The 1,054,993-nt window shown below is 47.6% G+C and overlaps 285 protein-coding genes and 7 non-coding genes across 292 annotated transcripts; 138 read left to right on the top strand and 154 right to left on the bottom strand.

Annotated features, from left to right (window-relative positions):
* The first annotated feature begins 2,691 nt into the window (after positions 1-2,691).
* Positions 2,692-4,604, top strand: GGS25DRAFT_480818 (uncharacterized protein). Its single transcript, XM_049260115.1, has one exon. The coding sequence runs from the start codon at positions 2,826-2,828 to the stop codon at positions 4,332-4,334; it is 1,509 nt and encodes a 502-aa protein (XP_049118736.1). The 5' UTR covers positions 2,692-2,825; the 3' UTR covers positions 4,335-4,604.
* Positions 4,605-5,578: 974 nt separating this feature from the next.
* Positions 5,579-8,605, top strand: GGS25DRAFT_480814 (C6 zinc finger protein). The gene is made up of 5 exons (XM_049260114.1): positions 5,579-6,102; positions 6,179-6,265; positions 6,345-6,479; positions 6,564-6,735; positions 6,864-8,605. Exons 1-5 carry the CDS (start codon positions 5,770-5,772, stop codon positions 7,859-7,861), a joined length of 1,725 nt encoding a protein of 574 aa, XP_049118735.1. The 5' UTR covers positions 5,579-5,769; the 3' UTR covers positions 7,862-8,605.
* Positions 8,606-9,115: 510 nt separating this feature from the next.
* On the bottom strand, positions 9,116-13,751 carry GGS25DRAFT_175615 (uncharacterized protein). Its single transcript, XM_049256592.1, has 3 exons — positions 12,965-13,751; positions 9,437-12,904; positions 9,116-9,382 (listed from the first exon to the last, which is right to left on the bottom strand). Exons 1-3 carry the CDS (start codon positions 13,562-13,564, stop codon positions 9,224-9,226), a joined length of 4,227 nt encoding a protein of 1,408 aa, XP_049118734.1. The 5' UTR covers positions 13,565-13,751; the 3' UTR covers positions 9,116-9,223.
* A 4,329-nt stretch (positions 13,752-18,080) lies between these two features.
* GGS25DRAFT_175473 (Sodium/hydrogen exchanger family-domain-containing protein) lies at positions 18,081-20,978 on the bottom strand. Its single transcript, XM_049256591.1, has 6 exons — positions 20,323-20,978; positions 20,117-20,214; positions 19,283-19,968; positions 19,086-19,155; positions 18,674-18,988; positions 18,081-18,621 (listed from the first exon to the last, which is right to left on the bottom strand). Exons 1-6 carry the CDS (start codon positions 20,438-20,440, stop codon positions 18,166-18,168), a joined length of 1,743 nt encoding a protein of 580 aa, XP_049118733.1. The 5' UTR covers positions 20,441-20,978; the 3' UTR covers positions 18,081-18,165.
* A 526-nt stretch (positions 20,979-21,504) lies between these two features.
* Positions 21,505-22,347, bottom strand: GGS25DRAFT_175459 (ribonuclease H-like domain-containing protein). The gene is made up of 2 exons (XM_049256590.1): positions 22,061-22,347; positions 21,505-21,971 (listed from the first exon to the last, which is right to left on the bottom strand). The coding sequence occupies exons 1-2, from the start codon at positions 22,249-22,251 to the stop codon at positions 21,608-21,610; spliced, it is 555 nt and encodes a 184-aa protein (XP_049118732.1). The 5' UTR covers positions 22,252-22,347; the 3' UTR covers positions 21,505-21,607.
* Positions 22,348-23,889: 1,542 nt separating this feature from the next.
* Positions 23,890-25,743, bottom strand: GGS25DRAFT_175434 (uncharacterized protein). The gene is made up of 2 exons (XM_049256589.1): positions 25,320-25,743; positions 23,890-25,257 (listed from the first exon to the last, which is right to left on the bottom strand). The coding sequence occupies exons 1-2, from the start codon at positions 25,502-25,504 to the stop codon at positions 23,991-23,993; spliced, it is 1,452 nt and encodes a 483-aa protein (XP_049118731.1). The 5' UTR covers positions 25,505-25,743; the 3' UTR covers positions 23,890-23,990.
* A 5,317-nt stretch (positions 25,744-31,060) lies between these two features.
* GGS25DRAFT_175337 (bifunctional 6-phosphofructo-2-kinase/fructose-2,6-bisphosphate 2-phosphatase) lies at positions 31,061-33,573 on the top strand. Its single transcript, XM_049256588.1, has 3 exons — positions 31,061-31,740; positions 31,807-32,623; positions 32,688-33,573. The coding sequence occupies exons 1-3, from the start codon at positions 31,304-31,306 to the stop codon at positions 33,543-33,545; spliced, it is 2,112 nt and encodes a 703-aa protein (XP_049118730.1). The 5' UTR covers positions 31,061-31,303; the 3' UTR covers positions 33,546-33,573.
* Positions 33,574-36,061: 2,488 nt separating this feature from the next.
* On the bottom strand, positions 36,062-37,809 carry GGS25DRAFT_175314 (uncharacterized protein). The gene has a single exon (XM_049256587.1). It carries the CDS (start codon positions 37,707-37,709, stop codon positions 36,204-36,206), a length of 1,506 nt encoding a protein of 501 aa, XP_049118729.1. The 5' UTR covers positions 37,710-37,809; the 3' UTR covers positions 36,062-36,203.
* Positions 37,810-39,112: 1,303 nt separating this feature from the next.
* Positions 39,113-40,675, bottom strand: GGS25DRAFT_519260 (velvet factor-domain-containing protein; the record flags this gene model as incomplete). Its single annotated transcript, XM_049263670.1, has 3 exons — positions 39,113-39,296; positions 39,358-40,468; positions 40,531-40,675. The coding sequence occupies 3 exons, from the start codon at positions 40,673-40,675 to the stop codon at positions 39,113-39,115; spliced, it is 1,440 nt and encodes a 479-aa protein (XP_049118728.1).
* A 7,468-nt stretch (positions 40,676-48,143) lies between these two features.
* Positions 48,144-48,773, bottom strand: GGS25DRAFT_519259 (uncharacterized protein; the record flags this gene model as incomplete). Its single annotated transcript, XM_049263669.1, has 1 exon — positions 48,144-48,773. The coding sequence occupies one exon, from the start codon at positions 48,771-48,773 to the stop codon at positions 48,144-48,146; it is 630 nt and encodes a 209-aa protein (XP_049118727.1).
* Positions 48,774-49,703: 930 nt separating this feature from the next.
* On the bottom strand, positions 49,704-49,826 carry GGS25DRAFT_t13. Its single transcript has one exon. It is a non-coding gene; the product is annotated as a tRNA-Leu (tRNA).
* A 531-nt stretch (positions 49,827-50,357) lies between these two features.
* On the bottom strand, positions 50,358-55,169 carry GGS25DRAFT_480782 (CRM1 C terminal-domain-containing protein). The gene is made up of 10 exons (XM_049260113.1): positions 54,726-55,169; positions 54,592-54,621; positions 54,454-54,526; positions 54,321-54,392; positions 53,538-54,259; positions 52,721-53,483; positions 52,200-52,670; positions 51,919-52,148; positions 51,302-51,867; positions 50,358-51,244 (listed from the first exon to the last, which is right to left on the bottom strand). Exons 1-10 carry the CDS (start codon positions 54,789-54,791, stop codon positions 51,001-51,003), a joined length of 3,237 nt encoding a protein of 1,078 aa, XP_049118726.1. The 5' UTR covers positions 54,792-55,169; the 3' UTR covers positions 50,358-51,000.
* Positions 55,170-57,105: 1,936 nt separating this feature from the next.
* GGS25DRAFT_529891 (alanine--glyoxylate aminotransferase) lies at positions 57,106-59,032 on the bottom strand (the record flags this gene model as incomplete). The annotated part of the gene is made up of 4 exons (XM_049265326.1): positions 58,393-59,032; positions 57,689-58,314; positions 57,256-57,614; positions 57,106-57,189 (listed from the first exon to the last, which is right to left on the bottom strand). Exons 1-4 carry the CDS (start codon positions 58,632-58,634, stop codon positions 57,106-57,108), a joined length of 1,311 nt encoding a protein of 436 aa, XP_049118725.1. The 5' UTR covers positions 58,635-59,032.
* Positions 59,033-59,526: 494 nt separating this feature from the next.
* GGS25DRAFT_174901 (vacuolar protein sorting-associated protein) lies at positions 59,527-60,623 on the top strand. Its single transcript, XM_049256586.1, has 3 exons — positions 59,527-59,748; positions 59,835-60,245; positions 60,381-60,623. The coding sequence occupies exons 1-3, from the start codon at positions 59,680-59,682 to the stop codon at positions 60,507-60,509; spliced, it is 609 nt and encodes a 202-aa protein (XP_049118724.1). The 5' UTR covers positions 59,527-59,679; the 3' UTR covers positions 60,510-60,623.
* Positions 60,624-60,922: 299 nt separating this feature from the next.
* GGS25DRAFT_480770 (uncharacterized protein) lies at positions 60,923-63,830 on the bottom strand. The gene is made up of 3 exons (XM_049260112.1): positions 63,599-63,830; positions 63,019-63,472; positions 60,923-62,962 (listed from the first exon to the last, which is right to left on the bottom strand). The coding sequence occupies exons 1-3, from the start codon at positions 63,645-63,647 to the stop codon at positions 61,261-61,263; spliced, it is 2,205 nt and encodes a 734-aa protein (XP_049118723.1). The 5' UTR covers positions 63,648-63,830; the 3' UTR covers positions 60,923-61,260.
* A 174-nt stretch (positions 63,831-64,004) lies between these two features.
* Positions 64,005-65,503, top strand: GGS25DRAFT_174888 (DASH complex subunit Dad2-domain-containing protein). The gene is made up of 3 exons (XM_049256585.1): positions 64,005-64,691; positions 64,745-64,804; positions 64,866-65,503. The coding sequence occupies exons 1-3, from the start codon at positions 64,466-64,468 to the stop codon at positions 65,045-65,047; spliced, it is 468 nt and encodes a 155-aa protein (XP_049118722.1). The 5' UTR covers positions 64,005-64,465; the 3' UTR covers positions 65,048-65,503.
* A 279-nt stretch (positions 65,504-65,782) lies between these two features.
* On the top strand, positions 65,783-69,115 carry GGS25DRAFT_480768 (uncharacterized protein). The gene is made up of 2 exons (XM_049260111.1): positions 65,783-66,731; positions 66,821-69,115. The coding sequence occupies exons 1-2, from the start codon at positions 66,263-66,265 to the stop codon at positions 68,494-68,496; spliced, it is 2,145 nt and encodes a 714-aa protein (XP_049118721.1). The 5' UTR covers positions 65,783-66,262; the 3' UTR covers positions 68,497-69,115.
* A 261-nt stretch (positions 69,116-69,376) lies between these two features.
* GGS25DRAFT_174790 (putative hydrolase) lies at positions 69,377-71,227 on the top strand. Its single transcript, XM_049256584.1, has 3 exons — positions 69,377-69,724; positions 69,842-69,926; positions 70,170-71,227. The coding sequence occupies exons 1-3, from the start codon at positions 69,465-69,467 to the stop codon at positions 70,980-70,982; spliced, it is 1,158 nt and encodes a 385-aa protein (XP_049118720.1). The 5' UTR covers positions 69,377-69,464; the 3' UTR covers positions 70,983-71,227.
* A 1,895-nt stretch (positions 71,228-73,122) lies between these two features.
* GGS25DRAFT_519251 (alpha/beta-hydrolase) lies at positions 73,123-75,329 on the top strand (the record flags this gene model as incomplete). Its single annotated transcript, XM_049263668.1, has 3 exons — positions 73,123-73,356; positions 73,483-74,115; positions 74,175-75,329. The coding sequence occupies 3 exons, from the start codon at positions 73,123-73,125 to the stop codon at positions 75,327-75,329; spliced, it is 2,022 nt and encodes a 673-aa protein (XP_049118719.1).
* Positions 75,330-76,869: 1,540 nt separating this feature from the next.
* GGS25DRAFT_480755 (histone chaperone domain CHZ-domain-containing protein) lies at positions 76,870-78,130 on the bottom strand. Its single transcript, XM_049260110.1, has 3 exons — positions 77,580-78,130; positions 77,505-77,514; positions 76,870-77,428 (listed from the first exon to the last, which is right to left on the bottom strand). The coding sequence occupies exons 1-3, from the start codon at positions 77,730-77,732 to the stop codon at positions 77,220-77,222; spliced, it is 372 nt and encodes a 123-aa protein (XP_049118718.1). The 5' UTR covers positions 77,733-78,130; the 3' UTR covers positions 76,870-77,219.
* A 195-nt stretch (positions 78,131-78,325) lies between these two features.
* GGS25DRAFT_480754 (uncharacterized protein) lies at positions 78,326-79,559 on the bottom strand. The gene is made up of 2 exons (XM_049260109.1): positions 78,808-79,559; positions 78,326-78,701 (listed from the first exon to the last, which is right to left on the bottom strand). Exons 1-2 carry the CDS (start codon positions 79,326-79,328, stop codon positions 78,632-78,634), a joined length of 591 nt encoding a protein of 196 aa, XP_049118717.1. The 5' UTR covers positions 79,329-79,559; the 3' UTR covers positions 78,326-78,631.
* A 153-nt stretch (positions 79,560-79,712) lies between these two features.
* GGS25DRAFT_480752 (cyclin-domain-containing protein) lies at positions 79,713-81,917 on the bottom strand. Its single transcript, XM_049260108.1, has 3 exons — positions 81,649-81,917; positions 80,634-81,590; positions 79,713-80,568 (listed from the first exon to the last, which is right to left on the bottom strand). Exons 2-3 carry the CDS (start codon positions 81,314-81,316, stop codon positions 80,136-80,138), a joined length of 1,116 nt encoding a protein of 371 aa, XP_049118716.1. The 5' UTR covers positions 81,317-81,590; positions 81,649-81,917; the 3' UTR covers positions 79,713-80,135.
* A 1,319-nt stretch (positions 81,918-83,236) lies between these two features.
* On the top strand, positions 83,237-86,884 carry GGS25DRAFT_529889 (ARM repeat-containing protein; the record flags this gene model as incomplete). Its single annotated transcript, XM_049265325.1, has 3 exons — positions 83,237-83,519; positions 83,593-85,259; positions 85,316-86,884. The coding sequence occupies 3 exons, from the start codon at positions 83,237-83,239 to the stop codon at positions 86,324-86,326; spliced, it is 2,961 nt and encodes a 986-aa protein (XP_049118715.1). The 3' UTR covers positions 86,327-86,884.
* Positions 86,885-89,845: 2,961 nt separating this feature from the next.
* On the top strand, positions 89,846-90,851 carry GGS25DRAFT_519246 (family A G protein-coupled receptor-like protein; the record flags this gene model as incomplete). Its single annotated transcript, XM_049263667.1, has 3 exons — positions 89,846-90,267; positions 90,324-90,472; positions 90,553-90,851. 3 exons carry the CDS (start codon positions 89,846-89,848, stop codon positions 90,849-90,851), a joined length of 870 nt encoding a protein of 289 aa, XP_049118714.1.
* A 715-nt stretch (positions 90,852-91,566) lies between these two features.
* On the top strand, positions 91,567-94,806 carry GGS25DRAFT_480743 (arad-like aldolase/epimerase). Its single transcript, XM_049260107.1, has 4 exons — positions 91,567-92,506; positions 93,087-93,299; positions 93,593-93,663; positions 93,909-94,806. The coding sequence occupies exons 1-4, from the start codon at positions 92,256-92,258 to the stop codon at positions 94,316-94,318; spliced, it is 945 nt and encodes a 314-aa protein (XP_049118713.1). The 5' UTR covers positions 91,567-92,255; the 3' UTR covers positions 94,319-94,806.
* Positions 94,807-105,205: 10,399 nt separating this feature from the next.
* GGS25DRAFT_519243 (uncharacterized protein) lies at positions 105,206-105,666 on the bottom strand (the record flags this gene model as incomplete). Its single annotated transcript, XM_049263666.1, has 2 exons — positions 105,206-105,596; positions 105,638-105,666. 2 exons carry the CDS (start codon positions 105,664-105,666, stop codon positions 105,206-105,208), a joined length of 420 nt encoding a protein of 139 aa, XP_049118712.1.
* Positions 105,667-115,630: 9,964 nt separating this feature from the next.
* Positions 115,631-116,578, bottom strand: GGS25DRAFT_480706 (uncharacterized protein). The gene is made up of 2 exons (XM_049260106.1): positions 116,185-116,578; positions 115,631-116,109 (listed from the first exon to the last, which is right to left on the bottom strand). The coding sequence occupies exon 2, from the start codon at positions 115,945-115,947 to the stop codon at positions 115,660-115,662; it is 288 nt and encodes a 95-aa protein (XP_049118711.1). The 5' UTR covers positions 115,948-116,109; positions 116,185-116,578; the 3' UTR covers positions 115,631-115,659.
* A 3,594-nt stretch (positions 116,579-120,172) lies between these two features.
* Positions 120,173-121,597, top strand: GGS25DRAFT_174070 (uncharacterized protein). Its single transcript, XM_049256582.1, has 3 exons — positions 120,173-120,437; positions 120,497-120,901; positions 121,171-121,597. The coding sequence occupies exons 1-2, from the start codon at positions 120,267-120,269 to the stop codon at positions 120,887-120,889; spliced, it is 564 nt and encodes a 187-aa protein (XP_049118710.1). The 5' UTR covers positions 120,173-120,266; the 3' UTR covers positions 120,890-120,901; positions 121,171-121,597.
* A 2,955-nt stretch (positions 121,598-124,552) lies between these two features.
* Positions 124,553-127,023, top strand: GGS25DRAFT_173772 (T-complex protein 1). The gene is made up of 5 exons (XM_049256580.1): positions 124,553-124,816; positions 124,920-124,986; positions 125,039-125,247; positions 125,316-126,544; positions 126,598-127,023. The coding sequence occupies exons 1-5, from the start codon at positions 124,792-124,794 to the stop codon at positions 126,676-126,678; spliced, it is 1,611 nt and encodes a 536-aa protein (XP_049118709.1). The 5' UTR covers positions 124,553-124,791; the 3' UTR covers positions 126,679-127,023.
* Positions 127,024-130,973: 3,950 nt separating this feature from the next.
* Positions 130,974-132,534, bottom strand: GGS25DRAFT_519239 (phosphoglycerate mutase-like protein; the record flags this gene model as incomplete). The annotated part of the gene is made up of 3 exons (XM_049263665.1): positions 130,974-131,899; positions 131,980-132,420; positions 132,480-132,534. The coding sequence occupies 3 exons, from the start codon at positions 132,532-132,534 to the stop codon at positions 130,974-130,976; spliced, it is 1,422 nt and encodes a 473-aa protein (XP_049118708.1).
* Positions 132,535-134,138: 1,604 nt separating this feature from the next.
* Positions 134,139-134,843, top strand: GGS25DRAFT_519238 (DUF1168-domain-containing protein; the record flags this gene model as incomplete). Its single annotated transcript, XM_049263664.1, has 1 exon — positions 134,139-134,843. One exon carries the CDS (start codon positions 134,139-134,141, stop codon positions 134,841-134,843), a length of 705 nt encoding a protein of 234 aa, XP_049118707.1.
* Positions 134,844-135,652: 809 nt separating this feature from the next.
* GGS25DRAFT_173712 (uncharacterized protein) lies at positions 135,653-142,046 on the bottom strand. The gene is made up of 2 exons (XM_049256579.1): positions 136,017-142,046; positions 135,653-135,953 (listed from the first exon to the last, which is right to left on the bottom strand). Exons 1-2 carry the CDS (start codon positions 141,951-141,953, stop codon positions 135,735-135,737), a joined length of 6,156 nt encoding a protein of 2,051 aa, XP_049118706.1. The 5' UTR covers positions 141,954-142,046; the 3' UTR covers positions 135,653-135,734.
* Positions 142,047-146,029: 3,983 nt separating this feature from the next.
* Positions 146,030-146,430, bottom strand: GGS25DRAFT_519236 (uncharacterized protein; the record flags this gene model as incomplete). Its single annotated transcript, XM_049263663.1, has 2 exons — positions 146,030-146,162; positions 146,270-146,430. 2 exons carry the CDS (start codon positions 146,428-146,430, stop codon positions 146,030-146,032), a joined length of 294 nt encoding a protein of 97 aa, XP_049118705.1.
* A 2,583-nt stretch (positions 146,431-149,013) lies between these two features.
* GGS25DRAFT_480640 (endothelin-converting enzyme 1) lies at positions 149,014-152,632 on the top strand. Its single transcript, XM_049260105.1, has 6 exons — positions 149,014-149,443; positions 149,847-149,933; positions 149,990-150,180; positions 150,354-150,881; positions 150,939-151,220; positions 151,274-152,632. The coding sequence occupies exons 1-6, from the start codon at positions 149,242-149,244 to the stop codon at positions 152,321-152,323; spliced, it is 2,340 nt and encodes a 779-aa protein (XP_049118704.1). The 5' UTR covers positions 149,014-149,241; the 3' UTR covers positions 152,324-152,632.
* Positions 152,633-152,850: 218 nt separating this feature from the next.
* GGS25DRAFT_480637 (eukaryotic cytochrome b561-domain-containing protein) lies at positions 152,851-154,667 on the bottom strand. Its single transcript, XM_049260104.1, has 2 exons — positions 154,253-154,667; positions 152,851-154,082 (listed from the first exon to the last, which is right to left on the bottom strand). The coding sequence occupies exons 1-2, from the start codon at positions 154,392-154,394 to the stop codon at positions 153,484-153,486; spliced, it is 741 nt and encodes a 246-aa protein (XP_049118703.1). The 5' UTR covers positions 154,395-154,667; the 3' UTR covers positions 152,851-153,483.
* A 900-nt stretch (positions 154,668-155,567) lies between these two features.
* On the top strand, positions 155,568-160,132 carry GGS25DRAFT_513299 (uncharacterized protein; the record flags this gene model as incomplete). The annotated part of the gene is made up of 6 exons (XM_049262869.1): positions 155,568-155,661; positions 155,774-156,723; positions 157,429-157,615; positions 157,733-158,109; positions 158,172-158,573; positions 158,633-160,132. The coding sequence occupies 6 exons, from the start codon at positions 155,568-155,570 to the stop codon at positions 160,130-160,132; spliced, it is 3,510 nt and encodes a 1,169-aa protein (XP_049118702.1).
* A 4,167-nt stretch (positions 160,133-164,299) lies between these two features.
* On the top strand, positions 164,300-167,240 carry GGS25DRAFT_519231 (rab-GTPase-TBC domain-containing protein; the record flags this gene model as incomplete). The annotated part of the gene is made up of 3 exons (XM_049263662.1): positions 164,300-165,630; positions 165,698-166,808; positions 166,869-167,240. 3 exons carry the CDS (start codon positions 164,300-164,302, stop codon positions 167,238-167,240), a joined length of 2,814 nt encoding a protein of 937 aa, XP_049118701.1.
* An 887-nt stretch (positions 167,241-168,127) lies between these two features.
* GGS25DRAFT_480610 (uncharacterized protein) lies at positions 168,128-169,997 on the top strand. Its single transcript, XM_049260103.1, has 2 exons — positions 168,128-168,480; positions 168,536-169,997. Exon 2 carries the CDS (start codon positions 168,622-168,624, stop codon positions 169,516-169,518), a length of 897 nt encoding a protein of 298 aa, XP_049118700.1. The 5' UTR covers positions 168,128-168,480; positions 168,536-168,621; the 3' UTR covers positions 169,519-169,997.
* A 75-nt stretch (positions 169,998-170,072) lies between these two features.
* On the top strand, positions 170,073-172,600 carry GGS25DRAFT_172956 (uncharacterized protein). Its single transcript, XM_049256577.1, has 2 exons — positions 170,073-172,537; positions 172,596-172,600. Exon 1 carries the CDS (start codon positions 170,797-170,799, stop codon positions 172,207-172,209), a length of 1,413 nt encoding a protein of 470 aa, XP_049118699.1. The 5' UTR covers positions 170,073-170,796; the 3' UTR covers positions 172,210-172,537; positions 172,596-172,600.
* GGS25DRAFT_172974 (FAD/NAD(P)-binding domain-containing protein) lies at positions 172,342-174,657 on the bottom strand. The gene is made up of 2 exons (XM_049256578.1): positions 174,072-174,657; positions 172,342-174,016 (listed from the first exon to the last, which is right to left on the bottom strand). Exons 1-2 carry the CDS (start codon positions 174,402-174,404, stop codon positions 172,475-172,477), a joined length of 1,875 nt encoding a protein of 624 aa, XP_049118698.1. The 5' UTR covers positions 174,405-174,657; the 3' UTR covers positions 172,342-172,474.
* Positions 174,658-174,974: 317 nt separating this feature from the next.
* Positions 174,975-176,730, top strand: GGS25DRAFT_480585 (nitrilotriacetate monooxygenase component A; the record flags this gene model as incomplete). The annotated part of the gene is made up of 3 exons (XM_049260102.1): positions 174,975-175,234; positions 175,301-175,548; positions 175,609-176,730. Coding segments are annotated over exons 1-3 (1,409 nt in total), but the record flags the coding sequence as incomplete, so codon positions are not given.
* Positions 176,731-177,326: 596 nt separating this feature from the next.
* GGS25DRAFT_519226 (Nitrilotriacetate monooxygenase component A/pristinamycin IIA synthase subunit A) lies at positions 177,327-179,346 on the top strand (the record flags this gene model as incomplete). Its single annotated transcript, XM_049263661.1, has 8 exons — positions 177,327-177,384; positions 177,465-177,605; positions 177,662-177,866; positions 177,931-177,943; positions 178,005-178,064; positions 178,160-178,716; positions 178,852-179,029; positions 179,122-179,346. 8 exons carry the CDS (start codon positions 177,327-177,329, stop codon positions 179,344-179,346), a joined length of 1,437 nt encoding a protein of 478 aa, XP_049118696.1.
* A 4,998-nt stretch (positions 179,347-184,344) lies between these two features.
* On the bottom strand, positions 184,345-186,641 carry GGS25DRAFT_529869 (uncharacterized protein; the record flags this gene model as incomplete). The annotated part of the gene is made up of 2 exons (XM_049265324.1): positions 184,345-185,558; positions 185,624-186,641. The coding sequence occupies 2 exons, from the start codon at positions 186,639-186,641 to the stop codon at positions 185,086-185,088; spliced, it is 1,491 nt and encodes a 496-aa protein (XP_049118695.1). The 3' UTR covers positions 184,345-185,085.
* A 3,444-nt stretch (positions 186,642-190,085) lies between these two features.
* GGS25DRAFT_172874 (uncharacterized protein) lies at positions 190,086-190,522 on the top strand. Its single transcript, XM_049256576.1, has 2 exons — positions 190,086-190,258; positions 190,332-190,522. Exons 1-2 carry the CDS (start codon positions 190,189-190,191, stop codon positions 190,463-190,465), a joined length of 204 nt encoding a protein of 67 aa, XP_049118694.1. The 5' UTR covers positions 190,086-190,188; the 3' UTR covers positions 190,466-190,522.
* A 9,718-nt stretch (positions 190,523-200,240) lies between these two features.
* On the bottom strand, positions 200,241-207,797 carry GGS25DRAFT_519223 (putative histidine kinase HHK1p; the record flags this gene model as incomplete). Its single annotated transcript, XM_049263660.1, has 3 exons — positions 200,241-205,186; positions 205,247-207,588; positions 207,667-207,797. The coding sequence occupies 3 exons, from the start codon at positions 207,795-207,797 to the stop codon at positions 200,241-200,243; spliced, it is 7,419 nt and encodes a 2,472-aa protein (XP_049118693.1).
* Positions 207,798-208,645: 848 nt separating this feature from the next.
* GGS25DRAFT_480558 (FAD/NAD(P)-binding domain-containing protein) lies at positions 208,646-211,644 on the bottom strand. The gene is made up of 6 exons (XM_049260101.1): positions 211,241-211,644; positions 211,045-211,114; positions 210,907-210,987; positions 210,480-210,830; positions 209,998-210,423; positions 208,646-209,933 (listed from the first exon to the last, which is right to left on the bottom strand). Exons 1-6 carry the CDS (start codon positions 211,252-211,254, stop codon positions 209,331-209,333), a joined length of 1,545 nt encoding a protein of 514 aa, XP_049118692.1. The 5' UTR covers positions 211,255-211,644; the 3' UTR covers positions 208,646-209,330.
* Positions 211,645-217,342: 5,698 nt separating this feature from the next.
* On the top strand, positions 217,343-219,710 carry GGS25DRAFT_480555 (TPT-domain-containing protein). Its single transcript, XM_049260100.1, has 5 exons — positions 217,343-217,971; positions 218,044-218,111; positions 218,171-218,394; positions 218,462-218,869; positions 218,922-219,710. Exons 1-5 carry the CDS (start codon positions 217,835-217,837, stop codon positions 219,291-219,293), a joined length of 1,209 nt encoding a protein of 402 aa, XP_049118691.1. The 5' UTR covers positions 217,343-217,834; the 3' UTR covers positions 219,294-219,710.
* A 156-nt stretch (positions 219,711-219,866) lies between these two features.
* Positions 219,867-221,465, bottom strand: GGS25DRAFT_480552 (ribosomal L27e protein family-domain-containing protein). The gene is made up of 3 exons (XM_049260099.1): positions 221,195-221,465; positions 220,593-220,929; positions 219,867-220,461 (listed from the first exon to the last, which is right to left on the bottom strand). The coding sequence occupies exons 1-3, from the start codon at positions 221,255-221,257 to the stop codon at positions 220,454-220,456; spliced, it is 408 nt and encodes a 135-aa protein (XP_049118690.1). The 5' UTR covers positions 221,258-221,465; the 3' UTR covers positions 219,867-220,453.
* Positions 221,466-221,867: 402 nt separating this feature from the next.
* GGS25DRAFT_480550 (uncharacterized protein) lies at positions 221,868-223,374 on the bottom strand. Its single transcript, XM_049260098.1, has one exon. It carries the CDS (start codon positions 222,954-222,956, stop codon positions 222,162-222,164), a length of 795 nt encoding a protein of 264 aa, XP_049118689.1. The 5' UTR covers positions 222,957-223,374; the 3' UTR covers positions 221,868-222,161.
* A 670-nt stretch (positions 223,375-224,044) lies between these two features.
* Positions 224,045-225,912, top strand: GGS25DRAFT_172525 (putative 4-hydroxyphenylpyruvate dioxygenase). The gene has a single exon (XM_049256575.1). It carries the CDS (start codon positions 224,370-224,372, stop codon positions 225,645-225,647), a length of 1,278 nt encoding a protein of 425 aa, XP_049118688.1. The 5' UTR covers positions 224,045-224,369; the 3' UTR covers positions 225,648-225,912.
* A 365-nt stretch (positions 225,913-226,277) lies between these two features.
* Positions 226,278-227,809, bottom strand: GGS25DRAFT_513292 (TFIIH basal transcription factor complex, subunit SSL1; the record flags this gene model as incomplete). Its single annotated transcript, XM_049262868.1, has 2 exons — positions 226,278-227,157; positions 227,229-227,809. 2 exons carry the CDS (start codon positions 227,807-227,809, stop codon positions 226,278-226,280), a joined length of 1,461 nt encoding a protein of 486 aa, XP_049118687.1.
* A 1,232-nt stretch (positions 227,810-229,041) lies between these two features.
* On the bottom strand, positions 229,042-231,034 carry GGS25DRAFT_172497 (chitin synthase III catalytic subunit). Its single transcript, XM_049256574.1, has 6 exons — positions 230,340-231,034; positions 230,221-230,256; positions 230,052-230,145; positions 229,917-230,004; positions 229,773-229,866; positions 229,042-229,704 (listed from the first exon to the last, which is right to left on the bottom strand). Exons 1-6 carry the CDS (start codon positions 230,367-230,369, stop codon positions 229,156-229,158), a joined length of 891 nt encoding a protein of 296 aa, XP_049118686.1. The 5' UTR covers positions 230,370-231,034; the 3' UTR covers positions 229,042-229,155.
* Positions 231,035-236,243: 5,209 nt separating this feature from the next.
* On the top strand, positions 236,244-238,229 carry GGS25DRAFT_172445 (general substrate transporter). The gene is made up of 5 exons (XM_049256573.1): positions 236,244-236,421; positions 236,520-236,597; positions 236,663-237,145; positions 237,198-237,914; positions 237,967-238,229. Exons 1-5 carry the CDS (start codon positions 236,378-236,380, stop codon positions 238,139-238,141), a joined length of 1,497 nt encoding a protein of 498 aa, XP_049118685.1. The 5' UTR covers positions 236,244-236,377; the 3' UTR covers positions 238,142-238,229.
* Positions 238,230-240,207: 1,978 nt separating this feature from the next.
* Positions 240,208-242,816, top strand: GGS25DRAFT_519214 (glycosyltransferase family 39 protein; the record flags this gene model as incomplete). The annotated part of the gene is made up of 7 exons (XM_049263659.1): positions 240,208-240,351; positions 240,450-240,572; positions 240,626-240,633; positions 240,695-240,745; positions 240,806-241,569; positions 241,625-242,122; positions 242,173-242,816. 7 exons carry the CDS (start codon positions 240,208-240,210, stop codon positions 242,814-242,816), a joined length of 2,232 nt encoding a protein of 743 aa, XP_049118684.1.
* A 699-nt stretch (positions 242,817-243,515) lies between these two features.
* Positions 243,516-245,483, bottom strand: GGS25DRAFT_480540 (GTP-binding protein rab2). The gene is made up of 2 exons (XM_049260097.1): positions 244,687-245,483; positions 243,516-244,481 (listed from the first exon to the last, which is right to left on the bottom strand). The coding sequence occupies exons 1-2, from the start codon at positions 244,969-244,971 to the stop codon at positions 244,029-244,031; spliced, it is 738 nt and encodes a 245-aa protein (XP_049118683.1). The 5' UTR covers positions 244,972-245,483; the 3' UTR covers positions 243,516-244,028.
* Positions 245,484-246,990: 1,507 nt separating this feature from the next.
* GGS25DRAFT_480539 (uncharacterized protein) lies at positions 246,991-250,143 on the top strand. Its single transcript, XM_049260096.1, has 2 exons — positions 246,991-247,531; positions 247,588-250,143. The coding sequence occupies exons 1-2, from the start codon at positions 247,519-247,521 to the stop codon at positions 249,852-249,854; spliced, it is 2,280 nt and encodes a 759-aa protein (XP_049118682.1). The 5' UTR covers positions 246,991-247,518; the 3' UTR covers positions 249,855-250,143.
* Positions 250,144-251,795: 1,652 nt separating this feature from the next.
* On the top strand, positions 251,796-253,491 carry GGS25DRAFT_172217 (uncharacterized protein). The gene is made up of 2 exons (XM_049256571.1): positions 251,796-252,307; positions 252,479-253,491. Exons 1-2 carry the CDS (start codon positions 252,219-252,221, stop codon positions 253,323-253,325), a joined length of 936 nt encoding a protein of 311 aa, XP_049118681.1. The 5' UTR covers positions 251,796-252,218; the 3' UTR covers positions 253,326-253,491.
* On the bottom strand, positions 253,467-255,073 carry GGS25DRAFT_480441 (uncharacterized protein). The gene is made up of 4 exons (XM_049260094.1): positions 254,402-255,073; positions 254,162-254,254; positions 253,602-254,093; positions 253,467-253,523 (listed from the first exon to the last, which is right to left on the bottom strand). Exons 1-3 carry the CDS (start codon positions 254,874-254,876, stop codon positions 253,870-253,872), a joined length of 792 nt encoding a protein of 263 aa, XP_049118680.1. The 5' UTR covers positions 254,877-255,073; the 3' UTR covers positions 253,467-253,523; positions 253,602-253,869.
* Positions 255,074-255,224: 151 nt separating this feature from the next.
* On the bottom strand, positions 255,225-257,677 carry GGS25DRAFT_480438 (O-acetylhomoserine ami). The gene is made up of 5 exons (XM_049260093.1): positions 256,952-257,677; positions 256,835-256,889; positions 256,681-256,764; positions 256,267-256,626; positions 255,225-256,207 (listed from the first exon to the last, which is right to left on the bottom strand). Exons 1-5 carry the CDS (start codon positions 256,999-257,001, stop codon positions 255,389-255,391), a joined length of 1,368 nt encoding a protein of 455 aa, XP_049118679.1. The 5' UTR covers positions 257,002-257,677; the 3' UTR covers positions 255,225-255,388.
* Positions 257,678-258,476: 799 nt separating this feature from the next.
* Positions 258,477-259,128, bottom strand: GGS25DRAFT_519206 (membrane-associating domain-containing protein; the record flags this gene model as incomplete). Its single annotated transcript, XM_049263658.1, has 3 exons — positions 258,477-258,775; positions 258,836-258,964; positions 259,044-259,128. 3 exons carry the CDS (start codon positions 259,126-259,128, stop codon positions 258,477-258,479), a joined length of 513 nt encoding a protein of 170 aa, XP_049118678.1.
* A 2,330-nt stretch (positions 259,129-261,458) lies between these two features.
* Positions 261,459-264,357, top strand: GGS25DRAFT_480427 (acetyl-CoA synthetase-like protein). The gene is made up of 3 exons (XM_049260092.1): positions 261,459-262,281; positions 262,379-263,966; positions 264,072-264,357. The coding sequence occupies exons 1-3, from the start codon at positions 261,852-261,854 to the stop codon at positions 264,175-264,177; spliced, it is 2,124 nt and encodes a 707-aa protein (XP_049118677.1). The 5' UTR covers positions 261,459-261,851; the 3' UTR covers positions 264,178-264,357.
* On the top strand, positions 264,273-268,347 carry GGS25DRAFT_480426 (WD40 repeat-like protein). The gene is made up of 4 exons (XM_049260091.1): positions 264,273-265,196; positions 265,251-267,178; positions 267,241-267,350; positions 267,403-268,347. Exons 1-4 carry the CDS (start codon positions 264,504-264,506, stop codon positions 268,254-268,256), a joined length of 3,585 nt encoding a protein of 1,194 aa, XP_049118676.1. The 5' UTR covers positions 264,273-264,503; the 3' UTR covers positions 268,257-268,347.
* Positions 268,348-269,890: 1,543 nt separating this feature from the next.
* GGS25DRAFT_480423 (uncharacterized protein) lies at positions 269,891-273,862 on the bottom strand. Its single transcript, XM_049260090.1, has 7 exons — positions 273,082-273,862; positions 272,760-273,005; positions 272,380-272,482; positions 271,342-272,292; positions 271,256-271,289; positions 271,048-271,201; positions 269,891-270,996 (listed from the first exon to the last, which is right to left on the bottom strand). Exons 1-7 carry the CDS (start codon positions 273,199-273,201, stop codon positions 270,529-270,531), a joined length of 2,076 nt encoding a protein of 691 aa, XP_049118675.1. The 5' UTR covers positions 273,202-273,862; the 3' UTR covers positions 269,891-270,528.
* Positions 273,863-275,116: 1,254 nt separating this feature from the next.
* GGS25DRAFT_480421 (citrate synthase-like protein) lies at positions 275,117-277,511 on the top strand. Its single transcript, XM_049260089.1, has 3 exons — positions 275,117-275,484; positions 275,540-275,604; positions 275,661-277,511. Exons 1-3 carry the CDS (start codon positions 275,365-275,367, stop codon positions 276,895-276,897), a joined length of 1,422 nt encoding a protein of 473 aa, XP_049118674.1. The 5' UTR covers positions 275,117-275,364; the 3' UTR covers positions 276,898-277,511.
* A 150-nt stretch (positions 277,512-277,661) lies between these two features.
* GGS25DRAFT_480417 (mitochondrial carrier) lies at positions 277,662-279,726 on the top strand. Its single transcript, XM_049260088.1, has 4 exons — positions 277,662-277,808; positions 278,000-278,561; positions 278,630-279,302; positions 279,395-279,726. The coding sequence occupies exons 2-4, from the start codon at positions 278,327-278,329 to the stop codon at positions 279,447-279,449; spliced, it is 963 nt and encodes a 320-aa protein (XP_049118673.1). The 5' UTR covers positions 277,662-277,808; positions 278,000-278,326; the 3' UTR covers positions 279,450-279,726.
* An 8,655-nt stretch (positions 279,727-288,381) lies between these two features.
* On the top strand, positions 288,382-292,548 carry GGS25DRAFT_480403 (plasma-membrane proton-e). The gene is made up of 5 exons (XM_049260087.1): positions 288,382-289,386; positions 289,457-289,536; positions 289,596-289,862; positions 289,919-292,016; positions 292,099-292,548. The coding sequence occupies exons 1-5, from the start codon at positions 289,101-289,103 to the stop codon at positions 292,143-292,145; spliced, it is 2,778 nt and encodes a 925-aa protein (XP_049118672.1). The 5' UTR covers positions 288,382-289,100; the 3' UTR covers positions 292,146-292,548.
* Positions 292,549-292,612: 64 nt separating this feature from the next.
* GGS25DRAFT_171793 (uncharacterized protein) lies at positions 292,613-295,261 on the top strand. Its single transcript, XM_049256570.1, has 5 exons — positions 292,613-292,903; positions 292,959-293,309; positions 293,380-293,437; positions 293,519-293,670; positions 293,753-295,261. The coding sequence occupies exons 1-5, from the start codon at positions 292,870-292,872 to the stop codon at positions 294,556-294,558; spliced, it is 1,401 nt and encodes a 466-aa protein (XP_049118671.1). The 5' UTR covers positions 292,613-292,869; the 3' UTR covers positions 294,559-295,261.
* A 14-nt stretch (positions 295,262-295,275) lies between these two features.
* On the bottom strand, positions 295,276-298,193 carry GGS25DRAFT_480398 (uncharacterized protein). Its single transcript, XM_049260086.1, has 3 exons — positions 297,559-298,193; positions 297,128-297,340; positions 295,276-297,005 (listed from the first exon to the last, which is right to left on the bottom strand). The coding sequence occupies exons 1-3, from the start codon at positions 298,031-298,033 to the stop codon at positions 295,813-295,815; spliced, it is 1,881 nt and encodes a 626-aa protein (XP_049118670.1). The 5' UTR covers positions 298,034-298,193; the 3' UTR covers positions 295,276-295,812.
* Positions 298,194-298,382: 189 nt separating this feature from the next.
* Positions 298,383-302,646, bottom strand: GGS25DRAFT_480396 (NIC-domain-containing protein). The gene is made up of 3 exons (XM_049260085.1): positions 302,114-302,646; positions 299,132-302,089; positions 298,383-299,028 (listed from the first exon to the last, which is right to left on the bottom strand). Exons 1-3 carry the CDS (start codon positions 302,468-302,470, stop codon positions 298,708-298,710), a joined length of 3,636 nt encoding a protein of 1,211 aa, XP_049118669.1. The 5' UTR covers positions 302,471-302,646; the 3' UTR covers positions 298,383-298,707.
* Positions 302,647-304,333: 1,687 nt separating this feature from the next.
* On the bottom strand, positions 304,334-307,454 carry GGS25DRAFT_480389 (Pentulose kinase). Its single transcript, XM_049260084.1, has 6 exons — positions 307,340-307,454; positions 306,964-307,163; positions 306,830-306,860; positions 306,348-306,473; positions 305,693-306,262; positions 304,334-305,604 (listed from the first exon to the last, which is right to left on the bottom strand). The coding sequence occupies exons 2-6, from the start codon at positions 306,966-306,968 to the stop codon at positions 304,537-304,539; spliced, it is 1,800 nt and encodes a 599-aa protein (XP_049118668.1). The 5' UTR covers positions 306,969-307,163; positions 307,340-307,454; the 3' UTR covers positions 304,334-304,536.
* A 936-nt stretch (positions 307,455-308,390) lies between these two features.
* On the bottom strand, positions 308,391-311,284 carry GGS25DRAFT_171590 (uncharacterized protein). Its single transcript, XM_049256569.1, has 4 exons — positions 311,072-311,284; positions 309,785-310,993; positions 308,888-309,708; positions 308,391-308,826 (listed from the first exon to the last, which is right to left on the bottom strand). The coding sequence occupies exons 1-4, from the start codon at positions 311,147-311,149 to the stop codon at positions 308,742-308,744; spliced, it is 2,193 nt and encodes a 730-aa protein (XP_049118667.1). The 5' UTR covers positions 311,150-311,284; the 3' UTR covers positions 308,391-308,741.
* An 835-nt stretch (positions 311,285-312,119) lies between these two features.
* On the bottom strand, positions 312,120-315,364 carry GGS25DRAFT_480383 (SPX-domain-containing protein). The gene is made up of 3 exons (XM_049260083.1): positions 314,142-315,364; positions 312,514-314,087; positions 312,120-312,440 (listed from the first exon to the last, which is right to left on the bottom strand). Exons 1-3 carry the CDS (start codon positions 314,782-314,784, stop codon positions 312,360-312,362), a joined length of 2,298 nt encoding a protein of 765 aa, XP_049118666.1. The 5' UTR covers positions 314,785-315,364; the 3' UTR covers positions 312,120-312,359.
* A 400-nt stretch (positions 315,365-315,764) lies between these two features.
* Positions 315,765-322,502, bottom strand: GGS25DRAFT_513277 (glutamate synthase; the record flags this gene model as incomplete). Its single annotated transcript, XM_049262867.1, has 8 exons — positions 315,765-315,894; positions 315,949-318,577; positions 318,632-318,879; positions 318,940-321,376; positions 321,427-322,101; positions 322,166-322,206; positions 322,262-322,315; positions 322,378-322,502. The coding sequence occupies 8 exons, from the start codon at positions 322,500-322,502 to the stop codon at positions 315,765-315,767; spliced, it is 6,339 nt and encodes a 2,112-aa protein (XP_049118665.1).
* Positions 322,503-328,503: 6,001 nt separating this feature from the next.
* Positions 328,504-330,305, top strand: GGS25DRAFT_480374 (Apc15p protein-domain-containing protein). The gene is made up of 2 exons (XM_049260082.1): positions 328,504-328,774; positions 328,843-330,305. The coding sequence occupies exons 1-2, from the start codon at positions 328,739-328,741 to the stop codon at positions 329,983-329,985; spliced, it is 1,179 nt and encodes a 392-aa protein (XP_049118664.1). The 5' UTR covers positions 328,504-328,738; the 3' UTR covers positions 329,986-330,305.
* Positions 330,306-330,971: 666 nt separating this feature from the next.
* On the bottom strand, positions 330,972-332,536 carry GGS25DRAFT_171489 (uncharacterized protein). Its single transcript, XM_049256568.1, has 5 exons — positions 332,301-332,536; positions 332,221-332,232; positions 331,647-331,871; positions 331,431-331,554; positions 330,972-331,262 (listed from the first exon to the last, which is right to left on the bottom strand). The coding sequence occupies exons 2-5, from the start codon at positions 332,229-332,231 to the stop codon at positions 331,056-331,058; spliced, it is 567 nt and encodes a 188-aa protein (XP_049118663.1). The 5' UTR covers position 332,232; positions 332,301-332,536; the 3' UTR covers positions 330,972-331,055.
* Positions 332,537-333,545: 1,009 nt separating this feature from the next.
* On the bottom strand, positions 333,546-335,625 carry GGS25DRAFT_171399 (uncharacterized protein). Its single transcript, XM_049256567.1, has 2 exons — positions 335,351-335,625; positions 333,546-335,046 (listed from the first exon to the last, which is right to left on the bottom strand). Exon 2 carries the CDS (start codon positions 335,007-335,009, stop codon positions 333,762-333,764), a length of 1,248 nt encoding a protein of 415 aa, XP_049118662.1. The 5' UTR covers positions 335,010-335,046; positions 335,351-335,625; the 3' UTR covers positions 333,546-333,761.
* A 2,769-nt stretch (positions 335,626-338,394) lies between these two features.
* On the bottom strand, positions 338,395-341,053 carry GGS25DRAFT_171362 (uncharacterized protein). The gene is made up of 3 exons (XM_049256566.1): positions 340,570-341,053; positions 338,842-340,515; positions 338,395-338,785 (listed from the first exon to the last, which is right to left on the bottom strand). Exons 1-3 carry the CDS (start codon positions 340,800-340,802, stop codon positions 338,542-338,544), a joined length of 2,151 nt encoding a protein of 716 aa, XP_049118661.1. The 5' UTR covers positions 340,803-341,053; the 3' UTR covers positions 338,395-338,541.
* Positions 341,054-342,502: 1,449 nt separating this feature from the next.
* Positions 342,503-345,357, bottom strand: GGS25DRAFT_480359 (P-loop containing nucleoside triphosphate hydrolase protein). Its single transcript, XM_049260081.1, has 2 exons — positions 344,990-345,357; positions 342,503-344,923 (listed from the first exon to the last, which is right to left on the bottom strand). Exons 1-2 carry the CDS (start codon positions 345,209-345,211, stop codon positions 343,148-343,150), a joined length of 1,998 nt encoding a protein of 665 aa, XP_049118660.1. The 5' UTR covers positions 345,212-345,357; the 3' UTR covers positions 342,503-343,147.
* Positions 345,358-347,869: 2,512 nt separating this feature from the next.
* Positions 347,870-350,902, top strand: GGS25DRAFT_513275 (uncharacterized protein; the record flags this gene model as incomplete). Its single annotated transcript, XM_049262866.1, has 5 exons — positions 347,870-348,114; positions 348,166-348,493; positions 348,570-348,875; positions 348,932-349,932; positions 349,996-350,902. The coding sequence occupies 5 exons, from the start codon at positions 347,870-347,872 to the stop codon at positions 350,900-350,902; spliced, it is 2,787 nt and encodes a 928-aa protein (XP_049118659.1).
* A 543-nt stretch (positions 350,903-351,445) lies between these two features.
* Positions 351,446-353,670, top strand: GGS25DRAFT_480353 (uncharacterized protein). The gene is made up of 4 exons (XM_049260080.1): positions 351,446-351,729; positions 351,811-352,129; positions 352,187-352,723; positions 352,786-353,670. The coding sequence occupies exons 1-4, from the start codon at positions 351,709-351,711 to the stop codon at positions 353,172-353,174; spliced, it is 1,266 nt and encodes a 421-aa protein (XP_049118658.1). The 5' UTR covers positions 351,446-351,708; the 3' UTR covers positions 353,175-353,670.
* Positions 353,671-354,147: 477 nt separating this feature from the next.
* GGS25DRAFT_480346 (cytochrome P450) lies at positions 354,148-356,707 on the top strand. The gene is made up of 8 exons (XM_049260079.1): positions 354,148-354,170; positions 354,239-354,682; positions 354,849-355,205; positions 355,294-355,608; positions 355,686-355,861; positions 355,952-356,071; positions 356,199-356,489; positions 356,628-356,707. The coding sequence occupies exons 2-7, from the start codon at positions 354,509-354,511 to the stop codon at positions 356,233-356,235; spliced, it is 1,179 nt and encodes a 392-aa protein (XP_049118657.1). The 5' UTR covers positions 354,148-354,170; positions 354,239-354,508; the 3' UTR covers positions 356,236-356,489; positions 356,628-356,707.
* Positions 356,708-358,565: 1,858 nt separating this feature from the next.
* On the top strand, positions 358,566-362,548 carry GGS25DRAFT_171080 (SPX domain-containing protein). The gene is made up of 7 exons (XM_049256565.1): positions 358,566-358,832; positions 358,925-359,009; positions 359,194-359,316; positions 359,381-359,431; positions 359,492-360,293; positions 360,350-362,160; positions 362,247-362,548. Coding segments are annotated over exons 1-7 (3,057 nt in total). The 5' UTR covers positions 358,566-358,830; the 3' UTR covers positions 362,430-362,548.
* A 17-nt stretch (positions 362,549-362,565) lies between these two features.
* Positions 362,566-363,669, bottom strand: GGS25DRAFT_480323 (uncharacterized protein). Its single transcript, XM_049260078.1, has one exon. It carries the CDS (start codon positions 363,441-363,443, stop codon positions 362,667-362,669), a length of 777 nt encoding a protein of 258 aa, XP_049118655.1. The 5' UTR covers positions 363,444-363,669; the 3' UTR covers positions 362,566-362,666.
* A 180-nt stretch (positions 363,670-363,849) lies between these two features.
* On the bottom strand, positions 363,850-365,599 carry GGS25DRAFT_480320 (cytochrome c oxidase assembly protein CtaG/Cox11-domain-containing protein). The gene is made up of 4 exons (XM_049260077.1): positions 365,210-365,599; positions 365,066-365,135; positions 364,492-364,951; positions 363,850-364,380 (listed from the first exon to the last, which is right to left on the bottom strand). The coding sequence occupies exons 1-4, from the start codon at positions 365,443-365,445 to the stop codon at positions 364,331-364,333; spliced, it is 816 nt and encodes a 271-aa protein (XP_049118654.1). The 5' UTR covers positions 365,446-365,599; the 3' UTR covers positions 363,850-364,330.
* Positions 365,600-365,974: 375 nt separating this feature from the next.
* Positions 365,975-367,650, bottom strand: GGS25DRAFT_519182 (FAD/NAD(P)-binding domain-containing protein; the record flags this gene model as incomplete). Its single annotated transcript, XM_049263657.1, has 3 exons — positions 365,975-366,896; positions 366,949-367,372; positions 367,425-367,650. The coding sequence occupies 3 exons, from the start codon at positions 367,648-367,650 to the stop codon at positions 365,975-365,977; spliced, it is 1,572 nt and encodes a 523-aa protein (XP_049118653.1).
* A 1,808-nt stretch (positions 367,651-369,458) lies between these two features.
* Positions 369,459-370,679, top strand: GGS25DRAFT_170779 (vesicle transport V-SNARE protein). The gene is made up of 3 exons (XM_049256562.1): positions 369,459-369,902; positions 370,002-370,423; positions 370,495-370,679. Exons 1-3 carry the CDS (start codon positions 369,723-369,725, stop codon positions 370,580-370,582), a joined length of 690 nt encoding a protein of 229 aa, XP_049118652.1. The 5' UTR covers positions 369,459-369,722; the 3' UTR covers positions 370,583-370,679.
* A 569-nt stretch (positions 370,680-371,248) lies between these two features.
* GGS25DRAFT_170818 (uncharacterized protein) lies at positions 371,249-372,089 on the bottom strand. The gene is made up of 2 exons (XM_049256564.1): positions 371,408-372,089; positions 371,249-371,298 (listed from the first exon to the last, which is right to left on the bottom strand). The coding sequence occupies exon 1, from the start codon at positions 371,940-371,942 to the stop codon at positions 371,625-371,627; it is 318 nt and encodes a 105-aa protein (XP_049118651.1). The 5' UTR covers positions 371,943-372,089; the 3' UTR covers positions 371,249-371,298; positions 371,408-371,624.
* A 1,331-nt stretch (positions 372,090-373,420) lies between these two features.
* GGS25DRAFT_170784 (quinone oxidoreductase) lies at positions 373,421-374,818 on the top strand. The gene has a single exon (XM_049256563.1). The coding sequence runs from the start codon at positions 373,597-373,599 to the stop codon at positions 374,695-374,697; it is 1,101 nt and encodes a 366-aa protein (XP_049118650.1). The 5' UTR covers positions 373,421-373,596; the 3' UTR covers positions 374,698-374,818.
* A 115-nt stretch (positions 374,819-374,933) lies between these two features.
* Positions 374,934-376,362, top strand: GGS25DRAFT_170708 (40S ribosomal protein S5). The gene is made up of 4 exons (XM_049256560.1): positions 374,934-375,254; positions 375,342-375,381; positions 375,570-375,753; positions 375,814-376,362. Exons 1-4 carry the CDS (start codon positions 375,155-375,157, stop codon positions 376,129-376,131), a joined length of 642 nt encoding a protein of 213 aa, XP_049118649.1. The 5' UTR covers positions 374,934-375,154; the 3' UTR covers positions 376,132-376,362.
* Positions 376,363-377,633, bottom strand: GGS25DRAFT_170709 (acyl-CoA N-acyltransferase). Its single transcript, XM_049256561.1, has one exon. The coding sequence runs from the start codon at positions 377,518-377,520 to the stop codon at positions 376,594-376,596; it is 927 nt and encodes a 308-aa protein (XP_049118648.1). The 5' UTR covers positions 377,521-377,633; the 3' UTR covers positions 376,363-376,593.
* Positions 377,634-378,219: 586 nt separating this feature from the next.
* On the bottom strand, positions 378,220-379,597 carry GGS25DRAFT_480297 (NAD(P)-binding protein). Its single transcript, XM_049260076.1, has 2 exons — positions 379,256-379,597; positions 378,220-379,189 (listed from the first exon to the last, which is right to left on the bottom strand). The coding sequence occupies exons 1-2, from the start codon at positions 379,315-379,317 to the stop codon at positions 378,472-378,474; spliced, it is 780 nt and encodes a 259-aa protein (XP_049118647.1). The 5' UTR covers positions 379,318-379,597; the 3' UTR covers positions 378,220-378,471.
* Positions 379,598-379,932: 335 nt separating this feature from the next.
* On the top strand, positions 379,933-383,543 carry GGS25DRAFT_480296 (actin-like ATPase domain-containing protein). Its single transcript, XM_049260075.1, has one exon. It carries the CDS (start codon positions 380,278-380,280, stop codon positions 383,332-383,334), a length of 3,057 nt encoding a protein of 1,018 aa, XP_049118646.1. The 5' UTR covers positions 379,933-380,277; the 3' UTR covers positions 383,335-383,543.
* Positions 383,544-384,768: 1,225 nt separating this feature from the next.
* On the top strand, positions 384,769-386,728 carry GGS25DRAFT_170633 (secreted aspartic proteinase precursor). Its single transcript, XM_049256559.1, has 3 exons — positions 384,769-385,234; positions 385,299-385,413; positions 385,487-386,728. Exons 1-3 carry the CDS (start codon positions 384,973-384,975, stop codon positions 386,433-386,435), a joined length of 1,326 nt encoding a protein of 441 aa, XP_049118645.1. The 5' UTR covers positions 384,769-384,972; the 3' UTR covers positions 386,436-386,728.
* Positions 386,729-387,984: 1,256 nt separating this feature from the next.
* GGS25DRAFT_170617 (uncharacterized protein) lies at positions 387,985-389,415 on the bottom strand. The gene is made up of 3 exons (XM_049256558.1): positions 389,162-389,415; positions 388,927-389,016; positions 387,985-388,802 (listed from the first exon to the last, which is right to left on the bottom strand). The coding sequence occupies exons 1-3, from the start codon at positions 389,254-389,256 to the stop codon at positions 388,418-388,420; spliced, it is 570 nt and encodes a 189-aa protein (XP_049118644.1). The 5' UTR covers positions 389,257-389,415; the 3' UTR covers positions 387,985-388,417.
* A 2,439-nt stretch (positions 389,416-391,854) lies between these two features.
* On the top strand, positions 391,855-395,669 carry GGS25DRAFT_480283 (uncharacterized protein). Its single transcript, XM_049260074.1, has one exon. It carries the CDS (start codon positions 392,333-392,335, stop codon positions 395,393-395,395), a length of 3,063 nt encoding a protein of 1,020 aa, XP_049118643.1. The 5' UTR covers positions 391,855-392,332; the 3' UTR covers positions 395,396-395,669.
* Positions 395,670-396,036: 367 nt separating this feature from the next.
* On the top strand, positions 396,037-398,114 carry GGS25DRAFT_519171 (uncharacterized protein; the record flags this gene model as incomplete). The annotated part of the gene is made up of 2 exons (XM_049263656.1): positions 396,037-397,005; positions 397,059-398,114. The coding sequence occupies 2 exons, from the start codon at positions 396,037-396,039 to the stop codon at positions 398,112-398,114; spliced, it is 2,025 nt and encodes a 674-aa protein (XP_049118642.1).
* A 181-nt stretch (positions 398,115-398,295) lies between these two features.
* Positions 398,296-402,442, top strand: GGS25DRAFT_170489 (uncharacterized protein). The gene is made up of 3 exons (XM_049256557.1): positions 398,296-398,876; positions 398,933-400,419; positions 400,501-402,442. Exons 1-3 carry the CDS (start codon positions 398,476-398,478, stop codon positions 402,219-402,221), a joined length of 3,609 nt encoding a protein of 1,202 aa, XP_049118641.1. The 5' UTR covers positions 398,296-398,475; the 3' UTR covers positions 402,222-402,442.
* Positions 402,443-405,343: 2,901 nt separating this feature from the next.
* Positions 405,344-406,958, top strand: GGS25DRAFT_170481 (3-oxo-5-alpha-steroid 4-dehydrogenase-domain-containing protein). Its single transcript, XM_049256556.1, has 2 exons — positions 405,344-405,892; positions 405,953-406,958. Exons 1-2 carry the CDS (start codon positions 405,637-405,639, stop codon positions 406,678-406,680), a joined length of 984 nt encoding a protein of 327 aa, XP_049118640.1. The 5' UTR covers positions 405,344-405,636; the 3' UTR covers positions 406,681-406,958.
* A 499-nt stretch (positions 406,959-407,457) lies between these two features.
* Positions 407,458-408,747, bottom strand: GGS25DRAFT_519167 (uncharacterized protein; the record flags this gene model as incomplete). Its single annotated transcript, XM_049263655.1, has 1 exon — positions 407,458-408,747. One exon carries the CDS (start codon positions 408,745-408,747, stop codon positions 407,458-407,460), a length of 1,290 nt encoding a protein of 429 aa, XP_049118639.1.
* Positions 408,748-409,082: 335 nt separating this feature from the next.
* Positions 409,083-411,325, bottom strand: GGS25DRAFT_170447 (ATP-dependent DNA helicase). The gene is made up of 2 exons (XM_049256555.1): positions 410,526-411,325; positions 409,083-410,441 (listed from the first exon to the last, which is right to left on the bottom strand). The coding sequence occupies exons 1-2, from the start codon at positions 410,728-410,730 to the stop codon at positions 409,204-409,206; spliced, it is 1,443 nt and encodes a 480-aa protein (XP_049118638.1). The 5' UTR covers positions 410,731-411,325; the 3' UTR covers positions 409,083-409,203.
* A 1,516-nt stretch (positions 411,326-412,841) lies between these two features.
* Positions 412,842-415,862, top strand: GGS25DRAFT_519165 (putative cell morphogenesis protein Sog2; the record flags this gene model as incomplete). Its single annotated transcript, XM_049263654.1, has 3 exons — positions 412,842-413,119; positions 413,187-413,298; positions 413,352-415,862. The coding sequence occupies 3 exons, from the start codon at positions 412,842-412,844 to the stop codon at positions 415,860-415,862; spliced, it is 2,901 nt and encodes a 966-aa protein (XP_049118637.1).
* A 1,085-nt stretch (positions 415,863-416,947) lies between these two features.
* Positions 416,948-419,010, bottom strand: GGS25DRAFT_170327 (uncharacterized protein). The gene is made up of 2 exons (XM_049256554.1): positions 418,439-419,010; positions 416,948-418,357 (listed from the first exon to the last, which is right to left on the bottom strand). Exons 1-2 carry the CDS (start codon positions 418,735-418,737, stop codon positions 417,088-417,090), a joined length of 1,569 nt encoding a protein of 522 aa, XP_049118636.1. The 5' UTR covers positions 418,738-419,010; the 3' UTR covers positions 416,948-417,087.
* Positions 419,011-419,243: 233 nt separating this feature from the next.
* GGS25DRAFT_170278 (Ydc2-catalyt-domain-containing protein) lies at positions 419,244-421,319 on the top strand. The gene has a single exon (XM_049256552.1). The coding sequence runs from the start codon at positions 419,837-419,839 to the stop codon at positions 421,061-421,063; it is 1,227 nt and encodes a 408-aa protein (XP_049118635.1). The 5' UTR covers positions 419,244-419,836; the 3' UTR covers positions 421,064-421,319.
* Positions 421,228-422,241, bottom strand: GGS25DRAFT_170283 (uncharacterized protein). Its single transcript, XM_049256553.1, has 4 exons — positions 422,197-422,241; positions 421,968-422,110; positions 421,579-421,857; positions 421,228-421,495 (listed from the first exon to the last, which is right to left on the bottom strand). The coding sequence occupies exons 2-4, from the start codon at positions 422,057-422,059 to the stop codon at positions 421,393-421,395; spliced, it is 474 nt and encodes a 157-aa protein (XP_049118634.1). The 5' UTR covers positions 422,060-422,110; positions 422,197-422,241; the 3' UTR covers positions 421,228-421,392.
* Positions 422,242-422,779: 538 nt separating this feature from the next.
* GGS25DRAFT_170265 (uncharacterized protein) lies at positions 422,780-424,458 on the bottom strand. The gene is made up of 3 exons (XM_049256551.1): positions 423,705-424,458; positions 423,521-423,630; positions 422,780-423,469 (listed from the first exon to the last, which is right to left on the bottom strand). Exons 1-3 carry the CDS (start codon positions 424,046-424,048, stop codon positions 422,859-422,861), a joined length of 1,065 nt encoding a protein of 354 aa, XP_049118633.1. The 5' UTR covers positions 424,049-424,458; the 3' UTR covers positions 422,780-422,858.
* A 1,259-nt stretch (positions 424,459-425,717) lies between these two features.
* On the bottom strand, positions 425,718-427,795 carry GGS25DRAFT_170235 (uncharacterized protein). The gene has a single exon (XM_049256550.1). The coding sequence runs from the start codon at positions 427,171-427,173 to the stop codon at positions 425,848-425,850; it is 1,326 nt and encodes a 441-aa protein (XP_049118632.1). The 5' UTR covers positions 427,174-427,795; the 3' UTR covers positions 425,718-425,847.
* A 5,837-nt stretch (positions 427,796-433,632) lies between these two features.
* Positions 433,633-436,591, bottom strand: GGS25DRAFT_519159 (uncharacterized protein; the record flags this gene model as incomplete). The annotated part of the gene is made up of 3 exons (XM_049263653.1): positions 433,633-436,009; positions 436,069-436,453; positions 436,513-436,591. The coding sequence occupies 3 exons, from the start codon at positions 436,589-436,591 to the stop codon at positions 433,633-433,635; spliced, it is 2,841 nt and encodes a 946-aa protein (XP_049118631.1).
* Positions 436,592-441,397: 4,806 nt separating this feature from the next.
* On the bottom strand, positions 441,398-443,111 carry GGS25DRAFT_169973 (FAD/NAD(P)-binding domain-containing protein). Its single transcript, XM_049256549.1, has 2 exons — positions 442,949-443,111; positions 441,398-442,870 (listed from the first exon to the last, which is right to left on the bottom strand). The coding sequence occupies exon 2, from the start codon at positions 442,853-442,855 to the stop codon at positions 441,614-441,616; it is 1,242 nt and encodes a 413-aa protein (XP_049118630.1). The 5' UTR covers positions 442,856-442,870; positions 442,949-443,111; the 3' UTR covers positions 441,398-441,613.
* Positions 443,112-444,139: 1,028 nt separating this feature from the next.
* On the top strand, positions 444,140-448,313 carry GGS25DRAFT_480250 (AIP3-domain-containing protein). The gene is made up of 2 exons (XM_049260073.1): positions 444,140-444,685; positions 444,887-448,313. The coding sequence occupies exons 1-2, from the start codon at positions 444,521-444,523 to the stop codon at positions 447,659-447,661; spliced, it is 2,940 nt and encodes a 979-aa protein (XP_049118629.1). The 5' UTR covers positions 444,140-444,520; the 3' UTR covers positions 447,662-448,313.
* A 580-nt stretch (positions 448,314-448,893) lies between these two features.
* Positions 448,894-451,680, bottom strand: GGS25DRAFT_169889 (uncharacterized protein). Its single transcript, XM_049256548.1, has 3 exons — positions 451,433-451,680; positions 450,940-451,335; positions 448,894-450,842 (listed from the first exon to the last, which is right to left on the bottom strand). Exons 1-3 carry the CDS (start codon positions 451,563-451,565, stop codon positions 449,125-449,127), a joined length of 2,247 nt encoding a protein of 748 aa, XP_049118628.1. The 5' UTR covers positions 451,566-451,680; the 3' UTR covers positions 448,894-449,124.
* A 1,106-nt stretch (positions 451,681-452,786) lies between these two features.
* Positions 452,787-452,882, top strand: GGS25DRAFT_t27. Its single transcript has one exon. It is a non-coding gene; the product is annotated as a tRNA-Arg (tRNA).
* Positions 452,883-454,054: 1,172 nt separating this feature from the next.
* GGS25DRAFT_519155 (uncharacterized protein) lies at positions 454,055-454,372 on the bottom strand (the record flags this gene model as incomplete). Its single annotated transcript, XM_049263652.1, has 1 exon — positions 454,055-454,372. One exon carries the CDS (start codon positions 454,370-454,372, stop codon positions 454,055-454,057), a length of 318 nt encoding a protein of 105 aa, XP_049118627.1.
* A 1,993-nt stretch (positions 454,373-456,365) lies between these two features.
* GGS25DRAFT_169852 (histone acetyltransferase GCN5) lies at positions 456,366-457,937 on the top strand. The gene is made up of 2 exons (XM_049256547.1): positions 456,366-456,738; positions 456,795-457,937. The coding sequence occupies exons 1-2, from the start codon at positions 456,559-456,561 to the stop codon at positions 457,845-457,847; spliced, it is 1,233 nt and encodes a 410-aa protein (XP_049118626.1). The 5' UTR covers positions 456,366-456,558; the 3' UTR covers positions 457,848-457,937.
* A 90-nt stretch (positions 457,938-458,027) lies between these two features.
* GGS25DRAFT_519153 (kinase-like protein) lies at positions 458,028-458,867 on the bottom strand (the record flags this gene model as incomplete). Its single annotated transcript, XM_049263651.1, has 1 exon — positions 458,028-458,867. The coding sequence occupies one exon, from the start codon at positions 458,865-458,867 to the stop codon at positions 458,028-458,030; it is 840 nt and encodes a 279-aa protein (XP_049118625.1).
* Positions 458,868-459,746: 879 nt separating this feature from the next.
* GGS25DRAFT_519152 (peptide N-acetyl-beta-D-glucosaminyl asparaginase amidase A-domain-containing protein) lies at positions 459,747-461,825 on the top strand (the record flags this gene model as incomplete). The annotated part of the gene is made up of 2 exons (XM_049263650.1): positions 459,747-460,137; positions 460,204-461,825. The coding sequence occupies 2 exons, from the start codon at positions 459,747-459,749 to the stop codon at positions 461,823-461,825; spliced, it is 2,013 nt and encodes a 670-aa protein (XP_049118624.1).
* Positions 461,826-461,947: 122 nt separating this feature from the next.
* On the bottom strand, positions 461,948-464,979 carry GGS25DRAFT_480221 (amino acid transporter). The gene is made up of 8 exons (XM_049260072.1): positions 464,273-464,979; positions 464,112-464,182; positions 463,878-463,991; positions 463,729-463,811; positions 463,299-463,676; positions 463,204-463,223; positions 462,800-463,129; positions 461,948-462,726 (listed from the first exon to the last, which is right to left on the bottom strand). The coding sequence occupies exons 1-8, from the start codon at positions 464,471-464,473 to the stop codon at positions 462,247-462,249; spliced, it is 1,677 nt and encodes a 558-aa protein (XP_049118623.1). The 5' UTR covers positions 464,474-464,979; the 3' UTR covers positions 461,948-462,246.
* Positions 464,980-465,193: 214 nt separating this feature from the next.
* Positions 465,194-467,597, bottom strand: GGS25DRAFT_480216 (uncharacterized protein). Its single transcript, XM_049260071.1, has 5 exons — positions 467,109-467,597; positions 466,725-467,032; positions 466,464-466,568; positions 466,019-466,386; positions 465,194-465,932 (listed from the first exon to the last, which is right to left on the bottom strand). The coding sequence occupies exons 2-5, from the start codon at positions 466,905-466,907 to the stop codon at positions 465,458-465,460; spliced, it is 1,131 nt and encodes a 376-aa protein (XP_049118622.1). The 5' UTR covers positions 466,908-467,032; positions 467,109-467,597; the 3' UTR covers positions 465,194-465,457.
* A 109-nt stretch (positions 467,598-467,706) lies between these two features.
* Positions 467,707-469,077, top strand: GGS25DRAFT_480209 (acyl-CoA N-acyltransferase). Its single transcript, XM_049260070.1, has 3 exons — positions 467,707-468,276; positions 468,394-468,474; positions 468,596-469,077. The coding sequence occupies exons 1-3, from the start codon at positions 467,979-467,981 to the stop codon at positions 468,895-468,897; spliced, it is 681 nt and encodes a 226-aa protein (XP_049118621.1). The 5' UTR covers positions 467,707-467,978; the 3' UTR covers positions 468,898-469,077.
* Positions 469,078-469,128: 51 nt separating this feature from the next.
* Positions 469,129-471,302, top strand: GGS25DRAFT_480207 (bicyclomycin resistance protein). Its single transcript, XM_049260069.1, has 4 exons — positions 469,129-469,206; positions 469,272-469,662; positions 469,757-470,562; positions 470,663-471,302. The coding sequence occupies exons 2-4, from the start codon at positions 469,397-469,399 to the stop codon at positions 471,151-471,153; spliced, it is 1,563 nt and encodes a 520-aa protein (XP_049118620.1). The 5' UTR covers positions 469,129-469,206; positions 469,272-469,396; the 3' UTR covers positions 471,154-471,302.
* A 420-nt stretch (positions 471,303-471,722) lies between these two features.
* On the bottom strand, positions 471,723-473,193 carry GGS25DRAFT_480201 (uncharacterized protein). Its single transcript, XM_049260068.1, has 3 exons — positions 472,842-473,193; positions 472,545-472,777; positions 471,723-472,454 (listed from the first exon to the last, which is right to left on the bottom strand). Exons 1-3 carry the CDS (start codon positions 473,161-473,163, stop codon positions 472,059-472,061), a joined length of 951 nt encoding a protein of 316 aa, XP_049118619.1. The 5' UTR covers positions 473,164-473,193; the 3' UTR covers positions 471,723-472,058.
* Positions 473,194-473,357: 164 nt separating this feature from the next.
* On the top strand, positions 473,358-474,264 carry GGS25DRAFT_480199 (uncharacterized protein; the record flags this gene model as incomplete). The annotated part of the gene is made up of 2 exons (XM_049260067.1): positions 473,358-473,755; positions 473,829-474,264. Coding segments are annotated over exons 1-2 (218 nt in total), but the record flags the coding sequence as incomplete, so codon positions are not given.
* Positions 474,265-474,423: 159 nt separating this feature from the next.
* Positions 474,424-476,297, top strand: GGS25DRAFT_169535 (putative diphthamide synthesis protein-domain-containing protein). Its single transcript, XM_049256546.1, has 2 exons — positions 474,424-474,823; positions 474,920-476,297. The coding sequence occupies exons 1-2, from the start codon at positions 474,628-474,630 to the stop codon at positions 476,092-476,094; spliced, it is 1,371 nt and encodes a 456-aa protein (XP_049118617.1). The 5' UTR covers positions 474,424-474,627; the 3' UTR covers positions 476,095-476,297.
* A 293-nt stretch (positions 476,298-476,590) lies between these two features.
* Positions 476,591-478,297, bottom strand: GGS25DRAFT_169511 (galactose mutarotase-like protein). Its single transcript, XM_049256545.1, has 2 exons — positions 477,136-478,297; positions 476,591-477,071 (listed from the first exon to the last, which is right to left on the bottom strand). The coding sequence occupies exons 1-2, from the start codon at positions 478,004-478,006 to the stop codon at positions 476,692-476,694; spliced, it is 1,251 nt and encodes a 416-aa protein (XP_049118616.1). The 5' UTR covers positions 478,007-478,297; the 3' UTR covers positions 476,591-476,691.
* A 1,804-nt stretch (positions 478,298-480,101) lies between these two features.
* On the bottom strand, positions 480,102-482,435 carry GGS25DRAFT_480193 (P-loop containing nucleoside triphosphate hydrolase protein). Its single transcript, XM_049260066.1, has 4 exons — positions 482,096-482,435; positions 481,801-482,018; positions 481,422-481,747; positions 480,102-481,362 (listed from the first exon to the last, which is right to left on the bottom strand). Exons 1-4 carry the CDS (start codon positions 482,274-482,276, stop codon positions 480,549-480,551), a joined length of 1,539 nt encoding a protein of 512 aa, XP_049118615.1. The 5' UTR covers positions 482,277-482,435; the 3' UTR covers positions 480,102-480,548.
* Positions 482,436-482,634: 199 nt separating this feature from the next.
* Positions 482,635-485,212, bottom strand: GGS25DRAFT_480192 (fucose-specific lectin). Its single transcript, XM_049260065.1, has 2 exons — positions 484,208-485,212; positions 482,635-484,155 (listed from the first exon to the last, which is right to left on the bottom strand). The coding sequence occupies exons 1-2, from the start codon at positions 484,618-484,620 to the stop codon at positions 482,985-482,987; spliced, it is 1,584 nt and encodes a 527-aa protein (XP_049118614.1). The 5' UTR covers positions 484,621-485,212; the 3' UTR covers positions 482,635-482,984.
* A 165-nt stretch (positions 485,213-485,377) lies between these two features.
* GGS25DRAFT_480191 (hydroxymethylglutaryl-CoA lyase) lies at positions 485,378-487,050 on the top strand (the record flags this gene model as incomplete). The annotated part of the gene is made up of 2 exons (XM_049260064.1): positions 485,378-485,901; positions 486,009-487,050. Coding segments are annotated over exons 1-2 (1,163 nt in total), but the record flags the coding sequence as incomplete, so codon positions are not given.
* Positions 487,051-487,059: 9 nt separating this feature from the next.
* GGS25DRAFT_480190 (BRO1-domain-containing protein) lies at positions 487,060-490,679 on the bottom strand. The gene is made up of 3 exons (XM_049260063.1): positions 490,058-490,679; positions 489,262-489,967; positions 487,060-489,188 (listed from the first exon to the last, which is right to left on the bottom strand). Exons 1-3 carry the CDS (start codon positions 490,301-490,303, stop codon positions 487,477-487,479), a joined length of 2,664 nt encoding a protein of 887 aa, XP_049118612.1. The 5' UTR covers positions 490,304-490,679; the 3' UTR covers positions 487,060-487,476.
* A 1,226-nt stretch (positions 490,680-491,905) lies between these two features.
* GGS25DRAFT_169405 (glycosyltransferase family 31 protein) lies at positions 491,906-493,699 on the bottom strand. The gene has a single exon (XM_049256544.1). It carries the CDS (start codon positions 493,587-493,589, stop codon positions 491,946-491,948), a length of 1,644 nt encoding a protein of 547 aa, XP_049118611.1. The 5' UTR covers positions 493,590-493,699; the 3' UTR covers positions 491,906-491,945.
* A 7,643-nt stretch (positions 493,700-501,342) lies between these two features.
* Positions 501,343-502,182, bottom strand: GGS25DRAFT_519138 (uncharacterized protein; the record flags this gene model as incomplete). Its single annotated transcript, XM_049263649.1, has 1 exon — positions 501,343-502,182. The coding sequence occupies one exon, from the start codon at positions 502,180-502,182 to the stop codon at positions 501,343-501,345; it is 840 nt and encodes a 279-aa protein (XP_049118610.1).
* Positions 502,183-503,685: 1,503 nt separating this feature from the next.
* GGS25DRAFT_529817 (Phosphoenolpyruvate/pyruvate domain-containing protein) lies at positions 503,686-504,941 on the top strand (the record flags this gene model as incomplete). The annotated part of the gene is made up of 2 exons (XM_049265323.1): positions 503,686-503,820; positions 503,903-504,941. 2 exons carry the CDS (start codon positions 503,686-503,688, stop codon positions 504,689-504,691), a joined length of 924 nt encoding a protein of 307 aa, XP_049118609.1. The 3' UTR covers positions 504,692-504,941.
* Positions 504,942-506,677: 1,736 nt separating this feature from the next.
* Positions 506,678-507,448, top strand: GGS25DRAFT_529816 (uncharacterized protein; the record flags this gene model as incomplete). The annotated part of the gene is made up of 2 exons (XM_049265322.1): positions 506,678-506,896; positions 506,996-507,448. The coding sequence occupies 2 exons, from the start codon at positions 506,678-506,680 to the stop codon at positions 507,446-507,448; spliced, it is 672 nt and encodes a 223-aa protein (XP_049118608.1).
* Positions 507,449-507,875: 427 nt separating this feature from the next.
* Positions 507,876-508,544, bottom strand: GGS25DRAFT_529814 (uncharacterized protein; the record flags this gene model as incomplete). Its single annotated transcript, XM_049265321.1, has 1 exon — positions 507,876-508,544. The coding sequence occupies exon 1, from the start codon at positions 508,494-508,496 to the stop codon at positions 507,876-507,878; it is 621 nt and encodes a 206-aa protein (XP_049118607.1). The 5' UTR covers positions 508,497-508,544.
* A 446-nt stretch (positions 508,545-508,990) lies between these two features.
* On the bottom strand, positions 508,991-511,747 carry GGS25DRAFT_480175 (amino acid transporter). Its single transcript, XM_049260062.1, has 7 exons — positions 511,241-511,747; positions 511,138-511,186; positions 510,605-511,071; positions 510,460-510,533; positions 510,262-510,379; positions 509,522-510,152; positions 508,991-509,429 (listed from the first exon to the last, which is right to left on the bottom strand). Exons 1-7 carry the CDS (start codon positions 511,424-511,426, stop codon positions 509,383-509,385), a joined length of 1,572 nt encoding a protein of 523 aa, XP_049118606.1. The 5' UTR covers positions 511,427-511,747; the 3' UTR covers positions 508,991-509,382.
* GGS25DRAFT_480171 (glutathione S-transferase) lies at positions 511,748-513,739 on the bottom strand. Its single transcript, XM_049260061.1, has 2 exons — positions 512,457-513,739; positions 511,748-512,387 (listed from the first exon to the last, which is right to left on the bottom strand). The coding sequence occupies exons 1-2, from the start codon at positions 513,324-513,326 to the stop codon at positions 512,226-512,228; spliced, it is 1,032 nt and encodes a 343-aa protein (XP_049118605.1). The 5' UTR covers positions 513,327-513,739; the 3' UTR covers positions 511,748-512,225.
* Positions 513,740-513,880: 141 nt separating this feature from the next.
* Positions 513,881-516,842, top strand: GGS25DRAFT_480165 (uncharacterized protein). Its single transcript, XM_049260059.1, has one exon. The coding sequence runs from the start codon at positions 514,503-514,505 to the stop codon at positions 516,405-516,407; it is 1,905 nt and encodes a 634-aa protein (XP_049118603.1). The 5' UTR covers positions 513,881-514,502; the 3' UTR covers positions 516,408-516,842.
* Positions 516,478-516,835, bottom strand: GGS25DRAFT_168819 (uncharacterized protein). Its single transcript, XM_049256543.1, has one exon. The coding sequence runs from the start codon at positions 516,760-516,762 to the stop codon at positions 516,547-516,549; it is 216 nt and encodes a 71-aa protein (XP_049118604.1). The 5' UTR covers positions 516,763-516,835; the 3' UTR covers positions 516,478-516,546.
* On the bottom strand, positions 516,843-519,725 carry GGS25DRAFT_480164 (uncharacterized protein). Its single transcript, XM_049260058.1, has 3 exons — positions 519,501-519,725; positions 518,652-519,240; positions 516,843-518,152 (listed from the first exon to the last, which is right to left on the bottom strand). Exons 2-3 carry the CDS (start codon positions 519,090-519,092, stop codon positions 517,127-517,129), a joined length of 1,467 nt encoding a protein of 488 aa, XP_049118602.1. The 5' UTR covers positions 519,093-519,240; positions 519,501-519,725; the 3' UTR covers positions 516,843-517,126.
* Positions 519,726-522,227: 2,502 nt separating this feature from the next.
* GGS25DRAFT_519130 (citrate synthase) lies at positions 522,228-524,283 on the top strand (the record flags this gene model as incomplete). Its single annotated transcript, XM_049263648.1, has 2 exons — positions 522,228-522,686; positions 522,751-524,283. The coding sequence occupies 2 exons, from the start codon at positions 522,228-522,230 to the stop codon at positions 524,281-524,283; spliced, it is 1,992 nt and encodes a 663-aa protein (XP_049118601.1).
* Positions 524,284-524,799: 516 nt separating this feature from the next.
* GGS25DRAFT_480154 (uncharacterized protein) lies at positions 524,800-525,828 on the top strand (the record flags this gene model as incomplete). The annotated part of the gene is made up of 2 exons (XM_049260057.1): positions 524,800-524,893; positions 525,007-525,828. A coding segment is annotated over exon 2 (260 nt), but the record flags the coding sequence as incomplete, so codon positions are not given.
* Positions 525,829-528,361: 2,533 nt separating this feature from the next.
* Positions 528,362-529,504, top strand: GGS25DRAFT_519128 (alpha/beta hydrolase fold-3 domain-containing protein; the record flags this gene model as incomplete). Its single annotated transcript, XM_049263647.1, has 1 exon — positions 528,362-529,504. One exon carries the CDS (start codon positions 528,362-528,364, stop codon positions 529,502-529,504), a length of 1,143 nt encoding a protein of 380 aa, XP_049118599.1.
* A 705-nt stretch (positions 529,505-530,209) lies between these two features.
* GGS25DRAFT_480147 (MRG-domain-containing protein) lies at positions 530,210-533,956 on the bottom strand. Its single transcript, XM_049260056.1, has 4 exons — positions 533,237-533,956; positions 531,293-531,564; positions 531,128-531,243; positions 530,210-531,075 (listed from the first exon to the last, which is right to left on the bottom strand). Exons 1-4 carry the CDS (start codon positions 533,645-533,647, stop codon positions 530,906-530,908), a joined length of 969 nt encoding a protein of 322 aa, XP_049118598.1. The 5' UTR covers positions 533,648-533,956; the 3' UTR covers positions 530,210-530,905.
* A 2,063-nt stretch (positions 533,957-536,019) lies between these two features.
* Positions 536,020-536,984, top strand: GGS25DRAFT_168578 (Cnl2/NKP2 family protein-domain-containing protein). Its single transcript, XM_049256540.1, has 2 exons — positions 536,020-536,563; positions 536,624-536,984. Exons 1-2 carry the CDS (start codon positions 536,267-536,269, stop codon positions 536,885-536,887), a joined length of 561 nt encoding a protein of 186 aa, XP_049118597.1. The 5' UTR covers positions 536,020-536,266; the 3' UTR covers positions 536,888-536,984.
* A 6-nt stretch (positions 536,985-536,990) lies between these two features.
* GGS25DRAFT_168567 (uncharacterized protein) lies at positions 536,991-538,129 on the bottom strand. Its single transcript, XM_049256539.1, has 3 exons — positions 537,686-538,129; positions 537,203-537,617; positions 536,991-537,146 (listed from the first exon to the last, which is right to left on the bottom strand). Exons 1-3 carry the CDS (start codon positions 537,996-537,998, stop codon positions 537,074-537,076), a joined length of 801 nt encoding a protein of 266 aa, XP_049118596.1. The 5' UTR covers positions 537,999-538,129; the 3' UTR covers positions 536,991-537,073.
* Positions 538,130-538,624: 495 nt separating this feature from the next.
* GGS25DRAFT_168688 (CENP-Q, a CENPA-CAD centromere complex subunit-domain-containing protein) lies at positions 538,625-541,060 on the top strand. The gene is made up of 3 exons (XM_049256542.1): positions 538,625-538,776; positions 538,824-540,689; positions 540,838-541,060. The coding sequence occupies exons 1-2, from the start codon at positions 538,774-538,776 to the stop codon at positions 540,585-540,587; spliced, it is 1,767 nt and encodes a 588-aa protein (XP_049118595.1). The 5' UTR covers positions 538,625-538,773; the 3' UTR covers positions 540,588-540,689; positions 540,838-541,060.
* Positions 540,795-543,223, top strand: GGS25DRAFT_168607 (uncharacterized protein). Its single transcript, XM_049256541.1, has one exon. It carries the CDS (start codon positions 541,386-541,388, stop codon positions 542,727-542,729), a length of 1,344 nt encoding a protein of 447 aa, XP_049118594.1. The 5' UTR covers positions 540,795-541,385; the 3' UTR covers positions 542,730-543,223.
* A 914-nt stretch (positions 543,224-544,137) lies between these two features.
* On the top strand, positions 544,138-544,209 carry GGS25DRAFT_t28. Its single transcript has one exon. It is a non-coding gene; the product is annotated as a tRNA-Arg (tRNA).
* Positions 544,210-544,262: 53 nt separating this feature from the next.
* Positions 544,263-544,368, top strand: GGS25DRAFT_t29. Its single transcript has one exon. It is a non-coding gene; the product is annotated as a tRNA-Leu (tRNA).
* Positions 544,369-549,596: 5,228 nt separating this feature from the next.
* GGS25DRAFT_480131 (uncharacterized protein) lies at positions 549,597-551,381 on the top strand. Its single transcript, XM_049260055.1, has 3 exons — positions 549,597-550,288; positions 550,360-551,208; positions 551,254-551,381. Exons 1-2 carry the CDS (start codon positions 549,697-549,699, stop codon positions 550,917-550,919), a joined length of 1,152 nt encoding a protein of 383 aa, XP_049118593.1. The 5' UTR covers positions 549,597-549,696; the 3' UTR covers positions 550,920-551,208; positions 551,254-551,381.
* A 1,730-nt stretch (positions 551,382-553,111) lies between these two features.
* Positions 553,112-555,127, bottom strand: GGS25DRAFT_519119 (uncharacterized protein; the record flags this gene model as incomplete). Its single annotated transcript, XM_049263646.1, has 4 exons — positions 553,112-553,158; positions 553,219-554,034; positions 554,097-554,661; positions 554,744-555,127. 4 exons carry the CDS (start codon positions 555,125-555,127, stop codon positions 553,112-553,114), a joined length of 1,812 nt encoding a protein of 603 aa, XP_049118592.1.
* A 13,507-nt stretch (positions 555,128-568,634) lies between these two features.
* GGS25DRAFT_168264 (histone H2A.Z) lies at positions 568,635-570,290 on the top strand. The gene is made up of 3 exons (XM_049256537.1): positions 568,635-569,123; positions 569,582-569,713; positions 569,837-570,290. Exons 1-3 carry the CDS (start codon positions 568,995-568,997, stop codon positions 570,023-570,025), a joined length of 450 nt encoding a protein of 149 aa, XP_049118591.1. The 5' UTR covers positions 568,635-568,994; the 3' UTR covers positions 570,026-570,290.
* A 2,304-nt stretch (positions 570,291-572,594) lies between these two features.
* Positions 572,595-574,256, top strand: GGS25DRAFT_168276 (uncharacterized protein). The gene has a single exon (XM_049256538.1). The coding sequence runs from the start codon at positions 572,884-572,886 to the stop codon at positions 574,180-574,182; it is 1,299 nt and encodes a 432-aa protein (XP_049118590.1). The 5' UTR covers positions 572,595-572,883; the 3' UTR covers positions 574,183-574,256.
* Positions 574,257-574,583: 327 nt separating this feature from the next.
* GGS25DRAFT_480109 (P-loop containing nucleoside triphosphate hydrolase protein) lies at positions 574,584-576,435 on the top strand. Its single transcript, XM_049260053.1, has 3 exons — positions 574,584-574,948; positions 575,004-575,647; positions 575,716-576,435. Exons 1-3 carry the CDS (start codon positions 574,812-574,814, stop codon positions 576,105-576,107), a joined length of 1,173 nt encoding a protein of 390 aa, XP_049118589.1. The 5' UTR covers positions 574,584-574,811; the 3' UTR covers positions 576,108-576,435.
* A 112-nt stretch (positions 576,436-576,547) lies between these two features.
* On the top strand, positions 576,548-577,899 carry GGS25DRAFT_519114 (uncharacterized protein; the record flags this gene model as incomplete). Its single annotated transcript, XM_049263645.1, has 3 exons — positions 576,548-576,699; positions 576,821-577,302; positions 577,361-577,899. 3 exons carry the CDS (start codon positions 576,548-576,550, stop codon positions 577,897-577,899), a joined length of 1,173 nt encoding a protein of 390 aa, XP_049118588.1.
* Positions 577,900-578,565: 666 nt separating this feature from the next.
* GGS25DRAFT_529802 (subtilisin-like protein) lies at positions 578,566-581,316 on the top strand (the record flags this gene model as incomplete). Its single annotated transcript, XM_049265320.1, has 9 exons — positions 578,566-578,831; positions 578,885-579,041; positions 579,106-579,212; positions 579,271-579,605; positions 579,658-579,778; positions 579,909-580,126; positions 580,208-581,013; positions 581,074-581,180; positions 581,248-581,316. The coding sequence occupies 9 exons, from the start codon at positions 578,566-578,568 to the stop codon at positions 581,294-581,296; spliced, it is 2,166 nt and encodes a 721-aa protein (XP_049118587.1). The 3' UTR covers positions 581,297-581,316.
* Positions 581,317-581,425: 109 nt separating this feature from the next.
* On the bottom strand, positions 581,426-582,875 carry GGS25DRAFT_480106 (uncharacterized protein). Its single transcript, XM_049260052.1, has 4 exons — positions 582,629-582,875; positions 582,556-582,571; positions 582,307-582,498; positions 581,426-582,247 (listed from the first exon to the last, which is right to left on the bottom strand). Exons 1-4 carry the CDS (start codon positions 582,765-582,767, stop codon positions 581,533-581,535), a joined length of 1,062 nt encoding a protein of 353 aa, XP_049118586.1. The 5' UTR covers positions 582,768-582,875; the 3' UTR covers positions 581,426-581,532.
* Positions 582,876-583,009: 134 nt separating this feature from the next.
* GGS25DRAFT_168194 (uncharacterized protein) lies at positions 583,010-584,232 on the top strand. The gene is made up of 3 exons (XM_049256536.1): positions 583,010-583,460; positions 583,526-584,051; positions 584,108-584,232. The coding sequence occupies exons 1-3, from the start codon at positions 583,252-583,254 to the stop codon at positions 584,165-584,167; spliced, it is 795 nt and encodes a 264-aa protein (XP_049118585.1). The 5' UTR covers positions 583,010-583,251; the 3' UTR covers positions 584,168-584,232.
* A 118-nt stretch (positions 584,233-584,350) lies between these two features.
* On the bottom strand, positions 584,351-586,386 carry GGS25DRAFT_529798 (acid protease; the record flags this gene model as incomplete). Its single annotated transcript, XM_049265319.1, has 5 exons — positions 585,739-586,386; positions 585,435-585,674; positions 585,170-585,364; positions 584,551-584,904; positions 584,351-584,475 (listed from the first exon to the last, which is right to left on the bottom strand). The coding sequence occupies exons 1-5, from the start codon at positions 586,067-586,069 to the stop codon at positions 584,351-584,353; spliced, it is 1,245 nt and encodes a 414-aa protein (XP_049118584.1). The 5' UTR covers positions 586,070-586,386.
* A 1,070-nt stretch (positions 586,387-587,456) lies between these two features.
* On the bottom strand, positions 587,457-589,053 carry GGS25DRAFT_529796 (NAD(P)-binding protein). The gene is made up of 3 exons (XM_049265318.1): positions 588,404-589,053; positions 588,104-588,307; positions 587,457-587,981 (listed from the first exon to the last, which is right to left on the bottom strand). Exons 1-3 carry the CDS (start codon positions 588,868-588,870, stop codon positions 587,537-587,539), a joined length of 1,116 nt encoding a protein of 371 aa, XP_049118583.1. The 5' UTR covers positions 588,871-589,053; the 3' UTR covers positions 587,457-587,536.
* A 1,634-nt stretch (positions 589,054-590,687) lies between these two features.
* Positions 590,688-592,940, top strand: GGS25DRAFT_167888 (phosphoglycerate mutase-like protein). Its single transcript, XM_049256534.1, has 2 exons — positions 590,688-591,610; positions 591,672-592,940. The coding sequence occupies exons 1-2, from the start codon at positions 591,093-591,095 to the stop codon at positions 592,930-592,932; spliced, it is 1,779 nt and encodes a 592-aa protein (XP_049118582.1). The 5' UTR covers positions 590,688-591,092; the 3' UTR covers positions 592,933-592,940.
* Positions 592,941-593,294: 354 nt separating this feature from the next.
* GGS25DRAFT_529772 (putative cytochrome P450) lies at positions 593,295-595,375 on the bottom strand (the record flags this gene model as incomplete). Its single annotated transcript, XM_049265317.1, has 5 exons — positions 593,295-593,693; positions 593,839-594,634; positions 594,703-594,995; positions 595,103-595,160; positions 595,307-595,375. The coding sequence occupies 5 exons, from the start codon at positions 595,373-595,375 to the stop codon at positions 593,515-593,517; spliced, it is 1,395 nt and encodes a 464-aa protein (XP_049118581.1). The 3' UTR covers positions 593,295-593,514.
* A 1,432-nt stretch (positions 595,376-596,807) lies between these two features.
* On the bottom strand, positions 596,808-598,557 carry GGS25DRAFT_167915 (DNA repair protein). The gene is made up of 2 exons (XM_049256535.1): positions 598,178-598,557; positions 596,808-598,101 (listed from the first exon to the last, which is right to left on the bottom strand). The coding sequence occupies exons 1-2, from the start codon at positions 598,271-598,273 to the stop codon at positions 596,929-596,931; spliced, it is 1,269 nt and encodes a 422-aa protein (XP_049118580.1). The 5' UTR covers positions 598,274-598,557; the 3' UTR covers positions 596,808-596,928.
* A 105-nt stretch (positions 598,558-598,662) lies between these two features.
* On the bottom strand, positions 598,663-599,914 carry GGS25DRAFT_480064 (inorganic phosphate transport PHO88). Its single transcript, XM_049260051.1, has 3 exons — positions 599,641-599,914; positions 599,406-599,566; positions 598,663-599,342 (listed from the first exon to the last, which is right to left on the bottom strand). The coding sequence occupies exons 1-3, from the start codon at positions 599,661-599,663 to the stop codon at positions 598,948-598,950; spliced, it is 579 nt and encodes a 192-aa protein (XP_049118579.1). The 5' UTR covers positions 599,664-599,914; the 3' UTR covers positions 598,663-598,947.
* Positions 599,915-600,327: 413 nt separating this feature from the next.
* GGS25DRAFT_167854 (HET-domain-containing protein) lies at positions 600,328-602,672 on the top strand. The gene is made up of 3 exons (XM_049256533.1): positions 600,328-600,661; positions 600,729-602,533; positions 602,582-602,672. Exons 1-2 carry the CDS (start codon positions 600,412-600,414, stop codon positions 602,480-602,482), a joined length of 2,004 nt encoding a protein of 667 aa, XP_049118578.1. The 5' UTR covers positions 600,328-600,411; the 3' UTR covers positions 602,483-602,533; positions 602,582-602,672.
* A 297-nt stretch (positions 602,673-602,969) lies between these two features.
* Positions 602,970-603,797, top strand: GGS25DRAFT_519103 (uncharacterized protein; the record flags this gene model as incomplete). The annotated part of the gene is made up of 1 exon (XM_049263644.1): positions 602,970-603,797. One exon carries the CDS (start codon positions 602,970-602,972, stop codon positions 603,795-603,797), a length of 828 nt encoding a protein of 275 aa, XP_049118577.1.
* A 363-nt stretch (positions 603,798-604,160) lies between these two features.
* GGS25DRAFT_167805 (uncharacterized protein) lies at positions 604,161-606,256 on the bottom strand. Its single transcript, XM_049256532.1, has one exon. It carries the CDS (start codon positions 605,827-605,829, stop codon positions 604,267-604,269), a length of 1,563 nt encoding a protein of 520 aa, XP_049118576.1. The 5' UTR covers positions 605,830-606,256; the 3' UTR covers positions 604,161-604,266.
* A 2,534-nt stretch (positions 606,257-608,790) lies between these two features.
* On the top strand, positions 608,791-612,495 carry GGS25DRAFT_513250 (cytochrome P450; the record flags this gene model as incomplete). Its single annotated transcript, XM_049262865.1, has 8 exons — positions 608,791-608,893; positions 608,955-609,109; positions 609,165-609,204; positions 609,257-609,897; positions 610,009-610,263; positions 610,362-611,495; positions 611,565-611,758; positions 611,817-612,495. The coding sequence occupies 8 exons, from the start codon at positions 608,791-608,793 to the stop codon at positions 612,493-612,495; spliced, it is 3,201 nt and encodes a 1,066-aa protein (XP_049118575.1).
* Positions 612,496-612,778: 283 nt separating this feature from the next.
* Positions 612,779-614,613, top strand: GGS25DRAFT_480052 (uncharacterized protein). The gene is made up of 2 exons (XM_049260050.1): positions 612,779-613,139; positions 613,368-614,613. Exon 2 carries the CDS (start codon positions 613,401-613,403, stop codon positions 614,121-614,123), a length of 723 nt encoding a protein of 240 aa, XP_049118574.1. The 5' UTR covers positions 612,779-613,139; positions 613,368-613,400; the 3' UTR covers positions 614,124-614,613.
* An 896-nt stretch (positions 614,614-615,509) lies between these two features.
* GGS25DRAFT_167697 (uncharacterized protein) lies at positions 615,510-617,918 on the top strand. Its single transcript, XM_049256531.1, has 3 exons — positions 615,510-615,535; positions 615,899-616,820; positions 616,876-617,918. Exons 2-3 carry the CDS (start codon positions 616,040-616,042, stop codon positions 617,301-617,303), a joined length of 1,209 nt encoding a protein of 402 aa, XP_049118573.1. The 5' UTR covers positions 615,510-615,535; positions 615,899-616,039; the 3' UTR covers positions 617,304-617,918.
* Positions 617,919-618,256: 338 nt separating this feature from the next.
* Positions 618,257-620,097, bottom strand: GGS25DRAFT_480048 (uncharacterized protein). The gene is made up of 2 exons (XM_049260049.1): positions 619,847-620,097; positions 618,257-619,688 (listed from the first exon to the last, which is right to left on the bottom strand). The coding sequence occupies exons 1-2, from the start codon at positions 619,897-619,899 to the stop codon at positions 618,362-618,364; spliced, it is 1,380 nt and encodes a 459-aa protein (XP_049118572.1). The 5' UTR covers positions 619,900-620,097; the 3' UTR covers positions 618,257-618,361.
* Positions 620,098-620,178: 81 nt separating this feature from the next.
* Positions 620,179-622,681, bottom strand: GGS25DRAFT_167171 (MFS general substrate transporter). Its single transcript, XM_049256528.1, has 3 exons — positions 622,021-622,681; positions 621,773-621,939; positions 620,179-621,711 (listed from the first exon to the last, which is right to left on the bottom strand). Exons 1-3 carry the CDS (start codon positions 622,299-622,301, stop codon positions 620,471-620,473), a joined length of 1,689 nt encoding a protein of 562 aa, XP_049118571.1. The 5' UTR covers positions 622,302-622,681; the 3' UTR covers positions 620,179-620,470.
* Positions 622,682-623,490: 809 nt separating this feature from the next.
* Positions 623,491-626,057, top strand: GGS25DRAFT_167617 (alpha/beta-hydrolase). The gene is made up of 4 exons (XM_049256529.1): positions 623,491-623,509; positions 623,581-623,667; positions 623,761-625,888; positions 625,952-626,057. Exon 3 carries the CDS (start codon positions 623,807-623,809, stop codon positions 625,457-625,459), a length of 1,653 nt encoding a protein of 550 aa, XP_049118570.1. The 5' UTR covers positions 623,491-623,509; positions 623,581-623,667; positions 623,761-623,806; the 3' UTR covers positions 625,460-625,888; positions 625,952-626,057.
* A 2,686-nt stretch (positions 626,058-628,743) lies between these two features.
* On the top strand, positions 628,744-631,604 carry GGS25DRAFT_167637 (uncharacterized protein). Its single transcript, XM_049256530.1, has one exon. The coding sequence runs from the start codon at positions 628,874-628,876 to the stop codon at positions 631,538-631,540; it is 2,667 nt and encodes an 888-aa protein (XP_049118569.1). The 5' UTR covers positions 628,744-628,873; the 3' UTR covers positions 631,541-631,604.
* Positions 631,605-631,964: 360 nt separating this feature from the next.
* Positions 631,965-637,133, bottom strand: GGS25DRAFT_480022 (RdRP-domain-containing protein). The gene is made up of 4 exons (XM_049260048.1): positions 633,786-637,133; positions 633,352-633,534; positions 632,889-633,215; positions 631,965-632,821 (listed from the first exon to the last, which is right to left on the bottom strand). The coding sequence occupies exons 1-4, from the start codon at positions 636,581-636,583 to the stop codon at positions 632,320-632,322; spliced, it is 3,810 nt and encodes a 1,269-aa protein (XP_049118568.1). The 5' UTR covers positions 636,584-637,133; the 3' UTR covers positions 631,965-632,319.
* Positions 637,134-638,592: 1,459 nt separating this feature from the next.
* On the top strand, positions 638,593-640,189 carry GGS25DRAFT_513247 (glycosyltransferase family 31 protein; the record flags this gene model as incomplete). The annotated part of the gene is made up of 4 exons (XM_049262864.1): positions 638,593-638,684; positions 638,769-639,477; positions 639,587-639,655; positions 639,701-640,189. The coding sequence occupies 4 exons, from the start codon at positions 638,593-638,595 to the stop codon at positions 640,187-640,189; spliced, it is 1,359 nt and encodes a 452-aa protein (XP_049118567.1).
* A 2,027-nt stretch (positions 640,190-642,216) lies between these two features.
* Positions 642,217-645,572, bottom strand: GGS25DRAFT_513246 (fungal-specific transcription factor domain-containing protein; the record flags this gene model as incomplete). The annotated part of the gene is made up of 2 exons (XM_049262863.1): positions 642,217-645,214; positions 645,460-645,572. 2 exons carry the CDS (start codon positions 645,570-645,572, stop codon positions 642,217-642,219), a joined length of 3,111 nt encoding a protein of 1,036 aa, XP_049118566.1.
* Positions 645,573-649,289: 3,717 nt separating this feature from the next.
* On the bottom strand, positions 649,290-651,909 carry GGS25DRAFT_166507 (uncharacterized protein). The gene is made up of 6 exons (XM_049256527.1): positions 651,668-651,909; positions 651,574-651,586; positions 651,487-651,496; positions 650,596-651,396; positions 650,411-650,521; positions 649,290-650,336 (listed from the first exon to the last, which is right to left on the bottom strand). Exons 1-6 carry the CDS (start codon positions 651,759-651,761, stop codon positions 649,500-649,502), a joined length of 1,866 nt encoding a protein of 621 aa, XP_049118565.1. The 5' UTR covers positions 651,762-651,909; the 3' UTR covers positions 649,290-649,499.
* Positions 651,910-656,195: 4,286 nt separating this feature from the next.
* On the top strand, positions 656,196-658,212 carry GGS25DRAFT_166347 (uncharacterized protein). The gene is made up of 2 exons (XM_049256526.1): positions 656,196-656,607; positions 656,663-658,212. Exons 1-2 carry the CDS (start codon positions 656,292-656,294, stop codon positions 657,961-657,963), a joined length of 1,617 nt encoding a protein of 538 aa, XP_049118564.1. The 5' UTR covers positions 656,196-656,291; the 3' UTR covers positions 657,964-658,212.
* Positions 658,213-658,527: 315 nt separating this feature from the next.
* On the bottom strand, positions 658,528-660,770 carry GGS25DRAFT_166323 (MFS general substrate transporter). Its single transcript, XM_049256525.1, has 5 exons — positions 660,261-660,770; positions 660,108-660,195; positions 659,958-660,049; positions 659,766-659,891; positions 658,528-659,692 (listed from the first exon to the last, which is right to left on the bottom strand). Exons 1-5 carry the CDS (start codon positions 660,403-660,405, stop codon positions 658,740-658,742), a joined length of 1,404 nt encoding a protein of 467 aa, XP_049118563.1. The 5' UTR covers positions 660,406-660,770; the 3' UTR covers positions 658,528-658,739.
* A 3,761-nt stretch (positions 660,771-664,531) lies between these two features.
* GGS25DRAFT_479956 (mitochondrial carrier) lies at positions 664,532-666,455 on the top strand. The gene is made up of 4 exons (XM_049260046.1): positions 664,532-664,992; positions 665,146-665,565; positions 665,626-665,957; positions 666,023-666,455. The coding sequence occupies exons 1-4, from the start codon at positions 664,832-664,834 to the stop codon at positions 666,073-666,075; spliced, it is 966 nt and encodes a 321-aa protein (XP_049118562.1). The 5' UTR covers positions 664,532-664,831; the 3' UTR covers positions 666,076-666,455.
* A 624-nt stretch (positions 666,456-667,079) lies between these two features.
* On the top strand, positions 667,080-668,508 carry GGS25DRAFT_165186 (NAD(P)-binding protein). Its single transcript, XM_049256522.1, has 2 exons — positions 667,080-667,810; positions 667,891-668,508. Exons 1-2 carry the CDS (start codon positions 667,314-667,316, stop codon positions 668,345-668,347), a joined length of 954 nt encoding a protein of 317 aa, XP_049118561.1. The 5' UTR covers positions 667,080-667,313; the 3' UTR covers positions 668,348-668,508.
* GGS25DRAFT_164493 (uncharacterized protein) lies at positions 668,495-671,911 on the bottom strand. Its single transcript, XM_049256521.1, has 2 exons — positions 671,102-671,911; positions 668,495-670,870 (listed from the first exon to the last, which is right to left on the bottom strand). The coding sequence occupies exons 1-2, from the start codon at positions 671,292-671,294 to the stop codon at positions 668,670-668,672; spliced, it is 2,394 nt and encodes a 797-aa protein (XP_049118560.1). The 5' UTR covers positions 671,295-671,911; the 3' UTR covers positions 668,495-668,669.
* Positions 671,874-674,342, bottom strand: GGS25DRAFT_519085 (MFS general substrate transporter; the record flags this gene model as incomplete). Its single annotated transcript, XM_049263643.1, has 10 exons — positions 671,874-671,986; positions 672,047-672,152; positions 672,222-672,364; positions 672,448-672,555; positions 672,613-672,829; positions 672,891-673,254; positions 673,322-673,386; positions 673,852-673,931; positions 674,034-674,092; positions 674,152-674,342. The coding sequence occupies 10 exons, from the start codon at positions 674,340-674,342 to the stop codon at positions 671,874-671,876; spliced, it is 1,446 nt and encodes a 481-aa protein (XP_049118559.1).
* Positions 674,343-675,657: 1,315 nt separating this feature from the next.
* Positions 675,658-677,530, top strand: GGS25DRAFT_165793 (Clavaminate synthase-like protein). The gene is made up of 5 exons (XM_049256523.1): positions 675,658-676,104; positions 676,171-676,407; positions 676,479-676,558; positions 676,622-676,785; positions 676,864-677,530. The coding sequence occupies exons 1-5, from the start codon at positions 675,855-675,857 to the stop codon at positions 677,336-677,338; spliced, it is 1,206 nt and encodes a 401-aa protein (XP_049118558.1). The 5' UTR covers positions 675,658-675,854; the 3' UTR covers positions 677,339-677,530.
* Positions 677,531-677,763: 233 nt separating this feature from the next.
* GGS25DRAFT_519083 (uncharacterized protein) lies at positions 677,764-680,561 on the bottom strand (the record flags this gene model as incomplete). The annotated part of the gene is made up of 6 exons (XM_049263642.1): positions 677,764-678,085; positions 678,157-678,192; positions 678,714-678,808; positions 678,874-678,898; positions 679,718-680,144; positions 680,261-680,561. 6 exons carry the CDS (start codon positions 680,559-680,561, stop codon positions 677,764-677,766), a joined length of 1,206 nt encoding a protein of 401 aa, XP_049118557.1.
* Positions 680,562-681,121: 560 nt separating this feature from the next.
* Positions 681,122-683,479, top strand: GGS25DRAFT_519082 (uncharacterized protein; the record flags this gene model as incomplete). Its single annotated transcript, XM_049263641.1, has 6 exons — positions 681,122-681,515; positions 681,583-681,713; positions 681,844-681,961; positions 682,107-682,492; positions 682,565-682,918; positions 683,072-683,479. 6 exons carry the CDS (start codon positions 681,122-681,124, stop codon positions 683,477-683,479), a joined length of 1,791 nt encoding a protein of 596 aa, XP_049118556.1.
* A 378-nt stretch (positions 683,480-683,857) lies between these two features.
* Positions 683,858-687,269, bottom strand: GGS25DRAFT_479873 (glutaminyl-tRNA synthetase). Its single transcript, XM_049260045.1, has 9 exons — positions 686,512-687,269; positions 686,096-686,439; position 686,027; positions 685,916-685,970; positions 685,722-685,808; positions 685,637-685,664; positions 685,485-685,548; positions 684,952-685,408; positions 683,858-684,888 (listed from the first exon to the last, which is right to left on the bottom strand). The coding sequence occupies exons 1-9, from the start codon at positions 686,889-686,891 to the stop codon at positions 684,406-684,408; spliced, it is 1,899 nt and encodes a 632-aa protein (XP_049118555.1). The 5' UTR covers positions 686,892-687,269; the 3' UTR covers positions 683,858-684,405.
* A 9,080-nt stretch (positions 687,270-696,349) lies between these two features.
* On the top strand, positions 696,350-696,777 carry GGS25DRAFT_519080 (uncharacterized protein; the record flags this gene model as incomplete). Its single annotated transcript, XM_049263640.1, has 2 exons — positions 696,350-696,464; positions 696,545-696,777. 2 exons carry the CDS (start codon positions 696,350-696,352, stop codon positions 696,775-696,777), a joined length of 348 nt encoding a protein of 115 aa, XP_049118554.1.
* Positions 696,778-702,320: 5,543 nt separating this feature from the next.
* Positions 702,321-704,613, bottom strand: GGS25DRAFT_479859 (uncharacterized protein). The gene is made up of 2 exons (XM_049260044.1): positions 703,174-704,613; positions 702,321-703,120 (listed from the first exon to the last, which is right to left on the bottom strand). Exons 1-2 carry the CDS (start codon positions 704,034-704,036, stop codon positions 702,883-702,885), a joined length of 1,101 nt encoding a protein of 366 aa, XP_049118553.1. The 5' UTR covers positions 704,037-704,613; the 3' UTR covers positions 702,321-702,882.
* A 30-nt stretch (positions 704,614-704,643) lies between these two features.
* Positions 704,644-709,100, top strand: GGS25DRAFT_479853 (uncharacterized protein). The gene is made up of 15 exons (XM_049260043.1): positions 704,644-705,003; positions 705,091-705,309; positions 705,412-705,653; positions 705,780-705,873; positions 705,928-706,141; positions 706,211-706,432; positions 706,536-706,720; positions 706,803-706,980; positions 707,061-707,255; positions 707,321-707,436; positions 707,507-707,606; positions 707,748-707,949; positions 708,056-708,177; positions 708,252-708,438; positions 708,537-709,100. Exons 1-15 carry the CDS (start codon positions 704,734-704,736, stop codon positions 708,751-708,753), a joined length of 2,763 nt encoding a protein of 920 aa, XP_049118552.1. The 5' UTR covers positions 704,644-704,733; the 3' UTR covers positions 708,754-709,100.
* Positions 709,101-710,298: 1,198 nt separating this feature from the next.
* Positions 710,299-711,909, bottom strand: GGS25DRAFT_519078 (uncharacterized protein; the record flags this gene model as incomplete). The annotated part of the gene is made up of 8 exons (XM_049263639.1): positions 710,299-710,759; positions 710,857-710,950; positions 711,007-711,172; positions 711,224-711,299; positions 711,388-711,502; positions 711,566-711,643; positions 711,712-711,780; positions 711,880-711,909. The coding sequence occupies 8 exons, from the start codon at positions 711,907-711,909 to the stop codon at positions 710,299-710,301; spliced, it is 1,089 nt and encodes a 362-aa protein (XP_049118551.1).
* An 8,335-nt stretch (positions 711,910-720,244) lies between these two features.
* On the bottom strand, positions 720,245-722,102 carry GGS25DRAFT_519077 (nucleotide-diphospho-sugar transferase; the record flags this gene model as incomplete). The annotated part of the gene is made up of 3 exons (XM_049263638.1): positions 720,245-720,363; positions 720,451-721,794; positions 721,940-722,102. The coding sequence occupies 3 exons, from the start codon at positions 722,100-722,102 to the stop codon at positions 720,245-720,247; spliced, it is 1,626 nt and encodes a 541-aa protein (XP_049118550.1).
* A 904-nt stretch (positions 722,103-723,006) lies between these two features.
* GGS25DRAFT_163719 (uncharacterized protein) lies at positions 723,007-724,720 on the top strand. Its single transcript, XM_049256520.1, has 3 exons — positions 723,007-723,877; positions 723,939-724,135; positions 724,189-724,720. The coding sequence occupies exons 1-3, from the start codon at positions 723,215-723,217 to the stop codon at positions 724,607-724,609; spliced, it is 1,281 nt and encodes a 426-aa protein (XP_049118549.1). The 5' UTR covers positions 723,007-723,214; the 3' UTR covers positions 724,610-724,720.
* A 537-nt stretch (positions 724,721-725,257) lies between these two features.
* On the top strand, positions 725,258-729,311 carry GGS25DRAFT_479806 (Spt20 family-domain-containing protein). Its single transcript, XM_049260042.1, is given in 3 exon segments — positions 725,258-725,962; positions 726,017-728,580; positions 728,593-729,311. 3 exon segments carry the CDS (start codon positions 725,611-725,613, stop codon positions 728,629-728,631), a joined length of 2,955 nt encoding a protein of 984 aa, XP_049118548.1. The 5' UTR covers positions 725,258-725,610; the 3' UTR covers positions 728,632-729,311.
* Positions 729,312-729,452: 141 nt separating this feature from the next.
* GGS25DRAFT_163591 (autophagy-related protein 27) lies at positions 729,453-731,415 on the top strand. The gene is made up of 3 exons (XM_049256519.1): positions 729,453-730,291; positions 730,391-730,982; positions 731,043-731,415. The coding sequence occupies exons 1-3, from the start codon at positions 730,018-730,020 to the stop codon at positions 731,236-731,238; spliced, it is 1,062 nt and encodes a 353-aa protein (XP_049118547.1). The 5' UTR covers positions 729,453-730,017; the 3' UTR covers positions 731,239-731,415.
* A 666-nt stretch (positions 731,416-732,081) lies between these two features.
* Positions 732,082-732,790, bottom strand: GGS25DRAFT_529690 (uncharacterized protein; the record flags this gene model as incomplete). The annotated part of the gene is made up of 2 exons (XM_049265316.1): positions 732,082-732,689; positions 732,774-732,790. 2 exons carry the CDS (start codon positions 732,788-732,790, stop codon positions 732,245-732,247), a joined length of 462 nt encoding a protein of 153 aa, XP_049118546.1. The 3' UTR covers positions 732,082-732,244.
* A 962-nt stretch (positions 732,791-733,752) lies between these two features.
* GGS25DRAFT_529688 (uncharacterized protein) lies at positions 733,753-735,181 on the top strand (the record flags this gene model as incomplete). The annotated part of the gene is made up of 3 exons (XM_049265315.1): positions 733,753-733,872; positions 734,045-734,542; positions 734,668-735,181. The coding sequence occupies 3 exons, from the start codon at positions 733,753-733,755 to the stop codon at positions 734,818-734,820; spliced, it is 771 nt and encodes a 256-aa protein (XP_049118545.1). The 3' UTR covers positions 734,821-735,181.
* On the bottom strand, positions 735,182-736,488 carry GGS25DRAFT_163560 (uncharacterized protein). Its single transcript, XM_049256518.1, has one exon. The coding sequence runs from the start codon at positions 736,322-736,324 to the stop codon at positions 735,398-735,400; it is 927 nt and encodes a 308-aa protein (XP_049118544.1). The 5' UTR covers positions 736,325-736,488; the 3' UTR covers positions 735,182-735,397.
* GGS25DRAFT_163559 (uncharacterized protein) lies at positions 736,489-738,053 on the bottom strand. Its single transcript, XM_049256517.1, has one exon. The coding sequence runs from the start codon at positions 737,830-737,832 to the stop codon at positions 736,654-736,656; it is 1,179 nt and encodes a 392-aa protein (XP_049118543.1). The 5' UTR covers positions 737,833-738,053; the 3' UTR covers positions 736,489-736,653.
* Positions 738,054-738,090: 37 nt separating this feature from the next.
* On the top strand, positions 738,091-739,351 carry GGS25DRAFT_163536 (uncharacterized protein). The gene is made up of 2 exons (XM_049256515.1): positions 738,091-738,636; positions 738,690-739,351. The coding sequence occupies exons 1-2, from the start codon at positions 738,510-738,512 to the stop codon at positions 739,172-739,174; spliced, it is 612 nt and encodes a 203-aa protein (XP_049118542.1). The 5' UTR covers positions 738,091-738,509; the 3' UTR covers positions 739,175-739,351.
* GGS25DRAFT_163542 (S-adenosyl-L-methionine-dependent methyltransferase) lies at positions 739,256-740,703 on the bottom strand. The gene has a single exon (XM_049256516.1). It carries the CDS (start codon positions 740,589-740,591, stop codon positions 739,338-739,340), a length of 1,254 nt encoding a protein of 417 aa, XP_049118541.1. The 5' UTR covers positions 740,592-740,703; the 3' UTR covers positions 739,256-739,337.
* Positions 740,704-745,100: 4,397 nt separating this feature from the next.
* Positions 745,101-746,548, bottom strand: GGS25DRAFT_529686 (quinate dehydrogenase). Its single transcript, XM_049265314.1, has 3 exons — positions 746,202-746,548; positions 745,477-746,117; positions 745,101-745,412 (listed from the first exon to the last, which is right to left on the bottom strand). The coding sequence occupies exons 1-3, from the start codon at positions 746,401-746,403 to the stop codon at positions 745,317-745,319; spliced, it is 939 nt and encodes a 312-aa protein (XP_049118540.1). The 5' UTR covers positions 746,404-746,548; the 3' UTR covers positions 745,101-745,316.
* A 562-nt stretch (positions 746,549-747,110) lies between these two features.
* Positions 747,111-749,360, top strand: GGS25DRAFT_163381 (general substrate transporter). The gene is made up of 4 exons (XM_049256512.1): positions 747,111-747,191; positions 747,338-748,760; positions 748,867-749,301; positions 749,356-749,360. The coding sequence occupies exons 2-3, from the start codon at positions 747,487-747,489 to the stop codon at positions 749,204-749,206; spliced, it is 1,614 nt and encodes a 537-aa protein (XP_049118539.1). The 5' UTR covers positions 747,111-747,191; positions 747,338-747,486; the 3' UTR covers positions 749,207-749,301; positions 749,356-749,360.
* Positions 749,283-751,235, bottom strand: GGS25DRAFT_163397 (xylose isomerase-like TIM barrel). The gene is made up of 3 exons (XM_049256513.1): positions 750,985-751,235; positions 750,781-750,934; positions 749,283-750,522 (listed from the first exon to the last, which is right to left on the bottom strand). Exon 3 carries the CDS (start codon positions 750,510-750,512, stop codon positions 749,460-749,462), a length of 1,053 nt encoding a protein of 350 aa, XP_049118538.1. The 5' UTR covers positions 750,513-750,522; positions 750,781-750,934; positions 750,985-751,235; the 3' UTR covers positions 749,283-749,459.
* Positions 751,236-751,429: 194 nt separating this feature from the next.
* GGS25DRAFT_519064 (P-loop containing nucleoside triphosphate hydrolase protein) lies at positions 751,430-752,781 on the bottom strand (the record flags this gene model as incomplete). The annotated part of the gene is made up of 6 exons (XM_049263637.1): positions 751,430-751,651; positions 751,712-752,039; positions 752,109-752,192; positions 752,296-752,344; positions 752,406-752,609; positions 752,676-752,781. The coding sequence occupies 6 exons, from the start codon at positions 752,779-752,781 to the stop codon at positions 751,430-751,432; spliced, it is 993 nt and encodes a 330-aa protein (XP_049118537.1).
* A 96-nt stretch (positions 752,782-752,877) lies between these two features.
* On the bottom strand, positions 752,878-753,344 carry GGS25DRAFT_163404 (uncharacterized protein). Its single transcript, XM_049256514.1, has 2 exons — positions 753,057-753,344; positions 752,878-752,990 (listed from the first exon to the last, which is right to left on the bottom strand). The coding sequence occupies exons 1-2, from the start codon at positions 753,222-753,224 to the stop codon at positions 752,916-752,918; spliced, it is 243 nt and encodes an 80-aa protein (XP_049118536.1). The 5' UTR covers positions 753,225-753,344; the 3' UTR covers positions 752,878-752,915.
* A 200-nt stretch (positions 753,345-753,544) lies between these two features.
* On the bottom strand, positions 753,545-754,465 carry GGS25DRAFT_479751 (uncharacterized protein). The gene is made up of 2 exons (XM_049260041.1): positions 754,349-754,465; positions 753,545-754,289 (listed from the first exon to the last, which is right to left on the bottom strand). The coding sequence occupies exons 1-2, from the start codon at positions 754,454-754,456 to the stop codon at positions 754,167-754,169; spliced, it is 231 nt and encodes a 76-aa protein (XP_049118535.1). The 5' UTR covers positions 754,457-754,465; the 3' UTR covers positions 753,545-754,166.
* A 1,092-nt stretch (positions 754,466-755,557) lies between these two features.
* GGS25DRAFT_479747 (uncharacterized protein) lies at positions 755,558-756,503 on the top strand. The gene is made up of 2 exons (XM_049260040.1): positions 755,558-756,024; positions 756,071-756,503. The coding sequence occupies exons 1-2, from the start codon at positions 755,816-755,818 to the stop codon at positions 756,366-756,368; spliced, it is 507 nt and encodes a 168-aa protein (XP_049118534.1). The 5' UTR covers positions 755,558-755,815; the 3' UTR covers positions 756,369-756,503.
* Positions 756,504-756,509: 6 nt separating this feature from the next.
* On the top strand, positions 756,510-757,337 carry GGS25DRAFT_163198 (uncharacterized protein). The gene has a single exon (XM_049256511.1). The coding sequence runs from the start codon at positions 756,750-756,752 to the stop codon at positions 757,065-757,067; it is 318 nt and encodes a 105-aa protein (XP_049118533.1). The 5' UTR covers positions 756,510-756,749; the 3' UTR covers positions 757,068-757,337.
* Positions 757,338-759,146: 1,809 nt separating this feature from the next.
* GGS25DRAFT_479740 (glycoside hydrolase family 55 protein) lies at positions 759,147-762,851 on the top strand. Its single transcript, XM_049260039.1, has one exon. It carries the CDS (start codon positions 759,407-759,409, stop codon positions 762,161-762,163), a length of 2,757 nt encoding a protein of 918 aa, XP_049118532.1. The 5' UTR covers positions 759,147-759,406; the 3' UTR covers positions 762,164-762,851.
* A 9,227-nt stretch (positions 762,852-772,078) lies between these two features.
* GGS25DRAFT_479738 (uncharacterized protein) lies at positions 772,079-773,917 on the top strand. The gene is made up of 2 exons (XM_049260038.1): positions 772,079-772,804; positions 772,879-773,917. Exons 1-2 carry the CDS (start codon positions 772,717-772,719, stop codon positions 773,169-773,171), a joined length of 381 nt encoding a protein of 126 aa, XP_049118531.1. The 5' UTR covers positions 772,079-772,716; the 3' UTR covers positions 773,172-773,917.
* A 58-nt stretch (positions 773,918-773,975) lies between these two features.
* Positions 773,976-776,348, bottom strand: GGS25DRAFT_479733 (PNK3P-domain-containing protein). The gene is made up of 7 exons (XM_049260037.1): positions 776,151-776,348; positions 775,853-776,031; positions 775,646-775,758; positions 774,888-775,567; positions 774,608-774,750; positions 774,083-774,489; positions 773,976-773,999 (listed from the first exon to the last, which is right to left on the bottom strand). The coding sequence occupies exons 1-6, from the start codon at positions 776,317-776,319 to the stop codon at positions 774,322-774,324; spliced, it is 1,452 nt and encodes a 483-aa protein (XP_049118530.1). The 5' UTR covers positions 776,320-776,348; the 3' UTR covers positions 773,976-773,999; positions 774,083-774,321.
* A 303-nt stretch (positions 776,349-776,651) lies between these two features.
* Positions 776,652-779,015, top strand: GGS25DRAFT_163090 (uncharacterized protein; the record flags this gene model as incomplete). The annotated part of the gene is made up of 1 exon (XM_049256510.1): positions 776,652-779,015. Exon 1 carries the CDS (start codon positions 777,192-777,194, stop codon positions 779,013-779,015), a length of 1,824 nt encoding a protein of 607 aa, XP_049118529.1. The 5' UTR covers positions 776,652-777,191.
* Positions 779,016-782,860: 3,845 nt separating this feature from the next.
* On the top strand, positions 782,861-785,182 carry GGS25DRAFT_519056 (allantoate permease; the record flags this gene model as incomplete). The annotated part of the gene is made up of 7 exons (XM_049263636.1): positions 782,861-783,120; positions 783,207-783,460; positions 783,544-783,721; positions 783,872-784,403; positions 784,546-784,648; positions 784,732-784,741; positions 784,921-785,182. The coding sequence occupies 7 exons, from the start codon at positions 782,861-782,863 to the stop codon at positions 785,180-785,182; spliced, it is 1,599 nt and encodes a 532-aa protein (XP_049118528.1).
* A 2,536-nt stretch (positions 785,183-787,718) lies between these two features.
* Positions 787,719-789,942, bottom strand: GGS25DRAFT_162951 (uncharacterized protein). The gene is made up of 2 exons (XM_049256509.1): positions 789,073-789,942; positions 787,719-789,012 (listed from the first exon to the last, which is right to left on the bottom strand). The coding sequence occupies exons 1-2, from the start codon at positions 789,452-789,454 to the stop codon at positions 787,823-787,825; spliced, it is 1,572 nt and encodes a 523-aa protein (XP_049118527.1). The 5' UTR covers positions 789,455-789,942; the 3' UTR covers positions 787,719-787,822.
* Positions 789,943-804,118: 14,176 nt separating this feature from the next.
* Positions 804,119-805,472, top strand: GGS25DRAFT_162542 (glutathione S-transferase). Its single transcript, XM_049256505.1, has 4 exons — positions 804,119-804,267; positions 804,374-804,655; positions 804,757-805,014; positions 805,080-805,472. Exons 2-4 carry the CDS (start codon positions 804,463-804,465, stop codon positions 805,367-805,369), a joined length of 741 nt encoding a protein of 246 aa, XP_049118526.1. The 5' UTR covers positions 804,119-804,267; positions 804,374-804,462; the 3' UTR covers positions 805,370-805,472.
* A 26-nt stretch (positions 805,473-805,498) lies between these two features.
* GGS25DRAFT_162619 (putative acetylornithine aminotransferase precursor) lies at positions 805,499-807,522 on the bottom strand. Its single transcript, XM_049256506.1, has 2 exons — positions 806,751-807,522; positions 805,499-806,682 (listed from the first exon to the last, which is right to left on the bottom strand). The coding sequence occupies exons 1-2, from the start codon at positions 807,099-807,101 to the stop codon at positions 805,657-805,659; spliced, it is 1,377 nt and encodes a 458-aa protein (XP_049118525.1). The 5' UTR covers positions 807,102-807,522; the 3' UTR covers positions 805,499-805,656.
* A 984-nt stretch (positions 807,523-808,506) lies between these two features.
* Positions 808,507-811,028, top strand: GGS25DRAFT_162630 (alpha/beta-hydrolase). Its single transcript, XM_049256507.1, has 2 exons — positions 808,507-808,761; positions 808,819-811,028. The coding sequence occupies exons 1-2, from the start codon at positions 808,670-808,672 to the stop codon at positions 810,893-810,895; spliced, it is 2,169 nt and encodes a 722-aa protein (XP_049118524.1). The 5' UTR covers positions 808,507-808,669; the 3' UTR covers positions 810,896-811,028.
* Positions 811,029-811,822: 794 nt separating this feature from the next.
* GGS25DRAFT_162681 (uncharacterized protein) lies at positions 811,823-813,171 on the top strand. Its single transcript, XM_049256508.1, has 2 exons — positions 811,823-812,325; positions 812,417-813,171. The coding sequence occupies exons 1-2, from the start codon at positions 812,136-812,138 to the stop codon at positions 813,061-813,063; spliced, it is 837 nt and encodes a 278-aa protein (XP_049118523.1). The 5' UTR covers positions 811,823-812,135; the 3' UTR covers positions 813,064-813,171.
* Positions 813,172-816,720: 3,549 nt separating this feature from the next.
* Positions 816,721-820,228, bottom strand: GGS25DRAFT_162519 (fungal-specific transcription factor domain-containing protein). The gene is made up of 2 exons (XM_049256504.1): positions 819,756-820,228; positions 816,721-819,489 (listed from the first exon to the last, which is right to left on the bottom strand). The coding sequence occupies exons 1-2, from the start codon at positions 820,124-820,126 to the stop codon at positions 817,389-817,391; spliced, it is 2,472 nt and encodes an 823-aa protein (XP_049118522.1). The 5' UTR covers positions 820,127-820,228; the 3' UTR covers positions 816,721-817,388.
* Positions 820,229-831,752: 11,524 nt separating this feature from the next.
* Positions 831,753-833,299, top strand: GGS25DRAFT_162385 (adenosine deaminase). The gene has a single exon (XM_049256503.1). The coding sequence runs from the start codon at positions 832,138-832,140 to the stop codon at positions 833,215-833,217; it is 1,080 nt and encodes a 359-aa protein (XP_049118521.1). The 5' UTR covers positions 831,753-832,137; the 3' UTR covers positions 833,218-833,299.
* Positions 833,300-834,394: 1,095 nt separating this feature from the next.
* Positions 834,395-838,319, top strand: GGS25DRAFT_479641 (uncharacterized protein). The gene has a single exon (XM_049260036.1). The coding sequence runs from the start codon at positions 834,819-834,821 to the stop codon at positions 837,600-837,602; it is 2,784 nt and encodes a 927-aa protein (XP_049118520.1). The 5' UTR covers positions 834,395-834,818; the 3' UTR covers positions 837,603-838,319.
* Positions 838,320-839,580: 1,261 nt separating this feature from the next.
* GGS25DRAFT_479638 (putative MFS transporter) lies at positions 839,581-841,947 on the bottom strand. The gene has a single exon (XM_049260035.1). The coding sequence runs from the start codon at positions 841,603-841,605 to the stop codon at positions 839,959-839,961; it is 1,647 nt and encodes a 548-aa protein (XP_049118519.1). The 5' UTR covers positions 841,606-841,947; the 3' UTR covers positions 839,581-839,958.
* A 5-nt stretch (positions 841,948-841,952) lies between these two features.
* On the bottom strand, positions 841,953-844,088 carry GGS25DRAFT_479637 (uncharacterized protein). Its single transcript, XM_049260034.1, has one exon. It carries the CDS (start codon positions 843,527-843,529, stop codon positions 842,489-842,491), a length of 1,041 nt encoding a protein of 346 aa, XP_049118518.1. The 5' UTR covers positions 843,530-844,088; the 3' UTR covers positions 841,953-842,488.
* Positions 844,089-848,345: 4,257 nt separating this feature from the next.
* Positions 848,346-850,131, bottom strand: GGS25DRAFT_519043 (uncharacterized protein; the record flags this gene model as incomplete). The annotated part of the gene is made up of 2 exons (XM_049263635.1): positions 848,346-849,080; positions 849,190-850,131. The coding sequence occupies 2 exons, from the start codon at positions 850,129-850,131 to the stop codon at positions 848,346-848,348; spliced, it is 1,677 nt and encodes a 558-aa protein (XP_049118517.1).
* A 3,000-nt stretch (positions 850,132-853,131) lies between these two features.
* Positions 853,132-854,066, bottom strand: GGS25DRAFT_529674 (uncharacterized protein). The gene has a single exon (XM_049265313.1). The coding sequence runs from the start codon at positions 853,844-853,846 to the stop codon at positions 853,220-853,222; it is 627 nt and encodes a 208-aa protein (XP_049118516.1). The 5' UTR covers positions 853,847-854,066; the 3' UTR covers positions 853,132-853,219.
* A 126-nt stretch (positions 854,067-854,192) lies between these two features.
* Positions 854,193-855,891, bottom strand: GGS25DRAFT_161767 (uncharacterized protein). Its single transcript, XM_049256502.1, has 5 exons — positions 855,148-855,891; positions 854,976-855,083; positions 854,792-854,910; positions 854,529-854,721; positions 854,193-854,449 (listed from the first exon to the last, which is right to left on the bottom strand). The coding sequence occupies exons 1-5, from the start codon at positions 855,470-855,472 to the stop codon at positions 854,376-854,378; spliced, it is 819 nt and encodes a 272-aa protein (XP_049118515.1). The 5' UTR covers positions 855,473-855,891; the 3' UTR covers positions 854,193-854,375.
* Positions 855,892-857,618, bottom strand: GGS25DRAFT_161766 (carbohydrate esterase family 3 protein). Its single transcript, XM_049256501.1, has 2 exons — positions 857,336-857,618; positions 855,892-857,261 (listed from the first exon to the last, which is right to left on the bottom strand). The coding sequence occupies exons 1-2, from the start codon at positions 857,442-857,444 to the stop codon at positions 856,312-856,314; spliced, it is 1,059 nt and encodes a 352-aa protein (XP_049118514.1). The 5' UTR covers positions 857,445-857,618; the 3' UTR covers positions 855,892-856,311.
* A 3,778-nt stretch (positions 857,619-861,396) lies between these two features.
* Positions 861,397-864,234, top strand: GGS25DRAFT_519038 (uncharacterized protein; the record flags this gene model as incomplete). Its single annotated transcript, XM_049263634.1, has 3 exons — positions 861,397-861,536; positions 861,593-862,005; positions 862,064-864,234. 3 exons carry the CDS (start codon positions 861,397-861,399, stop codon positions 864,232-864,234), a joined length of 2,724 nt encoding a protein of 907 aa, XP_049118513.1.
* A 46-nt stretch (positions 864,235-864,280) lies between these two features.
* GGS25DRAFT_479598 (voltage-dependent anion channel) lies at positions 864,281-866,428 on the bottom strand. Its single transcript, XM_049260033.1, has 9 exons — positions 866,277-866,428; positions 866,193-866,198; positions 866,097-866,130; positions 865,854-866,029; positions 865,795-865,802; positions 865,586-865,735; positions 865,270-865,525; positions 865,163-865,205; positions 864,281-865,095 (listed from the first exon to the last, which is right to left on the bottom strand). The coding sequence occupies exons 1-9, from the start codon at positions 866,364-866,366 to the stop codon at positions 864,695-864,697; spliced, it is 1,164 nt and encodes a 387-aa protein (XP_049118512.1). The 5' UTR covers positions 866,367-866,428; the 3' UTR covers positions 864,281-864,694.
* GGS25DRAFT_479585 (uncharacterized protein) lies at positions 866,277-867,253 on the bottom strand. Its single transcript, XM_049260032.1, has one exon. The coding sequence runs from the start codon at positions 866,717-866,719 to the stop codon at positions 866,537-866,539; it is 183 nt and encodes a 60-aa protein (XP_049118511.1). The 5' UTR covers positions 866,720-867,253; the 3' UTR covers positions 866,277-866,536.
* Positions 867,254-867,642: 389 nt separating this feature from the next.
* GGS25DRAFT_161616 (protein serine/threonine phosphatase 2C) lies at positions 867,643-870,397 on the top strand. Its single transcript, XM_049256500.1, has 2 exons — positions 867,643-868,312; positions 868,427-870,397. The coding sequence occupies exons 1-2, from the start codon at positions 868,258-868,260 to the stop codon at positions 870,295-870,297; spliced, it is 1,926 nt and encodes a 641-aa protein (XP_049118510.1). The 5' UTR covers positions 867,643-868,257; the 3' UTR covers positions 870,298-870,397.
* A 1,475-nt stretch (positions 870,398-871,872) lies between these two features.
* GGS25DRAFT_479582 (DUF1977-domain-containing protein) lies at positions 871,873-873,411 on the bottom strand. Its single transcript, XM_049260031.1, has one exon. It carries the CDS (start codon positions 872,980-872,982, stop codon positions 871,945-871,947), a length of 1,038 nt encoding a protein of 345 aa, XP_049118509.1. The 5' UTR covers positions 872,983-873,411; the 3' UTR covers positions 871,873-871,944.
* A 124-nt stretch (positions 873,412-873,535) lies between these two features.
* Positions 873,536-874,549, top strand: GGS25DRAFT_479581 (uncharacterized protein). The gene is made up of 2 exons (XM_049260030.1): positions 873,536-873,980; positions 874,093-874,549. Exons 1-2 carry the CDS (start codon positions 873,926-873,928, stop codon positions 874,446-874,448), a joined length of 411 nt encoding a protein of 136 aa, XP_049118508.1. The 5' UTR covers positions 873,536-873,925; the 3' UTR covers positions 874,449-874,549.
* On the bottom strand, positions 874,550-876,641 carry GGS25DRAFT_479579 (tyrosine phosphatase family-domain-containing protein). The gene has a single exon (XM_049260029.1). It carries the CDS (start codon positions 876,010-876,012, stop codon positions 875,221-875,223), a length of 792 nt encoding a protein of 263 aa, XP_049118507.1. The 5' UTR covers positions 876,013-876,641; the 3' UTR covers positions 874,550-875,220.
* Positions 876,642-879,097: 2,456 nt separating this feature from the next.
* GGS25DRAFT_529666 (uncharacterized protein) lies at positions 879,098-880,602 on the bottom strand. The gene is made up of 2 exons (XM_049265312.1): positions 880,152-880,602; positions 879,098-880,035 (listed from the first exon to the last, which is right to left on the bottom strand). The coding sequence occupies exons 1-2, from the start codon at positions 880,269-880,271 to the stop codon at positions 879,331-879,333; spliced, it is 825 nt and encodes a 274-aa protein (XP_049118506.1). The 5' UTR covers positions 880,272-880,602; the 3' UTR covers positions 879,098-879,330.
* Positions 880,603-881,951: 1,349 nt separating this feature from the next.
* On the top strand, positions 881,952-883,575 carry GGS25DRAFT_161487 (ubiquitin-like protein). The gene has a single exon (XM_049256498.1). The coding sequence runs from the start codon at positions 882,133-882,135 to the stop codon at positions 882,967-882,969; it is 837 nt and encodes a 278-aa protein (XP_049118505.1). The 5' UTR covers positions 881,952-882,132; the 3' UTR covers positions 882,970-883,575.
* Positions 883,131-884,100, bottom strand: GGS25DRAFT_161530 (uncharacterized protein). Its single transcript, XM_049256499.1, has 5 exons — positions 883,933-884,100; positions 883,791-883,850; positions 883,657-883,722; positions 883,524-883,589; positions 883,131-883,458 (listed from the first exon to the last, which is right to left on the bottom strand). Exons 1-5 carry the CDS (start codon positions 883,967-883,969, stop codon positions 883,292-883,294), a joined length of 396 nt encoding a protein of 131 aa, XP_049118504.1. The 5' UTR covers positions 883,970-884,100; the 3' UTR covers positions 883,131-883,291.
* Positions 884,089-885,355, bottom strand: GGS25DRAFT_161453 (uncharacterized protein). The gene is made up of 6 exons (XM_049256497.1): positions 884,993-885,355; positions 884,792-884,881; positions 884,626-884,727; positions 884,487-884,564; positions 884,364-884,429; positions 884,089-884,308 (listed from the first exon to the last, which is right to left on the bottom strand). The coding sequence occupies exons 1-6, from the start codon at positions 885,213-885,215 to the stop codon at positions 884,208-884,210; spliced, it is 660 nt and encodes a 219-aa protein (XP_049118503.1). The 5' UTR covers positions 885,216-885,355; the 3' UTR covers positions 884,089-884,207.
* Positions 885,356-889,521: 4,166 nt separating this feature from the next.
* Positions 889,522-890,643, bottom strand: GGS25DRAFT_519029 (uncharacterized protein; the record flags this gene model as incomplete). The annotated part of the gene is made up of 3 exons (XM_049263633.1): positions 889,522-890,098; positions 890,185-890,354; positions 890,602-890,643. 3 exons carry the CDS (start codon positions 890,641-890,643, stop codon positions 889,522-889,524), a joined length of 789 nt encoding a protein of 262 aa, XP_049118502.1.
* Positions 890,644-891,365: 722 nt separating this feature from the next.
* On the top strand, positions 891,366-891,448 carry GGS25DRAFT_t30. The gene has a single exon. It is a non-coding gene; the product is annotated as a tRNA-Asp (tRNA).
* GGS25DRAFT_479563 (methylated-DNA--cysteine S-met) lies at positions 891,404-892,515 on the top strand. Its single transcript, XM_049260028.1, has 3 exons — positions 891,404-891,675; positions 891,756-892,087; positions 892,206-892,515. Exons 2-3 carry the CDS (start codon positions 891,899-891,901, stop codon positions 892,503-892,505), a joined length of 489 nt encoding a protein of 162 aa, XP_049118501.1. The 5' UTR covers positions 891,404-891,675; positions 891,756-891,898; the 3' UTR covers positions 892,506-892,515.
* Positions 892,516-895,451: 2,936 nt separating this feature from the next.
* On the top strand, positions 895,452-896,389 carry GGS25DRAFT_479561 (uncharacterized protein). The gene has a single exon (XM_049260027.1). It carries the CDS (start codon positions 895,771-895,773, stop codon positions 896,230-896,232), a length of 462 nt encoding a protein of 153 aa, XP_049118500.1. The 5' UTR covers positions 895,452-895,770; the 3' UTR covers positions 896,233-896,389.
* A 1,527-nt stretch (positions 896,390-897,916) lies between these two features.
* On the bottom strand, positions 897,917-901,352 carry GGS25DRAFT_479560 (uncharacterized protein). Its single transcript, XM_049260026.1, has 2 exons — positions 900,857-901,352; positions 897,917-900,580 (listed from the first exon to the last, which is right to left on the bottom strand). Exons 1-2 carry the CDS (start codon positions 900,940-900,942, stop codon positions 898,654-898,656), a joined length of 2,013 nt encoding a protein of 670 aa, XP_049118499.1. The 5' UTR covers positions 900,943-901,352; the 3' UTR covers positions 897,917-898,653.
* Positions 901,353-906,397: 5,045 nt separating this feature from the next.
* GGS25DRAFT_161249 (tRNA-splicing endonuclease subunit sen54 N-term-domain-containing protein) lies at positions 906,398-908,770 on the bottom strand. The gene is made up of 3 exons (XM_049256496.1): positions 907,018-908,770; positions 906,821-906,975; positions 906,398-906,696 (listed from the first exon to the last, which is right to left on the bottom strand). The coding sequence occupies exons 1-2, from the start codon at positions 908,414-908,416 to the stop codon at positions 906,944-906,946; spliced, it is 1,431 nt and encodes a 476-aa protein (XP_049118498.1). The 5' UTR covers positions 908,417-908,770; the 3' UTR covers positions 906,398-906,696; positions 906,821-906,943.
* Positions 908,771-908,905: 135 nt separating this feature from the next.
* Positions 908,906-909,009, top strand: GGS25DRAFT_t31. Its single transcript has one exon. It is a non-coding gene; the product is annotated as a tRNA-Leu (tRNA).
* Positions 909,010-910,119: 1,110 nt separating this feature from the next.
* Positions 910,120-912,192, bottom strand: GGS25DRAFT_161207 (arrestin domain-containing protein). Its single transcript, XM_049256495.1, has 3 exons — positions 911,541-912,192; positions 910,506-911,390; positions 910,120-910,427 (listed from the first exon to the last, which is right to left on the bottom strand). Exons 1-3 carry the CDS (start codon positions 911,628-911,630, stop codon positions 910,185-910,187), a joined length of 1,218 nt encoding a protein of 405 aa, XP_049118497.1. The 5' UTR covers positions 911,631-912,192; the 3' UTR covers positions 910,120-910,184.
* A 2,625-nt stretch (positions 912,193-914,817) lies between these two features.
* Positions 914,818-915,379, top strand: GGS25DRAFT_513227 (cyclophilin-like protein; the record flags this gene model as incomplete). Its single annotated transcript, XM_049262862.1, has 2 exons — positions 914,818-914,895; positions 914,957-915,379. The coding sequence occupies 2 exons, from the start codon at positions 914,818-914,820 to the stop codon at positions 915,377-915,379; spliced, it is 501 nt and encodes a 166-aa protein (XP_049118496.1).
* A 699-nt stretch (positions 915,380-916,078) lies between these two features.
* GGS25DRAFT_479531 (uncharacterized protein) lies at positions 916,079-917,982 on the top strand. Its single transcript, XM_049260025.1, has 5 exons — positions 916,079-916,820; positions 916,881-917,079; positions 917,139-917,245; positions 917,313-917,428; positions 917,489-917,982. Exons 1-5 carry the CDS (start codon positions 916,442-916,444, stop codon positions 917,573-917,575), a joined length of 888 nt encoding a protein of 295 aa, XP_049118495.1. The 5' UTR covers positions 916,079-916,441; the 3' UTR covers positions 917,576-917,982.
* A 1,206-nt stretch (positions 917,983-919,188) lies between these two features.
* Positions 919,189-919,878, top strand: GGS25DRAFT_529663 (uncharacterized protein; the record flags this gene model as incomplete). The annotated part of the gene is made up of 1 exon (XM_049265311.1): positions 919,189-919,878. The coding sequence occupies one exon, from the start codon at positions 919,189-919,191 to the stop codon at positions 919,876-919,878; it is 690 nt and encodes a 229-aa protein (XP_049118494.1).
* A 691-nt stretch (positions 919,879-920,569) lies between these two features.
* On the bottom strand, positions 920,570-923,632 carry GGS25DRAFT_479529 (uncharacterized protein). Its single transcript, XM_049260024.1, has 5 exons — positions 922,184-923,632; positions 921,884-922,089; positions 921,476-921,816; positions 921,105-921,395; positions 920,570-921,049 (listed from the first exon to the last, which is right to left on the bottom strand). Exons 1-5 carry the CDS (start codon positions 923,576-923,578, stop codon positions 920,805-920,807), a joined length of 2,478 nt encoding a protein of 825 aa, XP_049118493.1. The 5' UTR covers positions 923,579-923,632; the 3' UTR covers positions 920,570-920,804.
* A 134-nt stretch (positions 923,633-923,766) lies between these two features.
* Positions 923,767-924,985, top strand: GGS25DRAFT_161072 (uncharacterized protein). The gene is made up of 3 exons (XM_049256494.1): positions 923,767-924,168; positions 924,234-924,457; positions 924,539-924,985. Exons 1-3 carry the CDS (start codon positions 923,926-923,928, stop codon positions 924,762-924,764), a joined length of 693 nt encoding a protein of 230 aa, XP_049118492.1. The 5' UTR covers positions 923,767-923,925; the 3' UTR covers positions 924,765-924,985.
* A 1,946-nt stretch (positions 924,986-926,931) lies between these two features.
* On the bottom strand, positions 926,932-927,521 carry GGS25DRAFT_479526 (uncharacterized protein; the record flags this gene model as incomplete). Its single annotated transcript, XM_049260023.1, has 1 exon — positions 926,932-927,521. A coding segment is annotated over exon 1 (237 nt), but the record flags the coding sequence as incomplete, so codon positions are not given.
* Positions 926,932-930,021, bottom strand: GGS25DRAFT_479525 (PAP2-domain-containing protein). The gene is made up of 4 exons (XM_049260022.1): positions 929,223-930,021; positions 928,884-929,100; positions 927,500-928,818; positions 926,932-927,403 (listed from the first exon to the last, which is right to left on the bottom strand). Exons 1-4 carry the CDS (start codon positions 929,332-929,334, stop codon positions 927,318-927,320), a joined length of 1,734 nt encoding a protein of 577 aa, XP_049118490.1. The 5' UTR covers positions 929,335-930,021; the 3' UTR covers positions 926,932-927,317.
* A 323-nt stretch (positions 930,022-930,344) lies between these two features.
* GGS25DRAFT_479521 (NAD(P)-binding protein) lies at positions 930,345-932,470 on the top strand. The gene is made up of 5 exons (XM_049260021.1): positions 930,345-930,967; positions 931,075-931,234; positions 931,329-931,415; positions 931,546-931,638; positions 931,795-932,470. The coding sequence occupies exons 1-5, from the start codon at positions 930,713-930,715 to the stop codon at positions 931,944-931,946; spliced, it is 747 nt and encodes a 248-aa protein (XP_049118489.1). The 5' UTR covers positions 930,345-930,712; the 3' UTR covers positions 931,947-932,470.
* Positions 931,651-934,374, bottom strand: GGS25DRAFT_529661 (uncharacterized protein; the record flags this gene model as incomplete). The annotated part of the gene is made up of 6 exons (XM_049265310.1): positions 931,651-932,255; positions 932,311-932,395; positions 932,450-932,711; positions 932,767-933,771; positions 933,830-934,000; positions 934,306-934,374. 6 exons carry the CDS (start codon positions 934,372-934,374, stop codon positions 931,982-931,984), a joined length of 1,866 nt encoding a protein of 621 aa, XP_049118488.1. The 3' UTR covers positions 931,651-931,981.
* A 721-nt stretch (positions 934,375-935,095) lies between these two features.
* On the top strand, positions 935,096-936,834 carry GGS25DRAFT_160896 (uncharacterized protein). The gene is made up of 4 exons (XM_049256493.1): positions 935,096-935,860; positions 935,934-936,109; positions 936,198-936,558; positions 936,621-936,834. Exons 1-4 carry the CDS (start codon positions 935,449-935,451, stop codon positions 936,791-936,793), a joined length of 1,122 nt encoding a protein of 373 aa, XP_049118487.1. The 5' UTR covers positions 935,096-935,448; the 3' UTR covers positions 936,794-936,834.
* Positions 936,835-937,116: 282 nt separating this feature from the next.
* On the bottom strand, positions 937,117-937,860 carry GGS25DRAFT_519012 (DNA polymerase delta, subunit 4-domain-containing protein; the record flags this gene model as incomplete). Its single annotated transcript, XM_049263632.1, has 2 exons — positions 937,117-937,290; positions 937,366-937,860. The coding sequence occupies 2 exons, from the start codon at positions 937,858-937,860 to the stop codon at positions 937,117-937,119; spliced, it is 669 nt and encodes a 222-aa protein (XP_049118486.1).
* A 1,613-nt stretch (positions 937,861-939,473) lies between these two features.
* GGS25DRAFT_519011 (uncharacterized protein) lies at positions 939,474-940,165 on the bottom strand (the record flags this gene model as incomplete). Its single annotated transcript, XM_049263631.1, has 3 exons — positions 939,474-939,613; positions 939,753-939,860; positions 939,946-940,165. 3 exons carry the CDS (start codon positions 940,163-940,165, stop codon positions 939,474-939,476), a joined length of 468 nt encoding a protein of 155 aa, XP_049118485.1.
* A 3,403-nt stretch (positions 940,166-943,568) lies between these two features.
* Positions 943,569-943,934, bottom strand: GGS25DRAFT_519009 (uncharacterized protein; the record flags this gene model as incomplete). Its single annotated transcript, XM_049263630.1, has 2 exons — positions 943,569-943,669; positions 943,751-943,934. 2 exons carry the CDS (start codon positions 943,932-943,934, stop codon positions 943,569-943,571), a joined length of 285 nt encoding a protein of 94 aa, XP_049118484.1.
* Positions 943,935-944,955: 1,021 nt separating this feature from the next.
* GGS25DRAFT_519008 (uncharacterized protein) lies at positions 944,956-945,675 on the top strand (the record flags this gene model as incomplete). Its single annotated transcript, XM_049263629.1, has 3 exons — positions 944,956-945,156; positions 945,228-945,470; positions 945,562-945,675. 3 exons carry the CDS (start codon positions 944,956-944,958, stop codon positions 945,673-945,675), a joined length of 558 nt encoding a protein of 185 aa, XP_049118483.1.
* A 637-nt stretch (positions 945,676-946,312) lies between these two features.
* Positions 946,313-948,612, bottom strand: GGS25DRAFT_479493 (glycoside hydrolase family 72 protein). The gene is made up of 2 exons (XM_049260020.1): positions 947,930-948,612; positions 946,313-947,876 (listed from the first exon to the last, which is right to left on the bottom strand). Exons 1-2 carry the CDS (start codon positions 948,236-948,238, stop codon positions 946,737-946,739), a joined length of 1,449 nt encoding a protein of 482 aa, XP_049118482.1. The 5' UTR covers positions 948,239-948,612; the 3' UTR covers positions 946,313-946,736.
* Positions 948,613-950,278: 1,666 nt separating this feature from the next.
* GGS25DRAFT_479485 (P-loop containing nucleoside triphosphate hydrolase protein) lies at positions 950,279-952,016 on the top strand. The gene is made up of 3 exons (XM_049260019.1): positions 950,279-950,839; positions 950,993-951,312; positions 951,481-952,016. The coding sequence occupies exons 1-3, from the start codon at positions 950,683-950,685 to the stop codon at positions 951,745-951,747; spliced, it is 744 nt and encodes a 247-aa protein (XP_049118481.1). The 5' UTR covers positions 950,279-950,682; the 3' UTR covers positions 951,748-952,016.
* GGS25DRAFT_479481 (Septin-type guanine nucleotide-binding (G) domain-containing protein) lies at positions 952,017-954,094 on the bottom strand. The gene is made up of 3 exons (XM_049260018.1): positions 953,617-954,094; positions 952,940-953,502; positions 952,017-952,885 (listed from the first exon to the last, which is right to left on the bottom strand). Exons 1-3 carry the CDS (start codon positions 953,726-953,728, stop codon positions 952,556-952,558), a joined length of 1,005 nt encoding a protein of 334 aa, XP_049118480.1. The 5' UTR covers positions 953,729-954,094; the 3' UTR covers positions 952,017-952,555.
* A 472-nt stretch (positions 954,095-954,566) lies between these two features.
* On the top strand, positions 954,567-956,922 carry GGS25DRAFT_519004 (meiotic recombination protein rec14; the record flags this gene model as incomplete). Its single annotated transcript, XM_049263628.1, has 5 exons — positions 954,567-954,942; positions 955,674-955,714; positions 955,784-955,820; positions 955,937-956,488; positions 956,552-956,922. The coding sequence occupies 5 exons, from the start codon at positions 954,567-954,569 to the stop codon at positions 956,920-956,922; spliced, it is 1,377 nt and encodes a 458-aa protein (XP_049118479.1).
* A 1,354-nt stretch (positions 956,923-958,276) lies between these two features.
* Positions 958,277-959,149, bottom strand: GGS25DRAFT_479474 (uncharacterized protein). The gene has a single exon (XM_049260017.1). The coding sequence runs from the start codon at positions 959,070-959,072 to the stop codon at positions 958,575-958,577; it is 498 nt and encodes a 165-aa protein (XP_049118478.1). The 5' UTR covers positions 959,073-959,149; the 3' UTR covers positions 958,277-958,574.
* Positions 959,150-964,351: 5,202 nt separating this feature from the next.
* Positions 964,352-966,214, bottom strand: GGS25DRAFT_160234 (uncharacterized protein). Its single transcript, XM_049256489.1, has 4 exons — positions 966,074-966,214; positions 965,788-965,911; positions 965,239-965,580; positions 964,352-965,126 (listed from the first exon to the last, which is right to left on the bottom strand). The coding sequence occupies exons 2-4, from the start codon at positions 965,909-965,911 to the stop codon at positions 964,888-964,890; spliced, it is 705 nt and encodes a 234-aa protein (XP_049118477.1). The 5' UTR covers positions 966,074-966,214; the 3' UTR covers positions 964,352-964,887.
* Positions 966,215-969,330: 3,116 nt separating this feature from the next.
* On the bottom strand, positions 969,331-970,648 carry GGS25DRAFT_519001 (S-adenosyl-L-methionine-dependent methyltransferase; the record flags this gene model as incomplete). Its single annotated transcript, XM_049263627.1, has 3 exons — positions 969,331-969,889; positions 969,961-970,165; positions 970,291-970,648. The coding sequence occupies 3 exons, from the start codon at positions 970,646-970,648 to the stop codon at positions 969,331-969,333; spliced, it is 1,122 nt and encodes a 373-aa protein (XP_049118476.1).
* A 3,993-nt stretch (positions 970,649-974,641) lies between these two features.
* GGS25DRAFT_160197 (uncharacterized protein) lies at positions 974,642-978,485 on the bottom strand. Its single transcript, XM_049256488.1, has 2 exons — positions 976,524-978,485; positions 974,642-976,469 (listed from the first exon to the last, which is right to left on the bottom strand). The coding sequence occupies exons 1-2, from the start codon at positions 978,175-978,177 to the stop codon at positions 974,893-974,895; spliced, it is 3,231 nt and encodes a 1,076-aa protein (XP_049118475.1). The 5' UTR covers positions 978,178-978,485; the 3' UTR covers positions 974,642-974,892.
* A 2,301-nt stretch (positions 978,486-980,786) lies between these two features.
* GGS25DRAFT_518999 (cobalamin-independent methionine synthase) lies at positions 980,787-983,220 on the top strand (the record flags this gene model as incomplete). Its single annotated transcript, XM_049263626.1, has 3 exons — positions 980,787-980,859; positions 980,932-981,089; positions 981,151-983,220. The coding sequence occupies 3 exons, from the start codon at positions 980,787-980,789 to the stop codon at positions 983,218-983,220; spliced, it is 2,301 nt and encodes a 766-aa protein (XP_049118474.1).
* A 3,985-nt stretch (positions 983,221-987,205) lies between these two features.
* Positions 987,206-988,776, top strand: GGS25DRAFT_160112 (uncharacterized protein). Its single transcript, XM_049256487.1, has 2 exons — positions 987,206-987,312; positions 987,368-988,776. Exon 2 carries the CDS (start codon positions 987,574-987,576, stop codon positions 988,675-988,677), a length of 1,104 nt encoding a protein of 367 aa, XP_049118473.1. The 5' UTR covers positions 987,206-987,312; positions 987,368-987,573; the 3' UTR covers positions 988,678-988,776.
* A 4,313-nt stretch (positions 988,777-993,089) lies between these two features.
* Positions 993,090-995,322, bottom strand: GGS25DRAFT_479432 (actin family). The gene is made up of 7 exons (XM_049260016.1): positions 995,130-995,322; positions 995,000-995,022; positions 994,684-994,911; positions 994,582-994,628; positions 994,442-994,528; positions 993,554-994,387; positions 993,090-993,498 (listed from the first exon to the last, which is right to left on the bottom strand). The coding sequence occupies exons 1-7, from the start codon at positions 995,162-995,164 to the stop codon at positions 993,433-993,435; spliced, it is 1,320 nt and encodes a 439-aa protein (XP_049118472.1). The 5' UTR covers positions 995,165-995,322; the 3' UTR covers positions 993,090-993,432.
* A 1,087-nt stretch (positions 995,323-996,409) lies between these two features.
* On the top strand, positions 996,410-998,823 carry GGS25DRAFT_159926 (N-terminal nucleophile aminohydrolase). Its single transcript, XM_049256485.1, has 3 exons — positions 996,410-997,078; positions 997,130-997,329; positions 997,391-998,823. The coding sequence occupies exons 1-3, from the start codon at positions 996,810-996,812 to the stop codon at positions 998,743-998,745; spliced, it is 1,824 nt and encodes a 607-aa protein (XP_049118471.1). The 5' UTR covers positions 996,410-996,809; the 3' UTR covers positions 998,746-998,823.
* GGS25DRAFT_160005 (uncharacterized protein) lies at positions 998,823-999,226 on the bottom strand. The gene has a single exon (XM_049256486.1). It carries the CDS (start codon positions 999,162-999,164, stop codon positions 998,901-998,903), a length of 264 nt encoding a protein of 87 aa, XP_049118470.1. The 5' UTR covers positions 999,165-999,226; the 3' UTR covers positions 998,823-998,900.
* GGS25DRAFT_479424 (transcription factor Tfb4) lies at positions 999,221-1,001,099 on the bottom strand. The gene has a single exon (XM_049260015.1). It carries the CDS (start codon positions 1,000,806-1,000,808, stop codon positions 999,582-999,584), a length of 1,227 nt encoding a protein of 408 aa, XP_049118469.1. The 5' UTR covers positions 1,000,809-1,001,099; the 3' UTR covers positions 999,221-999,581.
* Positions 1,001,100-1,002,844: 1,745 nt separating this feature from the next.
* GGS25DRAFT_513218 (ARM repeat-containing protein) lies at positions 1,002,845-1,005,029 on the top strand (the record flags this gene model as incomplete). The annotated part of the gene is made up of 2 exons (XM_049262861.1): positions 1,002,845-1,003,582; positions 1,003,665-1,005,029. The coding sequence occupies 2 exons, from the start codon at positions 1,002,845-1,002,847 to the stop codon at positions 1,005,027-1,005,029; spliced, it is 2,103 nt and encodes a 700-aa protein (XP_049118468.1).
* A 530-nt stretch (positions 1,005,030-1,005,559) lies between these two features.
* Positions 1,005,560-1,007,940, bottom strand: GGS25DRAFT_479410 (S-adenosyl-L-methionine-dependent methyltransferase). Its single transcript, XM_049260014.1, has one exon. It carries the CDS (start codon positions 1,007,882-1,007,884, stop codon positions 1,005,758-1,005,760), a length of 2,127 nt encoding a protein of 708 aa, XP_049118467.1. The 5' UTR covers positions 1,007,885-1,007,940; the 3' UTR covers positions 1,005,560-1,005,757.
* A 168-nt stretch (positions 1,007,941-1,008,108) lies between these two features.
* On the bottom strand, positions 1,008,109-1,010,905 carry GGS25DRAFT_479409 (phosphoribosylaminoimidazole carboxylase). The gene is made up of 3 exons (XM_049260013.1): positions 1,009,483-1,010,905; positions 1,009,402-1,009,435; positions 1,008,109-1,009,267 (listed from the first exon to the last, which is right to left on the bottom strand). Exons 1-3 carry the CDS (start codon positions 1,010,321-1,010,323, stop codon positions 1,008,310-1,008,312), a joined length of 1,833 nt encoding a protein of 610 aa, XP_049118466.1. The 5' UTR covers positions 1,010,324-1,010,905; the 3' UTR covers positions 1,008,109-1,008,309.
* On the top strand, positions 1,010,892-1,013,560 carry GGS25DRAFT_479407 (gamma-glutamyltranspeptidase). Its single transcript, XM_049260012.1, has 6 exons — positions 1,010,892-1,011,290; positions 1,011,358-1,011,551; positions 1,011,629-1,012,055; positions 1,012,112-1,012,160; positions 1,012,227-1,012,282; positions 1,012,336-1,013,560. Exons 1-6 carry the CDS (start codon positions 1,011,272-1,011,274, stop codon positions 1,013,385-1,013,387), a joined length of 1,797 nt encoding a protein of 598 aa, XP_049118465.1. The 5' UTR covers positions 1,010,892-1,011,271; the 3' UTR covers positions 1,013,388-1,013,560.
* A 75-nt stretch (positions 1,013,561-1,013,635) lies between these two features.
* GGS25DRAFT_479405 (glycosyltransferase family 4 protein) lies at positions 1,013,636-1,016,332 on the bottom strand. Its single transcript, XM_049260011.1, has 3 exons — positions 1,015,503-1,016,332; positions 1,014,461-1,015,448; positions 1,013,636-1,014,396 (listed from the first exon to the last, which is right to left on the bottom strand). The coding sequence occupies exons 1-3, from the start codon at positions 1,016,076-1,016,078 to the stop codon at positions 1,014,221-1,014,223; spliced, it is 1,740 nt and encodes a 579-aa protein (XP_049118464.1). The 5' UTR covers positions 1,016,079-1,016,332; the 3' UTR covers positions 1,013,636-1,014,220.
* Positions 1,016,333-1,016,998: 666 nt separating this feature from the next.
* GGS25DRAFT_159595 (uncharacterized protein) lies at positions 1,016,999-1,018,695 on the top strand. The gene has a single exon (XM_049256484.1). It carries the CDS (start codon positions 1,017,258-1,017,260, stop codon positions 1,018,434-1,018,436), a length of 1,179 nt encoding a protein of 392 aa, XP_049118463.1. The 5' UTR covers positions 1,016,999-1,017,257; the 3' UTR covers positions 1,018,437-1,018,695.
* On the bottom strand, positions 1,018,614-1,019,971 carry GGS25DRAFT_159592 (t-SNARE). Its single transcript, XM_049256483.1, has 2 exons — positions 1,019,406-1,019,971; positions 1,018,614-1,019,316 (listed from the first exon to the last, which is right to left on the bottom strand). Exons 1-2 carry the CDS (start codon positions 1,019,703-1,019,705, stop codon positions 1,018,792-1,018,794), a joined length of 825 nt encoding a protein of 274 aa, XP_049118462.1. The 5' UTR covers positions 1,019,706-1,019,971; the 3' UTR covers positions 1,018,614-1,018,791.
* Positions 1,019,972-1,020,156: 185 nt separating this feature from the next.
* Positions 1,020,157-1,022,730, top strand: GGS25DRAFT_479402 (nucleoporin protein Ndc1-Nup). Its single transcript, XM_049260010.1, has 3 exons — positions 1,020,157-1,020,580; positions 1,020,653-1,021,476; positions 1,021,524-1,022,730. The coding sequence occupies exons 1-3, from the start codon at positions 1,020,442-1,020,444 to the stop codon at positions 1,022,496-1,022,498; spliced, it is 1,938 nt and encodes a 645-aa protein (XP_049118461.1). The 5' UTR covers positions 1,020,157-1,020,441; the 3' UTR covers positions 1,022,499-1,022,730.
* Positions 1,022,731-1,023,277: 547 nt separating this feature from the next.
* GGS25DRAFT_159571 (uncharacterized protein) lies at positions 1,023,278-1,024,969 on the top strand. The gene has a single exon (XM_049256482.1). The coding sequence runs from the start codon at positions 1,023,378-1,023,380 to the stop codon at positions 1,024,782-1,024,784; it is 1,407 nt and encodes a 468-aa protein (XP_049118460.1). The 5' UTR covers positions 1,023,278-1,023,377; the 3' UTR covers positions 1,024,785-1,024,969.
* Positions 1,024,970-1,025,901: 932 nt separating this feature from the next.
* GGS25DRAFT_159568 (uncharacterized protein) lies at positions 1,025,902-1,026,666 on the bottom strand. Its single transcript, XM_049256481.1, has one exon. The coding sequence runs from the start codon at positions 1,026,469-1,026,471 to the stop codon at positions 1,025,992-1,025,994; it is 480 nt and encodes a 159-aa protein (XP_049118459.1). The 5' UTR covers positions 1,026,472-1,026,666; the 3' UTR covers positions 1,025,902-1,025,991.
* A 3,070-nt stretch (positions 1,026,667-1,029,736) lies between these two features.
* Positions 1,029,737-1,030,782, bottom strand: GGS25DRAFT_159464 (HotDog domain-containing protein). Its single transcript, XM_049256480.1, has 2 exons — positions 1,030,446-1,030,782; positions 1,029,737-1,030,244 (listed from the first exon to the last, which is right to left on the bottom strand). The coding sequence occupies exons 1-2, from the start codon at positions 1,030,581-1,030,583 to the stop codon at positions 1,029,822-1,029,824; spliced, it is 561 nt and encodes a 186-aa protein (XP_049118458.1). The 5' UTR covers positions 1,030,584-1,030,782; the 3' UTR covers positions 1,029,737-1,029,821.
* Positions 1,030,783-1,031,786: 1,004 nt separating this feature from the next.
* On the top strand, positions 1,031,787-1,035,567 carry GGS25DRAFT_479384 (WD40 repeat-like protein). Its single transcript, XM_049260009.1, has 4 exons — positions 1,031,787-1,032,627; positions 1,032,694-1,032,984; positions 1,033,044-1,034,885; positions 1,034,949-1,035,567. Exons 1-4 carry the CDS (start codon positions 1,032,483-1,032,485, stop codon positions 1,035,206-1,035,208), a joined length of 2,538 nt encoding a protein of 845 aa, XP_049118457.1. The 5' UTR covers positions 1,031,787-1,032,482; the 3' UTR covers positions 1,035,209-1,035,567.
* Positions 1,035,568-1,036,413: 846 nt separating this feature from the next.
* GGS25DRAFT_t32 lies at positions 1,036,414-1,036,520 on the top strand. The gene has a single exon. It is a non-coding gene; the product is annotated as a tRNA-Glu (tRNA).
* A 1,232-nt stretch (positions 1,036,521-1,037,752) lies between these two features.
* GGS25DRAFT_159340 (TBC-domain-containing protein) lies at positions 1,037,753-1,041,311 on the bottom strand. The gene has a single exon (XM_049256478.1). It carries the CDS (start codon positions 1,041,142-1,041,144, stop codon positions 1,037,857-1,037,859), a length of 3,288 nt encoding a protein of 1,095 aa, XP_049118456.1. The 5' UTR covers positions 1,041,145-1,041,311; the 3' UTR covers positions 1,037,753-1,037,856.
* Positions 1,041,312-1,041,658: 347 nt separating this feature from the next.
* On the bottom strand, positions 1,041,659-1,044,696 carry GGS25DRAFT_529645 (uncharacterized protein; the record flags this gene model as incomplete). Its single annotated transcript, XM_049265309.1, has 2 exons — positions 1,041,659-1,043,279; positions 1,043,355-1,044,696. The coding sequence occupies 2 exons, from the start codon at positions 1,044,694-1,044,696 to the stop codon at positions 1,042,222-1,042,224; spliced, it is 2,400 nt and encodes a 799-aa protein (XP_049118455.1). The 3' UTR covers positions 1,041,659-1,042,221.
* Positions 1,044,697-1,046,619: 1,923 nt separating this feature from the next.
* Positions 1,046,620-1,049,220, top strand: GGS25DRAFT_479378 (glutamate decarboxylase). The gene is made up of 5 exons (XM_049260008.1): positions 1,046,620-1,047,051; positions 1,047,201-1,047,228; positions 1,047,424-1,048,059; positions 1,048,123-1,048,758; positions 1,048,873-1,049,220. Exons 1-5 carry the CDS (start codon positions 1,046,807-1,046,809, stop codon positions 1,048,924-1,048,926), a joined length of 1,599 nt encoding a protein of 532 aa, XP_049118454.1. The 5' UTR covers positions 1,046,620-1,046,806; the 3' UTR covers positions 1,048,927-1,049,220.
* Positions 1,049,221-1,049,298: 78 nt separating this feature from the next.
* Positions 1,049,299-1,051,883, bottom strand: GGS25DRAFT_159283 (SDA1-domain-containing protein). The gene is made up of 2 exons (XM_049256477.1): positions 1,051,729-1,051,883; positions 1,049,299-1,051,652 (listed from the first exon to the last, which is right to left on the bottom strand). Exons 1-2 carry the CDS (start codon positions 1,051,809-1,051,811, stop codon positions 1,049,507-1,049,509), a joined length of 2,229 nt encoding a protein of 742 aa, XP_049118453.1. The 5' UTR covers positions 1,051,812-1,051,883; the 3' UTR covers positions 1,049,299-1,049,506.
* Positions 1,051,884-1,052,131: 248 nt separating this feature from the next.
* GGS25DRAFT_159272 (putative GMC oxidoreductase) lies at positions 1,052,132-1,054,122 on the bottom strand. Its single transcript, XM_049256476.1, has one exon. The coding sequence runs from the start codon at positions 1,054,033-1,054,035 to the stop codon at positions 1,052,239-1,052,241; it is 1,797 nt and encodes a 598-aa protein (XP_049118452.1). The 5' UTR covers positions 1,054,036-1,054,122; the 3' UTR covers positions 1,052,132-1,052,238.
* Between the last annotated feature and the right edge of the window lie 871 nt (positions 1,054,123-1,054,993).

The following is a 1,054,993-nucleotide window of genomic DNA, read 5'->3' as shown; positions in this document are numbered from 1 at the left end:
ACGCAACCAATTGTGAGACGGAGCCAGTCCAGCTTCCGGGCCTGCGCTAGGACGGACTGCTCACGTAGCTTATGCAGGTACGGGCTACTAGAGCTGCAGGAACAAGGCATAGGACCGACCGCTTTAGCTCAACATAAAGGGCAATGGGCTGATGGAGGGAAGGAATTCAGGGGCTGTTACGGATTTTTGCCTGTTGGTATTTGTCAATAGATGTAGCTATTTGCAGGTTTTAGTATGAGCAAGATACCTTCCTACCTACATACCTTAAGGCCACACCTCAACCCTCTTACAAACATGTTTCTTTCACAACCAGACCCTTAAACTTGAGTATTCTAGCAGCCCTTCATTCAATACCTATTGTGCGCAGGTTGGTAGTACACGATATGTACATGACGAGTAGGTATGGTTACAAATTTATGATTGGGTGATTGGGTGATTGGGTCGCCTAATCTGAAACTCTAACTGCATTGCGATAAAGGCCAACCACCAAATCATTGTCACGGAGAAAAAAAGAAGGAAACGAAACAAAAGTAAAAAGAAGAAGAAGAAAAAAAGAAAAAGATAGCTAGTTTAGGGCAAACAAACGAAAGCCGCTCAAGCAGCAAGATGCCGCGCGCTCTCCTTTTTCGCTCTTTTAAGGAAAAAAATGCGGTGGCGGTCTCAACTACAGTCGGATTTCTGGAGCTCTTTGACTCTGATTTGATGCTGCGCACGTGTGGATCATCTGGTGGTTGGCCCTCAGCCGTCCAGGCCGAACTCCTCTTGCGCTTCCCCTCTATTCTGCTGACGCCTTACTTCTTTTCCGGCTTAGCTTCTTACGTGTGTCCACGTACTACTAGGTTGTGGTACCGACTATTCGGTGATCTACAACAACCCCTGGCCAGAATTTTGAAGATAGCCCTGGAGGGAAAAAGAATAAATAAAAAAATCAAGGATAAGAACCACTTTGCCCTACGAATGACGTGGTTGTGTAGCGCCAGTTATTCCTCGAATGAAATAAAAAAGCGAGATTGCCCAGTTACCTAACCGTCACTCTATTACTGTATTGCTGTATTGCTGTATCATACTTACAACTAAAGTCGACAACTTCATCAGTGGTAAACAATAAATGTTGTTGCGACACTATAATTATCATGGTATGGCACTGTTCTATCGGGCATCAAAATTCAATTGGGATTATCATATACCAAGCAGTTTTCGTCTGTTCATCAAATGTTGTTGTTCCCCAAGATTCCGTGCCCACTGCCGCCAACGCCCTTGTTGATTACAACGGCACATCAAAAAGCTTAGCTATTTCCCTACACGGATATAAACCGGACGATCTTTACTACAGAGTAGGATCAATTGGCTTTGCAATTTGACTCAACCATAAACCATCTCGTAAATCCTACACTACACTAATAAAAACACTAGAAGCATTGAGAACCGCTTTTCTAGTTTTAGCAGATACTTCTAGAATGTTGATGCCCTTTTCGCAAAGCTCAAAACAAGCCTCATCATCTATAAAAGGGAAGGGCTGATGTTAGTGGCCTTACTAATTGCTTCATGTTAAAACATAGGGCTTGATCTGATCTGATCTGACTTGACTCTGACTGACGTGTGGAAGCGCAATGGATATCCGGGATTATTTTTCGTCTGATCCTGACATATCAATCTCCAGCAGGGCTATTATCGGGGTTGTTTATTTCCAGGACGGCCTATATATTGCCTGCTAATAGTAGGCCGGAATCCAGCCGGAACCCAGCCGAAACGAAGAGCACGGAGAGCCACCATTCTGCTGTAACCCGCCGGGACTCCGCGTGAACGCCTGAACCTTGTAGATCGAGATGTCGAGAGGTATGATGATATTTTTTTTTTTTAAAAACTGAAGTTTTTCGACCACCTACTCAAATAGATTATCAAAAGCTGGGGCAATGCACTTGCCACGGGCCATAGTACAGCATTCATCCGCAACTTGGAAGAACAGACGTTGATCTACATTACGTGATCCAAAATATCAATGCAATTATCATCATAATTCTAGCTAGCCTTGTTATGTTTCCTTTCGGCGACCTCGGGAATACCGGTACCTAAGTAAGCAGTTTGCGGAGGCGCCCGGACCTTGATCGATTCTTTATTACATGTCATGGCTTGGCAATTAGATCCTCGGAAGCTCCAGATGTTGTTCAATAGGTAGTCGTCGACGAAGTAATCGCACAAGTTGTATATGAGATTGCTAAAGATAAAAGCTACCAAAATGTATATCAACTCAGGTAAGTAAGTGCATACTAGTAACTATGTGCGATTTGCAGGCAAAAGTCACAAATGCCTAGGTTACCTAGGTACCTTGCACCTTGGGTGAATCACCGCAATGCGATATCAGAGATTTAGACGAATATATTGAGCATTTGAACTCTGCAAATCGACCTGCGCGAAAATTAGATATTCAATTATCTAACCTAGGTGAATAACAGCGTGCTACTATGTATGCACCTACCTCATTGCATAGGCATCTGATACCTGCTCTAAGCGCACTGCATGTCCTGAGGATTTAACATTGAACCTTAGAACTTGAAGTTTGCCTTACTATCATGGTGGTGCCTTCCATGATTAATTCTTAACAACTTCATTGATGCGCTTTCCTTCAACTACCCAAACACAAACCAAAAAAAAAAAAAAAAAAAAAAAAAAAAAAAAAAAAAAAAAGGCATCCGCACATAAAGAAGGTATCGCCTGCCTACCTACCTGGGGGGGGCATGACAAGCATACATGTATACAGCCCCTTTTAGGTTTTAGCCTTCAATATTCTTTTCTCCTTATTATTTTCTCCTAATTATTTATCAACCATGGAATCTCCACTTCACCTTCTCATTCAACATCCATTCAACCCACCATTACTAGGTCCGGTTGACTTACATTTAATTCGGCCCCGCGCAATCCCGATGACAACTTTCTGTTCCGAATTGTCTACGGAACCATCTGAGTCTGAGTCTGAGTCTGAGTCTGACACCAAGTCGGACTCCTCATCGGTTATTTACGTCGACCAAGAACCACTCATTACTTTCCAAGTTCGCGTTCTTGACTTTGCTCTTCACAAGATTTGGCCCGATGCTGCCTCCGACGAAATCGTTGTGGAACGCATGGTCGGAGGCGGATTCAACCGTATCATCGGCGTTTCTTGGCAGCCGAGGGGAAACCCCGAGCCTCTGAGCCGATACATTCTGCGCATCCCTCGGTATGCTGACCAGCCCGTAGCCAGCCAAGTTACCATACTACAATTTCTAGTTCAATACTGCAGAATCCCCGCTCCATTAGTGGTTGATCACGATGACACCGACAACAATGAGCTCGGCTCGAAATATATGATCCAGAATCGTGTACCGGGATCCTCCCTACTTTGGTCCTATCCTGCACTTACTCATCCGGAACGATGCAAGGTCGCGCGAGAGCTAGGCAGTGTTTTCAGGGAAATGCTAGCCACCTCCAGTACTGCGTCTGGAGTCTTGGTGCCATCGACAGATAAGTCGGCGCCTCTAAGTGTACTATCGTGGCATCAACCAAACACTGCATTAGCTGTAGAGTATGCTAAATCCTCGATTCCGCAAGACATCCACAAGATACTGGAGGAAATTTTCACAAACCAAAAGCATTCCGAATTGAAAGAACGGCCAAACGCCATCATCAGACCGCATCTCATAGACTGTTTCTGCATGATGTCTTCAGAATTGGCAGCAGACGGATGGTTCTCGAATTGCCGTATCTCGTTGGCACACCTCGACTTGGAGCCCCGTAATATACTCGTCAACCCGGACCCTAATTCGGATCGACCTATCATATCCGCCATCGTCGACTGGGACAGTGCCGTCTTCGCTCCACAGTTCATGTGCTGTGCGCCACCTCTGTGGTTATGGGCGTGGAAGGATGACGAAGATGAAGACGAACGCACTGCTAATGATGTGCCACCAACACCAGAAGCGCGCCAGATTAAGCAGCTCTTCGAAGAGGCTGCTGGTTCAGACTACATTCGGTTTGCCTATCCGTCTGCTTATCGGCTCGCGAGACGGCTTGTTCGGTTCGCAATTGATGGATTGAAATCCAACGAGGACTACGAGAACGCCGAGGATATGTTGGAGGAGTGGAAAACGCTGAGCAGCTGCGAGTCCGGCCTTGTCTCCTTGATGGAGCAGCACAATAATGACGGCACCCCTACACAGAGCGAGTGGGGTGCTTCTCTAGACGACGACGATGATGATGCCGATATATGGGAGCAGAGTGATATTTTAGGGCAAGATGAACTCACCATTGACGAAGTCGAGGAGCATACTACCTTTCAAAATTGTGCCACTGGCGCCTAGCAAGCTACATATACCACTACTCAGCAGGATGAAAGTACTGGTGCTTGGCGGGACTGTTGCGGTATCGAATGGTGTTCTCTGAAATGAGCGTACCTACCTAGGGTAGTTACCCATGCCCTAGTACTGTTAAAAGCGTACCTATCTACGTGGCTACCTAGTATTCAGCGATCTGATTTTTAAAGTAGTTAAGCATAGCATATCAGGCGACCGAATACCATGTATAATGATAATAATTGAGAAGAAAAGTGTATTTATGAGGGACATTAATCGAGTTATAGTCATCCTTTCATTTATGTCCTACTTTGCTCCTGTCTATATTCCAATATAGGAGTATTCATTGATACCGGACGTAATACCTAAGCCAAAATGCCTTGACTAGAAATAATTACGATCCCTATATATACAGACTGTATGCGGTTACTAGCTGCTACGTATATAGGAGGCCATTGCAATAACATCACTATATTTTTCTTCGATATATACTATCTGTGTTCCATTTGAGCCAGCCTCGTCACTTGTGCTGTTTTTAGAGGCTACCAGATTTCCAGAGTTAGGTTTCAGGGTGAAAACAAGGCATGACACAGTGTAGACGTCGGTTTACATATGGGTGCCTGAGTACCTTTCCATTCCTCAACCTGTGAATCACTGTAAGAACAGATGGATGAATATTTGCAACACACATCGTTTACGTGGATCATCTATCTCTGCCTCACAAGCTTCACGCGGCTTAAGGTACCTAGGTAAGGATGCCAATTAGCTAGGTATTTCATATATTCACTGTTCTCTTCTCCTGGTATGCTATGTATCATACACCTTTTATGTTAAATGTACCTGTGAGATGATATCGAGTGACTCTCTTCTTGCCATGCCCTGGCCTAACTGCTTCTTCAGGAACGTGAAAATGCTGTTATGATTACTTACATACCATTGTCTCGACCTCGTCAATATTGCTAAGTACATGATGATCGAAACGCTATCTATGACTGGCTCAGGAGATTTCTACAAATCCTAGGTAACTTAAGTACCCTCCGAGAGATAACTTCTTTGAAATGGTTTAAAACGATGTTGAGACAATGACCAGAAACATACACCAGCAATTATAACGTGACCGTGGCTCGTCTCATTGGCCAATCACATGCGAAGTTGTCAAAGGGCATCGTCCCGATTCGGTATTCACGTGATCGGCCCGGGATACGACGAGCTGACGATGTGCCTAACAATCAACGTCTCTTTAACCATCTTGGCATCGAAATACATCTAGGTTACCTAAGTATTCAGCTCTCAGAGACTAACCTAAGCTACAAGATAAAGATCTTCCAAACAAATTCGTCGTCTTATTTGGACTTTCTCTCATATACCTAGACCTTAGCTATCCAATGGCCATTCGCCCACTAAACGACCAAGGAATTCTAAGAATATCAGCAGAGATTGGAACATGGAGCGGCCGAACTTGACTCATCGCATGATACTCCCACGGACGGGCCCGAATGATGTAGACAATGACCTGGACTACGCGGCCTTCTTCCAGCATGGTGATGATAACGACACATGTTATCTTCCCGACACTGGCTTTTCTGGATTTACTCTAGACTTTAATGATGATCTCGAAATGTATAACCTCCCGTCCTCGGCAACCCCAGCCGAGAATACCAACAACAACAACAACAACAACAACAATAAAATCGGGACTCGTAAACAAGGATTAAAGCGGCAGAGACATACTAAAAGCCGTCACGGATGCTTCAACTGCAAGCGGCGTCGCATAAGGGTAGGTACCTAGCTATAAAAAAGCGATGATGAACAGACATTATATCACACCTTGTATGCTAATGTTAGAGACACAGTGCCAAGAAACCCATCCGGCGTGCGACCACTGTGTAAAAGGGGGGCTGAACTGCGAATACCCAGCGGCTCCCCGGATCGTACACCAAGTACGCACTCCCCCCATCGTCGTGGATGGATGATTGTTCGGGGGAAAAACCTTCGCTAACCAGCAGGTGTAAAAAAAAGCCACAGCACCTAGTCCCTCTTTTCAGCCTGCAAGACATGCGCTTCTTCCAGCACTTCTTGCTGACCTGCTTCCCACACCAACCCCTGGGGAACGAGAAGATATGGACCCACGAGGTTCCGTGTCTGTCCCAGAAAGTAGGCATTTCATTTATTACGCCACACGACGAAACCAGCGTGGGTGAGTACCTCCTAAGTCAGATAGAACTGATGTTTTCATAGCACGAATACCTTATGCACGCGATCCTAGGCCTCGCGGCGTCCGATCTCATCAAGCAAGATCCAAGTCTAGTCACGTCTGCCATGGTGCACCGGCTCAAGGCCATCAAGGCGATTAAGAAGACACTTAACGATGTCCGCAAGATGGACACTTTCGAAGAAGGAAACGCACTTGGTAAGTAGCCTCCTAAGATACCTATCTAAAGCTTTCTCTTCGAAGCCTCATTCCTTACCATGCAAATTACCCTGCATTCACGACCACCAGTCAAAGAGGAGTTCATGAAACTAAATCATCACCAACAGTAGCGACCTGCTTCGCGCTAACCTTCCAGTCCGTGGTCCTCGAGGACGGCATGGCGGAGTTCATGACCTTCTGCCGGGGGATCGTCATCGTCGCGACGCAGATGTGGATCAAGGGGGCCCGGTTCCTCTTCAAGAACCTGCTCGAGAACCAGTCCGCGGCGCTCCTGCGTCCCTTCATCGACGCGCTGCCGCCCATCCGCCGCGACTGGGTCGACATGGCCGTGGCTGGGATCCAGGGGCTGGAGTCGTTGTTATGTCGGGATGACGACGGCGCTTCTACCACCACTGCTGCTTCTACTTCTACTTCTACCTTTACTTTCGCTTCCACCCCCACCCCTACTCTAAACCACAATAACAACAATCTCCCCCCTAACACACCCACTCCTCCCAACCCTTCCCCCCACACCCCTCCAAACCACCACCAAACCAACATAATCGCATCCGAATACCACACCCACCTCCTCCTCATGGCGACCTCCCTGCGCACCTCCTCCTTCCGCGCCTACGAGGCCCTCTGCGCGCACTACGCGTGGTGGCTCGCGCTCCCGCATCCACACTTCCAGGCCCTCGTCGACCCCGCAAGCCAGACCTTCACCTTGCTTGCCGCGCACTGGATCGCGCTGAAGCAGCTGATGGCCCCGATCACGGGGACCGAGCACCGGATGCGGGCGCGGGAGCCGGTGTCCTCTTCGCTTACGCATCCGCCCCCGTCCCAGTCTCAGTCCCAGGGAGGTGGGAAAGGTAGGGGAGGAGGAGGAGGAGAAGGGGAGGGAGGAGAGGGCAGTAGTAATAATAATAAGAATAATAACAGTAGTGGTAGTAGCAGTGGCGATAGTAGTGGCAGTCTAGACATCGGCATGGTCCGCTGGCTACGCTACCTCAACCGCCAAGTCGACGCCGAGCACCGGGCCTACAACACCTGGCCCATGTGGGTTGAGGAGCAGCTGGCTCGGGATGGCGGCTTTTTTCGGCAAGGTAACGCCGTAAAAACTGCCTAGCAGTCAAGGGAAAGGGGGGAATGGGAGAATGGGGAAAGGAGGGGCCGGCTTCCACCCCGAGTAGCCAGTAAGGAAGAAACTCAGAAAAACGCCCCAACCAAATCGCCGATCCACGATAGCGGGCTTCTTCCGCATGCCTACATACGCCGTAATACGCACCATTCTACCAGGCCAAGAAACAATTTACATATGTATCTCCCACCCTAGTATCATCGTACCTACTAGGTATCCAGGTACCTACCTATTTACCAATATCACATGCCATCCCAGCAAAACATTCGAAAGCACTACACACTTGCCTGCCTGCCTGCCTACATACTTCCTACCAAATCAACCCCCATCCACTCATCCCAACCCATTCGCCTCACGACCGTCCAAACAAACATCCGTAACCCCCCCTCCTTACTCGTTCTCCCTAAAAAAAAAAAAAAACCGTCCACGCCTCCCTCGTATACCAGCCGCGTAATCCCGACCGACACAGCCCCCCGCGACCTCCTTAAATTACCGAGGCTGAAAATAAATAGTTCCAATATCATCCGATCCCAGGAGGACCGAGTTATTAATCTAACTACCTATTACACACATATATTATATATACATACATACCTATCACGCAACTTATACATACCTAGGTACAAGCTCCCTGATCTCGCAGTCTCAAGGGTAGACAACCTACACTAGGGAGAAGAAAACCCTATTAACTACTAGTATCAACGTCCAAGGTCCTTAATATGGTGGTATTCATATACCACGTGACTCTAACCGTATGCTCCATTTATAGATTAGAACGTGACCATGATATTAATAGTAGACATGTACCGTGTAATAATATACCATGACACGATAACAGTACCACAACGAACAGAACTTCAAAGATAACGACGGTCATGTCATAAACGAAAGGATACGAATTACGTACGTAGTCTAGGATTAGAGGCTACCGTATTTGTAATGTGCGTTGCGCTGGATGCGTATTCCAGCTAATCATTCTTATATTTGGGAACCGTTGAAGGACATCACCTTCCCCAACCAACACTTCCTTCCGTAAATTCTCCCAATTTAACGGCCAACTATGTTGGAAAGATGCCTCCCTTCGAAACCCGTTATAAGAGAAGACAAGACCAGAACACCATCCTCCAACACCCATAAACTCCTATGTACGGAGTTTTCTGTTTTACCCCAATGCTATCCCACTCAAGCTCAGCCGACGCATTACCCCTAGGTAGCCTACCTATCCAGGTACTACACAACGCTGCTATATAATATAGGTAGATATTTACACATCGATAGAAATAAACACAATGCTCTTTTCGAAGTACGAAAACAAGAGGTATAGTGAGTTTAGAAAGGAAGGAAAACAAGTTAAACAGGTGCTAAAACATTGGAAATGAATTTTTGGGCAGTGTCGCGTGGGTTCGTGATAAGAGCAGTAGAGGTCTTGACCAACGTGACAGTACCAGACGCTAGTGAAGGGGCGACACTGGCTAACATGGCGCCCAGTATGAAAATGAGGATAGGGATCTAAAGGTATCTATTAGTAATTGGCCCCCAGAAAGAAGGATTTATGTTACTCACCCAGACAAACCACAGCATTTTGTCACTGCTGCCGGTCTTGAGCCTTTGAGCATGAGCACGCTGCAGATGTTCTTGCTGCTCCTTGGTGATATTGCGTTGCCGTCCAATCTCCAGAAGCTCGGGGACTTCTTGTGATCGTGACATTTCTGCAGTCTCTTGGTCGTACAAGGCCTCGTATTTACTGTCTGCTTCATGCTCGGCTACTGCGGCAGCGGCTGTAGCTTGTTTGGTGTCGAAAGCCTCTCGGGGGAAGATGTCTTCGTAGCGCGGCGGAGGGGACTCTCTGGTGCCGAAGAAGGGGATATCCCACCACTTACTGTCGGCATCTCGAGGAGGTTGCTCGCCTGCTGAACCAGGGCGTGGGCCTCGGATGTTGGGGACAAGTGAGGTAATACGTTGCATGACAGGGGCCGAATACAGATAAGCGTGGTAGTCAGGAAGAACCGGAATGGGGGGTAGAGTGGGCATTTGTGGCATCTGCATGTGTGGTAAATTTTGGAAATGCATTGTCATGGAATTTTGCCACTGGTGGAGTTGTGCCGAAAATTGATCTCGCAGAGCTGTCATGGCTGCGCTTGGAGATGCTGGTGGGACATCTTCATCAAGTGATTGATGGTGTGAAACATCCTGACGAGGGCGTTGAGGTGGAATTCCTGGTCGTCTCATATCTAACCAGTCGTCATTTTCCTCATCTGTGTCCTTCTCCGACGACGAGTCACCGCTACTACTGTCATCCACCGACCCTGAATCATCAGACATAAACTCTTCTCGATGAGCTGGAGTTATCGAGGGTGGCTCCCATAAAGATCTGAGTGAACTGGCACTATTGACCCTACTATTGATTGAGCCGTTACTGCGGGATCTGGAGTGGTTCTCGATGTGCCGGAGGACTCGCAGCACGTCGCTTGACCGAGCAATATCGGCGGGAGTGAGACCAGAAAGACTTCGCATATTCGGATCGGCCCCCTTTAGGATGAGGCGTCGCACGATATCAGAATAGCCATTCATGGCCGCCAAATGTAAAGGTGTAAAACCTCCCTTGTCACGGATACCCACATTGGCACCTCGTGACAGAAGACCGGCAACGAATCGGGCAAGGCCGAGAGAGCAAGCGAGATGAAGCATTGTCTGCCCGCTTGACCTCTTAAGATTAATCCGAGCTTTGTTGGGGCTATCATCGAGATCGATCAGCTCTAAGACACGGAGCAACCCCACCTCTACGGATTCTGAGAAATCTTGCTCAAGGTTGCTGAAGTTGGTGTTAGGTGTTTGACTTCCGGAAGGAGAAGGACCCCAAGAACCTCCATTCCCTGGCCCGCCAAAAATGATGTTTCTTGCAATATCTGCAACATCCGTCATCTTGCCGCCCAGCTTGTTGCCTAGAACAGTCAGAGCCGTACGTATCAAGCGGTGCTCATCGTCATCGACGTATCGGAAAAGTGGTTGTTGATTGCCGCCGAAGAGATGTTGGGGGGTGACGCCAGGCTGCCTGATTGATACCGGAACAATCCCTGCATTAGGAGACGGTGGGAGAAGGCAGACCAATGACGTCTCGCCCCAGTAGGTCGTCGTAGCGGCCCTCTGCTCCCCAAACATGACTTCGAGACCACCATTAGTAAAACCGCTGCCGAGAATAGTCACTTCAACTCCTCCAGACTTTGGGCCCTCGCCGGGTATGATCTTGTAAATCATCGGTTGCGGTGCCCTGTTTGAACTCATTGCTGTGGGGGTGTTGTAGAGATTTTGGCCTAATGGAGCATGCGACATGTTTTGCATCTCGTTTCTCAGCCGATTCGGACTAGGTGCACGGCTCGGGTGAGCTGATGTTGGCGCAGAAAACATTTGAGCCATTTGCATATTATCAAGACTGATGTTCCTGTTTCCTGATGGGTAGATGAGTTCAGCACTATTGCTGTTCGGCGTAGGGGGTCCCGTTGGAAAAGCTTGTCCCATGTTATTTAGGTGTGGTTGCTGCCCATGAGAAAATAGCGAATCGGTGGCCATTGGGAACGTTGCCATATTTGGCGAAAATGGCGAGGTGGCTGCAGAAGTAACAGCTGACTCGTTCTGTGCCCCTGAAGAGACTGCCGGTGGCGACTGGCCGGTTTCTAGTCTCGTCATCGCTAGGCCGCTGGGCAACTTCACAGATCCGCTTGCCTTCCTCTTCTTGGGTAATGGAGCCGAAGGGCTTGTTGGAGATCCCTGCCTGGATAAGTTACGAGGTGTCGCCGCTATCGATGTTCCCTGTGAGTTATTGCTGTTGTTGACAGGCACTGAAGGAAATGGGTAAGTCCCATTCGGAGGCATCCCTTGAATGTCAGATGTAGTTTGCGACGAGTGAAATATGGCTTGCGCCTCGATCGGTTTGATATCGTTCATCGAAGGGGGCTCAATGGCTGGCATAGGCGCATTGGGAACCTGTGTTGTGGTGGCTTGTGGAACATGTGCCTTGTGGTCATCCGTTATCATGATCGAGGACGAGATCTGCTGGCAAATAACGTTATCCTTGTAGTCTTTTATGGTGAAAATGACTTGAAATCCCATTTTCTCGCCATGGTGCCGGCAATAACACGCAATGCGCATCGGCGCATCCACCTGGACGGTACCAGCAGGGACGGAGAGATCGGCTGGCCCAGTTCCCGTAGGATCTATCATACTAGGCGTTACCACCTGCCACTCTTTAATCTCATTAGTGTTGAAAACGATGGCTCGTTCGTTTTCATATCGATTCCACAGCTCTTCCTCCTCCGGTTTCTTATGTTTCTTCCGACCAGCCCGCTTGCGCTCCCGTGTTATGCAGCCACTGCATATTCGTACTTCACCACCATTTTGGGGCTTCTGCTCGTCATCCTCCATACCGTCCCCTGATCGTCGCTGACCTAAGAAGTCGTGTCGAGCCGCCGCTGCCCGCCTTAATGCGCGCTGGAGTTTTTCCGGGTCTTGCATAGCACTGGTGCAAACTAGCATGGTGTACGCTTCAAGCATGTCGGGGGAGCGCACTGCTGGAGGCTTAGCCAGTAGCTTGGGCTTCGAGATTGTGTGTGTTGGCAAGTGGATCCGCTTGATGCCCTGGGGCAGATTATGAATGGTTAATTTGATAGGGATTTGTGTTTCAACCCTAGATTTGAGAGGAGTGGGTTGAATCACAAGCCTTGGGGTAAGAGCTTGGGTTAAGTTCATCTGCGGTGAATAGGACGGAAGGCCGTGAGGTACAGCTGGTATACCCATCGAGTCCTGTCTTACTTGAGGTGCTGGGCCTGTGGCTTGTAATCCTGACATGGGCCAGACCGAATTCATGTTTACATTTGCCATACTACCATTGAAATGGCCCGTTGTGACATCAGAGGGGGGCGAGTGGAACATGGCTATGGGGGACGCCTCTTGGCTAGTTACCAAATTAGACATAGGTGAACCTTCTCTAGAGCCACTCGTCTTTAATCCATTCATTGATTTTGTTAAAGAGTGTTGCTATACGCTAATTAGTTCGAACATGGTGACGATATGATGTATGAGTAGAGGGGTACAAACCGACTGCCCTTTATGGTGACCTTTTATTCTCTTGGCGACTGGTCCATTTGACATGAGCTGTCCTGCCGCATTTGATTCTTGTATCGGACCATTTGTGGGAGGGCTAGGGCTACTCGATGCGCTCTCGAAGTCGAAAACATTAGACATGTCCATAGTTGCGGCGTCCGTAGAATCGAACATGAAACTGGTCTCGTGTCTCATTACATTTTCGAAGTGCCACGCCGGCACATGCTCATCTGTCATCATCACGTCGGCTGATGTATTGCTAGTTTTGGCGGAATTGGAGTTGGCACTTTCTCGGGATGAGGACGAGGAGGACGAGCCACGGTGGGATGGAAGTTGGTGACAATCTGGAGCTGCTCTATTTAAATTGGTTCGTGTAGATGGGATAGGACCCGATGAAAATGGCTTGGATTCTGCAAAAACGGTCGGGTCAATTAATTCGCCTCCGGCGAAATCAAATAGAGAACCGCCTGCGGTGTGATGAACGTCGTCGGCGTCGTAGAGTTCAAATTCGTTGGCGAGGGCGAAAGGAGGCATTCCCGAATCTGAAGCGAATTGGCTCGTCCCAGTGAACGGAGGGGAGCCAGGAGTCGGCATGGCCCAGTATACGATCTTTCGATACGCCGAGGTGCGTTAACCTATGTGAATCTAGGAGCTAGAGGTAGTTATTCGATACAATGACGGCCGACCAGATATTGAATATCGAGTCTGAGTTGTGGCCGTCTTAGTCCTAACACCCCAAAAAGATCTCGACGACGAATGATAGAATACGTCGGACTGGCACCCGAAAGGCGTTAACTAGCGAGCCCTGATAGTGTGATGCAAGAGCGCCAGATAGGTTACAGCCACATTATGACCCTTCCACCACAGTTTAATTGACAGATTGATAGCGAATCTACAAGTAGAAAACGGTATTGGGGTTCGAGACCCAAAATCTCAATCCTTAGCCACTTTCAATTACGCTACGATGAATGAACCCCCGATTTCTAGTTGATGGACGACTCGAAATTTGTTTGGCGATCGTTGGATCGGAAGAGTGTGCCGAGTATGCGGGAAGGACGTGTGTTTTTGGGCAGTTATTTTTTTTTTTGGAGCGAATATCGGTGAAAAGTTGCGGTAAGTCAAAACAGACACTTCGATTGCTGCAATTATGTAGTATTATCCGGTTATCGGTTTCCGAAATCTGACACCGTTATAAATGACAAGACGTTATTTTTTTATTTTCAGGTAAGAGGTGATTATAATGATGATGATGGTGATGATGATGATAGAAAGAGGAAAGAATGAAGGGTTAAAAGGAAAGTCTTCCCACTCTCGATAGCACCGGTCACACGTCGTCAATGGAGGGACTCGTTAGAATATGAGATGGATTGAGATAGGAAGAGGGTAAGTTTGGATCAATTTGTCCAAGATGGAAGAACCCTGAGCGTGCAAAGCTGAGCTAACACTTAGTAGGCTTAGGTAGCACCAGACAAGCAGAGTGGAGCTTGTAAAGTGGTCAAGCAGTGGTCAAGAATTGGTCCAAGGTGCAAACGTAGCAGGCAAGTTCAAGCACGCTGATAGGATAGCTAGTGGGAAGAACGGGTACATGGCAAAATAGTACGTAGATACCTACCTAGACTTGACTAAAACTAAAATGGAACTAGGATTTATGTGGCAGCAGCAGCAGCTCACTTCTCTGTGCTCTTCCCCCCTCAACTCCTATGTAATAATTCCTGTTCCAGTTCTTTCCCCCCCCCCCTTGCTGTTAGTTACCACCTTGACGAAAATATCAGGTACTTCAGGTACAATACATCAGGTACCTAGTAAAACCGGGGTTTCTCCCATCTTTCACACTTCCACTAATAAATTACTTAAAAAGATCAATTCATATTAGCCTGGAAGGTTCTACTACTACTAGTACACATAGACAATCTCATAATCTCCAGCACTCCACGAAATCTTTTTTATACCGTTCAAGTTGACAATTACGGAAAATTGTTAGTGGCTTAGCAACCAGCCTGTAGTAATCTCTCGTGATATTCCTCTATAATACATAGTAAGATAGCCTATTAGCATCCTATCGGTAAAACCATTCGAACACTCACTACCTAATGATGATAGAAAAAGGGAAGAGAAATTCTTATAAATGCGTTACATACATACCTCATCTATAAGTTTGTGAGCACTGTTTACTGTATGTAACCTGAATACCAGACCTACCTACCTACATATGGACATTATGTACCTGTTCGCATCCAATCCACGTAGTGCAACTACATAGTACTACATACCTACATACCTACATACTACGTCTATACATCCATACTTTCCACGAAGGAACCCCCAATTTCAGTGGCTTCGGGGTTCTCAGCCTCAACTGGATCCTTCTTCAGCCGGTCTTCGGGTTACCAGGTAATCAAGTGCTGACCATCGCGCGGGCATGCCGCATCAAAACCGAAACACATGAACACATGAAAGCAAAGGAATTCCCGAGTTCCAAGACCAGCATCGAACCTATGTATGTAACTACACATGTGTATGTATAGGTATAGGTATAGGTATAGGTATAGGTATAGGTATAGGTATAGGTATAGGTATAGGTATAGGTATAGGTATAGGCATCGGTAGGTAGGTAGGTAGGTAGGTAGTACATGCCCATGTATGATGTATGTCACTGGTGTGTAGTAGGTCAAGATACCTACAATACATAGCAATTATCTATCTCCTTCTGCGAAGCTAAAACCCCGGTGTACACGACATATCTTGGCGAATACATGTATATGAAGCTTCGTCAACTCATTCTACACACATGTGCAATTAAACTCAAAAGCAAAAAAAAAAAAGAAGAAAAAAAGCATGTATACGCAACTATATATTCGAGACGACGGCTTCTTTTTTCCCCTTCTCTTATTTCCTTAGTCCTTTCCCATAACCAACCCATCTCAATGAAGTTTTTGCCACTTTTTGAGTCAAAGCAGTATTATCATACGTATATCCCGTCTGGTCTTAACATACTAACCTACCTAGTAGTTAGGTAATTACGTAGGTATTTATTAGGGCTACATATTCAGTACAACAAAGTGCCAAGGGGGGCTGGGCTCCAGTACATACAATACACACACATCACATACATCACATACATACCTATATTACCTTCAACTAATCTCCAGGCTAGAAAAATATGAATTGCTCAGGGTCTCTCTCCTTCTCCTACTTCCCTAGCCTAGTACATACTTAGTAAGTGTATAGATATCTGATGAATGAGCTGATAAAACGTTTAAACCTCTTCTAGGTGCTATAGCTACATTCTGCCCTGGTTATGAGATGTCAGGTGCTCTTTAAGGTAATGACCCTTAAGGCATAGTATCCCCAGGTTATCTTGTACCTACCTACATCCCTACCTCAATACTACTTTGCCATACCTACATACTAAATAGGTACCTTGCCTACTACCTACTTGGGTAGTTCCGGGGAAGGTCGCGGCGGTCACTGTGACATACTTGGTCCCCCCCCCCCCCCCCCTTCTCTCTTCCCCTGGGTGACATTCCACAGGAACGGCTTTTGTCAAAGTAAGCGATACCCGCTTTCTAACTACTCCTACTATGGCACTAGGTAGACAAATAAGTAAGTAAGTAGGGTACCTGGTTAGGCAAGTTTGTACAATACACACTTCATCAGAACAAAAAAAATAAATAAAAAATACGTGGTTTCTGTTTCCTCCAACCGTGAAGTGAAATGTCGAGCCGCATCCACCAGGAAACAACCCCGATAGGAAGAACCCCGGTTATCTCCTGCCCTGCCCCGCCCCTACCCTACGGGCATCATCATCATCGTCCTTCATCCTCATCCTTATCCTCGTCATGGAGGGTTGCACCGATCAAAACGCAAGCATATTTCCCTACGTGATTGCTTGCTTAAGACACGCAGCTCTTTTGGTTTGGAAACATTATAGTACATACATACTTACCAGGTAGGTATCTAAAGGCATCGGGTAAGAAAAAAAAAACATCAATCATGTGTGCATATGAATGACCGAAATGTACAATACCTACCTACCTACCTACCTTACCTACCAATTCGTTCGCTGCATGATTCTTACGCATCCCACACTCCCATCCGCATTCGCTCCTCCCCATCCCAGAGCCACCCGGACAAACCAACAGTCCAGAAATCAACACCAAGTCCTAGAGCATCTACTATATCCAGACGTATGTCGGTTATCTATATAACGCGAAATTCTTTTCCCCGGGGAACTTTTTTTTATTAGGTAGCCAATGCAGCCAGCTTCCCCCCCCCCCCCCCCCCCCTTCCTTCGAACGCAGCACATTCACTGCCTAGGTACCTAGGTAGATAGCCAGGCAAGGTGGGTGTCTCAACATGTCTATCTAATTACCATGAATATGCAAAGATACCTAGACGGCAATATATCTGCTAGTCAAGCTAGTTGACTTACCTAGTTCTTTAAGCATGCATATGCGACCATTTTGCAGGGTCCAGATAGAATGGCGCGGGGGTTGCACGGAGTTGCGATATCTCTCGCTACCTACCTACTCAAGACCTCTAGAAAGTCGACTCGCCAATCCAGGGGACGATACGACTTCGAACCCTGTATGAGTTAAGGGTCCTCTGCCAGCAAGGGTAGGCCAGGCTAGAGCTAAGACTCGGTTGTGCTGGATATACGGTTGCCTATGGCAGGTCCAAGATAGTCAGCTGATATCATACCAATGGACCGAGTTCGGGCACTTTGGCTTCAGTAAGCCGGTATCTGATTACTGTATCCGTCGAAGACCGGACATCCGTCCCAATGTGAAGTTCACATCGCCGGAGTCCCGAAATAGGAACAAATAATAACTAGATATTGATATTTGGAATGGGCTTTGAATTGACAACTTGGCAGCAGAAAGTTACTAGTAAATCGTGATGCCCTCTAAGTCTATGAGCTAGCAATACCAAATCCAAATGTATATAGCACCCACAAAGAGAGAAGCCCACAAGTATCTTATACATTTGAGGTGATATTTTGAAACTTGATTGGACCACCTCCATTACTTCGACTCTTCTCCCTACGTGATACTCTATTCATCATTCCCACTTCAAATGACACACACAGAGATGACCGCTGCGACCTTCTGAGCATCTATCTATGCCGAACTCTAGCAAAGCATGAGTAGCAATAAAAAGAAATGCCCAGGAAATGTTTGGCATAGCATGACAAATCATTCAAAACTCGGTGATAGCACCTCTCTTTCGGGTTGGTGGGACGCTTCGCTATCCGGCTGTTCGTCGGGAAACCGAATGGTCCGGCCGGGGTAACTCGACGGGTTAACGTTGGTGAATGGCTTTGTGTCCGGTTCTGAAGGCCGAGGGCTCAGTTCACGATTGCCTCGGGGGTCACCTACCTCGCTAGAGATTGATAATCGAAAAGTAGGACTCCTCGTTGCTGCATGTCGTGGGATAACGGAACCGCCTATCCGAAAAACGGGCCGCGCAGACGTAGAGCGCGACTCATTAGGGGTATTGGCTACCGTATCACCCCCAGAGTTGGTTCGTGGAATCACTCGCCCTCTTAACTGTGAAGATATCGCATCCCCGGGAGAGGATAAGGACCTTGATATGGTACGGGGAAGATAGATCCCAAACTTACCCAAGGGGATACTAAGCCCATGGACAACCTGCAAAGAATGAGCATGATGGCAGTGTTTGTGATAGATTGGGGTTGCTTACAACACTGCAGATTACCATAAACCAAACCAGAACCGAAACAGCTTCCTTGAGATTAGCTACATCTGGCCTCGGCGTATCCCCATGATTGGGATTCAGCGTAGTGATGAATTCCAATGTGACGTAAAGATAGAAAATGGCCGAGCAGCCAATTGGACCAAAGAATCCTGTGAAGATTGCTCGCTGTAGACCGTCTATTTGTGGTATTACCTTACGGAATGCCAGAATAATGGGAAGACGTCGAAGAAGCAATATTAATATCCCCAGAGCTATCAACCGATAAATAGGAATGACACTATTCGCGACAAAGCTATGCCACTGTGGTAACAAATCAGTGTTTGGTAGATCTTATAAAGGCTCGCGGATAGTTTGGAGTTGTGAGCTTTTCACCGACAAAGCCTAGGAAAATACATACCGGACAAACAGCACCATACCACATGAACATAACCACGTTGAGGAGCATATCAATGGTCGGTTGTAGTGAGCTAAGGCGGAAGCATGTGGTTAGCTTTTGCTGTTCATTGTCAAACTCGAGGATATCCTATGAAACTAAGCAGTAGTTAGTAAATGTAGCTTCGAATTATCGGGACATGTTGATAACACAAACCTTACTCATCAAGTGTCTCAAGGCGAAACCAATCATCCCAAGTGAAGACGTTGCCAGCGATAAAGCAAGCCAAGATATCGTCGCTACCAATCATACCACAGGTACCGACAATGAAGAGCGCGAGCGATAGAGCAAAGACAAGGAAACTCTCGCGATCCACAAACTTGCGTTCCTCGCAGAAATGGAGAAGCTCCTTGGCTATCCAACCTGTGACCGCGCCGTATACCACACTAAGGATAACAACATATCCCCAGGTCTCGCCGAACCACAGTCCTATGGCAAGGCCAGCGCCCCCCGATTCGCTGACTCCGCCATCGCCAATATACTTGATGAGGTATAATGCAAAGAACAGGAAGGGGTAGCCGAGGCCATCGTTAGCTCCAGATTCTGCGATGATTATCTTTTGAAGATCCTTGGGGATGTTATGATCAGCAAACCTCCCCTTAACAATGACGTTAGACAACACTGGATCCGTAGGTGTGACACAAGCAGCGATAGCAAGGGCGTGGAGGAAGGGCAGCTTTGGTACAAGGCCCCAGACGAGAAGGCTTGTTACAAGCCACATCATCGTCATCACCGGCCCTAAGAGCAAGGCCAAAGGCTTCCATTCTTTCCTCAAATAGCGACTTGGTAGCTGGACGCCAGCGAGAACCAACTGGACTCCTAGGACGAGACGAGTGAAGTATAATGTCTATAGTCAGAAGTATTAGTATCCACAAGTTGAGCTGCAGAAATTCCTAGGCATTAAAATTCATGTACGGCTTTTGTTGAGTCCCACCCCGAGGAAGAAAAGGTCTATCAAAGGGCTCAACTAATTTAATAGCTTGGAGTCTGCTTACAATCGCATCTAAGTTTTCTTCCGAGCCGGCATAGTCAAGAGGGCGGATAAAATTAGTTGCGTGGGGTGAGAAGACAAGACCAGCTAGAAGAGATATGACTGGATAAACAAGTGAGATGTCAGTTACTTCGTATAGAGCATATGATTTGTAGGTAAACAACTACTCAAAAAAGCAACAAAAAAAAGCATAACGATGGCGAGACTTACGAGCCTCGGAGAGATAGAGCGACTCCTTTAGTAGATAGGAGACCAAGCCAAAGAGGGAGATCCATCCTCCCAATAAACCAACAACAATGTTGAAGTTTGTAAGAGCAAGAGTTGGCATTTTCAGGTGAGAGATAGGAGTTCAAGAGCGAACAGTGCTTAGGGTTGAGGTATGTAGGTGTTTTCACGTAACGCCCGAATCGTCCTTGCACACACGCAAGGCAGGTAAGCAATGGTATGCCGGCGAAGCGTATGTTATTGAATCATCTGGATGTGAGGTAAGGTGAGTGGATGTTGATATGCGCGCCACTTTGATTCCAATTCCTGCGACAATGGCACCGGTATAGGTAGCAGGAAAGCAGGAAGGCGTAGATAGTGTCTTTAGATCTATCAGAAAAGCGGTATTCTTGTTGAATACCTAGGTAGGTAGGTAGGTACCTAACTCTCTTTTCCTTTCGTATGCACAATTGGATGCTGTACAGTAAACAGCAAAGGGAGTCACAGATAAGTGAAGGTGTAGATGTATGTACTATGTAAATATAATCAATCATAAGGTTAACATTTGCACTGAGATGCACATGCAAAGAACATCATTGAATTGTACAGCAATACCCTAACCTAGGTACATAACTATGTATTAACAATAAACACAATAAACATTAAATGTGGATGTGTGTAACTAGTTATTGATAAGCCCCACCTCCTTCAAAGATTGATTGACTTATCTTGGCAAGAATGCCTGTAACTATTTACATGCATGTCCTAGGTACTGTAGTTAGTAGTTACCCATGTAGGGAGTTATGTAGGGAGTTGAAGTTGCTTGCGGCCGTTACACACACCAACATTGAACTTTGAACTTTGAACTTTGAACTTCTCAACATTGAAGCCTTTACACGCTGAGAAAGGAAGAAAGAATAAGTAAACTAAAGAAACAAAGAAAACAGCGACCAACCTATCTCATGTGTATGATTAATCATTTTACAAGGTGAGAGTAGTAGGTGTATATTTATATTAGATATATTTTGTGCCACATCACCGTCTTGACAGACATCATCATGTCTTGTTATAAACATTGCTTGCATACAATTTAGTATTTGTCAATAGGGTTAACAGAAAAGAGAGAGACATAGCAGTCCCTACGATGGTATCATTTCAGTACTGCTCAACGTAAAAATCGTAAGGTCTTATCGGTATGTGTGCATTCAGTAGTCGTCCAACCCGAACACCCAGTATTCACCTACCTTACGTAGGTACCTAGTCTCCAGTGCTGTCCTTTCGTTGCTTTCCATCATGCTTCCGCTTTGAGCTTCGCCCCTTGGACAGCAAGCTTATCCGCCGCCACATTTCCAGCTTCTGCCGCGTGCCCTTTCACCCATTGGAAGAAAGTCCCTGTCCCGGCTTGAGTGCGTTCATCGATCTTAGTTCGAATAGCTTCAATAAGGTCCTTATTCTTCACGATCCCGTCCTTCGTTTTCCATCCGTTCTTTTGCCAGTTCACGTACCATTCCGTCACGCAGCTGATCGAATACTTACTATCCGAGAAGATGCGAATTTTCTGATCGAGTGGCACACTTTCCAACGCCCGTAAGATTGCCGTTAGCTCTGCTCGTTGGTTTGTCTGTACCTCGCCTTTAAGGCGCTCCGAGATATTCCTGTGTCATGCCCGTCAGCACTTAGGTACCCTAGGTAGCTAGTAGATTTCCACTTGGGATCACAAATAATACATATCAACAGCACTCACCTTGGATCACCTGTGCCGAAGTAGACTCCAACTCCGGCAACAGCTCCAGCACGGCCATTAGAGGATGCACTGCCATCCGTATAGACAGGCTCGATGTCTGATTCATCGTCTGTAACAATAAGATCCTCAAAATCATCCTCCGCCGACTTCTTCTTCTTCTTCTTATTGAGAGGCTCAACGCCTTCTTCCATTCGGAGTACTTCTTGGGCGGCTTCGTTCCCGTGCGTTCGAATATATTCTACCGCCTCCTGGCGTGTATCAAATCTCTTATATTTCGGCCCTTTCCACCCTTTGATAGCTAGTGATGCTGTGTCCCAATCGGTGTAAACTCCAGGCTCCCTGCCAATAGCCACCGCATAGTATCTCTCCTCGCCGGGGGTGGTGTTAGATGTTTTCTTCCCAGCAACGTATGCTTCGGCGTCTGCTCGACTTAGGAAAGACTTATCTATCAAATGTTAGCTATAATCAAAGTGAGAGAGATATTCAGCTCACTCACAAGAAGCACCTCTGAATCCCGCAGTTTGCTCTTGGCATTCTGCCCATGTCATGTATACACCAGGTTTTACGCCAGCCCTTACCGCATAGTATTTCTGTGCATCGGGGTCCAGCTTGCGTTTCTTGCTAGTCCTGGCCGTGCTTGTGGTTGCGGTGGCAGGTTTGGAGGCCGATTTTGATGCCTGGCCTTTCTTGGATGCGTTGGTCGACATGTTGAATAGTAGGAAGGCAATATTGATCGATATAGGGGGTAGATTCACTGGTCCATAGCAATGTGCAAATCCTAATCGTTAGAGGGATGGGTGGTACTTGTTCAAAACTCGTGGCTTTGTTGGTGATAATGAACAATTGGCAGGGAACCGAGGGCGCAACGATGCGTAAAAGTGTTGTTGGAGCAGTCAAAGGAGTGTCATTTTCATTAAAGGTAGACAACAGGGACCCTGGTATAGGTCAAAGATAGATTCCGTTCTCGTCAAAGCCTGTCACTTCTTTTTGCGACGCGAACAAATAAATTTAAGTTAAAATCTGAGGAAGAGAAGGGGAGAGAGAAGGGGGGGGGGCTTCTTCAAAGCATGACCGTAACCTTGAAATCTGTAATGCGCATTTGGGTTCATTTAGGTAACTATTGTACCGTGGACCTTAGGTACATATATGTAGTGTAGGGGTATGGAAATCTTATCTAGCATAACCACAATACTGCCAGTATATTATACATGGGTACATACCATCCTTATCGATACAGATACGAGTAGCTGCTGTTATACGGTGTAGAAAGGTCCACATACGACACCGTGCTTCAGTAATTGAACATGGGTTTTTGTAGTGATCCAGTCACTGTAGCAGTCACTGTACTATACCGCTATATTTCAGCCAAGTTAGTCGCTGAAGCACGGTGCGCTACACTAGTATGCATTGCATGTTCAATGTTATAGTAGCCATCACGTCAAATAGAATAATCACGAAGAACATCTAAATAGCGACATCATGAAGGTTCGTAATGGCAATGCCTCATTCTGTGTATGTATATATTTTCCATACGGCATTACACGTCTTGACTGTGTTGCAATGTGCTTCTGGAAGACTATGTCCTATGTTACTACCTAGTATAGAGCAAGCCCTTCGTCCAATAAAATACAATGAGTCCTTTGATGTCCTCCACTATCAGGGTATTGCCGGTGATGATGTCGATGTCGATGCCGATGTCGACCGATCAAGGAACCAAATTATAACATGATGTGAAGAGACAAGGAAACCTGAATGCTCATCATACTAGTATCCTTTTTTTCTTCTCTTCCTTGGGATGGGGTGGCCTGTTCAGCATTTTCATCACAAGATGACATACTCTTCAGTAATACCAACCCCGACGAAAGGATTACCTAATTCCCTCGTCGCAAAATTAAACTGACTGTCGTCATACCGCGATTGCCGAAAATGCTTATGCATGCAGGTGTGCGTCAACTGGCAATGCTTCGGTGCTATCAGCCTCCCATTCCCATCCCAGTAGGGTCCAATTCAACTCTTTGCGCCAATGGAGTCCGAGGCCTTTACCTCCACCACAAGGACTGCCTTCACAAACTGTAGAACCACTGCAAGCATCGTAGCCTCGATCCTCCGAAGTCATACCTCCCGTCAACGGCATACGGTGACGAAAGACAATCCGGCCCATACGCGAATGTAAAATTGCCATGGCACACATCGTGCATGGCTCATGAGTCAGGTATAATTCCAGCTCATGGCACAAGTAGCCATCAGGACAAGGGTGATCAGCATTGAATACAATCTGCTCGTCGTTAAGCAGTGGCTTGTCTTGAAAAGCTTCAAACTCCATAATCTGTGGTTCGTTTTGGGGACGTTGTTCGGCTCGCACTAGTTTCTGTGCCACCATACTGATTGCTCGAAGCGCGGCGTGGGCCATAGGGTTTCCAGTGCGACCAGTCTTCTCTTGCTGATGCCAGCGGGCATCAGCAGCAATGGCCACAATCTGTGTGGTTTCTTTGGCTTCTTCCTTGTAAGCTGAAATATCTTGAGTCAGGGTCTCTGACTTGCAGTCGTCCATTTGCTTATTGTCATTCATGCCATCATCAGGTGCCATATCGGCGGCCTCGACGTTCTCGACATCATCTGTAACTCCGGTACCTTCGCCGTTGGAGGTCACCGATACTGCTTTGTTGGTGATGGTCTTTTTTTCATGTTTCCCTCCAGGTATAGTTCGTTTAATGACGACAGCTCCGATAGGTTCACCGAACCCAGCTTTCTGGGACTTTTTAGCAATCTGATGTGCCAAGGTCATCCAGATGGAAGCATCTCGGGAGACGGTAGATTCAGTTCGCGAAATAGTGCTTGGGTGAGGACCAAGAGGGTTACTCTTGCGGTAGACAGTTTGCCAAAACTGCTGCGACCACATATTGGCCTGAACTTGAGAGGTAGGTGCTAGAAGCGGGATAGGAACCTCAGCCACAAAAATGTCATCTCTAATGTCATCAATTGTGGCAAGTCCTCTCACAAGTTCCCCATACGGCATCTCATCTTTCACGCCGAGAATAATGTATAGGAAGTTGGACTTTCCAGCATGAACTGATCTTCCATTCCCTTCGTTCATGAACTGAGCCTTTAAATGGGGAGGGAGGTCTCCAGGCTTGACGCACCGACGCAGATGAGGTAGGTTGTTAGCGGCATCATCACCAGCTAGAGATCGGGCGACACTGTGATGGCGAGTGTCAGCTCATTAACAGCGAGAGTCTCTAGGGGAGGTATATCAACTCACTTTAGAACATCATTAGTAACTTTGTTGGGCGCACGTGTGATATAGGCAGAACCAAGCGAAAGATTGTCTCTAAGCTCAAGGACAGTCTTCAGAGGCACCAGAGTACCTATGCTGATATCGGGTGGAAGTATGCTTTGCGTAACGGGGTCGAGAGCCTCGATGACTTCCTTCATGGAATCGCTCATAGCTGAAACTTTTGAGGACACGACGTCAGATTTTACTGAGCGTCGATGTCGGAAGAGGAAACAAGCTGTGGCGAGACAATGCAGTTGAAAGAAGCGTAGCCCGAAGCAGTAAACAGGTGTCGGTCATATAGGCAGGGCGAGACAATGAGGTGTACGACGCAATGCGACAACGAGCTGGAATTGCCAGCCTGATGTTTGGCTGAGATCCAAGAACCGATACTTCGGCGAGGTCCAGATCAATGGGGGTGGTTAATCCAAGCTATGGTCAGGACGAAAGTTCCTAGCATAGTACAGTGAAGTGCGAGGATACATAGATGGAGTTGAAGGGTATATGAACCGGCGTTCTGAAGGTAAAGGTAAATAAAAGAAAGATGTAGGGTTTACGCGGATGAAGGAAGGTAAGGTTCGCACGGCGACTTCGTATTGTTGTATTGTTTTGTATTGAGAAGGTGAGAGCTTTGAAGGTGAGAAGGAAGTATTCAAGCTCCCAATTCTAGACTGTCGTAGCTTCTAGCAAGACTGTCGATGTCGATGTCGTTCTCGTTTTTATTTTCTCTTTTTTGTTAAGTCGAAATGGAGATAAGGTTAGAGACGATTTGCGGGAGAAAGAAAGAGTACGTATGATGATGTTGAAGCTCACAAAAATTGACAAGCACTTGTGGTCGCGCAAAATGTTGATCCACATGTGAACTTCTAAAGTTCTAGTTACATAGTAACGCATTTATTTACAATTTCTCCACATATGCGAGAGTTTGGTGGGGTTTATCGATTACCACATACATAGTTACTGTACAGTGTAGACTGTAGTACATAGTACTAAGGTTACATACTACTATGTAGGTACCTGCCTACCTAGTAGTAAAAACCTAGGTCCATACATCGTGTTTACGCCGATAAAGCTTAAATTTCAGGGTCCTTTCTTTGTACGTAACCACCGCACTTGCCACAGGCAGCTAATGCCCTTGCTGATGAGGTAAGTGCCATGTGTAGTTTACCTACATTGTACGATGTAGGTAGTACCATAGTACTATTATTGAAGGAATGAGCATCCATGGATATGAAAAGAAAGGTACACGGTTGACCTCACTGATGTCTCTATCATCATTACCTCAATAAATCCTGAATGGATCCTAGGTCTCAATTTTCATTGTCGTCGCAACAGCGTGCCTTGATTAGTAGATACCTAAATACATAATAGGCATGTGACACTCAGTACACCATCATCTGCAAGGACGTCGCTTCAATGTTTCCTACAATGCGTTGGTACTACACTGTGCATACATACCTAACCTACATATGTAGGTTAGTACCCTAGGTACTGAGCTACATATCTACATACATAACATCAGAGCCTCAGACAATGCGCATTACATGTGATAGACATCGATATAGAGTGTGATACGTCATCTGTAGTATTTGCAACAACCCTATCAAATATGTACCACATGCAGCCGCAGTGCTGCTCAAGCCTCACAGGATGGATGCCTACATGTATGCATCACCTGTGCCTCCCCTTACTGTCATCTAGATAGTGACAGCATTCTAATGACATTGAAGATATTCGGTATAAAAAGAATAAGAGTACATATATGTATCCCATATATATGTATTCTAAAAATCCAAGTCCAAAGGTCAACAAAAACATGGAATATGACTGGGCACTTAACACCTCCTGGTACTAACTATGTTATCATTGATGTATCTATGATATACTTGTATGTACATATACATATCGATCAATGATTCAACTGATGTCCCTAACGCTAGACTCTTCTGGAACATTTGGAGTCTAGTACTTGGGACGTACCTAGGGTAGCGGCTAGGGTAGTAATCGCTCTAGCTATTTGGGACGTCCTCCGATTCGTCGAATAATATCGAATTGTTCGTTTGTCTCTTTGCTCCCCTGCTCATACTCTATTCGGCATATCCATTTCATGCGCATAATTCCTATCACCGAGACAAGGGTACCTGGTATTTATCTAACTTGACCGTGGGGTTATTTACCCAGGAGAGGGAATCCCCCACAGAGAGGCTGCAACAGCGAGTGCTATTATTGGCTCAAATGTTATTGTATTGTGAGGGTAATACGGAGTACATATATAATCCCTCAAACCGGCCTTATCCTCCACGAATGGATAAACTTTACATCCACCACGTGGGCTCTCAATGGTTTATACTAATTGTTGAGCTATTATCTGTATTATCTCTCCAGCCCTCATAACATTGAAGTTTATCATATTCTGAGTTGCCTAGTGGCAAACAAACTTTCATTAGAAGCAAATCAACTCATCGGCACTCCTTCCCCAGGTTTTGGTTGCATTGGCTTGGCACTTTGAGCTTACGTACCGTCGTACCTATCTAGGCATACATATATCAAGTATGGATCAAGTATGGATCAAGTATGGTATGGACCGTATGGTAGGTACATATGTATACTACATTGCATAAACAGGCACATGACATCCATCAATGAAGAGACTACTGATAGATCACGAAATAATACTAACCTACTAATAACCTACCAATACTATACATGAGCAGATGAGTAACTATATCATATAATATAAATTACATAGTAGAATAACGAACCACCTATGGTGATGCTTAGCAAAGAGTCGTTCAACATGAAAAAATGGGTTGGGATAGCTGTCAGATGTCCCACCTGCGCTGATCTTAAAATCTTAAGCGAATGCTGACGGGTGCACTTTGGGAGAAACAATGGGGAATATGCGTCCATACAGTAGTCTCGGAGATGGTTGGGTGTGAAACATTGTCCGGCAGGGACCCAGGTATGCATCAAGTCCAAAAAAAGAAGCCATCGCCAAGACGGATCTCCGGTAAATCTCTCATACTACGTAAGAGGGTGAGCCTAAGCTGTCGTACTGCGTAAGCCACCTCACTTACGCCTTGCCTGCTGGGCGCCGAGGACATATAATCTAAAACTAACATGGGGAACGGGGGTAAAAAACAGCAAAAGAAGATATCGCCAAGTTCGGAGTTATGAATATAGAGAGCAATCAATATTGGGTGCGCAGGAGATATGGGAGGGGGTAGGGGGAAAGGTGGAAGGTGGAAGGTGGAAGGCGAAGAGGAAGAAGAAGAGGAAGGGAAATGGAAAGAGAGGAAATCCGAGGCCCGTTTAGGAAATTATATGCCTTGTCTGCCTTGAATGTTGATATCAACTCACCGGACCTTTACATCCATCCATCCATCCTTACGTCTTCCTTCCTACGCTACGCTCCCGCGATAGCTTAACCCATTGAGCGATCATTACGTTCGCAGGCCACCCCCAAACATAGATGGCAGATGGGATTCTCAAGTCAGCGAATCAGCCGCAGCAGCACTTCCATCCCCCGATCGGGAATACTCAAAGATCCAATAGAAGATGACATATCTTGAGCGGATGTAATTGCTCCACCTAGTAATGTGTAGGTTTCTTTCTACTCATCTACCCCTATGCAGCTTCGAGGTGGGTGTCGGCGGTTGCAAGGTTTGTTATGTTTGCGCGAAACCCCTGGCTAGTATGAAGGATTGAGGCCACAGCCTTTTCTTATAGAAAACCTTGTCTTCTCCCCCCAATACCAGACTGCAGTGACTGCGCAGGTTGACTTTCTCTACCCAGACGACTTTAAAACCTCCGATACTCTTTAGTCAATTATACCTAGCCTTGCCTCTTATTTGTATAAGGATTACTAGTCGGTGAAACAATAACCTGTTGCTGTTGCATTCTGCCTCAATCGTCTATCTGGAATTAGAGACGCCGGACCAGCAACAGTGGAAACAAACCTAGTAGGCGTCGATCAAGCCAAGACGCTCAGCCTCTGGACCTCATTTGGGTTGTCTTGAAAGTGAACCCTTTACAATATCATCCTCGGCGGCCGGTACGGCTTGGCTTCATATCGAAGAGACCTGCCAAGGTTCGAGCAGGGCCAACTGTTGAGCACAAGCCCCATCTATAGGTGTTAATACCTCGAGTCTGACAAAACATCATTACGACGACGACAGCCATCGGAAACGTTGTGAACATCAGGCATGCTTCAAGCCTTGGACAGCTAGAAACAACCTAAGAGGCTACATCATAAAGTCCACCACAGTCCACCCACGCTTAACCTCAATCGATCTTTTTTGACCCGCCTAAGAGGGGGACGTGCCACTTCTTTTCTATTCACTTACACTATCCTCTTAGTGATATCGCAAACGACTTCGGGGCTAGATACGGAGGCTGATAGATTTAATCACAAACCAAAAACCAACTTATTCATCTCGGCCTCTCTTTTTTTTCTCCTCTTTTTTTTTCTGATTCACAATTATTAATATTTTCTCATCTTTGCACACTTGCACATACTCACGCACATACTCACGCACATACACGCCCGCCGATACAGATATTTCACTTACGCCCATCCTTTGGCAGTGACACTGGAGCAAACAAAGCGAGGGGTTCATCATTATCCATCAGATAACTACTGACTGGATTTTATATTGGGCTGCCACTTTCACTATAAGTAAAAGTGGCAGAACCAAGAAATTGTACAAGCCAAGCAATTGATTGTTATTGCTTGTTATTTTGGTTATTTGAACTTATTTAACAAGCTTTCACGATTTCAAGGTTTTCAAGGATTGGAAGTGGAAGTTGTCCAAGACTCTAAGTGAGTGAAAGTTGCACAATTAAACAACAATTAAAACAATTACCAACATTGAACTGTACCTTACGTTCTAGCCTCATCCGATTCGCCGGTTTCGCTGTGGCCTGCCCTACATTACTGCAGGTTCCTGCCCCTCGCTACCCTCCAATTCACATCATTTCCATGCCATTTTGGACGCTACCATCACCCATACCCTGTCCTGCCTAGGTACTGAACGCACTAGCGGTCTATACTAAGAAAAATATTTGAAACCTTAAACCAGCTAAGGTTAAGGGACCCTGACAAGATCCATATCGAGAAGCAACTTCAAGCAAGAGCTACCAATTTAGTACGAAACAACTGGACCGTAACTGGGGCAATGACTCCTCGAGGTCGCCTGCACCTTAAGGGAGATGGCCCTCTTGAGGTCTTTCCACTATTAGAAAACAGCAGTTTAACGACGCAACATCATTATTCTCCCATTACCACCAACACCAATACTACAACTTCTAATAATAATAATCCTACAACTGGCACTGGCACTAGTACTGGTACTGGTACTGGTACTGCACCTACCACCATACCTATTATCGAATCTACCACATCATCTACCGCATCTATTGCATCTCCATCTCCATCTCCATCTACGTCTACTACATCAATATCTACCAATTCCCACGGTAAGTAAGAAATTTCGGCGTTATGTATTACTATCCCCCATTTTATTTATTTCTTTCCTCTTCTTTCTCTCTCTCTCTCTCTCTTTTCCCACAGATTTTCAACACGAACAATTCTTCATTTAATTCCTCCCTTCCACGTACTACATTTTATACGCATTACATCAAGTGTTTGTGGCCGCACCTGCAATTCCCCATCACACCACAGTCGCATTCCGAGTTGCCACTACCACTAAAAGTACCTATATCCAAATTCTTGTATACTGTACTTGAGTACACGGCTAGCAGCTTTGTACCCTGTTACTAGGTACATGTAATAAATACATAGTACCTAACTACGTACATACATCTGCACGTCCGCCCTGTCTCGGCAGCCCGATTCGGATACATATAAATAACACTTACTGACACAACATCCTTTGGGCTTTTTTTTATTAGATCGCAAACCCGTTCGTCGACAATCACAATCGCAACAATCATCGCTTGCTCGTGCTGCGATGAGCAATCAGAGATTAATTTCTAGTTCAACTATCCCTCGATCAACGCCAACCTCGCCAGACAAGACAATCACCACGGAGCCTGAGTCCGAGTCTTCCACTACGACAACGCTCGACACCACACTGGCTACTACTCACAATGGCGCATCATCATCACCACCTACACCCCCTTCCTTGAATGACGAGCATTATATCCCATCTTACCAGAGCACACCCAGCCAGAGGGGCCTCGCACCGCCAACTCTCAATGCCCTTCCACATGTTAGTCTCGGTCCAGCCGCGCATCCATCTTCGCATCCCTCGTCTCTAGCTAGTGCGCTCAGGGCCCTGAATGAAGGGCCCAATGGAGTTGTTTTTCACGGCGTCCCTATACTTTCGGCTAACGATTCTCCGTACACCAAGAGCATCTCCTCGACTGCGCCGGGTTCGCCACGAATGTAAGAACTATCCACGCCCCCTCACTTATTTTATTCTGTTAAAATACTAATTCACCATCTTAACAGTCCACCTCTAAGACAGAATTCGGGTTCCCAGACCCCGCGTGTACGCCCTCATGCCACAACCCTAAGTATCCCTGGCATGACTCGATCGCTCGTGTCGCCAGATGGGAGAATATCCGATAGAGATGTGGCGGCAAAACTCGTCATTATTATGGTTGGCCTCCCAGCTAGAGGCAAATCCTACATCACCAAGAAACTTCGAAGATATCTCTCTTGGCAACAGCACAATACCCGGATATTCAATGTCGGCAACCGAAGACGTGTTCACGCCGTGACTTCACCTACCAAGCATCGAAAAGAGAGCTCCATGGATATGCCAGCACCCAGTGCCACCATCTTGGTGAATGGCGTTGAGGCTCCTGATTCTCCACTGCAAAAGAAGCCGTCCATTGATCAAAATGATGATCAAAAGCCCATGGATCAATCAGCAAAATTTTTCGATCCCAACAATGAGCAAGCATCCAAGATAAGGGAGGAGATCGCCATTGACACTTTGGACGAGTTGTTAGATTATTTGATCAGCGGTGGAGGCTCGGTTGGGATTCTGGATGCCACCAACAGCACGATCCAACGTCGACAGAAACTCTTCGACCATATCAAGGCAAGAGAGCCGATGCTGGGTATCCTGTTCATTGAGAGTGTCTGCAAAAACCCCAACCTCCTGGAAGCGAACATGCGCCTTAAACTTTCTGGTCCTGACTACAAGGATAAGGACCCTGTCAAGTCACTGGAGGATTTCAAGGAACGCGTCAAGGCTTACGAGAGTGCATATGTACCTCTGGGTGATTATGAGGAAGAACATGAAATGCAGTACATCAAGGTGAGAACATGATAAGAAAAAAACGCGCATAGTGCTTGGGAACATGGACTAATAACGATGACAGATGACCGATGTTGGCAAGAAACTTACACACTTCGGACTGGGGGGTTTCCTCAGTAGTGGCATTGTGCATTATCTATCGTCCTTCAACTTGTCGCCGAGGCAGATCTGGCTTACCCGACACGGCCAATCCATAGATAATCAGCTTGGCAAGATTGGTGGCAACTCGGAACTGACTAGCCGTGGTCATTTCTATAGTCTATCCCTGTACAGGTTCATCACGCACAAGCGTAGGGAGTGGCTCGTGGAACAAAAGGATAAAATTGCGCGGTCGTCATTCCCCCCTCTGCCAGGCGATCGATCACCCCCGTACCCTGACTTGAATCGCGAGCTTGACGAGAAGAATTTCTGTGTCTGGACATCCATGTTGACCCGTACCATACAAACGGCCGAACACTTTGAAGCTGACGAAGACTACGACGTCAAGAATTGGGAAATGCTCAACGAGCTTAATTCAGGCAAGTTCGAGGGCCTCACATATGAGGAAATTGCTCGCGAGCATGCGGACGAGTATACCAAACGCCAGATGGATAAGCTGCAATACGTATACCCCGGAGTCGGAGGCGAAGGCTACCTTCAAATCATTAGCCGTCTCCGAGACATGGTACGCGAGATGGAGCGAATCAAGGACCATGTTCTAATTATTGGACACCGATCCGTATGCCGCGTCTTGATGGCATACTTCATGGACCTTACCAGAGACGACATCGCAGACCTGGACATGCCACTCGGTATGCTGTACGCCATCGAGCCCAAGCCGTATGGCATCGAATTTCATGCGTATAAATACAACGAGGCTAAGGGATGGTTCGACGAAATTTCCGACTATAAACCGACTAAGACGATTGATCGTGCTGCTTAAGAAAGAAAGACTTACATGCGCAGATTTGGATACTATTTCCCTCTCAATCACATTTACTACTTGTACAATAATTTCCTTCCTTTTTTTCTCTTTTTTTCTCCCTCTTCTTTTCCCCAATTTAGGCGAACGAGAAGGCATGCATGGACATATGATACCATGAGAAACGGCGGCATTAGAAATGTCTTTTGGGGAGGTGATTTTTCATTAATATTTCCCCCTTCCTTCCTTGCCTCTTTTCTGGGAGGGTTCCATTCTATTTCACGAGATACGGACCCGATTGCATGAAATGCGGAGTTTTTGGTCGGTCCAGAGAGAGAACGGTCAAGGAGGGAAAGGGTAACGGTCATGGTATCATCGGACGGTTTGAGACTGGTTGGTTCGTGGCAAAGGGGGCTTCAGAAGGGAGGTCTTCATCGGTGTTACATAGTCCATCCTAATCTTCCGTGGCGACTTGAGAACGAGCAGGTGGATTGATGGCTTTGGCCCACGGCACCAGAATATACCACGCACTTGTAACGTAGGTAGTTGACGTAGCATGATATGGTCTTCCTAGATAGGCGGCCTTGAGGCTCGTTAATATATACATACGCACGACTCGGCTCTTATAGAGCACAGTAAATATACACGTATTCCTTGAAAATTTCACTGTTGCTTGTTTGCTTGTGAGGGCGTAGCTTGGCATGCTGCCGGGGAAGTTGTAATATGATATGAACCTCGGGTGTGTGTGTGACTTTCAGCCAACTAGGTGTCTACCTAGGTAATTATCTATTCATACATACGTAGTTGCGTATCCATCTTTCTAATCCGCCAGGATGGTAAGCGTTGTTGTTGGGTAACTAGTTAGTTCCCAAGGTTTGCTTGTCTATCTGTTTATAGTGTGTGCGTGAGTGTGAGTGCCAAAACCAGATATCTGCCAGATACGGGTGGTGGTGGTGGTTTGATAGTTAGTTAACTACCTAGTTATTATCAATGCATACCAAGCTATGTAATACTATCAAGCTGATATACCTACTAGGTTACTAGGTAACTAGGCCCAGTATAATATGTATGTATTTCATACATATTAGTAACTAGTTATCGGGTCCAGGGGGTAGAGGGGGGGGGGGGGGGCCTGGACAATGACTCACATACACGTACATACATATGTATGTACACACAGGCCTCCTTCTCCTTAGCCTACTAGCCCAGCCGCCTGGGGGGTTATAGACATGGGTCTTAGAGAGAAATAAAATATATTTAACGGCCTCGTGATAACTATCAATGCATGCAGTATATAACTAGTTATGTTCCCTGCTGTATTATGTTATCCTATGTTGTGAATAACTAACTACATGCCTAACCTTAGATAACTACCTACATATCTACAATTAACTAGCCTAGTAGCTCAGCAGCTTACTAGCACGCACACGCCTACCTACAGTACCTACTACCTACCTCCTACACTACGCGAGCCTCACCCTTCCCAGCATCCCAACTAGGTAACTACTAACTATCCAGCCATCGATCCATGGAAACGGGCAAGCCAGCAGACCAAATATAAGCCGACAAGGCGAGCAAGGTCACCTATGTGGCCCCAGCCAGCCGGCCATCCCCCTGGGTTGAGCAACCAAAACCGAGGGACTGGTAAGTCCGGTACACTAGAACAGGGCAAAAGAGCGAGAAGCGAAGGGGTGGTCATGTGTTCTATTTCCCCATTAATCACCTATAACTTACTTAGTTGGTGAGAGACTAACGAAAACCTCCCCTGAGCTAGGTAGGTTTCTCCTATTTCATTCAGGGGAACACTTTAAACTAGCGTCACATCATGAAGATCACGAATATATAAAGAGCAGAGGAAGCCAGCAGGTGTGCCTATGAACAAGGTTATCTATTTTTTTTTCTTCCTCCTTTCCCTCCCCTTCCTCTTACCTAAGCCTAAGTAGGGCAAAGGCAGAGAGGCAGGGCAGAGTAAAGGCAGGATATCTAAGCTATATATATATGTTCTGTATGTAGTTTTTTTTTTAGCAATTTATTGCTTTCGTTTCAGTGAGTTCGTGTCGTTAATCCATATCATTTCCCATTCCGTAATCATTCATAAAACCGTCCAGTCCTCCATATTATAATTACAAGGTAAAGTTTTCTTCATTCGATTCGTTTCGATATCATACCAAAAAGAAAAATCGAACAAGAAAAGAAGTTTTTGTTCCATAAGCACAAAAGTCAGTTTCGTCTCGTCTCATGATCGGAAGCACCATGCAAATGAGCAAGTGTCGTTCGTCTGTTCGTAATGTAAAGGGGAAGAGTGGGTAGAACGCATCCCTTTCCACACCAGAAAAAACATGTCGTTGCCTCTGTTGATGTATATAATCGCGTACTCGAAGGGTATTGTTTGCATTTCCTGCTCGCACAAATGTGCGAGCAAGTCAAAAGAAAAGAGAAATCGTAAAGTTCGTTAAATCAAGGTCTTTTTCGTCGTCATCATAATAGAAAAAAGGAAAGGAAACCACCAGGAAAACGCCTAGTTTTTTTTGTTAAATAAATTGGTTTTCTCTCGTATCAGTATGCATCACGGTATAGGAATTCCAGAAGGTCCAGGCATCCGATGAGTGCTATTGGTATCTCTTTAACTCCGTCATCTAGCAAATGAATCCAGGTGAACACAATGCAAAGGATATACTCTTATAGGGCATTCCCAAACTGCCAATGGGAATCCGCACTTTCGTTCTCATCTCCTTCTTGGTCATCGGTTTGCGGCTTATGGTAGTAGTGGTAGCGATCTGGGATCCGTGGTACCGAGGGGATGCCACGGTTGGCATCTGGCACGACACACAAAGGCGTATCTTCTCGTGATCGTGAGGGAGGTGGCATTGATTCTGCCCTCACATCCATCGAGCTGCGAGGAGTCTCGTCAATGGACATGCGTTCACCGGCCATCTCCCACGTCTCAAATCCTATAGATCCCGACGTGGACCGCGATCGTACTGGGGCCGACCTACGTCGCTTACGCAGCTTATTGCTTTCTTTGCTACTGTTCGAAAACGATCGGCGTGGGCGCTGTTCAGCTCGTATGATGACTTGGGGCGGTGCTGGGGACGGCGAGCGCATGCGTATCATTATCTCCTTAAAATGCAAGGTACCGCCAATGGATTTAGACTGCGGGAGCTGCAAGACACCATCTGGAGAGGTTGGCCGAGAATCCTTAGAGGAAGGCATCTTCCGTAGCTTCTTTGCCACCCTCTTAAGTGGTTCAGCAAAAGAAGACGACGTTGATGCTGCTACCTCACCGCTCGTCTCGTCCGTATCTAGTCTGCTGCGTTTGCGGCCACGGAGGCGTGGATGGCGAGAATCCTTATTGCTTATGGTAGGCGATGATCTACCATCAACTTCCTCTTTCGATGCCCATCCCCGGTTGCCTAGTCGACTTTTAGACAGGGGGCTGGTAGGGCTCTGCGGTGAGCTTGACCGGAAGACAGCAGCTATGGAAGAGGTACGCGGAGGTGGCAGCGGAGAACAAGGAGCCGAACCTGGAATTGGGGGCATAGGCAATGGTGAACGGCGGTCATTGCCACGGTTTGCTGGGCCAGCATGGCGTGTAGATTGAATGGCATGAGCTTGAAAGAAGCCAGAGGCTACCAGTTGATTGTATGAGTCCAGGACATCCTCTCGGGTCGGACGATTACCGCCACCCCCACCACCACCCAGGTTAGCTAGTTGTGGGATGTTATACATCTCCGAGTGGGATTTAGCAGCTCGGAGATGTTCTGGTCGCGGGGATGGTGATGGTGATAGTCGTTGAGGCAGTTCCTGTAGACTGCTATGTTTCCTCGCAACTGCCTGCTTCTGTCCGTTGTTGCGAGAAGAATTCCACCCTAGGACATCCTTCACCCGTCCGAAGAAACTATTCGACTTTCTATGATTGCTCATTTGCTCCGGAGAACTCATTTGATCGGCCACGCTGCTCTCGGAGAATGGTCGCTGGTAACGCATCCTACGCATTTCCCGTGGCGAGGCAGGTGGGTCGGAATAGAATTGCTTCTCATATTGTTTTAACTGGTCGGGCCCAAGAAACTGCACTGGAGGTGCAGCGCTTGCTCGATCGTTCATAGAACCCTCCAGAAAACGTGAGGTCGGTGGACGAGAGCCGCCATTTTGTGTGGGAGGCCTAGAAGTATCAAAGACCATCATGGCGGTGGCTATATTGATACCTGGCAAAGGGGTTGGCGGTGGGACGGATAAGGCATCAGAAGAAGGCCGCTGCGAGGAGATGTATTTCGGCTATGTGTAAAGGATTCAAGATTGAGGTAATTGAGAGATTGAGAGAACGTGAGAATATGAAAAATAAAAAATAAAAACTAATGAAAAATAAGAAATGGTGATGGAAATGTGATGGTTTTGAAAGTTCAAGGGTGTCAAGGTTTGGAGTGTGAGAATGTTTACTTGATTGCTTGGTTGCACCTGTCAATACACATTTACCCCAGTTTGTTAATTCCAAAGTGGGTCGGGGGGCAACCGAATAATTAAATCACCTGCCAAGACAACGGTCTAACGATGCAATAAAACCGTTCGCAAACCTCTACTAACCAAATATAGTAAGGCAACGTTCCTACATAATCTTAAAACTTTTTATTCCTATCATATTAATATCATCTTAATATTATATCAAGATGAGAAGGAGCTCATTCTATGGTATCGGGCAAGGAACTTATCTAGGTTTAAAAGAAAGAAGTAAGTATTGTGTCTCGCCTACGTACCTATCTTACGTACCTACATACCTAGTACCCTACCTAGTACCTAACGTAGGTACTGTAGCTATTAACTATACTATGTAGTTAATACCGAGGCATTTGAGAGTCAGAGTCTAGAGGCAGCCGAGGTAGGTATTGTATCTGCTATACGAGGTAGTTAATAGGTAATTAATCAAGCAAGAAACAAAGCCATCTTCGAGCATGTATGCATCGTCTTGATTTCTTTCATGTTTTTTTATGATAAAAAAAAACATCTAGGGTACTTAAATTCCAGTTGTCGTGTATATATACAAAAAGCATCGCGCTTTTCTCCCTAGATTCCTGTAACTAACACATGAAAACCGCGTGCTGATTCCTTTAAAAGGCCCCTGGGGATCACTGAGCAGAGAGATAGACCATGTTGATCCATCGTCGCCAACCCTCACCGAAGACACGCCCCACCAGAGTGATTTGACCCCTAGCCGTTTGGCTCCGTCCCAGACCGTTCTGCTCTCGAATAGGCAGAACCGTGTGACCAAAATAACCCTCTAGTGATCTCAAGCTGTCTTGGAAGAGCACCATGCGTCCGAAGAAAAGGTAAAAAGAAAAAAAAAGCATCAGCATGGGATAACATCCGGTGCCCAGAGCCCGATATGCAGAAAATGAATTATGCAGCGCAAATGAGTGATAGGGTAGATGGAGTGTCGAAGACAAACGAAACAGAAGCGGGCAATGGGTATGGCCTCAAAATATATACAAAAAAAGAGGCCGAGCAAGACATCGGCACCTAATAACACCCAACACCGCTGCAAACGTGGGGGCATTGTCACTCGTAACAACCGTGAACATGCAAAGCAAACATCGCTACGCGACAGTGTCCGGGAAGACGGCCAATTTTTCTGAACCGTCGGCTCGTCTATACACGGGGAGAGTTGGATAGTCTATTAATGGCCGGTCGCCATTCACATTACGGCCTTCTTGCGTGCTCGATGTGAGATCGTCGATAGAACGCTTCATAGATCGAGGTTCAGGCTGGAGGTATGGCGGTCTGTGGAGAGATGTTATGGAACCATTCCGGTCGGAATAGTGGTGTGGCGACATCTTGGGACTTGCGATTATGGAAGGGAGAGAAGGCATTAGGTCCCATAGATGTAGGTTGCCTGGGAGGAGCTCGAGACATCGAGTATGGCGCCGGTCCTTTGGAGGAAATGGTCGAGTAGCTCGCTGATGAGCGTCTCCTGAGGTCCGGATCACTCATAGTATCGTAGTGTGGATATCCTGGAGGGGCATAACTCGGAGAAGGTGGAGGCGGTGGATAATTGGCAGTTTGTGGGAAGATTGGTGCTGTAGGAGATACGGGAGTTGATTGATTAGAAGAAGGTGCTGGGCCATAAGGCTGAGCAAACCCAGTATTTCCTCCGTGCCCAAAGTTCAACATAGCCGAAGGAGCCTGGCCGTTCTGGTACAACGGTGGAGGCGGCGGACCGTATTCGGCATTGGAAGGGCGTCGTGGGTGATCGGGAGCGTAACTAGCTCGGTCTATACTTGAATTACTCGCTGATCGGGCGCGGAAAGTCTCTGGGGTCTGTGTTCTGTTCCGTCTTCTCGCATACTCGTCCTCTGCGTTGTTATCGTATTCGCTAGCTGCCGAAGCTTTTGTGTCACGTCTCCTCATCCGTACATCACGTCGAATACGCACGCGGCAGCCCTGCTCGGCAACCGTACGACTTAATGATGTGCTCTCAGTCAGTCCAGGGAACTTTTTAGCGCTGTAGACGATAAAATCAGTCGATCTCAGGTCCATTCGGTGATTGGCATTTCCTGGGCTTAAATCGGCTAGGCCATCCTCGTGGTCCTGATGCGGAGCATCCCGATCCTGATCCTGCTCTTCTTTAATCAATTCATACAGACTAAAGACCAAACGATAACGTCCCTCGTGACGAACAGACAGATCCGGAAATAAGAAGTATCCAGCTGGATCGGGTCGGTCGAGATAGCAGCATCCCGATACCGGGAATCCAGTTAAAACGGGGGGCGATGTAGCTGCAGGAGTTTGCACCCTTCCATGAGCCATAGGCCGTGCATGTTCGAGCGAGGCGTAACAGAAGAAATCGACATTGTAGTCAAATGTGATATCTCTGGCCCCCTCGAAATGTTCTCCTTCAAACACCCTTAGGATAACCACAGGCGGCGGATCGACTGGCCGACGGTCGGCAGATGCTACAATCTGAATTAGTCCAAGTTCGCAATTCGACATTCGCTGTAGTCAGAATTATCCATACATTTGGGACCCGAGCCACATGCTCTCGCACGTTCAGGCTGTTGCAGAACCTCTAATTGGTACCATAGATGCCTGCCACCCTTAGTGATGCGCTGCTCACGAGCGTACATTTTGGGTTCTGCTTGAGGAACCATGGCATTTGCCATATTTGACTCCGGCTAGGTTATCAAAAGTTAGCATGAAAACCGAGTAAGGGATGGTTTCGCTTTCATTGACACTTCCAAACACAGATTGTGAGACTGGAAAGCCAATCACCCAACCCACGACAAGAAAGTGGAATCGCCCGAGATAATTTCGGGTTCAAGCTATAACTGCGACATACCTGAATCGGAAGCATGACGATCATGCGTCCTACCAGACGGGAAAATAGGAATAGTAATAGTAATAATAATAATGGATGGACTGAAATCGATGTATTCTTCTCATACCAATTCCGACAGGTATTCGCACGATGGAGAAATCCCAGAAACTCGGACCGTTAGATACAACAGAACCAGAACCAGAGAAATGGGATTAGTTTTAACTCGCTCGCAGGCATATGTCAAGTAAACCCGTGTTGGCGAACAGAATAAAAAATTAATGAACCGTTAAATTGGGTCGAGGGCGAAGTTTGTTTTCTCTTATTTCTCTTTCTCTCTCTTTCCCACTCACTTCACTCACTGTCTATCTCTTTCCCAAGTACCAGGTGAACCCGAACCGCTGGCTATCTTTTTAGTGCGAGACAGATCGAAAAGGGTGCAGGTGACGTTTCGTTCGCTACAGCTCCCGAGTACTCGTTTCGCTTTGCCTTGATTCGTGGACGGCGGTAAAACTCGACTCAGTTGGATAAGTCAAAAGTTTGTCGACCTGGCCGACCGACGACAAGGCCCACAAAGTGAACAAGCTGGCGGGTTGGCGGGTTTTGTCTGTCGTCAGAATGATCGGGGTCGAAAGTTTGATGTGTGTGAGGGAAAAGGAAGAAATGAGCCGGGCCGGATGCCCAGAGAAGGGGAGTTACCAAAGTGGATGTTGTGTGGATGCTGAGTGGACGGTGAGTGGATGCTAGAGCGGGCAGGTTTGAAGCGTGGGAGCCAGCGGGAGGACCAGCAACATGCAGTAGTAGCAGAAGTAGGCTGGTTTAGCTAGTTGGCTTCAAGTTGTTAGGCACTAGGGGCATGTAGGTAGGTAGTAGGTACTACTATGTATGTGAATACTAATAGTAGATACCACAAATACAAGTGCAGATACAAGCAAAAGATACAAGTAAAAAAAGAGGGTGCGCTTGTGAGATTTGGCAGATTGGGCCATAGCACGAGCGCAAGGGAGATGGGATTGGCCCGAGCAAATCAACCGGGGTAGTACGGGGAGGCAGGGTGGAGATGATTGCATCGCGTTCCCTACCTATGGGCCAGGTTTAACCAATGATGTAGATGATTAAGTGGGTATAAGTGGACAAAGCCCCCCCATCCCAGGCATTTTCCTACATACATAGTAGTCATCCTAGGACATCCTGGGCGCATCCTGGGTCGTCCAATCCTTGTTGGATAGTCCCTGTCTAGTGCCCCCCTGTCTGGGCTGTCTGGCTGTCTGGCTGTCTGGGAAGTCATGTCCACAGTGCCGCGTCCAGCAGTGCTCAAGGATACAGGGGTGTAAGGAACTTTTTGAACCAAGCAGCAACCAAGCAGCTTGTATAAGAATGGAAGGTCATCCACACCAATTTCACGCCCGCTGAAGTCCGCTAGAAATCCCCGAATGGGCTTACCCGACGAGAATCATCTTTAAGTGTTTTAGTGTGTTCCGCCTACTTGGACCGGAGACAGTGCGGGAATCCTTCCAATCTACTATGTAAATACATTTCTATCCATCCCATAACTAATACCAATACCTATGTACCCATCCATACCATCCAATCCACCCACCCATCCATCTGGCCGTCTCTTTTTTTTTTTCTCCAATGTCTCCAATATCTCCCAACTCTCCCAACTCTCCCAAAACATGCAGGACCAAGGACCACAAGGGGCTACCGGACCGCTGCGCTGCAGTGCATCAAAAGCTGGGATATGTATAAATCAGTGGAACCTTTGGCGTATTGAGCCAACCAGCTAGCCTTCCGGGAGCCAGGATTTTATTCATCTGAATTTATGAACGGTTCGCGTCCTTGGGAGATCCTTTTTTATTTTACTACTAATATCTATGCTGTTAATACTACAGTACTCTTTTCTTTGTCTCAAGAAGAAACGCGTGGGTGCCAAAACGGTACTACTCCCCTCCCCCCAAATTTCCGTGGACCGTGACTGCGGGGGTAACCGACATTGCCGTAGCGGAGTATAGACGATAGACGATGCGCGGGTCGAGTTGAACTTCATACATATACGAATAGGTATATAGATAATAGTCTGTCTGCCTAGTTGACGTGTAGGTAGACATGCTGCAGTTATATGTAAGTAATTACTGAAATGCTTCGCATCGTCCTACACGAATACCGAGTGTCTACCGATACGTGGTTGCAACTACATACTAAGCCTATGCCTAGGCAGATACATGCCTAGGTTAGGCGTACATGATTATACAGGAATGGAAGTTCCATACGTACCTAGCATATGGCTCCGAATGAGGATTAGGGAGCCCTGGAGAAAAGAAAAATTGGAAATAATACCATTACATAACTATGTACTATCTATGTAGTAACTATTTTTATAACAGCGCTTGCCGATGATCATTAAAATGGAGGGCATCTCATTAACTACATTAATAGGTAGGTAACCTACTATCTACGTTTTTATGGCATGTGTTTACTTTTTCTTATTTCCAGCCCACCTCCTTACCTCTTAGGTACTATGTACTACACTACAAAAAGGCCTTCAATGTTTTTGAGACAGCGTGATCATTTTATGACAAGTCCAATTCAAAAGAGTTACTGTAGTTATACATATACTATCTTATCATCGCCTCCTTATGCATGCCATGCACAATACATCCATAAACGTCAATACCACATACAGCAGGTAGTAGTTACAGATATGAGACAGCAGCATTATGCGCAGCCTCGAGTACATCTTGTTGAAAGCAGGCAGTGTAAACAGGCAGCCGGAACTAACTACTAGGTAGGTAGGTAATAATTCCTTATAATGAATCCCTTGTTCCAGAGTTTCGGGTCTTGCGAAGAGAGAGAGGGCGTAGCATTCAACATAGCTTAGCTACATACTGCATGTAGATAGCTATTAATATGTAGTATTTGGAAGATTACACATCGAACAATAAAGACACAAAAAGGGGCGTTTCGAACTATCTACATGTATGTATCATATCAGCCCATTTACTCGGTAGCTAAACTTATGCAAAGGAGGATGCATGGCATGGTACATACCTGGCATACACCTACATATAGACAGCATGTTCTAAATACAGTATACATATCTTGAATACCACCTACCTATGAACCAACATCAGGATTCAGGACGCTACAATTACACTATCTTACTAGGTATGTACATAACTATATGTACAAGACAAGACATATGTGACATATGTGTATGTGTATAAGGTAATACTTTATAAAAGCTAATAATGCTGTCCCAAGCTTTTCCAGTATCAGGATCTGGGAAATCTCGCGCGGCATCTGTGCCTCAAGATGCCCGTCGTCGCACGTTCCGGGCTTGCTACCGAGCTAAGGTACTCAAGAATGATCCCCTTTTTTTTTTTATCTTCCGCTACATACACTCAACTACAAAGTACATACATATAACCTACCTGATCTGATTGCATGGATAAAGAAGGTTCAGTTTGACAAGTGACAAGGCCATCGCATGCTATGTAAGACGGTACGCGCCATCGTCATCTCCACCGAATAAAGCAAATCAACTCTCGTGAGAATGCAATCATTAACTAGTACGTAGCTTATTGTTTGTAGGTTATGTAGGTAGGCTACATATGAAGGACTTGGCAGATTATACATCCATACACTCTACCTACATACATGTATGTATGTAGTTCACCTTACCTTGAACATAGCCATAGCTCAATATAATCTACGGATTCCCAAACTCCTGGGATGTCGATCCTTTAGTACAGACTACAGTTGTGGGTTAGTGTATTGATATAGACACTGAAACATATCCAAGCTTTTTTCTTCCGCTTCCTTTGCTTTTTTCTTTTTTCTTTTCTTTTTTTTTTTTCTTTCCATCTTCTTGTTGGAAGTTTTCGAGACCTTAGAACCATGAAAAGCCCATGGTGTAGCAATTACATGACCCTTTCCCACGGGCCACGGGTTTGACACGTCGATCTACTCTTACAAGAATATTAGTCACCACTTAAGCTTCTGACGGGCCTTGGTTCGGCCTTCTCTTGGCAAGCGTTGACAGAAAACAGAACAGAACGGGCGGCCGTCAAGCTAAAAAAAAAAAAAAAAAGATTAAAAAGATAATTAAATTAAAAAAGACAAAAGACAGAAAGTATGCTCATCTACATACATATACATATACATATACATATACATATACCTAAGACCTAATCTTAACAAAGTTCGTCTGATGTCAATATGAGACGACATGCCCGCCCGGTAAACGGGCATTTCCAACTATTTTAACTTTATGATTGAAGTTGGGGTAGTGACTCTAGTGAGTCTACAGTACCTAGGCCCTAGGGTAGGGTAGTGAGTTTACTAGGTTACTAACCTAGGTACCTAGTAGTGACCCATACATCCGGGGCAAAGTCCCAAATCTTCCTTCGCCCGTCATTTAATTAACTAGTTTTTATTTGGTCCCTTCATCACATACCTATTTTAGTAACTATTATACTCTCCTCCTTTCCTTTCCTTTCCTTTCCTTTCCTTTTCTTTTCTTTTTAGTCATTGATGATTGAAGGCTACATAATAATATCTAACGTTCATTAATGATAGGCCATACTACTCCAAGATCGTTGCGTCGTACAAAGTACGGCCGAACACCCTGTCGGTCCTTTCCTCTGGGAATTGAGTGGCTGTGACCACTGACCATGGACTGCGAGTCTGCGACTAGAGGACTGACTCGATGAGAAATCTGGCCGTTGTGAAACTTTTGCTCTATCCTCTCATGGAACCGTCACCTCTCTCTGAACCGAGCGCCTTACGCCACAGGACCCGACTTAGCGGCACCAAATCTTCTTTTGGCTTTTGCTTTTGAATCCCAAATCCAAATCCAAATCCCCATGCCATGTTGTGCTTTGCCAGGGGTTTCCTAGATTGGGGGTTCAGGCAAAAGCCACCACCCAACGATCTGACCAGGGAGGGGGAGGGTTTAAAGGGAAATAAATAAAATGCTGATGACATTGATGTAAAACGGGATACCAGAACGTCTGGTCCCCTTCATCAATGTCTAAGTGTCTTAGGTTGAGTTGAGTCGGGTTGGGCTGAGTTGGGTTCAGTTCGCCATTCCATCTCCAGGCCTGCCACCGCTGTAGAAAACTAGGTTATGCATGCGTGTTCGCCAGGCTTGTCCAATATTCCCACGTGCAATCTATCTCCCAAGTGTTCCTTTCCGCTCTATCCCTTGCTTGCTTTTCCATGAGCAGCAGAAGCCATTTCGGTCGCTAGCCGTGCAGTAAAATGTCTTATCATATACATGTACATAGTAAAAAAAAATATGTATGTCTTATTCACATGGGGTAAACTGACGTGGAGTGCCGTCTTTTATGACAGAATTACGCCCCCCTCTCTCTCCCAAGCTTGCAAAAAGTCCCCAGGTGTAATTATGTCTAACCTTAGATAGATTGAATAATAAAAGCAAAATCCAGAAGCTATAATCTTTCCCAATTCCATATAGTACTACCCACGAGTCATGGTAGCACTCGCTGTAGCAGCTCCCAGCTCTCCTTTTACCCCAGCCCCATAGAACACCCGAGTCTCCGGTTCTCCTGGAACTTGCACCGGCTACCTACATCAAAAAGATGCTCGGGCTGGGTAGCACAAGTACTAGCACTGTTGGTTCTCTGGGTTTCTCGCCTGCAGTGTACCCCCTTGCTCTCGCTTCTTCTTGCAGCAACAAGAATCTATCGGCAGGGCACGTAACCCCTAGGCTACCTACATTGGTATGTATGTATGTACATACACACACACATATCTACATGGTGGACATCGATCACGACGGATCTACATACATACATACATACATGTAGGTAGGTAGTACATATAAGAGACCGTCTGTTCTTGTTTGTCCTACGTAAGGAGGTAAGATTCCGCTCAACCACCACCTAACCTAGGTTATTGTACTATGCAAGAGTGTAGATACCAAAAGGACCTGCTGCACCGGGATGATGTCTGCGGGAAAAACAAAAAACAATCGCTTCCGTGGTCGACGATTCAGTTCTAGTTTTATTTCATTCTACTTTTTTGTTACTTTCCCCCTTTAAATCAAAGGACTAAAAACTCAAAAATCTGTGTAAAATGCGTAGCTAGCATTTTGTGGGTTGATGATAGTGGCACTCGCTAACTAACGCCGCCATCAGTTTGCAATACATACCTATATGTACCTCTAACACATGCCCACATACATACACAGTACGAGTATTCCGTGTGTGGGAGGGAGGGAAGCCTTGGGAAGGAGGAGGGGTCTTAACATACATTACCTATGTACATACTTTTGCTCATTCTCGATACATATTATTCAAGATGCCGCACAACCAGTTACACGAGATCGCCTTCCGTCCATATGGAAACAGCTGATTCCTGTTATTGGATATAACACACCATGGCCTGATTTTATTTTATTTTATTATTGGTTTTGCAAAAGGACAGACAGAAAGCCATTATCGTGGCATGGTAGCTCTACAGATACGTATGTACATAAAAAAACCCCCCCAGCTTTGCCCTGGTTTAGCAAAGATGCACCCTGTGCTTTCCGATCCAGGCGTAAGGAGAAGGGAGATGGATGGATTCACAACGATGATGGCTACTCAGCAGCAGAGAAAGAGAAAGGGGGGTAGGTAGATACTAGGTACTAGGTAGGTAGGAGGGTCTTCTGGTTATCTGCATCGACCAAGGTCACACGACATCTTCAGCAGCCGAGACTAGTCTGTGACACCCCATGTTAGCGGTCAAACAACACCCCTTGATATTGTGAGTGTAGTTAGGTATATCGAGCTAAACATGCTAGGTAGTAGGTAGGTATGGATGGATACGGGAGCAAACAGTTGATAATATGCTCAAGGGAAGGGGGGGGGGGGTCTTGTTGGGTAGGTACCTACTTACGGGTAACCTAGACTATCACTGAGTGGATATCAAATTACCAACGATGTTGGCAGATCTACCTGTAAACGGCCAGTATCAACATTGCCTTACATATGCCCAGATAATACAAATTTAAATTCAATGTTGATGTCCTCATCAAACATAATTCTAGTAGCTGAAATCCATACGATACGAGTTTAAGAATGCTATGTATGGCCTCCTTTTCTTATGATCCCCCTAACTAGCAATTGTTTGTGGGAAATCTATTCGAGTAGGCACCTACCTAGGTAGTAATTAGATATGTAGGATTCGTATTGAGGCATTGTCATCCCCCTTTCAAATTACACTTGAGAGAATCGAGATCTTCTCAAATCACCACCAGGAAACCGTGTAGGCAGATAACCCTCCCGTTCCTTTCCACAACACTCCCCCCTCTACCTCCCCCATCCCCTCAAAATCCCCTCACGACTGGCACTAGCACTAGCACTGCCCTCGATCTCGCCCCACGTACATCTCTTATCCCAACGCCTCTGTGCCTGCTTCTGCCTCTCCCTCTCCCTCGTATCCCTCCTCATACTCAGCCTCCCCTTAACGCTCTTCTTCTTACTCTTCCTACTCGTCCTCGACACCAGCTGCGGCGTCCACTGATAGACCGGCTCCTGCCACCTCTGCGAGACCAGCATCCCGTCATCACCATCAACCCAGCCCCAGCCCTTCCACTTCCAATCCCTATTCCAGCTCCAGCCCCAATTCCAACCCCTACCCTTCCTTCCCCGATTCTGACCCTGATCGCGGTTCTTGCCCTCCTTCCCGCTGCCACCACGACGTCTGGAGCCAAGCAGCATATGCTGCCAGCAGTGCGCGAGCACGCACACCATGGTGACGGCGACGACGACGCAGACGACGGCGACCGCCATCGCCGCGATGAACGCTTTGGGGAAGTCGGCCGGCACCGCCTCCTCGTGGTCCGGCTCGAGCGCTGCATCGCACGGCGGCGCGAAGGCGAGAGTGGAAAGTAGGAGGACAGCGAAGGGAAAGGAGAAGATGGGGAGAGGGGGTTCCATTTCACCCTCGTGCCCGTAAACCTTTTGCTGGTCCACTCTCTCCGTTTTAGAGAGCAGATACGATGATAGTAGGCAGGCAGACAGGTAGGCAGGTATTGGATAATCCTCCCGAGAGGTTGCGTGCTGTGAAGTAGGTGGGTATGGCCTCCCCTTTCCAATTCTCACCTATCACTTCTCACCCCTCCAAAGAAAACCTGTACCTAGACCGAAGTTAAAGGAACGTCTAGAGTGACGAGTAGCAGTAGGTAAGCGATCGAGTAATCAGTGACATACTTTCCACTCCCCCTTTTTGGAGTGAGTTTCTACCCTCTGCGTGAGAGCAAGAACAGGTCAGCCCACGCAACAACGTTCAAGACCTGGAGCATCTTTATGTAATATCCATCATCATCATCATAGCCGTTTTCCCGACTGATCTCTCGCCGTCATGATTGCTGCGACACTTGCCGAATACGAGCCGGCGAACCGGCTGTCACCAAACCTAATCTTTGATGTCTGGATAGGAATAGGTAAGGCCTATATGCAGCCTCAGGGTTGATGTGAGTTCTGTAGTTTTCCTCTATTCTTTTTAAAGTTTATATCTCTCTGCTCGCCCCGGGATTGGAAGCCCCTTGTACGTGTATCGGTAGTCAATCATCGAGCCATCAGCTCAAGGACCTGTAAGAAAGTGATGCAATCATAGATATCAAGGAACAATGAAGTGTATGTCACTATATGATATGTAGATGTCCACGTGACCTCGATATCAGGTGACATTGGTCGAACTTACGATGCATGTTAAGTTGCGCGCAAATATTAGTAGGTTAGATAGAATATTCAAAGATAACAAACAGATAACCAAAAAAAAAATCTATTAACTAGTTCCAAAATATTTTACTTGCAAAAAAGATGAAGTAAGTAGTTAATTGAAAAGTTTTCAAAAAAGATAATTCATGACAGCGAGGGGATTCGAACCCCTGCCACTTCCGTGAGTGGGATATTCTCGTTATTCTGAGAATAAGAGTTTACTCAAGGTTCTCTTGAATCCACCGCCTTAGACCGCTCGGCCACGCTGCCAATCTCAGACAGGATGTTGTATCCTGATTCGATATCAATTGGACCGTAGTAGCACACTATATTGTTTGCACTTGTCTGTTTCGTCCGAAGTGTAAGCGACAAGTACTACGCTAGTGCGTACTACTATCATAGTACTATGTACATAGTATGTATGTAATAAGTATACGTAGCTTAGCCGCACAAGAGCTTAGGAAAGTGTGAGTGGGGCTCACCTATAACTACCTACATGTATGATGTATGATGTATGTACATCATATTATGTACAGCTTGATCATTGATGGCGCTGATAGGTCTAAACCTCAACAACATTGAAGCATAGAATGATAACAATATATGCCACTTATTTTCTTCTTATATTCTACGTAACAGTCTACCTATTACCTAGGTGGGTTACCCTTCATAGGTAGCGCGTACGTATAAAATGCATTATAGTACTAGGTATATTACTAGGTATTACCATCTGTCTTGTTAAAGGGGGACAGTCCTCCTAATCTTGCATAGTATCATATCACTCGAACAACACCGATTTGGGACTAAACGAGTCCATTTATCATTAACTACCTAGATAGGAGCCTAGCCAGTAACAACAAGAGAAGTTATGTCCGGGATATAAACGGAACAATTGGTCTATCTCCCCAACTTTTTTTGTCTCATTTGGCGCATTACTAGCCCTCCCTTTCCTTAGTAGCCGCATATCTCTCTTAACGTAGCCTCTTCCATGAAACAAGATATATGCATTCATTTATGCCTCCTACCCATCACTCCACCTCCCTTTTTCGGTTCGCCCTACACCTAGTTGGCCATCGTAGGAATACCGTCTCCCCTTTGCTCGGCTGACTCCTCGCCAGATTCAGGGCCTGGTAAAAGAGAATGTGCAACTGAGCAACATAGCCTTGACTGGCTACGAAACGGTACAGCCATCTGGGCAATGCCGTAATTGCTAGCCACGACAGTTCTATCTTGGTATCACGTACAAGAGAATAGAAAAGAGGCAATAAAAGAGACATGAGGGAATGGTATAAAGTTGGAGCCTCATGGTCTCACCCGAGTGTCGTGGGGAGGTTTCCTAAAGCCCATACACTTCCCATCCGTCGAAATGATCGACCGAGGTCGGACCAGAAGAATCCGTCGGTTGTGTCCGAGGGGCGAATTCACTTCTAAACTCCTGACGCAGTCACAATTCGTCGTCCTCCGCTTCGATCTCGGATGGCTTGAGTAAGCCTCCCACCTTTGCTCGTCGTTCGTGGTCGGCCGTCAGCTTGTCACGAGCCTCTTGCTCCTTCTCCACAACGTACAGATCTGCGTTGTCCCCGGCGAACTCCTTAAGAGAGATTAAGAAATCTCGGACTTGAAGTCGGAACTTCTCATAAGATGCGTTCAGGGTGAAGAGGCATTCAATAAATGCACCAATCTGCGCACTGTACATCCAGTTAGCATTCGCAAGTGGCTACCTTTTATCCCGAGGGTTTGCTTACATCTGTAAATTTGGGAAAGCATTGCGTAGGAGACCTGCGACAAATTCAGTCAGGAATTCCTTGTTACTCGTCCCAGCGGGGGCCTGGTCGGTGTAGACGGGCCCCTGAATCTTGGGTGTGGAACCATCTGCAGGAAGTGCGAAGTAGAACATGCGCATTAACAATAGCGATTGCGTTTTGAATCCAGCCTTGTGATCGGGATCTGTCAATACGAAGAACACATCTTGCAGGATGCTGATGAAAAATTGCTGGAAAAATGCGTTGGAAGTCTGTACATCGGTTTTCTCGGCGATATTCGTGACCAGTTCCAGGCACATGTTCAGTCCGGCACCTTCGACATCGCGGTTGTCATGTTTGCTAGCCCACATGCAAGCATCGATAACGAACTTGAACTGCCGGTTATCCAACTTCAAGAGTGCTGGGAAGCAGTGTAGGTTAATCGCTCTAAGCAAGTTAAAGAACTCTACTCGGTGTTCTGGGAACTCTGAAAAGTCCTTGTTGATCATTTCCAGAGTGCACTCAAATACGTTCTGCATAATGATCGGCACCTGGTCTTCCATGAGGCCCTAGATATCGTTAGTAAGAATAGGACATTGCGATCCTCAAAGTGAGCTTACCGTGAGTCTCGTGATAATAGTAGACATAGCCTTCAGAACTTCTGCATCGCGGGCGCCTGGGACATTGCGATTGTAGTCTACCAACACCGAGTCCAAAAGCTGCGGGACCATCTGTTGGCGAATCGCCTGTAGGTCTTCAGCTTTGTCAACGTAGCTCTCAATCAACTTGAGAATCTCCTTCTTGATCGTTCTTAGCCCTCGAACCTTGGGCATACGGGGAGCAATCTCGCCTAGTTTGACAGGTTAGTTGAATCTCAACAAGAGGTGGAACATATAATTACCATCGCGAGCAATAGCCTCCGAGATTAGCTGGCTAGTAGCACGATACATCTGTAGCATATCTAGGTATATTCTGCCAATCTGTGGGCCGAAGTAAGGTCCGATGGAGGAACAAGCTGAGACGTTAGTCTTCATGATATTCCCGATAATCTTAATTGTGTCAGAATCCTGGAGGATCTGGGGATCTTGAGTAGCCAGTCTAATGATTTCATCCCATGCTGCATTCGGGGCATTCATTAGCTCGGCAAGCAACCGTTCTTGCTGGTGCTTGTTTCCTTGTGCCGCAACCATATATCCGCAGGCCTCATAGAATGTGTGAACTTGTTGGGGGGTGAGATCGCATGTAATGCGCTGGAGATTTCGAATGATTTCCTCGATAAAAGGCTCGTTCTCGCTAGGCTGCAAGGCAACGAAGTGTCGTCTGCATTGCCTGGCGATCTTGATGAACGTATCGCACGCCATATCCTGGACACCTATAATATCATTAGCTATCAATCGAGAGCCTTTGGATTGTGGAGCCAACCTTCGTGAGACTCATGCATGAACTCGAACAGCTTATTGACGACGGTCTTCAGAAATTTCCAATGGGCCTTGAGGAAACGAGGATACTGCCCAACAATGTACATGATATTACTGGCCACAACGGCCTTGTTGTCCTTGCCACGCTTCATTTCCGTGAGGCCAAGCAGGTCCTTAATAACCGTAACTAGGAAACGCTTCTCAGTTTCCTCGTTCATTGCCAGCGAGATCGAGCCGATGGCCCAGCACAAGACGTTGCAGTTGTGCCATGACCATTCAGTACCATCAACCTGCTTTTGGAGTTTCTCGGTCATGATAGTTTCCGTATCAACGACGTCAAGATGTGTCAAATAGACGAGACATTCACGAATGGTCTTATATAGTTGCACCGTGTCGCTCTCCTTCACGAATTCGCGCACGATCTCACCCTCATCGTTCTCAACGATGAGTACTTCTTCAGGTCGCACCATCTTTTCAATCATGACCACTCGCAAATTGGATAAAACCTCCTTATACTTGTGCATGCGCAGCGGGAAGCTCAATAGCAAGTTCGGATTCACTGCTCCACTGGCGGAGCCACCGCCCATCATGAGCGGGTTCATCTCTTGCAGAGGCGCAGTCTGCATCTCCTCGTAGAGTTCTTGCACAAGCTTTAGCCAATAATCTAGGCAGATCTTGAAAATCTCTCGATCTTCAATTTGTGAAATTCGGATTAAGTAGAAATGACCGTGCGTAAGGAAATCTCGGTTGGGGAGATTCTCAACCAGCTAAATCATTCAGTTAGTCAAAGTGTTCTATAAGGACGGCATGAATAAGCCTACATCAACATGCTGACCAAAGAAGTTGCACAAGAAGAGTGCCAATTCTTGGAGGAACTCCTGGTCTTTGGAGTTGCTCTGAGGGTATGTGCTCTTGAGGTCAAGATGTAACGGGATGATACCCGCAATAGTCGTAAGCACATCGACAAACATCTTGACCAACTGTTCGCTGTATGCGTTTGGCTGGCCCGGTCCACCGGTCACCAGGCCTCCAATCTCAGTAAAGACTTGTAGAGTGACGTTGCGGAATTCCTGAACTTCAAGGAATCGTGTTCGCAGAGTCTCAATGAGCGGCGTTTCAAAGATGTAGCCTAGCGGAATCCAGTTGCAAAAGCGCAGTAACGTCTCGAGAGTAGCCTTCACGAGACTGGCCTGATTCGCCGAGGTAAGGATCTCCTGGCATAGTTGGAAGATCTGCGAGAATTCGTTGCACATAGTCGTCTTCAAGTTTCTGGTCTTGGCCGAGGTCATTTGCTCGGCGGAGTAGTCGAAAACTTCTTCGGAAAGAAGTCGAAGAATGATCATGTTGTTCTCGCAAATAGATAAGTTCGATCGACAAGCGGAGATGATCTCGTTGATGAACGTAGGCCAATTATGAGGCCATTCCTGCTTCAGAATAGAGACAAGAACTAGGTTCAACTTGTTCAAAAGAGTACGCTGGGACCTGAGCGACTCTTCCGTGCCAGAAGCTTGGATAATGAAGTTTACAACAAAGTTGCGAATACCTGCGCCGTGGTTAACTGTAACAGTTCGGGCTGACAATAGTCGGGGAACGGGAAGGCATACCTAAACACTGTTCTCTGGGCAGCACCTTCCATCTCGTCATGATGACATTGTCTAGTATTTGGAGCCCAAGATCTGCAACTCGTCAGCCTTCCGCGATATCCCATGCCATATTGTTCTGATTAGCACGACGTACATTTCGTCTGGGGATGTCTCGACTCGGAGAGAATCTTGTCGACAAGAAGCCAGGCATCGGGATCTTCTTTGAACTATAGAGAAAATGGGTAAGCTTTGGCATAGGGATAGCAAGAAGGGAGCATGGCGCATCACATACCTGGTTCAAAGCAGTTTGGGCAGCTTTTTGCTGAAGGCGGGGAAGAGGTCAGTGTTAGTAGCTCAGCTATCCACATCTTCACAGATGAACACATCTGCAAAAAATTGGACAAAGCGGATTGACAATAAGCTTACCTGCTCACCACGGCCGTCGTAGAAGGACTGGACCATGAGGTCCAGCTCTGTGATCGTAGGCGCCATCTCGAATGGGGTGGCGGGGGAAAGAAGAAATGAGGCAGGCTACGCGCCTATAAACCCACAGAAAGCCTCGCTCTAGGTGTGTGCGTCGAGAGAAATATTAGTTGAGGGTATAGAAAAGATGTCGAGTATGAGCGCAGGAAGAGTTGAGGAAAGAAGAATGATGTTAGAAGTTTATTAGCAATGAAGAAAATGATCACTAAAATAAAAGGTGCGATGGGTGGAAAGAATTGCTCGGTAAATGGAGGTGTTGTAAAAAGGTATGTATCACCAGAATTCAAAGAAGCGGCGAAGTGACGGGTCTCTGAGAAGATAGCGACTAGGTACCTATTACTTTTTGGTGCAGTTGGTAACTAGTTGGTTAGGTTAGTGGGGTTTTGGGGGGGGGGGGGGGGGGGGGGGGTGCTTTTTTTTCTTATTTTTTCCCGTTTCTCTTCTCTTATTTGCGAAGCTTGCGCTGAGGGGGAAGGTGGGTTAGTGGGCTGAATCAACAATGGTTAGATGTAGGTACTGATGTAGGTACTGTACAGTGCCTACATTCTAGGAACACCACTGAAAGCAGGTTGCTTAAAGCTTACCTAGGTACCTTAGGTAGGTATTGTATTGTACAATACTGTACTTGTACCGCCAGGGATTAATCAATAGGTATGTATCACCTAAGCACTGTAGCGGCTGAAACTGCTCCAGGGCTCACTAGCATTTTAAGTTAGCACCTGGCATCTTCTAGCATTTTAGTTATTTTAGTTATTAAGCACAGCACCAAACGAAGTCGGAGTTTGCGGAAACCAATTATATGCCAGAGATTCTTATTATGTCATTGGCTTGTCACGTCGTTAACGCTTCCGAAAATAATTTAGTAAAGTTGCACTGACCAATCCGAATCGATTTACCCCTCTGTGAAGCTTTGACTCTTAAGTATGGACGTGTGTGTATGGATGTATCGCGCGCCGAGGTTTTTGATGTACATGAACATGTACATGTATTTAACATTTAAAAGAATTAAAATCTCAAGTGCGGTGCTCTTTGTTACTGGACCAAAAATAACATTGAAAAGCCGAATTCGTTCAATGTTGAAATACCATTTTTAGCCTTTCAATGCTGTTCAACAGTTCAATGTTGTTGCAACTTGAAGTACAGATATGTACGTATTTGTTGTACATGTATGATATATGATAGATCATAGAAGGCAACATTGAAACTCAATGCTACATATGTATTATAAATCAAAACTTCACTTACCAAATTTCACCGATGCTTCCGACTTGATACTTGCCTTCTCACGATGTTGCGTTCAATGTTTCTACATAAGGTAGGTAGGGTTTGCCTTTGATCGTGATAAACTGTACCTAAATTGTAGTAAAGACTTCCGAGTTCCTAATCAGTATGTATGCCTTACAAGAACATATGCAATCTTCGATATAATATGTACATACATGTGCATGTATTCGACATCTCTGATACTTGAAGTACATTTATACCTAGTACCTATGTAGATAAGTACCAAGAATCCAAGACCCATCGTCCTAGTTTACTGGTACCGAGGTATTAAAGGCAAGATTGAAGGTGGAAATTTATTCGATACGCCTTCTAAACCCCTCGGGATTTCTTTTTCCAAACGACCCTGCGACCACTATCACCATCCCGTTGCTTCTAGAGAACGGAGAACTATGGAGGCCACTATACCAACATGTCCCCGACATTGCCGGTCTTGTTAACTACCACTCTCTACATGTATGTAGATAGATCTATGTATGTATGTACGTAGGTACTAGGTACATATGTAGTGTTTGGCGAACGTACAACAGACTTCGATTTATCTTATTGAATGATAGCAGCAGTTTGTTTGGTTGCCTGGCTCGGGATCCCCAACGTAAGTTCCCGATGATATATGACAAGATCCTACCCAAGTGCCTAACCTACATATGTATGTAGCTTCTCCATACATCAATCGAGAAGCAAGTATGTAGTACTCATGGGTACATATTATCTCGTCTACATTGATGGCCAAAATTCGCACCCAATGGTTTACATACATGTATGTACTAAGTATGTATCACATGGCTAGAGGTACCTTGGATATCTATCATTCTTGATTTTCCGAGCCTCAAAGCCTCTACCTAGTCTAGGTACCCATAACCTCCATTTTCTTCCGGCGTGTTTACCATACAAGTATTTGTTTTTTATCATCTAAAAAAGAAAAATATGCAGATGATAAGGTATCCATTCTTTTAAGCCAATAATTATCATCATGGAGAATGGTAAACATGAGGTGAGACAGCCACTACGTTCGCACACCAACTTCAACCTACTGAAACGATTACGCCTTCTGATATCCGCAGTCGGCCAAACCGTTCTTCAACGCAGCGAGCGCCTTATCAATGTCAGTTCTGGCAGGGTCGGTCTGCTGCAGTTAGCTTCGATGTTCCCCAGTCATTATGATACAAACAAAGGTCTTATAGAAACATACCACGCTGACACCCATGTGCCCGAAACGCACATATTTTGCTGCGATCTCTTTATGAATGCCGCCAGCAAATACGACACCGCTCTTGGCAAGTTTGGGAAGCAAATCGGTAGCCTTGACAGTATCAGGTAGATAGATGGCTGTCATACCGTGCGCTTGATCGTCTGGGTTGGCGGCAACCTGTTTCAAGCCCAATTCTATTACGGTCTGCTTGATCTTGTCTGAAACCTCCCGGTGTCTAGCAAATCTTTCAGAGAGGGGCTTCGTGAGAATTTGAGATAACGCTGTGTGAAGAGCGTGGATAAGTTGTGGTGACGGGGTTGCAAAGTATGACGGCTTCTTTGCTTCGTAGTTTTGCATGACTGTGGGACAGGTTAGCATACATCGTCACTATTCTTCTTTTCTTCTTCTTCTTGGCTTCAGGGTACTGTCATACTGGGTGTCCAGTTCTTCATCGAAGCGAAGTACGATGCTGGCGGATTCTTTCTCGCCTTGAATGCGTCCATTGCCTTCCCGCTAAACATGGATATAGACAAGCCCGCAGGACAGCCAATGGCCTTCTGGCTTGCTGTTATGACGCCGTCAAGTTTCCACGCATCGAACTCAATCTCTTCGCTGGCCACACTGCAAACGCCATCCACGATGAGCAAGGTATCCGGTGACACACTCTGTACGGTTTCGGAAAGCTTCTGGAGCTCGCTCAACACACCGGTTGATGTATCGACATGGGTGACCGTGACCACCTTGTACTTCTTGCTCTTCAATGCCTTTTCGATCTCGGGTAGCTGGGGTCGGCTACCTACGGGGGCCTTGAGTATGTCGACATTCGCGCCGTAGACCTTGAGGCAGTCGGCAAAGCCATCGCTGAAGTAACCGGAGCTCAGAACCAGAACATCCTCACCCGCCTCGACAAGATTCGCTGCTACTAGATCCCAACCTAGAGTTCCTGACCCAGAGATGACGAATGGCTGCGAAGTCGAAGAGGTGGTCTGGAAGAGCTTGCGTAGCATGGATAAGGCTTCGCCAAAGGTATTAACGAAACCTGGGCCGACATGAGACTCGCTAATTAAGGTATGTTAGAGGTGATTATTATTGTTGTGTGCATATTTTATATGCTATGTGTAAGTAAGTATTACCAACCTATAATGGCTCATGGACTGTAGAACAGCATCATCAAACTCGATGGGGCCCGGGATGAGCAAGGTGGAGTGTTCGGGCTGAGACGACATATTCACGGACGGAGAGGAAGAGAAGCTACGGCGGTGAGTTGCAGTATTGAGAGTATTAGGAGTATGAGAAGTAGCTGATAAGTGTCGTGATATGATAGAAAGCCGGGCTGCGGGGTTGGAGTTAGAGGTTGTGCTGAGTAGACGGTGGGGCATCTCGCCGACCACAGCTCCGGCGACTCTCCGCAGCGTTGAGTAAGCCAGTTTTATGGATTGCTCGAGGGCAGCTGTTCCTCCCTCCAGGCCTAATTAATTAAATAATTAATTAAATTAATAGCGGGCACCTAGGTAATTGGTTGACCGTTGAACTCAAATTGTAGGTAGGCAGGTACAGACGAACAACATTCAAGTTAAAACTTGGCCCAGAGGATTACCCCGGGGTTCTATACTTTTATTAATCCCCTGTTTTCTAGAGGTGAACTGGTTAGACTCCCCCACTATTGGTAACACGCTTGCTGAGTATACCGAAGTCTCCGTATTCGGCTATATTTTAATATATTAAATTTATTCAAGGCTGAATCTAGACTGTAGTACCTATCATATAAAACGAAAACATTGAAAAAGCAGGATTTTTAATCATGTCATGGCACTGCTGTAGCTTGTATACCAACATAGATATGTATGTACTGCAGCTATACTATCGTAGATATTGCTGCGAGGTTATGTAAGTATCCATACTTTGAAGGTACCTAACTAGTAACTACGTAGTTGTGGCGCTGCGCTGCGCTAATAAGTGAATTTTAACATGGAGCTCTAAATTGCGGGGCTGGTAAAGCTCCCGGACCCTGACATGGACATCGGAGTTAAACGTCAGCCTCCAACAACATTGAAGGTACCTGCTGCACATATTATTGGCAAGAGATGATAGCTTGCTCAATACCTGCCTAGTACACATTGGGGTATCAAAATATACTTATATTCTACTGTACATCGAGGCTCAAACAGCAAAGAGCTTATACAATAATACTGGCGAACCTCCGAATTAGACGTATTACACCGCAACGTACATTCCTACCCGATCGCGCATCTCGAATCGCTATCGTCCATAACCGCTCGCCGAAGAAGTAGAACTGCGCAAGGTAGCGCTCTATTCTCAAACAAACGATCGATTGCCAATTGTCGACTGTCGTATACTTATTGACTGATCTACAACCTAATCTAACTCAGCAAACCTCGAAATCTCTAATAACTTCATAACCAAATGGCCTTCCTCATCCTCGTGATCGGGGACCTCCACATCCCCGACCGCGCCCTCGATATACCACAAAAGGTGCGACAACGTCCCTCTCCGCTCCCCCATATCCCCCCCTCCTACCTAAACTGGCGCTCTGCTTACCCTTGTTACCTCTCAAATAGTTTAAGAAACTCCTATCCCCCGGCAAGATCGGGCAGACGCTCTGCCTCGGCAACCTGACGGACAAGCACACGTACGAGTACCTGCGGTCGATCGCGCCGGACCTGAAGATCGTCAAGGGCCGCTTCGACGTCGAGGCCACCTCCCTGCCGCTGTCCCAGGTCGTCACCCACGGCTCCCTGCGCATCGGCTTCATCGAGGGCTTCACCCTCGTCTCCACCGAGCCCGACCTCCTCCTCGCCGAGGCCAACAAGCTCGACGTCGACGTCCTCTGCTGGGGCGGCACCCACCGCTTCGACGCCTTCGAGTACATGGACAAGTTTTTCGTCAACCCCGGGAGCGCCACCGGCGCCTACACCTCCGGCTGGACCCAGGACGGCGAGGACATGGTCCCCAGCTTCTGCTTGATGGATGTGAGTTGCGATCGCCCTGCCCTACAATCCGCCCCCTCCCTTGCGTCACGTTGCGCGTGTATTACCCGAACGAGGGAAGGAGACAAAGGAATCGTCCTTCTCACCACTTACTTACTAACCATCAAAACACCCCAGGTCCAAGGAATATCACTCACACTCTACGTCTACCAACTGAGGAAAGACGACAACGGGGTGGGGAACGTGGCCGTGGAGAAGGTCACTTACACAAAGCCTGTAGCACCCACAGGGGGGTCGTCGTCATAAATAAACAAATAAATTCACCGTAAGAAGAGAATAAGAGACTTAATAATATCTAGAATACCTACCAAACTGGGCCGGTTCATCACCATACACGAAGACGCGTTTGATGTATACCTACCTACCAAACCACTCACTCTCATAAATATAAGAGCTGGCCTCTTCCATGTACTTACCTTGCCTTAATCAACGACTAAAAGGCATCTTTAACATCTTGAAGACAATCTGGTAAATCACAACGCAACGAGAAAAGAAATCACTTTCTCTTTTTCTTTTCTTATGTTAAAAAAAAAAAGGGAGTATCTTAATCTGGTATCCAGGCCACACCGAAAAGTACAGTACGCCGTTGAGTATGATGTAGGTACCCTATGTACAATGCAGAACCGAACGCCCATCTCCCCCCCCCCCCTTTTTACATTAAAAAAGTTCATGACGAAAGAAACATAATAAAAAGTGTGAAGAAAAGGGAGGTTTTCATCATTTGCCCTCAGTCTTTTTCCAGTGATTGATTTATTCAGTCAGTATGCCAGCTTGTTCTCTTGCTTGCTCGTCCACTTCCTTTCTGATCCACCTGTTCGCCCGTCTCCATGCCTTCCTACCTGCTTCAATGCAGGCAGAATAGAAACATAAAGAAAAGAAAATCCCCTTATGCTCCTGAAGAAAATGATCGTGTGAATTCATTACCACCATGACCACGGAATGGTCTAGTGCGTTGCTCTTGGTCTCGGGTTTGCTTTTACTCGGCTCCACCCCCTCCTCATATCATCATGCTCCTACGTCTCGTCGCAGTCCGGTCTCGGGCCGCAGCGTCCGCTTCCGCAGACGAGGAGCTACCGAGGCTGTCCCCCTCCATAGAGTTATCATGTGCTGTGCTTTCCAAGTCCAATTTGGATTCCCTCGACGCTGTCATCGTAACTCTTCTCGTAGGCCGACTCTTCTCATGATGTTGCTGCCGCTGCGGCTGGTATTCAGGGTCCATATCCAAGTCCTCACGAACCATTGAGGACAGTCGTCTCGATCTCGATTTCCGGGCTCCTCGGATGTCACTCTTTTTTAAAATCTCATCGGCGTCCGGTGGGTGGCCGTTCTTCGAATCGTCTATCGGGGACGAGTGCGGCATGTCGTAAATATCCGATTCATTGTGGAATATCTTAGCCACCTCAGCCTCTCGCGCCGCAACCTCGTCTACGCGACGACCGGATGTTCGGCCAGAGCTCGATTTTAAAGCACCCCCGCTAGATGAAGATGAGGACTCAGCATCGGCTGCTCCTAATGTAGTTGTCATCGCAGAATTTCGCTTCCTTCGATCCATCACTACAGTGGTAGGTAGGTCATCCGAAGGGGAGGATCTCGGGTTCTTCCTGGCCAGGGGACTAGCCATGGCATCTGGAGTCGCCTTTGAAGCGCTCGCGACCGCGGGAAGTTCCTTCCATGACATTGGCTTCTCTTCAGATTTGATCGCGGATGATGGGGCAGAGGAGAACTCGTCTTTTTTCGAGTGGCTTGTTCGTCGGATTTGTTTGCCCTCCCCTGACACGGCGTCGAGTAGCTGTTTCGAGGGTCGGCGCATCTTGTCTCGGAGGTTCGGCTCGGCATAACTAACGGCAGCCCTAGCTCGACGACTGCCTCGCGATGTCTCTCTGGACGAGATATCTGCAGGAGGTGGAGTGTCTCTAACATCATCCCTCTGCATTGATTCCGGAGTCTCGGGTACAGCCAAGTTCGGTTCCGTGGTGGGTGTCTCAGTCTCAATGTCCACGTTCGCGACCGGTACTGGCTGTGGGGATTTCGGAACAGGTATCTCGATGGGCGGAGGATTCTTCTTTGCTCTGGGCTCCTCCTTCGCGGCTTCGTCTAACATGGGAGGCTTTGCGGCCTTCTTTGGAGACTTCAAAAACTCGTTGGAGCTCTTCGCACTTAGAGGTTTCCTCGGTGCTGTTGAGACGCCAGTCTTTTCCTTGATATCTTTTCGGTTTGCAGGGAGCTTGATCGGTCTATTGCTGATGGGTCGAGCTTTGAGGCTTGCGGTCTTCTCCGGTTGGTTCTTTGCAACCGAGGTAGTTTGAACAGGTTGCTTCGACACCACTTCATTCTCCTTCTCATCTTCCTCTCTCGATTTCCTCTTCAAGCCGGCCTTAACAGATTGATTAGGAGATGAAGGTTCAGTTGTGTCTCTTGTTCTTGCTTCATGCGAGTCATTCATAACCTTGGCAAAATCAATAGATTGTTCATTATTCTTTTCGTCCACTTTGGGGGCCGCGGGTGGCTCGCGTTTGGTCTGAGGTTCAGATGATGTCTTCTCAAGGGACGCGTAATCCGACTTCTTTGGCACAAGTCTTGCAGGTAGATCAATTTTAACCGGATCTTCATCCACGAAACTTGATAATACGGGCGGAGGTCCAAGGTCTGGAGAGTCGGTATCGTCGACGATAGAGCGCAACGCCATGATTTCATCCCGACTAAGTAAACCAATTAGCATGTCCTTCTTAGAACGGCTTTCGGGAAGGTGGCTTACCCTAGTGTCTCACGAGGACATGGTTTGTTTTCCCAGATGGGTGGCAATCTGCCTTCTTGAGCCGCAGCAGCCTCCAAGTCCTGCATAGAGCTCATTGTATCCCTTCGCTTCCATTCTGACATACTCGTGCGACCAATACTTGATCTGTGTTTTGCCTTCTTTGCTGATCTAGGTGATCGGCTCTTGGGTGTCGGCTCATGTCCTAGTCCGGCAAGCATAGCGCCCCATTCGGCAAGTTGCGCCTCCATTTTCTCCTTAATATCGAGGGCATGGTCGGCGATTCTCTGTGCTTTATTATCTTCTAACTCAGTTTGGAGTCGTAGTATTTGTCCGCGGAGGTCGAGATTCTCGGATAGTAGGCGAACACATTCATTCTCTAAACTACGAATTTTCAATGATTGGGTTGAATTTACGCGTGCGATGTCTCGATTCTGACGTAGAAACTTTCGGCGTACTGCAACAGTTATATCAGCTTTGTATGTTTATGGTTATGGTTATTATTATGATTATAATTATGGTGATGGTGATGAGGGGTGCTGAGTAGATGAGAGAATATGAGAAAATGTGACAGAAAACATACGCGTTTCTAGGCTGTCTGTTGACACCATTGGCTCGTTGAGTCGTGCCATTGTAGAAAATTCATGAGGTGGATATTTTTGAATAATTATCGCAATGTGACAGCTTGTTGATCATGTATGTATGGGATCTCGTAAGCGTGGAATGGGTTATCAAGGCAATTCCTTGAATAACCACAGCATACAAAATAATAGTGGTGTTTGATTAAATGCGGTGAAGAGATTCAAAAGTTTTGAACTGCGAAATGAGTTGGCAAGGTTAAAAGTTTGGGCCCATAAAAAAAGGGAGGATATCAACAAACTTCCGGATATGGTATAGTCTGTAGAGCTATGACCTACATATGCACTACATATGTATGTAGTACGGGATTTCTACGGTGATTCTAGTACTATGAGCCCGTTGCGCTGGCACCCACATGTGACTACACTAGACACGCTAAAAACATTTAAACGCTAACACGGCTAACACGTGGAAACTTACCTAGGTATTCATGCATATATCCGATAAAACTTGACATTTATCAGGCACTTAGACATTACATACACATATGTATGCAGTACTATGCACAAATGAGTCGTTAACTTTAAACAACGCTTCATTCTACGAACCTATCATTTCATGTTACCAACTATAGACATCTATTAATATCCATGATCACTATTAGTGGACTTGATTAATGCGACTCGCCAATTGCCTCGACATCACAGGCTTCTGTTAAACACACAGTACGAAGTAGTCAGTCTTGAGTTTCTCGACTTACGAATTACATAGTGCCAAAAGGCAGTCCACAAGACAGAGCACTCCAACAACGGTTCAGCCTATCTAGCCTTTATTCAACTATCCCTGACGTCAACAGACTCACAAATTCACAATGGCATTCCCCTCACGGACACTCCCTAGCCATATGCGCCAAGGTTCTACCTCAAGCAACCCTGGCGCTCCGTCTAGTGGACAGCCTTCCGCACTCCTAGCCAGAGTTAACGAGAAGAAGGCGGAGCTGGAGAATTTGAAGGAGCTACGAGAACTGAGCGCGGCTATGGCGAATCAGATGGAAGCCTTGGAGCAGAAACTGGCTACTCTATCCGATGGAACAGAAGGTGCGAGTAACTGAATAGACCTTTCAGTCATGCAACTGACTCAAATTTGATAGCAATTGCAACGGTGTTAGGTAACTGGCACAACGTTTTACGTGTCATTAACATGGCATCAGGTACGCCTATATTCAGATGTAAAGATCTAGGATGATCTTGCAGTACTGACTTCCTCTACAGCCAAAATACCTACCCCATCAAATCCACCAACTGCAGACGAGTCTGAACCAGAAGCCCAAGAGGAGGAAACATTACCTCTACCACAAACTCTAGTCCGAATACCGACGGACCATGCACCAGCCTTACAGGCTCAGGCCGAGGCTGTCATGGAAAATGAGGCCAACTCATCCTTGACACCCTGAGTAGGTATCTTTGTTGCAGGTGATAAGAAGGGATCTCAAAGAAAGCAATTACGTAGTGATGCTTACTTGCCGCCTCATCATTGACTTTATGATGTTTATGGACAATTATGTCGCATATACTTTCCAGTCGATATACATATGTATGAGTCGTAACCACTAATACATAACTACTCTTATGTACAAGTCTGAAATGGAGGAAGATGTCTGTGCTGCATTTCCTGCAAGGATATCTCGATTTAAAGAAAAAAGTGAAGTGGGGGAAAGATCGCGTCTATCTACGTCAGCTAGGCTCAGGGATCTTTTTCCCATAGCAACAGCTTAGTAAGAAACGCGATCAATCAGACGCGAAAGAAAAGACGGTTCATTGAGCTAAACTCACAATCAATTGTCGACTATCAAGTACAATCTATTGTGTACCCAGTAGACTACCAGTATGTAGTGCTTGCCTAATTAGTACTATGTACATGAACATCATCTATTAGACTATTAGACAGTTTAGACTACCTACCTAGGTACCTAGTAGTATTACATGTATCAGATGTACGATAAGTCGCATTACGCCATGGAGTAATAATAAAATAAAAACTTCCTTCGGCGAGACTTCCGAAACATGAAAAAAGGAAAAAGGAAAAGGAAAATCGGCCAAAAGGGTAGGTAATAGTAAGTAAGTGCTACTCATATAAAGTCACACTCATGCAAGCCGAATCACGTACATGTAGGTTACTATACCTAGTACCTACCTACCTACCTACCCGGGTACCTACATTATTGCCTCAATACTAGGTACATTATCTTATTTTATTTCAATAAGTTATCCCTTACGCAACTTTGTTCAACAATACTCTTCCATCGTAACATAATAAATACTAGTCAGGGCTGTTCTCTCTTTTTCTTTCAAGGACAGGATATCAAGACATTCAATTCAATAATTCAGTAACAAACCCCGCTACTACTTTTTGATAGACGCTACACTTTATGATCATCAACTTCCCCGTGCTTCACAGTTCACTCTCTGGCCCGGGATTCGTTAATAACTGGCCTGTGCCTAGCTGTGCCTAGCTAAGTAATAACGTTACATAGCAATAACTCATCAAACCCTTGCGTTAACTTGCGTTAACTTACAAGCATTGACCCCTGAGCCCTGCGACCCCAGCTGCCTCACTTTTGGTTCCCGTATATTACTGGTCAATTGTATCCAATCCAAGTTCAGGAAAAATGGCTCCTATCCCATCTCGAATTCCATCTCGATTATTCCCTTCTGAGATCTTTAGCGATACAAGTTCTTGCTCTTGCGAAGACGATAGTATTTCTCACGATAACTTGAATAATCTCGATTCAGTCTCCTCTACACTTCGTAGCCTTTCTATTCCTCAACTACTCAATCGTCAATCAACAGATCAACCCACTAGATGCACCGAAGATTCCTTGACTACTCGTCTAGATTCATTGACTGCTCGTCTGAGTAACCTCTGCATAGACAACACTACACCTCGTGGATCCAACTCGAATGATAACCCCAAAAACCAGACTCGACGCCGCTTGACAAGACCAGCAATCACGCCCAGCACCTTCGAAACACTTGAAACCGTTCTCGAGGACGAGATACAATGCGCTTCTAAACTTGCACCAAAGATCGTTTCGAACGAAATCGAGGTACAAGGTGTCTTCCAACTTCCAACCCCAGGTACGGGCCGCTAAAGGAAAAAAAACGAGCATCCATGTACCTTATGTGTTGCACTTAATTCTGGTATACTAATTTTATGCTTCTAATAGGAGAGAAATTCGCAGATCACCCTTTAGTTGCAATCGCCCGTAAAGGTGTAGGCTCAGCTCAAGAGCAGCTCGCAAAGCACCGTAGCGGTTGGTTTGAAGGCATACTTTCTACTAAGGTGCCCATTGAGTCCCCCACTTCGGAGTCCAACGTCGCTTCAGAGTTCACGGACCTGCATTGTGGCTTCAACCTCTTGCCCATTCAAGATAGCGCCGAGTCTCAAAATCCGGATAAGGCTCCCAACCCGATCAGTTTCACAATCTTATTAACACCTTTAGCTCCGGGCGAAGAGTTGTTAGTAGATACCGAAGAGGATACAGACGAAGAAAATATGGCTCTTGCAGAACCAGCGAAGGGACTAGAGGTGTCATCAGCAGCATCTGCTCAGCCTACCTCAACACCGGTTAGTCCAGCGAGCGAAAGGGGAATGCATCTAAAGTTAGATACTACTCCCTCGAGACAATCTGCAAAACCTATCGCTAGAATCGAAGATTCCGTTCAAGCGCTTGATGAACTTGAAGACCAGCTAGAAGCTTTTGACGAGGCCGCTCTTTTCAGAAGAATTATTTCCCCCGATGCCGGTGATGTAAGAAGCAAATCGATAACCCATTCATTATCTGTGGCGACCGCTGGAGTTAAGCGAGCTACGACGCCACAGCCAAAGCGAAGCACTCCATCTAGGGCCGATTCTGCTTTTCTAAGTATCCAGTCATCCAGTGAGCCACGTCGTACTATACGTAAATCAGCGTCTATGATCTTCCTCGACCCTCCAAAGCTAGGGACCGAGGGCAAGCTCGTAAATCAGGGGCCAGCAAGAAAGCTCCCCAGCAAGGGTATAGCAAGTCTAAATCCGCCAAAGCAGCAACCCAAATCAGTCAAAAAACTGACTGTTCCGACTTTTGAACTGCCTGGGGATGAGGTCGCTCGGAAACTGAAAGAGAAGCGCGAGGCACGTGTCTCGACGCAGATCGCCGCCGAACAAGCGATAAAGCCGACTGTATCAAGCCTCCGACGCGCCAAGTCAGCAAGACCCCCAACACGACCGAATTTCGAGTTACCGGGCGAGGCTATCTCCCGTCGTAAGCGCGAGGAACGTGAAGCGCAGCTGAAGGCTCAAGAGGAAGAAGAGAAGAAGAGGCGAGAGTTTAAGGCAAGGCCTATTCGTTCTAGTGCGCTGCCTAGTACTTTCCCTCGTGAGACGATCGCGAGTCGAGCACGGCAGAACAAAAAGCAGTTGGTAGAGAACTCGCTTTATCAGGCCCCGCTAAGCCCAAACAAACCTCCATCTACCGCTTCTTCTACCAACTCAGCATCACGCTCCCCTTTGTCGAAGGCCAACAACCAATCTCAACCACGTGGTCGCGGACTCCACCCTGAGCCCTTTGGAATGCAATCGAGTAGAGCTACCTCGAGCTCAACAGTGGGGAGCATGAGCGGCCAGCGAAGCCCGGTGTCGACGGAAGAAGTACAACAACAGCGACTCCGCGGCCAGGAGATATACAAGCGAGACAATTCGTGGAGTGGCGACCGTGAACGTGAGAAACGTGAGCGTGAAGCCCTGGCTAAGCTCGCAAGAGAAGAGGCTGCCGAACGATCCCGGCAGAGGGGTCGTGAGTGGGCGGCTAAGCAAGCAAAGAAGAGAATGACGGTTGCCTCGTATCATGATATCATGGCGTAATCACTTGCTCGCTCACTCGCGAGGGTAGGAAACCTCGTCATTTAAGCTATGATTGTGCTTCGGGTTGGGTTGGAGTTGTCAGTGTGGTGGCTGGCGTTGTATTATTCTATGCATTTGCATAGGTACTATATTTTGTATTGGGGTGGTGAACAGGGTAGCGCCGAGTCTGGCGTTTTACAGGAAAAGGTCTATATACCCTTTGTGTCATGGGTGCTACGCATCATCCCCTTCTCCCCCTTTTTCTTGCTTCTGTCTTTTCTTGTTTCTTGCTTTTTGTTTTTTGTTTTTTGTTTTTGTTTTGTTTTTTTATGTTGTTTTACGGATTCATTTTCCATTCGATAGGGCATTACCCGGGCACTTACTACTTACCAAACATAGTCGTCTTTCTTGTTTTTCTTCTTGACTTTGCAATTGGGCCCTCATTCTGTTAGTTGTTGGTTTGTTTGTATTATTCGTTGTACAACACGATAACTTCGATAACTAGGTACTCTTATAGTATTGATTCAAGGGGAATATAACCCCTTTTTTGCTAAAAAAAAAAAAGGGAAATATTAGAAATGAAGTCTATCAAAATAATATTTGGATAGAGATTGGTGAAATGATGAGATTTATTATAGGGTTATTCATCAATGTCTATATTAGCCACTTGCGTGTCTATTTACTGATATGTATTACCTAGTACTTACGGAGTACCTACCTAGGTACCTACTCCTGGATATACTCGACCTTAACACAAAGATCGGCCGTTGTCGAGCGGTATTCGGGGTGTCGGCCCTTGCTACAGCTTCGTAGAGCTATGGTGCTAGGCTAATGCACGGAGTTGATCTAATATCGAGCGGTCATTTCCGAGTCATACACATAGTAAGCGGTACATATTAAGTAATAACTATGCACTAGATTTATGCTGGTACCTGGTATGCATCTCCCCCCAAAATACACATATTGACCTACCTACTTAGCCACGAAAGATGGGCAAGCTAACCATCATCAAACACGTCCGCGTCTTCGACGGTGAGACGGTCAGCGGGCCCAAGACGGCCGTTATCGACGGATCACGCATCGGCGATGATTCGCTGGCAGACGACCCGGATCCGTCGGCCGTCACCGTCATAGACGGCACCGGGTGCACGTTGCTGCCGGGCCTCATCGACTGCCACGTCCACATCCGCGATGCCGCGCAGCTGGCTTCGTGTGCCTCGTTCGGGGTCACGACTGTTCTTGATATGGGGTGAGTACCTACGCAGTCTTGTGATTGTGAATTTAGAAATGTGAATGGGGGTCTGAGGGAGGGAAAGAAGTGGAAAAGAGCAATGTCTCTCATCATCAACTACTTATTATAGTATAGGTGCATACCACCGGAAAAGTCGGTTGAGCTTCGCGCAGCAAGGGGCCCGACGACTTGGTTGGGTGTGAATCTCCCAGCATACGAGGTTAGTACTACTGTGCCTACCTAGGTTACACACGAACCAAGCCCGGAGAGGCGGTAATTCATAGGTTAGGTAATTATGGAAAAAGCATAGCGTTCGGGGTTTGAGATCATGCTGTGCCCTGCATGTCATGTTTGTCCTACATGCCACATTCGAATACGCGAGACAGCTGCATACCTACCTACTATGATGGTACAATATGACACGAGGCGCTAACCCTTCGATGTGAAACATACATATTTATAGGAGAACTCCAGGCACGGCAAGCTATTCAAGCTATTTGGCGGCGTCACGCCAGATCACGCGGTCCACAACACAGACGAAGCGGCAAAGTTCGTGCAGGACCGAGTGGACGAAGGCGTGGATTACATCAAGATCATCGCGGACGTCCCAGGTCACGAGCAAGCTGTCTTAGACAGGATCCAGGCCGAGGCTGAGAAACACGGGAAGCTGACAGTCGCCCATACCGCGCAGTATGCGGCGTTCGAGCGCAGCCTGCGGGCAGGGTTCGACGTCTTGACGCACGTGCCGATGGACAAGGCCGTCGACGAGACGATCACAGAGAGGATGCGGGAGCAGAAGACCGTCGCGGTGCCGACGCTGTCGATGATGGAAGGCATGACCAACAGCTGGGTCCTGTGGGGGATCAGCTGGCTGACGCTGTCGGCCGAGCGCAACCGCAGCTTCGAGGCGGCGCTGCAGAGCGTGGCGGGGATGCGCGAGGCGGGCGTCCCCATCCTCGCGGGCACGGACGCGAACAACAGCGGGATCATGACGATCGCGGCCGGAAAATCGTTGCACCACGAGCTGGAGCTGCTGGTGCGCGCCGGGTCAACCGCGTTGGAGGCGCTGCGGGCAGCCACCTCCTTGGCGGCGCATCATTTCAGCCTGCAGGACCGGGGTCGCGTGGCGCCTGGTTGGCGAGCCGATCTGGTTCTCGTCGGCGGTAAGCCGGACGAGGATATCACGGTCACACAGCAGATATTAAGGGTTTGGAGCGCTGGCGAAGAGGTTCCGGTAACTGCGGTAACACGGGAAACAGGCTGTGCGGTGATGTGAGGATTTACATTTGAGGTACTCTACCCTAGGTTAGGTAGGTACTATAACTATGTACTAATAGACTAGGTAGTAGGTAGGCTACTACTATGTAACTAGTTACATGTATGTATTATGTACGTGGCCGTATTACCACGTATTAAATTCAATGTTGTACAAAGTTAATTGCCCACATAGGGTAGGTAGCAATTTCTGCAAGGGTCAGGACTGGGTTGCTTCAAATGTTCTTGCTCACTTTTCATTTTGGATGTTCAATGCTGTGCAATGGAGTAAATGGAGAGTTCCCCATTGGTTAGATCTACCAAGAGAAAAAGCTTGATCTTACTTAACCCCTGATCCTAAATGGGGTGTTAGGGATATGGGTATGGTATGATCTAGACCTTGCTTGCCCGCGGTCATGGAACCTTTTTGCCAAGTGATTCGATAAGCGGGGTCCAACCAGAATCCAGGGTTCAGGTCAATCCCGTATTGATACTCAGGTACCTGCCCTAGGTTAGCTGCTACTATCTATTAGCTGCCCACGTCTGGTGCTAGGACCTACCAGGTAGTCCACTGTAGGTATCACCAATGTGCGGGCTTCAAGTTTCTGGTTCTGGTTTGATCGACAACGATGATTAATTATAATCGTGGGTTCCTCAATTCGAGCTTTCAAATGAGTAACGCAGGCTATGTAATCCATATGTCAAAGATGTTGGTTGATTACTTACCTACCTATATTTGCGAATCCGAAGCCGAAGGAAGAAGATCTTCTACACTTATGCAGCTTATGTCATCTTCAGCCCAAGACTGTAATTTGGGGTCTTGTTGGTAATACTAGTGTATGTATGTACAGAATCAATAAAGGCTAGCCATCAAGCTCGGGGAATGCTTCCTTTTTGGTTTAGAATGCTTTTGTTGAATTCAACTGGCTATTATAAAATTATATCACAGTTCTAAAAGATGATGCCATTCATGAACTTTAGCATAAAGGGAAAAGCTTCTTTACACTCTTGGTTTGATGGCCCTATTATGGAACAAGAAAGGCCTAGTGGCTTTTTCATATCTGGTTTTAATCAGGCACAATGCAGTTCTGTGTACTTGGGCTGTACAAATTAGACAAATATTGCTGGTACCTTTCTAGGGTATTGTAGCAGAATGTTAGAGACAAGACCCTGAAGTAAGAGAAAATAACTCAGTACCTAGTAGGTATCCTACAAGTACCTCTACCCCAAACACGTGCATGCCTAGGTATATATAGTATGTAGAATAAAGGCAAGTGCTACATCTACTGCGACATAAAAACCTGTCCCATACGGCCATACCAGTCAAAGTCCAGGCAGGTCCAGACCCTTGACAGAACAAACATCAAAGATGATGCCTGCCACCAGCAAAGGTCAGACCTACATATGTATGTAGTAGGATCAAATAATCCATTTCATGTAAATAGCTGGCTCAGGCCTGTGCGGGGCACTGCCTGTAACATTGAAGTTTATCACAATACAATACAATACCATACAATACAATACCTCTAACAATACCATACCATACCTACCTAGTATATACTAGGCACTTACATGTTCCATATTCCATATTCCCATATTCCCGTTACCCATATCCCATTTTCTATCACTTTCATATTCACCGCCATGAATCATAGACCCTTATTAGACCCTTAGAAACCCACATTCACTTCCACAGACAGATACGCCCTGTTTACAATTAGGTAGCCAAGGTCTTGTAGGGCTACTTAACTACTATTATTATCTGCTAAGCTTTCCACATCCCTGACTCACCCGAGAATCCATTGTGCGTTATTGCTTTATTGCTCCGCCTCGTTCGTTATTCGGTAACTTTTGCTGCGCTTACACGGCTCGGCGCTATCTTTGTACAATACATTGCTGTACATTGTACTATACCAGGTACCTATTGCTGGCAATTACCTTAATACCTGCAGGTCGCGACGGGAATCCAGCTTGAAGAACGACGCAAATCCGAGAAACCCTTACTTATTATTATAAACTTTACTCCAACACACACGACAGATTCAAATACGAACATGCCTTTATTCTCACGATAGTACTACATATCTTAAACCCAGGTTTTCCGTTTCTTCCGCGCCTCCCTTCGAGAAACGCCCGTGGGATTTCCATGGCCTAAACTAACCATGGAATCACTTTCATCATCAAGCGACGACAGTGATAGCACCAAGGCACTGACTTCCCAGGATAATAAGAAGAAGTCCTCCAAGATACCGCTCTGGCTGCAGACGCAGGCTTATAAAATCCGACACAGTCGAACTCGCCAATGTCTAATCGCGTTCTTCTTTACCATCATCATCGTACTTTTGGCAGTTTTGGTATGGCTTGATACCAGTGGCCGCTTACATGAAGTATTCAAGGTATGTATTATACAAAATCCACGTGGCTTGGCACGCGCATGCAATTCTGGTTGTCTTTGTCAATCATCTTTCTTGGCATCCTTAATTGATTTACATAAGTAACTAACTAATCACGCAATGCGACAGAAAACAACCCCTCTACAGCTAACTCAGGGGTCCTATCTTGGCGAAGTCGTACCACAGAGCGCCAAATACCCACGCAGCGTGGAAGCATTTCGCGGAATACCATATGCACAATCGACATCTGGTGAAAACCGCTTTAGACCCCCTCAATTGTTGAATGGAACAGGAAGTCGCAACAATGTTCAACGTGCTCTTAGTTTCGGACATAGGTGTCCACAAAATGGAGGCGGCAGCGACCAAGGCGAAGATTGTCTGAACTTGAATATCTACAGGCCTCATTTTGGTGATGATCCAGACACTGCGACCGTCGAAATGAACAAGCAAGGTGTCAATGGCACGAAACTACCTGTCGTTATTTATGTTCACGGCGGCGCATTCAATGGTGGGAGTGGTTCGGAAAGAAACATGCTGAGTTTTGTTGCATGGTCAGAGACACCTCTCATTGGAATGAGTTTCAACTACCGTCTTGGAGCTTTGGGGTTTCTGCCAAGTGGAATAACCGCGAAGGAAGGCTTGCTCAACTTGGGGCTCAAAGATCAGCAGGCCTTTTTCCAATGGGTGCAGAACAATGTAGCCGATTTTGGCGGAGATCCCAACAATGTCACGGTGATGGGTGTAAGCGCTGGCTCTCATTCGGTAAGTTCCCGTGCCTTTGTGAATGGAGTTTAGAGATCTATGACTAACCATCCCTCAAGATCGGACATCACTTGATATCGTACTCTCCTGCGAACAAGTTGAGTTCTGGACCTCCCCCTTTTCAGAAAGCGATCCTCGAATCCGGTGGATCGTTAGCTCGTGCTACCTTCGTCCCTACCCATCCACTCCATGAGAAGCAGTTTCGAGATTTCTTAGACCTGTGTGGACTTAGCAACACAACTGATGACAAAATATTCGAAGAGCTTCGGGCTTTACCCTTGAGCACTATTGCCACTGCGTCTAGTACGGTATTCGGGCGCTATAATCCGAGTTTACGCTGGCCCTTTCAACCTGTCATTGATGGCCCTGGGGGTATAATACCAGACCTACCCATTATTTCTTGGCAAAAAGGAAATGTTTTGCGTATTCCAATCTTGACGGGCTCTAACACGAACGAGGGTGCCATATTTGTTCCATCACGAGCCAATACTTCGTCGGCAATGGATAATCTCATGTCTGCGATCCTTCCGGCTCTAAACAAAACCGAATTAGACACTCTAGACACTTTGTACCCTAACCCCACCACAGCCACTGGACAGAGGTTGTACGTTACTCAACCACCTAATGGGTTTGGGTCCCAGTTTTGGAGGCTTGACGACGCCTACGGACACTATGCATATATCTGCCCCGTGCTTCAGGCAGCGCATTTGGCTTCCACTGCAGAGAACGCTAGTCCCGTCTACGCATATCATTACGCCGCCCGATCCAATGGTCATGGTAGTGCAGACCATGGTGACGAGGCCCCCATTGTGACACATGACATGGATGTCATTGGCCAATATCCGGGTGTCGTCAAGATGGCAGACGCGATGAATGGTTATTGGAGCCGGTTCGCCGTTACAGGTGATCCGAATTCAGGGGCGCGCAGTAATGATACGAATAGTGTGGTGTGGCCGAAATTCGTCAGCCCATTTCTCAACAATACCGCTGCTACCAAAGACGCAAAGACAGTGATGACCTTTGGTCAGGGCAACGATGAACGGATGGGGGTGCGCGGACGTCAAAACCAGGGCATCGCGGCGCAACTGGGCAACGTGACTGAACGAACACAAGACGAATGCCACTTCTGGTGGGATAACGTACTCTTCAGTGAGGGGTTCGGAACTGGCACCACGAGTTTGACGAGTAATCAGACCACCAAAGCAAGTTCATAGTTGCTTGGTGGGAAAAGGGGGAGGAAGGAGTCGAGATACGATGAGCATTATCATCGAAGTTACAAAGGGGTTTTGAAAACCAAAGGGAAATATTGCACAAAATGTTTGATACCCTATTTGCTTTTGTACCGAATATGGATTGGCGCACTGCATATACTAGGATAGCATGAGGCATGAGGCATGAAGCATGGCGTTTCGGTCAGGAAAGAGGGGAGTTGTGTTTTGTAATGTAATTATAGCACGTACCGCTGGGTAGCATATGTGTCTTGGAAGGCCTGTATGTACAATATGTGTGTATCATACCTAGGAACCTAGGTTACGTACACACTTGATAGGCAAATCAATGTCCCAACTGGATCATTTATTGTCTTGTAATTCGTATTAGTCTTTGGCTTTTGGTGGTGACTTTTCTTCTCTCCTTGGAGTTATCTGCTCGTTGATGAGATAGGATGGATTCCCACCCCCTTTTTTCTTCCCGTGCCGTGGTGACAAAATACTGAATAAGTACGTTAATAGGTAGGCTGGTAGTCAGCTAGCTAGGTTGGAGTTCTATAACATTGAAGTCTTTAATATTCTTACTTGGTACTTGGTAGTTGGTAGTGACTTATATACACATATACTAGGTGCTAAGGTCGCAGTTCTACCACGGGCACAATACCTACCTACATAGGCAAATGGAGGTACATACATACATATGTCTGATTGGCTCGGGGTGCTTGGGGTTTCCGCGTGGAATCTTCAACCTACACTACCTTACGCTATGTATGTACCTATCGGCGAAATTCCTGGCTGGCTGGCTGGCTGGAGTTGCATTTCCTACCCTCCATGTGGTAGATACCTACCTATGATAGACAGAGGCCACAGCAATAGGTATGTTGACATTGCAATGTGCTTTATACATACCTACCTACCTACCTGTCTTACTATCATTCCTTTCTCTACACCGCTGCCTTTGCTTGCTTTCCACCTTTACTTTTCCACACCTAGTTAAAAGGAAGGAGAAAACAACTACCTAACTACCCACCTGGACATGCAAGCAAGACATGCTGATCTACATACCTAACCCTCACCCTCACCCTCGGCCTCGGCGTACCTACAGTACTCGTCAAGGACATAGTTATGTCTGAGGCGGGGGAGTAAAACTCTGTTACTACATACATACATACATAGTACTAACCTACTAACCTACTAGATTAAGTACCTCGGCTACATTGTATGAAGAACCTTGGAAGTTAGAGCGGCCTATGGTATAACTACTTAGACACTTCATGCTGCCTAAAGTACTAAACTAGGTGCTAGTACCTAGTAGTATGTAGGTCACTATAATGAACGGCTTCGTTGAGCCCGGGTAGCTAGACGGGGGCAGATGTTGAGTATGGGAGGCCAAACGTGATAAAACGACGGTTATCAAATAGTTAATGTTTACGTAAAGTATTACCCCCTCACGTGTGAGAACATGATACGGAACTAGGATAGGATAGGATTGTGCTCATTTATTGAAATTCATGCGCACGACGGGTTGGATCTGAGCTCGATGCCAGCCAGATAATGCCAGATAATGCCAGATAATGCCAGATAATGCCAGATAATGCCAGTCGAATATTTGGGTAAATCTAAGCTACTGGGCTGCTATGTATATGTTCCATTTGCATTCCATTCATGCTCGGAACATGTTTTTCCTAGGACCTAGTGCGAAAAAGCAACAGCGTGTATGATCATAAGAACGAGCCAGCTAAACACCGAGATAGGGAGAGAGAGTGATGATGATTGATGTTGTTGATGGCGGCGGTGCGAGTTTGGAGTTTGACAGGCAACTTGGCTTAGATCCAGTTGGAGTCCTGTATCCAACGAGTGGATGGTGAAGAGGGAAGTAATAGGCGACGAATTGATTTAGTCCTCATCCATCTTGTCTCCGTCATCCTCTGCCGCCTCCTCGACCGCGGGCTCGTAGTCGTCCTCATCCTCATCATCGTCATCTTCGGCCGGGTTTTCCTCTGCAGCCTTAGCCCAGTCGATGACACGGCCTCGGGTTCGTCGACCACCATCGACGATGTTGCCAAGATCGATCTCATCCATGTTGTCCTCGGCATCTTCGTCACCTGCGTAGAAGGGCATGTTAGTATTTGGGTCATAGTGGGACCATCACTCGTTATGGGAGGGGAAAAAAAGGCTTACCAGCTTCGACCTAGAGAAGTTATTGTTAGCTTAAGTAAAATGAAATAAAAGATTGGGAAAATAGTAACAACGTACCTCTTCCTCCTCGTCATCATCATCGTCGTCCTCGTCCATAGCGGTGTCGACGGGTTGCTCAGCTGTAGCAGCCTTGCCTTTGCCCTTAGCCTGAACGTCTTCGGCCCCGGTGGCGGAAGCCTTTCCGGGGATGGCGGCGCCGTTCTCAGTCATTTTGTGTTGTGAATTTTGGTGATTGGAACTGGGTTATAAGAGTTGTGTGTTAGGGTGTGTAGCAGTTGGAGATATTGGAAGAGGGAGAATGGAACGCTTTGCGATTGATCAATGGTTGAAATGGGAAATCGCAAGATTGGCGCAATTGGCTGCTGGAGTTGAAAGTCGTAAAAAGGTGGAAAGGTTCAAGTACTTCTGTGACTTTTTGCGCGCTGGAAAAAAAAAAACAGGTACCACTGCCAACTTACCACTTGCTGCCACTGGTGCTTGCACTTGTGTGTGTTTATTGGTTGGCTGCAAGCTGCAGCTTCCGTCTCCAGCAAAAAGCGAGGGGGCTAGTCTATTATGGGTATGGCTTGCAAATTCTGCCTGTTCAATTGATTGACCGCCTTTTGAAAGAAGGGAAACTGGAAAGCTAACAGGGAAAGAGGAACAAATTACCATACACAGTAGCATCGGCTGCCTTTTTCGCCGACCTGCGTGGCATCTGCGTGGCGTGGGCACTGGGCACTAGGTACAAAATAGCACTAGACATGCACCAACATTGAACCAGTATGCAGTTTGATAATGCCTAGGTGTTATTTTTGTATTGTAATTTGAGCACTCGAAACTGTGCTTTGTAACACTTTAATATTGAGACTTGGGAATAGACACTGGGACTCACAAATCTATTATTTAATACAACATACGTAGGTACAACTTGTAGTTATGTAGGATTATAAAAACTTTCTGGGATATCCATGAGATTAGGTACTACGAAGTATACAGCAGACCAGAAATCCAGAGAGCACCACTAGGTAGTCACAAGTAGAGAAAGCACAGAAATAGTTATAAGGAATAGAAACAACATCAAAGTGTATTTCTAATACTCGCTTCAGCAAGCATAAAGCAGTAGTCTATTATTTGGCCGGCTCCCCACCTCCTCCGCTCATCGTTAGCATGACGACTATCCCTATCAACCACCAGTATCTGCAGAGGACAGTTAGCAAACTCAAACAAGCACCGCCAATAATGCCGGTACGATAACCAAGGCGCGACGACAACGACAATAGGAGTGGGTTTTGCAAGCACATACTTCTGAATAAACGACTTCTCCTCCGGCTCCGCCTTCTTTCCCTCCGGCGACAGCACGACCGGCCTGTTCAGCTCAGGCTGCTTCCCCGGCGCCGCGCCCAACACCAGCACCTGCGGGCCAAAATCCCTCGTCTGTCCCGCATCGATCCGCACCCCCCGCAGCGCCGCGCCAAACACCTCGCCCTTGCCGTCCACCGACAGCATCAGCGTGGGCGAGTACCCTTTGCCGAAGTTGTCCACCGACGCCACCGACGTCGACGACACCCACCGCTTCGCCGACGGGTCGTACACGCCCACGCGCACCAGCCGCGCGTCCGCGGGTATCTCGGGCGCTTCGTACGAGAGGATTTCTGCGTCGGACGCGGCCATCACGGGGTTGTACTGGATCTCGGCGAGCAGCGAGGGCGCGGTGGGCGAGGGCGACACGGGCTGGATGTATATGGCGGCGGTTCGGTCGGCGGCCTTGGCTACGCTTGCGAGGGCCAGGGCCGCGAGGCCCGAGAAAGCCGATGAGAATTTCATAGGCCTTGCTTGATATTGCTTTTTTTTTTAATTTCTCCTTGGATTTAGTTATTAAAGTTCGATGTAAGTAGGTAAGGTTGTTATAAAAGCTAGAGGGGGGGTTGCTTCAATAAGTTGTCGTTACTTGATGTTTTATTTGAGCAGGTAGTTAACTAACTATTGTTTCTGGAATTGTTATTGTTGGCAGGGTTGGGTGCTAATACCCCAATTTTTTAGGGCCCTGTAGGGTCGAGCCTACATACTAACCTACCTGACTGCTACTAATAACGTAGCTTTTTGATCAGCAATCTTCAGGGCTATCTGGGGCTTATTTGAGCCTCAACAACCAAGGCTCATCGCGCTCAGCCGAACACCTACATCGATACTATTCGATAGTAGTATTTTTATATATATATATATATATATATAACTACATATATTGTATATATTTGATATGAGTTGTAGAGTTTCGTCAGTTTACATTTTATATTCGTTTGTCTTTTGATTTGCAGACTTTTGTACTAAATATCAATTCGACCTCCTCTTAAACCTCATGCTTCGCTATGAACGTTACAAAATGGGTATGCCCACGATTCTACCAATGTCGAAAATATCGTTATTGGCCTCTCTAATAACCAAGCCAACTTTACTGAACCTAATCCCCCCCCTGCACATAGCGCCAGATGCAACCCGTGCCCACCTAGAAAACTCCTAGATTGAATATTCTTGATACCTATCGATGTGTAGTATCCTGAGCAAGTCATTATCCACCTGCTATTACCATCCTACCAGCTTCATTTCATCTCTGGCGTGTCTCACTCCTGTCGTCTATGAATCCTTGGTTTCCTCCTTTTCATCTCCTTCCTTGGGTGAAGAGGCTTGCTCACCCTCCAGGACATATCCGTTACACCGCGCAACGAGGCCCTTATAGTAGACTATTAGAACTTCCGGGTTTGGTACTATTCTCCAATCCACGCGGGTAAGGAATTCAAGTTCTAACATCTTCAGTTCGGCTACCTTAACGCCCCCTACGCGCGCGTAGAAGGAATTATTCCAGAATGAATCCGAGAGCCCTTTCCCTGCCACTGTTGCGGCGGTAATTAGGAAGCGATGTACAGTTAGTGTGTTAATCGTGAAGTCCGGATAGTACTCGCATAAACGGTCGATGTAAGATACCATAGAGAGGAGAAGTGGGGGAGTCAGCGTAGCATGCTTCGCAAGCCGCTGTAGATAGTCCAACACTGAGATACCAGGCGCTGTCCTATACATATAACACGATTAACATGATAGCTCCGTCACTGGAAATAGTGGGGGCGTAAGTAGTACCTGGAGTGAAAACGGGTAAGTTGACCACTTTTCATCGCGATCAAGTCATTGGTTTCAATGAGTTCCCCTATCATATTTGCTATAAGAATCACTATATCCTCCACATCGCAGAACTCATATTTCAGAGGCAGCACTTTGGGAGGATGCTCGTTTGGTTTCGATCGTTTGGGGGAATTCGCTTGGGTTGATGCCACTACCGACGAAGATGGGTAGGGCGTAACTGGATCTTGCGATTTGCGCCTCTTGTGAGGAGAAAGTGGGAAAGCCTGATTTTGGGCTTGAGTGCTCGCAGATCGATTGGGTGATGGGGTTGGCCCGGGATTTTCTGGGGCTTCAGGCTGTGGTTTGGGCTGGCTCGACATTGACACTATGGTTGTGGCTGTGGAGCTAGATATCCGCGGACCTGACACGGAGGCGGCTCGTAGGGGGACCATGGGATCGAAGGGCTCCATTGGCGAGTACTGCGTAGCGGCATCAACTGCAACATATTGTTTCGGTCGAGAAAGAGATGGTGATCGTAGGGCGGCTGAGGGCGAGGAGCGTGATAGTGAGGGTTTAGATTGGCGGCGCGGTAAGGGCACCGTTATCTTAGGGGATTGGCGGGGTGAGCGAGAAGTTGCATAATGGAAAGTCCTTGGTGATGCGCTTGTTGCTCCTGGTATTGTTGGCGACGAAGTTAACATGATTTCTGAGGCGTCATAATGTCTCAGTTGCGTTGAAAATGGAGTCGCAGAGATTGCTTATTAGGCTGCACCAGATTTGGGACATTCATAAGAACTGCGAATTTTGTCGTCAGAAAAAAGGAAAAGGGGGAAAAAAGGATTCCCTTTTTTTTTCTTGATCTTGTATTGACCTATCAACCTCGGTGCTGTGCCGGTTTCCGTCCTGATATCTACCTAGGTGGGTAGATATGTACCTAGATAGGCAGGGTATTTCAGTGCTAGGTATGCGGTTTACCTATACGAATAAGCATTCAGTCCTTCATTTATGTGACAGAGGCAGTGGTGGGACATGCTTGAACTCATAATTCATACGGCAAGTTCTTGGTTGTAGAAGAATTGAAAATTGAATTGAGAATTGAGAATTGGTTAAGGAAGTTGGAAGCCAAGAAAAACACCAGATGCAGAGAAAAAGAGAAGGCAAATTTCAGTGAGCTTGCGGCTGTTGCTCTTGCTGATTTGCTCGGCCAAGACTTGAACCAAGTGGGGAATATCTTATGTAGGTAGTAGGTACCTTTACTACTACTCTGTGACTGCACTCACCCACCGCCCATCCAGGTTCTAGGTTTTTACTTTTTAAAGTGATCCATCATCATACCCGTGGACCTAAAAGATTGGCTAAGTTTATACCCCGATTGCGCTCTGCAGGAGTCTGCACCTGAGAATTAAAATGTTCAAGGGTGGATTGATCTAAAAAGGTGTAACTAAGTGCTACTATGTACTTCGTACTTAACATTTTTGTACCTCTCAGAAACGCGATATATGCCCACGTTTTGATGTGATTTAGGAGAGCCAACGCATACCTAACCCATTCAATACTTAGTATCTACACTTATCCTAGCAAAGGTGCATGCTACAAATGCATATGGAATCAGATTATGGATAGACTCCGATGTAGATGCTAGCATTGCTAGGCCCAAAAGATAGTACATAGTATAGTAGGTACCTACATAAGTTCTCGATATCTACTATCGTGGAGAGTTAAAAAAGCATAATACTATACTCAAATATTTATGTCTCTCGACGCCCTCGAAATGCAGGGAAGCCAGTCTCTTGGCTGACCTTGAATTTCTATCATGGGAACAGAATCTTGTGCCTTAGTGGAAAACCAGGAACTGAATGACCAAACGATATGATGATAAGAAGCCTAGATCATTGATAGTAGTACATGTAGTTACTTCTTGGTTACAATTATTACAAAGGTTAAACTCTAACAGAATGAAACTTTTATGTATATCTTATCTTCAACATTGAATGTTCAATGTTGTACAACATACCGACATCAAGCATCTAAGGTTAGGTTAGTAATCTAATGAATAAACATTGACGTTGGTGAACTGTAATAACAACTATTAATAACTATGTACAAGTATGTACAAGTATGTACTCGAGGTCAACGGTGTATCTATTACATACAGCTTGTTCGACAACATCATGATTTCCTGTGAACATACAGACTCGTAGTAATTCTCTCCTTCATTATTTGGCCCTAGTATGTAGCGGGACAACTTTGACTGTAAATGCGAGGAGTATGTCACTGCCACAGTGGCGTTATGCATGTAGTTATTTACTATGGATGTAACTATTGTATTGTATGTACATCAATGATATGCAGCACAACTTCAAATCATCAATTCCCTGGGGTATGTAATATGTAATAAGTATCTAGGTACCCGTACAACATATTATCCTTGCAACCTTGCAACCTTGTAACCTTGAAGTCTTCATTGTTCATGTTCGCGACCAACGTCGTTATCGACAACAATTCTCTAATTTCCACCCTATACCATCGACCATCGACCATCGCAACATTGCGCCTTGAATCCTCCATCCTCACCACACCTCTGTATTAACCTAACGGCCACGGCCACGCACATAACATCCATGGCTCTTGATCCGGAGTCCGTCTTAGCAAAGCTTGATGCTAGTGCGCCCGAGCAAACCGATGCTTTACGATATTTGAAGAATCAAGTAATCGGTCACATAGAAAGAAAGGAAGAATGGCTTCAACGCGGCATACTTCTTCCTATCGTCAGAATATTATCTTTGGGTGCCATTGAGGCGGGCGAGAGGAACCCAGAAACTCCGTTTTTGGCCGTAGATATATTGACCGACGAGGACAATGCCAAGTTGCAAGCTCTACAGCTTCTTAGCAGCTTTGCAAATGGTAAGCAAATATCTTCTGCGTGGTATCTTGTCACGTCTTAGCTACGACGCTGGCTAACTTTCCTTGCTTACAGCAGGTCCATCATTCCTCTCTCCGATGCACGCGGCGGATGTGTTGCCTGCAGTCCTGAGCCGTTCAACCCTCCAAAATGAGAACCCCCAGATTGCCCTAGCTGCTCTCCGAGTCCTGCGAGATGTCGCTGCCACTGCTACATACGCTTCTCCATCTTCGCCAATCACTCTAGAATACCTCGCCGACATGTTATTTTCCGATAGCCACGTACCGTCTCTCTACTATGTTCTATCTCTCAGTACGCACAACGCAGAAGCCCAGATCACCATTGTGTCCCACCTTATAAAGGACCTTTGCCGTGAGGAACGTCACCAGTCGATTCTGGTCAGCAGTGGGATCCTTGACGCGCTTGCCACGAAGCTAGCAAGTTTCGCAGTTGCCCAAGGACAGGTGATACCGAGGGCGGAGATCATCGCTGCGATGGAGGGTCTAGAAAACTACATACCGAAACCTGCCCCAACCTCTAGGAGTTTGGAGGGTATTTTAGGTGCAATTGCTTCTATTATACGCGATTCACCATACCGAGCTTGCAAGCTTCTCTACTCACCCTCCATTCTGGCTATATTCCCTGTAGCCGATGTCGATCACCTAATCAAAACTGAACCGCAATCGTATCCTAGCTCTATGGAACTGCCTGGACTGCGGCCGACAAAACATTTGAACTTCGAACCTATGAGCCTTCTTCTTCCCCGTATGGCCCAAGAGTCTACATATACCACACCTTCTCCATCAAATACATTACGAGAAAGTTCGAGTCGCAATGAGCGGTCCGCATCCAGGTTCCCCAGTAACACAGCCTCACGAACTCCTTCAGCCGATACTTACACCTCGACAAACGATATCGAGGGTGAAGAAGCTGAAAGTCCTATGATACCGTGGCTTCTTACCTTGATCAGATCGACGAATGGTACTGAGATGTTGATGGCCGTTTCTGTCTTGGCTTCTCTCTTCAAGGCTGGGTTTTCTTACAAGTCAAGAGAAGCTGACCTAGGGCTTCTTGTCGTGCCCGTTCTTTTGAGCATGCTAAACGACGTCCAGACTAAGCTGAGGGATATCGACTACAACTCCTCTAATCATGATACCGTTTCTACACTCAAAATTGTCGAGGAGGCACCTGCTATATTGGCCCGTCTCATAACTGATAGTGAACTGCTACAGAAAGCTGCTTTTAATAGCAATGCAGTTAAAACAATATGTAAACTACTCAAAGACAGCTACGATGCACCACCCCCTGTTACCAAATCATGGTCCTTACGCAAAAGCCCGGAGTCGGCGGCCGAACTACGGCCTGAGTGCCGGCTAGGTGAAGAAGGCCAGCACCGGTGTTATGTCCATCGCACCAAGGTAAAGGAAAGCACACTGCGGGCTTTGGGTGCGGTAGCGTCTTTTAAAGACGATTATCGGAAGGCAGTCGTTGATCAAGACGTAATTCCTCGCATCGTCGAATCTCTTACCCCAAGCCATAACAATCCAGTCTCGGTTGTTTTAGCAGCTTGCTATGCAGTTCGTATGCTCTCTCGTTCAGTTGGCATTCTTCGGACGGCTTTGGTCGATAATACAGTGTACGCCCCCTTACTTCAGCTATTGCAATGGCATGATACAGACGTACAGGTAGCTGCTGCTGCAACTGTGTGTAATCTGGTCATGGACTTTAGTCCGATGAGAGAAGTAAGTGCTATAGCAGAGATGAAACTATTCAACTCATACTAATTAGGCTTTTGTAGTCACTTGTTCAAGCCGGGATCTTGAAGGCACTCTGTGAGCTTGCGCATTCTCATAGTGCCGATTTACGATTGAATTCCCTGTGGGCTCTCAAGCACCTAGTGTACTCGGCTAGTGTTGATTTGAAGAAGAGATGCGTAGAAGAATTAGAATCTGGATGGCTAGTCCGCTTGATCGTCGACGATACCGAGGATCAGGCCCTTTTCTCTGCGTCTACGAAGGCAAGGAGTGAAAGACCAGAGACGACAACCGATATGGATGAAGACATAGACATGGGCATCGGCGAGGACCACGATCGGGCTTGGCTATCGACGTCTTTCTACAAGACGCCCACCCCTCGGGCCCATCCAAATGTTCGTATACTGCGGCTCGCCGAGACACGCCTAGAAGCGCTGCGCGAATCTGAGTCGAGTCTCATACGGAAGGCTAGGCATGACGATATGGCCATTCAAGAGCAAGGTCTCGGGCTCATCCGCAACCTGATCGAAAGTGGTCATTCCAGTGGTAGTGCCGACTCGCCAAATGACACGACGGAGATGATTGACTATCTGTTCAACACTTTGGGACAAGACCGACTGTTTGACATACTTAGTGCTAAACTACGAGTTAAGGTCCTCCATCCATTAGGCCGACGAGACGCTTCGGGCAGCGAGACGCGGATTCTTCCTCCCCAAGCCAAGACTATCGAATCAGTCATATATATTCTAGTCCATATAGCAGCTAGTATACCACGTCACCGACAACTTGTGGTATCCCAAACGGAATTGCTCAAGCAGCTAGCAAAGCTATTCAGCAGCCACGACAGGGAAGTGCGAGTTGCCCTATGCCACCTGATCAACAACCTAACATGGCAAGATAACGCCAGCGATGGACCTGGATGTTCACAGAGGGCCCTCGAACTCAAGAACTTGGGGTTCTTGTCAAAACTGGAGGCACTCGAAAGGAACGACGATGAGCTCGACGTACGCGAGCGAGCAAAGTCGGCGGTATGGCAGATGAAGCCATCGCATTAACCCCAATAACTGTTAATTTCCCCCCTACCAGAAACAAGAAAGGGGGTTTAGAAATTATGGTACGGAACGCGGTTGTAATAGTATGGTGTGTAGCAACTTTAAAAGACGAATACAATGGACGGATACACACAACAGAGAATTTGGGGGTTGCATGGATCGGCGGTGCTACAAAGGCAAATCAATACCTACTTAGTTGGCGCGTTGGCATTTCAGGAGAGCCATACAAACTTATACCCGTCGCGAGGCGAACGTGTGTTCTGTGGATAGTATGATAGTGCTGTCGTTGTTGTCAGCATGAAAATGATCGATCCGTTTGCCTTTCCATCTATCTTGCTTACCGTATGCATGTACCTACCTAATACCTACCCTCCCCTTCCCCCGGTGTTGCTTGAGAGCACACGGCAGACAATGGATGCATGAACGCGCTGGGATTTCAGGAGGCGACGACAGCTAGCCCGGACCAAGTTCACCGGGCGGATGAACATTGGATGTGAGCCAATGGTGCACACGGCGTGGGTGACACGAGAGACTTGGTTTGCTGGGCGTTGTTACTACATACCTACTTAGTAATACAATACTCGTCACGGTAGACTAGTATGTAGGCACCATTTGGCGACCGCATTCCCCATGTTTATTTATGCGAGCAGGCTAGATGGTAGTTCTACATAGTTACTAGGTAGTCGATCTGGAGGTGGAGGTGGCACGGGCGTCTCAGCAACACATGGATGCATGTATGTATGCTTACTTACACAAGTAGGTAGGTCAACGATGGGAATGAGGAGCTACGTACTAGGTATGTATACATATGTATGCTAGGTAATTCAGGTGTTGTAAGCTGCACCCATGGATCAAGATTGGAGAGGAGGATCGTTGGGGGAGGAAACAGTTAATGTGGTGTCTTGTTCGCATTTGCGTAATTGGATCGCCATCTCTTCTCTTTGGGGATTTGGGGTTGCGTGCGCGACGTTCGGTTGGCCACGGCCATGTTGTGAAGGGGTAGGATAGGACGTGTATTACATTTGACGTCGCTTTTCACTTAGGTACGGATGGCATTCGTCTGGTAATCGAGATCATGCCTAGGTATTGTAAAAGATGCCCAAGCTATGTACTTGGTATATAGATCACCTACATACTTGCCCTACGACAGACAGCTTTTCCCAAGTTGAGATATTACTGCTCGTCGGTGGAGGCCGAAGCAGTAGGTAATAAACCCACGGAGTTTCGGGGTTTCTGGCTCGGTGTTGTGGCGTCCAGGGGAGGTTCGAACAAGCTCTAGATTAGATCGATTCCTTCTCTGTAATTTTCTATTTCCAGATGATTCGACGGGTGGCTTGTATAGGTAGTTTTGCAACCTAAAAGAAGAACAAAGAAAAAAAGGGAAAAAAAAAACCTCGCCTGGTGGCATGACACAGGCAAATGTCGATCGTTTTTCTAATACAAGCATAACTAGCGTAGCATCGCCGATGGATTGGCTGTGGATTTCCCGTAAAAGCCGGGGGAGGAGCTGCGGGAGAGAGACTCTGCAGGGATTTTTTTATTATTTTTTTGAGACATGTTGAGGCTCTCAGTGGTCAATGTCCCTTTCCCCCCCCCCCCCCCCCTTCTTCATCGATCTTTAACAACCTCTCTACCTTGGCTTGTAGGGTAATGATGAACTTCACTTCACTCACCATCTATATAGGCCAAGAGGTTGTATTTTATTAGGTAATTGCTTTTATATAAAGCACATACCGATGAAGGAGAGTGGTAGGTAGGTAGTTCTATACTACGTACCTACACTATATACGTGGACATTCCAAGTGGATAATACAATATAAATCTATGATCGAGTGGTTAGTCTGGTCTTTCAATATCTAGATTACAATCACGTCACATCACGTCAAGTCAAGTCGACGCCACTCTGCATTTTTAGCTATGTATATACGGCCCTACCGGCGTTCGTCGGGGCTGAGGAGGGGAGCTACCCCCCCTGCAAGCGCCGGCATTGTTCTCACGATGCTGCTAGGCTAGTAGCCAGAAGTTGGTGTACACTATGCACAATACATACATACATATGGTAGCACCTAATCCTAGATGTTTGCCATTTTCGGACAGAACGTGGTCGAGCACATTCGGTGGAACCATCGTCAGTTTTTCGAAATGTGTAACCTAGTGTAGGTAGTGCGTCTTGTCTTGTGCAATCTCATCCGATGCTGCCGTGAAGCGATCCACCAATCTTGCTATTCCTCACAAATGGTAGGTAGTTATAGGTTTTTATTGTTACTTACCTAGGTACCATGTCTTTGCTTACCATATCCGGCCGTCGGTTTAGGCTTTTCTTCTGATGAAGAATCACTCTCTCATCTACCTAACCAATCCCAGCTTTCTTACTTACTAGGTAATTTGTAAGATCAGCTCTTGTCCGTCTCTTCCGTTACCTGACCAACAATCGGACACCACGGCGTTATATTCGCCGATTTTTCATTACATGTTCAACAAATGTCTAACACCGGTTGCACCGGGGTCACAAACTTGAAGCTTGCCACGTTCCTGTGGTATGTACACTAGCTATTCCTATGTAGTACTTTGCCTAGTACTACAACTCAATAGTGTAGAGTCTTATACCTACCTAGCCTCCCCACATTAGGGCTGATACCTACCTACCTAGATCGCCAACCGTGCTGGCTTAGGTACTGGGTATGTAGAGAAACCGGCCATGCATACCTAGGCACAGTATACTCGGAACTGTATTATGTCGATCTAAGTACATACAAACCTAGAAATACCTAGCTTAGCTCTTTGTGATCTTCTGACATCGCGTCGTCCCGTCGACTTCCGTTTCCTTTCTTTTCTTTTTTCTTACCTAGTCTTCCAGGTTTGGAGCTCCGAATATAGTTCCCGAGTGGGTAACTCCTTGTACACAGGTTTCAATTGTTGGTCTAATCCCATCCATCCCATGCCACAAACGTATCACCACGATATCCCGTCCTGATCCGCTTCGCACCTTACCTTGCCTGGGAGGGGGAGGAGGGGCGAGGCCTTGTGGAAGCTTCCATCCGCGAGTTGTGAACAAGTGGTGGTTGGATCATATGATCATCTAGGGAAATACATCGTGCGGGTCTCGGCTTTAATCATCGACTGCGTTAATATGTGATGTATGTATGAATAATTTCTTTTGGGGGCTTTATAGAATTGAGTCATCGCCAATCGCCGGCCTTCCGACCGTCGCGAGAGTGCTACTCTACCGCATTCGATCTTCGATGTCTGCACAAGGGGGCCGAGAGGGGGCATTTCTCCTATGTATGCATGCATGTATTAATATGAGCCTCGTCCGCCCTGTTTTCCTACTCGTCCTATATCTCAGCTACTCGGCGAACCACCGAAAACACCGTGGTCCAAAGTTTATATATCAGATCTAGCCCCCCTTTCCCCTATCTCACTTTGAAAGTGAACTTGCTTCTCTTTGGACGCCCTTAGGCTTGCTTAGTAGAAAGGGAATACCAACCAATCTTATAATTATTAAACTTACCTAATTCAATAATGGCGATCCTATTCCATCGCGCAAACGATGCTCTGAACATCAACCTCCCGAGCGGAGACGACCAGCTGAGCGTGAACGGCAGCGACTGGCTCTGGGCCGTGACGGCCATCTACGTCGTCTCCTTCATCGCCTTCTACGCGACCAGCTTTGTGGCCCGGTCCGGCGAGAAGATCTTCCACTACCTGTTCACCATCGCGCTCCTGGCCGGCTCCATCTCCTACTTCGCCATCGCCTCCGACCTGGCCTTCGTTGAGATTCCCGTCGTCAACCACAAGCCCGACGACCCCTGGACCCGCCAGATCTTCTGGGCCGAGTACGTCAACTGGGTCGTCAGCTTCCCCGTCGTCACCATCGCCCTCGGCCTGCTGAGCGGAGTCTCCTGGGCCACTATCCTTTACAACGTCGCGCTATCCTGGACCTGGTAAGTGCCTATTGTCGGCTGTCTCCAAGATTCGAAGACTAATTAGGAAATAAAAGGGTTATCTCATACCTCGTGGCCGCCTTCACCACGTCTAACTACAAGTGGGGATTTTACGCCTTTGGTACTACCGCCTGGGCCCTGCTGGCCGTCAGCACCCTCGTAGGCGGCACAACCTCCGCCAGGCGTGTCGAGGTCTCCCGAGACCGTATGTATATCCCATGCCTCTGCGTTTCTTTTCCTCCTATCCCTTATCCTCTATCATCAACTAACCTTATTTACGTTTAGACACCCTTCTGGCGGGCTGGATCAACCTCCTCTGGCTCCTGTACCCGATTGCCTGGGGTCTCTCGGACGGCGGCAACCGCATCGGCGTGACCCCGGCGTACATCTTCTTCGGCGTCCTCGACGTCCTGCTCGTCCCCGTCCTCTCCTTCGCCTTCCTCTTCCTCTCCCGCAGATGGGACTACGGTAGGCTCAACATCGCGTTTACTCGCTACGGCCGTGTTAACCAGGTCGGCGGCGCCTTTCCCGAGAAGAGCACTACTGCGCCGGCTCCACCTGTTGTGGGTGAGCAGGCTGCGTAAGTGGGTAGGCAGATGTCATTGAGCGCCGCCTTGCTAAGGGCCGTGCCTGTGGAAACTTGGCTCGGCTCCTCGCACTGGGCACTCCTGTCTCTTACGTATGTACACACTCTGGAACCCCCGGTCTCGTTTAGTGTCGAGCTTTATGGTTAGGCTGAACCTGTCGCTCTTTTTTGATGATCTCGTGGGTCACGACCACGAATTGTAATCTCAGGGGGGATGGTAATTGGTAGCTAGCTGTCTGTTGTTTGGCTGGTTGAATCGGTCTTACCTACTTTTTTCTTTAAATACCCCAATCACTCGCTTAGAAGGAGGAAGGAAAAAAGATTATACCCTTCGTAATTAATACTAGCAGGTGTTGTTGTTGGTTGGAAGGGGGAACGGAGTATGGTGGTGTGGGTGGTAATACTTAATGCTAGTTAGTTGTTTGATGAGGATAATAGAATACCCCTTTGCTGCTATCACGCAAGTCTTATGATAGACAAACTGTTGACATGAGATTGTATTAAATCCCCCTATGTGTTATGTATGCACAGATAAACTCTCTGGGTGTCGTCCTCAGCTTCGACCAGACATGCTCGCCTAGGTTAGATGACTTGGGGAAGATTGAGCAAATTGAGCAAATTGAGCAGCATACCGCTCGCTCAGGATTGAAAGGGTCTGACACACCTAGTTGAACTCTATTCGTGTATATACCTAACCTACATATGTAGGTATCTACCTAACCTAGTGGGGTACCTAGGGTACCTAGGGTAGCCAGTTCTCAGAGATGAAGAGCGTAGCTTTCTTCTTCTCTATTATATATTCATCCCAGTCTTCTCATTTGTGCCCTCGCAATATACCCAGCCCATCTCTGTCCTTACAGATATCGAGGCAAAAGCAGTTGTTGATCAAGTCAATGCACCTCCCCCACTCATTATAAACATGCAGGAAATGAAAGACCGCGGCGGACTGACTCTTGGATGCGCGAAAGACATTCGTTGTTGTCAGCACACCTCCGCCCGTCGACAGCGACATATGCCATCTTCCATCCCCTTGACAGATAGATGATGCTATGGTATTATAGGTAGTACCTAGTACGTCACTGCTTATCTACGTAGTGCCTATCAGTGGTCCGCCCGCACTCCCCCCGATCCCGGATTGTGCGGGGCAGAGAACAATAGGGCGTGTTGCTACTCCACCTCCGAACTTTTAAGCCTTTGTCCAATCGAGGCTGATATGATGACCTACCTACTGTACTAGCATCTATATCCTTATCTTTCCTCTTGACTTAGTACTATTTATAGGAAAGCAGAGGAACGGATAGATATCATATCGACGTATCTACTACTACTTCTTCTGTTCAAAGAACCAATACCTACCTACCTACCTACCTCCCTACCTCCCTACCTCAAACAATAAGAAACCATGGCTCCCTCAGCAACCACCACGACGCTTCCAATCAGCACGGCACCCAAAGGCCTGGCAGAGAAGAAGCCGGCGGGCAGCGAAAAGGCGGCGACGGAGAAGACGCCGCTGGAAGCCATCTCGCACGGCGTAGTGCTATCGGGGATTCCCACCTTCCCCAGCTTCACAGAGCATAGAAGGCATATCCTAGTGCACATGTCCGCCGTCTTCCGCTTCTTCGCCCGCAGCGGCTTTACCGAAGGGCTTTCCGGGTAAGCATCTAACCTTACATACCTAACCTACCCACTTACCTGCCTGCCTGCCTACCTACCTACCTTACATACATACATACTCGACGTATATATATATATGTATATATAGTAAAAAGTCCGATTGATGGATGGACTGATTGATTGATTTAAGCATCAAGCAATCAATCAATCAATCCACCAAGAAATCACTTGTCCCCCACATCGTCCTTCGCAAAGACTTGCCTCGTAGCTTAGCTTAGGAAGCTTAGCTGCCTTAGTGGGCACGGCTTTGTTACAAATTGCTTTCAAATCTGCTGCTGGGCCACGTACATACGTGCGAATATACCCTCCCCCCTTCCCCATTCCCCCTAAAAAAAGAAGACTATTCGGAGGATCTCTATGCCTACTAGGCAAGGCACTTACATACATACCTAACCTACTGTGTTAGCGTTACAAGTTTGATTCCCCATTCTCTCCCCACACTTTATCTCCTTTTATTTTGTTTCCTTGTCCGTTTCTGAAGGAGTGGGAGGGGGGGAGAGGGTGTACCTAGTGTACCTATTGTAGGCAACTTGTAACTGACATCATACTCCGTACGCAGACACATCTCGGTGCGGGACCCGGAGTTCAATGGCCTCATGTGGATGAACCCGCTCGGGCGGCACTTTGCGATGCTGACGGCGGGCGACATGCTCTGCCTGGAAATCGCCACCGGCAAGATCGTGGCCGGGAACCCCAATCGACCTGCGAATGCCGCCGGCTATCTGATCCACTCCGCCGTGCATAAGCGCAGGCCGGACAACATTCACGCCATGTAAGTAGATTATGACACCATACCCATCAAAAGGGGGTGGTATTCTTTCACATTCCTCCCTATCATGGTTTTCGTTCGAGTCATAATTAGGTGTATAAGGGTTTTTTGGATGGGGTTGGGTGGGCGGTGAGTCATCTTCGGTATAGTCAAATGAGCAAATGATTAGGATCAAGCCTCGATACTTACTACAACATGACGGGGGAGGGGGGGATGACTTGACGACAGAGGTTTCCTTTTTTTTTTTTTTTTTTGGCCAAAATCGATGATGCTAACCGATCTTGTCTCAAAAAAAGCTGCCATGCACATTCGAACGCCGGTCGGGCGTGGAGTGTCTTTGCCCGCCCCCTGGAGATGCTGAACCAAGGTAAGTCAACTCGAGGCTCCACCATCTCATCTCAATCTATTTCCACTTTGCTGCGCCGTGCGGAATATTCCATAAAATCAAGGCTACTCCTGCCTACCCTATGCTTGCTTCCCGGAGGAGTCGCTTCCTTGTGTTATTTTCGTCACCTTTTTAAGGCTTAAAAGGAATACAGGCGTCGGAGTTAAGTGAGTGAGTTGGGAACTTTTTTTGCTAATACGTGTCCTGAAACGCGTTTCCCTTTGCAGATGTATGCAATTTTCACAACGCACACGCCGTGTATGCACGTTACGGTGGCATCGTATTCGCCGCGGAGGAAGGCGAGCACATCGCAGAGGCGCTGGGGGATAAGAACAAAGGCGCCATACTGTTGAACCATGGTTTGCTGACGGTGGGCTCGACTGTGGATGAGGCCGGGTTCCTGTTCGGATTGCTGGACCGTGCCTGTGCGATGCAGCTACAAGTCGAGGCGGCGGCCGCCAACGGCATCCCGAAGCACATCATCAGCGACGAGGAGGCAGCGTTCAATTTTAGAATGGCCAGTGAAGCGAACGCGCTGTACCGCGAAGCGCAACCGGACGTCGAGTATGAGCTCGCGATGGCCGGTGGCGAGGAGTATCTCGCTAGGGGGTTTGAGTACCTGCGGATAACGCCGTAGAAGCTACCTAGGTAGTCGCGAGTGGTGCCATGATACGTAAACCTGCTGCGCGCTTCGGCGAGATATTACACCTTCATCTACAATCTTGGTTGCGCGCCTTGTGATAGGCGCGGGGAGAGTTAGATTTCCTCGCTAATCAGCCATCTTTAAGATAGGGGGTATTAATATGTAGATTGAAAACATCGGCTAACTCCTTAATATGTACTTGATCCTGGCGCTTACGAACATTGAGCGAACTACATACTGTTTCTATGTATCTACTGTGTTGTCTATCTACACAGTCGATAGCATTATGTGGTAGATGATATGATGCCTAGGGGTGACCGAAGCGAAAGTAACCATTTGCCGAATTTGCTTTAGAAATAGGATGCTCAAAAACTACCGGGAACTACTGTAAGTATGTGCATGCATCCATGGTTGAGGAAGAATGGTAAGATGGTAGGGTATGATGCAAGACATGCGATGAACACAAAAAAAAAAAAAAAAAAAAAAAAAAGCTGCAAAGTTCCCCCTTCATTTACTCTGCCGCCGACAGTAGTCCAAGCCGTAAAGGGAATAGCGCTGAACCGGGGAGACAATGGGCACATCCCGCGAATGTCAGGGACGGCCCGCATATTGCGTGGTTTTGGGACAGGGGTGCGAAGGGCAGCAGGGGGGAGGGGGGGAACGAGGGAGTGGGAGTTTTTCTGCGATGCAGACATCGCGATCGCCCGATCATCGAGAGGTAGTTAACCCTGAATGATTAGAAGAAAAAAAATAGTTATTATATGTATGTATGTATGTAAGAAAAATAAATAAATAAATATAACTAGAAGAAGAGGGATTTATTTACAACGGAGAAACTTACGGTAGGCAGGCAGCCAGTCAGATGCCCACTAGAGGTATATAGTTAGGTAACCTTTGAAGTAGGTAAGTCAAAAATGTCGTAGGTTACGTTACTGATGTAGCAATCAATGCAAACCTACCTAGGTACGTAAATAGGTCACTTATTAACTGACTAACCTAACCTAACCTACCTAACCTAGTGTATTATTAAATAATACCTCCTTCCTCTCTGGACGAGGTCTTGATATTACATAGTTAAATGCGCAAAAAAAAAAAAAAAAAAAAAAAAAAAAAAAAAAAAAAAAAAAAAAAAACATTTAAAAAATTATTCTCTTCCCGGTTGTAGATCAACCGAACTTTCACTACGTACAGTACTCAACAACCATCTGCCGCGGCTTGGGGGGGCCTCACTTTTAACGCCGATGGTTTCACACCTAGTTAGTTAGTTGGTTAGTTGGTTAGTAACCTAACCTACCGACAGTAACTATCTCTCACCGAGAAAAGAATACAGTAGGTTAGGTTAGCTGCTTACTTATCTACCTGCATATAATATATATATATACATCTCGGTACCCCTATGTCTATGTTCAGGGTCAAACAGGAAGGGGGGGGAGGGGCACTATCTTTCCCACCGAATTTATACCTATCTATCTACGTAGAGAAACTAACCTAGGTTAGGTGGTTTATAGTGCAAATGCGACGTCGATGTATAGAATAGGTAAGGGTGCCATTCATTGTTGGTACTGTAGTTCGCGGATGCAGGCTCTGTGCTCTCGAACTCTGGAAATCTGCAATCTTGCTTGCTTTGCTGCACTGCCACCGGGAAGGCGACCCCAGATAGTTAGATGTATGCTACTATCATGTCAATTTTCCCTCCCCTGGCAATGAACCGCTGCAGCGAGATCCGCCCCTAGATCAATACCACAATAATCTCAAACGTACCGGGTCAGACTGAACTGATGGGGATGTAATGCCTGTGTATACACCTAGGTTGTTGTATGTGGTTCGGCTAGAAGCTACCTAGTAGGTAGGTATCCTCTGCACAAAGTGGTTTAGTTAAAATTTCAATCAATCTCGTATGAGATTGGGGCTCGTGCGGTCCTTTGCCATATCTAGAAAGTAAGCACACTATCTGTGCGTACCCAATGTATCTTATTATTGCGTGCAGCTTGCCTTCTGACGAGATCAAGGATGCCATTGCTTGGCAGATCGGCAACATTTTGATATGTATGTACATACCACATGCACTTGACTAATAACGTTACCTGACTACCCAGTGTACGTAACTCATTTCGTGCTGGCCAGCCCTTGGACATCCACAGTTTGGCCGGCTGTCTACCTCAGAAGGTAATTGCCTGATTCAACAGAGGTTATTGTACGACAGTGGATGATATGATAGAACTACCTCGGACGATTCTGCAGAAAATCGCTCCGGGTTGACGCAGCAATGGGCGCATGGCGGACTGGGCGAAGCCCCGATACTAGATAACCCAATAACACACCCTACTGCAAGATAAGCCGTTGATTGATCTGGCCATAATCATTCCCGCTGTGCCGACAGAGTAGTTGTGGCTGCAGTCAATTTATCCTATTCCTTGTTTGGTGTAGCCCAAGGCCAGGCCCCATATGTACGGTGCGGCTCTAATCAACGACTACCCGAATTGACATCTTCCAGATACTGCAATCTGTATAATGCAATCTGTGATCTTGTTCTTGGCTCCTGAGGCTTCGTGATTCAGGTGTAGCCGTAAAAGGGCTAGAACTCGTCGGGATCTTGATGACCCACGCAATTCCAATTTCGACCCGACGCCGATAATTTGTGATCGGGGCATGGAATGCAACTGCATCGTATCTAGGATGCTGGCGCCTCGATAGAGGGCATCAGCAATACAACAGCATACAGGCCGGCTCTGGTATTTCGGCGGCGTTCAAACACGCCTCTCAGAAAATCATACGCAGATTGTGAAACCGTCATAATGAATGACGAAAATTTACCACTCATGGATCACTCCGAAATGATTTCGAGTATGACTCGTCGTCATTCAATCGGTATGTGATCACAGAATACCAAGGTAAAATCAGACCATGAAGAGCCTCCACATATACTGGGGCAGGCAGCAAAAGCCCTTGCCTAGCGGCGCCATCCAGGTATCCATCAATCCATTGAAAAAAGAGACGGGCGAATTCCATGGCCAGATGAGTCAATCGCCTGTCGTAGAACTGTAATTTCCGTTTCCGTCCTCGCAATGACCAATTTGGGGATGCCAGGTTAGCGATACATTTGTTTGAAAGTGCGTCAGTGACACTATGAGCATTCCAGGAGGAAAGGTGGAATGATATGACGAGTAGGGAAATAGGCTTCTGGAAGCTCCCTGCTGCCTGCTGTACATACAGTTTAAATATGAGTCCTGGCTTCAAGACTTACGAATTGGCAATATGAGTCATCCCTAGCGGAGCTGGAAAAGGGGTCCCTCTTCTCAATAGACTAGTTCCCAATCCTCAGGCCTACTCGCCTAGGAGGACATCGTTGTCCATCACCGGAACACTGGCACGACGAGACACCAGCGTAACTAGAGCGGAGAATTAATCACGATTTGAGACTGTTTGTGTGGAACAATTGGGAACCTATCCGATTGAGTCTTTTCTCCTCACCTACCTGCCTAGATTAGAGGCTCTGGATATGTTTTATGTAGTACTCTCAACAGCAACGGCTGCGAGTGATGATAGACCTTGGTGCCTGGATCATTATTAGGTAACGCCTCACCGGTCAACTCGGATATGTGAGACCACGAGTAGGACAATTAGTGACGCCGCCGGGACCTTCCGCTATTGGTACATTTTAGGAACGCGTGGAACGAGATCGCAAAACACCCATTCATCTCTCTATTATTAAAGTTATTCCGAGGCAAGGGATAAGACGGGATCCACGCTAGAAGAATTCATAGAACGATCATGGACGAATGAGATTCCAGGACGAGAAACAAGCCGGCTCATTTCAGTCACTTCAATGCCTGTGGTACATAGGTGGGCCCGGACTGGTTCAAAGGGCCAGTCAGGATAAAAAAGCCTCTGAAACGTGGCATAACAGAAACCTTAAGAAACGTGCCTTGACAATGATAGTGCCAAGGTCCAAGGTGGATAGAGAACCCGACTGGTTCAGGCCGTCGACCAACGAAGCCGTGCTATTGACCGTCGTATGGGTCCGGTTTCGGTGGACTCTGGAGGTCCGGATCCCTCCATGGCTGACACGTCGACAAAGTGGATTAGTCCGACGGCTCTAGTAATCTTGGACTCGGTAGTCCAGGAAGAAACAGTTATGCTAAGGTAGGAACAAACCCCCGTAACCCCGTAGGCTGGCATAAAGCCCAAGGATATGTACATATGAGGTCGGACGGGGCACGGAAGACAAGCCGGGACGGGAAGAGCAAGAAAAGGATAGAAAAGAGAAGGGACTCAAGGGAGAGAAGCAAGATGCTACGGCACACAGTATACCCTTATCCCAAAGCAGTAATCTCAGGAGTACAAGATGTCATGGAAGTTCCAATCGAAGATGAGAACTTGGATTGACCCACGGAGGACATTATGCGACATTACTGCCGTTATCCTTGTTTGCGATGCCGTGGCATTGAAAAATGCCAAATGCCAGTTCCATATTATTATTGCACGTTAGAAGAGGAGGGAAGGGAGATGGAAAAAAGAGAGTGAGAGAGAATTGATTGGAATGTTTCTAGTGTTTCTAGTGTTTCTAGTGTTTCTAGTGTTTCTAGGTTGCTGTAACACCATTTGCGCTAACGGCACTTCAAGGTTTATGGGTTGACGTCTAAAGGGGACATCAAGGGATGTGGTTGGTTTAGGGTTGCGTAAAATGCGCACTTTAAAATAAAATGCGCGTATTATTCAAAACCCCTGTAAAATGCGTATTATACCGTATTATTCAAAAGTGGGTCACGTGACCACCCTAACCTAATACACTTAATATATACCTACATATAATAAGGCTTTACACTCTGAAATAATATGGAAGATTTACAGGATTTGAAGCTAAATTATATGGCCATTTTTGCCATTTTCCCTATGCAATAGGGCGCCGATTTGATCATACTCTTCGAGCACATTATGATCAAAGTCCAACGCAATCTTCAAAGCTTAGTTCAGCCGGATCACATAAACGACATATCGAGATTTGCGCGCCTTAGATACCTGTAAAATTAGGTAATATCACCAAATTTTGGTGCAAAATTTACTCCACTTATGTACCGATCCACTTTTCCATTTCGGACCCACTGCATTTTATAATAAAATGCAATATTATATTTGAATAATACGCGAATAATACGTTTGAATAATACATTCCGCAACCCTAGGTTGGTTAGAAGTTTTGAAAAATATTCCGAAAAGGTAACTATGTACATGCTTATTGTACGGATACATGGCCCTTGCTCTTATTACTACGTGCATGTACATAACATATGTACTACTAATAGACTAATAGTACTACTAGGTACTAATAGTACCTCCAGTGCTGTGGAGAGCAAGCCTTATAGCGAGATAGCGAGTGGAATCTCCAAAAGATAACGAGCTAGTTGTACCTAAGATTGTCTAACCTTGGGAGCGACTTTCTTTTCCTGCTGGGGCCAGTAGAGCACCCGTGGCTCACCCGTGGCTCTTCTATGGAATGATGGCAGCTGATGGGTGGAATGTACATATTTTACATGCTGCCAGGGCTATTCTATGTAGGTACTACTAACTAGTAACTAGTAGTACAATACAATAGTTACATTGAAGTCGTTGATAGCACTGTAGGCACGTGCCGCAAGTTGGCAACCCTGAACCAATAAACATGTCGCAAAGGTACCATGCCTATCGAATTAGGTAGAAAGGTACACGTAGGTCGATAGTGGGCCAATCTATCCCCTTAAGTGGCATAAAGCAGCAGCAGACACACCGTTACTAAAATTAGTAGCAGATACAACCAAGCCAATTTACCCACCGCCCCATAAATCTATTATCCAATAAAATCAACAAATTCTGTAGGTACTTAATTTACCACTTATTTTTGCGTATGCCACTTGTACCAACAGTACTTAGAATTACATAAAGCCACATTACAAGTGCCACATCGAGATCGTGGCTTAATGTTTACCATACTTTTTGGCATCAGCTTTAATCCTCGACGAGAACGTCCCCAAATATGGTTTCCTTGACAAGCTTGACAATTAGATGCGTTTTTAGATCTTATTCGTTTGAGAGCCGCGTTTGAGAGCCGTAAAAGGGAATTGCCTCATCTAAAATACGGCTTATCCAGGTCGCGTAGCGTGCCGGTTTCAAGGTAAGAAGAAGCGTTCGGACGACGCGTAGCTGGATCGGTATCGTCAGCCTGGGTGGCGCTGGCGTATCGGGCCCTTTTTAAAGACTAATTATCGAAATCATACTCAATTACAGTTACACTAAACGCCGGAATAACCTAACGCCGGCCAGCTTTGTACCGCGTTATATTTGAATGAAAAATGGATCAATATATGGGGCTGTGGGTAAATGTGGGAATAGTGGATTGAAAACGATGTACTAGGTGTTATTTTTAGTAACGGTGTGTCTGCTGCTGCTTTATGCCACTTAAGGGGATATAATCAATGACTGTAGCATTGACATCTGGAAGACCGAAAGCCTCACCCAAACATTTGACACAATACTTCCCAGGGCTACATGTGGTAGGTTATGGGGGTTATGGGGCACCACATGTGCATTAGGTATTCAACTTGGTATTGTACATATTGCCTACATATCCAAACTTACTGTACAATATAACTATCGTATTACTTCGTATATTATGCTGTTATATTGGCATGTACGAAGTAGCAGAGCGATATTAACATCAAATCCCGCCTTACCTCCATCCCACGCAAAACCGCATATTATTATCTACACATACCATATATAAATATGTAACTTTGACTTTCATATAATTTGATAGTTTCAATATGAATCTTGTGGGGGTCACCCTCTCATCTCGGCACATAATCCGTAAGCAACAAAGTAAAGCAGGTTATTTGAAAGAAGCCGAGAACTTCTATTGCTTCTACTTAGGCTCTAGACCTTTCAGTTGATTACATCAACAGATCCAAGTTATGGAGGATGAAACATGCTTGTAAGAAACAAATTCATGCACAAAAACCACAACAACCAATTACTTAATGAGAAAGTTTCTATGTTGGTGGTCAGAGCCTGACTGCTGTTTCTTTAACACCCAACGTCATATGCACCTATGGTTCGTCCTTTTCCAGCCGCTATTTTCGCTGGGCGTCCCCGTCCGCCTTAGCCGCAAAGTCGTTACATAATCAATAGTATCAACCTATTTCTTACTAGAGCTGCTATTAATATCACGTTTGGTTGGATTCTAGCAACCAAGCTTGCTTACCAGACTGTTGCCAGATTTCCAGACTTACGTGTCGAGCTCATGCTGTGTCAAGGACTCATTTGTTATTCAGCCAGCTAACGATCAAGGCTGAGAATGATGAGAAAGAAAAAACTTTTCATCTGCTAAGCCTGAAACATGCCATCATACTTTCGTATTGCATTGAGAAGAAAAAAAATTCAAACAAGCGAGCTTGAATAGGGATACACCCCTTTAGTCGCCCGGCGCATAAGAAACAAGTTGCAAGACAATCCAATTCTGCATACAACAACAACAATGTCCTAGGTTTGGGCTTTTTTTTTGTATTTTTTTTTGTTTTTGTTTCTTGTCAGTAGATTACTCGGTCTGGGACGTCCGTGGCATTTCCAACCTTTCGATCGTTTCTGTTATTGTCCTACCGAAAGAAAGAGAAGAAAAAAACATAAGTCCCAACATTTTTTTTTTTCTTGATTCCATACAATTAACTATCTCTCAGCCTGCATGAAGAAAGATTGACTGTTCAACTTCGCCTAGGAGAGAAAATCTTAGTTAGTAAAACTACCGTATGATTTGGGGGCTATGATGCCTCTTTGGGCATCTTACACAAGACACGGGAAAACTCTTCCAAGTTTTATTTCGTCCATTCAACATTGAAACTCATGCGTCTCGGCTGAAGCTCTTGTCACATGTACATATGTATCTACAATCTCTGCGTGTGTGTGTGTGTGTGTGTGTGTGAGAGAGAGAGAGAGAGAGAGAGAACAGGTTTATGATATTTTAATGAATTACATAGGGAAAAGCTATGTCTAAAATTATACATTTTTATGTACTAAGGTCATTAGGTACATAATGTAGCATGGAAGAAACCTGCTGGAGCTTGGCTACATACAGACTTGTACCTACTTAGGCAGGCATTGCACCGGCTCCTGATGCCTGCATAGCACAATAGCTTCCCGTAGGCCGTACCTGAGTTAACTTCCCAATCGACCAAAAGTATAACTCTAATGAATGGGGTACATCGTATGCACCGTATGCACCGTATGCACCCCTTATGACCCTTTTTGCATCACCGGGCCAGGAGATTGCCATACCTGTTTGCCATACATATTTTAAAAATTCTATAGCAGAAAATTTTTCAAGGCTGTGAGTCGAGACGCCAACCGGTAGATTCTTCTTGGATCGACTTGCCTTGCTTGCTCGCCCGGCGTCTCGCGCGGGAGGAAAAGGGATTTCGTTGACGCAATTCGGAAAATGGTGCGATTGGCCCTAACGCTGACGCTGGCCCTGAGCCACTTTGCAAATCCACTGAGGGAGCCTCTGTCGCTTCTTTAACCAATGGATCGATCTATTCTAAAGCTGTTTCAGTAAGACCAGGACGCTATGTATGTACATGTCTATGTAAAAATTCATACTATGGTGTGTGTGTGTGTGTGTGTATGTGTATGTATGTACAATTTTATCTTTATCTATGCGAATAATAACGAGAATAGTTCGCTTCGCTTTTGGTATCCGAAAGAACTTTTTACTGAACAAGCAGGTCTAGAACGGTCTGTCTACCTTCAGATCAATCTACTTTTATACAAGGCACGGGAGGCATGGTTAGTCACCGACCCCGAATCCGAATCCGCGTTGTTAATTTGCGGAAATAGCTGTGCATGCCGGTATATCTCAGATACATGTAGATGTAGATGGATAGATTCGCATAACGGCCTTCGTTGCATACCAGATATAGTTCGTCACTCGGGTTCTCCTTACTCCATCCATATAGTGAATATTGAACCCAATGGCCTGATGTGCCCATTAGATACTCCTATTTGTGGCTGAAGATTGATAAGAACATCGAATCCTTATGAGATCATATAGTACCATTGAGTAAAGAGGTAATATATTGACAGTTACTATTATTATGTAGGTATGGTATTGTACCTGTTCTCTATTCTACGTACGCGGAAGGTCGGTTCGGCCGGAATAGCACAAAGTCCCACTACGAATACACCTAAGAATCTGCATAGTATATGTCCCCATGGGGCCATTGGACCAAGGGTTAAAGACGATCATGGCGTGTTGCGAGAAAGAGACTCATCCCTGATTGAGAGGTACCTTAGGGTCAGATTAGCATCCATAAGCATCCATAGAGGTCACTTACTATAATAGTATGCTCTGTTTTAGGGAACAACAACAAGATGCAATAGGTAGTAAAAAAGAGACTACAAAATTTTCTCTCAACTCCATACCGCCGTCGCTGGAGCTACTACTAGATAGAGTAGCTCAACATGCAAAACTGCATCAAGTGCACATCCGCTATCCCGTTGTCCTCAGAAGTCAGACTTGGCGATCAGGTGTTACACATCTCTAGCGCGGTGGCCTGACGATCATTGTCTGAGCATATCTGGGGAAAAAATGGCGGAATTTAATAGTTACTGGTTGTTTAAATTGTTCTGAAGTTTTTTTTTTTTTTTGGAATAACTAAGTTAGTTAGCGGAATTTAGGACCCCACCTGAGCCTAATAAGCTGTACAACTTTTTTTTTCATCGTGCATTTCAAAGTTGTGCATCCATCCATTAGTACTTCGTATGTACATATTGCATTCAATGTTAGGCATTGCACTAAAAAAAAAAAGGATAACAGATCCGACAATACATCAACTAGATCCACTTAGCAATACAATGACTCCCTCTAATTCTTACTATTCTAGACTTCCAAGGTTCTCTCTCCACAGAATATGCCTGAACAGGTACTTACCCAACAGCCTAGTACCTATCAATGGGAGTACCCGTTTGAAGATGGCACTCTAAAATAAGACCCAAGATATTGCCTAAGATAGCACACATCACAAACATGGAAGGTCAACATACAAGGTCAAGACTATAGCATATAGTTACCTAGGTAGGTATTATTTTCATAGATATCCATCATCTATCTAGAGTAGAGATCAAGTGGCATTGCAAATATGTACAATTCAAAAGGAACAAATGCTTTTTATGAGGGGCTTGAACTGTTTTATTCGATTCTTCTTATGAACGAAGCTCCAACGACTTCTGTATCTAAATAATACAGCGCCGATTTGGAGTGGCAGCATAGGCTATCTAATCCTAGCCGCCTGGAAACAAGTTCCAAGTCCCATCAATCCACGCTGTGCGCGGATGAGCCTGTGATTCTGGGTAGACCCCCTTCACGGCTTCTTAAACTATTCTAACATCCCCGTCTTCTCGACGAAACGATATAATCTAACCGATCGCTGTCGGTTCCTGTGCCAAAACCCCCGATTCCCGGCATCCATGTGCCATGCAAACAGAAAAGCAAGTGATATCTCAATACTGTATCGTGGTACAATAGTGCCGTGCCTGATACCGGTAGCCCCCAATAGTACGCCCGCGGGTAGAAGCAAGTCGAAGACAGAATCCCGAAATGACCCAAACTTTTTTATGATGCTGTGCTCCGGAAGATGCTCTTATACAACAAAGTAACAAATGATGTGAAAGTGTGAAAGTGTGAAAGTGTAGTCCGTCGTGCCTAATCGTTCTTATCAAAATAGGGTAAATAATAAAAAATAAGAAGTAGGGAATATAATGAAATGAATGAGTCGTGTGGTGTTTGTAAAACTGATGGTTATAACATGTTTGTTTGGTACAATCAAATATAGAAGAGTAGCTTGTCCAGTAGAGCCTCGCCTAGTAGGATCGTCGTCGTTGTTGTTGAAGGCGAGCGTGTTCGAACGAGCTGGCGTAGTCCCTCAATTGCTTCTTTGCCTTGTCTGATAGTTGAGTGGCTTCACTCCCTGACGAAGAGGTGCTGCGAAGGGAGCAGAGGCTGCTGTGTGAGCTCGATGGGGTAAGCACTCGGGCAGAGGACGAGGATGATGTTTCTGATCGTTGGGACAGGTAAGACGGAGGTAGAGGGGTCGAGCCATATGGCCGGGCGTTGGTAAAGTCGTAGGCAGGAGGCAGGAAGAACTTCGATTGAGGTTTAGGAGTTGTCCAGCTGTAGGAGGACGGACTAACTAGTCCTGGCGTGGTAGCAGGTGAGCTTGCTGTGGAAGACGTCTTCTCGAAATCAGAAAGCCTGCATGATTCTGAGCAGTAGGTAGCGCCGCAAGGCAGTACTCGGGTTCCCAGGATAGATCAGAAGACATGGTGAATTATGTGTGGTTTGGTGTTGGTACGTAGAAGTTAGTGGGCTATGTTGCCGACTGGTTCGATCGATATCGAGGCCGATTCAGTTGTGGAGGAATGGTATGAGAAACCTGCTCAGTTGTCTGATTTGACTCGTACGAGACTATTGAACGTGTCCAATATGGAAGGAATCTAGGTGAAGTTGTAGTCGATATCGGAGCTGGAGAGCGTAGTGTGTTCAAGACGAGATGTCAAGATCGATGCGGCGTGGTGGGTGGTTTATACTCTTACAAGGCAGTCGAATATTGTATCATGTTCTGCTTTGGTGTTGCAATGAAGCACGCAATAGCGGAGCAGCGGATGGAAGAAAAGAAGGGTTTGGTTTTCGAAGCGTACGATAGCTGGTTGTGGGCTGGTGGAAATAGTTTGGAGGAGAAGAGGTTCATTTGTATGAAATCCAGCTTACACAGCCAGGACGTAGGTACGTAGGTACAATGACTTCTTGGTTGGGATGCCTGCATCAAGAGGGCAGTCACATCAGCGAGCGTTTCGATCAGCAAAGACAAGGGGGCCCACATCTAGACTGACAAGGGCAATTAGCTCGGTGGAGCCATTTTGCAACTCTGCGCTACAGTACAGCAGTACAACAGTACAACAGTACAACAGTACGAGAGAGAGCGAGAGGACTGCCCAGTGCCCACTGCCCATGCTGCCCATGCCCAGGTGCATGTGTGGTAGGGGGGTGTGAGGTCAAGCCTGCCTTTCTCAGGCTGCCCATGTCCTTGCAGCAACTTCGCATATGAGCTAGACCATTTTTAATCTAGCGCCAAAGTTGCTGCCGATCCACAACTGGAGGGTCTAGCAGGCTGTAGCAGCAGGTACGGAGGTACCCGTGCAAGGGCCTCTTTCTGAGAAGAGAAAAAATCTTCTGCTGCTGCAGGTGTGCGTGGAAAGATTAGAAGGGGGCATGTTCTGTAAAAATGGCGACAGAGCAAGAGGAGGGTGTGGTGGAGAGGGGGCGTGTGATCTGATTCCCCATTTTACTTCACGCGGCACGCCCCTTTCTTTCAAACGAACCCCCTTCTTCTTTTTCTCTCTCACTCACAGAGAGTATTGTACAATGTATTAAAGTACCTATTAGTTATCCCTAGTACTAGTAGATTCCCTACCCTGTTCAAGTTAACTACTGTACACATCCATTTGCACTGGTTGACGACCTTGAAGGCATGTTGGCTCTGTAATCTATTAGGTGCCTAGGCTTGTATGGGGATGTCATCATTGAATGGACAAGGTCATTTATTCGTTATTATGGATGAAAATGAGCATACATGAGCATACATGAGCATACATAGGTGTAGATGAATAGGATAAAACCATTTGCACATTTTAATTCAATTTCTTCAATATTCAATCTAATGGATGTTCGCTTGTCCGCCTCGTCAAAACTTCTACTACATAACTGTTTACTACATAGTTAGCATGCGTGTCTGTATAGAGTAGGCTATCCGTACTATGTAATGCGCAAGCAGTCAGCTTGACTTTTCTCTTCGTTTTTTTACTACATACGACGCCATCTGCAGACTCTCTTGTATAATGTGCCATGCAACATATGTAGGAGCTCGCCTCTCTCACTAGTTAGACTCTTATTCGCTCCATAATCCCATTGAGCATGTTTACTGTGCTTCAACTATGCATAACAGATATCAGTATTATTCTATGGTTGGTGAATAACTGCTTCATCGTCTATTCGGTGCTGGGAACATTACAGGCTATCACTGCCTATTTTCCACGACTTGCATAGCAATTCCGCCCGCCTTTCAACTGCACAATACATAGTAGAGCCCCGAATAGTCTAGGTTAGATACTTAGTATAGGTAATACATAATTACCCAATGTCTATATGGATGGGCAACGCTAGCCAAACAAGCCGCGAGACGAATATGGACATAGGGTGGAACTCGTGGGGGGCGGTTTTTCCTCAGCGACCTTCAACCACGGTTGCCACATCGCCAAACTGACATATACGATCGTCAATTGTCAAGTCAACAACCATCCAGAATGTCTCAATGGCAAAGGGTCCATGGCCCAGCATGTCATGTCCTACGTACAGTTCCTTACGTACAGTGGGATTCTGGGTAGGCGGCATACCGAAGCATAGAAGTTTGTAGGTGGGCTGGCAAGCTGTGACGCAGATGGCGAAAGCGCAAGACAAGGCATACGTAAGGTGGTATGCATGCACTGTATGTCTGTAGGTCTATACCAGTATACCTACCTTCTCTACTCTTATACAAATTCCTATGCCTCGGTATGGTTGCACGACGACTATCATTGCATCAGTTGTACGCGGTGCGCAAATGGGAAATGGGAAATGGACACAAGGGTGCCCAAGGAGACGATAGAGAAAAGTGGACTGCATCGTAGTGCGTCGAGATGGTGTTGCAATAGAGGCAAAAACAAAGTCAGGTTAAAGATACGGCTACGTTTTTAGTTTGCGGGGAAACCAGACCAATCTACATACATCACTGCAATGTGCAATGTGCAATGATCATGTAAGGACCAGTAAGGTGAGTGAGTATGTATATCTAGGGTATCTAGGGTATCTAGGATACCTAGGATACCTAGGATACCTTACGCATGATAAATAATCAACCCACAATGATCAGTGAGGTAGTGTCGTAGAGTCGCACAAAGTAGTTGCACCTACCTGAGTAGCTTGAACTAGTGACCACACAAAATACACGAAATAGCACGGAATATACTACTATGTGTGTACTAGGTTAGCGTAGTGCATATATAGTATATACTACGCTGGTGATAGTAGAGAAGAGGGAGGGAAGGAAGGAAGGAAGCATGTATGAGAAAGATAGTTACATAGTTACACCTCCATAGATATCAAGTAGGTAGGCACTACACTATGTATGTAAGTAGGCAGGTAGGCAGGAAGGTTAGGTAGGCATGGGAAGGGACGGAAAAGACATGGGGGGCATACGACCGACCGACACTAGTCCAACTTGAACTTGAACTGCCCATAACGTCGCTGCAGGTCTTGCAGGACTTCCAGGTCTTGCATACGCATTCTAACTATACAGAAACAACTTTCTTAGTCCGCACATCTTCATTGGCTCGTCGAATACTTCCAGACAGGATGGCAATTTGTGAAAACCGCCTGAGGTGGCATCGAAATTACCACCCTTCCCACTATATTCCAATCATGTTCGCGCTCTCCCCCATGAAGCTTCAATTCAAGCTACTCACTTGTGTGGCTGCCCCCCCCCCTTCTCTTTATCAGTTCCTGCTGCTATGCTATCACTGTCGTTCATGGGAAATGCCGTCTAGTAGGGGTGGATTGTACATGCATACATACAGTAGAACATTGAAACACAGCCGAGTCCTTCCTGGCTGCACTTTGGCTGATAATGCAACAACTAATTCTTATTGTATGATTATGAATTAGCAATCTTACCAAGGCAGATTTCAAATTTGTTTACAGAAAGGTCGTCTACCTATAACGATATTTTAGCAGACGACAAGGGGACTTGGAAAGGAAAAAGACAACCCCCATCCCCTAAAACTCTCGGCTTCGACATCTGACATCATCGTACGTCCAGGATTTCAAAACACAACCCGTCTGCTGTAGCGACACTAGTTCCGCCGAGCGGGAAAAATCCCAAGATAAGGTCAATTCATTTCAAGGGTGTTTCTAAATATCCACTACGGCCGGTACCTTACATCGGCCGAGCAACCTACCAGTCACCTTCCGGCCCTTGGTATGAATCACGGGGAAGGGCTGTAAGGGAGGGAGACCCTTTCGTTATCATCACTATCACGGGTTGCTCGAAAGAGACATTGATGCTCACCTAACATCGCCTACCGGCTGGTCATCCAATTAGGACACCAGCTGACATCTCCATGCCTTAAACTATTAGTATCATGCTGGTAGTATGAGCTGCACGATGCTCATGTCGTCAACCCTCTGTATCGTTTCCCCTAGTCCTAATTGATTAGAGATGTTGCTGATAAGTTAGATATCACGTTTATGCATATATTTCGAGGCTACGATAGATTTCCAGCCGACGCCACAGGCTACTAGGATGATTCGGTGCCTAACAAGTATGATCATTGGACGTATGCCAGATCATAATGAAAAATTTTCTATACTTCCTGTCACCTCGTAACTAAATAGGAGCACGGTGGTCTCCGTGCTGATTATGTTGTCCCAGCCTTTTCTATACCCCCTCGACGCCAATCCAAAGCCAAGTGGCCCTATCGAGGGCAAGCAGTTTAGATATGAGCTTGGCTGGCAACACCGCAGTGGTCTAGGATGGTCCATTCACATTAGTAGACGAAGAGGTATCGTCGTGGCAGCCAGGGAGCATGGCGCTAGGCCGAAACCGATTTGACCTGCGTCGAAAGGCGGGGGAATCTCCTGCAGGTTCTTGCAACCCTCAAGAAAATTGGTCCAAATGGTTCCAATCGACAACCACGGCTCGTCATTAGTAGTCGATTCTGGAGCTGTTGTGTGTGTGTGGGTGAGCCACACCTTTGTAGGCGACCTTGAGACTACCACCTGATATCTGTACCGAACCTAGGTGATTTGCCTTTGTGAGGGCTAGTCTCTGCATACCTACTGTACTTCGTCGCTTCCCGCAGAAGGATGCCATCGACAGCCCAACGAGTAAATCTTGAACCTCTCCTTCCACTAGGACCCTTAAATATGCAGGTTTGCTAATGATAGCATCCCCCCCTAAGAAGCGCATGAGTTCTCCACTCAGCCGACATCTCTTAAGCTTTTCTAGGGACCGCATCTCTTGAGATATTGCACTAGATTTGCGAACGCTATAATGATACAACCTCAACTGGGCTGTGGCTATTGGCCTTGTCGATCTAGCGTGATCGACGACTATACTAACTATACTACTGTAGGAAAGGTGTTTGACATATCGCAGTTCTCAACGATGCTCGACGACTATTCCGTGTCGCCTCATACCTCCTAAACGTCCGGGTGTGCCGATTCTACCAGCATCGATCGTAGTTCGCGGCAAGACGATCTCAACGGCACTAGAGGGCTTTCAACTATGACTGTGTGTAAAAGAAAAAAGTGGCAAGGCTGTCGCGGATAAGAGGTAAAATGAATGTATGGGGGTCTTCAGAGACATTGTGTTCAGTGCATTAACGCGTCGGTTTAGGAAAATGTCGTTATGACGGCGAGATACGGCATAATTGTCGACATTTAGTTATGTACTTGACTATCATAGGTAGGTGGATAGTGTACTATACTAGGTGAACATCGTAATAGTTACAGGCTTGTATTTTCAATCATGACTGACGTGCGCGACACTGCGTAGCAGGCATCCGCAAATGATACTCAATACTGGAGGCCTAATATGGTCCCCCTGTTACGATGGTACGCGTAACGCACACAAAAGGAAACATCTGCTGTTACCCTAGGTGTACCTACATAGCGGCACCGCCGACGTAACGGGACGGGTTACTTGTCTCGTCATCTCTTCACTCTTGCCATCCTCGCCATTGCCGAGCTAGTCCCATTGGGAACAATAAACGTCAAATCTCGAAAGGAGGGTCCGCGTGGGATATGAATGTCTTGCCTTGGATGGCCTATCTCTCTGATATGAAGAGGCATGCGTTTGGAGCATGTGGAATATCTGAAACTACTGAAGAATAGGTGGGTACGTATTGGATAGGAGAGATGGAGAGCCAGAGACAGGAGTGTGTGTGTGTGTGTGTGTGTGTGTGGACCACCTACCCACGATATGGTCACATTAGATTACCCACATAGATCTGGTTTATCTCGGCAGGCATCGTACACTAGTAAACAAACAGAGACGAAAATCTCCATAACGACGCTATGAAAAAGATTGAAAAGATGGTGGTAGACCTCGTAAGTCGTCCCAGTCTAATAAACTAAACCCCATGCATTCAGACAATGCCAAGCTCGGACTCTTGAAGGGGCTCAGTAACGCACTAATCACTAATTTAACAATTGCGACATCTTGGTCTCTGGTTTGTAATATGGTACAATATAGCAAATCCTTTCAGTTTCCGAACAATCAATCTTCAAAGACGTTACCTACCTATTACCCTGGGTACTTGGTTATTGCCAGACCACTACACTAGCTCATACATACCAAGAGCTCCTTTTCTCCTATCTACCTACCTAGAGCTACATACCCGCACCAAGCTCGGCAATTTTCTGGGGTGACATTTGATGCACATATGTACATATGTATGCAAAAGCAAGCTCTACTGTAGTTAGGATAGGTAGCTGGGTAGGCAGGGTACCTCGGGTACCTAGATATGTGCAATGTAAGATATGTATGATAACCTCGTGAAGTAAGGTCACTTGAGATTAGAATGGTGGGTTTTGTCTTGAGATACTGGAGAATCAGGGGAGCACGCGGCTACCAATGTATGGAGACATGCAAGAATGTGGCTTGGCCACCCTATCTATTCCGAACATCCACCGTTATCCCCCCAACCTGTGCATGTCCTGCATCTGCGGCCAGGGGGGGGGGGGCATTTGGGGGGTGGTTCGGAAAATACCTATCATATCTCAGGAGGGAAAACCAACGCCTGACAGGTAACGGACATGGCGTTCGAGATGGTCAAACCGAAACGGGATCGGAAGAGGGAGTTAAAGCCAGGTAACGAATAATAAACTCGGTCCGTACGCCAGCCCAAGCGTGGAATCCCTACATAGAAGAAGGCCGATCGCTGATCCGGCATTTTCCATCTGGCTAACCTAATGTATGTAAAGATATTGCCTAGTGATACCTAGTAACTACATGGCTAGTTAGTTAGTAGGCATCTAATCTATCCTCTGTTTCTATCCGACCCCCACGCGTATCTAGCCACTATTTGGTCCCACAGAACATCGAATTGAGGTCGAAGTTGATGTGATTTTTGGTTTTCAAGATACTACGTCCTCATGCTATATTTCCGAACCAATCCGGATATTCCAACTATATCACTTACTCTCCTCATACCGAGACTACCCTTTTTCTCCCCTAAGGAGAGAACACCTTCTTTCATACTAATCAATGATTGGGTTGTTTATTACCATGTAACCTCAACACTCCCCCCCCCCCCTTCCCCCTTGGAAAATTAACTCGTCACATTTTTCCATTTTTGTAAGCACGACGCCAAGTTCGGTCAGGTCGGCAGACAACGTGTGCATGAACGAGTTTATAAAAGTCCCCCCTGTAGGGTATCCAATGAGGAGCGCAAAAGGCGTCATAGCCAAGAGGCTATAATCATCGGATCCTCAGAGCTGGGAAATTTGAGATTGTGTGATTTTATATGTGTATATAATAGTTAACCTTTACTATATGGTATGTAGTAGTAGGTTAGTACAGTAAACCTTGGCCATAACGATATGGAAAAAACACCACCCTTAATTCGTTATAGAGAGATATCGTTATGTAGAAATGGACCCACTGTCATGGTCCGTGTAATGCCGTTGTACCTTTACTGCCATTTTATTGAAAAAGGTACTTACTATTTTATGAAAAATATTGTACAATAGATATTATGCAGTAAGCCAATTTTTCGGCGATTAGATATCGTGGCGGTGATTAGATTTACCTGAAAAAAGGGCAGTCCAATTGGCTACCAAACGCAAAATTCCACTTATTCCACCAAAATTTTATCAAAATAAACGGTTTTTTACACATGGTCCATAACGATCTTGGTGGTGGCGGTCAAAAAATTAACGATATATCGCTAAGGTTAAAATATCGTTATTTCCCATACAAAATTGCAATGTTCCCAAAATTATATCGTTATACAAAAATATCGTTGTCTACCGAATCGTTATGGCCAAGGTTTACTGTAGTATGTATGTATGTATGTAATCCATCAAACTCTTTTTGGGGGTGATGGGCGAGAGCGAAGGCGTTCGTTGCCTCCGAGAATTCTTTTATCCTAAACCGTTCATATGGTGAAACGTATCCCAAGCCAATGGGTTTCATTTTTTGTGTGTGCTACCTAGTACCTACAGTACATAGGTCTAGTAGTAGGTCTATGTTGTAAGTGAGATTTACATACATACAGCCTGCTAGCCTTAAGCCTACTAGTAGGTAGAGATGGGTTTTCCCGTCATGGCGGACTTCGGAACGCCTCGAATTTCCGAGGCCAAGGTAAGGGAAGAAGGGACAAAAGGCTCAAGTCAGTTACCAAAAAGGGACGGGACGCGCCAGAGCAAGCAAGCAAGCAAAGCGGCACGGGCTGATGGTGGAACACTGAACGGTCTGTGAACACTGAACAGCATCTTTTTCGCTTAGCTGATCGCTTGATTACCAAGGGACACCTTGCGACCTGAGCGCGGTTAAGGCCAGGAAAGATGGAGACATATTTTTGGTGTCTCTTCTCTCTTGCTATGAATCTAGGTAGTTATGATACCTAGTACCTAGTTAACTAACTGTTAACCTAGTACCTTGCGATGGTAGTACAAGTCTCCTGTCGATGATCATCGGCGGGTTTAATTCAGCCTCTTAACTCCTTTTGCTCTAATTTGGCGTTCGATAGACACAAATTGACGAACCAAGCCCGCTGCCCGCCCCTCCACCCTCCGTTCCTCCTAACCCCCCAAAGCCCTAAATTTTATATACATAATTAGTTACCATGAGCCTTGAGCCTTGAGCAGCAACCAACGCTATCAATGCACTAAAGATAATTTGCCTGGGGTTTTAGCTCGCAAGCGCGGCAACCTTTGGATTTTGAAGTCGCCGACTTCATTTAATACAGAGAACCTAGCTTGGAGAAAACGTGGGCATGTGTCATTCAGCTAGCTTAGGTATGGTATGGTATGGTATGTGGGCATGTATGTATGTGGTTTAGGGGAGCGACAGCCACCATTTTTTTTTAAAAATTTCTCTCACCATGAGAGGAATTCTAGATTTGGAACGGAGCGAGAGAAGAACCTGAACACAACCCCCGTAACTATGATCCTGATTGGTCCAGATGCGCGATATTATTCCCAAGGGATTGGGTCGAGCTTTACTTTTCTCATCGTCCACTAACTAAGCCAATATCTCTTCAAGTGCGTCCCTGTTTGTCTTGTCAGCTAATGCATACCTTGTCGGCTCACTCACCATTTTTTTCTCTCTCTTTCTTTAAGGCTACGGAGCCGAAGCGTATAACAATCAATATGGCCTAGTGTTCATCCAGGCTGCGCAGAACCTTAGATGGAGGTATCTTGGTGCCTGATGGCTAGTTTGATTGGCGGTGCAATACAACATAACTACTGTACATGCACTACATAGTAGTACATACCTACCTACCTTGGAATTGGAAACACACGCTACGATCATTAGTGATAATCAAGACGGGCCAAGCTAGGCTAGAATCAGAGCAGTAAGTTTCGGGCCTAGCGATCCTTTTTGCGAAGGCGAATTTTTGAAAGTTTTTTTTTTCTTATGTCTATACCTTTCTCGTCCTCTCTTGTTCGGCGGTAGCCGAATTCTTGGAAATGAGTCTCTCTATTGCCCAGAATATTACCCGATAAGCAGTGCGTCCCATTCGGTTGGGACGAAGGTTCGGGATCGTGAGGATTAGGTATTATCACGAGGAGGGGTGGAAGGGTGTTCTCCAAAAGAGTTGGATTCGAATCCGGGCCAGAACATCTTACCTACCTACGTAGTAGTTGCTTACTATCCCCAACAGCCTAATTTCTTCAAACTACAGTGCATTTATCTAGGTCACAGGGCTTCTCGTTTATTAAGCTGAGAAATGTGAGATATCGTCAGCCGTGTTCGTCCGCTTTGGGGTATAGAGTGCTTGTCTAGGGAGTTGAACCATGTGGTAATCAGCTGTAGAATCTTTTCTTGTGCCGACTATTATGGCAGGGCTCGTATGCAGGAACGGCATAGTCGCAGTACCCATGCTTGAAAAGTATATCCGTCAAAGATCTTTTATTTGACAGAACACGTAGATTTGTCATATCGTGAGTCGGCGTCGGGTATAAATGTTGGCCATTATTAAGGTACCTTGCCTAACTATCTACGTGTAGCCCACCACCCATCCCATGATGATGATACCAGTGCTCTGGGGCCTAATATTGGTGCCTTGCAGGCCTCCTTGCAGGGGAAGCAGCAGAAGAAGAGGAAGAAGAGGCTAAAGCTGGTATGTAGTATCACCTCAGACGAGACCCTCCGTGGGCGTGAACTGCTGTCCCCCAGAAGTGAAGTGTGATTCATGTCGCTTACCGGCAGGAGACTCTGGTCACATGAGCATCGACCTACGTCGTTGTGCATCGCCAAGACAAAAAGGAGGAGCCAGTACATATGTATGTGCCGTATTGAGTGGTCAAATTATCTGGATGTAATCATGCTGTATTTTTCTTGTCTTAATTACGCATATTGCGCCATAATTGCACGATAATTGTGAGTTTGTTGGACGATGGACCACCTATGTGTATGACTGGGTAATAAGGCATGTATGTACCTACCCAGAATCCCAGATGTTCATTAATACCTACTATTACCTAGTAGTAGTTTAACATTGAAGGACACGGCCCACCTGTTTGGTCCTTTTGACAATAGATTTCTGGAGATTCCAAACTTGCTAGCGATCTGGAAACGAAGTTCAAGACTATGTACCTACCCTAGGTGGTGTAGGTACTCAGTACTAGTAAAAGTACTGTAAGGAGAGAGGCTAGGTCAGATAACTACATTAGCAATCATAATTTCATTCTTAGCATTGGATATTTCCAGGTTAAGTAAGGAGGTGGTCAAAATAGATTTGCGACTGGGTTTAAAATGTGTACTATGTAAGTGTCAACGGCGTACGGCGTACTGTCAGATATCATATCATCTACTCATCGCAAGGCTAAGCCTTAACTCTAGTTCCACAGATCTCGACTGTCTATCAAACCAGGTGTATGCTGGGCGTATGCTGGGTATGATGCTGGGTATGATGCTGGGTATGATGCTGGGTATGATGCTGGGTATGATGCTGGGTATGATGCTGGGGTCCTGGAGAATACGCGAGTGTTTTAAGAACTAAAAAGAGATTAATTAGCTATCATAATGTAAGAGTGAGGATTATTAATCGGCACATTGTTCTGCTAGCTCGACACTAAACATGGGCGTTACCCTAGGTCCCTAGGTAACTAGTTCTGGGCGGTTCTGGGTAGCTCGAGGGTGCTAAGAGCCTTAGCCTTAAGGCTCTGATGTTACCTTAAACGAAAGCGAAAGAGAATTTAATTCCCGTCAAATTTCCAGTACAGTGTACATAGTACATATTTGTGCCTCGCATCGGGGTTTTGCCCGAAAGAAAACAGCCTTTCCCCAGTTAGATCCTTGCCATCAACCCCGGATTATGAGCAATCCCCCAATGACATTTCGATATTCATCAGGACATTTGCACCAACCAAGGACACTAAGCACTAATACAGTTAGCGTAAAGACCCTTGAAATCTCAAGGCTCTTATGGTCAATGTTCATAACTACCTAGGTACATACAACACCAACAAAAAGCCCATGAAGATATAAGTACCCTGTTCCTTAGTATCCGTTTTGTTATCCACCGTCGCTGCCGCAAACCAGGTTGGGATAATCGTGGTCAATTCGGTAGAAGCCGTATCTCTTTTTTTTCTAGTCCTTTCTCCTTTTTTTTTTTTTTTTTTTTTTTTTTTTCCAAACTCCAAAATCTTCAATGTTCTTCTCAATGGTAATACTACTAACTAGTAGTAATGAACTTTTAACATTCTTGTCACTAAAAATACAACATACCTAACCTACACACCTCTTCAGTGTGCCTAAGCGACGATCAATCCCAATTTAGCAACTTCTCCTGCGAGTATATCCCTTTCGGTCTTCATACGTCGTGGCCCCCAAGTTACACAAAGATTTTCATTCGTCCGACCAGGAGTTGCATTCGCTGCATTCGATGCATTCGATTTCATGTAGTAGTAAATGTAATACGGGTCATACTGTTCGATATCCTGAATAGGGGCATCGGGAGCATCGGGAGCGTCGGAATACCTAGGTATATTGAAACTGCTATCGGTTTTATGCATATGTATTGGTTTATACAGTTGGTTCTACGAATATCAATGATGATATGTAGTGTCCCATGTATGTGGATGTGGATGTTCACATATAGGCTCTGCTGTATGGCTCTGCTGTATGGCTCTGCTGTATGGCTCTGCTGTATGGCTCTGCTGTACTCCGTAAGGTACGTTATCTACCTATAGAAACAACATGGAGATGCATGCATGCTTAGGTACCTACGATATCATATTCGACCCCAATTTGATCTTCCAAGGTTGATACATAGTTGATAGGTAAGGAGGTCAAGTCCTTTTCGGAGGGTCTATCTGCCGGACCTCCGTTGACGCATTGCGCATTGTCGCTCTGCTGCCTCTGCACCTGGTCTGGGGCATTACTACCTAGGGTACTATGATATGATTGATATCCGTATATATATCAATATATCGACTACTATAATAGCTGCTCATGGAAGTGCGCCCAGAGGCTACCCATAGGTCTGGCTCGATGGCTCGTTTGGTAATAGGACAACCGAACATTGGCATTGTCTTCTATGCAGCCTATCTTCCCACCTCGACCAACAAAAGTACGGCTTCCGTTTTACAGCTATTGGAACATTGAAAAGGAATGTGGAACTTACCAAGCTTGTATATCTCAGGGTCGTATCAGCTAAAACCCCGCATTCTATATGCTTGGCATTGCCTTATCATACCAATGTATGTAGTTCATAGACGGCTGTGCATGACTACCTGCACTAGGTGGACATGTAGTAACAGCATTGGCTGATACAGTGATACCTACATAACTAATGTTGATACAGAGACCTCAGTGCTGTACGTAACACTTAAGTAAAAGTTCCTAAGCCTAGTTGGCTTTTAACCTAGTTGGTTCAGTAAGCCGCTGTCAAGAGTCACCCTCTCAGGTACTATGTATGTAGGCATGCTGTGCCATCCCCTATCCCATGTTCTACTAAACTACTTAGGAATAACTACATACATACCTACACAGTTAATGAGGATTGTGAACCTTGTAACGAACCAAAAGATACATGTAATAAAATAAAATACCGGAGAATTCGTCGTCAGCCGCATTCCAGTTCAGTCATGGATAGGTACACAGCTTACAAAGTACTACTAAACGAGTCTCATACATACAAATATCTGACATGGATTCCATACACGAGAATAACATGGGTTAAACCCATGACGTTGGTTGAAACTTGGTTGTCCTCGATCTACAATGGCGATCATACACACTCCAGATTTCTCGAGGGTCGTTTTAGAATTGCTCACTGTTCGCTAGTGTAAGTAGTATGTAGCTCCAAGAGAGCTGTTGGATTGAAAGGACTCTGCCGTGCATACCGAAAAAACCCTCTCGGGGGGCGTCGACTCAATAATTACCTTACCTACCATGGATGCTGCTGCCGCTGCATGTCTAGCCGCTTGAAGTCGTCTCTCCGTGCTGACTGAGCCATTTGTTTCATGGATCTTTTTCTTTGAGTCATTCAATGGAACTTGAACAACATACATACCTACACATAATTCTAGGTATGTATGTAGGTATGGATGTAAGATAATCGTAGGCAGGTACCTACCTAGCCTACCAACACAACCTACCTAGGATGATACCTAGGATAATTAATAACTAAACTACCTTGAGCCTGTCGAACAGAAGACGACACGTCATGTTACACATCGAAATGCCTTGTTGCCCCTGTCAAAACATCGAACCACAGCCGTCAACTAACTGGAACCGACCTGCCAGCCTACCTAGCAACGACACCTACGTCCCTACTATCTAAGTGGTAGACGCTGACTCTTACCTATAGTTGAAATTTTTACAGGTGACACAGCACTAGCACTACTACCCAATATAGGCACTGGACTCCTTGGAATCAGGATCGAATATAGTGGAATGCATGTTGTTGTATGGCGCATTAGGTAGGCAGGCAGGCAGGTAGGAGATGTCGTGCTGTCCTCCTTTCTTTCTTGTATATGCAGCCGCAGAAGATGGCAATATATCTATCGTACCAGCTTGTCTGCCTTACTGCAACGCAATATCTGCTCCGTCGCCCGTGATCGGCCGTTACCGTGACACAATTTCGCTCGGGCTTCTTCGCTTGGGTTGTTGTTGTTGTTGTCTTCTTTCCGTTGCCGCATGGCCCCTCGTGTTGTGCAAGAAGACGCATCTGAGACTGCATCACATCTAGGAACAGCAAAGGAATACTAGGTAGGTACCTACTTGGGTATGTTGGCACGAAAGCAAGAACCAAGCATAAGAGTTGTGATGAGGCGAAACATCCCGTTACACGACGGGGCCAGACTCGCCATCGCCTACCTGTGCATGTCGGGTCTAGAGCTCAGTTTTCATTAATCTGTAATGGCAGTCGGCATTGTCCGTAGAATGAATGTGCTTTACCTACTACTACGCATGGGTAGCTAGGTAGCTAGGTAAGGTGCATAAACTACATCTCACATTAGACGGCTTCCCTGATTCGCCTTTGTGCAGGACCAGTCCGTGGCTGCGAGACAGCATCTCCTCCCTATCTACAGCCTACCTAGCTACCTACCTAGGTAGGTATCTCGAACGTCAGCCCAAGAGTCAAGTTCCTGATGAGAGACACAAGATTAGGTAGCCGTAGAACCTTGACAGAGCCATGTTTCTGTTATATCATCATCATCATTTTTTTTTTTTTTTTTTTTTTTTGCTTTTCCTTTTTTTGCGAGGGCAAGCCACGAGCTTCCCACGTTCTGGAACTTGAAGAAAAACTAGCGATCGCCTATGTACGCCTGAACCTTTGGAGACTTTTTAGCTAATACATATGTCACGACTGACTTGAAAGGCCGCCACTTTGATTGGGGGGGGGGGGCTGGCTTGCTGCCAATACCAATTCCTACGTCAACTTCACGTTATGGTTTCTCAACGTGGCTACTACAACGCCCTGCTGCAGGATCACGCTGCTTCGCTTTGCTTTCAAGGTTATAACGACACACCACCCTTCGTCTTCTTCTTCTTCTTCTTCTTCTCTTTGGGGCATACAGTGCATAGGCCCAAGTTTGATGTGGCTTGCCGTCAGCAATGGGCGAGAAATTCTCCACGCTTCCTCTCATTGGCCTCCCCGCACCGACGCAGCGGTTCTCATTTCCCATCACACTTACGGCTGCAGGTTTGGTTTTTTTCTTTACCTAAGCTTGGGAAGGGAAATAGGGTCGTTGGCATTTCACTGACCTTTTAGGTACATACATAGGTATGTATGTACGAGCTTTTTTTTTTTTTTACCGGGACTTGGATCGTACAAAATGTACTCTCTGAGACGCTAATGTTACGCATTACCGTTGTCTGTGTTCTGTGTCCCTTGCCTCCTGTGACTAGGTTTAGCTGAAAGGGAGAGGTCCGAAAGGGCGGGCAGCAGCTTTCGATCCCTGGCCTAGCTGCCTACAGTACATAGGTAAACACCATACATCCATCCTTCCTGACATGTAGATGCTGGGGCTAATGATACTTGGTCGCTTCCAGCCGCTTGGGAACCGCTGTCCCGCTCTCAGCTCAGCTTAAACAATGCATGCAAACCCTGGCCAGCAGCGTCGAGACTCTGGCATGAAGGCCTTTGTTAGGGTATCCGCCTGTCCCACGGGGGGTTTTTAGCTATACCTAGTAGCACACGGGAGGAAGATATATTCCTTGCTTGCACCAACTCCTCCCAATCCGCCGGATGGGAGTCATCTCCGAGCAAAGGGTTCAGCAGCAGAAGGGTCGCGGTAGCGCTGCAGTACACATGTAGGCAGAACGACGTGTGACGGGAACTACGGGTTACCTGTGTCGAGCCGCCGAAATTGTCCGTAGTCGGGTCCTCTCCTAGTTCTAGGTGAGAGAACGCACGGGACTGCGATACCGAAAGGGGGGTTTATCTGGGGGGAAAACTTCTTCTGAGGTTTCACCCAACCTTAGGTACGGCTTCGGGAATAAACCAACCTCTTTCACAGAGGGAAAGCTGGGCAATTGAGATATGGGCCACTGCCTATCTATCTATCTATCTATCTAGGTATCCATATCATACGCGAGGATGAACTACTACCTACATACATACTCGCCACCCCTATCTTGGGTTACGAGGGGCTACCGCATTTACATAGGGCCCAAGCTGTAAGGGGCCCGAGGAAGACACAGTAGATGCCTCGGTACCGTCCAAGGGCAGAATCCCATTACCTGGCAAGCTTGCCAGACCACCTCCAATCATCGCTCGTCATTTGTAGAAGGATCTTAATAAATCAGGCCATTTCGAACTTTTGATATGATGTGTGAAGATAATAACTACCCTGGGAATTGAAATTGTGTATCTACATACATACATACATACCTACCTAGACGTCACGCGCGAATGTCTACGGTAATAACGTGCGAGGGCCGGGACTTTGGGGAAACGAAATGCAAACCCTTTTTTGCCTCCAGCGCATCCGATCTCGAATGACGATGGTGACGATGGTGACGATGATGGTGATTGAAATTTTTATTCGCCCCCTACGATAGGAGCCCAGCGTGACACTCAAGCCCGGCATATCTGAACCCGATGGTTGTCAGGTTAAGTGGCTGGGTGTGCGACCGATAAGAGAGAGAAAGAGAGCGAGAGACGTAACCCTCCGCGTAAGGTTGTGTGTGGCAGCATGACGCCTCAAATTTTTGCTCTTGCTCCCCCCCCCCTCCCCTCCCTCATTTCTCTATCTCTCTAATACTGTGTACCTAGAACTCTCTATACGGGTAATTGGATTTGGTGTGTGACGCTCGGCAAGAAAAATTGCTTGTCTCTCCTAGGTATCGAGAAAGGACAAAGCAAGCAAGCACCCGAATCGCGATTCAGATCGTTCATATCGCCCAAACGCATGCACCCTTACTCCGATCTAGCTGGTGGTATGCTTGCCTGCCTGCTTGCCTCCACTGACGAGAAATACCGGGAAAATGAAACGATAAGCAGTCGTGTGTGTACAGTCGCCATCGCGCTCTCTTTCTATTCTCTCTCGCGCGCGCGTAAACACATACACACAACCCTACATACATACCTACGCATACGACACACATATAGTGGTCCGGTTAGGACGTAAGCACTCATGTCATGGGACCGCGCCTGTATGCATCTTGCCGTCCTGCTTGTCTCTCATAGTGGTTGCGTCCGAGATCGCAGCCCTTCTGCGATACGACGCTGGTCTTACCTACACACTTGGAGGTCCACCACTTTACACCTTTGCTTCATGTACTTACTTACTTACTTACTTCAACTCCTCTACGGCAACTGTAGAGCGAGTAAGTATGTAAGTAAGCTCCTGTTTCCTGCTGTGCTCCAGTCTTGGCTTCAATGCGAGACGAGACGTTCGCAAGCATACCACCACCACCACCACCATCCCATCTGCATGCCATCTGCATGCTCGCAGTTTGCAGATCTCCAAACACTCTAGATCGCACGTTTTGTCGGCTTCGGTTCGCTTGGAGCTGTTGTGAAATCGGCTTCGGCAACAACAATGCCTTGCCTCGAGACTGTTTCCGCTTGATTGCCGATGGCGTGCAGGTTTCTCTTTTTCCTTCCTTCCTTCCTTCCTCTTCCCCCCTCCACCTCCTTTTTATTTTCGCGATCCAATGACTAGGTATTTACCGTACTCGCTTTTTTCTTTACCATTAGATGATAGCATCGGATGCGATGCTCTTCCTGTCTTGGCGGTGTCTCGAGATATAGGTAGAGTCGCGGTAGTTGAACAAATCTTGGAAACCCCGTACTTATGTTACTTCCGCCCCCTCCCTTCAATGTTCCCCCTTGCAAGTAAGCATGCTCCTCCGGCATATAACTGCGATTTTATGCTTATGTACAGTATGCCCTACGAGATTACTGGCTGCATATTACGATGACTACTTACCAAGCTTTTCTTCTAACATCGTGGCTATAGGTAGTCTAGTCCTCTATGTACGAGGAAGAAGTTGTGGCCAACAGGTAGGCGGTCATGGATCAGAGGTGATGGATACGAGGCAGTAGAGGAATTCTGTGGAGGGGAGATGGGGGAGGGTGGTTACTTGGAATGGATGAGTTGAAAGTTGCGTCAGGTGTCTAGCCCTCTCTTGCCAAAAAGGGGAGCTGGCTGATATATGTATGTCTTAGGAGGGATAAACATCCCTTGGGTCTTTGGCTTCCCTGTAGAACGTGTCGAGTGTATAAGCTGTAGGGTCATATGACGCCTAGATATGACGACTGGTACAGTAGTAGAAATATGATAGATATATCAGTTGACCTGCTCATACGAGATGACGGCCTAGGAGACTCGGACTTTTTACTCATGAAATGTAGTCCTCTCACACCAGAGGGGGGAGACAATCGTCTAGACGGAAACAAACAACTTACTGTGTAATAACACCTCTACTGACGGTAGACATCCGAATGACGCCTGGAGTGGTTCATTGCTTCTTACATCTCGGAAGGGTGTAATGGTCGTCTCAGATCCATGAACGTATGGAGATCTAACTACTGACATCGGACTATCTTTCGGCGAGCTTGGTCGATTTCAATGGTCATAATCATCAACGTCAAACTACTTCTAAATGAGAATAGGATGATGGTCGTTATTCTCTGTTTATCCAGATGCTTTGACTTGGAAGGTTGAGTATGTGAAGAAGAGAGATGCCCATACACAGAGATTAGATAAGAAGTGATGATGTAGGTGTAATGGTACTAGGTATACCTGTAATGGTATACCTGGGTGGTGTAGCTGGGTAAGGTACAATACCCCCCTATTGACGTTGAATTAGAGTGCGTTGCGCACAGACCAGTTGCACTGAAATATGTGTGGATCTCCAAAAATAATCCCCAAAAATACTACATACATACCTAGTATGTAGGTACCTAGACTAAGTACCTAGGTACCTTATCTACACGTAGACGGTGAAATTACTTTTCCATTATCCGCGGGGGAGCTCCAAAAAATTCCAGGCGGGAAACACTATTCGAGATCACCAAACAACCTTGAAGCTTCACATTTCGACATTTCGACCCAAGACTTGTCCTGTAATATTTTCGCATAAGGGATTACTGATAATACATCAGTCTATATCAAACAAAAATACCCTAAATATACAAGTTATTGCAAGCAAAATTCAGTCAAGATGCAGGCTCCCGTTGTGGTTATGAGTGAGTTGCCCCTCCATCCATTATTTACTATACATCATCCATCACCCATCCCCCATCCCCCATGTGAGCTCAGTGCCCAAGACTAACCATATTTAAATCTCAGACACCCAAAGTGGTGATAGGCAAACTGGACGAAAGGCTCAGCTTTCCAACATCGCCGCCGCAAAGACGTATGACTCCCGTTCTTCGACCTTCTCCCCCCCCGCTAAATTCAATCCCTAGTGTTTCCGATATTATTCGATCATGTCTTGGTCCCAAAGCCATGCTGAAGATGCTGCTAGATCCTATGGGTGGTATTGTTCTAACGAACGACGGTCACGCTATTCTACGAGAAATCGAGGTGTCACATCCGGCTGCAAAGAGTATGATCGAGCTTAGCAGAACGCAAGATGAGGAAGTTGGCGACGGCACAACCACCGTCATTATTATGGGTGAGCAGCACCACTAGTATTATGTGGCCATGGGGTCTTCTTGTCTTCACAACTAACAAGTGCTTTAGCCGGTGAGATTCTAGCATACGCCCTTCCTCAATTAGAGCGAAACATACACCCCGTTGTTATCATCTCCGCCTTCAAGCGCGCACTCAAGGATGCCCTAGAGATCATCGACGAGATATCCTTACCCATAGATGTCAACGACGACAAGGCCATGTTTGGCCTAATCTCCTCTTCCATCGGTACCAAGTTCGTTTCCAGATGGACCGACCTAATGTGCGGTCTAGCTCTCAACGCCGTCCGCACCGTCACATGGGAAGCAGGAAATGGCAAGCAAGAAGTCGATATCAAGCGATACGCGCGTATAGAGAAGGTTCCTGGTGGCGAGATCGAAGATAGCAGGGTCTTGGACGGAGTCATGCTCAACAAGGACATTACGCACCCCAAGATGCGAAGAAGGATCGAGAACCCAAGAATTCTTCTTCTGGATTGCCCGTTGGAGTACAAGAAGGGAGAGTCCCAGACGAATATTGAAATCAGCAAAGAAGAGGACTGGGAACGTATTCTACAAATCGAGGAGGAGCAAGTCAAGGCTATGTGCGAGTCCATTCTAGCCTTCAAGCCCGACCTGGTCATTACGGAGAAGGGCGTCTCAGATCTCGCACAACATTACTTCATGAAGGCCAACATTACGGCACTCCGCAGAGTCAGGAAGACGGACAACAACAGAATAGCACGCGCTACTGGTGCTACCATTGTGAACCGGGTGGACGATCTCCAGGAGTCGGATATTGGAACCCAGTGTGGGCTGTTTGAGATCGAGAAGATTGGTGACGAATACTTTACTTTCCTTACCAAGTGCACTACCCCCAAGGCTTGCACAATCCTCCTTCGAGGACCCTCCAAGGATATCCTAAACGAGATTGAGCGGAATCTTCAGGACGCTATGGGAGTCGCTCGGAATGTCATGTTCCGCCCCAGATTATCACCAGGTGGCGGTGCCACGGAAATGGCTGTATCCGTACGACTGAACCAACTGGCGAGAGACATTGAGGGTGTGCAGCAATGGCCATACAAGGCGGTTGCTGATGCTTTGGAAGTAATTCCCCGAACACTAGTACAGAATGCCGGTGCCAGTCCGGTAAGAGTCCTTACCGAGCTTCGTGCCAAGCAAGCAGAGGGTAAGAGTTCGTGGGGTATCAACGGTGACACTGGAGCCATCGTGGACATGCAGGAGTACGGTATCTGGGAGCCAGAAGCCATCAAGCTGCAGAGTATCAAGACGGCTATCGAGGTAAGCTTCTATAACTATCGTATTTGACTCTATGGATGCTAATTTGATTATAGGCTGCTTGTCTCTTGTTAAGAGTGGATGATATTTGCAGTGCCAAGAAGGCACAGCAATATGGCTCAGGCGGCGGTGAATAAAGGGGGAAAAGAAAAATAATGAAGATACTGAGCAAGTCACATAGGTGCGAACTATGGAGAGGACGGACATACCCCTATTACCAACGGTCTGGTCTAAAAGGTTTCTCAGCATAGATGAAATAGATGAGATGGCTTGCTTTGCTGACATCCTGACTCATTTATGCCTCTTTATGATTTCTTGTTTTTTGTAAAAACGGAAATGCTGCCTTGTATGAAAGTCTAGAAAACTATGAGTTGTAATTAAACCGATCAGTGTCCTCTTTTGTTTGTTGCCATTCCTAGGTGCGTACCTTACTTGCCTACCTAGTAGGTAGTATCGAATACAAGACATCAAACTTCACCAAAGCTTCATGAATATTTCCACCGTAGGTAGTAGTCATCCGAGCTAATCTTGGACAGTGGCATGGCTGTTTTAGCATGGTGCATCCTCTATCACTACATAAGCGTCACTACTACTCAGGGGTTACTCAAATAGAATAGCTATGACGCGTTGGTAGGTACCTAAGGGGTTTTAAAAGAGTTGTTCTACGACTTTCCAAGTAATATGCTAACCTAGGGTACTTAGGCAGATTATCAAAAAGCCTAGACTTATAGTCACCACAGGTTCTACAGTCTGGATTGCAGTCTTCATTGATTCAGTGACACATGCCTTGCTAAACAATACCACTACTTACCTCGGTAGGTAATCATATTAACATAACACACGGATGGTGATTTGATTGATTTGCTAATACGGGTATCTCAACTCTAAGTATTAGACAAATGAGCATTTTGTAAGACCAAAATCAAACGATGGCATGAGTCACGATACACTCAGACCGCTAGCAAGTGCCCTTGCCTAGGTAAGCATCGCTCATGAAGGGAATATCTATCCTCTATTCCTAGAATACCTATGCATGGAAAGGAAACTTTCGGTGAGCTTGTTGTACAGTCCCCTTTCCGCTTGTGTGGTATCCTGTGCACAATCTTGGTTCTCGCGGATATTTATTACCTACCTAGGTACTAACCTAGCATCTTACACAGCTACCGAGCCATATAGTTATAGACGAAATATATATCTACGGACACCACAATAGTCCAACTCTCTATCCCTAATTCAACATTCACATCGCCTATAACCATGCCTGTCCTCGCCTGAAAGCGCAAAGGCCGAGTAAGAGGCGGCGAAAGAAGGCGAGGGACAAATCCAGACACGGTCATCCAAAAGACAGCAGCTCCAGAAGGAGAGCGACAGAGAAATACAGGGCGTCCTCTTAAATGCCAGAAGACAGACCCGTTCGAAAGAGTAGGTCCGTTTCGTCCTCGTCCTCGCCTTGGTTGCTCTACTGAAACCAGGAAGAGAGGAGCCCCATATAAGCCGAAATACCCCTTACCAGTTGTCCACTTCAGCATAACATCTGCTAGTCTGGAGAACTTGGTCCCTACCCAGGCGCGTGGTAGCAATAACCCTGATATTGCTATGGCAACTAAGTTGCTGTTTGAGCACGCGAAGTGAGTCTTTTGTCACCCCTGACTAATTTCTCTCCTTATTTACCTCCTATTCCTAACCCGTTTGCCACCCAACATCTGGTAGGCTTTCAACTGATTAGTCCAGCATATTTATACTCTTACATCTTCACCATGTTATCCGCCCTTGGTCTATATGTCCTGTTACCTACCAACAAAAACGAAATATATTCTCACCATCTTTACTCCCCATCAACTTATATAAACACAAACACTAGATACCATATTCTTCTCATATCCTCGTATGCACAACCCACAGTAAGCACGGCACTATCGCGATGCGGACCAGAGAGGCTCTGAAGGCCTGTCTTCATCAAGGTGCGCTTAAGTACCTCCCGATTCTTCCCTGCCAGGCCGCGTCCACCGATTCAAACGCCTGCCCGAGGACTCCCCTTGCATCTCAAACAGAAAGATCGCACCTGATGCGTCCGCCAACCAGCGGGCGAAAAGAAAAAAAAGAGAAAAAAGCCCCCCATCACCCAGCGCTGGAAGAGCGACTCCCCAGGACCTGACTTTTCCGCGCTCGCCGTGCCGTGGCGGACCTACTAAGCGATGTAACGAAAAAAAAACCTAAAAAAAAAAAAAAAAACTAGAAGCACTTGACAGCCAGGAAGAAGCAGCTAGCGATAGTCGGTCGGCCACAAGCACAGGCCCGGCATAGACCGGACCAGAGTGGAAGGGCGGCTTGCAGCGAGAGCTGGGTGCGCCTCTCCAAGAAGTCCTTCCTCTGCGCACGCCTTGCCCTAGCCAAGGAGCACAGAACTGCCCAAACCAAAGCGGACTGGGGGTGTCCGCCTGGAGAGCCACCCCCTTCCCCCCTTTATAATGAGAGAGGAGGGGGGGGGCGTGGTGTGGTACCACAACGGACCACGAGCTGGCAATACCTGCGGCACAAGCATCTGCCAATAAAAATGCCGCATCTCAAGAAGGGGTTTGCTCTGGGGAGAGGGAGAGGATGTTGACGAGAACTGGCTCCTCTGTCATCACACGTATCACATACGCGAACATGGACGCAGCACACCGATTAGGTGCTGGAGCAGCGACGGGTACTGTTCGTTACCTAGGTATGCTAGCGCCGACACAAGCTATAATTGATAAGAATGCCCTCAAATGGGGGGAGGGGCATACACCCCGATTGCATTCCCTCCTCCGACTCCCTCCCCCTTTTCCATCTACCATAAAATGGGCATTTTTCTTTGGGGGGGGGGGGGGGGGGGAGAAGGGGGACGGGTTACTGTAGTTCGTACCCGTGCCCGTACACCTACTTCACTTCACGGGCATTTCCTCGAAACGAACTATCACAACGGGGAGCTGGCTGTATGCCTTCATTCGATGCACACTTCCAACACCGGAGATATGTGTCGGGGGTTGTGTTGGTGCCTTGGGGCTTTAAAGCTACATCTACCTCGATAGCAATTGTGCGCGTCTCGAAGGTAAACAGACCATCATAATGGTTACAGCGTTTGACTTCATGCTGTTTTCATATATATATATATATATATATCTTTTCTCATACAAACCGTTATTCATCTCCTCTCCCGCTTATTCAATTCCTATACACATCCGCCTCCACTATTTAAGGAATCTCACATTCAAGGACGATGCCACCTGAAAAAAAAGAGCTAGAATCCCCAATCAACGCTCCGTACCTCTGGCATCGAAGCGCAGAAAGACGCGCAGCGGCTATGTTCTGGGTAATGGCGGCGGTGATGAATTACATCCAGCCGAACACGCTATACCAGACGTCGACGACGCTATGCCAGCCGAAGACGCTATACCGAACGGCGACGACACTATGCCAGACGTCGTCGACGACTCATCGACACTCGAGTCTGATCACGATGAATGTAAGCATAACTACGCATCCTCGAAGACACCCCACCGCCTCCAGTCCCCTTTGACCAGGATGACGGCGACGAGGATCAAGATCCACACATCCCGGACGGGCCCCATCGAACGTGAAAAAAAAAAAAGCAGGCCGGGCGCCTGATATCTCACGCCTAGTCCCAATGCGACAAAACACCGAGATTGATTCAGACGTCAACTCGCTCGCTGAAAAAAGGCTCTTGCTATACCTACCTAGGTACTCTGTTCTCTCTTGGGCATAAGCCGTCAAGTGTACGCAGCCCTATGTGAGGTACCTAGGTATTGCGACTCTTCCGCGACGACAGCGGCAACCCCATCTCGGAGATCATGAATCTTCCCAAGCAGTTGACGACGTTAATGGGACCGCCTCCATGAGCGGCTGCCCAGGTTAGATATGCGCGAGGCTGATATCGCACCTGCTGTTCGACATCACAGTTGGGTAGGTAGATAGTTGATCTACAGTACTTACTAGCTTACCATGAAGCGAAATATTACATCTCAAGCAATACCTGAGGTAGCAAGCGTGATATGTGAATATGTTCTAATACACATCATTGACCACTACCTCCTGACATGACAAATCTACCCAGGTTAGTAGGTAAGTAGGGAGAGTTCACATGTACTTACGAAGAGAATGGACTTTGTATGCTTCTACTGTGATAATAATGATGTATCTATCTGTAAGGGTGAAGTCATCAAGTCAGAAACGACAGCATGGTGTTTGCAATTGTTGACACATAAGACATTTTTCCAAAATAAAGCTGTCCTTTTATAACACCTAGGTACCTAGGTACGCTTGTATAATATACATCCATTCTATTCATGCGCACTAATCATAAAGGGTATCTCCAGCCTGCCAAATGGACCGCTTACTATTCACGTAATAGCACATCAGTAATGTCAATTTCGTTTTTCTTTTTCGCTTAGTATACGCTCCCCCGAAGGCTCTTATCCTCTCGCTCAGCCTTGTCGATATCTTCAGCTTCGTCACCACCATCAGACCCCTGATCAGAGTTACTAGGTGCGTCGCCGAGCCTGTTCGCGTGTGTATGGCGTGTTGTCGAGGGTTCTCGGACATTCGCTAGATTCCCGTTCCGTTCGCCGTTCTTAACGCGCGCCGCCTTAGCAGCGAGGCGTAGTCGAGCATCGTTCTCCGAGAATTCCTCCTCACTAGCATGACCTGAATAAGTTCCACCGAAGTCGCGACCAAGGTGGAGAAATGACGACTTCTGAGGAGTCTTAAGCGCGTTACGAAGTCGGTCCTCTATAGTTATGAAAGAAGGTGTCCCGTCCGGCGAAGAAACAACCTCATCTTGGGCTTTAGTAATGTCGATTTGGGGAGGGATCTTACCCCGAGGATCGTCCGAGTCGTCATCGGAATTGTTGGGTCCTAGGAATCTCTTCGCCGGCGCCCTACGAGTGGCTATACTGCCATTAACTTCAGGGACAGGATGGGTAGTACCGTTCTTGGCGCAGTTTTCATCGTGTTGCCTAAGCTCAGCCAAGTCGCGTCGTATCTTAAAGTTCTTGCCGTGGTTGCAGCCATGAGGACAACCGCCCCATTTTCGTGGTTGGCTAGGTGTAGTGCTCTGCCTCTCTATTTTGGCAGGTTCTCTCTCCTTCCCCGTTTCTGCGAGCTCCTTATCCTCCTTAGCTTTGATGGCAGCCCGCTCTCGACGGAGTTCAGACCATGTCCGCAAGTTATTCTCAAGGTCATATTTGCCACTATCCTTTTGTTTCTTCATGATGAGGAATTCGCAGTGGTTCACGTTTCGTAAGTCCTCGAAGTATTCGACCGAGAAATGATACCATTTCATGAGGAAGACTCGTGACATGAGACCGTGAGTTACTAAGTTGATATGTTAGAGACAAGGGCGTTCAAGAATAGCAAGGGAGGGTTATGTGGTTATCTACCTAGTACACACACACTGGGGAAGTCATCTTCCCCAAACTGCCGCCATAAGCTCTCGTTGAAGCCCGAGACACGATCGTAGGCGTCGGCAGCGCTCTCTCCGTTGGGGATACGGTAGAAGAAGTGGCCATAATCAGCACGCTCTTGCCACATGCGTTCCATCTCAGCACTGCAGGGCTGGAAGTTTCCAAAGTCTTGTTCTCTTAAGCGTGGTTCCTCGTATACTTTCATATTGGATCGTTTAAAAGGCGAGGGGTCGGGATCATCCGAGGACAGAGTCTCCAGGATACCTTCTGTCGTTTCTCTCGTTCGTCGATATGGCGAAGTATAGAATTGGAGGGTGTCGTCTGGGCGGAGTAGCTTTCGCAGCCGGCGGCCTGCGTCTCGGGCTTGTTGCCATCCTTCGGGAGTCAATTTGACTCTATGATCAGGGATGGTTTGATGGATCTCGCGGTTTTCTATAGTGGTCGTCTGTGAGTTTCTGGCAGTTGAGTCTCGAGCGGGGGTGGCGACATACTATTGCCCTCAGACTGGGCATGTCTGATTAATATGATAAGTCTTGGACGACCCATTTTGACTTGTTTTCTTGGAGGAGCTTTCCTACGATATTCCTAGTCGATGTGAACTTTCGAATGGCGAGAAATCGATTTCGCCTTGTTGGTTGGCTGGATGTGTGGGTGGTATAAACTAAGACTCGGGTGTCTGTCTTGGAAGAGGTTCGCTTGGAAGGTTAAAGTAACTGTATATAAAAACACAATGCTATGGTGCTTAAGGTCACTCGATCGAAAGGGACTATCAAAGAAGATATTGAATTTCGATCTGCTGCTCTATGCTAGAGGGGTAATTCCAAATCATTCACTGAATGAAGTAGTCCACGTATTTCGATGTTGTCTGTCAGTCAATTTTGCCTCTTTGGCGCCTAACCGGCTGAGAGACAGTACGATATTAAATAGGTTGGTGATGTTTGAATAATTGGCTGCTATGTCTTTGCCATGTAGTACGGACGACGCCAATAGCTATGTATAAATAGCCACTACCTAGTAGGCTGGTTAGGTTAGGTTGTGGTAGGGTTGTAACTTTTACTGTGTGGTAGGTAGTAAGGTATTTTTACCGGATTTGAAATCGTGAAGTAAGAGTGGACACAGTGGGCAAGGGGGGGTCAGTGAGTGATGCAGTCAGTGCCAGTCACACTACTACTAGTAGTAAAAAGTTTGGTTTCCAAGGTTGTTTCAAATCCTCTCTCGTCCAACCAATTTCAAAAATACCATTACCTGTGCCAAATTTATCTAGGTTACCCCCCCTGGAAGTCAAGGGCATAAAGGGTAAAAATACTAAAAAAAGCCTAAAACGCTCAGTTGTCTGTGAATGCTGTATCTTAATTGGTTCATAGCCCTGCTGGAGAAGGATACTACGACGTATGTAAAAAAAGCAATCTTGACCCATTTGGGCCCGATTTCGGCTCCAGCCTTGGGTTGTGCTTGGCTTTACACGCTGCAAGGGGCCAAGCCGCCAAGGGCGACCCGCGGGGTACCGGTATGGTTTGCCTATGCATTTATCTGCCGAATGCACAGTACGAGGTGTGGCGTTACCCTCCAGGAAATGGGACCACTTTTTCTTTCTTTTTGGGCATAGGACCATAGGTAGCCTCATCCTTTACCTTTCGTCATCCAACATTGAATATTATAAATCTTTTTATAAATCTTTTTACAGCCTCGTGGAAGGAAGAAAAGTAAAAAAAAAAAAACACCACACTTCCAGAACAACTCACTTGCCATCGACCGAACAGGCTAATGCAACTCTCTTCTCCATAATAATCCAATATTCCCCAACATTATCGCATGCTTCTCGAATCATCCAACCAAAATTATACCCCCTTTTCATTCCCTATCATAGCGATAAACATAAGAAGAAGCAAAAAAGGAACGTTCGCATCACGCCACCAACATACGATCCCGACTCCTGAACCAAAAAATTCCATACTAAGTAGATAACACGAAATCTTTTTTTTTCAGCCTCAATAACAAGGCCACCTGCACGACGGAATCGGAAAGGGATAGGCGGGGCGGCGCCAAATTCTTGACGATCTTGTTAGCTACCCAGTAGGTAGTTGCCGGATACCGAAAAAAAAACCCCCCCAAACCAACCGAATCCTCCCAAGACCCCTACTACCCCAACCATGTCCGGCGAAGGCCCCGAAAGCATCCCCACGTCCGCGGACCCGCGCTCGAAGCGCCCGACCAAGAAGCGCGCCCTGACCCCCGTGTCCGCACAAGCGCGCACCGTCGACCAGCTATTCGCGAAGCCTGACCAAGAGATCCGGATCCCCTCCGTAGCCACCACCACCTCCAATGGCAAGAAGCTCGGCGGAGGCAGAGAACTCCCACCCCCTCCCGAAATCGTGACCAACGTGCAGGGCTCAAGCGCCGGCGCGGGGTCCGGCGAGTTCCACGTGTATAAAGCGAGCCGGCGCCGGGAGTACGAGCGCCTGCGGCGGATGGACGAAGAAGTTGCCCAGGAGCGCGCGCGCCTCGAGTTCGAGCGCACCCGCGAGGAGAAAGAGCGCCACGACGAGGAGAAGACGCGCCGGAATCGCGAGAAGCGCGAGAAGGCTAAGGCTAGGAAGGCCAACAAGGGGAAGAACGGTGGTGGTAGTAATAATAATGGCGAAAAGAACGGGACTTCGAGTAAACCTGCCACCGCCGCTGCCGCCGCTCCATCGGCACCACACAGTAATAACAATGTAAAAGCTAGGATCGATACAAAGAGAGACGAGAACAAGACCGAGGGAACAACAGAGACCGCGGATGGCGACGTGTCCTCCACCACACAAGGAGAGGCGCCGCCAGTGGAGGTGCAGGGCATAGTCATCGAGGAGGATTAAATACCTAAAAGGATGGCAATTAATAAGAGATACCCCCCCCAGGCCAAAGGCCCCTCCCTAATCATGTATGGATGAGATGAGGCACTGTTACGTCTAAAGATAAGATATTTATATTTGCATGGACCAAGGAGTTTTACTTACCTATGTAAGGCATAAGAACAAAAATCGGCATGGAAGGAACTTGATAGTTTTTTTTTTTTTCATAACTCCGTAGTGTAGCATCATCATCACTTCATAATAATAATTCAAAACAAACGAACGAACGATAATTTTCTGCGGATCATGAATGGTATCGAATTGAACTGAAAAAAAAAGAGGTGCCCACAACCCAAAAAACAAGTGTGATATTTCGCTTTCACCAGGCTTACCGGGGGAAAACATGCAAAGATCCTTAAAACTCCTGTAGGGGGCGAAATGCCTCTCAACCAAGGGGGAATATTTACGACTAGCAAAGAACCACCTCGCCAGCCGTTTCCCTAGAACCCTTTTTCTAATTAATCAAAAAACCGTCTTTCCCTCCGCCTGTGTCTCTATCGAACATACCATTGGTTAAAGCCGTGAAGTCATGATGCTACTACTTCCGGAGGAATTTGGCCCATCGAAGGTGTTGACCGGCCTGCGTTTGTACAAAATTCCCCCGGGTAGGGCCTCGCAGGTCCAGCACCGGTGTGTGAACCCTGTGTCTCGCCCTACCATTCTTACTGGTACATGCGTTCATCCAACATAAATACAGATGCTTTTTATCTCTCGAGCCTCAACCCCTGGACGATGCATCCGTGGTATACAACGCAATCCTTTTTAAACTTCTATTTCCCGGGAACGCCATGCAGATGCATTGATCATGTCTTGTGACTGGCAAATCGTTGTTGACTGATCGCCCGTGGTGGCAGATCAGAAGAACTTGGACATTGCCGTGCTTAGGTCGACGAAGTCAACTGGCTTCGTGACGTAGTCGCTGAATCCCGCCGCTGCGCACTTCTCTTGAACGTCCGACATGACGTTCGCCGACAAAGCAATGATGGGCAACTTACGGAGGTTAGCCTGTTCCTCCCATTGCCGAATTTCTCGGCAAGCCTGGTAGCCATCCTTGCGAGGCATATGGAGATCGCACTGGGAACGTTAGCTATCTGTCTGATTGCATATGCAAATCGAAGCTTCATAAGTCAGACTTACCAATATCAGAGAGTAGTGGTATGGGGCCTGCGCGAAGACCTTGTCGGTACATTCCACACCGTCGGCCGCAATCTCTGCATCGATCCCGACCTTTTTCAGATACCTGACCAAGACTTTCTGGTTGACAGGATTATCCTCGACGAGAAGAACTCTGTACCCCTTGTTGCCTATTCGCTTTTCTACGTCCAAGTAGTTTTGTTTCTGATTCTCAACCATCTGAGCGGCACTGGAGCGGTTCAAATCTACACTGAGATCGCGCTCCCTGCCTGGATCAAAAATGGATGCGAAGCGGGATGGTTTCACCGGCTTGTACACAAATATCATCCGCTTCTCCGCGAGGAGCCGCTGGTGCTCGGCATCGGAGGCTAGTTTGAGAACGGCTTGTCTTTGAACGGAATCCGTCAACACTAGGACTGATGTCTTGCCAGCAGAACTTGCAATTACTTTGTCGATGACGCCTATGATCTCTTCAACTGAGGTGAGATTAAGGACAACATGAGTGAATGTAACGGATTCATGACCTCCAATCACCTCTTCGGCTTCTGACACGCTTGCCATTGCAGTGATCTGATGTGGAACGTCTTTCGGCAATGTCATCTCGATGTGCTTTGTGGTGGCTTCTCTACTATACCTCTGGGGGCAGATGACGAGTATTGAATACATCGGTGGACGAAACTGTGGTAAGTCTACGGGAAACTTGGTCACGTCTGGTGTAGGTACTAATTGAGGGGATATCTTTCCAGAAGGCATCTCAAGCTTCATCTGGGAGATGTCCTGCCCGCTAGCTTTGGCGGCTTCGCTGAAGTGCGAAAGACCAACATTGACCGACGAGATCGAAGACCGTGTTGTATTTTGAGTTCGGATAGAGCGAACAGAGGGATCTGAACTGGCGGACGACGCTGGGGCTGGTGAAGTAACCCCTATATCCGAGATAGGGCTGATAGTATGGGCAGGATCCATCGTTCTGTGAAGCAAAAGTGGCTTGATAGCATGCATTGACTTCTCATCTGCTGGAGTCTGTGTGGATGCAGTCAAAGGTGGGGTGCTGGCAAAGTTGGGATGATCTTCAGGACTTGGTAAGCCAAACTTGGCCGTGAAGGTGAATGTTGAACCCTTGCCTGGTACGGCGGTGCCATCCATTTTACCGCCGTGAAGCTCGACAAGCTGCCGTGAAATTACGAGACCTAGTCCACTGCCGCCATGTTGTCGGGTACTGCTCCCATCAATTTGACTGAAAGGTTTGAAAATCAGTTCAGCCTCCTCTTTCGAGAAACCTCGCCCGGTATCGATGATAGAAAATTCAAGCAGGATCGAATACTCTCCTAATATAGCCTTATTATCTGAATAGACTCTACAACGACTGAAAACCTCTCCCGCACTTGTAAATTTGATAGCGTTGCCAATGACGTTTAGAAGCACTTGTCGAATTCGTACCTTATCACCTTTGACCCAAGAAGGAACGTTCTCTTCCACAATGTAGTTAAGTTCGAGTCGTTTAGCGACTGCCATTGTCGAGACCAATTCGTTTACATCTTCGATGAGCGACCGGGTGTGAAACCATTCGAAATTTAGTTTCATCATACCGGCATCGACCTTTGATAAATCCAGAATGTCGTTAATGATCATGAGGAGACTCTTAGCACTAGTCTGGATAGTGTTTGTGTAGTCTCTCTGCTCCTCGTTGAGCGTTGTGTCCTGTAAGAAGCTCACCATCCCGGATATTCCGATCAGTGGTGTGCGAATCTCATGGGACATGTTGCTCAGAAATCGACCCTTGGACTCCATAGCTTCTTTGAGTTTCTCCTCTAGCAGCTTATGATCGTTGATGTCGGTGGCTGAGCCAAAGTAGGAGCTTGCACCGCTTCCGAACCCAACATCATCAATTTCCACACACCTTATCAAATGCCATCGGTATTCGCCGGTCTTAGATCTGAGACGCACTTCAGTCGTATAGGAAAGTCGACCGTTGCTGTCTATGGTAACTTTAAGAATACCCTTTCTAGCCAGCTCGCCTAGATCTGCCGTAACAAAATCGCGGGCCGAACTAGAACTGTTGTGACGAGACAGCGGTGTTGGGCGGCGTCCTCCAGGTGTCTCGACAGAAAACGATTCGTGGCCCATCGTTGTAGGACTTTTGGTAAACTGATCGGCATTATCATCTGTGTTCGAAAACACAACCGTTGAGCGATCTACCGGCAGTCGACATTTGGCCAAGTCATCTGGATGAACAAAATCTATGAATCCCAATCCTAACGCACCCTCCTCATTTTGACCGGTGTAAGATAGCCATTGCTCATTCGCAAATGTGATTCCATCATTTTCGGTTGCGGTAAATATTATCTGAGGTATTAAATTTGCGAGGAGGCGGTGTTTCGCTTCCGAAAGCTCGATCTCTTCTTGACGCAACGCCATGAGTTCCGCAACTTTCTGGTCGTGAATATCCATGTAGGAGCCAATGAATTGTACTATAACTCCTCGTCTATCCCTCGAGGCTACAGCACGTGCCTGGTGCCACCGGTATGCGCCATCGAAGCGACGAAGGCGAACGGTGTGGGCAAATTGATCACCTGATCGAAGTGAATGAGTCCAAGCACGCATATAATCATCGCGGTCCTCAGGGTGAATGCTGCCCCAAGGATCTGCAACGAGGTCCGAAAGAGTCTGGCCCCTGTATGTCAGGTATCTGCTATTAACCCACACAATTTCTCCGTTTACCGGAAGTGCCACGAAAACGTGTACCGGCAATAGATCGAGCATGAGTCCTTTCAGACGGTCTGAAGGCGGGAGCATAGTAACCTGCGCTGCAGATGCAGACCCAGGCCGTGCTAACGCCGATGATTGCGACGTAGGCTTTGTAAGAAGAGAGGTGCTAGACGGCAGAGATTGGAAGGATGACGAGAAGTCACCACCATATGAATGTAACAGGGTATGTCTATGAATAGCGGAGGGTATGCTCTGGCCGGACAAACGTTTCCGGCCATCATCCGTGTCCTGATGGGATTGCTTGGTTTCCATTCCATTGTTCAAGTCGGAGGAGTCTTTTGACGCAGGACGAGGTTTCGCTAACTGATTTGTACCTGCCTCGTCGAGAGCACCCGGGCTCTCTCCATCCTTTGTTATTGGGCTTAAGTCTTGTTGGAGATGAAGGAGACTCCCTGATCTTCTTGGCGGTCTGCCAGTAGTGCCACTATCCAGCATACCGGCTCTTGAAGCTCGTTGAGCTAACGTACCTTGAGCCGATATATCTGTGGGACCACTGCTACCCCTAGGCACGGAGCTGAAATAACTGTCACCTCCCAGCTGGCTAGGGCTAGAGCCGGCGGCTCTTCTCTCCACAAACAGTCCAAAAGAAGTTGGCTCCCAGAGTGGTGTCCCACTAGGTGATGCATTGATACTCCGAGATGGGCCTGAATATTCGCTGGGGCTAGTAAGACTTCCAGTGGCTGAGCGCTGAGAGAGGTCTTCAGGCGGTGCTGAGTTAAGGTGTGAAAGCATGACAGAATCTACCATAGGTCGTCCATCGGGACCAAGGGCACCGAAACCACTAGTAGGTGGTCTTTTTCGATGGATACCCATGACTTCTGTCTCAAGGTTGGAATAGTGTCGGTTAAGTGAGAAGGTTGCTGCTAAATGAGGAGCCAAGTGTTCAAGAGAGTGGCGTAGATTAGAGGGATATGGTATAATGGGGGTGAGGATCGACAGTATTGCAATAGGCAAATGTTTGCTCTTCTTGGCTAATTCATCGGTAGATAAGCGCTCATGTAACATAGCAGAACTTATACCTGGCTCCATCTGATTACGCTGAGAAGCCTTATGTTCCAGTGCAGAAGGATCTAGTTTGAACTTCTGCGGAGGCTTCGAGAGGAGAATATGATTAAGGGGTACGTGAAGAACAGTCCAGGAATTATCAACTCCAATAGTTTCAGGAGGCTGTGCGGACGTGTAGTCTTGTGGGCTTGGGCCGGGATTAAACGATTCCTCGTCAACCATGGCGTCTGTGAAGAAGGGGTTCTCGGAAGGATCGGCTCGAACGGCGGGTGAGGGCGCTGGAGATTGAGACCATGGTGATGGTGGTGCTTGCTCATATTCTTCATATTTAGGGGTCGGGGGTCGGGGCACAACCTCATCCATGGCAGAGAATAGGCTGGAAAACTTCTTCTCTGTCGAAAATGATTTCAGGTTTCGGTTTAATGACCGCGGCGCGCTTGCATTTGCTAATAACGAAGACAATTTTGTCTGGGATTCGGACTTCATCATGGGTTTCCTCAGAATTTTCCTGGATTCTTCGGGCACGACGGGCTTGGAGTTTTTAGATTGGTGCTTGTTTTCTTCAGAAGCTGGGTCAAGATATGGGTACGATCGAGTTAGAGCAATAACTTTGCCTCGATCTACGACGCGAGCGATGCCGTTGTGGTCGATGAGAGGGTCCGCTTCGAAATCAAGACCCTGCAATACCGGAAGGAGACGGCCCTTGGTTTCTGTCTTCGATTCAAGCTTTGCTTCCCATGTTGGAACGGGTTGTTGCTCTTCGAAAGCATCGTGCTCCTCAAGTGTCTGTCTATTTAATAAAGGATGAGGTGAAGCCGGATCATGCCTGTCGCCATCCGGGTAGTAACTCTTGCTCCTCTGAACTAGTCCAGGTCGCAGGTTACTAGGCTTTGCGACTTGATCCGCATCTGTCTGATGAACACCTTTTGTATCTTCATATGCAGTGAAAGAATGACGGCTCTGTATAATCGGTCGCAGAGGCCTATCACTCTTGTGAGGCCCTTCAAAAGTCAACGGGGTCTCTGGCTGCTCACTGCCACTTTTCGCGACACAGCTACTCCCCCTAGCAATATATCCAACGCTTAGTTCATCTTCCTCTAATGAATTATAAGTAGCTTTCTGGCCCCAAGGTACATTTTCAACATCCGTCGGGTCAGCTGGCATGGAAAGGGTTACTCTTTCAGCTTTAAAATATGTGGTCATAATTTGAACAACACTACTCCACCACGCGTCCAGGCCAGGCTCGGATGAAAGCATCAAAGTTAAATCGTAGAGATTAGGGGTAGGGAAATCGAGATTCGGTGGCTTGGCAATTACTCCGGTGGGTAGGAAAGTCATGGCCGACGCCGGGGACGATGGGTCAGATCTTAGCTGATCATGCAGCACAAAACTACCAAATTGTGCACCCGCCGCACTAACAGCTCCGCTTTGAGGTTGTTGGCCGAGAACATTTTGTAAATAAGTTGAGGTGAAATTAGGAGTACCCATGCGTGGAAAGGGATAAGAGGGTGTTCGAGCCGGGAATCCTGGAGTCATACCGCCGCGGACCGTCTTGCCCGACTCGCTCGAGGCAGTCGGGATATCAGAGTCAGGTGTGGGCGAGGGTGTGGTGCTAGACTCCTCCTTAATAGGCGAGATGCGCTTCTTCTCAGACACATTTCTCGTAGGCGACGGAGGACTTCGAACCGCTTGTTCGCGGCGTTCCATTTCTTTGGCGAGGCGGGCTCGATACTCACTAAGTGAGGGTTTGGTTCCTATGACGTCGGGCGAAATGCCTGTAATGTTAAGCTCACTGGCTTTACTCCTTGCGCCCGAGCCAGCTCCTGGGGTTGGCCGTGGTTCATCCTCTTCCAATGGCACATCTCTGGCAACAGAATGAAGTTTCCCAACATCGACCGCGTCTGCTCCACCGCCTCGCAAATTAATGTGGTCTACACTTGAAGAAGCGAGGGTCAGCCAAGGTGCATCAGGATTTGTCGGCCCTACCGTGCTACCTGGCGAGTTGCGCATGGAATCAAAGGTGTCCGCAAAGAAACTAGACTGTTTCTCGGTGGTCAATGGCTGAAGGGGATTAGTGTCATGGCCGGGAGGAGGAGGGAATGGCAATGTGGTATTGTTGTTGATTATGTCGCGTGGTTCGTCCGGGTTTGTGTAGTGATGAGATGGCATTCCTCATTCACGGGCGCCCCCATGCGGCAGTATCGGGGACGGATCTCACTACGAACTCGTGATCTCGGCATTCGCATTAGTCAAATCCAAAAGGGTCTTCGTTGCTAGAGGAGATTAGACAAGCATACGACCGAGAACTGGTGTTTGGAAGTGCCGTATGATGGTTGGGTGGCAGTAAGGAATAAGGATGTGGTTTCTTTTTCGGCTAGGACAATTCAAAACCGGTAAGTGGCATCGCCTTGTGTCGATTGCAAGGCTCATCGCTAGTCAGCAAAGTCGGTTGGGTCACTACCTACGTCAGACAGTGCTTCTGTCTGTTACTGATACGGATTATTCGCGATCCTCGGGTACATCCGCTGGTGATAGGTACATACATAAGCTGAGAGTAGGTTATGTACCGTACTATATAGGGTACTTTTATAGGACCTAATAGGTACTATGGTATTGTATGTATTTTGGTTGAGATAAATAGGTACCGTGCCTAGGTAGGTATTGTACTATACGACGTAGGTAGTATTTAAGTCAAGTTCAAGTTACCAAAGCTGCCAAGGAGCATCAGTTCAGTAACCCTGACGTTGGTTGACCTTAAAAGATGAATTAAACAAGTTTGTTTTCGGGGGTTTTAGGTATGTACGATCTCTCATAAGGAATAAATTATTGGTAGCGAAGCAATATTTCATGATTATCGCTATTCACTGGCTAAAACGGAGAGGGGAGACATCAGGCGGAGGAACATTGAATGAAAAAAGGGAGGGCATAAAAAAAAGTCGCAGCGGTACAACCGCAGAGCGGGTACGCTAACAAAAAAATTAACAGGTAGGCAGGCAGGCTAGTAGACTAGCAGGAAGGGACATGGCTGGTAAGGATATGGATGGCAGGTGGGTGTCTGTCCACGTTGATTATTGCATCTCTTGGACACCCCTAGATCCAATCAAGGTTAGATGTACCGTTTAGCAGGTTACCGCGCAATGTTAATCTGTTTTCCCCGCCTAGCCGAACCTTGAGCGGGCCAATTCTTCCAACTTCTCGCATGTCTTAATGTGTCTTAATGCCTTGAATGCCATGATCTTCAATACTTCATTTACAGCCCACAGCCCCGAGCAACTTGAAGAATACAATTATATTTAACCACTTGACAACCACACCCACTCCCATCACTCAGCTGAGCCGTAATCTACCTAGGTAATCAGCCATTTGTTCATGTGACTTCCTTCTCGTCGGCCCGTGAGTTTGCCAAGTCATTGAATGTTTAAGGAACATCTGGTGGAGGTGGCGGTATTGAAACTGACCCTATTGCCTACCCTACTACTACCTGCCCTACTACATACCTAACCTAGTAGCTAGATGTAGGTATTTATAGCGTGAAGACCTCATGCAGAGAGTACATACATTTACCCTAGCAGCTGCAATAGGTACATGTATCGTATTGTATTCAATGTTGTACACATGCATACCGTGGCTCGAGGATACCAATATCGATGTATCTCCATCGTGAGGCAGAATGAATATGTACCAGTCATATGATCTGACGTACTGCTTATTATCGTGGAATTCTGTCATCAAATTCGACAATATTGACCTGGTTAATGGCAAGAGCGGTCAAGCACGTACTATTCATCGTAGTATAATACATGTAGAGTGCTACGTAGTGTACATGTAAGTATAAAATCGCCTACGTGAATAGGGGGTGGGGGGTTAAGAGTATGTAATGGTCGCAGTTTGTAGGTACATACATACAGTAGTAGTTAGTAGATAATTTTCCATGATCTTCCTAACCCCAACCCCGACCGCTTCGTGGTAATACGGTGGTATATGTAATTGCAACTATTAGCTTCCTAGCAGTGCTTGTGGTTAGGTAGTTTCGCTAGTGATAGAATTCAAGTGCTTCTCGAATATTACTAGGTGCTAACACTACCTAGGCAAGCAGCTGAAATGAATGTGCAACAATTAACCTGGGAGTTTTCAAAACTAACATTGAGTTTTTCAGGCTTTTGGTTACTTACCTAGGATAAAGTATGGTAGTTATAATAAACATTCAACGTTGAACCCCGTTTCATTCCAGCCTTATACGCTTAAATGGACTTACTTTACCACATATCTACCTAGGGTACCTAGGATAATAAGTTTAACATTGATGGTATATAAGGATGTATGTGATGTATGTATGTGAAAAGTTAAACGAAGCTTTTATCTGGCAAGGGGTTAATAGGGTTAACAGGCACTATGTATGTAAATGCAGGGTCGTCCAGAGTAGTACAAAAAGCACCTGGGCAAGTTGCGTCATTCCATTGTGTACGTCATCTCACCTGCATGGAAATTTGGTAGAGCGTTCGTTATCCAGCTGTTTGTAGCCCGGATAAGAATGTCCGTTTTAATTTTGAACTGAAGCGTAAAAAGTTGAGCTACCTATGTACCAGGTTAGTATTTTCTTTGGACTACTAGGGCTAGTAGTTGGTTTTGTCTCCATAGTCGTTACGATAGGGCCCCTCCAACTCACTGGTCCCGAAGAAAATAGTGCCCGCCGAGGAAAAAGTTCGGAGAGACCGGTTTAAAGCTAGCGTATATCACAAGCACTTTAGAAGAAGCTTAGCGGACGTTACTACGTATGATGTAGGTAGTAGTAGGTACCTACTAAGCTATCTAGTTCTAACTTCTATAATAGCCCTGGAAATGTTGAAATCCTGAATAGGCAGGCTGACAGAGTGTTCGGTGAGCTGCCAGGTATTGACGCTTTTAACTTCTGATGTTCAATGTTGTTCAATGTTGTTCAAGTTGTATTGTCGTTTTTAAATCAGGTGCATGTGGCCAGATTGTGTCTACTCGATATAAAGATATTACAACTTTGAACTTGTACACATAACTTGTACACATAACTGGTACACATACATCAAATACATACAGTACAGAAAGTAACCTCATTCACAGTAAATGTTTCACAATGACGGAATACGTATCAGTTCATGTAACACCACAGGTGGCTCCTTGACCTATCAATGATGTTGTGAACCGAGGCGTTCTTTCTAATAGCCAATTAAAACGAGGGCTGTCCATAGTGGTAGTTTTTGGAATGCTCGATAAATTAAGGGTCCCTCTCTTCTTCAATCTTTTTGTTTACCACGTAACTACACTTTCACCAGTTGACCTTTACAGTTTGCGATTCACAACCTCGATGCATTTACTGTACATTGTAAAGACCAATCAAGTCAATAGGTCATATGTTATTCCGAGTCTAATGCATACTTACATGCATACCTACATGCCTACCTACATGCCTACGTACCTAGTACTGGGTAAATGCAATACCTGAAATAACATATTTCCCACTTTGTTACAGGAAACAGAGGCTTGCTCAAACACCTAACCACCTAACCACTGCCCACCTACAGCCTACCTAGTATGTAGGTATTAGGTATGTAGGCATGCTGGCATGTAGGTAGACAGGTAGGTGGACAGGTAGGTAAATACATATGTAGCCAAGCCAACACGAGCGTGATAGATATTGATAATCCTACATAGCGCATTTACCCCTGTGTTTGGCCTATTAATGGCATAGCCTGTGCTAATCCAAATATCTGCTGCACAAACAAACGATAGATCACTTCAGATAAGTTATTAGGTAATTGCGTACAGGTAGTTACCTGCACCATGGTTTTATCTTAAACAGGCAGGCAATGCAGGCAACGCAAGGCAGAGGTACCTAATGACGATATGATGAGGTGGTGTGTATGTGATCAAAATGTCCCGGCCGAGTCACCCTTCCGTTTGCTCGCTTCAAGCCCATAGGTGAGCAGCTGAGCTGCTGGGCTGCTGGGAATACCTATCTAGGTAGCTAGTTGGTTAGCAACTTACTATGTAGGGACTTCTAACTAGTAGCATTATAGGCCTGAAATAGCGCAGCGAAAACTACGCCATAGTATACGAAAATTCGGGGTTGTATCCCATCCAAGGGAGACCCCTCTATCGATTCTACCACGTACCTTACGGTGTACTAAATAAGGCTCTTTTCCATAAGGCTAACACTAGAAGGGGTTAGAAAACACGCCCAGGGCTACCACTAGGTGCATCTCGCGTGACCATCAATCTGTAGGGGCTATCTCTTTTGTCACTTTTTGATCGACGAGGGAGCAGATGGGTTGTATGTCGGTAGCCAGAATTGGGAGAAGTCGTTTCAACGCAGTCAAGGGGTTGACTGTCTTGATACAAGCCGGGCTGTCGAAGATTGGATATTATTGTGTGCCCCGAGCATATTACAGGCAAGGAGAGCAATCCTTCAAAATAGTCCGAGCCCTCACTGGTTCTCCACTACACCGATTTACAGTCGTCCTTCCGAGATGGTAACAACTTCTAGATGCAGCGGGAGCGGAGACGGAAGTCCGCCTCCAACGTCGCACGGCATGAAGCCATCGGCGTCAGGTGGCTTGCCCCTGACCAGTCCAGATGCGGCTGAGCCCAAGACAGTCTTCAATGCAAGCGTCATTTTTCAGAGACATCTACGACATGCAATTAAGCTCGAGAAGCAAGTGATTGTCACTATTTCTACTGGTCTATGATCGCTACCGTTGTTGCCCCACCGTCAGTTATAGACGTTTCATCCTATCAACATGGGCGGACAAGACTCCTCATGAGCCGCCATGCCCGTATTGCAGCCCGACGGAATTTGCTCACAGGCCCGACCTCGGACATAGTCCTAGCGTACCTTTAGGCAAATCCTCTCATTTTAACCTTCTCACTACGCCGCCGAGTCTCGGTGGTTTTGCGCTCGAAATATAGCACCATGCCCACTCATCGCCGAGTCTACGGTAGCCGGTTGGCCGCTCCGTGAAGTCTGGTGTCAGTAGGCTTTCAGCCCCCCGCCCAGACCCTCTCCAACTGCGATATACGCCACGACGGGCCGTGATATAACGTATAGCTGCCGAGACTCTATGCTAGTCAAACAGGGGTGCCTTGACTTTGTGGAAGATTGGACCGACGATCACGTTACCTTCCCTGTCGGTTGTTTGTTCAGCTTCGAGTCAGCTCTGATAGCAGCAATACTCCCCTCGAGGCACAGCGTATGAGGCCGCAACTTGCCAGTGTATAGGGCCACTGTCCAGTTATGCCCCGCAGGTATGTTCTATAGTGGCACGAACGTCGTATCTATGCGACCGTATGGCCGCAGATGTCGAGTGAGTGCGAGGTTTTTACACGAGATTGCAATGCTGCGCACGGTGAACCCATACAGCCTGGGGTTGGGACGCGTTGCTGAGGCTAGGTATTCGTGATATCGATGCTCCAGAGTGGGGGTGGCAGGCGGTTGACAGTGGATGGGAAGCCCCTAGGGGAGATCGTGGGCTCGGATGCTGAACACCCCCATATTCTGTGGATGCGGAATCACGCCCCAGGAGACGGGCTACGAGAGCTTCCATTCAAGGGATAATTATGGCACATGCACCAGGCCTTATATTGCTATTGGACTATGCCAATTCTAACATTTTGGAAACAACGTGGCGCGACTCATGTGGAAGTAATGCAAATCCAGATCTACAAAGGACTATTGGACCCCTATGCTGAAGACCACTTCCAAGATAACGGTTCCCCCAATGGCATGCACCTTACTTAGCCATAACTTCGCAGCCACTTGATTCCTTATCTACCTCCTCAATACTCACTTTTATTCGTACTATATATCCTAGTCTGATCTTCTAGGTAGGTATTCATCTTTGAACGTATGGGCAACGAGGGCCAACATATATATTCCATCCCGCGCCACCTAAAATTGAGCGAGAGAACTCTAGACGGTAGGATTCGAGACGATGTCTTCGATCAAAATGGTGAGCTTCTACATTCAGACGCATAACCCAAAGTAAGAAAGCTACGAGGTTATGAGACTAAAAAGTACTAAAAGCATCGATGGTATGATTCTACGTGTTATCCCCACGTGGTACATTCGCAGGGTTTCGAATATGATAGGTGCCTACCTTTCTATTAGTAGGTAAAATCTTCATTCCTAGCAGATTTCACGTCCAAGGGATGAAGTCTAAATCCTCATAGGTAAAGTTGAGTAGATTGATGCAGAACGCACTACTAGGTACTCGATACAGCCTCAGCTCAGGGAATTCCTAGCCGCATCATCGTCATTGGTCGATTTCTTCGGGAGTATGTCAATAATTAGCCCTATGGAAATTATTAGCATTAGTACTAAGCCAGGGATGATTCTAGGCAAATAGGTAATGAGTATACCTTTGCGGCAACCGACAGTCCTCCAGATGGGATCATGGCCTTGCTCTTCGCCAGGGATTCGGGGGTTTTGCCCTAGGGATCAGCAAAACCTGAGCATCCGCAACGACTTTAGCGGCGACGATCCTCCAGACTTGAAAGAGGAAATATGGTTCTTGTTGAGGTTCATGTGTCTCGTCTCTCCTCTCGGCAAGGGCACACAGCTGAAGATGTTTCTAGTGTAGTTAGTTAAACTGCAAAGGCCTAAACCGGTGTGCTCATGCACGTGCGTAAATTCACATCCGTTAGCAATCAATGTCTATAAATACGTGCCTACATACCTACCTTGGTAACTATGTACAATTTTAATAACTGCCCGAGCTTCTTATAGATGGATACCCACCTGGGTAAATATAAGGTACCATAAATACATATGTATGCCTGGTAATTCAAAGATACCTATGTACCTAAATAATATCTCTAATGTCTACATAGTAACTACTATGTATTAATTGAGAATATATGTTTATGAAGAAGACATGTGAAGTTCAACGGCTTAGAGTTTGGATCTTTTGACCTATCGCATCTCTCCAAGCTCCATATCTACCCCTTTCTAGGTGGGCTAGCACAAGCTCCCGTACGCTAATTATTAGTATTTTTGCAAGGGGAAAACATATGACAGTTTCACAAACCAATCAACATCGAGTATTCGTGATAAATGAAGAAGCTACCCCGGAAATTTCATGTCGATCACTTCCATTCACGTCTAGCGTATGGAGTGCTGCTGTTGAGTTCCTGTTGCCTTTCCTTCCATACTAGGGTTTGTAGCTGCCTACAAAGTAGCACCATGCCATCCTACCATTCAGCCATCCTAACCACATACATCTTGCATCTACAAACACTAACAAACCAGCTGAGCTCATCAACATAGACGTCACCTTCTAGCTTAACTACATACTGACATCTACCACGAGTATTGGTAATTACCCCGTAGCTAACTGTATAGGATTATAACACACTGCTGGCCTGTGTGAAGATCAGCGTTGTTCACTGTTGATGCTGCGCACCAACGACTCTTGGCTCTTCAATTGCGATGGCTGACCACAGCCAGCTGCCTGGTGATGAGCGGACACCCCTGCTCCGTGATACAATAAATAACGATCGCGACGAAAATGGAGAAAACGATGACCATCTCAACCACCAGGTTAGAATCTGGAGGCTCCGCCGTTGGATATCACTCATTGCCAGCGCTTTCCTCATAGTCGTTTTTATTGTCATTTTAATTCTGTCTGGAGGTAAGTAACAGTCCCCTTCCTATCCATGATCTGCCAGGCAGTCGAGGTCAACCTTGGGTCTGTCGAGCTACCTATACTATACCAATTCTAAACATTGAACTCTGTGCTACGCTCCGTGCTTCCTTCAAGATCACTTATGCTATGGCTTCCTGTTGTTCAATAACTAGGCAAAATTGGTGTTACGCTTGTAAATTACCAGGTAGCTCGGCAGACTGGAAAAAGGGACAGAATGGGTATTTTGCATTCACCCGTTGTTTCCTTGCCACTCGACTTGTGTTTAACACCCCTGACCGCTCTCCCTTCTGCTTCTGCCACATCCTCGTCTTCTACCCCCTAATTAGCCTCAGCTCCTCACGCCCTACATATATTCATAACTGGTGAAGGCTTTCTAAGTGTAGTATAGTACTGTCCCGCGCTCGACGGAAGCCCGATATGACTTCCTCTGTGTGTTTGACACCGGCCTGTATCCACGCAGCGTCTGAGATACTCTGTAAGTTACATCTACCAATCATTATCAAGGAAAATATGTACTTATGGTATCGCCAGACAATTTATCACCGGATTATCAGACAATCGACCCCTGTTCTAACTTTGATACCCTTGTTTGTGCGGGCTTCGATAACCGTTATGACATCCCAGCGGATAAGAGTTCTTACTCAACAGGGACTATCATGTCTGAAAATGGGCAAACTACTCTCAGACATATCTTAGAGTCTCCCTACCCAACCAAGTCCGAGGTACGCCATCAAATATCAAATATACTCACCGAGTTCGAGCTGAACCCGTAATGCCCTTTTACCCTCAGCATCCCACCACCCCGTGGTGTTAACGCATGGGGCTGAGGAGAGGCAATGGAGTTTTCGACATCACTTGCCAATATATTTCTGCTTTGCTAACTCATATCCTTTAGCACTCCGCCTTTTCGCCTAGAAACCTCCTCATGCGTGCTGCTTCCACTGACGAGGAAAACTTCCTCATGATACAGGAGGCTTACAAAGCATGCATAAATGAGACGGCCATTCAGAAGAAAGGGATAGCTCCCCTGGTCAGCTTGGTAAACGAGATTGCAGCGTCTTTTCCCGTCAATCAGCTTGGCCAGACACTACAGGAAGGAGATTATGCTGCCCTGAGTGATACCATCCTACTCCTCGAGAGGTTAGGCGTTCCTTCATTCATGGGCATCGGAGTTGGTGCCGATGACAAGAACCCTGACGTCGTGATTGTGCAAGCATATCCGGCAGGACTTACTCTGCCAACAGTTGAATCATATCAGGACAATGATACCATCTCCCTTTATCAATCTATGCTAGAACAGGTTCTTGCCACTTTCCTTCCTACCTTAAAAGTATCTGCCAAAGAGCTTGCACGATCTGTTATTGAGTTCGAGAAGAAGATCGCAGCTATAACACCACCCGTTGAAGAGCAGGCAGATGTTACAGTAAGTCGAAATTGCTAACTCTTGATCCCATTTTGTGAGCTAATCTGACACAACTAGAAATACTATAACATTGTCAAGGCTAATGAGCTCAATAAAATCGGCCCAGCAATTGGGCTAGAGTCTATAATCAATGGTTTGGTCCCTCAGGACTATAAGTTGGACAGCCTTTTATTGGCATTTCCCGAGTTTCTAGGAAATATCTCAGATATCATTTCTAAAAGCCCCAAGTCGACCGTGCAAAGCTATTTACTCTGGAATGTGGTTAACGCGTATTCATCCTACGTCGAGGGTCCCGAGGTCCAGCCAATTCATCAATTTTCCAATGTTCTATCAGGAAGGGTATGTGTTAACCTTCCATACCTCAGAGTAGCAGGAAAATTAACAATAAATAGGACCCAGACACAAAGGCTGAACGGTGGAAGACCTGTGTTGCCTATGTCGATAGTACCCTCGGTTGGATGCTCAGTCGGTTTTATATCGAAGAGGCCTTTTCCGATGAGGCCAAAAAGTACGGCGACCAGATCATTATGGATATCAAGCAACAGTTCATCACGAAGCTAAATGGCTTGAGTTGGATGGACGATTCTGTTAAGAAATTAGCAGCCAATAAGGTACATAACATTGACCAGAAGATTGGGTACCCGACAACAAGCCCAAATATCACGGACCCGGAGGCGTTACGAAACTATTACAATGGGTTGGTCGTTACCGACGCCTTCTTCAACAACGCCGTATCGAGCAACACCCTAGAAACCGCTAGGACTTGGTCTGCCCTCGGGAAACCGGTTGACCATGGCGAATGGGGCATGCAAGCCGATACAGTCAACGCTTACTACAATCCTGTGGGGAATGAAATCGTTTTCCCTGCTGGTATAATGCAGTTTCCTGTTTTCCAACTAGACCTGCCTAGCTATGTATCGTACGGTGCATTTGCATCGGTTGCTGGTCATGAGCTTTCCCACGCATTTGACAACTCTGGCAGAAACTATGACGAGCACGGCAACTTCACAGATTGGTGGACTAAGCACACTGTAGAAGAATTCGACAAACGCGCCAGCTGCTTCGTGGACCAATACAGCAACTTCACGGTCAATGGAAACGACGGAAAACCCGTACATGTCAATGGTAGACTCACACTTGGAGAGAACATTGCCGATGCCGGCGGCGTCTCTGCGGCCTTTGCCGCTTGGAAGCAGCGGACCGAGTCAACTCCGGATGAAAACCTGCCCGGACTAGACTTCTTTACCCAGGAACAGCTCTTCTTCGTCTTTTATGGTAATTGGTGGTGCGGAAAGATCCGCCAGCAGGCAGCTATCGAGCGTATCTACAGCGACCCCCATTCCCCAGCATTCGCTCGGGTCCTGGGAACCACGGCGAACTCGAGGGCGTTCAGGGAGAGTTTCAGGTGCCCCGTCAAGGAACCTACTTGTGAACTATGGTAATACCTAGGTAGGATATGTTTGAAGTACCGACCTAGGTATGCTAGTGGGCACATAAATTGTATAACACAAAACTTGGTAATCATGGAACTTGCAAATTGAACTAATGTTCTTTGGCTTTCGATATAATATCTATAGCATACATAGCTGGTAACCTATCTACCTGCCTAGATACCTAGGTAAGGTAGCTAGTAGTACATATATTACATTAACCAACGCGCTGGAAATGCAAAAGATTCCCATGGATTTTCTATGTGCTCTCCTGATTGATGTAGTATCTGGTGCCTACCTACCTACCTACCTACCTGTTACTGTAGATCTACGTCGTTCTTCAAACATTCGTGCTACTAACTACTATGTACCTACGTAGTAAATACCTACCTAGAGTACCCAAATAAATAAAGCTTTCGATACATATAGTTATCCATAACCTAACCTAGATCAATAACTAGATCCATTAATAGATGTATGGATATCCATCTTGATATTATATACCAACCTCGTATTGGTGGAAATGTGGTTGGCAATTTACCCCATGTTTAGGTAAAAAAAATAACAAGATAACCGTCGTATGGAGGCTCACATGACATGATAGGTAGGTAGGTAGGTAGGTAGCTGACGACATCTATTGATTAATTTACCCCTATACCAACCTACCTCAAGTATCCACAAGATCATACCAATTACCAAGTACGAGATTTGAGAGCCTTATGCAGGGTAGGTAAAAATTACTTTGGCTCCAGGTTTGTGGGTAATAAAGTCGAATCGATGGTATGGATACCTATCCTTGGTTCACCATAGCCAATAGTTAAATCTTTATTTTTTTGTCTCTTATTTTCGAATATCCACCACAAAAGCAACCTCAACATTTTATAGCCCGCTCTCTTCAGATCCCTTTCCTTAAAAATGCATCCTTTTCCCCATCAGAACAAATCTGTCTAATGAGGGTGCCCTTATACCGAGCTGTCTTGTTCCCCAAGTTTTGACGCCATAGGTAAGTGGTGCGATAAAGACTGGGAAAAAGTAAGGAAGTATAACGATTCCATCTTGCCATGCCAAGCAGTATAATGCACGCGAGTTAAGAAATCGGCATTACTCCTCGCAACCCGACCTGACCCGCCTGATCTACTCGTTGTACCTCTGAGGCGTACTACTCCGCTATATCACAAGCCAAGCTTATGCTTCTTGATCCGGGGGAAAACGCCGATAACGAGGAGCACCGAGATGACGATCATGGCCCACAGCTTGAGCTTCAGGACGCCTATGTTGTAGTCTGTCTGGGTTGCGCTGACCACGGTGGCAGCTAGGAACAAGAGGAGGACGTAGCCGCTGGAGCGGTGATACTTCCACATCTTCTTCGCGTTGGCCTCGCCGCCGTACAGCTGGGGAAGGCCGAACATGGTGAAACCGACGATGTACTGGGCAAGGAGCCAGAAGGAGGCGATAACACCGAGGTAGCCATGGACGGAGTGGAAGTGAGCCCCGTTGTTGATGAACTTGTTGACCTCGATGCTGATAACGCCGACGGCGAAGATGGCAAAGGCGAGGAAGTTGAGACCGGCGTGGATTTTCTGGCCAACTTGCTTCTGGGCCCCTGTGTGGGTCGGCTGTAGGACGAGGATGGACTGGATGAGAACGAGCAGCCCCGCGGATTGCGCTAAGGGATGGACGGAGAAGAGGATCAGAGGGCCGTTGAGGAAGACTGCGGCCCAGACCGAAGCTACGAGGAGGATGCCAGCAGCCTCGGCGATGACGCCGGTGCCTGATGATTGTATGAGCTTTGGCATGGTATAGTAGCAGCGAACGGAGGTAATGGCTATATTTGAGGAGGAGTGGGAATTGTATATGGTTAAAGCCGAGGCGGGGCAGCAAAGGCCAGACAGACACTGAGAAACAAGGAAGTCTAGGACAAAATAAGGAGAATGTTCATACCTATGATCAGGTTTTTGGCTATGGGGGCATTTTCTCTTTGAGAAGCATCTCCGGGCCGGCCTAATAGAGGTTCCAAATCCTCTTGTCCTTCGTTGTCCGGATCAATCGGGGCATGTTGGGGTATTCCAGTTGCGGATGCCATTCGGGGCGATATTTTTTTTTTAAATTAAGGTAACGTCCTTAGAGGATCTAATTCGAACTACCCGGTACTTGGCTTGGGGGGGAGGGGAAGATTTGTGTACCCGATATTATGTAGGCAGATAGGTATTGTAGATATTCACGACTTAAGGTGTAAGTTATGTGTGTCCTTAGTAGATGATATGGAAGATGGAAGGATTTGTTTCACATCTTTTTAAAATAATTAAAATACATCCATTGTACCAGTCATGAGACAGAAAGGCTGGCTTCGGTACATGTACTGTACTGTGGTAAGCTTTGAAAGGGATCGAGCTCACCATCGATGACGATATCTGCTTGTATCAAGCTTCGACCTATCAGAGCCTTGCGATTCTTAAGCCACCCCTATGCTTGTAGCGTGGGTCGCCTAAAATTAGTTAGTGTAGGTACGTTGTAGGGTCACTAGGGTGGCTCTGTCTTACATGGTGCGGGGGAGTTGGAGCACTGAGAGTTGCACAATTGCTGCAAACATTGAGCCCTTGTTCGGGAAGGTTAGTACTACAACCGAGGCACCTAACTGTTATCTACAGGTGTGTTCTACTACATGTATGTACTGACAGTACTGTACCCTACATACATGTAGGGTACCTACTACCTAGGTAGGTAAGTTATGCACTTGTAATTCTCAATACATAATAGTCACAACTATGCTATACACTACATATAGTGTGTGGCTTGTAGATAAACGAACAAGTATATGCGCTGTGCGACAACATTAATCTCAAAATCTGCAAACATTGAAGTAATTATTAGTAGACCACAAGAAGTCTTTGTATGGAAGAGGAAGAAGAATGGTGGGGGAGTATTTACAGATCTTCATGCAAGAGAAAATAAAGTCACGGGTTGAACCGTCAAACATTGAACATCTACTACTGTAGATAGGCAGGTATACTTAGGTATATACATATAATCCACATGCCATTTGGCATTTAACATTTGGCGTCAGACTTGTCCGTATTCCGGAGCATACCCCACTAAGAATTAGCCTTTAATAGTTCGAGATCGGAATGTCTTGCTTGTGAAACATTTTGTTTTCTGTATTGCCTTTTTGACATCTAAGAGACATCTAAGATTTCTTTGTAAGAAAGAACGTTTGTCGTAGACACAGGTCCTAGACAGCGTAAAGCAAGCATACAACATGGCCGACCCTATTCCGTACGAGTTAGACGCCGTTAACGTTACCCCGATTGCTTCAGGTGAAATCGATGGAACTTTTCGATCCAGCTGCATTGGTATGTGTATAGGAGGCCGAGTGACGAAAGATTGAAAGGGGGGATTAAGAACAGCTACAATCTTGCCACCCAGAAAATGAAAACTTCCCTTAGCTAACCCACTTGTGATCAGATTTGATATCTGGGGCATTAGGAGGCAAGGTCCTAGGATTCTCGGATCAATGGTTTGCTGATGCTGACAACCTGTTGACGCCTACACCCCCCATAAGGCAACCTGGAAAGATGGTCTACACAGGTGCCTGGTATGACGGCTGGGAAACAAGGAGACATAACCCGGAACCGTTTGACTGGGTTGCCATACGACTTGGCGTTGCGTCTGGTACCGTGGAAGGAGTCGAAGTTGACACTGCTTTCTTTTCTGGAAATCATGCTCCTGCGATTTCCGTTGAAGGCTGCTTTTCCTCAGATGACGACGAAGTTCTCTCCTGGAAGGGAGGAAAGGGGAAATGGGAAACTATTATAGGCATTCAAGAGTGTGGTCCATCACAAAGGTTTGGCTGGAAGTTGAACGACCCTACTTCGAAGCAATACACCCACGTGAGGCTGAACATGTATCCCGATGGAGGCATTGCGAGATTTCGACTGTTTGGACATGCGGTGCCAGTCTTCCCAGCAGACACGGATGCAATCTTCGATTTAGCTGCAGCTCAAAATGGCGGAGTGGCAATCTCTTGCAGTGACCAACACTTTGGCACCAAGGATAACCTTATATTACCTGGCAGGGGAAAGGATATGGGAGACGGATGGGAAACGGCACGATCTCGAACTAAGGGGCATGTAGACTGGGCAATTATTCGGCTAGGTGCTCCAGCTCTGATTCAACGGTTTGTAGTGGATACGGCATTTTTCAGGGGAAACTTCCCTCAAAAAACAAAAATCGATGCTATAGAATGGAAAGGGGAGGGTGAGCCAGGGGCAGATGTTGAAGGTTGGATTGCAGTTCTCGAGCCGAGTAAGTGTGGTCCTGATCAGGAACACGACTTTCCATCTGCAATACAGGACAGGTCTTTTACCCACGTTAAGCTTACCATCATTCCTGATGGGGGAGTGAAGCGGTTACGCGTGCTGGCCAAGAGATCTATTTGAACGCTAAACTGGAAATATGGTAATATCCATGGATGTATTCTAGGTACCTAGATAACCTAATAGCAAGATGAATAGATGTCTACTTACATACTTGGGTAGCGTGAATGGGTATACACAGCACTGAGGACATTCGTGATCTATTGTTGTTAACATTATGCTGGATATGTGCAAATGCTTGGTTGTTGTTCAAGTAAGTGTAGGTACATACCTACTGTAGGTTAACTACATATGTAGTAGTTTGGTAAGAAGATGCGTATACCGCCGTGCCTGACTATGATGAAAGTCTAAAAGGATCTAAACAACGCACGGACCAAGCACCTGGATTTTAGTACCTAGTACCATTCAACCTCTCCTACATGTACTACATACCTACACAGCCTACTAACTTTACCAGCCGCCTACCTAATATGTATTGTATTGTACATTATTGATATTGACTATCCTAAGGTTAGGGGACTAATCTACCCTGTTACCTCATAACCTTGAAGTAACCCTGAACTTGCCCGCTACTAGTTCACTGTTACTTTAATGACGACCATCCAAAAGTCGGGATTGCAATATAAAGATAAACGACCCAAACGACCCACAAGGTCAACAAGTAACACTCTTTTGAAAGCATGATTCTTCAACATTCTTGATACAACCTTGAACAAACTCTCGACCGTCCACCGAAATTCGAAGTACTCCTATGCCTTCTCCCATTCGATCATGGACCTTGGGGATTCTGATGGTGGGGGATTCGGCGGGGAGCAGCCCCAAAGGACTCAACCCCGTCCTCTCCCAGCCGACCTTCCAAAGTCTCTAGATGATCGTAGAGTCGTGTCAGTTGACCTAATACCAGAGACTGAGATGTATGATGGATGGCAAGGTACGTCTTCAAAACTTTCCTGACGTGTAGAGTCAGATCTCGACCTGATATCACGCATTCGACCCAATATCGTATCGTATCATCCATGCTAACTTCACCTCCCTCCTCACCTCCCAGGTCAATCACAGTTCTTAACCTCACCGATAACCGCAAAACCTCTCCAATTTAGCAATTTGACCCTAGATGACCCGAACTATGACGAAAACATTGCCAGTAGTATGCCCGACAGCGATACGCGGTTGATGCAGATGCTCGCAGCGCAAGCTCAACATCTTGGAGGGCAGGCTTTTGGCGATGTAGATGCCATCGCAACAGACGACAAATTATCAGACGATGAAAAAAGGACAATGCTTCAGAAAGCTTTAGTTATGTCTGCTAGCAACGGCGATCTGGAAAATGTGAAGAAAATACTTGGCGGTCAAGCCAGACCGTTTGTGGATATGAATGCGCCAGATGAAGATGGAACACCATCTTTGGTCTACGCAAGCTGTTTTGTTAGTCAGGCAACTTGAAATTCGTTCCAGCACCCGTTTTGCTAACATTATACATCACATAGGGACACGAAACCGTTGTGCAAACTCTTGTAGATGCTGGCGTGGACGTTGACCAGCAAGACCGCAACCATTGGAGCCCCTTAATGTGGGCAATGACGAACCGACATAAGGGCATCGCAAAGATTCTGTTAGACAACGGAGCATCCCCTGAAGCGAAGACCTCCTCGGGAAGAACCGCCTTTGACTTCGTCGCACCTGATAGTGAGATGTCATTTTATTTGCATGACAATGGTTACAGCATTGGAAATGCCGGAGTCACAGATGATTTTTATAATCCAGGATTCTCCCAAGATAAGTTTGAGGAAGAGATGGCTGAGAACGAAATACGCCGGCGCATGATGATGAACAGTGCGCGAGACCTCGAGGTTGATATAGGAAACATGGGAATAGACGACCAACCTGATGTAAGTTGCCCCCCCTATGCGAGAACAGAAGATATATCCATATTGACTTTAGCCGACAGCTTACGGATGATTTTGAAGAGGACCAACAGGAATTTGATTGGACTCGATGTCTGCATGATCAAATGTTTGTCTTCCAAGAAAGTGATTTGGACAGGATCCTCGACATTGTTATTACCCATATGCAGCCTCAACGATCACCGTCTCAGAAGCCCGTCCCAGCGAACATGATCTTCCTTAGCGCGCGGTATGCTCACTACCATTCTAGCCCAGAGTTGTTGGCAAAGTTACTTGTGACCGCTCAAGATAAAATCAACGAGGTTGTTGAGGCTCATCAATGGGACATGACTATCCTAGCTTTCTGGATGTCGAACGCAACTCTCTTACTACACTATCTCAAGAAGGACACCGGCTTGGTTGAGGCCACGACAGAGTTCCAAGCACAGCTTTCAGAGCTCATCAACGAGATTTTTATTCTCATTGTTAGGGATGCAGAGAGACGACTAGATAAAGCACTAGACTCTGCAATGCTTGACCACGAAACCATTCCCGGACTAAACGATGTCACCTTCCAGCACGAATGGAAGATTTTTAAGAGGAAGAAGGAAGTGAAGGAAGAACCACCAGAGAAGCGATTCGGGCCTCCTTCACCAAAGCAACGTGCCAAACCTGCTCCTCGCAATGTAACGTCCCTCCTGTCATCCACTCTCTTCGTCCTCGACCTCTACGATATCCACTCTGTTATTACAGCACAGGTCATATCACAACTGCTGTATTGGCTAGGAGCCGAGCTTTTTAATCGGATCATGAACAATAGGAAATACCTGGCCAGGACGAAGGCAATGCAGATTCGAATGAATGTTTCAGCCTTGGAAGATTGGGCTAGATCCAACAATCGCCAGCCGGAGCATTACGAACATGGCGAGACGAGTTCATCTGGTGAAACGACAGTAGAGGCGGCACGCAGACATTTGGCCCCCATCGTCCAGCTTCTCCAATGGCTTCAGTGTTTCTCATCTTTGGACCCAGATGATTTAGAGGCCTTAGTTGGGACACTACAACAACTCAAGCGGTTAAGTCCGCAACAACTGATTTATGCTGCTAAGAATTATCGACCAGAAGTGGGTGAGAAGGGATTGCCCAAGAGTGCTATGAAGTACCTCGATGCAATCCAGAAAGAAGCGGCATTAAGAAGAGATCGTAGAAGGACGATTTCTCCCCTGTCGGGGGGTAGCGCACCTTCGACCCCTATTAAGAGCACGTTTAACGGTCATAGCGCGGAGACCCCACGTACCATACAAGGTACACCAAATCCGGACCTTGATGATGATGATGTACCAGATGGTGTTAATCTTGATCCCTCCTTGATGTTACCGTTCACTCTTCCAACTGTTACCGACATGCTTGTAACCTTCGGCGCTGGATTTGGTGGAGTCAATCGTGAGCGTGAGAGAAAATACATCCCCACCATCCCTCCAGAGTTTCTTGATAAGTTAGAAGTAAGCGGTAACCCAAGTCGACCAATGTTCTTCGAGAAGGATTGGGAAAATGAAGAAGTATAATAGCCCGACATATGCTCACGACGGGTCATCAAATAGGTGACCGAGAAGATCGATGACTACCCATGGCTCGGGCCAACACAGCATGCACGAGAAATTGACTCATCACTACCTATCTACCTAATACGCTGACCCGGCCGAATACCGCCGTGTTGGCACCAACGAGGAAAACTATCGATGCGGTAATGAACCATATGCAAGCTGCAAGGGACGAGCACATGGTTCAGGGGCAAACGAGGGATGTTCGAGTGCATAACATTCGGGTGAGGCATTGGGATGAGTGAGATGACGCCAGTAAGACGACCAGAAAGCTTACACTAATGCATCTAGCCGTAGAGTGCTAGACACGATGGAAATGGCCATTGGCGGGATATCAATTGTGAAGATGAATACTCCATGCACAGACAGGGGGAAGAAAGGAAGACAAAATAGGTTTCCCTAGCCTTTCTAATAACTGCACATGTGTGTTCAACCTCAAGATAACTATGTAGAGCCTGCCTGCCTTCAAGGTTCCTGCTCCCTACTACCTACCTACACAGTAGATAGAAATGGCACCCATGGATGGTTGTCCAGTGGGCCTTGTTCACACCAAGTTACCAATAATAATTGTTCAGGGACTACGATGTGAATTTGTTTTCTACAATGCGGTCAGGCCAAATGCAGGGCGCCGTGATTGCCAACTGTCCTGTTCGGTACTGCCTAGCCACGTCCGCCCAATCCTACCTAGGTGGTTTTGGCTTTTCTTCTCTTCGGTGGTTCTTCCTTTTTCTTTTTTTCGATGTTCCTTTTCGATATACATAAGTTCAGGGTTGCGTTCGTGCTTGGCACGTACATATGTAAGTAACACCGACCTTTTGGGTCCCACTGGAGAACCAAGTAACAGCCCAAGTATGTAAAGCTGTGACATGGGTTAGTTACCTAGGTTAGTACTTACTACTATTACCTACCTAGGTATTTTATATAACACTGAAGGTGTTATTGCCTAGGTAGGTTCAAGTTATTAATTGGGATGTGCTCTCTAGGCTTTCTAGAAGCTAATTATTAGCACTGCTATATGGTAATAGAGACAGGCAGTGCTCATTTCTAATTTTAGTGTATTACACGTCCGAATTTCCAGCGTTGAATGTTGAATGTGAAAGTTAATAAACAATACTACATTGCTATGTAGTCAGGTGGTATGTATGTAAGCCGACCTAGGTCTATATACGTAGAGAAGAGACTTTCACCCCGCGCGGGATTTTTATCACCATTTAGGGTCCTTCAGATCTTTTCGGATAGGCTGGCTAAAATGGCCACGTCAACATTGGAATTTGATCACAAGTGCTACTAAAGTTAGGGTATACAGGTAGGTAGGTATGTATGTATGTATGTAGTCGATGTCGGAGTCGAGGTCCCGCGGGATTATCATTATTAGGTAGGTAGGTAGGTAGGTAGGTACCTAGGTATTATTTTGGTGTGGCCGTTTACATACCTATGGAAGAAGCTTCTTCAGTCTAGAACTTACACATACATAACATCCTACCTCTGGTTGATACTCACACACAAGACATAAGACTCACATACGAGAGTGACGTATAAAACCCCGCAAAAGAAGGATGTGGTGGCCATTCACTATGTCGTCGTATTGGAGAAGTCGTTGGATGTCTTTGATATTACGGAATCATGCGTCGGAATGGGGACGGAGGGGAGGAGGAGGAGGATAGCTACATAATAGGTAGATGGAGTGGTGGAAGTATGTGTATGTATGTATGTAGGTAGGATGGACTTATGGAGTTATCGTGAAAATCGGTTGTGCTCTTTCCTTGGCCAACCCTTTTCTTTTTTTCCATTCATTCTTCAGTTTACCCTCCGTTAGTCCCGACTCGGCTAACCCGTGGTCGATCCCTGGGTTATCCCATCGCCTAAGAGGAGCCAATTATAACTAGATGGGGCCAGCCACTTACCGATTTTCAAACATCCGGTCCGTGAGTGTTTCTTCACCTCCAATTGGCGTGGGGCTCTCTCCCTCTCCCTCTCACTCTCTCTCGCTTTATAGGATAAACGGAGCGATGGGCTTAACCACCTGTTTTATCGATCAGGAAACCTTACGCATTGCGGACAGGCGGAGGGAGGCATAGCAACCGGGATGGGGGTCTCCTATTTACCGTCATGGAGTGGATGATTTACGTATATAGAGTCTTGCGGGGGTGCGGGTGAGGATCAAGGACGAAGACACTAGGGACACTTTGATATCAAATGAAGACACACACAGAGATATATAGGACTCAAATACATACATAGTTCATTAGCTAGTCTTGTTGTAGGATCACAAGCGTGGGAGGGAAATCCTAAATCGGCTTTGATTCTCTCACATCTGTCATCTTTGAATTTTTCAATGTTGTCTCTTGGGTAATACCAAAGCATTGGATACAGATATGTAGTTAGTACTTACTACTAGTAGTACATAAAGGGTCAACCCTTTTTTTTTCTGGCAAGCAAGTACTTAAGCTTGATTCGTCAACTGGAATATCAATAGACGGATGAAGTGGACAAGCTATAGTTATATGTACTATGTACGTATATGCATACCCGACGGCCTACATGTACCAGGGTAGTAGATATACAGACCGCCATATTTCCACATCGAGTATGTGTATTACAAGAACCAGCTACACATGTAGTTAGCTGCTATGTAAGTAGCAAACGGGAGGAAGCTATGCGTGACCGCTCTAGCCTTAGATTCAATTATCGGTCTGGGCCAGAATTGAGCGTTGTATGTGTACTGTACTACGCCTTAACCAATCTGAGCCTTGTAGTGGACCAGCTGGGAAGGGTGGGAACTGTGTCTCTCTTGCCTGACCAATTGGGAGAAACGGTAATGGGTGGTTGTAAGTTGATGATGTGCATCGCTTCTATTGACGCCTTCCGCGTCCTGGTACATGTAAGTATGCACTGCATGTAGGTAGGTATCAATTGTATGTAGTTGAGTAGGTACATACATATACACATAGCTATACATAGCATACATAGCATACATAGCATACATAGTATACATAGTATACATACACATGCATAGTTACATGTAGAATGTGAGTATGTAAGTAGTACTAGGTAGGGTATCGGACAAGATCCCAATGGAATTGCTGCCGCCACGACACATCCACTCTTGCATTAATACATGCTGGCTAGATCAGATGAACCGTGGCTCGAAAGATATATAGGGATGTTTCCCAAGACAAACATATTAAAGCAAGCAGCGCCTGCTTGCATTATTAAGAGTGGGAATGAAGAATGAAGAGTGAAGAGTGAAGAGTGAAGATTGAAGATTGAAGATTGATATTCCAAATACGTATCGTACTAGTTACCTACTAGTAGTACAAACTTCCAAGTTTACCTTACCTTACCCTACCCCAGACTACGCCTTCCTTAGTAAGAGATATAGGTTTATATACACGGCAACCACGACCACAACCACGACCGCATCTGTGTAAGTCGCTACTGACTTATAATTTCCTACTTTCATCTGTCCGAGCCCATGCTTTGAGTTTGCAATCATTTCAATTTCATGTTGCTATTGTGTGATGACCCATGCTTTTCACATTTTTCCAATTTGAAGTTCTAAAGTTGTCAACGCCCTGTTTGTTAGCATCACGTTTTTTTTTTCCTTTGAACACTCATAACTCCCTAAAATGAAATCACGCTAACACTTATTACTACCCACAGCCGCAGTTGTGTAAGTGGTGGAGGAGGCTTAAGACCTTCGACAAGGCTAGCCATCAATATTCCAAGTTGTGACTCTGTGGCTCATAACAGCTGGGAGTCCACATCCCGAGAAAGATATTGAATGGTAAACCTGTTTCGTTGTTCAACGGTCTAGGAAAAGAGGAAGAAACGGAAAAGGAAAGAAAGGGGAAAATCTAACCGCAGCTTGTCAAGCCCTATTACGGTTGTTAACAGCGTTTTCACTCTCGGTGTTACTAGACACGACATACTCATACTGAGTACCTGAGGTGTGGCATTAATCATTGTCAACGCTGCGCACACTTTCTATTTCGAACGCCGCCTGCCTTATCAGGTACCTGAGTACTTACCTAATCCTCACTCACAAACATTTGATTGAACCTAGTCAGGTCAGATACATACCAAATAATGTTCGGAGTTACACCAACTGCGGTATATGTACCGCCACCAATGCCACTTAGGAATGCAAGTGTCCGGTACAAGAGCAGTAAATCGTCAAGCCTCGTTCCTTTTAGGGATGACTCTAAATTGGTCGGCTTGCGATACGATCAAACCGTCCAGGCTGAGCCACCAATCCCAATACCACCACCTCGGTCTTCGCGCCGCCCGCCGCCTCGCCCTATATCGTGCAGCACTACCCGCAATCCTGTTGTAGTGCCACCTCCTCGTCCTGCTCCTCCCACTGAGCAGCATCCGGCATTAAGGACCATTACATCTCCACGAAGAGTTAGCGAGTCTGGAAAACGGGATTCTGTTCATTCGCCGACAACACCAAGTTCGTGGACCATTCGTGAAGATAGTGAGACAGACGACGAGGATCCTTTTACGTACGAAAACGTCCATCATAGATTTGGCGGTATTAAACCCCTCCAACTAAAAATCCGGTCTGCATCACCATCTCTATATGGGCGTGAAGGGGGACGAGTCAGTGAATCCAACAGCAGAATTAGCGCACCTTCAATTTCTCCAGCACTTTCGGATGGCGACACAGTTTCACCAAATTCACCCACAACACCTCCTATGAATTTTTCTAAAAGGTTTGTCAGAAGCTTCAGTTTACGATCGAATTCGTCCAAGACGTCAATACCAAAGATGAAGCGTTTAAGGAAGAAGATGGGAAGTGATGGTGGCTCGTGCGCGGATTACCCCAGTTATCCACTAAATGAACAGAGTAGCTTGGCGCCTAAATCCCCTAGCGGTAGATTGTCGCCATTACCTGACCCCCATGACTCTCCAGTTATATCAACCACTATCCCCACCGAGAGTCTTTTGGAAGATGATTTTATGACCCAGTTGTCCTTCTCTAAGCGCGGTAGCCTCATCTTTGGTGGTAAGCATTCGCGCAGATCTACGAGAAACGTCGCCACCGCCATGGCCGCACAAGATACTGGCGTTGCCAACAAGAATATCGTTTCTGAATCAACTAGAACGCCACGCGCCTTTGCTCTAGTACCTGCGCGAGAACAGAGCGCCGACACCGACGCCGTTGCCAACTCAATCAGCGCTAAAACCGCCACAACTTCAGGGGCAACCGACAATGTTAATGCCAATAATAATGCCGAACCCCTAAGTAGCCCGCCATCCTCGCCATCCTCGCCGCGTCACCTACCGCCCAGCGTCCGGCTTATAACTGCTGATGCCGAGAAGGAATCTCAAAAGGTGAGATCGCTCTATGAATCCGGTGAAGGTCTCCACTGGGAGGACGGCGCGAGGCGCTCATCAATCGATGAGCGTGTCCAGCCCGAAGCAGAGCACCCAACTGAAGTGAATGAGAATGATGCGTACGGTTTCCTTATCGATCCAATTCCATTATCTTTGATCATACTGACAAATCACATCTTTTTACAGGTCAAACGACCCGGATGGACGCCCTATTCAAACCTCGGCTTCTACTTCGTCGCTACCAGATAGAGATCCACGACACGAATATGAGTTAGCAGGTGGAATTGAAGATTGGGAGGGAGTCCACGGTGCAGATGTCGATCGTTATGGTTTTATCTCTGTTCAAGAGCCACCAAACCCTCGACCGAGCACCTCATACGAAACCACATCCGTTCACTTTTCGCTTCGCAAGCAGCGAAACGTTCTCGTTCGTAGGGAAGCAACATCACACTCGTTGGGCATTAATAAGAACAGTCCCCGTAGAAAGGGGTCAGCCCACTCTTTGCACACACAGGCGTCGGAGTTTTCTACCATATCGCGCCGTTCCGCTCTCTCGACTATGCGCCAGGCCACAAACTTATTGCCACACAATAGAGATAGAAGACTGATCGATGAAGCTGGAGATGTTCTTGCATCACCTCCAGGCTTATCACATACCGATGACGATGGATTAGTTGGAAAGAAAATAGCCGAGGCGAAGATGAAAGAAATGCAGCGAGCAGAGAAATGGCGGAGGATGGCTAAGATCATAAGGCCTGGCGAGGAGGGACAAGGCATGATGTTCGAGTTTGACTTGAAGCATCCGAAGCTGGCCCAACGGGTGTGGAAGGGTATCCCCGACTGTTGGCGAGCAGCAGCCTGGTATTCCTTCCTCACCTCTAGCGCCCACGCCAGCAACGAACCATTTGCTACAGACGAACAAATCGCAGTCGAGTTTTATCGACTGCTTGAATGCCCATCACCCGATGACGGACAAATCGACTTAGATGTACCCAGGACCATCAACCAACACATCATGTTTCGACGAAGATACCGTGGTGGCCAGCGACTCCTCTTCCGGGTACTTCATGCCTTATCTCTTTATTTCCCCGAGGTAGGGTATGTCCAGGGCATGGCTCCCCTCGCAGCAACATTTCTTAGCTATTTCGACGAGGAAAGATGCTTCATAATGCTTGTACGGCTCTGGAAACATCGCGGTCTCAATCGGCTGTACTCATCCGAGTTTGTCGAGCTTCTTGGTGCCTTGAAGGACTTCGAAAAGGATTGGTTGGGCAATAGAGACGTTGCTACGAAGCTTGTAAGTTTATCCATGCTTCGTTCACATTCATACCTATGTACTGTAACTAACCCTTACAAGTCTGAGCTCTGCATCGATCCGACCGCCTACGCTACGAAGTGGTATCTCACTCTTTTCAACTTATCGATACCCTTTCCAGTCCAACTTCGCGTATGGGATGCATTCATGTTGCTCGGTTCTTCGCCGAACCCTCGTGCCACCACACCCGTCCCAGGCAAGGCTGCTCCGGAAGAGCCATCGTCTAAGGGCTTGGAAATTCTTCACGCAACCAGTCTCGCCATTATTGACACTCTTCGACCTTCGCTGCTAGATTCCGATTTCGAGAACGCCATGAAGTCCTTGACATCCTGGGTTCCTATTAAGGATGAACAGGGATTCATGGACCTGGTGCAATTAGAATACAGGCGGCACCAGAGTAAGCAGAAGAGTTAGGGGAATAGTCCGCGCCCTTGATCCGCTTAGTCAAGCATCTCTTAATACACAACAAAATCCTTCCGTCGACCACTGCGATTTCTAGGGTGTGGGAAAAAAAGCAGGCCACATTCTAGAATTCATGTTGGGATGGGCTGTTCTACTACTGGCATGGCTGGCCCGGTTAATAGGCCTAGGCCACGACATTGGCCTTTCGCATTATTTGCTTTACTCGGCATCGTTCAGACCGCGACAAAGGTCTAGTTTAGCATTGGAGTTCCCTTTGTGTTTCGATGAGCGGTGGTGTTGGCCCAAAGTGGGCAGCGAGGCGTAGAGCCTGAGATATCGGTGGATGGTTTTCGCATTATACCCCTATGCATTCGATGCATTCACAAAATGGAGAAGGATGGTTGCGGAGGTTGACAACCATGACCAACTCGTTGATACTTACCTACTTAATAAGATATGGACTTTCAACTCCATAGCCCTATGGGCCCTTTATGCCTAACTATACCCTACTGGAAAATGCCCTGTTTAATATGTATACTTAACCCCAAAACTATCATGATAGCATAACTACCTACCTAATTTGATTTCCCTAGTTTTCTCAATATCTTAGATTCGCGGTGTGATGCTTCACCACCAAAAGCAAACATGTGCATGTGCTTAGATAGCTAGCTAGCTATAGCGATGGCTTGAACTGCGTTTGCCTTCGTGAACTATGACGTATGGACTTATAGACTAGGTATTATAGCGTACACTAGTAGTAGTGTCAACGATGTTATGCACCTAACTGCCAGTGCATAGGGCTGCTAGGTTAGCTGGTTAGTAGGTAAATGTGCTCTCCGCCTTCCGAAGGGGCAAAGTTCAAAGGGAGAAGGAAGTTCAAGGAAGTATTCTCCAAAGAATTAGTTGAAGTTGTACAACATTAGTACATGCTTTAGCTAGAAAAGTGGATATGAAATGCCTCAGCTATATCGGTATTGTACAAGGTTCTAGGTAGTAACACCCCTCGAACCCCTCCCACATCAACTTCTCCGTAGTTACATGTATGTACCTAGGTATGCACTATTGCATACATGTACGTATTCTAAGTAGGCAGGTGCTTGGTGGTTCGCGTTACTCAAGAACACAAACAAACAATCGATAGTATCGTTATCATACGACGTTAATAATTATGCGGCAGTTCTTTAGGGTTGTATGTAGGCTTGTATGACTCGCCGCAGCTGTCCTACTTAAAGTAATCCTTTAACTTCGGCTGCTTCGTTTCGATTAACCATACGTATCACATTCAATGTTGAACTCTTTAAACTCACCATTCACCTTTCAGCCTACAAATTAGCAGCTATATGACAACACATCAGCCGCCTACCTACCTCGTTACTCTAGTAGAGATTCCAATATGAAATCCCACTCCAAGCCATCAGACGCAGACCTCAACCCTCCTCCCTCGTACACGGAAGCCATACAGCAAAATGCTCCGCCACAACCACAACAACAACAAACCCGATCCGCTTCGCTGGGCCACCAGCAGCATACGCATATGCCGGCTTCTTCTTCTCGTCGAACATCAGCGCCAGCAACGCACGTGTCGCGCCAATTCCCACCTTCTTTCAACATGTACAACGTGTCCAGCTTCATGGACCGCCGCTACGTGCTAGGCGAGCACCAGGACCGCCCCCTCTACGCCCTCTCCTTCCACAGCGGCTTCTCCGGCCAGCCCGACCTCGTGCTGCACAACGGGCCCACCGAGGACCACCCGGTGCTCGCCGCCTTCCAGCGCGAGTCCTTCAGCTCGTCGGCGATCATCACGTTACCGCCGCCGCCGGGCTGTCCGGGGACTCGCACGGGGGCGGAGGAGAGGCTGGAGCCGGCCTCCTCGGGCTTCGGCAGCACCACGTACGTGTTCACGATCGAGACGGGGCCGGGCAACCGCCGCGAGACGTTCGAGTGGCGACACTCGCGCGGCGGCGCCGTCAGCCAGCTCGGCGGAAAGACGTCCGGGTGGAAGCTGGTGCGGCTGGCGACGGGGCCGCCGAGCGGGCTGGAGGGTCCAGGTCAAGGAGGTGGATCATCATCGTCCGCCGCTACTTTTGTGGGCGGTGGCGATATGTCGAGTGATGGCAAGGAGGTGGTGGCGGCGTGGTGCTGGGCCGTCGGCAGCATCACCAAGAAGCTCAAGTTTCAGTTTTTGGGAAGTGGGAGGACGCCCGGGGTGCTGGGCGAGAGGTGGGCTATCATGGCGGTGGTGTCGGCGCTGAGGATCTGGGAGCATGAGAGGAGGCAGAAGGAGAATTAGTGGGGCGGGTCGTTTTGCTGGTGTGCTTGTGATGGTGCGGTGCGGGCGCTCTTTGGGTAGCTATCTACTAGGTAGGGTAAGGAAAAGGGGTGTTCCTCGGGGGGTGGGCTGGCATAAATATTTTTATAGAAAATGGTTATTTTATTTAGGTTAGGTTAGGTAGACAGGTAAAGTACCTACATACCTGGGAGGTTATTGGGGGAAGAAAAGGGGGGTGTCTATTTGGGCATTCGGAACGGTGTTAGCATTTATTATACCCTTCACTGAATTACAAGCATTCATTAGGTACTTACCTACCTATCCAACTTTGCGAACTGTCGATTTCTTTGTTTCGCCGAATTGGGTCACTAATCATCATATACCTAGGTATATATCTTATGGATGGTGATTAGAACCTGTCATTTTGAGTTGATATGGATTCCCATGAGAATGGTAACACAATATCACTCGCTTTTTATCACATTGTGATTGAATACCTACCAGGTTAAGGTATGATTGAATATGGGTTCATGCGAGTTGAGTGTTCAGTATTCACCTTTCTTACCCCTGTCTACCCTGCCTTTGCCAATCCGCTGTTGGTGCACAAATGTTGGGCCAGAGTATTATTACCATGAAACAGGCTGAAAATTTGCTAAATACATGTGGCTGCTCTTTTCAATATTTTTTTTCACCCCGTCCCTTTTTTTTTCTTCCTCTGTCTCATAGGTACTAGGTGGGCTTAGTTTGATAGATGACGGATCCCCTCCCCAACTGCAGTTCGTGGTGTTTTTAGTATACATATGCATGTTAGCCCGAGGTTACACATACTTGCATACATACCTACCTGGGTAGGTATTGTACCTATCTTATTAGAAAAGGCTCCTGATATTATTAAAAAATAGACAGGTAGGATCAATCGTGTCGGCTAGAAGCGACGGGGCATTGGCTATCACCTAGTACAGGAGATCATAAAATTGGGCAGCCGAGCGAGCCTACAATGGCGGTGGTGTGTGTGGTTGTGGTTGTTGGAGGGAGGTTGCATATGTCTGCGCCATGAACACGGAGATCAAACATAAAGAAGAAGGGTAAATGCTGTTACGCTATGGGCCCTCGGTACCCGGTTCCTGAGTACATATCACGAAGCCTCCCATCCATCCATCCATACATACATACCTACCCTTACGCATGCCTACCTCCCCTACCTACTTACTATATATCCTGTAAATAAGAAATTTGGCTTCTAAGAGGTTTGTCGTTTATATGTATATGTATGTCCTGAGGAGATAAGCACATCCAACCATGCCATCTACCGCGGCAAGCGGGCTGGCCTCGTTCGTGACATCACCAACAACAAGCAAGGCGTCCACCTCCTCGACATCAGCATCAACGATCGATGGGGCCAGCTTCCTGACCACACCAATAAACACAACATCGACGACGGCCCCGCTCACGCTGCCGCCGCAAACCACGCCCTTCACGCCGCCGGCGGACGCCGACTGCGCGCTGTCGGTGTACTGCCCGTTCCTGACGTACTGGCTCTACACGCAGGGTGGGCACCAGCTGTCGGGGATGCCGTGCCAGGCGCTGAACAAGCTCGACGCGTCGGAACCGCGGCAGATCGGGTACCGGCCCGAGTGCCTCCCGCCGGGCTACTACACGCTCTTCGACAACCTCGTCACGGAGATGGACCCGCGGATCCCGGGCGTCCCGACCGAGAGCGACGGCGGCTCGACGCGCGCGTACCCCGGCACGGCGTGCGTGTCCGGCTGGACGACGGCGTGCACGACGACCATCACGGCCGAGATCAACGCGGGCGACGGCGGCGCTGAGGGGACTTACCCCCAGGCCTGGTGCTGTCCGCCCGGCGGCTGGGAGTGCACGGCCACGGAGGCTATTGGCGTGCCCGGACGCCACTGCCAGAGCGTCATGACCGAGGCGACTAACATCTGGATGACCTGGGACCCGCCGTTCACGGACCTCACGCGCGGCGAGTACTACACGTACCCGGCGGGCGTGACGAGCGAGGCGAAGGAGAACGGGGCGACGATCTATCACCGTGTGTTCCCGCTGCAGCTGACGATGGTGGCGACGGCGGAGGCGACGGCGGAGGGGGGTGGGAGTGGTGGTTCGTCGGATGCGCAGCAGACTTCTTCTGGGATTGGCGATGGTGATGGTGATGCCATTGACAGTGCTGCTGCGCCGGCTCTGTCGAAAGGCGCGGTGGCGGGCATTGCGGTTGGCGTGGTTCTGCTCGTGATGCTCCTGGGTGCGGGGGCTTTCATCCTGCTGTACCGCCGCAGACGGAAGAAGAAGGGGGAGGAAAATGGGGTTGGGAGTGGGAGTGGGGGGGATGGTCCCGAATCTACATCTGAATATAAGCCTGACGCGCTGGATCCCACCCTTCCTCCTCCTCCTCTTCTGATGACGATGACGATGACAGGGGGGATTTTAGGCGATAAGCCGGAGCTGGAGGGCAGCTCGGTTCAGCTTCCGCACGTGTTGCCCAAGGCGGAGCTCGAGGCGCGGACACCGCCGGGATACCACAACCATCTGAGGCCGAGTTCAGAGCTAGATGCGTCGGGACCTGTGTCGCACCGCGGAACGGTAAGTACGATGACTGGTGGTTATATGAGTCCGAATCCGACGGGGGGTGATGGTATTTTCCCCTCGCCGGATTCGAGGTATAGGAGTGTGTTTGAGATGCCGGGTTGAAGTTTTGATTAGTTAAGTAGTAACTAATTAGTTAACTACTAGGTATAAAAGTTTTGTACAATACAGTTGTTAAATGGTAGCCCTGGAGGTGCTATGTAAGCCCCAAGCTCCGGGGCTACAGTACCTAGATGGGCATGGATGGTTCCCTGTATTTTACCTTGCTGGGTAGCAGCTTACAGGCTTAACAGCACCTACACCCTATTAAATCTAATTGCATTTAACTATTTCGACTAAAACTTGAAAACTTCTTACAATCAACAATTATTCAAAGTTGATCCCACCAACTCTCGTACACATCTCGCAAGTCAACACTCTCCGGGTGCTTAAGGTATGTTGTCACGTCGGCATCGGGATCTTGTTCCTTCTTAGTTGATCCAACTCCCAAGTACCAAGCGAACCTATTTCCAGTCTCCGACAGGTATTCGTATTCCCAGTCCTCCCACCGCGGGTTGCGATAAATGATGCTCACCGCCGACGCGCTGGCCGGCCACAGACCGTGAATCCTACTTCCCGGTTTACCGCTGTTGTACCAGGAGCTGCAGTTCTCGGACAAGACGGTAGTGTCGAAGAAAGCGTCCGAGTATTGTATAAAGTCGTCTGTAGCTTTCTTGGATGGCTGGATTGTCTTGATCCCCTCGCGACTGACCTTGCGAAGCAAGTTCGCGATGTACGCCACCTGAACTTCCACACTGTGAGGCACCGTCCCAGAACGACCTGACCCGTGCGGGCCGTGAATGAATCCCAAGTTTGGGAAGCCCGGTGTTGAGACGCCTAGGTAGTTGTACGGGAATCCGTACTCGCCGCCCTTGTCCCAGAGCTTCGCGAGGTCCTTACCATGAGCCCAGATGCTGAATGGTGGGACCATGTCTACATTTGCTCCAGTGGCGCAGAAAATGGCGTCAACCTCGCGGTGTTTGCCGTCGGTGGTCTCGATTCCAGTTTCTGTGAAGCGCTTTATCGGCGTCTGGATATAATCAACGTTATCCTCTGTAATGGCTTCAAAGTAGCCTGGTCCTGGTGTGAGTCGTCGACAATGCGGCGAGAAGTCGGGGAAGATATTTTCGAGCAGCTCAGGCTTCTTCGCCAAACGTTTCTTTGCAATATCGATAAACTCTTGGCGAGATTTCTCGTTCAAATCGGATCCCTTGAGCCAGCTAGAGAACCCTCTGAAGTACTTGGACTCTAATGCCTTCCGATACTTGATGTATTCGTTGGGGTCTTTGAAGGACTCTTGGAGTTCGGGGGATATACGGATGGGCTCGATAGAAGTCTCATCGCCCGCAAAAGAGGCTGCCACCCAGGTCTTATTCCGGGCATAGTGGTCCAGGTGTTTCACCTGCTTTTGTAAATTGGCTGTCAACTGAAGACCACTTGCTCCATTTCCAATGATCGCGACGCGTTTCCCTTTTGGATCAAAGTTGGGATCCCAGTTGGAGGCGTGCCGAAGAACACCTTTGAAGTCGTTGATACCAGGATAATCCGGTAGTCTCCAGGCATTGAAGCGGCCAATGGCTGTCAGCACAAAGTCAAACTCCTGACTGGAGATTTCTCCCGTAGTAAGATTGTGTACGTTCACATTCCACACCGATTTCGCTTCGTCCCATCTCAGTTCTTCTACCTTCTGAGATAGCTTTAGATAGTCGTACACATTGTACTTCCGAGCCAGTCCCTGCCAGTAGGCCTTGATCTCGGCACCCTGTGCGAACTGCTCAGTCCAATTGGTATTTGGAGCAAAGCTACTTTGATAAACGTGTGCTGGCACGTCGCATCTAACACCGGGGTAGATGTTCTCGAACCATGTACCACCCTGGATTCGGTTAGCAATAGGGTAACTCGTTTTTGCTATCGACACTATCACTTACCACGTCGGCATTTTTCTCGAATATGGTCAATTTTAAATTTGGAACTTTGGGAGGAAGAAGTATTCCGGCCAGGACACCGGCGAGACCTGCGCCGACAACTGCAACCCGTAATGCTCTTGGTTCGTCAATATAGCGCTGTTCTAATGAGATGCTCGGCAAAGGATAGTTGTCGGGGAACTTGTGTTCCACAGGTAAAGAATTAACTGTCTCTTTCACTTCTTGGACTATGGGTACTTTCACGCCATTGGTCTTTTTTTCTAAACCCTCCTGTACCGATGAAGGTGGTTCTGAGCCATTCACGCTAACTATCTGCTCCAAGTCCGCGGTGGCCATGTTGAAAAGTGAATGAATGAGACTTCCAAGGTTGTTTGGCAGAAAAAGAGAAAAATTCGATTGATTTAGTTTCTCATCTTCTCGATTTCATGAGTTGGCCAGATCTAAAGACTTATAACCACTTGCATGAGGTTATCTTAGAACGCGTTATCGTGTTCCATTATGCCGTATCGCCTACCTACTTACAACGTCTTCTTAGACGTGAAGCACGCAATAGCCCCCGCCTCTTTGCACCTCCGCAATAGGACATCCGGTAACAAACACCCCGTGGATAACGCCATGTGCTCCCTACTGTTTCGGGGGCGATACTTAGACAGTGTCGGATTATACTTATCGTCATAGGTGTAAGTTCATGCATCATCGCAAGACAGGCTTATACATAATGTGAGGTGATCATCTATGGATGTTGAATTCACCCAGCTATTCTTTCGAGCATGTCAGGCTCCTAAATAGCTAAAACATATAGGAATTCACACAAAGTCAATACACGCTGAAATTCTTTCAAAATGGCATCTTCGGAGGAAAAGAAACCAATTTTATTGAATGCATTTGACATGTCCACCGTTGGCCACCTCTCGCCGGGCCAGTGGAAGGTGAGCGTTATGACCCCTAATGAAGACACTGAACTAATAGTACACCAGAATCCCGTGGATAAGTCGGCCACAAAGCGCAATCTTGACTACTGGATAGAGCTGGCAAAATTGCTAGATAGGGGAGGATTCAACGCATTGTTTCTCGCTGATACATACGGAGGTTACGACACTTACGAGGGCAGCCTCGACAACTGTATCCGGCGAGCGGCCCAATGGCCTATAACTGACCCGACCATCGTATGTTCATTGGAGTAACACCCAAAACCACATCTAACGTGACTAAATATTGGTATTGCATCATAGCCTATCGCGGCGATGGCAGCTGTGACGAAAAACTTGTCATTTGCCATCACCGCTTCAACTTCTTTCGAGCCTCCTTTTTTGCTAGCGAAGCGCTTTTCTACTTTGGATCACTTTACCGGGGGTCGGTTTGGCTGGAATATTGTCACCTCCTGGAAAAAGGCCGCCTTCAAAGCCATCGGGCTCGACACTCCCATCGAGCACGATGAGCGGTACCGTCAGGCCGACGAGTACCTGAAAGTTTTATACAAGTAAGCCACAGAAACCAGCCACCATTACCAGGTGCACAGTGAGACTCAGAGAATATTTAGACTCTGGGAGGGATCATGGGCGGACGACGCCGTAGCCCCTGACCCAGAGAACGACAGCTACGCGGACCCAGACAAGATCCGCAACATCAACCACAAGGGGAAATACTTCACGCTGAACACGCGACACATTGTTGATCCGTCGCCTCAGCGGACCCCGTTTCTTTTCCAGGCTGGAACTTCATCGGCTGGTTCCGAGTTTGCAGCGACACATGCGGAGGCCATATTCGTGTCCTCTCACTCAGCTACTCTTCTCCGGCCGAAGATTGCCAAGATTCGGGAGCTGGCCGCTGCTCAGGGCAGAGACCCGCGTTCGCTGAAGTTCTTCGCAACGTACACCCCTATCATCGGGCGTACAGATGAAGAGGCGCGTGAGAAGTACGCGGAGCTGCAAAAATACGCCTCAGTGATCGGGGGCCTGGTTCTGGTCAGTGGGTGGACTGGGATCGATTTATCTAAGATCCCCCTAGACCAGGAGATCAGCGCCGCGGACTCCTTAGAAGCTCACAAGGTCCGCAGCATACTGGATGCGTTTACCACCACCAGCGAGGACATACCCAAGTGGACGCCCCGCGTGGTCGCTCAGAAGGCAGCCATTGGTGGCCTCGGGCACGTGGCGATAGGGGGCCCGCAGACGGTGGCGGACGACATGGAGCGCTGGATTCGCGAGGGGGACCTGGATGGGTTTAACATTGGCTATGTCACCACGCCTGGAACGTTCGAGGAGGTGGTGGAGCTCTTGATCCCAGAGCTACGACGACGTGGGATATACCCCGACCCGCCGGAGGAAGGGGAGAGGTTGACGGCGCGAGAAAGGATCTATGGAAAAGGGCAGAAGGGGCTAAGGGATGACCATATCGGTTCTAGGTATAAGTATGACCGATATCAGGAAGATCCACCGTATGAAGAGGGGGGATCTGTCGATGGCAAAGGTAGTTAGGTTAGGTGAGTGAGTACCTTGGGGACAATTTTATCTACTCCTAATTCGACAAGCCTCGGTTGGGGTTGTGTATCTCTCTAGTACCTATGGGTGAAAATGCCTATCCACCTGGTAGTCAGTGAAGTACTTTTTTATCGACAGTGACATCAACAATTCTTCATTCAATAGGTATAAACACTAGGTACGTACATAATATATAATTGCCTACCTACTAGCTACCCAGTACTCGGTGAACATTTCATGCAAGACTAGAAAATGATGTGCGAACCAATGGCTTAGCCTTCAAAAAATCATAAGTTCATCAACGAGTAAAATCGCTGGCAATAGGGATTTACCTATCATCTCCCATCCATCTATCAGTTTTCCCCGCCTTGTTCACCTATACAGGTGGGTGGTTATCATTTCCTTCCACCGGAGTACGTAGTATATCGAATATCGCGTGCTACCTGTATTGGGGAGAACCCCGCGCAAGCCCCTATTGCGTGATCGCCTTGTTCGCGTTGCGTGATTATAGTCTATCAGAATCGCCAGAATTTGCCAGAGAACCAATATGAATTGCCGGAACTATGCAAGGACAAGTACAGTAGTTCGTCGGACATAGTCGCCGGCATTCGGAGCCTATGTTGAACTAGCGATTTCTTGATTTCAATGTTGCCAGAGATGTGTCGCTATTGAAATAGAACTACGGTTCTCGCCGATAGCTGGGTTGGTTAAGTAATTTGAACAAGTTACATAGTATCTACTACATACCTAGGTAAGCCAGTCAGATATAGCAGAGAAAATGAGTAGCAGTACGAAACCAAAGAAGAGCCTCGTGCTCAATGCCTTCGTTGAGATGTGTAAGTCAATTAATTACCTACACAAGTTACCACTATCTGGGTACCTAGTAATGAAATTCACTTACTAATACACATCTCAGGCAGCGGGCATCAGTCCCCCGGACTATGGAGACACCCGGATGATGAGTCCTGGCGGTTCAATGAGATCTCTCACTGGGTCGAGTTAGCAAAGCTGCTTGAGAAGGGCAAATTCCACGGCATCTTCATTGCCGATGTTCTTGGTTGGATATACCTACTCCTGAAGTCTCATTTCACAATCACTAACTGCGACGACTAGGGGGGTACGATGTTTACAACAAGTCCCTGGACCCCGCCAAGATCTCGGGGGCGCAGTGGCCGGTGAACGACCCCTTTGCGATCATATCGGCCATGGCGGCGGTGACGGAGAGCATTGGCTTCGGCGTCACGGCGTCCACCACCTACGAGCAGCCCTACCACTTTGCCAGGCGCCTATCGACGCTTGATCACCTTAGCAAAGGACGGTATGTTTTCTCCAGGCCCCCTAATTTTTGAAGTAGTTCATCATCAGCTGACCGTACGATATAGCATAGGATGGAATGTGAGCTAAGAAAAGCTCGCGAGATCGCAAATTGAGACCATGAGCTAAACGGTCGGTGTAGATTGTGACAAGCTACCTGGACTCGGCCGCGAAGAACATGGGCTTCACCGAGCAACCCAAAGTAAGTCTACCTACCCACCTACCTGCCTAACTACCTATACCTATGCTTGCCCCCCTCCCCCTTGAACACAACTCTAAAGACCTTCCAAAACAAAGCACGACGACCGGTACGCGCAAGCCGAAGAGTACGTAAAGGTGATCTACAAGCTGCTCGAGTCATCCTGGCGCGACGACGCCGTGAAGCTCGACCGCGCGGCGGGGATCTACACGCAGCCGGAGCTGGTGCGGGAGATCGCGCACCGGGGCAAGTTCTTCAGCGTCCCGGGCCCGCACATCTGCCAGCCGAGCCCGCAGCGGACGCCCCTCCTCCTGCAGGCGGGCACGTCGCGCGCGGGGAAGCGGTTCGCGGCGCAGAACGCGGAGGCCATCTTCGTCTCGGCCCACGCGCCCGAGGTCTGCAGGAACAGCATCGCGGAGGTGCGCGCGCTCGCCAGGGAGGAGTTCGGCCGCGACCCGGCAAACATCAAGGTCCTCGCGCTGGTCACGCCGATCCTGGGGAGCACCGAGGAGGAGGCCCGGGCGAAGCTGGAGGAGTATCGTCGGTATGCGTCGCACGAGGGCGCGCTGGCGCTGTTTGGCGGCTGGACGGGCATTGATCTCGGGCAGTTTGGCGACGAGGAGGAGCTGAGGGAGGTGGAGAGTAATGCGGTGAGGTGAGTTGAGCGTTGGGCTGGGCGTGCTGCCTGCCTGCCCCTATCCCCCTACCTACCCCCTTTTCGAGGTACCTACCTAGGTAGGTAGGTAGGTAGGTAGGAAGAAAATGTATTCTATTTGCTGACGTAGTCCAGATCAACGGTGGAGGGCTACGCGAGGTTCTCGCCGGGAACTGCGAAGTGGGCCAAGCACACGATCGCGGAGCATGTGGCCATTGGCGGAAACGGCCCCATCTTCGTCGGCACAGCTTCACAGGTTGCTGATGGGCTGGAGACCTGGGTTGCTGAGGCGGATGTTGATGGGTTCAATTTCGTAAGTTCTACCTATCTGCTTGTCTGCCTGTCTACATAACACCCCCCCTCGACATAAAGAGGAGAACACACATGTTTACAGTCCGTGTCTAGGCCTACGCGCTCTTCCCGCAGTCCTTCAAGGACATCATCGAGCTACTTCTCCCCGAGCTGCGCCGCCGGGGTCTGTTCTGGGACGACTACGCGGTGCCTGGGGGCACCTACAGGGAGAACTTCTACCAGAAGCCGGGCCAGTCCGGTCCTCTGGACGAGCACGTCGCCTCGACGTATAGATGGAAGGCGGGCGTGCCGGCTGAGCAACATGTGATTCAGGACTAGGTAGGTAACACTGCCCCCTGAGAATCTTGTCCCCCCCCTTTTCTTTTTCTCCCCTCCCACCCGCTAAATCCGGTTGGCCCTTTTGAGGGGGGGCTATGGCATTTCCACTTCATGTGAAGAATCTTCAGGACTACCCTACGAAAAAGGAATGAAGAAAACAAAATTGTATACTTAGGTACCTAGGCAAAAAGAATAACATGCGGAATTTCTTCTGGTTTACGTATTGGTAACAAGGGTTTGGGGATTTCACTGTAGCTACCTACATACCCACTTGTCGAAATAGGTATGTGGATGAGTGCCGCGAGGCCTCATGGTCTCATCTTAGCGGCCCAATAAATGTGCCAACGGGCATATATCACTCTGCATTTTTTCTATGGAACCCGCTGATCTTTCGGAATTGCAACCGCATTTCGTAGACTAAGGTAGGTGCTAAGGTAGGTAGGTGAGGTAAGTAGCTGAATACATGAGGATCCCCTAGGTTGAGACGAAGAGCTCGTCGCAAGACGAGATGGAAAAGGGGAGGGGGGAGGGAAGGAAGGAATTGTACCTATGTATGGAATCATTGGACTAAGACAACAGACCAAGATTCCATAGTTAAGTACCTAGGCAGCAGTGAAACCGATTAACCTTCGTCTTGTTGTTTTCAAATTGGATTTGGGTTCTTTATTCATGATAAGGCTCACGAAGGATTCGGCTGACGTTGTCCGAAACTGTGTTTCTGTTCCTGGAAGAGAAAGAGGGGGGGATGGTGAAGAAGGATCCCGCTCCTTTGTACCTGTCTACTTTCTACTTTTCTCACACGCGATTCCTCAAAAGATCCCTGGCGCGGCACAGCAGACGAAAAAACAGACAGGTTCGATCGAAATTACCGGGTTCGCGTTGCTGGATCGTCATGCGATGGGGAGGTACGCATGTGGCTGCCCTGTCTCTTGCCTTCCTACCAGGTAAGGTATGTAATCTCGACATCGACATCCAGGAGGTTCCCCCCGATTGGGAAATGCGTATGGTGCCAGATCAGGCAAAAAGGATTGAAGGTTCCCTCAGCTGAGTGAGCCGGCAATGTCCAGTCCCGAGCTGCGACGAACCAGCGTCGGATCCTCCTTCATCGGCTGGCTGTAGAATTGCCTACATACAAGCCCGAGGACGACGACGAGTAGCCACCATTACCACCACCACCACCACCACCACCACCACCACCACAACAACAACAACAACAACAAACGCCTGAAACAATAAATAATAAACAATAAACAACGATAACACATCGTGGGGCGAAGACTCGTATATTGTAGGCAGGCAATTTCCTAATGCATCCATAGCCCACGCAAGTAAGCCTCGCTCTCTCTCTCTCTCTCTCTCTCTCGGCGACGATCTCGGTGATAGTATCACGCAAGAACTGGACGAGCCAACCAGCCCCCCTTAGCTGAAAATGTTCCGATCTGCCATCGGAAAGAACTGTCGCAGTATTGACGCACCGCCGTTGATCGAAATGAGTCACTTCACCACCTGCTTGTGTCGCCCGCCCGGCCTTGAACCCAAGTCTGCCATTTCCCCTCTTCTTTGCCTTGCTTTGCCTTGCTTTGCCTTGCTCTGTTCTGCCTTACCTAGGTCCCTACCTACTAACTAACTTAGTAACTAACCATCTGGCCTACACAGGTACATTATTTTCTAGGCACCTTCATATGCAACTACGACGATGCTGCCTGCTGCTCGGAAATTGGCCAAATAAGTATACCTATCCTTCCATCCTTTCATACCTCCCTCCCTAGATGCCTAGTATATAGTGTAGTACCTTGGCATGTATGTATGTATGCTTGTAAAGGCACTACCACATGCAGCCAAGTAGGTTAGTACCGGCCAGTGGTAAAGGCTGTTACTGTCGCGTGTGTGCCTGTCTCAAGTAAAGTAGACAACCTACCCAACGCAACTCTACCAGGTATCTACATACAGTAGCGTCGCATTCGAAATCATGTATTCTTGTGTTTCAGAGATATTATTATTCTTATTAAGCGGCGTGCGGAGAAGAAGAAGAAGAAGAAGAAAGAAAAAAAAAGCAGGGAACAAATGGTAGGTAGGTAGGGGAAAAGAAAGGAAAGCTTGGCTCTTCCCTCTGCACCTATGAGGCGTCGCGCCTACACACTAGGTAGCGTTACCCTCTTCATCGACTGGTTTTCTTACCTGTCGAAGCTAGAGTCGTTTTGGATGGACTGCTGCTTGTTGCGCTCTACACAACATACACTAGGTACATAGGTACCTACGCACGCATGCAGTCAGCGCAGCGTCCCATGCCGCCACAAGGTTGCAGCGCAGCGCAGCACTTCGCATCTGGGACACTGCGTGGTTTTCTGGTGAATGGGGGGGGAAGGGGAATACACACATGGGGATGAGGATAGGGATAAGGATAGGGATGGGGAGGTGTGGGGAGGAAAAGTAAGCCGCAGTAGCTACTAGCAGCAAGCAGTGACAAAGCAAAGGCCATGGAGAACAAAAAAAACAACAGGGAAAAAAATAAAAGATAGGGAGAACTTGAAGGAGGGGATAATAGAGGGGACCGGGCCGCATTTTGTGGTCGCGTCGCGTCCCGGTTCGTCTCGTCCACTCAGGACGCAGCGACGTCTCAACCGACCGACCGATCGACCAACCAACCAACTTACATAGGTAGCCAACCCAAACCCGCCGACCAACCAACCGGCCAGCCTAGTTTACCTAGCCAGGCCAACCATCGGTTCGCCTTTTGCTTTCGAACGTTGGGTAACAGTAACAGCGGAAAAGAAAGGAACGAAACGCCCTGCTTTGCCTTGCCCTGCCTTGGCCCCCCTTCCCTTACTGTTACCCAGAACGCGCAAGTTATGTCCGGCCCTACCGGAAACACCAGAGAGGCAGACATAAATACGCAAACCGGTATTTTTTTTTCCTCGGTGAAAGCTGTGGTTTTGGGAGCGAGGGATGGGATGAGATGGAGGGAGGTAGGGAGGGAGGGCATATCGGGGCTTTCCTCCTTAACTACCGCAGAAAGAGCTTGCGCGTCGTCGAAGGATACAGGAATACCACCTTCTTCCCCATCGTAAGCTTTTGGCCCGGCAGCTAGGTAGGTAGGTAAGTAAGCTTACCTGGTAATTAGACTGATGCAGAGTGAGGTTTCGGGCGCCTCTTTGCGATACCTACTAGATACCTAGGTATTCCCAGCCATAGGCATGTAGATAGATAGGTACGTATGTGTAGGTATATACCGTATATATTGTATATAAGTACATGATTCCAATGATAATATGATTTATAGGTTTCTATAGCCACTACCACGGCCGCCGCTATAATTAATATACAGGTACCTACCTAAGGTAGACAAGGAATTAAAACTCGATTTAGTTCGAAGGATTCAGGCATCTCGCGCCCCAAAAGAGGCCCGGATCTGCGACAGCGGGCGCCTCCTGCCTGAGCTATGTACCCGTTCTCGTCTCCCTCGTCATGGAATTAATTATAAGGGGGGGAGCGCTACTGCAAGTCATCATGCATTTCGCGTAGGTATGCTTCTACCTCACAGCATGCTGCTTATACCGAGAGAGGGCGCGGCGCCGGCAGGTAAACAAACAATAAACATCGCGATGGCTACAGAGAGGGAGAAAGGGAAGGCAGACCACGGTAGACTCGTATGATTTGGAATGCGAGTCCGCGTTTAGTCCAAGACTTTTCCTCCCCTTCCCTTTCCCTTCCCCCCTATATGGGCATCACCCCCACCCACCGTGTCGAGAATGCCTACGGCATGGCATGGCATGTAGGTACTGTAGCGCTGCAGGTAGGTAGGTAGGTAGGTAGTAAGAACTAGCTGATCCTAGCTCCTACATAGCTCAAGGATCCCTCGTGTTGGGGATGCGTTTTTTGGGGGATGGATGTCCTGTTGATGTATGTAGGTAGGTAGGTAAGATAGATGCATGAAGGCTTTTTAAGCTCGGCACTGCGAATGTCGTGCTCGCTTGGGGCTTTTGTTTTTCGATCCAAAAGCCTCTATCATAGAATTGGACACTCAATGTTAATGCCGTGTCAACATGAAGTGACAGCCCTACGGGTAGGTTACCCTAGGTAGGTGGCCCTTGGCCCACGAGTTGTTCTACTACCTACCTAGGTAGGCATTCACTTGGTCCTGCACTTGGTCTTTCTCCAAGCTGCCGGTTTTTCCGTCATCCCATGTCCAGTCCTTAGACCGTAGTTCTCGTCCCATAGCACACACGCACACACACACACATAAAAAGGCAATACTTACTTTGTTCGATATCGTACCTCTCTCTCCACATACGTATGCTCATAATATTGGATACAAGAATACCTATCTAACTAAAAGAGAGAAAAAAAAAGATCGCGGTTGGATGTTCGGTCGTTGTTGGATCGATTGACGAGGATTAAGCGGCTGGAGCGCGTGTGTGGGCGCGAATCAATGAATTGGATGGAAATCTTTAAACCTGGCTCACTTAGCCGTCTGGCGCGCGGGTATTTACAAATTGCCCTTTCTTCTTTTTTTGATATCATACCTACCTAACCTAGGTACTATTACCATCGGAACCCCTTTACTCGCTCGCCTCTTTTTTCTTCCCCCCCCCCCCCCAGTAGCCTTAAGTATTATTCTTGTCTCCGTAGCACGTATCTGCTGTGCGACGTAGAAGAGCCTATATTAAGCAGCCTCTTTATCTTCCCGACGGGCTGCGGACTGTCGTGCTAATTGAAATACTAACCTGGTCACTTAGGTACATATAGGTTATGTACCCTTTCCCGTGTTACTTAAAAAGGGGGCTATAGACTGGAAGCCATTAAATCTCCGATGACGATCCAAGTACTGACCAACCAATTGTGTCGCGACATTAATTCACCATCATAATAACTACCTAGGTAGGTAATAATAAAGGTACAAATCGAAATACGAGAGGCTTAGGGTATGTAGAGTTCGGGAATGGATGTGAGCTACTAGGTATCATAATTGTCGAAATACTCACAATAACACCAAATTCACCACACGACTTCGATATTCATCTTGCTCAGCCCGGCTATATATATATATATATATGAGGTACCTAGGGTAGGTATATATTGTATATGTTATAATACACTGCGTGACTAGCTCCAGGTCTGGTCCCCGACTTTAGACGCCCTTCCTCATCCTCCCTTTTTCACAAGGTATCTATTGTAATATACAAGGCTCATATGCGTATTTCCCAAATGATAGAAGAAATAACAATGATGATGATAATGATAATAAAAGTCCGGTGCCCAGAAACTCCTGTTCCTCTTTCCCGAGCCCATTTCTCCGCCCTGTAGAATGCTTTTAAACCGTCAACTTCCCCGGTGTATGCAGATAGATGATTTGTGTTTTTAGTACAGACGAGAGCTATTAGTTACAGTGAATTTTTTGAAGACGGTCGTCGTAAATCGAATCTTATGATGCGGCTGTTAATACTGGCTGTCCGGAACTTTGGCATGGCGCAACCGCTTTCTTGTTCAGCCGAGACCATCGTAGCGGCCTATTTGGGGGGGATAATCAAATCCATAAAACCCCCCTCTCGCTTATGAAATTATCATGTCCCGTTTTTACGTCCAGGATAATCATGCCTGTTTGTGGTTTTTTTTTGTTTGTCGTAAGATTGATCCTCATTTCGAGAACTTGGCAAAGACCATGGTTGGAAAAGATCCGGACTCAAAAGGCTGAAATACGCGCCGATATCATCAACATGATAAAATATATCCATCTCCATTTTAATCATTTTCTCGCCCGGAACTAGGAGCACCTGCGGCTGGTCCTACCCCAGTTACTCCACCACGCGATCTATCATCCGATGTTGTCGGCGAATTTCGTCTTTCCGCCTCCTGCTGTGACCTCATTTCCGATACGTATCGTGGCGACGGCTGATCTGATAATAACGACGAAACCGAGTGAGCGCTACTTCGAGGATGCGCTAATTCACCCACACCGGCCTCCCTCGATACGCCAAGGCTGGGCGAAAGTCCTCGGTGTGGCCCAAACCCTTCAATTCGGCCGCGCCCCGCCGGTCGATAGGACGAGATATCGCTCCTTTGTCGGGAATGACCTCTTCGGCGCCCTGGTGGAGGATTCGACAAGGTCGACGGCCCGACGTGCTGCCCGAAAGACGGAGATCGAAACCGCGTTTGGCTCGGTGGAGGTGCTGCTTGCTGTGGGCCTGTGGCTTTTCGTTTCTTGGGCGATTCCCCTATTTACCGAAGGCCAACATTAGTTAAACAAGATTGTGCTTGCTCGGTTTGGATTTGGACAAACCAGAAGGCGTTCCTGGCTGATGAGAGCCTCCTTGAGTGGTCGGTGGTTGCCAATGGTGAAAGTATATCGAGGGCGACTGTGTATCTGATTGCGGCGCGGTAGCTGACTGTTGCGCTAATGCATGCGCTGGGTGAGGAAGGCCGGCCGGCCCGGCGGCTCCTTCGCCTGTACTTAATCGAGGAAGAGCAGAACCTCCCAGAGGTCTTCCCACAGCGCTACCCATGCTCAATGTATGCGCCCTTTGTCTCGGAGGCGAACTAGGCCCCTGATAAGAAACAAAACTTGCCTGGGCACCCGGTCCTGCTGCCGATCCTGGTGTGGACGGGATTCCACTGTATGGTTGTCCTCCATATTGCTGAGATTCTCTGCGGTTATCTGGTGATACCCCTCCCTGTGCTGGCAAGATCTGTCCTGAATGTACCTGTTGCTGCGGGACCAAGTACTGTTGCGCCCATTCGAGTATGGCTTGTGGAAGTGCTCCACCGCTCATACCAGCGAAAACCACGGGCACCATAGGTGGCGGGATGCCTCTGTCCAGAGAAGTTCGTAGCATATCGTATTCTAACCTTCTTTGTTCGAGGCGCAATGACTCCTGCCGCGTCCTCTCCTCTTCCTGTTTTCTCCTCTCCTCTTCGGCCTTGGCTATCAGCCAACTCCTCAAGGGCTCTTCGGAACCTTGGTGTTGCTGAGGTGGTGGTGGTAATACGCCGAGTGCTTGACTATGCGGAGAGGGAATTGGTGCTCCCTGTGAATGTAAAGATGGCCCTGAAGGGGGTGGATGAGGAGGACCAGGAACTTGAGATGGAGGTTGAGGTAAGGTCATGGCTGCCGGGGGAGGCAGGCCACGATGAGGTGCTGACATGGGCTTGGTAGTTGGGCTCTGCTTTTGTGGAAGAGCAAGAAATGATTTCTGCAAAGAGTCCTGGACACTCAAGGGGGGCGAGGATCGAGGCGGCGTCGGAAGGTCATGGACAGGCCGATACCCGTGATGAACTGGCTGCTTGGCTGTGAGCATCATCTCGATAGCAGACGTGAAAAGGGACTAGACAGTGACACGGAGAAGCATGCTGAGAGTGGTAGAAGGGAAGCAATAACTAGACGTGATAGTGTATATGGAAACTAATAAGAGGTGATGAATAACCTTTGCATAAGAAAGCTGGAGAGGGCGGCCAGCTTAGTAGACAAGGGATAGGATACAATCGGGGCTTATGGAACTTTTGGATCCTAAAGCCCAGCCTCATTTGAAGATCGGTGCTAAACACATGGGTAACAGTTCTAAAGGATTAAACGAGGGGGGTGAAGTTGTGGTTGTAGTTGCGTTGTATTTTGGACGTTGCAACTGGACATGCGCCGACACAAATGCGGTTGAGGGAATCCTAGACGTTTAGGAGGATCGGTGCCCAAAGTAGCTCCAAGTCTCGGGAAGGACCAAGTAAACTAAGTAGGGGAGATCTTGGAACGGGACGGCAATGTGAGAGTTGATAGATAGATTCTACCACTTGAAGCCAATTTAGGCAATGCCCAAAGCGGAAAGTAGAGGTCGTTCTAGGTGTGGAGAAAAAAACGAGGTGCCTGGCTTATCTGAATGTAATAGGTAGGTAGGTAGGTATGTAGGTATGTATCTGGGAGATTTTCACACAAGAACGAATCGTACCAGACCGGATACCAAGGGAATGGCTATGGAAAAAAAGCTAAGGGAACTGGTCCGAGTAGTCTAGTCCAGTAGTCCGATTCACACGAGCGGTGGTGAGAATTGTTCGAATCAGAGGCAAGCACTCACTATCAAGGAGAGCGTCGTATGGACATGGTTAGTCAAAGCCGTCAGTTTCAGGGAATATAATAAGATGATCAGGTAGGGTAAGGTAAGTAAGTAGGTAGGTAGACAAGGTGAGAAGTTTTTTAGTAAACAAGCTCGCGTGTCAAAGATCCGGCTATGTAATGTTAGCTTGAAGTTGATGTAGAAGAGTGGCTGAAGTGAGGTGAGGTGAGGCGTGACTGGGAGGAGGAGTAGAGGAGGGAGGGGAAGCCTTCTTTTCACGCCACTGCAATGACGAGGCTGATCAAGTTATTGAATACAGATCAGATCAACTCGGCCTGTCCCTGCTCCCCGTTTATTTATTCCTAGGGTTGAAGGGGCCTGTCCTTCATGGAAGGGTAGGGTTTTCTGTTTCTAGACCGACCTTGGGATGGCGTGTGTATAGGGCTAGTGCGGTCTCTTTTCGCCGCAGGACCCCTTTTCTAGTACTAGTGAATACATAGCAGAGACTAACCTACCCCGTTTCGAACTCGAGTCTCGAAGGAAGCACAGGAAAGGGCCGGGGGTGGTAGACTTGCCATGCAGGGTCGATCCCTCGACGTCGGAAAAAGAATGTCAAGGAGGATGCAAGAGTGACGAACGAATCAACGAGTGTGGGGGGCGTGCAGGTATTGGCAAAGCGGTTACCTAGTACTTAGCTTGCCTAAGTATGATGCTTGCTTGACTAGGTAATAGCTAGAGGGTGAGAGTGGATGGATTGAAGTGGAGTTCCAGAGAAGACCGCACGGCGCATATGTGGGCAGATGGGACGAAAACTAATAAATAGACACTCCTCTGTTGTCAGACGTGTCAAAAGAGTTCGAGACTTGGGATAGGATGGAGAAGGAGAAATTCTCGCGAAGAGATCTAGAACCCGGACGATCTTCTTTGTTTTTGGTTGTTTTTTTTTTCTCTTTTCTTTTTTTACTCTTCGTGCTTTGTAAGTGTTCTTTTTTTTTCTCTTGCTAGGCAGGTAAGTAAATCTAGGATCAATGTATCTATCTACCTACAGTATGTAGGCAGATAGGACGTACGGATAGGCAATACATACGTGCGTATGTACGAGGCTCCTATCGAATACGTATATGTATATGTAGCCAGGTAAGTTAGGGATGTACTACCTACATATATGGATATAGGAATGCGTATAGGGTATGTATGTAAGCAGTTATTACATATGTAAGAGATTGTATGTGCTAAGCCTGTACGTAAGGCATGTTCATGTAGGCAGTAGGCATGTACATATGTAGGTATGTATGTAGGTAGGTTAGGGGGGAATCGGCAAAGACGGTTGGTACTAAAATATGTATGATAAGTTTGAAAGGGGCAAGTACTTACGACTTAAAGCACTCGCTTATACCGTTTATACCGAACTAAGGTAGACATCAGCAGCGTTAGCAAGCTGAAAAGTGGAGGTTCTCGCTCGAGGCCTACATGGGACATCTATAAGTACCTGACTACAAGCATACCTACCTCTACCTGGTACACGCCTAGCATTGTAGGTAGGCATGTACATACCTAGGTAGTTAGTTATCTAACAGAATTCAATGTTTGAACATCGTAGTGTAGTGTAGTTTGGTATTGTGGGCTGAGCAGCATACCCGGCATGGACGTGGTCGCTCGCCTAGCCGGAGTCGAGATGGATCCTCTCGAGTCATGCAGAGGAGAGATGGAAAGGAGTAATTGCATGTACTTTATGTACCTAAGTAACTATTTGTTGTACCCAAGTAGCAGATATCTGTAGCTTACATGGTTACTAGGGGTTGGTGTAAGTGTATGTAGACAGTATCATTGATTGTACATAGGAAGTGGAAGTGGAAGTGGATAAAGTTGTTTGTGTGGGTGGGTGCGTGTTGTGGCTGTACGAAGAACATTGAAGGTCTTCGATGTTCTTAATAAGATGAAAAGTATGTATTCTGTACTGTGCGCTTCAAATGTTGTTAGGTACGAATGGATTCCACTCTTGTTCAACTCATGTTAGTACATGCACACATGCGTGTAAGGAGTTACTCCATCTACCTACTATTTGCATAATTATACATATAACATGTATAGATATGTATGATAATTAGTATGTAGTTCCGCGCCAGGAGAACATTGAATGACTCGACGGAAAATAGTGTAAAGGCAAGGTAGGCGGGCGAGTATGCAACGAGATTCAACATTGAATGCCACTCCACTGCATCAAGGTTATGTGCGCAGTTTGGGACTTTTGTGCAATGTAACCTGCCTTAGGTACATTAGCTATTAGGTTATGAGGATAAATACATACTCGCATGCAGGTAGTAAGAAATGTTGCGATTCCGTTGCAATGCTCTACGCATATATTATGTAATAAAGCTCTAAGTGCTACGTACGAAGGTATCATGGTTACCTACATACACTACATACCTGATTACCAGGTACAGGCATAGGTACTTATAGGTAGTTAGCTGACGTACCCCTATATACATAGGTCTGTACCTACTGAGCCACCTACATGTACCACATATATCTACATAAAGTAGTAGTCTTGAGGAGTACTACCATACTACTATGTAGATAGGCAGGCAAGGAAGAAGCAAGTACATAGTTAGGCAGTTATGCGAAATGGCGGGGTTTTTCCCTCATTATTCTTAGAGCAAGGGGCGCGGCTTTTGTCCTGTAACCCGGCTTGTAAGCTTCGAACAGTGTAAGCTGTAAATATTCCCGATCTCGCAACAAGTCGAAAACGCGCGCGCGCAACGGAGACAAACAATCCTAGAATCTTGGCAGCTGACTTCCTCTTTGGATGATCAGCGTTATACCCAGGCCGGTGTACACTAGGTTGGCAGCTGGTTGGGTAACTACTACATATGGATGTAGGTAAAATACGAACAACAGTAATACCTCCTACATCCTCATAGGTCCATAGGCTCATAAGCTCATACATAGGCTCGTACGCATTACATACCGGTATACTTTGGGCTTGCGGCTACAATTTTGTTCGTCCCTTGCCTCGGGATCTGGCTTGGGATTCAGTCCTGATAGAGAGCTTTTTTTTTTTTTTTTTTAATTTGGCATCGTAGGAACGTCGTGTCTCGGGACCGAAAAGCTTGATCACGGATTTAAAAACAATATGGGAACTTGGCAGATACTGTACGTGAGTAAATACATGCCAACATCTACATAATACTACTCTATGTACGATGTATGTGTATAAACTTGGAACCTGGAAGCTTTCCAGTGTCCACTGCCCAGTAGTTTTCAATGTTACGATTCAGCACCAAAAAAAAAAGGTAGTACTATACCGAGTTTGGAGTTATTAGCCCATGCTATAAACCCCGGCCATTGCATGGTTTCGCCTTCTCGCAGCCCTTGTCAGCCAATGTTTCAAAATAAGCTCGATTAGGCAAGTAGATCTCTTATGTTTAGACGTTTCAACTAAGGCGGAAAACTGGGGGTTCGGGGAATTGAAGGACGCCTGCAATAAGGTATCTAGGGTAGCAGTAATAACTTCCGTGACCCGTCACATACCAAGTAGGGTACTACTATCATAGTGTATGTAGGTGTAGGTATATGTATTTCCAGGGCTGGTATAATATAAATTGCTTGTCACTATTTCAAGTCACTTCTGCCGGGCTCGAATTGGACTGTGGAATAATAAAAAACTACCTCATCTAGATCTGACTTGCGAATGCAATGAAAGGTAGGTAACTTACTGACCTATAACAGTAACAAAATATTTCTCCTTTTCTCCTTTTCCCCCTTTCTCCCTTCTTAACCTCCTGAAACATCCGTCGGCATGTACTTAACTACTTAGGGCAGTGTTTCGGATTCTGACCGCCGAGGTCGACTATTAAGTCAAAATGGGGAAAGGCAACAAGAATTGCAAGAGATATGAGTGGTGGAGGCTAATCCACAGGAGGGGTTGCGGAGTTAAAAGGAGGGGCAGAACAGAACAACATCAACATTGAACATTGAATTAAAGAGGGAAAGTACTTCGTACTCCATATTTGCATACACTATGGATATCTTCAAATCCCCTTTACAGCTGTTAACTTGGAACTTTACACCGTAACGAACGACCTGAGGTAATTCTCTAAAAAGAAATATTGAATCTCAATCAACTACACACACCGTACGTTTTATCGTCGTCATTGAAAACTTGGTGGCTTTTTTTTTTCTTCTTGTCCTACATACAAGCAATACCCTTGCCTCCCATATGCTAAACGGAAATGGTACATAATGTACTCGGCGACACATATGATATCAACATTCAATGTTCAACATTGAATGAACATTAGCGACTCCCGGTTTAACGCCACAACCGAACGGACCCTGGTAGTACACAACATGTAGCATCTCCATTGGGTTGATATCTCAGCTACATCCATATTCTAAGTAGGTTAGTATGTAGTGGCTGGCGATGGACACGACATCTAGCGCAATCATCGTGAGCCTCACGAAGCGTCGGTCATTCGACATTACCTGAGATGGTAACACATTATTAGCAGCCAAGCCCATTCGTAAAGTGACCAATTCTCTCCCGCAAATGCGATAATCTAACATAATCTTATACTAACTATAGTACATTGAAGCCAATTTGTCTGCACGAGTACGAATGATGTGGTGCAGCGTGTAACCAATCTACTATACTACATAGGTATATACAAGTACGTATGCGGCGACCTCGTAAATATTGCTGCTCGTATGGGCCGCTGCTTCGATCTTTGGTGATATATGATGGAACCACATAAGCATTACCAATCGCTTTGCTACCTGTGAGACCCGGGAATTTATTTCGCAGGCAAATGCGAATTCCGTCATACAGCGGCGGCATTGGATACGAAGCACAGGCTCGATATTGATTGAATACCTACCTACATACATATTATATTTGCCGTATGCCTACATACACAGCATCAGCCACTTTATAGCTGTGTGACCACAAACTACAGGACATTACTAACCTAGGTAGCTAGGACATTAGCTATCTAGGTAACTAGATATGTATCTAGATATATTTATACATGCCTTTTCAAGACAATAGACAAGTGCATATGCATCCACGAATGCATTTGTTGGGTATCCTTAGGGATAATTTACCTATTATCTGCATATATATATATCTGCGTGTATCTCTGCATATATCTGCATCGATATATCGAAATACCTTCCGTTATGTACCTGGGTAACTAAGTACGTAGGTTTTGTAGTATCATACTAGTATGCAGTACGGATGTATTACCTTTTTGCGGCTGAAGACGCCAGCTGCAACTCGAAAAGAAAGAAAATCAATAAGAGGCATAATGCTACATACCAGGTTGGTAGTCAATTCCCCTTGTGCTGGTGAACTCCACGTTTTATCGTACACAGTACCTAGGTACATAAGCCTTATAATTCCTAAATGGGGAAGACGAGACGGAAAAGGACCAATCAGCGATGGGTTGTGTATCTTGACCGGGAGTGCTAACCAGGCCACCCGTGTTCCGAGATCCCCTCCAGGGGCTTTTTATCCAAGTTGCAATTGCCAATTGGGGCTTCAGCCTCTCTTCAGGTACATGGTAGCAAGTACAAGGTACTATGTACTACATACCTACATGCATCATGAATTCCGTAGATACCTACACATGTACATACATGTAACTAGGTTACAGCATTTGAAGCTTCCAGTCTCCGCAGATCAATCAATGATAGTTACCAGGTACATTGCCTACTATGTAGGCCCTGGGCACTCTAAGAGTTCTACACTAGTATAGTAGGGAGGTGGTTAACCCCTGAATTTAAGCCCCAGCCTACTACTAACTAGCACATGTAGCCTGATGTAGGTACCTGACTCGACCCCTCAAAGTATTCTCTCTAGGGCTCTTCAATGTTCAAACTTCAATGTTAGTTATTTGTTACCGGCACTACTACTAATTAGTAGTATATCAACGATAACTACTATGTAGTAACAATGTTCAACTTTGAATACTACATACTCAAAGGAGGGAGGGAGGCATATTTCAACCAACATTATAAACACAATCAGCATCTCAACATTGAATGTAGTATGTAACATTGAAGTTTAAGCTATTTCAACGTCGTATTATACATTACCGTCGTACCAATATAGTCTCGCAACTCTCGCAAACTTCGCCTAATCTGGGTTGAAGAGAGATTGGAGTTACCTGATCGATACGGAGACTTTTGAAACGACTCCATTCATCGAAAGAGGCAACAGATTCATACACATGATACATGATACTTGATATATCATACCTTGACCGCGTCGCCGCTAGCTCTGCAGACGAACTAACTTGGAATGGCCGCGACTTTTTTAGTCCAGCCCCAATAACACGATCCTTGGCTTTCCGATCCAAGACCCATTGACCAAAGCCAAACATATTGGTCGTATCCGACTGGTTAGAATTTCAACCTGGGCACACTGTGGATGGATCGATTGTATGGATGGATGGGCCTATCTATTTTCTATTTTCATTCCCATTTTCATTTCCATTCTCATGTGTTCTCTTTTTTTTTTCTTTTTTTTTTGTTATTTATTTTCATTTTTATTTCTTACAAGTGGATTGGCACGTTTCAAATCCTCACCTCTGGACCTTCTTGCTTTCCTCGCCCCTTATTGGTACGAACCGGTCTCATCTTCGAGTCTGCAACATATCCCTGCCTACTGTCAATACAATACTATGAGAGTGAGATGAAATGGGATAGCATGGGATGAGATAGTATCATCCGATCGGCCTCGTTCTAGGTTGCTGCTTGTTCCGAGGAGCTGAAAAAAAAAGGAATAAAAAACTAATATGAGGCTATACCAAGACTTCTACTTCCGAGCGAGAAAAAAAAATAACCTACCTAGTACCTATCGAACCTATTGTAGTTCAGGTGTTAGCTCTTCTTAGATATGGATATCATCTTCGTGAGCAATGACTTCTATACGGATAAGCTCCCGCTAGCTTACACCGTATACCAATTGAGCAATTCGAGCTAAGGGACCATATTCGAAATTCTCGCTTCAGCTAACGTTCCATGAACACATATCCGGACTCCTAGATAAGGGGCTGTTCGGTCTAGTTCCTCATTCGAGAGGACAAAGTCCTACACTCGAACATATCGATCCCGTGGCAGTTCCTAGGGAGGGGAGAGAGACCGAATAGGTAGTCAAATGCCCACGCGATACGCCAGATCTGCTGGGCATATCAGAAACGCTGCATACATATGTAGGTAGTTCTACATGGTATTCTACATGGTACCTAAGAGCGAAGACATCCCCGTGCAGATACAAAGTACTATGCAACTACATCGGGACGGTTCTCAGGTCAGAGTCATAGGCCAGGTAACCAACTCCTCCCAACCAAGTGACTAACTAATGAAGCCGTGCCGCGAACTGAATCGGCCAGGTGTTTGGTGTCACACACCTGGGTTGATGGATCATCCACTTGGAGCCGGTAATCATTGCCGTACGAATAGCAAGTCAGGCCTCCACGAGTCTACGACTCGCCGTTACGACCTAATGGATCTTCATGCTGGAACTGGTGGAGTCGAGAGAACGCACAGCAGCGGGTAGACTAGTGTTAGTTTATTCGTAGCCGCCAATGCCTAGAGACTTTCCGAGCAGACTAGTTCCAAAATACTCGGCTTACCACACTTCATTATCTACATACATATAGAAGTACATACACAGGCATGGATGTAGGTAAGGTATGCACTATGGTAGATGGGCTAGGTTTAGGTACACAATCAGCAGCTATACTAAAGAGGTATGCCCATCCCTGATCTATCTCACTTGCGGCGCATAGTAGGGATAAGAACTAGAAAAGAACGGGCAACAAAGCTACTGTGTAGGTAGGTATGTAGGTATTGTTTGTTTCGTTTTACGACAACGTCTCCGGCCCAGAATCTTAGTCAAGACCCACTTGCGGCCTCGAAGATTTCACAACAAACTTGGGCCGGCCGTTGTGGTGGAAATTGAACGGACTTCCGGGGAACCACGCGCATACATAATTACATGTGTACGCCCATACTTACACACCTACATAATACATATATTTACATCTACATCTACGTACTGTATCTACATGTATCTATCTACATGGTAGGCTGGCGGCCGAAAAGCGCAGGTTGCATGGGCAGTGCTGCAGAAGACTTTGAAGTCAAGACGGTAATCGACATGGTCAACCAGGGTCGAAAGAAGAGACGATACCTATTGTGTATGTACGTATATATGTATGCAACTGACAGTAGGTGGTCAATACTTTCTCTTTTCAGCGGCCCGAAATCTCAAGTGACAAACTTACTGAGTTTTTCTTTCTCCACCCCCCTGGTCGACTTAGGGGATGTCATACAGACTCATACTAGGTAGGTATGTATATGCTAATGTAGGCCAGTACTACATACGCTTTTGATTCTCCCTACATAGTACATACGTAGACAGTATTACGACGGCCTGTGTAGTCATTCGTTCGGGCATCAAACACGCGAGCGAGTATGTCAGGTTTAAGCCACGGCTTGAGTTAAGATTACGGGCTAGCCCTAGAGTTTACTTCCATGAGCTTCTTTGTTGTCTTTGAATAATCTCTGGCAAGCCTCACTCCAGCATGAGGGAAGATGACCCCATCGTCGCCATTGTCACCATATTGATATATGCAAAGCTTACTTCGTATTAAGCTGTTGCGAGCTTCTGGTGATTACTTCACATGCCTACCCATCTAACCTAGTATGCTATCTATGTACTATCTTGAACAGATCCTTCATTATGAAGTGTCAACCTCATGCGTTGTAACCGCCAGCCTACCTTGCTAGTACCCCAAACCTTCTCTCTCTCTCTTTCTTACTCCCGCTCTGGGTTTAACATAGGACGACATCAGCGGCTCTACGTTATTTCCCGAGAGGGTAGGTTAGCGCCTACAGCGAACTTTGACAACTTACCTACTAAGTCAGTAGCTACGACGCCCAGATTTTGAACTAAACCTAGGTTATTCCTAGTTCAGGATGGGTGTCAAAATATGCTGCATGAAAAGCATGTGCTACACCCGGCATGCATGCACGCACAAACTGGCAACCTTTTCCGTCTTCTTGGCTCGCGCCGATCCATCACGAGCTTGAAACCTTGACCCATGACACGCACGACAGCCTTGTGATTCATACCTTATTTCGTACGCACACAAAATCGGTTGATACTGAGACGACGTACCTATGTTTAGGGTCGTGGGAATAGGCAGGCCACTTACAAATCAAACTTTACCGCCATCATCCTTTCAAGACAGGCCAAAACATTCTCTGCCTACCTTAGGTGCCTATAATTTCGGAAGGATGAACTTCCTCCCTAACTCCCCTTGAGACGGGCGAGGAGGAGATGGAGAAGAAAAAGAAGAAGGCGTTTCGATGAGATTCTTTGGCTTCTTTTCCACCCGCCCCCACGAAGCCCCAAGCCGGGTCGTCATCATGCAACTGGACGCCACCTTCGCTCCAAAGCGGCCACTGGCCGAACGCCATCTACAGAAAGCAAACAAAAATGGATGTTCGTCCCGTTGCGTTGCGCCTTGCTTCTTTCCACCTACCTTATTCGACGGGCCCTTGGCCAACGACGCTGAAACGTAACAAAAAAGCATCTACGCCTCCCTCCCGCCCTTCCTAGCCAAGAGCCTCCTCCATCCATCCATCCCGGAGATCTTCTATTCTAGATCATTCCCGCACCAACACATACATGCATATGTACGAAGACAAGCTCCATAATATCTTTCTGCACGTGAGTATACCTGCTAGGTAGGGAGGTATGGAGGTAGGGAGGTAGGTTAGTATATTGCGTACGCGCCAAAATGTTTGATGAAGATGAGTTTGGGGCTGAAGCGAGTGAGACACGTGCCATGCCATGCTCCGTTCGAGCCGCAGGTCCTAGTTCCACCGCCAGTAACTACCTAGGTAGGGACATACCTACTAGTGGTAGTAGCCTTGGATGAACAGCCCGCCAAGCCGTACTCAAGACGAGACCGAGGCGGGACGCCGGAGATTTTAGAACCTCGGGCGGGAAAAACAACCCCATCATAGGAAAAATCCAGTCTCTCGCCCCCTTTTATTTCTCCCTCGGCCGATAGATAGTTGCGTTAAGCCCTTGTCCTTGCCTTACGGGACCATGAACTGCATACACCTGCCTCCTACTAGGTATGCATTTAGCAAGCCAAGATCCAAACACTACACTGTACTATACTAGGTAGCAAAGTAATACGTGACAGATCCTGTACTCAACCTCTGACACAAGCAAGCCACTCATGTAAGATCCAGACAGGTTACACGAGAGCAAAAATTTAAGGAAAAAACTGACTACCTACGCAAGTACCTACCTAGTACCCTACCCTACGCCTCCTACTATCTAGTAGCTAGGTAGTTGGTTTGCTTGACTAGGTAAAACCACCTATAGTAGGATAAACTAAATTGAAGAAGAAGAAGAAAATTTGCCCAACTTCTTCTTCCGAAACGGGGTTTCTCTCTCCCAAAAAAAAAAACCACATTATACCCCCCCTAACCTTGGCCAACCGCCTCCGTGTCACCTACTTCTTTCGTCGCCCGATGAGCCTCTGACCGGGATGGGGAGGGCTGGAGAACAAAAAAAGCCTCCTCCCAATGAAGTACGTGGGGAAGGGGGTTTGTCGTTTTAATATATATAAGAGTCGACGAGATAAAAACAGCCGGATGACCCAACTAGGCAGTGTTTGTTGTACACATACAGTACTATCTATAACTCACCTACCATATGAACGGGTAAACATCATAACCTAAACGGTTTATTGACCAGCGAGCGATCTTGGCAGCAGCAGCAGCAGCCGCGGCTGTAAGCTTCCCTCCCGAGTCCCGGTGGTGTATGTATATAGCCCCAACCTACATATAGTGCCTAGCCTACTAGTAATTAGTAAAATAAGACAACGCGGCTCCGTTAGAATCAAGTTCCAAGCTGCCGGCACCCAAATACCCCACATGTCCGATACAACATTGGCCTAACCAAGAAAACTGAACCACTACTACAATACTACCTCACACCAACAAATATCTAGTTAGCTAGACAAGGTGGAGATAGAACTAGAGTTAGGGAAAAAGATAGAAGGAAAAACTCTTATACAACCCACCCATTAAACAAAAACAACAACCATAACATCAACGTGAAAACCAAACACAATAGTAGCCTCTCCTCTCTCCTAGAAGAAAAGAAAAGAAAAAGGGGGCCAGTACCGATACCAGAGATCCCGCCCAGCCCTAGCGAGATCTCGGACCGACTTATTAATCTACCTCACAACTAACCTAGTTGTGCTTTCCTTCCTCACCACACGAGCCCCTCCCATCTCCCCATCTCTTCTCTCGGGCCCTATCCAAGAAAAGAAAAAAAAAAAACCATTACACGCTACCGGCAATCTATCTAATCGACCCATCTATGCTATACTACGCGTAACGCCACACCATATAGAACCGATAGTAGTAAATAGTTAGTTACCCCTACCCAGCTCATAACGCTCAGGGCACCTACCTACCTCCTACTAGTTACCTAGATCTCCCCAAAACCTCGGCGTTCGCAAGCGGGTAGGTAGGTAGACGAAGAAGTCGAACAAACAATTTTCGATCCCCATAGTTACTTGAGCAAGTTCCTTTTAGCTACCTACCTACTTAGGTCGGCTAGTGAGATTCTACCTACATATACGAATGAGTATTACAGGTAATATCCATGTTCTTGAGCTTTGATCCCAAGGAACCGGAGAAGATAACCCCCAAAACTACTACTACTTACTACTAGGTACTCTTTCTTCTCACTTCTAAGCGTATCCGCGCGTTCGGAGACTCCGGAAAAGAAGAAGAAAAGAACGATCCAAGCTCAGCAGCGGGATGGAGTTCAAGAGAAAAAATTGGAAGGAAAAGAAAGGCAGCGGAAGTTCCGCAGTCCTTACCATCAGATCTATATCGGCTTTCGAGGCTAGTTTACTAGGTACTTATGCATATGCGTATGTCTAATGTCTAGACTCTAGTTAGGTAGATACCAGATACGGAAGCCGAGGAAGAGCATTGAAGAGCAAGATTCCTTTACAAAAAAGATCACACTCAGAAGGGGCTGCTGGGCTGAGATGATATGTTGTTGTTGTTGTTGTTGTTGTTGTTGTTGTTAAAGGGGCTTACTTTCCATATGTATGTGCATAGTTCGTATATAGTTCATCTCCCATAATTCTTTATCGTGAACCTTTCGATGACATAAAGTTTCTCGTGATTCAAATCAAAACAAAAAAAAAAGACAATACACTTGAAAACAAAACAATAAAATTGCATTAAACCCGCCTCGTATGCCAAACTTCCCTCGGGGAATCCAGAATGATGATGGAAAACAAATGGCCCGCGTATATGCTCCGAAGCCCTGGCACCAAATCGCCCGATCCCTTATTTGCCTTTGGCTAAGACAACTTAATGGCATTGGATAAGGGGCAACCTCCATGCTGTGAGAGGACCGCCGCCAAGTAGGAAGTGGAAAAGAAAGAAAAGTATTGGTAGATGGTTTCACCACGCCTTCTAGGTAATTCAGCTATGCACGCTCCCATGTGATTGTTCACGACTCTGTGAACTAGCCATGCTCCAACGACGAAACAACCATAATGACCGGAAGCATGTGTTTATATGGCAAGACAAACAAAGCCCTCCCCCCCTCCTCTTTTGTTCTGACAAAATATCATTCAATGCTTTACCGAGGCTCCTGTGTCTCGTAGGATCATCAATCTAAGGGGGAAACGGTATCCTTCGGACGTCTACTTTTCGGAGTGTTGGTATTAAACAGGCATCGTTAACTCTGTCATAAACTCGTAGCTCATATCGTTCTAATATAGGTGAATAGCTTCATCACGGATTTTCGGGTTGAGTTGCTTTGGCACTCTTGCTGCTAGTGTCCGCAGCCCCAATTTCATGGTTATGACCTTCGGTCGACTCTTCTTGTTGCGACTTCGCTGGTGGCGGTGGGGACGACGAGTTCGCAGGCTCACTCATGGAGCCATGATCTGAGGGGGTCTTTTCGCCAGATGCACTACTGGAAGCTTGCGAGAGGTCCAGATCACCCCTGATTGGCATGATGATAGGCGGTGAGTGGGTTTTGAGGTCCAGCTCGGCCGCTGTGGGCAAAGTAGAGGGAGGAGTGCTAGGCCTACTAGCAACGGCTTTAGGGGGTATAGGATGTGTGAGGATGGGATCTGGCGAGTGCTTAGCCGGCGGGGTCGACGGGTGGGCATTTCCTGTGGTGTAGGCATCTAGTTTTCTCTTAAGCAGGTCTGCTTTGACTGGTTTAGCAAGGTAATCATTCATGCCTGACGCCAAGCACCTTTCTCGATCACCTTGTATGGCAGAAGCGGTCATAGCGATGACCACGACTTTCCGTACCTCTTCGATAGGGTCTTTTCGAAGAAGCTCAGTAGCCTCATAGCCGTCAAGAATAGGCATTTGAACATCCATCAAAACGACATGATATGGGTCCCCTTCCTTGGCTTTCTGCCGTAAACCTTCTACAGCCTTGAGCCCATTCTCGTAAGTATCAACCTTTTCATATCCAAGCTTGTGTACAAACTTGATAGCAATCTTCTGGTTGATAAGATTGTCTTCTGCGATACAAATGCGGATTTGGTCTTTAGGTACTCGTGCGAGGTCCACTATTGGACTCAACGGAGGCTGCTGAGGAGATGGCAGAGGCGCATCACGTTTCTTACCGGCTGGTGCTGCAGGAAGTGGTTGAGCTTCTCCTGCCGACACTTCGGATGCTGCTTTGTCAAACGTGACGCTGAACCAGGCTGTCGTGCCTACGGTCTCCTGACTTTCCAGCTTAATCTCGCCCTTCATCATGTTCTCGATGAGCGATTTGCAGATACTAAGACCAAGGCCACTGCCACCATACTTGCGAGCCGTGCTGGCATCGGCTTGGCTAAATGGCTTGAACAGCTTAGCCAGTTGTTTGGGCGGGATCCCGATACCAGTGTCCTTCACCCAGAAAGTCAGCCCTGCCTTCTCGGGCGTGTTAGAATCAACCTTGACACCAATGGTAATAGATCCGTTGTCGGTGAATTTCAAACTGTTGCTAATCAAATTTCCAAGGACCTGATGCAAGCGTATGGGGTCTCCGTATATGAGCATTGATGGTAGGTTGATATCTTGAATGATCTTCACGTTCTTCTTGGAACGCTTTTCCTGGTTGCTATATGAAGCAGCTCTAACGACCTCGCGCATCATTTCTTCAGGATTGAAGGCAGTGATGTATAGTTTCATCTTGTCAGCCTCCATCTTCGAAAAGTCCAGGATATCGTTGATGACAGTGTGCAGGAGATCTGCTGATACTCGAATAGAATCTGCCATCTCGAGCTGCTCTTTGCTGAGTTTGCTGTCCCTTAGGAGTTCAGAGTTGCCTATCACACCATTCAACGGGGTTCGCAATTCATGCGACACATTGGCGAGGAAGATGCTCTTGGCCTTGGCAGCTTCTTCGGCGATCTTAACGTTCCGCTTGGCTTCGGCTTCAGCATGCTTCGCCTTGGCCTCGGCCTCTCGAGCCTTTGCAACTGCCTGTCTCTGAATGCGGACCATAGCCTCATTCTCCGAGGATACCTTCTCGATGGCCTTCATTGCAAGGGCATTAGAGTAACTGATGCCGATCTGGTTTACTAATAATTGCAACACGGTTACATTCCTGTCAGTGAAAGAGCCTGGCTCGCCCTCTAGGTAAAGGACACCGAGGAGTGGCTTGGCTCCATGACAAATAGGTATCGCAATGACGGCTTTGCTCAGCGGATTCCCCTGCAACCAAGACTCGCTAACGTTGCCAAACCTTTCGTCACTAATTAGATCGGGAATAAAAACCACTTCGCGGAACCGAGCGCAATATAGAACAACGTTCTCAGCTACAAGCGATGAACCGATCAACGACTGTCCATGAATATGAGCTGACGCGCCTCTTTCGGAGTCACCACTGGCTGCAATACACCAATTGTCATCGATGTCGTCTTCGTCCTGAACAATGATGGCTGCCTGTGTTGCGGACCCGCCACATGTCTGAAGGATAACGTCGCACATTGTCTTAAGAAGGACATCAACCTGTAAGACGGAAGATATGACTTGGGACGAGAGAAGTATGGCGTGGAGATCGATCATGTCAAGCGCGGGTAAGCCAGCACCAGCTTCTGGCTGCGTTGAACCGCGCCATGCAGCCATTCGGGTTTCTCTCTCTTCTTCGTTCACGGGTTGCACCGACTGCGGCCCATCTTCACCGTCCGCAGCATAGGTGACAGAAGCGGAATCTCCAGCGAAGTCAGTCTGAACCGCGACTTCTGCTGTCCTTGAATGGCGGGCGGGGCTATGGAGAAGGAAGGCGTGATCTTCCTCGATGCGCTGTACGATTCCGCTTGCTCCTAGTTGTCGCCAAAGCGCGACCGACTCTCTCAAGACCGCAGTTGCAGATCTTCTGGCTGATTGTCTGACGAAGAACCCCGCCATCAAGAAGTTCCCTAGGGCCTCTTCGAATATAAGACTGTATTCTGAGGCGTGGTCCAGTGCCGTTTCGTAATGTCGCATAGCAGATCCATGATCTTCACGGAGCTCTGCGATCTGAGCGTCCAACCACTTCGACCAAGCTAGATAGTTCGAGTCTGACACGATTTGCCAGTCTTTAATCTTCTTGTTCAAGCCCTCGAGCTGTATAATGGTGTCATGTGTTTCGTTGTTTAAGTCGGTGTTGGCTGTTCGCGGATCGGTAAGTTTGCGTTGTAAGAGACCTGCGAGAGCAAGACCGTGGAAGACGAGAACAGATCGTGTGTTGCGGTGAGACCAAACAAGATCCAACTTATCGAGACATCTTCTCCCCATTTCGAATGCTTGTTCATAATGACCGTACAGGTATAAGGCAATCATTTCCATCATTTCGTATATCAAAATGGAACGGCCACCATTTCGAGTTTGGAAGCCCAGCCATGTCTTGTAAGAACCCGAGTTGTGTTGCGAATCGGTCATCACGCCATCCGCGGTCGTGGTATCTGTCTTCCCTTGGAGTGCGCGACATATCTGCCTTACCGCTATTAAGAAGGTACCGCCCCTTGTGTCTTGATGCCATCCCGGTACTTCCTCACAACAGAATTGGCATATGGACTCTAGCAAGGCTACATTTTCGCTCGCGAAGAATCTCATCTGGGCCGAGAGCCCAAAGCTCAGAATAACGGATATACGGTCACCGGCGGTAGAAGCGCACTCAACCGATTGCTCTGAATGATTTACAGCAACACTGATAGGAACCCGAATGTGACTTACGAATGTAGCGTATACCATGTAGCCACGAGCCGAAGACACAGGATCTCGGGACCGCTCTAGAATCTCTAAGCACTGACTGCCGAGTTCTGCAGCGAATTCGACCATATTGAAGCGAGATAAGGCAATTACAGCGACATGAAGGAAAGCTAGGCCGGATTGAGGGAAGTAGCCTAGGTTTAGATGGAGGTTGATATGCGTGAGGGCGAGGTTATAGAAGTCCAGATTATCACTCCACCAGGCGGCACTGATGGCATCTGTAAGGATGGCTGCAACGATTACTTGACGGGCATCAGCGACGCCAAGAGGAGTCAGAATCTCGGCTCGATCCATCGATCTGATCTTGGTAGCTATTTCCATGAAGGCCGCGTCACATTTCTCAAAGGTCGGGTGCTCATCGACATCAACCTTCAACTGACGGAGACTCTCCCTGAGGATGGCAAACGAAGACTCTGCGTTCCCATTCTGAGCTTGAGCCCTGGCTAAAAGAAGCCAGGCAGGGGCTTTATCTTCGGCGTTTCTGGCACTGCCGAGAACAGTATTTGCCAGACTATGGGCTGCAGTATTGTTGCCCATGTAGATATAGCATTCTGCTGCGCGCAAATGGAGCTTAAGGGTTTCGTCATAGTCGACGTCTTCTATGCCATCCGTCCAAGGTTCGGGCTGTAAAAGGTTTATGGCACTATGGTAGTATTTGGCGGCAGTCGGTCTTGCGCCGTTTACAACAGCAGTCGCCGCACACTCCATTAGATGCTTCCGGTAGGGTTGGCGTACATGGACACGGGCCTTGATAATTTCGACCGCTTCTGTGATGTGTAAGGCAGTATTATCCTTAGCCCGGACTTCGGATCCATGGTAGTTCAACAGCGTTTGCGCGATAGCAAAATGCATCGGGGGAGTATTGCATTCTTTCAACGATGCTGCTGCTTGAACGTATCTATCGTGGGCAAACCGGAACCTATCGTCGGTCTCGCCCTGGACGATGATGCAAGCATTGATCGCCGCCTGGAGTCCTGCTACGGCCTCTGCCTTTGTAAACTTTGTGCGATATAGGGTCTCGTTCGGACCATAACACCCATCATCGACGAGGTCAATATCGGCACTTAATAGTTGATATATTAGATCAAATGAGAAGGCATCGCCCAAAAGAGCAGCCCATGCCATGATAGCCCGCGAGGCTGGTGGAAGCTCGCTCAATCTGCGCGTGATGAAATCGTTGTTTAAGATGTCATAGTTATCCTCGCCTTTGAATTGCTCAAAGAGCCAGTCTAGGTCGAATAGCCATCTGTTTTCCTTATAATCGTACCATATACATCTCTTGCGGTAACAGGCATTCAGCATCTCTCTCATATAGAAAGGATTGCCAGCTGTTTTCGATTGGATTACGAGGGCTAAAGAAACAACATCCTCCTGGGGTCGACATAACGTCGACGCTACATACTGGAGGATCTCGTACTCAGTTAGGGGTAATAAGACGATCCTTGTAATCCTAGGGCCACTGGACTTGGGATGTTCTGCTATAAAAATTAGTTTGATTTTTTTTCGAACGGATACGAAAGGAGGTGGCAATTCACCTTCAGTTTCTGTTGGCATGAGAATCTTTTGGACCTTCTCAGGTGATAGCTCATCAGGCCGATAGGTTATTATTAGGACCATTTTCAGCCTAGCTGAGATGACTTGCGTGATCAAATCCATGGACTCGTCGTCAGCAAATTGGAGATCATCAAGGCACAAGCAGACGAAGTGGTGGGTTGTGAATATTCTGAGCAGATCTAGGAACGTATTCATCAAACGAATAGTTTTCGCAGATGCACTACTTCGTAAGAATTCTTGCGAACTCTGGGATGGCACGCGCGGACTCTGAGGACGTGGCTTTCCTGATGAGCTTACAGGCGATGAACTGCGCCTACTCGCGGGGATCCTGTTGAGTTTGCTATGGACCGAGCTCTGCGCCGAAGGGGATAGATACGTGTTCGGTTCTTGCGAGCTGAGGAGAAACTCGGGAAGTCCAAGTAAATTGTGAAGCACTGGCCAGATAGGGCGGACATAGTCTTTGAGGGCTCGATGGAGAAATGTTTCCGTGTTACTCTCACCCCAAACTTGCTTGAATAGGGATGACAAGAGCTTCAGGAGCGGTCCAAATGCGGTTCTTCTGGCTGGGTCAAATTTGGCCGTTGCACAATATCCTCTCCGCCTGGCATCGACCAACACCTGCTGAACAAGAAAGCTCTTCCCCAAGCCTCCTGCGCCCTCTACTGTAACAACTTCACACTGGCCCCGCCTCCGAAACTTCGCCGAGCCGAGTTGTCTGGAAAGGCTAGTAGAAGTCTCCGTGCCGCTATGTCGAGAAGAAGTCTGGCGCTCTCCCACGGTATCTAGAACAGTTCTGGGCTCGAAAGATACTGATTGATGCCTGTCCCATTGTCTAGATAATCTAGAGGTCGACTGGGTCGAAGATACCGTGTCGCCGGAGATTGTTTGGGAATCTGTCCCGTTGACTGAAGATTGGACGGCGCTTCTCGGCGGTTTCGAATCCGACAGGTTGGTTTGGGTGAACGAGCCACTTCGCCCACTTCGCCGAGTTCCCCCTTCAACGGAACTCGCGCCTTCGCTAGAAACATCGGCACCGTCTATAAGCTCGCTCGATAAGCCAGAGCCGTCCGAGAAACGGTTGGCGGCCCCGATACTGGGGATAGTATGGCCTCTTACCACCTTCTCAATAACTTTGACGATCTCGGCACGTTCTTTCTGGCGCCCAACCATAGCTGTGGGCAACATGAAAAAGGACGAGATATCCTTGGATGCGATGTGCCACTCCTTTAAGGCCGCCCAATCACCGTTTCCTAAGAATTTCTGGACCATCTGGAGATCATGACGCAGGCCACTAGCCGAGTGATACCTCTCGGAAATAGTCTTGGATGTGCATTTTTGTATAATCCGGCCAAGAACATCAGGAACATCTGTCCGAATGTTGGATACTAAGGGGATACGACGGCTAAGCACACACTGGACGATATCCAATGGCGTTGCTCCCGTGAATACGGGCTGCTGAGTTAGGAGCATCCAGAACAATACACCTAGAGAATAAATGTCAGTCCGCGTATCAGGCTCTGCAGGCATGCGGCCGGTCTGCTCGGGGCTGATATAAACTAATTTGTTTTTTGCCCCGAGCTCCTTGGAGAGTGTCGACCACCCAGTGCTAGTGAGCCCATGTTCGAACGACCTTACCCCAGAACCAAAAGATATTAGCTTGACCTTATTTGTTTCGATGTTGAAGTGAAATGCGTCAGCTCTGATTTCTCCATGGACCATACCGTGGCCATGGTGTAATATCTCCAAGCATTGGGTTGCACCGATGGCAAAGTCTAGGAAATACATTAGACTGATGGGAGGTTCCAAAAGGAAGTCATCCTTGCGGTAGGCTTCGAATCGATCGTCGATTTTTCTGGCGTAGTAGAAGGCAGGCCCGAGATCTAGAGCCCTGAAGAGATAGTTTTCCCCTGGGTGCTCGTAGATGGCTATGATGATGGGCGCACGATCACCTGGTTGCGGGCTCAAGCGGATGAGGTCGATGGGCTTCGCATTGTGCATACCCTCTGGATCGGCGGTGGCGATAAGGTTCTTGGCTATGTGGAATGCCCGTTCTTCGCGAAGGACATGGTAAGATATCCGTGCGATGATTTGCTTCTCTTCGACGTTGGATAGATCGGTGGCTAGATTGGAGAAGGCGGGCGGAGAAGCGGAAGAGCGCTCGCTGCTCCCTTCACTCTGGGAGGTGAAGCCCAAGTGAAGATCTCCGGGTGATGCGCGGTTCGGAGCGAGTTTAATAGTTGCTGGCGGGCTGGAGAGGTTTTGCAAGGGTGTTGTCGTGGTCGTAGTTGAATACGGCGATACGAATCTTGTGCCATAAATGTGCCTAGACGAAAATACGTTCCACGTTAGACATCTGCTACTACTACGCATGCGAGCTCATCGCATTCGGGATATAGGATACCAGTTGTCATAGCTTGAGTGAAAAGGCCTTCGAGACTCATCCCAAGTAAAGCCGCCTAGCTGTCGGAGCCGTTCGAAGATCCGGGCTGGGGGATCAAGTTGGTCCTCCGGCATGACCACGGACCCGTCCATGTTGATATCCCGACATACATAGGTAGGGCCAACCACGATGTCGTTCAGTTGGTAGAGTATAACGGAAATGATACCGTCGCGACACACATGGCTCGTTCTGGTTCACGGTTCGAAATCTCTCTTGGCTGGTGATCTCCGCCCGGAGCTTTTTTGTTCAATCCGTCCAGGTTGATCAGGTGCCACTAGTGTCAGGGTCCTTCATCCACTTTGGGGGGGTTTTCTTTTCCCTTTTTTTTTTTCCTTTTTTTTTCTTTTTACTATGTAAGGATCCTTCTCAGAATTTGGTGCTTGTCGTTAAGGATTGATTTGGGACCGCTAGTATTAGGCGATCAGTTTGCTCTATCGTACATTTAATTGATCCAGGAAGCTCCGAGAAAACTAGCTAGTAATGAATATATGAATTTAAGATATTATTGAATGGCCAGAGTGCGTCGTACAAGAAGAGCTTGTCTAAAAGTAAAAATACCAAGTTGCATACCTTGGGTAGGTAGGTACATACGTAGGTAGGGTTCCAAGGTTGTAAGTAATAATTTAATACCAGTAACTTCAACGTTAATATCATTACGGGATTGCACCCCTCTTTTGCTAAAAACCGTGGGAAGCCCCCTAGATTAGGTTAGGTAACTATGTCATTCGTTTAAAAACGGGAGAACCTGTACCCGCCGTTTTTAACACCAGTGACTACATACTTTTAGTACATTACAAGCCCAGGGGCAGCCACAATACCAATACATAAACTTTAGCATTTAAGCTAGTAAAACTTGGCTAATCCTTGACAGCAAATTGTACATAGCCATCGATCTGACAACGGTAACAACGGTGATAACGATAAGTGTTTTTTTTATTTGTTTTTTCTTTTACCAGTTGACATGCACCGTTGACAGATGTCACTCTACTACATACACACATACCTACATAATGAATAGTACATATAGTGATGCATTCAATGTTATCACAAGATTAATTACCCAATACATGCCATCAATCTTTTCCCTACTTACGCACTTGGCTTCAATTCACTCCTTTGGGAAACAGTTACATAAAATTTACCCATTGATCTACATATTTCATAGTAGACAAGACTTGCACCAGCCATACAGACAGGCAGATAGGACTTGGAGAACCACTAGGGCTCCTAGGGTTATCATACTACTCGACTTCCCCTTTTCAACCATCTACGTAGCCTCTCCCTTACCCACTGATTGGTTGGCTTCTACACTATTTAAATCATGCATGATGGGAATATCATCTAGTTCATAATTCTATGTTTCTATTCATTAATGCCCTCTAGTAGCGCAGAGATATCGGCCTTTCATGCTATCTCGTTGTAAGAACCAAGTCGGAGCCAGCTAAACATTCCATCACCATTGCACTCATCAAACGTGAAGAATTATATAGCGTATAACTCTCAATCGACAGAAAACCCTTCCAGGTCTTATCATGACCAATGGGTCACAAAGCCAATCAAATGGTACACTGTACGAAGACATTCAAAGACACCTTCGCACCTCAGCGACTTAGCTAGCCAGGAAATTACTTTCGAGGATGCGAGGGCAGACCAGTCTTCTTGGCTGCCAAGGGGCCCTGATCAAGACGACGCTCAGAGTTCTGGCGGCCGTTGACAAAGTCAGGGTAGTTGAGTGTGAGCTCGATTGCGCCGTTGACAATGTGGTCTGCGGCCTCAACACCAAGCATAAATGAGTGGTCCTGGTTGCCAACCTCGTATCTCCAGCTGCCGAAACGGCCACGGGAGTAGATGTCCAAGTCCTGAAGCTTGGGGAGAAGCTGCTTCAGAACTCCCTCGCGCTCAAGGGTAGGTGTGGGGTAACCGTGGTCAAACTTGCGGTGGTAGGTAGAGACAATCTCATCATCGGGCTTGATCATCTCAGTGTTGACAAGACCTTGGATACAGTCCTTGAGCAAGTTGGCCTCGTCAACGGGCTTCAGAGACGATTGTGACACCTCGAGCATGATGGACCAGTAGGGTCCCTCCTTGGCCTCCGTGCTGGCCGGCTTGCTGCCGTCTGCAATGGAGATTGTGGGGAGCTTGGCATCAGCCTGAGGCTGGTTGAAGGGCGAGTAGTTGGAGAAAATGGTGGCACGGTAAAAGGGGCAGTTGTCTTCGGGGAAGTACAGCTATAACAGAATTAGCTTTATTTCCATTTACTCGATTCACAGTGCAATGATTTGTTTGACTTACCCAGCACTTGTCACCAATACGTTCAGGTCGTGCACCTCGCAGACCAACACCAATGACATGGGTGGAAGAGTAGAATAGGCCCTTGCTTAGGGTAACGAGCTCTTGGTTGCCCATAGACTCGACCAGTTGGTCAACATTCATGGTGGAAATGAGCTTCTCATAGCCAATGGTGGTGCCATCGGAGAGGCTGACAACCTTCTTGGTGGCGTCGACCTTGGTCACTTCTCCCTTCTTGCCGAATCGCTTCTTCTCGTCAGGAAGTGTGTTCGCAACAGCAATCCAGATGCCACCAGTGCCGTCGCGGGCAGGGAAGCGGAATGTCGCATTGGGACCCCAGTTGCCAGCAACCTTGTTCAAAATAATGTTCTCGGCACTCTTCTTGACATCAGGGGCAGCCACACGCTCTCCGAGCCATTGGCATTGCATCTAAAAGCTGGGTTAGGATTTAATCCATGTGTACGTAATATGAGGGGCCTATATACCTTGGTAGTGGGGACAGCCCAGACTTTGTAGTTGTAGGGTCGCATGAACTGGTCAGCAACACCAGCACCGTTTGTGCGTAGGATCCACTCGTCGAAGTCCTTGGGCTTTGTGGAAGCGACACGAGCCTCCAAGGCAGCATCGATCAAACCCGAAAGAGCAACGACTTGGTCCTCCTTGGGCAAGACAGCGATGTTGTTCTGGAAGGGGTAAGGAACCCAAACGCCCTTGTAACGGACATAGGAGACACGCTGGTGGGTGTACCAGTCATCGTCCTTGGGAAGTGCTTCATTGATGCAGTCGTCGAAGTACTTGTAGTGGGAGAAGATGACGTGACCGCCAACATCGTAGAGCTACCAAGAAGGAGAGTCAATGGTTAGTTTTACTTCTCGAGTCGACGAGCAGACAAAGAGACGAGCAAAGACTTACGAAACCCTCAGGTGTGACGTCGGTCGAGGCAAGACCACCTGCCTTCTCGTTGGAGTCAATGATCAACCAAGAGGGACCGTTCTATCAGTAAAAGTCAGTCCACGATACCAAATTTGGTTGAATGGCGGTGAAGCGTACCAATTGCTGTAGGCGCTTCGCAGCACCAAGACCCGTCGGGCCAGCACCGATGACGAGGACGTCGACGTTGCTATGGGATATCGTAGATTAGCGAACCGAATTAGGCTTTCCAAGAAACACAGCGATCTGTTTAAAGTGGTTTTCTCCCCTCTAAAAAGAATAAAGATATGAAATATGAAGGACTAAATAAACTTACATGTCCGCACACATCTTGTCTCTGGAAATCCTTTTAGGATAAGTTTTTGGGTTAAGGCGGGGAAAGTTGCCGAGAGTTGTTGTTTGTTTTTGAAAAGACAGAAACAAAGCGTTGACGTGAGAAAAAGAACGGATGATAGACTATCCAAGTCAACGAAGGCTGCAGGATAAAAGTCTGTCTAATTCTAATGGTATATGCGCGAAGAAGAAGTCTGTTGGCAGACAAGAGGGTTTCTCAAAAAAAAGAGAGGCGAGTACTGCACATGTGGGAGAGCAAGTGTTTAGTGTTTTGTATAATTATTTTGGAGGGGTACAGGACTAAAATTGTGGACGGTGTTAATTAGTGCTAGTAACTTGTAAGTGCTAGTAAGTGCTACGCTAAAATGGTACGGTCGTGCAGTTGTGCAGACGTGCAGATGTTAGCAGATGTGCAGCGTGTATGTGCGTGCGACAACCCCACTTATATTACCCCTGTATCTCCTCCGTCATGCAACTTGGCAATGATTCTTCCGTCCAATTGGATGGAACCTACTACCTAATTTGGTCAAGATGGTACAATGCACCTGCATATTCAAGATGCTATAAAGGCTAGTACCTTGTAGTCCTCGAAACAATTTACAGCATGAACAATCCTTCCCAGTACATACATATGTATATTATAATATTATAATATTACAATTGATATCACAATGTTATATGTATCACATCCAGCTCAATCAACTTGCTACCCATCATCAATCCTCGACTGTGTGTAGTTACTACATCCAATTGTATGCATGAAACACTTTGCAATCAAGAGACGTTGCTATGTATTGTACATGTATCTAACTTCCAATGTTGTAAAACGGTGTTGCTAATTTGGGATCTTGGTATCTGAGATAAAGTTCTGTAATTCCAGATCAGTCTGTTCTCTAATTAATATCAAGTGAGTCTTTACATAGTACATACATACATACATACATACTAACCTCCCTCTAGTGCTACCTACATATGTACTACACATAACTACTAATTACTAGGTATGTACTACAACTTACTAGACTGGTAATAACTTATACAAGTACTACTATAGTACACAGGTTAGCATTGAAAAACGGGATTCTTCTAGGCCGCCTGCAGGGACCAGAGGCAATTGATGGGCAAATTGGAATTATTATATGCGTCCAAACCTCAGGCTTTGTGCTGAGAGCCAGCCTCCTTTACCTTGATTCGTCCAGGTGGCCATACTAGCCATGCTCTGTACTTGGTAGCACGCATAATAGATACATCTTTGCCCAGCTTGTCTACACCTACCCAAGAAGGTAAGTAACCTGCTCATGCTACACATATATATATATATGTACATATGTATGTAAATCTGTGTTGTTACCGCTATTTTGCCTTCCACTCCTTGGGGAAATCATTAATAGGAATTGTCACGCCAGGGGGGTAAACCCTCCACCACTTCTTCCTACCTACTTAAAAAGGGGAAGTGAGTGCTTATGAGTATGACGATCTTTAGGTAGGGAGTCGCTCAATCGAATATACCTACTACATACATGTACAGTACTGTGCGAATACTTTGCCGACATTACGTGTCCGCATGTGAAAGTTGTTCGATTTCTGATAGGAGCAAATTCAATGTGTGATGGTAATCCAGAGCATAACATTTTCAATGTTGGGAACTTGGGCTGAAGGATGATTGATGTTGATTGAACCACCTAGAGGAAATCCCTGCCTCTGCAATTTCATAATAAGATGAAGCTCATACCCTATCCCTCCTATCCCTTGTACGCGTCAACCTCAAGCTTCGAAACCGTCGAGCACGACATCTGATGCTTGTCTCCGCCGTCCGGTACAATACCTTTTTTTGTGTACCGATACTGTATCATACCTACCGAATTTTCTAGTTAGGTAGCATCGAGCACGTCGTCGGTTTAAACATTAGTTGGCCAATGGTGGCATCTCTATTGGTATCGTGGGTCGCATGGGAAGCAAGGCTGATGATACATAAACTACATCTATGTAGGTACCTACTTATAGGCTGGGCTGGTTCCATGCTGGTACAATACATCATGTACGAACCTACTGTAGCCTAGCATTGAGATTGTAAGCTGGCCTCAATTCTCGTCAAAGGTGGCAAGCAAAGTTGCTTTTACCCGTTGACCTCCCGTTTCCGTCCGTCTTGACCCTAGCCGTACGGAAGCAAATCCATATGCACGGCTTGCACGAGTCGAGGCGGTGGGAACGTTGGCGACTATGTACACACTACAGACTACAGTATCTTTCTTCTGTCTCCTTAAACAACCCCAAGCCAGATCTAGAATCCCGGCAGCTGATTTGGTGTTGAAACTACCTACCTAGACTCTACCTAGTATTTGCCCACCCACTAGAGTAATGAAATAGTACAGCCCGCTCCTATCGCTCTCCGATTAAAATGTTGCATTCGTCAACCCATTTCGGCCTTGAAGATCGTTTAATTTCGATAAGGTCCTGTCCCGCCTGCATACCCAGGTCGATGGCTATTTTCACCGCGGGCACGTACTTGTACATTGGCTTGTGTCGATCTTGTTTTCCGCTCATGACATGATGAGACTACGACTAAGCTAGGTCGGTGAAACGGCGTCCCCTCCTCTCAAACTTGGCTTCTACAGAGCAGTCGGAGCGCCAGGGCCGGTTAGGTCCGCAAGATCGACGGTAAAGATTTGCAAACACACTAGAGCCGCCGTCTCAAGTTGATGTTTTTGGCCCACGGGACAACCTAGCGGCTTAAAAGAAAAAGTCTCCAAGTGGAAATACCGAGTTTTCACTTCCGCTGGCACCAAGTTTAGGAAGGTCTTCCCTAAAAGTGTGCGTGCCGCAACTGGACGTTAGCTCTCAGCCGCCTCTGGTATAGGTACATACATACGCCTAATGTCACCTATACCATACGTACTATAGCGCAGTACCTTGAGTCAATAAGGCGCTACTAGTACCTAGCAGGCTAGGCTAGGAGAATAGGAATAGGGGCAAGGCAAGGACAAGGGAAAAACTTGGATTCCAAGGTACTACCATACAGAGTATAGATCTTACTTAGCGTTATCTTGCCGACGGCTCAGCCTCATTAGGGGGGCTACTATAAATATTACTCTGGTACAGATCCGTCACAGTATTGCGATGAGCATTTCTTTGTGGACATACGCTACGTAATCCTCAAGGACCAACAATCTTTTACGCTTTGATAATAGCAGCAGCAGAAAAAAAAATCGAGTGGCAGAAGTGGTCGACTGAGATAAAATTGCAAATCGTAGATACATTGTAGAATCGAATTAGCTACTAGGTAGATGAGCCATAGGAGATTATGATCCCGCCGTTCGGATATGATTGCCTCTATTGAAACTGTTTTTGAAAGTTCCAACACGACAAGAAGCCTTACTAAGAATGTATCGTAAATACATATGTATGTACTGTAGCTTGTTCGATATTTTAGTGACTAGAGTATGTCATACCTTAGGTAAGAGACGATAAACCTCACAGTGAATCTGGTAAGATGCTAAGACGCTGACATGCAGCTGACGCCATTTGGGGAGACCCTTAGGTGAGTGGAAGCTGTTAATTGGTGGGGGCACATTCCTGGGGCGCTGGTACCTACATACATACATCTACCGTATGTACTAATCTATCTGCACAATAGTTACATACCATTTGATTGTACATATGCAGCATGTATGGTATGTAATTCTGGTAGGTCACCGTCCACTTGGAACGCACGACGTTGCTCAAACATACGCCGTAAAAGCGATAAAAAATCCCATTAAAATCCCATTATGAACAGATTGTCGACAATTCGGGAAGCCGAAAGGGCATGGCTTGCAGTGGTGGAACATCTAATACCGAAAGAAGATCGAAGCCGCAACGCGTGATACGTGGCGGCAAAAGTTTATACTGTATTGTGCCTCATCCCTCGTATTTCTAGAGAGCGCCGGGAGGTTTGATGACGTTGCACACGAGCAAACCTTCAACACGACCAAGGACCAACATGGAAGAGCAAGATGGTTGGGACTAACTATCTACTTCGTATGTCTGGAATACGATGATAGTTCACCGTCTAATCGTCTAATCGTCTAACTCGCTTTACTTGCTGACTAGTAGATGACCTACCGGTCAGGCCGGTATCTCTTTTGCTATTCCGCCGACCCGCCGACCCGCGAAACTTTACGGCATAGTAGATAGACGGCGATGCCTCGTAATTGCCAAGACAGGGCTGAAAATGGGGACGAGAGTATTATTAGGAGATCTGGTGGACTCCATACCAGGCGTACCTAGTACCATATATATTGTAGTAAATTACTAGTAATAATTGTACAATACCATACCAACATACATACCTCACTACGTCACAGCACAATGAACTTGACGGGGGCTCGTTCGCCAAGTAGCCCCGGTACGGGATAATAGATAGTGTCTGGTCTGGTCATTCCAATGTTCTAGCGATGACGGGCAGCAAGATGGAACCTCGTGGCAGAATAATTCCCGTGGCGCTTTCGATAGCTACATCTAGCTATCTTGTCTATCCACTCCACGATCATAACGCAAGCATAAGATAAATATGTATATCTAGGTACCTAGGACCTAGGTAGGTATGTAAATATGTAAATAACCCAACTTTGACAATTATTAGGTGGTTTTAAATAGTAACACTTGAGGTATGCATTTGCGGGAGCATCGGGCCTAAAGGTCCTAAAAGGAGATAGATCTGTTAATGTACAATACAGTACATATAATATTACACCCATGGGTATGTACCTACCTAGTAGTATATAACACATTCAACGAAGTCAGTATATCTTACTAGGTATTTTATAAAGTCCCTAACCTAGTATCTGGGATTTATGTAGGTTAGCAGATTCTCGGATCATTCTCCTATGTAAGTTTAAGGGTTTGGTAACTTTGGTAACTTTGGTTGCAGATTCGATAAAAGAATGCTGCTTGTTATTTTGAATCAGAAGTTCAGAACATATGTTGAACATTAAACGCTGTAATGTTAGGGGGGTCCCCTGGTATGCCTACCTAGTACTCCGTACCTAGAGGCTAGTGTACCTAGTGTACCTAGTGTACCTAGTGTACCTAGTATATCTGGTATATCCACTATGGATGTAGCTGTGGGTAATGTTTAAATGTGGTTCACATCCATACATACATCAGCACTCGAGATAATTGATATGATTGATATGATTGATCAATACATATGTACATGTAGATTTACTTGTTGTATAATGTACAACATCAATTGAACATTAAATGTTGTAATTGAACCCAATCAACGACGTTTATGTGTTATCTTGAAACCACGCCTCAAATTAGCTTTTCGCAATATAAAGTGACAATAGCGAACAAATAACAAAAATCATTCGGCCTTGTTCAAGATTATTTTAGATTGGGCAAAGATTAACAATGATATACAAAATGATAGGCAGGTTGCAAGTTTTACACAGTACTATGCAGTAGAGGGATGGTTCAATGTTAGCGATGAAATGAGAGGCTCTCGAAACGACATCAGAGGCTTTGTGATTTCAGGTTTTACCATGTACCCATTTCCACCAATTACCTAAGTATAGAGCACTCCAGCGGGCTGCCTACGCAATTAGTTGCCCCCCAGGTGCTAGGTGCCCCCCCTTCTCCCCTTCTTTATCAACATCGGGGCCCCCTGAGTGCAGGAATTCCAGGGAATGAGCTTTAGTGGGGGTGGGCCAGATTACATTACATCCTGTATGTACTAGTATGTAGTATTATACTATGTACTACATAGAGGTGGTGGGTACTAACTATTGTACTACACTACATACATAATATGTAGATGAGACTTGTACCAATACAGGGAGGTTTGTACCGCATGGCACGCACTGACGAACATTTAAAGGACACCTGGGATATGAATGATGCGACCGTGTTTGAAAGCTTTAATTCAATTGGGGCGGGTTCTGGGGCTAAAATTGTGCGGGATGAAGAGTACAGTCACAGTTCACTACATACTACTAATACATAGTACATACCTAGGATGTACAGTGCTTTTACTCATGTAGGTACCTAGTACATACAGTATATAACTACATGTAGATACTATCTTTACACCCAGGTTATGCCTGTCGAATGCGAATGCAGCTTTCAAATGAAAATTTATTAGCCGTACCGATCTCTTTTCATCTTCGTTTTTTTTTTCTTGTCTACCGTTTTCTTAACCTACCTTTCCTTACCTTACCTTCTTCTCCCTCCGCGCTAACAACCGCAAATCGTCACATCTGTTCTTCCAGTTGTCGACGAATTTTCTCTCCTCCGCACAACAACCACCTCTCAAACAGGTCACGGAAGAGAGAACACAAAGGTTCATTTTCGACTATTCCCATTATCTTTACCGTCACGGCCATCAATCAACCCTGGTAAACGCCACACCCCAAATCCCAAAACCTACCTTTTTAATTGGTCTCAGCAGGCTTGGCCTCGTCGCTCATTCATAACTAAATCATATCACAACCATCTTCACTTCTTTTACTTGACCCCTTTTCTCAATTACATCGCAACTCGCGACTTTTTTGCTTCTTACAACACACCCTTTTCACAACAACAATTGCAATCAACAATGGCCGACGAGAAGAGTCGTACCTCGGGCGAGATTCCCCGACCGGAGTCAAAGGGTCCTATCCTGCCCACTACTACTCAGGAGGCTGATAAAATTCAACCTCCTAAGGCCGCCATTCACCCGGCTGTCTATGTCGCGTACGTTATTCTCTAAGTCGATGCGAACAACAAGCTGCAGGAATATAGCTAGCTGACACCAAATATCTACAGAGTATGGATCTCTCTATCGTCATCCGTCATTCTCTTCAACAAATGGATCCTGGACACCCTCGAGTTCCGTAAGAAGCCTGCTGTCGATTAATTATTCTACTCTGAACAGCATCTAACGCTGTCTTAGGTTATCCCGTCATTCTGACCACTTACCATCTGTCTTTCGCGACCATCGCTACGCAATTAATGGCGCGTTACACTACCCTTCTCGACGGTCGCAAGTCGGTTAAGATGACTGGTCGTGTCTATCTCCGAGCCATCGTTCCCATCGGTGTCTTCTTCAGTCTCAGTTTGATCTGCGGAAACTTGACCTACCTCTACCTCAGTGTCGCATTTATCCAGATGATCAAGGTATGCATAATTATAAGCGATGATTGTATAATTGTCAATGCAGACAATTGCTAACGGAATGTAACAGGCTACCACTCCCGTTGCTGTACTGCTTTCCAGCTGGGCTATGGGTCTTGCCCCTCCCAACCTTCGACAGCTTATGAATGTATCAGCCATTGTTGTCGGTGTCATGATTGCCTCTTTTGGCGAGATCAAATTCGTCTGGATTGGATTCCTCTACCAGTTGGGAGGTCTTATGTTCGAGGCTATTCGTCTAAACTTGGTCCAAGCCCTGCTCAGCTCTGCTGAGTACAAGATGGACCCCCTTGTCTCGCTTTACTACTTTGCCCCTATCTGCGCTGTCATGAACGGTGTTGTTGCGCTTGCTTGGGAAATTCCCAAGGTCTCCATTGCTGAGGTTTACCACGTTGGTCTCTTCACATTCTTCTTGAACGGACTTTGCGCATTCCTGCTTAATGTGTCTGTCGTCTTCTTGGTAAGTTTGCTCTATCATTGTACAGCTGTTATAGACACTAATCCTCCAATAGATTGGCAAGACTTCGGCTGTCATCATGACCCTCTGCGGTGTCCTCAAGGATGTTATGCTTGTTGTTGCATCTATGCTCATCTGGGGTACTCCCGTCTCCGGTCTTCAGGCCTTTGGTTACACCATTGCTTTGGGTGGCATGGTCTACTACAAGCTCGGATTCGATGCTCTCAGGGGATATGCTGGTGAAGCCGGACGACACTGGGCCGAATTTGGTGCAGCCCGCCCTGCCGCTCGCAAGATCGTTGTCATCGTCGCGGCACTCTTGTTCGTCTTCATCCTCTTTGGAGGTTTGGCTTCCCCATACACTGGAGACTACAACCCCTCGCAATACCTTGCTGGTGCTGCTGAGAAGTTTGGCGTATCCTCATAAACGAAGATGTGATGAAAGAGTCTCTATTTCACCATATGCTTTTTTAATCTTCGGGGTGGACGGGGATAACGGTTAGGTTCGACTACGAAATCCTAACTTGATGGGTAAATGCTACGTGATGATCCAGTATGCGTTTCCCTAATTTTTCGAGTACATACTTGCACATTTTCCAGATCATCTCCGTGAAGGGGGGTAACGGGTGGTAATTGGAGAGTTTTTTCTTTGTGTCGAGGACACTTTACGAGGGATAACCAACGTGGCTTATAGTAGGGCTATAGAGAAAGCAGACAGGCGTCAATTGCAAGGGTCGGGTTGCATCTGCTTCGCATCACGATAAGGCAAGTTCTTCATGTAACTTAGAAGGTCCTGGGAATTAGACCTGAATGAGAACCAAAAAAAAACCGAAATCATAATTAATGCTACTTGATCCTCTTGTCATTGTCTGTGATTGTGGTTGTCTAAGTTGGTACTGCGTGGCTGCGTAAATGTAGTCTATTGCCTACCTATCTATCTACCTACACATGTACATCAGCCCGTCATTTGGATATTAGGTAGCATCGTGAGCTTGCCATGATCGAGTTTAGGCTATCCATAACTATATAGGTACGTATGTAGGTATGTAGGTAGCAAGTTTGTAGTCGACTGAAAGTGACATACACGCCTACCTACCAGGTCCTACCTTCGTATGTTGAGTATAGTACTAGGTAGGCAGGCATAATGCTGTTTTGACAGGTACATCCACCAGCTGGGAAGGGTGGTGAGGAGGTAGGGAGTTGGTACATCGGCATTATAAGAACTGCTTCTCGCTACGATACTCTGAATAATTGGGTTTGTTTAGATTCCTTGATTCTATGTAGGGGATCTTCTTGGTCTCGTCGTTGCGTATTATACCATGTTGGCGATGGTGTATTACTATCATCGGGAATTAAGGCAGATACATCATAGATATCGTCATGGATATCATCATGGATATCATCATCATACGAGTTGACAGACGGAAAAGCGGACGAGTTCATTCGTCAAGTGTATTCATTTTTTTCATGATTCTGAATTCAGAGCAAAGACCCTAAAGGCTCCTAATGCCATTTGATGATGCGATTTACATCCCAGACCGAACCCCCCTTAGACCGAACGACGTAAGTTTATGCAGACGAGAGGATTTAGAATTCTGTTGATGATAGAAATGGCAATTAGCAGGTTTTCACTTTGGATTTGCTGTCTCTTCTCGTACGAGTAAAGCGAAGGGGAGAAGAGAAGAGGGGGGGAAAAGGTGAAGAAAATTGAAATTAAAAAACGTACTCAGAGGTGTGAAGAACCATCGGTTCTTCCCGCTTGTGTAGCGCTCCTCTAGGACCTTCTTGACGTTCTTCTTAGCATCCTCCCGCTGGCTGACCTCCTTGAAGGTGTCGGTAGAAATGACACCCTTCAGGCCCTCGAGTTCGAGTGTGTAACGAGTAGGCATGAGATGGTTGTAGTTGATGGCCTTGACGAAAGGCTTGATCTTGGATCGCTTCTCCTGTCGCGTCTTGGACATGCGTCGGGTGATCTTGGATGGGTAGCGCTCAATACCGGCGACGAGAGCATGGCCGTAGGGGTGGAGCTTGTTGCCACTGTCTACGGGCTGGATGATGACGACCTGTGGGATAGTTGGATTAGAAAAGATGTTCCCAATTCCTCTCCGGCGATGTATGTATTATATAGAAATATTATATAGAAACAAGGATGATATGGAATTTCGTATGACTGTGAGATTGTTTGCCAGATAATTGACTCGGACTCGGGAGGGCATCGAATGGGTGGGTAGTGTAGTGGAATGTTCGGCTGTCCTTCAATTGTCTTCCTCATCTTCATCTTCATCTTCATCTTCATTTTCACCTTCATCATCACCAATTTAAACGTACCTTCTTGCCGGCATATCGGCCACGAGTAATGATGGCTACTCGGCCAACCTTGAGGAACTTCATCTTGTCGGCTTCACTGTCGTCGTTTAGAGAGTGAAAGGAAGTCGGGGTTGTGAATTGGATTAGTAAATTGTCGTAGTATTGAGAATCGGGTCGGCCGTGAAGAGGTTCGCGATTGCAGGTTGCTAAGAAAATGGAAAAAAAAGATGTGCCCAAGAAAATTAAGCGAAAAGAAAGGGTTTTGGTGCTGATTGGTGTAAAATGTGTAGAATGCAAAGACGAAGTGGGGCTTCAACTGTTCTCGAATATGGTCCAAGCTTTTATTCTTATCAAGCCATATCAAGCCGGGTAAACCCCGCGATTGGTTGGGGATAGTACGTAATTAACATTGCCCAGGGACTTTGAAGCGCAACTCAAAACTCCAACCTTCGACCTTCGACCTTCGATCTTGGAATTATATCCATTCGACAGATTATAGCTATTTGCCAGATAACACCCTTTGATCTACCAAGGTATTACACAGTCAGTACCTCTGTCCCGCGCTCAAAAAATGGCTCCTCCAACCTACATCATTTCCCGAGTCGCAGACCCCATTTTCGCTGTGGTGATCGGACTCGGAGCAGCTGCGACAAGAATCAATCGTGAAGGCAAGGAGAAAGGTAGAACACCGACACAGACTCTAAGCGCTGGTACAAGGTATGCAACATAATTTAAATCATTCGTATTACAATACCTAGTATATCGGAATACACCACTCTAACCTAGATATTCATTTAGACGACTTGGAAATCTATTTAGCAAGGCTACTTAACGTTGCCTAGTCAACTTCGATGCTTTACCTAACGACACCTGACGAGCGAGTGGCTCAAATCTATTGAGCTTATTACTCAGTCCCGAGTTCAATACGAAATACATAGGTACTCTATGCCATGATACTATCTAGCTAGGTACCTAGTTATCTGAATCATCATGCGGCATATGCTGGGCCATATTCCTTTTTCATGGCTTCCCTCACCATCTGACCGCAAAGCTTGGCAGTTGGATTCGTGCTCACGGCCAATCCCTTTGCGATCTCATTTCCATACCTTCCTCCTAAAGCAAAATCTCTCGAGGCAGCCTCCTCAAAGTTAAGAGTTGCCCATCCTGCTTCCTTTCTTTCCACGGCAATATTTGCTACTTGGCCAGCTTGAAGAGACTTGGCGGTTGTATGATATATTGCAGCTCGTTGAGTGTGGGCAAGCGAGAGAGTTTTTCCAGCTTGCGGCGAGATGGAAGCGAAGACGGTCTTTGGGGTCAACAATTCGATAGCTTTGCCGAGGTCAGAAAGGGCTAGGGCTGCCGCCTCAGACTTTTCAAGGTCATCTATATCAGACAGCAGCGCATTCGAATTGGCGCTGCCACGCAGGAGCATGGTATCGCCATATAGTCTCCTAAGAGCTTGCGCTCTATTGTTTCGTGCACTGGCATACTTTGGGTATTCAGATATGAGCTCTCCAAGTGTCGATACGCATTGGTGATATTCGTTAATTGGCTCGGGAGTTGACTTGGGTCTTAGGCCGGCAAGTTGCAGTTCTAAACTTTGCATAGTCTGAACAATATCCCGTTCCTTTTGAGAGACGCGATCATACACAGACGTGTCCGTCATGTTCGGATCTTTGGGCAAAGTCGGGTCTACGATGACAGCCGTCAACGGGTTCGACTCAGGGTCTTTGATCTTTTCGAGGACATTGAAGTCGCGACGGGTGAGGGAACTCGGCTCCATAATGAAGTGTGATGTGGATGAATTATCGGAACAGAATGAGGTACGGATTATCAGAGTCCCGAGTATTACGGAGGTTGGAAATGTTGTATGAAAGTGGAATGTGAGACGGTAATGGAGTAAAGACAGCAAGGTAATAATAGTGGAGGGAGTTTCTGGATTCTGGTAATAGATGGCTAGCTACGTAAGATAGCTAAATAATGATCGAGTCAGGTCCGGGCAAATGTCATCATGAAGCATAAAGGTTATTTGTCCATCTCGGCCCCTATCCCAGTGCCGAAGGTGAGTGCCACTTTCCGCGAATGTGGTTCTTCATTCACCCGCAGCTACATACATCCATGGTCAGTGACATTCAGTGACATGGTCAATGATAAGGGACAATGTCGCTTCCCGTTCTAACCGTCTAAAGCCACCTGCCCCTATTGGATAATCAGCAATACGATCTACCTGGTACTTGTCGTGATTGGCATCGGGCAGATGCAGCTCGGGCCATTGGAAACCAGCGGGACTCGGCTAGCCTCGGCAGGTCTGACGTAAATAGCATCGTTCATCTTGGCTCCCCTGGCTTACCAAATACATACATAGTATTACATACCAATAAGTTAATGCCATTACTTGCCAATGATGGTGACTATCAACGCCAACAATGCTATCTATCAATGCCAATAAACCTTCCATGTTATTTTTACATGTGCACAGTAGTATTATATAGTTCATCGTCAGCTCACTGCATGAGCTATCAGGACCAATAGCCTAATGGCCAAGTGTACGAAGTAATGTAGATACAGCCATTTTCGGCTTACCGAATCAATCACACTGCCTGCTCCCAGTAGGTATCAAGGCGAGTGAGTGTGTGAAGAAAGATTGCGATCCTTATCCCTATTATCCCCGATACTCTGGGGAGCAGCTCCTTGCCTTGGACGTCGGAACCAGAAGCAGATCTTAATGAGCCTTACGTATATAGGTAGGTAGGTATGTATAATGGTATATTATGACCGAAGGGGCCGAAGGTGAACACTTGTGTACGGCTTGTGAGTGCGGAATTCGATCCGATCCCGACCAATTCCTCCTTTAACCCGCCTGAACTCTATAAGATATGTAAGTGAGTAAGGTGCTTACATAGGTAGATGTGTAAGTTGCACATCGGAAGTTAAAAGTGATATACTTTCTTCAACTTTTGTTTATTGTACACTTAACATGTACTAATCACTCGCCCTGAAGTCCTTTGTGTGTGTGAGTCTCGGATCAAGTCATCATCACCATTACCTCCCCATACCCATATCCATATCCATATCCATATCCATATCATAGCCATCTCTCCATGACATCTAGTATCTAGATAGTACATAACCTACCTACCCACCTAGTCCATCTAGTTACATACCATCAAATAAGTCACACATAAAAACCCCCAACATGGCCCCTTCGGCAATCACAGAAGACTCATCGAGCTATTCCTCGGCCCTGTCCACACACCACGACGAGTTCGCCATCCAAGCTGGCGTGTCCGAGCTCCAGGGCTACGACCATGTCACCTGGTGGGTGGGCAACGCGAAGCAGGCCGCCTCGTATTACAACACGCTGCTCGGCTTCACGACGATAGCGTATCGCGGCCTGGAGACGGGCAGCCGCTTCTTCACGTCGTACGTCGTGGCCAACGGCGCCGTCCGCTTCGTCTTCACCTCGCCCATCCGCTCCTTCGCCCACCTGCCCAAGGATGAGCCCATATCGGACGCCGAGCTCGTGCTGCTCAAGGAGATGCACGATCACCTCGAGAGGCACGGCGACGCCGTCAAGGACGTCGCCTTCGAGGTCGACAGCGTCGAGGGCGTGTACAACCGCGCCGTCTCACAGGGCGCCTCTTCTGTACAGCCCCCGCAAGTCCTCCACGACAAGAAACACGGCGACGTCCAAACGGCCGTGATCCGCACGTATGGAGACACCACACACACCCTGATCTCGCGGCACGGGTACACCGGCCCCTTCATGCCCGGTTTCCAGCCGCGCTCACCACCCCCCTCAAGCGTCTCTCTCCCATCCGTAGAGCTAGTGAGCATCGACCACTGTGTGGGTAACCAGTCGTGGGGAGAGATGGTAGCAGCCTGCGAGTTCTACGAGCGGTGCTTGGCCTTCCACCGGTTCTGGTCCGTCGACGACAAGCAGATCTGCACCGAGTTCAGCGCGCTCAGCAGCATCGTGATGAGCAACGCCACCGACACCGTCAAGATGCCCATCAACGAGCCCGCCCTCGGCAAGAAGAAGTCGCAGATCGAGGAGTTCGTCATCTTCAACTCCGGACCCGGAGTACAGCACGTCGCCCTGCTCACCCACGACATCATCGCCGCCGTCTCCGCCATGCGCGCCCGCGGCGTCGAGTTCATCTCGGTCCCCGACACCTACTACGAGACGCTTCGCGAGCGCCTCCAAAACAACATCAGCGAGGACGGCAGCAAGAAGCCCCGCCGCACCTGGGAGCTCCAGGAGGACTTCGCGACGCTGCAGCGGCTGCACATCCTCGTCGACTACGACGACCGCGGCTACCTCCTCCAGCTCTTCACCAAGCCCCTCATGGACCGCCCCACCGTCTTCGTCGAGATCATCCAGCGCCACGGCTTCGACGGCTTCGGCGCCGGCAACTTCAAGAGCCTGTTCGAGGCCATCGAGCGCGAGCAGGCTGAGCGCGGGAACTTGTAAATCGATTTTATGAATTTTGGTGGGGAAGAGAAGGAAGGAAGCGGAGGAGAGAAGGAAGAAGGTGGCGATGGCGATGGCGATGGAAGAGCATAGCATGGAATGTATATGATAGGTACCTACTGAATACCCCTTGGTTTTGGGGTGTTTGAGAGATTATTTTGATTTATTAACTTACCATTTAACTACCCCTTAACGAGCCCACGACGCAAAGCACACAGCAAAGCGCGGCGAAGATTGATTGCTTGGTTTGATTCTGTGGTTGTCACGTTGACAGCCAGAGAGAGAGACAGACAGAGAGAGGACACATGAAAGGAGGAGAATAGTTAGGCCTAGCCTGATCGATAATAGATATAGCACATGGTTCCACCGGCACACCCTTGTAACCTAGGTTAAGAATATTCGCTACAGGGCCAGGCACCTACCTATAAGTTATAACTAGTACATGCCAAGTGGTAGTGGCAGTAGCTACCCTGACAACTCTTCCATTCACGAATGGCTCTTTAGGTAATATTGATTTTGCTTCAATTAATTAATCGGTAGGTATTAGGCAGGCATTAGGTATGCAGTTCATGGTAGGCCACCTAGTTCCCCCAAACCAAGACCATTGTATAGCTCCAAAGTTTGCCCTTTTCATGAGTCAATATCCATGGCGCCATTCTCTTGCGATCCGCCCCCATTCGCACCCCCCTTCTGCTCCCCATTCCCATTCCCATTCCCATTCTGCATACCTCTAGTATCGCTTTGGCACCCGGGGCAGTTATGCAACACCTCGTGCGCGAACAGATCGCAATCGATACAAAAGTGGTGACCGCAGACCTCGCAGGCATACCGTCCGGACTCGCTTAGTCCTCTCAACGATGGAGGGAGCTTTGTCCCACTACTCGCGTTCTCCTTGCCCTTTCCCTTATTAGCCTTTCGAGGGTTGGATGTCTCAGGAAAGGATGCGAGGCAGGAGTGACACGCCTTTGACTTCTTGGCTTCGGACCATGGGACCTCGACCCAGTTACGTAGGGGAAACAGGTGATGGTATGAGCGCGCAAGATGCGTCGAGAGAATGAGCGTGAGTCCGCAGCCAGGGCACTCGGCAGGGAGACGGCAGACTCGAGAGCCACATCGGGTGCAGTCGTAGCCCTCGCGCGTGGGTCGGTTGTGGCAAGCACAGTAATGCATACTATCGCCGGCAGCAAGCTTGCGGGAGGGGAACCCCATCATGAGGAGACTCGCATTATTCTGCTCCTGGGTTCGAGTGACTGGGGGTGTTGTGATAGCCAGTAGTAGTTCCCTAAAGTTCTCCTCGTGTAGCGCGATCCTGTAGCTTGAGGTGTCGCCACCGTTGGTCTTAGAGCAGAGCTCGTCGCAGATGGCCACTTGAGCAGAGAGGCCGACAACGGAAACGCGTATATGGTCAGAGACTAGAGAGCGTATAGTTTGATGGATGTCGCCCGGGTCGCTGGACATCAGGGCACCGTAGACTATAACGACTTCTCGAGTACCATGCGATGGTGTGTGGCTATACTCCCACACGGTTAGCGAATCCATTTAGCCTCTGGGCTTTAACCCATCAATGTTATAGAAACCTACAATAGAGCTCCACGGCACATTTCTAGTGAATTCTGCAAACTGGGGCTTCCTTGCGGTTCCTGCTTGACCCAATTCTGTAGCTTCTCGAGATGGTCGGCCGGGTTCCCACTCATATCGCTTATCCTGACTGCGACACCATCCCGCATACCTATGATGGCAAGTTGCGAGATAGGATTCTGCTCAAAGTATTCTCTGACAAACTGGGTGGAGTAGGCCATGCTCAGTTCATATCGGCTTGGTAGCATGTCTTTCTCCTGCATCGCAAAGGACATGTCCAAAACCAGAACGAGGTGTCGTATTATACCGCGCTGTAATGGTGTCGTGTCCTTTAGTAGTCGTGCTCGCTTCTCTGCCTCTGCGCGACCTTCGATAGCCCCAGCAAGTGTACCATCAGCATCCTCAACAACTGCGTCCCAAGATCTCTGGATATCTTCCCAGGCGGCTCTAGCGACCTTTCGATTCCCCTTCTTGCTTTTGTCATTTCGGGCCCCAGCTTTTGTCTTTGATTGCGTGCCGGATGTGGTTTGGTGCTCGCCAAACTCGTCATCTGAGCCATGGTATTCGCCGTCCGAGTCGGCCATGGTCGTGGTCGTGGTCGTGATCGTGGTTGGGCTGAGATACACGCTCGTGATTTCGGGATTTATGAAAAAGTGTGAACCCGAGATGGACGAATGTTTTCCTTTGTTGGCAAAAGTGGTAAAAGTGAAAGATGGCGTTGAAGGGTGACAGAGAAATAGAGAAACAGAGAAATTAAGAAGCTACTATGTGAAAGAGAGACAGCTCCAAGGTAGTGGTCCAAGGTGGTGGTACGTTTATAACTTAACGTCGGCGTGCGACTGGGGAATCTTGACAACACCTCAAGGCATTGTCAGCGGTGAAAGACTCAAAAGACGTCATAACCCTCACAAATGAATGATAAGGTAATTATAGAACAATGTATTGTAATGTGGTAGAGAACTTGCGAGATCAAGACAGCAAGTTTTGGATTTTTGGCTTGTAAGTTTCTTTTTTTTTCATAAAAGAAAATAAAAAAAAGAACAAGGCAAGGCTGGCTACCTGCATTTCAAGTTAGTTAATGAGACATTGAGACTACTAAGACAGTAAGACTGCACAGCCTTGTACCTAAAACCCCGAGCTTCAATGTTTGGCCAATGAGAACCAGTGGATATACCGTTAACACACAGGGTATATAGTACTATGTAGTACCTATTAACTGTAAAGTTACAAGGATAGTTCATACTTACATATGTAACCTAGTAGGTTAACTACATTCATCTGCACAGGGAGCACGTAAAGTTCAAGGTTGTTACTATTCTTACAATAGATAGGTATCTAGTACCAACTCAGCCTCCTATCACTGATAATTGATACCGAACAATATCAAGAGATATCCTCAATTCTTGAACGTGACTCGTCTTGTCGTTTGAACTACCTACATAAGAGGTATTCAACTCAGCTATCATACGACGTCATATACATTAGTCGCGCATATCTGGGGTATACTTTCAACCAGGCTCCAAAACTTTCCACCAACTGGCTAATGGCAAGTCTGCCACCATATGTATGAATATAAACCACCATTACTCCCACTACCACTACCACTACCACTATCACTGCCACTCCTACCTCCTGCTCCCCCCTCCCACTCCTCCGCCCACCCAGACATGTTTGCGTAGCTTCGTATAGCGCATGCAAGCATGCCACTTCTCGTTGTCTCACCGTCCCCGTCCCCCAAACCCTTATAATAAACTACTACTACTCTTATGTGGATTAAATTGTCGTGATATTTTTGTCGCCGTTCCCTTCGAGACGACGTGGTTTTTTTAATCGATAGGACACAGCCAAGGAATGAAAAGAAAAGAACATGAACGGGTATATTGTCGAACCTGAACGCCAACTCCGGGAATATTCAAATGAAGGTCGAGAATTAAGGATAGCCCGTGGGCTGGCTGGCAATTGGCCAATCATCTTCCGTGATGCTTGACCAGAATACCCATATCATCACAACTGCAAGCAGTGTGAATAACGTCTCAAACAACGCTCCATCGATTTTGCCAGCAGTTCCATTGCAGATATATGGGCTGATGACGTAGTTGAAAACCTGCCCAATTGCGAATAGAACACCAGCGCCCGTGAGATAGAGCATAGGTCGCACCTCACCAAGAACCCTTAGCACTAGTATGGTTTCTAAAACATAGAAGGCAACGAGAAAAACGAGCGGCGCAAGCTGGTAAAGAACGTAGAGTGCGATGTTTCGGTAATGGTCATTGGGATCTGGAATGAATTTCGTGGTCCAATGGTAGCCTGTGTCCAGGGTGATGTAACCGGTACCGACGAACAAAATAGCTCCAGAGATGGCCATGAGTCCTAGGGATAGCGGAGTTCCATCGTCGAGGATCTGGTATCCCACAACAGCGTTGAGGAGTAGGATCCACGTAGTTGTAATGATCATTCCGATATGAATTCCCGTGAAGGCCTAGGTACGCATATTAGTTAGCTGTTCAAACATGGGATACCATCGGATTTTCTTTGGGTGTCGCATACAATTCGAACTGTTGCATTTAAAGGAAACTCCCCCACGGTAAATATTTCGCATATTTCAATAATAATAAAGCCGATGAGGAACAATTGCATTTCCCTATAGCAATGTTAGTAAAGAAACGTTACTCCAAAAGATGCGATACGGACCTCCGGCCAACTGCAGCTTTCTTCCTTTCTGAGCGCAACAACAATAGCACTGATGTAACAATGGCAATACCGCAGAGCAGTATGGACCCTGCGATCTATTAGTAGTGATCAACGCAGTTGTTCATCAGGACGAACCTAGATTTCCCAAATAACGGTCGCCAGACAGTGGGATACCTTGGAGGTTGCAACCACCCCAGCCCCCTCTTTGATCATGAGTATCTGAAAGAACCTAACGCAGATCGTTAGTGATCATAAGCTATTGACAGATACAAGTTCACATAATTATGCCACTAGACCAACGTACATTGCAGACCGGTAGCGTTGAATCGCGACAAAACGCCTATAAATCACGAGATAGTTAGCAATGATCATTAGTTATGGTTGAAACACCCTTATCATGGCAGGTTTGCGATGAACACATACGTCGAAATTACCAAAATTTGTCGAACCCATTTCACGGTACAGCGCGAGGTGATCGCGCAGAGATGTTTGGTTGTAAGAGAGAATGCAGATGAGTTGTCGAAAGCCACAATTTGCGCTGGCAAAGTTTTCTTTCTTTGACTAGCTTGGTAATTGAAACCGGTTTATCTGTGGACGCGCAACCATTCACAAGCTTCTTGATGTGTTGTTGGCGAATTCAGTTTGTAACTTCAATCAAAACTCATAAGAGAAGCTACGAGGTATGACAACAGCCGAGTTGATGTTAACTTTTCATTCCTATTGTCGGTTGGGTTGAAACAGTGCTGACTCGCGTTCGATTAAAAGGCTCGAGGCACTCGATTCGAGCTTGAATGCAAAGGTGTAAGACGGTTGTGATTTCGGTTTCTATGATGTAGTTTTTTTTTGATTTTATTCCCCCTCGAACTCCCTTCCTCGCCAAATATCGTATCGCAACTCGAGCGTAATCGTGCTTGTCGTGCTTGTCGTTTCGGTTCCAAGAAAAAAAAGTGTGGTGTTTTCTCTGAATCGTCCGGGAGAGAGGGAGGGAGGGATGGATTAGTGATTAGTTTAGGGTGATTAGAATAATATTAGAGTGATGAGACGGGAAAAGAGGAAATTAGAAACGAAGGCAAGGCCAGGGCGATAGCTTGCTAGGTTCTAAGTTGTAAGGGTGATTGGTGTTGCTAAGCCAAACTTGGGGAATCCCCTTGCGCCTTCCTACTTGATAATGCAACACTACAACGATAGGTACAGTAGTAGACGAAGCTACGGTAGGAAATCTACCCTAGCTAAGGTAATCTAGGGAAGTAATCTTGGTAGGCGAGGGAAAGACAGAGGAAGGCAGGCAGTAGTAGTGGTTGGTTAGGTTGGGAACAGTGGGCCCCTTTAAATTATCCCAAGCCAATTTTGTCAGTCGAGTTCGAACTTGTTCCTGAGCGAAGAGGCAGGAACAGCGCGATTTGGCATGGTGAGCAGGGGTTGAAAATCTTGTTGTCTGGGTTGTCTGGGTTTTGCAGTTTTGCAGGGGGCGGAAAAGGGAAAGTCCAAAAATTATGATTCTCTTTTTAATACAGTTGCAACCGACCGGCGCCAAGTTCAACAGCCAATTCTAACTTTTTCTAACTTTGCAATTCCATTTTTAAAAATAAAATAAAAAGAATAATCCCAAAAATACAAAAATTCTAGTTGGGATAGAACTTGAACTTTGTTGTTGTAATAGCGTACCTAGTACACACATATATATATATCTTAGGTCTGGTACAAATACTTCTGGAGAACAAGTCAAAGCCAACCTTTTCTTATCATCTGATTCTGGATCTATTATATATAATATGTATTAGGCATGGGCATGGGCATGGAGTCAATCCGTCGCCTTGTCGTATGGATTCCATCTGTATCAATTAAGAGAAAGACGAACAAAAAAGGTAAAGTACTACATAGGTGCTCAACGAACCGGATTGTAAGATCCGCGATGTCTTGCATAAAATATGGTCGTACATCTTACTAGGAATGGCCTAGAATAGAAGTTACGTGTAGGAGGAGCTACCATATGGTGAGATATCCATATGTAAGTCATTTGGATTGGACAATCATCATGCGTGATGAGCTGTAGGTTGTAAACTGTAGCCTATTATAAACATCACCACTTGTCCGACGAGCCTTTCGGTTTCTTCAATCTCCATATCGGTGATGGGGGCTATCTCGTATCTCGAACCTCGAGCCTCGAGCCTCGACGATGGTTGATGGCTGATAGCATCCTGGCACTTGTTATAGCATGTGTGAAGGTGTAATACGTCCATGCTATTCATGCTATGTTATGTCATACGTATTTTGACCGGGACGACCTTGTGCTGATCTTGTCCCAGTACTTTACATTTAATGCAAGCTGCTTCCAATGAGACATCTTTTTGCGGCGTTACATATTTCTTTGCCGCCTATCTTGCCGCTACCCGCCAATGACCCTTGTTCTTTCTTTCTGTAATCTTGGATGAATATCCGCTTACGGTCCGTTTTCCTGGAGGGAGGCAGGGAGGGCACATACATACTTTGTAGTGTAGGTACAGAGTTGACGATAGGTCCCACACCTGAGATCGAGCGCACGGTCTGGTAGCACTAGCCATATGTATGTAGGTATTTATGGCCTTGCACGAAAAGTGAGCGTTTTTGAATATTCCGTGATCTGTTACACTCTAAAACGAAAAGTCGTAAAGATGCATCGTACAGCACGTGTTACCTGTAACCTACCGATGGCTAATACACTTTGGGCCCTTGCTTAGGGCTCTTCATAATCAAGGAACTCAGCCAGTCGTTGTCTCTTGTGATAGTAGGAGTGAAACCTACTAAGCTCTTAACCTAGGTTGGTGGTGGGGGTGGATAGCTAGGTAGGTTAGGGCTATCATCACACTAACATTTCAACTTCGTCTGGGCAACGTCCAAGTTTGAGATTCAGGGCGCGACCAATACGGCGTCTCTCAGTCACTAACCAACATCATAGTATGAGACTATGAGGTAGTTTAGCGTTTCAGCCACATCTGATACTAACCGAAGATCTAATGGATCTAATGCAAAAAGGGTCAGCCTATTCGTATATGATTTGACACTCATACTTCCCCCTTCTACATACATACCAAATTATTACCAATCAATGGTCAAGGTTGACCTTTTGGAGGATCATATCTAGTCGTTCTTACGCACTTCTTTTCCTGAAATGGGATTTTATGCCGCCTGTGCCACCTCTCTTAGGCTCTCTAAGCCCGAGGTCCCAGTGGCGAAGGCAAATTGTATAATTGTATTGTATGCTCCAAAATATTCTAGATATTCCGTACGAACTTCTCGAATTCTCTTATAGGTTATATGCTATGCGAGGCGACCCGAGGATTAGTTAAGTAGGCATTCTATACGAATCTGGTTGACCACCCCTACTTTGTCAGTATCTATTATAGTAATTCAAGATTGCCAACAAATTGAGCATAAAATTCCCTAGGCGATATATAGCCTAGTGTTAGCCACAATGACGACGAAACTTAGGGTAGCTTGAAGGAAAAGAGTCCGTTATCATGATCATATTGAGTAGACGTCGGCTGATAGGTAGGTAGGTAGGTAGGATGATATGCCTGTACAACAATCAATAGACAAGTTGAATGGTGAGCGGCTTCGACAGCCATTCGCATGGCTTTTAAGGTATAAATTCGGCAGCACGTGTATGTGGGCGCGAGGGGTAATAAATGAGGGGGGGATAGTCAATCGAGCTGTATGCAGCCTTGGGGATGGTTCTTATGATCAAGCCCCCCAACTTCCCAGAAAAACAAACTGATACACTAGTAGAAATGGGAAAGGGTTCTTTGAAAATGAGGGGTGTTTTCTGGGGTGTTGCATCCTCAAGTGACATTTTGGTTGACCGCCTTGGGCTCAATTCGTATGATATCCATGATACCCATATTCAATATGATGCCATCGTGGATCCGGTTGCATACTGAGCCTCCATATTCGGACATATGAAGAAGTAGATAGGCCAGCACCTGACCCGAACAGCTGCCGAGTAGTGTTCTTGAGTTCGCTTTAGTTTATTCGTGGAATCCAGTAAGCTAGAGCCTAGAGAAGGATCTGACATGTGCTGTAGTAGTTAATCGTATGCGAATTCCGAAAAGGTGACTGATCTGCATTGGCTAGTTTTGTAAATAGAAAGGATATCCCCCCTAACGACGTATCCCATAGAGTTTGAACAGCTATCGGCACTTTAAGGACATCATGTGATTGCTTGACTGTGGGTTACGTCGTGAAGCGATGTTGGGATTGGGACTTGGGTAGGAGGGAGGGAACATTGAAGATGGAGGCAAGGAGGCAGGGAGGGAGAAAGAAAGGGAGAGGGGTGAGTACAAGGGCACAACTTAAAAGAAAGAAGAAGCTTGTTCAACGTCGTGGTTGCACGTGGGATCCAACCATAGGTAGGTATTCATGTAGTATATAACACTAGAACTTAGTTGGCAAAGTTGTCTACATGTGTGTACCGACCTAATCATATAGTAGTACTACTATGTTGTAGTATGTAGTTATGTAAAGGTTGATGAACTTCAAAGTTTTAGATGGGAGGGAGGTCGATGGTATTTCGAATAGTTAATTAAATTGATAAGACTTGACTTACCAATCTAGAGGTACATAATACATCATTGATGTAATTGAACACAAGCACAGTTATTCCAATGCAATAGATACGGTAAAGTACCTGCATCGTATCAGTTATAACATAATACGGTCTAGTACCTAGCACTTGTCTAGTGTCCCTAGGTGTACCTACCTAATAGCCCTGGAGGTGTGTAGTACTACAGCTAGTGCAAGACAATCCCTGTGGGGGTGTCTTTACCCCACAACTGGAAATGCTACAACCCTGAAACCCCCAAGGCTATGGTCGCGATTACCGCAGAAGAGAAAGGCTGCTGCACAGTTTCCAAAGACACGGAGTACATCCAAGAACTACCAAGACCGCATGTATGATATGGCAGCTGGGCAGTACTATGTACTAGTAGTACGTAAGAATGATCAGCGGCAGCTATCTCTCCCTTTGGTTCCCTGAAGTTTTTGAGAATAGGGGAGTGCAGCAGGTAGGATTCACATCAATATTTTCCGTGTCCTGTGTCCTTGTAGGCCATTTGGGAGCCTTGATCTGTAAGTCAACCTGTCTAATACTTGTCTACCTGTCTACTAGGTACATTACATACATACATACATACCTACATACAGTTTTTACATGATTTCGAATTTATTAATTATTTTCAACTTTCTCCCTTTAGCTTCAATGTTATTTTCAACCCGTCAACTTCAATAGCATACAACATTTGAACAGTTTACCAACATTCCTCCTGAGTCCTAACTCTTGACTACATACATCTTTGCCGTACGCTGGTACCTACATACGTACCTAGATCTACCATACCTGTTAGTACATACATACATACATACATACATATCAATGGTAGGTAGCCAAAAGGTCTCACTTAATACCCAATACCCTTACATCCACTTCAAAGACAATCGTCAATCATCTTTTTTCTTAAGCAAAAAAAAAAAAAAAAAGAAGAAAAAAAGATCGATATTGATTGCTCTGCTTATTCCTTTACATCCATCCATCTCACGTCCGATTCTCGGTTCAATTCAGTAGTTAGGCTACATACCTACATGGTCGACGTTGATTTGACTAACCCAGATTAACTAACCTACATAACTTATTTAGCTACATACCTTAAGGTACATGCCTACATACAACATTATCTTCTACTGACTCGTTTGACTGGCTTGACCGTATTGTACCTACAGTGCGTGATACCTTACCTTACCGGTTTTGGAACGAGCTTCGATTGTGCATGTGTCTTGTGCTTTGGTGATCCACCTGGGTGTGTACGTTCCGGTCGAAAAAAAACTTGTCAACAGCACTGAGCATTTCGTCACTGGTCAGGCCCGGATGACACTGAATCTTGGGGCCCTGTCCTATATACTCACTCCACCCTTTCCTCAGTCCCCAACTCAATTCCAATCTATACCTTTATCTTCGCAGGAGGGTGCTGCTGCTTGCCAGCCCCAATACCTCCAAAATTCCTTCACCAAAATCAAACCGTCTTCCCTCAAACATCCCTCTCCGCACCCTTACTCATCGATCCGACCACGGCGCCCAATCGACGTCATTGTTGGCCGGCCACCGGGACCAGCCATCCCATACGAGACACTCCTCCGACTCTGCCGACTCCGATTCCTGGACTGACACGGGTGATCTAGCCGAGCAGCTGGCGGATGAGGAGGATCCCTTACGGAAGACCATCGCTGATACGTCGGTGAACGAGGACCTATTCTCCGGAGTTCTTAAGCGTCATCCAAAACACAAACGCGTTCAGTTTAGGAGATCCGTCTCCGAGCATAGTCATCATCGTTCCTCTAGATCTTTCTCTGGGGTCATCGATAAAGAAGCAATCGAGGTCCCTAACGTCTCCCCACGCCGTATCTCAAGAGCAGAACGCATCATAGCCTCCATCATGCCGGGCGCTGGGGTCCACGGCTTCACGGGCAAGGCCCTCCTGTACGTATTACACCACCACCACCACGCCAAGGCAACAAGGCAATAAGGCAACGAGATATCAATCATGTACAATGATGTACTAATTGTGTATCTTACAGTTATTTCACGAGCATCTTCGTCTCATTAGGTGTATTCCTGTTCGGCTATGACCAAGGAGTCATGTCGGGTATCATCACGTAAGAGTTCAACGATGGCGTCCTTGCCTACTCGCCTCATGGTCATATACCTAACCATACTTCAGGGGTCCGGAATTCCGGGGTTATTTCAATCACCCGTCGAAAGCCGAAATCGGTACGATGGTTGCCATTCTCGAGATCGGTGCTCTCATCTCGTCGTTAATCGTCGGAAAAGTCGGAGACATCATAGGCCGACGAAGAACGATTTTGTATGGTTCAATTATCTTCTTCATCGGCGGAGCCTTGCAGTCATTTGCTGCCAATATGCCTATGATGATGCTGGGCAGGATCATCGCAGGTCTAGGTGTTGGATCCTTATCCACCATTGTTCCCGTCTACCAGTCCGAGATCTCCCCTCCACACAACCGAGGTAAACTAGCCTGTATCGAATTTTCAGGTAATATTATCGGTTACACGACATCCGTCTGGGTCGATTACTTTTGCGGGTTTATCGAAAATGATTTGTCATGGCGAGTTCCCCTTCTAATGCAATGTGTGATGGGAGCTTTGTTAGGGTTGGGTAGTTTGGTCATTGTTGAATCCCCAAGGTAAGTGATGATAATGGAATCCTACGGGTCAAATTTGCTAACATGTGGACAGATGGTTGTTGGACAACGATCACGATGAAGAGGGCATTGTCGTTATTGCGAACCTATACGGCGGTGGCGATATTCATAACCCGAAAGCAAGAGAAGAGTATCGCGAGATCAAGATGGACGTCCTACTCCAGCGTATGGAAGGCGAAAGATCTTATTCTGAAATGTTCCGACGCTACAAGACCCGAGTATTCATCGCCATGTCTGCACAAGCGCTAGCACAGCTCAACGGAATCAACGTCATTTCATACTATGCTCCTTATGTTTTCGAATCAGCCGGTTGGATTGGCCACGACGCTGTTAAAATGACCGGTATCAATGGCATAACATATCTGCTCTCAACTATCCCACCTTGGTATCTAGTCGATCGTTGGGGTCGTCGATTTATCCTCCTAACAGGCGCCATCGCAATGGCAATCTCTTTGTCCTGCGTATCCTATTTCATCTACCTAGATATCCACTCTACACCAATATTGGTGGTCATCTTTGTCATGGTTTATAACGCTGCGTTCGGTTACTCATGGGGCCCAATCCCTTGGCTTTACCCACCTGAGATCCTGCCACTAAGCATTCGATCTAAAGGAGCAAGTCTCTCAACCGCTTCCAACTGGGCTTTCAACTGGCTTGTAGGAGAAATGACTCCTATTCTTCAGGAGTGGATTCAATGGCGACTATATCTGCTGCATGCGTTCTTCTGTGTTGTTAGTTTTGTTGTTGGTAAGTCTCAGTCCTAACCTCCCACCCTTCTACTAAACTTGCTAACTTGGTTTCAGTTTACTTCATATACCCCGAAACATGCGGTGTGAGGTTGGAAGATATGGACTCGCTTTTCGGAGATGCAAGCACTGCAATGGGCACTCCTGGCATAAGGTCAGAAACGGGCTCGCTAATCAGAGCAGGATCGCCGGTGCCGTCGCTCGATCTCCGAGGACGACCCCTTGGTTCTGAGAACGTCCCTTCTATGGATGTCGAACCCCCTATCCTTAGTATCGTAGATGGAAAGCCGCAAATACGGTCTGAAAGCCAGAGTTCACGGGGACGAGTGGGCGAGTGGCTCACCAGAATGGTTGGCCAAAACCGGGGGTCCAGCAGTAGTCCAGCCGGTGGAGCCAGGTACGCACCATTAGACCAGCGAGATGATTGATTTGAGTTCACGGAGCAAGTGGCATTGAAATTGTTGCGGAGGACTACTAGACCCTGGTTCATATAGACGGCGCGACAGGAATTCTGACGGCCACGGCGGCCGCATTCCAGCATTATTGTAAACTGTTTTGCCTATTTTGCATAGGGTCATTCCGCGAGTCAAGCGAGGACCATCAACATGGACATGGACATCATTATCGACATCATCATCACCGTCACGACGATGAGACAAGACGGAAAGAGAAACGGAGAGACGAGTTTCATATAATAAGGTGAAAGGGGGGAGGCCTTTTTACTTTCGTGTGTAAGACCGAGCGAGCCCTTGGATGAAGTTCACGGGTGTACGGCATTAGCCAATTTGTCAAGGAATCGAGATAAGGGTCATTAGAGATAATATTCGAGGTGTCTAGATTAATGCCAACTTAGTTGGCGGAAATCTACGTAGCTGTGTAGTTGACAGCTTTCTAGGTATGTATGTATGTACGCATGTAATAAGATACAATTCCTGTGTGTGTGTGTGTGTGTGTGTGTGTGTGTGTATGTGTATGTGTATTTGAAGTGTTGGTGACCGTGGTTGGACAATATATATATATATATATGTACCTAGGGTAGGTAGTTATATAACAGTCAGTAGGCGGGTGATGGAAACGTGTTGTTTTACTGCCGTTTACCTAAAGTTAGATACCTCCAGGGCTACACCAATAGTACTAGGCAGGCTAGTTTAGTGCATGTAGGTGCTATAAAGTCGTATGTAGCGTCCATGTGAGATTGTTTGAGATGCATAGATATGTATTTCCAGATTGCAATATATAGTGTATATATGTATATTAACGTTGAATGATACATTGAATGATACATGTCAATGGGTGGTAACGGTTGTTTCAAATGATTCGAAATTGATTCTGTGGTGCGTAAATATACCTACTTGGTACTTGCGTGACCTCATCTGGCCAGAACTCGGCAAAGATGTGGATGCCATGATACCCGACAAAGTGGGAACAGAGTGGGAATAGATTGAAGCTTCCAAGGTGCTGCAAGGTGCTGCAAGGTTGAGGCTTGGTCGTAAGTACGAGATACATCCATGATATTATTGTACCTGTACGCGCGTGTCAAATAAATCGAATGAACAAAGTGTCCCTTAAAAAAAAAAAAGGGCACCTTTTGAAAGGTGCTAATGTGCTAAATAAAGCTAGCTAGTTGGCGCAGGGGGGCCAGGGGCCAGGGGCCGATGGCTAGTGCATCCTATGGTAGCCCGTCCCTCAATTTTCAGTAGGAATCCAATCCAGCGGAAGCAAGAAATAAAAAAAAATTAATAAAAAAAGGAACAAGAAAAAAAAAAGGTGCGAGCATTTGGTGGGAAAGTGCTGCTACATACATACATATTTAGGTACAGATATACATTACAGGAGGTACACACTACATTTGAGTCTTGACATTTGTAGCAGTAGCTGCAGGACGGGCAGACCAGGTAGTAGCAGGTACTGACTGTACTAGGTATTGTATTGTACCTAGTATTTTGTACCATCAACGTTCTAATCGTACACGCCACGCAAACCTCCTTTCCTTCAATCTTCTTCTTCAACTTCTTCTCTCCTTAGCCTTTCTTCCAGTATTGGGTTCCCATTATATTCTCGTAGTCAAGATTACCCTTCTATTCTTTACTTCGTGGGAGAGATGCACTACTTCTGTCGTCTTTGACTAGTCTAATCTATTCTTCTTCAGGACCTTCCTTTTCACCTTACCTAGTAGCATCTTTTTTCTTCTTCTCTTTCCTCCAGGCCTCCTTTATCCAACCTGTGACATTCTTTCTACCATTTTCTCATATTCTGACTCTTGCCTTGGAGAACAAGGCAGAGAGTTAACCCATTATTATGGCCGACAAGAAGGCCGCAGCGGCGTCCGGCGCTGATCCAACTGGTGACGCTGCTCGGCGACGTAATGTACCTGGATATACCATTCCAGGAGCTCTGGCGCAAAGGCCGGAGCTTGACGAGAAGTTTCATGGAAAGAAGAAGGTACAGATACACCCTTACATATCATTGCATGCCATTGTAAATCGATGCTTGGTAAAGAGCTTCCTCGGTAGACTCTTAGCTAACTCGAATTTGTGTAGGAAGCTTCGGTGCTCGATATACTTGACCAATGGGAATTTATCATTGCACCCCTAATTTTTACAGCATTCGCTGCCTTCACACGTCTATGGAAAATTGGCCTCAGTCCAATTGTTACATGGGATGTAAGTTTAATAGCCCTTGTGTTTTCTCATCATGCCTGCTAATCACCGCATAGGAAGCTCAGTTCGTCGAATCCTCCCAAATCTCCTCTGCCTTGATGCTAACCTGCACATCTGTTCGATAGCTTCGGAAAATTCGGATCGCACTACATAAAACGTGAACTATTCTTCGATGTGTTAGTCAATACTATACCTTGACAGCTTGGTTGGAATATTGGTTTTAACACGTACAATAGGCACCCACCTCTTGGTAAAATCCTTGTTGGCCTCTCCGGGGTCATGGCCGGTTACAATGGATCATTCGAGTTCAAGTCTGGCGAGACCTATCCCGAGGAATTAGACTACACCTTCATGCGAGCTTTCAATGCCTTTTGGGGTATACTATGTGTGCCATTGGCGTACTACACTGCGAGGGAGCTTAACTTGAAGCGTCCTGCTGTCTGGCTAGTAACACTCATGGTTTTGTGTGAAAATTCGTACACGACAATCAGCCGATTTATCCTGCTGGATTCCATGCTCTTGTTTGGTACAGTTGCAACTGTCTTTTGCTGGTCTAAGTTTCACCGCCAGCAAAAGTCGAGCTTCGAACCTGAGTGGTTCTTTTGGCTGTTCATGACCGGTCTAAGCTTGGGATTTGTTTGCAGTATCAAGCTTGTTGGACTTTTCGTCACCGCTCTCGTCGGTATATACACAATCGAAGACCTCTGGCACAAGTTTGGCAACCTCAAGATGCCGATCCCGGTGCTTGCTGGTCATGTCGGCGCTCGAGTCGTCGGTCTAATTGTCATACCATTCTTGGTCTATATGTTCGCTTTTGCGCTTCATTTTGCAATCTTGATCAAGAGTGGCCCCGGAGATGCGCAAATGAGTTCTCTATTCCAAGCGAACTTGGAAGGTAGTGAAATCGGACGAAACTCTCCTCTGGAGGTCGCTTTTGGCTCCAAGGTTACCCTCAAGAACATGGGCTACGGTGGCGGTCTGCTTCACAGCCACGTTCAATGTAAGTATACAACATTCCATATTAGCTAAAATCCCCACGTCTAACTTCTCACAAGCCTACCCCGAGGGTTCGACTCAGCAGCAAGTTACTTGCTACCACCATAAGGATTCCAACAACGAATGGTGGTTCTACCCCAACCGTGCTGAACCTGACTTTGTCCCTGAAGAAGAGCCTCGATTCGTTGGAGATGGTGATGTTATTCGCCTAATTCATTCGCAGACGGGTCGAAATCTGCACAGTCACGATATCGCAGCCCCCGTTACTAAGTCCCACAAGGAAGTTTCTTGTTACGGCAATCTTACCGTTGGCGACGATAAGGACCACTGGAAAATCGAGGTTGTTAGGGATGTGGCCTCTCGTGATAGGTCTAGGGTACGGACTTTGACAACTGCTTTCAGGCTGAGAAACCCGGTGATGGGCTGTTATTTACGGGCAGCCAACGTCAACCTTCCACAATGGGGATTCAAGCAAATCGAGGTGACTTGCGACAAGAGCAACAACCCCCGTGATACCTTCACCCACTGGAACATCGAGTCTCACGTCAACGACCAGCGTAAGTTTTGCGAATGAGCTTTATTTATATAGTTGCTAACCAGCGCACAGTCCCCCCCGGAGACCCTGGCAAGTATAAGTCGCCATTCTTCCACGATTTCATTCATCTGAATGTGGCCATGATGACATCTAACAATGCTCTGGTCCCTGACCCTGATAAGCAAGATGACCTCGCTTCCCAGTGGTGGCAGTGGCCTATTCTAAATGTTGGTCTGCGAATGTGCGGTTGGGATGACAAGATTGTCAAATACTTCCTCCTCGGCAACCCCTTCGTCTATTGGGCTTCGACCGCTTCCCTAGGCGCCGTCGGTCTTATCACTGTTTGGTATATTCTCCGATGGCGACGAGGATTCTACGACTTATCACAGGAAGACATTGATCAAATCCACTACTCTGGGCTTTATCCAATCCTGGGCTGGTTCCTACACTACCTTCCCTTCGCCATCATGGCCCGAGTGACCTATGTTCATCATTACTATCCCGCCTTGTACTTCGCAATCCTAACCCTCGGTTTCTTGGCCGACTGGGTGCTGAAGGATCAAAAGAAGGCAGTCCAATACAGCATCTACGGCTTCTTGTACACCACTATCATTGGACTCTACATCTTCTTTTTGCCCATCTGCTGGGGCATGACAGGTAGCAACGAGCAATATAGCTACATGAAGTGGTTCGACAACTGGCGTATTTCTAACTAGAGTGCCAGACTCGAGCCATAATAAGGGGGCGAGGGCCCAAAAGTACGAGGTCAGAGCTAAGTAAGCTTAGCTGTTGGACCCGAAAGAGCCAATTCATATAAAGCAAGGACTATCTAGTCCAACAACTGGTTAAGGCGGTCTATCCACCGCAAATTTCCATCTCCATCTCCTCTTTATCTTCTCCATTGTTTGATGTAACGATACGAGGGCAAAACTTGCATGAAAAAAGGGAATTGAGAGTGGAGTTCACTGTGGTTAACGTGAATGAGGCATTATTGGGAAACTTAGCAAAAGAAAAGATACTCATCAGTTGTACCGCTTTCTAATAAACATACACCGCAAATCTTTTTTTTCTTCTCCTTTTCCTTCTGATAATGTATGAATGTGTGAGAAGTTGTGTCGATGTTGGTAGTGAAGAGTGCCTACCTAGGTATGTATGTATCTATCATGCAAGCACATAGGCAGGAAGGTATGTAAGTGGCAGAAGTAATGTGATATTCCAACATCCGCCCAACAACGAGTTAGGGTTGGGGGAAGGGGGAAGGGGGAGATTTCCGTTTCCCACTGCTTGCTTGATTGCTTGCCTTTTGGAGGAGTCGTGGAAAGTTAGACATTATTACGTAGGGTATCATCGAATGCGTTATGCGATGCCTTCCAGTGCGCAAAGTTTCTATGTACAAATAGACACCACCAAAAATCCAGACCCAGACCCAGACCCAGACCCAGACCCAAACGTCGAACCCACATGAGTAGCAAGTAAAGTACCCCGTACCCGGGACCCTATCTATGTAAGACTTCAGGGTTTCGGGGCATGCATCAGCATCTAGAGAGCCAACTTCATGATAAAACCTGGCTCTTTTTTCGTAGGTTCTATGACCTCGAAAGATGATGTTGGTTGGTTGGTTGGTTGTTGTGGTTTGTTGGGCATCGTCGTTTATGAATCTAATCTGACTGACCGTTTGAAAAATCCGGTTGGAAATCTGGTAAATGAGTTCGATTCCGACTCACATGCAGTTCCGGGGTTTATTCGACGTAACACAACCCAAACCAAAACCAAGCCGGCCCAGCCCAGCTAAATAAACCCAGTCCAGTCCAGTCCAGTCCAGTCCAGTCCCACCCAGCTTTGCCTTCGCTTCATTCTTACCTAAGTAGTAATATGTTGTAAATATATGTTTGTTTGTTCGTTGGCTTCATGCTATTCATTCAAGCGTCTCAACAGCAACCGCCGGTCTGCCCCACCGGCTTTTCAGATACGGAAAGCCTAGCCCCATTGCCGCCGCGAGGACCGGGACCCTTGACGCCGGAGCGGCGGTCATTGAGGTCGTATTTGCCCGCGTTGATGTTCTCGAAGATGCGCTCGGCGACGCGCATGAATGCCTCCTCGACATTCTCGCCCGACTTAGCCGAGGTCTCGACGTACTGCAGAACGCCGTTGCGGCGGGTCCATTCTTCGGCCTCCTGTTGGGTCACCTCGCGCTTGTTCTCGGACGTTTGGGCTTGGTCGAGTTTGTTGCCGACGAGGATGACGACGATGTCTGGGTCGGCGATCGCGCGCAAGTCATTCAGCCAGTCAGTAACGTGGTCGAAGGTCGCTTTGCGAGTTATGTCGAAAACGAGCAAGGCGCCGGATGCGCCACGGAAATAGGAGCGTGTTACTGATTTGTACTACGAGAGGAGATGTTAGTAACATGTCAAGTTGGTTTATCTGCATCGTTTCAGGTCTATAAAAAATGCTTAAAACTCATTCAAGACAACCCTTCCTCAAGGATCCTGAGTTCTTGAATGGGGCCAGGGCACACAAGTCTGCCTCGAGGGCTACCTCGGCAAGTATCCCATTATTGAAAAGATGGGTCAGAGGGGGGGTACGCACCGTTTCTTGACCCGCCGTATCCCAAAGGGAAAGCTTCATGTGTTTTTGCGGCGTCTTGTCGACACGGGGCGGCTCAGGTAGGCCGCCCTCGGTGGGAGGGGTAGGTGATTTGGAGTACGGGGGGCCGACGGGCACAATCCTCGACCCGAACTCAACCCCGATCGTTACGTCGTGCTGGGGGCTGAAGCGCCCCTCGCAGAGCCGGATGGTGAGAGAGGATTTACCGCATCCCGAGTCCCCGATGCATACTAGCTTGGCGATATAGTCCCAGGGCGGTGAAGACATTAGAAATTATTGGATCTTGGAGAAGGTAGGTGCTTGGAGAAGAGAGGTAGGCGACAATGTAGGTATAGAGAAGATGGACCACGAGGTATGGAATCGTAAAGCGCTAGAAATAGAATGCCTTTGTTGCAAGTTGATATGTAGTGTGTCCTTTAACTGCGATAGGTAATAAGCCTAGCCAGCAGAGCTAGGGTGTGTCCAGATCCAAATCGTCGGCTTTAACTGATAGCGCAAGACTTTGTACAGTACAGATACGCAGGTGGCGGCGAATATATGGGGAGAAGGAGGAAGAAGCAAAGCCAGGCACGGTGGTTTGGTCTTTGTTACTTGTTTTCCTTTCTTTGAGGGGTGACGGTAGTTACATAGACTGGGGGGGACAAAGAGTGAATGCTACGTACGGCTAAGATAGGGTAAGTAGGTATGGGATGTCTGTATGTGTTTTCGGGTCAACTGGTAAGAAAATTAGGATTTATATCGGATTACTTATAACGATGATGTCGCTGGCTTTGACTTGTTTAAACTTAACTTGGCGTGATGTAGTGCACTACTAGTACATACTAGGTACTAGGCTAGGTATGTACTACGTACCTATGTAATTACAGGTAGGTACCGTTGACCTAGGTTCATAAATTGGTCTACATAGTTATCGATAAGTCAGGTACTCAGTGCTGCATTCAAGTTTAATACATTCATGGATCAGGCCTTCATGCTATGTAGAAATATGCAACTTGGAGTGAGGCGGGCTTCGGTACTTCGAGCAGCTGGCAGCGCCGATAGCGCCTGATGAAGGGTGCATGACCTCACTGCATCTGACACCTGGTCTCCTATGAAAGGCTCGTGACTTTTATATTTGCATGGTATAAGAGGTCAGTCATACATCCGTTAGCATCAAACCAACGGGACAATACATGGTATCACTAAACTAGTTCCTTGGGCATTTCCTTATCATCATCTTTCTATAACGGCACAAGGTCTATATTTATTTCATCCATTCAATAATAAGTTCTTAATATTAAACAAATCATTTGATGTCTGGAACATTGAAGTTATTATGGACTTTTAATTTATGTATACATTATGTATGTACCTATACTAGGTACCACCTATAGGTACGTAATGCGGGTAGGCACATTACAAGCTCATACTTTTTATCGTTGATAAACCGCTTTGAGTCAAATGGAAGGTGGTTGGATAGCTTACCTAGGGTATGCCAGTATGTTGCTTTGGATCGCTGCAGGCGCAGGGCCCATTAGTCAAGATAGCGGTGCTTGTTTAGGCTTCATATCCACTAAAATCTAGGTACTTATGTATGATCATTCCCACTTTGACCGCTTCCGTAACGCATTTTTAGCGTTTCTAGCGGGCCTTAAGTCCGGATAAGCAGTTCTTGGGGGTATTGGTAGGCAGGAGGTATTGTACCGTTGTATTTTAATATTGCTAGGTACTAGTTACTACAGTAAACCTTGGCCATAACGATATGGAAAAAACACCACTCTTAATTCGTTATAGAGAGGTATCGTTATGTAGAGATGGACCCACTGTCATGGTCCGTGTAATGCCGTTGTACCTTTACTGCCATTTTATTGGAAAAGGTACTTACTATTTTATGAAAAATATTGTACAATAGATATTATGCAGTAAGCCAATTTTTCGGCGATTAGATATCGTGGCGGTGATTAGATTTACCTGAAAAAAGGACAGTCCAATTGGCTACCAAACGCAAAATTCCACTTATTCCACCAAAAATTTATCAAATAAACGGTTTTTTACATATGGTCCATAACGATCTTGGTGGTGGCGGTCAAAAAATTAACGATATATCGCTAAGGTTAAAATATCGTTATTTCCCATACAAAATTGCAATGTTCCCAAAATTATATCGTTATACAAAAATATCGTTGTCTACCGAATCGTTATGGCCAAGGTTTACTGTAGTAGTACAATACAATTAGAATACAATACATTTCAATGTTATAGGTACATTATGTAGCCTAAAGGTGCTGTAAAGCTATGCCTGGCACCTGCTGTGGGTGCTGTGGGTGCTGTGGGTGCTGTGGGTGCTGGTGGATGGAGGACGTTAGACAGACAACCTTCAGGGCTGCATGTGAGCAATCGAAGTATCAGTCACCCTCATTCATCCAATCCAATCCCATTCTCATTCATTCATTCATCTACATCACCTTTACGACGCCGCAGCTGCTGTCGATTGTACCAAACCTCAACTCGTTATTTTTTCATCCTTTTCTTTTATTTTGGCCTTACTCTTCTACTTCTTTGTTAACCCAATATTACCAACATTATTCACACCACAACACCCAAGATTAATACGTACAGTAGATTACGTATCTCTACTTACTTCTTTTATTGGCAGGAAATGCCTCCAGATGGTTCCTAGTTTTATTGTTATCATCAGGCATCGTATTGTTTGCATCACTGTGTCATCGTCACCGCTAATTGTGTTGCCTTTCCCCCAAATCCTGCCTAACTCCGCCTTATCATCTACCCCTTAGCCCTTCCGCTGGAGTCTACCTCCTCCTGCGCTGACTGAATATGTTTTCAGAATGTAAGTTATCCTTCTGCTCGGTAACCAAGAATCTAGGTCTAATGTTCCATTACCAGATGCCTCGAGGTTCCTAGCCCAGTCGCAGTCCCGCCTGTCCAACTTCGGGTCGCCGGACAACAACGATGCCTCAAGTCGACAGCCGCAAGGCACCCCCGGACGGTACTCTAGGCATCCCGCACGATCTTCGTACCAAGGCCGGCTTGGAAATCCTTATCAGCCCTCAGGCTCCCGGTTTGGAGGATTCTCACGTATTAATACTACTTCGGATGCCCCCCTCTTTCACAGCGCCCTTAACGAGTTTCGAGAAGACGAAGATGATGATGACGCTAGGGAAGCTGCAGATCTTCGTGCCTTGCAACGATCTCGCCGGGTTTTTGTCTCAAGCCGGTTAGAGGAGAGCTCGGCTTCTGAGAATGACGGACTTGGTGCTTCGTCCGAGCACAACGAGAGCGAGTCGTTTGGAAACGCGTACTCTCACATACGCCCCACAGGCGCAGGTGGTATCAAGAGCAGTTGGAACGGTGAATCTAGCTTCAAAGATAGGCATTCCAAGCGTGATACAGTCAAGGAGCCTGACGGGCCAAGTACCCACCAGAGCTTACGACAGAACTCGGATAGTGATGAGAGCGGGAAAATGGTTGATATCGGCTTGAACTCAACGGTACTAGATAATGAAGTGCCAGACGATCTTCTCCAGGAGCCCCCTATAGATTCAGCACCCCCTGCCTTCCAGCAGTTCAAGCCTGCCTCAGGCGGTCCAAAGGGAACGGCTGGCAAAAGGGGCACAAATCTGGAGCACGATCAACGGTTAATGCGACAGGCTATAGCTGAGGAGGATGAGACGGAAGAAGATCAAGGCGATATCCCTGCGCCAACACCTACTCGGATGTATGGCGAGATCTTCGTGCACGATCAGTTCTTCGCTTGGATTTACCTAATAGCTATTGCATCTCTCTTTGCCACCTTTGTGCTCGTATGGCTGCACACCTCTGTGCCCAGCAGGAAGATCGGTGACACTATCTACACGACTCTTCATTCTTCCTTCTACCTCCTTGCCGTGGATACTCTAGTTTCCGTCGTCGTCGCCCTAATTTGGATGGCAGCGCTGAGGTCCTTTGTCCAACCTTTAGCTCTACTTATCTTACTAGGCGTTCCCATCGTCCTCTTCTCGTTTTCGTTGTACCCGATGATCTCCAGCTTCCAAGGGCCGGATCATGGATCCCGAGCCCAGGATGTAGTTATGCGGTATGCTGCCATAATTCCAGGAATCTGTTCGATCATTTGGGTGTGGCTACTATACAAGGGACGTCACGAGATACAGCGGGCGATAGACATACTCGACTTCTCCAGCCGTATTCTCGCAGCCAACCCAGCATTGGTATTGCTTGGGTTCGGTTCGCTAGCTTTCGTCGTTGGGTGGACATGGGTTTGGTTGTCAATGTTCACCAGAATCTTCCTCGGTGGCTACTTTTCCAAATCCCTTTCGACATTTGTCATCGGTACTGCGACCTGGTGGCTTGCGGTCTTCTTCTTTATCATGTACATATGGACCCTTTCCGTCATGAGCGGCGTCGTACGCGCTACCACCGGCGGCACTGTTTCAAACTGGTACTTTTTCCGCAACAATCAGTCTTCCGCCTCGTCGAATGCGATCGTCAAAGGAGCCCTAGGTCATTCTACCACTACGGTGTTTGGCACTATTTGTGCTTCCACCCTTTTATCCCTGGCGGTTAGAATCCCTATCTTGATCTTACCCCGTCGCATCGCGAGTATCTTCGAGTTCATAGGATGGCGATTAGCTCCTCGCCCGGTGTCCGTCTTAACCAATCCTCTAGCATTGACCTATGCATCGATCCATTCACTACCCCTGATGGAGTCGGCCTCGCAACTGAGTAGAATCCAGTTCCTCGCCACGGGGCCTACTACGACCCTTACGCCGAGCGCATTCTCTCGGCGCGGACAGTCAACGGCATCTCTCATGCCGTATCGCATGGCCAAGATGCTCCTTCACGCGGCACGGTTCGTCATGTCAACGGCACTTGGGTTCGCGGCGTGGGTAATGACTGCACGGCAGCTGCAGGTCCAACTCCCGGATGGAATTGGTGTCAAGGGGAGCGCTTACGCGTATGTTGTGGGCATGGTGGCCAGTATGATAGGCTGGGGTGTGTTGGGGGCAATGGAGGGTATTCTATCGGGAATACTCGATGGCGTTCTTATATGCTACGCCAGCGAAAGAAGGCTGGGTAGCGAACGCGCTACGTATTGTATCGAGGCGGCGAGGCTATTCGAGGAGAGGCGATACGATGAGAGGGACATGGTTTGATATTATTTCATAATAGTTTATGACTACCTAGGTATGCATTGCACTTTTCAGCCTCGGCGTTGGTGTCCAGGCCGTCAAAGATGGTGGATCGGGAGTCTCGAGATTGGACATGTTAGAATAGAGCTATTGAAACTCTTTAACCATAGCAGACCACACCGAACTTTGTGGTGACAATATTTCTAGTCGCGTCTATTATGGCTCCGTGCTTGGTTTACTTTGTTAACTTGGGCGAAACCCTGTAGGGAGGCACACAGTTGTAGACACACATTTGAGTTTTACTAGAATTGGTTATATTGAGTAAAGTGCCATGAGCTCACACTTGTTATTCTTACTCTGGTAGTTGTTACCATCACTGTTGCTATTACTATTACTATTACCATTGCCATTATCATTATCATTATCATTATCATTATCATTATCATTATCATCACCACCATAGTCCAACCATCCCGAGGTCATCGTCATGCGATCACAAAAAAATGAGTGTGCCGAGAGCATACGGACTCACGGTACGAAGGGCACTGACCAGGACGACGACTTGTTGCTTTGTGTCGATTCACAATCCGAGGGTAAGTTCGATTACCTTTTCTTTTTTCCCCTTCCTCGCCACGGACACCATATACTAATTCATCTTCAAAGCTCCTAAAAAGGATATGGATGGTTGGGAATGCGTTGAGGAACATGGTGTTGATCCTGGCAAGTACACGAGTTCCCAGTTCTACTTGCTCGTAACCAACTAACCAAGGTAGATACCGTGCCAGAAACGATGCCAACATCTTCTCGCCCAGGCACGCTCAGCCTACGGCGCGACTTCGTCACAGAGAAGCCGGTGGAAGACGAGTGGATGTACGTGTCGAACGTGCCGGCTCTGGAGCGGGACTGGCAGATGGTAGAGATGGTGAAGCGGGACGGCAGCGGCAAACACCGAAGCAAACAACACAAACATAGCAGCAGCCAGACCGCCGGTACCGACGACGACAACACCGTGGGAAAGACGGAGACCCAAGGGGCTGTTAAGGATCGGGAGGCTGCCAGAGCGATGCGCAGGGTAGCGCGGAGATCGGTCACGCCGCCACTACCATCCCTAAGATTGACGCCTGCTATTAAGGGGCGTTCTGTGGTTGGTGTCAGCGTTGGTGGTTCTGTGAGTGTTCAAAGTGATGCTCATGACGGCGCTTCTTCTTCTGCGGATGGTTTGGATCTGGGATTGGCTAAGAAGAAGCCGGTTCGGCATCCGCTACTAGGGATACATAACAAGGCTTAGGTAGGTGTCAGCCTATTACCTACATGTAGTAGTTGGATATGAGACGGATGAGTCACTTGGTATTTGTTTACTACATTATTGAGCATTAGGCGGGCATGCGATGGTACGAAGTAGAGATATGATATATATGTATGTCTACGGCGTGTTAAACGCGTAATGAGTGTCGAGTCGAAACTTAAGTTATTATTATTCTTGTTATTCTTGGTGGCTCAGGACATGGGGACTCGTAAGCCGAACTGGTATGTAGATGTATGTAGATGTCAGTGGCACTTCAAGTTATGAGCGTTGTTTTTCAAGACAGGAGAGGACTCAGCCACGCTGGTGATACCTGCTGATTGGTTACCAGGGAGGTCTCCAGCATGGAGGGGCTCGAGGGGGTTAGTAACTTAGAGGGGCAAATGGGGGCAAATGGGGGCAAATGTCACAGGCAAGTTACACGACTATGACTAAACGTGAGCAAGTACTTGCAGGTACTTATGAATAACTACATATGTAGTAACTAGTTAACTTGAAGGTACACCGGTGTTGGAGATGCCGAAACTGCCCTTACCCAGTACGTATGTACTGTACGCGAGTAGCTAAACGGGGCGGTGCATGGATGTACATAGTAGGTAGTATTTCAGTTGAGTTACCTGCTGTACATAGCACCTTCTAGTACCTGACACGCTGACACCACCAATGGATTGTACCTACCACGTACATTGTCCGTGACAGAATCAAGAAGGACCAGTTTAATCGGTTTCTTCGGCACAACTTGAAGTATATGTATGTATTCCCTACACAGTACATGTAGATACTAAAATAAAGGTCCCTGCATGAATAGTTATATGTATTAAGCATTGAACATCACATCCATTTCTTTCTCTTCACCTACAAGAACTTAGTTCATCCTAACACTGAACATTGATCATTACAACCTTGAATCCTCCAATTCCCTTCAACCGCTTCGTACATATAACAAAATCCACCCCCAAGACTGCACAGATCAGAAAACCCCTCTTGATCTCCCCACTCGATCTGACAGGTCGATCAGTCTATTTATTACTTACATATTAATCGCATCATTATTATTACTTCATCGTCGAATTAACAACTTTCGCATGTCGGAATTCGCACCGCCCACAGGCCCGCCGCCTCCCAAGGTCCCGGGGGGATGGGTCGCCCGCTGGAATGATCAGTACCATGAGTGGTGAGTCTCGGCTGGCACGACAGCTGCATCCTTCCTTGTCTTCCTTGTCTTCCTTGTCTTGCAGAGATACTTTTATTCCTCGCATTCCTTCCCGCTACCAATCTGTCAATACTCTTTTGTAATACCCGTTGCAATACCAGTCTTAGCATTGTTACTAAATCTTTAACTCAGGTTCTATGTCAACACCTTCACCAAGAAGTCGCAATGGGATAAGCCCACCGAGCCTGCTGTCGACCCCAGTCTTCGCGATGATGGTGCCCCGCCTGGCCCCCCACCAGGCTATAGCTCTGGCTCTGGCCCCTCACCTACCGATAGCAAGAACAACCCCTTCATCAATGAGTCCACGAAGCCTGGTGGATCCAGCTCCCACCTGCATGACGAGGACGCGGATGCGCGGTTAGCAAGACAGCTCCAAGAAGAAGAGAACGCTCGCGCACGCACGCCCGGTGGAGGTGCTGCTCAGTCTTATGGCAACAGTCCCGCCCCGCCACAGGGCTATTCGCCCTATCCAGATCAGCTCCCTCCTCGATCAGGCAGCTCCTCGACAGACAAGGCTAAGGGCTTACTTGGCAAGTTCTTCGGTAATAAGAACAAGCATGGTAGTGGTGGATACGGTGGTGGTGGTGGATACCCTGGCCAACAGTCGTATGGCGGCTATGGAAGCCCACAACCCCAGCAGGGATACTACCAGAGTCCTCCGCCCCCAGGTCAGTACGGCGGATATGGCCCCCCTCCTGGCCAATACGGGGGCTATGGTGGTGGTGGCGGATATGGCGGTGGATATGGCGGAGCGCCTCAGGGTGGTTACTACGGCGGCCAACAACCCATGCAAGGTGGTAGAAAAACCGGCGGGGGGATGGGCGCGGCCGGAGGTGCTGCCTTGGGTCTGGGTGCCGGTCTGCTTGGTGGTGCGCTGATTGCGGACGCCGTCAACGACGGACAGCAAGATGCCTACCAAGATGGATACCAGGACGGCGATATGGGCGGTGGTGACGACTTTGGTGGCGGTGATTTTTAAACCAAGGACACCGGGAGTCTTTTTCTTTTCTTTGCGCTTGTAATTAAGGTAGTGGACGATGGCTACTACGAAAGACAGACTAGGCATGGGTTCAGAAGCATACGTGTATTGATTATGAATTAATGAAAACGAGCAACTAAGCATGAATGCGTTTGCAAATGAGTAATGATGTGTGTCTATCTAGGTGAATATTCTTAACTGCATGTAGGTGTCAGTGGCTACGTGTTCCTGGTATGTGACTTGGACGTGATACACTGATGTTTGGGAGGTAGGTACCTAGGTAGTCTTGAATTCGCGTTCAATTGGTGTAGACACGTACATTACACATGTCTTCTTTGCTCATTCTATCCTATTCTCGTATATACCTGGGTAGGTATCTAGGTAAATTAGGGACGGTATCCAGGTACCTAAATGCCCACGTAGGCCGCATATAGGCAGACACCTAGACAAGCAAAGTATACCCGGATCATCCATCCCACGTTCCATAAAGCCAGTAAAGCCAGCCTTACTTTCCTCTCCTAATCCGATACAGCCAATTCATTCCTTACTCCCCCTTCCTCCGCCCACCTTTCTTCGCCACACTGCCGGCATTATCGGGGGCTTCTTCCTTCTTCCCGGTCCCCTGGCCGGCAAGGTACGCAGCCATGTCGAAGTTGCCCATGGGGTTGGCGCCGGATCCCTGGCCGCTGCCGCCGCCGCCGCCCATGATGCTGTTCATGGGGTTCTTGCGCTGCTGCTCTTCGAACTCGGCGCGCATCTCGGGGTCCACTGGAGAAGGAAGGAGATGTTAGTTTGGGGAAGATGATAAAGGGAGAGGAGGGAGGGAGGGAACGTACTGTTCTCGACAAGCTTCGGCATGCCGATGAAGAGAACCATGCTCACGAGACCCATGAGGATCATGGGGTTCTTGAGGATGCCGAGGATCGAGACTTTGTGTGTGTTAGCATGTTTGTTCTTCTCCGCCTACCCGGCACAACCCTAGGTATTTTATACCTAGATAGGTAGATAGGTAGATAGGTAGGGAGGGAGATAGGGAAGGATATAAATATATATGTATCCGCAGGAAAACTACTCACAAGACCCTCTCTCAACATAATACTCCTTGGGCGCGAGCGCACGCATGGCAAACCCGGCGGCTCCGCCGGCGGTGCGCGGCACCTCGGGGCCCTTGTTCTCCCAGTCGTTGCCGCGGTACGTCTCCCACGCTCTCACCAGCAACGCCTCGTCAGCTGCAACGACGTCGATGCGCAGGGGGGCGAAGGCGTGGGAGCCGCAGTGCACGTCGGCGAGGTAGGAGCCGGGCGTCACGTTGCGGAAGACGAAGGCCCCCGAGGTCGACAGCGGGGCGTCGTGGAAGGAGCGCAGAGCTGTGAGCGTCGCGTGCGTGGTGGCCGAGAGCGTGCGTGGGTTTGGGAGGATGGCGGAGGAGGGGATCCAGAGGGATACGGTGGTTTGAGGTTCGGGGTGGTGGGTAACGGCGGTGGCGGAGGGGGGGAGGAGGAGGAGGGAGGCGGCGCCTAGGAGGAGGCTGCTGAGGGGCGGGAGACGCATTGCTGGTTTCTTTTCTTTTCTTTTCTTTTTTTTTCGTTGGCCTGATCCCTTTTGGCTTTTCTTCCGAGTGATGTGGTTTTTGGTTTGTTGCTCGGGTTGGGAGTTGAAGGAAGAAGGGTGCTGAAATTCCGAAGCTACTATACCTATTTACAGTATGTACATGTGTACGCTATTATGATGTCGTTGGTCACTTCCAGTACAGAAATTCGATAGGTAAAATAAAAGTGGAACATTAGGGGCACTAACTAGGTCATATCCACATTAGTTATGTACGTAAAGCTCAAAAGTCAAGACAGTACCTAGTAGTCACAGTACTAGGTACTTGAACACATGTAGTACCAAGGCAACTACATAATAAACTTCCTATTCATAAAAAAAACTTCGACACATTCAAGTTACTATAGTACATTCACTCTGCAATTTCAAGAAAATAAATTGCTTTCAATTATCTTAGTATCTTTGGTGTATGGGTATAATCCTCCTCCAGTGCTTCAACACCCATTAACGGGCTCCTAAGCCACTGTCGGTGCTTCTTCTGTCTTGGCTACACTCTCAGGGGCGCCCTCCTCTCCCTTCGTAGTCGCTGCAGCAGCCTTCTTAAATGCTTGCTCAAAGTCAGCAATAATGTCGTCGATGTGTTCTGTGCCAACAGAGATACGGATGAGATCTTCGGTTGTGCCAGACTTGATCTTCTCCTCGTCCGATAGTTGCTCGTGCGTTGTCGTCCAGGGGTGCACAGCCAACGTCTTCGAGTCGCCTACGTTGACCAGATTGGAGATCAGTTTGAATGAGTCCACGATCTGGCTACCAGCAGTACCGCCGCCTTTGACTCCGAAGTTGAGAACACCGCCAAACCCTCTCTTCATATACTTCTTGGCTATTTCGTGGCTCGCGTGATTTGGCAATCCGAGGTACGACACCCAGCTTACATAGGGGCTAGACTCGAGGTACTTGGCGAGTGCAAGTGCATTCTGTGCGTGTCTTTCAGCTCTCAGGCTCAGCGTCTCGATGCCGATGATGAGCTGTTGCGCAGCAAAAGGATTCAAGCAGGATCCAAGATCACGCAGAATCTCGACTCTTGCACGAATAGCAAAGGTAATAGGCCCAAAAGTTTCCCAGAATTTAAGTCCATGGTACCCATCTGACGGCTCAACCATCTGAGGGAATCGAGCTCCGTTCTTACCCCAGTCGAATTTGCCACTATCAACGATGACACCGCCGATTGTCGTCCCGTGGCCACCAATCCATTTGGTCGCCGAGTGGACGACTATGTCCGCACCGTGATCGATGGGCCTGATGAAGTAGCCTCCTGCTCCAAAAGTATTGTCCACCTATTTAAATCAGCAAACTCTCTACATTTAGGGGTAACTTAAAGATTCATGCCACTCACCACAAGGGGGACGCCCTTCTCGTGCGCAACCTTGGCAATGGCTTCGAAATCTGGTACATTGTAGCGAGGGTTCCCGATACTCTCAATGTATACAGCCTTGGTCTTATCGTCGATAGCTGCGGCGATTTCCTTGGGATCGTCACCAGTAACGAATTTGGTGTTTATCCCAAGCCGAGGTAGGAAAACTTTGAGCTGGTTGTATGTGCCACCGTAAAGATTGGTAGTTGAGACGATGTTGTCACCGGCTTGCGCAAGAGCAGCGAATGTCATAAACTGAGCTGACTGACCAGACGAAGCTGCGATCGCAGCCACGCCTCCCTCCAGGGCAGCAATTCGCTTCTCGAAAACATCCACAGTTGGCTATCCAGTTAAATCAGTAATAGGCCAGTCGGGGAGTAGGAAGTGATTACTAACGTTCATAATACGGCTGTAAATGTTTCCAAACTCCTTGAGGCTAAACAGCCTAGCACCATGCGCCGAGTCATTGAAAGTGAAGCTCTAATAATCAACCAAATCAGTAACATCGTTCAGCACAAATATCAGCTTGAGGTTCACTGGGGGAACAAACAGTTGTAGCGTAGATTGGGACTGCGCGAGCATTCGTTGCCGAGTCGGGTTCATGGCTTCGATATGGTTAGCTGCCGTAAAGCCTCAGAGTTTACACAGCGTGGAGTATATGGCATACCCCGCATGGAGCTGAAGAGTCTCAAAGTGTTTGGCTATTTCTTCTGCCATTATAACCACGGTTTATTATGATAACTCTTTTCACAGGTATATGAGCACGTAAAGCTGCGATAATATAAATGAGGGGTGGAGGGGGGGATATGTAGGGCCAGATATCACAGAGTACGCGAGCCAAAGCCGGCAGAGATTCGAGGTTATAGGCCGCAAGGGTTGCTACAGAAGAGAAGTGTTACTCGACTTTACCCCTAACTTATATATACTTGCTCGTCACAAAACGCCTTTCCGACAAAGGCATTGGCATGTACCTCTTGAGAGAGTGTGAACCGTCACGTTTGGGGGGAATTGTGGAGAAAGCACGCCATCGACTATCCTCCCATATCCAGGTTAGATGTGCCTTTTTCACATCCAATGACAGGGACGAGGGAATAATAGTTTGCATCTATCTAGCCTTGCTAGCGAGCTCTCGGTTCTGAGCTATCGAAATGGAAAAACTGACGACTTTCTAGGAAAATCGTTCAGTTCAGTCTTATCTATTACCTGTCTTGGAAAATTGTCATGCCCGTCTTGTCCTGTTCGGCAGTGAAGTCCTTACACCATTCTCAGTAAGCTACTGTATGTTACCCTAGGCAAGTTAACTCTCCTTTAAGCCAAAGGCTATTTCTAGGTAAAGAAACGCCTTACAGTAGTAGGTATGGTATAATTAGAGCTAAAATATCTCCAACGGACCGCGGGGCACACCTTGTGAGGTGTAAATCATAGGACAAGCGAAGCTTATGGCGGGGTAACTGCAAGACACCATCCCGCAGCTAAATTGCGCCAGATCTAATACAGTAGCAAGGTGGGAAAGGTGGGAAAGGTGGGATATCGGGGTAGGACGCATGTTGCTTCATACAACGTCGGTACCTACTACCTAGTAGCCGGGACCATTCAGAGAATCTTCAAATGCGTAGCTACTAAGTATGTAGGCACAATGGCACATACTACCCTAGGTATAGCAGGAACATTCAAAGGCATAAGTACTGAGCACTTGAGCACATAACTTTGGAACTTTGCAGCTAAAACCGAATTAGGTGACTGTTACTTGATACGCAAAAACGAAAGCAAAAACTGGTGGTATATTGGATTCATCTCGTTCCCGTCATCGTAACAAATTCCTTGCAGAACTCAGTCCCCTTCAGTGATTATGGTTTCAAAAAAGCTCCCTCAAACTCCCCGGGCCCTTCCCGTGCGTACATGAACGTGTTGGGTTGTCTGGCTGGCTGGTCATCTAGACGAAGCCCGAACCCTGGTCCATCTCATTCATGAATAGACCCCCTTTCCCATAAACACCCCTCGTTTTTTTTCCAGTCATTGCGATTTGACTAGCTCATCAACAGATGATCAAGAAACATACACCACGAAACCCTAGCCTTTACCTAGATGCAAGTAGACGCGATCCCAACGTCCGGTCCCCTTCGGCGCTGCCTGATAATAATCGAGAGATGGACGGTATGGCGACAGGGGTATATCGGTATAGCCGCCGTCGCTTACGCGGCCTGGGAAGCCTCCTTCATCGCAGGCGCTTCTGTAGAGTCCTTGGCGCCAGGGCGGCGGAACTGGAACTTTAGAAGCCCCTGCTTGCACACGTCCTTTCCCATAAAGACGGCGGAGGCGGTCCAGAGAGCGAATTCGAAGGCACCGAAGGCCACGCTCGCCTGAGCAGCTCCGCACACGCTGCCGCGGCAGAAGAGCAGCCGGCTCATGAAGACGGCGAGGGCGATGAATCCTGCGAAGTAGAAGAGTGCGTTCAACACTTCGAGAGCCATGGCAACGATCGGGTGAGACACTATGAGAATGTAAGTTTTTTGCACGGATGGTTGTTAACATGCAATTTCTGGCCACTCACATTTGGGGGCAAATCGAGGCGTCATTTCCAGGTAGATGACAGATATAATGTTGATTACCGACACAGCCAACAGCCAGTTGATCTGGGATGGCGACGAAGTCAACGTGTCCACATTGTACCAGTGGGCAACTGTATCCAATCCGGTCATTAGCTTCGATCTCAACTTTCATGTGTCACTTCATTCTCTGCGGACGAGGGTAAGACATACCGTAGGCTGTAAGGGCCATGATGATGAAGGCGAAGAAGAGCTGAGCAGCTCGGAGTCCGAGGATGATGAGACTTGAGGAGGCCATGTTGGCGACGGGGTTCCGAGGTAGGCGGTTGGGAAAACGAGCGTCACGATGCGTAGTAGTCGTCATGAAAAACAGGAGCTGCAGCAACAAGTTGCGCTAGAGAGGGAAAGTAATGGATGAAGGAGGACGTTTTTATTTCGATTAGGTAGAATCAGAGAGTGACCGTGTTGGCAAGAGAAGGATCGATGATATATCCTTGAGCAAAGAACGGAAGAGAGGAGGGCACCAGGCACACACACACATACACAAACAGGGTCACAGGATAATTAATATGTAAGTACTAGGTAGGGTTATAGATTGGCAAGAAAGGAGGAGGAAGAAAAGAGAGATCAAGATGGAAAGGAGAAATGGGAAAAGTAGAACAACAAGTAGAACAAGAAGTAGAACAACAAGTAACTAGATCACGTACATTAATGCAACCTGGGGTTCTCTTTCTTAGCTACGATGATCGTTTCCCATGCTGCCCTGTACCATTACAGACTTTACAGTCTTCCCCTTCTTGATTATCCAATCTGTGCGGTGATTCACTTGCCTTGAGACCATCATCTGAAACGAGCAACGATCAGGGGGTCACACACACTTCAATGCTTCCCAAACAGGACGCGGAACCTTTTTGAGATGGGCTACTTATTCCCCCTGTTTAACCCAATCATCTGCCGGTGCGGCTCGACTGGGGAGGATGAACTTTCAAGGGTTGGGTTAATGCAAGAGACTAGGCGCTATGCGTTGTTAGGGTATGTAGGTATGCTAAGGTATGTAGGTACTAGGTAGTTAGTTAGTTTAAAAGCTTTTCTTTTTTTTTAAAGAGAGTTTCTGGTTGAGGATCGATCGTGAATCTGTTTTGAAGATCTGAGCCCACTGACTCCTTTTTTTTTTTTTTTTTTTCCTTCTTCTTCTTCTTTTCAAGGTTTAGATGCATGTAAAAGTCTGGGACATGGGGTTTGAATACACCGGTGCTTGAAGTTCATCGTGAAGTTCATCGTGAATGAATTATGAGTAAATACTTAGTTATCTACAAAGTAAGGCAACTAATATTGGACACTCCTGGCGGCAAGACAGTTGAAATGGGAGGGGCTTACACGTGGTAATATGCAATGCGCCGAGCGGGCGCCTACACAATACCTACGGTGCTATGCAGCTAAACGCTTATGTATGTAGGTACAAAAATAACAATGAGCAAACATAAATAGCGACGAGAATGCGCGCGCGCGAGAGACGAGAAAGAGAGACTGAAACATAACTACATAAGATCTCTCCCGAGATTTGGAGCCAAAAATAACTATTGTACAATACATACACAAAGAAACAGAATAGATTCCGGGAATGTTTGTACAATGTATCAAAATACCAATTCCGAGAACCTAATATGGTCTTGGCTACCGGAGCCAAGTCGTCTCAAATGTGAAAAAAATGTTGCTGTACTTAAGGAAACTCAAGCTGCTGTTTCTAACATTGGACCTTTTGTATGATATTGTATCATCGACGACGCGGGTACTATTAGTATTATGTAGTAGTGTGTCTTTGCGCTCAGACGCGCGATCGGATCAAACGTGCTAAAGAAACTTATGTAGGGCTAGTAGGTACACTGTACTGACTGTAGTAGGGGCCTGTAGGGCTAGTGTTAAGATACTAGTTACTCAAGGCGATGCTCGCTTTATCGGCCATTCGGAGGGTATGAAATATGCCGTCCAGTGGCACAGAATGCGGCAAGTGCCTGAATCATATGCTAAACTTGAATCTTCAGAGTTCAAAGGTACTACTACTAGTACCTAGTAATAGGTAGTTATGTACTGTAGGCATCGGAAGGGCTTAGATTATGTAGGATTGCCAGAATGCACGAAAACGTCATGAGCACAGCCATTCGTGGCTTTGCGGTAGTTCTGACCAATCCGCTTCTTCCGAGGCTTTAAATCGCAACCAATTAGATGTCGCATCACCCGGCCATTACCAGATGTTTCCCCTTGCCTCGGCTCCTGGTTCAGATAAGGTTGCCATGTTATTAATTTCGTGCATAAGCTGGGAGCGCTGCAGAATGCAGAAAATAGAATGCAGAAAAGCACATGTGCAAAGCTTTGAAGTTCATCCCCCTTTGACAGCCTTATGTACTTGTAAAAACGTTCACAATGGCAAACAACTTTTTACATTCATTGTTAATGAGGATGCAAGTATTAATAACCCGATGAAGTTCATACTAATTGACATAAGACTTTGATAAGGATTTATGATACATATGTAGGTATGTAATAGTACCTGGTAGGTAGGAATGAGTACACTAACCCGTTTTCTTACTTCACCTCGGCATCTACTGAAGAGCTAAGACAGCTAACCTAGTAGGATCAAAGTGGATTAGGTTAGGCAGTCTTGCGCCGCCTGTGCTACCACTGTATACTACTATTAGTAGTTAAAGATTGCCCACATGCAGTTGCCCTCATGTCGCTTCTTCCTCATACCCTCATATGTAGGCATTAGCTAAATACATATCTATATACCTACCTACCTACTCTTGCAGCTGCATTGCTTACATTGTTGGTTGAGTTTGCTGTTTTACTGCTGCAATACTACCTCAGTTCTGTTACCTAGTATAATCAGCACTCACAGTTTTCATATATAAATACTAGTCCAGTACTGTTAATCAAACAACCAACCACGACCACCAATAACCAACAACCAACAACCAACAATTAGAACTACCTAGGAACCTTCTCTCTAATACGTAACAAACGATGGCCGGGCCCGATCCCCAAACCGCTGCACAGATCAAACTTCTATCGACGCCACCTCCCCCCGGCGCGCCTTACGCTCTGCCTCTTCCTGGCACCGAACGGGAAGGCCGATCCCCCATTTATAGGCATTGGCGATTTCAAGACAAGCCTCTATTAGCAACTTACGCGCCCGAGTTACGCACCTTTCACGATCTCTTCCAAGATGCCGTCAAGAGATATCCCAATAACAAATGCCTGGGGACGCGACCCTGGAACCCCTTAACCAAAGCCTGGGAAGACCACTACGTTTGGCAGACCTATGCCGAGGTTGCGCTCCGGGGTAAGAATTTTGGATCTGGTATATACGAGCTTCATCGCCGTATTGGAGTTCCGCCTGGCAACCATGGAGTTGGTATCTGGAGCCAGAACAGAGCCGAGTGGCAACTCGCAGGTAAGAAACTCCCACTCAATTTCTCTATTATGCAGTGTTTTTTTAGACCTGTCGTTTACTCCTAACCCCCTACGTGTACTAATCTTGCTACTTGAAGATATCGGATTCAGTTCGCAGTCGCTATTTTCCGTCTCCCTCTACGAATCCTTAGGTCCCGACGCGTCCGAGTACATCATCCGACATGCCGAACTTTCTTGCATAGTAACCTCACTACCTCACGTCCCCACCCTTTTAAGTATTGCGGCCCGGATACCTGCCCTAAAGCTTATCATCTGTATGGATCCTCTAGATGCTGGGGAACAGCAAGGGTACTCTAAATTGGCTCTGTTGAACGGCATTGCTGCCCAGCATGGCGTGCAGATTTGGTCAGTAGAGGATGTCGAGGCGCTTGGGGCTAAAGCAGTCCATCCCACGAGACCTCCCCGCCCTGAGGATATCCTTACCGTGAACTACACGTCCGGCACCACTGGTGATCCCAAGGGAGTGGTGCTTACGCACGCAAACTGTGTTGCGGCACTCGCAAGCGCTCGTTCCAGTGGTTCCTATACCGACAAGGACATCACGATATCTTACCTACCCCTTGCCCACATATATGGGCGTATGATTGATCAATGCACCGTGGTTTCAGGCGGCGCAGTAGGATATTTCCATGGCAACATATTGGAATTGGTGGACGACTTGAAATTACTTAGGCCCACGGGCTTTATTTCGGTCCCCCGTTTGTTCAATCGATTCAATCTAGGTATTCGAGCCCAGACTGTCAACGCTGAAGGCGTAAAGGGTGCTCTTTCACGAAAGGTTATAGAGACCAAGAAGGCAAGCATGAGATTGCCGCCTGGAAAAGCTACCAACAAGCACTTCCTCTACGACCGTATATGGACTCCCAAGGTTCGGGCCGCCATGGGGTTGGACCGGTGCCGCGCGATGGTGAGTGGGAGTGCGCAATTGGACCCTCACGTTCACGAATTCCTTCGAGCGGCTCTGGGGAATTTCTTCTCTCAGGGCTATGGTCTTACCGAGTCATATTCTGCGGGGTCATTCCAGGTTGACGGTGACTACTCGACAGGAAATATCGGTGGTCCCATGCCTGGCGTGGAAATCTGCTTAGAATCCCAACCCGAACTTGAGTATCTTGTGACAGACACGCCCAGGCCGCGAGGAGAGTTGTTATTGCGAGGTCCATTTATCTTCCAGGGGTACCTGAAGAACGAGGAAGAGACCCAAAAAGCTCTAGAGTCGGACGGATGGTTTCACACGGGTGATATCGTCGAGATTGACGAACTAGGCCGAATTAGGATCATTGATCGCAAGAAGAACGTGCTCAAGTTGTCTCAAGGAGAGTATATTTCTCCCGAACGGCTCGAGAATGTGTTCATGGGCAGCTCGAACCTGATTGCAACAGCTTTCGTCCACGGCGAACCTACCGAGTCAACCTTGGTTGGCGTCTTTGGAGTGGACCCGGCTACATTCGGACCGTTTGCTAGCAAAGTGTTGAAGAAGACGGTGGCTCCGGAGGATATCGAAGCGATCAAGGTGGCGGCCCGAGATCCTCGGGTCGTAAAAGCGTTCCTGAAGCATCTCGATGGTATCGCCAAGAAGCACAAGTTCAACGGCTATGAGAGAGTGCGTAACTGTATCCTCGACTTTGAACCGTTTACCATCGAGAATGAGCTTTTAACTCCAACGTAAGTGTTTTTCTTCCTTTTCCCCTTGTTTACTTTATCCGTGATAGCGTCACATTAAATTATTAAGCTTGCGTGAGACATTTTTGCTAACTCGAGTCGACGCAGACTAAAACTAAAACGACCGCAAACAGCGAGGAAGTTTAAGGATGATATCCACCGCTTATATGCGGAGATCAATGCCGAGACCGAAAACGTGAAGTCGAAGCTGTAACTCTTACCCCGAAATTCGTATCATGAACGAGTTAATGTATTTCTTACTTTTGAATGTATAATTTAGATTTATATAAAGAATAGTTAAGTGAAATGAAGGAATTACTCATTATTTTGATTTATAGAATTTATGAAAAGAAATTTCATAATTAATTCTTTTTTTTTTAAAAAAAAACCCCCCCTCGTTTAAAATTTTATAAATAAAAACTTATAAAAAATAAATTAAATAAAAAAGCTTACTTAATTAAGATTTAGCTTATTTGTTTACTTTATTATACGTTCTTAAATCTTAAGTATTGATTATGGATCACTTACTTAAATCGCACTATGGCTATTAACGCGTCTAAGGCCTCTTTGAAAAAACGCGAATTAATCGATTTAACTGGTGACGACGACATAGATGAAGAGGAGAAAAGAAAGGAAGAAGAGAAAGGGGGATTTGTAGTTTTGGATGGATTTCGCCGACCGCTACCCTCAATGGGGCAGACTCCTTCCACCCCCGTCAACGACGAACAGTCTCGACCACAGTCACAAACGAAGTCGAACTCACGTTTGGCCAACGCCAACGCCAACGCCAACGCCAATGTCACGCCTAGTGCCGTGAGATCGAAACATAAAGACAAGCACACATGCACTCCTTCCAAACAACCTACTCCATCTAACCGACCATTACAATCATCTTCATCTTACACTCAGCATTTGTCCGTACACGATCGCCCTCCCAAGCGCCGGAAGCTACAGGATGGGGCAAGTCACAAAGTGGCCTCCCCCGCGGTAAACACCAAGACTTTGACGAAATGCCTCCAATTTCAAGTGTTCCCACACCTCGAGCGTGCTGTCAAGCATCTAGACAGGAAGGTTTACGATGTAGAGAAACTCGGTGCGAAGGTCATCTGGAGCATTGCGGATAGTGACTTTGAGCAGAGATTTCATGATAATAATGGTCGTCTTCCGCCTGATACCGAAGCTTTGGTTATAACACGCATTCACGAACTCGTAGGCCAATTTACAAAGGGAAATGTTGGTCTAAGCATACTCCCTACCCGGCTAGCTTGTTACTCACCTCGTCTACAGGAATTTCGCCTCAGCCAAGCTTCTTTGGAGCCGATATCGACGCCAGCTCCTAAGCCTAGCCTACAACCAGTCGCCTCGATCTTACCTTCCATTGAAATCCCACCTAGTGATACACTACCTGACAGGCTGCCTACCTCGCTGCCTGCAAAGGAAGATCGTGATGCCGGCAACAACATTAATGATAAGGAAGGCGATTATGTATACGAAGATGTAGGTAAATCCGAGCAAGTAGAGTCATGGCACGTCCAGACACCTCCTCCAAAGCCAAAGCCGAAGAACAAGACCCTCGCCACACCACAACAGGTTCGAACAAGATTAAAAGCAACACAGTGGCAGTCAGGTAAGCCTTACGAGTTTAAGAAAGAGGGGTCGCCTATTCAGGTAAGGAACTCGTGGTTCGGCTTACCTCTACGGCCATATCTACCAGCAAGAACACGCCAACAGATTGCAGCCGGAGTAAACCGTGGGCGTCCTTTCCACCTTCAGCCCGATGACCTACGTGAACCAAGTGTATACCATGTCGACTTCAGCGACGAAGAAATCAGGTATATTCGATATATCATGAGGTGCTTGCGTGGAAAATCGGCAACCAAACCTGATATATCAGATCTCCATGATTTGCGTTATCTATTGAAGAAATATGGTGGACTGAGAGACCGCTTTGTTGAAGCCCATGGCCAGAAATATGCCCGCTTCAAAAATCCGCCTTCATCTTTAGTGAAGCGCTCTCTGGAGGATGTCCAGAATTTCCTGGATGATGCAGAACAGGACCAGGTCGGCCTAGGACGCAAATTGCTATATATCAAACGAGACAATGCTGGTGCTCGTAGTGATTTCGCTAGGACAGACAATATTCCGAATCTGCTATTAGCCAGGGAGATTGCCGGTAACCGCCTCGGAGCTACTAGACGATACCTAAACTTTCATGAGGCGTTCAAATGTAGCCGGGAAGATTATATGGAACCGAGGATCGAATGGACGAATTGTGCGGGAGATTTGATGACGTTTAGCTGGATGGGAAATTCCACAGACTTCGTCTGCGGCACAACTACCCATTCAGATTCCCATAACCAGCAATACAACAAGCCTGGAAATCTCTTGTTCGGCTCGACGGTGACCAAAAATCTCCTAGCATCCCCTGAACACCGAATTCCCCGTCCTGTAGTTGCACACGGCGACAATGCCTTGGCGTCGATGAGGGAGAGTCAAGACCCTTGGCTTTTCACGTCAGTAGTTTCGTCAGACTACGATCCTGCCATGGGGTTTGCTTTCACGGCGAGCTACGACAACACGGTCAAGGTCTGGGATGGAAGTTCTCGGCTGGTAAAGGAAACATGGCACCACGAAGGGCGTGTCAATTTCGTCCTGGCGAACAAACAGGAAGACTGTAGCAGGGTAGCCACAGCTGCTGATGTCCCTACAAGAGCTGTGCGGGTCTATCAGGTGGAGCGAAGAGACAACGTGGCCGGGTCATATACATATGATGAGTATTCGTGTAAAAGAGTTCACGGTGAAGACTACATCCCCTCTGATAAGTGGGCTTACTTTCCTTCCGCAATCCGTTGGGGCATACTGCCGAGTATGAAGCATCTTCTCCTAATCGGTTACTCTCCTCGGAGTCTAAGCGGCGACGACAACGATATACCCGAAGATAAGTCCGACACGGGTGAGCTTTGCCTCTGGGATACCACCACGAAGACGGAGGTCAAAGTAAATAGTGCGGCAACTGCAAATGTGTTCGAGGTGGCGTGGCATCCCTCCCGGCCAAGCTTCGCCGCGGCAACATCAGCGTCCCAGACTTCGGAGAAGATTGAAGAACATGTTCGGACGCAAATTCGGTTGTTTGAGCTCAACGAATTGACCGGCCAGTACACTGTGGTCAAGAAATTAGATTGTCCGGCTATTGATATCAACGAGCTTCTGATCAGGTAGGGATGGAATCCATCTACCAACGAGTCGCCTATCCTCAAGTACTAATAGGAGAATGCAGACCCAATAGCACTTTGTACTCGTACGTCGTTGCTGGTTGCACCGATGGCAAGGCATACGTCTGGGACTCGGCGTGGACTGATGATCCCATGTGCGTCCTAGATCATGGTGGTGAGAATTCGTGCCTCCTATTATTTCCTGACATTTCTAATAAAAGTTTAAGAACCGGTCGAAGAATTCATTGGCGATCGAGAGCACGAAGACGTCGGAGTCAAATTCATTGCTTGGGCTACCACAACGGACCGTCTATATACCGGCTCGTCTGATGGGGTAGTCAAGATATGGAATATACGACACGGGAATGGGGTTCTAGTGAGAGACCTCATCGAAGTTGCTGCACCCATCACAGCTGGGGCCTTTTCTCCCGACTTCACGAAACTACTAATTGGAGATGGCAGTGGACGAGTCTATCTCCTAGACCTAGATGGTGACGATGAGGATAGTTCAAATGCCGCTTCCTCTGGATTTTTAAATCTCCAACTTGATGGAAAGCAGCGAGCAATTCGACGACCTCGTCCCATAACTTTACATAAGGACATATCTCCACCTCACCCTCCCCCGAGCCACGGAGGGAATAATCCAGAATGGCCTGAAGAGTCTGACCTCGAGTCCCGAGGATACGGAATCGGGCAGAAGAGGGCTAAGCAATACTTAAATAAACAACAACTAATCCTCCACCCGAATCCTACTATTGGCGCTCTCCAAGGTCCGGCGTATGCTGAAACGGCACTTTATCGAGCAGAAGCCCATATTGGTCGGGACGTAGAATATGATCTCATTTCTGGATACGAATTTCTACAGTGGAACAACCAAGAGTCCTTACGGGGAGCCCGGATTCGCAAACAAAGGGATATGGATATAAACAAGTGGCCAAAGTCTAAACGGCAGCTTCATAAGCTGAATAGGCAATTGGATTTGGGCATCGACAGCCTTGATGCACGTATTCGCTCCCAGCTCTTATCTGAAGGAGCTGAGCTTGATGTGTCCCCACTAGACCTAGACTATGAGACCGAGTAACTAGTGGACGCGAATCGAATCGAATCGTCGAAGTTGTTATGGCTATTAATTCAACATGAAGAGGCATCTAATATAACACAAATTGTATATACTTATCGTTTGTATTGGTATTGTGATGCGATCTCATGGTGTATTCTTACGGAGTTATGTACTTGCGTACCCAGGTAGGTAACTACTGTCATACTGGAGACATCAAGTGCTAGTACTACAAGGTGAGCTACATCATGTAGTTAAGTACCCGACAGATCCTCAAATACCTTACCCGAGGCCAGCCACATGCAGGCAAAACGGGGACGGGAGTAAGTAAGTAAGCAAGCAAGTACCTGATGTGTGTATGTGCTCTGTCCTGCTAAAAAGGCTTAAAGGGGCGAGGTTCTAGAACCCTTCCTTCCCCTCCTCCCCGTCCTTCCTCCGAACTCCCCGAGGAATAATATCAGATATCCCCGATAGGATGGATAACTGCCTACCTATGTATGTAGGATGCCGAGGCAGGCGAGTTTTGATGAATAGAAAAAGAAAAAGAAAAAGAAAAGGATGTAAGATGTAAGAAAGTTGATTTATTCGGGGAATATACATGAAGTGAGTAAGCATGTCTCGTAGCCGAGTAGGTAGGTAGCCGAGTTCAGAGACAGGAAGCGAAGCAAAAAGAAACAACATAACTATCACGAGATAACTACATACAAAGTATAGGTAGGTTCCAGTAATTAACTAACCTATGTATATATGAATGTACGTGTAGTAAGGGTCCTGTAATGCCTGCATACACATCAGGGTATCTCTACATAGATAGTTACATAACACAAGCCGAATTCCGCTCTTAGGTATCCCGTAACCGTTTGTTTGCTTGCTTGCTCTCTGCCCACCTACCCATCCCCCTTATCCCTTTTTTGTGTTCCCCATTTGCTGCATTTGAACCCCCCCCCCAAAACCACCAACTGCGATACCTTGGAACCGGGGTGCCGGCGTCGAACTGGAAAAATATAGATTTTAGAAATATGCCTCACTTTATTATGTATCATTATCATATCATAGGTAGTTAAAGGCTACCCGGCGAACATGTAACTACTAACTACTAACCTCGGTCCCTACATAGATAGATAGGTGTACACTGTATACATCCATCCATCATTCATCTACATATGTATACATATTACAGCCAGCATACAATCATCCCCCGAGAGAGAGAACGCCAAAGAATAATATAGTTCTTATTTTTTTTTGTTTCTTTTTTTACTCCTGGGTAAGCGGCAGCGTACTTGTAATACCAACCAACCAATTCATAGTAGTACTGCATTTGCATGCATACCTACCTATACAAAAAATATATATAAAAAAACAATCCATGATAGCTTACATACATGCAAGTGGTTCATAGATCTGGGTCGTGGCCCCGGCTAAGGGAGAGCTTTTCTTTTCTTCTGTGGTACAATAACTACCTCCATATAACATGGAAGGAGGGAGTAGTTAAGGCTTGCATGATGCAGAAACGTATCTGTACCCGTCTCTTACCACACAACAGTGCAAAGTACTGTCCGCGGTAAATGCTCGTACTACCTCCCTACATCCCACCTACCTCGGCACCTTTTACATGTAGGTAGCTATTTATTCACAATATCAGTCACATATAGAACTGTCCTATCGGATACATATCACAAATCACTCTCGCGTGCCTGTCACAATCCATGCTGCAATAACAGTATATTGCAACTGCGTTGGATCCTATCTACTACTCCTTCATCACTTAGGAGTAGGAACAAGTAGTCGTCAAATGAGCCGCCCCGTCCTGCTATGTGGTTTTTTTTCTTGCCCTTAAACGCCTTTCTCTGCTTGGATTACTATACATTACGGAGTCTGAGTATATCAAGACTGCCTTTGCTCGGCGACGAGGTAAGCAGGCCGACCATGTCAAATTCCACGAGGAAATTACAAGACAACACCGGCTACTAATCCCAAAATCCACCGACCATATACTTTGAAAAGTGACCAGAGTTCGTCACGTAAAAGTGTGATGAGATATCGCACTTGTAAATGCCGAATCCTGGTCCTAACCATGGATATTGAATGCCTGCCCCCAACGCCAATTCATGCTGCGTGATTTCGTAAGGTTCTCGTAGTTCTTGTAGTACTAAAGACCCCATCCGACAGGGGTTCATGCCAAGAGAGTCTGGGATTCTCTCTTTCTCAAAATTGGCCAGCTATGCCAACAAACCCCTTCGATTCAGCCAGACTAGTGTCTTGCTGGACCCACGTCCGTCTCAAATCGTCTTCGGTCCTACTGATCGGACGCCGGTGGGGGGAATGCAAATCCGGGAGGGAAGACGGGCATTCCATTAGGACCGGCAGTGATTCCAAAAGGAAAAGGTGGAATGGTCGGTCCGTTAACTCCATTTCTGTCCTCCTGCTGTGGATCTTCTCGTCGAGTGTCACGATTTCGTCGCCATCTAGTGAGGTCACCGTCGTCGTCACTACCGGGGCCTCGACTCGACTTTGGTCCATGTCTTCCGCCTTTATCCGTCTGCATACGTCGGCTGATGGCTTTGGACGAGACTCCAGCACCAATTTCGATATCGGGCTCTTCTACGACCAGACCTGTCTCGATGGGACGACCACCGCTACCACCATACTCAGCGGTCAGCATCCACTTTCGGTCCGCCTCGGTCAGCTTGCTGATGGGAATAACGCTGATGCCGGTCTGATAATCGCTACAGTCACGGGGACCGAACCCGACTCCCCAGCGAGTCTGTTCATAAGTTAGCATAAAAAGCCGCTTGCCTTCTAGGTAGAAACCTACTCTAAACGTGCTGTTCTCCATTGCCTCCTTGGCAGTAACAGCGTCTCTGCGAGTAACCATCTTCACAAATGCGTGACGTTTGTCCTTGTTGACAATACAGGTTTGTACCTGGCCATGACGGTTAAAAACGCTACGCAGCTCGCTCTCAGGGCATCTATGTCTATCGTTAGCACACGTCGAAGAGTTTTAGCCCATGAGTATTGCTTACGTGACACCTCCTACGAACAAAGTTCGGCTCAAAACTACAAATCACGTCAGTAAAGTTTCTCTATAACGCATACGAGAACAATTTACCTTTGATGTGGCCCGTGGGAATGGTTCTGTCATACTCGGCCCATTTGGCACCCGGGGGGAAGCTATGCTGAGGGGTAGCACTACGACCCCGGCGGCTAGGGCTACGTTGTCGGTAATCAGCGCCCCTTGGGCGACGATCACGATCGTCCATACGTCCCAAACCAGGCGAATTACGTCCAAACGAGCCGAATTCACGATCAGAACGACCGCGAGGAGAATCACGCGCATCCCAATGGCGTGGGGGTGATCGCGATCGCGAGTGATTGCGATATCTATTCGGCGATCTCACTTGCTGGAAGTCATGGTCACGTGGCTCGTCCGGTCGGAAGCCAACTTGGCCCCACGATCCAGTAGCATACGGTGGCTGACCTACTGGGGGAGCCGCTGCCGGAGTAGCTGCATTCGAAGCCACAACACTATTGCTCTGCATGCTAGCTATGATGGCAGGTATCTTATCAAATGGTACGCCTTGATCCGCAAGAAGCTTGATCAACATAACCTGCTGCTGGACGTTGGGGTCCATGCCAGGAGCAGGAGCAGGAGCCGCAGGGGCACCTAGAGCTACACCGGGAAAACCGGGGACTTGATTACTAGGAGTCACCGAAGGCACAGGAGTTGACGTCTGGACTTGGCCCGGCTGAGCATATGGGTACGGCATTCCTGGCAGACTTACGGGCTGCTGGGGCGTTGCATAAGGGACAGGGGTGTGGTTCTGACCCAGGGGAAGAGTGGGCTGCGGAGTAATGCCCGCCTGCGCCGGAGGCATGCTGTAAGTGGGAGTTGGGGCTGAAACGCCGTTGTGGACAGACGCCGCCGTGCCATTCTGTCGCACAATGTTGGCCAGGGCTTCCATGATGGCGTTTGGGGCCTCGGTAACAGGTGGCTTATTCTCTGGTAAACCTGGAAGGCCCGGGCCAGGAGGAGGACTACCGACCGGAGTCGTGGTCTCATCTACACGAACAAACAAGGGTCAGATTTGTGACCTCGAAGTAACAAAGCAATGGAATCACCGCCAAGACTCAAGATTGGGGGACCTACTTTTGGCTGAGACCGCCGTAATTTTCTGCTTGAATGAATCAATCAGAGGCTGAGGGAAGGTTTGACCCTTCTCCCAAATGTCAATGAGCTTCTTAATTTTCTCCTAAAGTGGCAAGGTTAGGTAAGTGCTTCTTTTTTTATGTCAAGTTTGCAAAAAAATGTCTTAAGTTAGAGGTTATTGGATGCAAGTTTCCCACAGCAGCAGCAGCAGTAGTGGCAGCAGCAGCAGTAGTAGTAGTAGAAAGACAACTAGTACCCAGAAAACATGACTAGGTGCGTAGACATCTGGATATAGCTTATTCCAAGGGGCACTGTGGTCGGTGGCCGATGCTATTGCCTAGACTACGATGAATGTTCGACGATGATATGATAAAGCGTACCTTTTGTTCTCCGGGAGCACTCTGAAGGATGTCATTCATAAGCACAGGAAGCAGTTCCGTTACTCTATGCACACCGGCAGCGTAGGTTCCATCCTTTGCAGAGCTATTGATAGATTGGCCATGGTGTTTAGCCTGGTCAACCCAACGGCGAGTTACGGAATCTACTACGTAGAGCACTCCTAACTTATGAGTTGCGGGGGCTTTCTTGAAGTGTGTATAAATTTTCTGGATGAGTACGGATTCGGACTGCAGCAGAGAGACACGGTAGTTAGCATTTATGCGCCTGACCAATCGCAGTACACAACCAAGAGCATGGTCTTACCTGAATATTCTCGACGCAAAGGCTGGTCAAGGATTGAATACGTGATCCGGTGACTCCAGGTGGTTTCAGACTAAGCATAGCATTCAAGCCTGCCTCAAGCTCAGCTACGGGCGATGTCATGATTGCTCTAATGTCCTCTTGGTACGTGGGAGACTTGCAGGGGACGGCAGAAGCACAATGTACAGCGAGAACAAGCCCGCAGCACTTGTGGGATGGTATACGATGGAGTCGCGATAGTCACCCTAGTATCTTGTGTCTTGTCTTGTTGGTTCTTTCTCGGGCGATTACTTGTCTGTATTTTTGTCGCGACCTAATGAGTTACAGTCGTGAACAGTCAAACCTAGGCAAAGTCGATGCGATGTGTTTTTCCAAATAGTCCTTTCCCAAATGTAGAATAGGTTGAAAGAACTTATGGACGATGAGTGATTCTTGTTCCTGTTTTTGTTTGATGCAATGTTGGATGGCACCAAGAAAAGAAAAAAAAAAGATTTGCACTTCTACTGTGGCGTAGCGTAGCTACAGGTCGAGTTCAAGAAAATCTGCAGCGCGTCGACTGGATTGCTAATTTGTAATAAAAAAATACAAATTTGCAAATTGTCGGGTGCAGGTTAATAGCTAATAGCTCGACGAACTGGGTGAAGATGCGGATGAAATTTACGCAATGCGGAATTGATGGTGAGTTTGATGTAAAAGGTGGATGAGTTCACCGTGGACAGGATGGAAGGGTTAGAAGGGGAGGATGGGGAGGAAGGGGAACGTGGTGTGGTGGATGGAAAAGAGGGAAAAGTCGGCGCGATTCTGGAGGCTTTAACCTGTTGGCTAGCAAGAAATTTTCAAGTTGCGTGTTGCAAAGGTGGGGGTAATTGGGTAACTAGCGCAAAGGTAACACAATTTTAGTACCCAGGTACGCTTACGGAGGATAACCTTGAATACTACCAGTGACTAATGTCGCTACTACTGAAATTGATTGAAGCTGGAAATGCCCACTAAGCCACAGTACAGTTTATTTATCACCCTAGTTAGTCCACTCAGGCCACTTCCGATAGCAATTTGAAAATTGATCACTATTGTCTGCACTTTATACGTGTATTACCAATATACAACTCAAATCAAAGTCTTCTACATAAACGAAAGCATTTCTAACAATGATAAGATGAAATGAAACCCTTAAGATTGTTTGATCCCTCGATGTCGAAAGATATCTACCTACATATATGATGTACGTGACAAACGAAATATTTATGAACTTACCTACCTACATATATACATACCTACCTACATAGATATGTACCTAGTACTTTTTATCTATACGTACATACTAGGTATGTATAGCAGCCGATCTAGGAGGGGATTTTCATCGGATGGTCACTTGTCGGTTTCAAATACATGTATTGTGTCTAATATGTATGCAGTTGCAAGTATGTATGTGCGTAGATGAGAATACCTAGTATACAAGATATTAAATCAGTAGTCCAGATTCTTAGGTAAAATCTGTACCTTGGGTAGGTAGGTATACACATAACTTGACATAAGTGCTTGAGAGTAGTAGCACAGAAACGGGATTGTAACGCTTATTGTCACGGGAATTTATGTGTATTTGATATCTTTTCTGAGCTGCGAAGCAGTTCTATTGACGTCAGCTTCACAGCGATCGAGCTACCTATGTAGGCTGCGGGCATGTATGCAACTTTGAATCGTACATAGTATGTACCTAGGTATGTACATAGGGATTTACGTTAATCCAATGCATGTCGTGTTCAGGTCCAGATGTCCCGATGCCCTTTAAGATTCAACGGTTAAGCGGGCACTAAAATATGTATGTACTTACATATGTACATAAATATCCGTAAGAAGGCCTGGTCTTCTCTTTTGTTGGCTGGGCTGTTATATGTTTTTTTATCTTTTTCTTTTTCCTTTTTTTTTGGTGAGGGCTTCAAAGGATTCCTCTCAGCAGGTTGGAAGGTAGTAAGTATGTAGTAGTAGGTAGTTAATAAGTCGTAGGTACTAGGCAGTAGGTACATACGATGTAGGATGTAGTTGCCGCGACCCGCTAATCTTTTTTTTCTTCGGTTTCCCCATCCAACCGAAGCTGCCCCTAGTCCGTTGCCCGTCAATTTTACCAAGGTACAAGGCACTTAGTTGTAATTTTCCGCTTCTGAGGTATTTCACCACTTTTCTTTTTGGCCCTCTTAAACATTCCTAACACATTTTTCTCTTCCTTAACCATCTTCTTACCACCACCGTTACCATCACAATTCAGACTCCTCCACTGCGTCGTCTGCAATGGCTTCCACCCTTCGTCTTAGTTCTTCTGCCTTCCGGGCTACGCTAAGGGCTCCTAGTTTTACGGCCCGTACCACAGCTTTCAATGCCGTGCGATGCTACTCCTCTTCCAAGAGCCAGGTCGGCAACCCTCCAGTACCTATCCGTCTCATCACAAGCTTACCAATTGGTCTAGACTCTGAAAGAGCGGTTTGCCGAGTTACTTCCCGAGAAGATTGAGGAAATCAAGGCCTTGAGAAAGTAAGTCACTCCATATAATTGTTCCCGCAGTTCCGTAGCTAACGATATGTCCACAGAGAGCATGGCTCCAAGGTCATCGATAAGGTCACCCTCGACCAGGTATACGGTGGTGCGCGTGGAATAAAATCCTTGGTGTGGGAAGGTTCAGTCCTTGACTCCGAGGAAGGTATCCGCTTCCGTGGAAAGACTATCCCCGAGTGCCAGGATGTTCTCCCCAAAGCCCCCGGCGGCAAGGAGCCTTTGCCGGAAGGTCTCTTTTGGCTTCTCTTGACTGGCGAAGTTCCCACCGAGCAGCAGGTCCGAGACCTATCTGCCGAGTGGGCTGCTCGGTCTGATATCCCCAAGTTCGTCGAGGAACTGATCGACCGCTGCCCCACCGACCTTCACCCGATGGCGCAATTCTCTCTAGCCGTTACTGCTCTCGAGCACACCTCGTCTTTCGCCAAGGCTTACGCTAAGGGCATTAACAAGAAGGAGTACTGGGGATACACCTTCGAGGACTCTATGGACTTGATTGCCAAGCTGCCTACGATCGCTGCCCGCATCTACCAGAATGTCTTCAAGGGTGGCAAGGTTGCAGCAGTCCAGAAAGACAAGGACTACAGTTTCAACTTTGCTAACCAGCTTGGCTTTGGCGAGAACAAGGACTTCATTGAACTTCTGCGTTTGTACCTGACCATCCACACTGACCACGAGGGTGGCAACGTGAGTGCGCACACCACGCACCTTGTTGGCAGCGCTCTAAGCTCTCCCTTCCTGTCACTTGCTGCTGGTCTTAATGGTCTTGCCGGCCCTCTGCACGGTCTTGCTAACCAGGAGGTCCTGAACTGGCTTACTGAGATGAAGAAGACTGTCGGCGATGACCTCAGCGACGACAAGATTACCGAGTACCTATGGTCTACTTTGAACTCTGGCAGAGTTGTCCCTGGCTACGGCCACGCCGTTCTCCGCAAGACCGATCCCCGATACATGGCCCAGCGCACGTTCGCTCTCGAGAAGATGCCCAACGACCCCATGTTCCAGCTAGTCAGCCAAGTGTACAAGATTGCGCCTAAGGTTCTGACTGAGCACGGCAAGACCAAGAACCCGTACCCCAACGTTGATGCTCACTCGGGTGTGCTCCTCCAGTACTACGGATTAACTGAGGCCAACTACTACACGGTTCTCTTCGGTGTATCGCGTGCTATTGGTGTCCTCCCGCAACTCATCATTGACCGTGCCGTTGGTGCGCCAATTGAGAGGCCCAAGAGTTTCTCGACTGCCAAGTGGATTGAGATCTGCAAGAAGCTATAAGGACAAAGAACAGAGAACAGAGACGAGTTGGCAGTGGGGTTTTCCTTGGTCTGAAAAGAGCATGTTTCACGAACGGAAATAGAAGGGTATAATGAGGGCAGCGGTGTATCAAACGGGGAGTTGAAATAGAGATGCTCCTTATGATACCAAATGCTGCACTTGTACAATAACACGCACGTCATGATTCATATTTGTATAGGTAGCTGCAATTGATCATTCACTATCTATTTGCAATGGGGTTTCCGTTTGCGATAATAGGGGGGGTTCTCTTGCTAGCTCGTTGTTTGTATTACCTAAAGAAATCGCATCTCAACTGAGGTTATTCATTGATATTCATTGACCTTGTTCATGCTTGGGATGTTTGTGAGGTTTATCACCTCAGGTGATAGTATTTTGAAGTCGTATAGTTACATATGTACTGATTACTATGTGTACATACATGTTCAGACACGTGCATGCGCAGCATGTGCATGTGTAACTGTAGGTACCCTAGGTACGTTATTCGTTGTTCGTTATTTGCCTAAAAGGAATAATCATTGGGGAAAGTCCGGGCCGCTTGTTGAGGCACTTACATGTGTAAGCATCTGTGATCCTACTAATTAATACTAGCAAACATGATGGGGAAGTTGCAGGTGCTATATTTATTGAGCGGTGGGCGGAGTATCTTAATAGCAAAAAGCTTGGCAATTGTTGAGAAAGGTAAGCTCCAACAAATCAAGGGATCTAAGATCCTAGGTAACTAGTAAGTAGCAACAGGCACGTTTTTTTTTTTCTGGGTTTTCGGTTTTTTCCCTTTTCTTTTTAGTTCCTTGTGGCTTGATAAAGAGAGAAAACATTGACCCCTCGCCATTTTAAACTCCGTACAAATATTTTTGAGAGACACAAATTCGTTAATTATTGCTACAACCAAGGTAAGAAAAAAAAAAGAAAAAAAATCAAGTGCAAACCTAGGTTCGTTTCATATCCGTAATGATCCGGGAAAACATTCTTGGGATTCGGGTTAGGTTGAGCCCAATCCCCTGAATATTATCTCAGCACATGTTTCCCGAGGCTCTAGTGATTTGCCCAGTTGAGCTTGACCGCTGACTACGTCCTTATCCAGCTACCTAGCAGTGTCTAGCACCAAACCTGGAACCAATAATAAGCTTACGGTACGGTCCTCGATACACCGACACCAATCACAGGCCTACTGCTGCCAAAAGCCCCCGATCCCCGACCCCCGACCCTCGACCCTCGACTTCTCAGTCTTAGTTTCCAACGTCTTGGTTCCCATTTTTCACAACTCCACGACAACTTGAACAACTTTAATCACTCACCTCGTATTTGAGCCTCAGGTTTCTCCAACGTCCTACTCCTTTACCCCCTTTCCTGCGAAGAAGCACCCGTTTGCCTTGGTCAGGCCCCCTTCCATCCACGATCCTCGCTTGATATGTCCACCGCCACCGTTGCGACCTCCGGGGCTACTCCTCCTTTGCCGGGCGGTGTGCCGGAGAAGAAGCCCATCAAGTTCTCCAACTTGCTGCTCGGTGCTGGCCTCAACCTGTTCGAGGTTACCACTCTCGGTCAACCTCTGGAGGTTTGCAAGACCCATCTTGCCGCCAACCGAGGTGATTCTTTTGCCTCGGCCCTGCGCTCCATCTGGAACCGCGGTGGTGTCTTTGGGTGTAAGTATCAGCAAATATCCTCATTGTTCCAACGCACTGTTCACTGACCCCAAGTTTCTGTACCGTAGTCTACCAGGGTCTCATTCCCTGGGCCTGGATCGAAGCCTCGACCAAGGGCGCCGTGTTGCTCTTCGTTGCCTCTGAAGCCGAATACTATGCTCGAGTGGCCGGCGCCTCGGATTTTGGTGGTGGAATCATTGGTGGTGTGACGGGTGGTGTTGCCCAGGCCTATGCTACCATGGGTTTCTGCACCTGCATGAAGACGGTTGAGATCACACAACACAAGATCGCCGCCTCGGGCGTCAAGCCTCCCAGCACCTTTGCGACCTTCGCCGATATTTATCGCAGGGAGGGAATCCGGGGCATCAACAAGGGAGTAAATGCTGTTGCTATCCGTCAGATGACCAACTGGGGTTCGCGTTTCGGTCTATCTCGCTTGGCCGAGCAGGGCATTCGCAAGCTCACGCACAAAGAGGATGGCGAGAAGCTCGGCGCTCTCGAGAAGATCACGGCTTCTGCCTTGGGTGGCGGCCTGTCCGCCTGGAACCAGCCCATTGAAGTCATCCGTGTCGAAATGCAGAGCAAGAAAGAGGATCCGAATCGACCTAAGAAGATGACGGTCGGCAATACTTTCAAGTACATTTACGATTCTAATGGTTTGAAGGGTCTTTATCGTGGTGTGATGCCACGTATTGGATTGGGCGTTTGGCAGACGGTTTGCATGGTGGCTATGGGTGATATGTGAGTCCTTCCCTTCCCCCCCTTTCTGATTTTCATAAAACAAAACTTCTCTACGTAAACAAACGGATTGCTAACGAGGGTACACCAAATAGGGCCAAGTCTTACGTGGAAAAGCTGACTGGTGATAAGGTCACTGCTAAGCATTAGACGGCGTTAAAACGGACGGGTGGTTACTCGGGTGGTTGCTCGGGTGTGTTTCTAGAACATGAGGGATCAACGGTGACGCGGATTTTTCTTCTTTGGTGCCGCTACATATAGAGGTTCAACTTTGGCATGTATCTGGGGCATCTGGCTTTTGTTGTCGAATTCCTATTCTACCTACTGGCATAGATGCCCGGTTGCAATACAAAATGTTGTCTGTTTGAGGCCTATGATTTCTTGGTATCGCACGTGAACCATGAATACATTTGATCCCTATCTTTGATGCAGATGCCACATGTGATTTTGGTCATCATGATATGTAAAGATGGTGATGAACATATCAAGGTATATGTGAACGCGCGTATGTCAATGTGTAGTTGATATGATAGGTGGCTGTATATGAAGTAGTCGAATGGACGTTTATTGATCATTCCAAGTTGACTGCCTAAGGATCTACATAACTACACTCTTGTAGCTTGGACTTTGGCATCATGATACATATATGTCTATTAGGTAGGTAGGTAGGCAGATGCTAATGTGTTCTCACCCCTTGGACCTCGCCGGTGAGTTTCATTTGTGCCTAGTACATGCTGTATCTACCATGCTGTATCTACATACCTAGTAGTGTCTAACTTAGTTACGTCTCGGCAAGGCTTGCCATATATCGAGATCATGTTTTATCCATAGTGAAAATACGCGGGCTTGGTTAGATGGGTTTAGATGTCTGCTTGGTATGGTCCGTGACAATGCCAGATGGTTTGGGTTGGCTATGTCTTGGTACCTAGATAGGATAGGGGCACGGGCAGCGACGCTGTAGACGCAAGTGGATAACACCAACAGGTTACAACAGGCTATTACATTTGTCTATCTCTATATGCCTCCCGAGTCCCGACATCCTCAGAGACGAGGGAGAGAATACCAAGGACTGTAGCGCGGGACCTTTTTCTTTCTTTAATATATTTGAAGCGGCAATGTTCCACTTGTTAGCTGTTCTTAGTGACGAGGCTTTTCTAACGGTGACGAATGGTGTCAATATATAGGGGTGTATAAGTCTTGTCATTGCTTGGCTGAGCACACTCATATGTACTTCGTGAAAGTGAGTTTTCCAGCGATAGCTAAAACACCATCACTTTGCACGTTTGCAATAGTGAGTAGCGTGTTTTGATATACAACATAAATACCAATCAAAAAGGAACGTCTACTTTTAAAGGCATTTGTTAGAGATAGATCCTAATACCGAGGCATCAACTAGGTAAGTATGGAGGAGATTCAATGTTGTGCATCCACAGCTTGGAAACTGCAATTTCTTGTACACCTGGGCACCTAGATTAGGACCGATGTCTCTTTGATTGCTTTCTGCGTATTACATGACGAGCACTTTATCATGAACCTCGCGCGAAGTCGACGATACTCCATAATGTCTAGGCATTGCAGCTAAGGCCAAGAGGCAAATAAAACAAATACATATAAAGGACCAATCAACCGCGTAGGTAGTTTTGATTTTAAAATAAAGACTCCCGGAGTTGCAGGTATCCATTGCTTGGCTGCGCACTTACTAGGCAGCCAAGAGAGCCACCGTTTCCGCTAGTGAAGACGAGGGAGAGGGAGAGAGAGAGGGAGAGAGACAAGAGAGATAGAGATCGCGAGCTCACGTATTTATCTATCTAGATCGTTGAGATACATAGGTATGTACTGTGTCTACATATGTACATACATACATACATATCTACATACTTGCTGTATGGAAGCATGCAGAAGGTAGCTAGCTCATCGGCATCCGATGATGAGGTAATTATTAGCTTTGTGATTTCTTCATGTTAGACTGAGGCACATTGCTTGCTGTACGGCAAATCACTCCAATCAACAACCCTCAATTACGTGCATCGTCATACGCGCCGATGTATGTACTTACATATGTCGGTTGATCAATATACCGGGGTTCTTCGATCCTTCGGGCTGGCAACTCCCATTTCAACTACTACCTGTTACCTAGGTGCGCCTTTATAGGGCTATGTGGCGGGTGGCAAAAAAAGAGCCCTGGAGGTATTCCGTGGGGGTAACATTGGCCTGAGCCATTTTTGCTGTGTTGCTTTGGGCATCCAGAAAGAAAGAAAGTTGATGAACTGCATTGCAACAAGTTCCTGTCGGGTACATTGCGTCGCATTATACGTATGTCAGGCGTAGGTTGACGACGACGGTGATATTCAGATAGGCTTGGCAGCTCCCAAAAGAATCAAAAATAAACCTTAGAATAGCTATAAAAATATCTCATAAAATATCTCATACAATCCTATCAATCGGTGGCCTACGTAAGAAGGAGGCTTTGCTGGTCAAGTGCTGCCAATCATCTATAGTCAGCGCATATATCGCCATGCTAACTGTCGCTACCAGAGCTAGAACCACTTTATTGACGAACGGGCGACCAAAACTCTCCTCTGCTGACGACGATGCCCAGGTAAAGTATGCGACGTGCATACATACATACATACATACACGTTGTGGCTAAGCGGTCGACAAAGTCGGTCAAGTTCGGTAAGGGGCTTCTTAAAGAGCCGCAGGCTTAACCTAGGTTATGTATTAGGGGACCCCCCCCCCCCTAAAGGAAAATAGAACACGGGGGTTAGGAAAGGGGGAAGAGGGGACAGGAATGCCCAATTGTACGGGCTGCTGAATACGGGGCTTCCCGGGGAAGCAAGCCGATCGTCACCCTGCCGAGCCCGAGACGGGCCGTACTTGTGTCCTACATCAATCATTCGCTGCGAATCGGATGGACCGCCCCTGGCTTTACGTAACCCCGGCTTGGAGGCTTTTGTGTGTGTGTGTTCGGTCTCTTTGAAGTCTTGGTCTACTATGTAATTTTTCAACCCCCTTAACCTTGGGTATGGTACGGTACGGTACGGTAGCCTTGGGTACATATGTAGGTTCAATGCATAGTTAGTACTATGTTACGAATGCTCGAGCTTTTTTCTGAACGTTCTAGGTAGGGTTCGCTGTACCAAGCAAAGAAGCTGAGAGGTAGAGAAGGCGAGATCGTCCGACTTGCCCAGCCCATGGAATAATACCATACCAGCCTTCCCCAACGCGCGCCTGATGAGGCTGGTTGTTGGGTTAGCACGGTTTAACTATTTTTATCACTCTATTGCGGCATTCTGACTAAGGTAAGGTAGATTCTACAGCGTAATTGTATGTACGTGGCATCTATGAATTTTGGATTTCCCACCTTCTTTCCCATCCATCGGTGTCTAGTAATCGCAAAGCGCACATCGTCATCTTCCTCTTGGCACTGCAGTTTGCGCGGCTACTACTCCTTATGAAGCGTATGTATAAGCGGTAACGCGTTCTTTTACCAATACCTTTGACCGTTACTTTATTGATTGAGGAAGAGAGATTACGATGTAGCAAGCCTGCCAAGGATGTTTCGTGGATTAAAAAAGGGGACCGGCGCCCACCCCATGGAGAAGTTAGATGGATCGTCATTCGCCTGGTCGTTCTACTGGTCTTGGCTTACATAGGCATTCATCCCACCGCGACAAAGTGTTTAGATCCAAGTTAGCGGTAGCGATGAGTCGATGACAATAATAACAGCAATTGCGGCGCGAGGGATTTGGGGAATGGGAATTGACGAGGATTAGGATTAGGAACGAAGTGAGGACCGGCAGTGGGAGCCAAGACCCTATACTGTCTGGTTTACGTCTTCATTCTTTTTTGTCAATGTCTATGTCTATCGTGTCTAGAATACCGCAATCCTGATCACCGAAAAAGGGAAATACCAAGATGATAAATGTTCATTAGGGCCTTCCTATACGCTATTGGCATCTTTGCGGCTCCTTGGCGGGACGCGCAAACTACACTATACGTGCCAAGGCGATATTGTCAGATCAGGAACATTCAAGACCCTAAAAAAAAAAACTTGAATTAGTTTGTCCGTCTGGCAAGCACCGTGGACAAAGTACAGTTACTTTGAGAGTTACTTTGGGATTGATTGTCCCTAAAGACATCTGGAGCCGGATACTTACTCGGGCTCACACAGACGCTACTGGGGAGAGTAACTCATATGTCAGATGTTTCCCACGATCGCATGAAGTTTGGTTCCGCGGATGGTGCTAAGAGGAGGCCAGGCCTGGTACGTCCCATACATCTTCAAAAATTGTGAGTAGGTAAGTGCGCGCGCCAGGGAGAATCAAGTCGGCCTTGGCGGCGGAGAGATCGAACAATTTTAGATCTGTCATACCCTTTCTAAGCACTTGGTTGGGAGCCATGTAACAAAAAACCCGTGTGACAAGCTTTCGTGGCCGTTACCATGACTTTAAAGGCGTGCTATGGATGATGCTAAACGGGAAAAATGGCCACTTACGATTCGATGCTAGGTAGTAGAGTCTGGAGAGTGTGAAGTCTGGATGACAAGAGACCCGAGCTTAAGATAAAGCTACCACCAGGACGGCGCCTAGAAAGGCTTCTAGATGACATAGTCAGGAACGTGGAACCTTATGTTGCCATCTACGGCTAAAGCCTAGAGTCTCTTAGTCTGGGGCAATCAAGTTGGAACAAATTCGTCTTCTGGCGTTGAATTTAGTTGATCTATTTTGTTTTCTAGGGCGTTATACCTGCTCAACGCTATCTCTAAGGCTATATGTATCTACAACATACACGTGCACTGGTAGTAAGTAAACGTTGAACTATTCGAAACTATTCGAACGGAAAACTTTTATACTAGTCCGTGGCCAGAAAGAGAAAGAAACAAAGAAAAGGATCTATGAGGAGGCTTGAGCACATACAATGTATACAGGTATGTAACTACTTTCATTGCTACTAAATTTAAATAACATTGTGTATGTTACTATGTAATTTTGACAATTTTGATACACGTACTGTAGTAATAAACAAACACCAAATTTGCCATGTTTACTATGATATTCCTATGTAGATGGATTGTTTCAAGTGCCATTAGAGAGGAACCAAGCTTTTCGTAGCTGGGTTTCATCGTTACTTGCTTGCATCGGATCCTTGCCTTAAACACGCACGGCGGCTGGGGCGTCTGTTACCATGTTACCACGACGAAGCATCGTGGGTACTGGTATATCACCAAGGGGGCTATAGGATCTGATTCGCAGGCCCCGGGGAAGCAAGAGACGAGGCACATGTGCGCTTCCGGGTAGTAGCTCGGCTGTAGGGAAACGTACTAGAGCAGAACGCAGAATGCAGAGTCGCAGAGAGCCGTTTCGCAGCATGGGGGCCCCGTGAGTGGCCCGTGGGGAAGCAATGTTAAAAGCAGCAGAAGCGCGGTTTTTTTTCCCACTCTCGCTCACACTTTCGGCCCTCGGAGACGCGAGCATTGATGGTCAAATGTCGGGGGTCAAGCACTTGTTAGGAAAGGGTCTGCCCGTAAGGCCCGTTACGGATCCCCCTAACATGTTGAAGCTACTACCAACTTGGCCTTGTGCTGGGTGCCTGGGTTCGGAATAATAAGTCTTGTAAACAAATCATAAAATTACGCCCTGAGCAAAGGAACCACATAATGTCCGAATTAGAGCCTTTTGACCACTAACAGAAGCTCGAATGGGGACCGCGAAATGGGATATTCCTCTAGCGACACGAGCGGCTTCGATCCTCGGATCCTCCCAGTGTAATTCCTTGGAATTTCCACTGTACACACACACTTTCAAAGAACAAGACTTTCTCCATGCCTGCGCATCCATGTTATCCATGCCTTTGCCCTCGCATACCTCCCACGCCTCCCACGCTTTCCGGCTCTTCTGAGCCTGCCCAGATGCCCAGCTGCCCAGCTACTTAGTAATACCGTAATACCGTAGTTAATACCTAGACGCCCGCGAACGGCGAGGTCAATCCTCCTATCGTTTCCCAGACGCATCCCTTGGCACAATCACGTACATACCTATACTAGCTGCGCGAATCCCGATTCTTGAGATAAACTCTTTATCGTAATTATGATTGGTGAATCCAGTTCTACTAACTTGAACTAATTGATGATACGTACCTATTTTACCTGACCTGGTAGCCAGGGCTGGCTCCAGATCCGGATGTTCAAGTAACATGCTTGATTAAGTCTTTGTTAAAGATTCCCTATGACTTTGCCCATGCGACCACTTACTTGCCCCTACGGTGAATGAGATATGTAGCTATGACAATGCACTTGGACTTATGTTCGGCTTTACTGGCGGCGAGTCATGACGGAGGCCAGACAGCCATAAAGAGTCTCAAGTGGTTTGAGCTAAGATGAGGCAAACCGTCGCATTCGAGATAGCGAGGATGCCGATGACCGAAAAGGGGCCTTTCGAATGATTTTTAGAGGAGATCGCGCTGTTCCGGCTTCATTTGGAATAGCAATCTGTGGGGATAAGTTCGCTGTTCAAGCTTATTTAAGGCTGGCCCATCTTCACCCTGAGACTAACGCACTCCGTGTATATATGAAGGGGCAAGTAATAATAGCGGATATCGGGCATCGGCCGCATACATGCTATCTAACTGCTTAAAACTTCTAGATGTATGTATGTATGTATGTATGACTATGTATGTATAATGATGTATGCAATTGATTGACGGTGGCCACGAGATTTCAAGCAGCAGCAAGCTTTGTGGAGTCGCGGCCATACCGAGCGAATGTCCACCCGAGGAATTGCGGTAGGCGATACCGTAGTAGAACCAGCGCCTTTATTTTTCACCGAGGTCGTTTTGCCGGAGCATGTCGGTGAAGAGACAGCCGCGAGGACAAGAAAAAAAAAATCTTCCAACGCAAACTACGATATGGTACCATCCATGTGGTCTGTGACCTCCCAGCTGGGCCACTGGTCTGCTGTAGGATGGAAAATGCGGGATTGATCCCATGGACCCATGACGTAGGGAAAAGTAAGCCACACACGCCAGAAGCCCTGTCTGGTGTCGTAGGAATTGGCGGAATTGGTACCATCACATAGCGGTGGATGTGGATGTGGATGGTAAGTTACATGGTACCTCCTACGCTGGGTGCTTTCGACGGTTCAAGTTCCCCTAGCCCGCGGCTCAGGCACCTCTGAGCCCATGAGCCCTGAGCTTTAGCAACAAAATCCGCATTTGGTAGGCCACTGGTAGACAATACGTATTGTACTCCACGTCAGACAATGACGATTGTCGGTTAATAGGGACGGCCTGGGCAAAGGGCTGGGCATTTTGATGGATCTCGCAATAGTTGCCCTTGGGGGATGCTGGGGATGCTGTAAATAGCCCTGGAGGTGTTGTATTGTTACCAACCGGCACCAACCAGAAGTTGCAACCACTACTATGGTACCAACTAACCTAGTAACTTAGCAACTTGAGGACCTAACCTAGGATAACTAACCTGCTAACGTATCTAGGTAGGTATTACTATGTGGTTAGCAGCTGCATGGCATGGTGTGTGCCCAGCCCAGGTGGTATGTAGACTCTAATGAAACCGATGGACCAACCGATGGACCAGTTGTAGACTTGTAGTAGAGCTCTTACATATTATTAGTAGATAATATGTAGGTAGACGAACATGCTAAGATGCTGCTCATGGTGTTTCTTAGCAGGATCGGCAACACAATGGTGGGTTCTAGCGGCTTTCTGCTTTCGAAAGCAGCCTCACTAAATGGAAAATGGCTCATAATCCGGAGACTGGCTGGCTTATCCATCATGTATGTACATATGTACCGTGTCTGGCATCTATCTATCTGCTTTGCAGTTTGCAGATGGTGGATGTGGATATGATTAATGGGATGTATGAATGTGGATGGATGTGAAATGTGGGTAGCGTAGCATAGCATGCTTAAGTAGCGTATCTGCTAGGTAGTGTAGCACAGTAACAAGGAACACTAACTGGGGATTAAGTACGAGCTGACACTGTGAAGAAAAAACGTACTAATACCTACCCTAGGTAGTACAAGTAACAAGTACTACCTGACTTTACATGGGCTTTCCTAGTCAACGATTAGCAGCCCTCGCATAAGCCCATTGGCCCCAGAAAAGAGCGACCGTGCTTCCCGAATGCAGAGAGCTCAAGGAATCTTGATTTGGGGCAAGCGCAAAATTTAGGAAGGATGAGGAAAAAAAAATTTAAAGAAAAAAAAACATTAGAAACAATGAGATCATAACATGTTTCCAATGCCAATCATCGCATAAGCATCAATAAACAACATTTCAAATTTAATCAATTGGAAAGATTAATTACCTCTTCAGCTTCGACACTATTTTTTTTCAAGCTTTGACTGCGAATAATGGTGGTAAAAGTCGGTGCGCTTCTGTCATCATGGGAAAAACATGGGCGCAATTGAGTAATTCCCGCAATATCAGGAAGTTCATGGGGTGCAAAGATACTCTTGCCTTTAGAGATGGGATGTGGAGTCGAGCTGTTCAGGTACCGAGAGGTGGAGTCTGCAGGGACCAAGTCACACTGTGACTAGTGCACATACTTCTGTATCCTGTACACTATTTCCTGTACATAGATTGGGTACTCTTCGCCTAATTCGGTATACCTATGCTACGTACAGTACAAGACTAGCTACTAAAGATTGCGTGCGATGGGCCGTACCTTTAACACCTGGGTACTGATGTGCATAGAAAGCAATTTCCCGAGAGAACATTGAAGTCTTAAGGTAAACCAAAGTCATTTCTAGCTACGTAACCTACATAATACACATATTACTACATACATGTAGGACCATTGTAGGTAGAGAAGTATGTACATTAGACGTAAACAAACCTTGGGATGAATAATAGTGTTAGAATTCGCGACCAAAGTCACCTACAAAGTTATCTACTAACTATGTACATCCAATACGGACGTATCACTAAGATGATAGCTGGAGTCTGGACCCCTAGAAAAAAAACTTACACGGTGATAATTGTAACTTGGTGAGGCAGGTTGCTTTGCGAAATTCGCGCTTGAGTAACATGAATTCACGCGCTACAATGAAAATTAGATGTTCACGCCCATAATACTAAGTTTACCATTGTATGTACCGTAGATGCTATGTACTATGTACAGTCGGAGAAGCTATAAGATATAGTACTATGGTACAAGCTACGGTATCAATTGTACATAGTAGTTATAGCTCGCCCTGGCTTGGCCAATGGGGACCTATTGGTTGCTAAAAACTGGAGACAATGGGAACAGACGGAATAGTGATTCACACTGTGCTGCTCCGTACCGATACTTCTGCTCTGTGAGCCACTTGAAGCTTGGTCAACTTGGGCCCCACATTCGGATTAGCTCTTTCTCTCGTTGCTGTGTCTCCCAAGTCTTATAAAGAAATTGGTCGCCCACACTGAACGCGCTTTCCTCTTCTCTTCCTCATCACGTTGAAGACTTGGTTCGGCTCTCTCGTCAATTCCACCCAAGGTCGTCCGTGGTGCCTTCCGCCAAAAATCTCCCCTCTTCCCCTCTGTGTGATCAGTTTGACCGTCGTCCATTTTACACTCACGACATCATACCTCACCAAATAAAAAAAGAAAAACATCGTCACCTACATAACACCCTAATCAGCATTTCACCATCCCGGATCCTACTTTTGTCGCCGATCTCTCTTACTCGCCTAACCTGGAGTAAATAATAATAATTCCCTGGACTTCGTCCTCTCAACAACTCTTTACCTTCTATTTTGACACTGAGTATTACTCGGCTGTCATCTCTAGAAACTCGCCGCAATGGCTGAGTCCAACAATGCCGCCGCGCCGGCACTACACACCAATATAGAGTCGGGGAAATTTGACGAGAAAGAAGCCCACCGTGTTGAAGATCCCGCCCCAACCAAGACTGTCAAGGGCGAGGATGAGGATGAAGATGAGGATATCGACGCCTTGATCGAGGACCTCGAATCTCAGGATGGAAACGCTGATGATGACGAAGAGGAGGAGGCTTCGCCTGCCGGTGCTGGTCGTGTTGTACCAGAGGAGATGCTCCAGACTGATACTCGTGTCGGTCTTACGGAGTGTAAGTTAAACCCCCACCTCATCGGCGAATCGATCGTTTCATGATTGCTTGTTGCTAACACTATTCACAGCGGAGGTCACCAACCGTCGCCGAAAATATGGTCTCAACCAGATGAAGGAGGAGAAGGAAAACCTTATCCTCAAGTTTCTCGTGAGTCTTGAAAGCCAATATTCTATTGATGGAGTAGTCTTTGTTAACATTTCCTGTAGGGTTTCTTTGTCGGACCGATTCAATTCGTTATGGAGGCTGCTGCTGTCCTTGCAGCCGGTTTGGAAGATTGGGTCGACTTCGGTGTCATCTGCGCCCTGCTGCTTCTCAACGCCTGTGTCGGTTTCATTCAAGAATACCAGGCTGGCTCAATTGTCGACGAACTGAAGAAGACCCTTGCCCTTAAGGCTGTTGTTCTTCGAGACGGTACCCTCAAGGAAGTTGAAGCTCCTCAAGTCGTCCCCGGTGATATCCTCCAAGTTGAAGAGGTAAGTACAATTTCTCGCTCAGCAGCCAACAGTTTTTGCTAACTTTTCGTTCCAAGGGTACTATCATTCCTGCCGATGGCCGAATCGTCACCGAAGATGCTTTCCTACAAGTCGATCAGTCTGCCATCACCGGTGAATCACTCGCCGTTGACAAGCACAAGGCCGATCAATGTTTCGCTTCTTCGGCTGTCAAGCGTGGTGAGGCCTTCATGGTTGTTACCGCCACCGGTGACAACACTTTCGTTGGACGCGCTGCCGCTCTTGTCAACCAGGCTTCCGCTGGCAGTGGTCACTTCACTGAAGTCCTCAACGGTATTGGAACTGTGCTACTCATTCTGGTCGTTTTCACTCTCTTGATCGTCTGGGTTTCATCTTTCTACCGATCCAACCCCATTGTCGATATTCTCCGGTTTACTCTTGCCATCACCATCGTTGGTGTTCCCGTCGGTCTTCCTGCTGTCGTCACCACCACCATGGCTGTCGGTGCTGCTTATCTTGCCAAGAAGAAGGCTATTGTACAGAAGCTTTCCGCCATCGAGTCTCTTGCCGGTGTTGAAATTCTCTGCTCCGACAAGACCGGTACTTTGACCAAGAACAAGTTGTCTCTCTCTGAGCCCTACACTGTCGCCGGTGTGGATCCTGAAGATCTTATGCTCACTGCCTGCCTTGCTGCCAGCCGCAAGAAGAAGGGTATGGATGCCATCGACAAGGCTTTCCTGAAGTCTCTCAAGTACTATCCTCGTGCCAAGGGTGTTCTATCCAAGTACATTGTCAAAGAATTCTTCCCCTTCGACCCTGTCTCAAAGAAGGTTACTGCGATTGTCGAGTCCCCTCAAGGCGAGCGTATTACCTGTGTCAAGGGTGCCCCTCTATTCGTTCTCAAGACTGTCGAGGAAGACCACCCCATTCCTGAGGAGGTTGACCAGGCCTACAAGAACAAGGTTGCCGAGTTCGCTACCCGTGGTTTCCGTTCTCTTGGTGTTGCTCGCAAGCGTGGTGAAGGTGCCTGGGAGATCCTCGGTATTATGCCTTGCTCTGACCCCCCTCGCCACGATACTGCCCGTACTATCAACGAAGCCAAGCGCCTAGGTCTATCCATCAAGATGCTTACTGGTGATGCCGTTGGTATTGCTCGTGAAACTTCTCGTCAACTTGGTCTTGGTACAAACGTCTACAATGCTGAGCGCCTTGGTCTTGGCGGTGGTGGTGATATGCCCGGTTCTGAGGTCTACGATTTCGTTGAGGCTGCTGATGGTTTCGCTGAGGTTTTCCCTCAACACAAGTACAACGTCGTCGAGATTCTACAGCAGCGTGGCTACCTCGTTGCCATGACTGGTGACGGTGTGAACGACGCTCCCTCTTTGAAGAAGGCTGATACCGGTATTGCTGTCGAGGGTGCTTCCGATGCTGCCCGTTCCGCTGCCGACATTGTTTTCTTGGCTCCTGGTCTCGGTGCTATCATCGATGCTCTTAAGACTTCCCGTCAAATTTTCCACCGCATGTACGCCTACGTTGTCTATCGTATCGCCCTTTCTCTCCACTTGGAGATTTATCTTGGCCTGTGGATTGCCATTCTGAACCGATCCCTTAACATCGAGTTGGTCGTCTTCATTGCCATCTTTGCCGATGTCGCCACTCTGGCCATCGCCTATGACAATGCACCTTACTCTATGAGCCCTGTTAAGTGGAACCTTCCCAAGCTTTGGGGTATGTCCGTCTTGCTCGGTGTCGTCCTTGCTGTCGGTACCTGGATTACTGTCACTACCATGTATGCTCAGGGCGAAAATGGTGGTATTGTCCAGAACAACGGTAACATGGACGAGGTTCTCTTCCTTGAGATTTCTCTTACTGAGAACTGGCTGATCTTCATCACCCGTGCCAATGGTCCCTTCTGGTCGTCTATTCCCTCGTGGCAACTAACTGGTGCCATTCTTCTCGTTGATATTCTTGCCACTTGCTTCACCATCTGGGGTTGGTTCGACCATGGATACACTCACATTGTTGCTGTTGTCCGTATCTGGATCTTCTCCTTCGGTGTCTTCTGCATCATGGGAGGTGTTTACTACATCCTCCAGGACAGCGTTGGATTCGACAACCTCATGCACGGCAAGTCCCCCAAGGGCAGCCAAAAGCAGAGATCGCTCGAAGATTTCGGTAAGTTAATGAAACCCTCCAATACCCCCCTTAACACTCTGGTGGTGTTCGTGCATAGGATCTTGGCTAACGTAATTCATAGTCGTCTCTCTTCAACGTGTCTCTACCCAGCACGAAAAGTCCCAATAAATCAACCCCTTATGAAGTGAATGTCGTCACGTAGGTGGTGGTGGCCTGGGGGGGAGTTTTAATTGGTGGTACATACTGTCCTACGGTCTATAGATATAATCCAAGTAGGCTTGGTTGTTCACTTTCTTTCCTTCTTGTAAACTGAAATACCACGGCGTATAGGCCTCGGTTTCATCATACCCACGTCTCTTAGGCTTAATAAGAATGAAAAAAGATATATAAATATTTGGGCCTTGTGTTTTGTGTGAATGTTTGCTGATGTTTGTTTATATCCTATACCTGCCTACCTAGGTAGAGTCTAGAGTGTAGACATGTAATTACATAGGTATGTGTAGGTCTTTACGTATATGTAGGCGCATACATATGTAATTTTCACATTTGTGGCCTCATTGGTCAGTCACGTGGATGTGCGTAGGTATTGTTTGGATGGGTGTAGTGCATATATCCCTGCAGCATTCAAGGCATTCAAGGCATTCAAGTCGACTTTTTCGACAAGGCCATATTACGGGTAGTTACATAGTGAGGTATGTAGATACCTACTATATCTTAAAAGTCGATATGTCTAGTCGTCGTTTATCACCGCCTTAGAATACCCATTCAGTTGCCATTCAACGTTCTTTTTTTTACCTTCTACACATCTCCCGTCTTTAACTAGTCTTTAACTAATTCCAATTTCCAATTTCTTCCTCACCAGTCAGTGCCACCCCCATCCAATGCTTTCAAGATGGCGCCGCCAGAGATTCCGGGATTTTATTATGGTAAGCTCGAATCATAAATGTTATATGCAATTATTAACAGTAACCTTTATGGTAGATCCCTATAAGCGTCGCTATTTCAAGGTTGAGAACAGTAAGACCGCACCGACCAATGCGGCCTGGTCTTCGGACAATGTGAAGAAGCGCAAGTTCAAGGACCGTGAGGCTGTCACAAAGTCTCGTCGTCTCGAATTGGACGCGAAGCGCATTGCGCCTCCTCCTATCATGAGGGATCTACGAGCAAGTCGCTTTCTGAAGCGTGAAACTGGCGAGGATATTCGTGACTTTGCGGCTGTCAGCTTTGCTCGTGATATTGTTGAGATGGGCCACGTGCCTTCGGGCTTTTCAAGCACGTCGTCGAACCTCCGACACCTGGCTCTATCTACCAACTGCTCAGTCGCCGTGACAAGTGAGTCGATTCAGTAGAATACCTCGCTACAAATGGAAAATAGGAACTAACCGTACGCGAATGTTTGCAGGTCTTGACGGAGATAATCTGAAGACCACACACTTCGTCACTAACCCCAACACCCAGAGGTAGAGCAAACTCCTTTATCTTACACATCAAGATAGAAAGGCTTCCCAAGTACACTACGCTAACTAAAGCTACAATTACAGAGTTTCATGGGATCCCACGTCGAGAACAAGGTCCCGATCACAATCTTCTGTTTCTTGCATCAAGTATAGCAAAAAATTGCATGGCGTTCTCATCGTCTGTGATGACCTTTCATCACTGCCATATGTGATGTATGATCCAGGATTGTGGTTTCGTAAGTGGAGCGTTTTCTTTCCTTTTTCACTACCCTGGGTAGGTATGTGTGAGTGATGATGCTAACATGACAACAAATATAGGGGAGGCACACTTCGAGCGCAGTGTAAGCCTCGCAGGCATACAGCTGGGCCCCGATCAACCTCCTGTTCAGAGACACTCTCGGGACATGGAATACTTTGCTGGCTACTTTATCTGCCCTTCCACCGAGAACAATGACACTGTAGCTTTGATAGGTACGGACCGTGGCCTAGTGAGCCTCACGGAACCGATGGGCTTACGGTACATAACCCCTATTTCCGGCCGAAATTCTTCAAGCTACACTACTCGTTTCCGCGACATTTTCGCCATCGACTACCAGGTCAACCATCACAGCACTTTCTTCATGGGCGGCCGTCCCGGCCAGTTTCACAAAGGCGACTTGCGTGAGGCCCCTATGTCCTGGGATAGCATGACGCTGCCAAACTCCATTGCCCACATCAAGTCCGTGAGCGACTACCAGGTACTAGTGGCTGGTCTCAACAACATGCTTTCGATATTCGATCTACGATACTGTCGATACAGCCCAGCCTCGGATGACAACCCCTACCACAAGGCCTTGCCCCTCCTGAATATACCGGGCTACAAGAACATGGCTCACTTCACCCTCGGCTTCGACTTTGACAAGGACACCGGGGTCGTGGCGGCAGCGCATGACGACGGCAAGGTTGCGCTCTACTCCGTCCGGGACGGCCGTCGGCTCCCTTCTCCCGTGATCGATGCGATTCACTCGGGATATGGGCCCATTCACTGCATACAGATGCAGGCCCTTCCCGGAGACAACATGCCTCGATTGTTCATGGGCGAGGACAATCAGATCAAGGTGTATTCAGTCGATGCCAGCAAGTAAGACGACGAGGATTGATTGTCTCGTTCGGCGTGAAGGGGTTCTTCCAGGTACATATAACAAGAACAACAACAACATCAACAGAAAGCACTGCTTGAATGCCCGGGGGCCTTTTAATATTCCCATTCCTCTGTTTCCTATCTGTATTAATTGCATTTCCTTGTCAACATTAAGGACCACTGCTATTCCCCATCCCCCACGCCCCTTTACTTCCCGGGGAGGTGCTTGTATATGGCAAACGACAGGGCATGGAACGGCATAGCATAGCATGAATTTGGGCGAGAAGGGAGGGAAAGGAGTGCTTTCCCCTCTATAATGGTAATGATGGCATACGATCAAAAAGAGATTCCTAACCTAGGTAGGTACCTACTTACATAAGTACGTACCTAATACCTATGTACACACATAATGCGCCGGATCATCCGGCCAAACGAAGGGATTCAAAATAAGGCAATGAATTTGCATGGGAGATAGGGGCGTCGGGTTCGGCATCGGCATTGAAATTGGCATTTGCAACTATTCATGGCTGATTAATTGATTGGCTGGTTTGGCTGACTCTCTTGCATGGATGGATGGATGGCTAGCATAAAGGGGGCGCGTATAATAACATCGTTTTCGCTAATAACGTACATGCATGTATTATACCTACCTAACCTACATTAATTATTCCAAGCTTTTCATCTCCTGGGACATTCATCAACCTGATATCTAGACCCCCCCCCCATCTTTACCGGACTCATGGCCCTTATGAAGTACTTCAGCACCAGAATCAACATGAATGATTTCGACATAAACAACCTATAAATCCTTTTCTTCCGTATCTATATATTACCTATATATAGTCGGTGCATAGTCCCTACCTAGGTAGGTAGGTGCTTACTCAGTTACCCAGCTTAATCCATATCCTCATTACATCTTAACCTCCTCCCCGTGTCACGTCGTTATATAATATAATAATACACTAGCCTGGGTGATTATGTAGCATATATACATATACCTATACATGTATATACTCAGTAACCATAGCCAGCCCACGTTTTTATCACCTCTTGCTCAGCAAAAAGCCCTTGTTAAATTTCCTGCCTTACGGAGGAAACTTGTGCCCTTCCAAACTGGCATGAGGATTCGAGCCCAGCCCCTTTCCCCCTTTTAGCCCGGTCTAAGACGTCACATCATTGACGTAACAGGTCGGCATGAGATCTCTTAATAGAGATATCAGTAAAGACGAACACATCTAATCCTCGCGTAGATACCCAGCTACCCGCCATTAAAATGCCCATCCGCGTTATCTCTCATACCGGGGCCAGACCTCTTCAGATTGTACGTGCCCCTGAGCCAGGGGAAGGCCTTGTCAAAGGCGTCGCCCAACGTCCAGTTCTCGGGCCTCCGCATATGACGCTCGAAGACGGGGTTGACGAGCAGCTCGCCCCCGTCTGGGCTCTGAAGCAGCGCGTCCGTTTCCTCGTATGGCCAGTTGAGCGAGATAGTAGTCGTGAAGGGGATGAAGAAATCGTCGAACAGGTAGTCGACCGGCTTGTACTCCTTGATCAGTTTCTCTCGCATACGCGGGAACGGAATGTGATCGACCCACGCTGGGTGGGTGATTTGTTGCTGTGCGGGCGTGGGGCGAGCAAAGGTCGGTAGCAGGTCATAGTTTTCTTGTGTGGGACTGATTTGCCAACGCATAAGGAGAAACATGAAATACAGCACGGCTACTCGCTCCGGGAGAGTGCTTATACCCGGGAAGGCGGCCAGGATATCTGTGAAGACTTTGGAGAGCGGATGGGAAAGTACGCTGCGTGCTGGGTTGAGGAGCGATGAGACAGAGGGATATCTCGGTCCCACTACATCCCGTGCGGGGACACCTTCAGCCGCTCGCTGACGTCTTTCGTTAAGAAATTCGATTAGGAGGCTATCAAGCGGGCAAGTAGGGGGAGAGTTCTTGATTGGAGCTCTCATGCTAACCCGGGATGCGTCTAGGTCTTCTGCCGTGATCTGTGGTGCATATTCGATGCGTTGTTGCTGGTGTTGCTGCGTTCCACCCATCACAACTGCACTGTATTGCGGTGGTGTGAACGAAGCGGCATTCCAATCATGTTTCATAGGGAGATGATGATATTCGGGAGTGTCTTGAGCCCCATTGGGGCCTGTCTGCATTTTATTCACGCGCTGCGTGGAATCAAGCAGGAAATCAAGCTTTAACTGCTCACCGGTGCCGAGGTCTAGGCTGTGAGATAGGCCCTGTCGTTGCTGGTTCAACAACTTAACCTGAGAAAAATTCGGACTTGGCTGCGTATGTCCTGGGGTCTGCCACGACGAGTCCGCTACCGAGGCGGGAGACGCAGCACTTATGGGTGTGGAAGCATTGTAGCTAGCAGGAACGGAGGGTGAACGGTGCGAGGTCTGAGTTGGTGTGAAATGGAGGATTGGTGATACGGAGGCCGCTTCGGCTGAGACGACATCTGTTAGCTTTCGCTATCCTTTACTATTGCACGAATGGCTGAAAGACAAGTTTCCAGTAGTATCTCAAGGTACAGATGCTTTCCGACCCAACCAATGAACTCGAACTCACCTGGCGGATTATTCAATATGGGCTGTATCAAGGACATAATAGAAGCTAGCCGGCTCTTGATTTCGGCATTCTCAGCCTCGACAGCCTCCTTAGCCCGTATGACGGCCTGAAGCTCCTGATACGGCTGTTGGGAGGTCAATTCGCGGATCCGCGCCTCAAGCGTTTCGATCTGGTTCCTCGTACGCTCGCGGATGGCTCGTTGTGCCTCCCGATCTATGATGATTAGTTACATTTTATGTATGATTATAGATAGCTAGGGCTATATGGTATTGGCAAAGTACCAAGCAAGGGAAAGGATACGGAGAGTAAGCCGATACGGCAACGTTTACAAGACTTAGGGTGTATACGAGATAGGAGGTCAGGGCCAGGAAGTTTCACTGAAAGCGTAGCGCGGAGAGCGTAGAACTACAGATTTAAAGAGAGATATATACCATTGGCTCTCTTCTTAGCTAATTGCTCAGGTGTTAGGTTTGCTACACCCCTCGTGCTAGGGCCGATACGGCGTTTCTTGGTTCGCTGGTCCTCGAGGCCGCCGGCAGAGGCATGATCACGGGCCGGTAGAGAGGATGCGTTGCCGGAGTCGGAAGACTGGCCATCGTGGGAGGGGCCGCGTATGTGGAGACTTCGGGTTAGAGTAAGCCTAGGTTCGGAGGCCGTCTCCGTACTCTCGGAAGGGTTCCCGTGGTTGTGGGTGGGACCAGAGGTAGAGATAGAGGTATCGGTATCGGTATTGGTGTTGGTAGCGGCAGTGACAGTATTAGTGGCAGCAGTAGTAGCAGTGGCAGTAGTGGTGGTGGTGGTGGTGGCAGTGGACGAGGTAGACTGATTGGCTGCAGAGATGGCGGCAGAAGCAGAAGTGGAGAGGGGAGTGGAGTAGGAGAAAGGCGAATTTGCGGTTGGGAGCATTTGATGTGACAATAATTAATAGCAGAAGAAAGATTAAAGGGAGCCAGTGTTGCCGTAGTGTTGCCGTAGTACGAGTACATAGTACGTAGTTGGCGTAAATGGTGTACTATCATGATTTACTACTAGTTAGTTAGTAGTATTGGTTTAACATTGAACAAAGACAAGACGCGTCAAGCCAACCTGGTCTAATCAAAACTTGCTTTATTTTATTACCACTGACCCCGTAACTGACCCCGTAACTGACCCCGTAACTGACCCCGTAACTGACCCCGTAACTGACCCCGTAACTGACCCCATAGCTAACCCCACGAGGCTCCACTACGAACATACCAAGTGGGTCACATAAAACTTAATTGATAACTACTCAATTCACCCATTACTACATGTACAATACATAGTTACCACCATTACCCTAACCTAGTAGCTTCACACATCTTGAAGCTTCACTTTCAACCTTGCGGCATCTCCCTTAATCTTTTATCGTTATCGTTGGGGGAAAAAGAGAAAAACACAAAAGCATCCTTTCTCTCTCCTTACTTATTTATTCATTTCTTTCCCCTCTTTCTATTTCGTACCCTTCTCCTTACTAATAACAAGTTTACTCCCCCTTTGATTCCCCTCCCTAGCCACCGCAGGACACTATACTACTCGTTACATGAACAATCTTCTTGTTCCTAGTCAGAAGATGCCCTGGCCAATGCCTCATGCAGATGCGGTGGGAACCGATATCTCAGCTGGCTAGTATATGTAGTCAAGTCCATGCTTATCTGCTTCAAGTTCTTACACATCATCTTCCGCGTGCCCTCGTTTCCACTGAACTGTCCCGTCGCAAGTCTCTCCCTCTGTCGAATGCAGCATGTAATCGTCCACATCAGCAGGTTTGGTACATTGATAGCAACCGTCTGAGATAGTCCAGAGAATTTAGCTGCGTACTGCCGGATTCGAGCCGGATCGCCATTAGCATCCAGCGGTAAAATCTCCAATGCACGGATTTTCTACGTAATTTGTTAGTAGCATTCACCATAAAACCATAAAGATACAGTTGGGTATTTGAAGGCAAAAGGCAAATAGACAAATAAAAAAGAAAAAGGCACTTACGTCTAGAGTCTCTGGCCATTGGCCAGCCTCGACGGTGCCCTTGATATCGCTCATCTGTAGGAGAATGTGGCATGCGACGCGGTTTTGGTTTTCGATCTTGGTGTAGAACATGGCGTCCTTTTCGTACATCGTCATCATCGTCATGGCAAGTTGAACGGGGTCGTCAACCGATGCCAAACTCAAGCTGCTGCCAGGCTGCGCCTCGGGGCTCTTACCGTCCGATCTGGGCTTAACTGGCATCAAACGCATGGGGTCCTCCCCAATCTCTAGTGAGATGGCCTCACTGAGAGCACGGCTCACAATCGTCACCACACTATCGTAATCTCCCGCCAAATGGTATAATAATACAGCATCTGTCGTTCGGCCGTTATCATCGGCGAATCGGGCTGCTTGTAAGGTAACTGTTTTAACGAAATCATCTTCCTCCCGAAGGCCAATAAGCGAGGCGCGTTCTTCAATGAGACCAGTGATACGGCGCCCATCTGGTCGAATATCACCAATGAGCTTACTAAATTCCCTAGTCTCTAAGACGAGCTCTCGTAAAGCCACGTGGCATAGCTCTGCTTGCTGTCGCCCGGCCTCGCCGCCCAGGTCGGCATTGAGACAGATGAGCGTGAGATAGTCCACAGCAGAGGCAACATCGGCAGCACGGAAATCGCGTGTGTAGTATCCAAGCATTCGGCCAAAGCTCAGCTGTGGTCTGGAGCGAGTATCGTGCGAAAGGAGAGAATCTGCCGTGGTCCAGGGGTCTGAAGAACGTAAAAGACCGTAGTACTCAAGCGCAATGGCAAAGTGAATAGCATCGACATATGAAAACGCATAGAGATATGCGACGGCCTGCTCGAACATGCCTGAGAGGATCTGTAGGAAGAAGTACATGCCAAATGCGCCGTTATCGTCATCGCTTGGAGATTTCGGAAAGTGCTTGAGGCCGATCTCTCTGATACTAGTTCGCAGATCTTGCAATCCGTACGATTCAGCAGCCACTTCGGTTGCCTTGTCGATTTCACGAGCGAGGTTGAATTGAAGCCATATCCAGTCCTCAATCTCCGTATTTAGTCCATCAAGACTACGGTTGTTCACGTCGCAGCGTCCTACAATCTTGTAGCAGGCCATGCGGTAAGGATCAATGGAGTTCTCGGGCGCATTGCGAGCTCGTTGGTTGTACTCATTGTTACAACGCTCCTGTAGCTGACGTCTCAGGCGTCTGTCGGGGCTGCTAACATACTCTAGGAGGTATGATGCGAAGGTACGATCAATGCTTCGGAAAGTGGTCGACTGGGTCTTAACATAGTCGGCAGCCTCGGCAATCTTTCCGGAACGAAGAAGGTAGAACACAATAGCCCAAACAAATTCCCCTTCCACTTGCTGAAGCTCGATGTTGTCCGGCACAAGGTCCTTCCTAGCGCTCCTTAGCCGAACATAAGCCTTGATCTTGCTGATAACATCGGGGCGGCCACCCAGGTTGGCCTCTCGGGGGTGCTTAGCAATGACTCCTTCGACTTGCTGAAAGAACTTCCGCTCAAGGAAGGTATTCGCACCATGAAGAATTCGCTTTCGCATTTCCACCGACCCAAGAGATTTCTCATTTGCGTCCAAGTATTTATCTTTGAATTGGCGCTCTCGTGCTGTGGCATCGCTCGCAAAGCTCTCTGCTTCCGGGTTCTCTCCCACGATGGCCATAGCAGCATGATAAGCATCAACGAGCTGCGGAGCATGTTGGTCACCAGAGGTACTCGCCACCTCAGCGAGCTCGTGTAGAATTGGGTAGGGCTGCTTTTCGATTCGGGCATGGTTAAGCTGTCGTATTCTTTCCGCAAGTCTGCCTTGCTTCTCTCGAAGGAACCGATCGTCCATCGATGCAGTTCCGTTCAGAGCAGCTGGAGTCCCTGTTGTATCCTGAACGTCGGTAAATTCAGGTTGATGGGAGCCAATCTTGCTGGGAGTGCCAATGACGGATTTCTGGAGGTTTGATCGTCCAAAAGCGCTCGCCTTGATACCTGGTGTGGTAGACCGTGCAGTTTTCGTCGTTCGTCGTGATCGGCCGAAGCCCGCATGGGACTCTCTGGGTGTGCCATGGGGTCCATCCTGGGGTCCGTCATGACTAGTCTTAATGCCAAAATGCTCGTAAATGCGCTTCCTCTGTGCCTCCCACTCCATCGTGATGTTGTCTTCTAGGAAGTTGTCGAAGTCCCTCGCCGATCTTTCCAAGCCATCAGCAATCATACTCAATGTAGTCTTCTTCTGGAGATTCTCAAGATAGGAATCGACATCGACGTCGGTAGCGGAAGGGGCAGCCGTAGGGCGTTCGACGCGGCCTCCAACTCGAACATCGAAGTCGTTTAGGTCCCTCACCGCTGCCGCTGGCTCGACACCAGATGCGGCGAGGATAAATCGTGCCTTATCGTGCGCTGCAGGGTCTGCTCGGGGGCCAAGTTTTCGAAGGCGCTGGCGAAGGTCACCTAGGCCAAGCTGGAGACTTGGAAGATCTTCGAGGGGAGACTGCTCATTTCCTTGTTTCTTTCCCTTGGAGAGTAAGCTGTCGAAATAACCCGTCGTGTTTCCTTGTGGCAGGGCACTCGCATTAGCTTCGCCAGCTCCAAGTAAAGACGAAGTTCCTAGAAATGCGTTGTTTCCAGTAAGTCCAAAGCTTCCAAGACCTCCTGCGGCTGGCTGAGGCTGGGCCGTAGATGTACCAAATATGCCTCCCCCCTGTGGTTGTTGAGTAGTCGTAGATAGTCCACCACCAAATATGCCTCCTCCTTGCGGTTGTGAAGTAGCCGTAGATAACCCGCCACCAAATATGCCTCCTGTTCGAGGTGGTTGCTGCTGTTGCTGCTGTTGCTGCTGGGTATTCGTAGATGCTGTGCCAGCAGCGGAAGTGTTGAAAAGACCACCACCAAGTCCACTACCAAGACCACCACCAAGTCCACCACCAAGACCACCACCAAGTCCACCGCCGAGACCACCACCGAGGCCACCACCAAGGCCACTAGACTGTTGTTGCTGATTCGTGGTTGCAGCACCGGTGAGGTTCGAGAAGGGTGACTGCTGTTGTTGCTGTTGTTGCGTAGTGTTAGCCGCGGAGCCGAAAGCGCTAGTTTGAGTTTGCTGTGCGGGTGGTTGTGCGGGTTGTCCAAAGAAGGAGGGTGTCGACTGGGCTGGCTGGCCAGTAGATGTGCTTGGTTCAACGCCGAAGAGGCGATTCCTGGCAGCCTGTCCTGCCGCTCCCGTCGGCTCTCCGAACATCGACGTCTGGCCAGGACTTGGCTCAACGCCGAAGAGACGATTTCTGGCAGCCTGCCCTGCCGCTCCCGTCGGTTCTCCAAACAGCGACATGTTGAGAAATTGAAGGACTGGCGGCGTCGCGGTTGAAAATTCGGTAAGAGAGTGCTGCGATTGGCAGCGAAAGAAGAGACCCAAATGAGTGTGGGTATGATGGGATGGTGATGTTATGTGTTGTATTTGGAGGTGTTGGAAATTTCAAGGCAAGGCTGGTTTTTTAAAAAAAACAATCAACAAGGCCAACAAGAGCTAGTTAGTTACTACCGTACTACGTGCTACTATGTACTAGTTATGCAGGTATGGGGTAGCTCATGCACGGGCCAGCAATCGCTCTTAGGAGTCTTACTGTCTTAGCTATGTAAGGAGTACCTAGGTACATAGTTACTAGTCTTCCAGTTTAAGTCACTCCCTAAGAGGCTGTTTGGGAGCATAAGTAAAAAAAGACTTATGGGGAATTAGTGGGTTTTCAGCAAAAGGATAAGTAAAGTGTTTGTAAGGTATAATTATTCTGAAACCCACTATAATTCTGCTTGTGGATCGAACCATAATACTTTTTTTTTTATCCAATCATCTTTCTTGAAATAGCTTATGCTTATGGACTTTTCATGAGCAGCTATTTGGATGCTTATTTCTACTTATGTTCTTACTTACAGAGCTGATGAACTAAACTTACAGGGGGCTACAGGGGCCTTAAATATGCGAATAGCCCTGAAAGGCCTATATCCTAGGGTCTCAAGCCCTTAAGAAGGCTCTAAAGCCACCCTTTGTCTTAAATTCAAGCCTTTTCAAGGCCTGGCTGCTCCAAGGGGGGTCACGTGGGCGCCCTAAGCTTACCACCCGCACCGGGTCAATTGAAACGCTGCAAACTGATATTCTTGATCAGTCAATTGATGCGATTCAAATAGGGCCCTGATCAATTGATTTGAGATAGTATTGAAGAAGTTATTCAATTGCAAAGCTTAGAAAAGGTAACATCTGTGGAATATCAACAGGTACATGGCCGTACAGCAAATTTAGGTTTGACCCATCGTACCTCCTGTTAGCGCCTGGACAATAGCTACAGTCCGGCTTAAATTTAGAGCAACACTAAATCCGCAGTAGGAGTACTTAGCTTTTTGTCCGCAGTATAGCGCTAGTAGCGCAGCTCCGGCGGCTCCAGTACACACCAAGCTGTCAATCAATTGCGACCCATCCATACCATCTTCAAATCTTCAGTTGAAAGTATCAATTTGAAGAGCTCAATTCAAGAAGCAGATTGATTCCAGTTGCACGATCGCAGCTGCTCTATTGAAAGAGTTATTCAAGGTTGAAGTTGCGACCGGTACCGCGCATGGACCACCTCCCTTACCACCCTGATTGAGGACATCATACAGTAGGACCCGAAGAGATCAATCAAAGATCAATTAATATCTCAGTCAATACAATTATTGGAGATCTGAAACATATATCAATCAATCCGTCTCGTCAAGGCAATAAAGATAGTTGTTTTTGGGGATTTTTAGAAAATTGTTTGGATGGATTGGAGTGGGGTTGAAAAGGTGTTGAATTGGGTGTGGCAGAGGTACTTGTGCGCGCACCCAATTTGTGTGTGAGACCAGGTAGTACTGCGGACGAAATGCATGTACTCCTACTGCGGATTTAGTGTTGCTCTAAATTTATATGTAAGTATAACACACACAAACATCTCAATACTTATCGACATCGAGAAATGCGTTGATTGGTCGTGGTTTTAGTGGAGAAAACCCCCACAATCAAAACGCACTTCAGCATACTTATGTACTAAAGTGTCACGGACCATAAGTATAAGCAAAACTTATGCTCCCAAACAGCCTCTAAGCCCTTAAATTCCAGGTGATGGCGTACATACGTAGCACTGAACCATTGATTTACATAATTTACCATTCTTTATATCACTTTGTCCCAACGTCTCATTCTTTACCCATTGCATCAAAGATAATAATGTTCGAATTTATATTGCTTGCAGAAAGTGCAGTCTATACAATAGGTATACCATAACCATGACCATCAATGTTTGGTTCTACTCTACGTACCTTTTCCCAACGCTTATTCACGCCTATCCGCCCATGCCAGCTATCAGCTTCAAGTTCCCCTTTTCCCCCTTATATTCCATTTGTCTGTACAACCCAAGAACTGGTAGCCGCGTTGACCTTCTCGCGATACTCTCTCTGGGTTCGGCATTGCTCTAGGAAAACCTCGTACTTGGCGTCAAAGAGTCTCTTTTCGTTACTGTCTGACCCGGGCTTAACGAGTCGACCAGGTTTGCTCATGCGATCCATGATAGCCCAAAGATTCTCTTTCTTGCCCTCCTCTTCGCTGGCTGCCTTTGCCCCTAGCATCGCTGCTCCGTGCACTACCGCAGCATGGACGTAGCGGGGGATTAGCACTGGCATGTCACAGACCGTTGCGATAAGGTCCATTAGCATGTCATTCTGGCACTGGCTGCCAGACATGAAGATGGTCTGGATGTTGTGGCCCGCTGTGTTCATCGACTCAATGATTTGCCGGGTTTGTAAGGCAATAAACTCCATTGTGGCGTAATAGTAGAGTGCGAGGCCGTCCACGCTAGAATCACTGCTGAGCCCGATCACCGAGCCCTTCATGTTAGGGTCTGCAATAGGAGATCGATTTCCCCATAAGTCGCCGTAAAAGAAGAAATGTCGACCCAAGTATGAGACGGTGGGAGCTTTGGTGCTCTCAGCTAACTCCCTGAGATGACCATTCATGTAGTCGTAGATGTTCATATGCATAGCTTCTGCTAAGGGTATCACTTCTTTGTGTGCTGGATGGGTCTCCAAGACGTGTCTCAGGAGCTCACCCGTAGCCGATTGACCACCCTCTGCTAACCAATAATTAGGCAGGAGTACGTCACGGTAGGGGCCCCATACACCATTTACAAATACAGGCTTATCCGACATGGCAAGATGGCAGGTGGAGGTGCCAGCTACCGCTGCAAGTCGGGTAGAGGCCTGGGCAAGGTCGTTCGCGGGAGCGCTTTCGTCGGCATGACCATATTCAGTGTCGACCTTTGCTCCCACGGTACCAACCCAGCCTGCGTAGGCATCAATGACTCCACTGCCCACTGCGATACCTGCATGCAATCCTAATTGTTTACTAGCATGGTCGGACAAGTAGCCAACAAGTTCGCCTGCACTGAAGTATTTGCCATTCTAAAACACGGATTAGCCAGCCATTCTGCTTCTACCAGAAAGCACATGTGACCCATAGGTAGCATGCGCGAGGAAGATGAGGGCTTACAATTCCATGCACGCCTCCCATACGCTTAAAGTTGTTTTTGGCGAGGTCTCCGAGGCCAATCTCCTCAAAGAAATCTTCCTGCCAACCCTTTTCGCTTCCATCTACGCCAATGGGGACATAGCCCTGCTTACAAACAGTGCTACAAAAGCTTCGGTTCTCGTTACCCGTAGCTAGATGTGTCAGGGCATCAGTCAAGTCGTAAAACTTGCAGCGATCGAATCTCTCCTTAGGCATGTTGTTCTTCAGCCAGAGCACCTTGGGGATTTCCATCTCGATGCTCATCTTGCCGCCCACATAGCGTAGAAGGTTGTGACCTGTGGCATTGATCTTCTCTGTCTCTTGGACGGGACGGTGGTCGAGCCATAGGATGACATTGCGGTCATTCCCGTCGTTCTCGAACTCTGGGCCGGTAACAGTGACAGGAAGGTCATCGTCTTGGTTGAAGACGGCGAGGGAACAGGTAGCGTCGAAGCCTAGACCTTTGATGTGGCCCACATCGACACCGGATTGGTGGACAACGCGCTGTACGCAATGGCAGATACAATGCCAGATATCCGTAGTGGATTGCTCCTATAAATAATTTGTGTAAGATGGATGCTGCCATGGTCTAATTGGACAAGACAAAGGCGGGAATGGAGCTTATGAAATGACGCACATAGTAACCTTGCTGGGGCTGCCATAGCTTGATTGCTTCCGAGGCAAGGGCCTTGATATCTCCGGAAGAGTCTATGAGACAGGCACGGGCAGACCCGGTGCCCACGTCAATGCCGATGTAATGATCCTGCATGATTGATTTGTGAGTTAATTGTCAAGTAGTTGTTGAAGTTTTTCATAACACAGGAAGGCTGAATAGGAAGTTGCTATAAGCTAGGTACAAAGATGCTTGTTTGCTAGAGACAGTTTGCTAGAGAAAGACTGCTAGAGCGTGACAGAGCGTGACAGGGAATGACACAGAGAGAGAGAGAGAGGTAGAGATATGTTGGGGAGTGCAAGTTTGGGTCAATGATTGATTCAGTTGGCTCAGGTGGTTCAAATATGGTGTAGTTAGGTTATATTGCTGTGTCTGCTGTGTCTGCTGTGTCTGTTGGAAGATAGATGTGACATATGTGACGGGAGTGGCAGGTGTAGTAGACGTACGTTGTCTTCAAAATGAATTACATTCCGGGTACTAAATACAGAGAGAGAGTCTTTGTTAGCATATGTATGCAGTATGTAGCAGGTTCAATGCCTTTAACTTTCAGTGACACAGACGATCAGGGACTGTTACTAACTCCATCGTGGGGGAATGAATGGCCTCAATGTAAGCCACCAAAATCGGCAAACGAGTGAATAGAGTTATGAATCAAACAGGAAACTTCAATCCGCCCCAATCGTGTGTGCTACCTTGTGAGTCCTTAGTCTCGTGCACAAAAATCTTCCAACCTTGACAACCTGACAACCTTGGACTCCCCGATACGTCAATATACCGGTCCTATGTAGGATGAATGCAATGTCAGCTTGGGGAATATACGTTCGGATAAGAAAAACGAATAATTCACGCAGAGGTCGAGATCTGTCTCTATGTCTCTCTGTACGGAAAAGGCAATACGAAGGCAACACAAGAGGAAAAAAAAAAGATGAAAAATATAAAATATAGGTATGTATTACATATGTATGTAGGTATAGGTAGGAATCTTCAGTTTCTCGTAAGTCGTGCTAGTCTCCCAAGGTCCAGAAGCTCCCCTTGCTACCTTGCTAATCAACCCTTACAACCCCTACACCCCCCTCCAAAGAAGGTATAGGATGGCCTGGTCTACCTGGACTATCTGGTATTTTGTCTGGGATAGCCTAGGCCTTGAGAGAACAGTTGCATAATCCTACCCTTCTATAGGGTACACCGCAGTACTAGATTATACAAGTTGGTTGTACTGTTGTACATATTACATTGATGGTGCCGTCACATGGTGGGGTAAGGTGGAGAGATACAGCGTCAGAGCCAGCTATAACCCCGCCAATCCTTACCTGACTAGTACATTTGACGAGCTGTTTCCCTCCGCGCGGGTTGGGCTTAGTCGGTATTGTACAATACTAGGTATTGTACCTACATCTACATAGTACATACAATCATGTTTCTCACCTCCAAACTTTGATACTTGATAAGACATCGTGACTTTTTTTTTTGTTGGGTTACCAGTCACTCCACATTTTTCATTCGGTGAGCAGAGGAAGACCATACACGAGAAAATTTTTGCATAGCACATACATATAACATACCTAGGTACACATATAATTCCGACGATTCTAGACTATTGGAGACGGCATCGGAGCCAACCCCTACATTAAAATAAAGCATATGCGAATTCCACATTACAGCTGTACAACACCGTTGCTTGAGATCCCTGGACAGGATGATGAGATATACACCCACAGCTAGCTTGGCCCCCGGGAGTTTGCAGTACACTAAGTCCGGTCTTAGGAGGATAGTGACCGATAGTCACGATGATCTCTAGTGTGGCAAGCCGCCACTACCAATACTTTGCCCTCGCTTGGAGGTACAGCCAGAACGTTGATTGTTGGTTCGTCCAACCGTCCAACTCCCTCCCTCAGAATGCCGATCATTCCCAGCATGATTTACTTAAAAGCCGCACTTAGGAAAATGAAAAGCAGGGAAAACATTATTCTCTTCTTCAAATAAATACCCATCCATGGATACCTAGGTTAGGTAGGTAGATATCTAGTAGGTAGCAATGAGACTGAATGAATCTGAATAAATCCGATGAACAGCAAAGCAGCAAAGCAGCAAAGAAAAGAAAAGAAAACACATTGACTGGGTATATATTAACGCGAGCAACTCCCTTTTCCTTGCTATAAACTCAGCTTTCTGCTAACCCAAATCATTTGCCTGACGCCCAAATCGCCTAGACAGTCATGTAACCATCGTGGAAGTCACTGACTGTGTCATTGCAGCTGTGAAATTAGTGCGTGCATGCACCCCTCCTCTCCTCCCGTCTCATAATTCATCTCAGTAATCCTGCAAGCATTATTCGTGAAACTCTTGGTCGTCACATCGTTATTCTGCATCCTCTGGCTGATCCTCAACAAGTATTACCACCGTCAAGGCTGCCGCGTAAGCTTCGCGGATGGCGCACGCCATGCTGTGTTGCATTAGCCTCTGCTCCTCTACCATCATCGTGCAATGGAAACTTGAGAACTCACCAGGTCTGGCCAATATCGGCCACGATCGCACTAAGGCCCCAGTGGGAGCACCATGCTCGTGCCAAGACTTCATTATCTTTGTTCCCAAACGCCTCGATTACCATCACTCCCTCTTCGTCGATGGGTGCCTGCTGTTTGCTACTTCCGACTGGTACTGAAGGCGGGTTCTTCTCCCTACTACTAGGCCTGCCCCAATCCAGAATATTTACTACCTCGTCAACCTTGCGGGAGGTATAGACATAGTCGAAAAACAGAATATGCGGTCCATCGGAGCATGGCCATGCATTTATAAAAGACACATCGAATGTAAGATTAAGTGGCCAGGACACACCATCAATGGCAAATTGTATCGAAGCATCAAACCATTTGGGGCCAGAGTCTTGCTTCTCAGCAAGCCCCTTGAGATTGACCTGTTCGATTCGCACCGTATCGACGATGTCATCCGTGTCTGGCATGTTCAAGTCGTAATCTATCACAGGATAGGTTGTGGAGGGCGGGCCTAAGGGGTCAGACCTTTCTCTCATGGTAGTGATGTCCTCTGGTTTTAATATTTGCTGTCGCGGCTTTTTCGAGCGGATTCGGGCGATCTGGGAGCGTCCAAGATCGACTGTTGGTCTAGCTGGTCCTACCCATCCAGCCACCTCGAGGCAAGTCGGCGCAAGCACTTTACCGACGATACAAGTCGACGTCCAGTACGTATAGCTGTTCCGATATTGAAAGCCGCAGTGGGGATTAAGGTGCGTGAGTAATGCAAGGTTATCTGTTGCTTTATCGGGATCGATATCGATCAACGAGTTCATGATGAGGAAAGGAAACGTTGGCTACATGATAATCAGTAAGTCTTACAATGCCATACATGCCATAGTCACTGGATGGAATTGGATGGTAGATGCTTACCCCTGGGAGAACAAGGCCGCTAAAGAATGCCATGGCATGTGAACTGACAGGCATTAGGGCCCCTTCTGCATCCCTCTCCTTCAACTCCTCCAAAGTCTCGGAAAGGTTTGGCCATTTCATCATTTGTGCGAATCTCTTTAACATCTTGACTTGTCTCTTTTTCAGCTTATATCGTAGTTTCACTTGATCGGCATTCTCGCCATAGCTCTCAACGCGCACGAAATCCCTCCATCTCTTAGCAAGGGCCATATTCCACTGAATCTTAGGTGGGATCTGTGCCATGAGTCTCTCCTTGGCCCAGTCTGTGTGAAGTCTCGAATTGATTCGTAGTTCCAACTCAAGGCTCAAGAGCAGTTGGTAGAAGAACTTATGATACTGTTGCTGGTTTGCAGGGGTTGTATCGTAGATGAACTTCGTGACGACCTGGTGTTTGGGATTTGAAAAGTCAATCCAATCTTGACCTGATAGGCACATGACCAAGTCGGTGATTTGTCTCTCCATGGTCTTATGTGGGCTAAAGATCTTGTCTGGGTCTCGGAGAAATCGCTTATATAGACGATACAATAGTTCCTCACTATCGTCTTCCAGGCCTTGTTCTAGATCCTGCAATCGTTCAAATATCTGAACTAGATCAACTTCTCTGGGCAGCACACCAGGATCACGAAGGCCAATAAGAGGCGGAAAGGCACTAGAAAGACTAGCCCAGTGGTTCAAGGTAATGGTACCAGGCCGAGCCCCATATCCAAAAGCGAGGCTTGGCTGCTCAAGAGTCTCCCAGGGATAGTTGGGCGGGCCAGAGCCTTGTAAACGAAGGGTGGTAAGTTGGATCATCGCATCATGCTGGTTCGCAGCATCGTTGCCATCACCGTGATTACCTGCTGTCGTGGTGTATAAGCCAAAGTAGTTATCTGGTGCATGAGGAATAGGACGTTTATGGCCTTGGTGTGCCGGTACACCTCTTGAGATAAGTTTCATCGCATCTCCAAGTGTGAGATCATCATCATCCGAAAGACCGGGGGGCGGCCATTCAGACAAAGGTGCCGACTCGTATATGTGGCCGTTCAGCTGCTCCTTGTCCTTGCCCTTGGAATCATGTGGATCTGGGTGACGAGGTCGTCTGCGAGAACTAGTAGCATCTGACTTCTCAGACCTTCGTCGCCTTGTAAGCGCATCTGCATCACTAGGGCGTCTCATCGGCGGTTCCTTCTCCTACGTGATTTCGTAAGTAAGGCCTCGATGTTCACGATAAGCGGCAAGTTACGGCTTAAAACCCAACTTAATACATACCAGCTTGCCGCTTCCTTGGGCATTACTGAGCTTGCGGATCAGACCGCCCCATAGTCCTTTCTTCTTTGGTTCGGCCATGGCTTTTTGTTGGGTTTTGTTGCAGTAAGGCCAGTAAGGCTTGGCTGAGCTTAAAAGCAATCAAGTGTCAGGATGCGCACAAGGGATCTCGATGCACATATGTAAACCTTTTCTAACTGGAGGTTTAAAGGACGCAGTAGATACGCGTCAGTCTCGTGGCTGGGCACCCGAGAAATCTAAAAAATGACGAAGCAACAAACAAGACAATTGACTTCGAAGGGAACCTAGTACTCCATGCACCTACTAATATGTATGTACAAATCATTAGCAGGTAGTCAAAGGTCAGGTATATGTATCTTCAATGTTGGTACTTGGAATAAAATGGAGTTGTGTATGTACCTCAATGTTGTTTGGAACTGAAATAATGTTACTAGAAACTTTTGCCTGCACATATGTCTGTCTCATGTGATAATAAGTGATGAAATGGATACGTGAAATTGATATGTGAGAAAATGAAATAAAAAAAAGTCGGAATACTGCTGCCGTTGCCGTTGCCTTGAGAAAACTATGTATCTGTTTTCTAGTCGGTACCTGCAGTGCCTGCCTTACATAGTAGTAGGTCCCAGGCATGTACTGGATAACTACAGGAATGCGCGAAACAGGAAGCTGCATATTACAGGTGTACACATGTGTGTTTGGTGTATATGCACAATCCACTAACCTAGCAGCTGAACATACATACATGTAAGGTTAGTACATAGTAATATGTAGGTATGTACTATGTAGAAGGAAAGTTTAAGATATATACATACTAGCTTCAATGTACAATACAATACCTACCCTACCTACCTAGGCCCAGGCATTGTATCATGCTAAAACAAAGACATTGCATTAGACCAAACCCTCAAGCAACTTTTGAGCCATTCAGGAAACGACGACCCTGTTTGTCGGTACGTATGCATACCTAGGTAGGGTAGTATGTATGGAGTCAGATATATTTAAGTTGACTCACTTACATAATTAGATAGTACCATGATCCATTTACATAGTAACTACGTATTAGTATGTAACTATTCATAACCAATTCGCATGAAACTTCAAGTTCTTGTTACTATTTTACATAGACTCGTTTTGATTCAAATTCTCAGTACATACACTACAATCATACAATATTTAAGCAGTACATAAAGTACATAACAAACTATACACGCAATAGGGAGCAAACAGATTTCTTGCACATTTTCACTCTGTTGGCTGTCCCTATCATATCTTAGATCAGTTCGCCACCGAACATGGCTTCAGTTTCGTTGAACAATTCGTTGCCCTCCAGCCTTGCAAACGCGGCCCGGAACTATGGTAGGTAAAAGTCATTAGCATTCGCCCAAATAAAGAAGAATGGCAAAAGGAGGGTTAGTTGATCTTACCGAAAACACAAAGTTCAATATCAAGGCCAGCATCAAAGCAGCACTAATAGCCAACGGCCCAATCATGTTATCGAAATCCTTCCCACTACGCTCCACGATCATATCCCGGCGTTTGTGGAGCATCATGTATCCCCATCCGCCGGCCATAACCGCTATCAATATATAGGCGATGCCCATGCACTCGGCTACAAAGTTCTCTCCCGCTGCTGTGTATAAACTGATGGCCAGGCTGCCTAAGAGAATGCAGATGTGTTGCCATTTGAGGAATGTTCGCTCGTTGGCGAGCCACACTTTAGGCTCAACCTGCAACGGGCCCGCGTTTTTCAGCCAGACTTCAGGCTTGGTTACACCTTCTGGAAGTTGTGCCCGCTGGCGCTTTGCACGAGAGTATTTCGATAACGAAAAGCCAGGGAAAACAGAAGAGAGGGTTCCGTAACCCCTCTGTCGGGAAGAGCCATCCTCCTCGCCTGGTTCGCCGTCTTCATCACGGTGGGTTACTGCGGTTGGGGGCAACGAAGCCATGGCGTCTCTAGCAGCTCGCTCCGACAAATAAGATTTTCCTACTGGTGAGCTCGTCGCTGGTTTATAGGAGCCCATTTTAGCAGCTGCGCCGCCACCTAAGAAGCTGCCTACAACCATCGCGTCTTCCGCCTGTTGGGCTTTCCGCTGCTCCTCTGCATCATGTGCCATCTGCGGGTCTTTCCGGATATCGGTTTCGAGATCACTGAGCCACAGCGGTAGCTGGTTGACGTAGTCCTCGAAGAGAGACGCGACACCATGCACAAATTTTGAGAACCTTGGAGCTGAGTGAACAAGATGCGAGACCATTAAGTCTTCTATCCATCCTGGCCGCTTGCGTCCACCTTCCTCCTTCAGCTTGATCTCGAGAAGTGCGAACGGGAACCTTGACACCTCGCTCTGGTTGATGTTCTTAAATGGATAAGACATATTGCCGCTGTCGATATCCCGCCGGTGCCACTCTTGGGGGTCACGGCATGGTCGATCACGGTCTAATGTGTCCTCGCGGATGAAGGCGATATCAGTGTCAATCGAGATTCGCACACGATCATCCGAGGGCTTTTGGAACGCCGTGCGGGTGTAGTTTGCCCGAATGACGGGCCCCAACTTGCGCTCGGTAATAAAACCCTGGAGATCTCCTACTGTCGTCTTGAAGGACTCAATCGCCTCGGCTGTCTGGCCCTGCCTTTCCATCTTTTGCACCGTCTTCTCCATATTGTATTCTCCGTCGATGAATTGCTTGATATATTTGTCCTTGATATGAAATTTCTTCTCCTCGCTGAGGCCATTCTCGTGTACTATCTTCTGCTCAAGAACGATATCCGGCTTCGAATCCAAGTGACCGTACCAACGCAAGCGCAAGGATGAGGCGTCGACGTGACGGTCTACTTTCCGTCCGTATAGCTCGAACTTCGAGTTGTCGAAGTAAAGCGATGTGATTTTGGGGTCTTCGTTGCCGCCGGGCTCTTGCCCAGCCTGCTGTGTGTAGACGAGAGAAGGCAAATGCCGTAAGATAGCGGTCTTAACTTCGAGGAGGTTGTCGGCGTGTATCCAAACTATAGAAAGCCTCTGTTAGCTTGCATAACACTGAAATGGTTTGCATAACTTACATTTATGAGCGGTGTATCGTTCTCCATTGTGCACTTCTTGCTGGTTATCCAACCCTAGATCCATTGGCTGCTGCTGTTCACTCTCGTCCAGGTTCTGGTTGATGGCATAGTACATAAGAGACAGCTTCGTGAGCAGCGGTGAATAAACTTGCTCCGAGTTGAAGCCGCGCTCCGACAGGCTCACGCGCATCATGGGGCGGACCTTGTAGCGGTCACCACGCTTGCGATCGTGCTTCTTAGCAATCTTGAGGAAGCCCGTGTAATTGGCGCTGCTGTACTTCTTCAGCTCCTTGACCTCGTTGGTGATGGAGTCGAGCTCGGCCTTGAGCTCCTTCAGACGGGAGGTCGTGATGTCGCTCTTGGGCTTGTCATCGGAGGAGGGCGCCATCTCCTTGAGCGTCTCGAAGGCGGCCTCGGCGCGCTCCTTCAGGCCGCTCACCGTCTTCTCCTGGAACTGGGCCACCTTCTCCAGCTGCACGTTGAACACCTCGTCGCAGAACTTGTTCTCGTCCTCCTCCGTCCACGGCACATCCTCGTCTTCCTTGCGGTCCTCCCGCAGCATCACCTTCAGCTTCGAGTAGTCTATGTACTGGTCCTTCCATGGTGCGTAGGTGGACTCGCGGAGAGTCTTGCCGAAGCGCATCTTTTCTTGTTTCCTTTTTTCTTCCTCTTTTTTGTTTTCCCTTTTTAGAGAATAATACGCGCAGGTAAAAGGGGAGAGGTGTTTCCAATTGTCAGCCAATTGATAAAAACTAAATATGATATATTATTCCAATACCAATTCAAAGCTCCAATCCAAGAATCGTGAGAACGCGGTAAAGGATAGGTATATTCAAGGAGGTTAAATGGTTTGTAAAGAAAAGAAACAAATAACTAACTACAACCGAAGAGAGATTTAGTAACTTTTTCTGTTTCGGATTGTTGCACAGTACCAAAAACGATCTGCAATTCTTTCGTCACAGATTTTGATACCAGCGGGGCACGGACTAGTCTGGCCAGGGGGTGGCCGGATTACCTAGCTCCTCTCTGTGTAGTTCCTGCTGTAGTATGATAGATAGCCCTGGAGTAATTGCATACAATCCATAGTTAATTGTATTGTACAATACCAATGAGCCCACGTGCTTGTGCAATGTGCAGCTAGGAGTAGTTACAGTGAGCTGACCTAGAAAAAAGTGAAGAAAAAAACTTGAAGTGAATACCTAACCTAGTAACCTAACCTAGTTAGTTACCTAGGTAGTTAGTTACTAGCTACCTAGTAGATACATGTATTGTGCATAGTCAGTCATGTGAAGATTACATACAATAGTTACATTTTGTGCATTTTTCAAATTCATACATACACATAACTAGTTACGTATATACAGCTCGTACAAAATTTTTGAAATCATCTAACTCCCAAGCTTCAACAACCGACATAAATATAAAGACAATGAAAAAGGTATTTTTCTTTTCCGAACCGCGTGCATTCTCACCCGTCTTCATGGTATCGTAGAAATCAAATCAGATTGTGCCCCTTTTCCCCCTATATTGTAAAGCACTGAGCTTGTCGAAAATCTAGGTTTTGACATGGCCGTACAGGCATTCCAGTCCGTCCCCCTTGAATTTCCTTGTCGAGGTACCCTCTTACGCAGAAATAGCGCCGAGAATCTCTTCGGCCGTCTGCTTGATAATGCCACCCGTTACAGGCAAGTTGGTGTAGTTCTGGAGATACAAGTCAACCTCGCGAGCGGACTGTCGTCCTTCGTTGATACCCCTGTATTGTGTGGTTAGTTATAGTCATTTTACTAAGGGAGGCGAGTAGACTTACCAAACAATCAGGGACTGTCCACGGCGGCAGTCACCAGCTGCGAAAATGCCCGGGACATTAGTAGCATAGGAACCACCAGGAGTCTTCACGTTCTTGCGGGCATCCTTTTCAATCTCATCCCCAAGTACACGGGCCTCGGGGCCAAGGAAGCCCATAGATAGGAGGACGAGGTCGGCGGGGAAGAATTGCTTGGTATCCTCGAGTTTCTTCATGTCCCAACCCCCGGTAGCAGACTTGGTCCACTCAACGCGGATAGTGTTGATTCCTTTGACACGTCCACTACCATCGTCGACGAACTCCTCAGACATGATGCAGTATTCACGAGGGTCCTTGCCCATGTGTTGAGCCACCTCTGAATGACCGTAGTCGACACGGTAAATGCGTGGCCACTGGGGCCAGGGGTTGTCACGGCCACGCTGAGGTGGAGGCTGGGGAAGAAGTTCGAAGTTGATGACTGATTTGGCGCCATGGCGAACAGAGGTACCGATGCAATCGTTACCAGTGTCACCACCACCAATGACTATGACGTGTTTGTCCTTGGCAGAGAGGTAAGCGCCGTCAGCTAGCTCAGAATCGAGGAGAGACTTGGTGTTCTTGTGTAGGAATTCCATGGCAAAATGAATACCCTCGAGGTTGCGGCCCTTGATCGGGAGATCTCGAGCAACTGTAGCGCCAGTAGCAATCACGACAGCGTCATTCGTCTCCTTGAGACCCAGTAAAGTGATGTCCTCACCAACAGTGACACCAGTCTTGAATTGTATACCCTCGGCAGCCATGAAGTCGGTTCTGCGCTTGACCACGCGCTTGTCGAGCTTCATATTCGGAATTCCGTACATAAGCAGTCCACCAGCTCGGTCAGAGCGTTCGTAGACAGTGACGCTATGCCCAGCTTTGTTCAATTGATCGGCACAGGCGAGACCAGCAGGTCCAGAACCAATGATAGCGATTGTCTTACCCGTTCGAACCTCAGGCGGTCGCGGTATCATCCAACCCATCTCGAAGCCACGGTCGATGATGGCGCACTCGATAGACTTTATGCCAACAGGATCTTCATTGATACCGAGAACGCAAGCTCCTTCACAGGGTGCAGGGCACACACGACCAGTAAATTCCGGGAAGTTATTAGTCATGAGCAAGCGGTTGAGAGCCTCTTGCCACTGGTTGGAAAACACCAACTCATTCCACTTCGGAATGATGTTAGAAATTGGACATCCAGTATCAGATTGGCAAAAAGGAACACCACAGTCCATGCACCGAGCTGACTGGTACTTGAGTTCGTCCTCGCTCAGACGTTGGGAAAGCTCAGCCCAATCCTTGGTTCTGGTCTTCACAGCACGATACTTCTCGGAGCGTCTCTGGTACTTCATGAAACCCCTAGTCTTGTCAAGTACAAGGGCGCGCTTCTTATCGGCCGCATTGTCGCCAATAGTCTCTTCAATATCCTGGAGCTTGGCCGACTTCTCCTCTTTCTTAGCTTGAACACCAGACACAATAGGAAGATTGTACTCGGCGCGCTTGGCCTCAGCAGCCTTGATGGCCTCCTCCTCAAGGACACGTTTGTAATCCACCGGTAGGACTTTGACGAATCGTGGTAGAGCACGGTTAAAGTCTACAAGGATTCGAGCAGCGAGTTCAGATCCGGTGTAGTGGTGGTGATCTTCGATGAGACCTCGAAGGAAAGCAATCTCGGTAGGCTCTTCAACCTCAGAAGCTTCAACCATCTCCATGTTAAGCTTGGAAAGGAAATCGCCATGTATATCAAGGACATAGGCAATGCCGCCAGACATACCGGCTGCGAAGTTGCGGCCAGTGCTTCCGAGGATGACTATTCGCCCACCGGTCATGTACTCGCAACCGTGGTCACCAATACCCTCAACAACAGCAGTTGCGCCCGAGTTTCGGACAGCAAAACGCTCTGCAGCGACACCCCTGAAGAAGCATGTACCACTAGTAGCTCCGTACAAGCAGACATTGCCAATCAAAATGTTCTCCTCTGCCTTGAAAACAGCCGATCGTGGCGGATAGATGATGAGCCGGCCACCAGACAGGCCCTTGCCGACATAATCGTTAGAGTCACCCTCTAGCTCTAGAGTGATACCAGGAGCCAGGAAGGCACCAAAAGACTGGCCAGCTGAGCCCTTGATGTTTACATGGACGGTGTCCATCGGAAGGCCAGCTTCTCCATATCGCTTAGAGATTTGGTAAGATAGGGAAGTTCCCATGGCCCGATCGGTGTTCACAATGTCACACTCAATGCGAGAAGGAAGCCCCTTGTCGAGGGTCAACTCAGCCTCCGATATAAGCTTGTTATCTAAGCGGACATAGAGACGATGGTCTTGCTTTCGAACATTGAAAGTAGCGACGCCGGGTCGGAGCATATGTGCGGGAGTGAGAATAAGCGAAAGGTCGATGTTAGCGGTCTTGCTAGATCGTAAATCGTCTCGAACCCTAAGACACTCTACATGGCCAACCATTTCGTTGATTGTTCGGAACCCGAGTTGAGCCATGATAGCTCTGAGCTCGTTAGCAACATAGTAGAAGAAGTTGATAACGTGCTCAGGAGTACCGTTGAACTTCTTGCGAAGTTCAGGGTCTTGCGTTGCTATTCCCACGGGACATGTATTCAAGTCTAAGCAGAAGGTCAGTGTTTTGTTGAGTTTGAAGGGGCATCAGGGGTACGTACGGCACTTCCTCATCATGATACATCCCATCGCAATCAGCGGCGTTGTGGCAAAACCCCACTCTTCAGCACCAAGCAGACAAGCGATAGCAACATCGCGTCCAGTTCGAAGTTGACCATCAGTCTGGACGACAACGCGGCCACGTAGATCATTCAAGACCAGTGTCTGGTGGGTCTCGGCAAGACCAAGTTCCCATGGGAGACCTGCGTACTTGATTCCGGTCCATCTACTAGCACCAGTGCCACCATCGCTAAAAGAGTAGCCGTTAGTCATAAGATATGTAGTAGATAATTGATATAAGCAAACTTACTGTCCAGAAATGAGGATATGATCAGCCTTAGCCTTTGCGACACCCGAAGCAACGATACCAACACCCGTCTCGGAGACAAGTTTGACGGACACGCGAGAACGGGGGCTTGAGCACTTGAGATCGTAAATAAGTTGCTTCAGATCTTCGATAGAGTAAATGTCATGGTGAGGGGGTGGTGAGATAAGACCAACACCAGGGGTCGAGTGTCGGGTTCGAGCAATTGATTTGGAGACCTTGTAACCTGGAAGCTCACCACCCTCACCGGGCTTAGCACCCTGTGCCATCTTGATCTGAAGCTCGTCAGAATCGGCAAGGTATGCTGAAGTGACACCAAATCTTCCCGAGGCAATTTGCTTGATCGCAGACCTCATGGTATCACCATTGGGCATGAGTTGAGATCGCTCAGGGTCCTCGCCACCTTCACCAGTGTTCGACTTGCCACCGAGCCTATTCATAGCAACAGCTAGGGTAGAGTGCGATTCCATAGAGATTGAACCATAAGACATGGCACCCGTGCAGAATCTTGTCACAATTGCTGTCCATGGCTCTACTTGTTCGATCGGGATGGGGTTGTACTCCTCAAATTTGAAGTCAAGCAGGCCACGAAGCGTACAGGACTTGATTTGCTCGTACTCCGAGCGTGAGTAGGCTTCATATGATTTATCATTCTTGGTCCGAACAGCATCTTGGATGTTCGCAATGGAAGTCGGGTCATTGATATGAGCTTCACCACCATCACGCCAGTGGTACTCGCCGGACTCTGGCAGGCCAGGAATTCCAACTGTGTAACGAGAGGGGTAGCCACGCTCGTGGAAACGGAATGCATCCTCCGCAATAAGATCAAAGGTGAGACCCTTGATTCGCGAGGCTGTGCCCCTGAAACATCGCTCAACAACTGAATCGTCCACACCGAGAGCCTCGAAGATCTGGGCACCCTTGTAACTGGCCAAGGTAGAAATTCCCATCTTACTCATGACCTTCAAAATTCCACCGTCGCAGGAGTGCTTATAGTTGGCGATGAGAGTATCATCAGGGAGGTTCTTTCGAATCAAGCCCTCACGGTTAAGCTTCAAGATACATTCCATGGCGAGATAAGGGTTGATAGCATCAGCACCGTAACCGAGTAATACACACATATGGTGGACTTCACGGGCCTCGGCGGTTTCGAGCACAATAGCAGCCATTGATCGCCATTTGTTGGTGACAAGGTGATGATGGACCATACCCGAAGCTAGAAGCGACGAGACAGCCACACGATCAGCGGACGTCTTTCGGTCGGAAAGCACGATGATCCTATCCCTGGCCTCGATGGCAGCTGTGGTCTCATTGCATATATAATCGAGGTGCTTTATGTACCCAGCAGTGCCTTCTGATTTGGGGAAAGTGAGATCAATAGTCTTCACCGTCCATTCGGGGTGTAGCTTGGACATATTAGTCAGTGCGTTGAATTCCGGGATAGACAGAATCGGGCTTGGAAGTAGCAGCCGACCGCACTGAGAAGCATCCATCTCGAGCAAGTTGCCTTGTGGGCCAACGTAACACTCGAGCGACATGACAATAGACTCTCGAATAGGGTCGATGGGAGGGTTAGTAACTTGGGCGAAAAGCTGTCGGAAGTACTCATAAAGGAGACGGGGTGCTTGTGAGAGACAGGCTAGCGGTGCATCGTTGCCCATAGAGCCCAATGCCTCCTTCTCGTCTGAAGCCATGGGTGCAAGAAGCAGGCTAACCTGCTCATAAGTATATCCGAATGCCAGCAAGAGAGGGTCTTCCTGAAGCTTTGTGGCATCTGGCTTCGCTGCAATATCTATGGCCTTGTTTTCCGATATTTGGCTAAGAACTTTAGGTAGGCTGATAAGCTCGTTGTCAATCCAGCTGCGGAAGTCGTTGCGATTTGACACAGCTGCCTTCAACTCCGCATCATCAATTATACGCCCAGCTTGAGTATCAACCAAAAGCATGCGACCTGGTTGTAGGCGGCCCTTTTGGATAACTCGCTCAGGATCAACATGAATGGTACCAACTTCCGAAGCGCAGATGATGCGGTCATCATCCAGGACGTAGTATCGGCAAGGACGGAGACCGTTTCGGTCCAAGTTGGCACCACAAAATCGACCGTCAGCGAACGTGAAGAGAGCAGGACCATCCCACGGTTCCATTTGGCAAGCCGCCCATTCATAGAATGCTGCCTTCTTAGGATCCATGGCAGTGTTACCTTGCCAGGCTTCGGGAACCATCAGCATGACAGCTTCAGGTAATGAAAGCACGCCATTGATCGTGAGCAGCTCCAGTACGTTATCAAAGGCCGCCGAGTCTGAGCCACCAGTCTCAACGATGGGGTACAGATGTTCAAGCTCGTCACCGAAAATGTCAGATTGCATAACTCCCTCTCGGGCGCGCATCCAGTTCTTGTTTCCGCGAAGAGTGTTGATCTCACCTGAAGAATGTTAGATATTTTGGGCCATGGGAATCTAGAACTACACATACCGTTATGGGCTGCCCACCGCAGCGGCTGAGCACGATCCCATGAAGGGAAAGTGTTGGTGGAGAAACGAGAGTGTACAAGAGCAAAGTGCGCCTGGTAGTCGGCATTTACCAGATCATGATAATACTGATAAACTTGGACAGGGGCAAGTTGTCCTTTGTAAACAATATTCTTGTTTGACAGGGAGCAGAGGTAAAACCAATTATGAAGACCGATGGAGTGAGTGGCACGCTTTCGAAGGACATATAACTGTCGTTCAAAATGTCGTTCGTCGAACTTCTCTGGGTCCGTCATTTCAGGAGCATTTCCAGAGCCATACGCGGATGCAAGAACAACAAACGGCTGTAAAATGAAGGGCTCGCGCGAGGATGCAGCAGGTCCAAGGAGAGAAGAGTCTACAGGAGGTGCTCGCCATCCCAAAACTCGTAGTCCTAACGATTCAGCAATATCTTCCAACTGCCTCTTCGACTCCTGCAACGTTTCCTCATCATTCGGCTTGAAGAAAAGATTTCCCACAGCATACTGTCCCAGGGGTGGTAATCCAATGTTCTCCTCCCTCTCAAAGTTCTTGACAAAAAAATTGTGAGGGATCGAAGTCATCACACCAGCACCATCACCATCTCGAGCATCAGAGCCAACCGCACCGCGGTGGGTCATGTTGCAAAGAAGATTCCGGGCTGTGTATGATTAGTCTATTATTCTAGCCATCCACGAATATGCTATAGATTATTGGGAACTTACCATCGCTGACTATTTTATGACTTGCCTTGCCCTTGATATGGCTATGCAGAGAATTAGTGGGATTTACGTGAAGATATGGATTTGGTATATTCATACCAGGCGAAGCCGACACCACACGCATCTTTCTCGAAGCTAGGATCATACAATCCTCTACAGAAATTTGGTTAGCTACAAGTTTCTATGGCGACTTTGGCTTTCTACTCAGCACATACTGCTTCACCGGCAGGGCGCCAGCCCAGGAGTCGTTATTCTCAGTCTGATATTCATAAGGATGGTAGGCCTCGGCCTCTGAATTGAAACGGGTTTGTTTATCGTTGTAGCCGGCAGGTAAGCCCATGTCAGGCAAATAACGGTGCGGCCAGATGTGTGTACGAGTTTTGGGGGTGAGAGGTGCTACGATGTCTCGCAGGATGCGGCTCCCGTGTATACACAGAGGATGAAAGCAGCTCACGCTGCTTCAACGTTAGGCTTAGCTAGTTTGAGATTAATGTCAGCTCCCTTGCAATTGAATTTGAAACTGTTTAAAAGTACAGGTCGGGTCAGACAAAGACAAAGGTGAAATATAACGCAAAGTGAGATAAGGTTGATCCAATGGCAGTGGTAATTTAGTGGAAAAGGGTTCGATATGTTCGAGACTGGATGTGTCCAGGGTAGTCCAGGGTAGTCCAGGGTGTCCAGGGTGTCCAGGGTGAGGGGCATTGGCTTGTGAGATACAATGCGGGGTGATTGTAAGGGTGATTGTAAGAAGTAGCAAGATGCCTTGGAAACGACGCTATTCATCCATTTTTAAACTCTAACCCTTCTCTCTTTCCCTCTCTTTATCTTTTGGTGTCGCAAAGAGTGGAGTTTTCATGCGGTGCTTGCAGCCGACGAAACTTTATCAAGCTCTAGGATCAAGTTTGATAAAGACCCCAAACCAATTCTGCGGGGAACCAACGGATTGCAAATTCCATGTGACTTTCCAGCGATAAGTTTGAATCATCTTGTCCACTTGTAGGTACTTAACAGGTAAGGCACCCAGGCTAGAGACGACATGGGAATGATGAGCTTCTGCTTTTTTTCATCGCGGCGAATTGAGGAAGCGTTCATAGAGGATTTGGGAATGATCTTTGGTGCGCTATTGGCGTCATAGAGCTTGAACAAAAAAGACCCCCCAAGCGCCACGACACACCCATGTAAATGTAGGCTCAATCTGAAAATGCTCTTGTCGAATCATGAACCCTCGCACAGGGCATGGCGTGGGGAGTGATATGACGACAGCCAATTATAGTGCTTCCAAATGCAGCTATGCGGCTATGTACCATTGCGTCTGATAGGTTGGTGATCGTGCATAAGTGTTTTTGACCCCCGATATCTCAATCATTCGTACAGTACTCTTATAGAGATCAAGACCGTCTGCAGTTCAATGCTTGTATTGAGAGCACCCAAGTGCGTGCTTTTTTTGGGGAGGTTTTTTTGTGTTTTTTTTTTGTGTTTCTTAATTTTTTTGTACCTCATATTCCTTTATCGTTGAAAGTCGAATTGATGGGGTGTTCATCGACAATCGAAATCATGAGCGCGATTCGTTTTCCATTTTCACTCCAGAAGTTTTGGTTTAGGTCCATGGGTCCAGTTTTTCGGCTTTCCTGGTTGAGATTGTTGTTGTTTCGTCGCTGGCGCCGGGGCAGGCTGGGATAATAATGCCAATGGTAGATAGAGGAGGGAAAACTATAGAAATCAAAAAAGTTGCTATTACTCACATGTTCAAGTGATACAAGTCACGCCGATCTGTTGATTTGTTTCTATGCTTTAGAATTCTCGAAAGGAGAGTGTGCGAATGGAATTTCGAAGGATTTCGACAATGACTTGGGTATCTCGCTAGATGGTCTGGCAAGAGAAAGAAAAAGGGAAGGGAAGAGAGAAGTTGAAGGAAAGGTGTGGCAGCTAGCAGGCTTTTATGGATGTAACGAATAGAATGAGATGAGCTAAGGCGGGTTACAGGTTACAGACTACAGACCAAGGCGTCTACAATAATTCTCACAAGGTTAGGTTAGGTTAGACCGTTAGAACCGTTAGAGTAGAAAAGAAGGAAAAAATGGTATTTATTCATATAGAATAGTAACAAATTTGAATATTGGTGTAGGAGCCGGGCGTGGAAGAGAAGATCGGCCTCCTCCACCTCCATCTTGGCATCTTAGCCCCAGCCCGAAATAATAAGAAGCGTATACTCTAAGTGGGGGAGGGGGAAGGAGATGGCCGAAGGACGGACGACAAGTCTTTCAAACCCCGGCATACTGTTTGCGTCTATTGGTTTAAACTGCACGGCTAGTTAAATCGGTGACGTTACCGGAGTTCAAATTGCCTCTGCCCTTGGTACGCCTTGGTGCATTTGGTACGTAGAGCTATTGAAGATTAACAAACGCACAATTCTGATTGGTTATAAGTCATCAAACCTGGCAAGGTCTATGGCAGTTGCTGGTAAACCTTAGCCTTTTAGTCTGACTTTTAGCTGCTCTGTACTATGTACTGCCTATGCATGCACACCCTAGTAACTAGTACATAGTTGATGTATATTACTAGCTACCAGGTATATAACGGTATCCATATGCGCTACCTAGATTTATGTACGTAGCTAGGCTACTAGGTAATGATTCTATGTAGTAGGCAATTAGTTACCACATGCAACTAGTTATATACACGGCAGGTAGTAGGTGCCAAAATGAGCAACCCATTGCATATGTATGCATAATATTCAATATTTAATATTTTGGGAACTCGGCCGCGACCTAAATCTTGATTAGAATACATACATAGTACATCTCAGGTCGTATACATTCAATGTTGTACTTCAATGATGTATGTACTTCAATGTTGATAGGTAGGCAAATGAGAGTGTTGAGAAAAATAAAATATCGCGCAAATCATGGGATATTTAGAGACAAGAGATTTATATAAACTTGTCCAATAGGCGGTGTTTTTATTAATGTGTGATCAAAGAAGACGACGTAAGAGGCGAATGAATGGGGACGATCAAAAGATGACCACGTAGATTTACGCTATGGGATGCAAGAGGTGACGGTCCAACCGTCCAAGCAATTGGGTAGGAATTCATGATATAGTACGTATTGTACCAGAGGAGAAGTTGGGGGTAACCAAGAACTACCTACACTACCTACATAACATGTATGGTAGGTAGGTTAGACTGTTAGCTATTTTGCAGAGACTACTCTGCTATGTACAACTAGGTATACTAAAAAATGCAACATGCCATCATCTTGGTCCCAATAATGCTTCTCTACATTTCTGGTGTGCGAGTTTGTTTGCGTGCGTCTGGTGTGAATTAACTCGCTTAGTATGCGAACCTGGTCACATCTGATTGACTCTTGCAAATAAAGGGAATAAAAGTTCTTGCCGTTCATCGGAGGCCATCATGGCTATTAGCTACGTAGCCGCAAATGACGGGCTTTGAGTAATACATAATTGAAAGAACCGAAAATGTACCCCTGCCACCTGGAACGTCTACAATATCATAATATGAACATTGCTCTAGCTATAGTAGTATAGTTATTAGTCTAATTCCAGAACACCCTGCGCACCCCACACAGACATGCATAACCCGGGTGGTAGGGGTATCTGTCCAGGAAAGCTAAGAGGAGTCCCTTCCCGTGCAGACGGATTGGCGGGAGAGGAGTAGGTTAGGGCTCACTCCAGAATGTCGAATGAGGAGTTACATATCGAGAAAGTCCGTGTATAGTTAGATGGTAGGATGTGCCCAATTAACGCAAGGGGCATCCCTATGAATCATAAGGAGCTCCATGGTCCGATGTCGCGTCACCCGCTGCTGCGGAACACTACGATACTGTACGTATGTAGGCATGTGGTGTATGTATGTAGGTATGTAGGTATGCATGTAGTCGTATGCAGCATCAATGTGCCAGGGTAGCAAGCCTACCTACATAGTAGGTACCTAGGTAGGCAAGGTGGTAGGGTCCGATGTGAACGAACCCGCTTAGGGAGAGCCTCCATTTGGGGCTTGCTGCGTGGCAGCGTGGGGTCTAAAACTCTCGAACGGGCAAATACGTTTGGAGAACCAAAGAATGAGGGGACACGGGGGGGTTCAACCAAGATGCTCTGGTTTTTGGTTGTCTCACGTAGGGGGTATGTACATATGTACCTACCTACCTACCTTTGTCGTCTGAAATGGTAATAACTACCATTATATCCCGCAGACTACATACTTAGATACTAAACATGCCTGAGCTGACAAGTGTCAAATAACTAGGTATTTATTACCATCAATTCTTATAATCATTCCCATGTTAGCTGGTCAATTGAAAGTTCTAGAAATAACTACATGCTATTACAAAAGGTCGCCCAGGCCCCAGGTGACTACTGGGTGTTCAGGTATACTACATACGACCCATTTAAGATAGTCAGCCAGTAAGAAGTTGTGAAATGCTTTGTTTGTTAGTCTGGGGACAGTCTTTAATCTTACTCGGTGTTATTATGCACGGCGAACCTGCATTCAACTTCAAGCACACAGACATGGAACTACATACATATGTACTATAATACGCGGTAGAGTAACATACATATGTATAAGTAACCCAAGATGTGACTGGGATCATACATTAATAGCCCGGTGTTAGAGGTTCTGGCCGCGTGATCTTCCATACCACGGCTACTAGGTAGTATTTTTCCTCGGTTGGGAGAGTTCTAGGTTCGAATATTAGCAGTAAAAGAATCGACAACAGCAAATAAGCAACCCGCCAATCAAAGCACTTGTTTATAAGATGAATGTTATCTATGCACTAGTACATACCTTACCCTGGGTTTATGTAGTATTTTCATACATACATAGGTAGTATAGCTCTCCTGCGAGCCGCTAGTGCTAAGCAGGCCGGAGACCCCTAACTAGCAGGCCATCTAGATCTCAGCTAGTACTAATGTGGTCATTATATATGTATTCCTAATATGTAGTAGTAGTAGATATAATAGTAGTGTTGACTACCTAGTACATACTTACATACTATGTATGTATACTACTTATATGAACAAAAAACCCCATTCTCTCGTTTAGAGGACGGAAGGCCACGCGGTATCAAGGTTGGCTTTGTAAGATGAGCGTAGGAGTTGTTGTGCCATACACCATACACCATATATTCATAGTACAGACTATACTCATATACTCATAGATGAATACCATCTATTACCTACTATGTACATACTTATTACATCCGTGGATATATACACTCGACGGGGAAAAGTGGCAGGATCAACCGAGATCGGCCATGGTGAATTAAGCCTTGAGAACCCTGCTACCTACCTAGGTAGGACCTGGTAGGTACCTATTCTATTCCCTGCTGTCCGCGGAGGAGAGCGGGGCGGACTTAATTAGTGAGGGCTGACGGGCGGGCTCTGGGAACCCTAGTAGCACGTGCACTACATACCTAGTAGTTACATATGTCTGTAGACTCTGTACGACATTTTAAAAACCGGACGCCTTCATCGCCGTTGAAAGCACAAAATGTTTCCACCTTGCCACTTCTTTATTCCGATATTTCCCGAAAACTCCCTTAGTCTATAAACACTATTACGAGGCACAGCCGAAATATACAAGCAGTTAGTTATATGGGGGTTAACGACTTGTGCCTTTTCCTTTTTTACCTGCCGCGGTTCTTTCCACCGCTAAACCCTCCGAACATCATACCGTACGATTTCCTGCCTTAGTAGGATATCAGGGTATTTTCATTACTTGATGAAAACATAGTTTGCCTTTTTTTTTTTTTTTTTTTTTTCTCTGTAAGCGTACCTATGGGCAACCTGACTGGACTCATAACTCGTTACATAGTACCTACATAGCATCTAGCTAAGGTTACATACTTGTTGGCTGGGGCTGTCGCGCAACGGCATGGGAGAAACGAAAACGAGAATAAAAGAGGAGAATAAGTTATTGACAGCCCAACTCGCTCATGGCTTATGAAGAGAATTCGGAGGGACAGCACATATATTAGTTGACGAGAAGAGTATTGATGAACAAAGTGGTAGCGCAGGATGCAAGAAGCACTTGACTTGCTGCCAACGCCTGTCATAGATTGATAGACTGATACATACCTACCTAGGTATGTTTTCAACCATCAACACCTGGACGCATATTTCAGTAAGTGACAAAAAGTAGTCAGGACCTGTCAGGACTCAGGTAAGTGCATTGCAATAACTATCAACTGCCTTACCCACGGGCCACGAGGTTGTGGGTCCTCAGTGACCCCCCTATGTAGGTATAGAAATGCTTAGTCATAATCGATTGTCATTAGTTAAATGTTTGGAGGCTCAAAAACAAACAATTGAAACATTGAAACCCCAACATTGAAAACACCTTCACCCTCCCTTGACAGTCTTGACTATGTACAATACATCCCCAGATCTCCACAACTGAGGTCACTATAACCACTAGACAACTAATCCCTGGTCCCTGGAACTTGAGTTACTTTCTCCAACTCTTCCATTGCGAATGATGTCCTCCAACCCGCCATCCCTATTAGCCATCAATTGCAATTAGCTCGGGACAATCTGTTCCCGAGTCAAGCTATCACCATGTTGTCTCTCCTTCCAGACCTATCACCCCGCGACGTATGTGCCCCTTTCCTCCTACCTCTACCTCTAACCCCCACGCAAAGCTGATCATAAAATGGAAACAGTCTCATTCACTATGGTACACTTCCTCGCGTAACCCGCTCGCCTCGGCCCCGCCCTACGCCCCCGACGGATACCCCACATCTCAGCAACATCAACAGCAACACCAACAGCCGCAAGATGGACCTGGCGGCGTCTCGCCTAATGGGGCTAATGGCTATCACCATCGGCGGGGCGCCCACCTCTTGGAACGGACCCAGCTCGCGCGCCTGCGCGCCGACGAGCTGAACATGGAACGCCGCCGCCAGAACGTGGTCAACTTCGGCAGCACGTGGCTGAAGCCCCCCGGTGTCTCCAAGACCTTACACCAGCTGCGCGAGGAACGCCGCGAGGTCGAAGAGCACCAGGAGGCCATGCGCCGCGAGCAGCTTGCCCAGGAGCTTGCCGAGGCAGAGGCCGCGGGGGCTGGCGGCGTAGATGGCGGGCTCAATGCGCCGGAGGGCGGCGACGAAGATGGTGTAATGGATGATGTGCAGCTGGACGGGGCGAGAGATCTAGACGAGGATATCCCTGAGGCGGACGCTGCTGACTTCGGCATGGGCTCCGACGAGGATGATGAAGAGGAGGATGAAGATTCTGACGAAGACGAGGACGAGGATGAGGAAGAAGACGATGGCCCAGAACAAAGAGCGGAGCGTACACAGCGGGAGCTCATGGCACAGCGGATGAGAGCTGCGGATGATGCGTTCCGCGAATCACTGGCCCGCGGTCCAGACGGCCCCAGCTACTACGGCGCCGATGACGAAGTAGACGAAGAACACCAGGCCCAGATGATCCAGGAAGATGACGTGGTCGGCCACGGAGATGATGGAGACGGTGGCCTGGACATGGATGCTGACCTTGACGACGACATCCCGGAAGCCGAGGACGATGGCTATGAACATACGGACTCGGAAGATGATGTGACCAGCAGCGAGGCGGACCAAGGCGAGTTGAGCTTCGCGGCCCGGCCATCACAACCGTCACAGCCGCAGCTACACCCGCAACACCGATACCGAAGCAGCCTCGCGCGAAGCGACGCGACGCGCAACAGCCTTGCCATCAGCGACATCCTGTCCCACGACGAAAGCAGCATGCTCGAGAGCAGCCCAGAACTCCATCGACAGAACCGCCACCACAGCCACGGCCATGCGCGTCGTGGCCGTTAGGTTAAAGATACAGATTTGGAGCTGAAGAAACCCCTCCCTTCCTCATTCATTTACTTGCGTCGCTTGCATCACTATTCGTACATAGGTACCTTGCTTTGCTTGACCTTGAGATACCCCCTTTTGCTATCTATCCCTCTCTTCACCATACCTACACTACATAATCATCTCGCCCCCCAATCCTAGTCCTAATCCATGGACAAAGAAAACCCGATCGATTATCATACATACATACATAGCTCGCCGGCCGGTGTCGCTGAGTTACTTGTTTTTTAACAAAATACGGGACAATGGCAATGGCAATGGCAATGGCAATGGCAATGAAAACGAAGACATGGATTATGATGACACTACATGTTGATTATGATAATAATATAAATAAAAAAAAACCAAAACCAAGTTCCTAATCTTTCTTGTCTTGGTAACTGGTAACAACCTTGAATCAAAGTGCCAAGTTCGTGGTGATCCGTCCGTAGATGACTACCTAGTACTATGTAGGTAAGTAGGTACTAGGTATATACTCTGTACTGTACTATAATGCATGTATGTTATGTTACATACGCGTGACCCCTCGTCCTAATCCTCGCGAAGTAGGTAGTTTTCTTTCTTTCTTCCCCTTTCACTTTGCCTAATACCTAGGATGTAGGTAGGTAAGGCAGGCAGGCAGGCACCTTAGCTAGCTGGGCTCCTACCTGAGGATTCGGAAACGGGGGTTCGTTTGTCTGGTTCTGGTTTTGCTACATATGTAGGTAGGCAGGTGGGAATAATACCATTCGCATGCAACCAACCAACCAACCATCACGCCGTAAACGCCCCCCTTCTTCTTTTTGATATTCCATCGTGTGGCTTACTCGCTGTTCTCTCTCTCTCTCTCTCTCTCTGCAAGCTTCTCCGTAGGTGCTCATGTATTCAGAATGCTTTTTTTTCGCTGTGTTGGTTGTATATTAATCGGTTGCTGTAGTAATGTATCTAGGTAGGTAGGTAGGCCGGTCGTTGGGGGGTATTTTATCCATCGTCCCTCACATAGGAAGTGAGAGACGTGTGTGAGGAGGTAGGAGGAGGAGGGAAGTAGATCAGAAGAGCCAGACGTAGAGGAATACGAAAATGACGGCAGCGAAGAAAATGAGCCAGACCTTCCAGCCGACGCCGGTGCGCTCGGCCATGAGGAGCATACGGTTCATGGTGCCGCGCAGCCGTAACCGGGTCGAGTCGAAGGTGTCGTTCATCTTCTCCGCCAGCGCCGACGACTCCCTGATCTCTTCGCCGATCGCCGTCGTCATCTTGGATGGTGCGCATAACACATTAGCATCGTCGTTTATGTTCTAAGCTAAATTGCTTAAAAGGAGTAAAGAGAGGTCTAGACAAGTCTGATGATGTTTTTGCTTCTTCTTCTTCCAAAGAGAAAAAGGAAATCCTTGGCAAACCCCCCTTTCCCCTTCGGAACTTACGCGCAGCATCAGCAGTAGTATAAAACTCACATCTTTCAGAACCTTGACTTTGCCTAGGATGCCCTCGACGTGCTGGTCATTCTGGCTTTCTAGCTCGTTGAGCACCGCGTCGCTGTACTGGCCCCTACAATAATCACACCCATTGCCATTAGCATTCCCTATTCCTCCGTATTTCCCCGGGGGGAGGGGAGCGGGATGTGACGGATAAGTTCGTACCTCGAATTCGGTGTTGCCGGTCTGTAGCTCGCTCTGTTATCCACACCTAGATGGGTACCGCCTAGCCCCGAGCCGTTGCTGCTGCCCCCCGAGTATCCATAGCCATAACCACCCGGTGCCGGGCTCGGCCGTCTCGCCGGATCAGCGCTGTTTCTGCCGCTGCCATTGTATCCCTCGAACAGGGCGCTGCGCGAATCCCGCTGGTGGAGCGTCGAGTGGCTAAACCTGTAATCGCGAAATAAAGAAAAACCCTTGTCGTCAGCAAGAAGCCCTTCTGATAGATAGCATGATTCCAAAGCAAAAGTCGCAAGAAAAGATTCTGGTATTTCGTGTCCTTTCAACCCTAACCTCCTCCCAAGTAAGCTTGTCTCCTCCTTTCCTTTCGTATTCCCTATTAGCCGCGCGGCGACCGCGATTCGTAAATGAGAGTCCCCAGTCGTCCCAAGAAATTCGCATCATCGGCTCGCCGGTGGTGCCCGCCAGTAAGCTATAGAACTAACTAACTGTCGTATATGTATATGACTTCTTCCCAAGCCAAGGAAATAGTCTGAATGGGAAGAGATCCATAACGTACCTTGATGACATGCTGCTGTTGGTGTGCGGTGAAAATTAGACGTACATGTGGTATAGGAGGAGATTAGGTATCGGGCGTACATGTAGCAAAACGGAACTTGGGAACTTGGAAGTTCCAGATGTCAAATAATTTGGTACCTTATTAGTAGTACAGATTGAAAAAGCATCTGCCAGCTGTTGCCACGTGGAGCCAACTATGTACATCGGGTACATGCTAGTAGTACATCAATATGATACATCATGCTAGGTACAGTGTATGTACCGTAGAAATACCGTCCCTCGTTCCCCCAAGTCACAGATAAATAAATAACCTTAACTTAAATGCTCAAAGCATGGCAGAAAATCATGGTTATCATAAATCTTAAAAAGTAGGTAAATTGAAATCAAATATTGCCAAGGTTAAGATTGCAGCAAGGATGTGGAGATACCGGTTTAATCATATCATATTAATATCCGTTCCCTACTAAATACATACCAGGTAAACTTATCTGTAGATCTTCACAGCATTGTGGATATTACCATAGTAGACGATTAGTAGTATGGTGTGGATATACTTCGTACAGTCTGTGGATATTGTACGAACTACACTACACTACACTACGTACGTGGATATAGTTAGTTACGTGGAGAGCGTGGAGAGCAAAATCCCCCTTTCAAGCTGTTGAGGGTACATATGTACCTTATAGTATTAATAAACCTGACTGAAACCTCCAAACTTGAAGCCATCCCTAAGCCATAGTTACCTAAAATGCAGAATGTAAAAAATCAACATGTTGAAACGTGGACAGATGTTTCCATTTATCACAGACAACCGCTTTTCGCGGCCATCCTTTTTATTATTATCAACCTAGAACACTATGTGCTCCGGAATTTTATTTCGCTCCTCCGAGATGTTTTGGACTGTTCAAGTCTTTGTGTATCCCGTCCTACATCCACTGAGCCCCCAATAGTAGGTAGCCGCGCGCTTCCAAGCCTACCAGTCAGCCATCCATCCATCCATGACTACCTCTTATCAATCCCTCTTTTTGATCATAGTGCTTCTTTGAATCCTCGGACTAGATCACCAGTACCAGTGCTCCTCCTCCTTGCGTGGAATACGATGACTTTTTAGGAAAGATTTCCAGCAATGCCGTCATATTCCACTCAATGCAATTGGATATTAGGCCATAAAGGTTAAAACGCGAAGGTGAATTGAAAATCCCAAACGCTAGACACCGCTTCTGACGCACCATATATACACATCAGTTGGCGTGATCCCTCGACTGTTTGTGGTGATTGGGCGAATTAATATCTCCCAAATAGGAAAAAAAAAGGGAGAGATCTAAGATGTTTCGACTAAATTTGTTTGTTGAAAGATTACGCTTATGAACGATAGTAAAACTATAATGCAAGAACCGCCGGGCGCCATTTTTGAAATCCAAGAGGACGCGTAGCACCAAGAAAAAAAATACATGAAAAACGTTGCGTGGCCGAAGTTACGTCGCGTCCAAGTTCGGGTATCATCTGAACGGAAACAGGGAAATGAACCCAGGGTCGGTGAGACTAAAAGTTCTGCGAGATACCGGCGGTTTGCTGAGGATAGTGCGATGGGTTCTCGATACGAGTATTGCGGCGGGCTGGGTTATCTCGGATGACAGGCTGCCCCCCAGCCTCACCTGGGCGTTGTTGGTCATATGCGCCGTCAGCATACGGATTATTACCACCATATTGGTCGAGGTAAGCGGGTGCGCCGTAGGATCCAGCGTCACCAGAGCCATCAGATCGGCCTGCAGCACTATATGACGATGAGGCATTCGACGGCCCGCGGTGAACGGTTTCATTGCCGCGGTTGTCGGTGGCGGCTGGACCCATGGCTCCCAGAATCTCGCCCTCGGGTGGTTGGGAACCCTCATTGATTAACCCATCTCCTGATCTAGTGTCAGAAAAGTTTCCTCTAGTAGGTGAGGTTGCATCCGAGTAAGCCACACCTGCTGCACCGCCAGACATTGTAGTCGAAGCTTTCCTTCCTGTTGAACCACCGAGAGTAGTTGAACCCCATCCACGATAACCCGTAGATCCGTCTTCCTTCATCTCGTACGTTCCTGCAGCGCCGCCAGCAGCTCCCATGTCTGGCAGAGTAGGGTCGTTGTTCGGATTATAGCTATAATCTTCAACCTCTTTCCTCCTCTCCTCCTCGGCATCCTTGCGTGCCTTGCGTTTCCTCCACCAGAAAAGACCGCCAATAACCAGAAGTGTCACGGCGGCTATGGGAACGACAACAGCTACAGCGATTTTAGCGGGTTCCGATATGGTACCTGTCTGGGTAGGCTTTGACGTTATGATAGCACCATTCGAATCCGTAGAGGTAGCTGCAGTGGTTGACTGGGCTGTGTTGGTTGCCATCTGGGTCGAGGTGACCGTAACAAACTGAGTGCTTCCATCAACTCCCGTGCTAACCTGTGTTGTGGTGATCACAACACTAGAGGTTGGTAATGGTGTTGTTATGGTGGTTGAAGTAGGTGTTGTAGCTGGGGCAGTGGTGCTTGTAGAAGTCGAGGTAGGTGTCGAGGGTTGTGCTTCACTGGTGGTGCTAGTGGTGGTGGGAGTAGTAGGTACACTAGTGGTAGTGGAAGCTTCCGATGTGGTGGATGTAGTCGTTGGGGGATCGGAAGTGGTGGTAGGAGTGGTTGCGGGTAGGGTAGTAGAGGTGTCAGACGAAACACTTGTAGGTGTAGACACCGACGTAGGCTCAGTGGCCGGATTTGAAGTGGTCTCCAGTACGGAATCCGTACTCGTCGCGTTGGTAGACATGGTGAATTGTCTCGCGACGTTGAATCCCAATATGTCCCTGTAAGGCGCCATGTTAGTATAACGAATGGCGAAGACTTGGTAGCGATGAAAGCGTGAGAGATCAGTTGAAGGGAATGTAAGTAAGTTTGGTCCAAACAAAGCGGAGCGCTATCCGGCTGGATGGGGCACTGGAGCTGAGTGGTCCAATGAGGGTATCATGGAATGTGTCGCAAGTTCGCCACAACACAACTTGTCAATGTGCATTAAATGCCATCGATTGTGCGGGCTCCACGGAATAAGATCATCATCGTCATTCATTCATTCATCCAGCCTTTCTTTCATTCATTCATTCAGAAACGTACCTATAATAATCAAAACCTGCTAGTCAAGTAAACCAATCGACAGATTAAAGAAGACTGGATGAGAGAGTAGCAAGTATCGAAAGGGCGTCGACAATTGAACTTGCTTGGCTACTGTTTCGAATTGTGCTGACTTGAGACGCGAAAGGGAAGACGCCAGGAGGATGGACGAGAACAATGGGAAAAAATGAAGTACAGTACTGTCAGTACTAGGTCAGTACAAGTCTGGTTGGGTGTACCCAACTGGTTAGACAAGCCTTGACAAGGGCCAGAAGGAATTCTAGCGATTGAATGATTGAATGAGCGAATAGGCTAATGCATACGAAGTACAGGTACAGGGATTCTCCTAGATAAGGCGTGGCTGAGTCTCTGGTTTTTTCATTTCCCGCTTGTGCCTTTTTTCTCTTCTCTCAGCTTATGCCGACAGAATGAAAATGATAGGGCAGGAATGCTGCAAAGCCGCGGGTCCAAGGAGGTTTAGCCTAGTACCAAGTAGTTGAGACAAGTCTCGGAGTCGGAAGTATGGTAATAGTAAGTGTTTCTGACAATGATAAGAAGAGAGCAAAAAAGGAATAAATATTATAAGTCGGTCAGTCAGTCATAAGAGTTGGCAATTTGAACTTGTCGGTTAGAAACAAAACACAAGGAGGGGAAAATACAAAATGGAAGGAAAAGGTGAAAGAGCTGGTGATAGATAGATGGGTTGAACAAAAAAAAAACAGAACAAAAAACACAAAAAGTTGGAATTTTCAATCTCATGTACATGCATGTATGTAAGTCAATATGTTAATTCGTACTACTAGCAGTAGGTAGAGTAGGTAGGTACATATTCATAACAAACAATACGGGCGGGCAACCCGGACAGACTCGTCGAATTGAGTTTAACTACATATGTACACCAGGTACACCCCGGGCGCTATGATGATTTTTAGTGATTTAAGATACTTCCCGTCGTATCACACACAACTTGAAAAGCAGCTAAGGACATGAGATGCCTTAACTTACCTAGCGTTGTTCCTCCTGCATTTGTCTCCGGTGCCCCTTACGGTTGTGGCTTGACAACTATTGAGCCGAGAGAACTGAAGTTACTGAACAATTAGGCAGGTATTAATACGGAAGGAATACACTGCGATGCATAGGTATCAGTACCTACTACCTATTACTTATCAACTACATATATATGTACCTAGCATGTGCAGTTCATTCTTCAACATTAAACGAATGTTACGATTTGCCTATATAAAATATAGAACATGGCCTAATATTATTTATGACGAAATGACTTCTGATCGTTCTGCCTCTAACCCCCTGACTAGGTAAGGTAGGTATGAGGTACATAGGCGCCGGCCACAAGCTACGTCTCCGATACGAATTTTCGGTGGATTCTGAAGAGCAAGATCTGCCTGTTTGAGTTGCTGAGGCAAGGTACACATCGATTCTCTGACGTGATGTCAGTACCTATTCACACCCGATCAAACGTTACCTGCTAAGTTTAGGTACAATACTTCACCTGGCGGCAGTTGTTTGGTCTAGCAATAGGTAACGGCCCCATCATTTGCTCCAGCTAGCTACATAATAGCACTTGCGCAAACCTCACGACTTGCTCAAGTTCAATTGCCCCGTATCCCTTAGTCCAACGAACTTCACCCAAGCCGGCCCTATGATAAGTCTTTTCCATATAAACCTCAAACTAGGTAGAGATTGCCTAGGTTAAGTACTCAACATCGATGCTAGTAATCCGGCATGTCAGAAAGTAGTACATACGTACCTACATACACTACCTACTAAGCACGATTTTTAACTTGCAGATAGCCAATCGTATAAGCTAGTTCTCATCATTGGCCTGCTTCTTACTCTCTATATACATATGTATATACTTGCTTTTGAGTAACCTGTTTTTAATCAAATAACCGGTAGTTATGTACAGTACGTCGTATAAATGTCCGGTATTCTCACTTGACGGCTCGTAAAGAATACCTAGGTACTTCCCTATCTATTGCTTAAATAGATCATTGCCACAAACACAGCCTTGGAGGTTCGTCCATATGTAAATATAATATAAGAGCTTGACACCTCGTCTGACGTGATATACATATGAACAGGCACCTCTACATGTTACATACAAAAAACCCTTACATACCTGCATGGCATATGTACAACTCATCAGACGATACTTATAGTCTTATGTCCCTTACGTACATACCTAACCTAGGACAACACGCAAACATTGAAGACTTGAAGTAACATTAAACTCATAGTTCCCGACCAAACGTCATATCCAAACTTCAATTTCAACAAGCAACAACTCTGATTGGCCTGATCTTGCCCGTTCCTTGATGTGAGACTTCCCAAAAAGGCCTTCGATCCGACCCGGGCCGAGCAGCGGACGAGACAGAACCCTAATCGCGTACAAAAACCTTGTACCAACCTAGGCTACCATACCTATAGTAGTACATATAACTACTGCGTTGGAAACCCATGTTTGCCGTCTAACTAAACAGTCGAACCCCCGGATCTACCGTTGTATGCGGGGAGAGAGAGCGTCCTGCTGTACCTTGCTACTCACCAGCTGAAGACTCGGTGTCTCAATTGGCGTTCATACTGTACTATGCCGTACTTACATACATAGCAGCTAGCTAGCTACATAAGTAGCACATACATAGTTAGGAGAATGAAATATATCTATAAGATTAAACAATTACAAAGACTACTAATAAAACATGAATATCAGCGCATGCCATGGTAGGTACATACACATACGTACAGGAAATATTAACAACGCTCTTACAAAACCTCCTCTCCCACTTATGTAAGGCTAGAAAGTTGCTGCTATACAAAGGACACGGGAGTTGGATGTGCGACAATGCCACGCTACAGGCACCGAGAAAACCAAGACAGTGAGTTTAACTATAACAGTTGTCACCAATGCCAAGGCAAACCAATGGATATATTGACAAAACCTAAAGCAAAAAACACTAGTTACCTGACGGTAGATACTGCACCGATCCTTCTATATAAAAGCCGCCATGCAAGGCCAAATGCTTCGCCGGTCATGATTGGTTTCCAGACTACCTACTCCGGAATCGAAGAAAAAAAGAGGGCATTAACGGTATATATTGCTCAGATATACAAGACGGATGGCCTTGCCACATTCGAAGTTCCTATGTGTCCAACTCTAGGCTGACAGCCTTGCTTTAGTCTCTCATCGCCCACGACGGCTTGAGCGTATCGCCCATAGAAGCCTGGGTGAAGACGGTATCACCAGGCAAGCGACTGACTCTTCCAGCACCTCCACGGATAGCGCTGAGGTTAGATGATGATATCCCGCTATGGTTGCTAACCACACTGCCCGCGTCACTCATCGTGTCGGGGTCCTTGAACCTACGCGGGGGGGCGAAGTCAAGGGCAGTAAACGTTCCTGATTTACGTAGAAGATGTCTGTCGGTTCATGTTAGATAGATTGGCCATATCATAATAATAGGGGATTTACTTACGGGCTGGGCAACGCTGGAGTGTCGTCAAAGGCACTCACTAACGGTGAGTGGATGGGAGTGTTTAAGACGTATGGTTTACGCTCGCCAACGGGGCTCTGTGACCGACCAGCTGCTACATCCTTGAAAGTAGGAGGGGGGGCGAAGTCGATAGCTCCCAGGATAGCAAACGAGTCATCTCTCAGCTTAGAGGGCGTAGGCAGTGTGCTGAGAGGAGCAGGAGGGGGCATCGGTTTTCGTGGTTTTCCATTTGGCATACGCGGGTTGGAGGCAGAAGAATCCGGACGCGGGCTCATCGGTGCCCATCTGTGGCTTGATGTTGATCCTGCCCTAGATCTTCCACGCGGTCCACCTGGCATGCCCATGCTTCCGTGAGGACCATGTCCATTAGGTCCATGGGGACCGGGGCCAGGCATTGGTCGTCTGTTGCGTGGAGGCGGGGTCATTGCACGGCGAGTAACAGGTTGCGCGTAGGGCATAACAAATGCATTCGTGTCAGGGTCAAAAAAGGCAGTGTCACCGAGGTAGTTGCTGTCGTCGTTGTGGTAAGCTGCGTTTTGAGGAAGAGGCGGGGGCTTCCCCGAGTCTGTCTTCGTCTCCTCAAAGTATTCTTTGTAGAAAGAACGAATTCTGTTGGCTCTAAACTCGGGATCTTCTGACTCGAGAAAATCGTCAGGTGGTAGAGGACGTAAACCGACGGATAACCTCCTGTTATCTTGCGCAGGTACACCTAACCCAGCTGATAGTGGATGCTCTTGTTGACCAGCATTACCAGCTGCCTCATGGTCTGGACCGTTGAGCTGGATATTCGCTGCGTAGTTATTGAATTCGATCGCAAAGTCTGGGCCAGCTGGAAGTGATTCATTTCTCGGCGGTGGTGTATTGGCGGAACGTAGGCCCGTGTTCCTGGGCGACGAACCCACAGAGCTCTGGGAAGCACGGGTGTCCATAATACCTAAACCTTGGGTCATAGAATCTCCGCGCCCACCGTTCGATCTGGCTGATTCATTTGAGATGGGTCGAGAGCTGGAAGGGGAAATCAGCGCCGCGGGTACTGGTTCCTGAATTTCAGGGACTTGGGGCATAGCCGTGGAATCGTCAACAAATCGGAATTCATTCTTCACTGGTAGAGGAGGCAGTGCTCCAACTGGCTCACGAAGCTGCGGGGGCAGCGCTGCAGGAGGTAACGGCGAGAGAGGAGACGTTGGGAGAGACTTCTGGCGGGGCGGGTATTCGCTGATAGCGATGGAAGGTCGATTCTGTGTGGAGTCACGACCAAGGCTGGAACGTCCCGAAGAGTTTCGGTTAGCTCCCTTTGGAATAGAGCGCATCGAGGCAACATCACTACCAGCATACTGGGTGACAGGCCGGTACGGGTCCTCATTTTGGTGTAGGCTCTTCGCCAAGGAGTTCAGGGACTCCCGTGAGTTTTGCATATTTGGCGGGAGTAGATAGGGGCTGGAAAGGTTCAAGTCCATGGAAAGCTGGACTTTGTGGCCCGGGTCCTTCTCCTTTCCGAACATAGCGCTCCGTCTCTTATTTCCCTTTCCAGGTACAGGGCCGTCAAGACCGAAGTCCATAGACTTGTACTTGTCTGTCTCATCTTCTTTCCTTTGTCTAACGGTAGTTCGATGGTGTAGGTACACCAAAACTAGAAGCGCAAGGCCTAGAGGAATGCTACATTGTGTCAGTCATTGTGAAATTAAACCAATTTATAAATCAATTACTTACCAAATACCTAGAATGATGGGAATGGTCATCGTGCTGCCAACTGGCTTCTCATCAAGATTATTCTCTCTCGCCGTAATTCGTCCTATAGCATTCGCATCCCCTGTGCCATGGTCACCTATCACTCCACTGGCCTCCAGCGGGTTATGTCCTTCAGCATCTGAGGGAAGATCCCTCGAATGGAGAGGGTGATGGCCATGTCCGTGGCCACGAACATGTAAATAGCGCCCCGTCATCGTTTCCACCTCGTGGTCTGAAATCCTTCTCGTAAAGCCTATATCGTTTCTCAAAAAGAAATATAATTAGATTGCTAGGCCGTACTCGATCAACCCCGAATCCGAACTTTGTTCATGCCACGCCGTTAGATAGTGACTCGTCGAGGTCGTGAAATGGGTGTTGTAGGGCAATGGTTCCTCAATTTCGATGCTAGGACCGAGCAGTATTATTTAACGAACCGATGTTTCGATACCAACACTTGATTAACAGCAGGCCCAAAATGAGTGACTTGTGGTTGGTGCACAAAAGAGTGACTTGAGGTTAGCTGGATGGATTTAATGAATGGCACGCCCGCTGGCAGGCAGTTAGGTCAGTTGACCGATTGTCGTCGAACTCCTGTAATGAGACGGTAGATTGAGGGTGTGAAAGAAAGAAAGAGTCAATTGAGAAACCATCGAAAGGGACAAAAGATGATGGACCGAGAGTACAAACGACAAGGTACCATTTCTCAATGGACCAGGGTTAAGCCAATGAGCGAATGAAATTAATATAGCGGAAATGAATGAAGGGGTTGTGGAGGCTACGATACACTAGCTCAGAATAGGGAAGAATTCCAACCAAATTGATCATTGAAGGTAGGGTTGCGGAATGTATTATTCAAACGTATTATTCGCGTATTATTCAAATATAATATTGCATTTTATTATAAAATGCAGTGGGTCCGAAATGGAAAAGTGGATCGGTACATAAGTGGAGTAAATTTTGCACCAAAATTTGGTGATATTACCTAATTTTACAGGTATCTAAGGCGCGTAAATCTCGATATGTCGTTTATGTGATCCGGCTGAACTAAGCTTTGAAGATTGCGTTGGACTTTGATCATAATGTGTTCGAAGAGCATGATCAAATCGGCGCCCCATTGCATAGGGAAAATGGCAAAAATGGCCATATAATTTAGCTTCAAATCTTGTAAATCTTCCATATTATTTCAGAGTGTAAAGCTTTATTGTATGTAGGTATATATTAAGTGTATTAGGTTAGGGTGGTCACGTGACCCACTTTTGAATAATACGGTATAATACGCATTTTACAGGGGTTTTGAATAATACGCGCATTTTATTTTAAAGTGCGCATTTTACGCAACCCTAATTGAAGGCACTGTCTTCTCCACTAGGTACCTACCTGGGTACCTACGGCGTAGTACCTAGGTACCTATTTACCCTACATGGTACCTAGTATCCATATCACAGTACTAAATCAAGGCCCAGTATTCATTACAAGTTAGTTAGCTGTGTAACTGTTTACCCTAGGTTACGTCCCTCACATCGACTTAGGGAGGATCCACTAATGCAGGAACAATGGTATTTATCCAATCATAGGTGATCCAATCATAGGTGATTATGAAGACGCTGATAAGGATCATGGGTTGCATGGGTAGCATAAGCTGGTAGATCCAGTCCCAAAGTAGTTTAGTTGATCTAGCCCCCTTTTTCTGTTCTAGGTATTAATCTTGGCTACGATGCTTGCTTCAACCTGTTCACTCTTCACTTCTTCACTGCTGTCAGACCGTTCACTTACATACATACCATTATCGCAGGCAACAAATTCAAGCCTTTACACCCGACATTATTTTCGTTATTTCCATAATAATAATTTTCTCCTTTCCTGTCCTTCCACAGATTATGGTTTAATAATTAATATTTCATCTTACCGTTGATCAAGCATACCCATACCCAGTTGTTATATGGACATAACTACTCTCTACCAAAAAAAGAAAAAGAAGAAACGTAGCAGGATTCGTAAGTCAAGGAAGCCATGCTGTACTTTGTTGTAAACTTTATAAATAGGTTCAAGTATACGTACGACAACATCTGCACTGATTCTGCAGTCCCCGATCCTACATAGTTAGTACACACGTACGCACTACACCGTACGGCATCCATACGCCCCTGACCTAGGGGGAGACACAGTAATCGGGACGGATCTAACTAGCAGTCTTGGTATTACATGCTTGATTCCAAGCTTTACGTAGCATTAGAAGTATTTCGTACAGGGTGCGCTAAGGGCTAACCGTAGAGCCAAGTTTGTTTCTCTCCTAGACAAGCCCTTCCCATTGGTTCCATTGGCTAACCCAATACTCACGTCTCAGCCTCAAAGGTCTAGCATCGATGTTGTTTCATGGTTGCATCTCTTTAACAAATTTCCCTTGACAAGGTACCTAGTAATTGTAGGTATTATATAGAGATGAATAGGGGGTAATAACTATTAGTTACTGCGTAGATAAATGGTTCTAGAAGAACTGACCCCATCGCCAGCCATCAGATGGGGCCTTGTCGCCGAAACAAGGCCGATAAATTGACGTTTCTCACGACTTAAGCTGATAATATCCTGACGCATATTCTAAGAGCCACCCTTTCTCGATTTTGCTGATATCGCGAATGAAAATCTTGCTGCCAGTTTCCATCACCTCGTGGAATATGACCCAATCAGCCTTGCGATTAAACATCAGAGAACTAGGATGTGCATAGAGCGTCGTTCCACCCTCAACGTTACGGAAGCTTCCGTCCGGTTGCATTCTTGCGGCATGTGCAAAATATCCAGTTGTAAGGCATCTTCGAATTTGCTCTCCCCTGTTAACTGCCGACGGTTTGAGGCTCTCGTCTACAGCTATCCCAAACCGTTCTAGGTACCGTTTCAGTTGGGCTCTGATACTCACCGCACGGGTCATAGCTTTAAAATTCAGGTGGTTTTCATGGCAAAATTTAGACTCTTTCTTGCCCTTGGTTACGAATGCTTGGTAGACATTCAATAGCGTCAAGTGATCACCTTCTTCAGCTGCAAATTTTCGTCGTACCGACTCCATCTGCTTTTTCTCTCCGTCCCTCTGAATCCATATCGAACCGCCAAGGCTTGCCATCGCTGCTATAGTTAGTATTTCACTTAGGCAGCCAAACGTGGGGGCCGTCAGCAGAGTCTTTGCCATCATTGGCTCAACCGCAAGCTCTGCCATCCTCATACCCAGGGGCTTTGTGAGTTTGGCATACTCATCTAAAGCACCTAGAGAGAAGAGTAGCTCCGTTGCTTTCATCATTAGTTCTGCGGGTGGAGGCGTCAGATAATCGAAGCGTACGACATTGTCGATCCCGAGTGCCTTGAGTTGTAATATGAATGGCGCAAGATTAGATCTTTGGATTTCCGGGATGTTCGCGTCGGGTAAGTTCTGGTACGCTTTCTCAGTATAAAGCCGAAAACATTTTCCCGGTTTCGTACGGCCAGCTCTCCCTGCCCGTTGTGATGCTGAGGCTTTCGAGAGAGGAGTTGCAGTTAGTGACTCGATGCCGGTTTTAGGGTCAAAAGCTCTCAGCTTCACGAAGCCTGAATCGATGACATAAACAATGCCATCGATGGTGACGGATGCTTCCGCTATATTAGTAGAGAAAATGACTTTCCTAGTGTTTTCAGGCGGGCTATCAAACACGAACATTTGTTGCTCTGTTGATAAGCCTGCATACAGTGGCAAGGCTAGGATCGACTGAGATGTGGGACCAAGTTGAGCTGATCGATCTGCAACAGCTTGGACAGCAGTATCAATCTCTTCACGACCTGTCAAGAAGACAAGGATATCACCATCCGACTCCTTTGTGTGGATGTCAAAAACAGTGGATATTGCTTTTTCGACATAGTCCTCCGCCGGTGACTCTAGATAGAGAATGTCTACGGGATACATTCTTCCTTCGAGGCTGATGATTGAGCCGACTCTGTTTTCTTCGTCTTCCGAACCATCTTGATTGGTAGGCTGCTCGGAGAAGAAATTAAGGAAATCTTCGGCCTGAAGAGTGGCGCTGCTTATGATTATCCGTAGTTCTGGCCTCCGTTTTCGTATCTTTTTCAAAAGGCCAAGAAGAATATCTGTGCTTATAGATCTCTCATGGGCTTCGTCCACCATGATCACAGAATAGCGAGATAGTAGTGGATCGACCAAGGCCTCCCTGATGAGTAGCCCATCGGTCAAGAATTTGATCCGAGTTGCAGCTGAGGTTACGTCCTCGAATCTAATAGAGTATCCAACTTCTTTTCCTAGTTCACAACCATACTCCTCGGCTACTCTAACAGCCACAGTGGTAGCCGCCACACGCCTAGGCTAGTTACTTGTCAGCTTATATGACTATATCGGTAGGTAGTACATAGGTAGGTAGCGATATCATACTTGGGTAACGCCAATGAGCTTTCCATCGGAGCACCATCCTGAATGCTCGAGGAATTGCGGTATCTGAGTGGTCTTGCCGGAACCGGTCTGGCCAATGACGATTGTGACAGGGTTTCTCTCGATGATATAAAGCAAGCTATCGTGGTGTTTGGCGATGGGCAGTAAAGCGGAGGGCTTATGAAGAGCAGGGATGAAAGTGGAAGCAAGGTCGAAATCCGCCATAGCAGATACCTAGGTAGGTACCGACCAAATTTCTTATTTCCTATAATATTATGCGATGTGAATCGATCCGTTTATCATGTTGTTTTGTTACGTCTTTTGTAAGATTCCCTGTTATACGGCGTAGTATACAGTACTACTAGTAGTACCTGTGCTTGAAATTACATAAGGCAAAGAATGGTCTACTACTACTAGTAGTATGCATTTAACCTAGTAGAATATTCAACGATTACATAAGAGTTAATGTTATGGAGCTGCTACCACCGTGGCTATCCACAATGAAGCACGTGCTTTTTATGCATTATTTAATAGGCAAGACATTCTTGCCTTCAATTAATTACTAAATGCCAACCAACCAACCAGCCAACATATTCATGAAGAAATATTGATCCCGATAAAGGAAAAGGAAAAGAAAAAGGAAAAGGACCTGAGCGGAAACACGAATTTGTACCTTATCAGGGCCCTTCCAGCTGCCATGGGGCAATACGGTGTTGGTGCTGTACGGCGGTTGAGAATGCCATCATGAACCAGTGATAACAATGTCCTGGTCTTCCTCCAGGCCCTCGAATTTCTCCCTGTCATACACCCACAGACAATCCAAAATGCCACAACAACAGCATCAACGGTACTTTACGCAATATAACTATGGCGGACTTATGCTTAATTAATATTCTATGTCCAGCCCACGTGACTTGTGCCCGTTTACAGGTTCGTCAAAGTTGTCGGCCTGTAATAGTAAAGGGGGCTCTCCATCCTACCAGCTACCAACTCCTAGGTTAGTAGCTAACCCAAATTAGAGAGCAGTTCGAAAAGATCCAGCTAGTTAATTATTCAAATCAATAGAGCAAGCTTTGATTCTCAATGCCTACCTAGGTAGGTAGCTATTATGATTAGGATAAATCTCTAGCGGCTGGCTGGCTCTATGGATGCTTCCGCCACCATTCGCGATCGACATTCCCACATACCCACTCCCAATCACTCTTGAACTAAACTAATCCAGAAAACTCTTCTAAGACCATTTCTTTGTGATGTTCGTTATTGCAACTCACATCATCACCATCTATAGACAGCTCCACCAGATCTCATCCCAAGATTAGGTCACACTAGAAACATAGCATCGCGCAAATTTCATGCAGTAGTCTGTTCCCTTGCCGAGGCTTGATGTGCGTCTTTCAGATTTATGTAACCAGATAAGCTTGGCTGGCCACCGCACGTACATGCCTAGGTTAGGTAGTTAGTACTATGTAATTAGGCGCCGCAGGCCCATAGTATTGTATTGTATTGTATTGTATTGTGCATGCACAGGTACCCAAGTATCACCACGACCTGAGCGTCTTTCAGCTCAGCTCAGCAACAGCCGCCTTGCTGAGACCCAGCAGATACTTGGTGGAGTGGAGAGGGCTGTTTTTTCCGTCTCCCTTTGTGGAGTTGCGGAGTGCTTGGGCTTATGTACCAGAGGACTACGATGTTCTAGATTCTAGATCAGCCCATCCATCACTGACTGCATCGAAGGTCCTCGGTTCGGAATCATCTTTTTTCTCTTTCATCAATCGAATTCTGAAATCTCCCAGCTCTTGCGGACCGGAATCCTCTCTGAAGATGTCGCGTTTCTTCAAGCCCTCCTTGAACATGTTAAAACGTCTATCTATCTACCTAGACACGAATCTTCTTCATATATGAAATTCCAGTCAGCAACTGTTGAGTAATCCGGCATTCATACAAAAAAAAATAAGTAATCGAAAATTAACGTGGCAAGAAACATTGCCCTGCAGATTATGTATCTACAGCTTGAACATAGTAGAGTCCCACCTTTTAGGGCCAGCGATTGGAACTTGGGAAGTCTGCCGATAACAAGAAAACACGTCTGTGGTAAGAAGTCCGGTCTACTAAGCGAAAACAGTTTAATCACGATGCCGATGCCGAGGAATAGATCTATATCGTTCTAGGCGTCACCGTTGAGGGAAATATGTGATATGCCGTGTGGGAATGTTTGATGCTTTCAATTTAAAGATATCCCATGATAGTTCATTTCGAGATGGAAGTGGCGTATCCGTTACTAGTAAACCGGATCCATGCCTAGCTACCTATGTGAGTAGATCATCGTCGATTAAGCGACGATTTAGTTGGAATACCCTACGTCTTCGATCATTTTTATCGGGTCAATATGATCGTCAACGTCCTTGGGAAGACATTCCCAATTCCAATTCCTGAAAGTGTCGACAAATGCTATACACAAGAGGCTTAAGCGTTGCCTCTTGACTCGCTACATACTTGACTCGCTACGTAGGCGGCCAGCTTGCTATGCCCTTTTTCATAGCAAGACACTATAGTATACTATTAGTTCTCCGCGTGACGCTTGCACTCAGCTAGGTGGATATATTCCCAATGGGGATTTTAGATGTGTCTGGTTCGCGGCCACAGAAGCTGAACAGAGTCTGGAGAGAGTCTGGAGAGAGTCTAGAAGACCTGCGTCTGGCCACAGAGTCCATCGAAGCTATCTCACTCATGAGAAACGCTTCCTATGCCAGGTAGACTAGAGCCATACCTCGGCAGGAGGTCGATGTATTCAAAAGGCATCATGGTCCTCTCCAGACGTCCGGTGGTATTGCACAGGCAAGGAAGGAGAATTCCTGTGGCAAGCATTCGTCTCTTCTTCTCAGCATGAACTTCAACATCTTCTTCGCGCTGACAGCGTTGCTCTGTTTAGTCTCCGGCGACGATGCTCTGGACACGAGGGCAGCAGCACGCTGCGGGATCAAAGGCAATCGCATCCTTCGACCTTATTTCACCACACAGCAAGCAAGCTTCGCAGTTCCTGCCCAATGTGGTGCCTTGTGCGCATCACAGGGTCAGTGTAGGAGCTATGCAGTAGAGAATGGCTACTGTCGTCTCTACCCCTTGCCCGTGTAGGTATTCCTTGATCAAGAAAAGATGTGACGGGGCTGACTGTGCCATAGTAACACCATCATGACACGCCCCGGGCCCGGTAACAACACCTTCTACGACAGGGCATGCGCAACTAGCACCAACATGTGTCAAGTCAACGGCTTCCGGTCCCCTTTCACCCCACCATTCTCAACTTCTAGCAAACTTGCCGACAACAGCTTCAAGGCATGCTTTGCGCTATGCAAGAAGACGTCAGGTTGCCAAAGCTACTCAATTGAAATTGCAACAGGAGGCAAGTGTCGTCTGTACAAGAAGCCCCTGGTTAAGGACTTCGCCCCAGACTCAAGGAATCTGAACATCTATTGGGATGTTAACTGTCCGCGGACTGTTGCGGATGCTGTAAGTACATAAATCATTATGCTGACTTCCAAGCAATCTCTTGATGAGCTTGGTTGACAAGTCTTTGCTCATGTAGGGTCCTTCTTTGGGGAAATACACGCCGACTGTTACCGTTCCCACGCTCAGCACCGAAGCAGCAGTAACATTCACATCGAATCCGGACCCGACCTTGCTGACAACGGACAGCCCACCATATGTTCCAACTGGATCGCAGGTGCCTCCAGATGATGATGACGAATACATATCGACGTATACATTCGATGAGTTCCCCCTACCCACTGTTGATGCAATGGGGTCAGCGCCTATCACGACTGGTATCACCCAACCAACAGCCATACCGACTGCACCATGCATGGTACAGCCGGGCGCGCAGGCACCGTTCGTACGTTGACACATGCAGTAGCCCTTAAGAGGTACCCAAGAGCTAATTTTCCGCAGAGCGTTCTCAATGAAAATTATATCCCAATGGTCAGCAGAGCGTCTGATTCGATTGGCCCTTTGCTACAGCCTACCCAGGCACCCGCTGCCAACGACCCTATTCTTAACCCAGAGACTTTAGCTTTACCTGTCTTCTATCTCCAACAACCATCTGGCGTTTCAGGTGTGTATGATTTGGTATATGCTGGGTCAACACCCCAGTTCGTTGCCATGACCAATACCGGAAAGATCGTTCTCGTGAAAGCGTCAACAGGAACCAGCTACAAGAACAATCGCGTTACGTCCATATTCAATGTCGACTGTTATGGTCGTATCAGCATCTCTCAAGGTGGCTCGAATTATACCTGGAGTACCAATGGCGCATCAAGCAGTTTAACCAGAGCATCGATGCCCGCCAACAACATGAAGGCCCTCCCCAAGACCATTCCTGAGGTACAAAGCGCCCTTAAGCACCGCAGGCGCAATCAGGAGCTCGCGGAGAGGCTGGTAAAGCGATCATATTCCGACGGTCCTGCCCCGAAGTGTCCCGCTTCACCTCCCAGCTTAATAGCCAAGACGAAGCAAGGGTACCAGTTGGGTGAAGGTAATTTCTGTGAAAGCCTCAGCGAGTACTGGTCGATCAGCCCGTTCGACTTTGACGGATCCTGTGCAGTTCAAAGTCTCTGCTACGACCAGTGCGAGGACTTTGGGTGGCAAAGTTGCAATGGCATTTTTGGTACCATGATGATTCTGTCATGCCTAGATGCCTTTGAAAGCTGGTGGGAGGTAATTCCTGCTGTGGCATGTGCTGCGCAGGCAAGCTATTTCACCGGTGTTGCCGCGACCAAGAAGGGTCGCGATCTATTCTATAAGGCCCAGGGTGCCATGTGCCGTTGTTTCTGTTCCAGCCCTCCCGACACCTGTGTCTTCAGCAACGGTAACTTCTACTGTGCTGATATCCACGGCGCTGATGATTCCAACTGTGGCAACTGTGGAAGGCAGTGCGGCCCGAATTCAAAATGGTATATAAATCTCCCAGTCTGTTTCGTTCAATGGATTACCTACTGACTTGACTCTTCTTACAGCCGCAAAGGAAACTGCGGATGTCCCCAGGACCAATGTGGTACCACGTGTCTCGATCTGCGGAACAACCCCAAGAATTGTGGCCAATGCGGCAATGTGTGCAATCCATCCTACTGCCTTGATGGCCGATGCTATGCCCCTCAGCCGGGTCAGTGCACACCAGAGCAAAGCGTCACCAACAATGACTTCTCCAACTGGTATCCTAGCTTCGTCAACTGGACGATGGCTGCCTACCCCAGTTGTACCTTGGGAGACAACATCAAGTTTTCTGCCACCAACTACCTTGCCAATGGGAAAAGCGACCCGGCAGTTTTGGTGGAGATGACAAGCCTGCCAAGCCAGGGCTGTGAGGCGGCCATGGTGCAAGCAGAGGTCAAGATGTGCCCAGGGATCAAGTATGAACTCACATTCGCTATGGGCTATGTCAACAAAGTTGGAGACAGCCAAGTGGTTAGCAATGCCGATTGCACGGTACGGTGGTTGACTGGAACACCTGCTACTTGGAATAGCAACGAGAACTACCAATCCTCGGACAGCTATCCAATCGGACTCAACAATGCCAATTATAAGACATTCGGACCGTGGAAAATTCATGCAACGGAGGGCGATGCAGGAGTTACTAAGATTAAGAAGAGTCTTTATGTTAACTTGACAGCTGTGATTCACTGTGGGAATGCCAACGGTGGAGCTGGTAGATTTGTGATTAGGGATGTCGAGTTGAACCCGGTGGGCCAACTAAAAGCCAGAGCTCTAACGATTGGTGCGGAGAAGGCAGGCCTGATCTTGCAGCGAGATGACTCTGCTACAAACGTCACAGAAGAGTTGGCGCCATACTATCCGGAGCAGAAGAAGGGTGTTGTGCTTGTGACGACCTTCACGGCGAATGTCACTAAAAGAGAGGAGTCTTAAGACTACCTAGCTACCTAAGTTAGGTAGTTTAGCCTCTTCTTGTTTCTTCGATATTAATTCTTACATTTTCTTGTATATATTGTATGGTGGGGTTATTGTTAAGATGATTGGGATGAGTGGTATATGGCATGAATGGAGTAAATAGCATCAACATCAGGATACTCAAATTAGTAAGGATACATATAACTAGTTAGAGTTAGGTAACATAGCAATTTCTAAATAACATTAAACTTTTATTACAGGAGATGTCCTTTTTAGTAGTGGCTGCCTACATACATACCTCTAACCTACATGGTATGATATCATTGATATGTACATACCTAAATTATAAATATATAGAAAAGGTACTTGCATACGTGAGGTTCGTGGCGCATGCCTTCAATGTTCCTTTTATCTACATCAGTGATACTACTACTACTACTAGTAGCACTGAGTACTAGTACATTGTGGCGGGGAACGTCATCAGCGTCGCAATTATCATTGCCCCTCAAGGCCGAGGTGGGAAGATTCAGGCGCATGCGCTATGCTGGGTAGCTGTATCACATAATGTACAATGCCTAGTACCTAGGTTAGGGTACTAATAGTACTATCAACGATATTCATGATACATTTCAAGTACTTCAATGCTCTTTTTGCTCTTCAATGTTTTAAACTCTTGATAAACCCAAAACATTGGCAGACACTAAATAACTATTTACATCGTGCCTGCATTATTGATTCATTTTAAACTATTGTTTGTTCTCCTTATTCTCCTTATTTGATATCCATTTTCATTTCCCGCTTTTTCTTAATTCTATCCAGTCAAGATGTCGGCTCCGACTGATACGGTAAGCTTCACCCAATCTTGAATCTAGGTACCAACTTCATTCTTACACACGATCGCTAACCTTGCGCTTTATCATTATTAGAACAAGAACAACCTGACTTCTTCAGGACCAGAATCTCCCACTACCGTGCACCCATTTGAGATGGACGACGATGATATTCAAGACACCGGCCTCCTTGGCGAAGAGAGCGCTCATCACACCACGACCGCCTCAACAACTACCAACCCTACTGCACCCTCGCAAGAAGCTGCACCACCCAAACCCCCTCGGCCCATTACTGAGCAACAGAAGAATGAGTTGATTCTCAAGGAGGCATTCCCAGACATCGAAGCCACAGTTATCAAGGCTGTCTTGATTGCGAGCGGTGGCCAGATTGATCCGGCTTTCAATGCTCTTCTAGGTTTGTATAATAGGTAGCCCAATAATATCAACCAACTATTTTACTAACCATAAAAAGGCATGAGTGATCCAGATGCCGTCCAGAATGAGCCCTCGCGCGATGCCGCTCCTCCACCTCCACCTCCGCGACCAGCTGGGCCCCAAAGCCCCATGTCGCAAATGGAGGCCGACGAACTCTACGCTCGACAGCTTGCCCAACACTACGATAGTGTTGGCGCTTACGAGGCGAGAACGACAACCCGGGGTCCTGGCGGCCAGTCTCGGCATCCAGAAACAGGCCTCAAACCCAACGAGATGTACGATCGAGACCACAGTTTCATCGATGATGACCTTCCCGTCATTAAGGAAAACCTACGTAAAGGCTTCCTCGAGACTCAGGTTAAAGTCAATTCTTGGTTCACCAGCTTGAAGAAGAAAATCGATGGAGAGTATGATGAGAACGAGGATGAGTCGCAACCTTCAAAGCACCAACGTCAAGGCGGTTTGGGTAGGCGCAGTGGAGAAGGCTCACGGAGCGTGGACTACGACCGCTATGATGCCGACCCACAAGTTCTCGGCGATGACTTTGCCAGGATGCGGCTTCACCCAGAAGGAAGTTAGTAACAGCTTCGATTTTCTTTACACGATGCGAAAGTTCTCGAGCTAACCATAGAATAGGGCCCTCTCAAGATCGCTCAACAAGCAATCCCAACTTCTACCGGCCTCCCCCAGCTTCTACATCCCCTAAGCCTGAAGGCCGTAAGGTTGCTTTCAAGGAGGGCGTAGAAGACATCGACCAGTACGATGCTTCACCAAAACTTCCACCGAAAGATAGCAGTGCAACTCCTCCCCCGGGCAAGCAGAGCAAATGGCAACCTCTGTCAACCGTCGAGCCGAGTCCGATCACAGATAATGACCCGTTCAGCCTAGGAGATAGTGAGGATGAGAAGGATGCGAGGAGCGGTGGAGCGATCAAGATGGAGGACAGCGAGAGGCTCAAGCAAGCCACAGCAGATGCAATGGCTGAAAGCTTAGTCAGCTCCGGAAAGAAGACTGGCGGTACTTAAGTAGTACATAGTATTGAGGACTAAAGGGGCTAAGAAGGGTTTAAGGAGTAAGGGGGTCATGCGAAGAGAATCACATGCATCTAGTACTACAGAGAGTGTACTACAGAGAGTTTATGGTTCCATTAAGTAGCGCGACTGATTTGCATCATTCTGAATCTGATGTCAACGATCTTCTATTCTTCACTTGCAACCGAAAAAAGCCGGTGTGTTTCCCAAATCCAGTTTCTATTCCCGACGTGGTGTAAGAGCTAGAAACAGCCATCGCAGATTCGAATACAGTAATATATACACACACCTGGGTAGTCATGAGCACCTGAGGTTACCTACCTAGGTAGATAGACGTATATGGCTGGCTAGGATAGCTGGCTTCAATACGAGCTTTACGATTAGCGATGATTCAATTGGCTTCTGGGACATTGCACCTTTCAACTAACCACAGGGCTATTTGCGTGTGCAAGGTAGAGGTAGGTAGCACCTACATAGCAATACTACGCGCAATGCATTGCATAATGCTTAATGCTACCGGGTCACTAAGATCCGGTAGGAATGAATAGGTAACTAACCTAGTTATATGTGCTCCAACGCTTTTAATCCCGTCCATGTCTTCCTGTAACGTAGCCGCCTCGCTAGCTAGCTAGTAACTATACGCAACTTCTATTCAACTATCTACCTAGGTATCCTTCAAGGATCTCTGGAAGCAAATCTCGTCATAGAACCCCGCATTATAATAGTAGTTTAAAGAAACATATATCATGTACATACCGGATGGACCCTCTCGCTTATGGAAAAAGTGTCGATCTGTACCTAGATATCTACACCTACATTCTGTAAATAATACCTAGGTAGACATATATACATTGCCCACCCCCGTTTATTCCCTTGACCAGTTTGATACATTTGTTTTCTCTTCTTACCGATGTAAAAATGAAATTAGTCGAGTTAACGGACATCAAGATGTCCACCATTTCGAAATATGGTCTACTCATAGCCTTCTTGGTACGATCCTGATATTTGAACGAAAGGTTTTCCAGCAATGACAGCTAATGACAGACCCCGCGGCGCAGTTCATCGGACATCGAGTAGTGACCATCATCTACAACCTTTTCTTCCACCCTCTGCGCAATTTCCCAGGGCCCAAGCTCTACGGAGCTTCCAAGATCCCGTGGGCAATCCGCCACGCCACGGGCTCCCAGGCGTTCAACACGCAAAAACTCCACGATAAATATGGCCCCGTCGTCCGCATTGGACCCAACCATCTCTCATTCACCGACATCAGGGCGTGGAGGGATATCTACGGCCACCGTGTCGGGGCCGAGATTGGCAGCGCGACGGAGATGTCCAAGACTGAGGTCTTTAACCGCACGCTGCGCGATGTGCCCACCTCGATCCTAAATGCGGACCGGGAGGAGCACTCGAAATTCCGCCGCGCGCTCTCGCATGGGTTTTCGGACAGTGCCATGCGCCAGCAAGAGGCTATGATTGTGAAGTACATCGATCTTTTGCTCAAGGTTAGTAGTTTAGTTGGAAGGCCTCCTTGCACTCGTGATCTACATCTGACAACCTATGTGCTGGCCTGCCCTGCCAATAAAAAGAATTAATATTTTTTCTCATCGCCACTTACTTAGTGGCCCCTTTGCCTAGCTACTTGACTACTAACAGTCGTATAACGTGTAGAGACTACACGAAGAATGTGGCGAGGGAAAGAAGAAACTGAACCTCGAGGCTTGGTTTAATTGGACTACCTTCGACATCGTGGGGGATCTGGTGTTTGGGCAGTCGTTTAAGTGCCTCGAAAACATCGACTACCACCCCTGGATTGAGTTCATCTTCAGTAGTGTACGGTTCGGCGCTATACTGGTGGCCATGAGATATGCCGGCCTGGACACACTGGTCCAGACTATTGTCAAGTCCGGGAACGTGGCGGTGAACAGAGTACGAAAGTATACCGACGAAATGGTAAGGACACGACTAGCCATGGAAAAGGATCGTGACGATCTTTTCGAGGGTATCGTAAAACGCCGTGAGGAGTGGGTATGTAAAAGAAAATACACCCCTATCTGCCCCTTGTATGACCGAGGGGGGTTAACTGACTTGGTAACACCTCTGGGATGTAATATAGAATATATCGTTCCAGAAACTATCCTCCAATGCATTTATCCTCGTCTTGGCCGGATCTGAGACCACAGCGACCACCTTGTCTGGCGCTACCTACCTCCTGCTAACACATCCCGATATCCTCGCAAAGCTCAGCGAAGAAGTCCGCTCGTCGTTCAGCAGCGCTGATGAGATCAATATCAGCTCAGTCGGAAAGCTACCGTACATGCTTGCAGTTCTCAACGAATCGCTACGAATGTATCCCCCGGTTACGTCGAGTCTGGTTCGAAACGTGCCTCCTGGAGGAGAGCAAATTGCGGGCCAATTCATACCTGGCGGCGTAAGTGTTTGACCCCGACCCTCCACATTACTGATAGCTCGAAGAGGGGAGGGGCTGATGAGTATCTACGTATCTAGACATTCGTCGAGATCCAGCATTGGTCGATGAACCATAGCAAGGAAAACTGGAAGGATCCATGGGCGTTCGATCCCCAGCGCTTTCTAGCCACTCCCGAAGAGGCTGCCAAGGCAGGGAACAATCTTGAGGCCCTGCAGGCCTTTAGTGTTGGGCCTAGGAATTGTATCGGGCGCAAGTAAGACCACCATATACCTACGTACCTACCTATTTTTGATCTATAAAGACACTTTGAGTTGGTTAGACTAACAAGTATTGTGTCGTGGAGTCTGGCCTATGCCGAAATGCGAATGATCATGGCCCGTATCGTCTACGATTTCGACATGAAACTTGCCGACGAAAGCCAGAGGTGGATCGAGAGGCAGAAGTCGTATGCGCTTTGGGATAGGTCAGTACTTTTACACTCATTATCAATGTTCTTCTTCGGTCAAATAGGGGCCAGTGTAGCCTCTGCCGGCCTTTGACGCTGCGAAATTTCTCATGAAGTCGCTGCTAACTTTAGAGGGGTGATGTAGGATCCCGCTTTACGTACACTTGACGCCGGTTCGATGATAGGCTGAGACAGGATGTAAGAGTTGAAAGGGTAGGAAGAGGCCTGGCTTATAACTATATTCTTAGTAGGTAGATATGTAGGCATACGAAGAATGATATATTTGGAGAGCTTGATTTGTGTGGATGAGAGTATATATCTTAAGGTATATAGTCTTCTGGGATGGTGAACGGGGGAGGGGGGGTGGGGGGATGATTCCCTACTTAGATACATGGTAAGTCTTAACACTAGTCCATGGCTTATATGTAGTTGCTCGCCTATACGAAGTATATCTTCTGAATTAGTGCCATGGCCAATGGAATATTTCTTCTTCTGGCTGCCGTGCTATTCTGATTCAAAGACCATAGTCTTGATCTGGATAGCTAGGGGTAAATAGGGGGGAGGGGACAACTTACGTAAGATAAATAATATAAAATTCTACAACATCGAGCGGAACAACTCTAGGAGCCTACATTCATCATAGCACTTTTTAAGTGCTACGCTAGGTATACAGCCTTATGTATAGTAATTAATAATGAATATGAAAAGAAGCCGGCGGTATTATGGAGATAAATGTAATATTTGAAGATGGAAATAAAAATAAGACGGTCGGAGATGATACCGGAGGTGATGGCGGAGGGCCACCATAGGGCTCCGGGACTTGCCGAAGACTTCAAGTTCCGCTAGAGGTCACAACTAGCAGTAGGATCGTTCTCCTCACTCAGCCTCGTGCATGAGATGTCGAGGACCACGGGGTCTTAATTGGAATTCTCATTGGATAGAATTATGAGGAGTGCCTAAGTAGGTAGAGAGAATAATGTGGTGTAGGCAAATTTAGCTACCTACCTAGGTACCTAGTAGTGTACCTACGATGCGAAGTGGATCGATCGCTTACTTGTGGGGTTCAGCTGCAACAGCGTTAAAGGCATTGTATTGTACTTGTACTTGAACCATCGTATACATCAAATAGATAACGGCTAGTTCGCCCTTGGTAGGTAGGTACTTGTACTTATTTTGGTATAGAGTTATTAAGGGTGTAACATCAATTGATGCTTACAATAGACAGTGCCCCACTACTAGCGTATTAATAAAGAACACACTTAGCTGGGAAGGGTCTTGGTTTGTTTTAACTTGTCTACGTTACGTTATTTTGGTAGCACGTAGCACTTTCAAAAAAAGAAAGAGTGAAAAATAGAAAAAAAGGAAGATGAGTGTTAAAGTTTGGCTGTTAATTATCAACAAAACCGTTTAAAACATTGACAGTCTTGACTATGGCCTACAGTATCAACTCATATCATTATCGGCAGGTTATTAATGAATTACGTACGAAATACGGCACCTTGACATGAACTCGGGGTTATTATTGAATGCCTTGCTTAGAACGCGCTTCGATCCACATTCCTCATGTGTGTTCATAGAGCTAACAAATCGTCACCACTTAGCTTCTCTGTCCGAGTCTGCCCCTCTATATTCGAAGTCTAGAGCTAACTAATCTATACCTACCTGGTATATACATATGTACGTATTACAAGCTTGACGACGTTGAAGCTCTCCATTTTTAATCTGTAAGGTACACATACATTGATGCTTTCATTGCTTTGCCATTGAACCCATCAAACCCATCGAACCCCTCTGCCCACTTGCCCCTCCATCGAATTCGACATCATCATATTAAATTCTGGGGCACTCCCTCGTCCTTCTTCTGCCGCGTCGCATTCGTCTTTCAACTGCGCCTATCAGATAACCTATCAGATGCTCACCCGTTTTGTTACCTGCCAGGAAATACAGTCTTTCAATCCTTCTTCGGGATCACTAGCCTCCTCGTGCAGACAACAATACTCCATCTGACCCCCACTCCTCTTTCCAGGAAGCACTCATTGGATAGAACATCTAGTTCTCTAGGGGGTTTTTCTTCCTCTGCACATCGTCTTACCAAACCAAACGACTCCAGCTGCCCGAAGCTTAGCTTCCTCTCACTCCAGTACCCGAGGCGCCCTTACACGACTGGTCAGATCGTCGTGAATGTGACCCTCCCTAGTCGCCACTTGTTGGTTCTTCGTCGTCGTGAGAACTCAGACCTTGTCTAGAAGATATCGTGCGCCTGCTACATTTATCGGCCTCGACCCCTTCTCTCTCCCTATGCTGGCCTAAATATCCTCTGTGCTATACCTAACCTATCCCTACTGGTGTCTAAGACGTGGGAACTATACTTTCAAGACTTCAACACCCTTTTAAGAATCCGCCTCTCCCCTAGCGTTGCCACACGCCTGGATCTAAACCCACCAGCTGCTACGTGTCATTGGCCGTCGATTTTCTTCATCTGCCTGTCTTCTCTGATTACTCAATATTCTCCGAGCAGACAAGTATATGACTCGTGAGATACATTTTAGATGTCTAGTATATTATCCTTACATCAACCCCGCCGTATCGCCAGTCTGCACAACCGCCGTTTGAACCCTCTTCCGTATAACCGCTTCCCTGCATTTAGTTACACGGAAAACAGCCATCTAGGTCATTCAAGATATCTATTGAGACAATCTTCTCCTACCTACCTATCCTGAGACTTCTGCTAAAGTAGACAGCCCTCACAGGCTGGTTGCGGGTGCCTCTGCCGAATCATGTGAGTTCAATGTGTCACCTCCCATCAATTGCCTTGCCCTTGCTTGGGTTGTCACTCTCTTCATCAGAAAGCGGTTACTGATGTTACTTTAGGAAGTTCGGCAAGCAAATCCAGAAGCGTCAGCTTGAAGTACCAGAATATGCTGCCAGCTTCGTAAATTATAAAGCTCTGAAAAAGGTGTGTTAAAAGCGCTTCTGTTTATTTCTCTTTAATCAACTACGAGCATTTTCCGTCAGGGGACATTGCATAAGCCAAGTTCATGTGTACCGAAGAGGACACATACAAATTTCATTCGTGCAATGTCAAGATGAGATGTACGTTGCTCGTAGAGTAGGATTATATCACTAACACCAGCCAATAGCTTATCAAAAAGCTCTCTGCTACCCCGACTTTGAGCGCCCAGAATGACCCTCACTTTACTCCCACGCCGGTAGATACCCAAGTTGCCCTACAGGCAAACAAAGCAAAGTTCTTTTTTCAACTGGTAAGACCGATCTATCTCTCTTGAACAGACTACTGCCGCTGGGACCATTACTCACACAAAATAGGAACGTGAGCTAGAGAAGGTCAACGCATTCTACCTGCAGAAAGAAGCTGAAGTGAGTATATCGACTCGTACATAAACCCACATGTTGATAGCTGATACTAACACCGTACAGCTTAAAGTCCGGCTGAAGACATTGCTGGACAAGAAGAGAGTATTGAAATCTCGCCAGGGTGTCTCTAGACGGTCGGCTAAATTTACAACTTTGGAAGAAGGGTTCCAGCAATTTGCCAATGATCTGAATAAGCTCCAGCAGTTCGTTGAAATTAATGGGACTGCCTTCTCCAAAATTCTCAAGAAATGGGACAAGACCTCTAAATCCAAAACTAAGGAGTTGTATCTCTCTCGCGCTGTAGAAGTGCAACCGTTTTTCAATGCTCCAGTTATTAGCGAGCTCTCAGACCAAGCGACGACTAGTCTGCAGGAGCTCGGGGCCTGGGCGGATGGTGATCATGTGCCGTTCGAAGCTCGATCCGATCATATGGTGAGTAGTCAGCATTTGCTCGGAACAGACGAAGGCGACGTAGACAGTCTGGTACTCGACACAGCAATCACTGGTAATCTGGATTCTCTGCGAGACCTCTTAGCTAGAATGCGAGCTGGCTCTCATTCGCCGTCAGGCATGGATATCTCTTTGATGGAAAGGGTAACCCGCACTTTTCTCGCCGCGATACATGAGGCACCACAAGCTTCCCTCGAGGTTTTATTGGAGACCGGGCTTGTCGATATTCGGTCCGAGGATGATATAAATGAGCGAAACTGCCTCCACCAGGCCACCATATACGGAAACTCTTTCGTGTTGAATGTTGGCCTCTCAAGGGGAGTTGAAGTTAGTAGAACGGATGTTTATGGACGGGTGCCTCTTCACTATGCGAGCATGCATGGGCGACTAGATATGCTTGAGCTTCTTCTTCAAGGTAGGTCTAACTTCAACCTCCGCTGAAATGTTTTTGGGTTGCTAAAGCTTATGCAGCTGATCCGACAACGATTGACCTCATCGACCATGATAACTTCACTCCGCTGATCCATGCTATCATTCATGGCCATCTTACATGCGTACAACGGCTTCTTGCAACGTCAACGCGTTTAGACCCCGTGTCCGAAACAGACCACATACCACTCAATCTAGCTTGCGAGCATGGATCGCTCGATATTGTCAAGTTACTTTTGCAGCATGGGGCTCAGATACTTCCTGACGCTGAAGGGCTATATCCGCAGCACCTCGTAGCGCGGTCAGGCCAGACGCCTCGGTTACTTCGCTTGCTGCAGGAATATGGTGCGGATTTGGACCAGATCGACAAGCTCTATGGCTGGACTCCTTTAGTACACGCGGCAAGCGAGGGAAATGTTCCTTGCTTGGAGCAGCTCTTGGAAGTAGGGGCTGACCCTAATATTGTGGACGAGAAAGACTTATCTGCCATGTATTATGCAGCTTGGGAAGGACATCTGGAATGCATGCAAAAACTTACGCTGTACCAGAAGGTAAATGTGGAAAGTCCCCAACCAATGCAAACGAGCGGCCCCCTTTTGGCCCCCATAGGGAGTGGAGGGGCTCCCATGCCTATGTCGCTTGACGTTGATGCCATTCCCGTTCTTGAACTTCCACCACCAATCATACCATTACGACGATACGGGCATAACTTCCTTGACACCAAGGCGGTTATCCAAATTAGCTTTCAGGAAGAAGGGGAACACCCGTTGGTTTTCTTCCACGACAGCAAATATCCTGCTGCACGACTCACCATTTCTTCCAAGCTATCGGATCTTATTCCCAAGAATATCATGCTACCTTTCCAAGAAGATACCCGACTTGTGTCTTTCCAGGTCGATAATCTTGACACATTTACTCTCGATTTTGATGTTTTCCCAACATATGGCGCGAAGATTATTGCGAAGACAGTTGCTCTTCCAAACACGCTTCGAGCTTCCTGGGGTAGCACGGGGAGATGTTGCCTCCCCTTATTTGACCCTCGACTCCGGGCGATTGGCCAAATTACCTTCAACACCCAAGTAATCAAGCCTTTCCAGGGCGCTCCGCTAGAGATTACAGACTTTGAGACATATTGGAAGGCCACAAGCCAACTTGATCAAAATCCAAACATGTTTGTCACAGGCTCTAGCCTATCCGGCGACTTTGTTCAGCTATTTGTCCAACACACTAGTGATGGGATTCCCGTGGTCTGGCCGCAATGGAAGATAGAATGTGGTGGAATTGATGTAGCAGTCTCGCGGCTATCTCATGAGCAATTTTCAACCATTACTGCATCAAACCCGAGCCGATCCCAACTCCCCTACATACCATCGCAAGGCCTCGGCAATATTGCCGAAATACATCGTGTTCTAAACACAGCAGGCGTGGCTTTGGACCAAGCCCTCTCTCTCCTTCCAAGCTCGATGCATGTCAACCTCCAGATTATCTACCCATCAGAAAAGGAAGAGATGAGACTCGGGCTTGGCCCAACTGTGAAAGTCAACAGCTTCGTAGATTCCATACTAACCATAGTATTCGACCATGCGAGGGAGCAACGAGCACGAAGGATTGCAGCTCCAGACACTATTAGATCGGTGGTTTTTAGCTCGTATAACCCGACGCTTTGCACGTCCCTGAACTGGAAGCAACCTAACTTCCCCGTCTTCCTCTGTAACGACCTCGGCCGAGAAGAAACCATGTTATCGCCTAGCGTGATTCAAAGCAGTGGACGAAGAACATTCTCAGTCAAGGAGACTGTGAGGATAGCGCAGAGCAACAACTTTATGGGGCTAGTTTGCTGCTCTCGATTACTGGTAAGTTCCCGGCGTTGGAGAGAAACGATGTATCGGACATGGCCCATGTGGCACCGCTGACATGATTTTCTCCCTCTTCCTTTTAGAACATGGTCCCAGCTCTCGTAGATGCGATCAAGTCGCACGGACTAGCGCTGGTTGTCGATAAATCAACTGAGGAGGTTGCGGAGCCGTTCTCACACACGGATGCCTTCCCGATCCCTAAGGGTGTCGATGGAGTTTTGAAGGGCAACGGAGTCTTAAAATTCAACGGATCTATAGACGTGTAGAGTAAGCGTTTGTGATCAAGGTCATTTATTAGTTATAGGCATCCCGTTTCTACACGGATGGGCGTTGAAGGTGCGCTTTTGCTAGAGATAAAATAAGGGTGTGAGCAACCGCCGAATGAAAAATGAAACTTGCAAGTAAAATATGATGAATTTATTTCAAATTATGTATCTGCTCGAGAACTATGGTTCTCTATTTCGCTGAAGTGATAAGAGGATAAGATACAAGCAACCCCCCGATCAAGCGCCCTTGTATTCGTACCGCAGAGCACTTAATTCCCTCTCCGGGTCCACGCTGCCCATCATCGTCTTGGAAAGTATCACCACACCGTAGACAATAGCAGGTAAGTTGCTCAGGCCGACATGACCCCAGTGGCCCTGCGACACAGCCGACCTAGACAGGAAGCCGGCTAGGATGAGCACACCGCAAAGACCCACGTTCAGGTACGGCAGATACTTCTCCAACGGCGACCGATGGTCTTCGACCCACGGGAACGTGGACGTGCGGTCTTTGCGGCGCGAAGCCGTCACCCCACCACCACCACCGGCGGCATTGCTATCCTTGCCAGCTACCCACGCGTCCAGACGGCGCAGCCCGGTGACGGCGGGCGGAAGCGCCCATAGAGTCCAGGCGGTGGACGCGAGGCTCGTGAGGCTTAGGAGGGCTAGCATTCGCGCTGTGCCATTATTATTATTATTACTATTGACCCCACCACCACCACCACCACCACCTCCTCCTCCTCCTACCCCTTGTTGGCGATCGGCAGCACCAAAGATGGGCGACGCCAGCGCGACCACATACGGCACGGCGGAGACCAGGGGCAGACAGAGGAGCAGCAGGCGGAACTGCGCGTTTCGCGCGTCGTTTTGCTGCGCGAGCTGGCGGATCAGGGTTTCTTGCTCTTCTTCGTCGAGGGCTTCGGGGCTGGAGGAGAAGGGGTCGTTGTCGTCGTTGGAGGAGGAGTAGGTGAAGGTGTGGCGGAGGCGGGTTGTTGCTGTTTTGGGGAGGTTTTGCATCTTTAGGGGGGTTGGTTGGGGATGAGGGTGGGTGGTAGCAGGTAGGTAAGGAGAGAGAGAGAGGCTGATAGCTAGTATTCGTTAGGTTTTGCCGGACATATTTGAATGATGTGAGTCTATGTAAAAAATAGTTGGGCAAGTTAGATGCTTTAGTTTGATTAGAGCGATGTGGTTGGCTATTTAAAGATTTGAGCTTAGGTAGGTACGTACGTGAAGTTATAAATGCATGTGCATGGTCTCGTCGCAAGATGACATGTAGAAAGGTGACGTAGGTGGTGTGGTGCTACATTACAACGTAGAAGAATGACATGTGGCGTGTTTGTGTGGCTTGTTACTTCGTAGTTACTGTACAAGTACCTAACCTAGGGTAGTTAGTCAGCCAAAAACTGACTAAAAATTAAGAACTCGGAGCTATGAGCTATATAAGAACTAAGATGAAGCTATCGTCAACTATGAGAACCAACTTCCATCTTCGCTTCATCTCAAAGGTCTCCAAATGAGCCAACCATAGCAACGCCTAGGTACATATTCTAGAGCTATTTTATAAAGTTGAAGTCTATTAGGCTTCCTCGTATGTATTTTGCTACCAACTCGACCTCGAAAGGGAGAGCGACCTTGAAATGCTACGTTTTACATGTTCCGTCCAAGACAAAAGTAAAAGTGACTTTGCATATGACCAAAACCACTTCCTCCGCGTATGAAGAAAGAAACGCCTTTACATGTGCAATTCCTACTACAATGCGATGCGATGTCAAGTTTTAGAGGCCGATGGAAGAATAATCCAAGATGTTTCCCGATCAAGCAAACCCCTTTTATAGGACCAAACATAAAGGAGCCATGGTAACACCTCTAACCTACTTTGACTCCAATGCTATGCTAGATGAATTTCAAGGTGCCGGGAACGACTTGAAGTTCCCGTTATTATCATACTTGGCCTCTGCAAAAATCCAGTCAGCCATTTATTTATTTCACTTTCCCCAACTCAAGATCATACATATGCTTCAAAGTTGACGAAGAGAGAAAAGAGGGGGATTAAAAATGAACATACTAAAAAACGTATAACTCAACGTGACCTCATTGATCCCGCGCATGTTGAGGTCATTCAGCATGTCGGGGTCGAGGTAGAAGAAGACGGGCATGTCGACGGTCTCGCCGGCGTTGAGGCGCTGCTCCTCGAAGCAGAAGCACTGGATCTTGCTGAAGTAGGGGGCGACCTGGGCGGGGGTGACGCTGTAGGTGGCGACGCCGATGATGTCGCTGTCGCTGCGGTTCGTCGCCGTGTAGAACGCAAGCGCCGTCTCACCGGGAAGCACGCGCACCTCGCGCTGCTGCGGCACGAACTTCCACGGCAGCACGTCCGACACCGAGGCGTTGAACGTCACGCGGATGCGCCGCGCGTCCGTCACGGGAACGAGGCGCGACGCCGGGTCGAAGTCGGCGTCGCTCGAGGAGGGGCCGTGGCCCGGTGCACGTATGGGCTGGCCGCCCCAGCCTGTCGTTTGGCAGATCTGTTGGTTTGTAGCAATGGTTAGACCCGTTCCGTGGGTATTATATATAGGCATTTATGTAGATAACCCCGACGCAGGCAAGTGTATAGACGTAAAACATGAAGCACGGCGTACCATCTTATACATGGGCACGGAGCCATAAGAGAATGCGACAGTGCCGAGGATGACGCTGAGCGTGTAGTACCTGTGATAACGATTGAGTCCTCTCGAGCATGATTAGGGGGATTATAAATAGGTAATAAATAGGTAAAAATATACATGGTTGTTCGGTTCTTCAGCTTGTAAAACTCTCGCACACGGTCCATCGAGGCAGCGTGGGAGGCAGTGGTGGTGGTGGTGCTTTGCGACTGCTTCTTCGCAGTGCTGCTGGACATGGACTTACGCAGTGGTGGCGAGGGCCGCGCTCGAGTTAGGGCTCGGCGACATGATGCGCAGGCCCATGACGATACACCTGCTTGCAATGACTTCCATGAGGATTGGTAAAGATTATTCATATTGCCGGGTAGAGGTTAAAAGCTCTGTTGGGGGTTTACTATATGCATGTAGTATACCAGACTGTATCGTACCATGCTACCATCGTGGGGTTCTCAATGGATGTGAGTGTGAATGTGTGAGTGTGAATGTGTGAGTGTGAATGTGTGAGTGTGATGTGATGCAAAGCTAAAGAGCTAGGCAAGCTAAGGAAGGTTACTGTCCCTGCAGTTTTTAGGTGGGGTTTGGTTATTTAGTGCTATTTATAGGTACCTAGGTAGGGTATGTATTGTACCTATCCCTACATACCTAGTAGACTAGCTGCCCTACGCTGCTACATGTAGGTATTCCACCTTCTGTTGAATGCCTATGGCTTAACGTCTTAGGGGAGTCACATATTAAAGTACATAGTTATAAGGTACCGAGGTAGTATCCATCAATGCTACATGCATTTTGAGGCAATCCATATACATATGTGTGTCTAATATATACCATGTACTATTAATTTGTCATGTTTCTTATATGTTCAAAAGACAAAAAACCGTTTCCAGTTTACATTTGCTTGATGCTCAACCTCCTATCCCTCCCATTCCCGTTTGCCTGTACCGATGCCTTCCTATTTATTTTACAAAACACCCTCTCCAGCACGTCTATTACAAATATTTGAATCGCCAAGATGATAAGCCTTACCAAGAGGTCCACGATCCCTAGGCTCGGTCGTCTTCCTCGACTATACGTCGAGTCTACGAACTCGAACGGCAGCTTGGCCCCAAGGTGAGCCTGCGCTACGTGTAGACCGCTGCTGAATCCATCTTCGTGAAACCCATACTTGGTCCACGCTCCCGCGTAACTTATCCCTCTCGTGTTCTGTATTCTTGGCAGGGCTTGCTGCGCTCGGACTGCCGTGGGATTGTATAGCGGGTGTGAGTACGAATATCGGCCTTGGACAGTCTCCGGCCTCGGTTCTTGGATCGGGTTTAGTGTCACCAGTACGTCTCCAAACGCCTCCCGAGGAATGTGTTGCAAAATGTTCATGTTGTATGTCAACGAGATCTGGTCGATGTCTCTGCGCGTCCAGGGCGATGATACTGTGAGGTAGTTCCAAGCCGACCATGCATTTTGCCTCCTCGGCATATGCGACAGGTCTGAATGGAGAACGCATGTATTCTCCGACGTCTTGAACTGGGACATGATGGCACTTTCCTCTGCAGTGGCCGAGGGTTTAATGATTTGATACGCTTGATCTCCGTGCGTCGCCAATACGACGTGGTCATACACATCTGTTTTTCCATTCTCCAGATGGAGCCTGACCTGACCATCTTCATCGTTGGTGATGTATTTGACCGCGGTTTTCAGGAATAAGTGATTAGGGGGGAACCCCCTAACCACTGCGTCGATGTATGATTTCGCGCCCCCTTCTAAAGTAAGCCAGGCTGGTCGCGTGGCAATAGTACTCAAGAGGTGATGATTCCACCTAAACAACGATTAGCGATATGACTATGGGTAGGTCTAATATCTGGACTCACATAAATCGAACAAGTGTCGTGGCCGGGAACTCCAAAGTGCACTTGTCAGGACTCGTACTCCATACAGCCGCCGTCATGGGTATCAGATAGTCATTGCGAAATGCTTCCGAGTATCCTTGTCTGTCCAGATACTGTCCAATCGTTTCCATCGGCCTGGCGGAGGCTTCGTCGTTTCCAGAGGCATGATAGGAATCATCCACGTCCTCCTCCTCCTTCAATAAATCGAGGGCAAATTGGTTGAAGCGGATGATATCGAAGACCAGCCTCCACATCTTCAAGGAGAAGATGTTTCTCCTTTGGCAGAATAGGGAATCCAGGCTTGCCCCTGCCCATTCGAACCTTCCACGGTCCCGTGACACGCCAAAGGTCATCTCTGTAGGCACCGTTTTCACCTTAACCCTTTTCAGGAAGTTTATGAAATTGGCTGAGGCTAAGTTAGTAGGGGCGCAACGCTTGCAGGCTGGTAGCTGACGTACGATATGTTGCCTCGTTGAGGACGATAAACCCCGTATCTACCAAGGTGGTGAATTTGCCTTTCTTCCATACTACCGTATTAGTATGGCCACCCAAGCGGTCAGCCGCCTCGTAGAGGTATACATCATGGTGAGTGCGGTTCAGAGCCCAGAGAGCACCGATTCCAGCTGAACCACTACCAATGATGGCTACCTTCTTCCTGGGGACCCAGTTAGTGGTCGATGTCATCGATTGCTTTACGATAGACGAGTGAAGACTGGGAAGACTAGGAAGGCTCGGAAGGTAGGGGATGCTGTGGCAGTCGAAGCACAGACTTTCATAAATCAAACAAGGACAATAAAGCAGAAGGAAGATGTCTCAGAATAATACATCAAGTTTTTTTTTTCAAATGGGAAGTGAAGTGCTCTAAAAGACAAGGGCAAGCTACTATGTAGATATGTAGATATGTATGTATGTAGGGCATGCAGTGCAGGATAGCATGGAAATAACATGCAGGTGTTACGTAGGTGCTATGAAGGACTTATGTAGATTGGCGCCGTAAACGTCCTATGGCGTTTGTCCAACCTCGACATTTCCACCAGATCGGATCGGAAGAGGCTGTGGCTGCAAGAGAGTGGATGGACAGTGGATGGAATGATAACGCTCTGTCCATCTACAGAGGCTTTGGGCATGTAAAGATATAGAGACGTGGGGCCCGGAACAGCTGCCATCTGGCTCATACACGCGTTTGGATCCAGGTAATTGACTAGGATGACTAGGATTATTTCGTACTTACATCTCTTTATCACATGCAAATGTTGTAAAAATGCGAAAATGTCGTGATGCCCCGTTCTTATATATTCTAGACGTTTAAACCGTGTAAATCATTGGACGTGGTTGAAGATGAGTTGAGCGGGTAACTATTCAGACGAAGGTAAAAAAGAGTGTAGACTGTGTAGGTAACCTGTTTACCCTCGGCTCCCCCCCAAATATTAGAAGAAGCTCCTTGAACTAAGCCCAAGCTTGCCAGGCTTGCCACAAAGTTGCCAGCCCCCATGCCTTCCTTGTGCCTTGAAACCGTTACGGCCCTTACGGGCAATGTCTGACGTGGATCCACCACACTATTAAACGAGACAACTGTAACACGTTAGATTACAGCCATTACAGCCGCAAATGCTAATAATCAGGTGCTTTCAAGCCTTTGACCACGTTGAAAATGATGCCTGAAAAAAATAGAGAAAAAAAAAGATGTGAAGTTTCTAGTGGAGGTTTATTTTAGTGCACATTTGTGATTGATCGGTGTGCAAAATGTTGTATCATGCACATGTGTTCGATAACATGACAACGAACTACTACTAGTAGTAGTTATGAGTCTATGAGAAGCATGTGAATTCAAATTTCAAGTGTTCAAGACTTTGGCAAATGTACATACAGTACATGTATCATACAATCCGGTTTCGTCAAAACACATCTTCTTTTCTGACGGGTCATATCCATAGGGCTACAGCACCAACATAATATGCAAAGGCTTAACCTGGAAATGGGGTAAATTTGATGTCTCACAAAAAGATGAGATGTCAGATGAAATGTCGAGGCTCAACGGGATCGAATATACAGAGACAGCGGTTCGAAAACCGTCGTCTAATACACAATTCTTTAAAGCTCCATGTTTTAGTCTGCCCGGCTAATACAACTCGGCGTCCGTTATGAAATAAGACGCAGAGCCTTAATTATCTGCTTCCGGGGGATCAACTTTATGGAGAAAAGAAGAAGAAGAAAAATTAGAAAATGGATCGATGAAAATGATTGAAATACTTTTTTTTCGCGACGATGTAGAGCACGGACCACTATATTAGCTGTAGTGTGGCTGAATAGTTAGTTATGTGGTGTGGCTAGAGTCAGACAAGACTGCAGTGGTAACTGGACTAACCTTGAAGTAGTTAGGTGGGTATAACTATAGACCCACTTGAATCTTACAGTGGTCTGAATCGCATTGGTGGATCTTGTGACTGCCAGAATTACCCGTGTCTGGGAACGACCTGCTGTTCCTGGGTTACCTTACGCAACCTTACGCAACCACACATGATCTTTCCTGCGACTTCCATATCACGAACCATCCATAAACCATCCATAAATCATCCAAGATTATCGACGACTATCTCTACAACGATAAAAAATAACCATTCTTTTGCCGACAATTCCAAAACTTCTCGCCCAGTTTTAACGATAAAAATCCTACCGTTTCAACGATATAGGAGCCTCGAAGACGAGCTAAGGAGATAAAAGGAATCAGACCAATCCTTATTCAACGCCATTCAATCATGGCCAACCCACTCGACACTGACGCCGGCTCGGAGCTGTTCAGCAGCTATGAGGCTGAATTTAAGCTAGTCCAGGCCGACTTGACACAGAAGCTCGACCAAATCCCCGAGCTGAACGGGGAGCCGCGCAAGGCCGCTATCAGCGCCGCCGAGCGGGCCTTGGAGGAAGCAGATGAGCTGGTACATTCCCCATCCATTCCCTAAGCTATATCTCTTCTCCCATGTGATAACCAGGCAATCGCTCTTAACTAACTCGATGGGACCCTTCCCTAAATGTAGTTAGGACAGATGCGACTGGAAAAGCAAAACATCCCCTCCTCATCGCGACCCAAGATCAACCAGCGCTTCCGGAACTTCGAGACGGACGTAGACGGGTACAAGCGGAAGCTACGGTCTCTCGCCTCAGACCGCGCGGCCTTATTCGGCGGGCGCTACACCGATAGCCCGTCCGGTGGGACGCCGTCCGACCTACAGCTCGAGCAGCGGCAGCAGTTGCTTAGCGGCACCGACCGCCTCGACCGCAGCACCCAGCGCCTGCGCTCCTCCCAGGCCCTCGCCAACGAGACCGAGGCCATCGGTGCCAGCACCCTCGCCGACCTTCACCAGCAGCGCGAGCGCATCACCCACACCGGACAGGTCCTCTACGAGAGCGAAGGCTACGTCGACCGTAGCGTCAAGACGCTTAGGGGCATGGCTCGTAGGTACTGGCTTCCCTCCCCTCCCCTCCCCTCTTCGATGCACCGTACAAAATACTAACCTAGGGCTTTTCTAGGATGGCTACGAATCGGGTAATCACCATCGCTATCGTCGCCGTGCTGGTCATCCTCATCTTCTTCGTCATCTACGCCAAGTTCAGATGAAGCAAGCCTAATTCCAACCGAATGAGCCCTGACTACCCATTCCTTAAGGAGAAAAGTAGGACTTGGGAGTTTTTCTTTGGTTGTAGTCCTAGGATAACAACAGTAACAACAACAGTAGCAGCTGTGGGAAGTCTAGGAAACTGGTTAGAGCCAGACATCACTAAGCCAATCCGCTGGCTGGGTGGTAGAAGTCATGTGTACGAACCCCTCTTTTCTCTTTGAAAGGGGGGAAAGAAAAGGCTACCTCCCGGTACCTATTTGTGTAAAATTCCCCTACTATTATTGCGGATTTTTTGTCGTTTACCTTGGGTTCTTAATGTTCAAGAGAAGAAAGTGTACACGGCGTTTGAGGAGCGAAAGAAACGAAATTCAAATTTATTCAACAGACCTACTTACCTAAGTATTTATCTACCTATCTACCTACGTATTGAAAGGGGTGAAAAGAAGAGTGGGTTGATTGATTGGTTGGTTGAGACCAATTATCAGTCATATTATATCATACTGTATTACGGTTTTCCCCATCGTACGTATATATAGACCTACGTATATCATCAATATTCTCTATATTCCCAAGTTTCCTCCCCCATTTCTGGTATTCTGAACCTTGAAACAGGCGATACATTAGCCCTAATCCAAGAGATAGGATGTATTGTCCGTAGCGGCGATCTCTATGGGTCCCCAGATAACCCCAAGTAACGTCGTGGTCTATACGGTACCTATACGAACGCTAGCAAATCGGTTAGTCGCTAAGACTGTCCAATTCGCAAAGTCGGTGTGCAATTGGGTAAGTAGGTAGGTAGGTAGGTAGGTGGTAATGGCACTGACGCTATAATCGTAGATGCATATACAATCGCATATGCGGCGTAATGGCCAAAGAAACACGTTACGCTCTTCCCCGGCCTTTCGAATGCGCACACCACCTAACTAGGTTGCGACATTACAGTACAGTTTGAAAGCAATAAAGCGCTCTCGCTCAACCCGATGTCGTTCCTCACAGCACAGCACAGCACAGCACAGCACAGCACAGCACAGCCATGCCAGCTTAATACAGCGTCCCATTCACCACCCCCTCGACCAAGTAACTGACCACCTTATGGCACCGTTCCTGCGGCAAGGCGTCGAGGACACTCCACTGCGACAGCCTTCTAGGCTCGCCCGGCTGCCAGGACTTGTCGACGAGCACAGCCTCGATCAGCACGCCGGGGTTGACCTCGCGGATGAGGATCTCGCTGGTGATCATGACGTCGGCGCCCTGGAAGGCGTCGAGGAAGGTGCGGCTGGAGAGGACGGCGTTCTTGAGGGATGCGAGGTCCAGGTGTGTGAGTATTTGCTGGGTGAGCTCTACGGGGAGGCGCTCCATGTTGGTATGATAGGTAGGTAGGTAGGTAGGTATATATGTGTTTCCTAGGTGAAGAATGGGTATGAACCTCTTCGCACTAGATGTTGTGTGCAATAGATGTTTAGTTAAATATGAGGGTAGGTTATAAGTGAAGGGACCTTAAGGATTAAGCCAGATAGCTTGTCCAGTGTTGTGGTTAAAGGATGTAACTACCGACGAAGGATTCAATACTGCATGTACCTAGGGATAAAGTCCACGTCACAAGAACTGGTCGTATTGTACATTGGCCAAACCAGCCTTTGCCAAGGGATCCATCTACTGAATGCCACCAACGGTGTAAGCACGATTCCTTGTTTGGCCGTCTCTTACGCCGATCACCTGCGCATGTGTATTCAAGGGGATGTTCCGCATTCCGAATCGTTTGAGGCTTGTCAGCACATATACTAAGCAGGTAGGCTTAGTTGCAATGTTATCAGATGGCTCCTCTTGAGATTGTCTGGGACACTGTATTTGTAATTGATTCCATCCATTACATATACCTATGTAGGTATATATCATCCTGTAAAAATACTTAGGTGGCCTAGCCACTGGCAAAGCCCTTGAGTCTTGTTTAATAACGGCGAATCGCGGTGGATGGCATCGTGATGGCCGAAGCCAGGGATGCTTCATCCCTCCATGGGTAGCTCTCCATACCCATAAGTATTCCATGGCTATCTATTATAAGCCTCGACTATCTAGCACCAAACAGCTAGCCGTCCAGGAATCAACCAAGCTTCGACAAAGTGACGATAGGAATAAGGGGGTGAAAGGAGGGGGGGTGCTTGGAGTCGTTCACAGACCATATGAGCTACTGGAGCCTCTTAGCTTGAAGACACTCTCGTGAAAGCATAGGGGGTGCGTATGCTGCGTCTTAACATCATGTTGGCGTCCGCCGAGATGAATTCGCTAATCTGCGATAGGAAGAAGCTGAGTAGGTATGTACTGTAGCAGGGGAGATGTTTGATGGCACTACTATGTCAAGTACTGGACTTACTAATGGAAGACATCGCCACTCGGGGCATGAGGAGGTTGGTAATACATGTTATGAGGTTACAATACTTCGTACACCAGGTATTAAAACATCTGTGTCTCGTGCTCGATTGTTCATATCGGTACTCACGGACGACCGGAAGGGTATGTTATACGTTCCCGGCAACGTTCCGGAACTACCTACTCGTCGAGGCGCCATGATTGACGTCACGCCAACTTCATGTCGGTCCCGAGCCTATATTAGCCGGCCCCTAATCCGTCATCGTACCTTATCTCATTCTACACACCAGTAAGCTCCTGTTTATATTTAAGAGGCAGTCTCTGTGAATAGAGGATAGGGGTAACATCATCGCGATCGCTATGTCCATCAGTAAGCAACGCGGTAGATTCTGTGTCGGTTTTCGCACTTCGCATTTCGGTAAAAGCTTGATAGGCGTGCTGCTTTGGAGTACCCCTCATGGTGACTTAATAAGCGCGTAATGTCAAAGGGATATCGAAACCTCCTATATATGAGGAGGGTAATCCATAATTTAGGGGGCTGTAGTTCTCCGATTGTAAGCCAAGAATATAATTGTTGTCACAATACTGAAGCGCACCCATCTTTCGAAGGATAAACATATATCACCAAAATTATTCCTTGACAGAAATGGCCCCCTCTACTATGCAAGCCGTAGGAGTTACCGAGTATGGCCCCATCGAGAACTTGCGAGCGAAGGAAGTTCCTAAACCACCAAAGCCAACCGACAGGCAAATGTTGGTTCAGGTGAAAGCCATCTCAGTCAACCCTATCGACTTGAAGGTCCGCGGTGGCATCTATGACGACCCCCCTGAGTACTACGAACGAGTTAAGTCACTGACTCAAGAATCGCCCAACTTCCATATCATCGGCTACGATGGTGCTGGGGTTGTCCTGGAGACGGGGCCGGAAGTGAACCATTTCAAGGCTGGTGATGATGTCTTTTACCTTGCAAACCCCGCCAAGCAAGGGACTTATGCCGAAGAGGTGCTCGTGGACGAGCGCCATGCTGGCCATAAACCTCAGTCGCTAGACTTCGTTCAGGCGGCGTCAATGCCACTTACTTACGCCACAGCTTACGAATCTCTAGTTGACCGGCTAGAAATAAAACAAGGGGAAAAGGCAGCAGTCTTAATCATCAACGGTGGTGGGGGAATGGGGTCGATCACGTCCCAAATCGCTCGGAACGTGCTAAAACTGCCCATCGTCATTACGACAGCCTCGAGGCCAGAGACGGTCGAGTTCTCCAGGAAGATGGGCGCGACACACGTGATCAATCATCGCCAAGACATTGTCAAGCAGATCCAGGACCTCGACCTCCCGGCGGACACGCCGCTGAAGTATGCGTTCATCACGTCGCGAACGGAGCAGTACCTCGGGCCTGTTGCGGACGTGCTGGTACCGTTTGGCAAGATCTGTAGCATTGTACAGGCCAAGTTCGACATGTACGGGACGCAGATGATGAGCAAGTCGCTAACGTTCGCGTGGTGCTGGCTGGGGACTGGAGTGTACCACAACTACCTTAATGATAAAGAGGAGAAGCACCACGAGTGGTACGAGGAGATGGCTCAACTGATGGATCAAGGTACTATAAAGTGCCACCTTATGCAGAGAGTTAGGCTTACGGCGGAGGGGATTAGGGAGGTGCATAGAAGACTTGATGCTGGGAAGGCTATTGGGAAGATAGCTCTTGGGGTGGATGAGCCTGGAGAGGGGAGGGCATTTTGTTGATTTGGGTATGTGATATGAGGTTTACAGGTTCATGTACCGTATAACATTGAAGTTGAATAACACCGGGATTATTGATGTTTCTTGTAAGTTGTGATAGTATTTAACTGATCACGTGTGGCCCCATATTTTAAATAGACGAAGTTCCAGGGACCAACAAGCCTTATCATTGTTATCAACCGTCAACCAGCTGCTTGTCACTTAACTAACTACCTAGTACTTGTACTTCCGTACTTGTACTAAAACAATCGAAGCCCTAGACTAGCGCACCAATTCTTACCCACGGAATATTCAAACAATCGGATGTACCCGACCAAAATTTCTCAGACTTTGAACTTCAACAGTGGAAATTGAATTCGCGATCCTCCCCACCACCAATCTATCTCTACCTTCGACCTTCCACAACACCCAGTCTTATTGCCAGTACGCCAGATCGCCAAATCGCCAGATTTAAATCAACATGTCTGACAACGGCGAGGTCGAGGTCGAGTCCTCCTCCTACCAGGTCCTTCCCAAGGATGTTACCTCCGAGATTGGCAGCATTAAGCTGTTCAACCGATGTATGTTCTGTCACCGATACCCTTCATTCCTCGACTGAACTGCCGAGCGACACAACAAGAAAGCAACATAATTAACAATTTGCGCAGGGAGCTACGAGGATGTCGAGATCCGCGATATCTCATTGACGTAAGTCGACCTAGTTACCCAGTTACCCAATCAATTTTCACGTCTATCGATATCTCTTGTCCATATTTTCAACTTAGGCGATACGATACGATATTATACTACAACAACCTCTACTGTGTTGCAACACCGATATACGCGATCAATTAATATGTTTAATGCGACATACTAACCAAGACTTCTTTCTACAGCGATTACATCCAGATCCGATCCCCCGTCTACATTCCTCACTCCGCTGGACGATATGCCGCTAAGCGATTCCGCAAGGCCAACTGCCCCATCATCGAGCGATTGACCAACTCACTTATGATGCACGGCCGCAACAACGGAAAGAAGCTTATGGCTGTCCGAATTGTTGCCCACTCCTTCGAGATCGTAAGGCGCCCTTCGCAAAGTGTATAGGGGGGAATAATATTCTAATCAAAGTAAAAACAGATCCACCTGATGACCGACCAGAACCCTATCCAGATTGCTGTTGATGCCATCGTCAACTGCGGTCCCCGAGAAGACAGCACCCGTATCGGTTCCGCCGGTACCGTCCGACGACAGGCCGTCGATGTGTCTCCTCTCCGACGAGTGAACCAGGCCATTGCCCTTCTCACCATCGGTGCCCGAGAGGCCTCTTTCCGCAACGTCAAGTCGATTGCCGAGTGCCTGGCTGAGGAGTTGATCAACGCTGCCAAGGGAAGCAGCAACTCGTACGCTATCAAGAAGAAGGACGAGTTGGAGCGTGTCGCCAAGAGCAACCGATAAACGGTTTGCTCTTTCTGGGTTTTCTTCGGCGTGGACGATCTGGGCATTTTACACTGCATTTGTGCGTTTCTGGCTCAGGCGGGATGTGGTCTTATGGCATACTAGTCACATAGGGCTTCCTCAATAAAAGGCTCTGCCCGTTGCGGGCGCATCATGAACTGAAACAACAATTAATCTCACCACTGGTCTTTTGTCCCTAGTAGGATTGTGATTGCGTAGTGTGATATTGCTACTCTCTAAATACCTAGGGCACTGACTAGATACTTCACATTGAAACTCATGAGATGAAAACTAATAAAAAAATTGGTCATGCTCGAATTGATATCGTTGTAAATCTTTGCGTACGTGTCATGGGATGAATAGCAACGCTAATAACGGAGTAAGCAGCTCTAGATACCTAGTTTAATCTTCCCCTTTTTTAAAACCTCCCATCTGCTCTTCTGTGATGTGATGTGATATACATCATACTTTCGGAGTAACGTTCTTGATATTCAGCCGCTGGAACATGCCGACGTGAGGGATCCCTTCCTCAAACCACCTGCCCATGCCCTCGTCAACGCGAAAGCCCCAACGCTCATACAGGGAGGCGACCTGCTCCTGGGCGTGGCAGCAGATGAGACCGTTCCACTTGGGGATGTCGCTGGGGGCGCCGGCCTTGAGCTGGTCCATGCCGAGCTCGGCGACGCTCGGGTTAAAGAAGGCCGGGTTGTCCTCGAGCCACTTGCGGGCGGCGCGCCAGAGCTGGCCCGCGATGTGGTGGCCCCGGAACTCGGGGATCACGGCCATGCGCCCCATCTTCACGTACGGCTCTTTTCCGTCGTGAAATGTTGTGGGTCTGTCTGTGCCGAAGGGTAGGGCGGAGGCTTGCCGCTCTTCTTCTACGGAGGTTAGGGTCCTGGCTCGGGGTCTGTTGGTAGCGGCGGCGGCGTCCCCGGTCTGGTCTTTTGACCGCGTGGCCTCTGCTTCTTTGTCGTCGCCGTCGGCTTCTTCCTCCTGTGGTAGTAGTACATTGTCTACGTACCTACCGCCGGGTACGGGGTGCGGTGGGTGGGGGAAGGGGACAATGCGAAGGGTGCCGATGGGTATGGAGCTAGTCTCAGAGCGGCGTGGGTGGAGGAGTTTGCCGGTGGAAGGGTCACGCTGCTCGTGGGCGGTGACGCGGTTGACGCTGGCGTAGGTGACCCAGTGGCAGGAGCGGGGGTCATCGGCGTCGAGCTCGTTGGCGAGAGGCACACCCTGCTCGCGCACGAAGACGGCCTCGCGCACCTCCATCGCATCGCAGAACACCTTGGGAATCTGCGCCCCCACCGGCTGCTGGTCGTGCGGTAGCGTTCGGTCATACCCGTCTAGCCGCGTGGGCTCCAGGTGTGAGATGAAGGGTGTTCCCATTTTGCGAATTTTTTGATTTTTGGCTCTCCTTGTCTATGTTTTCAATGGCTGTTGGAGAGACCTTTCCCTTTTCTGATCTCGAATGTAAATAGTAACAGTAATTATTTAAAACAATAGCTCGCAGATACAGACAATCTTCATGCCAATCTTTCTGTTTGATTTCAGATGACTTCATGGAGTTGTGAAGTTATCTACAACACATTGATGCAATGTGATGTCGTTTCCCTATCGCCACGGACAGATGCATAGACTATGATTCCTTCGAAACGAAGAGGGGCTTGGATGTAAATCTGAAGATCCGTGGATAAAATACGCGGAGTTATGAGGGGTTTGGGAAGTTGATGTCGAATGAGTGAGCAGGTTATAAAAGCTTAAGATGAGATGTTCGCCAAGGTTTTGAAGTTGAGTCATCTTTATTTTTACTTTTATAAATTTATGTACAGAAAGAAGCATGGAAGGCAAATATAGGTACATATGCAAACGTGATACATAGAAGGCATGTTACACAGGCTGACAAGGTGGTTGCGCCCGCTAAATGAACATTTCATTATCATATATGTAAGTCGCCACGGAGCGCCAAGGTCTCCGTCCCGGCGTCTGAATTCGCCACCCCGTGCCGGCTGTATGCTTGAGCCTTGTCCGTAACTGGCCGGCAGGCCGCGTAGATCACCACGCATCAGTGCTAAATCAGATTCAAGATACTAGTAACGGGTTTATCAATTGATACTTCTCCAACTAACCTGGAAACATATCTGACGATATAATGCAATTACTAACCTACACAAAGTAACAGCATACCTATGCATAAAAGAAAAGCCTCACACAGCTTATACCACGGTAAGCCAATTAATTAATCGTGTTTTTCTTCAATTGGCTGGACTGAGCAAGTATGCCGAATGCATGTCAGATTTGAAAGGCGCAAACACACAAGCTGAACCCAAGTATAACTACCTATTTCAGACCACCGCTCAGTAGAATGCTCTGCCCGGTTAAATAGCCTGTCTTACACATCATGGTAACGACGTTTGCGCATTCTTGCGGCATCCCTAATCGACCAACCGGAATATTCTTCACGTCGCCCGGCGTACCCTCGACGAATTTCGCGTCCGGTATCATCCCGGTCTCGCCAATCATGGCCGGGGCTACGTCGTTGACAGTAATCCCTACCTTGGCGTGCTTCATGGCCAGATTCTTCATCATACCCGTTAGACCAGCTTTCGAGGCTGCATAGTGACAAGCGTTGATGCCCCCCCCTTGCGCGGCGATAGAAGAGATGAATATAATTCGTCCCCACTCTTGGGCTTCCATGTGCGGAATGCTCAGTTTTGTAAGGATGAACGAAGCTCGCAAGTTCACGTTGAGGGTGTAATCGAACTCTTCCAGACTCACATCCAGAATGCCGGGTTGTCTCTTCCCATATCCCGCGTTTGAGACTAGAATATCTGGACCATCTTGCCCATGCTGCTCCTTGAGTTCGTGGAAGAGCCGCTCGATATCCTCGGCCGAGGCAGTATCCACGCGATGGATACTAATCTTGCGACCTTCACTACCACCATCTGATTTTCGTAGCTCCTCGGCTAGATCATCTAACGGTTTTCTGTTCTGAAAGCAAGTCAGAGCTAGGGAGGCACCGTTATTCCACAAGTCTCGAGCGCAAGCAGATCCGAGTCTAGGATACGTCAACGCTTGCAGCAGACAAGATTAGATAAAAGGCATAGGTATCAAGTTGGCATACCCTCCAGAAGCGCCTGTTATCAGGGCTAGACGCCCATTGATCTCGTTATCGACTTTGGGCATTGTGGGCAGTATGTGTTAATAGAACAGTACATAGGGTTTAGGGTAACATTCTATGCCCCGGGTGTGTGTATACACGGGGCAGACGGGTAGTCCTCAACCAGGTTCCTGGTCTTGGATATTGAATAGTATTTGCTACCTAAGTATGTACTCGGTACTAGGTAGGCCGATTAGCGCTTCGTTGAAGTTCGTTGCTTAAACGCGGGGCAACTTGGGCTAAGGGGGGAGATGCAGTTAAGTAATGATTACCTAGCCACAACTCAATGCGTGCAAAGGATCTCTTGGAAGGCTTGGAAGGTGCAAATGGGATTCAATTGAATTTCCAATTTCGAATCATTATAGATCCACATTTGGTTATCGATCCAATCAGATCACTATCAGTGTCTTCTGCATAAAAAGTCAGCCACTTTGCAAGGGTTGCAATTCCAACAAGCTGTCCTCTGCGGTGAAGTTCATAACGTTGAGGACCAGCTGGGCTTAGCGCACTTGCTGCTTTTACTCAAGCTCGACATCCCTTCCAAGGTGCTGATGGCAGCCTGATGCAAATGGGGGGTGTGTCGCTTCAGATTAAAAGCGGCCTGGGTCCAGTGGGGATCCCTGTCCATCGTGGTAAAACCTCAGGAACACAGCTACTACCTAGTAGTTGTAGGTATTCACTTTCTTAGTAGAGGCCAGATTGATTCTATTAAAATAGAAGAAATATTTCAAGTTTATAAGACAACATTAAAGATAAGGGACAGGAGCCTTACAAAACAAACAAAAGTCAACTTTTAATCTCTCCTACATAACTTGAAGTTGAATACCTACCTAGAACTACTAATCATCTAGTAGCTGGAGGTATTAAAATAAAACTATCACGAGCAACGCACTCGGTATTAAAATACTAAACACTTTAGCAGCTGGTCTCAACAACTTTCACTGGCGAGCTTCTCGCCCCAGTCACCCCTCCTAACCTTGCCCACCATGCCACAAATATTCTCCCCTCGATCTATACTATTATGTGTAGTCTTCTTATTCTCTACAAACGTTCTCGCCATATCCGCTGTTCTTGGTATTGATCTCGGCACCGAATATATCAAGGCCACTCTCGTTAAACCCGGCATACCTCTCGAGATCGTCCTAACCAAGGACTCGCGAAGAAAAGAGGCTGCCGCAGTCGCATTTACACCTTCACAAAATGCACCAAAGAGCGGTTCATACCCTGAGAGGACATATGGCTCCGACGCCGTAGCCCTTTCCGCTAGATTCCCCGGCGATGTATACCCGAACCTCAAAGTCCTTCTTGGCCTTCCCGCAGACGACTCGATTGTGAAGGAATATGCTGCAAGACACCCCGCTTTACAATTAGAGGCGCACAAGACTCGCGGTACTGCTGCGTTCAAAAGCAAGGCTACGCCCAATGAGGAAGCATGGATGGTGGAAGAGTTATTGGCAATGGAGCTCCAGAGTGTTCAGCGCAATGCGGAGGCGTTGGCTGGCTCCGACAGCAACGTCCGATCTGTCGTCATTACCGTCCCGCCATACTACACTATTGAAGAGAAGCGCGCTGTGCAGTTAGCTGCAGAGCTTGTTGGTCTCAGAGTGTTGTCCTTGATTAGCGACGGTCTTGCCGTTGGGCTGAACTACGCTACGAGCCGAACGTTCCCTACCGTCAACGGAGGAGGCAAACCAGAGTATCACATGGTATTCGACATGGGTGCTGGCTCCGCCAAGGCAACCATCATGAAGTTTCAGGGTCGATCTGTTAAGGATGTCGGCAAATTTAACAAAACGGTTCAGGAAGTGCAGGTTGTGGGAAGTGGTTGGGACAGGACTCTGGGTGGTGATGCTCTCAACTACTTGATTGTGGACGACATGATCTCCAAGTTTGTTGAGACGTCCGCTGCGAAGAAGGCCTCGGTGGCGGCAGAAGGTGTTCAGGGACATGGGCGCGCTATGGCTAAGCTTTTCAAGGAGGCCGAAAGGCTGAGACACATTCTCAGCGCTAATGCTGAGAGTGGTGCCAGTTTTGAAGGTCTTTACGACGATATTGACTTTAGATACAAGATTAATCGGGCAGACTTCGAGAAGATGGCCGAAGTGCATGCTGAAAGAGTTGGTGCCATCATTCTACGGGCACTAGAGGTAGCCGAGCTTGATATTAAACAACTCGACTCCATCATTCTTCATGGTGGCGCCTCTCGAACACCTTTTGTCCAGAAGCAGCTCGAAAAGATTGCAGGAAGTGACAAGCTTCGCAGTAATGTCAACTCAGACGAGGCAGCTGTTTTCGGCGCCGCTTTTCGAGCAGCAGAGCTTAGCCCCAGCTTCCGAGTCAAGGAGATCAGAGCATCTGATGCCTCCTTCTACTCGGCAGGGATGAAGTGGACGAACCCCAATGACAAGCCTCAGCAACAGCGACTCTGGACTGAGAGGTCTCTTCTCAGCGCCGCTCCCAAGGAAGTTACCTTTACAAACCAAGAAGATTTCTCTGTCCATTTCTATCAGCAGGTGTTCTCCACTGAAGGTGCCTTGGTTGACAAGGAGACCAAAACCCTGACGACAAAGAATTTGACGGCTTCTGTAGCATCTCTAGCTGAGAAGGGCTGCTCTCACTCCGATATTCAATTCAAGGTCAAGCTACGGCTTAGCACTGAAGGCAGTGAAGTGGAAGTTGATAGCGCATCTATCGCATGTGAGGCTGAAGTACAAGAAAAGGAAGGCTCGGTCATGGATGGTGTCAAGAATCTCTTCGGATTTGGGAAGAACAAGGACCAACAGCCCTTGAAAGATGGCGAGAATGCCGACACAGAGGCTTCTGAGAGTTCTGAGAGTGCTTCAACCACTCAATCTACTGAAACGGCCACGACTTCTGTGGATTCCAGCAGTTCTTCAACAACCACAACTGCGTCTTCAGTGCCTGCCGAATCCCCGGAGAGCAACTCTGCCCCAAAAAAGAAGCAGCTTGTTGTAATCCCGATAGACTACACCGTAGAGAAGGCGGGCATCCCTGCTCTAACCAAATCAGAACTCGCCAAGGCCAAGGAACGCCTCCAGGCATTTGAAGCGTCTGATAAATCCAGGCGTTTGAGAGAGGAGGCTTTGAACCAGCTTGAAGCCTTCACTTACCGAGTTAGGGATTTGTTAGAAACCGAATCCTTCACAGCCGCCTCTTCCCCGGAAGAGCGCAGCAAGTTGGAGAGCAAAGCTAGCGATGTTAGTGACTGGCTCAACGACGAGGGCGCTGATGCATCCCGTGAAGAACTTAAGTCTAAACTCAAGAGCCTCAAAGGTCTTGTCTCGCCCATTGAGAAGCGAATGGAGGAGGCACGTAAGCGACCTGACCTGATCAAGAGCTTGAAATCTGCACTGGATCAGACAAACGTTTTTATCGACAATATCAAAGAGAAGATTGCCGAAGGAGATGCACAGATGTCCTCCCTCAGCGCCAGCATTTCTTCCACTAGCGAATCAAGCTCGACTGTCACATCCGCTCCTTCACAGGATGCTGACTTTGAAGGTCTTGAAGATGACGTAACCACCACTTCAACTACTACTACTACTGCCACCGAAGATCCCGCTCTAGTGCCGCCTATGTATACTCTTGATGACCTGAAAGATATCACGGGCCTTTCAAGTTCTATCGTCATTTGGCTAGAGGAGAAGATCGCTCAACAGGAGAAACTTCCTGAGACAGCAGACCCCGTATTGCTTGCCAAGGATCTTGAGGAGAAGACGAAGAAGCTTGAAAAGGCAGGGATGGATCTGCTTATGAAGTCTATCAAGAGCCAGGAGAAGGGCAAGAAGAAGAGTAGCTCGAAGAAATCGAGTAAGACGAAGACTAAGACCAAGAAGGGATCTACCAAGACGGATAGTGACGGGTCAGAGCCCACAATAGATGCAAAGGATCGGGAGAACTTCATCAAGCTCGGAAAGGACGGCAAGGGCCCGACGGCGGAGGAACTGGAGGAGATGATCAAGCGCATGTCCGAGGAGCAACTGAAAAAGGAGGAGTCAGGGAAAAAGCACGATGAACTATAAACATATACTTAGGGTGCAGATAGACCTTGACGAATGATAAAAGACAGCTTTCTAAGAGCAACTAAGAGCAACAATCCTAATTACAGCCCTAGTTATCAGGTGAGGTGAGAGAGCTGGTTTGAGCAAGTACATCACCTATACTTGTAGTATAGGTACCTACATGTAGATGCTCATCCACTTACATACCTATGTATAGAATATGTATCTCCAATATGTGCCTTTACATACTTACTGTACATGTAGTAGGTAGGTATCAACTTAGAGACATATAGCCAATCCACACCTACATGTGTGTAACACGTTCTACGGCACAAGCGTTCCTGTTTGTGCTCTTCACGGGTAGACTGCCGGCGCAAGGGGCTCGTACATGACTTCATCTTAGTTTGTTCTCTGTAACGTCAGACCCTGTAGCAGACTGTTTGCCATTTACATCCATATTTACATATCAGTGCCTACATATATATGTAGTACAGGTTCTTTCCCCTGGCAACCGTTTTAGAAAGACACATTGATTTGCGGGTTGGCTCGGTACATACGCTACATACATGTATGAGCCCCTGAGGACGATATAAGTATGTAAGTATACATGTATGTAGGGTGAGTGTTTTATGGAATCGAGACGTACATGTCTACATACATACATATGTGATGTATGTATCCATCTTCTTTTATATGAAATGGAGGACGTAGAGCAGGGTCAACCTTGAATTCGATGTTACTTCAATACTATCAGGTGTACTAAAGTATGTAATGAAATGGTTGGACGATATTTATATTTCCATTTCCATCGATATCACTGTACGTGTATAACATCAAATGTAGGTATATACATAGGTAGTGAGTATGTACCTGCATATGATACTATAGATGATACATGGTACCGTACATATTATTGATTCCTGAGGTATGTTGAGTGACATGGAGTTTGTCATGTTCAATGTAATCATTGATGTTTGTCAACATTGAACATCTCAACTCAGCTTCGGCATTATCCATGCAAGTTCCATATAGGTTCCAGGCACGTACATTTATTATTTATTTGGTGTATTGAAGGCAGTGACGGTTACGCAAAATCATCGTGTAAGCCTGTAAGGTCCTCTGTCGTCCCTTCCGTCCCAAAGGAAGCTGCGCATACCCGTCTTGGCAAGATCACCAACAAATCCAACCAATATTCCTTCCGTTTGAAGTTTAAGGTTAGTGACGAGCAACTGCCTCAGCTACTACTGCCTTATATCTTACTAACCTTAGGTACCTGTAAGTAGTCAGTACCGGTCAGTACCGGTCAGTACACGTCCCCTCAGGTTCAGTTTTGGTCTGATGTCGTTTGTTATGTTTGGTTTGTGACATGCCAAAACAAGTACATATACATCTAACTTAACTTACACGTGTAGGCAGGTACTTAATCTCTTGAGAAATTACTGCGTGTACCTTCTCGCTACCATTGACGACACACGCACTCGCACACTCGTTTATAATATCATCCACTCTTTTTTTTTTCAATAAAAGCTCCTTCCTTCTTCACCTCTTCCCTTCTGCCTCCTTTTTCCACCTCCGAAGTTCACCTTTTCTTCCGAGTCTCTCGTTAGTTTGATCCTGTCACGATCGTTTGAACGTTACATTATCAGAGGATCCATCAACATGGCATCCTTCACCCGTTTTTTCGTGGCACTAGCCTTTTGTGTCTCTCTTTTCACCGTTGTCACCTCATCTCCAGCCTTTGGTGCGAAGGCCGGTAAGACGGTCTCACTGCCCGTCGCCCACAATGCTGACCTCCCGCGTCATGGCCCGACTGATTACCTTAGAACCCTGAAGAAATACAAGCTCAAAATTCCCGATGGTCTGCAGGAAGTTGTCGATGCCCACAAGGCTACTCACCGCAAGGCCGTGGATGCTGAGATTGGTGAGTGGAAGAAGGCACATGACTTTCAAAAAATCTGGACACCGATAACTAACCATTGTTGTAGGAGGCTCTGCTCCTGCGTCTTCGCGTGATGGCGATCTCCTCTGGATCACCCCGGTCAGCATCGGTGAACCCCCTCAGGAACTGTTTCTAGATCTTGATACCGGTTCCTCTGACACGTACGATCTCCCTGAAAATCCTATCGTGCATTATTGTATACATCGGCGCGCCAATGACTAACATTTGACGTAGGTGGTTATTCTCGACCGACACGGACAAGAAAGGGGTAGCCGGACAGACTCTTTGGGACCCCTCCAAGTCCTCCACTGCCCATTTGGTCCAGAACTGCTCGTGGTCTATCATTTATGGCGACTTTTCCACCTCTGAAGGCATTTGTTACCGGGACACAATCTCCTTTGGCAACCTCTCAATTGCTAACATGACAATTGAGTCTGCCACTGAGGTCTCGAGCATGTTCACCGATTCTGCGTATATGTCTGGCCTCGTGGGTCTTGCTTGGCCTTCCATCATCCAGACGGTCCCTCCTCAGAAGGGTCTTCTGGATTTCCTTCCCCAAACGTTAAGCCAGCCCGTGTTCACAGTCGACCTACGCCACAACAGCAGTGATGGTACCTTCAACTTTGGCTACATTGACGACAGCCTACATGGCGACCAGGTTGAGTATGTTGACGTCGATACCACAGACGGCTTCTGGACTGTTTCACACAAGGGCTTCTCTATCGGGGGGTCAGAAATTAAGTATGAGTTCAACGAGGCACGTGAAGTCATCATCGACACGGGTTCTACCTTATTCTTCGCGCCAGACGAGGCGGTCAGCACGTACTTTGACAGCGTCCCTGGAGCCAATTATTCGTACAGGGACTATGGGTGGGTGATACCTTGCAACTCAACTCCGCCCGACTTCATCTACGAGCTCGGCGACGCTGCAGGAAACACGGTTACTGGATCGATACCCGGTGCGTACTTTGTATATGCCCACACATCGAATGAGTTGTGCTATGCTGGCATACAGTCTCTTGGCTCCTTTAGTGAGATGCAGGGTATTTTTGGTGATATCTTCCTCAAGAGTGGCTTTGCTGTTTTCGACATTGCCAACAGAAAGTTTGGTATGGCCCCCAAGCTCTTGAACACCAACAATAATAAACGAGAGAAGAAGGCTGGAGATGAAGGCCGTAGTTGAGCTGGGAGAAGGAGGAGGAGGATTGGGGGTTAGAGATGATTCATTTGCCTCCTTGGATGTCAAACGATGTGGATGGGTGTTTACGCCTGACATCTTTGCTGTCATAATGGGCAAGTCTTGGGTCCCTAGACGCAATTCTTCATGTTTGTGCATACGTGCTAGGTATGTATGAATCTTGGACCTCTCTTTGTTGAGATAGACGAGTGACATACCATACTAGTACCTACTTAATAATGATAGAGAGAGATTGGTTCGATAAATTGATGCTTTCATCTTGCCTTTTGCCTCGTGCAGTGTGACCAACGTAGCCTGCCTGCCGTGTTAGACTCTGTAAAGCTTTCGTATTGACTTCGTATCCAAGGGGCTTTGGAATCCTAGTTGCGGTCTCGATCTTTATATTCTTGATCTTCGTACTAGCGTAGGCAACCCCCTTTCTTTTTTTACCTTTTTAAACTTTTTCATTGCCTTTTAATGTTAAAATCTTGATTTCTTATTCTTATCTATAGCATCGTTCCGTCCTATGTATGTATGGGGTATATACATACCCGCCGAACTTAATCTTCGGCCCCGAGAGCTTGAGACTAATTAGCGTCTGGGTTTCTGTGCGCATGTCTGCAGCGCATTGTACATATATAGGCACCTATATATGCATGAGGAAGCAGGTATGAAGATAGTGACGGCCCCGAGAATGTGTTGTACGGATCTGCCCACATGGAAGAGGTGGATGTGGTGTGGTTGGGGTGCATAGGTATTAGGTAGGGTGCTGTATGTACTGTATTTCTCAACTTCATCTCTGGAATCACCACATGAAAACGGTATTACTTACTGTAGGTAGATTATGAAGATGAGATGAGGTGAGATGAGATGGTGGGTTTGTGGCGCTAGATACCCACTAGATATAGAGCAAGATGTATGCAAAGGTTCGCGCAATGAGCCACTACCTACAGTAGGTGTTGACGATGTAATAATAGTAAAAGGACTGCCGGCCCATATGATGACAGTGGCCTTCAGAGCTAGACCGCATAAGCATTTATCTCCGTGCCCACTCGTAGGTACGCACACATATGAAGCCGACAATTATCCAAGTATCACGGCTGACACACACACGCACACATGACTTGAATGCAGTGGGTATTAGAATTATCCAGGATGCCTCGACGGCGCTCCCCAAATGATATAAAAAGGGCAGATATGTACAATGATACTCATTTTGGGCAGGCCAGTTACCTAGTAGCTGGTGATGGTGGTGCGCAATGCATCCAGAGGACCCCTTCTGCATTTTCCCCACTGTCGCCCTTTCTTTAAGACAGAGGCTTCCCTTCACTCACAAAAAAGATAACGTCAGACCTTATGCCATGCAAAGCCAAAAAATGCTATGAGCGACTGCTGCGACGTCTTGTTCATGGACGACTGGACCCCCCTAACTCTTGCTGCTTCGTTTCTAAAAGCTGCTTCTCCCCTTCCCCTCTCGTTTATGGGTGCTACTAAAATGGTCCAAAGATGAAAACGAACTGACGAAAGAGAAGATGAGACGCCTTCAACGCCAGACGGACGAGGGGGAAAATGGTGTCGATGCGTCTTTCTCCAAACGAGGGTATATTTTGAAACTAGAATTTGGTTCGTCAACGACTAAAAAAATGTGATTCGTGTTAGCCCCCTTTATTTTAGCGAGAAGTCGGATCGGTCGAGTATCGTTCGCGGTCGCATCCCGGAAACCCCAATAGAAAGTAGCTCCGTTTCGTGGCCGTATCCAAGTACTCCAGCCGAGTCATTGCCGAGGTCTTGTCCAAGGTCGGTTTGTGAGGCCGGCTATTGTCGTTGATGACGCATGAGTGCTCTCCATTAGTCGTTCGATTACCTAGAAAGAAGAGGTAGGGGGGGTAGTCGGATAAAAGCCAAAACAACGAATCATTCGTAACGGATAAGGGGCGCGGGCGACGGGGCAAAAGGGTAGCTGAAACAATTATAGTTGATTTGTCCACTTAGTGGTCGCGGTCGCCATCTTGAGAAACGTAGACACGGTCAGTAAACATCCGAGGATCGGCGCCGCCGTCACGAGAGGAGCTATGATTAACTAGTACGTATTCACCTTCGCTGGCCGTTGGAGTCGGAGGCATAGCTCCTCCATGTGCAGGTGCATGCTGAACTTGTTTGGCAGTTCCTGGCCGGGATCTCTGCTGTTGCGCTGCGGCTTCAGTTTCGGCATGTGCTTTGCCAAAAGCATCATTAACAGCTTGTCGTTGAGCTCGGGGACTCAAGCTGCCTGCTTGCCCTGGGGGGTTTTGCTTCTTCAATCGCTGTTCCATTTCCTTGATCCTAGCCTCGAGAGCCTCTAGTTCGGTCTGACCAGTCGTGACTTGTTGCTTTCTGACAGGCGGGAAGACTGTGTATTAGCGCCCGTTTTCCAAGTTGGGTATGGTTGGAAAAACTGGGTATAGTATTTTGGTGGCTTTGGCAAAAGGGGAGGGGGAGCGTCTTGTGCGGGACATACCGCCTATCCACCTGCTCATCCAAGTCGGTAATGCTGTTTTCAATTCGGAAGATATCCATCAGCTCTTGGCTGAAAGAGCGGGCAATTGTTCTGTAAGAAACAATGTCTTGTTAGTTCTTTGTTTTTTTTTATTGTGTACTACTTAGTAGTATATCAAATATATTTATATTTTTGGTATGCCATTCTTATCCCTTTGTTATGGGTCATATTTAGAATGGGGAAGAGGAGAACTCACGATTGCGGACGGCGGCCATTGGGCTTCCAGTCGCGGTCGAGTTCCTCATCAGAAGGGTTCATTTTGGAATAATAATCGGGCTTATCGGTAAACATAGGAGGTTATAAGAAGAGAAGGGAAGGGGATGAAGTGGAAAAAAAAGGTTGCAGAAGTAGAAAGTCGCAAAGAGTCGTAGAAGCCGTAGAAGTCGCAGACAAGATGTCGCAGGAATCGCAGAAAAGTCGTCTTAAGCAAGCTTAGCTTGAAGTTGGCGGAAGAGAAGGGTACTAAAAGCCTGGAAGTGCTAGAAGTGCTAGAAGTGCTAGAACTAGTGTTATTATTATTGATTCAAGTTTGGAGTTGGCGGTGGGGGAGAGAATGAAAGGCGGGTCGCAGGAAAGTCGGGACGTTGAACGGAATGGCCGTTTAAATCAACTTTAAATGGATTTGGATTTTAAAAGGGACCGAATAATTAAAAAGGGGGGGGTGGTTGCTAGGTGGAAGGAGCCTGCCTTGTTGCTTGTACCTGATCATTTAATACAACTTAAACTTACATTTGTACCAATGAAATAAGTGTTCCTAGTAGCTTTGCATAAATTATTATTAGTTACCACTTGACGTACATATGTGTATAGTTATGTGTATACATATGTAGGATGGATGGATGGATGGATGTGTATTGTACAATACAAGCAGCTGTTGTATAGATCTGTACACGAGACTTTTTATAGAGAAGGACTAAAATACAAAATAGAGGCAGATGATTATTATGACTATTTTGCCCAGGTAGCTTTAGTTAAACCTGGATACTTTAGTCGTAATAGTCGTAGTAGTCGTTGTGGACTTTTGCTTCAAAGCTCATAGCAAGTAATACTTACTACGGTCAAAAAAGGTCAAAGCTGAAATCGGGAGGATGCGGCAAATATACCTTAACCTATTCCATGTTATTACATGCTTTCAGTAGACAATAATATTTGTCTTGGCATCTAGCTTCTTTTTAGGATGATCTCAAGACGATCTCATCACTAGACAAGCAATGTCCCACCATGCCCTCGGATTCGACAATGATGATCTAAATCAACTGACCAAACCTACCGTCAGTAGGTACCATCATCAGGTACCATCATATTCTGCCATCTCTCCATCATGCAAAACTTTACATCCACGAAAACTATCCTACATTTACTTCGACATATGTGTAGTATATGTATGCACGATAACTAACATACTACATAGCTATGTAGGTAAGATATAGTTACACGCTTCGTATGTCACTTGCATGAAGCTACAGGCATGCATGTGTTGGCTTAGGAGGTCTGTGAATGGCTCGCGCATGAATCTGCGCCCCTATCAAGATGTTCCCGTATTACCTACCTAACCTCTTAGGTCCTTCCCGGGACCCAAGGTAAAGCATTTTAATCTCCCTTGCTGTTATGCACTCCGTACTAGGTAGGTACAGACCTAATTAGTGGTTCGTACATAACGCACCCCCTTATTCCCGCAGGAGCTTGAATAATACTTACATATGTACCAGCATAGATACTAGTATTGCTCAAGTGGACTCAACTTCTGTATAATAATGCGCTACTACGGAGTAGGTACTCACGAGGAAGTGTCACTAAAAGGACCTAATCATTCAACAATTTCAACTACTGTATGATACCTAGGCAGCTAGGCTAGGCAACTACATAACCTAGTAGGTTGCCCATTTGCCCAAAGCTCGATTTGGCATTTCAATGTTCTGCTAGGGCTATTTAGCTGCTCGAGCCTCCAAGGGCTACGTAGGATTTCGCTCCCAGTCGATACTAGGTCTAATCAAGACAATACCTAATACCCGGGTACCCAGGCAGGTGTCTTCATCTGTAAGAGAAAAGAGGCAGTTTCTACGATGATACTATGTACACATCTCTTCAGGCCGATCCATTTTCTGGAAGCTGAAAGGTAACATGACCTGCGAGGCTTGTCATTACCTTCGTACGTGTGATCTCAACCCCTATGACATCAACTACGAAAGTAGCTAACCTAGTAGATATTGAGTACGAAGCAAATTGGCAGTCAAGACTAAAGCCATCGCTAATTTCAGATTAGAGGCTCTGGTATATGAACTAGGCACGTGCGCTATCTAGATCGCGTGCCGTATTCTCATGTGATATCTTAAACTATATTGAGATGGTTATCTTTAGTGATGAACAGTTTGCTTGACTAGAAGGATTAACTACATACCTACGTACCTACTTATGACAGTTAGATACCTTAGGTACCAGGTTGTCGTCCGGTGAGCATGCCTTAAGGCTACACGTGGCCATCAGTTCACGATTTCAGTGTACATAACTATCTGCCAGTTTATCAGATCGATTTAACATCCTTATCATGTAACTACGTACATGTAGGAAACTACCTAGTAGTATGTAGTCCCAGAAGAGGCTCTTAGAAGATCGAATTCTTGAACACAAGACCAATTCGAATCCACATGTGAAAACCGGATATTATACATGTACGAGTATTATGTATGTATAGTATATTATGTACTTATTATGGTTGTGTAGAGATAAGACTCTGGATGCATCGATAAAGAAGTAAAAAAGATACTAACCTAACTAGACGATTTAAAGTTAGATTACCTAGGCAACCTAGTTGTACACTGTAGAGTGGTCCTACAGAAGTTTCTCTAAAGTGATTACATAATTACAATTACATAGTAACTAACAAAATCGTTTTTTGAACCTTGAACTTCCAAAGTTGCAAGTCCCCGGATTCCGCATTCCGCATTCCGCATTACAACCCACTCAAATCATCAATCTGGCAACATTCGCCGATCCTATCACATCGAATTATACACCACTGTGGCCTGTCCAACCTGCCAATTACCGAATACTTACTTTAATCACGTGATTCTTCCTTAACGACAACCAAACCGTGAAAATTATTCATCGCGAATAGCCTCATCTAAAACCGGCCTAAATCGTCGCCCTTCCACCAATAAAGTGGTCGGAGTAGTCTTGACGGACTTCTGCGACCCTCCAAAACATATTTAGTACGCGTCAGAATCGTGTTTTCCCCCTCCGAATGGCCCAAGAAGCCCTCCTCTAGCTCCTTTAGGCTTGCTGACCGTGACTTCAGATCGTGGCGCCGATTCATCTTCTGCAGCGACGTGACGGTCCCCTCGACCAAGGCCGAGGTGGATTCTGGGGCATGAATCATAATCCGACAGCATATACCTCTCTCGAAGCATTTGCTTTATTCCAAGAGCTCAACAGAAATTTCCAGAACGGTCTGGTCATCGGCACCTTTAGCCGCATCTCCGAAACTCTCAGGAATACCCCGTTGATATACGAGCAAGACAACTACGATGCCGATCGACTAAGCCCCGATTCTCTTCAGAGCTTTGCCCTACAATTGTTGCGGGAGGAACGAAAAGAGGAGAAGAGACGAGAAGCCGAAGCTGCTGCCGCGGATAAGAACAGCGCCACCTTATCGCCGAATTCTAGGAAAAGAAAGCTTCAGAGCCCCCCTTTGCCTACCTTTCAAGATGCGTTGGAGCAGAAGGATAAGCTGCCCACCTTAGTGGAGAAGCTCTACGCGCGGTTCCGGGATAGTCTCGTCAAAGAAATCAGGGAAGATGAAAGACGCTTTGAAGAGCTCCAACGGGAGCTGACCGAAATTGAACGAGGCGAATGGGATAATAAACTAGGCGTGGAACAACATCCGGATTCAAACAAGAACGGGCTGCCTGTTATCACTAACTCAGTACCCGGGGGACCCGAAGGTCAAATAACACCTACGCCAGTACAGACACCGGCTCCTGTATCAACACCAGTCCCGATACCGGCCCCAGTTCCGCCCAAGATACATGACCCTGGGAGAAGGGTTGTGTCGCCGCAGACTTCCCAGCCGCCGCAGGAGAGGAAACCTGTCCAATCAGTTCCGCTCCATCCTCCTCATCCTCCTCCGCCGCAGCAGCCAGATCTCCAGCCTCCGAATGAAGTACGTCGTGTCACCCCTGATACTAGACAAGAGCCAAGCCGCCCAGCAAGTAGTGCAGCTCCAGTTCTACAACATCCTCAGACCGCTCAGGGATACACTACACGCCCGAGTTCTGCTACATCACAGCCACCCGTGACGGATGGGTTGCAGCGGCCCGAGAGTGTGCCTCAAGGCAGAAGCCCTGCTCCGATACACTCCAATCAACCCCACACTCCTTCTCCTGTTCCCGCCCCAGCTTTGAAGTGGGAGCCTCCGTATCAACCTCCTTATCAAATGCCATATCCACACCCGCATCAATATCCTCATCAGCAGTCTCACCAGCAACCTCTACAGGCTTCTCAACACCTGCCGCCAGCGCCACCGCAACAACAACATCCGCCACCGCACCAAACTCCGGTCCCGTCTCCTCGACCTCCATACAATACGGGGCCTAGTAGACTTCCGACATATCCCTCTCAAACGCCGATCTCTCACCCTCAGTTTCCTCCGAACTATCCCAGTGGCAGGCAAACTCCCGGACAGTATGCTCAACAACCTCGGACACCGGTGCAAGGTCCTGCACCGGTATCGCCTTCAGTGCTCTTACCACCACAGAACGCAGGACAAATACCACCTTCCCTACAGTCTTTGCCCGTAAATGCGACGCCGGATAGTGCAGGACAACAAGCGACGCAACGGCTTCCGGCTTCTATGCCTCCTGCAAGCTCACCAGGTCATACCGCTACACCTAGCTCCTTCGCACCGCATCAAGCTCAGCACGTACCAGCCCAGACTCCCGTACAACCACCTGCCATATTATCAGCAACGCATCCAGCTGTTACCTCTTCCAAGCCACCTGTACCTCCCGCCCAATGGTCGCCAGCATCCGTGCAAGCACCAGCACAAACTAGGCCTTCTCATCCTCCCCCGTCTCCTATCCAAGCTACACCAGCACCGCCACACAACCCGCCGCAACAACCCACAGGATCGTTTAGTTCATCGTATGATCTGCCAACTCAAATAGCCAACACTATTGAACATCCCCATCGTCCGCAGATGCCTGTCTTGCAAACCCCAGGACCAATACCACGATCCCCACGCCCACGATCAGCATCCCAAGTACGAACGCCAGTAGGCAGCTCTCCTCATATAATTAGAGGTCATGGTACTAAGTGGACCTCGACGCCAACACCCGCAACGCCGCGCGTGGAAGATGTTTCTGGATATTTTGACCTCCCAAGCCCAGGTTTCGAGCCTATAAGCCCACCTTCGCAGCCAGCCCCATTCCCAAAGACCTCTCCTGACCATACTGGCAAGAAAGATATGCGGAAGGTCATACAGAAGCCTGATGGAGTAGTAAGCCGACCCAGAGGTCGACCGCCTAGAGTTCCGCCCAAGATAACTCCTTCGGCTCCATTAGAGGAGGCCTCAACAGAAGGGGATCTCTTGGGAAGTAAGATTAAGAATGAAGAGGCAACTCCCAAGGCATTGGAAGACATTGGCGATGCGTCAGTGGTCGATGAAAGTGTACTAAACCAGACTCAACCTGGGGTGGTTCAACAGTCCAACAAACGGAAGCGCCAAGACAGTCCTCCGAACCGGGCTCCACCATCGCCGGCCACGCATGTCTTATGGACACGTTCGTTCAACAAGATCAGTCAATCTGCTTTGGACCAAATCATCAGCCACCGTCATGCCAATATGTTTGCACATCCGGTCAAACCGAAGACAGCACCAGGCTATTTTGAAATTGTACTCCGGCCCCAAGACCTCAAGGGCATCCAGAAGGCGATCACGGCTGGGTCTAAAGCGGCAGCTGCAGCGGTGGCAACTATGGCTGATATCGAACCGAGCGCAACAAATGTATGGATTCCGATATCAGTGGACCTCGTCCCACCGCGCGGTATCATCAACATTGCGCAGTTAGAGAGAGAGTTAGTCCACATGTTTGCAAATGCTATCATGTACAATCCAGATCCTTATCGTGGATTTGGGCCCTCATTTCTAAGATTGAATCGTCGGGCCAGTTTGGAAGATGATGGGGAAGACTATCGGGGCTACGAAGTGGATGAGAATGGGGTTGTGAAAGACACTCGTAGCATGTTTGGTGAAGTAGAGAAGCTTCTGAGCGACCTGCGTAACGAGGTGGAACGGAACGCGCCTCCACCAACGGGGGTACCACCGTCAGCCAGTCGTAGCATGAGCGTGGCAGGGGCGGATGCGAACGTAGTTGAGGACGATGCGGATGAAGCTGTAGGGGATGCTAGTAAAAGACGGCGAATAAGGGGCTAGCGACATACATAATATGTGCATTGATATCTACCTAGGTACCTACACGGTATACTAACCTACCTGTACATATATAGGCAACCTAGGTCAGAAGCGAAGACTACCAAATATATGATAAACTTGAGCGGTTGAAGCCAAAGTCGAGTTATGGTACTCGTTATGTTAGTATAAAAAAAATCGAAGACTCTTACCTTTGGTTCGCATAAATTATACATTGGGTTCTTGTCAACCGTCAGAATCTAACGCCACCTGGTTCCAATATGTAACTTATGTACTAGGTTAAGAAGTATTACATTTATGTATGCACATAAACGAATGTGTATTATGCACGTGCCATGTCCCCACATTTCTTGGGTTCGCATATGTACTCCGTACTATGCAATTGTGTCGCCGAGCAATTGCATCTTCATATTAATGCTCTTAATATCATTGTCATCAAAGATCAATTCTAAATAAAAAGAAAATTTTTACTTCTAGACCTTGATCTTAGCCTTTAATATTGCATTTCCCACTTCCGAGGTTGTTTTTGAAATCTATCTCGCGAGCAACCGTTCTTACCGATATAAATAGCTTAGCAATTGCTATTTCGGGACGCGTCAAACGCGTTGATTGACTGGAAACCCTTTTAAGTACCGAAGTAGATCATGGTATCACACCGGGTGATTGCCGACTCTGATGCTGAGGATGACGACGATGGTCCACTGAGCCCTCTCAGAGAAGATGTCCTGGACCCTCCAGAGATAGAACCATTGAGCCCACATCGTTTAGGCTCAAGCCGTGCGACATCAGACACGCATAATCAAATATCTGATACTACGGACCAGTCATTCTTCGCTAATGTCTATGACGAGCAACAGAGCAGGGCACTCCAACAGTCTCATCTTATAGAGCATATTGTACGTCAAACTCAAAGAGCGAGTGGAAGCAGTGGCGAGGTTTCACTCCCTGCCAAAGGCAAAGGCAGGAAGACCAATACTTCCTCGGCTACAGATGTTACCTCACCCGTAGTCTTGAAAAAACCAGGAAACCAGCCCTCGCTTTTCAGCGATGATGCATCTGTTATCACGACTCCAAGAAAAAGCTTACCTGGGGAATGGGATATACCCAGTAGTCCCGAAGATGCTTTTACATCAAAGAGTGTTAAGAGCGCAAAGACTAGGAGGGATAAGACGTACGGCAAGCGAAAAAGCCAGCCGGGGTTAGCCCTTAGCCCTGCCGCGGCCAATATATTTACAGCAGACAATGACGCGTCTGGGGAGGCCTTGGAGGATGTTGGTGTACATGACACGGATGAGCTATCCTGGCAGCCCATGGCGAAAAAGAGGAAAATCTCGCTCCATGATTCTACGCTTCCAGAGGCGGCGACCACGACGAAGTTTTACGTTGCTCAGAGCAATATGACTACCATGCAAAAGCTTGAGTACGAAAAGGTTCATGTATCACAAAATAGCTATGCCGGTTTTGCTGGCCCTTCCGCTAATCAAAAGTCGAGTGGTATGACAACGGTCGCATATCCTACGCCTAGCCGGTATGCATCTTCTTCTGGGCCACCACTACCTTGGGAGGCAGGCCCTGCTCTGGATTTACAACCGGAAGGTGGCGATGTTATAGACGTGTGTATACTCATACAGCTTAGGATTCCGAACTTTAGCTAACAAAGGGTTAGATCACCTCTTCTCCAGATATAATTGCAGCCAGCCATATTTTTACTAGGCCAAAATCAGTGGGAACATCTCCTATGGATTCGCATGCAGGTAACGACCAGGACGAAACAGTGGCCGAAACTGTTGTTATGAAGAGCCAGGCTAGCAAGAAGCGAACGAAGAGGTTAAAGAGTACGCAGGATGAAGATGAACTTGTGCAAAGTGACCCTGAGACCCTCGAGAACTATCGAGGTGGCTTGAAACGGAAGCCTAGAAGAGAAATATGTAATTCGCCAAGTCAACAGGATGGCGACGAGGGTATTGAATTGATCCTGGATCATGGAGAGGAAGTCCCCATCAGAGAAAACTCGCCTAGGCAACCTTCCGAAGAAGCATCGGAAGTCGTTGATCTTCTTTCCGAAATCCCTGCAACAGAGTCACCCAGCCATATCGGTGCACCAAGACTTAACGATTTGAAGGCCAAGATAACTCCTCAGCCGAAGAAGCGCGGGCGCAAGAAAAAGCAGCCGGAGAATATACCAATAGTTCAGGACGAGGAGGTTGCCGAAGCCCAAACCGTCGTTCATGAGCAGGCAGCGGCTGCCAAAGACCCCGAGAAGCCTAAGAAGAAAAGAGGCCGCCCTCGAAAATCAGAGACTTTGAAAGGTGAAAAGGAAGCAGCCCCTGAGCTAGAAAGCCGCGCAAAGGACAATCAACGTGAACAATCAAAGCCAGACCAGGCTGATACAAGTACTAAGAAGCTGAAGACAGGAAAGGAGCAGGCTCAAAACCAAGAGGAAGAAAACGAAGATATAAGCCCACCATTGCCTAACGAAAGTGAAGGTGAAGCTGCCTCTCCTTTGAGGGAAATTGATAGAAACTCAAGAGCCCCTGCGCCTACAGAGGATGTTCCTGCAGAACCTGCAGATCGGGGGCCGCCGCCTAAAGTTCAAGAGAAGGGGAGCTCAATGATTAAGCCTACGCCTACAGCCATGGCTTCCCAACCTAAAGTATCGTATCGAGTCGGCCTTAGCAAAAGAAGCCGGATATCATCGCTCCTAAAGTCGATCAAGAGATAGACGAGTTGGTTTAGTATTAGAAAATACGTCATTAGGTACAAAAGCATCGCGGTAGTGAAGAGCGGTGCAGGTAGTCCCCGCAGAAGTTATATTGCCCCCCATTGGCTTCACCTAGCTGCGAAATCACATGCATGCAGCATTAGGTAGGCACCGACATAATAATTCCCATAAGCAACCCCACACAGTTATACAAGTTGAAGTACTGGGCATCAACACGTCAGCTATTGTACCACTATAAGAACAGACCAGGGAGGTCTAGCTTTGGTATGACCGCGGTCCTTTTCAGCTTTCCTCCTTTTCAGCTTTCCTGCCTTTCTAGAAACCCGTCTTCTATCGCGTCGAGCGGTGAAGACGCGCCGACATGGACTCATTTGCGGCAATTGGACTCGCTTGCGGCATCATTGCTTTCCTAGATTTTGGCTTCAAGTTGGTTTCTCAGGTCGAGAGCATTCATGCATCTGATTCTGGAGCTCGCGCATATAACGATGACTTATCTTCTAGTACACAACAGGTCCAGCGCCTGGCATCTAATTTGAAAGCAAACAAGTCACTATCAGATCAAGATAATTCCCTCCTCGAAATTGCTGCTATTTGCGAGAGCCTATCGGGTGAACTCGTGGGCTTACTCAATAAGCTGAAGGCAAGAGATCCGAATGCTGCATTGAATGACTGGTTTAAAAAGGACCAAAAGAATGATTTAGAGCTAAGGCTAGATCATTGTAGACAGCAGCTAAACAACTTGGAGTTAACATGCTTAACCAGGTGAGATGCGATTCTAAAAACTATTCAAGCTATCTCTGATCGGTAGGATATTGTAGAACCGATTTGTTGGTCAAGCTCAACGAGTTTGCCACACATGGTCAAGCTACTAGTGCCGAGTTGCGATCACTGTCCGAAAACATAGAATATCTACGTCTAGCTAGCAATGTCTCTTGTCTTGACCCTGAAGCACTTGCCCAGATCCAGTCGCTGCTCCAGTTGACCGATGATGCCATCACGAAAATTCGCCAAGCCCGGATTCTAGATGGATTGCTGTTTGGTCTTATGAACAAGAGGATTGAAGTTATCCAGGAGGCCCACGAAAAGACCTTTGATTGGATATTCAATAACGAAGACGTTCATGAAACCGAAATATCCTCGACCTACAGCTCTGAGACGGAAACCGACGAAAGCCCCGATAGGGATAAGATTAGTGAGTATGAATTAGAATGGGAAGATCCAAGTGAGAGTGGGAAGTCAAATACAAATAGTCAACATGGAGATATCGATAGCGGAGGTGCCGGCCCCAAATCGGACAACTCGAGCTTCCAATGGTCTGAGGGTGGCTACCATTACTCAGACTCAGACTCCCAACCTTCTATCGTATCAGACAGCGAGGTGTTGGATGAATCGATCGAGAGACCGAAACCCTCACAGACTCTTTTACGAAATCTTGCTGGGGCACACACTCAGTCAGATATGGAAGAATCATCCGAGTCGTCAAGACAGATTATGATGGAAGCTCGTGATAGCTTGATTGATTGGCTAGAAAAGGGCACCGGTATATTCTATATTGGAGGCAAGCCAGGATCTGGTAAATCGACACTAATGAAATATTTGTGTCGCAAATCACGGACTAGAAAACACCTTGAAGTTTGGGCGGGAGAAACGGATCTCGTTTTAGGAATGTTCTTCTTCCGGAAGTTAGGTTCTCCTCTTCAGAGCACTATCAAAGGTCTTATTCGAGGTCTATTACACTGCCTTCTCTCAGAATCACCCAGCTTGATCCCTCTCGCGTTCCCAACGCAGTGGGAAGCGTCAATGCAGCACGACCGAGTTCACGTTGAAAATGAGGAGTGCTCTTTGGCATTTGAAAAGGTGATTGCAACGAGTCAAGCTTCTCCGGAACACAAGCTTGCGTTTTTTATTGAAGGTCTCGACGAGTTCGATGGTGACCATGCAGATCTGATACGGCAACTATTTGTGTGGACCAACAAATCACAAAACGTCAAGCTCTGTATATCTAGCCGAGAGGGGCCGGTATTTCAAGAAACGTTCAAGACGTGTCCCCAACTTCGGCTACAAGATCTCACACGCTTAGATATTCGACAATATGCCAAGGACAAACTTAGTCGAATGCATTTCAATGACAGCGAAAACAGTGAAGTACATGAGCATTTGCTAGAAGAGATCTGTAACAAATCTGACGGTGTTTTCTTATGGGTCACTTTCGTGCTTCGGCATATCGAAAATGGACTCATCAACGGCGATCAACTAATAGACTCGATGAGAATCATTGATTCTCTCCCGACTGAAATTGAACCTAGTAAGTAACGAAGTATAATCCATTGTGGCCTACGTGTCCACTCCTAGCAGGCACTTGTAACAGGCACTGACATTATCTCAGTGCTTCAGCAGCTCTTGGACTCGATTTCTCCCAATAATCAGAAACTGGCATACAGTATGCTATTGTTTGCCCAATTCTGTTATCCCTACGATAGCCGAGTCTCTTTGATGCAATACTCGTTCCTGGAGGAATACGTTGAAGATAAGGACTTTGCCCGGAACTCTGCTGTCGTACTTTTCACACCAGCTGAGAATGCAAGAAGGCTAGATAAGGCCGAGAAGCGTGTGTATGGCGTGTGTAAGGGGCTTCTTGAACTCCGACCAGGTAACAGCCTATCCGACTTCCACGAACTCTTTTGCCCGCCCGACTTTCTTCAGCATTACGGCGTAAGTGAAGTTCGCAGACACTTGTGGCCATGTGAATCGCGCCGGCGCCGCTTCCCGGCCCAATATCAGCATAGGATTGGGAGTATAGTCCGCCTCACACATCGATCGATTGCGGAGTTCTTGGACAGTCCCGAATTCCAGCAGAAGGCGAAACTCAAACTTGCTGGATTTGACCCCTTCGATGCCTACTGCCAAACATACCTGGCCCTATTAGAGCGCGTCCGTTTACCGAGATCCTATTTTAATCGACCCCTTAAGAAGCAGTCACTACACACCCCTAATGGCACGAACTGGGGTCAATACCGGACAAGAGCTGGCGAATCAGTAATCTTTCATTCACCCAGTCCCTCGTTACGACAGAATGTCGGGTTGAGAATTCTGCAGCAAATCCATCTTGGTCAGCCGGGGACTACGCCACGGTTTTGCGACTTCCTCAATGACATCTATAACACAGTCATCAAGCTGAACATACAGATGCCTTGTAAATGGCGTATGCTAAGTTCCATAACGGAGAAGGCAGTCCGCCTGCCTGCCGCAGCCATGATCCCGCTAGCCTGCGCGGAATTCGGGTTCTACGAATACTTCCAAAGGATCAGTCCAGACACCCACCTCGAGTCAGGAGACTTTCTCGCTGCTGCATGTGTGTCCGTCCTAGGGTTCCCTAAGCTAGAACGCCCGACAGAGTGGAACCGCGCCCTGAAAACCTGCCAAGCTCTCTTCGACCTCGGCGCCTCTCCCGATTGCTCCTTCGTTGCTGATAGGGAACCCGCGTTCCACACCATGCTGAAGAACTGGTGCGCGCACTACACCCCGACCCGCCCCCTAGCCATCCTCGCCTTCATGCTCTACCACGGCGCGAACCCGCGCTTCACCATCGTCACGCACCCGACCACATTCACGCGCCTCATCGACGAGGACAAGCCCCCCTGGATGCGGGTCTGGTTCAAGTCCGAGCATCCCGTCGCAGGGAGGAAACTGCAGACCACGCGCCTCCGGAAATCCAGAGGCACCCGGTGGCTCGTCAAAGCCACCCCGCAGACTCTCGCCGTGACCCGCGACCACGGCTACGATATCACCTTGCGCACGCTCGTCGCCCTCTGGTTCCCAGCCGCGCAGAGCGACGTGCTAGCGCAGGTCATCGACTGGATCCTCGCGCTCGGCGCGCCCGTGGACGCGCAGCACCGCGCGCAGCTGCAGGCAAAATTCGGCGCTCAGCTCCGGCCCTTGTTCGATCCGGAGGACCCGGGTTTCGTAGGCGCGGCGGTTCGGCAGCCGGAAAATACTACTACTACTACTATGTGGCCGGGCGGGCAGGTAGTGGCGCATTGGGAGACGTATATTTTGACCCGGCAGGAAGATGGCAAGCAGTTCTCGAGTTATACCGAGATGCCTTAGTCGTGTATATAGCAGTATACAGATATGTACGGGAAGATGGGGTGAGCGGGATATACAGTACATGTCTGTCTCCTGTGTAGGTGCTCCGCGGGTATCGCGGTCCCCTTGAATTAGGTACCTAGGTTAGATATATTGCGTTCTGAAGGAGGTACTCATCTACCTACCTAGAGTTAAGAGATATCATCATAATAATGACGTTGGATATTCAAGCATTAGGTAGCTCATGCGCGCAATTTTGGAAACATGTCTTAGGTGCTTACCTACCTGTCTGTCTGTCTGCTACCGACCTAGATACCTAAGGTTAGGTAGCTAGTAGACATTGAAAGAACTCCACGACTACGTAGTATATTCAATGTTCTACAAAAGCATCAGGGTCAGTGCCATCAACTCTTCATGCGTTGATCAAGTACGGCAAGTCACAATTACGCAAATCACACGGTTAAACAAAGAACATAAAGGGGGTTTGGTGGAGGTTTTCAATCACTAGGTACATGGGGTCATTAATGTATATCTAGTATACCACCACTCACTCACTTTCTTTTGGGCCTCGTTGACACGTTTCACATTACTAGGCCAGGTCTTTCGAACTTGTTCTAGGGCCACAAAGCAACGACAGTATAACTCACTTAGAATGCCTTCCATAATCCCGTACCAGCATAGTGGGGCAATGCCATCGTCCTGGTATCTGCTTGAATACCACCATCATCTTCGATCAGCTTTGCAAGCTTCTTTGGCAAGGGCGTATATTCCTTTTCTCTTTCTTCATTAGCGTCGTCAATGATACCAATTCCTTCCTCGCTCATATCGTCGATTTGGCTATACCGAAGCTTTCCGTTTCTTCATATTTTGCCACCTCGACCGTCTTCATAATCGTCGTGTCGAGAAGTTTACCTATTTTCTCGGATAATCCTTGATAATCCACCACAACGAAATATGTACGGAACTCCATAAACCATAGCAAACCCTTAATACAGTCTTCTAGCATCTGGTTCGTATATTACGGGCTGTGCATCGGTATAATGAAGAGATTTTGGGTTGAAAGTTAGCAAACCACAAAAAACTGTCAGGAAGTCTCCTGTATGTTTTCTTCTCTGCGGACAGAGAACATCCTCAAAAAGACTATCGTGGGCAAATCGACTCTATTCTACCCAGACTAGGTATTGGCTAGGACCTTGACTACCATACTAGGACACAGCGTGCCGATATTAGGTAGTTACGAAGCATTGTTGATCATCATAGTCGTGGGTTACTCTCTCGTAGAATGTCGCTCAGGCGTCGAGGTGAATACGAGTCACCATCATTTTCGTGAGAATTTGAACTGCCAGAAAAGGGACCGGACATGCTCGGCGAGACGGTTCCGACTCTCCCTCGCTCCTGTAATCGGAAGTTCATGAGCCATCTCACATGCATGCCAAGTACACCCATAGTGCTTCGCAATTCCGTGAGCTGGTCTTTGATTTGCGAACTCTCGTTGAAGAGCATCATGGAATGTCGTCCCTCGACTTCATTCAGTGCCGTAGATAAACGCTCTACCTTGGATTCCATAGTTTCGAATAGGGATAAGAAGTACTGATCTCGGGATTCATAAGGCGCATTGTCTTCATGAGCGGGAATGGCTTCGGACATGGCGATGTCTGAGATGGGCTCCGGGGGATTTTGCATAGGCAATGGGAACCCACGATTCTCGAGAAATTTGATTCGTCGATCTTTGAGTTGGTCCTTCTCTTGGAGGGCCTTAATCTCAGCTTGAAGTTCGGCCAGTTGCTCTCCCACAGGACCAACAATCCGGTACGGGCATGTTTGCACGTGTTGTTCTAGCTTCTTGCGCCTGACAAGCGCAAGACAACCCAGAGGTGTGAACTTGCAAGATGTCCAAGACTCAGGGCATTCATTCGAGTGTTCCTCCAGCTTATGCCGCACATACTCTCCCTTGCACTGATTGCATTCGGCCTTCCGGTTTGGGCATTCGGTATCTTGGTGTTCGTCCATGTCGGCCATCTGCTTTACTTGGTCGCAATATTTACACTTGACATTGTAGTGAAGGCATCCCTTGACAATATCCTTTCGCATCACTTGTTTATCGCAATAAGTGTTGGGGCATGGTACAAGGGCCTTGTCACAATATCGCTCGACGTGATTTTCGACTAAGGAACGGGTGACGATTAGATTACATCCACGTGAGCTATTTGGGCATTTGACGGTCAGATTATCAACTTGATTGTGGATAATTCTAGGGGCTCTCCGCGTTTCCTGCACTAGCTTCAGAGGTGATCGGTCAACGGGGCAGACAGGGTTGAGAGCATGAGCCTGGATGATACACTTTGTGCAGAAGACGTGTTCGCAGGCGGTAATTATGGGAGAGACAAAAGGGCATCGACATATAGGACATATAAGATTCTCGTCGACATTTCCCTCGTATTCAAGAGCTCGAAGATCGAAGTTTGAAGGAGGAGAATGTCCACTCGGAGGTATGGCGCCGGCTAGAGCTAAGGTAGTTCCAATGATTAGCCCTTCCTCCGGAGTATTGGGCGGTGGCATCATGTATATGTCGTACGGCCTCATAAGGTTCCCCATCGGAAAGGTGGATTGGATAGATAGGATTGAAGATTGAGGATTGAAGATCAAGGGCGACGGGCAAGGTTAGGAAATCATTAGTGGTAGCGGTGGTAGTAGTGATGTGATGGTATGTAGGAGTAGTTGGTTGGTTGGAGTTTATGTTAATTGACTGTCCGGGTTTAACGTCGCATGACCGAGGGGCAATGAGTGAATAACTTCATATACCTCTTTGATAGATATTGGACAAGGATTAATACCTTACTTGATTGCATAACTTAAAGTGACGCCATTATCCCAAAAAAGTAATTCACATGCAACATTGGACGCCGTTTCCACTAGCTTCAACGTTGGTCTTTTCTTATTTACCTAGGCAAGTACATGCAACAAGTTACAATCCCCATTTACTTGGCAACAACGACGTGTACTATGAAGGCAATAGAGACATCTGGAGGAAGCTGAATACCACATGCTCTAGAGGTACATATACATTTATGTATACCTACATATATGTAAATGGATGTATTTACATGGTAGCTCCTACTCTATATAACCTAGGCATTTCAGTAATCTTATCACATTGAAGCTCAAAAAAAGTAAAAAGTGCTACGTAACTACGTACATAAGTAAACACATGGCATGGTTCAGCTCAACAAATTTCCCACAAAAAAAAAGTCTAAATAGCTAGGGTACCTAACAGCTTTCCCGTTCAACGTTAATTCCTCTATCTGCTTATCCACCATATTACCACCTACCTACCTACCTACCTACATACCTACCTAGTAGTCCTTCTCACAAGTCTCTTGAGTCTGACGTCCCTTCTTTTTTTGACCCCTAACACATTCCAATTGAAACTGGTAAAATGCCTGGCTTGACCTTTAAAGTCGTCAATCGGTCCCGGAAGGGTCTGAAAGGACTACCCCCCGCCATTGAGCTCCCCCACGATGCCACCATCGAAGATGCTAAGATCGCTGTTGCGAGGGCCAGCAAGGTCTCCGACCACAACCGAATTGGTATCTTTGACCCAGTCTCTAAGAAGACCTATAAAGACAGAAAATCTCTAGTCCGAGACCAGACTGAGATGGTAAAACGCGGTGAATTGCTCGTCAAGGACCTGGGTATGATTACTCACTATCCCTTGCTAAAACCATTCGAAAACTAACAATTTGTCCAAACAGGCCTCCAGATCGGCTGGCGAGTTGTCTACGTGATCGAGTACATTGGTCCCCTAATATTTCACCCTCTCTTCTGCGGTCTACGTGATTACATCTACCCGCCCGTATACCCTTTGATCAAGAATCACCTGCCTCCCTGGGTCCAAGATACCGTCGCCAGTAATAGCGGCGAGCTTTCTTATATACAAAAAATCACCTTCGCCATGGTCATGGCGCACTTTGTTAAACGCGAGCTCGAGTGCATATTCCTACACAAGTTCAGCGCCAACACTATGCCCTTCCAGCACGTCTTCCGGAACTCCTTCTTCTACTGGGCCTTTGCAGGCTTCCTCGGCGCCCTCGAGATCTACGCACCCTTCTCACCCGCTGCCCTGGCCCCGGATACGCTGACCCCCTTAAGTTATGTTGGCCTCGCGCTCTTCATCTTTGGCGAGCTTGCCAACTTCAACGTCCACTGGTACCTAGCACATTTGCGCAAGCCTGGCGAGACAGCTCGCAAAATCCCCAAAGGTCTTGGATTTAACCTCGTAACCTGCCCCAACTACATGTTCGAGGTCATCGCCTGGATCGGCGTCATCATCGTCACTCGCAGCCCTTCCCTTGTCCTCTTCATCAGCATCGGCTGCTCCTACATGTACTCCTGGGGCTGGGGCAAGGAAATTGCTTACCGCAAGCAATTCGGTAGCCAATACCAGAAAAAGCGATTCGTTATGCTTCCAGGCTTACTATAGAGAGGGGGGACAAGCACCAACTCCCCAAGGCTTGCTCAACATGGAACCTGTTCTCACATACAAGTGTATGAAATATGTAATAGCGTAATGAATAGGATTTTGGGGATAGTCATACGTTCTAGAGCTAAAGGCGTGCAGTCATGGGAATGATTTATACACGTATCTCATTAGACGCGGAATCGGCAAAAGGGGCGTATTAAAGTGATCTAGAAATAGAACTCGTAATGAATTATGTTATCAAAAACTACGTGGTATGAATACTAGCACGAACTTGCTGAGGTTCGAGGTTACTCTTGTTTCCGCGTAAATTGCCTTAATGAAAAATGAATAAGTATTTCGTAAGTGTATTCTCATAAGATAAGCCTCATAATACTAGGTACTGAGTAGGTAGAAATCCCAGACCGGTAAAATACAACATAAGTACAGTAGGTACGTATGCAAGTACAGAAAGTAGGTCATTCTTCGAATAAATATCCAGATCCATATTCGTTTTAACATATCTCAGCCGCCGGGAACCCGTTACACCGTACCCAAACCATCGTAATCCGTAGCCCGTAATCCCATATTCCCTATTCCCTATAAAAGTATACTGTACATTATATAAATATGTAGTATCTGGTAGTCAATAACCTAGCTCGCTCATCGGGTGCCTAGTATACCTACCGCCGAGAAAGTAAAGGAGAAGAGCAGGCAAAAAACGCAACTTAGCGCCACCTACTTGCCATCCGGCCAATATTGCCGGATGGCTCAGCTCGGTTCGGTTCAATGCCTGCCTTGTCACCTATATCCGTGCTCTCCCCCGAGGTGTTGGGGCTGGGAAGAAGAAGAAGTATTAGTTGTATCGAAGGATGGAGACAGAGAGAGCTCACGGGGCGACGAAGCACTCTCATCTCCTAAATGTATCGCCTCGTCGTCGTCATTCAGGGTGGCCCGCTCCTTGCCCTTGGCGGAACTCGCGAGCGTGCTGCGGGTGGATGAAGAAGGCGGCGGGTTTGCTAGCGATAAAGACTCGAGGGGCTCGCGGAGGTCTGTGTTCATGGCCTCGCTGATGCGGTCTGCGAGTGTTTTTTCGTCTCCGGTGACGTTGATGCGGATTCGGTCACTGCTCGCAGCAACAGCAGCGCTCCCGTTTGCATCACCATCCTCATTATTCGTTTTCTTCTGCGCATCCCCATTAACCCCACCCGCCCTACTCCCCCCATCCGCACTATAGCTCCCCGACCAGCTACTCCTCCTACTACTACTGCCACTCCCACACTCACTACAGCTACTCCCATCACTCCCACTCCCATCTCCCCTCACCAACCTCATCGTCTCCTCCAGCACCAAGAAATCGCGCTCGAGCACCTCGGCCCAGTTCTGCACGTTGCCGATCTCCTTGATCTTGCGCTCGGTGTCGCGGGCCAGCTTCTCGAGCTTGTCGTTTTCCTTGCGCAGCGCCTCGGTGCCCTTGACGACGTCCCGCTCTTGCTTGCTGAGCGCGCCGGCGTTCGCGTGGAGTAGAGAGGCGCGGGATTGCAGCTCCGAGTCAATCATGTTCGACATCGAGGCCACGAGGGCGGCGCGCGCTTCGGCTACGTGCTGCGCGGGCGCGGGTGCTGGGGGGGTGGTGGTAGTGTGGGAGGGTAGGAGGGCGGGGTGCAGGTCCATGGCGGTGGCTGCGCGGGGCTGCTGGCTGGTAGCGGATGATGTGCTGGCTGTGGCTGTGGTGGTGGGAGGCGACGTGGTGCTCCGCGATGCGGAAGCGGAAGGAGAGGGGGGTGGGTGGTGGTGGTGGTGAGTTTGGCGCGAGGAATTAGATTGAAATGATGGTGAGAGGAGTGATGAGCTTGTAGCGTGAGACGAACTAGCCGTTCCCGTTCTATTTGGAGGAGCTGAGACTACTGGGGGCAGGGTACCCGAAGTGGAGGAGGGTATAGGCGTGGGCACCAGCACGAGCGCGGTTGTAGATGTAGATATGGTTGTGGATGTAGTTGTGGTTGTGGGTGCGGATGGGGATGGGGACGAGGGGTTGAGCAGCGGTGCAGGGCGTATCGTTGCACTCGAAGATGCCATTGGACCCGACATTCTGGCTTTGTGCCTTTCGGAAAGTTTGTAAGTGTGTAAGTGTGTAAGTGTGTAAGTGGATAGATATGAGTTTAAAAATAAAAAGGCCGAATGGAGAAAATGGAATGTTTGATATTCGGTATTCGGATGAAGAGAAATTGGGATTAGGAACTTTATTGACGAACGAGAAACGAGCTTCAATCCTGCAGATTGCCGTTCATGTGTATGTAGGTAGTAGGTACGTATGATAATATACAGTACATACATGTACCTATGCGGGGTCTCTGCTACCTGGTATTGCCTATTATTACCTGGTTTTGACCAAGCCGATTGGAGGGATTCGAAAATGACTTGCATGATGTGCCAAATGTCTTCCAATGTCGGTTTACTTTCGTCAGAAAGATATTAAGGACGATGTTACCGTAAAGGTATAAATCGAACTAGACACCACCATCTCTCATAAATCACTCAACTCACTCACTCATCCCAATCTACATCGTACAATCCTCCTTCTCTCTGCGTGCTAACCCATTCCTCACTTGCCAGGCCTCTGAGGATACGCCTTTGGAGATCGGCACTATCCTTATGCCAGTCGCATGCATAATCGCACGTCGGCGTCGTGTTCTCCCCAAAGTAGTTGCAAATCATCTTGTGGCGACAAGCATTTGTACTTTCGCAATATTCAGCCAATGCTCGAAGACTCTTTGCTCGTGCTTCAAAGTTGGACTTCGAAGCAGAGCGATCTCGCATGAGCAGGCTGCTGACTCGGTCCCTGTCTTCACGACTGTAATATAAGAAGCAATATGCTGCATTGCCATCACGCCCTGCCCGTCCTGCTTCCTGGTAGTATCCCTCAAAGGACTTGGGTAACCGCCAATGCACCACAAATCGCACATTGTTTTTATCGATACCCATACCGAACGCTGTCGTGGCGACGATAATGTCGTAGCCAGGCTCGTTAGCAATCCACTTCGCGAGAGTCTGCTCCTTTGCCTCCTTGGATAGTTTGGCATGGAACGGCTGGGCCCCAATCCCTTCTTGTCTTAGCTGTGAGGCTAGGCTCTCACACTCTTGCCGTGATATGGTGTAGATGATACCAGGGACATTGTCAGCACGTTCACCCACGGCAGCGAGTTCACTCTTTCGTGCATCCTCAGCTCGGCGTCGATAAACACCCCGAATCCACTGGAGAAAATCATCTAAGCGTTGATCATCTTCATCCCGGGTGAAGCGGATTTCGAAGTGAATGTTTGGCCTATTAGCTGTCATTGTGAATGATTTCAGTTTCTCCGGGTTGGAATCTAGCCCAAGGGTGGCGAGTACGTCATTCCGTACCTGACTGTTGGCTGTTGCTGTCAGACACATGATGGGCACGTCTGGGAATGATTCTCGAAACCAGGCTAGCCTTTTAAAGTCTTTCCGGAAGTCGTGCCCCCATTCCGAAATGCAATGCGCCTCGTCAATAGCGATACGAGCAAGCTCTCGTTGTTCGTGGACCACCTTTAACCTGTCCCGAAAACGATCTTGGGCACACAGCTCTGGAGTTACGTAGAGCAAGCGAGTACGTGGGTGGCCTGTCTTGAGATCATTCATAATGCGGTCTTTTTCCGGCAAAGGTGTATTGCTGTTTAGCGAGCTGGCGTTGATATCGGCAGCCCGAAGAGCTTCCACCTGATTCATCATAAGGCTCAACAATGGCGAGACAACGATAGTAACTATGCTTTAGTGTGAGTATAAGTGACATAGTGACAAATATGAAAAGAAAGGGGCACACGGCGGGCCAAGGGTTGAGAACGTACTGCCCTGGTCCACTACTGCTGGAAGTTGGAAGCACAAGCTTTTCCCAAAGGAAGTTGCCGCTTGGACGAACACATCGTTGCCGTCTAATGCAGCTTGTATGATATCTCGTTGAAAAGGACGAAAGCTGCTCTTGTTGAATTGCCGACGTAGAGTGAAGTCGAGATCGGGAAAGATGAATGAGTTAGATCTGACAAGAGCAGGCATTTTGAGCCTCGTTTAAGTGATCACTATAAAGTAGCTTGAGTATTTGCCTACCTAGCTCTTATAATGACACAGGAATTGGAGGGATTCATAGACCTTAGAGAGTCAACGAGCTCGAAATAGTGTGTTCTTGATATTCAACACAAGGTGAGAGAGACCTTGCTTACATCCTAGGCATTCTCCAGCCGAAGCACCAAATAGATACTGTACTGGGTAGATGTTGATACTTCCGTGACTGGATGAAGGTTTGCTATTGCGTATAATTTGGGTATCTTTAGTGAGCATCAATCTGGATTTGTTGCTGGATGTTGTCCAAAGTTTCGTCTTCAGTAGATCTGAAGAAGGTCCCAGGACCCAGGCACCAGGTTGGCTGATGTAAGTACCTTGCAGATATCAAACAGGTACGGTCAGACTTAGCTCGGCGGTAGTAAACTCAATTGTTTGTAGCTACTATTATAGCTACTACTTGTCTAGGTTAGGCCTGTCTATGTAGGTATGTTATCTTCCTTGACCTAGAAGACTCACAACGTTCTTTCGCACTTCTGTGTCGCGACTTTCATAACCTTATGCTTAATTGCCTAATCACGCTGATCTCCACTGTCGCGTGGGATCATGGAACGTGCCTTGCATCTCTGGCGGGAAACTAATTGGATCTTTGAGCAATACCTGGTCTGTGCATGCAAGATTTAGTGACACACCGTAACCTTACACCCTAGCGTCCGTTCTCTCTCTTTTTTTCTTTTTTTTTCCACTAAGTTGCTGGCGCCACAACTGTAGAGTACTATAAAAGTATAGATTTGTACAACGAATCGAATCCTTTCGAGTCTCACCAATCCTAATTGTGTATATTAAAAAAACCCCCTTTTCGAGATGTAGAAGACTATAGAGAAATGTGAAAGAAAACACCGATTTTATGTTTCTAAGTTACGATGGGTAAGATGCAGTGAAAATACAGTGCACATAACTACATAACTACCTATTAGTACCTACACAGTAATAATGTAATATTGCACATAAGGTATTAAAGTACACAAGTTAGTACAATAAGGAGAGGGGGATAACGGCGGCTGGCAAGGACCTCCCGGGCCTCTACCGCGAGTGAACCGCAAGTCAATTGCAAGTGAAGACAGGGGTAATCCAAGCGCTGGCCCACTTTTTTATGCTTCGCTCACCCCAACTTTTCCCCTTTTCTCTGTCACACTCCCTTTTTATAGGCTTCAATGTTTTTATAGGTCTAATCACTATCGGATTAGGTTGTACACCCACCGTGTCTCTGTGGAAACCCCTTCTTCTAGGCGGTCTCTTAGTGACGCTAGCGACAAAGACCCCTTCCCTCTAACCCTCCAACTGGTGCCCAAGGCTTTTGATCCCTTGTGCGTCCTCCCAAAAGATTGCGCCGCACATCTCGCCTGGCCAGGTCGTCTGGCCCCCTTGATATACCACCTGAATGAAAGAAGCTCCAGTCCAAGAAACAAGGGGTTCCATTCGAATTTCTCTTCAGTTCGACGACATCAGTGCTTCACCCTTTCCACTAGGCTTGTTTCAACTTTGAAATCTTTTTACGAATTGATGCCAAAACATTCACTTGTTGAAACACTTCTCTCGCTATTCTATCTCTTGTCACTCTTGTCACTCTTGTTACTCTTGTCACATCTGATCCTAATGTCTCCGTAGATTCGTTCCAGAATCTCCAAGTCTACGCCTCCGAATATTACGTCTTGCGTCTTGCATCTTGTTCAATTCGTCTTTTTCTATTTGAATCGTCGTCTTCGCTATTACCATGGTCTCGGTTTACCTTCACGGCTCGCCGACCTGTATTCCTTGATCCATTTACTTGGGCGTTATTCGTTAAGAAGCCTTGGAACATTTAGAATTACTGTGCTTTTTACGATTCTAAAACCCCGATAGCAACTATCAAATTACCTCGGTTCATACGCATCAAGGAAAACAACGCGTCTACTAGTGGCAAAAGTCGAGGTTTTTGTTTGGTTGCCATGGACGTTGCCTTAGGCAGCAGTATGGCCACAACCATTTTATCACCTCAATCGTCGAACTCGAGAAATTATCCTCCAAACCTACCTCCAGGCATGAGACGAGTACCTACCAACAACACGATGCCACCGCCTCCACCGATACCCGAGCAATTCAACAATATGGCTAATAGCACACCCGGTTCGATGCTCTCTGCATCTGCTCCCTTGTCTACTAGCCAAGTCATCGCTCTTGCCAGAGAAGCGATGGATAGTGCTCTACAAGAGAATGAGACACAAGCAGCCGAAGCCAGTGGTGTTAGCACTGATCTCAAGCCTGGCGTCACCATTGATCTCAGTCGAAAGAATATTCAAGCTTTGCCAGAGGAAGTGGTAGACATAATAAAGAATGAGCTGGAGCGGTTAGTTTTCCTTCCTTTCTTCATTCAATCAAGCCCTGGTTCTAATACTAACGATTATGTTGCGTAGGTTGGCACTATCGCACAACAAACTATCATCTTTACCCTCTAGATTCTCAGAGTGCACACACCTACGCTATCTCAACCTAAGGGCCAACCAGATCAGAGAATTCCCACCATCGGTAATTACTCCCTTTTCATAAGCATGAAGTATCTTATCTCACCAGTATTGTAGTTATGCGATATCAAGTCACTCGAAATTTTAGACATGGGAAGAAACAAGATCCGCGTCCTCCCTCCAGAGATTGCGAAATTGACCTCCCTTAAGGTGCTTGCATTGCAGAAGAATCGAATACAGGAGCTTCCTCTCTGCTTGGCTGACATGATCTCGTTGCAAATGCTGAGACTGGACGGTAATAACATAACCTTCCCGCCAAAGGAAGTGTTGCAGGTTCAAGCCAGTAGCCCCCCTAACGAGGGCTTCTTGGAGAAGAGTGAAATAACTGAACTCACTGCTACGGCACATATCAAGAAATATCTGAAGCTAAAGGCCCAGAGTCTGAACGGGAGAGAGAAAGAGGGTGAAAATGGCGGAGATGAACTAAGCGATGGAACTGAAACGCCTCGTATGCCAGTCAGAAGGAATGTTAGCGGTCGATTCCCAGTCCGAGTAAATGGTAGCGATGTGTCGGATCTACGATCCCCGGCCGTACTCCGACCGCCGCCTATACCATCCAGGTCACATGCTCGGGGGCTCTCACAGCAGAACTCAGCCACGGCTATGCGCAAGCCTGGCGTTATGCCTCTCACCATCGGCAACCCTAACGAGAGGTTACGCTCTAATAGTGAAACTCTGTTACAGGCGTCAAGGGCGGAGCGTCCATCTGAGCGAAACAGGCGTATGGGTATCGTATCTAGAAAACCTTCAGAGCTCGGGACCCTAGACGAAGGTCAGGCGAACAACAGGTTTAGCCACTACCGGGGATTAAGCCACGGCTCATCGATGACAGGTAATCCAAATCCGAATGCTACCTCGGCGGTTAGCCCGAACAGCCCAGCCGAGCCGCTGCTTCAACGACCAAACTACGTCCGGCGGCTCTCCGTCTTGCCAGAGCAGAGGCGAGAGTCGAAAGTTTTCGACCCCATCATCGAATCTGCTAAGGGCATCCTATATGCAATATTCCAAATCCATCCGATGATACAACTCTTCACGAGATTAACCAACGACGGCACATCTAAGCGATCTAGTCTCGAGATTGTGTTTTACAACACTAATTTCCACATCGAGGAGCTTGAACAGGAGATTACAAAACACGAATACGCTACAGAAAATGGGCCATACACACTGCGTGAGAACGAAAATGTGCAGAGAGCCGTCCTGACTTTAATTAACGCTTATAGTCATATTTGCTCACTGCTAATGAACAACATGAATACGATCGTGGATAACGGGGATCCTCGTTACATCCGTACCATGATGATGCTACTATATCACAGCATAATGGAGCTTCGCATTACTGCCAACGAGATATCCGGGGGCACCTACGAGCCGGCGCGCAGCCGGAGCCGAAGATACAATCCAGCAATTGGAGACACCATTCGAGCTCATTCGCGAGAAAGCTCAGCAACACCTACTATAGAGCGCCCTGGCCGAGGTCGAAGCCCGGGTCCAGGTGCAGGTCCTCGTCCAGGCCGAAGTCCGGGTCCGGGTTCACGTCCAGGTAGCCGACCACGCCCTGGAGCATTCGTCCATCATCCTAGCAGCCTCCGGGTGACGACAGACATGTCCGTTCCGTATATCAATGGCACGGGGCGTATGGCCCAAATCACATCCGCAACACCTCGGTCAGGGGAATCGTTCGCCTCGTCCAATCCAGACTTGAGGTATCCTACCGACTTTACTGCAGACGAACGTTTATTTGAGAGAATATATCTATCGTTGCAAAAGTCATCGGATTTGGTTATGCGGATCCTTCCAAACATCAACCAGCAGTTTGTTATGTACAGACGCGGTGCGGAACATCAACGAGCCCCAGATCGTATAGTACGCTGCTGGAAAGGTCTAGTCGCTAAATGTTCGATCGCTATCGCTGATACGGAGCGTTTAAAGGAAAGGCTATCCCTGGTCAAATTGAAGGACCCTAATGTCAGGACGGATCCCCTTTTCTGGACTCTTTGCAAAGGCTTCATCGATTCCTGGGCCGAGTTTGGGAGTAGGCTTAAGTCGTCTATGGATCAGATATCTTTTCCGCTTGATATTCGGACTAGGTTACGACCCATCCAAATAGGCATCAAGGAGACGAACCAGCTTATCATGACTTCCCCGTGGGTGTATCTTCTTCGGCATGCTGGTAATATCACAGACGGACCCAACCACTACTCTCCTAACCATTACACGTCTAGCTCGGGGAATACTCCAATACAGATGCCGATGACACCACAAAGTGCCGCTCTTGGACCAGCTGTCCAAGCAACGGTACCGTCGACGCCACAAAATGCATCCTTCGCCAGTGCGTTCAGTGGGAATGTTTTTGAACGGGCCGACGCGTTGATATCCATGGGAGGGCTATCCATGTCCCGTACTGGGACTATGAATAGCGCCACTACATCTCTCAACTCTTCGTTCTCTTCCACGAGTTCGGTACAAGACGATCGCCAGGGCATGTCGAGCATGCTGAGCCCCAATGGGAGCACTGGCTCCATGAATTCTTATCGTCTGAACGGAGGTAGTAAGCCCTCATTCTAGTCGAGGCGGGCTTGAAAACTCCCGTGAGATATATACGCCATGCTTCCGCCAAGTTTGAAAAATTGAAGCACACGCTTGATCTACCTTGGGTGCTTAGCACTTCTAGGTCATATGAATACGAATGTTGTGTCTATATTTGACACGAAACGTTCGAAAATCTCGATGAGTTGGAAGAGAAATGATGATATTGTGAGCTGGTTTATCACTCAAATATCTCTGGTCCCTTTTTTCCCCTTTTCGGCCTAATTTGTTGTTGTATAAATGGCATCTCATCATATCCTGGACAACCAAAAAACGGGCAGAGGAAAGGGGACAGGCGAACACGGACATTGACACCATACAGTTTGGCGTTAGGGGGGAGAACTTCTTTACCCCAAGGTTGTGTTTCTTATCTTTTTCTTTTTTTGAGCTCTTGGGCGGAAGGGGGAATCTGATCTTCTGACGTCGGGATACTTACTTACCTAGGTACCAGAAAAGAAAAAGAAAAAGAAAAAGGAAAAGGAAAAAAGAAAAAGAAAGATAAAGAAGATAAGAAATAATGCCAAAGTCAATGTGTCCCTATCATAATGTCTGTATACCAAAGCAAGCCAGAGAGAGAAATACAAAACTTGATTTTTTTGTAGTTGGTTGTGTTGCATGTACGTACCTGCCTACTTAAATTGGCATGTATGGCCTTTCTGTCGAGTGAGTGAGTGAGTGAGTGATGGTTTTATGAAAATTGCCCAGGTGGACCAGATGAGAGATGTTGAAGGTATGAGCATGAGCATGAGCATGAGTATCAGACTGGAATTAACTAGATCGTTTGTTGTATGCTTCTTTTTTCTTTTTCTTTTTTTTTTCCTTTTTGCTTTCGTTGCTTCTTTTTAATGATAATCAATAATTGATAGTTGATAATTACCTAGGTATTAAAGCTTTCCAGGGCTCTCATGATGGAACGTTTTGACATTGAACATATTTACCTACCTACTTAGATCTAGGACAGATAGGGGGGTGGGGGGGAGGGGGATAAAGGTGAGGAATAAACCGACCCCCTTTCCTAACTTCACGAGATTCTAAATAGACACGATATCTTTCCAACCAACGAAAGTTGAAATTCATTTTTGATATAACATTGCATATGATATGGTATTGGCTCTTTATTTATGGCCTTTTCTTTTCTTTTATATTGTCTTTCTCTATAATCCACCTATCTACATTGGTATCGAGGTAAGCAAATATAAATCCCCTATTTTAGTGTAACCAGCTCCTCAGCGCTCGTGGGGTGAATGGCGATACAAGAGTCGAGGTCCTTCTTGGTGGCACCCATCTTGATGGCGACGCCGAAGCCCTGGAGCATCTCGCCGGAGCCGAGGCCCATGATGTGGAGGCCGACAACCTTCTCCTCGGGGCCAGCGCATATGACCTTGTACTTCGTGGGTGCCTTGTCCTCCGGCTCCATCATGGCATAATACATGGCCGTGAAGCTTGTCTTGTATACCTTGAGGTTCTCGCGACCATACTGAGCCTCTGCTTCCGGCTCCGTGAGCCCGATGCTGCCCACCTCCGGGTGCGAGAATACGACGGATGGTACGTTGGTGTAGTCGATGCGCGTCGTTTGGAACTGCGAACCACCATATAGTCGCTCGGATAATCGGCGGCCGGCAGCGATGGCGACGGGAGTTAGCTCGACGCGGCCGGAGACGTCGCCGATGGCGTAAATGTTGTCCACGGAGGAGTTTTGGAACTCATCCGTGACGATGTAGCCCTTGTCGTCGAGCTTGACACCAGCCTCCTCGAGCCCAATGTTCTTAGTCATGGGAGTGCGGCCGATGGCCCAGATGAGGTGGTCAACGTCGGAGAGCTGGGCCTCGCCGTTGCTGTTGCTATCCTGGTAGTGAATCGTCAGCTTTCCGGTGGATGGGTCTTTCTCGACGCGGCTTTGTGTCGACTCTTTGTGCACATGGACGCCGAGACGCTCGTACTCCGCAGTCACGCCATCCTGGATCATGGGGTCGAAGGTGCGTAGGAAGGTCTTGTGCCGGATGAAAAGGTGGGTCTCGGTACCGAGGGCGTTGAACATGCCGGCAAACTCGACGGCGATGTAGCCGGCACCAACGAGGGCGACCTTTTTAGGGAGGGTGTCAATATCGAAGAATCCGTCGCTGTTGATGCCATATTCGGCGCCGGGGATGTTGGCAGGGGGTTTGGTAGGCTCGCCGCCGACAGCGATCAAGATCTTGTTGGCGCGTACCGTCGCCTTCGAGCCGTCGTCCAGGGTAATCTCGACCTCATTCCTGCTCAAGAGCTTGGCCCAGCCATGAACGTATTCTACCTTGTCGTTGGCTAAATTGCGCTCGTAGATGCCGTTTAGTCGTTTTATGTAGGCATCTCGCTTGTTCTTGAAGGTGGTGAAGTCGAAGGGCTTAGTTTCTTGTACGGAGAAGCCGTAAGCCTTGGAATCATGAATAGCTTCAGCGAGGGCGGCAGCGTTGAAGGTGACTTTCTTTGGTACGCAGCTACGGTTTGCATTATATTAGTTTGTTTTTCTTCGGTTTTTTCTACAGCGTAGTTTGACAAAGAATCGTATCACCACATACCCAACATTGACACAAGTACCACCAAGTCGCAAAGCCTCAACAACCATAGCCTTGGCGCCGAACCTAGAACTAGCCATACGAGCACATCCTAGACCACCGCTGCCACCGCCGATGACAAGCAGATCTATTTCTTTGGATATGGGAGCCATGATGCGCGGGGTAGAGGAGAAGTGTCTAGAGAGAGAGGCTATACGGTAGGTAGCTATCCTCGAAGAATTAGAAGAACGAGTCAAGGATGTCAAGCTTTTTGTAGTAGTAGTGGTAGCCGATATCCGACCAAATAACCCCAACGCTTGCATTGACTTGTTGTATCTATTCCAACGAGCAAAAAAAGAAAGAGAGAGAGACAAAAAGGATGGTGGGGTATGGGAAAGGAATGACGTGTTATATGATCAACTTTGCGGAATTAATGCGCATAGATAGGGTAGGTACTATGTAGGTTAGTAGGATATGTAAGGGGAAAGAGAAATTGATTTCCAATCTTTTCTGAGTGTATCATGTGTACTTGGAAGTATATTCCTATAGGCAATTGCTATCCAGATAGGGAATCAAGGGACTTCAATGTTCCAAACTAGCACCGACAGGATAGAGAATTACTAAGGTTAAGGCAGGCAGAACCGAAGCTACTAGGCAAGGACCGTTGGATCAATAAGCAGTAAGCACCGATTGCCCGGTTCTTGCCGGGGTTATAGATTCAGGGGTCTATGACAAATACTACTGTATTGTACCTATCTACCCTACCCTAGGACCTAGGTAAGTTACTCTAGAGTCTAGGCTACTCTATAATTAGTTCTTACCCTAGATAGTTACCAGGTTCAACTTCTTAACGGTCGCTGACTTTGATGGTGGGTGTGACGACAGTACCGGCAGCGAGGAGTAGCATAGCACCTATGTGATACAACAAGGTGGTTTTCTATGCACTTTGGACAGCCATAACTTTCATCTAGTTACTCCCAAGAGGTCGGAGATAGTAAAACCAAACAATATCTAATACGAAGTATATATGTAGTAGTACAAATAAGTTTAAAGTTACTTAGGTTTAGCTAACTATATGCATATTATAACTCTACTCTATCTACTCCATAGCCACCCCTTTTCCACCCAGCACGCAATAAGAAACAAATATTCCTATGTAGTAGATCTGCTTCTTAGTAATTACAAACCCTCCTCTTGTCATGTAAACTTGGGTATAACAAATTCCTCAACGGCCTCGCAGAAATGGATAACTCAATTAAATCAATTGATACAAATACATCATACTAACAAGATATACCACTATACCGGGGCTCTTTCCCTACCTAGTGCTACTACAACAGTGAAAAAAAACAAGTCACGATTTCAAAAACCGATGGATAGAATATCAAACCAAGACTCGATGCAGCCACCACGCACGCGACCATGACAACAACCTCTCAGCTGGCGACCATCCTGCCAAAATTCAAGAACAAGCATCTTTCCCATATAGCCTTCCTGTGCGGGCTCAGGGTGACCGGGAAGAAATCCGAGCTTGTCGAACGGCTTGTAGCTGCCGCTGCTACTACCACTGCTACCGTTAAGCCGCAGAAGTCAGCAAAGCAAAGCAATGACAACAAAAAACCGCCCTTGATCCTAAGCATCGACCTCGGGATCCGCAACCTCGGCTTCAGCCTCCTCACACCCGTGACCACAAAAATCCCAACCACCACCACCCTTCCCCTCACAGCTGCAAATATCCGCGCCCCGCCCCGCGTCCGCCTGCACGCCTGGCAGCGGCGGCCCCTCCTCCTCCCCGCCGACATTGCCGCCATCTCCGACCCCAACCCTGACCCAAACAACACCGACACTGCCCCAGCGGTACTAACCCCAGACCCCGAACCCTACAGCCCCGCCTCCCTCGCCATAGCCGCGGACCGACTAACCCGCCGGGATGTGCTCCCCCTGAAACCCACACACGTGCTGATCGAGCGGCAGCGCTGGCGCAGCGCGGGCGGCTCCTCGGTGCAAGAGTGGACGCTGCGCGTGAACACGCTCGAGGCGATGCTGCACGCGTCGCTGCGCACCCTGCGCGAGCTGCACTACTGGGACGGCGAGATCATCTCCGTCGCGCCGGAGCGCGTCACGCGGTTCTGGCCGGCGCCTGCTGTGCCGGTCGTTGCTGCGGTGGCGAAGAAGGAGGCGAAGGGGAAGAAGAGCCGCAAGGATGTAGCGGTCGTAGTCGACGAGGACGGGCAGGAGATCGAGGTGGAAGTCGACGTAGACGCAGACGCAGACGCAGCAGCACCAGCGGGCAAGACGCGAATAAACAGCAAGAAGCACAAGATCGGCGTGCTGACGGGATGGCTGCGCCAGGGGCGCGCAAGCGAGAATGAGATCGTGGTGCCCGCGAACCCCGACACGCAGAGCGCGGTCGAGCAGTTCCGCGGGAAGCTGTCGCGCGTGCGCCGGTCCAAGGCAGCAGCCGATGATGAGACGGCGGTGGTGCGCGATGCCGGGTCCCGGAAGATAGACGACCTGACGGATAGCCTGCTGCAGGGGGTGGCGTGGCTGAAGTGGGAGGAGAACAAGAAGCGGCTGCTTACGGAGGAGGGGCTGCTGCAGCTTCTGGGGACCAAGATTCTGGACGAGCAAGTGCTTGATGATGTATGAGGATAGGGATAAGGATATAAAACGCTCTATTTGCAATTGTACAAAAATACGGATCTGAGATACCCCAGGTATATTTTCAAAAACAAGGCCCGAACAGATGGCATTTGGTCCTCGTAAGGAACTGCTACTACTACTACCACTACCACCTATCATGCGACTCTTGACTATTCACTTTCGAGTCCTTGGGATCGGGGGGTATAACCAACACAGAAACCATTCAACACATCAATCAATCATCGTCTCCCCCTCACTCAACCACATTGACCGCAACTAACCTACCAACCTACCAACCTCCCAAGACGACGTCAAATTTCTTTCCAGAAATTATTTTACAAAATCATGACGCTGATCAAGCCTGAAGCTAGGAGCACGGCGGCGGTGAAGAGGAAGGACTGAGGTTCCACAGCCATACCAGCGCTAGCAGGAGTTTCACTGTAATGGGCATAGCCGTGTTAGCAAGCTTGAGTACAACCGAGTAGACACCTAGTTATGTAGCTAGGACAAGAGGTACTTACGTGCTGCTGGAGCCGCTTCCGGTAGCAGTAGCGCCGTCAGTCGCGGTGGCAGAGGCAGAGTTCGGGCCAGTGGCAGAAGCGGTACCGGTGCTGGAGGAGCCGGACGCGGTGGAGGTGGGGAGGCCAGCGATGGTGACACCTTCGGCCAAGCACTTGGAGGAGTAGACCTCGTAGGCCTCGGGTAGAGCGGCTGAGTCGCAGGATTCGGTCAGGTTGCCCTGCATAGGGGTGAGAAGGTCACCGCAGAGGGCTTTCAAGTCGGTTGGGTTGCCCTGGAGACTGCGGTTATGTAAGTGTCGCATTAGCATTGCCGTGTTCTGCTGTGTATAATATTGAAAAGGAAGGGAGGAAATGGCTTCTAGCTTGGTGTAGCTAGGGGTCTAACGTACCCAAGAGCATTCAAGAGGCAGGCCGGGGGAATGGCGACGGCGACCTGGAGGAAGGCCATGACGGCGGCGAAGATGGCGATGAAGGAACGCATGGTGATAACGGAATTGGTATTTTAGATTAGATAGATCGGAGGGCAATCAAGCTCAGAATGCAAATGAGACACAAAAGCTCGAAGATGGCAACGCGCGCTGGTGTGACGGGGAGAATAGATAACGCGACCGAGTGTACCTTAGGTAGGTAATTGTTTGTTTGTTTGTCTGGTGGACGAAAAGGAGTGGCTAGATCCTATAGGCAATATAGAATCAATCGGTTACTGAATGAGTGAGTGATGAGTTTGCAGCGTAAGGAATGACTACAAGTATCTCAAGTTCTAAAAAACAATGGATGGGAAAATGAGGTGGTGATGGTGGATGATTTGGTAGAGATGGAGTTGGAGATTGAAACCCTTCAATTCTCTCCTGAATCCTAAATCTCGAGCTTGGCCGACAGGGGTTGTGGTCCTTGTTCAATTCAGGGTAAATCTCGGAATGGCATCCATGTTGATTTAACTAACCTAGTTATATCTTATTAGGTTTAGTGTTGCATTTAGTTATAGCAAACATCATTATCAACCCTTGTATTAGTTACAACTTACAACTTACAACTTGCAATTAATATTTCCATGATACCCTCACTCATCATATGCAACACTAACTTGATTCACTTTAAGAAGGCAACTACTTACTACTACTAGTAGTAGGTACTAGGTATACAATACAATACAAACCCCCCTCCCCGTAGTATACATTATGAAATCCATTTACTCCCCCGGAAACCATGGCTTCGGCGTAGCCCTTCTCGTCTTCTTCTTTGCCCTCTCACCTTGGACTCGCCTCTAACTCCGCAACACCTCATTCCCCTTCTAATTCCGCCTTTCTCTTAACAAGCACACGCTTACCTTTACCTTTACCCTTACCACTATCCTCATCTGTCCCTTTCAACTCCGCCTTCTCGACATAGATCCCCGCACCTTCACTCTCCCCCAACGTTCCCTCGAGCTCCGACCGTACAGCCTGCAGCGAGGTATCGAGCTCCGTCTTCTCGTACCGCTCATTCCCCCTCCCCCCTCTCACCGCCGTTAATACACCCTTCTGCTGCTGCTGCTGCTGCTGTTTCTTCAAATCCCGTTTCTTCCTGAACCAAAACCAAAAGGCACAAAGTCCGGCAATATGTACCGCCCCTAGCACCGCTCCCAACGACGCTCCAACCACCACCACCTCATTTTCCGCTCCGTCCCCGCCCCCGCTCCCGCCCCCGCCTCCTGTTTCCGTACTCGTACTCGTACTTGTAGACGTGGACATACTACTACTACCACCATCACTACTATCACTACTGCCACCACTTCCCCCCATGAGAAATATCCCCTCAGCCCGCGCCGTCAACACGATGTCCCGCGCCGGTATCGACCGCGTCACGAGCGCCAAGTTACTCCACACGGATATTACGATTTCGGTGGTTGCGAGTAGTACCCCCGTCACATTATCTACTTCTTTGTCGCTAACGCTGCCGCTGCCGAACGCAAACGTGCTGTCCGTCGTGTTGCAGCTGTATCCAGTCGAGATGAAAGTCCCGCCCGTCAGCACCGTCGAGCACCAGGGTGGGTTGGCAGCCCAGGTTAAGCCGCTGTTTTTGTTAATGGGTTAAGGTTAGTTATTTTATTTGCTTAGATTGAAAGCAATCGACATAGATGTACGCACCTAGGACAACACCACCACCCCGCAGGTGACATAACGCTCGCCGCCGTGGTCATCCCTACGGGACATACGTAGCCCGGGGAGTACGTGCGCTGCGGTGTCGTGATCCAGGAGTCCCCCAATGTCGCCGTCGCCGTCGCCGGGTAGCACCCCAGGATCCCGGTACTTACATGAGCATCATCTCGTGCGCATAGGTTGTCCGGGAAGGCTTGCGCGAAGCACGAGGTTGCGACTGCGCAGTCGGCGGCGAGGTATAGGCTTGAGCATCCTGGTGGTGGTGTGAAGGTTGTTGTTAGGGGGAAAGGAGGTTCGGTGCTGGTTATGCTGGTGCCGGTTGTTGTTGTCATGGTGAGGATGGCATAGTTTGGAGTTTGGGCTAGATCGAAGGGTCCGGTTGTGTAAGTAGGTAGGTAGGTAGGTAAGGGGCTAACACTTCGAATTTAGATTTTGACATGAAATATGTAGGTAGGTACCACGCCCTCCCCCTTTCGGTAGGTAAGCTTTTGGCTGATACAGACGTAATATTCCTGCCTCCTTACCTACCTACACACACGAGCACGAGCACAGGTAAGCCGCAGGGCAATCTACCTGGAACATCTCCAGCCCTAGGAGCATGATGGCGTTCAACTACGAGAAACGGAGGCAACCTTGAACAAAGCCTGTCGATCCATCCATGGACAATGAGCTGAATCGAATCGTAGATACCTACTTATTCAGCAGCTTACACATATATAAAGGTCCTTAACCTAGGCTGTTCCAGAGTGATGATGTATCATCGACACCGGCTGTGTGGCGTTTGGGGGTGTAGTAATCCAAGGGTAGGCGTTTCCAGTTCGAAGGCCTACATATAGCTGAGGTTGCCAGTAGGCAAGGCGCACCCAACTTCGCAAACGTTTTGGAATATGTACCTACCTACCTACACATGAGCAGGCCGGCGTGATACCATTATCATAGGCACCTAGGCAGGTAAGGCAAACGGCCCCCACGAAGTTCTGTTTCAAGCTTCATTGCATACCTACATACATGGCTCAAAACATCTTTGGCATGTCATAACTTCTTCTTCTTCTTCTTCTTCCTCTTCTCCTTTTTACCAGGTTTTGGTATGTACCACAAGTAAGTAGGTAGGTAAGTAGGTAGGTAGGTAGACGGCCATCTACAATTTGAAGACGCCCAAAGAAAAAAAAAGACCCCCTGACGTGGCGCGGGAAATAAATACCTACCTAACCTAGGTAGGTAGGATGTAGGTATCCTCGCTTTCAGGGTCTAACCTAGGTATGTATGTATGTATGTATGTATGTATGTATATATGTAATACCGCATTATCAAGATCATGTGTTTTAAATTTTTACCTACCTACCTATGTATATTGTAGCATAGTACATACATACAGTACCTATGTATGTAGATAGGCAGTGTCTTATAAAGTCTGCAAAGATTGGCTACTGATAATATGCAGGGGCATCAAATCAATATACGTAAGGCAAGCCCCTATCTACAGTACATACCTAGGTAACTAGATGCTTACATAATTAGGAAAAAGGGGAGGGGAGGGGAGAGTAAGGAAGGGAATAGTTATCAGCACCCAACCCAAGTTGGCGAGCTTATTAATAACGAGGCGGATTTTGTCACGAGATGGCTCGTTCAACAACACCAAATAATTACGCACTATCACCAACATAAGTGTAAATATAATGTTCACGATGATCTTGCATTGATCTCTGTCTCTGTCTCTGTTTCTCTGTCTAACTCCATGCGAGGGTATTGCCATAAGTTGTATCCGTTTCCCCACCTTTTTGCTTGCTTGCTTGTTTGTGTCCTATTGTTCTTCAAGACTTTGAGTTGCCTAACCTAGCCTTATTCTGTTCAGTTCGTTAAGTCATTTGTAGCCGTAAAACACCGCCCACCGTTTGTGTCAAGGACCTAGTGTACAGGAGACTACAGAGTAAAAAGAAAAAAAAGGAAGAAAAGAAGCCATCCATGGATGGGAAAACGAGTCCGTAAAAAAAGCGCAGTTGAAAAATTGAATATGTACAAGTAGAAAGACGACCGAGGAATTCCTGTCTCCCTGGTCTCAGAATGAAGGCCTTATATGCATGCGTGTCCGGAGTATCCTTCTATTGTCCGGATTGTCCTACCAGTGGCTTGTCTAGTAGCCCCAACCACCAAAGCCAGTGCCGGATCGGCGAACGCGGTCCCTGCGTCGTCGCATGCTGAGGTTGCTGCTAACACCAGGTGTGCACTTAGTGCCAGCTGCCATGGGGATAGCGGCACTCCATGCTCCAGATGCACATCGCTGGAATGATGAGCCATCAGCTGCGCAAGACCAATCACCTTCATTGGTGCAGGCTCCTGCTTGAGTGCTGGCGGTACCACCAGTGCTCGCGGGAACCTTGGCGCTCGTAGTAGCTGTGCCAGCGCTGCCACCGGCGGCAGCCGATGACGGGGCACTGGCAACTGCAGACGAGGTAGCGGCGCTTTCGACTGCTGTTTGAGTAGCCTTGGTTGCCGTGGATAGGGTCGTTGGCGTAGCAGCGGGCGTAGAAGCTCCGTTAGGAACAGTCAAGAAAACACCACCGCTACTGGTAGGAGTTAGTGAGCCGATCGGAATAACAGTCAAGATATCAGGATCCACATACATTGAAATTTGAACAGCGGCTGAAGAGGTAGGCTGCTGGGCGGGTGCGGAAGATGTGGCCTGGTAACTGGCAACAGAAGAGCTTGATCCAGATCCAGATCCTGAGCCAGATCCAGAGCCGGAACCCCCCTCGGGAGCATCCGCGCCGGTGGCACAAAGGATTGCAGCGCCAGGACTTGTGGAGGTGTTTTCGACATCAGGGCCTGGCTCGGGGAACATAGTATCGACACCTTCCTTGGTGCAGTACTCACCACCCAAGTTCGCGACGAAGACCTGAGGGCGGCTGGAGAAAGCGGTGTCTCGCTTAGGGTTGAAGGCCGGAACATCACGTTTCTGGGCACCGGCCTTGATGGTGACGACGGCGCATGACATGTAGAATTCTCGGTTGCCAGTGTGGTTGACCCAGGTCCAGGCAAAGACGACATCGTCGCCTTCGGGAGCGTCAGAGGGAATGGCGAAGTTGAAGTCACCACCGGCGCTGGTTGGGCAACTACCGATGAAGGACTTGATGACGGTAAACGTGGCGCCCTTGTCGTACGACAGTGAGAGCTGGCAACTGCCTCCATTGTGGGCGGCGCCACCTTCGACGCTCATGGTGTACTGACCACCGGGAGCATAGGTCGCAACTGAAGCACCCTCGGGGGTACCGAGAAGCTTGAGGTTACCTTTGCAAGGGTACTGAGCCTCAGTAATGGGAGAAGTGATAGAGTAATCAATGTTGGGTTCCTTGGCGTTTGGGTTACCCTTGTACGCCAAGGGGGGAGGGGATTTCATATTCATATGCGCAGTGGCTGTACCAGCAGCCAGAGCGGCAACGAGAATGGATCGCAACTGCATCTTGACGGATTGTCGCGAAATGTTGTATCGAGTTTTCGAAGGTTTCTCGTGAATAATTTGGAAAAGGAGTGTGGTGGTTTTGGTGTGCCGGTTTGGCAAGTGTTAGATATCGATCGAGGTCGAGGTCGAGATCTAGTTTGGGGGGGATGAATCTGTTTTTTAGTGATAAATGATGGGACAGGTTGCCGGGATTGAACCTCGTGGTCTAATCAAATTGATGTCAAAGCGATCTTGTTCGCGAAAGGAGAGTAGCGAACAAAGGTCAGAGTTGCCTCAGACTTGGACTTTGTTTTGAGAATGAGCTGCAAGAGTCGCAATAACAATGATATCCTAGGATTTGTGAGTTACCGAGGTACCAAATGACCGTGGTGAACAATGAGGTGATGCACAAGTGCACAATGGTTAAGTAAAAATAAAAAAGAGGAAATCACCGGGGATTTCCTTGATCAAATGACCAGCAAGAATGAAAAAAGGATAGTAAGGAGGGTGTAGGAAGACTAGAGAAGAATATCTCTGGCAACACTGTATAAAAAAAACAGATGGTGATGGGTGAGAAAATAAGAGAGGAATTAAAAAAGAGTGACTGGGGACCCAAGGAAGAACTTTATATTGAAATCAAATGGTGCAAATGGTGCAAATGGTGCAAATAATTGATACCTAGCCACAATCATCAATGGATCGAACATTTGAATGGGTCGAATGGACCGAATGGATGGGCGGCAAGTTGCAACCTCAACGTCACATGAAAGACTTGACAGCCAAGCAAGCCCAAAGTTGCGCGCTCGCGCTCCTCATCATGGCTGGCACCGTCTAGTGTATTCGGGCTGAATATCCTAACATCGTGTCTTAGTTCGGAGAGCCCCTGGATCGTGAATTCGGTACATGGATGCGCCCCGCCTTATCCACACACATCCACCTTACCTGCAAAGGTCTGCAAAGGGTACCGTATTTGCGTACCAACCAGCCCATCCCGAGAATCATTTGAAGTTACTTACCGATACACGCAGTACCTTTCGTACCTTTCGTACCCACGACGTAGGGACCGGTAGGGTAGAATAGAAACATCATAGCAAGACCTTGATCCTTGCCTCCAAAGAGACGAACGGTGGAGTGACAGGAGTGTAGTCACTGTAGTGGACAGGAGTGGAGCAAACCACTAAGATAGAGTGGTTATGCACCGATCTTCACGAGGCAGATCCACACAGCATTCTTGAAAGAGATAAGGTAGGAGGCCGTCTAACGGATGGCCATTAGGCATCTTGGGAGTCCGCATAGTAGGCAATGTAAAGCTAGGGGAGGGATACATAATGTGAGGAAAAGGATAAGATCATCACTTCAAACAATGCAAAACGACCTTTCTTCAGCTCTTCTGATCGTTAGAACCATTCATCCATCCGTCCATCCGTTCACTAATTCATAATATCACACAAGGTTCTTCGGATTAAGATGCCATGGGTTAAGCATAAATCCCTGGTGTAATGCGCGATGTGACATGAAAAAAAAAGCACACAAGGGAAAGAAAGACGTCCAGCTGAAGAGGGGAGGGGGAGGGGAGGAGGGGTTGATTGACAGAATTCCCCAGGATGATTATGATATTTGTCTAGGCTAGAATGTTTGAACATGTTTAAGCTTGGTGAATTGAATAGAATGCATGCGCCGTCGTTGCTGGATGCGGCGCGCGGCGGCAAAATCTGAGGTGGGTGGTGGGAAGTGGGGAATTAATCCAAGCCAATCAGGCCTATCCGGTACCTGAATTGGTGAAACAACCAAACGGGAAGAGCCAGTCATTGGCTGTAGTAGAAGCGACATTCGACCGTCTTTGAAAAAGCGGGTTTCAGGGGATTTCTATCTAGTGGCCTCAGGCTGCTCATTGGGCAGCTGCCACCTGCTAGATGCCAGGTAGTTACAGTACATATGTAGTACCAATGTACCATACAGATAAATGTGGGTGGACCTGTATATTAAAAGGATAAGATCTAAGGATCAGACCTTGCTACTGAAATGTTCTTAAATACATGACCACAGTGCTTCGCACTTTCCTCTCTGGCGTACCTGCCACCATCTACTGGGGGGGGACAATAGTGCCTGTCCCAGGCACCTCCAGGCTTCGTTTCAACAGCGCCAACAAGCTCTGATATAGACGTTCCCGAACCACACAGCCATTCAATGAGTATCAGAGATAGGTGACGCTGTATTGGAACAGCGACAAGGTGCCAGAAGTGTGGTCTTTTAGAGTAAGGGGTTAATCGGATAAATAAGGTGTAGTGCATCCCATATGGGAGGTAACAAAATGAGCCATAATGGCTAGTAAACTGTGGGCTTTTTGAATTGAATAAACGGTTTTTGGACTTTTTGATTTGAATAAACTGACTGTGGACTTTTTGATTAAACGACTTTTGAATAAACGGCTTTTGGAACAAACGACTTTTTGAATAAACGTTGACTTTCAGAACAGAGCTTTCAATCAACAATAACGTTTCAATCAATAAAAGGATCAAAACAACTTTGAAAACAATAAAGGTCCCAATTATCAAAAAAAACCAAAAACCAAAAATGAGGCTATCACCACAGCTCTTCCGGTGGGGGGTACCAGATAAATGTGGGTGGACCTGTATATTAAAAGGATAAGATCTAAGGATCAGACCTTGCTACTGAAATGTTCTTAAATACATGACCACAGTGCTTCGCACTTTCCTCTCTGGCGTACCTGCCACCATCTCATACCTAGTACCTACATAACTACATCTCACACCATTTTAACTTCACACCTGCCTGACCTGTCTTCAATTCACCTGATTGCTGATTGTACATAACTAGAAGAAGGGACACACGGAAGCACTTGCCACTTAACTACACGTTAGGTGAGTTGCCCCACCAAACCCTCTTAGCCACAGTCGTCAGCACTTAAACCTTTTGAAGTTGAAGGCTTTAATGGCCCCACGGCTCGGGCTGGGCACACATATTCACGAAGTTCTGCGCCCTGCTAGCGTGTGGCTTTTCAACTTTCAACATTCATGCAATGCACTTTGCATCCCTGAAACCCTCTCTCTCTCTCTCTCTTTCTCTCCAAAAAGTCCCCCCTTTTTTATTATTTCCTTTTCTTCCGTACCGGGCTCAAATAAACTAGCACACCTATTTTTGCGGCCAATGACGGGTTTACTTGCACTTAGCATGCAGCTACGATTAGTGCAGACTAGGCATTTGGCGGTAAATCGCCGACATTTTGATAGACCATTGGTGAATGTACCTACATAAGGTAGATCGGAAACGCGGAGTTCGTGATATACATGTACATACCTACATATACATACATCCAGTGACCATCCAAGTAACTTAAGTAAGTGTTTAAAATCAAGATAAATCCTCGATTGCGTTTGCTAGAAATGGCAATCAAAATGATATAATTACTAGCACGACACCATCCATTGAATATCATAGAAGGGCGCCCACCTTTGCCATCATTCATTAGTGATATCCGGGCCCTCAATTTTCCCCTTGTCAAATGGCTAGCTAGGACCCTAGGTATTGAACAAACGAAGTAACTTTAGATTGTACTCATACTACATAACTAGCTGTTGCCTGTAATACTGTAGGTGAGCAAAAAAGGACCTCTTCTCCGTAAATAATAAGGCCGCTCCTCTTTTTTTTCTCTCGAATCCCCAGATAATCCCAGCGGTCAGATTTTTCGTTCGCGTTTTCTTTTTCCTTCTATCGTTCGGTTTGGCTGAGCAAACGTGGGCACGAGCACGGGCCAAAATTGACAGTCGAGAAACTTTGAAGTACGATGTACGCCGTAAAAGGGGACACAAAGGCCCCCTCTCCATTGGCCAACAGGGCCCAGGAGCCGACTGTAGATCTACAGCAGATCGCATCATTTTCAATACTACACAAAAATTAAAAAAGAACACGAAGGAAGGGTAAAAAAAAAATTAACTACGACGTAAGAAAAAATAAGAATAAGAATAAGAATATAAAAATAATTACCTAACCAACCCCCTCCCCTCCCCTCTCTATACTATGTTCCCCCTGAAATCCCTGCAATGGGATTTTTTTCCATGACATGTACTACGTGTAGTACGATGTAGTACCTTGCACTAAGGGTAGCCTATCAAATGGCATCACTTCCCCAGACCCAGACGTTTTTTCCCAAAATCCAAAATCCAAAATCCAAAATCCAAAAAAGAAAACCTGGCCAAAGAAGAAGAAATGGAACAAAAAAAAAAGAGGTTGCCTCTCTCGGTGTTTCTTCTCCAAGACCTGCTTACGTAGTTCTGATCATGAAACGTTCTAAACCAAGTCTCTCTTTATTCTTCTTTGCCTCCCCCCCCCCCCCCCCCTCCTCCTTCCCCCTTCCCCCCTGCACATGTGTAAGATCTGGAACTAAGGGAGAGAAGCCCAACCACAACCGCCTATTGGCCGGGAGATCGAAACACTTGAAACAAACCGAAAGGCATTCCGCCAATCGACCACTAAAAAATTAGAATGACCCTAAAAGAAAAAAAAAAAGAACTAGTAAATAAGTTCCTAGTTTCGCATGAAGCCGTCATCCCCATTCCGCTCCCTCCCTCCCTATCCACCTATCAACCCCCCCCCCCCCCCCCTTCCTCATATACATAGTAAACCCCCAACCTTTAACTACCCTAAAAGTAAGTAGGGAGCCAGTCAGCTACATAAGCTACCTAGGGCAGGGTAGCTGGACAGCCAAGCGAACAATTCGCCATCTTCGTCCTCGGTTTGCGGCGTCCACGGCGCGAATGTCTGTTTGAGGCAGGTCGGTAAGTCTAACACAGGTACATAATTGCATCGTAAGGTGAAAGTCATTGTCACACATATAGTTGCTTACCTATAACTACATATTATATACCTACCTACCTACTTAACCTGCACACAATGCACATGATAGTTATGTCTGTTTGTTTCTTTTTGCTCGTCGTCAGCCTGACTGACGTACTTTTCTGCCTTGCGCGTTTCATCGTTCTTCGGTTTTGCCAGAATGGGAATGGCAAGAAGAATAGGGGGAAAGGGGAGGGGGATTACACACATAGGTATGGATGGAGAGAGAAAGGGGGAGGTAGCTGAGCTTGTTTCATTTCCTCGTAGAACCAGAACATAATTCGCACACAGCAGTAGGTTACCTAGGTAGTTAATTCGTCATTCCCTGATTGCTGGGTCATCTATTCGAAATAAATCAGAGACACGAATGGCAGACACTTCTTCTGTTTACGCCGTCGAGCTCACTCTTCTTTACCTGCTAGGGTGGCTTCATACCCAGGCGGTTACATACACATAGAACCCTCTCTACCTTTTACATCTTCCTTCTAGGCCAGGCACTCCTTTTTGACTACTCTAAATAAAGCACCACATCCATGGATGCCTCTCTAAGATACCTAGATACGTAGCCCAAGCTGAATACAACATAGGTATAATAGAAGAGGGCCAGCCATAGCAGTAAGATGAGGCAAGGTACCTGCCATCGATTCACGTTCATTGACGTATTTGTATTGTTAATTTTCTACATCGGTGCTTTGGGAATTACGCCAAAGCTGCTCTTGTGACGAATTTCCAATCTACCTTGGAAAAAAAAAACTTCTACCAAAAATGGATTATCAATATTGATTTTGGTGGCTAACTTGGCTTCTCTCTACCTTGATCGACGTACCAGGCTGCAAAAGGCAAAATCCTTCACATGACCTGGTTCGTCGCCAATACACATCAGTAAACTACTACATTTCCTTTGGTGTCCTTGAGAATGATACTAGGATATGGCTGTCTCATTCACATATGTGAGGACATATCAATAATAACTTCGGCTACGCGACTGCTGCTTCGACCAAGAGCCAAAAGCCCTCGTCCTTGCCCTCGGAGGAAGCTGGCCCTCAAAAAATTATAAGGATACGTTGAGCCATGATGCTAATGTAGAGACAGCCCTTTCGAACGGTCGGTGCCACATCCGGATAAAAGCTGCTTGACACTTCTCTCTTCATCAACTCGTAGAAGCTCAAGTACATGATGCTACTCCACTTCGATCTCCATCGCCGGCTGAATCCCAACACCTCCTCATCCTGGTCAATGTCTTCCCAAGCCAGTCGTTGCTTGGGTGCACGCCCGAAAGACATATCCTACGAGGCCAAGGTAACTAAGGGCCACGTCACAGAAGATGGTTGTTATGTGTATATTTGTTCAAGATCCAGCAGGATATGCGTTTAGACTTTCGGGCGACAAGTCCTCGGAACAAAATATTGCTACTACTCTAGGCCTCTTCATTGCAGGGGTTTTCAAAGGACCAAGACCAGGCTGATGTCGCAATGTCGATAATGCTAAATGTTCATGCAAAGGCGCCTTTATAATCGACGAGCAAAGGTGGTGGCTGATATCGATGCTATGTTGAATGAAGAAAGTGGATATGCGCTGGAGCGCGGCGCGGGTTAAGTTCTTTGCGAGCAGGTTTGAAGAATCTGTTCACTTCGCTTCATCGGGGCTGTCGGACGATCGACCCTGAGGTCCCGATGGGATCGCGTGGCCACCTTGGGGACCTTGGTGCTGCTGGTTGTGGCCTTGGTAATTCTTGAAATTGCTGCTTCCGTTGCGATGAGGAGGCCCGTACTGATGCATCTGCTGCGGGCTCGTGCCGTACTGCTGCGGACCAGGGTTGTTATACCCTCGCATGTTATTCACTTTGACTCGCTTGTTAGTTGTCTTCTTCGGGGTAGAGTCTTGTCTGTACCACTTACTCTGCCCTTGCTGTTGTGGGACAAAGGTTGCTGGCTGCTGGTATTGCACGCCAGGACTCATCCCGTACATCGGCTGTCCCTGTTGTGATCCTTGATGGACCATCATAGGCGCGGCTGGCCTACCAGGACTTGGGTATCCATTGGTGCCAGGCATTGGTTGTGGTGGAGTGCCACCGGGAGGCATAAATTGGATGTGACCGCCGGGATACGGTTGCATCTGAGGAGGACCGACCATCGGCTGTGGTGTCATGAACTGGGGCTGCACCATCATAGGCGCACCCATTCCACCTGGCTGCTGTGGAACATATTGGGGGGTGTTGGAAAAGCTGCGGTTGAACTGGTTCATGGGGGGCGCTCCAGGTCCCATGAAGGAGGGCATCATGTGCTGATTGTAAGGCATTTGGCCTGCCGAGTTCATGTTAGGGGGGTACACCATCGGTACCTGGCCCATTCTAGGGGATGAGTAAGACTGTGATGAGTTCGAGTGCATCATTCTATGATCATCTCCGCCATTAAATGGCGCATGAGGAACGGGCCCATGTTGACCACTGTGCATCTGGACAGGTGGTATGTGTGGCGAATGTCGTGGGGCGCCGGGGTGTGCGCCGTGCTGCATGTGCAGAGGTAGCTGATGCTGATGCGCTATCTGGGGAAGCAGATGAGGAGGATTGGGAGTAGGTTGTGTGTTGAATGGCTGTCGTTCGAAGTATTCATCAAACGACAAGCGCATGGTTGAATCCGGCTTCTCGTCATCCGTGGCCGAGCGCCAGGTGGGCGGGGTATCATAAGACGGTCGAAGGCCGTCATTTTCATTCCAATTCTTGTTCTCGGGGGGTTGAATCGTCTTAACAAAAGATAGTATATCACATTTCTTCGGATCAACAGCGTTTCTCTTCTTGGTCACAACGACAAGCAGCGAGCTAGTGCTAGTGGCGCCAGACTGTAGATCTGTTGCATTGTTAATCGCTGAACGGGGGCTAGAACCCGCGCTAGGATGACCATTCGGGCTGAATGTCTGCGCAAATGCGCTAGGTCGGAACTCGTGGCTGTTGGGATTCAACTTTCCACCCATGTGTCCCATACGACGAACAAACGAAGGGTCAGAAGCGTTGGCAGGGCCGGTTGGGGGCAATCGAACATCCTGGCTAGGAACTTTCTGTGCTTCTAAAGCCCGAATACGGCCGCCTAAGCCGCCTTGACGACCGCCTTGTTGTACGTGCTGGGGCCCCGAACGATTGCCTTGGTATGGGTAAGCTGCAGGAGCGAAGTTCTGACGGTTGTTCTGGTGACGAGAAGGCGCTGCTGCGGGGGCAGCACCGGAAGGGTTAGCAGCTGCACGACCGGCTCTGTTATCAGGGGCCGCCTGGGCTGTTGTGGTGGCAGGCTGCGATTCCTTAGCTGAGGCACCCTTCTTCTCCTTAGCTGCAACTTCTTCCGCCTTTCTCTTAGCAACTTCCGCGGCGTCCCGTTTTGCCTTCTCCTGGATCTCTCGTTGCTTCGCGGGATCCTTGGCGATGATCGAAATCAAATCCATAGGCACAGGAGTAGGCAGCTTAAAGCTATCAGCAAACTTTTTCAATTCAGTCAATTTGACTTCCTTGTCAGCTTTAGCTTTGGTGCTTCGGGCCTTCTCTGCGTTGAGACGCTGCTGGTTCGCAAATGTCTTGAATTCCTTGAGCACGTCTCGCTCGACAGTAGAGGTCGCACTAGGCGCAACACCTTGTCCATCTTTCGCTTGGGGCGATATGGTACGGCTAGTGGCAGCGGACGGTCTCAATGGGACTGAACTTTGGTTGGCTATCTTGCCTTCTGCCGCCTTCTGCTGCAACTCAATCTTAGGATCAGGCTTGGGCTCCGGGGACTTCACTGCAGGGGTGGCAGCTGGAACATCGCTTTTGGGGATAGGCCGAGACTTGTTGTCATCCTGCTTTGGGACAGCAGGCTGGTTTCCCCGTGACTTCAATTGCGAAGATATGATGGCTGGATCAACGGGTGCGCCCTTCACAGTCGACGCGCCAGCTGGTGCCCGTCTTGCTGGGGGCGTATACTTGTTCTCTCGACTATTGGGCAGGGGCGGGAAGTCCTGTCGCTTGACACCGCTGTATCTATTTCCGAGTTAGCCGGGCATTCATTGAAACGTGTCACAAGGTGTATAAAGGCTTACTTGTCCTCTTCATCCCCACCGGCATCATTGCCACTGTAGTCCATGACTCTCTCCTCGGCAACGTGAGCTGTGGTTGCTACACTTCGTTCAATCTCTCTTGCCTTCCTCTCTGCGGCAGCCATTCGCTCTTTGTATTGCGGGTGGCTTTTATCAATCGCTGTAGTGTAAATGTTCTCGTCGTATGTGCTCTTGATGCCAAACTGACGTTCGTTTACAGCAAACTGATCCCAAGCACCGCTTCCACCGCTTGATTTCTCCAAGCTCATATCCAGACCGTCCGAGCTGCTGGGCCCAACCCACGGCTGCAAGACTCGCTCTCGGCCCGGACGAGAGGAAGAAATAGCGCCATCAATTCGGAAGTTATTCTGGGAACTGGCTGCTGAACCTGTACCGTACCACATTAGTCCCGCGCAAGAATAAATCTGTTCTGGCGGTAAGACTTACCGTTCTGCTTGATGTCCCCTTTACCAATATTAGTCCCCGTGACTCTAGCATCCGGGACATCCTTCTTCTGGAAAGACATGGTAGTATATTCTCTTTTGTTAATGCCGTTCGACTCGCCCGAACCCTTCTTCTGCTGTACCATTCTCAGGTGACAGGTTGAATCGACCAACTACGAGAGGATTCCTTCGATTTCGGCAATGTCGGTGAAGGTAACCCTAACCTTTTGACCCTACATAAAAGGTGTGTCAGCTTAAGTAAAAACCGAGACTGGTAGATTTTCTCGGATTTTGAGTGTGCGATGCAATTGGCGGATTTGGAGGGGAGGGAGTAATGGGTGATTTTTGAATGGAAAGGTTGCGGTTCGGGAACAGCTAGCGCGGATCTGGGGGAAGGAGGTGGAGGTGACGCGAATCTGAGCCCGAAGTATGACAAGTAGCTCAGCATCATAAGGTTGGGGTCAACTCACTTCTTGAAGAGAAAATAGAATAAGAATGCTTGTCTCTCTCGGACAAGTTTGGGTGAATTGAATTCAGGTTTGTCGCTGTAGTAGGTGGGATGGGGGTGATTTGGTCGTAGTAGTGATGGTACTACTTGTGGCCGATGTCCAGGCCTTCTGCTGGGTAGCAGTTTGACTGTGAATGGGAAGGCTGGACGTCAGCGCATTAAAAAACAAGAGGATTAATAGAAAGAGCGCAAAAAAGGGGGGGGATGATTGAAATGCAGAAGAATTATTAGCAGCTTGCTGCCACGAGGGAATGATGGCGAATAAAACAAAGAGAGAAACAATCTAGAGTTTCGCAGAAGAGGAAAAAAAAAATGGTGCTTTGTTGACAAGACCAACCGCAGAGAGATAGGAAGCAGGAAGTAGCCCGGAAAAAAAAAAGTGGTCAAGTCGCTGGCTCGTTCGCTCTCTCTCACAAATCAATCAATTCAATCTTGTCTTGTTCTGTGTTCTCTTCTCTTCTGGGCCTCTCTCTTCCTCACACACACACACGACCTCGACAATTAAAGAAAAAAAAAAGAGGGCAGGGCAGTGCGGGCCAGCAGCTGGCCACGAATGCCCATGTTAGGTACCTAAACAGCTCAGATAATAGATACCTACTAGGTACCTTGGATAGGTATGGAGGTAATGGAGGATGCTGGGCTGCTGCTGGGCTGCTGCTGGGTTTCGTGCTGACTGGTGCTGGGTGATGCTAGGTAGTGCTGGATGGTGCTAGGTACTGCAAAGAAAGGGTCTCAATGTCTCACCTCGGGCTTATTGGCCAACGACTTTCTCCCTTGGGCAACACTACCCCCAGCTTGGTGCTGTTAAATCAACCTCGTCGCAGAGGACGTTGGTTCTTGCTCTAATCTGGAGAGCAGTGGTGTTTTAGTCAGTTTGGAGAATAAGTTGACAGGAAAGTGGAGGTTGTGGTGTGGTTTAAAGGTCGAGGGTCGACGAGTTACATAGCGTTGTGTGCCGGTGGGTACTGGGTACTCTGGAATAAGGTAGGTACAGGTAGGTAGGTACGTACAATACAATCTGTACTAAAAGAACTATAAGGAAGGGATTGGCCTTGGTGAACCACCTGGGGCAGGTTTGAGGTTAACAGAAGGTTAACAGGTTAAGTCCATACATATATGTAGAGAACGACAATATCTGCACTGTATATGTAATATGTAAGGTCAGGTAGGCGGGCAGGTAGATGTAGGTATAAAAAATATAAAAAATATAAAAAGGTAACTGGTTCTGTTTAATGTTGGTTTGGTGGTAGGGTGACCTTGTAGTTTTCGGTCAGGTGTGGGCCAAGGGTCGATTTTGTGGAAGTGGGAGACTCACGAAACTGGGAGCTCTTGCTTTTTGATGGGTAAAGATGTTCAAGATAGTCAAAGATGGTCTGTGCGGCAAACTCGCTGCGAGCGGGAAGCGGGATAGGCCAGTGACTATTATGCCTACTAGGCCTACTAGGCAGGATGTAGCTTTAAAACAATCGAAGTGGTCTGACTAGTGCGACCATAAAGTAGGTACCTAAGTACTAGGTACTGTGTAAGGTTGCCGTAAGGTTAGGGCGTTCAATGTTCAATGTTGTTCAAACTGCACTGTGTCTACTGTACGCCGCAGGCTTCAATCATTAATGTTCGCGCCATCGAATGCTATAACGATAAGAAACTGGGGAACGAACTGGAGGTAATATGTAGTGATGTACTAACAAAATTTAGCAGGTGCAACTTGACAGGATTGACAGGATTGGCAGGGCCAGTACTTATGTACCTAAGCACTTGCTGTCTAATATCTATGTAAGTTGTTAACCAAAATTCCAATAGTTAAGATTTGCCAGTGGGAAATCGCTATACTACTAGTAGTACAGTTTAGTTTAGGTAGGGTCCACGGTATAAGTTATTTGGAGGGGAAAAGTATCAAGTTGTGGAGAGAAACCTTGAATTATTTGGACTGTGGCCGGTTTTGTTTCCCTCATTGTGGCTGAGCATATTGTTTAAGCTGAGCTTCCAAGGTCAACTTTTTCAACTTCTTCTTAAAATATCCAGATTTAAAACATCATCTTCACAAACATACCTACCTAGGGTAAGTAATACGAGCCAACATTATACATATATATACAACTGCGCATGCACGGATATAGAACAACACAATAAAGTAGCATCATACGCAAATTATGACTAAAGTAGGACAATATCTACCGTGGCTAGGTCATTTGTATGTAGTTATGTACTATTACCTAAGTAATTAACATAGAAATTGGACCAACTTGAACATAATTGAGGCGTATTGGACATCAAGGTTTACATATGTACATATATGACACTTGAGATACCGATTCAGCCTTACATCCGATTGAAGATCATCAACCTAAAGCCATAGTCCTGGCCGCTAGGCTTCATTACTTGCATCATAGCACTAGGTTAGGTGGTCGGTCACTACATATGTATCTAGGTTAGATAGTGCCTCCATATCAAATTTCACAATTCTTGCGGTTTTCCCCCCTGGACTTTCGGAGTTTAGAAGCGGGCATCACTTTCATCTCCGAAATTGATCATAAGCTTTTGTATGTCTATAACACGCAGACATGCCTACATATATGTAGGTTACATGTCTCCTGAGTTAGGTCGAGGAGTCGATGAGTATGTGGATGCCCAACATTGAACAGCTTGAGTTGGTGAGCGTTAGTATCAATGTATACATACCTACTCCTGCTTATGTATTTGTTCCACCAAGCTCGTTTGCGAATACACCTGCAGCCTTATAACGAAAGGGTTACTCTGCGTATGCCAGCTCGCTTTGTAATACTTCAATCTTCCCAACTTAGTCATGGCTACTTATGTATCTGGAAAAACCACCTACCTACACATGTACTTCGATAGTAGAGACTTAACCCTAATTAGGCTTTTAGAGCGATGAGCGTGTAGGTGGCTTCGCTAAAAGTCACCAACACTCGTGGCATATGTCAGATGAATCAAAGCGGCTGATATCATATCTAGGTATGTGCCTGGGTAGGGTAGTCATCGACCTTTAATGTTCACCGAGTTGATCGTGGCTGAATGATGGCCTTATGGACCAGCTCAGAAGATACCTACCTAGGTATGGATATTTGCTCTTTAGTCAGGTCTAACTTTGGATATGTCAAAAGCGGAAGCGTGTCAGTGAGTATTATACATTATGTAGCAATACCGTAGTATCCATGAAACATTCTGAAAGGCGTTCCCGTTCTGGATACTTAGGGTATGTACATATGTATGTAGGTGCCTACATGTACAGTATATTGTTGTTGTTTTTTGTGTAAAGTTGGCTCCGTTCGGGCCGGTTGTGGCTTTTCTACGACACACATACATAGTATGAATGTAAAGTTAAGATAAAGTTGAGTAAACCTGGACCCCCAGTAAGATCGACGACGCTAGATGACCCCAAATTCTGGACAGCCCGAACCGGACTGAACCCTCCTCGGCATCTATTCTAATCTCTTTAGCCCCGCGATACTTAACAAAGTACCTATGTAGGTAGCCTATAGGTAACCTTTCATCATTCAACCAGTCCGAATATTTCGTTGTATCATCGTCAGATCCTCTTTTAAGGCTTCGTTTGCTACCAGATTAATACCCAACTATGCCCCACGAAGATGAAACAATTCGTCATCATTACATGTATGTCTGTACAATTGTACAGACATCTGAGATACCTACATATCTAGAACATGGAAACTCAGCAACATCCAGATGTCCACGAGGCTCAGATGCCGTTGCTACTCTGACAGATACACAACACATTGCAACCGTAGGACCGCTATATTAGGGCTAAACGTGAAGTAAGTATATAAAAAAGAAGGCATGCAGATACTGCGCCCTGCTTCATGCCTAGCAGCCCTAAGATTGGGTTGCGAGGTTATACAACACAGGAACAGTCAGCAACTGCCGAGCAAACGATTATATTCCGTATGTGCTGAAACCCTCGAGGCTCATATTGGGTATCGATCTATACACACATACATACTACATGCCTACATGCACTACGTAGGTACATACATATGTACTGCAGTCTGTAGGTAGGTACCTATCTATGTACATGCCGTTCTTCACCTGCGAACTCCGTTTGCGATTATATATCTCCAAGTGATAAAGGAGATCTGCAGCCGGGCAAACAGCAGCTACCTACATATCTACCATGTAACCTAACTTAGGTATGTAGCCCCCCACTCTCTCTCTCTCTCTCTCCTTGCGCGGCACCTCCACGCTGTGGGATTTCCCGTCCGATCGAAGTCGCACAGGATTCAAATCAATCGGGCGAGGGCCCGTGGCAGATAATGTCTCGCCTACAACGGCGAGCATCGCCAAAAATCTACAATCCTGAAACGGGGAAACAGAGAGAATTTAGCGCAATGAGTAACACTTGATAGCCTGTTCTCCTTGGCTAGTATGCAAGGGGCGTCTGTGCTTGTTGCGACACGATAATTATGATATGCTACCTGTGAAATAACCCAATATAGAATACAGTCATATGAGTGAAATTCTCACCGTACGAGAGGGAGTCCCATTCTTGATATACCTTCCCCATGCCTCTAACAATAACATTACACCGAATGCCATATCATCACAAATGCGCGGGGCTTACCTACCCATAAAATCGGGTCTTGAGAAACCAGTATAAATTCACCAGACCCCAAGCTACAGGATGCATCACCGTCGGCAACCGGACTTTGGCGTGACCGAACATTACCTTGGGTATGACATCCCTCATGTTACCCTCGCTGAAGAACCAAAGCTTCATCATTTCATCTGCCTGCCGGTTATATATTTCCATACGGGGGAACATTGCCTTCTCGAATATTTGCACTTCCTTGTCGAGTTCGTCTAGTCCGCCCCCTGACTGTACTACTTTAGTGATTGCAGCAGCGAGCTTTCGGGCGTCATCAAGGGCGACGTTCACCCCTTCGCCACCGAAAGGAGTCATCAAGTGTGCTGCGTCGCCGATAATAGTAACACCGCGGCGATGCTCCCATTGCCAACCTACAGGTAGCATGTAGAGTTTTCTCGGATCACCTGTGCATTCCTGCGTCCTCTCGATAGCTTCACGGGCATCTGGACCCCAATCATGCATCTCCTCTAGGATAGCTTTTTTTACCTCCTCGAAGTTATGTGGGTCATATCCGCATGTCTGCGCCCAGTCTTCTGGACGACGTGTGAGCCATGCGGCGCTAAGGCTTCCATCTCCCAGTTGTTGTATCATCATCCGCTGTCCATTCGAACTAGCGAACACACTTCCCCGGTTCACGGTTTTGTAGACGTTCGGTGCGTTGTGGGCAGCGTCCGGGATCCGTAATTGGTGACCTCCAAGGCCTGTGTAATGTGGTTTCACTGCCGGCTCGATGTAGCTCTGTACTTTGCTCCAAGCTCCTTCGCACCCAATGACGAGGTCGTAACCCGACTCCGTGCCGTGCTCAAATACCAAGACATTCCCATCCTCAACACGCTGTAGGCGGTGCCCCCATTTAATACAGCCGTCCGGGAGAGATTCTGTGAGGAGCTGTCGGAGCTGTGCCCGGTCGATTTCGGGCCGCTCGCTTAGCTTGCTGCTGGGCCCTAGCTGGATGAAGGGCTTGAGCTCCTTGTCCGCCATCATGAGGTAGTCGCCATCAAAGCGGGCGTATTTCATGAACTCATCCCATAATTGAGCGTCCTTCATGGCCGCCAAACCTGTCCCATGGTGCAGATCTAACGAGCCCCCCTGGGAACGATAATTCGGACTCACGTCGCTTTCGTAGATGATAAAGGGGATATTGGATAAGGACAATATCCGGCCTAACATGCAACCGGCTGGCCCAGCTCCTATGATGGCAATTTTTGGCGAAGGCATTCTTTCTTATAATATGTAAGTGAGATGGCGGAAGAACTGATTTCCATGTATTCGTCCGAGTTTTGTTTCTTGGCTGATGCTGTTGATATATATATTTACCTACCTACAACAACACGTCAATTGACTCAATCATCATCTTACATGTCACATGTTACGATCCAAGGCATCAGTATAAATCCTGGTACATGGGACCATATCTTCGTTAGGGCTGACGTGTCAACCCGTGCCGATTCGATGAGGCTTATCGCTTAACATACCTATTCTACTTACTAAGGTATGTATGCGTATTACCGGCCCATCAGGATCTGGAGAGCACAACGTAGATGTAATGAGCTTCTTTGGCAGAAGGATTTCGCCCATCGTCCGAGTGTGTATTCTTGTCTTTGCCTTTTGCCTTGTTAGGAAACAACTTTCATGTTTTCGAACGCCTCTTTGTTAGTATGTAAGGGGACATCTGGTGATATGCAGTACTAATATTGGAAAGGTGTAGATAGAATTGGGGATTATGTCGCCTAGAATAGTAGGTTAGATAGGTGTGGCCCTTCTAATAAGAGAGAATGCGTACGATTGGTGGTGATTATAACAATCAATAGCAGAGTAAAGTGCTTGCTTATACTCAGTGGATAGGTTACGAAACTTGTAATGTTGATCGTGTTCAAGTTAATGTGAGTCATTAACAGCCCTTGTTCAAGATGGTATTTTAAGAGATGCATGAGCCCGCATTTTTTGATACTTCATTTCATTCAGTTTTGGAAGCCTGCAAGAATTGTTACACCACAAAAACATTGAGTTCGACAAGGTCAACGGTCATAAGAAACGTTTTAATATTCGTATCGCCAATTGCCAATTGCTAGTTACTAGTTAATGCTAACTGTTAGAGTTGCAACTTGCAGTAGTATAAAGGAATTAAGTTTAAATGATCAAGGTAAGTTGTTTCTAATTAAGTTCATTCATTCAATAACCCTGGGGATAAAGACAAAAAAAGACTAGAGGTTCGTGCGTACCATCAAACTTCAAGGTTCTATGCACTCCATAATAGGTGGTACGGCATAGTACTGTACATATAAATTTAGTGGCTAGGTGCTCTATTTATTAGTGGCATTAGTAGCCCTGAAAACCCCGGAAAAGCCCTGAAAAGCCCTGGAGATTTGCAAACGGGGCCGCTATGACCAACGAGAAACGGATAGACGTTCAAGTTTAGACCGGCCTTCGGAACATCACCCATGTTTAACCCTTGCCCCTGCGTGCGCTTGTCCAGATTAAGACTAGCTCAGGTCGGGCTCTGTCGTCCTTTTCGACGTCGCGCCTCACGCGGGCAAAATGCCCCGTCGCTTCTGCTCCGTCATCCTCAATCAATACATAGTACCACTTTCGATTCATTCTCATTCAACGTCCTTTCATCAAGACCCTTCTATATTGGTCAATTTTTTGTCGCCATACCTTCTGCTCAAATACTTTGCTGTCGCTTTATACTTTGCATTACTTGGAACCCTTCGAATACCTTCCATTACGAATGATACCATCCCGCGATCCTTCGCTAAGACATTGACGTAGGAACCGAGTTTAGGATTAGACCAAGGTGGTAGAAAGAGGAGGGGGAAAAAAGAGGAAGAATTATATACTGCTGTCAATCAACAAATAGACAGACGTTCAAGGAATAACGTCATGATGCAACCACCAAATCCCGCTCAACGATCGTTACAACGTCGGTCTCCTGGACCTGACAGTGGTCCTCCCTCTGGTCTTCCTACCCGATCCATGTCACCAGCGGGTATGCAGCCACGCTCGTCCACAGCTTCGAGTAGATCAGCCGGAAGTTCAAGGCGCAATGTGAGTCCAAAACGAAGGGCTCGAATTCGAGGGTTATCATGTTGAAAAATCGACTTGAATCTTTCTAGTCTTATTTCCCCTCCACACAATTTCATTATTCTTTTCTTGCACTTTCTCTCTCTTCTCTCTTCTCTCCACTCTCTCCTCCCTCCACGTCTGTTCCCACCAACATGATATACTAACCAAGACATTTTCTTGTAGCAATCTAACGGAGCATCCATGCCACTTTCGCAAATAGAGAAGAGTGTCACACACCTTCTGGTTGCGACAAAACAACTACTCGAAACCTTGACACAATGGTCGCGTGGCCAGGCTACCGACACACAAGTGTCCGACGTCTATGTTAGATTGGGTTATGAGTTTAATATGGCCTGTCGCGCATTTACTGCCATCAACGTAGACACATCAGACCTCGGAAACGTGCCAGAGAACCTCAGGCATATTTTAGAGGCCACTTTAAGTCAGGAAGCGAACACAGAAAGTCTCGAGAAGTATTTACCGCGCATACGAGATATCATCATACACCTTCTACACGGTCTGAAACGGAAACAGCAGAAACTTCGACAGAAGCAGACTCGCGATAAGGACGGCGGCAGTTCACCCGAATCTAGTGGAATCGCTAACCGTACTATGAGCAGCAGTACCACTGGAAGCAGTAATACTGGCCTTACATCCCTTTTGAATGAAGGACTTGAGAACGGATACACCACACCACCACAGAACGAAAGAATGCCACAACCACAGCAGAGCGAAATTTCCTCAGGAGCCAGTCAATCATCGCCTAACCGGCGGCTTTTACCCCGAGACCAGTCAGGTGCTTCCTTTAACTCTGAGCAATCTTCCATGTCGAGCAATACCATGCAGAACATTCCCATACTTGCACCATACCCTGGCGATGAAGCCACAATACCCAGCAACCCTTCGACGATGGGCAGCTTTGACATTGATTCTTTTCCTCCTCCCCCGCCACCCCCGCCGAAGTCACAGCAAAGTGCTTTCGCTGCTTTGCAAAGAGGTGGTGATCTAGAAAGAAGAGCGTCGCGGAGATACTCGGCCTACCAGATTTCCAAACACTTGGGCGCACCAACCAATGGTGTACCCATGTTGCCCACACAGAATACGCCCATACCAAACCGAGGCCGCGGAGAAGTGAGAGAATCAATGCGAGCAGTCCAAATACGAGAGTCCCTACGACATAGTCGCAATACATCCAGTAAATCAAACAATGGGTACGAGCCATCTTCTCCAGTCAGGGTTCCTAGCAAGGTTGCTGAGGAAGGCCTCCGGACTGATTTACCACCCCCACAATCGGGTAGTCCGCCAGCTCAGTCACCGGATGAAAAGTACAGACCTAGGGCTACCCTGTCAGGACCCTTGGGTGATGCTTTTCCAATCACAAGCGCCCCGGGCTCGCCCGACAAGATGAAGCCAAAAGTGGACATTACGGTAGAGCCTAGGTCGCGACCTCAAACTCCCCCGGAAAAACAACAGAAGCAACCAGAACAAAACCAATCGCCCCCATTAGATAAGGAGCTTACCTTGTTCCTGCAATATAAGTCGAAAGTGAAGAAATTTGTTCTTCCCGAGGGGTATACTGGGTTGACAATCGGACGTTTACAGCTGGCTTTCATTGAAAAGTTTTCCTGGAACACCGCACTGAATGGTAGCGATCTTCCGGAAATCTATATTCAAGACCCTATTTCCGGAGTACGTCATGAGCTTGAGGACCTCTCTGACATCAAAGACCGCACAGTTCTCGCACTAAACGTCGAGCCCCTTGATGAGGTCAAGAAGCACTTCGATGAGGGCATGGGGGCTCTCAAGAAGGCGGTGGACGAAGTGCGACAGAACATCAATGATCAAGGGTCAGCCTTACAGCGAGTGTCGGAAAGGCAACTGGAATCGGCCAAAGAGATGGCTCGTATGGCAGCGGCGCCGCCAGCAATCATGGACGCTGCTAGGTCTGGTGGAGTTGGTCCGGATGCTAAGCTCAACCCCAACCAGCTCAGGGATCTACATACTCTGCGCCGTGATCTTGCTGTGTTGCGGCAGACATACTCAAATTTCCAGACGGAGATTCAGAACTCCATGTCTTCATTGCGAGGCAAGGCATCCAACGTGAGGGTGGCAGTGGCGAAGGCCTCGGTGCATGATGTAGAAGGCGACTCTGGCTACTCATACGTAACGAGAGGCCGAAAACAGCTCAACACAGATTCGGACCGCCTTGTCACCAAAGTCGATGATCTTCAAGACCTTGTTGAAGACTTGCGCAAGGACGTGGTTAATCGCGGCGTAAGACCTTTGCCACGTCAACTCGAGGGCGTATCTAAGGATATCCAAATATTATCCCAAGAGCTGAAGAAGGTGCAAGAGTACATGAAGCGCGAGAAGCCAGTCTGGACCAAGATTTGGGAGAAGGAGTTGGAAGAAGTTTGCCAGGGTCGCGACGAGCTTAAACTTATGGAAGATCTCATGGTGGATCTTCAGGACGACATTGAAAAGGCCTCGGAGACGTTTGCGCTAGTGGAGCAGGCTACCAAGGAACAGATGAAGGAGACCGTGCCCACGGCAAGGCAGTTCTCGAAAGGCTTAAACAGTCTCGGAAATAGTGTTGATCCCACCGCATCTAAAGAGGGTGTTTTAGGCGAGGTCAGGGCGCTACAACCGAACCACGAAGATCGACTAGAAGCTATAGAACGCGCAGAGAAGCTACGGCAGAAAGAGCTGGAGAGTCGGCGAGAGAACCCCCTCACGAAGGAGTTGACCACTTTTGTTGGCGAAGGGAAGCTCAAGAAGAGTGGCGGGTTTGAGGAGGTAGAGAGGGCAAGGAAGGCCAAGGACGACCGAATACGACGAGAAGTTTGGGAACGAATGAACGGTCTGATACCCGAAGAACCTGTCGGAGAGGGAGCTGCCGCAGAGGAAACTGTCGAGACGGAAGAATCGGCAGAGGTTCCGGAAGGCGACGGTATATAAGTTGTATGCTGCAGGTTCACTCATAAGACATCCCTAGTGTGTGCTTCTGTTTTTTTCCTCTGGCGGGCTTTTTTCCCCCCGCCAACCCCCCGCTTGTTTTTTTCCTTTGTGCTGTTACGTGTTTACCCTCATCATAGCCTGGGACCGGCCTTCGAGAGTACTTGAGATATTCCCTTGCTTTTGCTTGCTTGTTTCTGCTTGCTTGCTTGTTTGTATGTATGTAGTACTGTATGTACCCACTTTAGCCTCTGGCGTTCAGGAAGGCGGGAGAGGAAGAGGAAGAGAGTAGGGCACGGCGGTTTAAGCAACTCCGCCATACATAGGTACTACGCAAATGAAGGATGGTTATTACGTTTTTTTTAAAGTCATTAACCGTTCAATGTTTATTGAGTTAAGTAAGTCGTTGGTGGCTGTGGTGGTATGCCTAGGTTACTACCTAAGTAGGTACGTAAAAAGATGAGTTTGAGGGCTTGCGGCTCGTAAATATAGGGAGGTAGGCAAGACGAGGGGAGGCGAAGTCGTAGATTTAAGCCTGAAATATAACCTAGATATATACCTACCTACATATACATTGGCTTGTTTGAGTTTGTGTGTGAAGGGTTGTGAGTTGATAGGTAGTTGTATGGCCTAATATGAGATATTCTGACCTGAAGTTGGAAAGACAATGTTTGTGAATGCCTGATAGGGGGGAGGGGTAACTACCTACCTAAGTATACCTACACAAAGAAATGTTTCGGGCTACCGCATAGTATATGACATATACTATGTAGGTAGATGGCATACGTGGATGTGCATACATATCTCTGACAGCTTGATACCGGGCTGGTATCTAGGTAGGCAGATCATGTCTGAAGGCTTGTGATGAGTCGTATTTTCATGAAGACTCATGCTCTACGTGTCTCCAGTTGCGCACCGCGACATCGTCAACGTCTATGCGACTATGTTAGATTACATGCAATACCAACAATTATATTTATCTGGGTATTATGGGCACTTCATTGTACATACTTACATTATCGTCAACAAATCGTACGCCCCCCTTAACCAAAGAAGAGAAGACAAAGAATCTTAACTAACTACAAAGGTAGCTAGGGAATCTAGACCTTCGTTGGAATCGTGCTGGGCTCTGTGTCTTCACTTTGCGTTCATCCTCGAAGATGTCATCCTTCAGAAGCTCGTCGTGCGTACAAAACGCCAATAGTAAGCGGCCATATCTTTTTACAACTACCGAGTTTTAGAGGATCTTCGTAATTAACTAGATTAATTATAATAAATAGGTATATACCATGGTATGCAGAATATGTAGCATTAGACATCTCACCACCAAACCCCTGACATTCGTCGTCTAGATACACGTTGAACCTTTATAGTCGTCCCGCCCGTATGTACCATCCCAATCCCAAGATTAAAAATTCAATATATCGTTATCTCCAAACCGAAACACCTAGCCGTATAGAATCTATTCAAAACCACACCATCGTAACCAAAGCGGCCGCAGTAGCCGCTATTAGCAATGCGTACCGACTGGGAAGCATCTGGGCGACAGCAGCAGCAGCGGAAGCAGAATGGTTATTATTATTGGCTTCGTCTTTGCTGACCGAATGACTCGTCGTCATCCCGCCACTCCCACCACTACCCCGAAACGCCGGATCCAGCGCCTTCTTGGCCGACCCGTCTTCAACCCTACTCCCGCTCACACACAGGCTCTCGGGGTCAGACCACGTAGCGTTGACAGCGTACTGCCACACGAGCTCCGGCCACATGACCATGCCCGGCGTGTAGAAGAAGCGGCAGCTGGCCGGCTCGTAGAGGAACTGCAGCGGGGTGCGGGCGTCGGAGGGGGCGAACGCGTTCTTGAAGTTGACGCTGCCGGGGCTGCTGGTGGGCGACAGGGAGCGCTGGACGGCGTAGCCCTCGGCCAGGACCGCGAGCTCGTCGCCCGCCGCCCCCGTGCTCTGCGCCGGGTCGGCGCCGATCGCGGCGCCCGCCACGCTCGCGATCTCGGACAGCTGCAGCACCTGCGACCCCTCGACACCGCCGACCGACTGCATCGGCCCCGGGCTCGGCCGCCCGCCCACGGCCACCGTCTTCGCGCCCACCTGGAAGATCATGAGGTACGTGAAGATGGTGCACGTGGACCCGCAGGTGCCGTCGGTGAGCAGCACGATGTTCTCGGGCGCGAAGGGGGCCGGCGGCGGGCTCGCGCGGTCGCCGGTCCCCGTGAGCGTGAAGTTCAGCGCCTCGGGCTGCCGCATGTACGCCGTGAAGCGGTCGCCCTGCAGCGCGACGGGCGCGAGGATGTCCTCGACGCCGCCGAACCGCGTGCCCTGCGGCTTGGCGAGGTCGAGCGGCGACAGGTTCTGCACCAGGGGTGACGAGTTGATGGCCTGCTGCTGCTCTTGCGCGGGCACGGTGCTGAGGATGCGCGAGATGCGCGCGAGGCTGGACGAGAGCCGCAGGTTGTTCGCGTTGAAGGCGTCGATGCCCGGGAAGAGCTGCGCGAACAGCTCGAAGCCGGCGAGGATCTCGCCGCCGCCGTTGGCGCTCAGGTCGATGACCAGCCGCTGTTTTCCTGTTCGCCGGCTCTCGTTCAGGAACGCCGAGACGGTGTGTTGGAAGTGCCGCAGGTAGTACGGGTCGTCGTCCTCGGTGAAGGCTGAGATGGATAGGACGGCTACGTCTTCGTACCCGTCGCCGTTAAGGAAAAACCCCATGGTCGTGCCCTCCTGGCTGTTCTGGACTACCGGAGGCGGGTACATATTAGTTTCGGGTGTACGGGTCACCAGAGGGCGCTTTGGTTGTGCCGGCGTGGTGAGCGTCACTTCTGCCGGGTTGGTGGTGGGGGCTGTGTCCGGGTTGCAGAACGCATCGTAGAAATCGTCCCCGGTGGATATGGAGGTGAAGTCTATGCCGGTGCTTAGGACGGCCTGTGTTTGCTGCGTGTCGGTCTTCCCATTCGCATACGTAAATGTCACGCTCGGGGACAGTAGTGCAACTAAGGAGGCCAAAGGACTGACTCTTTCCGAGTCGGCGTAGATCGGGAAGAGAGAATTCCATTGCGCATCCGGATCTTGGAAAAAACTGTATTGTAAGGCTAGCTCTGTTAAGAAAGTAGTGGCGTTTTGGCCGTTGATCTTGGTGATGGCTATCGGCGGCGTTCTTGAATTAGGTTGTAAAGAAGCTAGGACATGGTTGTGTAAGCAGGAGCATATATATGAGTAAAGCGCCTGCCGGACAGGTCTCGCCGGCTTGGGGTACGAGATTCGGGCCGAACTTACATAAACGGTAGAGTTTCGGGGTGGTAACTCCGTCTACTGACACTGATACGATATCCGCAGCTAATTTATTCTCGAAATTAAAAACTTTGAAGACGTCCCCGACGTAGGAAAAGTGACCGTCATGCGCGGCGGCAGTCATCTCAAGTATCGCAAGCTGGAAGTCATATTCGCTCGCGTAACCCCCGGCTGCGGCGGTGGCCGAGATCTTGTCTAGGCTCGCCTCGATATCGACCGGGGGAAGCTTATAAGACGGCGGGGGGTTCTTGAGCCAGGCGAGGGTGCTCTGCCATTGCATGAAGGCCTTGAGACTTTGGATGAGCTGCTGGGCTGGCTGAGGCCGATTCGGTACCGACTTAAGACAATCGAACGCCACGGACCCTGGAAAAGTTGGCGCAGCTAGAGGAAGTGACCTATGTCAGCATTCATATCCCAACTTTTAATACTCTACGAATTGAGAACATCGTAGATATCTATATCTATATATATTACGCACCCTTTGGGTTTGATCTTACCGCTCGAGAAATCTTCGCACATGCTGTCGGATCCACCGAAGGTATCGGCATCTTCTGGGGCGCTGGCGCAGCCGACGCCCCTAGAATAAGAGCGATCAAAGGCCACCAGTGCATTGTCGCGGGAAAAACGGCCTAGATAGGCCGGCTATCCAAAAAGACTCAAAAACAATACTAGATTGTTGAAAGAAGAAGAGAAAATGGTCATGTTGGACCGGCCATTGGGAAAAAGTAGTATAGTCGAGTCGCCAAGGGAAACAAACGTCGTTATATTATAATTACAGATTGCACGGGCGTACGCGGCTACTTACTATACACTACGACCTACGCGTCCGAGCCCGATTCTATCAAGTCCTAATGTCATTTCTAGGAACGCTACCGTTAGCGAGTGTGCGATGTACATCTTGAAACATCCCGAACATCAAAACATGTAGTGGCGTAAATCCATCCGAATCCATCACAACTTCAATGATCTCTACCCTTTTTGCGATTATGGGAGGATTCAAAAAGTTCATCGTCCCAAGGTCACTAGGGGGGGTTGTTTCTTTTGTTGCGACTCTTGGCATTGGTCTTGTGTTAATTTGAAGAATATGGCCATATTCGGTGGTGCGTCGAAGATAATTTCAGACGGTGGAGTTGGTTGAAGATGGTTCAGGTTAGATCCGGAGGCTTGATACAGAAAAAGGGGTCGGCCAGCCTAGATCAACCAACCCCTGGCAGCCTCCCCCAGTCACGGATCAAACCATTCGCTATCCCAACACTGTTAGCTCCGGGGCACGACTATCCCGAGAGATAGATTACCAGGTTTAGGTGCTTATCCCCACGTAATTACCTACTGTATGTTGTGTTGATGTTTACACCTAATCCTAATAATGTTTCGCCGCAGCTATTCTCACGATATGTGATCAATCAGCATATCCAAGTTCAGCTCAGTATCGGTATCAGTGTATAGCCGCGCAGGATCAAACGTCGATCTACCCCAAATCAGGACCAGCCATATATCTTACATCTTGGATTTGCGTGAAGCTGCGGAATCGTCAGTAACATCTTTCAACCCAGATCTATTCGTACTACCCACCTATGTATCTTCATAGATAAGCTTTTGAAGATTGCCATATATTTTTATCCCGTTGAGCTATTCTTAAAGAATCATGATATTCAATCTGAATAATACTAAATATAATAGGTAGGTTGAGTTACAGTCGCCCGTCGCCGAGACGATACACCGTACAATTAGTATCTATCTAGGACCCACAATTGATTACCTCCAACTCAATTGGTTGCAGTAGCGTCCCTCTATAAACCAACTTAGTTCGTCCAACTTTCACATTCTAAGAAGGCCGCTTGGCCCAATGGTAAGGCGTCTGACTACGACTAAGTATCATTACTCAGCAAGTAATCAGGAGATTCTGGGTTCAACCCCCAGGGTGGTCACTTCTTTCTTTTTGATGTTTCTTTTTTGGATATCGTATCTCTTTGATACCCCTTTTGATTTGCATCTTGGGTAAGAGTATTTTTTTCGAGATTGCTGAACTGGCGAGGGTATTTCTTGAAATGTATACGTACAATTGAGATAATATTGTTAGAAGGTTGTGGTGGCAAGTTTATAAGATTATTTATGGGAAGGTGTATATTGTGTTTATGTTTGAGGTAATTACATCATCCCTTTGTCGAGTTAGCAGATGTGTGTCTCATGTAAGAAGGGCAAGCAGTGCGGAGATTCAGCACGGGATAATTGCCGTGTCACAAGCGGGCTCATAAATATCAGCGTTGTTCTGTGTAGCGGAGAGAGGGGGCGTAGACATCGGACCATACCATCTAATATCGTTCGAGTTGGAGACTCGGCGCTATCTACCTAGATTCCACCAACTGCTAGGTAGGTGCATACAACGATCTAGGTTAGTTAGATGTCTGAAAGCATTGACCTTAAAACCTTTGATCATTTTTGGTCGAAACCTTCCTCTACCTAATGCCAGAGTGAACTCTAGATGCGGCCATCCCCTAAGTAAGTATAACGGCGAAAACTGCGGGGAAGTAAGACAAAGGAGTAAGAAACGTGGACATGTAAGTCGATCTCGGAAATGAATCTCACCACTAGTAACAAGCCAGATCTGTTTCGTAAGCATGCATCAAAATTATTACAATAGACGCAAATGTTTAGGGAGGGGTAAAGTTTGATGGGGGAATAGTATTTTAGGAATGGGGAATATAGGAGATATGGTTAAAGGGGCTACGTACGAAGAGAAATATATGAGAGCCGACCAGGTGTACATACTAAACAAGCCAATGGTTCAGAAAAGGAACTATAATTATCATGACACAATATAGCTGCGAGCAAGTGACACAGGGGCAAAGATAGTAGATATTGTTCAGCTTTATTTATTTACTATGTAGTGGACGAGTCATGAATGCCCTAGTTTAGAGCGTTAGGCACTCGTAGCCCTAGTACTTCGATATGACGAAGTGGGACTTGTAAGTAACCATAACCCCAAGTCTTGGATGATTCCAGTAAGAAAGTGTGCATAGGTATATGATAATAGTAAGTTTTGCACACGTCAGTCTGATCATTTCGCACTACCATACTCCCACCAGTAGCCATTCGTCATTCATTCTTTGCTCATCTTATCTATCCCAGACTTGATCCGTCGGTCGACATTCTTGGCCATCTTCTCCAGGGGTAGCCTGTTGTCGATTTTCTTGACGGTTTTCTCGACCCGGGGTTCTACACGTTGGGCAATTCTCTGGGCGGGAGGGGCGAAGTAGGAGATGTTTCGTTCCCAGCGGGGGGCCCATCGAGCGGTTTGCGACGCTAGGCGTTCTTCGGCACCGGGGAGCATCATGTAGAATGGAGCGAAGCCGGCGACACCAGCGAAGCCAAAGGTGGCAAGTTCGCTCGTCTTAGCTCTGGGGATACGGACGGGCATTTTGGATGGGTATTGAGATGGTTTGTGATGGATAGAAATGATTTAAGGGATGGAATAGATGTTTTCAGGTCCGGCGTGTGTAGTGCAAGTCGAGTATTACTTTAAGATTGATATAGTTCTCTTGTAGTGCTTTGTTTCAAGTTGATGGTAATTGTTATGATGAAGCTCTTGCTGAAAGGTGTAGAGGAGGAGAGATGTTGAAGTGTCACATCTTGGAGAGGAATTCTATTTTCAACTTGAGAGGGAAGCATTGGCATTTAAAGGGGGAGGGAGGACAAAGGATGGATGGGTTGATACTGCCTTCGTTGGACTCGCCCCAGTTACACTATCCACCTGAACTGAATGTATTTCTGGGGAAATGGTAAGAGAGGAAGCGGGGTAACCAATAACAAAAGACCATGGTACGGCGTCGATCAGCTAAACACCAATCATCCGGGGTGTAATCCAGGATTAGGTTGGGTGTGCTTCGTTAGCATAGCTGGTTGACATGCCATTATACAGGCAGCCTCTGCTGGATTTAGTGTACTTATGGATACCCATGTGAATAGGTCCTCATTTTTATGAGAGCTGACTCGTTGTATGCTTCTGCAGGATATGTGCTGATGAATGGGTACATAGGTAGTGGTGTACCCAACTAGAAAGTTGTATGTATCATACGAAGTAAGGGTTGGGGTATTATTCCACTGTTACAACAGAAAGCAAGTATACAACACGCCATCAACTTACCTAATAAGCACTGGGCATGGATATGTATGTATGTACATACATGTACTTGGGCACCTGCCTTTGATGTCACTCACCCAGTAATTGCATTTCCCCATGTATTTTTGAATCATTTAACATTACTCATTTAATAGATGATTGATTCGTTCTTTCCTTTGTCCTTAAGGAATGAAGTGATAGTACTAGTCATCTTCTCACGTGCGATGTCTAGAGCCAAGTGGGTTCCAGGGGTCTTCCCCAGTACACTAACCCCGCTTCCCCGGACTGCGTGTGGGTTTATGCCGCTGTCATTATCCACTATTGCTACTAAAAACGGCTAGTCGCACAGACTGCACACAGGCTTAGGCACTGTTCCTGGAGCGGTCTATCTGCCCCAGACTCATCGTACTATGATCGTAGAATACTTTTGAGCTAGCACTGTAGTTATTTAGTTATCCATTTATTTATCTAATGTTAATTGATGATTGACCACACTAACTCGACCTAAGTCCTACGGCATCATCCGTTCATAACTTAGGAGTATGTAATCCGCCCAAGCCTCAAACGTTTTCTTATTCGGTCATACTTACGGCAGCGAATATCAGGAAAATGGAAATCATGCCCTAGTCAGCCGATACATTCAAAGTTTTGATTGAACTTAAATTACTTACCTGATTGCTAGGAAGCCACAGCCATTCCACTTGTTGTCGTATGACTTACGGGTCATTTCTTACGATTGGTCTCTTTTGTCATGCAAGATCCATCTAGGCTTGGTTTCTCTCTAAGTTTACGAGACTGCGACAGCAAGTTGAATGTACATACAATCCCTCCACCGTTTTCCCATCGAGATTTAACTGATCTAAACCAAAAATGTCATAGGATAAGTTAGCTTACATTGTCTGTTGCTTCTCCCTCATTTTTTCAAGGTTGCTTTCGGGGAATGCTGCCGCTGTCTCATCCAGAAGCCCCTCTCCATAACTACATACAACCTCCCTGTCAGCCCTGCCTACTAACTAATCGCAAGCCAGCACTGCTCCTAAGGTCAGGTGACCTCAGCTACCTAAGTACGCTACGCCGAATCACATCAGGGCGTTTATACCCAATCAAAGTCGCGTACATAAACCTTAAATATAGAGGAGCTAATCAGAGCTAATCGACCAAGCTAACCTACATAACTAGTATTAACGTTCTCTTTTCAATTTCGGACAGCTAAAACACAGTGCCCGTGATCATAAGAACCATTAAGAAGCTTCGAACTTGTACTGTGATTTGTTCACCCAGTAACAACAGCTTCAATATTTACTTAGCAAGTCATCAATCAAACCAACCAACCAAACAACGAAGCATCTCCAAACACACTGTTATATTCATTCAATCATTCAATCATCCAATCATAAAGGACCCCACCTATCCCATCCTCATCTTCTGAGGGGTAGTAGTGTGGGTGTCTTCTCAACGCTCGGAGACAAAGAAGGATCGCAATCATGACAGCCAACCGTGAGCAAAATCTCGTCGTGAAGCGCAAGCCTTCAGAGGAACCAAACCGCCCCCCTAACACCAAAAGAGACACCAAAAGAATTAAGAAATCTCACAATGAGTCTACAGAACTGGGGCTGGATGTTAAACCTCCAGATACAACTTGGAGAGTTCCTTTCCCAGACAAGGTGTGCTAGTACCTTTTAACGTTAGGTAGGAAATATTCCAACTAACTGGTTCAAAGCCTGCAGTTATAGAGGAAAGAAACGGGGACATTGAGTTCCGAGTTGTCAACAACGATGGCACCAGAGAGAGTTGGATTATTCTTACAGGGCTCAAATGCCTCTTTCAAAAGCAACTCCCGAAAATGCCCAAAGATTATATTGCACGCCTGGTCTATGATCTCACCCATACATCCATCGCCATCGTGAAAATGCCTTTAGAGGTTATTGGTGGAATAACTTTCCGAGAATTCCGACCTCACAAGTTTGCCGAAATCGTGTTTTGCGCAGTCTCGTCCGACCAACAAGTGAAGGGATACGGAGCACATCTTATGGCCCATTTGAAGGATTACGTGAAAGCTACTTCCCCCGTAATGCATTTTCTCACTTACGCTGATAATTATGCTACCGGATATTTCCAGAAGCAAGGCTTCACTAAAGAGATCACCCTTGATAAGAAGCTCTGGATGGGATATATAAAAGATTACGAAGGAGGGACCATCATGCAATGTTCCATGCTTCCCCGGATCCGTTATCTTGAAGCTGGTCGCATGCTCCTTAAAGAGAAGGAAACCGTGTTGGCCAAAATTCGTGCCGTGAGCAAAAGTCACATTATCCATCAACCACCTGCGCAATGGGCCAACGGTACTCTTACTCCAATTGATCCACTCTCAATTCCTGCTATTCAGGCAACTAGCTGGTCTCCCGAAATGGACGAATTAGCACGAGAACCGCGCCACGGTCCCCGTTTCAACGAACTTCGTCGTTTTCTATACCAAATTCAAAACCACAAACAAGCGTGGCCGTTCCTAAACCCGGTTAACAGAGATGAAGTCCCTGACTATTACAATGTCATTGCATCACCAATGGACCTTTCCACCATGGACGAAAGGTTACAGAATGATCAATATCATACCCCGAAAGAACTTGTCGACGATCTCAAATTAATTTTTACTAATTGTCGGAAGTATAATGATGGAACAACGGTATACTCGAAATGTGCGACTCGACTAGAAAAGTACATGTGGAGTCTCATTAAGGAGATTCCAGAGTGGTTTGACCTACTAGAAGAATGATTGGTATTACCTATGTGTAATACATGGAACGTTTGTATCAACTTTATTAATTTACACTAAGAATGTGATTTCACTCACCTTTATCTATGTAGTGGCTTAAGCCTGGCCCTTATTGAGCTGGCAAAGCCTTTCACCTAGTAGAAGAAACATGCAACTAATCAAACTCTTGGAAGATGTTGCTTACCTTGAAAGGTACTCATTTACTGTGGCTGTAAGCCTATCGTCACTAGGCAGCTCTCGGAGTGCATGGTAAATACGAAACCAGGCCAATGCATTCTGGTCTTGGAGTTCGGCCGGGAGATGATCACTCAAAAGCTCACAGCTATTGACAAACTCCCACCACGAGGGGTAGATGCCAGCGAGCTCCCAGTCGATAAGACCGACGAAGTTGCCATCTTTGACCATGATGTTGCCCTCGTGCAGATCAGAGTGGCTGAACTTGAATGGCATGGCAGGTGGCATCTTGGCCATGAAACCTTGGAGAAGAGAGTGATCAATACGTCCCGCAATCGCGAGAGACAAGTTCATGGCGACATCTTTCTCGGTTGTACAGACTGCATAGCTTACTCCCGGGGCAGGTTTGAATAAGCGGCGATCGATGACTGGTCGTCCATCTAACATCCGCATTTCAGTGAAGTTTTCGGTTCTCAGCTTTAAGACGTACAAACCTACCTGTTGTCCAATGCGCGCCAGATCTCCTTGAGTCAATTTCGAATGCACATCTTCTAATGGCTCGCCGTCAAGGCGTTCTTGGATCGTGAGGTACCGGTCTCCTTCCGTCCAAGATGCGATCATCTTCGCAAATGGATTACGGATTATTTGTGCAGCATACTCCGTGTTGCGGGCCTCGATCTCGCTACATGGATAGTAGAACCGGTCCTTTAAGACATATTTAGAGCCAAGAGACCACACAGCTCGCCCGCCCGCCTTTTGGACAAGTATTTGACAACTGGGCGGTGCGTTAGAGGACAGCTTCGCTTCGGCTGTGGCAACAGTTCTGTCTGGGAAACGGGCAGGCATTTTAGGTAGTACAAATGTTTTTTTTTCCTTTGAAAGAGGTGAAATTGATTGTTTTCTTTCTTCCTTTCTTGAGAGGGGGTTATTTGGTGTGATGAAAAGGATGCGGATGGACGCCTTCTTTGTGGTGCGCTGACAAGGCCTTTTATATCCGTAGAAATCTAACATACTTGACGAATGATAGGGAACACGGACTATGATTATGAACAGCTGATACTTTGAATTTACGCGTGCGTGTCTGCAGTGCGACAAAGCTTGCTTGTAAGGAGGCGGTGACATGGAATGGTGACCTAAACTAATAAGTTGTTGATTGGCGCAAAATAATTCGGTCGGGATGAAGGTAGAACATTGTTGCTCGTATTTGTTTGGGTTGAGAAGAGAGAAGCGAGTTGATTTTGCGTCATGGCGGATATACCCCTAACCCTGGGCAGTTACCTGGTAGTATTTTGCTGTCCTCTCCCTTATGTATTTGCTAAATCGGGCATTGTAGTTCATTCAAGTCCCGACCTGATTACTGATGAATAGGGGGGTTATCTAGAGGTGGAGAGAAAAAGAGAGAAAAAGAGAGGAGGGAGAGTGGGATAGTTTGGATATCCCTGAACAGGCTTGGCGTTATCACCTTCTGTTCTCGGCTGATATTTACCTATTTATGTTGCGCGGGAGAATGCATCGTTATCAGTCCGCGATTCCGGAATGCATATATCCATGCAAGGGTCGCACCGCCAGCAAATATGCCAGCAAAAATGTCGTGCTTAAACCGGATCGATACGATAATTCTAGTATTCTCGAATGCATGACTTGACTTCCCTTGCCTTGTCTTGTCAGCAGCATCTTCAACCCGAAACGAATTGAGGAACGAATGAAATGTTGTGCTCGAACCCGATGAGTGGCGGTGCTTGCGCCCTGGTTGCGAAATGGGTCCTGTTGATGACTTTGCTGATAGGATTGTCGTGGACACACCCGGACGTGAAATATCCACCGCAAAAGGTAGTCGATAAACGTGTCAAAGTAATACCTCGCGGTCCTTTTGGTAGATTTAACAACCTCATTGCTAGACAAACAGATCCCACGCCAACCAGTAGCGCTATATCTGCTGCCACGGGCGCACCGTTGGAATGCTTCCAGGTCGCCGGTCCTGTGTTGATGCCTCAAGGGCCCGCGTTCCGCGATGGGGTTCACAAAGCAAGCCCGGCCCCGAATGTAGGCGAGGACGGACTCGTGGTGGTATTGATGGAGCACTCCTTCGCCAATAGCTACGGCGCTCCTTTTATTGGTATGCTCACACGCAGCTATATTTCATTTCCTTAACATGGGCTATTTTAATTCTGACTTTGCCAAGGCAATTATACACCTCCTGATTATGATTTTGATCGTGTGGTAATCAACTTCACCGTGCTAGTGAAGGGGCGACAATATGATCGGACGGGCGTCATGTATTTTGGCGACACGGAGGTATGGAGGACATCAACGGCCGAACCTACCGCGTCCGGCATCCGCTGGGTCTGGCTCAAGGACATGACGCCCTTCGTGTCTCTGTGGAAGGCGCCCCAAACATTGATCTTCGACCTGGAGAGCATAGTAGATGACACTTACACGGGGATCCTCAACACGACGCTCACTGCAACATTCTTTAAGGGTCCGGCGATTTCTGTGGAAAAGCGTGGGCCCGCCGACTTGATCATCCCTATTTCCGAACGCACGGGATCTACAGGGGAGCCGAGTCAGTTTACGTACCCGGAGCAAAACGCGACTAACATCGTTAGCATTCCCCAGAACGTGAATCGTGCCGTGTTCACCGTGGACGTAAAAGGTCAAGGCGACGAGGAGTTCTGGTGGAGCAACGTTCCGCAGAGCGCCATCAACACCTTCGAGGCCGACTACGGGACGTACCCGGGGTACTCGCCGTTCCGGGAGGTCCAGGTTCTCATCGATGGGCGGCTTGCCGGCGTCTCCTGGCCGTTTCCGGTGATCTACACCGGCGGCGTGGTCCCCCAACTGCACCGCCCCATCGTGGGCATCGAAGCCTTCGACATCAGGGAGCACGAGATCGACATCACGCCGTGGCTCCCGCTCCTCTGCGACGGCAACGCGCACACCTTCACAATCCAAGTCCTCGGCCTCGACGACGACGGCGTCTCTAGCGCGCACCTCTCCACGACCACCGACAGCTCGTGGTACATCACCGGCAAGATCTTCCTCTGGCTCGACGCCGACACCGCCTCCATCACGACAGGGGAACTCGGCGCCCAGCTCACCGCCGACCCCACCATCGCGTTCTCGCAGCGCATCACGCAGAACGCCACCGGCGGAAACGATACCCTCGACTACACCCTCGCGGTCACGCGCACCTTATCCATCTCCTCGTACGTGAGAACCCAGAACACCGAGGGCACCGTCACCTGGGCGCAGTCCCTCTCGTACTCGAACAACGGCGGCGTCTACGCCGGCGGCTTCGACAACGTGAACACGTTCGGCATCGCGGGCGCGGACACGGCCACCGGCGCGGGGCTGGGGATCGAGTACAGTGCTAGTTACAGCTACCCGCTGTACTGCAGCAGCTCGGCGGCGTACTCGGACGCGGGCGATCTGGCGCTGAGGGCGGATCTGAACCAGAGTCTTGTGCTTGAGGTCCGTGGGGACTCTGTGTTTCCGGCTGGGCTGGAGGCGTTTGCTGCGGGGGGAAGCGGGTTTGGGGGCTCGGTGCTCAGCACGTCGCGCAACGGGACCGCGACGTACATGCGGCTCGCGGATAACAGCCACACGTCTGGGGTTGGGCGGACAAGGCAGATATTTTCGTTGGAGGGAGTGACTGGTGCTGGAGGGGATGGGGATAGGGGCACGGAGGGGAGTGGGAGTGGGAGTGGGAGTACGCCGCTGTATTATCAGGATGTGAGTGCGTTTAATGATACGGTTACGGATAATCATGTGGAGTTTTTGGGGGTGGCGGTGGGTGGGACGTAGGTAGATAGATATTTGGGAAGGTAACTAGGATACGAGGGCTTGGGTATATTGGGTTGGATTGGATTGACATGCAGGGACAGTAGATTTGTAGGCAATTGGGACGCGAGGGATCTGTTGGGATTATTTTTTACGAATGAATGGATTGGATCTGTTAGAACCTTGGAAGGCGTTGATAACTCCTATTTTGGCCCCTGATGAAGTATCTCTAAACTATATAAACAAGGTGCTGTAGATAATCGTAACATTCTTATATACATGTGTGTTATAATGCCCCCCCCCCCCCTGAGTGTCCTTGAGCTGTTGCTATTTTGAACTGAGCCAATGAGGCTAAAATAGGGGGGAAATGCTTGGCGAATTCAGAGCCGCAGCTCATATAAACAACAGTTTAAGGCCAAAGGTTCAAGCTACCTACCTAGTTAGCTTAGCTGACCTGAATAACCGGCCCAGAATACACCTTCCTCGCCCAGATAGCATAGTACACCACCGACCAAATCAGCGTCGCCCCCACCATCAACGCGCTCATATTCATCGTGCTAGCCGTCGGATTGATCGCCGTCGGCCAGAAGCTAAAGAACAGCATCACAAGCAAGAAAGCGCACCCGAACGCGTTGACGATGCTCCCGAGCGGCTCGGGGATCCGCGTCGGCCCCCACGACAGGTTGTCGTGCGACACGTTCGTCAGCCCTTCGTGGTCCCGGTTGTACGGGCGGATGTGGCCGGCGAGCCGCCGCCAGAGCAGCAGGCTGTTGCCGATGAGGTACGAGCCGTACAGCCCGTTGATGGCGAGCGAGACGATGTCGTTGAAGGCGACGGAGGAGCCGATGTTGATGAGCGCGAGCAGGTAGGAGATCACGGTTGTCAGGGCGATGGCGATCACGGGGATGGAGGTCCGGGGCTCGATCTAGAGGGTGGGTTAGGTATTGTTAGCGTGATGATCAGATGTTGATGCAGTGGTGGTGTGGGGGGGTCCTGACCTTGCTAATGTAGAACCACCCCGGCAACCCCCTATCCCGCGCAAAGGACCAGGTCATCCGGGACGCCGAAGCGACCAGGGAGACGGTGGCGCAGAGATTGAGGATCACCAGGATGGATGCCATGGTCTGCGCGCCGCGCTCCGAACCGACGCCCTGCTCAAAGATAGCCATGAAGGGGTAGCCCGTGGGAGACTCGAGGATGGCGTCGACGTCTCCGACGCAGAATAATATGGCGACTAGGATGCCGAAACCGAGGGCGCCGTTTAGGACGATGGTCAAAACCATGGCGCGTGGGACGATGATGGCGGCGTTTTGGATCTCTTCGGACATCTGCGTAGGCCTGTTAGTGACACTGAGTGGTGGAGGTTTAAGCGCCTTGGCTAGGTTAGGTAAGTGGTGCTTACATGTACAGCACCATCGGCACCTAAATAGGAGTTAGTACACAAGTTATAGTAAATCTCCAAGCAACTATTACAATAGGGGTAGGCAGGCACCATACCAAGAAAATTAAACACCGACGCAATCATGCCCAGCATAAACGCGAGCCCCTGCGTCGGCCAGCCGCCCTCATTCGAGAACACCGTGAAGACCTCCCTCGCGCTGCCGTGGGGGCTCAGGTACACCAAGGGGATGAGGATGGCGAAGAAGCCGAGCACGTGCAGGATGAGGACGAGCCCCTCGATCTTGGGCAGCGCGCTGCTGACGACCGTGTTGACGAAGACGGCGAACGCGATCGACGCCCATAGTAAGAGCGTCTTTTGCCAGGCTAGCGGCGTGTAGTTCGCGTTGCCCATCACGGCGACACCTTGGATTAGGCCGGCGGCGAGGAAGCCGAGGCTCGCGACGGCGGCTTGCCAGCCGATTACTGTTAACCAGCCTGGTGTTTTGGTTAGGCTATTGGCTATTTTATGTGGACAATGTAGACATACCGATGAAGTAACTCAAGAACTTGCGTGACTTGGTTGGTGCTAGCATGTATACCCAGTGGTAGTGGCCCCCCGACGTCGGTGCCCTGTGTAGATATAGTATTAGATATGAATCAAGGCATAGTCTAGTCGACGCAATTGAAAGAGCTTACATTGACGCAAGTTCACCCATACTTGCAAACACACACAAGGTACCAATCCAGACGATTATGTAGCCGTAGATCGAGCCCGCGGAGCCTCCATTCTCATACGACAGAAGAAATAGTCTGCGATTTAACGGATAACGGTCAGCTTTCCAATTGATGTTCTAGAATACATACCGAAGTGCCACGTGATATTATAGGAGGAATAGGAGCAGGAGTGGATGGATGAAGGGGTGGACACACACGAGTTCTCCTTCCCAGGTATTCATCACCGTGCAGCTAAACCCTAACATGGACATCAGGGCAAAGTTGCGCTGTCAACATGATATACGTGGTTAGCGACCCGGTCATCACGTATAACATATACACAAAGTCAAGTACGCATGGATATATCCCCTTCTCACCTTAAGCACCGGCACCTTCCCCAGGCGCGACAGCGTCTGATTATCATTCTCGATCAGAAGCTTAGTCCGGCGACCCGCCGACAATGGTTCCTCCTCAGCCGAGAATGTGTCCGCATTGATGATATCCGCTGACGTGGACTTTGGCCCGATATCATCGTCATCGCGGCGCTTGAAGCTGCTCATCTCATAGTCTTTCGACATCTTTTCGATGTTTCGCTTTTTGCGCCTCTCATTGGCCGGCCGGCTTCTGTACGTACTCCCTGGGTTAAATACGCAACCCCAACCCGTCTAAGTTGTGTCTTCAGGTACCTAAGTCCCAGAAGGTATAGATTGACCCTGATATTGAGCTTCCTGGGCTAATTAAGGACATAGAAAACGTGGGTGAGAAATATAGGGCGTTGGCTCAAAGAAAGAAGTGTGGCGATCTCTGTGTGTCTGCGTGTATTTCTTAGAAAAAGCCCGCGTGCAAGACAAAAGACCATTGACACAGAACGTGGGCGCCACTCCCTACAGTAGCTGGGGCATCGGCGACAGCGGCAGCTGCGGCTCTACATTGTCTCGGCTGCCTTGCCTTTGTGCATTTTGGGTTTTCGTGCTTTTTACTGCTTACTTACTTTACTACCTACCTAAGGGAGATATGTATGTTGGTTGATTTGCTCGGGCTTCGGATGTAGCGAGATGGAATACCTATCATATCTGAACCGCCGTCACCGTTACACAGCAGGAAGGAAAGCAAGAGATAACCAGCCGGCCAGTAAAATCAAGCTACGCACACTGTTAATCGTCACACTGTACTCGGGGTGGTTGGCGTTACATCCGTCTACCTACGCATTAACAGGTATTTACGCCAAATTACTGCTGACATCCCTGGGGTGCTTGAGGGGGTGGTAGTCGTGATTATGTGTATTTACGCCGTAGAGAATCTTACTGCCTAACCGAGCGAGATAGATGCAGGTGTGTAAATACCTACTCATACTCTTTCTCAGTTGCCGTGTCGAATTTTGTCACAGCCTCTGTGAATATGTATACATGCACATATGTACCTAATGGCCAGAACTAGACATCTCTATATTATACTGTACATAATGGGTATAAATTCTAGATCAATAGATAGTACAGGTGAATGCTACTTGTAGGTCTGCCAATACAAGAATAGTATGATATGAATATGCACCGTACCGGCGCCTAAGAGCTCGTAACGCCCCAGGTCTTGACCTGCTTGATGAGTTTCCCCTGGCTAGACTGACTCGCCGTTTCCCAGTTGCCATGGCCTCCCGCCCCCCCGGCTGTGACGGAAGCTGTCACGGCGGAGTTTGGATTCCCCAGATCCTGTAACTCGTGTGACACGCCATGTGCAATAGATCTGGAGCGGCTCGCGGCAGAGGCAGAGCTGTTTCCCTGGCTTTGATCCTGCCCCCCTGAGTTGTCGGCGGTAGACTTCCCCATAGACTTTGCGCGACGTCGAATATCGTCGCTCCGGATCAAACCGGACTCGAGACTGTCTAGCAGTGGCTTTAGGTAGGGAGCGCAAGCTGTCATGATGCCCAGGTTTTCCGCCAGCGACATGGAAAGCACGAGAGACCAATACGAAAATGTGGCGTCTTGATGATTTGGTATCTGTTGCGAGTTTATCATCTGCCAAATGATTGCGGCTATGGTTCTATTCAGCAGTATGTTAGCAACCTTTGTGTACTAGGTACCTATGGTAAGGGATGCGTAGAGCATCTAGGGAGAGACCAGACTTACAGGATCCGCGTTCCGAAACACGACACGACCGCGATCTTGCGTTGCAACTTGACCCTCAGCTTCAAAACCACCATCACTGGCAAGCATACCAAGCCAACATCGATTAAGAGGTTCACCGTGTTGATGAAATTCCACATCGCCCTCTCATCCATGCATTGATTCGAGAGAGAATCCCATACTCTGGAGACATCGCATTGGAATAATAATAACAGAGTAGAGGTTAAGGTCCATAAGAGTGTAGCGGCAATGAGGATCGTGGTTAGGTGCCGGTGGAGAGTGTAGGGTGAGATGACTCGGATGAAGAATATGACAGACAGCTTCGATGTAGCCTGGCTGGATATGAAGAGCACATTTGCGGCATAAAAACACTACCAGGGTTGATTCCCAAAGTCAGCCACCGACGGAGCCAAACTAAAGGGGAAGGGAGAGGGTGTAAGAGGTGCACCTTTTGAAAGGCGATGACGTTCTCATCCGAGAGAGTGTCGATATGCCGACCCAGCCCATTGGCAACCGCTAGGTTGGTCGCGATGGTTTGCGAGATGCATAAGATCTATTTATCACGGTTAGCGATAGTCAGAACGCTAAACCAATCTTTGCCTAGGCAGCGCCCCTGGTATTGCACAATATTGTATTGTATTGTACCCAGTAGCCTGGGGCTGACGGGGACGGGGACGGGGACGGGGACTTGGGACGGGCGCGACTCAACTAGCGATAGCACTATCATCCCATCATCCACATGGAGCACCCTCGACACGGCCCATTTCGTGCCTAGGCGGGTGAGGATAAGCAGCGAGCTGAAAACGAGGAGAAACCAAGATACGATGTTGACCACAGCCCCGTGATTGTCGGGACTGTCTTGCAAGGAAACGGGGGTGTCGGAAGAGTTCATTGAGTCTTTTAAATCATATCAACAACGTCTTCTCTCTCTCGTCGTTCAGCTTCATACTTGGCTCAAGTACGATACATACTGCGATCATTATGAAGGCCTGGGGGCAAGGGTTTGGGCTGGATTTACTGTGATTAGTTAGGTATGAAGGTAGGCAAATGTGAAAAAAAAAATTTGAAAATGAATTTTAGGAGGGATACATACATCCTACATAGCGAATCGGGCTTGTCTATCGACCGAACGACGAGATAACCTACTTTGGGTCGAATGACTGACTGCCTGACTTACATGTATTTGCCTATGGCTGCTTACATAGAGTGCCGGTAGGTGTCTGATATGATCTACAGCGAGGTCATCGAGTGATTGGACAGCTCAGCTACCTGTCTAGGGAGGCACCTAGGGTAGGCAAGCCCATGTGTGGCCACACTGTAGCACATATCCCGTGCATCTCGCTATAATAAGCGGAATCTGGCAATTGATCCTGTGGATGGATATCACTGCCCTGGTAGGCGAGATAGGATGTAGCTATTCGTACATAGCAGAGACTATTATATAGAATCCCTATAGGATTGTAGTTGAAAATAAAAGCCTCAGAAGTTCTACCTACCAACATAAGTATGTAGAATAGTAGATTATCTGACGGGTTAGATTTTACCTAGGCGATCGTTACTCGTAGGGTATGGTTGGTGGCATTCGGGGGTTATGACTGTGCAGGTCTGGGGGGCTGAGACATTGGACGGACTTATCGAATGTAACGCTCCATAAAAGTAACATTGAAAAGCTTGTCTCATCGACATATTTCCATTTATGTACCTATGTAATGCCATGCTCAAACTCGGGACCGTTCAAATTGTACTGTATGTATCTGCATAGGTACTGCCATTATCGCTCGTCGCCCCTGAATCCAACTTAACAAGCAGTCTTCAAGGCTACATGTAGGTAGGTAGCACGCATATCTCCAACCAAAGAGAAAGAACCAAAATATTGAAAAAGAAAAGAAATATGAACAAAATGATCCGTCAATTCTTTATCACTCCAATTTCTCCTACCTGACCTTTTTCCTCCCCCGTAACCATGCCGCTGAAGCTTCACGAACTGACCAAGGATGAAGAGTTCAAAGCAGTGTGCGATGTAGAGCACGAAGCGTACAGCCACCCATTCAACGGTGTTTGGGAAATTACCACAGGGTCCTCCCCCGAAGACTGCTGCGCGCGTCAGTTGGCCTGGCACAATGCCGATCCTAACAGTCACTGGCTTTATGTGACGGACGATGAGACCGGCCAGGTCATTGGTGGTGCGCAATGGATCGTTCACAGGACTAATCCCTACGTGGTAGAGCAGCCAGTGAAAACAGCCTACTGGCTACCTGAAGGTATGGTGTATACGATAATTAATCCACGGATTTCTTTTTCATAAAAGCATAAGAAGCTGGAGGTATTATATCGATCATGTTAATACATAGACACTAAAATAAGGGGTGTCCAATAAGGTCCCATGAGAGAAATAGGAAACCAGCTCTACAGTGGCTTGAGTGCGCACCGTCCCAAGTACATGAGCAAGCCGCACCTGCGTATGTTTTATTTGATCTTATTTTTACCTAACCCCCCTTGCCCCCCTTCCACTTCAACCTCAACCTACCTACTTACATTACATGTACTAACCATCACGCACGCTACTTTACAACTTCACAGTCCTATCCTACTGCTTCGTGCACTCCGCGCACCGGAACCGAGGCACGGCCAGGCTGCTGCTGAAATGGGGGACGGACAAAGCCGACGAGCTAGGGCTCGAAGCCTTTGTCGAGTCCACTGATATGGCCCGCGCGGTGTACGAGAAGAGCGGGTTCTATGTCATTGACGAGCTGAGCATGGATGCCACGACGGCAGACGAGGACGATGAGGATTTCGGGAAAGTGAGGAAATGGCTCGGCTGTCCGATTCATGGATGGGTTATGAAGAGGGATGCTCCTGAGACGAGGCAGAAGGTTAACTGATTGTTGTTAGGCTAGGTAGGTAGGTAGGTAGGTAGGTAGGTACCTAGCATCCATGGATATCCCTTACGTTCAATGCCTCCAAGGGATGGATGCTACATGTATGTATGTACCTGTGTAGGCATATAGCTGGGTAGGATTAGGTATTACAGTGCTAGACATTATAGTGGCACGTTACTGCAATATTCTGACATTAAAGTGCGTATGTCGAGTTACATGTAAAGTAATGCGAATCGGATCGCTGCATTTGGAAATGCGTCCGCCACTCTTTGTTGATGCGACATACCTGTTAGTTGGGCCTATCTGGGTTATCTACCTGCATAATATGTAAGTAAAGCTACCTTGGTATATACCATATGGATATCATAGGTAGGTACCTACTAGGTTAGAGAAGTTGGATGTAGTAAACTTGTATAGGTGGATATTAATCTAGATCACCTTATGATCACTCTCCAGAACCTTCAAATGTAAGGGAATATATATTTACATCTAAGCATTGAAGATGATTGAAGCCGTCGAGGTGTCCGGCGATACAAGGCCAGACGACACCGTAGGATCTTCAGCAGAAGCAACAGAAAAAACACACTTGCCTTCGATATCGTCTAAGCACAACGATGTCTCCTCCTCAAACGAAGTAGGGATAGGGCAGACAGGACAAGAATTTGTCGTTGATTTCGAGGGCGAAACCGACGTTTCCAGTCCCCAGAACTGGTCTCGGGGACGTAAATGGCTTCTTATTGTCCTGGTGTCGCTTTTGGATTTCGCAGTGTAAGGTTGCTCTCCTCGCATTTCTACGTCGTATACCTACAGTATCTACCTATCGAGTCTCTCCTTTGTGCTGATATCACATCCCAATCTTGAGAACCCTCGGGACCATCATCTGCGCACCCGTTGCGCCGCAAATCCTGGCAGACCTGCACCAGGGGAACAGCAACACCAGTAACAACAACGTCTACATCACGCTCATCGTCTCAATATGGGAACTAGGCGAGATCATCGGCCCCCTCGTCGTCGCCCCCCTGTCAGAGCTGTACGGGCGCTTCTACCTGTACCACGTCGGCACGATCCTCTTCATCGTGTTCTCCGCCGCCTGCGCGCTGAGCACGAACATCCAGATGCTCGTCGCGTTCCGCTTCTTGAACGGCATGGCCGTCGTCTCCACCGCGCTCAACCCCAGTCTCGTCGGCGATCTCTTCAGGACGGAGGAGCGCGGCAGCGCGATGTCCATGGTCGGGCTGGCGCCGATGCTGGGGCCCGTCGTCGGCCCGATCATCGGCGGGTTCCTGGGCGACTCGCTGGGCTGGCGCTGGTGCTTCTGGCTCATCGCCATCCTGTGCGCTTTTATAGAGCTGTGCTTCCTCGCGCTCTTAAGGGAGACGTACGCGGTCCAGATCTTGCGGACCAAAGCAGAGAAGCTACGGAAGGAGACGGGGAACCCAGGTTATAGGTCTAAATACGAGACTAATCATACAGCACGGCAGCTGTTCAGAAATGCCTGTGTACGGCCCTTGGTGTTGCTATTTACCTCACCTATTTTGTTCCTCTTGTCCCTTTACGTCGGCGTCGTGTACGGATATCTATACCTAGTTATGACCACAATCACGAGCATCTTCGAGAGCGTTTATAACTTCTCGTCAAGTGTAGTAGGGCTCAGTTTCTTAGGACTCGGTGAGTTGCAGGCATATTACGAGTGTCACACCCTTATTATCTTTCTTACCTACTTTTCCTTCCTCTCCATCTTTGCTTACCTAGACCTATTTCGGTGTAGGGGTCGGCTGCGTGATTGGCGTTTTCGTATGCCGTTCCACCTTAGACCTCTGGATCCGTCGGCATTCCAAAACCGGGCAGATGCGGCCTGAGCAGCGCCTGCCGCCCGTCATCTTTGGGGGCTTCATCCTCCCCATTGGCCTGTTCATGTATGGGTGGACAGCCGAGTTCCGCGTCCAGTACATGGCGCCGATCATCGCAAGTGGTATCCTGGGACTAGGCCTGGTGTCCACCACGATACCGGTGCGAAGCTACCTCGTCGATGCGTTTGGCGTGTATTCCGCAAGCGCCGTAGCCGGGAGCGCCGTGTTCCGACAGCTTGGTGGAACGCTCTTCCCCCTCGCGGGACCACCCCTTTATCAGAACTTGGGGCTGGGTTGGGGAAACTCGGTGTTGGGATTTATTGCACTGGCCTTCATACCCGTCCCCTTGCTTCTGATGAGGTATGGTCAGGCGTTGAGGTCATGGGACAAACGTAATTTTGAAGGATGAGAGTTGGTAAGATCACATACAGAACGCATTACTTAGCTAATTCGAGGGGGTTCTGGATCTGTCCAAATGGGTTATACTATCGTAGGGCTGAGTCGAGGATCGAACTATCTACCAACATACATAACATAATACCTACAAGAATTCCCTCGGAGTGGCGCCTGTATGGCGCCGATATATTTGTGTGCCTATCTAGGTTGTAGACGATACTCTTATGCATGACCTGCATATAAGTGCCTACCGAGGTAGATAAGCATTTCTACCTAGCCATAGCTCCCACCATGCATCGGGTAGCTCTCCCGCACCTTGTATTGGATCTCTTGGATTTCGTTTGGGTGGGTTACATCGCATGAGTGCTCACAATCCGCCCGGAAGGATCACATACGTGTGCCAACACCAAGCCCCCCCCATCATCTACAGCCAACATTGGCGGCCTTCTCCCGTGGAGAAGACCCTTTATGCTGCGTGGCGGCGAATTGGCAGAACTACGAATCCTCAAGAAGCACTGTTGCAATGGACCAACCGAACCGCAATCTTATGCCTAATCGAGAACACGATCGCCCGATCTCCATTTGTGAGCAACCACGACACAGTGTAAGTTTCACTCTATCAGTCTATACTTCGTACATGTACTATCACATTCGTTCATTCTGAGTCATGAGCTATGCTCGGTAATCAGCGGCCCCTCAGAAAGAGGGCGAGGGTTATGAAGCAATACGTAGAATATTGAGAAATCGAATAGCTACCTAATACTGAGTAGGATACTCCAGATACCATCATACTATAGAACTCCAGAAACCAGGAATGAGAAACATGCCTTCCGATACTGCAATTTACCAAATACACCATAAAGCATCTACCGCGAAGAACAACAACACCCGTACTTAGCCCAACCCATCCCCCCCTCCTCAATCAAACCAACTCCACTTCCTCTCCTCCTCCGGCCTCCAGTCCCCCCCCTTCCCAAAATACTCCCTGACCCTCTCCAACTCCCTACTCCCCTCGGGACAATACCGCATCCTCGCGATCTGGCTCGGCCTCGCGTCCTCCAGGGTATGGTTGCCATACCTGTAGCACCCCGGGTGCGCGAGCGTCCACTGCCTTAGCGCGGACCAGTCGCGGCACCGGCGGTTCTGGTTGGACGCCGTGACGTGCGGCGTCGAGCGGTTGGCGGCGCGCAGCGTGTCGTCGGCGTGGCAGAAGACGTCGGCGAGGAGCTGGTCGAGGCAGTGCGTTACGTGCGCGGGGCCGACGGAGGGGGCCAGGCCGAGGCGGAGGTCGCGGAAGGCGCGGTAGACGTTTTTCTTTGGTGGGTAGCGTTAGTGTGTGTGGTGGATAGATGGATAGATGAGTTGGTGAAGTATGAGGGAAAGGGGAGTTCAGGGGCTACTAACCAGGCAATGCACGCTATGGTAGGCGTTTACAAAATACAGCGCTTTGTCGGTATCCCAAGGAAACGTGGTTGCTTCGGGTAACCCTTTCTCCCTCGCCCATGTTTTTGGCACGGCGACGACTCCCGAGTCGATGTCGAGCTCGTCCCAGAGGTGGTCCCTGGCATCGTCGTCGGGGTTGGCGTATTTGCCGCTCTGGTTCCAGAATACCTCTACGGTGTCATCTTCTAGTCTAGCTGAGAGCCAAAAAAAGAGTAAGTGGATGTCTTCATAGTCATCAGGGGGGCCTATGTCTGGTACCGTATTTCGAATAGTGAGGCCCATCTTCGTGGTCAGGGGTACGAAGTGATATCAAGTAGAAGCTAAGCTGTAAAATGTTCAATGAAATTGAGGAAACTGAGAGTATGATTATGAGTATGAAAAATAGCTTAGAGTGATATAATCCATGGCTATTGGATATAGTACGGTTAGGGGGTCGCTGCTTTTCAAGGTATATGGACTCATCATCGGGCTCTTCGCTCATAAGTGCCTTGTATTCAGCCATCGTAACGTATTGTTTCTCTAGCTTAGCAAAAGCCAAGGAAAATGTCTTGAAAGTTGGTGACTGAGTAATGGCAGTCATGAAGCTGCTGCTACGACGGGCAGCTTGGACATTAAACAATGGCCAGAAACTGAGAGCTTATTACCGTGCGAGTATGGATATCGGTACTCGTCTCACAAGCCTGATCAGGAAATGCGATCAACATTGCATGGATGCCAGCCTTATGAGTTGAGTCTTTTACAGGATGACTGCATTAGGGTGTATGATCTAGGGGGGTCACACAGAAACATACGGTGTGATATGCTATCCCTTCATAGGCAGATATACGTCTGGTGATCACATCTCTGCCACAGCCAATGGCTTCACACTGTCCAATATATTGGTGGTTCGCGGCTTAGCCAGCCTCTAGGACCCATCGACAAGCATATACATATCAGCTGCTTAACTCCCTACCCACTGACTCGAGTTTGTAGTTCCAGACTTCTGAGTAGGAAACTCAAACCACCAAATCTCCTCAACATAACTATAGTGAAATCTTACTGTGATTATCATCCGAATTTGTTCAGTCACATAAGTTCCAGAGCTTTCACTCCCACCTCCGTCAACATGCTGATGAAGAACGCTTTCCTTCTGGTATGCGGTGTAGTGTCCGCCGTGATGGCACTCCCATTGAGTATGTGTCCTAATACCTGATACTTGATACGTAGGAGATGAATGAATGCCCTCTCATGTTAACACTTCTCCAGACACTGTGGCCGATGCTCCCGTGAAGCGGGACGAAGGTGACGTTTTCGAGCCTGGGAGTTTCGCCAAGCGAGATGAAGGAGATGTCTTTGAACCAGGCAGCTTTGCCAAACGAGACGAAGCTGATATCTTGGAGCCAGGTACCCTTGCTAAGTGAGGTGTAATTGCTGGACTTTCTGCTTGCTTTGAGCGGCTAGCTCTTTTAAGGCCAGGAAGAACTTCTCTCACGAAGAATACTACGACATTCACTACCTGTGTGGTTTTTTGATTTCATCAAAGTAAGAGTGCGGCCAGCTAATGCAGCTGCGGTTTGAGTCGGGTGGGCAAGATTGATTGAATTATGTTCGTATATCGTTAGTTTCGTTACTGTCATTAATAAATGGTTTGATGAAACTAGGTTCATGGCTTGACACTTATGAATGCATCGATATCTTTAATGAATTTGTTGAAATGGCATTGTCACCATTAACCCCTTATTTGTCTGGCTTATGGAACTACCCTTTAACCAGTTTGTGAATATACATGCATATATCCATAACCGCTTATATGCAACTATTCACAACCGAAATATTTTGACGACTGACTTCTAGCTTTTCACTAAAATACAAAATACAAAATGCACTTCACAATGAATTAATCTCACTCACTCATAATAATTTTAATTTGCCTTTCACGTGGATACTTACCTAAATAACAAGTGGCATACATAAATAAGAGAAATTTATAGATTATACCATTTACTATCATTCACTATATATCTACCTACCTCATTTCACACCTTTGCACCCCCCCCTCCCAACGATGGAGGAAGACCGTGCGCAAGCCGATCTAGGCATCGCAGCAGATATCGAGGAGTCTCATGCGCAACCACCAACCGCAGCGACACCATCATCTGATAACAAGAGACAACCGAAGAAGAGATTTGTAGGACGGAGAACTGCTGCCAAACACGGCGGTGCTGGTAGCTCCACAACAGGGGAAAATGGGGCGATCCAAGGTGAGCGACTACCGTAGTCCCCAAAGTAGTACAAAAAAAAAAAGGGGGGGGGGGTTTAAGGGAAGGACAAAAATTGCTAAAACCCAAACCTCCTAGCATCGCAACCGCGGAGAGCACCCAGACTACTAAACCAGGTGCCGCCGGAGATCCTCAACGACCCGGCACTGCACGAGGCGATCGCCCTGCTGCCAGCAAACTACTCGTTCGAGATCCCGAAGACGATCCACCGGATCCGGTCGTCAGGGTCTGAGCGCGTAGCGCTGCAAATGCCGGAGGGGCTCCTCATGTTCGCGACGACGATCTCCGACATCCTAACGCAGTTCTGTCCCGGGGTCGAGACCCTCATCATGGGCGACGTCACCTACGGCGCGTGCTGCATCGACGACTACACGGCGCGGGCGCTGGGCTGCGACCTGCTGGTGCACTACGCGCACAGCTGCCTGATCCCCGTCGACGTGACGACGATCAAGGTGCTGTACGTCTTCGTCGACATCAGCATCGACACCTCGCACCTGCTCGCCACCGTCGAGCGCAACTTCGCGCCCCCCAAGACCATCGCCATGGTCGGCACCATCCAGTTCAACGCCACCATCCACGGCGTGCGCTCCGCCCTCGAGAAGGCCGGCTTCGCCGTTCTCGTCCCGCAGATCGCCCCGCTCTCGAGGGGCGAGATCCTCGGGTGCACCTCCCCGCGCCTCCCCGATGGCGCCGTAGACCTGATCCTCTACCTCGGCGACGGCCGCTTCCACCTCGAGAGCATCATGATCCACAACCCCTCCACGCCCGCGTACCGGTACGACCCGTACTCGCGCATCCTCACGCGCGAGGAGTACGGACACACGGACATGCAGTCGCAGCGCCGCGCCGCCATCGCCGCCGCGCGGAAGGCGCAGACCTGGGGGCTGATCCTCGGCTCGCTCGGCCGCCAGGGGAACCCGCACACGCTCTCCCGCATCGAGGCGCGCCTGGCGTCGCGGGGCATCCCGTGCGTGACGCTGCTGCTGAGCGAGATCTTCCCCGCGAAGCTGGCGCTGATGTCCGAGCACGTCGGCGCGTGGGTCCAGGTCGCGTGTCCGCGGCTGAGTATTGACTGGGGGTATGCGTTCCCGCGGCCGCTGCTGACGCCGTACGAGGCGCTGGTCGCGCTGGACGAGAGGGAGGACTGGGGGAGGAGTGTTAAGGATGGCGGTGGGGGTGGTGTGTACCCGATGGATTATTATGCGCGGGAGGGGCTGGGGAGGACGAAGGAGGTGGCGGTGGGGGTGAAGTAAAGGGGTGGAGGGGTGGTAAAAAGGTAAAAAAAAAAGGGTTCGTTATGGGAGGGTTGGATGTGGATAGAATACAGCACTCATTAGACATAAGTACAGGTACCTATCTACCTGATAAAGGGTTTATTACCCCCCCCTAAATATGTAGCGTGTCGTCAAAGGCACAAGTACACCTCATTGAATACACCGTAACTTCAAACATCAAAGTTACCTGCCCAGGTGAATATCGAATGTTGTCCCCTAAATTCATACGGAGATGTAACCTAGGTAAGTAGATATATTCTATCTAGTACTAAAGTGGAATGCTTTTCAACTGAACCTTGGAACCTTGGAAGTTTACAGTATTTATTGGTAGACAGGTATATACCTAAAACTGATACCCACATTATCCTATCGTAGGATACCGCGTAGCGATTAGGTACCAGGTTACAAGTATCACTACTACCTCTGGACTACTTCATAACGTTGCCACCGCCGTTACCATTAAAATGAGGAGGAGGAGGAGGATGATTGTTTATTATCATTACTACTACTACCACTGCTGCTGTTGGTGCTCTTACTACACCCATCCCCATCTCCACAGTCCCCGCATGGGCCTCCCTAAGACGTCGTAGCATTAACACTGAACACATAGCTAGCCTGAAGCACGTAAGGGTCGCCCCCGGGGCCGAAGATCTGCTTGCTCTCGCGCTGCCACTCGGGGTGGTTGATGGCGTCGATCCAGTCCTCGACCTCCATGACGAGGCAGCCGTACTGGGGGATGGTGCGGGGGAAGTCGGCGTTGTCGAAGAGGCCCTGCGACGTCTTGAGCGGCATCGTCGCGTTCTGCCCGTTGCACGAGTACAGCTGGTACGCGTCCTGGTCCGTATACACGTCGAGCTGGATGCCGGACCACGGCGAGTGCAGGCGCGCGACGAAGCCGCCGTCGGCGCGCCAGTCGTAGGGGCCGTTCTGGCCGCGGTTGACGGTATAGCACGTGTCTATGGTAGGTACCTGTATTAGCTACTTTTCTCAAGTCAATTTAGAATAGAATGGCATATTTACCGTAACCGGTGCAGTTGAAACCGCAGTTGCCCTCAGCTTCCGGCTGATGAAGGTCAGCTCCGAGTTGCTTCGGGGCACTCCAGAAATCGTTTACGGATCCCTTCTTGTTAGCCACGATATCACCCGTGGGAATCAGGATGTTGTCAACACCGATTCGTGAGCCACTGTAGGGCAGATAGAAGGTGTGGTTCAAGACAGTGTTGGTCTCGTTGTTGGCAAAGCCGTCCAAGTTCCAGTAAGTATGACTGCTGAGCATGATGGGCGTCTTCTTTGTAGTTGCAATAGCCACCATCTTGAAGTCCCATGTCGAGTCGTGGAGGGTGTAGGTGATATAAGAGATAACCTCTCCCGGGAAACCCTCCTCGCCATCAGCGTCAACAATAGAAAAGGTAATGCTGTCAGTGGTATGAGAAACGACTTGAAAGTCTCGGAAATCCCAGCCATTGTGACCGCCATGCAAAGTGTCGGCGCCATTAGGAGCTTCTGCCGTGGGGTTCTCGTTGGCATCGACATGATAAGTCTGGCCATCAATCTCAAAGGTGCTATTTTGGATCCGATTTGCGTATCGGCCTGGCACACCACCAAGATGAGGATGAGCTTTATCGTCTGGGTAAGCAGTCGCGTTGTCAAACCCAGCTACGACATCCCTTTCTATTCCGTACTGGTCGTGAACCAAAAGCTTGGCGATAGAGGCACCGTAAGTTATGAAGGCGGCTGAGAGACCTTCGCTATAAATCCAGTAGAAGCCATTCTCATCAGGTCCTAGACTGCTTGTGACATTGCTGCTTCCGGTACCTCCAGGAGACTGGGCCGAGGTAAGCGGGAGAAGGAGTGCTGCCCCTAAGGAAGCAATACTAGTATGAAGACGCATTTTAACTTGGGGGTGAGAATAAGTCAAGTTGGGTTTGTTGACAATGCAGCCTTTAGTCCCAGGGCCACTTTCTTTGTGCTCGTCTGAACTGACGGTGACGAGGTAAGAGTGGCAGAAAGAGGGAGAGGGAAAGAAACCAAAAAAGTCGAAGGATGATCTGGGGGAAGGATTCAATACAACTTATATGAATTCAGTCATCAAAGAACTTTTTACCCCCAGTTTGCAAGTCTGACGAAACTTGATTTGGTTGGACAATGGAGGTCGCGTAAGGAAGTCATCACGTTGACTTACAGGGGATACAGGGGATACAGGGGACACGGGGAATACAATACAGGGGAGTAGGGCTGGGGAATTTTGATTAATCTCACCTTATTGCATATAAGCCCCGGCCGATCCCCAGCTCCGTTTATGCTAAGCCTGTGGACTTAGTGTGGAGCACTTTGTGGGAAGCCCTGTACACTAAAGCTACTCCGCTTTCTTTAGGAAAAGTTGGGGTAAACGACGTAACTGACAGGCAACATGTAAGTACATACGGTTAGTACTGGGTAGTACCGTAGTACCTAGTAGTTTAGCAGTGTTGCATTGGTCCTCATCAAAGCCATGTGGTGGAATAGTACGAATGTAGAAGGTCGTTGATGTTTGTATACTCAATAACTTTGTGTGATTCGTCCGCTAAGATTCCCCAAGAATGTTCGGGTAAATTGTACCCAGGTCAAGGTCCTTTGTTCGTCCAGTACGGTAATGTCACTGGTAATGTTTGCGGGTTATTACAACGTACCCAAGGTTCAATGTTAGACATACATATGTAGAACCCACGAGTCCGGGTCGTGTTATACCTAATCTCCGCATTTTAGGAACTAATAGGAAGAAGCGGTATGTGTTCTAACCTAGCAGGTACACTTCGATCCTTCATAGATGGGTGTCGTGATACCTAGGTTAGTACGTTTATGGGAAGGATTTCGAGGCAACTCGTGGCTCTTCAGTCCGGTATTTCCACCAACTCTCAAATCAAAGCCAACGGGATTTAATCGACATACAATTAATCGATACCTACTTTGTGATAGACCCCGCATGAAGCGTATTCACAATTAGATCTCATATAGCTAGGAAAAGCCCAGCCAAGATCTATGTAATCGAAGAGTGCTTTAAATCGATCCCGGTAGGATGATTCCCCACTGAGAGAAGTTTAAGATTGGGCGCTGCATTATTAAGGGAGAGGGAATAATTCTTGTGACACTCCAACCTCCCCCCCAAAAGAATATTCACCTTTGGTATACTTTACCTAAAGTGCTTTCCTTGCATTCATTCCTGGTGTTTGCGGATTTCGACGGCATGGCCACTGGCCAGAATAGATTATGTACCAGGTACTGAGTTAATATTCGGCTTAACGGTGTAGGTATGTACCTGCGTATGTAGGTTGAATCAAGGGATCCCCTTCGATAGCAAATTTTCGATATGCACATGGTTGTTACCAGAGTAGCCACTGACGCTTGTTCTCGTAAACAGGTGACTTGGGTGTGAAATTAGATCCCGCGTCGTCGGGTTTGTAAATTTGACGATGCCCCATACATACCTACACAGACATGATGGATTGCTTACAGGCCAGCTTACAGGCAGTTAAGCATTTTATTCCAAGGCCCGAATCCCCCCATGCCTAGGGCTCTTTACAGGGCCCCATAATGCGGGGTGAATGCCACCTGACCTTGCCCACTTGGGCCGAAGGTTCGAATTCGCATTCATCCATCCACATGCATCCTTCCTTCAGAACTTCAATGTTTCCCCGCACTCTCTCCTCACCCACCATTACATTAGACCAGAATATTGGGATTTCACGTGAGTTATAATATAATATTATAATATGATATAATATATCATGTAAGTTGATGTCAGGTTCCTCAGCTATTTGAATACTAGGTAGGTATGTAGTTCTTTTGCAGGGGATCAACAAAGCTACCTACCTAAATACTATAGTAAATAGGTAAATAGTAATTATGTGGGTAGTCCAGGAAATGGTCATGATATGTATGTACATAGTATATAGGGAAGTAGTTCGCGAGAAGCTATACCATACCATACCCAACCTACAAATACTGAATCCTCACTCAATGTCATAACAAATTAGCAATACTATCTACGTAATATAAGCCAACCCTGTTCTAGCATCTCCAAGCCCCGAGTCAAGTCGACTCGGAACCATGCGGTCAGATGCATCTACAAACATACTTATGCAAACTTCATCAAGATCAAACACCTTGATAATCTAAATGCTTTCTATCCACCAGGTACCGGCAAAGACTATATAACCTTACGTTGAACCGTGATACACGTTTTACACAGATCATTACATTTCACTCATTCGAGGCACAGCGAAGATAACCAAACTTGGTTTCATACAAACATACTCTTCCATTATCGTTAAACTCAGCATTGCCAATGAAGCAATTACTGTATTGAATGATGATACGTAACCTGTACTCCGCCATGTGCGACTAACCTATACACATCTGTCACACAATCCTACTCACTCAACGGCTTATACCGACTATACGTCCACAAGGTTCTCCTCCTGGGGCGCACCGTCCGTGTCCTTCACGCCTTTATCGTTCCTCTCTTTGCCCTTGCCCTTTCGGTCTGCGGCAGATCGGTGGTAGAACTCTTGGATAATCTTGGCCGGGATACGGTTGAGCAGCTCCTTGGGGAAGATACGCAGGAGACTCCATGCGATATCGAGCGAATCGTAGATACTTCGCTGTTCGTATGCACCTTGTGCGACAAACTGTCTCTCAAACTTCTCAAGGAACTCCAGTGACAGCTTATCTTCGGCTGACAAGGCCTCTTCACCAACGACAGCCTTCATGGCTGCAGCGTCACGACCAATAGCGTATTTGGCGTAAAGCTGGTTGGAAACGTCACCGTGGTCCTTTCGAGTCATACCCTCACCAATGGCAGACTTCATGAGACGAGAAAGAGACGGTAGCACGTTGATTGGCGGGTATATACCACGGTTGTATAGTTGACGATCGACGAAAATCTGTCCCTCAGTAATGTAGCCCGTCAAATCGGGAATAGGATGTGTGATATCATCGTTAGGCATAGTCAGAATAGGGATCTGAGTAATAGAACCGTTTCGTCCTTCAACACGACCGGCTCGTTCGTAGATGGTAGACAAATCAGTATACATATAACCAGGGAAACCACGTCGACCTGGCACTTCTTCTCGTGCGGCAGAAACTTCTCGGAGGGCATCACAGTACGCGGACAGATCTGTTAGGATGACCAGGACGTGCTTCTCGAGTTGGTAGGCGTAATATTCGGCGGTAGTAAGAGCGAGACGTGGAGTGATAATACGTTCGATCCTGTCTAATATTAGCAAAATGCAAAATGAGCCAAAAAGAGAATATCCAATGTGTCGTACGTAGGATCGTTGGCAAGGTTGAGGAAAAGCGTGACACGCTCCAAACTGCCATTCTCTTCGAAATCGCGGGTAAAGAATCGGGCAGTTTCCAAATTGACACCCATAGCCGCAAACACAATGGAGAAGTTCTCCTCGTGATCATCGTGCACACCCTTGTTTGTGACACCCTTCTTTTGGACCAAGCCAGCTTGTCGGCAAATCTGGGCAGCGATTTCGTTGTGCGGTAAACCGGACGCGGAGAAGATGGGAATCTTTTGTCCTCGGGCAATTGAGTTCATGGTGTCAATAGTCGAGATACCTGTCGATATCATTTCTTCGGGGTAAACCTAAATCATGGTGAGCCAGGGAACTTTTCGTTCTATACAGTGGACATACATACTCGGGAGTAGGGGTTGATAGGACTGCCATTGATGTCGAGATAATCCTCAGCCAACACCTTAGGGCCCTTGTCGATAGCTCTGCCAGATCCATCAAAAATACGTCCCAACATGTCCTCGGACACACCCAGCTTCAAGCTTTGCCCGGTGAACTTGACTCTCGTCTTCTTGACGTCAATACCTGACGTGCCTTCGAAGACCTGTACGACGGCTCGGTTGCCTATGGAATGAAAACGGCTTGTTAGCATTGGCGGGGCGATTGGTTATTTAATTTGGTTGGCTTTTCCTGTTACTCACCTCGAGCTTCGAGGACTTGGCCTGATCTCTCAGTTCCATCGGGAAGGGTTAGAGTAACGATCTCATTGTAACGAGGGAATTTAACATCATCCAAAATGACTAGCGGTCCATTGACACCACCGATGGTGTTGTACCGAATCCTCGGCACAATGGAGTAGGAGGAAGACTCTCGGGGATCCATGGTGGCTTAATAACAGGATTTGGTGGTACTAAGTTAGGGTCGAGGTAGTTGAATGAAGCTCTTCGAAATGAAGAAGCTTGGTTGGTTATTTCGCTCTAAAACCAACGTTGTTGAAGCTCCAGCCACCGTTGACGTTAGATTTACAGAGCGAACTTGAATGGGCAGAATTGGAACGGGGAAGCTCTAAAACCAGCCCCGTTACAAAAAGCTCCAGCGTCCCGATAAGCTGGGCGCAGTTGGTCATGTGGGGCCAATGACAGCCACACCTAAGTAATAAATGATTAGATAAGATAGGTCACGGAATTCCATGTGGTCAGTGCGCATCTCTTAGGTATTAGGGGTTAATTCAGGTGCTTAACAACCTTGGAAGATAGTTATTTCCTCAACAATGATCGTAAACTTAGGACCTTCTATTGACAAGATTATCAAAGCCTCCCCTTTAACTCTTCTAACATATAGTTCCTCGATGAAGGAGAGGAAAATGCCAAGATTAAGGCCTTCTGGGTATCCCACGTCGCCATCTTAGCGACTATAAACTAGATACCATGCCCTTTCTCTCTCGACATTGATACGACCAGTTAGATGGTCGTATATAAAGAGCTCTATATAAACACAATTCCAAATACAGACAATTGATATTACAAGCAGCCAATATCTATTTTACATTCGAGTCCCCTATTCCACATATACACCTACTCAACAATGACATCAACCAGACCCCATAGGGACATTTGCTAATACGACCGTCGTGCCATTTAACAATGACGGGCCCAAGACCCTCCAAATCAGCCGGTTTAGGTTGTCATAGGCGAATATATGAATATTGCCTGATCCATCATCCACAGTTTTAGGGGGCCCCGAAAGTGTGCCTTCTATCAGAACCTCAAAGTCGTCTTCGGGCGTCCATGTTTGCGATGCGCTGTCGTAGCTCTTATGAAGCAGAGAAGAATCATCCCCCCAAGCGAACACGTCCAGCTTATCCGAAGTGATGCTGATGGCGTCTGGCTGACCCTGGATTTTCCTGTTATCACTGATGCGATTCCAACGGGACCAAGTCCCATTGTTGGCCCTATTGGTCCCGTTCAGATTATTGTATGAGATGTGCCAAAGTCCCGAGTCACCGCCGAGAGCGAATACGTCGATAATTCCCGGACTGCGCGAGACAGCCACTGGCGGTGTCGTGACGAAGCCATGCAAGTCCTCAAAATCGGACCAGTGGTCTGTATCGGAATCCCAGGATGCGTGCAACAGGTGATTGTTTGAGTTAGATACCACGAACATATCCAGCCGTGTATTATCATTATTCCACGCAATTACCGAAGGTGCCATGCGTTGCACCTGGGGCCCAACAACTGACGTTGGACCAACCCACTCCTCTTCGGGGCCCCACTGATAGTAAAAGACCGAAAGCCCTGAGCTAACTAGGTCTAAGAAGAAGACCTTTATTATTCCAAGGGACGGAGTGAACCGTACTTCGGTGAGGGCGCCGACCATATGATCCTGGAACGTCCACAGACCAGACCAGTATTCGTTCGATTCATGAAATGCGTGATAATTTGCACCGTTTTCATTACTAAAGTAAATTTCTGTTTGATTCGTATCACCTTTTAACCGACGATTGACAGCAAGAGACGACACGTTGTTGTATTCGCTACTATCGCCCACGTCCTCCATATCTGTTCCTTCGGGGAAGAATTGTGTATCGGACGTCGCGTTAGAATTGCGGTATTTACGATGAATTGAGCTCGAAGTATTAGGTGTTACGGCAAATATTTCGAGGTGAGGATAACCCCAGGAGATGGCCGTTGGCGACAGGCCGGGTGTCACAAATGTAGAACTACCAGTCATACGCGCCCCGGAGCTTCCATCTCCTAAGCCACTTTCATCTTGTGAGCAACGACCAAATCAATAATGGGTTGTTATCAGCTTACCTAGGATCTGTAGTGTTAGGTGTTATATTCTGCCCTGCCGTACTTTGCGACGACCGGTTCTGTTCAGTCCCAACAACAGCGCCAACTACCACACCAACGATAACTAGAGCAAGGCCGAGTGCAATGAGAAAAATTTTCTTGATATTCTTTCCTTTGGCTCGTGGACTGCTATCGTCTGCTGCATTGTGGGTTGTGTTATCCCCCGCGGATTCTGTTGCAATTTCTGCTCGGGATAATCCCGTATGTCCGTACTCATCTTCTGGTAGAAGCGAATATGGTAGTTTGGATATGTAAGCTGCTTGAAGACCTGATTCAGACTCATTTGGTATAACTTCTAGGTTGCTATGCTGCGCGACTTCGAGTCCGGGTTGGTCAAGTCGGTGCTTTTGGTATTCTGTACTAGCCATGGTCATGCAGCCCTCACTACCCACTGGTGGCAATGGGGAAGAATAGTTTAGTTGAGTGAGTTGCTGAAGTCTTCTCGGGCTTATATTAAACAGAACTGTCTAATGGCTTTCAGGAGGACAGACTCGGTGCCCATTCGGTGTCTACCGGGATAAGACATGAGTGTAAGACATCACAATGTAAAACCTACGCCACGCTTCGCTCCCCCCTCCCTCTGGTGGTAACACCGCATGATGGGAGGCTACATGGCCATCCTCGTGGGCTTGAATACGAATTCCCGAGAGCGTTTTGGGAGGCTATGAAATATGTGATCACCGTACAGTCTGAGCCATTGAACATGATGCGGATAAATGCCAAGTAGGCACCTAGATATCTGAGTGACGTCCAGGGGTTTGTTTAAAACAGGCTCCCTACAAGTTTAGGAACACTCTTAGTATAGGATTGATTAACAATACTTTTGGCTTTGAGGCTGAGATGCCTTTGGAAGATACGATCGATGAGAACTTGTGAGAAACCCTGGGACCGATAGGTAATGACTACTAGGTACCTAGATGTAGGCAAGAACGAACTTTACATATGACTCTAAAGGTGTTTGCGAAGTTATCTAACTTAGGTAGGTCATGTGATCATACACTCGTTCTTGCACCCGACTCAGTACCAAGGGTGCCTACCTAGTACCTACGGTAACCTACGTTACCTACGTGTATGTAGGTCCTAGGTACCTAGGGTAGGTATCCACTATTTTACCCCGTAATATAATACACCTCTTACAAGACTTCATCCGGCTATTTGCATCTGCATCTACATCATCCGCCCCCCATTCTCAACTTTGCGGGGAGAACAATAATACTAACTATGTAACTAACAAAAGAACCGATTCGGTTAATATGGAAGAATAACCGAATGAAAGAAATAACATCCCGACTTCAGATCGATCGAAGATTCATCGAAATGAATAGAAGATGGCGTCGCTGCGTCCTATGATTCGGCTTGCTCGTTGGCGGACACCAATTCCCGCCTCATCTGCTCTTCTTCGTCTTCAACATTCACGACCACGATGCTTCGCCACAGCTTCCGACATAAGAAACCCGGACGCCGCCGCGCAACAGCAACAACCGCGTTCCGATAATCGAGTGCGGATTGTCGAAGTCGGGCCCAGAGACGGTTTGCAGAATGAGAAAAAGTCTATTCCCTTGGCCACCAAGATCGAATTGATCGAGAGGTTGGCGAAGACGGGTGTGTCGTTTATAGAAGCTGGGTCTTTCGTATCCCCGAAATGGGTGCCTCAGGTCAGTTCCCTACTATCTACCATTCCCAAGTACCTTCCTACCTATCAACCTACCCAGGTAGAGACATCTATGAAGACGAAACTGACCAAAGACTACCACCACCACAGATGGACAACTCCAGCGAGATCCTCTCCCACATCCTCACCTCCCCACCCCCCTCTCCCCGCCCCATCACCTACTCCTTCCTCGCGCCCAACGCCAAAGGTCTCGAGAACGCCACCGCCCTACTACAAAAACACCCGAACACCTACCTCACGCAGGCCGAGTCCTTCTCCAACGCCCACCCCGGCCGCCCCGCCCTCGAACTCGCCGTCTTCGCCGCCGCAACCGAGACCTTCTCACACAAAAACCTCAACTGCTCGATCGCGACCTCGCTCTCGCGCTTCCAGCCCGTGATCCAGGGCGCCAAGCAGCTCGGCCTGCGCGCGCGCGCCTACATCTCCGTCGTGCTCGGCTGTCCCTTCGAAGGGTACGACGTGAACCCGCACAAGGTCGCCGAGATCGCGACCTCCCTGCTAGAGATGGGGGCCGACGAGATCTCCCTCGGCGACACGACGGGCTTGGGGACCGCGCCGCGGACCCAGGAGCTGCTGCGCTGCGTCGCCGCCGCGGGCATCCGCAACGAGGACGTCGCGATGCACTTCCACGACACGTACGGCCAGGCCCTCGTGAACACGGCCATCGCCCTCGAGCGCGGCATCCGCACCTTCGACTCCTCCGTCGCCGGGCTAGGCGGCTGCCCGTACAGTCCCGGCGCAACGGGCAACGTCGCCACCGAGAACATGGTCTACTTCCTCGAGAGCCTCGGCATGGACACCGGTGTTGATCTCGACGCTGTCGCTGACGTCGGACACTGGATCTCCGGGGAGCTGGGGCGGCCGAACGACTCGGCCGCGGGGAAGGCGGTGCTGGGGGCGCGGAAGGCTAACGCTCAGCTAAATGAGTAAATAATACGATGCTTGGGATAGTCCTGCGTCTTCTACCCCCCTACCTACGGTATTTAGGTTAGGTAGTTATGTGCGTACCTGCATGTAAGGGTAATGCTAGAAAAGACGAGGAAACATGAAAGAGGTGATCATGAATGTGTACTGCATCCTAGGTAACCTACTTACCTACCTACCTACCTAACGTATACATCCTCGCCCAGGCTTATATATATATATATATATATATATATATATACATCTTATGAGACGAGTTGTAGAACTATATTATGATGCCTACCTAGTACTCTATGGCTCAGCCCAGCCCAAACCGCCGACCTGATATATATATATATATAGTACTTGAGAACATTCATCCAATAATACTGACACTGATACTTTAATATTATCTGCATAATATTTCTTTCTTTCATTCGTCTCTTCCAAGTTCTTCTTATTGCTTTAAGCAAGCATTACCTACCTACCTATGCAGGGCAATAATTTAAAAAGCACTAGGTACTTACAACAACCAACCAACCAACCTCATCACAATCTCCTTTCTCAGGCTCAACTCTACCCAGCCATCGCCATCTTCACCACCATCTCATATTTCATGCCCATCCCTACCCACACGCCGCGAAGTATTCGCCTCCTAACCGAACCGAATCGCGCCGCTGCGATCCCAAGTCCCACTAACCGGCCTCCTACCACTACCACTATCCTGCTGCTGCTGGGCACTTCCTCCCGCGGCAGGAGGGGGTGGCGTGTTAGCGAACTTGATGCCGACGCCGGGGTTCCAGACCCCCTGCATGGGGTTCGCTCTTGGGAGCTGCGGCTGGGGTGCGACGGTTTCGCTGGCGGGCGCCCAGGATTGGATTTGCGCCTCGAGAGGGGCGTGGACTTGTTGTTGCCGTGGTTGCGGTTGTGGTGGTGCAGGCGGCGGCATGAAGGAGCTCTGCGGGGGAGATTGCATCCTTGGTACTTTGTAACTCGAGCTAGCGTCCCAAGCGCTCGAGGAGGAGCTGACCGACTGTGCTGCTGCTGATTGTTGTTGTTGGACACGACTTGAGGGTCCTCCCAAGCTCAGGTTATTCAACGGTGGCATGTTCAACTCGTCCTCCAGCATCCGCGCTTCGCGTCTCCTTTCGGCCACGAAAGTACGTGCTCCGTCTCTAAAGCCGCCTATTATGCGGCTGAGATCGTTGTAGAACTTGCGGCCGGCTTCCGCGTTGCTGATTAGCTCCTTGTACTTGTAGTAGGCATTCTCCAGTTTCTGAAGCGCCTGCTCCCTCTCCCTATTACCCTTGTCGCCCACCATCTTCTTCTGACCTTCAAACTCGCGGTTTACCCGTATTAACTCTGTAATGAACTTTTCCTGCTCGGAAGCTTCGGCCTGTACCAGCTCGAGGTCCGGTTCGTAGAGTTTGTCCAGTCGTTTCTCGAAGAAGTCTTCGAAATGCGCAGGCACAATAGCGGTTGCTACCGTATGGGCACGTTCTAAACGGGCTGCCTCGGCGAGGATATCGGATTTGATGTCGTCGTTGCGGGCCTTCTCGCGAAGAGCTTCGGCTTTTCTACGGCGACGACCTTCGAGACGTGCTATGTTGTTGTACGCAGTGCGTAAACGGCCGATAGCTGGCTTGAGCGATTCCGGGATCTCAGTGCGCCGCGACGAAGGGACAAAATCTAGTAAGCCACGGTCAGGTCCGGAAAGGACGACTAATGTCGGCTCTATGTTGTAAAATTTGTCGCGTACAACTCCATCACTACTCGCACTATTTGCAAACCAGCCTTCCGCGTCCGCTACCTGATTCCACAGTTTAACACCCTGGTCTGGTTCAGAGCGGCTTTCGGGCCTCGACCATCGTTCCGTGCCATGTTTTCTACGTAGCTGGGCATCTTCCTCTTCTTCCGTTTGCAACAAATCTCTCCCCTCCTCGAACATGGCGAAGTCGGCGGCGCGTAGCTTGTCAATATCGGCGAAACTTCTTTGTAAGCGATGTAATGCATCTGCTTGGCGAATTTCCTCGGCATGTTGGACCAAAGTCCCAGGCAAACCAAGAGGCTTTTCAAAAGCTTGAAGGGAGCCAGGAAGATTTAGCGACGAAAGGACTTCATGTATGCTCTCATTTAGTGTCTCTAATTCCGCAATGATATTTTGATTAACCAGACGATCCCTTCGTTCTTCATAAATGGAGACGGCGATGTGTACGGAGTATGGAACAAGCTTTGTGAAAAGCGGAGGTCCGAAATCGCCCTTCTCGCTGAGGTAGTCCAGGGGCGCCGATACTTGCGGCGGTATCCGTGTAGAGGCCATAGTAGCTCGATCAAGAATCTTTAGTTCGGCCTTCGGGGGCACTGGGTCTAAATCAACCATCAATGTCAGCTCTGAAACTTGTCTAGTTCGTTCGGTCGAACATCGTGATAGGCGCCATACTTAGATAAATCACATCATTATCCCTTTCTGCCCGCTTGAGGTCTTCATCTACTCTCTTCTTGAGCGCATTTAAATCGTCTACTACCGCCTTATGCAAGTAGCCACCGCGACTCTCCTTCAGCCCTTCGGCAACACAAGCCACGGCGTCGCGTAGTCTGGCCACTTCCTCGCCGTATTTTCGCTTCTCCAGGCAGTCGCAAGCCGCACGATATTGAGCAGCAGCGGCAAAGTGGTGGTGTTTTGCGCTCATGTGGTGAATCCAACTACTGCTGATAGCCTCGGAACGCATAGCAGCCTCTCCTGCTTCGTTATATAAATCCGACACCTTAGCAGCTAGTTTCGCAATGGATGCATCCTTGTAGCCGTCCATAACGGCCTTTTGCCAGTAGCATTCCTGAGCCTGGGCTAATTGTAGCTGTATTAACGAGCCCAAGGTATGTTCGTCCATATCTTCTGGTGGTGTAGTCCGTAGCTCGGGTAAAATCTCGTTCTTTACATGTGCCAAAACACCTGCGGACTGACTGAAATAGCTAGCGGCAGTCTTGAGGCCATCTGTCGTCGAGCGGTTGCTAGCTATAGCTAGCTGGGAGTATAAGGCGGCGAGATTATATAAAATGTTGGCTAGTTCGAATTTAAGATTATTGTGTACAATGGGTCGTTCGGTGTTGTAGCCCAAGGCGGAATACCATGTGAAGTCTGCTCCGATCTATGTATAAATGAACGTCAATAAGCAATTCTGTGAGTAAAGAGCTGCGATCGTGCTTGAGCTTGGGTTATATGGGTGGAACAAACATACATCTATAGGGAATTTCCCACCTATCCAGACCAACTGTCCTGCATAGGCTTGCAGTCTCGCAACGCCACTTTGATGTGGTTCTCGCACGTTGATGGCATCGCGTCTTAGGGCATCGATAACCTCCAGGTCTTGACGGAACATGTCCGGGTGTTGGTCATACTTGGTCGATATGTATTGTCGAATAGCTGACGATAGCGAAAGATGGGCGGCCTTCCGGAAAGGAACCGCGAGGATATTGTTTTGCATGGCGGGTGGATGTATCGTTCCAGCCGTTCTCGAGGAGCAAAGTCAGAAGTGCGGAGGAGAAGGACAAGCTATGCAAGATAGATTGACAGTTGACAAGTTAGGTCCCAAAGTGTCATTGTCGTAACCTAGGTTAGACCAGTGAATCTATTATTCCTGGTTATTGAATAAGTAAAAACTGTTATGACTTCATCCCACCTGCTCTCAGCAAGATGGAACTCGAAAGATTAAGAGTCGGTGTCTCATTTTAGGCCGTTGTTTCTTTAGTGGGGCGCGGGGCAACTGTACCTTAGTCCAGGTTAGGCTTGGCACTGGGAAATCTGACTGCATGAACCATTCTACCAATAGAATATCGAACTCATGAAGCTTTTAACTAACACATGTCAACGGTTTGAACGTGAAATGTTCAAGGTTCAAGGTTGCAGCCTTGGAGGTTGAATGTTGTCTAACTTGTCTTTGATTGGGCTGTACCTGAATGAGCGATACCCCTGGGTACATGACATGCATACTACGAAGTACTACGTAGGTATATAATGTCACTACACGCATCTGCCGTTACATCTATGCGCTTCTATTTTGAAGACGGCGACTCGCTATAATGATTGTATACTTAGACAGACACTATATTTCATTGATTCACAAAGTTAATATTTAAAAACCTCTATGTTTATGTTTATGTCAGATTTTCGTCTTATGTAGGTATGTACAGCCGCAAGCGGCAACATCTACTCGCTTCGTCTCGAGCACTTCGATTCCGATGCGACCATGTCCTCCAATACGGTACATAATAACCCACCACCAGCATGAATCCCCCCCCTCTCCCCAAAATCCACCTAAATAGCCGACTTCAAGCTGAGCCATTTTCCAACGAATACTAGACTTTGTTCCCGCTCAACATCTAATGCTCGTAACTCCGTTTCCCAGACTGCATGTCTATGATACAAACGGACGCAATGAATAAAATGTAGTTCCAAGAAAGCAAACTGGATATCCTCCAACGGTATACCTAGATGATGTAAAAGAAAAGAAAATTCCGTATAAATGTGGTGTGCGATTGTCGTAATCGGCACTGACACTGAAATCCAACATCCATGGATATTCAGTATCGTGGAGTAAGGCATGTCGTGGGAATATCGACTTTACCAAACTTTTGCGGGCCTCAACCAACTGCTGTATGCGATAACAAGGGGATACATATGCGGTGTCGAGTATTATGCATTATCGGATCTTGAAAAAAAACAGTTGGGTCCGGTGGCCAGCGCTGGTAAGAAGTATACAATCGGGACGCTACTAATGTCCAATAGACAGAAACGAGGGCCCATTCTGGCCTCCTTGAGTCTCGAGTAACTCGAAGATCGAGAGTCATCTGCCGGTGTAATTGGGTCTGGCATGTTGAATGCGGTCGTAATGCAAAATGCCGTTGCCGATGGCGATGGCGGACAAAACTTGATCGGTAGCCAGTGTCTCCAAAGGACCAGAGACGCAAAAGTTGACTCGGAAATCGCTGGCGCTCATCCATGGCACGGATCTCCAACCTCCAACTCTTATCTTTTCCAAATCATGTAGATGAATGATACGTCCGCCATTCCCTCAAACTATCGTCTAATATCGTTATATCATTCGTTTCGCACTAAGTAGCGGCCCCTTACGGAACCCAGACAAGTTCTATTATGCCGTCAAGCTTCGCCATTGGTTCGCCGCTTCGGTCAACCCACCGCCAATCGTCTGCTTTTCGAACGTATACTTGGGTGACTGTGTTGTCCTCGTTCAAATTCGCTTCCTGGAGATCCCAGCTTATCTTGCGGCCTGTCTTCAAAAGACTAGGGCGCTGAGGGTCGAAAACGTAGTCCAAGTTCCAGCCCTTGTCCTGGGGGGCTGCTGCAAAGGTTCGCTCCATCTGAGCAAGGTTGAAATTGATGCCCTGGGGATACTGAACGACACTGAATCCAGTTGAGATGATGAAGTTGTCGCTGGTCTGGAAACGCTGGAGAGTACAATCCTCGCCACAAATGTGGGCGATCTTGGTGTACTCCCAGGGTAGGGCAGAGTGCCATCCGCCACCCTTGAAGTGGTGCAGAGAGATGGGCTTGATACCCGACTCATAAAAACCGGATGGGTCACCGTACAAGTCGAGTTGGTATAAGCCTCTCAGAATAGAGAGACGTACATCGGTGTTTTCGTAGATGCATTTGCGGAGAAGAATATCACCTTGGGGACCCCAACCAGAATTCGATTCATGAACCTTCTCGTCTGTTCTGCAGGTCTCATAATCCTTAGTGATTTGTCCAGCCAAAGGCACGGAAATGAACACGCCGGCACCGCCAAAAGCTTGGGAGCCGTGACGGTCAACATTGTTAACATCCTCAGACAATGTACCAATGTACAGCATTTCGTTGGGATCATACACCTCAAACTTCTTAACTAGCTCGTGGACACTGGGGAAGAAAGTGTCGTCATCACAAGACACAAGCCACTTCTTTGTTAGTCGTTCAGGGTGATTGTACAAAGTCGGAATCAGCGTGAGGTAGCGAACAGCCATTTCCATGGAGGAATCCGAATGGTACACATCAACATCAATTCCAGCGTGATGCAAGATGGTCTTGGCATGCAGGATCTGGTCCTCAGTTGCATCCAATAGCAGCAGAATTAGCTTTCCACCGTTGGAGTTACCTCTACCGTCGGTTAACCAGTAGGTCCACTCATTGACCGGGCTCGTCTTCTCGGAGCTGAATCTCTTGAATGTAGTGGACACACCGAACATGAAATCGGAAAGGTTACCAGTGGCGGGGAAAGGAGATTGGGCAACTGGGACATTAAGCGGCTCGGAGCACTTTTCAGCTCCATAGTTGCTTGGGTGCTGCAGATCAACCGTAGCGAAGGTACTAGGAAGGAGTTGCTGGCCAAGCTTAGTGATAGACTTTCGGGCAACAGGCTCGCGGTTAATCTTGACGTATCGCTTTAGATACTGGAACGTCTCGCCGAGTTCGTACTTCGACTTCAACTCACTCATATGAGTTGAGTTGATGCTGCAATCCATAACATGGTTAGACACTGGTGCGACATCTTGGTTATTCGCCTGTTGTCCTTCTCCGATAGGCTGCTGGGATAGGCCACCCTTGTTGTGAGTAGATGCTGCTTTCACGATACGTGAACTAACGTCTTCTATGCGGTCGGATTTCCACGTGACGGCTAGTAGAAGTAGCAATGCTACAGCGAAGAGGACGCATCTTGAGAATGGGTTTCGCATGCTGAAAAACCTCTGATGCGAAGAGGGCATTTTTGCTCCCATCGTAATCCCCTCGGTGACTGTTTGCCAAGAGGAAACTGGAGCTCTCTTGTTGTTGGCCAGTTTGGATTCTTTTCTTTCTACTTGTTTTTAGGATGCGATCGTAAGTGTGATTTTTGGTCAAATCTGGATTGTTATTCAACCTCCTGGCCACTTGATGACGTTTATTAGCGAGTTTCGTGTTTGTCGAGTGGGCATGCGGCGCGACGTTTGACAATCTATGTCAAGGGAAGCGTTTCTCTGGGCTGGCTTTCAACGGCCTCGAAATAGTTGCTTGGTAACGAATGACAGCCCTTACACAACAAAGGGAGGAAAACTGAGACGGATAGGTGAAAGGGAACAAGCACAACTCGCAGACCCCTTCTAATGTGGGTAAGGAGGCCGTCAAAAGTAATGGAGCCAAAGCAAAAGCCAAAGCCAAAGAAGGAATGTTTATTGTTTTATTTATTTTTTCCTTGGAGGGTGGTGAAGTAGAAACGGCAACAAAGCGAAGGACGAGGAGGAAGGAATTCGACAATTGAAAAGAGAAAAAGGAGGGATCGATCAAGGGAAGAGTGTACTTGTATGTAATGTAAGTAAGTACATAGTGGTATGGATGTGGATGGCACCTGGGATGTACGGATGTATGTACGTACGTATGTATGTATGAATGGAGAAACAGGCTTGACAGGGGAGTCACTTCCGTGCTACAAGCGGAAACCTGTAGATGTAGTACCTAGTACCGTAAACTGCGTGAGTAGTACTAACTATACCTAGTATCTACTATACCTAGTACAGTACCTAGTAGTGGGTACATAACTGGTAAATGGCCACAATGTAACAGGCACGGGCGACTAGGGGTGCGATAAATTGGGATTGCAGGGATTGCAGGGATTGGTATTAGATCCGTGGCCGAACAGTGCATTCGATACAAACGTACAGTATTACGGTATGCAGCAGGTAACTACATGGCATCTTCCCTGCTCGTTTCAATCTTCTCATGTACATACATACATATGCATGCCCAGTTACTTGGCTACCGAAGGTATGTACATGATCATATGGTTACTAATGCAAGTGTATGAGGGTAGTGTATGCAGTGTTTCCTCCCTCATTTTTATTTATTTTTATTTATTTATTTTTTATTCTCTTATGTTTTGTGGAAACTGGGCAAATGGTGTGGACAAACCAGGAAACTGCAACATCAACCTTGAACCAGACACTGGCCGACATCACATCAGATTTAGGAATAACTCTAGTCAGGGCAGTCAGGGGGGGCGCAAGGAGAATTAGGGAAAGCCTGGAAAGGGGCGGGTCGAAAGTTATGCACCAATCAAATTATAGAATCCCAAGAAGATCAGGGAACCAATGAGATATGGCGTGCCAACGGCTTTGATGGTTTTTACCTTGATTAGTGGGCTTAATTATAAGAGGGGATACCATTGAACTGTGCTTGTTCAAGTTCAGGTTTCTTATACTTACATACTTACACACTTACATACCTAGTACTTAAATTAACCTAGTATCAAATGGATGACATTGGATGTTATGGATGTATAATAAAATTATAATGCGCCGCAAAAAGTTGGCTTTATTGCTCATACAGTTCGCGGGAATTCTCTAGTAAATGCGCCTAGCAAATGTGATACATATTACCTAGTAGTATATTGTTCTCGTTAGGCATGATAGGTGCAGATTGGATGGGTGAGATGGTGCAGCAAGACTGCACATCGGCATAATGACCGAAATCCTCTCTTGATAGGCCTAAACCTTCGCAATATCTATTAGGTACGCAAGCTTGGAAGGCTTGGTTGTCAGGTCGCGTGTTGTACAAGCTATAGATCACCCTCTGGATTTCCGATTTCCCTTTAGATTACATTGTATAGTTGAAGTGTTTAGTATATACAGTGTGGAGTGTCCTAGGTATGTATGTATGTGTATCTATGTATGTACCTTCAACTTGGCTGCTTCAATGTTCAATCTTCAATCTTGGCCAAACGCCGTATAGCCGCGTTGGCTGTAATACTGTCAACGTAGCAAGCTTCTGCTATGGAAGTCACTGACGACAGCCGCATGGTGGCTTTCAATATTCGGCTTGAGTTGTGCGCTAGGCATTGTCAAATTCCGTAGTCGCTCAGGACGTGCATATTCGGGAGGGTGTATGTGTGCATGGCAGATAGCACGGTAAACCTTACTGTTTACCATTCATATCACATTTAGGATTGACAGATTCCTTAAAAGTGGTGGTAGCGGCTAGTACCAGCGGGTTTGCCCAGGCTGATTCAGAGAAACAATCTAGTCATCGTCATCGCTATATTAACATGTAATAGGAATAATAGGAAATATGTGTTTACGAAACATTTGAATATCTGGGGTTTAGATGACGATCTTGTTGCCATCCGTTGCCTGTCCGATCTCTTTACATTCCAATACGAAGAGGCAAACTCTTGTCAATGTCAAACTTGAGTATGTACAAGCTTCAGGTTAGGTAAGTATGTAGATTGTACTTATGTATATGTGTCTGAATTTAGAACAGCTTGAACCAGCAAAAACAAGCTGACGAATCAGGACATGGTTGACGATAAAAAAAAGTAGTATGACGACGTCAACAGAATTCAAGTTGCTGTGGCAGTTCAAATGTTGTGGCCATTGCTTCATTTTCTCATACGTACCTACATAGGTTCCCAAACTGTAAAAAAATATGGATGTATCTACCTACGACATAGGATAGTGCCATGTGTAGTATATCTACTGTGCAGTTTCGGTTTAAAAAAAGAAAGGAAAAAAAGATACACCATCTGGATTTGTTCTTTTAGCGTCCCGTCCCATCGCTCCCATCCTTCCCACCCCTCTTATGTGCGGTAAGTTGACGTTGACAGTCTAGAACCCATTTGAGAAGAAGGTTACGCGTACCTTATTTTAATTGAATTTTCATTTAGGACAATAAAAACGAATCACTTTAGTTCAAGGTCCAAACAATGAAAATGAAGGTTTACTTTGTTCATTATCTTTAGGTATTCACCATCTTCAACTTTTTTTGTATATGGCAACATTCGAATCTAGATTGCATGATGAATTTATCTTTTCATCCCATCCGCCAAGTGCTTGTGTGTAAAAGTTACAGTGCAGCTGTACAAATAGTGACGAAGGAAAGTCAAGACTCAAGAAAAGTCAAGAAATATTTCCATTAAACCGTCAATCAAATCCAATTTTGGATCCCAGCTAGCCAGACCAGGAATCCTTGAATAGGTCTCCCGTCCGGCTCTGCACTGAATGCCACTGATTAAAATCGTTACGGTACGTACACTAGCTTGGCCTTAGGGGCGCCCCTCACAGGCTCACACTCCCCCCCCCATTAGGTGCAGCATTCGTAAGCTGTGGGGGCATCTGGTTTCGAATGTCTTGTCCAGCCTCTCCCAGTTCGGCGCGATTACCTCTTATTACGTCAGTTATGTCGATTAATAGTGGGCAAGCTGGGATTTATATCTAGGATTGTCAAGCCAGGGGACGGACATGTGTGAGTACATGTAATAGTACATACACATACATACAGTATTGATCATATATTTCTACTACATATGTGCTAACCTAGGTATGTGTAGCCATCTGCATACATAGATCTTATATAAGAATTCGAGTTTGCTCATCATGGGATAGAAAAAACGAACGTGAACGCTTTAGCCGAAGAATATTGATGCCATTACCTAAACCCATATCAGGACACGATGGCTGGCTGGCTGGAATACACATGTAGAGTGTGTTCCAAACAACTGCACAGACTGCTATGGCCGATACCCGTCTCTGGACCCGTTAATTCTTTTTTAGAACATTGAAAATGAAGGGGGGACATCTGGAGAATCCAGCTCCCAGTATTCGTGGTACGATAGGTGGATTTCTCCAATCTTTCAGTTCAAACGTTTGTGGGGGAAACGATTTGCAACTCATCTATCATATGAATGATATGACAATGCAATGGCCTGATGGCCGAATAATGAACAGTTCCACGTATGAAAGGGTCTTGGTGTTTTACGAGGTCATGGCCTTCACATGAAGCTCTGTTCATAGCTTCCACCAGAGAGGTATGTATTGCTACCCACTTACAGCACTATAACCATTGTAATAAGTGCCGTTAAGCCGTCTAGAGCTTCTAGAAGCGTCGCGACTTTGCCCAAAATTGATTCTGTATTAATACATACATATGTATCTTGGTAGGTAGTAGTGACTGCTACTGAAGCCTGAATGAAAATATACAGATGTAGAAAAGAACCAACGAAAAAGATTAAAATGTCTTGGCCCTCTGCACCTCATAAATCTTCCATGGCGGGACCTTCCACGCCTAAAGCCGTCTCAATATGCCTGATAAATGACTGAAATACCGGCAAGCTAACATGATTGGCTAACTATTGCCTGTTATCACAGTTTTACACGCAGACAGCCGCCGTGATATGTCCCCTGTTGTGTTCTCCCCAGCTCCTGGAAACGCGAACGTAACGGTCGGGACAAGCAAACAGAGCACCTAGGGAACTGGAACATCTGGAACTTGTAAATTACTTAAGGATTATCATATAGCATTGAAGCTTCAATGCTACCCGTCAAGATAAGTAACTTTTGCGAATACATAGGCCTAGGCCTCATTTACGGAAACATGAAATCTTCATTAAGCATGATAGTACATCTAGAACAGTGTCGATGCTCAACTCATATCAAAATGCTATTGGGTGATATTGTACAACACCATCCAAGCATATGCACTTCAAGCTTCGAGCAGGGGACATGTGTCATGTTCCCCAAAGGCACAGAAATCTACCGTTGGTCTGGCACTATTCCATCCAAGTAGACTTACACCAGACGGTTACTCGGCTCCGAACATTGAATGGATGTATGCACGGCGTGTACAGTATAAATAACAGTAGGATATGTATCTACCTGGGATCTAGGCAGGATGTAGGTACCCGGCACTTCAACTTGAATTATGTCAATGAACTCCATGACTACATACATACCGGGCTTGTAGAAGTTCCTGATCGTGCCGTCCGGAAAAACATGACTGGTTCTCGATCTCACGGTGAGCAACAGCCAAAGCTGCTGAATACAGTTGGCCGGAGCACAACTCGATGAAAAGGTCGTGTTTGGTTGTTGAGCAGAACACACCGGCAGATCAAATGCCTACATGCTACAGGCGGATGTAAGGAATGCATCCATTTGCTGATAAGAAATCCGACGTCTGCGTTTTGGCAAAGGTAGGTCGGAGCCTCAATTCCCGTCCCCCCCCTCTCTCTGTCTTCGCAATTCAGTGACTCTACAATTGAGGATGAAGATATCGCCAATCCGCTCCAGATACAACCTAGAGTCGCCAACCGCCGAACGGGACACCCGACCGCAAAACAACGGAGTTTTAGCGACCCTCGTTCGTACATACATAGGCATGTACATACACTCACATGTAAGTAGTGTATGTAGGGGCGGCTGAATGTTAAAAAGATATGCGGCCCACCGTAGGTGATGCCGTCTGCGGCGGCGCGGGCGCAATGACTACTTGTGAGAACATCGAATTCAACTGGCCAACATGGCCCCCTTTAAGAGGCTAAATATGAAACGCGGAGGGATAGCGCTTGGCAGAGACCGAATCAATCGGTTCAGAACCGGACGATCTGTGAATCCAACTTCAAACAATTGGACAGGAATCTTGTCGATCAGATCGGTCCATTTAGTCCCCCTTTAAGGCAGGACCGCTTTCCAAGATTTGATAAAAACGAATTTAAGCTATGTTAGGGAGGTAGGTAAAATATCCAAGTGCCTTTTCTGTCCTTCAAATGTCCATTGATCAACGCATTGTAAGGGTTGTACGTGCATACCTACCCCTGACCAAGAGGAAAACCCCTTAAGAACCATGATGCGGTTCAACTATCTGCCCTAGATAGGCACCTACCATCCCAGCAAGCCACACACGCGTGAGCTCCATCCATATCATTAAAAAGGTTCAGGAGGGGCGCGATTGACGACTATGAGGATCTTCGTCCAATTTTGGTAGCCCCTCTGCCAAATCTCCGTTGGTGCTGGTTAGTTTGACGATCTTTTACACTAGCACTCAACCTAGATAGTAGCCAAGCACCATTCGTGCTAGGTACTCCATGATAATGGAGATCGATGGCCCCAGGTTAGTACTACTTAGTACATAGTAGTGTAGTAACACACGGATCCCTTGCCTGTACGCCCTCCAGGGCTATCTCTCATGTATGTATGTATTGTACGTACATAGGGGTTACTTACCTAACTAACTTTTACTTACCCCGACGGCTCAAGATCTCACGTACCTACACTATGCTTCACAGAGACGGGCGGGAATATGGAAGCTAGAAAGGCACCTAACCTGCTAACCTACATAGTACATACATCTTTCCCATGGACGGGTATTTCATGGTGCGACTCAATACTAAACAGGGCTAAGACAGCCTCCCACGTGCTCGGGAGCAGAGCACATGTACTTGAAACCGGGCAACAGCTGTTTATTTTCCGCCATCTAATAATTGAATATTTTTGTTCATCAATTCGAAAACATCATTTGCTTTCCTCGCACGATTAACTACCATGTAATATCACACATCCCAATCAATATGATCTGGAGGTCAAGCTTTTCGGTTCTCCTTGAAGCAAATCCAATCCTACAGGGGCTTGACTCTGAACCTTTGTGTTAATATCCGCCGATCGAATGAAATCTGCGCCGTAGTGGAATGAATCTTACTACATACGTACCTCGGTAGGTATCATGTATGAATCGTTCCTTATGTAGGTAAAACAATTTTTGCCCAGGGGCTAATATAGGAACAGACTAAATACAGTAAGGCGTGCCCTGGCGCCCTTGACCTAGGCTCAACGAGCTTAAACAGGAACCTACTAACTAGTCGGCGAGGCTAAAGAGGGTATCACCGATTTATATCCGCTGTAAAATGGCGTAGGTACATACTATTTACTGTAGCGTGCTACTAGCCTGACGTCACTGTAACTCTTCACGTAATAAACAGCAACGGGCTCTAGCACTCATCGGTGTGGCAATGTAGAGTTCCCGCTTTCTTCCCGCCTTCTATAGTCAGAATATGGCCGACGAGTACCGGCGCTTGGTCCTAGAGCCTTCTTAGGCCTGAGCTAGGTGTGTACTGCAGAATCAGTGCAGATAGGGTATTTCACGACTAAGGACCCCTACTAAGTTGTAGTAACGGGCTTGGTTCTTAGCTGGGCGCGCTCACTAAGAATATCATTGACCGTAGCTTCCGAAGAGAAGAAGAAAAGAAAACCCAAGAAACCAAGGCGCCGATATTCAATACTCGGTGAGCAGATCAATAGATTATCTAGATCCGTTAAGTCGTCATTTAGGTACTGATCTGATTATCATAGGTACGTGTGTATTACCTACTAAGCTGAGCTCAAAAAACTCGGCCGAAAAGGGATTGTCTAGTCATCTTGATATCTTATGATCGCAGTCTGAGTATGACTTGACTTCGGGAATTGCCAATTATGAGCTGCCAAAGCAAGCAATTCAATATGTAACCAGAACGGGAATCTTCATACACGTTTCGAGTGTCCTTGAACTGTTGTTTGCAAGGAAACATTTCCAACCTTGACACTGGCACAGTAGACCTCATACCTAGGTTTTCAACGAAACCGAACAGTCATCTCAACGAAAAGGGGAATCAAAGCAAGTATGTCATGAATCATCCTCAAATTTATTCATACTAGGTCTCCTAGGTACCTAAGGTAGGTTGGTATCAACCCCATCCCCCTACACCCCCGCACAAACAAACCGACAATCCACCCTCCGCCTCCCACGCACCCACCTGCCCGCCTTGCAAACCGAGTACGTCGTCGTCGCCGCGCCGTACCTAAGCTGCACCCCCCTCTCCCCGTCCCCGTCCCGGGCAAACGCGACGCGCAGCCCGTGCGCGAGCCCCGTGTCCCGGGTCGCCAGGTCAACGGTGCGCATCTCCGTCTCCCGCGTGCGGTGCGCGAGCCGTCCGCTCTCGTTGAAGAGCGTGATGCTCGCGCTGACGCTGCCGGTTTGGCGGGCGGAGGTCTCTTTGATCCGCAGGTCGCAGAGGGAGGTGGGTGGGGTGTTGTAGATGTTTGATGGTGGTGGTATCGGGGGGGTAAGTCCGGAGAGAGCGCCGAGTTTGCTGATGAACGACGATATGCTTCTCGGGTTTAGCGACGCCGGTTCCCTCGGCTTTGATCTTATAGCCTGCGGGTTTTCGCTTCCGAAGAGTCGGGCGAGGCTGCAGAATACCCCTTTAAGGCCGTATAAGACTACGTCTTCTCCTGTATTCTCGCAGTGGTGTAGTATATCCTCACGGCCAGGAAAGCTGTTCTTCCAACTTCCGTCGTGGGGTGTAGCCCCGGTGACATCTTCGAGTGCCGTAGATCCTCTTTTGGCCTCGGGGTTGATAGGCCATATCTTGACGACGGGTCTACCTTCGTAAATATGAGAGGAAGTGGCACCGTGTGCCTGGTTTTGATTTGTTGATAGTATATCTCGACGTTTCTCAAGCTGCGAACGCTCAGGGGTAGGGCTTCCACTGCAGGAAGATACAATGGATAGTAGTCCAAGCACGCCGACGAAGATCATAGTTGATCGCTTTTGTGAGACCAATAATGCATAGAATTATGAATTATGTCACATGAAAGTAGAGGATAATTAGAGTTGATATAAATGCAGCCATTGACTTGACACCGTGTGTTAACACCCATATCTTATGAAGACTACACATCTACCGGCACCTACATGCATTAAAACTTCACCTCTTAACGCGCCACATTCCTTAGCAACTATCTGCTTTGTCTTTTTGTCGTTGTCGTTGCTATTCGGCGCCTGTCTTCCTCATCCTACGTCATGCATAATACTATTTTCAACCGAAAACCACACAAAAGACCAGTGATTCCTGAAATGGACGCTTAATCGTGGCTTCATCCTACCTGGCTCCACTTATGGGATTTATTTCACCTACACCATATCGTACCTGATAGCCTCTATCAATACAGAGCCATCTACCTAGTACACACGCAAGGGTCTTCTCTTTGGCAGTGCTTTGTGCTTAGTGCTTAGGTAGGCGGCTGTTGTATTGATCTAGTGACAAAAATTGATACCTGATTCGGAAGTGAAGTTGAAATAAGAGATAGAACCCCAACTTTCTGTCAGACTGTGCCGCTACACCAAAAGATGAGTAATTCATCTGTCATTATTTATCTTTAATGGTTTAGGTCAGCATATGTGCCGGTTTATAAATATATCCATCGATATTGCTCATTGATACTACACAACACTGTTCGCTTGTCGAATGACATCTCAATAAAGGTGTACTAAAAGATATCCTGGGTCGAATTGGCTGGATAGACTTCCCAAATAGTAGGTAGGTACTTATGTAATTAGTTGCATTGGAAGGCCATTACCTATTAGATATAGGGGGGCTTGATACCCACAGAAGATCGTCAGAATAACCACCAAAGATCATGAACTTAACTTTCACGTCCTCTTACACGAAGACACGATAAATTCTCGAAAAGGGCCGTTTTAACACCTGTTGCTAATAATACTACCTACCTGCCTACCCGCCTACCACCCCATGAAGAGAACACACTCTGCTCTGTGGACGTCAACGGTCAAGCATGACAAGATCCCCGCGGAGATAAAATATATCATCATGGCTACTTACTCCATATAAATACTCTTAGTCGTCCGGCAGTCTTTTATTTTGATACTAAGTAGCCCGCTCGAGTGCGTTATAAAGCGGATACTTAGTAGGTGACTAGGCTAGGTAGGCACCATTATGAGAGACGAAACAGAACCAGCAAAGCTCCGAGGCCCCGAATGAACCTGTGTGTTCCGAGGACGGAGAGGCGAGGATGGAGATATACCCATTACCTAGGTAGCATCTACTACATACCTGAATAGATAGTAATTTACGAGTGCCGGCATCGTCAAACTAATACTCATCTGTTCCGGTGAAAACCACACGCACGCCTCATTAGCTCTCCCTTACCTTGACCCCCCCTCGAGTAGCATCTTAACCTAACTCACGAAGCCGCACCCATCCACACTCACCACATCCTACCTACCTACCTACCCCTAACAATGGCACAATCCAAGTCCGCAACAAAGCTGCGGCAAATGCTCGCCGACCCGGACAAAATCATCGTCTGCCCAGGCGTGCACGACGGCCTCACAGCGCGCGTAGCGTTGAACGTAGGCTTTGACGCCCTTTACATGGTACTTACCTCCCTTTCTCCCTACCCTTCCCTCCCCCCCCCAAACCCCAAAAGCCTACCTAGGTAACAACTAACACCCCCAGACCGGCGCAGGCACATCCGCCTCCCGCCTCGGCCTCCCCGACCTCGGCCTCGCAACCCTCGACGACATGTCCCTCAACGCCTCCATGATCGCGAGCCTCGACCGCTCCGCCCCCCTCATCGCCGACGCCGACACCGGCTTCGGCGGGCCCCTCATGGTCGCGCGCACCACCGAAAGGTACATCCTCTCCGGCGTCGCAGCGCTGCACATCGAGGACCAGGCCACGACAAAGCGGTGCGGACACCTCTCGGGGAAAGAAGTCGTCGACACAGCGGCCTACGTGGCGCGGATCCGCGCCGCGGTGAAGACGCGCGAGAGGCTGGGCTCGGAGATCGTGGTCATCGCGCGCACCGACTCCTTGCAGCCGCTGGGCTACGCCGACGCAATCTCCCGGCTAAAGGCGGCAGTCGCCGCGGGCGCCGACGTCGCGTTCCTCGAGGGCATGCGGACGAGGGAGCAGATGGCGAGGGTGGTGCGGGACCTGTCGCCGACGCCGTGCCTGCTGAACATGGTGGGCGGCGGGGTGACACCTTTGGTGACGGCGCGGGAGGCGAAGGAGGAGTTCGGGTTCCGGGTTGTGATATGGCCGATCGCGGGGATGACGAGCGTGTGCATCGCGATGCGCGAGCTGTGCCGGGAGCTGAAGAGCGAGGGGGAGATCAGGGAGAGGTATACGGAGGATGGGAGGGTCGATGGCGGGGTCAGGGATGTGTTTGAGCTGTGTGGGTTGTCGGCGTGTGCGGAGTTTGATAAAGAGGTTGGGGGCGCGAGTTTTGCGAATGGTGCTTGATGAGTGGTTCTGTATTAACCTAGTGATGGGGCTGGTTTGAGAGACAGCGAGAGAAAAAACTCTCCTAATCGATCCTTCATAAACTTCGAGATCTATTCTAATTCTAATTTTTATTTGGGTAGGTATAGTTGTAAAAGAAAAGGGGGGGAGACAAGGGGGAATCTTCCCAACGATCGGGTTATGGCCACGCTTCCTAGGTTTAATGAAGGTCGGCAGGTTCTCTCAAGCCGTCTTCTGACCATACCTGCCCTGTACCTAGGTATGGGTTTGGGTGTTCATTACTTCGTTGCTATAATCGACATCTAGGTTGAATATTTGAAGCGTAAAATTGCTATCAATGTATGATGGAGAATGAAAATCTAGAGATGGAGAGTAATTCTCATCGCAAGGTGACAAGCACATTTGGCCGTACAGTACTCTATCAGATATATCCCCCGGGTATGGGGTTCGAACTGTCACGGTACAGTTGCCAACATCAAATACATGTGATTGGCTGTCTGAGGATTGTATGGTATCGCCAACAGAGATGTTGATATAACTGGTCTTATGGCACTCTATTTTCCCAAAACATGCATCCACAATCAGCGTGACATTGGTGAATGAGGTCAGGTCAATATCAAAGTCTTGATATGAAAAAAACCGCTCTTGAAGGCCAATAGGATATGTTAGTTCCCCTTCGCAGAAGGAAAGGTAAAGTTGATCTTCTAGCCCGCCTGCTTGGTCCCATAGGTCTAATGATTCCTGGAAGCTGGTCGTTAATCTCACTGTATGTTGGTAGGATACCTTAGGTACCTAGGGTAGTTACATACATACATAGTACATCAATAGTAATACTGACATAAACAACCCTAGGTACCTAGAAACAACATTGAATACTTTTTGGCGCTGCGGAACGTTCTGACAAGTATCTAGTTAGGTAAACTTGAACTTCCGCCCATTGTCAGCATCATATAATAAACATCGGACTGTTTGGCAGTTTCCACGTGCCAAGAAACGGTAAACTTGGAATCCGGAAGGCAGTGAAGATTTAGGTGCTACATAATATATTAAAGATATATTGGGAGGTGGTACAAGTAACTAGGTGCAGATAGGGGTGGCTGTGCGGATGACTGGCGAATCAGACAACACCCCGACCCTCCCGATTTCTATTTCAAGCCCCGGCCCGTCCCGGGGACCCGGGGGGGGCTTATACGCAGAATCCGATCTTTAAGCGCCTGCCAATGAGCGATTGGAATAAAGCCTCCATGCTTCTCAGCCGAGCTTTGTTTCGAAACAAAGCAGCCGCCCTATCCCTATGGCGCTTTGGCCATTTCGGTGTTTGCGCGCCACCATGCCAAAAATACCTACCTTTGGTATTCGGTACCACGATACTATCCCAAGAATATCTCGGCAGCCACTAAGTGTCTAGTCAATGGGCGTGCGACCAATCAAGATGACCTCTCTCTCCCTTCCTCCTCCCGCTCGCGGTCTTGTGAGGCATCCAAATCTGCCATATAAGAGACCACGGATAGAACTCATCCGGCAGGATCCCCTTGCGTGTTCTATACTCATCTTTCATCTTTGTTAGCCCTTGCGTTTGCACAGCTGGTGACAAGAATGCAAACGACAGTCATATTCTAAAATAGACAACTCAAGCCTCTTAGGATAGAACGTGGCCGGTCACTTGCCAACATAGTCTCTGGTGTTCTAAATAAGGCATATTGACATGTCTTGTCCTATCTGCTTATTGGCTAAGACGCGTATGGCTAAGGTAAGGGAAAATGACGGATATCGTAGACCGAGCTCCAGCCTTGATATATACTCTTAGATGCCATGTATATAAAGTCAGTCCAAGAGATGGACAACAAGCTCTATGAATGATACTCCATCCTGTTCATATCTCATAGACACTATTAATTCCTCTCTGCCTCCTGCGCCTTAGACCTGTTCTACCTCCTTCTACTTGCACACTGCTCTTAACCACCCACATCCAAAACACATTACAAAATGAAGGTCACACAACTACTTTCCACTGTTCTTCTTGGGAGCTTCAGCCCGGTCTCCGCGCTAGTGCTACCACGCGATGACGCCTCCACCATCGCCAACTTCGGCAGAATCGGGATCTGCCTCTCCTACTTCGGGGCCGGCGACACCCAGAAGGAGCTCGCGCCATGTTCCATCTTCTGCCCGGCACAGAATCCCGGCTCGGACCCTAATGCCGTCGGGGTATGTGCACCTACCCCTTACCTCCCCATCCCAGCCCATCAACCCCTTACCCCTTTAATCCCCCTAGTGCTGGGCAGCAGCTAACCCACCACCAAACAGTGCAAAGGCCCCGGCATCGCGCGCGACCAAATCGACCCGAGCATCGTCGACGTCGACGACGACGGCAACGAATGGACGCCCGGGAAATGCATCTGCGACCTCTCCGCCGCCAACGCCTTCCTCGACGTCATCATCGCCGGCCTCGCCCAGCTCGACAACGTGCTCTGCGCCGTGATCGTCAGCGCCGTCACGACCCTCGTCGAGGAAGGCATCGACGCCCTCCCGGGGGGCGCGGAGGCCACCGCGGCGGGCAAGGCCGTCGAGGGCGCCAAGACGTTCATCGAGAACGGGCTCAACGCGGCCTCCTTCTTCGGCAACTGGATCGGCCAGAGCTGCGGGGTCCCGAGCTTTGACTTCGATCTGGATCAGGTGTTCCAGCAGCTCATTAACGCGCCGGATGCCCTCGGCAAGAGCAAGGGGTGCTTTAAGTCGGGCGGGTGTGGGAACGCGTGAGGGGTGAGGATGGGTAGGTAGGTAGGTAGGTAGGGGTCATGGTTTTTGTGAAGGGGACTGGCGGAACTGGATTAGGGGATCTGATATCAGGATAATTCGCGCGAGATTATACGATCATTCTTTGCTGTTATCTTTGGTTAGGTATGGACTCAGGTCGTGGAAATGGTTGGGATATTGGGTTGGTGGTAGGATAGGCAGGATAGGTACAGCGTCGGTATATATCCATTTCAGTCATTAGGCATTATCACATTTTACATTTCGATAGTATATATATAAACTATGCTATTCATCAACTCGCATACCTAGAGACATAAGTGTAGACCTTGCATCATGTTGGTGGTCCATATCTAGAGATAATAGTCCTGGCCTGTCAATGACCTAGGTACCTAGGTAAGCAACGACTCATTCTCAGTTCGGAGAACGAACATCACACCCAAACCCTCTTAACCGTGACCCTCTGACAACTCGGGTTCTGCGGCTCCTGGTCTCCCAGCACCCACTGCAGCGCCTCATACCCATACCCCTGCCAATACGTCTTGCAAATAGCCCACCGACCAGTCAGATACGCAATATAGTCCTCGTACGGCTGCGGCGGCGACAGCGCATCATTGATGTTGACCCCTACCGCGAGAAGACCGTCCTCCTCGGTGAACGAGATCGGCAGCGCGTTATCCTGCGAGGGCCAGATGAGCGGGAACGCGAGGTTCGACGCCTGGTTGTAGAAGAAGGTCATCGCCGTGCTGGAGGTGAACACCGGCACCCCGCCGGTAAAAGTCCACGTCAGGAGGCCGGTGGGCAGGTGGCTCGCGTCCTGGGGCGGCTCGGACGAGCCGTTGAAGAAGAAGGTCTGGAACATGGGGTCTGAGGAAGTTTGGCCGACGCAGAATGACTCCACGGCGGCGCCGGAGTGGCAGGCTTGGAGCTTCACGCCGTTGAAGGTGCTGTTGGCGCTTGTGAGGACGAGGTTGAATGGGGCGGACTGGTTTAGGTAGGTGGCTTGCGCCGATGCCAACCCGAAGGTTGATAGGATTAGGAGTGGGCGGACCATGATGAAGTGTGGTGTTCTTTTAGGCTGCTAGGTACCTAGGTATTTATTGATATTGAAGAATGATGCTTTCCTAACCACCATAATGAAGGTTTGCACGATGGAAGACCCTGGTTTTATAATGATCACTTACTGCCTGAAGCATTCTTTGAATATATCTAACATCAGTAGGTTAGAACATACAATTTGATCATATTCGAGCAGATTCACAGAATACGAGGTAATAGACGCACTTCCTGTGATTCCGGTGTAAGCCAGTCCATCGGTTACGAGGTCTAGAGCGTCAGGTCACATTGAGCTACCATGCGGGCGCTGGTGTAATTGGCTGTGAGATATTATAATTTCTTATTCGGGCCTCATGTCGGCTTGCAGCTGATATGACCCCTTACACTCTGAGCGTCTTGATAGCCTCAAGCTTCCAGGACAGCAGCTTCATGAAAAAGCACACGGTGTTTGAATACGAGATATTTCACTAGTTGTGTCTCTCGGCTCTACGGTGGTAGGTAATATCTGATTATCTATCATGCAGCTAGCTGCGTGTAGGTGTATTGGATACATGACTATTATGTGAGGATAATGTTGAAGGAAGATGATATATATACTTAGCATTTTATGAACTTCATTGACACCGCCACGTCCGAATTTAAAAGGTAAAATTATATGACAGTGTTTGATTATTTCCAACTAACGATTTGGCAACGTGATGTACCAGTGGTTTTAGAACAAGATCCCTTCTTTGGGTAGAGATATTTTATGTACTCAAGTGACAATACTACAATAAACCCCCGTTTTCCTTTCGTATCAGCCCGCCCGATGGCCTGCTTAACGGCCCTTTCAAGAGAATGGTATCGCCACCGGATGCCTAGGGAAATGACAAATCATGATCCAGCTAGGTATCGACAGGAAGCCCATCTGATTCTGGCGGACCTCGGTAAACTAGATGGCGTCAGCATCATCATCATCATCATCATCATCACCGAAAAAGGGGGTCTAGACGACAAAAAAGCACTATCATGTTAGGTACTTACCTTTTCGAGCATAGAGACCATAATATATCGCGCTCAACACCATAAACCCAGCGAACACCACGATAGCGTAGTTCATCGTAACCTCATTAACCGGCAGTGCCGTCGGCATTGAAAACAGCACCACCTCGAACGCGATCCACGCCACCGCCAGCACATTCACGCCCAGGCCCAAATTCCTGCCCATAGTCCACTTAGCGCTATTGACCTCCTTGCGCAGATGCATCAACGAGATGACGATCGGGATCCCGTAGGACACGGCAAGGGAGATAACGCCGACCGACACGAAGGCCAGGAAGGCCGAGGACGAGCCGAGGTTGATGAGGCCGAGCAGCATCTCGATGAGGGTGGTGAGCGCGAGCGCCCAGATGGGGGTGCCGTGGCGCTCGTCGATCTTGGACCAGAGGCGCGCGAAGGGGATGGCGTTGTCGCGGGCGAAGGCCCAGGTGCACCGAGACGCGGCGACGGTGATGGAGATGGAGCAGAAGAGGGTGATGAGGAGGACGAGCAGCGTTAGTGCGAGGCCGCCGCCGGATGACCCGACTACCTTGCCGAAGATATACGGCAGGGCTTGGCCGACGGGTGCAGTGAGGATTTCTGATAGATCTGGAAGCGTAGCGCATAGAGGGATGACCTTATTTTACGGAAGGTGTTAGCCTCAAGTAACTAGCAGTATCTTACTTAGTCTTATGCAGGTGATTTTCCCCCTTCCCCCTTTCTCTTCAAGGCTTAGCGGTACTTACAAAAAACAGCCCAGCAATACCCCCAACTGGCACGCAGAGAGACAGCGCAGTTGGCAGTTTGACCGTTGGATTACTGCACTCCTCCGCCATCGAAGAAATCATGCCAATAGCGGAAAAGCTGAGAGGTCGTTAGCTTAGTAGCCAGCCCTTGAATTGGATGTAGGTAGTCATTTGCCAAGAGCAAAAGTAGGTACTCACGTGTAAGCCGAAGGCAACACACCGATCCAGAAAGAAAAGCTGCCCCAGCCCGACAACGACGGATCATAGTTCCCCTAAACGCAGCCTATCAGCACAACTTCTTACCATCGAACGCCGACTCCCTACTGCAAAACGCCCCACCTACCAACGTATAGCTCGGCGAGTGCCTCCCGACATCCGCCTTGACCGAGACATAGATGCACGTAACCACAATACTCAGCGCCGTGAAGACCGCGCAAATCGTATCAATCATCGGCAACATCCTATTGCCAAACGCGACCACGAAAAAGGTCAAGAAGCAGACCGCGTAAAAGATGAGCAGCAGCTGCCAGGCCTCGACGGCGAAGTCGGGCATGAAGAGGGAGATGGCGGCGGCGAGCATGGAGGCGAAGCCGAAGTTGACGGACAGCGTGATGGTCCAGTTGCCGATGAGCCAGGTCCAGCCCGTGATGAAGGACAGCAGCGTGCGGTACTTGGGGCTCGCGAGCTGGAACGACCAGTAGTACGGCCCCGCCGACGTCGGATAGCGGGACGCGAGCTCGCTGAGCGAGAGTGCGATGCACTCGCTCAGGATCAGGACGACGATCCAGCCGAGGAACATGGGCAGCTGGCCTGTTGTGAGGTGTAAGTAAGTGCGATGAAAGAGGTGCGAGGACAGTAGGGTTGAGGTTGACTTACCGCCGCCGTAAATGGCGCTGATGAGCGGACCGCCGAAGCCATATGGTATCTAGAGAATATCAGATGAGTGGTTGGCTTGGCTATAGAGATGAGCCGGACTCACAGCAGCGATCGCCAAGGATTGGAACAGCAACGTCAACATCGACCGGTTGCGCTTCAGCTCTGGCGTGTAGCCAAGAATCGTGAGGTTATGTACATCGTGAACCGTCCCGAGCTGCGTCTGGCCTTGTTCGTAGTCCACAGCTGGGGGAAACCCACGCTGGGGATCTTTTTCCTTGATACTACTCATTATCACGTACACTTGGACCGGATGATGCTAATTTGGTTGAATCGTCACTCATAGGACTAGGCACTTTTCATCGCGATGGCATCTGAGGAAGGAAGTTTGTGATGTTGACTGTTGTCTTAGATATCATTGTGAAACCACAATGTACCTACCTAACCACCTACCTACATGTAGATAGACGCATGCGTTTGCCTATCTCGGTAAGTACCTAGGCTCGACATTTCCTGCGCCGTACCTATCTATAGCTACTTACCTACATGGTGCCTATCTCGATATACACGTACGTAGTTCGAGAGAGTTACGGGGGTTCGGAGATAGTATGCTGTAGGTATAGATAAGCAAGTGTATTATGTATTCAATAGTGAGTATAATATAGATATTGGAAATCAGGGGGATTGGCTCAGGTGTAGAGTTATCCTTGGCGGCGATCTTCAGCTAATACCGTACTTATCCTCTTCCATGTCTTGGCATTGGTTGACCTTATCGCGTTTGACTTATAGAAACACACATGTAAAGATAGCATCCAACCAACGATGGCTGGTTACATGTGTACCTGGATTGATAAGAACGGGGGATAATGCCAGAGACCCTAGAGATCGGGAACGTACATTAAGTCGGCATACCTACATATGTACCCCTCTCACGCTGCTACTACTTGACATCCGCCCCCTCGAAAGCCAGCGATCTGGACTCAACGATGCCTCGGCTGTGGCAAGCCATCGTTGAATTCTCGCTTACTTATAACGATACCTTCAAGCCATAAAAGATGAAAGCCAGATTAGAAATCAATTACATCATTTAATTAAATATCAGGAAGCCCCCTTTGCTTCTCAAGCACAGCAGGGTGAGCTACAACTCCGGGTCTGATATGGCCGAAATCTAGATTGACACTATCCTCGATGTCTGGGAAAGGGCCTAGTGGTGTTATCGCAAGCGGATTAATGTCGGAGTGACTCTTAGTATACTACTCGAAGATTAGCAAACGAAACGCGACGCCTACCTATTTCGATGCGACGATGATTACTACACTTACGTTTTCTTTGATGTGCTTGAAGTTGGTGGTCTTGCGGAAACCCTCGACGTTCCAGTACAGGTTCTTCAGCCACTCGTGTATAACGGGATAGTTACCCCGGATGGTGCCCAAATTGCACTTGAAGTGCTGCACGTAGACAACATCGAATCGGATCACGGTCGGGTAAGCCAGGATATCCAGCTCCGTGAGCTCTTCTCCGAGAACGTACGGCCCGCCATTCTTGTGGATCAATTGTTCCAGCTGGTTCAGCGCCGCAAAGACGGGTATCACGCCTTCCTCATAGGCAGCTTGATCTCGCGCGAAGCCTGCCTTGTAGACACCGGAATTGAGATCGCGAGTCAGCCATTTACTGACTTCGTCAATCTCCGCCCGTAGATGCTTCGGATACAGGGTAAGCTCCCTCTGCAGGCTACCCCTGGGTAGTATGCCATTGAACCCTGTTTGCAGCCATCGCAACATCTCTAGACTCTCGTTATTCACGATGGTTCCATCCTTAATGTCCCAAAGCATCGGAACGCTGTACCGGCCTTTGTAGTTTTCATCCGCACGGAAGTAGACTTCATGCAGGTACTTGGACCCAAAGAGTTTATCGGGAGTTGAATCTTCGTATGTGTCGTCAGGTCCGTTAGCCCCAGGAAAGGACCAGCCAGCTTCTCCTTTGGGATAGGCCTTCACGACCGAAATATCAATTGCAGACTCGAGCCCTTTCAGCACACGTACCAAGTTGGCTCTATGTGCAAAGGGACAGAAATAGCCGATGTATAGGTGATACCGGCCGGACTCTGGAGGGAACCGTGATCCCGGTCCTATCACTCCATGCCAACCATCTTCCGGGCCAGCATGCACTGGCTTCGTTTGGCCATAATCCATGATGGAACTGAGATGTCTATGCGTCTTTATAAAGTGTGTGAAAGTATCTGGTAGGTTGCGTCTAGAATAGAAGATGCGTCCTGCGGGGTGGTGATGCCTAGCAGGTTAATTAATCTTAGGACTCTCTCTTCTTGCCCGCTTTGGCTTACCAACTTAGCAGATGCCAACCCCGAGAAGATCGGACGAATCATAAGCTTGAATCCAAATAGCGTCATTGATGATTAATTGGTTAAGCTCAACACATGCTATTTAGAGGCTTGTAGCAGCTCTATGGCAACCTAAAGGGCTTCAGCCGTTGCTGAAGTATCCGAAAGAGATTGAAAACTCGTACGTTTTCTACGGTCTACGATTAGTACGGAAGGCAGTTATACTTTCCAATTTTCTAGAATATAAAATACTGTTTGATGCAAAAATCATTGTTGGTGCTTAAGTAATCTTACCCCTGAATTCTATCATCGATACCTAATAGGGGGGAATAGTGCTTTTGAGATTTATGCGTGCAAACTTAGCCTAAAAACTCCAATGATAATAACTACCTATATATTTGCGTTCATTATTGGAGAGATTGGTGCTTATTTGCCTTTTGTAGGTAGTCATTGGATATAATTCGCAACCGAGTGGTATTCAGAATTACGACTGAGAGTCACATTTCAACTTGGTAGAGTGTGATAATAGTCATTCAAGAGGTTTATTTTCCGACGAGGTTGAAGATATTCAACATGTCTAAAGCATTAAGCCTATCAGGTTTTTCTCCCCAGGTCTCAGGCCAAGCAGAAGAAAGCAGTAGGTACTCAAGCACGATGATTCTGCAAATGCAGGTGCACTTGACCATCCACCTGTACCAACAAGCATTTTCCTGAAAGTTACACTTCATCTCCATGAATGGGAATCCATGTCACGATTTCACATGCGTCATTGAAGCAAGTGGTAGCAGGTGCACCTCTCACCAAATTTTGACTTGTGATTTTCGGTTCTTCTGCATCACCTTGACATGTTTGGCGTAAAATGTGCTGGTAACCTCAGGCGTCTGTCTATCTGTCTTATAGTACCCATTTGTCTTCCTTTCTTTAATTCCTCCCTCTCCTTCTCTTTCCACATTTTTGGTAAAATTTTGCCTTTTTCATTCACTTTTTGCTTTTGGCATTGCATTCCCTTCATGCATAGGATACCGAAATCATGGAGTTAATCTTCCTTTCGCTTGGATTATTCTCCTCCTTGTCTTATGCTGCATCTGCATCTCCTGCAGCAGATAACGTCATACGACTTAAACCTTCGTTGAACCCTCCCCCAGGCATTTCCAAGCCAATAGATCCTTCGTTTGCAGGCTTCGGCATAGAACCTTCCAACCTTTTCTCCTTCATGGGCGCCGCGGACCCCAATACCTTCACTCTGAACCTCCTCAACAACCTCGCGAACTACACGGGAAAGCCGCCTCATATTCGTATTGGCGGGAACACCCAGGACTACATGGTCTATCGCGAGGACCAGAACCAATGGACATGGATTAACAACGACAACGCCTTCGAGCATGGGGCAAATAAACAGGACAGCATGCTCATCGGCCCTCGCTTCTTCGAGGCCGCGAACCGTCTGCCGAACGGCACCACCGTGACCTGGGGGTTGAATCTAGCATACGATCAAGATGATCACATTAAACAAATCACGACAATGGCCAAGCAGGCCCTAACAAACTGCCCGAACCTGAAGATCACATCCTTCGAGATCGGCAACGAGCCGGATCTCTACCTGCAAAACGGCTTCCGCACCGGCCCGTGGGGCGGGCAGATCTACACGCAGCAATGGCTTTCGCGTGCCTCCGCCATCCACTCGCAAGTGCTGCAGCCCCACGGCCTGCCGAGCAACTTCTTCGAAGCCGCCGCCACCGCCTCCACGATCGGCACCGACTTCCAGATCTCAGACCTCCTGGGCTTCGACATCTGCACCGCCCCATCGTACCTCAGCGGCTGGAACCAGCACGACTACTACTACTACATCGGCGTCTCGGGGTACCCCGTCTCGCTCTCCCACCTGCTCCAGCTCTCCACGACCGAAGACCAATTCGCCGCGTGGACCGAGCAAGTGCAGCAGGCACAACGAACCCCGTACCCGTACGCTCTGCGCGAGATGGGGGTGGTCGGGCCGATCGGGCTCGAGGGCGTGACCAACGTCTTCGGCGCGGCGCTGTGGACGCTCAACTTCCTGCTGTACACGGCGAGCCTCGGCATCGCGGGCATCGGCTTCCACATGACGGACAACTCGAACGCGAGCGCGTGGCAGCCCGTCGCCATGTACGGCCGGCCGGCGCACGTGCGCCCGCTGTACTATGGCATCGTGGCATTCGACCAGGCGATCGGCCCCTCGTGCGCTGCGCGCGTCGCGCAGTACCCGGTACCCCAGGTGCCCGACGGGTACGGTGACTTCGTGCGCGCGTACGCGGTGTATCAGCAGCAGGCGCTCGCGACGCTGGTTGTTGTCAACGGCAAGGTGTTCAACAGCAGCAGCAGCAACAGCAACAGCAACAGCAACAGCGCGCCGGGGTCGCAGCCACAGAAACAAAGGGGCCGCATCACCGTACAACTCCAGCTCCCACCTTCCACCGCAGGGCAGACGCTGTACCTAGCGTACCTGACGAACGCCGGCGCGGACGCGACCGCCAACACGACGTGGAACGGGATCAGCTTCGAGCAGAGCGGCGACGGCACGCCAGCACAGGTCTCCTCCTCCGAAAACACAGTCCGCATCGCCAACGACGGCACCGCGACATTCTCGCTCCAGGACACGGAAGCCGTCGTCGCGAACCTCGGCAGAGAAGTCGGCGCCAGCACCCCCGGCGCGGAAACCTCGTGCTTGAATGTTCCGCAGAAGTCGCCTGGTGATAATGACACCGATACCACCCCTACGGACCCCTCTTCGTCTTCGTCGTTGTTGCTGCAGCCCCCCGCTGCGACGGGCGACGCCGGAACCCCTAATTCTCCAGACGACGATGCGGAGTCTGGTGTCGAGGCTAGATTCGTGTTAGGTACTTGTACTAGTACTGCGATTACGATTGCGATGGGCGTAATGATAGTTGGGTTATATTAATGTTTTAGTTTGGTGTTTGCGTTACCTAATAAGCTACCTACTTACTTGGGTATCTGCCTACCTGGTTAGTTGTCGCTACCTATGTACCTAGGCATAGGAACAGGAGTGTCGGACAGAAGCTGGTACAAGATATACCTACCTAGCCATTGATTATCGATGTCTGGACATGCTGTTTGTTCTTCTCTTTTGCTTTATCTAGCCCTGGGGGGTGGTAGTAGAAGCTGAGGAGTGGGAGACGTGTGTATTCTAGGTTACTTGTTATTATCTTAGCCAACTCAGGAATCCCTAACAGATAGGGAATACGAAGGACAGGCAGGATAGAAAAGGATAAAATGCATACATACACAAATCCCATCAGCTACATCAACGACACTTTACAAGAGAGAGAGAGAGCAAGTCTATAACGAACTGAATGATACGTGGTACACAAAGCATGTCCTTAGTGGAAATTTAACCAGTCTATTGTCGGTTTTGTTCCTGAAGACGCCTCTATAGCTAACTAGATACCTAGTTACAACTAGCCACTCCCCAGACCATCATGATAATTTCGAATTATTCGAATCTAGGTTAACTGGATCCGAAGCTCTACCTCCAAAGCGTAGGCACTTAACCGAACCTAGATAATCCCTTACAAGCCATGCTGTCATATCGATCATCTGCACGTTCTTTATATATAGAAATCAGAGGGGGATCTTTCATTCAAACACTCCTAGCTACATTTATGCTTGGAATTCCTGCACGTTACTTGATTCCCATCGGCCGGGGATGAGCGCAAGAGGTACAATGCCGGAGACGTGCATCTCAGGGCCGAAGATCTTGGCATTTAGGCCAAGCTCCTGTGTCGCAGCCTTCATGTTCTTGAGACCTTCTTGGTAGTTAGGACCAGCGCGACGCACCCAGATTTGGACGTTGTGCTCGTTGAGGGCCTTGGCATATTCGCGGAGAGCCCGGATGACACCCTTAAATGTGGAAGCAACGTTTGTGAAGTTAGCGATACCGCCACCGATGAAGAGAACCTTGCCCTTGGAGTCCGTGGGCGCGCGTAGCATAAGGTCTAGAACAGTTCGCGCATAGTAGTAGGTCTGAGATTCGGTGGGAGCACCCGAGTATTCACCGTAGTTCGCCAGATCATCGGCAAAACCTGCAGAGGCAATGGCATCGGCGTAGACAACGGAAGCACCACCACCAGCAACTAGGGTCCAAATACGGCCGTTGGGGTTTAGTACGGTGAGCTTTAGGGAAGCACCAGTCTTAGCATCGAGTTCAGCGATGTAAGCCTCTTCCTTCGTAAGCTCACGGCCAAACGGCGCAGGGAACTCCATAGGAGGTCCGGCGTCAACATTGACCTTGTCGCCGGCACTTGAGACGGCCGCAACTCCTAGGTTGGCGGGTGATCGCGCGATAGCCCATTTTACACCACATTCGAAGTCAGCGGTCTGATCCAGCTTGGCAGCAAGATCGAGGAAGTAGACATCGGCAGATGTAGCATCAGCATTGGGAACAACGACTAATGGGTTGATCTCAAGGTAGGTGAACTGGCAATCGACGTAGACAGCGTACAGGCGGGTGATGAAGTCAACCAAAACATTGTGGACACCCTTGGGAACCTTCTTCAAGAGAGTGCTAGCAATCTCCTCGTTTGAAGGATATTGCGAGAGATCCACAGGGATAAGAAGCTTCTCTGCCTTGGCATCGACATCACCAACATCAACACCACCTTCGTGAGTGAAGAGAATCCAATCGCCCTATTCGCAAAAGAGTTAGTAATCGAAGTGTAGATCATAAATGATTGGTTGCTGATAAGTAGAAAGGGGGGTTTGACATATGCGAACAAGGCTAGGAAATATTGTTTGGAGGGATTGCGGAAGTTAGATGAAGTGGATGCAACAGGAATGCATGTAGTTTAGTCTCCGTTCGCCCGTACGCGCCGCCGGCTCGGTCTTGAATTTCCGAATCAAATAAAGAGTGCGGCGGTACCACCACTTGGTGCGCACATAGTTGTAGAAAAACACAATTATTCCTTCCCCCCCAAGATTCTTGTTTCGGTGAACACACTGCATTCTCCATCCCTTTGTCATCAGACTTCGGATCTGGATCTGTGTCATGCCCAACATTATCATCCCCAGGATTTCATGTTTACTATGTTATGCATTCGCTGACCGCTTTCAAATAATTGGAGCCGATGGAGAGCATCGGCCATAAAATAAGAGGCGCAAATTGTTTATAAAGGAACAATGCACTTACATCTCGAACCGAGTTGATGTTGATGTAGTACTCGGTGCCGTCTGGGTGAGGTACGAAAGGCTCAACGAGGAACTGGCGCAGAACACCCTCAGTGTGCTCAACCTTCTGCACCTTGCCAGCACGTTCAGCAATCCATGCCTTCGCATCCGACCAGGACTTGTTGAGGGCTAGAAGACCACTCTTGCCTCGTCTCTTGATCAGTTGATCAGGCTTCGCAACGAACTTGGCGTCGCCGTGGAGCAGCCACGGGTAGGTGACCTCGGCCTGGTCAAGCACCGCGTTGACATCAGCATCCTCGGGGAAGTACAGCGAGGCCAACCTCGGCGGAGGGTTGTGTGTGGTCGGCTTGGGGAGAGGACTCGGCTTGATAACAGGAGCACGAGTGAGATGGTAGTTCACGATGGCCTTGCCGTCGGCCTCGAAAATGGCTTTGGCAGACATGATGACGAGGGAAACGAGTTATGCGTTAAAAAGGTATGTGATGTTTTTCAACTTTGTCGTATTCACAACCGTGTTGATCGTTTCTATTAAATTGGGAATATTAGCAACTGCTGTGATGATTCCCCTCTTTCTATTGGTGTCTATGATTCTGAGTTTGGATCAGAAGAGTGGAAGGTAACAGAAGAGATGGGGAGCATGGAAATTGTCCCAAGCTTTAAAGTTGAAAGAAGGGACTTATTCAGGAAAGGTTTGGTGCCAGTTGCAAGTTGCAAGTTGATCCCTCTCCCTCTCTCCTAATACCCAACACCCAATTCCACAAAAAAATAATAAAAAAATAGACGGGGACGGAGGGGGAAATATGAGGGGAACTGATAAATGAAGCCAAAGTTGTCTTCGTTTTCCTCTTACCTCGTCGCAATTGATATTATCTCAAGTCTGTTTGATATATTTTTCTCCAAAGTCACGATGCGACCAAGTGGTTTAGTGAGAATTGGGAGGTGTGGATTGCAAAAGTGACGGTGTTGGCAAGCAATTGAAAGATTGATTCAACTTCGAAAATCTTGTGCAGTAAACGGTGCGTTAGCGGTGCCGGTGCGAAGCTCCCACCAGAAGTTCTGTACCCTCTTTTTTTTTCGCTCTTTCTCGAGCCCGGACCCTTTGAATATCAATTGTACCCAACTAAAACTAAACTCTGCCAGGGGTTTCTACCTGGCGGGTGCGAGTGGGTACTTGGATTCAGACGCGGAGACGCTATCACGCCAAAACCATTGGGGCTATCTAATAGATACAAACGTCCCCGCTAACAACCGGAGAGGAGCTAGTACCGGTACCCCAACACCAACAGCCACCGCCACTTCCCTCTTTCGATGTTGTACATACAACTTGGTACTTAGCTGGTTAACAATCTGAAGTCGGCCAATGAGCTCGGGTTTTACTCTATCAGGTGCATGCCGTTCCTACCCAGCAGGTACATACACCACCTAGCACCACCAGCCTGCCCGCCTACCTACACCACCTAGGCACGATCTCGAACCTGCTACGCCGAAAAGTCTTACACATGATTTCCCATTGGAGAATCCCATATTAAGGCTGACATTTTTAGAATACTCCCGGCCGGCTTTTACTATTTTCATAAAATCCTACTATACCACTATGGAGGTAGTATCAACACTGCTGGTCTCCGGTATGATACTACTCTCTCCGATCGAATACCGAACCCGACCTTCGTTTACCATTGGCAGATCGGGGCTTATGACTCGGGCTTCGAATCCAAGGATCAAGTAAGCGACGGGTGAAGGAAGACGAATAATGCTCCAGCATCCAAGATCCTATTGCCAATAGGTACAAGGCATACTTTACTCCTTTCGCCTAGGCTTCAGCTCAGAGTACGGAGTAATTCATGGTGCGGGTTTTCATGCTCTCTGTCTTGGCTGACTTTGGGGTGTGGTACAAGGCGAGACATCCGTCTGCTTATTACCTAACCCGGAGTTAGTTATTGGGGAGTATCCGGCAAAAGAGAGGCCAATATCCAAGAATACTACTAGGTAGATATTATTCTCCGGATAGGGATTGGCTGATCAGCGAGAAGTGAGGGATGTAGTAGATCCCATTCAAGTGAAGGGGGAGACTACGCCTGTTTCATTATGTATTCTCAATCATCGTTAACGATGGCTTCATGGTTCGCATGCCTTATACTTTTCTTGAGTGTCATCTGATATATCAGTGATATATCAGTGATATATGAGTTATGCCTGGAATTATTCTAATTATGGAGAGAGTAAACGGAAAATTAATTTACTCGGTCTTGGATGTTGAAACTTGAAGGAAGATGATGAGGTGAGATGAATAAGCCCGCCTTAACTCTTGAGTGAGTACATGTATGGCCATCGGGCCAGGTCCTGTTAAGGTCAGAGGTACCGGTACCTAACCTTAAGAAATATGGAGGCTTCTCAATCGTACCGGGGACGCAAGCACCAGCTAGGATACATCGATGGTAAGGTGGGGTGGTCTCAGCAGCTATGCCCAACCATCAAACCCCCCCAGTCGCCAACATAAGCAGGATCACACAAGGATTTGCCAGGGCTATACTGGCAAGTGAAAGCCAAAAACAGCACTACAATTGGACCAGCGAAGAAGAATAGCTACTATTATCCCAGCGGCGCTTGTAAAGAAAAAAAGGGATCCGATTCAATTCAACAACTTCTTAAAAAATTTACCCCAACTAATCCGATCGAGACCTCTCACGGTTTTTTTTCTTTCTCGCCGGACAATCTTTGTGGACTCTTTTGGTCGCGACAGCAACCACACAATTTCAAGTTTGACATTATTATTTTCATCTTCATCTTCATCTCTTATTATTTTGGCTCTTAGAATCGAAAAAAGGAGAGAGAGAGTTTCTCGTTTCTATAGGACCTAGGTAAGTGCACTTTACTATTTGAAGCTATCACCGTTATAGATACAATGTTCGTTGTATTTTATCGTCCCCTCGGAATTCACCCCAATCGAGGTACCATGTACTAAAACCGGTAGTGCACGGCCTATTTCTTGTCCTGTCTTCCCTTTCTCAACCCAACCCTACCTACCCACCAACTGCAACTGCAGGCACGAAGCTTTCTACTTACATTGTGGGTCCCTGCATCGATTAAACTGCACTCAATTTCTACTAAGTAATTCCTCACCTGAGGAAAATAATCCCAGTTGTCGTCAAAGCTCACCGACCCAAAAAATCCCCCCCCTTCTCTCCCACTACACACTACCAATTCCTATTCCCATCTTCTCGAGCTAGCCTCCTTCATACTTAGGATTAATTCTTATTAATTCTTGCAACTGCAATTTGATCTAACAATCTTTGCAGTATTCAGTGCAAGGAGAGTTCAAGAGAGAATTGTCCAAATTCAGAACTATTTCAATCTTAGCTGAGGTACGTGTTTTATTCTTACCACAAAACAAGTTGCCCCTCCTAGAAAATCACGACAAAATTCCTCGTCTTGGTGGATATACGTAGTTTGTATATGGTTGAGATATCTAAGGGTTTTGGACGAAGTGGCTTGAAAGTAGTATATTAGCAATACTCCCCGACTAACTTTTTCCATCAATTATAGAGAAGAGGAACTCTTTGAAACCCACGCGATCACAATGTCTTCCACTGCCGCTACCGGTGCCACTGGCGCCGCGAATGGTGGACTGTCTGCTAACGACAACATCACCCGCTTCGCTGCTCCTAGCCGACCTCTAAGCCCTCTCCCCTCACACGCCCTATTCAACAACAAGACAAGATGCTTTGTCTACGGCCTCCAGAACCGAGCAGTGCAGGGCATGCTTGATTTCGACTTCATTTGCAAGCGACCTACACCCTCGGTTGCTGGCATCATCTATACCTTCGGTGGTCAGTTCGTCAGTAAGATGTACTGGGGAACTAGCGAGACCCTACTCCCAGTTTACCAGGAGACGGCCAAGGCCGTGGCCAAGCACCCCGATGTCGACGTTGTAGTCAACTTCGCCTCCTCGCGAAGTGTCTACTCCTCCACGATGGAGCTGATGCAATTCCCTCAAATTAAGACCATCGCTATCATTGCCGAGGGTGTGCCAGAACGAGTAAGCAAGCCCACAAGAGTACTTCGTATTATGTATAAGTGTAACTGACATTTGCAATGAATAGCGTGCACGAGAAATCGCCCATGTTGCGCGCCAGAAGGGTGTCACCATTATTGGCCCCGCCACCGTTGGTGGTATCAAGCCTGGCAGCTTCAAGATCGGCAACACCGGTGGTATGATGGACAACATTGTCGCCTCCAAGCTTTACCGCAAGGGTTCCGTTGGCTACGTTTCCAAGTCGGGTGGTATGTCCAACGAGCTGAACAACATCGTCTCGCAGAACACCGACGGTGTCTACGAGGGTATTGCCATTGGTGGTGACAGATATCCGGGCACCACCTTCATTGACCACATGCTACGATATCAGCAAGACCCCGACTGCAAGATACTGCTACTACTAGGTGAAGTAGGTGGTGTCGAGGAGTACAAGGTCATTGATGCCGTGAAGCAGGGTATCATTACCAAGCCTGTCATTGCATGGGCTATTGGTACTTGCGCAAGCATGTTCAAGACGGAGGTTCAGTTTGGTCACGCTGGATCTTTTGCCAACTCGCAACTTGAGACAGCTGCGATGAAGAACAAGATGATGAAGGAGGCCGGTTTCCACGTTCCCGACACCTTTGAGGACCTACCCCAGGTCGTCAAGACTGTCTACGAGAAGCTCGTCAGCGAGAAGGTCATTGTTCCCCAGCCTGAGCCTGTCGTCCCCAAGATTCCCATCGACTACTCGTGGGCGCAGGAGCTTGGCCTCATCCGAAAACCTGCTGCCTTTATCTCTACCATCTCCGACGACCGTGGCCAGGAGCTTCTCTACGCCGGCATGCCCATCTCCGATGTGTTCAGGGAAGACATTGGCATTGGTGGTGTCATGTCTCTTCTTTGGTTCCGCCGTCGTCTACCCGACTACGCCTCTAAGTTCTTGGAGATGGTTCTTATGCTCACTGCCGATCACGGCCCGGCTGTCTCGGGTGCCATGAACACCATCATCACTACTCGTGCAGGCAAGGATCTCATCAGCTCCCTGGTCTCTGGTCTTCTTACTATTGGTTCTCGATTCGGTGGTGCCTTGGACGGTGCGGCTGAGGAGTTCAGCAAGGCTGCTGACAACGGCCTCAGCCCTCGTGAGTTCGTAGACACTATGCGCAAGCAGAACAAGCTCATCCCGGGTATTGGTCACCGCATCAAGTCGCGTAACAACCCTGATCTCCGTGTAGAACTTGTCAAGGAATACGTGTTGGCCAGATTCCCCAGCCACAAGCTTCTAGATTACGCGTTGGCCGTTGAGACGGTGACGACGTCGAAGAAGGACAACCTCATCCTCAACGTTGACGGCTGTGTCGCTGTCTGCTTTGTGGATCTGATGAGGAGCTGTGGTGCGTTCAGCCCCGAGGAGGCTGAGGATTACATGAAGATGGGAGTCCTAAACGGTCTCTTCGTCCTGGGCCGAAGCATCGGTCTGATCGCACATTACCTAGACCAGAAGAGACTGCGCACAAGTCTATACAGACATCCTTGGGATGACATTACGTACCTGCTCCCTACCCTGGCCCAAACGGGACCTGTGGGTGAGAGCAGAGTGGAGGTTGCCATGAAATAGATAGACGGCGGATGCATTTGAAACTTGCTTAGAGGCTACACATAATTTTTTCTTCCGCTAGAGAGAGTGGAGGAAATAAGATTATAATCGCCAGGGTGGAGTCGATGAGGCAACCTTGAAAGTTGTAGCTGTCAGGGACAGATTTGTATGAGAAGATTTCACATCGAGTTCAACAGACCTGGGCCGGGACATGTTTTGAGCGTGATACCAAACGCAAGGGGTGGTAACTAAACTAGTATTTCCATTGCCTCGGGTTCGGAAATCTAGACAATAGACTTATGAAAATGATGGTAAATAAATTCAACTTGTCTTTTTGATGTTATGCTGCTGGCTACCAAGGCCTATGTGAATGTAACGTAGATATCCAAACTTGCAAAGTCCCTTGAAAAGGAGTAAAGAGAAGATTAGATAAGGTATTTGCACGATGTATTATGTAAGCTCGGAAATCCCTCGCAAAGACCCACTTAAATATGAATTGACGTACTACAGTACCTACTAGCAGTACAGGTCCAAAAAGTTCAATTTAGTAGCAAAAAACAAAAAATAGGAAAGAATTAAACCAACGTTGAAAGACTTCAATCAGTTCAACAAACACTCAGTTGAGTAGTCGGTATGTCGCACACATGCCCTTCTTTCCAATGACCTTCATCTTACCTACCTATACATTTGACATTTCTTGCTATTTCAATGTTATGGCAGCTATCTAATTGAGTCGCATCGCAGTCTACTAGGTTAGGTACATACTTGCCTACCAGCCGAGTCGGTTTTTCGATATCGACATAGACTTTTAGCCCACACACCACAGCACAGCGCATTCCGAGCGCCAGGGAACCAAACCAAACGATTAGAGAAGGGGGCGAAGGAGGCAAAAAAAAACCCCCTGGGGGAAAATATTTTATAAAATAAAAGCCAACGAAAAATGTCATCCTTCTTCCGCGTAACCCTCCACCGCTCCGCCATCGGCCTCCCCGAGCGCACCAAAGGTGTCCTGGCGGCCCTCGGCCTGCGCAAGCGCTCCCAGACCGTGTTTCACCTCGTGTCTCCGCAGTCGGCGGGTATGATACTCAAGGTGAAGGAGCTGGTCAAGGTGTCGGAGGTCGACCGCGCGTTGTCGAATAAGGAGCTCAGGGACGAGAGGAGGCCGGAGAAGGGGTTTTGGGTCGAGAAGGCTGTGCCTAGGTGAGGGTGGTGAGGTGGATGGATGGATGGGCGTGAGTCTGGTATGGTGAGTGGACTGGGTTGATGGGCATACTGCTTGCTTGCTTGCTTGCTTGCTTTACGAGAGTCCCGGAATACGGTATACATACCCGCTTACCTACCTAGGCAGGTAGGTATATAGCGAGTGGTGCAGTCTGTACAGCCTCGCATTGTATATACCACTTGCTCGTACAACACGATCAAGAGCAACTCCCCCAAAAATAAAAGAACATACAAGTAACAGCAGGTCGGAATACCTACATATGTAGTGGTATGGAGAATGGCATATACGGCGAGCACGAATGGTCGTCGAGTGATGCGCAATGGAAGACAGTATATGAAACCTTGCCACAGTGCTTAACGAGATAGATGGTTGACTCACCCATATAGGTAAGTTAAGCCCGTCTGTTAGTCATATGCCTATCTACCTATGTCTATTTTCCATGAAATTATTTGGTATATTACCATGATAAGGTGGATTGTATACAAAATGTCAAAGAGGCCCAGATCTGATACCTACATGACAATGTCTAGTCGCCCGTTGCGAAGGTTTATTTATGCTAGCATTCACCCATCCACCACCCATTGCAAACTTCAGCGAGGCCTTTCTACACGTATATAGGTACAACCTATCAATGCCCCCCCCCCTTTTCCGTCTCGGCTCCGCACTCCGATATAGTTATCAGGCGGTGGAAACATCCCCATCTCCACGCCAAGAAGATCGATGGGGCCTCTCTGGAGATCTAGGTAACCTATGTAGTTAAATCGATCCGCTCTTCTTCTTTACCTGGTTGCGGCACGGAGCCTCGCGATGTAAGTTAGTTACATATGTATGTGCAAAACATGCACGTCACTTTCGGTGGGCTGAGCATCGTACGTACGTACAGTACAGTATTACAATCAATGGGGGATGTCTCTTGGGGAAACGAGTATTGTCCCCCTATCTATATAGGTAGTTAACTATATCACAGCTCACAAAGTAGCCTACCTTACCGCCCCATCATTGGGGAGGGGGGGGGGGGGGGGGAGACACCACCGATACCCAGCTCAACCGTCCCACCCCCAACCCAAGAAAAGAAATCCTCACTTCGTTTCATCCTACTCCCCCTCCCCCTCCGCGCCGCCTACCCACACGTCCCGGAAGGAAGGAAGGAAGGAATGATTTCACCAACGTCCTGACTGACTATCCGCCAGAAGGGGGTAAGGGGTGTAAAAGCTGTACGATACATTGTACATAGCTGCAGCTCAGACCAGTTTTTTTGTTCTTTTTTTGCTGGGGAATGGTGGGGCGGTAGGTATGTACGTACCTATCTTGATAGCCGGTATAATAGCCGGGGGATTGCGAGGACGAGGATCACGACTATGCTGATGATGATGATGATGGCGAGGGAAGAGACAGGAGTAGTAGGTAGGTATATGATATTTACGGGACGGGGTGGTTGTTAAGAGGGAGACGGCATTTATCAGGTGTCTAGACGAGTAGTTAATGGAATTGACCAAAAAATAATAATAATAACTTTATCAGGATCTTAGGTAGGTAGGTAGGTGGGTAGGTACCTAGCTAGCTGGCAGGTAAGTACACTAGGCATCACGATGTCTCAGCCATTTGGGAGCCGGGTATCATCATCATCATCATCACTCTGCGGTCGATAGTCTTTCATGCTTAAATTTTTTTCTTTTTCGAAAAAAGGAGAAGTCTATGATGGGCACTTCTGTCTTACCTGTTCTATTGTACTGTGGTATCAATAGTACTTCGTTAAATGTTCAATGTTGCATAACTAGCTACCTGGGTGTTAGTATTATTGTCATTCCCTTCAGATACATGCTTTAGTTATAGAGAGCCGAGAAGATAGAAGAGCTCTTGCTTGTAAAAACCCTTTCGTTAACAAACTCATGCTCACTGGCGTGATATTCACATTTTTCCCCATGCCTTTTGCTCAAATCTTGTGACCGGCTGTTCATGGTATACCTACCTACCTAAGCATCGAGGTTGTGAGAGTGTGTGTTGTTAAAGACATGAGACCTGAACTAAAGCAGCCAGATCGTCGACAGCTGTGAAACATCTGCGGACAGCTGCCACGTGCCAATTCAATTCTCCTTAGCCGTCTGGACGTCCCGATTCCCTTAGCTTGCAACCTCCCTGGTAACCATTACCATGCGCCTTGTATAGACATTAGATTGTCAATATTCATTGACATTTCCTCACATTTCGTCAAATTCCCTATTTCAAAAAGTCGATATCCCGCTCAATTCTTGTCTCACACAAAACACGCCAAATGGATCCGATAAGCACAAGAGGCGTTTTTCTTTTTTTTTTATCAGCACGAATATGTAACATGACTTGGAGTAATCTTACCAGCATCGCCGAGCTACTAAAAATGAGGAGAGACCGGGCTGGTGCAGATTGTATTTACCTAACCTAGTACCTGGTCTAGTTTCCTGACCAGCCGGGTCGGCACTTGGAATGAACACATTCACCCATTCTCTAAACCAAGAGTTAACCCATGTATACCAAGGTTATCATGGCTTTGAACCCCAGCTACTCGGGTAGGGAGGAACTGGCCAACACGTGAAGATAATCCACGGCATCCCTTATCATCACGTCCATTTTCTAGAGGCGGGAGGGCTGTTTCTGATTAGGGTAGTACAAATATCTCGTTTGGTAGTAAATGCCGAGAATATCTTTTGAAGGCGTCTTGACGAAGAACGCCATCTGCCAGCATCTTCGTTCCTGTCTTTGCACATCAGTGGGGTATACCTTGACCCGGGCAGCAGTTTTACCTAGGCAATAGCATCACCACTCAGCTGCCTACTTACCTACTTACCTACTTATCTAATTCCCAGCTATTACATACCACGCGGTTTCTGCGTGCCTTCAGAGATGGCCAACAAGAACTCACATCCACTCGTATCATACCAACCGTTCAGGCTTCTGTTCCAATTGGCATCCGTCGGAACGATCGTCGTCCGTCTTCCCTTCTGGGCTGCGATTGCACTCATCCGACCTCTCAGGCCACACCCAAAATGGACCGCCAAACAGACGTTCACGGTACACCTCATGCATGCGATTATTGGCATGAGCTCGCGCATCTCCATCACACTGCCGCTCTCCATAGAAGGCGGGAAAGAAGGGGACCGGTTCCAGGTCATCAAGCCACGGTCCCCGGACCGATATATAGGGCCACTGGAATCCAACGACGTTAAGCCCGCGACCGTGGGGGGAACCTGGTACCCGGATGTTCCCGCCGCAGACATCGCTTCGAAACTAGTAGTCCTCTACCTCCACGGTGGCGCGTTCGTCCTCGGGGACGGCCGACCGGGGGAGACCGGGTTCGCGACCAAAAGCTGGCTCGAGCACGGCGGCGCCGACGCCGTCTTCGCGCTGCAATACCGGCTCGCCGGCTACTCCAACCGCGACCCCTTCCCCGCAGCCCTGCAGGACACGCTGACGAGCTACCTGTTCCTGCTCGAGGACCTCCAGATCCCGGCGCGGCAGATCGTCGTCTCGGGGGACAGCGCCGGCGGGAACCTCGCCATCGCGCTGCTGCGGTACCTCCACGAGTTTGGCGCCGAGCTCGGGATCCCGGTGCCGAGGTGCGCGGCGCTGGTCTCGCCGTGGGTCACGCCGTTGACATACGATGCCCTGCCGCGCACGCCAAACTGGCGGACAGACTGGGTCCCGACGGCGTTTCTGAAATGGGGCGCCAATGCGTACGCCGGACGCTTCGCCGCCAACCCGAAATCTGAATATCACCCGTATATCACGCCGCTAGGTAACCCGTTCCCCGCACCGGTGCCCATCTTCGTCAATGCTGGCGCGGCGGAGGTCTTTGCGCCGGATATCGCGCGCTGGGCGGAGGAGATGGGAGAGCAGGAGGAGGAGGAGGAGGGGGGGAATGTGGTGGAGCTGCACTATGAAGAGGCGGCGTGCCATGATACGCTGATGCTCGGCAATGCGTTCGGGTTCGAGGAAAGCGCGTGGGGGGTCGCGGCGAAGATGGGGGAGTTTGTTAGGAGGTATTAGTTGGAGGTGTTGTAGGTCTCAATGTAACAGCAGGCTTGTGTGTTTATTGTTAGAAAGGAGAAAATTATGCTATTATACCAACTTAGGTATATGTTGGCAACCCCTCTGTCCTGGGCCTAAATGAGCCCTTAATCTTGCTGTATCCATCCACTGCCTAAGCCCTGTATTTAACTCGCTTCGAGCTTGCTTCAGGCATCAAAACTGATGATAAGATACTCGTTTGCCGTTCTTTCCTCCTGCTTTATTAGAGTTCGCTCCTTCCAAGTTTATAAACCCCTCCTGTCAAAGTTGCTCATAAGTGGGCCAGCAAAAGGTTTAAAGAAACAGCGGCAGCAACGATGCATCAACCTTAGGTACCGAGGGTAGGGTAGGGCATGTTGACGCACAACTTGAAGAGGGGCAGATGAATTTTTTTTTTTAGATATTTCCATGGTAACAGGAAGGCGCTGATAGCACGTTCCTGCCTAGTTCGATATAATACCATCAGTCTAGAATAACTAATAATCAATGTCTACTCTGTGCTTAGTCATACGCATATCATTAAGTATTTAATCAGCATTAATATACGTAGGGCTCATTGGTAGCTACGTGCATATTACTATCCTGTAGACGCAGATGAACAATTCGGGAGTCAGGGGGCTCAGGCGTTTAGTTCTACGAGGTATGGTGATGACGTGGGGCTATGTAGATAGGTAGGCGCTTCTGATAGTATCGTGATGCATTGTATTCAGCAGTTGATTGGGTAGGTATCATCAATACGAGGGACTTCCAGAGGATTCGGAGCATAAAAAAACGAGGTCAAAAGCACGAACGAAACTTCCACTCATTGAGGTACCCGAACACTGAGATAGCCCAGCCATGAACTCCATGAACACTCCAAATTATTAGGCACGATGTAGCACAACTTTGTAAAAGACACCCAGGCACAGCAAATCAAGTCACGTCACATCAAGGAAAAGAACCAGAAGAGTAAAAAAAGACCCGCGAAATTAAACTATGGGTACAATACGGCATAGAAGGGAATCCCTATCCGGAGACGGGAATAACCTCTTTGCCAACGAGTCCAAAAAATATTCCTCCACTTTCCTCCTCTCATGGAACCCTTCGTAATGTGTACCTAGTAGGTAGGCACCTAGAGAGCCGATAAGTATACCCCTCACATCCATATGGATATATAGAGGAAATCCACCTCTTATTTTTCGTAATGCCTTACATGGCATATACTTGACAGAAGCAGAGGACCGTGTCGACTGTTGGGTATTATATAGATGTATAGAGAGGGTGTGAGTCTTGTTGCAAATTTGAGTTCGAGACTCCCTTCAGCCTCACACATGCCGCGTAGTATCGTTATATAAGAGGGATCATGGACGACATGGCGATTTCTTGAAGACTAGTCGGTATTTAGTCCTTGGCCTTCTGGATGTAATCCTGGGGAGGTGACTCGTAGTGGTTCACGAAGTACGTATCCGTGTTGCGAGCAAGCCAGGCACAGAACTTGGACAACTCCTCTCTAAGGCGGTTGACCGATTGCTGATCCATGTTGGTCTGAGCAATAAGTTCTGGCAGCGAGACTGTAGGCAGTTAGTTCGAGTTTTTTGATGATACGGGGGGATTATGGCATACCTAGAAGACGCATCAAATGCTCAGGGCCATAGAAGTCGCTCGCGTGCTTGCCGTGGTACTCGGGGTCGTTGGATTGCCACTTTTCGTGGATCTCGGCATATTGGACACGCTCGAACCTAGCTGCAGTTAGAATCTAGCCTCGAATTTCAGAACAGTAGAACTTACCGATAGAGAAGGATACGTCCAAGAGATCGGTTGAAATACTCCTTGAGGCCAGATAGCGTCTCGTCGAGGATGTCGACATGAGACGAGCCAGCAGGGCGCTTGGGGGTCTCATAAGCGGAGTAGTCGTCGATAATCTTTGAGACGGGGTGAGGGTGGGGGAGGGGGACGAGCTGGTAATTCTTGGTGACATTCTCCCAGTCGTCAACGAGCATCGCCTTCAAGATGTCGGGAACGATGAGTTTAATTGAAGGGCGAGCGTGGAATATGTCCTCCTGTGGTTGGGCGTTAGCATCATCATTAATAACCCGTCCAATTCTGTCTTCGAAGGCTTCCAGGTCGTGCGGCCTATAAGGCTCGCTAGAAGGGATCCCGGCCACTGGTCTGTTGATACCATGGTCAACACCACGGTACCAAATCATTATTTGGCGGGTCAAGACGCCTCGCTCCTCGGCGTCAATGGCCTTCGGGTGACCATCTTGGTGTGCAGCGCTTATAGGAACCTCGAATCGGTCGTCATTAACGAGGAGCTTTCCGTCCTTGCCGACGTATTTGAGGTTCTTTCGAGGGAGCGACAAGAGGTATGACTCGTTGTCGCCCGCTCGTGCCCACTGCTTTTCCCTTTTTCATGAATTCTTGTTGACGAGCCAGAATGCTCTCGTCGGAGAATTTGTTCAGCTGAGGGGCATTGTCGCTATTGGCAGCCATGGTGGAAGGGTTGGTAGGAGTTTTGCTTTTGGGGGATGAGTTTTTGGAAGCAGCTGCTTTCTTGGTAGGAGCTGCTTTTTTGGTAGGAGAGGTTGGTTTGGGAGGAGATGATTTTTTAGGTGATGACTTTTTGTGATTTGAAGTCAAGGTGGGGTGGGGGAGACGGGGTACGGTGGCAGCATCCAGAGTGGCAGTTGAGCTTCTGGTTGCTCGGGTCTGCCGAGAAGTCGATGGATTGCCAGTCGACTTCTCTTGCTGGGAGGCAGCTGTGGCCGCAATGACAGCATCAAGTGATGCCGCGTTGCCTGCCTCGATTGCCTCCCGCGCGGCTTCCGGGTGATCCAGATCGATTAGTTCTGGATCCTCGGGGTCAGTATGACTACGGGTTCGTCTTGGTGGAACCGTATAGTCATTGATGGTAATGATGCGTCTTGGTCTAGGCGCCTGCGTATTCTTCTTCGGACCCATCTTGAAACAATCGTTGGATTGATATGAAGGGAATAAAAAGAATGGGTTGAGGATTAGGTAGTGAATAGGGTTGGTGTCTTTGTGTTGGGTGTGAAGAAATTTGAACGATTTATGAGGTTATGCGTTCGAAGGCGTGTGTGTATGGAAGGAGGATAGAATTCCGTCAAAGTATTTTACGCAAGGGTTTATATAGTTTTTGGAACCAGTGCGGGAAGCATAGATGGCGATTCGGCAAGGAGGATGCCCTAGGCACCAAATTGTTTTGGCGCCCTCAAAATAGCCGCCATTGTCATGTTGACAGTCGTTCGTCGCAAGTTCATGCCTGAATCCTCAGGCTACCCAGTTACGTCCCACCGTGTGAGAAGAATATTAAACATGCCGTCCCAATGGCATCGGTATTCACCCCACTTGCTCCCATTCCTACTCCCATTCACACTGATGGGCTGTTCATGTTTGTAAACCCATACTCTGAGAGTAAAGACTACCAAGCGGGTGTCGTTCAACATTGCAGTAACCTCAGTATGCCGTGAAGATAGTAAATCCAGGGCCAAGGTCGAGATTGATAGCCGGCCTCCGGTGAAAGAATCCAGGTACGTATTTGGGGAACGGGTGGCCTCTAGTCCTTCCTATGTGGCGATATTGATCCATATGGAGGGAGGTACTGATATATAAAGAAAGGACAGGCGGGTTGAAGGCATTTCAACGCCCACGATCCCCAGAATCCGATGCTGACTATAATGAGATATAGGTGAATGAAATAAAGGGACTTACGTTCTCTAGTTCAAAGTCCCTGCCGCGCCGAGGGCCACGGCCGCCAAAGCTTGAGGATCCGGCAGCACGCTCTTCACTACCACGAGCAGAACTCAACTCGGAACCGTTAGCCTTAACACCCTTCTTTCCTCCTTTAGGGCCATGAGTCCGCATTCGAGCCTGAGCTTGCAGTTGACTGGCAAGCTGCTTATTGTCCTCAGTGAACTTTCGTATACGGTCCTGCGAAACCCAATCATCCCAGCTAGCTTTCCAGCCCTTATAATGGATGCGGTACTGTGCATCTTCAGGCTTCTGGCCGGACTTTACGGCAACCTCAATGATCTTTGCTTCATACATTAAGTCGCCATGAAAGCAAAGAACCTTTTCGTCTTTGGCGTATGGAGGCGCCTGGCTCTGTCTTGAGGGAGCCATGATCGCGTTGGTTACGATTATGTTCACAGGGGTGGAAATAAGAAGTAAGAAGGGGCGATAATTATAGTTATTTTCAGTGCAGTCTTATGTGTCACAATTCTTGATTGCTTTATTGTAAGAACAATGACGAATTTGATGCGTCTTTCGCAATTTGTGTGAAGAGGTGAAGAAAAAAAGGGGGGAAGGTTTGCGTTAAGATCACATGCGATTGAGGAAGGAAGTGTTTAAAGTGTGCTTGCTTAGCAAAGAATGTCGTTCCTGCCCGTGGCAATGATACACCAAAAAAGCTCGGACGCGTTTTCCGACGCGCTTTGCCTTAAAGTGGTTTTTTTCCCCAACACCCACCCCGGTGTATTTGCAGGAGGTAGATGAACCCAAGTGCCCCCCTGTAGATCACCTCAAACTCCCCCCATTTTAGGCCTAGTGTCCCGCTATAAAGCCCACCCAGAATGGGGCTCGGTCACACGAAAATCCGGAGTTTAGCGAGTTGTAATTGGCCATATGACTGACAGGGGCCCACCTGATTATTTGAACTTTCGAGTCTTATTTTTTGAGTTTTGCTGGCTGCAAAAAGCCCAAGCTTCAAAGCTTCAATCTGCCTAAAACCACACAATCCATCATCAGTCCAAGCTGAGGCTTTAGTGCATCCTATATCGTTGGAATCGCCTCAATTAGAGCCTCCAAACAATATATGTTTCAGATTGATGCGATATCTGAATCTGAAGTTATTTGAATTTAAAGATTAAGAAGCACCTGAAAAAAGATACATCTGTAACCAATACCTGGATCACGTGATAACCCTCGGCTAGCGCCAACTGCCTTTGCTTCAAGAAATCCTAAATAACTTCGCAACTACCGGTCGCATCAATCTGAAACATATATCATTTGGAAGCGCTAATTGAGACGGTTCTAATGATACCGGTTGCATCAAGATGCGTCCATTGAAGGAAAAGTTATTAAGGATAGTATGTTAGAGGCTAGCTGGAGAGCCCGGACCAGCGCTATGTACTAGGGTGCGGATAAGCCTCCGATAGCAATTTATTTTTAATTAATTAATGATTAAATAAGAATCAATTAAAAATCAATTAAGAATTAACTTATAATTGATTACAAATTAATTATAAATCAATTAAATTAAAATTAAAATATATAAAATATTAAGAGTTTTGCTATGTGCACTACCTATTTTTGCTATCGGGGCCTTAGGTGCACTACCTTTAGGTACCGGTACATGCCCTAAATTTTGAAATCCGGGCCTAATCTAGCGCCTCTAGCGCCCCCAGCTGCCCACCTCAATTCAATCCAAATAACCTTCTGAAACATATAGCCACAAACGTGCAACCGGGTTCAATTGAAAGCGCATTTAATTACCGATTGATTGATATAGGTCTCTAATTGAGGCGATACGTGGTCGCAAAGTTATTCAAGTAAGTAGGTCGCAGCCTGGGAGGCACGTGATCACCCTTAGAGCCACACTAGGAGCTCTTAGGGCCACACTAAGAGCCCTTAGAGCCGCCAAAGAGCCCTAGAGCCGCCAAAGAGCCCTAGAGCCGCCTGGGGTCACGCTAGTAAGTGTCACGTGACTGCTCCCGAGACAAATACCAACATAACTCTTCAACCACGTATCGCCCCAAGGTGCAGCCGGTATCAATCAATCAGTAATTGAATTCTCTGTTAATCAAATTTGGTTGCATGTTTGTAGCTGGATGTTTCAGGGAGTTATTCAAGATTGAAACTGTTGAATAAGGTTTGGCTCCAATTGGCCCAAGGGCTCTTAGCGTGGGCCAAGAGCTTCTAGTGTGCCCCTAAGAGTAGTCACGTGCCTCCCGGGCTACCACCTATTTACCTGAATAACTTTCCGACCACGAATCGCCTCAATTCAAGACCTACATCAATCAATCGGTAATTGAACGCCCTTTCAATTGAATCTGGTTGCATTGTGATGCGACATGTGGTTGAAGAGTTATTTGGGGGGATGGGATGGATGGTTTAGATGGGCCCCTGCTTTTAAGATTTAGTGGACTTATAGGATGTACAATACCTAATGGTAGTGCACCTAAGGGCCCGATAGCAAAAATAGGTAGTGCACATAGCAAACCTCAATATTAAACTTAATAATTATTATAATTATCTTTTAAAGTTATGTTTATAATTAATTAATAATTAATTATGAATTTTTCGTTTTTGAAAAAATAAACCTTAAGAGATAAAAAGTTGAACCCAAGTGCCTAAAAAAGCAGTTGAGCCCAAGTGCCTGTTCGAATGAGGTATAGTCGTCGGCCCAAAATGGGGGGAGTTTGAGGTGATCAACAGGGGGGCACTTGGGTTCATGTACATCCTCGTGTATTTGTACAATCATCACCAATTAATTAGGGAGGTAGGGAATAGGTACCTACCCGTATTTACCTAGCAATTACCTACTATCACATAACTCAGCCAGCTCATAACTCAGCTACAACATCATTGATCAATTATTTAGAGGTGCATACCTATGTATTGTACATACAAACAATTTTACTCTGAACAGGCTATATGCAACAAACACAATCAACACCTGGCAACTTATCTTTCTTTTCCCTACATGTCTAGTATCATACCTACACAATTAATTCTTCCACTATGGCAACTAACGAGGCGACCATTCTGCGCAATTACCTTCTCCTTCCAGCCCGCTTACCCACTTTCATCTCCTTACAAGATTTCACCTCCTTGTTCCCCAAATCACAACAATCATCTCCCCAAATTCGTGCCCTCTACCGAGATCTCCAACAACAGCGGAATTCTGTAGTTGATGGCGTGTCTCAGAACATCGATGCACAAATCAGGCAGGGCAAAGCTCTACGCCGAGAGGTGATCAAGGCTCGGCGAGAAGCCGAACTTGAGGAGCAAGACGATGAAATTGAAATTGAGCGAACGGTACAACTTCCTTTACTAATGAACCACCTTGAAAATGCCACCGCTAATTGAATTTTCTAGTTATTCGGGCCGACCTCTAGCACACTTCAACCCAAGCAGCATACCTTGCTCACCATCTTACCTGATATGGACGGAGCTGTCGCTGATATAGAGCGAGAGATATCGGCCATGGAAGAGGAAGAAGCCGCCCTCCTCGAGTCTATTAAACAAGTTGTGGGCAATATGAGCGATCTACGATATGGCCGGTTCGGGAACCCCAAGTTGAAAGACGACGTTCTCGATGGCCTTCGGCGCATTGAAGATGTTTGCAGACACAAGACGTGATCAACGATGCGCAACCTCATTCATTAGACCACTATATGACTATGTCACCCTGACCCAATACTGCGAAAACGTGACCATACAGTCCTTTTCTACCAACAGTCCAGAACCCTGAGCATATCATCCGCATTTCCCCATAACCATCCAGTTTCCATAAGATATCCCAAGTGTTATCTAACAGATTCCAACCTATCTTCTAGGGGCGGCCTGACCAGCAGCAGCCGGGCGTTGGCCACCTGCTTGTTGGGTCATTCGGTTGGTCCTGTTGGACTGTTAGTCAACTGTTGTCTACATTCAGGTTACGCCAAGTTAACTCACATCATAGTCCGGCTGAAGATGGAAACAAGAACCATGAACGCCCAGCTAGGGAGAAGGTTGAAGGCATACAGAACCCATCCAAGGGGGGCAGCGACACCATTCTTGGCGAGAGGACCGTTGAAGGGATGGAAATATCCGTCATGCAATTTAGCAGTGGATTTATAGCCCTCCTTCTGTAGAGCATCGATGTCATCAGCAGTGACAGTTGTCATGTTGAATCGCTTGGTCCAGATGTCGACCGGAGCCGGTTCGGGTAGCATCTCGAAGATCCAAATGGCGCCAACTGGGGCCGACCATGAATTGCAAAGAACAGGCTGATCCTCGCAGTTGAGCATAGCAGTGTGCGGGGCACCCGGTGTAACAGCCCATTTCGCGGCAGTTTCGTTGAACGCAGCCTCGACGTTGCCACAATGGCCTAGTTAAGGTTAGGGGCATAAGTCATATGCGAGCCTCACAATGAGCTCGCGGAATGTAGGATCTTACCAAAGCATGTCCTATTTCCACCGGTGATAAGGACCCACCACTCCTCTGGTGTTGTGCTTTCAGGCTTGACGGGCCCGTACAGAGTATCCTTCCAGCCGCTCAAGCTCAACACGTCCATATTCAAGGCACCGGCCTTAGCTTCGGCGGCAGCGACGGGATCATGTCTGTTAGGGTGAGGGATCTTGGAGGCAAACTTGCCCAGGTAGGTCTGCGCCTGGCCGAGGTAGTTTTCAAATTGAGCTTGATACTCAGGGACATCTGCTGCTGCTAATAGCGGCAAGCTAATGATAGCTGAGGCTGTAGAGAATCGCATATTGAAAAATAGTAAACGAGATGTGGGATAGGTGTTCAAAAAGAGCTCGAGCCTCGTAGTGGATTTCAAGCTCAGAGGGATAGTACAGAGTAAGCCACGGAAGGCCGGAAGGATGATGTAATTGGATAATGTTACAATTTAAATTGAGGATGATATAAACAAGAATGAAGGAATTACTATGTATATATTTTTATAGTTAAACTGAAGCTCAACGCCACGGTGTTCTCCAGTCTGGCACTTGGTCAAGTAATAGTGTGAAGAGCTAAAGTTGTGGAAAAAGAAAAAAAAAGTTGGTAAGCGATTGACAGTCAATGGGAACTCCACGCAAAGGAGCCCCAGGACGCGTTCCTCCCCCAATAGCTGCTTCCCCAGATAAGATGAGCGACTCCATCCTTGCCTTGCCAAGATTTAAGGCTCCACCTTGTAGGCGGCGCATTTAATTTGTTGACTGAGCTAACCAAGTACGTACCAGGTAAATCCCAGCCTTTTCAACTTCAACTTTGACTCGGGAAGTTCTACATTGGGCAGTAGCTTGCACTTCCACACCATGCTCATTAGCCACAGCTTAATGCGATAAGGCATAACGATAACGATAAGATTGAATGTGTTACTGTATGTATGTAATGTACACATTACGTACCTAAGTACTTATTATATGAACATTAAACATCTGAAGACATCATTGATTCAAGGTTCAACTTGATAACAACTAATACATAGTAGTATATCATACCAGTTGGCGATGCGGTAATAGGTTTTAGCTAATTCAGAAATAATGGTTTGTGAACTTCCATCATTTAACTCTTCAGGACTAACCATCTCCAGGCGCCAGAGACTGCAAATCAGAAGCGCAAGCGAGGCCGTCCTACAAACGCGTCGCGCGATAATATCGACGCGTCGGAATCCCAGCTTGGACTTTCGACACAAGATCAGCCAGTTACAGCACCTGAAAACTCCAGAGATGCCGATGTAGACGGAGCTTCACGTCCCAGGAAGCGTGGACGCCCATCCAACGCTGGAACCTCCCGGATACAGCCTGAGCCCGAACTCAAAGTTTCACAACCACAACAGACGACGAGGAAGCGCGTTCCCCTGGCAGTAGTACACACAAACCACGGTGGAGGAGGCAATCAGAATGCGGAACGGGAACCAGAGCCAGAGCTAGACCCTACACAGCCAAGAAAACGTGGTCGGCCGAAAGGTTCTCGAAAGAGCGACAACGTTGGAGAAGGCGAAAAAGATAGCAGGTCAAACCCAATAAGCGAAAACGCGCCAAAGAAGAAACCCGGTCGACCTCCCAAAGAACCTCAGGGCTCCGAAGACAATCAAGCTGAAGCAAGTGAGGCAGACGACGAAAACGAGGGTAACTCGAGCCTCCTCCGACGAAGCGGTCGAGTTCGCCGGTCTCCAGACTTATTCGGCAAAGGGGCACGAGAGGTGGTCAACATTACCATTGAAGAAGCATCAAGTAACCAAAAGTCTAAGGGGCGTGAGAAGACAGCGCATCCCCAGACGATTGAGATAGAAAGAGAAGCCAGACCTCAGCCTAAGAAAAAACGAGGTCGCCCTTCTCTCAATAATCATGTGATTAATGAAGTGGAAGGAAATACCAAGTCCAAAAACCAGCCCAAGAAGAATGCCGCACCGCCTGGGAAAGAGAAGCGGAAGAAGTCCCTCGAACAGCCATCGCAGGAACAAGATGCTTCTATACAAGAAGATAATCGTCCTGGAGCGAATAGGTCTCGTCAAGCCAATAAAGCAGCCTCGAGATCAGGAAGACACAGACAGTCGTCTGAGGCGCAGGACCGGTCATCGTCTCCAGATTCTGCTGGCTCACCACCGCGGTACCGCCACCTCGCCACGCGCACACGCAGAGTCCCTCGTAATGTCATCGAATCCAAATGGACACCCCTTGAGGCGCCAGCTCTTTCCAGTGTAGCGACGCTTTTGCAATCCACCTCCAGACCTGTGCTTCTACGCATAAACAACCAACAACGGCACTCATACGCTACATCAGCACTGAATGCTGTCAGCAACCGCCTACGCTCCAAGATTTCGCGCGGCCTGCCATTTCCGCCAGCGACCACATCAACGCGGCGCGAAGAGGAATTCGAGTTCGAGCGCACTATCTCCGGGATCCAGAACCTCGAGTCTCAGCTTGATCCGCTACTGCACAGCGTTGAGCTCCTGCGCCGCGAAAAGGAACGCGCCGAGAAGGAGCTAGACCACGAGTATAAGGTACTCAGTCGTCTCGGCGCGAACGCCCGCGCCGAAGCCAGGGAGAGGAGAGACCAGATGAGGAAGATGCACGTGCTGGTCCCCGAGAAGCCGCCCACTCCTTATTCTGACGACTATACCGGCGGGGTGGAAACTGCGGCGAAGGGAAGCGGTAGGGCGTTTGCTGGTCTCGTAGACGAGGAGCTGGCCGGTCTGGCGGGGCAGATTGCGAATCACATGGACAGCATGCGAGGGAATCTGCAGCAGATCGATGGCGTCGTGCCCGCTATAGCAAAGAGCCAGGGATTACTGAGAGCAGCGTTGCAGTCTCATTTGGATCGCGAGCAGTTGGAAACCGTGATACTTGGCTAGGTGGTGGATTAATAGCCTAGGTAGAGATGATACCAGGATTCTTATTCTCTGTCGAGATGAATCGAGTAATGTTAGCCCCTGGGCTCTGCGCGCTCATCCAGTGTAGGTTAGTCAACATGAGTTCCAACCATCTTGCACCATGTCAAGCATGCTTGAGTCTTACGGACTTATGGGGCATAAGTACCTACATACATAAAGTAGACGCAAAGTAAAAAGTGTAATCAGTTTATTTGACGTTAACCAGATCCAGGTAGCACGATCTGAATGTCTACTTTGATCCTACACACGCCCAACAAAGCCTAAGTAACGACCATATCTCCACCTCATAGCTTGGTGTTGTACAGAACCCAGGAACCGTACCTAGTAGGGATTAAACAACATCCCTTCACACGCCCAGTCCCTCTTTGACAAAGAGACAATCCTATTATGACTAGAATCCGACATGTCAGAATCGACCCGAGATTCGGCTTTGTCCGTTCGACGCAGCTCGTCCCACGGCTTTGTTGGAACAGTAAACCTTCACGCCAAACACCATACCCTTAGATGGTCGTACAGTACGCAGAGGCATGCTCGTGGCGGGGGAGAATATCCTATATATATGGGAGCGCCACTGAAGCTAAACAGTTTTGGTGATGCACCTCCATGCTACTTACAGCAGAACAGCAGCACAGACTCGCTGAGACTTATATTGCAGTTCTCGTGTTTCGAAAATTCTTCTTTTCACACTTGGCTGGCGGTTATTTTGGTTTGTACCTAGGGTAAAAGATAATAATTAATAGAAATAAGACATTTTCTACAATGCATATGCATATTAGAAGAAAGTCGAAGCCGGCCAAGGAGCCTGCCAATGGACAGCTGACATATCGTGATGTCGACAAATACGGAGAAGGCGAGGTCGTGGCCTACGACCACGAGTACACAGTATATACCGAGGGCACCGGCAAAACTGTAGAGCCCGTCCCGTGCTGTGCGGCACTGGACCACATACACCCTCTATCCCAACACCCAGTGGGAAGACTGTGGGCTGCGGACAGTTACAAGGGCTGGGTTTCCGAGCCGGAGTTCGGCGAGGAATCCTCGCCCTTGTCGGGGCACTTCACCGACAGCGAGACTAAATACCAGCGCAAAACCGTTCGCTTCGCGGACGGAGGCTACCCAGGGGAGGAAAACCCCTGGGCCGAGCTGGTGACGCGAACTGGCGAGGGCGCCAGGGAATCCCGTCGCCATCGCGGTCCGGAACAACGAGGACGAAGAGATGCGAATCAGACCCTGGATCAAGCTATGCGTAATCTGGAGCAGGACACACGGCCCCTGCATATAAACTCTACTTTGGATCAGGCGATGCACGATCTGGAGCAGGATACGCGGCATCTGAATATGTCGGCTCGACACCACCACGAACGCCGCCGCCACCACCAGTCGCACGAGGCGTTCGAAGAAAGCCGTGAAGCCCGACGGTCGAAATACCGGGATGATGAGAAATCACACTACCAGTACCGACACCCGCAGTCTCGCGACCCGGAAGAAGGTCGAGGCGTCGAAATACCCTCGCCGAGGAAAGAAGAAGTTGTAGACCACTTGAAATACAGGTTTGAGCCGAACCGCGCGGTCTCTCGGGCCCCTCCTCCCCAGTCTCCTCGCGAGCCAGTGCCTCATTCTCCGAAGTCCCCGCGATACCTACATCAAAGCCAGCACCAAAGCCAGCACCGGTCACTGCACATCCCCTCTCGGGGCCATCACGAGCCAACGCCCAAATCACCAGCATCACCGCGGCACCCGAGCCAGAGTAATCAGCGTCACGAGCTCCAAAGCAAATACCGCGACCCCCTCCCCTCGCCAAGACGCCCCACGGTGCCCGCCTCGCTGGCCCAGAAGCCGATATCGAGGGATGCCTTCAACGCGACGCTCCGCATGATCAACGCCAGCTCCGCACTGCCGTCGCACGAAGACCTCACCGGCGACGAGATCAGCTCGACGATCGTCGAGGCGCACAGTCATCACCGCCCTCATTACAATCATCACCGCCCGTATATGGCGCATATACCAGAGCCATATGGTGGTGGGAGGGAGAGGAAGGAGTTGACTTTTGTTGAGTTCTTGAAGGCGAAGGGGGGGCGATATGAGGAGGAAAACTACCGGTAGGCTGGTAACAGGCTAGCCGGCGGTCGGGAAATGGAAAGGGGGCATTATGCTACCTAGGCGCTGGCGTCTTACTAGGTGCTGGCGTTTTTTAAAGGGGGAAAAAGTTTGGCGGGGGTTTTTTTTGGTTGATTCCTTCTGGTAAGAGCGAGAGAGAAAGATATGTTTTGAAAGAAATGGTGAAAGTGATGAACTATCAATGTAGTGTGCTTGCTTGTTGTTTACTACCTACTTAGGTAGGTATGTTTGTTAGGTATGCTTGATAGTTGTTTAGTAAATAAAATCAGTAAGAGTTGAATCTTGAATCTTTGGTTGAATGTGCTTGTCTGGGTTAAAGTGAAGTATTGGGTTAGTAATAGATACCTATACCTATCATATGGTCTATAGTGAGGCTATTCGCCACGTGGAGTTAGTTGTTCGACATTGTGCTAAACCAACGTGTTAGGCCCGCGTAGGTACTTAGCTAGTCAGGCTGGCATCACTTTCATAACGAACCTCACACAGCATTCGATGAGGCTAGATGCAGAGACAAGGAGGCATACATTACATTGTCGCTACGGTAATATAGAAAGCAGCCCTCATGATCAGATACGCATAGATCATAGATCACAATAAAACGACCGTGCTTACCTGCGCATGATATTTATACTTGTCTGATTCGTGGTGAAAGAGGGGAGGTAAGAGGATGTTTCAAGATGGCGCAGCTGTGACAAAGACATTTTGAGCCGCATACAATGTCTGTCGCCGAACTATTGTCGGTTGCGGGAACTTCCGAACAAAGATGCACCTTTAAATCGGCGTTACTATTACGTAGGTGTAGGCGGTTTGTGTGGATTATATCGGCGATCGTCAGATATTTTGGTGGTTGGGGATCGGCTTGACACAGCTCGTGACTCGACTTTAGTTTTGATACTACTAATAGTATAAGACAGCTGACAAAGGTTCACCCGTTGGCCATGCTGCATCGAGCCATCGACTAAAGCCATGAAGACTAGGTAGCTAGGTCGATTCGATTCAGGAAAATATCAGTAGTACTCTGACCGGGGATGTCGGCGGCGACCACGATAATAACGGCCCGGGCCACGCTTTGTCGCCGTTCTACTGGTCTAAGCACCAAGCTCGTGAAGTTTTTAGATTCCATCAACGCCACTAGAATTGTAACTGTTTGGCTACAATGAAGAGTTTGGAGTTTAGAGTGCTTACATACATACCTAGGTTAGATACCTACTATGTAGGGTAGCAGACAGTGGTAGTACGGTGAAAGTACTATGGCGCTAGCCCCAATATAGAGACGCTACACAGTTCGCAATCCAGCAACAACTAAAGTTAAGCTACCTACCTAAGTTAGGTATATAATACATAAAAACATCACCCATTTCAACCAATCAGCCTTAAGAGGTTCTCGATTCAAGTCCTGCTGGCGCAATGGTAGCGCGTCAGACTTCTAATCTGAAGGTTGCCGGTTCGAGCCCGGCGTAGGATGCTGATGCGAGAAATTAAAAACACCTCTTCTGGCAACATACATATTCTTTCACTGGGAGTTTGGCCGAGTGGTTAAGGCGTTGTGTTTAGGTCTTCTCCTTTGGGAAACCTTATAAACCCGCAATGGGAAACCGCGCAGGTTCGAATCCTGCAGCTCTCAATCTTTTTGACTTTTTTGATACTTTGATACTTTTTTCCCTATCGATAGCGACAGCTTTTTGACCTGACGAGATCACGAATCACAATAAATGCTTCAATCAGTAAGTACCTAATAACCTAGTCACCACACTACCTATATGACACACGGACAATGAACGAGCATCTTCGAAACGCCCACGTGGATTAAAAATGAGCAATGCCATAAGGTTCAGTTTAGTTATTCTTGATTTTGCATTCCCAAGTTGGTTGCCAAGATCTGGCTAAGATGCTCACCAAGAAGCCGCAAACCGACGTCCTTCTATTTCCTCGAGTACATGAATGCGCCAAGTAGAGCATAAGGTTCTTGGCTACTTTTCAATAATTGAACTCCAGGATAATCCTATGCTAGCTCATCAAATGGATTGATTAGAGCGAAGATCTACGACTTGAAGGCGAGCATCCTCGAGAAGACCTAAGCCGGGAGAGGAGGCACAGGATTTGTGTTTATGGGAGACCGAGAAAGGAATGCGCCCATGCCAGTCCCTGGTCAAAAGTTTGGTGTCAACGGACCTCGATCGAAGCTAGGGGTTGTTCGGTCTTTACCAATATGCCATGGCTCTACGCTTCTCGTGGATGCATAGTCTTATTCCCATAAGAGGAGGCATGAAAGGTACGGGTTTGTAATCTTGAACTATGTTCGGAGTAGCACGCAGTATCTCTACGTACAAGTGTACGGTGACGCTGGCAGAAACCCGAGGGCCCGTAATAGCTCCGTTTGTTCGTTTGCCCAGTGCCCCGACCATGTCCTCGCAAGCCGGAGGCGAATGATATATTCATCTCACATTACAGGAAGGCATTCGAGCTTACCAAGAGACAAGGAGATACTCCAAAAAAGAGACCTCGACCGAATCGACAACTTACCTTCTTCCTAGGCTTGCTATTCCCGCCGCATCGATCCATGGTTGATATGTCGAGGACCCTTACCAACAGATACGCGATACAGAGCTCCACACCCCGTTCATGCGACGTCATAATCAACTACGAGGGCTTGAGCTTATACGAAACTCGCCAAAATTGCTGATTAGAGACCACCTCGTAACGCTAGAAGCATGTCTAGGTACTAATTGCTCGGTGGGTATAAGCCTGGCATCTTCCTTGTTGGTGAAAATCAGGATACAAGGTTTTATAAATTTTAATAAAATGGGAGGAGCCTCAAGTACGTATGTATGAATAGCTTCATTTTATAAGCATACATACCCTGGTACTGTGTTGTGTAAGGTGCTTGCTAAAAAAAAAAAAAAAGAAAAAAAAAAAAAAAAGGCAAAAGGGTGTGTGGTAGGATTGAACCCGCACCTTTGGGCGTCCCGCAGTGGTGTTCGTTCTGAACCCGCACTTTATAAGGGAGCCGCATGGTGGTGTTCGCACCTTACCACTGAGCCAACATGGGTGAAATCCCATGTTTCTGAGTTCTCACCCAGGAAGTGATAGAATGCTGTTTACGGGGACCTATAAGTTTAACTTCGGTAGGATGGCGGGTAACGAGGTAGGGAGCTGCAGTTGTGGCCTTAAATATGAGGCTCCTTTTCTTCGCTTGGTGTGTACGTGTGGGGCAGTTCAATGTGGAGGTGGCATTAGCACTGGGTAGCTCTGGAGGTACCACTTACCTGACACGGTGCTGGCTATATTCTCGAGTTACTCCAGGGAATGCCAAAACTCGTGGGCGACTTGGGCCTCTTCCCGCTCCTTAACTCTTGTCCAAGCCATGATCTATCATGGGGGGTATTATCGGGATGAGCGTTACATCTGTGGGCGCTGGAAGGGGGTGCTTGGGACTAGTGAGATCTTCGTCTTCCTCGCATAGATCATTGACTTGACTCCCGGCCTTTCAGCCATTTTCCAAACGAGACACTCAGGCTGGCTCCGCGCCTCCGATGAGCTTTTCCACGTGCTCGAGATGAAGTCTCTGGTCGGCCCCGATCCCGAGGGTCTGTCATATTGTTCCGGTACAATGTTTTCCTGGTATCTTAAGGCTCTGTTCAGCAGCGTTAGCCAGGATGTCGTCAACACGCAGACAAGGACTCCGTTCTGGCGACCTCGAGAAGTACGCCCGTGCCGCCTATTATAAGCAGTGCGCTTTCTACCACCAGCGTGACCAGCCCCTTTACCACCATTGACCAGTTCTAACGATAAGACGAGGCCCCCAAGAACCCCGAAGTGCCCATCTGGATCCTTGCCTGCGACGGCGGCACCATTGTCGTCGGCCAGTGGACTTACGGGTACTACATCATGCCTTTCTCGGCCCCCTTTTCTCTCTCCCTCCTTATTTTCATTTTTAACCATTTTTCTTTGACTCCGTGCCGCCTTTCTACACAACTCCCACCCTCCAGTGTATCACCAGCGACTACAGGGCGCTTAACTAGCGGACGGTCGTCTAGATTTAAAGATTTTTGGGGTTAACTAGATATATGCCTACTTACGTGGGCATTATCTCGGACTATTTGGTGGGTCTGGCTGTGAATGCGCCTCACTGACATGCATACCTAGTGCCTAGGCTGCTAGATAAACATCTAGATAAACACCTAGGTACACTATTCTCAATGAATCTTGATCGCTTTGGCTGATTGATCACGCCAGAATTGAGCAACTGCGTTGATCTTCAAGACACAGTTCGACGAAGGGGTCATGTTGGGTGTTTGTGGTGTGCTGATGGTGATCGATGGGAAAATATACGCACGTTCCTTTGCATATTTACCTCCTGCCTAGGACTTATATTTATTATATTTATAAACCATCGCGTTGCTCGTATAATGCTTGGTATTGAACCATAGAGTATCCCGCGCTAATATAGCTCGCGATCTGTAGGATGACCTGCATCCATGGGATGCTATTCAGCCGCATGGCAGCCTATCCTGATTCCAGGGATGTGCAATATTGATGCCTCCTCATACGAAGTTTCATGCCATGTTCGTCTTGTTTTTCCCCCTTTAGCTCCTTGGCGTCTTGACCTAATCTGCTGCCTTTGAACTTTTGTCCTTTTTTTATAACCATTATTTTTTACCATATTTCTACCGAAGCCATAACTTTCAAAGCATCGAAACATTCTTCCATGTACAAACAAACCCATGAACCTTACGTTGCAACGATGAACGGGAGCGGAAACGGAACCGGGGGGGCGGGGTGCCGGTATGTAGATCTCGATGTGACACCTACCCCGGCCGCCTCGTCAGCACCATCTGCTGATCGGCATATGGTAGTATGGTAGCTTAGCTGGACAAGCTTTATTTAGAAATTCGGGGCTTCTGAAGCTGCCTAGCTACCTGGCTCATTGGTTAGCATAACGATCGCTGCTGACATCTTAATCTCTTAGTACTGGTAGCTGAGGGCTGCCAAGCGCACCCAGCCACTGAGGCCGACGAATATGGAGTTCTCGATAGCCCTACGATCCACTTGCGGCAGCGCTGCAACCGCTATCCTTCGCCACGCTATTATTCACAGGTTATGAAGGAAATGATGCCCATATTATTATTATTATTATTATTATTATTCTTCTTAATATCATACCGCCTAATGGAGCGGGTGCTCTTTATTCAACTTAAAGATTTTTTGGAAACCTCTTCCGGGAAAAAAAGAGTACTTCGCCTGCTTTTGGCCATGAGTTGGAAGACATCGGGCTATTAACCAAAGGTGAAGAAGAAAAGTGGATATCATGTCGCACATCACAACGACGACGCCTGCTGGGAGAGCAGGTTTCGATGCCCTTCCTCAGTCAAATGCAACAAATGGGGATCTAGACACCCAACAAAATTTCACCAACACTGCAGACCGAGCAGATGAGCCACAACACAACCTAGGAAGCTCACCAGACGATAGTAGTAGCCATTACGATGTTTCTCGTCGACCCAGCCAAGAGTATGAGAGCTCCTCATATTATGGAGATGACCGGTCATTGTCTAGTAGGAGGACAGACTATACTCGGGTTCCTACCGCCTACCAGCCTGAGATGATCACATCTGACGAGTACGTGGGAATCGTATTGGACATAGAACGAGAAAGGCCAAACTACAGGCCATCGGCGTTGAGATGGCCATTCCTGGCCAGTCTCTTAATAGTCATCCTAACCCTCGTTGGCCTGGTGGCGTATGCTCTGCAAAGCCTACCTTTGCACTACAATGATTTCAACATGTTCGATAAGAGAAGCCTCGACTCTTTCGACAACGCCTCGTTGGCCGACTACGCCGGTACAAAGCGCATCATAACCGTCGTTAACATCGTAGGCCGTGCTGATACTACTACGGCTTCTGGTGCCACTACGGCTTCGCAATCGCAAACCATGCTCTTTGACACCTCCACGCCAGCAAAAGAGAACTTCGGAAACGTCGGCACCCAGGTCGTCACGGAAATAGCCAGCCCCTCCAAAACGACGACGATGGCACCCTTGCCCACCGACCCCCAATACTCCAAGGACGAGACCGACTTCGGTAAGGTCGGGCAGCCCGTCACCATCTCGGAGGCGCCGCCGGCAGAGACGTCCCTGGGCCTCCCGGCCACCACCAACCACGGCAACGCGGGCACCGTCACCATTTCCGAGACGGTCTCCCACACGACGGTCCAGGCAAAACCCCCTACCTTCGTGGCACCGCCCGCCACCACGCTGACGAACTCGGCCGGCGTGCCCACCGCAACGTGGACAGAGACCCCGGAGCCCGTGTCGACGCCGCAGACGACGACGCTCACAGACTGGGAAGGCCGCCCCACCGCCACGCAGGAGACGCACGTACTCCTGACCCCATCCGTGACCGTGGAAACGGACTCAGCGGGCATCCCAACCGCAACCGCAACCCTCTTCCCCGTCCTCCCCTCCCCGGACACCGACGACAACGACAACGAAAACGGCTCCGACACCAGCACCAGCGTGATCGTGCGCACCTACTCGATAACCTACGGGCAGTACTTCATCGGGATGTTCCTGCCCACGGTCCTCGCCATCGCCCTCGCCATCCCCGTCCGCATCCTCGACACCAACGCCAAGCTCTTCCAGCCGTGGCACGAGCTCGCCACCGCCACCCCCGACGCCGGCGCCCTCGGCAAAGACTCCCTCTGCCTCGACACCTCGGGCTGGCAGTCCCTCCTGACCTCGCTGCGCTCGCTGCTGGGCGGGCAGGCCCTGCTCTTCCTCACCTCCTTCCTCGTGCTCGTCTCCGCGGTCCTGGTGCCCGCGTCCGCGGAGGCCGTCGCCTTCGACCTGCGGGGCGCGGGGTGCGTGCGCGGCGGGGGGTCCGCCGCCAACTGCGCGTACGTGCTCAGCGTGTTCGACCAGGCGGCCAAGGCCACCGCCGTGCTGCTCGCGCTCATGGCCGTCGCCGTCGTCCTCGTCCTCGTCCTCGTGGTCCTGCGCCGCTGGAGGTCCGGCGTCGCGACGAACCCGTGGAGCATCTGTGGCGCCGCGGCGTTGGCGCTGAACCCGGAGCTGAGGCGCTTGCTTATCGGTGCTGGTGCTGGTGGTGGGAGTGGTATTGGAGACGAGGCGGCGGGCGTGCCGAAGGGGATGCTGGAGTCGGTGCTGGCGGAGCGGCGGTTCAAGCTGGGGTATTTTTACGGCCCGAACGGGACGGTCGAGTACGGGATCATGCTCCATGGGAAGCTGCCGAGGGGGAATCGGGAGAGCTTCCTCTCGGACCAGTATGATGATCTCAAGGACCCGCTGAACCAGCCTGCGCGCACGGAGCCGAAGCAGCACTTGCCGTTCCTGATGCTCGGGATTGCGGGACGCGTAGTGTTCTTGTTTCTGTTGTGCGGCCTTTTGGCTTTGATACTGACGTACGCCAACACGGGGGGCAAAACGGCGTTTGAGGATTTCATGGACAGCGAGTCGTTTGGTGTGCGGTTCCTTTTTACCAGCGTCGGTGTCATCATCAGCTTTTTCTGGGCCGGGTTCTTTGGCAGTAAGTTTTCCCCCTTTTCCCCTTCCCTCTTCCGTCTTTCCTCTAGCTCGAACTAACCCTCCCCCCCCCAGGCATCGCAACCCTAAGCCCCTACCAACTCCTCGCCAAATCGCCCCAAAAAGCTCACCGCTCGATCCTCCTCGCGCCCCCCACCAACGCCTTCTCTGGCCTCTGGTCCGCGATCCGCCGCCGCGACCTCTTCCTCGCCATCGTCGCCTTCACCTCGATCCTCTCCGAGTTCCTCACGGTGGCACTGAGCAACATCCCCTTCCGCGTGACGCAGACCTTCCTCGCGCACACCGTGTGCATGTGGCTCGCCGTGTCGATCCTGTGCGTCATGGTGCTCGTCGTGCTCGCCTCCTTCTTCCTCCTCGCCGCCTGGCCCCACATGCCCGTCGACCCGGGCACCATCGCGGGCGCCATGTACTACGTCTGCGACTCGTGGATGCTGGTCCGGATGGAGGGCTTGAGCACGCTGAAGCGGAGGGATCGGGATTGGCGCGTTAATCAGATGGGGCTTAGGTACGAGTTTGGCGAGATCAGGGGCGCGGACTCGGGCGTTGTGAGGGTGGGGGTGGATGCGTCGACGGCGTCGATGGCGGCGGCGAAGGGGACGAGTTGGGCGCTGTGAGTGAGTAAAGGACTGTATAACTGTATAGATGTAGATACCATTTTCATTTAAGCTGGGTAGCTTGCACAACATAATGTCAAATAATCAAACATATCCTGTGCTGTTATGTTCGTCTTGGAATATTAGGTAGGCATGCGACGTTACTATCACGCACCTACCTGCCGCTCTATAACCACACCCAGGTACCCGCCAGCCTTGATCCCGAAACATGATCAGTACCTAGTACATAGTTACCTATGCTCGTTTCGCCTAATACGATACAAGGTGCCATAATACCTAATATTGAAACCTAAATAAGTCAGAAAGAAAGGCAACTGAAATAGAAAGGACTTACCTATATCCCAGGTACCTATCTAACTAAAGCTCCTACAAGAACGATGCCTCAGCAGGTGAGATGCAAAAGCACCATACCTTGTTCGAGCCCCCAAGGCGAGCTAGAGCGTCGTGCCTAGGTCCAGTCAGTTCAGTCCTAATTCAGCGAAAGACCAACGAAGAATATGTAGGTTCTGTGTGTATACCTATATATGATAACATAAGGCACATAGATTCAAGAGGCGTCGTCAGTTGGTTTATAATGTTTTTTCTTCCAAGGTTGTTACATACTTCAGCAAATACATCCATATCAAATGAAACATGTCACTAGAGCCCCCTGCCCCTGATCTATAAACACACACACACACACACTCTCTCTGTTTCACACCTAACGGTCCAGACAATTTCTTTCTCGGGTACAAAACCTGCGTCACATATTCACTCACTAACAACTTTCGAGTATCAAGTTAAAAACGATCAAGTACTTTTTCTGTATTGCAGCAGAGCGCCTATAGCGAGTGTCTCTCCTCATTCCTTGACTAATCCCTCCTCTCTCACCCAGGAGACAAAAGTTCTGAGCCTCCCCGCAACCTCCCGAACGAGAACGTATCTCCATTGACGGTTGAGACTTGCCAGACGGATAGCAGCGAGTTTGAATAACGCAGAGTGGAGGTCGCAAATATCCGATTAAGGAGGAAAAGACGAAAAACCAAAAACAAACAGCTTCAAAACAGCTTCGATCAATGCGGCCTAAACAACCATATACAAATGCAAGTAATTTTATCAGATCTTCTTCTTGTGTTCCGTCTCACCTCGTTCTCTGTTCTGTCCTCCAGTGAAAACAAAGTTTCCTAACTCAGCAACGAAATTTTTACTCTTGCTGTCTTCGTCTTCATCGCTTCGTTCGTCGTTTCCAATCGCTCCGAAGCCATGCTGGCCCCATCGCCAAGGACGTCCCCGTAGATGCTCTTCGAGAACAGTTTATTAGTTGGGAGTCGCCTAAGCCAAATGGCCGGCCAGCATTGCGTTGCCATCTAGTGATGTGCATGTGCGTCATAACAGCGTAACCATCGTAAAGAGGTTCTTCAGGCTTGACACCTCCTCGGAAGCCGTCAAGACCTCAAGACACCTCAGAGGGTATAGGAGTTTGAGTCGTGATGCCGTGAATGGTCGCCCATAAATTGCTGTATGGTGTATCGAGAGATGGTTCATTTGTCGATCATCGTGAAGAGGGTATTGTAAAACTGGAACGATGTGCATCATTGTTCCCCTTGAACTTTTCTTTTCCATGCAACACTGCAACCTTTCACCATCGCAAACTCCGTGATCTGTATTTCTTTCCCAATCCAGGACGGCCGGAGAAAGTGTAGTCGAAATCGAATAAAACAAGTAATCCAAAATCAAATGTCATATTACAAGACCATATTAGTTCAAAGCAGAGCAAACGAATCATAGGAGGAGAAAAAAAAAACAAAAACATAAAAATGCATGTCGAAGTTTATACATCGACTGAGTGTGCGAGAATCGTGTTGCGACAGGCGCCGAACCGTAGCGTCAGTTTAATGAAGGCAATAAGTCTATGTCATAAGTCGTCTCTCGTTGGGGATATGCTTCTAATGACCGAGACCCAACGCTCATTATCGAGACCAGCGGGGTGAGATACCAAGAAGGTTGAGGGCTTGAAAGATCATTGATACCGTAGTACATCTCTGTTAATCTTGAAACATTAATCCAGGGCATGGCGGCGTGCAAGAGACTAGGGCAGTTGGTGGTTGGATGACCATCATGAGGTGACCAGGTTTTCGTGAAGCATAATATAAGCTGCTCTCTGTATAGGTAACCTTCTCCTACTAGTCTGTTTTTTTCTAAGTTGAGGTGGATCAGTGGAAACGAGCAGTTCCAGAGCTACGGCCTGCGTCGGATGAGTCTGTAAGGCCTGAATTAGCATCCGTGGCAACCAAATGGTGAACTTAAACCGAATACTAACCGCTGCCCCTTTGCATATGACCACGGCTACGCCCGCCGAAACCTTGTCCGGCTTCGCTCCATTCCGGGCCGCGTGGCTGTCGGTCAGGAGCATTGCGGTTGGCCGTTCCATTTGCACCTGGTCTCTGACTTCCAATGGCTCCCGGGGTATCTCTAGCACGCATGTGAGGACCATTGGAGTCATACCCTAGATTCATAGAGTTCATATTGCTCGTCAACAAGGCTTCGGTGCTGGAGGCAGCATTTTGACCTGACGTTGGGGTTAAATTGGGTGGAGTGGTCAGCGAAGTCTGGGAGAAATCACCATAACGTGCTCCTAAACCATTTCCAAGACCAACATAGCTAGAGCCCGAGGGCGCAGGGCTTGGGCTGTGTGTGCGCAAATCAGCAAAGCTCTTAGCTGCTCTAAGATTGTTCGGTATCCCATTTTCGGGGCTACCAGGCAGCTCCAATGTAGGCCCCTGTCTACCGAGGGCATGGTACGCGCTAGATCCGATGCGAGATTCGGTGAAGTCATATGTAGCAGCACGGCTAAGTCCACGTCTGTGATCTTCCCAAGACACGTTCGGTAGTTGGCTTTGCGCGTGGATTGGAGGCGAGTTCTGCGGCCGTTTCATAATCTGGATCTGTCTTCGATCAGCTTCGCCAACGGATCTGTGTTCCAACCCCATATTATGGGCAAGAATATGTATCTGTCGACGCTGCTCGGGAGTCACATCAGGAGAGAAGATGTGAACTTCGCGGGACGGGTCACTCTTAAAGAGAGTAAGCTGTGTATAGAATTCGAGAGTAGTTGGATCGTTCAGGTCAACATCACCTGTGAACTTGTTTAGCAACGGTATTTACAAAGTAACTAATCATCTGAAGGGTAAAACTTACGCAAAGGCGAATTGCTTGGCTGCTTATTGACACTGACACCGAGAGCCTGCAACGCACTCTGCTGGTGCATGGGAAGTGGTGCTCGGTGTTGCTCCTCGAGCTGGCCTCGTTTTTCGCGCTTCTCTCTATCAATCCGGTCGCGCTCATCCTGCGGTAACATCTTCTTGTATTCAACGCGCAACTTTCGACCCATAACCTCTAATCCATTCATCTTTTGAATTACTAGAGCAGTGTCTTCTGCTGTCGAGAAGTTGGCGAACGCGAGTCCACGGAACACGCCCTTATCGAAATGATAGTTGAAAGCATACGGTTGGGGGAGGTTCATGGAAGCCATGAGACCTTGAAGGATTTCCTTTCGACACTGAAATTGGATATTCTTGATGACAATAGCTGTTGGGATGAGTTGTTCCGAGTCGCTGGCTCCTGGGGTAGCCATCATTCCTCGTGTATCCGCTGCGGCACCGGCCATACCTGCAAGATCGTGTTCGTTTCCATTCATCGACATGCTAGGATCATATAACTGAGGCATCGAATGAACACCCAATCCAGATTGGTCGGTCCACGTCTAGAGTTAGATACTAGTCAGCAACTATACTATCCGTAGTTCCAAGTGAGGGAAGAAAAAGGAAGTTGTAGAGATGACTTACCGTTGGAAGAGCGGCCCGGCGATTGACACCCCTGACTGCTAATCTGCCATTACCATTCATAGGACCATTCATTGTGGCAACTCCGCCGTTATAGCCCCAAGTTTGACTATTCTCTAACATATAACCAGATTGCATAGCACTCGGTGCAACTCGATCGAACCTAGACAACGCGTCGTAACCCGAAGCACCACCGAGTCTATCATCATGTCCGTATATGGAAGAAGATTGCATGTGTTGGCCAAGCGACTCGATAGGTCTTTGTCCCGATCGATTACCACTTAGGCTCGAGGGCAGGCCAACGGTGGCATAACCCTGTCTCGACGATCCCGGCGACCGGTTCGTGGTGGACGAGTAGTCGTAATACATATCGTGTTGTTGATTCATGGTTGCCACAATACTACTATTGAGGGCGGGTGCAGCTGCTGCTGTGGGGAGCCAGCAGGCTGCAGCTCCCTTTCTACGCGTATATAGATAGGCCGAAACGCCTGAGTGATATCCGTATCAGATTTCGAGACCTGTTCTACCTTTAGTCTCTACGGAAAGTTCAGTCAGAGACAAAGCGTCGTCAGGAGAAGGAAGAGGTAGAATGGTCGCAAGCTCCTCGCAAAAACACAACTATGGCTTGAGCGTCAAGGGTCGGTAGGTAGGTAGAGGATAGATAGCAGAGAATCAAGTATGTATCGAGACTCGATATGGATGGGATTAGGACGAAGATGTGATGACTGGTTGGTTGGAAAAGTCAGGCAGGATTGACCTTGCAGGGGGAAAAGAATGCAAGAAGCCGAAGGTTTTAGGTTCGGGTAGGACGCCGTCAAGGAAGATCAAAAATATCGAATAGGAGAGGTTCTCGTGTACCAGGTCGCCTAAATGTCCCAAATGTCCCCTTTTAAGATATAAAAGGTATATGAGATATATGAGGTATAAGAAGGTATAGGATATATGAAGATATATGATAGGTTGTCAACCTCTGGAAAGGGGACTTTGGACCTGGTCTTGAAGTTATGCGGTGGAGAAGAATTTGGTATTTGGGCCTGTAGCGAGCAGCGGAAGGGCAGGTTTGATGAAAAAGGCGGCGAAGAAATGCGGGTTTGACCGCAGGGACCCCCCAACCTAGGTAAGTTAGGATTTTCTCTTCTTTTTTTCTTCCTTTTCCTTTTTTTTTTTTTGCTTTGCTTTGCTTTGGTTTTTCTCCCCTTTCAACTTCTTTTTTTGCTTGTCCGTTAAAAAATAAACAAATAAATAAATAAAAACAAGTTTACTTGACTTGATTTTATTTTATTTATTTCCCTATTCCTATTGTTCCTCCTCCACTTCCACCAAAATAAACGAATGTTTAATTCTGGATGCTGGGCTGGGCTTGTTGACAGAACCCTCCGAAAGTCAAATTGCTTTGGCCCACAAACTTTGGTAAGGGAGGGAAAAATAAAGTCAAAGAGAAATAATAAAATAAAATAAAAAGGAGGCTTATGGGCCAGCTGAGTTTTGCGGCGACTTGGTGGAGAGAGAGGCAGAGGCTAAGATAAAAGGCTAGAGCCCAGAGGCTGTGTTCATACGTTCGTACGCGACGCGCAAAATGTTAAGGCCCAATAATCCGATTTCCCACCTACTAGGTACGTAGCCAAGATTGTAGGGGGTAATGCAGTTGGCAAGGGTGTAAATGGGCACTTAACAGTCCACTGGGTGATGGATCAACCGGGGAGCCTTTCGCGATCCTGGATTAGCCAAAGAGAGGGTCTCAGCGGAATGAATAGAATGACGAATGACGACAAAAAGGGTCGACTAGACCAAGTGATTGGGACTGATTTGGTCAGAGCAAATAAGATAATAATAAAGATCGGTAGGCGGACAAGGCCGCGGGATTGTCCACCACTCTAAATCTCTTAGAGGGAAAGCCGCGTGCTAGATTGGGGGTGCTTTGGTTGCTGGTTGCTGGGTGCTGGGTGCTGGGTGCTGGGGACCAGACAATGTGTAGACAGGTAGGTAGGGTCTGGTAGGTAAGGCACTTGGGTAACGCAAGGTAGGGCAAAGTAAACCTGGAAATCAAGTACTTGCAAAGAACAACAATAACTAGCTTAAAGCTGACTAACCTTTAGGGCACTTCAATGTTGAAGTGCTTATGTACGTAGTATGATATGTAGGTGTTTGCCGTTTGAGGGCTTAGGGGGGGTTATCTCGTATGTGAGATATATGTATGTATAAGGCAGAGGACTGGGGTCTGAAGCCAATCAAAAGTCTAGATAGACAATGAGGAGTGATATCCCAATGACCACTGAAATCCAATAGGCACTTTCGGAGAAGCCCGCAAGATGATGAGGAGGAGATCGAAAAACACAGATCCAAATCGATGATTCGATATTGCAATATGTTACCAGGGAGGACAACGTACAAAGTATTGTTGCATGTAACATATATGGGGAAAAGGTATGTATGTAGTAGTTATGTATAGAAAAAAACAGAGAGAGAGAAGACGTCGAGCTAGAAGTTTTTTTTTTCTATACATAAACAGAAGGCATGGAAACTTGGCTTTGGAAAAGTTCCCAGATAGGCCAGGGGCTACGGGGACTAATTGAGTATGGTTACCGTAGATGGATAGTTGACGGGGGACGGGGAACGGGAGAGACGCTAGTACTACTGGTTATTAACATGAAAACAAAATGTCAGAAGCTTAAAGAAGACTCATTGGCTTAGAGGTAAAAAGGAGCTATCCGTGGGTGGGCATGTGGACTGTGCACCAAGACTAACCCTAGATAGATACTAGGTAGCTACTAGGTTGTAGGTAGTTAGCAGTTATCTGTCTAGTACCTACTACCTGTTATGTATTATAAACATGCAGCTAGCAAACTAGCTAGCTACGGGTAACTTGGAAGTCGCAATAGGTGTAATGACTACTAATGACTACCTAGTACTAATGACTACTTTAGATTGTGACTTGTTACCTAGAATCCTCGCATGTCCTCGCATGTTAGCAATACATTGTCGCGACCTTAATTGTTGATAAGGTTACATACGTCTTAGGTATGTCAAAATGCATACGAGATGGAATGAGATTAGGACATTTCGAGGTTGACCTGCACTGTGGTCGGAGCATTAATTGGCCTATTCAAAAGTTGCAGGGGTGCATGGTGCATAGGCCAGCCCTAAGGCCTCCTAACCTTGTATGTCACACAGTGTGGCGCAAGCGGCAATTGTAATTATTACCGTACATGTATGTACCTAATACCACTAATGTAGGTAACTAACATCAATGAATGATTGAACTTGCATTCTATGTAATTTCCAAGTTACTAGTTACCTACTACTCTGTACTACCTACCATATTATGTAGGTTATGTACGTAAATCGACATCATTAGAAAAAAAAACCTCCATTGAAATGTTTCATTGTGCAGAGGGCAATAAAAAAAAAGAAAAGTTCAGACTATCACACGCTACAAAAAAACTACGCAAAAACTACACTATCAAACACCAAACACCCAAATCCATCAAAACAAACACCAACCAACATAAGACTATGATATCAATTATAGCAATGCTGGCTATATTCAACGGAAATATAACAAAGCGCCCAAGATTCGCGAGTCCACACATGCTTACCTACACGTGAGCTCCCCAGCCATGCATATTTACCGATGGCTAGTTAGATCTCTGAATACATCCATGGATACATACCATAATAGTTACCACATACCTTGGTTATCTACCTACCAACCTACATATCTACATAGGTCTGGTGACCTATGACAGCTTATTAGAGGTTAAGGTAGAAGGTAAATATGTAATAGATAGGTATCAATCTCAATTATATGATCCATACCTACACCTACGTTACCTGCTATACCTAACGTATCTTACACATTCCAACCTCCATGGCCTCCATGGTCACAAGCAAAATTACAGAACAAAATAGAAATCCAGCTTCACCGATTACATATAACTATCTATCTCGTCTCATTCCTCGTACTGTATACTTATTAGTTATTAGAAATCGTCACGGGAACAAGGCTATAGAAGCCTCGTGAGCATCTCGCATCACACCCTCGCTCAACTCGCTCCGCTTTTTTGTAATACGTCAAGTGACCCCTATCCATCCATCCAACGTGGTTACATACCTAGGTACCTACTAGATGGAGATATGGACATGTCGGTTACTATACATTACATACCTACTTATACATATACACATATAGATTGTGTATGCACATGTGTAATACATACATATATGTATGTATGTATGTATGTATGTATGTATGTATGTATGTATGTATATACTCGATATCAGTCACGGGAACAAAGGTCGCAACTTGGTCCTCTGCAGGTCTATGATTGCCCTCCCGAGCCGAGTACATATGGATACCTACAGACAGCACTACACATTACACATCTCTTACATATTACATATTACATATGATATACAGTATATACGTTTCTTGGCCGGCGCATACAAAGCATCCCCCAAGGATTCCTCGCATAGAGAATCAAACACAGAGCTGGTAGGAGGGGTAGTAGTAGTGGAGTTTTGATGTGAGTCGTCAGGTTCTAATGGCGGCATACATGATCAATGGCTAGACGTGAAACATGCATGCATAGGTAGCGTCTCGATCGTACAGACCCCCAAAACGGTGGCTCCGATGAGCAGCGAGCGGAAGCATCTACAGTACCGTACTATGGTAGTACTATGATGTGAAGAGGACCTACAGTTTGAAGTCTTAACTACACTATAGTCTATCACCATATTCCCATATTCCCTCCAGGGCTATTCCTCTAATCCCGTGCTATGCCCCTAATGTTACTGGAAGCCTACTGTAAGTTTTCTTCTCATTTCATTTCCAAAGACGGCACCGACCTTGCCGGAGTCCTTGGCGAATCGCACTACTTGCCTACCTAACATAGAAATCTTCGAGAAGCGCCAATCGGATCTAATCAATGTCACAGCCCAACTTTTAGGATAACTAGGTCCGGCAAATGATAAATCTGACTGCCCCCTACGGTACTGGAGTGATGGTATGTACCTAATGCATCCATTTCATGTAGATCACGAGTAGTTGCATTGCAGACCCGCTGATCAAGGTACTTTGGTTCTTAGCCACCTAACGCGAGAAACGCAACATGCAGCGGATGTTACCATCTCGACTATGTATGTACATATGTATGTATGTATATTATCCTGTAATGAAGACGAGGAGATAATAGGTATGTAACTACCCAGGTACATAACAAGTTTGTACATATCACCTCAGCCCAACTTCATGCGGCGCAATAACGCCCCCAACTTCACCTTGTGCCCGCTGAGCCGCATAGTTCGTTAACCCCAAATACAAAGGCATGCTGTTCCCCCCTTGCACGTACTCCCTATGTTACTATGTATGATAAGAACCATTGGAAGCAACCTAGAACCCTGGAATAGTTCTTATAAAGACCCTGTCATCCACGTTGGTAGGTAGTAGGTACCTAACTTACCTCTACGTCGGCATCTTTTGATAGCTCGCCGGGCAGCCGGGTTCCTCAGCCTATCAATTAACCAGCCTGTCGGCTGTCTGTGCGTCCACACCCGGTTTTCAGGGTCTTCCAGTTCTTAAAGATCGGATCGCAGGATGGTCCCAACCTCCCCCGGCGAACCCCTAAGGATTTCGAAATGATCGTTCACGACAAGCAGCAAATCAGAACCTTTCCCGCGTCCGTTTCGAGAAAATCGAGGCAAACCGGCCATGGGACCTAGAACCTTGGCGTATTCTGGAACTCATCTTTCGCCCATTGTCAGAACCTTTCATTACGTAGCTTTTCTCCTTTTTACCAGGTCTGCGTCATTTCTTTTCATATGCATCATTGCCGGATTACTCCTTGCGTTTTTCTTTCTTTCCAGGGGTCACATCAATGACGTTCCAGGTCTACGGGAAACGCTAGCTATTTACTAGTTACCCAGGTTGGTAATTACATATACCAATCTAAGTCCCCTTGGGTTGTTACGACTACTGTACCAACCGAGGTCTAGCCACGAGAAAATCTAACCAGGCCAACTCCCCCAACAGATCAAGCATCTTGCTCCGCCTCAGTTCCGTTTGTCCTACGGAAATATTACTATTACTCTATCTGTAAGCCAACAAAGGGACAATTGTGTGAAAGGAAGGAGGAGTATTGATAAGAGATTGTGATCGAGGTAACAAAAGAGACAAGTCTTTGGTCAAAACCCCCGATCCAAGACTCTACTCATGACGATTAGCATCGAGTCCAACACTGCCGTATGATTTTCCACGCAAGCATTACCGTATTGACGAACCTCGTCTTTTTGCCATCGACGAGTGACACCATGTTTCGTGTTCGCGTGTATTCGCGTTTAATGTATAGATCAGTGATAGAAGCTGAATGGCGTGCCGAGACTCTTATGGGTGCATCGATAAAGTGGGACAACCTGGCTTACCCAGTATTTGAAAGTCTAGGATGTTTAGGTGACAGTACTAGAAACTAACTACATAACTACCACTTGTATTGTATTGTACATGTTCGTTCTCGACTACCTAACACCATGCAGCCTACATATATCTAATTACCAACGCAATAACACCTAGCCAGGGTATCACACATGGTCAAGATGCCATCGATAGTTAGGAGTCATGTCCCCTTGAGTCTCAGTGGGGGAAAGACACTAAGCTTTTCTGTCTCGGGAACTGACAGCGTGAAAAGTGACGTGAAGACAGCTATCCAATCGGCAACTTCCCGTTTTTTTAATAGCCATGGCTTCCTCCTCTCGTTTTTTTCTGATGGGGTCGTCCCCAATTACTACTAAGGCCAGGAACCGGGGCTGCATACATACATATGTAAGCTAGCATCGACATTAGTTGCATGGAAAGAAAAGAAGAAACGTCGCCACGCAAGCTTCGAAGACCTTTCATTGGCACGCCACAATGCATGGCCTTGTTGCTAAAGGTTTCTCTCTCTACTACTTAACACTCGGACCGAGCTCTCCCGGAGGTAGTTAGGAAGTGAAATAAAAACCGATAGGGAGTCACTCTCTTTTGAATGGTGCCTGCCAAGGCAATAAATTTATCGGCTCTTACTCATGTATCTTAGCCCTGACTGTCGACCGCGTTCCTGGTTCGTGGATGGCCCCATAGAGCCGAGACCCTCTCCTTTCCCCATGTCCCCCCATGTGAAGTAGCAACGGCATCGGCGTCGACGGCCTCGAGTTCGAGACCACTGTCCTGGGATCGGGAATACCTCATTGGAACATGAAGGCAGGCTGTGTTTAACCAGCACCCATACCTTCGTCCGAGCTGGTTCCTATCGTTTCTCACAGTCTAGTGTGAGACGTTCTATCGCCATTCGACATTCTAACAGCTGACAAAGTGACCTATCTTTCCCTCTATCCTCGGAGCCCTTGCTGATCTCTTTACCCCCCCTCCTTCTTCTCCAAGGCAAGGTCCGTCTGGGCGGCGTCTAGATAGTGTAGGTACGCAAGGGGCAATAAAACGTGCCGCAATGCAGGCATCCGCTGCATGTCTGGAGACGATATGCCGGCTGCCGAACGCCAGAAATGTGGCTTCTCTTTTCCGTTTCCTGTCTCGCTATTCGCTAAGTAGCTCTCCTCGCCCCCATTACCCCAGGTGGCAGTTGAGAAACACTAAGCCACCTTGACAAGTGAACCCCCCTGGCTTGATGCAAATATCGGCCCTACGACATTTGCACCAGGATGGCCGTTGTAAATTTTTTTTCTTCTGAGATCCTGGGAGCATTAACAGGGCGCGCTGGCGCCATGCCATACAATATTATGTACGTGCCTACCTAGTAGGTACGTAGGTCAGCCTAGCAGCTTAAGATATGTATGCAGGAACCCCAGATCTTACATAAACGAAGTGGAGTTTATTGCCAGTCTTATTTAGCTTATTAGCACAAATTATTATCCTAAGGCTCGATAGAATCTAAGATGTTGATCGTCTCCAATACCACGTGAATATTGGTTGATAAATCTTGTCCCGTGCATATTCGGCTCCCCTCACTTGTTTCATTATTAATGATAATAATAATAATAATAATGAACGTCGTATGCCCTCCCACTAGTTAGGATCTTGTCATCTTGTAGTTATCTTTCATGTGAAATCTAGAACATTAGCGAAACTTCCAAATATGTACATAATTCGTATGCAGGTGTAAATACGTTATAGAGCGGATATACCCGGATTAATTTTCGCCAACTGTAGTTACTCTCGCCTTTCTTTCATGTCTAGCAAAATACGAACAAATTAGTCCTTGCAACATTCTAAGATTACCTCCTCGTAATATCATCAACAAAGTCTCGTAGCTCCATGATAGGAATAGGTGAGTAAGCGTCAGTAACGCTTGTCATATGACTAAGGGCATGTAACGTGAAGCCACCAACTATACAAGCCAGATAGCATTGCAGTTCAAATCGCTTTAGACAATCTTAAATCTCAACATTGAAGTACTCGGCCAAACATTTATTGTCATGTATTATGGCAAACCCAGATCTGACCTACCTAACTACCTAGGTTACCTACATAGGTAGGCAGCAGAGACAAATACATAATCCAGTCGAAGCTGCTACGTTGGTAAACGCCGGTGCTACATATTGATTCTTCTAGATATACATAGTTTGTTTACCACCTCTCCAGCCTCGATACCTCGGTTGTCCTACCAACCGAACCACTCGCAGTGACAGTGACAGGCTTCTCCTTGCATGGCAAGACCTCGCAGGATCTGAATAGGCATCTTGCATCCGCGGCTGGTAGCACCTCTTGGTGTCACTCAGCTCCATACGCGATAGATATTCAATATTTCCAGCCATGTTGGTTAAAGGGCCATTAGGGTTTGCCCGTTCTGACTTTATCAGCTACTAGGTTAGGTAATAAACATTGTAAGGGGCGTTAGATGTTATATCAATGAATATACCAATAGTTATAGGTACCTAGGTTATGTATGTAAAGATTTGATGCTTACACTATTAACGATAACTTGCTGTCACACACAATAGACCTAATCAAGGCGTTTAAGCTGAGTAAGAAAAAGCTTCTAGTATCATCAAGTGCACTCCAATCAGCTTCAACGTTGAGCATCTTTGAGGCAGCCAACTAGCTACCTAGCAACTCCATTACTGTCATCCACCCTCCTGCGCAACGCAGCATTAGCCTCCTGGAGCAGCATCCGCCCGCGAATCCACTTCTCCCTCCCTCCCACAGCCATCACGGGGATCCTCCGCCATCTCCATCGTCAACAAACCGGAGATCTCCGAGGCTCCGTACCGTGTCTTCAAATACATCCATAAACCTACCTAGTACCTACCTATCGGCCTACATACCCGCAAACCCAACATAGCCTCTTTTCCCACCTGCAATCTTCGCTTCCTTCCAATCAATGAATACCATCAACTCAAGAAATCAAAATCACGGAGTAGTCTTTCTTAATCCGCAAACCCACATTCTCAACGCCCCGGCAAATCTCCCGGCTCTGCTCGCCCGCCCAGCTACACAGCTCACCATGAACACGATGAATACGACGAAGAAAAACTGGCCCCACTAGCCGCCGTCGCCGTCGTCGTCACCATCGCCGCCACCATCACCATTACCAGATAGTGTATGCTCGACAATTCCAACCAATCTCGGGCCCACCGTTCACCACGGCTTACCCTTTAAGGCTAGGCTAGCTTCATTCAACCAGAGGCTCTGATACCAGATTCATTCTCGTATGTACCTACATTAGATCAATACCTATCTACTCTCTAGTTCTATTCCCAGTATTCAATTGTATAAAAATAACAGGTAACAACGATACTTTAGAAATCTAATATATGCACCGAAAAAAAAAACAACCCATAACCGTCGTTGCCCCAAATGGTAATCACGTGATAATGCATACCTTACCACCACCCAGTTACAGATAGTTAGATTACTTGCTTCGTACTGTAGTTGTTAACTAACTAGTTGGACCAACGTTCCTCTGTAGGTTATTTAGGTATGTAGGTAGCTGTGTAAAAAAAAACGGGCCTGGGAAACGTCGAAGTTGGCGAAGATGTACAGTACCTGCCCGGTCTACCTACTCCTACTGATACTGACACCACCACCACCACCACACTAGCTAATGTCGCTACTAATTCTATGTGTAGTACCTAGCATGGCTTCGACCGGCAGCTGCTGCCGGTGCTGGAAGCTAGACTCCTTGTAAAGACTGCACAGAGCGAGAGCTGTTAGTTTGCGGCGAGGTTTTTTTTTTTTTTTTGGGGGGGGGGGGGGGGGTTGTCGTCGACCCGGGGGCATGCTGGCGTTGAGTGATAGTGATGACGTTGAGCGATGACAACGACTGCTCGCGAGGCTGAACGAGTATTTGCTGGCCTGGTTCGGTGAAGAAGATGATGATGATGGTGGTGGTGGGCCTGTTGCGTCGAGGTAGCTCGATAACGACGACGAGCTTGCTTGCCTTGTACAGAGGCCCGCTGCGCATGGCCGCAATCTCGATGACGGATAGGCTGCCCCCGGGGTTGCTGCGTGGTTTTACCTTGCTTGTTTGGTTGTTCTGAGTATGCAATTCTTCAGGGAGGATATGGTAATCTAGGAATTAGGCTGGGGAGGGAGATGGTGAGGATGGGTTTGTATGAAGGCATCACGATGGGTTTTCAATGGTAGGCATGGTGGCAAGGTCTATGGTTCTTCCTTCTTTTTTTCTCGGGATAGATTGCTAATCTAGAGGGCTATATACGCTGGGCTGTTATGTTTCATCATGTGCCTGTGCTCTTTTGCAGTCATGAACTCATCGCCGCGACATAGGCGGTGCCCCTACATTGCACGAATGGTTTCGTACTCACCGGCGCATGCTGTGGTTCAACGTTGGAAGACTTGAGGTTCTACTTGTTCCCTCGAGAAGCCCTTTCATTGGGCTAATTGAGACATAGAAAAGGAAAAGGAAAAGTAGCGTGCGTATGTCTCGCGTACAGCCTATAGGCAAACTTTCAGAACGCGTGGCGGCTTGCTCCAGGGCTATCTATTCATTGCATCCTCTCACCGGTTTGGGCCAGCTCATTCTTGAGTCTCTTTAGGCAAGATTGTTTTGATTGCTGAAGTTACTCAAAGTTTGAATAATGAGGTACTTACCTTACCTAGTAGGCAGTCCACGCCCTGAAACTCAATATAGGTAAAGCGCACGTCTACTAGAACCAACTCTTGGTACTGTGTTCTTGTGTCCTTTTCTTGATCCTGGTCTTACTTACGACATAGGAATCGATCAAATCACGAAGAAATCATTCAGATGCATGATGTGTGTGGCGAGTATTAGACGACAAGGTTGGAGAGGAATGATTTCGATCGATCCCATCGATGCAACCTCGTCAATCGAGATGGCAATTCGGGAAATATGCAAGAGAATTGTGAATACCCAGGTATGAATAGTTATCATTGGATATGCAACTTTAACCTTGGAGATCGATATAGTGTAGTATACCGTTACCTCGGAGCCTGCGACCACGTTCCAGTGGTTGTGAGCCGCCGGATGTACATATTTGTAGTAATTATACACGAAGCCCTTTCATCCATGAACAGGACACCTTATTTGGTCTGGTGGTTGCTTTATTACACATCCCACAAGTTGCTCCTGTCCGGTCCGCTACTGGAGGTCGGTGAGGAGGCTTTCCCCACAACCCCTTTTCATTTTATTTTTTTCTCCGCCTTCCCCTTTTCCGCTTGTGGCGAACCGAGTTGAATCTACTCCCCATCCACAACTTCTAACAGCAATAGGAAAACACACACACCGGTTTTGTGTTTTATTTAACTTATCGTGTTGTTATTCTCGACTCCAAGTTCGTATTGATATAAAATACTACTGTATTTATACCTAAGTAGGTTTATTGGAAGAAATGCTACACGCTCAATTGCTACCGCGAATCGAATGCTTTCCTCTTAGATTCTGAATTGTCAACTTGACGAGTCACAATCAAGGTCTGAGTGCAAGCCTCAACTAGGAGATCAATCATGATACATCCATCCTAGATTAAGATACCTAAGTGTACAAAAACATTGATCTTTAAGTTCACGATGAGACTTAACTACCAAGTAAACCAGGTAAACCAGTATGTTCCCTTTCAAGTTGTATTCGCTTAGAAACTAATGAGTACCTAGACATGAGAGATACATGTACTGGCGCAAAGAATACCACTGGATCATGTCGAGTACAGCATCCCTATCTACATAGGTAGGTACTTACTATGTACACATCACCTTCCATAGGTAGGTAGGTATGTAGACTACGACACCGAAGGCAGATTGGGACTTTGATACCTGTCCAGCTTCAATTTAGTCTAGCTTCTGGATACGGAAGGGATTTAGACAAGACTACCAGGCACACTGCAACTTAAACGGAGTTGTAGTCGAGAGTACTTAGTACATGAAACCAATGCAGAACTCTCCGTCAAAAGAGCAGATTTGACGACTACGTTATATTTGGTAGCCATATGATAAGGGGGCTATGATGATAGTTATATGGAGTTGCAAGGGGCTGTTTTTTGCATGAACTCTACGTTCGTTAGCCGGTATTGAAAGAGGGCAAGGCCGATGTGGCTTGGAAAAATCGTAGGTTAAGGATGTAAGATTTGGATACCAACGTAAGCTTGGAGAGCTTTTAAGCATATGTAGGATAGGGCAACTACGACGTCTTAAAGATGGTTAGCAAGATAGAATCCTTATGAGGTCGGGGCGACGTTATTAGCCCCCTGGGCCGAAAATATTATCTGGTGCTCTTAGGGTCGTTGTCATAGCTTGTCTAGTTTTCTGTACTGGCCATTGGTAGAAGATGAAGCTTTATGTTGGCCTGTTTTATTGCTTCAATGTTGAGAGTACAAGAGAAACAAGGGAGAAATAGCCACTGCCTTGATTATTACTATGCTGATTGTGTCCCTGGCATCTTGATCCCAACCACATATCGCGAGAGCTGAAACTTATTTCTGGCTAAGACTTACTTTACTGCTAAGCATAATTTTAGTCATTCTTTTAGTATGACGATTTGGGAAACTTCTCAGAGTCTCTATCGAGGTACTTTATTAACTTCCAAGGTTAAAGTCTTAGTTGAAGAGAGACTTCTTGTTGTTCTTGTTGTTCATTTGTGTTATTAATATCTTTCGCATATGCAACTTAGCACCATAGTGAAATACCGAGGCATGCAGTATTATGTACACAATGTGGCTTGTGTGCTTACACATAACTAACTAATTCAAGCCACAGTTGATTCTAGATTGACGTTGATCAATAATAAACCGACCACAGCCAATCTTGAATTCTAATACTAGAAAGCGTTACCTTTATATATCCCATCATTCTTCCACAACTCTTCACCATGTTGTCTTAATTTTACCTGAAGTGTTAAGACTTGGTCGCATCATCATATCTCAAGCTTCTAGATGGTACTATAACACAATTTCAAGACAGGCAGCTGTATGCTGCCGTCTTCTTTCGTCAAACATTATGTCGCCATCCTCCTGACTAGGTAGCTTGCTGGTCTGCGGTAAGTGACTTGACTGCTTCGCAGTCCAACTCTTTGTTTGGATATCAGAACAAAACCTGTGAGTATACCTGAATTTCAATCGTGATATTTCATTTAACCCCCCTTTTTGTATTTTAATAGAGCAGCAGGCTTCTGATATCATGGCCTTTGGACCTTCTATCGACACAACTGTTTCTCCTCAAGGAAGCGGCTGATCGCGATGCCGTAGTTTCCCCGATAGACAAGGTTATACTAACCAAAGCAGGACTAGCGCCAAAACTGAGTATGGATTACATGGAGAACATGGAGATGGGTTAGTGACAGTGTGGCGGGGTGTTCTTCCAAGCTTCTGGAAGGGGCCCTGGGAAAAAGATTGTTGGCACTTTCCTCAGCGCATTGCATCGACCCGAACAGGCAACCTTAGCCATTCAGCAAGCCTACAAGGCCACTGATAACGTGCCACCTACAGTGGTGGTATGTACCTAAGCTTTCCCACCCGCAAGACCTCAGCCCGCCTTTCCCAGTGAAAGAAGTATCAACCAAGACGTACCGCGCCGCCTCTCGATTTTCGATTTTCGATTTTCCAACGCCTCCAAACAACAAAACACAAACCAAAAAAAAATAAAAAACAATTTTCACCGACAAACATATCCTTTGACGCGCAAACTTAACCAACCCAACTCGAAACTGATACAATTAAATCTCGTCGTATTGAAGCAACAATAATTTAGCCATTACCAACATTCCATCGAATTTGCGCGACTCGATATAAAATTAACACAATGGCTGGTGGAAAAGGCAAATCAGCTGGAGGCAAGAGCTCAGGTGGAAAGACTTCTGCTGCCGCCGCCGCCGCCGCCCATGAAGGTCCCAAGAAGCAGCAAAGCCATTCCGCTCGTGCTGGACTTCAGGTAAGATTTTACTTTTAATATTTGTCGTGATGCATCGCGGCTTTTTCTCCATTATATTTGGTCGATCGTCTCGTCGCTATACCCGCAATCTCGAGCTTCTACCATCGATACCGACGACCTGCCCCTCGATTTATATAATGACGCGCATTTTTCTTCAACACGACACGTCCTCGTGAGCAGTCTTGAATCGTCGCACGGATTGAATTAGGAACATCGAACTTACTGCGCGAATTCTGCGGTACCCGCTATCTTCAATTTACTCAAGATATTCCACGCATATGCCGGACATTGAAAATATTTACGAACATGCGATGGTCACGATAAAGCTGCTTTCCTTGCATCACAGCGCCAGATGCGACACACTATTCATTCAATGCCATCCACCATAACACGCGCAATTTTTTTTCTAGGAATTATCTACAATGTAACGTGGAGCTCTACTAACATTTACTGTCTAGTTCCCCTGCGGTCGTGTCAAGCGTTTCTTGAAGCAAAACACCCAAAACAAGATGCGCGTCGGAGCTAAGGCAGCAGTTTATGTTACGGCCGTTCTCGAGTATCTTACTGCTGAAGTCCTGGAGCTCGCAGGAGTGAGTCATCCATCTTCTTTGTTTTCTTGGTGCCACCTTGTTATTTACTGCTGTCCCACATCCCTCCCCCCATATCACCTCAAGGCTTTGTTGGTAGTACAGCATACTGACTCTTCTGCCTAGAATGCTGCCAAGGATCTTAAGGTTAAACGCATCACTCCCCGCCACCTCCAGCTCGCCATCCGTGGTGACGAAGAACTCGATACTTTGATTCGTGCAACCATCGCCTTTGGTGGTGTCCTACCCCACATCAACCGAGCTTTGCTACTCAAGGTCGAGGCCAAGAAGAAGAACAAGGCTATCGAAGCATAAGCATCCTGCTACCTTTGTATTTGAAGTTTTCCAACTTCATAGTCTTTCGCTTCCAACTGTTCTTGCTATGTGGCACAAGGTTCTCTACTTCTGGAGGTGGGCTACACGGTCTCACGACTTAGGACGGTTAATTATGACGACGTATTCTGGCATCCCCTTGACGGAATCGCGGTTGCTTGCGCTGGGCATTTTGGCTCTGAAGTAGCATTCAGGGTTGAGATAATTCAGAAGATTTTCGGCAAGGCCAAAGGGTGCTCAGGAGATGGTACTGGCAAGAAGAGATAATGGTAGTTGGTCAAGGCTTGCTTATGCGATTCTTACGTAGGGATGAGTGGAGGTCTGGGCCGTCTCACCAACCTTCTATGGCCTTGATTCAGGCAAACAAATAATATCACGCTGCTTCGATTATTGATTTGGTTTTTCATTGGTGTGATGATGGGTATTAATATATGAAGTGCTTTTCTTTTCTTCTTCGCATGATGAGGTTTACTGCCTAGGTACTACTTATACTGTCTTGACGTAGGTAGGTATGTATTTTTTTCCTTTAATCTGCTTAACCAAGATGATATTCAAGGAAGCATGTATGCCCAGGTGCGTGCTAAGAATACCTAATAGTTTATAACTTGTTGAGCTCACTCACCTATGTAGTTCCCAACGTGCCAACATCTGTAGGTGCCTACTCAGGTATGTATCGTTCCCCTTTGTTCATACTACCTGGGTTAGCTTATATCGTCGATCCAGGACGAGTAACCAGGTTGTCCCTTGTGTACTAGAGGTAGTTATAGCTAAAAACCATCTTCAACGACTCTTAACCTTTTCTCATCTCATCTCATCCCACTTCACCTCAGCGAAACATAGATGCTTGGACTTGTATATTCGGTTGTTCGGGTAGTGAGTGGGAATAAAACATAATAGAATCGTGGGAGCCTGGGTATGTTGTGTCTAATGCCAGAGGCATGGAAAGGGGTATTGGGATGCGTGAGAGGGGTTGTGTCTCTAGGTAGGGAGGTAGGCTCCAAGGTTGTTTATGAACGGAGGGTTGTTCTACCTGAGTAGCTCTCACTTATAGAGGCAGTTTATGAGATTTATGGATGTCGTATACCTGGGCACCTACCTCCCTACCTAGGCAGGTATAGATGAAGTCAAAAGACGATCAAGGAAGGAAGGAAAGGGGGGAAAGGGGGGGGAGGTAGACGTGACTGGCACTTTCTTGTATAGAAACATGCACTAACTTCACAGCAACTTTGGAATAGCTAAGGTGTTCTTTGTTCCTATTGCTGCGCTACATAATAAATCTCCGAATCTCGTCGTCAAAGCAGCCCGGGATTTAGGACGTGAGTTACTTTCTTTCTTGTATATACCCCTGCCCGGTACATAGGTCTTTAGGCTGTAAGTGGTGTAGAGCCACCAGGAGACCACAAGCTGGGCTCGAGGAGCAGGCAAAGGGGTGAACAGGCAAGTCGCGAGCAGTTCTATAATGCCTCCTTTTCTCAACACTCTTTTCACCCTAAGGCCATGTTAGTTAGGCCAGCATACCTAGTATGTCCAACAACGTTCATCTATGCAACCCCTGAATATACTTGCCCAGGCCTATACGGGATGTAAATCTGAAAGGGCGTTCAAATACCTTGATACATTCTAACTAGCCCGCCCACGAGCAAAGCAACGGCCGTATGCGAGTGAAGCTTCCGAGTATGCAAGTGAAGCATCCGAAGCTTGCGATCTCGTTGCTCCATCCATACCACTAGGCCAGGGAGCCTCACCCTGAGCGATACCGACGTCCCAACTACCCAGCCTATCAACTCAGCCCATCGAGCCACGCCTACCCTCTCCTTCGGGCAGCCCAGCTTTGTTGCCATGTTTAAAAACCTCTGTTGCTTTATTTTCCCACGCCGCTCGCCTTTGTCACCCCGCGCGGATACCGCTTTTTGCCCAAACCAAACCAAACCAAACCATACCAACCAACCAACCAACTGTCCCCAACGCGCCCTTGTTCCCTTCAACCCTCGTGCGTCTTTGTCATGGGAATCGCGCTAGGTATCAAAAATATACATCATCGACACCACCGTGCCCTAGCAACCGTCGTGCGCGGAAATCTCCGCGTGTATACCTATCAATGGAAAAACCCCAACAATACGACAAAGGGGCGTTGCACGACGAACGATTACCCCCCCTACCCAAAGCGTAGAGCTTCCCCCATCCTTACGCACGAGAGATTGCGGCTACCGCCCACAGAAGCGCCGGAGGTGTCTTTGTTTCGGGGACGTGGGACAAAGTAAGCCCATCTGCTAGAAGTGTCGATAGCCTCTCCTTGCTAGGGGGGGAGGGGGGGGGGACACCAACCGCCGCGCGGATATAACCCAGGACGAAGTCTCAGCCCTAAAAACAGCTTCTTTTCCTCCCATCTTCGGGATTATTTTCTCCTTACTTATCTCGTATTTTCTTCTTCTTCTTCTTCTTCTTTTCCTAGAGTCTTTCCTTATTATAATAAGTATTTTCTTTTCATAATTAACTACTATACATACTCATCCTTAATCAAGTCGCTCCTTCGCACAACCAACCCTCTTTTAAAGAACCAAGTTTTGTTTGACTAAGACAGTTTTCTTCATCATTATATTTTTCTTTCTTGTCGCAGAGTTTTCACGGTGAAGTTTGTTACCTCACAGTACGGGTTAGAGGAACCATCAAGGTTAGGTCTGCTGAGTCAACGAGGGCTTAGACGAATGGTTATTGGTCATAGGCTCGGTATCAGTATCAACAAGCAAACATCTTGGATTTTATATTCGTTTCCAAACCGGAGTCACTAGACACTCACCTTACCGCCACTTACACACATAATACACAACAGAGACAACATCATGCCTCCACGTAGGAATCTACCCACGCTGTCTATTCACTCGAGACAGCCCGCCGCTGCCATGTCTTCTACTTTATTATCCCCCTCCCCGAGTAATAGGTCTTCTATGATGCCTATCACACCACCTGCTCGACTACATCTCCGAAATATTTTACCGCTAACTCCTGACGGTATGCCTACACCCCCACCCCCGCCTCGTAAGCCATATCCCTGGCTGTGGCAGTGTCACTCATGCAACACCATCTATCGCATTGGCTGCACGCGGCGCTGTCTCGTCTGTGATCACGAGTATTGCGTTTCTACAACTACGCAACAGACCCGTCGTGGTAAGAAGCGACGCCGCAGCAACAGCACGTGCCCCTCGGAGTTTGACTATGGCGGATGGGAAGAATGGGGTGCCTGGCGCCGCAAGGTTCTTGGATTACAAATCACAACTTGGGCGGGACAGAAGCAACGCGAGCAAGCTTTCGTTGATCGGAAGCACAATTGCATGATCGACTGCGATTTCCCATCTCAATGCCACCATGAGCGGTTCAGGCTTCAAGAGGAAGCACTAGAAAAGAATTTGCAGGAGTCACCCCTGGAGGGACTCCCATCACCATCGCCCATCGCAACCGTACCATTGGGCTTGGACGATAAAATGCCGTCAACTGTGACGCTGGAAGTGCGAGAGATTGCGGATCAAAATAACGGACAGGGAAGTCCTACTAGTCCCAAAAGTCCGCTTAGGCAGAGTTTCTTTTGGGATGAAGCAGAGGACAAAGAGGGAGAAGAGGTTTCATGGTGGGTGGCTGGTCAACAACAGGAAGAAATCAAGGCTGAGACTCACCAGAAGAGCCAATCGACATCTGGAAACAAGGATGATAAAACGAGAGAGGCGACTCCCCTAATTCTCGAAGACAGAAATGCGAAGCCGTTGTACAATGCGATGGAGGATAAGGACATAGTTCGTCGTGCTATTAAGTGCAGCAAAAGATCACGGTGCCGGTCAAGAAATTCCAGTCGAGAACATCCGAAACACAGGAGCAGACTGACGGTGCGCAACTTTACCAAGGCGGATGGATGGGAAGATTGGGAGGACTCGTCAGACAGCGACTCTGATGATAGCTCAGTGGCATCTTTCTCCTCATTTTCGTCGTCATCATCTTCCGATGGTGAATGGCTTCCGGCAAGTGACCTGACGTCTGCCTGTAGCTCTGAAGCTAGCAGCACAACTGATGCAGAGGAAAGCGAGGAGGAAGAAGTGGACCAGGAGTTGAGGGAATTGATTAAAGTAAGCAACTCTTTCTTGCAGAGTTAAGGGCGTAATAGTAAGAAAATGGGCGGATGTGAAGCGGGAGGAACAAAGCGATCTGAATCAGAAAGGGTAACGGTATATCTCATAGCAGTACATGGAGCTTTTTAGCGAGTTATTCGGATGGTAAAGTGATGATTTTATTATTTGAAATTAATGAAACTTGAAGAATTGAAGAATTGAAGCTAAATAATTGTGATGAATCAGGAGTTGAAGAAGTTGAAGTTGAATAAATTGAATAAATGAAGTTCTAAGTTGCATCATGATTGATCAATCATTGATGACATCGGATAGGTAGGCAACGCCACATTAACTATGCATTAGCCACAACCATATCAGCCAGCCTATTTGATTATCTAAGCTTAAAGAGATACCAGCCCCACCAGACCAAGATTCACATGCAGACGCGTTGAGGAATTCAATTTACGCGTCTTCCAACGGTAACTGGGTAAAGGACATCTATTTCTAAAAAAGCCGAATGATACCAACCATACTACTAATTGCACCTCGTATCATTGAGTGAGTCCTATGAAAACTTAACGTACTACATTGCCGAGGAAGAAACCACGCTAGAAAAGGTCGCTGCCATAAAGATAACTCATCGTTTGTTAAGAGACAAAACTAGAGAGTCCAACATGTCCGACTTCGAGGATGAGATGGACATTGATGCTCCTCCTGTCTCCAACGATATCAAATTCTCCTCCGACAACACTGCCAAGGGAAAGCGTAGTGCTGCAAATCTACCGGTCGAAGCAGAAGATTCTTTACCATGGTAAGACTATCAGGACTAGCAATTGTACACTGAAAGCTTGCTAAGTCAGAGTTAGGGTTGAGAAATATCGGCCTGTATCGTTATCTGATGTCTCTGGCCACCAAGATATCCTAGCTACTATAAACAAATTCGTTGATTCGAATCGGTTACCCCATCTTCTTCTCTATGGACCCCCCGGAACTGGAAAGACGTCCACCATTCTAGCCCTTGCGAGACGAATATACGGCACAGAGAATTTACGGCAAATGGTACTAGAACTGAATGCCTCAGATGACCGAGGTATAGACGTTGTACGTGAGCAGATCAAAACCTTTGCATCAACCAAGCAGATCTTCACTATGGGTGGCGCCTCGCGTTCAGGCGGGATCGCAAGCTACAAGCTCATCATTCTAGACGAGGCCGATGCCATGACCAACACGGCGCAAATGGCCCTGCGACGAATTATGGAGAAGTATACGGCAAATACACGATTCTGCATTATTGCCAACTACACACACAAGTTATCGCCCGCACTGCTATCTCGATGTACACGCTTTCGATTTAGCCCTTTAAAGGAAAATGACATTCGGGTCTTGGTAGACAAGGTTATCCTAGAGGAGGGAGTTAAGATCTCGGGTGAAGCCGCTGACGCTTTAGTCAAGCTGAGCAAAGGTGATATGCGACGAGCCTTGAACGTGCTCCAGGCTTGTCACGCATCCAGTAAGTTCAACCATAGATTACCTTCTATGAGCTTAAACAGCACTTCCCAATACTAACTATCCAACTAGGCACTCCGATGCAGCCTAAAGATGCGCCAAAAGTTGCCGAGAAGGACATTGTCAGGGAGACTATCACGACAGAGACCATCTACAACTGCATAGCGGCCCCGCCCCCTGAGGCGATCACAAAGATTGCTGACACGTTGCTGACTACGAGTGATGTCACTACATGTCTCTCTACCATTAACACGTTGAAGGTAGCAAACGGTCTCGCCTTGGCAGACATCATCACTGCCCTATCGGAGCAGTTAATGAAGATGGAGGTCAAGCCTCAAGCTATGATCCGATGGCTAGATGGCCTAGCGGAGATCGAGTATCGAGTATCCGCTGGAGGAAGTGAGGCTATTCAGACAGGTGCTGTCGTCGGTGTGGTCAGAGAAGGGTGCGAGCTTTTGGGATAGGAGAGTTAGGTCGATATTAATGGAAATGAAACGGCGTAATTAGACGCTGAGTGATGAGATTGAAACCACCTTGCGCGATGCGCGGTGCTACCGACTTGCATACATGTAGGCACCTGCTTACCTAGGTACCTAACCTAGAGTACTTACTAGCCTAAGGTCGATGCTTGAGGTATCTACAATGCAAATTGGCCTCTTGTAGCCCTAGAGAGCAACATTTCTGGCTTAGCCATCTCTGTAGAAACGAATTCTTGCTCACAATACTACATATAAACACCGCAGAACTAAATTAAACAGAAGAAAATGCACAATACACACTCTCATCAGCAACCAACTCACCAACCTACATCCAGCTTTCGTCTGCTGACATCATCTACTATAGCTCTCGCCATTCATATTTCTACCACACCAGTTGGAATTCCTAGACCTTTTTGTTCTTCACGATGAGCGCAATGTCGTTGCCCGAAGTCCTGGGCAAAATTTGCTCGTACCTTGATATGCAGGACGTAAGCAACTTCCGCTTGTGCAGCAAAGCCTTTGCCGACGTCGGTCTTCGCTTCGCATATCGAACGGTTGTCATGTCTTTTGACTCCAAGTCTTTGGATATGCTCCGATATATTTGATTGCACCCTGTTGCGTCCACGAGCATCAAGTCACTGGTCTACATTGTCGATCCTATAATGCTGATAAAAAAAACCTCTTGATCGTGCGAAAAGTCAAGGAAGACCACGTTTAAGAAGGATAGTAGGTGGTGTCCCCGATCCTAGGTCATTTTTCTTCACGGAACTTCACGTCACCTTCGATCCCCAGCATCAGATTCTACAAAGAAATACTGACATTTCTTGTATCGAAGAGGCCGGGTGTCATTTTCCGGCTCTAGAGGAAATCATCGTGTCCTCTCGTAGACGCTACAGGGGCAAGCGCAGCAAACCCACCTACATATATCGCCCGGACACTGATGATGCAGAAAACGGCTATCTGAAGCTCAACGGTCTTCGACAAATGTATTCACTTCTCCCCGTCATCGCCAAGGCCGACCCCAGTCTAAAGACATTTTCGGCCGACGGCATCACTTATCAGATTGTCGAAGATCCAGCTATCACCGAACTTCGCGACGCCTTTTTGCCTTGCACCAATGCCACAACTTTTAAACTACACGTCGATACCAGTATACTTACCGAAAAGGCGGAATTTCACGGTCGGTGTCTACTTTTGTGTCAAACTCGTGCTTCTACATAGATGTAAGATGGCACTAGACAAAAACAGAGGCTTACGCGACTTGACCAAGTCTTTCCGCCAACTTGAAACGCTTGAGATCACAATTGGCGACTACTTAGGGTGGTCTGGCCCTAGCCGGTATAGCCTTGAACATATCATCGAGCCTGAATGCGAATGGGAGAACCTTACCAGTTTGGCCCTAAGGGGTATTGAATGTGACCGACGCGAGCTAATGACAATTCTCAAGAAGCAGAAATGCTTGAATCGACTATGTCTCCATGACACGTCACTAATTCGTTCGTCATGGAAAATACTTCTTCTAGAGATGCGAAGTTCGCTACACTCGAAATTGAAATCAGCTTGTATCTGTGGTTCAATACAGGGACAGCAAGAAGGGGGGACCAGGCCGCACAGGGAATCCTGGTTCCTGGACCGGCGGGATAACCACATACTTTGGCTCGCCGTCAACATCTGTCTGGTGAGCGATGATACTGAGTACGCGCCTTGTCCTCTGCCTCGTGAATGGACGGACGCTGATCGCATCGAGGGGGAAATTGAGAACTTCTACTATGTGTAGGACGCGACAAAGACAATAAATGCCCATGATCGCCAATCAATAACAGATGGTCTCGAGATTACGTGGGGTTGAATCAAGGATTCTACCTATACTTCCCCTCTCCCTTTCTCCTTTCTTTGTCTATTACCCACTAGGATAGATGGACGTCCACCCACCCCTTGGCAGACGCTTTAGCACCATCAGCGACATTCCTGCATATTGTCTCGCTATTGAGTGAGAGAAATAACTAGGGTTCCTACAATAAATTCGAGAAAGCACCATTGTACAAGCTCGAGCTTTGCGAAGACCTAGATTGTCGGACCCTATCACTAGGACTACTTTGCATCTATAAAATCCCAAATACCCCGATATGATCATCCAGACCGCAGTTCACTACCACATATTGACTTTCAGGATCCGCAAAGTCGTATTTACCCGCACCCAGTGAGAGTGGATGGGTAGTATATTTCATAGTCTTGGCTGGGGGTAATGCCGAAAGAAAGCTTTCGGCAGGGAGGGTCGTTAATGATGTCTCCCAACTAATACACATCATCCTAAAAGCAGAACAGGGTTTAGCAATTGATTAATGGGACTAAGTAGCTAAATTCTGTTATAAAATGCCTGTCGCGTAGCTTCTCGTGATGTCAGCCTAGGTAACTCCTGCTATTCTGTCGCGAGGCCGTCAAAATGAAGTTTTTTGGGTTTGTTGTCTTGACGGGCTTGACCGTGCTAGAAGTTCTAGCTGCACCTCCTTTTCATGCATCGCAAGGTGCTGGCTCTCAGAAGTCGAAACGTAGCATCCCGGATACGCATGTTCAACATGAGAAGCGAACGACAGTGCAGGCGAGGTCCTGGACGCTTGTCCAAAGGGCCGTTCCCGATGCCATCCTACCCATGCGCATAGGCTTGAAGCAGAAGAATCTTCAATCTGGACATGATCTATTAATGGAAATGTGCGATGGCTATCACTATCCACTTAGAGAAACAATAGCTAATAGGATTGAAGATCGAACCCCGAATCCAAGAACTATGGCAAACACCTGTCTGCAGAAGAGGTCATTAAGCTGTTCGAGCCGGCGGAATCAAGCGTTAAAACCGTGAAAGATTGGCTTGTCGAAGCGGGCATTCCCTCGCATACCATCTCGCAGTCTAGCAACAAGCAAGTGCGCAATACCTACCTATACTTATCACCACATTACGCATGTCTCTAACATACGGCCTTTATAGTGGATTCAATTCGATGCTCCCGTCAAAGAGGTAGAGGACGTCTTGATGACAGACTACCATGTTTGGGAACACATAGACACAGGTGTCAAGAACATCGCCTGTGAGGAGTGAGTGCTTGACTACCCCAGAATACTTGCGCAGACCAACTAACTAATCGGCTTCAAGATACCACGTACCCAAGGAAGTAAAAGAACACATTGACTACATCACCCCCGGCATAAAACTGATGGGCTACGGAAATACGCAAGACCCCCCGTCGAAGAAAAGGGGGTTAGGGTCCCGCCCTCGCTTTGGCCAACCGGTTACCGAGAGCGAACTAGGAAACCTGAAGAGCGAGAGAAGCAGAAATAAGCAACCGCTACCAAAAAGAACCATCGGCGTCAACGTTGAGGGCCCGCTGCGCTTTGCGAGCCCTGTGGAGCCAGACGGCGTGCTAGAGAGCGGGAACTTTACGCTGCCGGGAGGTTGTGACGAGTACATAACCCCGGATTGCATCAGGGGTAAGGATGGCCAAGGTACTGTCTACGATCTAGGTTAGCTAACTACGCTCAGAGCTGTACGGTATTCCGAGGGGAACCAAGAAGCACCCTGATAATAGGATGGGGATCTTCCAGTCGCTCGGACAGCACTACACCCAGTTCGACCTCGATAACTTTTTCTGGAGCTTTACGAGGTGATTCCATCCTACGTCTTTCTTTACCGTCTCTCCCTCTCCCTCTCTCCCTCTATATGTATATCATCAGTTAGTAAGTATAGTATAGCATGCCAAGCACACGTAACTAACGAACACCTTCCGCGTACAGCGAAATCCCCAACGGCACGCACCCCGAACTCTTCTCCGTCGACGGCGGCGAAGGGCCCGCAACGAACCTCAACGGCGCTGGCTCGGAGGCAAACCTCGACTTCCAGATGGCGTATGGGCTGATCTGGCCGCAGGAGCCCGTGCTCTTCCAGGTCGACGACGAGTACTACCAGAACCTGTACAGCATGAACCCTGAGGCGTACACGGGGTTTTTCAACAGTAAGCTCTCGCCATCTCCACCCTTTCCTTGCAACCCCTGTTACCTACCTAGGTAAGACAATTGCTAAACTCCCTGCCTAGACCTCTGGAACGCCATCGACGGCTCCTACTGCACATTCTCCGCCTTCAACGAAACCGGCAACTGCGCGCGCCCCGCGTGCCGCGACCCCGTGTACCCCAACCCGCACGACCGCGCCGGCTACAGCGGGCCCCTCATGTGCGGCGCGTACCCCGCCCCCCACGTCCTCTCCATCTCCTACTCCGGCTCCGAAGCCGACCTCCCCCCCTCCTACCAGCAGCGCCAGTGCGCCGAGATCATGAAACTGGGCCTGCAGGGCACCACCGTCGTCATCTCGTCGGGCGACGACGGCGTGGGCGGCTTCCCCACCCAGGCGGCGCCGACGGGGTGCCTGGGCAAGGCCGGCGACGTGTTCAACCCGCAGTTCCTCGCGACGTGCCCGTACATCCTGGCCGTTGGCGCGACGGTGCTGCAGGCGAACGCGACGCCCGGCGTCACCCCCGAGGAGGCGACCGATCGCTTCAGCTCCGGGGGCGGGTTCTCGAATATCTACGCTGCTCCCGAGTGGCAGCGCGACGCTGTGGGAGCGTATCTGGGCAAGGCGAACTTGACGTTCGAGGGGTACGAGGGCGGGGGTGGGAACTACAGTTTTGTGGAGGAGGGGAGGGGGAGGTTCAATGTTAGGGGCAGGGCGTACCCGGATGTCGCGGCGAACGGGGACCACTTTGTGATTTCGAGCGGGGGCGAGCTGCTCAGGATTGGGGGGACGTCGGCGTCGGCGCCGCTGTGGGGGGCGCTGATTACGTTGGTGAATGAGGAGAGGTTGGCTGTGGGTAAGGGGCCGGTGGGGTTTGTGCAGCCGGTCTTGGTAAGTGTTGATGGTGAAGAAGAAGTAAGGGGGGCCTTGAGCTAACATGGGAATACCTAGTACTCGCACCCCGAGGTCTTCAAGGACGTTACCAAGGGGGATAACCAGGCGTGCAAGACGATGGGGTTCCCGGCTATCAAGGGTTGGGATCCTGTTACGGGCTTGGGGTATGTGTCTTCATATGCCGTTAATGCTAATGCTTCTGGCATGATTGCTAATGCTATGGGTTTATAGTGTACCGGATTATCCTAAGCTTTTGGAGCTTTTCATGAGCTTGCCGTAGGAATTCCTATGAGAGGGGAGAATAGGAGGAAAGGGGGACATAGGGGCAGGTTGGATTGCTCCCATCTAAGAAAGGAGAAGTGCTAGGTGACCAAGATCCTCTGTTCAAGAAATGCCAAGGTATCAGATATTTCGATATAGATGCAAGTGTTATTCTTATTGAAAAATCATAAGTTATGTCACGTTCTAAGGTTTATATGCTGTCTGGTTGAATACACGATCACCTTAAATATTCCCCTATAGCTCATCGTGCTCATCCGCCCCTTTGTCCTCACCCTCCATCGTCCCATCCCACGGTTTCACCTTCCCCTGCACTATATCCATCAAGAACCCACCCACCGCCTCCGGCTTAATCTCACGGCCACCCGAGTACGGGAAAACCTGCCCAAACATCGGGTTCTGCACCGACAGCGCCGGGAACTTGCCAGCTCTTAATCCCAACGGCTCAGCTAGGTCGCCGTACTCGTTCGCGTCGACGGTCACGAAGAGCAGGTACTCCTTGTACATCTTGGCGACGGAGCGCATGGCGTCGACGTACGCGTCGCGCTCGCTGGAGGCACCGGCGAAGTAGAAGACCAGCGACTTGCCAGACTGCAGGTACTTGATCTCGCTCGCGCGCGTGAACTCGCCGATCACGGGCTCGAGACAGTCTGAGATGAGCTTCGGCAGCGCGTCGATGGCGCTGAGGTCCGAGGTGGCGAATTGCTGGCTGTCGCGGTTGTTGTAGCATGAGACGGTCGTGGCTGCGGTTTTGGGCGTCACGAGCCCGAAGGACAGCCTGTCGCGGTACTGGGATGCGAGGGCTTCGTACGCGGTTTTGATGTGTGGGTCTTGAGGGTTGATGCGTGCGATTATCACGTACTCGTCGCTGGGTGCAAAGTTCTGTACCTTTTCTTTGGTGTCCAGGACGGTGATAGCGGGGCGCACCGCTCGTTTTATGTAGGAGATGATGCTGTTTGAAGTTTTAGCTCATCATCTTTAGGGGAGAGTTCAATAAGTAGGTGATCGTACGACTTTGCCCTTCTAGGGCCTCGGTAGGACACCATTTTCCCATGACCATCGAAGAAGCGTAGGGCTGGATACGAGATGATGCCAAATTCCTTGCAAAGACTTGCGGTAGAGGTGCAATCAACGCTTAGAAGGGCTTTCTTTTCTGATTCTATAGCAGTCGTCCATTCTGGCTCTAGGGCTTGACTTGCTGTCCTGAAAAATGACAATTAGTATGTCTCAGGTTATGTGATGTCAAGTGAATAGGCTCACGTTGAAGGTTCTATAACTGTAGTCGCATTTCATTGTTAGCCCTGTAAATTGACGAGTGCAGATGCAGACTTACATGCAACCAAGGCCTGGTTATGTCCTGAAATGGCTCGACGAAATTCATCTTCATTTATATGTTCCCAGGCTACTGCGACGCCTACCAGGATGGATATTAAGAATTCTATACTTATAATCTTCATTGTGTCTTCACTCATCGAAATTATCGTGAATTCTCCAAGTTCAAGCAAAAGGATGTCGGCGGGGTCAAATACCAAGGAGTTGTATAGCTGGTAAATAGGTACCCAAGCTACCCTGCAGATCAGGGGCTAGATCTGACGATGTGTGCCCCCATGAGTCTCCATGACACCTGTGGATCATGTGGACCCTGGATCTGTGCTGTAGCTCTCCACTAAAGAGCTCAATCAGGGGCCATTGTGATGCTGAACAAGGGGGAGCTCCTTTCTACGCAAACAATTGATGTTTCAACTTTGCATCTTGTAGTGTCATTGCGATAATGTATGACCGCCGGCATGGGATGATGTCAATCTAGTAGGTGTCATTTCTTCAAGATTTCCAAGCTTTAGATGGAAATTGACATATCTTCATTTTTCATTATTTCCTAGGCATTCTTTAACAGACTCTTCTTTAAATTTCATCCATAATAATTCAGATAATTGGAAGCCTCATCGATATTGAATCATGATGAGTTCATTGATTTCCATCCTACTATTTGCGCTCGCCGCGGGGACAGTCAAAGCGCATGGTGGTGCGCAAAAACCGATAATATCGAGTGATGATACCTGCAAACATCCCGCCTACAAGAGCCATATCGTTTCTAAATCACCACTGGTCATATATCTGGAGGATTTTATTACAGCAGATGAGCAAGCACATCTTCAAGAAATAACGTGAGTACCTTTACACCACCTGTCTATCTTAAAAAGATACACTGGATTTAACAATCTCGTAACAGTAAAGATACCTTCTCACATTCAGGCGTCGCCGACTCATCCGGCGCGCAAGGGCTACGACAAACACGGACGTCGCAATCAACCAACGTACCCCGCGACGCCGTGGTCCGGTGCATCGAGGAGCGAGCCCTCCTATTCCAGGGCTTCGACGTGCCACGGACTCACCTGGAGCCACTGCAGCTGGTGAAGTACGGGCAGGGCGAGCGCTACCATTTCCACACGGACTGGTACACGAACGCAGTCCAAGCGACGTCCGCGCTCGGCGGCAACCGGCTGAGCTCGTTCTTCGCGTACGTCGCGGCCTCGGACGACATCACGGGCGGCGGCACCAATTTCCCCATGGTGCCCGCGCCCCAGGACGAGCGCTGGTGCGCGTTCGTCGACTGCGATGAGCCTTGGGAGAACGGCGTCACGTTCCGGCCGGTGGTTGGCAATGCGGTCTTTTGGCAGAACTTAAATGAGGACGGCACGGGGGATCAGCGGACGTTGCACGCTGGCTTGCCGGTTACTAGCGGTTCGAAGATAGGGGTAAGTGGTTATGAATAGCGACTAGAAATGTTGAACTTGGCTAATTCGTATGATAGATGAACGTCTGGACTAGACAAGGCCCGCTGAGTGAGGATGTTCGCGGACCAGATGTCTAACGTGCGAAGTGATTTAAATAGAATGCCTTCTGTTATGATGAATCTGGTGCTACTCCTCTATGCACAAATATTGAATACATCTCTCTCACAGCTTACCCTATGCATAACTACCTATAAATCAAGTGCAACTCCTCGAATATTGATGTCATGCTGTTTTACACCCCCTTCCTTCCATTTCCTTCATTAACAAAGACCTGTGACTTCTAACCACAGTTGTCTACCAGCATCTGTAGTGAGATCGGTTACACTTTCGCCGCACGGAAAATATTGTGCGATCCATACAGCATCATTCTGCTGATCAAACACGACTTTAGTGACAATTTATTAGCCCACTAACCTTTCACAGATTGAGACTTTGGAATAAATTCAACACTGATACTTACGGTACGCAGCTCGAATGAAACTCGTCCCAAGAACCCAAGTCGAGTCTTTATCATCGGTAATCTGCACTCCAAGGGCGCAGTAGCTATCGAAATCCACGATGAAGTCGGCATAGTTGACCCGAATCACGATGTTGTAGAAGTTGAACCCGAAGTTCACGGAACCATCTAGGTTCCGGCTTTCGCATGGTACAATCCATACACCATGGGGATCCAGATACGCATACAAGGCCTTTGCTATTGCGGCTACCATGTCTGCACTGAGATAGGTATACGTGGATCCCGAGTCGATTAGCACATTGCGTTCGAATTTGCTCTCCGTCAGCACCGTTTCATTCTGCCCCGGAGGAGTTATTCCTAAGGATGTCAAGTTTACCCGATAACTATGTAGATTCCCCAATGTCAGTTCAGCTCACCTGTCTATAAAACTTGGATAGTTTTTCTCTTACTTTACTTGGTTGAAAAGTTTCATTTGCTGTTCCGGGTAGGGGTAGATTTCAAGGGGCTCCAGGTACCCCCTGAACTTCTTCCTGTCGACCCCTCCGAATATAATATCACCTAGGTAAGTTAGGTAGGCAGGTTAACACTTTTTCTACGATCTGGTAGAGACCGAGTGACTTACTTGGACTACCACCGCCTTGATAGCCAACCCCTAAACTGAATATCGGTACTTCGATGTAGCCTTGCGCCACTAAAAGGTCTAGCAAGGTTTTATATCCTGTATTCCACGCGTTGCCATACGAAACGCCCAATACACCCGCCCAAACATACTCGCTCAACTTGCTCACGCCAACCCTTAAACTTGGAAGGGGTAAGTCTGTGATGTCGATGTTAACACCAATACGCTTCCTCCTTGTAGTACAAAGGAAGACCTAGGTAATACGTACTATCCATCCCCACATACGCCGTGTCGCTGTACCATACCCCTTGCATATAACCAGTGCCGAATTTCCCAGCAAACCATCCATCTAGACTCTGCGCGGTGGAAGACTGCGAGGTGTCATAATAGCCGTACGTTCGACAAGCGGTTGGGTCCGCCGCTCGATCACAGGTTGGATCCAGGAGCAGCGTGTACGATCCCGTGTCGAGGATAGCCGAGACCACCTGCCCGGGTGTTCCGATGGCAACTATATAACACACCATCAGCACTTGTTGCGTTGCCTTATAAACTACGAGAAACTTGAAGCATACGCTCTAGCATATATACGATCCCCTCCCCGTACCTCGCTAGCGGCTCCCGCGGCGACGACCGGCTTACCACTCCCGTCTCATTATAGGGAGAGACGGGGCTGATAGTGACATTTGCGACTTTCCGAGACTGCAGGGCGGCCCTGATATGCCTTCCGCTTCCACCCTCACCCTCCGCGCTACGATCGTCATCTCCGCTCGCTGGCCCGTATATCGACCCCGCCCCATCGCCTCGCGAGATATTAGTCGGGATGGCCGCGAGGCATAGGAGCGGCCACCACCACAAGCCCACGCATAGCAGCTTAAGAAGATGAAGAGGAAGAAGAGGAGCCATACTTAAAAATCACAGCCCGAGTTGTCCCATCGTGTCCGAGGAGATGGGACGGACACGACTACTCTCGAAAAAAGGCAACGGGGACTTCTAATCCGCCTAGTAGTCCTAGGTAGTTTTTTTTCTCTTTCCCGCCGCTGATTATTACTACTTGATTGTCCGCCCTTGGATCTTTTTCTCCTGGGGGAAGAATCGTTACGGAATTTCCCAGTCTCTTTTTACGACGTAAAAACTTCCTCCAGTAAGAGAGGATAGTGAGGTGCTTAGCACGCGGGAATGTCGAATCAGACTTGCATGTGGTCGTCCCGGGTACCCCATACGATGGACGGGGGTTGCCTGCACCAATGAGAAGCTCGTCAAGAGCCGGGAGAGCGAGTATAGTATACGTGAGACACGACGTTGAGACTACTACCTACCTGCCTGGTAAGTAGGCACCTAGGTAGGTAGTAGGCAGCACGGCTTCCCATTTGCATGGGTTCCCCAAGATCTGCGGTGCCAACCAGCAGCTTTCCCACCCGCTACGACTTTAACCGCAATACTTGCTACGTCGACCCATTCCGTGGCATAAATTTCGCCATAAGCTTTGCAAAAATTGCGGATAAATATCCAAAAGCGAAAGGACCTTTGGTGTGCATTTATAGGACGGGAAGTATTACTAGGTAGGTAGACACAACTTATCCTTGGATGACTTCCCCCCTACGGAACGGGATTAATGACGGTTTTAGGTACATAAACCCGTTTGCTCTCGGAGGAACGGCTGAGGTTCATCTTATTGGGGGACGAACGGTATGAGAACATGCCTAACCTACCTACATGTAGTAGCATCTACCTAACTACATGCGTGTACATGTGTCCCACGGCAAGTAACTCGCAGCTCTAAGCATTCAGATCCCCCAATATAACCGCACTATATCGAACTCCACACATGTAACGTTCTCACGGGGATACAAGCAAGGCTGCATACGACTGCCATCTTCCCCTTCCTCCAATCCCAGCGCCTTTTACCTCTACAGCTTCCTGTTTTCTTTTTGTCGTGTGCTGTGTAAGGTAGGCTTCGTATGCATCCCGTGCATCCGGATTGCGACGGTCCCTAGGTACATGCTATACACGCCGGCACGCAAGATGGCCCGAATGATCAACGCTCTGCTCCCCTCGCCCCCTTCGATACCGACCTGGCGGCACTCACTTAATTGCTTCGGCAATTTTGTACATGGAAATGCCGACTTCGGAAGTGTTGTGCTCGTTACGAGATTCGGTAGGTGGTTACCTGCCTTACTAATTGATGTATGCATAGTAGATGCTGCATGCATTGGTAAGGAGGGCTGGAACTGAAGTCTTGACGAACGCTACACAGTCTTATTACTACCTAGGATCTGGGAGGTAGTGAATGATGAAGTAGAAAACACATTTTAGAACACCAAGAAAGACCTACAACTCAACGTATACCCATACCAAGGTAAACTACCCAACCTACCGCCAATCCACCAACACCGTATCCCCCTCCCGCACCGCCGCATACCCTACACCATCCCTCCACAGCCTCCGACCCTTCTCCTCATCCTTCGCCTCGGGCCCCACATCCGCGACCTCCGAGCCGTTCAGGTACACCCCATTAACACCCCTCCCCCCTTCCCTTACCCCTCCCCCCTTTCCAACTCCCAGCACCTCTTCCTCCGTCCCGAAGCAAGCCCTCACCACATCCCCCGCCGACTTCCACGTCGTCCTCAACCCGCCGTTGGGGCTCAGCCACGTGGCGAGTGGTGCGATTACGGGGCCGACGATGCGCAGGACGAGGACCCGGGTTAGCCAGGAGCTGCGGCGCGCGAGGCTCGACATCATGGCCGCGGGGTCGAGGGCTAGGACTGAGATGTGCGAGAGGGTGGGGTCGGTTGGGAGGCGGTGGGAGAGTTCGCGCCTGGGGTACCTAGTCAGTCTTTGATCGTGGTTTCTTCTGGTGTTGGGGGCTGGATGGTGTGTGGTGGAATGGTTGGGGGATAGGTGGGTGCTTGGGGAGGAAAGGGGGGGTAGGTAACTCACATCATCATGACCTGACTCAGCTTCGCCACCCCGTACCGTCTGAAGCCCGCCGAGGCGGTGTCCGCGTCGTCTTCTGCGAGGAAGCTCCAACGCCCCTTGGCGATGGCCTCCGTGCTGCCTTCGGGGTCCGAGAATAACTGGTGGAACTTGACGGGCGCGTAGGCTTGGCCGACTGGGCCGATCTTGTTCCGGGGGTCGGTGGTGCTGGGGGAGATAGGGAGGTTAGCTAAGAGGTCTAGCAGGAGTGCTACCTAGTGAAAAAGCTAGGTTTTTTTATTACGAGATTTCGGTCAAACCTACTCGTGGGTCCAGCTCCCCAGCACAACTATCCGCCCCTTCTCCTTATCCATGCTCTGCAGCAGCAGGAGCGTCAGGAGGAAGTGTGAGAGGTACGTGCTCTGGAACGTCAAGTCAAAGCCGTCCTTAGTAATGCTCTGCGGGCCGTATTCCTGGTATGCAGCAGCCAGCACGAGCGCCCGGATCGGGGGGATGTCACCCCTGGCGACGCGCGCGTTGATATCGGCTGCGACTTTGCGCACGCTTTCCAGACTCGATAGGTCGAGGGCGATGAGATCGTAGTGGTGCTGGCACTTGTCCGCGCTGCGGAGGACTTTCTTCACGACGTCGGCGCTCTCGACCTTGCGGACGGTGTATAGCCCGTGGTAGTCTTGCGCGTGGGACGGTGAGGAGAGGATCCGCTTTACGATGTCGGATGCGAGACCGCCGTTTGCTCCGGTTACGAGGACTGAGCCTTCGGTGGATGCCATGGTCTATAGGAGATAGGGTGGAAAGTAATTGAATAATTGGAAGGCAAGTTCCTTTTCATCGACATTGATGCCATTACAGACAGCCTTGATCCTTATATATCCCCATTTGAAGCGGAATATGGTAGGGTACTACTGATGGAGCGGCAATATCGCATAGGCCGACAACAATCATAATGTCTGAAAACCTGGCATTGTCCGCTTTAGATTTACATGGCCTTTCTTAAAACAAGCAATACGGTTGTCATGTCCGCCCGTTCACCGTCGCTTACATTCGAAGAATCGGTGTAATCCGGAGACAATACCGACCACGTGAGCGTAGATTCGGCCGTCTTGGCGCACTTCACGAAAGAGTCAACCCGCTAGGATATGAACATGGCGTCAGCGTTTTTGCACTACTTTGGGATTAAGCAAATAGCGAAAGTTCGCTTAGTACTCCATAACTCACTACTCTGTATTGGGATGGTGCCTTGTGAGTTACCTATACGCGGAAGTGCTTTCATGATCATCATGAATCACGAGAGTTACTCCGTACCTAGAAAAGGGGTAAATGGGGCTGAAGCCTTGAAGTTTATTTCTACCTAGGCATCTTAGAGGCTTGATGAGAATGCTTTGTCAGGTTTTTGGTTGACTAAAAGACTGAATATTATTAGTTGATGTATACAAGGAATGTCTTAGGTGTTGCGGATAGGGATTGCTTGTTCATTCAACACCTGGTGATTGACGAATGACGATCCCCCATTGTATGATGGGGAAAAACTCACAGAGCTAAGCTAACCTTGCAATGTTTTCAGAGCACTATCGACATGGAAAATTCCACATAAATTGGGGTTTCTTGCGGGCTTTCAAGTAGCTTTCAATGGAACTGGCCATGTGAACTTCTCTAACTAATGCTCCCGAATTTACTCTCCGGGTCAACTACCCAGTACACGACCAAATATTGCCTTGAACTGGATGTTTGGCGCAAACATAATACTTATCAGATATGATGAAATAAGCAGACCATATTATGTCGAAAAAGCACCTAAGTTAGAGAGTTTATAGCTAATCACTCTTAGGACTAGATCAGACAAATCAATCCCTTCATCTAAACGCCATACTTACATACACTTGATCATACGAGATATGATTATTACATACCAGTACCTAGATATCCAATGCAGTACTTCCTCGGAACTTAGCGGGGCGCTTCTCTACTATCTGCAGTAACAGCATACGTATGACCTGCGGTGTCACCTTCGAAGCCTGCTTCTTTTTAGAGACTTTTCACACGACCACAAACGGATCTGCGGAATCCTACTTACTAAGGCAGTTTTCTACTCTGATCAGCTCGCCATATCGATAAAGATTGCCTAAGACATGGCGTTTATCTTATAGGTAAAGGGATAAAGCTATGTACATACATCCGGAAGCGATACACTATTAAGTACCTATTTACACTCGACAGCATGGATACCTCCTTGCAACCCATCGACATCACAGCGTGCTATTCGACGCGCATAGGGTACTTGTAGATCGCTACTGCAAGCCACATGCAGCGAGCCTGTGATAGAGCTCTATCTATCTATCTCTTTTGCGTTGGGGGGGATGCGGGATGCAGCATTCAAACAGGGGTAGCATCACACTTTCGATGATAGCTCATCCCAGCCCAGCCCCAAAAGAGCTCTGCCAAGCTTTCCTCTTATCTTGCGTGCTTCTCCCGAAAGCTACCCCGCCGCTTCCGAGGTGAGAGTTTACAAGCTCCCCGCCGCTTTCTTATAGGATATGATGCATGGTTGAAGTCGACGCCTCCCGGGAGGAGGAAGGTGGCTTACCATACATAGGTAAGCTTACGACGTTGCGGGCGTCGGGATTACATAGCGGAATTACCATGACGAGCGCTTGATTAAACCAGCACGTTGTCTGGTGTCATTGAAAGCCACATGGCTAGGCATGTATGCATGTCGACCTAGGTAGGTATCCATTGATGTAGAAGAGGTAAGCCAGGCTCGATGGTACAATACTACCTATGTAAGTTGGTGAGGTCTGTCTGGTCTTTGTCTCTCCCTCTATTGCCTTACCTATTACCCCTCCTTTGTCCGTCTCCCGAGCTTAGCATAGCTCCTCCCTCCTCCTTCTTACTCGTGCTATTATACAATACAGTTTCATAACCAAGTCTTTGGTTCTTTTCGTGACTTGACTTATATCAGAGGGTGTGAATAACCCCCTAGCTTCGGTCTGAAAGAATGGCTTCACGTTCACTAAAGACATTAGCCGCGACTCTTTCCCTCGCGGGCGGAGCCTTAGCCCAATCCACTAACGAGACTGTCTGGTCTTCGTTTGCTTATATCTTGTATGGAGAGCGTACGCCTTTACGCGGACAGCTCGAACCTAGCCTCACACCCCTAGGCGCACAGCAGCTCTACTCTCAGGGCTCGCTCTTTAGATCGCGGTACTTATCGAATTCGAGCTTATCGGACGAAGATAATGCTATAACTACGAACTCGCCTATCGCCGGCATAGAGCGCCTGTCTCTGGATAACTCGCAGCTTTCTCTCTACAGCACTGCGGATGATTATGTAGTCGGCGGCGCCCTGGCTTTCATGCAGGGCCTCTACCCGCCGGTTACGGGCACATTCGCCTACGACAATGGCGGTGTTAATGCGTCTAGGCTGGCCAATGGCACTATGATTGACTACCCTCTAAACGGCTATCAATATCCTACAATCTCGACAGTTACTCTTACAGACGTCAATGCCGTTTGGTAAGTCCAGTAACTACCTACCTTAGTAAAGCTCAGAACAAGGCGCTGACAGACCCACCAGGCTAGAAGGGCAGGAATCATGTCCCGAGCATGACACATCGATGTACCGCTTCATGCGCAGCGACATAAACCAGGAGATGTACAACTCGACGCTCGAGTTCTACGAGAACCTGTGGCCGGAGGTGTTCCCGAACACCCTCGCCAACGCGATGATAAACTTCAACTACGCCTACGACCTGTACGACTACGCGCAGTACGCGTACGACCACGACTCGTCGATCCGCGACGCCCTGGGCAGCGACAACCTGCGCTTCCTACGCCAGCTGGCCAACATCCAGCAGTTCAACCTCAACGGCGACTTGACGGCGTCAGGGGCGCAGGAGGGGGACATGATCCGCGCGATCGCGGGCCGCACGCTCGCCGGCAAGATCGTCGCGCAGCTCTCGCAGCACATCTCCTCCGGCAGCACGCAGAACAAGCTGTCGCTGGTCTTCGGCTCCTTCGAGCCCTTCCTCGCCTTCTTCGCGCTCTCCGACCTCGCCTACTCCTCCTCCTCCTCCACCGGCTTCACCCAGATCCCCGACCCCGGCTCCGCCATGGTCTTCGAGCTGTTCAGCACCGAGGGCAACCTCTCGTACCCGGACCGCGACGACCTCTGGGTCCGCTTCGTCTTCCGCAACGGCACCGACGCCGCCGCGCCGTTCACGGAGTACCCGCTGTTTGGGCGGGGCAACTCCGAGTCCCGCATGCGCTGGGCGGACTTCCAGCAGGCGATGGGAAACTTCTCGATCCGCGACTTTGCTACCTGGTGCGACACGTGCTCCTCGCTCTCGCCCTTCTGCCACGCGTACGGCCGCGGCTCGTACAGCTCCGGCAGTGGCGGCAGCGGCGGCGGTAGTGGTGCCGGCAATGCGGCACTGTCCCCGGCCGTCGCAGGCGTCATCGGCGCCGTGATCACGGTTGCGGTCCTCGGTCTCGCGGGCGTCACGGCGTTCGTCTTCGGCGGCATCCGCGTGCGGCGCAAGAACGCGTTGGATGCGAAACGCCGGAGCAGTAGCCTGGGCGGGTTCAAGGGCGCCGAGAAAATGGCGAGCGACCACGATGTCTCGGTCGCGAAGAGCGGCGCGAAGCATGAGCGCGTCGGGAGCTGGGAGCTTGGCAGCGGTGGTGTTCGGGGCTCTGACGTGAAGTTCCCGCCGCCGGCTGCGGTTAATGAGCATGGCACTGGGTTTGGGCTTTCGGGGAAAAGTCGCCCGAGGGATGATGCGGATGCGGATAGTATTACGGGACTTAGACCGGTGGAGCCTGTAGAGAGGGTTTAGACGATCGGAGGCTACCTAGGTAGTACTCGCTGCTAGTTCTGGTGCTGGTGCCAGTAAAGGAGGTTGCGGATCTCGACTTTCATTATATTTTTTTTTTTTGGCTTTCACGGACTTGACTCTTTCCCATTCTCTACGATCACTGATACCCCGGGCTACGGATATTTGGAATGGCATTCGGTATACTTTCATTTGGGGTGTTTACGAGAATACGGTGTTTAGGTTTATTTGAAGCTGACCCTGACCTACTGGCTTTACCATTATATCAATAGTCAGTATAGCATAAGATTATCTCAGTCTATAATCTAGATATACTTACCTAGGTACTTTATAGAAACATTACAGTATTTTACTTGCTAACTTGGAATGCAACCATAAACGAATACGCTGGATCAGCCGTATAACGACCCATAGTAGCGATGGGGAGTAATATTCTATGGGCATTTTATAAGTATTGCATCTCAAACAATAGATCACAGTCAGTTGGTCAGCTTCCGTAGGTATGCTATTGTCAGAATAGCCCTCCCTTACATCCCTCCCTCCCCTCTCCTCTCTAACCTCCCCACAGTAACCTACGTAGGCACCTCACTTAGCATCAATTAAACACCGCTGCCCCTTCGGCGCCGTGAGGAAGAACATCTTCTCCTGCATATCGTCGTCCGTGAACCCCTCCAGCCGCGAGACCTCCGAGTTCGGGAACCGGGTGAAGAAGCGAGCGGTAGCTAGACGCAGCTCCATTTTGGCCAGGTGCAGTCCGATGCAGACTATGTAGTGAAAAAAAAAAAGGGGGAAGCGTCAGTCAGTTCTGATGCAACTTTTTCTACCAAAAAGAATCCTGCCTTAATGACACACCATGAGGCCATTTTAAAGAAAGAAAAAAAAAGGGGGGGGGGGGGGCAAAAAACTCACTCCTGCTCCCACCACCAAACGGCACAAACGCCGCCTTCATCGCCCTCGTCGGCTTCTCCCACCTCTCCGGCTTGAACTCCAGCGGCGCCGGATACACCCTCGGGTTCCGGTGCATGCTGTACGCCTGCGCCGAGACCGTGTACCCGCCCGGCACAAACCGGCCCGCGAGCACCGCTCCCCCCTGCGGCACCACGCGCGGCAGCCCCGACGGCGCGGCGCTGTACAGGCGCAGCGTCTCCGTGATGACGTGGTCGAGGTACGGGAGATGCCTCAAGTGCTCGTGGTCGCTGAAGTCGGGAGGCAGGGCGCGCAGCTCAGCGACGAGCTTGGCCTTGACGTCGGGCCGCCGGCACACGGTCCACACGAGGTACGTCATCGTGTTGGTCGTCGTGTCGCTGCCGGCGGCGATGTACGACATCGCGTCCTCGCGCAGCTCGGCGAAGGGGAGCGTGTCCGGGTCGTTTTCCGAGGCCCGGTAGAGCTTGGAGAGGAGCGTGGGCTTGGCGTCGGAGCCTTGCTCGAGGACCTCGTCGTAGTGCCGCTGGAGGGATTGGCTGGCGTACTCGCAGAGGCGCTCGCGGATGCGCATGCCGAGGCTGAGGACGGGGATCGGGATGTAGTTGTTGATTTGCATGAGGAGGGGGAAGGTCACGCGGATGCCGCCGGCGATGCCGATGGCTTTGAGGTCGCGGATGTATTGGTTCTCCTCCTTGGTCTCCAGCATGCGGAACGAAGATCCGAAGCTCAGCTCGCCGATAATGTCCGTCGCCATGTACAGGAACCAGCGAAATACATCCTTCGAACACAAAACCAAGAGATTAGCCACTGCCCTTTCCATTTCGTCACTTTCTCACTCAAACTCACCGTCGCACCACGCTCCTCCATCTCCTCAGCCATGCGCTCGATAGCCAGACGAATCTTAGAGTCCACCGTGGCCCTGTGCGGCGCCAACCCAGACTCTGAGATCTCGGAGGCGAGGAGCCTGCGGTGCCGTCGGTGGTAGTCGACGTCGGTCGTGCTGAAGACATTCTGCACGTTCGGGATGAACTGCTTGTACCACGACGCCTTCAGGAACTCCCCCTTGATCGCGTAGATTCTGTCGGTGGCGTCCGGGTCCTGCACGCTGACTTCCTTGGGGGTGATGCGGACGATGGGGCCTATGTTGTGGTTAGTAAGAGTAGGTACCTAGTCAGGGTTGGGGGGCGGATTTAGACAGGCAGGCAGGTATATAAGAGTTTGTTCAATAAGAGAAGGAGTGACGAACCATACTTCTCGTGCAGCGAGTGAACCCATCGTGGTCGGTTTCCGGTGATGACGTTGTACTTCAGCACCACATCCGTCCACACAGTATACCACGGGCCCGGCAACCTTGCAAAGGGGCTGCTTAGGACGGTGTACACATACCGTCGGGGATATAGAAGTCAGCATCACGGCACACGATCCAAATGTATTAAAGGAGTCGGCTTACACCCAGGATAGCTACACCAATGCCCGCAGCCAGAAGCTGGTAATTCTCGAAGTCGCGCACAGATTCCATTTCCCTTGGTGTCTTTAATTCTTCACGGGTAATGTGTAAGCAGGTAATGTAAACCCCCACACGCCTATGCGGAATAAAATCACTGGATGTGTATTTCGATCGAAGGATCTATCCCCTGGCCGCCTTATATACCTACCTGCCTCTCTATTCCATACTGAAGCCTACAGCGCTTGTGACAAACAGCTTGGAGTCATTGAAGCGAAAGGCCGAGCTAGGCCAGGTCCCGCCCCCCCAAACCTCACTCTAACCTGGCCGCTGTAAACGAGCGAGCGACTGTGATCATAGCTTGCCTATGCAGATCTACATCATTGGCCCATCCGCCGCGTGAGACAATACCCACCGGTAGTCAATGCAACGACGGTATGGGGCTGAGGCCGAATTGTCCGAGTGGACATGGGCGGGGCCCCCTCTGCCCTACCCTACGAATGCCGATCGACCAATGGCGAGGCGGGAGTTGTAATGGGGTACGGGGGGTGCCTAGAGGCGAGCCGGAGTCCGACGTGCTTTCGTTATATACCTACATAGAGGCCGAGCTTCCTATGGACTAACTAGCTGCAGAATATCACCAACGGCCTTGTTAAAAACAAGACTTATCACCTATTACCGATTTACTCGTTAACTACCTTATTTTTTTTCTCCTTCCTTCTTGGCTTCTAGGTATGTATGTATGTATCCATGTTCCGTGACAGAAAACAGCAGCGCGAACCGACGAACAAGCTGCAAGGACGGCAAGGCGGGCGATTATTCAGCGCTTTGAGATGGCGCCACCACGGCCACGGTATCGGATGTCTTGAATTCCTAATGTGTCGCGCCTCCGATCCACCTCGAAACCATCCGTTGCCGAAGCGCGACCCCCATCGATAAGAAATTATGGGATCTACGAGAAATGAGTTGAGACGATGGTCGATGACGCCTAGAGAGACATTAGACGAAGCTTACATACTTAGGTACGGACCGCTAGTGTGGATGCGAAGGCGTACATATTTAGTTGGATGCCTGCCTATCATACTGAGGCAATTGAAGAAGTAACCGGCCTGGAACTAAATTAGCTCGTGAACCTATAGGCATCCAGATATCCTTAAGCAGTGCATTAGCTGCCGCCGGTCAAATCCATCCTAGGACCTTGCAAGCGAGGACTGGCGGCATTTGATCACGAGGTTCGATATAAGACGGGCGTGCCTGGGTACCACATCCGAATGGAAATATTACATGTACTATACCTAGGTAAGTTGTAACTTGGTATTCGTGATATAGAGACACCTATCTTTGAGTATAGAGTAAACATAAAAAATGCAATGCTCTCAAATAGCATCTAGAAGTTCCCATCCCATCACGAAGACCTAAGATCGAAATGGCCTCACAATTTCAACAATCACCCAGCAGCGAATCAAGCTAGGTAAAAAAGCATTCGACAGCTCTGCCGTACCATGCCATCGCATATAGGTACTCGAAAAAACCAATCTGTCATAAAACTTTTTGAATCTCTTAAACCTTCGTATCTGGGTATCATATATTGTAACATCACAATCCACTCCTCCCCACTCTCTCCCCTTCTAAAACTCCATCTCCTCCACCTCCATCCCACACGCCGTACACGTCTTGACCGTCGAGCCATCCTCCTTCTCGATGCCGCGCCCCCACTCATGAACATGTCTACCCCCCCTTCCCACCGCATCGCCAAACTTCGCTTTCCCCCCTTTCCCCTCCCCAGCACCGCCCGCCTTCTGCTTCTCCTTCTGCCGCCGATACGCATCCGTGCGCGTGCGCTTCTTCAGATCTAGCAACTTCTCCTTAAACTTCGCCTCCTTCCTCTTCTTCTTCTCCGCCTCGCGGCGCTCAAACTCGGCGTCGAGCGCCTCGGCGGACCCCCACTTCTTGTCGCTGAACACGTACTCCTCGACCTGGTAGCGGAGGAACAGCATCATGTCGTGCCAGTGGGACTTGTGCGGGTTGGGGCGAGACAGGTGCGGGAGGAGCTCGGCGTCGCGGAGCTCGGGCTCGGTGAGCAGGTAGTCCTCGCGGCACTCCGTCTTGGTTAGTAGGCTGTACTTCTCCGGGTGTTTCTCCTTGCACGCGCCGCACACGCTGCACCCGAATACCTCGTCCCACACGAAGTCGATCTCGAAGGTCCCGCACTCCCGGCACTTCTTGCGCGTCTTCGGGTCCTGCAGCGCGCTGAGGCCTGGCTCGAACGGGCCGGCTTTCTGCCGCTGCAGCTTTCGTAGTAATTGTAGCCGCTCCCATTCCTGCACCGTCATCCCCTTAGGCTTTTGCTCCGGCCCCTCCGGCGGCGCGCCAGGCTTGCCGTTGCCAGTTCCCGCAGACCCTGACATGGCCTTGTTCCAGGGATCGTCCTCGGTGCTCAAGAACCCACCCTTCGTGTCTGTCATCTTCCCAAAGTCGTAGTCGACGAACTTGGTGAACTTCCTCGCTGGTCGGATCGCCCCTTCGTCTTTGGCCGCCTTGGCCTTATCAGCATCTGTCGTCGCCCCATCCTTCGCGGGCGATGCCCCGTTGGTACGGCCATCGCGGCTCGTCGAGGGAGTTTCCCGTATTCGGACGCCGCCGGATATGGCTTCGTAGGCGCGCTTTCGGGTGTTGGGGAGGCGGACGTCATCGGTGGCAACGAAGCCAGAGGGTGTGCGGGAGAGCGAGGGGGTACCGGCTGCGCGGGCGGCGGACTCGTGTTGCTCTCGTAGGGCTTTGGCTTTGAGACGATTTTCTTCCTTTTTATTTGGACTTGCATTAGCTAAGGCTCCATCTTCTGGATTACGAGGAATGCCATTGTAGAGAATGACTCACGATGCGCCTAGTAATATCGGGGGTCGGAGGATTGGCTATAGGATGAGAAGGGTTTGCTGTTCGGGCCTGTGGCGGCGGCGTCGAAGGACGCTCCATTTTGGAAGAATCACTGTAATGTTTGGTAAATGTGAAAGTTTGTATTCTTTGAATGTAGATAGATATGAGTTAATGAGATGATATCAATGTGGAGAGGAATAAAAGTATGATGATCGTCGGAGTCCGACTTGACGTAGGTAATTAAATTAGCCCTGGAAGTTAATTATTAATGGTTCTATCAGTGACGTCGAATTGAAAGCTAGGTGCTTTATCGCCCCCAACTTCAGTGCTTACACCACTTAAGGGTCCCGTCCAGCACGTACTTAAATGCCGAGTTAAATGCCCAGGCGCCTAAATGCATTCCAAGCGCAAGTAGCATTGAGTTGTATTCCACTAGAAATGGATAACTATCAATTGTATGATCCGATCTTAGAAAACTTGGTAGAATTGTCGAATCGATTCACATGGGGATACTAGAGGCGAAACACTGTAGGCGTCACAGGCAAGACTCAAGGTGAGTGGTAAGTACATAGTACACTTCCGCATGCGGAATTAGCGCAAAATTCGCCATGCTCGCTGTCGCTATGTGGCAATAATATTATTATGTCTACAACAAATGACGGGGTGTGGGGTGATCAAAAATACAAAGGTCAGCCCTATAGCCCTATCAAGTGTCTCCAAGACCCTCTCCCAAATTCATGTATGTAAGTGGATCAACAGTTCTCATAACACGTTTACTCATCCTTAACACCACCCCGACCAGCACGCTCAGCAGCCTCGACAGCCTTCTTGTCGCTCTGCGCAGGGCCACTCTGGAGCCCGCTCATAAGTCCGGCAGGCTGCTTGAAGGGCCGCTTCAGGTCTCCACTCGCGGGCTTGCCGAAAAGGTGGATCTTGACCAAGTTGGACTCGAGGGCGCCCTTGAAGGGAATAATGGACTGGATCAACAGAGGGTTGGTGTATTTCATGTATAGATGCATGAAGCTCATCATGGCAATACCCATGAATTGCGATCGGAACGAGTTCTTGATTTGTTGCGAGTCGTAGGCGTGAACGGTGGTCGTGACGAGTTTGCCCTCTTCCGAAGATCCCATTGGTGCCGGCTCAACATATTTTAGTGTGGTCAGATCTGATGGTAATATAGGGTTAGTGCAGCTCTTCGTAGAGTAAGTAACAAGGGAAATTGGCATACCCTTCTTCTTGTTGATCTGTAGCTGGACATAGATGTAGATACCAGCGATGATAACATTGCTGGCAACGTAAAGTGCGCGAACCATGTTTAGAACATCAGGGTCGTCGAAGGGAATTCGCTTTGACACCTGCATCATTCCGAGAATGATGATGATGTTGGTGCTGTTGCATGAAGTTGTGTTAGCCAGGTAGGCGCAGAGACGCACACGTGCATATAGGTGAAATGAACAACATACACTTGAGGGCTTAGGCCTGCCATTTTTGCGGTTGATATGATGCAAATAAATTACAAAATACGGATATAATTGGGAAGAAGAAGAAGAAGAACTGCGTTGTCTAAGCAGAGGGGTGTGGCAACCTTTATCGAATGGGTTGTGCGGACACTGGAGAAATGTGTAGATGTGAAATAAAGAAGGGAGAAGAAAAAAAAAAAGGCCAGAATGGTGTCTTCAAAGCTGCGATTGTGATCTGGTCGGTCGCAATCAAATTGCGTCGGCCGATAAATGGATCCGGAAGTGTTGGAATCAAAGTTCTTCCGTACCATTCCACTGGAATCTATGTATGTATGTACGAACTACATAACTACATGTATTCTATCGTAGTGAGATTCTAAAATTATGGCGTCAAACTTTACCTAATTGGCTCTTATCAAAGTTCTGGCCACGTTCCATCGCATCGCATCGCAATTCTTGGGGTTTAACTATCCCTAAGTACCTAGTACCTAGGTTAGGGTATAGGTCAGTATTCTACCTAGTACTAATCGCTAACATTAGAATTTAGATCATCTTTGTTTGATCTGCAGTGCCATGTGATCTCCTATTCGAGTGAGCCACAGTGAAATCGGAATCAATGATGTCCCTAACAACTTGAAGCCACAGGGCAGCTACTATGTACTACGTACTAAGGTTAGGTAGGTTAGGTAGCAACTTGAACTTCAATGTTGGCACTGAAAATACTACAATTCTTAGTTCCATACAATATCGCATACATTATACCGGCCCGGCGTCATGCCACTGTGTCAGCGTTGCGAGAAGAAGACTGATACGAGTGGTCACAGTTTCGCGTTCAGCCACCTAAAGCAGACAGATTGTGAGTTTTGTCGGCTCGTCTATGAAGGCATCATTGCCATACTATCACCCACCATCCCTCATGACAGCGCCAGCGCAACGTTCCCTTCATTTAGTCTTGACCCGAGAAAAAACTTCGATGTACACATCTTGGCTTACGGAATCATCGTATCATTCTGGTGTTCATGGGGTAAGATGAAGTCTAGAGCTCACCATGGGATTCATACCTGTACAATGACAGAAACTGAGTATTCCAGGGACAATTTGCCCTTGGAGTATCTTGCCAACTCATAGAGCTATAACTACGCTCGAATCCAGCGAGGAAGGAAGCTTCAACACTGCGTTGGAGTGGATTCAAGACTGTGTCGCTCATCATAATTGTAGCGACAATGTCTCTCCAACTTTGCCAACCCGAGTGGTCAACACCGGCCTCGATGGATCACCAATCCGACTTGTGGATGGAAACTCAGTGCGTCATCGCTATATGTGCTTGAGCCACTGTTGGGGCCAAGAGAGACCCCTGATGACGACGACTAAGAATATATCTAGTCACCTTGAAGAGATTCCTTGGTCCACCATACCGGCTACATTTAAGGATGCTATCTTATTTGGTCGGAAGTTGGATATACGCTATATTTGGATCGACTCACTTTGCATAATTCAAGATAGCTCGACAGATTGGGAAATAGAATCATCCAAGATGGCTGATATATACAGAAACAGTCATATTACAATCGCCGCCACTGCTGCAAAGGATAGCAGGGGTGGACTTGATACATGCCATACAAGAGAGTCATCGGTAAAGCTCAGGGGGAGAACAGCGAGTGACAAGCCTTATGATATTTGTTGCCAATATGCCATGGCGCCCATGACAAGCGCAGGAAAAGACACGCCGGGTAGACCCATCCAGCATCCAATCTCGAGCATCATGACTCTTGAGGACTATGGTGGCGCTATTCCCGTGTTTCCACTTTTGACTCGGGGTTGGGTTTTCCAAGAACGTTTATTGTCACCTCGCTTTCTTCAATGTGGTCGAGATGAGTTGTTATGGGACTGCAGAGAATCTATGCATTGTGAGTGTGGTCAGAGACCCCCAGATCTCCCCTACAATCAGGTTAGTATCGGGATGAGTGATAGCGATCTTCTTGCACACAAGTGGCGGAAAATCGTGGAGTTTTATTGCTCCTTAAACTTGACTTACGATACTGACAAGCTACCGGCCCTGTCCGGTCTTGCGCGACAAATGAGTGAGATGAAATCCGAGGCAGCCTACTTAGCCGGGATATGGAGTGATTCCTTGGATCTTGATTTACTATGGGTTCCATATGGTCCAGACTGCAGTGAGGGAAAAGAGTATCTAGGGCCCAGCTGGTCATGGTCCTCCTCAGGAAGACGGATCATATATCCAAGCGTGTGGCGATCTCAAGAACATGACCCGAGCGTCAAGGTTCTTGAGGTATATTTCGAATTCATCAACGCATTCTGCACCGCAGGTACGGCAGATCCAAATGGCAGAGTCACTGATGGGAGACTGGTTATGAGTGTACCCCTATTCCCGCTCATCGTCGGGTCGGCATCTGATAACGACGAAAGCTACGTGATGCGATACAAAAACACACCATTCTTCCAAAGGGATGGTTCGCAGGTACACATGGACAAAAGGCCTAGTAATTGGCGCCAACTGTTCGACGATTTCAGAAGAAGGGTGTTTCTTGATAATATCGCCAAGCGTGGCCAACTCAAGAACAAGATCTTTAGCTGCAGACTGGCTCGGCTGGAGATACTAGAAGACAGCACGTACTACCTAGTATTCGACGCCCGGGATACAATCCAAATCGAATTCAGTTTGCTCCTGGAACAGATCGATGAGGATAAGAATGTTTTCAGGAGAATCGGGCTTTTGGCAGACGGGCGGGTTGTTGAAGGTCATAAGGGGGATGCGCAATCGTGGATGAACGAGCCGAGCTGCTTTGAGAAGGATAACGAACGGACTCAGATTACGATTATTTAAAAGAACTCAAGCTGTTTGATTCTTCCTGAATTCAAAGTTGTTATCTTACGTGTAAAATCACTCCCAAGTATTTTATGCTAAATAACTAAAACCTTGCAGGATCCTTACTGTGCGGAGAAAGAAAGAAGTATTTCTTTTTGACTAATTCAAAGCCCCTATACTGCCTATGTTTGCTTCCAACCTTGGAAGTATTCATTCTCACCAGGCAGCAAAGGCTACCTACCTAGGTAGGCATGCCTTTTACACTGTACTTCCCCACAAAGCCAACCCCAAGCCGTCTTAGGATCTTTACAAACGGCACTGGGCACAAAAGGCACTGGGCCAGATACCTATTTATCACCTGAGCCGTGCCCTCTCTCTCTCTGCCAGGCCTACAAATATGTGCATGTTCCGGTGTTGGAATCCCAGAAACCGCCAATCTCCCAAAGACACCCGAAGAAGTAAACCATCATCATCATCATCCACCATACCCGCCGATATTTCAGCTATGGACTCGGCGCGTCCCCCGCGCGAGGACGATACCCTCTTCTACGAAACAAGACCCAACTACCGCGATCGCGACCATCCGTCGCACTGCCGGTGCCGCTATTGCCGCTTCTACAACCCGGATCCACTCAGAGACGACAGCCCCGAACCGTATCGCAACCCTGCCGAGGTGCTAGCGCTGGGGCGACTGCGGATCGGCCAGCACCATCCAGGCAACCCTCAGGGCGGCGGTGGTGGCGGTGGCGGGAAGAAGAAGAAGAAGCACACCGTGACGATCGAGGTCAACGGCCCGAAGCAGAGCAAATCAAAGTCACCGGACACGTCTCCGTCCGCAGCGCCGGCGGCGGCGGCACCAACCACAACGACGACGACGACGTCGCCAACGCAGGTGCCGGCCCCGCAGCCCCGCTACGCCGAGATGCTGTACCCAGAGATATACATCTACCCGCTCTCGGCGCCGCACATCACGTTCCCGGTCGTCAACTACAGCGTCCTGACCTCCCACCGGCCCCACCAACCCCCTCCCCGCCCAGCAAGGCGGCCCACATGCTACCTCGCGATCTGCCCCCCCTGCACCCGCCCAGCGGACATCGCCGCGGCGCTGACGCCGCCCGGGTCCGGGTGCGTGGTCGTGGCGCGGCTGTCGAAGACGAAGACGACGGCGCCGCTGTCGGCGTTTGGGGGGGTGGAGGAGCTGAGGAGGGAGGCGATTCAGCTGGAGGTTTGGGGGAAGGGGGAGGGGGGCTTGGAGGAGGAGAAAGGGGAGGATGAGGGTGAGGGGGATGGGGGTGGAGAGGAGGAAGAAGAGGAGGAGGGGAAGGAGGACTAGGTTGTGAAAGGGAGATATGTGGGATTGGGATAGGGATGGAAGGGTTTGGAGTTTGGAGGGGGGTCAAAGGAGGGGAATGTGAAAAAGGGGAAATTGAGAAAAGAAAAAGGGGGTGTTGATTTTCAAGGGGATACTGATTCATTTGTTTGTCCTGGGTAGCTGGATAGCTACTTCGGTGGGTTATTAGGTAGGTACTCAGGGATTACGGCATCGGAAGTCGGTCAAATAGGGGCGAGTAGACTGTGATACTGTATCAACAAATTGCAACTAGGTAACCATGGAACATTTGGAAAGAAGGAATTAAACCTCTGTGAATTTGCTGCTACATTGTAAAGAAAGGACACCTATATAAATTACAATAACCGTTACTCTACACTCTACAACTCTCCTTTTAACTTTAAGACCTCCACCACCGCTTCTCCTACCTACCCAATCTAGATTTAAATCCCTAGGTTACATACCCTCCACCTCAGGTCTGAAAAGTCTTCACAGGCCCATTCATCAAAAAAACCGCGAGGTTCCCATTCGCACAGCACGCCTCCTCATACACGCCCCTCCAGACCCTCGTCGGCCTGCCATCCTTGCGCCCCTTATTCCTCAGCACCTCGTCCTGAGCGCGGAGCGCAATCGGCTTCTTCTTGTAGCCGAGCGCGTTCTTCGCGGAGGCAATCCAGCCGTCGATGTCGTAGCACTGGGTGCCGCCGCAGTTCCGCCCCTTCCACGCGTCCCACGAGGCCTGGAGATCAGCGCGTTCGGCGGGGGAGTTGAGCTGCTCGCGGCGGATGGCGAACAACACGCCCTTCTGCGAGTGGTGCAGCAGCGTCGCCCACTGCCGCTGGAGGTGCAGGGCGCTGCGGGCCCAGAAGATGAAGCTGCCCTTTGCGGCGGCGGCGCCGTCGCCCTGCTGTAGCTTGTTCTTGGAGAAGTCGAGGGCGTCGCGCATGTCCTCGAGCGACTCGACGAGCCGGTTCAGCTTCTGCCACAGGTCGCTCATGGCGGCGCCCTGGGAGCTGCCGCGCCAGAGTCGTTTGTTCCCGGAGCGGAGGGTGAGCTCGTCGATGAGGTCCGCCTCGGACTTCCAGGCCAGCACGAGGTGCTCCCGCGCTGTGTAGGCGTGGGCCCGCATCGCCGCGCCGCTGCCGTCGCCGGTCCACAGGCGCTGGTGTGTCTGGAAGAGCTCCTCCGTGGCGGTCTTGACGAAGGGGACGACTTTGGAGTACTGGTCCACGCTTTGGTATCGCTTTTCGCCGCTCAGCAGATCCTGCATCAGCCCGACATCTGAGGCTTTGTCGGCGTACCAGTGCCACTGGGTGGGGTTACTGATGATGTCGTACGTGGCCTGCTCGCGTTCTTGGAGGAACGCGATGAAGGCTTCCTTGGCTCGCTCAAGGTGGGCGCGCCGCTCTATCAGCGCGTTCTCCAAGTGGGGGATCTGGGTCTCTTCCTTGCCGATGTGGCTGTGAGGGATGGAGCTCCACAGTTTGTCGAGGATGGGGTTGTTGGTTTCGACGGCGGAGAACCAGGTCTCGATGGCGTTGTTGTCGAGGAGGATTTCTTGGGACCCGGTCCAGAGGGGCACCATGGCCTCGGTGAAATTCAGACTACGGAGCGGCTTGGTGTAGAGATCCTTTTTCTTGTATGATAGCTTCTTGATTTGGTCTTCCACGTAGACGGGACTGTTGTCTCTCAATAAGCCGTTGCCGGCAGAAGTCCCCCCTACGGAGCCGAAGAGTGTCGATACGAATAGAATGGTGATGAGCAACGTGAGGATGGTCAGTGTTGCGTTTATTAATAAAGTAACCCATCTCGGGCGAGGCCGTGGCGCATTAGACGGTGGAGGGGGAGGGGGAGGAGCAGAAGGGGCAGGTGGGACCTCTTCTACAACTTCATCCGCGAAGATACCCCCATCCTCAGAGACATCGTCATCCTCATAGATATTGTCATCTTCATAGATATCGTCATCCTCATAGATATCCTCACCCTCAAAGGTATCCTCGAAGTCACCATAATCACCGGCAGAACCGTATTCCATTTTCGTTATGTTATCTTTTGGTGATGTAACTTTTCGTATTACAATTGTATTTATTGCCGTCTCATACTACTCATAAAATACAATCCTCTTCTACGGCGTTTCTATCGTAGGTTAGGGGACATCAGCTAGGGGATGAAGCTGAGCTTCTACCAAATAGGGGAATAAGAAGAAAGAGAAGAAATCATTCTTCTTTGTATACCAAGGTCAGCTAAGAAGCCGTTTAGATTTACATATTTCATACTTCATTGGTGACGAATTGAGCTGGTTTATCGCTTGCGATAATGTGATGGATAGTTCTTTGTCACTTTGAATCCGCGAATAGTCAGTTTGGTCCCAGGTAGCATTTTGCATGACTCCTACTCGCTGAAAGCAGTTTCCTGCGAACAAAGGATTAGTTACTGGGTATGATACCGTCGTGTGAGAACTTGACAAGTTCGGCCCTGGGTATCAATTTCCATGCTGGTAGGGGATGCGCTTGGGTGAAATGATTGCCTGCGACTAGGTACATACCTTAGGTATTTACCTTGGTTAGTTGGTGTCTAGATTTTGACCCTTGGCACAAGCGATATGGAGGTTTGGGGAACATTATGCTCGTGAAGACGTTTCACAACATAGTCGGGTACCGGCATACATATAGAGTAGTAGTATTCGCACATAGTATGCAACCACCTACCTGCCTACCTACATTATGTATGTACCTATGATACGACTGGTCTAAATTATGTCAATGGTAGGCTACGCAACTTCAACTTCAAGGTTGCGTGAAGATTACATGAAGATAAAAAGCCTCAGGATTTCGGGGATAATAACGTGGCCACCGCGTATCAGTGGTTTCGGATATATTCCATTTTCGTTCATGTGTTGAGTTCTAAGTTGTATAGCTTAGCTGAGGACGAATCGGTAAGATAATCTTCCGACTTCTTAACCCGAGTGGCACAATTGCGAGAATATGATAGGGATACTAGGCACTGGGTAGGCAGTATGGATACGATAGAAGTCCGGTCCTTCCGACGCCCATCATGTTCGTGAATATCAAGAGGTGTCCATTTCATAAAGATGTTTTTGGGTTATTGTAGGATGAATTGATGGCAATTGGAGATGCATGCAAGGTTAGGCAGACAAAAGATATCATCGGGTTAAGAAAACATTAAATCATCCAAACTAAGCCTAGAGGTAATTCTGTCGTAATGTGGAACCGAAACTTTGAAGTGTTACCATCATGTAGCGGGGCACTGCGTATGAGCTTCAAACTTAATCCGGTGACGTAACAGACTAGTAGAATATCAGGCGTGCCTACCTGCAATTAGGCTACAGATAGGCTATGTACCTACTAAGGGTACAGTCTTGTACCTATTGTACATACCTGCTCCGACTCGTAAATTCTTCTCGCATATAAATCGCTAGGCAATGCATTGATGTTCCAGGGTTTCTAAGGAGACATCATGCATCCGCGGCAGGAACAAGACGGAACAACCTACCTATTGAAGTAGGTAACGCCATGAAAACTGTTTGCCAAATACCTGAACCTCGGCAAGTAATTACTAAGGTACTCCGTACCAAGCCTAGGATAAAGCCTAGAATGCCAGCAGTTGAACCTTGGAAGCCTACATAGTAGAAGCTTCAATCAATGATCAAGGTTTAAGGATGGCGCCAGCGGAATAGTTCGCTACATGATCTTTGCTAGTAACACTAGTTACAGGGAGAGACCCATTTGTTAGACTTTAAGTTTATGCTACCGGCGATGCGGTACGCAAATCACTAACCCGGTGGCTTAGCGTCTTCAGTCACACTTGAGACGGCGTGCCAAGTGGAATGTGACCTATGTAGTAACCTTGGGAGGCTTGGGTAGGCTGGTAGCACTTAGGGTAGTATTTCGGTTAACAAAGAACCCCTGTTAACGTGCCCACTGCCTCAGTGCCTCCAAGCTCGGGACACTTTGAACTTTTGTCCAAACGTACGAATTCCATTAATCATCCCCTTATTATCTCCGCTCACGGAATAACTACATAACTACATAGTAACTTATCCTAACATTCGACTCTGTCTCATGAGATTCATCGGATGCATGGTGGTTACTCATCAAACCGCCCGTTGTCAATAGTTATCGGGAACCTTTCATCATCAACGATTGATGATTGATGATGGCTATAATTTCGGGCGACGTGTTTGGTATTTGGGATACGAAGCACTGTCCTACTCTTTGCCGTACTGCATAGTAGTGTAACTTACGACTCAAGACTCCAGAATGGCGCCGTCTCCGAGTACCTAGCGTGCGAAACCTGGGTCTCTATCGGGCATCTATCTACCTACCCTGCAAATAGCTTAACACCCATTAGGTAGACAAGTAGGGGTCCTTGTTACTAGCGCCGGCAGCTATGTACGTGTTTGATATGGATGGCCTATGAAGTCAAAGATCGAGAAGTTGATGCTATAGGCTGCCACTTTTCTGTTTCGTCACCGTACCAAGTGGATCACCAACGGGTTAAGCAACCTCGGCTCATCAACCTGATCAAATCCCTTTTTTTTTTGGAATAAAAAATAAAGAATAAAAATCTTTATTCATAGCTACATACGTAAGATTATCTGCTTTTATATACAAATCGAGTGATTATCTTCAATTTTTGAGTTGCCGTTTCCTTCGAATCTGAATCAATACCAAGTTGATTCCAAGCCATTAAATCTTCCTTCTACTACTCCGCAAATCCATCAGCCTCTGACCAAGACGTCAGTCAAACCAGCTGTGCCGTCGGTTTGCATTCCAAAAGACCGATCGAACGGGGTTCGGACTTATTATACACCTGCCGGTTCCGGATTCTATATTTCCTTCATATAAACATAATCATATATATTAAAGGGGCTCTCGCCTAGGGAGACTTGACTTCCAATATGGCTTTTGAGTGGCCTTCAATCCTTAACTTTACAGGCACAGACACGAGCACCAACGAAGAAACTTCAGAAATAATGCCTATTCCAGAACCACCATCTCTCCCTTTCGTAGGCCATGCCACCGAGATAGACCGGGAGTTACCTATACAATCCTTTATCTCGCTCGCCGACAGATATGGTGAGAATGGCTTGAATAGCGAGGCTTGCAATATGATTTCTTGCTAATATGTCGATTATAGGAGAGGTATTTCGACTTCGTTTCCCTGGAAGGACCGTGGTGGTCGTATCAAGTCATCGTCTTGTGAATGAACTTTGCGATGAAAGTCGATTCGTAAAAATCCCAAAGGCTGCCCTCTGGGAAATCCGAAATGGTGTCCACGATGGCTTATTCACCGTAAGTCAAAACCACTGTGCAGCTAGTTGAGCCAGGAAGCTAACATAAATATCAGGCCAAATTAGACGAGCCAAATTGGGGCATCGCCCATAGAGGTTAGCTGGCCCTGTTCTTCTATACAATGTATTTATCACTTACATGGAATAGTCTTGATGCCTGCGTTTGGCCCTATTTCTATCAGGGGCATGTTTGATGAAATGCACGAAATAGCATCGCAACTTACCATGAAATGGGCTCGATATGGACCGCAGCACCCTATCGATGTAACTGAGGATTTTACTCGTCTCGCTCTTGACACCCTAGCTCTCTGCTCTATGGGTTATCGTTTCAACAGCTACTATACTTCGAGTTTACACCCGTTTGTCGCGGCTATGGGCGATTTTCTCACTGAGTCGGGCAACAGGACCAAAAGAACTATGCCAGCATTTTTCTATCGGAGCAATGACGCTAAATATTGGAGTGATATTGAAATTCTTCGAAAGACGGCGGATGATGTCCTTAAGGAGCGTAAAAGTAACCCGACTGATCGTAAAGATCTACTCACTGCCATGCTTAGCGGGGTAGACCCGAAGACTGGGCAGCATATGAGTGACTCAAGCATCACTGATAACCTCATCACCTTCCTTATTGCAGGTCACGAAACAACATCTGGACTCCTATCATTTGCATTCTACGAACTTCTCAAGAACCCCGAAGCCTATCGTAAGGCCCAGGAAGAGGTTGACACGGTCATTGGGACAGGGCCCATCACCGTGGAACATATGACCAAACTCCCTTATATCGTAGCCGTAAGTCAACCTAGCACTAACACTCCTTTTCCCTTGATTTTGATGCCTTTTTGGCCAATATCAACACTCTTATCCTACACTTGTGGAAGCGATTCAGCTAACTCGCTTTAGATCATGCGCGAAACCCTGAGATTATGTTCACCTATTCCCTTAATAGGTCTCGCTGCCAAGGAGGATACTGTCATCGGGGGTAAATACAAAGTGTCATCGTCGGAAGGCTTTGCGCTTTGCATAAAGAAGGCACATTTGGATCCGGCAGTCTTCGGCGAAGATGTGATGGAGTTCAAACCAGAAAGGATGTTAGACGAACCCTTCAACAAACTGCCCAAGAATGCCTGGAAACCTTTTGGCAATGGTGTCCGAGGAGTACGTAAACATTGAATTCCTCAAATGATTTCTTCATTAGCTTAAGAAAGCCCAACACCCCCTACAATTGGTTGGATACTAACGCAAGATACTTGTAGTGCATTGGCCGTCCTTTTGCCTGGCAGGAATCTACATTGGCCATAGCCATGCTCCTACAAAACTTCAATTTTGTCTTGGATGACCCGTCTTATAGCTTAGCTATCAAACAAACACTTACTCTTAAGCCAGCTGGCTTTCGCATGAAGGCAACTCTCCGGGGTGGAATGACACCAGGCCAACTGGAACAACGACTGGCTGGCAAACAAGTGCCAACTGAAGCTCTTAGTGGGCTCTCTTTGAAGGATCCAGCCCGCTCCGCCGAAAATGGAAGTGGAAGGCCTATCACCATTCTGTACGGAAGTAATAGCGGTACTTGCGAAGCTCTAGCCCAACGATTGGCCAGTGACGCTTTGGGTCACGGTTTCCAGGTTTCCAAGATTGATATTATGGATGTTGCAAATGGAGACCTACCCAAGGGACAGCCTGTGGTGATATTTACGGCATCCTATGAGGGACAACCGCCAGACAATGCTGCCCATTTTGTCTCGTGGGTCGAAAGCATCAAAGACAAGACGGCACTTGAGGGTGTGCAATATGCCGTTTTTGGCGTTGGCCATCACGACTGGGCTCAGACATTCCACAGGATACCAAAACTAATCGACACCAAGCTTGAAGAGGCTGGCGCTACTCGACTAGCCAATATTGGCCTCACCGATGTTGGGAAGGATGATGCCTTTGCGGATTTTGAAACATGGGAAGATGAAGTATGTTGGCCAGCACTCAAGAAGCAATTTGGTGGACCTAGCGGCGTATCGGAACCCTCGCAAGCTGCCGGTATCACGGTGTCGATAACAACCCCACGCACGTCTGCTCTCCGACAAGACGTAACGGAAGCATTGGTAGTGGAGACCCGCACGTTAACAGCCGAGGGAGAACCATTGAAAAAGCACATCGAGATAGAGCTTCCTAGTGACGAACACAACGAAGCTTATCGAGCAGGCGATTATCTTGCAGTCCTTCCAATTAACCCTAAGCAGATTGTCGAACGAGCCATGCGCAGATTCCATCTCCCCTGGGATGTACATATTACCATTGGCAGCAATGGCGTGACCAGCCTTCCCACAGATACATCACTACCGGCGCATAGCATTCTAGGTGCTTACGTTGAATTGTCTCAGCCAGCAACTAAAAGGGTAGGTTGATTTTTATCGCATGAATCCTTTATGGACCGGTATACGGAGGCTAACAATCAGTACTTACAGAACATAAGTGCCCTAGTCGAGGCTGCGAAGAACGACGATGAGAAAGAGGCGCTAAAGAAGCTCGTAGACGAGTCCTTTGAAGAGGTATCGGCTAAACGTGTCTCCGTGTTGGACCTTTTGGAAAGATTTCCGTCTGTCGACCTGCCGTTGGGTACCTTCCTTGCGATGCTCCCTCCTATGCGTGTGCGCCAATAGTAAGTGTTCCAGGTCGGCTATAGCAACCTCCTTTGAGCGAACTCTAACATAATGCAGCTCTATCTCCTCTTCACCTCTGTGGAAACCGTCTCACGTCACCTTAACCTTCTCACTTCTTGAAGCCCCATCCAAATCCGGCCAGGGTGTACATGTTGGCGCAGCCTCATCGTACCTGGCCTCGCTCGCCCCAGGAGACAAATTGCAGGTTTCCGTCCGCCCCTCCCACGCGGCCTTCCATCTTCCCCAAGACGTTGAGAATACTCCCGTCATTTTCGTAGCAGCCGGCTCAGGTCTCGCACCCTTCCGCGGCTTCATGCAGGAGCGCGCGGCCATGATCGCCGCGGGACGCAAGCTCGCGCCCGCCCTGCTCTTCTTCGGATGCCGCGAACCCGGGCGCGACGATTTATACGCCGAGGAACTCGCGGCATGGGAGCGCGACGGCGTCGTCACCATACACCGCGCGTACAGCCGGAAGCCCGAGGCGGCCAACGGCCACAAGTACGTGCAGGACGCGATGCGCGCAGCCGACGAGGAGGTCTCGAAGCTCTGGCGCGAGGGCGCGAAGCTGTTCGTCTGCGGCTCCAAGGCTATCGGCGAGGGCGTTAAGGAGGTCGTGGTCGAGCTGGCGAAGCGGGTGTCGAAGAAAGAGGAGGGTAAAGATGTTACGGACGAGGAGGTCGCGAGGTGGTGGGAGGCTTTGAGGAATACGAGGTATGCTACGGATGTGTTCGACTAAGAGACTACACTACATAGTATGGTGGTCTGGGATGCTTGATTGCTTGCTTGCTGTTATGATTATATTATGGGATGTTATTAGAAGTGGTCAAATATGACTTTTACAGATACCTATTAGTTTTTATAGATTGCATGGAGATGGAGATGGAGATGGAGATGGAGATGGAGATTTGTACAACACGAATAGTAGTTATTAGTGGCATGATTGGGATGGGTAACAGGTATATAGTCGTGCGTTTGCTCTTTATTATACATGGTTAGGTATTCAATATTTTCGACTTACTCAGGTTCCTACTTGGTTGACATGTTTCTGGGCAATGGTATATAGGTAACTTCCCTAAGCAATATAATATGTAGATCTCTCTGACACAGCCTACGTTCACCGGCAGCCAATCACATCTACAATCATACCTAGTACACATACCTACCTAGGCACCTACCAATACTACCAGATAGGCACCTAGGTAGCTAGCTGCCTCTTTCGGCCAGCTTGCCGGGAGGGCTTGGCATTGGCACTTCACCCACCCACCCATCACACCTCGGGCGATGTGCATGCCATAGAAGGTCAGGAGAAGGAGGCCTAAAGAAGAAGCTGGATGTCTGGAATCGGCCGCGGTGACGCAATCGCTGTGCGTTGATATCTAGGTATGTGTCAGGTGCATCATTGCAGGTATTAAAGGGTGTTGATTCTTGTTTTTATTTTTATTTTTAGAGGTTCTTAGCAGAGAAAGCAAATGCTGTACCTATGCTGTTTTATTAGTGAAGCGGATTGAACCCTGAGTATCTCCAGTACCTACTGGCCAACTATATATCGGCTGAAGAACCGGGTGTCAAGATAGAAATCTACTAAAACTCGCATCGGAATCAAATCAGCATACAAGACACATACTACCAACCTACCTCCGCATGGGCACCGCACGACCACGAACACATCAAAATCGGAGTATACTGCCAGCGCTCCTCACCGCAGTAGCGCTCATCCTTTTGTTCTGGCGCGGAAGGAGCCAGCCGCCGCCTAATATCGACAACCCCGAAATAATCGCAGACGAAAATACACTCGCGATGTCGTCGGACCAGGATACCGACGACGATATTACTAAGTATCTGAAGGTAACGGCGCGGGCTGTTGATGACGGTAGCAGCGGCGGAGGAGGAGGATTGAAGCTAGCCCTCGCAGTAGCGAACACGCACCCGACGGACGCCGTGACGGTGCTGACGTGGGACTCGCCTTTGGACCCGTTGGCCGTGCAGTTGGGCGTACTCACACTCACACGCACCCGCACCCCAAAAGCCGAAGCGGACACTAGCAGTTCAAAAACAGAAGCAGGGGAGGAGAAGGAGGAGCAAATACTCATCCCGACGATCCAGGTCCGCCGCAAGATGCCGCCGGGCCCGGAATCGCTGGTCGCGATCGGGGCGGGGCAGACGCGCGAGCAGGTGGTGGAGCTCCGGGAGCCGATGGTGCCGGTTGGGAAGCTGAAGTTACGTGGTGAGAGGGTGAGGGTTGTTTGTAAGGGGCTGTGGAGGGGGGTTTGGAGGGGGGAGAGGGAGAGTGTGGAGGGAGATAAGGGAGAGTTGTTGGGGGCGAAGGGGGAGTTTGAGAGTGAGGCTGTGGTGGTTGGGTTTTGATGGCGATGGTGTTGATGGTTAGCAAGCTGTATAGGCACCTACCTAGGCACCTACCTAGGCACCTACCTAAGCTAGACACATATACTAAGTGCCGGGATAGGTGCTCCTTTTGAATTGCTCGGACGGATAAGTTGCCAACGGTGGTGATAAACTAGCCACTTATCTATCGCTTACCACTAAGTTATCTAAGTAGCAACATTAAGATACTTGTGATATGGGATGATAGTCCAAGTTCGAAACATCTTGGCCCAAGCTTTTTTGAATCCACTGGATTAAATACACATTCATGGTTGTGTATCTAGACTGCTCGGCACACAACTCTTAAATACTTGTATTGAATATCGTTGGTGGCTTTAGAGTTATCCGGGTTACTTCAGTGCTGGCTGGGTCAGGTCGGTAGTACGGGACAGTTGGGTATTTAAATCAAGGGAGCCCAACTCTGGCGATATTCACTTATAGGATATGTAGAGGGGACTTCGGATCATATAGGAGTGATCGAGTGGTTAAAGTGGCAGAGTGTCAAAGTGGGCACAGTGGATGATTAATAGTTAATGGCATTCACCATTAATTTGCTGTACGGGAACTATACCACACTAGGCCTAGCGTCAACTGACATCGTTGGAAATGTGATAATATGACGCCCGGCCGAACCCCGCCATCAGGTGTTGCGGGGTGTTACCTAACAGTTAAGGTTGGGACGTTCGAGCTGTGACTGCAAGCTACCTACATTTTACACATGTGCAGCTCCAGGTTCAGCTACATCATTGTGTGTATTAGATAAGGAGTTACCATCTTACATCATACACAGTCCTACCGAGAAATGTCAGTTGACTTAAAGTATTATGTATGTCAGTTGGATAAGTCGGTACCTTTGTAAGGTAGCTCGGTAACTTTGAGCCTCATCCAATCTGACATCCATGAATATTTAATGGTGCAATTGATCACCTTACTGACATCAAATACCTCTTAGATGTGTGTATAAAAAGTGCATAAATATATGACACGACATTATACACTTGTACTGTCAATTCTGCCATACCCATGCCCAAGTATTCGGGTACTTGGGTAAACCTGGTGCTACATAGTACTAATGTACTACTAGGTACTAAAGTGCTGTATGTAATGTGCGGTACCTTACCTACCCGGTTTAACATTCAATGAATGGATTCATCTTTCCCTTTCATCGAATGAGATAAGATAATTTGACCCATTTTTGACCTTCAAAGTTGTCAAGTCTGTACCTAACCAGCTCAACATTTCCGAACCTAAAACCTAACATTGCCTATCTACATATCTAGGTAGGTAGGTATCTACATACCTACTTAGTAGTCACAGTACACATCATTTGATCAATGATGTTGTTACCATAATACTCGCTATCTACATAGTAGTAGTAGTAGTACCTAATCAAGGTAAGGTACGCACTTACGTGCCTACTTCTTACCTGTCTAACCCGACTTCCTACTTTTCTTCTTTTTTTCAATAAAAACCCTCTAATATTTGATTTTCTTCCCTTTTAATTACTCACGATCCCTCGTCATTCTTACCCACTGTCTTCCATCTATCCATTCATCCATCCATCCAAATACCATTTCCCTCAACTTGAATTTACGAGCAAACAAGCAAGCCTGCTGCCTGCTGCCTACTGCCTGCTGCCTGTCTTGAGCCCTTGGAAGTATCTGTATGTCGTTATACACTTTGTCGTCCATTGGCTGGGATATGAATCATATGGAATCTGCCTGTCGACCTTGGATGCTCATCCTGTGATATTCAAGCTACTTTTTCCTTTGCGGTACTCTAGTAAAAGTAGCCACATTACCCCCAGACGCCGCTTCGGTTCCTTACCGCCTCCACCCCTACCCGAGAATCACCTACATTAAGTAACTCTAGTTCCTCTTCCACCCGGATCGGTCAAAATGTCTACTTCTCCGATCCGTCTACTCATCCCGCCGAGTCTTCAGCGGTTCACCTGCTTCGAACATTTCCCGTTCGATGTCCGCGTTCAGGTCTGGGAAGATATCATCTATACCCCTGGCATCCATTTCCTTAAGTTTGAGCAGAACAAAGAAGCCTTGCAATATACGACCCCAGATGACTCAGATTCAAGCACGGACGACGATAGCGATGGCATGGACCGTCTACAACTGTCCCACACTACACGAGAGGGCAAGCGGGTGAACTTTACTAGCACCCTCAAGTCGGCCTTCCCCTCTCCAGCTGCTGACAAGTCTTACTATCTCACCATGAACAAAACATGCACTCAATTGTCACTGGCCTGTAGCGAAGCTGCGAAGTTGGTCGAGAAATTAATCGCACGCCGGGGAAACTTGGTTCTAGATACCGGACGCTTGGTTCACTTTGAGCAATCGTCCGATGTCGTATGCATTGACTATCCAGGTGCTACCCTGTCTCGACCTCTGGGCCATTGGGCAGATCGTCTAGATCTGGAACAGTTGGCAAAGGTTCGCCGGGTAGCTATCCGGTATAGCACCAAGTGGGATGATGAGTGCCGAGTTTGCCGTACCTGTGGTATCATCCACAATTTTCATCGGCATCACGATAATACGCGTCCACGACATGCCTACGAGTTTGCCGCTTTGTTCAAGAATCTTGAAACTTTCTACTTCATGGACTGCCTAGCAATCCGCAAGTCCCGCGATAAGTCGAAGCCTACTTCTTGCTTGCACGCTAAGAAGGGTATGTGTAGTATTCAATATTTCATTCCATGATTTATCACTAACACGAAAATAAGAATATGGAGACAAGGGCGAGAAGTTTGCGAGTGGTGAAGGTGGTCGCACGTACTATGAAGTTGATCCCCAATTTTGCAAGATCAACACCCACGTCTTCCGTGCGCTTGATTGGGTTCGCGAAAATTACATTAGCTACTGCAAGAAATATTCCAAGGGCCCTGCGAACCCCGAGAAGGTTAAATTTAAGGTTCTTTCTTGCGAGTGGGATACCGAAGAACTCGTCCCCAAGCGCCAAGAATCGAAGCCCATCCGATCTACCAACAAACAACACAAAGCACGATTTTCAAACGTTAACGGCGGCTCGAGTCGAATCCGCCCTAAATTCAATCCTGCTCGGAAATCTGAAACATTTGACGGTCTTCCTGTTGTCTTTGGTGATGATGGCAAGTCAAAATTCGAGTTCACCGTCAATGTACCCTTTCCGTGAGGGCGTTTGTAGCTTGCTGATGCTACTTGGGTTATATTTCCCTCAACCTAATGAAAATTGAGAGGGAGGATTCATGAGGGTGGCATTCCTTATCCTAAAAATGTCTTTACCTTTTCCTTTGTTTTGCTCTTTACCAACGTTGATACCCAGACTCCTTTAGTTAGGCGTTAATGGTCGCGAATGAAATCGCAGGCATGGGTGGTTTCATGAAGCATTGCCTATGATAAACGAATAAAATGAAATTAGGATTACCTTAATCCTATACATTTTGTATCATTATTCTAATGTGTGAAGTGCGTTTGTGATTGAGTTGGTGTCATGCTCTTTTCTGCCGAGGTGGACGCTAGTGGTAATAGGAGAATAGGGGTACTACTATGTCAAATGAGTAGTTCGCTTCTTAGGTCTCTATATGTCTAACGTTGATAGATGTCGTAATCATGAGGCCGGGTTATCTTACTCGTGTACATGGCGCTGCGTTTGTCATCGTAGAATTAATTATGAGCTCATGCCCCTGGCTCGTTGTTCCTTCTGTTAGTAGTACCGCAATACTGTGGTTCGTTATCTCCCCCCTATGCCCCTAAATTTCTTTGATATACCTACCTAGGTAGGTATAACAGCGCGACTATTATAGATATGCGTTGATAATCCGCCCTTACGCTTACGCTTATGCCCGCAGCTGTGCGTATGTATTAACAGGTCCTGATATCACGTCGCCGCGTAGGTATTTTTAGTTCTTGGTGAACTCACGGCGCGGTATGTGGACCTACGTACGATAGATGCTTATGCTTCAATGATCCGACCACTCTGGGTCGATATACCGGATAGGACAGAGGATGAATATGGGACAGACAGGTAGACTGGCAGACAAGCATAGCCCCTTTTGACACGTTTATATAGGTGACTAGTCATATGACTTCGCCCGGAAGCAAACCCGAAATTCGGCTTGACTTTTGAGCGGCCGCTATAACTACATAAAAAATACCGCTGAGAAGTGCGCAGAGGTACGCATGCAGCTAGGCAGGCAGGCAGGCAGGCAGGCAGGAGGTAGCAGACACCGCCTACAGCCCCGTAACATCCCTCAACGAGCAAAGCCTCGACTTCTCCACCAGACTCTTCAGCGCACGCACGCGGTCGCTCCCTGCCCCTGCCCCCTTTCCCATCCCCACCCCGCTGCCCCCGAGCTCCCGCTGCAAGAACTCGTGGTTCCGCGGATGCGAGAGCAGCCCCCCTCCTCCTTTCCGCTGTTGCTCAGGCAACGCCCCCAGCCCCCGCTCGATATTCTCCACGAAATACAGCACCGCCTGGCAGAAGAACATCCCCTGCAGGCGGCCGCTCCAGATGTAGAAGGCGCCCATTTGGATGCCCTTGGATGGATCGGCGTATGCGTGAGAGGAGGAGGAGGAGGAGAGGGGATGGGTGGGGAGGGTGAATAAGGGGTACCGGTCGATGCCGGAGGTGCGCCGCTGGACGTGCATGAACATGAGCTCCCAGAGGGAGATGGTCTGGACGAAGCAGCTGGTTAGGAGGCAGGTGAAGGGGGTTGGGAGGGGGTGGTCGGGAGTGTCGTGGGGTGCTGGGGTTGGTGGGGTTGGAATGGGGGATGTGGGGGTAGCGTCGTCGTTGTTGTTGTCGTCGTCATTATTTTCATCATCGCCGTCATTGTTCTCGTCAACAACATCACCCGTAAACGCACCAAACTTCCTCCCGCCATCCTCACTCTGCAAAACCCAGGTCAGGTTCGCAATAGCCTGCTGGAACCTCTGTGACAGGAGAAGCAGCTTCTCAGCCACGGAGACGCCGTCGCCCACGGGCGGGGGCGGGTGGTCCACGAACGTCGCGAACTTCACCTTCCCCGCGTCTTCCAGGTCCTGGAGTGTTTTCCATTGGTCGTGCAGGTCGATGTTGAGCTGGGAGAGCTCGCGCATACACGAGCGCTGATCGAGTTTTGTGGCGAGCAGGCTGTGCATGTCTAGCGGGTTGAAGGGATTACTACTAGTAGTAGTGGTGGTGGAGGTGGTGGTGGCGGCCCCGTACCACTCTGGGACGGGCGGTTCGGAGGGAGGCGGGATGGGGGATAGGTTGAAGAAGGCATCGCCGCTGCTGTGCGGGAGTGCGGTGGGGTTTAGTCCATTGTTACCGCTTTGGATATCCTCGGTAAATCCCGCTGATAGATTCTCCTGGTCTTGAGCTGGGAAAACGTCCGAATTCGCGTGACTCGCCGGCTGTCCCCCGGTAGTGGTAGCAGTCGCGGGCGCCGAGCTCGTCTTTCGGGGCCTCCCTGACCGCTTAGCCGGCGCCGCTTCGCAGCTCAGCCCGAGACGTGAGCAACGGGTGCATTTCTGCTGGGTGTCTTCGCGGGGACATCTTAGTTTGGAGTGCCGACATCTACGTATCTCATGAGTTGTTTGGTTCTAGTGTATTCAAGGTTATGAGATAAATGAGAAAGATGTTGATGACTTGAGTGTTGAGTCTTATTATGAATAGGTACCTAGTACACATAGTACATGAGTTGGGAGGCGGTAATAAAAAGGGGGGCGCTGTACCGGTCACAAGCCGTCCGTCGCAAACTAGATCTTGGATGAGGTGCTGTCGCCATCTCGTCATATCAGCCGGCTTTTATTTATTGTTTTGATCACAATTTATGGAAAGGATTGGTAAGATTACGAATCAAATTATTTCCGAGGAGAAAAAGAAAATATCCACGGATGTTTAAATCCCAAGGTACTTAAACAGGTGCCTAATTATGTAACATGCCCAGGTCAGCATGGATTCATTGTGTACGATTGAAGTCTGATCGGATAGGGGTCTGGTTGGGGGCCCTGAATCTCAAATCATAGGCCGTAAATCTGGTATAACATCTTGCTAAGCCACCTGGGCACCATTCTGCCCAGGCGTATTATCCCCTAATTATTCCATCTCATGTACCTAGAAGGTACCTATCCATTCAAGTTTATTATTCCCTTATGTCGCATAAGCTGAATATCACATATCACATCACACCCCAATATGGAAACAGGGGTTCTATATCTGGGTACGCATTCATCCAATGACACCGATCGTGATCGAACCCATGGTAAGCTCATTTTTGCATTATGAAAACTCCAGATAATATTCCAAGTGCTTTTTTTCATTAATCGCTACGTAATCATGTAAATGCCATCAGTCTACTACGGGGCTACCCTATCACTACCCGTGCCCTCCCGCTCCTCAAGACCAAACTCCGTCTTCAACTCCGTCCGCAGCGCGATCTCCTTCTCGAAGAGAATCAATAGAAAGACGAAGCCCGAAAACGGCACACCTATCATAAACAGCTTTTGCAGTGACTTGGTAAAAACCGTTAGGATCTGTTGTTTCACAGGCTCCTCGAACGACTCGACAAAAGCCTTGGTCGCGCTCGAGTACGAGTTCCCCGACGTCAGCGACGCTCTGGCCCTGGCGTCATCCACCAGCGGCGCATAGGCTGCCGTGAAGCTGTTGAAGATGGCGGCGGAGATGGCCACGCCCCACACGTTCCCGAAGCTGCGGATGAAGTTCCAGCTAGCCGTCGCAGACGCCTGGTCGGTCTCTTTCAGCGAGGCTTGGAAGGCGGGGAGGAATGTATTCGTGAGCATGCCGCTGCCAAGGGCTGCCGCAATGTTGAAGAATACCCATGCAACCGTAGCTGTGTTCTGATCCATCATGCTGAAGAGGCCGATTCCGAGGGTGAACAGAGCAGAGCCCGTGAGGTGGATGATCTTGTACCGCCCCCACCTCGACATGATCATCAGCGCAATCGCTGCCCCGGGTATCCCCACGAGACTGAACACCAGCAGGTCCACACCGGATTCCGCCGGGGACGCCAGCTTGACAGCCTGGAAATAGAGAGGGATGAAGAAGAAGAGCCAGTAGTTCTGCATGGCGTTGACGAAGGTGGCGATGTACACGATGACCGCCGTGCGATTGCTGAAAAGCCGCAGGGGCATAACCGGATCGGCGACGCACGGCAGGCCCTCGAAGACGACGAACAGCACCATGCCGCCGAGGCCAACCACCAAGGGCACGAGGATGTGCCAGTCCGCCCAGGGGTACAGCGCGTCGGCCCACGTCAAGGCGACGAGGATGGACACCGTCGATGCGATGAGAATCCCGTTGCCGACGTAGTCGAGTCGCCGCAGCCGCTCGAGGGCCGTCGTGGACTTGTCCCACTTGACGCGGAGGAAGATGAACAGGAGAGAGAAGGCGAAGGCGCCGATGGGCAGGTTGATGTAGAAAACCCATCGCCAGGAGGTGGTTTCGACGATGATGCCGCCGAGGAGCGGGCCTAGAGTTGTGCCGAGCCCGTACACCGCTAGGATGATGGCGATGAAGTTGCCGCGCTGTCGCAGCGGCACGAGGTCGGAGACGATGACGTCGATGATCATGTTGATACCTAATGAGCCCTCATTAGATTCCGTAGGTCCGTAGTAACGGAGAAACGATAGAGACCTTACCTCCTGAGCCCATCCCTTGAATCGCTCTACCCGCGATCAAGGTGCCCCCATTGTTAGCAGCACCGCATACTCCGCTACCGAGGATATATATGGCTACGATGGATAGCGCCATGTGTCGTCGGCCGAAAAGGTTGGCTAGTTGACCGAATAGGGGCTGCACAACCGCACTAGTCACAGCAGTACAATTAACCGTCCGTAAACACTTGAGCACCTCTACACTCGCGCCACGCAAAAAAGAATTAATTTACCTGGTGAGAAAAAAGACATTGCTAATCCAAACATAATCCTCGCCTATATTGAGTTTCTCTACGATCGTGGGAAGAGAGGTTACGACGACGGTATTCTCCGCCGCGGACAGGAGCGACACTATACAGAGGGCGACAATGATGGCCCAAAACTGGAAGCCTCTTTTCGATTTCTCGTCCAAGTCGGCAGTGGACTCCTGCGAATCTTGATCAGATGGGTCGGGGCGCACGGATCCCATCTCCTGGTGGCCTAAGTCAGCCGGCGTGTTCTCGTTGGATGGCATCGTCGGTTTGTATTATCGTGCTGGAAGAAGCATCCCACAAGCATTGCAGGTATGTCGCCTACCTATGTAGAAGGCGAGAGAGAGCGCCATGGTGATATTTAAACGAGAGAGAGAGAGAGAGAGAGATGACGAAATTACAAGTCCCAGGACGCAGAGTCGGAATTATTCCCCTGACAGCGGATACGTAAAACTTGGCCATTAGTCGCAGTGTCTTTGTTCTACTACGCCGCTCACTTTCGCTTTCTACGCCGCTCACTACCTACGCGAAACGAAAGTGGCACCTATTCGGTGGGTTTTCGAGAGAGAGAGCTATTCTAGTCACAGAGGGTTTTTGGTTTCTCGACGCATCAGCAATCAGCATCAGCAACCAGCAATTGGGGCACTGCCTCATGCGCCTCATGCAAATAAAGCAATGTGGACCTATTATTGACGGAAATATACAATCGATGGGTATAGTAGGTAAACATTCCGTAGAGGTGATTCGGTCTTGTTGATAGGTATGCCTGGGACTTCTGGACAGGCTAGGCTAGTAGCTGATGAGAGACTCGGATGATTGCTTGGAATAGCGTGGGAAATCTTCCGGCTTTTCGGAAGGTTTTTAATTTCCTATCTTTTTTTGTTGCTTTTTGTACCTATACATTCCATTTCTTTTCTTAGATGTTCTGGGATAGGTACCTAAGTCAACAACATCGGCGACTAACTCATGACTATGTCGGTGTTTGACACTTTTGGTTATTTCCATGATCATCTGTATACCTAAATGTCTACCGAGATATTTCCATGTCATGGTTTGCTGATGGATGCTGTCTCATCTCTTACTCTGTTATGGGATCAGTTTATGATGTATGTAAGTGCCCGACAAGTCACTCACCTACCTATCCAGTATCTCGGTAGCTCCGAGTTTCAATTTCACAAGAACTCATTCTTCCTGATTGGAGAGGCTTTGCTGAAATTATTGTCCTGTTTACGGGAGAGTAGCAGGCCGCAAGGTTCTCACTCAAGGTACATAAGCATTCACACATTTTGCTGTCTTTGAGAATAATGCGTTTATTACCTCGAAGTGGTGAAATCATGCATCTAATTCGGGTTCATGATGTTCCAAGACTATGACGTTCATTTCCATTCACTAGGTCGTATTTGCCGACCGTATTGCCGTAGCTTCAACTTCACCTCTGCCGAGGACGGGCCTTTCATGAGTATAGTTAGTTGTATGCATCTTCGACGACTTTCTAGAAAGTGTTTATCATTTCAATTATGAACACGATTTGATTGCTTTTAGCTGTGGTTTGACTGAAAAACACCAACGGAAAAGAAGATTATTACTACAATTATTACAATCAGGCTTCAAGAAACCCCCTCTTACTTGGTAAGTGAATACTTTCATTAGAGGCATTGATAAATAGTGGCTAGTTAAATTAAAGAAACAATCGTCCTATTGCAATAACTAACAATGGCACAGAAAGACAAAAACAAGCGTAAAAAGAGAGAAAAAGCAGAAAGAAACCATGTCTACTCCTGGAATGCTTTACGTGACCATGCAACCCAAGCCAGGGTTACCAATACCGCAGTTTCACGAATGGTATAACAACGAGCACGGCCCGACCCGGCTTCGGCTGCCGCAAATCTTCCCGAACGGGCTTCGGTATCGTGCCACCGACGGGAAGACCCCCGAGTTCTTGGCCGCCTATGACGTGACGTCCATGTCTCACCTGCAAACCAGCACCTACACATCGCTGCGAGAAAACCGCTCGTCTCGCGAGGCCGACACCATAGGCCAGGTCGACGTCAAGCGATACTTCTGGGACTCGGTGTTCGCCAAGGAGTCCCCGCTCTTCGTCCCCCTCGAGCAGCTGACGGACGACGAGGCCGAGGGCATTGTCTTACTCGCGTTGGAGCTCAAGCTGACCGATGCGGCAGACGCTGAACCCGTGTCGCGGCAGTGGCTCGAAGAGCAGCACGTGGACATGCTGTCCAAGATCCCCGGCTGGCTGCGATCGCGCGTCCTCCGAACGTCTACTCTAGAGGTCGGTGCACCTGTATCCTTCATCGCCCTCCACGAGTTCGCCAAAGCAAACGAGCTCGGCGATGTAGCCCAGCAGCCAGCGGCCAAGACCCCCGGATGGGAGGAGGAGATCGCCGGAAAGTACGCGACCCTGGCTTCGCAAAGACAATACTCCCTCTTCTACGTCTTCGGCCCCGCCCCGCGCGACTTACACAACCTCTCCCTCCTCCCATCCCCACAATCCACCTTCGTCTCCGCCGACGCTCTCACCAGCACCTCCAACGCCGACGCCGCCGGCCCCGTCATAACCTCGTACGTGACCGCCCCCTCCGACGGCCTCCCCATCCCCTACCGCCTCGAAGGCAACCCCGACCCCGCCGCCCCCACCATCGCCTTCTGCAACTCGCTGCTCACGTCCCTGCACATGTGGGACGCGTTCGTCGCGATCCTCAGGGCGCAGCGCCCGCAGTACCGGATCCTGCGGTACGACTCGCGGGGCCGCCACGCCCTTCCCGCGCCCGTGCCCGCGACCCTCGACATCCTCGCCGACGACCTCGCCGCCCTGCTCGCCGCCCTGCGCATCCCCCGCCTGCACGCCCTCGTCGGCGTCTCCCAGGGCGGCGCCACCGCCCTGCGCTTCGCGCTCAAGCACCCCGCGCTCCTGCAAACCCTCGTCGCGTGCGACTTCAACGCCGCGTCCAGCCCCGCCAACACGGGCGCCTGGAAGGAGCGCATCGCGATGGCGGAGTCCCACTTCGCCGACGACGAGCAGGCGAAGACGCCGGTGCCCGGGATAAGGAGGCTCGCGGAGATCACGGTAAGCCGGTGGTTCCACCCGCTCACCACCGCCCGGCAGCCGCAGACGGTGAAGTGGATGGAGGACATGGTGGCGGCGAACGACGTCCAGGGCTTCCGCTTCGGGTGCCAGGCGCTCTGGGACTACGACATGCGGCCGCTGATGCCGGCGTGCGGCGTGCCGGCGCTGCTGGTGGCGGGGGAGGGGGACGGGGGCGGCGCGCTGGTCAAGGCGATGAAGGGGTTTGCGGGGCAGTTGGGAGAAAAGGGGGCGGAGGTGGTGGAGGTGAAGGAGGCGGGGCACCTGCCGATGGTGGAGAATCCGGCGGGCTTTTGGGAGGCTGTTGAGGGGGTTTTGTAGTTTTGTGGGAGGGGGTTGGTTCCACGCGCAGGTCGTTTCTGATAGCGAAGATATCTGCTCGTGATTATTAAAGAAATAAAAAATGGTTGTTTAAGTTTCGCGTGAAGAGGTCGTGGTGATCTTGACGCTTACGTCGAGTTTCGTATTGAGAGTGTAGAAGCAGTGGTTTGGTGCTCGGTTTGAAAAGGGGGGGCAAAGGGGGAATCTTCTGATGATGGATCATTGGGTGCCTACCCCTTATGGTTGCAGATCCAGGCAAGTGCACGAAGACGTAGGTATCTACCTAGGTACCTAGGCAGGTAAATTCCAAGGTTACTTGCCCTGGTGATATGTATAGGAGCAACAGACCGTCACTACCTACACATTTGCTTTTCGTGACGGTGCTTCAGGATCCCAGTACTAATAGATAACCCCAATCCTGGACAGAGCATATCTACTAGGTTAGGTACCAATACATATAAATATGATTTTTAAGAGTTCAATTTTATCTACCTAGGTTTTATTCTGCGAAAACACTATGATAGAATATCTCAAGTTACTCCTTATTGTCGAAAGAGGGTAGAGCATTACGTATTAGGGCACACATCAGATGATCATAGAGTGGACTGCTGGTGTATTCTAATAAATTGAAGGAGAGTAGGGCCCCTGATAGTCGTGGTAGAGAATGAATTTAGGAGATAGAAGGGATTATGGATAAGAGTCCTCTAAAGCTCGTTCGTATCATGAGGGCTGTCAAGAGGCGGGACCTAGAAGATACAGAACAACATTGCTATTGCGCGGAGATCTCTACCATCTCCCCGAAGACCATGAAAGCTATATATGCATGTTAGCTGCCACTGTCTCTGTTCTATCTAGCGCCCCGTCTAGTCCTCGGGTAGACCCTTGACAAGAGCTATCGCGTTGATCGCTTAGAGCAAGAACAGGAGATGGGTAATATATCTTGAATAGTCGGCGTAGGCGGGAAGAGAGAAGTCAATCACACAACCTGCGTTTAGGAGCTTCCAAGACAAACGCTCACGACTGTGTGCGGTGGATCATGTACCTAATCTGACCTAGTATATGGCAATATCGGCAAGATAGATGCGCCTGGAAGTTTACCTAGCAGAGATGCAATAGCCAACAGGTGCGCATGGATGCGCAATGCACGTTTGACGAGCACATCTCCTCAGATCCCGACTGTGCGTCTAACTAATCCCTTTCCAATCTCTTGTAACCGGCAACGCGGCCGCAGAATGATCATCCTGAAGATGACTTCTATACTCATCTCTCGGTACGGCAAGAATCCATCCCGCACGCATTCCGCACCATACCCAGAATCCACCTCCAGCAGGCACTGCCAAGTGTTCCTTCGTGGTGGTCGGCGACTCCGTTTTGCATCAAGCCCGATCAAATACTGTCACGAACGCTTGCTAATTCTGTGGGGCGCGACGCGTCTGCGCTGGGTCATCTGGGGATTAGATCACCCCCGTCCATCGCAGATAAATATACGATGGAGAATGGGGGAGGAGGGAGGGGGGAGGGGGGGTTTGTTCCCAAGATTTATTTGATCCATATTGCTGGGAACGATCCTGTCGCAAACCGCAACGGGCCTAGGTTAGTTGAAATATTGAATGCACCTTGGACGAAAAGAGAAGGATAGGCTTGTGTTTATTTGGTTTGGACGGTATTCTTGGCGCCAACAAAAGACACAGACTTCAGATGTCAACAATGATAAAACCTGGGTATTCATGCGCATGGCACGGCATAGGTAGGTGTTTTGTTTTTTGTTCATGGAAAAGAACCGGGCTGGCCGCTGGCGGGTCAAGATTGTTTGCCTACTAGCCCTGGAGGTAAATATTAGCAGGTAGCTACCTACCTAGTAGCTTACGTACCTCCAGCTAGGACCTAATACCTACCTATATCTAACTACCTACTACTAGGTACAATACATATGTAGGTAATCACGGCTGAGGTTACCATTTGCCCAGTGCCCCATTCCCAAGGCGGAAACGGAGATTGACACAGCCCTGTAGATGAATAGTTTCGGCAGTGCCTACCGGCGAAAATGGCGACATCGATGTTAGTCAGAATTAAGAAAGCAAAACAAAACGAGGATGGGAGATGCAAGAAACGGAAACGGGGAGGGGGATGGGATGAATGGCGAAAGCCTGTCCCGTCCCAATCTTGGTAAGCTGCGATTCTCTTTCCTTAATGGTCCGCCCTCGGGACACGGCTCAGTAGAGGAGTAGAGAAGAAACAGAAACATAATAAAAAAAAAAAAAAAAAAACTCCAATTCATATTGGATGGATCATGCAAAGTAGATGAACTGGGCTGAGATTCGACGGTAAAATTTCCAAGTTGGAAAATTCCCGACCAATGGTGAGCTGTTGATAGGAAACCTCGGCTGCTACGAGCGGGAAAGAAAAAGAAACCAAGAAACAAGAAGAGAGCAAGAAAAAAAAAAGGGCTTAACTATACAACTGTAACTACAATAGTGGGCTTTTCGGAGACTCGGAGTCAAGGCTGGAAGAAAGCGATCAAGGAGTTTAGAGTGTTCCAGGACGAATACAATACCGAGTACCTCCAGGGCTTCGATGCTTACCTACGACGGGTCCTACGTAGTCCCTGGGTATAGCTACCTGGTAAAGACACCTAGGTAAAGAAGAAGGATCCTAGAGGCAATTAATATATCTGAAGGCCTGGTTTGCTTGTTAGTTCGCAAATGCAATGCATCCAACTGTCAACTATCGATCGTGTAAGCATTTGTTTCGAGTGAAGCGGACCGTCAAGCGACATCTTTTTCCATAATAGTCCTAAAGGGGGGAAGGGGTGGATGTCTTCTTGGGGCTAGACCTACGCTGGTCCACGGAGCTGCGAGCCGGCAAGATCAATCTAAAATGGTGCGCCGTAACCATGTATGTTCGGCCCGGCCTGCCGCATGGGACAAACAAATCCTTGACTTTTGACTTGACTTGACTTGACTTGACTTACTTTTGACCCCCCCCCTGGACGACTGGAGCCCCCCAACTTAGAGGGGCGAAAGAAGCGAGGATGCAGGCAAAGACAGTCAAAACAAGCAAAGCAAAAGGACACAGAGAAGAAAACATGGAACATTACATGGATTACATGGATTACATGGATTACTTGGATAACTTGGATGACATGGATGGGCATGACCCCCAACTTTCCTGGCAGACAGCCCTTTGGTCTCTGGTTCTTATTTAGTCCCTGCTCAACCCCGCGGTGCCCAGTGGTTGTGCATATGGGCAAAAGCGTAGAAACGGAATCTGAATGGCCGAGTTACAGCGTATTGAAGGGATCACAAGATACCGGGCACGCACCAGGAAAGGAGGAAAACAGTAAAGGGAAACAGGAAAAGAAAAAGTAAAAAGGGAAAGAGAAAAAAGGTTGTGAGGTTGATGATAGGATAAAGGATGTCCAACGTAGATGTGATACAGCGCACACCTGTTGCAGCGACAGCAGCAGCAACAATAGCAGGAGGAGCAGGAGGAGGAGGAGTAACAGGAGGAGTAGCAGCAGCAGCAGTAACGCTCCCCTCACAATTCGACAGCAGCACCATGGCTACCGCCGCAGCCACCGCTACAGCTGCTACTACAGCGGGCGCAGCAACTACTACGACTCCAACTCCAACACTGTCTAACGCCCATGCCCCAGTCGCAATGACGCCGACGAAACCCCCAGCAACCACAACTTATTCCTCCTCCACACCAGCATCAGCAGGGGCAACGACATTATCGACGACAAAACCAACCTCCTCCGCCACAACGACCACAAAAAGCGCAATAATAACCTCGCAATTACTAAACCACAACAACAGCGCCGCAGCAGCAACAACAACCACATTTCCCACGCCGCACCAAATCGGAGTAATAGGGATCAAACGATCTCGCAACGGCGACCACAAAGACGGCGGCCGGAGTTCGAAAAGCAGGCAGCGGCCCCCAATCACCAAGAGCATGGAGCCGCCCGTCCTATCCTTCTACGGCACACAGCCCGTGCCCCTCCCCTCCCGCTTCGGCAGCCTGAAAAAACGCCTCGTATCCGGCCACGAAGCCGCGCTCGAAGCCTCGTGGGGCCGGCTGCTGGCCGCGCTGCGGCAGGAGATCCGGTACATCTCCTCGCACGGGTCGAGCCTGATCCCGTCGATCGACTTCGGCGACATGGGGGACGACGCGAAGGTGGCGCCGTTCGGGGCGCAGCTGAAGCGGCACGGGATCGGGGTGATCCGGGGCGTGGTGCCCTCGGCGGACGCGCGCGCGTGGGTGGCCGAGACGCGGACGTACCTCGAGACGAAGCACGAGTACAAGCCGCCGCCGGCGCAGGACCCGACGTGCTTCGACTTCTTCTGGACGCCGGCGCAGGTGCGGTCGCGCGCGCACCCGCACGTGCTGCAGGCGCAGCGCTTCGCCATGTCCCTCTGGAACACCGGCAACGACGACCGCCTCGCCACGCGCTTCCCCATCACCTACGCCGACCGCATCCGCATCGAGTCCGTGCTCGACGGCCGCCTGACCGTCAACGGCGCGCCCGCCACCCACGAGGACTCGCTCATTGCTGCTGCGGCGGCGGCGGCGTCGTCGTCCGCCCAGATCGCGCAGGTCGACAACGGCAGCCTCGAGCGCTGGGAGCAGGACGGCTACGGCCGCGGCGGCCTCTACGACGCCATCTTCAAGGGCGACTGGGAGTCCTACGACGCCTGGGACCCCGCCGGCCGCATAAACGCGACCTCGGACCTGTACAATGGCGCGGGCGCGTGCTCGATGATGCGGCTGTTCCAGGGGATCCTCGCCTTGACCGTCGTAGAGCCAGGCATGATCCGCCTACTACCCTCGCCCAAGCTCTCAACCGCGTACTTCCTCCTCCGCCCCTTCTTCGCCTCCAAAACCGGCCCCCCAGCCGCGGGCGCAGAAAGCGAGGCCTGGGACGCGTACCTCGACGCCTCAAACTGGGCGCTCGAAAAGGAGCAATCGACCATAATCCACGGCGCAGTCCCGGGGCACGCCCAGCGCGTGACGGCGGCATGGCACCCGCACCTGCAGCTCGACAAGAGCCTCGTGACGCCGCCGACGCTGCAGGCGGGCGACTACATCATCTGGCACCCGGACCAGGCGTACCAGTTCTCCAACACCAACTACCAGACCAGCAGCCGGCCGCCGACCTCCCCCGAGCCCACAATCTCCATGCTCGTCTACACCCCCGCCGCCCCGCTGACCCAGACCAACGCCCTCTTCCTCGCGCGCCAGCGCAAGGCCTTCCTGCGCGGGCACCCGGGGCCGGACTTCGACTCGACGGGGACCGGCCTCGGCAGCGAGGCGCCGCACACCGGGCGCCTGGGCGAGCAGGACATCCGCGCCGTCGGCGGCGACGAGGGGCTGCAGGCGATGGGGCTCGCGCCGTGGAATCTGAGCGGGAGCGGGGGCGGGGGCCAGAAGTCGAAGCCGAACTCCACCCCTTCTTCTTCTTCTTCTTCTTCTTCCTCTCCTCCATCCTCGTCCTCGACCAAGCAGAAGAAGAAGCTGCTGAAGCGGAAGAGGCCGGAGAAGGACGCAGACACGCCGATGCCCGACGCCCGCCGGGACAGCGCAAGCCAGCAGCACGGACGCTCCCGCAGCCGCTCCCGCAGCCGCAGTCCCGGCACCTCGAGCTCGAGCCGCAGCCGCAGCTGCAGCACGCACGCGGAGGCCGAGGTGGTGCGGCTCGCGAACATCATCCTGTTCCCGGACCGCTACGACTTCTACATGCCGACGCGGGCGAGCAGCCCCGCACCCATGGCTGCTTCGCAGAGGGATGGCAGTCACAATCTAAGCCGCCACAGTCATAGTCACGGTAGCAATAGTAGCAGCAGCAATAACAATAGGGGAGGAGGGGGCGAGAGGGAGAGGGAGAAGGATGGCCGTGATGATCTTTCTCCTGGTACTGCTACCGCTGCTTCTATTACTACTACTACTACTACTCCTACTCCTACTCCTGCTACTAGTAGCAATACCAACGCCCAGAAGAGGAAAGACGCCGGCGCAGATGCAGATCGAGATAAAGAGCGGGATAGAAACCCGTACCCGCCTAGCTACCTACCAAAGTAAATAAGCGAAGATCTGGGTATTTTGGGGGGGGGAGAGAGAGAACAAGGAGAGAGGGGGTGGGGGGGGCGAGAGAGGTAGGGGATAAGAGGAGAAGGGAAGGAGAAGAATGTTCGGGAGAGGGAGGGAAGGGAAGGGTATAGATTCTTCGTAGTAGGTACCTAGGTAGGTAGTCAGACAGCGAAGCCTGCTAGGTGTTACAAGGATGATTCAAGGAAACCGTAGGAAGAAAGAATGGTTGTATACCTACCTACCTACCCACCTGCGCCTAACCTATCTAATACCTCTCACCCACTCCCTCTTCCCCTCCCTCTATATTCCGCAACTACGATGCATCCTTGGAGGGAGAAGTAGATAGATACCTACCTATCAATGACTAGGCCTACGAACCAAGCACATTAAATCACTATGACCGAGTTGGAAGCAAGTTTTTAGAACAACATGAACAAGTATTCAACTAGATTAGTGCCTGCCTAGGTAGACAGCTCGTTATAATCATGATCATCGTTAAATGCCCGTTTGCCTTCCTCTTCTCTCCTCCCCTAGACACATGACCGAGTAGAGAATACTTGACATGCCTGGTACTTTAGTCCCCTCCAATGAAAACCAGTCCGCATAGGTACACTGAGATAAATTTACCTATGGAATAGGTAGCCTTGGAACCGAGTAGTAAACCCAAAAGAAAACCTGCTGCTTGAACCCCCCGCATGCTTAGGAGCCTACCTAGGTAAATAGGTAGGCATGTGAAATACTCACTGAACAAGCCGTTGAATCATTCTTATCTACTTTGCGCTCGCTGTCGCGAAGGCTGCCCCTTCGGCGATCTCCTGCTGCATCGAGGCTATCTCCAGCTCAGACAACGCGCATTGGGCCGCAACGATCTTAAAGCTCTGAAAAGTGTCCTGGTTTCTGCCAAAATTGGCAGGTTTTTCGATACTAACCATGAAACAGGCGACGCTCAGTTCAAGAGCCGATATGCCGTCTAAGCCGTCAGGGCTGTTAGGCATATTGCTTGGCACCTTAGCATTCTCATGCTCGTCGTAGTCGCTATCATCGTCATCCTCGTCCTCTTGCGGCTCTATCTTCTTCTTTCGAATCAAGCCTCCAGCCCATCTGGCGATGCGATCATAGTCGTCTTTGAGACGGATTGAATTATCTCGTTGTCGTCGGGTTAAGGAGCCAGTCTTGTTAAAAATGCTTCCTGTGAAGACCTCAAGCTCGCTTAGGCCCTTGGTCGAATTGTCCGAGAAGTCCATTGCCACGCTCCAAACTTCTTCGTCGTACCTATTGTTATTAAGTAAGCGAACACGAGTTAGGATGTAAAGAATTTCAAGTATGTCGTAATACTTACGCCATTCGAATACGACAAGCCTCGTCCAGTGCAGGTCGCCCAGGTGACCAATTCACGCCCCGCAGTTTCTGGCACTGCTTCGAAATATGCATCTCTAATTGTTTCCACACTGAGGGGCCGTGGCGACTGAAAGACTGGTGAATGTCCTTTTTCCAAATCTTATTCTCATCAATAGCTCGATAGAGCTTGCCAAGAACCTTTTCAGACTTGTAGAATTTGTAACGTGGACCCCTCTCATCATCCTCATCTTCGACCAAAGCTTTCTTCGTATTCTCAAACTTGACTTCTGTTCGATCAACAATATGCGCCGGGGGCGCCGGTGCTAGGCTTTCACATAATACAGGTTAGACTATTTATCGGATCACCAGTAAACTGATTGCTTCTTATGTGACATGGGATGAGCAGGTAGGTAAAGAAGAAAAAAAGAAAAAGAAAGCCAGTCAAAGATTGGCAGCTCACTCACAAGTCTGGACGGTATCGTGTTGCAGTTAGTTTTCTGAGTTTGTTGGTATCGATCGGTATGCCTGTTTTGCTGTAATCTACACCGGTGGAATGCAGCTCTGCCAGTATCTTACACTCCTTATCCACAGTGCCAGCGTCCATCATATCCGAAAGGATCAGGTGCTTGGTGGCGATCACCCCCAATCTACGACACAAAGTTAGTGGCACTCCAACAACTCCGAATTTTGTGATCGAAGATATAAAGTATCAATCAATAATAACATGACGGAGGCTAAGTTTGAGGTTAGAGGAATCAGTTCTTCTCGAACTTGCTATGATGATGCTCATCTTTCGTTTTCATGTGAAGAATCTGGTTTCGTCGAAATAGAGCTGTATTATCAATGACACATAGTTGGCAAAGCGTGCCTTATGGAATAAAAATAAAAATGAGCTTACTGGTCAGTGGCCATAAAATCAACAAAGAAGTTTGTCATATCTTCCTCGTTCACCTGTCGGCCAATGTCCAAGGGGTTAACTCGAGGATAGTCAGCCGGTTCAAATTCACGTGTCGACGATGCAACTGCATATTCATCCCAGATAATGTTGTATATATCCCCGTCTAGATCACCGCCACTGAGTTGGCTAGGTAAGTCTCTCTGCCCCTTCTGGCTGAACACAACACAGTTAGAGAGTGAACGGAGTGGGTGCCAATACGGGGGAAGCACCGCTGTTCGCAGTTGAATATCGCCGGGATGGAGGGCAGGAGACCTAGTAACCAAGACGTTTTTATTATGAAGCTCTCTTTCACTTCTCGAGTGCCTGTCCTTTTTATCGAACGTGACATAGATTTCGTCCTCCTCCAAAAAGCCGAACTCGTCCATGATGCCGAACAACGTAACGCCCTTCTCTACTGGAATCCGGGCCTTATGCTTGAGAAGACGCACTTTTTCGAGAACAACAGTTTCGACAATGGAACACAGAAATCGATCGTTCCTGTAATCGATTTTCAGTTTATGAAGCCGGCGAATGAACTTGGAGAAATTGATTGGCTCTGCAATTTTCTGCCTCTTGAGGAACACTATTGTGTTCTGAACATAGGCTGTGATCATACGCAGCCTATCGAGCTCGCCGTTCTGCATTTGGAAGAACCAATCTTCCGCAACGTTCATATCCTCTAATATCTTGATCATTTGACGATTGAGAACAAGAGGGATGGGCTTGTTCCCCGTGTCGCATATTTCTAGGTTCGTAATATCTTTACTTTCGAACTTGACCATGCTCTCATTTCGAATCCGCATCACCATCCCCTCAAGAGTGTCGTCTAAAGCAAGCATTCCTTTAGCACCGCCCCACCTGATTTGGAAGCATGTACTGTTGTTTCGCGTCTGGGATAGAGACGCTTGAATCGCTTCCATTAGTGACCTAGACAACGTCCCAACGCCATCACTAAAAACTCGATTTCCATCTGCCGACTTCACATCCGGAATAAATTCAACTTTGACTCCAAGATCCTCGAGGTTGACCGAGAATGGGGTTTCTGAGAAGGCCTGGCCGATCCGCGCAGCACATCTAGGGGGCGAGAAGATCTTGTCGAATGTTCCTAGTTGACCAATTACGGATTTATAAGTTTGAAGTTTCCAATTATGGTCAACAAATGGAGCCATGAACCATACGCCATGTGCTCTAAGGGAAGAGTGTGAAAATCCCAGAAACTTGTATTCGCGGCCGGCGATGTGGATGCCACGCAGGAGTACACGTTTGAATCGTTTCCAGACCTCATCCAGGGATACCTTAGCATTGAAGAACACATCCTGGCCATCCTCTTCGCAAAATTGTACACGTGCAAAGTAGCCAGTGTGGTTGGGAAATTTTCGGAGTATTCGATTTTTGGCCTCAGGCTCTGGTCCAAGAAGAGAAATTCGAGTGGGAGTCACTTGTACCTTATAGACCATTTCGAGATTTTGCCGTGCTCTTTCGGATACCAACTCTTTCCTGAGACCTTCACGAACCTCTTTCTCATTTTCTTGGAGATATATCCAAAGGTGTTCTGGGTCAAACAGGCTTGCCTCAATTTCAGGGCCAGGAAAGTCTAATTGAAAGAATAGCTTTTTGACAGCCCTTGCAGAAATGGGACACGGGGGTTTGGACCCCTTTCTCGTATCCGCTGTAGAGGATGTTCGTACCGCCCGGCGGAGGCGTTCGACTAAGGCTTGAACGGTCCGAGGTAGAAGATAGCCATTCTGCATAAGGGCTTGGAATTGGAAAAGAACGTCAAAGGGTATATCGCCTTGTGTGGTACAGTCATCGAGGAGTCTTTGCGTGGAAATCATCTCGGAAACCATGTCGCTTCTGCTATATTGACCGGTATATGGAAATTGATAGAACACAAAGGCGAGTTGTTCTTTCGCCTTCTTCAGTTTCTCGAACCGGGAATGGAAGTCAGATGGCGATACTCTAGCACAATAGATGAGAGACTGCCCCAAAATATCTGCGTGGTTCTCACCACGGCCACGCGGGAGTTTGTCTAGTCGGGTCCTGGGCGGAATGTTAGACCTCGGAGCCATGTCTAGCTGACCAATTAGAGAAACGAGACTTGGATCCGTGAGATCATTGGTAGTATCAAAGAACCGCGGTACTTCCCAAAGCGTAAAGGTAAATGATGTAGCTCGTTTATCGACAATCACCTCGTGGACAGTACGATACGGTATTTCTACACGGACGTGCGATTGTAATGTGATAATAAGTTCATACCTCCCAAATTTGGCCAGGCCTTTATTGTCCCACCCAACGTCTTCAGCAAAGCCCAATCTACCGTCTGGGTATTCGTAATGACCACACGAAAGACCGAGCAATTCGAAGGTGGTAGACACATCTCTCGTCAGTGGCTGTTCATCCTCATCTTGCTCCCTTTTCGCCTCCATAATTTCCTCTACTGCTTTTTTCAAGGCTCTGAGAGCAAATGTATCCAAGGCGTGTTTGCTTTTGCTGCAAAATATAGGATTTCCTAGGATATGTAGGCGAGCTATTGTTCGAGACCTCCCAGGTAAAGTAGCTTCACCATAATGTTGAAGGAATAGTTCGCCGTGGGATCGGTAGAGAAAAAGGACGGTCCCGAACTTCTTCCCACGTGTTTTCTGACAAGTCCACTCTATGACTTTCAAGTTATCGGTGATGAAGGGAGTCAACTGTGTTCGCAAGCCCTCGTCCGAAAGACCAGGTTTGAGGTTTCTCATGAACACCTCCAAGCCCTCCATGTTGGGTGTAGGTAGAGAATTCCTAATAAGACCAGGGATGATGGTAAAGACCTAGGTACCAAGTATGGGAAAGGCGTTTGAGTCAGTTGAGGAGAGGGGAATTAGACGGGTTGGAGAACAAGGCTTCATATATGGCTTATCTGTTGACATTGGAATGCTGCAGGAGCCCAATTACTTTCTTTGCTCAGGCGGGACTTGCGTCTCGGTTGTAATGATCACACTACAAAGTCCTAGACACCCTGCATGATACAGATATGTCCATCAATGTACACGAGAAAGTTAGGGAGTGAAATGATGAATTGTCGTTCCAGGTCCCTATCCTACACGGGTGTTTTTAGATAGGATTGGGTAAAAGAAGGAGACTCTTTGTGGTACTTTGGGAAGAGGGGTTTCAATCACGAGCTTTTTCGATGTTGCACACATGTAGATATATGTAGGTATCCCAAGTAAGTAGGTAGGTAGGCAGGCTGAGTCGAGAAAGCAACATTGAAGTCAGTTGACAGTAGGTGCCTACATGTAGAGAGGGTACATGTAGCTTTGGAATTTCAAGGTTCAATGTTTTGGTTGGTTTTTCTTTTTTGTAGTTCGAGCACTTGGTGTATGGTGTGTAACACAGAGTGCGGGCGCCTATAGTATCCAATGTTTCCATGCAGCTCTAGCCTCCAGGGCCTATGTACCTATTGCATGTAGTATGTACAATACAATACAATACTACTAGCAAGTACCCTACCCTAGGTTAGGTACATGTACAATACCTACATATGTACATAGGTAGTAACCATTTTCAATCTCTGAATCTCATTCATTATTCAAGTTACATGTATCAATTTCCTCATGTTTATTTCCAATTCTTTGGGGGTTACTAGCAACAACATTCAATCTACTTCGCTTAACCTCTTCCTTTCGAAATACCTCAAAGGGGGAAACCTGTTTGCTCATGCACCTAAAGACGGGAAAACTTATTCTTCCCTCAATTTAATACCTACATGTAGGCGATAGTAATCATGTTGTGTCAGGTAAAGAGAGAATCTTTTTCAAATAAGTCCACATGCCTCTCCCTAACTTACCCCCTCCTACAAGGCTTATATGCTGAAGCTTCAAGTACAGCCAGCTAACCTCCTTCATAACTGACCGGGATAAAGTGGACAGAGGGAGAAACGTCCGATAATACCATTGATGTAGAGATAAAGACGATACAGAGAGGAACTCTAAGAATGAGGTTCGTAGTCACAGTTCATCGTATTTCTTCTACCCAACCAGCTCACGGCCAACTGGATGGTAGTGAATCAGAAATCCCGGCATAACACAGACCTCAACAGCTGTTCGCAGTCATAAAACTCCATAATACCTACCAGCAAGAAGAGCAATAGCCATTGTCGAAATAGTAGAAAATCATGTAATGCGATTGGTTTAATGACTAGCTCGAATCGACTTTTATCCACTTGTGAAAAGTTTGGGTCCTTTCCAGTGATTGAACTTTGCTAAACACGTCTGTCTGGATATCACGGTTAGGTCATCACTGTAGTCTTCTGATGCAAATTGCAAAGGAAGGCAGCAACTTCACAAACGACAGATTAACTAAATGACTAACAGCAAATAGAATTTATGGCCACTGCGACCGCGATCATCTCGTCTATACGTGACTATCGATTCCAGTGCCTCAGGATAGGATTCATTAGCTACCTAGGTTAGGTTAGTACCTAGTATACAGTACCAAGGTACATGTTTGCTTCAACTCATCATTGCTGTCACTCGCCCATCTGTGCTTCAACTGTCCTTTCTTTTTTCTCCTTCAAAAACTTCCACGATATCCATTTTTTAAACCCCTGGGCATACCCATAAACTAACAACATCTATAGCTAAATCCATTACTGAGATATCTTCTATTCTATTTAGTCATCTATTTGAAAACCTAGGTACCAAATCATTCATTACCCAACCAACCGCGCAAGCTCCCGCAACAGCGCGCGCAATCCGAAGAAGAGTGCCATGGCATCGACATAGTCAAGATGGCATTTTCAAGACGTTTGAGCGGCAAGTTCCTCCTCGGCATCCTTTACGTCGCTGTCTTCCTCGTCGCCTCGCAGCGCTTGGCGGAATGGTCGCGCCACAACTCCTCTCTCAGGGTGCCGTCTCTCCGGCATCCTTTCCCTTCTAATCAAGCCAACTCCTCGTCACCCGGCAGTGTCGCTGGTCGAGTGAGTTCCGATGGATCGTGCGCCTCCTTTCCAGATACCTCCAACATACTGGCCGTCGTCAAGACTGGCGCCAGCGAGTCCTACGCCAGAATCCCCACCCAGATATTCACGGTGCTCGGATGCCTCCAGGACTTCCTCATCTTCTCCGACATGGAGCAGAGCCTAGCCGGATATCATGTCCGCGACAGCTTAGACACCGTGCTCGATGAGGCAAAGGACGGGAATCCAGAATTTGATATATATCGTCGACAAAAGAGCTGTGTTGTTGATCAGCAGAGTTGCAGCAAGTTTGTTAGTTCTGGAAAGGGGAGGTCCAACGAGGGTTGGGAGTTGGATAAATATAAGAACATTCACATTGTCGAGAAAGTTTATCAGCTGCGCCCTGACTATGATTGGTACTTGTTCATCGACGCTGACACATATGTCCTGTGGCATAACCTCGTTGAATGGCTGAAAATGCTGGAGGATCCTACCAACAAAAAGCACTATATCGGCAGTGAGGCTCTCTACAGAGATTTCCCCTTCGCTCATGGGGGAAGTGGATACCTCCTATCGCAGGCAACGATACAGGATTTTGCCGGAAACCACTCCGGCATTGCCAACCAGTATGATACGAAAGCCAAGGGTGTTTGTTGCGGTGACTACCTCTTAAGCCTTGCTTTGAACGAAACGATTGGTGTCGGAGTTTCTGATGCTGTAAGTTTTATCTAACACATATGTGCCATCTCAAATTGCCGTATCACCTGTGATTCCTCTTTCCAGCTGTGATACGGAAGCAAGGCTGATTCCTCTGTTAATTAATTAGCGGCCCACCATTAACGGCGAGAAGCCCTACACCATCCCATACGGGCCGGGCGAGTGGTGCCACCCCCTCGTCACCATGCACCACATGGATTCGGAAGAAATATCCTTGTTCTAGGAGTTCGAGAAGCATTTCTACGCGTCCACGGATGTGTCTCGGCGGCCCGTGCTACGATTCCTAGACATCTACCACGAATTCGTTGCGCCGAAACTGGCACCGCGACGGGACGACTGGGATAACCTGAGCCAAGACGTGCTCTACCTCGACCCAGCCAAGAAGCAGCAGCAGCACTACCCGTCGTGGCAAGAGGCCAGGGCCAAGAAGACGAACAACAACATCCAAGTATCTGCCGTCGAAAAGAACGCCCACCGTTCGTTCGAGGACTGTGCTCGCTTATGCGACGCTACTAATGATTGCTTCCAGTTCTCGTACCACGACGGGGCGTGTGCGTACCACAGATCCTTCAGGCTCGGCAAACCGGCTAAAAAGTCGGATAGGGGCGAGCAGCAGTGGACGAGTGGGTGGAACGTCGAGCGCATCCGCGCTTGGATTGGGGAGCAGAAGCCTTGTGGGGAGCCGGCTTGGCCATTGGCGAAGTCAGCGTAGTGATATCCTCACGATATGTGGGTTAGGTGGATAGATGGATGGAATGTGCAGTTTCAACGTCTATGGCTACTAGGTATATAAAGGGTAGATGAATGGAACGATTGCACTAGTGACGCTGTGCCTAGAGCAGGTGGTGAAGATGTCTTCTAGGTAATTGCCATTCGTAGATTATGGGAAGTAACTAACTAACTACCTAAGGTAGCAAATACACTACTAGGTATCCCTTCGAAGTTCGAGTCGTGAATATTCCCCCCCCCCCTTTCATCCTACCTACCTAGTCATCCCCCGTCTTTAACCCCTACCTATCATCGCATCAGGGGTCCCCTACGACATACATGCCGCAGCAGGGAAAAGGAAGGGAAGGGATGGATCTACATAGGTAACCTTGGAAGATCTCCACATGCGGCTTAAAGGATAGTTATTTCTACGTTAGGTACCTAGGTTAAATTACATACATAGTAGGGTCCAGGGTCCTCCTACTACTAGTCGTGGATCCTTGCTTTCGTATACGGTAGGTAGGTAGGTAGGTAGGTAGGTAGGCAACAACCTATCTTGCTCAGCTGCAATCCGGGACGTGCATTGTTCGATTTAGGTACCTAGTTCAATTTATTTCTTAGATATGCAGTGCTAGGCATGTGAGGTACCTACCTAGGGGTATAGTATACTAACCTAGGTAGCCTAGAGATATATAGGTAGGTACTCATCACCGCTGCTCCCATAGGTAGGTACACATAAATCCCACCCGTTACCCCTATCCTATCCGATCCATTCCGTAACCCCCTGGCTCTAGTCCGTAGCCCACGACCCAAATGTTACACGCTACACGCTCTACGTAAATCTAATAAATACCTGTCCTGGCACATACTAAGGCACCGAGGTAGGGAGGTATCTAAGCACTGGATAGGTATCATAATCCAAGACATGGCATGGATGGAAAGTAGGCAGGTAGATAATAGATTCAGTCGATATGGTCGGTATGACAACCACCGTCTTTGACCTAACCTCTGACCTCTCCTTACTGTATTCCCTTATTCCCTTCCGTACCTTGGTAGGTAGTTTCATATCTCATTTTCCCACGAGATATCCCCTTCCCCATCATGCATCACTGCAATGACTGAGCCCCTGGCTAGATCGATTCCTATCCATTCAGTGACCCCCCCTATCCTCCACTCTGACCTTCTGGCAGCGTTCTTGGTTTCTCATCCCATGATCCTATGATTCATTCGTATACCCCTTAAGTAGGCAGTAAAGCCCCCCCCAGAAAGCAGACCAAAGCAGAGTAGGCATCTTCAACCTTCAATGTAGAAACCCACCCAAACAACATCAGCAAAGACAACACCCAAAGTCCCACGAGGGAATAAAAAACAATCTAACTACCCCAGCCCCTAGCACGCCTTCAAAAGCGCATACCTAGGCAGGTACGTAAAACATCATTGAAGTAAAAAGGATCGTGGTAGTGGTATCTGAAAAGCCAAAGATCAAAAGCAAAAGCAAAAGAGAAAAATGGTTCCCAATGAAATGATAAAACCCGTCGCTTTCGCTTCGCTTTTTCTCGCTTGTTGATGTTGATAAACGTATAATCGTATAAAATGCCGGATGATCCTCGTTTTTTCTTTCCATTTTTTTCGTTGAAATCCTTGTATGCATACCTCTCCCCTCCACCTGTCTCCTAATAACGTATAGTGTAATAAATACCTAATAAGACATGAAAACGTTATAGCAGGCTTAACCCAGCCTAGGGAAGTAGTGTAGGCGATTGCGGACATAGTAGCAAACTAACCTAATGGGTATCCAAGCGACATATCGGCAAGTCGGACAGGTCTGCATGCATGTATGCCACTCATCGTACGTTCGTGAATTTTCGTATTCCCCGTTTTATACCCCCCATCTCCCCCGAGGAGTTAACTTGATATACATCACCACTACCCAGTTTAAACGGTGAACCATACCAATTTCTGTCTACTAGAGCATTTATCTAAACTGGTAGATAGACAGACAGATAGATAGAAAACAACAAGTCCCAAACCTCAAGACATCCCCGAGTCGCCCGGGAACAACCACGTGCTATCCCCAGGAAAGTAATCCCCAAACCAGCTGAGCATTTCGGTGCTCTCAAAGCTGGTAAGGTGTTGTCCGATGTCCGTCTCGTTGTCATACGTCAGCAGGTGCAAGTTTGACGCCCCACCTGGCCCTAGGTACGAGTATCCGCTGGATGCGAGGCCACTACCACTCTGTGCGAAATTGGACGGGCCTCCGTCACCCGATGCAATCTGACTCTGCGCGCTGCTGCTAGATGGCGAGTCGTGCGTCGGGTACGAGCTAGACCCTGATGGCTGCTCGTAATTGGACTGCTGCGATGACGGCGTGTAGGAGGTAGGTGCTGTGCTAAGAGGGACTTGAGTTCCGGTAGACGTTTTAGTTGGGTCGTCTTGTGCTAGACTTTCATAACGTAAATAGGAAGATTTGCCCTGGGTGCCTGAGCCACCCCCTGACACGCGCCGAGGACGATTTATTGAATGACGTAGAGCGGAGGTATTGGGTTGAGGGTATGCGGAATGGTAGATGGATGCGGTAGTCTCGGGGAGGCTCTGGCGTATGGGATCATATATCATATTTCCAGGAGGCGTAGGTGCTGATGTGGGGGCAACGTGTGACGTTGCCGCTGACGTCGAGACTTGCGAGGGCATGACGCCGTGGTTTACGGGATTCTGAAAGAGAAGAGTAAGACTCGAATTTGGCGAATTGGTGGTTCCAGTCAGTGACCATGCCAGAGGAGGGCCGTTGTCGGGGATCGGAGACGCAGGATAGTCAACTTGTTTTGCAAATCTGGCAATAACACTTTGCTGGCGGTATCGTCGAGCGCTCTCGTACTCTTCGTTCGTGTATGTCTCACAGTCCCACTGTCCATCTAGTTTCTGGTCCAAGGCGGTTAGTATGTATCGAACGCCTCCCCAATAAGCATGCATCTGCTTTAAAGCCTTATAACACGCTTGGTAATTCTGATTAGCAGCGGAGGCTAAGAGTAAATGTCGAGAGGATGGGCCTAAGTCGACTATAGCTGAGCCACCCCTATTATTCCCCTGACCCCTAAGTTCAGGTGGAGGGGTTGTATCTCTCGAAGGTGGTTGCGACGAACTAGTTCTGGACTCCTTAAGGAATGCACAGGCCGCGATATATATAGGCTGTGAGGTGAATGGATTCCCTATAAAACATTTCGGATCGACTAATTCAGCAAACGCAAGAATGTCGGCTATCGTCTTCGCGCTGGACATGGATAACTCTCGACTATGTGTTTTCAGTTGGTGCGCCCGACTAATGGTGCCTTCTTTCGTTAAGAGCGTCGGCTGATGCAGAACGATGATCAAGGCGTGAAACCAGAAGTGCAGTAAGATGAATGTTGTGCCCTGGCCATTCTTGACGTGGGCCTGGAAGTTATTAGCATCGAATCGAAGTCGCGGATCTGTCCTCTGATGAAGCCTCGTAAGTTCATTCTCCATCTGCACAAGCTTATTCAACTTGTCCTGTGTGAGATCCTGAGCATGTGCGATGTTATTCAACACATCGGAGACTCGACCGTAAAGATGAATGATTTGCAAGAGAGATGCCAATGGGTTAGGCCAACCGGTCATCGGGTCGATAGAGGCTCTGGGAAGCTCTAACTCGAAATCGTCATCTTTAAGAGTGACTGGCCGACCAGTCCCGGAAGATATGGCCCGATCTAAGAAGAAAACAGCCCAGAAGGTATCGATACGCTCTTGTTCAACTTCCTTTTGCTCTTCTGGGCTTAGAGAGCTTCTGTCCACCCCGGAATGATTCTGTTGGAAACCCTGTGGGGTGAAGTCGTCGCTTTCCTTCCTATTATAGCCACGTAAATACCAAGGATCCCTCTCGCCCTGGTATCGCACCCCGTCTTCCTTGGTCAAACCCAAGTCTATTGCCATACGAAGCGCTATCCCGAGGTACATCCATAATGCGCTGTCCTGGTCGGCACCGAAACCATCGTATGCCATCAATAGGCATGCTTGAACAGCAGCGACTGATGGGCACGGGAAAGTGTCCACCGTCGCTGATTTGGCTCGCTGCGCGTAGATGTAGCCATATTCAGACTTCACCAGTTTACCTTCGTTCCATTTCCGGAATATAGGGTGATCAGAGAAGCGGGCTGATAAGGCGCACACAGCATCCACTAATATCGGTTCGACTCGCTTTTCTTGGACCAGCTTGGGGAACTTGTCACGCCGCAAAAAGGGGTAGTTACTGCCGAGATGTACGAAGAAGGTGTCGACAAGGTGGATGATTAAGGGATGAACGTCGTTTGTGTCGGTCGGATCGTAGACGGGCATATCCTCAAGATGGCCGAGCTCAAGGTCAGGTTGCATGGTGTTCATAAGACCGGAGAATATGGAACTTGCACCGCTAGGCGAAGTAGCTGATATAGAACTTCGTCTGCGATCCCGGACTTTGACCACCATCTGTTTAAACCCAGGCACTATAGCGGTAGGCCCAAAATAGCGAAAATAGGGGACTCGATGACTCTCATTATGGTATTGTATAGGCGAATGCCCCGTATCGCTATGGCCGCCGTCGGTCGAAAATGACTGATTTCGCGGGTTGTTGGGTCGTCGCAGAGGTTCGGGGCGAGGCGTCGGTTGCGAGGCGGGCTCTTCCCAGTCTACAGTTTCCGATTTTAAATGTACATCAGGTTTTATACGATCCTGGGTCGATTCGGACATGCGACCGGGTTTGGAAGAAGACTCCTCCGGGACTTCAAATGGCCGAATCCCATTTTTGCTCGTGCCATTGTTGCTTTTCCACCGCTTGCGATCAACCTCGGGTTCTTCGTCTAAATATTCATCATCGTCGGCGTCGAAATTACTACCGTCTGTTCCACGATCAGGCTCTTTCTTGTTACCCTTCTCGATACTATCTGTATATCCGAGACAAACGTGTCCGTTCTTGGTGCATGTCGAGCAAGTGGGATGTTCGCCAGCACATCTCGTTTTTCGTCTACGGCAAGTAAGGCATCTAGAGATGAAAAAAGAAGCCAGTATCAGCTGAGACGTTCGCGATGTCGCACCCTCTTGAAGTTGGGACTGAACTGGTAGGCCTGCGGGATTCCCGTGAGGATTGCGACAAGACAGGAAAGAAAAACAACGACGAAGAAAAAAAAAGAAAAGAGTCGTCAATTACCCCAAGGTGAAATCACGGTTCAGAGCCAGCCAACAGGATCCCCCTTTCGCACTGGACAAAGGGAATTTAACGATACTTACGCAGCGTTTATTCTTCTCCTCTTAGTCGGCGGTTGACCTTGGTTATTAACGAAACGGATCTGCTTCGGGGTCGGCAACGGGTCCGGGCCGTTACTATTGATGAGAGTTACCATATTTGGATGTTCGGTCGCTAAGGACAATCCCCCAATGCCAAACGAAGGCCCTTAAACCTTAACGTCAACGTCAACGTCAATGTCAATGTCAAGTTTTGGTTTAGAGGGTTTCGTTGCTGGGAAAGCGAGAAAGTCTATTGTGTCGCGGACGATCCGATGCTTGAGCCAATAATCTATGTCCCCATAGACCATGCGACCATTCCAAATTGCTCTTTACTTTTTAGTGGATTCAATGACACAGACACGCAAACACGCGGACGCAAAACAGTGGTGGGGTTTGCTTTCAATGGACCATTCTAGGCGTCACCGTACGAGGGAGCAGAGCCGCTAGTAAAGGGCTTAAGGGTTTTGGTAGACGTGGTAGAGTGGTAGAGTGGTAGAGTGGTAGACGTTGGTAGACGTTAGAAATTCGGGTAAGTTGCGGATTATAGGAGTCGTACAAAGGGATCACGACGATCACAAGCGCAGTGGCGATAAATGGGCGAACGAAAATAAATCGAATTAAGTTGTTTCTGCTAATTTTTCAATGTTGATGTTGTGGTAGCATTGGTGACTATTGAAAATTGTTAAATTCGTCGGATGTCTTAGTCTTGTTGAATAATAAGACAGAGGACAGTTGTGTGTAGGTATGTATATGTAGGATCATGCTAAGGTTGAAGGAAAGTAATAGCAGGTGTAATAGGTAAGCTAGCACGTAAGGTTAGTTGGTATTGACCTACCAGGCTACCTAGAGTGGTATATAAAGGGTGATAGACTGATAGTAGCTCAGCTCAGCCAAATACAACAGGGATGGACGTGCGCACGTTGAATATCACTTCCTACCCCAGGCGGTCCCCAGGTAGTATTAGGTTATAGTAGGCTAAGTATAGATAGACCGAGGGGGTTTCGAATGATTCTTCTGATGACCCCAAATCTCTGGATTTCTCTTAAAAGCTGAACGGCAACAACGGTCTTGATGAAGTCATTGTCTTCCATAAAAATATAACCAAGGTCGGTGTGCGATGATGTACAGCAGCTAAGTGCAAGACTGCGCGTGTGTAGCCGGGGGGCGCCGGAAATAATCCAAATTGCAGGCTGGGCCAGAGTCCTTGGAAGGGTACGTATAGTAGAGCCTGGCGACAACGTAGTACGTATGAATGTAGTAGGTACCCAGTTAATACTTTAGATGCAATGATAGGTCATAAAGTATGTAGTAGATCTGATCAATTGATATTGGAAGTGAAATGGGTATTGTCCATATGTATAGTTATCTAGCTGCGAGATATATGTAGGATATCGATAGGTAACATTGAAGTCCTTGACAAGGAATGTCACGATACTCAGTTGTTGCGTGTTATTGCAGGTCTAGAATAAACTAAATCAAAACTACCTAGGCAAGGTAGGGATCACCATGGAGAAGCCGTGAAGACCACCTGGGGCAGCTTAGAACCAACATGGCGGATTATTAGGGTAGCTAAGGCTTACATAAGTATGAGAGAACACTTGAGACTCTGGAGTAATTTTAAGATGACGAGTTGTGGGAAAGGAAGCGTGACAATTGCGAATTAGTCTATCAGGGGTTATTGACCAGGATTAACTTGCAAGTATATGTGGGACCGCGGGGTTTTGACAGGCTAGATGTGCATGATATGGTCCGTGAGAAGGGGATACTGCATCTTTGTACTCAAGTACTTGTAAGTACTAGGTAATACATGTATTCAATCATTTTCAATGTTGAATGTTCGGTATTGTACATGATGTACCTAGTAGTTACCTGCATAGGTACATATACCTACACTAGAGCACTGGAGAGATTTATTAAATTGCATCTATAAATGTCAATTCTTACACAATGTTGTTCAAAACCTGGAGGCGTTCTCAACGGCTCGGCACCACCTCCTTATGTTGTATTAGTTACCCGAATCATCTGTCTTCTAAATCTGATTCGCACAGATTTCATTCAGCTTCATGGGTATACCCAGTGCCAGCACCTAACCTAGGACATTTCCAACAAAACGATTTGTGATAGCATTAGTAATGAAGGATGCATACTACTAGTAGTACCTACTATAACAAGAAGACGGTCAGAAAAAGCCGCCCCCAAAAAGCAGACATAAGGACATAGATCGGCTAAGTACCAGCAAATGGCCAACTTGGAATACCCTCTTTACATCAACTCTCATGTATGAGATATATGTATTACTATACTAATTAGATAAAAGATTGGACAAGTCCTTTCCGCCCTGCCACCAACAACAAGCAGAACATCGATAGCTATCCTTATATAAAAAATAGCCAACCGATCACGCAGCTCCGTACGCACTTCACCCATCACGCCTAATGCCGTACTGTACTGTCCTGTCCTAGGTAGGTAGGCACTATCAAATCAAAGGCGTTGCGTACACGTCGCCCGCCACTCGTTCCGATGCGCTTTGTGCAGTTTGCTTTCCAATGGTTGGGTGACATTGAAGGCACCCGGATATAATTCCGTGTCTACCTGAGGGATACTACAGCGTTTCTTTTTGTGCCTACCTACCAGCCTACCTACCTACTACACTATGTAGGCACCTAGGTTTAGGTATTTAGTTATAGTGATTTTGTTTTTTTTCTCTCTCTTTCTCCTTTTCCATCCATACATCACCGACCCTACCGGCTGGAACGCTGACCTCCTCTTCCCCCCTCCGATTGATTTGACGCATAAGCACACACCCAACCCCCTCCCTCTTTTTCTCCCCCTTCCCCCATTTCAATTCATCACACGGCAGATCGGTAGAGGCCTTGGGAGCCATATAGTAGAGCATATAGCATAGCATCGCATATTTGCCCAGGTGGTTTTAATCATTTCGGAATTTTCCACCCACAAATCGAATACGATCATGGATGACTATGAGCTAGGTAGCGACCATTGGCCAACCACTTCGGCAGGAATATTTAGCGCCATGGCAGAAGAGCTCTCCTTCTCCAGACTCTCTTATGCTACATAGGTACACACACGTATTATTGGATTGTGCAAAGTACAACATTTTGCGAGACGGTCAACAGTACACGGAGTAGAGTCCGCAAAGTAACCTTGGAGGTTAAAGGGGTTCGGCACGTCTTTCGTCTGCCCCCCTGAATGTGACAAATACTTCTGAGTTAGATATATAGTTCAAGCACAAAAGGGCAGCATAACCTGCTCTTAGGTTATGTAGTAATATTCTTTTTTGTTTTTACTTTTTTTCATTCTTCATTGCATCTTCCAAATGGGCGAGGCCCATGTAGAGAGAATAGCCTAAAAATGCCGTAGCATACCTAAGGTGTTGGTGGTGATTTATTCATTGTAAGCCCCCCCTCCCGCCCGCATCCAAACCCCGTCCAAAGCCCAAAAAGAAAAACGTCTTTTTACAGAGGCCGGTACTATATATCCGCACCGTTCTAAAGAACATGGGAGTTTTCAGAACATCCATCTCCCTCTCTCTCTCAATCTCTGTCCCTCTGTTGCGCGCGCATACATGCGCTCCCGACCAGTTCCGGTTAACGATCCCGTAGGATTTCTGCCTTGCATCTCCAACCAACGGGCTTTATTTCATTTCTCTTAGTAGGTAGTTACCCAAATGAGATACTCCCACATCCGTGCAAAAACATGGTAGGTTACTACCTCCCCCCCCCCCTAGTAAGAGTGGTTGATGGGCAAAGGTGCCCAGGTGAGAATATCCCTCATCTTCTCCGATGGCTTGCTAGCAAATACTCGGCCCACCGGAGACCACCGGAACCATTTGTACTGCATCGGGCCATTCTCCGGCTATTCGTGATGGTATAACAGTATCATGATCGGAAAGGCGGCAGGAATTCTACCTCCTCGTAGTAAAGTCGTCATAAGTATAGGTAAGGCAATACTCGGCGTGATGATGCCATCGCCATCACGATCCTCAACAGCGTCAATGCCTCCAGGGCCAGGCACTCCTTGTCCTAACCAAAAACAATGCTCACGCCCATCTCGGCACTGACCTTCCTCCACAGATCCCCGTGATCCGCCGCCGGCGCCTCCTCGCCCATGCCGTCAAGCCTGTTCCAGACCTCCTGGATGATGCTCCACGCCTGGCCAATATTCGTCATCCCCTGCCTCTGATCGATGCCCGCGAACGCTCTTCTCGCGAGCCCCCTGTCCTCGTCGCTGACGGCCTCGCACGCAGCGACGAACAGCGGCCACAGCAGCGCGCCCATGGGCCCCTTGTGCGCGACGGTCTCGGCGCAGTGGACGAGCGCGGCGTGCGCGTGCGCCTGCACGCCCGCGCGCCGCGGCGCCTGCCCGTAGATCGTCCGGTACAGGTAGACGAACGCGCTGTGGCGGTACGCCAGCGCGTTGTGCAGGATCGACTGCAGCTGCTCGGGGACCTCCTCCCCCCCCTCCTCCTCCTCGCCCCCCCTCCCCCTCCCCCTCCGCAGCTTCAGCATCCCTTCCTCAATCACGATCCCCGGCGGCAGGCACGGCTCCCACTGCGTCAGCGCCGTCTCGATCGCCTGCGACGTCGTCTCGAACTCCATGCGCAGGACGGCGCTCTTCGAGGTCTGGTTGGCGCGGGACGCGCGCTCGATGTCGTCGCGCAGCGAGAGCAGGTTCGACAGGCGGTGCATGAGCGGCCAGAGGGTCGTGGCCATCCCGAGGAGGGTGTCGACGTTGCTCATGGGCGAGGCGGTGGACGCGTCCAGGGGGGGGAAGGGGAGCAGGCAGCCGGCGGCGGGGGCGGTGGAGAGGGGGGCGGAGCCGAGGGATAGGGCGGTGATTACGTCGTAGAAGCGGAAGGCCTGTGTTTTTTTCGTTAGTAAGTACTAGTTGCTGAAGTAGTAAGTATCTAGGTAGTAAATATAGGTATACATACGCGTTCTAAAAAGAGACTGGCGGGGGTGGATTGTGTCTGGGAGGACGACATGATGGTTAGAGCCCCTTTAAGATGTCCATCCACTATATTCGATCGGCCCCGTTGGACAAGCTGAAGGGGGAGAAAGCAAAGTTAGAGAGGACCTCAGCCATTATAAAACTCCACCACTTTTAATAGGTACTCACTACTTCGTAATACACCAGTAGCATGATCGCAGCCAGAAGCTCGATCTTGTCAACCTTGTCATCTTTCTCGATTAGCCTGGCCAAGCCCTGTATCGCCTTATTGTGGAAATACAGCGACTTCTCGGACGTCTCGACGCCGCGGTACTCGAGGTGCGCGCTCGCGAGCGCGTATATGGCGTTCATTATCGGCATGCTGGTGTGCGAGAGCGGCAGCACCAGTTGCTGGAAGGGGTTGCCCGACTCCTCCCGGAAGACGATCAGATGTGACAGTACGTTGCAGAAATGGTCAACTAGGCCACGCCGGTTGAGTCGGTCGGAAAATTCTCCGAATACTGGCAACACGAATTCAAGCCTCGGAGACCCAACGGGACAGGGCGCGATCATGGCGAGGTCTGGCTGTAGCGATCGCGGTTGGGATGCCACGCTCGTCTCTGAGTCTCGCCGTACCACGTCCTCTATTTCCTCGGTGTTATCTGGAATGTCAAACTCGAAGACTGTGGGACTGGTGTCAATTGGAGAGAGAGCGCCGTTGCTCATAGTCGAATAGTTCACCGGCGACATCCTGCTGAACTTGGTGTTAATTGGGCTCAGATCGGACTCGGATATTTCCCTAATCGTAATCTCCCTCCATTCAGCTTGATCTCGTATTGACTCGTACGCTACTCGGTGACTTTGGGAAAGATCGGACGGCGAATATTCTCTCTTTCTCCGTTGACGGGGCTTTACCGCTTCGTATGTGCAGTGCAGATTCTTTTCGGCGCATCGTGCACATTTCGGGCGTTTCTCGTCGCATTTTTTCTTCTAATGCTCGCAAACAGAAAGTCAGTGCGGGTTCTTCGCAGCAGGGCTGTAAGATAGGTGTTAATTCCAACTACGGGACGAATATCGTACTTTCTCTTTGCTACAATCACATTGAGGAATCAGCGATGTTTTCTATGGACAGTTGGGAGGTTTGGATATTCAATCAAGTATACATACCAAAATGTGCAACCTGAATATTGTCAAATTTACGGATCAGCTACGAACTTGAGAAGGGAACTGGCATGAAAGCCAAGTGCAACTTCGGACTGACCAGCTCTAGATCGTCTCTTTGGCACCTTAGGGGGCGCAATCCGGGTATATATCAACATCTTATCTTGCCAACTACAATCAAGTGATTCCAGCATTTCGTCGTTATTCTATATGAATATTCTGGGTCGGTATAGGCATTCTATTTAGACTCGTCCCACCACAAGGCACAAACGGGTCACCGTTCTAGCCGAAACGGCCGCGGGCGTTATTGTGGTGTTTGTATTTTCAGCGAGGATCGCTATTCGTTATCAATAACAGAGATATGGGTGAGTGCAATGATACATATAACTCATGAGACGAGGTTTAGTCTTGACGAGACAAAGCAATGGAGACTAGAGAAGAAGATAGAATGCAGTAGCTACGCTGGCGGGCTGGGTGTCCCAGGTAGCTATTATCGTGACGTTGTGGGGAAAAAAAGTGTCATGCCCCGGATAGATAACCCCCTGTGCATAATCCCCTCCCCCCCTGGGCAACCCTTAGTCTTCCCCTTAGTTGGACAGGGGAAAATGGCCGGAGATAGATTCCGAAACGGACAGAAATGAACACATCTAACAATTGCTACGGTCCTGGGGATTTCGGAGATGAATTCTAGAACTACTCGAGATCCCCAGATTATACCAGCGCTAGGTCGATTCGAGGTAGTCAAGCTGAGAGAACTCCAAAGCGATTGTGGAGAAATCTGAAGATCGACAAACATCAACTTGCGGGGTTGCAACGGTATGAATCCCATCACCGATCGCTGTGTGTTATATGTTACATACTTCAGACGAAGGGTTCGGCCGACCGCGTAAGGGTTGGAGGTGAGCTCGGATGTCTTTACGAGCTATCTTCGCATCCGAACTAGGAATGTCGAGACAGAGAGAATAACATTGAAGGTCAAGCCTAAAGTCGGCGTATTTAGGGAATTAAGCCTCACTTATTATCCAGAATGCCCTTAATAAATCCTTTTTCCATTCTCATACACGGGGACTCACAACTCTGGCACCGTGACGAATTGGCTCAGTAGACGTCACCTTATGGATGCGACTTTTAATCTCAACACAATCTAGATCTATCCGACTGCTCAGGAGTCAGGACCAAATTGCTAACCTAAAATAACCTCAAAAAAATAAAATAATGAACACTATAAAGATCTAGGTTAGCAGCGTAGGCGAGCGAAACTAAAGTGCCTCACTTGACCTAGGTGGGTCACCTTGAGTACGTTCGGCTCTGAGGCGATTGGGCACCAGGTGGCCGTTAGTACCGGCCTAAGCACAAACCTGCTTCAGCAGCATGGAATAACCCCTGAGCGGCACAACCAGCTAGGACCGCTATCACGAGGACGACCCAATAGGACGAGACTATACTTAGCAACGGCGGGCGGGGAAACCTGCCATATTGGAGAGGGTCGAGTCGATGTAGAGTTAGTTCGTTGGAGGTGATACGGAGTCTTTGCGGTCAATTGGGCCTCGTGTTGGGGGAATACTTCGATGAGATGCTTTGATGGTAAAAATAGAAAACAGAGATTGGTTGATTTGTTGATTTGTTGATTTGTTGATTTGTTACATCCTTTTGATTTACCTACCTAGGTAACTATTTGGGGTTTGTGTTCTGTAGTATTCGAACCAGCAGAGAAGCCGACGAAAAGGGACGAAAAGTCCCATTAGTCGTCCTCGTCTAACTACTAGTACGCGGCCCCCAAAACCACTCTATGAAATCCGGGGTATGACTTATCACTCTGTAACTATCTATCAGCAAACCAGCTGCCTATCTGGGTCGTGAGGAACTTCATGTCCAGTTTTCCTCGGTTTTTTCTATCTGAGTTTGGTCCTGACTGCCCGAGTGGTGTCATTCACACTACCTGTCATTGTTGACCGAAGTCATCCATTCATCCCATCAGCCATTGCATCCCATCAGCCATTGCATCCCATCAGCCATTGCACTCAACATTATGCGGGGAATCCCCCAAGTGTCAAGTGTCAGCCTTAGAGTAGGGCAAAGGGATCTCCAACCCTCCGAATACGATAAAGCATGTTTCATTATTTGCGATTCACAATGAGGTCTATAATTCAGGTACCCAAGTAGATCTTATACCCATTTCAAAATTTCAAACTTGCTTCAGGTTGCCTGCCATACTATGTACATACCTTGCTAAATTTCAACAACGCGAACAGCCTTTGACACATACCTACCTCTTGAATCTACAGATTCTATGTATATTTCGCCTAGATAATAAAAAGGGAAAAATCGATATTAACACCTAATTGGGTACCCAGGGAGACATCGATACAATATTTCATCTTACCTCAAGCAACAGAACTATCTCTATGACTCGCATACAAGGGGCCGGGAATATTTTCCGATGACAAGCTTCTTAGACCTTTGATTGCCGTAGGTAGGCGATGATGGTTTCTCAGGGCCAGCTACATACTAAGCACCTGCCTATCAAGTCATCGTGGACTACGATATTGATAATGCGCAACATATCAATGCCCTTTGCGAGAGAAAGCAAGATATCAAAACCAGAGAGTAAGGCATCAAGCTCAAGACTAAGCTTTCTGACCAGAGCCTAGTTATCCATTACGAGCTCTGTATCAAGATTCTGACATAGTCATGCTGCTGAAATAACTTGGTAGCTACTAGATATGGACACCGTTGCCGCCGTGGCATGTAGCTAGAAGATGCATCAGCTTCAAGGGAGTGGAGCAATCGTCTAAGCGTATCGGCATAGCTTCGATGTTCTTCTCATTGACATTGGAAGTGAAATGCAAATCAACACCGTCCCGGCGACCCCTATGGCTTACTGGTTTCTTCGTTACCTACCATACCTAGTAAGCTAGATTTTCAAGGAAGTTTTACCCCTCCGTCCGATAAAGTGACTTTTCGTTCAGTCCCCCATAATTACAAGCAACCCCAAGGCCTGACGCATGAACGGTGAGGCATTGAAAATCGCATATCAAAATGCTAGGGCCATCCTGAACATTTAGACTATCTTCAACAGTTGCTTTGCTTCCATTGGCGCGCTTGCTGTTACTAAACAAGAATAGCTTGCGAATTCTAGTGGGCCACTTGGTTATTTAGTTAGCTACAACTTGATCGCCGGCCAGGTTTTCTACACCATCAATTTTCTCCCGATGCCTAACCTCAAGGTGCCGGTTGAACCGTTGAAGGAATAAGGTCTAGTGACTTCCACACCGAAGCGCTAGGATCTCTTTCTTGATGGCTCCGTGATGTAAGCATTAGGCAGCACGGCCCTGTCAAGGAACGGTATGGCACGCTTGTTCTGGGGCCATGATCGATGAGAATTGCATCGCTAAGAGTGTAAATCTTCCACGGTATTTCCATAACCCAGACATCTACGACCCGTAATGAGAATGTGCATCCAAAGACAATGCTAAAGACGATTTCCACCCACGTTAGCCAAGGGTCGAGGTCGCGCTCTAGGTTAGCATCTTCTTAGCATGGTGCCAAATGAGGCATTGTATTGCGAAGGTGTTTTGGAGCCGCAAAGTAGCATTGCTTTTGATGATGACTTACCAAAAATACGCATTGTGGAAGAAGGTATAATTGCAAATACTATTCCATCCAGTCCTAAAAGACTCGTGAATAGAAGACAATGTCTGTGGTTCTAACACATATGATTGCCGAAGCAGATAAAGCCTACCTAGGTAGGTAGGCAATAGTTAATATGAATATAAATAGCCCATGTTCTCACCATACACGATCGACTACATGTTGAGGAATAACTGCGAAATATAAGTTCGGCCCTGCCACACCATCTTGATATTACACTGCTCCAGAGACATCATATAGGGGACCCAATCACGGCCCCCCGCAGCCGATTCTTTGAACGTCTTGCGGATGAAGAATGAGCTGTTGTTGGGGGCTGAATGCTGGTATCAGTGTATCACAAATGCTGACGTTACACGAACGAGACACACACTCTCAGAAATCGTCAAGCTGACTGGCTCCAAGACATTCCCGTCCGCTATGTATATGCAGCTGCTGGGGTCTGGCTGCAAGTTGGGGGCTTCCCAATCCCGCTCTTTCGCTGCCTGCCTACCGACACACCATTACCTACACACAAGTCAATCATTAACTATCGTCTAACATCCTCTGTTTAAAATCCCATCTTGATATGTCCAATGTCCCATTACTTCCCTCGACCCTTGTTTGTACCTTAGAGGACACCCTATGTCGATCCAACATCTTGCTGGCCCCGCAGTTTTGCATGTTTGTGATAGGAAGTTGATGGAGTCATCTCGATCTTACACTCAGTGAAATGCTATTTTCGGATGCGCAAGCTTGTAAGCTACGACAAAAGTAGTGCAGTGCTGACATCTATTGGTACCTGCCTGTGGTGTTATGCCAACAACAACAAATTCTTTTTCTTGCAGGATTCTGAGTTGCTTTTCATCTTTTCAATCATATTTATGAATTTCTGTTCTTCTTGATAGGTATACTGGAATTCATAAGAGCAGCACTCTTATAGAGCGGTTGCTAAAGGCCAAGTACGAACTGAGAAGCTATACGGACATCGCCAACGGTACCACGTTACGAGGGCGGGGCAACGAGGTTTTCGGCCTAGTGAGCACTTTTCTCGTTCAGCCGCCGACTACACCAAGCCTAGGAAACAACAAATCACCATGAAAACGCTCTGGGGTTGTTCGAGTTGTGTCGGGCTCCTGGCACTGGCGGTCCTAGTTCCCGCCACGATAGCAGCCCATGGCGACGCATACCAGACCCATCGTTTGGACAAGAATCATAACTCTCTTCGTCATCCAAAGCGTGATCCGACATGTCAGCAGTCGGGTTACACATTGTGTGCCGCTTCCGACAATGGCGGATGCTGCCCGGAAAACTACGCCTGTGCGGATACGTATTGCTACGCTACGACAGCAGGGCCAACGACGGCGTGCGGTCGATCAGGGTATTATAACTGCCCATTGACAGCCGGGTCAGGTAAGTGAAAATAAAAAGCCAATAGCCAAGCTTATGTACTAATACTTCATCACAGGGGCTTGCTGTCCCGTAGGCTTCATCTGCGCGCGAAGCGGCTGCGAACCGCCCGCCGGACAATCCTTCTCCCCCGTATGTCCGACGACAGCCTTCGCCTGCCCCTCCTCGCTCGGCTACGGCTGCTGCCCCAACGGCATGGTCTGCGGCAGCGAAACCTGCTACGCCACGACCCCGCAAACCTTCGCCGTCAGCGCCGCCGTCACAACCACCGACTCGGACGGCAGCACCATCACCACCGTCCTAACCAGCAGCACCGTGCTGACCGACGGCCCCAGCCCCACCGACTCCCTCTCCGCCACCGTCGCCGGCGTGCCAAAGCTAATCCCGAGCACCGTCTCCAAGCTCCCCTCGATCGAAACCGGCTCCGGCTCCAGCTCCGGCAGCAGCGGCCTCTCGTCGAGCCAGCTCGGCGGCATCGTCGGCGGCGCCGTCGCCTTCCTGCTGATCATCCTCAGCATCGCCGCGCTCGTCATCTGGCGCCTCCGGCGCACCGAGAAAGCCGTGCAGGCCGCCGGCGCCGCGCGAAAGCGGGGGGAGAGGGACAACAACAGCAGCAGCAGCAGCGGGGCGCCGAAGTCCGGCAGCCGCCCCGCGATCTCCGAGGTCGACGGCAGCACGGACGTCGACTCCGTCGCGCTCGCGCGCGCGCGGTACCACCACGCGCGCTCCGACGACGCCGCGTCCACGGCCGCGGGCTCCGAGCTCGACGCCTCGGACCGCGGGCCCCTGCATTTCTACGGGTCCAACGCCTCCACCACGCCCCCGACCTGGGGCCTCGGTAGCAGTGGAGGGGGAGGGGGAGGGGGAGGGGGAGGCTACTTCGTCCCGCTGCACCGCTCCGACGCGTCGGACGGGCGACAGTCGAGCCTGGACTCGTACGCGCGGAACTACAACACGTCGCCGCCGCTGAGGCCGGGGAGTAGCGAGTCGCAAAGATCGAGGCGCACGCACGCGCGGCAGTGGAGCGACGCGAGTGAGCTGGACGGGAGCAGTGTGGTGAGCGGGAGCGCGCACCACGGAGTGCCGGCGTCGGAGCTGGAGAGTCTGGAGACGAGTGAGGCGGCGCAGAGGAGGAGGCGGTCAAGTAGTTTTCCGAGGCGGGCGAGTGATCCGCCGGGGCGCGGAGACAGTGGTGGCGGTGGGGTTGGGGGAGGAGATGGAAAGGGGGGAGGAGGGGGGGCGCTGGGGACGTTGAATGAGGTCAATGAGCTCCATGGGTATTATGGCGCGCCGAATATGGCGGTCGGGCAGACGCTTTCGTGGAAGAATGGGTCGTCGAGTTCGTTGCCGAGGACGTGAGGGGTTAGACTTTTTAAGGGGGGGAGTGTGTGTGGTTTAGGATTCGTGGATATATTATGTTATACACTTGCGTAGGTATGGTGGGGTGTTAACGAAGACGTGGATAATAAGCTGGGCTTGTAGACAAGGTCGGCTGGCCAGAGGGTTTACGACGATTCATGTTGTCTCCTTTCGCTTATATGCAACTCGGGCGGCGTTCTTGGAGATATACCCGCCACACATCTGACTTATACATTTCCCCTATTTCTTTATTAGGAACTTATGATCAGCACTTGGGTTGGCAAAAATGTTTCTGGGATTCTTTCGACAACCATGAAAATTGGTATATCGAGCCAATGGCATGGCGTATATAGGGATGGTTGTTGCTTACTACGTACCAAGTAGATGGAGACACTCATTCTGAACAGGTTTAGTTCACGAACATGGATTTATTACGTACATCATTGATAGTACGTAAGTTTTGTTACCCACCAACGTGCATTCGATGAGGAACTCACATGTCAAAAAATTGGATGTCAAAGAACTTCATCTTTACCTACCTGCCTCCCTTAGTACCCAGCTTTCTAGCAAAATCACTCACCTACGACGAAGGAACACACATACACACTAGCACACGCAATATAGCACAAGTTGAATCAAAAGTTGAAATGTTTCTTTCTTGATAGAGAGTCATAATCCCTGGGTATCCCTTTTATCCACCGAGACTTTGCTCCAGTCTAAAACTCCTACTACTACAGCTACACATGCAATGCAGATCCTGAATTTAGATAGGCAGTCTAGCTCTCAATCTCCGCCTTGCTAGCCTTCTCCTCCTTGATGACAACATCCGCGCTCTCCTCATCCGCAGCATGATGGTTTAAGCCAATCTCCGTGGTCGAGAACGCATCAGCGGGGTCGCGGTACGCGGGGACGAAGTTGACCGCGAGCGCGTAGGACAGCGACGCGACGAAGAAGATCAGGGGCACGATCATGGCGAACGCGGTGCTGCTGCGCGCGTCGGCCGCGACGCCGGTCAAGGGCGGGACACAGGCGCCGCCCATGACACCGGCGACGAGCCAGCCGGAGCCGCGCTTGGTGTGGCGGCCCAGCCCGCGCATGCCGAGCGCGATGATGGTCGGGAAGCAGATGGACTCGAAGAACAGCGTCACGTACAGCATCGAGATACCGGTCCACCCGTTCTGCGTGATCGACGGCGCGACGAACACGATACAGCTGACCAGGAAGCCGAGGAACACCCAGCGCGGGCGCACGTACTTCATCACGAACACGCCGAAGAACCGGCCCGCGGCGAAACCGCCCTGGGCGCCGGCGAGGAGCTGGGAGGCGAGGGCGTCGTCGGCGAGGGGCTGGACGTCGCGCACGTAGTTGATGAAGTAGCTGGCGATGGCGATCTGGGCGCCGGTGTAGCAGAACTGGGCGAAGGCGGCGTGGAAGAGGCGGTACTGCTTCCAGAAGGGCTTGTCGTCGGCGTTGGCGTGGGTCTCGTTGGCCTGGAAGGCCATGTCGGCGTCGGTGATCTCGGGGATGACGGACATGAAGAAGACGAAGGCGAGGATGAAGACGAAGACGGCGATCGCCAAGTACACCCACTGCACGTTCTGCAGCGCCGTCGCGTCGTCGAACTTGAAGAACACGTACGAGCCGAGAACGGGCGCGACGACGGTGCCGATGCCGTTGAAGGCTTGCGAGATGTTGATGCGGATTTCGGCGTAGCGGGGAGGACCGCAGACTAGAGGGTTGCGTGTTAGTGCCTGTTATGCATGATGATGGTTCTATACAGCGTGTGGGTAATAAAAACTTACCAGTGATGTATGGGTTAGCCGCAGTTTCTAGGGAACCAAGACCGTTGCCGATGATGAAGATGGCCATGCAGAATCCGGCGAACGACTTCACCAAGATACAGGGAATCGCAACAAGCGCACCGATACCTGTAATTCATTGCGGTTAGAGGAATTGGCCATATGTATGAGTCTGACAAGGAATTGGGAGCTTACCATAGAGGCAGAGACCCCAGATGAAGGTAGCTCGGTAACCATAGTGGCGCAAGATCCAGTTCGCGTGGCCGAGAGCAGCTAGAGGATAGGCACTATGGTGTGTGTGTTAGCGGAAGCCGCAATTGTCTTCCCACGCGAGGATAAACATACCCGAAGTAGGCAGCTTGGAGACCAGACGATCGCGACTTGGTGATGTTGAGGGTGTTCTGGAAATGCTTGTTCAGAGTGTCAAGCAGACCTAAGGAAAAACGACAAGGGTTAGTTGAGAGCTCCGACAGCATCGGGTTCGGGATGTCACCATACCATAACTAAATCCCCAGAGGAAGAACAGAACTGTGACGAGACATATCGGGTACAGCGACTCTCGCAGGGTGAGTTCGGCTGCTCTGGTGCGCTGGTCGTCTTTGGCCCTGAGAGACCGCTTCTTGAAGAATCCCTTGAAGCCCATCTTGCTTACTACCGAATAGGTAGATTGGAAATCCGAAAGATGATTGACAAGCTGGTTTGGAATTGGATATACGGTTCCAAGGTAAGCCTGCGAAAAAGGGGTGTGACTGGGTGAGGACTGGAATTCACAAGCATGTAGAAGGGCAGGACTCTTTCTATTTAATTGCCTGGCTGCCTTGCCTATCAAAAGGTACGTAGCTAAGTAGGCTTTCAGGTATCCTAAGATTGCCAGGATGGTAGCTGTCGCGTGCTGTTGATCGCCTAGGCGGCTGTTCCATCAACCAGCATTCCTAGTAATCATCTCCTGGTAATACATGCTAGGTCCCTAGGTACATGGCAATTACCTAGATAGGTAGTGTAGGTATAGTGGAGTTTCACAGGAGGAATTCTCCCCTTCAGAGTCTTGTGAATCTTGGAACTTGGCAAGTAAAACAACATACTAAGAGACAAGTCCGGGGTCCTTGTGATGTGGGGGAATTGCTAACGTCCTTTTCGTACTTTGCGGAGTGTGGAGAGGCCGCAATTCCCCCGAGGCCCAAAACTGTTCGTGGCCTAGCAGGGTGGGATAGAGCGTCTTAGCACGAATTAGAACGGTATCCATATGGATTAGACCAGGACTACACAGATGTAAAGTCGTCATACCCCAAGGACGATCCTTTGCTCGGATTGTGTAGCCTCATTGGCTACTTACGTGATCCTGCCGTCTGCCATGTCTTACGCCGTACCACCCCATCACCCGGTATTCCAGGGAGGGGTTTGAGTCTTACTTGAAAAGGAATCGACGGGCAAGAAACGGCGAAACGGGTCAATTCTCAAAGATATCAAGGCTAGGCACATACTCGTAAAAAGCTGATGTGCGATAACGCGAATGGGCAAGACTAGGAAAAACAACAAAACCACCTGGTTACCTACCCAGCATAACGTCGTGCGCTTCCCCATACCCCCCGTACCCCCATACCTGTACCTGATAGCTCAGATATGCTTCCTGGTTAGTATCATGTTAGGTTTGAGTTAGTGGATAAAACCGTCGATTTCCAGTGGTCCGCACGTCTACGGTGTATCGTACCTAAGAGCAAGAAGGGGCTAAAAATCGAATATCGCCGAGAGCTTGGTTCAGCCAATCCCCTGCCGGTACTAAATCCGAATGGCAATTTAAACGGCGCACACCAATAGCAGCGCACCATTGCGCACGTCACGATGGGGTTCTCGCATGTATTTCGTATAGAATCTTTCGTAGAAGCTTGAAGCTAGTCTTGGGGCCAAACGGCGAACTAAGCTGAAGAAGCGGAGGGACCCGTTTCTGAACTTCACTAATGCCGGCGACAATGCGGAGATGATATAAGCCTCGAGGGTTAGTGTCCATACTACATAGTAGTTAATTTTTATAGTACGGGGTGTTTGGACTTTAACACACCACGCCATCCGAGAAGCCTAACATGCTAGCTTTACTGCTATATTAGTGAAGGTTGGGGTGATTGTTGTTGATGGGTTTCCCTCCACCTTCTGTCTCTTTGCCCGCCTTTTCAGAGAGTCTAGGCTCAACTCTTAGCACTACTATTGTAGGTATATCCTCGATAGATCGATCACCTGCGAGAGAGCTAAAAAAAAACCCGCTGATGACTTCAGGTGGAACCATTTACTCGGCGAAACTCCCCTCATAGACCCTCATTGAATATCTGGGCATACCGTGTGTCTTTGAGAGGAATCCACACACTATGACGAGATTTCTACAACCAAGTTGCGCCGATAAGTCAGAAAAAGACCGAGATGTTTTGATGATCCTCAATGCGATGCTGAACTGGTGATAGTCATTCACTCTAGGAAGCGCATTCTACCATGGTAAGGTTAGAATTTATCGCTGTTTTTCCTCGGGCATATAGAGAATTGATCATACGTAGTCTGAGCGAAATAAATCGCATTACGTGCCTACCTACGTCGCATTAGGCACACCGAGCTCATACATAACCCTCACGTCAATGGTATTGCGACATTGAGCAGGTATATCCTTTTAGATGTGAGGGCGTGCATGCTGTGGATGAGCAAACCTTTGGAAGATAAGAATTGAGAGCATTGAATGTGTCCACTAATATCATCTGACACTTTTCAGCACTGAGCCGTGGTCTATGCAGACAGGTAGATAACAACACCGAGATCCAAATTTAGAATGATTGGGTATCTACTTATTATCCGGCTTGGAATAGAAGGTATACTGGACGTAAAAACAAACCAAAAAAAAAAAAAAGAAGAAAAAAGAGGAACATGCTACCTACAGCGAGCAACAGCCAGCAATGATTAGGTTCGAAGTTGACATGCAGTCAAACGGAGCTTAGCACCACACATTAGCTATGATCCAAACAGTTGTTTGACACAGGTAGTTGAAGAAAAAACCCTCAAAGAAACCAAAATAACTACCATACAAGGGTATTTTCAGTTGCATGTACTTGCGGCTCAGTAAGTACTACCTAGTACTCAACCTAACGCATCAGAGGAATTTAATATAAACCGCGTTTCTTCTATAGGAATGATCTGCTTGAGGGAATCAGTGTACTTGACCACTTTAGACTTCCTAACTTGGCAGCTGAAGTCGCTGGCCTCGGGTCGGGACGGTCCAGTCCAGTTCGTTACGGCAGCGGCATCTGTCAGATACCATGTAGGTACTTGCTAGATGCCTACTTATAGCAATGCCGGGTCAACCACGAGAGATCGTCGGTTTCCTAAGCGGCAGTATCTAGCGCACTTGACCAGAGGCTCCTTGGATGCTGATCGCTTTGAACTCCAACGACATATCGATATCTGGATGTTGATGTGATAAGTGACTTTGGCGCATATGAGAGAAGCGTCTGAATCAAGTGGCTATGGGCATGTAGAACCCCTTAGATGATTCAACGCTAAAAATAGGAGAATAATATATCTGAGAGTTGGTATGTGTTGTCTAGATCGTCACGCGTATGTAGAACACCACGTCGTAGAAAGCATGCGTGGTCTGCATTTTTTTTACCCCAAAAAAGAGGCACTGTGCTTGTCGGGCTTGGTATAAGACCAAAAGTTACCACCGAAAGACATGGAGGCAAGTAAGGCTGATGCAAGGGTCGCCTAGGAACCTCCCAGGTTCACAATGTGCTCACTAGGGCTCACACATTGGAGGTGTGGGACCTTGACAGCAATGCAGTCACCAGATGTAGTATAGTATGCTTTTGGCCATGTCTCATTGTGATATATGAGATAGGCGCGATTTTGAGGGGGACTGATCATTGTCTTGTAGAAGCCAGAGTTGGTAGCGTGTTTGATAATGAGTGCTTTGGTGGGTGGTTGAGGTGTATGGTCCGAGAGCATTCATGACTGAATTGGGGTTGGGGGTTGCTTCACATTATACCGATGTCTTTTCTCAATGTCAGTGTGAGGTATGTAAAGAATCCATTCACAATATAGTGATGTCATTTACAGCGTGCTAGACACATGAAATCAAACATGGGTTGCTTACTTACTGGGTTGGATTTCGACCTTGAAGTGAGAGTGATACACACAAGCAAGCTTCGAGTATCAGAACGTTGACATGCATAACAATGTAAAAATTGCAACTGCCAGTGTAGCCATATCAGGGCCTCCCCATACTATAAGTCTTGATACTCGCAAGATTAATTCAAGGGACTTTGGCACAAATGCATCTGTCCTGTCTTAGCTTGTCAGATCAAGATCGCACTTACATATGATGGGCAGTAATAATGTTGCGCATAACATTGAAGCATACAATGTTGAACCTTCAAGTTGAACTTGCAGATTTCAAGTTCGAACAACTTTGAAGTTGTGGCGTATAGTTAGTTACTTGTGGCTGGTCGGCTGTAGCATGATGAAGCCCTATGGTTAACATCGGAAAGATTGAATTTGAATATGAATATAACATCGGAAAGATTGAATTTGAATATGAATATTACATAAACAATTTCAAGCCGTCGCTGGTTGGACAACAGCCACAATGATGCCACATGGCGGCTAAATGGGATTCAGCATGTGGGTAGTTAATCCATTTTTAGTGGTGGAATTCCCTAAAGCGGTGAGGCTTGCTGGGTATAATGTGTGGCTTAAGCACACTTATCCACGAATCAGGTCCCGAAAACTCCCATAGTTCTTCCAAATGTTGACCAAAATACATATTTTTTTCTAGCTGGACCCACCTTTCCCGTCGTCTCCCGAATCTTTTTTTTTTCTCAATTGGCGCCGAAACACGACAGCTTCTTCTTATTCCTACCAACTCTTCCTAAAAATAAAAAGCCTCAACCCTACAGATTTTCTAGACAAGGGTGTTATTTCTTCTGTCTATTGCGTGAACGACTTGAATCTTTCGTCGTCGCTTTCATCCAACTCTCCACTCAATCTAATAATTTCTTTTCTTTCCTCTATTTTCAGCCTTTAGAAATTAGAATTTCATCATGTCTTCCGCCACTCCCGTTGAGAAGGTCGATGCCCTCGCCCGCCAGGCCGCCGCCAACACCCCCGAGAAGCTGAGCGGTTTCGCCCTATACTCCAGATTCGCCCTTGCCGGTGCCATCTGCTGTTCCGTTACCCACGGTGGTCTTACTCCCATCGATGTGTAGGTGCTTCAATTGTCTTTTTGTCTGTTTGTTAGTTTTGTGCGCCGAAGCCGTGGCAGGCAATTTTTTAATTGCCGAGGCTACACTCGGCTTGATTTTTCTAGGCATTGACTGGCATTGGGAAAAAACTATAAGCTAATATTTATATAAAGCGTCAAGACCAGAATTCAACTCGACCCGGCTACCTACAACCGTGGTCTGATTGGTGGTATCCGCCAAGTCGTGGCCAAGGAGGGCGCTGGTGCTCTTCTGACTGGTGCTGGTCCTACCTTCGCCGGTTACTTCCTACAGGGCGCTTTCAAGTTCGGTGGATATGAATTCTTCAAGCAACAAGCGATCAACATAGTCGGACTCGAGAATGCCTCAAACTACCGAACTGGTGTCTACCTTGTCTCGTCCGCCTTTGCCGAGTTCTTCGCCGACATTGCCCTCTGCCCTCTTGAGGCTACCCGTATCCGTCTCGTGTCTGAGCCCACCTATGCCAGTGGTCTTGTGAGCGGTTTCAGCAAGATGCTGTCTCAAGAAGGTGCTGCCGCCTTCTACGCCGGATTTGGCCCCATCCTGTTCAAGCAGTACGTATTCTTTGCGCATGTGCAAATAAAGGCCTATGTTCGATGCTAACTTTAGGCTAGGGTTCCTTATACCATGGCCAAGTTTGTGGTTTACGAGAAGGTCGCCGAGGCCGTCTTCCGCCAATACCCCAAGAAGGACATGTCCGACGGCATGCAGACCACTGTCAACTTGGGTGCTGGTTTGATTGCCGGTTTCGCTGCCGCTCTCGTTTCTCAGCCCGCCGACACCATGCTTTCCAAGATTAACAAGACCAAGGGTCTTCCCGGTGAGAGCACCACCAGCCGTCTTATCAAGATTGCCAAGGACCTTGGTCTCCGAGGATCCTACACTGGTATTGGTGCTCGTCTGTTCATGGTGGGAACTCTTACCGCCGGCCAGTTCGCGATATACGGTAAGTACTATGCTAAATACAAAAGGAAACCCTTATACGATGAGCATCATCTAACAACTTCTTAGGTGATATCAAGCGCGTCCTAAATGCGACAGGCGGAGTGGAGATCTCCAAGTAAACGGATATCCTCAATGTTATGAAGAACGATGATTTCTGGTGGAGAACAAGGAACGACACCCCCCTTTGTGGATGGAAGAATTCTAGACATATTGGGAGGCTTTGTTGTTAAAGTAACCTCTGGCAGCTATGCGGATTTTCAGGAAGCTGCTTTCCTCATTTTGCATTTAGACTAGGCGGTACCGGACTGGATTTGCAGGCTTTTGAGTGCTGGCTGCAATAGGGGCTTTGGAATCCTCGAAGCTCCAGGACTCAGCAAGCCGCGGACTCATAGAGCATAGGCGAATCATCTAGAAGCAGCAGACGATACTTCCGTTAGGAAGTTGTATAATACACTTGTTCATTTCAAGTAATGACTAAATCTCAACTCGTATTACAACATATATCAGGCCCACATGCCGTGAGCGATGGGTGATACATGCAATCTGCATGTAGGTATCCAGTACCCAGGTAACTACTGTAGTACCCGTCACGTTCGTGTTGCTTCAACGAGCTCGGCATACAGCATGCATACCAAGGTATACACGGGTAGCCGCATATGCACTAGGCCGTATAAGATAGGCCTTCAACATCGACGTTGTTCAACTCGAAACATTTACCGGAAAAGCTGCGGAACGATGGAAATAAACCTACGTAAGACATTCACATGACTTCCGGCCCTGCATGACACTGTAACCTAGACTGTTTGCTGTCTTGACTCTTGACCTGGAAAGATTCTTCAATCATGTATCTGCCTAGTATGCACGTGTGGGATAAACAAAGACGCTGCATATAGATGTCCGTCTTGGACTATATGCATAAATGAACCCAAAGGATACCTACATTGTTCAAGGTTCATGCCTAGGTATGTACCTACATAGTAATTATGTCGGCGACCCCTTTTGTCTCCCTAGGCATATGTACCTATGTAGTGGCCTGCTTTCCAATTAGGTAAGATTTATCCAGGGATGGTTAGGTATGTCATACCTCGGCTCGCTAAAAGATCTCCGCATCACCCTTGTACAATACCTACCCGCCAGTACCACTGCTACCTTCAGTGTTACCAGCTTCTCCAACTCCGGAGCTTCAATGCTTCCGTGGGCTTTTACTTGTACCCCGTATGGCTCAGCGGGCAACTGCTTCACCACCAACATTATAAGGTGGTGAAGAGCAAATGCGAAAGCACCAAACCAATGCCCAATCCCCTTCGATAGAGGCCACATAGAATACCCAGATAAACAAGCACTACTTTCGTAAACCATGTCCGACGCCGCGAAACAGAGAATCCAAGCCCTGGGAAACCAGCTCACTCCCACGCCTTCTTCTTCTTCCTCCCCTTCCACCTTCGAAGGCATTCCTCCAATCACCAAAGTCGCCGGACCCTCCGCGGGCCCTCGCGTCGCGGGCAAAGTCGTCATCATCACGGGCGCCAACTCGATCCTCGGCATCGGCCGCGCGAGCGCCCACCAGTTCGCCGAGAACGGCGCGCGCGCCCTGTACATCTGCGACTACGACGACGCGCACCTCGCGACGCACAAGCGCGAGCTCGAGGCCCTGTACCCCGGCGTCGACGTACATGTGTGGAAGTTCGACGCCGCGGACGAGGGGGCGGTGAAGAGCGTCGTGGGAGATGCGCTGAAGACGTACGGGCGGCTGGATGTGTTCTTTGCGAATGCGGGGGTTGCGGGCCCGCATACGGTGTTCACGGAGATTGGCAAGGAGGACTTTTTGAAGGTTTTTGAGACGAATGTTGCGAGGTTGGTTTTATGATTAACTCTCTCTGTTGCTATACCAGTCCTATCCCGACACAGCTAACACATCACCCCCCCAACCCCAGCGTCTTCCTCGCAGCCAAGTACGCCGCGCCGGCGATGCAGAAAACCTCACCCTCAAAACTCACACCCTCGGGCAGCATAATCGGCACCGCCTCCGTCGCCGGTCTGCGCTCCAACGCCGGGTCGACGCCCTACTCCGCCTCCAAAGCCGCCGTCGTCTCCCTCGCGCAGACCCTCGCCTACCAGCTCGCGGGCACCGGCGTCCGCGTCAACGCCTTGTGCCCGGGGATCATTGAAACGGGGATGACTGCCCCGGCGTACGAGATGGCGAGGGCGAGGGGCACGGAGAAGAAGATCGGCCAGCTGAACCCGCTGAAGAGGGGGGGTAGAGCCGATGAGATCGCGAGGGTGGCGCTGTTCTTGGGGAGCGATGAGGCGAGCTATGTTAATGGGCAGGCGTGGGCGGTTGATGGGGGGTTGAGTGCGGGACATCCTTATGTGCAGGGGAAGTTGAGCTAGGCTGTCTAGTTGGGCTTGCAAAATCTTGGTCGTATGAGGATGCAGGGAGGCGAGTGAGCCTTTGAAGAGGAGACATTCATACTCAGGTACCTACCTAAGCACTTATGTGCACGATGTCTACCTAGGTACAAAAGCGAGGGTATTCTGGAATCTAGGTATACTTAATTGTATTATCTAGACATGCATTGGATGCTTTCAGGGGTATTTATAAATCCAACTATAAGCTAATAAAAGAACCTTTGGTGCTTAAAACAACAAGAAACAAGACAGTCCACCAGGCTTTCCCACCCCCCTCACGGTCGTGCAAGCAGAGATTCATAGCCTACCCCATCCTCACCAGCTCCAGTCTCCCATCCCAATGCTCCCTCGTGCCCCTCGTCTGCATCCGAAACTCCTTAATCGCCATCGCCACGTCCCTAAACCCCTTCCTACTGCCCCTTCCCCCTACCCCACAACTTTTCAGTGCCGAAGAAGAAGGCAAGACCATCGCATCCCACGCATCGTGATACACGAACGACAGCGGCGGCACGCCCGCCGCTACGTGGTTCGGTGTTGCGGGGATGATGGTGGTGCGGAGAGAAGGGTCTTGGTGGAGGTTCCATGCGTATTCGTTGATTGCGGCGGTGTTGGTGGTGGATGAGGGGGGTAGGGGGGACGAGGGGCCGGTGTAGACGGGTATGGAGAAGAGGTTGCCCGATAGTGAGGAGGAAGGGGGGATGGTGTGGGTTGTGTATGTTGGTGTGGAGAGTGAGGCCGAGGACGAGAGGAAGGGCGATGAGGATGGGAGGGGTGGTTGCGTGTGTGATCCTACCTGCGTGTGCTCGCTAGCTAGGTGTTTGTAGCCCAAGGAGTTGGCGTTGGTGCTGGTACTCGTACTCGTACTTATCCTCATCCTCGACGTGATCCCAAAAGCCCCATCACCGCCATCGTCCCCGTTTGAAGAAAAAAGACTCCCGGTAGCTTGGCCGAAATCACTTCCCCCCGGATCAAGCAACCGATCGTAATCCACATCATCATCATCATCTCCACCCATCGAGCTCGCATCCAAATCATCACCACCACCACCACCGTCAAAAAAATCCCTCTCCACCTCCAGCCTCACATGCCTCAGCCCCCCCAGCACCGCCGCCCCCCTCCCCCCAACCACCCCTCCCCTCGCCCCCCTAACCCTCTCCCGCTGCACCGCCGCCATCCCCAAAAACCTCACCAGCCCCTCTATCACCGCCCCCGCCGAGCGCGCGGGTATGCCCGTCAGCGTCAGCGACGCGAGGCGCGGGTTCGTGTCCGGCTCGAAGGGCAGCGGGTACGCGCGGCGGATGCTCGCGCACACCATTCCCTCCGAGAGGCGCGCGGCGGCGACGCGGGACACGCCGGCGATGGAGAGGGCGGGGACCTGGGTCACGAGGGAGTGGTGGGCGCGGAGGGAGCGCAGGGCGGAGGAGACGAGGGGGCGGAGGAGGGGCGCGGAGGAGGGGAGGCCGAACATCTTTATGCGTTTGAGGTTGGCCGCGTGCGCGGGCGTGCAGAGGATAGTGTCGCATTCGAGGTGTTCGAGGCGGCCGCGGGATGTGCGGAGGAGCCGCTCGATTCCGGAGACGGTGAAGCGGTTTCCGTTGAGGTGTAAGTGCGTCAGGCCGCCGTAGCCGAGGCCGGCGCTTTGTGGGAGCGCCTCGGAGAGGAGGAGGTCCTTCTTTGCGGTGGGCGCGTCGTCGTGGCGGAGGGGGCCGAGGCCGTCTGGGCGGACGGCTTCGTATTCCTGCGGGGGGCCGGGCTGGCCTGCTCGCTGCGAGTAGGACGGCGAGTCCGCGAGGTATTTCTCCAATGCGTTGTGCGGTCCGAGAGGCTCTGCTATGAATTCGAAGGGCCCGTATTCGCGAGTGCCGACATTCTTGGGGGAGATGAGCCTTCCCTCCGTCGCGAAGTGCGCGTCGGTGTGGAAGGTGAAGCGCGAGATGCTGTGCTCGACTATGTCGGCGAGGACATCGTCGCTGAGTTTATTGTGGCTCAGGTCGATGCTCCATAGCTGGCGGCCGAAAGTCTGGAAGAGCAGACTCGCTGTCGCGTTGTCTACTTCTCGGCCCCTGGCCTTTAATACGCGGAGTTCTGGTAGCGTTTGGGGGTTAAGCGAGTGCTGGATGGCGGTTTTGACGGAGCCGGGGATAAAGGATATGTCCAAGTAGACTAGGTCCCTGAAGAAGCTGGATCCAAATATCTTGGGCGTGAGCTCGTGCCGGCAGCACGCCAGGTCGAGCAGCTGCAGGGACTGCGATGTCTGAGGGGCCGAGGCTAGAGACCCCGGGTCCAGCTCTGGATGGCCATCGACCAGTAGGCATATGAGACCTGGGAAGATCTCAGGCAGGTGCTTGAAACTCTCTGATATGGCTCGCTCGCTCGCTTCGGAGGAGTAGAGCCCAGATGCACGGAGAGCAAAGTCCCGGAAATCCAGCGAGCGCACGTAGGCGCGCGTCCTGGGCCTCACGGATTTGACATGCCTGCTCATAAAACGGCGATACCAAGCCAAGTCTGTAGGGATCTCGTGGTAAGTATGGCGTGCCTACCTTAGGGTAGGTACAGTGATAGGCAGCTGTGATTGAAATGTGATGTAATGTAACTTAACTCCAGTCGTTATGACATGAAAAGGACGTGGTGCCGGCCGGTGGAGTGCTCGGTAGGCAGGCATGTGTGAATGTAGGAGCAGAGCAGAGCTGAATCACAGAGCTTCAACCAATCTGAGAAAACGAAAAAAAGACTCACCGTCATTTGGATGCAACCCAAGACGTCTTATATTTACTAATGGATCTTGCCAGAGACGGGGTGCGAACTGAAGGTAAAACCGGTGATCGACCAGACAGCATCGGGGCCAATCTACCACCGGGACGTATGGGGCGACCAGATGCAGCCAGTCGGGATGGGTGATGGCTTGTTCGTATGACGGAAGCGCTTCCATGACTGCCTAGGGTAGTAAGCTATCAATCAGGCTCTGGTGGGTAAAGAGGATTTCGGCATCGAGTTGATAAAATGCGAACCCGTTGTAGCATTGGGCATTAATAGGTGCTTGGTGGTGAGTGGAATGGCAGGTAACATTGAAGGGGTTCTAGATGGAGAGGTGGCGGATCTCGGTGTGACGAAGTAAACTGGAAGACCGTTCTCCCTCTCTATCTACCAGCTCTCTACCAGTGGACGACTCAGCTACCTACTAGGTAGGTATGTAAGGTGCTCAGCTTGCACAGCCACAACGACGGTCTTAACCTAATATGTAGTTTGTAGGTAGGACTCAGGTATTCCATCACATATTATGATTCATATTGATATTAAATATTTCATTAAGGTACAAATTAGGAAGTCAGTAGAATTTGCTGGGTAGGTACTTACAGATAATGATGAATTTATTGATACCGGTGAAATGGCTACCCCCTAACCGAGGTAGCTGTGGATGGCCGGTCTATCATGACAATCTAAATAATCTATATGGGATAACAACGGGGTAGAAGATCCTGATGCGTCTAATAGGGACAAAGAAAGCCATTTACTCGGTGTATTCTTGTTCGCTTCGTTCCGGCTCATCCTCTTCCTGGCTTACTACTACGTGTTTTGGGATTGTCGCTACGAGACCGATAACGAGTGTTACACAAGATATTGCTTCATCGGTGAGCATTCATCCCTTTAATTCTTATTATCATGACTGGGGAGCATACTAACCGAGGACTTTCTCAATGGAACCGATATACACGGCGATGATCTTGACTTGCTCCGTACGAGGTATGTTGCGGATGGAGTCTAAACTTTGCAGGGCTTTCGATATGATCTACTGTAAAATTAGATCGAGATCTATGTGAGGAAAAGGGGGGGAGGGGATATGACTGCGGCTAGTCACCTCTTCGTAGTTGGGGGTGCCCGCCAACTCGCGGTAAAGGCCGTTCCTAATGAAGTTCTTAGTCAAAGCTAGGGAAACGCCGACGCCGACGTCTCCGGCAAAAGCAACAACCACGTTGAATATAGCTAGGAAAGAAGATTGATCTGTGAGAATATTGTTAGCCACCTATATCTTGATCTATCTTTCATAAAGGTTCAGTAATGTAAAAGTGTGTTTGTATGAGTACCCTTTTTCAGGACTGCAGAAAATAGTGAGACGATAAGGCAGCTTTCGAAGGCACCGATACTCAGTCCTATCAATAAAAGATATGGAGCCGTGGCGGGATTCTCCAGAGCTGTAAACAACTTAGCAACTGAAAGGTCCTCTGCTAATAGTAGGGCTGGAGTCTTACGAATCAGTCCCGTAGCAACTAGCAGGTATAAGAGAAAGTATAAGGCCATGTTGCATCTTAGTAAAGTCCACGGGGATCGATATCGCTTGATGAGCAAGCCAGCTATCGAAGCCCCGAAAGGCCTTGACAGAAAAATGCACGACAATGCCCAGTCGCCAAATTTGGATGGGTTGTCAAATGATCGCGCCTCGATGTACACTGCCATATTATACGTGAGCTGTCTATAGTTAACAACAAAATACCTCATAGCAGTTCAGGGGGGGAGCAAGTCATCCTACCGCATTGAAGGCATACACAACGAATAGAGTCGTAGCAAAGTTAGCCAATATGAAGGAGCGGTTCCGCCGTACGCGAGGTATAAAGGAGGCTGTCGAGGAGCGCGCACTCGCTAGGAGCAATCCGCCCAGCGCAAACGGGATGCAGACAAACAGTGTTACAACGGCGGGATGATCCCATGGGACTATCACACCACCCAGGTTCAAAGCGAATAGGGGCAACGCGATGGCAGCAAACAGGAGTAATGATTGCACGGGGTCGAGACGAGGCTTTTCAGGGTCGACGGTCTCATCCTGATAGCTCTTGAGCGTGTAAGATGCCGCGATAAGGCCGCATAGCATTACCAGCGCCTCGGTGCGGAATACCCTTTTGAGGGGGTTAGCTACGTGAATGAATCGATAGTTTCGTTTAGTGTGTGTGTGTGCCTACGTACGATTGCCAACCAGATGAGTCGGCGATGGCAGATCCCAGAGGACCCCCTGAAATGTCGCCGACCATCTGGACGAAGAGAAGCAGGCTTCGCCATAGCGCAAAGTCTTGCAGAGGAACTCTATCTAGGTAGAGGAAAGACACGTCAGGACGGATTGGTCGGTAAGGGGGTGACACAAGGGGATATTAATACCATTCACCATTATAGTTACCAGAAGCGGCAACCCGGCGCAACCGGACCCAACGACAATGCGAGATAGTATGAGGTATACAAGTCGGTTGCTTAGTGAGCTACGAGTCGTGGTTAAAGTTAATTAAATCAAAGTAGAGAGAGAGCACATTGTTTGTTGGGGGGGGGGGGGGGGGGGGGTAGCAGACCATAGAAAGAAGCCGATAGTGGTAAGGCTCGCGGCAACCAAGAACGCTCGCTTCCGCCCCTGAACATTGCTAAGGTATGCGTACTTGGAAGGCCCAACGTTAATAGACAAGGAATATAGGTTAATATGTTGAAGAGTGAATTCAAGAATAACTGACAACTGGCTGAGAGGAGGTCTCCGTGATAGAGCCAACCAGAATGATCCACACCGCATTACTCAGTTGATGAAGATCGGAGGCTAGGGGTGGGTGAAAAAGTAAGCTGGGAATGTTCTCTCCTGAATGGTCATGTCTGTTTCCCCCCTCTCCCACCTCCCCCTCTATACGCTAGAGACGCTTACCGATTCTCTTGCCGTAGTTGGTCGAGAGGAAGAGCAGATCGAAGTTGATGGTGAACATGCTGGACAGCGTTTAGCTAGGGTCCCATGTAAAGTCACCTTCGGCAATCCGAGAGTGTACCATAACAACGCGCTGGACGCCGCCATGTATAGCAACCATCTTTCACAGCGCGCGACCGGTTTAGGAACGCCCGTGGGAGCCACGGGGTCATGGTGTGCCAATAGATTATCGGTGGACAATCGACGTTCTAGATAATCGTGCTGGCCGCCGTGATCCTCATGTGATGTGCCACACTCAATGGAGGAAGCCATCACCACCAACGACGCAGATAGATAGACAGAAGGTAGATAATGTAATAGATAGATAGTAGATAGATCTATGGAATACCTAGAAAGGGTGGTCTCAGCCGCGATATCAAAAACTTGGAGAGCAAATCCTTTGATGCGAGAAGATGAAAAAGGTAAAGAAAGGGTGCAGAACTCAAGCAGAACTCATGAGTGGAAGGGACTTTCTAGATTAGAATCCATAGTTTGTAGGTCATATGGTATGATGTAGGAACACCTACCTACCTATAGATACTAGATGCCTACCTAGTAATGTGCCCGGTGGGTTAGATCCCACGGTGGACGCTGTTAGGGTTGCTTCTGGTCCGGGGGATGGTGGGGCGGATTAGCACGGGTTATGGCGGAACGGGACGAACCATTAGCACTTTAAAGAGTGATATAATCCGCAGTGGAGGGGGGTGGAGGGGATAGGGGAGGTATATAAGGTGGTAATATGTAAGGCTAAGAACGTGGGATTGGCCATGAATAATAGAACAATAACTGAATCAGCGTCAGTTTTGTTCACATCCATCTCATCTCATCACACTTAATACTTACCTACCTACCTACCTACCTGCCTGCCTGCCTACCTAACCTACTAGGTATGTATGTAGTCCTACTAGGTATGTAGTCCTACTACATGTACTGTAGGTAGTAATTCCTAATTCCTGCTATCTCTCTCTATCTAGCTAGGTTCATGGATGTGTTAAAAGGCAGCTGCCAAGAAATTGACTCACTTTACGGTGTGCAAATCCGTTGATGCGTATGGCTAAAGTGGGATTATTAGCAAAAGCAAAATTGTTCAGGACCCCGGGAGGTGCGCCATGCCCAGTGCCCACATTATACAACGCCCAATCAGGGGGACATCGCCCTATGAAATAGACGACCGGTAAACCTCAGCTCGGTTGGCTCCATTTTGAAATCTTCGAAACGGCCGTGTAACCAGGGCATTTGATGTTACGTCTCACAGATAATCCTCCTTGACCGGTTCCCGGCAGAAGTAGTGTAGTGGGAACGCTGAAGGATTTCGGGCTCGAAGATCGTTTTGTTCTTGTGGCTGCTGACAACTTGTCCAAAACACCACCCACCACCACCACCACCACCATCAGATTTGAGATGATGAGATCAGATCATCGCCCTTGGAACTCAATAGAGGAATCACAATTCCGATATCACCCGGAACTATTAACCAAGTCTTATTTTGATATTGAGGTTGGGAATGATGTTGGATAGGATTCTTGGGTATTATTGGCGCCCGCATCGTTCGTTTGACCGTGCAACGATGGCATCGCGAAGAGCCTCATCAGTATCTCTGTATCTACCTAGATAGGGTCCCTGGTCAGCTTTTGTTCCCCACGCAGGACGGGCGGGAGCATAAATTGGCGTTACCCGAACCTGTCAAATTCCAGATCATGTATCTAGCTGCTAGTGAGATCCAACGATATCATAAATAAGAATCGATAGATGACACAGAGTGGATAAGACCCCTGAATCGTCATCATGGCTAGCTCTCCGCTATCGTATTACCCTCCCGAAGACCAGCTGGCAGCTCGTGTCAAGCTGTTTGAATCTAATGCTTCGAATGTTGTTGACTATGGAAACTCGAACGGCCTCGGGAATCTACCCGTGTCTCTAGAGTCACCCCTGGCTTGGTCTCGTGAAGACATCGAAAAGGATATGAACAAATGTGTACTGAAACTCTCAGAGAGTGATATCGCTGCCCTTGAGCGTGCAGCTAGGAACTTTGAGGGTTTGTGCTATCAGCCCTATAAACCTACTTTGTGAACATCAGAGTACTTACACGTGTGATACACAGATCAAGCCATTGCTCTATCCAATATTTCCCCTGACAACTTCGTGCTCCCAGAGAGTCTTAGAAAATCTCTACGGGGCGTGTCGGACCAATGCTACCATGGCCGTGGGTTTACCGTCGTTCAAGGCCTTGACCCTACCAAGTATAGCCCCGAGCTAAATGTTGTCTTCTATGCCGGAATCGCAACACATGTGGCGCCTCAACACGGATTCCTCGACAAAAATCGTGTTAAAGTTCTGTGTACGTAAAAGGCACCATCTTCTTCTTTAATCTTGATAGTTATGTGTCTTAACTAACTTCACGTCCTCCAGGCCACGTTGTGAATGCTGCCGGCGAGGCTTCTCCCGACGAAGCAGCTCAAAAGTCCCCCGGATTCACCGATGGGCCTTTGGTAAGTCTTGACCATTGTTGTCAAAGATTCTCCGAACATCAAAATTAACGAATAATAATCCAGGCCTTCCACACCGACAACTGCGAAATTCTTTCCTTGTATGCCGTGGACGTTGCCTCGACCGGAGGGCAGACCTTTGTGTCAAGCTCGTACCAACTGTTTAACGAGCTAGCCAAGACAAGGCCAGACGTACTAGCAACCCTATCGGACCACTGGGTCCTCGATACGTAAGCCAAGCCATCTATCGACGTTAGCCCCTTATTTGTCAAAAAAAAAGCAATACTAAACTCCGAGGGGGACAACAGGTTCAAGGATTATACCCAATTCCCACCCGTAACGCGGCCCATGCTCCACGTCTCCGACACCGGCGACGTCATGTTCACGTACTCGCGCTTCCCGATGGCCGGGTTCAACGGTAAGCAGCGCAACCCCGCGCTCGCGCCCGTGAACGAGGCGCAGATCGCCGCCATGGACGCCGTGCAGTACATCATGGCGAAGAACGCGGTCGCGCTGCCGTGGGGCAAGGGGGACATCGCCTTCATCAACGACATGGCGATCATGCACGCGCGGTCCGGGTTCACGGAGGCCGACCGCGGGCTGCAGCGGCACCTGCTGAAGTTCTACCTCCGCGACCCCCAGCAGAGCTGGCCGGTCCCGCCCAGCGCGCAGAGGCAGTGGGACAAGATCTACGGGCCCAACACCCCCGATGGCCAGCGGAAGGAGCTGTGGTGCGTGCGGTATGAGGCGGGGCAGGAGAACGACTGGGAGTCGAATGGGTAGATGGATGGGCGGTGTTATCGTTAAACGCTTCTTTTCCCGTCTGCTATTATGAGGAACTTTTACCAGCTGCTGTTTTGTTGAATACCTAGGTAAGGCTGAACGAGGTCTCACAGTGGTGTATTATCTTGTCACTGCTTCATGCGGAATCCCATCCAATACGGGTACGGTACGTCTTATAACCGGCCTAGGGTGGTGGGCAAACGATGAACTTTTTCTTAGCATATGATCTTGGAAGGTAGTTCTATGTGTCTTTCGCGTACCTATCTATCTAGTAGTTACATTCGTTAGTCGTACAAGAAATAGGATATGACTCTCTCTCCACTGCCCGCAACGCACTCAACGACCCCTTCAACAATATGACAGTACCTTGTGCTCTCTCCTGTGTCTTATGTCCATATTTATCGCCTGTACAAAGAGACGTATGGCTAGTACCATTCTCGTGCTTGATTATTCTTGCGTACACTGTGAGATCCCTGGGCGGGTCTCATTATCTGGTTAAGTTTCTCGGTTATAGGAGCATCTGTGAAGTCGGACAAGTATCTCATTAACGGCGACTCGTATTTGACTTTGGGTCTATAGATCTCGGGCCGGTTATTGTCAGTCGTCGATTCGGAATTTCGAGACATGTTCGTTGTTGACGTGCGCATAATTCCTCGTTTGGTGGGGATAGCTAAAGTGCCAATAGCAATCAAGCTTTGGCAAAGACGACGTACGGGAGTTTCGAGTTCTGAGAAGGTATACACGAAGCTGTCCACGTTAGTATTTTGGCATGTTTTTGCCTGACTGCACTGTACCAGTGTTAGCCACACGGAACTTACAAAAGGTGGGCAGACTTGATGTCGCTATGAAGAACGCTGATAATTATTTTAGTTACGAGCTTCAGGGGTAATATTCTTATCCTTTAGTCTGGCAATGGTATCATGTAAGCCACAGGTTGGAAATCCAAAAGATTCAATTGTAGCGTAGCATCAATTGTCTTTCGGCGAGGGCGAGTAGGAATTTCATGTTGGAAATTTGCCCGTGTTTATGGCTTTGGAAAAGTAGTACAGACCGTCGCGCAAGGCCATCAGGGTGATACTTCCGCTTTTACAACCTGATTTCTCTTTTTTTCTTCTCTAGTCAATATCTTTCCGATTTCCCATCTCGGAAGTTGATGTTGCGCATTGTCAAAGATGATTTTCATCTTTCCGATTCCTTAAAATGGATAGGAGAGACGAGGCTCGACATCGCGGGGCGGACTTAGCCACATGTCCGAGGGGATTTGGTAGTATACTTGCAAGGCTGCTTTGGCAATTAGGTAGTATTGGTCCAAAGACGCTATAACTTAGACAGTTACTCCAGAAATTATCATGCTTGAGACTGGCTAATGCTCTACTTTGCTGGGGCCGGTACCAGGCAGAGATACTGATTGTAGGACAGAGGAACGATCTCGGAGCAGCCGATGAATATGTTGGCTTGTGGATTCCAGTACTAGATATAGGTTAGCATTGGACAAAGGTATTAATAAGGTCGCTCATAGGCGGAGAAACACATACCTCGTTCCAACCATCGTAAGCCTCACTAAAAAATATAGAAGTAATATAATATAGGTACTAGGTAATCTTAGGTTAGGCGAGCCCCCCAAAGCGTGCATGTTGAAAAGGGGGAGAGTGTAAGGAAACGAAGTAGCGGGACAGTACGAACTTCGGTTCAAAAGACATAGGTAGGTAGTAGATCTATATATATCAATAGGGACCGAAGCATGATAATAAGTTTGAATTCCCGTTTCCAAAGAGGCAAACTCCCATCCCACGCTTAGATGACCTGTAATAATGATCATCCATAGCCTACTTTATAATTTCTATAGAATCAATATAGGCGTATTCCCAAACACGCTGGTAGCTAATAGGAATTGCTCTCTCCTCGGTGCGCATTCCATAGTATACAAATGTACCTACATTGGGTTTTTGCCTCCATGTATAAGTAAAGGCAAATAGACGTGTCATATTAGTAGAATATTACCTGTCATAAAAGGGGCACTCCACAGTGTCGCGTGAACCAAAGGTTAGAAGTACTTTTAACATATGAACCATGCCATAGAAACATGAATACTATGTAGGTAGACTGATTGGGAAGGGCCTCGCCGTTATGCCAAGAGGGCTACCTAATTTCTTCTCAAACAGGTACCAGGCAGATAACCACCATTGAAGGTTAGAAAAGAGACCTATAGCCATACGAAGAAGCCTAGAGAAAGAAGTTGAATGGCCTAGATGGCCTGAGTAGGTTACGTAGGTAACTACTAAACAGCGTTAGACACGGATGATGACAAGGGGAACAGTGCGGATAACTACCTAGGTATACATACCTATTTTTATAAAAAAGAAAAATGGAAAATCTTACGATAGACCAAAGCGACAGCGACGGAGAAGCCAGGGGCAAAGATTCCAGGGCCATCCAGGCCTGGAATAAGTCATTGCCCAAATTTCGAGTTTCTCGGCTTCGTCATCTGCCTGGACGAAAAACGAGCCGCAATTGGTGAACCTCAGCCCTTCGTAGAGCCTCTTCCCCATAGGGCTCGCGAGCACGGTGGCGTACACGGACGATTGCGATGCCTGCTGGATCCCCCACTCGCAGAGCCTTGTTCCAGCTCCCCTCCGCCGGAAATCCGGGTGAGTGGCTAGCAGCCATAAGTGGATCTGGCCGTCGCCGTATCTACCGAAGAAGGTCTGGAACCCTTCATCCATACGCTGCTTGAATGCCCTGAAATGGGTAGCATCCACGTCCCTTCGTCGGGGCTTCTCATCTAGATCGTCGGGGACACCAAGATCTGGTCATGTGGAAAAATCAGCTTGGGAGGTTACAATAAAAGTTTTACTTTTTTTTCTTTTCTCTTCTTTCTTTTTTCTTTAACTAGGTATACGGTTCTCTGTGGGAAATTCTTACCACCTCCTTTATGAGCTTTACTGATGGAGAGATCCCAGACAGAGAGAGCAATGGCCTTGTCGTCGTTGTCATCCGCTGTAACAATAATAACTGCATATTTGTCAGGTTGGTCAAGATACTCTCTATATTCCTGCAAAATCCATCTTCGGTTGTCTTCCGGACACTCAAATCTGTGTGGGAATCGATAATTAAACTCTGGATCATCTGGAAATCCCTTCTGGGCTATAGTCGCAATGTCTTCCAGGTCATCTAGGGTTGCTGTGCGTAGGGTCAACCCCTTTTCGCGCTTACAATCCCCCATGGTCTCTCTGTACCGCGTACTATAATAGGTCGAATGGATGGGCCCGAGCGTAAGAAAAGAGGGCTTCCTCCTAGCATGGTTGGGCGATACCGTAGAAATATTCCATAACCATTCCTTTTCTACTAGCCCAAGGTACTCTGACCCCTATTCACCGGTATACAGCAACTGATAGCATCTGATGCCTACCCTACATAAGCCTGCTGTATACATATGTAGGCGACTGGATATGCTTCGAGACCCCGCACTTTCCGATTCCCCTTTTCAGTACCGATTACTGAATGTAGTAAGGAATGTGGTCTGGACAAACTGTTGAGGCGTCAATGCCTGACCGGTCAGCCATGCTAGTGACATATGCATGACTATCCTTATGATAACATCTTCACAGCCTCAGCAGCGATATTAATGCTGGGCATTCAAAAGTGTTAAGGAATCTCGGTCGGTCGTACGCAACGCGCAGCCACGTTACAGTCCCGCAGGAGTGATCAACTCATGGTGATTAACTTCTACATACCTATTCTTCCTGCTCCTTTCCGCTGATATTGTAATACCTACTACATATAATGGACTTCTCTGAGTTTGGTGAACCCACAGTGCCGTCATCATCACCAGGGAGTACAGATTCCAATACGGGCATGCAGCCAATTCTCTTACCGGTAAATCCCTCAGTGTTCACTCTGGCGCCACCAATGTCTTATCCCGGGGAGGGCAACCCCCACGCGCGCCTCAATGAAGATGTAGACCGACACCCGCTATCAGCGTATCCTGGAACCGATCTTACTACCGCACTACACAATCCTATTGCTGCAAAGTACGAGGAGTCCCCAGGGGATCTCAAAATAGTCCCCTACAAAGTCCAGAACAGGAACACAAAACGTGAATCCAGCGGCGGGCGCGCTTTTCGCGTTAACGCACTCATTAACGACAAGGCTAGTAGCTTGGATGACCTCTACAGAGGTGATCACCGTAGTAATACTTCGAAAGAAAAAAAAAACCCCATGGCTAACGGTGACATTTTCACCAGAACCCGGTATCCAATTGGCAGCGCGACAAAAACGGCTCGTCTCAGGGATGTTTTCAGATCTTTGGGGCGAACGAAAGGGTACGTTCAGACTTCGATGCTGGGTCCCGATCCAGTACAGCGATAACAAGAGAGTATGGTGCTTGTAGAAGGTGTCGTCGACAGAAGCTGAAAGTAAGTTGGAACACTATTCCATACCTGCCAAAAAAAAAACAAACTTGCCTTTGTAGTTCATAGCTTACTTGATGTTGATGTTAACAACAGTGTGACACGTCGAGTGACCCGTTCATGCCGTGCAAGCGTTGCGCAACAGTGGCTCATGCTTGTCTTAACTGGCCTTGCACACGGGTAAGCATCCTCGATTTGGATTTACACAGACGAGGTAAGCGAATAAAACATACTCCGAATGCCTGCCTGCCTACCTACCTCCCAGTTGCCTGCCGAGCATACCTGCCTACCCAGCTAGGTAGCTATCTACCAGATCTTGACGAAAATGGTTACCTAACCCACCTGGGCATTTCTTTTAGGGTCAACCCGTAGCAACGACCTCAAGACCTGGACCCTTGACCAGAAGATACGTTACTACTGGAACGTGGAAAACGGCGGTGAAGCGCTGGAGAATCTACAGGTGACGATTACCCAGGACCAAGGTATCAGCTTTGCTGTCACGGTCAATCAGTTCGTGCCGCTTCCGGGCGATACCACAGGATGGAAATGGAAGGACGCAGCCTCCCAGCAGAAAGTGCTGGAGATGCCTCCGTTCTACATCTGCAACGAGGAAGAGGCCGAATGTAACATGAAGAATGCGGTAACGACTGGGAAGGAAGAGTACATCAATGTCCTGCTGGGCGACTCAAATCCAATCACCAGGAAGACATTCGAGGCAGCGTTTAGACATCTAGAAACCTCTGAAGTACGTGATTTTCCCTTTCGCTCCCTCTTTAAAAGGCACGCCGGTTTCCTTATTAGTAACATTCCCCTGCAGAGTAGACTCATCCTCGACTGTCTAAAGTTCTGGGTGGCCACACGTTTCATTGAGAAGCCCTGGCGGATCTGCAGTGCCGGACTCCCCGGCTTCTACCCTTCCATTGAGCCGTCGTGTCCCTTCAGTGGGATCATTCCTGTAACTCCTATCATGGACACGCAGATTGACGATATGGCCATCAAGGCCCTCCTCGACCCGTTGGGGAAGAGGATACTAGCGGAGTTGAATCGAAAAATTCTGGAAAAGACGAAGGAGAATTGGTGGGAGATTTACCTTGCCACTTTCATTATCATGAACAACTTCGAGTTCGTATTCAATGATGTCCGCGACTATACCAGCCGCCATGGATTGAGAGTGAGTGCACCCGTATCGTTGGACGTTTGTCCTCTTTTGTAGCCCCACTTTATTTCTCCGTCCTCATCGTTCCCCCCTATTTTTTCTTCACCTTCCAAATCCCCTCCTCTTCCCACGTATATCAAAGCTCATACTTACACCCATCCCAAATAGCCATCCACCACCGGCGCCTTCTCTCTTACCAAAGGCTACTTCCATGCCTGTAAGACCATTCTGCTCTACTTCCGCTTCGCATGCAACGGGCACGCGCCGCTCTCTCTCGCCTGGCAGTCCCCTAAACCAAATTCCAACCCTAAACTCAAACCCAACCGCGGCTCTCTTTCCTATTCAGCCTCTTCCCTGGACCCCATAACCTACAGCCAACAAGAGTACCTCCTCGAAATCAAGCGGGAGATCGACCGACAGAAGCCGTCTCTTGAAGCCTGGCGCGGCGCGTCCGGCTCCGCCTACCAGACCCCGCTGTACTTCAGCTATCAAATTCTCGCCGAGGACTGGAGCCCGGATATCCATGTTTCGGAGCCGGATGACGGGTTTACTGAGGAGGATTTTCTGACTTCTTAGTATGAAGAAAGGTGTTGGCTAGTGGCGATGGTCGGTGGTCCGTCGGTAGTTATTTCGAACGAGGTAGGTACCCGGGCAGGCAGGTAGGAGCCCACCTCCCTACCCACCACCTGGAATGGGATGTGTAGGCACATAGATACCTACGCCTAAATAGATTAAGCGACAGCAACGGAGACGAAAAACGAAAAAAGGGTAACAGAGGAAACATAAGCGTGGTATAAGACGAATAATGAACACATCATATAGAGGAACTAGAAACGACAATAACGACGCATAAACAGGGAAAGGACAATTCTAGGTTAGGTCAGGACAATTGGGGAACACACGAGACACTCAAGGTTGGTGGGAAATATAGGTTAGGTACATACATAAAAGGGAATGGGAGGGACGGGAATATATATATCGCAAAGTACGAATACGAAGTACGAAGTCGCAGCTCATCCTTCATTCCACAAGCCATCGTGGGATAACGGCGATCTCTGTGTTTCTGTATAACCCAACCTGACACGCGACAGGACAGGACAGGACCTCCACTAAGCTTACCCTACCTTACCTACCTAGGACGTGTTGAAATGATATGATATCCTTCCAAGTGATGTGTTCAGGTGTGATACACAACCATTCACTACCGGAGATGAAGTGAAATGTAACTAGAAACCACGGATTTAAGGGTCCGTAAGTAAGTAAATCCAAGTAAGAACTGTCCTGGATATATCTCGATTGATGATTGGGCACACAGAAATTACACGCATGCATCGGAATTGCGAGGCGAATTTGCCATCCATTGAGGTATTTAGGTAGGGTAGGCGTGCACCCTATTTGCGGCCACGATAATCTTCAGGGCAAACCGTTTGAATCGTCATGTTGTACATGACCATCTTTCGCCCTCATGCAAGCTCCGCCCTCGATAACGCAGCCTTCGGAGTTCAACTCTTCCCCGCGTCCTCCTTCAGCGCCACAATCCTGTTGAGAATGATGTGGTCGTCTGTGGAATCTGAATCCATGGCGAAGTAGGCAATGCGCATTGCCTGGAAACGAACACTCTCGGGTCCACCCTTTCCAAGCTCACTCTCGCCCGCTGCTTCCGGCCACGGTGCTCTCTTCTTGACTTCGTCGAAGCCAGATTCGACCATAGCATTTGGATAAATAACTTCACTCTCTGGGTTGATGTCTTTGAGGAAACCTCCTGGTGCATCGTTGGGGTTATCCGTATTGAACAATGAGTTGTAGACTCTAACTTCTGCTTTTCGAGATCCTGCGGCTTCAATGGGGACCCACTGAATATACGCCTTTGGTTTCTTGGTCTCCTTATCGAAAACTGCCCGAATCTCCGTTACTTTTCCAGTAGCCTCGTCTTTTGTAAACGACACAGCTTTGATAGGATGGGGAACTTGGAGGAGACCGACGGACTAAATCACAAAATTAAGTAACAACATTGGCAAATGCAAAAGACCCATGAGATAGATACTCACCTTTCCTGGAGCAAGGCGGAAAAATGAAGGGTCAGCTTCTTCTCTAAAATCAGAGCGGTCAATGTAGACGGTCTTTGTGAATGTGACATTGTGAACGCCCATCTTAGGCTCCTTTGGGCTGAATGGAATGGATAGAACGTTTCCATCCAGATCATCCGCATCTTCAATCACCACAGGGATGGGATCCAAGATAAGCATCAGACGCGGGACCGTGCGCTCGAGGTATTTTCGGATTGCCTGCTCAAAACGTTTGATCTCGATAACCGAATTAGCTGTAGTAACACCGAGCTCGTTGACGAACTCTAGAATGGCGCCAGGCGGAACACCTCTACGCTTGATGCCGATCAGGGTATAGAGTCGCGGGTCGTTCCATCCTCGGACAATCTTCTCTTCTACAAGCTTAAGGATTTTTCGCTTCGAAAGGATTGTACCGGTGATCGACAGTCTTCCATATTCACTATATGTGTGTTAGTAGGTGAGTGAGATCAATCGGGTCGTTAGTCAAAGCAGTCCAATTGAAATATTAAATATACCGCTGCATCGGCTCATATACGCCGAGAGTCTTGTTGAGCCACTCATAGCTTACTCGACTTTGGACTTAACATACAATAGTTAGCAATCAACTCAATAATAATAATATGTGAAATGGGTAATGGGGTGAAGGAAAATGGCGTGGACTGCATACCAAATTCTGTAGTGCACAGAGAATGTGTCTAAGTCGCGTTAGCAAAGTGTGAAACCCGAATGGCGATAGCTAGGTGAGCACTTACAATGCCCTCAAATGAATCGCAAAGACAATGTGTAAAGTCGTAAGTTGGATAAATCTTCCAAGCATCACCAGTGCGGTAATGTGGTTTCTACCAATTCTAGGTCAGTTTGTAATAGGGGCAGTGGTCGTTTGCCAAGACGCCTCAGGGGTTCAAGAGTCCCCAATTATTTTACTTGTAGGAAAAGGGATACTCACGTCTAGGACGCGGTAAGCTGCAAGATCCCACATCTGTGGGTTACCATCCGTTATACTACAATTTGTTAACATTTACACCTGATCATAACATGCCTCCGAAAAGTAGCTCACTCTATATAGACGTTAGAACAATTATATCATCGTACTATTCATCGTGTTAGTTATGACGAATAGACATACCTTGCTTCATTCTGAGGAAAGCTTCCTGAGGCTTGTATTTGCCATCTCGCATATCTCTGAACTTCTGCAGGTTCTCCTCAGCAGATTGTTCAGCATGCTTGCAGCGGTAGCGTGGGCCCGCTGTGCCTTTCTCACCACCGCGTTGAAGCTTAATTTCAGTGTCGCTGCACTGGCAAACATAGGCCCTTTCGAGCCCGATTAGCTTTTCGGCTAAATCGTAGAGCTTTTGGAAGTTGTCAGACGAGTAGGTGATTTTGTACGGCTTGAAGCCAAGCCACTCAACCATCTCGAGAATTGCATCAAAGTAAACCTGCTCCTCAGCTTCGGGATTTGTGTCGTCGTAGCTATTAGTAGAGGTTAGCCGTGCCGGGAAGTGAAGTGACGCTTCTTTTAGGTGGTTTACGTGACGTCCTTACCGAAGGTAACATTCGCCCCCATGATACCTAGCGAAGCCAAAGTTGACTGCAATGGCCTTTGCATGTCCAATATGAAGGAATCCGTTCGGCTCAGGGGGAAATCGAGTGAAGACGGGCTTCATGGGTCGAATCTTGAAAACTTCATCGAGGAAGCCCGTTTTGAACATGTTGTTGGGATCGATTGTTGGTTCTTCGGTAGCGACTTTTGGTTTTGGGGCCGGCTTAGGCTTTTCATCGTTCTTTGCATCAGTCTTCGCAGCCTCCTTTGCCTTGGCCTTTTCACGCTTCTTTAATCTCTTCTTTAGCTCGGCCTTGGAGATCATCTCTCCCGTCTCATCGTCGAGCTGTAGTTTCGCGGTACTCTCTGCTAGGTCCGCCATGATTGCGACTTATTGACTGCGCAAATAATAAACTAGATTTATTCGTTCGTGGATTATATCCGCCCAAGTAGATGTTGATTCGCGTTATTCTTAGTGTTGCTGATCCGGTGTTGATGAAACTGAAAAGAGTCACTTCCTGCCCCTCGTTTTTTGTAGATGAGTCGACCAACAATGAGCCCGATAAGATAGCCCCTCTTAAGTGGGTACCTGTAGTTAGTGGGTAGATCATCGCTGTGCAATGATGTTTGTATCGATAACCGTCTGCAGGGGTGGTAGCTCGAGGCCTGGTCAATGCGTTTCACGGCAAGCATGCCATAATCTTGCTGTTCATCTATAAATAGGGAGGGGCCCACGTGATACCCCTCGCCATACTCTCCCCCCTATTTCTCGTACACAACTACCTATATTCACATAACTTCACCAAACCTAGGTTAACTCGAATTGTATCATGTATGCTCCCTAAATCTTCGTTGAATTATAATAGTCAATGAATTATTATTCTCCGAGTAGGAATAATTCTTCGCAATCTTTATCATTGGGATGCATGGATTCATTGGATGAAGGTAGAATGATTCTCGCGAATAGGGATCCCCACTACGATAAGCTTACTAATCATCCATACCTAGTTATATCCTGATCGTGGAACATAGGAGCTACAAGAGATACACCAATGGGCATGCCATAAGAATCCGTAAATCCCAGTATATTGATGATGGGCATATGAAATCTACCACCCCAGGTTGTTCAGAAAGAACGAATACTTCGTACAAGAAAAGAAATACACCCCATCAAAGGAGTACTGAATGTTAGGTACCTTCCCCCTATCGTCAAATCTAGAGGGAGTTTCGCCCACGGCACTAGGTGCAAGGATGACCGAGTGGTTCTCGGCCAGCTTATTGGCAATATGTCGCATGATAGTGCACACGGCGGAAGCATCCATCCTCTCCTTTCCAGTGCAGTTGGCAGTGTTTTCAACGATGCTACGAATCTCTAGTACCAGGTTCATGTTACCTAGGTACTCGGCACTCTGAAAGAAGCCGCTTGGCCTTCGCCGAGCGTGATGATCTAATTTCTGACATGAAAGAAACTCCTTCAACTAGCGCGCTGCAGTTTTGGAGCATGGCGACGTATTCTTCCATTGCCGCTATGGTGCTAGGTCCTGCCCAGTGCTACATAGGGGTCTCCATCAAAGCAACAGATACTGGGCAAATGACACTACCAACAGTCTGCGCTCCGAGGCAGAGCCGAACTTGCAAGTCGGCAACCGCTGCCGTAGAGCCACACGAAGATACGTCTGGAGCACAGTATAAGCCATGTAAATCAATGGTTTTGGGCCATGAGTTGGCTTCCGTGAACTCGGTCGTGTTTGTTCAACCAAGTAACAAGAATGCCTGACTGAGAACTTAGGAGTACGCGCATGTATTAACTGACCAAACATGAGGACCCCGACAGCTTGTAATATGGCGATAAGGGATAAATCGGCGTGGTTGATGATCATGGTAAATAGGGGAGTCGGATTACGTAAGCATATCTACCGTATACAGGTAAGCTCATACCTTCACAGTGCTATCCCGTTCCTTGATGCGTTCGAAGAGAGAATCTGTATGCCCTTCTTCAGCAGCTATCATATGACCAAGGTGTTCTTGGGTAGATTAAGTAGCTAGGTGGCCGTCAAGCTGTATAATGGTGCGTTGCAGTTGCCTGGGGCACCCTAGGCTCCACTAGGCCATATATTAGCACTACGCCATTGTAGTCAGGAATAAAGCAAGCCTTCTTCCATTCATATTTCTTCTTCTTGGTTTGCAGTTATCCTGCAACATGGTACCATTATCCCTGAGTATTATCGGATTTGAGGCCCCAACGAGGACCGGCGAATAAGGAAGTGGAAATACATACCTTCACGAGCTCAAGTTATAGTACACCAGATATACCAGTAATCAGCCCCATGTTGGGCCAGGATTCTCTAGGGCTCACCAACGTTACTTGTTAGTTGTAACCTATCTTATCAGAGCTAGTAAGAAGGCTGACGTGTATGTAAGCACCTGCTTGATAGGTAGGCGAGAAACTTGAGCATGCCGACCAACGAGGATTTTCAACTTATAACCGGCTGAGAGGCTTCAACATGTCAGCGATATATTACCAGGCACCAACAGCTCTCGGAGGTATTTCTAAATAGCAGTTGTGAATTGCAATAACTGATCTTTGACATGCGCCTTGCACGCCTTGTCATTCTCAATAGGTATCAGCATGTCAGTTGTCCCATAACTTCTGACCGCTAGGCCTTTACCACCTGTAAGAATTTTATTTTCTTTACTACAAGTGAGCCTCTACTTCTAACATCCGCAACTGGTCGTTTCCTTCATCGCCACTAATTGCGGCAAACAGTATGAGCTACACACATCCAAGGGTAGGTAGGTGCAGTTGACTGGCGAATCCTCAACAGTAGATACTTAGGTACTAGGTAAGTAAGTATCAAGTAAATCAAGCTATGTACTTGACCCCAGTTGACTCACATTACCATGTGGTGGTGTGTACCTAGCATCGATCACCATCCAAAACAGCAAGAAGGGAATTTCCTATTATGTACAATGTCTCAAATAAGCATCTTATTCCTCGGAGATAGTTACACTGATCGTAGCTGTCTATCAGACCTGCATTGACGAATTCAAGACAATCTGTGCCCTCCTCGGAACTCCTCGATCGTTACCTATCTCAATAAACGTGGCTACAAAAGTACCGTCGACTCCAATTACGTGGAATGTGTAGTCCTAATTAGGCAGACTTGGTTAAACTCCGGTAATTTTCTCCCTTGACAGATACTCAATTGAGACCATAACTCGACATGTATTGCGCGAAAGAGTTATAAACTACCGATATGGTATCTTCTCCCTAGGCCTTTTGAGTAGTGATACACACACTATGATCCAGGCACAAAGTTATCATTGACACAATTTTATCCCTCGATTTCATAGACATCCCTAAGTGTTTGGAGCGTAGTGGCAGCAACTTCAATATTGTGTGATGGACTAGGAATATGAAGTATCAACTCATAATTAGGTACGTAGGTAGATACTTGCTTTTGGATGCCCATCGCTGTGGCGACGTGTTAAGCATCACCGATGCGAGCAGGCGAAACTTAGTTGCTTACATCAAAGTAGGATCACTCTTCACGTACCTACAATATAACATCGCCCAACTAGGGATCGAGATAGTATCGCGGTAGCAACTCTCCCTCATATTGACTACTACTGGTGTAATTTAGCGACAGGTAATCTGTTGCAGTACATCTGTAAGTAAGAAGAAGAAAGAGGAAAGGAAGAAAACTTGCTTTATTTCTAAATTACGGATGGCGGAGTGCCAATATATGGCTATAAGGGCTATATGGCTAAGGATGTTTAAGACATCTATAACATACCTTCATTAATATAAAACCATACAACTATTGCCACATTTACTATTAATAGATAGTCTTAAAGCTATATAATTAAATAATTAAAGTATAATTTTCTATTTCTTTTTAAAATAATAATCGTTTTTCTTTTTTAATTTTTTGAAGTAATATCCGTAAGTTTATTTTTTTTATTTACATTTTCCCAAATTTATTAATCGGATAAAAACCTTATATTTTTCTTTTACTAGTGGTTTAATTAGTTTATTTGTTATTATTTCCTTAATTCTAACGTGTTAAATTTTAATATTTTTATGTTAAACTTTATCAATAATCCATTTATATTGGGTATCGATATAACAAGTTCTTATTATATTTAAGGGATTAAAAATTATAACAATCGTATTAATTAAATCTGAAAAAAGCAGTAAAGGCTTTAATTAAAAATATCCCAACTTTTAAAAAAGTTTTAATATTCATATTTCCGATAATCCTATTAAAAATAAATTAATAAACTTTATTTCCGTATTATTTAATACGACTAATAATTATTTCTTTAAACTTTAATATATAAGGCCTTCTACTAAGGTCATTAAATAAGCTCCCGTTAATTTTCTTAATCTTAAATAATTTGCAAAAGTAATATTTGCTTAAATTATTAACTTTAAATTCCTAAAATCGTATTTACCACTTAACGTTATTTTAAAGTCTTATATAATATTAATATATTTCCATAAATGTTTTTTTAATTTAAAATAAATTTTGTTAAATTTTACGTTAACTTTTATAAAGGTTAATATAATTTTAATTATGTTTAAACAAGTCTTAATAAATAATTAATTTAAAGATCTTATTTCTTTAATATATTTAATATGTTTAAGTTTAATAATTTTTTCTTATATTAATGAGATTATAATATTAAATCTTTATAACGACTTTATTCTTTTTAAAGTTTTAACATTATACTTTAAGAGAATTTTTCTAATAAATTCGGATTAATTAAAGAATATTTAACATAATTCCCTATTTCGTTTAATTTTAAATTTAATAAATTTAGTTATTTTGCTTATTTTATTAAGCTTAAAAATATCGTTTAAATCGGTTTTTATTTTCTCGATAATTTCAAATATATTACCTATAATTAATAAATCGTTAACATATATTAATATAAAAACTCCTAATTTTTCGTTCTTAAATAAATAATACTTCGTAAATATATTTTTAAACTTTATCTTTTTCATTATTTTTAATATATTTTTAAACCATTAAATTAAAGCTCGTCTTAAGCCATAAAATGCTTACTTAAGCTTTTATATTCGATTTATTCCATCTTTATAACCAACTATTTATTTAGTGTAAATTTCGGTTTTTTTTGGAATTATATTATTTAAAAACGTAATAATAATATTAAATTATAAACATTTAAGGTTAAAAATTACTACTAAAATAAAAAAGATTTTAATTATAATTAAGCTTATAATTGCAACATAAACGTCTTAAATTACCTAAGAATTATTAATCTTAAAATTACCACATATAATTAATTTTACTTAATTATATATAAATTTACTTTTCTTGTTAAACTTTTAATTTAAAACTTATTTAATTGGTAATAATTTTTCTTTTAAAGGAAGATTAACTAATTTAAAAACCTTTCGTTTTACAAAACTATTAAATTATTTATTAAAGGCTAATTTCCATTATTCCCATATCTTTAAATCACTTTTAACTTGTTTAAATAATTTAATTAATAATAAAGTTATAATTTATTTAACTTTAATATTTATTAAAATATAAGCCGGTAAATTTTTTTTAATTTAACTTTTATAATAATAATAAATTTTAAGCTTTATTAACGTAAGAAAAAACTTTCCTTTTTCTTTTATAAGGCTTAATTTATTATAAAATATTAAAGCTTTTTTTTTTTAGAAAATCGTCTTAATTATAAAGGTTTTAAGGGTTAAAGTGGTGGTTAAAGTAATCGTTAAACTTATATTAGCTAAAAAGGCTAAAAAAGCTAAAAAGGCTAAATAAAAAATTAAAAGAAAAGTTAAATTTATTTAATAATATATGTATTTTCCATTTATTATTATAATTAATCTTTTTCGTTTTCTTTTTTTTCGTCCTTTTCTTCGTCTATTAAATTATTATAATCGTTAAAATTAATATTTTTTTTCTTATTTTTTTAATTTTCTTTAGCTTATTTAACTTTATTATTTTTTTTATTAAGCTTTTTTTTTAGATTTTAGCTTTTTTAAAAGATCTTTTTTTAATTTTTATGATTTTTATTAGGATTAAAGTTAATTTAAATTATTATTATATCTAAGATTAAATTTTTATTTATATCACCATCCTTAATTATGCTTTATACCATATTTTAAAAGTTATTACTTTTATTTTAATTTTTAAATTTTATTTTAAATTATGTTTTTAAAAGCTTTTTAAGAATTATAATAAGTATAACCTTTTTAAGCATTCAAATTAATATATAAGTTAAAGCTGGAGTAATTTTTAGGGTAATTTCCGGCGTGATATTAAGTGTTAAAGTAATTTTTAAGGTTATTTTTAATAAGATAATAGGTGTAGTTATTAATGATATCGATATTAATAATCGACTTAGTTTAAAACTCGATTTACGATTTAATTTAAAGCTTGGTTTATAATTTAGTTTAAGGCTTAATTTATAACTTAGTTTAAGGTTTAATTCATAAGTGGATTTAAGGTTGTTATAATTTAATTATTATTATATTAAAGATATTATCGGTTTTTCTTATTATTATATTTATAAATCAAGCTTTATACTTTTTAAATAATCTTAGGTTTTAAATTTTTTAAGGCTAATTCTAGCTTTAAATTTACTTAACTTTATTAAATTTAAATTAATTAAAATAATCTTATATTTTAAATTTTTTAACTTGTCTCCATCGTAACGTCCTTTTTCGTTAAATTTGATATTTTTTACAAAAATAACTTAATTAAGTTATAGCATTTAAATCTTATATATTTTTAATTATTTATTTTTATATTTTATTATATAACCTTTAATTACTTAAGATGCCTACTTTTTTTTACGTGGGATTTATTTCTTTCATATTTAAGTAATCGTTTTAAAGGTTTATAAATTTAATAAATATTTTTTTTTTATTTTTTTAAAAAGTTTAAAGTAGTTGTAAAAACAACTATAAGAAGATTTATAATTCTCGTTAACCTTTATAAAAAATAAATTTATAATTATAACAGCTATTTTTTTAACTTATAACCAAAAAAATATCGATAACTTAAATTTAATTATAACAGCCTTTATTAAAATAATTATTAAATCGTTAACTTTTTTAACTTATCCGTTTTACTTTAATATATAATTAATTATTATTTTAAATTATATATCGACTTTTTTAAATTCATTCTTTATAACTCCTTTCTTTCCTAAAAATTCTTTTCCTTTATCAAAATAAAAAATCTAAATTTTAAGTTTAATTTAAAGTTTAACTTTTTTTTAAAAATTAAATATTAATTGGTAAATTACTTCCTTATTTCTTAAAAACTTTACTTATCGATAACTATTATATTTATTTATAAATATACATAAATACTTAAAATTTATATAACCTTTTTAACTATAAAATAAGATATTTATATAAATAACTTAAAAAAATCATAATGTTAAAATTAAAAATACTTTTTAAATAAGTTTTTTTACTTTTATTTATACACATATATCGTAAAATTCCAACTTAAATAAAATCTTTAATTTTAATCCACATTTTTTATAAGTTAATTTAATTTTTAAAAAGCTTATATGTATTAAACGTTTATATATTAAGTTAATACTAACCGCTATAAAAATAATTTAAGGTTTATATTAATTATTAAAAACTTCAAATAATTAAAATACTTTTAATCTTTATAACCACTTAATCTTTGCCACTTTTTAAATTATTAAATCTTTTAAACGTAAAATATTTATTATCTTATTAAATATAATATTGTTATTTCTTAATTATCTTATATTTATTAAATTTATAAACGTTTTTAAATAATAACTTACATTTAAAAGTTATAAATTAATTACACCCTTATTATTTTAATAGATTTTTATTATCACTATATTATAACTTAAAGCTTTAGCTTTATTATTATTTGAAATTATTATATTTAATAATACTAAAAAAAATTAATAAGTTTTAAACCACTTAAAATTATTAAACATATAATTTATATAACTTAAATTATTAACGCACACATCTCAAAAAAGGTTTTTAATTTAATTAAAATTTATAACTATAACTAAAAAAATATTCACTAATAAAAAGTTATTATTTACTTATTTGTATAATAAAACTTTAATATTAACATTTAATAAGCCTTTAAATGTTTTATTTTTTCCTAATTTAATTGCTATTTTACCCTTTAAAACTAGCTTTAACTTTAAATAAAAAACATAACACTTTTCAATTCCTTTTATATAACATTTTTTACATTAAATACACCATTATTAAATTAAATAATATTTTTTTTTATATATTATATAATCGATAAATTATTTCTTCTTTAATTTTAATAACTCACCCCTTTTAATATTTAAATTTAACGATTTAAATAAAAATATAATTATCATTAAATCCTTATTATTCACCTTTTATATAAATTTTTTTAAAAATAATTGTTAAATTAGGACTTTTTTTTGGTAATCCCGTTCCAAAAATCGATATTAATTTAAATATCGTTTCTTAATAACTTTTATTATATTAAATATCTTTATAATTTCAAATAAATTAAAATTTAATTACTTAAATTTATCGAATATTTTCTTAAATTTAATTATATAGTTACGCAAAGTCATTCCATCTTTAAAAATAAGGTTTTTTAATTAATAATATAATTAAGATATTAATTATTTAAAGATTTTAAGTATTATTTTTAATATTAAATCGTAAACCACTTTAAAATCGTTTTTTTTATCTTTTTAATTAGTTATTTCTAATTAAGTAATCACGTTTAAACTACGTAATAAATTTGTTAATAAAGCCATATAATAGATTTGTTTCTTGCGATATTTTCGTTTTATTTTATCGGATATTTCTTGTGAAAACGTTTATTATATACCATTAATAAATCTATTAAATCCATAATATTAGTAATATTAATATATTAATCTTTTCCATTCTTTAAATCTATACTCGTTAAGAAATAATAAAATTAATGGAAAATATAATAAGCCTTTTGCTATTTTAACGAATTTTTTAATTAATTTTAATATTTATTTAATGTTATATTTTATCGTTAATTTTTCGTTATTATTAATAATTAAAAAATTTATTATTTCAAGATTTTATCTGTCGTATTATTATTTTAAATATTTTAATAACCTTGTTTAAACCTTATTTAATAAGTTTTTTTTAAAATGAATAAATATAATACTTAACTTTAATACCTTTTTAAGCTCCTTCCTTAATAACCTTATCTTTTAATTTAGTTTTATATTAGATAAGTTTCTTACCTATATTTTGTTAATTTAACTTTGGTTTTATAAAAATTAAAAGAAATAATATTTTATAATATTTCCTTTAATTATTTAATATCTTTTAACATTAAATCGGCGCTTTTTAAGCGGTACGGAGCTTATAACTTATTATAATATATCTATAAGTAAGAAGAAGAAAAAGAAAAGGAAAAAAGCTTATTTTATTCCTAAATTATAGATGGCGGAGTGCCAATATATGGCCATAAGGGCTATATGGCTAAGGATGCTTAAGGCACCTGTAACATAATCTGTTCCAGCAGTTTGTTGGTTGGTAGATTAGGTACATGCTACCTATGTTATAACATACCTGGTACTATCCCTGAATGTAGGTTCCTTCAAAAGCTTCAATGTTTGTTGATACACATGTGTGCTCAAATCCAACATAAATGACGGTTATAGCCATTCTTGGTCTTCTGGGATAATCATGTGGAGGTGCCTTTTTCAAACCTTGTGAATGCCACACTGCCTCCCTCTAAGACTTCCATAACTACCATTCCATTCATCGAAGTATACGTGTGTCCTTCGGCGGAGAACCTACGCACGACCATGGTTCACTGTATAGTCTTCGGCACTATTCTGGACTACTCCGGAGCAATGAGCGCTGTATGCGATATCCGCCTGAAGAGCAGTGATTCCTCGACCGATACAACAGTGCAATCCTGTAAAGGCCGGGCGCAACACTGGCCGAGCATTTGAATCGCAAGGAGGGAGAATCGAACGATGATAACGATAATCTCAAAGCGTGGCAGTGGGATGTGAAGAGAGTCACTCTTGAGATCAAAGCTCACATCATGCGAACTTTAATGCTGGGGGTCGGGCCGCACCTGGACACTGCCCACGAACTCCAAGCTGGCATCCCGATTCATATGCCCATGTATGATGTGCCTTGCATAAACTCCCAGATGGTGAACGTGTATCACAGACTGCCATTATGTGGTAATGCTTGTTTCAAATCTAATAGAGACGGTTCCTGATCACTTAGAGAGAGGCAGATATGTTACACGGTACTGGGAGGAGGGATAGTTACCGGCGAGGGTTGCTGTACTACGTTGATGAGATGTAGCCGAACCTAATAAATCACATGACTTTGTTGTGGCTATAGTGGCTTAGTCATATTGAGCCCCGCACTTTTCGGTAGCTGTCAGTTACATAAGACAATCTCCTCAATGTTTTTGATTCTTCCCTTTTTCTAATGAAACATCGGCTTTCGAACCTCAGTTCCATATCAGTACCTTAATCACTAGGGATACTCGACGCTGGAGGAAGTTGCCGCACTCCCTCATCGATGGATATCAAAGATGGATATCAAAGATGGATATTTGATTCACGGACGCCATGTCCCAGATGATTCCCCCCTTGTGACGAGGGGATCTCTAACATCCCACCGGATACTACCTATTACAGATACTGTAGCCCCTGTTGTTCTAGCTAGTCCCCGGGTACACCTTTGACAGATGCGGCCCCGGATACCCGTCGGTTGATCTCCAATCGCCGAAGAACCGCCCGCGTTAATCAAGCCGCCACAATTTGGGTGTTAGCGCTAACACCGGAATGGATTTACCGATTGACTGCCCCTACAGGCAAAACATTGCCCCCCCGGATCACCATCCTCCTGGCGAATTCCGTTAAGATTCGGCGTAGCGGATTCCTACTGTCATCTATTGACAAGAAGTTAGGCGGTTTTCTGCAAATATACTACGGCGACTCAGACGCCTTTCTGGCCTTGATTGGCACGCACAACCCTCATGATGTAAGTTTGCCTGGAGTGCGCCTAACTAAGTAGACAACTTCCTTGTGGATATCTGCTGAGCCCATAGAGGAGCATTTAGATGTGTTGGCTCAGTCGGCCCAAGCTGTTGCGCAGAATGTTGATGTTAGCCCATCCAGGCCATGATCTATACTGCATCACTCAAGCCAAGAAATTTCCCAGTGCCTCTTGTTGCGAAGCTGTCTGACTTGTGCACAGGCTCTTACGCTCTGTCAAGACGACATCTTTAGTAGGTTTTGCAATGTTGCCAAGACCTGGAACAACCAGCGAATTGTGAACTGCTGGTGCCTACATACGTACATGGTATGAAGCCTTGCGCATCATCTCCGCCGGTCGCCAGCACGCTGTGGAGAGAACGGTATTCCGATGAGCGGGGGTGCGAACCACTCACATCCAGCAGACATGTCATCCCGCTGGCCTAGACGCCCAGGCAGGCCGTCTGAATATATGCAATCCATGGTGACGCGAACTGCATTCCCGAGCCGTTCGCCTTTCTGTCGGCATTCTGGCTAACGGGTAGTTGACAAAAAGATGACGCGCGCCGATATGCGTTCCGCATTTTTCCCCTTTTCAATCGGTGCCTAGGGATGCGTTGGCAAGGTCATAGTAGATCTAGAGACCAGTGTAGTGGTGTCGAAGGCGTTTTGAACTTCGCTTCAGAGATGGCCCCGAAGTCCGGTGAGGCGCGCTCCGGCGTGCCTAGGATGGTAAGGAGCGTCCTGGCGATTTTCAACTCTACCTAGGTGCGATTGATTCGATTACACGCACGATGATGACTATCGAGAAGAGATTGTTGTGGTGATGGGCCTTCATCCCGAAGTTACCTACGACCAAGAGTTTCTCAGCAACTTAGGCTGACCCGGATGTTACTTTGGTTGCCCTGGTAACCATATAATCCATTGATATTGCAGTATCTTGAGACAATATAGAGTATGTCAGGTCCAGGATGTAAGTGAAGGTTTAACCTCCCCTTAGCAACGCCTCATCAAGCCTGAGGAAAAGCGCAAATACGTTGCAGAGAAACTCTCGGATGATGCAACCGAGAATAAGCCCACTGCCAGCTACCATCTGAGACATCTCGGGGGAGGCGTTCTGATCTACTCGGGCCGGACACAACGCACTATGATAATAGTTCGTTGTCAATTATGTCATTGATTGAGATCTCACATTCGTCAATATTAGGACTTGGCATGTTCCAAGGCTACCTGTCTATCTATCTATCTAACTATCGTATGAATTTGTTTTCTAATCTAAGTGCATATATCAATTACTGATCTTTTAGTCCTTTTCAGCTGTATTATCCATTTTGGGGGCTCCGTCGTGACCTAGTGTTTGGCAGTAGTGGAATAGAGCAGGAAATAGTCTCCAAAAGTCCTTGTTTCAAGGCAGTGATGATTTCACGATGCTGAATCGGTAAGAGCTCAGCTGTAGATTATATAATTCGGATTTGGTAGCCGTAGCCCCCTTGCTGTCTTACCAACTTTGTAGAGTAGTTAGAGATTTGGGATAGCAAAAGCAAATACTTCTGTCTTGACAACTACATACTTCACGCTCACATAGTTTGCAGGCAATGAAACTCAAGAAAGGAAGATTAGCTTGCTTTGACGTCTTGATCACCGTTGAACTATCTAAACATAGCTGAGCAGCATGATAATCAAGTCTACTTCACAGAGCTCTCGGTACGCTATTCAAGAATCAGGTTAAGGAGGCAGGCAGTTACACACGCGTAACTAGTACTTTTGTTTTCGCTATTATAGCTCTTGTAACACAAGACCTAATTATCATCAAATCAAGTAACCAAAGCGTATGGCTGGGCACTTGCAAGTAAAAGAAATAACTACTATCTACATGCCTATTTGGAGAAATACACTAGGTTATAATTAATCTTACTTTCAGTGCGTTGAGTTGAAAACGTTGAAATAGGAGTGTAGTAGGTAGGTATTATTAATAGATCTCTTTCTGTCACACCCTCTGCTAGTGCTCACCCTACCGAAACATACCTACATAACTACATGGAGGTTATCATCAACTTAAAGCCAACAACACTAATATGTAAATGGATACCCACGTCTCCAAAATCAAGTATTGTGTAGCTGGTAGTTCAGCTAGCCTCCAGTAGTCAACCCTGATATCATTCTCATCAGTATCCAGTCGTCGCCACCTCCACCTCCACCTCCACACTTCACTCTTCAACCTACCTAGGTAGGCATTCTACTAGGCTAGGTACTTTTGGGAGAAGCTAGTTTGCCAGCAGATTTCCTTGTCGAGTTACGAGCCACGACCTTGTCGTGGGCTATTTTCATCTCGGATCCGGGGCCTGAGGGGGGGGGAATGGATACCTATGGATATATGGATAGGGGTGCTCGGACCTAGCAGCTGCATCGGGTAGGTATGTATTATGTGGCTAAGGCTTTTTTGTTGCTAGGACCCTATCAACAACGGGTCCATGAATAGCTCCCATATTTAGCTCGTCGTCGTACAGTCTTTAGCACCTTCCTCTCCTTGTGACAAGCATTGGGGGCGGGGAGAGAGTGGAGGAAGATGATGAACAATGAAGTTGAGGCTAGATAGGTACCCACGCAAGAAAAGAAAAAAAGAATACGGATATGCAAAAAAAAAAAAAAAAAATGCACCGCCAGCCCAACGGACGAATCAGCAGAGATGCAGATATGAATGAAACGTCACTGCAAACCCTAAAGCCTCAGTTGAAATTAGAGCTTCGGTGCCGAATGCTTGGTACAATGGATGAATGTGGGATGGAGATGTTTGCTATGGGGTGGCGTTAGGCTGCGGATCGTCAACGCTATGCACCAGTCAGTGGCTACCTAGGTCCTAGGCAGACTTCCCATGTCAGAGGCCTCACAAGGACTAGCCTTCTTCAATATGGATCTGTAGGTATTTCAACTTGGTGCCCAAAAGTACGCTGCGGGTCTGTTGTGTGTGAGCACTGGCGATGGTGGCGATGAAGGTTTACGTTAGAGACGTTCCAGGGGTAAGAGGTCAGTCAGTCAGTCAGTCAATAAAGCACACAGCTAAGCCATCGTCGATGAGCTGGGCTTGAGTGTGAGTAAACAATGAAAGTATAAACCCACCTGGTAACCTTGGTTACTACCTATTTCTTTTTTCTTTATCATTGTTTTGACAGCCTCCGAGTTGACCGGCCGAAGATTTTCCTCCATCTCGTAACCTAGTAAAGTTGTCTGAAAAAGATGGGCAGATCGGCTAACACACCAGAGCCCTACGAGACACCCAGATGGGGGTCCTGAACCAGAGCCTTGGGTTCTTAGTAGCTACGCTAGCTAAATAGCTGCACGCCTGGGTTGTTTACCTCGTTTTCATCAGTAGTACTATGCAGTTTAATAAGCGTCGCTCCTGGGGCACACAGCAGCTACGTATGTATGTGCATATCGTTGGCGACGTCGTGGGCTCACGAGAGAGATTATTATTTCATCTGATTAGCATCCAGCTGTTCGGTACCCGTAATCTAATGCAAAGCGACGTGGTGGACATCGTAGTTTAACAAGTGTCGGACATATCGAGCAATATGTAGCAGGCTGGGATATACCCTTAATTCCAAATACCTAAACGTAATCCACACACTACTCACTACCTACCCAACAGTGGACTTTCTTCTCTCCATGGAATGTCGTTGTAATACCGCGACACTGTTAGTTATTAGGCCCAATATTCAAAAGTCCCTGCGTTTCTACAGAGCAGGGTCGTCACGTCATAGAAGTGTAGGTAGCTAACAATTTCCCGCCAACCTTGGCTACCTCGGGGACGATACCTAGAGGTCACCGTCATTTCCCGTGTGTTTTACTTCAGGTGGCGCTAATGTCCACCATACTTTCTGATTATGTACGCGGAAACGTTCCAAGGCTTAGTTAGGTAGTTAAGTAGTTAGAACTTAGAATCCCTCGTCCAAACCGCTTTCTTGATCTGGTAGTTTATTATGTGTCCGACCTTTTCTCGAACGTCGTGAAACGGAGAGCTTTCTCTTTCACCGTCCTGCCTCGGGCATTTTATTGGCTGCCGATGGGGGGTTTGTTGGTTGGACTGGTAAGTAAGCCCTTTTTTTTTGTGACGCTTTTTGAACATTTGGTACTACTTTCGCACTTTGATGCGACCTATCATATGCAGTTGGTGCGGAAGGCAACGTGATTTCATAGCCACGCAACTTAGATAGCCGATGCCTTTTTTTGACATCCGTGGATACTACCTAGTAGGTATAGACCTTGTGTGACCCGCAGCTATCCCGCATAGAAATCCAGTCATCCTCTCAGCGTTGTATTCTTGGTTACTTAAGTGTCCATGGTTTAAAATCCTATCTTGCGGTATATATATCGTTCAATTAGAAACGCCACACCATGTGAGTTGGTGTGTTACTCAACTCATGAGCGTATGGAGGTAAAATAGGGGCTACGAAGTTTTGAGTGGTAGGTTGGCGTGGAGTATCTGAAAAGCACTCAGGACCCTTTCATCCTAAATTCAAAACATAGGTAACCACCGCGGGAAATTTTGAAAGATCGTCTGTGCAAAAGATTGTATGTGAGGCTCGCCCGTTTATTTTATGTCTCGGCCATATACATCAGACACACTAATATTTCAAAGTGAGACATGCTCCCCTATATACCTGCCATACCTACATTAGTTTTACGCGGAGTATGGCCACCCACTAGAAATATGCAGAGTATCGATTCCATATCTATGTGTGTCGTAGAATATGCCTTGTGAATGTCTCATCACGCAAAACCCTTCCAGGAGAAAGAAGGGGGCTAAGGGTTGTTGTTCACGATCATCACAAAAGAAGAGAGTGTCTTTTTTTTTCGTATGCTTTTTTTCGACCACCTATGCGAATGCTGATAACTACCTATTATTATACAAAATTGGTAGCCCGTAGGCTACTCAGTAACACGATTTTAGAAACAATGGTATCCTCTTCCCCAAGCCCGTAGCTCCACGATCTGCCGAGTACGCTCACGGAGTTACCGTGATAAAAAAAAACGTAAACGTAGAAACTATAGAACGGGTAACTCAATACAAGTACTCCAAAAAACGCCTTTGAATCAAGTAAACCTCCAAATGCAAAGATATCGAGGGTACTGTAAGTCACAAAGGGAAAATATAAAAAAGAGAGTCGATTCCCGTGCCCTTAACGCCGTGCTCCTTTTCCAAGTCCCCCAACACAGGAGTTTCATATCTGGCCTGACAGCGTGATATCCAAGATTTACCGCCGTAATTTCAAAACATAAAAACTCCTTTGATTTGTTTGGGAACTAAACGGATAGTCGGGGGTATCAATTTAATGTGACTAGTCTTCGTCTTTGAACGTGACGCCTTTATTCTTCAGCTGACTCCGTTGCTTGGTCTTGTTTATCTCTTCATCAAGCAGGGCTTGGGCCTCAGGGTGGTAATCTGTGCGGCGAGTTGGACGGTTCTTCATGGTGTGAAGCTTGAGATGTTGCCGGTAGTTGTCTTTTCGGTTGAACGGCTTGTTCTTGCAGAACGGGCAGTTTGTGATGATAGCCCCTGGGTCATCGGCATGTTTTCTGTGCTTTTTGTTAGTGATGAATTATTAGTAGATGGAGAGATCAGCTCTTACGTATTCTTATGCCTCTTCAAGTGTTCCTGTCGCTTGAAGGGCCCCTTTTGGCAGCCCGGGTAGTTGCACTTGAAAGTAGCGGCGGCGATTCTTTCTATCCTGACACCATGTCTGTGCTGCGTTCTTTGCACTCTTTGCAGGGCCGTAGTCTTTTGCTGGACCTTGTTGATGTTGACTCGCCTCCTGTCGTGAGAGAGGTGCGGCGGTGGAAGGCCGTTCCGATCACGAGCAGAAAGAGGCTGAGATGGAGAAGGCGAAGCTGAGGGATGCCCTCTTCCGAAAAACGATACTGGACTCTCACTAGTCCACGACCACATCGATGCTGGATCTCGAGATGGGTCTTCAAAGTGATACCCTGGGGCAGGCACTGGGTACTGTGGCGACGCAATATAGTTCGAGAAGGAATAATGGCCAAGAGGTTGAGGATTGCCGGCCTCAATAGCTTGTTCTTGAGTTGGCAGAGAAGGATACGTAGCAGGGATCATAGAAGCATAGTTGAACTCCATCGCCTGTGTCTGCATACTGGACTTTCGAGTCGGGCTTGGTGAAGCACTGCCGTATTCCATGTATCGTTGAAACTCTGCCTTAGAGTCTGACGGGAAATAACCTCCTAAGGCTGACGAAGGTGGAGTTAGCTCAAATACTCCCGGTCCTGAATAGGAGACAGAGTCATGGTCCATCGACATGGTGCGAAATCCGGGGGTTGATCGACCAGACGTTGGCGTGAATGGCTCGGGCATAGAACTGGATGTTGAAGCTGAAGAAAAGCTACCTGACGAAGAAGAGCAAGAGAGGCCAGGGTTATCGAGGGGAAACCCTTCAGAGTAACCCACCCTCATATCCATGTGGTGCATTTCCATCATCGTATCTGAATTAGGGTCGGAAGCAAAGATCGTAGTCCAAAAAAGGTTCGACTCCAGGAGCGAATGACAATACCGATACTTGAAGGAGGATAGGTGGCAAAATTCAATGGGAGGAGAGCTTCATGGGATGTTTTGAGGAATGAGGGGATAGATATAGATATATAGATGTGACAAAGACAAAGTGGTAGTGGTACGTCTAATAGAGAGATACTTACCTAGGTATATATCCCTTTGGGGGGGAGACTCAAAAATTGTAAAGCAAATACTAAGTTAGGATAGCTCGGCCAATATACTTAGACATAGGCCCGCAAGGGTACGAATGGCAGGTAACGATTAAGGATAGGAATGAGAACGCGTAGTGGCGGAAAGAGAGGCGTCTGTCTAGAAAGACTCGGTACTTGAAGGATAGACAGTTTCTTCTCTTCAAGCCACCACCTCGACTTGGAGGATGTACATGAACCCAAGTGCCCCCCTGTTGATCACCTCAAACTCCCCCCATTTTGGGACGACGACTATACCTCATTCGGACAGGCACTTGGGCTCAACTGTTTTTTTTGGCACTTGGGTTCAACTTTTTGTCTCTTAAGGTTTATTTTCTCAATTTTCAAACTTAGAACTTTTCAACCTTGCAAATAATTTTTCGAGAACGAAAAATTAACAATTAATTACTAATCAATTGCAACACAACTTTGAGAAAATGATTACATCTATCACAAAGTTCAACATTTTACACATCTTGCTCTTAATCCAATTGATTACTAATCAATTGAAGATGAATTCTGTCCCTCGTACCCCTTTGGTTGACTTAGACCTCGAACAGCTAGAAAACGAAGAAATCACTGCAGGCTTACCTTGGAACGATACGATTCACGAAGCAAATCGTAATCAACCTTCAATTCGCCAAGAAATAGAAGAACTGACAGCTTTAGGCCGTCTATTTTACGCGAATATTGTCGAAGAAGAGAGGGTAAGTAAAGAAAAAAACCGGAGGAAAAGTTAATTACAAATGAATTAATAATTCATTAATAATCAATTACTGATTAATTAACAATAGCCCGAGGCTCACGTAGTGCCAAATAACGATGATCCAGACGATTTAACGTTATTATCTTCGGCCGATTCAGTGTTGAATGGTACTGCTCTAAGAGCTGAAACGTTCGTATGGGTTCCAGCGATGCCAAATTACCCTGAAACAAGCATTAATGGCACTTGTTACGTGATAAGTTGGAAGGATAAAAGCACCCAAGAAAATCCCCAAAAAATCATGGACGAGGTACTACATTTTTTAATTGATTTTTGATTGGTTCTTAATTGATTCTTAATTGATCTTTAATCGATCTTTAATTACTTTTAAACTGTTTGCTAATTCATTTAGGTCGAATTTTGCAGGGCCAAACATGGAAATACAAGACGTTCAACCTCCGTATTTTTTGAGTACTCGCCGGTTTATCGACTGTCATATAAATGCACTGGTGTAAAATGTTGCGAATATCTTCATCCAGAGCTTCGAAATCAATCATATACAGCCGTAACTGATGAGCTTTGGGATAAGAAAGCCAAAATTCAACGCGATATTGAAGAAAAGCTACAACAACAGGCCGGAATGGAAGCAATCACGTAAGTAATATTATTATTTACTCCATTTAAAAGAACTGATAGGTCGAAATAATAACTTGAATGAGTTGTTAATTAATTTCTATTCAATTCTTAATTGATTAATATTTAATTACTAATTCTATTTAGGTATATTCGCGCACACATAAGTGATTTCGAAGATAAAAAAACATGCAAACCGTTTTTACCGACCTGCAGATTAGAAATACAAATAGAACCTGAAGTAAGTACTTATTAAATATAAATTAATGAATAATTCATTATTAATTAATTATAGACTATTTCGGGGATTCCTTATTATATACTTCGCTGTATTAATTCAACGCCGCATTCTCAAACGCCATCAAGCATACAACATTGCTATCGTTTTATTGACCGGAAATACAACTCCGAAATTGACTTGATTCAAAGGATTTTAAATAATACCGACGATATTGAACCAGGGCAATGCTCGTATGTGCAACACAATCAAAAGCACCAAAAGAAATGTTGTAAGTGAAATCTCTAATCGATCTCTAATCGATTTCTAATTGATTTCTAATTGATATTTAATTTATTAGGCTTTGACCATCCGCAAGGAAGGGGGTTAATAAAACCTGCTTCGTGTAACTGCCGATTTGAAGTTATAATTCCAGTTGATTTAGACTTGATTCCTTATATCGCAGTGGTTTGCACCGGTATCCATTGTCATCCCTTGCCGCCACCTAGTAAAATGAAAAAAGACACCATGAAACGCGGAATGGATTTAATTGCATCTATGAAAAATCCACGATTAACTGCAGGTAAGGACAAATATTTTTTACAAACGTATTTCAAATTAACTAAACTAAGTTTTTATTAATTAACAATCAATTTACAATCAAATACTAATAAAATTTATCAAAGCTATGTTTTTAAGTAACCCTGCAGTTAAAGAATGGAAAGATTTGGAAAAAAATCACCCTTCTCTTAACAATCTATCTACCATTCGATATATGATTCGGCTGTCGAAAATGATCCATTACCCATTAGGATCAAGTATTTTAGCCGTACAACGAAAATTCGAACTTCAAAGGGACAGCCCAGATCAAGTACGTACCGCAAATTAATTTATAATTAATTATTAATCAATTATAAATTAATTAATTAATAATTATTTGCTAATTGTCTTAGTACGTTCAAGACATTTACCAGGACGGGATTAACTTCATGATTATATGCTTTAATAAGGGTCAATTGGAGATATTTCAACGATTGCGAACTGTTACAATCGACATGAATTATAAGCATTTATTGGATCGTACCCATCGAGAAATAATTTGGGCAGTCTTCGACGAGAAAATTAGGAAAAGTAAGTGAAAATTTAAATTACCCCAAACGTTTATTAATTAATCTTTAATTGATTATTAATTAATTATTAAATTATTATAGATGTGGCGATTTTTCGCGTAATCACGAATTCCGATAGCGTCCAGATGTATTATTTTATGTTTCGTCGGCTCTTTGCATTTATCAAAGACAAATTTCATTACGAGCTAAAATGGGACCATATCCATAATACTAAAAAGAAAATCGACAATAGTTTCATTGGATTTACAATTGATCAAGATTATAAGTTGATAATTGGTAAGTGAATTTTAATTAAGTTTTAATTAACTCTTAATCAATTAGAAATTCATTAAATGTGTTAGGAATTGGTCTTTACCTTTCGGATGTCGACCCAGCACACGACTGGCTTTGGCATATTCAACGAACAATTCGATACTGTACGGTGCATTTTCAGCGTGGTGTTGAAAAACAAGTTGGGGTACGTGAAATATAATTTATTTGAAATTAATCTCTAATTGATTAATAATCAATTTCTAACGCATTTATAGCCGGCCCGTGATAAGGATTCCGACTTTTCCATGCTTATGGAATTGCTTCACATGTCATCAGAGCTTGAATATCTAAAGCTATGTGATTTCATGGTCAGATGTAAGAACAAAAATTTTCATTTAATTTTTACGATTATTGAGATGGTTTAATAGTTGATCGTTAATTGATTAATAATGGAATGATAATCCATTATTAATCAATTAACAATTCATTCCTAATCGGGTGTTAATTAAATTTTAGTTTTCTGCAATGGAAGATTTGCGAATTGGGCCAAACATAAGTCGAGAACATCAATCCGATGTGGTCTTAATCCATCTTGTTCAAGAATGCCTCGAGAAAACTGGAATTTGTTATCCAGTACCACAAATCCAGCCGAAGTTCAACACCAACGAAGTTATAAGTACGGCGGCCGATACCAATACATTGCAGATTGCATTGAATTGTAAGTTTATTTTTAATTGATTCCCAATTGATTCCTAATTGATTCCTAATTAATCTTTAATTAAATGTATCTTTGTTTTTGTCTTATTTTTTCTAATTGTTTTTAGCAACGAAACCCTTGATTTACAAGATATGGAGGCTGGAGATTTATTTCTTAAATATAATATTTCCGAAACATATCGATCAAATTCCATGTCATCCCGATTAAGTCGCTCAAACCAAAGAAAAGGTGAGTAGTGCAAATTGATTCTAAAAACACATATTTACAATTAATAATTAATTAACAATCAATTAATATTTTAGCAACTAAAGCTGCTAAACGGCGTCGACAAACTAACGATCAATTACTACCTTCTGTTGAGTTTCAACCGAGCCTTCCACCATCAGTTCTAGCGGAAATAGAATATTTAAGCGACTTTTCAACTTCAGGATCGTCTAGAGCGTCGTCAGTTGCTTCAACTGTAAGATCCGTAAGACGACGAAGGGGCAGGTACGTTTTAATTCTCAATTGAGCCGTAATCAATTAATAATTGATTATGGCTGAATTCTTAATCCATTTGAAATTAATTATTAATCGATTTAACTCAGTAACGATTCCCTTCGTCGTCAAGCTTTAGCTAGCTCTCAACCGCCTTCGTCACAAGCTTCAATTATTGAAACTGATTACGATCGTGAGCTAAAAGCTATTAAGATTCGTCAAGAAAAAGCTCGACTTGAAAAATCTGAACAAGAAGTAAGAAGACTAAGATTGGAAAACGATGAAAAGGAATTACGGCTGGCTGAATTGCGTCGACAACAAGGTTAGAAGCTGTAAAGACCTATATGGTTATAGCCTTATTTAGCATCGTCACAATAATCCTTTTACCTTTTTAATAATAATCCTCTCTTTTCATTAATAATATACGCAGTTATAATACTTATTATAAACCGTATATTAAAATGTATATATATTATTTCTTTTCTTTATGAGTAAATAATTCTCTTTTAAATTATTACCTTATTGTTTATGTTAGGACATGGCCATGAACGTAGATAGCCACTCCCGTAGCTATCCATGGCTATTGCCATGTGGGCATCCCCATGGTTGCTGCTGCCACAGCTTGTTGAACCTTATCTGTGTATATATAGCCAGCCTGAGACGTTAGGAGCTCAGCTCTCTTCTTCTCTTCTATATTCTCTATTGACTGATTGTTTGACCTTTTAAGTCCCATCAGTTTAATACTTTAAGGTTAATAAACAACAATAAAATGTATAGCTTGTTAAGACATAAATGACCACTCCCGTGACTATCCAAATAGCTATTGTTATATGTCACCATAGCTACTACCGCTGCTATAATTAAATGTAAGGGCTTAATGGCACCAGTTAAATATTAACAGTCAAAAAAATGTATTGTAAAAAAGGTTAAGAGTTAAGCTTTCGACCCTTAAGCTAGCTACCTAGGTATATATATTTGTACAAATAAGTTTCAACAAGCTGCGGCAACAGCAATGGAAATACCATGTGGCAATAGCTATGGATAGCCACTCCCGTGGCTATCCATCTTTATTTATGTCCTAACATTAAACCTCACTTATCCATATATATATAACTAGTTAAAGAATTAAAAGCTATAGTCTTTTTTTTCTCTTTTACATTTCAGTTAAATTTGCTATATTTATTCCTTAATTAAGTTTTTACAATTATTCTTATTTTAATTCATTTCAAATTAATTCTTAATTTATTATTAATAAATTAATATTTAAGTAAAAAACTATTTGTTATAATATTAAAATTATTTAAGTTAATTAAATATAATAATATATATTAATACTTTTTTATATTTATATATTTTAATTATTTATTATTATTTATTTTATATATATTTAAATTAATTATATTTTTTATAATTTAATAATAATAAAAATATATGTTATATTTTATTATAAGCTTTTTATTATTATTTAATGTTTAATACTTAATAAATTTAAATAACTTTTTTTAATAATTATATTATATAAAAAATATTAAATATTTTAAATAATATATATATATATATATTTTATATTTTAACATTACTTATTAATTAAGTATTATACTTAAATAACCTTTTTTATTAAATATATTATAAAATAAATAATAAATATTTTAAACAAAATATATATATATATATTATATTTAAACATTATTTATTAATTAATTATTAAATTTACGTATTTTTAATAATATATATTATAGGAAAAACAATTAAATAAATAATATAATAATAATATAATTAATACATTCTAAATTCATTCATAATCAATTTTATATTAATCTCTAATCAACTTTTAATCCATTTATTTCAATCATGATTTGTTCTTAAATACACTCATGGAAGTTCCTCGTACCAATCTATCCTGGGCTTAGGTAGATTTTCCATCGGATAGTCACCATCGTAATTGAAAACTTGGTCCATAAATGTCCCTAAGCTGACCACTGTCTCTGTGGGAGCCTCGACTTGACCCCTTGTACGAGATCGTGTGTTAGAGCTAGCTCGAGAGCTGGTTTTTTGGCTCTTTCCAATGGTTGGGCGGATGGTGGCCACGGCAGGAGCGTCGGCGCCGGTGGGAGCGTCAGCGCTGTTGGGAGCGTCGGCGCTGTTGGGAGCGTCGGCGCCGGTGGGAGCGTCGGCGCCGGTGGGAGCGTCGGCGCCGGTGGGAGCGTCGGCGCCGTCGTCCGTGCTATCGGGCTGACTTTTGTCCTCGTCGTCGCTGATGGTGATAGTCTCACATGGCTTCTTGTACCGTTTCCACACCTCGCAAAAGTTATCGGGGGTTTGAGGGGGGCACTCTAGTAACAAATCAATTAGTAAATAATTTAAAATCCATTGTTAATTAATCCCTAATCAATTAAGAATCAATTAAGAATTGAATGTTTGTTCGCTTACCTGCCGCCTTTTTACCCCTCGCCATACACCCGTTACAAGCGCGCCCTAACAGTTTAAGGCGTTTTCGCATGCTAAGACCGTCCATTTGAAGGTTCTGGAGTAAATTAGTAATCAATTTCTAATTAATTAGGAATCAATTCTCAATCTCACCCTTTTTCGTGGAATATCCAAAAGGCCTTCGTCTTGCTCCTCCTCTTGCTTGATTTGGGGCTCTTGGGGTGGTGGTGGCTGTGGTGGTGGCTGTGGTGGTGCCTCCGATGCAGTTGAGCCCCTAGATCGCCGAGACCGTTGCGGTGTGTCCCGAATAGGTGTATCACTAATTGATAAGTAATTGATTAATAATTAATTATTAATGCATTAGACTTACTTGCGCCCCCCCCCCTCGGACTGAGCCCGTCCCTCCTGGTTTTCAGTCGTACGCCGCATGAGCTCCCGATAAAATTCTAAAAATCAATTAACAATCAATTAATAAAAATCAATTAACAATCAATTAATAAAAATCAATTAACAATCAATTAACAATCGTCTTACTGGCAGTCTTTTGGTGTTCAACACTGTTCATCACACCGGCCGGCAATTTTGCTATCTCGTAACCATGTGTGTTTTTAAGGTGATTCCGTAGGTTAGATGGCTGGTATTGTTTCGTCTTTAATCGATTTAAAATCAATTAGCAAACAATTAGCAATTAATTTTAAATGGTGTTACTTACCGCGTTCACGCACATCTCGTCGTCCCCTATACGAGCACGGCAAAATAGCTCCCCTGGAGCTACAATAGGATTCCCATTCTAATTAATCAATTAATTGATTAATAATTAGTTAGGAATCATTTAACAATCGGATATTCGGGACTTACGTCGTCGAGTTCATATTCAGGTAACCCGTCGGGTCGTTTTTCAAAGCTGTTATACAGCTTGTACGCCTCCTATAAAGTATATAATTAATAAATAAATAACATTAAGTAAATGCTGAAGTTAATATGATTAATAATGAATAAGTAATTGATTTAAAATTAATTACGCACCTGGTCTTTGTAATTGAATCGTCCAGACATGTCTTAGAATTAGTGCCTTTTTAGATGTTGTAAAAGTTGAAAATTTTCAGGTTGAAAAGATGAGACTCGAAAGTTCAAATAATCAGGTGGGCCCCTGTCAGTCATGTGGCCAATTGCAGCTCGCTAAATTCCGGATTTTCGTGTCACCGAGCCACATTTCGGGTGGACTTTATAGCGGGGCACTAGGCCTAAAATGGGGGGAGTTTGAGGTGATCTACAGGGGGGCACTTGGGTTCATCTACCTCCTGCTCGACTTGAAGATGGATGGGGCCCATTTAATCCATTTCTCGCATTGTAAATTCAGCTCAGTCAGGTCATTCGTCACAATCCCCCTCAGTTGGGTTGACAAGTCGAGGTCTACATTAGGTCCCAGAGGCTCGGGTCCTATTTTGCAACGTACAAATCCTTGCAATGGCAACCAACACGCATGACCCTACCAGCCACTATGGGTTGGATCTTGGTCCTTTGACGGGGCCTAATGTAGTAAATTTAGAAAACATTTCTAGCATCCATGGGTAGTGCTTTTTTGCGCAAACAGGAAATCTAGTAGGCGTAGCAAGCATCCACAACAGTCAACTGACCCTCTTCAGAATTAGGTACTACTAGGTAGGTAGGTGTTAGGTTAGGTATAGGAGGTATCGATCCTGTACAATCGTGGATCAGAAAAGCACGTACTATGCAAAGATCTACGAGACAAGCGTGTGTTGGAGAGTTTCCTGAACTTGCTCAACAGAGGAGAGAGAGTGTTCTGGTGTGTACCGATGTGTAGAGTCGTCTTCACCAAATGGAATGGATATCCAGGAATGGATCATATAGCCCCGCAGTGTACTTTTTATCAAACGCTCGTCATTGGTAAGACATGGAGCGATTAGGCCAGTTTAGAGACATGGCTTGCCCTAGTCGGGCCAGTACCATTGAGCAATAAACGTTAGACATTGACAAGAGGGTACATTCTACTGTAGGTCTTTGACTCTTTGCCTGCAAGAAGAGACTGGGACATACAGCTGTCGAGCATGGTAACCAGCAACGTGAATGCAAGAGACGACTCATGGACATGACACCGCCGAACCGTTGCAGATGCAGATGATAGGAAGATGAGTGCAGGTACATACATAGGTAGGTAGCGGAACAGTTTGCTGGCAGTTTGTTTGTCGTCACATCGCTTCCATAGGCAGACAGTGATCTTGAAGGCATCGGGACTAACTATACCAACTATACCTATTTTCAACATTGGGAACTATCAAATTCCGCTAGTTCCAGCAAGGACGGCGATCAGATGCGTGAGATGGACGCGCTATTCCAAGATTCAAATATGGATTATTAGTGATCGTGTGCGTGCCTGTTCGGGGTCAGTGAAGGAGGGAGGGAGTCTTGGCAGATCTCGTTCCTGACTAAATCAAATCACCTATCCATCTATGTAGCATTTGTGTTCCTGGCGGCGATCTTGCTTAAGCCTTAGGTCAAAGCCCAGATGGTGACCAGAGAGTTCTTGCGGATGGCTAATTATTAGTAATTGTATACGAAATACCTACTTCCCAAGAAGTAGATACTAGATAGATAGAGGTAGGTAGAACCTTGCCCTACGACCCTTCGCACATTGAGTAAGGGGGGCCATAACGCAGGGACATAGTTCGTCTTAGGCCAGGAACGGGTTCCTCCTCCCATGATGGATGTCTCAAGAAATGCGATTGTTGTCGAGTGTAAAATGCATGTCAGAAATCATCGATGTCATAGAGTAGATTCCCCAGACTTCATCCTGGCCCACGGTGCTTATTTTCCTTATACATACAAACCAGTGTCCCAGTCAACGCGCTAAACAACAAATCTCCTGAGTCCCCCCAGTAGCCATATTGGGACATTTGGAGCTGAAGACTCAGGAAGGATAGGAAGGGCGTATCTATCCCAAATCATTAAAACAGTTAAAGGGCGGAACAATTATTTGCTTTATTGAGTGGATACTGATACTTTAATGAACCCCAGATTCTAATGAGATTCTCTCGTTGCTGGAGAGATCAAGAAAGACTTTTACGTAGTAGAAGTTTCGGTGTTAGGTGAATGCGCGAAGATGCCCCAGGATTGGTACTTGCATAGATCTCGAGGAGTCGAGAGGCTCACCCGGAGATCATACACTGAGCTCTCTCCACTGATCTACATAATCTTGCTGGTTCAAGTAAACCGCATTACCCAATACAACCCTAACATATTGTGCATTAAATACAACTTCGATACATTAGATACATGTATACATCGTAAACGTCCTCGGGCAAGAACAGCACAACGGGACGCCGAGGCTCAAATTACATGCAACCTGCATCAAAGGATAGCATGGTCAAATATTTTAATAACAACAGCTTCTAAACTGCCTACCTATGTAAGCTGTGTAAGGCTCCTTTTTTTTTTTTTCTCTATTTTCGTTGAATGCTGTAGCGAATACCATTGGACTTTTCCCAGAATTGCATATAGTTATCCTCCACCCCACAAATGTCTCAAAAAATGTTGACAATGATGGCACGACTTGCCGAACCAAGAGGCAGCCGGGCCGGCTACGACTGATCGATCTATCGGGTACTATCTGCACTGTGTAAGTAGCCATACCTACGGGACACACACAATTCAAAGCATCGAGTTCGCTACATACCTACCTAGTACCTACCTTACCTACATACATATGTAATAAGTAAATACCTACCAACTTCATATCGAAGATTTGATTAGCGGGACTGTTTGCCAACAGATAATATGGCACGGTTCACCTCGGCATTATTACAGTTCATCCGTAGGGTTTTGTGACTGGTCGTATCTTTGACAGGTTGGGGGGATGCCTTACTATGTACAACGAAGTTCCTTAGCACCCTCCAGGGGTAGGGAGTATGATAGGCTGTGTGGCGTCCGCGTCGCGACCTGTCATTCACTTATTTCCAGCGTATCTTTTCCCGGGGAATTCCTTGCGTTGTACCTTTGTAGCTTGCAACACCACACACAGACACTCACTTTCAGACTCACACACACTCGTCTCCATGCTTGACAGTTATGGAGGGTTCAAGCCCAGACACCGTCTAGGCCATGTGTCTATCTTGCTGTGTAACTTCTCCTCCTTATCTTCTTCACCTTTCGGCGGTATTAGATTCTCGTAGCAGATCTCGTCCAATTCTAGCATTTCAGGCGTCCGTGCCTGAAGAAACTATACCTATTATCCTCCCTAGATTACCGATCGTTCCTGGTTCAAGTTCAACATTTTGCCCCTGGTTTAAGGAAGTTGGTAGGCTACTCTATAGTCCACATATGGATTCGCTTTGATAAACGTTAGAGTGGGAGAGGCTCTGCTTCTTGGTGTGACCGGCTGGACGTGTCTGGATACCCGGTTAGTATCCAGGATGAAAGATGATCTATTTGCATTACGCATCCGTAGAGGCTCTGTACGCAATCAAGCGACCACACCAACACACCTGGCGTGTCGGGACCGAATATTCTACTTCAACAGCTAGCGAGCTTTGTTCTGTAGCCATTATTAGCTACTAACCTACCAGTCACCTACCCATACGGCACCGCCTGTCAAATCAGTACGAGGCGTTTCACGTACAACCTCAAAGCACCCAAGCAAACATGCCTAATATAGTAATATGACGGCTAATGATAATCTTTAGTCGCTTCGCCGTTGAAAAAAAAACGTACCCGGATAAAGCCTAGGTCGCAAAGAGAAGAGCCACCAGACTAGTCCTGATCAATTTCAAGCGTCAACACGGAGCCGATCCGAACACTTGCGTCCCAGTCCCGTACATACAACCCTCTCTCTCCTAAACAACCTCGGACAACAGTATCCACAACAGACCCATACAGACGGACACCTACAGGTAAGGTACTTTGGGGAATATCCAAAAGACCTCGCATGTGTAACACATCACATCCTACCTAACCTTGAGAAATCACAGAGATGTTCCCAGCGTAGACACGATGCAAGATCGACGGGACAGAAAGAGGTCTGGCCATCTGGTGCGTGCCACAAGCGTTTCTCTTCAGCTGCATGCTACATTTGCAGGCTGCTGCTGTTGTGCTCGGACGGGGGAAGCATCCCGTGTTCGAGGGTACGACGCAAGAGCGTTCATTCGCCCCGGTGACATCTTGGCCATGCAATGCAGCTGGACCGAACTGTTAAAGAATGGCGTCCGATGATCTCAGCCTCTTTTTTTTTTTCAATTCATGGCAGAAAATTGTCATCGATGTAAATGCTGACGAATGTCACTCACCTCCCAGCAGCGAAGACGCCTAGGTATGCCGTTGCTGCAGGTGATAGATCACAGTATTCATCTTGATGCTTCTCGATGGAGATCGGTTGGCGGCAAAGGTGAAAAATTAAATGAAGGCGGGTAGGCATAGGTAGGCATTGACTTTGGAGGCTCTACCGCCACCGAGGGTTCGTACAGATGGCTATATGCGTGAGAAAGTTGGGGATTTGCACAATGTAGTAAAGATTTCTCGTCAAATACGTATAAAAGACCTAACCTATTCGGCATCCTTCATCAACATCCTCATCGAAGTCCAGAGCATTATTACCCAGTTGTCCATTGATATATACCTATCTTACCTAACAGTCTACCTGTGTACTCAAAGAGTTCGGAATAATTCTCCCTTGACTAACCTTGAAGTTTTCTTCTTCCAACTACTACCTACCTACCTACAACCACAATTCGACCCAAACCCCTTAACCGAAACCAACCAATATGTGCACCCTACACATCGAGAGTTTCAACTGCGAGAAGCAGTGCCTGTGGAAGGAGACGGAAGAGAAATGCGACCAGTCCCCGAACTGCGGCCACCGACAAAGGGGTGTCGATTACGCCGCGGGAGGTTTTCGGATTATACAGAACCCAGCACCCACATATGCGGGCCAGTGTCCTCTTCACCCGAAAGAATGGGGACGCTGAAAGGGTTCCCGAGGTCTCTTTGAATAAGCTGCCTGGATGAAGGTTAGTGGGTTTCTTGTCACACTCTTCTAATTGGGGACGGTTATGGGCTTAATCTAATACTTGTGCCTTATACCTGTAGTTGCAGCTCTGGGTGCTGGAGACCACATGGATGCGAAACTCAGGGTATTGACTGGTATAAAGAGCTACAGGGCTAAAGACTTGGGTTACTATTTATAAACCTGGGATGGATAACTACAATCCAAGCGCAATTTCTGCCATAATCTTTCCGAGGAGTATCTCATAACCTTACATACAAACTTGCTCATTTTCCTACCACCGTATTTGTGACATTGCCTCTCCAGTTTTCAACTAGGGTTACCCTACTCTCATAGACCTTTATGGTAATAATTAAGTAACCTAGGTAATTAGTTGATAACTCACGAGCTTCGTAACGAGCGAGTTATCAGTAAGTGCACTGGCGGTCAGTCTGCTGAAGAGATTAGCCTACTATATTTCAAAAGTCCATCCAACAGCATGTCATATCAGCCCTGGAGCCTTCAATTCTCACTCGCCGGAGCCCACTATCATCACAGAATCATCTCCTTCCCAGGATTATGCTTACCCAGATCCTACACATGGTAAAAATACCTGGCTAGGTAGCAGGTCGGAATCGATCCTTTCCATAACCTCATCCCTGACAGTCACCTACCTACCCCGGCCTGGTGCCATTGGGGGCTACCGCCTCCTTTTTTTTTCCCCAAATCCCTCGCCACGTGTAAACCCAACACAACGGAAATGTAACACACTTTTTCTTTGGGGTACATGGCCATGGTTTCGCGACTTGCTGCATTGCATGGCTCGACTCTTCCAACGGCGTATAATAGCGCGCTGCTACCTACCTGTGATAATCATCCCAAGATTCCTCCTGGGTTAGGCATGACGTCTAGTTCGCAAAACAATCATCAATCTACCTAGGTAGGTAAGGTTGGAAACAGTCAACGCCTGGTCATGGGAGAAAACAGATGATAGCCTCCCCCGGATAAGACCCCCGGAACGCTACCGCGCTCCCCAGCGTAATCTCGATGTTCTATCGGCCAACAGCATACACCACTGAAGAACCTCATGCCCCTATACCGTAGCGGGCAAGAAACGTGTTATAAAACCTTCCATTGGCCGGAGTTACGGCGCTGCGCGAGTGACAGGTCGTTTGTGGCTTTCTTAGCTTACCAAATAAATTGATATGCCATGACCTATTAGAGCCGTGGGCTTCATGATTTGCTGCAGATGATCTTCTAGCTTCGCATGCCTAGTATTGAATTTTGAGGTATTCCTGTGCGTACATACCTACATATACACTACTAGGTAGGTAGGTGATCCTCAGCGATGGCGACAGCAGCTCGGAGGAAATTATATACCCGATTTTGGGGAGGGTAGGTACCAGGTGGTGAATTTCGCCGACAAGCTTCATGACACCACCTCTGCTGATCAAGCTAACTTCAAGGGCCCTGCGCTCTGACATACCTATCTACCTTGGTTCGCACTATATAAGGCTAGTATTATGACGTGCTCCGCGAGAGTGCCCGTGAATAGGGTTTGGGTGTTGCCCTTTCGCATAGCTCCGGTATCTCCAGTATCTCCAGTCACGTTGCCACGACCCTGGTTTTAGCATTCCTCCCCGTATCCGTAGGCCCGAACTACAATGTCGGGCCATAAGTACTAAACTCATCCTTCGAGCGCTATATGCTTCCTGGGTCGCCTCTAAATACACAGCACCAACACCCCCCAATCTGGCGACGTGTCTACCTAGGTAGGTAGGTACTAGGTAGAGATACACACCCCGGACGACCGACGACCTGCCTACCGGATCTTGCATGGGCAAGCGCGCCCACCCTGTATGTTTTTCGTGCCGTGGCAACAAATCCACGGCAACCCAGTGTTCCGGAATGACTTGTGATACATCTCCTCCTCTCTGCCTACCAATGGCACGCCGCTCCAAGGAAGAGATTGGCGATGCTTATATGGGGAACAGTACCGTAAACTACCCTAGGTAGGTAGTTGTGTACCTACTCAGATAAGCTCGACTCCACCCCGTGATGTGATATCATGTTTCCGCCCCTCGACGGGCTTGAAAGTGGCTACATGTATCAACAGTCTTTCTGCCGTTAGGTATGTTTCTCGGCAGACGCAACCGTCGTTTAACATGTATTGTATGTAACACCCAGCTTGCCGAACGAACGAGGCGTTCTGCTGTGCTCCCCGTTTCGTACGTAACGGTAGGTGCGCCACGATCTTGTGCGAGCTGGACATGGTGATTAGGTGCAACCTTCTAAGAATCAAAAAGAATAAATTTGGTACTACTTCGAGAGTGCGCCACCTGATAAATCCAATCAACCATATATGGGCAACACATCCCAATGCGCCCAACGATGCTCGCGTATGCTGGCTAAGCGCGTAAAAGTACGTGCTAGACCAAAAGGGGGCATTGCGAAGCTAGTACATAGGTGATGGATCCTCTGTGCGTCGCTTGCTCCTCGAGTTGGATACGATGTCGTACAGCATGAGAAGGCCCACGGCATTCCATGGGCATCAATGGAGAGAGAGAGAGAGAGAAAGAGAGAAAGAAACAGCGGTGCTATGCCATCTTTGAACAGAACGCCACCATGTGCGTGCATCTCCTAAGGGCATTGCGCTAATGTGGGCGGAAAAAATAGCCCTCAATGTTGGTTACATGCTGGCCTAGCCTCATCGCACAACTGGGGCTCATGTGCCGAAGCGTTTTAGGAAAGAGATCAGACGAAGCCCTATTTTTATGGGGTAAAAACCTCTGTTCTACACGTACAAGTACCTAGGCAGGTAGCTAATATGTAGAGACACATGTAGGATCTGATAGATAAACTGATATGCCGGTACATATGCAAATAGGTACCAGATACCTATCTACCAAGGTAGCTGCCGTATGTAGCCACGGCTCGAGATTGCTCTGGCCTCGGATCGGTCTTCGGAGTTGAGGACGGAAACATATGTGGGAGAAAGAAACGGAAGCAATCATGCATGTGACAAATCAGATTTCACTACGACATGTGAGCACTGATTGGAAGCTTCGTCATAGGGTTGCTACCTAGACATCGTGGATCTAAGTTGATCTGGATCTTATGAGATGCGACCAGTTCCTACATTTCTGTAGTATTATTTAAAAAGGGTTTTCAGACCTTCGCCCTACACCTAACACTTTCGATGTCACAAATTCTCTGTTTAGCTTTTTGAGGCGGTGCTTGTGATATAGTCTCGTAGAATAAAGGAGGCGGTGTAGTGTACGGAGTAATCGTAAGTTGGAGATAATCGACGAATCCATGTCGTAGGAGTTGTAATACGATTGGATACCAGCAATTTGGAACGCGGTGGTTTCTTCTCCCATTGAAAGATTTGTCGCCTTATCCTAACAGGGCATCGTCTCCATCTTCCTCATCAAACTCTTCTAGGGCATCCTGCATCTCTTGCTCACTAGCCTCCATTCCAGATGAACTCATAAGTTTGTTGTCCTTGTCCTCGGCTGTGATACTGTTAGTGAATAGGATCACACCGCTTTCATTGTGACATTAGGGGAGGTAATTACGAGGTTGCAATGGGTTATACTTACTTCTAGGCTCTACTAATAGATTCTCTTGCACCTCGCAGTCAGTGAGTGTCGATCCCTCACCTACCTCGCTCCTCTTGCCTAGGATACAGCGAGTTAGTTTGCAACCTTTGCCAACTACGACGCCATCCATGAGAAGACACTGGAACAACTTGGCCCCCTCCTTAATTTGGCAGTTGGCTCCAATGACGCTCTCCTTGATTGATGTCTTCTCTTCCACCATAACATTTTCAGCAATCAGACAATCCTGCCTGGTGATAGTGGTCCGCGGCTTAACGCCCTCCGGGTACGCGACCTTTTTGGCGTGAGCGAAAGGAGACGCTGTCTCGGAGACGGCTTCCTCAATAGATGGAAGCTTTGCTAACTGTAGAGATATAGCTAGGAGAAGTTGGGCCGTGTCCACACGGCGGAGAAGCAGAGCATCATCACGGGAAGGATGGATGTAGGCCAAAATCGGCGGGACGTTGGCTTCCCGGGGCTTGGCTAGTAGCCCATCACTTTGTCTCTCACGCAAATGCGCCGGAGGAGAAGTCCCCAAAGTATCCCGTGTTCGCCACGGAGAGTTGGGAGGACTGTCGACATGATCACGTAGCGACACTTCAACTTCCGGTTTTTCGCGGTGACCTTCAATAACTTTCTTCATTCCGAGCTTCCCAAACAACCCCGTCTCCCAGTTTGCCTTCGCCCACCAACCTATAACGTCTTCGCCGATCGTCTCCAACCGTTCGTTATCTTGGATGAATTCTAGAATCCATTTTGGTAGAATGTAAATATGCGCGTCACGGTGCGATGTGAGCATTCTGAGCTTGGGATGACTACGCAACAAACCATGACGTATTGGCAAAGATTTCTTCTCATCCATAAGATCAACGAGCGAATCCTTTGGCATGGAGTACGTAAGATAGGAGAGATGAGGCAATAGAGTGTCCTTTGGCATTGGTACCGTAGGCATAGGCATCGGTGTGGTGATGATGAAGTCCGTTTCCTCACCCTTGACTGGAGTGCTTGTTTTGGTCTCATACCATACTCCTAAGCCACCGCTGCAGTATGGAGGCTCACCATCACCTAAAAGGTCTGGAAGACTGGCAGCCTTGACCATCCATGCCTGCAAGAGCTTATCACCTGCTAGCTCACAGACTAGATCGCATGGTAAGACTATGAAATCAGAGGTGATGAGCTCTCGAATTTCGGGCAGTCGCAGTATCTCTGCGGTACCCGTATTTTGGTCGAGACCAGTAGGCGCCACAAGATCTGGACGGGGATGAGGTAGAGCCGTGAGGAATGGATTTGTGTTTAATGCCGTGGTGATAGCACCAGCAGCTGAAGGGGGACATATGAGTGTGATATCTGCTATGTGTTAACATGACTCGACATTTACTGAGGCATATATGTATATTGTAGATATAATGATGATGGACTCGTCGCAAGGTGGTTGGCCCACTCATCTTCATAAGACTCGGATTACGAAGGGAATGTAGATGTGTTCGCTTACCTGTGATCCCCGTTCGATAGCAGAAGTCAATAGGGTACCATACCATAGGCCGATTGGCGATGGGTAACAGAGCCTTAGGGTTCTCATCTGGATTGGAAGTGAAGGTTGGAAATGATGATCCAGGCCCGCAGAGAATAAGGGCCTGAAGCCCAGTTGTAGGCATTGCTATAACGTGGGGCGTACAGGGAGGTTAGTTGCTGGAGGGGGATTGATGGAGGGGTTGATGAAGAAAATGACGATCTTATAAAGATGTGATATTTCTGCGCGAAGTGTTAGTTTCTATTCAATACAAGATAGGTATTTAACTATCTATGTATATAGCCTTTAGATTAAGTGTTTGGTAGTTAGCTTGTTCAAACTTGTTCTTACATTTTTTGAAATAAAGGTTGTGTCTTGAGCTTCACAAAGTTGAAAGCTTCTTGGGTTTCTTGCTGCTTAGCACTTAAATTCTTAATTAATCATTTGAGTCACTCACATCCAACTTTGAAATGGCCTCGGAGCTAATACCCACTAATTCACTATCGATAATGAGCTCAGGTGAGTGGCCAATTATATCGCTAAGATGTCCATTTAAATCCTGTACCGTTTCTCGTTTCCCTTCCAACCAATAAAATTGCTACACCTGCCGTAATCCCGGGCTGCCAATTGTACTTGCAGGGGGCGTTTCAGCAGCTCAGCGGAGTAGCTGCGACCAGCCACCTCACAACTTGGAAGGAACACTTCATAATCGGGCAGTTTTGCGTTTTCGCATTTTTTTATTTCAAAACTTGGGAAATACAGAACCAGACAAGACCCGACCAGACCAGACCGCACATGCTAGATCTTGCTGTTACTACCGTCCGAAGCTCTTCCACGTAGCCCCAACCCCCCGTCCCATCACGTTCCATTATCCCATTCTTCCCCTTCATCTCATTTATTCCATTTATTGTATCCTGTTAGGTTGTTACAGCTTTCCCAGCCCGCTTATTTTCCTCGAGGGGCCGCAACAACGTCAATCTTGGAACTTTAGAATCTCCAGTATCCGTACATATTTACCTTTAGCTAACAGCTTAAGTTGACGGGCATTAGTGATTATCTGTTGCTGTTCAGGTATCTAAGGTATCTAGCCTCGGGTATCCAGCCTCGGCATCCGGAGTATCTGCAACCAAAATAACTTCGACCGCAGCCAGCATTGCTTGCGTTGTGATTTGCATTAATCGATTTTGACTGCTCCACCCTTCAGCTCCGTGCGAACGCCCACCTTGGCACAATACTGCGATGATCTATTTTGAATAAATGTCGTCCTCGTACGATTCCTCGAGATCTCGCCGGAGGGGCGTTTGGGGACACTGGGTTCCCCTCGTCGTTACTCTTACCGTTGCGACCGTCGGCGTCGCCGCCTGGGCCTGGAGTCAACGATCTAACGAACGTGAAGAGGAGGAGAGCGATCCTGAACCCGTTGATCTCGACTACGAAAATGCTGATTACGGCGAGAACCCACCTTACGGCGCATTGGGAAGACCAACAAGAAGAGACTCCAATCGTCCACCAAATACTGATGGTGACTCGTCCCTTCGACCTGACGATGTAAGTTACGGCATCGGCGATGTTCACCCGGGAGAAAGTGGCAGCTCCGGGGGATGGGGGTCCCAAGTTTCTGGCGCTCTACGACGCACCTCGAGTCCGCAACAGTTCCTTACGAACGCGGGCAAAACAATGGCTGCTGGTATGGCGGGTGTTGGCGCAGCTGTTGGTAGCGCGCTAGCTGCCATACGGGAAGACGATAGGACCGCATATGCCGATCACGAAACATGGTCAGAGGAAGCCGAAGCTCGAAAGGAGAAGACATCTGTGCCGCAAGCTAAAGAATCGAACAAAAGGCGAAAGACGGTTACGATTGTAGTCTCTGCCGATACGAATATGGACGATTTTGATGCGGATGGTTTCCATGAACATGCTGTATGCACATGCCTTATTCTAAACAACTACCTTGTACATGTCCTTGCTAACCAGTTTACAGTCTATCCTCTCTCACATACCTCGAAGCACCGATTTTTCAAGGATCAAACTTTTCATCCTAATATATGCCCCGGGCCTAAAGGATTCCACTCTCGACGCATCAACCACTAACCTACCTCCGGCATCTTTGAGCTCCTCTTTCTCGAACATCGCGACTGATCAGGCGCAGACGCCCGCAGAGGAAATGAAAAACCCACTGTATGTGAAACCTGCACAGGCGAATCCTAAATACCTAACTAACATGTGCCTAGACTAAACTCGACTGCTAACACCCCATTCAATGCGGTGTATTCGCAAGCTTTATCCCTCGTAGAAAAGGAATCTATGGTTCTTCCATTCACATCACCCAATGGTCATATCCACATTCTTCGTCACCTACAACCCGAGACAGTATACCTCCAAGAGTCGCTAGCTGGCGAAGACGGAAGCGTCGTTACCCAACTTCAGACATGGCTTAAAAATGATGTCATCCTTGTGGTTGGTGCTGATGGCGGCCATGGCGGACTTGCTGATAGCGAGTCCGAAACAGAGAAGCCAGAGAAGCCAGAGAAGAAGGGAGATAATCTATGGTGGCAGCGAGAGGAACGAGTCGGCCGTGGACGAGGTGTCGTGGTCGTGGATAGTCTAAGGGTTGGCGACGATTGGGCGCGCCGGATTCAGGGTAAGGAATGAATGGGGGTATAACACCTTAACGACATGGACATGAGTGGATGAGTAACATGTCTGGAGTGCTGTTTGTTTTTTTCCCTTCAGAAGTTTTGAAATAAATTTGAATGTTTGGATATTTGGATGGTTAGGAAGAGAGACTATGTTTCTGAGAAGGGCTGGCAGATATATTATTTTCTCGTTTTGATATCCTTAGGCTCGCTGTCGCAGTCTATAAGCTGCCTAAGCTACATATAAGGCCTGTATATACCTGCATCTAGGTACTTGGATACGTACCTACAATTTATGGGCAATGGATTACTAGGTATACTATGCACATGTGTATCAATTACATACATGTTTCTTGCGAAGCACATGCATTTGAAGCCGTCCTTTAGCCTGACGTACATATGTACCTGGGCCCCAGCAGCCTTACCTCCCTATGTAGTACCTACTACCTAGTAGTATGTAGGTACTAGGTATTGTACCGAGGCACATAAGTTTATCAGGTGACTTAGCGTTTAGTGACTGTAGCGCCACACATTTAGCTTAGCTGTGGCTGTCCTCACACTGGGCACTTGCCTTGAAAGGGCTAGAGTTGCCTCGACTAAGCGGCTGATTGAGGCTCAAAGTCAAATTAATGATTGATGCCAGCAAAGATTGAACTTGCAACTTCCTTCGTCACTTTTAAATATAATTGACCCCACACACAAAGAACCTCCCATCAACAACAACAACTTCCCATCTAACCATTTACTATTTAAGGAAACCCATCCTTTGAATTTCTTTCCAATGTGATTTTACGTCGTAAAATTCGAGTTCATTCGCATTCATTCGATACCCGCGACATCTTCCTTATCTCATTCCAATACTTACACGTTCTATCGTATCGCGATCAATGTTACGCTCAGACCTTTTCAGCGATATCTCCAGTCTCTAACGACTACCTATTGAGTGTCGCCGCTTGGTCACCTAGTCGCTTAGTCGCCTAAGTCGCTCCTTTTCGCGAAGAACATTCAATTGCCGCCATGGCCCCCATTGTCGCTGCCGTTCCTCCACCACCTACGCCCAAAATCAAACGGCCGCCACCGCCCGGTATCCAGACAAATGGAGTATCATCATCCCAGTCATCACCGTCGCCGAACATGTCTGCCAAGCGCCCTCCACCGGCCGTCGCTAAGCAACAACTCGGCCAATCTGCCAATTCTGTTGCCCAAAATGGCACGAATGGAACTTCTCATCGGCCAAACCCAGCCCGGTCAAGACGCGATACCACCAGTCATGCCCCCGGTCGTAATCAGAGGAATAACGCGTCTTTAAAGTCCGCTACCTTGGCTCCTGATATGACTCTGCACCAGTCATTTGAACCCCGACCAGAAGGTACATATTCTACCGAGTATTTGGATTAGACTCTGTTACTAATAGGCTATTTAGTGGTTACCGATGATTACATCCTGAAGAAGTATGCTGGTCAACCTCCATCGTTAATACTACATCTCCACCCCAACCATTTTCGATTCGACCAGCAAGATAGCGTCTTCCCCTACAAATCCCCGATGAAGCTTTTCCTCGATCATGTTCGAGGCCGGACAATACCTCATGACATGCTACAGGATCTCAATGAGGCTGGCGTTGTTTTTTACGAGGGCTGCCTAATTGTGCAATTACATGACCACAAAACGCCTGCGCAATCTAAAGAACTTGTGCGCCCGGCATCCAAGTCTAACGCAGCTAAGCCTTCGTCTATACATAACTATAACCCTTATATTACACCATCCTCGTACGTTTCATATCCGAAAGAGAGCGCCGAAAATGGACTTTCCGGAGCAGATGTAAAACCCACCGATGGTGATCCTGGGGATAAGGAGAACATGCCGGCGCCGCCCGCGCCCAGCGATGCGCAAAAGACCAAAGTGCCATCAAAAGCGAAAGTATTCACGGTTGTTCTACATCCAACCCCACAAAGCTTACACGTCGACCTAATGATTAAGGCATCTACGCCACGTAGCTCTGGAGATGGCAAGAATGGTGCAGAGTCTAGTGTTGTCCCTCCCACTCCGATGTCTGCGGTACCACCCACCCCGACCGCTGTGAGTATGCCGCCACCAGCTAAGAAGCAGAAGCGAGAGAAGATGGAACTGGACCCGGGTAGCATATACGCCGCCGAAGCACAGATTTTACTTGCGACCTCCGCTCCTCTACACCTAGAAGTTACCAAGAATAAGGAAGAGGCCATCGCTCTTTTGGAACATATGGCCGATGCATATCACTCAGAGCCTCCGCCGAAACCGAAGACTCGAAAACGCACTGTGGCCGAAAGAGCCGCCGATGAGGCCCTTGCAGCTGAGCAAGAGAAGTACATGCTCACATTTGACGAACGCCGCTCAGCCACTGTTAGCGGAGCTCAAACCGAGGCTGACGGCGCGGATGGAAATGATCAACCCGGTACTAGTACTTTTGAGCCCCGCTTCGAAAGATTCAAAGTGCTTGCCGATATCAAGAGGGCGCACGAGGAGAAGAAAGAGCAAGAGAAGATTCGGCAAGCAGAGAATGAACGCAAACTTCAAATACAAAAGCAGGAGCAGCAGGCCGCCGCTCAAGTGCAACGACAGCAAGCCGAACAAGAAAGACTCCGTCGGGAAGAAGCTAGTCGGCAAGCCCAGCTACGGCAACAGCAGGAAGCACAGCGTCGTTCCATGGCCCAACAACAAGCCCAGGCTCAAGCTCAAGCTCAGGCCCAGGCCCAGGCCCAGGCCCAGGCAGCTCAATCACCGCAGAACAAGCCGATGAACCAAATCCCACAGCCATCACATGGTCATCCGGCACAGAACGGGATGCCCACCGTTGGCGTTCCGGGCCAGGCTCCTCACAGATTCCAGCAGGTTTCGCAACCGCCTGCCTCATCTCCAGTCGTCCGCCAGAATACCCCCCAAAACATGTCAAGTCCTATGGTTGGCAACGTTCCCATGCAACAGACCAATTCTGGCATGGGAGCTACCCCCCCGCGGTCGGCCTCAGTGACACAAGCTCACGGGCCAATGTCCGCTCCCATGGCGGTTAGCATGTCCGGCCGAGGCAGTCAAAGTCAGCAGAGCCACCACTCGAACACGCCCCGTATGACGAATGCGACGCCACAAATGCAGCACGGTACCCCCAACAGCCGATCGATACCTACTCCCAGAATGACACAAGCTAGCCCACCACCTGGCATGATGGCCCAGAATTCACACATGGGCCAAATGCTCATGGGCAATCAGAACATGGGCCAGCCTGCGCAAAATACTTTCTATGCTGCTCAAATCGCTGCTCAGCAGCGAAGAATCGCGCAACATCAACAGCTACAAGCGATGCAGAATGTCAACACGATGAACGGGCATAACAACCCACAGATGCATAATTCGACAATGCAGCAGCAGTTCCTGCGGCAGCAAATGCTGAACATGAACATGCAGAATCCGAACATGATGAACGCTGCTCAGCAAGCCCAGATTGCACAAAGATACCAGCAGCAGCTCAACACCCTACAGCAGCAGCAACAGCAACAGCAGCAACAGCATCAGCAAATGCAAGCACAGATGCCCAATCAGCAAATGAGTAATCCGAACATGATGCATGCGGCCAATGGCATGAATCCCGCCCAAATGGCAGCCATGCAGCAGCACATGCAGCATCAGTTGCAACAGCAGGGGCAGCAGGGATTGGCCAATAACCCACAAGCCCAGATTCGGCACAGGCAGGCTATACTGTACCAGCAGAATCTCCCCCAGCTCTTGGAAAGATTTGGCGGACCTGCGAATATCCCGCCCGACATACACAATCAGTTTAAACAGACGTGTTACAAGAAGGCATATGAGCAGGTTCAACAAGATACTCAACGACGTCGGATAGCAGCGCAAAACATGCAAAATGGGATGCAAAATGGGATGCAAAACGGGATGCAAAACGGGATGCAAAACGGGATGCAGAATGGCATGCAGAATGGCATGCAAAACGGCATGCAAAACGGCATGCCAAATGGGATGAATGGAATGATGCAGCAAGGCATGTAGAGGGTGGTGGTATCAAAGGTACCTCACGACATTGGAGATTGAAGATTATTATCTCCTGAAGTGGCCGGAAGCGAGCAGCGAGTGTCAGAGCTGCATTTTACGACACAACTTCGAACCTGTACAAACCTGATGTCTTCGCTACAGTTTTCACGCATCGCTTTAGTAGCAGAAGTCTTGATTTTTTATTTTATTTATTTGGGATTGGGGCCAAGCCATATCGGAGTTGAGGACGGGCTATTGGCATTTTAGCTTCATGCCTTCATTGCTTTTATGATTCAGTGTCATTGTTGTAAGCCATTACAACTTGGTGGCTTGGGCGTATTCCAGTATACCCATATTGACTTTTACGGAGTTCTGATTTTCACGGCATCACGAATAATGGGAGGAGGCATTGTAGGTGGTAGTCGTCCACCTCATGGCGTATGATATCTTTGTACTTGGTACAGTCGTCTTTTGGGTTTAACTAGGTACCTAGGTATACTAGTATTCACATTACATACTTATGAAATGGCTCATTGCCTTTCAATTGAATATACAGGTCACAGGTGTCTTGTTTATCTAGTCACTTCCATTGTTGATCTTGGACAATTTTTTTAATGTACAAAATTAGAGAAGTGTTTGAATAGGGGGTATCACGTGACTCTCTACATGGCGCAAGTACATAGTAGATAATAGTTAGCACGGCGTCAAATAATTACGAATAATTACGTAAGGAAGTTAGTTATGACAATGTACTGGGTAATGTATATCCCTGCAAGTTACTAACCTAGGTACATGTATGACGCGGGTGGGAACATTTGAAGGAACTAATGAGCTTCAATGTTCAAAGTTCAATTTAAGCATTCAAACCATTTAAAGATTGGAGCCAAGTAGACAGCCTAAGAAGTTAAGTTAGAAGCTTGGCCATCTACCTACTAATTGATTGCTGTACTTACCAGCTTACCTACCAGCTACATAATAAATCGTCTAATCAAATGTTCAAGAAGTAGACACCTGATATCGATCCCAAGCCCTTCCTCTTTTTTTTTGTATGTAGTATGTACGAAGTACCCTAGCTGCATCGCATACTTGCACATGAACACCAGCAGTGAGCATTCAACAGTTCATCACATCGCACTTGTTTCCATTCATCCGTTCGTTTACTCATCGCATTTTCAACCATCAGAACCATCTTTATCTCCATCAAGTATTGATTCCTCTCCAGTCTCTACCTATTATTTATTAGGTAACTAGAGTTAAACCCCGCAACTTTGGTACACAAAACCTCGACCTCCACAACGCGCCCGACAGACCCGATCGCGTCATCAACATTTTCCACACCTTCCACACATACTATCCAGCTTAGATACCTACCGAGGTACACAAGCACCGCATTCAGTTGGCACCATGAAGGTTCCGACAATACACGTGGCTGATGCCACTCTGCTCCTGTCCCTGCTGCTAGCTCCTCTACCGACTGAAGCCATGCTCAACTGCAAGGCCATCGTCGCCGACAAACAGCGCTTTGATCTATCCAAGCTAGGCGGTCCACACTCAGTAGTTACGAGCCACATATCAGATGGAATCTCCTACAACACTACATACACAGTTGACATATGCCGCCCTCTTAAGAAGAAGGGCGATGTCAACAAAAAGGAGCAGTGTCCTAACGGTTCTCGAGGTACGATCCCTTCTCATCTTTTGTCAAAGTGAAAGGATGGGACTTTGTTATAGGTAGTAGGTATATTGAAAGTGCTAACTGATATTTGCATTGAACTAGTGTGCGCCATCGAACGACGAAATGATGCTTTCGACAAAGCCATCCCACTCGCGGGTGAATTGCAGAACTATGGTGGCGGGCCCCTAGACTCCGAGGCCACTCGCCTCAGCACATCGGACTCGAACTCGGACTCGGATAAAGAGGGCGTGCTCCTTGTCCTCAAGGGTGGGTTTTTCAAATTCGATAGTGGCTACAAACGGGAGCAGCGGACCATCATAGAGTTCCTGTGCGACCAAAACCGCAACGGGACGGAGGGCGAGTTCGATCCTGCAGACGACAAATACGAGGATGACAATGATACGGCTATCCTTGGTATGAGCCCGCTTGACTACCGAGCTGAAGGTGACGAGGGTGATGGTGGGGATGACAATGGGGGCGAGGAAGAGCCACCAAAAGATGTCCAGCTGGGTATCGAGAATGACCCTAGCTTGATATTCAAGAGCTACGCACCTCTGGATGAGAACTCGAATGTCGATGTCCTGCGTTTGACTTGGAAATCCAAGTACGCTTGCGAGAAGCGAGAGGATGATGGGGAGGGCGAAGAGCCTCAGCCAAGTGCGCATTGGGGATTCTTTACATGGATGGTGATCCTGTGAGTGTTTTTTCTTCTTAACCCTTGCTGTTTGATATAATTTACTAACAAGAAATTCAGCATCTTCCTCGGAACGGCATCCTACCTCATCTTCGGCTCGTGGCTCAACTACAACAGATACGGAGCCCGCGGATGGGATCTGCTCCCTCACGGCGACACCATCCGCGACATCCCCTACCTCCTCAAGGACTGGACTCGGAGGGTGCTGAACACGATGCAAGGGACCGGCAGTCGCGGAGGCTATAGCGCGGTCTAGGGGGAAGGCGAAATTACCCTTACCGATGGTCGGCTCCGTTAAGGGGGAACGTCTATTATAACCTAGGGTATTATAAGAAAGGTGTCCGGATAGTCTATTAATCCTGTTCCTGTTCCTGTTCCTGTTCCTGCTCCTGTAAGACCAAGTCACACACACATACATACATTTTTTGCTTGCTTGCTAGGTGCGCGAACCATCAAATTCTTTCCGGCGTTCTTTCTCGGGGCTCTAATTAAGTACGGGCATTATCATCATCATCATCACTGTTTCCAAGGTTCTTGGCTTCCCTTTGGCCTTTTTTTTTTTCGTTTTCAAAGTGCGGTTCTTTGTATCATAGCTCATAGCAACGGAAATCAGGGAGTGAGGGGGAGGGTTGGATCGAGAGGGGCGAGTTCTTGAGGTACTTCGCTGGGGGAGGTTCTGTAGATTGAACTTGGTTGATTTTTGGCCTTTGTTTTTTTGGCGGTGACTGTGGGTGTGATTGTGAGTGCGAGTGTGAGTGTGGGTGTGAGTGTGAGTGTGGTTTTGGCTGTGTTCTTGATCACTGGCTGACTGGTGTGTTCGTGAATGAGGTTGTGGTAATGTGCTGTTGCAGCTACTGCTGCAACCAAGAAGAAAAGGAAAGGAAGAAAGCTTGCTTGATTCCTAACTACAGTGGCGGAGTGCCAACATATGGCCATATGGCTCTAGTGGAGCCTATGGTGCCTGAAGCACCTGCAACAGTTGATTTGATTGAATGTCGTGGATCTTTCATCATCGCCGTAATGCTAAGTCCAGCATTCAAGATAAATGTCTTTCGGGTGTTATTTGGGGGGTGATATGGTGTTAATTCTCCGTACGTTTACTCACTGCCTACTAGGTTAGGTAGGTACATATCATATCATGCCATGTCAACCTAGCTCAAGTATTCCCCCGACTCAGATCTCATATCGAAACCGACATTCGAAGCTCCCTAATCTTGTGAGACGGCTGTCGTCAAGACCGGTGACTACATGGTACCGTTTGGCTAATAACCCTGTCCATCCCACGTGCCCTGCCCCATCATACCGTAGTCTTGGGTGTCAATGGTTGAGGGCATGCACACATCGTGAGTTTGGTCATGATTCTGGGCACCGATGAACGGATGCTTCTCCATCCAGTGATCATCAAGGTCCATCCGTCGACGGTAGCCGTTGGCGCCCACCCGAGCATACCCGGGAGCCAGGAACGGGAACGGGAACGGGGGTTCCTGGCCCTGCAACTGCGAGGAGGCAGTAGCGTCAGTGACAGCCTTCCTTGGGAGCTTGTCTTCGGTGGTGATCTTGTGATGGCCCTCGAGATGCTGTTCGAGGTCATCGTATCGGCGGAAGCCCTTCATCCCCTGACGTTCATAGCAGTAGTCGCATGGGTAATGGGGGACCGCGCCAGATTGGGTGGTGCTGTGTCTGCTGAGGGCATCAGATCGACTAGATCTGCCATTACATGCGCAGCGAAATGATTTGTGGTGTGTCTCCTTTGCATGTGCGTTCAGCTGAGTGGCGGTGGGAGGTTTTTACCCTTCACCCCCCAGCATTGCAGCGGGAGGGCTGGTAATTGATCGCGTGTCCTGCGTGGCGTAATGCTGACTGCCTGAAGCCGGTCCGATGGGGAAGTTATCGCCAAGGTACTGGACATGTATCTTTCGCGGGTCGGCCGTGGCTTCGAATCTGTTAAGTCGTACAATGATAGGCAATTCTGTTCTATGAATGTATTATGGACGATTCGGATTTTGTAGAACCAAGGCGAGGGGTCATTGGATTCTTGTGTTAACTGCCATCTCCCCTAGCCTAGATTTACGTATAACCTTTCCTAGGTACTTCAACTCTACAACCCACAAGGGTCCCTAGGGTGGACAGGGTGGAAGTGCTGTAATCCCCTTGAGCCTCTCATCAAGAAGCGAATAGTTATTCTGATTCGAAAGAAGTTATGGTTAGGTAGCCAATGAAAGAATTTCTGCCACTCTATACTCGAAGCAATGATACCCACGCAAGTGTGATAGTGCCTGACCTGTTGGTCCTAGAAGAGGAAACGGGCAGTGTACTGTAACCTAGGTAGATGGCCAACGTGGTGGTCCCTAAACAGATCTCTCATTAGATCTATAGGTAAGCCTTGTTTATTAGGTAGGTACCTATACACCCAAGCATTCTACAGCAATACACTGAGCACAGCGTGTAGTTAAGGCTGGACAGTCTTCTTAATGTTCCAAGGTCACGTTATAATGCCTTTGATTAAAATGGGCTCTTCCATCATTCTACACATACTAAGGCACAAAGTGCGAATCATGTTGACCCTCTTTCCTCGCATTACACAGATCATCATGACGCGACCAAAAATGCTTAATTCGAGCCATATAAACACAGGCCATGGCCTTCCTAACTGAATACAAATCTTTCTTATTCTGATCAAAGACGAAATTACCTATACATTTCGTCAACTCCTTCAGTTTCCAACCGAATAAAAACGAAAAAAAAAAAAATCGTTCAATACCACCTAACCATGTCAACCGGCGGCACGGGCGGACACCCGATCCAGGGGCTCAACTACGGGGCCACGGCCGGACAGCAGAGCGTCGATCTCTCCGACGACCCGGACCCGAAGGGCACCGCAGCCGGCTACGTATGTTTCTGTTTCTCTCTCCCCCTTTTTCTTCTTCTCCGCCTTCCTCTTCCTTCCATCAACATCAACATCAACATCAACTGACCCAAAATCCACTGCGAGGAGAAACCATCCCAACCACTAGCTTAAAATCCCACCTACCTACCTACTAACACAATAAACAAACCAACAGACCCACCCCAACCAACCCCACCACGGCGGAAAGTCCCTCCTCGGCACCCTCAAGGAAGCCCTCAAGCCCGGCGACGCCAAGAAGCACGACGACGCCCGGCTGAGCTCCGGGCCCGGCCCCAACAACCCCGTGGCGTCGGCCGTGTCGTCCGCGGTGAAGGGGGACGGCACAGCCACGCAAAGCCACCGCGACGCCGTGGGTTTCGACGGCGGCAGCCGCACTCTAGAGTCCTCGATGCCAGGGCTACAGAGGGATAAGCAGCGCGGCGGCAGCGGCAGCGGCAGTGGCGGGGGTGGGGGGATTCTGGGCGCGATGAAGTCGGCATCGCACAAGATATCGGATGTGCCCGGTGCGCTGAAGAAGGGGGGAAATAACGACAACAACCATGACAAGGGCGGGTTCAGCGGCGGGACCAGGAGCGGGAACGTGATGGAGGCGGCGTCGGCGTCGGACGTCCCGGCGTTTGATTCCCAGGGGTCGGTGGGGCGGGAGTTCACGGTAGGTGACATCGACACCTTGAGCTACCCTCGCTAGCTAAGCTACCTACCTACCTAAATGATTCCCGGATGTGGGCTTGGTTGAACCTTTGACGCGCTGACGACTTTTATTTTTACCAAACGCAGACCGAAGGCGCGATCGGCGGCGCGGCGCAGAGAGTTGGCGGGCCGTTCTCGAAGAAGGGGGCTGTCGGGCGGCAGTTCACGGATGAAGGGTCGGTGGGGGGCTCGGTGCAGGATACGCTGGGACAGGGTGATGCTACGAGGAAGGGGACTTGATTTCCCTGTGGGGATGTACAGATTGTAGGAACAAAATGTAAAATATATGGGAAAAGGCGTCTGTGTTGCTTAATTTTAGGGTGATTTTGGGACAATAAATATGTGCTACCCATGGAGATTGTGGCCGTATGGAAATCGGCCGCATTATGCTAACTCTGATCCAAGGTGCGATGTTATCAAATGTATGAAATCCTGTAACGTAATGTCACGAGATCATGAAGTGATCATGTTCTTAGGTGGGGCGTTATATCTATAAAGCAAGTATCTGCTGCTAGACGAACATAATCTTGTCCTCTCCAAACCCATTTCCCATCACTAGGTATAGCGCTTCCTGTCTTCCATGAATGGAGACGACATGTGCCGGGGGTAGAAAAAGACTGAAAAAATCGACAGGAGATAAATGAGGTCTTGAGCACTACTGATACCCGCAAGTGAAAAACCTGGCAGTCCTCTCAAAAGTGATCATGTGTTCCAAGATTCCTAATACATAAGCAATACTGAAGTGGTAGTTCCCAATGGCATTGGTGCCAGGGCAGGATCGAGAACCGGAAAAAGTACGTGTAACACGCCTCACTCTTTATGGGAAATATGACCGACAAGCATAAGCATCGACTCTTCGCTGATAGTTTCTGAAAGCATTCTCATCCGTCGCTGATAAACCCTCCTCGACGACACTTCTGAATAGGCTGCCGCGCCGGCTGTTCGATGGGCCACACAACCTGAAATGTCGAAGAAATTTGGCTGAACGCGGAAAGAGTTCAGATCCTAAGCAAAGCGGACATGGGATCGGCATCATTTCGTTTTCGTAGAAGGCTTGACAAGGGCAGTCAATATCACGTGAATCATCATTCTCGCGACATCGACTCTCATACTCTGCGTCGGTGCTCTTTGCGTGGATTACCATACGGCGGAATGTCTCAGTCGAGGTGAAAAGTGGTAGATTTTCTCCCAGGGAGCGGAGGAGTAATTGCATATAGTCTGGTCTCCAGTTCCAATCATCGAAAGCGAGACTTTTGGAACGGTCATCCAAATCAGCGAGACCCCTACCCATGGGAATCATGACGAGATTTTTGGTACTGTTCTGGACCTGGCTAACACTAGAGCCATCCATAAGAAAGAATGATTTTGGGTTGCGTAGGTACATTAGGTACGAGAAAGTGTTCCTCTCCCAGTCGAGGTTATTCTTGGGGGGCCGACAGCTTGGTTCCAAATCTCGAACTGTAATATCTGGCCCTACCCCCAAATAAGGAAACTCAACATAAACGACTTCCCGGTTGTCTATCACCGCGGTTCTTGCCTCCATGTTCACGCACAATAGACGTCTAGCAGTAGACATATCAATTCTCCGGTAAGAACGAGAATATCTAATATATCGTACACTCGAGCCCAGACCAGGCGGTAGGTACATGATAGGACCGTTTGGAAGCGTGTGGTGCTTCCATATCAGTAACCGTATCTCCGGTGGTAGTCTGCTGAAGCATGTAAATCTCGTGGGCGTGACCATGATAGGCAAAAAAAAGTACTAGTTGGTGAGGGAACTTATTGGTGGCGATGACAGGTTATAGGACAGGGTGATGTGAGTTGCATTAAGAAGTTATCCGAGACCATCTGTGGTGAGCGCGGGCTTTTATGGCATTCTGTTAGCCCCTGCTGGTGGGGCATCTCCCTTCTCCCTTACAGACGCCCAAGGTATGTCACATGCCCAAGGTATCTACCCTCTCATGGTCCCAGTACTAGGTAAAAGTCGCAGGCATACCATTTCGACACCCTTTGTACACGTGCCTGATGTCGAGAACCCGGAGCTTTATAGCTTCCTTAGCCTTATATGATACCTCAGGTAGCGGTGTCCACTTCCATATCGGTCCCCGGAGATCTTTCGATTTCTTCGATCCGAAGTAGTACGTTGGTTTTCCACGCGTTATATTCCTCCCTCTTTTCATCCGTCATATTCCACCTGTTCTGTAGCATGGTGTCACCTCTTTTTAGGTGGAGTTTCTCGCTGAATGGCCTCCCATCGCCATCTTCCATCTCAATGTCCCCATCATGTACTGTCACGTCACTTGGTTTAACCAAGTTCTCGATGCCTGCAAACCATTCCTCTCTTTGCCATTTATTCTCAACTATCTTGGCAACGGCACCATCCAGGTCTTTCGACCTCATATCGGCCCAGCCAATCCAAAGCTCATCTTCGTCCATCCCTACTATGTTGACATTATCTTGGGCTTGACTCAGAGCTTTCAGGATAGCTTTCCGCATCTTTATGTATTGTGGGTTGTCCAACTCCTTCCCCTTCTCGAGCACATATAACTTTGAGGATATGAGGAAGTAGATGGCAGCGAGCAAGGAAGTCAAGTTATCATTGACCCATTCATCCTTCGTTCGCTTTCCATGCGGAGTTGCGATGGTTTGCATTCCAGCTAAAACAGTTCTTCCGATCCGCTCTTCTTCCAGCTCTTTACACATGAACTGAATGGTGGGACGAACCCAGGCGGGCAATGTGCTGATGGACCCTCCCGCATTCTTCTTAGCGGGGAGCGACGGTGGCTTACCTGCCGACCTATTCGGGGTGTTCTGTCCCTTGGTCGCCGCAGGAGACCTGAACTTGGCCAAGGATTCCTCTTTGGTGGGCGCCGCCCTGGAGTGAGTCCGTTCACCGCTGCCAAGTATACCCGAGTCGCGTACCTTTGGCCTTGTAGTTCTCCCGCTTCCCGATCTCCCCACAGTATTCGCGGGCAAGACTTTGTCGAGATGTGTATATAATCTCTTATAGATTCGCGGTGGCACGGGGGGTCGTGACTGTATGGGGGGGAGGTCGAGTTTTATCTTTAGACGTTCGCAGGCAATATGGGCGCAGGCATATGCACGAGCAACTTCCTCTTCAGCCTTGAGCGTGCCGGCGGTATGGCGAGACTGGGTAAGCAAGGAGGATGCGAGCTCGAGGAGAGGTGGAGGTAGGTCCTTGGAATAAGTCGGTAAGAGGGAGAGGAGTGTGGGTTCTAGAGTGCGGCTCATGTTGACGAGATCCTGATTACTGATCTAGATGGATGCATAAGTACAAGATGGGAAGAAGTTTAAATGCTCAACGGTTAACGTTGAAGTTGAAGATTCACAATTAGTGTCTGGTAGCTGCTACATGTATGTACTAGGTACTATGCAGTTAGGTTGATAGCCGATGGATGACGAAGGAGCATTCACGTTGGAATGGATGGAAAGTTAGGAAGCTTAAAAGCTTGGACGATCACTAAAATGGCAACTAAAAACAAAACAGCACAACGCTGCGAACCCTGGAATGCTCAGTTGCATGTACATACCGTCGTACCTAGGTACTTAGTACCTACTTGTAGTTAGCGGGGACGGCCCCTGCAGCAAATAGATCAGCATCCAGATGCGATTCCCTGCATATCCGGTGATCTTTAGCTGCGACCAGGACCAGGGTGCCTGCCTAATGATCTCACTGGTGGCTCTTTTTTCCTTCTTTTCTTATCTTATTACCCCGGACCCATGTTGCTTGAACTTGCTTCCCTTGCCTGTTGAGTTACTTCAGTGCCAACGGCGCTTTGTTCTACATCGTCTTTTTCTTCCCTCTCTAATACACATCCTCAACTTACCCGCTGCCTAGTCCTCATATTCGCTGCTCTACTACTGCCCTACTACATATCTTCACTTTCCATCTAACGTGTCAAATCAAGATGCGCTCCACCATACTAGTTGCAGCTGGCCTCGTCACCCGGGCCCTCAGCCATGGTGACCACAGCGGCGGATCGCAAAAACCAATGGTCGATCAGAACGCCAACTGGATGACGAAACATATGGCCGGTAATATAGTTTAACCAATATGCATTCCATAGCAAACTCTAATAAAGCAACAGAAGAACATCATATCGGCGACTTTGACGCCTCGTCCTTCTTCGGTTTACACGACTACGACGCTGACGGGCACTGGGAACCCGAGGAGATCCTGCGCACTTACGGACTAATGGACGATTCGAACAAGGATGTGCCGCAATCCCGACGTGACGAAATCGAGCGCCAACTACTGCACCTACTCGACACCGACGGCGACGGATTCGTTACGCGCGATGAGTTTGTTGCGTTCATTGACTCTGGAAAGACGCTACCCGACGTGGGTACCGGCCCGGGCCACCACGGCGATGACGAGTACGAGTACGAGATCCACCACTGGGAAAAGTACCATGACGAGAACACCAAGCTCGAGGAATTGACGCACCCCGAAGACATCGAGCACTTTAAGAAACACGATATGCTTGAGGACGAGGAGGAAAGGCTCGAGAAGCTTAACAAGATGTCCATCGTAGAGGATAACATTCCCAACAAGTTTAAAAGAACCTTATGATTTCACGGCACTGGTAATTTAGGTAGGTATGTAATTGGGTAGGGGAAGAAGGCAGGGTTTTTGGGGGGAGGGGTTTTCTAGGCTGGCTGGCTTGGCGGCAAGAATATAGGCACGAGTTACGACACAACATGGAATAATCAGATGCGTTGATGTTAAGATCTTGTCATGTTTTGGTATTAGACTTTGTAATGTAAAGATCGAATACGCAGTGCCAGACTCCCGGTGCGAACGTCTTAACCAACTCGATATGTTCCACTCGGGTCGTTCTACCCCCACCGTCTTGGCGCGCGAGATCTACGAAATACTCGTCGATCTCCTCTTTCCGCTTTTCGATATCCGCCACCCCTACATTCTCATGTAAGTGAAGCCATGCCTCTGCCCCTGTACTCCGCCTCGATATCTCCCAGGCGTCCTTCCAAGACAAGTCACTAGTAGGCAGTAACCCACAGTTGACATGCACGATCTCGAGGACCCCATTCAGCTCCGCGACCCTCCGCGCCGCATGTCTATTGTCCTCCAAAAAGACTACGATGCGCTCACCTCCGCCCACCAGCTCCTCCATCGGCAGCGCCAGCTCGCGCTCGCCCCGCACAACCCGCACCGTCCACCCGTTTCCGCGCGCGCCCCGGCGCAGGCCCTCGACGCTCCAGGGGTTGAGCTCCCAGCACAAGACCCGCATGCCGAGCTTAGCGTACGAGAAGGTGAAGTAGCCGATCCCCGCGTACATGTCGACGGCCCAGCTACTCTTCGACAAGTCTCCATGTTTGTGAAAATCAAGCAGCCGCGTCTTCTCCTTGATGTTCCCCCGGCTAAACATCGTCCACCGCGGCGCCCACGTCTGGAACACTCCGTTCTGTCTCGTTGAGACCCAGAACGCGCTCTCGAACGCCTTTTCTCCTCTTTCTTCTGCTTCTTCCGCAGACGCAGGCCCGAAGTCCCCGTACAGCACTCGCAGACCGGTCGGGCTGCGCAGAATATTCTCTCCCGGGGTAGTAGTGCTATCAATACCACCGTCATCATCACCACGACCCTGCGCGCGCTCCGCCTCGTCCCGCGCCACGGAGGCCGGTATCCCTTCGTTGGCAGCAAGATGCGTTAGTCCCGCTCCCGCTCCCCCTCCGCCGGTCTTTTTCACGATCTCGGTCAAGATCCGGATCCACAGTGCATCGGCATCGGTATCGGCGAGATGCAGAGCTGCTTGCCACGCCTCGCCTCCGAAGGATCCCGCGGGCAGCAGCACCATCGGCGCGTAGACCGTCCATCGCTTGGGCGCCTGGGCGAGGAGGTCCTCGAGGCGTGGGCCGGGTTGTGATGCGTGAGAGGTGGGTGGATACCAGGCGGTTATGGCGGTTTCGATTGGGTTTTGCGGTGCGGGCCTTTTGCGCCGCGGTTTGTGCGTTGGTGGTGGTGGCTCCATGGTTGATTCTTTTTCTTCTTTTCTTGCGGTTGAAGCACGGGATGTGGAGAGGAGAAGATTGGAGAGAGGATTTGGTGTTGAGGGCGCAAGCTAAAATCTGCATATGCTGTGGTACTTGGTACCTGACTACCTGACTAACGCTAGATGCTTCAAGTCAGCAAGGTAAGTCGGTCGCTGATTGGCGGGACTTCGTGCCAGAGTTCCTATTTAGGCATGAGCTGAAGTATGCTGATCCCGTTGCAGCGCTGTTTAGCGGTTCTTCATTCAGAAACTAGAGGGCACACGCTCGCGCGCGCCACAAATGCCCGAGTTTTCTCGGACCCAATTTTAATCTTACTACAACCTATCCTAAAGGCTGCTTTCGGGCTAGCGCAACACTAAGGATTTAAGGTTTTGATAAGACGATTTGATTGGATGCAGCACCCTTTAGATCACATGACCTGCTTTTTCAAGTTGTAACCCTTTTTTTTAGATGGTAGGGAGCACACGGGCCATCAACACTTCTTATTCAATTCAACTGATTGAATTGATCGGATTGATTGAATTGATCGGATTGATTGAATTTATTGAATTGATTAATTGATTGATTGATTCCTGGACTGATTGATTGAATGCAGCACCTTTTGGATCACGTGACTGCCTGCAACACTATTGGGCCATCAACCCTTCTAATTCAACCCTTCCTATTCAACCTTTCCAATTGAACCCTTCTTATTCAATTCGACTGATTGAATTTATTGAATTGATTAAATTTGTTAAATTTATGGATGGATTGATTGATGGATTGATTGATTAAATGGTTGATCTACATACATATCCTGTTGCAAGCTGACTGGCTGGCTGGCTGGCTGGCTGAATAGCTGGTTGAATAGCCCGGGCCAGCTCATCCAACGCTGGATTTAACGCTGGATCCAAAGCTGGATCTAATAGCTGCTTGAATAGCTGATCAAATGCCTCATTAACGACCTGATTTGTTGATTAATTAAAGACCTGATTGAATATTGAATCAAAGGGATCAAGGGATCAACGCAATCAAGGGGATCAAAGGTGTTCCGATCATGTGATCAAAGTCTCGGAACATCTTTAATCAGGTCCTTAATCAGTTCTTAGATCCCTTGACCCCCTTAATCCCTTTGATCCCTTTAATCTAGTATTCAATCAGGTCTTTAATCAATCAACAGATCAGGTATTTGATCAGGTATTTGATCAGGTATTCAAACAGCTCCAGCTTTGGATCCAGCGTTGGATAAGCTAGGCTATTGTACATCCGCTAGGTCCCCTAAATCTTCAAATCCGGGCCTAATCTAGCGCCCCTAGCCCAAACCACATTCAACCTTTTTTCCACCTTGAATAACTTTTGAATCAGATATTGCACCATAGTGAAACGGAGTCCAATTGAAAGCGCATCTAATTGCCGATTGATTGATACCGGACTCGAATTGATGCGATATCTGGTCATGAAGTTATTCAAGTAAATAGGTAGCAGAGCGGGAGGCACGTGATCACCCTTGAAGCCACTCTAAGGGCCCTTAGCGCCCCTGGAGCCCTTAGAGCTAAACCTTATTCAACACTTTCAACCTTGAATAACTTTCTGAAACATATAGTTGCAAAGGAGCAACCGGATTCAATTGAAAGTGCATTCAATTACAAATTCATTAATACCGCTCTTGGATTGAGGCAATACGTAGTTGAAAAGTTATTTTTGTATATGTAACTATTGAGAAGGGTCACGTGACAATGCTTGGGGTGACCCCAGGCGGCTTTAGGGCTCTTAGGCGGCTCTAAAGGCCCTTAATGTGTCCCCAACGCTAATCACGTGCCCCCATCTTGCCAGCCTATTTACTTGAATAACTTTGCAACCATATATCGCCTCAGTTCGAGATCCAGATCAATCAATTGGCAATTGAATGCTCTTTCAGTTAAATCCGGTTGCATCGTGGTGCCACATGTGGTTGAAAGGTTATTTGATTGGATTGATGTGGGCAGCTGGGGGCACTCACTGGATCACATGACCTGCTTTTTCAAGCTGCAACTCTGTTTTTGGATGGTAGGGAATATACAAACCATCAACCCTTCTGATTGAACCCTTCCAATTCAATTCAACTGATTGAATTAATCGGATTGAACTGATCGGATTGAACTGATTGGATTGATTGATTGATTGATTGATTGATTGATTGATTGATGGACTGACTGATTAATTGCAGCACCTTTCGGATCACGTGACTGCCTGCAACACTTTTTTTGGTATAGTAGGGGCGATCAAACCTTCCAACTGAACTCAATTCAACTGATTGAATTGATCGATTTAGATTGAATTAATTTGATTGGACTGATTGGATTGATTGAATTAATGGATTGATGGATTGATTGATTGAATAGCTGATCTACATATCCTATTGTAAGCTGGCTGGATAGCTGGCTGAATAGCCCGGGCCAGCTTATCCAACGCTGGTTCCAAAGCTGGATCTAATAGCTGTTTGAATAGCTGCTCAACAACCTGATTTATTGATTGATTAAAGACCTGATTGAATACTAGATTAAAGGAATCAAGGGGATTAAGGGGATCAAGAGATCTAAGAACTGATTAAGGACCTGATTAAAGTCACATGACCGGAACATCTTTGCTCAGATTCTCGATCAGCTCATAGATCCCCTTGATTGCATTGATCCCTCGGTCTCTTTGATTCAGTATTCAATTAGGTCTTTAATCACTCAACAAATCAGATCGTTAATCAGGTATTTGATCAGCTATTCAAGCAGCTATTAGATCCAGCTTTGGATCCAGCGTTGGATGAGCTGGCCCGGGCTATTCAACCAGCTATCCAGCCAGCCAGCCAGCCAGCTTGCAACAGGATATGTAGATCAGCTATTAACTCAATCAATCCATAAATTCAATCAATCCGATCAATTCAATCAGTTGAATTGAATAAGAAGGGTTGAATTAGAAGGGTTGATGGCCGGTGTGTTCCCTGCCATACCAAAAAAGAAAGTGTTGCAGGAAGTCACGTGATCCGAAAGGCGCTGCATTCAATCAATCAATCAATCAATCAATTAATCAATTAATCAACCAATCAACCAATCAATCAATCCATCAATCAATCAATGAATCAATCCAATCAGTTCAATCCGATTGATTCAATCCGATCAATTTAATCAGTTGAATTGAATAAGAAGTGTTCAATTGGAAAGGTTCCATTAGAAGGGTTAAATTAGAAGTGTTGATGGCTCCTACAATCCAAAAAAAAGAGTTGCAGCTTGAAAAAGCAGGTCATGTGATCTAAAGGGTGCTGCACCCAATCAAATCATCGTGTCAAAACCTTAAATCTTTTACGTTGCACTAGCCTGAGAGCAGTCTCTGGGACCCACAATTCCAGCGATTCCAGCCAATCCCGACTTTCTTGCACGGGCTATTGAGGTAATTGAATACATATATTTTCCATTCTTATAACAGCTGTAATTGGGTAATCAGATCTTAATGGCCGCTGACGGATCTGAATGTCTCCAGGGCTTATAATAATATTAAACCTTCAATATTCCTTATTTGAAAGCTTAAGCACTTAATGAGACTTGAAGCTTAAGCACTTTTCCATACGTGTGGCTGCATTTGTGGCTCCCCACGTGGCTTGATAGTCTTGGCAAACCTTCCTCTTTTGCAAAGCCCAAAATTCCTCTAAGTCTTGAGGTGTGGCTGTATGTGTGGCTCCATACGTGGCTTGAGGATCTTGGCAAACCTTCCTCTTTTGCAAAGCCCAAAATTCCTCCCCTAGAGACCCACAAGCTTACGTGAGCAACCATTTGAAGTCTTGGCAAACCTTCCTCTTTTGCAAAGTCCAAAATTCCTCCCCTAGAGACCCACAAGCTTACGTGAACAACATCCCCACCTTCCTAAAGTGGAAAAAGTTTCCTATTTGAGCCTAGCGCGTCTGATTAGTAAGCCAAATCCCCTTGAGAAAAAAACCGTACAGTAACCCTCGAAAACTCGGGCACTTATAGGGGGGTTTGTATCCGTAGAGGGTCGAGGGTCGCCCCTTTTTCGAATTGTGAACCTTTGAACATCATCTTAACAAAAGCGCACTTTTTTCGTGCTTCCCTTCGTCTTTCATTTCATTCTAACGTCTTGTTTTATAATTATATATGCCATATCGACTCTATATCTTGTCTTTCGCTTCTAGACATCATGCAGCAAAATCCATCGCCACCGTATAGGTACCACCTACATAGGTGTGTCAAGCCCGCAAGCTGCCCTTGGGCCATTGGCTTTGTCTCTACAGGTATTAAAGATTTCAAGCTACTCAGAAGTGAGGAATCTAGGCAGGGTTCCGTGATGAAGTGAAAATTAATCGTCAAATGCATAAGTACAAAATAACTGGTCAACTACGGTGAATTGAGTCTCAGCTCGGCTTGTAGCGGTCGAGAAACACGAAATTAGGAGGCGGTACAAATGCGCAATAGATCCGGCTCGTGTTTCGGGAGCTTGCAGTTGTTTCCTGTGACTAATATGCAGTAGTTGGCGGGAGGGGACGGAAACGATGGCATAGTGCATGTATCAAATACTATACCTGAGAATTCGGCGATGCACTACTGCTGGCCTTGCATACATTTATGATGTAGCGTACCTATGAGAGCTTCAAGGGAGATTGCCAAGGATGAAAAACATTGAATGCTCTCACGTTCTATTGATACTAGGGACCGACCTATCCAGACATCTCAGCTGAGATGGCCTTACACTCGAGCAATTTGCACCAAATGTTTAGCGATAGCCTCCTTTACTAAATTTTGCGGCAAATCATCCACATTTAACCCAGTCCAGTACTTCGCCTATTTTCCAAAAAAAAAAAGCGTCAGCAAAACACAGACTTTAGAATCCAGTCTCGATACTCACCTGCTCAAAACCCTGCCATATCATCGCCTCCGTCCCCAGTATGACCTGCCACCCCGCGCGCTCCGCAAGGGCCCCCAGCTCCGTGTACGGCGTCGGGTTGTAGCACATCTCGAGCACGCACCCCTTGGCCTCCATGCCCAAGAACGCCTCCACGACCTCGCGCGCCGCCTTCTCCTCCGCCGTCACGGGCGGGAAGTCCGGCACGCACGACACGATGGCCCCCGGCACCTGCAGGCCCCTAGCCTGCTCCGCGCTCGCGACGTGCACGAGCGTGTCGCCGTAGCCCCGCGCCGCGCAGTCGGACGTGACGGCGTCGACCTCGGCCCGGTCGCGGCTCACGAGGTAGATCCGCGTCGCGCGCATCCACCTCCGCAGCGCGTACACGGCGCTGCGGGCCGCGCCGCCGCCGCCGATGACCAGCGCCGGCTTGTGGTGGAACACGGCGTCCGGGTCCGAGACGTTCCGGTAGAAGGACTCGCGCACGCCGACGACGTCCGTGTTGGTGCCGCAGACGATGCGCCGGCCGCAGGGCCCCGGCTTGTAGTAGATGGTGTTGCAGGCGCCGACGTCGCGGCACTCGTCCGTCAGCTCCTCCAGGTGCTGCATTATGCCGATCTTGTTCGGCATGGTGACGGATGCTCCTGTATATAGGTGAAGCGTCCGTTAGCTGTCGCGAGTGCTTCTGGTGATATGAAGCAGCGGTAAATGGAGAGAGATCCACTCACCGAAACAGTTGGGATCTTTGATCAGTGTCAAGAAATGCGGGATGTCTGCCGAGTCTAATCGGGACTGCTCCCATTTGAGCCCGAGTTCCTTGAATATCACGCTGTGGAACAAGGGCGACAGGGAGGCTGCGATTTTTTGCCCGAATAGATAGCCATGCTTGTCAAGCTGGGCAGGTTCTGGTTGTGCGGAATCGGCTGGCATCGCGAAAGATGCAACTAGGGTATATGATGTGGTGAGGAGGTGAGGTCGTGATCTTTGGCTTGGTGGCTTGCCCTACATGTATGTCTACGAGCAGACCACCCTGTGATATGTAGGTAACCTAGTACCGGGTACCCACCTGCGCAGTAACTGTTGCACCTTTCTTCCGGTCTTGGGGTATTTCTAGATGCCACCGACCTCGGGATACTATTGAAAGTACTCACCAGACATTGTGCTTACCTATATTTTCAACACACCTTGAAGAAATCTTGGAACCATAGCTTCTTTTCCTACCTATGTAGATACTTTAGGGAAGAAAAAAAATCCTCTTGTAGTAATGAAATAGCGCAGGGAACGTATGTAACTACGTGGATCTTCTAAGCCTCTAAACCCCCCTAGATTGAAATTGGAGTAAATATCCCCGCAGCCGTCGCGGCCTTGAATAAATTCTTCTCTTAACGATACAGGGACCACCTGCATGCTACTCTGACAAGACGCAATTCCCGCTCTCTAGAACCGTTCTAGAGGGGGCCGCCGGGGTGATGGAGCAGCAAAATGCACCAAGAAAGGAACTACCATAGGATATAATAACCCCAACCGGCTTAGGCCCATTGACCGGGCTTGATGTCTTCAAATGCTTGACTAATAACATCTCCAACTCATAAAAAATTGATCGACGAAGAAGTTTTGCTGTGCCAAGGGGCCGAGGAACTTATTCCCCAGTCCCCAGAATTGAATGAAGCATGGAGGCCATTGATAAATACTACCTTTTAGCCCAGTTGCACACCTAGGTAGGCACCATGTCAAGTCTACGTACCTACTTTCTAGGGAAAATTCTCTAAATCCTCGGTTCCCCCAATCATGAGGTTGAGCAGGGTCGAAAAGAAACCTCCCAGTCTCCAAGTCCGTATACTTTTACTAAAGGGCTAACCTAAAGGGATTATCTGTCACCTGGAATACCGCCCATCCATTGGCGTTCTCCTCTGTTCCATACCTAACCTGACGGCTCTTTTCGTCTCACATGACCGAGACCACCTCAAAGTTAAACGCATCTCCCAAGACTACTGGCTCATCCCATCCATCACCATGGGCATCCTCACCCTCAAAGAAGACCGCCCCACGCCGCGCGCCGTGTACAACTGTCGCGTGTACACCTGCGCCTCCATCGCCTCCTTCGCCTCCTGCATGATCGGCTACGACTCCGCCTTCGTCGGCACCACCCTCGCCCTGCCCTCCTTCATCGCCGAGTTCGGCTTCGACGCCTTGCCCCAGCACCAGAAGGCCCTCATCTCCGCCAACATCGTCTCGCTCTACCAGGCCGGCGCCTTCTTCGGCAGCTTCCTCGCCTACCTCTCCACGCACTACCTCGGCCGCCGCAGGTCCCTCTTCGTCTTCGTCGCCGTCTTCGTCCTCGGCGCCGGCCTGATGCTCGGCGCGAGCCGCGAGCGCGGGCTCCCCCTCATCTACGGCGGGCGCGTGCTGGCCGGCGTCGGCGTCGGCGCCTCCTCCATGATCGTCCCCATCTACATCTCGGAGCTGTCGCCGCCCGCGATCCGGGGCCGGCTCGTCGGCATCTACGAGCTGGGCTGGCAGGTCGGCGGGCTCGTTGGCTTCTGGATCAACTACGGCGTCAACACCACCCTGCCGCCCACGCGCCGCCAATGGCTGATCCCCTTCGCCGTGCAGCTGATCCCCGCGGGCATGCTGGCGGCCGGGGCGTGCTGGATCAGGGAGTCGCCGCGGTGGCTGTTCGCGGCGGGCCGGCGCGAGCAGGCGATGGCGAACCTGTGCTGGATCCGCAAGCTGGACGCCGACGACATCTACATCGTCGAGGAGGTGAGCTACATCGACGAGGAGATCGCGCGGTACCGGCGGGAGATCGGGACGGGGTTCTGGAAGCCGTTCGCGTCGCTGAAGAAGCCGGGCGTGCGCTGGCGGTTTTTCCTCGGCAGCATGCTGTTTCTGTGGCAGAACGGCTCCGGCATCAACGCGATCAACTACTACAGCCCGATCATCTTCACGAGCTTGGGCATCGTGGGGACGAACGCGGGGTTTCTGACGACGGGCATCTACGGCGTGGTCAAGACCGCTGTCACGATTGTCTGGCTGCTGTTTCTGATCGACAACATGGGCCGCCGGAATCTGCTCATGTACGGTGGGTTCGGCGGCTCGATCTGCATGTGGATCATTGGCGCGTATATCAAGATTGCGGATCCCGAGAACCATCCCAGTACGGATGGCCCGCCACCCGGGGGTATCGCTGCCATCTTCTTCTTTTACATGTGGACGGTGTGCTACACGCCGAGTTGGAATGGGACGCCGTGGGTGCTGAACTCGGAAATGTTTGACCAGAACACAAGGTGAGACAACTAATTTTAATCCCGTTGAAGTCCTCTCGTCTAGTCACGAGTACCGAGCACACCATATAGCAAACCTACCGAGGAAGCTTACTAACAGCAAACACAGATCCCTAGGCCAAGCCTCCGCAGCAGCAAGCAACTGGCTGTACAACTTCCTCATCTCGCGCTTCACACCACAAATGTTCCTCGCCTGGGGCTTCGGCGTGTACTTCTTCTTCGCCTCCCTCATGCTCCTCTCCATCGTCTTCGTCTTCCTTTTCGTGCCCGAGACCAAGGGTATCCCACTCGAAGCCATGGACCAGCTGTTCGCGTCGAAGCCGATATGGAAGGCCCACGACCATATCATGGCAGAGCTCCATGATCGGGATGATGAGTTTAGGAGGAATGTCGAGGGTGGTGATAGTCTCGAGGAAGAGAAAACGGTGGATAGGGGGGGGAAGTCGTGATTTTGTATAGGTAGGTATTATGTGAGATGTGTAGGTACAAACACAGGATCCGAACAACCTTCATATTTCACAACGCTGGAATTGACGCTTGAATTGTAATGATACCCAGTCTAATGCAACTCCGTCACTAATCTCTAACCCGCCTCAAGGCGCCGTATCCATACTCCACGGTCAACTACACTAACTAGAAGAGGAAACTTACTGATACCAAAGCAAAAGCAATGCATATGATGCATATGCTACGAAGCAAGCATCACCTCGTAACAGGCCGACCCTTAGTCTTGCTCCGTCCCTTCACATCGACCACAAGCTTCATATCACGCACCAGCCTCGACCACGCCGCCGCCCCCCTGCTCGCCAGCTCATTCGGCACATTGTCGTCCTTGTCCGCCATGCGGCGGTGGAACAGCTCCATGCTGACCCAGCCCTGGTAGCCGAGCTTGTTGAAGATCGCGTTTGCGATCTCGAAGATGGGCAGGTACCCGCCGCGGCTCGTCTCGCCGTAGAACAGCCTGCAGTTGCGGGACCAGCTCATGTGCGCCGGCTGCTCCGCGTCGTAGAACTCGTGGCCCTCGACGAGCGGGTTCTCGAGGCGCTCGGCGTCCACGATCTGCACGTAGAACACCTTGCGCACGTCGACGGTGGCCACGAGCCGCGTCAGCGAGCTGTACAGCTCGTCGTAGCAGTTCACCGCGCACCCCTTGGGCTGCCGCGGGTCCGCGTACACGCGCCCGGCGATGTTGAACGTGTCGAGGCACAGCCCGAAGTTCGGGCGGTCGACGCGCCGCACGAGCTCCCAGCTCATCTCCCACGTGTTGCAGCGCGTGCCCCAGCACAGCGCCTCGTACGAGAAGCGGACCGGAGGCTTCTCCTTGAGCCCCAGGTCGGCGACTTTGCGGAGGTCGTCGAGGGCGACGTGGAATTCTTGGGCTACCTGGGTTCGGTGGAGAAAGTTGGAGGGGATCTGAATCATGTCGGTGCCGAGGGCTTTCACGAGCAGGAACCAGTGGCGCAGCTTCTCGAGGTGCTCGAGGTGCTTTTTCCGGTCGACCAGGCCCTCGTAGTGCAGGAATGGCTGGAGACATAGGATCTCGATATCCCTGTCCATGCATTGCTTGCGAATGACCATGGCCGCGTGGACTTCGCTCTTCGACGGGAGTTGCTGTGCGACGTCTTGGAGATCTTCGTAGGCTAGCTCGATCCCGTGGAAACCGTATAGTCGTGCCATGTCGAGCTTGCGTGAAAAGGCGTGGCCGGCATAGCAACGGCCCAGGGACATGGACGTTATTGCTGATCGGCACGGCATCTTGAGAGAACTAGAGGGCGTTAGATGGGTATAAAGAGATAGCGAATGAATATTCTAGGTAGATATCTGCTAGGTAAAGCTTCGGTTGATAGACTGATGTGCTACGCGGATTCCTATAATAGTAGGCTGCTTAACGAGGGATGTACAACAAGATGCGATGCGGTTTTCTATTATCCCAAAGAATCCCAGAGGTATCATGGATGGGAAGCATGTAAAGATGCAATATCTCGTAGCAGAGGTAGGTAGGCTTGTTTCTTCCAAACCTTACCTTGAAGATGTTGTTCAACAAGGGAAGTCGGGCTCTAAGCAACATCGTTGAGCAAGGGTTTAAGTAAAGGTAGGTATGACCAGTCTCGCATATTGGTCAGTAGCCAGCCGCTTGAATGTAATTCTAGATCTAGCCCCAATACAACTACTCACAGCTGTGTGAAATTAGAATTACACGAACGATTGTGATCTTGGGTTGATTTACTTGGTCTTTGGCCGGGACCAACGGTGACTCCTTGCGTAATAAAACGAGTCACTTTCCTTGAGGTTGGTATCCGTGTGACTGGGTATTCATCCGATCTGACGCCAAATCCTTTTATTTCTGAGTTGTGATGAAGGTACTGGGACCTTCCAGTCCAGCGAGTGCTTGTAGTTACTTGCTCATTGTCGGCCTTCTGGGCCTTCTTCGACTTGACTAGGTAGGGTATCTGAACCTAGAAGACGGGAAAGAAGCTGCGAGCATGCGAACGTAATATCAAACACGCGGCATGACTGCGTCTACTAACTCATCAAAGTGATACGCGGGTTCACGTACCTTTTCGGATATTGCCCGTCCCGACTGCCTCCCGTATTATAAGCATCTACCCTTCGTTTTACAGCGGGACAGATGAGTGATGATGATTACTACCAGCACATCTACTAGGGATCAATCACCCGGACCACCCGCCATGTTGACTATCCCATAAGCCTTTAAACACAGAACCGTTTTCACTCGCGAGTTTCTCAGGCACCCCAACCTCAACAATCCTGCCACCATCCATAACAATTACCAAATCCCAACCAAGCACCATCTCAAGCCTGTGCACCGCAGCGAGCACCGCGCAGTCTCCGAGCTGGTCATCAACGATGGCCTGGAACTTTGCCGCGGCTTCCTAATCAATATTTGCCGTCGGCTCGTCAAGGAGCAGAACCGTACTCCTGCGCAGAAGCACCCGTGTGGGGCAGAACAGCTGCTGCTGGCCTCTCAACAGCTTCAGATCGCTCAAGTCGACGCTCAAGCCGCCAAGCTCTTCCACCAGGCTCCATATCTCCAATTTCCTCAGTATGCGCACGAGAGTCTCATCGCTGGCTGAGCTGGCGTCTGGGACGAGGTTTTGGCGCACGGTGCCAGGCAGCGCTACGGGGTCTTGGGGGAGCGTGGCTATTTTCACCCTAGCAAGCTCGCAGGAAACGTTCGCGATGTTGATGTTGTCTACTTTGATCGAGCCGGATTTTATTTCTAGGAGGCCGAGAATCGCGAGAATGAGGGATGATTTCCCGCTGCGATAAAGGTAAAGGACAGAATCCAAGGTTGAAGATTTTTTTTTCGGGTGATTGCATATAGCTTACCAGCCGGTACGGCCACAGATGCCAACACGTTGTCCTTTTTGCACCTTTAACGATATATTATGAAGGACCACGTTCTTTCCGTTCCTAGATACTGTTAGTTGTAGAATATAAGGATCCGAACTTGTTACTAACTCATAAGCCGCGGAAAGGCTTTCAATCTGGATGTGCCCTCGGAGGGCCATAGTACCCTGGGTTCTGGCTCATTCCGTCCTCTGACCAAAAGCGTAACCACAACTCTGCATCGCATATAAGTCAGCCAGGAAATATCCACTATGGAAGTAGATTAGGTATACATACGGGGAGCTCTGCCTAGGCTAATGTAGATGACCGCAAGGCCTAACCAACACACTGCCATAATTGGGCTCACAGACTGGAAGTAGAACTTGTACAAACTGATATCACCGGCTTGTCGCTCCAAGTCACGCTTTTCTAATTTTTCAGGAGCAGCTTGAACGGCAGGTGGAACGTATCCTTCCTCTACAAGGTCGATGTTCTCGTTATCTGAGCTTATCTCCCAAGTAAGGCATCGGAGGTCCTATTCTCGCAATGGAAAAGCAGATGGCTCACCACAGCGAGCAATACGGCCGTCTTTATCAAGAATGACGATCTGGTCTGCGCCAGCAAGGTCGTGGGCTAAACTAGAACCGTCAGAAGCACTACTTCCTACTGACATCGGCAATAAGGTACCTAGATAGGTACTTTTTAGCTTACCATAGTGTGCTACTAGAATAACGGTAATTCCTAGCTTCCTAAGTAAACCGTTCATACCTAGTATATTGTCGAATACTGTACGCGACGTGACATTATCTAGGGCGCTGAATACGTTATCAAGCAACAAGATAGGTTTGCGGGAATATACGGCTCTTGCCAATGCCTAAGAAGCTCTTAGGTTAGTCGCTATCCGGTAATAGGGGTATGATCAGGAATGAAGGGCATGACAGATCATACTACTCGCTGTTTCTGACCACCGCTCAGCGCAATTCCACCGCTTCCAACTAAATTCATATCTGCATGGGGCAGCTTTTCCAAATCCATTGCTGCAGGAAGTGCTGTTCGGACTTTAGGGGTGAATGGCAGAGCCCATACAATGAGCTTAGCAGGAATACTAGGTATCATGAATTGAATTCTGGACGAAAAGTGGCGCGTGTTTAGGTTCTCAAAGCGTTTGACACATGCATGTATATCGCGTGTTTAGCACGGGAAAGAACGAACAGTATTTGGAAGGGTCGGGTAGTTACTTGCTGTGCCTAAATCTTAGCGCTAAGCCCCCCTATATTACAAGGAGTACAGTGCCAACATTACAGTACATCTAGTAAGATGCACGGACCATTTGGTTTTGGCGGGGTTGGCCTAACTATTACCCCCCTACCCCTTTTTATTACTAATGAGCGGTAGCCGAACGAGAAGGTTTTTTATGATTTATGACAACAGCTTCACCGGTACGTATTTGTAGTCTGTTCATACGAAGGATTTAAAGAGACTCTCCAAACAAGTTGGACTCGAAAGATTAGATTGGAATCTAAAGAATGAGAAAATGAGATACAGTATAACAATTCTTGTTATACTCGTCCTTCTTCATTATCCTTCAAGATGAATGGCGGTAACACCCTGCTACACATTATGCGCGTCTTTAACTTTAGAAGCTAGGCCAACACTTACACCGCCGAACGGCCATGCTCTATCATATATTCGTCGAGACGCTCCTGTACCTATCGTTAGCAGTTTTCTTTACCCAAAGCCAGGTTTATCAAGGTAGGTAAGGTCTTGCCCTCTTCACGCATTTTCTTGGGATTTGATATCCATTGATTCCCTCCGGATTTGTCGTCGGATATTCCAGCCTCATGTCCATAGCACAGATTATATGCTGTCGAAGGTAGTCGAAACAGTGCCTCATATGATGAATGTCCGCATCCCTTTGTCCCTTGCCCGCATCGCCAGGTGGGTGGGATACAGCGGTGGAGTTATGCACAGTAGCCTCGTATGCCGTGTGGATTAGTTCCTGTGTAGGCACCGGATCAGACGAAGAAAGAAGTAGGCTCAAGGGGTGTATGGTTATGCTTACCAAGCAGTGGTATTGATGAGTCCAAGCCGTCTCTTCAAGTCCCTTACCTGGAAAGCTTCATTGTTTAATGAAGAAGGTCCAAGAAGATTGCTATGCTGTTCATCCAGGTCTATGGCGTGGTAAGCCGTCTTGTGCGAGTAAACAAGCAATGGAGGATCAATCTTAACAATTTGGACAGGTGAAAAACATGCTGAGGAATGTTCATATTCGAGTTTTGAACCACGGCTGGGTAGTTAGGTGCACCTAATAGCAAAAATAGAAATGGTATGGGCCCACGCCCAGGCATTCCCACCCCAACAGAGCACATGCAGTGTACCAGCTACCTACTTGCTGAAGTACCCCGTATCACATATGTAGAACTTGTGCCTTGGTTTATCCGTGGTTGTCATCACCCCTGAAATGGAACGATCCAGGAATACAACACACCGTTAGTGAGATCCCCCATACACCAGGTGCGCAAGTCCGAGTTATGGGCTAACAGTTCGCTTATCACATTATAATGTCATAGCCGAGATCCTCAGCAATGAGATAGACTAGTAAACTATACTTAGTTAACTAGGTTATGCCTCATAGGATTACCAGGTCCAATAGTTCAGTTTTGGGAGGGTTAGGCTTAGGATTTTGAGCAAGTAGACCATGTTATCAGAGAACTTGTAGAAAGATGTCATATTCTATCTATCTATGTAGGAAGGTATTGTATAGCTCTGGCCTGCCCAGGGGATCGACTTAAGGGAAAGTTGGCAACTCGTGTGCCACACTTGTCTTAGTTATCGGCCTGACGACCGGAGCAGCATGCTTCTCAGCTGCCTCTAGAATAGCTACTGGATCACGACATTGGTGCTATCATCAATTAGACCTCGGATATCAATAATAGGGGGTAATTCAGTCACGCAAACGCACTACTGTGCTGAAGTCTGGATATATTGCTTGAAGACGCCCTCAGTGTCTCCCTCATCGTGAGATGGTGAGTCGGACTGATAGACCTTTTGGTAAGGTCTAGTTCGGAGAAAGGAGAACATAGCGTAGGTAAGTTTTTCAGTGGCGGTTTTGACGAAGAACAAAGAAAAACTTACATGGAGTAAAACGATGGTAAAGTGCAACGTCCTGTCAATGAACATCATCTTAGTTGGAGCGAAGATTCTTGTGAAGTAGTCCTTCAGCTGTGATGCAACATAGGTACGAAAAAAGGGGTCTAGAAGGTACTAGGTACCTACCCAGGCACCTAAAGTAATGTATCCCAACCTAGCAATTTTGGTCACCAAAATGCCACCCTGATAGGCTGACAGCTGGACTCCTATAAGCCAATTAGTGCTCTTTACAGGGGTATAAAGGAGCCGCCAACCAACGTATCCGTATAATGTATGTATCTTGCGTGATTCTTCAAAAAGGATCCATGATAAGACCGCAGCTGATCCGCACATGGTTCGGCCCTAGAGCAGTGCCCCTATACATCATGACTGGTGCTGGCCCTGCAAGGATGGCATCCGGGAGCCGCCTAGATTGTATTTTTGCGTAACATCTCGCGATAAGAGTAGGTAGGTAAGGATGAGGACGGGATCAGATGCAGTAGGTTATAATTTGTGTCTGTCTCAACACCCGTCTGAGATACCTTACACTTGCTTGTTTCTTCTAAGATATTGGAATCATGTTCTCCGTGTTACTTGTTTTACTCACGATCTTAGGAGTACCTGCTTCCAGAGCCACGGGGCCATCAACTCTACAATCCCGTGATGAAGATGTCAATGGGACCTACATACCCACCAAAGCCCCCTACGCCAACATTTTCGCGCAACTCTTATATGAGGAGAATGACGCCTTACGTACTTTCTTAAACACTCGCCAAAACACAACAGAGTAGTATCCCAATCCAACTCTGAAGTGCTATGACTAATCTGCATAGTGTTGGAATCTTCACGAAAATATGGTCCCTCGGTACACTTCCACCAAACAAGACCGACGCAGTAGCATATCTCGATGGCGAAACGCTGCCAAGACCCGTTCCTACTGGCCTCGCAGCGCTGAAGCGGAAAATGATGTTGACGCGGCTAAGACGCGCTCATACTGGCCACGTGAGGTCACTGAGACCGAGAATTAAGGGGTCTCATGGCTTGTTGTACGAGCTATCGAAAGATGGGCATTTTGCTGGGTTTGAAGCAGTCGGGACTTGGTGGTCTATTTTGCGGTGCATGTCTTACTAGTACCTAGTAGCTACCTAGTCTTTGAAGACCTAGGTGAAATGTAATGCTTGTGGGGGTGGGTAGAAATATAAATGTAGTAGAAGAAAACTGAGTAGATTAACTCACCTCGTCTATTGACCTACTCACGACCCTAGGTATATTGGGTGATCACTTGAAGCTATCTGAAGTGTTAACGCCCGGACAATGCGTACTGGGGTATGCCTAGGTACATTAGCAATTCGGTCATAAGGGTTACCTATAAGAGCAAGCCTATGCTCCTACATTCCCCGTCGAAGTTGATTTCCTAACCCCTTTTCGTAACTGCATGATTCAGCCGTCTTCAGGGCTAGTAATAATACCTAAAGTTGTGTGGTGCTTCTTCTCCTAAATATACGCTACAAGATGATACCAGTTCTAATTGGCGCTACCCGGAGCTTGGGTGAGCCCTGTGCTGAAGTATCTGCATCGTGGGCTGCGCAAGCCACTGCAATCTTCACTCGCGACCACAGAGCTCAAGTACCAGCGCAACTTGCATTCGACTGTCTTATATCGGTGCCTGTTGATGTCGAGGGCAATCTAAAAGAGATCGAAGAACTTCGGCATTTCCTGCAATTTCAGTCCACACTAAGCTACCTGAAGGACGGTCGATACCGCAATACTCAAGTTGGAAAACACAACGAGCCGTTGGACATACTGTTGCAGGTGCCTCGGGCACCATAGGCTCTACTAGAGCCATATGGCCCATATGGCCATATGTTGGCACTCCGCCATTGTAGTTAGGAATAAAGCAAGCTTTCTTCCTTTCCTCTTCTTCCTGGTTGCAGCAATAGCTGCAACAGAGATCTATCACGAATGCTATTTTCAGATGTCAAGGTTTCCAATAGCACAGACTTCTAGACCGTGCAGGCGTCATTTATAGGTATGCAAGTAGCCGTCTAACCTGCCTAGGTACACATAGATGGTAGTCGGCTGGCTGTAGACTTACTAATGTATCGTTTAAGATGAAGTGAGCAGCAAATAGCCGATAGTTAATGAGAATTGATCTGGCGTTTGCATGAGCATCCTCGGGCCGGGCCGTTATACACAGCAAACCCGTTTGTCGAAACCGGCACCGGCACACGGCATCCACGCCTTGGTGCATGTGTATTTCAATAAAGCAAATGTTATGCGGCTTGTTGTTCCAACCGCGAGCGGCCCACTCCACGCCACTGCAAGATCACCTTCAATGTTGTACTGCATTGGCGTATCATGTACATCGAAGATGATTTCTTTGGGCGTATTACCTATATGTAGACTGGGAGCTGTCTGGTATGAGATGGATTCTGAAGTCGGGTACTTCGTTCTGTAAACACTAGGAGGCGAAACATCACCAATTTCAAGTGAAGTCAAGGAGTGAACATCTCATGGTTCGTATGGAGTTACCATTGTCGCACAGGCAGTGGCCAATCATTTACACTACAAGCTCAATCAAAGTTAGAACTGGCTTTTCAAAACATGCGACATGTAGTTCAGTAAGTTAGTTAGGTAGGTAGGTACAAGAACTGTTGCGTGTGAAAAAGAGGGGGGGGGGAAGAAAGGAAAAAGAAAAAGTTTTTGCCGGCTGAGGAATCGAACCCCAGGACTCACTCAGTGGCGGGGTTGGAGAGGTGATTTCAATAATTCAATAATTCAATTCTTCAAGTTACCACTATGCGAGTCATACCAATCCGGCTGAAAGTTCTACTGCTTTTGTGGTTTATATACTTACCTGGGCACCTTATGTATGGCTCGGGCGTAATCTCGGCTATGGTTGCGTGGTGATACGGGTGGTTGGTTGCTGGGGGAGGCATGATGCTATTCGTCAACAACTGCAGACTGTCACCGTGAACGCCACACGGCCTGTGAGTTCCCGACGTGGGGAAAAAAGGGACAGTCCTGTAAGGTGATGAGTAGGTATCCTGAGTAACGCGGGCTTGTGTATCGCAACTGAAATACGGTGTCACTAATCGCTAGAAGATATTATAGGCATAGATACTCATGAGAACCTGTCGATATCAACGCACTATGGATATGTTGCAGTATAACTGTAACCAAGAAGAAGGAAGATGGAAGGAAGAAAGCTTGCTTTATTCCTAACTACAATGGCGGAGTGCCAATATATGGCCATAAGGGCCATATGGCTCTAGTGGAGCCTAAAGGTGCCTGAGGCACCTGCAACAGGATACCTAGTATTTGCTTTGGCGTGTAAGTCTTTGGCGTCATGAGCTAACGAGGTTGGCACCATAGCCGTCAGGACGACGAATACAAGAGTATGTGTGACTTTCATTTTTGGACATGTATCTGCAAGGTGTCACAATGAAAGTCTTCATACCGACTCAACATAGTTTCCGAAGTCCTTAAATCGACGACCGATGGAAGTATTATATAGAATCGAGTCATAACTGTTCACTTAATAGATCATACTCAAACATAAGATTTTACAATCTGTAAAGGGTAAAGATTGGATTGAAGGAGCCATGAGCATGGTTAGGAATATTGGCCTGAACGTCATTGGTGTTTTTCAAGTGGAAAGAGGCATGATAGAAGCTATGAACCTTGGATATGAAGAGTAAGCTATGATTTCCATGAATAAACATTTAAATAGGTCTCGATACCTAGACAATAACAACATTGCAACTTCTTTCCATAAATATCAATTACCATGTAGTATCTACCTGCCTAGTGGGCACCTCCCTACGTAGTAGAATGCAGGAACAACGAATGAGCAACTAGGATGACGCACGGCACCGGAGCCCGGATTTCGGCCGCCATTGCCCGACGAACGAGACCGGTTACAGTAGGATTGGCAACTCCACCCCCGACCGCTTCACACCTTTACCCTAGACCAAGAAGGCGCAGCGGAAGACCTAGACCTAGGATTAACTTGACTGACTCACTCTCAAACCATTCATCTTTTGTCTTTCCTCTATCTATTATTCATTATCTACCATATTCATCATCTCCATCATCTCCATCATCATCTTCACCCATAACAAAATTAAGTAAAAACAAGAATAATAACATCCCCAACCCAATCAATCATGAGAGTTCCCCTCCACCCCTCCACCATGTCTTCCGAGCCCCCCACCACCAATACCCTCGCAGACCGCATGAAGCAATACGAGCTCGCCTCCGAGACCACCCTCCCCACCACCTCTCCTCTCATCCTGCGGCTCGACGGCCACAACTTCTCGCGCTTCACCGCGCACCCGCACTTCTCGCGGCCCTTCGACCAGCGGATCCACGACGCCATGGTGTCGACGTGCACGGACCTACTCCTAACCTTCTTCCCGCGCGCCAGCGTCGCGTACACGCAGTCCGACGAGATCACCGTCGTCTTCCCGGAGGGCGGCGTGCAGCTGTTCAACGACCGCGTGCAGAAGCTGTCCTCGCTGGCCGCGAGCTACTGCACGGTGCGGTTCAACGCGCACCTCGCCGCGGCGCTGGTGCGGGGTAGCGGACTGGGCTTCGGGCCGGGCGGGGACGACGCGATTTTCGGGACGGCGCACTTCGACGCGCGGTTCTTCGCCGTGCCGAGCGTCGAGGAGGCGCTGAACTGTCTGCTGTGGCGGTGTCGCGGCGATGCCATTAGGAATAGCATCAGTGCGTTTGCGCGGACGATGTTCAGCGCGGCCGAGATGCACGGCAGGACGAGCGCTGAGCTGGTATCCATGATGCGGCGGGAACGGAACATCATTTACGAGGAGCGCGTGCCGAGGTGGGCTCTTGAGGGATCCATCATCAAACGAGAGCTGTACCAGCACGAGGGCAGGAACCCTCAGACGGGACAGCTGATGACGACGACGAGGACCCGTACGAGGATCGAGGACAGAGGGGTCAAGGAGTTTTCTACGGAAAATCTGAGGATAGTCACAACGAGATTCTGGAATGACCTCGATTTCCCCGAACCTCCTAGACTCCCTAGACCTGCTATCCCAGGGCCTGCAGTTTCTAGAGAACTTTCTAGGGAAATTCATATTCCTAGGGAGATGCCTAGGGAAACCTCTGGGGAAATGTCTAGGGAAATTCCTACACATGTCCATAGGCATGTTGATAACAGCTCTATTTTTACAGCAAATACTACAATCTTCGGCCCCAACGTTTACGTGTTCGACCCGAGTATGCCGGCGTCTGAGATTCAAGGTAGAGCAACGGCTATATTCAAAGAGATGGAGGCTAATGAGTTTGGCAAAGAACGCTACGCGATTCTCTTTAAGCCTGGTACCTACAATGTATTATTCGACGTAGGCTTCTACACGCAAGTGGCGGGACTGGGCCAAACCCCGGACGATGTGCTCATCGAAGGTGGCGTCAATGTACCGGCTTACTGGATGCCTAACCGAAATGCCACATGTAATTTCTGGCGAGCATACGAGAACTTCTCGGTCAATGCCTCGGACGCTACCAACAAGACCACAACCATAGCAGTCTCGCAGGCAGCGCCATTACGGCGCATGCACGTGCGGAGTGAGGGAGGCCTTTGGCTATTTCAGGTGGACCCAAGCACGGGCGCCGGAGGATGGGCGTCTGGAGGATTCATGGCAGACTCGGTTGTGGATAACCAGGTGCTTCCAGGCTCGCAGCAGCAATGGCTGTCGCGAAATAACCGATATGGAAGCTGGGCCAATGCCGTGTGGAATATGGTATTCGTCGGCGACTCCAGCCCGCCTAGCCAAGACAACTTCCCAGCATCCGCCTACACTACCATAGACCAGACACCTATTATCCGTGAGAAGCCTTACCTTCGAATCACCGGCCAGGGTCAATATGAGGTTTTTGTACCTGCATTGCAAACTAACACCCGCGGGCCGAGCTGGGTTGATGGCTCCTCAACGCCGGGGAAAGCCATCCCCATTGAGCAATTTCACATTGCCCACCCATCAACAGCAAACGCAGCCAGTATAAACTCGGCTTTAGATTCTGGAAAGCATATTATTCTTACGCCGGGCGTTTACAAACTAGACAATACATTGCGTGTTTCTCGGCCTGATACTATAGTTCTTGGTCTCGGGTTACCGTCACTTATACCGGTTAATGGCCAACCAGTGCTGTCTGTTGGCGACGTAGACGGTGTTACACTTGCGGGTCTCATAATCGATGCGAGCGAGATCAACTCGCCGACACTTGTCGAAGTAGGGCCTCCGAATAGCTCAGCAGACCATGCGTCAAATCCAACGTTTCTCTATGACCTGACGGTGCGGACTGCTGGCCATACTAAAAACGACGTGGGTATCACCATCAACAGTCGCAACGTGATCGGGGACCAACTGTGGTTATGGCGCGCAGATCATGGCGACGGCGCAACCTGGGAAACCAATCCAACTAGGAACGGCGTGGTAGTCAACGGTGATAATGTGACAATATACGGCTTGTTCAACGAGCACCACAAGGAATACCAGACGCTCTGGAACGGGAATGGCGGCCGCTTGTACTTCTACCAGTCCGAAATCCCGTATGACCCGCCGAACCAGGAGTCATGGATGAGTAGGGGCAAGAACGGGATAGCCAACGGGTACGCCTCGTACAAGGTAGCCGACACCGTGACAACACACGAGGCGTGGGGGCTAGGTATATATTCGTATTTCCGGGACTCTCCCTCAAAGCTGGAGAATGCTATCGAAGTCCCCGAGGTCGAGGGTGTCAGACTGCACCATCTGACGAACGTATGGCTTACGGGCATGTCGGGTAGTGAGATTACGCACATTGTGAATGGTCTCGGTGACCGTGTGTATGCAAACAAGCCCGAGTCTGCGATGCGCCAGACTATGAAAGAGTTTTCAGGCGGCCGCCGCGCATAATTCATTTTGATAATGCTGTAGGTTTTCTCCATCCAATACCCACCGTGTGCCCATCCAGAGGCACAACCTGACAGAAATTATGGGGAACCGAGTACTCCTCCATATGGGGTGCTATAGTTGAATTCTGGAACCACGGCCTTAAGGAGTTCAATATTGGTGCAGTACGGGACGAGACGGGACGAGACGACTTGTAATTGCTGTGTTGGACAGAGATGTTGGAAGGGTCGGGGATATTTCAACCCATATACAATCTAGTGGGGTTGTGCACGAGAAAGCAACGCTTGTTCCTTGGGACTCTATTTCGAGGGAATGAGGGCACGGATCATATGACATGGTATTGTTAACTCCGATGCGGTAACGGTCAAATAAGAACTGTTGCTGACATTTGACTCCAGGCTCGAACCGTGCCCGTAGATGTATGTGCCCTAAAATGTGGGCAGACGATCCCCGCAGCCCCGGAGTTACCCATGAGGTTTCCCATCCAATGTCAGACTGGAGTGGGCTGGTGGGATGTTGCATTACTGCATGCACGTCTCCGCGCTAGGACGGACCCTAGAGGCTCAACTCTGTACGTGTACAAGAACGGATTTGTTTCGGGCAATGTGTGTCTACTGCGCCAGAGAAGGGGTTTTCTTTTCTCCCTGTTTACTTAGCCTAACCTAAATAAACACGTGAAATTTAGTCTTTGTCCATGTGTAATACGAGCTTCGAGGTGCTTTCGAGTTTAATCTTCGTCTTAACTCGAGGTTTTTTATTTAACGTCACATATCTTATTATCGATCTTATTGGAACAGATAAGGTGGTTCCGTGATCACGGTAGGTTATAAATAAAAGGTTAAAATTAAAAATATAATTAAAGTTATTAAATAAGATAGAAAAAATTAAAAATCCTTTCCTAATTAAAATAAGCTATAAAAATAAGCACGGATTATATAGGTCACGTAATTATTCCTTATAATTCCTATATTAGTTATTTTTTCTTTTTTTATATTTATTATTTTTATTTATTACTTTATTCTTATTTTTATCTTAATATATTAACTTTTTTTAACTTATCCTTATAATTATAATGTAAGGTAATTAATATTAATAAATGTTTTTAATGTTTTATTAGCCTTTATTTTAATTATAACATTAATTAAATTATCCTTTCCTTGGATTTATTAAATTTCCGCGATTTCCCGACATTTGTATAATTAGCGGAATAATATAATATTAATTATTAACCTTTTTTTTTTAATAATACTTAATTTAATTAAATATTTATATAAAAAAAAAATTAATATAAACCATAACTAAAACCGTTAATAAAATGCTTTATTAGTTTAAAATTATTATAAAAGTTTCGTTAAAAGTAATTCTTATATTAATATTATAAATTATCGCATATATCTTATTAACGAAAACACTTTTAATAATTTTTCGACATTTTATTAAACTTTAATATATTAAATTACCTTTTACCTTAAAAAATTCGTCGTTTATCGCGTCGTTATTATTTATTAATTCGTTTTTAAAAGTAATTATATAACTTATTTACGAGCTTAAATCTTTATTATTTATAAAGGATTTATTTATAAATAAAAACAATTTGGCATTTAAAAGGTTAAAGGAAACGTATTAAAATCCTTTATTTAAATTCTTAAGTTATTATTAAAGTTTATTATTTAATTAAATAATCTCGTCTTTTTTAAGCTCTTTATATTATGCTATTTTAAATATATTATAAGTTACTTCCGGTTAATATATAATAACGATATAAACGTTATAAGTTTTTTATTAAATATATTATTAAGTAATATCGTTAATAAATTCTTTAATAAAAATAATTTTCTTTCCTTATTTTTTTTAACGCAAATATAATAATCCGTTTATATTTTTAAATAAAATATAATTATTAAAAATTAAAAATTCTTTATTAGTAAAATAAGTTTTAAGTTTAATTAAAAGTTTGGCTTTTTTTAATTTTTTATTTTTAAGGTGGTTAAATTATTTATTAAAGATATTAAAAGTGTTATTAATTTATATATTAATTAAATTAAAACGTTTATTTAATTTTATAATAAATAAATAAAAGTTATAAGTTAAAGTTTTTATATTAAATTATTTTCGATAATACTTAAAATAAGTAGTTTATTAATATATTTCAACTTTAATAATTTTATAAACCGATTTAAAAATTATTATAATAATATCTTTTAAATATTTTAAAATAAGTTTAATAAGTAATTATATTAAAAACTTACGATTAAAAGGCGTGTTAAATTATATATATATTTGCGTAACGTTACATAATTAAATAATTATACCTTTTTATAATAATGTAAAAGTAAAAGCCGTAATAACTTATTAACTCGCTCGTTAAATTATTAATAATTAAATTAATATTACTCGTTTTCCTATATTATTATATCTTTAAATAATAAATCTTAATTTCTTATATAAGTTATTTATTACTTTACCTTTAATTTCTTAAATAATTCGTAAATTAAATATTTAAATGTTATTATATTTAATATAATTATATTTTTTAAATAAAAATACGCTTTATTTAATTAAGCCTTTAATTTTTTAAGCATTAAAGGTTTTAAATAATTATTTTAACGTAATAATCTTACTTTTATTATAAAATTATATTAATAATTATTTATTAATAACTTTTTTTTAAGTTATATTAATAATATTCTTTTTTAACTTATTTTTATTACCGCAAAAACGTCCTTATTTTTTTTTAAATACGTATAACTTTAAATCTCGTTTTAATACTTACTTTAAAACGTATTCGTTTAAATTATTTTCATTTTTTAATTCACTTTTAAATTTAAATTTAATCGAAATATATATAATTTTATCGCAATAATAAAGCTTTATAATAATTATCTTAAATTTAACGAATTTATCGTTAATTTAAATAATATATATTTCGTTATTTTATATTATTAATGGTGGTTATATAATAAGGGTACGTATTAACGCGGTACGTACATGGCTGAAGGAGGTACCCATGTAACTTAAATTATATAAAAAGTTAAATCCTTTCCTTATTCTTAAATTTAAACCTCCTTTCTTAAACATTAATATTACATTAATCTCACCCTTATTATTCTTACTTTACTTGTTATTTAATTTATTATACGTATATACCTATTAACAATTAACTTATAAAGTCCCTTTTAACCTTTATTTTCTTAAAACACTTAAACTTTTAATTATAAAAAAAAATTAAAAATATTTAATATATTTAAACCGTTTCGTATATTAAACGCCTCGTTTACTTATTATTATATTTTTAATTTTTAAACTTTTATTATAATTTTCTTAATAATAATAACTCGTTAATATAACGATAACATAAGTAATAAACTTTTAATTAATCGTAAATATACCTTAAAAATAAATAATATTAAAACTAAATTATTAAATTTTATTATATCGTTAATAACTTTTATAACTATTTATAAAATATAAGATAATTTTATATAATGCTTTTTTATATCTTTGAAAATAACTTTATAAACATATTTTAACAATCCATAATATCATTTTAATTTACCAATAAAATTATATACCTTCACAAAAACTTCTTTTATTAAAATAATAAAAGCTTTTACATTTATTTTAAACTTATTTACCGTAAAATTCGTACCTATATTAAATATTAAATTATTAAATAATCTTAAATAAATATCGATTTAAATTATTCTTAAAATATCTTAAGCTTATTTTATAAATATATCTTTTAAAAACTTAATAACTTAAAATAAAATTACCTTATCGATAATATAAAATACTAATCGACCATTAATATATATAACGTTAATATATATTATATAATTAAAATCGATATTATCTTTAACGGTAAATTTAAATTTTTTTAATATATTATTATATAATTAATATTAATAATAATATTTAATGATTTTTTTAATAATTTTAAAATTAATATCGTTATATCCGGCTTTTATAAAAACATTATAAAAACGTTTAATCGTTAAATAATTAAATTGTTAATATATTTAACATAATTCCTTTTTTATTAAATAATAATAAATAATAAAACGTTCTCGTTTTATTAAAAACCATAAATAACCTTATTTATAAATAATAAAATAATCCTTATTTTTATAAATAAATATATTCTTTACATTGTTAAAATATATCCTTAACCGATTTATATCGTTTAAATAAAGTAAAAAAAAAATATTTATAAATATAATTTAAAATAAGATTATTTTAAATAATATTAAAACTTATATTATACTTAAGTTTTATTATTTTAAATTATCCTTAAAATAAATTATATATTAACCGGTAATAGTCGTATTAAATTAAATATTTAAATAAATTTATTATAAAGTTTTTAATTAAAGTTCACCGCTTAATAATATCTTAACTACTTTTATATTAAAAAATATACCTTAAAAAGCGTTAATATATTAATTTTTTAAATAAAACGTAATTAATACTTTAAAAATCTTATAAAAGATTGTAATTATTACTTTTTTTAAATCGTTATTATTAAATAAATTAATTTTAATAAAAGCATATATTATTATTTAATTTATAAAAATGTTAATAATATTTTCGTTATTAATAACATTATATTAAGTTAAGTATTATATTAAAAAAATTGGTTTTTATTTATTATTATCGTAAATATCGTCTTAATTTTCGTAAATTATATATTATAAGTTAAAGTTAATTTAATTTTATTTTTTATCGTCGCTTATAACGACGTTAATTCCTTTATAATTTAAAAAAAAAGCAATAAAATCCTTATTTATATCTTTTTTTTTAACTTTTTAAACGTAGCGACGCCATTTATTTTTCTTAACTTTACGTTTATTTATCAAATATTTTATTAATTAATAATTAAATTTATTATAAATAAAGCATTTTTATTAAGACATGGCCATGGACATGGATGTGGCCATGGACGTGGATAGCCACTTTCGTGGTTATTTATAACTATTACTATGTGAGTATTCTTATGGTTAGTGTTATTATAGCTAGTTAAACCTTATTTATATATATATAGCTAACTTAAAACGCTAAAAACTTAGCTTTTTTCTTCTCTTTTATATATTCTTTATTAATTAATTATTTAACCTTTTAAGTCTTATTATTTAATAATATCTTTTATTATAATTAAAAGATTTTTAACCCTTATATTATCTCGGTTTATTCGAAGGGTAAATAATATATTTACTTAAAAAATCTTTAAACCTTTTAATTATTAAAGGGTTAATTAATAATCTTATTTTTATTTATTGTTTATATTTTTATTAATTACCTAATTATGGACTTTATCTTTATTTATTAATTAATTATAAATCTTATTTTTATTTATTAATTATATCCTTATTTTGCTTATTTTTATTTATTAATTATATCTTTATTTGCTTATTTTTATTTATTAATTATATCTTTATTTAGCTTATTTTTATTTATTAATTATATTTTTTATTTATTATTATATAAATATTTACGCCTTTAAGATAATTTTTATATTATTTATTTATTATTATTTAATTACCTCTTTTTAATTTAACTAATTTTTATAGATATATTAATTTATTTTAGTATATTTAACGCCGGTTTAACATTTATTAAACGTAACGAATGTTTTTCTTAATTAGGAAACGTTTATAATTAAAACTATTTTTATTATTTTAATTTTTGGTTGCTTTAATTAACGAGATTTTTTAATTCTCGGTTTTTTTAACCGACGAGATTAACTTTTAATTTTTAGTTATTTTAGCCGACGAAACCTTTTAATATAACCATTTAATATAATTATCTTAAAACCATTATTCCCTTTATATTCTTATTTTTATATATTAGTAAAGCTGTAAGAGTTTTAACGTATAAGTTATTAGTAAAGTTTTAAAGTAACTTAATATTACTTTAACTACTTAAGGCTTAAATATATATATTTTATTAAAAAAATTATTTAAAGTTATTTTAATTATTAAAGTAATACGGGTTACCTTAAAAATTATTATTAAGGATTAATATATATGTGTATTAGATAATGTGGACGTTATTTTTTTCATTAAAAAAGGGGTAATATTAAGATATAATTATAAACATAAATGTGGTTATAAACGTGGATAACTATTCCCGTAGCTATTTATAACTATTATTATATAAGTATCCTTATAATTATTATTATTATAACTAATTAAACCTTATTTATATATATATAATTAGCTTAAAACGTTAAAAGCTTAGCTTTTTTTTTCTTTTTTATATATTCTTTTTTAATTAATTGTTTAACCTTTTAAGTCTCATTAATTTTTTATTTTTTTTACTTTATTAATTATTATAACGACGTTTAAATTAAGTATTTTTAAAACGGTAATTTCCTTAAAGCTTATTATTATTTTTATATATTTAATTAATTTAATATTAATTGTTAAATATAAGGTATTATAAGTTATAAATATTATAACGGTGGGTAATTTCGGTTATATTACGTAAGTTAAAGTAAATACTTTTAAATATAATAAATGATTTTAAAATAATAATGTTAAAAGTTAAGTAATTTTAAACGGCGTTAATTATGCCATTTTTTAAGTTAATATTTTCCATATAATTAATTAATAATTTTTTTTAAAAACGTTAAACATATTTAATTAATATATTAAAGTAAATAAGTAAATTTTTATTAAAATTCTCCTTTATTATAATATAAATTATAATTATTTTTTATTTATATATATACATTTATTAATTTTTGGTAATATAAAAAAAATTTTTAATTTTAATAATTATTTGCTTTTAAATAAATTCTTTTTAAGTAATTTAATTATAATAATATTATAAAGTGCGGTTTTTTAATATAATTAAATAAGCGGTAATATAACTTAAAAATAAAACTTTAACTTTACCATATATATCCTTAAAAATTTTTATTTTTTCGTTAAAAATATTATATTTATTATTATTAAATTTAATTTTATTATTATTATATATTTTAACGAAATTAATAATCGCTTATAAGTTTTATAGTTTATACGATAATTATAATTTATACGATAATTTTTATTTAAAAAAAGTTATTAATTAATTATTACTTTAATTCCCTTAATTATTTTATCCTTAATTATCTTAATTATTTTAAGCTTAATTAATTATTTTTAATTAAAAACTTAGGTTTATATTTAAAGGGTTAAGGGATTATAAGTTACGTTATAAAATTAAAAAGCTTATAATTAATTTTTATCGAAAAGTAATTATATTATTAAATAAAAAATAATTATTATTATAATTAAAAAATTAATTAAATATAATAAGTTTTTAACCTTAGCTTAAACTTAAACCTAGTTTTAAACTTAAAATTAAAATTAAATTTTATTTAATTTAATTATTTAAAATAAATAAACCATTTAATTTATTTAAATTAATCCGTTTATTTACATTAAAAGTTAAAATAATAATAATTATTTTAACTTTTAAAATGCCTTAATTTAATCTTATAAATCATCGTTTATAAGTTTTTAAAATTTCACTTTAATTGTCTCCTTTAAAAGATCGTTTTAAATTAATACCACTTATATTTTTCGTATTTTATTATAACTTCCTCTAATAATTAAGGTTTTTTATAAAAATAAATGTTATAAAATACTTCGTACTTATATTCGTAACTTTATTTTTTAATAATGTAAAAAAAATTTTTACATTAATAGCCTTTTTAAATTTCTCGGTAAAAACGCGATTAAAAGTTTATATATTATGCTTAAAAAAATAATTAATTATTTTTAACTTTAATGTTTGATTTAATTTATCGAAATATTTTACTTTTTAACCGTTAAAATCGACTTAATATTTCTTTTAAAAATCTTTATTATAAAGGTTATCGTTATACATTAAAAATATCTTCGTATAATATATATTTAACGTTAAAACATTTAACTTATTAATATTTTTTAAATCCACTTTTTTATTATTATATTTGTCTTTAATATATATATCTTATATTAAGCGGTTATATTTTTATTTAAGATTTAACTTTAAAATTAAAATAATAACTCGTTTTTTTCCTTTTTTAAAAAGGCCCGCTATTTTAACGGTTATTTATATAAATGTAAAATAATAAATATATAAAACTTATTATAATAAGTAAATATTAAATATAATAATAATAAAAAATTAAGTATAAATATTATAAAAAAATAAATAAACGTTAATGTAATTAAGTTTATATTTATAAGTTTAAGTTTTTAAGAAAAACTTTTATAAGAAAAAAATCTTTATAAATAATAAAAAATATAACCTAAAATAATAAATTTAAATATAAAAAGTGTAATCGTAAGTTAAAAAAAATTTTTTTTAATAATATAATCACGCATTAACGCGAGATAACGCAAGGTTAAAGTTTATAAAATAAATAACGTATAAATACTTAATTATTAAAAATATAACGTAATTATTTTTAAAAAATATATTCTTAATTATATTTTCTAAATAAATCGGCTCGGATAAATATTAACTTAAATAAGTTTTTTCGGTTTAAATAAATTTTTAATTTAAGTAAAAAAATCGGTTAAATTTTATCGAAGTAAACGTTATCTTATAACTTAATAAAAAAATCGTTAATTAAATCGTTTATATAAAAAACTTGCTCGTAATATTCTTAAATATTATTAACATAAATATATATAATACCTCGAATATTTATTAATAAATCTTAATTTAATTTTTTTATATATAATAAACGTAAACTTATAAATGTAAATATAATATAACGTTTTAAGGTTTTTAAATTAACATAAAATTCCTATACTTATAATAATTATAAATTTCGAGAAATTTTAATTTAAAAATTTCAAATGAAATTTCTTATTTAAAAATTTCCAATTAAATTTAAAATTATAAGTCTTTGTTTTTTTTTATCCTAATATTATCGATAATATTATTTAATATAAATCTCCTTATTATTTATAATTAACTTATTTTATTAACCATTAATTAATGTTAAAATAAATAAAATGGTTTCGTAATTATAATAAGTTATAAATAAAAAATTAAAATTAAAAATATAATTAAAATTATTAAATAAGATAAAAAGGATTAAAAATTCTTTCTTAATTAAAATAAGCTACAAAGATAAGCACAAACCATGTGGGTCACATGACTATTCCCCACAATTCCCACAGATCCTAAATAGAGGCTCGTGCTAAGGGATCTGTGCCATCTTAAACAGTTAAGCACACGACGCTTACTATGTAGGTATTGTACAAGATTCGTGGACACCAATGTTTGTGGCATGATAAATCTTACCTGAGTGACGTTATTTGTGTAAAATATGACAACTTTGCTATAATGCTAGGACTCGGGTGTAATACGACAGAGTAGAACTAAAGTTGGGTTTGATTCCGAGGTCAAATACGACTGCCTTATTAATAAGTGAATGTCACGAGAGTGTGGGATATGCAGCAGCAATGCAAAGTTGGTAGCCATTGTAGCCATATACCCAGCTTATGTTATTATATGTGGTGCAGTTATGCATGGAAAGATCTCGCCCAGAGATTTGGGGAACTCGGGAAAATGGTTATGGGTTAATGGTAAAAAAGTGGTAAAAAAGTGGTAAAAAGTGATTGGCAATTGGATTTGGGCAATAGAAACCCAAAATGTCCGATAATCGCAGAGTCTAACCTGGCCATTTCCCTGCATAGTTCTTGCATCTTCCTGCCACTTGAAGATCGGTGGAGACCGATGGCTCTGGAAATGGTACGATGGTAGCCCCAGCAAGCATCGATTTAGTTCAACTAACCCTTGCAGAACTTCACCAACCCCAGTAACAAACCTTGCAACCCAAGCTTAATCCAGGGCAGTAACCACTGATGGACTTCATCACTTCCAATTTGTGTCCGAACTTTCTTATCAGTGTTCAAAAATCATCCTACGCCGCCCCCTCACCCATCAATCACTGCCTAACGGCCACCTAAAGTAATAGTTGTTACTTCCAACACACTTCCATTATCGGCGGTTGCTAATACACATGTGTATGATTGATGCTAGTGCCGTCTACAAACGTGCTTACCTAGTCCCTTGTAGTGTCTAGTACCAACTTATTAGTAGTCCTTACATCCCACAATTTAAGTCGCGACTGGGAACTCGAAAATACAAAGCTCAACACAATTGGAGTTTTCTTCTCTTTCCTTTACCTTCCAAAGTCTGTATTTCAACCACGACTAAGTTACCGCTTGATCAATAATTTTTATTGGGAAAGTGAAGAAGGAAACCAGTCAGATCTCCTTCCATAGTCTTCTCAATTATAATTCAATTGTCCTAAGAGTTGTACATACGACAAATAAATTTATCACATACATCTCCGCACGACCTCGCTGCTTACCATCACTTTGACCCGTCGTCACTGGCCGTCGTAGTTTTACCCCAACCGAAACTCCGAACTATTGTTCTGCTCACATACCCGAGCACCCTCCGTCAAGTATTTAATTCACGACATTTGGAAGGAAGAACTGTTCTTTCCTTCCCTACTCTAGCCTTTCAAACACCTATTTGTAATCGACATATCATACTTCGCAATGTATGCCACTCGAGTCTTGCGCCAAGCGGCCGCTCACGCCGAGCGCACTCCTCTCATCCGTTTCGTTGGCAAGCGATCCATTCCTGGTAGGTCTTTTCTAGTTAATTTTCTCATCTAGACATAAGACAAAGGAGTTATTAACACCACTTGTCTGCAATAGAGAATGTAGACCACACTCCCCACCCTCACCCCGCCTCTCCTAGCGGTGCACTTCCCAGCCGGACCAACGGCAACTCACACGCTTCCTTCTCTTCCTACCGCGACCATGCCCAGCAACACGGTCCTCTGCGCAAGACCATTGGCGCTCAATCTGCTTCTCAATTGGGCCCAATTCAGCCTCCCAAGGGTGTTTACTTCGACCGCAACCAGCTACCCGAGCGCTTCCGTCGCACTCCCCTCAGCGCTGCTGAAATTGAGGCAGTCGAGACCGGAGGCGCCGCTCTGTTCGGTTGAGCACCCTTCCGTCCCCGTTCCAGTTAATTGTTACAATGGTACATAATATTACCTATGTAGCACATGACGTGGGACGTGCTACGGAACCACGTAATGTGGAACACGATTGAGAGAGTCAAGAAAGCTGAGCGACTTACTACTAACGGTGAAACGATTTTGGTTCGTCCTCAGCTGATGATGGGAGAGAGCATTTTTTTGGATCTAGAACTATGGGGGCACCGAGTCATTACCTATGCCATAGGTATAAGGGGATTTGAAGAGGAGCTACTTCTGGTGATATCAACTATACCATTAGTTGGCTACCTCGTCAACCACGGGACCTATATCCAACATATGCCACGCATTACTTTTAACGAAAGCGGCGCGGGAAACACAACCACGAGCCGCGAATTGTCATCCTTAGTATTGGGGGTTTGCGTCAAAAGAAGCAGATTTACCTGCTTTGTTTGTTTTTAACTGTACGGTCACCCCAAAAGGTTCAGCATGAGTTTGGCGCTTTTTGGTTGATCATTCGAGGGCAGGATATGGATCCAACAAGGGTAAATGAGCATGAAAGGGAACAGGAAGGAGGAATGGGCAGAGTTCATGACATGTCTGATGTGTACCCATCTAGCGATACCCTGGTGTTCAGTGGTGCGAGAGAGAAAACTACGCACTCACGGCCGTTTCCTTGGCTCTGTACGATACTACTAGTTAGTACATACCTACTTACTTGTAATGTTGCATAAATTCAATAAAGTCGTCTTGTATGATGGATTTGCTCTCAAGCCTGATTGTCTGTGAATGATGCTAACTGAAGGCAAGCGAGCAAATGGACAATCTACCTAGGTATGCATCTAGTCATTGCAACAGCTCTTGTGAAAGTATGTTTGAACACAGTATCCTACATCGTTGCTTACCAATCTAGGCAGGACTGACAAACATTATATACACAACATCACTGATACTGTCTGCATACATACATACATACATACATACATATGCAAAGGCTCTCTCCTATTTGTAAGCATAATGTAGGTATGGTAGTCTTACATATTACCTATGTAATGTAGGTACATGGACAATCACACAAGCATACAAAGCTATGTAGGTAGTCGCGCAAACGCATCGACCAATCTCACACCTAACCTGAGCTACTTACTTACGTAACTCAATTCCAGTACCGCGCCCAGACGTCATACTCGTCCCTAGTGCCCGAGAAGTTGAAGTCGTGCTCGACGATGTCCTGGAACCCCTCCTTGGCCCGCGGCTCCTTGAAGCGGGCGTAGAAGGAGTTGAAGGCGAGGGCTGGGAGGATGGTGCGGGATTCGGGGTTGAGCTTTTTTTTTTTTTTTTGTTATTGTAAGCTAATGAATGGCTTTGAGAATAAAGTAATTAAGGGAAAAATCGGGAATGAAAGAAAGGAATGGTGTGGCGTGGTGTGGTGTGGTACGTACCGACTTGTTCAAAGCCCTCACGGCGTCGTTGTGCTCGCACACGACTTTCGGGGCCTTGAACCACACGCAGCGGATGGGCACGTTGTAGTTGTTCGCTAGCTCGATCCATTCCTTCCTGCCGTCCGAATGCGGGTTCGTGCTGTCTAATTGCCCGTTTCTGCCGGTTAGCGTATATTTCCCGGTAAATACATTGTTCGTTGGCTGGTGCTAGCTAGTAGGGATCCTAGCATTCAAAGGGGAAAGTGAGGGACGGAGGGCAATGGATTGACTAGGTACCCACCAATAACTATCGAGTCCCCTCCGCTCAGCAGCTCCGCGGCCACTTTGAAGCACTTGGCTCGCGTCTTCAGAATATCCTGGTTCACGCGCTCGTAGCCTAGCGGCTTCAGATGTCGCCAGTAGAATGTGCTCTTGCCCGCGCCCGGTGGACCAGCGAACAGCACTATGTCCTGCTTATTCGTTTTCTCGAACACAACATCGCCATTGCCAGTACTGCTGCTGTCTTCGGCGGGGTATGGATAGCTCTCCAGATCGAAGTCTCTGGAGAATTGGCTGGGGGGCTCGTCGAGGAAATATTCCTCGGGCGTGTGGTACGGGATGCCGACGTTGTGCGCGAAGTTGCGATCCGAACAGCTGAAGTCCTTGGTGCTACCTTGGCTCTTCAATGGGTTTCTGCCACCCGCATCACCTACAAATAGGCTGCCGGCCAGGTCGACCTCGTCCTCACCTAGGCCATAGTCCCGACATATTTCAGCCCACATGCCGATTCGCGGCTTGCGGAAGATATCCTTTTCGGTAGCGGCGTATACCGCGGTCGGTAGATTGAGTTGCGCGAGTATGGCGTTGCATTTTTGCTTGAAGTTCACGACTTTGTTCTTGCTGCCGCCTTTCGGTGCTTTCGGTTTCAATTCGGGATGTAGAACTAGTCCAGCTTGGTTGCTAAGGATCACGACGCGATAGCTATAGAAATCGCATGAAAGTAAGTGACTAGATCAATGTGGTGTTGTAGGAAGTAGTAGATATGGAAATCCAACGTACTTTTCAGCATACAGCTGTCGCAGGCGCGACGGTATACTACTATTCCACCACTTCCAATCCTCAGGGCTATCCCCAAATCTCTTGCCCGACACCGTGGTGATCAATGTCGAATCCTGGAGGAGGGGAGAGTTAGACCATCCATATTCTTCTGTCCTAGGAGCTGCTCCTCATCAGCGGGCAAATGGGGTAGATGGCTTAAACGCGTACAAGATCGAATGCGGCTATCTTATTCCTTTTCGTAGGATCTGGCTTCTCCAGGTTTTCTGGCTCGTAACGGCCCACGAGTAAAGTCGGTGGCGCGTCATCATCGGCGGCGCGCTCGGTCCAGGTCGTCCGTTCTTTAGGCTTCTGAGACGTCGGTGTGAAGAAACTAGCCACGGCTCCTTCTGCTCAGCAGGTTCGCAGTTAGTGGCAGCCTCTTATTCAATGTTGCAGTTTAGGGATGTGACTAGACTGAAGTGGCAGTGTTGAGATGTTGAATGAACTAGCTAAGGAACAGACGCACCTGATATATTACTCTTCACTTTGCGCTTCAGAGGCGGCGGTGATATGGATTTCTCTATCGCTTTTCGCTTTGGGGCGCTGAAGGATGGAGGTGACATTATCCAGGAAAGATAGCTTGTGCGGGTTGTAGAGACAAAGGTTCGGGCATGTGATATTTTGAAGTTGTGCATGTTCAGATGTTGATTAACCTTTTGGTAATAATCTAATCTTCATGGTACAGTGACTTGGATGGACACCGTACCCATACTATGTACTGTAGGTATGCACGTACAGTGACGCACCTGGTGCATAACGGCTAGATATCTTATCTTATCTACTTATCTATCGAACCACTACATGCATTGTTGACTACCTAGGTATGTACGTAGTTACTATGCAGTACATATGAATTGAATTATACTATGTATGCAGTCTTCAACATGATTATCTAGTTGAAGTATGTAAAGACAAACATTCAATACAGTATATATATAGCAGTGCTAATAAAAGATGTCTTCTCAAGGTAGGCTAAGCCATACAGTTAAGACGTAGTTTCCTATTTGCGTGCCTTCCCATTACTTGTTTGTATGTGCTTAGGTACCTTGGTCCTAGGTATGCTCCTACAGTTTGCTTGGTAAATCGGGATTGTACGAGATAGGCTCTTGCCTAGAATATGGCCTTCCGTCCCATACCTTCCTCCATTATAGTAGCAAGTAGGTATATATCAGGAAGTCACCCACCCAGCATTAGTCCCAATGTTGGAAAGAGCACAGTTCAGTTTGTGAATTGGGAAGGCGTAACCTCGTCCCCGAAATCTATATAAAGCCTTCAACATTCTACCGTTTCTTCCATTTTTCTTCTTTCCATACAACGCATTTCACCCCATCGGTACGATTATCTAACTTCACAGTTAACTCATATCGACTTCAACATTGATTCATTCAACTCACATCAATTATATCCAATCAACTTATATCTATCACTTACATCATTCACTTACACTATTCACTTACACCAACTATATACAATTAACATACACCAATAACAGACAAATCAAGTCAAAATGTTCTCTTCACTACCCTCCTCTACCGAGAAGAGCATGCTCCTCTCCCTCCCCCCCTACATCCGACACCAAATCTACCATCACATCAACATTCCAGTGGACACAGTATTACGCCCACAAAATGAATACATCTTATACAATGCGGGCTGGCCGGCTTACAATTCCAAGAAAAACCACCCTTCTACCAAATCAGCTTTTCGTTTATTACTCGTATGTCGAGTAATTAACTCCGAAGTCTCCCACCTCCTATACTCTCAAAACACTATCATCATAGACGATTCAAGAGCTCTCTTAAACTTTAGGCCCACTACCATTGCATCCTTCACCTCTCTGAAGATGGGCCTAAGCTACATTTCGCAGCAGTATAACGATCATTGCTGCCATCTGTATGGGAGCAACGAAATAGAGAACTTCGACTCAACTGTCGCCGACTGGAAGGCGGCAGTAGACTATATTGCACCTCACATTCAACCTAGCAAGCTAGTACTAGAGTTGATATGTGACACCGACTTAGAAAGGAACAAGCTCGAAAAGGTGAAGGCTGCAAAGGGTATGGTAGCCCCTATTAGCCAGCTACCAACCCTACTTGGCTGCCATATCCGATTAGCCGCCAATCCTAACAAAGCGCTTTACGATATTGCCAAAAACGCTGCCACCCGGGCTGTGAACCAGCGTCGAAAGCCATTCCGATATTTCGATTTGCCCTTCGAGATACGAGAGCATATTCTCTCATTCACAGACCTCGTGACACCCCCAAACGAGGTTGAGTTCGAGTATGGCCGGGGATATAGGGTCTCCACCAAGAATAAACGCAAAACCCGAATTAGAAACCCAACAAACCACCCAACTGATCACAGGATATGCTGGTCATTCGACGATATAGAAAAGTTCACATCTTTTTGGGATGCTGAGGATTTCCTCAAGGAGAAAGCGAAGACACCATGCCGCTTTTCTGGCATGAACCAGTCCACGGAGAACCTTCGAGGCCATTGCTGGTGGCGTGACGAGTACTACAGCCAGTTCTACAGCTGCCCTGGTGCTGATGAAAACTGCAAACGTAGTATGAGGGAGCCTGGGTGCTTCTGCAGAGCACTACACACAGCGTACTCCCCCCTTTGCCGTTGCTGGGCGCCGCCGAGTGAACTTTTTGGTATCAGCAAAGCTTTCAAAGCAGATGCTGAGGCTGTATTTTTCAGCCAAAACCATATCATAGTCCGCGAATATTCGGAAGAGGTCCCAATAAAAGTCGCGAAGGGTATCTCAATTGTCCAATTTCTTGACAGCCTGTCTCCAGTTGCAATCCGCAACCTTCGATCACTAGAGATATGCCTGGACAACGAGAGTCTTCGCGACGATGCTAATCCAGAGGCCTACGAGGGTTGGCGGAGTGCTATTGAGCGCCATAAAAATAAGCTCAATCTACGCTTTCTTTGGATTCAAGAGGACCATAAAGGCCCTAGGTGGGGCTTCGATAAAACCAAGAACTTCGTGCATAGGAACATATGGTCTCTGGAAGATGTCGGCATCACGGCGCCAACCAGAACCCTAGCATATACATCCTCGGACGACAATGGCACGACGAGGTACTACTTGCGCCATCCTTCAGAGATATCTGTGATCAGGATGATGGATGGGTATGGGTCTCTGCATCTTATGAATACGTGCCAGTTCCGGCCTGTGACCGATGCCCCACCGAAGTTTGATGATGATGGCGAGTCTGGGGGGGAAGTTGGCAACAAAGGCAAGAAGGTGGAAAAATATAGGGGCCCTTTGATCGAAGGCTTCTTCCATTGTTCCGCTACCAGGACACAACCTATCTTCTAGATGATGAAATAAACACATCTCAAACATACCTAGTTAATCGTGCTCTAAGAGACGCCCGTGAATGACTTGATTGTCCTTGCTACATAAATTATGACAGTGGACTGAGTTCTAGTGAATTTGCAAGCTTACATTTGCTAAGTAGAGGTTTTAAGGGTGTGTGAGTTTTCGATAGTTAGCTACGTAGGTAGTAGAGAATCAATGTGATTGATTTGAGAAAGACAGTAATTATAACTAGGCTTCATTGTTCATTTGTGTTATTCATTTTTGTTCTCATGACTATTGCAAGAACCAAGCGCCCGATCCCACCTTCGCAGCCAGACCAGTAACTACCTAACGCCCAGAGAACCAAACCGTAGAAAAGAAGAGTACTGTGACGTGAAAGTTAGACCCGTACCACATTGCTTCACAACAGCCTAGCTAGAAGGAAGAAGCATCCATACCTTTCCATACCTTGCTTGCTCGCGAGCACCATCCCCCTCATCTACTCTACTCTACTCTACTCTACTCTACTCATCCCCCCCACCCTCAACATGCGCACTCAACAGCGCCCACTGCCCCTGACAATGCCTTTTAAACCCCTCTAGCGGCGCATACGCAGCATCGTTGCGCGCTTTCAGGACTCTAAAGCCGCGGCGCACGGCACCGCTGGGGTCCCAGCGCTGCGCCAGGGTCTCGGCCTCGGCTTCCAGCGACAGGTGCCGCGAGCGCTGCCCCGTTATCTGCGCGCAGAGGCGGTGCGAGGCGAGGTGGTCTGGTCGGGCGCACCGCGTGACGAGGAGCTCGGCGGTGGCGCGGAGGTGGGCGTAGGTCGCGCGGTATGTGGAGAGGGTGGTGTAGAGGGCTTGGATCTTGGCCTGGGGTTTCGTTAGATGGTTGGATGGTTGGTGGGGATGGAAGGGGGTAGGTGAGTGGTGGAGGTGAGGATGAGATATAAGGATTCACTACTTACAAACTCCTCTCGGCGCTGCTGCTGCTTCTGCGCTGCTGCTGCTGCTTCATCGGCCGCTTGGGCGGCGGCTCCGGAAACGAGAACCATGCTGTGGAAAGGAAGATTTTTTTTTGTTAGTATCAGTAGCGTTGCAATGGATGGGGAGATGGGGAGACGCGTTGGTAGAGTTGGAGTGTGTGTACATTGTGTCGGGAACTTCGCGAGCGCAGTTCGGGATGGCTCTGTGGGAATCTAGAATGGTTTTACTTACCTGTATTTTTTTGTCGGTTCTTTTGGGTTTGAGTGGAAGAGGAACGATATGCAGGTGGTAGGTTTGATGTGGTCAAATAACCAAGGTCTAACCAAGCAACGGCGGTTAGCTTGAATGTTGGACGATGAGAAGAGTACGGAATACTCAAATTCTTCGACGTACCTTGTGCAAAAGGGTTATTGCTTGATGTTCTCAAGCCGCGCGTGACTGGGTTGATGGTAGAGAATGTAATGGTGGATTTAAATGTAAAGGTGGTAGGAAGGAAACGCTTTTCGTGTGGTTTCGGAATGTGCATTTGTTTGTGTGGTAAATAGTAAAAAAGGCACCTGCTTCGCAGAAAAGGTTTTATCTACACTGTTGTAAGTCCTGATTTAGACGCTAAAGGGTAAGGTACCTTTAATGCACAGTCCAGCAATACGGACTGTGTAGTTCACCAAGGTCACTGGCGCTAAGCTAAGGGTGATTGCCTCAGGCGGCTTTAAAGAGCAAACTGACCCACTATTTCCCCCTTAACTGGGTGGGCGACGAGTAGATACCCAGTGCCTAATACCTAGGTGTTCACAGCATTTTTACATAGAAAATACTTCTACTGACTCAGGTATAAGGTACCGATTTCATTTTTGTGATATTGGGGACTGTTTTCAGTGAAGTTTCGGATTATGACTTTCGTATGTGGATCGCTTCACCTTTCATCCTATCTAGCCCCTATTCACACGTGTAAAAAGCCACGAGAGTACAATGGTGAACTGCCGCACAAATTACCCAGTACTCACTATACTCGATAGAAATAATGGAAAAGGACCTCTGATTCATTACGGATTTATATAGGGCACAATTTCTAATGGCAAGTAGCAGCGTCGCTTTTTACGATAGAAATAGGAGAAGTTTTCCACAAAGAAAATCATAGTGAGAATGTCATTAGAATAGGTGAAGCTGCCAAAAGAAGGACAATTGATGAATCCCAATCTATTATGACTATCTACCTAGCAAAGAAGTAAACTTCATCGTCATTGGTTTGTGTTAGCTCACATACAAGCCGCCGCGTTTCTCGGCAACAAAGTTTATTTCAACATCTTTCTTAGATTCTACTTACTGTTTAGTGGCGCGAGTTTCAGGGGTAATCGCCAAAATGGCGACATGTTATTGTCTTAGATATCCAAATCTTACCTACCTAGGTAAATAACAAGAAAGCAACCTACAAAATTTAACCAAAAAGATGAAGAAATAATTATTCCTGCTCTTTTTACTGAGTCATCTCGAAGATGTTCAACGCGTTTGAGTCGCTTGGCAGTTTGTGTGGGTGCTGCCCGTTAGGTAATATGAGCAACCTGTGATTGAAATCATCACCACTTATGATGTAATCCTACCTAGTCAGAAAGTGTTGCAGTATGACTGCAACCAAGAAGGAGAAAGATGAAAGGAAGAAAGCTTGCTTTATTCTAGACTACACTGGCGGAGTGCCAATATATGGCTGGCCTAGTGGGGCCATGGGCCTCAGACACCTGCAACAGAAAGCTATTGTATTGTACAAACAACAAGTATTAAACCATCTCCAACTTCAAAGTAAGTTTTCATTATCTAACTAGTTAGGTGGGTTAGGTATAATGCTCACGGAACCCCAGATGAGATTCACCAGCATGAAGAAGGTTAGATAGCTTCATCCGTTTCCCCTCCGCCGTGCCAAGAGGAGCTAACCCCCATATACTAGATGGGTAATAGTTACGATCTACGACGACGCTCGTCCTTTTGACCAAAAGTCAATGTCCATTGCTAGCCCATTGCAGACTGAAGCATGCTACATGCCACCCAATTCAGAAGTTGTAAGAGTAATAGGCCAGGGCGCATCTCATCTAGGTTACATACGCCCTATAGTCTATGGGGTAATCAGGTTGATAATAGGAACAAAATGATATTCCGAGGATTCATGGATCCGGAAACCTTCCAGGAGATATTCAGTTCCTCGCATTATAATGAAAGCCAACTTACTGATCTCCTGATGATCTTGATGATACAAACGTACGCAAAACCCCCAGACCTACCTGCTGTCAGGTAGGTATGCTGTTCTGCCGAGCTGTCTTACCGGCTCTCCTATTCCTATTGGAATATCACGGTATACATTCGGGTAAATGACCGCCGTAGTGTAGTATAGCAGTAACTGGTTTCACAGGGAGTGCGGAGATAGCAATCTGGGGAAGCCCCTTGACCTGTCGAATCACAGAGCTCATTATACCCCAGCACAGGGTCAATAGCTTCCTCCACATCCCCCGCTCCCGTCCCTCCACAGGATACAGGATAACCCTCTCCGGGGGAAATGTTTGCATGGGGGTCGGTATCCACCCACCTCGTTACCGAAGCCTACATACTAGGTAGGTAGGTAGGTAGGTAGCTAATACGTCAAGCTTTCCCCAACGTTGGATTGGAGCTACGCTGCCCGATTCGGTAATTCCGCCCGTGTGTGATGGGTGACGATGGTCCTACGCATCCACAAAGATGCCTATGTGAACAAAGACTTCAGTCCAGAATATCCTTCTTCTTTGAGAAGACAGTACCTAAGCTACCACTCACCAAGTTGTTGTTTTGTTCTGTTTTTGCTTTCGTCGCTTCTACCACCGCTGATGTTGCTTTACTGAGCAGAAGCAGGGGAAAATGGACAGCACCTCGGCCGAGAAGGCCCCAGAGGCCATGAAGGCGACGAACGAAGAAATCGAACATCGCAAAGAGGTGATCACCGCCGGAGCGAAAAGGCGCGGCATCGACGACGCCGAGCAGATCGCGCTGTTCCAGCAATTCGCGGCGGCGAGCCCAGAATGGCACCGCGCGATGACGAAAAAGGTGATGCGGAAGGTGGACGGTCATTTGCTTCCGATGCTGATACTGATGTATCTGCTCAACTTCCTCGACCGAAAGTAAGTCGCGAGAAAGGCTTTTCTTTCTAAACCGAATACATATCTAGGTATGCTGGGCCAGGTAGCTAATCAATGGAACGTACTAGCAACCTCTCGCAAGCCCGACTCGGAACACTCGAGGCGGATCTCAACATGACCGGGACGGACTTCAACCTTGCGACGAGCATCCTCTTCGTCGGGTACCTCCTCATGCAGCTCCCCTCGAACCTGCTGCTGACGCGAGTGCGGCCCTCGATATACCTCGGCATCGCAATGACGATATGGGGCGTGATTTCTACAGCGCAATCGGCGACGAAGTCGTTTGGCTCGCTCGTCGCGTGTCGGTTCTTGCTTGGATTCGGTATGAACACCCGTACAAGCATACGTTAGGACTAGGGGGATAATGAAAAGAAAAAAAACTAAGCCATACTAACATGCTCGCAGCGGAGGCCCCCTTCTTCCCGGGAGCCATCTTCTTGATGTCGAGCTGGTACACGCGGGGCGAGCTAGCTCACAGGATCGCCTGGTTCTACAGCGGGAGCTCGCTCGCGAACGCGTTCGGCGGTCTGCTTGGCGCGGGCGTCCTTGGGAATCTAAGTGGTGCTCATGGTATCGCAGGCTGGTAAGTCATCCAATCCATCATCTCCGGTTGCTTTCCAAGAAAAAAAAAGGTAAAAAAAAAAAAAAAAAAAACACACAAGAGAGAGACGGAGAAGAAAAAAGAAGTGTTCAATACCTATGGAATATCTAACATCAGAAAAAAAAAAAACAGGCGCTGGCTCTTCATAATCGAAGGCAGCATCACCGTCGCCAGCGCCATCCTCTCCGCCTTCATCCTGCCCGACTACCCCGCCACGACGCGCTGGCTCACGGCCGAGGAGCGCACGTACGCGCAGTGGCGGCTCGTCGAGGACGCCGGCGAAGCCGACGCCGCGGGCGCCTCGTCGATCAAGGAGGGCGTGCTGCTGGCGATGCGGGACCCGCGCCTGTACCTGTTCACGCTGCTGCAGCACGTGTCGCTGCTCTCGCAGACGTTCCAGTACTTCTTCCCCACCATCGTGCAGACGCTCGGCTACGGCAGCGTGGTCACCTTGCTGCTCACGGCGCCCGTCTGGATGCTCGCGTTCTTCCTCGCCCTCGGCGTCACGTACACGTCCGGACGCTTCCGGGACCGCAGCTTCCACATCATCTGCCTCACGCTCATCTCGATGGTCGGCAATGTCATCGTCGTGTCGACGCTGAGCACGGGGGCCCGCTTCTTTGCGCTGTTCCTGCTGCCGCTGGGCGCGGTGCCCGCGTATCAGGTGAGGAAGGCCCAGCCCCCTTTTTTCCCTTTTTTTTTTTCTTTTTCTTTTTAGAGCCCGATGTATCATACGTCGAATTGGTACCAATGAGCATTGTCTGGACTGCCACTAACTAATGCTGCCACGCACGCGCGCTATACAGATCATCATCGCCTGGGTCGCCAATAGTTTCCCACGGCCGCTGGTCAAGCGAAGCGCCTGCATCTCGTTCGCCAATATGATCGGGAACACGGCCAATATCTACGGTTAGTCATACGATATTTCCCGTCCCTCCCCCCCCCTTTTTTTTTTTCGTAATTCCAGCTTTCAGCTAACATTAAAGCATTAGGCCCCTACATGTAAGTACTAATTTATTGACTCTCTGTCTATCTATCTACCTACCTAGCCCTAGCTCCAGCCAGTGCCCAAAGAAAAAAAAACGATTCTCAGCATCGGGCCGAGTAATATAGATAAAATAAAATAAAATACCCAACTACCTACCCAGACAAGAAAGATACAAGCCACTAACCCCTCCCAGGTACCCAGCCACCTCAGGGCCACGCTACCTCGCAGGCGGCAGCGCAACGGCAGGCGTGGCGCTGCTCGTCGCCTTCCTCGCCGTCGCGGCACGGCTCGTCCTGCAGCGGGAGAACAAGAAACTGGCGGCCCGAGAGGCGGAGAACAACAACAACGACGACGACGACGACGACGCGCGGCAGCAGCAGCAGCGGCAGCAGCAAGCACCCGAAGCCACCACTGCCGGTTTTACTACTCCGGTGGGTTTCAGGTATATCCTTTAGGGAGGGCTAGGTTTGGTTTGGCTCGAGGCGGACTTGGGCTTTGTCTACTTGCTACGTTACCTACGCGTGGAATGAATGGATAATGGCTGCACACACCTAAGACTTAGGTATGTAACTACCTAGTAGTAGGTACCTACCTAGGTGGACGGGTACTAAGATAGGTAGGTATCGAAAGCTGAGGCGGGCCAGACAGAATCAGGTATTATTGAAAACTGCGGATATTGATTTGATTTGGTAGGAATTGGATTGGTCTGCGTGCTAACTAACTAACTATCGCAATCTCCATTGTCTTCAGATGTTGTGATGAACTTAACTTACACACCTTCTTCCCCCATCACATCACCCCCTTCCTATCCCCTCCCCCGTCCCCCCGTCCCCCGCCTCCGATCACTGCACACCACACGCCAGGCATTAGCCACATGCAGTTGGAGACCTCCCTACTCCAGACTACTTACATGTATGTAACCTACGGGCTATATATGCATGCATGCACCTATCAAACGCCATACCCACACGTATGCACAGGGAGAAATATGGGATAATTGAAAAGCCACCCGCCCGCCGCTCCAGTAACTCCCCCATCCAGATTCATCGTTGTCGTCGTATATTAGATAGGTAGGTAGGTATGTGCATGACCCCCCCCCCCCCCCCCCCCCCACCTTGTCAATGTATGCGACGCCACAAGGATAGCGGGATAGATACATACATACCTAGGTTACATACCTCTAGGGCTGTGCATGATTGATCTCTGAGGACCAATTCTAGCTATGTAGGTATGTAGGTGCCAGGTGGCGGGTAGGTGGGATGTATGTAGGTAGACAGTGAGGAATGAATTCCCCGCATACCCAACTAGCCATAGATCAACTATTTTGATTCGACGTCTTTCCTCCATTCAATTACATATTTCACAAGTCTGCGCATCTAACAATCACCAAAGTACCTAGTAAAGCCAGTAAAGTAATATAGCAAAAGAAAATGCTAAGGATACTAGGTATCTTTTATTTTATTTTATCTTCATTGTAAAAAGGATCCCCTGCCCTTTCTAAGCTTGCCTAGATGCCATGCTCTCATCTAAGTAGGTAAGGTAGTTAAAGGTATCTAAACCAAAGTAGTAGCCAGGTTCGGTTCTTTGTTTTTTTCTTTTCATGTACAACAATCCAGCATCTATTTTCACACACACACACGCACACAACATATGGTCTTCTTCCTCGTCTCCTCGTTCGTCAACCAGATACACACGCCTACACCTACACCTACACCTACACACACATGGATATGCCACACACACATACATACATACACACACCCCAGGAACTCCCCAAAATGCCCGAGTCCAAAAGGTTCTGGTCCTCAAGAGGCTGCAGTCCCTTTTCTCGAATTTTGTTTTTTGCTTTGCTTGCGAGTGAACCCAGCAAATTAGGTAGCCCGTTCCCTCATCCGCACGCCAGACCAACAATGTGCTGTGCTGTGCTAGGTATACCGAAAATACTCCATAGCATCTCAATTCAACCACCTTCTAGAATTCCTCCCACCAACCCGCCTTCCCGTCCCCCCACTTACTCACTCACTCCTTTCCTTGATTGATTCTCCAACACAACAATTCGAGTTGGACAGAAGCAGAAAAAAAAGCGATGTACAGTCCAACTGCAGTACAGTACCACACACAAAAAGGCTACCCAGGAAGAGTAAGTGGTAATAGTTAGCAGTGTAGTAGGGTAGCCTTTAACCCAATCCATCCGGATCTCTTCTGCATTTTTTATCAAAACAAAAATTTCCCCAAGAGCGCCTTTTCCAATGCAAAGCATGATATGATATGCCGGGTAGACGCGAAGGAATACCAATCAATCCAATTAAAACAGTTAATAATAGCCAACACCCAACAACCAGAGGTAATAATAATAGAGAGTAATGATAAATGATAAAAAAAGACACTTCTTTCATTTCCATCCTGTTCTTCAATGTCATGTTGCGCGGTTTTCGATCGTTTCCCATTTCTTTTTTTTTTCCCTTGATGCAAACCGGTACGCTATCCGAATTAGAGACACTGGATAGGTAGGTATTAAAAACCTCGCATGTGTGAAGAACAGGTGTACAGAAAGAAGTAAAAAAATAATCCTGAAAAAAAGGAGTCCATGTAATGACCCGAGAGTTGGCACTTCCCGTCGATCCTAGCCTCGTACGTGCAGATGCATAACGTGGGTCGCCGAGATTCCCTCTCCCCGATTAGAAACACCGGGGAGATAAACGCTAGGGAAAATCGCGTTGGGAAGGAGAATGGGGGCTTCAGGGGGGAAATTTCAAAACAAAGACACTTTTTTTTTCGATTGCAGATGCAGATTTGCGCCGACGCCGTGCGTACGTATGTATTCTGTATTCATGTATGTATGCGAATGCCGCGTGTGACGGGCGGACTGGGGTACTTGGATCGTTAGTCGTCCTCTAAATGGTATCCAAAATAACGACAAATGGTATCTCTCTATGCTGCTAGACGTAAAACAGTAAGAAATGAAACTCGGTGTAAAGAAAAGAGCGTGAGCGACATAAAGGGGTCGTAAATCGTCATTAAATGGTCGTAACAAATGTCCAGGCGATCGAAATTTGGTCGTCATGTAAAATAATTATTATACTGAGGTGTGTCGTTTACTTCCTCAGGCCGACTTTGCCGGCTAAGTGACGCCAAAAACCGGACCCCTTTCGGTCCACGCTGTCCATGGACATCATAGTGGCTTCTCGCACCATGGGACCGACAATGTCTTCGTCGCCGCGTTCGGGGAATTTTCCCTCGGCGTACATCTTCGGTACCGTAGTCAAAACACCTTCGTCGAATTTCTCGCACGTGGTCGCCTCGCCGCTAGCCACAACCGCCTCCGCAATCTCGTCGTGTAGGTTGCGCCATGTGCGCTGGGTCTCAGCCCATTTAGCTTCGGTTAGCGCATACGTCTTAGAAGTCTGGCCGTAATGTTCCCCAGTTCGCGCAAGGTGCTTCGTATAGTTCACTCGTGCTATTTCCCAGTCGCCGCGAAATTGGCGAAGAGAATCCAGGTCGGATGTTTCGGGCTTGTACGGCTTCGGAACAATGGTGTAATTTGCATGCCCCAAGCGATCAGACCAGGCATCCGGCGCGGGTAATTGAGGAAGCTCCACCGAACCTGGCATGTGGCGAAGAGAAGAACTGGAAGGTCTCGTACTAAGCGGTGGAGACAACATACCAGACGAGTAGATTTCATCATCTATCGGACAAAACTGCGAGGCAATGGTAGGCGATTCCAATCCAGATTGTTGCGCTAAGATTTGCTCGGTGGAGGAAGCCATGATAGGTGGTAGAAGCGGTGTTATCGCTGATCTGCGGTCGCGCTCAATAGATGACAAGATGTCATTCGCCTTCTTGATGTCGAACCCTCCACCCAGCTGCATAAAGCTATCACTGCTTCCAAAACGTGACAGGGCAGGCGTAGGCGGTACTGCGGGATCATTCGAACGGTCTTGGCGTTTTCTGCTAGGGGCTGCTGAGACGGAAGAAGAACGGCTCGAAGGTGCGCGAGATGATAATATCGGCCGTTGGTCGAACCCATATTCGGATACTGGAGAACTGATTATACTAGACGGCTTCGACGATTTCCATTTACTGAGAGAAGGGAATCGAGAACCGATACGATGAGAGAAACCGGCAAAGGATGACTCAGAGCCATCTTTGCGCTTCCTCGAGCGTAGACTGAAGCTAAAATCGCCATCGCTGAAGAAACCTAAGTCGTAGTCGGCACTCTTACGCGTATAAAAGTTTGACGTGCTTTGCATTAGATCAGTATCTCTATGGATGCAAGGTTCGTCACCTAAACCAGATATAATTAGAACGAAGAGAATCACGGATAATAGGATAAGTGGAAACAAACATAAGCATTGGTATAATTCAGAGTCAGATGCATCATCATAATCTGAGTCCGAGTCGTCGTCATATTCGATTGGTTCCTCTTCTACGTCGGGTAGGACGCGTTTGCCTGAGTTCTGTGCTGTTTGCGTAGGCGACGAAGTGCTATCAGAGCTTACTACAGTTGTTAAGTCAAAAGATGACATGGAACTGGAGCAGCGCAGATGACCACGGGCCGAGAAGGTTGGCGTTACTGGCGACGTCGTATCTGAAGAGTAGGAATCGGTCGTGTAGAAGTTATATGGTACATCTACCTCTGCTTCGCGCTGTGCGGCCTCTTCCTCTTCCTTCCTCCTTCTCTCCTCCACCAGCAATGGCAGTTGAAGAGGTCGTAAACTGGGAGACATGACGTAAGAAGTAGCGTGATCGATGGTGGATACGCCGGTCGTCTAGATAAAATTGCGAACTTAAGGTTTATCTTATAGTTGACGTTGTTATTGTCGTCGTCGCGTTACCGTGATCGGTAACGTCAAAGTTCGTGGAGCTGTTTTGGTGGGGGGATGATACGTCAAGATAATAAATACATCCAGGATCCTCGGTAGCACTATTTTGGGAAATAGATTGTCGACCAAAAAGAGGAAAGGGAAGCAGAAAAAAGGGAAGAAGAAAAAAACGCTCGGTTCTCTTCTTCGGTGCCAAAAATTGATACAACGTCTTATAGACTAAGGATGAGACCTAGGGCCTAGTGACGAAACTACTTAGTAGAGTACTAGAGTAGTAGACTATACCGTTTGGTCGTTTGATGTGATGTGTTGTGTTGTGCTGTGTTGTGTTGGTAGGCAGGGTAGACAGGGTAGTTTTGGTATGATGGTATGATAGTATGTATCCCAACCTCGTGACAGGCTCTCTGGTGGGAAATGTCCAATTGTTAAAAGGGTATATACGTGTACCAGTGGACTGTGGACTCAGAAGACTGTGGACTGTCTTTGCCCTATCAACTTTCGGGTAGTGACAGTGGTCCACGTGTAGCTTGGGGTAGTGTGAATTTCGTGGGGTTGTAATCGGGCTGCCGTGCTGTGCTGTTCGTTGCTCTTCTCTCCTTCGTTGCTGGTCTGTCGAAAAATAAAACAAAACCCAACTAAAAAATCTATACCGCCTCTCCAATCAAATAAGCGGTATCGTGCTAATCCTGACACAAATCTCTTAAGGTCCCTCTAGGCGGTCGTTTCTCCCTGCAGCACCTTGAGTGTCTGCACCGTGACAGAACCGATAAGTTTGGCGAGTAGTGTAAGTAGTGTACAGCATAAGCCAATGGCTCAAACTAACGAGGAATTGCAGCAAATATATCGTGCCAGTCCAAGTTGAGCGTTTATTCCCCAGGATCTCAGGTCAGACAGAATGCTTGTTTATTGGTAGTTTCTCCAGAAGCCACGGTGGTATTGCGCGAAGGTGGGTGGGATAGGAAAGATGAAGAAAATGCACCTCTGAGAAAAGTTGAATCCAAGAATTCAAGAATCCAATCCCTTTTTTCTTCTTCTTCCTCTTCTTCTTCTTCTTAACCCGAGAAGGGAAAGTCTAGTTAGTAACCTCGTCTGTTGCTGGGGATAGTTAACCTGGGTACGGTGCACTGACTGGCTTCAGTGGCTCGGTGACTAGGCAATCCCAAAAAATAAAAAGAATGAAAAATTATTATTTTAGTTACTAGTATGATACATAGGCATCCATGGGTGTAAGTTGTACAATAGACCATACATCCATACTTCAATGATACTTGAAGTGTAGACCAGTGACCTACATATGGATAGTACCGTAGAAAAAAAGATAAAAAATTAAGACGGGATGTAAAGCGGGTGGCTTTACTAGGGCTCGTTCCGGTCGATTTGGTGCCGTGGAAGAACTCCACTGACTCCAGTGTCCAGCAGCCAAGCAAATGCACTACTATGTAAAAAGCTAAAGGAATCAGAAATGGGGTCAAGGACGGCCCTACCGCCCTGCCGTCTTGCACTGGTTACCTACCTTAGCTACCCTACTAGCTACCCTACTAGCTACCCTACTAGCTACCCTAGCTTCCCTACCTAGGGTAGTTAGTTTTTTTCTTTTCTTTTTTTCACGTTGTTCCCCATAAAATCATAACCCTTTCCTTCCTTTTACTATACTAATCCCTGTAGGTGTTAGCATGCTTATTAGTAACCTTGAACTTTAGGAGCCCGACCAACTGGGATGACACTTCGAGACCGCTCAGACTTGCTTATAAGCTAGACTGGGGTTTGCAGGTGTTAGGAAAGAAAGAGCTCTTGACAAGCAATTGAGCTAACCTACTGGATTAATAAGTTAATAAGAGGAGGGAAGCTTCTAATAACATTAACTGAGCTATGCTATACTAGGTTAGTGTATATATATATACCTGGGTATTGTACATCCATTGTATTGTCCCTATCAACATCGAATGGTTCTAACTACTGCATACATGTAAACTACTAGGTACTAACTAACCGTACATCACTTGAACTAACTTCTAAAGGCATCCAGTCACTTCCAATATTTGTGTGCAAATGTGCATCTGCGTATGTTGAATCTTTGATAGAGGGGAAGATATGTACATTGTATATTTGTATGTATGTATCTACGATCCACGGCTTACCTACTATGGCACTAGAGCAACTACACTAGTAGCACTGAGTTATCTAATCCAATTCTTAACGAACCCGTTTCTTTGAAGCGTTGACGCCTCTATCGGAGCCTGTTCTGAGCCTGTTCTGCTGGCTGTGTCTTTCGCAGTAGACGCCTTCTCCACCACTCACAAACGCCGAGCCACTACAGAGTCCAAACATCTACAACGTTATCCTCCAGTCTCCAGGCGCTTGAAACATGCCCAAATAAACAAAACAAATAATAGCAGGCAACATATACGTAGCACGGAATAGCCGCAATGGAGGTCCTCACATCTACGTACGCATAGATACTGTGTATGCAAAGAACGAAGGGGGCTGGAGAAGACGGGGATAGGATTTATAAAGCTAAGCCCATACGAGAGGCAAATGCCCAATGCCCAGTGCTCGTTCCCCTAAACCAAATCCCTCCCTAATTACCAATTCATGCTCGTTGAGAGCAAAAGAAGCATTGAAGCCTTCAGCTTACTATCCAGGTATTACGTACGTACCTACAAGTGAGTAAGTAGAGAGGCATTCAGCACCTTGATGCCATTATAAATCTTACGAAAGAGCGTTACATGAGATATTTAGTACTAGTTATAGTAGCACATGTACATACAATAGAATGCTTAGTAGAAGAATTACATCCAATACATCATAGGCTGCAAAAACTAGATGCATGTATTGTACATTGTACATACCAGTAAGTAAAGGTCCTTTTCGATCCAACATCAACTTTCGGCTTAAACCCTTCTTGGCCAACGGTCCCGGCTTTGATTCCTGGTGGCTACATATGGATTTGCGCTAGTTCGGCTAGAGCAAGGGTGCGGTTCAACCTCTATCGGATTGCAACTCTCACGAAGCCGTCAAATTGGGCTCGAAGCGCAGCCGGTACTGGCGGCGGGGACCTATGGGGAAAGGACAGCTGGGGGCACAGTGCGCATGTGCCAACGGCCAAAGCTACGGTACACACGATACACTCGATACCACTAGTAACCATCGCAGAACATGGGTACCAGGTCAGACTTTGGATACTGTGCACATGGCCCGCCGTTCTGGTCGAGATATCGTACCAGGATCAGCTTGAACAGGTCAGCATACCCTTTATTTTTCAAAAGAATGCCACGCCCTCTTTTGACGTTAGACTCTGCCTGACCTAAGAAATGCCGACCACGTTGACAGTAGCTTGGTAGCTGTGGAAGGATGACTCAAGAAGAAGGTTGTCAAACGCTACCTTAACCTATGGATGTTAGGTTGCACTTCAATTCAAGATAGTGTAGTTATAACTATATATACACAATTGCAATTAGGCCATCTAAGGCAGGTATCCTAATGTCGTACTTCCAGCCACTGCGATACATATATAATAATGCTTTGCCAATATGTGCTAGGTAGGTAGTAGGCACAAGCTTCACGGAGGGCGGTATGGAAAGGGGGTCGGACGTGCGTGATAATGGAACAGCAATTATGATAATAGCAGTTCGGAGAAATCGTGGAAATATGGTTCTTCTCCGGGGGGTATCATCTCATAGTCTCAGATAATAAGTCCGGGACTCGGTGAAGATGTAATGTATGTACCTAACTAGTTACTACATACAACTGTACAAAATCCCATATCTTCAGCACCACTTACAATACAGCTGTTTCACCCACCCCGGGCCAGTGGCCACCGATCCCCAGCACGCCGATGGAAGGCTCCATTGATTGGCAGACCTACAGTCTTACCAAGATCTTCAACTACCGAGGGGGGGAATCGCGTGTGATTGGCAACAATGCCACGCGATGTTTTCTTTCTGATCTTGACGCGTTGTGTTAGGCATGTCTGCCCAGAGGAAAATCGAAAGTCAGTTGCAGATGAGACGACTGAGGTGTCTCTTTTACCTAGATGCCCAAGCAGAAGATCTCTCCATCCCGCCATTCCTGCCGATGCGTGATGGAGAACATCACCAGACGGTGAAGCCCTAGATGCATTATACCAGTTGTAGATATCCGATGCAGGTGCATCTTTTGTTACGTAACCTATCTAGACTGCATGCTAGGCTGCATAAGCGTGTTCAGAGCACATGAGAGTCAAAGAGTCAAAGAGTCAAGACAGCAAGCATGTAAATCAAACAGACATCTTTTTTTTTCTATTAAATTGTGCAGTGCGCAACACAAAACATCAGATGCCCCTCAGTGTTCAATGTTCTCCAAAGTCATCACAAACTTGATAGAATACGTGCCCTAGGTAGATAGCCCAGCGAGTTCGTAGTTACATTGGATAGTTTGGTTCTCCTATGTCATAGTAGAAGCTTTCCTTACAGGCTCCCTGCATGAAGAAATGCGCTCTGCCTCAATCAGGTCGCTATCTAGATAGGTACCAAGCTTTGCAACTTCCCATCTGTCCCCCCTCCAAGCACATATCCTTTGCACGTCCCGTCCCGCTTCGCCAGCTGCCAATACCCTCCCGCTAGGTACTATGTATCTCGTTACTCAGCTTTCCTGTCATCCGCAAGTCAAAACAGCAGATTGCTCTCCCTCTCTCTAAGGGTGGGCAGTGGGCACTGCATGTTTGCGCATACATATGTACCTAGCACATGTACCTACCTACATACATACCTACATACCTACATACCTACATAGCTATGGCACTATGCAACCCTTGTGTGTGTTATACCTAACCACGGTAACTCTTTGCCTTTTCCCCATTCTCCTTCTCGCCGCGTGCCACCAATGGGATCTTTCAGGACGCAATAAACAAATATCACCTATCACATCCGTTTGGAAGCACAGCCTAAGATGCCCTCACATCTTTGTCCTACCTGCTCCTTGCGTGCCACAAAGGCCGTGGCAGTGCCAAACTGGCCCGGGCTGTTATCTGTCACTGCTGCCGAGATTTCAGTGTCCCGGAAAGGGGGGAGGGGAGCCTGTTTGCCAACATTGTTGGTTGGTTGGCATAGCCCCAATCGGCGCGGGTTGTGGCTTGCCTCAACTACAGTAACTACATAGATAGAAACACTTTTTTTTTGTCTGTGTCCAACTTGGAAAGCTAAGACATAATTGTTTCTTTGAGTAATTTGTTTACCAAACCAACCAACAAATCCGACTTTCCAACAAATATATATATCTTACTCATGTTTCTCATGCATGACTTAATACAGCATGAGAGGATTATGATGAAATAGAAACTTGTAGGGAATTAATTGTCGTGGTTGCGGAACAACAATAAACCCTTATTAACGGGAATCGATAAAGTCGCTCAGCAGTTAGGTATGTACGCAGGTAACTAATAGGCGAGCAAGCAACCAAAATCTTCGGGGAACTGGAAACCCTAGAAACCCACGTTTTCCGAGCATCGAAGGTCTTTGAAGCCTCTAGCCGGCAAAGAAAGAACCGTGCCGATCGCCTAACGGCACCCACACTAGTACGCAATCTGCTGGTCGCCCGTACCTTGCATTAGTGTAGGTACAAAATGTAGGTTCTATGTCGAATGCCTATTCGACGAACGAAAGAAGATATCAAGATTTCCGCAACCAAACTTTTACAATGTCGAGAAGCGTACTAGCATAGCAGGCCACTTTAGTGTAGGCAGGTTGCACTATATCCCTACAGTAACTGGCCTACCTAATCACCCGTTCGTGGTAATATGTACGTCGTAGTGTTGCTACAAAACTTACGACCAAGCTGGAGGGCTGTCAGAGCGCACGATCTAAACCCCCCCGGGGATAACTACCTGGAACAACCAACTTGGCAGTAGAAAGCAAAAAGGGAAAAAAAAAAAAGAAAAAGAAAAATTGAAGGAGAGAGGAAAAATTTTTCCCTTAGTTATCCTCTTCCAGGATCGCGGTGGAGTTCGGTTATAAGCTTCCAGCCAGTTACAAGAACTGAGGACATTCCACCCAGCTTGAACCGTTTGTAGATCTCACGACCACAGGCCCATACAGTATGTGTTCCAACCCTAGCTTGCTTCTGGAAAACGACTCGAAGCTTTTTTTTTTTTTCCAAAACAACCGATTTGCGATTGCTATCTTCTTATGGATAGGGGCATATCCACCGCTATTTTCTGCATTGACTGACGAAGATGCTGGGCATGAATGTTTATATGCTATATCATTATAATTATCGCACTAGCAGGTATATATCTCACCATAAACTATAGTATCATCTGCATATAGGCATGGTTCTCGAGAGCTCGGGTAAGTCTAGAAGCTCATAGGTATTATTAGGGGCTCAACGGTTCGCCAAACCGCCCCGTTCGCCTATGGTTTTTACCCCTTATGAACCCAGCATTCCTACGATGCCGCTAGGTAGTTCTAGAAGTTTATGCTATTACTGGGGGGGGGGGGGGGGGGGGTGTTGTAGCATTGCTCAGGGTTCGGGAGCTCCCCGGGGCTCCATTTTCTCTTGTTCAATTCCCTTGGAAAAGGGTTTTCCAGCCCTGAACCAATGCACTGGCTCTGGGAACACTGGGTCAGTTTGGTTTAGGCATGTGACGTCGTCAATCACACAGCAACCCATCATTCATTACATACGTGAAAAAGCAAGGATACGGGCAGCAACTCATGATGGCATCATTACACTACTAGCACTCTCACCACCTGTTCATCAGCCTCCGCAGCCTCCGGTGTTACCTTCTGAAAAGTCTATGGCAGGGACACACTAGAGCTGGATTTCTTGCATTTTCCTACTGTATGTACGTACGGTTGATGGGGCCTGCCTTGAGTATTCCGGGCAGTTAATCTCGTCATCTACCGATGGATACACGCTGCTGAGAGACCCAATTTCGTATGCATCTAATTCATTTTAGACGTGCATCATCAATTGTCAATTATTCAATCGACAGGTTTCCCGAATGGGTGAAAGGGGGCAGTTTTTCCCCTTCTCGGCAAGGATACGACACCGCGTTTTGGGATGAGCATTCGTGAATCTCCAGCTACACATGGGGAAAAGAGGGAATAAAAAAGAGATTCTGATATTCTGGGTACAGATAGTTAGATGTAGGTAACTAGATGATAACGCAATTGCGCAATAATCCGGGTTGCTCTGTATCCGATGGTAGGGAACGGCGAGATGGTGATTGTCCATTGGCCTGCCCGTCTATAGTTCCCTCCCCCGCGAAGATTGTCCCATCTGCACGTATCGTGTCACGATATGACCGGATCACAGCAGGAGGATTGTAACTCTGTCTCTTCCTCCTCGTTTCCTTCGCTGGAGGGTCAACGTCAGCGGCGTAATTTAGGGCAAATGCCCCCCCTTACCTCGTTGAATTTTTTTTCCTTAGGGGAAGTCGTACTCGTGGAACTTAATCTTCAAGCTCTATTTCGTCTATTTCCAACCCATCCAGTCGGGTAGATGCGCACTTCTCCGGATTCTGTCAGCTTATACATACATACCTATATTTCCTGTACCTACCTACCTGCCTGCCTACATCTACATTACATTACGTACATATGTAAAAGCAGTATTCGGGCTTGGTAATATGTAAGCCACCTCCATATATTTACTCAAGCACACATGCCTAGTATCACTCAGGCGTACATATGTAGGTACTGCTTGCTTGGAATCCCCCCCGAACTTGATTACCTGCCACGTAGGTATGTAGCAAATTTTAGAAATTTTTAATCTATGTCAACGGAGGAGAAAATTTTTTTTTATCTTCCTTATCAATTCTTTCTCCCTTTACCGTTTCAGCCCTCAGGTAATTGCTTCCTATCAGACACAAAGAGGCCCGGCTGTTCGGGCCCGTCACTGATGTGATGTGATGTTGGTTAAGAAGATTATTTTTTTTCTCTAAAAGAAAAAATCAAACAAATAGGGCTCGGTACTAACAGATACGCCAAGTAACCACGTATATGTCATGAGTTAACAATAGAATAGATAGCCAGCCCAGTCCCCCCTTCCCTCGTGGAAGCTGCAGCCGTCTTACTAGGTACTGTACATATCACTGCTACGGTACCTACTACCTACCTACCACGTTGATGATCTGATCCTTCAGTTCAGGCAAAGCCCTAAAATGTGAAGATTTCCCGGGCCCACGGATGGGGTTGTATGACGAACATGATTCGCAAATGGGGGTTGCTGGGAGAACGAAGAGAGCAGAAAAGAGTGAGAAAAAAAAGGGGGGGGGACAAGTTTGTGTGATGCAAGAGTATCACGAAGCTAGTGTCCCCACACGAGTTTGCACCGATGTTGGGTATCTGTCATCGCCCAGAGTGCATACTTTGCCTAGGCAGGCAGATAGGGTATGTACGTAGGGTAGACATCCCTTCTCACCCTCTGCTGGCTGGCTGCTAGGCCTCAATGCCTTGTTTGTTGGTTGGCTGGTCTCTCTACATAGTATGCGTGTGCTGTGTGTGTGATTCATTCGCACCCTACTAGGCTATGTAGTAGATCAACCTTCTACCACTAAATAAAGGCACCTAACATCATTACGCCAGAGGAATTCTGCCTGGGCCAGTTAGTTACTTGAGCTACGCGCAAAAACTAAGGCTCTAGAACGTCCTTCCGGTCCCTGGCCCCTTCCCCGATTCAGCCTGAACCGAGAAGGCATACCTATGAAAGCAACGTCGCCGATTTCCATCTCTCTCGGCCCATCGCTTTCACACTAATGCAAGGGACAATGTTACCATGTGAAAGAGAGACGAGAGATACATATGTAATTCCGAAATGCTGGTGTGGCAGCTCTCAATTCGACCTTATGCGATCGGCTGCTGATTGGCTCCTTCGTTTTTTTCACACAGTTTTCTCTCCCACTTTTTTGTTCGTCTCTTTCTCTGCTCTGATTCTTTTGTTTTCTCCTCCCTTCGAGATCGGACGTATTAGTAGTACCTAAGCCTAGGCAAGTAGCAAACATTCGATCCCAGATCCCATTGTCTCATCCCGTCGATGATTCCTCACCTCAGCATTGAAGGATGAGAGAAGGTTGAGACGAAGGTCGTAAAAGAAAAAGTTGGGGAAATTACGTGCTGTCGTTCTTATGGCAGCGGTCCTAAAAGAAGCCGGGGTAAAGGTGACGAGTCAGACATGTTTCTGACATATGTACCTACCTGCCTATGATTTCCTTCAAATTCTTACATACTAATACATATGTCTCTATTCCTATTTCGAATTCCTGAATTTTTCATTGGCCAGCTCTAGTGCAACCCTTTTGTGTCCGGTGTGGGCGGGAACGTGAAGAAACCCCTCCCTGGGGCTTGGGTGAGCTGCAAGGTACCAAAGCCATATCACAGCGAGCTGACGAGAGACGGCGCGAAGACTTACCCTATCCAGAAGGGCGGGAAGATCCATTTTCTATTTTTCCATAACTATTTTTTTAAAGAAAAAAAAAATCTTTGTAAAAACTTTTCACTTTCTCTTCCTGTGATTGAAGAAAACCAGGGGTTGCGTATGTATCCGCCTGCCTATTGAATGTGTGCCAAGCGCGCGCCTCTTTTTCCCATGCCCGTTGCACATTGTGTATGTGTATCGTATCCTAACATACATACCTTACATATGTACCTAGTAGAGGGACGAATGAATTCCACCATCCAGATTTGTCGTACTGGTGGCTCCCGAGTTTGTTTGGGTCGCGCCACCACTGTTCAGCAGCCGATAAGCCGCAGGATGCTAGCAGAATCTACGATGCGATGTATTATTGAAGACTTGTCACAATTTCGCTTTTGGCAGAGAACGCGGAGGGGGAGGGCCAAGTTGTCAGCCTCTAGGTTATTGATGATCGACGTTGAGCGGCCCGAGACCGCGTGACGCCATTCGTTCGTTCTCTTTACGTGGGGGGACAACCATGGCGTATTGCACAATACAAAATCTTCTTAGAGGGCTGAACTGTGAACAGCAGCCAGTAGGTAGGTCAGGTATCGTTTTTGCGAACGCCAAGCCCGTTGGGAGCGCGCCCACCGCGACGCCTCTTCGTCGTATATAGCTTTGTCAGACGACAATGTGCTTATAAAGCTAGTATGAATTGGCACATCATGTAGCTCTCGGCGCGCTATGAGTGACTGAGTACCTAATCTAAACAGGTACCTAAGCTGGGAGGTTAGTATTCTTCGATTCGGCGTGGCGAGAATAGACGAACGAAAGCTGAAGCGCCTCCTTTTTTTTTTGGTTTTTTTCTTCATCCTCTCAACTCGTGTCCTCCAGCCCAGCGAATATGAAGTATGTACTATTGAGGCTTTTCTTTCCTTCCCTTTCCCGTTTGGTTTTAAGCCCGTCCGACGTAGCCAATGGGCATCCCGGCGCAAAAGAACAAACACCTATTTTTGATTGAGGCGGTGAATGCGACCCTCCTTTGCTGTCATGACGTGTCGATCAAGATGTGGTAAATGGACTGCTGCGGCAATTAATTAATATTTCTGCAGGTACGGACGACAATGTGTAAGGTCTCGACTTCAATTCTCTCTGGGATCCTGGGTTTTCTTTTCTGTCGGCTTGTTGTCGTCGTTGCATTCCACGTTCTCTTTCCTTGTCTTCCCGAGCCGAAAGCTTGATAGAAGCTTGATTTATCGTCCATTGATTCGTCAGGATTCGGAAAATTACAAGAAATCTATCTGCGCCTAAATCACCGTGTGATATGAATTGAAGGAATAGTGACGGCCTAGTGATGTATATTATGGCAATTCATCAATACCAATGCGACCAATGCGACACGATTCCTGCTTCGCCAACTCATATGATGTTGCTTGCTTCTTGCTTGATTTTACTCAATTTTTATCATTTGACCTCGAGATTGTTACCGAGTCTTCTCCGCCACGTAACATTGAAAATGTGATCTTGGGGTCAAATGCAGTATCAGCCTTCGGAGCAAACAAGACGGATAGCATTGGGGCCCTTTGGCAAGTATGGCGTCCTGCCTGGGAAGTGCTTGGTCTTCTATCTAAGGTACTAGGCACTTTCCTTTCGAAAAGTCCTAGGGTATTAGGAAATACTAGTCGTGATCAAATTGAGATGTCTAGGTAAAGGAAGAATATTGCATACCTAGAATTGATGTCTGCATGCCTCCTATAGCATAACCTAGGTACTTACCTGTCTACCTGCCTAGTCGTATTATAAGGGATATCCGTCTTCGAAGTCTCTCAGGGAGATCTCCTGTGAAGGGTTGGCCTTTAGTTGTAGTCATGAATAGAGCCGTATGGAGGTAGCAGTAAATCTCATTCTTTGCCTGAAGCACACCGCTTCACATCACCAAGTAGGTTGCTCCCCCCCTTAGTGTTTATGTATCCTCGTCAACCGTCAACCAAGCATCAGCTCCTTTGCTAGCTTATAGGCTATCGGTATCTCTCGTAGCTACCCTAGAGACACTTGGGAACAAACAAGAGGCACTTGATGTAGAATTCAGTATCTTCTTTGTGGTAAAACATCTAGAAGCGGCTCTGCAACTAGATTGCAACTGACAATTATCTGTGAATCATGGTGATATTAACGTCTGCGGTATGCCTCAATACTAGGAAATGCCTTCTATCAGCCTTAACTATGACTTCAATACTTTGAACATGGATGCCAACATGAACGTATCTATTACGCTTGATGTAGCAGTGCGAAGGTCTGGTATATTTCGGCTATCAACAATAGGTGGTATCATGAACGCCCTGAAGCTCCTTTGTAGTAAGTCTTTCTTCAACTTGATGGCGAAGCTGTGGTCATGGTATAGGTTAGCTTGATCCTCATAAAATAAACTTCTTCAACTTCATGAAACTTCACTGTTGTACAACTAGAGTCTACCCACTTCGAAAAGCGATCTCATCATCTCTGTTTGAGTTATATTTTCAAGTGATATCGTCAGAAGCCGTGGGGGGAGTAATCTCTGAGCGACAAAAATAAGGGGCGACTTCCTGTACTCAGAATGCCAGAACAGATAACTAGTTTGCCGATTCTCTGTATATACTCATCTACTGTTAGACATGTCTTGGGCAGGCATTCAACGGTGATCTGGCTAGCGTGGGACTATATAGGAGACTCGATCGCCCATGGCTTCCTATAGGAGTGTCTGTATCTCCTCTATACCGAAACTGACACCGTTATTATGCATAACGTCTCAAGCCTGCCAGATCAAGACTGCATAGCCAGTTATATCAAGTGAAACCTACCCGTTTAGAGTGAAAGCTTGAGTATTGGCCTCTTGATATTGATAATGTTCACTAAGCATGATTTCACGATATATGTTAAGGTTGCTTAGTTTGTTAGGTAAAGCAACACTTAGAATATGTCCTGATGCCGTTGCTCATATTTATTTGAGTCACGCCTGTGAAGGAGTACTGGACGACCTTTTTGAAATTCGACTTGGGTTATCTTAGTCAGGCAGTGAATACTTCGTATGAGAGATAGATTTGAAAATGAGGTATTCTCAGGAGGGTATGGACTTCGAGGCAGTCTTGAGTCGCCCCTACCTATGACATAACATATCGGGTTAAGTTTTCGTGGCTCTATATTGAGAGAGCTTAGGAATCTAACAGATGTATTTAGGGTGTTTTCAAGGAAGAGCATATGGTTCTATAATTCTTCGTGAATCAACTTTGCTGTCTCCTTGCCTTTTGGTTTACTCATGCGACGCTGTCTTTTGATGCCTCATTCTAGCAAGTATAGTCAGTCCTCTTCTCCTTCAAACTTTCTTTGATGTACTAGTCAGCTGTAGCAGTGATTTATAATACAGTTATGAAACTAAATTTGAGCATTTATCCTCATAGACTGACTATAAAAACTGGTAATTAAGGGGTTCCGCTTTTCACACCATTCAAATGATCACAATATAGTCATATATCTGCATTTAGGTATCAATTTCTCACAATTGAGTAGATTCAATCAAATATTATAGTTGTTGAACAGGTTTATTTGTGTTGAGACTCTCCCCCTTCCCCCCTCTCCCACGATTCTCGATTTGACGACTATAGTCTTACGCAGTGGCAGGAGATCCTATTAGTTACCTAGGTAGTATCTGGAGACGGCATCCCCGAGGATGCGGCTAAATCTATATGCAAGTCTGCCATACGACACGTGGATGTGCTAGGGCTTTTTGATTTCTCAATGGCTAGATTACTCTATAGATGGATCCTTACTTAAGTCAATGGTCATCGACACCTCGAAGTTACTGAGGATTAGTAGCATAGGTAGGTAAGCTTCGTTTCCGTTTCGCTTATTGAAACCCAAGTTAATGAATCTCACAATGTACGAAGTCGGAAGGATCTCAATTCTAACAAAAGGTACCTACTGGATATCCCAAGGTTACCCAACAGCCTTAGGTTCGTTTGATCGAGAACAATATTTACATCAAACACGACATAGCCATAACACCAAAAAAAGCAAATTTGTCTATTTAGTCGAATGCTCAACATGACAACCTTGGAATGTTAATCGTATTGAGTACCTAGTAACTATCTAGCAGATATGTACTGATGCCAGGTGCGAACTTTTTCTTCTAGAGAAAAGCTTTTTACGATTGCCGTCATAGCTACTGGTTCGTAATGTGCTTGAGAATATAAAGCCAGCTATGACACCGTATCCGATGATTGGATTTCGATCACTCGAGTAGATGAAATGATACTGCTAGAGGTTGGAGCCAGCACTGGTGCTGCGGTAATATGCTCACCTCCCGTGGGGGGACGAAGTGAATGGAGACACAGTGGCGTCCGACCTCTCGGGATGTGGGGTTTCAACTTGTGTGAAGACGCACACCTACAGCCCAATCAGTTAACGAAAGTGTTATGGGTGTGCGCCTCACGCCGGATGGTGGGACCTCTGCATACCTGATTATGGTGGTCTTTTACCAAAGAGAGCTCTCTTAGAGTGCGTGAGAGCTTTATATGCTGGGCGGCTGCGTCTAGACAAGCCCCTGGAATATTTAGACCCAGATGCTAACCTAAAAATGATAGAGGATCACATGCAATGAACAGGTTAGGATTGGCTCATGAGGATATTTTACACTCATGGGGCTTTTACCTCACGGAGCTATAGATGGTTGCCAAACCCCCTAAGCTTTACACCGTCTGGCTGTAGACGCACCCGCATCATGTATGTCTCATATGCGAGAACAGCACGCAAGTGCTAACAAAAGTACCGGGAAAGAAGTTCGGCACTGCATGTTCCCGGCTACTTTACCCACAGATTAGATCATCACTTTAAAACAATGTCTCATAGTGAGACTCTAGGTGCTTACTAGATACATATCCATAGGTACGGCACGCTTTGCTTTTATGTGCTAGCTTAGAAGGTTAGGTTAGTGGCAAATGGAAATCGGCTCTCCTTGCCCTACACCCACGGGATGTGCCAGTGCCATATGAAGATCTTCCCCTTTATAGTCACATCTGACTAGCTATCGGACCTGTGTAAGTCCTGCAGTGGCATCTATTAGCAGTATAGAAATTATAGTTTGTATACTTCCTCAAATGTTCACCCCTCGTCGATCCATAAGGTACATTATCCGGCGATGAGTTTTGTAATACCAGTAGTAGGGCTAGTAGGGCTGCTTCCCCACCGCTTCCTTTCTTGCTCCTGACGTGAAATGAGGACTAAGTCGAGGTTACACGAGAAGCGTGATCGCACATACATACCTAGGTTAGGTATATGCAAGCCTCGCTGCTAGTGTGTACCAGGTTGGTTAATAGGTAAGCCACTTGCCACTTACCTATCTACCACCTAGTATATGGGTAGGTAGGCGGGTAGAATCTTCTACTCCCCCTTCCACCTCCTCATAATATCCGTGTGAAGTAGAAAGGGAAAAGTCCCCCAGAGCACAGTAACAGCTCTCTATAACCCTCCCCATCAGACGCGATAACGCCGAAGGCGAACAAGTTACCAAAATGTCTGAGATGACAATGTATACCGCCGAAACCCCTGATGATGTCAAGAACGCGAAAGGGCTTCATCTGCTCACCCACAGCACAGGTAACGGCCAAGCCATCCAGACCTTTCTGGAAGAGCTGGCCGATGCCTATGGACTGAAGTGGACGACGACGCTCATCAATATCTACGCCAACGTCCAGAAGCAGGAATGTTAGTGACCTCCCTATTACCTGTTACCTATCTAGAAAAAAAAAAGAAAAGGCGAATCGAGCCGAGGAAATTCTAGAACATTCAAGCTAACAGGTCCACAGGGTACCTCCGACTCAACCCCAACGGCCGGATCCCCACCCTCGTCGACAACACGCAGAGCCCTCCCTTCGCGATCCACGAGACCTCCGCGGAGCTGCTCTACCTCGTGGACACGGTGGACAAGAACCACCTCTTCAGCTTCGAGAGCGCGCAGGAGAAGAGCGAGATGCTGCAGTGGCTGTTCTTCTGGCACGGGTCCGCGGCCCCGTACCTGGGGCAGTTTTTCTTCTTCAGCAATCTTGCGCCGGAGAAGAATGAATGTAAGCTACCTACCTCCCTACCTACTCTGCGAAATGCATTGCTCGAGTCACTGACCCCGTGACAGACACGATCAACCGCTTCAAAAACGAGTCCCTGCGCGTGCACGGCGTGCTCGAGATCCGCCTGTCGGGCAAATATACCGGTGAGCCGAGGGAGTACCTCGCCGGGAAGGGGAAGGGTAGGTATAGCGTGGCGGACATCAAGGCGTGGCCGTGGGTGCAGTACTGGGAGCCTGCGGGTTTCACCAGGGAGGAGATGGAGAAGTTCCCGCATGTGATGCAGTGGATTGAGAGGATTGCGCAGCGCCCGGCGGTGCAGAGGGGCATTGGGGAGAAGTATAAGCAGAAGGTGTAAGCCTTGGGTGGGTATTGTGGGATGGGGCTATGGGGCTGAGGGGTTTCTTGGGAGATATGGCTGAAATGTTGCCTTCGAAAGTTGCAGATAAACCATTTATTTTAGCCGAAGGTTAACTATTAACACATCTTACATCGAATTGGGAGTATATGCAACTCTATCAACTATCATACGTTAAGAATCATAAACACATACATTGCGTGACATCTCTTATCCAGCATTAGAAAAGACCCATCCTTTTTGGATAACCCTAACCTAGACGCCTTGCCTAATCCATCACGTGAATATTACCGAGTTGCCTTGATAGCCTCCTCTAGGATGTTCAGCCCACTCTCAATTTCCTCTTCGCTGATGTTGAGCGGTGGGACGAATCGGAGCGTGTTGGTGCCACAAGTGATCATCAAGAGCCCCCTTTCTCGCGCAGCCTTGATGATCGCGGAGGGATCTTGGGTCAGCTGTAAACCGAGAATCAAACCCTTCCCTCGGACTTCGGCGACTAGGTCGGGGTATCGCTCCCGGATTTGGTCAAACCTCTTCTTGAAGACTTGGGACTTGGAGACGACATCTCGCTGGAGCTTGGGATCTACGAGTTGCGAAACGACGTAGTGCGCGACGCGACAAGCCATCGGATTACCGCCAAAGGTTGTACCATGATCACCAATCTTCATGGTCTCGCTAACGTGCTTGTTGACTATTGTGGCACCGATAGGAAAGCCATTGCCAAGTGCCTTTGCGGTCGTTAGGATATCAGGATGCGCCTCCTTAGGCAATTGGCTGTGTGCCCAGAGAGTACCAGTCCTCGAGAGGCCGCATTGGATCTCGTCATAGACTAGAACGGCGCCAACTTCACGACACCGTTTCGCCAAGGCAAGGAGAAACTCTTCGCTCGCGACGTTTACACCTCCCTCGCCCTGAATAGGTTCGATTATCACACCGCATGTCTTTTCGGTCACGAGATCGTTGATAGCCCCAATATCATTAAAGTTCCCGTACTTAAAGCCTGGCAGCATGGGCGCGAAGGGTGTTTGGTACTTTGGGTTCGGGGTTGCCGAAAGACTTCCCATGGTCCGTCCATGGAAGGAGCCGTGGAAAGAGACGAACTCGTGTTTTGCCCCTGAGGGGTCTACGGACTTCCCGACCTTTCGGGCAAACTTGATAGCAGCTTCGTTTGCTTCAGAGCCGGAATTGCACACGAATACGGTGGCAGCATCATGCATAGCACCAGACTCGAGGGTGCTCTCGACCAGAAGTTGGGAGAGTGCCCCGGTCCAGGGGTTGTAATAGAGGTTGGACGCATGCCATAATGTTTGAGCCTGGTGATGAGGGGTCGGTTTGATCAGCATGAATCTAGGCAACTGAGGACCGACGAGGTCTTTCTCACCTGATCTGAGATGACCTTTACCGCGCCAGGATCACTATGACCGAGCGCATTGACGGCGATGCCGGCTGTGAAATCCAAGTACTTGCGATTTTCCAAATCCCATAAATACGAACCTTGGCCTTTGACGAACACGGGAGGTGGCCGGGCATAGGTTGCTAACATGAACTTGGAATGCTCCTTTACTAATGATGCACTCGCCGAGTCATCTGACGGATCAGGATTTGGTAAAGAAGCCTCGCGGGAGATGGAGTCTTGGACCTTTTGCGACAGGTTGGATGCCGCTGTGGCCTGAGAAGACAAACTGCGCACTCCAATGGATGCTAGTCGCCGAGCAGGAAGTCGATAAGCCATATTACAAGTAGTCTTGAAGCTACCTAGTAGGCAGTCTACTCTACGATGCTATGGCCGTATCGGACAAAGAGGAAAAGAGGAAAAGAAGTCGAAGAAGGTTTGCTGAATTGACTGATCCCTTTAAATACCTATTTAATACCTCTTGGGCACTATCAGCTTATAGGTACTAAGTAGCTAATTAAAGGACAGTCAAATCGACCAATTCAATGATTTATTTATTGAGTATTTATTTGATCCGTTGGAGAAGTTATCAAATCATGCCACCAAAAATTGTCGAAAAATTACAGAAAAGTTTCCAATCAATTGCTACGGATGCTTATCGATAAAGAAGTTAGCCTAAAATCGATCCGATCTCGCATCAAGATTGGCTAGATTACCGGAAAGGGCGTTAGAACAAGAGCCGTATTAAAGATGAGTGCTCTCCTCCTTCCCATATTACCCTACCCCTATTGATTTCTAAGGTTGACATAAAAAAAGTTAACTTTGGTTTTCAAACGAGCTTTTTTCCATTCCCATTCCATTTCCCCCTTTTTATCTTGACTCATCTGAGGGTGCGTTTCTTATGTTAAGCCGATGTCAACCCATGAACCCCCGACATTCTCTCTCTTTCCGCCCCTTCCGTCTCCTTCAAGCTACCCTACCTAGTAGCATATGTATTGAATCAATCTCTTATACATAAGGCTCGGGTTTACTTGTCAGATGTACGTGTACGTTGTTACATCATTGGCACCACTGTTACCTCGAGTGCGCACAGTCATATCCATACGTGTAGATATTTAAATCTTTTCCTGATCAGATACGGATTCTTTATACGAGCATGCATTCACTCAATCTATTCTTCATGATCCAGAATCCAAATACCTGGTACATGTACAAAGTTTACTACAAACACATGTGTCAGTACTAGGTAACTTATGGGGTTACTCCAATTCTCCAACGCGGGGGCTGGTCTAACATTCTTCGGCCCCTGACATGAATAGGTAAGGTACTTAACCTAGGTACATACCTACGATTCAATGTGGGGGAATGCCTGCTGATCACTTAGTGCTCCCGTAAGGCGACTTTCACATGTCAGTCCCTATGTTATGAATCCTTCCTCTATTATTACCATTCTTGACGAAAACGTCACTGGAAAAGCCGACTGGCCCCAGGTTTATCACGAGCCATCATTTAGAACCCTTACAAGGTCCAATCTCATCCTGTCAGCTTCATTGAAACCCACAATGCTTCTCCTGACCTAACGATTCTTATCATTATAGCTCTCGGGCTTATGTCACAAACTGATATCGATTGCTTGTTCCCGACTAGTCTTGACTCTATAACTTGATGGTCTTGCTGAATATCCGAAGTCTCCGCCTTAAGACTTGTTCAAGTACACTCTGTTAGATCTAGGCCGTATTTACCTGACTTCAAGTTGCCATCAGGAGCTATGCTGTAAACCTTGGAAACATTCACGCCTCGCATCGCTTTCCAACAGCAACCAAGCCCTATGGCGCATTTCTAGATCATTTCCTTCTTGTCTCAACTACCTAATATTAGGTAATCTTTAATTATCGTCATTGTACAATATGATAGATCATATTCTCGGCAGACCTTCTGTGAAGTCGCGCAGGCTTCAGGTGCTTGCTGCGCTCACATTCTGGTCCGTCTATTTGTTCAAGTATGGCCCGAGTATATTCACGTAAACAAAAAGCAGCCGAACTAACGAGAACTTCAGAGGCCACCGACACGGCCCTCCCTTAATTCGTTCCTTGTCCAAGATATCTTCCAAGATATTGACAACATGGCAGACTGTAGTCTTTACCATGATGTACCTATACGCCGCCCGGAATTTCAGCACTCTCTTTGGGCTCGCTAGCCCAGAGCCGATGGCGAATATGTACGACGCGAAATATTTCCGTGCAACATGGGTTTTGACCGCTCTCGATGCAGGCTTTTGGACAGCCATGAAAATAAAGAGGAAGTGGATACGAGATATTGCTAGTCTGGTGTTTTCCCTCTTCTACCTGATAGCGGCAGAGCGTGCCGACGAGAAAGTTAGAAAGGTCAGGGGGGCCTTGACTGTTGAACATTTGAGAGTCAGCTGGAACAAGGGAAAATCCCCATATCTGGGAACCCTTCAAAACATAATGCGGCCACGATTCACACGCTGGCCGCCTCGAGCTATTCGCATTCCTCGGCCTAGTACGAGTGATTACAAAGAAGCTGTATCCGGTTGGCTGTACTACGATGGTCCTATTTCGGATTTGGAGCGCATAGACAAAATGATTTTGGATATTCCAGGCGGGGGCTTCGTGGCTATGGATCCACGCTGCAACGATGATAAGCTTTTTGCTTGGGCTGGAAAGACGGGTCTCCCGGTGCTTAGCCTGGACTACAAAAAGGCACCGGAATTCCCGTATCCGTACGCCTTGAATGAGTGTTTCGACGTATACACAACTATAGTTAGGAGTAAGGGGCGATGCATAGGGATGTCGGGGACAACTGTTCCTAAGGTGGTGGTAACAGGCGACAGCGCCGGCGGAAACCTCGCCACAGCCATGACTTTAATGGTAGTCGAAAATGCTACCCACAAACGTCAATCTGCGATCCAAGCAGACCTTCCTGTTCCCGTCGGGCTTGTACTTCTCTACCCTGGTCTGGACATGAACATCGGAAATTGGATGTCTGATGAGCAGATGTCTCTCATCAAAGATCGGCGAATGCGGGCGACGAATAAGGATTATCTGCGTCGGAAGAGCATGCAGTATAATGACTTGGTTGGCACCCCTCATCAATCAGATGATGAAGACGAAGAACCCTCCAACTCATCCTCCGATGTAAAATCGAACAGCTTGGACCCCGGCGCAAACCAGAGCGGACTTCGTAGCCCTCAGCCTGAATACTCTCACGCCAATCGTCAGACGTTTGCAAAATCCGAGCCATCAACAGTAGTCGCGAATGGAAATGGCACAACAATGTCACATCGACCCGAACCTATGCAGACGCGCTTGGCCATGGCGTCCATGATTTCCTATTTCAACGATCGTGTCCTAACTCCTGAAATGATGCGCGCCATGATTATCTTGTATATCGGGCCCCATAATCGTCCGGATTTCTCACAGGACTATTTATTGTCCCCTATCCTAGCTCCTGATTACCTGTTGCAAAAGTTCCCTAAGACGTACTTCCTCACCGGCGAACGCGATCCCTTAGTTGACGACACGGTCATTTTCGCCGGGCGTCTACGCCGCGCAAAGCAAGCGTACTACTCTCAGAACGCCTCGCACGGGATGAAAGGCCTGGCTGACATTACCGACTTCAACGAAAAAGATGTGGCCGAAGTCGTTTTGATCCCTGGTATCAGTCACGGCTTCACCCAGTTCCCCACGTTGTACCCGCCCGCGTGGAAGTTGATTGACCGCTGCGCGCGGTGGGCCGTGGACCTCCTCGACACCGCCGAGACGCGCTCTAAGCGTGAACAGCAGGTCCTATCCTCCCAGCGCCATCAACTGCGCGCTGAGTCCAGCGGCGATGAAGATAAACCGCTAGAGATCAGCATGACGAAGATGCGATCGAGGGCCATAAGCGACGAGGCAAAGGCGAAACAAGGCACCGAACAACCCGCCACCAAGGAAGGGGGTGAGGGTAATAAGTCGAACGGCAGCGCAAAACGCGGAAAGGCCAAGGGGAGGAACGGTTTTGGGCAAAAGTCAAAAAGCTTCGTTAAGCTGGATAGCTCGGATGATTTACTCGGCAGACGCATGCAGGGCCTCGCCGGCCCGCTGACCGGGGCTCATAGCGACGAGGATTAAGTGGTGTTTGATGGGCTTACGAAATGGGCTTGGGCTTCGGTTAGGTGGGATTCGCTGCATTTACTACGGATATAACGAGATGTCCTTCTAGGATATTATGCTTTGGGTGGAGGATTTGACCTCGCGCCATACTTCGTCATTTGAGGACTTTTCCAGTCTGCTATGTGTTAGGTACCTATTTACCTAGGTAGACAAGCAGTACGCGCGACTAAACGCGTCCGCGTCGAACCCGGTCTAGAAACATATCACGCCTACTTACTCACGAATGCCGGTGGCAAGCACCTGGGCCGCTCGAGAACCTAAGCGAGGGGTGGTCCTTGAGCGTGGTCGGCGACCATTGGATATTGACCCAGAAAGACCGATCTATATCCCAGCGCCGAAAAAAGGGGAATCGGCAATTTTAACACCACCCGGACACAGTGTATTGTTTTTAATGAGTATTTTAATCCATGCGGTTAAGATCAGCAACTTCTACCCGACGACAGAAGACGCGAGCGTCTTTTGCAAGTGGGGCCCGGGTTTAGAGCAAGCCAGAACCATACACCGTTATGCTGACTGCGCAATCCTAAACATCCAATGCGTGTGTTGTTGTTTTGTTACCGTGGGCGGGTAGGTAGGTAGTTACTAGGTAAATTATACACCGGCCTACTTAAGTACTTACATATATATAAGTAAATATAATCCCCGAATATTGGTGGACCAATTATGTGCTTCCAGCCCTTTTGTAACAATGCGTAAATGTCGTTCGAGTTGGGTAGAAAAAGTCTAGATGCCGAACTGGCCCAGCCAATGAATTTCCCGGTCTGGCGCAGAAAAGCACGCGCTCGTTGGGTGAAATCCCCTCACCCCTCGGAATGTCGATGGCAAATGTCGGGTGTTTCTAGGAAGAATGGATTTTAGCATGAGAGTCTTGGAATCAAGTTTTAAGTGTGTGGTGAATAATGCTCACACCTTATGTTGAATCCGTGTAGAACCAAATAACGATCTCTGATGGACTCAACCTCGTAGAGACGTTGTTGCTACGATAACACCTCTGTTTGCCTTACCGTAGCGTATTGTAAACCTGAATATATGGCCCATTGATGGACAGGTGAGAAGGACCTAACGACCTACCTAGGCACTTGCTAACTTCCAAGATACCTCCCTCAGGGCAAGGCGATTATACGGGCTTGAAACCTCGCCGAAATCACTGTTTCCGTTTCAAAACCTGAAAGTTTGTGAATGAAAACCAACGCGGACAATGGGAAAAGAATACACAAGTATAGACCGTAGAAACATCATACCAGCCCTGGAGTCCCGGCTCTCCGCCCGCCAGCCCCCGCTTAACGGACCACAGGTCCAGCTCTTCCGCATCAACTCGCCCCCAAAAGCGGCACCGCCGACTCCGACTCCCAAGATGTCTGATTCGGGGTCGGATGAGGGGTCTTGTGGTATGTATACCTGACTCCCTAGCTCCCTACCTAGTCTTCATAAAGCCACACGTGGATACCGAGCACCGAATACTCACACGAAGCGCGGCAGCAGGCGAACAGCAACAACACGGCCCCGCAACCAAGCCCGTCGACGATGTCGTCTTCATGCTCCAGAAACGCATCCAGATCATGCAGTCCATCATCGACCAGCTCCGCGCGTCTATCAAAGAGCGCCAGCACTGGGAGGAAGACGCCAAGACGGCGCGGCAGGAGCTCGAGAGGGCGAGGCGGAGGATCGGGGGGCTTGAGGATGAACGGGGACGGAGGGGCTGTGCGGGAGAGCCAACGCACGACGACGGGGAGCAGCAGCGGGACGCGGAGGCCCAGGAGAAGAACGAGAACTCGGATACTGTCACGAAAGACGTCGAAAGCCCCCGTGAGCCCGGGCACGGCTGCACGAGTCTCGGCGAACCGCTCACAACGTCCCCTCCAGAAACCCAGGAGCCCCGGAACGACACGATCCGCCTCCACCACGTCGTCTGGGGCTCCTCGCCCGTGCTCGACGAACGGCTGTATAAGAAGCTTTCGCAGCACGCCACGGCCGGATCGCCCTTCACCGCCACGCGCGATTTCATCGGCCGGGATGTGGAGCCGGGCGGGAGGAGGACGCTAGTGCTCGCGTACTCGAGACCCCCTGGCGCCCCGGCGCGCTGGCTCGTGGTGGACGAGGGCCAGGAGGGGAGGTTCGGCCCGTAGCGAGGCGAGGATGAGATTGGGTTCGGGGTCTGCCGGATTTGGGTAGGACGCTGGGTACCTAGGCGTTGAAGGGGGTTAGTTGGCTGCGAACCTGGGGGGGGAGGTTGGTGTGGTATTGGGATATTGGGATATTGGGACCTGAGACCGGCGGAAGGAAGATATGTACATGCTCCTAGGTTAGTGGTGGATAATGGCAGTTAGGCGGCCTCTTTGTTGGTTACCTCGTCTTTGCTTTTTCTTTAATGCCCAATTTGACATTGTGATGAGAGAGTGTCTCGGTTCGACGACCTAAACTAGCACTTCTCCGTTTTTGATATGCTATGTATGTATGTGTGGATGTTAATGGTACCCGGGAAGAGGGAGTAGGGCCGATGAGCCCCGTAGGTACCACGGATGCAATGAGGTTGCTAACGAACTATAGGCACTAGGCACTTTATACACCATTGTTAGTAAAAATCGGCGACCATCGTGTTAGCTGCAGTTGTGTAACCATTGATATTCATTCCCTTGCCCCTAAGGCATAGGTACTAACCTAGGGGTACATCTTTATGGTAGCTCTAGTTGTACTTTTACCGTAAGGCTTTGTACGGTTCTTGAACATGTCTATGCTAGAATTTGATACCTAATAATACTATATCTACGCTACTTTGGCTTGAACGTTCGTTGTAGGCAGGTGTATACTATCCAATGTTATAGGGTGTCTCAGATTATGTAATATCCAGACTGTATACTCTCGCTGCCCCTTTCAATAGTAGTCTTATAGGTCCAAGATCAGTAGCGTCGACTTCTTCAGAACAAGGACTTCAATACTACCTATCTAACAGTAACTAGGACCACAGGCCTAGTTTCAGTTATAGAGGTCTCGGTATATTCCACAAGACATGTCACATAAGTCTACGGCATCTTCCTTGCATCAACCTCCACCCCTTTCATCACCCTACGACACCCTCATTGCAGTTTATACATGCCGAATTACTACATGATATATCATATTGGAGTAGGGTAGCCTAGCAAGTTGGTAAGAATCACATCGCTCCCTAGCTGAACCTCCATATAAACTTAGTGTCTCCGCGTCAGGTGGGATTTGGGAACGCCAACGCTGTATCTACCTAGTAACTCACTTACCTGGCAGGTACATAAGACACCTAGGACCTATTACACAGCTTAGTAGTCTACTAGGACTAGGTGGAATGGGTGTCAAGGGGTGTGTGTAGATACTAGAGAGTAGACTTAGACTCGGTGGCATATATCTGTATGTACCTGGTCTGTATTTGTGTTACGGGAAGAGGAAGATCATATCCAAACTAGTCGAACACATGAGCTCGACCAAAAACTGGCCACTTTTCCATTTTCCCCCTAATAATAATCCCTTATAACGGCTCCATTTCGAAGTCTGTTGACGATCTTGTCATGGACTCGCCTAGTGAGTTTGAGGAAGCTTATTCCTTTCTAGATTTTGGTATTAGGCTAGGTATCCACCTATAGTTTATAGCTGTATACGTACGTGATGATAGATAAGTCATTACGATGGATCTATAGACGCGTAGAGGCTATTGAAGTTACCAGCCACAATATATTAACTAAAAGGGTTAGATACCCAGTAGTTAGGTACGGGGCATGTTATCGGTAAGGGAAAGGATGCATACAGACGGCATAGACTTGGCCCTCAACTGGGTTAATAGGATCTGCTTATTGGTGCGAAATAATTGACAGTTGTCGTGCTGCTACACTTTCACCAGGGATTCTACATAGATGTGAGCGAATATCGGATTCGATAAGTCGGCAATGTATATTTTTAGAGGATAACGTGCTTCGGAGTGAACTCCATCTCGACTTTTGCTAACCTAAAACTTGCTAAAGTGCCGTGGTATTGACTGATTTGACCTACCCTAGGTCCCGGGCAATAATCCGTGCACCTCTCTCTTATCATCTACTGTCGATAGGGTTCTCCCGAGTTGATGGTACGACGCCTTAGCTGCCTGCTGTCGCAGCGATCCCGGATCTAAAAGGCCCCGGCGTTCCCTGGATCTTGGGAGAGCGTTACCGGGGGTGCAATACCCGACTTACTAAGATTGGAAAGCTAGGTAGGTATCGTGAGTTTGCAACGGTATACCATTCTGGATGCGAGACCCACGCTGTAATAACCTTAGGCATTCTACCCGAGCGTAATATCAGCCGATTGCTCATGAAGCATTTACTTTACCTTAGGTAGGCACCTACCAAGACACTGACATGGCGCCTCTCTTCTTATGCAATTGAGGCTGCCGGGTTTGATGGCGCGCGGAATATTTGAGCTGAACACACTCCAAAGAACAACGACACCACGCAAGTTCAACACCCTTGTTATTTCGCGATCCCGCGCTGCAGGAGGGTGTGTAGAAACTCCTTCGACCATGCATCTACCAATCGAATAGTCTCCAAGGGGCTTTCCGTTCTCTACCCCCTCTACGCCATTTCAACGGAATCCGTTTCAACTCATCTCCAACGCGCATGGCGGATCAAGCCCCTCCTAGCCGATAGCTCTTTTTTAAGCTCTTTGTAGTTCAAGGGTCCTAGAGCGGATAAATATGGCCAAGATATTAGATAGATATCGATGTGCTGGAATTCCTTTCCCCGGTAGCCTAGCGCCGCTGACATGGGAGGGCTCGGGGTCCTTTCATACGATATATAGCGAGGTTGGAGTGCTTACCCACCTACCAGGTAGGTTAGGTACCTAGACTGAATAGGTATCCCAGCTCACCCATGAAATATCTGAGTCGAAGGACACTCCTACTCCAAAATAACCTAGCTGAAACCTGAGGCAATCGCCTAGCAGACACGCATATACACGGTGAGAATTTAAGTCGGCTAAAGGCACAAAACTTGTGCCAAGCCAAGCCATTATTTGTTAGGAAAACACGCAAAGAGTTGCCAGACGGGGGTTTCACATGTAGTTGTCAACGAACGTCCACTTTTGGTACCGGGTAATTCACAACTCAACCAAGCGAACGTCGGCCGAAACTGGCATATAGCTGTGTATCACACGTCGAAAAAATGATTCGCTCGCCCGGGTTACTAGAGCTGAAAGCCTGGCGAAGCAGATGCTTCCCCCTCCTCGTACGTACATACATATGCATGACACCGTAACGGTTCACAACGGAAGGGGAGAAAGGAGAAGGGAAAAAGCAAAAAGGAGACAGAGCGAGAAAAAGAAAAGGAGAGAGCACGAATAGTCAACAAAGAAGTTGCATTAGTTTTACTGGATGCTAGTGCAAGTTTAGTATGTTCAGGTAAGAGGCTGCCATATACACGGATCATGCAAGTACGACTAGGAATAGAGCCTATTTGCAGTTGCCCAGCATCCGCCGCAAGAACATCCATCCCCATTTGAGCCCTCTCTCTCTCTATCTCTCTCTCTTTTCCGTTCTTGCGCCTCGAGCGAAAGACGAACCACCGTGGATCATCATTACGTAGTATGTAGACATCAAAAGGACATTCCGTCGTTCAAGCCCGTTGCCCGCGACCGCCTCTCAAGCCGGGGCCCCCTTTTTCTTTGCTTTCAACTGATTTAGGTAAAATGTTGTTATTGCTGGTGTTTTTTTTTCTCCCCCTCCCCTCCCCTTGGGTATTCGATGACAAGACAAAATGATGCTGCCCCTCGGAGACACAACATACGCCAAAAAAGTATAAGTGTCCGCCCCCCATCCCCTCCCCCCTAATGATGTATATGTCAAAGCTCGCCTCCAAACCAAAATGAAAAAAAGGGGGGGTTTAAAAAAAAAAAGAAGAGAAGAAGAAGATAGAAAAGAATATCAGTAGTGACAGTAGAGAATAACTTGGTATCGTTCGTTTCGTCTTCGCGTACGTCTGGGGAAGTTCTAGCGTCGGAAAATGAAAAAAAAGCTAAAGTAAAAAAAAAAAACTTTGGTTAAGGGGGAAAGGGGGGAGTTTTGTGTATGATATTAGAGAATCTTTTTCTTTTTCTCCCTGTTTCCCTCCCCCTTCCCCCTTTTAAAATCGCTGTTGTCTACAAAGCATCGTACGTAGAACCTGGGTAATACCGTGGCGATGCGAAGAATGGTATAAAATACAAGTCGTGTGAAATGCGTTGCGGAACGTCTCCAAGAGCGCCTTCGTTCGAAAAATAAAAAAAACAGTCGAGATGGAATAAACGGTGTGTTATTCGCTTGTTCGTTCGTTTGCTCGTTCGTCAATATTCGTAGTCTCGTTGGGTGTGTTTGTCCAATGGATTTGTCTTCCTTTTGGCATCCCAACAATTTTCTCCCCCTTTTACTCCCCCTCCTTTCACCTCGTAACGAGACATTTTCCGCCCGGGTATTGTTGTATCATATTATATTCGCGATACTAATTCTCTCCGTGCTGCGACTTCCTGACGGGGCCCCTGTAGTCGGACTGTTCTTGTTACTCCCAACTTCGGCTATACCGCCCCCTAATATACTTGATCCTGGCTCTACCTTGATCGGTGGTAGTATTTGCGTTCGGGACGTATAGTTGTGTGTTGGGCTAGCCGCTACGGTGGCAAGACTCCTAGTAAGCTCTATTAGAGTATCCCATCCTCCCCATTCGTCCCTCTCTTTAGCGTTCAGACCCGTTCGGTTATCGGTGTGTACGATGCCACCCCCAATGGGCGAAGGAGGCATACCCAACGGTGCCTCACGTTCTGCTCCGATCCACACCCAAGCTGTTTCAGTGCAGGCTTGCATATCCGCACTAACGTATATCAAGAGCTCCTCGTCATGTTGCAAGCGGTCTTGTATAGCCCTTGGATCCGGAATAGCAGCCTGTGGAGGATATCCGGGCGTCGTTGAACGAGGAAGGATTTTGGATAGTTCGCGCTGCTTGGCCCCTAGGATCTGTAGAAAGAAAGACAGAAATCGGCCACATGGAATTACTACGTCTCGCCGCGCGTCGATCGACTTCAGAGCCCTTAGACATGTAGATGCTAGCTCGTAGCATCCCGTAAAGAGTAGAAATAGCGTAGAGCGGAATATGTGCGTTGCGAGAAGCGCTGTAGCGGCGTCAGCCAAGGTCACATTAACGCGTGCGATCAGATTCGCTGTTTCTATCGCCGTCGCTTTGCATTGTTGTATAGCATCGCTTCGAGCTTCTGGGGGGCAGCCCGGCGCAAGGTTGTGACGGTGTAGGAGCAACCGGGCACTAAGAAGATAGCTGAGAGGCATTAGCATATGAGGAGCGATTAAGGAGACGTTGTTAGCCTCGCAGGCTTCCGGGAACATCTTCTGACAGCCGAGGAAGTGGTTATCGAAGGTCGCTAATCGAGGGGGTTCGATCACTAGACTCGAGAAGGCCCTTCTTATGGCGGAGAAAGAGCGGGTTATGTTGATGATGACGTGCATAAAGTGCGTGAGAGGTGCGGCGTTTACAGGATGCACAGGGCCCTCGGTATGGAGAAAATGATCGTCGAACGGCTCGGGAAGAGCCACGTCGCAATCGGAGTCGTCGATCAGAAAGGGGCGGCCTTGTTCCATGGACATCATCCGATCTAGTATGTATATCGCCCACCAAACCCTCCTCCGCATGTCCGCCTCGACCCTCGAGCGCACCCCAGTAGCCACTTCGAGGTGAAGATCCAGATCTTGCGCGCACCGCACGGTGCTTCCCAACCAATTCCAGGCCGCCGATCTCAGGTTTAGCTCATTTAGAGCGAGCGAGATGAGAAACGAAGCTCGGACGTTGTCCAGGTCGAATTCGTTATTCCATGGGTCCGTCAGACTTCGCGCTGCCTCTAGGAACTCGCCCGCCCTTAGCGTCCGATCAGGGAACGGATCGTTGCTAAAAAGACTCCCCACTGCTAGTACCGAAAAGAACATAGATTGCCACGATATGGGAACCCGCTGTATATGAGTAGTATTTTGATAGAGCTCTTCTACCTGATGCTGTAATGTTGGCCAGTGTAGAATCGGTATCATTATGTGCGCCGCCCCGTAATAGGTGTGTAGCAGCTTGTCTACCGTCGCTTTAGGAGGTAACGGCGGTCTAGGGTGATCGAACGGAATAGTAGCCGGCTGTGCCTGGCGATACGGCGCCGGGGGCTTTAGCACGCCTCTTGAGAAATTTCGAAAAGCAGGCCTTACTCGAGATAGGTCCTGTAGTAAAGGGGCTGCCCTTTTCCGTTTCCTAGGCTCAGAATTTAGATCAGGGGGCAGCTGCTGCGGTAGTTGCGCAGCACCTTCAGCGTCAATATCCATGGTATCGCCCCTTTCCGCCAGCGTCCGCCGCAGATTGCTGTTTTCCCTCTTCACCCTTTCTATCTGCTTTTCCAGGTCCTGTACTTGTTTTATGGACGACATTCTCCGGTTCGTCTCCTTCGTAAATTGACACTTGACGTTGCGGCTCGAGCATTCCGAACAGCTCGTCGTTTCTGTAGCATCACACTTGACCTTTCTTTCCCGACAGGCATCGCAGCTTTACGATCGTACAGAGAGTTCAAGAAGGCGAAATATTGGGTTTCCTCGTAACCGCTGACGCAGCCACCGAGAAAACACAATACTCGTCCTCTCGAATGCCCCGTACTCATAAGTCAGCATTGAGTGTCTACGAAAAAATAATAATAATTAGGGGAGGCAACGGAGTTTTTTTTTAAAAAAAAATGATTAGGTATACGAAATAAATCTCTCGTCCGCGGAAAACTCGAACACGCACAGAAAATTCTTACTACCGAGCACACATACCTAGGGTCCTTCCTTCTTTGGCGGTAGGCGCGTTTCTGAGCCGAGACGTTCGCCGATAATTGAGCACTCGAGAGCCCCGGGGTACTTGCTACCGACTCGGTCGGTGGTAGCGAGTCTCGGCCCATCGCAGAATTTGCTGTCACCGGGGTATACGGTTGGAATCCCGACTGAGTTACTGGAGGTAACGGGGGAATTCCTATGGGCTGTGGCGGTTGTGAGGTGTTAGACCTCGCGTTGGGACCCATCAAGTTTCCTAGCAGTTGAACCTGCGGCCGAGGAGAAGTCGCTGAGGATACGGATGACGAGTCATATGACCTTGTAGATGGATTAGGTGAGCGTGGGAAAGGATTGTGCGACGATGCTGCCATCATTAGAAGACTCCTAGGGCCGAGTATTGTTCGAGGTGTGTTTTGGGCAGAGTCACCTCGGGTTAAAGCTCTCCCCAGTCGGGCAGTTTTCTGGGGAGAGTTTACCGCTCAAGGAACATGCAGAAAGCTATGTCGTAATCGTCTTTTCGGAAGAGGCCGGGTATTAGAACAATATCCAAGCACCATTCCACCATGAACCAGCCCTGGGATGATAAACATAGGCGGGTGCTGCTTAAGCTTCGACGGGGGCAAGCGACTTGGAGTTACTAACCCTCGTACCAAAGCCGTGGAGACCGAGTTCAGTGTGCACCTAGAACCACTCCTTTTTTTGTCTGCCTTCGAGACTGACCAGCTGCTTTGTGTGTTGTATATGTGTGTGTGCTTTTTGTTGATGTTGCAGCAGTGTCGTGCCACTAAGGGAGAAAAAAGTTCTAGTTCCAAGTCTTTCAGCTGTCCTTCTTCTCCTGGTGATCCAACCACCCTAGCAAGCTGGCTCCGGCGGGGGACTCCCAAACTACACGGGATGAACAACCGGCTGGAAACAGAGTCTCGGAAGCGCTAAGGCTATTGCGATCCAGCATTTGATACTGCTATTATCTGGTCGGTTGGCGATTCCAGCTAGGACCAAGAGGGTTGAAAAATAAAAAGGTGATTGCCCAAATAGGAAGGGTAAGTCTGCCGGTAGGCGGAAACGATCATGTACAAATGTAAAAGAAGTATAGCTACAATACGGGTCTAATGTGGTGTTACTTGGTACGGACTCCGAGTTGACGGTGCCTCACGGTCAGGGACGACCAGTAACAGGAGAAGGGGAACAAGTTCTGGACAAGGCAATGGTGTGAGGAGAAAGGTGACGATAGCAAACCTATACGCTAGTTGTGTAGACATGCTAGTTCGCAGATGTAAAAAGTAGTTATCCATCTAGCTTCTCCCGCCCTAGTCCGGCGCCAAATCAGTAAAAAATCGGAAATATAATCTGGAGGGGTCAACTGGAATCCTTCTACTAATAACCCCTGTAAATAGCACAGGGAGGGAAACAAGCAGGGCTGTGAACGATGCTCGTCGACAACAGAAGAAGTCACTAACTACGGTGTTTCGAGCTGCGTAGGTGGGCCGCCGGCCTGGGCCCAAGCTTGCCTAATATAAGCACAGGTCGCCATACAGTGGTAAAAATCCTGGGACCTTGCCGGATCAAGGGGGGCAAGCCGTGATGGCGAATCGGGCTATCATTCAGAAGGAGCTTAATAAGGGTTCTATTCTATTCTTGCGTGTATGTTAAAACTACATAGTAGGTATCGTTTACCCCGTCCTCCCCCCTCCCCCCTCGGTGCCTACCTAATTACTAGGTATGTATAGGTAGGTAGTATATGAGTGCAACTGGAAGCGTAAAGGTCCAATAACCTATCAGAGAAAGAAACCCCCTGGGGGACTGATGCTAAATATGAACTAAAGGCTTTCAAGTACATTCATGCGACATTGCTCCCCTACCACGCCTGATGTCGGCTCAACTGGTTTGCCCTGGCCATGTAAGAATCCTGGACTATGCAACCTCCACACTAGAAAGCTGTACCGTAGGAGCAGCTGCGGATTCTTTGTTAGTACAAGGCATCCTTAGGTAGGACTGAGAGGCAGAGTCGGCATTCCTCTCGGTTGTGCCAGGTAGACCAGGGCCCGTTCGGGTGCATGATGTGCATTCGGAATCTAGGAAGTATGTACATAGCCAATACATGCCTACCTACCTACCTACTACTACTACTATGTAGGTAGGTAGTGTGTAGGTAAGTGGCCAGGTAGATAGGTAGTTAGGCAGGTAGTATAAATGTTGTTTTCCTTTTTTTTTTCTGCCTCTTTCTCGCTTTCTTATACCCAGTGTACTTGTCTTGCGCCCTATCCCCAGGCTGGCATTTTTCTTCACCATTACTATTTCTCCAGCCGTAATTGGCGATCTTTCCCCGGTCATTCAGCTACTTACCTGGTAGAAATTCAACTTGGCGACACGCTAAGTAACTAGTTAGCAACAGATGGTGCAGGGCAATACATAATAAAAGCTATGCTATGCTATGTAAGTAGTTAGGTATGCATGTATTTAAGATACGTATTGTATTTGTATGTATGTATTTCTAGGGGATGTTTCCCTGGACAGCGGCAGTGGCCGGTCCGCTGTTTTAGTAGATTCTTGTTGACAAGCATATCTAACCGTTACATATTTTTTGTAGTGTAGTAACAAGCATGGCTATGACCAGAAAGATGTAGACAATCGTCTGTGAGCCCGTGACCCGATCGTTCTTTTTTTTTTTTTTTTTTTTTTTTCTTAATAAAACCTGGCATATGAAAAGAGGAGCGTCCCACCGGCGGACAACGGCTCACGACAGGGTAGAATATGGTCACCAAGGAATGCTAGTTTGAAACGTACCAAAGATCGAGTGCTCTCCGTGCTCATGCCGATGTAACCTGATCGCTTGGTTGAGCTAAAACCAATAAACTCCGAGGTACTGGACACCTAGGTGCTGGGAGCTGCCGATTCCGACGACTTTGTTCTGGATACGCTTGTTTTCTCATCATCTCTCGTTTTTTGTGTTTCTTTTCCCTCACTGCTGATCTTTAAATGTTCGGGGAATCTGACGGGACGAATGATCGGGCCTGTCACAAAACTGGTTGCAGCATTCTTCGAGCTTTGTGGCGTTCCCGTGGACCGTGGCGGTTCCAGTCCAAAAAGAAGTGACTATCTACACTACTACCTAGATAATCCCTAGCTCGCCCCTCCATATTTCTTGAATGAGTTAGTCATTCCGGGACGATCTGATCATATTTAACGCACGTTTTGCTCTGGTGATAGCCTTAAGCACCTGGGTAGTTTACAAGGGGAAATGCCCTTTGGCCTCGGCTGTACATACATACTTACATAGTAGTAATCGATGCAATCTTGGCTGGGGTTGATGTGAACATGGGGGAACATGCAAGGTGCCGCAAAGAGATCACACTATGATACGTAGCCCGCATAGTTGTCTGCTAGAGTTGGGACCACCCCCCCGTCCGCGCGATGAGGAACGATTCCGGACAGACAAGGGGATGGTGGAGTTTTCCGCTCGAATGAATCCAGTTCGAGTTGATGAAGGGGCCGAATAATGCAGCATGTTTCGATACAATATCCCATGATCGCACGAGGTCTTTCTTGTTTGTCATGCCCGCATAGAAGGTCGACATTGGATTGATTTTTCATTTTTTTCCCTTTCGGTTACAAGCAAGATACCGCGCGAGCGACCGACAGATGATAAGCTCATTGAAGCTCTACGTGCATATCTTGAGGTAGGTAGGTGTACTTGTACAGCAGATAGGTACTGACATGCATTTACTCATCCTTCTCCTTACCGGGTTTCCTCCCTAAGAACTGTGCCACCTGACAACATGAAATTCATGAATATGCACATGAATAGGTACGTACATACTTACATGCAACTGATGGTTTTCATAAGCAGCTACATAATGATTTCAGTCTTCTTGAGAGACATTCATAGATGCATATCAAAGTTGAGATCTAGGTAGTTGGTATACCTCCTAGCTATAAGACAATGCCACGCAGGAATGTCAAATATCAGGAATAATGAAAGTACAGTTCAGACACATTGAGACAAAACCACCGCAGATTGTAACATTGCTAAATATAAATCATCGAAAAGCTCACTGGTCGTATTCATAAGGAAAGACATTGTCTTGAATCCTCCATCTCAACATAAGGAAAAAATGCCGAATCTATAAATAAAATCACATACCTGCCTCACTTACTTACCTACCTACCTAATCAATACAGTCAATACTCCTGAATATAGTACCGAGCAGCCTTGCAATGGAGAGAGCTCCTATGAAAAGCAATTCATTCGAGACAAAAGTTACCCTGCCCAAAAGCCAATGCCTACAAGGTACCTAGTTTAATAACAGCCTTAGACTTAGAACCGTAGATCCTCTTAGATTCCTCATAGCCTCATGCTAGGGGAAATAGGAAGTTCATGGAGTCTCTTCACCGAGCCCTATTTTAAGGAAGAGTAGATGCCGTACAGTGGTTGGATCGGAGCCACGCGAATAGGTGGTAACAGACTCACCAAGTTAAAATAGCGAGGAGCAGGGGTGTTGCTAGGCTGCGAAGCTTGCGGAAGATCTTCAGCAAATCGAACAATACCTAGCACCGTTATATGTTATAAGTCTATCAATCAGATCATTAGAGATCTGGACACCACCTCGACCGCTACCTGCTAAGCATGTAACTATAGTACATCCCACATTACTAGGTACTCGTGACCATGGTTGATAAAGGGTTGGATGATATGGCATTCTCGAATGGGCGGGTGATCCAAGGAAACGGGCTGGGTACCTAAAATATTGAACCACGTATCGACCGCTGATTGAGTTGGTCACGCCTGATGACACGAATGTTGCTAATCAACGATGGCATCGAACGGCAGTTGGCAAATGAGTAGCAGTAGGTTGGCCAAGTACCTATCGAGATCGTCAGGGGATGAGGCTTATACATACAGTATATACAGTAAGGGATTAAATGACAACGAATGACAACGCCTTTTGAGCAAGGTCGCAAGGTCACAAGGATTCACATCAACAAGTCCCTGTGTGTGGTTGAAGACCGGACGCGCTCGTAAGTGACAGATTTCGCTTATTCACCTTGTCCATATGTAGGTCGTCGGGCTGGATTGGATTAGATTAAATGTACAGTATAGTCAGTACCGTGGTAGGCTGTAGCATTCAGGGCGTAAACATATGTAGCGTAGGTATGTAGTTGCAAATCATTGGTGCGATTGAGAACTACAAGGTAAGTAGGTAGGAATTAAGTAGATACATCTCTCGGTGAAGATACGGAGGTGTAGATGTATAGTATCAATACTAGATATGTACAAGGAACTAGGTAGTATGATAGTACCTAGTATGAAATATGACAGGCGTGGGAGAGTCAGCAATTCATCCACATCCATTGGGAGAAAAATGATCTTGACATTGTTTTCTCGGCAGGCTTCCTTATAACTTCTGGGGTTCTCGGTTTCATCCTTGCGCCGCATTCTATTGTTTGCTGCGGGAGACAAAAGATCCATGTAAATATGAACCCTTGATATAAGTACCTACTTAATACAGCATCTACCTAGTTAATATTCGGCTTTAATCCGTAAATGAAGAATGAAACATAGTTATGGAGACTTCCTCTCGAAACAAACTGGAGGAATACTATCTACATACATACCAGGTACTTATCCATGTCTACTGGAAACATATACTTACCTGCATACATGTAGTTGCCAGCCCTAGGTATGTAGTAGGAAGGTGAAGTCGATGGCAGGTCAATTTTAGATGAATATGTTGAATATCGTGTGAACGATATGGATGTATACCTTAGGTACCTAGGTACGTATTCGTATTGGTGAAAAGCGCGTGGCATAAGTTATAACTTGGAAGTGACTTAAATTGGCAACTACATGTAGGTATGTATACATACAAAGCCTCTTATTGTACACCTGGAAATAGTTCATGCTTATGTATTGTCTACTAGGTACCTACAAATGTAGGTACAATACAATACCAAGTATACCTAAGTCTATACGTGCTTGGCTATATAGGTACTTACTAGGTAGATGCTAAAGTAGTGTAGGAAACAAGACTGCCACGCTTCAAGCGAGTCCAGGTATGGAAGACATCCGATCGGATGAGTATTTCAGTAATAATATGTAGGCTGTCATAATAAACCCTTTGTTGATCATTCAGCCATCTTGATCTTCTAGAAGTGTTCCTCGACTCTTCTTACCCTTCCACCGTTCACAAACAAGGCACTCCGCTCACATTTTAATTTATCTGCTACAACATCAGGATTGGAGAGATATGCTGACAGCTTGCATAGATTGTCTCGCCTCCTATACCTCCAATGTTACGTAAACCTCCCTTTTCATTTCCTAATAGGCTCCTACTTCTACTACATAGTATGAACAGAAACCCTTCGGAAATTGGAGAGAGGCTGTAGTGTCGTGTACAACTTCAATGCAGGGAGGCTACATACCGGTGTAAATCTCGAACTATATTATCAGGGTTTGTTTACCCCCTGTCCAGGAACCTAGCTCAGCTTTTCTCACGTTCTGGCTCTAGGTAGAACATGATCGCTCTCTCACAGACTTTGCTACTTGTCTGTTTGCTAGATCTTCGGCATCTCATCTAATAAAGAGAATCAACGGTAACGAACAGACAGAACCGAACCAGTATGGTCGGGCATCCACAACGTGCCGCCTAGAGCTACCCAGTAGCGGCTATTCAACACGCGATCTAATCTAGATTTTACTGAGGCCGGGACCTCAATGGCTCGCCGCCGAGACAAGTCCCCCCCCTTCGCCAAACCAACCCATGACGCTATCATACTAGGCTAAATCCGCACATATTAGTTACTAGTCGATGTACACTGGCTCGGCCGCGTTAAGGCTTCGCAAAGAAACTAAGCTCTAGCGTCCCCCATCCTTGGGATCGCGTGCGGCTGGCGCGTTAATCACTTTTCGGCTTCCTCCGGACGCCTCGAACAGCTGGTGCCTTTCGGACGCGCGTCAAGTCTCCACGATAAGTTTTAGGTCGAAATTATAGTAGGTAGGCATAGTTATGTACTTGTACCTACCTAGCGATAAATACCTCGACTTTGAACGGGCTTCAGGGACAGGATGCCCCAGAATCAACCACATCTGATGGATGTCTCCTTTGGCACGACAGTCTTGGCTCTACTTACAAGGCTTGGCCTTTTCTACAAGTATGGTACTCTGTAGAACTGGGGTAAACCCGACTTTTTTTTTTTTTGCTAGAGCTCGAGAACCGAACCGAACCAAATCAAATCAAAATCAAATCAAATCAACTTGAATCTATGTAACCGTTATGCTTTGCTGTGACTGTGACTTGGATAGGCCAAGGCTGGTTCGTTCCACCGCAGCCAAGGATAAACCCTCTCCCCGGTTTCATAATGCTGGGAACCGGATAATTGGGCATGCATACAGTGTAGACCATAGTTACTAGTAGCAGTTGATAGGCCAGGGTCGGGAACGCCAGGATCTATCTCGCTGGGTTTCGTTAAAGACCCCCCCCCCCTCCCCTCTTCGCGGGCGGTCATTTGCATCATCTCTGCATATGCCCTCATCTACTACACCCTCAGACTAGGTAAGGTATAGACGTTTCCCATCTTCTGGGTTCGTATGCAGACTAATCTACCAGCACGGTAACCATGCCGAGAGAAATGTGTATGGCATGAGATGTTTGTATTTACTATCAAGCAAGGAACCATCAACGTTTTGAGTAGACACCCGTCGTGACCAAAAGCCACGATACCGCAGCAAGCCGTGTCTTCTCCAATCCTTTTTATTTTCTATTTTTTAATACTAAATTCTTTCGACAGGCTATCTAAAACTAAGCTTCTCGTGTTTCTTTCATCGCTATCGAGATTGTACATGTACCCTCTTTCTTTACGAGATAGTCCCCATAGTTGTGTTCTGCGCGAACCATGGTAGGTACCTACCTAGATCACTTGGAATTCGAAGGATCGAAGCACTATTTGTTACTATCATCAGTGTGACCCTCCTGTGTTACCACCATTTTTCACCACAGCTATTTTCCCCACATGGAAAGACACGGCAAAGGCGTTCCCAGTTCCAAGGATACATGTTCATTGTCAGCAGTGGGCGCCGCCGCGCCGGACAGGTGACCGATTGTAGAATTTGTCGTTGGCCGAAAATGAGGACACTAGATAGGCATGTAGGTTAGGTATTATAACTACATATACCTAGGTACCTAACTATACGGCATGTGCAGCATCACGAGGCATGAAGATGTTAGAGGATCATGTTTCAATCTTGGCCGTGAATGGTTTAAGGTCTACGGATTACCTATCAAGCAAAAGCACATGACACCAAGACATACCAAGCGTCTGCATTTCGACGACGCCATTTTCTTGTCCTCCTAACCTACCTACCTACGTACCAGGCATAATGTCACCTACACAGGTTCCATCAATGGGAAAAGAGCCCTGCCCTGTCAAAATCGGCACTTTCCCACCCCTAAAACGCATACATATGTAGCTGTTTAAATCTTTGGTACCGAGGCCGCATGATGATATGTAGCAAGTAGTAATAAGCCAAAGGTATAAGGACGTAAAGGGTAAATTTGACCTAATGGAGCTAAGGGGGCCGCGTGCCAGTTAGGTAGCGGCCGATTGCCGACTTCGCGGAACGATTCTACGACAAAGATCGGCTCCGCACTTCACTCTCGAAACACGGACGTTGCCTCTTTCGAGGAAACCCCCCAATGTTCCCCCCCGTAAATGGGAGCATAGATTTCGAAAAGGGGATGAGGAGAGAAGGGGGGGGGGGGAGGGGGGTAGCGATAAGGAGGACGTATGCGGACGCGCCTCCTGGGTTGCCTACTGGCCTATCCTACGGTGCATACGATACATGTGACTCAAAAAGCCGCCGACGAATCTTTCCATCTGGCTGCTGCTTTGCTGCAGTGGTCCCTGATTCGTTCTACCTTAGATATGGATGTGTATGCTGCTGCGCTCCCTTAGGTGGTGGAGTAACAGGCGGGCGGTCGGGGGGGTGGTGGAGGGGGCCAGAATGGATTCTCTCTAGACGTTTCTTTTTCTTGGTCCCAAGTAGCATCCCATCCCGTGTGACATGGGGAAAAAACCATGCCGTCCGTGTAACGCATCACCGACTCTAATACGCTAGCACGCCAGCGTCATTCGCATCTTTCCACGCAACACCCTCGTCCCTCCACTCAGGGGGGAGGAAGGAAGGGAGGGGGCAGATGGGGAGAGTTTTTATGTATTACACATACGTAGTAAGTTGTTTTTCTTAACAGAATAAGCCTTCTGTAGGTAAAAAGATGAAAGAAAGAAGCCCGCTCCCAGGGAAAGTTGGACGAAACCACGGTCCTGAAACCACCCCGGGGGGCCAAGAGAATCGAATACCACCGCGGCACTTCGAACTATCCACCCCGCACCGGCATGATTTCGAGACAGAAAAAAAGGAAGATCGTCTCTACGCCCGGACAACTTTGGAGAGAGATAGAGGCAAAAAGAAGAAGAGAAAAGAGGGTGGAGAGAGAGAGGGAAAGAGAGAAGAGAACGCGTTGATAGTTGGACCGACCAACCAATTGGCGCTGTACGCAGCCGAGCCCAGAATTTTGCACTCTCGCAATCCGCATGCTGCGTCGACGTGATACCAAGGCCGTTCGCTCATGTGCAAAGCTACGCGAGACGACATATGGGGTCTCGGAGGTGGAAGTGGTACAAACCAAGAACAGTCATGTATTGCCCATGCAGTGAAACGAGCGATACTGTGTCACGAGCGTAACGACCAACGTCGGTCTCTGTCTCTCCATCTCTCTCTATCTCTCTTCGTCCTCCCTCGCCTCCTCTCTTTCTCTCTCTGCTCCCATTCAACAACCCCGAGAAGACTCACTCACTAGGCTACCTAATAGGTAGCTTCCGATTTGAAGCGGCTCTTGATGGGCATCAATGGGGGAAGGAGAGAGGGGGAAAGGAGAGAGGGGGAAAGGAGAGGGGTTGTTCAAAAGCTACAGGATCTCTGACTAATGCGCCGTTCCGCAGTACTCATCCAACCGCCGCGGAAGCAATTTAAAACCGAGAGGGCCCGCAGCGTCTGTAACGAAAGCCGCAGGGCACCTCTGTCGCACGAGATTTGCAGGCGACTCTTTTACTTTTACTTTTTTTATTTTTGCTAATTTTTTATTTGTTTTATTCTATTTTATTCCATTTTTTAGATGCTGATTCGGATGGGTAGATACTTGACTTGACTTGTCTGCGTCCTTTGCGGCTGATGAAGTGCACGTGTGCTAGGATTCCGTCCCCAGGGGGGGTGGTTGAGTCATGTCCTGTATGTATGTAGTTATGTACCTAATGTATGTAGCCCTGGGAGGCATGTAAGGTAGTGTGGGCTGGCGGCGCAGGCCTGCCACGAGGTTCCTAAAACGCTCGAGACACATGAGCCGTGGGTGATAAATTCCGATTCGGACAGACGGCCTAAAACGTGGCCCCGGGGCCTGTGAGAAGAGAAAAAAAAAAAAAAAAAAGGCCCTCCCTTGCCAGCCGATCTCTGATGTGTTCACACATGAAATCCTTCCCGCTTATCAAACAGCGCACACACCAGCGTGGGCTACTACTAGGTAGTTAGGTACCAAGGTAAGTATGTATTGTACCTCCAGCCTCCAGGGCAGCAGGGCAGCAGGGCTATCTTATGCATCCATGTGTAACTACCTCTTAGCTAGGCATGTACCTACATAGTACTGGAGATGTAGTTAGGGTTCTACATAACTACCTACCCAGGACCTACATATGTAGCAGCTCTAGGTATGCACATTGCACATAGCAGTGAAGCATCAACATCAAATACTCACCGCTTTGCTTTCCCTTGAAAGTTGAGGTACAATACAAAAATGCTGCGCTGCTATTTTTGAAATTTAATTCCCTTTTGGGAAATGCGTCGCATCTTCTGCACGCGTAAAACGTATGTAGGCATGTCGGTAACAGTAAAATGTGACAGCTAAGAAAAGAAAAAGGTAATCCGAACCTTCTATTCCTTCCTGTCGAATGGGCAGATTTCCAGATCGTTTATGATGAATTGGGATCAGAGGAACCATGGCACGGCGTTCCTTCTCGCTTACTTCCGTTCTACCCCTGATAATCGGTCGGTCACCTTTTTTGTTCCTTTTTGGTTTTTTCCCCCTGTTTTCATCACCTTTTCGACTTCTTCTTCTTTGGTAACACATCTGTCCGTGCAGTATATACAGTAATGCAACTTGATTGTTCTTACCAAACAGTATACCGTAAAAGCCGGGGGTCCGAAGTGCTCCTATCGAGGTAGCAATGCAGTTCGGGATCCCTGGTCGGGCAGGCAATGATCAAAGTCCAATAGTCGGTGTTCCCCTTGCAGCACAACCGAATCGAATCTAGGTTAACAGCTGGAGCTTACATAGTACCTAGAGGCTAGGTAGGGCCTGGTAGGCATTGTCGAGCTAGCGCCCATGCTCGGTATCGCAACAAAATCCCAGCTGCTATCCCCCCTGTATCATGTTATTACGGGCGGACCGGAAGCGCTGATCTTCTGCCTGTCATTGTGTTTGCGTGCCTACGCAGCCAGGATCTGGTTTTACCTCGTCTTTGATTCACGGCCCCAAGTCGATTTATTTATATCTCCTTCTCCACTTTGAACCCTTTCTCATTCCCGTCGGAACGGAGCCGAGCGAGAGCCTTTGCCTCCATCTGAACAACCGCCCCCCGAGTTCACCAACTTTATCCAGAGCTTTCCAAAATCCATCCATACCTACCTTCGTACCTTAGGTGGTAGCTGATCAACTAATGTGCCTTTTTTACTTAGACGTTCAATCGAATTGGTTGTATTCAGGATGCCTTTAGTATCATTGACGACTCCCGCGCCAGCGCCAGCTATGCCTATCGTTAGTTGTTATCATGCGCTCGCTTGAACGCCAATAGAACGTGATTGAACCCCCGACGTTCAAATACTCAGTGTTGCTCTCGGCGACACTCGCCGGTCGTAAATGTTCCATGGAGTAGTAACACCTCGACGGCAATGAGGAAAGTGTTTTAAGTGCAACCCCATAATGAGCATCGTGAAGATAGGAGAATAAAAAGGGGGGGGGAAGAAGTTTAGCTTCTCGATTACGAATCGATGATTAAGATAAGGCTAAACTGTTACTACTGTAGGTAGGTAAGAGAAAAAAAAAAGGAAGGAAAAAAAAGATAGGCATCGAGTTATGTTATCGCAATTGAAGGAATCCAGTTTCAGCATTCCATTTGCAAGATTACATTCAGACAGCGCAAGCAACCTTACCTATAAGCATCTATCTAATAGACACTGAGGTGTGCGTACATTTTCCAGAGAAGGGTTTCATCGATCAAAAAGTAGCATTCCCCCTAATTGATCAATCAATCAATCACGCGAACGCATATCATATCCAATATGTGCAACACGCCGCTCCACGCCTTCCTCGCGGCTCTCCCCAAAGCCGAGCACCACATGCACCTGGAAGGCTCCCTCGAGCCGGAACTCCTCTTTGAGCTGGCCGCCAAGAACCGCATCACGCTGCCCTTGTCCAGCGACGCGGCCTTCGCCTCGCCAGCGTCGCTACGCGCGCGCTACGAGGCCTTCCAGAACCTCGACGACTTTCTTGGCTACTACTACATCGGCATGTCCGTTCTCGTCGACGCCGCCGACTTCGAGGCCCTCGCGTACGCGTACTTCGCCAAGGCCGCCTCCCAGGGCGTCCGCCACGCCGAGGTCTTCTTCGACCCCCAGGCCCACACGGACCGCGGCGTCGAGCTCGCCACCATCGTCGGCAGCGTGAGGAAGGCCCAGGACAGGGCCGAGGCGGACTTCGGCCTGAGCTCGGAGCTCATCATGTGTCTGCTGCGCCACCTGCCCCTTTCCAGCGCCCTGGAGACGTTCAAGCACGCGAACGACGCGGGCTACTTCAAGGACGGCACGCTTGCGGCGATAGGCATGGATTCGTCCGAGAAGCCGTTCCCGCCGCCGCTGTGGAAGGATCTCTTCGCTGCGGCGGAGGGGCTGGGCATTCGCCGGACCATCCACGCCGGAGAGGAGGGGCCGCCGCTCTACGTCACGCAGTCCCTCGACGTGCTGCATGCGCAGCGCATAGACCACGGCGTCCGCGCCCTGACGGAAGGCGACGACGCGTTGGTCGCGCGGCTGGTCGCTTCCAAGACGCTGCTGACCATGTGCCCGATATCGAACGTGAAGCTGAACTGCATCCCGTCGATTGCTGCGTTCCCGCTCAGAAGGCTTATTGAGACCGGAGTGAGGTTCAGCATCAACAGCGATGACCCGGCTTACTTTGGGGGTTACATACTTGAGAACTACTGCGCACTTCAGGATGTGTTTGACTTGAGTGTTAGGGAATGGGAGACTATTGCGAAGGGCTCTATTGCGGGAAGTTGGTGTTCTGAGGAGAGAAAGGCCCAGTTGTTCTTGGAGATTGATGATGTTGTCCATGCATATGTGATGGAAAATGAAGAGCAATAGATTAGCTGAAGAAGTTTAAATAGTAATTGAACCTACTTGTTCGATACCACCAGGATTAGTGGATGACTAGAAGATTCTCAAACTGATCTCTTAAGTGATATATCAATGCTCATGATACATAGGTAGTCTTCGTGTGATAGTCTTATTAGTCTACCTAGGTAGCAATGCATAGTATCTTACTAATCCATTCTACACGACGAATGCTCCCTATCCCTGAATTCAACATCCAACCTAGCTCGCCCCTGTTCCATTCCCAAGGAGCGCTTCCCGTGACACAAACTCCAAAATCTCAACCCGTCGTGCATGAACAAGTGGATATTCTTTTGCTAGACAATGGGTTTATTGGGGTATTCACATTCAATGTTTGCGTTTAAGTGCTCGATGACGCGTGGACCAGTCCATAATTCAGACATCTCATGATCTAGGTCGTCCAGATGCAAGTGTTGGCTTACATAGGATGATGCTGGCAGGGATGCTCCTTGATTTCGACACAGGTATCAAGTCGTCTGCCAATGGGCGTCGCAAGGAAGTTCGGAATGAAGCGGAGCAGTTGCATATTAATACACCTACATACCTAGGTCACATATTCAATATCACATATCATTTTACGTCAAAACTCGGTGAAGTTCGTTCCCTATGGTTAGAAGTTTAAGTGTTGGCCTAGGGTGAAGGTGTTGGCCGACATAATATAGCATGTAATTCTCACAGGCTGCGAAACCAGGCAAAGAGCACATCTCTTTGATATTGCTTATTGCAGATAACCTCGGCATTCTTTAACCAAGTAAATCACATTTAACTTCTTGTCATGCAGGTAGTATCACCTTTTTATTTGGTTCAAGGTTTTCAGTGTCTTCTAATAAGAGGCTATTAAGTTCTAGAAGCTGTTGAATGTTTCTCAGCCTTGCTAATGAAGTCGAGGCAGTCTTATTATGCTCAAGTGTATTTGTATGAATGAAATGAATTAGTTATATGATTGAGTACGACGTCATAGACCAAAAGTCAGAGAGAAAATAATTCGACTGTTTGCTTACATGGCAATTTGAATTGACAGTAGGTATAGTATATGACTTGTTCAATAATTCAATTATCTTCATACTTTAGATATTTATTCAATGTTTTTTTTCTTTTCCTTTTTCTTTTCTTTATTTTTTTTTTCAATTAATTAATCATGATCCAGTCCCTAAATTCACAATGGTTCATATCAAATGAAAAATGTGATGTTGGCCACGATTGGACACACCGACTGTGATTGGCAAGTGAAGTATCCACGTTGACCGGACAACGGGATGTCAACAATGATTGGGAACCAAGTTCAGCCAACCTTATAGCTGCCTTGCTACCTCTTCGACCCGCAATCCTCTTCCTATTTCACCCAACCAAATCACAGAATTGAATATTATATGTATTCGGAACTGCACATCTAGTACGTTTTACACATAATGCCAACACAACACTTCAAGGTCCCCAAAACAAATCTAACAAACCAGTAAAAGCCCCAGTGGTTTCTTTTTGTTTTTGGTTTTATTTCCTTAAGCGACCACAAACTTCATTTGATGACAATTGGTTGGTTCGTCTAACATTTTCCTTCCTTTCCTTTTCTAATGCCTCGAATTAAACTCGATTACGATTTCGAAATTTACATTGACCGTTCTTGTCTAAACACTCCAATGGATGAAAAGCTTACCGAACCACAGACACCAGACACATCATCAAACCCCAAGACCTCGACTTCCACAGAGGACATTGAATCAACTACCCCAGATACCAAGGGAGGTGACGAAGGAAACATGTCGCAACACATGGATCCAGAGTCGGAGGTGCGCCAGAGTGTAGAGAGCGACGTGGAGGAAAGCAATGCCTCTGATCAAGGTGATGACCATGGCGACGACATTGAAGATGACGGAGACGAGTCTGTATATAGTGATCAAGAAGACGAACATCCCGACTACTCCGACAACCACATCCCCCACACAGATGACGGTGGAGATAGCAGCTCTCACCACGAAGCCACAGATGAGGATGTGTTCAGTGATAAGAGCCCACGAAGCTCAATGGGATCATATGATGGCAATCCCGAGCCAAGCAAGAAGGCACACCGAGACTTGGACAACATGAGCACTGCAACCCGCTCGCCTCGAGTCTCTGGCATTTCTCAGTACGAGAAAGATGACTTCATTCCCACTACCAGGGAAACCCCGCGCCCACCTTTCCGAACCCCATCAGACGTGCGCGCCATGCAAATGTCTTCACCGCCAGCGTCCGTGCTTGGCTCCCCCCGCTCAGCAAAGAGGCAATTCCCCACCGTCTCTCGCCTCGGAACACCTAATCCCACAACGCAGTACTCACCCAAGAGAATGTCTACGCCTCAGCGTTTTAAGGGACGCAAGGAAGCACCTCTGGTGTTACTGCACGTCACTCTGCTGCCGCTGCGATGGGTATGGAGCGACCTCCTCAACACCGTGGACGCGAGTGAGATGAGCGACCAAGCCAAGACGCTGCGGGAGTCGTGGAGGGTCTTACAAGATCGTATCGGCGACACCGTGATCGAGCGAGGCATATTGCTAGGCCATCCTCAGAATGACTATGAGGTTCTGGAGGAGCGCCTGCTGGAAGCCCTCGAGCTGCCCTTCCGTCGGCGGGCCCGCATCCTCGAGTGTGGTCATTACCTAGGTCCTTCCAATGAGATGGGCCAGGCCGAGGAAGAAGAGAGTGAAGATGAGTGGAGTTCTGACAAGCCCCGAACCACCAAGAAACACCACTGGTGTGCTACGTGCAAGAACGAAATCCGATATGACTCCCTGGGCCTGGGCAAGATCTTCCGCGTGAAAGTCTACGCTAGCAACGGCCTGATGCGAGCTGGCGCCTGGGCCGCATGCTGGAAGGAGATGGAGCGCGTGGACGTCGAGATCGAGCCCCTAGTTGACCCCACGGTTCAGGAGGAGCTCGTGCGGCTTGCTGCCGCTCACCAGGAGGAAGTAAGCATGGCCAAGGAAGCTGCTCAGAAGATGGAGGAGGAACGTCTAAAGGTGGAAGATGACCTGCATTCTCGCGTCGATGCTACCTCTCCCCGCCCAGGCCGCGAGTCCGTGAGGTCGCCTACTTCAGCCGAGGAACGGCGCTGGCGGGATGAGGAGCGCATGCGTGAGATATACGGGCACACACCGCCACCTTCATCTCCACGGCCGCATTCCCGGCACTCCCAAGCCGACGCATACCGGCCCAACCCCTCCCCAATCCCCCCCCAATCACCTCGCAGCAGGCAGAACAACTACGGGCAAAAGGAACAACAACCACAACCAGCACCTTACCAGAACGCATCACTATCCGAGCTGATGAAGCAATCAATCCGCGTGCTGATGCAGGACCGGCGGAACGTGGTGATCTTCACGCTGGGGATGATCGTGCTGCTGCTGGCGATCCGCAACGCTCCGGCCTCTAACGAGATGGTCTACGAGCCGGTGATCCACCGCATGCGGGACTCGCCCGTCCTCCGCCGCGCGCCCCAGCCCGTCGAGACGACGCCCATCCAGCTGAACAACCTGCCCATCGCCGACCCCTTCAAGACGGCGCCGAGTAGCTGCGACGGGCAGCTGCTGGATGAGAAGACGGTTAGCGTGGAGGAGGCGAGGCACCGGGAGACGGTGGATTTGGTGAACGAGTACACCGCCTATGTGGTGGAGCCAATTGAGGATGGCGAGGCGGCGGCAAGTGATGACGCGGCAAGCTCGTCTCTACCCGACGAGTCTGAAACGGATTCCGCCACGGCCTCTCCCGAAACCGAGGCCGCCGCAATCCCAGCAGAGAGCGAAGAGCAAGACCCCGAGTCCTCGACCCCCGCAGACGAGGCATCCAAGCTCGACCTGCCCGCCAGCGAGGAGCCAGAAGCGCCTGTCGCGGAAGAGGCCGAACAGCCGGAAGCAAGCAACACCCTCGCGGGGTCGGAAACCGTGTCGACGGTGTACGAGCCGTGCCGGATGCCGTACGACGAGACGGAGACGGAGTTCGTGACGGAGAAGAAGGTGGTGCGCGTCGTGCACACGGTGACGGAGACGGAGGTCGAGATGGCGACGGAGACGGTCAAGCTCGCTGCGGCCACGAGCGCTGAGGAGCCGCCGTTTTTCACGTCGGTGGATGCTGTTGAGGAGGAGAAGAACGATGATGAGCAGGAGAACAGGCACGAGGAGGAGGGAGAGGAGGAGGAGGAAGGGGACAGTGAGGGGCTTGAGGTCGAGGGGAGCCACTTAGCGCTAGAGAAGGATTCCGCACCGGCCATCCTCGCCTCCTTGGACCGAGATACGCTAACGGAAATGGGGTTGGAGCTGGAGACGGAAATGGGAATCGAAGACCTCCCTTCCGTCGACGCGGACGCCGAGATCGCCGTCTAGTGCGAGTGTCGAGCCTCGCTTCCGCTGTCGTCGTCGAAGAATGATGTCTGAGAGAAAAAGTAACAAACAAACGAAAGAACGAAAGAAAGGAAAGTACATATGCCAAACAAACGGAACGGAGTCTGACGGTGTCATGTTTTTATGGTTTATGTTTTATGTTTTATGCTTGTGTTTTTCGTGGTTTCGTTTTTCCCTCGTTTTTGATGTTGAGCACTCGTTTCGTAATGTGTTGCTGCGTTGCGTTAGCCATTACCTACCTATGTAGGCAGGCTTCTCTGCATGGTGCGTGGCGGTGGGAGGTCATCTGGCATAAAGCTGAGTTGAGTTGAGATTGTTGTGATAGTTCCACGATACCAATATAGCAAGCAAGCAAGCAAGCAGCTCTGAATTGCGGAGGTGTACTATGATGGAATGAGAGGGGGTTGGTGGATGTTAATGGAGATAGATGAATGAACGTGGAATGTGGTCGAGATGAGATGTGCTTGTACCTAGGCTTCGAGACTATTTGCTGCTTGATGTGTTGATGTTGATGTGAAGGGTTAATACCTAGAGACGTAGAGACATAAGATGATATTTTAAGGGGCGTCGTCGTGACGGGTTGGTTAGACTGATGATGGGGTGTAGAATACGTTAGGTCAATCCCATAATAATACATCTAGCTGCTGCGGTATAAGCTGATAATCAGAATAAATATTCTCCTTTCACTAGTGACTGAGTCTCTCTAATCATTCATACCTATCTAATAGGTACCTATATTCTTTCTTATGCTACTCCTACCGTTACCCCACCTCCTCAAGCCCCTTAGTTATCGTCGCAAACCTCCCTAGGTATCATTCTTACCATGCTGTGAAACGCAGGCGCAGAGTTGGAGCTCTGTAGCAGGGCGTAAGACTGTCTGTCTGTGTTGGTGGGTGTGTGGGTATGACATCAGCTACCTCGGGCCTGAGATATCATCTTCGGCACACACTAACTATCCCACAGTAGTAATCTATCCTTCCTGTACTCGATTCTTCAGCAATGAAACTAACCAACAGCTCATTCAAGAAGATCGATACCTACGAGCAAAGACTGGGCAGACCACTATATTCTCTCCTATGCATGGGCTATTAATAACAAGCCATATGAAGTCACCTACCAGGACTACATTGCCAAGGAGGCTACAACGGCTGTAGAGAAGAAATGGACCAATACCGACAACGCGATAGAACTGATGAGAAAATGCAACGATCAAGTAAAGCATATATGCATCGATACATGCTGTATAAACAACACGAGCGACAGCGAGCCAAGCCAATCAATCAATTCCATGTTAAAACAGTACGCGGAAGCTGCCGTACCTAGGTAGGTATTACTATATCGTCGATTTTGAAGGCGAGTTTGAGAACATACCTACTAAACGAGTCGCAACCGTTGGCCGATGAGCTTCGAGCTTAGCCTCAGCACGACAGCTCGAATAATAGTTGTCTACAATCAACCAATGTTTCTGTCCTGGCCCTCACAAAATGCTGTTGGTTTACAAAGGAATGGACGCTACAGGAGTTAATAGCGGCGCCTCGCGTGGAGTTCATAGTTGGATATGGTCTCACGCCGGACTTGGAAGCTTGGGTGTGTGTATCATAGAGGTCAGAAGCTATTAAGATACGGTTATGTCTCAGGTCTAGGATTATATGGGTGAGTTAGGTCGGTACAGTTGAATAACAGTTGTCAGGTTTTGGAGTATGTATACGGATGAGATACAATACAATGATGTCCTGATCGCGGGCGAGGCGGTATTTGGGACGGAAGGGGGGAGTAATGGGGGTTTAATTAGGTACCTTAGGTAGGTATATAAGCGTGCGCTCAGGATCGAGACGATGGAATACGGCAAGGATGATAATGGATATTTAGAGGACGACGAGGCGGGCTGAAACATAGATTCCCAAGAAGCTTGATATTAACTTGTAAAAGTGTAATCTATGATCCTTCCAGAGTGAAGGTAGACTGGTGACATCTTCAAATGGGTTGAACATTAAGTTGTGAGCTCCTGGTTCCCATAGATGTGGCACTTATTGAGATAGTGCGTAGGTAGGCAGGTAGGAATGAAAAGAGGAAAGTGTAACACACTGTATTCTGCATATAATTGTTTCTTAGAGTTCTCTTCCTTGGCCTGACATTTCAATTCTACAATACAACGCTTTCTTCTGCCCCTTGCCCTGCCCACCAACCCCATACTCCTCGATATAGCTTCTATTGCCACACACCCCTATCATTTATAAAATAGTACACCTATAAGCTTCCTCATATAACTAATCCCCTCTTACTCTGTGCTGGAACCCCTAAAGGCCCTTGAAGACAATTGACTTAATCGTAGCGCCACCTAATGCACCAACCCAAGGTCAATCCTCTTCTTGACCTCGCGCCAATAGTCAACGCGCTTCATCTCCCGGAACTTCTTCCCCCACTTGATCATCACCAAGAAGACGGAGCAGATAGCCAGCCCAACAAACGCAACACTAATAAAGCAATTCTGCTCGCCCAGGTTAGTGAGCCAGGGGGTGATGCCGTAGCCGATGGCGAAGCTCATCGTATTGCGGATGAGAATACACGTAGTCAGCGCGTCGCCCGAGATGTCTCGGTACGTGTCGACGAGGTACGAGACGCTCAGGGTGATGCCCATCGTGTTAGCGAACGCGGTCATGCCCATCGCAAACACGAGACCGAACCAGTGCACCTGGTGCGCCGCGCCGACGCCCCAGAGGATGAGCGACGAGGGGATCACCAGCGTCGAGACAGCGAAGAGCCAGAGCCTGTGTTCGGGTTCAGAGACGCCGTTGTTTTTGCGGGCGAGCCGGATGACGAAGCGGTCTGAGAACACACCGGTGAAAGCGGCCGCTAAAGCAACCCCTATCACGCACGAGACGTAGCTCAGTCCGACCATAGAAGTACTGAAGCTGTATGGAGGCGCGCCTAGAATTATGGAGCTCGTCGCGTTGAGAATGTTGAAGTAGATGAGGTATGTCCCGTAGCTGAACCCCGAGTAAAACACCACGGGCCACGAGAGCAGCTTCAAAGACTGCCACGCGCGGTAGTGCATCATGAACGGCCGCGGCTTATCCAAGATGGACATTTTCTGCCAGAACGTTTTTGTAGCTGTTGTCGGCCGGTCTTCCGGAGACGGAATACGCTCAATATCTGACGGGTCAGCTGAGGTCTCTTTGCCTTTCTCTACACCCGGATTCGGCTCGGCTGTCCTGTCAGTAGATTCGGCGACGATACCCACCGTTCTCCGGTCGTAATTCGTCTCTTCCATGAAGAAGAATAAAAACACCCATGTCGCGGCACAGAAGATGGCTTGGATGTAGAACACCCACCGGTAACCCACCCCATCATTGATAAACCCACAGATCACCGGCGCAAAGAAATTGCTCCCAGCCAACGTGAACGCATACCAGCCCATGAAAGTCGCGCGCTCGTGGGCGAAGAACAGGTCGGCGATAGTAGTTTCGGGCAGCGCCTCGATGGGCGCCGCGAAGAAACCCGTCAGGACGCGGTTCGCGATCCACTGTCCATTTCCACGGGCATAGGGGCCCCAGGCCGTGATTGCGATGAGGGCGAGCAGCGAGACTAAGTAGGTCAGCCGCTTGCCGTACTGCAGGGCGAAGGGCTGCCAGAACAGGAGGCCCCAGCCCAGAAGCAGGAACATGTACCCGGTGCCGGCGTTGAGGTCAGCCTCTGTCACGGAGAGCGCTGTGGAAAGTGGCACGAGCACCGAGTACACGACCGACAGCGCCATGCCGTTGAACCAGGTGTACAGGAGCGCGCAAGTCAGGGCTAAATACTTGCGTCGCGGGGTCCAGTTCAAGGGGTCGTCCGGATCTGTGGACGGAGTCGGCACGAGCACAATGTCTTTCATGTCTTTGGCATGTCGCGTCGCCATCGTGTGCTCGAGATCGACGAGGTGGACAGTCCCGGGGACTGCTGATTCGTCAATGTCACCATGACTCGGCCCCAGCGGCAATGCCATCCTGAGCTTATAGCGCAAGTATTACTTGGAGTTGAGCTTGATTGAAGCAATCAATCATTGGGTGTAAGTATTAAAGGAAGTAGCTTAGATATGTGAGCTAGGTGGAAAAGTGAACTCTCTTTGTCTCTCATCAATCCCTCCCCCCGCACAGATATCTGTGGTAGCAACATAGGATTTCCGTAGCACTGGCGTCCATTCATATCTCGAGTCTGAAAAGAAAAGGGGAAAGTTTATCTAGATCCCTGTCGACCTGCAGGAAAACGGTCCAATGCAGCCAGCCTTCTCGTCGATACGATATCTCCGGGTCGATGATAAGCAAGGAAGTGTGATGTATTTGGTAAGACATTCCTCGTCATACTCTTGATAAGACATATTCTGCATAATCCCGCTTGTTCTACTTGTACACGTAAGGGGAGCAAAATGCACACCAGCCACCGCAATCAAAGAGATGGCTCGGATAGGTGATCATCGCCTCAGCATGTCGGGCCAGATGAAGATATCTAGCTTTACTAAAGAGTGACATGACTCGCCTACAATCATGGTAAAAGCATAACTCAGCGTGCATACAACCTTGAAGCCATGTCTCTTTTACAGGACTTATTATATCACTAAGGTTGAGTCTAGTAACGGCGGTTGTGGTTCCACGTGTAATCACTTGCTGACCGTGGGGTTTGAGCTTGGATATGAATCGTGACGCTTCTCGAGTTGTACGGCAGGAACAGCGTTATTATTATCCTGCGAATCGGCAATGTTATATACGGGTGTGGAGCCAAGATAGGTATCCAGGGACAACCGGGAGATTTTAGAGTCTTTCACATAAAACATAGAATGAATATTCTGTAGGGGCAACCTACTTTCTTAGATTACCTAGTGCCTAACCTGTCTACGCTTGTAACTCTAAGGTATCTTCAAAGCTCTTATAACCGGAGTTCCTCTGCTTGCAAGTACTGCAAATTATGACCGTATTCGTCGCTATCTCCAGAAGAAACGCCTTCATCGAATCTCTGCTCCCCACATACGACCACGTGCTGAGCGGTCCATGATGTGGGCCAGACTGCTCACCCTTGTCTGATTTCAAGAAGGCAACCTGATGTCTATTTCCATTTAGCGAGCAGCTCTGGGTGTGGTGCCCCAGAGAAGCCACTTTCAGCTCCTCTAAACACAGGGACTTGGCAATCTCTCGGAAGATCGAGTCCCACGCGTTGGGACTCGCAGAGTCGGTATCGAGTTCGTGCTCTCCGCGGAGAACCGACACGCCCACAGTGTATAGATGCAGCTGCCGCAGCGACCCGGAGAGAAACAGCAGAACCGCGGTTAGAGACGTGGCGGGCGCGACCATGTCTCCCAGCTGTAGCTCACGGAGAGCCTCGAATCTTTGAACCGGGGGTATACTAGCGAGGGTAGTGTGCACAGGTCTGTCAAGACGAATCACGTCGGCTTTTCCCTCGTCTGACGAGGTAGCCAAGCGCGCAAGCCATCCTATCACGCCGTCCTTCATGAAACTATAACCCTTCGATCGTACCCGGAGGGAGGTTAGGTTCGGGGTATTGGCCAGCAACGGAAACAAGTAATGCGGCTGCCACCGCAAGAACGCGAGGGACCCCTTGGAGAAACTGCCAAGAGAGACGTATGTGAAACTGATAGAAAGGTCGAGCGACCGAATGCTCTGCAGGCAAGGCTTGAGCGACTCGAGAAAATGTTGTGGCATCGCAAAGGCGGAGCTGGACAGCCCTATATCCGGCTTTTGTATTGCTGCCGTGATACTCCTTAGTTTCTTTCCACTCCTCGCTATGGCCAGCATAGACGCCGAGAAGACGATATCGGGGAACTGGTCCTGGGAGTGGATATGCGGCTCGTCGATGATAAAATCGACACCGGTCTGGCGGCGGACCTCGGCGACACCATAGCTCACACGCAGCGGCATCGCTCCCGGGCGGCCGGACTTTCTCGTCGCATTGGTATCGCGCAAGCTGAACTCGACAATGTTTGGTAAGTTTTCCAGGACTTCTTTGAGCAAAAGCTGCAGCCTTCCGCTGCTGATGAGCCAGTTCTGCTCTACCGAGAGGGCTTCCAGGTTCTCGGGAATGATTCCTCTCCTTGCATGAGGCCGGTCCGGATCCCCATCCCGACGCGCCGAGTTAGCCACGGCGTCGCTGCTGCACAGTCGATCCAGTCCGATGGTGAGCTTCGACAACCGTTTTGACAGATGTGGGTGTTTCGATATGTTAAGGAGGCATTTCAGGCTATCTGCAAACCCGTAGAAAATAAAATTAGAAACGATCTGAGAAACTTCATACTTGGATACCTAATGTACTAAGAAAAGGGATCTTGAGAGTTTAATAAGGAATAGAGATATTTTTAGCCCCTTATTTTGCACGAGAACGATATTAAAAAAGAGAATAAAACGCATACTATGTCCACAGTTAGCACCTGTAACAGAGGATATCGAGAATACAAGTACGAGGTATAAGCAAGGCTTTATCACACATACCATTCAGTCACCATGAACCGCCTATCAGAGAACAATTCTCCGGAAAAAGTTTCAAACAACAACGTCTCGGCGGAATGACATGTCAAGCGGAGGCTGAATAGGTCCTCGTGGGAAAGGTACGACGCCGTATGCACAAGCAGCTCACAGGGCAGCCCCAAAAGCGGAGGTACGTCTCCTTTATTAGTTCCAACGTGCGCATTTTTTCCCGCGTTCGTGGGATCCCCGGATTGTGACGGGCGGCTTAGCTGCGCAGCAGCGTAGATGTGATCTGCCATGCTGCTTGTAAGAGAGCAGCCGAAGCCGAAGCAGGCTGGCAGGCAAGGGTCAAGAATTGAAAAGGGGGGGAAGATGCAAAAAATAAAGAACCAAGAAAAACAACACGGACATTGTCGAGGAAGGATGGGCAATGGCAAATAGCAAATATCACCACTACAGCGTAGTGGCAACGTGGACGGTTATTACTTTTTCCTCTCTATCTCCCATTTCCTTTTTTTTCCCTCCCTCCCTATCAAACTTCCGTCTCTACCTAGGTAGGTAGTGTTGGTTTGAATTCAGTAACTCTCTCTCTTTCTCTCCAGCCAGCCAGGTTTTGTATCCTGAGAAGTAATTTAAAGTACCAATCTTAAGAAGTCCTACACACGTGTACGTACAACCTACATTTATAGACGTTGGTTTTGTCTCTCTCTAGCTATTTTCACCGCCCACTCACGTAAGAAATGCTTCATTCCTTTCTGACACTTGACCATATGCGTGTACAAAATAGGGACCAACCGGCCCGTGCTATGTTGTAGCGCAATATCTATTCGTTTACCTGAGTCTACTTTTTTCAACACTTCTGCCCCATGGGGGCTACGCATATCATGGCCGCGGCCTGTTACAACTATGTTAGTTGTGCTAGATGATACCCAACCTTCTCCCACTGCTTGTAAGCATGTGCCCAAGGTAGCGGCAATGCTACTTAAATGGGTAGGTCTCACAAGTCACATCAAAGTTCGGTAAGATGGATTTACTAGACATATTTGCTAACTCGAATGCATCTTCTGGGGTCATTGTGAGATATATGTATCTTTATATATAGCATCTATATCCTGTTGCGTGCAAATATGCTCTTGTATCGGGTAAACACAAAGCAGGCCTCCACCTGCGAAATCTTTTCTTGTTTGTCCGAAATACCTCTCCTCTTCATGAAAAGAAAAAATTGCATTCGCTGCGCTTTTAGCCCATGCCCTTTAGATTACGAAGAAGGCCGGCTTTTGGCCAAGGGAAACTCCTCATTGGTCACCAGCCAATGCAGGTCAACCAACACTCACAACCGAAATGGGGCTAACAGGTGATCCCATCCCTACGAAGCAAACCCGTCACAACGGTTAAACCGAGACGACCTCTCCATTACGTACATGTCTTGGGTCGTACTCAGTGTACCTAAACCCATGGCACTGAGAAGGTATTTCGACCTTGACGTCAACGCCCCCTGGCCCCTATACTTGTGTACTTTAGCCCCCTTCTCCCCCAATCAAGGACCCGTACGTATGGGATTTTTTCCCTCTGCCCCCCATGTACAATACATGCAAGTGACATTGTGTGATCGTCAAGCCGAGCATTGGGAAACCAGTCTACCGGTTACCAGGCAATAAACCCTTGATGTGTGGAGAAGAAGTGGTGGAAACTTTGGGTAGCAAGCATGGCTGTTGCGTGGGCATTTGCCATGCCATGCAGCTTAGTACCCAGCACCAGGCTTTTCTTCATCGCGTTTACCAAGATAAAAATCTGTCTACCTGATCTTACCAAAGATCACATGGGGGTTTTCTTGGTCTTGACTTGCATCAAACATCGCTGTCTTCCGAAATCTTGCGGCATTCCCCGTCTTCTGATTGCTTCTAGTTCCTACTAAGTACCGACCTAACTACCAACAGTAGAATCATAGATGCGTCTTCTAGTCCCACCAAAGGATAGGGCTTAGTTAAAGCATGTTTTACTGCACATGGCTCCACTAGGCCTGCCATATGTTAGCATTCCGCCATTGTAGTATGAGATAAACCAAAGCTTTCTTCCATCATTCTTCCTTCCATTTGGTTGCAGTTTGCCCTGCAACAGAGAAGAATCTTGATTGCAAAATACCACAAAAGCTCGCCTTACCTTTAGTTAAAAATAGTCCACACCCGACGCAAATCTCAGTTATATTAACGAAGCAAGCCCCAAAGCGCCTCAAGGGATATGCAAGAAACTGTGTAACCGATTTAACACCTATCAAACTAGTATGTACATAGGAGGTGTTGGTAAAAATAAGCGCCCGCTAATCAAGTCTATACAAGTCTCAAGACCTCGATTTATTACGTTACTCGGAAAGATTAGGGGTCATTGAACACGGGGGTAGGTAGGTAGGTAGGGGGGCTTGTATGGGGCTGGGCTGATCACATGAGCACCCTCTTGGCTTGGCCTGCTTAATATAGATCGAATACATCCATCCCATAGTCACTGGTTTGCTTGTGTGATTCGTTACGCAGAACAAATCTCGAAGCTTCCGAGGTTTCTAGATCTCTAGTAAAGGTAGGTAGGTAGGTATGCAGTACTACCTACTTTCCAAATCGCACAGCGTCACCAATATATTAACGACGTCACATGGCCGTGAACCACCATCCGTAGGTAGTTTACTACACTCTCGAAGCGCTGTGAAGATCACGACGCGAGCCTTTACACTCCCTATACCTAGTACCTACATTCCTCTGCTGCGATGAAGACTACGCCTAGCCACCTACCTCCTTATGTAAGTGCTAACTCGGCGTCAGTTTAACATAGAACGATAAAGAAGTCATACCCATCAAAGTGACTACGAGAAATCGCATAGCTAAACCCATAAAGAATTCCAAAACGTCTATAAACTAACACGTTAGCAGTAAAGACCACTTTCCTAACAAGCGGCTACCAAGCATACAACTACTGGTACAAAGTTAGTATCGTGAACTTTCTCGTCAGGTCTATAGGAATCGTCAACCATCACTCCGTGTGTACAGCAAGTAACTTGAGAATCATCAGCACATGAACACCCCCCTGACCTGCGAGTACTTGGTCCTTGGGAGTAGATGCCTACCTAAGTAGTATGGGTATATATATCATAGAGCCAGCCCATATTGAGAATTTGTGGTCTTTTCCTTTTTTCCTAGGTAGGTACCTATCTTACTCCCATAGCTTACCCCCCTTTTCTCTGGTTCGATAGCCCGACCTCACGTACCTCCCTAGGTGTATATTAAAGTGAATAGGAGTTAGTCAACGCACCAACAGCCAGCCAGATACCAGACACCAGACACCAGACACCAGACACCAGACACCAGACACCAGTAACTACCGCAAACACGAGAGGAAAAAAGGGACATATGAATAGCAAGGACAAAAGGTTGGGTATAGCCTGATCCTCGCCTTCACTCGATAGCAATAGCAATAGCAACAGTAGTAGGTAATGGTAGATGGTAGTTAGTATAGGTATGTATGTATTGTATATATGTAGGTATGTATATGTCCTTTCCTATCCCTATCCCTATCCCATTCCCTTGCCCTTTCCCTCTATCACCCTCTTCCCCCCCCTTTCTCCTTCTCCCCCTCTTTCTCCCTCTTTCTCTGTATCTCTTTCTAACCCAATACGTGCCCAGATATGATATGATCGATCTTGTTTCCTATTGCTTGCTTGCTTGCTTGCTTGCTTGACTGATAATTCGTTCGTTATAATTCTTCTTTCTTTTAATTTTAATTTCCCCCCTCCCATCAAAAAGCTCACGAAAACGAAAACGAAAACGAAAAAAAAAAATAAAAAAATAAAGCATCCAAGATTTGTGTGTGTTCCCATAATTTTATGCCATCCCTTTCACGCAAAAAACACTCTCTCTTTGCCCTGCCGATTTGATGATATGATGATGATGATGCAAGGTATATTGTGATATATATACGGTTAAAAACGACGACGATGACGTTGACGTTGACGTCGATGTTGATTGTTGCTGTAGGTAAAAGATAAAAGAGTAAAAAAAAAAAAGAAAAGGCCGATGTGTATCCCTTGACGCAGCGCTGTCTATCCGAAATTTTGATCCATCCTTGAGAGGTGTTTGTCTATGGAGACAAGAACGAGACATTTGTATACCTGTGTAAAAAAAAAAAAAACGAAGACAGAAAGAACCTTAAGCATGCTTTTCCTTTTTGATGAAAATATAAGAGATCTTGTAACCGGAACCCAAAAACCCTTCCCTCCCTCCCTCCCTCATTAACTACCAGGGTCTGCATACGAGGGTAGGATGCTTGCATACTGCGCGGAACCACAATCTGGGCAGAGACGCTCCGTCGTGCAGCGATTGTGCTTGTCACAGTGCCATTCCGAGCTAGGCTTACACATACGGCACTCTTGGCAGTGATCCCAGAGATCGGTAGCCACCCACCCACCCTGGCAGAAGCTATACCAGAAGCCGTGGAAGTCGTTCTGGTTACAGTTGCCCAGGGCGCCGCGGAGGAGCTCGAACTCGAGGCGCTCGCGCTCTTCGCGAGGTTTCTTTCTCTTACCGCCACGAGCCTTCTTCCAGCTGTCCTCCCACTTCTTGAACGCATCTACGTGCTCCCGGATGGTCGCCCAGGACGTGTCGTCATACAGGAGAATGTCTATCATCAGTTCTATATCCAGCTCCTCGACATTCGGTTGCTGGAAGAGCCAGGTTGCGAAGCAGGCGTTGGCACCGCAGGGTTTAGGGAACACGGAGGGAGGACCGAAAAACTGTGTTAAGTCTGCAAAGGGGTTTCCGCATGCGTCACCGCACGCACAGGTCGCGCTACAGCCGAGCCCGTGCTTGCTACAGGCACAGAAGAGACAGGCTTTTTTATCACCGCGGCCTTTCTTGCAGGAACATCTCTTAATCTTGAGTCCATTCTTGGAGGAATCTAGGGGTGGCGTGGGGACAGAATGTACAGACGGAAGCGAAGTTCGCGGGGGTTCGGAATCAGTGTAGACCTATGGTAGAGATAAGACGTTAGTGACACATAGCTACCTCTCCTGAAAATGTTGTCCCGAGAAAGAGGGTGCTAGGTATACTAGGAGATATAATATCTGTCTGTCTTACCTCGGTTGACTCATCCGCTGTCTCACCCAGCGCATCCTCGTCATCGTCACTTTCGTGCATGTCATCTTCGGGTGTGCGTCTGTGGCCGTTCGGAGGTGCGGGAGTAGGTAGAGGAGCAGGGCTATGAAGAGTTGCGGGACTGTGAAGAGCTATTGGACTATGTAGAGGGGCTGGACTGAAGTGGGAATTTAACGTGCTAGAATCCGAGTAGGAATTGGTGGCCGAGTGGTATGATGTGGCGTGTGTGGTCGGTTGGGAGGAATATGTATCTGTATACTGCGATAGATGATGTTGTGGGTGCTGTATTGTCGAGGTCTGAGAATTTGCGCGCGGTTGAGAATAACTTTGAGGGTGGTGGTTCGTCGGTATGGGAGAATACGTTCCACCTGTTCCTGGTTGTGGTGACTGTCCTTGTAAAAGTGATTGTTGTGCCTGTGCCTGTGCCTGAGCTTGTGCCTGTGCCTGAGCTTGTGCCTGAGCTTGAGCTTGTGCTTGTGCTTGTGCTTGTGCTTGTACCTGTGCCTGTGTCTCTGCAAAGTTCCCGTTCCGAATTCCATTGACGCCTGCCTGGGCGTAATGTGTAGCATGAGAGTTCATGTGCCCATTGGGGGGAGCCTGAGAGTAATGTGCCGCGAAACTGTTAGCCTGTTGTTGGGGACTGTATGGTCCAGCGCCGTATGCTGCCGAGGAAGTCTGGTATGCTCCGCCATATCCGCCGGTCGGGTTTGTTACCGTGCCGGTAGCATAAGGGTTGTAGCCGATAGGATGGCGGGTGGTAGGTTGGAGGGAATAGCCGCCATTCTCGTATCCCGTAGCCGAGTACAAGTTGAGGCCCTGGGCGACTTGCACATGTCGGAGGGCGGGAGCTGTGGTCTGCGCAGTGTTACCGACAGATTCCCGCGACGTGTTCGATCGCTGTCGCTTAGACGGTGGATACGACATTGCATGTTTGCCTCAACCCTTCCCCTTTCCTACTGTCCTGGTATATTTTCTCTTTCCTCGCACGGTTGCAGCCGAGGGGGTGGATAGAGAGGGAAAGGGGGGTTGCAGGACAGCGCAGGATCGGGTCTGATAGGACACGGCAGTAAGAGGCAGGAGGCGGCACAGAGCTACTGGATATTGGAAGTCGTAATGGAATTTTCTCTCTAAGAGCGTGTGAGCGTGTGACTTCGGTAGGTGTCAAAAAAGAATTCGATTTTGGACTTTTTGGAGGCCGGTGAAGAAAAAGGAGATATTTCCTTGGCCTTGGCTTCCTCGGCTATTTTTTTGTAGGTGAATTGAGTATATTATTTACCAGGTTGGCCAGGTTGGTAGTTTCGACAGCCAGGGTTCAGACAAGAAATTCTTTGAATGTTAGAACGTTGAGATCGTCCAAAATTCCGCGTCTTGATTGTGGCGCATGATTCTATCGGGGGCGACGCGTTAAAAAAAAAGCTGCTGCTTGTCCCTTGCTGCTAACTGTATGCAGGTGCTAAAATACTTACCTAGCAGGTAAGCTGTACCTGCTACTTAGCAGAATACCTAGCAGGAATGCGGTATGTACATCCAGATGATCCATGAATATAATCCGTAATCGCAACGGGTAACAGGAGTTGCTTTTCAAAAGTTATGTAATTGTGGATGACTGTTACCTGTAACGGTGGCGTTCAGGGGGTCCAGGCGTACTATTTAGTACTAGACATGTTCAAGAATGATGGATTATGGATATGGATATATGTGGTTTTCTAGGTTAGCTTGAGATATTATATCGCCACCTTGGGTATTCGAATATGTAATGTGAGTAGGTAAGTAACTTAAAGTAAGAAATATCAAATCAAATTGGTTCGGAATTAATAACTTGAAATACATAACTATAACTAGTTCAAATGTTAAGCCCTGAGATCAAATCAATGGTATTGGATGCCTCGGTACTACTGCTAGTAGTAATGCACCTAGTAAATATGGGATATACTCGCCGATTTATAGACAGGTATCCATGATTCCTACACTCCCAAATCCAACCTTTAACCACTTTAACCTAGAGTTTAAATCTTAATTCGTCAAGAGTCAAGACCATCGTTACTTGTCTAACGGACTCTAACCTAGTAAACACTAGGCCTAGGGACGGCACCCTAACCTTTAGGGTGGGTTGGTCCTTTTATTGCGTTCCATCGCAGGTTCGTAACGCAGTTATCGACATGCGGGTGCGGTCACACTTTATTCTGGACTACCTACAACCTGCTAACCTAGTATATACATATGTACCTAGGTTAGGTAAATAGGTATGTAGGTGTAGAATATGATATTTACCTAATACCTTTGATATCAAGGGAGACATCGACTTTGATTTATATACCTACTATTGCATACACATCCCAGGGACATCTTTGCGTCCATATGCAAATGCTATATATAATAAACGCGCAACCTGCGTTATCCCGAGTCTTACAAGGACAACGAAGCCGAGACAATCAAATAGGTTTTATATGATTCGTCACGTAATCCAAGCTAGAATTGGCCTAAAGTCGGCCTGCTATGGCCCTGGTTGGTATGCGGGTGCCCGAGACCCACTCCAGTCCGATCGGTGCGAGGCCGGTGACATCTCTAATCCTTCTAAATTCTTTGAACCACTTTATGCAATTGAAGTCATATGTATCACATATATACATTGCCTATACTATGTACATTGGTGAGGTATGTATCAGACAGGCTTATACTACATGTAGGTCAGCTACACAATGTATGTAATGCGTCGAACACTTTACCGCACTCAAGAAATGCCTCGGAAGTAAATCAACGACCCCAATCGTATGTTAGACCTGAGACAACTCAAAGCCGGCAAAATTCAACGGCAGCTGATTGCCAATTCTCATGGAGTAATGGATATGTAACATTTCTAGGCCTTTGTTCTGTTGTTTCAGCTAACCATAGCCTCAGCGCATGTCTTTCTTCGAAGCACGTTGCAGCAATTGGCGGCCGCGAACCTACTACCCGTATTCTGCGAACCCTCTCGCACCTTGAATCCTATGGTGACCTTCAATACTTCGTCGCTCACCTTAGGCGAGGTGGCCGACGTCTCGTCTGGCGAATGGGCTCTCTAGCTACTCGCTTTAAGTAGCGCTTCACCTATGCCGCCATTGACCGAAGCGATCCCCGATCCGAGGCCTGTTGCCAAAACGCGAGAAATTCGTGCATTCATAGGATGTTACTGGTGTATGTACATATCTTCACATACCGGCCTAGGTGAAAGGTTGCGGCACGGAATCCGCATTGGCTTGGGAACCAGAAGCCCGGCACAGCGACCACCACCAAGCAAAATTCCATTCGCATTTTACCTACACCAGAGAATGCGCGATGCTCTTTTTAAAATGGAAAATGGCACAAAGACCCATAACAAGTTCGTTCACACCCCAGGTTCGACGCTCAGAGAACGACTTGTTTATGGAACTTGGTCCTTGTCAAATCCGCCGTGAACTTGCTCTTCGAGATTGACACATAAAAATCGTTCTCATCTTGAAGGACTTCGAAGACGCGCCCTTTGTGAGCCTCGTTTGCTGAAAGACCTTCGTTTACTCCCTGCTGTAGGCAAGCAAGTGAATCCAGGCCCTATACTAGGGCGTCTAATCCCAGGACGACAACTTTTTCTTTGGGAAAAGTTCAATACAGGAGTGATGGATAAGATGTACTTTATCCAGGTCACTCCCCTCGCAAAGGGGAGTGTGCAAAAACATACGAAGCGATACCCCCCAACGGAAAAACAACCCCTTCGTTGCGAACCCCCCCTCATCGATGGCAGCTCGACGCAGCATCCTCAAACAATCCGATTGTCGAACGTCATCGCCATTGTCCAGCCAATCCAGGAAATATAAGCAACCCCCCTATCCCCCTATGATTTTCTTTCACATCCAACAAAGCCTTTGACCACTCCGTCCAAGCACCCACCCCCCCAACGAGCCAGTTCCATCCAAACGTACAAATACTTCGCGGCGCCACTTAGCCCATCTGCAGCAACCCTCGGAACCCGGTCTATCTACTAACCCATTGTAACCTCTTAAGCTAAACCAGAACATACATACATACATACATACTCACGTAGCAAACCAGTCAAACCAGTCAAACCAGTCAAACCCAAAAAAAAATGTGTACCAGCAAGCTCTTCCGCTACGAGCGGTGCAAGCACCCCTCGGTGCCGACGCACCAGCAGGCCTCGGTGCAGCGGTGCCTGAAGTACAAGATGGGGCTGTACCTGACGCTGACGCACACGGTGGACGTGGTGAACGCGCCGGGCGACGCGGGCGCGGCGCGGCGGCTGCCGCGCGCCGGCGGGTCGTGCCCGCGCTGCTTCCCGGGCGAGGCGGCGCGCGAGCAGCTGGGCCGGCGCTTCGCGCGCGCCACCAAGGCCAAGACCATCCGCGCCACCGTCGAGGCCGTCGACTTCTCCAACGACCGCAAGTCCTTCGAGGCCGCCAATGATGGCGAGACGTATATCTACTCCATCTAAAAAAAAGAAAAAGAAAAAAAAAGAAAAAAAAAAAAAGAAAAGAATGGTGGAGATCCGCGCGTCTGGGTGAGTTTGTTGTTTGACCGTACGCCCGTTCTTGTTTCTGCTGCCGAGGTAGGTTAGACACTGCTGTTGTTGGTGTTGTTGTTGTTGAATGGTTTGTTTAGATGCAGGCATTGCAGTAGGTATGTTTATTGTTTAGAAAAGGAAAAAAGAAAAAGAAGCGAGGTTTGAAGCGTAAGTAGGTAAGTAGGTACATAGGTATTACCTAGGTACCGTTTTTGGATGCTGTTTCCGAATTACATAGTTAGTTATTGTTTACTCGAAAATAAAGCGTTGTTTCCAAATATATATATATAAAGAGCTACTCGTGGTAGCTGCAGAGTGAGTTGCAAGGCGCCATTATGTGATGTTGGTGATTATCCCAGAGCAACTAGGTTGTAGTATGTCTTATACGGCGATTCCCATTTTCAATGCTTAATGCTCTCAGAGGTAGTTAAGACGGAAGACATGAGAAGGTGGAGGATCTTTTAAAATGCCAATGTAATTGACAATTCTTCTGCGATGCCCAGAGATGGGTATTCATTAGTAGCTAGCTACTGTATGTAAATGTGTACGCTCTAAAACGATAGTAATGCCCCCTAACTCCAATCGCTCCCTAATGCATGGCCGTAGAATATATATTTTTTATCTTCAAAAGTCCCAATCAATAGATGAGCTTGTCATCGTAAGCTCGCACGCTCTCGAGATACGACTTGACATCGCTCCAGTCCCGACACACTACTCGATCCATTAGTATATATTCAAGCTAAGTAACAACAGCCTCGTGATAGATAGGTAGGCTCGAGAATCAACTTACCGTGCTTGGAATCCCAACCATCGGACCCGCCATTGTGGTCCGGGAACGTCGTCTCCAGGCCCTCGAGGGCCATGTCGGCGCTGCACATGATGGCCTGCCGCATGTAGTCGAAGCAGTGGATCATGTGCCAGTGGTGGTCGTCTGGGATCTCGTGGCCGGACGACAGGCCCGAGTATGTCTGTGCGATGGCGAACTATTTATCGTCTGTAATTAGCTTTATCTGTCTCTATGATAGAGTTATCGAGATGATGGCAGGAACTTACGAGGCAGTGGAGTTGATGGGTCGCGGACGTCGTGAAGACGGTCTTGTCGGGCCACATGATGGGCGTGGGGAGGTCGTGGTACTTGGACGTGTCGTTCACCCAGACGAAGCCCATGCCCTCTGTTTGATAGTTAGCCTTTTGCTCTGGGTTGTTAGAAGAGGACTTTTGGGTAAAAAATACTTACGTGGCATGAGGCTATTCCATCTTTCTAGGACCTCCTCCGTGAAGAAATCGGCTGTGTTATTCGGTGCGAACGACTCATCCCGTTCGAACGTGGTGATCTTTTGGGAGACTAAGTAACACGCCATTAGTATCCCAATTTACAGGTAATTTCAGGGTTACCAAAGTAGCCTTACATCTCGGCCCAACTCCCGTCAGATCCTGGCCGAATTGCCACGGGTTGGTATCCTTCTCTCCTGTCTCCGGTTTGCGCCATTGATCTTTCACCAACAACCCTAAAATTATCAATAGCAGGGCCGTGTCGATCATCCACCTCGACGATCTAAAAGCCGCGACAACTCTCCCGCACTTCGTCCTCCGCGTAGTTGGCCTGCTCAATTCAATGTCGTGCCACTGCTTCTCATCGCCCATCAAGGACTCCTCAACCTCGGTGCTCGACCTGGAGCCGTCGCGGTCGTCGACATGTCTTAGATTAGCGTACTTGGACGTCTGGGACTCCATCGTGATCTACACAGGGGGAGTCGATTTAGAAAAAAGCTTGTTTATTAAAAGTGTTATGATGTGAGAAAGGGAAGTTGAGGATCATGGAGATCATGTATGGGGGATTGTGGCTTTTATGAAGCCGTAAATAATTTTGGTCAATAGGGGAACAGTACCATAGACCCGTAGGCTGTTTCAATCACAGGTAATTCGTAACTGTCCTATGTAACCATAGCTGTTTCGGCTTGAATCTGAGACGGGTCCATTGAGCCATGGCCGGATAGGTGGGTGGATACTCATTGGTGAAATGAAGACGATAATATCAATTCGCCAGTCATGACAAAGATTGTAACAAATATATAATAATTACAATTGATTGCCGATGAGTTGAAACTAATAGACGACGTTAAATCAATCATCAGTAGAAGTTACTGAGTACTAGGTAAATAGCACTCCTGTTTCTATTTACAACTGGATTGATTCGTGAGATGCAAAAGCAATCACCATGTCATCGCCAAATGAGCGAGTCTAGTCGGCACCATTTCGCACGGGCCTAACGAACCACGTCTCAAGATCCTGGTCTCTTTTATTCCCCGCGACGGGAATGCTGCATCTCTTAACCCCTTTGTTGAGGCAAGCTTAGCCGATGCTAGTCCTTGGAGGGTCTGTCTCCGTAGGTGCTTAGGCTTCTAGAAGCCTAGGTCGTCATATGGCGGTTTACTGGTCTGATCTATACGATAAATGGCTACACAATGGCTAGACATATTGCCTGCCTAGGTACCTACAGCAGATAACTCTGCCGCGCGCCTAAAGGTTCAATGCATAACTAAGGTAGGTAGTCATTTTGCACGTTTATTCATTCAAGGCCGTATCCTCCGTCTTGCAGCTCGTGCCAAAGTAGCCGTCGCAGCACTAGTCGACGGCGGGAGTTCCGAGGTCGTCGCGGTCGCATCCGCTCGTCCAGCATCTCCATCCCTCTCAAGCCCATTCTCGACAGGCCACCTTAGGTATCCCTTCTTGTCTGCTTCCTGAATGCTGTCCGTGAAAATATTCCCCATCAAACCGTAGCCGAAGTCGAAGGGATGCGTACCATCCGGGCCGATATCCGCTACCTGGGGCCGGTCGGGGAAGCCTTCGCTATAGTGCATTTCAGCTAGCAAGACGGGCTTCGAGTCGAATTTCTTGACGAGCTCGCGGTACTGCTGGTTGACTTCCAGGATCTTGGGCTCGCAGTCCGGGACTGTGTTCGTTAGGCACGTACTGAACACCACTGTCGACCGGGGCGATGCCTTGAGGAGGTAGTTGATAAAGCCTTCCATGTGCTCGCCGGCCTTGTCAACGTCTATATCTTGCAAGACGTTGTTACTCCCCACGTGGATGACAAACAGGTTCGGCTGTAGTTGCGACACGATGCGCGTCGCATGCTCGTGGATCTGGCTGATGCGATTGCCGCCGTAGGCTTCGAGGTCGTTGTCCAGCATATCCCCAAACCGCTGGGAGCCGACCATGTTGACGGGTACACCTAGGCCAACTAACTCGTCGCGCATTGTCTTGCGAAATCCTGTATTGGTGGTTGAGAACTCGCCTCGGATGAGCGAGGCGCCGAGCGCCATAATACGGAGTGGGACTCCATCGGCGATGCGGGTTGAATTTTCGGGCTTCCAGTTGCCTGCCCCTATCGTGATTCCGTTCGCCGTAGTAATTACGCCGGCAGGAGTGTCAGTATTGTTGTCGCTTGATTGCGGGGGGCTGTTGCTTCTGCTGTCGCTGCCGCTAGTATTGGGCCGAAGTATCCCGGTCGCAGCGAGAACTGAGGTTGGAAGATATGGGTTAGAATACGCTTAGGCAGTCTGAAGGCATGTCTAATAATATGATGAAACTTACCGATCAGCACAATTGCTACAATGGCCGTTAGAATCAAAGCGAAGATTGCCTTCTTGCTGCGAAAGAAAGAGAGGCGTGATAACCACGACTTCTTTTCGTCAACCTCCATGGTTGAGGTAGATTGTGGTAAGTTGATAGAAACTCCCTGGTTAAATAGTTTCCATGTATGAATCAAACAAGAATCGCATCGAGATCACAAGTCAGTATGCTACATGGAGTTTTCATGTATGTGCCGAGCGACCAAATGTTTGTCGTCGCCATCGCTGTCCCAACATCTTGATCCAATACTGCTCAGTCCGCGGGTCACATTCATTTTACCGAGCGCTTCCTAGGGCTGAGGTAAACGTGCCGATTACCCATCAACATAAGGTTCCAAGGCTACTATAAATGGAAGATCGACATGCATGTATGGGACTAAAGTCCAACATTTATCCAGAAGCGAACAAGTGTTGTATGATTCAAGGTTTCGGAGGATTTAGCGATCTTGGCTGATGGAATACCCAAGGCGCTTCGCCCGAGGGTTGTCGATCACAAGTCCAATTGAGATTCTGGGTAACAGAACAATCATGCCAAGTGTAACTACGTAAGACAAGAGTGTGAGCTTACGAGTTCGATTCTTTACCTGCTGGTAAACTCGACTAAAATCCATTCGAGTCTCAAAATAGCATCGTCATAAGAGCAGCTTTCCAGGAACGGGTCCATGAGCGGATGCATATATTATCTCGAGGGCTCTTGTAAGAATACTAGCCTAGGTCTGAGCTACATGTACATGCCATCGAAGCCTTCGATGGCATGTAGCGAAGGAACATTGGGAAGCCGCCCCAAGGCACTCCCCTGGACAAGAGGAAGGTTCCACTACCTACACCATCTGAGCCGCCTAACCCAGCTAGTTGTTCGTCCAATCAATGCCCTTATAGATCCTGATATTTGCCCGATTCGGAAATATTCCATCTCTGTTGTTCTTGACTCAAGCGGCGTTCTCATCTCAATTCATGTAGGGAAAAGGATCAAAATACGCTTGATTTCCAGCGAACAAGACAGTGGCCAGTTGATGGGTCACTAATGCGGTATAAAATAGAATAAATACAGCCGTTCAAGCTGTAGCTTGACCCCCAGAGCTCGTCTTCATGTCAAGGCCCTATAAGTCGCAGGAGTTTCAGTTGGTGGCCAAGCCAACATACTGCACATGCACAGAGTAGCACTTTTATCAGATCATTCAGGATGTTATCATCTCTCCATTTCACTCAATACTAGTTGCTACCTAATTTCTCTAAAAGAAAAGTCCTACAATGTTTCTAATGTCTTGTGGCAGAATATCACATAGCTCAATCGGAAGCATCATGATATCTGTCGAAAGCAACACACATGCCTTGTAGTTGCCAAGAACACTTCAAAAATGACTCTCTCGTTGTGGGGAGATACTAGCCTCCAGAAGTTCGTCCTCATGGCAGTAGGTTAGAAGGTGACTATCCCAGGCTTTTGGTCATCTATCTTGAATGCGATTATACTAGTATCGGAAACATTATCGATGCAGCGGCGTAGGAGATCTTCCGGTGGCTTGGATAATAGAAATGCTGCTAAAAGCTGTCTAGGGTTAAGTGATTACCGTTGGATCGCAAAATACTAAAAAAGTTGATGGCTACTAGGTATGGCCGATACTAATAATACGTTGCTTCGTGGGTAATATTGTCGAGAGCCAAAGTGATATAGGAGGTAGGGCAATTGAGCTGAGTGGGAAAACAAATGGTCGGCTGATCCTCATTGATTCTTAATAACACTGAAGAACCTACTCAGTAAGTTAGCAAGACAAGTGATGGATATTGGGAGCAGGGAAGACTTATCCCCAGCAGCAGGGGGCTGCCCTCCACCCGGTCAGGAGTAGAGGACAGCCTAGGACTACCCCCCAAATGGCCTGTCCTGAGAGCCAACAAAAAAGAAAATGACCGAGAAATGCGTTCCATGCTAGTAGACATGCTACGTTGATATCCTTCGACTCACAGGGAACGAGACCGGACAAGCACCAAGCTTTGACTCCAACTCAAGATGGGTCCCGGGCCTCGATCCTTGCGAAAAATGGCATTCAACGGGCCGCCTTAGCAACACCCACGCATCTCACTTCCAAAATGTGCTTCCTTGCCATCATTGACAAATCCTACCAATAAAGCCGGTGAATTGGGACATCCCAATCGCATCGATCCTGCTCTTAAGAAGAAGCTCTTTCAGTTGAACGCACTACCAACATGGACTAGTTTTTGATTCCTCCCCGTCGAACTCATTTTAGTAGCATGGGGGGCATTACCGTACGGCCAAAATACATCCATAAAAGCCGCACTATCATCTCTCCGCATTCCATTTCTGGTAGAGGGGAGGGAAGCTCGGAGGCTGTCCGAAGACAGCCGCCGAGCAGAACTTGGCGTCTTTCATCATCGTGGGACAAGACCCACGAGAGAAGGTTAACGCGTCTGGTCAGACCTCATTAAAATGACGCATCGATGGCTGTTGCCGAATGCGGTGCTAGGAGTCAGGAAGGGGTAGAGGATGAAGTGGATGGATCCGGGACAACTCGGGTTAGGTCAGGTTTTACGCTGACAGCTGCGACTAGCTAGTCCGTGACCAGAGATGAATGGGTACTGAGAATATACAACACGACGATAGGTTTGTGTCAGGAAGTGTTAGGCTAGTTTTTGTTGTAATCGCATAGTCGTCGCTCACCCTGCCTGGTCAAGAGATGGCAGCCTGGGGGATTCTGGCGAACTAGACTAGCGATGAATTATAAAACTGCCGTGGAACTTTGACTGTATGTAGCCGATGTTATCTTCTTCCCATTCTTTCTCGGTGGCACGGGTCATCCAGCTAATAGCAGCAAGTCGTCGCGGAATCGATCTTCCATCCTGCGTAGCCCTATCAGACATCACCAACACGGTATACAACGACCAGAGTACGAGTTCCAGCGGCACAGAGCTGACGAGCGACCCCGGGCCTGGGGTTCTTACCGGTACGACTCATAGCAAAGGCACCTTACGCGCGCAAGGGCGACTGGAGTGTCCAATCGCCACCCTTCCATCTCTTGGAAGCGTCGATCAGCCAAAACTACTTTTCAGCAGGGCGAGACGTCACGAATGCAACTAGAGGTTTATAAGGCGGATTCTAGACGACTATGAACGCGAGACTTAGAACCAAGGGTTTGCTTAGGGTTAAGTTCCGAAACATCATTCCCTTGACCGATCCGCTAGCCAGAACGCGGTGGCTACCCTCGCGCAACAATCCCTACGCGGCATGCTCATCAGATCCCATATCCCGAGCAGCGACGTGTTGTGCGAGGTTTTGATTTTGGGTCGACCAAGGGGCCATGAAGACACTTCTTTCGGAGAATGAGAATCGGAGAACTGTAGGGGAGGCGTCGTGCGAGTTGTGTAAGTGCTCTTGTCATTCTTCGCGACGAGAGAAGGCAAGAGCGAAAGAGCTTCAACTTGAAGGGATGCGATGCTTTTGAAGATGATCTGATTCGTATCTCGGGTTGGATATCATTGGTAGACCTATCTCTGACAAGAAATCAGAAGCTTGGTGATGTGTGTTGTGGAAGAGTGTTGAGTTGGAAGAAAAGTCAAGTACAAACGCGTCTTGAAATAAAGTAGCGCGTTCTGTTACATAATAGCTAGTTATGGGCACGTGCTAACTATCTTACATCATCAATAGGCTACGGTGACGGTATCGATAAGCAACCGTCGGTGGACCCACTATATATGCTTACGCCGTAGATACATAATTCTTTTATGGAGCTTCAAAGCCCGTATGTAATACCTACTACCTACGACTAACTACGCCTTAAACTTACACATAATACATGCATCAATCGTCATCTTTCATCAAAATCGAATTGCTACTCTGTACCAGATTAGATATACATACAATGCATAAGATGAAGAATTATATCTAGTAAAATATTCTGTGTGATGTCTCATTCATATCAACTTGCGATATACGCAGAATAAAGCCCTTCTCAACCTCATTTTATAGACAGGTCAATAAGAAGCTCCGATAAAGTAGAGATCATATTCACGATGGGCGACGAGCGACCTCATGGTGGGAAAAGGTCCCTAGAATCAGCCATTGAGGAAACCGGGCTCAAGGCATTTCAACCTTCCGGCGATGATGCCTCCCGCTTAGAAGGCCAACAAGAGTTTGGCGCTCTACTGTCGAGGTAGGAAGGTTACCTTGTCATCGAGTCGAGTTTCATCATCTGACTTCTCACTCCAGAATCAATACTATGGCACTCATGTCCGCCCTAACTAAGTTGAACCAGCCTGGTCGTGTTCCAGAATGGCTTCGAGTTCATCTCATGGACGTGCTTACCCTGCTTCCGCATCGGCCAGATGGCGTTAGAGCTACCTTAGAATTCGTCTTTTCCGTCCACCCGTCAAGTACCGTCAAGACATCCGAGGCCGAGATGCCGCAGAAGCAGGGTGCGAATATTACCATGGAGGCTTTGAAAATGGCCTCAAGGATACTATCAACTCCGCCAGCTACAGTACCACCAGAACAGTGGTTCCCCGGCATTGCGCCGCAGCTTCTGGCTCTCCTCGATGGAAACTACGGCGCAGACCTCGTGAAAGCTACCGCTTATGTTATTGGCTTTGGCGTGTTAGGGAGGAAGCAATTTGGGGCCCCAGGTACGCCCGTCCGAGACAAAGCGCTGGTAAATCATGGCTGCTTATACCCAATATCTAGGAACGCCCGGGTGGAAAGCGTTTGCTGAGCCGATGCTGGCCAAGATAGACCCCACCCTATCGTCGCAAGAACCAACGACTGAACCCCTTGTATTCAGCGCCGGCCCGGATGAGGTCATCGACTTACACAAAGAGTCTATTCTGGTCGACGCAGATGAGATTTATATTGCGTTGAAGCGCCTCTCTTCATTGCTAAACTCTCATCCTAACCCAGGCTTGACCAAGAGGCTTCTAGCACCGTTGACAACAGCCCTGTGGACCCTATCGTCATGGGCATCTGCGAACGAAGAATTTGACAACCGGTATCGACGTCCAGCAAATACGCTGCTCAGAATATACTTCAAACTCGCCGGCTCTCCAGAGAAGTTTCAACATCTGTTAAACAATTTACTTAGCAACGGCAATACGGACACTTCTAAGAAACCCCACTGGGCTTATGAAAGAGTAGGGGATTCGAATATCCAGATAAAACGGTTACGAGAGTCAAATAACACAGCCTATAACTTAGACCTAGGTCTCCTTGATTCTAAGTCCGATGCTTTCGTGGAGCTTTTAAAATATGTTGGAAGCCATATGGACGCCTCTACGCTATTTCTATCCCTACTCCGAGGCTCGCTTGGGTCTACCGGGGCTACCTCTAAGATAAAAATAACCCTTATAGATGCACAGCAAAAGGACCCAGCAGCGCAGCTCGTGGAAGCAAAGGTATTACAGAACATGATGGAGAAACTGTCCGACCGGCTTGTTTCAGGCTGGAGACAGCTGCTGGAACTTGTCAGCCAGATCTTGGGCGAGTCGCAAACGCCGTCTGCTGTCGTTAACGACGACGCGACAGGAGTCGCGCTTAGCCTACTAAACCTCGTTGTTACCGCCCCCGGCTTCCAAAAGTCGCATGCCGACCCTAGCATCCTCGCATCTATCGAAGGATCACTCGCGAAAATCGGTAAGTCGCAGGAGTCTGATTTGGCGCAAACAGCACGCAACCTCTCCCTCCTCCTCGAGTACCGGGACACCCTAGACGATCCAGCTGAACACACCACTGCACCTACGGATCGACAGGTGGAAGACCGCAAGACTTATAACCTGGCGATCTCCTACATAACACAAATAGACTCGCCCCCACCAGTGCGCACCGAGGGACTAAACCTGCTGTCCGGCCTGATACGAGCCAACAGTTCCATCCTCGACATCCAATCCACGCTCGTCCTCCTGTCGTCCTTACTAACCCAGAACGACGACTACATCAACCTAACCGTCGTGCGGCTCTTCACGCAACTAGCCAGCAAGCACCCGCGCTCCACCGTCAAAGAGATCCTAGACCACTACGTAGACGCCAACGAGCTCGAGACAACCGACACGCGCCTCCGCTTCGGCGAAGCTCTTCTCCAAGTAATCCAGCGCCGCGGCGAGACCTTCATCGGCGAGACCGCATCCCAAGTCGGCGAAGCCCTCCTCGCCCTCGCCGGCCGCCGCGCCCACCGCCCCCAGACGCAAGCGAAGCAGGAGCGCGCACAGCGCCTCCGAGAACTAAAAAACAAAGCCGCGCGCGACGCCTGGCAGGGCGAGGTCCCCGACCTCAGCGACCTCAACTCCGAAGATGACAAGCGCACAGCCGACGAAAAAACCCGCGACGAAATCATCGCGCACATCGTGTCCGGCTGGGAAAGCAAGCGCGGCGCCGAAGACCTGCGCATGCGCGCCTCCGCCCTCTCCATCTTCTCCCTGTGCCTCGAGACGCACGCCCTTGGGCTCCCCGCCCCTCTCATCCAGGCCTCCATCGATCTGTGTCTTAACATCCTATCCCTCGAGCCCGACCCCGAAGCCGGCATCCTGCGGCGCGCCGCCATCATCCTCGTGCACGAGTTCGTGCGCGCGCTCGCGCACAAGCGTCTCGGGTTCGGGGTCCCCGATGCGACGCGCCGCGATATCACGCGTGCGCTGGAGTACGTCGCACAGACGGATAACGATGGGCTTGTGCGGCGGCATGCGAGGGATGTGGTGGAGGGTTTGGGGAATTCGCAGTTGAGCATGCTTGTGCCTGCGGCCGAGACGCAGGGACCGGCGGTGCTGACGCGGCTGGCGGGCTTGGATTTGGATATCGGGTTGGATGCGAGACCGAGTTTGCCGAGTTTGGAGCCGGGGGCTAGGCCGAGGATTGAGGAGATTGAGTAGGGAGGTAATCTAGGTACCTATTTTGGGTTGTGGATTCAACAATTACGTACCTAGGTACGTATGTATGTAGAACATGACTGGGAGATGAACGTATTACACGTGTGTGTATACCTACCTACCTACCTACCTACCTCTGTATATCACAATGCATTGCGACCGTAAAGAGAAACCATCTAACCTACCCAGGGAAATCTACGAATATGAAAAGCAAGCAGTTTGTTGATTCTATTATTCCACCTGTTTAGGTAGATGCCTAGGGTAGGTAGTCTTTGAATATGAAGATCAAGTTACAAAACCAAACTGGTCTGGGAAAACACATCGAGATATTCGTGGGGTATAAACGCCGTGACAAGATGTGGCTAAAAGGACACATACCTATGTCTCATAGCTAAAAGCCTTCGGGGTATCCATTATTCCATTTCATTCCACGCCCCCCCCCCCCTCCTCCCTCCGAACCACACTAGCGATCCTCCAACTCCTTGGGCCAGAGAAGCTTCCTGTTCCACAGACAGCGGAGCATGGTGATGAAGACGAGGGCCCAGACCACGATAAGGATGCCAGTCATGACGCAGGCGGCGATGCGGAGCCCATTGCTACTGACGGCAGTCGCGAGAGCAAAGGTCGCGGTGACGAAGGCCGTGTTGGGGAAGACGAAAGACCACCAGGTCATCTGGAAAGGCATTGTGTGCTCGGGACGCACATATTTCCACAGGGAGCCGACAGAGGCCAGGAAGAACCAGACGCAGAGACCCCAGAGCCAGAGACCGGCGATAATGGAGAGCAGCTCTAGAATCGCGACGGTGTGCCCCGAGGCTTGTAAGTTGTCCGGGATAATTATTTGGGCTTGTTGGCCGAGAGAAACTGTTACGGTTAGTATATTTGAAATTGGCAAGTATGCTACGCATTTCAGGGGCGAGGAAAGCCGTACCTAATCCCGCGACCGTGAATCCACTAGGCCCAATAGAAATAAACTGGCAAGAAAATATCATTAGTAAAGACAGCCCCGGAGAACTCAATCGTCCATTGGCAGCTCACCACACCAGGCCGTTGCATATCTCTAGGCAGCTTCTGAGTCATGAGACGATAGATAAACGCGGCGCAAATCATGAAGCTGATGAGAAATCCCGTGCCTTGCACTGCCACCGCACACATCGCTATCGGGAGCCTGTTGACCGGCAAACCACTCGAGGCATCATCTGCTGCTATCAGAGTACTAGCGAAAGGTGCAGTCAGGAGCAAAGGATATCCCGGAAACACCCAGACAGGAGTCATAGTGTGGATAGGGAATATTCTATCAGGAAGCGGGTCAGTTGGGACAGCTAAGCATATAAGCCAAGGCGAGCTTGCTCACTGGGTTGACCAAAGAATCAAGTATATGCCCACACTTGCCACTATGCTGACAAAAATATAGACCCAGAACAGCCACTCCATGGTGTTCTTGAGCCATGGGCCTGTCATTGGAATCCCATATTCACAGGTGTTGATGAGGATGGTCCCGGTACTGCCATGGTGGTCAACAATGACGTGTGATCCAAAAAAATAACCCTATTGGTGACCTACGATACTACCTATTTGAGATATGTGAGACAATGCCTAAGTAGAAATTCGATGGAGCTTACCACAGCTGGTATGAAAAGAGACTCCACTTGATCTAAGAACGAGTGCATGAAGCTCCCAGGAACCATAATAAATCTCATCGTGATCAAGACACAGTTCATGACGAAGAGGCATAGGTTGAATATAAAAAAGAACAGCCCAATGCACCAAATCCAATTGCTGCGATATGGTGTCCAAACTAGGTAGTTGCCGACTATTAGATGATCTGTATTGCCTCATTATCGTTGATGAGGTCCGGGACATACCGGAATGAAGGACGTTGGCTATACCGCCGGTAGCCTATATAGGAACAGTTGAATATGAGAATAAGAAGCGACCTCGTTGCCAAGAGCTCAGCTTACCATGGTCTGAATGGATGTTAGCGGCTATGGGTAGGTATTTGTTTATCGTATCGAGGACATAATGGCATCTATTCAGAGTCATACCATCGTGAACCAGGTCCATTGATGGCAGCATATCCGATCACGAATCCCGATTTTCCCTCCCATTTTAGATTTCCGTGCGTTGGAGATCATTCTGGCCAGACTCTCGGCATTAGGTTGACCAGAAAGAGGAATAGGGGGCGGACGTCTTTTTTCCCATTGTTGCTCACGGTGTGAAATGGTTGGCGAACCACCGCGGTTGAAGTAATCCTCACTAGGGGTCACGTAGCCATTACGAGCGACTTCGATGTCAAGTTGGGTGCTCACAGCTCTGGGCATTTTGACATGCAAAAATCGTCAGGACTGCGGGTGACGAGCTTGGAGATTATATAAATGCTGATGAGTAAGACAGGCTCCGCGTGAGATAGGGCGGAATGGAAGTTGACGAGGGTTGTTAGGAATACAACAAGATGCAGTACAATAGAACCAACATTAGAAATAGACATATTCCGACCTTCGGATCGTACCAGGAGGGGATCCAGACGTAATATGTATATCAAAATGTCGGGGTGAGAGAGTGTGTGAGTGAGTGAGCGATAACCGATATTATTTACCTAGGTAGATAGATACCTAACCTAGCAGTGATGAGGTATATTAGACAGGCAGGTATCCAGGTATGATTGAATAGCTCTAGCCGTTTTGTCAATTTCACTTGGGCCAATCTTTGCTGTATCTGCGTTTGTTTGTAGAAGATGACGTGCCGATCGATGCTACGTGAGACTTGAGATTTTGTCCGGATCGGCGATAGTTAATTCTTCTGTTTTATTTTTATATTTTTCTTTGCAATGTCACTCGAAGACTGGCGTGGAGGTCGCAATGAGTTGATGTAAATAAACGAATGAACGAATGAATGAATGCACTAGTTTCTGAGGTTGAGACTACTCGGAGTTAAGTTGTACTATGAAATAAGCTTGAAAATTGGATGAGTTTAATGTTCAAGTTAATGTTCTGTAATAATGAACTTTGAAGTTTAAGATACCAGCGCTGTTTTCGCATAAGTACTACCTATTACTTACATAACTAATAAGTCCTGATATGTAGTTAATTGCCTGTTTCTTTGATATTGTTGATAAATTGATACGCTATTTTTATCCACTAACCTAAGTCCCTACCCAATCATGGTCTTTGTTACAGCAATGGCCCCGCGTGGTTTGTTCGGGTATGGCGGCATGACGGCATGGCGCATTGTTTGTACTATGGTTTATGCTAGTATCGATGGATTCATTTATCGTGCCAACGAACCCCACATCCCAACATGTGCATGTGGTGGGCAGTAACCCATAGTTATCAATAGTTGCTATTGGACCCAAGATATCGGGTTAGCAAGCTTGGGGAAGTTCCTTGCTTTATTGGAACATCAAATGGCTGTCAGCTTATTAAAGTCAAATGCGCTCTTCTGGCTAAGTCACTAACTTCCCAACCTTAAATCACTTATGCGATTCAATCGTTAGTTATTCACGTGTGCAGTTAATCAATCAAATGCTACCCTAGGTACCCTGGGTACATAGAATGCACTACATCCTCCCAACAAACACCTGAACATTTGGACTGTATGGGAACAGTATACTTGATCCTTCTATCTTACAACTTGTTTCTTTGGTGTTAATCTCGAATACGACGAGTACCTAATACTATACCAATCACATATAATACAAACAAATACCCTCACTCAAGATTATTATTCTAACCTAGGAGACTTGATCAATTGGCATCTCATTCCCGATTTCTTCTCTCTTCTAAATCTGCCTCACCAGTTACATTACATCATTGTCGTCCCAAAGACAAGGCTGCCTATCTCATCTACACAAAGCAACTTCAAATTGCTCTAGGAAAGCCAACTTTCGAATATCCTAGTCTTGCTCCTGTGCTTTCTTCAATCCTACTGCGCGTGAGCTCAATGGGTTTACGGTGTGTATTCCGGTAGACTCGACAAGGTAAATCAGTTCTGCTCCTAGGCTTGCCTAGGAAGTACCCCAACGACAATATGGGTCTCAGTCGCAGTAGGCCTCCGAAACTATGGTCTCTTAATGATACTTATGGTAAGTCAGTCAGCCAGTTGGCTAATTAGTTGATGGCTACCTGCTTTTGCATGCCGATGTCTTTCTTAACCCCCCGGAACTCTGTTAACAAGAGCCTTGTGTGTAATTATATAGGCTTCATCGCGACCTTTTGCCAGGCGAACACGCGAACCTATCCTCGCCGAACCGCTCTAAGATGTTCAGCAGTACGACTGCAAGTCAGACCGTTCTCGGTTGCGCAAGATACGAACACGACGTCGTCTCGTGTCGAACCACATAATCATCAGACACCACCCTCTCCGCACAATGTACCACGATGTGGTTTTCACACTTACTTCGTCACTCACCTTCCGTCTTCGTCGCTACATCCCGATTCGCGTGCCCCAGCCGGACTTCATCATAAGTTACCACGGGCCGCCGCCGCGCCTCACGATGCCGTTTCTGGAGCACCACCTGTGACCCCGCCCCACATATCACCTACCCGCGACTTAACCGTGGTTCGTATACCCCTCCGCAGTGCCAAGCACCATTTTGGTGCTGCGAACTCGAGAGGATCAAGGCCCTACAATGAAGACACCAACCAGGCAGGCACCATTGACATGCCTGCCTTCGCTAAACGTGCTCCTATCAGTCTAGTCAGGAGCACCATGAACAGGACGGGAGAGGGGACTTCAGCTGATAGCGCGTATGGAGACCCCCAGATCTTTTATTTTGGAGTTTTTGATGGACATGGAGGCAACCAATGCAGTGACTTTTTGAGGGATGAGCTACATGGGTACATAGAGGAAGCCGCTCAGGAGTTCGAGCTGAAAAGCAGCTTACGGACAATGAGAAAGGGACGGAAAACGGACCCAAATTCCAAGGATTCGGGAACCCAGATCCTGTCAGATACCGAAGCTGGCGGGAAAGATGCACTTGATCGATTAGATATCAAGGGGTCGGAAGCCGTCAAGGCCAAAACGAAAATCCCCGAGATTGACAAACACGGCGCAATCCAAGAAGTCAACAACCCAGGCGCTGTCAAGGGTGCGAGCCCCGCTCCTACCAAAGTCTCGCAGCCGAAAGCTCTACGATTACAACAGGAGTTGGTAGAAGAATACAAAAGTACCATTGGCGGTTATTTCCGACGCTTCCACCCTCCGCACTTTCACCGTAAACAAGACCCTAAGTCTCACGAGGCTCTGGTCAGTATTGAATCCGTCCTCACGTACGCATTTCTCCGCGCCGATCTCGACTTTGTCGCAGCGCAAGCCCGCAAACCGGACCCCGACGATCCATATGTATCCGATACGGCTCTGAACTTAGATGAGGTATTAGGAAAGCCACATCACCTACCTCCTTCCGGTCAGGGTATCGGCGGGCGAACCCGGTTCAAGGGAGGATCGACTGCCTCGGTCGCCTTGATCTCCACGCCGACCCCGGCCCCATTCTGGCATCCGGCGGCAAGTTCTACATTGCTAGTCGGGCACGTTGGCGACACACGCATACTTTTATGCGAGACTGCCACCGGTCTCCCTCGTCCATTGACATCCGATCATCGTCCAAGCGCTCCTAGTGAGTCTCACCGCCTACGACGATTTGCAGCCTCTTTCGTGACCGATTCTTTCGGCGAGGAACGAATCCAAGGCCTCGCCAACTCCCGCGCTTTCGGCGACATGGCTTCCAAACGTCTGGGCGTCTCCGCTGAGCCTGAAATCACGCGCACGGAGCTAGGGCCGGCTGAGTATAGCTTCATAGCTCTCGTATCAGACGGCGTGTCAGGGACCCTCAGCGACCAGGAAATCGTCGACATCATCAAGGAGGCCAAGACCCCCGAACAAGGTTCCCGAGACGTCGTATCATATGCCACCGAAGTCAGCCACGACGGCGACAACGCAACGTGTCTCGTTGTCCGCCTCGGCGGCTGGGAGCGCAGGAGTGAGGGCGGGTTGGGGAGTTTGGGGACAAAGGAGATTCGCGATTTCAGACGTAATGAGGCGCTGGATCCGCGACGGGGTATTAGGTAGATGGGTAAGAGTCAGAGCTTTCTTGCTGATGAAGTAGTTAGGTGGTACATAGGTAGTATAAACGTAATTATAATCTACACCAGTGGCTGCTGTTTATCACCGTGTCTCGCTGTTAATGTAGGCGAGGATTTGGTATCCTCTGCTTCTTTCACATCACAATGCATAAGCGTAGACGTAGACGGAGGCATGAGCACAAGGGTTAATACCTATATCCTCCACCCCTTTTTCTTTCGAGGGCAAATCTAGGTATATATCTTAAGAAGTTTAAGAAATGTGTTCTGTAACCTTTTGTGCGTGATGTCTGTGAAATTTCCCCTTCATTGATTGCGTCTACCGAGTCTGCCTGGAACAGCCGCTCCCTTTGTCGACAGGTAGGTAGGTAGGTAGGTAGGTAGGTAGGTAGGTAGGTAGGTAGGTAGGTAGGTAGGTACCCCTATCCAGACAGTCTTCATGTCTGTGCTTAAGTAAATGGGCGATGGGATGGGATGGGATGGGATGGGATAAAGGGGGTTTATAAAAGCCAGGTAGATTCGCTAACTATAGGATCAGATCAGACCGTCCGCGCGTATGGAGACTGAAAGCTCATAGACTGGGTAGATGGAAAGATTAGGGGGTAGGTAGGTAGATAGATACCTAGGTTAGGTAGTTAGGTATGAACGAAACGCATAGTTACCTATGATTGATCTACATTTTTTGCGTGCGCGAGCTTATAGTCACCTACCTCTCTTCAACTGCCTGCCTGCCCCTGGCTAATCAATAAGACAGCAACTGCAGAAGCGATATTAAACGCAGCCACAACACCCATCCATCCCAACCCATCCCATCCCATCCCCTAGCCTAGACCGACAGGAGTAGACAACGTCCCAAGGCTAGTAGTAAACAGAGGCGAATAGGCAAGCGGGTAGGTGAGATAGGTATATATCATTGACAATGCATGCTATCGACTCGATCCGACTCCCCTCCCAGCACAACAGAACAGAATCCCCTTCTCCCAACGCCTGGCCTTACGTATCGTTCAAAGCATCCCCCCCCCTTCTCTCTCTCCCTCCCTCCCTTCTCTCCCCGTGCTAAACTAGATAGGTGGGTGGGTAGGTAGGGTTACCTAAGCTCTTTCGCTGTGCCCGTTTCTTTTTTTTTTATGCATTAGAGGAAGAAAGAGAAAGAAAGACATTATCGTAATTTTCCTGCTTCCTTTCTTACTTTCTTTCTTTCTTTCTGTCTCTGGTGCTGTCCCCTCCTCTCTCGTAAATAGGCAGAGTAGGTTAGGTAGGTAGGTAGGTAGCTAAGCTAAACGTGATCGTTGTTTTTCGTTTCGTTTTTGCGTTATTATGCAACCAAGTAGCTCTCTATTTACGTAACCTACCTACATACCCACTTATGTGCGTTTCTTTCTTTCTTTCTTTCTTGGAACGAACAAAAAACTTTGATAAGGGCACGCGTAGGTAAGGCAAGGTAAGGCAGGGAGGTGAACGATACCCAATCGAAATCGAATCGACGCGAAAAACGCTTCCATGAACATGAAAAAAACCCAGCAATGACCCAGTTGCCCCCTTTCCCCCTCCCCCGCTTCCTCTCCCCCTATTTGCCTTTTCTTTTCTTTTCTTTTCATTCCCAGCCCCCTTGCCGTTCTCAAGCCGGGCCTTCTCGCTACCGCGCGAACCCCAGCGTCTCCATGCGTATACACGACGTCATCTCGAACTGCTCCGCGATCTTCATCTTCTCTGGATCCACGAAGAACCAGCCCTCTGCTTTTTCCAGCAGCTCCCGCTTCGTGCGCATCTCGGTCTCGCAGCGGCGGCGCAGGACGCGGCGGAAGCTGACCGAGGCCTCCTTGTCGAGCGCGCGGAACTGGTAGTCCTTCCAGTCGAGGACCTCGGCCGGGTTGACGTAGTAGTCGACACCGAGGCCCGGGATGGTGCGGTGCAGGGTTAGGGGGGGCGCGGCGTGGTCGAAGGCCATAGTGGGGGTCGCGGGCCCGCTGTCGCCGCCGGCGAAGAGCGAGGTTAGCACGGGGAAGACGAAGAGCAGGATCATGGGTAGCAGGCTGATGAAGGTGTCCCAGCCGGTCTGGGGCTCGCGCGGCTCGCCCTCGGGGTTCTGCGGCCGCCGCCGCGGGTTGCCGCCGCCCATCTGGTGCACGCGGAAGCCGCGGTTGCCGCCGAGGTTGAACACGAACTGCGGGCCCGTGTCGAACCCGCCGCCGCCGCCGAAGGGACCACCGAATCCGCCGCCGAACCCACCGCCGAAGAAGCGCTGGAACATTTCTTCTGGTGTCATCTCGTCGCCGAATCCCTGCCCGCCACCGCCGAATCCTGCCCTCGGGCCGGCGTGTCTCGCGCTCGAGAAGGGGTCCTGGGCTTGGGCTCTGGTGGTCTCGTACTTGTTGTCGGGATCGGTGCCCCAGCGGTCATACATGGCGCGCTTGTCCTTGTCGGCGAGGACGCCGAAGGCGTGGCTGACCATCTTGAAGGCCTCGTCCGCGTGCTCGTAGCCATTCTTGTCGGGATGTGTCAGCAGGGACTGCTTGCGATAAGCCTTCTTGATGTCGCCCTCCGTGCACGTACTCCTCACGGCCTCGAGGTCTAGTATGTCGTAGAAGGCGGAGGCTTTACATCGTCGGATGCGAAGGACGGCGGCTTTTTGTTCGGGGGTGTATTTCCGATCTGAGGGGCCGGTGTTGGACATGGCCACGTGCGACCGTACTCGGAAAGGGCGTGCGTAGGCTTGATGTGTTGCTGATTGTGCGTATGATTTAATGATTCGTGATGACCAGGTATGCGTTGATTTGAGGTGGCTGTGTGCCGGGGGTTCGAAGACAGGTGTAGTGGTCCGATAGGGTAGATGAGGCTTCCTTAGTTGGCTCACTTCGGGTTTGAAATGATTGAAAAGACAACGAAGTAGTTAATTGAGTTCCAAGTTAGCGTCACTATAAAGGAACACTAATTGTGAATCACGTATTGTAAAGGTAAAGGAGGCAATTGAGGTGATGTTTTGTTGATATGAAATAGTGGCTGAAAGTGGAAAGAGATACGTATGTGTAGTATTCAATAATGTTATCCTAGACTCGGGACAGGTTCTGCTGTCTTTGCAAAGTGGCTTTTCGCTGAATTGTGGCTTATCTATGGCTCGATAAGAGCCATAGTAAGGGAAAGCACCCGAGAGATAAGCATCCCAGTACAGTTCAATTGTTTAATCCATGCATGTAGTTAGTAACTATGTAGTTACATGTAGCCCCACCAAGCAAAGAGTTCCTATGAATTCACCAATAGACCAAACGCCCGGGCAGGGTTCTTTTTCTTAGCTTCCAATGAGCCTCATCGTCATTGACGTATTTTTAACGAAACCTACCTACCAGGTCCTACCTTAATACCTTGGTAGGTAAATAAATAATTCATGTCAGCTCATGCAACTCTATCACGATACATAAACCTAGAAATCTGATCTACTACTCCTGCTATATTGTCATATCAGTTCTTATTTTAGCTTAACTCTATAAAATCTGGAAAACTTGGTGCTCTACTCTTTAAGCAAAAAAAAGGAAAAGCGCCCAATGAGAAGAGAACTTTAACTATTCGCATCAAAATTTGACTTGGCTTTTTCCCAACACCACAATCCCACATCCTCCAACATGACAACGCCAGAACCACCTAAATCAATAACGTCACATCTCGAAGCATGGGGCAGTACGTACTCTATTTCCTTCTCTCTCTACGTCTTACTCTACGTTGCCCAGCAACTTCAAACTTCCCATGTAAGCAAACACCCAAGCGCTTACACAACTAACCTGCCACACAGCCAGCCCCTTCGCACCCGTGGGCCTCGCAACCTTAATAACACCGCTGCACTTCCGCCCCTTCCAGGTGCGCCCCATGCTCTTCGTGCCCGTGCTGTTCTTCTCCAGCTACGCGAACTTGCAGGGCTTCAAGATAGACAGCGCCGGGATGACTGTGGCCGCTAGCGGCACTTATGCGCTGTTGGCCATGCGGAGGAGGCCAAGCGCCTTCATGAAACGCTTCTCGATCCGGGGAATCGTCAGGGGCGCTGCTGTGGCTTTGAGCATTATCAATGTCGTCTCTGCGGGTTGGGTGTTTGCTAAGGGGGACCGCGAGAAGGAGAAGGAGGAGAGGTTGAACAATCCAAAATGGGTTTGAGCTAGGTTAACTATACTGTAAATACCAGTAGCATACCCAGTTCTAAAAAAGACTCCACTACTACTATAATCTTCAAAGAGGGCATACAATGCCATACATACCCTCTATATTCACGGATAGATGTGAGGGATATCACGAATCGCAAGCTTGCACCATGCATATCGACAAAACATAACAAAAATTTGTGTCTTTGGAAGTGGTTCTCATTCGCCTATTTTCTTACTACCTCCCCCTCCATTAACCGACACTTCCAACCCTGAGAACCTCCTGAAATGCTTCCAATTTCGTAGTCTGCAGTCTTCTGATGTATGATGCGAGCCAATGCAAAATGAGTCAAAGACAGAAAAACAAACGAAATATCGAGAATTCGTCTTAACAAAGAACAATCCAGATTTAACGCCGGGAGACACCTCAGCACTTGATTGGTCTCCTAACCGACCGACCGTGTTGTATGCAGGCTCGACCTTGCCTCGTCAGATATGCGTCCTCCCAATATCTTCTTTCCACACCTTCCACCATGCTGTGATCTTTCCATTCCCATCTCCAAATCTTGTCTTTTTTTGGTGTAATGATTGCCGTAATTTATGCTTGCCGCGATTTAATGCTCCAATTTTATATGGGTTCGCCGGATCATAGCCAGCCCGGGCTTTCTTTCGTTGTCGCCATCCTTCCCGAATCTAATAACCAGACCGTGACACCTGCCTGAACCATTTCTATACCTCTCCATCTCTAATGCCACTTTGTCGTAATAGGACACCACTGTGTTTGTGTGTCATACAGTAGTGAGAATCAACAGCCGAGTAGTTGAGTACACCCAAAATGATAGAGTGAAGGACGCCAACATCACCATGCCGTAGAATGTGCGCAGCACAAAAGGGGCTTGGCTTAAGGTTGATGGTGAGAGAGCAAGATCGCAGAGTTTGAAGTTGGTGAGATATTGTACATCTTTCTCTCGAACCTTGGGCTCAGCGTATTTGGTGTATTCGTTGATGATGCTGGCTGTGTCCCACTCGCTAGCCTTGCGGATGACGCCAACAACACATCCTGTCCGGTGCTTGCCCTGGTTGCAATGAACCAGAAGCGGGTAGTTCTTCCGATTGCCAACGACCGCGATGATGGACTGCATCGTCTTGATGGGAATGTCTGCTTTCTTGGTGCCGACCATGTCGAAGATCTCATGCTTGATACCGTTGTTGGTGATAAAGTGCTGGAAGCCATCAGGTAGGTCATCCCCGACCAGGGTAACAATGGTCTTGAGGTTCAGCGATTTCATGAATGGATAATCTGCTGCTTTGGGGTAGCTGCTGCGGTACAGGCCAGGGAGAACCATGGCGAAGTTGGTTGGCGGAGCAGTGGCAACAGCTAAGGGCCGTTCGACGGCGATGTCTTTGGCCGAGATGTATGCATCTCGGAGCACAACATCGGGAGATTCAGTTCTCATGGAGACCAAGTGTAGTGATCCGCGCTTTTCTTCCTCGTGGTGATGGTGATGAACCATAGCTTTGCAATCCTTTGGCGATGATACAGAATGCATGGCGTGCTTCTGATGATGCTGGTATGACATAGGTGTTTCTTCTTTCCAGCTCAGACTTGGGTGGGTGCTGTATGTACTGAATAGGATGAAATTCCGAGTTCTGTGATTGGATACGGGTTGTACAATTATGTATAGTCAGAATAGAATGGAAATGTCAGGATAATGTGACTCGGCGTAGATAACGTGATGGAATGGGGTGATGTTTGTGATGTAGGTAGAAAAGGGTATGGTATGTGTGGGTGAATTTGGTCAAGATGATGCGGATCTAACCAAAGACTCTTGATCACAGCGAATCCAGAGAACCTGACATATTCGCAAGATGAAAGGTAAAATACATCTTGTAAGTAAATAAGGGCAGGCTTAAATAAACGTAGAAGTCAATCAATCATCCAAGATGAGTAGGAGCAGACTTTGGTGTCTTTAAGATTCAAGTGTGAGTAGAGAACGTGAACAAGAACATTGAAGGTTATGGAGGGGATGGTAATTTTGAGGTGGAGGATTTGATCCTGTTCTTGTACAAAATACACTAAAACTTAAACAGATGTTGCACGGAAGGTACCGCGCTACATACATGTACTACTAGTAACTAGTAGTACGTACATATGTAGTTATTGTTCCTCGACAGCCTGAGTCCCTGAGCTCGCCCTGTTTTTTTAGAGTGTAGAGTGGTAAAGTCAAGTGGAAAAATGACAGGCTTCTTTAGGGGTCCTCTTCGGGTTAATTTTAGTGGAGAATTGTGTTCAATTCCGTACTATGTCAACAGTACGTACTAGACTAGGGTGTACAATGTAGTTACATACATATATGTAATATGTATTTGATGTATTGTACAAAATGTAGCTTTGATTTAAACTTGAACTAAGCCTAGATTTCAAATTCAATAACTGGCGCAACATTGAAGTATCCGGTCTGACCGGGTATGTACGTATGCACTCATTGATCTACATCTTCAAGTTCAGCAGTGCATTGGTTTGGCTTGAGATCAACGATCTCAGGTACCGAGTACGAGCTTGTAACTGCCATCAAAACTGCATACTGCCATACATGTCTTGTATGCGTGTGTACAACTTAATGTATGGCTTTGAAACGTTACTAGGTACAAAGTCAGGTACCTACGTACATACCATTCCAGAGTCCACTTTCATTGAAACGTACATGTACCTATGTACACATATTAGTATGCATTTCCAAATGTAGTCCTATTTTACACACAGCACGAGCACTGTGCTTCATGTTGTGTTCAGCCTCCACATGTACCTAGGTACCTTAAACTCGGCCCATGGGGAATTTCCTAGTATTTCCCCCTTCTCCTCCCCTTGCTGCCCCCCTTGCCCATGTGACCTCGAATCAAACAGAAGTGTATACATATTGGGAAGAATGAAACGCCAATGCGTCTCGATTGGATACTCAACATATTGCGTTCCATGGGTTACTTTGCATAGTTGCATAGTAGAAACACACCCAGTATCGGATTGGCTCCCATTTTCCTTACATACGAGCTTGAATAATCAGTCGAATCAAGTGAAGTGATATACTTGTACAAATGGGGCAGGCGGTGAGGCTCTCCCCTGGCAGAATGACGCAAATGCCATGAACTCTGGACTCCAGAGAACAAGAGGCGCTATGCTTTGATGGGACTAGCATATGCTGTGTCACCCCATAAGAGCGCTATTTTTAATCTCGCTTTTGATCTTAGCGCTAGTCGGTTTAAAGTCTTATTTGTCGGAATTAGGCCTTTGGAGCCCCGACGATTAATATCCGGAATAGAAAAAACGTGCTTGAGCCTTGAAGTCATCAAAGAAAACCAGAACCTTTCAGCGGGTAAGATGACGGTATTTCTTGATACTGAAAGATGATTCCATTGGGTGATGAGAGAGGAGATGTCCAAGACCAAGGCAAGGTACCTTTATTCAAAAGATCCTCAAACAGGTGACCAATGGTCATATGGCAATTTCCATAAACAGCCACTTACACAAAAAGCCTACATCACAGGTACAGTACCTAGGTACACACGTGCTCAACTTCTACAAGCATGATGTGTTCGAGACTCAAGAGTCGAGTGCTTCTAAGATGCATTTCTGGTATGATTTGTACATGATCTAGCCTAGGTTAGTGTATTGCCGGAATCGAAACTCAACTTCCCATCGTAGTATTCATGTACACCTACCTAGGCTATTTTACAAGGTCGGCCTTTTATATGTAAATATTGAATATTCCCGCGATCTAGAAGCTCAGGTACCACGCCGGTCCCAACTAGCATCATGTTAGTGGTTCTTTCAGCATACTACCTAGTAATCACCTAACTAGGGTAGTTAATTCGTAAGTGCTTCCCCCACAGAACATAGCATGCAGAAAATATCTTTACCCCCAAATATTCCCGCCGAAATACACATGGCAAGGATTCTATATTATTATAAATGCCATGACAATGATGAGCAATGTCTTGGAAGTGTTTGGATGCTCTTTATATAAAACCTTCAGACTGTACCAGCCCAGTAAGCTTGGGCGCCGAGGCCCACTTTGAAGAAAAGGGGTAAGGGAGCAGAGGAACGCAAGCAAATCAACATACTTGGCATGAATGGCATGAAGGGACGGGTATAGTGAATATCAGATCTTGTTTCATTTACCTAGTATTTCCAGAGATTCGCGTCGTGTGTATTGGTCGATTTACTTTTTTATTGCCAATACAATGCCGGAGACCTCAGATATTTGTAAATGGGGCGTCGAATTAATTACACAGGTAGTTAGCTAACAAAAAATTGCTCCACGTAGTTACCTACCTACCTTAGCAGGCTTAGCTAGGTAGGTAGGTATCCAACCTTACACTTATCCGCACACCTTACTGCCACCAAGGATAGCAAGCACGAAACGTAAAGTATCATCGTCTTACGATCGTCTAAAGTTTGACAAATAACAGTCTTTCTCTTCTGATAACATATCACGCCAAGCAGCGGCTTATAGCTGCTAGCAAATACCAACTAACGTAACCTTAAGTCGACCGAATTGAGGAAAAGGGGGCGTTAAACTAATGCTCTAGGATTAGAGACTCTGGCCTAAGACCAGAGACTTCTCAGCATGAGAAGAACAGAATGCTACTACACTATGTACACCGATATAGTATGCGTGGATCTCTCACTTGCTTCTGCAGGCACCTGCTGGGTATCCTAGCAGCTTCCTAGGCAATGCCTAGGCTAAGCACATTAGTAGTAAAACTACCTATCCACCCAGATCTTCAACTCAAGCGCCTCCTTTTTATGCTTTGCAGCTTATTTCTATTCGAATATACCAAGCGTCAGAACTATAATCCGGTACCCCCCCCCTCCCCCACAGGTAGTATCTAGTACCATATCAAAGCGCACACGGATCCTCGCCATACTCAGCCAGCAGAAACCCCCTTAGCTCCATCGAGAGCGCCATCCGCGCGAACTCCGCCTGGGACCGGAACGAGCCGAAGCGGTACTCCAAGCGGGCGACCGGTCCCCCGACCCCGGCCACCGTGCCGTGGTCGACCACGCAGTCGAGCTCGTACACGAACTTCCTGCTGAAGAAGTCATCGAGGTACGCGGTGTTGACGACCTCGGGGTCCCCCGCGACGAGCACCACGCGGCTGTGGTGGTGGTGGTGGGGATGGTGGCTGTGCTCCGCGGCGGCCTCGGCCTCGGCGACCCGGTTGCGGTTCCAGGTGACGCGCGGGAAGCGGCCGGCGACGACGAACTCGCCGCGCGCGGCGGCGCGGTGCAGCGCCTCGGCGTGCGCGCGCCGGAAGAAGCTGATCGATGCGGCGGCCGTGGCGTGGCCTGCGTCCGCGGCGTTGATGACGGTCGAGCGGACGCGGCCGGTCTTGGTGATTCCGGCCAGGAGCTCGTGGTGGGTTATGCCGCCGGGCAGGCCGGTGATCCAGAGGTTGGTGTTCTTCTCCTCGGGCACGCTGTTGCCCTTGTTGGACGGCAGGCTGGGGTCGCCCCGGTAGTTGTTGTTGACCAGGCTGACGCCCCGCGCGCAGTAGGAGCCGCCTTTGAGCTGCTCCGAGGGCACGAAGAATCGGTGCTCGGTCTGTGAGAGACGTTGTAAGTTTACCAACTATGGGAAAGTCGCATATTTTGAAAAGAAATCCGAAATGTTCTCCGAGGCGATGGGGATGTGTAAAAGGGGTAGCAAGTGTTACGTACGGTGGGTATAAGTGCCATGTTATCCATTATTTCTTGAGGTTTTGGGCTGGGCAAGCGTGTATCTGTGCTATAGGTAGTTGGGGAGCTTTGCGGCTGAGATTTAGTGTCGAAGTCTGACATAATGAGCTTTGTGGTTGGCGTACTAGTCTCGAGGTGTACCTAAGTGTTAACGAAAGGCGTAGGGACTGTGGACGTTGCTTGTGGGAGATGCTTGTGGGAGACTGCAAATTGAATGTTCTGTGCCAGAAGGCTTGTTATATATTCTTTGAAAGTCGATTCGGGACAGAATGAACGGTGGGAAGGAACATGATGTGACTGGGAAATCGAAATCACTAGTAAAGTGAAAGGGCCAATATGGGATCGAAAGCTGCCAACAGTCAACACAATCACGGAGCTGGGACCGTCGTACAAGTAGAGCTTGGTCAGATACCAAAATATTTCGCCTATCAAATGCAGTCACTTGTCGACAAGCGAATGTGTATAATTTCGGAATTCGCGAGATGAATGTACTCAAGAAGCTATCGTCATAACTCCATGATAGAGCTCTGTTGTTCTAGAATCGGGGTTCATATGCAGTTGTGTGGATGTGACACTAACTTAAGATGATAATTAGGTTGGTGTCAATGCCCCAAAGTACAAGAATCATAATCGTGAAATCCAGCGGAGCATATGACTTGATGGCTTATTTGCTCTAAAGGTAGATCTTTGGTATTTCCATCCTCTAGTCATGGTGTTTGACATCTTCATACCTGCGACGCTTCCTGACTTATTTGCTATGTGATACCATTATTTACTCTCATATCTCGGCACACAGGTAGATATAGAGATCTGGGCAGACACGTACACTAGGTAAATGATATGTTAAGTCAGATTGACTCTATATGCAAGTACCTAACCTAGAATAAAGTTCGCAGATTCTATGTTTCTTAGCCTTGTACTCAACGATACACCGGAGCTATTTTATGGTACTAGGTAGGGAACAAACACTACAATAGCCATAGACAACGAAGAACTACCTATCAATTCGATCATTGGTATTAATACCATGGCAGAGTTGGAGTATTCTTAAAATAAGAGTGATGTTACGTGTAGATTACTTTTTTGTCCATTGGATGGTACGAGATGGAATCTTCGCATTTTACACCTCCATGCGTTTTACGCCTCCATGTATGAAGTGGATCGATGGAGTAACTTTGTCGAGACATCCCCCAGGTTCCTAGATAAGATCACCACCATGAGAATTCCCTGAGGCTCGCCGCACACTTGACGAGGGAAACAATACTTCGTTTGCTTCGCTGTGTAGCATTCAAGATGCTGAACCGCGGGCATGTAGAGGGAATGCGGGGCCAACAGGCGATGAACTGAAGATTGATGAATGATAATGACTCCTTGTTTTTAGGAGTTGGGATGGTGAAAAGGCACATATTTGAATGGCGATAGGGGCGCATATGCGTCATATTTCGTTACAAGGCGGTTTGCATTCAGGTCTTGAGACTTCAAATGATACCCTTAGCTGGCTAGCTTCAAATGCAAATAATTCCATGTCACTGAACAGATTAAAAACAGAGAATGACTTGAATCCTGCACTCATCATCGACGTTTAAGTGTCCTATGCCTGGTGTACAGTAAGTACATAGTACATATGTAGTATCATGTACACCGGGGCACGTGCCTTCCCGAGTCGGCCATTTCAACTTCAAGTTGCCCAATGAAGTTCAATTGAAATCGGAGGGGTACTTAGGTGTCTATTATGTAAGGCATCAGTACTAGGTACCCACATTAAATGTGTGAATCAAAAGGGTCCACTTCTGACGTCGCGTTACCAATTCCTATTCTTAAATTAATCATCTTTCCTTCTACCACATGTAGGAGAGAGCTAAACGCAAGCGTTGTGCTGACTCTTGCTTTTTAATACAAACAATTCTCACTAAACCTCAGTCGACCTTCTTAAGGTATCCGACAAGGACCTGCCAGTAAATCCATGTCGGAAAAACCTACCTCTCCGCGCCCGTCGCGAGGCGAGTCACCGCCCCCTCGCAAACGAAGCCGAAGTGACGATCGGAGTCAATCGCCACGTCGCAACCGCGATCGGCGAGACAGGAACGACAACCAAAGAATGGATAGCTACAGATCGCGCGGCGATGATCGGCGTAGAGGTGGTGACCATGATTCCTGGAGGGGTCAACGAGATCGGAATCGAGACAACGGTTATGATCGACCAGGACGCGACCCAGCAAGACGAGCTGATGATCGCGAAGACAAGGGCTCGGACCGAGGACAGGGAGATGGGAAGGAAGGAAGAGAACAAGATCGACCCCGGCCGAAGAAGAGCTTTGGAGGGTTCAAATTCAAGGATAAGCGTCGTGATGATCCAGAAGACGATGATCGGCGTGGTGGCTCATTTAGAGGTTACCGAAACCGCTCCCAATCACCGCGGCGCCGAGATCGCGACCGTGACCGGGAACGTGATCGTGACGCTGGAGCTTCTTCATCCACCAAGAAGTCCAAGTCCAAATCTACTGGTGGGGATACTACTCAACCCCCTGCTCGAGCACCCGCAGCACCAACTGGTGGTGGTGAAGAGATGATCATTGTCCATGTGAACGATCGATTGGGGACCAAGGCAGCTATCCCATGTTTCGCATCGGATCGTATTAAAGAATTCAAGATCATGGTCGCGGCGCGAATCGGTCGAGAACCCCACGAGATCTTGCTAAAGAGACAAGGACAACGCCCGTTTAAGGACATGCTTACCCTCGCTGATTACGAGGTTAGTAATGGGGTCCAAATTGACTTAGAAGTCGATACCGGCGATTAGTTGGTGGATGGATGCGTATTGGGATTCAAGATTCCCATTCGAGTCGTTAAATCGAGTCATCGGCGTTCTCATAGTTACCCGACCAACCACGGTGATGCCGATATCCTTCCCATCATTCGAGTTCGTGTCTAAAATCAACGTCAAACGAAGTTATTAGGGCCCTTTTTGAATCTTATGTGTCTTGGAGTTCCTATTGTGGAATTATGAATTAAATGCCTCTGGCAAACTGCACCTAATTACACCTGTGCCGTACGTATCCTTCGCTAACATGGCCTCCTCTAGAATACACATTTGAGCGAGGACCAGGGAGTTTCTTCGCGAATTAGTTGGGCAGCGGCCCCCTGGACCTTTGCTGATCCATCCGTATCTGTTCCTTTTCTCGTTCCAGTCGTGCAATCTTGGCGTCTAATTCTTGAATCCTGAGCCTCAACGTCATATTCTCATCACTCAGCTCCGCCTTAATGCAGGCCCTCTCATCTTCCTTCCAGTCTATAGAGGAGAGAATAGGTTAGAAGGTCACAGAATGCAGCATACTTGGGTAGGGAACGACCTACGGCAAAAACATTTATGATCCAGTTCCTCTCTGCCGACATCCCTACAGCATGGTCTTAAGCAAGAATCTGACAGACATACACTATTAGCATACTCTCATCTTGGGCTTTATTAGAAGAGCTGGATTATCCTTACGAAATTCGCAGTGCCACCCATCAACTTGGACAATACAATCTTCGCAACCTTCGAAATGGCAAGAATCTAATGAAATAATCAGTTCTTCCAGCTCGCAAAGAGAGAGATATTGTGGGAAGGAATGATCTACTCACGAAGCAAACAAAATTCACCCCCTTCCCTTGGAAACCCACAATCATCCCATTGACACCGATCTAGCCATATCTACGGTCAGCTAAGTATATCCTAACTATCAGGTAGGTAGGTACCTAAGAAGTTGAAGGAAGGTACACTAACGGCTTTCACAGTACTTGTGCTCCGTAGACTTGAACATGTTACAACCTCTTACAGGGCAAGTATGATCGATACAATGCGATGAACCTTCATCTTTGGCTCTCGTGCAGCCGGGGCTGCTACACTGAGAATCTAATCATTATTAGCAACGCTTTGCAGAGATGTCACTGACGCATATGATACATACGCCCCTGGCAGTATCTTCGTCCAGGTGCTTTAGGCAGGCTGCACATCGGACGCCACTCGCATCTGTTGTCTAGAAAAGCCAGCTGAGTCAGTTAACCATATCTTCTCGTTGTAGAATGGTAAGGCGTACGAACTGTGCAGAGTACGGAATTGTTCTCTGCCATACTCATGCATCCCGGACTCGTACATGTATCTGGCTACCGGTTAGGAATTGTGCGGTTATGGGTACGTGGGTATATGATGCGAACGTCTCTGGCAGCAATGTGATGTGTTGTTTGTGGCCTCTTCTGGGCACCCGCGTGCCCGGCATTTATCTGCTGGCTGTTAGCATTTTGCATGGGGCCAATCATCACGAAGCATTGCTAACTCACGATCGTCACAATATCGGTGGTATTGACCTAGTAGTACCACGGCGCACCTATTTGGACAGACAGCCGACGAACACTTATCTGCTAGACATCAATATTCTGATCCTTCCCTCCCGCGTGATTTTTTCTTGGTGGTTCTTACGGCTGCAACAGTACCTCCAACGTCTGTACTGCGGCGTCGGACCTGCGGAGTCCCAATACTGCATCCTCCCATTCATACAATCGGGTGCCTGGCATCTTACGTCTTCCGAATGTCTTAGCGAAACGTCGCCGTCAAGTTTTCGTTATGGAGTCAGTCAATTACTCACGGAGTTTGCAGACGGAATCCTGTGGACTCTTTTCCGCCTCGCAACGGTCCGTTCCTCCGATGATCAGTTCCCAGAAATGCTCGCACGTGTCTCGAGGGATTGTTAGTTAACTATCATCAACCTTGCCGCCATGTTTCCCTCTTCTCTTCTCTTCCCTCCCCTCCCCTCGCATACTTCACGGGGGATAGATAGGTTACTCACGCTTTTTGCAATGGGGCGAACATATTAGGTCTCTCCTCTCCACCGGAATCTTGCAACACAAGGCTTTGCACCTGGCGTTACTGGCCTTGCAAGTGCAACTTGTCGGCTTGCACTTGGAGGTGCATGAATCTCGCCTATCCCCCGGACACTTACACGCCGAAGCTTTGCACACTGGTTTGGCATGGCATCCCGGTGGTCTTATGCGACAGCCCCCCATCATCATCTCGGAGGTGTCGTCGCGTTTTATCCGTCTGTGGGTTAGAAAAACACAAGAGGGCCCGATACTTTTCTTTTGCCACTATCAAGGCTCGAGCTATTTAAGGGAAGTGGTATTTTTTTCTTGCTTTCGTCCTTTTGTAGGTGTGAGGCAAGACAACTTACTTACCTAGGTAGGCTAGAGAGTTGCATTCGACTACACGGCTGTATTGCTCTCAAATCTCACCTAAGCTATAGCTCCTATATGATAGGTTCTCAGCCAACCGCAGTTTTCGGTGAACACGTACCTATCTACAGGAGCAAGTATCGCTGTTGCATGTAGAGGAGGTAGATAGGTAAGTTGGATAGCTGGGTAGGTACATGATAAACATCAAACCCATCAGCGGTGTGAGCCAAAATGCATTTTCTGCTGACTGCTGTTGCCACCGCCTTTGAAGAAAGTCCAGCAGCGAGGCTGAGAACGAGAAAATCGATACCGGTAGTAAATAAGTTCCTACCCAGCCAGGCAGGTAGCCAGGTGAGCAGGTAAGTAGTGTAGTGCAGGTCGCCGTATCTAAAACATCATCGCCGGTTCGTTTCATTCCTAAGAAAGAAAAGTCCTCCAACGCTCAACTCCTCTTCGGCGTTCACCCCAACCTCCCTTAGGGAGGGGAGGGGGGGATCTCGATTCGGCTCCTTTTGCAGCACAGCTGAAAGCGCACGCAAACGAACGCGGTAGTAACAGCGCCTGCTATTGCAGTCCCCACCCTCCGACGCCGCCGCGCCGCATGGGGTAAATAAATACCTAGGTATGATTGCTAATACGCGATTATTGATGTATATAGGTTTGTACTTTATGTCAGGCCTGTCATTTATACCTACATATATACGTACACATATCTATACATCTCTTCGGCAGTGGCGTTTCCAGTTCACAAAAAGACTCCCCCCTCCCCCCAAAAAGAAAACCAACCTTGATGTCGTGATCACCGCTGCCATCAGAGCCGCATATGTACATACGTAGGTACTCAATCTAGGTAGATATGTACATACGGTATCTTTTTGCGAGGTTGCATCGAAATGTCAGCCGCAATGCAATCTTATCATTTCCCAAGATTGCGATTGCGAACTTGAGCCGTTTGTTCCGCCTATTGAACGTTAAGTTATCTCCGACCATCCCATCTCCCCATCTTGTCATATGCCCGGGAGCTGAAAACATTCACAGGATGCTTTAAGTGCTAGGTACTAGGGAGGCTCTTAGGTTAGACGCGGTAGTGGTGGTGGTGGTGGTGGTTATTTGTGCTTAGGTAGGAAATAAGAGGACGTTCCCACACCGTTCTGGGGAAGTTCTAGCTACCCGCCTTATGGAGTAGCATAGAAACAGGGGGGATAGTTACTTGTGAGTACTAAGTAACGTGTGGCTTAAAGTTCCTCGGACTCCTCTCAGTCTCAGGGTCTTTGCGGAAACACTAATGCACTTATACGTCGGGTGACGGCTCGGCTATAGAATAAACCGCCTACAAAAGATACCTAGTCTTGCTGGCGGTAACCAACCGTATAAGCATCCAATGGGGATATCTTACAGACCTACATTTTGTCTTCTTGTTACCGGCTTTTCCTTCCTTCCATGTCCATGGAACATCTGGCTGGTGACGGCCCCCACGACTACATCTACTAACCTTGCCGTTTTATTGCATTTTATCCTAAGCCACTGTCCCAGATGAGGCTATAGTCCACAGTGGTATATACCACAATAACCCGAGTTTTGGGGCATCCTAAACCAATATTAATTCCAGCTACCTACCTAGTAAGTAGGTAACCACAAGGCTGTACGCCAGTTTCTGAGAGCCGGGGCAAGACTTAAGGATAGTTGTGATGGTAGCTATGGCAGAGTTTTGAAGGATCATTGTGATAGAGCTGGCTAACCTAGGAGTGACCTTTCGAATCTCATATTGAACTACTCCTAGCTTCTCACAGTATCTTCATAGTCATTTCTTCGAGAAAGATAGTGGGAAATACTCTCGTTGAAGGTAGATTTATTTTGTTCTGGATACTAGGTAGGTAAAGAACCGTAAGGTTGTTAGCTATTCTAAGTTGGAAGTATCTATCACAGAATGGGAAAAGAAATAACCTGAACCTGGCATCCCTTTTTAATTCTTTTCCTCTTTAGCCTGGTTCTTTTTCATGAAATATTAGACGAGGTAGTAAAAGAACTAACCGTGTTATCCCCAGATTAACTTGACCTAGGGGGGTGGAAGAACTGGCATGTATCTAAATCATCACAAGTTAGCCATAAGCGTGATTTAGATCTCGTAGTCTAACCTTAGCTCGTACCTGGCTCAAGTTGCTAAAGTGTATAAACGAACCCGGCCCCTGGGATCGACACTCGATCCTGTTATTCGGGTAGGTAGGTACCCAGTCGAGATCAGCCACAATCATACCACCTCGAGACAGCCGCTTCTTCCGTCTACTAGACCACAAGCTGTGTTTTCGTCCATCCATCCACCCCCCCTGACGCGCTAGCTAGCTGGCTGAGCTGCTCCCCCAGATGCTTCAGCTAGGAAAGCTTATAGACGCGTTCGAGCTCCTGGTTGGCCGCCTATTCATAGTATCTTCAAGCCATAATCCAAGATCGACGACCCCCCTGTTTGGGGGCCTCGGGAGACAGGGGGGAATATGTCGCTGGACCTTGTTTTAGGCATATTGTGACAGACAGGTGGGACAAAGTTCGGGATCGGATTCGAGCATCTAAGGTGAGCATGTCAATTGCGATAAAGCCACTCGGGACTCCCGTCGAAATTGGCTTGGGTTGGCTAGCTACCCCAGACACGAAGTAGGTATACACCGCCTTAACTGAGAAGTCAGAATATTATGATCTTCTACTTACATAGGTACCTCGTTAGAGCCTCATTACATATGACCAAGTCGCGTAGCGCGGATACTTCGACCTGCTTTTCACTGCCAAATGCCGATATTCAGACCGTCGTTCTCACTTCGCTCTTCGTCGCACGAGAACTTGATAACGGCGATCACGCGATTACGACGGTTTCAGTGCATAGGTACCCAACCCACCCCTTGGGTGTCCTCTTACCTCAGACGGTATATTAGGGGGAAAATGATCATGTAAGCTGGAGTCATGTGAAGAGCTTGATTATCTGTCTACTAGGTACCCATTTAGAGTGCTTACTGAGGCTAGTTCCGATTGCGTGGTGAAGTTGGCGGGAATGACGTGAAGATAATTACCTGCCTGCCTTGCACGTACGCTTTCATATAGAGCCATGCTTGGTCGAGATTGTTTTCAGATTGATTTTCGTCACCTACCAGGCCCACTTAACCCCTTTTGTTAACTAGATCATTCTATATAACTGAAGCTATTCGCAAATGCCTAAGGTACTTATATAAGCATTTTATAAGACTTTAACATTACTGACATCTCCGGCTATGTAGATCCAATGCCCCCTCCAGCTCTGTCCTATCGCTCTTGCTCGGTAGGAGGCTTATCTACATATGACCAGAATCTGAAGGTTATCATAGAAAGCTTTTGGGAGTGTTGTTTCTAATGTGCGTACCTGGATGCGTTCGACTCGATTACGAGGATTACGGCAGTCTTCATGCATAGGTAGGTAGGTAACCGGCCTACCCCTTATCACCTTACCTCAAACGAGAGGGGGGAAAGCTTGGCTATCTACCTACAAAACTATGGTAAGTAGCTGTAGCTAACGAGACCATTTCCGAATGTGTAATAGCACTAGTGGAAATGATGCGAAGATCGCTTGACACCTAGGTACCTACCTACCTACCACCTGCACGATATATACCTAGGTTCATATCTTGTTCTGGAATTTCATCCCTCGAATCCGCATCTACCAGGATCCATAGGAAGAGCTAACCTTAAACTCGATCTAGCTGTTGGCAGTGGAGCACACGACGCGTCTATACAACCTAGGTACACAGCTCCTCATAGTCAGAAAGTGGCTTCTTGCAAAAAATAAAGGGGCGGGGTTAGGGTTAGAGCAGCCCCGCTTAAATCCTAAGGATTCAACACGATAATCGACTGAAGGCAAATGTATCGACCCCAGATCAGTTCTGTACAGCAACTTGTAGTAAAAATCCATAGTATTAATAAGGTTGCTTTTACTAACTCCCCCTAGGGAGGTAGATACTATACCCTGAACATTGCCTCGAAGACTTCGAGATATAATTATGATGAACGTAAAATCGCCCCCCTCAAACCCGACGCTTTTTATACGCTACTAGTTAGGTTACCCCTATCTATCCGCCTTATCCTCACCGGCACCTTCCCAGCCGCATGGGAGACTCCACCCCCAAGCCCCTTAAGCGAGAAGTCCTCCTTGACATCCCTCCCTTCCCCCAATATCTCGCAGTCGAGCAAGCTTACCATCAGCGCGGTAGTAAGCAATATCTGGCGCTTCGCAAAGTGCCGGCCGGGACACTGTCGCGGCCCACCGCCACAAGGGATCCACGACCCTTCGAGGTCTTTGGTCGAGAACGTTGGCGGCACACCTGGGGACGAATACCTGAGAAACCGCCCAACCCAGAACTGGTCGACGGGGTGCTTGTTGTTCGCGCCGGTGTTCCACGCTTCCGCATCCATGTGCGCGTCGATCGCTGGGGTAACGATCACCTTGCGCCGGGGCATGACCCAGTCTCGGATATCTAAATCTGCCACATCCCCCATCCGAGTGCATCAGGAGGCGCAGGGTCTCCGCGTAGACGGCCTGGAGGATGGGCAGGCGAAGCAGCTTGTCGACATCGAGCTGGATGCGCCCGTCTGCACCTTCGAGCGCACAGGCACAGGCATCGACCTCGGCCCTCACGTCCGCGAGCAGCGCGGGGTCCCGGTATACGTCTAAGATAGTCCAGGAGGCGGCCGCGACCGAGTTTCTTACTCTGCGCAAAGAGTTAGTTATCTAATATTAATCCATACCTGAGTACTGCTTAAGACACAGGACAGAAAGCGCTGTAAGTAACTTTACGCCCATATAGCCCCGAAATCCTCGGACGCGATGGCGTCGTAGTCGAACCCGTCCATTTGGAAGAATGTCTGGTGCCTCTCGCGGAAGAAGCTGCTCCCATAGAACGGGTCGTCGCCCTCTGCGTCGATGGGTGGGGCATCGAAGTGGTCTCTTGCTACTTTTTTTTGTTCCTGGCGTTTAAGACTAGATTTCGAGCTCGGTAGGCCCTCGGAGCTAGAAACCAAGGGACACCTGCGAAATGAATAAAATAAAATTAGTCAAGTGCGCCTTGACGTTTTCAGGGCCGCGAGTAGAGGAACCGGTGGGGATGGGGTTGGGTGTGCTTACTTTGGGTTCAAGACAAAAGCTCTGGGGTTTCAGAAGTACCTAGGTGATTGGTAGAGTTCCTAGCAGCGGGATGGGAAGGAGGGAAATTACCCCTAGAAGGGCTGCGCGCGGTGGGAGAAGGTCCCAAAACATGGCATTGAGGAGGTTGAGTGTACCCTAATAGGTATATTTACCTGGAGTTTCTCAATTGATGAAGAGCTGTGCCTATCTTTACCAATTCAGCTTCTCGCGTGAGTGTTGGTATATTAATTCACTATCACGAGATGCTAAAACTGTCCAAGTTGATAGGAGAAAGGTGTCTTGGCTAACTTGGCTAAAGCTGTAGGTTACAACCTTGAAGCTTTAATATTATTCCAAGTTTAGTATGTTTGAGTTGAGCCTTTCAATGCTACATAGGTACTATGTATGTATGTTTCCGTGTCTTACCCTAGGACCTAGGTACCTACATATGTTATGGCAGTGATGGATAAGTGACAGCGGTTGTCACAGCTGTATAGCATGGTTGCGCAGAGGGCTATCACGTGACACCCCGTCCCTGTGGGTGTAGTCAAAATAACCATGATCGACTTTCCATAAATTTATTAGAAGTCCATCTTTAAACAAGGAGCGGAAATGTGGACCATACCCTGCATGTTGAAATACCAAGACGATCTAACGGCAAAGTATCAATGATAATGTACTTGAGCTGAATACCTACTACTAGTACGCAGTAGATACTAACAATTTATTAGTGCGATTGATTATGTACTACAGGGAGTCACTAGGTTAGGGACTGGGCTAGGAATATATTGCACTTTAACCCGCCACATGTCAAGCACCGCCACAGCAAATCAGCATCCGATAGGGTGTTTAAATCTCGATTGGTCTAGTGGTCAGGATACCTGCTTGTCATCGCACAAGCACGCAGGTGGCCGGGGTTCGATTCCCCGATCGAGAGCACAACTTTCTACTTTTTGTTCGTTCGTGCATTTATGATATTTGAGATATTCATGTGTAATTTCATTTATCACGCATTTTTGACATGTGAAAATAACGTGTTTTCGGCATTGATATGCAGCTTTAAATGATTGTGGTTATCGCTAAGTGGTCATGTGACTTGGCGTCATGTTCTTGTGAGGGGCAAGACGCGCCCTTTGCATGACATCGCGTGGTGAGTCAAGACTTGTAAGCTGAAAGATATCGACTTCCCAATTTCTGTTTTCCTATAACTCACCCCAAAGGCCAATTTTAACTGTCGATTCCAGTCCCTAGCATTATTTTACTTTCAAAAACATACCTACTGCAGCAATTCACCAAGCACATATCTTGCATATAAGGTACCTAGCAGTTATCTAGACTTCTGGCTAAGCCCGCATTATTTCGAACTATCGAAATAAACGAAATAGTTATGGCCGTGGGAATTAAACGCAAGCGCGTGGGCGAGGCACAAGAATCTTCAGTATCACTACCTCAGAAGACCATAAAGTCCGCGTCTGAAGCCGCGACACCAGTAAAGGTTATATCCGTACCCGAAGCCATGGAACCGCAACTCCAGCGCATAGCAGCATCGAACCGCACGCCGTTTGAAAAGAGAGTGGTAAGTTCCCCCTAAACTCTTCTCTGCAGCTACCTACCTAGTAGTTACCCATCCCCCCCCCTATCTCCGCCACGCCAAGCCTCGTGTCCAAGAAACCCCACTAACCACCACCCCCCAGTGGACCTCCCTCTGCCAGATCCCCCGCGGCCACGTCTCGACCTACGGGCTTCTCTCCGCGCATCTAAAATCCTCGCCCCGCGCTGTCGGCAACGCGCTGCGCCGCAACCCGTTCGCGCCGCAGGTGCCGTGTCACCGCGTCGTGGCGACGGGCGGCGCGCTCGGTGGCTTCAAGGGCAAGTGGCCGCGCGACGGCGAGGGCATCACCATCGATGAGAAGCGCAGGCTGCTGCGCGCTGAGGGGGTTAGGATTGATGAGAGGGGTAGGGTGCTCGGGACGCCGTGGGCTGGGTTTGTTTAGGTGGTGAGGCGTTTTCTTTTGGGGGGGGGGGGGGTGGGATGGGATGAAAGTGAGCGAGAGAGGGGGAGGGGCAGTTGCCCGCGAGTTCAATGAAGCATGGCCAAAAAGATTTATTGATGGGATGTCGAAGCCAAATCAATCAACACCACTCAGCCATTGGGATGCCATTATTTTCTACAACAGTCTCGTCGCCTCAGAAGCAGCAGGAGGTTTTTGTACCTTTCAGCTCCTGACAGCTCCGGAAAGCCATGCGAGGCACCCAAGATGGAGACCCACGCCAAATCCACTACTCGGATGCCAGCAGAGGGTCACAAGACGCCCAACGCCAAGAACGACTGGAATTATCAACTGAAACGCAGGGCGCAAAGTTACAGCCACATTTATAACGTGCAAGGCAACAGAGTGAGCATCTGCGTGCAGCTGGTTAGCGGAAGAGCCTCAGGTAGCCCAGTACCGTGGGTGGCGCTCGGGATAATTATCGGAGGTCTGGCATGGCAGCTGAGAAGAAAAGAAAAGCTTGAAATCGAGGGCCAAGATACCGTGGGGAAATGAGAGTATGTCGACAATGCAGGGCGAGAGAGAGGATACGGCAGACATGGTAGACATGTATTCTACATAACGCGTAATGGATTTCAGTTCCTGATCACGACTCCATTCTATTATAGGTCTTCATATATCAAACGACCATTGCAAACATTGAAGTTATGGAATGGCCGACCCTGACGAGCGAGGGTAAGGTCATGGTTAGCTATCGCCCTGCGTGTTTGACCTTCTGGATTAAGACAGGCAGTGTTGTGGTGGGCGTCGCTATCACAGTGAATCCGCCTCCTCATCTCCTACTACGGCCCTAAATATTGCGAAACCTTCAGATACTGTCAGGGGTCTATCTGGGGACTATATGGGGGTGGGATAGAACAAAGACAGCTTCACACTACCTATATGTTGCAGGTGCCTTAGGTATCATCCATGGCTCCACTAGGCCTGCCCTAGATATTAGCACAGCGCCATCGTAATCTAGAATAAACCAAGCTTTCTTCCATCCGTACTTCTTCCTTCCCATTGGTTGCAGTTCACCCTGCGATAGTATATGAATCTTTCAGCCTCGTGACAGATACATCAATGATATGTACCGCAGATACCTAGGTACCTAAGGTGTGTAACCACGATAGCCCCAAGTTACAAGACTCAATCGGACATCGATGTGACGAAAGAGACATCAGGGATGACAGGAAATTAATCATGAGACAGGCAACAATCAATCATGCGCTAGATTTCACAACATACTTCTTAGGCTCCTCTCTCTTCTCGTGCCTGGTTTTAACTCACCAATGCTTTCCTTTCTTCCCTCACCTTGCAATGGGAAAGAATTGTCAGATTTTCCACTACGCCAAATGGTGAATGATTGATCTCTCATTCAATATGTCTCGTTTATATCTGTTGCAGATGCCTTAAGCGCCATGGCTCCACTAGACCATATAGCCATATATCGGCACTCCACCAAAGTAGTAAGGAATAAAGCAAGCTTTATTCCTTCGAAAATAATCAGACCTCTTGGTTGTTGGAGGGTAAAACAACAACCGTCTTATTTTTACTCATTGACCATATCCTCACTTCTTGAACACTTACACCAGCTATTCAGGGGCAGAGCCCAGGGATGGTATCGCTCAATCTTGTCCCCAACCGTCCGGGACCTCATGCGCGCGGACTGCCAGTATGCTTTACGAAAATTGTTTGCTGAGTTTAAGTTGGACGAGATGACGGCCATGGCAAAGCTGGACCGAGCGCGTTTCACGAAAGAGGAATGTTTGAAGGGTGTACAGCTCCAGACTTGGGCCGCCGAGGATCTTCCTTCTTCTTGGTTGCAGTCATACTGCAACACTGATAAACGTCGTCCAGTGGAAAATTTGAAGCGTGGAAGCCTAAGGCGGCCTATACCTTTCTAAAAGCCAATCAATCTTCTTCGCAATACCTTTCAACACGCTATTCAAAGATCTCTACTTCTACTTGTTCTGCAAACCTTCATTCTACCGCACAATGACGACCTTCGGTTTACCCAAGCCTACTGAGATGCAGGAGGCTGCAAGCGTACTACCTTCAACCAGTTCACCAACGCTAGTAATTGAGCCCATACCAACACCACCGTGGGCACAGAAAGCAGCAAGGCCGAGCACCACCACGCGGCTCGCAACGAGCTGAAGGGAACCATGGGCCAGCAGAAAGTATCTCACTGTGTCGACATGCTTCGCGCTTCCCTCCCCGTGGGACACGCCAACAACCAGATCACCGTGATCCATGGCAGAGGGGCAGACCTCGTAGGGGGGCCCTTCTCTGTGCAGCTGTAACCACTGCCGGCATGGCCATCGGACAGTTCAGTTCCGCCCTCGGGAGGATATGAGAACTCGAAACGAAGATTCAAAACTCGAAAATGATAATCTCTGGGAAAAGGAATGAAGTGTGGGGGAAACGGTGAATAAGGGAAGAAATGGAAAAGGAAAGAGGGATGGCATGGGATAGATGTGACGATGCTGGGAGATTGAGGCATATCGATAGGACATACCGCTACGCCAAAGGGTGGAATGATTGATCTCTCATTAATAAAGATCTCTCATTAATAAAGATCTCTCGTTTATGTCATATATACCTACATAGCTAGGTAGTCAAGGGATAAGGGGGGCTCATCAACATTGCGAATTGAGCTCCCAGCATAGCTGGTTGGGTACCTAGTATTAGACAGAATACTTACAGGACCTCGAAACCTACCACATTGAAATATTCCTGTAGTCCGTTACCCTCTTCATATACATGCTCACCTGCCTGCACTTACCAACGGAGCACTAGGGTCGAAGATATATGCTCTAATCCTGCTTAAGTAATCCAGATCACGTGACGAGTGGTCATGTGGGCACCCTGCGACGACATCATTATCCCATCAAGGACTATCAGTACAAGGAACGTAGCCCCCATCTCTCTTCCGCTCCGATTCTATTATTGAAGATGTGTATCGCGATAACCTTAACTCACAAGACTCAACCCCTCTTACATGGGATGAAAATGACAGCCAAACGGAATCATGAGACAGGCACCCGCCAATTATGAGCTGGACTTCTCAACAGGCTTCTGGTGTCTTCTCTCTTCTCGTGCCTAATTTTCTTCTACTGTTTCTTTCCTTTCTTCCCTTGCCTCATTGTGGAAATCAACCAATGGAACAAGTGAAGCGTGGAAACCTGAGGAATACATTTTAATAAGTACATCAATATTCTTCGCAATGGCCTTTGCTATCACCATTGAAAACCTTCTTCGAAACTTGGGAAATATCAACCAATCCTTGGCCCTCTTTCGCTCACTGTTCAACATGCTGCCAACTTTTAGCCCAACCAGGCCCACTGACTCGCAAGCGGTCGCCCTACTACCTGCAGTCAACTCTCTAGAGTCCAACAACGAGGGTGAGCCCATCCAGACCCAGTCAGACACCAGCATGGGCACAGGAAACACCAAGAACGAGCCTGGGCGCACCGCTCACAAGGAGCCGAAGAGAGTCGCCGTGCTCCAGAAATCAAGGAACTCAAGGCACGTCACGGTGCATTGCGAGGGCCTCCTCATGGGGCACTCCAACAACCAGATCACCGTGATCCACGGCGGAGGGATAGCGCTTCTAGAGGGAGCCCTTCTCTGCTTGGCTACTGCCAGCATCACGGCCGCAGTGTTTTATCTTATAACTCGAACATAAAAGAAAAACCGAAAAACACGGAAACGGAACGAAACGTGGGAAGTAAGAGGGAATAGGGGAATAGGATCGGAAAGGTACGGCCATGGTAGGAGATTGAGGCTTACCTACATACTGTGAGCTATGTAGCCAAGTGATGAGGGAGGCACATCGGCATTGCGAATTTAGTTTCCAGCAGAGCTGGCTGGGTACCTAGTATGTAGACACAATACATGCGTGGAATTTGAAGCCTACCTATCCATCACCGTGATATCTCCCCGTAGTCCGCCACTCGCTCCACAGAGACTCTTTCCATATACTCACCCACCTACCTGCACTTACCTATTTACTAAGGCTTCATTATTAACATGGAAGCCGTAAATTTAATGATGCATTCGATTTTCTCTAAGGAATTCCGAGGACTCTAGGAGGGCTCCAGTAGGGAATCAGTTAGGTGGATATGCAATGCGTAAAGATCTTCCCATTGAACACTATCAACTTAAGGAATATAACTTCCCTCTTCCGCTCCGACCCTATAAATTGCGTAAACCGCAGATACCGTATACCTATATCAAAAGTGTGCAATCACGGTAGCCCCAATTTACACAAGCAAACCCTAGACATCGGACGAAAGAGACCTCTTAAACAGCAAGACGTACACACAAATTCCTTTAATAAGCAAGGCAACAGTCACGGAAGCTCAAGGGTTCTCAATCAATTTCTAGTGCCATCTCTCTCCCTCTCATCTATTTCCCCCATCTCCTTCTCTCGCTGTGTTATGAAAAATTCGAAGCGTGGAAGCCTAAGGCGCACGTAACTGTGCAGCCAAACATATTTCTTCATTTCATTTCTTCACCATGCCATGTCCAAACCATCAACATGGGGAAAGATTCTTTCGGATTCACAAAGAAAAAGATGAATCTAAAACAGCAACTATCATAAACAACAATAACCCAGTCTTCAATTTCACAATGTGGCCCCGACCACAAACACAACCACAACCCACCCCAATTCCACAGCCGCATCCCATCAAGACCTCCTTCGACCCCCCTCCTTCATCCATAAACAACAGCGACGCGGAGCCGCCAGATCCATCCCCCCACACCACAATCACAACGAACAACCCCGGAACCCACGCTCCCGCCGCCGCCCAAAGTCCAAGCGGCTTCGCAGGAGTCGCGGTCGGGAATGTTTGCGCGTGGGTTGTTGTGGGGGATTGGAAGTGACGATGGTAACTGAAATTTCTTTTTTTTTTGTTTTTTAAAAAAAACAATGAAAAAGGTGGAAAACTGAGAGATGGAGGCGAGGGCGAAGATGGGGGATTAAGTAAGCACAACAAATCAAGGACGAAAGCTGTCAACCACATACCTAGCATTGCGAATTGAATTTCCAGCATAGTTGGCCAACCTAGATATAGGTAGGTAGGTAGGTAGGTAGGTGCAAGACATAGTTACAGTGACTTTTTTTCGTATTTGCCTACCTACTTTGGTGCCTACCTACCTACCTACCTAGGTATCAATCATCGTGACATAATATCTTCCTGTAGGTAGTCCGTTACCGTCCATACCCTCACCGACCTACTTACCGCCCAGAAGCCTTCCCAATGCCTTCTTAGAGAAGCACCTCAGACATCTCCCGAATCACGGTCCGAGAATTCACAGCCAAACATTACGCCTCACAGAAGTTAATAGAACGAAGAAAAAAAAAGTTTAAAGGACCACAAAGGTACGATGCATTCATTAACTAGAAGACCCATTTCATCATAGGTAAAGCAGACTGCCACCAACCGATGCAACCGCCCACGCAACGCCGGCCAGAATGATGATTAATACGCCCTTGCGCCCCAAACGAAGTTCCATCGATGATGAGCTCCGTTTTGTTCTGTTCCGTTCCGTTCCGTAGCCTCCGATCCCTTCGTCGCCTTTCCCCATTTTCTCAGTCCCTATGCCATTATGTACATTTAAGGGGGGCGTGTGCGTTTGCACACATTGGCCAGTGCTCATTGTGTAAATTAAGGGAGGCCAACTGTGAATCAAAATCACTACTTTTCCATCCATCCATCCATCCGTATCCATGCGATCCTCGTCCTAGAGACAAAAGGACCTAAGTCGACTTTTGAATCCTTCCTGCCGTTGTGATTTGTGTATGCGTCACTTCAACACCTGGGGTATTATTTCCAGACCTGGGGATGAGGTCAATAGGTTTACCTATGGTAAGTAATTGATGCTTCACCGAGATGTCGAAGTATCGTGAATTCGATGTATACTGGTATTTATTAAAAAGAAACCAGTCAACCACATTGTGTACGTAAATAGGCGTCAATAGAAGGCTCCAAGGCGATTAGTGGGTATAATGTAGAGCCGCAAAAACACCCTACCAAATGCAGAATCAGCCAAGTCTCCAATTCCAGAGATAGGCACCTCCTTCAAGATTAACGTGCCAGACTTAGAAGAACGATGGCTTCGTAAGCACACGGTACTCCACGTAGTCTTCGCCGTCAATGTTAATGATTGTGCCCTGGCTGACCAGTTTGTCCTTAAATGGGCCCGTCTGCTTGCGCTCGTATCGGACACCTTGGTGAAGCATCACATCGCCTTGCTTGTTCTCCGGTGCTTGCTGAATGTTCTCCTGCTGTGAACGCCAAATGTTGTTCATTTTTTGCACGTTCTGGTCGAAGCTATGTCGAAGCTCTTGCGAGCTCAGAAACATACTGGGGCTCGGGCTGGGCATGCTGTTGCGCGTGGCTTGGTTACGAGTGGCACGCTGCTGAACTGCCTCCATCTTTGCTACCTCACGGTTGGCAAACCCTTGAACGCGCTCAATAGGATCGTTACTCAAGGGTCGGCTAACATGTCGGTACTCAACATCAGGGAGAGCATGTCGAGGTGGGTGAGGCTGTTCATGTCGTTGTTCGTGACGAATTTCACCATGCATCGGTAGCTCGCGCCGAAGGTGTCGTGGTTCATGGTGCTCCCGAGACTCTTCGCGTACGTTATTCGGGATTGATTGAGGCGGTGGGATCCGGCTTGGGCTGGCGGCGGCGATTGCGGCAGCACGAGCTTGTGCTTCATAGACCGCTTTCGTTTCATTCGCTACTTGTTCGTCAGGTGCCTCGCCGGCATCCAGCTGGCTTTGGCGAATTCGAATGTACTCTTTGACCTCGGTCCTAGTGAGGTCTTTGAGATGGTTCAGGAACTTGACGTCGTCGTAGGGAATCCACAATGCACCGGCCCCGTTAGGGTAGTTGCCATCGAGGAAACGGCCATCCATTGTTTCACGCACGAGCTTTACCCGGAACATGTCATTAGCGCCCAGGATACCATAAACAGCATGCTTGTCCTTGTCCAGTGGCTGATCAGACTTGCTCCAGCAACCGACAAGAATCCTCGTAGGTTTTCGCATCGGTGAAGCAGCCTCCGACATTGGCTGATGGGGAACAAGGGCCATCTGTTCGGCCTGCTCAATGTGATCGTTTCGATCACGCACAGTACGTTCATCCCTGTCAGCAATCGTGCCAGTTCCATTGCCAGTCCGACGACGCTTTGCTTCAGGACGGCCAACTTGTGGGTTGATGGGAACATTTCGACCCCATGCCATAAGAGGAGGTTGCTGTGTCTCTGGAGGGGGTTTGGCGTTAAGACGACGTTGTGCCTCTCGAATAGCGTCGTAGTCTGCCTCCGCGGCACGAATATGTAGGTTCTCGCCTCGTACCTTGACATATTCTTTGATTACATTGTGGTCATGGCCAACAAGATAGTCGCGGAATACGATGCGTTCAAATGTGACCCAACTACCTCCTGGGCCAGGAGGAATGGGAAATAGCCGATTGTTTATTGGCTCACCGGTAAGAGTCGTGCTTCGGATACGTGTGCGTAGGCGGTCGCGGATATCAATAAATCCAACCACCACATGCTTCCCTTCTTCTTGTGGCACGGGTGAGTCGCGCCAGTAGCCAATAGGAACATGTTTAGGTGCTTCTTCAGCCTTCGGTCGGGGCTTTCCCTTGACGGTGCTGCTCACACTATCAGCGTCTCTCGCCGGACTATCGTCTGTCTTATCATCGGGGGTTTCGCTGTATAAAGCGGATCGCTTCCTCTTCGGATAGTGTGAGACAGGCTCTTCTTCTTCCAAGTCGGGCATATATACATCACCTTGCTCGGAAGCAGCTGGGTGAATGGGGGGGTTTACACCGTTGGAACGGGTGCCAACAACAATCTCGTCTCCTAATACGTCTGGATTGAGACTAGAAACCGAGCTAGTATCAGGAGGTGAGCTTAGTTCGCCATCATTTGCCACGTCTTCAACTGCTTCGTTTGACAATGGAGTGTCCTCTAAACGGTTGTGTTGCTTTGTCTCAAGAGACTCTGCACGTCTATGAAGTATGTAAGTAGGCGTCTTTTAGAAGAGGACTAGGAGGTAGTATTGGAAGCAGAAGAAGAAAAGGTGTGTAGATCATAACAGGCTTAGTAGTAGGTTAAGTAGAGAAATGTTAGAGAGAGTGTAAAGAGGAAGGTTGATGTTGGAGACTATTCTGACAGTGGGTCATATTGTGCTCAAAAAATAAGCTCGACCTGAAAACCAAGTAGAGGCGAGCGAGATAGAGATATATTTAAGACGACTCCAACAGTAAGAAATCAAGGGTACTTACTTCTCAATGTCGACCGGCTCCGATGCGGTCTTCTCCACTGTGTCGGGGGGAGACAGTCTGGATTGGCCCGACTGGCTCGGATCCATGATGAAGAGATAACAGGAATTGACTATTATTTCTATAATAAGATTGTTAATGATTGAAGTTATGAAAGTTGAAGAGATGGATGTATTAGGAACGGGAACATGTTAAATGTTGTTGCTGTTGGTGTCGATGTTCTTGTAGGTGTAGGCGTAGTTGTCGGCGGAAGGGTTAGGCAAGAGATGATTCAGGAAAAAAGGGAAGACGTAAGGAAGAATAAGTGCGTGAACTATTGTTGTAGGATGAAAGGTGAATGGAAAAACGGATAGTGGGGCATAGAAGCGATGAGTTTATTAGTGAGAAGCGATAGCCGCCTCATGGAGTAGTTCCTCAGGCAGCCAAAGATGAGATAGGTAGCTAGCTACCCCAGCAACAAAGTTGAGATGACTAACCACCAGTATTTCCGTATTATTATTTTTAGAACTCAAAGTTCACAGTGCCTATGATACAAGACTATCAAGTCTGCTTGTTATTGGTTAATATGAGATGCCGACAAAATAGAAAGGGTTTGACATACTTGACATATGACGAGCTATCCTAGCCAGGCCTCAAAGTCACCAAGACTTATAACAGCCTTGTACTGAGGTGACAGTGTTATTAGATAGCTCTAATATGTAGACGGAACGGCCAAGGTAGGTGGCAAGTACCAAGACAGCGTAGATTGACTTCAAGTCGAAGAGCAAACGTAAAAGACTAAGTTCGTGCGTATAGAGAGTTAGTAAGGGAAGGACAAGTATTAGGCAGGTAGCTGTGGTTTGTTTCTACCTAGTAGGTATAGTAGGTAAGGCCAAAGCGCGACTAGGGGCGTTTGATGACTGATGTGAGAAGAAGACAATATTGCGTGACGTTGAGTAAGTATTGCTACTATAACGCAGCCACAAGTTATGAAAATGAAATGAATTGATGTCAAGTCTGTCAAGTTGCCTAAACGGTATGATCCAATTGGTGCGTGAATTGCTAGGACGGAAAAGGACATACGTGGCGGGGATGGAGAACGAGAGAGTGCGAGAAGAGAAAGAAAATAGAGAATGAATGGTCAGATGTATGTATCTAGTTTTCGTAGAAGATTGAACGAACTTACTGAAATGCGGTTTTAAAGATAAGGGTATATATGAGTTGCGGAATTGAGTCTGATTCGGACGAAGTTGGAAGACTATTATGCACTTACTACTGTGTACTTGAATGCTAGGTACTATGTAAGTACTTAAGTACTAGGTAGACCGTAGCGGCGTATGTAGCCCTGGAGGTTAGTACCTGGACGTTTATTCAAGTAGCTGAGCTGCTGAAGCGTCCTGATAAAAACAGCTTTATGTGGGTCGAGCAAATATGTATCGATTCAACCCTAAGGCGTACATACGTAAATGATGGAGAATGAAAAATGGAAAATGGGAAAAATGGAAAATGGAAAATGGGAAAATGGGAAAAAGAAAAGAGAGAAGATTAGAGAAAGATAGACGAATAGTTAGAAAGCAGAAAGCAAGAAAAACGGTGGGAAGTGTGGTATTGTGTTGTTAGAAAAACTATCCGGCAAAAGTAAGCGTCGTTGTTAATCAAAAAGTTGTCTGACCCAAGGGCAACCCGAACAGGGGGCATTGATATTGTGCAATACGTGCTAATACGTCTGCAATACAGGCTCTCGTAACCTAAGGGCCGACTAGGGTAGGATGATCAATTCGAGAAATTCTGATTAAGCTAATTGGCTGATGACGATGCGCTACAAACTTAAGCTAAATGATCCATTCAAATCATTGATGATTGATCATTGCAGCACTGAGTGATGTACATGTTCAGTTGTACATAACTACATACATACATACCTAAATATGTATACCATAGTAGTATGTAGTGCGCTATCGATAGACACATTAAACACCAAGTTTCGTCCAATTAAAGGTCCATGCTGTGCATCAATAGTATCATATTCAAGTACAAGAGTTACTTATATATAGATACTGCACTACGTAATATTATACATACCTACGTAGTGTAGATAATGACATTGAAACGACCTTGAACTATACCTACACACACACACATGTATATTTTATTACTACTTCAACATTTAATACTGAGATAATGCTGTTGGCCTGTGTAGGACTAATTATATATAAACGTATTAAGTACGCAGACACACACCACCAACTGACATGCCAACCTACTCAACTACCTAGGTTACTCCTGTTAGGCAATGTTGGGACCGTAACACAGCCCTCTTCCTGACCTTTCCTGATACTCACCTCTTGTCAGTGTTACTCTTACTAGCCCACCTCAACCTAAGTTGAGTTGGTATTTGGGTATGTGGCTAGCTGGCTGGTTTTTGAAGTTACTCTGCATTGTGTAACACGCATCCTACCCTTAGAAATACAACCCTACTGGCAAGCCTACTGATCGATAATTATCGTAGATGTGCGCGGCTGAAGAGTATTGATCGGACTGAAGATGATATATCATACCTAGATACAACCTGAACTGTAAGGATAGGGAGTAGTTATTGGGGTTAAGATTTCATCGATAATTACATAATCCTTACCTGATGTTTAGGCAACTCTTTACATCCAAAAGTCCCAGACCATCAAGTGCTCCTCATCGTAAAGTCCCCGTGAGGATTTGCCAAAGTACATATACCTCAGATTTGGTTGTTGTTCAAGTTTGGGGAGAGGAGGGGGGATTTCGATCGGGTTTCGCGCTGTAGTGTGGCGGGGTTATGTTGGATTGTCATTCTTGATATCTGAACCTTTGTGAAGGTCGTATAAGAAAAAAGGGTTAAACCAACCCAACAAGGTCTATCTACTATGTACACTATGAATTATAAGATCCTAGGTACCCTATGTAGTTAAGTAATATCCAACAATCGTGTATCTAGGTAATCCTTCCGGTAACTACATATGTAACTTCAATCTGCCTCCCGATGGCCTCTTCAATGGTTGGAGGATCATGTTGTTGATTAACCCAGAAACTAGTCCGTAAACGACTTACAAGAGCCGCGCTTATCCACCCTGTTCCGACCAGCCCCCCCCCCCCAGCAATAGTAAACGATTCTGGTAATTATAGCGTCCAAGGTCCATTTAGGTCCCCCTCTTACCAAAAAAAGACTATCAACTTTGATTGAATATAGAAACCACTGCAGAATAGTGGTTGGATAGTTCATTAAAGACAACCCTGAGGTATAATACAACTTACCTAAACTCGATTAGGTCATTCATCGACTTGCTATTCTTATTCGATTGCGTGTCTATAGTTACATACATAGTTGGCCACTATAGATTCTAATTCCTTAGTCTATATGTAAAGCTGAGAGAGAGGGGTGGGGAAGAGGAGGGGAAAGCAAGTGAGAATGAGAGAGATTCTCTATGTGCGTGTGTGTGTGTGTGTGTCGCAGAGAGTTTTGGTCATCGGGCGAATGATACCTATTTACTTTTTGAACAATGGGCAATTCTGGATGGGAAATGCAACGTGGACACAGCACAGCAGTTAAACGATTGCTGCATGTTCTAAACTAGAACCCTTTTTTTTTTTTTTTTACCCTCTCTCAGAGTATTTAATCGTCGTGGCCTGATAGGATATGATGATACACAAATCTTACGCCATCATGTCATCACTTCCAAATATTTATTTTTTTGCTGATTAAAACATTACGTGCCCCCGTGCGACAGTTAATATGGTGAGTCCCATTCGACTCACTCGACTTTGAGTTGAATAGCCATGATAATGAAATTGATGAAGGGGGAATGGGAAACGGAAATGACACTCTTAGGTCCAGACAGTCTGACCGAGGGGGGAAACACAGAAAAAGTGCTGCCAGCAAATAATAATCATTGAAGATACAATACAAATACAATACATAACTACAATTAATAAAAACTCAATGATACCCCTCCCAAACTGCCTAAAAAGCCTTGTCTTATAAAGTACATGCCCATCTGTATCTGTATCTGTATCTGTATTGTACTTCTCACAACATAATTCGCAAGCATGGCATGGGGTTGATTTGATTTCCGGTTTCACGCCGACAGCTCGGGATTCAGACTGACGTCTCTCTCGCACGCTTACGAGTTTCCAGACTTCGGCAGCAATTAGTTATGGTTGGGCTGGAAAGGTAAACTCGGCTTCTCTACGATGCAGTTGCATGTACATAGAGACTCGATCGGGGAATGAAAGAAAATGATTAAAGAATCCCGAGTTAAAGATCCTAGTATCCTACCCTGCTGCCCTGCTGCCCTATTAACCCAAGCAAGCAAGCCCCCCAATCCCAATCCCAATGCAAAAAAGCTCTAGGATCGAAAATGGAGAGCAGAGCAGGGGCCAAGGCAAGCTTGTTCTTCTTGGATCAACGAGCAAGCAACAAAAAGATCCCTGTAAAAGCCCGGCTCAGCCTAACCTGACCATTGAACAACAGTCCCAAGTGCCGAAAAGGGTGTTAAGGTACTTTTTCACTATGTGGGTTTGTGATCTATGTAAATCATTGATGTTATTAATAATAATATTACTGTTAGGTTGTTACTCGGACTCTTTACACACATGTCACATGCAGACCTGACCTACATAACAGTAGTATGCTGCAAAAGGACAGGCTGTAATTAACTAGTTATTAACATGAATATGTTATAGCAAGAATAAAGAACGCAGAACCTCGCAAACAAACTCGATCCTCTGAATGAATGCCAACATCCATATATACGTATGTCGCACTAGGCCTAGACTTGCTCGTGCAAACTCTCGTCTCACATCCATCCTATAGTTACCAGTACCTACCGACGCCGACGTGTCACAAAGCTCCTGTAATAAGTTAATGATTTAACTACATACCCAGTACCCTATCTCCTCGAGTTTCTCGTTCGCGTGCGACATGACCTGCCCCGTCTGTGCTGTGAGATGTGTTACAGGGAAGAAGAGAGAGAGAGAACCAAGGGGGCTTGCTTAAAGAGGAAGAATTGGACTTTTGAGGACTTTTTATCTCTCTCTCCTCCTCTTTCTCTTCTTCTTCTTCAATGCGATACGATACGATGCGATGCACTCCGCCACGTTTCCAACCTGGCATTTCATTCAAAACTACCTACCTTGGGTATGTAGGTACTATCCGGCGTCCGAGTTTGCACAGGAAAACTTTGATCCTGCCTATGTATTGTACCTACGTAGGTTAGGTTATATACATACTAGTTAGGTAGGTAGGTAGGTAGGTGAGATCTCCAGGAGCCCCTCTCTTATCTTATCCTCACTCTCTCTCTGTCAATACTTAATAGAACCATGCTGGTTGCCTACCTATTACATAGTACTGTATGACTGCATACTAGACCGGCAGGTAAACGTTTAATACACATTATGCGAATTGAAACTGATAACGTAGCATTGAAGCCCACGAGATCGCAGAGATGAATTTCCCTAATGGTCAACCAGTACGGAAGGATGTAGGGCTGCTAGGGTGGGCCTGGGGTCAGTGAGTTAAGGTTGGCGAGAAAAGTACCCGCTAGCCCTTTTCAGTAGGTTAGTATAACTACTATGCCGTATAGTGTTTGAGAGGAATAGGTAAGGATCGGCATCGTTGCTCAACTTGAAGGTTGATGCTCGAATAACTATGTCTTTTTGTAAATCCCATAGCCTATTAGGTAGCTGTATGTGGGCAGTTTAGATACCCTAGGTAGGCATGAGAAAGAGGTATATGGTTGATCCCCCAGGAAGAGAGAAGATAAGAATCAGAAGAAAGCCCCCTTTAGGTATCCAGGTAGTTAAAGACTCCTAAAACGGAGACTTCAACACATAAACTAAGTTCCAAGGTTATCTTCAATGCACTTAAACAAGGTCCATATACTTTTCATCCCAAGGAGAGGAGCTTAACTTACAGACGCTTGGAAGACACTTTGACTTCCAGCGACTAAGTATACATACCTAGGAACCTAGGAACTGTATATGTAGGTAGTAAACAAGGCTCACTAAGCAGGATCGTGAGTTGCGCGCGGCAAACACTTCGCAATCGAGTCCAAGACAGCTCACACCTTCAAACAGTCTTCATCACTTCCCCCTTCCCCTACCTCTCCCTCCTCCTCTCCCACCCCTTCCCCCTTTCTTCCCCCCTCTCCCTCCACCCCCACCCCCAATCCTCTCAAACAGCCTCTCCTCTCCAAACGCCATCTCCCCGAACCTAACAAAACTAATAATCCCCCTGTCCACGACCGCCACAACCGCGTTGCGCCAGCCGTGCTTCAGGCGTCTGTACACCTGTCCCGGCGCCACCTGCTGTCCTCCCCCCCTTCCCCCTTTCTGGTTTGGGTTAGGTTGTTCAGGCGGATCCCACGGCGTGCACCGCTCCAATAACGCCGTCATCTGCTGCAGCGTCGGCACGGCCGAGTCGCGCGCGTCGACGACGGCGATGCGGAATTCCGGGGGCGGGGGCTTGGTTTTCGGGAACGGCGTGGAGCTCTTCCAGACGTCGTAGTGGATGTTGAACGGTTCTTCGGCTGCGGGCGTGGAGGGGGAGGGGTGGGGGGTGGGTTTGTGGCGGGGGAGGAGGGCAAGGGGGGAGAAGATTTGGTTGTAGGAGCGATAGAGGCCGGGCTTGACGAGGGGGCCGTAGGAGGGGTGGGAGGAGGAGGAGGATTGCGGGTTTTTGGACGGGAGTACTAAAGTGAACAGCCATTCCCATAGTGCTTGGTACGGCGGTTTCGGCGGGGTAGGTGGCGGCAAGGGCATCAGTGTTGCGCGCATCACCTTGTAGCCCGTCCGTCGGAGGTTGGCGTAGACCTGGTACTTCTCGAGGCTGACTTTCCCCCTCTCGCCGTCTGCGCCGATGAGGAGGGAGTACACCGCTTGGAAGCTAAGCGGTATCCCGAGCTCGTAATCTTCGAACTCTTTATCCGCATCATCACCCTCCTCGCCGACTTTCTTCTCCAGGAATATATCCTCGATGCCGCGCGCAGGCCACCAGAGATCCAACGAGCCTCTCTCGACCATATACAGCGCTTCCTCGGGCAGCAGCCACGTCTTCAGCCATCCGGGCGTGTGCTTGTACCCCTCGAGGCCCGTGACCACGCGCCCCGTATTCTGGCCCAGCGGGCCCTTGATCTCACTCTCAACCGCGACAACGCGCTCCCTCGCAAATAAGCCCGCGCCCTTCTCCCCTTCCCTCTCCTCCTCCGCCGGCACATCAACCCACTTGTCCGGAAAATACCACGCCCTGGTGTGGTCCTTGGGCTTGTGCCGGCGGGTGTAGCTCAGGACCTCGTGCATCGCCGTGCGGCTGGCTTCAAGAGCACCCTCCTGCGCCCGCGTGCCGTGGGACTCGAAGTCCTTCTCGCCGCGGCGCAGCGTCTTGCCCGACGCCTGCTTCTTGTCAAACAAGGAGGAAAAGAGCCGGAAGTCCTGCATCTCGTCTCCGAGCGCATCCTCGAGCGATGGCGCATCGTCTGTGCCGCCGCCATGATGATCTCCAGCAGATGGTGTTAGGGCAGGCGCGCCGAGTGTGAGGTCTTCGTCGTCGAACGGCATTGCGATATATGCGCAAGCACGGTAGGGAAGTTAATCCGATGCCCAGTGAATCTGAATCAAATGGCCCGTCTAAATTGTGAAAAAGGTATTATCGACAATTTTGAGGTAGTATCACGTGTTGTGCCTGAAGTATTTTGCGCTGTGAAAATAAGAACATGTGTAGTCTTGATTGTTCAATGTTGATTTGTATGGATTTGGTAGTTTGTGAAACATGTGCATGATGTGATAAGTCCGAATAATCGATAATCGTGAAAGAAAAGGCTATGATGAGAACATCAATGTAAGCCCACATGTGCAGTCATTCAATTAAATATCTACCTAGGTACCTAGGCTAGGGAGGGTTGAAGGTGTGAAGTTAAAGCACTTAACCTAGCGACATCCACTTAAACTACCGACTACATGATGTAAAGGCTGCCCCTCGTCCCTAAGCGTCCCGCCACTAGGAATATAGACTGCAATAAGGACCACTAGCAACACATGAAAACCATTGGGAGTTTGGCCGAGTGGTTAAGGCGTTGTGTTTAGGTATTCTCCTGGGAAACCTTATAAACCCGCAATGGGAAACCGCGCAGGTTCGAATCCTGCAGCTCTCATCTTTTTTGATTTTTTGCTCTTTGTGAAAAATCACTTTTTTCAACTTTCCACATTATCTCACCACCCTCAGTCCCTCTTTTCACTATAGACTTCAATGAATGAACATGTAAATGAATTGTATTGACTCATCTCATCATCCTTGAGGTTTCTACCGATCGTATTGACCAAGTTAGATCCCATGCCCCTTAATACCTCCCTTCCATTACTTGGGAGATGCAATATATCAAAATGACACAAGCAACACTAGTATGCTCCCACCTCCCCTCGATCATATCTGCTTTCATGTGTAACTAGAGGATTTCATTTAATGTGCGACATACATATGTACATGCAAATGCGGTACTCATGCGACAGTACCATAATACAATATCCTCCACATTGTAACTGTCCCCAAGGAAGGTCCATAGCAACTCAGGAGTAGCGTTAAACACTAGGCCATGATGCTATTCCTCCTTGGGTCTTGGCACGATGTATACCACTACGAAATAAATAACAGGGTCGAGACGAGAACAAGCATAAGCAAGAACTCGAAATCGCCCAGACAATCATACTCTCCTTGAACGCCTGAGATCCGATACGTTGGTATCTATTCTCCGATCTCGTGCCGCCCCTTGGGAATGCGTATAACCGTAACGCCGTAAGTCCGTTATGACAGACCCTATATCCGTCAACTTCGAAGTCTATCGGGTTGCAGTTCCGTAAACTCCGATTATTTGCATTGCACCCCCGAAACCCTTTGGTGACTGCCTCTCAGGCTCCACACTCATGTACTATCTGGTCGTTCGCATAGTCCGCCGGGGAAGTCGAGTCTGATGACCGATAAAGCTTCGAGCATCCCGGGCAGAGCCCTGAAGCTATGATATGAGAAACCCTGTTTCATTTCCTGTTACTTTGGTATCGCGTGACACTGCTTCTACTTCTAAGCGGTGCTTCGATTGGCCATCTCTCATACTGACTTGCGCCGATGTGCAGATGAGACCTCACACACCTTCGCGTGCGCGAAAGGCAGGGGGCAAAGCTCATCTGTTAAAATATCGAAGCTGATACAACAGATCAACGCGCGGGGACCCTTGAGGCAATTAGACGGGTTTTCAACTAGAGTAACCCAAGATGCTTCCGATGCATTACGCGATGGATCCGGCATCCTAGCATTTGCTAACGTGGTGTAGAAACCTCATTCGATCAGTGGCTTCTTATTACCTCCCACTAAGCAAAATCCCAATGCCGCCAAAGCATTCGGGTCATTGGCTAGAACGATATTTCTTGCCGGTAACATTGGGTTGTTCTGGTCAATAGAGGACGCCTCTTTTGCTGCTTGTTCGATAGCATCCATTTCTTCCTTACAGGCTTGATGGTCCAAAGGACATATTACAATAGGCTGTCGAAGAGTAATGTCGCGAGCTGACGTGAGTGATGCCTGTGGGATTGGAACATGTCAGTAATCATCCACTAATGGTCTATTTCTGGGTCACCGCAATAATCCATTTGCGCGTACCTTGATAACAAGGAAAAACTCAATCTTGTATAGTGTAGATGTTGTTGTGAATGACGTGACTTCGTAATTCGGGAACGCAGGCTGTCCTCTTCGTATGATGCCATTTACGTCTCGTAAGTCTTTATGAGGGAAGATAATTCCCATATTAGTTACATAGCCCTCTTCAGGTAGTTTAGTCCCGACGGCCTGTGCGTATTTTTGCAGCCTGTTGACCTTTTTGGTAGGTTCATCTCCTTCAGGGTTATACGTAATCTCCTCTTCGATCGCGATGGTGATGGCTTTGATGGTGACTTTCTTCGCCTTGGACATCCAGTCCAGATTCGGGGCCAACTTTATATATACCGTAATAGGGTCCATAGGCCCGTAACTCCATCTCGGAAGAGAAATGCCCAGTGTCACTACATTGTCGGCGGTCGCAACTTTGTGCTCGGGTCGGTTATACATTCCAAAGGTTGACAAAGTATCATACCGCTGCAAAGGTATGGGGAACGCATATTTGTTCTGCACACTCTGTCCTTGTTGTACGGTCACCACCAGCTCATAGTACGTCTCGGCCGTCCTGCTTGGAAGTTGTAACGATGCGGGCGGTATCCTTCTATTTATCTCTTCGCCACCTCGCCCAAATGGAATAAACAAGACAAATGGGAGGTCCATCGCCACAACACTTTCTGCTTCTCTGCCTGTTGCGCATCGGTATAACAAGAGTTCCTTGCCGACAACATCGGTCGTATCGCGTCGGGGCGTACCCAGATGGCGCTTGGCTACATTTTCGGCGGCTGGGTGGATTGTCTCTCTTCGTTGCAGGCAGATTCTTACCAGGGAGATGGCGACGGGGGCGGAGTAGCCTGATGACGGTCTTATTTCGACCTTTCCCTCGATGCGCGGCTACATACTTGTGTTAGCTAGCTAGTCAACGTGACCCATGTATCTCGTAGCTTGGACTATTGGCATTTAACATGGTCTGACCCCACGTCGAGGCTGCGGAATCCAGGCGGGCAAACTAAACAAGGGATGTAGTGAATTGGGGAAACTCACCAAAGTCGCCGAAATGCCAGGATATCCGACGAGAAAATTACTATTTGGGGGGCCAGAAACCCGGACGGAGGCCTGTATTCGGTCTGACATCTTATCCGCGCGAAATGCCCGGCTGGTGATTGAAGATGTGGTCGAGGTTCAGCGTCGGCTGAGCGCATGTATTCGTCATGGGCGGCTGCGAGCCGACGCCTTCTTGCGAAATGCGATTCTTCGGCAATCCTAAGTGTAATATGCGGAGCATTACATGTCAGACAATAGAAATCGGTGTATTGATTGTATCTGGATTCGAATATAAGCTAAGCAAATGATCGAATCCTCAAAATTTGTTATCAGCAAGATGATGGCGTCTAGTGTTGACTGTCGAGGGAATTGAAGATGCAGGGTCACAAAAAGGCGGGACGCAGTAGTTCAGTTGAGTTGGAGGTTCCTGAAAGAGGTGGGTTTCCAAGGTTGCTAAGGTTGCTAATGGAGACGGTGGCTGAGGTAAGTGAGGGACGCGATGTTGACTGGCGGTAGGACGGCAGGGCGGTAGGGTTGTGACCGCAGACTGCAGACCGTAGACCGCAGTTCGCACTTCGCAATTCGGACTGTGACGATCAATCGAGAAATTGGCTATAACAATAGCCTTATAGCAAAAGCGGCGCAGTATTATGTCTCAAGTCTTAAGAATTAAGAATGGTTGTCCTAATTTCAAATATGAACTTGAACAAATACTGTCATGTGGATGAATAATACCTAATACTACCAATCTACCTAGGTACCTAACATAACCTTGGAAGTCTAGTAGGTAGGTAGGGGGGTAATATGTTAGATGAGCTCCGTAGCCCTAGTTTCGTAGGACTGAAGTGAAGTGAGTGAAGTAGCCTACAGTAGAGGGGGAGGCAGATGGGGAGGTAGATGGGCAGAATAAGTATCCAACGTAGAGAGGGGGTGATGGTTGGTGGGTTAAGGTTCTGAGCGACATCCGATTGCGAATAAATTGATAATTCAGCTGGGATTGCGATGAATTAAGCTTGGTCGGGCTTGAAAGAAAGTGAGCGAGCGAGTGAACTTCTGACTGAACTAGAAATGCTGAAATGCTGAAATGCCCTGTTGAACCGTTGAACCCCACAACCTTGGTATTTCCGAGAATTTGAAGTGAAGCTTTCATGCAGGTTCCGGACAACTTGAAGCTACTCTATATGTAGTATGGATATGATATATGGATATGGCTTATGAAGGTAACGACCGTGATGACCGCAAAAAGCATTCCGTTAGATAAAGATAAATTGGCAATGAAAATGCAAATATCAAAAAATAAAAAGGTAAGAAAGTCTGACAAGAAAAATGCCACCTGCCCGAAAGTTTGGAAGTTTGGAAGTTTGAAGCTGAATGGGGAAATTGACAGACATGTAACTACGTATGTGTATGTAGTTATTGTACAATACATGCTACAATGTATTAGGAGCACAAGGATTTGGGGAAACTTCCACCGACCTGATTTGAAGCCAATAAACGATCATTCCGATTCGGGCGTGCTAGGATGGGGTGGAGTTACCTTCACTGATACCCTCCCTGTCCTCCCTAGGATGTAGGTACTAACTAACTAACTAACTGCGATCTTTATTCTTTAGAGCATTTGCTACAGCACTGAGTTCAATCTTCCCCACTGCGCTATGTAGGACTTGCCTTACAAAGACACTTTTTCTGCTAGCTGGCGGTTAGCTGGCTAGATACTGTATCATTGGAACGGTCAAATCGAGTTTCTTATGTATTCCAAGGTTATCTGTTATTTCTACTAGTTTAACATATCCTAGCTCCTAGTAAGTATTGTAAATTTATAAAAGGTAAGTGCCCTTGGGTATTTTAGGTGAAGATGACAAGAATCCGTTCTGAACTCCTTCCCGTTTCTTCTGTGTTTCCTTGGGAGTTAAGGATTCGCAATGCCATGACTGTCAATAAGATTACCTATTCGTCATAACTAAGCTGAGGTACCTGAGTAGGTAAACGTAGAAATTGAAATTTAGTAATGCAAAAGGGAACGCCGTAGGCAAGCACACGTGCGTTGCAACATGGCGGCGATAGATTTCCTTGCGCATGCAAGCCCTCTGGTACGCCATGGGGTATGTATGGGGATGGGGCATGCAGTCCGTCAAGAAGTCCTACAGAAAAGGGGTGCTTTGGGGGCGAAAATAATACCTAAGTAGGTAGGTACCCAGCCTACCAGCCCACATAGGAGCCCAAACTTGACAACCCAGATGAGGCTGACGATCCTAAAGAACTAACTAGGTAGGTAGGTGCGTATCCTTGTCCATTGCATAGATAAGTGTATCATCATCTTCAACATCCAGCTCAATTCATCAGAAACGTTGAATTAACAAGTCATTATTATTACAAAGGAACGATGCCAGTTCGATAAAATTTCTAGGTTGAGTGATGATATGAATTTGTTTAAGAGACAAAGAATCCATAAAAGCCTACGTTTCAGCCATATTAGATACCTAAAGAACACAATAATGAATAATAGTCTCAACTGATTAGGATAAGCTCAACTCTTGAAGCTACATATGTCGTAACTACCTATGTTTAGCGCTTACGACCTACCGGGCATACCTACCAGACAATGGCAGACATGTCTACCAAGAGGGCAGTATGCGAGAGGCGCCTTTCCCGCTTCAGCAATGTAACCCTCCAGTTACACACGATTAATATTCCACGCGGGGAGCTAGGTTTAAGTGATTGATTCCAAGAAACGAAGAAACATTGGATGATTCGCAGAAGCTAATCCCACGTGTCTCGCCGTCAGAAAGATCCCTTTAGAGGTCGCCTACTTAACATGACAATGGAATGAAAAGGGGAGTAAGCGAACAGACGGGTAAGAACATTCGAAATGATAGGGCAATACAGGAAGGGACCTGCATTCATGGATACATCAACGTTGAATCCTCCAAGGCTACTACTACGCCGTAGGGACTAGGTACGTCCAAGCATCTCTACTAACAGCCCTAACCGAAATGCCCAGCTCAGTTACATGCCCAATTAGATTTAGAGCCATCATAGCCCACACCAGCCCCCTGGTATTCAAGGTTCTTCATTTTAGTTTCCTCCACTTCGAGATCCCCACGGCTTCTTTAATCGTCAATCGCTAGTTAATCGTTAGCTTTTTTTTTTATCTAACCTCCAACGCCAAATCATCACGCATAAGATAAAGAGTATCACATCATTTGATACTACTCACAGGTACTATTCTCATAATATTTATCATTTAGTTATGACATTATAAGAGCAACTTAACGCCATGTCTGTCACTTTACATACGACTCAAGGAGATCTCAAGATCGAGATATTTTGTGAGAGTGTACCCAAGACCGCAGAGGTACGCACATACGAAAGGTAGTCCTCGCCCATAACCGAGCTGTGTGCCTAATTTCTTACAGAACTTCCTAGCACTCTGTGCGACGAATTATTATGACAAGTCACCGTTTCACCGCCTGATTCCAAATTTCATGATTCAGACAGGTGGCCCTGCAAACCCCACGCCGGATAATCCGAAAGGTGGTCGATCAATATGGGGCGGATCATTTGAAGACGAGATCCGGCCAGCTCTTAAGCACAACGCCCGAGGAATCCTTTCCATGGCAAATAAAGGACCCGGCACTAATGGCTCGCAATTCTTCATCCTCTTTGATAAAGCGCCTCATCTGGATGGCCTCAACACCGTGTTCGGGAAGCTCATCGGCGACGACAGTCTCGTGACCTTGGCAAAGCTAGAGGCGCTCGAGATAGATAAGAAGAATCGGCCGAAGGAGAAAGTGTTGATCGAAAATATCACTATTCATGCCAATCCACTGGCAGGATGAACGGTGAAATTCATCCTCTCTTCTGGTACGCGAGGATATCTTGCAGCTAGCGAGGCTAGGCTAGAGGGTTACGAAGCCAGACGACAATATAATCTACAACTTACTACGGGTATGGATTACTCTCGGGGTGGTGCCAACCGTGGCATTTGTGGTATTCAACCAGCCGATGAGATCCTTCTCTTAGTGGCTGTTATGGTGTCACCCGCAAGTAATATTGCAAAATCATGAGATCTCGTCATGGACGAATAAGTCTCAATCTTAATACGTGAGATTTATTCTCTTTGGTGATGAGATATCACGACGCAATACCTCTCACGGCTCGCTCAAAACTGGCGATATTTCGGGTTGGTCAAAATAAAGGTACATTCCGTTCCATTACTCTGGTACGTCTTAGTAAGACGTATAAATGGTAAATGGTAAATATAATACCCAACTACACACATTATCATCTGACATAGGTAGTATAACATATATCCCACCAATATTGAAGATGCCCGTTGACCAAAAAAAAAAAAAAAAAAAAAAAAAACAAACAAGCAAGCAATCTTGATTGACTGCTAGTGTGCTGATATAATATAAGGTACCTTTCTGACCCCTGTCCAGGAACGATGTAGGTAAAGCCATATGTACTATGTAGTGCACGGGCTACAAAGACCGTTTAAACGTGACTTCTTCAACTTATTATTCCTTCTCCAACACGCTTCTAATCATTTCAGCCAATCAAGCGTGTTTTCTCACAAACGAATGCATTTACTGAGGGCCTACATCTTACTACGAAGGTGCAAGGCTGTAATACTAAGCGCTTCTGCGCCTTCCTAAATGTACAGTGTTTGCTATAAGAAACTTTGAGATGACTGGTACCTCTGGCTGTTAACCTGGAAAGGACGCGTCTAGCTTTATCTTACTTATCACCTGCGCAACTTCAAATTTTGAGTCGGTCTCCCTTATCCCCATATATTCATATCATCCATTCATATCATCTGTTCATATCATCTGTTCTCCCTGCCTTACTCAGTCCGGCTTTATCACGTACTTAGTAAGGTTAACCTCAACATCACCATAATGGCCGTTCTTAACGAAGTGCCCGGGATCGAGGTCACTGTGGCCATCAACAACGTTCAATGCGTAGAGTATGAAGATCCAGATGCTGCAGGGAAACGAACCGCTCGCCCGACATCATCGAAATTCGTCGAGTCAATAGATGAGGCTAAATTTGCAATCGACTATAAAGTGCACCATAACTACAACTGGGGTCACAAAGGACATAGCCTTCAATTTAATTGTTGGGTTGATAATAAGCATATAGGAGGTAAATTAGCCCGAAGTAGAGACGTTACGCCCTTTAAACCAGCTGGCGCCCAAATCAATGGCATGATAGTCTTCGACGACGCGACCAACTCCTGGGGTAAACAAAAGCTCAGGTTCGCTGCAGTAAAGACAGGTATGTTACCCAACACAAAATCCCTTGACTGCAAACAATTGTTGACTTTGGGTATCCAAGTCGACGTTGCGATATCAGAACGTGTTGAGGAGGACTTGCAGGTGTCTAGGAACATTGGCGTCATCAAAGTGGAGGTTAGGCGTTGCATTGAAGGTCGAAGAGTGCCATATATGCCAGGCCATCGTCGAATCCTACCACAGGATTCCTTTGAGCTTGCCGAAAAATCTCTTAAGGGAAAAGCTATCTCTCACGGTGCTACGTAAGGCAGCAATTACCTATTCAGTTTTGCATTACCCATGGTATGCTAACGCTAGACAGGTTCTCTGCTATCAAACGCACCCGGGTTCGTGATATGCTGCAGACCTGGCCCTTTCCCGGTGACAATGGCCCTATCGCCATCTTTCAATTTCAATATAGATCGAAGAGTAAATTTCAATAACTGCCCCCCCCCCCCCTTATTTGAACCCAGACTATAGCTTATTATGTTCGCAGAGGCATTGCAGCAAGAATTGATCATTCCATCCTCGCCACGCCGTTCGCTGACCCTGGGTGGCCTTTCCGAGACTGAGCGGGATCGCCTTGCGGGCGAGAGGCTGCGGCAGATCAAGGTAAGCATTCTATATCCACCTCTCATCTCAGTAGCCTGGCTCACTCTTCCCTTCTTCTAGGAAGAGGAGAAGCAGCATGTTAAGCAGGAGGCGTCGGTCATCAAGAAGGACAGCATTGATGTCATCGACTTGACTGGGGAAGATTAGCTCGGCCAGCCTTGGACCATTGAGGCCAATGAGTCTCAATATTGCGGTTTATGAGGAACGGCGAATCAAGGAGCATATTGACAATATCCATATTGCACATGTAAGAGGTCTAGGGAATGTCTGAGAGATAGTGATTGAGCACTAGCATAGCAAAAAAAGGAGTTCCAGGGTGGGAATCTTGTTACGGGAGCTGTAGCTGTTCTCGATTAGGGTTATGGCACTTTTTCTACGCAGATAGTACATTTGCTAATGGTCTGAATTTTGATTCCTTTTCCTTCTTTTCTTTTCAAGCAACTGTATAATCCAGCTCTTGCTGTTCTTACCAATGTAAAGATTTAGGAACCCGGCTTATTTGGGTCCGTATTACATAATACATACGATCTGGTTGCTATATACCTAGATTATAGGTACACACCAAGTGATAGTTGAACTTTCTGAGAATAAATCCAAAAGAGTTGTTACTAAGGCAGTATTAAAGGCTTCATAAAGAAGTTGTAGAGGAGTCATGGAGATGAATTGACATGATTGCCAGTTACTGGCTGGGTCTCAGGGTGAGCAACACGTGAAAAGATCATCAAAGGTTGAAATAGGGGTAAGCACAACTATTGTGTCTTACCAATGACTTAGCCGCAATTCTTTTTAACATTTCAATGCAATACAAGCATTTTATGCATATCAAGTGCCTACCTACCTTGATTTTGATGGAAAAGGTTAAGAGGTTAAGAAATTGCCTAGGTACCTACTCAGCTCTAAAAAAAAAAAAGATTCGAACGTACCTAGTAAGTATCTAGTTGAGATAAAGAAGGGGGGTTATTTACAACAGGCTAAAGACTTAGGTACTAACCATAGATTATTCCCCTTTGAAGGCGTTTGGGCAATATGCTTTCTACCTACTGCTTCTATGCTTTACTCACTTTCAGTGTCATAGCTACTAACTAACCTAGGTAGGTATCTGGGCAAGTACCCAAGCATTGAACTACCAACTTGGCCCTTAGCGTCAAGGTTACGCTTTGCGCAAGGTAGACAACTCCTTACCATCGTCCCCCTCTCCCCCCCAGCTACGAGAGCAGCAGATCTTGCTTACTGGCTCCAGGTAGCGCTTACGGACGCGGTCCGTCTGATCGTAATCAGAAGACTAGAACTATAAAAACAACCGCGTGTTGTTGTCTTTGGCCCACGGAACTCTAATAATGATGAGGCCCAGTCCACTACCACAGGCTATAGGGACTAAGAGGAGGAGATCAGACCACTGGTTAAGTAGGATGGAGGAGAAGAAGCGCCCCGAGAGCGAAAAAGGGCAAAGAAAAAAAGGGACACGGAAGTTTTGTTTCCTCTCTCCTTCTTTTTACTTACGGCTCTTGGATTACTTGGCTCTGCCATTCTTGTCTGTCTGTCTGTCTGTCTGTCTGTCTTTCTACACACCTTACGATTCCTACTAGGAGTGTGAAGCCGACCTAGGTCCCTCTACCTCCCTAGGCATCTACCATTCAAAAGCTCCCAAATCCTTTTTTCTTTTGCAAAAAAAAAAGAAAAAAGAAAAAAACCGCAAAACAACACACATCTCCCTCTCTTCAGCGGACCATCCCATCACCACCACCACAACAACAACAACAATGGCTCCACCACCACCTCCCCGCCAACGAGACCTCACAACCCTCTCCTCCATCTCCCCCCTCGCCGCCCTCGAGTCCCCCGCCCTCGCCCTCCTCTACTTCGCCACGACCCTCTACGCCGGCGTCTGCGTCGCCCTCGGCCTGCGCATCGCCCGCGCCCGCCTGCCGCTGAGCTCCCTCCCCTGGGTCCCGCGCTGGGCGGCGCTGCTCGCCGCCGGCCTCGCCGTCGCGTTCGCGCTGCTGTTCCTGCTCGTGCCGATTGTCTTCTTCGCCGGGGTTAGGGCGCTGGTGTTGGCGAACTTTCCGGGGTGCTGGCCGGTGGGGGGGCGGGATGGGGGTGGTGCTGGGGTTGAGGGGGGTGAAGGAAGTGGTGGGGGTGAGGATGATGCGAGCTGGACGACGGGGGGCACGCGGGGGAGCGCCGGTGTTGGTGCTGGTGCTGGTGCTGGTGCTGGTGCTGGTGCTGGTGCTGGTGGTGCTCATGGTGCTGATGTTGTTGACGATGACGACGAGGCGCTGGTCCAGCGCATAAGCCCGCCGCACTACAACCTCCACGCGCGCGACACTCTCGTCGAGGAGGACGACTTGGAACATATGCCCATTCGCTCGCCGCCGCCCGCGTACTTCCAGGGCAACTCCCTTTCCAGCAGTGGTTCTTCGTCGTCGTCGTTGGGGGTAAGGGATATCTAGGAATGGGCTCGTGAGTGTTGGCCCCTTTTCTTGGCAGCAGCGGTTTTTTTTTTTTTTTTTTTTTTGCTTACTACTTGTCTAGGCAGAGAATGAACTGATAAAGGGGTTAATAGCCGAGATAGCTCACTTTGGCTTTCTGTGGTATCTACGGTCGTGTGATCTATACACACTTGGATGGAAAAGTGACATCGTCTACGGAGCTGGGCTACTCGTTTTTTCGGTTGGGAGTTTGCGGGAGCAATAGCGTGTATACTGTCTCGGTCTGTATTGGATATGGAGTAGGATCTGTTAGATATCTCGTGACCCTAATGGTTGTTATTGGGGATATACGTGGGCTATGTCGGTGTGCTGGATTCAAAGCTGCATGCATTGGATGTAAGCTGAATGGAAAGTTAGTATGTTTGCATGCTCCCATGCTTATAAAGCCCAATTCCTCGTATTAGTACCATCGTCTTTTAAAGCTGGGCTATTTACAACGTTCGCAAGGTGATTTCTAAGACACACTTGATGGACCGTAGCTGCTGCTCCATGAATGAAGTCGGAGCCGGTCTTACTAGTTGTGTGTGTGTGTGCGTCTATTGATGGGGGCTTCATAAGCGTCTTTTCTCCCATTTGTTGTACTCACGCTATTGCTAATTACAACTATAGAAATGTTTAATGCCTGGAATCGTGTATGTAGGAATATGTAATGCAGTAATCTTTTTTACCTAGGACATATGATTTCGTTGTCTGAGAATATTACAATATTACCTACTTAAATCGAACTCAAAGGTGGTAATCAGGGTCACATAATGTGAATCGGTAGTAATAGGTAGATTACCTTATAATAGGAACTCCGTCTTTTGAACCCCTTCTCCGGCACCCTCAGCAATATGACTTCAGATCAAAATAACTAATGATTTAGACTGCGCCTTGGTAGATTTAATCTATACATAATACTCCCCTTCCTCTGGCTCACGAACATTATCCTCCTCCCCACCAAAGCCGAGGTGGAGCACGTCTGCTTCGTCCTTGATCGATTCGCATTCAGCTAAGTTTCGAGGTAGCGCAACAACCCCCCAACGGACCTTTCTCTGGGTTAAAGTAAGAGGAGTGACAATTGTGTCTGCGCCATCTTCCTCTCCTATAGAAGTGGGGGGTGTCATTCCCTGTATTTGGGTACGGGACGAGTCTGGTAGGTACTATTAGTCACAACCTTGTGAAGTGGTGGGAAGCAGTATACTTGCCGCTACTCAGGCTTCTTTCTAGCGGTTCTGAGATGACTGAACTCTGGCGTCTACTCGCGTGATCGGCAACATGGCAAGCGGCGGATATTACTAAGGAGTTCCATCCTCCAGTAGTCATCTGTCCTTTCAGTTTCCGCCGACTTAAAACTATGGGCAGGCAAGAATATGCAATTGCCAAAATGGATAGAATTATTAGTGCAAATGTAGAATATCCAATTGCAACTACGGATGTTTCTGAGACGCCGAACTGGTTCTCGAAACCTGTAAGATGGGACGTCTCGTCCAAGTATTCTAGCAAATTCATGTTATTATCACAACTGGTAGCCTACCTAGGTAGGTAGGTAATGCTTCATTGTGGAAATTGTACTTACCGCCTTCGTTTATGAAGAGATAAACCGCACTAGACAAAAGCCAGTGCAAGAGTATATTGGCACCCAGTAGAAGCAAGCTGTATTTGTATGGTAGCTCGAGGCGATAGGTGGAAGTCTGCTCGCCGGCGGGATATGACACACGAAGAGGCTTGTACGATAAACTGTACGAGTTCCATTCTTGTTCAATGTGGATTCGTGTGACAAGAGCGTTGTATGAAAAATAGCAGAGCGATAATAGGAGCTGGGGTGTGTTGACCATGATAAGTGAGCCCAGGTAGCCATAGTTAAAACCTCCCAACATAGCTACTCTTGTATTATCTCGTTCGATAAAGTTGTCGTATCTATAGAAGTGGTTAGCTGGGAGGCAGGAAGTAAGAAAGTGTTGAAATCCTAGGATATATCACTCACAAGCCATTGTCGGTTCCGTTTGTGCTGTACCCTACACCAAACAAGAGAATGACTACGCCGATAGAAAACATGAAATATGCACGACCCCACACGCCACTTGGAATGACAGACATGATTCTGCGAGGTCTCTTTATCCACTGACGCGACCTCAACATCGATGCCAGCTCCGAATCATCGTCTGGTGGCCAAGTTCTTCGTATCCCAAACTACTGGTAGTTTAGCTTAGGTCCTACTTTCATAAAAACAGGCTTATCTAGTAGGTATATCTATAGATGTCTGTCGTGGAGTTTTGGCACTGACCTCAAGTTGTTCGCTATCCAGAATGTCCAAAGTGCCAAGACCTTCGGTTCGTGGATCAGGATTCGAGATAAAAGATTCCATTGCATCTCCGAGAGTGACAAGTGACGCATTTGAAAGCTTCCAGACTACTATTATTCCTTGAATTGCTTTAATAAAGACGCAAGTGATAACGACAAGAAGTAACGCGTTCGAGACTCCAATTTTGCAGTGCTCCTGGATCGGCTGAGCTAGACAATAGCGGACCTGTAGGGGACTGATTGAATCCTCTAGCCATGGTGATGAAAATCCCAGGTGCCAGCTCTCTTGTAGCGGTGGGAACTTAGATAATGGGAGAGGGTTCGAAGGTAAGCCAACGGCGCTTGAGCAGTTGTATTCACACATATGATCATAGGCTACAAAATCTGGAACCTCTCGAATTATACTGCATTGGGTTGAGAACCACAAAGAATTGATGCCTTCAGCAGGAATTGGTGTATCCCAGTAGGATGAGAGGTTGCTAGATAAATCATGGTTGCAGATTTCCGATCTCGTCCATCCTGTTGAGTTAGTAGCACTCCCTTCAACTATGATGACTACATCACCATATTCTTTCCTTGGGTTGCAGCTTATGTACTCTGCCTGACAATCCTTACTGTCAAGCATTATCCACGAGTGGGCTTCGTTTGCAATGGAGGAGATATTCTGGCGAATAGGTGATAGAGCATTCCAGTAGTCGTTCGATTCGACGGATTGCCCAAGGGAAAACCAAGGATATGAATTGGTTGTAATTCTATTGGCGCTATGGTCCATGATAGTTCTGTTCTGGTCCCAGGGTGGGAACCCTGCTCCGGCAGGTGTCAGACTTGCCCCTGGGGGGAAGTAAAGTGCGCCTTGAGTGAAGGCTTCGGTTGCAATTGTCAGATTCCATCGAGAGGCCGAGTAGTTCGTCTCGAATATAGTACTGTTGAAAAATAAATGCAAAGGAACGGAGCTAATTAAGAAGATAAGCCAACTGATTCTCTTAAACCACGAGACGTGTCGTAGGTTTTTAATCGATGGAATTCCGATGTCAAGTGATCGAAGCCATCCATGGGCTTGATCGATCTCCTGACGGGATGGTGAATTAAGGACTTGCATAAAGAAGTTGGACGAGGCGAGAATAAGGCTAGAAATCAAATTGAGAAGGACATGAAGCATAAGGTTGGTATTTTGGGATTTGCTGCAGCTTCCGTCGAATATTATGTGGGCTTTGGAAAGAGAAGAGCCTGGCTGTGATAGACTGATTGCAAGACAAATAACGAGAGATAGACCACATGCGAAGGCCAGAGACACGTTGATTATTCCAGTACGTCGCCATCCTTGGCCAGAAGACACCTGAGATGGTTTCGTTATTTTCGTAAATTGTATAGATGTCATTGAACGTAAATAATACAGTTGCTAAGTGTGAAAAGATGCAGAAGAACTTTGTCGATTTCTGTTTAAATACTGTACTCGGTCTGCGCCATCTGCGTCATCTCCTTGTACACGGTGACCAAGCCTCATCTTGGCGTTAGAGCAATACATGGACCTGTTGTGAAACAAACCTAGGTAATGATTTCTATTATTATACTGCCTATCCCCCCAGATACTCTTGACAAGTTAAGTGTCGTACCTTCACACAAATCATCTCTAAGATTTCCGAGTATTTTTATTGTTACCGTTTAAGCTAGATAGCCCCTATCAAATCTCCAACCCTCTTCCCCTCTAGCTAAGCAAGCATACAAATGCACAGCGTCTTAACAGACATGATACCAACAACAAGCCCACCGAGCCTGCAAGAGTCAGCTCTTGATGATACGCCAACGAATTTGAACAGGCCCCAAGAGCAATGGAATAAGAGAACAAGATTCTTGCGACTTGTACGCCTAATATTATCTATGGTTTTTTTGTTTGTAAAATCCGTCCTTGATTATGGAGGGTATGCTTTTTCTTTTGGAGATGTCCAAATGATTTTTATGTGGTTCAGTGTGAGTAATATCTCCTTATCTTGCTATAACTAGAACCCCCTTAAATAGTAATAATGAATTTCTAGGTCTGGGTTGGCATCTTCTGGGACTTGATCAGTCAGCTTTTTGCATTTGGCCTGTCGCTCAGAACACCACTTGGGATTGTTACGATGCTGGAACTACTCCTCATCACAATACATTTTTGCTCGTTCGGCATCTGTATATTCAACGCCATCGCACCTTTGAGAAGAGATGTACAGTATTATTACAAGCCAAATATTGTGTACGTTTTACTTTGGATACCGATCTTGTACGTAAGGGCTCTTCTAGCCACAGATGCCTCCCATTTGAGATTCACTACATCTTGTGTTCTAACACTGAGAGATACCAGACCTACCAATGTGCTTTTGACTCGCCGCTATATCCTTGCTTATTTGCCGCGATGGCGTATTGCACGAAACTTACCCAAGACCAAACCACGCATTGTATTCACCAAGGCTGGGACCCCTGTGGCGGTACACCCGAAATACACTGATGTTGATGCGCTAGTTCCTGGGAGGCTCTCTGTTGATTCATTGATACACAATGTCGAGGATGAAAATGCGGGCATGAGATAACACTGGCTTGCAGTACTGGGTGGCTGTTTGGCACCCGGTAGGACGATATGGGTCAATGTTGTTTGGGTTAATAGGCTTGTTTCTTCCATAGCTTGACGTACTTTGATACTCACACATACCTAGGTTAGTATCTTACATAGGTAGTTTCGGATCTTTCCCCAAGAACCTCCTAATAGAAAAGAGCTTCTACAACTAGCACCTTTCAATCACAATAGAAAGAATATTGGTATTTAGCAGCCGCATTAATCGGGGGGGGGGGTCCTCCGGCCTCCGATTTTCAACCTCTCAATGCCATAAACCCCATAAAGGGGGTGGATGACTAAGCGGGAGTATATTAAAGTGGGACATCAGGAGTAAAAGGGGAAGATGAAGGAGAAAACCCATAAACCTCAATACTCGCATTAACGACACCGTCAGCCTCCTGCGATTCAATCTTACATGATCCAGGTGGGTGCCAAGTGCCAGTGGCAATCTATCGAAGCCAGTTCTCTAGCCCGTTGATGAGCCCCGTTCCACACAATCTAGATGCTCTCACATAAGCACGGGTAAACAGAGAAAGTAGGGGCCGAGAAGCATCAGCCTCCGACTATTCCTTCCCTGCACACAAGTTTCCGAGATTGCGTATGCCGTTAGGCATCGCGGCTGGGGAAGTGCTCTGCCCCAATGTGGCGGGAGTTCCTGGGCACTGGGCACACAAACAATCCTCGACATGGACGACGAAAATGCATCTAGCATACCGAGATCAGTTTCACAAGACTAAAATACGAGGCACGAAAATACGTCAAGTAGTAGGTTGGGGGCTATAACTACCTACATATGCGCATGCAGAGCCCCCCACCTATTCAGGCGAGACAAGTAGCACGTGAATTAGGCGGCGCCTTGAATAGGGGTTACACCCAACCAATAGTACTTAGATCAGCGGGATGAGAAACTCTATGGATCATATAAAGGCGTCAAGGCGTCCAATTGGGAAAGACTTGACTAATACCTACATAGGTGCCCTACGTTACCTAGGCAACCTCCCAGGCAAGGTTGACAGATCCTTAGAGGGTCTATCTCATGAAACACCAAATAAGATCGCCGGGCTTAGAAGCTGCGTTCTCATAGGGCAAGACTACAATACACATAGCCATACCAACCCTTACTACTGGGATATGATCACTATCTACCAAGACTCGTAGTACCTAATCTTGAACTCGGAGGGTTTCCAAAATCACCCTATGTAGCTGCAGTCAACCGCCGAAGTTTGCTGGATCAGATCAAGTGCGTGCCCAAGTTCCCGCAAGCCCAGCCCAAAAAGGCTAGCGACGTAAATATAACGTTATACGCCACATTATGCCACTCATCAATGGGACACACATCCAAAGCCCACGCCCCCTTCTCCCCCCGACGAGACAAGGCTGACAGGTAACATATAACGTCACAAGCCTCGGCATCTAACCTACATATCAGCCTACATCAGCATTGGATACCTAATGCCTAACAGCTAATACCTAATACCCACTTCCCATCCGTGAAGTATATCACACCTACCGCCGCGATCAGAAGTTTTGCACATCAGAAGCTGTTGCTACACAGCGCAGAAAGGCCACATACCGCACTGTGCTTCAGTAGGTAGCTAAGCGCCAGGATAAGGGTCTTGTAGCCCGGTAATCCATCCATTGCAGCTCAGGGGCTTTTACCGCTACCTAGGTATATTGTAGTGAGTACAGTCGCTGGAGCACGGTGCCGTTTACCCTTCTCCGCACTGTATAGACACAGCTTCTGATGTGCAAAGCTTTCTGGCCGCGCCAGTAATACTAGCATAGATACGTCAAAACAGACTCATGCCTACCTAGTTAAGCCTATCTACCTACCAACCTATATGAATAAATACTTGCCAAGGTTAGGTAGGTAGGTATGCACAACACAAACACACAGCGCGCAGGGCATACGCACATCACTTACGTACAAACCTACAAACTACAACCCCCCAATCGCACAAGAAAACCCCCCCCCCCCCAAAAAAAAAACCCCCAGAGCATTCCCGAAAAGGGGGAGGATGAGATGGTAGAATCAGCGAACACACAATACCTAGGTATACCTAAAATACCACGGAAAGCAGCACATGATAGCTATACCCGATACCAAACACCAAGCACCAAGCACTAACACCATAGTCAAAGGATACCCATAAAAGTATATAATATAATATAATATATACCTAGGTATATATACTAACATATATACACATGAAACGAAACCACCAAGCCCTACCCAAGAAGAAGCAGAATAAGAGGAGGAAGAAAAGGGGCAAAAGTATCCTGACGCACCCAGCCGCTCAATCGTATCGGGGTGTGTGTAAGTGTGTAAGACAAGCCAAAGAAACATAACCACCACCGCTTCCCGCATAGCATCGTATCGCATCGCCTTGTCGCAAAAAGTTGTGTACACGAATTATCCCCGAGACAATGTCTATGTCTATCCATCGCGGCACCTACTGCGTACAACCAACCAGCCACAGTGGCTCATTAATTTCCAAAACCTGTGCGAGTATGTATATCTGTCCCGCACTCACGTGGGCCAGAAGTGTCCGGTGCTGAGACCGGGGATAACCTGGTGCAGAATGGGTATGATTTCGACAGCGAGCCAGCCGATGCCTTGATTTACGGGTTAGTTGAATCAAGGTACTAGTCATAATGTCAAGGTAAAAGGGAAGGGAAGGGAAGGGAAGGAAAAGAAAACACACAACATACCAGCATAAACAACAAGCTTCGTAACCACCTCAACATCATACCGCACGCGCGGCTTTATTAGTTTTGAGAAGACCTCCTTCTCACCCAGCTCGTCATGCTGCCCAATATATACGTCCGGTTCTGGTTCTTCCGCGTCTCTGCCTTTCTTCTCATCACCCGTTTCTTGTGCTGGAGAGACTATGACGATACCCTCGCCCATCATCTTCTCAAAGTCGCTCGGCCGGGGGTGGTTCACAGCCGAGCTCCTTGCTGTGGTATGGTTGGTATTGCTAGGGCTGTTATGGTTGTTGCTATTAATAGGGTTATGCGTGCCGTTAGTGTCATCACCTGTGCCTTGAATATTCTCCACGGTCTCTTTAATCTGCATGCCCGAGGTACTATCAACGCTCTCACGGCGCCTGCGCTCGCGGTATGCTAGGGTCTCGTACGCATCTGCCGCGCTCTGCGGCCCCACACTCACGGACCTACCGCGGCCCGGGTAACGGACAGCCGTAATGAGGTTTGGCAAGTCGCTGACGTTAGGCATGACGTTGTCAACGCGCAAACGGAGGGGGATGTTTTTGTACTCGGAAGCCGGCATGAAGAACCGGCGCGGTAGATCAAGACCCTTATCTTCGATAAGGCGGAATAGATGCGGTAGGCCGCGCAGTAGCGAGGGTTTAGCTATCTCGCGCCAAGCGAAAATGACGAGAACCCCGAATAAGATCCGTAGGATTACTGCGGGCCAGCCTAGTGCTTGTAGGTCAAAAGGAATATCGGCCCATGACGAACGGCCGAAGCGCCACGTGCCGATCTCGAGACCCATCATGACGCCTGCGAATGCAACACTGTCATCGAAGCAGGGACAGTCGTCCGCGGGCTCCGGATGAATCCTAATAAGAATAATGATAACTAGTAACAGATTACAGAGGCTTGTCCAGCCATTTTCTAGGAGATACGAATTTAAAGTGGGCCCATAATGGAACTCAACGAGGGAGATAATGGCACCCATAATGGACCCCACGATAACGTCGACGAAGCCATGCATACCGCAGTAGAGGCGACCGAAGACAATGCTAATCGCATAAAAGTAGGCTAGTGCTTCGAGAGCAGATTGAGTGCTAGGTTGAAACGAATTCTCGGGTGACCTTAGGCATAAGAGGGCATATACCGCGACTGAGACAGCGTTCGCAGAATGCGTCGAGGGGAAGCCGTACTCGAGCGCTGCGGAGCCGGACATGGTGATTCGGTGGAGGGGTGGTGATAATGGTCGCGGTAAGGAGAAAAAGTCTTTTACAAACCCAGTGAAGAAGACACCGGTAGCAAGAATATGTACGATTCTAGCCGCAACATGTTAGCTATTCTCCCATTCCAATGCTATTTTTCTCGATCTGGTAAATCATACCCTTTTCCAAAAGAGGCATTCCCGCACCAGAACAAGATAGGTAACCCAATCATAAAGAACGTATGTGTGCCGAGGTTGGCCGTGATGGCGAAATAGCTATCGAGCGGGTGGGAGCGCAAAGTAGCCTGCAGCCATGCTAGGTACGGTGTTTCCCATCTGACGAGGGGAAGTGCTCGTTGTCGCAAGTCGTAGCGCCATTTTGGAAGGGCGCGCTTGTCTACAGCCGAAGCAGATGGTTAGCACCCAAGCTATTTTATTGAAAATAATCGCAGTAAATGTATGTGATCTCCGTCCCCAATTCGTAAAAAAAAAAAGCAAAAAGATCCAGGTATCACATACAATGATCCAAACTCCGCAATCCGGCGTCGATCACCGGGGGTTTCTCCTCAGGAACCCCCATCGTCTTCTCAAGCCCCGCGCCGCCATTGGCGTGGGTTTCGCTGGAATTCATCGGATACGGGGGTCTGTCCTTTTGTTTCGGGATGGTAACGTAAACAAGCGGTGCGTGGCTGGTGGTGATCCAATCCCAAGAGGGTCGATTGTTCGAGTGGTGGATCGTGGTAGGTTGTTCGAATAGCGGCGCATCGAAACTATACGGCTGTTTAGGTGTCCGCAATCGTAGCTGTGATTCACGACGGGAGCATGAATTGGGCGAATAATAAAAATAGAGAAGGGTAAGAGAGTAATTGAGGCATCCAATGAAGTGAGTAAGTAATGGCGAGAGTAAGAGAAGGAAGAGGAGAAGAGTAAGTAGGATTCAATCGATCGATCAACCTTGCTCTCAGCCACAAACAATCGCGCGTCGTGCTATGTAAAGTAGGTAGGGATATTATATAGTTCTTGTAGTTCTTTTTCCGCTTCTACTGATTATTGTCTTCGTTTGGAGGCCACCTAATGTTTATTTTGATTTTTTTGCTATTTTGAGTTTCTTGAATTATTAAAGCATATTTAATCTTTTGGCGTCTCGTTAGGATTAACTATGTATGTTCGTTCGGTGTCGTATCGTATCTCGTGTATTCGTTCATACTACTCGACAACTAGTATGTATGTATAACAAATATTACATGGTGAGTTGTATTTATTCAATGGAAGCATGTAGCAGCATTGAAATAAGTTATTAAAAAAGATTAAAAAGTAGATTGTTGGCTTCAACTCTAAATTTTGCCATTTACCTCACCAATCGAACCAACTTAAACTTAACTGAACCCCCACATTTGAATTGCCAATTGTATGTCATCGCCATGGCTTATCTTTTAATTGCTCAGGGCTGACAGGGCCATCCCAGGGACATCCCTACCTCAAAACTACCTGTACAGATACCTCGGTAGTGGTAACTTGTAAGATGCAGCGTCATCCTAAGTACCAATCAATAGGGTTGGCAGCTACCTAGTAAATCAGCAGCTATGAATAAACCTTTGCTGGCTCTGCCTTAATTATTGATATAACCTACCTAGGTAACTAGATATTTATGGATACAAAGCAGCAAAGTTACATAAACCACGGGGATTTTTAGCATGTGCCTCTCGTCTCGTAGAATAACTTAAACATCCATTTAACTCATCCTTCGAGTCTCTTTTAGCCTCCGAGCTACATGTCTACCAGCTAATCCATTCACGTGACCCTGGATCATTTAAAGTTTCCAATCAAGGACATCGAGGCACTAACCTTTGACGCCGACAGGCCGATAGCCAACTCACTACTCTATTAGTATGTAGTCGGGATGAGGCCATAACATTCAAGTATTGCAACTACCCTCCATGTACGAATAACAGGAACCAACTACACAACCCAAGATAAGACAACGGCAAGGGACCGGACAACCGCGCGCAATGCCCTCACTAGCGGGGAAACACTGCGTTATCTCCGGCGGCAGCCGGGGCATCGGCCTCGCCATCGCCCGGCTCTTCGCCTCCGAGGGCGCCGGATGCACGCTCATCGGACGGGACCCGCATCGCCTAGCCAGCGCCGTTGGATCTTTGCCTCCTTCCACCACCACCACCCAGCATCAACAACAACACGCCTCATCCGCCTTTGACGTCTCCTCAGCTACGGGATGGGAAAAGCTGCGAGCCGACATGAAAGACGTGCGTTTACTTGCCCCGTCATCTCTCCCCCCCTCCCCCCCATTCTCTCCCTCCTTCCCCTCTAGTCACACACATTTACAATTTACACTCCCTTCCACCCAATCTAGCAAAAATGCGACATCCTCATCAACGCCGCCGGCATCACGCAAAACAGCTTCCTGTTCAAAACCAGCGACTCGAGTATAAACGAGATCATCGCCACGAACCTGACAGGCACGGTCTGGGGGTGCAAGACCTTTATTCCCAAGATGATGAAGCAGAAGGAGGGTAAGTACCTTCAGCTAAACCAGTAGATTTCGTACCTACTTTGGAATCTAGAAAGTGAAGTTAATGTTTTGATACGTTATGGTGGAAAAAAAAGGCTGCATCATCAACATCTCCAGCCTCCTAGCCACGCACGGCGGAAAAGGCGCAAGCGTGTACGCCGCGTCGAAAGCCGGCGTCGTAGGTATGTATCTTATGTACCTGTCTGTACCTAGCTAGACATGCATGGAAACGAACTTCTTATTGTTTTTTTCTTCTTTCTTAAGCTCGTATGAAGCAATTATTTAGCTAAGCTTCTCTTCCCTGATTTCTAGGTCTAACGCGGTCATTGGCCTGGGAAGTGGGTAGATTTGGCATTCGCGCCAACGTCCTTCTACCCGGCTACATCCAAACAGACATGACGAAAGGTGACTGGGCCCATCTTCATTAAGCTTACCCTTTCCTGATCGCTTTTTGGTGTCTCTTTTTCCCGTCCAAAGTCCCTCGTTAAAACCTTTGCTGCCCCTGACCTGCTACATACCTTTTGCAGATTACACGATTACTAATATACAAAGTATGCGTAGAGATGGATAAAAATGGTGAGCTTTCTGCTTCGATCCCTTTGGGGCGCCAGGGGCTGGCCGAAGAAGTTGCAGATGCCGCCTTATTTTTAGCCAGAAATTCTTACGCACATAATTGCGTCCTAAACATCGACGGAGGCTTGAGTGCAACATAGGCCCACATATTCGGCTGATCTAGGATGATGAACACTCAGTCCAGGATCTCAATAGCCCCGGTACCTACATCGTCTTCGATGACGACAATATCATCGTTCTTCGACTTCTTCAACATCGGTGAATCATGATCGTCTACTCTGGCCCGTTTCTTCGGGTCCTTGATAGCGGTGTGCAAATCACTACTACGCTTGCCGTTGGCTTGGCCAACCCCATTGCTTTCCACAGGAGGGAGCACCTTCTTTGGCTTGCGAGGTATGGATGGCACTTGGTCGGCTTCGAGACCCTTGATAGGTTTATCGGCGAGCTCACTACGGAATGAAGTTAGCAATTGGCGCGGATAGTGAGAACAGTGTCACGACGTACGATTCTTGAATGTTGATGACGACATTGGTGAAGGTGTCTTCGTCATCCTCGTCAACAATCGTCACGAAACCATTGTGCTTGACACCTGTAAATTATTAGAATCAGTATCACAAACGATGAGGGATTGATTATGCCATACCAAGTTCGCTAAGGTTCTTTTCGAGGTTGTCTATTTCGTCCGGGTCGTAGAGCAGGCCGGCTTCAATATTGACTGCGAATTCTTTTTCGCCGTAACCTAGTTGTATCTTGACGAAGTCCTCGACGAGATCGTTGAGTGTCGCTTTTGATAGGTCGACATATGCAGTAGTGTTGTATGAGCCACATACTGGGCAATCCGGATTCGGTGGCCGAGGACGATCAGTCCCCAGTAATCTTTGCGGCGCGAAAGGCGTGAGGAAAACCTGAAAAGTTAGTATTGCGCGCGAGCCTACATATATCATTTATTCTATCACCTACCTCTCGTGCTTTGTCATAGTCTCCCTTGAGAACCTTGAAAGATTCAAGGACAGATAGACCAGCGACAATCGCATTAGTAGTTGCAATGGCTGGGATAATGTTGCCAGCCATTTGCTTGATATCAAATCGCGATTTACTTTCGATTCCGAATATATGTGATCGAAGATTCGCGCTCGCAGCGACAAAATCGAGAGTGTCCTCGTCATCTTTATCAAAGCTGATCGTAGGTTTCGGCATATCCACATTATGCGCCTCTATCAATTTCAACATACGCTTGCTAAGGCGATCCAAGCTGTCATTAAAAACGACTAGATTCTCCTCTGGACCCCATACGCGTTGCCCGTCCTTAATGATCGCGTCCTTGTTTGCGATGGCTTCAGAAGCCTGGGCCATGAGAGACTTGTAGTCCAGAGGCTTTGGCGGCTCTCTCGACTTCCACATGTCTTTCATAGTACGCAGACGGACGATATCCTTATGGAACACTTTGTCGAACAACATCTCAGGGAATTGCTCCGTACCAACCGACTCTCTTATCTTCCTCAAGGCCTCTGCCTCCTTCTTCAGCTCTACGATCTCCGTCGCGTTGTCTTCATTTTCGGTGACGTCGAGAGTGGCTTGGTCCTCGCTCGTGCCAAAGATTTCGTTGAGAAGGTAACTCTTACCCCAGACTATACAGTGAATAGGTTGGCTTGGCGTGCTTCGAATCGTACAGACGGGAAAACTTTTAGGTGCCTCCTTGGTAGTGCAATCGTAACAAGCTGTGACTCCTTTCTTGATGACTTGAACTTGGCCGTTGAAACCCGTAGTTCCACTCTCAATTAGCGGAACGTCGGCTGCGAGGCACATTCGATTCACATGTCGTCGCGCTTCAAGATTGTCCAGCGCATTGAAAACCAGGTTAAAACTCCTAAACCATCCAACGTGGAATTGCGCGTCCTTAATATTGTCATGGTATGCGACGATCTTGACATTCGGGTTGAATTTCTCGGCTGCTTCCTTGGCTACCTGTACCTCAAGTCAGTAGGTAATCCCATATGCACTGCAATCCACGGTTCGTTCGTACAAAGGCTTTCGATTTCTTGATATGTTCATGTCGGAAGAGAAACTGGCGGTTGAGGTTGCTCAGATCGATCGTGTCGAGGTCGACTATGTGGACTTCGCCGTATCCGGTGGAAACGAGGTTCTTCAGTAACTCACAGCCAATTCCGCCCGCGCCAACCATCAGGACTCGGGCCTGCGAGACATGGGTTAGCATAATCTTGGCCCCAAAAAAAGATTCCATATTGTAGCTTGGGGGAGATTCAGAAGTGAGGCTAAGCATGTTGTTGGTGTGTGCGTATCAAAGTATGGCGTAGAAGGCTGGATGTAGTGAATTATCGTGCAAAATGGTGAGGAAAACGGTGGTGAATCGCAAACAAATGTTTCAGCCAGGAAGCGGTGTTTTCGAGAGCTCGGGCGCAGGTGCAGGACGATGCGAAAAGATGCGAGGCGCAAATGGGAACATGCCGCGCATAGCTGCAATGCAAATCGGCGACTTACCTCCTTGACATTCGCGTTAAGTGTCGGACCTAGGGAACGGCGATAGAAAGTATCTCGAGCCACAGCCATTTTGAACAGCTCGTTTTCAGCTACCCAAGTCTCGGTATGGGGAAGTGGCCTGGTCGATGCATATGATGTAATAAATAAGTAGTTGGACGGTGTAAGAAAAGTTAGAATGTGAAGTCGGATATTAAGGCTACGTAGAGTAATGGGTTGAGTGAGTAGTTGGTCTAAGAGGGAAGAAGTAAGAAAGGGAAAAGAAGAGGAAGTTTTTGGAAAGAGGAAAAATAAAAAAGTGAATCTGGTAATTGACAGAGAGAGTAACCAGAAGGCGCCAACTAGTCTTGGGGATCTAATGTCGGGGATCTTGGGCAATGTTCTAATCGCAAGTGGCTCAATTGCAGCTGGAAGGAACCTGCAGAGTGTTGATGCTATGTAACTTCTATGTATGATTCCTTCAAAGTTCACACCATGTAGCCCTGGAAACCTTTAGAGTTAGCACGCCAGATAAGCTGGAAACAGCCCTGAAGGTTTTTAAAGAGGTTGCAAGGATTGCACTGCTGGAGGTTCCAGGTTTAACTGGATACTCACTGGAAAGTGCACTAGTAGTACTATGCTAGCTAGGCTGACGGGAACTTACGCCATTGGTCTATTATACAGATCTCTCCACTAATTCCCAGAATCAGCAACGACAGTTGCACATCATTGGGTGGCCTGTGCTTTTATCACAAAAGGCCCAGTATCTTTGTAACTTTGTATCTTTCAAGAACATCAAAATGAAACCTTTTGGCAGAAGGAACAATAGAGAGGTTGAGTTGATAAAGTTTATTGCATACATCTATCAGGCTAAAAGAGAATTTCAGGGGCTCAAATCTCTTATTTGCATCACTTCCTTAATCCAGTATAATCCAGTAAAATCCAGTAAGCAAATCTATCACCTATTAGTTATACCTAGTCCACATGCCAAATTGAACTTAAAAAAACCCTCTAAGTTGGGCACGCAAATCCTGCTCCGTGTTCAAGTACATAACCCCACCATCTGATAAAGTATTTAAACAACTTGTTGAGTTGTCACAACTCAGAAACAAGGCAAGCCAGACTCTCCGAGTTAAACTCACATAGTCATTACATATATAAGTCATCATGTCAGATGACGAGGCAGATCCAGAGCTTCTTGCTCTTTTGAGGCAGCATTTCCAAGGGAAGCTCAACCTGGATGATGAGCCCGAGACAGGTGTCTTGGAAGGCGCCGAATACGTCTACGACAACTCAATTGACGTGGCCTTGAACATGAGGGCCACCAAGAATGCGGCAGCTATGATTTATGGCCAGATGCAGCAGAAGCAGTACTCGACCGCAACATGGTCAGAGCATGAGCTACACCCCAAGACCAAAGATGAGTCCACCGTGGCTTTCATCTTTACCATGGACCTGCTCAACTTCTCCTTCTGGTCCACGCTCCCCGACGATGAGCGCTTTGCTGTCTCCTACCGAGACAAGACTTGGACCGGATACTCAAGCCTTGTTGCATCGCTGCAAAGGGCCTTAGATGAAGGTAGGTAACATCGAGTTATGTACCCAATAAAATCATCATGATTCGATCCTCACCGTCTTCAAGCTGAACATAGTTAATCTCTTTTCCTCTCAAGATATCCCCATAACCGACCCTCACTACTGGCAGAACGAAGAGGAATGCAACCTGGAGTCCCTGAGACACGTTTTCAGATCGTGCACCGACGAGGAGATTCCTCTGCTCGAGGCACGGCTTTCTTGCCTGAGAGAGGCGGGAAAGGTTCTATACGAAGTAGGTTGAAATCCACACCACGCCTTTTCAGCATATTGGAGATAACGCATTCGCCAACGCACACTTTTTCTTTTTCGGCACCTTGCAGAACTACAGCTGCAGCTTCACGAAGTGCATAGAAGCCGCCAACAAGTCCGCCGCCGGCTTGGTTAACCTGCTCGCGCGCGACTTCGACTGCTTCAGAGACGAGTTCCGCTTTGAAGGACGCCGCAAGCCCATCCGCTTCCTCAAGCGCGCGCAGATCCTCGTCGCAGACGTCTGGGCCTGCTTCAACGGCGAGAGCTATGGCGAGTTTCGAGACATCGATAAGATCACCATGTTTGCCGATTACCGCGTCCCCCAGATCCTGGCCACGCTGGGCTGCATAGGATATAGTCCGCCGTTACACGCGCAGGTTGCGAGACGGGATATCATACAAAGCGGAAGTCACTACGAATTACAACTTAGGGGTAAGTTCCCCCCCCTCCTTTGACTTTGATTTGCTTTATAAAGTTGCTAAATTGCAGTGCAGCCTGCAGTATCTGGTGTGTGGAACTCATCAAGCGTGAGATTAAACGGGACCATCCGGATGCGGATATCAATGCCATTTTAATAGACTTCTTCCTATATGACACTATGAAATCACTAGAGGCTCAGGAGAAGGAGACCATGCCGCACCATCGGACAAGAAGTATCTGGTACTAATCCACTCGAATGGAACCGGGCACATACTACATATGGAGGATATGATAATAGCAGTGTACTCGTAGTGTCCATAGTTGTTGTGCTACTTGCGTAGCAGGATAGATAGTACAGTACTGTGAGATAGCAATCGTAAGCCAAATACCAGCTTCCAGCAAGGCCTAGTAGTTTTGATCAAGCAAAGAATGAAGCGCTCCCAACGCCGACGGAAAAGTATCTTGAACATAGAAAGTAAAAGCAACCCCCATTCCCTCAATTCCCTCATTCGTCATCGTACACATGTATCCCTATCACATCATACAGACAATTAACTCTCATCTTAAATCTCAAACAGCACCCGCCGCAGTCGAGTTAAGAATCTCATCTATATGCGCCCTCTGAAAATTCTGCGTCTTCTTCTCCTCTTCCTTACGCAGCACCGCAAGGACCTCCAGAGGCGGATTCAGGCCCAATCTATCGGCTCGCTTCCAGCGCTTCATGCGATCGATGCCGACGCAGGGCTATAGTACACGTATATAGTTAGCGAACGGGGCAGAGAGGAGGGGGGAGGGGCAAAAGATGGAGAGTAAACGCACCCCGTACTGCGAGCTCACGTCCCAATACCGCAGCACCTTCTCCGCCAGCGTGAGGTCCTCCTGGTGGATCCTCGCCGCCGTGCGCCTGCGCTCCAGCAGCCGCCAGTACATGCCAATCTGCCGGTCTGTGATCGTGTCCGCGCGCTGCGCAGCCTCGGACTTCTCTACCGCTTCCTTCTCCGCCTCCGGCTCTTCTAGCTGGGCCTCTTCATTCAACTCCTCGGCGTCTTTGATCAGTGATTCTTCATCCTCGTCCGCTGCATCTTCTGGTTGCGCAGAGGTGGTGACGTTTTTGGCCAGAGGACTCTGCTTCGTGGGCTGCGAGGTGATGATGGAGGGGGAGGAGGAGGAGGAGACGAGGTCTTTCCCGGACTTGGCTTTGGTGGCATTGGGACCCGTGGGCTTCGTCACCCGGTGGTTGAAGGAGATGGTTGCCTGGCGCCCGGAGGAGGAGGCGCGGGCGTTGGCGCTGGTGCGGCGGGTGGTGGGGGGCATTGTGGGGTTTCGTTGATATATATGTATATATATGTATATCGTAAGGGTATAGAGTATCAATGATGAGAATTGATGGTGCTGTATTGATGCTATGTAGAATGAGTGATTGAAATTGTGTTTGTTAGGAATTTGAAATGAAACGATTGCAACTGGATGGTTCGATTCTAGGCAATGACGTGGGGGATTTTTGTAGAAGTCCTGTAGGTACTACTAGTAGTAAGTGGTGGCTTCTAAACCTAGGTTAGCATATTGGCGGGGCAACACGAAAGGTGAGCGCCATCACGTGATATAAAGGTTCAACGACAATTGCGAACAGCACGCTTTAATGTTTCATGCTCCTTTTTCCTCCTTCCTTTCTTAACATGAATACCTATTTGTTAGACAATGTCTTTCGCAATTCAATATCAGAAATATTGATGATCAGTCAGGCAACATGCTCAAATAACTACCGTTTACTTTGTTTTTAAAATGTAGGCATCCTACACATCGGTACTGGAGCTGGACTACACTTCGTCCTCCATAAAGGTCACCAACTGTCGTAGGAAATACGACATATCACTAACTATGAGGAAGAGCTGAAGGTCGATGGAAATTCTAGATTCCTTGTTACGTCGACTCGTTCATCCTATTATTTGTCTATTCATACCCGTATGAAAGCAAAGGTAGGCAGCAACGATAACGTGTTAGGAGACGATGCCATCTCTGACGACTTCGGCCTGGGAAGGATCACCCGAGCATAGAGATAGGGACTGCGGTGCGGTGTAGCCAAGGATTTATTCAGTAGGTAGGTACCGAACAGCTTGCCCTAAACTGATTTCAGGATTGGTGTTGGGGCAAACTTCGCATCAGTCGCAACATTTGCTGTCTGCTTACACAGGCACATGGTATCCATCCCCTTGCGGGAAGTATTATAGCTATGTATTACTTGAAGCCGCACCTGTTGCGGTTGGCCTTCGATATGTTTGATCGTCGGGTTTCCTTGCAGCGATTTCGTATAGCTATCGAGTTTGTATCTTTGGAGGGGGGTAGTCAACGAGCTAGCATTTCAAAGTAGGGGGCCAACATGTCCATACCTGGATCATAGAGACACATCAGTCTTTTAGTCGTGGGAGTGGGGAGGCTGCCTTATAGTCTGGTATAACTCAAAGTGCTGGTCGGGGAGGATTATGATCATGCGGAGATGCGTTTTCTGAAGCATCGCGTGCTGTCGATATACGAATACTACATATTTATATTTGTTAGATGCCTTGGGTAGCACGATGGGAAGCTGGATGTCCAACTTTCGCACAACATATTTACAGCTAGGTTGGTACTGTGGAAGAGTGTGGTGGTTTTACTTGGCTTTATTTTCTTTTTGATGTATACCTAGAGGAGTACCTAATTTAGGTGGAAAGTATTGGGCTTGGTACGTTGAGCAACGTATTGCTTAGCACCATTTAAGAGCCCTTCCTCCCCTCATTATTTCCGTCTTGGCCTCTATCTAGGTAGTAGGACAGGAGGTGGAAGACACTATCGTATGAAATCATATCATCATCAACCATAGCCTCCCATGCTTTCCTCTCCAAAGCCTTTCTTCAACAAGTCTCTATCTGGACGCCTTCTCAAATCGCCTTCTACCAATAACTCGGTGCAGCAAACTTCCTAACACCCCCATCGCTGCTAGTTTCTGGCTTTGGCTCCGCATCCGCATCCGCATTCACCTTCGCACGCGCTTCCGCCGCCTTCTTCTCGGCAGCCTGGACCAGCGCGGTTTCTGTGAGACGATTTGAGTCAGCGTCTCCGTTTCTCTGTCGCACGTCGTCAACATCTTCTTCAACAATGAAAAAGAAAGAAAAAGAAAAAAAGGAATCCAGCATTTCTTCCTTTTTTTCTTCTAAGACTCGTAAACTTACCTTCGTCGAGATCCTTTTGACACGCCTCGGCTGTCTTCCCGACCATCCTCGCGAGCACATCAATTGGTCGGAGGTTCATCTTCGCGGCTATGTCATGAGTAATATGGTCTAGTTCGAGTTAGCCGGTCTCGTACGCGTCAAAAGCTCATGTTAGGTCTCCCCAATAAACTAGGCAAATAAATAAAATACGTACGATCGACGATAAATTCGTAAAGCCCCTTCGCGGAGGTATCTTCCTGGTAGAGCTGATAGAGCTGATCGAAATCGGCGGGTGAAATCTGGTATCTGCCGGACATGGTGGAGAAATGATCTCTGGCGCCTTCTATGAATTCTCTAACTCGTCTTCTGATGTTGGTGGTGGATCTGGTGACGACCTCGGTTGAGGGTTCCCGAGAAACGGGGTGGTCGGCCATCTTTATCAAGGCGACGGGGAGAGTCCGTGTACAATTTCCCGTATCACAACAATGACAGTGAGGTCCGCACAAAGCCTGAGTTGCGGGAGGATGATTCACGTTGTGTTGGTGCTGTATGGGCTGCTGCTCGCTGACCTTACTCATGTTGAGGATGAGAAAAGTCGAGCAGTATCTCAAGCCTCGGGTCGTGACCCCTTGTTGCCCTGCCACCACACCACTTTGACTTGTCACCGAGTGAACAATGCCCATGAGTATTGCTTTTCATGTTGCACCACTAAAGTCGGTCTTTTCGTGATTGGTGCCTTAGAAAAATAGAAAATAAAGTGAAGGGGGTATTTTTCTCGTAAAGTCGAATAATTTACTTACGAGGCAGACAATGAATAGGGTATTGTTAGGAAATCTTTTGAGGCAGCCTTTGGGGCCCATTTATGTATGAGCCGCAGCTGACGATGTTAGTAAGATGGTATAGATACATTGACGTTTTACAGCAACCAATGACCGTTAAACATATTGCATAGAAGTGATGGCTACATGGCATACAAGCCATACAAGTCATAAAATCCTTTTCGACTAGAAGTTCTCAGATCTAAAAATGGCATTTTTGTATGTGTTAGTTATATGCGTCCTTTGAAAAATAAGCTGTGCCCAACTTTTACGAGGGGTTGGTTTTATTGTGGTGATTGTGGCCGCCTTTGTTTTTTTTGTATGGCAAAGGTGGTACGAAATAGATAATCAACCGAATGGGCGTTATTTGGCCTGTGCCCGACTCTTAATTGGCTGTAATTTGTGTCTAACGGAGAAATTCTCGAACGGTCTTTTCCCAAATAAAAAAAAGTAACTCAATCTGGTCCGTGCCATAGACTGTGGTTGGTTAGAATATGTGCATAGTGGGACAGATCGTAGTTGTATCAACCCTTAGTTATATGAGAAAACCACTCATACTGTACCAAAGTCCGCGACTGACTACTTCAACAAGTTAAAATTGATCTCTGTGATTTCTCGTCGAATTTCTCCGGCAGACTGCACCGGTGTTCCACCGCCGGGAAGTTCGGTACGGGAAAGTATTGCGCGTCAACGTGGACATAGCCTATCAAGAAATGATCAGGATTGCATGTCAGACTTTGGCGCAGAATGTTGACGTAGTAGCCTTCACGGATATGAGTTTTGGGTCTTAAGCTCAAGAAAATAGGGGCTTATGGTACCGGCAAATTGTGTACTCACCTGGCATATTTTATCAGCATGAAGCATGAGCTCCTCGAGCTGATAGTGGTAGTCTGATACAGGTTGCGCAGCCTTCCCGAGCAAATCGGGGCAATGAAGCTGATGGAATACCTCCGCCAAGACAAGGTGCTGAAGAACAAGGTTTCCGTCTTCATCCCTCCTACTTGTGAGCGCCGAACGGGGGAGGTTGGCTCTCTCGCCCAGGCATTCGGGCATTGAAACTGCTGTCCGTAGAAGCTCATGAGCTTAGCCGGGCTGAACAGGCAACAGAAGGTGATGGATATCAGGGAGGTCGGCATACAACCGATCCACTGTCGGGAACGGTGATCCTCCATAAGGAGTTCGATGATGTAGTCGAGCGTCGAATCGAACCATACCGGGGCGAGAATCTGGTGGACATTCTTCGGCCGATGGGGCTGCGTGGCCTGATCAGTCGAATCCGAAGGACGTGGAAGATAACCGTGAGACGAACATGATCTAGTTTGATCATTGGGCTCGATGTGAAGATAGATAGGCCGGGTCGGCCTTACCTTCTTACTCAGGAGGGAGAAAGGCATTGCTATACTTACGTATAAAATACGGTTTGTGGCTCCAGGCACGTTGATGAGAACCTTCGAGTCAGTGCCATAGGATCGACTGATCTATGTCTGTATCCTTAACACCGTACAGTTTTTGGTATCTTTTGGCCCGGGAACGATTTACCACCAGTGATCGCCTACGATACCTTGTATGTTCACTGCTACGCCATCCGCTCGCCTTTCTCCCAGTCTTGTTTAATGACTCGAACTAGGTCTAGCTGTGCGGTGAGACATCGCCATCATCATCATTGTCATCATTGTCATCATGCTCTTCGGAGCGGCTATTCGCATTTTGTCTAATGCGGGGACGAACCTAGTCATTTTCGACATATATGTGTCGGGCGGGATAGGGCAGAGCCACTTGAGTTGCATATTAACATTTTACAAAATAGAATGATCGTGTGCCACTGTAGAGTTAGGGTAACTTCTTACCGGTGTACTGAATAAGCATGGTACGAAATCTAGTATTGCCCGAGGTTCCGAGGATCATATCTAATCTGTTCTAACAAAGATGCATTGCATATTCACTTCAATCTTCGCCGGATAGGTCGCCAGTCAAGGACTTAACTGCGTATATCCGAATATGACCTACTTAGCACAAATCGGCGTGTGAAAAGGGACCAGGGGTAAGAGACTAATGAGATGAAGAAGACTAAAGGAGAGAGCAGTGACAGCCGCCTGTTCTCCTATTACACGACGAACGCTCTCCCCCTCCTGGGTCTGATCTCCGCTTCTAGGCTTTCGCCCCTTAGCCCCCCTTTTCGGCAAAGGTTGTCAAAATAAGAAAGTAACTCAGGGTAACTCAACAAGCAACATCGGTGCGACTTCCCCACAGCCGCTAGGCTAGCCCATGCCGTGATCCATCATGACGCCAATGTATCTGTGTGTAGTAATATGATATTGAAAACTATATCCCCAACCTACATAGTAGTAAGTGCATGTGTCGGGTAGGTACCTGCATGTAGGTAGGTATTACCAAAGTCCCGGGGACGCTCCCCGCTCTATTCCCCCCTGGATGTAGGCACGCAATTCATTTGGCCAGCTTCTCTTAGATTGTATGCACATCTATCACGTTCATCAGGTATGAGGGCCAAGCTCCATGCTAATGATTTAGGAGTGGTCCAGTACCTCGGTATGCAAGGGTCTGCTAGCCGTGGGAGTTATTATGAGCTGGTCAAATAAACAGCAAAGGACTAATACTCCTAATACTTCGATATGAGTAACTCCAAGTTCAAGGTTCAAAGAGAATGTGCCATCTCTTGAACTAGCATACTGGGTTAATCTAGGAATTATCTATGATCACTTCACCTGACCTTCTGTACGTACGTAGGTATATTCTACCCCCCTCACTTATGCACCTAGTATGCCAGTTAAAGAGCTACGACATTCACAAGCAAGCTACTCGGTACTTAGCTGAATTAGCCAAGATGAAGCGCGATCATATTGATACCTAAGCCCCTATCGAGACGGAATGATGAAACAATCGTCAAGTTGAGATTTTCGTTCGTAAGAAAAGGAAACCCTTAGACTATCTCCTTAACAACATCCTCATAACATTTCCGGCCTCTTGCAGCCTCCTAGCTGAGTAGTATTGATGCAACGATCTACCAGCACCATCCGCCAGCACCGAAAATGATGGTGACGCAGTGGTAAGGATCGCAGCATTGGCCATATGTGCACGAGTGGCCGTAATCCTGACATTTAGCTACGACGAAGACGAACAGTTAGCCTAGCCCCCACCCCCCCCCCCCCCCCCCCCTATTTTCATTACTCTCTAGGTACTCACGCTTGATATCATCGTCTCCCTTCTGCAACACCACGCTGTCAGGAGCATGATCAAAAATCTCCTGAGTGTCACCGTGGATGATCGTCTCGAGCACGATGTCGCGCTTCTCCGTCTCCGGGACGGCGGCGCCTGCGGTGAGGTGGCCGGTGATGAGGGAGAGGGTTGATAGGACGGCGAATCGCATTTTGGGTCCGAGGAAGAATTCTAGAAAGGCTGATGGGAGAGAGAAGACGAGTTGCTTAGCTCTTAAGAATAGTAGGTATTCCTGAAAAGGGGGAAGTGCTTGCGTAGTAGAAGTCTTGCGATCTGTGAGCGGGGGGACCGGCCTTGTTTAAAGTCGAGTGTGGTCTTATAGAGTTCTGGGTTTCGTAGAATAGTGTTTGAGGTCTCTCTACCACATATCATCAGTGCTAGTAGGCACAAGTGAGGGGCTTTTGTCTTTGCTTGTAAGCTTCGAGACGTATCGCCATGCCGAGTTCCGCTTCCAACTACGTATGCTGGCTGATCATCACACCCGGTTTCTATCTCTAGAAACCGGCGTAGAACCTCCTGCCGTGACTTTGAAGCCGTGATCCGAGGATTTACAGTCAAGAACGAATCATGATCGGCTAGCAGCGTTTCGTACGAAAACAGCTCCCTGCCATTCATATATGCGCCTGGCCGCCGTGAAACAGACGAGGAGGTTCTACATATCGTGTCTAACCGGCGAAATCTAATCTGCACAACGTTCTCACCGCAGAGTATATGTCCAAACGTCTCCAATATGCATGCATAGGACCCTTTTCACAAACCCAGGAGGTGGGGATCTTTTACTCGGACTGCAGAAATCGTTGACGTCGCTGGCTCTTACAAGATCGGCGTCCTTTGATGTTGGCTACGTAAGCCCAGTAGCAATTCGACGTTTCACCGCAGAGGATTCGATCGTATGGACTCACTCCTCCTCGAAGATCCGAATGGCGACTTATGTCCAGTTCCGTACCCCTCACTCCATATGGAAGGAGAAATTTACCTGGCCGACTTTGGGCAGACAAAAAGACCCCTATTAGCCAACATCATAAGCCATAACCCTAGATATATCTTCCATCTATCGCTCTACCTGTCCTCCTCCTTTGCTGCTCGCTAGCTCGCCACCAGACCTTATCCTATAGACCAATATCCCCCCAAGTATTTTCCATCACTACTTCACAACCTACATCGTTGAAAACATGAAGCTCAACTTCTTCACCTTACTCCTGCCCTTCCAGGCCTCCATAGAGCCCACCCCTCACCTCGACCACAGCCACGCTCACGCCCTAGCCCCCCCTTCAGACCTCCAAGCCGACATCGCGGGCCTCATCGCCATGTCTCGCGCCCTGTGGCTCGAAGCCTCACACGTAACCAAGGAGACGTCCGAAGTAGCCGGGCAGGTAAAAAGTCCCGTCCCACTCCCCCCCCCCCCCCCCCCCTACCTACTCTAACCACAAGCGCCCAACCCCAGGACATCATCAACGACATCGTGATCGAATTCAACACCCTAATCGTGCACAACCACACCGCCTCCTCCAGCGCGCCCGTCGGCGACAGCCGCTCCTCCCGCTCCCTCCTCGTCGGCATCGGGCACTGGGGCCACCAGACGCAGGCGTTCCTCGGCGCGCTGGCCAGGTCAGCTCAATCCTTCAAAGACGTGGGCCTCGACGGGGCCATCGCGGGGAACTTGACGACGCTGAAGACGTGCTCTGCTGTGAGTTTTTTCCTTCTTTTTTTTTCTCGGGGTTGGGTGTTGGGGGGGGGGGGGGGGGGGGTGTAATGGGTGCTGACTGAACGCTACCTAGGATTTCAGCCATAGCTTTGGGGCGCTTCTGCCGGGGCTCAAGGACTCGTTTGGGAAGGTGGTCGATGAACTACAGACGGCGTTTGACGATGCTATTGATGCGTTGAAAGAATGATTGAGCATCCTAGGGCAGAACCCATAACTGTGTGACTCACAGGGTGAGGGGTTAGGGGTAGCCTTCGTTGATGGGGCAGTTGAGATCGAGGCGGCAGAAACGTTTTGACGGCTTATACGACGTTGGATGATGATGAGGAGCAGAAGGCGACTATCATTGAGACCAAAATTTGCAGCCAGTAGCAAAAAAAAAATGTTGAAGGTTGCAATGAATTTGTTTGTAAAGCTTTATTATTATTATTTTTTCACTCTGCCCCAATCTATATTTCCGTGGAAGAGACTTTTTGATGTCATGAGGTGTTCGTGTCACCGAAAAGCACCTTGGTTGCCCTGCCTTCCGCCGCGAAGTGTTATCCGGAGCGGTACAAGTAGACGATCCGGACCCTTCGACGGCTGCTTTAAAGACGGTCATTCGGCCCCGCTGCAAAACGGAAGGCGGGCGCTTATTTATTACCCGGGAGGTAACCCAGATACGATGAATTACAAACAGCCCCAGAGGTTAGTTTTAAGTTGATGTAGGTATCTGAGCTTCTTGCTGACTCAAGTATGACTTGTCACTTATCTATATCCCACAATTATAAAATGCTTACTGCGTGGATCTTATCTTGTAAGTGTTTTAAGTGGATTAAGTCCCTAGGGCTACGTATAAACGAAATCATCAAGCTGGAATATAATAGGGAGGTATCAAAGTAGGGACAATTATTATTCTATCGTAGTCTATCACAGTTAAGAAATCTGGCAGCCCAAGTCTGCAAAGCTGCCGACGACACTCTACTTCATTCCACAACAGAAAACTTCACCACAGAATCAATGCCCGGAAAGTCATCTCACAAAAATTCGGCGGTATCATAAAAAGAGATGCCAAAGTTTGACTTCTATGTACTGCACAAAAGCGCACATCTAACGTAAGATACAAAGAAGCCCTGAATCCTAGTGCCGCGCGACGGAAAACATCGATTACAAGGGGGGGGAATAAAGCACATTATAAACACCATCATACTCCACCACTATTTCTGCGCGGAACACAAAACGTCATTATTCAGTGACTTTTCAACCAATCACCTAGATCAGGGTGAAGCCTGCTGTCATTGACAAGGCCACAATAGCCGGGATGATCATGACAGCGGCAGAGAGGGCGCCTTGGGGTCCTGAGGTAGGCGCGGCATTTTCAGTCGAGTCGGAGCTACCGGATGAACTGGTTGAAGAAGAAGAGCTAGTGGTTCCGGGGGTGTTGATCTCGCCCTCGGAAAGGGGCTTAACGGCAAGGTTGCTGAGAGTAGTGCCGTCGGCATTCTTGACCACGTGGTTGACAGTGTAGTCAGTAATCTCGACGATTTGGCCCACAGGCTTAGGCGAGATACCATCGTCGATGAGCTCCTGAGCTCCGGGGGGAGGGACGGGGAGGGTGAAGTTGTTGTTGAATCCGTCTTCCTTGATCAAGCTAGCCTTGCACTCCGGGGCCGTCACTTTAGCTCCGGTGGCTTTAACGTTCTGGACCTTGCTGAAGTCGACCTTCTTGTACTGGCTCTGGAGAGTGGCGAAGTCAGATAGGAGGTTGACGGTTCCGTCGTCGTTGCATTCAGCGAGACCGTAGTTGTTGGCTTCCTGAGCATATTCGTAGACAACACCACCGGAGAAGACACCAGTCATCTTATCGCTGTAGATGGTCTCAATTTCGGTGAAGACACGGGGCGAGGGAGTGTTGCATCCGAACTCGGAGTAAAAGACGGGGACGGAGCTGGTCTTGAACAGGTCGACAAGCGTATTGTAACCAGATTCTTCGAAGCTGCTGTCACCGCACCACGAGTAGCTGTTCAGAGCGAAGATATCAGCTCGGGACATGTCGTTCTCGTCGCCGTCGATGGCGCACTGGAAGTAGTTCCAGGTATCCTCGAGAACGGAACGAACATCGGCAGCCGAATATCCAACAGGAATAGCCCGGTCGGCATGGTTCTTGACGTAGTTCTTAAGGTCACGGGTCACGGCACGAACGTAAGGAGGTACGAACTTGGCCGAGTCCACGCTCTGGATGACTTCGTTGCCGGAGAAGAAGGCTAGGGTGTTAGGGTAAGATTTAAATGCCTCCACGATAGCAAAGGTGCGGTTGAGATATGCGGTGTAGTAAGACTCCCACGGCTTGTCACTACCAAGAGACTCCCCAACCAGGGGTGAGTTCACATCGATAATCATGTACATGCCCGCCTATTTAACGGTTAACATGGTGTCACATACATGTGATGGTTCAAACAACTTACAGCGTTGAAGATGCTGGCGCATTCGTCGTGGTTCAAGTTGGGGTCCAAGTTGTAGACACGGATAGAGTTTGCGCCCAACTCCTGCATCAGAGCAGCATCTCGCTTGCAGATGTCAGCGTTGGAAAGGGGATCCTTGCCGTGACTTGGGTCGTAGCCGGCACTTCCACCAATCTGATAAGCCATTCCCACGATTTGGAACGCATTACCAGTCTTGGAATCGACGAACTGGTTACCCTGAACTTCGAGAGGGTTGACAGCGGCCGCTAGGGTCGCGCCGCCCAAGGCGACGAGCGCAGAGTTGAAGAACATTGCGATTCGATGTTTGTTGTTCTTTTTGATAGGGATTTAGACGTTTGGGTTCTTTAATAAATGTCCTGTTCGCGGGAGTCGATTGTACCACTTTTCGCAAGTATCACCAAGTAGGTTAGCTTTTTCAAATATATTATCCTGAGGGAGAGACGAGAATAGGCCAAGAGGCCAAGAAACGATTGTTGTTTAAAAAGTATATGAAGAGAGTGTAGTTGAAAGAAAAAAACACCTTGGTGCTGGAGAAAGGTGAGTTGAGGGTGAGTATAAAACTAAAAAGTGATATGGAAAGAGTGACGAGGAGGAAAAGGTTCCAAGGTTGGATGCGAAAGAGGAAAAACAGGCGCATACATACGTGATTGGAGGTGGAAGGGCGGGTAGGTACTAAGGCACAACACAAAAAAAAAGAACGTTACAATTTGTACCTGAGTGTTACTTAAAATTGTACTTGGTGTATTTGGCACGATGCCAATCAGGGATCGCGTTCAAGGATGGTCGAGGGGGTTTGACCGTTTTTACTGGCCAGGATACAACTGGTTAGGGATGTCTCGTAAGTACCTTACTAGGTGTAATTTGTACTGTACAAGTACTATATAGTCCAGTGGACGACAATGGACAGTGAACAGTGAAGCTCCCTCCACAAAGGAGTGAAAGGACCCGCAAAATGCAGGTTCATCGCAACTCCTGTTGGAATTGGTTTCCATTTGTTCCATTTTGTCCCATCTCTACCAATCCATCGCAGCACCCTAATAACTTCCCTAACTTCCCTAACTTCCATCATCTTGCTTGGGTACCCAGCAACATGCCTAGCAGCCCTAGTCGAAATTCGACTTAATTCGGTGTCATGCTCTCGCACTATCATTTGAGGTTATGCAACTTCACCACCGATCCCTACTGGATACAACAGTAGTTTCACAGTCCTCCATGTGCTTGCTCCTGGCGGATCATATAATTTTTCTTCTTACTGTTCATACAGTTGCACACCTATTTGACAAAATTTAAACAAAATACCTACCTATCCTGTCTATCTGTAAGTTACTGTAACACCATGTACTGTACCCGTGCAGCCAGTGGAAACTGGAGAATGGCGATAGGCTTTATGATGACGATCTAAGTCGTGTTGTTTGCTCAAAACCTTCTCTCGTCACTCGTCAGACGTGATAGACAGCAACTCCCAAGCAACTAGATGGACTAGTCGCTCTCTGACAAACGCTGAGCCTCTGAGGCCTAATACGAGGTCAGCAACACTTTTCTTGTCTCCTCTTGGCGGGGCCTTGGTAGCAATGGTAAGTTCATCCTACATAATAGTTACCGCCGTATATAGATGCCTCTATTCGCTGTTGTCAGATAATACGAGGGTCCCTATTGTTACATGCCTACAATACTATACCTACCTAGGCTGTCTTATAGTAACTCCGTATTCTCGGCACCTAGTCCTGCTACATTGTTAGTCTAGTTTTTTGGCGTGCATCGTATGAGGTAACCGTACAAACGAACGTCACATGCCTGAACGTTGAAGGGATAGGCTACTTCAAAAAAGGACTCAGGACTCCAGAGTGACTCCTTAGTTCATCTCCCTCTTTTGTTCGTCTTTCGATGTCTTAAGTTGAAAATGAATGTTCGATGTTCTACAACATCGCTGTGGCGTCAGAGCCCCTCATATGATATAATATACTCGGAGATTCGCAACAAGAAAAAAAAACCAGAATTTTGATTATTTAAAGAGGGAAAATAAATTTGAAACATGGAGAGTTTTTCGTGCGCGTGGGTACTAACGACAATCCTAATTCGACTTGTATGAGATTTCCCCTGAAGATCCATTTATGATGTTTGGTTGTCGAAAAAAAAGAAGAAAGGAATCCGGGGGGTAATGACTTAAGGTAGGGGTACCCCTGTTTTAGGGGACTTCATTTGGCAGCTTCGAAGCCTTCGATAATCAAAAATGGAATTAGGCATAGGACATTGGGCAACGTTCTAATGCAACATTGAACCGTTAGACGACTGCAACTAGAACAGCGGTTGACCTTGACGTACTACGCAGTACCTAGCCTTGAACCTTGGTAGTCAAATTGAAATGTAAAGCCACTGAACTGGACCGTGCCCACTGCAGCCACCGAAGGATTTACACACCAGCCTCATCCATACCGCCCTTCCCCCGCCTTCCTTCTAAAGTTCGGCGCCAGCAATTCTGCCCCGTTCCACTACTTTTTCTCGGGCTGCGCCGAGTGATTTGTTGCAGTGCAGTCTGCTGTGTGACATTGAAAAGGAAAAGGAATATATCTCCAATTGAAGAAGAGAGGAAGCAAAATACGAAATACAAAATACAACCAAAAGGAAAGAAAGGAAGTGAAGGGAAAAGGGACAAAAAGAGAAAAAAAAGGTGGTGGTTCCATAAACACCACAAATCTAATCCGAGCAAACCTACCACTCAATTGCTTGAGCGTCACATGTACATGTATGGTTTAACCGCGTCACCTCTGCGCAGACTTTGTACTCACCCTCACCGCGAACGACGCTCTCTCTCCTCTCACGTCACTCGTTCCTACACACCACCAGCCGCTCGCTTCCACCACCTCCTTAGAAGTGCAAATACCATGGCATCCAGTACGTACTGTCACTTTCTTCCCCGCCTCCCCCCTCATCCCATTATGCGCGCCCACACCCTCAAGCGCACCCCCCCTCTCAGCCCGAGAAACCAATAGAAACGGACAATCAACACATGCCTGCCACCTGCTGACCACCCCACCACCTTCACAGCCCTCCCCCAAGACCGCCGCCCCGTCGTGATATCCGGCCCCTCGGGCGTCGGCAAGGGGACGCTCTTCAAGAAGCTGTTCAGCGCGCACGAGGACTGCTTCGCGCTGTCGGTGTCGCACACGACGCGGCAGCCGCGGGCGGGCGAGGCCCACGGCGTCGACTACTACTACGTGACGGCCGACGCCTTCGAGGCCCTCGCCCAGGCCGACGGCTTCGTCGAGCACGCCAAGTTCGGCTCCAACCGCTACGGCACCTCCAAGCAGACCATCGCCGACCAGTCCGCTAAAGGTCGCGTTGTTGTTCTGGATATTGAGATGGAGGTGAGTTTTCTTTTTATCTTTCGTTCCTTTTTTTCCTTTTTTTTTTGGCTTTTATGCCTATACTCGACATCCTTTCCCCTTCCTCTATTCCAGTGTCCTGTCTGGGGTGTTTGAGAAAAGACGAAAAGAGAAAGGAAAGCCACTAACCCACCACCACCACCACCACAGGGCGTCAAGCAAATGAAGAAAAGCGGCATAGACGCGCGCTACGTCTTCATCAAGCCCCCCTCCTTCGCCGAGCTCGAGAAGCGCCTGCGCGGCCGCGGCACCGAGAACGAGGACGCCATCGTCAAGCGCCTGGCCCAGGCCAAGCTCGAGCTCGAGTACGCCGACACCCCCGGCGTCCACGATGTCATCATCGTTAACGACGACGTTGAGAAAGCTTACAAGGAGCTCGAGGAGTTCATCTACAAGCCTTTACCGGCGAAGAAATAAAAATAAAATAAAATAAAAAGGGGAGAGGGAGAGAAATCAAATGAAATCGAATCAAAATCAAATCAGATCCGGAGCTAAATTACATATACACGTACCTACCTATATATATCATGTTGGTTGTTGGTCGTTGGTTGATTGATACATTAATACCCACAAATTAGAGGCCGTATAACTCGAAGGGTTCCAGGAATACATATACATAGTACAAGACAAGAGACAAAAAATTCTGGCATAATAGAATCACCGAGTCATCAAAAGAAGAAGATAAGATTTTTTTTGGGCATAAGTCTCGTATTTATTCCATCAGGTATCAGAGCGGACTCCTTATTAGAGTACAGTAGAGGCTTGACCACGGTGATTAATCTTAACAACTGTAGATGAAAATGAAGAAAGCTTCAGGGGGGAATACTAAAAGGAAATAATAAGAACGTCAAGTCGCCAGACTGGTGTAGATGGTAATACTGCTTGCTCGGCCAACAAACACACATAACAAGGCCTCAACAACCCAAGCAGGTCAATATAGCTGCTGAACTCAGCTTCAAGCACGCTTCCTCACGGCTCACGGACCCTGGAGTGTTCTTCCATGCGGATACAATTTCTGGTATCCCACCCAAGAGCAACTTTGGGCTCATGGCAGGTGGTTTTTGTTTTTAAAACAAGTCGCCTCTCCCATGTCGTTCCCCAATCATCGGAGAGCGGCTCGTTTTAATAGTCGTAAGGGGATAAATTAGAGATCTCTCGCCAGGACGAGAAAGCCTGTGAACCAGGGGAACGCCTCGTAGAAAGCATACATAGAAAAAATGAGGCCTTAGTAGCCATTCATGGTCATGCGTTGAGAGCTCCGGCTCATTTCGCGGTCTGCGGCGGGACTGATCGGTCTGCTTCCGTGGCCTTGTGCGCTGCTCTCCTTGAGCGCCAACAATTGCTTGGCACGGAAGGTCTCGTAATGGATCTGCGAAGTGGTCTCGATGAGATCCTGGAGGTGCGTTCGGAGCAAGAAGTTTCGCAAGTAAACGAATTCGCAGTGGTTCTCATCCTCAACGTTGATGACACCCCATCGGTTTTGACGTCCACGGACCTGCTTGCCATTTACAATGATAGACTTCTCAGAACCAACGACAGCAAAGGGAACAAGGCTCTGTACTATTCGTTAGTATGAATACAAATCAGTGTATCAAAAAATCCAACATACCTTGATCTGAGTGTTAATCGAGCGCTCCTCCTCGTCCAACTCATCATTGTCATAGGGGTACATCTTGAGGTTGTGGAAAGCAAACTCCTCCTTAATGCGCGCCTTGAAAGCTTCTCTCTCCTCTAGAGTAAGAGAGTCAGCCTTGGCAATAACCGGCACAACGTTAACGACATCCGAGAGCTTCTTCAGGACCACAATGTCAATCGGCTTAAGCGAGTGTCCGGAAGGCTGGATGAAGAACAAGCAGCAGTGGATACGAGTGTCCGGGATGTAACGTTCTCGCTGCGCTGTAAGTTCCTTTCGTAGGTACGCGGAGTGCTGATCCTTGATGTACTTGACGATGGGGTCCCAGCAGCGGTCGTTGTTGACTAGGTCACCATAGCCCGGGGTGTCGACAATGTTCAACTTCAGGCGGACGCCATTCTCCTCGACGAGATGCGAGACAGGGTGGATCTCGGTGGTAGAGCGGATCTGCTCATCAGGTACCAATCTACCCTTGGAATCGATCAAATGAGAAGCGAAGATGGTGTTGATCAAAGTCGATTTTCCCAAACCAGTCTGGCCTATGAGGTGACACGAGACACGTAAGCTATCAGAGTAGAGAAATAAAATAATAGGACGCGATATTATAGCAATAATCGCATCGTTGGGAAAGTTTGAATGGTGGAGCTACTTACCAACGCAAATGACGTTGAACTGGAATCCTCTCTTCAAGAGCTTGCGCTCAATCTGAGAGGTAATGCTGTCGAAACCGACGTGGGTGGTAGGGTAGATGGTTTGCGCCGCCATTTCTCCTGACAATTACTTGACAGATCAATGAATGAATAAAAAGTCAAACTCCTATTCCAAGAAATAGCCTAATTGGCAATTAGAGGAACGAAAAAAACGAATGTCGGGGTAGAGTTGACGATGAGGCTCTGTGACAAGGCAGAAAATTGAAGTTGATGATGATGAAAGAAGAGAAGGGTTGAAGTTTTGGTGTAATTTTTTGGACGTGAAGGGAAATGGATCCTCTCTTGATTGCTTGCTTTTCTGCGATTTCCTTGCCAAACAAATAATTTCCTTGAAGAAGGTCCAGGTTGGGCTTGGGGACTTGCGAGAAAGGGGGAAAGCCGTTTTAGGGCATCTGATAGGTCAATGAAGTGTCTGTGCATATTTTATATGGGTCATACTCTATACTATGTACCTACCCTAGGTAGATTTGGTATGAGCTTGGGGTCTACCTAGTAGGGTCGTACGTGCTTTGGTGCCGGCTGATAATTACAACTTGCATCGATAAGTTACATGTACCGTTAACATTAATTAACTAGGTACTTAGGTACATACATAGTATGTATTAGGTAACCAACTTTCAACCTTGAATTGCTTTTTTGCGCTAGAAACTTTTTAGTCGACAGCAAGCTGTATCGTCGCATAGAACCTTTACTTACCTTTAAACAGTCTATTTAGGTACATTTGCCACAACCGTGGAGTGTACAACGACTACGACATAGGAGGAAAGAAAAAGGCTTGGTTTAGTCGATTCCAAAGCCGACTTGCGACTACGACGCACTATCATCAGTACGATAAATACAAACCTATAGTACAGTAGATACGATATAGGCAATCTTGCCGAAGATTACCAGCCATGGCAGCTCTACAGCAGTTACGAACGGCCTCGATATTTTCCTTGCTATTCCCAAGGATAGCGTCAACGACCTTCAGCACACCCTTCAAGTCTACACTCATTTACACACATCAAGCGCAAGCGCAACAACCGCGATTTCCGTCGATATCCTCAATCGCCATCGCCATTCCCGCTGCTATATCGAGCATACCGGACTTCCTAGGTGACATATGGGAAGGAATACTCCGAGCGGTGCCTAAGAAAAAGACTTCTCATATGAAGAAGAGACACAGACAGATGGCAGGCAAGGCGCTCAAGGATGTGACGGCGTTGAACAAGTGTCCAGCTTGTGGAGGAGTCAAGAAAATGCACACATTATGTCCCAACTGCATGGGTCGTAAGTTGTTTTCCATTTTCCCCTTTTCTAGACACGCACTGGCATATACGTATACTAATTAGTGTATGCTTAGGTATTGGGAGTATGTTAGATCGCGACTTTAAACAAAAGGTATAACCACCGAGTTAGCCATGTACCTATCTAGCATAAGTATCAATACCTTAATGACAACAGAAAGAAATGCATATGAACAAACCTCACTTGTACAGATCATCTGCTGAACACATATCCAATGACTGAAGACGTGCATATGACTTTGTTTCCTAGGCTAGGGAATATGTAATTCTCCACACAAGTGCTGCTTATTGCAAATACCTATCACTATGAACGTCACGTTTGGTTTTGTTCAAACTGTTCAACCGCATAATAGTACTACGCAGTCTTTGGAGTTCTCATTATTGGATCGAGAAGTTAAGTCTAAGGATAAATTACGTCATTCCTGGAAGTAACAATGGGGTTTGCGATAGGTAAGAGCGAACGAAGTGTTTATAATATGCTATGAGACAATATCATATGATAGATACCTGTATACCTACTGGGCAACCTCTGCTTGATGTCTCCAATTTTTATCTTTTTAAGTTATTTTCAGTTTTATTGTTCACCCCACCATAGCAGCCAAAGCTGTGTGCTAGCTGCGAATCTCCAGCAGCTTGAGATCCAGAATTTCTAGGTACTGAGTACTGTACATCACATCAACCCCACCAACTTCAACTTCTTTTCAATTCAAACAGCAGCAATCACCAGAAATCCACATGGATCGGTAACAACCATGGTAAGTAAAATATGAATTGTGAACTACACAATGAAGGAACAACTAACTCATATGTCCACTCATTTCTAGTCGAAACAATATCTCACAGCGCATACCATTGACAATGGTAAGCATAAAACTCTTTCCTTGATCACGGCCTCGAAGCACTTTCTATGCAACTCGGACCAGCACTTCAAACTCTTAAACCCGTACCTAAGCTTAAATCTAACGTGCCTATTCTAGCACACATAACCGACATATTCTCCCTCGCATCTACGCCAACATCCTTAATCTCCGCCAGCGGCTCTTCAACAATACATATACATGCCACCTCTGAGCCCGGTATACCACTAGCCCAATCCCTCGACGGTTCACACAAACTTGGCTGTCACCATCTTGCCGTTTCGAATAACGGTAAGGTTGCAGCGTCAGCTGGCTTCGGCGGCGATGTGAAGATATGGAAGCTTGCCGAATCGGGTGGTTGGCAACCGTTCGGGGAGTTAGACCTTACCAAAGGCCCCGGTAAGGCTGCCGGCGAAGTATGGGCTCTAGCTCTTAGCGAAGAAGGCCAATACCTAGCTTCAACCACATACGATGGACGAGTCAACGTGTGGGATCTATTTGGGGATAGATCGGAAAAATTACGAGAATACGAGGCCGGGCATGCGGGCTCTGGTTCCTTCGGTTTATGTGTGGATCTGAGTCGGGATGGAAAATACACTGCCAGCGGTCATCAAAATGGCGCTGTCTATGTCTTCAACAATGACACAGGCCGATTACAATACTCGCTTCCTGGTAGGTCCAAGGATTGAATAGCAGGCATTTATGTGGCATTTGAAAGATCTAACTCGTGAGTAGGTCTCGTTAAACCCATCCGGGCAGTGGCATTCTCACCTGCTGGCACACGCCTTGCTGCCGCTGGCGACGCAGGCATTATTGCTATTTATGACACCAAGCACGGCGAACATATTGGCAACCTGACTGGCCACTCAGCCTGGATAACTTCTATCGATTGGAGTGATACTGGAGAATACCTTCTCAGTGGTGCTTTTGATGGGAAAGTAAAGGTCTGGTCCGTTGAAAGAGGCGCCTGCGTCGCGACACATGGCGAGACAGATAAGGCACTCTGGGCTGTCAAGTGGTTGCCTAAGACCGGACGTAATGAAATGTTCTGCACAGCTGGTGCGAATAGAAGTCTCACTTTCTATCGCGAGGCTACTGGCGCATAATGCCTCTGATATCTGCTTTGTTGGCGTTCGAAAAGGGTCGGAAAAGGGGTTAAAACACGTGCGATAGTTGATCACGAGACACATGTGCTATGGATGTTTTAGATGTTTGGGAGCGGTCTGTGAAGGAATGAGATGTAGATGCGATGATACCAATCGAGCACGCTTCTATAGACATTTTTGCTTGTCGTTATGGTCGCTATTAATAAGTATCCCTATCACCATTAGGGGGTATTTCCTGTCATGAGTGAAGGCTAAGTCAGATCTGGTTACATAGAGATTCGACATATATCATGGATGTCCATATCTACTATAGAAGGCTAGGCAACCAAATTGACGGTTGACATCTACTTGTTCAGCGCAGGGGATAGCAAATGTGGAAGTATTAGGACAGATGCATCGGCCCGGTGACTCAGTCAGCCATCTACTAGGTAACCCCTGAACATTACTCTCATTGGCTCATCATGGTTATACCATCTCTATACTTGTATAATAAAAGTTTAACCAGCCACTTCCCTCCGCGGAGAAGTTGGGAGTCTGCGAGGGTTGAGGCGGGGCCGCTACATGTTGGGGCCGCTGATGCTGACACTAATACTATCGATGCTGGTGCTGGTGGTGGTAGTGGTACTGGTGAGTGGTTTCCTTTTAGTTTGGCTTGGTTGGTTGGTTTATTAGGTGCCTAGAGGCTTTGGTTTCTCTTCATTTGGGAGGGAGTTTTGCTTCGCGGATTGTCGTGTTCAAAATCTCTCCTCTCCACAACACATAACCCCTAACCTAGCCCCTTTCATCCGGAAACAATGGCTTTAGGGCTCTGTCTAAGTGTAAGAAGAGATTTTAAAGGGACTGGCTTCTCAGGTGGGCAAGAGAATTATGAGGGTATTGGATTATATTCTTCGTCCCTTATAGAAATGTCGTTAAAAGGCGTTACTCAGCACGGGTGATATTGATGTTGAATAAAAAAAATAAAAGAAAAACAAAAAAAAGACAAAAGGTTTCTGGCGGGATTGAACCCGCACCCTCAGGCGTCTCCCAGTGGTTTTCGTTCTGAACCCGCACTTTAAGGGAGCCGCATGGTGGTTTTCGCACCTTACCGCTGAGCCAACATGGGTGAAAGCCCGTGTTTCTGAGTTCTCACCCAGGAAGTGGTAGTTATTGTTTTCCGGGGCCTTATAAGTTTAACTTCGGAGGAAAAATAGTATCACCGGGGAGGGTTTGTTGCCTTAGGCATAAGGGCATGTTTTGGGCACAGTACGTAGCACAGCCCAAGGTAGAGGGGTATCTACCTACTAGGTAGGCCAAAATAAATATATTCAGATAGCATAGGCTTCACGCAGACTTACCATGGTCCTGTGTATATACCAAGTGCTCATCCAGTTATCTACCTAGGTACACAACCCCTCCAACCCTCCATGGTTATAGGTAGGTATGATGGTGGCAGTAGTGCTTCGTTGTATGATAGGCACCTAGGTATGTAGTGAAAGCTAACCATATACTAAATCTAATCGGCAGAAAAGCAAGCATATCAAAGAAATCTTGGATAGCAATTAACTCATGTAAGGCGTTGACATCTAACCTGGTGTTCCAAAAGAGCATTGACTTGCTTTCAAGGCTTGGGAAACAGATCACCGCCCCTACCCCCCTTAACCTTTCCACATCTAACCTCCATTGTGTGCACCAGAGACCATGCCCGAAATATCCTCACCATTGCAGACCAGGCTCCTGCCCGCAACAAAGTTCCCCGTCGCGCACGCGTCCACGCGCTCCTGCGCCGCACACGCGATGTCCCTGTTCGTCGCCTTGACGAGCCCCGTCGTCCTGCTGATGATCTTGACCAGCGAGTACGCGTCGCCCGGCTCGCGGATGATGCAGACGTCCCTCTGGGTCGTGAACTGCGGGCCGTTGAGCTCGACTACCCGGTTGGGGTCCGCGTTCAGCTGCACGATGCACTGCCTGATGCGGTCGACGCGGGCGCTGGCAGTTAGGCTAGGGACGAGAGGAGTGAGAGCTTCATGTTGTCGTGAGCAGGTATAGATTTGTATTGAACGACTGATTGGGGGTTGAGATGAGTTGACTGGGCCGCTTTTCGAGTTGATGGGGTGATCTCGATGGTCTTCCGGTTTGTGTGAAGAGGAGCCGGTGCGTTGAAACCTCATAACTCTGAAAGCGATATCCTCCTGCCCTCTTTATACAACATCTCGACCTGGAGTCAAGTCTCCTGTGTACGCCTCTTTAATTTCATGATAGCATTTCGAAGACTTGGGATATATGCAATGCCATGGCGCAAGTTACGGTCACAAAGAAGATCATTTCTTCATCTGTAGGTACGATTGATTCCGGTCTTACGCCTCCAACTTCATTTCCATAACCCAACGGTGTAGCTCTATACCCTTAGGAATCTCGTAAAACACACGGGCAGACGCCACTATGAACCTCCACCATCGGATTCACTTCTCCTATCCTATTAGCTACCTAGGGATGGGGTTGAATAGTGTGGTCAGTATTACGAATCAACAACTAGTTAGTTACTGGGCAGTCTTTGTCATAGAGATGTTGTGTTTATCAACTTCTCCTTTACATGAGCCAAGAGCATTTAGCTACACTAGGTTAACTAGGTAGGTAAGTTGACTTTGATCGTATGATTAGGCCCATAGAGATCCTGGGTTTGAGTATAACATAATAGAGATAAGAGTTGAAGAAATGTGAACGGATAAGTTATATACTAAAAACACCTAGCAACTACTCAGAGATGCCTAGCTTAGAGGAGCTTGAGCCTCACATAATGAGGCCAAGAAGTTTATACACATTTAGCATAGTTACCAGGATATTTGTCACACTTGTTGTGAGTTCAAAGTTGTGTTGTGGACTTCTATACATCGAGCTAGTTAGTTGAAACCCCCTTCCTACCTACACACAGGCAATGTTTTCTTTTGAACACTTGGCATGTCAAAATGGGAACAGATATATTAATACATACTAGGCATATGATGATAACTCTTAACCTAGGTTGTCTCTGTAGTCTTAAGTTAACACCTCCTTGTTGAGTCAAGTACCTTCCATAACTCACTCTCTTAGCCTTCCTTCATTTCATGTACGTGAAGTAACAGACATTCAGGATGTCCTTGTAAAGCCCCATAGTGTGATTGTTATTCATAAAGCATCCCTTAACTAACAACATCCTGCCATGTATATTCATACTCGGGAAAATGTAACCGAAGAAACCCTGAATAGATACTATACTAGGTATATAGAGCTGTGCCCCCGTTCCACGCCGGTTCTAATACCAACATCAACATATGTACCGTTGGTTACTCCCACTCACCCAGCTTGCAGGTCTAATATCCTAGTAACTCGACCATACTCGAAGATGATAACTTGAAATTATGTCTACCTACTTGGTCATGACATGATATCTCAATCACTATCAAGCTAGATAGACAGGGGCCTAAACTATTGGTTCTCTATGGCGAACCATCCGTGCCTTACATGTAACCTTAGTACATAGCAGGCACACCCATCGAAGCATTGAAGTTCCCGCAGGGTTCGGACCAACCCAACTACATCTCCGACCCCCTCTGGTGTAGTTGGGTTGGTTATAATACACGACCACCTCCGGTGTAGTGTATACACGACCCCCTCTGGTGTATTACACTTACGAAAATTGCTGGTGTACATTAAAAGCGGGGCAAAAGCGCTCGCAAAATGAGGCTATTTTACCTACCTAAAGTATCATCTCGTGATAAAGTTTGGTGTTTTGGCTATGACGTAATTGCCAACCTGTTGAAGGTATCGCGAGCGCCACTGTCGCCATAAATGAAGATATCATTGTAAATGAAGATATCATTGATGATGATTGAAAATGATTGTTTAATGGGCAGATGCTTAGGCTTATATATGACAAGAAGGGAGGTTTACTGATTAGAAAGACCTGAAAGGGCTTGAGTGTTTGATTTTTGTGATTGGCTAATTTAATCAAAAAGGAACGGGCGTTGAATATCAAACGCGTTGAATATCAGACGCGTTGAATATTAAACATTAAACGCGTTGAATACAATCAGTAAGTGGGACTTTTCAGAAATTTGAGGGCAAATCTCACGATATTTCCTTAGGTCTCGGGCCATCCCAGCCTTCTTTTAATATTTCAGCCTTACTGTTAGTGTTTACACCAAAAATACTAGTAAACACTAACAGTGGCTGTGCCCTGTGGCTTGGGTGGCTGGTATCCACTATAAATACACGTTATTACACCCAATCCAACTACACGGGACATAAAAGTGTAATTGGGTGGATTTAGAAAGTGGGTCTGGTGTAGTTGGATTGGGTTGGATGTAATACACTTGGTGTACACCGGTGTAATAGCGTGTAGTTGGTCCGAACCCTGAGTTCCCGTGCCACATTTCCAGAAACAAGGCGAGGCGCGGGAATAAGGCGTGGATGGATTCTAAGGCATCGAATCGGATGGGCGAGAGGACTAGGACCAACTTACGATGGACTCATCAGGCACCCCAGGTAGTCAGTAGCACAGCATCTACCTCAGCATCTAGAACACCTGTAAAACAGCCCTGAAGCCTTTCTTTGCGGAGGAAGATGGAAATGGGACATGAATGAAATTGTCCCTGGCAATGTATACTCACATGCGTACCAAAACTTCCACGGTTCGATGAAAAGGGGTCTAAGATTCGAACGATCACCCTCTCCCTCTCCCGCGACCGCGACCACGACCAGTGAAGCGAGTGATGCCATATGTCGCGCATCGACCAGCCATTCCTAGCAACTGCAGGCACCAAGCTTACAGCTCGCAGCTCGCAGCTCGCATATCAGGCACACCTGCTTACCTACGTACATAACCTGCAACTGCGGGTTTTTATACCTACCCACATACGCGCCTACCTTCCCTACCTACCTACCAACCTATACTTAGATGTCATCGTTATTCAAGATTCCATGCCTACCTACCTAGGTAGCCAAGTACCTAACCTACATAGGTATGTAGGTAAGTAGGCTTTCGAAACCTCGCCCGCAGACAGACAGACAGACAGACGAAACGTACCACCGGATCACTTGCCGCAAAAGAATAAAACCGATCAAGTCCCGTACGTACATACCTAGTACACGAGAATCTGGGATTCTGCGGCCAATGATGACTTGCTTGCCTAACCTAAGGTATTAAAGCATGTATGTCATGTATGTCATGTAGGTATGATATGTATGTACGGTAAGTGGGCACGTATGTCTGTATGTATGTAATGTAAGTATGTACCTAGGTAGGCATATATCGCACCGCATCGGCATCGGCATAATGTAACGTTAGGCTGTATACCTACATACCCATACCCCTATCCCTATCCCTATCCCTATCCCAATCCGTGGAACGTGATGGCGTTGCCTTCTTTTTCTCCTTTTTACTTTTTTTTCTTCTTAATCTTATCACCTTTCTTTCCCCGGAGATGCACGTTTCTGTTTTACGTGTGCGCTTTTTTGCTTTGCCTCGTGTTGTGTTACCTTGACACGCAAAGGGGAATTGGGGGGTTGTTTGGGGGTTTTCGGTTATCAAGTGAGACCCCCCCCCCAGAGAAGATTTTGTATGGGTCTCCCGGTCCGCTTCATTTTCGGGGGCCCGATCAGAGAGGGCTGCGAACATCGAACCCGGTGGTCCCGAAGCGGGCTTCCGTAATCCAGTTGCTACCTATACATACCCACGTAGGTAGGGTACGTAAGGTCATGCCATTCAATTCGTTTCAATATTGTTTGTTGGTAGCACAAGAAAGCCCCATACTCCCCCACCCCCCCCTTTTCGCCTTTCAATACTCAAATGTTAGGAAGAAACCATCACGAACTCTTGGCGACCGATGAACAAAACAAATTCGAAATACTTAACACAAATCATTCACCGTAGGAAAGGAACGAAACATCCACGTGACAAATAACTAGGTAAACATTGTGTATTGCATACAATTGTATCCTCGACTAATCTTGCCCCTTTTTGCTTCCACGCTTATCCACCTACATACCTACATATGTAGTCCCTACAGAGGATTTCAATTGAGCTGTTTTTTCACCGAACCTGTCCTTGCCCTGTGTGCATTGGACTACGAAAGGACATTCTTATTCCCCCGAAGTCGTACAAGATAACAAACCAAAACTAAGAAAAAAAAAACCACGAATCGGAGAGAGGGGTAAAGGCCACAGCAAGTTAAGTTGTATGCAGGTGGTGTGGTGCGGGGGATTCGCAATCATTGATCGGTTGCCGGTGGCGGGTTTTCTGTGCGCGTGAAGGTCACGATCCCTTTTTCCTACAAATGTCTAACACCTTGGATCCCAAGGGCCAATGACAGCCCATTTTACAGTCATAGGCGCCGACACTCTGACGTACACGGCATACAAGTTTCGAGTTATACGTCCTTTTTATCTTCCTCCCACCGGCATCTCTCTTTCGCTACCACAGAAATCATGACGCATGGCTTTGATCACCGGCGCTTCCACAGGCATCGCTGTCGGTACAGCTCACAAACTTGCTGCCCGGGAATTTAACGTTGTATTTCCAGGTCGCTTGCCTGCAGAATCCGAGACTGCTGCCGCCTCATCAAGGCCGAATGCCGAAATCTTGATATCAAAATGATACTCCTCGATGCAAATGCCGCAACACGAAGAATTATTGAGATAGCTTTCGAATCTAAACCAAGCACTCAATGTTCTCGTGCTGGTGCTGAACTTGAGTTCGACTTTTTAGGTGAGTATACCTACCCGGGTGGGATGGCGTTTTACGCTGGCTGTAAAGGGTTGATATATTTTATTTTATGTGGTGATAGCCCGACATATGGCTGCTGCAGGCAGACTGGTCGATTGCCTTGCAATTCTACCCGGCGACGCGCGAACATAGATCGAATACTGTGGGACTAAGGCCAAGTGCATACGGGGCGCGATTGTATGTGAACATGCACTTGATCGCGGGCCCAGGGCAATGGAAAGAGGGCGATTAGAATATGCGTTATGGTGGTCACATGGTGTTTCGATTGCGATGTGGGAAAGACTTCCACGATCAGTTGTTTTGGAGTTCTGTTCTTATTGATCAAGCTTGGCAAGAAGATAACAGCTATGGTAAAGACACTGAAGGGTTGAATGACTGTGGTCGTGGCTTTGGCATGCGGCTAGTCTGTATAAAGGTAGATTGGGTAGGTAGGTACTATCATATCGTCCATAAATTGCTGTTTTTATACACCCATGATGCTGGGTTCCACGTTCTTCGTGGGTCAGATTGTTAGATCTGTAGTGGTGTAGAGAAAAGGGGAAACGTCCAAAAATTGTAGTCGCGAAATTACATTGCTATGTGCTGAAGTTGCACTAATATATAGTAGTTACTGTTCCTTCAGGTAAGGTATTGATCGTAATCATACATGTTCGGTGTAAATAGCTCGGGTATCGTCAATCTTTTCTCATAAGGCCCGTTCCTGGAAGACGGGGAACGTCCAACTACTCGTTAACTTGAGTAGTAAAGTGTGACATAATCGTGATGGCATTAGGATGACTCCTTTGGGTCATATCGTGGCATGTGGATAGGATGTGGTTGTGAAATGTGAATGAGAAAAAGCAGATTGGGTCCTAATTGGGCGTCTACCCATATGGCAATGGGTTAGTGAGTGGTGACGGAGAATAATTAGTCTGCTTTCATCGTAAATACTATAATTGCCAGACCTGGCCTGGCTACCGCTATGACAAAAGCCACTACCATCACCAATTCCATACCCATCTCTAGTAGGTTTGGGTAGATTTTCATGTCTTGTCACAGTACGGCAGCCGTCGGAATTGAAAATTGGTGTCAGCGACATCCTATCCATTCTGGAAAGTCCTAAAGGATAAAACATCGCTGAATCCTCGACAAGGCGGGATGCTGGAGCTGGATGGATCCACGGCCACCGAAACAAAAGGTGGCCCATGTTTAAGAAGGAGTCGACCAGCTGTTGCAGGACTCCCCTAATTGCCCCATTTCTGTGCGGCTGATGAAACCCAAGGGTTATAGGTATGTGAGGGGAAATTTTCGTTAGAAAGTGGTGACGATACGTCAATCATCGAGCCTCGTAGGGCAGGATCTACTAAATCTTGTTCTAGGTTCGGGTCATGATAATAAGGACTCCATTCCGGGGGCAAGCCAGGACCATCTGAGAAATTGTGTAGCTCCTGGAAGGGGTGTTCAAACCCCGAATAGTTTTGGCCTATCGGAGGATTAGCAATCTGGCAGAGAAAATGGGACACAAAGTGATCTATGTTTGTGTCGCGTGATCTGAATGGGTGACAGGGTAGCAACACTGGAAGTTCTCAACTAACCGTCGTAGAAGCCTTGGCCTGTAATCAGCTGATTATAGGGCTGTTGGCTGACAGCATGGTTATGAATACTAAAATCATGGCCTCCAGTAGAATACTGGGTTTGTTGCTGAATATCATGATTCATAGTCAAGTCCGGAATAGAAGCCGTAGAGGATGAGGCGGCAGCATCCTCGGAGGGCGGATCCGAGTCGGTTGCACCCAACTGATGACTGTCTTCCGATGCTGGGGCGTCAGGCGACCTGGGAGACAAAGTCTCGTGGGTAATTCGTTGATGGCGGGTCAAGAGATCCCGCCGCGAATAAGCCGATCCACAATGGCAGACATATGGCTTTTCCTTTGTGTCTGTTTTGTTTCATAAAGAATATAAATTAGCAATTTGCAATGCGATACGATACGATACGATATGATGTAGGATAATAGTAAATGTATGAAGAGTTGGTGGAGCAATGGTTCAAATGTTGTGCAGATCAAAGAAGAATTCCCAATATTCATTCTCTTCTCTAATTGGAATATTTGGATTTTGGGAATATTGGGGTTGGGGTAACCAACGGGTTCGGACATGACGCTCCAAGTGCTCAGACCGCTTGAAGTTTCTTCCACAGTGAGTACACAAACGCTGTTGTGCACCAGAAGATCCATCACGTCGTCGTCGTCGAGCTTGGGACTGATCCATCTGTTTTTCAGCCATTGAATAAGAGTTGTAAGTATTGAGTTAAGACGAAAGTCTGCAAAAGTTGGAGAAAGAATAGAGAACTGATCTTTCATCGTCAAAAATTGTGGGGGCAAAACGCTCACAAGGGCTTACACGGGCTCTAAGGGTCACGAACGTACCTACCTAGGTATTAGACTCGGGGAAAAAGAGGGGAGGGGGGAGGGGAGAGGGTCCAAAAGCTGGGGCTTATGGATGGGTAATGGGCATTGGGTATTGGATATTTGGCAAGTATGAGCGGAGGCGGGGAGACCACGGGGTCAAGAAGCCACCCGATTTTAGCTTCAAATGTTCTGTAGGGGGGTCATGTACATTACATATGTAGTTGGTTCCTTTGAACTTTCCATACCATACACATACCATACAGTAGCTACATAGTCATATATAGTCATATGTACCTAGGTAGGTATGATCAATGATGTGGATGCTATTTCCCCACCATCATCGCATAACTGCAGGCAAGAAGTATATGTAGGTAGGTATTATGTGTATGTAGGTATGTATGTAATGTACATACATCTCGCAGCCCTGGAGATGGTCGTACTTGACATTGCTATCATTGAGTTTGCAAGGATGCATCATGTACCTAACTAGGTACCTAGAGGCTATCTTATTGAAAAGGAGGGGGTGGTTTGTGGGGTAACCAATCCAATTTCACCAATACCGCCCGGCAGTGTCGTAGGCCGTAGCTACCACATACATGTATGTAATTACTACCTGCTACAACTTCGATGCTACAACCTCAACTACATATATGTACTGTTTCCAGTACTACCTCTAGTACTACTAGGTATTTGATGTCGTACTACATACATGTACCCTTTATTAACCAAGGTTTCTTTCTCCCTCGTGCAACTCTCAGCCGCCCCTTAAACCAATAGGATCCCCAATTGTCCACATCATTTTCCTGTCAACACACTCAACACACTTGCTTGTTTTGACGATCCGAAGGTTTAGGCGAACTCCATTAGCGATTCTTGCCGGTACGTTTCATTCTATCTTCTCTATCATTCAATCATTCATAACACTTCTCTCCTCCATACCAATCATAAGCTTTTACTGTATCATTGATTTTCATTATTGTCCTCGCTTACTTGTCCTAAAACTGCAAAAAAGGGAGAGAGAGAGCCATATGCCAGAACCGGCTATCGACCCTAAACAGAAGGTCGACTTATCACCGGGAACGGGAATATCATTTCAGATGTATTATATAAGCAATGTCTACTAGGTACGTAAATCTTAGAAACATTCCGTAAGTCCCGGACAATTATATCCACCTATCACAGCCCGACTTATTTTCTCATACTTACGTGTACTCATACGTGGAAGGCTTGAAATTCTTTCTAAAATATATTGACAGTAACTTGAGCTTGTTCCTTGTTCCTAGACCCATACGACCGGAAGAAATATCCATCCTTGGGGCATGTTGCAGAGCCTTGCAGAGCCTTGCAGAGCCTTGGGCTATTCAAGGAATTGGGACCGTCCAGATGGAGGACGAAATATACTCATTAGCTCCCGGGGATACATTATGACAGGTGCACTACGTAGTAGGTACGGGTAGATGCTAAAGTTTCTATAGGTGCCCCTTGCTTACGCATGACTTCTCAAAAAGCAAACATGAATAAACTTAGCCGCAATGCCTTAAATCGACGTTCTGGAAGCCGGACACGTTATGCCACCAAACGGCGTCTAAACTTCATTCGCCTAGTATCAGATACCTGGCCTTGCGGCTATGAACCCGTACCATGAGTTGCTCGAATCGGGTCCAATCCGTGTAATCTGCATGCGAAGCATAACGTACATCAATGCCCAAAAGGAAATAAGGGGGGAGAATACAGTCCCACCAAGGATATCCATATTACATGAACCACATACCAGGAATCACCACTAGCTCACTTTGCTCTTCTAGAGTTGAGTACCAGCAAGAATGGAATGAAAGTTTCTTGGCCATTTCCAAGGCGATGCCTCTAAATTAGGAATTGTCTTGCTTTGCTCAGGCACTTACTGAGTTGGCGCTAAGCATATACACGGTCTCGAAGTGATACATACCTACTGAATACTCGGTAGATATTTGCTATCTACAATATCCCCAGGGCTGTGTTTTCAACCAGGTTCGTACACAGAAACGACATAGACATATATCAAGGGGCGCCGGCAATTCAGCACATGAAAGCATACTCCTGATTTAAGGTTATGAACGAGGGTGCCAGCAAAATCATAGCCACCTCAGAGCCTGGAGTCTGTGATCTGTAGGTAAAAGTCATGTGTGTGAAGCGAGAGCTTACTTGATGTCATCTCGGATGAGCTTAGCTACCAAAATATCATAGCATGCTAAGGGGCAAGGGGTCACATCAACACTTTGATGGCTCTCCTGAAGTAAAGAGGGCAACCCTTTATACTAGGACTAGAGTCCTTTAAAACGCCTTCTCTCTATGCCTCCAAGGCACCTAGTGCCCTTTATAAGGGGTATAAAGAGGATCGAGTATTAAATCAGGGGCTATATACTTCCTTCCGCCCCTCTCCCTTTTCATTTAATATCATGGCTGGACCCAAGAGCATATAGCTGCTGGAAGCCATGTCATTCTAACCCACTCGAGTCTCAAAAACCCCTCCCCCCGTCAACAACTCACTCAAGCCAAGCCTCCAATGCAGTAATTTATATAATATCAAGTAACAATCTCAATTCTAGGAGCATCTGGGCCCTCTAATATCATCTAGCGACAATTCCATACCAAACCACTCCCGGATGCGAACCATGCAAGTCCTACCTATCTATGAGTGCCTAGCCTAGGTACCTACACAGGTAGGTACTAGAAAGGCAGCCTTACATAGCATAGGTAGCCACCCAAGCAAGCAAAAAACCCATACACCACCCATATAAACCCTAGGTTAACAAACCCTCCAAACCCCTTCCCTCTCTGCTATATACAAAATGCCAGAGAAGCCAATATACGGCGACTCGTCCATCTAACCTAACCTAGGTACATCTATAGGTATATGTATGTATATGTATATATTTTTTTCTCGCCGAGAGAAGCCCTTTAAAAACCCCCCGTTTTATGAAATAAAATAAAAACTTGCAGATGGTGGAGGCCATCCTTGGTATCTCGAAGATGAATATGAATATGATGAATATGAAGATGGTGATGAAGAAGAGAAGAAGAAACAAATCCAAGAAACCAATTCTGTATACGCCGGCTGCTGGACTCGTAAAAAAAAACTCATGCTGTGGTCGTATCGTGTCGTGTCGTGTCCCCCGCAAATCGGGAGGGCTTAGGTACCTCGGCTCAGTATCTAATGTTTTGTTTTGTTTTGTTTTGTTTTGTCTTTCCCCTTGTATTTTGTTTTCTGTAAGGCTTCCTTTTTTTCAATATATCTCCATCTCACGTCGACGGCACCCCTATCGGCCCCGCGGCGTTGGGCTCCCCTCCCACCACCGGCTCAAGCGGTTTCTGCGCCCACACCGCGACCCAGGGAAAGTACAGCCGCGCCTGCGACGTCAGCAGACTCTTCCTCACATCGACAAGGTAGACCTCGACCTCCTCGGGCGTCCATCCGAGCCCGTGGGTAAAGGGGCGAATGCTGAAGGCGTGCAGGCCGCTGTAGATCATGTTGCGATTGAAGAGGCCGATCTTGGCGTCGTGGGCGTTGTCGGGCCAGGTGCCGAGGGGGGCCTTGAGGGTGGCGGTCTGGACGTTGGCGAAGCCGGCGGCGCGCAGCCAGGGCTCGTAGTGGTCGATGGAGTGGATGCAGTCGATGCCGAGGCCGCGCAGGGCCTGCACGAGGGTGCTGGTGAAGCGGTGGCACGGCTCGTCGGCGGGGAGCGCGTCCTCGCACCTCGTGATGCACTTCAGGTCTTGGATCTCGATCCAGCCGCCGGGCTTGAGGGCTCTTTTGGGGGAGACTACGGGTAAGCCATGCTTGCTTGTGGCGAGGAAGTGACTTGAAAAGGAGAGAAGAAAAAAAAGGGTTAAGGGAGGGGAGGGGGATTTGAGGTAGGTAGGTAGCCTTACTTATACGCTTCCGAGAAAATGGTAGGCCAGTCCCGTATCGACGGCGCCATCTGGCGCGAATGGATGTAGTCCAGCGAGTTCGCCGGCTGAACCCACTCCTCCTCTACATTGTCCACGAGGAACTGCACGTTTCGGGGCACCCATAGCGGCTGTATTGGGCTGAGGTCTATGCCCAAGATATCTGCCTGAGGGTACTCGTCGCCCACTGATGATCAACCAACCAAAGGGGGTTTTCTGTCAGTGCTTACTTATACAGAACTTACGCACCTATCTAATCTAGGCAGGTAGGTAGATAGGCTTTTTTTTTTAGCAGAAGGTGGGCTGGCTTACTTTCTATGGCCCAAATACCTGTCCCGGTGCCGATGTCGAGTACGGACTGGGGGTTGTCTAGCGGCGCGAAGTGCAGCTTACCTTCGCAGAGGAGGATGACCATGGCATGCTGCAGATCCTCGCGCTCCTGCTCGGCGTCGTCATTGGGGAAGTGGTACAGCCCGTCGTAGTACTTGTGGTAGCGCCGCGAGTTCTCGAAAATGTAGTCGCGGACGTCGTCCGAGACGGACACGGAGTCGAGGGAGAATCTGCTGGAGTAGCCGTCATAGCCGTCTTCCTCCTCATCATCATCAGCGACTGATGCTGACAGGATGGAATCGATATCATCAGAGATATCCTCCCCTTGATGGAAGCTCATCGCGGGCGACGGCTTACCTGGATGGCTCTGGCACGTGTTTGATGGTTCCGTCATTGATCCCGGGGTTGTGATAAGACGAGTGATATCTAAGAGGAGATATGGTGGCGAAGGGAAAGATATGAAAAGTGATAGGTAATTATTTATTTTTCTTAGGTGAGGGTTAGAGACTGGGGTGGGTGGTTACGAGGTAGATCTTTGGTGGTGATCAGTGATCCCGATGGGTTCCAGCGTAACGGAGAAGAGCCCTGCCAGGATAAAGGGCCAATATGTATAGAATTAAAGGTATATTGGTTTATGGACTAGAGAGATCCCCGCTTGCCCGCAGATGGAGAATCATCGAGACCATTCAATGGGATGCAAGCGGAGCCTACTAGAAACGAGGCACTGGTACCGTTGGGACACTTGGAACCCCGGAAACAGGAACGCGCCGGCCCAGCAATTTGGAACTCACCGCAGGGTGGTTTAGCTGGGTAGATAATTGGGTAGGTATTGTACGAAGTTCGTAGTTGGGCGCACTAATGGCTTAATGGCTGATGGTACACTTTTTTGATAGAGCGAAACTAACAAAAAAAAAATAAGATAAAAAGAAAAGTGAACCTATTGAGTCGGTGAGAGAGGAACCCTGGCCTCGGACTCGTTTCGTAAGTGGAGATTCTGGAGGGTTTGGAGATTTTGTGAGATGGTAGCTCTTCTTACACTGTTAAGGTGGATGTTTTAAGTAAATAAAGCGAATACGGGTCTAGATAAAATAGGGTGTTGAAAGTTCGAAACATCAAGGAAGTAGTAGTGTAAGTTCTCAGGCGCAAATCGGTTGATGATTTCAGGGTATTTTCATGATGTAGGGAGGTAGTATGGATGTAAATACTTATATGGTAGTATTGCAAAAATGTATACCCTACCCTAGGTAGGCCTGGTAAGGTGTAGATCTACGTTGATAAAGTTATCTCTCGCCCTGCTTTACCGGGGATGGAGACATCTGTTAGCCGGACATGGTAAGCCTACAATAGCAGACGCACATATAGTAAGGGCTTTTCCTAGTTTTCAAAGTAGAGGAATATCATAACCCACTTCCAAGGCTGTCTTGACAGTCTTGGAAGTTCATGATACAGATTTAGAAATCACTAATCCATTCTTCATGAAAAGATGGGGAAGGTTAAATATGGCATGATGAAGCCCTGAAGATCCAACGTTCTGGGATCAAAATTTCCAAAGGAAAGGATGATACCACTCGCTGATATATACGGTAACATAGTTAGTAGTTAACTAACTACCTAAGTTAGGTATGTATGTACTTTATTACTTGGCCACGAACATCTGGACCCAGCTGTCTGGCAAGTCCCGACACAAAGGTTCCGCGACCCAGTTGGCTGACACGACACGTGCATAGGGATTTATGCTGTGCAACTATGGCTCAACCAACGTGTCGGGAATGCTCAAGGTCCTAACGTTGTAGTAAAGTAGAGTGAGGCCCTGAAGTTGGCATATGCCCCTGGCTGATGGCTCGAGTACTCTTGGATTGGTTCCGACGATGTGATCCAATGAAGAAACATTAACTTGAACGCAGATCAGTGGCTCAGATGATGCACTGGTCTTTTCCCCCTTATTATCTATCTCTCGTGTCTTACCTTGTTTTTCCCTTCTTCTTTTCTATCTTCTTTTCTATCTTCCCCCCCTGATAAAATAAGAGAGAAGAATACCGGCTTTGAAGCGAAGGATTGCCTAGGCCAAGCCCCTGGTTACATCCACTTACATCTACCGAGACACACACTCCCGGCCGTCTTTAGCCAGTGGTGAGGTTAAATATGATAAGAATCAGGTATATGAAGTATTCTTGGTGAGCAATTAAGAATCAGGTAAACATTAAGAAAGGAAGATTACCTACATGAGGGGTGTCATGTCTTTAGCCTCCAATCAACCGATACAGTTAACAAACTTGCCAAAAAGCTCCGAATAGTTATTTAGTGTAGAACAAGATGCGCGCCATTACTCGGAACAATGTGCCCGAGCGCATGGCAGCATAAAATGGCATTACTAGCCTCGAGACTAAAAACGAAAATAGTTACCCCCCTAAACTGCTAGGTAAACAACTTGCGAGCCATGCCAAGGCTTCTTGCGCGATCTCATCAAGTTGCCTACACTAGAAACCATTAGAATCTATTTTCCTCGGCACGACTGCGGCGGCGTAGTCTGCTAAACTAAAAAAAATCACATCAATTATTATTTACTCATCATCGCTCATCGTTTCCGCAGCCCATCAAAAGATGATAAATACAGCATCTTTCATCTTGGCAATGGTGCATGTAAAACCATTCTCTATTAGGTAGGCAAATTAGTAATAACTAGTTACCAAATACCGGGAAAGCCTTTGCGATCACTCAACTCCATCGCACCAAAAAAGAAAACTGAGCTGTCACTTTTTTCCCCTTCCCCTTCCAGTCCCCGCAAAGTAGTTCTGCCATAGTTATGTCAAATGTCAGAAAGTCAAATCATTGCGACAGACAAAACAAAACGATGCGATTGACCGTCCGTCGACAGTCCGTCGAGTTGCTCGGAAATTTTACGTAAGAACATGTAACTAACTACACAACTACATACAACGTAGTAAATAGGCTGCTGTACCGCTTCTTTGGGTCCGCTGCCTACCTAGGTAGTTATTTGTTCGCGCGACAATACCATACCTACCTAACCTAGGTAGTTAGTTAACCTAGAGCGAGCACAACCTGAACCTGTCCCTTCCAACCTACATGCCTACCTACCAGGTAACTACCAACCTAGGAAGACGTTAACCCGGTCCCGGGTGCCTGGGTATGTACACTACGGTATTCTCATTGGGAAACGGAACCCCCCATTCCCACTTTTGATATACATGACCACCCAGCTCCATTTCCCGCAGACGCTCTCTATTGGCCTGTCAAAACCCACCGACCACGAGGAAAAGGGAACCACTACTACATTCCCCCCCTGAATGATGTGTATCCAGGGAAGACATCACCACGGGCGGAAGCAAAAAGTTGGTGGGGAGGGGAGGGGGAAGCTACACCACATGTGTGCCTAGCCAGCCGGGCAGCAGATCGCCATGACAAGAAATCCAAAATATGTAGGTACAGAACACTCTACCACTTTGTATAGGCCAATTCCCATCGTCGTACCTGGGAACCCTATCATTCCAAGACCTGGGTAATGTAATCTACATACATACATACATACATACCTACCTACCTACATATGCATACCTATGTACTCGAGCGTTTTTCCTATTAGTTAGGTAACTATGTAGTGCGTCAAAAAAAACCCAAGTACCGGTAACTATTCGCACAAGAGAGATTTACCAGAAGATCGTATGGGGCACATCCCATTGGGCCCCATCCCATCCCATCCCATCGGCACTTATTGGAGCACGGAGACGTGTCATGAAGAGTAGTTACACTCTTTCGTTTTCGTTCCTGCCACGGATCAAGCCGAGGTGCATCAATCTGCCCAATTGAGCCACGCAGTGCCACAAGACGGAAGCCAAGGAACATTGGAACATTACAGATGGTTAAGGCTATCTCTACCTACCTACAGTAGTACCTAGACAAGCGATCCCCCATGTGCCGTAACAGTTCCCATTCCCATCAAAAGTCCTCCTCCCGTTTTTACTAAACCATACGTAGAGATAGTCATGATTGTACCGCTCTGCCTATCATCAAAGCTCAAGTTGTATTGTACCTACCTATCACAAATAGTCCGAGTAATTACGTAGAACGGCTACCCGCGCAGAAGCCAGCGCCGCTTAAGCTGACCTACCGGCTATAAAAGGCTCAGAACCCCAAGGCTCAAACACAGACCAGTCATAAATGCGGTGGTGTTAGTATGCAGATAACTACGTCTTCTCTTCGCGTTCACATCCACAATAGTTACTCGTCAATGCCAGCGGTGGACCAATGCGACCGACTATAAAACGCTTCTCTGTTATAGACCTCGGTCGCCCGACTACCTAATTAACTCAGCACACCCGGATAGTGATACATATTATACTCACATCGCCGGCAGATCTCCAGCTAACAAATGTTACCACCATCGACGCCAACTTTCCTCGACTAGAAACGGCCTATTCCCATCCACTCCGGACTCACTACGTCTTTGCCCATCATGACCATTCCAACAATATATTATACCTTCATCATATCAATGTATTAAACAGGAGTGCCTATGCGTATCATTGTAGTCATAATTATCCACGGGATAGCCTTAACTAGATTATACTATGCCTCTCGCGTATGACGGTCTTTCGCCGCTGCTATGCCATTGTCTGCAGGAGGCTCATCTTCCAGCATGTGCTTCGGTACACAATCCTCATAACCGATATGGGATTCGGATGCTTCATGATAGTCGGTCGCTTCTGAGGTCCCCGGGGGAGTTAAAAGTATCTTCTTAGGAGTGATAGGAGAGCCTGTAGGTGCAGTCAGGTCAACGCCCTCGCTACACTGGCAATCATCCCCAGATAGTGCATCCTGCATCTTTTGAACTTGCTCGGCAAGGCGCAAGCTCAATGGTGTTCTCGCTTGATCGGGGCTGGTTCGTGATATTTGACTTTCTGCGGGGACAGACCTTCGTTTCATAGTGCCGATTTGCTGTTCAAGTGCTTGTAGCTCTTTATAACCTCCCTGCATGGGGAGAATTTCGAGTTCGGGATACTCCAAATGGCCATCAAACCTTTGGCGGCTACGTTCTGAGTCCGCTGAGGGTTTTGCGTCGCGATTCAGAGTCACTGGGACGACTTTACTCAGGCCTCCTTTCATCGCCTTACCAAATTGCGCAGACAGACTTCGAGATGAAGGGGTGATGTATTTCTTCGCCGATTCGCTTGGCTTATCTGTAAACCATGTTGTTTCATCGCCACTGGATTCTTTCCGGACTGCAAAGTCTCTTGGAATCACTTTGTCTTCTTTTCCCGCCGGTCCCGTTCGTTCATGGCGTGTATGCGATGGCCACTTCGCCCACGACGCCGGAGGTGTCTTTAGCTTCCGAGGACCTCTAATTTCAGTATCTGCCTTTAGTTCTACTTGAGATTGTGATTCTTCCCCATTCATGAGGTTTACCCATTCCCTCAAAACACTATTCGATATATCCGATTGCTGACTACCATCGTCCTCGAGACGACCTGGTGGTTTAAGAGTAGGCCCATGATCTATTCTTAGTTTTGGCCCAGAGCGACTCTTACCAATTGAAGTACTTTGCACTTGGCCGTTCTGAGCAGTCTCTGCACATTCCTGCTCTTGCTGTGTCTCTCGGTGCTGAGTATCGGGAAAATACTTGCGCCTACTCCTCCGTTTCTGTGAACCTTCGGAAGCTTGCATATCTCCAGACGTCCAGCCCAGGTTTGGTGGCACCCCCAGTTTTCCATCAACGACGTCTTTCTCGGGATTTCCCTTGTTTTCTTGTTTCCCATCGAGCGTATTAGAGCTTTGGATATCTTTCGTCGAAGACTTTGTTCTCTTGACTATCGGTAAATGGAATTTACCAAATAGAGTCTTCTTGCTAATTATTGAAGCCCGGGGCTCGTTGAACTCCTCGCGAAACTTGCTGACAATTGGTGACGTGGTATCTCGGCGGAGACGGGCATCTCCAAACCGTTTCGCAATAGACTTGAGCTCAGCTTCCCTCAGCTTGAAGCTCGCCGTATCCGATGCTATTACCGAACATACATCCACTATTGGGCGTTGCTGATGTCGAACTTCACCCACAGCCACTGCTACCGTTGGTGATTCAATGGGAGCGGTTCTATACGAGCTAGCTTCCGAGTTCGCAGCTTCTGTCGTATGACTTGGGGATCTGAGGCCTAATGCAATGATTAGGCGTTACCGAAGCCCGTTTCTACCAGAGATGAACTCACGATTGATACCTGGGATTGGAGGTATAGCTTTCTGCCCTCCTACAAACTCGGCTAAACTTAAACGTGGCTCCTTCTCTGCAGCCTGGCAGCTGTTGGGCCTAGTGGTATATCGTGAAGATGTATAGTGAGACGAAGCTTTCGGCACATAGTCTACTGTGTTCTGAACCACATCGCCAGAAAGGTCATCAGTCCCCTTCATAGGATGCTGTAATTGGTCAAACCCGGGAGGTAACTCAATTGGGTCGATATCCGTACCCATGGGAGAAGCAGGTAACGAGGGCCACGCTCCTGGTGGTGTATTGCGTGATGTGGGCAGAGGGTTAGGGTCGCTCTGATGCTTACTAGCCTCTCCCTTTTGGCATGATGAGCGTTCCGGGTTGGAACTCTCTGGGACCATCTCCAGAATCATGTTGCTAGTCTTTCTACTCGATACAGCCGGACTTGACTGCAACTCCTGGCTCCGTAACCACATTTCCAGCGGCGAATCCTGGCTAGATTCTGTGTCGGGAGGAATATCATTAGGTACGTCTCCCTGACTCAATACGTCGTCGTTCGGGGCATGTTGTTGGTCATCCGACGCTATTTGCTGCTGGTGTACTTCAGTTTCATGTTTCAGGTTCTCTGTTGATCCTCGGTCGCTATAGGAGCTTCTATTAACATTATTATCATACTTGCTCTCATGCTTGCTGTCTTGTTTGCTGACTGTATCCTTCTGACTTGTAGTATCAGAATGATCAGACTCCTTGTTGAACCTGAGGTCGTCACAAACTCCAAGATAATTGGCAAGCTGTTCGGCACTGTAAGAGAGTCGCCATGAACAGGGAGACTCGGAGCCATGCAAGTCTGATAGATGGGCTGGGGCCAGCTGGGGAGAAGGTGGAAATTGAGGCATTGAACCTCGTTCATTAAGAGCTCCGTGACTATCTGAAGTAGAATTCTCACATGACCGATGGGTTGGACCCGGGAAACTACTTCGATGTAAGGAATTTCTTGGTTGTGAGTTACTAATCGGAAGTGCTGGGGGCGCGGGATCCGGAGAGGCACTCCCAAGGTCCCTAGATCCGACTTCGTTTACAACTGAGGCAGGAAACTCTATATTGTCTCGAGGCCCACTACCGAGTAACTCAACGTTAGTGAAATTATCCGGTTTCGCTTTGCTAGGGCCATCAATCTTGTTACTCGATTCTTCTCGTTCTTCCTGTTCTTCCTCGCTCTTCAGCTCTTCTCGAATCCTCTTGTGCATCAGACGCTTGAGTTCGGCTCTCCTTGCAATCTCTTCGTCGCTTGTACCAAGAGAGTGCTGTGAATGTCTCTTGGACTCGGACTTCTGAGATAGACGTCTGATAAGCCGAGTTTTGATAGCCCCAAGCGTGCCCGTGCTAGAGTTCCTGGCACTCCTCACAGGCTCATCGTCGTCGGAATCATCAACTTCTAGGATAGCTGGGTCCACTGTAGCTTCTGCTATCGAGCTCCGTAATAATGACGGGGCCTGGGTTGTTAAGATTGGAGGTGATGATGATTCGGGTTCGAATGTGTGGAATGGTTGTTTGACTAGTTTTACGGGCGGTGGTTGAGCTGGGAGTTCGATTGCGTCTTGGTGAGGTTCTCGGCAGGTCATCCGTCTGCGCCCATGATAGCAACAGAAAAAGGACATCCTCGAGATTCACAAATTGAAGATGAATTGCCAGTTTTTATGATATCTAGGTAGTGTTGTCATGGGTTTCCAAGAAAGACTTAACAGCCATCTATCTGGCGAGAAGTTGAACAGAAGGTCGATGCCTTCAATATCAAGAAACGACTTGATACATTTGATGTCAAACCATTCAACCTTATGGCGAAGCTGGAGACCTACCCTACCTAGGTATTACATGGGAAGTAGATGTGAGCGTGTTTTGTCTTTGAGCTTTTCGAGACCACGACAGGGCTAAGAAACTGAATTTCTACACAGCAGGTAGTAATTGCCATCTTGGAGTAAAGTGTATATTTTTACATGGTATGTATTTTGAAGTTGCCCCTTCTCAAGTAAGCGTTCCTAACGTGTACCAACTATTGCGATGGGACATCACGAACCTGTTAATAGAACTTTGAATATGGAATTCCTTTTATCCCTTCTACTTGCCTTGATTGAATTACAAGTAGCGTCTAGCTTTACGTCCTTGGACTGCTTTTTCTCTATATACTATGCACACACGTGCATCAACTGCTCATATGTAGCGAAGAATGTGATCTAGACTTAACAAACCTCACAAATGTTTATAGCTGGAGGTTTGAATGTTCAGGGCATGCTGTCATTATAGTATAGACATAACCTGTAGGTATCTATTACCAGGTAGGCCTGTCGCTATCCAATTATCAATTGAACGTTGGCTTTATTACCTTCATTTCATACTTCTGATACCAACAAATATCCATTCAAGAGTAATCCTGAACGTAGACATTCCAAGTTGGCACCTAGATGGTAGATTGGTGAGCATTATGACAGACCTCCCCGACGAACATATCGAAACTTTAGCATATAACTGAACCAAAATATCATTCAAAGGTTAGTTAGTGTGATTAGTTTGAGACGGATTGCATGTGTATGGACTTAAAGCAGCTTGAGCCTAACCTAGAAGTTTGTGATGTGTTATTTCAGCATCCCGCAAATCCACTAATTCAAGCCAAGCATCTAGACTGTTGGAATTGCTACTTGGTCTGCAGTAGTCACATCATGGATGTTAGTGCGGCTGTTAGGCGGTGACCTGGATATGCCTCTAGTGTTGAACTCGCAAGCTACTTAGCACCTAATAGCAGTTTAGTCCGGGAATAAACTATAAGCTAATACGACCTTAATATGAGGAATGTAACGACGGTGATGGCCCTGGTCCAGGAACTTGGCTCGGGCAGCGGCGGAATAGATTATGGTCGCATCCATTGATGCAAACAAGGATAGTGAACTACCGTAGCATAGTATTAGTAGCATGTATCTAGTAGTAGTAATAGTACTTAACCCACGATCTACATAATCAACTCCACGATTCTTACCTAAGGCTGTATACAACAAAAGCATCCATACCTGGTGTTCAATGGTTGATGTTTGCGTGGCCCGGAGAAACAAACATGGACATCTTCCGTTGCGATTCGGCGAATCACTTCTTGCGGGTCTCCTTCATCCTTTTCAATGTTGCCTGGTAGTCGTCCGAACCCCGAGTACATTAGTGCTAGGTACGTCGATGGCTTGAGGAGGGTGGTCCAATGAAAAGCTCGTCATCCACGGATCACATCAGAGTCCCACACACCAACTCCGTTCCATGGAGAGAAAAATAAAAAAAAATGCATAGAGAACAAGTTGAAGTAGATACTAGTAACTATTGTAAGCACCACTGGATGCAGCAACAAACCTATAGGGCATACCTGCATGTGCGTGCTAACCAGGTAGGTACTAACTACCTAGGGTATGTATATAAAAACGTCCGACAGAAGGCGGACTAGAAATATTAAATCAGACGGACTAGATGTACTATCATGATGAATGTACAGAATCATGTCAGAAATTCAGAATGCATGTGCATCCACGGACAGGAGTAGAGAAGTACGTGGGCCCATTAGAACATCACATCAAGTTTGAACTTGGAACCGTAGAACCTTATCTATCCCGCTAACGCCAATAAGTGTAGAGGCAGCAACGGCACAGTTAGAAAGTTACTAACTGATTCGAGGAACGTCAGGAAACAAATGGAGTAATTTGCTCCCCGCTTTCGGACCCTGGATGCATTTTGTTGGCCAGGTTAGGTGCTACTCATGTACATCCATACTAACCCTATGTAGTAGCTTATGTTAGGTAAGAATGTTGAAAGCTGGTAATGGGGTGGTGGAAGGAAGGCAAGCACGACAGCTAAGAAAAAAATTATTAACCCCTCATCCATTGAATTCTTCACATCGATTTGAGCTTTGCTTTCCTTCCTACCTTCCCATAAGAACCCCTCTACACCGCTAAACTTTCTGCTTACTTCCCTTTAAATCCTTCTTCCTTCCCAGATCCCCTTCTTTCTTCCTCTCCCTCTCCTTCTCCTTCCTCTTCCTCTTCCCTTCGACTGTTATTCCCACCATTCGATTATCCTGATTCTCTAAACACTAGAGAGTTGGAAATAACAGCCTGTTTTCTTTGTAGGTCCAACTGTCACCACCTCTTCGTAGAAACCATTATGCTAGAAAACTCATTGCTGACTGAACCTTCTCAACAGAAAATCCCTCTTTCCCCAGATACCCCGGATCACCGTCAAGATGGTCCAATCTGCAGTTCTGGGTTTCCCCCGCATGGGTGTGAACCGTGACCTAAAGAAGGCAACTGAAGCTTGTAAGTTGCCTTACCGGACTTCTCATGCTGGTATTCGTAAAATCAGTTGCTAATATCAATATTTCATTCTAGACTGGGCTGGCAACCTCTCCCAAGCTGATCTCCTAGCTGAGGCTAAGCGTCTTCGTCTTGCCCACTGGAACATCCAGAAGAATGCCGGCGTCGACGTCATCCCTAGCAACGACTTTGCTCTCTATGACCAGGTCCTCTCCCACATCCAGGACTTCGGTGTAAGTTTCTTCCATCCTTATTCCTGACTATAATGAACCTTGTTAACATGGAACTTGCTAGGCCGTACCCGAGCGATACTCCAGCGCAAACCTTGACCGTGTCGATGAATACTTCGCCATGGGCCGTGGTCACCAAAAGGGTGGCGTGGATGTCCCTAGTTTAGAGATGGTTAAATGGTTTGACTCCAACTACCATTACGTCAAGCCTACCCTCCAGGACAACCAGACTTTCAAGCTGGCTGCCAGCCCTAAGGCCGTCGCCGAGTTCCTCGAGGCCAAGGAGGCCGGTATTGTTACCCGACCTGTTCTACTTGGTCCTGTTTCTTTCCTACACCTAGGCAAGGCCGACCGTGGCCAAACCGTTCAACCCATTGACCTCCTCAGCAAGCTTCTGCCTGTTTACGAGGAGCTCCTGACCAAGTTGAAGGAGGCTGGTGCCGAGACGGTCCAGATTGACGAGCCTGTTCTCGTCTATGACCTGCCTGCCAAGACCAAGGCTGCTTTCAAGCCCGCCTATGAGAAGTTGGCTAGCATCGCTGCTAACATTCCCAAGCTTGTCTTTACCACTTACTTCGGTGATATCGTACACAACCTTGACCTCGTCCCTAAGGACATTTACGCTCTCCATGTTGATCTCGTCCGCAATCCCGAACAGCTAGACACTGTCCTGGGCTCCCTTGGTCCCAAGACCATTCTATCTGTCGGTGTCGTTGACGGCCGAAACATTTGGAAGACTAACTTGAAGCGTGCCATTGAGGTTGCCGAGACTGCTATCCAGAAGCTGGGAAAGGACCGTGTTATTGTTGCCACTTCCAGCTCTCTCCTCCACACACCCCACACACTTGCCAGTGAGAAGAAGCTAGACCCCGAGATTGCTGACTGGTTTTCCTTTGCCTCTGAGAAGACAATCGAGATTGCTGTCATCGCCAAGGCTGTCACGGAGGGGCCTGCCTCAGTCCGAGAAGCTCTCGAGGCTAACGCCAAGTCCATGAACGCTCGTGCTACTTCGAAGCGAACAAACAACCCACAAGTTAAGGAGAGGCAGTCCAAGATTGTCCCCTCTGACTACGAGCGCAAGTCTCAATTCCCCTCCAGAATTTCGCTACAACAGAAGAAGCTCAACCTTCCTCTCTTCCCCACCACTACCATTGGCTCTTTCCCCCAGACCAAGGAGATCCGAGTGCAGCGAAACAAGTTCACCAAGGGAGAGCTTAACGAGTCTCAATATGACAAGTTCATTGAGCAGGAAATTGATATGAATGTCAAGATCCAAGATGAGCTTGAGCTGGATGTCTACGTCCACGGCGAGCCGGAGCGAAATGACATGGTTCAATACTTCGGTGAGCGTCTGGATGGTTATACCTTCACTACACACGCTTGGGTCCAGAGCTACGGTTCCCGCTGCGTGAGACCTCCGATCATTGTCGGAGATATTTCTCGCCCTGCCCCTATGACTGTCAAGGAGTCTAAGTACGCCGTGTCAGTCTCCAAGAAACCCATGAAGGGTATGTTGACTGGCCCTGTCACATGCTTGCGATGGTCTTTCCCTCGTGATGATGTCCACCAGTCCGTCCAGGCTGAGCAACTTGCCCTGGCCCTACGTGACGAGGTCGTTGACCTTGAGAAGGCTGGCATTGATGTTATCCAGGTCGACGAGCCTGCCCTTCGTGAGGGTCTGCCCCTCCGAGCCGGCAAGGAGCGTGAGGCTTACCTTGAGTGGGCCGTCAAGGCCTTCAAGCTCTCTACTGTCGGTGTTGAGGATTCCACTCAGATTCACTCGCATTTCTGCTACTCTGAGTTCCAGGACTTCTTCCACGCCATTGCCGCGCTCGACGCTGACGTGCTGTCCATTGAGAACAGCAAGTCGGACTCGAAGCTTCTGAGCGTGTTCGTTGATGAGGCGTACCCTCGTCACATTGGCCCTGGTGTCTACGACATCCACTCGCCGCGTGTGCCGAGCGAGCAGGAGATCAAGGACCGCATCGAGGAGATGCTTCAGTATCTCAAGCCTGAGCAGCTCTGGATTAACCCTGACTGCGGTCTCAAGACCCGCCAGTGGAAGGAGACCAAGGAGGCATTGGTGAACATGGTCAACGCGGCCAAGTTCTTCCGTGCCAAGTACAACAAATAGATGACTTTTCGTCGAGTGGAGGTCATCGTTTCTCAATTTTATTTACGAAGTTGATGATAATTGCATGAGTAGTTGGGGGAGTTGAAGTCTTGCCTAACATTTCCGTGGGAACTGCATATCTAATCGATTTCAACATCGGCGTTTTAACAGGGCTGGGTTCTCAAAGGGGATCTATACCAAATCAAAAGTTCCATAGGAAAGACTGGCGGGGATCGGGAGCATTCAACATTAGGCATATTAAGGGCGGAAAAGAATTATACCAGATAAGTCCATCAACCGGACTTTGGGGGGAGTAGGTGGCGTTTCTGACATTTGGTTTCCCTGTTGCTTGAAAGGGGGGAGCGGGAATATCTTCGCGATCCAATTCAATGCGACATAGGGGGTAGCTAGTCCAATTCAACTGGGCAATAGTTAGGAAGAAATAAAATCTTCTAGAAACACTTGGCATTTGTTGAGATGATGTTGAATGTGACAAGTAAATATGAGTGAGAATGGGTAATTTGCCTAGGTTACTACTTAATAGTTATCTATTCCGAACATGATATTGATATTGATGCTAGTTAAGTATCCATGAATGTAATATCACATGATGTGCCGGTGCTGGCAATGATGTACAATGTACTTGGCATTTCGAAATTAGAATTTTAAGTTTGGTGTATCAAGGCATCAAGCGTTATATCCGTAAATGCTGGGCGATGGACTAGTGAAACAAGCCCGTGGACTTGTCGACTTTTTTCATTTGTCGGGCAGCCCCTTAACCCTGGCGGCTACGTACTAGGTACCTCAACTAGTGTAGCGCACCAAATGTTAGTACCTACTACCTAGGGTGCCCACTGCCTAGGTAATAAGCATTAGGGGTCCACTGAAGGAAGCGGTTCCTTTTTAATTCAATCAATGGATTCTTCTCCTTTCCCCGAACTTCCCTGACTTGACTTTTCCTTGATTTAGATAACAGCCCTATCCCTAGCTTCCTAAGACGAGTTTCATTCTTCTTATTAAGGCAACTTGCTTCCGAAGAAGAAGAAGAAAATAGGGCAGTGCTCGCTCTGGAAACGGATGACCGAAGCGAAATGGATTTCATGCCAAGCGGTGTGGTGTAGATGACTAGATGTCTGTCTGGACTCTGGAGTCTGGAGTCTGCCTAGGCGGAGGCGCTATACACAGCATGATACAGTATCTCCAGCTATGTTCATGATGGTGGTGGACTGCATACTAGACAGGCTTGTACCTAGGCATCTAACTGCATGCTGTACACGTGCAGCAGCACGCACGAACGATCTACAATGTAATCTGAACATGTATCGAAGCCAAGCAAGCAAGATTCATGCCATTCTTTTCCTCTGCAGCGTAGCAATTTTAATCAATCGTACATACTACATACATACCTACTACATACAAGTTCAAGGCTTGTATAACCAACGCCACAGAGCACGGGAAAGTAGACTATAAATCAAGGAAAAGAAGGCTTTGGATTAAGGATGTTGACCTGATGCTTAAATTATTAATGATGCCTACTAACTAACTATGTATAATGTAGTTCCTGGTAAGCCGCACCTCAAGGATCATGGAATATTCTGTAGGTACGCATAATACTAGGTAGCCAGCCTGCTTGCCGCTGGCGATTACATATGATTATCAGGACAGCGGTGGCGTCATGGGTAAGGGACGTTTTGTTTGAGGTTTGATATAATTAGTATCTTATCTTTTTCGTTGTATCTTTTTTCTTCTTTTTTTTCTTTTTTTGTTGAAAATTTGAAATCTGGGCTTGCTGCCTCGGTCTAGAACTTTCAAACCACCGTCACCGCATAAGGTAGATTAGTGCGACTCCATCCCTTTTCTTCTATATCACTATATTAGAGTGAAAAAAAAAAGAAAGAAAGAGAAAAGAGAGAAAAAAAATTTTAGATGGAATTTACGAGCCGCCCTTAAGTGAACTGGCGGCATCCCAGAGCTGGAATGAACTGAACTGAGAGGGCGCGTCATGTTATTATGTACTCGTGTTAATATCCCATGCGGATTCCTTCTCGACCAATACCTACCACTAGCCATTCCCTCCTACCTAAGTCGGGAAGTACGATGCCATTTCAGCTTTCGGGACCGTTACATGGTGTAGAATACATACGGATAGTTACTATGTTAGTAGCAATATTGAATAGTTTTAGTCCTAGTTATTCGTACCTATTCGGCCGATGATAGGTCGGATTTTCCATAAGAAGAGCACACAAACTCCACACCGGGGCTGGGCAGCATTCGTTCTCACGAGAAAAAGGGCCCCTGGGGACCTTGCCGCTTACCTTAAAGCTGCATGCCCGTCCGACGTGTGTGTGTGTGTGTGTGTGTGTGTGTTCCACCATTCGTCCAAACTTCCACAAAACGTTAACAATCCATGGCTAGCCACGAGAACGGTGATACTGACGCAATTGATGGTTTCGTGGTACCATGCCATCAATCAATTGCAATCCGGCAACACATAACTACTCCGTAGGTACCTAGGCGTTCTAACCTACATGTTTGCTCCCAACATTGCCTAGGTACACCTGGTAAGTTAATAAATGAGAGATTGAAGTTGAACAGTTGGCAAGTCTACCTAAGCATAGGCACTATTATATCTAGTTAATTGTAATATCCAAGCAATATAAAATTCGCAAAAAAGTATGGCGCTTGCATCGCAGATCATCAACTCAATCGAGCGGTATCGATCGCCCATCATCTGAAGAAAAAGAATACGGTACAATGCTACATCGCACCAGCAGAACATGGGCATGTGTGTATCCCGCTACGAAGAACCTTGTGCAGATTACGAGAAGTATTTTAAAGTAAGTAACTATGTATGTATTAAAGTAGAGAATATTCATTCCATCTTGACTCAAAGATCCGATGATGTATTACCACCATACATGTACATGTAAGTTACTAGGTTAGGCCTGTTGTGTAGGGTATGTAGGCATCCAGCTACATAATGTGCGACGCGGCCACTATGGGTTGTTGTCGCACGAGCTGAGCATGTAACTAACCTACATAGCTACATAACTACATGTATGTTGAACAGTTGAAAGTTCAAAGTTGGTGCTTCATTCCCGAAGTCCCTCCAGCCTGCCTAGCTTCGCTCGGTGACTTTTCCCAGGTTCTGCACCTACATATGTACACATGTATTCTCTTCCTCGAACTCCCATTGGCCTCTTTGCCGGTTTCACGATGTCGTACCTGCGTCTTAGCAGACAGGGGTGCCATACAGGGGGGTTCAATACAGGGATATCTATGTAGCGCAGTGTAGCGCAGTGTAGTGTAGTAGTGTATTTCTGTTGGTGTCGCGTTGGTGCTGGCTGCTAGTTAAACCGTTGCTTAAGAGGCTTAATGGCTTGGTACGTGGGGCTCAGGGGTAGTTAATACATACATAGTGCCTGAATGCTCGTAATTCGCTTCCTTTCTTTTTCCTTACTCGTAGTGTAGATTCGTACTACATAGTTAACTACCTACTGTACATAATAAGCATCTTTCCTCCTTCATCCCATCCTGGTCATCTCATCCCAGGCCCCCCCCCGCTTAGATCAATCTCGCCAATTCGCCATCTTATGGGCCGACCATCGTCAGTGGAGTCACAGCCAGTCCTCAATTGACTAGGTTAGGTCGCTGTCCGTCAACTAAAATATGATGAGGGGGGCTAGGGGGGTACCTAGTACTGCTAATATGGGATGAATGTATTATGTATGTATGTATCTTGATACTACTCCGTACTTTGAGCAGTAGTTAACTAACCTAGAGCAGCATAGTTATTGCTTGAAAGACATACACCATCCTTACCATGTAAGTAATATGTAGCCCATGTATGTATTATGTATTATGTAGTATGTAGTCCATGTAGTCCATGTAGTGTAGTATCCCACACTAGCCGCCAAGGTAAAGGAGCCCGCGAGGAGTCTCTAAAAGGGCTCACCATCCTCCCAGTCGCGAACATATGTCTCTCTTCCTTTCTCCTCCCTTAATTCTTCGCCATCTGCGTGTTGTTCTCTCTCTTTCTCAAAAACAAAAAAGTCTTCATCTCCAGTCTCTCATTTATTTTTTAACATTCAAACCGCTGTCGGTTCAAAAAAGGTCCCTTTCTTGCAAAAAAGCCCTCCCCTCCCCAACAGCTTCTTATTCTTCTAAGCACCACCAATTGTTTTTCTTCTCAAAAAACGGCAGCAGCTTTCGCGGAATCGACTTTCGCTCACTCATTCATAAAAACCGTACTTGCTTCGCATATACGTCCACTCTTTCGACAGACAGCAACGAAGGATCAAAGACTTATTGAATAAAGAGCAAAAGGATTACTACTAGAATTGTGAGATTACAAGTACACACACAAGATTCAAAATGAAGTCCACAACCGTCGCCCTCGGCCTCTTCGCCGGAGTCACCTCAGCCACCTACAACAACCACCCGCGCCACTTCCACAACCCCTACTGGCGCCGGAACGAGACCGCCTCCCCGGAGAGCTCCACCACCCTGACCGTCGCCATCACCACCGTCCACACCATCACCTCGTGCGCCCCCACCGTCACCAACTGCCCCGCCGCCACCGGCAACAGCACCGGCCCCGCCGTCGTGACCGAGGTCATCGACCTGACCACGACGGTGTGCCCCGTGACCGCCATCGAGTCCGTCTCCAGCGCCGTCGTCGGCGACCACAGCAGCGGCCTCATCACCGGCGTCACCCGCACCGTGACCGCCATCCCCACCCAGAGCGTTAGCGACGTCTCTCCCGAGGCCACCGGCCCCGCCGCCCCCGGCGTCTCCGTCTACCCTACCGTCGGCGTCGTGGACGAGACCCTGACCATGACCGTCGGGCCCGAGAGCTCCCGCTCCATCCTCGTCACCACCCTCAAGTCCACGCAGACGCACCTCGTCACTGTCACCGCCGTCCCCGTCCCCGAGTCCACCGCCGGCGTCGACAGCAACGGCAGCGGTGGCGGCTACCCCACCGCCGAGGACGAGAAGACCACCACCACCACCATGACCTCCACCGGCACCCGCACCGTCACCGTCACCCCCGCTGAGTCCTCCACCACCACCGGCGTCACTGCCCAGGAGACCGGCACCGGCTCCAACACCGGTTCCAGCGAAAACAACAACAACAACGACAACTCCGGCGAATGCGTCGCCACGACCGTCACCGTGACCGAGACCCAGCCCGCCAGCACCGTGTACATCACCGCCACCGTCCCCGTCGTCGCCGAGGCCAGCACCCCTGCCGTCGCCACCACCCCCACCGCGACCGTCAGCGAGGCCAAGCCCACCGGCACCGGCACCAGCACGACCGGCTCAGGTGAAGGAGGCGAGGAGGACGACTGCCCGCCCGAGGAGGCCGATGTGACCGCCACCGCCACCGCCACCTTGGTCCCCTACCCCACCGGCAACAACGGCTCCGCGCCCACGTACCCCTCCGGTGCCGCCATCCCCACCGTCACCCTCCGATAAATGACTTTGTGAAAAAAGTCTCTCCTCCCTGAAACCTAGGTAACCTAGTTTGATCTCTTCTAGGAGATTAGATTTACGAGGGAGCTGGACGGAGTGAAAAGAAACTTGCAACGTACACGCTTCTGTAAAAAACTACGATGCTTTCTTGGATAAAAAAAAGAAGAGGAAACACCTTGTAGTATTCATATTATAGAGAGCATGAGACGAGGGATGATTGCACGACAAATACGTATACCTACACCACCAACTACCACAAACATACCTAACCTACTTTTACCTACTTACTTAACCTACTTCTCTGTACACATATACATATATCAATCAATTTTCTCGTTTACCTCACCCATTACTAAAAAGCGTTGCTTGTGCCTCATCTATCCTCTTTGGGGGTCCCCCTTCATCCCGTCCCTCCCCTGCCCTGGCTGGTCTACCGCATTTAGTTCTTCGTCGTTCTTCCTGGCCAGGCAGCCAGCTGTAGGGGTACCTAAGGAGCGGATTTGTTTTTAGCATGAGGAAAGAAAAAGCGAGAAAAACGCATATGGGGTACGGATGGAAAGCCTAGTTGGTTAGGTAGTTGGCTTCTGGTTTATGGCTTGGTTTGGTTTGGTTTTGGGTGGGTGATTTGGATGGGTTGGTTGGTTAGTCCCAGGTGAACTCAGCCATACCTACTTTTATGAGCTCGCCGCGTGCGGCGGGCGGTGCTTTTTTGTTGTTATTCCTTCCTCCCCTTTCCGTCCGCGACGTGGATGCGATGCCGTAGACGGCGACCCCCCTTTTTATCGTTTATTCAATTCTTTTGTATGTATGTACGTGTGTGTACGTGTGTATACATATGTATGCAAGTGTTGGTGGTGGTGATGGTAGTTTAGTGTGTCGGTAGACGAAGCTATTTCGCAATCAAGAGTTATGGCACAATTATCAGGGCACTTCTGTTGTGTGACTCGTCGTGATGCTAGCTTTGTTAGAGTCTTGTCGGACTTATAGAAGATGACAAGATGATGCGTACCGGGGAAATCATCTAATCTTCCCAGCACCTTTAATACTCCTATCCATGCGTCCGTCCCACGACGTTCAGGAGCAAGCCTGTCTCTACGTAGTTGAGTGTATTCGTCTTCGGCATCAGACCATTTCCAGCTCTCTCTCAAGTACGGTTCCAGCAGAGAAGAAATGGATACTCTATGAGAATGTACTGATGACAATTGTTCAATGAGAAATATTCTATCTTCATGTCGTAAGCTTCGTAAAAGAGCTTCGTAGCCCCTGCTCCCATCTTTCCAAGCCTATATGCTATCGGGATGCACATGGCCGAATTTGGACCAGTCTTGGATACAATCCAGTGACGAAAACACCGTCCTGGAGAGTGCATCGGCCACTCTATTCCTTTCTCCCTTCATGAACACAATTCGTATGTTTAGAGGTCTGAGTTCATTCGCCCGACGGGCATAAATACCCTCCACATTCGAAGAGGTCTGATGGGACTCAATCAGTCAATCGTCAATGGAATATATAAAAGAAGAGAGGAAGAGAACGAAGCTCTCAACCTCTCAGGCTAGCTATATATGCATGGATAAGGTTCAGGAAGCTGCGGCAGCAGCAATGGAGATGCCTACATGGCAGCAGCTATAGATAGCCACGGGAGTGGCTATCCACGTCCATGGCCACGTCCATCCATGTCCTAACAAGGTCATGAAAAAGGTTAGAGGCTTATTGTCGGTATAAATGATCGAAGGAACGCGCGCTTGGGCGTAGTTTGGGCACTTGCAGTATTTGCAAGCGCAACGCCGGCGTTGTTGGGGGGAAGAGTTGGTGCTACTGAGTGTTGACTATGTGTTATCGGAAGTATCTCTCGTGCCGTCTGGTGAATTCCACAATAGCTGGCGAAGTGCCAAATAGGCAGCCCGAAGGCTACCCTCGTGAGGCTAATGGCTCACGCAACAGCAATATAGCCATTTTCTACCTCGAAAGCCATTATACCTAAGCCCGACGTGTTGTCGTAATCTGATGGTTTGGGTAGTTTACCATCACATGAGAATGAAAGGCTGAAGAGTCATTTCTGTCCATTTCGAACTAGGTATCCTCCGCTATCTCTTTCATTCGCCGAGTGAATCCCATGTCTAGATCACAATCCTAAAAGGGGCTGGTGGGTTCAACAACAATGGTCGTAACTACCTTTCAGGCTCCTTTCCTTTTCTTTGTGTTGGATTTGGAACGCCCATAGGAACATGTCCCTGAAATGGGGATGATCAATCTGATCGAGTTTGGTGTTATTGGTGTTGTCCTTTGGAACAAATTGTTAGAATACTAGATAAGCTGTAGTTGTCTGTGGATTATCTGGTGTTGCTCGTCCATCTTTTGCTGCATAGAGACCTTCAATACGTCCAGGGTTTGGATTTGTTTGTTTGTACTGTTAAATTCACGGACTATCGCGCATGTCAACCTATCGACTCTGGTATATACTGCGCGGACAATTTTCCCATTAATGTCTTCGATGATACTTTGGAAGTCGTCATCTGAATTTTCTCCTCTAGCACGCCCGCCCAATTTTGGCGGGATCTCTAACTATTCAGTCATTGGACGAGTACGTGGTGGAATAGAAGAATAGGTGGGGTGATATTGTGAGTGGGAGTGAGAGCACAGAGTCCTATTGAGCTTTAGTAAATCGTAACCTTTGGATGATACTAAGATGTTGACCTCGTTTGGCGAGCGTCCCACGACAGAATTGAAATTGAAATTGAAATTGTCGTATGCCAAGAGAGGCACAAGTAGTAATGGATTACGCTGCGACGAATGCGAAGAGTATTAGAGATTCCATGTTCTTTATCTCTGGAGGTGCATCTTCTCAAGCAAAATAGTTCCTCTCCCATCAAACAGTATGAACATCCTTCAAGCCTGGCGACTAGACCGTGGGTACAACGCCCGACATGGATATTCTAGTCGTGTCTTATTTACGCTTATTGGCGGGGAAGTCCTCTAGGTCATTGGCAAGTTCTTTATCCTCTTGGTGCTTGGTATTTATCACCATCTGTTCTTTGGCGTGTTGCTCTCAGCATCATGAGCTACAAGCTGCTCCACTGTCATCGCGTGTCTGGAAGTCCCTCTGTATATAGCCCGTCGAACTTTGCTTCTGGTGTGGCTATGATGACGGAAGCACAAGATATGGGCGGTTTCGAATTCCATGCATGTGCTTCTATGCCCAAGGCGATTAGCCTCGCCCCCTTAGTTATCCAACTCCATTCCGGCCAGTTCACTACTGAAGGTCAGAGAAGTCAAAGTCGAATTGGCTTGGGGCCAGGCTGTTGGCCAAACATGAACTGGCTGTCACTGTTGACCCCATTGACCTGGTGGGCCTGCCCGAAGAAGCCAAGCAGCTGCAGCTGCGGTTGGCTCTTCGAGGCATTTGTTGATTGTACCACCACCATACAGCTGACGGGCCGAATCCAGACAGATGTGTATCTGACGTATCTCGGATCAGCTCTGATACTCCAAGGCCCGTACGATCTTGGTGTTATTCTTACTTGTGGCGACACTGTTCACAACGTCCCCGCGGCTTTATAGGCTCAAGATCGCTACATGATGGAGGTCGTCCTATGAGGGCATCTCAACACATTTGATGACATGTGTAGAGCCTATACAATACACGCTGGGTGGCTGAGTGCTTAGGGAAAATGACGCATGGCCTTTGGGTAATTGATCGGCCAGGGATGAGAATATTCCATCAGGCCTTGCTGGCTATCATCACCCAAGGGGTTATGATCAATCAAGAACCATGGTAGAGTAATCAATTGTAAAATGCTTGTCTGGAATGGATGGTTCTTGGTCAAGTGATACAGGAGTGAAGATGAATTGGCTGGTGTTGTGATAGAAATGAATTGGTCGTGAACTTTTGTGTTGAGGGAGAGAAGGGACATGCATAGTAGTGATTCATGAAGAGGGGGGAAATGTTATTTGGTTATGCTTTGACTTCTGATAGGTACCGTATGTACTATATATGAAGAAGGCAAGAGTTACATAGTACTGAATTAAGCTCCGTGTAACTTCCAAGGCCACGACTACTTCAAGTAAGGTGCCGCTATATGCCTAGGGTAGTTACATGTTAATGTTGATATATGTATAGTTATGGCGCGTTACAGGTCATTTATTTGCTGTCTCAACTTCCAAGTATCAGGGTCCTACCCAGACAATACCCCTTACCCCTTCCCGTCATTCACCTAGGTTAGCTTGTCACGGTTATTTCATTGGCGCTATATAACACCGGTAAATAATAATTAACTTGTTCTCTTCTTGCAAACACACACACCTGAGGAGTAGTAGTTGCTTTGATTTCAACGTTGATTTCAGCTTTGACTGTTGTGGCGGGTGATCTTGGTTATATGAACACTCGTGCTATATTGTTAGCTAGTCTACATCAACCTGCATAGATTATATCTGATACGAAACGTTTATAACTAGGCAAGTAATACATAGGAACTCGACATGTGCTGTAATATAATGATAACATGTTGAAACCAAACAAACGATTATACTAATTTGATAAGTAGACCCAATATAAGAGGCCTCTTCGTCTTTTCTGAATCGAGGGCACATGGGAGACCAATACTACGAAGAATCAAACAAGTACATGATTTAAGGCATTATCATTTGCTCATGATTTTGACAGTTGCCTGCTTCACTATTTCGGATATACGTTAAACTTTTGCATCCCCTTTGCCATTCCTGTCTATCTGATATCGTGGGGTCGGTCCTATCGATCCGCTTCTACGAACCACCTGGCCCACCAAGTAGAGCGAATCTTCGCACGATACCAGGTCCGTATTCTTGGTACTACTCCGAGTTAGTCCCTGGCTAAAAACAAGTAGAAGAATCAAAATTTACTCACCTCTGCTTTGGTGTGGCAATAAGATCGGAACTCAGGGGTCTGCCCCAATAAGCTGCCACCAAACCATGGGCCATGCCGTTGTCGCTTGTGCGAGATAACCTGAACCTCCAAGCCACCGCTCTTGGCTCCTCCACTGCGGACTTCGCTAGCACGAATTCTTGCGTCTACCAAGTGCTTGATGTCACGCTGCAATCTTCGCCCAAAATCCTTGTATAACGTGCTGCCTCCTGATAAAACAATATTCTTGTATAGCCCTCTTCGGACGTCGATCGGACTTGATTGGATAACACCATCAACAACGACAGGCAGCGGCGTGAGGAAGTCGGAGGAGTAGATTTCCGGGTTGAAGAATATTTCAGGGGCTAGGAATCGCTCATATCCCACGTCGACGGTCACTTGGCGGCCACCTGGCTGCGAAACAACGTGCTTGGCAAATCGACTTCGATCTCGGTCGAATCTCGAAAATTCCTTGACAATATCTGGGCATACGTAGCAGTGCTCTTCCTTAATTTCTTGGGCCGTCTTTAAAGAGCTGTCGGGCTCGCCTCGGTCACGTAGCAAAGATTGGACGAAATAGGTTATATCACGACCGGCGATCGGGATGGACTTTATAGACGATCCAATCACGTAGCCTTCGGCAACGGGAATGACGTGAGTGACACCGTCGCCCGAATCAATAACAGTACCTGTTAGAGAGCGATCAGACACTTTCGCGGATGTCCACGACGCAGCAAGAGCGAGAACGGCCTGAACTGCGATGTAGAGTCCGGCGCAGTTGAAAGACTCGAAGAAGATCTCGGCGGTATTTTCTCGGTTTTCGGGAGGGTTCAAAGGCTGTTATATGTTAGCGGGCGGCTGGTGCTGGCTATGATTGCTGTTGTTGCATACAGGCTCGGTCAAGAGGAAGTAGTGGTCTTCGGGCTCGACACGTAAATACTTGAAGATAGAGTTTGACCAGAATCTTTCCATATGGTCCTGAAAGGGAGTATCAGTATTGCATCGGAGGGTAGTGGGTTCGGAGTTTATACCCAGTTCTCTATTTGACCATGTCGAATTGGGTAGTGTAGCCCATAACCTATGCTAACGTCAACATCCTGTTCGGATAACTTCGTCAGATGCTAAGCACTGACCCGGCCCATTTGAAGCGGCAATGGCCTCGTCGCCGATAAAGAAGTCCAAGTCTTCGGTGCCTCGTTTGGACGATAAATTACCGCCAGGGCCGGTACCTCCTGTAAGGAAAGTTGGCTTGTTTGCCACGGCCGGTCGACCCGATCCGGTTCCTCCAGCACCTCCAGCGGGGCCTTTCGTAGCTATCGCTGTCGGGAAGACGAAGGAGGGAGAATCGTTTCCGGCGAAACCTGTTGTCGCAAAGGAGCGGTGGGTTAATAAGGCCGTAGTTGGCACAACAATAGGAGACGTCTCAAAGAGCTTGAAGAGCTTGCTTACCAAGCTTTGAGAAACCCGTGCCGCTGTTTATCACATTAGAGTTAGCATCACCTCCAAATTCATTATGTGCTTTATATGTCTCAAATGAGTAGCTCAGCTATTGGTTGCGGGGTCAAGAAAGAGGCCATACTTGTCCATGACAACGGCAGGGGTTTGGTTCGCCATTATGTCGAGAGAGAAGCTGCGCAAGCTTCCTGATTTAGAAAGGTTAAGGCAGAGAATTAGAGGAGGAAGGCTTTATTATAGTATCGAAGAGGAAGCTCGCGGGATAGCTGTTGGGGAAATTGGCTGACAATGATACGGCCTAGAAAGTTGAAATTACGTGCCTATCGTGAGGTTTAGGTACTTGGGTAACGTAGCCAAAAGGTGGCTGTGCTCAACTGCCCCTGTTCCCCGCTTTCTGTGGCTGATATGTAGCTACTGCTGAAGATGGTTGACTTGGGAACTGCTGGCAGGTGCAGTGAGTGAGCGGTGGCTGTCATTCGAACCATGTGGGGGTAGTACATGGATCCTGGTCTTCAAGGTTGCACATGTGTCTTACATAACTTTGTACTAGCGTGGTACAATACATCCCATCTAGGCCCACAGCTGCCTGCCACTTGCAAAGTCTTGAACTTGACTTTGACTTCATCCCAAGTCTTACCTCGTCTTATAGACGATCTTCAGAGGATATCATGGATAAAATCTAAGAGATTACCTGCCTACCTTCCTAGGTAATATTATCTATATCAACTATAAGTCAACAACATGGATAGTGATATTCGAATTTGTGTCTTGATTGAAACAAGACTCTTTAAGTTAATACAGTCAAAAAAGACCTAGAAAAGGTTACTGAAGGGAAGGACCAACCTGAGAAACGAGGAAGGTACGATTCTCATATCCATATAATTTATTCGTATATTGGGCGCCTTATCAATTCTCAATATCAGGCAGTTTCCACTTGCTCAGGAAAGGACGATCTTGGTTCTTCCATCTGCAGGTAGGTGTTTTTTAAACTTCGATACTGGCCAGTTGCATTGTCTTTAACAATCTTGCCTTCTCACTTTACTCACTTCCACTCACTTCACCTACTTCACCTACTTCACCTACTTCACCTACATACATTACATACATCACTCCACCACCGTATTTCATCATTCAACCCAATACTTATTCTTATTCTTAGCTATACCGTATGTGCTCTTAACTAAGCCAGGCCCCCATCAAGGTTTCAGCTTCCGTCTCTCAAATCATCTTCTCGGTATTCTCATTCTCAAACATATCATATTGGCTGGTAGGACCTTATCATAGAGGTGTATATGCTTTCTCATTATTTCCATCTCCTGTCTACCTAGCTTATTCCACTTCCTCGAAATCTCCCTATTTATATTTCTACCCTCCGTTGACGCCTGTCTATCTTGGGTATCGTAAAGTATTCCTTCAATATCCAAATTATATTCTTTCTCTTCTAATCAACGCTTACTTGGTATTGATTCTCATAACTCCTGTCCACGGCCCATGTCCTTCCGAATGTTCTTGAATCTATTACTACTCTGGGCCAACCGTACCTAGTAGTTCTTGAATTTGCCAGGCAAACATTAAGCCCTACTTTACCACACAATCTTCCTAGTCTGAATACTGGACAAGCCGTTTCCTTGCTCGCGCAAACAGGAGTTTAGCACAATCTGAACGACGAGAGAAAATCCATTTTGTTACGTGGTGGTATATGTTGACCAGACCTGCTCTTCCCTAGACCAAGAGAAATTAGACTATCCCGACCCTCTCATTTTTTCTAGCATCGGTACTTTTTCTATTAATCTCATACCTCGAAATGGACCATTGCGGTTTTCAAGACATCGAAGACTTGAATTCTGCACAGAACGATAGTAAAAGCGAGGATGTTATTGACGACATGCCCAATGTTACAAAGCGTTCGGCAATCCCTTCTCTTCCGAATAAAGATGACTTTCTTTCCACGGATGGAACAGCGGATCGTCGAGCGAAGCGTATACGACTACCTGTAGCCGCCATTTTCGTTCATGCTGGTGCCGGATTTCATAGCCCCGCCAATGAGAGAATGCACCTAGATGCTTGCAATGAGTAAGCAGATCTTTCAATCCATCTGTAGAAATTCGCTGACACCCTCTGTAGAGCTTGCCGTCTAAGTATACGAATCCTCCGGTCCGGTGGCTCGGCCGTTGAGGCTGTCGAAATAGCTATAAAGACCCTCGAAGATAATGAAATTACCAATTGTGGGTATGGAAGCAATCTGGCAATCGATGGGACCGTCGAGTGCGATGCGACCATTGTCGATCATCTTGGTCGAAGCGGAGCTTGTGGTGCAGTTCCTAGTAAGTTTATACCTCATGCATTCGCAGCAAATTTTCGGTGCGCTCATGCATGGATCTGTAGACATTGGGAACCCCATCAGCTTGGCCAAGGTCATACTCCAGCGTAGCAATACACCCCTCTCTTTACGCCGCGTTCCTCCGAACCTGCTTATGGGAGATGGTGCTAAGGAGTTCGCTCGAGAGTCGGGTATACCGCTGATTCGTAACGAGTTTCTCGTGTCAAGAAATGCCAGGGACCGCTTTTTTAGATGGCAAGAAGAACTGCGGCGAGCCGAGAGCCAACGGAGTCCATCAACCAGCCCTGAGAGCTATACTCAAGCCAGTGATATCGATTATGATAACAAAATTCGTCAAGCCGCACAACGGGATCATACCAATGCTATATTGACCGGAACTTGGAACGAGGGCCAGCCAGACTCGCCAGGTTCACCATGGAGAAGCCCGACGTATCTACCTGGTACGTACTCAGGAAGTCCTCCTTCGCCCCCGCCAACAAGCCTGCTTCCACCCGCAACTACGCTTGTGCATGGTATGCGTAATCTCTACGACCCATCTCATCCTCGCCCTAAACCTTGGCTGGGAAAGGAGTCAACACCGTCTTCAAGGTTCCCTCCATTCATTGGAGGCCAAAACAACGAGTCTTTCAAATCAGATCCTAGCACGTCGGCATCTAACGATACGACCAGTGTAGCTCCCCATGATGGTGCTTGCTCGAACGACTTCCCAACCCCTCTCACGCTCCAGATTGAAGATACCCCTACCACCACAGCGACGTCACATTATGTTGGTGATCAACAGTCGCCTCGGACTATCGGTAGCCACCAAAACGAAGACGAAGACGATAACATAACCGATACGGTAGGTGCAATTGCAATTGACCAGTCCGGAAGGATTGCGGCAGGTTCATCTTCAGGGGGTATTGGCATGAAACACCGAGGACGAATTGGGCCAGCAGCCTTGGTAGGGATTGGAACAGCTGTCATCCCGGCCGATGAACATGACCCGGATGGCATAGCCGTCGCCGCCGTAACAAGCGGCACAGGCGAGCACATGGCTACCACTATGGCGTCCCAAAAATGTGCGGAACGCATATATCAAAGTACACGCCGCGGGCCCCGCGGGAAGGACATTGACGAGGATGATGAGAGTCTAGTACTCGAGGGTTTCATCATCAATGATTTTCAAGAACACCCTGGCGTCAAGCAATCAACCTCAGCCGGCGCCATTGGCGTCATGGCTGTAAAGAAGAGCTCGAAGGGGTATTATTTATATTTTGCGCATAATACCGACTCGTTCGCCCTTGCCTCGATGAGCTCTAACGACCGTGAGCCGGCTTGTGTCATGTCTCGAAATAGTATAGGAAGCACTGGATATGCAAACGGCATCGCCCAGGGAGCTCGGAAGATTCACATCTGAATCAGTCATATTGAGACCAAGTTATGACCTGACCCTCGAACTAAATTTCAATTCTCGCTGGCTTACTGGTTTCACTACCATTCAATACTCACACACTACTCGATCCAAATCGGTTCATCCTTAAAAGATTCTCTAACCCTTTCCTATTCACTTTCCTAGACGTAGTGGTTTACATGGCGTTGTGTTGGGAAGTGGTACTGGCACTTAGATAAGTTGGCGTTCTGTATAGGTTGTGGCCATCCTTGGCTGAACTCGGCGCAATTCTCGAAAGTCCGGAGACGGCTTTCCCCATCCAGATCCAAGAAGGCGTACGTGGAATGGCTTGGGCAGTTTTCAGTAGAGCAATAAAAATAACAATCCACGAGCACGGTCGCCAAACTGAAAATTGAAGCAATAGGTAGCTTGAGCACCGGTAGCATAGCAAATCGCCTGGACAACTTAGATAGAATGGATATAATATGAGGATTTAAGCTATCCTGAGAGCAATATGCAGACCGTAGTCGTCAACACTGATGACTATTCTTGTTTGGCAGTGTAGCCTTTCTAAACCTAAACCAAACGCCTTTTCCTATCTATGCAAGAGTTAAATTCATTATGGTACAACGCCGGCCCACCCTTGCGCAAAACCGGGGGGTTTTTTTTCTTGTGTGTGATGGTAATACATTGAGGGTATAAAGCATGCTAACAAACTTGTCGCCTGCCACTTATTTGGTAGGTTGCCACACAGGGCTGCCTTGGACTACCTACTCTTTCGTCATCCTACCTACACTTGGTACCTATCTAGGGTAGATACCTACCCCTGCCTCGGTAGATAAGAATGCATAGGTAAGCACTCATCAGGTAGGCACAGGCGTCCCCGTAGCACTACCGGTCTCCTCCCTACTACGGACGCCGTTAAGGCCGGCGGCGGCGGCTGTGGCGGCGCTGCGGGAGCCGGCATTGTTGGTGTTGTTGTTCTTCTTCTTCTTGCGCTTGAGGCGGGGGACGACGGCGGGCTTGGCGCCGTAGTTGCCGAGGGCGAGCTTGGTGCCGCAGGTGAGGCACTCTGCGTCGGGGGGCACCTCGCAGAAGATGCTGAGGCAGATGCTGCAGACGAAGCCGGTGTCGACGACGCGGCGGTGGCAGAAGCAGGCGGCGCGGAAGTCGACGGTGTCCTGGGTGGGGGTGACGAGGGAGACGCGGGCGGAGGCGTCAGAGAGGAAGCCGAACATGAGGTACGTGAGCAGGCCGCGAGGGTTGGTGGCGGCGGAGAGGAAGGTGCCGGAGGTGATGAAGGCGGCTTGCTGCAGGAAGCTGGGGGCGCCGTAGAGGGAGAGGGTGTCGAGGGGTATGCGCGCGTGCGAGGCGGCGAAGACGGCGTTCATGGTGGGGATGTACTGCGCGGGCTCGGAGTCGGAGACGGAGAGGACGAGGATGCGGGAGTGCAGGGTTGCGGTGGGGACCGCGCCTGTGGAAGACTGGTTTGTAGACCCTACGCCACCGGCGGCGGCAGTGTTTGAGGAGCTGGCTTGGTCGGAGGAGGATGTCTTGCCGGGCTCGAAGGTGTGTGACATCTTATTTATGTAGGATAGTGCGAGAGTGAGGGCGCCGGCGATGAGGGTTGTTGGATTCAGGTCCGACGGTGTGGTGTCCTCGATAAGGGAGCGTAGTGATGTTAAGATGGAGGATTCGACCTCGGAGAACTGAGGAAATTTGTTCGCAGACATCGTTTTCGCGTTGGGGACAGCCGCGTCGGCATCTGTCATTTCAACATCTTGGTCGTTACCATGATGGCCACTCCTTTTGCCACCATGCTTGCGATCTGGGTTCGGGGATTTCGGATACAGCCACACGGCGCGGTTGGGGTGCGCCGCGACGATGGCGACGTGGCTGTCATTGCCGAAAGCTAGATGGGCGTTGACAAAGACGAGCAGATTGGCAAGGGCCTTGGATATCGGGAGGAGAGGTGCTAGAGCGGCCCATGCGCGAGGGTTGGTGTCGATAACGATGGTGAGAAGAGAGGGAATCTGGGCAGCGGTGGAGGCGGGCTCGCTATAGTGTTTCGAGGCGTCAATGCGATTCATTGTGGCATAACAGTTGAGGGCTTACAGCCCGGTGGCCTCTGTTCTCTTCAGTAGAGTTGTAATTTTGTTTTTTTCTAATTTTTAGTTGCCGGTTTATGATTCAGCACTATTTTTTAGATTAATATTATTCGGATGTGGAGAGAGGAAATGGTTGAATTGTTTTATGAGGTGTTTGTATAAACAATTTATGAAGAACATTGAAGTTTGTAAAAGAAGTAATGTTGGTAAGAGAAAGGGACGTGAAGCTGTTTCGATCGGAATGAATCCGACCGATAACGATAAGAGCTGAAGAATTGCAAGGTTTAAAACTTAAAAACAAAGGCAAAAAACTTACTATGGATGCCTTTCACCTAGCTACACCGAAAATAAGGACCCACCACTAAGGGTGCTTATTGCCTCATTGGGTAAGGTGGTATTGGTGCTCATACTACGTACCGCGCCGAGCCGGATGTGATCTCGTGCTGGCCGCTAACACAAAGACGCCAGCTCACATGACTAATAGCTCGACGTCATATTTCTTATGGAACGCACACCCCTGTGCTCATCCATGCTCTCACACCCCTGCAGACACTTTATCTCTGGCGTTTGTCCAAGGTTGTGTCTAGATAACCTTATTGGGTGGCTACAAGCTTCGGCGGGGTAATTGAAGCAGAAGTTATTACATAGCACTATGTACCTACTACATACATAGTGCTATGATAGTACGAAGTTACTGTAGACCTACTGTAGATATTGTAGATAGTACCTACTAACTACATACATAGTGCTATGATAGTAGGTAGGTTACAGGCTGAGGTAGGCACAGATGGCGCTACTACATAATTATAACACTTTCCACGGGATTAAAGTGCGAAATAGAATTTGGAAGTAGATTAGTTTTATTTCTATTTCTATTTGCTTATTTTGCTTATTTTGCTTATTTTCTGATTTCAGTCGGAGATAGATTTATTGTTCAGTATATCTATCTTCCTTACATCTGCCTACATTTTCATCATCCATCAAAAATCAACAGATCCATCATACATCCATCCATCCATCCAATCCAAATACCCACTACACACACCTAGATATATCATAGTACATTTTCACATGTCATCCTGCAACCTGCAACACTAAAACCTATCTGTCTCTGTATCCTACCATACAAGTCAAAACCAAACCCACAGACAGACAGCCTTACGTATACTATTTTCCCCCACACCACCCTTCCATCAAATTCCCTTGCGGCACTTTGCATACTGCATGTTGCATGAGCTCACTTCATCATTCATCTTTCAACCAACCAACCGACCAGTCTAGTCAGGTCACTTCTGCTACCCTGCACATTTCGGACCTCATACAGGTCTAGATTGAGTTGTAGCAACCGACACCCCGCCAGTCCGGGTTGTGTGAGCGAATTTATCTCCGTATACACTCCATACCTCGATACTCTAAATTCACCTATTCCTGCTACACGCGTGTAGCTTACTCCAAAAGGCACTTTACGGTACGTCGCTACTTACTTACCTAGGTGGGCAATATTTTCTGACGATACCCGCAGCTGACCAGGATCGTCATTCAGCCAGTCAAATCTCAAGCCTTATATACCCGAGTAGGTAAGAAGTGTACGGCGTTTGTCTTAGGCATCATAACGACTTCTATGTCCGCCACGAGTACGGTGTTTACTCGTTACCATCCCCTTTCTTCTCCATCGCCCAACCCCACGATAAGTTAAGCTGCAAAGTCTGAGAAAGTTGTTCTTGGGTTTATCTTGAACAATTATAGCTTCTCCTCACAGTTATCAAGAGCTCTCAGCCTTCGTCGAATTTTACATCTCCCCAGAGACCAATCACTAACTAATAATACCAGCATAAGGGCTGAAATCCCCATACTCTGAAGCATAGACTTGCCGACATATTTCTTTTCCACACTCACTTCTATCACGTTCAACAATCCTAACCTGCCTTATTTCCTATAGTTGAAATATTAACAGCAAACGTCCCAGCACGAATAAAATGGACGAGTCACCCATTGACCTGACCTCGAACCGCGAGGAGATGGCTAAGTTTGACCCCGTGGGACAAGCACAGCTCATCCTCGCGCGATTAATGGAAGGTGGCCAGGAAGATGACGACACTTGCCGAGAGCTTGATCGCCTTACTAAGCTCCTGGATGAAGATTTCGCCAACAAAGATAAAAAGCAGTCGATCTGCGAGGTGATCGATGATGTATGTGTCGACACCATATTCGGGTATCTTGACATGAGACAGCCCGACTCAGTTCGCTACCATGCCACCTTAACTGCCTCGTCATACCTAAAAGCAGCTACCGATAAAGCCAATGATGCTCTCAAGAAATTCTTTTTTGATCGAGTCGAGAGGGGCACCTACGACGACTACATCGTTGCCTTCTGTGTCGCGGCATCCATGTTTCCCATTGCCCCAGATATCACGGCTAACATGTTCCTCAGCGAGGGGTTCTTGCCGAGCCTGGATCCCTTGATGCGACGAAAGTGGAAGAGCAGAAAGGTCGAGACTGCGTGCCTGGAGATGCTCAACACAGCCTCCATGAACGTGCAGTGTCGTGGTGCCATCTTGAAGTACTGCGCTGACTGGTTGGAAGAAGTCGTTGATCAAGATCCAGATGAACTTGCCAAGGCAGTCTACACGGCGGATCCCGAGGTTCATGTTAGCGAAGGTTCTATTGCTTTGAGAAAGCACTCCCAATCAGTTCGCAACTTGGCCGCGGTTATCCTAGCCAAATTGAGAGTAGGCACCCTAAAGTTCCCGTCCGTGGTACCACCATCACTCGAAAATCTCGTTTGGAGGTGATTGGGGGTAATGAGGAAACGGAGTTGGGCTGACCTGATGGCTTCAGGCGGTGCCATCGTCGGCGCAACAAACGACGGCAGAGGGATTCGAAGGTAGTAGAATTCAACCAGCGACTACCAGTATCGAAGATCTCTCTAAAATGTTCGGCACGATGTTACTCAAAGACCCAGAAACCACCAAGCGATATTCCGTGGAGGGATTGGCTTACGCAACGATACAACCTACAGTTAAAGAAGAGATTGCGAAGAACCAGGAGCTGCTTAAGACATTGGTGAAAATTTTGAATGAAGCGCCCCCGAAATCACCCCTTACATATGGTGCTCTAAGTATATTTATGAACCTTACACAATATCGACCTACCCAAACTGAAGAAGAGAAAAAGATGACTCAACTCAAGGCATATGCTAACGCCGCTGGCAAACTCGCACAACCGAATCCCTTGAATGACGATCAACATGTCTCGGAACGATGTAAAAGAGTTTTTGAGGCTGGTCTTGTACCAGTCTTAGTGACTCATAGCCGACACGGTTCCGTTGCCTCGCTAAGTCTTATCGTGTCCATTATTTCTGCTTTATCGGCCAACACTGGCTCTCGCGGTCAACTCTCGCAACAAGGAGCCGTCAACCTTCTTATCGCTGCGTGGACGGCCTTGCCGGAATCCGAAACGCAAGCCAGACGCACTGCGGCTCAGGCACTCGCTCGCATACTGATCAGCACGAATCCCGCTCTCGTTTTCGGTGGCACACGAGCACGACCACAGAATTCAGCGATCCGACCTCTCATTTCTATACTCCCTACCGACCCCGCAGCCGAAATGCGAGATCTCTTGCCGACGTTCGAGGCGTTGATGGCCCTTACTAATCTCGCATCCACAGATGATGATACTCGCACAACTATTATTCGTACTGCTTGGCCTGTGGTAGAGGAGCAGCAGTTATCCTCTAACAACATGGTCTCGAAAGCTGCTGTGGAGCTGATTTGCAACTTGGTGCAGAGCATCGAGGGCGTTGCTTTATATGCAGCTGACAACCCTCAAGCAGCAAATCGACTCCATATTCTTCTTGCGCTGGCAGACGCCGAGGATGAAGGAACTCGTAGTGCGGCTGGCGGCGCCTTGGCATCTCTGACAGCATACGACGCCATTGTACTTGGCATCCTCAAGCGAAATCGTGGCGTAGAGGTGGTGCTCGGTCTGTGCAAGGAAGGGAGCGAGGATCTCCGCCACAGAGGCGTGTTTGTGTTGTACAACATGGTCGCTTGCGAAGGGGAAGCGGGCGAGAAGGCCCGGAAGGAAGTGCGTGATAAGAACGGGGTCGAAATACTGAAGGAGTGCGCGAAGCTGAGCAGGAGGTCCGAGGTTGTCGAGGTTACCGTCCAAGCCTTGAAGGTTTTGCTTGACCAGAAGGACTGAGGATTTGTATGTTACCTAGGTACTTATCTAGGTACTTGCAAGTCTGGTTGGTACTCTGCTCTGCTTTATTTGCTTCCAGGACCGCTTCGATTGATTTTGTTTTTTGAGTTTTTGGTACGATATGTTATTTCCTAGGTCAATTATTTATTTCCAGGTAGTAGATTGGTGCGCGAGACGAGATGAGATTTTGTCTTGCGTTATTGATCTTTACTTTCTTCTTAATTTCATTTCATTTCTTCTTCGATTATTAGGCACGCTTAATGGAATTCGAGTTTGATGTTTACGGCAATTGATCATGCTTATATGTGTACTTGCCTAAGTATGTAATAGGGGGTATCGTACCTATGTAGCTATGCCTACAATTTGTATAACCCTAGGTAAGCAAATATTTACACGATTCTCACTTGGACCTCAAGACTGGTTCTTTCATCGCCTGATTTGTTGAAAGGTGTTGTTGTATGATACGCACACAGGCTTTTGGTTCCGCGCTTCCCTACTACTTACTAAGGTATGTACTAAGTAGAATGTCTCTTGGAAATAGTACCTACCTAAACTAGGTAGGTAGGTAAGTAGGTAAGTAGGTAAGTAGGTACATAAGGAGGTGGATATATATAGATTATGGTTTACGTTGCAATTCTCGGGCTGCTTGTATGTAGGTAGTATATACGTATTAAACACTTGGTACCTAGTAGATCGGTAGGTAGATAGCCTAGTACTTGGACATCTATCTACTCGTCAACCCTATTCAAAACAGCCACACCCTCCACATGGCCCGTCTGCGGGAAGAAGTCGAAGCCGCGGACACTCTCGATCGTGTACCTTGTCGTCTTCTTCTTCTGCTGCTGCTCGGTAGTAGCGGTAGTAGCAGCGACGACGTCAGTAGCAGTGACAGCAGTGGTAGTGTCGATAGCACCACCAAGCGGCGCAGCCGTCTCGCCGCGAACGAGGACGCCGATGTCGCGGGCCTGGGTGTGGACGTTGCAGCTGACGTAGACGACGCGGCGGGGGGCGTAGTCGAGGAGCTGGCGGAGGAAGTCGGCGTCGCAGCCCTTGCGGGGAGGGTCGAGGACGACGACGGTCTGGTCGGCGGGGTACTGGGAGGCGACGGCGTCGTTGGCGAAGAGGGCGGTGGCGTCCGCGGCGAGGAAGCGGACGCGGTCGGCGGAGAGGTTGTTGGCGCGCGCGTTGCGGCTGGCGTAGGCGATGCTGGTGTCGGCGATGTCGATACCGACGCTGCCGCCGGGGACGAGGGAGGAGAGGGTGATGGTGAAGAGGCCGGAGCCGGAGTAGGCGTCGATGAGGTATTTGATTTCAGGGGAGGTAGAGGGGGTAGGAGGAGAAGAAGATGATGATGAAGGGGGGTGGATTTGTTGGCGGATGTAATCAGTGAAGACGGGGAGGATGGAGTTGTTATTTTGGAAGAAGGAGCCGGCGGGATTATGGAAGACATATGGCCCGACGTACTCGGTCGACTCGCTGTTGTTGTCTGTTATGCACATTTTCAGGTCCGTGTACTCGTCCCCCTCGACGCGGATTGCATCCGCGGGCAAGGGTGGGAAATGCTCCTTGGTGTTTTCCGCCGCTTCAATAAGCTTCTTCGGGACACGCCTTGTAGTTTCCCGTAGCAGGATCGTGGCACCGCGTAAGTAATTACCGAATTCAGCCGCCATTCTCTCACGCTCACGCTTCATACCTTGTCGAACGGCATCGGTTCCGATGGGGCAATCTTCGATATCCACCGTATCTCGCTTGCCCTTCTGCATGAAACCGATCGACGGACACTTCTGGAGAGGTTGCTTACCCCTGCGCCAACCTGTGGGGCCGTCAAAATGAGGTGTGAGCTTTGTGCGATAGCCATACTGCAGCGGGCTGCCAATAGTGTCCTGGATGGCAGGGATAAGCTCGAAGGGGAGCTGAGAGAAATTGCGGAAGGCCTTCTCGACGATCCGCTTCTTAAGCTGTAGCTGGTCGGCGTAGTCGAGCATCTGGAATTGGCACCCCGAGCACTTCGAGAAGTATTTGCATTTGACGCGGCTATCGTCGCGGTCTGGAGACGGCTTTACGACGGAGATGAAGTCGGCAACTGTGTAGTTCTCCTCCTTCAAATGGCGGTACACTTTCACTCTGACGGTGTCACCGGGTATTGCGAATGGCACAACGTAGACCCGTTTGGATCCTTTCTGTACGGCTAAGCCGTCTCCTGTTGATGAAAGCTCCATGACCTCGACATCAATCTCAGTGCGCTCTTGAGGTAAGTCCGCAGGTAGGCCTGTAGCGGGTGTTGAGTTTCCTGCATCGTTCTTTTCAACCTCTTCAGACTTTTCGGCACCTTCAACGCTTTCAACACTTTCCACGTTTTCAACCTTGCTTTCCTTCTCCGCTTCATTAAGCTTGTTGATCAGATTCTGCACATCTATGGCTAACACCTCATCGGCGGTACCGGATCCCATAGCCCGTTCCCTCTTGCGGGCCTTCTTCTGGTTTCCCTTGCTTTCCTCCTTCTTCGGCTCCGCATCAGCAGCCTCTTGAGCAATTCGTTTCTTTGCCCGTGCCGCCATTATGTCTTCAGACATAATAACTATCACGTTACCTTGAGGAATATCAAAGGGATCGGTGTTCAAGATTTGGTCGGCGCTCAAGCCACCCGATTTACCCCTGTGGTTTCTTCCCCTGCTTCTACCGCCCTTGCTTGTCGAAGCTTGGCGCACGCCTTTTATTCTTTGTGATAAAAGGGAAGCGCCGTTGATGGGCTTGGGGAAGTTAGCTGGGAAAGGAAGCGATGTAATAGCAAGAGTACGATTTGTGAGCCTGCCTCTGAAGAGCAGTTGGGGGACCACTGAGGTATAAGCCTTCATTGGACTATGTTCAGATCCTACTTCGTTTTTTTTCTCTTTGCATGAGACGAAAATTGATGAAATATTGAAATTAGAAATTCTTCATTTTTTACTGGAGGAAAGATTTCACTTTAGTGATATAAAGTGGGTCCTTAAATCTTATCCATCTTATCGTGCTGATCTTATGGGTCCTGTACCTCCATATCTACATATGTGCCTAGGTAGGTACTTAGCATATGACGTCTAGTTGTTCTACCCAAACACGAAGTTACAGATTACGTAGATGCATGTATGGTATGTAGATGAAAAGGGGCTCTTTTCAATCACCATTGAATCATCTGATCATAACTCCTTTTTTTTTCATTGATAGCTGCACAATAGCTGAACCTATACTGAATAGATGTCAACAATGATACCCAGTGGCCTGCAACCCTTATTCCCCTAACCTATTTCTTTTGCAAATACGCCTCCCATCCGACCTCCCTTAACTTTTCAGCCTTAGCCTCAACCTCATCGCACATGCCCTTCATAAAGTCCGCCATGGCCTGCTGATATTTCCCATCGCTCGTGCCCAGGATTCTAACAGCGAGTATGCCTGCGTTCGTCGAGTTGTTAATCCCTACCGTGGCCACGGGGCAACCGCGTGGCATCTGCACAATGCTGAGTAAGCTATCGTTTCCATCGAGATGTGTGGCTTTGACGGGGACGCCGATGACGGGGACTGTAGTCTCCGAGGCCAACATTCCGGGGAGCGCCGCCGCCCCTCCCGCCGCCGCAATGAGTACGCGGATGCCACGACTGGCGGCCGATTTTGCGAGCTCGCTCATGAGGTGCGGCGTTCTGTGTGCTGAGGTGATGGTGAAATCATAGGGGACCTTGAAGCGCTCAAGGATCTCGAATGCCCCTTTTAAGACATGAAGATCCGAGTCGGAGCCCATGGTGACGACTACCAAGGGGTTCTTGGTATCACGAGACGAGGCTGAGATAGGTGCCGGTTTGGAGGTTGCAGGGGCATCAGGACGTAGCTGAGCTGATTTGGCTTCGAGACGTACTTGACGGATGTGGTCGACCTCTTTTATGAGTGGTGTCGCCAACTGCTCGAGGTTTGCTGTAGGTGAATAGGAGGTGAGGGTGATGTGGCCAATCTTCCGACTTGGCTTTGAGGATTTGCCGTACAGATGTAGAAAGACGTCCATATCATCGTGATAAAATGACTCAGCTAGACTAACCAGGGCGTCATGGGAGTCCTCCTGCACACCACCTAAAATGTTGAGCATAATCGCGCCTGATACTCGAGGCTGCAACTTGATAGATGGAGGGACTAGGTCTAGTATAGCGTAGAGTTGTGCCTTGTACTGGGACATGAAGGGCACAGCTTCAATGGTATAGTGACCAGAGTTGTGGCTATAATTAAGGTAATAAGTGATTAGTCAGGGGATGAGAGTAGTCAGTTTGAGAATGAGCGCTCTCCGGCGAGCTGAAGAAAAAGGGAGAAAAGGGGACAGAAAGGGGGGTGGTTGAAGACGGAATTTACTCACGGTCTTGGGGCGACTTCGTTGACCACCAGTTCATCTATCATGATGTAAGCTTCAATCGCAGTCTTGTGCAGGATGACTTACCATTTTCTAATACGAACATCTCCACACCAAAAACACCTCTGCCTTTCAACGTCCGAATGGTATCGGAAGCCAATTTCCTCGCCTTTTCAATTATTTCTTTAGACACATCTCGCGGGGGATAGAATGTCTTGGCGCATATAGAATCCTCGTGAATAGTTTCAACGGCCGGATAGGCATAAACCTGCTTCAGCACACCCTCATCATCCTCCGTTCTTATGACCATGACGGCAAGCTCCTTTTTAAAGGGGATGAACTTCTCAGCGTAGAGAGACAACTTTCCCATAGTGCTAATGGCCTCTTTGAAGTCTTCTGATTTGCTGACCTTAAAGTTACCACGGCCATCATAGGATAGCTTCCGTGCCTTGAGCATAAAGGGGAAGCCAAATTCCTTGGCAGCCTCTACTAATGAGTCTATCATGGGGTCGAAGTCATTGGAGTGAATATCCATCTGAGTAGCAATAGGCAAGCCTTTCTGGGCGAGATGTTCTTTCTGTAGATACTTGTCTTGGATCAGGCGCAGGGTCTCCCATGCCGGTTGCACAGGCACTTTCTTCAACTGGCCATTGACCTCGACGCCCTGGGTAGCAATTTCTTCCAGGACGTGGGTATCAACATGCTCGATCTCCACGGTAAGCACATCACACCTTCTGGCGAGTTCGCGAATCTTTTCCGGATCTTTGAAGGAGCCAGCAACGTGCTTGTCGTTCTGGTTTATCTGCCGAGCAGGGCAGTTGACTTCATCTAGTAATACGATTTCGATGCCGAGCAATGCAGCTTGCTCTTGTAGCATGCGCCCCAGCTGGCCTCCGCCTAGAAGGCCAATGACCGGTTTCTTAGCCATTAGATTGCTTGCCTTTGGCTATTCAAGAGTGATATATGTGTCGTATATCGGGAATGTGTGCACACATATGAGTAAGGAAGCTAATGACGCCGGTCCGGTTCTATTGAGAAATTTTGATTTTGCTCAAACTTGTACCTAAGTACTTTGCACTAAGTTCAATGGTGTTTGTTTGAACCAATCATAGCCAAGTTTCACGTTCTTCTTGAAGAAACGGTTTTGTGGGGGCAAATGCATTGTGCTTTCCTTACATAATTAAACCTTTATGCATACAGATGTCACTCTCATCATGAAATGAGTATCAGTGTCATAAGTTGTAGATATTGTAAGAGAGTCTTGATTTCTAACATCTCTTGGAACGTTTGTTATGAGTCTCTTTGGAAATGAAGGCATTTGGTAAAGGGGAAGCCGATACCAAACGGAGCAACTAATCAGTCCATGCCGAGAGTCGGGGACATCTGGAGTGAACAAGGGTCATTAAGAAGGTTTATTTTAAAACAACTGTATTTCTAAGCTAAGCTCCTAGACTAGCCTGGGTTAATTGATTGGTTGTTAGTTACCAGTGTCTACTGGGTTACAGTCTGGGTAAGTTGCTTAGGTATCAAGTGTAGGGAGGTACAGACTCAATACCTGTACTTTCTACATACATGTATCCGAGATTATCTTGTGTAAAGTACACGATAGGTATTCCAGAAGTGCCCGACGGTCCCGATTATACTCTTTTATTATTGTTATTATTGTTATTGTTAATCTAAACTCATTCATTCAATTATCATTCAAAGACCTTTTTCCTAAGCGAGCCTTAATTGAGAGTGATAGTGTTATTTCCTTATCTCTCTTGGTGGAAGTGCGCATGTCTGTGTTTTGAGACATCTGGAGTACATACCTGAATTCAAAGCATTACATGTACCTCGTAGGCATGTGAACGGGATCACAACATATAGGACTTGTATGGCAACATTTAGAATGAGTGAGTAGATGGACTGTCTGAGGGACACCACCCTATTTATAGCACACTAACCCAACTCATCTCACAGAACCCTTCGCGACACTTCCGCGGAATCTTCTGCTACTACTCCTAACCGTCGCATCCTCGACAGCAGCTCCTCATGGATGGGAACCGGCCGGACAGTCTGTATTAAAACACCAACCTAGTTCAGGAAGACGAGGCGCTGTCGCCTCCGAGAGCAAAATATGTAGTCAAATCGGTATTGATCTTCTTGCTCAGGGTGTAAGTTAAAGACATCCTTTCCGTATTCATGCCAACTATAAGTATATAATTGTCATTGCTCATCTCATAAATCCTAGGGTAATGCTGTCGATGCCTTTGTTGGTACCCAGCTATGTGTTGGCGTTATTGGCATGTATCATTCGGGTCTTGGTGGCGGAGGATTTAGTCTGATCCGCGGCAACGATGGCAATTACACCGTCATTGACTATCGCGAATCTGCGCCTCTCGCAGCGCACGAAAATATGTATAAGGATAACATCATAGGTAGCGTTTTCGGCGGGCTGTCTGTAGGTGTACCGGGCGAACTGCGAGGTTTAGAATACGCTCATAATAAGTTCGGCTCATTATCTTGGAAATCCGTCGTCCAACCTGCGGCCTCCGTAGCGCGAGATGGGTTCTCTGTTGGGCAAGATATGGTGGCTTATATGGGATTCGGTCTCAAGGTAGCCGGCTGGAATTTCTTGGTAGAAGATCCCGCATGGGCACCAGACTTTGCGCCGAATGGTAAGATTTACCACCTTACCCTGCAGCTTTGACACGTAAGCTAATGTCTGGTTTAGGGACGTTGGTGAAGTTGGGCGATATCATGACGCGAAAGCGCTACGCAGAGTATGTGGACGCTCTATCAAGATAGACATACTCTTCGTCCTTGCCGTTTACTTACTTCTATCCCAGAACCCTTGAGCAGGTAGCCGAACACGGCGCCGATATCTTCTACAACGGCCCGATAGGTTTGTAATCCCTTCAACCCTCGTGCACTTTCTTCTCTAATAATCTCCTTAAGCCGAGGCCACGATCAGATATATCCAGCAACATAACGGGACCATGACCCTCGAGGATATGCGTAGCTACGAGGCCGTCATCCGCGAGCCCGTCAACATCCATTACCGAGGCTATAAGCTCTTCTCCGCAGGTGTCCCCAGCAGCGGCGCTGTGTGTCTCAGTACACTCAAGACGATGGAAGGTTACGACTCTGCCGACACCTTTGCCGATGCTAATCTAACCTTACATCGCTTCGACGAATCCATGCGCTTCGCCTACGGCGCCCACCAAGCCCTCGGGGACCCCGCCTTCGTGTCCTCCGCCGCACCCCTCGAGGCTGCCATGCTGGATACCTCGCACCTCTCCTCGATCCGCGACCGGATCCGCGACGACACCACGCAACCCGTGAAGAATTATGACCCACAGGGCATATACGTTCCCTCGACTCACGGCACTTCGCACATATCCACGGCTGACAGCGACGGGATGGCCGTCTCCTCGACCACAACGGTGAACCTGCTCTTCGGTAGCCTCCTCATGGTCCCCGAGACGGGCGTCGTGCTCAACGACGAGATGAACGACTTCTCCATCCCCGGCTTCCACAACGAATTCGGCTACGCCCCCAGCCCCGCCAACTACGTGCGCCCCGGCAAGCGGCCCCTCTCCTCCATCACCCCCGTCATCGCCGAGACCTCCCACGGCCACCTCGCCGCCGTCGTCGGCGCCGCAGGCGGCTCCCGCATCATCAGCTCCACCACCCAGGTCCTCTGGCACCTCCTCGACCGCAACCTCTCCGCCATAAACGCCGTCGCCGCCCCCCGCTTCCACGACCAGCTCATGCCCAACCAGGTCACCTTCGAGTACTCCTTCGACAACGCCACCGTCGCCAGCATGCGCGGCAGGGGCCACAATGTCACGTGGGTGCGCGAGGGGTTCAGTGCCGTGCAGGCTATTCGCGTGCTTGATGATGAGGATAACGATGGCGATGAGAGTAGGAAGGGGAAGGGGAAGGGACCGAGGTTCGAGGCGGCGAGCGAGAGGAGACAGAAGGATAGCGGGGGGTTGACTTTGTAGTTAGAGAGTTTGGGGATGTTAGATCGGTGTGTACCTAGGTGTTGTGGCTCTCTGGTTTTGTTGTTATTGTTGTTGTTGTTATTTTATAGATGTCATCATGGGTGATAAATATAGATTTCTGTATACCTACCTACCTACCTTAGATCTATGTGGATACCTACTTTAAACTATTAGATGTAGTATACCCCGTAGATGAGTGTAAAAGAGGCACAGCGTGATTAACAAACAACATCGACGATCTTCACCAAGGCCGATTTCCAGATTCAACGCACTGATATCACATGGATACCCAGCCGCGGATCTCGTCCATAAAATACGTTGGAGACCTGTTACGTACCTACCTACTCGTCAAAAACAGAGGCATATATGTACAACTACTAGTAATGATAATAATATTTGCAACCCCCCCCTAGACTACCTACTACGGCCACCTATGTATGTATACTCCAGCACCCTATTTTCCACGTTCATTCCCATCCTTCCCCTCGAAACCCCCCTAACCCTTATTCGTTCATCTATCCCCGATACTGTCATCTCGTTTCATCATACCACCACACAACAGCGCAAAGCAAAGTAAAGGAAACGCAACGATGAAAAAAATCCGAGTGCCGCCTCCCACCGTTACAAGCCCTGGGGGTATCGGATGTGCAAGTCTATCATGAATATCTATGTAGTAGGTAGGCAATAGGTAGTAGGTTCAGGGGGGGATGGCGGGAATGGGGTTTTCGATATGATATGGATTTGGTAGTGGCAATAATACTAGTGCCTACGTAGTGGAGGTGAGAGGCTTAGGGGATGTGATATGATACGATAGAGGGATGTGTTTAATGAATTCACAGCTTCATAGCGACTAGCTTTTCAATTTGGGCTAGCCACCTTCTGACGAATTCCTCTTCTGTGAATCGTTTGGAAGAAAGCCGAGCCCTGCGCCGCACAGTAAGCGGGTCGGGGTGCGAGAGAGCCTTTTCAAAGCCCTCAGCGAATTCCGATGTAGTTGTCGCGTGGAAACCTGTATAAACTTGTTAACTTTTTAAATCTGTTGGAAAATGAAACGCAATAAATAGTCCACGTACCTGTAGGTTCACCGTCAACCTCAGTGACGATGTCTAGTTTTGGACCACCACTATTATGGACAACGGAAATCAGGCCCGCTGCGAGATATTCAACAACGCCAATTCCGAAGTGCTCGTTCCACATGCCATTCACGCCCACAAAAGCCTTGCCAAGCCACTGGAGGATCTCCGACCACGGGGCGTCGAGTTGAAAGATTACCTGCTCCTTGATGTGTAGCTCGTTGACTAGCAACCGAAGTTTGTAAACGCGCCTCGAATCGTTATCGTCCCTTACACTACCCAGAAGCACTAATTTTGCTTCCTTTGCCGAAGGAGTGCCCGTCTTGACGAATTCCGAGAACGACTGTAGAATGAGCTGGTGGTTCTTCTCGGGTCGGAACTGAGCGATATACACTAAATATTTCTGGCGCTGCTTCTCACTTTCTTCTGACAACTCAATTTGTCGTTCGATCTCGTTTACGGCACACGGGGGGTATACAACCGCGATAGGATTCACTCTGCCCCTTTGCTTTCGGCGTGGTCCCCATAAAGATTGGATGTGTCCTTGAGTCCAAGTGGAATTTGTCATGACCACATCTACTGATGCACCCATCCAGGAGTAGATTGCGGCGAACAGTTTCCAGTATTGCTTCTTGGCGAAACCCTTGGTGCCGACCCCCTTTCCAGCATTGACGCCTTGACTTCCAACTGTTGTTGTAGGGTCGAGAGAATCGAGCATATCGGTGGAAATGGTAGGATAATGTACATACGCAGCAGTCGGCATATCCGGGAATAGAATCTTGCAGAGACCAAGGACAAAAGCGTACCCCATGGTGTCCACGAAAATATCAGGTACCAAAAGAGATAAGGCTTCCCATCCCATGATTAAAGAGCCCAATGATTGTCCCAGTAAAGTCATATGCGGCCAAGTAGACGAAAGAACCCAGTGTCGAGTAGATAGATAGATGAAGTGAATTGTGGGAGGGTGAATGTCGATACTGAAGGTATTCTACAACATTATTAGCAATCCCGCTCCATACTTGTTGTAGCCTAGACCTCGAACCTTAACGCGAGAAAGCATGCTATCCTTGGACACATCGTGATCGCCTGTATATACCACGATTTTGGCATTGGGCCATCTCTTCTGGGTAGCTCGCACGGCAGCCCACAAGACTCTTTCACCGCCGCCTCCTGCATTGCAAAAGGGATGGAAGAATCCCACGATACCGTCCCATTCGCGATCACCTACTTCGCCGTTTCTAGAGGTTCCGGCTATGGAGCCATCAACATTCTCCCAACCTTCGTCCTCGCTGTTAGAGGCAGCCTCCTTTTGTAGATTCTCCCTCTCTCTAAATCTGGTTTCGTTTTCGGTGGTGGTGCGAACAAGTAGGGTGCGACGTCCTTCGGATCCTTTTCTCAGACACCAGCCTAATGTCGATCCAATCGTGCGGGAAAATATGCGGAATAGAAGAGGAACGATAAAGTTCCAGAATAAGAGTATCGCAAAGGGGGTACATGCGACGGCGATGGCCGTGAAGGCTAGAGTTTTGGGATCCATACCGAAAGAGAAGGGGCCGTCTTTCTGGCAGGAGGTTGAGCAGGTTGATGATGAATCGTGTAGTAAATCCGACATTGGCATTTGCCTAATACCGGTCACTAGTTAAATATTGGAATTAAAATGAAATATGCGAGCAGTTGTGCCTATCTGCCTAGGCGTAGGCATAGACATACGTGTCAAGAATAGAATAATGTTTTGGCCTGGTCAGGCTGTGCCAAAAAGTAGAACAGTTGACCCATTGATGTGACCTGATGATGTTGCTGTAGTGGACAGTTGGACAGTTTAAACAAGCTTGAGCTTTCTAAAAAAAAATGATGGAATGATGGAATTTGAAATTTGGCGTGTGATCTAGAACTTTAGAGGTACCTATTGTCACAGGTACCTACATCCTGGCGATGCCACTAGGTACCTACCTACATATGTAGTACAGTGGGTGGCATTAAGTTTGAAACTTTTTTGTGTATTACAAGGTGCTGCTGAGCCACAATATTTACATACTAACCCATATGGGCTAGCTTTAAAAGTCCGCCACATTTGCAACTACTTACCCAACAACACCTGCCACACCGGATGGTGCCCAGCTTATTGAATAATCAATCCGTTTCAAATCAAATAACTTTCCGAAAGTAACATTGATAAGCATGTAATTAATGGAATAATATATATATCTAGCTCAGAAGCATTTTAAATTTTGTTGCACTATATTGCGACAAGATCTGCTCCATCTATTCAAATAAAAGAAAATACTTAAAGGAGATGGTGATGCTGAAGGTAGTCACGTGATGGATGTAGCGTGGCTGCTTTTCATGTCAAGCGCTAGCCACTATTGAGCTAGACTGTGTCCAAAACCGGTCTAGCGGCTTGGTGCTACTTTGCTGTACAGAAAAAAGTTTCAAACTTAATGCCACCCACTGTACCTAGTGGTATTTAGTAAGCTACATACATTGTACCTAGTAGGTGCTGCTAGGGTGCCTTGAATCTGCCTGCCTTATTCAATATATCCCCACCTGCTCTGCCCTGTCTGCCCTGACTGACCCGCCTTCCACTGCATGCGATTCTTATCGATACGATGCTGTCACTTCACTACCAGAATTCTCAACCCAATTCCCAACTTGAGGGGCACATCTCATATCCTATCATATTCAATTCTAGGATTCATCTCAATTTTTAATAGACCAATCGTGTTGTGGGGCTTATGGGGTTGGTAGTGATATACATATATATCTCACACCAGCCCATGTCAAGCCAACATGGTTCATTATGAGCTCCATCCATTATTCTCATACTCTAAGGGCAGCTAGATCCCTCGGCCTACCATCAAGAACCGGAACTCGATTTCAGCCTGGCAGCTTAGGCTCAAGTCTTACCTCAAGTCTTGCCCGTCACCAATGGCAGCCACCTAAGTCGAGAACATTTCACTTCTCCGCAGCCGCCGTTGCGCAAGCAACCCAGGACGCCGTCATAGGGCTCCATGCCGCCTCAGGCCTCCCATGGTTCGCCGTGATCCCTCTCGTAGCCGTAGGGGTCAACCTCATTTTCCGCCTGCCTCTAAACATCTACACCCACAAGCTCTCCCAGCAGCGAGCGAAGCTCACCCCGCTCTATTCAGGATGGGCATGGCGTATTAACCTAAATGTTTCGCGGGAAGGGTTGCCCAAGGGGAAGGAGGAAAAGGTGGCTGTGAAGAGATACGAGAAGGCAGTATCGAGGCTCCACCGTTCCTTGGGTCTGCAGAACTGGAAGATGTATTCCAGTCTTCTGGCCATCCCCTTTTGGCTCGTTGGCATCGACTCCATCAGACGGATAAGCGGGGGTCCGGAGGGAATTTTCGGGTTGTTGTTCTCAGAAACTCCTGTAGATGCCGGCAACTCGGCTTCAAGCAGTCTCGGAGCCACTGCGTCGGCGGTGAACAGCTCAGCTACTGCTCCAGCCGCCCAAGTTTCTGCGGTCGACACATCCGCAGCTACCGCAGCACTAACTGACAATATCCAAGACCTACCAGACCCAAGCATCGCACTAGAAGGCTGTCTCTGGTTCCAGGACCTCACCGCTGCCGACCCCTACTGCATCCTTCCCTTCGCCTTAACCGTCATGCTAGTCGCGAACCAGCTCCCGTCAACCGAAAGAGGGATACGCCGGCTCTTCGACCTGCGGTCTAAAGAGGGGCGCGTCGTCATCACGACAGCGGCCAAGAGAAGTCTACGTTTCCGCCGAGCACTACTCCTCTTGTCCCTCATTATAGGTCCCATCACTGCCTCCATGCCGGCCGCGCTGCATATGTACTGGCTGACGACGTCTGCTTCGCAATTGTTCGTGGGCAGGATCCTGTCGTACTTGATGCCGGTCAAGAACCATGTCGTTAAGGAGTATAAGGAGAAGAATTTTGATACCGTACGGCCAGATCCTAGCGAGAGGCCGATAGCTCAAGCTAACAGGTAGTGAGGGTGGTATATACAGACCCCGCCCCTGGCTGTGTGTGCATTTCACATTGCGAATATACTTTGTAGTTGTAACCATGTAAATTTACAATACGTAGCGATTTACGCGAAATACTCGCACTCGCCAACTATGTAAGAGTATCCCTAGGTATTTGGATTGCCTAAAAACAACCTAGAGTAAAAAGAAAGCGATAACTAGCTCCTTTCGAGCCTGTATAGCGCAAACGTGATACACACCCAACTACATAGAACATAAGAATCTCCAGCTATTTGCGCTGACTCCAGAACGCCCCAGATGCCCACTCGTACACTAACTAGTCGATCTATACTCTTTACGCCGAGGGCTCAGGCTCGATCTATCCCAGGAACACGGCCAACAAGACGATAGCCATAATGACAGCCAGAATCAAGAGCAAGCAGCACGCCTTGCTCCGCGCATTCTTCTGATATCGGGCCGCGCTGCGCAACTCGTAATCAGCACCACGCGTGTCATCACGGACGTTAACGGCGTTGCTCTCGATGGTCTGGAGTTGCTCTCCCTGCTCGCTGACGATCTGCGCAACTTGCTGGAACAGCACGTTTAGGTCGCCGACACCCTCCTCGATCTGCCGGATTTCTTCCTCACGTTCGGTGATTAAAGCTTCCTGGAAGTCAACCTCGTCTTGCGGCGCTAGGTGTACTTGCTCCTGTTGCTGGAGCTGCTGGAGCTGATCGCCTGCGGGGCTGGATGGGGCACCTTCGGTTTCATGGTCGAGCGCAGCCTTTGCGGCGGTGACAGAGGCCCGTTGTTTTTCGATAGCAGTGCGTTGGAGGGATTGAAATTCACCGAGGGCGGCCTTGAACTCGCGCGAAAGTTTTTGTTGAGAGTACTTCTGGGTGGGCTTCACAGGTAAAAATATTAGAAATGCGTCTTTTACGCTGGCTAGACCACAGCAAATCGTAAGTCCTTTACGAGGTGGGGGTTACTTGCCGTAGCATCTTCCCAGGTCTGGATTTTCTTGATACCCTCGCCAACCTCTTTGAATTGCTCAGTCGATTCCTCAATCGTGGCATGGACTCTTTCGCGCAATCGAGGGTTGTCCCGGCGCGTGCCGAGTAGGCCGATGTCCGAATTGAGTTTTGATATGTTGCCCTGCAAATGGAAGAGTTTGTTCATCAAACTTTGCGATAGGCGAGAGAATTCCGGGTCATCCGCATAGCTGCCATTGTTTTGGCGACGGGCACCGCCACCACCACCGGATTCTATCGAGGATAATTGATCGAATGACATGGCTGGCGATAAGGGATTCAAATCAGGACAATGACAACTCGGGGATGGGGTTAGATGCAGAAAATGAAAGAAAGATGATAACTTGATCGATGAGTTGAGACAATGATGTTGAGGGTGGGCTCGCTGCGCTGCAGACAAAGTTGTCGGAGATTGAAGAGTGAAAGTTGAAGTTGAAGGTTTGAAGGTTTAAAGGTTAAGGACTGAATTGGATTGGTCACCTGGGGTTAACTAACGGTTACGTGACCGGCAAGGCAGCTGAATTAACCTAAGCAGCTAACTTAGGTAAGTAAAGACGCTGCAGTGCATGTTTCTTGCACATGCAACTTATAGCGCTGCGTCATAGCGTCGATTCATCAACTAAGCCACAAATCATTCAGCGTTTGCACATTAGTTAGTTAGTAAGTTACCCCATGTAATCCACTTCAGACCCATTTTAACCTGGTTTCCTGTGGCTAAACATTCGCCTTGCATTCTCTAGCTTCAGAGCACCAACAAAGCTCTATAATTTTTTTTATTTACTTTCACCTTCGCTCACCCTGTCAGTACTTAGAGCAGGTAACCACTTTTCAACATAGCAACCGTGCCTAGGGTCCGTCATTCCTTTCTCATCAATCTTGACCACTGCGCTTTTTCGCATTTTTCGCATACGCATACTACTCTGCATTTTCTAGTTCTCAGACCGTACGATGCGGTAATCTAATTATTCTATTTCTTTACTCTCTCCAAAGTCGCCAAGATGGCTCCCGCAATTGCGCGCCGAGTGCCCTACAAGGATTTCCTACAGCCAGCCTTGCAGAGACGGTTTGCCTCAACGACTGGTGTTTTGCTAGCTATCGCGTATGTCCAGGCAATCATTTTGGCCAGATGGAATTCCTGTACGTGATTACTCGACTCGTTGTCTGGTTGTTTTTCTTTTGGCTATACCTTCTAACTAACCGTCAAATAAGTCATATGGGCTTGGTTCCCTATCGGACCTACTGGTCTACGTACTTTGTGTATCTTCGGTAGCATCCTCCCCGTCATCATACTACGAATTGCCCATTCGCACATCGGCATTCGAACATCCAACTCCCCCTTCGAGACCTTCCGCCAGAATGCGTTTTCCTTTGCCACTATTGAGACAATCATTACATTTACCATCTCCGCTTGGTTGTTTAGCCAGACGTTTCTCTTCTCAACTCCCGCCGATGCCAACCTGGGATGGATCACGTATTACAGTGGGGATCGCACACGGCTAAACGAGAGGGCTCTATTCTACACCGTTGACCTGATCATATTAGGTATTGTTCAAGGGGTCTTACATATATCACTAGACTATGATCGTATGCTTTTAGGATTAGTGAAGCCGCAACGCGAAGGAGAGGTCAACAACCAAGGAGGTGAACCCTGGACTAAACTAGGCGAATGGATCCCTGTTCTCGTGGTTCGCTCGGGAATGCTCTCGATGACCGTGGGGTTGGCCAATTATGTGGTACTCTACCATTTCCTAAGGCGCTCAGCTTGGGGCTGGGCCATGTCCTTTTTCCGCGTGTTCTACAATCTCCCGAAGTCCAATATCCCGCCTAGTCAAGCGCCATGGAGTCTCTGGATGCTGGGACGATCCATGTGGGCGGGCTTCCTATTATGTCTATTATGGTACATCGGCGACATGGCCTTCAGACTACAGCTCGCAAAGGCACCTCTTAAGAACAACCTGCCACTTAGTTCCGAGTCGAAAGATCCAAACGGAAGCCTGCTAAACGGGTTGAAGAGCACGAAACCGCGCATAGCTGTGAGTTATCTATGCTATTTTACATAAAGAGATTGCTAATAGTTTAGGCATTCGCTATGTGGGAACTAGCTTTAATCGCACGAGACTTTGATATTCGGAGACTGAGCATCTTCGAGGACATTGATCGAAAGGACGGCCCAATGTGGTCCCAAGTCTATGTTACTTGCCTAAATGTGATCAAGTCCATCGAGGAGAGAATTGACAATTACGGGAAGCCACCTATCCCTCCACCAGCGGCAGCACCCGCTGCTGATCCTCTTCAGCCACCTCAACGAATTGTCGAGCCCCCGAGGACCGATAATGTGTGGGCAGCAGCACCGGCTCGAACAGGTTTGCGAAGTTCTATAGGCAAGCTTGCTACCAGGGTGGTAACATCACCTGGCAAGACGCCCGCCGAGGTGTATTTGCCTGAAGCCAAGAGAAAGGCAATAGAGGCGACCGATCATTTTCTTACCAAGGAGCAAAGAGAAGCCCTCACAACTGAAGGCGTGAATACGCTATTCCAAAATTTAGTGTTGCGTGTTTTGAGTTTGCCTCAGATTGGATCATTCTTTCAGCAGCCATTTGGCCGCCAATTTACGACTGCTGTGCTTGGCCAGCCTTTTGGTGAAGTTAGCATTTACGTCAACGCAGCTTGCGCCTTGTCCCGGCTAGCGGTCTCTAGCCTGGTAGAGGACCGATACGGCAATGTGCAACGAGATGTACCCACCATCATTCGCACATTCACCACAGTCATCAAGAAACTCGAGCTATTTAGGGATAATCTGCCGATACACTGGACAGATCTTGGGAAGACTCGGGAATATGCTAAAATACAAGATATCTTGGATGCATTGAAGGATGGCCTACAGGATCTCATTGATGCGTTCGGACAGTATAGTACCGACTTAAGACTTACTCGCGCAGACATGAGATTGGCAAGGGAGGCAGCTGAAAGGCCGCGGGAGGCTGCAAATGCGGGAGCGGCAAATGCTGTTGTGGCAGCGCCAGAGGCACAAATCCCGATGCAACAAGTGCGTTAGTGGCAGCAATTGCTTGTGTCGAGTTTGACTGACGAACGAATGGGCTGGATTTGGATGTGAGGCATGGAAGTGTCAAGTACCTACTACCTACTATTTAATAGGTATAGGTACATAGTACGACCGACTGATATGATGATAGAAAAAAAGTAACTGTAATGAAGTTCAACTTTCCATGAATACCTAATTAACCAACAACTTTTTTCACCCCTCTAAGTTTTAATTCATATGTAAGTCATCAGTCATTATTTTGAAGTTGTTGCGGCAATGCGGCTCTACGGCGTTATAGCGGCTCTATGCATGTGTATGTATTGTACCTCTTAGTTACGTGTCCCCGTTAACTGCGAGGTGCTAGGAACCGGTTAGTTACCCATAGATTTAAGGTTACATAGCACACGTGTTATGCATACCTGTATAAATCAGGTATCCAATCATGAGTGCAATCATGAGTGCAATGATGAGTGCAATGCATCCACCAAGTGGGGAACCCCACTGCCAAGGCGGGATCTTGGTCCATCATGCAATCTTATCTCTTATTACGAAGGACAAACTTCCCAACTTCCGAAGTGAATTTCAACTTCACCCTTCTTTCCGTCCATCCTTCCCATCCCTTTCTTTTTATCGTCATCCCTTTTCGATCTCCCATGTCCCGCCACGCCGCCCCTCATGACCGTAATAATTGACCGACCCTAATTTGACCATTCAAGCATTCGACCTACGCGACTACCTACTATAATTTATTCTCTCTTAATATGAACTCTGGATATTTCCCTTTCACCCTTCGTCGCGGTCACGCAATAATAGCCGCAGCCTTACCGCGCTCCGCGGCACAAGAATGTCATACCTATCCCTCCTACTCCGAATAATACATACGGTACCACCATGAAGGGCACCAGCCTCATATTCCGCATAGCCTATACTTTCGCCTACGTTTTTTTATGCCTTTTCCTCGCCGCCCTTCTTCTTGTCGTGCCTGGCGATTTCGTTCGCCAAGTTCTTAAATCCGGAAGTCGATATGTCGACCTAATCGTCCTAGCCGTGGTATTTGTTCTTACGGTACTTATCGTTTTATTTGTTTACGCGCTCAGGCTCTACGTGACACGCACTGTTTTAGCCTCCATCCCAAAGGCCTGGATTCCGATCGAGAAAGGAGACGTACCGAAGGAGGTTCGCAAGATGATCGTTACGGATCTTAGCAGAAGTGCGGCTATAGCATGGGAGGCTCATCCAAAGATCATCACGCCAGCGGCCCGTCTTGCATCAGCGAGAGAGGCCGCCGCCAGAGAGTCGATGGCTGGTGATGGCCAGCAACGAAAATCGTTTCAACTACTTAGGCCGAAGCCACCCGCGACCGTGGAGGAAGAAATGGGCATCTCCTTCCCGCCGTTGCGGCCCGTCTGGGGCGAAATTGAGCATGATGGTTGGGGCTCACCAAACTCCCCAGACCTAGCCAATTTACAATATAGCACCGTACTCGGCGAGCTTCCCAACCTCATCGAAGCTAAGGCTGTCTCCATGGCACCACCAGACCCGGATTCCGTTGCGGACCCTCCGGCTCTTGATTTAGATGTCGTCGCACTTCTACAGCGTGCCCCAAACATGACAATGCGAGATTATGTTACGCGCCTCATAACTGTCGGTGTGCTGCCACGTTCCGTCAAAATAGCATCTGAGTTCGTCGACCGCTATGAACGAGCGCGCTTTGGCGCCAAGCCTCTATCTAACGCGGCCTTTAGGCAGCTTATGCGCCTTTTTGCCGAGCTCCTACGCTCCATGCAGCCCTTAGAGTCTGCTTCCACGTATGACAGCAAGCGCAGTAGCAGTATAAATGGCGACGGGTATCCAGATAGTTACGGGCACATCGATGACGATGCCCCCAGGGACACTACGCCGACGACGCCTGCGCGAAGCATCTCTGGCTCGATTAGTGCAAGGAGTTTTAGAAGTACTCAAAGCGGGAGTAGCGCACGCAGAACTCATCCACATGTGCGCACCGACTCCAATCGTACGTCTTGGCAGCGATATCAGACGGCGCCTACGACTCCGCGTAGCAAGCTTACCTTCGGTCACCGTAACCGTGGCGATGGGAGGAACTCGCCGAGCACACACGGCAGTAATAGAGATAGTCTAGGCGGGAGCAGTGTGTCGCGTTTAAGGCACGTGTATCCGGACAGCCAGGGCTCGAGCTCAAGTCCGAAGTCCATATCCCAGGCCTCGGTAATCCGGCTTGCAACAAGAGACGATAGAGGGGATTTGCCTTACGTGCTTAGGGTTGGGGAGTCGTTCTAAGGGGTGTATCAAAAAAATCAAAAGGTACGGGCGTTAGCAAAAAGGAAATGCGAAGCATGTTGGGACCGGCGTTGCGTTGTTCAACAACAACTTTACTACTATGAAAGAGTTGGTGATTTTTGTGGGGAAAAGGGGGGAAGGAAGGGGGGGCGTTAGGGAAGATAAAAAAAAAAGTGTCCCGAGAAGAAGCAAGAACGAAAGCATTTCCAGCGTCGGCGTTCCGGGTTTACCAGGCCTACTTAAAATACAGCTGCTGATTGATATGCTATGTTTTGTTTTGCTTCGGCAGGGACATTTGGTTTGTATAACGTCTTTTTTATGCACGTTTGTTTAATCTACATAATGTCTTTTATTATACCCCCGTTTCAAAGATGTCGTTAACGGGTCTGGTTTTTTTCCCCGTGTCCTACATACCTATCTATGGCGTCCCGTCCCGTCTGTCTGTCTGTGTTATGATATATCTGATCCATTGCCTTGGGTGTGTTGTACAGCATAGGTGGTACGTCATGTTGGGTCACGTGCCCGCTTACTAACACTAATACTAACACTGAGGTGTACTAACTCACTCAAATGAGTTTCGCGACTAGACCAAGCCCCCCTATTATCCCCTATTATCCCACTGTTATTCATTCCTTTACCTAGGTTAGGGTCCTTTCTAACCAAAAAGCAACGCCTATCCCGAGGATTTTTTTTACGATCCCGTCTTTCCTATATTCCGATTCCCATCCATACCTATCCGTGCCCATACCTACCTGGTTAGGTACATTATATTCAAGAGCCTAGGTACCTTACCGATATATATCCGACGCCATTGATGCTTTCCCGAAACTCCACCGATGAGTTTTAAAGTTCAAAATGGGGGGTTTTTGGTTTTGGCAGTTGGGATAGCGGTTAGCGGCGGTTTTCTTCTTCTTTCTTTTCTTACTAAATCGAAGTATCGAAGCATCGAAGTACCGAAGCACACGGGACGGCTTTGTGTGTATGGAATGGATGGGTGGATGGATGGAATGGTATACAGCTTTACTTGAACAGGTACACTACTGGGCTAGAGCGTCGTTGATCTCGCTGCACGCCTTGGCACGGCGCGCGGCTACGCTGGAGCTGGCGGTGGGGTGCTGGTGGAGGGTTGCAATGTATAAGGATATGTCGGGTTTGGCTATTGAAGACAGCTTGACGAACCGCCCAGGTAGTCATGATATCAATGCTGTTACTTAACAGTTGATTCTCGCTCCGCTCCCAGGGTGAGGAAGGAAGAAAAGGGGGTAAAGCAGGTCAAGGTGATGAACAAGACGAAGAGAGACTGTCTGGTACTGACCCATTGGCGGCTGGGGCGTTGCATTGGTTGTCCGTGGTGTTGAGATGAGGGAAGTGAGTATCTACCTACACTTAAGCCATCGCGATGTTCATAGTTGTGTGAAACCATTGTACTAAATTTGCCGTAGATCTTATCTGATATAATTTTTTGAAGAGCGAAGAGCCGTAGGAATGACTTGGCTAGCAGCATCAAAAAGACTAGTACATGAAAAGGTACTACAATGACTAAGTGAGGTATGTAATATGAATACCTCACGAGACTTTCGAACCGAGTTACGAAGTGCGAAAACCTCAAATCGCAAAATTTCAAGGTTGCACTATTGAGATCAATGATAACAGGTATTCGTACATAAGCATACTGCTTGCACCGCATACTATGTAGACCGGTTTTGGATACGGTTTAACTCAATAATGGTTAACGTTTAATTTAAAAAAACAGCTACGATACATTTATCCAGTACGTCTAAAAACACTACAACTATTTTCTAAAAACACTACACCTTCCTATTTGAGTCTAGCAATTACATACGACACTCCACCACCTAATTTCATAACGTTTTTATTCAACTACATAATTTAAGAGTTTTGCTATGTGCACTACCATTAAGTATTGTACATCCCATAAGTCCACTAAACCTTAAAAGCCAGGGCCCGTCCAAGCCATCCATCCCATCCACCCAAATAACTCTTCAGCCATATGTCGCATCATGATGCAACTGGATTCAATTGAAAGAGAATCCGATTTCCAATTGATTGATATAGGTCTCAAATTGAGGCAATACGTGGTCGCAAAGTTATTCAAGTAAATAGGTGGCAGGACGGGAGGCACGTGATCACCCTTAGAGCCACACTATGGGCCCTTAGCGCCCTTGGAGCCCTTAGACCCAAACCTTATTCAACAGCTTCAACCTTGAATAACTCCCTGAAACAAATAGCTACAAACGTGCAACCGGATTTGATTGAAAGAGGATTCAATTACTGATTGATTGATACCGGCTACACCTTGGGGCGATACGTGGTTGAAGAGTTATGTTGGTATTTGTCTCGAGAGTAGTCACGTGACACTTACTAGCGTGACCCCAGGCGGCTCTAGGGCTTTTTGGCGGCTCTAAGGGCTCTTAGCGTGGCACTAAGAGGTCTTAGTGTGGCTCCAAGGGTAGTCACGTGCCTCCCGTCCTGCCACCTTTTTACTTGAATAACTTTGCGACCACGTATCGCCTCAATTAGAGACCTATATCATTCAATCGGTAATTAAATGCACTTTCAATTAAACCCGGTTGCACGTTTGTGGCTATATGTTTCAGAGAGTTATTTGGATTCAATTGATGTGGGCAGCTGGGGGCGCTAGATGAGGTCCGGATTTAAAGTTTTAAGGGATGTACTAGGTGTACGGATAAGCCCCGATAGCAAAACTCATAATAAATAGGTATGTAAAGTAGTAAAAAGGTGATGTAATTGTAAATTGTATTAAATTATGTAGTTGGATAAAAACGTTATGAAATTAGGTGGTGGAGTGTCGCATGTAATTGCTAGACTCAAATAGGAAGGTGTAGTGTTTTTAGAAAATAGTTGTAGTGTTTTTAGACGTACTGACATTTATCACAAGACACCCCTTAACATTTATCTCAGTGAACTCAGACCACAAGTCTGTGCTCATGCATCTTTCCAGCCACATTGGCTTTCAGCCAATCACAACGAATAGGCAAGCTAAAAAGATGAACACATAGAAATCAAAAAACATCATTTTTGGCCCCACATGTAACTACATGTGCATGGGCCAAAAAATGATGTGCCTGTGGCACACGTCCATTGACGATACGGGCTTCTGTATAGGGTTGGCTACCTAGGTAGATGTATCAATCATACAAGTATTTTCAATCGCCTAAAAATTCCAACGTTTTCATTTGAACCTCAAAGTCGAGTTACTACTAGTAGTACATGGTGAGAGTTCGACTTCCCACACCCGTCCACTAACACCACATGTAGATCAAAAATCTGTATGTAAGGCAACCGACCTCCCACCTAGCAACCACCCACCTAGCTAATGAAAAGCATAAGCATCCCTTAGCAGGCACGTGTTGGGACTGGGCCTTACTTCCTTGACGCCTGATTGAATCTTGCCATCGCATCGTTCACTTCGCGGTAAACCCTGGCTCGCCGTGCAGCTATGCTTGCCTCGGTGCTGTCGTGCTGGTACACAGCAGCCATGAAAGGGGCTTCGCCCTGGGGAACGGCAGCCTTTTTCTCGTGGGTTCTCTGCGCCGAGGCCCGATCTCCCTGCGCGTTGGCGGCGACGCCACTCGAGGGGGTGCAGCTAGGTTGAGCGGAAGAGTGTCAGTGTGGGTGATATTGAAGAGCAACGAGTCCTAATCACTAGGCGGTCTTCGGGAAGAGGGCTCTGGCTGAGGGTAAAGAATGGCGATTGTTTGTGTAACAGAGGAAATCCCAGCAGGCTACAGCTTGGCCTAGGCTGTACAGTACCTGGATAGGGGGACGAAAAGGACAACAGCGAGGAATGGTAGGGAATCGGGCAGGGAGCAGACGTGTAAGAGCCCAATCATCAAGCCAGTACTTACTCCTTGGCAGCGGACGGCTGTAGTGGATTACCCATGATTACTCGAGGATATTCTGAGAAGAGCGCACGGGAGATGATAGAGGGAAATTGGTATAGGTCGGATGAGGACTATTGATTTGTGTCTAGCAACGAGTCTGGTCTTCTTCTACTTCTCCTCTAAAAGAACAGCGGAGGGGAGGCTGTTCTTATAGACGATTTTGCGACTGGCCAACGAAAGAGTCGCTATCTGGCGCCTACACTTTTTGAACCCCTTCGATAGACTTGCCCCTTCGACAGACTTGCATATTGAATTACCAGAGATTCGATAAACCTGCATATTTCCTCACCATGGCGCAGGTCTTGTGAGACGGAACCTATTGGTGCTCTCATCTAGGTCCACATTTATTTCCAGAACTTGTGGAGATAGGGAGAACAGAATGGTGAGAAACTGTACAGTACATACCTACCTTCCCTTGTATCTGAAATCATGATAAAAATCTAAGTAGGATGCAATAGGCGTGCAACCATGCTTCGACTCACTTAGACGCAGGGTCATGTCTAGGGCCGATTCCGCTACGACCTGGCATGCCAGTGCAGCCCGTGATTGGTTCAAATGGATCATGTACAAAATCAGACAAAAACTAAAGTATACCGAGTGAATACCCCACCACCGCCACTGGGAGATCCTGACAACCTCCGTCAGTCGATGTTGCAAATATTTCAAAATGATATGCAATTGCTGCAAGGTTGACTAGATAGTGAAGTACATATCAGAAGAGGGGGTAAACAAAAGGGATTATGCGCCTAAGCAGGGAACAAACATGGCAGAACTTTAGGGGTACTTCGTTAATACCAGGTTCGGTGTACTCTAAGCATATTTCAGCTCCAATTCCGGTACAATACACCGCCACACTGCCTAATCTAATCCAAGCTATAAAAAAGATCTTGTATAGTACTACCAAACCTCGTGGCGCCCATGTTACCTACCTACTCGGTTAGGTAGGTAGGTAGGTAGTATGCTTAACTCCCATCACATCATAACACTCTTTCGTTCCGTACCCTGTTCTAATCTCACCCAATCTCAACTTCACTTCCCACTCATGGCCTCTCCGTCTCAGTGCAAATGGCCAGTCCTTAACCTCGCCCCATAATTCTCAGACTCGACCCCCCTACAGCTTCCCAACCGGCGGATCCGTGTTCGCCTTCCCGTGGTCGCAAACCGCGAGTAACGACCCTTCTCGGCCGTTCTCGTCCACGGCCCGCATCTCCCCCCTCAGGGCGCAGAGCGTGCGCCCCACGTGGAGAAGCTCGCACCTGATGTGGATGGTGGCGCCGACGGGGATGGGCCGCAGGTAGGTGACGTTGAGGGTGCGGGTGACCCCTTGGCGCTGCCAGAAGCCCGGCTTCGAAACCAGGTGCAGAGGCAGCGTGGTGCACGTGTCGAACAGGGTCGACGTGCAGCCGCCGTGCATGGTCCGCAGGCCGTTGGTGTGAAGGGGGTTCACGGTGAATCGGAAGGTGATGTAGGGGTGTGGGCCAGAGGCGGAGTGCGAGACGATGGAGAGGTATGGCAGTATGAAATTCATCCATCCCTAACGCGTTGTTAGTCATGTATGCATTGGGGGTTTAACATGATGTTGCGACTGAGTGCTGAAACGCTAGGGGCTATCAATTCAAGCTGTCACTACACTGAACCTGTCCGGAACCAGCTATGGTGCACTTATATGCCCTTGGATAGCTCCCAATTCACATAGTTAGATAGGTAAGTACGCATATTATGAGAGTGAGCTTACTTGCTGGTCCGGGTCTTCAAGTGACTCTGGTCTCCATGCCAGAAACGCCTCGGTTTTCTTGATGCCTTCAAGCTTGCTCAATGTGTTCACGAAATCTTGGCGAACGGTCGTGTTTTTATCCTTGGAAGACCCCGCCATGTTGGCGTGATTGATGAGGGTTGAGAGTAATGAACAAGTTTCGTGAGTAGTTATAGTTGCTACCGGATCATGTGGTGAACAGTTTCAATGGCGATAATTGTGAGTATATATAGTTAGAAATCGTGTAAATTAGTAAGTCCGAGTGGTTGATAATGTAAGACAAATGTGTATGAAGTTGATTAACGTACATACATATACAATGTATATAGTATGTAGTATGTAATATGTAGTATGTAGTATGTAGTATGTAGTATGCATGTAGGTATTATTAGAAGCTCTCTTTACCAAGATTACCCATGTATGTACCTTACCTAACCTAGGTATGTATGTAGGTCATCACGCATCGTGCCGAGGACTTCAATTGATGCATATTGGTTCAGATGTCAATAACTACTACCCTAGGTAGGATATGCACTTACCAAAGTACCTAGCCCTACAATATGTACTGCATTCTGCACATGTGCTGTGTATGTACTCTGTATGTAGGTAGTTACTAGGTACATAGCAGGCGCACAACACGGTAGAGGCGCAATGTTAAGCTTTCCTACATGTAAGCCGGTGCGTATCTTCCAATAGGTACTATGTATGTTAGCCGTGCGACATTGTGTTCGTCTTATCAGCAAAGCTTTAACCTCTACATGAAGCTTAACAACGGCCGCTTGCATGATGTCTGGTGTTGTTGTTAATACATACATGTAGTTAACTACTACGTAGTTTGTATCTACATAGGTACATGTAGCTTGAGGCATCTAACGCGCACAGACACACATGATCTGGATCTTTAAAAGGAATAAAGAGGTAAAAGAACCCGACAATCAAGGCAAGTATGATGAAAGAAACATTAACATGTGGAAGCTTACAACCGCATACGTAGTACATAGTATTTATTACTAGGCACCTAGTTAAATAGAATATAATAAGTGGTCTAAGCTTCTTGATATGGAACTTGAAAGATGCAAAACATTGAAGTTCAGGGGCAGTTTCGCTAGCATTACTAGGTACCTAGTACCTAGTACCAGACAAATACTACTAAACGCAGCCTTGTGTGGTAGATAGGTTTGCAGAGATTTGATTGGTCAAACAAGCATGGGTTCGGGGCGACAATGACCTAATCGGGCCACAGCAAGGGAAGGTAGTACGTATCTCCTTAAACATTCAATCTGCCCTATCTGGTTTAAGGTTCAAGTTAGTAACAGCTTTCCATTTCCAAATCCATCACGTCTCAACTTTTCTAATCATTTCGATAATTTCGAACCACCCACCACAGACGCCAACGCCAACGCCAGCCTCTACTCCAACGACTTTTCGAATCCTTTTCCTATTGTCCATTACCACACGGACCTCATACCACCAAAAATCCCGGTACTTTAACGAAATATCGCATTGCGTTTGCGTTTTGTTTTTGAGTCAAGTAATTTCATCAACTATCTTGATTCTCTTCGCTCATTTACTCCCTTTTTTTTTCTCTTTTCTCTTTTCGCTATTTACTTTTCGCTTTCCCCTGTTCCCTGTTCCCTTGTCTGCTTCATTCCTCCTCTTTTTCTATTCCCCTCCCCCCCCAAACGTGATATCAAGAGCCCTCCTTTTCTTGCCTCGGCTACAACAACTTATTACGACGACGACGACGTTTCGATTACTTAATATTCCGCAATCGAAAAAGAATACATAGGACTTTCCCTCGCTAGCGCATCCCACATCATTTACTCTACTTATTAAGCGTGGAGACAATTGATCTTCTACCCTCCGTCGCATCTTCTGCCTTTGCCTAGCCAGGCAGCCTTCTTGTTCAACGGCCTGCAACGCCGATGCGCATGTCGAGAAACGACCTCTAATTCAACGGCGAAGACGGTAGTGAGGGCTGAATACCGTCATAGGGGTAAACCGGACTAGTAGATACCCATGAGCTGGCAACAGTTCTCCACCATGGGAGCTGGTGGGAATGGCCCCGGGATGCCAGGCGTTGGCGGCGGCCAAGAGATGCCCGGGGGAGGAGGACCTGGGGGTCAATCAAACCAGCCGCATGCTACTGAATATACTTTGCAAGGTATTGCTCTCATTGGATGATACCATATATCAAATGCCTCTTCGCTAACTCGCACGTGCCCCACAGGTGTTATGCGCTTCCTCCAAACAGAGTGGCATCGACACGAAAGAGACCGAAATGCCTGGGAGATCGAACGTCAGGAGATGAAAGGCAGAATTGCCAACCTCGAGGGCTCGGCTAGAAGAGCGGATGCCACACAGAAGGCTCTCAAGAGATATGTGACCATCCTAGAGAAGAAGGTAAAAGACCAGGCTGCCCAGTTAAAGGTCGCCTCTTCTACTCCTTCTAGCACCGACCATTCTGTAAAGCAACCCCCTAAAATCGATAGGGCATCCTCAATCCAGGAGAAGTTGAAATGTATGCATACAACAACATGCTAGATTACTAGGAGCATCTGATACTGACTTCGTTTATAGCATCTTCTGAGAAACCTAAAGACTTGGTACCTGGCCAAGAGAGTCTAGCAAACGAGCGTGTACACGAGGATGATGAGCGCGAAAATCTCCGGGTCTTCCTGGACCAGTGCCAGGCTGAATTTACTTATCTTATGGTCACTCCAGCTAATCCCATTCCTCCTCGAGAGTCGCCGCCATTGCCTTTAATCGACGATCTAAGAGAGGGAGATTTCGGGCTTCCTATCGGTCAACAGCCACTCGAGTCAGCTTTCAATGGGCTAAGGATTAACAATCAGAACCATTTGAAAGACCCTGCCACCCGGGGTGGCGCACCAACCACGAACAACCATCATCTACAAATGATGTCACAGGCAAATTCGGGGGCGAACATGCCCCAAAGGAACGCTGATATACAATCTGCGCCTATGGTTCGGTCTGGAGAGGGTCCCGCACCCATGTACTCGCACGCCGGTGAATGGTCCGCCTCCGGTCCGGCCACGGGCCGTATACAGGATGACCCAAACACAAAGCCCAACCACTCGAATGAGTCCGCGCGTACTGAATTTTCCGAAGGCCAGTCGGAGAGGCGAGGATCGGTGGAAGCGGACGGTTGGGATTTCGGCGAAGGAACCTTCGATACACCCTCCACGCAGCCTATGCAGCCTCTTACACACCGTCCAGATACCGACGCCTTTCCCAATGCCGAAAACCTACCAAAGTCTCCCAATCGTGGCCCTACTTCTCACAGGAGGAAGACTTCGATGTCTCGTAGGAAAAGTGCGGACCAAGAACTCTCCCTTAATGGTACAGCGCAGAAGATAGACAACAGCAGCTTTAAATTTCGATTTGGATTGCGCGGTCATCTTAATACTGTCCGCACTGTAATATTCTCTGGAGGTGGAAGCCCTGGCGAGCCAGAGATCTGCACAGCCGGCGACGACGGCTTGGTTAAACGTTTCCACATTCCACGTGAGAATCCAAATCACGTAGGAAGCATATCATCCGATCTCGACGTACCTGCCGACTTTACTCATCGCGGGCACACCGGTGCTGTGCTGAGTCTGGCGGCGTGGTCGCCATCTCCTAACTTCTCTACTGGTGGTCGTGCCCAAGGCGATGGCTGGATCTTTTCCGGTGGACAGGATGCGACTATTAGGGTATGGGAAAGGGGTAGGGTAGACCCCAAAGCGACTCTCGTGGGCCATAGCGACGCCGTGTGGGCTCTCTGCGTCCTGCCCGCGACCCTCGGCGCCATCTTTGGCCAATCAAGCCAGCATGGCACACCCGATCGCATCTTGGTCGTTTCCGGAGCGGCTGATGGTGTCGTGAAGATCTGGGCTGTGAGTGCGCCGCCACAGCTCACATCACCACAACCGGCACCTCCTCGACGCGGCACAGGAAGCGGCCGAGTCAGGGGCAATTCCATGAGCTCCGGATCACAATTCCCAAGTTCGCCCCAACCCAACACGGCTTCCAGTTCACCTTTTAATCACACCCTAGTCCATGACATTCGTCGCTCGAATAATTCTAAGGCGTCACCAACTTGCATTACTCCATTATCAGCGAATGGGGAAGCATTCGTAGTTAGCTACTCGGATGCTGCCATCGTTGTATTCAACACAAGGACGGGCGAGGAGATCGGATCCATGACCAGTCTTGAAACCTACGATAATACGATAAACACAGGCGTCAACGCTGTCGTCGCAACAACAGCTAGTCTAGACCAGAGTTCGGGCCCAGGGCTAGGCGACGAAGACACCAGTGGACCTACCGGCGGAAGTGGTGTGGCAGGTAGCGGCGTGGAAGGTGTCATTATATCCGGGCACGAAGATCGCTTCATTCGGTTCTTCGATGCGAATAGCGGTAAGTTTAGGAAATCACATTTTTATCATTATTCTAAGTTGCACCTCGCTGACTCGCTCGAAGGACAATGTACATACAACATGCTCGCTCACCCGGCTTCCATATCATCTCTATCATTAAGCCCCGATGGTCGTGAGCTTGTTTCTGCCGGCCACGACGCAAGCCTTCGGTTTTGGTCGCTGGAAAAGCGAAGTTGCACTCAAGAGATCACTAGCCACCGAATTATGAGGGGAGAAGGTGTGTGTGCCGTCGTGTGGAGTCAAGACGGCCGATGGGTGGTTAGCGGTGGAGGCGATGGAATTGTAAAGGTCTTTGCGCGGTAATAAGCGCCCCCCCAAAGGAGTTGATAGGAGGGACATAAGGGGACAAAATTCAAGTAACTGTCTACATGCAGCTGAGGAGTTGGTGGAATTGTTTTACGGCAGGAAAGCACATCTCACTCAAACAGATGGTTTAGACCGCGGTGCTCTCAACTTGATATACCATACGAGACAACGCCCGCAGTTCTTTTTCTTCTTTTTCCTCCAGGAAGATTGCCAGCTTAACATGCATGGCCAAAATGGGGGGAGGATAGGATAGGGGTATCATACTTTTAACAGCAAAGCTGCCTATGTTTTGAGTCCCAAAGGCAGGCAGGTAGGGACTCGTGTATAAAAAGAAAGCAAGAAAGAAAGAAAGAAAAGATCAGAGAAACGATGAAAATTCAGCATAGCGAGGGAGAGATGTAACATGGCGCTATAGCTTGCCATGATCGCAGATCTACCTACGTATCTCATGTAGGTACATTATTAACCCCCCTATGTATTATGGTCCGGATCACATGACAACATGACAGAGTAGGTGCCTACCTACGTAGGTAATAACTAGGCAAAATCTCAGGATAGTAAGTAGGCCGGAAAAGAAAAGCTGTCTACCTATCTACAATACTCACCCGCACACCTAGGTAGCAGCTTAGCTAGCGAGCTAGATTAGGTACGTACTAGTTGAGGTCATTCAATCAATGTGCAACCTGATGGGAGCTTGCCTAATTACCTAGGCCAATATAAGTGTCTAGGTAGGTATTCACCTCTTCAATTAAGTTAGGTATTGGGAATGATGGTTAGAAGATAGTTAAAGGGAAAGGGGGATTCTTTGATCGTAGGATACCTACATAAGTGATCGACTGGCTGTAAGGGGCTGTTTTTGGGATTTTCTGTTATTTGCCTGCGATAGTTAGTCACTGGGTTAGTTAAGTCGGTACCTACTATGTATTATACATTGTAGATAGTTAATACGCACTGCTCAGTGCAGTGCATGTTCTGTGTTTTTGTTGAATTTTGCCTATGTAGTAGGTAGTTAGATGCCCGCTTAACATACATAACCAACCTGCATAGCCATATAGTTAGTACAATACATACATAAAATGCGTGCTAAAGACTAAGCAAACTTTGAACCACAACAACACTAACTTAGTGAGCACACTAATAACTACCCAACACTGGGGGGGGATATAGTGGAAAATAACAGGTCGCACTTTCATCCAATGAAATCCGAATTGGTGTAGTGGCCAACATTTGACGCTCTCAAGATTGGTTTCTCCTAGTAAGAAACCATGAAAGGTCCGTCAAGCCCGGGGTTCGATTCCCCGATTCGGAGGTCTATCTTTTTGATTTTTGATTTTTTTTTCTATCATCGATGATTTAACTACTTTTTACAGCAAACAAAAAACATCGTCGTTTATGATGTGATTGATATTGGGATTTGAGGTTAAACAAGATGTGAGGTGCGACTTGTAGTTAATTATCACGATTAACTATAACTCAGGTTTCTTCCTACCTAACCTAGGCACTTATGTTATTTAGTTAGGTAGGTCGACTACACAAGTTGATTAAAAACGTGCATGCACATTGATCTCTGTCTAAAGTGAATCTATCTCGACTCAATTCAACTTGTTCTTTTATATACTCTCCCTTTTTTTTTGTGTATCGCCTTAACTCCCTCACTCTCTCCACTACCCGCGCAAGCAATGCATGCAAGCAAGCATGCATGCATTGCATTCTTCTCCATTTTAATCCTTACTTTCATTTTCAATTCCATCTCTCTCCCCTGCCTAGGTTGGGCACATAGGCCTCCTTTTCACAACAGCACACCTGTCCCTCCCCTATTCACTCTCTAGTAAGTACGTATGTACGTATACTATATGTGTATGCATAGGTACTTCACAAAGAAAAGATATACTCTAATAATAAAAAAGGGGGGGAGGGAGAGAAGGGGGGGAATAACATTAAGAAAAGCCCCGAAAAAGGGGGTGGTGTAGTTCCGTACTGGGAAGAAAGAAAAGGGGGTATCATAGCATGGTAGGTAGGTAGGTACTTGTAATGGTCCAATTTCACTCACTCACTCCCACTCTCACAATTTTCACTCTCTTCACTCTGCACTATTTTTACTTTCATCCTCACTCTTTTCACTTCCTTCACTTCAAACTTTTCTTCTTTCACTTCACTGTTCTCCACTTCCACCCACTCTCAACCGCCACCTTCCCTCTCTCACGTCACTCTTCTTTTCACTCCTAGGTATCTGACTCTGAAGAAAAGAGATGAAACAAGCAAACAATTAGGGGAACATGGAAGACGACACACAGAAAGGAGGGGAAAAAATTGAGTATGCCACCGACCCTGCTCCGCAGTGATATTTAGGTAGGTAGGTAGGTAGGTACTCAAATACGCAATACTCCATTCCAACCAACCCCCAATTCCAATGACTCCTCCCCCCCCCCATCCCATTGCCCGGTATGCTCCTGGGTAGTGCTTTGTTCAATGTATTGTTTCTCTTTTCTCATTTTGCGCCTGATATAGTTTGGGTTGATTTGGGTTGTAGTTGTAGTGTTTATTTCTATTGAACATCCCCTGCATAACACTTCAACTATTTACCTAGGTAGGTGGGCAGGCAGGAAGGTAGACAGGCGCCTAAGTAGGTACTTAACCACCCATCCCTATGCTCCAAGCCCAAACGACGCTTCCACATCTCCCGGCATCGGCGTTCTCGGCTCGTGACCATCCTGCGTTTCATCATCGTCCAAGGCGCTCAGGCTCGTTATACTGCCACCCTCGCTATCATCTCGTATTATAGTTGGGTTCGGAATCGGGCTTGGACACGCGGAGGAGGTGGCAGAGGCACTGGTTTCCGTGATGAGCGCGGGCACTGATAAGCCTTTCTGCTGGTTGCGTTGTCGTTGAAGACTGCGTTCTTCCCGTTCCTTCATGAACTGCTTATCCGCCTCGATAGCTTTGGTCCTCCGCTCCTCCACATCTTCTCTGCGGACGACACGTCGAAGACCCTCGGAGGCTTGAATTAGGCCGTCGATGCTGATGGCGTGATTGGTCATCTGGTGGTTGATGTAAGTGTATATGGACGCGGGAGTATCGCAATCTAGTAGCTGGCGTTCGTTGAGTTTGAGGAGGGCGAGTGCGACTTGGAATAGGAATGTGCTGCCATCATTGATGCAAAGCACCACGTCCCAGACCCGGAATAGGGCCTCGGCAGAAAGACAATCGGTAAAGACGCTGAGGAACCATTGGAAGGTCAAGGCTTCAAGCTCTATGCATAGTGCCTCGAGGTGTTGAGATAGCTTAGGGAGGACTTCCCTGACGTATAGACGCAAGACCTGTTGATCTGCACGGGATGCCATTAGACTGTGGTCATAGTACCCCTGGGGCAAGATACGTTCAATGATAGACACGAAGACCCAAAAGGCATCCTCGGCAGACGGCATGATAAGTAATAGATTGGCCGCGATTAAATTCATGCCTTGGCAGTATCCCACTTCGGGGTTGTGCCTAGCATACGCCCGTAGAACTTCATTGAGCTTAGGAACACCGGGTCCTTTGCGGAAGAAAATGTTATCCGTAAGCGTACGGTTGATATCCATTTCGATCTGAGAGATAACGGCCGCATCGTCAGCATCGCTGGGTCGTGTGACAAGGTCCATATAATAGCCGGGCGTCCTCTTAGAAAGAGCACCAGAGCATTCTGCCCAGATCTTGGGTCGGTGCGCAACGGGGATACCACCGAGCACGAGGTTTCGAAATTCATTCCATTTTGCACGTCCAACTTTTCCTTTGACACCAAGATCTGCTATACCAATGGTCTCGCCATCAGTAAGCTTGGCTTCAGGAATCATGACAGGCGCTAGCTGGAAACGAGCCTCCGCGGCGGCGGCGGCAGTAGCAGCAGCGGCCTCTCCTTCGCGCCGGCGCTCAGCACGCACTTTTCGTAGAAATTCGTTCCAGCGGACGGACTTATCTTTTTGTAGGGTGTCATGAACATCGCTCAACTGCTTAAGAAGAAGCTTTACAGGTTCCGTATCTTCATGCACTAACGTGGCAGTAGGCGAATCTTCGTCCTGTTTCGGGCTCGCTTCTCTGTCTAGAGCCGAAGTAGTTGTATAGGCGGATGGGACGAAACCTCGGTCGTCCGAGTTGATCAGGCTTGGGGACTTGGGTGGCTCAGTCCCTTCTAGGACCTGTATATTCGAGGCCGTCATAGAAGGTGTGTGAGAGAGTAGTTCAGTTGGAAAAGTGGCAATCTTGAGGTAATCCTGCCATCGTTTTGGCCTACCCTGTTCAACAGGTTCTTCAATGGACGTGGGGCTCGCAGAGCGACCATCGCTGCCGAGGTTTGGAATCGAAGCTGCATCATCTTCAAGCAAATTAGGCGAGATGTTCGACCTTCCACCAGAAAGCATTTCATGCCCCTTCTTCATCTGAAGAGCGACCTGGTTTGCTTCGCGTTGTCTCTTCTTTCGTCGTTGATCGTAGATGAAGCCAAAGCGATCAATCAAGTACTCGCCGTCATTGTGATTGTTATAGAGTTGTGATAAAGCAGGCGGTTGGCCCTCTGGGGAAAATATGGTATCCATTTCAACAGGTCCATAGTTATCAGACCTTATTGCTGACGGACTCTCCGGATTTGCCCCTATGCTTTCCCATCTCTCACGTGGTCGCAAATGTTGAATACTTGATGGTTTGGGGGTCGATCGTCGCATCGACATCAGCGCCTTAGGACCCCCTTGCGAAGATACGGCTCGGTTCGAGGCTCCTGTGTTAGAGCTAGCGTTGGACGAGGACCTCACAGAACCACCCTGACCTGCGGAATTTGACCTCCCCCTAACAGAGTCAGAATCGCGGATCGAGGCTTTCCCAGCTACAAGCTGCAAAGCCATGCTTGCAAATGATGCCGAGGGTTTTCTATTTGCATCCTTTGAGTAGATGCTCGAAGCGCGACTTGAGCTTCGTATAGATTCGGCATCCGGTGGGGTGAAGAGGTCTTCTTGGATAACAGGTCGTCGATCTCCAGGAGTTGGTGCACGAATGACCGTTTTGGTAATTTCTTCGTTGATGCTACCTGCTCTGCTAGTCTTTCTACTCGTACCACCACCCCATAGATAATCCTTTAAAGTTTTTATTGTGCCTTTATTTGCATTGCTGTCTTTTGGAACGGATAAGCTCGTTGCTCTGAGGGTCGCGTCGTTTGGTTCGTTGATGCCCAAGGCGTTGTAAGACATGGATTCGTGCATCGCATCACTCATCATACCGGAGACATCACCTGTCGAAGCACATTCTATCTTGTTCTGTGATTGCAGTTCTGCTTCTACCGCACGGAGTTTCGTTTCGAGGTCCAAACTAGATAATCCGCACCCAAGTAGTATTTTTCGCAGCGCCCTCTCTCTCTCGTCCGCTCTCCTCCTCAATTTCGCAATCTGATGGTCACGATGCGCTAGATCCTCAGCGATCTGGCGCACGAGATTAACAGCCCCATGTTTCGCGATTAAACGTTCAATGTGCTTATCATCGGCGTGGTGGAGGGCACCGGGTATCTTTTTTGGAGCTAGGAGAGTGTCGTCGAACAGCGCATTACGGGCCGACTTCTGGTTTTCGGATGACGTCAAAGTATCAACGATGGAGGTTGTGGTAGTAGTCATGACCTCGGAAAGTTTTCTCTCGGCATTGATCGTAGAAGACGAAGATTCGGGAGTGGCCAAGGAAAATTCGCGGTGAGGTGACTGGGGAGAGAATGAAGGAAATGAAGTGAGAGACTTGTCAGAGGCGGCGATAGACGAAGCTGAGCTTGAGGGTTGCGAAATCAATTTCCTAGACTTGGACTTTGCGCGCGTGGAATGGTTTCGAGTGACCCGTGCTGAGGCTGAGGCAGAGGCCGAGACCGAGGTCGCGGAGAGCTGTGACGTCGATCGCTCCAGGGGCGCAGATGACTCGGGATCCATATTGTCTTCCTAGGAATCATGGCTTTCTCTTTCTTCGAGTTCGTCTGCCTCCGTTACTACAGCCAGCGCTTTCTTCGTCTTTCTGTGCTGCTCCGATACAAGTCTCCCACCTTTATCTGTTATAAGCAATCAATCATAAGTGATAGGTCGAACGCTTTGAGACGTGATAATAAAGTGGAAATGGGTAGAATAGAAAGAAGGATGTATTATCAAAGAGCGTAAAGTAACAAGTATGTAATAGAATAGTGAGATGATATATTTGTGATGGGAGGAATAATAATGAGAATGATCAGTCGCCTGTGGTTTATGCAAGAATGAGAAGAATGGATGCCACTATGGGGGGGAGATACATATGGCGATATGGGTAATATGGGCAATATGGGCATATGGCGTTATGGAGATTATGGAGATTATAAATTTGGAGAATTGATGACTGCAGGTGGGCAAAGCTGCAGGTGGAATACGGCAGTCACTTAAGGTTCCAAGGGTTCGTATCATATTATTTTTATTTTATTTACGGAGTATCTAGGGTACCTTTGATGTTATTATGGATTCTAAATCCATGTGCATACATTCCTTCCTTCCCATTCTAAGCTACCTAATGCAACATTCCACCAAGGTTGTTTCACTAGCCACTTGAACCGCTATCCTTATCGCTATCAGGCGTCATCACCTTCATTACCCGACCCATTAGCCAGCCAATATTGCATCTACATTTCACTTAATACATAACGTTACCTACGTACCTAATCGTGAATTCATCTTCCTTTCCTTCACGTTTTGCTACTTTTGCTTTTGCTCAACACATCTATTAGATAACGACTTTTACAAAAAGATACTCTCAATCTATGGAAGTACTTCGCTCGTTCAATAATTTACACCAAAGAACCACAATAATTCCAAGATGCCCATCCGCTAATATTCAATGTCTCAAAAAGTCAATCACTTCGCCTATCCCTTCACAAGTCCTTCACTCAGGGCTTCCCGTCAACCCCCCTTCTGACTTAGAACATGATGAAAGGGGGATGGATATCAAATGAAAACCTCGGACCATAGGCATCCTCCTTGAAAAGGTACCTACCAAGTATCTTCGTCTGAAGATGCACTTCCCGGGTACCCGCTTGGATCAGATCTGCTCTGAAATCTTCTGCTCCCTGGAGTTTTATAATAGGGCGATTCTGCTAGGTTCTGCTGTATCTGGGCTGGAGAATTCATGGATGACTGAGAATCCTGCTTGTAATTCAGCAAAGGGCTACCTCGAGATGCCTTGATCCCGGTACTAGAGGGCTGAGGCGCCTGAAGTGCCAGTGGCTGCATTGCTGGGCAACACGGGGGTGATCCCGATACTACCTGGAGTCCCGGTTGCGGATACGGGGAAAACTGCGGCATTTGCGGCGGCCATGGTGGCCATGCCATCTGCGCTAACCGTAGATCTGACAACGATTGTGAACTTGGATATTGTTGTGGTCCCATTTGGTTTGGATCCCAGGATGCAGGTTGTTGTTCATAATATTGTCCATGTTGCTGTCCATGTTGCTGTCTACGTTGCTGTCTACGTTTTTGCTGTATACGTTGCTGTCCACGTTGCTGTCCACGTTTCTGTCCACGTTTCTGTCCACGTTTCTGTCCACGTTTCTGTCCACGTTTCTGTCCATACTGTTGTCCATACTGTTGTTCAGGTTGTGGTAGTGGACTCGACCCTTGGTGGCTTTGAGGTGTAGCATACCCTGTCAGGCCCGGTACAAACGCTTCAGATGACGCCAAAGAAGATGCCTGTTTATGCGGAGGTAAGTACCCCCAACCGCTACTTTCGTTCCCATTGGATGTATTGCATTCCATACACTGCCCAGGTTGTTGACTTGGTGGTTGATTTGGTGCTGCGTCAGTCAGATTCATCGAGCTCTGAAAGGCTTGTGGCTGTACTTGGGGAGCTTGCGGCTCGTATGTCAAGTTTCGCTCATCTCCTGAGTAGAACGAACGTGTTTGCTCTTCAAATGGTTGTGTCAAGATTTCTGGGGCGATGACCTTAAAACGCCTCTTTAAGCCTCGCATCTGTAATGCATCATTTTCTATCTGGTTGGGATTTGCGGGTTCGCTCTCAGTAAACTGGGAAGATTCCTGGCTTACAGCCGCGTCTTCACTATCTCCATAGTCCCCACTAATAAGGCAACTCGTCCCCTATGAAGTTCCTTCTTGATCATTGCACTGACTGGAAGGATCCCTTTCGACCTCGCTATAGTCTACGCTACCGATGGTTCGGACCTGGCTAGAATTGTCAAGGTCCTTGGGGCCCTCAAGCTTCCTTTGCCGAGCCTGCTCATGTTCTACCCTTCTCCTCTCCTTAACCCATTGCTTGGTATATTCTTTATTTTGCTTGATCGCCCACTGTTCGACCGCCTTCTTCCTTTTTCTGAGCTTTGCCTTTTGATTCCTCTTTCTCCTCTGAGACGCATCATCTGCCATTGAGGAACCTCCAAGACTTCCGCCGTTGCTTGAGGGTACAAGGGTAGTCCCAGATAGGTCACTACTCGTTGTGGTTGAACGGCTGCAACTACCATCTTTGGTGTCTTTATCACCTTTGGTATGGTCTTCCTCGCCCCCAGAACATAGAAACGAGAAAGGCAAGAATTGAGTCAAAAGAATCAAAGAAGCATATCCCAAGATCCAGGCAAAAAACTGAATCACCCACTCTTTCAGAATTATTGCATTTGAGGCCGGGTTCTCTGGTTGTTGTCTACCCGGGGTTGAGTCGGGGGTACCTGAGACTGGCTGTTCTCGTTCTCGTCCACGTCCTCGTTGCTCTTGTTCTTCTTGTTCTCTTCTGGCTATTTCGCCAGCACTCGAGCGGGCTGCTGCCTCCCTGCTTCTTCTCTGCGCATCTTTTACGCTTGCTACTAGTTCGGCTACCCTATGTTGCGGATTCTCCGGACCTTGGCCATCAACCCACCAGTGAACATCTTCCTGGATTCTATCCATCCCTACTGAACTTGGTGGCGTTCTTGTTATCGTTCCTGAATCCGAAGAGTCCGCCCTCCATGTTACATATTGTTGGTCCTGAGGTGGAAGATGCTCTTGCTCGGACCCTTGAACTGGTTGCTGTGAACGGACCGACTCGACTAAATCCTTTCGGAGATTACTATTAGAAAGCCTGAGAGTTTGCGGTTCGCCTCCCGGGGATGGTAAGTCAATGCCTGACTGCCCTTCAGGTATCGCATCTTGTTTTCCAGATTCTACTGCATCCCCATTCTGCTGGTTCAGTTCCTCCTTGTCCTTTGCTCTGTTTTGTTCCTTTTTTGCCTTCTTTTTGGCATTCTTGCGGTCCCTCCTTGCACGTTGGGCAGGTGTCAGAACTTTAGCTTTTGCTTCGACAGTGGACGGAGCGCCACTGACTTCACCTGGATTAGACTGTGGTTGCCCTGAACCCTTTGTGCTCATGCTAGAGTTCGGTTCGTTGCCGTTCTTGTCCCCGTCTACTAGGTCTGCTGGATCCGAGACCCTGGTAGGGATAGAGGGATAAGGGGATAGATCTAGACAAGATGGATCACCCATCATGATGGCCTGAGCAAGAGGCGAGTATTGATAAATACGATAGTTAAAAAGAGTGTCCATCAAATATCCTTGATGAGTCAGTGACGAGTAAAAATGTCTTCAACACCTAGGTAGAGCAGAGAGTGAATGATTGATGTTACAGGTTGGAGAGAGAAGAAAAAGAATAATTTACGCAACTACCATATACCTGGACACTAGAGTAAAGTATTGCTTAATGTTGCCTGGGAAACTATTTCGATGGACAGCTAAGAAGGCTAAAGGTAGAGAAAGATTACTCTTCGGCTTCTAGGCATTTAAGTTAGGCAGGCACTTTGATATCTCAAACCATCGCTACGTCCCCGAAGGCACTATTTAGCAGGCTGACATTAAGGAAAAAGTTCAATATAGTTATTCTTGAGTTTGCCCTAGTTTAGGGGCAAGGTCAAGACCACTGTCACTCACTATAGCTACGATGAGTTCTTTTTCCTGCCAACATATACACCCCCCTGATAAACACTAAATAGTCATCTCTACTGGATATTGCTAGTAGATGGCTATACTCAAGCTGACTTGTAAGGTAGGTAACCTAGTTATTTTCCTACTAAGTTTTGGTTGCCAGGAGAACGACAACCCACGTAAGGCTGTACGTAAGCATTGAATAACTGGATGTCTTGTCACACTAGGATAATGCTGAGTGATGCTAAGGAGGTACCGGCTTGAGATAGGCTTTCAGGAAACCGGACAGGCACAGGATACAGAGCAACCACGTGTACAAATGCAAAGAGCAGCACTAGGACGTGAGTGATACTTGGGTTGGACTACAAGCGGGAGCTAGGAAGACTAGATGCAACAGGATCTGAGATGACGTGGACTGAACTGGAATAAAGAAGAGCTGCGGTAGGGAATGTAACACTAGAGACAATTCAAGCTTTTTAGTTTATGTCGTGTCGTATCGACCCAATACTAATAAATATAATAAATATCATCTGTCGCTATATCTACCGGCGATCCTCTAAAGTACAGGCGGATCAGCAGTTAAAACAGACCAATCTAGTTGCCCTATTCCACATATTTGACTTGCCAGCACGGGCAGATCCTTACTAGCCGATTGTACCGCTAAGCTTTTTTGCCAAGAGTTGGCAGCTTTTGGTCCCTGCCCCATGCATGTGCTCGTTCGGGCCCCTCCCCCCTGTTTTCCAGAGTCTACCCCTGAGATTGTACTTGTACGATAGGAAGCCTTTGACAGTACTAGGTAGAATTCCCTCAAGTCTAGATCCCACGCGCGTCATAGTGTAACTAGTAGACACCTCAATATTGCCTAGTACTTGCCCAGTACTTGCCTAGGTAGTACTACTTGCCTACCTACATACCTGGATTTGGAGCTGCATTTATTATCCAGGACTTAAAAGGCTATAGAATTGCATTCACCGCCACAACATCGAACATATCAATTCTTCGTATCCCATAGAGGCATAATGCATATGATGTTGATCGGTGTGCTGATTCATGGCCAGTTCAAGGGTATGGGAGTGATTCATGTATATTACAGGATGTAGCTTTGTTACGTACAATGCTATGCAGCAAGCTACAGTACCTACATATGTAGGTAGATATGCCGTATATTTTATATTCACACTACAACATAGTATTTATCTACTACTATGTAGTAGTACTAACCCTGAGATGCCTCCCCAAGGAAAGCTACCCCGCATAATGCACCCAATTCACATCCCTACCTCCCTCCCTACCCAACTACAGGGTAGATAGGCTAGTGGTCTACATGTGTAATGTGTAGGTACATACTACGTACATATGTCCCTGACGTACATAACATACAATATAGCAGCTGCAACCTGTAGAGAAACAATGCGGTGGAACGTGGGGTCATGCAATTGGAAGAGACCTTCCGCATATATCAAGAAACTAGGTTAGACAGGTAGGCACTACGTAGCGTGTGAGGTATATTAAAATACATATCACCCCCTTCCCTTCCACAACTCCAACTATTTCCCTTTGAATATAATACATATATATAATACATATATATATCCTACCTCGACTTTCTTTTGCTGCTGTGTGACATTAAAAATCCAAACCCGCCTTATCCGAACATATCAACTCCTTTGCCGCAAAAATGGTGCACTTGGCCCAAATCCCCAACGATGCAGAAATCGGACAGGGACATCTGCCCGAAGCTGTCCGAAAGATCAGCCTGCATCTGAGCAACGACGAGGACAGCTTCACGACCAGCGTCTATGGCTCCAAGTTCGCTGCCGAAGATCTCCCCAAGCACGAGATGCCCGAGGGGGAGATGCCCAAGGAGATCGCCTACCGCATGATCAAGGACGAGCTGAGCCTGGATGGCAACCCGATGCTGAAGTAAGTTAATCAACGCCCCATCTCCTGACGATATGCCGATGCAAATCTCTCGGCAATGACACTACGTGGTATTGTGTACCTACATAGCTGTAGCTTGGCTGCACGTGGCAAATAAGATCAAGTATGCTGACACAAGCTTTCTCCTGTAGCTTGGCCTCGTTCGTTACCACTTACATGGTTAGTTGGCATCCTCCTTCATCCATCCTACCCAATGATCTACCCTACCCCATACCTACCCCCTTAGACTCTTGGCTCTCAGCCGCAGTTGGGGCATTCCAGCGTTACATTACATGGCTGCGCCCGCACCCGCACCCACCTACCTATCTAAACCCTACTAGAGAAAATCGTACTAACCCCTTTCCGCCATGGTAGGAAGAAGAGGCCGAGAAGCTGATGGCCGAGAGCTTCTCCAAGAACTTCATCGACTACGAAGAGTACCCCCAGTCGGCCGACATCCAGAACCGATGCGTGTCCATGATCGGACGTCTGTTCCACGCGCCGACAGCGGAGCACGAGGCGGAAGGTGGTGACGACGCGGCCGCTGTGGGGACATCTTGCGTGGGCAGCTCGGAGGCGATCATGCTGGCGGTGCTAGCGATGAAGAAGCGGTGGAAGAACGCACGCGTAGCGGCGGGCAAGAGCACCGACCGCCCCAACATCATCATGTCGTCCGCTGTCCAGGTGTGCTGGGAAAAGGCGACGCGCTACTTCGAGGTCGAGGAGAAGCTTGTCTACTGCACCCCCGACCGCTTCGTCATCGACCCCAAGGAGACGGTCGATCTCGTCGACGAGAACACGATCGGTATTTGCGTCATTCTCGGCACGACGTACACCGGCGAGTACGAGGACGTGAAGAGCGTCAATGACTTATTGATCGAGAGGGGCCTCGATATCCCGATCCATGTCGATGCCGCTTCCGGTGGGTTTGTGGCCCCCTTTGTGGTTCCGGACTTGGAGTGGGATTTTAGGTGTGAGAAGGTCGTGTCGATCAATGTCTCGGGGCACAAGGTAAGTCGAATCACTCCCCATCTCCCAAAAGAAAAGCCATAGCAAACTAACAGCCGCATGTAGTACGGTCTAGTATACCCCGGAGTCGGCTGGGTCGTCTGGCGGGACGCCAAGTTCCTGCCCAAGGAGCTCGTCTTCAACATCAACTACCTGGGCGCCGACCAGTCCTCCTTCACGCTAAACTTCTCCAAGGGCGCTAGTCAGGTCATCGGGCAGTACTACCAGCTCATCCGGCTCGGTAAAAAGGGGTACCGGTCCATCATGTCGAACCTGACGCGGACGGCGGACTACCTCGCCAACTCGCTCGAAGCTTTAGGTTTTGTCATCATGAGCAAGAAGTCCGGCGAGGGGTTACCGCTGGTCGCCTTCCGGCTGAAGGAGCTAGAAACCACGAATGAGGAGGGCGAGAAACTGGAGCGCAACTACGACGAGTTTGCTCTGGCGCATAAGCTGCGCGCGCGCGGGTGGGTGGTACCCGCCTACACGATGGCGCCGCACACAAACGACCTGAAGATGCTACGCGTCGTTGTGCGCGAGGACTTCACCAAGAACCGTTGCGATGCCTTGATTTCGGATATTCGGCTGTGCCAGCAGCTGCTCGACCAGCTCGATACCGAGTCCGTCCGTAAGCAGGAGGAGTTCATCCGCAAGCACACGATGAATAGCGGGCAGGCGAAGCATAATCACCCGAGGTTCCGCGTACGTATTCGCCCCACACACCTTCTTTTCTTTTCCTTCCCCCCTTTCAAATTTTGTACTTTAATATTGTATATACTCTCACCACAGAGAAATAATGCTAACCTGTTCGAACAGAAAGAGAAACATTCCATCCAGGGGAAACACGGCAAGACGCATTCTATATGCTAGAACAAAATAAAAGGAAAAGAAAAGAAAAAAGCTTGGGTGGGAGATTAGGCATTACCTATATCGTGCTTTCCTTACTACTTACTCTAGGTATTTAGTATAGGTATCAAAAAAAAAAAACGAAAGAAAAGAAGCAAAATGGATATGGTGGTGAAACATTGTTTGGGTAAGGGTAAGGACTAGATAGGCGTCTTGAGATAGAGATTTATAGATCTGCTTTACCTCCTATACCTCCTATGCCTGCCTAGGAACTATACTAGTAGTCTGCGTAGGCAATATCTTATACTTGTTTGTTACCTGTTGATATGTTCCTATCATCGTTGAATACTTGTGGATACGTCGAAACACAAAGCCTACCTAATGTATAATGGAAAAGTAACTGGCTCGGACAGTATCATGTACATACCTAGGTTAGTAGTGACGCAAACGTCTTATAACTAACTAGGTACGTGTGGGATCGCATAGCACATGTCTAGGTACCTAGTAGGGACCTAAGCAGCAAGTGTTTAATCTTCCAATGCGGTATTCTTTATTCACTTCATCTTCTCTCATCCACCTACCTACCCCTTTTCTCCCAACTTCCCTAGCGCGCAATACCATTCCTCCTCCTACCGCCCGACTTACTCCTGTCAATGTGATTCTTCAGGATATTCCTCGTGGTGACCAAGCTCCTCTTCTGCTTGATCTTGGCCTTGCCGAGCGTCATCATGAAGTTCTTCTTCCGGGCCTTCTCTTTGTTGGTGGTGGACTTGCCCTCGGCCTCCTTCTTGGCCTTGCGGATGGCCTGCGTGGACTTGTGCTCCTCGCGGTCGGGCTTCCCCTCCTTGGCGAGCGCGATGCGCTCCTCCTTGGTGCTCTTGCGCAGCTTGGAGGGCGCCTCGATTTGTTCCGCCGTCAGGCCCTCGTCGATGTGGCGGGACTCCATGTCTTGCTTGCGCTTGCGGCCCATGGCTTTGTCGACGTTGGACTCGATTCGCAGTTCGCGGAGCTTGGCCAGGTCGGCAGGCGTGAGTATTTGGGTCGTGGCTAGGTGCATGAAATCGATGGCTTCGGTCTCTGCATTTTCCTTGTCGTCCTCCTCCGCGTCAGGATCGTCGGGGTCGACTTTTTGCCGCTTGGTATCCGGCTCAGGCTCCCCTTCGTCCTCCGAATCGCTGACTCGGATCCACTCCCCAGAGTCGCTGCTATCCGACGAAGCGACCTCCCACTCATCTGAATCCCATCCGTCTTCTTCACCCTCGGGCTTTTCACCAGCCTCGGCTTCTTCAGGGAGGCCTCGTTCCACGCGCTTGCGTTTCCGTTGCTCCTCTTTCCACTTCGCCAGAAGTTCCAGACCTTCAATCTCGCCAGTTTGCTCCTCGCCAAACTTCACCTGCTTGATACTTCCTTTCTTGAGTCCAATGGTCGCGTCCTTGCCGCGGTCTTTCTTCTTCAACATATCTGCGCCCTGCTCGCGATACAATGACAGTAACCCCTTTGCTGCCATCACCACCCCCTTATCCTTACTTTTCCTGTACTCGACCAAGTCTTGTAATAATGTTTCGTTCATCGCGAGGGGCTGCCGGGCACAGATCTCACGGATGGCGTTGAGACCTGCTGAGCAAACCTCGGTGGCCGATGCTTCGGAGACAAATTCGTTTGCGATCTTTTGTATTAATGGCTCAATTGCATCTGGGGGTACTAGGTTGTGAGTTCCCTGAGCAAGCGACGCCAGGAAAGACGAAGCTGACTGCTGTTTCGGAGACAGGTACTTGATGAACCAAGAATACAGCGATATGACGGTCAACTTGTGCAGACCGACTAAACGTGTAACAAGCTGTAGGACCAAAAGCCGGCTCTCAAGAGCTAGCTTAGCCTTGGAGTTCTGAAGATGCTTCTCAAACAAATTCTCACTGAAGCCCTGAGGATCCTGAAGTAGGTGAAGAGCAGAAAAGTTGAGTGGATGCGGTGAATGCTTCTTGCGCTCCTGCTTCTTGACTTTATCGACGGCCCTGTCCAGGGCTTTCTTGGCTTTCTTAGACTTCTTGTTAATTTCGATCGAGTGTTTGACCTTCTTGACGTCGACGGTCTCTTCGTCACTGCTGTCGTCTTCGAACTCTTCTCGCTCCTTGTCTCCCCCCAGAAAAAATCTTACACCTCCGACGGCTACCTTCTCGTTATCGGCTAAACAAGCTTGACGCATAATATCGACCGTTTTGGCATCAGTCCATATTTGGCGCCTCCATAATTCGCGTACCAGCTTCACAGCCCATAGAGCTTTCGGCGATGATCGGTCTGAGGTAACAAGATTATAGAGAGCGATCTGCATGGATCGGTTTACTCGGTGATTCGTTGCCTTGGTGTTGGTATTCCGCAAGTCGCTAAGTATTTTCTGGTAGAGAATCATCCGTAACGACTTGGACGGGGTGCTAATGAGGATAGGGAGGAGGGTGGTGAGCAGATAGCTGCTGTCGATAACATCCTTCCGTCTCAAGAGGGTAAGACTGGATACTATCTTCTCCCGCAAGGTAGGCTCCAACACGGCATGGTGTTTGGTAAGGACATCTTTGAGGGCGTCGGGAAATGTAGCAGTTATCCGCGGATACAGCTCAGCGCAATGTGCGATTAAGTCTATTTGCTCACGGAAGCTGATTAGGGAATTAGAATCGGCGTTGATAGGAGCAGCTAGGAACTTTTCGTGGGCGGCGTCGAATTGTTGCCAATTTTCTATGAATTCCTTTTCGTATGCTCTATATACGTATATATCGATTAGCAGGAGTGTACGTATGAAGCGAGCGGATGGGATAATGTATGTGTATTACCTACAGTGGATCTTTTCGAATTCTATACTGAAGACCGGCAAGGTCTGCCTCGACCTTCTCGAGTGCTGCCACTTTTCTCTTTCCCATTGTATTAATCGTTGAATTATATACAGTTGAAGTGGTGTAAAGGTTGTAGATAGTAGCAAGTTCGCTCTAATCGACTTCAAAAAGTTGGAGACTAAAAAGAAAAATTATAGGAAAAGTCGCTGATTATCATTATCTCTTATCTTATCTCGTTAGTGGCATTCACTTTACAAGGGTAGAATCGGTAGATAGGCCCATCTTAAAGCACCTGCATTAGGGGCTTGGCAAAGCTTAATCTTGAACACCTCGGAACCTCAGTCTTTATTAATAAGTTGTGGTTCTTCCCCTTTTTAGATTCTCTTTTCATACTACTAGTAATAGTACATACATGTATCCCTCATATATATGCATAATGGCTCAACTGGCCGTAATATTCCATCATTTCACTGACCAACTTTAGGCCTCTTCTAATTAATTCTATATCATCTATCTAGCCTGCCTTAGCGTCCCCCAAAATATCATCCGTCGCTTTCTCAGCAATCATGAAAACAGGACAGACCGGGAACGCACCAATCGCGGCAGGGAAAGAAGATGCATCAACCACGCGCAGGTTTTTTACACCATGGACTCTGAACTTGGAGTCCAAGACCGCCATCTCATCGTCTGCAGGGCCGATTCCACACGTGCTCGCCGCGTGGTGCGAGTATGTTTGCAGCTTGAGGAACTCCTTTTGCGCCTCGTCAGTACAATTCTGATTCGTCCCGGGACATGGATGCTTCTCGTTGAAAGGGCCAATGGGCTCACCCACGGAAGTAATGGCCTCTCGGAATATTTTCGCCGCATCTAGCATCTCTGTGAGGTCCTCGTCCTCTCCATTCTCAAAGAAGTTGAAGTTGATCTCGGGTGGCTCCTGAGGGTCGCTAGAACGTAGGCGTACGTAGCCCGACTGTGACCGCGAGTTCATGTGCACGAAGGCGCATTCATACTGCGCTGGCCCGTATTCCGTCGGGAATCCAGGCCAGAACCCCTCGAATGAGAAGGATTTACACCACCCATAAATATTACGATTCTTGCGCGCTGTTGGTGTCTTCAACAGCACCGCGATTGGGCCCGATGTTCCGTTCAACGGCTTGCTAGCTAGTGCGAGCACGCCACCTTCATAGTTATCTGCGAGCTTTTCGCCCACCCCAGGAAGGTCTTTGACGACGGGAATGTTAAACTTTTTAAGCTCTTCTTCAGGGCCAATGCCACTGAGTTTTAGAATCTGGGGTGAGTTGAAGGCTCCGCCGGCAACAATAACTTCTTTATTGGCAAATATCTGGACGACTTCCCCTTTGGTTCCGTTGTAACGTGGGTCGGCCTTGTACAGGGAGGGTCCTCGTATAAGCTCTACACCGATCGCAGTGGGCTCCTCGGTATCCTCTGCAAACAGGACTTTGGTCACGAGACTCTGCAGCTGCACAGTCAGTGGGTATTCGGCTGGGTCATCTAACGTCGCCCGGAGGTAAGTATTGGACCCAACCCTGTGTCCATTGGGATCCGCGTGACTGGCGAGACCGAAGACGCCCGTGGCTAGGTCTCTGTCGGGATCAAGTGCGTTGATATCCCGTGTTACATCGCCACCGACTGCTTTGATAATGTTGCCCGCAATCTCTTGCACATCAGATGTTTGCTGCATAAATGTTGGGTCACTGATTGTCACGTTAACGTAGCCACTGTACCCATGCCCAGGAGTATCGGCTGGTACATAGTGTGCGGTTTCTATCCTTTCAAAGTATTGCCGCATGTTCTTCGCCAACCAACTCTCATCACCGGTACTCTCAGCAATCGCATCCCAATCGTCATCGGAGGGCAGTGCGCATACGCCACCGTTGTGCATTGCGCAACCCCCTAAAGTGGCCGAGCGAGGATAATAAATGCCGAGTTGCTCGGAGCCCTCCGGAGGTTCCAAGCCGACGTAAAAGGACCCATCCGGCTTACGCCACGTCATGTGCTCATATTTACCCTCGCGCTCCTCGTCCGAAGAATGTTTCACGAAGAAGTCCCATCGTGATTTATCGTCGTTAGCCGCGAGGTTAAAGTTGATCATATCCGAGTAGTTTTTGTTGTTTCCTAGATCATCGCCTGCTTCGAGGAGCAGCGTCGGATATCCTGCTCGTGCCAAGTTGGCCGCAAGCGGTGCGCCACCGGGACCCGATCCTATAACGATATAATCATACGGAGACGCCGTGTGGGCAAATGCCTGCGTAGCAGCAAATAACCCTGTTAAAAGGAATTGACCGGCCATCTTGAACCTCTAGAGCCTTCTACAATTCTACACATGAGATACTTCTATTATATCACGGTAGGTAGGCGCTTGTGAGGTGACAAGCAACTCTTTATAATCACGATATTACTATTCCCCAACACCGAGCCAGCTCCTCGAGGAAAGTCGAGGCCCATGTCGACTGCCACGCTGCTATCAGTCATATACCCATTGACAACAGCTGGGGTGACCTTTGGCTAAATGAGTTAAATGGACAGTTGGAGAAGGTTCTTGGGGTTTTTCGTGTGAACACCGGTTTGGGGTACCTTGGCGTCGTGTTGCGATATTACCCGGCAGACAAAAGCCGTTGCGGCTGATTAAGGATATGTGGAATCGGAAAGTCTGTCCTGTCCCTCCCACGAGATGCTCACACGACACGGACAGCTTCATTTCGGGCCTAATGTGCTTGATTATCTGATTGATTCATTATAGAAGATTTCCTGAGTATATGCCTGTACAGTCTATGATCCTTACAACCTTTTCCATTTCCCATCAAATCCCCATCGTTTGATTCACTTACCTAGAGCAGGTAGTATGCATCGATCATGCTTTTTGAGAACAGACTATCAAGTGATGGTGCTGAGAGCGGTTTAGTCAGCCTGGGTTATGTGAGTGATTTACTTGACTTTCCCTGTCACGCAACAGTAGGTGTCGCCTAAGAGTTCTCCGTGGCAAATTTCATCTTTAGAAGGGATGTTTGCAAAAGCGTACTACTATTTAGGGGCTCTCGAATAGTCAAAATCCATGTGACCCGTGTCCTGTCCTGGGGACCGTACTGAACCGAGCTTCGATCAATGAATCGATATTTGCGAGAAAATGGCTGTCGACACTACCTGAATCTATACCGATCTATCGTGTAATGTTAGTAGTTCTAGCAAGACGGTCCCCATATATAAGTTCATCAACCATCAATGATCTGGACTCTGTCGCCATCTCCAGA

This window comes from Hypoxylon fragiforme (assembly GCF_022984875.1).
Source record: "Hypoxylon fragiforme strain CBS 206.31 chromosome Unknown GGS25scaffold_3, whole genome shotgun sequence".
NCBI lineage: Eukaryota > Fungi > Ascomycota > Sordariomycetes > Xylariales > Hypoxylaceae > Hypoxylon > Hypoxylon fragiforme.
This window is presented reverse-complemented; position numbering and strand designations above follow the sequence as displayed.

Excerpts from the sequence above, each read along its gene's own strand:
- GGS25DRAFT_480818 (XM_049260115.1), top strand. The coding sequence starts at position 2,826 with ATGGAATCTCCACTTCACCTTCTCATTCAACATCCATTCAACCCACCA.
- GGS25DRAFT_480814 (XM_049260114.1), top strand. The coding sequence starts at position 5,770 with ATGGAGCGGCCGAACTTGACTCATCGCATGATACTCCCACGGACGGGC. Across the intron at positions 6,480-6,563 it reads TTCCGTGTCTGTCCCAGAAA|CACGAATACCTTATGCACGC; the intron begins GTAGGCATTTCA and ends ATGTTTTCATAG. Across the intron at positions 6,736-6,863 it reads CGAAGAAGGAAACGCACTTG|TAGCGACCTGCTTCGCGCTA; the intron begins GTAAGTAGCCTC and ends CATCACCAACAG.
- GGS25DRAFT_175615 (XM_049256592.1), bottom strand. The coding sequence starts at position 13,564 with ATGCCGACTCCTGGCTCCCCTCCGTTCACTGGGACGAGCCAATTCGCT. Across the intron at positions 12,905-12,964 it reads GTCACCATAAAGGGCAGTCG|CAACACTCTTTAACAAAATC; the intron begins GTTTGTACCCCT and ends ATTAGCGTATAG. Across the intron at positions 9,383-9,436 it reads AAATGCTGTGGTTTGTCTGG|ATCCCTATCCTCATTTTCAT; the intron begins GTGAGTAACATA and ends AGATACCTTTAG.
- GGS25DRAFT_175473 (XM_049256591.1), bottom strand. The coding sequence starts at position 20,440 with ATGCCAACTCTTGCTCTTACAAACTTCAACATTGTTGTTGGTTTATTG. Across the intron at positions 19,156-19,282 it reads CGCCTTGAGACACTTGATGA|CTCACTACAACCGACCATTG; the intron begins GTAAGGTTTGTG and ends CTTCCGCCTTAG. Across the intron at positions 18,622-18,673 it reads TTATGGTAATCTGCAGTGTT|GTTGTCCATGGGCTTAGTAT; the intron begins GTAAGCAACCCC and ends CATTCTTTGCAG.
- GGS25DRAFT_175459 (XM_049256590.1), bottom strand. The coding sequence starts at position 22,251 with ATGGAAGAAGGCGTTGAGCCTCTCAATAAGAAGAAGAAGAAGAAGTCG. Across the intron at positions 21,972-22,060 it reads TTCGGCACAGGTGATCCAAG|GAATATCTCGGAGCGCCTTA; the intron begins GTGAGTGCTGTT and ends GGCATGACACAG.
- GGS25DRAFT_175434 (XM_049256589.1), bottom strand. The coding sequence starts at position 25,504 with ATGAGCGATTCCATGAAGGAAGTCATCGAGGCTCTCGACCCCGTTACG. Across the intron at positions 25,258-25,319 it reads GTTACTAATGATGTTCTAAA|TGTCGCCCGATCTCTAGCTG; the intron begins GTGAGTTGATAT and ends TCGCCATCACAG.
- GGS25DRAFT_175337 (XM_049256588.1), top strand. The coding sequence starts at position 31,304 with ATGAGCAATCAGAGATTAATTTCTAGTTCAACTATCCCTCGATCAACG. Across the intron at positions 31,741-31,806 it reads GCGCCGGGTTCGCCACGAAT|TCCACCTCTAAGACAGAATT; the intron begins GTAAGAACTATC and ends CCATCTTAACAG. Across the intron at positions 32,624-32,687 it reads ATGAAATGCAGTACATCAAG|ATGACCGATGTTGGCAAGAA; the intron begins GTGAGAACATGA and ends TAACGATGACAG.
- GGS25DRAFT_175314 (XM_049256587.1), bottom strand. The coding sequence starts at position 37,709 with ATGATGGTCTTTGATACTTCTAGGCCTCCCACACAAAATGGCGGCTCT.
- GGS25DRAFT_480782 (XM_049260113.1), bottom strand. The coding sequence starts at position 54,791 with ATGGCGCCTACGATCACAGAGCTGGACCTCATGGTCCAGTCCTTCTAC. Across the intron at positions 54,622-54,725 it reads ACGACGGCCGTGGTGAGCAG|CAAAAAGCTGCCCAAACTGC; the intron begins GTAAGCTTATTG and ends CCCCGCCTTCAG. Across the intron at positions 52,149-52,199 it reads GGAGGCTATTGCTCGCGATG|GCGAGATTGCTCCCCGTATG; the intron begins GTAATTATATGT and ends CTGTCAAACTAG.
- GGS25DRAFT_174901 (XM_049256586.1), top strand. The coding sequence starts at position 59,680 with ATGGCCTTCCTCATCCTCGTGATCGGGGACCTCCACATCCCCGACCGC. Across the intron at positions 59,749-59,834 it reads CCCTCGATATACCACAAAAG|TTTAAGAAACTCCTATCCCC; the intron begins GTGCGACAACGT and ends CCTCTCAAATAG. Across the intron at positions 60,246-60,380 it reads CCAGCTTCTGCTTGATGGAT|GTCCAAGGAATATCACTCAC; the intron begins GTGAGTTGCGAT and ends AAAACACCCCAG.
- GGS25DRAFT_480770 (XM_049260112.1), bottom strand. The coding sequence starts at position 63,647 with ATGGCACGACTCAACGAGCCAATGGTGTCAACAGACAGCCTAGAAACG. Across the intron at positions 63,473-63,598 it reads AACAGACAGCCTAGAAACGC|TACGCCGAAAGTTTCTACGT; the intron begins GTATGTTTTCTG and ends TAACTGTTGCAG. Across the intron at positions 62,963-63,018 it reads TGTCCTCGTGAGACACTAGG|TCGGGATGAAATCATGGCGT; the intron begins GTAAGCCACCTT and ends TGGTTTACTTAG.
- GGS25DRAFT_174888 (XM_049256585.1), top strand. The coding sequence starts at position 64,466 with ATGGCATTCCCCTCACGGACACTCCCTAGCCATATGCGCCAAGGTTCT. Across the intron at positions 64,692-64,744 it reads TCTATCCGATGGAACAGAAG|CAATTGCAACGGTGTTAGGT; the intron begins GTGCGAGTAACT and ends CAAATTTGATAG. Across the intron at positions 64,805-64,865 it reads TGTCATTAACATGGCATCAG|CCAAAATACCTACCCCATCA; the intron begins GTACGCCTATAT and ends CTTCCTCTACAG.
- GGS25DRAFT_480768 (XM_049260111.1), top strand. The coding sequence starts at position 66,263 with ATGGCTCCTATCCCATCTCGAATTCCATCTCGATTATTCCCTTCTGAG. Across the intron at positions 66,732-66,820 it reads CTTCCAACTTCCAACCCCAG|GAGAGAAATTCGCAGATCAC; the intron begins GTACGGGCCGCT and ends TGCTTCTAATAG.
- GGS25DRAFT_174790 (XM_049256584.1), top strand. The coding sequence starts at position 69,465 with ATGGGCAAGCTAACCATCATCAAACACGTCCGCGTCTTCGACGGTGAG. Across the intron at positions 69,725-69,841 it reads ACGACTGTTCTTGATATGGG|GTGCATACCACCGGAAAAGT; the intron begins GTGAGTACCTAC and ends ATTATAGTATAG. Across the intron at positions 69,927-70,169 it reads TGAATCTCCCAGCATACGAG|GAGAACTCCAGGCACGGCAA; the intron begins GTTAGTACTACT and ends ACATATTTATAG.
- GGS25DRAFT_480755 (XM_049260110.1), bottom strand. The coding sequence starts at position 77,732 with ATGACTGAGAACGGCGCCGCCATCCCCGGAAAGGCTTCCGCCACCGGG.
- GGS25DRAFT_480754 (XM_049260109.1), bottom strand. The coding sequence starts at position 79,328 with ATGAAATTCTCATCGGCTTTCTCGGGCCTCGCGGCCCTGGCCCTCGCA. Across the intron at positions 78,702-78,807 it reads GAGAAGTCGTTTATTCAGAA|ATACTGGTGGTTGATAGGGA; the intron begins GTATGTGCTTGC and ends TGTCCTCTGCAG.
- GGS25DRAFT_480752 (XM_049260108.1), bottom strand. The coding sequence starts at position 81,316 with ATGTTAACTTCGTCGCCAACAATACCAGGAGCAACAAGCGCATCACCA. Across the intron at positions 80,569-80,633 it reads CTTACCCGTTTTCACTCCAG|GACAGCGCCTGGTATCTCAG; the intron begins GTACTACTTACG and ends TTATATGTATAG.
- GGS25DRAFT_480743 (XM_049260107.1), top strand. The coding sequence starts at position 92,256 with ATGGCTCCCTCAGCAACCACCACGACGCTTCCAATCAGCACGGCACCC. Across the intron at positions 92,507-93,086 it reads TTTACCGAAGGGCTTTCCGG|ACACATCTCGGTGCGGGACC; the intron begins GTAAGCATCTAA and ends CTCCGTACGCAG. Across the intron at positions 93,300-93,592 it reads CCGGACAACATTCACGCCAT|CTGCCATGCACATTCGAACG; the intron begins GTAAGTAGATTA and ends TCTCAAAAAAAG.
- GGS25DRAFT_480706 (XM_049260106.1), bottom strand. The coding sequence starts at position 115,947 with ATGTACTGGCTCCTCCTTTTTGTCTTGGCGATGCACAACGACGTAGGT.
- GGS25DRAFT_174070 (XM_049256582.1), top strand. The coding sequence starts at position 120,267 with ATGAGAGACACAAGATTAGGTAGCCGTAGAACCTTGACAGAGCCATGT. Across the intron at positions 120,438-120,496 it reads AAAAACTAGCGATCGCCTAT|GCCGCCACTTTGATTGGGGG; the intron begins GTACGCCTGAAC and ends CTGACTTGAAAG.
- GGS25DRAFT_173772 (XM_049256580.1), top strand. The coding sequence starts at position 124,792 with ATGCAGGCTCCCGTTGTGGTTATGA. Across the intron at positions 124,817-124,919 it reads GGCTCCCGTTGTGGTTATGA|ACACCCAAAGTGGTGATAGG; the intron begins GTGAGTTGCCCC and ends TTTAAATCTCAG. Across the intron at positions 126,545-126,597 it reads GTATCAAGACGGCTATCGAG|GCTGCTTGTCTCTTGTTAAG; the intron begins GTAAGCTTCTAT and ends ATTTGATTATAG.
- GGS25DRAFT_173712 (XM_049256579.1), bottom strand. The coding sequence starts at position 141,953 with ATGCCATCTCATCACTACACAAACCCGGACGAACCACGCGACATAATC. Across the intron at positions 135,954-136,016 it reads ACCACTACTCTCTGATATTG|TGCGATCTCCATATGCCTCG; the intron begins GTAAGTCTGACT and ends TAACGTTCCCAG.
- GGS25DRAFT_480640 (XM_049260105.1), top strand. The coding sequence starts at position 149,242 with ATGGCTGACCACAGCCAGCTGCCTGGTGATGAGCGGACACCCCTGCTC. Across the intron at positions 150,882-150,938 it reads AAGAGCAGGCAGATGTTACA|AAATACTATAACATTGTCAA; the intron begins GTAAGTCGAAAT and ends TGACACAACTAG. Across the intron at positions 151,221-151,273 it reads CCAATGTTCTATCAGGAAGG|GACCCAGACACAAAGGCTGA; the intron begins GTATGTGTTAAC and ends AACAATAAATAG.
- GGS25DRAFT_480637 (XM_049260104.1), bottom strand. The coding sequence starts at position 154,394 with ATGGCATCCGCAACTGGAATACCCCAACATGCCCCGATTGATCCGGAC. Across the intron at positions 154,083-154,252 it reads AGCCAAAAACCTGATCATAG|GCACCGGCGTCATCGCCGAG; the intron begins GTATGAACATTC and ends TACAATCATCAG.
- GGS25DRAFT_480610 (XM_049260103.1), top strand. The coding sequence starts at position 168,622 with ATGAAATCCCACTCCAAGCCATCAGACGCAGACCTCAACCCTCCTCCC.
- GGS25DRAFT_172956 (XM_049256577.1), top strand. The coding sequence starts at position 170,797 with ATGCCATCTACCGCGGCAAGCGGGCTGGCCTCGTTCGTGACATCACCA.
- GGS25DRAFT_172974 (XM_049256578.1), bottom strand. The coding sequence starts at position 174,404 with ATGGCCACCGCGGACTTGGAGCAGATAGTTAGCGTGAATGGCTCAGAA. Across the intron at positions 174,017-174,071 it reads TCGAGAAAAATGCCGACGTG|GGTGGTACATGGTTCGAGAA; the intron begins GTAAGTGATAGT and ends AACCGAATCCAG.
- GGS25DRAFT_172874 (XM_049256576.1), top strand. The coding sequence starts at position 190,189 with ATGATCAGCGTTATACCCAGGCCGGTGTACACTAGGTTGGCAGCTGGT. Across the intron at positions 190,259-190,331 it reads GGTAACTACTACATATGGAT|GCTCGTACGCATTACATACC; the intron begins GTAGGTAAAATA and ends GCTCATACATAG.
- GGS25DRAFT_480558 (XM_049260101.1), bottom strand. Across the intron at positions 210,988-211,044 it reads CGAAGCGCCTACAGCAATTG|AACGGTCCCTCTTGGTTGAT; the intron begins GTACGCTTCACC and ends TTTTACTGATAG. Across the intron at positions 210,424-210,479 it reads GGGCTGTCCCCACTACCAAG|ATGCAATGCCAATGGCTCGG; the intron begins GTATATAGGCCC and ends CCCAGCTTTTAG.
- GGS25DRAFT_480555 (XM_049260100.1), top strand. The coding sequence starts at position 217,835 with ATGGCCGACGAGAAGAGTCGTACCTCGGGCGAGATTCCCCGACCGGAG. Across the intron at positions 217,972-218,043 it reads CACCCGGCTGTCTATGTCGC|AGTATGGATCTCTCTATCGT; the intron begins GTACGTTATTCT and ends AAATATCTACAG. Across the intron at positions 218,395-218,461 it reads CATTTATCCAGATGATCAAG|GCTACCACTCCCGTTGCTGT; the intron begins GTATGCATAATT and ends GGAATGTAACAG.
- GGS25DRAFT_480552 (XM_049260099.1), bottom strand. The coding sequence starts at position 221,257 with ATGAAGTTCCTCAAGGTTGGCCGAGTAGCCATCATTACTCGTGGCCGA. Across the intron at positions 220,930-221,194 it reads GCCGATATGCCGGCAAGAAG|GTCGTCATCATCCAGCCCGT; the intron begins GTACGTTTAAAT and ends ACTATCCCACAG.
- GGS25DRAFT_480550 (XM_049260098.1), bottom strand. The coding sequence starts at position 222,956 with ATGGAGCCGAGTTCCCTCACCCGTCGCGACTTCAATGTCCTCGAAAAG.
- GGS25DRAFT_172525 (XM_049256575.1), top strand. The coding sequence starts at position 224,370 with ATGGCCCCTTCGGCAATCACAGAAGACTCATCGAGCTATTCCTCGGCC.
- GGS25DRAFT_172497 (XM_049256574.1), bottom strand. The coding sequence starts at position 230,369 with ATGGGTTCGACAAATTTTGGTAATTTCGAC. Across the intron at positions 230,257-230,339 it reads CAAATTTTGGTAATTTCGAC|GCGTTTTGTCGCGATTCAAC; the intron begins GTATGTGTTCAT and ends CGTGATTTATAG. Across the intron at positions 230,146-230,220 it reads CAACGCTACCGGTCTGCAAT|GTTCTTTCAGATACTCATGA; the intron begins GTACGTTGGTCT and ends GATCTGCGTTAG.
- GGS25DRAFT_172445 (XM_049256573.1), top strand. The coding sequence starts at position 236,378 with ATGCCGGGCGCTGGGGTCCACGGCTTCACGGGCAAGGCCCTCCT. Across the intron at positions 236,598-236,662 it reads GTCATGTCGGGTATCATCAC|GGGTCCGGAATTCCGGGGTT; the intron begins GTAAGAGTTCAA and ends ACCATACTTCAG. Across the intron at positions 237,915-237,966 it reads GTTAGTTTTGTTGTTGGTAA|TTTACTTCATATACCCCGAA; the intron begins GTCTCAGTCCTA and ends ACTTGGTTTCAG.
- GGS25DRAFT_480540 (XM_049260097.1), bottom strand. The coding sequence starts at position 244,971 with ATGTCTTCACCGCCCTGGGACTATATCGCCAAGCTAGTATGCATCGGG. Across the intron at positions 244,482-244,686 it reads ATACGGCGGGTCAAGAAACG|TACAAATCAGTAACACGCTC; the intron begins GTGCGTACCCCC and ends CTCCTCTCGTAG.
- GGS25DRAFT_172217 (XM_049256571.1), top strand. The coding sequence starts at position 252,219 with ATGTCGGAATTCGCACCGCCCACAGGCCCGCCGCCTCCCAAGGTCCCG. Across the intron at positions 252,308-252,478 it reads AATGATCAGTACCATGAGTG|GTTCTATGTCAACACCTTCA; the intron begins GTGAGTCTCGGC and ends TCTTTAACTCAG.
- GGS25DRAFT_480441 (XM_049260094.1), bottom strand. The coding sequence starts at position 254,876 with ATGCGTCTCCCGCCCCTCAGCAGCCTCCTCCTAGGCGCCGCCTCCCTC. Across the intron at positions 254,255-254,401 it reads TTATGTTGAGAGAGGGTCTT|TCTCGATCCTCGGCATCCTC; the intron begins GTGAGTAGTTTT and ends ACACACACAAAG. Across the intron at positions 254,094-254,161 it reads GCCGAAGCTTGTCGAGAACA|TGGACCCCGAGATGCGCGCC; the intron begins GTACGTTCCCTC and ends TTCCTTCTCCAG.
- GGS25DRAFT_480438 (XM_049260093.1), bottom strand. The coding sequence starts at position 257,001 with ATGGCAGAAGAAATAGCCAAACACTTTGAGACTCTTCAGCTCCATGCG. Across the intron at positions 256,627-256,680 it reads TTTACAGCCGTATTATGAAC|CCAACTGTGGATGTTTTCGA; the intron begins GTTAGTAATCAC and ends TTAACTGGATAG. Across the intron at positions 256,208-256,266 it reads AGAAGGGCGTCCCCCTTGTG|GTGGACAATACTTTTGGAGC; the intron begins GTGAGTGGCATG and ends TGATTTAAATAG.
- GGS25DRAFT_480427 (XM_049260092.1), top strand. The coding sequence starts at position 261,852 with ATGGCCGGGCCCGATCCCCAAACCGCTGCACAGATCAAACTTCTATCG. Across the intron at positions 262,282-262,378 it reads AGCCGAGTGGCAACTCGCAG|ATATCGGATTCAGTTCGCAG; the intron begins GTAAGAAACTCC and ends TGCTACTTGAAG. Across the intron at positions 263,967-264,071 it reads AATGAGCTTTTAACTCCAAC|ACTAAAACTAAAACGACCGC; the intron begins GTAAGTGTTTTT and ends GAGTCGACGCAG.
- GGS25DRAFT_480426 (XM_049260091.1), top strand. The coding sequence starts at position 264,504 with ATGGCTATTAACGCGTCTAAGGCCTCTTTGAAAAAACGCGAATTAATC. Across the intron at positions 267,179-267,240 it reads ATCAACGAGCTTCTGATCAG|ACCCAATAGCACTTTGTACT; the intron begins GTAGGGATGGAA and ends AGGAGAATGCAG. Across the intron at positions 267,351-267,402 it reads GTGCGTCCTAGATCATGGTG|AACCGGTCGAAGAATTCATT; the intron begins GTGAGAATTCGT and ends TAAAAGTTTAAG.
- GGS25DRAFT_480423 (XM_049260090.1), bottom strand. The coding sequence starts at position 273,201 with ATGACATCGCCCGTAGCTGAGCTTGAGGCAGGCTTGAATGCTATGCTT. Across the intron at positions 273,006-273,081 it reads TTTGCGTCGAGAATATTCAG|TCCGAATCCGTACTCATCCA; the intron begins GTAAGACCATGC and ends TCTCTGCTGCAG. Across the intron at positions 271,202-271,255 it reads TTGTTCGTAGGAGGTGTCAC|ATGCCCTGAGAGCGAGCTGC; the intron begins GTAAGCAATACT and ends CGATAGACATAG.
- GGS25DRAFT_480421 (XM_049260089.1), top strand. The coding sequence starts at position 275,365 with ATGGCTTCCACCCTTCGTCTTAGTTCTTCTGCCTTCCGGGCTACGCTA. Across the intron at positions 275,485-275,539 it reads ACTCCTCTTCCAAGAGCCAG|ACTCTGAAAGAGCGGTTTGC; the intron begins GTCGGCAACCCT and ends CAATTGGTCTAG. Across the intron at positions 275,605-275,660 it reads GAAATCAAGGCCTTGAGAAA|AGAGCATGGCTCCAAGGTCA; the intron begins GTAAGTCACTCC and ends ATATGTCCACAG.
- GGS25DRAFT_480417 (XM_049260088.1), top strand. The coding sequence starts at position 278,327 with ATGTCCACCGCCACCGTTGCGACCTCCGGGGCTACTCCTCCTTTGCCG. Across the intron at positions 278,562-278,629 it reads CCGCGGTGGTGTCTTTGGGT|TCTACCAGGGTCTCATTCCC; the intron begins GTAAGTATCAGC and ends TCTGTACCGTAG. Across the intron at positions 279,303-279,394 it reads ATGGTGGCTATGGGTGATAT|GGCCAAGTCTTACGTGGAAA; the intron begins GTGAGTCCTTCC and ends TACACCAAATAG.
- GGS25DRAFT_480403 (XM_049260087.1), top strand. The coding sequence starts at position 289,101 with ATGGCTGAGTCCAACAATGCCGCCGCGCCGGCACTACACACCAATATA. Across the intron at positions 289,863-289,918 it reads ATATCCTCCAAGTTGAAGAG|GGTACTATCATTCCTGCCGA; the intron begins GTAAGTACAATT and ends TTTCGTTCCAAG. Across the intron at positions 292,017-292,098 it reads GAGATCGCTCGAAGATTTCG|TCGTCTCTCTTCAACGTGTC; the intron begins GTAAGTTAATGA and ends CGTAATTCATAG.
- GGS25DRAFT_171793 (XM_049256570.1), top strand. The coding sequence starts at position 292,870 with ATGGCGCCGCCAGAGATTCCGGGATTTTATTATG. Across the intron at positions 292,904-292,958 it reads GATTCCGGGATTTTATTATG|ATCCCTATAAGCGTCGCTAT; the intron begins GTAAGCTCGAAT and ends CCTTTATGGTAG. Across the intron at positions 293,310-293,379 it reads CTGCTCAGTCGCCGTGACAA|GTCTTGACGGAGATAATCTG; the intron begins GTGAGTCGATTC and ends GAATGTTTGCAG.
- GGS25DRAFT_480398 (XM_049260086.1), bottom strand. The coding sequence starts at position 298,033 with ATGCTCCCAACCGCAAATTCGCCTTTCTCCTACTCCACTCCCCTCTCC. Across the intron at positions 297,341-297,558 it reads AGCTAAGAAGAGAGCCAATG|ATCGGGAGGCACAACGAGCC; the intron begins GTATATATCTCT and ends TAATCATCATAG. Across the intron at positions 297,006-297,127 it reads CATATTGAATAATCCGCCAG|CCGAAGCGGCCTCCGTATCA; the intron begins GTGAGTTCGAGT and ends ATGTCGTCTCAG.
- GGS25DRAFT_480396 (XM_049260085.1), bottom strand. The coding sequence starts at position 302,470 with ATGTCGCTGTTTGGAGAACCGACGGGAGCGGCAGGGCAGGCTGCCAGA. Across the intron at positions 302,090-302,113 it reads AACAGTCTAGTGGCCTTGGT|GGTGGACTTGGTGGTGGTCT; the intron begins GGTGGCCTCGGT and ends GGTGGTCTCGGC. Across the intron at positions 299,029-299,131 it reads AATGGCCAGAGACTCTAGAC|AAAATCCGTGCATTGGAGAT; the intron begins GTAAGTGCCTTT and ends CAAATTACGTAG.
- GGS25DRAFT_480389 (XM_049260084.1), bottom strand. Across the intron at positions 306,474-306,829 it reads TAATTCATTTTGAAGACAAC|GATCATTACATCGGCATTGA; the intron begins GTACGTCTACTA and ends TCAATCATGCAG. Across the intron at positions 305,605-305,692 it reads TGGGAGGCGTGCATGGAATT|AATGGCAAATACTTCAGTGC; the intron begins GTAAGCCCTCAT and ends TCCGTGTTTTAG.
- GGS25DRAFT_171590 (XM_049256569.1), bottom strand. The coding sequence starts at position 311,149 with ATGGCCGAACCAAAGAAGAAAGGACTATGGGGCGGTCTGATCCGCAAG. Across the intron at positions 309,709-309,784 it reads GCGGCCTTGTTCTCCCAGGG|CCAACGTTTCCTTTCCTCAT; the intron begins GTAAGCATCTAC and ends ATTATCATGTAG. Across the intron at positions 308,827-308,887 it reads GCCGATATTGGCCAGACCTG|CATGGCGTGCGCCATCCGCG; the intron begins GTGAGTTCTCAA and ends AATGCAACACAG.
- GGS25DRAFT_480383 (XM_049260083.1), bottom strand. The coding sequence starts at position 314,784 with ATGCGCTTCGGCAAGACTCTCCGCGAGTCCACCTACGCACCATGGAAG. Across the intron at positions 314,088-314,141 it reads ACGATACACCGCTCATAAAT|TTTGGATACACGCCGACAAC; the intron begins GTAAGTTATGCA and ends GGCTTTCTATAG. Across the intron at positions 312,441-312,513 it reads TATTGAACTTTGTGTTTTCG|TTCCGGGCCGCGTTTGCAAG; the intron begins GTAAGATCAACT and ends TACCTACCATAG.
- GGS25DRAFT_480374 (XM_049260082.1), top strand. The coding sequence starts at position 328,739 with ATGTTGTCTCTCCTTCCAGACCTATCACCCCGCGAC. Across the intron at positions 328,775-328,842 it reads CAGACCTATCACCCCGCGAC|TCTCATTCACTATGGTACAC; the intron begins GTATGTGCCCCT and ends AAATGGAAACAG.
- GGS25DRAFT_171489 (XM_049256568.1), bottom strand. Across the intron at positions 331,555-331,646 it reads CCGGCAACACCGAATTCGAG|GGGCCAGTACAGCGACGCGG; the intron begins GTACGAACTTAT and ends TGATTATTGTAG. Across the intron at positions 331,263-331,430 it reads TACTACTGCTGATGCTGCGC|ATGACGACGGCGATCGGCGA; the intron begins GTAAGTTCCGAA and ends GCACCATCCAAG.
- GGS25DRAFT_171399 (XM_049256567.1), bottom strand. The coding sequence starts at position 335,009 with ATGTCTACCAACGCGACGAGTACGGATTCCGTACTGGAGACCACTTCA.
- GGS25DRAFT_171362 (XM_049256566.1), bottom strand. The coding sequence starts at position 340,802 with ATGACGGGGCGCTATTTACATGTTCGTGGCCACGGACATGGCCATCAC. Across the intron at positions 340,516-340,569 it reads CCCATCATTCTAGGTATTTG|CATTCCTCTAGGCCTTGCGC; the intron begins GTAAGTAATTGA and ends GACACAATGTAG. Across the intron at positions 338,786-338,841 it reads ACTCCAGCGTTGCCCAGCCC|ACATCTTCTACGTAAATCAG; the intron begins GTAAGTAAATCC and ends ATGAACCGACAG.
- GGS25DRAFT_480359 (XM_049260081.1), bottom strand. The coding sequence starts at position 345,211 with ATGGCGGATTTCGACCTTGCTTCCACTTTCATCCCTGCTCTTCATAAG. Across the intron at positions 344,924-344,989 it reads AGCTCATTGGCGTTACCCAA|CCTAGGCGTGTGGCGGCTAC; the intron begins GTATGATATCGC and ends ACAAGTAACTAG.
- GGS25DRAFT_480353 (XM_049260080.1), top strand. The coding sequence starts at position 351,709 with ATGTCGGCTCCGACTGATACG. Across the intron at positions 352,130-352,186 it reads GGCTTTCAATGCTCTTCTAG|GCATGAGTGATCCAGATGCC; the intron begins GTTTGTATAATA and ends AACCATAAAAAG. Across the intron at positions 352,724-352,785 it reads GCGGCTTCACCCAGAAGGAA|GGCCCTCTCAAGATCGCTCA; the intron begins GTTAGTAACAGC and ends ACCATAGAATAG.
- GGS25DRAFT_480346 (XM_049260079.1), top strand. The coding sequence starts at position 354,509 with ATGTCCAAGACTGAGGTCTTTAACCGCACGCTGCGCGATGTGCCCACC. Across the intron at positions 355,206-355,293 it reads TAAAACGCCGTGAGGAGTGG|AATATATCGTTCCAGAAACT; the intron begins GTATGTAAAAGA and ends GATGTAATATAG. Across the intron at positions 356,072-356,198 it reads TCGTATGCGCTTTGGGATAG|GATCCCGCTTTACGTACACT; the intron begins GTCAGTACTTTT and ends GGGGTGATGTAG.
- GGS25DRAFT_171080 (XM_049256565.1), top strand. Across the intron at positions 359,317-359,380 it reads CAAAGTTCTTTTTTCAACTG|GAACGTGAGCTAGAGAAGGT; the intron begins GTAAGACCGATC and ends CACACAAAATAG. Across the intron at positions 362,161-362,246 it reads TTTGCTGCTCTCGATTACTG|AACATGGTCCCAGCTCTCGT; the intron begins GTAAGTTCCCGG and ends TCTTCCTTTTAG.
- GGS25DRAFT_480323 (XM_049260078.1), bottom strand. The coding sequence starts at position 363,443 with ATGCAAAACCTCCCCAAAACAGCAACAACCCGCCTCCGCCACACCTTC.
- GGS25DRAFT_480320 (XM_049260077.1), bottom strand. The coding sequence starts at position 365,445 with ATGAATAATCTTTACCAATCCTCATGGAAGTCATTGCAAGCAGGTGTA. Across the intron at positions 365,136-365,209 it reads CTGAAGAACCGAACAACCAT|GTACTACACGCTCAGCGTCA; the intron begins GTATATTTTTAC and ends TCGTTATCACAG. Across the intron at positions 364,381-364,491 it reads GTTGAGTTATACGTTTTTTA|AGGCCAAGTATGATAATAAC; the intron begins GTATGTTCATTT and ends GGATTTTTGCAG.
- GGS25DRAFT_170779 (XM_049256562.1), top strand. The coding sequence starts at position 369,723 with ATGGCCAACCCACTCGACACTGACGCCGGCTCGGAGCTGTTCAGCAGC. Across the intron at positions 369,903-370,001 it reads TGGAGGAAGCAGATGAGCTG|TTAGGACAGATGCGACTGGA; the intron begins GTACATTCCCCA and ends CCCTAAATGTAG. Across the intron at positions 370,424-370,494 it reads CTTAGGGGCATGGCTCGTAG|GATGGCTACGAATCGGGTAA; the intron begins GTACTGGCTTCC and ends GGGCTTTTCTAG.
- GGS25DRAFT_170818 (XM_049256564.1), bottom strand. The coding sequence starts at position 371,942 with ATGGAGCGCCTCCCCGTAGAGCTCACCCAGCAAATACTCACACACCTG.
- GGS25DRAFT_170784 (XM_049256563.1), top strand. The coding sequence starts at position 373,597 with ATGGCCCCCTCTACTATGCAAGCCGTAGGAGTTACCGAGTATGGCCCC.
- GGS25DRAFT_170708 (XM_049256560.1), top strand. The coding sequence starts at position 375,155 with ATGTCTGACAACGGCGAGGTCGAGGTCGAGTCCTCCTCCTACCAGGTC. Across the intron at positions 375,255-375,341 it reads CATTAAGCTGTTCAACCGAT|GGAGCTACGAGGATGTCGAG; the intron begins GTATGTTCTGTC and ends CAATTTGCGCAG. Across the intron at positions 375,382-375,569 it reads ATCCGCGATATCTCATTGAC|CGATTACATCCAGATCCGAT; the intron begins GTAAGTCGACCT and ends TTCTTTCTACAG.
- GGS25DRAFT_170709 (XM_049256561.1), bottom strand. The coding sequence starts at position 377,520 with ATGGGAACACCCTTCATCTCACACCTGGAGCCCACGCGGCTAGACGGG.
- GGS25DRAFT_480297 (XM_049260076.1), bottom strand. The coding sequence starts at position 379,317 with ATGCCCAAAGTCGATAACGAGATCAATGGGCGTCTAGCCCTGATAACA. Across the intron at positions 379,190-379,255 it reads ATAACAGGCGCTTCTGGAGG|ACTCGGATCTGCTTGCGCTC; the intron begins GTATGCCAACTT and ends GACGTATCCTAG.
- GGS25DRAFT_480296 (XM_049260075.1), top strand. The coding sequence starts at position 380,278 with ATGCCACAAATATTCTCCCCTCGATCTATACTATTATGTGTAGTCTTC.
- GGS25DRAFT_170633 (XM_049256559.1), top strand. The coding sequence starts at position 384,973 with ATGGCATCCTTCACCCGTTTTTTCGTGGCACTAGCCTTTTGTGTCTCT. Across the intron at positions 385,235-385,298 it reads GGCCGTGGATGCTGAGATTG|GAGGCTCTGCTCCTGCGTCT; the intron begins GTGAGTGGAAGA and ends CCATTGTTGTAG. Across the intron at positions 385,414-385,486 it reads GATACCGGTTCCTCTGACAC|GTGGTTATTCTCGACCGACA; the intron begins GTACGATCTCCC and ends CATTTGACGTAG.
- GGS25DRAFT_170617 (XM_049256558.1), bottom strand. The coding sequence starts at position 389,256 with ATGTTTACCGATAAGCCCGATTATTATTCCAAAATGAACCCTTCTGAT. Across the intron at positions 389,017-389,161 it reads AATGGCCGCCGTCCGCAATC|AACAATTGCCCGCTCTTTCA; the intron begins GTGAGTTCTCCT and ends TGTTTCTTACAG. Across the intron at positions 388,803-388,926 it reads GATGAGCAGGTGGATAGGCG|AAAGCAACAAGTCACGACTG; the intron begins GTATGTCCCGCA and ends CCCGCCTGTCAG.
- GGS25DRAFT_480283 (XM_049260074.1), top strand. The coding sequence starts at position 392,333 with ATGAATCATAATCCGACAGCATATACCTCTCTCGAAGCATTTGCTTTA.
- GGS25DRAFT_170489 (XM_049256557.1), top strand. The coding sequence starts at position 398,476 with ATGGACTCATTTGCGGCAATTGGACTCGCTTGCGGCATCATTGCTTTC. Across the intron at positions 398,877-398,932 it reads GAGTTAACATGCTTAACCAG|AACCGATTTGTTGGTCAAGC; the intron begins GTGAGATGCGAT and ends AGGATATTGTAG. Across the intron at positions 400,420-400,500 it reads CCCGACTGAAATTGAACCTA|TGCTTCAGCAGCTCTTGGAC; the intron begins GTAAGTAACGAA and ends ACATTATCTCAG.
- GGS25DRAFT_170481 (XM_049256556.1), top strand. The coding sequence starts at position 405,637 with ATGCCTGGCTTGACCTTTAAAGTCGTCAATCGGTCCCGGAAGGGTCTG. Across the intron at positions 405,893-405,952 it reads ATTGCTCGTCAAGGACCTGG|GCCTCCAGATCGGCTGGCGA; the intron begins GTATGATTACTC and ends TTGTCCAAACAG.
- GGS25DRAFT_170447 (XM_049256555.1), bottom strand. The coding sequence starts at position 410,730 with ATGCCTGCTCTTGTCAGATCTAACTCATTCATCTTTCCCGATCTCGAC. Across the intron at positions 410,442-410,525 it reads AGCAGTAGTGGACCAGGGCA|TTACTATCGTTGTCTCGCCA; the intron begins GTACGTTCTCAA and ends ACTAAAGCATAG.
- GGS25DRAFT_170327 (XM_049256554.1), bottom strand. The coding sequence starts at position 418,737 with ATGCAAGCGTTGGGGTTATTTGGTCGGATATCGGCTACCACTACTACT. Across the intron at positions 418,358-418,438 it reads GGTACTTGTGTCAATGTTGG|CTGCGTACCAAAGAAAGTCA; the intron begins GTATGTGGTGAT and ends TGCAAACCGTAG.
- GGS25DRAFT_170278 (XM_049256552.1), top strand. The coding sequence starts at position 419,837 with ATGACAACAACCTCTCAGCTGGCGACCATCCTGCCAAAATTCAAGAAC.
- GGS25DRAFT_170283 (XM_049256553.1), bottom strand. The coding sequence starts at position 422,059 with ATGCGTTCCTTCATCGCCATCTTCGCCGCCGTCATGGCCTTCCTCCAG. Across the intron at positions 421,858-421,967 it reads TGCCTCTTGAATGCTCTTGG|TCTCCAGGGCAACCCAACCG; the intron begins GTACGTTAGACC and ends ACATAACCGCAG. Across the intron at positions 421,496-421,578 it reads GGAAGCGGCTCCAGCAGCAC|TGAAACTCCTGCTAGCGCTG; the intron begins GTAAGTACCTCT and ends TGCCCATTACAG.
- GGS25DRAFT_170265 (XM_049256551.1), bottom strand. The coding sequence starts at position 424,048 with ATGACAACAACAACCGGCACCAGCATAACCAGCACCGAACCTCCTTTC. Across the intron at positions 423,631-423,704 it reads GGGTGGTGGTGTTGTCCTAG|CGGCTTAACCTGGGCTGCCA; the intron begins GTGCGTACATCT and ends TAACAAAAACAG. Across the intron at positions 423,470-423,520 it reads GGACAGCACGTTTGCGTTCG|TCGCAACCACCGAAATCGTA; the intron begins GCAGCGGCAGCG and ends CGGGGGTACTAC.
- GGS25DRAFT_170235 (XM_049256550.1), bottom strand. The coding sequence starts at position 427,173 with ATGCAGTTGCGATCCATTCTCGTTGCCGCTCTGGCTGCTGGTACAGCC.
- GGS25DRAFT_169973 (XM_049256549.1), bottom strand. The coding sequence starts at position 442,855 with ATGCCTTCGCCAAAAATTGCCATCATAGGAGCTGGGCCAGCCGGTTGC.
- GGS25DRAFT_480250 (XM_049260073.1), top strand. The coding sequence starts at position 444,521 with ATGATGCAACCACCAAATCCCGCTCAACGATCGTTACAACGTCGGTCT. Across the intron at positions 444,686-444,886 it reads CCGGAAGTTCAAGGCGCAAT|CAATCTAACGGAGCATCCAT; the intron begins GTGAGTCCAAAA and ends ATTTTCTTGTAG.
- GGS25DRAFT_169889 (XM_049256548.1), bottom strand. The coding sequence starts at position 451,565 with ATGCACTGGTGGCCTTTGATCGCTCTTATTCTAGGGGCGTCGGCTGCG. Across the intron at positions 451,336-451,432 it reads GGTAAGATCAAACCCAAAGG|CTGCGCCAACTTTTCCAGGG; the intron begins GTGCGTAATATA and ends CACTTCCTCTAG. Across the intron at positions 450,843-450,939 it reads CCCGAAACTCTACCGTTTAT|CTTCTTTACAACCTAATTCA; the intron begins GTAAGTTCGGCC and ends ACCATGTCCTAG.
- GGS25DRAFT_169852 (XM_049256547.1), top strand. The coding sequence starts at position 456,559 with ATGACAGCCAACCGTGAGCAAAATCTCGTCGTGAAGCGCAAGCCTTCA. Across the intron at positions 456,739-456,794 it reads GAGTTCCTTTCCCAGACAAG|CCTGCAGTTATAGAGGAAAG; the intron begins GTGTGCTAGTAC and ends ACTGGTTCAAAG.
- GGS25DRAFT_480221 (XM_049260072.1), bottom strand. The coding sequence starts at position 464,473 with ATGTCGAAAGACTATGAGATGAGCAGCTTCAAGCGCCGCGATGACGAT. Across the intron at positions 463,992-464,111 it reads ACCTGGGAAGGAGAACTCGT|ACTATTTCTTCTGTCGTATG; the intron begins GTGTGTCCACCC and ends GTTAAATCGCAG. Across the intron at positions 463,677-463,728 it reads GTTCTTGAGTTACTTCATCG|GCTGGTTAACAGTAATCGGC; the intron begins GTATGTCTACAT and ends CCAAAACACCAG.
- GGS25DRAFT_480216 (XM_049260071.1), bottom strand. The coding sequence starts at position 466,907 with ATGAACTCTTCCGACACCCCCGTTTCCTTGCAAGACAGTCCCGACAAT. Across the intron at positions 466,569-466,724 it reads GGATGATAGTGCTATCGCTA|ATCTTATGCATCTCGCAAAC; the intron begins GTTGAGTCGCGC and ends CGTGATAAATAG. Across the intron at positions 465,933-466,018 it reads TGTTTCGGAACGCGGATCCT|AACCATAGCCGCAATCATTT; the intron begins GTAAGTCTGGTC and ends ACTGCTGAATAG.
- GGS25DRAFT_480209 (XM_049260070.1), top strand. The coding sequence starts at position 467,979 with ATGCCGCTGAAGCTTCACGAACTGACCAAGGATGAAGAGTTCAAAGCA. Across the intron at positions 468,277-468,393 it reads AGCCTACTGGCTACCTGAAG|GTCCCATGAGAGAAATAGGA; the intron begins GTATGGTGTATA and ends GTGTCCAATAAG. Across the intron at positions 468,475-468,595 it reads CATGAGCAAGCCGCACCTGC|TCCTATCCTACTGCTTCGTG; the intron begins GTATGTTTTATT and ends ACAACTTCACAG.
- GGS25DRAFT_480207 (XM_049260069.1), top strand. The coding sequence starts at position 469,397 with ATGATTGAAGCCGTCGAGGTGTCCGGCGATACAAGGCCAGACGACACC. Across the intron at positions 469,663-469,756 it reads TCGCTTTTGGATTTCGCAGT|AACCCTCGGGACCATCATCT; the intron begins GTAAGGTTGCTC and ends CCCAATCTTGAG. Across the intron at positions 470,563-470,662 it reads GCTCAGTTTCTTAGGACTCG|GGGTCGGCTGCGTGATTGGC; the intron begins GTGAGTTGCAGG and ends ATTTCGGTGTAG.
- GGS25DRAFT_480201 (XM_049260068.1), bottom strand. The coding sequence starts at position 473,163 with ATGACTGCCATTACTCAGTCACCAACTTTCAAGACATTTTCCTTGGCT. Across the intron at positions 472,778-472,841 it reads GCCTCACTATTCGAAATACG|CTAGACTAGAAGATGACACC; the intron begins GTACCAGACATA and ends TTTGGCTCTCAG. Across the intron at positions 472,455-472,544 it reads ACCATAGCGTGCATTGCCTG|AAAAACGTCTACCGCGCCTT; the intron begins GTTAGTAGCCCC and ends TACCCACCAAAG.
- GGS25DRAFT_169535 (XM_049256546.1), top strand. The coding sequence starts at position 474,628 with ATGGAGGAAGACCGTGCGCAAGCCGATCTAGGCATCGCAGCAGATATC. Across the intron at positions 474,824-474,919 it reads GGAAAATGGGGCGATCCAAG|CATCGCAACCGCGGAGAGCA; the intron begins GTGAGCGACTAC and ends CAAACCTCCTAG.
- GGS25DRAFT_169511 (XM_049256545.1), bottom strand. The coding sequence starts at position 478,006 with ATGCGTCTTCATACTAGTATTGCTTCCTTAGGGGCAGCACTCCTTCTC. Across the intron at positions 477,072-477,135 it reads TTTCAACTGCACCGGTTACG|ACACGTGCTATACCGTCAAC; the intron begins GTAAATATGCCA and ends TACCTACCATAG.
- GGS25DRAFT_480193 (XM_049260066.1), bottom strand. The coding sequence starts at position 482,276 with ATGGATCCCCGAGAGTCTTCCTCCTACTCCATTGTGCCGAGGATTCGG. Across the intron at positions 481,748-481,800 it reads CTATCAACCCCTACTCCCGA|GTTTACCCCGAAGAAATGAT; the intron begins GTATGTATGTCC and ends ACCATGATTTAG. Across the intron at positions 481,363-481,421 it reads AACCTTGCCAACGATCCTAC|GATCGAACGTATTATCACTC; the intron begins GTACGACACATT and ends AATATTAGACAG.
- GGS25DRAFT_480192 (XM_049260065.1), bottom strand. The coding sequence starts at position 484,620 with ATGACCATGGCTAGTACAGAATACCAAAAGCACCGACTTGACCAACCC. Across the intron at positions 484,156-484,207 it reads CCTAACACTACAGATCCTAG|TGGCTTAGGAGATGGAAGCT; the intron begins GTAAGCTGATAA and ends ACAAGATGAAAG.
- GGS25DRAFT_480190 (XM_049260063.1), bottom strand. The coding sequence starts at position 490,303 with ATGCAAAACAATATCCTCGCGGTTCCTTTCCGGAAGGCCGCCCATCTT. Across the intron at positions 489,968-490,057 it reads GTGGGAAATTCCCTATAGAT|ATCGGAGCAGACTTCACATG; the intron begins GTATGTTTGTTC and ends ATTTATACATAG. Across the intron at positions 489,189-489,261 it reads TAATGATGTGATTTATCTAA|ACCCAGTGCCCCCGAAGGCC; the intron begins GTATGGCGCCTA and ends TGGTTGATTTAG.
- GGS25DRAFT_169405 (XM_049256544.1), bottom strand. The coding sequence starts at position 493,589 with ATGGGAGCAAAAATGCCCTCTTCGCATCAGAGGTTTTTCAGCATGCGA.
- GGS25DRAFT_480175 (XM_049260062.1), bottom strand. The coding sequence starts at position 511,426 with ATGAGTAGTATCAAGGAAAAAGATCCCCAGCGTGGGTTTCCCCCAGCT. Across the intron at positions 511,072-511,137 it reads CAGCGCCATTTACGGCGGCG|GCCAGCTGCCCATGTTCCTC; the intron begins GTAAGTCAACCT and ends ACCTCACAACAG. Across the intron at positions 510,153-510,261 it reads GTATTGCTGGGCTGTTTTTT|GTCATCCCTCTATGCGCTAC; the intron begins GTAAGTACCGCT and ends CCGTAAAATAAG.
- GGS25DRAFT_480171 (XM_049260061.1), bottom strand. The coding sequence starts at position 513,326 with ATGGATTATGGCCAAACGAAGCCAGTGCATGCTGGCCCGGAAGATGGT. Across the intron at positions 512,388-512,456 it reads TCAAGCACATCAAAGAAAAC|TATACTAAGAGTCACTCCGA; the intron begins GTAAGTGTAGTA and ends ATCTTCGAGTAG.
- GGS25DRAFT_480165 (XM_049260059.1), top strand. The coding sequence starts at position 514,503 with ATGGAGTTAATCTTCCTTTCGCTTGGATTATTCTCCTCCTTGTCTTAT.
- GGS25DRAFT_168819 (XM_049256543.1), bottom strand. The coding sequence starts at position 516,762 with ATGGGATTTGTGTATGTATGCATTTTATCCTTTTCTATCCTGCCTGTC.
- GGS25DRAFT_480164 (XM_049260058.1), bottom strand. The coding sequence starts at position 519,092 with ATGTCTGCCAAAGCCATTTTCGAGGCCGACGGCAAGGCCATCGTGAAC. Across the intron at positions 518,153-518,651 it reads ACATCAACTCGGTTCGAGAT|GGCGATTGGATTCTCTTCAC; the intron begins GTAAGTGCATTG and ends TTTTGCGAATAG.
- GGS25DRAFT_480147 (XM_049260056.1), bottom strand. The coding sequence starts at position 533,647 with ATGGCTCCCTCAAGACAGAGCCAGGCGCCTCCATACGCCAAAGACGAA. Across the intron at positions 531,565-533,236 it reads GGGACTTTGAACTAGAGAAC|GAGGACATATTCCACGCTCG; the intron begins GTAAGTCCCTTT and ends GCCCAACCACAG. Across the intron at positions 531,076-531,127 it reads GCATTTGATGCGTCTTCTAG|TCTCGCTGCCAGAACTTATT; the intron begins GTATGCCATAAT and ends AACTGCCTACAG.
- GGS25DRAFT_168578 (XM_049256540.1), top strand. The coding sequence starts at position 536,267 with ATGGCAACTAACGAGGCGACCATTCTGCGCAATTACCTTCTCCTTCCA. Across the intron at positions 536,564-536,623 it reads AAATTGAAATTGAGCGAACG|TTATTCGGGCCGACCTCTAG; the intron begins GTACAACTTCCT and ends TGAATTTTCTAG.
- GGS25DRAFT_168567 (XM_049256539.1), bottom strand. The coding sequence starts at position 537,998 with ATGCGATTCTCTACAGCCTCAGCTATCATTAGCTTGCCGCTATTAGCA. Across the intron at positions 537,618-537,685 it reads TGGAAATAGGACATGCTTTG|GCCATTGTGGCAACGTCGAG; the intron begins GTAAGATCCTAC and ends AACCTTAACTAG. Across the intron at positions 537,147-537,202 it reads ATCTTCAGCCGGACTATGAT|GACCAACCGAATGACCCAAC; the intron begins GTGAGTTAACTT and ends ACAGTCCAACAG.
- GGS25DRAFT_168607 (XM_049256541.1), top strand. The coding sequence starts at position 541,386 with ATGCATATGCATATTAGAAGAAAGTCGAAGCCGGCCAAGGAGCCTGCC.
- GGS25DRAFT_480131 (XM_049260055.1), top strand. The coding sequence starts at position 549,697 with ATGGCCGTCGCCGTCGTCCTCGTCCTCGTCCTCGTGGTCCTGCGCCGC. Across the intron at positions 550,289-550,359 it reads CTGGGCCGGGTTCTTTGGCA|GCATCGCAACCCTAAGCCCC; the intron begins GTAAGTTTTCCC and ends TCCCCCCCCCAG.
- GGS25DRAFT_168264 (XM_049256537.1), top strand. The coding sequence starts at position 568,995 with ATGGCTGGTGGAAAAGGCAAATCAGCTGGAGGCAAGAGCTCAGGTGGA. Across the intron at positions 569,124-569,581 it reads CCGCTCGTGCTGGACTTCAG|TTCCCCTGCGGTCGTGTCAA; the intron begins GTAAGATTTTAC and ends TTTACTGTCTAG. Across the intron at positions 569,714-569,836 it reads AAGTCCTGGAGCTCGCAGGA|AATGCTGCCAAGGATCTTAA; the intron begins GTGAGTCATCCA and ends TCTTCTGCCTAG.
- GGS25DRAFT_168276 (XM_049256538.1), top strand. The coding sequence starts at position 572,884 with ATGCCTCCACGTAGGAATCTACCCACGCTGTCTATTCACTCGAGACAG.
- GGS25DRAFT_480109 (XM_049260053.1), top strand. The coding sequence starts at position 574,812 with ATGTCCGACTTCGAGGATGAGATGGACATTGATGCTCCTCCTGTCTCC. Across the intron at positions 574,949-575,003 it reads GCAGAAGATTCTTTACCATG|GGTTGAGAAATATCGGCCTG; the intron begins GTAAGACTATCA and ends AGTCAGAGTTAG. Across the intron at positions 575,648-575,715 it reads CCAGGCTTGTCACGCATCCA|GCACTCCGATGCAGCCTAAA; the intron begins GTAAGTTCAACC and ends CTATCCAACTAG.
- GGS25DRAFT_480106 (XM_049260052.1), bottom strand. The coding sequence starts at position 582,767 with ATGAGTGAAGACACAATGAAGATTATAAGTATAGAATTCTTAATATCC. Across the intron at positions 582,248-582,306 it reads GGCCCTAGAAGGGCAAAGTC|CATCATCTCCTACATAAAAC; the intron begins GTACGATCACCT and ends AACTTCAAACAG.
- GGS25DRAFT_168194 (XM_049256536.1), top strand. The coding sequence starts at position 583,252 with ATGATGAGTTCATTGATTTCCATCCTACTATTTGCGCTCGCCGCGGGG. Across the intron at positions 583,461-583,525 it reads GCACATCTTCAAGAAATAAC|TAAAGATACCTTCTCACATT; the intron begins GTGAGTACCTTT and ends ATCTCGTAACAG. Across the intron at positions 584,052-584,107 it reads CTAGCGGTTCGAAGATAGGG|ATGAACGTCTGGACTAGACA; the intron begins GTAAGTGGTTAT and ends TTCGTATGATAG.
- GGS25DRAFT_529796 (XM_049265318.1), bottom strand. The coding sequence starts at position 588,870 with ATGGCATCCACCGAAGGCTCAGTCCTCGTAACCGGAGCAAACGGCGGT. Across the intron at positions 588,308-588,403 it reads CTGGGGAGCTGGACCCACGA|CACCACCGACCCCCGGAACA; the intron begins GTAGGTTTGACC and ends TATCTCCCCCAG. Across the intron at positions 587,982-588,103 it reads CTGAGTCAGGTCATGATGAT|GCGCGAACTCTCCCACCGCC; the intron begins GTGAGTTACCTA and ends TAGGTACCCCAG.
- GGS25DRAFT_167888 (XM_049256534.1), top strand. The coding sequence starts at position 591,093 with ATGGCTTCACGTTCACTAAAGACATTAGCCGCGACTCTTTCCCTCGCG. Across the intron at positions 591,611-591,671 it reads ACAGACGTCAATGCCGTTTG|GCTAGAAGGGCAGGAATCAT; the intron begins GTAAGTCCAGTA and ends CAGACCCACCAG.
- GGS25DRAFT_167915 (XM_049256535.1), bottom strand. The coding sequence starts at position 598,273 with ATGGAGCGTCCTTCGACGCCGCCGCCACAGGCCCGAACAGCAAACCCT. Across the intron at positions 598,102-598,177 it reads CCGATATTACTAGGCGCATC|GAAGAAAATCGTCTCAAAGC; the intron begins GTGAGTCATTCT and ends CCAAATAAAAAG.
- GGS25DRAFT_480064 (XM_049260051.1), bottom strand. The coding sequence starts at position 599,663 with ATGGCAGGCCTAAGCCCTCAAGT. Across the intron at positions 599,567-599,640 it reads GCAGGCCTAAGCCCTCAAGT|CACCAACATCATCATCATTC; the intron begins GTATGTTGTTCA and ends TTCATGCAACAG. Across the intron at positions 599,343-599,405 it reads ACAGATCAACAAGAAGAAGG|ATCTGACCACACTAAAATAT; the intron begins GTATGCCAATTT and ends TATTACCATCAG.
- GGS25DRAFT_167854 (XM_049256533.1), top strand. The coding sequence starts at position 600,412 with ATGCCACTGTGTCAGCGTTGCGAGAAGAAGACTGATACGAGTGGTCAC. Across the intron at positions 600,662-600,728 it reads ATCATTCTGGTGTTCATGGG|GGACAATTTGCCCTTGGAGT; the intron begins GTAAGATGAAGT and ends TGAGTATTCCAG.
- GGS25DRAFT_167805 (XM_049256532.1), bottom strand. The coding sequence starts at position 605,829 with ATGGAATACGGTTCTGCCGGTGATTATGGTGACTTCGAGGATACCTTT.
- GGS25DRAFT_480052 (XM_049260050.1), top strand. The coding sequence starts at position 613,401 with ATGGGCACCGCACGACCACGAACACATCAAAATCGGAGTATACTGCCA.
- GGS25DRAFT_167697 (XM_049256531.1), top strand. The coding sequence starts at position 616,040 with ATGTCTACTTCTCCGATCCGTCTACTCATCCCGCCGAGTCTTCAGCGG. Across the intron at positions 616,821-616,875 it reads TTGCTTGCACGCTAAGAAGG|AATATGGAGACAAGGGCGAG; the intron begins GTATGTGTAGTA and ends CACGAAAATAAG.
- GGS25DRAFT_480048 (XM_049260049.1), bottom strand. The coding sequence starts at position 619,899 with ATGGCGACAGCACCTCATCCAAGATCTAGTTTGCGACGGACGGCTTGT. Across the intron at positions 619,689-619,846 it reads CGACGGACGGCTTGTGACCG|ATGTCGGCACTCCAAACTAA; the intron begins GTACAGCGCCCC and ends TGAGATACGTAG.
- GGS25DRAFT_167171 (XM_049256528.1), bottom strand. The coding sequence starts at position 622,301 with ATGCCATCCAACGAGAACACGCCGGCTGACTTAGGCCACCAGGAGATG. Across the intron at positions 621,940-622,020 it reads AATGTCTTTTTTCTCACCAG|TGCGGTTGTGCAGCCCCTAT; the intron begins GTAAATTAATTC and ends TGCTGTGACTAG. Across the intron at positions 621,712-621,772 it reads TCAAGGGATGGGCTCAGGAG|GTATCAACATGATCATCGAC; the intron begins GTAAGGTCTCTA and ends AGGGCTCATTAG.
- GGS25DRAFT_167617 (XM_049256529.1), top strand. The coding sequence starts at position 623,807 with ATGTCTACTCCTGGAATGCTTTACGTGACCATGCAACCCAAGCCAGGG.
- GGS25DRAFT_167637 (XM_049256530.1), top strand. The coding sequence starts at position 628,874 with ATGTCCAACGTAGATGTGATACAGCGCACACCTGTTGCAGCGACAGCA.
- GGS25DRAFT_480022 (XM_049260048.1), bottom strand. The coding sequence starts at position 636,583 with ATGGAGGGCTTGGAGGTGTTCATGAGAAACCTCAAACCTGGTCTTTCG. Across the intron at positions 633,535-633,785 it reads GATTTTATGGCCACTGACCA|ATTGGGGGTGATCGCCACCA; the intron begins GTAAGCTCATTT and ends TTTGTGTCGTAG. Across the intron at positions 633,216-633,351 it reads ACACGATACCGTCCAGACTT|CCTAGCACCGGCGCCCCCGG; the intron begins GTGAGTGAGCTG and ends ATTATGTGAAAG.
- GGS25DRAFT_166507 (XM_049256527.1), bottom strand. The coding sequence starts at position 651,761 with ATGCTGGAATCACTTGATTGTAGTTGGCAAGATAAGATGTTGATATAT. Across the intron at positions 650,522-650,595 it reads TACTGGTGTATTACGAAGTA|CTTGTCCAACGGGGCCGATC; the intron begins GTGAGTACCTAT and ends CTCCCCCTTCAG. Across the intron at positions 650,337-650,410 it reads CCAGTCTCTTTTTAGAACGC|GCCTTCCGCTTCTACGACGT; the intron begins GTATGTATACCT and ends AAAAAAACACAG.
- GGS25DRAFT_166347 (XM_049256526.1), top strand. The coding sequence starts at position 656,292 with ATGAAAACGCTCTGGGGTTGTTCGAGTTGTGTCGGGCTCCTGGCACTG. Across the intron at positions 656,608-656,662 it reads CCCATTGACAGCCGGGTCAG|GGGCTTGCTGTCCCGTAGGC; the intron begins GTAAGTGAAAAT and ends ACTTCATCACAG.
- GGS25DRAFT_166323 (XM_049256525.1), bottom strand. The coding sequence starts at position 660,405 with ATGGGCTTCAAGGGATTCTTCAAGAAGCGGTCTCTCAGGGCCAAAGAC. Across the intron at positions 660,050-660,107 it reads CTCCAAGCTGCCTACTTCGG|TGCCTATCCTCTAGCTGCTC; the intron begins GTATGTTTATCC and ends CACACACCATAG. Across the intron at positions 659,892-659,957 it reads CTGGGGTCTCTGCCTCTATG|GTATCGGTGCGCTTGTTGCG; the intron begins GTAAGCTCCCAA and ends AATGAATTACAG.
- GGS25DRAFT_479956 (XM_049260046.1), top strand. The coding sequence starts at position 664,832 with ATGTCTTCCGCCACTCCCGTTGAGAAGGTCGATGCCCTCGCCCGCCAG. Across the intron at positions 664,993-665,145 it reads GGTCTTACTCCCATCGATGT|CGTCAAGACCAGAATTCAAC; the intron begins GTAGGTGCTTCA and ends ATTTATATAAAG. Across the intron at positions 665,566-665,625 it reads GGCCCCATCCTGTTCAAGCA|GGTTCCTTATACCATGGCCA; the intron begins GTACGTATTCTT and ends ACTTTAGGCTAG.
- GGS25DRAFT_165186 (XM_049256522.1), top strand. The coding sequence starts at position 667,314 with ATGTCCGACGCCGCGAAACAGAGAATCCAAGCCCTGGGAAACCAGCTC. Across the intron at positions 667,811-667,890 it reads TTTGAGACGAATGTTGCGAG|CGTCTTCCTCGCAGCCAAGT; the intron begins GTTGGTTTTATG and ends CCCCAACCCCAG.
- GGS25DRAFT_164493 (XM_049256521.1), bottom strand. The coding sequence starts at position 671,294 with ATGGAAGCGCTTCCGTCATACGAACAAGCCATCACCCATCCCGACTGG. Across the intron at positions 670,871-671,101 it reads TGGGTTGCATCCAAATGACG|ACTTGGCTTGGTATCGCCGT; the intron begins GTGAGTCTTTTT and ends AGATCCCTACAG.
- GGS25DRAFT_165793 (XM_049256523.1), top strand. The coding sequence starts at position 675,855 with ATGGCTAGCTCTCCGCTATCGTATTACCCTCCCGAAGACCAGCTGGCA. Across the intron at positions 676,105-676,170 it reads TGCAGCTAGGAACTTTGAGG|ATCAAGCCATTGCTCTATCC; the intron begins GTTTGTGCTATC and ends TGTGATACACAG. Across the intron at positions 676,786-676,863 it reads GACCACTGGGTCCTCGATAC|GTTCAAGGATTATACCCAAT; the intron begins GTAAGCCAAGCC and ends GGGGGACAACAG.
- GGS25DRAFT_479873 (XM_049260045.1), bottom strand. The coding sequence starts at position 686,891 with ATGGCGGACCTAGCAGAGAGTACCGCGAAACTACAGCTCGACGATGAG. Across the intron at positions 685,549-685,636 it reads TCTGTGCACTACAGAATTTG|TCCAAAGTCGAGTAAGCTAT; the intron begins GTATGCAGTCCA and ends TTGTATGTTAAG. Across the intron at positions 684,889-684,951 it reads TCCGCCTTGCTCCAGGAAAG|TCCGTCGGTCTCCTCCAAGT; the intron begins GTGAGTATCTAT and ends TTTGTGATTTAG.
- GGS25DRAFT_479859 (XM_049260044.1), bottom strand. The coding sequence starts at position 704,036 with ATGATGGAAATGCACCACATGGATATGAGGGTGGGTTACTCTGAAGGG. Across the intron at positions 703,121-703,173 it reads TTGAAGAGGCATAAGAATAC|AAAACATGCCGATGACCCAG; the intron begins GTAAGAGCTGAT and ends CAAAAAGCACAG.
- GGS25DRAFT_479853 (XM_049260043.1), top strand. The coding sequence starts at position 704,734 with ATGATTACATCTATCACAAAGTTCAACATTTTACACATCTTGCTCTTA. Across the intron at positions 707,607-707,747 it reads ATGTGATTTCATGGTCAGAT|TTTTCTGCAATGGAAGATTT; the intron begins GTAAGAACAAAA and ends ATTAAATTTTAG. Across the intron at positions 707,950-708,055 it reads ATTGCAGATTGCATTGAATT|CAACGAAACCCTTGATTTAC; the intron begins GTAAGTTTATTT and ends AATTGTTTTTAG.
- GGS25DRAFT_163719 (XM_049256520.1), top strand. The coding sequence starts at position 723,215 with ATGTCGTCCTCGTACGATTCCTCGAGATCTCGCCGGAGGGGCGTTTGG. Across the intron at positions 723,878-723,938 it reads ATGGTTTCCATGAACATGCT|TCTATCCTCTCTCACATACC; the intron begins GTATGCACATGC and ends ACCAGTTTACAG. Across the intron at positions 724,136-724,188 it reads GAGGAAATGAAAAACCCACT|ACTAAACTCGACTGCTAACA; the intron begins GTATGTGAAACC and ends ACATGTGCCTAG.
- GGS25DRAFT_479806 (XM_049260042.1), top strand. The coding sequence starts at position 725,611 with ATGGCCCCCATTGTCGCTGCCGTTCCTCCACCACCTACGCCCAAAATC. Across the intron at positions 725,963-726,016 it reads ATTTGAACCCCGACCAGAAG|TGGTTACCGATGATTACATC; the intron begins GTACATATTCTA and ends TAGGCTATTTAG.
- GGS25DRAFT_163591 (XM_049256519.1), top strand. The coding sequence starts at position 730,018 with ATGAAGGTTCCGACAATACACGTGGCTGATGCCACTCTGCTCCTGTCC. Across the intron at positions 730,292-730,390 it reads GTGTCCTAACGGTTCTCGAG|TGTGCGCCATCGAACGACGA; the intron begins GTACGATCCCTT and ends GCATTGAACTAG. Across the intron at positions 730,983-731,042 it reads TTTACATGGATGGTGATCCT|CATCTTCCTCGGAACGGCAT; the intron begins GTGAGTGTTTTT and ends CAAGAAATTCAG.
- GGS25DRAFT_163560 (XM_049256518.1), bottom strand. The coding sequence starts at position 736,324 with ATGGTCACGCCCACGAGATTTACATGCTTCAGCAGACTACCACCGGAG.
- GGS25DRAFT_163559 (XM_049256517.1), bottom strand. The coding sequence starts at position 737,832 with ATGAGCCGCACTCTAGAACCCACACTCCTCTCCCTCTTACCGACTTAT.
- GGS25DRAFT_163536 (XM_049256515.1), top strand. The coding sequence starts at position 738,510 with ATGCGCTCCACCATACTAGTTGCAGCTGGCCTCGTCACCCGGGCCCTC. Across the intron at positions 738,637-738,689 it reads GATGACGAAACATATGGCCG|AAGAACATCATATCGGCGAC; the intron begins GTAATATAGTTT and ends ATAAAGCAACAG.
- GGS25DRAFT_163542 (XM_049256516.1), bottom strand. The coding sequence starts at position 740,591 with ATGGAGCCACCACCACCAACGCACAAACCGCGGCGCAAAAGGCCCGCA.
- GGS25DRAFT_529686 (XM_049265314.1), bottom strand. The coding sequence starts at position 746,403 with ATGCCAGCCGATTCCGCACAACCAGAACCTGCCCAGCTTGACAAGCAT. Across the intron at positions 746,118-746,201 it reads CAAAGATCCCAACTGTTTCG|GAGCATCCGTCACCATGCCG; the intron begins GTGAGTGGATCT and ends ACCTATATACAG. Across the intron at positions 745,413-745,476 it reads TATGGCAGGGTTTTGAGCAG|GCGAAGTACTGGACTGGGTT; the intron begins GTGAGTATCGAG and ends TTTGGAAAATAG.
- GGS25DRAFT_163381 (XM_049256512.1), top strand. The coding sequence starts at position 747,487 with ATGGGCATCCTCACCCTCAAAGAAGACCGCCCCACGCCGCGCGCCGTG. Across the intron at positions 748,761-748,866 it reads ATGTTTGACCAGAACACAAG|ATCCCTAGGCCAAGCCTCCG; the intron begins GTGAGACAACTA and ends CAGCAAACACAG.
- GGS25DRAFT_163397 (XM_049256513.1), bottom strand. The coding sequence starts at position 750,512 with ATGCCGTGCCGATCAGCAATAACGTCCATGTCCCTGGGCCGTTGCTAT.
- GGS25DRAFT_163404 (XM_049256514.1), bottom strand. The coding sequence starts at position 753,224 with ATGATACCTAGTATTCCTGCTAAGCTCATTGTATGGGCTCTGCCATTC. Across the intron at positions 752,991-753,056 it reads GTGGTCAGAAACAGCGAGTA|CTTCTTAGGCATTGGCAAGA; the intron begins GTATGATCTGTC and ends CTAACCTAAGAG.
- GGS25DRAFT_479751 (XM_049260041.1), bottom strand. The coding sequence starts at position 754,456 with ATGCCTGGGCGTGGGCCCATACCATTTCTATTTTTGCTATTAGGTGCA. Across the intron at positions 754,290-754,348 it reads TTCCTCAGCATGTTTTTCAC|CACGCCATAGACCTGGATGA; the intron begins CTGTCCAAATTG and ends AAGACGGCTTAC.
- GGS25DRAFT_479747 (XM_049260040.1), top strand. The coding sequence starts at position 755,816 with ATGTTCTCCGTGTTACTTGTTTTACTCACGATCTTAGGAGTACCTGCT. Across the intron at positions 756,025-756,070 it reads ACTCGCCAAAACACAACAGA|TGTTGGAATCTTCACGAAAA; the intron begins GTAGTATCCCAA and ends TAATCTGCATAG.
- GGS25DRAFT_163198 (XM_049256511.1), top strand. The coding sequence starts at position 756,750 with ATGATACCAGTTCTAATTGGCGCTACCCGGAGCTTGGGTGAGCCCTGT.
- GGS25DRAFT_479740 (XM_049260039.1), top strand. The coding sequence starts at position 759,407 with ATGAGAGTTCCCCTCCACCCCTCCACCATGTCTTCCGAGCCCCCCACC.
- GGS25DRAFT_479738 (XM_049260038.1), top strand. The coding sequence starts at position 772,717 with ATGTATGCCACTCGAGTCTTGCGCCAAGCGGCCGCTCACGCCGAGCGC. Across the intron at positions 772,805-772,878 it reads TGGCAAGCGATCCATTCCTG|AGAATGTAGACCACACTCCC; the intron begins GTAGGTCTTTTC and ends TGTCTGCAATAG.
- GGS25DRAFT_479733 (XM_049260037.1), bottom strand. The coding sequence starts at position 776,319 with ATGCACAACTTCAAAATATCACATGCCCGAACCTTTGTCTCTACAACC. Across the intron at positions 775,568-775,645 it reads CGACAGCTGTATGCTGAAAA|CTATCGCGTCGTGATCCTTA; the intron begins GTACGTTGGATT and ends CGATTTCTATAG. Across the intron at positions 774,751-774,887 it reads AGGGGACTCGATAGTTATTG|ACAGCACGAACCCGCATTCG; the intron begins GTGGGTACCTAG and ends ACGGGCAATTAG.
- GGS25DRAFT_162951 (XM_049256509.1), bottom strand. The coding sequence starts at position 789,454 with ATGTCTCCCAGTTTACGACCTCTTCAACTGCCATTGCTGGTGGAGGAG. Across the intron at positions 789,013-789,072 it reads TGAATTATACCAATGCTTAT|GTGACGAACCTTGCATCCAT; the intron begins GTTTGTTTCCAC and ends TATCTGGTTTAG.
- GGS25DRAFT_162542 (XM_049256505.1), top strand. The coding sequence starts at position 804,463 with ATGTCTGAGATGACAATGTATACCGCCGAAACCCCTGATGATGTCAAG. Across the intron at positions 804,656-804,756 it reads CAACGTCCAGAAGCAGGAAT|GGTACCTCCGACTCAACCCC; the intron begins GTTAGTGACCTC and ends ACAGGTCCACAG. Across the intron at positions 805,015-805,079 it reads TGCGCCGGAGAAGAATGAAT|ACACGATCAACCGCTTCAAA; the intron begins GTAAGCTACCTA and ends ACCCCGTGACAG.
- GGS25DRAFT_162619 (XM_049256506.1), bottom strand. The coding sequence starts at position 807,101 with ATGGCTTATCGACTTCCTGCTCGGCGACTAGCATCCATTGGAGTGCGC. Across the intron at positions 806,683-806,750 it reads TAAAGGTCATCTCAGATCAG|GCTCAAACATTATGGCATGC; the intron begins GTGAGAAAGACC and ends CCTCATCACCAG.
- GGS25DRAFT_162630 (XM_049256507.1), top strand. The coding sequence starts at position 808,670 with ATGATAGATCATATTCTCGGCAGACCTTCTGTGAAGTCGCGCAGGCTT. Across the intron at positions 808,762-808,818 it reads TGGTCCGTCTATTTGTTCAA|AGGCCACCGACACGGCCCTC; the intron begins GTATGGCCCGAG and ends CGAGAACTTCAG.
- GGS25DRAFT_162681 (XM_049256508.1), top strand. The coding sequence starts at position 812,136 with ATGGGAAAAGAATACACAAGTATAGACCGTAGAAACATCATACCAGCC. Across the intron at positions 812,326-812,416 it reads GTCGGATGAGGGGTCTTGTG|CAGGCGAACAGCAACAACAC; the intron begins GTATGTATACCT and ends GAAGCGCGGCAG.
- GGS25DRAFT_162519 (XM_049256504.1), bottom strand. The coding sequence starts at position 820,126 with ATGATGGCAGCATCGTCGCACAATCCTTTCCCACGCTCACCTAATCCA. Across the intron at positions 819,490-819,755 it reads CAAAGAAGGAAGGACCCTAG|CTGCGATGCCTGTCGGGAAA; the intron begins GTATGTGTGCTC and ends ACGATCGTAAAG.
- GGS25DRAFT_162385 (XM_049256503.1), top strand. The coding sequence starts at position 832,138 with ATGTGCAACACGCCGCTCCACGCCTTCCTCGCGGCTCTCCCCAAAGCC.
- GGS25DRAFT_479641 (XM_049260036.1), top strand. The coding sequence starts at position 834,819 with ATGCCTCGAATTAAACTCGATTACGATTTCGAAATTTACATTGACCGT.
- GGS25DRAFT_479638 (XM_049260035.1), bottom strand. The coding sequence starts at position 841,605 with ATGGCATTGCCGCTGGGGCCGAGTCATGGTGACATTGACGAATCAGCA.
- GGS25DRAFT_479637 (XM_049260034.1), bottom strand. The coding sequence starts at position 843,529 with ATGCCGCTGCGTGTGAGCTATGGTGTCGCCGAGGTCCGCCGCCAGACC.
- GGS25DRAFT_529674 (XM_049265313.1), bottom strand. The coding sequence starts at position 853,846 with ATGCCTGCATCTAAACAAACCATTCAACAACAACAACACCAACAACAG.
- GGS25DRAFT_161767 (XM_049256502.1), bottom strand. The coding sequence starts at position 855,472 with ATGGAGTCCCAGACGTCCAAGTACGCTAATCTAAGACATGTCGACGAC. Across the intron at positions 855,084-855,147 it reads GACGGGAGTTGGGCCGAGAT|TCTCCCAAAAGATCACCACG; the intron begins GTAAGGCTACTT and ends CGTGTTACTTAG. Across the intron at positions 854,450-854,528 it reads TGGTTGGGATTCCAAGCACG|TGTGTCGGGACTGGAGCGAT; the intron begins GTAAGTTGATTC and ends TGGATCGAGTAG.
- GGS25DRAFT_161766 (XM_049256501.1), bottom strand. The coding sequence starts at position 857,444 with ATGGAGGTTGACGAAAAGAAGTCGTGGTTATCACGCCTCTCTTTCTTT. Across the intron at positions 857,262-857,335 it reads TGTAGCAATTGTGCTGATCG|TTCTCGCTGCGACCGGGATA; the intron begins GTAAGTTTCATC and ends TTCCAACCTCAG.
- GGS25DRAFT_479598 (XM_049260033.1), bottom strand. The coding sequence starts at position 866,366 with ATGATCTCCAACGCACGGAAATCTAAAATGGGAGGGAAAATCGGGATT. Across the intron at positions 865,206-865,269 it reads ATATGCAACGGCCTGGTGTG|TTTATTTCTATTGGGCCTAG; the intron begins GTGAGCTGCCAA and ends TTTTCTTGCCAG. Across the intron at positions 865,096-865,162 it reads ATTCACGGTCGCGGGATTAG|TTTCTCTCGGCCAACAAGCC; the intron begins GTACGGCTTTCC and ends TAACCGTAACAG.
- GGS25DRAFT_479585 (XM_049260032.1), bottom strand. The coding sequence starts at position 866,719 with ATGTCTATTTCTAATGTTGGTTCTATTGTACTGCATCTTGTTGTATTC.
- GGS25DRAFT_161616 (XM_049256500.1), top strand. The coding sequence starts at position 868,258 with ATGGGTCTCAGTCGCAGTAGGCCTCCGAAACTATGGTCTCTTAATGAT. Across the intron at positions 868,313-868,426 it reads GTCTCTTAATGATACTTATG|GCTTCATCGCGACCTTTTGC; the intron begins GTAAGTCAGTCA and ends GTAATTATATAG.
- GGS25DRAFT_479582 (XM_049260031.1), bottom strand. The coding sequence starts at position 872,982 with ATGTCCAACACCGGCCCCTCAGATCGGAAATACACCCCCGAACAAAAA.
- GGS25DRAFT_479581 (XM_049260030.1), top strand. The coding sequence starts at position 873,926 with ATGACAACGCCAGAACCACCTAAATCAATAACGTCACATCTCGAAGCA. Across the intron at positions 873,981-874,092 it reads ACATCTCGAAGCATGGGGCA|CCAGCCCCTTCGCACCCGTG; the intron begins GTACGTACTCTA and ends CCTGCCACACAG.
- GGS25DRAFT_479579 (XM_049260029.1), bottom strand. The coding sequence starts at position 876,012 with ATGTCATACCAGCATCATCAGAAGCACGCCATGCATTCTGTATCATCG.
- GGS25DRAFT_529666 (XM_049265312.1), bottom strand. The coding sequence starts at position 880,271 with ATGTCAGACTTCGACACTAAATCTCAGCCGCAAAGCTCCCCAACTACC. Across the intron at positions 880,036-880,151 it reads ACATGGCACTTATACCCACC|ACCGAGCACCGATTCTTCGT; the intron begins GTACGTAACACT and ends CGTCTCTCACAG.
- GGS25DRAFT_161487 (XM_049256498.1), top strand. The coding sequence starts at position 882,133 with ATGTCGGAAAAACCTACCTCTCCGCGCCCGTCGCGAGGCGAGTCACCG.
- GGS25DRAFT_161530 (XM_049256499.1), bottom strand. The coding sequence starts at position 883,969 with ATGTTCAAGTCTACGGAGCACAAGTACTGTGAAAGCC. Across the intron at positions 883,851-883,932 it reads GCACAAGTACTGTGAAAGCC|ATCGGTGTCAATGGGATGAT; the intron begins GTTAGTGTACCT and ends AGATATGGCTAG. Across the intron at positions 883,723-883,790 it reads GGGTGAATTTTGTTTGCTTC|ATTCTTGCCATTTCGAAGGT; the intron begins GTGAGTAGATCA and ends TTATTTCATTAG.
- GGS25DRAFT_161453 (XM_049256497.1), bottom strand. The coding sequence starts at position 885,215 with ATGATGATGGGGGGCTGTCGCATAAGACCACCGGGATGCCATGCCAAA. Across the intron at positions 884,565-884,625 it reads TTGGAGGTACTGTTGCAGCC|ATAAGTGTTCGTCGGCTGTC; the intron begins GTAAGAACCACC and ends GATGTCTAGCAG. Across the intron at positions 884,309-884,363 it reads ATCACATTGCTGCCAGAGAC|ATACATGTACGAGTCCGGGA; the intron begins GTTCGCATCATA and ends ACCGGTAGCCAG.
- GGS25DRAFT_479563 (XM_049260028.1), top strand. The coding sequence starts at position 891,899 with ATGGCCGTGGGAATTAAACGCAAGCGCGTGGGCGAGGCACAAGAATCT. Across the intron at positions 892,088-892,205 it reads CGCCGTTTGAAAAGAGAGTG|TGGACCTCCCTCTGCCAGAT; the intron begins GTAAGTTCCCCC and ends ACCACCCCCCAG.
- GGS25DRAFT_479561 (XM_049260027.1), top strand. The coding sequence starts at position 895,771 with ATGGCCTTTGCTATCACCATTGAAAACCTTCTTCGAAACTTGGGAAAT.
- GGS25DRAFT_479560 (XM_049260026.1), bottom strand. The coding sequence starts at position 900,942 with ATGGATCCGAGCCAGTCGGGCCAATCCAGACTGTCTCCCCCCGACACA. Across the intron at positions 900,581-900,856 it reads GAGCCGGTCGACATTGAGAA|ACGTGCAGAGTCTCTTGAGA; the intron begins GTAAGTACCCTT and ends CATACTTCATAG.
- GGS25DRAFT_161249 (XM_049256496.1), bottom strand. The coding sequence starts at position 908,416 with ATGCCGTTCGACGACGAAGACCTCACACTCGGCGCGCCTGCCCTAACA. Across the intron at positions 906,976-907,017 it reads TGAGAGGATTGGGGGTGGGG|GAGGAGGGAGAGGTAGGGGA; the intron begins GTGGAGGGAGAG and ends GGGGTGGGAGAG.
- GGS25DRAFT_161207 (XM_049256495.1), bottom strand. The coding sequence starts at position 911,630 with ATGTCAGACCGAATACAGGCCTCCGTCCGGGTTTCTGGCCCCCCAAAT. Across the intron at positions 911,391-911,540 it reads CTGGCATTTCGGCGACTTTG|CCGCGCATCGAGGGAAAGGT; the intron begins GTGAGTTTCCCC and ends ACAAGTATGTAG. Across the intron at positions 910,428-910,505 it reads AGTTTTTCCTTGTTATCAAG|GCATCACTCACGTCAGCTCG; the intron begins GTACGCGCAAAT and ends CCAATCCCACAG.
- GGS25DRAFT_479531 (XM_049260025.1), top strand. The coding sequence starts at position 916,442 with ATGGCCGTTCTTAACGAAGTGCCCGGGATCGAGGTCACTGTGGCCATC. Across the intron at positions 917,080-917,138 it reads GCTATCTCTCACGGTGCTAC|GTTCTCTGCTATCAAACGCA; the intron begins GTAAGGCAGCAA and ends AACGCTAGACAG. Across the intron at positions 917,246-917,312 it reads ATTTCAATATAGATCGAAGA|AGGCATTGCAGCAAGAATTG; the intron begins GTAAATTTCAAT and ends TTATGTTCGCAG.
- GGS25DRAFT_479529 (XM_049260024.1), bottom strand. The coding sequence starts at position 923,578 with ATGACATCTATACAATTTACGAAAATAACGAAACCATCTCAGGTGTCT. Across the intron at positions 921,396-921,475 it reads TCTCTTCATAAACGAAGGCG|AATACTTGGACGAGACGTCC; the intron begins GTAAGTACAATT and ends TGAATTTGCTAG. Across the intron at positions 921,050-921,104 it reads AGAAAGAAGCCTGAGTAGCG|ACTCGTCCCGTACCCAAATA; the intron begins GCAAGTATACTG and ends AGTACCTACCAG.
- GGS25DRAFT_161072 (XM_049256494.1), top strand. The coding sequence starts at position 923,926 with ATGCACAGCGTCTTAACAGACATGATACCAACAACAAGCCCACCGAGC. Across the intron at positions 924,169-924,233 it reads TGATTTTTATGTGGTTCAGT|GTCTGGGTTGGCATCTTCTG; the intron begins GTGAGTAATATC and ends ATGAATTTCTAG. Across the intron at positions 924,458-924,538 it reads TTACTTTGGATACCGATCTT|ACCTACCAATGTGCTTTTGA; the intron begins GTACGTAAGGGC and ends GAGAGATACCAG.
- GGS25DRAFT_479525 (XM_049260022.1), bottom strand. The coding sequence starts at position 929,334 with ATGAATTCCAGCGAAACCCACGCCAATGGCGGCGCGGGGCTTGAGAAG. Across the intron at positions 929,101-929,222 it reads ATTGCGGAGTTTGGATCATT|ACAAGCGCGCCCTTCCAAAA; the intron begins GTATGTGATACC and ends CTTCGGCTGTAG. Across the intron at positions 928,819-928,883 it reads AATGCCTCTTTTGGAAAAGG|AATCGTACATATTCTTGCTA; the intron begins GTATGATTTACC and ends TGTTGCGGCTAG.
- GGS25DRAFT_479521 (XM_049260021.1), top strand. The coding sequence starts at position 930,713 with ATGCCCTCACTAGCGGGGAAACACTGCGTTATCTCCGGCGGCAGCCGG. Across the intron at positions 930,968-931,074 it reads TGCGAGCCGACATGAAAGAC|CAAAAATGCGACATCCTCAT; the intron begins GTGCGTTTACTT and ends CACCCAATCTAG. Across the intron at positions 931,235-931,328 it reads GATGATGAAGCAGAAGGAGG|GCTGCATCATCAACATCTCC; the intron begins GTAAGTACCTTC and ends TGGAAAAAAAAG.
- GGS25DRAFT_160896 (XM_049256493.1), top strand. The coding sequence starts at position 935,449 with ATGTCAGATGACGAGGCAGATCCAGAGCTTCTTGCTCTTTTGAGGCAG. Across the intron at positions 935,861-935,933 it reads GCAAAGGGCCTTAGATGAAG|TTAATCTCTTTTCCTCTCAA; the intron begins GTAGGTAACATC and ends AGCTGAACATAG. Across the intron at positions 936,110-936,197 it reads CGGGAAAGGTTCTATACGAA|AACTACAGCTGCAGCTTCAC; the intron begins GTAGGTTGAAAT and ends GGCACCTTGCAG.
- GGS25DRAFT_479493 (XM_049260020.1), bottom strand. The coding sequence starts at position 948,238 with ATGTTCTTCAACTCTGCGCTCGTCGCCTTGGGCGGCGCGACCCTAGCG. Across the intron at positions 947,877-947,929 it reads GCGCCAGCATCTTCAACGCT|GCGGGCATGTACATGATTAT; the intron begins GTAAGTTGTTTG and ends ACCGTTAAATAG.
- GGS25DRAFT_479485 (XM_049260019.1), top strand. The coding sequence starts at position 950,683 with ATGTACATGTATGGTTTAACCGCGTCACCTCTGCGCAGACTTTGTACT. Across the intron at positions 950,840-950,992 it reads TGCAAATACCATGGCATCCA|CCCTCCCCCAAGACCGCCGC; the intron begins GTACGTACTGTC and ends CCACCTTCACAG. Across the intron at positions 951,313-951,480 it reads TTCTGGATATTGAGATGGAG|GGCGTCAAGCAAATGAAGAA; the intron begins GTGAGTTTTCTT and ends CCACCACCACAG.
- GGS25DRAFT_479481 (XM_049260018.1), bottom strand. The coding sequence starts at position 953,728 with ATGGCGGCGCAAACCATCTACCCTACCACCCACGTCGGTTTCGACAGC. Across the intron at positions 953,503-953,616 it reads GTTCAACGTCATTTGCGTTG|GCCAGACTGGTTTGGGAAAA; the intron begins GTAAGTAGCTCC and ends GTCACCTCATAG. Across the intron at positions 952,886-952,939 it reads CGATTAACACTCAGATCAAG|AGCCTTGTTCCCTTTGCTGT; the intron begins GTATGTTGGATT and ends CGAATAGTACAG.
- GGS25DRAFT_479474 (XM_049260017.1), bottom strand. The coding sequence starts at position 959,072 with ATGAGGTTTCAACGCACCGGCTCCTCTTCACACAAACCGGAAGACCAT.
- GGS25DRAFT_160234 (XM_049256489.1), bottom strand. The coding sequence starts at position 965,911 with ATGGATCAGTCCCAAGCTCGACGACGACGACGTGATGGATCTTCTGGT. Across the intron at positions 965,581-965,787 it reads GGAGCGTCATGTCCGAACCC|ACACAAAGGAAAAGCCATAT; the intron begins GTTGGTTACCCC and ends GAAACAAAACAG. Across the intron at positions 965,127-965,238 it reads AGGCCAAGGCTTCTACGACG|GCCAAAACTATTCGGGGTTT; the intron begins GTTAGTTGAGAA and ends ATCCTCCGATAG.
- GGS25DRAFT_160197 (XM_049256488.1), bottom strand. The coding sequence starts at position 978,177 with ATGTCCTTTTTCTGTTGCTATCATGGGCGCAGACGGATGACCTGCCGA. Across the intron at positions 976,470-976,523 it reads TCCAATCCCAGGTATCAATC|GCCTCAGATCCCCAAGTCAT; the intron begins GTGAGTTCATCT and ends TCATTGCATTAG.
- GGS25DRAFT_160112 (XM_049256487.1), top strand. The coding sequence starts at position 987,574 with ATGAAGTCCACAACCGTCGCCCTCGGCCTCTTCGCCGGAGTCACCTCA.
- GGS25DRAFT_479432 (XM_049260016.1), bottom strand. The coding sequence starts at position 995,164 with ATGGCGAACCAAACCCCTGCCGTTGTCATGGACAA. Across the intron at positions 995,023-995,129 it reads CCTGCCGTTGTCATGGACAA|CGGCACGGGTTTCTCAAAGC; the intron begins GTATGGCCTCTT and ends TGTGATAAACAG. Across the intron at positions 994,529-994,581 it reads ATGGTCAAATAGAGAACTGG|GACCATATGGAAAGATTCTG; the intron begins GTATAAACTCCG and ends ACTCCCTTTCAG.
- GGS25DRAFT_159926 (XM_049256485.1), top strand. The coding sequence starts at position 996,810 with ATGGACCATTGCGGTTTTCAAGACATCGAAGACTTGAATTCTGCACAG. Across the intron at positions 997,079-997,129 it reads CACCTAGATGCTTGCAATGA|AGCTTGCCGTCTAAGTATAC; the intron begins GTAAGCAGATCT and ends CACCCTCTGTAG. Across the intron at positions 997,330-997,390 it reads AGCTTGTGGTGCAGTTCCTA|ACATTGGGAACCCCATCAGC; the intron begins GTAAGTTTATAC and ends ATGGATCTGTAG.
- GGS25DRAFT_160005 (XM_049256486.1), bottom strand. The coding sequence starts at position 999,164 with ATGCTACCGGTGCTCAAGCTACCTATTGCTTCAATTTTCAGTTTGGCG.
- GGS25DRAFT_479424 (XM_049260015.1), bottom strand. The coding sequence starts at position 1,000,808 with ATGAATCGCATTGACGCCTCGAAACACTATAGCGAGCCCGCCTCCACC.
- GGS25DRAFT_479410 (XM_049260014.1), bottom strand. The coding sequence starts at position 1,007,884 with ATGAAGGCTTATACCTCAGTGGTCCCCCAACTGCTCTTCAGAGGCAGG.
- GGS25DRAFT_479409 (XM_049260013.1), bottom strand. The coding sequence starts at position 1,010,323 with ATGGCTAAGAAACCGGTCATTGGCCTTCTAGGCGGAGGCCAGCTGGGG. Across the intron at positions 1,009,436-1,009,482 it reads GATGTTCGTATTAGAAAATG|ATGAACTGGTGGTCAACGAA; the intron begins GTAAGTCATCCT and ends ACATCATGATAG. Across the intron at positions 1,009,268-1,009,401 it reads AACGAAGTCGCCCCAAGACC|CCACAACTCTGGTCACTATA; the intron begins GTGAGTAAATTC and ends CCTTAATTATAG.
- GGS25DRAFT_479407 (XM_049260012.1), top strand. Across the intron at positions 1,011,552-1,011,628 it reads TTGATCTTCTTGCTCAGGGT|GGTAATGCTGTCGATGCCTT; the intron begins GTAAGTTAAAGA and ends CATAAATCCTAG. Across the intron at positions 1,012,056-1,012,111 it reads ACCAGACTTTGCGCCGAATG|GGACGTTGGTGAAGTTGGGC; the intron begins GTAAGATTTACC and ends TGTCTGGTTTAG.
- GGS25DRAFT_479405 (XM_049260011.1), bottom strand. The coding sequence starts at position 1,016,078 with ATGCCAATGTCGGATTTACTACACGATTCATCATCAACCTGCTCAACC. Across the intron at positions 1,015,449-1,015,502 it reads GCATGCTTTCTCGCGTTAAG|AATACCTTCAGTATCGACAT; the intron begins GTTCGAGGTCTA and ends ATAATGTTGTAG. Across the intron at positions 1,014,397-1,014,460 it reads GGTTGACGGTGAACCTACAG|GTTTCCACGCGACAACTACA; the intron begins GTACGTGGACTA and ends AAGTTTATACAG.
- GGS25DRAFT_159595 (XM_049256484.1), top strand. The coding sequence starts at position 1,017,258 with ATGAGCTCCATCCATTATTCTCATACTCTAAGGGCAGCTAGATCCCTC.
- GGS25DRAFT_159592 (XM_049256483.1), bottom strand. The coding sequence starts at position 1,019,705 with ATGTCATTCGATCAATTATCCTCGATAGAATCCGGTGGTGGTGGCGGT. Across the intron at positions 1,019,317-1,019,405 it reads AGACCTGGGAAGATGCTACG|CCCACCCAGAAGTACTCTCA; the intron begins GCAAGTAACCCC and ends TTACCTGTGAAG.
- GGS25DRAFT_479402 (XM_049260010.1), top strand. The coding sequence starts at position 1,020,442 with ATGGCTCCCGCAATTGCGCGCCGAGTGCCCTACAAGGATTTCCTACAG. Across the intron at positions 1,020,581-1,020,652 it reads TTTGGCCAGATGGAATTCCT|TCATATGGGCTTGGTTCCCT; the intron begins GTACGTGATTAC and ends CCGTCAAATAAG. Across the intron at positions 1,021,477-1,021,523 it reads GCACGAAACCGCGCATAGCT|GCATTCGCTATGTGGGAACT; the intron begins GTGAGTTATCTA and ends CTAATAGTTTAG.
- GGS25DRAFT_159571 (XM_049256482.1), top strand. The coding sequence starts at position 1,023,378 with ATGAAGGGCACCAGCCTCATATTCCGCATAGCCTATACTTTCGCCTAC.
- GGS25DRAFT_159568 (XM_049256481.1), bottom strand. The coding sequence starts at position 1,026,471 with ATGCGGTGCAAGCAGTATGCTTATGTACGAATACCTGTTATCATTGAT.
- GGS25DRAFT_159464 (XM_049256480.1), bottom strand. The coding sequence starts at position 1,030,583 with ATGGCGGGGTCTTCCAAGGATAAAAACACGACCGTTCGCCAAGATTTC. Across the intron at positions 1,030,245-1,030,445 it reads TTGAAGACCCGGACCAGCAA|GGATGGATGAATTTCATACT; the intron begins GTAAGCTCACTC and ends ACAACGCGTTAG.
- GGS25DRAFT_479384 (XM_049260009.1), top strand. The coding sequence starts at position 1,032,483 with ATGAGCTGGCAACAGTTCTCCACCATGGGAGCTGGTGGGAATGGCCCC. Across the intron at positions 1,032,628-1,032,693 it reads TACTGAATATACTTTGCAAG|GTGTTATGCGCTTCCTCCAA; the intron begins GTATTGCTCTCA and ends CGTGCCCCACAG. Across the intron at positions 1,034,886-1,034,948 it reads GTTCTTCGATGCGAATAGCG|GACAATGTACATACAACATG; the intron begins GTAAGTTTAGGA and ends ACTCGCTCGAAG.
- GGS25DRAFT_159340 (XM_049256478.1), bottom strand. The coding sequence starts at position 1,041,144 with ATGGATCCCGAGTCATCTGCGCCCCTGGAGCGATCGACGTCACAGCTC.
- GGS25DRAFT_479378 (XM_049260008.1), top strand. The coding sequence starts at position 1,046,807 with ATGGTGCACTTGGCCCAAATCCCCAACGATGCAGAAATCGGACAGGGA. Across the intron at positions 1,047,052-1,047,200 it reads GATGGCAACCCGATGCTGAA|CTTGGCCTCGTTCGTTACCA; the intron begins GTAAGTTAATCA and ends TTTCTCCTGTAG. Across the intron at positions 1,048,759-1,048,872 it reads ATAATCACCCGAGGTTCCGC|AAAGAGAAACATTCCATCCA; the intron begins GTACGTATTCGC and ends CTGTTCGAACAG.
- GGS25DRAFT_159283 (XM_049256477.1), bottom strand. The coding sequence starts at position 1,051,811 with ATGGGAAAGAGAAAAGTGGCAGCACTCGAGAAGGTCGAGGCAGACCTT. Across the intron at positions 1,051,653-1,051,728 it reads AGAATTCGAAAAGATCCACT|AGCATACGAAAAGGAATTCA; the intron begins GTAGGTAATACA and ends ATACGTATATAG.
- GGS25DRAFT_159272 (XM_049256476.1), bottom strand. The coding sequence starts at position 1,054,035 with ATGGCCGGTCAATTCCTTTTAACAGGGTTATTTGCTGCTACGCAGGCA.